Source organism: Chiloscyllium plagiosum, unplaced genomic scaffold (assembly GCF_037043375.1).
Source record: "Chiloscyllium plagiosum isolate Xiang-an unplaced genomic scaffold, Cpla_swu_hap1 HiC_scaffold_9, whole genome shotgun sequence".
Lineage (NCBI taxonomy): Eukaryota > Metazoa > Chordata > Chondrichthyes > Orectolobiformes > Hemiscylliidae > Chiloscyllium > Chiloscyllium plagiosum.
The window spans coordinates 58169005-59191504 of NW_028270147.1; the positions used below are offsets into that span (position 1 = coordinate 58169005).

General features: G+C 40.9%; 5 protein-coding genes, 1 long non-coding RNA gene and 1 pseudogene across 24 annotated transcripts in view; 4 read left to right on the forward strand and 3 right to left on the reverse strand.

Annotated features, from left to right (window-relative positions):
* Positions 1-2379: 2379 nt before the first annotated feature.
* ankrd13c (ankyrin repeat domain 13C) lies at positions 2380-110554 on the forward strand. Its single transcript, XM_087990649.1, has 13 exons — positions 2380-3072; positions 14965-15006; positions 62735-62839; positions 63980-64065; positions 70252-70297; positions 70452-70518; positions 72400-72544; positions 83233-83364; positions 86759-86920; positions 94875-94954; positions 96159-96257; positions 98212-98312; positions 108468-110554. Exons 1-13 carry the CDS (start codon positions 2784-2786, stop codon positions 108596-108598), a joined length of 1485 nt encoding a protein of 494 aa, XP_087846775.1. The 5' UTR covers positions 2380-2783; the 3' UTR covers positions 108599-110554.
* Positions 110555-136190: 25636 nt separating this feature from the next.
* srsf11 (serine and arginine rich splicing factor 11) lies at positions 136191-166409 on the reverse strand. 3 transcript variants are annotated; one of them, XM_043699334.2, is made up of 12 exons: positions 166093-166409; positions 157683-157816; positions 154401-154510; positions 151435-151536; positions 148773-148819; positions 146990-147117; positions 145808-145889; positions 142169-142297; positions 141964-142047; positions 138769-138888; positions 137261-137414; positions 136191-137090 (listed from the first exon to the last, which is right to left on the reverse strand). In XM_043699334.2, the coding sequence occupies exons 1-12, from the start codon at positions 166206-166208 to the stop codon at positions 136887-136889; spliced, it is 1410 nt and encodes a 469-aa protein (XP_043555269.1). In that variant the 5' UTR covers positions 166209-166409; the 3' UTR covers positions 136191-136886. The 3 variants fall into 3 exon arrangements, with proteins under 3 accessions (XP_043555269.1, XP_043555273.1, XP_043555271.1); XM_043699338.2 differs by lacking the exon at positions 166093-166409 and adding an exon at positions 154828-154947; XM_043699336.2 differs by lacking the exons at positions 157683-157816; positions 166093-166409 and adding an exon at positions 154828-157663.
* An 8563-nt stretch (positions 166410-174972) lies between these two features.
* Positions 174973-241452, forward strand: lrrc40 (leucine rich repeat containing 40). 2 transcript variants are annotated; one of them, XM_087990662.1, is made up of 15 exons: positions 174973-175280; positions 177097-177278; positions 183964-184037; positions 192292-192421; positions 202029-202152; positions 203892-204034; positions 207374-207546; positions 209746-209836; positions 211245-211290; positions 212867-212972; positions 223092-223199; positions 228457-228567; positions 231756-231833; positions 234591-234776; positions 240746-241452. In XM_087990662.1, the coding sequence occupies exons 1-15, from the start codon at positions 175130-175132 to the stop codon at positions 240849-240851; spliced, it is 1809 nt and encodes a 602-aa protein (XP_087846788.1). In that variant the 5' UTR covers positions 174973-175129; the 3' UTR covers positions 240852-241452. The 2 variants fall into 2 exon arrangements, with proteins under 2 accessions (XP_087846788.1, XP_087846787.1); XM_087990661.1 differs by having other exon boundaries at positions 174978-175280; positions 212864-212972.
* A 6990-nt stretch (positions 241453-248442) lies between these two features.
* On the reverse strand, positions 248443-936511 carry lrrc7 (leucine rich repeat containing 7). Of its 13 annotated transcripts, XM_087990651.1 has the most exons (28): positions 936437-936511; positions 934935-935039; positions 930804-930871; positions 641552-641643; positions 594346-594548; positions 589300-589417; positions 585631-585709; positions 574194-574283; positions 551349-551405; positions 481519-481582; positions 441404-441478; positions 429931-430075; positions 415427-415499; positions 413393-413522; positions 392585-392700; positions 380722-380791; positions 364307-364406; positions 352632-352759; positions 335325-335525; positions 329983-330094; positions 320488-320659; positions 307542-309249; positions 282721-282840; positions 269955-270236; positions 261013-261105; positions 260868-260927; positions 254375-254449; positions 248443-249323 (listed from the first exon to the last, which is right to left on the reverse strand). In XM_087990651.1, the coding sequence occupies exons 5-28, from the start codon at positions 594532-594534 to the stop codon at positions 249216-249218; spliced, it is 4365 nt and encodes a 1454-aa protein (XP_087846777.1). In that variant the 5' UTR covers positions 594535-594548; positions 641552-641643; positions 930804-930871; positions 934935-935039; positions 936437-936511; the 3' UTR covers positions 248443-249215. The 13 variants fall into 13 exon arrangements, with proteins under 13 accessions (XP_087846777.1, XP_087846776.1, XP_087846778.1 ...); XM_087990650.1 differs by lacking the exons at positions 930804-930871; positions 934935-935039; positions 936437-936511 and adding exons at positions 642085-642168; positions 782165-782418; XM_087990652.1 differs by lacking the exons at positions 934935-935039; positions 936437-936511 and having other exon boundaries at positions 930804-930920.
* Positions 741201-746051, forward strand: LOC148149151 (uncharacterized; annotated as a pseudogene).
* Positions 936512-995826: 59315 nt separating the features above from the next.
* LOC122554403 (uncharacterized) lies at positions 995827-1009808 on the reverse strand. 3 transcript variants are annotated; one of them, XR_006312984.2, is made up of 3 exons: positions 1009660-1009808; positions 1008018-1008386; positions 995827-998263 (listed from the first exon to the last, which is right to left on the reverse strand). It is a non-coding gene; the product is annotated as an uncharacterized LOC122554403 (long non-coding RNA). The 3 variants fall into 3 exon arrangements; XR_015758162.1 differs by having other exon boundaries at positions 1009476-1009808; XR_015758163.1 differs by lacking the exon at positions 1009660-1009808 and adding an exon at positions 1008545-1008798.
* Positions 999513-1022500, forward strand: part of LOC122554401 (DEP domain-containing protein 1A-like) — a 53321-nt gene continuing 30333 nt past the window's right edge. The window contains exons 1-3 of one of the 2 annotated variants that reach the window (XM_087990663.1): positions 999513-999622; positions 1014969-1015234; positions 1018354-1018501. In XM_087990663.1, the coding sequence (XP_087846789.1) occupies positions 1015002-1015234; positions 1018354-1018501 (381 nt within the window). In that variant the 5' untranslated portion in view covers positions 999513-999622; positions 1014969-1015001. Of the gene's footprint in view, positions 999623-1010075; positions 1010147-1014968; positions 1015235-1018353; positions 1018502-1022500 lie in introns of those variants that run through there. The other variant, XM_043699365.2, reaches the window with a different exon arrangement.

The window sequence follows — 1022500 nt, forward strand, 5'->3', positions numbered from 1 at the left end:
GTTACAGGAAATAAGAGTATTGAAGAATACATGGGAAAAGCATATCAAAGACCAATATGGCAAAAATGGCGTTAACAGAATTAGAATAAGAAAAAGCAAAGGCATTTTCCAGGATGATTTCGGAACTGATTTAGCAGAGTGTGAAATATTCAGGGGAAAGAGGACTGCAGATGCTGGAGATCAGAGTCAAGAGTGTGGTGCTGGAAAAGCACCAGCCAGTCAGGCAGCATCCGAGGAGCAGGAGAATCGACGTTTCGGGCAAGAGCCCTTCATCAGGAACATTCAGAGCTGTTCTAGATGTAGTATAGTTGACCTACGTGGAGTAGCCATGGGCACTCGCATGGGCCCCAGCTATGCCTGCCTCTTCGTAGGATATGTGGATCAGTCCATCTTCCGCAACTACACTGGCCCCACCCCCCCCACCTTTTCCTCCGCTACATCGATGACTGTATCGGCGCCGCCTCGTGCTCCCATGAGGAGGTTGAACAGTTTATCCACTTCACCAACACCTTCCACCCCGACCTCAAATTCACCTGGACAGTCTCAGATTCCTCCCTCCCCTTCCTCGACCTTTCTATTTCTATCTCAGGCAACCGAATCAACACGGACATCTACTACAAACCGACTGACTCCCACAGCTACCTGGACTGCACCTCCTCCCACCCTGCCCCCTGTAAAAACGCCATTCCATTCTCCCAATTCCTTCGACTCCGCCGCATCTGCTCCCAGGAGGACCAGTTCCAAAAACGTACAACCCAGATGGCCTCCTTCTTCAAGGACCGCAATTTCCCCCCCGACGTGGTCGACGATGCCCTCCACCGCATCTCTTCCACTTCCCGCTCCTCCGCCCTTGAGCCCCGCCCCTCCAACCGCCTCCAGGACAGAACCCCACTGGTCTTCACCTACCACCCCACCAATCTCCATGTACAGCGCATCATCCGCCGCCATTTCCACTACCTCCAAACTGACCCCACCACCAAGGATATATTTCCCTCCCCTCCCCTATCAGCATTCCGTAAAGACCACTCCCTCCGTGACTCCCTCGTCAGATCCACACCCCCCACCAACTCAACCTCCACTCCCGGCACCTTCCCCTGCAATCGCAGGAGGTGCAAGACTTGCGCCCACACCTCCCCCCTCACCTCCCTCCCAGGCCCCAAAGGAAACTTCCATATCCGCCACAAATTCACCTGCACCTCCACACACATCATCTATTGCATCCTCTGCGCCCGATGTGGCCTCCTCTATATTGGGGAGACAGGCCGGCTACTTGCGGAGCGTTTCAGAGAACACCTCTGGGACACCCGGACCGACCAACCCAACCACCCTGTGGCTCAACATTTCAATTCCCCCTCCCACTCCACCAAGGATATGCAGGTCTTTGGACTCCTCCATCGCCAGACCACAACAACACGACGGTTGGAGGAAGAGCGCCTCATCTTCCGCCTAGGAACCCTCCAACCACAAGGGGTGAACTCGGATTTCACCAGTTTCCTCATTTCCCCTCCCCCCACCTTGTCTCAGTCAAATCCATAGAACTCAGCACCACCTTCCTAACCTGCAATCTTCTGCCTGACCTCTCCACCCCCACCCCAGTCTGACCTATCTCCCTCACCTTGACCTCTTTCCACCTATCACATTTCCGACGCCCCTCCCCCAAGTCCCTCCTCCCTACCTTTTATCTTAGCCTGCTGGACACACTTTTCCTCATTCCTGAAGAAGGGCTTATGCCCGAAACGTCGATTCTCCTGTTCCCTGGATGCTGCCTGACCTGCTGCGCTTTTCCAACACATTTTCAGCTCTGATCTCCAGCATCTGCAGACCTCACTTTCTCCCCAACGTGTAGTATAGTTGATCATCTTAAATCCCACATTTGCCGATCATTGAATGCGTAAAACTTAAATTCAAAGCATTTATGCACCTGAGATCATTTAGTAGGATTTTGTGACGGTCCGAGGAGTTCAGCGAACTCTGTTACTTCGCCTCAGCGTGTAAATTCCAGTTAATCATCGCCGTGTGTGTGTGTGTTTCAGTATAGTCAGCCTCATCGCTTCCCATCCCAACACCAGCATCCCCGTGTGAACATGTCCCCTAGCGTTGGAAACAGTCCGGGTAAAACGCAGCGTTCGTCACCTATTTCGTTTTTCTCCTGCCGTTAACTACATGTGGGCGTGGGGTTTTGTTATCTGTTATTTTGTATGATACAGAGATCATTTGTAAACACGTGACCTCAAGCCTTTCCCAGGGTCGGGGAGAGGAGAGGAGCAAACACGTCGTTGCCTTGGTTGTCATAGTGACCACGCCACGCGACAATCGGGACTTGGGAAGGATCGCGATAAAATTGAAGGCCGCGCAAAACCTCGCGAGATTTAACGGAGGGAGTGAGGGAAGAAAAATGGCGGGTTTGTCTTGAGTGCAGGTTGAAGAGTTTACGAAACTGGATAGTGGCGCTGATGAACAGTGGCCGTTCTACTTTTTAAAGCTGCTCCTATTTATTTTGCTTTGAAGCCACCTTTGGTGTCGCTTTTCTTTCCTCGCAGTGAGTCTGCCAAGTGATTCCTGTGTTCCTTCTGGCTCTCAGTGCCGTCCCCACCCCTCCAGGCCACTGTTTTTCTTTCCTATGTTACCGCAGCCTCCGAGCCCCGCGTTTGACTGCTCTACATGTCGTTGTGTGGTCGTCGCGGCGGAAAAGCAGCTGAGAGTGCGCCCTTTAACCTCCGAATCTCTGCGAGGTCCGCGGCAGCTGTACTGCCGCCGTCCCTTTTACTGTTTCTCTCGTCGTCATGACAGGAGAGAAAGCGGAAAGGATTTCCAACGGCCGTTCGGTGCGTAGAGATCACAGGCTATTCAAAGAGGAGGCTGGGGCTGAACAGGACGACGAGGCGGCAAGGACTAAAAACCGGGCTAAGCTCTTTACGAATCACAAATTGATCAAGAGCCCGACTTTGACCACGGAGGCGTCCACGACTAGAAATGAGGATTTCCCAGTCCACGAGTGCGTCTTTAAAGGCGATATCCGTAGATTATCGTCATCGATAAGGACACACAATATAGCTCAAAAAGATCTCCACGGTAAGTTTTTTTTTGTTACAATAATCTCGGGCTGTTGAGATACCAGTTGCTCCAAGCATTGATTGCAAACTGAAGTTGAGTAAATATGCATTCTTGGATATTACGAAATCTGTTCTTCTACAAACTAAATTAGGCAATAATGACTATATCTTTCCTCCGTTTATCACTTCCTATGCCCAGATTTCAGCTTAAATTTACGATATAAGGTTGACCAAACAGTTCTTCCTGCGTGAGGAAAATACAAAATCTGTTTAGTTACCTGGTCTTGTGCTTAAATCTTTAAGAACTTTGGAGTAATGACTGTGGTTTTTATAGTCATCGAACGTAAATTTTACAATCGTGCTTGCTTACTTTTGTACAGATCCACTAACAGTACGCTGTGACAGATGAGCCTGTATTGTGTTAGCAAAACTGTAAAGGAGATTTGGTTCAAGTTTTAAACACTTTGCTTTGTAAATACACACAAAAGCTAAGAGCAACTGTGAGAATTCACATGTATTTTAACCACCTAGATGACCTAGTTTTGAGTGGATATTCCTGCTGTTTTCATTCAGATATATTGAAATTATTTATTACTGGTAAAGCTCACTCTAAGTGTTTAATATTTCAACAAAATAAAATGAGGCAATTCACTTTGACAGCTTTTCAAAAGAACTTTTTAGTCTGAATCCAGAAACATTTACAGACTTTAATTTCAAGTACTTGTAAAGTTGAGTTTCTGGAAGAAATGTATCAATAGTTTTTGCCATCCTTTCTAGGCTGTGTTCTGCTCCATGACCTAATAAATTTAAAGTCACCTTGTCTTTCCTCTTTCTTATACTAGTTACTTTAAAACTGTTTTCTGATTCTCAATCACTGGAAATAAAGTACATAAGGAGAAACCACTAAAACTAGGGTTTTAAACATCCCTAAATCTCTACCCCAACCTCACTTGCTGAAACGACTGCAAATTTTGTTTCTTTAGCCTCTCTATAGATCTGATATCTATTTTTATTCTTGTCAATCATTTTAGTAAACTTTCTGTACACCTACTTAAAAGGCCATAATGTTGCAAAGGTTGACTTTGCTATCTGTTCATCACTGAATCAGCTATTTGCTACATGTTTACGTGCTGACCATTAATAACCTCAATTTTCAGTGCAAAAGCTTATTAATGTCTAAATAAGAGTTCCTTCTATAGGAGAGCTAGTATCCTTGATGAGGAAAAAAAAAGAGTATTTTACTAACCAATCTGTTAGAATTGTTAACATGTTTCACAAAGTGAGAATCATTAATTTGATGGTAAATCATGTGAAAAAGGGGGAAAAAAATGGAATGGAGGAGATGAATCCGTACAAAAATCCAAAATTTTAACTTTGAAATCTTCAGCAATAAACCTGAAGGGTTGGGACTCCTCTTTCAAATTAAATATGCCAACTATATTTTGCAGTATTTAAGTCTTATTGTGACAAAGAAAATTCACGTATGCATCAGTGGACAAGATCAAACTTTTTTTTTCCAATGTCTTTAGTGGCTATCAAGTAAATTTCCTAAATTCGCATTCCTTAATTTCAATTTAGAGATATCTATGTAGTGAGGCTTGTGGAGGAGTAGTGAACAGTTTCCATGTTTGACAGCACATTGTATGAATGCTTTTCAAGCTATTCTATGATATGTGATAGCCTTGCTACTATTTCTACTAAAAAATATAGTATATTTACAACACTTTGGCCAGGAGCTACTCTGTTTGGTACCTAGCCATTGATTGATCAAGATTTAACATTACTTCCTTACTTTTTGTACTCTTATGCATTCATCATTCACTTTTTTTTTGTAAAGATATTTCCATGTGCTTTTAGATGCCCTTCTAAACTTGTCCTGCCAGGTTCCTCTGTTCTAAACTACTTAGTTTATATTGTTGCTTTTCATTTTTTTTCTACCAAGATGTGTATTTCAGAGCGGTCCAGTTAATGGAAACTCTTGCATAGTTAGGGTAAAGTTTTGGTACTTTGGTAATCACTTTGCATCGCCTCCAATTGTTCCTAGACCTTCACCTTCTTCTCCACACAGTGCCAGTATGCCCCATCATCTTCAGATGTGTCTTTGTTTACCAACCACAAATTTTTCATTGATCGTGTGCTTATCTCTAAATGCAATTTGACCTTTTAGGCCTCATTGCAATTCAACAGACTATCTTTTAAGCTTTCTTTATTCATTCACATGGTATGTTGCTGCACATGCCTAATTGATTTTCAGAAAAAGGTGATGAATTACTGCCTTGTATTGATGTAATTCATGCGAGGAAGAACCAGCTTTTTGTTCAGATCGAAGTCCTGCAGTTCAGCACTATTGAGCTGTGATTGGTGGAGGACAATCAAAAAACAACAGCAGGATGGATCTCTACAAATACTCTCATTCTTAGTGATTGGGGAGCCCAATATATTAGTGCAGAAAGATGAGGCTGAAGCCTTTGCAACTGTCATCTGCCACAGGTAGTCAGCGTATAACCGAGCTATGCATCACAGATGCATGTTTGATTAGACTGAAGCATTCACAACAATTTTCAACCAGAGATCCATTTCAGCCACCTCCAGAGATCTTTAGCATCTTGGATGAACGTTTTCAGCCAATTAGAATCGCTCGTGATCTCAAATGAGTGGAGGTGCTTGATACTGCAAAGGCTGGCAACATTTCAACTATACTAAAGAGTTAAGCTCCAGAGTTTTGCTGTGCCTCTAGCCAAACTATTTTGGTACATCTATAACCCTGGCAGCTACCTAACAATGTGGGAAATTGACCAGGTATGACCCATACACACACAACTGGAAAAATCCAACTTGGCCAATTTCAGCCCCATCAGACTGCCCTCACATAATAAGTGATGTAAGGGGTAAGTGACAATGCTATCAGGCAACACCAACTCACTATTGTCCAGTTTGAGTTGTCAACTGACCTCCTTACAGTTTGGTTCAAACATGGAGATAAGAGCAGAATTCCAGAGGTGAGGTGAGTGCCTGTGACATTAAGACTGCATTTGACTGAGTGTGGTATCAAGAAGTCCTAGTGAACTGGGGTAAAGAAAAATTTGGAGGGGGGGGGGTCTCTCTGTTAGTTGAAGTCATACCTAGTATAAAAGATGATTGACTTCCAACAACCACAATCATCTCCGCTCCAGAATATCTCTGCAGGACTTCCTTCAATGAACTGACCTAGGTGCAACCATCTTCTGTTTCATTAATATCCTCCCCTCTATCATAAGGTCATGGGGATGTTTGCTGATTTGTTCATTGCATTGCACAACTCCAATACTAAAGCAGTCAGTGTTGAAATGCTGCAAGACCTGGACAGTATCTAGGGTTAGGCTGAAAAAGTGACATTTGCACCACACAAATGCAAGGAAATAGATCTCGCTCTGAGAGAATCTATTTCCATCACTGAAATGGCCACCATCCACACCCTGGTGATTACTATTGATTAGAAAGTGAACTGGACTAGAAAGCCTATCCACCATCTAAAAGTCAGGAGTGTAACAAAATGCTTCCCACTTGTAGGTCTGAGTGCTCTTCCAACAACATTCAAGAAGCTAGACATTTTCCAGGACAAAGCAGTTTGCTTGATTTGCACAATATCTACAAACATCCACTCCCTCCAATACTACTCAACAACCATGTTGATCATCATCTACAAGATGCTTAGCAGAAATTCACCAAGGCTCCTCAGGCCGCACTTTCCAAACCCATGGCACTACCATTAAGGAGGTGGTAAAATGGCATATACAAACACCTTCAAATTTGCTGTCTATTTACCCTATCCCTGCTCCATGATTTTATAAATCTCTGAAGTCACTCTCCACCTCTGACAAGGAAAACAGCCCCAGCCTCTGTTCGTATTCACTTGTGGAAGTTGGAGGTTGCTGGCTGGCTAGCATTTTATTGTTCGTCCTTAGTTGCCCTTGAGGTGGTGGTGAGCTGCCTTCTTCAACTGCTGCAGTCTGCCTGCTAATGTATGTTGTATGTGGAACCTAGACACTTGAATTGCTCATCAGAATTTATTTAAGCTGCATTTTATTTCAATATTTTTCAAGGATAGCTAAATGCTTGATTGGTTGAGGAATAATGATTTGGAGATGCCAGTGTTAGACTAGGGTGTACAAAGTTAAAAATCACAACACCAGGTTATAGTCCAACAGGTTTAATTGGAAGCACACTTGCTTTTGGAGCGTCACTCCTTCATCAGGAGGGCTCAATCCTAACAATTTACATCAAAAATTTACAGTGTGATGTAACTGAAATTATACATTGAAAAATTCATTGTCTGTTAAGCCTTTCATCTGTTCGAATACAGTGATAGTTTCACTTTCATGTGTAAATCACAAAACCTTTTTTAAAAAAGGTTGCATCCTCAAGTTAGCTGTTAACAATGGTGATAGCTAGACAATATGTAGAAGGTGTTGGCCCCCTGTGTTCTGTCTATGCCATGATGTTCAGATTGATTCTAATCTAAAAAGTGAGATAATGGAGTTTTACATGAATGTATGCAGTTTTTGAGCAAAGTACAATGTAACCCTGCAAGTACAAATTCACCCCACAAAATATGTGTGCATGTGGGTCTTTGTCTGTCTGGGTTGGGGGTTGAGTGTGAGAAAGTGTAGTGAGTACAGTGTCTTAAGTCTGTGAGGGGGTGGGCGGGTGTGTGTGTATAGTGCAATGGTGGGCACCGCACAACAAACAGACAGGGGTGTTCCCTCCCAGTTGGGGGACACTTCAGTGGCGCTCACACTCTCACATCCTCAACCCAGACAGACACGCACACGTTTATTTTGTGCGGTGAATTTGGACTTTACATGGCAGAGACAGAGAGCACAGGGGGCCAACACCTTCAACATATTGTCTAGCTATCACCATTGTTAACAGCTAACCTGAGGATGCAACCTTTTTTTAAAAAAGGTTTTGTGATTTACACATGAAAGTGAAACTATCACTGTATTCGAACAGATGAAAGGCTTAACAGAATCAATTTTTCAATGTATAATTTCAGTTACATCACACTGTAAATTTTTGCTGTAAATTGTTAGGATTGAGCCCTCCACTATCACCTGATGAAGGAGTGACGCTCCGAAAGCTAGTGTGCTTCCAATTAAACCTGTTGGACTGTAACCTGGTGTTGTGATTTTTAACTTTGAGAAACAATGGTATAGTTCATATATTCTTTCAAGCAAAGTGGAAGATTTTTTATTGCTTCGATTATCTTTCCTTTTTATATCTATTTTAAATGCAACCATAATTGGTTAATAGTTCATGTTTTTGAGGTTTTTTTTTCCCTGAAAAGTCAGCCAACATTAGATATCAAATTGCTTGCTTTTGTTCAATTTGCAGTATTCTGATCTTAAGCAGATTTTGTTGTATTCTTGAAGCCCTTCTCTACCTTGACCGAGACTATTTGTTTTATCCTTTGGTGGCGTCTGTATTGAAATAGAAAAAAAAATTGTATCATGGTGTAACCCCATTGACTGTGTACATCTTTCTCAGGTGTTTGGAATCCTTGTCCTGAATTTATTTCCATCTATTTTTGCCCAAAATACACTTCTAACAGTAGAACAAGTTGTCATCTTCTGGACTAGATCCCTCTAATTGTTAAATCTAGTCAAGTCTTATGAGCTTTAAAGTTTTAAAACAACCTTTAAACAATTATTTTGAAATCCTATGTAGAGATTTTTTTAGGCTGTTTCCTGGTACTCCTACTGCAAAACTTTATGCAATTTATTTTAATGCTCATTTTTCTTTCTCTAGAAGAGAGAGGAATTGGACGGATGATTGAAAGCTCGGTTACAAATAATGCTTTGAGCTTTCCTTAATAAGAAGGAGCTGTGAAAGAATTGTACAACACAAAAGAGGTTCATGAAAGCTGCCCTTAGGATAGGAGAAAAGTAGATTGTCCCAAGGGGCAGAATTTTAAAAAACCCATGTTGAAAGGTGTGGTACGTTAAGCCCACGAAGGGATTTGAAATCCATTTTAAAAACTATTTTAGTGGCCTGCAGGGATAGAAATAATGGATGTATCCAAGAAACTCCAATTTAACCAAAATACAATTTGAAGCTTTATGAAGTGGAGGAAATGCCAAGAGAAAGTTTTTTGAATAGTTGAGTCTGGAGGTAACAAGTGCAGTGGTGTTTGTGCAAAGATTGGAGATTAAAATTATGATCATTCTAATACATCGAATTTAGAAGTGCACCCCAGATCATAGAAGAACCTTACATTGTACGTAAATGTTGAACAAGAAGAGAAATTAACTTCAGGCTGAGCGTTTGTGGTGAACACTTGAATATATAGCTTCAGTTGTCTTCATGTTAAGTTGAAGAAAGTTAATCCTTTTGAGTTTGTTCTGCTGCTTGATAATAGCATGCTTTACCTGATTGTATTGACTTGATTTCCTGTCTTTCCTGTCCCATAACTCTTGATTCCCTTGTCTGTCAATAATCTATCTAGCTCAGGCTTAAAAGTTAAGAGTCAGCCCTCCCCAGTTTTCTGGGGAAGAGAATTTTTTGCTGACTAATTACCTTTTTTAAACAGTCTTTTTTCATCTGAAGAGAGTCCTCTCATACTTGCACTTCATTCCTATAACTGATCCTTCCCAGAAGAGTCCTGTGATCTGCTTAATCAAGCAACATTAGGATCGTGGAAATCTCTCATTTTCAACTCCTGTGCTTAGATGATTTGGAGTTGGGAACCATGTGTTCTGTGTCAAAGTTTGCAGATGACACTAAGATGAGTAGTAGAGCCAGGTTTGCAGAGGGATATAGGTAGTTTTTGAGAGTGGACGAAGTTCTGGTAGATGGAGTACTCTTTGATAAATGTGAAGTCATTAGTTTTGGGAGGAATAACAGTAAGAAGGACTATTATTTCAATGGTTGTAAAAAAAAAAAGTTGCAGTATGTTGCTGTGTAGAGACACCTGGATGTCCTTGTGCATGAATCACTGCAGAAAATTAATTTGCAGGTGCAGCAGGTAATTACGCCAACAAAATTTTGTCCTTCATTGCTAGAGGGATTGAGTTTAAATGCAGGAAGGTTATGTTATAGCTGTATAGGGTGCTAATGAGGCTACACTTGGAGTACTGCATCTCCTTACTTGAAAGGATGTATTGGCACCAGAGGGAATGCAGAGGAGATTCACTAGGTTGAGAGGGTTGGCATATGAGGAGAGACTAAGTAGACCGGGATTATATTTATTGGAATTTAGAATGAGTTGGGACCTCCAAAGAAACCCAATTATGAAGGCAATAGATAAGATAGAAGTAGAGAGGTTGTTTCCACTGGCAGGTGAAACTAGAACAAGAGGGTAGAGCCTCAATTTGGGGAGTGAGGGGGTGGGAGGGAGGAGACTTAGGACTGAATTGAGGAACGTCTTTGCCCAATGGGTTATGAATCTGTGAAATTCCCTGCCCAGTGAAGTGGTTAAGGATTCTTTGTTGAATGAATTCTTTGAACAGTAAAGGAATTCAAGGTTATGGTGTGAGGGTGGCTAAGTGGAACTAAGGCCACCAAAAGATTATTGAATGGTGGAACAGGCTCGAAAGGCCAGATGGCCTACTCCTGCTCCTGGTTCTTATGTTCGCTGTTCTAACTTTAAGGTACGTTGTCATTCCAAGAATGAGTCAAGTGCATAATCTTTCAAGTGCTTGTAACAAAATTAGATTTCCTTTCCTTTTTCAAATAAGGAAACCATACTCTGCATAATACTTGTGTTGTGTTGTGGTCTCACCAAGGCCATAAACAGCTGCAGTAAAATATATAACTTGTATTCCATTTCCCTTGAAATATGTAACAGTTTATTTGCCTCACTAATCACTTTACCTGCCTACTACGCTTTATGACTGGTAGCAAGACACCCAGATCCCTTGTGTTTATGGAGGTTTTATTCTTCTGTTTTAGTGTATTACTGCTGAAGTGGCCAAGTTCACATTTTCCCACACCAGATTGCTCTGCCAATTTTTGCCATCTTATTTAATCTATATTCCTTAGTTTTCTATTGATTTTGGTATAAAGAGGAGCTTGGAAAAAAAAATAAGTTTGTCAGCAAATTTAGTTACCATATATTTGATAGTACCTTAGTAATAGTAGCAGGAGTAGGGTATTTGGTCTGTTGAACAGCAGAGCAGACTGATTTAAGATCATGGCTGATCTACCTATCCATCTCGCTCCTCCTACCTGCGTTGTCCCCAAAACTGTTAATTCAACTTCCATGCAAAAAACCATCCAACTATGTCTCGAATATATTTAATGAAGCTGCCTCTACTGCTTCCTTGTGCAGAGAATTCCAAAGATACACTATGCTCTGGGGGAAAAAACAGTTCCTCCTCATCTGTCCTAAATCTACTCCCCCCTAATCTTGAGCCCAAGTCCTAGTCTCACCCAAAAGAGAAACAATTTGCTCGCCTCATAATTTTGTTTCTATCCAGTACTCCTTTCCCCCCTCCCCATTCTTTTAAATTCTAGCAAGTACAGTCTCAGGTGACTCCACTTTTCCTTGTAGGGTAACCCCTCATCTCTGGAATCTCTCATGAGGACAGGGAGGACTAGCTATTTGGGCACAGAACTGGCTTGAAAGTAGAAGACCGACAGACTGTAATGGTGGAATATTGCCTTTCAGACTGGAGGCCTGTGACCAGTGGTGTACTTCTAGGGTTGGTAGTGGCTCCGTTGCTACTCTTCCATATAAAAATAAATTGGATGCGAGCATAAGAGGTACAGTTTGTAAGTTTGTAGATGACACCAAAATTGGAGGCGTAGTGGATAGCGAAGAAGGAACCTTGGATTACAACGGGATCTTGATTAGATGGGCCAGTGGGCTGAGGAGTGGCAGATGGAGTTTAATTTAGCTAAATGTGAGGTGCTACATTTTGGAAAAGCAAATCAGGACAGAACTTGTCCATCTTCATGTTAAAGTCGGAGGGAGTGTTGTTGAACAGAGACCTTGGAGTGCAGGTTCATATTTCCTTGAAAGTAGAGTCGCAGGTAGCTAGGATAGTGAAGAAGGCATTTAGTATGCTTTTCTTTATTGGTCAGAGCATTGAGTTACAGGAGCTTTGGAGGTCATGTTGGTTTGGCCATTTTTAGAGTATTGTTTGCAAATCTGATCTCCTTTCTATCAGGAGGATGTTGTAAAATTTGCAAATCGTTCTGAACCCTTTGAAGAATATTTCCAGGGTTGGAGGACTTGAGCTATTGAGAGAGGCTGAATAGGCTGGGGCGTCAGAGGCTGAGGTGATCTTTTATAGAGGTTTATAAAATCATAAGGGGCATGGATAGGGTACATAGGCAAGGTCTTTTCCCCGGGTTGGGGGAGTCCAGAACTAGAATGGCGCAGGTTTAGGGTGAGGGTTGGGAAAATTTTAAAAGGGATGTAGGGGGGAAATGTTTTCACACAAAGGGTGGTGCATGTATGAAATGAGCTGCCAGAGGAAGTGGTGGAGGCTAGTAAAATTGCAGCATTTAAAAGGCATCCGGATAGGTTTATGAATAGGAAGGGTTTAGAGGGATATGGGACAGATGCTGGCAAATGGGACTAAATTAGGTTAGGGTAACTGGTCAGCATGGACTAGTTGGACCAAAGGGTCTGTTTCCATGTTGGACATCCCTACAATTGTATAACCTGGTGAATCTTCTCTGCACTGCCTCCAAAGTCAGAATATCCTTGCTCAAGTCAGGAGACAGAACTGCATACAATACTCTAGGTGTGACCTCACTAACACCTTGTACAATTGCAACAGAACCTCCCTGCTCTTAAATTCAATCCCATTTGCCTTCCTGATTCTGTTGTACCTGCAAATCCAACTTTTGGTGATTCATGATCTCTAGTTGCTTTAGAGTATTAAGGTTCCAGCAGTAATCCCATTATAATTCAAACTGTTGCACTAGTTAGGAAGAAATTGAATAGATTATGTGCTTTAAGCAATAGTGATAGATACAATTTTGCATTGCACTACTACTGTGGAAGTTCAGTTTCCAATTCCTTTATTGGAGGAGCAAATTACTGCAGATGCTGGAATCTGTACTGAAAACAACAAAAAATGCTGAAGATCAGAGTCAAGTAGCATCCATAGAATGTGAGCAAGCTAACTGTCTCTAGATGACTCTTCACAGCACCTAGCAATTTACACTTTACACTTCTGTGGGTCATCTAGACTCTAAGCATTAGCTTTCTTTCTCTGTAGATGCTGCCTGGCTCAGTTTTCTCCCGTATTGGTTATTTATCTTTATTGGAATTTAGGTTGACATTGAGTAAAATTAAGAAATGAGCTTTGTTTATCCAAAGGAGTGTGCATTGCAAGCTTAGAGTTATTTTTAAAAACTAATCAAATCTAGGTGTTGCAACCATGCTCTCTAGTTTTAAGACCTAGTTGTGGAAGGCCTAAAATGTACTGGTGGGCATTACATGCTCACACTCCATCATCAACATTGAGACTCAGGATAGATTTAATCACTTTCACAACTCTTATCAGTTCCTCTATTACGTAAAATCTGTGCCCAAGGAGGAGGTCTTCTAAATTGCCTGCCTTCCTGTACACCAGTCGGCCAGAAATTAGGGCCTTGGATGTGAATTACAACAAATTTGGCTATTTCGTAAAGTAGTTAATTGCCCTCATTCCATGAATGAATTTAGAGTCAACCACATTGCCGTGGGTCTAAGACGCATGTAAGCCAGACTAAAGGACACTAGAGAATAGATGTATTTTTCTGACCATTGACAGTGGTCATTGTCAGACTTTCAATTCTCTAGATTTTTTTGAGTTTAAATCCCACCATCTTCTATGGCAGGATTTGAATCCAGGTCCTCGGAACATTGTTTGGGTCTCTGGATTAATCATCCACTAATATCTTAAGGCCATTGCCTCCCCTTGTTTTCAGCATTTTTCTTACCTCCCCAGAATAGCACTCCCAATTCTACTCCTTTTAATCTATCAAAATTCCTTCCATTAAAATATTCTGGGTATCGCTGTTCCAGAAATAGTTTCAATGTCTGTATTGTTTGGATCAAGGGTAGCTGAGAGGTTAGCACTGCTGCATCACAGCGCTAAGGACCTGGGTTCAATTCCAACCCTAGGCGACTATCTGTGTGGAGTTTGCACATTCTCCCGGTGTCTGTGTGGGTTTCTTCCAGGTGCTCTGGTTTCCTCCCACAGTTCAAAGATGTACAGGTTAGGTGAATTGGCCATGCTAAATTGCCCGTAGTGTTCAGGGATCATGAACCATGACTCAAAGCTACAATTTCCATAATTAGCTTGAGTTCCTATTATTTACATCACTGGTCAGAAAACAATGTTAGATAATGAATAAATTCAGACCACCACAAGTTTCCTCTCTTGCTTCAGTCTGAGTCCTTGCATTACAGTTCACTCCTTAACTTTTGTTCCCCTTAATCTTTGTTTCACAAATTGTGTTTTAATAGAAATCTGGCAAGGTGTTTTTCTCCAACACTTCAACTTTTAAATTATACTTATGACTTTCTTACGCTTTCATACAGTATCAGCTTTGCCATTCATGTAATAAACTATAACATCTTGCTTGGTCTTAAACACCCCTTTTTAAATCATTTTCATTGTTCCCCACTATATTATAGCTATGTGCTTTGGTTTGGCACAGGAACCTAAACTTTTATTGACTATTACTAGAGCAAAATTACCTGCAGGTCTTGATGGACAATGCTATACATGTGGATTGGAAATTTAAAACATTAGGATAGATAAATACAATTAAGCTCCTGTTCTTCTGTATTAAGCCTTTTTTAAATGGAAAAGTATGAAAATAAATTTGGAGTGGATCTGGTGTAATTGGGCATTTTGATTTTGTAAACTTATGCATGCAAAATAACTGACATTATCGACATCTGATTATGAATACTTTTGTTTTCTAGGAAACACACCGTTGCACCTTGCTGTGATGCTAGGGCACAAAGGTGAGTTTTTTTTCTGGTACCTTTAAATATTCCATTAAGTACACTCTGCTCTAGTTGATCACGTAATTATTAAAGAGTATTTCCAAGTAAGGTAGATTCACGCAAACCTAAAATACTGTCAAATGTATAATTTCAATTGCATATTGAAAGATCTTTTTAAATCTAAAAACTTCGATTCTAAGTATCAGTAGACTGATGTTTCTTGAAGGATTGAGCCAAAGTAGTTAAAATCTAAATTGAATTTAGTTTTCATTTACTTTTCCTTAGAGAATTAATGTATTTAGGTTTTTGATTTGATATAGAAGTGTAATGACTATTTAGTGGAATATGATTTTTATCTGATTTCCTTCAAATCAAATTGGTTGCTGTATTACTGTGTACAGAAATTTACTGTATAATAATGACTGACAAGACTTAATTTTGGTTCATAAAAAGATTGTGTAGATTGTTACAACTTGGCCAGGCAGTGAACAATTGGGTTGGAATCCAATTGGAATGCATTTTATTTAGAAATTTGTTTGGGGTGGGGAGAGAGAGAGAGAGTGACACTTTGTACCTGCATCTTCAATTCAGAAAGCACTGTTTCAGCTAAAGTTTTTTTTAAATAAAAAATAAAGTGAATATGTTATGGCATACTTCTCTGGACAGGTGGGACTTGAACCCAAACCCTCTGGATCTACCACAAGATCCTTGAGAGCACAGAATATCCCCCAATAGATAAACACTAACTTGGAGTCAGAGTGAGATATACAGCATGGTAACAGACCCTTCGGTCAAACTCGTCCATGCTGACCAAATATCCCAACCCAATCTAGTCCCACCTGCCAGCACCTGGCCCATATCCCTCCAAATCCTTCCTATTCATGTACCCATCCAGATGCCTTTTAAATGTTGCAATTGTACAAGCATCCACCACTCCGTCTGGCAGCCCATTCCATGCACGCACCACCCTGTGTTTAAACGTTGCCCCTTAGGTCTCTTTTTATATCTTTTCCCCTCTCACCCTAAATCTGTGCCTTCTAGTCCTTGATTCCCCCCACCCCAGGGAAACGACTTCGTCTATTTATCCTGTCCATGCCCCTCATTATTTTATAAACCTCTAAGGCCTGCCCCCCAGCCTCCGAAAACAGCCCCAGCCTATTCTTGAATACAATTAAACAGCTGATCAATATGTTGTAATATTGTAATTATGAAATTGTTCACACTGCTACAAAGTAGATTTCTTCTGGCAGTGCTCTGTCAAAATGCATTGTTTTGAGTTCAGTTTACAGTGCATTATTATGTGCAAAATACAAATGTTGCTTCAAATCTAAGTTTAACTGACTTTTGTGAATATTCTTTGGTATTGTTCACAGACGGAAAAAATAATTTTGAATTAGTGTGTGCTTGTATAAAAGTCAGTGGCTCCATTTTTGCATGGGTAATGATTTTTGAAGGGCTTAATTTTGAGTAAAATGTGTTCCATCTTAACTTTAGAGTAAAATGCAAAACTTTCCTTAAGGGAACGAAAGGAACAAGAGCTATGTCATTTGACACTCCTAGTCTTTGAACTGGCATATGCAAGGACCTGATTGAAATGACCTGAGCATCCCAACTCCTCTCCACTCCTGTCCTGTCACCTCCCACTTGATGACAAACAGCAGAAGCAGCAGTTGGTAGTCCGAATTAAACAATCATACAACCAACTAATCAGATATAGACCTTGCAGTCTTAGCACATCCAGCTGTGAATGGTGATGGATAACTGAATAACTAAGTGAAAGAGATGACTACACCTAATATCCCCATCCTCAACAATGGGAAAGAGAATCTTTGTACAGAAGAGGATGAGGATCAAGTATTTGCAATAATTTCTTTGCCAAAATTGCTTTTTGCATAGCCCATCCAGGCTGCTGTCTCCTAAGGTTCCCAGTATAATGGATGCCACTCTTCAGCCAATTTAATTCACTCCGTGATATGGTGGAATACTTGAAGACACTGGATACTGCACAGGCTGTCCTGGCAACATTTTTAGCAGTAGAATTGTTGCTATTTTGGCAATAGCAAAAGAAAAGACCCTTTAGGCTCAATTACTGTATCCCAAAATACACCATATCAGTTCATTGCAGGAAAGTGGAACTAAAAGCTTGTGCTGCATAACTGCTAAGCCCCTAGTCCTACTTTTCTACTGCTGCTACAATGCAGACTTTCATACCCAGCAATGTGGAAAATCCTTCAGGACAACAATCTTCACTTGGTTCATTAATGAACTGATGTAGTCACATTTGTTTAACTTTGCACAACATTCAAAGCCATTTGTAATGTATCTGACAGTGTGATTGTATGCAGCAAGACTTGAGACCAACCAGACTTGGATCAATACATAAGTAACAGCTGTGCCACACCGAAGCCTTGTAGAGCTCCTTTGCTGTCTAGAGTCTGCTTGCTGGCTCGATGCCTGAAGAAAACTCTAGCCATTTGACTGAGGCGCAGCCTTGTTTTGGAGTTCTGCTGTGGGCTGACCTAGGGTCCCTCTTCAAGTTATGCCCTATATGGGGCTGTGCGATTGCCTTCACTCAAGTGGTGTTCTCCAAGCTCTGTCAGACAGGTGATAGTATCCACTTCCGTTGGGGTACCCTGTATCTCCACACTCCACTTACTGCATTTTCTCATGAGCAGGCCAGTTGCCATGTCTGTTTGAAGTTCAGTTGGGCTTCACCTAGTAGCTGCTTGTAAATGGTTATGTCATTAATCCCATATACCAAGTGGTTGATCAGCATGTCATTCAGGGTTAAACCAAAATCACATTTCCCCTCCCAAAAATCCCAATTATGTGTTCCCCTTGTTCTTGAAAAGTCAAATAAAGCAGATGGCATGTCAGAATTAGGAGGTTTTGGGGTGGCAACATTCCTTCACTAAATCTGTCAAGTCTTGAAAGGTATCAGTATCTGCCTCTGGGAAAGTTAGGCTCCGAGTAACCAAAAAAAATGCTGTGAGTCCACAAGCAGTCAGAAGGATGACTCATTGCTTTTCATTTGCCCAGGAAGCAAATAACACATTCCTTCCCCATACTGGCCCAGTCTTCAGAATCAAATGAGTCAGAGGGAGTTGATGGCCTAATGATATTGCCACTGGCCTGCTAATTCAGATACCCAGGTAATGTTCTGGTGACCTGGGTTCAAATCCCACCATGGCAGAATGTCATTTCAGTAAATAAAATCTAGAATTAAGGGCCTTGTGATGACCATGAAATCACTGTTGATTGTCCAAAAAACCCATCTAGTTCACTTCTTTTTGGGAGGAAACTGTCATTCTTATCAGGTCAGGTGTCACGTAAGCCAGACTAACAACAATGTGGTTGACTCTTAATTGCCCTCTGGGCAATTAGGGACAGGCAATAAATGCTGGCCCAGCCAGTGATGCCCTCATTCCATGAGTGAATGAAAACAAAATACTTCCCAAATGAAGGTATTATGCTAAAAATGCTCACCCGACTCCAAGACAACCATTGCAAGCAGATTTTCTTCAAGCCCATAACTAGAACCACTGAAATAACTTGAGGCCAGTGTCCCATCACCAAGCTCACCCTTTATTTATATCTGCAGAGTACATGGCTCTGAGCTGACTGGTCAGAGCCAATCTCTAGAATCGGGAGTCTTTCTAAATCTCCTGTTCGTATCAGTCAGGCAGGGCTCTGATTAGCCCAGGTTAATAACACCAATCAAGGATCTCCTGGTCAATGAGATTCACCTGGCAATTGTTCCAATCAGTGCATCTCCCATTACATTTGCTTTGTTTAAAAATCACTGTCTTTGCATTCTTGATCCTTCTGTGGGAAGCATGAGCAGTTTCAGCTCCTGTGTGCTAGGCTGCTCCATTGTGACTGTGAAAATGTCTATCAGTTCTCCTCTTAGTTGTATTTTGTCAAGTAGAACTCTGAGCAGCTTAAGCCACATTCTGTCCTTCAGCGATGACACAAAAAAGGTGCACTTATGCTAATAGGTAATCTATGGACTACACCAAGCAGAGGAGGGATGTCGAGAAACTTTGCAAGGAAATTGGGGATGTCAACAATTTAGTGGTCATAATGGGTGACTTTAATTAACTAAATATAGACTAAATATTTGTAGTCTAAGGGGTCATGGGCCATTCAGTCCCTTGAGTCCGTTCTACCATTCCCTGAGAGCATGGGCGATCTGTGGCCTAACTCAATTTACCCACATTTAGCCCGTATCCCTTTAATGTCTTAGATAAATATTTGTTAAACAATCTCTGATGTTTAAAATTTAACTGATTTGATTTAGCATCAACTGTTGTTTTTGGAAGAGTTCAAATATCTGTTGCCCTTAGTGTGCAGATGTGCTTCCTAACATCACTCTTGAATGATTTGGCTGTGACTTTTAGACAACACCCCTTTTGTTCTAGAGTTTCCAACCAGTAAAATAGTCATCTTTGAGCTACCCTGTTTTTTCCTGTTAATATCTTAATGACTTTGGTCAGATCACTCCAGCTTCAGAATTCTAGAGAAAATAGGCCTAATTTGAACAATCTCTGCTCCTCACTCAACTCCTGAAGCCCATGTATCATTGTGTAGACCTATACTCTGCTCCCTTCAACACCAGCACATCCTTCCTAAGGTGTGGTGCCCAGATCTACCCTCCGTATATAATGTGGGCCTAACCAAGGTTTTGTAAAACTACAACATAGTCTTTGTGTCCTTGTATACAAAATCTAGCATAGAGAAGCATAGCGTAGAACATTAAGCGCAGTACAGGCAGTTCGACCCACGATGTTGCACCACCCTATGAAACCAATCTGAAGTATATCTAACCTATGCTATTCTACATTTATCCATATATTTATCCAATGACCATTTAAATATCCTTAAAGTCGGTGAGTCTGACTGTTGCAGGAATGGCATTCCACGCTCTTACTACGTTCTGAGGAAAGAAACTACCTCTGGCATCTGCCTACATTCTGGATGTAGGTTTACTTGCTGAGTTGGAAGGTTCATTTTCAAATATTTCGTCACCGTACTAGGTAAAATCAGTCAGCCTCCAGATGAAGTGCTGGTGGTATGGCCCACTTTCTATTTGTGTTTGTTTCCTTGGATCGGTGATGTCACTTCCTGTTCTTTTTTTTCTCGGGAGTGGTAAATGGGATCCAAGTCAACATGTTTGTTGATAGAGTTCCTGTTGGAATGCCATGCTTTCAGAATTCTCGTGCATGTCTCTTGTTTGGCTTGTTCTGGAATGGATGTGTTGTCCCAGTCAGTGATGTCCTTTCTCATCTATATGTAAGGATACTAGTGAGAGTGGGTCATGTCTTTTTGTGGCCAGTTGATGTTCATGTATCCTGGTAGTGAGTTTTCTGCATGTTTGTCCAACGTGGTGTTTGTTACAGTTCTTGCAAGGTTTATTTGTAAATGGCATTTTTTGTTTGTCTGTATTAGGGTCTTCGAAGTTCACTAGCTGCTGTCCTATATCTGTGACCCCTCAATTTAAAGCTGTCGCCTTGTGCTACCCATCACCATCTGATGAAAAAGGCTCTCACTGTCCACCCTATCGAACCCTCTGATTATCATATCAGCCTTGGTTTTGTTTTCAGTTGGTTCTTGGCATTTTAAAGATCTGTGCTCCTGAAATCTCAAATTTCTTTGGGCATGTACCGTATTTAACTTCATACCATTTAAAAGTATCCTGATCAAACCTTTTTTTTAACTCAAGTGACTAACCTCACAGTTGCGCTGAAATCCATCTGTCACAGTTTTGCCTGTTCATCTAGTCTATCAATATTCATGTAATTTTGTTATCATCTACAATGCTGCCTAACTTTGTCATGAGCAAATTTGGATGTTACTTCCTGCCATTATCCAAGTAGTTAATAACTTAATGTGAATAATTGAGGCCCTAACACATTCTTGTGGGGCATCACTGGTCACATTGTCCAGCTAAATTGAGTACCTACCCATCATCCCAATTTTCTGTTGCTTGTCACTCGACCAATTTCCCAACAATGTTAGCAATTTATCCTTAATTCCATGATATTGTCAGGCATGACTTACCTGTCATGAATCCATGCTGACTTTCCTTGATTTAACTGATAATTTTGAGGTGCTTAATTACTCTATCCTTTATTTACAGACTTCAACAATTTCCACAGATCTGTAATTTTGCCCTTAAAAAGAATGATGTACAAATTTCCAATCCAGAGGGTTGGACTCCTAAATCTAGGGAGCTCTGTAGATGCCCCAACTATAATCGTTCAGTTTGCTCCCCAACTTTCTTTAGCATCCTTAGATGAAAACCAAAACTTGTGGATTTGTAACTTTATTGTTCCATTAATTTCTTCATTATCGATATTTAACTGTTAATTTTATTTTGTAAGTCATCAATCCACTATTAATTTCCCTGAAAATTCCAGCAAGTGTTCCTTCTGTTCTGCTGTAAATAGAGGTAAACTAATTATTCAACATGTCTGCCATTTTCCCACTGTCATTGACAGTATTCCCACTTTCAGCCTTCAGTAGGCCAACATTACCCTTGGCCACCTACTTACCTTTATGTAACTATAATATTTCTTTTTATTGATTTTTGTTCCAGGCAAACTTTCTTTCATAATCCCTTTTTAGTAGTTCTCAAACTGCTGCAAGGATGGTGCAGGAGGGAGGGTTTCAGGTACTTGGATAATTGGGGCTCATTCTGGGGAAGGTGGGACCTGTACAAACAGGATGGTCTTCACTTGAACCAGAGGGGTACTAATATCCTGGGTGGGAAATTTGCTGGTGCTATTCGGTTGGGTTTAAACCAGCTCAGCAGGGGGATGGGAACCTGAGGTGTAGTTGCAGTTCACAGGAGGATGAGTGTAGGGAGGACAGGGACAAGATTTGATGGTCACAGGAACGTGCTGGCAGTAAGCTGGTTTGAAGTGTATCTACTTCAATGCCAGAAGTATCCAAAATAAGGTAGGTGAGCTTGCAGCATAGATAGGTACTTGGGAATTCGATGTTGTGGCCATTTCGGAGACATGGATAGAACAGGGTGAGGAATGGATGTGGCAGGTTCCAGGATTTATATCTTTCACTAAGAACAAGCAAGCCGGTAAAAGAGGGGGAGATGTGGCCTTGTTAGTCATGGATAATGTAACAGTGTCTGAAAGAACTTTTGACAAGGACTCGTCTACTGAGGTAGTGTGGGCTGATGTTAGAAACAGGAGACGTGAGGTCGCACTTCTTGGGGTTTTTTATAGGCCACCACAATCTTCCACAGAGGTGTAAGAGAGGATTGACAAAACTATTGAGTAGGATTGAAAGGAACAGGGTGGTAATTATGGGGGAACTTTAACTTCCCCAACATTGACTGGAAATGCTATAACTCTAGTACATCGGATAGGTTTTTTTGTCTAGTGTTACAGGAGGGTTTCCTGACACAGTACGTCAAAGGGCCGACAAGAGGGGTGGCCACGTTGGATTTGGTGCTTGGTAATGAACAGCAGGAGGAGGCTTATGTGTTGATGAGGCAAGATGGTTCAGCTGAGGCTGGGAAGGATTTCGAGAGAGTTAAGAAGCGTAAAGAGAGGACAAGGGCAGTCTTTAGCAAATAGAATAAAGGAGAACTGTAAAGCTTTCTATAGGTATGTGAGTAGTGAAAGGATAACTTGGGTAGGTCAAAGACAAGTGGGAAGTTGTGTAGGCCCTGTGGAGATGGGAGAGGTACTAAACGAACATTTCTCATTTTCTCACTCAAAGGAGAAGAATGAGCTATGAAATATTAGACTAGAAATGATAGACATTAGTTATGAACAGGTGTTATCAATTCTGAGGAGTGAAAGTAGATTAGTCTCCTGGGTTGGATGGAATTTATCAGAGGATTCTCTGGGAAGTTAGGGAGAAGATAGCAGAGTCTTTGGCTCTGATCTTTGAGTCGTCATTGTCTACAGGTTTAGTACCAAAGGACTGGAGGATTGCAAATGTTGTGCCCTTGTTCAAGAAGGGCAGTAGTGATGATCCAGGTAATTATAGACCAGTGAGCCTTACGCACATTGTAGGAAAGATTTTGGAAAGGATTATAAGAGAATTTATAATCATCTAGCAAGCAACAATTTGATTGGAGACAGTCAGCATGATTTCGTCAAGAGCAGGTCGTGTCAGTCAAACCTCATTGAGGTTTTTGAGAAGGTGACCAAGCATGTAGATTCGGGTAGGGCAGTTGATGTGGTATATATGGACTTCAGTAAAGCCTTTGATAAGGTTCCATATGATAGGCTGTTGGAGAAAATGCAGAGGCATGGGATTGAGGGTGACTTAGCACTTTGGATTAGAAACTGGCTTTCTGAAAGATGGCAGCGAGTGGTGGTTGATGGAAAATATTCAGCCTGGAGGCAGTTTACTAGTGGTGTGCCATAAGGGTCTGTTTTGGGACCACTGCTGTTTGTCATTTCTATAAGTGACTTAGACGCTGGCATAGGTGGATGGATTAGTAAATTTGCAGACGACACTAAAGTCAGTGAAGTAGTGTGGATAGTGTGGAAGAATGCATGTTGCAAGGGGACTTGGATAAACTGCAGAATTGGGCTGAGAGGTGGCAAATGGAGTTCAATGCAGATATATGTGAGGTGATGCACTTTGGGAAGAATAACAGGAAGGCAGAATACTGGGTCAATGGAAAAATTCTTGGTAGTGTGGATGTGCAGAGGGATCTTGGAGTCCATGTACATAGATCCCTGAAAGTTGCCACCCAGGTTGATAGTGCTGTAAAGAAGGCATATTGCATTAGTGTTAGGTTTCATTGGTATAGGGATTCAGTTCCAGAGCCGCAATATCATGCTGCAACTGTACAAAACGCTAGTGCGGCCACGCTTGGAATATTGTGTACAGTTCTGGTTGCCATATTTTGGGAAGGATGTGGAAGCATTGGAAAAAGTGCAGATGAGATCTACCAGGATGTTGCCTGGTCTGTGGAAAGGCTGAGAGACTTGGGTCTGTTCTCATTGGAAAGAAGAAGGCGAAGAGGGGATTTGATAGATATACAAGATGATCAGAAGATTAGGGTTGACAGTGGAAGTCTTTTGCCTAGGATGATGACGTCAGCTTGTATGAGGGGGCATAACTACAAATTGAGAGGTGATAGATTTAAGACAGATGTCAGAGGCAGGTTATTTACTCCGTGATAAGGGAGTGGAATGCGCTGCCTGCCAATGTAGTTAACTCAGCCACATTAGGGAGACTTAAACAATCCTTGGATAAGCACATGGATGGTGACGGGATAGTGTAGGGGGACGAGCTGAGAATAGTTCATAGGTTGGTGCAACATCGAGGGCTGAAGGGCTTATTCTGCACTGTATTGTTCTATGTTCTCTGCTAGTTTGTTTTTATCGTTTTTGGTTTGGCAGGATGAGCTGCTTTTTTTTTCATTTTGTGCAACTTTTCTTTTTAGTTTTGTGCTGTCCTTGTCTCTTCAGTTGTATATGGCTGTTTTTTTTGTGATGTGGAGTCTTTCCCTCTCTTATAAGCATGCTGTTGGCATCATATTGCTTCACAAACCAAGTGTCAAAGTTATAAGCTGGCTCAGCATTGCATTAGTGTTTGTTTCAACCGCCATTCAAGTGCAAACCAACAGAGTTTTCCACTCTATCCTCCTAGCTAATAACTTCCTAATCAGCAATGTCATCCTAAGCTTTTTCTGTACCCTCTCCAAAGCCTCCACATTCTTCTGATCGTGTGGTGACTAAAACTGTATGCAGTATTCTAAATGTGGTCTGACTAAAGTTCTATACAGCTGTATCATGACTTCGGAATTTTATTTACTACGGCCTGACTGATGAAGCCAAGCATGCAGTGTATCATCTTGACTACCTTATCCACTTGTATTGCCACTTTCAGGAAACTGTGGACCTATATGTCGAGTTCCTTTGTGTCAGTGTTTCTAAGGGTTCTGCCATTTATTCCCTATTTACCTCCTTCTAAAATGCAACAAGTCGCCATAATCCTACCAGGCCATAGGGCTGCTCTCTTGTTGGGGAGAGAGAGATGACGTTGATTTAACCTGAGGGCCAACATACCTCCGAGTGAGAGATTGAGTCTTTCTTGGTAACCTCAGCTGGCTTTGGGATTGAACCCATGCTGTTGGCATCATACTGCTTCACAAACCAAGTGTCGAGCAAACTGAGCTAAACTGACTCCCAAAATGCATCACCTCTCATTTGTTTGGATTAAATTCCTTCTGACATTTCTCTGTCCAAGTCTTCAACCTGTCTATACCTTGCTGTATCCTCTGGCAATGCCCCTCACTGTTGCACAGCTTCCCAACTTGTCTTGCCTGTGAACTTATGAATCAGGCCATCTACGTTCTCCAAACATTTATATTAAAACAACAGGGGTCTTTGTGCTGACCTCTGTGGCGCACCACTGATTAAATATTTCCAGTCAAAAAAACATCCTTCTACTACTGTCTTCTATTATCAAGCCAGTTCTGAATCTATTTTATCAGTTCACTGCAGATCCCATGTGACTTTACTTTCTGTATTAGCCTGCCATGTGAGTGACTCCTATGTTATTCTCCAATAATTTCCCTACCCCTGAAATGAGGCTCACTGGCCTGTATTTTCATGGATTATCCCTGTTGCTTCTTTGTTTAAAGAGGGCAATATTGGCTATTCTTCAGTCCTTTGGGACCTTGTCTGTGACTAAACAGGATAAAAGATTTCTCACAAGGCCCAGCAATTTCCTCTCCCAGTATTCTGGGATAGATCCAATCATGTCTTTGGGGCTTGTCTACCTCAATGCTCTTCAAAACACCCAAAGTTAAAAATCACCCAACACCAGGTTATAGTTCAACAGGTTTATTTAGAAGTACAAGCTTTGGAGCATTGCTCCTTCGTCGGGTAGCTCGTGGGGCCCATAATGGAAAATGTTAGAAAAATGAAGGCTAGGCACAAAGTGGGCAGTTTCTGATGTTATTAATTTGATGTTGATCCCTCTGTAAACTACTTAAAGCAAGCAGAAAATGAGGTTTTGTTCCTGGGTACGTTGTGCTATGTTGGAACATTGCAACAAGTCCAGGGATTCTCCAGGTAACTGTGCAGTTTTCAAAAGGGAGCCATAAACAATAAACAAAAGGTTTTACTCAAGACTTTTTTATTAAAGACTTCATATAATTTATCAGTGATTTAAACCACCTAGCTCTCCAGGATTAGATGGCATTTATTTCAGGAGAGATTGGAGATTTGCATGCACTATCATAGCCAATGCATGCTGATGGCATACCATTATGCAAGGTTGTAGCTCAGGTTGAGGTTTAGGGTGTAGGTTTGCTCGCTGAGCTGTAGGTTTGATATCCATACTAAGACCCCTTAGAATCCTAGCAGCACACAAACCCACCAACACACTCAAACAAAAACTAACAAACTGAAAAGACCCAGTACAACCCATGGGTAAAACTAACGTCATCTACAAAATTCCATGCAAGGACTGCCACAGACACTACGTAGGACAAACCAGAAGAAAGTTAGCCACCAGGATACACGAACACCAGCTAGCCACAAAAAGACACGACCCTCTCTCCCTCGTAGCCCTACACACGGATGAAAAAAAATCTGTTCGACTGGGACCACCCATCTATTCTGGGACAAGCTAAGCAAAGACATGCCAGAGAATTCCTCGAGGCCTGGCAATCTAACCACAACGCCATAAACAAACACACAGATATAGATACCATCTATAAACCCCTCAGAAAACGAACAGGAAATGACATCACCACAAACCTAAATCAGTTTGGTTACTTCACATGGAATTAATGAGTAAAATTTGATTGATTATAGTAAATAACTTCACCTACTTCCTTGACTACATTGTAAGGAAGTGAATATCTAAATAATTCCTTGGTAATCTTTTGATCTTGTGTACATGGATTTTCGAAAGACACTTGATATGACGTTGCAAAGAAAGGATTACTAATGAAACTTAAAGCTGTGAGAATTTACTAGCAGTTACGTATAGGTAAACGAAATGGTTGAAACAAACGTGCTAGAAAGCAGAAAATGAAGGGATGCATACTAAGTATTGGAAACTTTTTTTAATGTACGTTTAATTATTTGAATTCTGAACATGAAAGCAAATGAGTTGATATCCTAATCATGTATCCAGTGACTGCTAGTAAAGAACAAGAAGCAATTCAAATTATAGAATGATCTAAACAAAATGAATGGACTAAACAATGGTTGAAATTTAGTACAGATCAGTGATTCATATTATATACAAAATAAAAACAATGTATATTTCATGAATGGTGAAATGAGCACAGATGAGATTGAGACACCTAGGAGTCTGGAAAGACACTCTTCTGAATGTATATTGCCAACAAAAAACTACAATTAAAAAATGTAATGACGCAACTAAAATAATAAGAAATGAACCAAAGGTAGTAATGCATTCTGAGCAAAGCTTGCTTTGAGTGCTGTTTAGATACCGGATAACTACTGAGTCATTAGTCAAACAAAAATCTACAACTTTGATCAGTATTGTTTGGCTGTGAGAACGAGGAGCAGGAAAATGGAGCAGCAATGTTTTTTCAGCTTATTTGCTTAAAACAAAGGAATTTGGAGTGGTGTTGAACTTTATTAATAATAGCTTAATAGAAAAGCTTAATCCAATCATTAAGCTTTATTAATAATAGCTTAATGATTGGATGTCTGCATACTGCATTTGAGGGGTGTGGTTTGTGTCAGCTGAATAGTAGGTGGATATTGAGGCCAAGTCCTGTCTGGTGCAAATGTCTTCACAAATGCATTCACCTGTTTGTGGTGAACTCTAATGTCACTATGCTCTGGGTCAGGAGCAGCCTGATGCATCAGATCCTCCTCCAGGGCAACAAACTCCATGAACATCACTTACTTGATGTGTCATCTTGCACGAGCTCTTCATTTGAGTTCTCTGAATATGCATCTTGAATTTATAATCTGGAATACCTTTATTATTCTGGTGATCAAGTCATTTTACTGAACTATTTTTGAATAATTTTTGCAGTCTTTTTTTTTCAGAGGTTTTCAGAGTTTGCATTTAAATGTTTGGAAAAATAATCTGGATTGAATGTTGCTTAGAAATGTGATGTGGTAAATTTGATTTAAAAAAAAATTTCAGGTAAATCAGTCCTGCATAGCAAAACTATCAAATTGATTTTTGAGCTGTTGCCTTGACGGGACTTTAATTGTAGGCAACTAAAATCTGATTCCCATAGTACAGGTTGGTAAGGTATGGTGAATAAGTCCATCTGAATGCTATAAATCCAAAGTGAAGGAAATGGTGGTAAACATTTTGTATTTTCTGACAAAGACAGCAAAAAGGGGAGTTTGGAAGAAGGGGCTATAATTGGAATTTTGGTGAAATCTATTAATCTGGAAAAGACAGACATATCCATTCCTACATCCGTCAACTCTGACTGTGCTTTTCTTCCTAAATCTCGCTGTGGTTTAATTGGAAAATTTGACATTTATCTTGCTTCAGCTAGTCATCCAACTGACTCACTTGAGAAAATAACATTTATAAGCTTGAATACCTAAAACAGCTCGCAAGTGGTTACTCTGCTTATCTAACATCTAGAGTTGAAAAATGTGGTGCTGGAAAAACACAGCAGGCCAGGCAACATCCGAGGAGCAGGAGAATCGACGTTTCGGGCATAAGCCCTTCTTCAGGAATGAGGCTGGTGTGCCAAGTGGGCTGAGATAAAGGGTAGGGGGGAATTTGTGGGAGGGGTGCTGGGAATGTGATAGGTGGAAGGAGGTGGGGATGGTGGCAGAGAGGTCGGGAAGAAGATTGCAGGTCAAGAGGGTGGTGCTGAATCCGGGGGTTGGGACTGAGATAAGGTGGGGGGAGGGGAAATGAAGTTGGAGAAATCTACATTCATCCCGTGTGGTTGGGGGGTTCCTAGGCAGAAGATGAGGTGCTCTTCCTCCAGGTGTCATGTGACCAGGGTCTGGTGATGGAGGAGGCCAAGGACCTGCATGTCATTGGCGGAGTGGGAGGGGGAGTTAAAGTGTTCAGCCATGGGGCGGTTGGGTTGGTTGGTACGGGTGTCCCAGAGGTGTTCCCTGAAATGTTCTGCAAGTAGGCGGCCTGTCTCCCCAATGTAGAGGAGACCACGTCGGGTGCAGCGCATACAGTAAATGTGTGTGGAGGTGCAGGTGAATTTGCGACAGATATGGAAGGATCCATTGGGGCCTTGGAGGGAGGTGTGGACGCAAGTTTTGCACTTCTTGCGGTTGTAGGGGAAGGTGCCGGGAGTGGAGGTTGGGTTGTGGGGGGTGTGAACCTGCTGAGGGAGTTGCGGAGGGAGTGGTCCCTCCGGAATGCTGATCGGGGTGGGGAGGGAAATATATCCTTGGTGGTGGGGTCTGTCTGGAGGTGGCAGAAATGACTGAGGATGATACGATGTATCTGGAGGTTGGTGGGGTGGAACGTGAGGATCAGTGGGGTTCTGTCCTGGTGGCGATTGGCGGGGGGGGACGTTTAAGAGCAGAAGTGGAGGAGATGCAGTGGAGAGCATTGTGGACAACGGAGGGGAAATTGCGGCCTTTGAAGAAGGAGACCATTTGGGTTGTTTGGTAGTGGAATTGGTCCTCCTGGGAGCAGATGCGGCAGAGGTGAAGGAATTGGGAATATGGGATGGCGTTTTTACAGGGGGCAGGGTGGGAGGAGGTGTAATCTCGGTAGCTGTGGGAGTCAGTCAGTTTGTAGTAAGTGTCTGTGTTGAGTCGGTCGCCCGAGATAGAAATGGCGAGGTCTAGGAAGGGGAGGGAGGAGTCTGAGACGGTCCAGGTAAATTTGAGGTCTGGGTGGAAGGTGTTGGTAAAGTGGATGAACTGTTCAACCACCTCGTGGGAGCACGAGGTAGCGCCAATACAGTCATCGATGTAGCGGAGGAAAAGGATGGGGGGGTGGTGCCAGTGTAGCTGTGGAAGATGGACTGTTCCACATATCCGAAGAGGCAGGCATAGCTGGGGCCCATGGGGGGTGTCCGTGGCTACTCCTTTGGTTTGGAGGAAGTGGGACGATTGGAAGGAGAAGTTGTTAAGAGTGAGGACCAGTTCAGTCAGTCGGAGGAAGGTATCCATGGAAAGGTACTGGTTGGGGCTGCAGGACAGGAAGAAGCGGAGGGCTTGGAGGCCTTCATGATGGGGGATGGAAGTGTAAAGGGACTGGATGTCCATCGTGTAGATAAGGCGTTGGGGGCCGGGAAGCGAAAATCATGGAGGTGGAGGGCATGGGTGGTGTCCTGAACGTAGGGTGGGGAGTTCTTGGACTAAGGGGGGACAGGACAGTGTCAAGGTATGCAGAGATGAGTTCAGTGGGACAGGAGCATGCTGAGACAACGGGTCGGCCGGAGCAGTCTGGTTTGTGAATTTTGGGCAGGAGGTAGAAACGGGCGGTGCGGGGTTGTGGCACTGAGTTTGGAGGCGGTGGATGGGAGATCCCCTGAGGTGATGAGGTTATGGATGATCTGGGAGATGATGGTTTGGAGGTGGGGTCATGGTCAAGGGGGCAGTAGGAGGAGGTGTCTGCAAGTTGGCATCTAGCTTCAGTGGTGTAAAGATCGGTGCGCCAAACTACCACTGCGCCTCCCTTGGCTGCTGGTTTGATGGTGGGGTTGGGGGAGGGGGGGAATAGAGTGGAGATCTGCGCGTTGAGGGTGAGACGTTGGAGTGGGTGAGAGGGATGGACAGGTTGAGGCGGTCAATGTCGCGGCGGCAGTTGAATATGAAGAGATCGAGGGTGGGTAAGAGGCCAGCGTGGAGTGTCTAGGTGGATAGGATGTGTTGGAGGCGGGAGAAGGGGTCGTCAGAGGGTGGGCGCGAGTCCTGGTTGAAGAAGTAGGCATGGAGGGGAAGGCGACGGAAGAAATGCTCGATGTCTAGCCACGTGTCGAACTCATTGATCCGGGAGCATAGGGGGATGAAGGTGAGGCCTCTGCTGAGGACTGATTGTTCATCCTCAGAGGGGGAGATCTGGAGCGACGGTGAAAATACAGCAGGGCTGGGAGCTAGGACCTGGTCGTGGGGGCGGAGATCAACACGGGAGTGGCGTAGCGTGCGGTGTGGTCCTTGAGCAGGTGAGTGACGTCACTGGGGGCGGAAGTGGCTGTGGCAGTGGCAGCTCCGGGGGTGGAAGTGGCGGTCTGGGCAGAAACGGCACTGGTCCCGGTAGCCGTGGATCCCGCGGCAGCTGGGTATCTGACGGCGAGTCTTCCTGGCGATCGTGGAGGCGGTTGTCTGGGCGGCGATCGCAGAGGCTGGATGGTTGGTGGGGGCTGTTGTCCGTGCGGTGGTGGGGACAGAAATGATGTCACCGTTCGCCGCGGCAGTGGTGGCTGCAGCGGCTGCGTGGGCAATGGCTCCCGAGCGGTTCCGGAGGTTGCGAGAAGGTTCAGGAACAGTCGAGGAATCGGAGTATGAGGGTGAGTACGTGAAAGTTTTTTTTTGTATGTACTGTGAAAAAGCGTTTGTTCAGTGTATGAATTCTTCTGAGGATGAAGAACAGCAAAGGTCCAGGTCTGGGAGAGTGTTCTGAGCTGGGGCAGGGCTGACCGCAGGGAGTGTAGGTAGCGGCAACAGACCTCCCTCCGGATCTTCTCCTCCACGCTCGCAGCCATGCGCCGCTGCCTACACTCCCTGCAGTCAGCCCTGCCCCACCTCAGGACAACACTCTCCCAGACCTGCAAAGGACCTTTGCTGTTCTTCATCCTCAGAAGAATTCATACACTGAACAAACGCTTTTTCCTAGCCATATCGAACACCAAAGTAAGTACGAAAAACTTTAATGTACTCCCCCTCATACTCCGATTCCTCGACTGTTCCTGAACCTTCTCGCAACCTCTGGAACCGCTCGGGAGCCATTGCCCACGCGGCTGCTACAGCCGCCACCGCCACGGCGAACGGTGACATCACTTCCACCCCATCTCCGCATGGACAACAGACACCACCGACCATGCAGCCTCCACGATCGCTAGGAAAACCATCACTGACAGATATACAGCCGCCGCGGGATCCACGGCTACCAGGACCAGCGCCATTTCTGCCTGGTGCGCCACTTCCATCCCCAGTGACGTCACTCACCTGCTCAAGGACCACACCCTGCACTACACCACTCCCACGTCTATCTCCGCCCCCACAACCAGGCCCTAGCTCTCAGCCCTGCTGTATTTTCACCATCCCTCCAGACCTCCTCCTCTCTTCCCCCCCCCCCCCAAGATGAACAATCAGTCCTCAGCAGAGCCTTCCCCTTCATCCCAGATCAATGAGTTCTACACATGGCAAGACATCAAGCATTTCTTCTGTCGCCTTCGCCTCCGTGCCTACTTCTTCAACCAGGACTCTCGCTCACCCTCTGATGACCCCTTCTCCCACCTGCAACACACCCCATCCACCTGGACACCCCGTGCTGGCCTCTAACTCGCCCTCGATCTCTTCATATTCAACTGCTGCCGCGACATTGACCACCTCAACCTGTCCACCCCTCTCACCCACTCCAACGTGTCACCCTCAACGCGCAGACCTCCACTCTTTTTCTCCCCCCACCCACCCAACCCCAACCTCACCATCAAACTAGCAGACAAGGGAGGTGCAGTGGTAGTTTGGCACACCGATCTTTACACCGCTGAAGCTAGATGCCAACTCGCAGGCACCACCACCTGCTGCCCCCTTGATCATGACCCCACCTCCCACCACCAAACCATCATCTCCCAGACCATCCATAACCTCATCACCACCTCAGAAGATCTCCCATACACTGCCTCAACCTCATAGTCCATGACCCCGCACCACCCGTTTCTACCTCCTGCCCAAAATCCACAAACCCGACTGCCCCGGCCGACCCATTGTCTCTGTCTCTGTTTCAGCATGCTCCTGCCCCACCGAACTCACCTCTGCATACCTCGACACTGTCCTGTTCCCCTTAGTCCAAGAACCGCCCACCCAACGCCACACGTTCTGGACACCACCCACGCCCTCCTCCACCTCCATGATTTTCGTTTCCCTGGCCCCCAACGCCTTATCTTCACGATGGACATCCAGTCCCTTTACACTTCCATCCCTCATCACGAAGGCCTCCAAGCCCTCTGCTGCTTCCTGTCCTGCAGCCCCAACCAGTACCCTTCCACTGACGCCCTCCTTCAACTGACTGAACTGTCCTCACTCTTAACAACTTCTCCTTCCAATCGTCCCACTTCCTCCAAACCAAAGGAGTGGCCATGGGTGCCCCCATGGGCCCCAGCTATGCCTGCCTCTTCGGATATGTGGAACAGTCCATCTTCCACAGCGACACTGGCACCACCTCCCCACCCTTTTCCTCCGCTACATCGATGACTGTATTGGCGCTACCTCGTGCTCCCACGAGGAGGTTGAACAGTTCATCCACTTTACCAACACCTTCCACCCAGACCTCAAATTTACCTGGACCGTCTCAGACTCCTCCCTCCCCTTCCTAGACCTCTCTATTTCTATCTCGGGCGACCGACTCAACACAGACACTTACTACAAACTGACTGACTCCCACAGCTACCGAGATTACACCTCCTCCCACCCTGCCCCCTGTAAAAACGCCATCCCATATTCCCAATTCCTTCACCTCTGCCGCATCTGCTCCCAGGAGGACCAATTCCACTACCAAACAACCCAAATGGTCTCCTTCTTCAAAGGCCGCAATTTCCCCTCCGTTGTCCACAATGCTCTCCACTGCATCTCCTCCACTTCCCGCACCTCCGCCCTTGAACCCCGCCCCTCCAATCGCCACCAGGACAGAACTCCACTGGTCCTCCCCTTCCACCCCACCGTATCATCCTCAGTCATTTCCGCCACCTCCAAACAGACCCCACCACCAAGGATGAATTTCCCTCCCCACCCCTATCAGCGTTCTGGAGAGACCACTCCTCCGCGACTCCCTCGTCAGGTCCACACCCCCCACCAACCCAACCTCCACTCCCGGCACCTTACCCTGCAACTGCAAGAAGTGCGAAACTTGCGCCCACACCTCCCTCCAAGGCCCCAATGGATCCTTCCATATCCATCGCAAATTCATCTGCACCTCCACGCACATCATTTACTGTATCCGCTGCACCCGATGTGGTCTCCTCTACATTGGGGAGACTGGCCGTCTACTTGTGGAAGATTTCAGGGAATACCTCTGGGACACCCGCACCAACCAACCCAACCGCTCCATGGCTGAACACTTTAACTCCCCCTCCGCCAATGACATGCAGGTCCTTGGCCTCCTCCATCGTCAGGCCCTGACCACACGATGCCTGGAGGAAGAGCGCCTCATCTTCCGCCTAGGAACCCTCCAACCACACAGGATGAATGTAGATTTCTCCAGCTTCCTCATTTCCCCTACCCCCACCCTATCTCAGTCCCAACCCCTGGATTCAGCACCGCCCTCTTGACCTGCAATCTTCTTCCCGACCTCTCTGCCCCCACCCCCTCTCTGGCCTATCACCCTCACCCTCACCTCCTTCCAGCTATTGCATTCCCAGCGCCCCTCCCGCCTACCCTTTATCTCAGCCCACTTGGCACACCAGCCTCATTTCCTGAAGAAGGGCTTATGCCCGAAATGTCGATTCTCCTGCTCGGATGCTGCCTGGCCTGCTGTGTTTTTCCAGCACCACCTTTTTCAACTCGTCTCCAGCATCTGCAGTCCTCACTTTTCTCCTTTTCTAACATCTAGTATTCAGTGAACAGAGAGACCCTTTAATCAGATATTAAGAGGGCTAAAACAATTGTCTTCAGTCCCTGATACAAACTCCATTCTGTTCCTTAGTTACCAACTTCATCCCACAACATAACTGCCTGAAGCTGTCCCAGACTTTACAGCATTGATATCATGTTTGAAGCCAATATGAATTTCCAACCACATACAATCTCACAGGCTACCTATACATAGTCCTGCATCTAACTTTTTTCCCTTTCTTATCTGCTGCAAAAACCTTCATCCACATCATTGCCACCTCCTATATTTGACCATTCCAACAAACTTTTATGGCCAGTCTATATTTGACCACTCCAGCAAACTTTATGGTGCGACACATCAAAGCTCACTACACAGAGTAAAGGGTCAGGTGCTCTAGGATGAACAAAAGATTACTTTGTTAACAGGAAGTAAAGATTAATAAGTCTATTTCAGGTTGGCTAGCTGTAACTAATGGAATGTCACAAGGATCAGTGCTCAAGCCTTAATTATTTACAATTCAGGTCAATGACTTGGAGAGAATGGGAACTAAATTTATTGATGACAGCAAGATAGTTGGAGAAGTAATTTGTCCGGAGGTAAGGAGCCTGCAATGGGATAATAAGTTAAGCAGGTTTTTAGGCTTGCAGTACCATTTAAATTTTAATCGTGGAGAAAATGTGAAAATGTTTACTTGGACAGGAGGTATACAAGAGTGGTACAGTATATTGTTCAAAACAGTCAGATTGCAAAACTCAAGTGAGTTGGGTTCAGAGTGCAGTTCTTTTCCTTCTCTTCCTCTGATTCAATTGTCATATCCTATGAAGATAGATGAAGTACTCTCTTAAAACTTCTGGTCCTGAGGATGAAGAATTCCTCTTTCATGGCTTAACTTTTACCCAAGCAAGCTGCTTATACTTAGGGCATAAAATATTTTGAGGTGTTGCCTGCTTATATTTTCTATACTCCAAATATTGCAATTTCCTTCTGTTTCTTGATCTTTTTGATATCAATTGATTTGTACTCCTGTGCCAAATTTGTCTGTTAATATAACCTCTCATTTGGCATCTTGGGCATATTAGTTTTGGATGCTTTACCTTTTTTCCCCTCAAAGGAATATTACTTTGACCCTGAACTCACTTCCTTGAATGCATGCACTCTCTTCCTTCAATAATACATCGCCCATCAATCAAACCTTTGTAAATCTCTGGTTACTCTTCTCCAGTTGGGCATTTCTACCTTTCTTTTTCAGTAAGGGCAATGTGAAATCTGTACGGTATGTGGGATTCTTTTGTATGTTGTACTAGTTTGCTAGGAGATAGATGTTTATCTTTGGTTATAGAAGGTAGTAAAGTGAGTTTGCACTGGGTTGAGAAACTTCCTCCAATCACTGAATAAGATGTGGCATGGGCGGGTTGATGTAAGAATGCTGTTGCAGGTTTGGCAAAGATTTGCACGTTTCTTAATTTAAAACGTCTTAAGTGGTAACACCGGATTGTGTCGGAAGCTATTTCTCAACACAAGTACAGTGTTGTATTGTTTTTTTTCTCTTGGCTGTGAGCCCATCAAATTCTAGGATTTTAAGGTGTGATATGTGTTGCTGCTTGTCTTTTAAAACTGCTGATGAGAATGGTGTTCTGCATCAGATAGATCATGTAGCATTGGCCTGATTTATTACACTCTTTTTCTTTATTTTTACACAGGAAGATTAGGTTGTTGTGTAGATTTGGAACATTCAGAAATGTTGGCTACTGAATTGTGTAAGTCTTTTTGAGTCACCTCATGATGGTGTTAGTATATAGTTTGAATGTTGGTTTAACAAGTAAACTTTAAAATTTGTTTGTAACTGAAACTTGTGTCCTTATTTCAAAGATATCTGTAGAGCTGTTTTGCCAATAATTTTTTTTAGATTAGATTACATTACAGTGTGGAAACAGGCTCTTCGGCCCAACAAGTCCACACCGACCCGCCGAAGCGCCACCCACCCATACCCCTTCATTTACCCCTTACCTAACACTACGGGCAATTTAGTATGGCCAATTCACCTGACCTGCACATCTTTGGACTGTGGGAGGAAACCGGAGCACCCGGAGGAAACCCACGCAGACACTGGGAGAACGTGCAAACTCCACACAGTCAGTCGCCTGAGGCGGGAGTTGAACCCGGGTCTCTGGCGTTGTGAGGCAGCAGTGCTAACCACTGTGCCACAGTGCCGCCCACTTTTGGTACATTTTGGTACACTTGCTGTCATACTTTTGTAATTTGTAGTATTGTTACTTTAATTGATTGATTCATGATGTGGCAGTGTCACTGACTGGGTCAGCATTTATTGTTCATCCCAGTGTCCATAGAGGATAGTGGTGAGCTGCATGCCTTGCCCTCTGCTGTACGCTGATAATGCTATTAGAAAGGGAGTTCCAAAGTTCTGATCCACTGACAGTGAAGGAATGGCAGTATATTTCAAAGTCAGTGATATGTGGCTTGGAAGGAACATGCAGGTGATGGTGTTCCCATGTATCTGCTGTCCCTGTCTTTTCAGATGTTGAAGTCACAGGTTGAAAGTTGTAGTTTAAAGATGTTGATCAGCTGTTGCAGTGGTGAAGGGACTGAATGTTGAAGATGTTACATGGGGTGCTAGTTATGGCTGCTTTGTCCTGAATGGTGTTGAGTTTCTTGTGTTAGAACTGCATATGTACCTGTTACACTCCTGACATGTATGATGAAACTTGTGTAGATTAAGGCAGGAGCACTGCTTTATTTTCTCTTGTCCAAGTTTTTGAAGTGCGTGCTTGCAAGGAAAGAATTGTACATGGTACGTGCTGCAGTGTTAAGCTGGTAACTCTTCATTCCTCAAGAATATATTCTGTTAGCTTGGTGGTTTAAATTTTGTCCATTACTGTAAAAGTACATCTGACATTGACTTCTGTAAAACTCATTTTGTATTTTCAAAAAGAGTATTGCAAAAACTCTTGGGGTACTTGTTTATGAAGTAAGGAATTAGTTCCACTTCTAGGACACTGCTTGAGCAGAAAAAAGGTATGAGGAATGTTGGTTTATTTTTAAGATTCATCTAAAACAAAGATTCCAGGAAACTAATTAGTTTTGAATATATCTTCTCATGTCTTATTGGGCAACCCTAATCTTTGAAGTATGGGAATTAATTGAAACCTTGTTTTGCAAACATGTTTGCCACTTTCTGTAATTTTGATCCAGTATAATGGGCCGCCAAACCTCTTGTGAAGTGGTGTGAAGTTGCTGGTACTAAGTCGCACAACTGGAATTTTTAAAGTAGTAATCACACTTCAAGGTTTCTTTCCTTATTAAAATAAACCATATTATTTACTTCAGTTGGAATGCTTACCTTGTATATTTAATGTCTACAGAAAGTTCTCCCATGTTAGCATTAACAATTCAATTTGAGTCAACTTGCTCTGACCCAGCAAACATACTGAGCCTCCGCTTCCGGTAGTAGGTACAGTCTGTTTGGAGATCTGGACCCTGGGGGTGGGGGTGTGGTGGGGGGTGTTCCCCTCTGTTTAGTGATCGGTCAATAAGCCCTCACAATCGATCTGGTTCTTTGAGATTTTCGTTCTTTATTTCTTCACACGGCTGGGCACAGATCATCCAGAAACGGGTTGTGCACATCCATATTCCTCAGAGGAGCTGCACACATGGCTTAAAACCAAGACATTTTTATACTTAAAGGTACAGGCCATAATCATATAACACATTCAGACAATTACCAATCAATTTACTATATAGTTTTATTTGACAGCTACTCAGTCCAATGATATTTCCTGGGAACCAACTTTGTTTTCCAACACTCAAACCACCTTTATCTCAGTCTTTGAACCTGCACTTGAATGTCAGTTAGGATGGCCAGTAATGTCTCATCTAGTCTAGTCATTTCTTTGCTGTAAAGGGAGCATTGTCCGCTAATTTCTATTGAAGTGGACTGTGGTTAGTCAATTATGCAGCTATAACAGTTAAAAGCCATTTTATGCAGCTTTTTGCAGAATTGTCAATTTGTAGCCTAGGAGCCATTTTGTCATACTATTTGCATTGACGAGCCATTTTGTTGCCACTTAAGTTAGTAAAAGCATGTGTTAAGTGGTTGTTCCTGATGATGACAACTAGTTATCTCAGCCTATATTCAGGTTTCAGATCATGTTCTGATCTAACATAGTTCCGTTTCAGTGCGATCCCGCGTTTATAAGAAAATCTGTTTTCTTATAAATAGCAACACTGTTTAAACAGACTGGCACCAGAATCCCATTATAGCCAATACAGGTAAGGAAAGCCAATACAAATGGTCTAAATTATTCAATTGCATTATAGCCAGTTTGCTTTGGAGAAATAGGTGTTTATAGCAGAACTGACTGCATTAAACAATTTATCATTCCCAGAGCAGTCATTATGCAATCCCTGTCTTTTTTTTTTACTGTTAGTAAAAAGCTAAATTGGATAGAGATTATTTGAGCAAATTTCACATGTACTGGATAATTATCACAAAAAGGTTGTACCTCTATCAGTCTGGATTGATTTCGAACTGGTATACCAGAAGACATCTTTTATTTCTCAATATCGCAAGTGAGGATTTTCAGACTTAAGACACATACAGTAAATTGAAACTTGTATTGCTGTTTGTGCTTAGGTGGGCAGATTGGCGGTGGCGGTGGCGGTGTCGTTAACCTGTTAGTGTCTGATCCTGACACAGTACCTAAACCTTGTGCCTCAGCATCAGAAGGCACGTGCAAGGCCAGGCGACCACAAGAGAAAGATTGAGTCCTTACTCAATTTAAAAGGATGTTCGTACATCGAGATCTTGCCACATCGTTTTGGGATGAGAAATTTCCAGTTTGTTAATCCAGTGTTGTACACTCAGCTTGGAATATATAATTGGCTTCCTGGCATATGGAACTTTACTAGCAAATCAATACAGGCAGGGAAAAATCATGTTCCTTCAGCCAATTATTATCCTTTTTTAAATTGCCGCTTGTGTTTATTGTCTGTGATATAAAGTATCTGCCAAATTCCATTAAATGTTTTGTATTTTTCTATATGCATTGAAACAAATGTGCCCAAAAATGGGCAAATTGCAACTTTTTAATGCTGTGCTGCAGTTTGTTTCTTGACATTCTGTCTAGCAAGGGGGTTGCTAGAATACTTGTATGTGTTTTCTGAAACGCTTGGTTGCTTTGTGCTTTTATGGATTTGATTGAGTTTAGGATTTCTGTTTTTTGTTAACCTGTATGCTCAGTGGCAAACTTAGAAAATAAGTGATAGGCAGTGAACAGCATTCTGCCTGCGACGGTATGGTAAGTCCCTATTTAGCATCAGGTTGTCTTGATTTATTTTGCTCTGGTTGATTCTCATTTTAGTACTAAAAGACTTTGTTTAAAGTAGTTTCATTCTAGTCAGCTGCAAGGTTACATGACCTGTTCAGTGCAATTTAGGGGAAGTCCATGTCACTCCCTGATTCATCCCTTTTTGTACTGCTGACTCTCCAGCTTGGGGCCTGCCTCACCCTCTTGCCAATTCTTTTGCTTCCATTGCTGAACCCTCTGTGAGCATAGTTCATGGGATGAATACCTAGTCTCTCCTACTAGTGCAAACATACCTTCATGTCCACTATATCCAGGCCTCTCGGTATTCTGTAAGTTTCACCTGATGAAGGAGCTATGCTCTGAAAGCTTGTGATTTCAAATAAACCCGTTGGACTATCATCTGTCTGTGACTTCTGATTTTCTCCACTGCAGTCCAACACTGGCAACTGTACATAATGCACCTGTTTAATTATCTAGACCCAAAGCTGGCTTTGCTTTGCTCTTTTATTTCAAAAAAAACCTACCAGTTTGATTCCACTCTTAATTTTCTGACCTAAGAGCAGACCAGTGATTGAGTCACTATTTTTTGTAAAGCTCTTGTGCAGTGCCTTTTTAAATGCTTTTTTTAAAGGTGCTATAAAAATGTTGTTTGCGAATCAGTGTTCATCATTACTTAAAAATTCAGGAATATAATTGGGGTTAGTTGGTCCCATGCCCATTTTCGAGGCTGACTTAAAGCTGTATTATTCTTTGGTGAAATATGTGAACATACCTTGTGACACCCACCCAGTTTATATACAACACTTAAGATTATGGAAGTAACTTGATTGAGAGAAGACTGAATTGACCAGAAGAACCTTGCAATTTTCAGAAATTATAACAGGATATGTCAGAAAATATACAAAAGCATGTTCAGGTCCATGCAGAGAACTGAATATTTTGATGCAATCTTCTTTCAGAACAGTGAAGTGAAAAATATAATTTGGAATTTTGAAAAGGCAGAGATCAATAAAATGAATGCTTTTGATTAAAGGTGAAATGTCAGTGATACGTATTTGTAATTTGTTTTGAAAGGAGTTTTGAATGTTCTAAACATTGCATCCAGAAATGGAAAGGTCAGGGATAAAAGAAGTGAAGAACCTATAAATCCCTAAAGCAGTGTAAGGAAAATGTGTCCTGAAATTAAACTGTAGTGGGAAGAAAAGTAGGTTAAAACCAAGGATACAGATTAATCTGATCTGATGCAACTCCCATTGTGACTAGATTTCCATTATCATGTCATTTCCGTCTTCTCTCCCATCACCTCCAAGAAGCAAGGTTTCAGTTGAAGGTTTAAAAGAATATTGTTACAGTAAGAGACAGAAGATAATTACAATATGAAGTGACAACCAGCAAAGTTTTAATGACGTCAACTGGAAATGTTGACTAAATAGTTGATTCATCAACATGTAATCTCTACAATGCACAATCATCTCACTATCTCCCTTTTTTAATTTAAAGCAAATTTATAAGGTCATTCTACTAATTCTTCCTGTTTTTTGTTTTTCTGCTTTTTACCTCTCCCTCTCCTTTTGTTCTGTCTCTTAATGACTTTTTAAAAATCTTTTTCAGTTGGTGACTGATTACATCCAAAATCTTAACTTGTCTTTTCTTTTCACAGATGCTGATTTTTCTGTTTCCAGACATTTCTGTTTATCTCAGAAGGACTTCTTCTCTCTGAGGTAGAAATGTGTATTTTATGAATTCTTGTTTTGGATGAGCCCAGTTATGGCCAAAACACTACCTACGATGGTTCAATGTCTTCTTTTGAGATCTCCTGAGAATAGAATGTACAATGGGGTGCACTTTCTATCTTCTCTCCCACCCGTTTTCCCCCACCCCGTCCTCGTCCCCGTCCAGAATTCTTTCACCTTCTTGATCAAATGTTAAGTCACAGCAAGACATTTATTTGCATTCTCTTGAATGCTAGTGGGAGACCTGTTGCAAACATTCTTTCTTTTATATAAAACATCTGGAATGCTCAACTTTGAAGTATTTGTGTTAAAGCAACATTTTCGAAGAACTGGATATGTTTTACAGTTTAGAATGTTCACTGAACTAAGAATAATTATGCTGTCATCTTCCCTCTTTTGACATGGATGCATCAGAAATACCATATTTCTTGGGTCAACATAAACATAAAATGCTTAAATTATATGGATTCAGCAGATGAGAGAAGAAAAGTAAATATAGCTACTTCCCATCATTCTGTTGTGCAAGGCAACGTGCAGGGTCATTTCCATTGAGCTCTTGAGGCTCTCAAACTGTTATCCAGTTTCATTTGCTTGCAACTCCACTTGAAAGTGTTCTGCAGTATAGTTTGAGTATCCTTTTGAGGCATTTTATGAACTGCCTTTTAAAAATAGAACTGAACCAGAATCAAGCTATTTTTTAAAAAGTGAAAAATTCAGTAAGCAAACAGCAGATATTCTTTTACATTGTACTTTTAGTGATGAAACTAAATTGATAAACAAAAAAAAACTTGAGTAGCATGCAAAGGAAAATTTTTAATTTTAAGATTGGAGTTACTTTTAAAAATTTGGGGTTAAAAGCTGTTTGGAATTACACACAGGAAATCACTCAACCTTACTTCAACCCACTTAACTCAGACCCTCTTTCTCAATGTTAATCTTACCTAATCCTATTTTTAGTACTTTTGTCCTTTTTACTGCCTTCTCCGTTTGCAGTTTGTGAGTATATAGTATCTTATTGAATGTACTAATCACCACTAATTGCAAAACATTTCACCATTCTTTGGAAAATACCTTCAAAAGCCCTATCTTTTATTTTGAGTGCTTATTTTGGACAAATCTTCATCACATCTTCAGTAAAAGCGAATGCATCCATGTTCTGTATTTTTTGGTTTGTTTGTGTGAATGCATATGCTTTTAAAAAATAGCTTATCAACATTCTGAATAAGGTAATTAATATCAAGAACAGGAGAGGACCTTTTGCTGTTCTGCTATTCACCTGGGATTATGCTCAACTCCATTTATCTGCCTTTTGTGAGCTATGATTTTAGATTAGATTCCCTACAGTATGGAAACAGGTCCTTTTGGTGCAACAAGTCTACACCAAGCCTCTGAAGAGTGACCCTCCCAGACCCATTTCCCTACCCTATATTTACCCCTGACTAAAAAAGTGGGCAATTTAGCATGGCCAATTCACCTGATCTTTGCATTGTGGGAGGAAACCGGAGCAAACTCTCACTGGGAGAATGCAAACTCCAGACAGTCGCCCGAGGTGGGAATTGAACTCAGTCCTTGGTGCTGTAAGGCAGCTGTGCTAACCACTGAGCCACAATGCCACTTTTAAAACTTGCCATACTCTGGATTCTCCCTCAAAAGAAATTTTGAATTCAGAGTATCTACTTAACATTTTTTTTATCATTACAAGTACCTTGATCAATCCTTGAAACCTTTCAAACCCAAGTTTGCCTCCTAGATTAGATTAGATTACATTACAGTGTGGAAACAGGCCCGTCGGCCCAACAAGTCCACACCGACCCGCCGAAGCGCAACCCACCCATACCCCTACATTTAACCCTTACCTAACACTACGGGCAATTTTGCATGGCCAATTCACCTGACCTGCACATCTTCGGACAGTGGGAGGAAACCGGAGCACCCGGAGGAAACCCACGCAGACACTGGGAGAACGTGCAAACTCCACACAGTCAGTCGCCTGAGGCAGGAATTGAACCCGGGTCTCAGGCGCTGTGAGGCAGCAGTGCTAACCACTGTGCCACCGTGCCACCTACTTTAACCCTAGCTGGTAAATGTGCAAAGCTGAATACAGTACACATGAAAGCTATTGACCAACATGCTGTGCAACAGAAGCATAAGGAAGTTATCTTTGCAGGCTTGAATGAGAAGCTTGAAGATTGAGACGGCTCACTGGGTCAAGGGGCAGAGGTGTCAGGCCTGGACGAACATCCTCGTCCTGTCTTGTTGCAGTTTCATCACTATTTAGAGATAAGGAGAGAATTGTGGAAGCTTCCAGAATCCAGGGGAAGGATCCAAAGGCCCTAGTTTGAGGACTCTTAAGATCATGTTCTTCCAGGACTTCTCAGCGGCCGTGATCAGGAAAAGAAAATCCTATGATGGCATCAAGAAACGATTGAAGGAGCTCTGTATCCAGTACTGAGGTATCCGGCGGTGCTTCAGATCACTTTAAATGGATCTGTACATCTGTTGACACATCCAAGAAGGCAAGAAACTTTGTGGACAAATTAACTTGAACAATTTTTAATAGATACAAATAGTGCTGTTTGGGTATGCCTCCACTCTTTTTTTCCAAAAATAAAAGGAAGTCTAGTCTGGGCTTTCTTTTCCTTTTTTGATTATTTGGTAACAATCTGGTCTAAACTATGCTCTGGCAGTTGGGATGTTTACTTTCAATTTCTAAGTTATACCAAAGGATGGGTGAGGTACTTTAGCTTTTTTTTTTATTTGCAAAATTTCTTTGTTCACCTCTGTTATTTCATGGTTTGTATTTTCTTTCTTTCTCTGCTTGAGTTTGTAGTGCGGCTCTGGCTCGGAGGAGAGAAAATTGTTGGGATGGCTAGTGCCTACGTACAGGCAGTTTATGCCCAGTTCAGGTATTTAAATGACCTGCCTGCTGTTTTGGCAGCGGGATGGGAAGTTGAGTTTGGGATGTGTAGATGCCCACTTTGGGCAGAGGATGAGTTCCTGTATTCAGTGCTGTTGGTGCATTGTTTTTTTTAATTTTAAATAATCTTTGACAGCTTTGTAGGTTTGTTAACTGCAATGATTTTTAGTTTATGTAGTTTTTATGTTCGATGGATCTTGCGACACTAAGGCTCGGTGATTTGTAATTAGAGTTCCTCCTCTCTGGAATCTAAATGTTAGTGCAGAAGATTATGGTTAATGACTTGATTAAATGGTGTATCTGGAACACCAAGGAGAGTCACTCACTGATTAAGAGGAAAAAGGTACTCTCTAGTTATAGAAAGGAAAAGGTGGATATTGTTTTATTACAGGAGATGGACTTGGCTGATAGGGAGCGTTTGAAACTACAGCAGAATGGCTTTGGTCGGGTTTAGTTTTCATCCTTTTAATGCCAGAAGTAGAGGAGTGGCTGTATTCGTTAGGAGGAATCACCACTTTAAGTTACTAAAGACACACACTGGAGGTTTGTACTCCTTAGAAGCTCTGATAAACTGGGAAGAACAGTGTTTTAAATGTTTACTGCCCTCCAGCCAATCCCCTCAAATGTTTGGTAGATGCATCCGCTAAATTGATTAGTCTCTAGTCCCGGCACTTCGGAGGGGAGATTTAAATTGTCTTATGAATCCCATGGTAGACAGGTTGCCCAAAGGCCCCTGATACCTTCTGTACAAACTAAACAATTAGTGGATCTGTATATGGAATAAGGGTGGACATCTGGAGGTATCTCTGCCCTACAGGCAGGGATTTAACTTTTTTTTTCACAATCCACACAGCTGTCATATCAGGATTAAATTTTTCCTGATCCCCATGGCAACCCTGGACTTGGTGACCTTGTACGTTTGGTAATATTACACTGGAGCATGATCAATGGTGGTATCTGTTGGTTAAAATTGAGGACGCTATAGTAGGCCGAAGGCACTGGTGAATGGATGCCGTTATCCTTGAGGATAATTTTGTGAAGTACTTCTCTAAGGAATTTAGGGCATTCCCCTAGACACTTAATTCAGGCTTGTTACTAGCCCGTCTGTCCTTTGGGAAACTACCTATGCTGGGGATTAGTTACCCCCCTCCCCCCTCCGCCAGTAGGAAGCGGCAGGAGGGCGAGCAGTAATGTCTCCTTGAGGCACGGTTGAAGGCAGCAGAGAAGGTTTACTTTGACAGGCCCTCAGCCAAGCTACAGAGGATTATGGTACTGTAGTCTGTATTGAATTCTGTGCTCATGCAGACAGCAAAGAAGGAGCTTGCTTTCGCAAAACAAAGGTTATATGGGCATGGTGACAAACCAGGCAAGTACCTAGTGTTTCTTGCCAGGAAAAGGAGTGCTCCTCAAGGCATTATGGTATTTAGGGAAGGGTCTGGGAACCTAAACTGATTCCAAAAAGATTAATGTAGCATTCCAGTCCTGATAGACTCTCCAGTGAATTATAAAAGGAATTTATAAGCATATGGTCAGGCCCGATGCTCAATGGCTCATACAGTCATCATCTCCCACCATCTCGAAGAAGCCAATATTTTGCTTATTGTCAAAGGGAAGGTCTCGGAGGACTGTTGTTTACAGGCTCCTCTCGCTCTTAAATGTTGAATTTAAAATCCTCTCTAAGACCCTTGAGTTATGGCTGGAAAGTGTTTTGCCTTCTGTTATTAAAGAGAACCAGAAGGTCGTCTTAAAGTTCGCAGAACCTGTAATGTTAGGCTGCATAATGCAATTCGGGCATGTCAACAACAGTTATACAGGGATTGGTGATTTCTCTAGATGCAGAGAAAGCATTTGACAGAGTTGAGTGGCCATACCCTTTTGTATACTCTAGAGCAATTTGACTTGAGCAAAGCCTTTTTAAGATGGGTAAAGGTTCCCTACTGCGAACCTCTTGCTGCGTCATCATCAGTGGTGTACGATAAAGTAATTTTAGCATTTTTGGAGACAGCTGACAGGGCTGTCACCTTTTTTTTTGCCATTGCTCTTTACATTGTGTGATTGAACCATTGATGGAGGCCATTCATAGAGATCCCAAAATATCTGCTTCAGAAGTGGGGTCACTGTACGTGGACGATGTCCTTTTTTTTGTCAAATCCAACAGTTTTGGTGCCCCTCCTGATAAGATGCATCAGCTCGTTTGACACCTTTTTTCTAGGTACAAGACTAATTTTCTAAAAACAGAGGCTATGCTTATGGGTGGCCTTACAAAGGTGCTAGGTCTTGAGTGCAAATCTCAATTTCCATTTAAGTAATCACGGTGTATTAGGTAATTGGGCATATTCATCACTCCAGTTTTTGGTTGTTCAAAGCTAATTTTGTTCAATTATTCATTAAAATCAAACAAGACTTGTAAATTTTTTCTGAGCTCTTTCAAGAATTTTGCCAGGGTTGGAGAATGAGCTACAGGGAATGGTTGAACAGGCTGGGGCTGTTTTCCCTGGAGCTTTGGAGATTGAGGGGTGTCCTTATGGAGGTTTATAAAATCTGGAGGGGTTTGGATAGGATAGATAGGCAAAGTCTTTTCCTTGGTGTCGGGGAGTCCACAACTAGAGGCCATAGGTTTAGGATGAGAGGGGAAAGATATAAAAGAGACCTAAGGGGCAACGTTTTCACGCAGAGGGTGATGCGTGTATGGAATGAGCTGCATCTGGATGGGTATACGAATAGGAAGGGTTTAGAGGGATATGAACCCTCCCCTTCCTAGACCTCTCTATTTCTATCTCGGACGGCCGACTCAACACAGACACTTACTACAAACTGACCGACTCCCACAGCTACCTAGATTACACCTCCTGTAAAAATCCATCCCATATTCCCAATTCCTCTGCCTCCGCTGCATCTGCTCCCAGGAGGGCCAATTCCACTACCGAACAACCCAAATGGCCTCCTTCTTCAAAGACCGCAATTTCCCCTCCAATGTGGTCGACGATGCTTTCCACCGCATCTCCTCCACTTCCCGCACCTCCGCCCTTGAGCCATGCCCTTCCAATTGCCACCAGGACAGAACCCCACTGGTCCTCACCTTCCACCCCACCAACCTCCGGATACATTGTATAATCCTCCGTCATTTCCGTCACCTCCAGACAGACCCCACCACCAGGGATATATTTCCCCCTCCACCCCTATCAGCATTCAGGAGAGACCACTCCCTCCGCGACTCCCTCGTCAGGTCCACACCCCCCACCAACCCAACCTCCACTCCCAGCACCTTCCCCTGCAACCGCAAGAAGTGCAAAACATGCGGCCACACCTCCCCCCTCGCCTCCCTCCAAGGCCCCAATGGATCCTTCTATATCTGTCGCAAATTCACCTGCACCTCCACACACATCACTTAGTGTATCCGCTGCACTCGATGTGGTCTCCTGTACATTGGGGAGACAGGCCGCCTACTTGCGAAACGTTTCAGGAAACACCTCTGGGACACCCGTACCAACCAACCCAACCGCCCTGTGGCTGACCACTTTAACTCCCCCTCCCACACCGCCAATGACATGCAGGTCCCTGGCCGCCTCCATCGCCAGACCCTGGCCACATGACGCCTGGAGGAAGAGCGCCTCATCTTCCGCCTAGGAACCCTCCAACCACACATCTTCCTCATTTCCCCTCCCCCCACCTTTATCTCAGTCCCAACCCTCTGATTCAGCACCGCCCTCTTGACCTGCAATCTTCTTCCTGACCTCTCTGCCTCCGCCCCCACCCCCTCTCTGGCCTATCGCCCTCACCCTCACCTTCCACCAATCGTATTCCCAGCGCCCCTCCCCCAAATTCCCTCCCCCCTACCTTTTTTTAATCTCGGCCCACTTGGCACACCAGCCTCATTCCTGAAGAAGTGCTTATGCACGAAACGTCGATTCTCCTGCTCCTCGGATACTGCCTGGTCTGCTGTGTTTTTCCAGCACCACACTTTTCAACTACAGTTGGGGGAAGAAAGGGAACCAACAGATAGGGCAGGGATCCCCTGTGGCTGAAAATGTGTTGCTGGTAAAGCGCAGCAGGTCAGGCAGCATCCAGGGAACAGGAGAATCGACGTTTTGGGCATAAGCCCTTCTTCGGGCTTATACCCGAAACGTCGATTCTCCTGTTCCCTGGATGCTGTCTGACCTGCTGCGCTTTACCAGCAACACATTTTCAGCTCTGATCTCCAGCATCTGCAGTCCTCACTTTATCCCCTGTGGCTGGTCCCCTCAGCAATAAGTATACCATTTTGGATACTGCTGGTGGGGACAGCCTACCAGATGGAAGCCTTGGTTGTCAGGTCCCTGGCATTGTGGCTCAGAAGGGAAGGGGGAGAATAGAAAAGTGCTAGTGATGGGGGACTCGATAGTTAGACGGATTGACAGGAGATTTTGTGGTCAGAAACAGGACTCTGGAAGGTATGTTGCCTCCCTGGTGCCAGAGTCCGGGATGTCGCCGATTGGGTTTGCAGGATTCTGAAAGGGGAAGGTGAGCAGCCAGAAATCGTGGTACGTATTAGCACCAAGATATAGCCAGGAAAGGGATTTGAGGACCTGAAAAGTGACCACAGAGAGCTAGGTTGGAAGCTCAAGAGCAGGACAAGTAGTGTAGTGATCTTGGGTTTGCTACTGGTGCCGCGAGGTAGTGATGTGAGGAACAGTCAGCGAATGCAGCTTAACACGTGGCTAGTGCAGGAGGGAGGGCTTCAGATACTTAGACCATTGGGATGCCTTCTGGGGAAATTGGGACCTGTACATGAAGGACAGGTTACACCTAAACTGGAAGGGCAGATGTCCTGGGTGGGAGATTTGCTCATTTGGTTTGGCAGGGTTTAAACTAGTTTGGTGGGGGGGTGGGAATCACAGCTGTATATCTGTGAGGGGGTAGTCATAGATGGGGCAGTGACAGATTCACTACATCCTATTGGGGAAGGTTAATCACATGATGAAACAAAGGGATTGGTTAAAGTGTCTTTTTTTTACACTACATTACACTTTTTTTTACATTACATTACAGTGTGGAAACAGGCCCTTCGGCCCAACAAGTCCACACCAACCTGCCAAAGCGTAACCCACCCATACCCTTACATTTACCCCTTACCTAACACTACGGGCAGTTTAGCATGGCCAATTCACCTGACCTGCACATCTTTGGACTATGGCAGGAAACCGGAGCTCCCGGAGGAAACCCACGCAGACATGGGGAGAACTTGCAAACTCCACACAGTCCGTCGCCTGAGGCGGGAATTGAACCCGGTCTCTGGCGCTGTGAGGCAGCAGTGCTAAACACTGAGCGACCGTGCTGCCCACTGACGGCACGGTGCCTTGCGTTAAAGCAATATGAGTGAATTTAGAGCGTGAATCAGTACTTGGGGCTATGATGTTGTGGCCATAGCAGAGACATGGATTTCAGTGGGACAGGCTTGGTTGCTAGATGTTTCAGGGTTTACAATGTTCAGAAAGAACAGGGAGGGTAGAAAAAAAGAGGGGGTGTAGCATCGCTAATTAGAGTGCATCACAACTACAGAAACTAAGGTTGCTGATGAAGGTTTGGCTGATGAAGGTTTGACTGCTGAGTCTTATGGGTGGAAGTTAAGAACAGCGAGGGAGCAGCCACCTCGTTGGGGGTTTTCTACAGATCCCCTAATAGCAGTAGGGAGACTGAAGAACTCAGGCTGGCAGATTTTGGAAAAATGCAGATGTAGCAGGGTGGTGGTTATGGGTGACTTCAAATTTCCCAATATCGACTGGAACCTCCTTAGCGCAGATGGTTTGGATGGAGCTGTTTTTGTCAGGTGTTGGGAGGGTTTCCTTACTCCGCATGTAGACAGGCTGACGAGAGGAGAGGCCACTTTGGATTTGGTGCTTGGCAATGAGCCAGGACAGGTGTCAGATCTCACCGGAGAACACTTTGGTGACGGTGACAGTGACCACAACTGCCTCACATTTACCATAACCTTGGAGAGGGGAAGGAGCAGTTACCAAGGGAAAATATTTACTTGGGGGGAAAAGGAAATTATGATGCTATCAGACAGGAGTTGGGAAGTACTGATTGGGAGCAATTATTGCACAGAAAGGACATGTCAAATATGTGGAGTTTGTTTGTTTGGCAGTTGTTGTGAGTGATACACAAACCTGTTCCTCTGAGACAGGCAAGAAGGGGTAAGATTAAGGAGTCTTGGATGACGAGAACAGAGGAGCTTCTTGTCAAAAGGAAGAAGGCAGCTTACATAAGGTGGAGGAAGCAAGGATTTAGCACAGCTCTAGAGGATTACAGGCTTACTAGAAAGGAGCTCAGAAGTGAACTGAGGAGAGGCAGGATGGGACACAGAGGCTTGGCAGGAAAGATTGGGGACAACCCAAAAGCATTTTACTCATACGTGAGGAATAAGAGAATGATCAGGGAGAAGGTAGGGCCGTCAGGGATGGCGGAAGGAACTTGTGCATGGAGTCTGAACAATAGGGGAAGTCCTAAATGAGGTTTTTGTTTGTTTGTTTGTTTATTTATTTATTTATGCTTTGGTTTTCAGTAACGAAAGGGACCTTGTTATGAGTGAGCACTTTGAGGAGCTGGGAAACGGGTTTGAACAGATCAAGAATAATGATGTGCTGGAAATTTTGGCAAACATTAATGTTGATAAGTCCCCGGGGCCAGACCAGATTTTTCCTAGGCTGCTCCAGGAAGCGAGGAAGGAGGTTGGTGAGCTGTTGGCGAAGATCTTCGCTTCCTCACCTTCCCCAGGAATCGTACCGGAGTATTGGAGGGAGACTAATGTTGTTCCTGTTGTTCCTGGGCGGCACGGTGGCACAGTGGTTAGCACTGCTGCCTCACAGCGCCAGAGACCCGGGTTCAATTCCCGCCTCAGGCGACTGACTGTGTGGAGTTTGCACGTTCTCCCCGTGTCTGCGTGGGTTTCCTCCGGGTGCTCCGGTTTCCTCCCACCATCCAAAGATGTGCAGGGTCAGGTGAATTGGCCATACTAAATTGCCTGTAGTGTTAGGTAAGGGGTAAATGTAGGGGTATGGGTGGGTTTCGCTTCGGCGGGTCGATGTGGACTTGTTGGGCCGAAGGGCCTGTTTCCACACTGTAATCTAATCTAAAGAAGGGGAATAGGGAAATCCCCATCAATTACAGACCAGTCCGTCTTGTCTGGTCAGCAACGTTTTGGGAAGAATTGAGGGATAGGATTTATGAGTATTTGGAAAAGCATAGCATGATTAAAGGCAGTCAGCTTGGCTTCATGAGGGGCAGGTCATGCCTCACAAATCTTATTGAGTTCTTTGATGAGGTGACAAGACAGGTAGACAAAGGTCAAGCAGTGGAATTTAATGTGTATGGACTTCAAGGCATGGTAGGCTCACTCACAAAGTCAGGAGGTATGTGATACAGGGAGATTTTGGCTGTCTGGATTCAGAATTGGTTGGCTGACAAGCAGAGAGTGGTTGTAGATGGAAAGTTTTCTGCCTGGAGGTCAGTGAGTGGTGTCCCACAGGGCTCTGTTCTTGGGCCCCTGTTCTTTGTAGTGTTTATAAATGACTTGGATGAGGAGGTTGAGGGGTAGGTTCGTAAATTTACCAATGACACAAATGTTGCAGGTGCCGTTGATAGTATCGAGGGCTGTTGCAGGCTGCAGCCCGACATAGACCGGATGCTGAGCTAGACTGAGAAATGGCAGATGGAGTTCAACCTGGACAAATGCGAAGTGATGCATTTTGGAAGGTCGAACTTAAATGCTGAATGTAGGATTAAAAACAGGATTCTTGGCAGTGTGGGGGAACAGAGGGATCTGGGTGTGCAAGTACATAGATCCCTCAAAGTTGCCACCCAGTGGATAGGGTTGTTAAGAAAGCATATGGTGTTTTGGCTTTCATTAACAGGGGGATTGAGTTTAAGAGCCGCGAGGTTTTGCTACACCTCTACAAGTCCCTGGTGAGACCACACTTGGAATATTGTGTCCAGTTCTGGTCACCCTATTATAGGAAAGGTACGGGGACTTTGGAGAGGGTGCAAAGAAGACTCAAGAGGATGCTGCCTGCACGAGAGGGCTTGCCTTATGGTAAAAGGTTAACTAAGCTTAGAGTTTTCTCTCTGGAGAGGAAGAGGTGACCTGATTGAGGTATACAAGATAATAAGAGGCATGGATAAAGTCAATAGCCAGAGACTTTTCCCCAAGGCAAGAGGGGCCATAGTTTTAGGATATTAAGAGAAATGTATAGAGGGAACATCAAAGGAAGGTTCTTTATGCAAAGAGTTGTGAATGCATGGAATGCGTTGCCAGCGGTGGTGATAAAAGCAGAGTCATTAGGAACATTTAAGTGATTGGACATGCACATGGACAGCAGTGAATAGAGGGGTGTGTAGGTTGGGTTATTTTATTTTATATTAGGAATAATCCTCGGCACAACATCGTGGGCAAAACGGCCTGTTCTGTGCTGTACTTTTCTGTTTTCTGAGTTGGACCGAAGGGTCTGTTTCTGTGCTGTACATCTCTATGATTCTAAGATCTTTAAAGATGGGAGGTGCTTCTGGTCTCATGGTTAGATTAGATAGCTCTTATTAAGATGAATATTCTTCCCCCATTTGTTGTACCCTATAGGGATACTCCCCATGCCTTTCGATAAGCAAGCATTCAGGAGACTGAACGGTTAGTTCAACTTTTATGTGGCATCGTAAGCAGCCCCTTTAAACTAGCTAAACTGCAGTTGCTTCTCAGACTGGGGTGGGTGGATCTCCCAGACATTTAAAACTTATCAACTAAGCTCACTTTTATCTTGTGTGAGTGATTGGGCTTGTGGAGACCCTTTTTCATAATGGTTAGTTTTCAAAACCTCAGGCAAATTGTTCCCTTACTATCTTGCTGTTTTTGAACAAAATAAGGACAGTTAGGGAATATTGCCATAACCCAATAGTTATCAATGGTAGATTCCGGGTTCAAACATTGGGTAGCTAAGGGTGTGTCTTGCATGGGTGATTTATTTGAGGGAGACACAATGATTTCTTTTGGTCAGTTAGCATGGAAATACGAGCTATTTAGCAGGGACCTTTTGTGTTTTTTGTCAAGTTAAGAATTTTATTCAAAAGACTACACTTTTGACCGCAACAAATCTGACAGAAGAGGGTGCTCTGTGCTAATGGTACACTTTCTGTCAGCACTCTATATCATCAATTGGGGGAGCAGCCTCTCAGATGAGTTCGATCAACTTTGCAGGATGTGGGGGAGAGAGCTTGACATTGAGGTCTCCTCAGACATGGGAAGATATTTGGGGAAAATGCAAGAAAGAGACCAATTTGCAATAGGACCCATGCTTTGCAGTTGAAGATTCTCCACGTGGCTCCAGATCGTTGGTAAAATTTAAATCAGGGGTATCTTCAATATCCCCCGAGTGTAAAGTTAGTATGGGCACTTTTAGCCATTGTCTCTGTCTCTGGTCCTGTGGTAGGCTTCAAACATACTGGAGTGTTGTGACAGGTGCAATTTTGAGTGTAAGGGTGGAAAAGGACCTGTTCTCTCCTCTTGGCCTGCCATATGTGCATCTACATTGCCTATAGATGCGTATAAGAAGAAATTTTTCAATATCTTCACTTTCTGCACAAGAAAGAATACCTTGTTCGGTTGGATGTCTGAAAATCCACCCCCCAACCCCCAACCCCACCCCAACCTGGCCAGTCAGGTTGGTTTAAGATTGTTATGGAGCGTATCCCATTCGATTTTCTTGCAAGTATGGTACACCGCAACTGAGAATTTCTATAAGACATATGGTGGCCTTTTTTCCTTTTTGTACACCGTTTTGTTGCCACACTAAGGGCGATTGTGCTTTGAGTCCAATATCCAGAGGGTTTGGAAACTGAACGTATGAATGTGGAAAGTAATGCTCTTGATATTTGAGAGTTAGTGTTTTGTTTTGCTGAGCTTTTTTTATGATGTTTGTTTATTTAGTTTAATTGGTTTTTATATATTTATGTATTTGTACATGAGGGCGGTTTGAGTTTTAAACATTTCTGGTGTTTTTATTCATTGTTTTAAATTGTATTGTTTGTATTTGTAATAAATTTCTCAAATATATTTAAGAATGTTATGCTGCCATTTACAAAACTTATCGTTCCTCATTAACTTTGGCCATGTTCGTTTTATTTTGAGGTGTTTTCAGCTCTTCACTGCAACATACTTTTCAGGATGTAATGAGTTTTTTGGTGCCAGATTTTTATGAACAATTTAGGCAAATATTGTTCAGTATTTTGGTCCATGCTATTTAAATATAGTCTTACAATTTTTTTTTTATCCGAAATGCTCGGGACCAGCTTGTTTTCTGAATTCAGAATTTTTAGAATTTCAGAATAAGTGTCAGTTTGATGATTTTAAATCTTTTCAAAGAACAGATTTACTGTGAGTAAAACTGCCCCTGAATCAAAATTTGAGGCCTGCCAGTGTTGGGCTGCGCCCCCACACGTTGCATTTGAGTGACACGCATTGAGTGTGTGTGGACTTGGCTTAACTGTTTTCATGTCAAACAGCCTTTTTAATGACAAAGAAACTTCACAAAACCTTTGTACTTCGGAGCTTTTTGATTTCGGATAAAGGGTTGTGTGCCTGGTGTTTTTAGCTCCATTCCTCTACTGTACTGGGTTGTCTGATATGACAATACAGGTACTGCGTAAAAGGTAAAAACAAGGACTGCAGATGCTGGAAACCAGATTCTAGATTAGAGTGGTGCTGGAAAAGCACAGCAGTTCAGGCAGCATCTGAGGAGCAGGAAAATCAATGTTTCGGGCAAAAGCCCTTCATCAGGAATAGAGTATACAGGTACTGCAGTTGGTTTTGTTTCAGAGAGGGTTGAATAGCCTGAAATCTGGATTCTGATGGCTATCTAGTTTTTGTCCGATAGTATGTGCCATCTTATGCACATGCATTACCAGGTTTGGTGCCTGAAGTTTAATAACTTTTATGAACCCACTGGGGGGTGATACATGAAGAATAGTCACGAGTGCGATAAAGGGGGCAATTGGTATTTTTGGACCTGTATCTGCAACTTGCTGAAATGTTGGGGGGATAAAAAAGCAAGTTTACTATTTGCATGGAGGATAATGTAAACTAACCAGTCTTTTTTTTCTTGTATTGCAACCTTTTTGAGAGAAACTGGTACCAATGATTTGGCTTCAGAGCATTTCATTTGAAATGTATTTCTTTTGAATATTACCTTTCAAGATTTTAAAGGAGGGAGTTAACTTGCATTTTTTTTTTCAGTTTATTTGTGGGGTTTGGGCATTGCTGGCTGGGCCAGCATTTATTACCCATCCCTAGTAGCCTTTGTGAATGTGGAAGTGAGCTGTTGTCTTGAACTACTACTATTCATTTTGGTGTTGGTATACCCACAAAGCTGTTAGAATGGGAGTTCCAGGATTTTTACCTGTTTACAGTGAAGGAATGGTAATATATTTTCAAGCCAAGGTGTGTGTAGCTTGGAGAGGAATTTGCAGATGGTGGTGTTCCCATTTGTCATTTTAGATGGTGACAGAAGTGGGTGTGAAAGGTCCCATCTTAGGTGCCTTTGTGAATCTCAACAGTGCATCTTGTAGATGTTATATCTTGCTGTTGTGTCAGTAACTGAGGGAATAAATTTCCCAAAAACCTACCCATATTGAAGTAAGGCAAAATAAATAATGTCCTTGACCTGGGCCTCTAGGTTGACAAAATATTCAGAATTTCCTTCTTCACACTTGCTTTTTACTGAAGCAAAAATTAGTAACTACTACACTTCACTAAAATCTTAATTTCAACCTTGTAAGATTTTGAAGAAGTGTATTAGGTACTAATTTTTTTTTGCTTCAGATATTCCAAACAGTTGAGCACCTTTTTTTTCGAAAATGCAGTTGTAGCCACTTGTACTGCCATAGCTATTGGCAACCGTTTAACTTTGAGTATGTTAATCAGGCTGTTATTGAATTAGGTTAATAGATTTTTGGCTGTAACTGATATTCTATGTAATTCAATGGTACATGCATTTGAAATGCCTTTGCCTTCCACACAGCTTTCAGAACACACTCTTGTTGAGCAGATGCACATAGTCTGAGTATTTGAAAAATTTCCTGGACAAGAAAAAGTAAAGCTTGAAGTGCAAACAGGATTAACGAGAATCCAGAGTTTTTACAAATACATTAAGGACAAAAGGTTAACTAGGGAGAGAATAGGGCCACTCAAAAATCCTTAGGTGGAGCCTAAGGAGATGGGGGAAGATCCTAAACAAGTATTTTGCATCAGTGCTTACTGTGGAAAAGGATGGAAGATTATAGAATGTAGGAAAATAGATGGTGACATCTTGAAAAATGTCCATGTTACAGAGGTGGAAGCGCTGGATGTCTTGAAACACATAAAAGTGGATGAATCCACAGGACCTGATCAGGTGCACCCTAGAACTGTGTGGGAAGCTAGGGAAGTGATTGCTGGCTCCTTGCTGAGATATTTGTATCATTGATAGTCACTGGTGAGGTGCTAGAAGACTTGGAGGTTGGCTAACGTGGTGCCACTGTTTAAGGTGGTCAGGACAAGCCAGGGAACTATAGACCTGTGAGCCTGATGTCAGTGGTGGGCAAGTTGTTGAAGGAAATCCTGACAGACTGGATTTGCATGTATTTGGAAAGGCAGTGATTGATTAGGGGTAGTCAGCATGACTTTGTGCATGGGAAATCTTGTCTGAAGAACTTGATTTTTTCAAAAAAGTCACAGGATTGAGGGCAGAGCGGTAGATCTATATGGAGTTCAGTAAGGCGTTCGACAAGGTTCCCCATGGGAGACTGATTAGCAAGGTTAGATGTCATGGAATACAGGGAGAACTAGCCATTTGGATACAGAACTGGCTCAAACGTAGAAGACAGAGGGTGGTGGTGGAGGGTTGTTTTTCAGACTGGAGGCCTGTGACCAGTGGAGTGCCACAAGGATCAGTGTTGGGTCCACTCCTTTTGGTCACTTATGTAAATGATTTGGATGTGAGCATAAGAGGTATAGTTACTAAGTTTGCAGATGACAACACCAAAATTGGAGGTGTAGTGGACAGCAAAGAAGGTTACCATGGATTACAACGGGACCTTGATCAGAAAGGTCAATGTGCCGAGGAGTGGCAAATGGAGTTTAATTTATATAGGTGCTACGTTTTGGGAAAGCACATCTTAGCAGGACTTATACACTTTAATAGTAAGGTCCTAGTGTTGTCCAGTTCCCCCTTCAGTCAAAGCAAAATGCTCGGAGACACAATTATTTTACCTTTTTATTCCAGGCCCTGGAGAGAGAAAAAAAAAAATCGCCCGTATGCACAGAGACATGAGTTCACGGTTTTCTCTCAAACAGCTTCTCAATGAATTATATAATGATTTTACAGGGAAGACCATCCCGATAAGGCAACATACTAATTGGGTGACCGTTGCAATCAACAAACATCATCTGTAAAGTTGAAGCCATCTGCTGTTACACAATGAATGTTCTTAACTGGCTTCACATAATGAATACTTCTCACCTTGTTAACTGATGTTACATACTGAATGCTTCCAATATTGTTAAATGGCTCTACATAATGCTTTCCTACCTAGTTAACCCCATTACCCTTGCCTCCAGCACCCCTTTGTTCATTGTGAGTACTTTTCTTATGAATCATGCTCTGCTGAACCTCATTGTTTCACAAAACTCAAAACTTTAACTTTTTCCTACCTGTTCATAGCTGATACACATTCTCACGGAGACCTAACCAGTCTGTCTATACGTACACGCGGAAGTGAGCTTTTTCCAATGTTTATGAAATTATTGTTACTGCCTAGAACTGCTCCTCCAAAATCAGTTTGCTTTGTGGTTATGTTTTTAAAAATAACTTGGCATTATATTCCAATGTTAAGCCTGCAGCACAGGCTTCTTCTCAATCGTACTGAGATCGCAATTTGTGTATGGTACAAGTACTGATTTTTTTTTGTTTTTAAAATAAATATTTTCCACAGTAAAAACAAATTACTGCAGATGTTGGAATCTGTACTAAAAACAACAAATGCTGGAGTCATCTCGACTGAATGTTAGCTTGCTGTCTCTCTCTCCATGCGTGCTGCCTTACCTGCTCTGACCTCCAGCATTTTGATTTTTCCCAGCAGAACACTGCTTTCTCAGTTGTTTTTTCCCCCAAAGTCGTCTTTATAAAAAATATGAAATAGAAGAAACAGGAAAATCTTTTAGCAATGTGAAAATTAATGACCTTTGCTCTAAACTATGTCAAAAACAAAATTCCGGTAGAAATTATTCCAAATGTCTAATTACTTGAATGATCAGTCTGTGTATATTCAGTTTCTGGCATTTATGTTAACAGCTAGCAAAATATCAAAGATCAGTTGTACATTTGTAATTTGAAACAACAGTGCTATTTAGCAAGCACATTTATATCGAAAGCTTTTAAATTATTTTTTCTAGTTAATAGGTTGAGTTGTACCTGTAGAATACATTAGCTTATTGAAGAAAACATGAATTTGTAAGTGTTTGTGTATAGTGGGCATGCTTCAGTTTCGTTGTCCATGTCTGCAGTTGGTTAGTGCTTGGATCAGATTGTTCAGTTGTTAATTAGTGTAAAGATCTTTTGGAATTTGGATTCCCTTATTAAATATGAAACAGTCTGCTTCTGCAGATGTGACACTATCCTGTAACTTTTCTAAGATCTGTCTGATTCGGAAGAGTCTGCTTGTGCAAGTCTGAAATAAAGTTAGACCATTATTTTGTTTTGCATTTAAGCACCAGCAACCAAACACCAATCAGTAAAGTGATTTTTTTTTAAAAAGTTTTACAAACAACTAGTTTTGCTACCTCAGTCTCCTCTTCTGTCACTTTTCTGGGATTGATCGGTTTGACAGATTAAATTTTTTTTAAGCAGTTGCAGTACAGATTTCACATTTGATTACTGGTGTGATGCTATACTGCTCTGTGTACATTGCAGTCGTTGCTTAGCTCCTTCACTTCCAATTCAGTCTTGTGGCTTATATGCTGAGATTGTGCATGCTCTCCATGTATCATCATCTTGGGTGGTTTTGCACTGAACTCTAACTACAAGACTAGTGCATAACCTAGGCTAATGTCTTTATGCCTCAATGCTGAGGGAGTATTTCATTATTCAGTGTCCCACCTTTTTGGGATGAGATTCTACGTCTATTTATATACAAAAAAAAATCCAGTGACATTATTGGAAGGGCAGAGATCATCTATATCCCAAGCAATACTTGATTCCAGAACACAACTCTTTGATTATCTATCCCACTGTTTTTTGGGAGGTTATGCTTTGTGCAAATTTGACTTGTATAACCAGTGTGGTAGTTACTGTATATTAATAATATTTTGCTAGCAATAAGCTCTTTGACACACTTGAGAATTTAAAATACTAAAAGATTTATTTTTAGTTGTTCTAGATATACTACTTTAATAAAATAGGTAAATAGTTTCAAATGGGTTTTATTTACAGACATTTAGATTAAGGTCTTTTTAAAGCTCAGTACTTAATAAATAAATACATTTTTGACATACTGTTTTAAGAGTTTTCATGTGAACAACAAACATACCTTGGTTTGTTTGTGTATATGTATGTATAGTTGTAGACAGTGGTTTATGATGTGAAAATATATTTGATAAAGCTGTCCATTACTATTTGAGCTGTCTTTTTTGAACGCCCAAATGATTTTGGTGAATATCAAGTTCTGGTACCTGACAGTTGATTTGTTATCCACTCAATACGTGGATCTTGCTGTAAGTGTCCTGCATTTTGTCTGGGGGAGGAGTGATTGGTCAATTGTTAGAGGGTAGTATAGAGTGTAAAACAAAACACAGTTGTACTGAAATTTCAAGCAAAAAGCTAAATTACATTTTGTACAGCAAAACTTTTCGTGTTTTTGCCTGTCTTGGTGTTTTGTACAATTATTATTTTTAACCTTTTTTTTTCTTGATGTGCACTTAAAAGCATAACAGAAATAGGAAGTTGAAGCTAATTCCCTCACTAAAGAGTAATTTACATTGAGTGACCTTGCTCTGTTGACTCAGGTATTAGACTATGCCTTTAAAAAGAAATGGCGCATTTAAACATTTGTGATTAACTCTTCTTGGAATATGAAGCTATGCATAATTTTGCATGGTCCAAAGTTCTCTTTGTGAACAAAATGGCCTACTCTTCGTATTTCTTGTGTTCTTCTATATCATAGGAGTTCTGAGAATTTTAACAAAAGTGCAGTACCTCTTTGTAAATTTATTATTTTGCTTGCAGGGTGAGATGGTGATTATACTGGTAATATCATTGGACTAATAAACCAGAGGTCCAAGCAATGCTTTGAGCAGCTGGTGGAATTTAAATTCCCTTTTTAATAGCTATGAAGTGTGTAAGCTAGTCTCAGTTACGGTAACTATGAAACTCACATTGGGAAAAGTATATTTGATTCACTGCCCTTTTTATGCCATTCTTGTCCAGTTTCTCAGCAATGCAGTTAACTGCTGTCTGAAATGGTTTGGCAAGCTGATCAGTCCAAGGGCAATTGGGCATGAGTAACATGTTGGTCTTGCCAGTAACTCCAAACCCCCATGAAAGAAGAAAAAAATCTTGGATCAAAAATAAAATGCATGACTTCCTAGCTTTTCCCTTCCAGAATATTCACAAAGCGGCTTTTGTGTCAAAATATGAGCTATCAGTTTCCAACTCCCTTTGCTTAGTTCAATACTGGAGACCCTCCTAGACAAAAATAGTTTTTGTTTTCACAAATGTTGGACCTAAAATGGCCAGAGTGATTACCATGGCAAGTTCAATGCTACCTTAGTTTGAAATTGATCATTTTATCAAAATTGGTTTCAATGTCTTGAAATAAATTAACTGAGTCAGTTATCTAGAAACTCCCATCTCTCAATTTAATTTGCATGGTGTGACAGAGTCACATATTGGATATTTAAAAGGTTGCCTGCAACTCTCGCTTGGAAAGACTATGACGCCAGACTTGAGGTTCCACAAGGAAGCCTTCCTTCAGTGTTTGCTTACAAGAGCAGCAGGAAAAGGGACAGAAATTGACTTGCTTAAAGAAAGGACTGGAAGACTCCGTACTTTTTCTCCATACTTGATGGCCAACACCATGGTAAAGCAAATGAGAAAAACCTATATTTCACCAAGAGCTTGTATCCTTAGCAAAAATTTGCAGAACCAACTAAACAGTTGTGGTTCTCCAGTTCAACTATAATGACTCCAGCACTTGAGACTGTGGGCCTATGCTTGATCTTCCTTTTTATCTAGACTTTACCCTCTTTAAACTTTTATATCTGTATTTGTCATTGTCTCTTTTCCCACCCCCCACCCCCCCCTGTAGGTTAGTAAATAAAACATAATTTTTTCACTCGAGAGAACCTTTTAAGTTGACACCTTAATTTTACTACATTTTTTTTTTTAAAACTTGATAGGCTGTGTGCCAAAACAAATCTATCTTTGCAGCTAATTCAGGACCAAAAAAAGAACTGATTCGCTGGTTACCTGGTTGCAATGTAGATACCATTTTACTTCTACCAAGTAGTTGCTCTTTGAATGCAGAAAACACCGCGTTAATAGCTCACCTCAGTATCACAGTGTGATACTATCTATCCAGGCACATAATTCTGGTTTATACACTGATCTTGTTATAATGAAGCCACTTGTAACATGTTCCTCTGCCATAAGAATTACATGGGAGATATAAACTGGTGTTTCCTCTCTATAAGATGGTTTTGCAGTGCTGTTACCAACTAAATATTTGATTTACAATTCTTGACTTGAATGGTAATAGCTATTTTGAGAACATTGGTGTAAGGCATCATTAAACTACCTCTTTCTTTTTTTTAATTCCATGCACATTTATAATTGCACTATTGAGCACTTCATTGTGATATAATGGTGAAATCTCATTAATTTAGCAAGTTGAAATAAATAAAACTTCTTTTGACTAGAATTTAACCAGACTGCTGTTGCATTCTTGCCACATCAAATGCATTTGGAGCTGGCTATCCTGACTAACTGTACTTCATTTATCTATTTTTCTCATTGCAGAGTGTGCCCACTTACTACTTGCTCACAATGCTGTAGTAAAGGTGAAAAATGCTCAGGGATGGAGTCCACTGGCAGAAGCCATCAGCTATGGAGACCGACAAATGAGTAAGACCATAGACTGTCTTAATTGTTTAAATTTGGAGTAAATTTTGAGTTGGGTTTCTCATGCGCACTACTTCAGCCCAGACTGCTTCCAATTTAATTTTATAACCATTTTGTAGCCTCAGTATCCACAAAAACTAGCAATCTTTTGGAGAATGTGTCTATTGAGTCTTCAGTTATTCGGTCCATGTGTTTGGTATCAGCAAAATTTGGCTATTTTACAAAATGAACAGTGTAACCACGAAATTCTCAATTCTGCAATTAAAGATCCAATATTTTGCATCGAGTAAATTTGTCTCCTACTGATGGAATCTTCATCCTTCATCTCTCACTGGGTGCAATGTTGGATTGAAGCAAAGTTTTTGTGCTCCCTTTTTAGGACAGCTATTGCACAAGTCACAAAAGACTGAGAACAGTGGTCAGTAATTCACTTGCAGTTAATTAGTTCAGGGATTTTGATTTGGCACAGCAGGGTACTGTAGTCAGTTTCATTGGCCTGCAGCTGCTGCTCATGATGACATAAGTGAATGAAGGTAATGGGTTGTTAGAAGGAATTAATGGCACGTAATTACACTTGTGATACACTAATAGCAAAGCGTTGCTTGCAACACCAGAAGATATCATAGATCAAGTACAATATAAAGATTTAGAATTTAAGTTGAGTTTGCACACAAAGGGATGGTAATTAAGGGATACATTTTCAAAGCTAAAGATTAAAGTGGACGGTGACACATTGGAGCGAGTACCTAATTTTCATATTTGAAATATGATAACAGAAGAAGGTAGATGCAATCTTGAATGAACAGAAATAAATGCAGGTGTGATCTTGTGGATGTCTGAGGATGCAAAGGACAGATGAAGTGAAAGCTTTGCTAGAACTGGCTGAAATCGTCTTTCTAATGATTGCTTGGTCTTCAATGTGATTTAAGTTGCACTTTCATAATTGAATGAGTCTAGCAAATGGTGACTATTTGCAGTTATTTATATAAATATGGATAGTTTAGAAATGGTGAGACTATCCATTCTCTACCTGCAGTGTCACTGAATTACAGCAGAAGGAACTGAACCAGAAAACCTCAAAGTTTAATTTTGAGAACAAGGTTTTCTATAGAGCTGTTGAAATATTTCTTTTGTTTATTTTAGTCACAGCTTTGCTACGGAAACTTAAGCAACAATCAAGAGAAAATGTAGAGGAAAAACGACCTCGATTACTAAAAGCTCTGAAAGAGGTAGGCTTGAAATTTTGTGCTTTTGTTTTATAAAAAAAAAGTCAGTGTTCACTTAAATGTGCTACGTCACTGAATTGCCAGAGCTTTAATCTGATATCTTGATCAAGTTTAAGCAGAATATTTATGCAGAGAGGGGTAAGGAGATCATTCTAGTCTATTGTGTACCCCAGTGTTTATTTTGCATTGTGGCTTGACTTTGTCTGTCTTTTTCTTTTGCACATATTTGACTTTTTTTTTTCCATTTTTCAATATCATTTACTGTGAAAACCTTTTATTGCGAGTACTAGACTTTAATACTGAACACTTTAATACTGAGAGGCCTGGATAGTGTGAACATGGAGAGGATGTTTGCAAGAGTAGGAGAATCTAGGACCTGGGGACATAGCCTCCGTGAAGGGATGACACTTTAGAACTGAAATGAGAAATTCCTTCAGTTAAAGGTGGAACTCCTACTGCAGAAGGGTGTAGAGGCCAAGTCATTTAAGTACATTTAAGACAGAGATTCTTAATTTAGCGAGGGGATCAAAAGTTAGAAAGAGACAGCAGGAGATTGGAGCTGGATCAGTCATGATCAAATGACAGAGCAGACTTGATTGGCCAAATGGCCTAATTCTGTTTCTATACTTACAATCTTAAGAACTATGTTCTGTTTTTACTAAAACACTGGTTTTCATTATACTCTCATTTTTAATAATCACTTGTTAACAACTTATTCCAGTTTGCCCTCCTTCCTTGTAGCAGTACATCAATGCAAATGTATAACTATTACTAGCAATTAAGTTGATAACTAACTCCTCAATTAGTGAGCAATGTTCTGTGTTTCATGCACTATACCAAGGGAATTTTTTTAACTTAATGCAGTCTTATATCTTTCTCAACTGTCTGGAGAAGGAAGGATGGAAGTATTGACTATAATGTTTTCTTTTGCTTTCTAGTAAGTTGAAATGCCTTCTATTGTGCAAATCCTGTATTTGGTACCAAGATAGCATTTTCAGTAGTGCGTCAACCAAATTTTAAGACGTGATAACACTGACAATGTGCACTAGTTAAAATCCTTTGAGTCCTAAATGCTATGCTAAATTAGTTATGAAGTTGCTGTTATGACCTGCTCGGGACTGTCAATACATTAAAGAAATCCAAACACCCAACAATTAACTGGCAGAGTTACTTCGCAAGATTTTGCATGTCTTGATAATTACACTGAAAATAATTCATCCTTTAATAAAATGTGTGCTATAAATCTCTAGTTCTGCCTTTTACTCTTGCATCCCCACTCCCAAAACCACTTGCTGCAAGGAGTTTGTTTATGTTATGCAATCTTAATGTTCATTCCTGACAGATGCAAAAATTTTGCCACAGCAGGTTAGAATTTGCTTATTTTCCTTAGTATTCTATTCTAGTTCATTCTTTTGAGGTAGGATTCAAAGCAGATCATTCAAATAAAGGATTGGCTAAGTGACCCTGAAGTGGGTCTTTTACTTATCTTACAACTGCCATCTCTTCAATCTTTAGTCCTGGCTTATTCAACCAGCCCCCATTGCTTGGAAAGCACTGCAGAGGCTAAGTATTTAAGGTGGTTGCATTCTGCCATAAAACACTTGAAGGACCACGGTGTAGATTTCTTCCTTCTGCTGCAAGCTAGAACAAATTGTCCAGTTGCTTTGCTTTCCTTAAAATTCAAGCTGCTGCCATCAGCAAAACACACAATTTAATCAAAACATCCTTTCCAACTAATTCATCCTGCATCACTTTTTCAATAGTGGGTGGTATGATTAAAACAGAAATGCAAGCAAGTTATCATCTTTTTAATTCAAGTCTTTGATTATGTAATTCAGATGAATTATATTGCTAATAGTTTTCTAATCCTTTCTCCAAACTCTTGGTCTGTTACTAGGATGGAGATTGATCATTTTTTTTGTTCACATTTTTTCACCAATAACTTTGATTTTGCACGTCAAACATTGGTTAACTTTTAAGTGTAATAAACCCTGTTGTTGGAAGTTGTGAAGAAGGGTCGCTGGATTGAAACGTTAACTCTGCTTTCTGTCCATGGAAAAAAAAAAGTCAGCATCCAGTAGTTTCTGTTTGTACCCCAGGCTTGTTTGAGTTGCATTTGCATCAAAATTGTTTCTCAGCTTCTTTATCAGATGTTCGTAATTTTGGCATGCACCTAGTTTCATGAATTAAAATTTTATCTCTAAAACATGTGAATAGTTTCAATATTGCATCTTACTGAATGCATTTGAGCAAAACTCCCAAGTATCTATTCCTTCTGGTCTTAGAAACTGACTTTTATCTTAAAATATACCAATAGGAGCAAAAATAAATTAGTAAGAAATTGTTAGTAGAAGCCACTAATATTTCAAATACAAATTCCATATTGAAGATATTATCTCCTAAAATACACTTCCAGAATCATCTAGAAACTGAGAAAGTTAACATTTTGAAGTCTATGGTCTGAAGGAGAGTCAAATTAGACTTGAAATAGAGTTATAGATGTACAACACAGAGACAGACCCTTCAGTCCAACTCATCCATGCCTATCTGATATCCTAAATTAATCTAATTCCATTTGCCAGCCCTTGGCCCATATCCCTCTAAACCCTTCCTATTCATATTTAAAAAGCATATTGATATGTATATGTAATTGTACCAGTCTCCTCCAATTCCTCTAGCAACTCATTCCATTCATGCATTATGCTCAGTATGGAGAAAGTTGTCCCTTTTAAATCTTTCCCTCCCTCACCCTAAAACTATGCCTCCTAGTTCTGAACTCCACACCCGAGGGAAAAGACGTTGTCTGTTTACCCTATCCGTGCCCTTCATGATTTTATCAAACCTCCAGCCATCAGCCTCCAGCCTTCAGCACTCCAGGGAAAACTGCCCCAGCCTATTCAACTGTCCCTATAGTTCAAACTCTCCAAACCCTGGCAACATCCTTGTACATCTTTTCTGAACCCTTTCAAGTTTCACAACATCCTTCCTATAGCACAGAGACCAGAATTGTGCACAGTATTCCAAAAATGGCCGAATCAGTGTTTTGGTCACCATCTTGAGCAACTTCACACAGATCTATGAAGTTTGGGTTTTGCATGAAACACGAGTGACATTTCACAATCATTTAATGCTCTCCAATTGAAGCCATCATTCTAACAGTCACAAGCTATGCATCATCTCTGGATGTGATGCTAACCTTTTATACAGTGTAGAATCATTGATCAGAATTATCTGCTGACAGCTGTCCAGCAGCCATCTTTATTATCCTGATTTACTTCTGTCTGGCTAAGCACTTAGATGCAAACTAGTTCAACTTTTTATGTAAAGTACTGCTTTTCCCACAGTGGACACACTTTCTTTTGTGATATCCTCCATAATATTTATATCCTTTCCTCATGCCTTCATCTATCATCTTACTCTTTTCCCAAATATTTCTTCTTTTGCCCAATCTGCTGCTGTTAATCAGCCTGATATGTCTCAGCATTATATAAAGCCTCTTATGTTCTCTCTGATTTATAGACTCTAGCTGATGACTGGCAAACTTACGAGTTTCTACACATGATACGTTCTCTCCATAAAGCCATTTCCTTTCTCAGCAGTCATACTCTCGCTACAGGGGCCATATATCTGGTGTGATAATGTCTCTGTTACCCAAACACTCAGGATTCAGCTGTTATATCAGGACAGTTACATGTTCTTTACTATTCCTTCTCTCCTTGAGCCTTGATGCTCAAATACATTTCATAAATAACATTAATATAGAGTTACTGTGCCTTCAAGATTTGCAGAATCTCTGCAGTCTAGCATTTCTGCTCTTCAATGAAATGTAAGCTGCAGTTTATAACAATCTTCTCCATAGCAGAGTTGCAACTCTTGCATGAGGTTTGTAAACTAATTCTGTTGCATTTTCATAATTTTATAACCAAGAGGAAAAATCTAATTCCGACAACTGCAGGGAGTGGAAAATACTCTGCCATTTTGACTCATCCACTAATTAACAGTGGCATGTTTTTCTCCTTTTGTTTTTAAATTTATTTGCCATTTTTATTAACTGGCTTGGAAAAAAACCCCATGTATCTCCAGGTATGCCACCCAGAGACCACGTTTCAAGTGATTTGGGTTTAAACATTCCTGCAAACTGCGCACAAGGTACTTAAAGTAGAGATAGTGGTCAAATGGCTATAGCAAGTACAGTAAGGGCATAAATGGCGTTTCTCCAAACACTAATACTGTTACAACCCCTGTCTCAGCTTGCTTCTTAAGTTTCTCCACAGATACTACCAGATCTGCTGAATTTCTCCAGCATTGCTTTAATAAAGCCAAGTCAGCTATCCTGTTGTGCTCAAATATTAAATCTGGCACGTAGATTTCATTTTGACTGACTGAATCTGGCTGATATGGATACAGGTCAGATGGATTTATCACTAGTCAACCTATGACATATGAACATCCTGAATTAAGAGCAGGGGTTTGGCAGGAAATAGGAAGCTTTTAGCCTTTTGGTCTTGTCCTGCCATTTCATAGGATTACAATTATGGCCATTCTGATTGGACCTCAACTCAGACTGTAGAGGAATTGGGACGACACGTTGCGATTTATATAAGGCATTGGTGAGGCCACTTTGGAGCACTCTGTACAGTTCTGGTCACCCTGTTATAGGAAGGATATTATCAAATTGGAGAGGGTGCAGAAAAGATTTACAAGTATGTGAGTAGGATGGGATGGCTTGAATTATGAGGCTGGGTAGGCTGGGGCTATTTTCCCTGGAGTGTAAGAGGTTGAGGGGTGACCTTGTATAACAGTTTATTAAATCATGAGAGGCATAAGTAAGGTGATTAGGAAAAGTCTTTTCCCTAGTGTGGGGGAGTTCAGAACTAGAGGGCATATTTTTAAGGTGAGAGGAGCAAGACTTAAATGGGACCTGAGGGCAACTTTTTTTTTAGTGATGGTGGTTTGTACATAGAATGAACTGTCAGAGGAAGTGGTGGATGTAGGTACAGTTGTGATATTTAAGACATTTGGACAGGTTTAGAGGGATATGGGCCACATGCAGGCAAATGGGACTAGATTAGTTTTGAAAACTTGGTTCGCATGGATAAGTTGGACCGAGCGATCCGTTTGTGCTATATGACTGACTATTTATATAGTATCTTTTTAACAAAGTACCAAAAGTGTGTTGGATTAGAGTAGAGTGAAAATGAAGGCATTTTTATTTGAAATTATTTTGTCCCGTGATTCTTGAAGCTCCTATTTTAAAAATCTGGTTTCAACCCTTCAGCTTTAGGAAACTGTGGTGCTTCATATTTATTCTACTTAAACTCTTTGGTGTTAAATGCTATGATCAAATCTCCTCCTCTTGGTCATCTGCTCTAAGAAGAGCTTAACGTTTCCAATCCATTAGTATTTCTCCTATCCCTGATTCCTGGAACCACGCTCATCAGCTTATATTTTATAATATCTCCAAATTCTTCACCATTCTTAAAGTGTCTCTTACATCTCGCTTTAGTACTATTTTAAGTGTACTTGATTGGCTTTTCTAAAACTCTGGACAGCTTTTTTTTTTAAACAGCCACTTACAAAGCTTTATGCCAAACACTTTCCCAAGCTCTCTTGCCCTTGTAATGAAAACAGAATGCTGGAGAAAGTCAGCTGGTCTGGCAGCATCATTGGAGAGAGAAACAACAGTTAATGTTGAGTCTAGTATGTTTAGAATTGAAGAATCAGTGTTAATTCTGTTTCTTTTTCTTCAGATACTGAGACACCTGAGTTTCTCCAATACTTTTCCAAATCTCCAGTATTTTGCTTTTAGTTATGTTCCTGTACCTTCTTTAAAAATATATAATCATTCTTTCTAATTAAATACATTACTTTTCATTTGTTTGTATTGAATTTCATCTCTTGTTCCTTCTAATCTACTTGCTTCTGAAAGCCTTAACACCGTTAATACACTTATTTCGAGCATTTATGAGGTTAAACATAATTGATTCTAATTCTTCAAACTCTTTCTGAGCTGCATGTACATCGTCCATTACAATAGTATGGAGATCAATGATTTGAATTGTTAAATGCTATAGTTCAATTCATCTTAGTTTATTTATCTGTAGTGATTCTAAAATTTGTGTACCTGTAAATTATAAAGGTGCAATTAATATTCCTTATTGATAAACTAACTTATCTTTTATTTTTAAGCTTGGGGACTTTTATTTAGAACTGCACTGGGATTTTCAAAGCTGGGGTAAGTGTTGATTGTCACGTTCTTTTGACTTTTCTATGCAACTAAAAGTCTTTATTTAAAAATTCTAAAATAATTGAATTTCTTAATCCATGTAACAACCAAGCTGTATTCATCATTCTGTGTCTATTCATCATTGTGTCTCTTTTTATTACAGTGCCTTTACTTTCCAGAATTCTGCCTTCAGATGCTTGTAAAATTTACAAACAGGGTATAAACATCAGGTAATTTGATATCTGTTATTCTTAAGATATAAACAATTAATGACACCAAATTTTAATATACATTAATATACTCTTGAGATCTGGGTGTCAGACAAGACTAGCACTTACTTACTTCCTTGCCATGTTTTCTAAGAATGTACACCACCACCTTGAAATACTGAAATCCATTAGTGTGTGAGGAGTTGAATTGACCTAGTCAAAACCCTGTATGTAGAAGAGGATTGTTTTCCTTCCCATTGCTAACTTTACTGTTAATAAGTTTTCAGTTTGAAAAGAAAATTGCAAAACTAAATTCAATTTCTTAATCAGAGATAATTTTAACAAAACCTCTAGAGTGCTAATATAATGACATAATCACTAGTACCCATGAGTCCATTGCAATTGATCCATCCAGTTAAATTTACAATATGCTTTTCAAAGTTCATTAAATAGTTTTGTTATGGATCAGACTAAACCCCCTTAAAATTCAGGTTGGTCTAGACCTTAACTTTTTTTTTCTTGTTTTAAAAGTAAATATAAGGTGTTGCGTTCGAGATGCAATTTGATTGGTCAAACTATAGAATTTAAAGCAGAACACAATTTATTCAAGCACTAGTTAAAGTACAACAAAAGGGAATTTTATGCTGTTGGAAAACTTAATTTGTAATGGTTACTGTATGTACTATTGTGTCTTCCAATATAGTAACGTCCTATAAGCATCACCTTGACAAAAGGCAAATTCAGAAAATAGATTGCTACAGGAGTTGCATGTGAGACAGTCAGAACCCTCATCTTTTGGCTGGAACTGACAATAGTTTTGATTTCCTCAAGGTGCCAACAGCAAATGCTGAAAGCTAAGCTAAAGATCCTGGTTCTGTGCGTGGGAGCTTGACCATACTCATTCGGGCTGCTTCCATTGTTCCAACTTTTTTTAATTTTGAGAATCCCTTTAGCATGGAAACAGGCCATTCAGCCCAACAAGTCCCCACCACCTGACCAAAAAGCATCCCACCCAGACTCATCCCCTGCCCTGTAATTTTGCATTTTGACATGGCTGATGCACCTAACCTATTCATCTGTGAACACTGTGGGAAATCTAGGACATCCAATTCACTAACTTGCACTGCTTTGGATTATGGGTGGACATTGGAGCACCTGGTGGGAAAGCCACACAGACATGGGGAGAACATGGAAACCCCACACAGTCGGTCACCCAAAGCTGGAATCAAACCCGGATTCCTCGTGCTGGTGAGGCAGCTGCATTAACCACTGAGCTACCATGCTGCTCTTTTTTTTAAAAGAAAAAGGCACCCAAAGCTTCACGTTGTTTATCCTCTCGTAGACTGCTTGGTACTTGTCCCCCAATCTCTAAACAAAACCAAGACAAAACACATCTCTTAAAGCTACAGTATCTTCACAGTTGTTCGCCTTTTGGATTTAGTTTACAAATCTCAATGGCTTCACCCAAATGCTGTTGTCTGAAAGCATCCATCTTTAAAGATCTTTGACAAAATCATACATAAGGTGATGGAAACCGATTGGGGCTTCGTATTTATGACTGCCCCAATGCAGTTAAATCATAACAGTAGATTAATATTACCCATATATAATTTATTGAATTGTACTAATTTTAAAATAGCATGAGACCACCCATTAAACAAATACTACATAGATTATGAACCGCCCCCCCGCCATTGTACAATGATCACTGACTTTCTAGCATTGAACAAAATCATCAAATTATAAATTTTGAGTTGAAGTTTCTCATTCTCAAACCATGCAAGTAAATGTATAATTGTCCAGTGAAACATTTGTATTAAATCGAGATTCCAGAATTTCCTGCATCCAAATAGTAACATTTAACATGAATTATAAACTGCTATGCAACTAATGTATTTTCAGGCTTGACACAACTCTAATAGACTTTACAGATATGAAATGTCAACGTGGAGATTTGAGCTTCATTTTCAATGGTGACGCAATACCCTCTGAATCTTTCATAGTATTAGACAACGAGCAGAAAGTTTATCAACGAATACATCATGAGGTATGTTTTGTACTGTGATTAGCAGCCACAAACTCTGCTTAATTGTAAAAAGAATCCAAGATGGAAGACAGAAGAAAAAAAAATGTGGCTGTAAAGAGCTGCTTTTTAAAATTTTGTTGGAGGTGATTTCCTCTCATTTCAAGAACAGTACTGTTTTATAAGCTGTTGCATTGTTTTGGAACTTTTTGTGGATGGGGGAGGGGGGGGGAGATCAAAACAACAACACTTTGAAAAGGAGAAAGAGACACAAAGGCAGAGGCCACATGGTCAGACATAGAAACCTGCACTCCTGTCTGATAGCAGGGAATCTGCACAGCTACTGCCTTTGTTTGAGTTCAAGTATCTCTGAACATTAGAGTGTGCCTAAGAAAAGAACGAAATTCAAACTGACCATGGAGGAACCTATGTGGGAGAGTTCACTGCACAGGAGAAGTTAAATGTATAGTTTTTAAAGTGTAACCTTGCTGTCAATCTACAATAGTGAATAGAGTGTGTTCTTTTTAGTTTGTTTTATTGAAATCTGTCTCTAAAATTTTAAAAATATGGAGCAGTGTTTTTTTTTATATTTTTAGAGCAATAAGACACTGATTTTGAGTTTGTAGGTGTTTTAAGGAGCAATAATGACCTTTTAGAGTGAGATGCTCTTCCTGTTGGATGTGGGAGATTAGGGAGAGTTTCCATGTTACTGATCGTTTGTCTGCAGGAAATGTCTGGTTGCGATTCCTATCAGATTGCAAGGATTGTTTAGAGTGGGAGTTGGAGGCAATAAGCAATTTACAGGACTAGGGTGTGTGATAGATGGCAGTTACAGGAAGGGAGAAAAACCACATGGTCAGGTAGATGGGTTAACTCTAGGAAAGGTAAGCAATTAGTGCAAGCATCGTCTGTCGCTATCCCTGTTTAAAACAAGTATGCTGTTTTGGAAAACATAGAGGGTGATGGGCTGTTAAGAGAATGGAGCACGAAACCGCCAGGTTTGTGGTACAGAGACTGGCTCTTGGGGGAGGGGGGGGTGGTTTGGTTAGGGGTCCGGGGATGGGACCGGGGTTGGGGAGGGTTGGGGGCTCATGTGGTGTGCTGCTGCCAAGTCTCTTGAATGGAGAGCAGACTTAGCAAGTGCTCGCTTTGTCAATTCCATTAAACTGATAGGAGGTGGGGAATCGTGGTGGTCTATAGCAATGCTGCAGGTTCCTAACACACGTGTGTGTGTGTGTCTGTCTGTCTGTCTGCTCAGAAACAAACACTGTGAGAGACGAGAGGGGGAGCAAGGCAGACAGAGAAAGAAGGAAACTTCGGAAAGCTCCGAGCCCCAGGGGTGAGGCACTGAGTCAATTAACTGGATAATCAATTATCCAAACTAAATAATGCCTGCACATCTTGTTCAGATAATAGTTTCCTCTGTATTCTGAAAGTGGCCTAACCACCGTCCTGTACAGCTGTAACATGACTTTCAACTCCTATAACCATTGCCCTGACCAGTAAAGGAAAGCATACCAAAAGCAATGGATCCAGCACCAATCCTTGTGGCACATCACTGGTCACAGGCCTCCAGTCTAAAAACCAACCCTCCAACACCAACCTCTGTCTTCACCTTCCAGCCAGTTCTGTATCCAAATGGCTAGTTCTCCCTGTATTCTGTGAGGTCTAACCTTGCTCACCAGTCCACCTTTAGGAATAATGTCAAACGCCTTACTGAAGTCCATATTGATCACAAGTACTGCTCTGCCTTCATTAATTCTCTTTTGTTATTACTTCACAAAACTCAATCAAGTTTGTGAGACATGATTTCCCACGCACAAAGCCATGTTGACTATCCCTAATCAGTCCTTGCCTTACCAAATACACGTACATCCTGTCCATCAGGATTCCCTCCAACAACTTGCTCGCCACCAATGTCAGGCTTACCAGTCTATAGTTCCCTGGCTTGTCTTTACCATTTTTTCTTAAGTAGTGGCATCACGTTAGCTAACCTGCAGTCCAACACCTCACACGTGACTATCGATGCAAATATTTCAGCAAGTGGCCCAGCAATCACTTCGCAAGCTTTCCACAGAATTCTAGGGTGGACCTGATCTGGTCCTGGGGATTTATTCATCTTTACGCATTTCAAAACATCCAGCATTTCCTCCTCTGTAATATGGCCATTTTAAGATATCACCATATCTTTCCCTACATTCTATATCTTCCATGTCCTCCTTTACAGTAAACACTGATTAAAATACTCATTTTGTATCTGTTGCGGTTCCACCCAAATAAATTCCCTGGACTGTTCCCAGGAATACCCTCCCTAAGTACAGTTGTAATGTTATCCCTTATCAAAAAAACTATTCCCACTACACTCTTGCCTCCCTTTTTATCCTTCCTATAGCATTTGTATCCTGGAAAATTTAAGCAGCCAGTTCTGTCTATCCCTGAGCCACATCTTTGTAATTGCTATGACATCCCAGTCCCATGTTCCTAACCATGTCCTGAGTTCATCTGCCTTCTGTTAGGCCTCTTGCATTGAAATAAATGTAGTTTAATTGATCAGTCCTACCTTGTTCTCTGCTTTGCTTCTGCCTACCCTGACTGTTTGACTTGCTGTTTTTCCCAACTGTACCAGTCTCAGACTGACCTCTTTCCTCACCATCTCCCTGGATCCAACCTGCCCACCTTTATAAGTCCAAATCCTCCCAAGCAAGATTAGGGCTAGTCAGTATGGCTTAAACTGGCTCAAAGGTAGAAAGGGTGGTGATGGAGGGTTGTGTTTCAAACTGGAGTCCTGTGACCAGTGGTGTGCCACAAGGATCAGTGCTGGGTCCGCTGCTTTTCGTCATTATATAAATGATTTGGATGTGAACGTAGAAGGTACAGTTAGTAAATTTGCAGATGACACCAAAATTGGAGGTGTAGCGAACAGTGGAGAACGTTACTTCAGAGTACAACGGGATCTTGATCTGATGTGCCCATGTGCTGAAAGGTGGCTGATGGAGTTTAATTTAGATAAATGCGAGGTGCTGCATTTTATTGAAAGGACAAATCTTAGCAGGATTTGTACACTTAATGGTAAGGCCCTAGGGATTTTTGCTGAACAAAGAGACCTTGGAGTGCAGGTTCATAGTTCCCTGAAAGTAGAGTCGCAGGTAGATAGGATGGTGCAAAAGGTGTTTGGTATGCTTTTCTTTTATTGATCAGAGTATTGAGTATAGGAATTAGGAGGTTGTGTTGCGGCTGTACTTGACTTTGGTTAGGCCACTTTTGGAATAACATGTGCATTTCTGGTCTCCTTCCTATTGGAAGGATGTTGTGAAACTTGAAAAGTTTCAGGAGAGATTTACAAGAATGTTGCTAGAGTTTGAGCTATAGGGAGAGACTGAAAAGGCTGGGGCTATTTTCCCTGGAGTGTCAGAAGCTGAGGGGTTACCTTTTAAAGAGGCTTATAAAAATCATGAGGGGCATGGATAGGGTAAATAGACAAGGTCTTCTCCCTGGGGTGGGGAAGTCCAGAACAATATGGCATGCATTTAAGGTGAAGGGGAAAGATATAAGAGGCCTAAAAGGGCAACTTTTTTCATGCAGAGGCTGATGCGTGTATGGAATGAGCTGCCAGAGAAATCGTGGAGGTTGATACAAGATTTTAAAAGGTATCTGGAATGGGTGTATGAGTAGGAAGGGTTTAGAGGGATATGGGCCAAGTTGTGGCAAATGGGACAGGATTAGTTCGGAATATCTGGTCTGCATGGATGAGTGGGACCGATAGGTCTGTTTCTGTACTCTAAATCTGACTGTATAAGAGCACTTATTCTTATCCACTTCAGTAAAGACGATGTAAGATTTAGGGACAAATGTTTTCCTGTTTCCTTTACAAGATGTGTATTGATATACACAAGTCTTTTATTGACAAAGTGTAGTAAGGTATTGAAACTCAACAGTTTTGACATAACTCCAATTATGACATGGAGTATTTGGCTTGTGCATCTATGTTCTTGTGTACATAGCAGTGAAAACACAATGATAGCTCATGCAGTTAGAATTCTCTCTACAGCTTATATGGTTATTCACATGCAAACAGAAAAAGCACAAGGATTATGTAATATCTATGGTTCTATTTCAAGTCAGTCGTACATTGAACTAAGCAGCTGTTTATTCATATTATACAGTGTTGAGTAGAATGAATAACTCTTGACCTCAAGCTGTGTGTTTTGTCATTAACTTTTAATGTCTAAGTTGCAAACTGAAACATTTTTACTGTTACTGACCTCATTCCTGATCTTTATCACATTTCCAGTGCATGGAATTTATAGTTAGAAACAAATCTGCAATAAAACATGTAATATTGTCAAATTAAGGAAATGTTTAATTGGAATTTAAAACTGCAAATTCTCTCAAATTAGAAATGTTTTGGAAATAAAGAATTTGATAATTTTCCTGAAAATTTGCTCCTTTAAAACTTATTAAGTGCAAGGACTCTGGCATAGTGGCAATGAGAAGCTGTCACTATTCATAGGCAATGATAATAGGCTGAGAAAAGGAACAATTTCTGAAGTGTGTTAGGGAAAATTTTTCTTAATCAAGGGCGGCACGGTGCCTCTGGGCATGAGGGTCCAGGTTCAATTCTGTCCTTGGGGGAGTGTCTATGTTGAGTTTGTACATTCTCTCCATGTCTGCATGGGTTTTCTCTGGGTGTTTTGGTTTTCTGCCACAGTCCAGAGCTGTGCCAAGTATGTGGATATGCAATTTAGCATGGCTAATCGTGTCCAGAGATGTGAAGGTTGGTGCTGCTCAGTGTATTTCTACCCAGTGTGAAACAAAGCACTGATGGATCTGCTTCTGAGTGAGATATGTCAAGTGCAGGTAGGGAAATGTCTAGGGAAGTTAGTCCTATAATGTTTAAATTGCTCCATGCTTGTTTCCACAGCTAGTTTCAATGCGGTGAGAAGGAATCTTCCCCAGAAGTGAAACCAAAAATTAGTAAGCAAAACTGACATAACACTGGGCTGCCTTTTAAAGAGGTGACATTTTAAGTACATCCAAGATTTTTTTTTAAAAATCCAACCGGGGAAAGCTAGGGCAGCAAAAGCCAAAGCACTCTTGAATATCAGAAATAGAGATGATACATAAAAAGGGAACATATTACTAATGTGAGGTTGAATTTAAATAAGTGAGCATCAGGCTGAATATAGAAATTCTTCAGAGAAGCAGAAGTAATTATAAGTATGAGGGGAAAATTGTATGAGAAGATATTTTGAGGTAAAGGAAAGAATTTAGACTTCTATAACACCCAAATAAAAAAAGTCTACAAAAGGGGTGATGTTGATCTGGGATTGAAAGAAGACCAAACATACAAGCAGAAGGATAAAAAGGATGTGCTAGAACACTCAGGTTTGTTAGTATCTGGGGGGAAAGAAATAAAGTTAATGTTTTGAGTTTGTTATGACTAATCTTTAGAACAGGTTGAGGGTGATTTTGTTGATTTTTGTGTATATGAATTTTCAAAATACCATCCAGTTACTTGCCACAAGTCTAACCTCTATGGATGGATTTGGGGAAAGGGCAAAAATAGTATGGATACAAAATAGTCTGAATGGTAGAAAACATGAGTGATGAATTGTTCTTTTCCCAACTGAAGGTCAGTCAGTATAGTCATATTCCTTTGAATGTTGGTACTAGGATTACTGCTTTTCTTCATCTTTGTTCATGACCTTGACTTGTGTGTACAGGGCAGTATTTTAAATTTGTGCAGATGACACAATTTGAATATACTGTGAGCTATGAGGAGTATAGTCTTCAGGAGAGGCTGGTGGAATGGGCAGACAAGTGGCAGATGAAATTTTAATGTGAGAAAAGTGTGAAGAAATGCATTTCAATAGGAAGAACAAGGTGAAGCATTATAAAATAGTTCTGAAAAGTTACAGAGGAACAGAGATCTGGGGATATATGTGCACAAATCACTGAAGGTGGTAGAACAAGTAGAGAAAGTGGTTAAAAGGAAAATAGGATTCTGGGCTTCAAAGATATAAAGCAAAGAAATTGTTTTGATTTTCAATGAAGCATTGGTGCATTGTCCAGTTCTGGAAACAGTACTTTAGGGAGGTCAGCAAAGATGTGTAAGAATGGTGCTAAGGTTGAAGGATGGTTTGTGGAAGCTCTGGTTATTGTCTTCAATACAACAAAAGATTTAAGATTTTTCATCAGTGAGAACTTTCAACCCATTATTCTAAAATGTCTAATGATTTGAAAGAATCAAAAACCGCAGCATGTTAATTTTAAGGGAGATGAGAAATGAACCATAGTGAAGTTGCCTCCACCAGCTGCACTTTAATATCTGGCATAGACTGTCTTATGATGAAGAGCAATTCAGCTGTGCTTTTGAAAAGGATAATACGTAGCAGTATAAGGGTGTATGGTGCAAAAAGTCCATGAATTTGTCTATCCTTTCTCTCAATCTATCATAATGCCCCTCTTTTTTGTTTCTTTGCTGGTCTGTTGTATTCTTAAATGCACGTATACTGTATGCTTCAGCCACCCCCTGTGATAGCAAGTTTTTGTTTTATTCTTTGGGTGAAAATCGTTCTTGTGCATTTGTTCCAAAGAACATTTACAGCCCAGGAACAGGCCCTTCAGCCCTCCAAGCCTGAGCCGATCCAAATGTACTATCTAAACCTGTCGCCCAATTCCTAAACATCTGTATCCCTGTGCTCCCCACCTACTCATGCATCTGTCCAGACGCATCTTAAATGAATCTACCATGCCTGCCTCTACCACCTCTGCTGGCAATGCGTTCCAGATACCCACCACCCTCTGTGTGAAGTACTTGCTGCGTGTATCTCCCTTAAACTTTCCACCTTTCACCTTGAAAGCGTGACCTCGTTATTGACTTCTTCACCCTAGGAAAAAGCTTGTCTCTATCCACCCTGTCTATACCCTTCATGATTTTGTAAACCTCCATCAGGTCCCCCCTCAATTTCCTTTTTTCTAATGAAAATAAACCTAACCTGCTCCACCTCTCTTCATAGCTAGCACCTTCCATACCGGCAACATCCTCGTAAACCTTTTCTGCACCCTCGCCAAAACATCCACATCCTTTTGGTAATGTGGCGACCAGAACCGTACACCGTATTCAAAATGCGGCCGAACCAATGTCCTGTACAAGTTTAACCTGACTTGCCAGCTCTTATGCTCTTCCAATGAAGGCAAGCATACCAAATGCCGCCTTGACCACTCTATCCACCTGTGCAGCAACCTTCAGGGTACAATGGACCTGCACTCCCAGATCTCTCTGCCCATCAACTTTTCCCAAGACTCTTCCGTTCATTATATAATTCGCTCTAGAATTAGTCTTGCCTAAATGCATTGTCTCATTTGTCTGGATTGAAATCCATCTGCCACTTTTCCGCCCAACTCTCCAGTCTATCTATATCCTCCTGTATTCTCTGATAATCCCTTATGCTTTTTGCTACTCCACCAATCTTCGTGTCATCTGCAAACTTGCTGATCATACCAACAATGCCCTCTTCCAGATCATTTGTGTATATCACAAACAACAGTGACCCTAACACTGACCCCTGTGGAACACCACTGGTCATCTTTCTCCATTTCGAGAAACTCCCTTCAACTACTCCTGTCTCCTGTTGCTGAACCAGTTCTTTATCCACCTAGCTAGAACACCCTGAATACCATATGACTTCACTTTCTCCATTAGTCCACCATGGGGAACCTTATCAAACGCCTTACGAAAGTCCATGTATATGACATCAACAGCCCTTCCTTTATCTATCAACTTGGTCACTTCCTCGAAGAACTCTAAGTTGGTAAGGCACAATCTCCCCTGCACAAAACCCTGTTGCCTATCACTGATAGGCCCATTCTTTTCTAAATATAAACAGATCCCATCCCTCAGTACCCTCTCCAACAAGTTTCCCACCACTGACATCAGGCTCACTGGTCTGTAGTTACCCAGAATATCCCTACTACCCTTCTTGTACAGGGGGACAACATGAGTAAGTTTCCAGTCCTCCGGCACCTCACCTGTATTTAAGGATGCCACAAAGATATCTGTCAGTGCCCCAGCTATTTCCTCTCTTGCTTCCCTCAGCAACCTGGGATAGATCCCATCCAGTCCTGGGGATTTGTCCACCTTTAATAACCTCTAGCCTACCCAACACATCTTCCCTACTTCTGTCAACGTGATCCAGACTAATCAAACTTTTATCTCCAATCTCAACATTCATCATGTTCCTCTCCTCAGTGAACACTGATGCAAAGTAATCATTCAGAATCTCACCCATTCTCTCCGGTTTGACACACAGCCTTCCTTCATTATCCTTTAGTGGACCAATCCTTTCTCTAGTTACCTGCTTGCTTCTTTATATATGAATAAAATGCTTTGGGATTCTCCTTATTTCTGCTTGCTAAAGCTATTTCATGACTCCTTTTAGCCCGCTGATTCCTTGTTTAAGATTTGTCCTACTCTTCTGATATTCCTCCAGGGCCCGTTCTGTTCTTAGCTGCCTGAACCTTACATACGCTTCCCTTTTCCTCTTGGCTAGTCCTATGATTTCTTCTGTCATCCACGGTTCATGAATCTTGCCCTTCCTATCCTTTGCCTTCAACAGGACATGCCTATCCTGCACTGCCTTTAACCTATCTTTGAAAGCCTCCCACATCTCAAATGTGGACTTCCCTTCAAATAGTTGTGTCCAATCCACATTTCCGAGCTCCTGCCTAATTTTGATATAATTGGCCTTGGCCCAGTTTAGTACTCTTCCCTTAGGACTACTCTTGTATTTATCTACGGGTATTCTAAAACTTACAGAATTGTGGTCACTGTTGCCAAAGAAATCCACCACCGCAACTTGTACCACCTGTTCTGGCTTGTTCCCCAATACCAGGTCCAATATGGCCCCTTCCCTCATCGGACTGTTAACATACTGCTCTAGAAAACTCTCCTGGATGCTTCTTACAAATTCTATCCCATCCAGACCTCTGACGCTAAGTGTATCCCAGTCAATGTTGGGAAAATTAAAATCTCCCATCACCACTACCCTATTGCCTCTACGTCTTTTCATAATCTGTTTACCTATTTGTTATTCTACCTCACGCTCACTGTTGGGAGGCCTGTAATACAGCCCCAACAATGTAACTGCACCTTCTTATTTCTCAGCTCCACCCATAATGCCTCACTACCCAAGCCCTCGATAATGTCCTCCTTTAGCACAGCTGTGATATAGTCCCTGACCAGCAATTCCACCAACCCCCCCTTTTTTTTTTTACTTCCCTCCCTGTCCTGTCTGAAGCATCTATATCCTGCAACCTTTAGTTGCCAATCATCATGGTCACTTTCCATGCCCTCTGTTTCATGCTGTCCATGACAAGTGGGAATGTTTTAGTATCCATTTTATCAAAACCCTTTAATTCTTAATCTGTTAGTTCATTCCCTCTGTCATTTCTTGTAAAGACTCCCAGCCTATTTAATCCCTTTTCTGTTTTTTATATATATGCACATCTTTTGTATCATCATTGCAAACTTTCTATCCAGCCTGCCTGGTGCCTCTGTATCCTTTTGTGTAATGTTACAAACAGAATTCCATGACTGACTTGAAGTGGTAGTACCAAGGTTCAGTACAGACTTAATATTTTCAAGTAGAACAGTTATTTTGTTTATCTAAAAGTAAAACCTAGTGATTGCTTTCTTTTTCAAATGGCCTTGCTCACTTCTGGCATAACATTTTTTGTGATTGCTGTATTTGTACTGTGATATCTTTGTTTCTTGATCTCCTCTTCCAAGCAATACATGACCTCCATATCATTCCAACATTGGCATACTTGCTCACAATGATCTTTAAACTTCCTTTGCCAATTATTTATTCATTTGTTTGCAAATTTATTTATGTCCTTATGCAATTTATTGTGATCCTTTTCCGCATCCTCACCAATTAGGTGCCATTTGTAACTTTGGAATTTCTCTGATTCCAGTGTCTAAGTTGCTTATCTAAGAGGAGTGGTTTTATCACGTCTCACTCCTTATCTCTTCTTTGAAGCTAGTTAGAAATCCGTTCTTCTATTGCCTCCCAATTCTGCACTCACCATAACATCTTGGATTTCTTTTAATCAACCTGTTCAAACATGTTATGACTTGTTTGAGATATGTAGGATTTGAACCCGGATCTGCTGGTAGAGAGAGAGAGAGAGAGATGGAATCTTTATGGCTCAGAGGTGAGAATGTTGCCAACTGAGCCCCAGCTGACACTAACTTTTTTAATCTTGGTATTTCAAATAGTCTATTCAGCATTTCATTTAAGGTCTTTGGAAAATCCAAATAGCATCTATCTCATTATCATTATCTATTGTTACTTCAAGAAAGATGACAAGGTTGGGCAAGTAAGGTGTTTAATTTTGAAATTTATTATTAACTTTTTAGATGTTCTATTTGCTTGAGTAGGATTCCATTTTTCCTAAGCGCACAAAGAATTTTGTAGGGTTAGGGGGAAAAGGTGGGTTAATGTACCTCAGAGTTGATTTTAGAGACCTTGCCTAGTCCAATAGGCTGAGAATGGCCTCCTTTTCATAACTGGGATTCTGTCCTAATTGTATACTGTCATTGCCAAAATGCCGATGTTCACTTAAAACCTTCTGTTTCGGTCATCTGCAAGTCTCTAACTATGTAGCAGTTCTATTTCCCTGGTTCATTCATTGATAATTCTTTTCAGGAATCAGAGATGGAAACCGAAGAGGAGGTAGATATTTTGATGAGTAGTGACATCTACTCAGCAACGTTATCTACAAAATCTATTACCTTCGCACGTGCGCAGACAGGCTGGCTTTTCCGTGAGGATAAAACGGTATGACAACTTCTATCTGATTGCTAATTTTCATGAGAGATGTGGTTTGTAATGTGATGGAGAAATTACATTTTCCATAATGTTCAGCTGTGAGAATTAGTGCTTGGCAGGATCCTTCTCATAATAAGCAATTATAATTTAAGCAGTGATCTCTCAAATGTCTTGTACACTATATTACTGGAGGAAGAGAAACTCTGTGCTATTTATATAGTCACTTGGATTCAATCATTTTGGGTGCCTGTTTCAGGGAGATTAAACAATGAAGGAAAAAGTTCTTCATAAAGTTAATTGTCACTTTATTGCTAGTTAAAATTTGTACAGGAGAATACAGCTAAGCTGCTTCTTTCCTCTTGGACCGTAGGAACTAGGAGGAGGAGTAGGCAATTCATTCCAGGTGGTTCTCCTATAACTTGTTTCTACATCATGAATTGGTTGGAACACAATTGCTGAATTTAGACCAATAGTTGTAGAACACAAACTTTCCGTACCTGTATAGGATACAACACTATTTCAGCCCCATTAGTTTAAACAGTGCTGGTATTGCCCAGTTTTCTGCTGGAAAGATGGCATGGGCCCCGTACATTGGTGTTGCACCATTTGAGATAATCATGGCTGATCTCATCTCAGCCTCAACTCCACTTTCCTCACCTGCTTTCCATAACACTCTAACCCCTTACTAATTAAAAACCTGTATCTCCTTTAAACTTACTGAATATCCCAGCATCCTCTGAGGTGGTGAATCTGCAGATTCTGGACTCTGAAGTAATTTCTCCTCCTCTATTTTAAGACTGCTATCTTTTATCCTAAAACTATGACCTATCCTTGTAGTTGTCCCACATGAGGAAACATTCTTCCTACATCTATTATGTCAATCCCTTTCAGCATCTTGCATACCTCAAATCTCCTCTTGCTCTGTTAAGATCCAGAGGGTATTGGCTTGAACTGCTCAAATCTGTCTTAAGACAAACCCCTCCTCTCTCCACACTCTCCTGTGGACCACCACCAGTACAACTAAATCCCTATAATAAGGGGACCAAAATTGTACGCAATAGTCCAGGCATCATGGTGTGCATCTGAATACATCAAATGTAATGAGGATTTAAGCCATAAGGCAGAGTAGAATTGGTCTGTTCACTCCATCGAGTCTGCTCTACTGTTCAATAATGGTTGATTATGTTTCCCAATGCCATTCTCCTGTTTTCTCCCTATAGCCCTTCTCCCTAATCAAGAATCTATTGATCTCTGGCTTAATTACACTGACTTGGCTTCCACAGCCTTCTATGGCAATGACTTCCACAGATTCAACATCCCTTTGGCTCTATATCCAAGGATACATGCCCATCAAAAGGACAGGAAGATGGGCAGAGGAATCACAGTTACCTTATTAGAAAGCAATGAAATTAAATTATATAGCAATTATAGAGTCACCCTCCTGATGAAATGCTCCTGCCCAAAATGTCGACTCTCCTGCTCCTCGGATGCTGCCTGACCTGCTGTGCTTTTCCAGCACCACTCTAATCTTGACTGTCATCTCCAGCATCTGCAGTCCTCACTTTCACCTTTTGTGGTACAGCCGACTACAGAACAGGCAATTCTGGGTTTGGTGACCTACAAGGAGATGAACTTGATTAGGGAGCTTAAGGTGAAGGAATGCCTTGCAGGGTGTCTGTGACCATAATATGATAGAATTCACCCGACAGTTTGAGGGAGAAGATGAAATTAGATGTAAAAGTATTGCAATTGAGGAAACTTAACAACAAAGACGTAATGGTGGAGCTTGTCAGAGTTGACTGGAAGGAAACCCTAGCAGATGAGATGAGTGGAGCAGCAACAGCAGCAGTTTGTAGGGATAATTTGGGAAGCAGAAGGGAGGATGAGGTAACCACATCTGACAAGGAAAGTCAGGAACAGCATAAAGCATACCATGTGGTGAAGGTTAGTGGGAAGCCAGAGGATTGAGAAGCCTTTAGAAACCAGTAGAGGATTCTTTTAAACGAGCAGGAGAAGACAGGAGAGAAATAGATCTGATGAAGGGTTCTATGTCGGATTCCTGATGAAGGGCTTCTGTCCGAAATGTCGACTCTCCTGCTCCTCTGATGCTGCCTGACCTACTGTGCTTTTCCAGCACCACTTTAATCTTGGCTGTACCACAAGCTGAGCCAAAAAATCTCATTCCACAAATTCCATTCTTTAAATCTGCGACCAACCTGATTTTTCCCAGTCCACCTGCATATTGAAGTTCCCCATGATTATTGTACTCGTGCCTTTCTAGCATGTCTTTTCTAGGAGGCCTGTATGTAACTCTCCAGGGTCTTTATTTCTTTGCTGTTCCCCACACATTCTACACCTTTTGACTCTATATCACTATTTTCTATATAATTTTCATTGCTTACTAATAAGGTGACTGTGATTCCTCTGCCCATCTTCCTGTCTTTTTGATGGGCATGTATCCTTGGATATTTAGTTGCTCGCACTGAGCCCTTTACAGCCACATCTGATTACCCACAACATCACACTTGCCAATCTTAATGTGCATCAAAGCTTGTTTTGTATACCATGTGCATTTACAACACCCTCAGCCTTGTGTTGACTACACCCCTTATAGTTGTTCTCTTACCTACTGTACCTAATGCCACCCTCCCAGGCATTGAGTTCCAGTTTGCTACCATTCTGAGGGAAAACAAATTTCTCACCACCTGTAAACCATTTCCCCCTGTCCACCGTGATAATTATTACCAATCTCAAAACATGTCAGTCCTCAGTGTCTAGTATTCCAAGGCAAACAATCCCAACCCATCCAATTCCTCTTTATAACTGGAAGTCCTCCAGCCCCAGACAACATATTGATGAATCTCCTCTACATTCTTCCTATAATTGGAATTCCAGAACTGCACACAATACTGTAGCTATGGCTTAACCTGCATTAGATACAGTTGCAGTGTAACTTCCCTGTTCATAAACTCTGCCTTGACTAATAAAGGTAAGTATCCCAAATGACTCCTTAACCACATTTTTTCTTAGTTTCTTAAAATTATTTTAAAGATGATGCAGGAGTTGCTGGTAGGCTAGCATTTGCTTCCTATCTCTAATTGACCTTGAAGGTCATAATGAGCCGTCGTCTTGAACCACTTCAGTCTGAGACGTGTCTGTAGACCCACAACAGAAGTCCAGTATTTAGATTCCATAACAGTGAAGCAACTGCAATATAGCTACAAGTCAGGACATCTTGGAGGAGAGTTTGCAGGAAAGTGTTGCTGTGCATCTGCTTGTGTCCCTCTGAGGTGGCAGGAGTTATTGGGTTGGAAGGTGTTTTGCTTTTAATTTGTTTCTACTTAAGTGTGATGCTGTGCAATTAATAAAATTGCCTAACTTTGAGAATAACAAATTTTTAAAGGAACGAGTTGGGAACTTCTTAGCAGATTTTTACTCTGTAAATGGCCTTGTTCTGGAATCCAGAAAGCGACGTGAGCACCTCAGTGAAGAGGATATCCTGAGAAATAAGGCTATAATGGAAAGTCTGAGCAAAGGAGGAAATTTGATGGAACAAAATTTTGAGGTAAATCTTATTTTGAGTACTGTGTTTTAAATGAGAGTAAAAGAAAATCAAATTTGTTTTTAAGTTTGAGAACAAATAAAGTTTCAAATAACATGCTACTTGAATATTACTGAAATTTAGTTTTTTTTTAATTCTAGAGTCAAACTTCAACATTTTATTATTGTTAGATGGATGCTGAACTCTTTAATGAATGGTTAGTTGGAGAGACTGAACACAAATTATATTGTCATGCTTGCTAGAATAGCACACTGGAAATCAAATCCTGTTGTTTCTGGCATTGTTACAAAAGTTGAGCTGGGTAGAATTCCCAGATTTACCTGATTTTTAGCCCAAGATAGAAACCTACTCTGCTTTCTGTATTTTAAGAATTGCTTTTTATTAAAAGTAATTAAACTCTTAACTACAGGTAAATAGTTGGCATATAACACTACAATGAAAACTGTTTCAAATTCCCCCTTAGTCTCTCGTCCTCCCCCACCTTGTACGATGTATATGCAGGAAACATTATCATTTGTATGGTCAGGACCTGGATCTGCACATCACACCAGAATTTGTCCATTACATCTGTTAACTATAGCTGCTGCTTCCTGGCCTGAAGCCAAAGATCACGTGTTATGGGGCAATACCACACATAAAATTATAGATGATCAGGTAGCTCACCTGCTCTTGCTGCCTGTCATAGGCATGCAGGAAGGATTTTAGCCTTCAAAATCCATCTGTTTGATCATGTTATCCATGCATGATCCACTGTCATTCGGTCCTGGAGTGGACTTGAAGTTATATCTTCTAGCACAGTAGCAGGGATAGTATCCATTGTGCTGCAAGGCCTTCCTGAATGGTTAGCCTCTGCCAAGGATGCCCACCTTGAAGTTTTCCTACTCCCTTTGCAAAGATCTGTGGGTGACTCTCCCACTGCGACCTCCTGGTCATCTCTGCCCTGAAGCATTCATTTCCCACCTGCATCCACCTATTGCAATCTCATCTACTTTTTCCCCAGCCCCAGCCCCACCCCCCCACTTATTTTTTAGTCTGCTTACCTATCCCCAGTCCTGATGAAGGATCCTGCCCAAACCGTTGACTCTCCTGCCCTTCTACAGCTTGACCTGCTGTGCTTCTTCCAGCTCCACATTTATCAACTATGCATCCTATCCGAACCTCCACTAGCATTTCTAAGACTTAGGAAGTCTCATTTCAAGAGGTTTCTGGGCAGGCAAAAATCTGCAGTTTTGGCTTAGTACGCCACAAGGGAGACCCATATTAAAGGTATAAGCTGTTGAATGAAAATATTTTCCCATCAAATCTTCCAAGACTTTTATTGTATTATTGAATCTGGATGTATCCTATCATAACTATAATTATAAAATCATACAGCTTTAAAACAGATGCTTTGGTCCAATCAGTCCATGTTGACCATAATCCAAAACTGAACTAGTTCCACCTGCCTGCACTCTGCCCATATCCCTCCAAACCTCTTCCTATTCATGTACTTATCCAAATGTCTTGAGCATTATATCTGTATCTGCATCCACCACTTCCTCTGGCATTCCACACAACCCACTCTTGGTGGGTTTTTTTTCAAAAACCCTCCATCTTTAAATATTTCTCCTCTAACTTTTAAGACCAGGGGGCCTATTTATAAGATCCCATCGCCTTAGTGCAAAGACCCCTGCCATTCACCTTACCCATGCCCCTCATGATTTATGGAAGCTTTGCTTCAATTCAGTGGTCATTATGAAATTAACTGCTTGGCATCAGGGTTTCCATGCATGATGGCGAACTAGCCACCAAAAAATTCATAGTATCTTGAAAGTGAAGTAGGTAGGTAGATAGAATAATGAAGGAGGTGTTTGGTATGCTTTCCTTTATTGGCCTGAGCACTGAGTACAGGACTTGGGAGATCATGTTGCGGCTGTACAGGATGTTGGTAGGCCAGTTTTGGAACATTGTGTGCAATTGTAGATGTGTCTGTTCTCCCCTCCCTCTCTTCCCCCCGCATAGGAGGGATGTGTGAAACTTGAAAGGATTCAGAAGAGATGGGCAAAGATGTTGCCAGGGTTGGAGGGTTTGAGCTATTGGGAGAGGCTGAATAGGCTGGGGATGTTTTCCCTGGAGTGTCAAAGGCTGAGGAGTGACCTTTTTATGGAGGTTTATAAAATCATGAGGGGCATGGATAGGATAAATAGACAAGGTCTTTTCCCTGAGTTGGGGGTGTTTAGAACTGGAGGGGATAGGTTTGGGGTGAGGACAAAGATTTAAAAGGTACCGAAGGGGCAACATTTTCACGCAGAGGGTGATGAGTGTATGGAATGAGCTGCCTGTGGAAGTGGTGGAAGCTGGGACAAATACAACATTTTAAAAGGCATTTGGATGGGTATATGAATAGGAAGATTATGAATCTATGGAATTCCCTGTCCAGTGAAATAATTGACGCTACTTCATAAATGTTGTTGTGGTTCTGTTCGCCGAGCTGGGAATTTGTTGCAGACGTTTCGTCCCCTGTCTAGGTGACATTCTCAGTGCTTGGGAGCCTCCTGTGAAGCGCTTCTGTGATCTTTCCTCCGGCATTTGTAGTGGTTTGAATCTGCCGCTTCTGGTTGTCAGTTCCAGCTGTCCACTGCAGTGGTCAATTTTTCTGAGCCTTTAAAGGAATTAAGGGTTATGGTGAAAGGGCAGGTAAGTGGAGCTGAGGCCACAAAAAGATCTTATTGAATGGCAGAGCAGGCTTGAAGGGCCAGATGGCCAACTCCTGCTCCTAATCCTTATGTAAGGATTTAGAGTGAAATGGGACTAGATTAATTTTGAATATCTGGTCGGCATGGACAGGTTGGACCAAAGGGTCTGTTTCCGTGATGTTATCTCTGACTCTAGAGAGTTATAACTGTACAGAAGGGAATTGTGGCCTCTTCTTACCAGTGGTGGCAACAACATAGCTGCCCTGGAATGCAAAGCAGGTCAGGCTTGTTGGGCTAATCAGGGAGTCTCTAATTTTGGTTGAGGGTTGTGGAGGGAGGGGAGTGTCTTATTGTAGACCACATGATGAGATCAGAAATCCATAGCTTCAGATCTGAGTTTCAACTAGAACTTAATGGCCAAGGAACGTGTGTTCTCACACAGCTGTCAGGTTATCCACCTATAAATCTTTCCAACCCCCTAATGGCAGAAATTAAGAGTGGAGATTCCTGACAAGCTGCATGATGGAAAGAAAATTGGAGCCCCTAGCATTTCAGTTGAAAGCTCTAGACTACAGCATGCATGTAAAAGTTCACAGTTGCCATGGAAACTGACACCAAGTGATTTGTAAGACATTCAATATTTGAGTGAATGGGGAGGAAAAAAGGTTACTAATAAGACAGTTGATTATCTAAAGTACTGCGTGTTGAAGTATTGGAGACATGATGAATGATGGCATTTATGTTGGCAATGTAATATGAAATAAATATAGATGTTTTGTTTGAAAGGAAGGATAATTATGAAGACTATGGTCAACATATGCAAAACGATGTAAGGAGACAAAAGCTGTAAAAGTATACAATACCATTTTAACTCCTCAGTTAAATGACTAACTTTGGCCTACCAAATTCTGTCGTTGCAAATTCATGTGCAGTCCAATTTTGTGGTTTATTTATTTCAGATGCTTACCAGATTCAGAGGAGCTTGTTTTAAAATCTTATTAATTCTTATAACTCCCGTTATAAATGTTATAGTTTTGAGGAAGTGATGGCCTAGTGGTATTTTGCTGGACTGTTGATCCCCAAAAAAAGATCCAGGTACAATCTGTTCTCATAATGCAATAGTTCCGTTCTTGTGCGATCTTGCGTCTGAGAAAATTGTGCGATAGCTACGCTATTTAAACTAATGGAGCCAGAATCGCATTATAGCCCAAACCCATAAGGAAAGTTTGTGTTCTTCAAATTCTTCAATTGCATTAAAGAAACACCTTATCGCAGAACCGCCTCTAATATTCTGGGACCTGGGTTCAAATCCTGCCACAGTGGAGTTTGAATTTGAAGATCTGGAACTAAGAGTCTAACAATGACCATGAATCCATTGATTTGATTGTTGGAAAACCCATCTGATCCACTGTCTATTTGGGAAGGAAACTACCCTTAACTGGTCCGACCTACGTGATATCCGGAGCTGAGCAGCCTTGGTGGAACCCCCACTGAATGGCTCTGAGCTTGTTGTCACTAAACAAGTGCTTCTTGAGTCTAGAGTGGACAAACACTAAGCCAATGGAATATATGAAAGAAAATGTGAGGCAATGTTCTTTTAGCAGGAACAATAGAGGATCTGAATAAGCGAATGAAGAAAGCCTGCAGAAAACTACACCACAGAAGGATTTGGGAGTCCTTGTACTGAATTTTTTTAATGCTACTTTTATAAAAAAGGTTCAGGTAATAAAAAAGGTTCAGAATGGAATGTTTGACTGTTATTTCAAAGGGAATGAAGTATAAAAAGAGAAATCTAGCTAAAACATTCAAGGCACCTGGGATGCTGTAAATAGTTTTGTTTCCTAATCTTAATGGACTGCAACGAATGCTATAGTCCATAAAAGGTTTGAGGGTTTTTGAGAGCAATAAAGTAGGTTGACCCTGTACTCATGGGTGTCCTAGAAGCATGTAGTGATCGTTGTTGGGATTCCTACTTGAATGACCGAGACCTTTGAATACAGGGCACAGTTTCAAAATTTGAGATAGTTGGGATGCATTGTGGACTGAAAAGAGGCTCATTTAGACTTTCAAAAGAATGCAGGAGATTTGGTGTTTTGGGCAGACAAGTGATAGATGAAATTTAATGCAGAGATGTGTGAAGTGATTCATTTTGATACAAGTAATGCAGACAGCCAAAATCAAAGGGATACACTTTTCAAAGGGTTGCAGGAAGAGAGAAACTAAGGCAAGGTATTTGTATATAAATCATTTGAGAGTGACCGGCCAAGCTGAGAGTGCAGTTAATAAGTCTTTTGTTAATTAATTGGGGCATAGTGTATAAAAGCAAGAATGTTATGTGTGTATAGAATACTGATTCGGCCTCAGCTGGATAATTGCATGCAGTTCAGGGTGCTACACCTTTTAGAGATTACAGTAAAGATGCAATAAAATGGAGATCAACTTCAGTTATGTAAAAAGATTTTGAGAAGTTGGTACTCTTCTTGGAGACAAGATGGTGGAGAGGAGATTTTAATAGAGGTATTCAAATTCGAGGAGTCTAGGCTGAGTAAATAGAGTTAGTCATAGTGATGTACAGCATGGAAACAGACCCTTTGGTCCAATCTGTCCATGCCGACCAGATATCCCAACCCAAGTCCCAGCTGCCAGCATCCGGCCCATATCCCTCCAAACCCCTCTGATTCATATACCCATCCAAATGCCTCTTAAATGTTGCAATTGTACCAGCCTCCACCACTTCCTCTGCCAGCTCATTCCATACATGTACCACCCTCTGTGTGAAAAAGTTGCCCCTTAGGTCTCTTTTATATCTTTTCCCCTCTCACCCTAAACCTATGCCCTCTAGTTATAGACTCCCCGACTCCAGGGAAAAGACTTCATCTATTTATCCTATCCATGCCCCTCATAATTTTGTAAACCTCTATACGGTCACCCCTCAGCCTCCAATGCTCCAAGGAAAACAGTCCCAGTCTGTTCAGCCTCTCCCTATAGCTCAAATCCTCCAACCCTGGCAACATCCTTGTAAATCTTTTCTGAACCCTTTCACGTTTCACAACATCTTTCTGATAGGAAGGAGACCAGAATTGCACGCAATATTCTAACAGTGGCCTAACCAATGTCCTGTACAGCTGCAACGTGACCTCCCAACTCCTGTACTCAATACTCTGACCTAGGACCTTACCATTAAGTGTATAAGTCCTGCTAAGATTTGCTTTCCCAAAATGCAGCACCTCGCATTTATCTGAATTAAACTTCATCAGCCACTTCTCTGTCCATCGGCCCATCTGGTCCAGATCCTGTTGTAATCTTCGCTCTCCACTACACCTCCAATTTTGGTGTCATTTGCAAACTTACTAACTGTACCTCTTATGCTCGCATCCAAATCATTTATGTAAATGACAAAAAGTAGATGACCCAGCACCGATCTTTGTGGCACTCCACTGGTGTCTGGCCTCCAGTCTGAAAAACAACCCTCCACCACCACCCTCTGTCTTCTACCTTTTGAGCCAGTTCTGTATCCAAATGGCTAGTTCTCCCTGTATTCCATGAGATCTAACCTTGCCAATCTGGTTAAAAAATAGTGTGATTAGGCCTAAGAAACAACAAAACTTCACTCAACATTTTTGAGTGAGGACTTGGTTTCAGACAGTGCTTTTCAGGTCCTAATAGAGGTGGATTCAATCAAGGCTTTCATTAAGGAATTGGATTGTATCTGGAAAAAGTGTGCACTTTTGCAAGGAGAATGGGGAGACGTGGCTCCTACTGAGAGTCAGCATTAACATGACTGGCTGGTTGAATGTCATCCATTGCCATAACGTTTTTCTTTTCAAATTCAAATGGAGTCCTTTCATTGTTCAAATTTCAAGTGTTTCTGCAACAAAAGCATCCTAGTTATCTAACTACTTATGTATAAGTTAATGATTAATTTCTAATGTTGACTTGTTCACCACAAGTATTCTCTAAATGACATACCTATAGCAATGAAATAGCAAATCCTCTGACTCACCTTGAAAACACCATGGGGGAGTGTCAACTGACGTATTATGGTTTCTTTTGGATTTTTTCTACAAATTCCTTTATGCCCACAAATATAATGCAAATTGCTTATGTTAACTTGTCATGTTGTAATTCTGCACACTTAAGTGCAGAAGCTAGAAACCATTGCAGTTTCCAAGATATTGATTCTGCAAATGTGCTTTATCCTCTTTGTTCTGCTAAAGCCAAAATAATTATTTGCTGTCACCAAGTGGCCTTGAACAAGAACTGGAAGGCATTTTATTATTTAATATGAAGCTTCATTATACAAGTACAGAAAATATTGCTTGTAGATTTGGGGAATAATTACCTTTTTAATTTTGAAGCTATTTTTACATTCTAACAAATTCAAAGCAAAAACTGAGTATATTAAAGCAATAAATTTATAACTGTTGCTTTGAGAAAAGGAAAATATTGTTTTTGAATTGTTTGCGCAGATTTCTTTCTGTATGCTTCTAAGCTATTCAGCCAGTTAGCTTTTTAATAATCTGCATTGCAAGGTACTGCATCTAGAATTGTTTTGCACTCACTTTTTCTTTTTTCTTTCTTCCTTTTTATTGCCTGTTTCAGGGCTCGACTGATCACTTATGGATGTGATATTTTGAGTGACCATGTCAAGAGTGCTTTTTTTTCCCCAGTAACATCCTAACATTTAACGGGCCTGTCACGTGTTCAAAAACCAGTCCAAACTAGTCAGCTGTTGCTGCTGCCTCAGATTGCATGCCACAGTTTTGACCTCCTTAATTCTCCTAGATTTTGTTAACTGTTAAACACTAGGGAATTAAAAAAAGGTTTGGTTTGCTGAAAGAACAATTGTAAACATGTATGAAAGGAGAAGAGTAGCTTTCTTAAACCTGTGGATGGAATAAGTATTTAAGGGATGGTTATGGATTGGCAACAAACTTAAGCCGTGCTGTCAATAGCATAGATACTCTGGAATTGCATTGACATCGCTTCTACACGATGTATTTTTAGTAGGAGACATCTTTAGTGTAACAGTCAAAATGAGGTGGCATCTCCGATTTCTTGCTTTGTCCAGTGGACCAAAGAAGAACATTCACAAGAACCAGCATCAAAGAAATAAGGCATTGTGGGTTTATGCTGGCAAACTAAAATATCATTATTCAGGAAACATCAGCAGCTCCAAACTTTCAGGGACTGGAATCTGAGATTTGTATGAATCTAGTATATATGAAGTTGCTGTGTAAGGTTACTTTCAAGTTTTGAAATGTTGAATTTTTTTTTAACAGCCTGTTCGTAGACAGTCACTCAGTGCCCCACCTGCTAACACAATAACATGGGAGGAGTACATTTCAGCGGAGTCTGGAAAGTAAGTATTGTGGCATTACTAGCAAACTATTATTTGTTTTATTAGAATGTATTTGAAGTAGACTTTTTTATTCTATTCACACCAGCTTTCACATTGAGTTTCTGGATAGTTTTGTTTTCCTCTTATTTGGTATGTGTATGGGATAAGTAAAACATATTAATATGCTAAACTAGTGGCACAGATCTTCTGGTCTGCAAGATAGTTGCAGAACAGATGTATAATCTGTGTTGGGGCATGATGATGATGATGCAGGAATTGCCTAGAAAGTTTGAACTTCTGGGCTTACTCAGACTTTGGATCTACAGATGTGCATTTTTTTGGATAACTGTTCTGGAAGTAGAACATAAATGTAGCAGACCTTTGGCAGTTCTACAAATTGTCTCCTCCATTACATTCTCATTGATACTCGAACTGTTCCTGAACTGACTTTGCCACCAAATGTCTCTCTGACTTATCCCCCCAAACCTGACCAGACTTGATTCCCTTTTATACAGCTGTGACACAACCACAAATGTCATCCTACCCCTCCACAATTTGTGTCTCAGAAATCTAGCCATCATAAAACTTAATAGAATTTTTGTCGCAGAATTCCCCGTGCAGTGGCTGTTTGAGATTGGCCAGAAATTGTTCCAATTTGCAACATTTTAAGCACATTCCAATTAGTACTACCAAGTTTCTACAAAGTCTAAACAATTCAGAACTTTGAAATCTGTTTGATAGTGTGTTTGGATTACACTTCCTTGTGCAAGATAAGTGAGACCTCTGGTCATTGTCTCCCAGAGGTTGGTCTGGTCTATGGTCGAATGTTGAATAGTAACTTTCGAATTGCTATGGAAACTGGTAATTACTTTATAGTGATGTTAATGGCAATAGAAATGCACCTTAAATCTTAAGTATGCATTTTATTTTTAGGGAGGATATTTTCCCATGGTTTCTAAAGCAAGGGATTTTTTGCTTAATCACTTTGCTATTTTGGGATGCATTTATGTTGAATGGCTTGGAAAACTGATTTATTTTCAATATTGCTCAGTGGCTCTTTGATATTAAATTATGTGTGATGGGGAGCATTCCTTGGTTTGCTGTACCAATTGTCTTGATTAATGTGAATGCTTTTTTTGTATATAATAAATCTTATTTCCTCTTCTACATCGTGTATGCAATTATTTCACCTGTTCACTAATATAACTCCATATTTCTGTTTTAGGGCTCCTCATCTAGGAAGAGAATTGGTCTGCAAAGAGAGCAAAAAAACATTCAAAGCCACGATTGCCATGAGCCAGGAGTTTCCTCTGGGCATTGACTCGTAAGTAGCTTTATATGACATACCATCATTTTCTTGTAGATGTGCTGCAAATACACAACACCCAATTCTTTTGGTGTACAAACTGAATCCTAAATGGTAAAAGGTAGGTTAGCATTTGATGCAAACTCCAGTCAGTCAGTTTTGCTTATTAGTTTTCCTCAGTGTTCAAATTGAATTATTTGTTTGAAATGCTATCTTCTAAGGAAAGGGAAGTTAACTTGCATAATTGATATCTAAAGATAATTTAAAAATATCTTTGCTTACCCTCTCCTAATATAGAAATATTTTTATTATAAAACCTCAGTTTGTTTATGCCAAGGTCACTGATCATAGCTTCTGTTCCTGCTACTGCACTGTATTAACTGGCACCAGATATCTTTCAACTGTTACTCATGTACATTAATCTGCATTTGATTCCTGGCCAGGCAAAGTCTTAGTTTTAAAATTCTTGTCCTTGTTTTCCAAAGTCTCCAGGCTTCTCCTCTTTCTTCACTTGCCCTTACATTATTGGCTCCAAGATACCTTTCATCAAATTCAGGGAACTTCAAGAGGATAGAATTTAATCAGTCCTACCACTTCCTGTCTGCACATTTTAGTTGATAAGGCCCAAGTTCTGAAATTCCCTTCATATACTTCTGTTAGTCACTTACCTTTTGAGGCACTCCTTTTAAAAACGTACTACTTTGACCAAGTTTTGATATCTGAACTAGCAATTCTTTGTGGCTCAATATCACACATAGTGAGTTTTGAGAAGATTTGTAGCTCAGGTTGAGGTTTTGGATGTAGGTTTCCTGGCTGAGCTGGAAGGTTTGTTTTCAGACGTTTCATCACCATACTAGCTAACATTAGTTAGTCTCCAGATGAAGCACTGGTGGCATTGCCTGCTTTCTATTTGTTTAGGTTTCCTTGGGTCGGCAATGTCTCTGCCTGTGGTGATGTCATTTCCTGTTTTTTCTCTCAAGAGCTGGTAAATGGGATTGTTGATTTAGAGTTCCTGTTGGAATGCCATGCTTCTAGGCATTATCGTGCGTGTCTCTGTTTCCCTTGTCCTAGAATGGATGTGTTGTCTCAGTCAAAGTGGTGTCGTTCCTCATCTGTATATAAGGATACTAGTGAGATTTGGTCATGTCTTTTTGTGATTCGTTGATGTTCACGCAGCCTGGTGGCTAGTTTTCTGCCCGTTTGTCCAATGTTGTGTGTGTTACAGTTCTTGCAAAGTATTTTGTAAATGAACCTTGTAAGAACTGTAACAAACACTACATTAGACAAACGGGCAGAAAACTAGCCACCAGGATACATGAACATCAACTAGCCACAAAAAGACATGAGCCACTCTCACTAGTATCCTTACATACAGATGAGGAAGGACACCACTTTGACTAGGACAACACATCCATTCCAGGACAAGCCAAACAGAGACATGCACGAGAATGTTTGGAAGCGTGACATTCTAACCAGCACTCTACCAACAAACATATTGACTTGGACCACACTTACCAGCCCTTGAGAAAAAAAACAGGAAATGACATCACAGCAGGCAGTGACATCGCCACAGACCATGCCACCAGAGCTTCATCCTGAGGCTCACTGATGTTTTTTAGTATGGTGACGAAACGTCCGAAAACTAACCTTCCAGCTCTGTGAACAAACCTACATCTTACTTACATCGTCTAGTGGTACATTCTTATGAAGTGTATTTTGAGGTGTTTTATTATATTAAAAGGTGCTGTGTGTATCACAGTTGTATTTGAACTGAAATGAAGAATCTAATCAGTTTTTCTCAATGAGTAGGGCCTCATTCTTTGGTTTAAATTACTAGTGTTATTGCGCTAATATTAAACCTGGTGCAACAATCACAAGCAATCAATTGAAAACTTTTTATGTTTTCTTGACTTATTATGACAGTTTATTCTGGCTTTCTAACATTTATTTTTCTGTGTTCCCTTACTAATAGGTTACTGAATGTTTTAGAGGTCGTAGCACCCTTCAAGCACTTTAATAAACTCAGAGAATTTGTTCAGATGAAGCTTCCACCAGGATTTCCTGTTAAACTAGGTAATTAATAAGATAATGGCAAAGTGGAAAACCGTGTGCTTCTCAGTTGTAGTGGAATAGAACTCTGCTTCTAATGGTCCACAATGCCATATGAAGCTTAATTGAGTTGCCACATCTATTTAATATTGCTGTAGTGTCAGACACTGCCACGTAATGGCAAGTTTCTTTGAAATTATACATTTAGATATTAACCCTGACATTACTAATTTTCTGCTACTGTGATCCATGAATTGATTAGAATTGTAGTGGAGACCCTTTTATACAAAGGATGTCTTGAGGGAATTCAAAATCTGATCATGTTTCAGCAGTCACTCTTAAACATTACTTGACCCTGAATTTCACTTTTTTACTTTTGTCAAACATCTCAGGAATTCTAAGAAGGAATCCTTATTCTGTATATTTACCACTGCGAACTAACATGCTTTGTGCAGTGAACTGAAGTGGACCATATGTTGATAAGACGTAATAAAGGAAGGTGTGAACAGTCTCATTGAAAATAATCTCTAGCATCAACAAGATACTTTACAAAAGGTTAAATTTTATAATAGGTGCTCATGGCATTGGACGTAGTATATTAGTGTAGATAGAGAATTGGCTAATGGGTGGGGATGTAAGGAGTTATTTTTTGAAGTTTGTGACTTGTAGCCAGTGGGGTTACTGGGAACACCACTATTTACAATATGCATTAATGATTTGGAGGAAGGAAGTAAATGTCCAGGGTGACCCCACCCCCCCACCCCCACCCCCTCAAATCTGTGGAATCTTTTTCTGCGGCCTGTTACCCATGGTTTACCACAACCCAAACATATTATAGGGGAATCTTTCAGGACCGGGGGGCTGCCAGGAAGGTAAATTTCCTATTTAAATAAATGGGTTCACTCCTATCCATGGTTTTGGGCTTCTGTGGTAGGTCTTGGAACATATCCACCGCAGTACAGGAGGACTACTGAACTGTATCCACATTTACAAGGGGGATATAGTACACTTAACCAAAGTTGGCAAAAAATTGGCAAATGGGGTATAATGCAGGAAAATATGAAGTTGTTCATTTTGGAAGGAAGAACAAAACAGTTTTTTAAATTGAGAAAAGCTGCTGAAAGGTGCAGAACAAAGGGATTGGAGGGTCTTGTGCACGAAGCACAGAAAATTAGCACACAGGTGCAACAGGTAATCAAGAGGCCTACTGGAATGTTGGCCCTTGTTTCAAGGGAGTTGGAGTATAAGAGTAGGGAAGCCTTACTGCAACTGTACAAGGTGCTGGTGAGACCACAAGGTGCTAATGAGTCTGGAATACTGTGGGTAGTTTTGATTCCCTTATTTATAAATGATGCTTAATTGGAAACAGTTTAGAGGAATTTCACGAGGATGGTCCTTGGCATGGATGCATCTCCTTTCCTATGTTAGACCCTGTTGATGGGAAGAGCAGCATTTCCTTAATGCCCAGCATAGCATACGAGCTTGGTATTATTCAATGTGGGAGCATCACATGCTGGAAAGTCTTTATATAGTTGAAAGCATTAACTTGTGTTAAACAACAAAAGTGAAAAAACAAAAAGGCCTGTTTGTTTTTGGGAATAAATGGGCTTTAGAGGAATTACTAATATACAGGCAATAAATGAACACTTCACCAACCACGCACCTGTTAGGACTTAGCTGACACCAGATTCTATCTGGCTTGTTGCACCCAACACTGCACTGCTCTATGTTGAAAATGACGCTCCTCCTGCACAATATCCTCATCGTCATAGGGATATATAGACCAAAGGGTCTGTTTCTGTGCTAACTAGTCCATGTCAACCAGATATCCTAAACAAATCCAATCCAATCCCATTTGCTAGCACTTGGCCCATATCCCTCTCAACTCTTGCACTTCATGTACCCATCCAGCTGCTTTCCCAACTCCTCAACATCCATCACCTCCAATATACAGCATTCAAAGATTATGCAGCACACTGCCTGAAATGTACTGTTAAGGCCATCACCACCACCTTGCCTGCATCAATCCAAGCATTGGCACTTAATCTTCAGCATGCTTATTTTCTGTGATGGACTGTATTGTATGTATGCTTTGGCCATAGTTGCAGTAGATAGCTCTGTCTCCATTAACCATACTTAGTAGGCTTCTGGCACTTGAACAGAAGCAGGAAGATGAAAATTCTCAAGTATATAGGTATTATGGAGAATGTGAGGACTGCAGATGCTGGAGATCAGCGTCAAAAATTGTGGTGCAGGAAAAAACAGCAGGTCAGGCAGCATCTGAGGAGCAGGAGAATCGATGTTTTGGGCATAAGCTCTTAATCAGGAATGTGGAGGGAAGGTAGATGGGAAGGCGATGGCTGATGATGGTGAAAGGGTGGAGTGGGGAGGAAGATAGGACAATTCAAGGGCAATGTCGAGTTGAAAGGTTGGATCTAGGGTGAGGTTGGGGAGAGGGGAGATGAGGAAACTGATGAAATCGACGTTGATGCCATGTGGTTGGAGGGTCCCAAGGTGGAAGCATTTTTCCTCCAGGCATCTGGTGGCTTGGATTTGGTGATGGAGAATCCCAGGACTTGCTTGCCCTTGGCAGAGTAGAAGGGGAAGTTGAAATCACCAGCCACCAAGCGGTGGGGTTGTTTTGGCGTGCGTGTCCGAGATGTTCTCTGAAACATTTTCCAAGTTGGTGTCCTGCCTCCCCAATGTAGAGGAGACCACATAGAGAGCATCGGATACAGTAGATGAGGTACTTCGATGTGCAGGAAAATCTCTGCCAGATGTGGAAGAATCCTTTGAGGCCTTGGATGAAAGTGAGGGGGGGGGGACGGGACATATGTGGGCGCAGGTTTTACCCCTGTTACAGTGCAAGGGAAGGTGCTGGGAGTGGACAGTGGTTTGGTGGGGGGGGTTGGGTGTGAACCTAATGAGGGAGTCGCAGAGGGAATGGTCTCTGCAGAATGTTAATAGAGGTGGGGAGGGAAATACATCTCTGGTGGGGTCTGACTAGATGGCAGAGGATGATACGCTGTATGCAGAGATTGGTGGGGTAGAAGATGAGGACCGGGGGGGTTCCATTCTTTGTTGCAGTTAGAGGGGTGGGGTTCAAGGGTAGAGGTGCAAGAAATGGAGGAGATTTGCTGGAGGGGGCAGTATTGACACGTGGTAGGGGAAACTGCAGTTCTTGAAATAGGAAGCCATCTGGGATGTCCTGGAGTGGAATTGCTCCTTCTGGGAGCAGATACAGCAGAGGTGCGGAATTGGCAGTAAGGGATAGTGTTTTTACAGGAATAGGAGGTGCAGTAGTCCAGGTAGCTGCAGGAGTTGTTGGGTTTGAAGTAAATGTCCATGTTGTGTCGATCATTGGATATGGAGATTGAGAGGTCCAGGAAGTGGAGGGAATTGTCAGATGGTCTAGGTGAACTTGAGGTCAGGGATTATATAGGCATTATGGCACCTCCCAGGGAGTACTTGCTGCAGACTTCTAACATATAGTGCCAATGATCATGGGATGCCTAGTACTGATGATTGAAAATAATTTGAGCATTGGTGGAATAGGAGGTTTTTATGATGAAGTCAACTTTATGATATGGTGTTTTCAACTCAACATGTGTCCAGTCTGTGCAGTTTTGAGGGAGGGTTGGTGCTTGTCCTGGGCTTGCTGGCACATCTGTTCCTCCTCCTTATTTCTCCCGTGGCTTAATCTGTTGGTAGTGATTCTGATGAGTTTGTATGGAGAATATTAGAAACTGAACAGTCCTTAGTGTTGGGAGCAGTCAGCATTTGCGTCTCTGATAACCATTTAGCATTGTCCTCTGTCCAGTCAGACAAAGGCTATGGAGTGGCCTTTGACATTGAGACCTTGTTTTGATGTATGCAGCACATTATGACATACATTAGACGAGGAGATTCTAAGTGCAGCAGGACTACTCCAATCTTGTCCTTTTCACCTTGCATCATTTGGGAGTCATCATTATGTGTAACAGCATGTTAGCATATACTTGTAGTTCAACGCCATACCCTTGTGCAATCTGAGATCTTGGATTGTTTTTGAGTTGTGGCCTGTAGGTGCCACTTTTCGGATCATATGTTCATAAGATATAAGAGCAGAATTAGGCCATTCAGCCCATCGAGTCTGAGCCGCCATTTGATCATGGCTGATATGCTGCTCACGCCCACTTGCCTGCCTTCTCTCCATATCCCTTCAAGCCATTACCAATTAAAAATCTATAACTCTTTTTGAAATTTACTCACTGTTCGAGCAGCCACCACACTTTGGGGTAACAAATTCCACAAATTTACAACCCTTTGGGAGAAGTAATTTCTCTCAACTGTTTTAAATTTGCTACCCTTTATCCTAAGACTATGACCTCTCATCCTAGAATACCCTACAAGAGAAAGCATCTGCTCCACATTTATTTTATCCGCACCTTTTATCATCTTGAATACCTCTATTTGATCTCCCCTCATTCTTAATTCCAGAGAGTATAGACCTAAACTGTTCAATCTGTCTTCATATGACAAACCCCTCATCTCTGGGAACAATCTAATGAACTTACTCTGAACTGCCTCCAATGCCACTACATCTTTCCTCAAATAAGGGGGCCAAAACTCTGCACAATACTCGAGGTGAGACCTTGCCTAATGTCCTGTATAGTTGCAACAATACTTCCTCATCTTTATATTGCATTCCTTTAGCTATAAAAGCCAACTTTCTATTTGCTTTCTTGATTATCTGCTGTACCTACATGCTAGTTTTGTCACACATGAATGAGTACACCGAGATCCCTCTGCTCCGGAACGCCCCAAATTCTCTCCCCATTAAGATAATAAGTCACCTTGCCATTTTTTTTTAACCCAAATGCATGTCCTTGCATTTAGCAACATTTAAACTCTGGCACATTTTGGCCCACACTCCTATTGTATCCATATCCATTTGTAAGGTTCTTATTTCCCCATTGCAATTTACCATCTTATCTATTTTTGCATTGTCTGCAAATTTAGCTATAGGGTCTCCTATTCCTGTATCCAAGTTGTTAATGGTGATTATAAATAGCTGGAGTCCAAGGACCAAACCCTGAGGTACCCCACTAGTTATATCTTGCTTTCCAGTTAAAAAAAAAATTGTCCTGATAGACTTGCAGAAGACAATCATCTATCCAAGCTAGTAAATCACCCCTAATCCCATAGGGACCAACTTTGTGAATTAACCTTTTTGTGCGGCACCTTAACAAATGCCTTCTAGAAGTCCAAATCACCTGTGACTATTTCTGCTTCAGAGATGGCAGTGATCACTTATACTGACCAGTGTCATGGTCAAGATTACTTGTGGCCAGGATTTATAACCTACATGGTTGGATGCTGCATTTCTTTGTTACATTGTTATCCTTCATCAGTTCTGAGTGCCTGCATGTCCCCATCCAACATGTATTGATTTCCTAAGGTTAACCCCTGAGCCCTGGCCTTGCAGCTTAATTTTATATCCTAACCATAATGCTGCACATGCACACCCCAACCTCCTCCAACAGATAGGGTTGTCAAAGGACAACCCCAACCCCATACACAATCATCTCCCACCCTTTTTTTTGTATACTTAGTTATCCCCTCTGCATCCCAGCGTGCCATCTCCAGTCTCCACAATTGGATGTTCCCAAATCTCTCTACTACAGTTGTCACCCCTGATAACCATCCCTGTTGACTTTCAGGGGGTAGGGTCCCAGGATTACCCATAGCCTACACTCTTGACCCCTTAGAAGGGCAGCACAGATTGTTGAGTGACCAGACCCTGATTAGTATCTGTGTACACCCCTGACCAACTTGCTGCTAATCCTCAGATTGGTTGCACTGGATCTGTGGGACTAATAGTGGTCTGCTTCCAACACTATAGTGTTACAGGATCTCTGACCAGTTCAAGCTGCCAACTGTCCGTAGACTCTTTCCTGCAGTAGAATCAGGTGCTGCCATTGACTGACTTTGGCAACAGTCTCCCTTGACCAAGGACCACTGCCTTGAGACCTTATTGTATGATTGGTTGAAACATATAAAATGTGTTGCTGTGTAAGATGCTGGCACGTGCTTTGATGTGCCTTTGCTGTAATTCAGTTCTGTACAGCAATATAACCCCTTTGATCACTGTTGACAATGATGACAAGCTGCCTGGCTTTGTGTCTGCACTACAAGGCAAGACTGAAGTACTGTGAGCCTGTATGCTCTGAGGCAGCAAAAAGATAACACAGGGGATGCTATTGGCATTTCAAGTAGGCACAAAGTGAGAGCATTTAAAAAAAACATGAAGAGCTGAGGTGCATCATGCCCTGATGAATGGTGCCTGTCCCTACACACCGATCGGCCTGACAGCACAATTTCAAGATAAGATGTCAGTGCATTTCAGTATGCTGCATTGAAGAGCTGTGTTCAAAGTACGTACAAAATGTGCCATGGTGATGAGTTGAGGCTGGTGCATGTCCAATGCTGCCCTCTGTGGCTGGGGAGATATGATGCAGACAGTCACTGCCCGTGAGCCCTGAGATGCTAGGGACAGCTGGCCAAGCAGAAGGCTTGTAGGAGCAAGCACTGAGCTGAAGCAGCCAGGGACCTGCTCTGACATTCATATCAGGAACTGTTGCATGCATTGAGAAGATATATTTACATGGTTAAAGGCCTCTTGCTGATAACTTGTAACCAGCTTGTCATATTGCCAATCAAACATTGAGAAAAAATAAAAGTGAGATTTTCCCATCAGTGTTGAATCTCATTTTTCCAGCCTTATCATATTTTCCCAACTGTCTTGCTGTTGCCCATATCATTCGTGGATTGGGAAAATTCCACCCATGAAATTTGTGAAAAATGGGAGGTAACAACATGTTCAAGGATTTTGAACAGAAAACTGAGATTGGAGATGAGGTGGTAATTTGTGGTGATGGTGATGGCAGATGGCAGACTGGAAGGTTGAAAAAATGCCAAAGGGGAGGATATTGGCAACATCTGTCAACATGAGAAAGAAATGTTGGGGGAACCTGTAATTTGGTTGGCAGTGAGGTTCAGGCAACAGAAGGTTGTCAGCTCCTCTGTTAAAGGGACTTAAATGTTTATCAATCCAAATTACGTTCTTGAAGGAGGAATGTTTCCTATAATATGCCTGGGTGGCTAAGTTTGACACTAGAGAATTGGTAGGAAAAGGATCCAGTCAGTCCTGAAGCAGCCTTTTAAATCAAAAATTGTGGTTTTGGTCCTCCTCATCTAGTCAAAAATCATTCTATCCAGCTAGTTGTGTGCTATAAGAAAGATTTGTTGACCTTGAAGCATTGAGAAGATTTGCATAGAAACGTAGAGGGGAGCAGGCAGAGGCCATTCAACCCTTCAAGCCTACTCAACGATTCATCACCATCGTAGTTGATTGTCCAACTCCATAATCTAATTCTGTTTTCTCCATAACCTCTGGTCCCATTTGCTCCAAGTGCTATATTTAGCTGCCTCTTGAGTACATTCAATGAATTCCACAGGCTCATCACTCTTTGGGTGAAGAAATGTCTCCTTATCTCATTCCTAAATGGTCTGCTGTGAATCATCAGACTGTGACCTCTGGTTCTGGACACCCCCACAATTGGGAACATCCTCCCTGCATCTACCCTGTCTAGTCCTGTTAGAATTTTATAAGTCTGTATAATACCTCCCTCACTTGTCTGGACTCCTTTGAAAACAATCCTAACCTCGTCAATCTCTCTTCATATGTCAGTCCCGCCATCCCCAGAATCAGCCTCATAAACCTTCACTGCACTCCTTTGAGAGCAAGAGCGTTCTTCCTCAGGAAAGGAGACCAAAACTGCACACTAATGTTCTGGGTGTGGCCTTACCAAGGCTCTGTATAGCTGCAACCACATATCCCTGATCCTGTATTCAAAACCTCTCGCAATGAAAACCTACATGCCATTTTCCTCTTGGCCACCTGCTGCACCTACATACCTACCTTCAGCAACTGGTGCACAAGGACACACAGGTCCTACTGCACACTTCCTCCCTTCTCCTGATTTACAGCCATTCAGGTAGTAATCTACCTCCTTGTTTTTGCTTCCAAAATGAATAACTTCACATTTATCCAAATTATACTGCATCTGCCATTGATTTTGCCTACTCACCCAACCAGTCCAGATCATGCTGAAACATCTCTACACCTTTGTCACAGTTCACCCTCCCACCCAACTTCATATCATTTGCAAACTTTTGAGATGTTACATTTTGTTTCCTCATCCAAATCATTTTGTGAATAGCTGGGGGCTAGTACCGATCCCTGTGGCATGCCACTGGTTACTGCCTGCCAATTTAAAAAGGACCCATTAATTCCTATTCTGTTTCTTTTCTACCAACCAATTTTCTGCCAATCTCAATACACTTCCCCTAATCTCATGTGGGACTTTGTCAAATGCTTTCTGGAAGTCCAAATATACCACATCGACTGGCTTCCCCTTGTCATCTCTTACAAGGATGTTGCCAGCATTGGAGGGTTTGAGCTATAAGAAGAGGTCGAATAAGCTCTGGCTTTTTCCCTGGAGTGTCAGAGGCTGAGGGGTGACCTTTATAGTGGCAGCTAGACAGGATATTGAAGGGGGAGTTTGGTCCAGTTGCCTTTATCGAACAGTGCACTGAGCATAGGACTTGGAATGTCATGTTGCAGCTGTGCAGGACATTGGTTAGGCCACTTCTGGACTAGTATGCTCAATTCTGGCCTTTCTGCAATAGGAAAGATGTGGAACTTGAAAGCGTTCAGAAAAGAAATTGCAAAGGTGTCATCAGGGTTGGCAAGTTTGAGCTGTAGGGAGAGGCTGAATTGACAGGCTATTCTCCCTGAAGTATTGAAGGCTGAGGGGTAACCTTAGAGGTTTATAAAATCATGAGGGGCATAGAGTGAATAGCCAGTGTTTTTCCCAGGATAGGACAATCCAAAACAAGAGAATGTAGGTTTAACTGGGAGAAGAATGGTCCCTTTTAAATCCAAGAGGTAACTTGAGAGGTTGGTGCTTCCATGGAACGAGCTGCCAGAGGAGGTGGTGGAGGTAGGTACAATCCAACATTTTAAAAGGCACCTCAATGGATACATGATTGGAAAGGCTTAGAGGGATTTGGGCTAAATGCTGGCAAATGGGACTAGGATTAGGATATCTGGTCAGTGTGGATGAATTAGGCCACAGGATCTGTTTCCATGCTGTATGACAATAAGTCGTACCCCAATTAGGAAAAGCTTAATTGTAATTTTTTATCTGCTTTTTTAAAATCCATACTTTGTTCACTGCATTGATAAAATGCTAATTTTGAAAGGCATAGAGTCAGAGTGAGATGTACAGCACAGAAACAGACCCTTCGGTCCAACTCGTCCATGCCGACCAAATATCCCAACCCAGTCTAGTCCCACCAACAATACCTGGCCCATATCCCTCCAAACCCTTCCTATTCATATACCAGCTCATTCCATACCCGTACCACCCTGTGTGAAAAAGTTTCCCGTTAGGGGTGTCTCATATCTTTCCCCTCTCGCCCTAAACCTATGCCCTCTAGTTCTGGACTCCCCCACCCCAGGGAAAAGACTTTGTCTATTTATCATATCCATGCCCCTCATGATTTTATAAACCTCCGTAAAAACACCCCTCGGCCTCTGACGCTCCAGGGAAAACAGCACTAGCCTATTCAACTTCCACGGTGGCACATTGGTTAGCACTGCTGCCTCACAGCGCCAGAGACCTGGGTTCAATTCCCGCCTCATGCGACTGACTGTGTGGAGTTTGCACGTTCTCCCCGTGTCTGCGTGGGTTTCCTCCGGGTGCTCCGGTTTCCTCCCACAAGTCACAAAGATGTGCAGGTCAGGTGAATTGGCCATGCTAAATTGCCCGTAGTGTTAGGTAAGGGGTAAATGTAGGGGTATGGGTGGGTTACGCTTCGGCGGGTCGGTGTGGACTTGTTGGGCCGAAGGGCCCGTTTCCACAATGTAATGTAATCTAATCAATTAATATAAAATGATTGATTTGTATACAATATGGTGATACAGTAAATTTGCCTTCAAAATACTAATCAAATATTCTACTAGAAGGGAGGAACAATTTCAAAACTCAATCTGGAGTGTTTTACAGCAATTAGCATCTCCTTGTGTATGATTTTTGACCTGTATTAATTATATTGTTTCCTATTCTTTAGACATACCTGTGTTTCCAACCATCACTGCCACTGTGACATTTCAGGAATTCCGATATGACGGGTTTAACGACTCTATCTTCAATATTCCGAGTGACTATACTGAAGACCCCAGCCGGTTCCCTGAACTTTGATTTGACTGCTTGTTATTGTGGGACTAAAGAAAATGTTGGGTGCTGTGTACTCTGATTTTAATCCATCCAGGAAATTGATTTCGTTCTTCCTTTGGTGATACAAAGGTATCATTTGGAGAAACTCTGGAACATTCCTAAGTGGAAGAACGGAAAGTCTTGCAGAAATAGACGATACAGCATTTCTTTGATTTGGAAAAATCCCTTTATTAAATTCCTGACCTTCAGTTTGAAATGTTCTCTTTGCAAAATCATCCATTTAAAACTTTAACCTTTTCATGGAAGTGTATATACATTATATCAATGATTAAACAATTTGGTTGCTTTAAAAAAAAGGCATTTTGCTGTAATTCACCTTCAAGTAATTGGCTAAATGAGAAGACAAAGTATCAGTATGCATACCAATTTAAGACTAAAAAAAGCCAAATTGCCTCAATTTTTTTTCTAGGATTGGTATGCTTTTACTATTTTGATATTTATTTGTACCCCTATTTTTGGGTACTAATTCAATGTCTTAATATTTAAAAAAAAACACTATTTTATTAATGCTACATTTAGTTTTACAAGTGTTGGCAAAAAGAGAAGCTAGGTTCCAAAAGAGTAACCTACAGAGTGCAGGATGTAACATTTATTATTTTGACACTCTGGTGGTTCAGAATGGTAAAAGTTAGTGTTCTGCAGTTTCAAGTTGAGTTGAATCTTGTTTTAATTAGCATTACATGATTCTAAAAGGGAAGTATTGGCTTTTGAAATTAATTGAAAAATTATTGTATAAACATTGTGCGTACACAAGCAAGGTTTCAAAGTGGTAATATTCATCTGGGATATTAGAAATATTCCATTGCTTCAACTGGAATTGCATGGAACTTCCAGTAAAGACTTTGAGATTTGTTTGGCTGTAGTGTAGTACTGCATTGTTTAGCCAAGGCTGAGTTCACTTCCTCTTTGGGTGAGAAGACAGGTGACCAAAAATGGCTAATCAGTCTTGTTGAATACAATAATGATTCCCCACTTTTTCCATATGAAAAGAGATTTTTTTTCATTGTGTCAAGAAAAAAAGCTAGGCTGTGGTTGATGCAAAACTGTCACTCAGAATTCATAATCTACACAGTGAGTATTTTTTGTACAAAAGCTTTTAAAAGAAACTAATATAATACTCCCAAAAATAATTGGAATTCTGTTCATTGAAGCACCAGCATTTTGGTGAACAGAATTGTTCCAATTTAATTAATGCATTGTATATAATCCCACAAATAAGTTTTCCTTAAAAAAAAAAATCCTACTTCTTTTTAATGCTTGTATAACCATGTTTAAAGTCAAAGTAGGACTATCCAAGTGAGAACTGTCTGAAGGCTACCTCACTCGTGGAACAGAGTAATGTGCTCTCAACCAGAGTCACATGACACTTCTTTCTTGTAACTGATTTATCATCTTGCTTGTGACTGGTGATTTTGTAAGGTTTGCAATTCCTTTCAAGTCTTAGACATCACTGGTTAAGTGTGAGAAGTTTTAACCTTTTGAAGATTGTATGAAATTAACATTTCACAAGTTATTCAAATCTTTCCTCTAAGCTAACAAAAATGGAAGCATGAAGAAATGAATAGGGATGTAATGATATGAAAGTGTTAAATTGGATAATTAGTTTTAAAAGAACATGTATCTTATAAATGTATCAATATCTTGTGGTATTGGTATAATGAAAGACTAGCGCTAAGTTGTTTACCAAATGTGCTTTGTACAAATAAATATAGTTCAAAACTCTGCGCATTTGTGCTTGCTTTCTTTACATTGTTTTTAGGAATTTTATAAAAACTGAAAAATTTAGCATAAAATTGGTAACCTTTGTTACTATGAAAGACTTCAAATTATTCAGTTATGATTTCATTTTGATTGTGATTTTCATTTAAGTCAAATTGTATTTTCCTATTTGTATTTACCATTAAAAATAATATAATTAGATTTGCTTGTTGCTTTTTTCTTGATTTTAAAGTAATTTGCATGTATGTTGCGAACAAGTATTGGTGGTTTGATCTCATTTGTATCTGTAATTGGTCTTACTCTAATTTATCCTCCTTGGCCATCTTACTGTAGAAAGACATTGAGTAAATGACATCTTCACCAGTGAAAAAGACAGTATAAAATCATCTGAAGAACAGTCACTGATCCAAAACGTGAATTAATTTCTCGCAACAGATACTGCCTGGCCTGAGTTTTTCCAGCAATTTTTAATTTTATTTCTGATTTCCAGCATCTGTAGCTAAATCATCATTTGACTAATCAAGTGCATCAGTTTGCAGACCCCCCCCAAATCTGTTTTGCTCCTTGAAATGGATCATTTACGTGTTACCTGGTGAAGATCCGGTATGTGATGGGGGGACGGTGTTGGATCTTATTTCCCAAGAAGGACTTGAGTTGTGGAGTAGTGTCAGGTAATCTTTATTGCAGCTTTATTTTCAGTGCAACTTCATTCCTCTAGAACAGCACACTGTTTAGGAATATCATTAACCTATACAGTTTTAACTGAATGCACAAAACATCCACCCCCAATGTATTTCCTGTTATTTCCCAGACTCTATGTCCCTGTAATGACATGGGGATAGCTTTCACTGTCTGAAACTGGTTTGCTCTTATAGTTTTTATTTAAATCTTTTTCCTCTAAGGCTTTCAGTGATCAGTGAATCCATAACTTCAGAATCTATATCTATGATTATCTGATGAATCTTAACTAAAACTGTTAGTGTTGTAACAGTTAAATAATTTGAGATTCCCTAATTAAAAGACTTGTGTAAACAACTGCAGCTGCACATGATCTGGAGAAAGGTATAGGTGATCTGATTAGCAAGTTTGCAGATGACACTAAGATTGGTGGAGTAGCAGATAGTGAAGGAGACTGTCCAAATGCAGCAGAATATAGAGAGATGACAGATTGAGTTCAATCCAGGCAAATGCATTTTGGAAGATCCAATTCAAGAGTGAACTATATGGTAAATGGAAAAGCTCTGGTGAAAATTAATGTACAGAGAGGTCTGGTTGTTCAGGTCCATTGCACCCTGAAAGTGGCAATGCAGGTCGATAGTCAAGAAGGCAATGCTTTACTTTATAGGACAGGGTTGCCAGGTCATTGTATAAGATTTTGGTTTGGCCACATTTGGAATACTGCGTACAGTTTTGGTCACATTATCTAAAGGATGTGGATGCTTTGGAGAGGGTGCAGAGGAGGTTCACCAGGATGTTGCCTGGTAATAGAGGGTGCTAGCTGTGAAGAGGAGTTGAATAAATTAGGATTATTTCATTAGAAAGACTGAGGTTGAGGGGTGAACCGGACTCAGGTCTACAAAATCGTGAGCGGTATCGACGAGATGGATAGCCAGATGTTTTTTCCCCACAGTGGGGGACTCAATTATTAGGAGTCACGAGTTCAAGATGAGAGGGGAAATGTTTTTAAGGGAGATGTGTGGGAGTTCTTTACACAGGGTGGTGGGTGCCTGGAACATGTTGCCAGTGGAGATGGTAGAGGCAGGCACACTAGTGTCATTTAAGATGTATCGAGACAAATACATGAATGGGGAGGGAGCAGAGGGATACAGTTCCTTAGAAAATAGGCAACAGGTTTAGATAGAGGATCTAGATTGGTGCAGGCTTTGGAGGGTCAAAGGGTCTGTTCCTGTGCTGTATTGTTCTTTTTCACCAAATCCAAAATTATCTGTTCTCTAGTGGGCTCTACCTCAAGCTGTTCCAAATAAAATCTCATTGGAATAAAATTTGTGGAATACCTGAGATCTGCTGAAAAAAGATTTTTTTTCCCAGTCCACCTGCATACTGAAGCCCCCCCATGATTAGTGTCTTAATGCCTCTCTTACATGGCTTTTCTACCTCCTGATTTTTCTTTTCTGCTCCATATCCTAATTACTAGGAGGCCTGTAGATAACTACCATCAGGGTCGTCTTTTTCCTTTGCGGTTCCTCGACTCCAGCCAAATATTCTAAACCTTCCAACTGTATATCACTTCCTATCAATTTAGTTTCATTTCTTACTAACAAGGAAACCACAATCATCCTGCCCATCTTCCTGTCCTTTCAATAGGACATGTATCCTTTTGGATGTTTAGTTCTTAGCCCTGATTTCATTGTAGCCACATGTGACTACCTACAATGTTATACCTCAATTTCAATCTGCACTATAAGCTCATTTACATTAATGCATATACTGTATGAAATTAGTCCTGCAATTTCACACTATGCCCCCCCCCCCGGTCTGTCATCAGTGTCCCCTTCAGCTGTGCCTGAAGTTAGGGTAGAGAGTATGGAAAGGGTCTGGAAACTTTAACCTCTACTGAGCCTGACCACCCTCTTCCCAAACCAGGCATTACTCCTGAGATTTTTTTAAACTGCTTTTAAATTTAGGGGACATAGGTAGTTGGAGGCTAAGATGAAACTCTTTCCCACTTCCTTCCTATATTGTTGGGCCATGAAAACTGGAGCTTCCCCCTCCCACTTGTTCTTCGACAGCACACTGAGGTATTCTAACCTCTGGCTAGCAGAGAGGCAACACAGCCTTTGGGACTCTTGATCATGACCACAAAGATGTCTATTCCTCTAACTACACTATCCTTGTTTGCAATTACGTTACTCCTTTCTCTGCACCTTTTGAATAGCTTCCTGTTTTGCGTGCTATGAGCATGTTGCTCATCCTACCTGTAGCCTCCATTCTCATCCATATATAGTAAGAACTTCAAACCTGTCAGACCTTGACCTTGTGTAAGGATCCTTCAGCGCTACCTCTTGGATCATCTACCTGCCTTGCTGCGGGTCACATTCTCCTGTCTCTGATTGCTCATCAAATAATAGTGGAAATATTGTCCATCAAAATCTGCAACTTCTTGGTATGACATGTCAATCCATCTTGTTTTATAGAAGTGCTAACTAACCCTGGTTCAAATTGTAGTGTAGAAGAGAGTGCTAGTATCAGTACCATCCTCTGATAACAAAGCCCAACACATTTGTACAAAAGACATGAAAATGTTGCAAATATTTTTAGTATTGAGATGCCAATGTTGGCTAATTCAGTGATATCTAAAGGGACTGGATGCAGCAAAGGCTATGAGTGCGAACATTCTGGCTGTAGTACTGACGATTTATCCAAGATGTGTTTTTTTTTTAAAAAGATTAGATTATCTACAGTGTGGAAACAGGACATGTGGCCGAACAAGGTAAAAACAATGACTGCAGATGCTGGAAACCAGATTCTGGATCAATGGTGCTGGAAGAGCACAGCAGTTCAGGCAGCATCCGAGGAGCTTCAGCAAAATCGATGTTTCGGGCAAAAGCCCTTCATCAGGAATAAAAGCCTGATGAAGGGCTTTTGCCCGAAACGTCGATTTTGCTGAAGCTCCTCGGATGCTGCCTGAACTGCTGTGCTCTTCCAGCACCATTGATCCAGAATGTGGCCTAACAAGTCCACACTGACTTTCCGAAGAGTAACCCACCCAGACCCATTTTCCTCTGCCCATGTTGTTAGATGTATTAGTCACTATTTATCTTTGGATTGTGGGAGGAGACTAGAGCACCTGACATGAGAATGTGCAAGCTCCACACATTAAATATCTAACAGTTATTCAATAACGTCAAAAATTGTTCAGGTATCTGGTGTCAGCAAATACAGGTTAAATCCAATTTAGCCAGTTACCATCCCTATCGTTCTACATTTTAATGTTAGCAATGATTTGAAAGTGTCGAAGGTGCTAAGGCGCAATGCTTATTCAGCAACACTCTGCTTGCAGGTCTCCCAAAAGAAACACTGAATAATCAGATTGAAAACAACTTCCCTCCTACAAGACTTTAACTGAACCTCGGGTATGAACCAGAGAGAGTTGGGTATGTTCAAGAGTCTTTGTGTCAATGGTTGCTGCTTCTCCTCCATCAGACACCCCCAGTACTGAACCTAACAGAGACGTGCACATCGCCCCCAGTCCTGGGCTTTTCCCTGTTCCGCCCGTTTCCGGGACCCCATCGCTTTCCTCCTTCACGAGCCACTTCCGCTCGAACGCAAGTAAATGCACATGCGCACATTTAAACGGCGCAGTGGGCATGCGCTGGTGTCAGCAAACGCAGCCTTTTGAATCAACAGGCAGTTGAGAGGTCAGTCTTTCTCCAGAACCTCCTTAGCTCTGGGCTACAAAGGAAAAGTGTCTAGTCTGTTACATAAAAAACATACATCCATGAGTAAAACTATTATTTCATCAAAATAGTGAATCAGAAGTTAAAGTTCAGAACAACAATCAGAATAGATTTGGCTTAAAAGTTGCAATCATTAACAGAAATTGGAGCCTTCTATCCAGGATTGGATGAAACGAAACAAGCCAAAAATATGACCAGAAGTGCATAAAATTTGACAAAAGTCCAAACCAGCTTAAATAAACAGATTGGAAGCCAAAAGGCAAAAACCCGAATAGCAAAAACAAATTGTAAAACAAAACAAATGACCGGAATAGAACTTTCTAACCTCTAAGCCAGAACAGGATTCTATTAGTTTTAAAATAGTGATGGAAAATGATCGACCAGATCTCAAAGTTGCAGTTCTAAATTGGAGGAAAGGTAATTTTGATGGTATTTGGCAAGAACTTTCAAAAGCTGATTGGGGGTAGACGTTCACAGGTAAAGGGATGGCTGGAAAGTGGGAAACCTTCTGAAATGAGATAATGAGAATCCAGAGAAAGTATATTCCTGTTAGGGTGAAAGGAAAGGCTGGTAGGTGTAAGGAATGCTGAATGACTAAAGAAATTGAGGGTTTGGTTAAGAAGGAAGCATATGTCAAAGATTGAATGAATCCTTAGAAGAGTATGAAGGCAGTAGGAGTATACTTAAGAGGAAAATCAGGAGGCAAAAAGGGGACATGAGATAGCTTTGGCAAGTAAGGTTAAGGATAATCCAAAGGGTTTTTACAAATACATAAAGGCCAAAAGGGTAACGAGGGAGCAAATTGGGTCCCTCAAAGATCAGCAAGGTGGCCTTTGTGTGGAGCCGCAGGAGATGGGGGAAGATACTAAACAAGCATTTTGCATCAGTGTTTACCGTTGAGAAGGACATGGAAGATATAGAATGTGGGGAAATAAATGGTGACATCTTGAAAAATGTCCATATTACAGAGGAGGAAGTGCTGGATGTGTGGAATGCATAAAGGTGGATAAATCCTCAGAACCTGATCAGGTGTACTCTTGAACTCTGTGGGAAGCTAGGCAAGTGATTGCTGGGTCCCTTGCCAAGATATTTATATCATTGATAGTTACAGGTGAGGTGCCAGAAGACTGGAAGTTGGCTAATGTGGTACCATTATTTAAGAAAGGTAGTAAAGACAAGCCAGGGAACTATAGACCAGTGAGCCTGACATCAGTGGTGGGCAAGTTGTTGGACAGGATTTACACATATTTGAAAAGGCAAAGATTGATTAGAGAAAGTCAACATGGCTTTGTGCGTGGGAAGTCATGTCTCACAAACTTGATTGGGTTTTTTTGAAAAGGTAACAAAGAGGATTGATGAGGGCAGAGCAGTGGATGTGATCTATATGGACTTCAGTAAGGCGTTCTACAAGGTACCCCATGGGAAACTGGTTAGCAAGGTTAGACCTTACGGAATACAGGGAGAGCAAGCCATTTGGATACAGAACTGGCGTGAAGGTAGAAGACATAGGGTGGTGGATGAGGGTTGTTTTTCAGACTGGAGGCCTGTGACTAGTGGTGTATCACAAGGATCGGTGCTGGGTCCACTACTTTTCGTCATTTATATAAGTGATTTGGATATGAACATAGGAGGTGTAGTTAGTAAGTTTGCACATGACATCAAAATTGTAGGTATAGTGGACAGTGAAGAAGGTTACCTCAGATTACAATGGGATCTTGATCAGATGGGCCAATGGGCTGAGAAGTGGCAGATGGAGTTTAATTTAGGTAAATGCGAGGTGCTGCATTTTGGAAAAGCAAATCAGAGCAGGACTTATATACTTAATGGTAAGGTCCTAGGGAGTGTTGCTGAACAAAGAGACCTTGGAGTGCAGGTTCATAGCTGCTTGAAAGTAGAGACGCAGGTAGATAGGATAGTGAAGAAGGCATTTGGAATGCTTTCCTTTATTGGCAAAAGCATTGGAGTACTGGAGTTGGGAGGTCATGTTGCAGCTTTACAAGATGTTAGTTGGACCATTTTTGGAATATTGCGTGCAATTCTGGTCTCCTTGTTGTGATTTTGTTCGCCGAGCTGGGAATTTGTGTTGTAGACGTTTCGTCCCCTGTCTAGGTGACATCCTCAGTGCTTGGGAGCCTCCTGTGAAGCGCTTCTGTGTTGTTTCCTCCGGCATTTATAGTGGTTTGTCTCTGCCGCTTCCGGTTGTCTGTTCCAGCTGTCCGCTGCAGTGGCCGGTTTATTGGGTCCAGGTCGGTGTTTGTTGATAGAATCTGTGGATGAGTGCCATGCCTCTAGGAATTCCCTGGCTGTTCTCTGTTTGGCTTGTCCTATAATAGTAGTGTTGTCCCAGTCGAACTCATGTTGCCTGTCATCTGCATGTGTGGCTACTAAGGATAGCTGGTCGTGTCGTTTCGTGGCTAGTTGGTGTTCATGGATACGGATCGTTAGCTGTCTTCCTTTTTGTCCTATGTAGTGTTTTGTGCAGTCCTTGCATGGGATTTTGTATACTACTTTGGTTTTGCTCATGCTAGGTATCAGGTCCTTTTGTCCTGGTGAGTTGTTGTCTGAGCGTGGCTGTTGGTTTGTGTGCTGTTATGAGTCCTAGTGGTCGCAGTAGTCTGGCTGTCAGTTCAGGAATGTTCTTGATGTATGGTAACGTGGCTAGTCCTTTTGGTTGTGGCATGTCCTCATTCCGTTGTCTTTCCCTTAGGCATCTGTTGATGAAATTGCGGGGGTATCCGTTTTTGGCGAATACATTGTAGAGGTGTTCTTTTTCCCCTTTTTGCAGTTCTGGTATCCTGCAGTGTATTGTGGCCCTTTTGAACAGTGTCTTGCTGCAACTTGTTTTGTGTGATGGGGTGGTTGCTTTCGCAGTTCAGGACTTGGTCTGTGTGCGTGGCTTTCCTGTATACCTTTGTGGTGAATTCTCCATTCGGTGTTCTCACAAACTTCGAATTCTGGTCTCCTTCCTATCGGAAGGATGTTGTGAAATTTGAATGGGTTCAGAAAAGATGTACAAGGATGTTGCCAGGGTTGGAAGACTTGAGCTATAGGGAAAAGCTGAATAGGCTGGGGATGTTTTCCCTCGAGCATCGAAGGCTGAGGTTTATAAAATCATGAGGGGCATTGGATAGGATAAATAGACAAAGTATTTTCCCTGGGCTGGACAGTCCAGAACTAGAGGGCATAGGTTTAGGGTGAGAGGGGAAAGATATAAAAGGGATGTAAGGGGTATTTCTCCTCGGCTTCTCTTAGTTCCTGGGTGCTGCAATGTGCTGGGGCCTGTTTAAATAATGTCCTGATGATGCAGCTCCATTTGTGGGTGTTGGGGTGATTGCTCTTATGGTTGAGTAGCTGATCAGTGTGTGTGGCTTTCCTGTAAACGCTGGTCTGCAGTTCTCCATTGGCTTTCTGTTCTACTGTGACATCCAAGAAGGGGTGTCTGTTGTTCTCTTCCTCTTTGATGAACTTCATACCAGTGAGAATGTTTGTGTGTTTGGGGTTTCTTTTAGTTTGTTGTGTTTCACGATGACATCCACATAGTGGACTCACAACTTCATCTGGATCATGGAAAGGGCTGTTCATTCTAACCTCTGGATAACTGCTTCTGCTACAAGTCCTGATACTGGTGATCCCATAGGTTTCCTGTTGACTTGTTTATGTATTTTGTCGTTGAAGATAAGTGGGTTGTGAGGCACAATGTTCTTCATTATAGAAAAGTACAAAAAAAAACTGAAAAAAAAACTTCCCTCTACATTCCTCCGCATTTTGTACAATAGCCTACTGTGGGGAACCTTATCGAACACCTTGCTGAAATCCATATACACCACATCAACCGGTTTACTCTCATCTACCTATTTGGTCACCTTCTCAAAGAACTCAATATGGTTTGTGAGGCACGACCTACCCTTCACAAAACCGTGCTGACTATCCCTAATCAAATTATTCTTTTCGAGATGATTATAAATCCTATCTCTTATAACCTTTTCCAACACTTTACCAACAACTGAAGTAAGGCTCACTGGTCTATAATTACCAGGGTTGTCTCGACTCCCCTTCTTGAACAGGGGAACCACATTTGCTATCCTCCAGTCTTCTGGCACTATTCCTGTAGACAATGACAATTTAAAGATCGATTCCAAAGGCTCGGCAATCTCCTCCCTGGCTTCCCAGAGGATCCTAGGATAAATCCCATCCGGCCCAGGGGACTTATCTATTTTCAGACTCTGCAGGATTTCTAATACCTCTTCCTTGTGAACATCAATCCCACCTAGTCTGGTAGCCTGTATCTCAGTATTCTCCTCGACAACATTGTCGTTTTCTAGTGTGAATACTGTCGAAAAATATTCATTTAGTGCTTCCCCAGGACAGAGAGAGAGAAAGAGGACAGAGAGAGAGAAAGAGGACAATCCAAAGTGAATCCTTTCACATGAATTTGTCTGAAGATCAGAGCGGAATGTGTGATCAGCTGCTCCATCACAACTTTGTGTCAATTGACCTTCCCTCGAGCGAGCTAAATTTTCACTGAGGGGCCAGCTACCAAATACTCTTTGCATTAAAGAAGCTAGTCATTTAACACTCTTGACATTTTCCAATCTCAACTTAACCACTGGTGAACATCGTAAACATATTATGTTTTCCATGTTGGTTTGATCAATTAACTCATTGAGACTTGCTCGTGTCCCTCTGAAAAGAGCCTTACCTCTTGCTTTTAATGAACTGCTTTAATGAGTTGTTAATCACATTTATGTCATCCAATTAACTGTATACTTACACAGCATAATTCCATGGCGATCACAAATTCAATTGATCTGTATCACATAACTCTGTCTTAAAGAAAAGTTCAGCTTTTTTAGAGGCACTATGACGTTCAGTCCCTTACGAGGTTGAGCTAGAAATCAGTGCAGGAGGCTATATTGCCCAACTAGAAGCACAAAGTATTTCCAGTGCAAAAATGTAAAACTATTCAAACAGTACTGCAAATCTAAACCATACAAATGTAGAAGGTAAAACATTTCTTTGAAAACCAGACTATAAGACAGAAAAGTGCAAATTAAGAAATAAATGTGTGTATAAATTTCCTAGCTGAAATAAAGGATCAAGAACAAGTTTAATTACTTTCGAAGTTAAAGGATTGGAAACAGAGTTCAAATTTGACATTAGCACAAGCGCTAGTTCTCGATGGCCCTTTGGAATGGCTCAGAACTTTAGATAGCTAGCCATCAATAACTAAATTACAATGTCCAGGTGTCACAGATCTTCCAGTGCAAGATCAGATACCTATCATGCTTCGCCAGAATAGGGAGAAAAAAACAATGAACAAGACTCTCCACATTTTGTGCTATCAAAGTACACTTTACTGACCAGAAATACATATACATAGCTACAACTTCAGAACAAAACATCTCGCAGCAAGGTAATGGGACAGCATTCCAAAAGAATTCCCACAGCTCTTTTAGGAGTATGATTGAAACAATATAATATCCATGCTTAAGCCAAAGTGCTAAACCAATATGTCAATATAATCCCAGAAGGATGCCATACCCATTGATAGAGAAGGTAAGAGGGACTAAATAGAATGTTACATATAGGATCATATCACCCAACACTGAGCCAATTAGTCAGTGTTCAGGGCTCGTGATGGTTCCAAGCAAATTGATTCATGCAGGCTCTTAAATAAAGTTTGGAGGGAAATCCATCCTATGACCTCAGGAGATACTAGCTTGGCAAAACTTGTCAATAGCATCTTCCTTCTCAAGCTTGGCACTAATAGTGGGTTTTGAGCAATCCCCTTGACCAGGTTCAGGCTGTTAAAAAGCTTTATTAAATCTTTCAGGCTGTCCTGTTTTGACTGTCTTGCCTTCAGCATCTCATCAGCTTTTGAAATATTCCAGTGGAACATATCAAACATTCTTGAAGAGGAGAAAGGAGTAATTTATGTGACATATATATCCATGGCACTGCCAGACAGCAGCATGACCACAGAATCTGTGAAATTCTGAAAGCCTTACAGAAAGCATAAGGAACAATCTGTACCAGAGAGAGATACACTCTCACAGTTGAGCATGTGTCAGATGGTAAATGAAAGGAATTTTGCAGAATCCTGAGTAAAACTACAGTCACTCTTCAGTATAAGAAATCTTATCTGTTATACAGCAAGCCACAAATTACCTGAAGAAACATTAAATAGAATTCAAAAGTAGAAATCCAAACATTCTCCTCTCTCGATTTGCAAAATCCCAAAGTCAAATTCAGTTATTTGCTTGCCATCTTTTATCTTGCAAGTCCCATATCAATTACACATCAGACAAACGCTGATCACTTTTTCCTATGACATCACCTATGTCTCCTGCTTCCTCACCCCAACCCTGTCTGAATTGAATTAGCTTTGTCATGTGTACTCAAATGAATACAGTGAAAAGTTACTAAGTCACCACTTACAGCATCATCTTAGGTACAAAGGTACAATCCTTCATTATAGAATAGAGAAATGAAGAAAAAAGTTATATTACAGCTATAACCACAGAGCCAAAAAACAAGTTAAAAAGACAAATGTCAGTTTGTTCAAGGGCTCTCAGCAGACCAATGGAGGGGGCCTCCACATGCCCTGACCACTGGCTACTGCCGCATACCGCACTAGGCCTCTGGTGTCCCTGTAGCGGGCTACCGACTGCCATCTTTGCTTTAAGGTTGCAAGTCAGAGACCAGGAGAAGGGAGGAAAAGAGGTACAAAAAAAAGAAAAAGAGCGGACAGAGCAGATGAGCTCAGGCTGCAGCATCCCACTTTGCCACTTATCTCCGTCAGTACCTGTTCACAGAAGGAAATAATCCTCCAATTCAGTTACAAATGCACTTTCAAAATCACAACAGTCTAATCTTTAGCTCTCCATTTATATTTCTACAGTTGATTTGCTCAACTGACTGTCCTCATCACATACGATGTCCAAGTATCCAAAAGAACTATTATTCTCTAAACTTGGCCATTACCCAGTTCAGTACTTCCCTCCCTTAAGTCCAACAGGCAGTCTTGAATAGCTATGCTGGACAATTGATTTAAGCATCTGCTGACAGATCTGGCTAATGCAGTTAAAACACGATTGTGTTCTAATCTAATCTGCTGAAACTGCTCACTATTTCAGCATTTTTGGCTGAGGGGTGCTTGAAGGAATTCCAAAGTCACTTGCAGTTACTTCTACTAAAAATAACCAACCTTCCACCAACTAATCTGTAACCACTAGAGTATCATTGTGAAGCCACACTAGAACAAGCACAGGCATACGTAAGACTAAGGAAATGTGCAAGGGTGATTGTTATATGCAATATTCAATGGCTAGTCCTCCTGGAAAGAAAATTTAATGTTTTAATTGAATGGACAGACTCCCTTAAAGATAAAGTCATCATAGTCCTACCAGACCGTGGAGCTGCTCTCTCAGATTACTGGTGGTGGTTTAACTTGAGGTCACCAGACCAGAGGCAAAGGGTAAAGATTGAGGCAAGTCCTTCTTGCTAATCTCAACCATCACAGGACAGAGGACATCAAACCTAAAGATGTCATAAATATCTTTAGATCTAGCCTGGAAGATATCCGATGTGAAGTTCATTATTGGTCACGTTCATAGTCATTATCCAGGCTGTAGCACATGGCAGATTTCAGTAATAACATACTTACTGAAATGCTGGTATTGCACATATTTTCCTCACTCATGTGCAACACTGGGCAGAGATTGCCTTCTGCTGAGCGCTCATCTTTCCTCTCCCCCCACACCCCCCCTCCCCCCAACAACCTACCTTCTTCCACAAGTTTGCCATACTGTGCATATCCTCTGTTCATTCCCTTAGCTAAGTGGATTATGCATTCAGCTTTGAGAGTTTAAGAGAAGGTATTTTGCTGGCATATAATAATGTCACTAGACTAGTAGTAATGCTGGGTACAAGTTTAAATGGTGAAACTCAAAACTAATAAATGTTGAAAAGCTCACTAATTGTGATCTGTCAATTGTCATCTGGTTCAATAACGGCCTTTAGGGAAGGAAATTTGCCATTCTTACCTGGTTTGGCCTACATGTGACTCCAGACACAGTAATATGATTAACTCTGAACTGCCCTCTGGGCAATAAATGCAGGCCTATCCAATGTAATCCACGATGCAAGAACACACAAAGCTGTCATGCTCACTGATAATGGCTTCCAGAACAACTTGACCCAAAAATGTGCAACTATAAATCCAATTTGTCTCTCAACATGCAGCAAACAAGACCCAATTTTAGAATACTAAACGATACTTGATCATGTTAATAAAACACAAAAGCTCACTTGATTTGCACAGTAATTAGACATTAGAAAGGATGTTGAGCTTAGCTTTTTTGGTAACGGTTGATGCAAATTAGTTGAAATTTAGTATTAGTGGTATTGAGACAGAATTCACAAAGGGGACAGATTAAATGTCAATGGCACTTGAAAATATTGAGCTTTTTCTTTCACTTAAAAGTATGAAATTGCATCCTCCCAGACACCCAAGGTGTTATGGTGGACATGGATATGTTTCTGTAGAGAGAAGAGATTAGGATAAGATGACACAGGTAGGGTTAAAAAAGTCAAATTTGTTGGATGTGATGGCTTTCCCATTTCTTTAGATAGGCACATTCCTGTGAAGGCAAGCCCAAAACAGGTGGTTTCTTTTATACTAGCGGGAAAGAAAGAACTGGGAGTGGTTCTCAAATTTACAAGAAATTTGTCATATTTAGTATGGATTCCCAAACGTAGGTCAGGTTGTTTTCAAACTTGAAAGAAATTTTCTTACAACTTTGAATATTCTCTACTGCTTCACCACATAAAAATCAAGACTTTACAGAAAATAATGTCAGTTTTCCTGTCAATTATCTAATGACTTGTGTAAATATATGGCTTACTTGTAAATATATGGTTGGCTGCCACTGTAAATAGACTCGACATTCAGAAGCCTTTGGGGATGCTCCGTTCCAAAACAAGGATGCACTGTTTCACGCGCCGGAGGCGTGCAGGGAGGTCACGTGGTCCTCCATTTCGCGGGCAAAACAGGGTCGAGTGGTCCTCTGTTGCAAAACAAGGTCACGTGGTACTTCGTTTCGCGCGCAAAACAAGGTCATGTGGGGTCGAACATCCGGGAACGCAAGGAGGCGGAGAATGGAGTCAGATCAACAACCAATCAGAAGATAATCCCACCTCGGTGATTGCATGATGTTTTTTATTATATAAAAAGATTGGGACAGGGACAAGTGTGTGGATTTTTTCTGAACTGACACACTGTATAGTTTGTCAGGGACAGAAAGGTCTAGACCCAGAGCTCTGTATGCTTTATCCACTTACTGCTAAAATAAACTTAAAGTGTGAGACCGAGTATCTTCTCCTATTGCTTCATTTAAAGAACACGCAGGATTTGGCTCACACATAGAAGTAAGTTAGTAGATTGAGTCAAAGTCCGACAATTGGTGACCCCGACGTGATGAAGCCGGAGAAGTGACGGAAATGAGAGAAAAATAGAAACAACAGACAACTGACGTTTGATGACAACAACAAGCGGCGCCACATATAAAAAAAAGGTGAGCAGACGCCTGTTTATATCGAAGTTCTGCAATTGGAAATACTAAATTGATTGTTGTCATTATACTGCAAGTGTCCTAGTAAGAGTAAGTGGATAAAGTATTGATTACAGTACGTACAGGTTTAAAGTCCCTTGGGGTTAGAGTCCCCATAAAAGCAACAAAGTACAGTACGTACAGGTTTAAAGTCCCTTGGGGTTAGAGTCCCCATAAAAGCAACAAGGTACGTAAGTGTGAGGAGGTTTAAAGTCCCTTGAGCAGGATTTCATAAAAGCAACGCTCACAAATGGAGGTGTATGATTGATGTGTTGTATGTTTTAAAACTTATATTGGGGAATGTACGGAGGGTGGCAGAAAAGACAGTAGTGTTTTGAAGTAAGGGACGCTGCTTTCTCAGCGAGAGAGAGAGTTGGCAGTGGGAATCTAACGGTAACAGCGACACTGCTGATAAATCTCGCTGAAAGGGTCAGTTGCTCGGGTGTACTCTATACAAACTGACTGGCCACCGGAGTTGTCTCTGATTGGGTTAGTTGTGCAGTTATATTACATCCAAACCAATTGACTGCTAGGCGGGATGATTAAAATAAAAATACGTAAGATGAAAGGGGAATTTGATAAAGAGTGTGAGGAATACGGAGGATGTTCTTTTGACTTAATATTATCCGTAAAACAGCAGTGGGCTAAAGCCAGAATTCAGTTAGTTAGTGGGGTTGCGAAGGATAAACAAAAACAATGATGGAGAAATATGATAAGATTTGGGACGAATTACAACAGGGCAAAGTCCCTAAAGATGAGGAGAGGGAGAAATTGTCACCGTTTTTAGGAAAAGCAGAAGAAACAAGCTAAATTAGAAGTTGAAGAGCACATGAAGGGAAAGAAAGGGTCACTATTAGTTAGAAGAAAGTGGACAAAAGAAGGTGAGGAGAGAGAGGAGGATTTATCTGCATAATATGACGTTAGCCTGTATGGCAGTAGAAACATTACAAAAGAGGGTGGGTGGTTACCTCTGAACCAAATCTGGCGAAGGAGATAGAAAAGCCACAACCATCCGCGTCATTATATCCTAAATTGCCTGGGGTACAATCACCGCCCCCATATCCTGTAACACAAATGCCACTCATGGATGTGCAAGTAGGAACAAGAGAGTACGAAGCAGTAAAAGAGAGACTTGCACAGCAGTAGAAGAAAGCATCAGAAAGGTAAAAAACTAACACTAGAAGCTGCACAGAGAGTGAAAGAAGCGGAGGAGGCAAGCAGGGTGATAATGACACACAGCAGAAACAAAGAACAGCCGAAACAAGGGAGACATTCATTATTGGAAGAGCCAGATGCTCACTCGACACCCTATAGTGTTGAGGGCGAAAGGAAGGGAAGATTACATAATTCAGGTCAGTTATTAGATGACGGGTTCTCAGACAGAAGGAGAGATTTGAGGGAACAATGACATAGAGACAAATTGGATGGGGGGGAATCTGAAAACAGTACAGATATTGAGGATGCAGAATCCCTGGCAGAGGATGACCCACACACCTACCCCATCACTTTGAAAGGCTCACTCACAATGCATGCTGAACATGGCCCTCCAATGCAGCCCCTAATTGAACCACGTTACAGCCTGCGTCCCAGAGATACATTACGACAGCCCGTATAGTATCAGCACCATCAAATGCCATTAATTTACAGAGGCTCTTATTTGGGGGATGTTTATCAGCCCTTCACATTTACTGATATGAACTGCATCCTGGATAAAATCCCCCCACCCAGGGAGAGAGGTGGGCCTTGGATGACTAAATTTTGCCAATATACACTAGGGTACAAGTTAGCTATGGGCGATTGGAGAGCTTTGTTGGGCAAGCAATTGAATATGTGGGAAATACAGCAGATTGAAGCGTCTGCGGGGACCACTTTACTACCTGATTCAGAACCGTTTGTCCCGCATGCCACCTGTGTGGGTAGGGCAATGAGGGATAGATTTCCGATTCCACCGGGAGCGATGCACTCACTCACCTTCACAATGAAGGAGGGTGAGGATATGCCTGCCTTTTTGGCTAGGTGTAAGGGCATGTGGACAGATACTGCGGGGAGCCATCCAGGGTCAGGTCAGCTACAGACCACGTTATTTAGGAATGCCGTTATGGCAGGGATGCCTAAGGAAGTAAAAGAGGCAATGGAGAGTAATCCTGATATCCCAGGTTGTTCTACAGAACAGTAGGAGAAACACTTGACACACCACATGAAGCGTTACAGGACGAAACAGGATGAAGATAAACAGAGCAACTAGTCAGCTCAAGTGCAGATGCTAAAGTTACAGCTCGATGAGGCTAGAAGGAAGGCTAATGATACAAAGAAGGCCTCCCAAAAGACGACTAATCAGATGGTTCAGCGACTGTCGCCACAAAACATCCTGCCCAGTCTGGACCCAACACCTGATGGGATGCCTCCCTACTCCCAATATGGGGGCAAGCCTATAGGTGCTTCAGGAGGAATGCGTGGTAGAGGGAGGGGCCGCGGAGCACCAAGAGGTCAGCCACCCAACACCTGTTTTGAATGCGGCCAGCCCGGGCATTGGAAACGGAATTGTCCCTTGCTGTGGGGACCCCAAGTAGGGCAGGGATGGATCCGAGCACAGTATGTCCGCTCAAGTCAGCCTCCTTTTCAACAGGCTGCTCAGCCTTCCCAAGCCCCAAATATAGCTGCAGCCCCGGTGCAAGGACAGTACCCCCAGACTATGCCGGAAGGGTAGGGGTACGAATATTGACGGGGCCCGAGAATCCAGGGGCATGTGGGGTTGGCAGACCCCGATATGCAAATGAGGGTAATGGACAAGAATCTGTCTTTTTTGGTTGACACTGGTGCAAGATTTTCTACCATCACTTGTGATATACCTCGGTCAAATATGTCATCCTCCAGCGTCCAGTTAGTAGGGTTCTCGGGCAAACCAGAAAATCTGCCTTTGACATCGCCACTGATCACATCAGTGGCCGGACAGACCTTTCGTCACCGGTATATTTCATCACCTTCATGCCCTATGAATCTGATGGGTCGTGACTTGCTGGTGACATGTGGGGTCTCAGTCCTGTGCGGACTAGACGGGCTGGTAGTGACCTTTTCAAATGGCCATTCTGTCAACTGTTCTATGACAATGATTCACTCTGGATCCCAAATGATGCTATCACTGGACACATCACCAATGGCAGAGGGCAGATATATACTGGGGACTCCTCGAACCTGAAAATAGGCAGAACAACGGTATACAGTCTTTATACAGCCAATGGCGACCCTGGGTTCAGATGCTGCATCCCTATGCTCCTCCTGCTGATCCCCTTCACGTTACCCTGTATTATGATCGAGATGATAATGACATCTATCAGCATGTATTCTATCAGCATTTAGAAGGGACTCAATGGGATATTTCCTCAAGTTGTATTCTGATCGGGAAAAGAAGGTGTGGCGGGTGTTGTTGAACTGACTGCAGAACAGTTGGAATGGTATGAGATGTCTGAAGAAGCTATACCTTATCTCACATTGGCCGTGCATGCTAAATATCAGGCCAAGGACCTGGGACCTATGTCCAAACATTTAATGGCGCTAACTGATTAGGTTTGGACTCAGCTACCCGGTTTACAATATTCACCATCAGAGGAAGTCTACCGAATTATGTACAGGACAACTGACAAGGTACTGCTGGAACATAGGCAGATTGAAAGGTTTCATTGTAGAGAGAAAACAGACCATCCACAGGCTGCAGCAATGCTTGACGCTCTACCTGATACCTTGTGGTCAGCAGGTTCAACGGACGTTGGTCATTGCAAACACGTCACACCAATCACGTTCGATTTAATTGACTACACTCCAATTTGGCAGAGACAATATTTACACAAACCAGAGGCTGAAGCCGGCATTGCTGACACAATTGAAGGACTGTTAGCATCAGGGGTGCTAGAACCCTCCCGGTCAGCCTTGAACACTCCTATCTTACCTGTAGAGAAGCAGAATACAGGTAAATATCAGATGGCGCATGATCTTAGACGGATTAATAGCGTCGTTTCTACTCCAACAGTTCCAAACCCCTACACTGCGATTTCTGTGCTGACCCCTGACCATAAGTGGTTCTCGTGCATTGATCTGGCCAACGCGTTCTTCTGTTTGCCCTTAGCTGATCATTTGAGGGACATTTTTTCGTTCACCTATAAAGGCCAACAACTACGCTATACAAGGGTCCCTCAAGGATTTATTTTGTCGCCGGGGTTGTTTAATCAGATACTGAAACAGCAGCTGCAGGACATGTCACTCCCAAAGGGGGTGACATTGATCCAGTATGTGGATGACATTCTTTTGGCGGCACACGACCATGTTTCTTGTCTGGCAGCCACAAAGACGTTGCTGCTTCACCTGTATGAAGTTGGTTTCAAAGTCTCACGGGCTAAATTGCAATGCTGCAGACAAACTGTGTCTTTTTTAGGTAGAGTGATTTCTGCTAAGGGAACAGGTCTCTCTCCGTCGCATAGATCTTCCATTCTGCATCATGCCAAACCGATCACTGTAAAGGACATGCTCTCCTTTCTTGGGTTGGCAGGATATAGTAGACAATTCGTTGCATCATATGGGGAGCTTACTTTCCCTCTCAGAGCCATGGTTAATGAACAAGGCATGAGAAATTTGTCGGCCCATTTGCAGTGGACCACGGAAGCAGACGAAAGTTTCATTTCTCAAACAGGCCCTAACGCTGGCTGCTGATTTAGCGGTCCCAGACTACAAAGAGCCATTCTTCCTCGATATTTCTGAAAGATTACACACAGTAAATGGTGTTCTTTTTCAGAAAAAAGGGGGAGGCAGGCAGGTGCTGATGTATGTAAGTGTTACCCTTGACCCAATAGAGGACAAACACCCGCCATGTACAAGACATGCAGCAGGGGTAGCAAAAATTCTCCAAAAGGTAGCACATATAGTCATGGGCCATTCACTAACGGTACTGACGACACATAGTATAGTGGCCTATGTCAACTCAACAGCCTTTACAATGACGTCACTGCGGCAGACCAGGTTAGAAAAAATCCTAAATGCACTACATATAACTTTTACACATGAAGGAATTAACATGGCTGACAATATGGGAGAAGGAGAGCTTGTGTGAGGAAAGGATACAGAGAGACGTCAAAGTTAGGGCAGACTTACAGGCAATTCCACTAGTACACCCAGAAGAAGTGCTGTTCACAGATGGTTGCTGTTACAGACATCCAACAGAAGGACTTAAAGCAGCCTATGCAGTGATGCGACAGACAAGTGAGGGATTTGAGGAAGTGTTGACAGGAAAAGTGACAGGTAAAGAATCAGCTCAGTTGGCTGAACTACAGGCAATGATTGCTGCGTTAGAACGGTCAGAGGGAAAACGAGTTAATATATATACACCAACTCTGCATATGTGGTAGGGGCTATACAGGTAGAACTCAGTCAATGGATTAGGGCAGGATTCTTAACAGCAGCGAAAATCCCAATTAAACATGAAAAAGATATGAAAAGATTAGCGGAGGCCCGAATGAAACCTGCAGAAGTGGCGGTGGTCAAGTGTAGAGGACATGATAAAGCAGATACAGTAGTAGCGAAGGGCAATCAGGAAGCCGACTTAGCAGCAAAGAAAGCAGCAGGGTATACAGCACAGTATATAATGATGCAAACAGAGAGAACAGTGTATGACCAGCTGCCTGCCTGTGATGCAAATGTGTTAATCAAAGAGCAGCAGAAAGCCTCTCCTCATGAACTGACAGTTTGGAGAGAGAGAGGGGCCACACAGTCAGAAGGGATTTGGAGGTCACCGGACGGTAGACCAGTCCTCCCCCAGGTTTGATAGCTTCCATGCTCCAGAAAGCTCACGGGTTGACACATTGTGGAAAAACACAGATACAGAGGTATCTGACACATTGGTGGCATCCGTTCTTGCCAGCAATGATTGAAAATTATATCAGGGAATGTAGAACGTGTACAGAATACAATGTGAGACCAACAGTGAAACCACACGAGGGAAAATTCCCTCTCCCAAGAATGCCAGGTCAGGAAATAGTGATCGACTACACTGACATGATAGAGAGAGTAAACGGATACCGGTACCTTTTGGTAGCAGTGGATGCACACACTGGTTGGTCAGAAGCGATACCTGCTAAAAAGGAAGACGCAAAAACAGTGATCAAATTCTTGATAAACCAATACATTCCAATGCATGGGTTTCCAAAGAGAGTCAGGTCAGATAATGGCACACATTTCAAGAACAAAGACCTGCAAGAAGTTGAAGCAGCTTTAGGACTGAAACATGCGTTTGGAACTGTGTATCATCCTCAGTCACAGGGTAAAGTTGAAAGATTGAATCAGTCCATAAAAGGGAAAATAGGAAAAGTATGTGCCCAAACAAAGTTAAGTTGGGTGGAGGCCCTACCCTTAGCTTTACTGTCCATTAGAAGTTCAGTAAACTCCATCACAGGATTTACCCCGTACGAGCTTACAACAGGGCAGCAATTCCCGGGACCGGGAGCCGGACTACAGATCTTAGAGGGAGGGGAAGCCTCCCTAAGTTACAAACCTTACTATGACCAACTAACAGCTTTGGTGTCAGCTTTCTCCAAACAGGTTGGATCGGAAAAGGGAGCCTTACAGAGCCAGCCGCCATCTACCACGGATTGGGTCCTGTTGAAAGTGATCAAACGGAAATGGTCGGAGCAAAGGTGGACAGGACCTTATAAGGTTGTGGAGAGGACATCTCATGCTGTCAGACTACAGGGGAAAGGCGAAAGCTGGTACCATTGGAGCCAATGTGCAGCTACGGAACCGCCAACGAGAACTCTAGAACAAATAAGAACAGAAAAAGAGTAAAAGGGTTTTACACTTTTGCCTCTTGCAGGAAGAGGATTCTGAAAAAAAGGGGAGAGATTCTCCAGGTCTCTAAGGAAGGGCTTTTCTGGAGAGCAGAAGTGAACACGGGATCGGAACATAAAAAGAATTTATTTAAAATATATAGGCAGGTGGTATGTTTATCTTTGTAAGAAGCCCACATTACCCTCACCTGTGGGGGTTGGGAGTTTTTGCTATTCTTTTATGTATAAGTGTTATGTCGCTGTTAATAGGGGTATTAACCACGAGGGACAAACACACAGACGAGGGAGACAGTCCCAGGCGCAAAAGAGCAATAGGGCAAGGGGTGGACAAATGTTTAAGGGAGGCGGGGAGCCAGGTACACATCAGACATGATAAAAGCTATGGTATAACATACCAGTTTGACTTATGCGAAGTAATTGACTGTGGCCACAATCCAGGAAGCTGAGGGGGTATGATGTATACCTTTGCGTGCATACCAATTACTATAGATGGTGCCCGACGTGGCATCATGTATTAAGATGGACTGGGGTAAGATGGACGCCCAAGAAGTCGCCATCCTCGGATAATAGATGGAAGGCTCGAGACCATGTGAGCCTCACTAGGGGGCAACTTGATCATTCCTCAGAGATGAAAAATCCACTTTTGTTAACCCTGACAGGATTCACCATTAGCCCTGGTCCCGAAGAAGTACGGAAGCACTGCGAAATCCATGATAACAGCTTTTACTTTGTAATAGGTGTAGATCAATCAGGAAAGGATACCATGGGACTAGTGAAGGTAACCTTGGTAGATCCTCCTACCTACCAGCCAAAAACCGGAAACACAAGCGTGGAGTTAGAACAAAGTTCAGGAGTTGTGGTGATAGATTCCAATAACATTACGAGAGATGACATTATTAGACTAGCTACCGGATATAGTGATAGGAACACGTGGCTGGACTGGATGACAGCTACCGCAACCTCAATGAATATGAGTAATTGCGTCGCGTGTTCCTCGGCTAGGCCAACCCTATCTACTACCCCAGCCCCATTGTTCCCTAATGTAGACCCAGCAGGATTTCACTGCATGATAGCCCTCACCATCCAGGCGGACCCTCCGAACTGTACTACCTTAAGTGTTATTTTCCCGCCTGTAAAAGATTTCCACGTTACCTCCAGTGTTTAGCCCAAGGGTCAACGATTACACTTGTTTCACTTGGAGATCTAATACAATCTTGGGAGACATCCCCGCTGACTGGTGTCGGGACACGATTGATGTAAGCAGCTGGCAGAATACTAGCTCAATGGTTTGGGCCAGAGCTAATTTTTTTTGGTACTGTGGAGATAGAACACTATATGTTAGTCTACCTCCAGATTAGTCTGGAACTTAATGGTCCGGCTAGGGGTACCGTTATTCCTCTTAGGAGAACGACAAAAGGGAATAAATCCGCATGTACGAACACGTAGGGATTTATTTGATGTCACTTCTGGATCAACCACTTACATAGATGCAATAGGTGTTCCCTGTGGCGTACCTGATGAATATAAATTGGTATACCAGATAGCAGCAGGATTTGAGAATCTTCCACTTATCAGTGCTGTATTCCCAGTCACGCCGAATAAAAACGGTGACAGAATGAATTATGTACATTACAATGTACTCAGGCTAGCCAATAGAACTAGAGATGCGGTGGCGGGACTCTCTGAACAATTGGCAGTGACCTCATTGATGACAGTACAAAATAGAATGGCCTTAGATATTAGATTACTTACAGTGTGGAAACAGGCCCTTCGGCCCAACAAGTCCACACCGCCCTGCCGAAGCGCAACCCACCCATACTCCTACTTACCTAACACTGCGGGCAATTTAGCATGGCCAATTCACCTGACCTGCACATCTTTGGACTGTGGGAGGAAACCAGAGCACCTGGAGGAAACCCACGCAGACAAGGGGAGAATGTGCAAACTCCACACAGTCAGTCGCCTGAGGCGGGAATTGAACCCGGGTCTCTGGCGCTGAGGGGCAGAAGTGCTAACCACTGTGCCACCGTGCCGCCCACTATGTTTGGAGATCAATGTTGTACATTCATCCCCAACAATACGGCACCTGATGGTTCGGTAACCAGAGCCTTGGAAGGACTAAGAATCTTGTCTGAAGAAATGCATGAACATTCGGGTATTCACAACCCTCTAGGAGGACTGTTCGACTCATGGTTTGGGAAATGGAAAGGATTAATTGTGTCTGTGTTTCTGTCCCTCGTGGGTATGATCATTGTCTTAGTGTTGTGTGGATGTTGTTGTATGCCCTGCATTAGATCTTTGTTGAACCGAGTAATCATTACAGCTATTGAAGGGAAGGCTCCTCCGCCCTACTAGATGTCACAGATGGAGATGGAAACCATAGCTCTGGCAAGAAAGGACGACTATGCATCGGAGACCGAAAATGATGTATAAAATTGGTTTGTTGGTCTCATTTTCATGAGACCAAAAGGGGGACTTGTAAATATATGGCTTACTTGTAAATAAATGGTTGGCTGCCACTGTAAATAGACTCGACATTTGGAAGCCTTTGGGGATGCTCCGTTATTCGCGCGCGCAGAACAAGGTCACGTGGTGTTTCGCTCCGTTCCAAAACAAGGTCACGTGATGCACTGTTTCACGCGCCGGAGGCGTGCAGGGAGGTCACGTGATGCACTGTTTCACACGCCAGAGGCGTGCAAGGTGGTCACGTGGTCCTTCGCTTCGCAGGCAAAACGGGGTCACGTGGTCCTTCATTTCGCGCGCAAAACAAGGTCATGTGGGGTCGAACATCCGGGAACGCAAGGAGGCGGAGAATGGAGTCAGATCAACAACCAATCAGAAGATAATCCCACCTCGGTGATTGCATGATGTTTTTTATTATATAAAAAGATTGGGACAGGGACAAGTGTGTGGATTTTTTCTGAACTGACACACTGTATAGTTTGTCAGGGACAGAAAGGTCTAGACCCAGAGCTCTGTATGCTTTATCCACTTACTGCTAAAATACACTTAAAGTGAGAGACCGAATATCTTCTCCTAATGCTTCATTTAAAGAACATGCAGGACTTGGCTCACACATAGAAGTTAGTAAGTAGATTGAGTCAAAGTCCAACACTTGCAAAGGAAAGATTATGTCAGGATAGACTCAAGTACCCAAAAAGTTGGTGAACATTAATAACTAGAATTTTAAATTAAGATTGTACTTATTAGGCAATACATAAAGGCCACCAGTTAAAAAAATATCAAATTATGATGGCATGCTGAAAGCATATAATTAGCAGACAAACAGTTTGCGGTCTTGCACACCTTTGGGACAAATTATGCAGTTTGAAATAACTGAACAAAAAAAAAATCAGAAAATAAGTTTCTAAAAAAACTGCAAGATGGTTATCATTCTGACATGGTTTAAGAAATCTTTTAGCATTAATTTTCACATAAAGCAGTTTAATAAGAGTAATAAACTTCCTCCAATACTGTGGGCTCTTTAGACAACCTTTTGTGGGATACCTTGTTTACGTCTTCTGGGAAGTCCAAATACAACACATCTACTGGTTCCCTGCTCAACCTCACCATCCCAGAATCAGCCTACTGAACATTCTCTGAATATTTTCCAAAGCCAATACAAGTCCAATGTAATCAAAACTGCCTCCAATATTCTAGGCATGGTCTTGCCAATGCCCTGCACAGTTACTGCAAACTTCCCCTACTTCTGCCATTTCCTGGTCCCCTATTTCCCCAGCCTCTTTGTAAAGGGCCCTTAGCCCCCCTCCCTTTTTTTCTAAAACATCTTCCAGGTGTGTTCATTAAGCTTAATGGCTTCCACACAACTAGTCTACACAGGGAATATATTAAGGGCAAATGCTATTTTACCTTGGGTTGCACAATTAAAATCTGACTTTAAAAGAATCAAACAACATAGTATTTTAACAAATTTGATAGAGAATTAGGAATAAGTTTAAAATGGAGTATAATCTATTAACTCCTGGAATATATATGCTTGAAGCTGAAAGTTGATTTTATGGACTCAAGATTAAGAATACTATCTTCGACTTTTTTTGTTAATCCCTTTATTGTACTGGATACGGTCAAACCAAAATATTTAAGTTTAGGGTGGGCTCTGAAAGAAACTAGCTGCAATACAAAGAGTAGCAAGCAGGTGATTTGAAAGTGAAGCAGGTATCTACCATCCCAATCTAAGCATCAACATTTGTTGGCAAACTTACAACTTGAATCCTGACTAATAACTAAACTAGAGGTTCACTGTAAAGATTAGGGCGGATGATGGCTCAGCAGTGAGCACTGCTGCCTCACAGCACTAGGATTCCAGGTTCGATTCCAGCCTCGGATGACTTTGTGTGGAGTTTGCACATTCTCCCTGTGGCTGCGTGGGTTTCCTCCAGGTGCTCCGGTTTCCTCCCACAGTCCAAAGATGTGCAGGTCAGGTGAATTGACCATGCTAAATTGCCCATTGTGTTAGCTGCATTAGTCAGAGGGAAGTGAGTCTGGGTGGGTTACTCTTCGGAATGTGGACTGGTTGGGCAGAAGGGCCTGTTTCCACACTGTAGGGAATCTAATATATTGTCTGCTCACACCTGGAAGTGAACAGATCTGAATTTGGCCAGTGATAATACCTTCCAAATGGCACTGGACTGTACCATTACTATTAGTTGACACCTCCAGAAGATGCTGAAAATAAGTAAATATCAACATTGGAAATGCTTCTGGAGAGGCGTTGGTCAGACTAGGATTGTGTTCCTGCACCTCTGAAATAAACAAAATGGGGAAAGAAACTTCATTAAAATTATATTACCTTTATTTATAGCCATTTTAAATATGAAAATTGCAGTCCACTTTCACAGCAGATCCACAATTATTCTCCATCATGTATTACATCCAAATTAAAGTTTTTACAAAACATTGAACACCATCCTGAAGACCTGACTATAGAAGCTCCAATCAAAATAATGAGCAGAATCTGAACTAGGCTTTAAAATAGCTTTTATTATCAAAGCTCACATGTAAAACAGAAATTGTTTTCATAAACTGTACAAGACCATGGCACATACTGCAGCCAAAATTGCTAATCTGACAGACTTGTCAGTATCAAGATAAAGAAAACTATTTTCCTCAAGACCTTGCACATGAACTCCAGTTTGTGCAGATGCTCACTATTTTGAAAATAGTGTGCAAAACACAAATGATAAATTGAAGAGCAGGAAATATCAAAGTATGTTATTTATTAGAGCTACATACAAAAGCAGACAAAGCCACTTAAAACTAAGAAAGCCAAATAAACAGTGAACTACATAAACTCAAAATCTACAGTCACAAGGCTCATAGGATATGTAACTATCTACATCAGTATTGGTTGAGTTTCTTTGAACAAATATTACACATTACTGAGGTTCCTACTCTTTTCAAAGGAGATCCCTGCATATATTTCAGAAAAAGCTTCTTACTGGCACACCAATCTGATGCTATTAGAAGTGCAGTTTCACTTCTTGAACCAAGTCATCTGCACACCTCTTCCACAAACTGTGTCGAACAAGGCAGGTGCCAAAGTCACCACTTTCTAACCGTAGAAAATATTATAGAAGGGCGACACTTCAATTCTGACAGAAAGCACTGCTAAAAATAATCACTTCACATTAGGAATATAAATCAGCTTTCACTAAGTTTATTCACTCATGTCCATATCTTCTTCATGGTGATCATCGCCATTGACCTTTGACTCTTTAACAACATCAGTACTTTCCTTGTCACTTGGCTGTGCAACCTCTTTCAGTTTTGGAGACACTGCAGATTCAGAAACTCTCTGCTCTTCTTTTCTTTCTTTTTCACTGTCATACCCTTGCTCCTCTTCATCATAATCTCTTGTAACCTGCATAAAAGTAAGAGATTTTGAAAACCATTCTTCAATTCCATAAAAGCAATCCAAATAAAATCATGTAGTAGTAGTCAAACTCTCATACTACAGAAAAGGAATGATTCAATACAGTAGACGTTTAGAGATTATACCAATTCTAATATTCTTTACACTTTCAGATTTACCTTCACATCTCCTTTTTCACTCTCCACTTTTTTTTCCCTCTCCTTCTCCCGCTCTTTGTCTTTGCTCTTCTTCTTTTTGCTGGATGATCTCTCCCTTTCCTCTACTTCTCTGCTTCTGTCTCTGTCTTTATCCTTCTTCTTTTCTTTTTTGTGCCTATAAAATAAGTTGATCAAAAAATTTCAAATAGCTTGAAGATTTATCTTTGATTTGAGAAGAACTGTTTAAAGAGATGGGGTTTGTTGGTGATGGTGGTCGGAAGGGCTGGGGGCAGAAGAGGAGTGGGAGGAGGAGAAATACAAGGAGAAGGGACGAAGGGGTTCCTTCATCTAAGAAATAACCTTAACATTGGATAAAAATGTTAGCCTGGGTCTCAAACGGAAGTGTGGCAACAATCCTGAACCATCTGCGATGCCAGTTTGAAACTTATCTATGTTACAAAATAATTTAAAATTTGGATTTGAGTTAATAGCATGTGGGAAAAAGGAATTTAATAGTCAAGATTAAGTATTTCTATAGCCATGGTGATTTCTTTAAAAAGAGCACAAGTGTGTTTCTGGGTTGCAAGAGGGTTTTGTCATAATTGCAAACTTTATAATGGAACAAAGTAATGTAGTGCATTAAGTTGTCAATTTAGAAAGCACTAGAATTTTTTTTATTAGGGGAGATATTGTAGGTTTGAATAGACTTTTGGGTTCAGTTATGCTTTGGAAAAATCTTGAGTGAAGCTGGATATGTAAAACAGCTACACCTGATGCAAGATGATGGTTTAGAATTGTTAGGAAATAGTGTAAAGCAGTGTAGTTTGATAGCTCCAGACTAGAAGTGTTTGAATACAACCCTGAGAGAATTATTTGAAACTGCAAAAATCTAAACTCTTTAAAAACTCCAGGAAGAGCCCATCAGATTCTCAATACTGGGAACTAAAATCAGTTAAATTACAGCCAACAGATTTGAAAGAGAACGGACTTCTCTCTATTGAGTGTATTGTAAAGGTCTGGTTTTGAGATCAATGGGTTCACATTTTACCATGTTTCAGAATCTTTGAAATGTGGGCATGCAATGCTGAAGATCTGTTAAGTTTTAATTATTAAAACCAAACAAAACTGTCAAACCAAATTTCAGTCTAGGATCAGACCTGTCCAGTCCATCAGTGGCACTGTAGAGAGTCCTGTGAAAAAGTAGCTGCATTTTACTTAAAACCTGACCTGCAGTGTGAATGGCTTGCTGTTAATTTTGACAACTCTGAGGGATGCAGTCACAACAATTTTCAAACATAATGGGACCACAATAAGAAAACAAATTGGAAAACAGTGAGCCAACTAAATAACAATGCTGCCACTGTGCCAAACTGTAATAGCAGATTGTCAGATCAGCATCAGATAAAACTGATAAAATGTGTTGCTGGGAAGTTGTCCACAATGTTAAGAAGTACAAACTCCCATCAAGTTGAAAAATATTTACAAACCCTATTCAGATGTGATTCATCAACAGTATTTGTCTCATTTACCTTCTAGGGGATGGTGACCGTGACAGTTTACGTTTGGGTGATCGCGACTTCTTTGGGGACCTTGAAATCGTCCTACTTCTTCTACGCCTTCGTTCTCTTTCTCGGTCTCTGTCTCTGTCTCTGTCAGGGAACATTTTAATTACAGCATTCTATTACTCTTATATAATCATCCTATACTCAGAGTTCTCAGTGTTGGCAAAATTAACCATTTGCATAGTCCATTTTTTCTCAATTACATTTAAAAACTTCAAGGTTTACAATTATTTCTAATAGCAAAACTTGTTTCAAAAACTGCAAATCATTGTATCAAAAAAATTAAAATCTTGACAATTGGAGGAAATTTTAAAAAGATAGGAGGAAAAGAGACAGTTCTAACTACACAACTGGATAGGCAACCTCGTAGATTACCCACGTGACTCTACACCCACAGCAAAGTTGCTGATTTTTAAATACTCTCTGAAAATGCACAGTAAGGTATTTAGTAATAATAGTTAGAAAATCTAAAAAAACTGAATGGACCATCTTGCAGAATACCAAGTATCCCCTGCCCTCAACTCCATGATGATCATCATTTGGAGGATGCAGCATATACAGTGGTTGATGGATTTTATGTGCACCACCAAGTGGCTCAGCAACAGCACTACTGATCAAACTGGTGAAATTATAAAGGACTCTGCTCCAAGACTGGGCCTACGCAGGTGGTGAAGGAACCAGAGAAAGACAGTTGACCTGATACTCAGCAATCTGCCTGCTGCAAATGATTCTGTCCATGACAGTAATCAGTAAGAGTGATGACTACACAGTCCTTGTGGAGTCCAACTCCCACCTTCACATTGAAAATACTCTCCAATGGGTTGTGTGGCACTATCACCATGCTAAATAGACTACAATCAAATCTAGCAAGTCAAGAGTGGGCATCCATGAGATGCTGTGGGACAGGAGCAGAAGAATCATACATCAATCTGCAACCTCATGACCTCGCATATGCCCAACTGTACCATTACCATCAAGACAGGGTATAAACCTGATCCAAAGAAGAGGGAATGTCAAGAGCACTACCAGGCACACCTAAAAATGAATAATATTGAAGGTACAAAACAGGATTCTTGCATGCCAAACACCAAGTGATGCACAGAGCTCAGCAACTTCACAACCAACAAATCAGATCAAAGCTCTGGATGTGGCAGGACTGCAGTCATGAATGGATGGTGAACATGTGAACTGACAAGATTAGGAGGCACCATAATATTTCTATCCTCAATGACAGGGGACCCCAGCACATCAATGCAATAGACTGTAGCATTTGCAACAATCTTCATCCAGAAATGCCAAGTGCATGATCCATCTCCGCCTTCTCCACAGGTCCCCAGCATCACAAATGCAAGTCTTCAATCAATTAAATTCACTCCAAATGAGAGAGAGAGCTGAAGGCACTGCATATTGTAAAGGCTGCAGGTATTGATGACATTCTAGCAATACTACTGAGACAAATGCTCCAGAACCTGCCACATCCCTTGTGAAGTTGTTCCCAGTATAGCTACAATATTGGCTTCTACCTTACTATGAAGAAAATGACGCAGGTATGACCAGTACACAAGTAGCAAAATAAATTCAACCTGGCCGATTACCACCTCATTAGTCTGCACCTCAACATCAGTAAAGTGATAGAAGGTATCATCAACTGTGTGATCAAGCAGCTCTTGCTTAGCAATAAACCATTACCTCTGGTGCCCAATTTGGATTCCACGAAGGCCGCTCGGTTCAAACAAACAGAGTCAAATTCCAAAAGGTAAGAGTCAATGCCGTTGACCCCCAGACTGCATTTAACAGTGTAGCAATGAAGAGCCCTAACAATAAATCAGTAATTGGCAATCAGAAGGAAAGGTCTCTGGTGGTTGAGTCAGACCCAACACAAAGGAAAACAGTTGTGATTATTGTATGTCAGCCATCTCTGTTCCTGGACACCTTTGCCAGATTGCCTCAACTTTGTGTCCTCAGTCCAACCAAATTTGGCTGCTTCAATAACTTGCCCTCCATCATAAGGTCAGAAGTGGAATATTTGCTGATAATTGCACAATGTTGAGCACCATTTGCAACTCCTCAGATATTGTGGCAGTCCATCTTCAAATGCAGCTAAACTTAGAAAATATCCAGGTTTGGGCTGAAAAGTGGCAAATAACATTTGTTCTCCACAAATGGCAAGCAATGACTATCTCCAGTGAGAGAATTTAACCATCATCTGTTGACATTCAATTGCGTCACCATGGCTGAATCCCCATGATCAGAAACTTAACTGGACTCGCCATATAAACACAGTGGCCACAGAAGGTCAGAGACAACCTCCTGACTGTCCACCATCTAGAAGCAGCACGTCAGGAATGTGATGGAATGGTCCCCAATTATCTAGTTGAGTACAGCTCCAACAACACAAGCTTTATATCATCCTGGACAAAGCAACTTGCTTAATGGCATCACATCCACAACCTCTGCCACCAATGCTCAGTTGCAGCAATTGTACCACCTACAAGATGCACTGTGGAAACCCACTAAGATTTCCTCAACAGCACCTTCCATTTCTGCCTGGAAGAACAAGGGCCAAACATACATGGGAACACTATAACCTGCAAGTCACCCTCCAAGCCACTCACCATTCTGAGCTGGAAAGATAACACTCTTCCTTTTAGTATTGCTGTGACAAAATCTTGGAACTCTCTCTCTCACAGCATTGTGGGTCTTCCTATAGAGACTGCAACAGTTCAACTACACCTTTCAAAAGCAACTAGGAATGAACAATAAATGTTGGCCACCCAGTGATACCAAATTCCACGAATGAACGAAAGAAGTGTTATCGGAAAAGATGACACTTCCTTCAACAGACAAAAATTGGAATTTAATTTTTGTTTCCACCTGGAAAACAGACCTTGACCCACCAAACACCACACTGCTATCTCAAATGTTCAATGCCAATGAGCAACACAAGGTAGTGGCCCTTATTTTCTGCCTGAAGTTCTAAAACATTCTTCATTGTACAGTATAGAACGTCACAACCCTCTTGTCTCTTGGTTCCAATTAAAGAATGCTGCGTGGATCAGAAACTCCCAATGTAGAGAAAGAAATACACCCCTCGTGACAACCTGCTTACATCTTATTTTTAAAACATAACCTTTTGGTTAAGTGCCCCACTTGAATGCATACCTGCTAGGACTTCGAGACCGCCTGGCTGTGCTATAACTTTTAGGAGGTGTTTTTGATCTCTTTTTCTCTTCCTTCTTTTTCTCTCTACAGGGAAAACAAAGTGATGTTTAAAAATGGCTATACAAAAGTTCATTTAAAATCCACATTAAAAACAGATATAAATACCAAGAGCAAATCAAAAAAAAAAATCAAATCTGCAACAAACCTCGATTTGGATATACTTCTAGACCGCCTTCTTTCTCTTGAGCGTGATCTTCTTCTTCTTGGACTTCGTGATCGTCGTCTGCTCCTAGACTTTGAATGTGAACGCCTTCTAGATCTGCTCCTGGAGCGCCTATTAAAAACAGGTGCTGTGTAAAGTACTCAACAAAAATAAACCTATTATCTAACAATACAATTTGTGCTTAAAGAACAGATCTAGACAAATAGCTGGAAACAAAAAAAAGTGCTCAAAACAAATTTAAGAACAGCTGTATTTAAGGTTTATTCATGCAGTTCCAATGTAAATCTCAAACTGGCATTAAATGGAATACTACAATGTGAAGGATCTAAGTATAGTGTCATTTTTGATAAAACAATGACAGCATAAAGTACAAGCTAGGAAAAGAAATGGAATTCTGTTAAAAAAATAGAGAAGTCAAACTGAAAACACGTTTAGTTATCTGGGTGTCCTTGTGCATGAATCAAATGTTAGTATGTAGATAGAGCAAGTTAATAGAATACTATTAACCTTTACAGAGGACAGTGAACAAGAGGTTTCGGTTCAGTTATACTGGTTATGGTAACTCAGTTAAGGAAGAATGCAGATGTGTTAGAAACAATTCTGAGGATGTCTATCAGATTAATAGCTGTAAAGGGCAGGTTGTGGAAAGGTTGCACAGGCTAGATTTGTGTCTGGAGTTTAGAAGCATAAGAAACAGTTTGACAAACAAACAGTTAAGATCCTAAAGGGTCCTGACAGGGTAGATGTGGACATGATGCTTCTTATGGCAAAATCTAGAACCGGGGTCCCTGTTTTTAAAAATAAGTGACAACTCATTTAAAACAGAAATGATGTGAAACTTTTTCTCAGAAACACAGGAGTCGTTTCCTGAAAATGCAGTGGAAGCAGAGTTTCAGTTTTTAAATAATCTTAAAAGGCAGAAGCGGAGAGTTCTTGGTAAGCAAGGTCGTGAAACGTGTTCAGGGTAGGAGGAAGTATAGCTTTAGGGTTACAATCAGATTGACCATGATCTTATTAAATGCAAAGTAGACTTGAAAGACTGAATAGCTTATTCTGGCTCATTGTCAGTTTGACAATGAGTTCTATCATCTCAGGCCTGGGGTATCACTTCAGGTGTACCTAGAACCAAACACCTTCAGCTTCTTCAATGACGTCTACTCCTTCATGAAGCCAAAAGCTGGGATGTTCACTGATGACTGCACAATGTTCAACACAATGTTGCGACTCCTCAGCAAATAAATGTACCATATATACTTGAGTAATAGTCAACATCATGTAAAAGTCGATCCCCTATTTTTGGCCTAAAAAAATTAAGGAATTATCCACATATCTCGTATAAAAGTTGATCCTAGTTCTTGACAGATAACAGATGCATGAGTGAGTGAGCAGGCCATCCCGCTCCAGGTATTCCAGTCCGCCAGCCATCATGCTCTGCTCTGGGTTTTCAGAATTACCATAATTCATTGTGTTTTTGTTCTTTATTCGTTTAGATCAATTGAGCTTCTGCTAATGATAAAATATGAATTTTAACAGGCATGAAATTCCACCCCTCAGAGTAGCATCCATGTAATAGTCGACCCCATAAGTTTAACTTTAAAAAGTAGACAGAAAGATTTGACTATTACTCAAGTATATACAGCCCATATCCAGTAGCAAGACCTGGACTACATCCACTTTGGTGCTGGTAAGGAGCAAAGTAACATTTGACGATCTGAAAACAAGAATGAATGTCATGGGGAGATAGATTCTACGTCATTATCATTGCTGAATCCTCTGCCAACATAATCTTTGCGATTACCATTAGGTAGAAACTGAACTGAATCAACCATATTGGATAAGGCTGCTTTCCTTGGAGCAGAGAAGATTCGAGGTGGATATGGTAGGGTGTAAAAGTTTAATGGATAGAGATAGAATGTGTAGGAGACGGGTCAAAAACCAGGATCACAAATTTAAGCGAAGTGATAGAAGGTCACATGGAAAGTTGAAGAAAATCTTTTTTCACCCAAGGATGGCGGAAATCTGAAACATAGGGCCTGAAAAGCATGGTTGACTCAGAAGCTCTCATGACCTTTAAACAGTATTTATTCACTTAATGCATCAAATGGTTTCCATCTGTGCTGTAAACATCAGGGTCTATACCTTAGGGTATGCTAACAGTTTAGAGGTTAGGAGTTCTGACATAACTTACCTCCCACCCCCACTGCTCCTTCAACAACAAATGATTTACCTACTTTACAACGACTGCAGCAGTTCAAGGCAGCAGCCAACAATCAGTTAGAAATAGCCAGTAAATTGAGGCATAGTCAAGAATACCTGTATCTACAACGAGAAATTCTATTTTTATACTGCACATAAAGAGCTTTTTGTGTTCTTTCAGACTCTGTTACCAATCACTTTAAATCCGCATCTTCTGGTTACTGACCCTTCTTTTACTGGAACCAAGATGCTAGTGATTACAGAGATTAATAATAGTCTCACTAATATTCTATCTTCATTTTGAGGGATTTCATTCTTGAATCAAGATGACATCTCAATTCTCCACTGTCATTCTGACTTAGGAGTGTCTATACACTCCTGGTAATTTAATCTAGTGTTCCAGATCACACTACAACACCAATTTCCTTATAAGAGTCAGATCACAGCAATTCACTGTACTCCCCAATTCACAGAGGCTCTTTCTCTTCAGTTTCTTTGGCAAGAGTTAGCTTTTCATGGATTCCACCCAATCACTCAGGAAATTTGCCATTTCCCCAACTTCCTGATTTTCTTTATTCTTTCATGTAATGTGGATGTCTCTGGTAAGGTCAAATATTTGCAGCCCACCACCAATTGCCCTGAGGCTAATTAAGAGTCAACCACATTGCTGTGCGTCTGGAGTCAGGTGTAGGCCACACCAGGGGAGGATCAGCTTTCTTAAAAATGACCTGAGTGAACCAGTTGGATCTTAACAACAAAAAGACATCACAGTCAGTATTTTAATTATATTTAATAGCCTCCTCTTATTTCTACATTTTATTAATTGAATTTAAATTCCACTAGCTGCCACAATGGGGTTTGAATAATGGTACCCAGGACACCAAGCTCGACTTTTGAATCATGCATAGGAAATGTCAAAGTGCACTATTTATTTGTGAAAAGAACTACATTGTAATATAGAATAACCAAGGCAATGCTGTAAAGGAAAACTTGCCAGTCAAGAAAGTAACATTTTAGAGGATGTTTTCAGAGCTTGGGTGGGCAAAGTGCGGCAAGTCACAAGATAGTATAGGTGAAAGGATACACGAAGATGGAATTTGTAAAACTAATAAAAATAATTGGACAAACATACTTTTGTACTCTGGGATTAAAAAATAATTCTTTTGCCCCAATAAGACAAAACTTGGACTAAAAAGCTACTTTGCTTAGTTCCAAATTACTGAAAGTCAAGCATATTTCTAACTTTTCACATCAGTAAGGAATGGAATATTACTGTTGCATTTTCATAGGTCTGGAATCTATAACATTTAAGTATATGGACAACAAATCAAATTACATTAGATTTGATTTGGCACAATATATTAAATCACTCACTCAAATTATTACCCTTCTTAATGAAAACAGCAACTCTTTCCTTATTCTCACCTATGCCTTGACCGGGAACGAGAACGCCGCCTACGTGAGCGAGACCTTGATCGAGAATGTTTCCTTTTGTCCTCCTTTTTGTCTGAAATACAAAAGCCAAAATAATTGGCAGGCAAAAGGAACTAAATATACATGAGTCAATTTCAAGTGTGTTGAAACAGTTGGGTCTACCCTTAAAAAAAACACTTTTTCAGACTGAGTTGCACAAAAGAAAACGAGGACTGAAGACATTAAGCCACCCTCATCAACTCAAAAAACAAACATTTAAAGAGGGCCTCAGCTGTCAAAACTCAAATGTACATTCTGTGGCCACCATTACTGCCTCAGAACGTTCAACCCCAAAATCTTATCCCAAGACCTCAGCAGTCTCAACCTACAGTTTACGACTTGCTGGCCAAGGCCAATATAGAAGTGACTTAGCAAAGCAAGTGTCAAGATACTAAATATATGCCGCTTATGTGGAGGTGCCGGACTGGGGTGGACAAGTTCAGAAGTCACACAATATCAGATTATAGTCCAACAGGTTTATTTGTAATCACAAGCTTTTGGAACACTACTCCATCAAGTGAACGAAGGAGCAGTATTCCAAAAGTTTATGATTTCAAATAAACCTGCTGGACTATAACCTGATATCGTGAGACTTCTGTCCATGCCTCAGAGAATTACACATGGTGTTATGAAATAATGCGAAAGTTGTGTTCCTCTGCAATCTCACTGTATAGAAAATCACGCTATGAAAAACTGCTATAGAAAAATCGCCGTAACAATTCAGCAGAAATTTCGTATCATCCAAACAGCATTAGTCAATCGTGCAATTAGCCAATTCGCATTGACGAAACACGTGCTATACCAGAATGCATTGTATTGGAAAGTACATGCTTCCCTGACTAAACCAGTAATGGGTCCTTTATGTTTATTACTATACAGTAAAATGATGAGAACATTTATTGAAAAATATTACACAATTCACCCAAATCTTTGAATTTTACTCCATTATCAAATATTGCACCTTTTCAAAAAGTTGCGGTAACTACACTGAAGATTTTTATAACAAGCTATTTCTACCAATTAGCATAATACGTACAGTAATCCAACCATACAAAATTGAACACAAAGTATACTTCTGCTGCAACTTACTTGATGTCTAAACCCAATAAAAATATAAACAAACGAACATATTACCAGTTTCTATAGCAGCTGAGATCAATGACTGTGCTTCTTTAACTCTCTTCATCGCTTCTTCAATATCCTTTGAAGAGGTGTCAGATTTCAGAGCTGGACTCACAATGGTACCAGCAGCATGGTTTAACCTGAGAAAAACAAATGTATATGCAGTGCTGTTCATGCCAAAACCTTTCCTAGGAGTAAATTTAATCTGAATAATGCATGCAGTATTTTACTTAAAGGACGACAATGCCCATCATTAAATGGTGTAGTACCTTCCCCTAATTAACCAAGAAAAATTCTCCAGACAGCAATAGATCTGGAGCAGAACAGTTAATTATTGAGAGCGATATACTTCAGAAATGGTATCAGACTGGCCACCTCACACTCCTGCTAATAATCTTGGATAGTGGAGTCTGATAGGCAGACGTGGGTACTGCAGATGCTGGAGATTAGAATCAAGGTCAGAGTGGTGCTGGAAAAGCATGGCAGGCCAGGCAGCATAGAGGAACAGGAAAATCGACATTTTAGGCAAAAGCCCTTCACCAGGTGAAGTCAGATGGCAATCTAGCTGGACAAAGTACCCATCACTTATTCACTGCTTCAACTGTTGATAAACACAATCTTTTCCAAAAAAAACAAGCAACATGATCTTTGCTGAAACATACAAATTGCTCAACTCAATTCAGCCTCCATGTATAAAAATGCACACCACAAAAGTCAACAGTGCTGTTTTTACTCTCAGGCCCTAGGAAAGGGTTGAGGTCAAAGAGCGAGCAGGGATTTGCAAATACAGATGGTGATTGATTAATCCAATAAAATGTTTTGAATTAACAGAGAAGATTCATGAAGGAAATATAATGGATGTATCCTCAGTTTCAAGTTCAACTTTAAAAAACTGGCTTAAGTATAAGAAATCAATGTGCTTTGGTAAATGCTTATATTTCAGACTACAGTACTGTACACATTGGTTTGTTACTTAAGGATCAGTGCCAAAACCACTGCTTTTTAAATGTGTATTTTAATACTGGAAAAATAATAAGATTCACTGATATCACCATCACCTTCTTCTCTGGATCCCAATCTCCCACCAAACTGAGCAGGCACAGAACTAGGCACACGATTGACGCACTTAAATCTCATTCACTAGTACATGCATAAGCACTTCCCTAGAGCATACTGTGCATACTCCTCACTCAACAAATGCAGCCTTTTAGCTACAAGTTTAATTGGGGAAAAGGAGATCATTCTTCTTAAAGCAGACATTTAAGAGACATAAAAACTAATGATAAACGAAGAAAAACATTTCTACTGGTTGATCACAGCAAGGGTGGATACATTAAGTATTTGGACACAGATTGTACTGGGAGGCTGAGAGGACAAATTTGTTTTGCATCTAAGTGGCAATGAGCTGCAGCTCTATGCTGACAAAAGGGATAAATGCTATTGGATGGGCATCTGAACAACACAAGCTTGAACGGTTACTTAACTACATTGGGTTAATGGGATTGACTAGATCGATCTGAATAGCAGCCACGAGCTGAATGGCTCCTTCTGCATCATATTGATGGCAACTTGATCATCAGATTGTGCAAACCAGGAATTAAGCCTGAAGTATTTTTTTTCCCTAGTTTAGAACTGCAACAGAATTTATTTCCTGGACCAAGTGGCAAAGTTAGACAGAAAATTACCCCACGTACCAATAAGTGAAAACCACAGAGCAGAGATCTGATACCTTCTCTCATTAGTTTAACTAATATGTAGAGAATTATTTTGATTAAAAAAAAATTCTGTAACTTACTTTGGATCAACTTGAGTGATGAGCTTTAATAGTTGATCTGCCGTAACCTAAAAACAAATATAAATATTAGTACAGAGTAAAATACTCTAGCTGTATTTGGAAACAAAAAAAAAGGGATAACTTTAACCACTGTAGAACTTGGATAAATTTCAGGCACGACAACTGCTAAATAGGGTACTCCCCAAATTGTAGTCCTTGTCACATTTCATATTAATCATTTATTCTGTCAATGGAATAGAATAGAAACTTTCTCCTCCGCACTTGCTCTGGAACATCCACATTTGATACGGGAGAAGCAGGACAATAGAATCAGTGGCTCAGAAATTTAATCAAGTTTCATTATTTCTCGAAAGGAAACCAAAAAACAGAAGAACAAAAAAAGGACTAGGCTGAAAGAATAAAAGCCTGAACATTTCAAACTTTTGCCACCTGTTGAAACAAACTGTGTGCAGAGTGCATGCTCTCCCTGTGTCTGTTTCTGCCGGGTGCTATGGTTTCCTTCCACAGCTCAAAGATGTACAGGCTAGGTGAATTAGCCATGGTAAACATTGGTGTCATGGGGATAGGGTGAGGCAGATGGGCCAAACGGCCTCTTTCTGCATTGTAGGGATTCTATAAATTTAATCGGTAAAGATGGCAATAAAAAGTAGTGCACCAGTGGAAAGCATTGCCAAATCCATTCTAATTAAAGCTTCATATGAGTAAGCTAGGAATAAACAAAAACACTGGAATATACAAGATATATACCTCATCATTAGCGCGTTTCAATATCTAATTGCACATGAACTTTCCCAGGTAGTAAAAACCACTCAGCAAGAGTATTTAAGGTTTGGTATAATTGCATAAGTTCTTGTTTTTATTTAAATACTTTTATTTACTGTGGTTTTAGAAGGATTTCAAGTCCAATAATTCTATCGTTGGTATGTTATTCATCAGGACCTAGAATCAACCTGTGGAAAATACCTGCAAAGACATTTATAGCCATACATGCAAAACACTGATGAAGCATGAACTTATATTTTAGCTTTAAACTTTTAAAAAAAAATTTTATAGAATGCAGCCATTGATGACATGCCCAGAATTTGTTCTCTAATCACTCTTGAAAAGGTGGTTTTCATTAAACCACTGCAGAGGTCTTATGGTACAGTGGCAGTATCTCTAACTTTAAGCCAGAAGGCCTGGGTTGACATCTCAACTGCTCTAGATTATAACATATCTGAACTGACTGACTTAAAAAAAACAGTTCAGACTGATTTAACTAAACCTACAGTGCTGTTAGGAATCGACTATTGATCATCGTTCCCAACTCAGGAGAGGAACTTGCAGATATTGGTATTCCCAGACATCTGATGCCCTCATCTTTCTACATACGGTCAAAGAAGCCTTAGTGAGTTCCGGCAGTGTGTTTTGTAGTTGGCACATACTGCTGCCACAGTGCATTATTATGGAGAGAGGAATTAACATTTAAAGTGGTGAATGGCGTCAAACAGGCTGCTTTGTCCTGGATGGTATCAAGGTTCTGCAACATATTTGGAGGTCCAGGCAAGAGGAGACAATTCCATCACCATTCCGAACTTGTGCCTCATGGTTCTGGCCATGCTCTGGGGAGTTGGGAGATGTTCGCGCCACAAAACTTCCAGCTCTGATCTGCCCATTTAACCACTATTTCTGTGGCTGGCCCATTCCATTTTCGCCAATAGGCACCCCACTATCACCCTACATAGAGGAGCAAAAGACCATTCACTTGATTGAGCCTGCTTTACGATTCAATAAGGTATTGACAAAACTGATGGAGCCTTGACTTGATGTGTGTCAGTTATCCATAGCTCTCAACACATCTGTCAATCAAAAACCTGCCTAATAAGGCTTTAATGTATTCAATGACATCTTCCTGATGAAAATTCTAAACACAAATGACTCAAGGAGAAAAGGCTCCTCAAGCCAGTTTTAACTAGGCCCTCCCATCCTAGACTTTCAGACCAGACAGAATATCCTCTCAGTATCAACGTTCAAGCACCTCACAATCTCAAGTTTCATGGACATCATCTCTATTCTTCTAAATTCCTAAGAGTTCAACCATAGGTTCAACCTTTCCTCACATGACAACCTGACATACAAGGGCACTGCAATGTTAATACTACTGAATGTCAAGGAGCCATGGTTGTATTGCCTTTCGTTGGTGATGATCAGTGCCTAACACTTGTGTGGTGCATATGTTAGGATTATTTGATCTGTTTGACTGCATTAAATGGTTAGATGCAACCTTCCTCCTGTGATGAATATAGGGCTACAGTGTGCTACAATGTGCTAAGACTGCTCAGCAAGAGTCACTAAATAGTGACAAGCAGTGGTAAGCTTCCAAACAGTAAATTCTACTGCTCTTGTACTGCTCTTCCTGTTACTCCAGATGAGTTAGTTGTACAACTCCACAAACCCCATATTTGCATGTGGCTGTGCAGATCAGTTGGGTGCAAAAGGCAGCCAAAGTGATTAAGACTTAACACCAGAGGATGTAAGCACAATAATGCACAAGAATGGCTTCTTCTTTGTCAACATTTGTCATTAACAGAAAACTGTCCTATATAAAACTATAATTACTGTACATATGGTACAAAGGCAAACCAGCTGCCAGTTACCATCTTATCTATTTAACCACACATACCTGTGAATTCAAGTTTGCTCCTGGCAGTCCAAGTGCAGCAAGAGTTGGATCCAAACCAGGATTCACATTCCCAAGAGTAGTAGCTAATGGAACATTGCTGAGCTGTTAAAAAGATAAAAGAAATTGCCTGAAAGTGCTTTTGCAGAATTAAACTGAAAATTGCCCTGAAAAGTGTTTGTTTGCTGTACTGCTTGATCACATTTAAAACACTTTGGAAGCCTAAATTATGGATTATAAAATACAGACATACGGTTTGGAGACCATTCATGTTACTTTATGAAAAGCTCGGTGATTAGAGATCAGAGATCAAGTTAAATTTGGTGCCCTGCAATAAGATTAAATTCAATTCAATTTCAACACACTCACCTCCCCAAAGTGTGTATCTGCATCTGAAGCAAAATACAAAACAGAAGACACCAATTTACAGTTTGGTGACAACGCAGGGCCCAAAACTAAATCTGTGACCTACATTTTGAGGTGCTAACTATGGCTTTTACTTTTCATTTAACTGAAAACAGCAAAGACTAAATTCTGCAAATACTCAGCATAACATGGACATCCAGAAGTTCCTTGGTTAATCTGACCCAAATTTCAGGCATTAAGATCTTCAGACAATGATGATGGATCTTTCTTTTTTGTGGTTCTGTTCACCGAGCTGGGAATTTGTGTTGCAGACGTTTCGTCCCCTGCCTAGGTGACATCCTCAGTGCTTGGGAGCCTCCTGTGAAGCGCTTTTGTGATCTTTACTCCGGCATTTGTAGTACAGAGAACAGCCAGGGAATTCCTAGAGGCATGGCACTCATCCACAGATTCAAATCAATAAGCATATCGACCTGGACCCAATATACCGACCACTACAACGGACAGCTGGAACTGACAACTGGAAGCAACAGATTCAAACCACTGCAAATGCCGGAGGAAAGATCACAGAAGCGCTTCACAGGAGGCTCCCAAGCACTGAGAATGTCACCTAGACAGGGGACAAAACGTCTGCAACACAAATTCCCAGCTCGGCGAACAGAACCAAAACAATGAGCACCCAAGCTACAAATCTTCTCACAAACTTTGATCTTGCTTTTTTTTTGACTTCCTGGTTGCTGACAGCACTGCACCTGCAAATGGCCTCAACTTGGAACCAGATTTAAGATGCCATCAGAAGAACAAAACTACTTTACAGAAACTTCTAGATCTTTGTAAGCATCTTTTAAAAAAAATCAGCAGAAAGTATAGTTCCATTGTCACTAATAGCAAACTCTGGGGGCACTGTGGTTCATTCATGAGGCCAAGGGGTTTGTAGACAATACATTCCAGAACGTAGTCACCCCTCAGCTTAAGGAAGTGCAGGAGGAACTGGTGACGACTAAACAGGTAGCACGAGTTCCAAGTTCATCTCACTTTCAATCCACTTGTTGGCATTGCAGAACCAGGTCATAGCACTGGACCTGCACATATTGTATAAGGACATTATTGCTGAACAGTAACAGGATGAAGTTTTTGGGGGGGGTAACTTGAAAATGCTGTATGGGAGGTTTAAAATGAAATTGAAGGGAGATGGGATCCTGAATCTAAGGCTTTGTGTCTGTTGCCGCCATTTAAAACAGTGGTCAAGACGTTTACAAGTGGTCAAGACCTTTACTGTTGCCAAAAATTGAGTTAGTGGTAAATAGTGAGGAAGAAAACTATAAATTGCAGAAGTCTATCAACTGATTAGATAGGTGCACAACAGTGGCAAATGGAATTCAACCTGCAATGTAGTGTACTTAGGGAGGGCTAGCAAGGCCAGTGATTTTACTATGAATGATAGGAACATGGAAAGTACTGAAACTCAGCATGAGCTTAGTCTACAAATACATAGATTTCTGAAAGTAGCAGGGAAAGTCAATAAAATGGTTACATAAGACATATGGGATGCTTGCCTTTATTAGTTAAAGCACAGAATAAAAGGTGGTTTTGCTGGAATCATACAAAACATTGGTTAGGCCACAACTGAAGTACTGCATTCACAGTGTGTTGGTCATCATTATTAGATGGACGCTGTTACATCAAAGGATGGGCAAAGGAGATTCACCAGGATGCTGCTTGGATTAGATGGCCTGAGGTATAAGGAAAGATCAGACAGGCTGGAGTGGTTTTTTTTGGAGTAGCAAAAAAAATTGATAGGTTAGCAAGAAAGATTGAGAGACAGAGGGTGGAACTGAAGATACTTCCTCCATTAGTAGAGGGATCAATAATCAGATGACAAATTTATGATAGAAATAGAAGATTAAGAGGAGACTGGAGGAGAAATGCCTTCAGCCAGAGGGTAACATTTAAGTAGCATTTAGAATTTCACTTGTGTTGCCAAAGCCTCCAGGGATGTGGGCCAAGAAATGAAAACACAATTATGGAATTCAGATCTTTGCTGATTGGCACTGGCACAATGAGTTTATGACATTTGAAGTCTCAAACTGAATATCAGTACAGCTGCCATAACATTTGCTAACTTTGCTGTCTGCAGTAGACAACAGAATTAAGAAACAGCAGAGTCTGAGAGGCTATGTCAGATATAATTTGAAAAAGGATAATGCTTTTCTTGGGTGTGTATCAGGCATAAAGCGAGACAAGCAAAACAAATTTTCAAATCAAACTTTTTTATTATGCCCAAAATAAATGACGAGCACTTGATTGCATAATCAGCATTTAAACCAATGTCAAACAAATAAGATAATGTTTACTTTTTTAAAAACTGGTAATAGCTACAACTACAAAATAAAATTAGGCATTGGTGTGTGGTAGGGACTGTCTAAATTAAGAAAATAAATCAACTGAGCAAATAAGAGCCTAATAAAACAAAAATATTAATTGCTTCAGGATTTCAAGCACCATTCACAGTCATCAAGATTAGAAAAGTTGGAAATATGTACTAGATATTAAAGGTGCTTAAACAAGATTATTTTCACGCATATGAAATTGAAGAATTTACTTACTGATGTCAGAGGATTAGGTGTTGGTAAAAGTCCACCTCCAGGCAGCAGACCTGCCACTGCATTAGCTGGTGCCAATAGAGACAAAGCCTTAGACTCATCAGGAATGACTCCTGTAGAAAAATTCAGATCTGCATTAGAATAAGCCAACACAAGTTGAGACAATACACAAATACACCCAGCAAAACAAGGTCTCACTGTTTTCAGCACCTTAGCTTGTAGAAAGTACACTTATAATCTTGCTAAAATAGATTTTATGTTTTACTAATTACAACTGAAACCTTTTAAACTTTTAGAATGAAAAGCCATAGATGTAAAATTTGATTTTTTTTGCCCTGAATCTAAAAATCAGTATATACTATAGTAAAAAAATAAATAAATATCACAATACACACTACTTTTTTTTGTAACACTGCCAAGATATTATCACCTGTACTCGATTTTTTAGTCATGAACCAAACGTAAGCAAGCACAGTCGGTTCTCCAGGGGTTGTGCTCTCAACTTTTCAAAAGATGTTTTATGAACAAGCGACTCGTGTCGGCTGCTTCACTATAAAGCACACAGAAAAATCAAGATACACAAGACAAAAAAAAGTTTATGATTTAGGGACCAAAATCATGAAAAAGTTCACTATGACTTGTTTAGAACTTACCATTAGACAGGAGAATTTCATGAACAAGCTGAAACATACTGCTCATTATATATTAAAAGCTACTTTTTGTGTAAGTGAACCACTTTGTTTTCTGCAATGTTACTAGATATCAATTTGCCACTGTGCCCCAATGCCCCATAATCAAGTGACATTCTGTAAATATATATTCACACCTACTGCATTTCTATCCTTTACAGATAATAGTAATTATCAGCACTGCATGTATAAAGATACTGTGTAGCACCTCAGCAAGAAAACATACAACAAGTAAAGGACACTTAAGAGAAACTGGATTAGCTGCAGAAGGCAAAACTGTTGGGTGGTATTTTCAGCAGGGCCTGGTAAATAGGTCTGGCTGAACCAGGGAAAAGAACTGTAAAACACAACAACAAAAAAAGAAAAACCACTGTTAAACAAAGGCAATGGTTCCACTTTCTGTACTGAGCAGTGCTGATAAAATTAACAGAATGCACTTAGCATAGCGTTATCAGGGTGGTTTACATCACTGAGATGCTACCGACTGTCATAAATAAAGGATCGTCTTTTCAATGATTTATGAAAATTATTATGCAGTTCATATGTACCTTTTGCGTTTATACTCAGATGGAAGATGAATTTGACAGGAGGGAAAGAACAAAGAAAAAATAGGGAAAGGAAAACAGACAAAAGAATGAGACAACTGACAGCCATCATCTACCAGTAAACAAGATTTCCAACATGCTGTAAGTCCCTTTTCAAGCTGAGCAAGTTATTGCATGTAATACTTGCTTACCGTGTTTCTTGATTGTATTTTTGCTAATCCAGACCTTCATTACAGCAATCACAATCACAATCACACAAATTAAAACATGCAAATAAAAAGCTCTTCACAGGGCCCCAGAAAAGTAGATTTTGAAATCATATAGTCAGAGTCATACAGTATAGAAAAAGGCCCTTCGGCCCACCATGTCTACATGTATAATACTCCACATATTTAGTAAATTTTAGATACACAACTTATCACAAGTTGATTAAGTGACCCACTAACTCAACCAGAAATGTTTTCATCCAAGTAACTTGACTTGGTGTATCAAAACACACAAGTGGGGCATGGTACAAGGACAAAAACCTTATTCTTTTAGTGTAATAAACATGCCTAAAAATAAGAAACTACAACAGACTAACTCATCTGGAGCCCTGAGAGAATTCAATTTAAAAAAATGTCAGTGTAATAGAACGTGTGATTGCAGATACCATAAAGCAGGCCATTTTGGCTTACACAGCCTTGTGTTGCCATTCCAAGAGGATAATTTGAATTATAAATTGAGTTGTTACCAATCACTTTCTAGTCTCACACAAACCAAATGAATGGTGCCAAAATTACCTACTCTACAGTACGTAATCCCTTGCAAATAAAATTATTTTTCAGCCTGCCCTGTCTCAATTTGCTGAATTCTTGCCTTCATACAATCTAAATTGGATAACATCAAAGCCTAGAAATATAGAAACAGTGAAGAGAAAAGGTAGTTAACAAGAACAAATGATTACAACAGGACAACACATGGGGACTCTTATGCTTGCTGGCCTTTTGTAAATTGCCTAGAATCCCCTGTCGCTGCAGAGGACCCACTTTTTCAGTCATCAGGGAAGGGGCTCTGCAAATGCCTTCTCCACTATAAAAATCACACACACAGATAACAGAGAGAAGAATTTATTATTTTGGGTGATGCTCTGGTTTTATGAAACGATATGGTTATTAAAAAAGACACGTCCACCTTCATAAAAGCACATAAAAAGCTGGATGAACCAACTTTTTAAAACTTTATTCTCGGAAATCCCCCCCATTAACAACCCTTGGTGTACTGCATGATAAAGAAACAATTTGAGAATACTCATGTATATTTTGAGTTAAGAATTAGAATGCTTGTAACTTCACTTAATTTCATTTTAAAAGAAATTCTCATGCAGATGTATACAAATATTTTCAGGATTGATAGTTTAACCACATCCAATGTATTGTTTACAACAGAATTTAATAGGCTGAATTATTAGAAACATTTGAAAAATATTAATGCTCCAGTGCATAATTCGTAAAACACCTCCAAAATGGACAATGGTCAGGAAATTATGATTAGTTTGAAATGATTAGTATTTGACATTACTTTGAGATGTGCTGTTTTCATGTAAACCCCTATTGTATAATTACTAATGGGCTCTTCACAAGAAACAATAATGTGGACTGTCACAGCTTTGGTCTAATAAATCGACCCAAGAGCCTCTTATCCTTCAAGTTAATAATACAAAACTTTGATGGCAAAAGCACTTTTATAATGCAATTCATCATTAAATGCAACCACCCTGTCCATAATCAACTCCTGTAATGTTTAATGATTCAGTCTAGATTCTGCAGTCATCGCTCTCTAAAAGGTATTCACTTAGATCAGTTAAATAAAAGTCAGGCAGTTCCATCATAAATTTCTCAAAATACACTGCAGCATTAACATTTTACATTTTGTTGTTAATGATGGCTGTATACCAAGGGTTAAAGGATCAATATCACTAATAACGCTTAGCATGCTGGTACATTGGAATTTACAGAAATGCTCTACTGGGTGTAAAAGGGTGAAAAACCCCCAAGCAATAAAACACAAACCTTCTGTATAAGGTACAACTATCAAAGCTCTGTCAATGAAGACCGTGTTTGTCAAATGCTGCGCCACTCCCACAGCGTCAGGTTCATGAAATTTTACGAAACACACACGAGACGTCACAGGTAATGGTGATTCACTGAAAGAACAAAAAACACAAATGAAGTGTCAGGATTAGACTGCCTTTCCTCTTTTTAGTAAGATGCAATGTCCAAAATGGACTTTAAAATCAGAAGATGAAGTTACTTAGAATAGACAGGGTATTACAGTCAATTTCACCACGGGTTCTATCAATGTACAGTGGGCACAAACTTACAAGAAGCAAACCAAATGAATGGTGCCAAAATTACCTACTCTACAGAAGCAATGGTGTTGTGGTAACATCAACAGACTAGTTAGTATTCCAAAACTTCAGATTAATGCTGTGGGGCAGTTGTTCTAATCCCATCATGGCATGTGACATTTGGATTCAACAACAATCTAGAATCAAGTGCTCGTCCAGTAATGACCATGCAATTGCTCTCAAAATTTTAAGATTCCAGATGGTCCTTTAGAAAAGGAAGGAAATTTGTAATCCTTACCTGGCCTGGCCTACATCTGACTCCAGCATTGTGGTTGATTATTTTAAACTGCCCTCTGAAATGGCCCTAACAAGCCATTCAATTCAAGGGAAAATTAGGGAGGCTGGTGATGCCAAATCCCATGAACTAATAATAAAAAAAATGAATATCCAGATTATTCTTGAAGAGACTTAACAAATAAAGCTTGTCTTAAGGCTTGGAAAGCAAATGTGACCGCAGAGTAAGAGTGGCCGGCCAATGGTTTCCTTCAAAACAGATCTGAATACACGAGCTAAGATTTATGCAGTGACAAAATGGAACCTCCATGTTGATCCAGGATCATTCCATCAGAGTTTCCTCTTACACATCTCCATTATGAAGGGTTGAAACCCATAGCTTGAGGCCACTAGTTTAGTACGAGCCATTTGAGGGAAAAAAAAAAGCAAAATTCTACAAAAACTCTACAGTTAAGAGGAGGTGGAATACTATGTAAGATCCTGCCTCACCCCCTTCCCAAGGCACAGTGCTGGAAAAAGCCATACTTAACATAATCAAAATTACTAATCAGCAAGGCAGATCGTAGTTCTGGATTGTAGCAAGGAAAAAAATCAATATTTTGATTCAAAGGACTGCTTTAGAAGCAAACTGAATCACTGATTTTGAATGCACTTTTTCAAGGATGTCACAATGCTGAATACTTTACACAGAATTTTAGAATTGTTTACTAAAGAGAAAATAAATCCATAACATATTTCTTAAAAAATTATCTAAGATCATGAACAAAAAGCATGGGTTAGGAAATAATTGCAGGGTGCTGGCCACTACAAAATGCTAACATCTATACTGCTCTGATATTCTAACAATCTTACCATCCACCTCAGTTGATAAGTGACCCTACCATGGGCTTTAAGTATTTAGAAACGATCAGCAATTTCAATAGTAAACCATTCCAGTTTTATGTGGTAATTGTAATTTAGCTAAAAACAAAACTTGGCAATCTTAATTCTTCTCTGGGGGACAATGCTGCTCCTCATTGTGACAACCACTGTTTCACAGTATTACTTTCAATTTGCACAAGTCCAGCCAGAAAACCTTTAGATCACAATTAAAACATCAAGATAATAAAATCTAAACAGAACAACCAACGCAATTTATCAATACCCCTTTCAAAATAACAACCATTAAACTTTTTTCTAACCGTGTTTGTTTTTTGTGCTCCTTCTTTGTATTTTCATTCTTAGCCCTTTGCATTTTCCATTTCTTATTCCTTTAGCTTTTTCCAACACATACAAAGAAATTCATGCTTAATAATTAGTTTTTGCTGTTACGATATTATGACCAGAACTCAAGTTAGGTTCCAAATGGGCCACATCATGGTATTAGGCTACCATGTGGAGAGCAATAAATTGACTCCACTTCTACATACCATTCATCCCTTCGTTGGGTTAGAAGAATTCTGTCTCAATTTTCTTCCAGGCCTAATGAACTGGTTTTAAATGGAGGTTGTTGAAACTTTATTGCTGGAACAGCACAGCAGGTCAGGCAGCATCCAGGGAACAGGAGATTCGACGTTTCGGGCACAGGCCCTTCTTCAGGAATGGGAGCCAATTTAATGAGGCTTTCTTAAATCAACAGGTGAGTTTATTCATTAATATACGGGAAGAATTGATAATACAACAGATTTTCATAGATTAGAAACAGGCGATGCCAAAAGGATAAATATTTTTTAAAGAACATAAACAGATCAATCTCGGAATTGTTCATAAAGAACTGATGGTTGAACGTTGCAATGCAGATTACCGGTAGTGTTGACATGGGCAGTTGAAAAACCATTCTTAGTTCTGTTGTCTGTTTGAGGTTCCTTTTCCAAAAACTGGTTTGCAGCACTCAAGTGATGGGTTTCTTCCTTTACCTGCAACACAGTGTAACGAAGGGATAGCTCTTCGACTCTGACCTTCACAGCATGTCAATGCTCGAATCCAGGCAGGTGCACACAAAAGCCTTTGGTCCCACAAGTCCAAATCAGGAGAATTTAAACTATTTTTAAGAATCCTCTCCTTGTCAGTTTTACCCTCCAGGAACACACATTCTTCAAGAAGTGGCTTTTGCCGAGCAGGGGACACATTATCTCTTCTTGTAAAGTCTCTCCCTGTTTGACGTATCCCTGACAATTTTACGTGAGATATTCCAATGGTTTCACACACTATTTTGCCAAGTCTAAATTTAGCTCAAGTTTTTTTTGTAGCTGTCTTCCTTTTCAAAGCACATGCTGGAAAGATTTCCATAAATACTTAAAGGTTTTGATCTATTAAGGTTGTGTAATTGACGAATATTAATCAGTTAACCTAATACTAAGCTATTCTGTTTAATTGTAACCAGAAGAGACTACAACTGCTGATCTGCAGCTGACAAATGAGGCCCTGTTGCTGTACTTTATTGGCTTAATTACAGGGTAGATTCACAAAGTTGTCAGGGTTGAATGAGCAAAGCTTCAGTACCATGCTATACTCCATAAAATCTCATTAAGTGTTCAATCTATAGACTCAGAGCAAAAATTTAGAAAAGCTGTGTGGTGTATAGAGCAACAGCTGACAGCAGTCAAGCCTTCAGCCTTTTATAGTTTTTAAACTTGCAGTGAAGCAAAAACTATACTAAGTATCCTTTGGCTCAAACCAGGTTCAAAGAAAATTTTGAGCAACTATTTTTGCAGGAGTGTAGTCCTTTACGACTTTCATTCCTTAAGACTGCATATTAACTGAATCAAAATAAAATACACACGATACCAGTTTATAGTCCAAAAGGTTTATTTGAAACCGGAAACTTTCAGAGCCCCGGCTCCTTCCTCAGGCATTTAGTAACTGAATGTGCAAACTGTATTTCACTCTCTCGGCATGAATACGCTTTACGCATTAATCCTCATACATACTTTGAATAGATTTTAAGTATTATCTACTTTGTAATTTCTGTAGTCGTCTTATGGTTGCAGGAAACATTGTTCTATTTTCTTATCTTTAACTGTCCCAAGTACCAAAGTGTTACTATACATAAAAGAAAAACTACTTATTTCCACGCCATAATGTGGGTCCCAGGTGACCAAACAGTCCAATGTTGGGTTTGCATACATGTACAGGGAGAGAGCAGGTGGCACTTTTGAGTCAGGTGGTTGGGATGCTCCAATTTGCACACATTCCTTTTGCTCGGCCTCCACACAGAGATGCTTTAATGGTTAGCATTTTGCAGATACTACTTCTCCAGTTTGGGCAAGTGATTCTGACGAGCCAGTGGGGACATTCTATTGTTTTCAGGGAGACTTTGACATGCCCTTGAATATTTTCCTTTGCCCTTCTGGTAACTGCCTACTGTGGCAAAGATCAGAATAAAGAGTTTGTTATGGAAGTCTCGTGTCAGACACACCGATAACAATGTAGCCTACCCAACCAGCTAATCAACAGTAACCAGTGTCTCAATGCCAGAGAGAAGGCACTAATATTGGAGCATCTATCTTGCCACTGGATTCGCGGGATATTGTGCAAGCATCGCCAAAAATATTTCACTAGAGGTTTTAGCTGCATATTACACATCTGAGATATTCAGTAGAACAGGTTAGTTTGCTGCCCTGTACACCATAAGCTTGAAGACTTTAACAGATCACAGGTGGACCAAAGTCTAGGAGACAGTGAAGAATTTCATGGCAATGCCTGCCCACATTGTGTTTTTGTTAGAAGCAATCTGCTTGTCAAACAGAAGTCCATCTTAATATGAGTTCTGTAAGACAACCTCACTTGACAAGGAGTCCAGAGTTCATTTGTTAGGCAATATTGACATGATACCTTTAACTTCAAATAGGTTAACATCAAAAACACATTACACCGCCGTGTTATTTTAGTTAAGTCAAAGTTTGACAATGTCACAAAGGAAAGCTGTAGAGGTGGGTGGGGGGCAGGATAGAAAGAGAGAGAAAGCCAGGTGTGTGTCAACAGCACATAGAATAGTTCCCAGAAGTAATTGATGTTTTAGATAATAATTAGTTACAAGATAATGAACCATCAATAGATGACCACCATCCTCAAAAGCCAATCAAAACCAAGCCATGCTTTATTGGACACTGAGTGCAATATTATTGACCATGCACATGGGTTGGGGTTTGGAAAGAGTTAATAAGTATCAGCTTTCAATGAGCTAAGTCCATGCTGAGTTTTAAACTTGCAGAGATTTGCAAAAGACCAATGGCCTTTACACCGACACCAAACTGCCATTTAGTGAGTCATTCAATAGGTTACAGTATTACATTAATGCACGATTGTTTATACTGAAATATTAACGTAATTCTTCAAGTCTTAGGGACATCCCGAAGCATTCTGTATGAAGGGATTGCTTCTGAAATATAAATGTTGTGTTGTAAATGTATGATTAGCTCTTATAAGAGGATGAGATATGTTGTCAGATTAACGATTTCATACACAGGATATAGAAAAAAAGTACTGGGTTGAAGTACTTACACATTTAGAAAGAAGACCACAAGATAAATTGAAACTTAAGTAGCAGGCTATAATAACCTAAACAGTGTAGCTGGAAAACAAAGCAGCAATTTAAGAACGGGGCAGGTGGTGTTACTGCCCAAAGACTGTAAATATTCAAAAAGAAATTCAAACACCACCTTTTAACAAATAAAACTATGCCATAAGATTTCATTTAAAGACTAATTATATTGAACAAATTAAACAAAAATACAATTAAGTTAACAGTATAACTTATAACTATGTGTAGACAGGTCTGCATCTCCCTTGCCTCAAGGGTTCTTACAAGACAAATCAAAATTATTTTCTGCCATCAGGACCACATCCTTACCTCCAGGCTATTCTCAGAGGTAAAGTTTTCTTTTATTCTCTCAACCATGAAAGCCCAAGTCATCTTTTGGCTACTTGTTCAAGCTAATCAGTTTACTCTTGCAATAAGACAAGGAGGCCAATCATTAATTTTTGCACTAGCTTTAAACTAGACAAAATTCCAACTTCTGTTCCTCAAGATTCCAAGCAAGGTTAAGCTTCACTCACCTGTCCACATGATAAATAATGTTCACTCTCCTTCAAGTGCAAGTGCACATCGTTTACTTTGGCCAACTTCTGAGCTGCAAACCATATTACCAGCTTAAAAACCTTTCCCTGTAAATATCCAGAAAAACCGAAAGCAGAATGCTTTCCAACCCTCCACCTAACCCCATGAAATAGTCTGCTTTGAGCTATTTCCAAATCCACCTTCGTATTAATTTGCCATCATTTAATTTTTTTGATCTGAAGTAGCGAGTGCATTTTACAAAACCCCTCAAAACTAATTTCCTTTACCTCACAATACATTAACATCTCATTGTATGTGGTCCCTCAGTTTAGTCCATCTGTTATTTTATAGCACACTCTCTTCTATTCTTTTGTAACCTTCTGAACTAGCATTTCTCTAGGTGTACTGGTGATGAAAGCCCAGCAATTTAATGATCTGTTTTTCTGGAGTGCAAGGGGAGAAGTCTATGCAACTGAAGGAAAGCAGAGAAAGAGACATTATTAAAAATAAAAGATGAAAAGACTAAAAACAAAACTTATCCAGGAAGGGAGAAAATAGTCGACAAACATGGGCAATTTATACCAGTTCCATTAATACTAGGAGGCCTGTTTATATTGCCAGAGAACTGTTTACACAAGTCATAAACTGTAATGTGCAGTTTTACATTGTAAGTGTTGATCATACTTGAATTATCAGTAGGATAGTGGACAGTTTGTGAACAGTATGCCACTTCTGCAATGGAATTATGTATAAACCATTTTCAGAAGAGATTAAATTCACAACCACTTATTTGACATTGAAAGCTCAGCCTTGAAAGCCTAATTCCATTTAAGCTTCCGCCCCTTGTATCAATATCAAAATCAAGACAGTGTAATATGAACATCCAAACTCAGAAGTCAATTCTCCACCATTCAACAAGAGCTTGGCTGGTCAATTTACTCCAAATCCCCATAATCTTTCACACCTTACTCATCTGAAATTTATCAACCTTTATCTTAAAAATATTCAAATACTCTGCTTCCAATACATTTTGAGGAAATGTTCTAAAGACTCATGACTGTGGGGGGGGAAAAAGATCTTTAAAAGGGCTACCTCTTATTTTTAAAAATTGACCATTAGTTCCAGATTCTCAGAAGAGGAAACATACTTTCCATAAACATCCTGCCAAGACCCTCCCCCAGGATTGTGTTCCAATCTTATCACTTACATAATCTCAGAACTATAAAATATCCTATTCTCCTTTCCAAATCAGACACTTCAGACTAAATATTAGCATTTTATCAGCATTGTGATATTTTATTCTTCCCTGCAGTGCTGTCCTCTGGACTTTGGTAAGTCATCTTTGTTCACAAAAAAACTTCCAGAAAACCATTATCCAGCAAGTAACTGTTAAACATAAAAAGCATTAGTTAATACGTTGGCTGATTTATAAGGTATACTTTTGATATCAAAAATTAGAAAATAGCTATGATAATTCAAGCCACTTCAAATTTAACCAAAATAATAATTGAAACTATAGGAACTACAAGACAGAATGGAGTGTAAAGAGCAGAATACTCCTGAAAAGGGTATACTGCCAGCGTAGCTCCAAGTAAATCTGGAAGCAAAAGTCCCCCTCTGACGTAACATGGGTCTGGATGGATTAACATGCTGTGGTTGTAAATACATTTCAGTGAAACCCCAGCAGCATCTTATATATAACGACCTCAAAATTCTTAAGTCAATCTGTACCCAAAGTTCTTCAGGTTTAAAGCACCCACGTACATCTTTAGCTAAAAAGACAAACAGAAGATACCTGAAAGATAATTAAGCAACGTAATTAAAATGTTACAGGCGACTCTTCACCCTCGCAATAATGCAGATTTAACAACCGAGGCTCACAGTCGAACGAGAGAAATATATACATTATAAATAAAGACTGTACAAGTACGACTAAGTTTCAAGCAAAATTTTTGAAAGAGGATAACAGCTTAATGTTCAGAACCTTTACACATGTACGTTCCTTTCAAATCATGTGAATTTTTTTTAAAAACACGATTAATTTTGTAATTCAGTCTGTTTTTCAGCCGAAATTACAAATTGGGTCAATGACTAACGGCTTTGTGAGAAAATGAAAATTTCATTGCATTTGTTTTGTCATACGCCCACTTTTGCTGCAATAGACCATTTACCTACCCACATTTAAGAAACACGAGGAGTAGGGCCTTACGACACTTGCGTCTGCTTTTGAACTGCTCTCGCTAATTTTTTCACTAAACGTGGCCAATTTTATTCAAAACACTGCTCAACCATTTAGGAGTTATTACAACTCGTAGCTGTGTCACTACATCGTACAACAATAACAATCGAAAACAATAATGATCGTCTGAGGGGGCGAGGGAAAGCTTTACATGGGCGGCCATTTTACCCGGGTGTGATAAAACCTCCACAGCTTTGGTACCTTCAAATAAACAACCTTTGCAACAAGAACTTTCACATTTTATTGTGTTTTGTTATAATTACTAGGGCGCCATCGATGTGAATCCTGATAAAAGCAGCTTCGAACATGTGGTGAGCGTAATGGGGATGGTGCGTATGAGATGGCAGCGAATCCAAATACCACACAATAGTGAAAATACTACTCCTTAACCGTTTACAACGAAATTTTAAAAAATAATCACGCAAGTATTATTTCGAGACGCACGCTCTTGAAACATGCGCCGTATAGGGAAATTCACTTTCACTCAAGGTTTAAAAAGCTCCGCATCAGATCTGGCGCGGGCTAGGCCACAGGCCTGTTTGGAAGTTTGGAGTTACTCACTCTGAAGGGAAGAGCCGCAACTCGTCGATTTTGCCCAGAAACCCGAACAGAGTTTTCATCTGCTCCGAGGTGGCGCTCGGCGAAACATTGGTCACTTGAATGACGTCTGTGGCCATTTCACGTTTTTTTTAACAAATGATTTTTTCAAAAAAAAGTAATTATTTTCTCGATCCTACTTTTTCAACGACGTTTTCTTGAACCTAAGACATTAAAAATACAGAAGAAAATAAAGTATATATGACAATTTACAGATTAATTAATCGGCGTTAAAAACTCCCGGGTCTTCGTCCGAGACCTTCAATAACAACGGGCAGGCTCCGCGGTATCCCACAATCCAGCGCGACTCACCGCGCAAACGCAGTACTCTCTTTCTTTCCCCCTAACTTGGGGAGGTCAACTTCTATCTTTCTCCCTAAAAATCAGGCCAAACCGACTACCGTCATGGAGAAACATCTGCGCATTTATTACTCCAAAGAAATGGAAAATAAATAACATTACTACTTTGGAACATCATCTCGGGAAATGTTGACACTGCTTTCTCTCTACAGATGTTGCCGGACCTGCTAAGTTTCTGCAGCAATTTTTGTTTTCGGTTCAGATTTCGGGCGATTGCAGTTCTTTGTTTTATATTAACATTACCGTTATGCCTTTGCGGTTTTCCTGTTTATCTCCAAAAGCAGTCAAATTTCCCTGCTCTTAAGTGCCTATCATTTTCTATGAGTAAATTAATTGTCTCGGCGTTATACTTTTATTTTCCCACAACAAATGCTTGAAAAGATTTGAAATATATTCCCAGAGGATTTTAAGTGAAATATAAACAGAAACTGTTGGAAATATTAGGCAAGTCAGGCAGCATCTGTCGAGAAAAAAAGCAGAGTTAATGTTCAAATTAATATTTTGTCAAATAGGGACAAGTTTGAATGGACAGATAAGACAGTAATGTTCATGCCACACAAGTATTAAGCAATCCATAAAAGAAAGTTTAACCACCTCTCCAAAACATTCAAAGGCACTATGAACATCTGTGAATCACCCTTCTCCATGCAGAAACTTGAAACAGGCACCATATACGAAACATCAACTTTTCCACCTCCTGATGCTGCCTAGCTTACTGTGTTCTTCCTGCCTCCTCTTGTCTACCTTGGATTGCAGCATCTGCAGTTTTTTTGGTATCTAACCATATACACCATGCCACAAGACCAGATCAGATGCAGGGAATTCTGCAACAACTCAATCATCCCCTAACTCCACAAAGATCTTCCACTATTTACCAGGAATGTGATGCATTACTCCCCACTTGCCTCTAAGTACAATTTCTTTAGTTTAAGATCTTCTAGCGTTCGCAAGTTTAGATCTCATGGAATACAGGGAGAACTAGCCATTTGGATACAGAACTGGCTTAAAGGTAGAAGACAGAGGGTGGTGGTGGAGGATTGTTTTTCAGACTGGAGGCCTGTGACCAGTGGAGTGCCACAAGGATCAGTGCTGGGTCCACTACTTTTCATTATTTATATGAATGATTTGGATATGAGCATAAAACCTATAGTTAGTAAGTTTGCAGATGACACCAAAATTGGAGTTGTAGTGAACAGCGAAGAGGGTTACCTCAGATTACAATGGGATCTTGATCAGATGGGCCAATGGGCTAAGTGGCAGATGGAGTTAAATTTAGATAAATGTGAGGTGCTGCACTTTGGGAAAGCAAATCTTAGCAGGACTTATACACTTAATGGTAAGGTCCAAGGGAGTGTTGCTGATCAAAGAGACCTTAGAGTGCAGGTTCATAGCTTCTTGAAACTAGAGTCACAGGTAGATAAGGTAGTGAAGAAGGTGTTTGGTATGCTTTCCATTTATTGGTCAGAGTGTTGGGTACAAGAGTTGGGAGGTCATGTTGCGACTGTACAGGACATTGGTTAGGCCACTGTTGGAGTATTGCGTGCAATTTTGGTCTTCTTCCTATCGGAAAGATGTTGTGAAACTTGAAAGGGTTCAGAAAAGATTTACAAGGATGTTGCCAGGGTTGGAGGATTGAGCTATAGGGAGAGGTTGAATAGGCGAGGGCTGTTTTGCCTGGAGCGCGGAAGCTGAGGGGTGAACTGATAGGGGTTTATAAAATCATGAGGGCATGGATAGGATAAATAGACAAAGTCTTTTCCTTGGGATGGGGGAATTCCAGAACTAGAGGGCATAGGTTTAGGGTGAGAGGGGAAAGATATAAAAGAGAGCTAAGGGGCAACTATTTTCATGCAGAAGGTGGTGCATGTATGGAATGAGCTGCCAGAGGAAGTGGTGGAGGTTAGTACAATTGCAACATTTAAAAGGCATCTGGATGGGTATATGAATAGGAAGGCTTTGGAAGGATATGGACCAGGTGCTGCCAGGTGGGACTAGATTGGGTTGAGATATCTGGTAGGCATGGACGAGTTGGACCGAAGAGTCTGTTTCCATGCTGTACATCTCAATGACTCTATGACAAAGTGAATTTCACCATATCCCTCACTTCAAGCATCCAGCATTGCACCCTTGCTGGAATGTGTACTATAATAGAGATGCACTACAAAAAATCTTCAATGTTACTTCGACAGCATCTTCCAAACTGAGAGTTACACCACTCAAGAGGACAAGGGCACCGACAAGGATGTGGAACACTAGTCATGTACCATTCTGACTCAGAAATATATCACAGTTCCCTCAACATCCCTGCTCAGGAAATTTTGCTTGAGTTCCCTCCAATTACAATATTCTTTCTGAGAGTAAAAATGACTCACACTGGGTATTTGGATAATTTCAAAATTATAAGTTTCTTGTTTTCAATGGAATGACACAGGATATTTTCCACTTAATATCATTACCACCTTCATATATATTACAGTTAATTCTTGAAACAGCAGTATTTTGGGGGAACCTCAATATAAAATAGTCAGGGTGTCTCCTTAATGAGGTTAAAAAGGTAGTTTTGAGCCGTTAATTTGATTGCCTAGATAAAGAAGCTCGATGTGTAGATATAATTTAGATAGTTATAAGGAAAAGAAATGAAACATTTTTCACATGATGGTTCAGACTTAGATGAATTCTAGCTTAAAAAAACTGCTATATAGAGTCATAGACTCAGAGATGTACAGCATGGATACAGACCCTTCGGTCCAACCCGTCCATGCCGATCAGATATCCCAACCCAATCTAGTCCCACCTGCCAGCGCCTGGCCTATATCCCTCCAAACCCTTCATATTCATATACCCATCCAAATGCCTCTTAAATGTTACAATTGTACCAGCCTCCACCACTTCCTCTGGCAGCTCATTCCATACCCGTACTACCCTCTGTGTGAAAAAGCTGCCCCTTAGGTCTCTTTTATATCTTTCCCCTTTCACTCTAAATCTATGCCCTCTAGTTCTGGACTCCCCAACCCCAGGGAAAAGACTTTGCCTATTTACCCTATCCATGCCCCTCAATTTTGTAAACCTCTATCAGTTCACCCCTCAGCCTCCAACGCTCCAGGGAAAACAGCCAACCTGTTCAGCCTATCTCTATAGCTTAAATCCTCCAACCCTGGCAAATCCTTGTAATCTTTTCTGAACCCTTTTAAGTTTCACAACATCTTTCTGATAGGATGGAGACCAAATGCATGCACTACTCCAACAGTGGCCTAACCAATGTCCTGTACAGCCACAACAGGACCTCCCAACTCCTGTACTCAATACTCTGACCAATAAATGGAAAGCATCCCAAATGCCTTCTTCCCTATCCTATCTATCTGCGACTCTAGTTTCAAGAAGCTATGAACCTGCACTCCAAGGTCTCTTTGTTCATTAAGTGTACAAATCCTGCTAAGATTTGCTTTTCCAAAATGCAGCACCTCACATTTATCTGAATTAAACTCCATCTGCCACTTCTCAGCCCATTGGCCCATCTGGTCAAGATCCTGTTGTAATATGAGGTAACCTTTTTCGCTGTCCACTACACCTCCAATTTTGGTGTCATCTGCAAACTTACTAACTGTACCTCTTATGACAAAAAGTAGAGGACCCAGCACAGATCTTTGTGGCACTCCACTGATCACAGGCCTCCAGTCTGAAAAACATCCTCCCATCACCACCCTCTGTCTCCTACCTTTGAGCCAGTTCTGTATCCAAATGGCTACTTCTCCTGTATTCTGTGAGATCTAACCTTGGTAATCAGTCTCCTATGGGGAACCTTGTCGAACGCCTTACTGAAGTCCATATAGATCACATTTACTGCTCTGCCCTCATCAATCCTCTTTGTTACTTCTTCAAAAATCTCAATCAAGTTTGTGAGACATGATTTCCCACGCACAAAGCCATGTTGACTATCCCTAATCAGTCCTTGCCTTTCCAAATACATGTACATCCTGTTCCTCAGGATTCCCTCCAACAACTTGCCCACCTCCGAGGTCAGGCTCACCGGTCTATAGTTCCCTGGCTTATCCTTACCACCCTTCTTAAACAGTGGCACCACGTTAGCCAACCTCCAGTCTTCCGGCACCTCACCTGTGACTATTGATGATACAAATATCTCAGCAAAGGGCCCAGCAATCACTTCTCTAGCTTCCCACAGCGTTCTAGGGTGCACCTGATCCAGTCCTGTGGATTTATCCACTTTTATGTGTTTCAAGACATCCAACGCTTCCACCTCTGTAATATGGACATTTTTCAAGATGTCACCATCTATTTCCCTTCAGTCGATATCTTCCATATCCTTTTCCACAGTAAATACTGATGCAAAATACTCATTTAGTATCTCCCCCATTTTCTGCGGCTCCACACAAAGGCCACCTTGCTGATCTTTGAGGGGCCCTATTCTCTCCCTAGTTACTCTTTTGTTCTTAATATATTTGTAAAAGCCCTTTGGATTCTCCTTAATTCTATTTGCCAATGCTATCTCCTGTCCCCTTTTTGCCCTCCTGATTTCCCTCTTAAGTATACTCCTACTTACTTTATCCCCTTCTAAGGATTCACTCGATCTATCCTGTCTATACCTTATATATGCTTCCTTCTTTTTCTTAACCAAACCCTCAATTTCTTTAGTCATCCAGCATTCCCTATACCTACCAGCCTTCTCTTTCACCCGAACAGAAATATACTTTCTCATTATCTCATTTCTGAAGGCTTCCCATTTTCCAGTCATCCCTTTACCTCCGAACATCTGCCTCCAATCAGCTTTCGAAAGTTCTTGCCTAATACCGTCAAAATTGGTCTTTGTCCAATTTAGAACTTCAACTTTTAGATCTGGTGTATCGTTTTCCATCACTATTTTAAAACTAATATAATTATGGTCGCTGGCACCAAAGTGCTCCCCCACTGACACCTCAGTCACCTGCCCTGCGAGATTTCCCAAGGGTAGGTCAAGTTTTGCACCTCCTCTAGTAGGTACAGCCACATACTGAATCAGAAAATTGTCTTGTACACACTTAAGAAATTCCTCTCCATCTAAACCTTTAACACTATGGCAGTCCCAGTCGATGTTTGGAAAGTTAAAATCCCCTACCATAATCACCCTATTATTCTTACAGATAGCTGAGATCTCCTTACAAATTTGTTTCTGAATTTCCCTCTGACTATTAGAGGGTCTATAATACAATCCCAATAAGGTGATCATCCCTTTCTTATTTCTCAGTTCCACCCAAATATCTTCCCTGGATGTATTTCTGGGAATATCCTCCCTCAGCACAGCTGTAATGCTATCCCTTATCAAAAATGCCACTCCCCCTCCTCTCTTGCCTCCCTTTCGATCTTTCCTGTAGCATTTGTATCCTGGAACATTAAGCTGCCAGTCCTGCCCATTCCTAAGCCATGTTTCCGTAATTGCTATGATATCCCAGTCCCATGTTCCTAACCATGCCCTGAGTTCATCTGCCTTCCCTGTTCGGTCCCTTGCATTTAAATAAATGCAGTTTAATTTATTAGTCCTACCTTGTCCCTGTCTGCCCTGACTGTTTGACTCACTTCTGTTCTCAACTGTAGTAGTCTCAGATTGATCTCTTTCCTCATTATCTCCCTGGGTCCCCTTCCCTATCCCCCCACCTTACAAGTTTAAATTCTCCCAAGCAGTTCTAGCAAATTTCCCTGCCAGTATATTGGTCCCGTTCCAATTTAGGTGCAATCCATCCTTCTTGTACAGGTCACTTCTACCCCAAAAGAGATTCCAATGATCCAAAAATGTGAATCCTTCTCCCATACACCAGCTCCTCAGCCATGCATTCATCTGCTCTATCCTCCTATTCCTATCCTCACTAGCTCATAGCACTGGGAGTAATCCAGATATTACTACCCTTGAGGAGTTCTAGTGAGAGTTAAGTCTTAGAAATTGACAATGTTGGGAATCTAACAATATTTTTCATCAAGAGATAGAATAAGAAATGAAATGGCTATGTCATATGCATTTTGTCTTGTTTACAATTTCTCAATATAAAGATATCAAATCACTGATTTTCTTTCTAGGTTCAGCTTGACAACTGTCTGCTTAAAGTTAGTGAATAGGTAGACAAGCAGGAGGCTGGAAGAACACCACAACCCAGGCAGCATCAGGAGGTGGAGAAGTCAACTTTTCAGTCCTGAAGGAAGGTTACATCTGAAACATTGATTTCTCCACCTCCTGATGCTGTCTGGCTTGCTGTGTTCTTTCAGCCCCACTGTTTGTCTACCTTGGATTCCAGCATCTGGAGTTTTTTTTTGTTTCTAATAAAGTTAGCAAATAAGCTTGCAAAAGTATTCAGCACAGATCATTTTCAACAACTTTAAGGCTTCTTCTGCTACTAGGAAGTGACTGAGAATATTTTGTTTGTTAAATACATGGAATGCCTGCATGCTTGCAACAAAAAAGCTCCAGAAACATTGCGTGCACAAAACAGTCCCCGGGCATGGTGGTTCAGTGGTTAGCAATGCTGCCTAACAGTGGCAGGGATTCGGGTACGATTCCAGCCTTGGGTGACTGTGTAGAGATTGTACATTCCCCCCGTGTCTGCACGAGTTTCTGCCATGTGTTCTGGTTTCCTCCCACAGTCCATAGATGAGCAGGCTCGGTGGATTGGACATGCTAAAATTGTTTGCAGTGTCCAGGGATGTGTAAGATTAACCTTGCTAAGTCCGGTATTATGGGGATGCAGCAGCAAGTTGAGTCTGGGTGGAACACTCTTTGGATGCAGATTTGCTAGGCTGACTGACATTCTTCCACTCTGTTATGATTCTACAAATATAAATATTTCCATTAACTTTTATGACATAATAATATATTTTTATTTTTATATACTATGTTCACAAAATATTAATGAAACATGCATTTTCTTTTTTAATATTATATTCACCATTTAACTTTTTAATATTGTATAGTATTCACTTTTGCTGTAAGATATCAAAATTATAAGGAAATAAGTTTGTTATGCTCTACATAAGCCCTGTTTTTGTTGCTTTTTCTCACTTTATAGATATTCTTCATGTTAATGTTGCCTCACTGGGGTCAAATATCACTTCAGGGACTTGAACACAAGGTGTAATCAGGCACTTCACTGCAGTACTGAGGGAGTGTTAAACTATCAGAGATGCCTTTGTACACATAACATGTTAACTGATTTGGAGATGCCGGTGTTGGACTGGGGTGTACAAAGTTAAAAATCACACAACACCAGGTTATAGTCCAACAGGTTTAATTGGAAGCACACTAGCTTTCGGAGCGTCGCTCCTTCATCAGGTGATTTAACCATGTTAACTGAGTGTTTGCATATCTGCTGGTGCATGCAGAAGCTTGCAAGTTTCTGCTTATATTCCAGTTAGGTCTCCTTCTGCTCTCATTGCTCAGTTGGTTGACAGCTATGTGCACCAGATTGGTGCCAACAGTAAGGAGTTTGATTCATATAAAAGCAAAATATAGTGCAAGCTGGAACTCTGAAACAAACAGAATACTGGAGAAACTCAGCACGTCTAGCAGCATCTGTGGAGAGATAAAGTTAATGTTTTGAGTCTGATATTACTTCAGAAGAAGACATTCTGGATTCAAAATATTATCTCTGTTTCTCTTTTCACAAAGACATTTTATTTCCCCTTTCAGTTGGGATGGATTTGGGAGATACCTCCCTCCTCTACCCACTATTATGAACATGGCATTGTGGGTTGGACCTGCTTTCAGGCGAGAACTCAAGAAGCTTTTAGATTCACTCAGAATTAGAAAGCTTTTCTGTGTCCACTTCATCAAACTATATTATAAATTTGAAAACCCTCTTTCTGGCCTCTTTTATCATGTCTTTGCCTGTGAAAAGAACCTCAGCCTGCTCATCTTTTTTCTAATAGTTACATCTCTGGTAATATCCTTGTAACATTTTTCTCAACTTTCACCAAGATTTTGTAATTCTTCTGCATGCCAAAATTGAATAAAATATTTTGAACGTGGCGTCGACAAGGTTTTATGTCAACTTTTAGTGCTAATTTGTTTCAAATTCAGTAATTTACTCCTCCATTCCCTGGAAACGACGTTCTGGTGTTTTGATACCAGTCACATGCCTTATTCCATTTGCTGTGATAACCATTTACTCATTCTGAAGACGTTTATGCGTTTCTGAATTTGGTGCTGTCCTGATTATTAGATATATCCACAATTCATTATTCTTTGTAAATTTTGATACCATAATCTACAATTTGAGCCCGTCACTTTAGCATAATGGTAAAAACTTTGCAGAGACCCCTCTTCTTTATTCCTACTTGCTCCTGTAGCAGGTACAATGCTTGCCTCACTCGGCTGGTTAAGCTTACAGAATACCGAGGCATTCGAAAACAAAGACGATGTAATCCTTCCTAAAAAAAACAGCGGTCTCTTGGGAGTTGCGCCAACTCTGCCATAATTTTGTCTGCACACAAAACATCACCAGTAGTGTTTGGGCGGGGATTTGCAGTGAGGGGGTGGACCGCTTCAACGAGCTCTCGCTTTCCCTCGCGCGCGCAAGAACGAGGGCGGTTGGTGCGGCCGCGGCCTGTCGCCGGCCTCTGAACGGTGTTTGCTGGGCAGTCACGGCGCCGTCTTCGACTCTCAATGTCTCGAAGGGAGGGCAGCAAGTTTGCTAATCGCAGGCCAGGCTCAGCATTTCAACCTCGGGCAACCGAGGCGCCTGTGCCTGCTGGCTTAATTAAAACGGCCAGGAAAAGTGGACAGCTGAACCTTTCCAACAGAGAGTTGAGTGAAGGTAAGTAAGTCCGCAGCGAAATCGGCCTCTTACCCACTCGGCTACTTCTTATAGGGAGGGTGAACATTGTCGTGATACGATACAACATTTCTTTGCCCTCACCATTGTATTTACAAGTGAGTGATGTTTATGCACACTGTTCAAAACCCACTTGTTTAAATTCAATTGTTTTTTTTCTTGTAGATTGAAATGTTATTTGAGTACGTATACATTGCTTGACGATACTCGTATGGTTAATTTAAAAAGAACAGTATTTGTTTGTAAAAGATGGTTGAGCGTTTGTAGCAGAGGGCATCCAAATAAGCTACTTTCAAGTCCAGTAAAGTCTTAATTGCGGATCCATGGTTGCGCTCAAACACCGAGTGAGGTGATTATAGATTAAGTGGTTCTCAAGATACTTGAGTCTGAAAATCTTTGGCTGCTGCTACTTCATATTATAGAACAAATGAAGCAGCCTTCGGGTAAGATGCTAAACCATGGTTCTGTCTTCTTTGGGGTAGGGTTAAGAAAGCATGACAGCCTAATTCAGAGATTGTTGCAGAGTTATCCCCTGTTCTGGCCAAATGTTTCTACTTCACTGATGTCACACCAAAAAAACTGATTACTTGGCCATCCTAGTGAAAAGTGATTGCCATATTTTCTATAACTGACAAAGTATTTTACAAATGTCATCTATTGTGTCCATTGCACCTGGTGTGGCCTCCTCTACATCTGGGAGACAAGACACTTTCTTGCAGATCGTTTCAGAGAACATCTCTGGGACACTGCACCAACCACCGCCCTGTGGCTGAACACTTCAGCTCCAGCTCCTGCTCCTACTCTGCCAAGGACATGCAGGTCCTGAGCCGCCTCCACCACCAAACCATTACAACCTGACACCTGGAGGAGGAACGCCTCATATTTCGCCTTGGGACCCTGCAACCACATGGGATAAATATGGATTTCAACAGCTTCTTCATCTCCCCACCCCCATTATCCTTATCCCAGTCCCAGGCCTCCAACTTGGCCCCACCCTCCAGACCCATCCATCACTGCCCTCTCTGATCTATCACCTTCTCCCTCACTGTTATCCACCTATCGCTTTCCCAGCTACTTGCCCCAACCCCACCCCTTCCTATCTATCTCTCAGCCCCGACCCACAAGCCTCATTCCTGATGCCCGAAACGTCAATTCTCCTGGTCCTCGGATGCTTCCTGACTGGCTGTGCTTTTCCAGCACCACACTCTCGACTCCGATCTCCAGCATCTGCCGTCCTCACTTTCTCCAAAGTATTTCATTGGCTACTGAACACTTTAGGATGTATGTAAAAAGATGCTAAAAAAATGCATTTTTTCTGTTCCTGTAAGGGCTACTCTCATTTGGAAATGTAAAGGTGGATATTTGGATTAATGCTTGTTTGCTACCAGTGGAGTGTCAGTCAGCTAATTTATGGTGTACTATGTCAAAATGTGTAGGCATCACAGTGTAAATCTAAAACTTAGATAATTTCTTCATCAAACATGTCTGTAATAATGCTGCTAATAAGGAGATGCTTGTCTAGTGTCTAAATTTGGAATGAATTTTCATTTCATAAGCACTCCATCTTACTTGGATGATGGTATAGCCCTTTTAAGGTTTTTCACTAATTTTAAGGCTAGTTTTAAATGGTACTTATTTTTATGATCTTTGTTAAATGCAAAGATGTGATCTAAAAATGCATTGTTTCATTTCCACCACTTGTGCGGATGCATTATTATGAAAAAACCCAATGTGTGTGACTGTTCAGAATTAAACTGTTGTAATTGCTATTTGTCAAATCTCCTGTATTTTAATTTAGTGCCCCAGAGCGTATGGCGGATAAATGTGGACCCTCCAGAGGAATCCCACTTGAATGTCTCCTTTACTGCAAGTGACCGATGGTGGGATCAGACAGATTTAACTAAACTTATCTTGGCATCGAACAAACTGCAGTGCTTATCGGAGGATATTCAGCTCCTACCAGCCCTCACAGTGCTTGATGTAAATATAACTCTAATAGAGCATTGAAAATAATTAAGGTGTTGATGTTAGAATTGAATGCAGTATGTACAGAATATGTGGTTATATTTGTCTATTACTTAGAAAAATGGATCTTAGTGTCCCTACTGTAGTACTGCACTATCCTACTAGAACTAAAGTAGATTTTTTTTTAAACTTAATTTTGAGCTGCAGTTGTCTTGCTCTAGTTAAACCAACATCTATTGTGAGGGGGAATGGGGAAAACATTTCCCTATTAAAGCACTTCCAGGATGATCTTTTAGAATGTGCGTTTGAATGATAAATTTAATAACCATATTCAAGATGGAATCTATGGAATTCCCTTCTCAGTGAAGTGGTTGAGGCTTCCTCAATAAGTAATTTTTTGAACAATAAAGGAATTAGCAGTTATGGTGAAAGGATATCATTAAGCTATAGAACGTTCAGAAGAGACTATCAGGGTGATGTCAGGTTAGGAAGGTTTGAGTTATAAAGAAAGGTTGGATAGGCTGGAACCGCCCATTTTAATTCCCCCTGTTATAGTTATTTGAGACGGCTCAGGGAATCCCTGATGGACTCGACCTGTAGCCTTTCTTGGTTCGTCCCGGATATCGTACTCTGAGGCAGTCTGAAATATAAAACTGTTACAGACAGCTTAGTTTAAATGATCACCTTGATACCATTGGTAATTAAATGTTATAGGATAACAGATACCTACAAGCTAGGCTTGAGCTAAGGTTTTAAAGCCTTTAGCAGAGTAGCTGCGCCAGCTCTTACCCCTAAGAGCTCTCTCAGGCTACTTCCCTTATTGCTGCAAACAAGCTGTCTTTTTCTTTCTTGAAAAAAAAAGATTTTTGAGATTTTTTACAAATTTACAAAAAATAGTACAAAATAGTGTATTCCACTTTACAATATAATAACAGCACCAATATAAAATTTGAAAAACTACTAATCTATTCTACAAACTACCAAAACACAAAATAGGATATTGTACATTATTGACAATTTAAAAAAAAGAGAAAATAAAATAAATAAGTAAATAAATAACTAGATACATATTCAAACTAAATTTATATCAAGTTATAATACAGCCTGTATTTATACGGGATTCCTTCTCCCGGGAGCCCCCGAACCAGCCAGAACCATCCCCATGGCTAAGCCTTGGCCCTGAACAATATGGCCAATATATCTGCGTCAATGTAGTTCAAAAGGGCTGCCATGTTCTATAAAATAATTCAGTTTTTTTGGTGCACCATATTCGTAAGGAAGTCAAGGGGGATATATTCCATGACTATCCTATGCCAATTTGAAAGTCCTGGGGTACCTTCGGATACCCAATTCACTAAGATGTTTTTCCTCGCACAAAAGGAAAGTTTAGTGAATAATTTCCTCCCGGATGCCTCCAAAGAGGGGAAATTTGGGGAGCCCAAAAGTAGAGACACTGGGTCCAACCCAATCTCCGTACCCAAAATCTTTGCCATACGCTGTCCCAATATCTGCGGATCTTATGGTATGTCCACAGACAATGTGTGAGGGTACCAACTTCTATTTTGCATTTAGGGCACATTGGATATGCTTCTGCCTTGAACTTTGCAAATCTCTCTGGTGCCATGTGAGCCCTATGAAGTATCTTCAATTGGATAGCCTGAGTTCAGTTACAGATAGAGATCTTCCTAGCGTTTTTCTCAGACATTCTCCCACATCTCTAAGGAGATTTCCATCCCAACTTCTTAACTCCAAGTTTTATGTAACTGTTTCATGTCCTTCGATACCTTATTACGTAGTAAGTGGTAGAGAGTACTGACCGAGGGCGAACCCATTGGCTGAAGCACTCTCCTTTCCATATCTGATTTATAAGGATTAATTATCAATGTGGTCTTCTTTTGTATGAAGTCTTGTATTTGAAACTATCGAGAAAGGTCCTTGCTAGGCAGCCCAAACTTTTGACACAGCTGTTTGAAGGACATCATGACCTCCCAATCGAACAGATCTCCCAAACAGGAGATACCTATGGACTCCAGATTATGAACACAGCATCAGTCAGCCCTGGCTGGAATCCCAACATTCCCACTATAGGGGTATAAGGGAAGGTTTTTTGTCGGTTACCCTTATCCTGTCACATTATCCTCCAAGCTTTGATTGTATTTAATACAGTAGGATTTTTACAATGATTCGTAATAACTCTCATATTGTCCATAAATAGTAGATTGATGAGGGGACATTTTGCTTGGGAGGTCTCAATATCTAAACAGACTGGGTCTCTTGTGAACCACAATCAATCAGCTACGTAAGATAACAGAGAGCTCAATTGGTACCTCTTGAAATCCGGAAAATCCAGCCCATCCCTCCTTTGTGGAAGCTGCAGCTTTTCTAATTTAATAAGGGGCCATCTATGATCCCAAATGAAGGAGCCGAGCCAACCATAGAGCTTACGCAGAGCCTGTCTCGGCAGCATCAAGGGGAGCATTCTCATAGAGTATAAAAGGCGAGGTAGAATATTCATCTTAGCCAAGGCTATTCTACCTAGCCAGGATATCGGGAAATCTTCCCAGTGTTGAAGGTCCTTTCATATTTTCTCTAATAAGTTTTGTATAGTTGGCTTTATATAGCTGACCAAATGTCGGAGTAATAAAAATACCTAAGTAAAGAAAACCTCCCAGTGACTACTGAAAGGGGAAATGGGATCCATTTGGAAAATTGGATATGCTGGTAAGACCTCCCAGCGGCATAGCCTCCAATTTCATAAAATTGATTTTGTAACCTGAGACCATACCAAATCAGTAAACCACTTGAATTAAGCGGGGCACAGATGTCAGTGGATCATTTTAAGAAAAGGAGGAAGTCATCAGCATAGAGAGTGATTTTGTGCTTACCCGATCCAACCTCCGGAGACGTTATGTTAGGGTCAGTTCGTATAGCTTCCACCAGCAGCTCAATCACTAGCTTAAATAATAGTGGTGAGAGAGGGCATCTCTGATGACAGCCTCTGCCAACATTAAAGCTATCCGAACTTACACCGTTGGTAATCACCGCTGTTTTGGGATCCTTATATAATACTGTAACCCATTTAGTAAAGACCTCTCCAACACCAAACCGTTCCAGCATATAAAAGAGATATGGCCATTCTAACCGATCGAATGCCTTCTCTGCATCAAGGGAGACAACTAATCCCATTATCGCTCCCTGCTGGCAGGCTGGTACCATATTTAAGACTCACCTAATGTTATTAGTTGACGTGCGACCCTTTATAAACCCCATCTGATCCTCTTTTATAATGAATGGTAAAATCCTCTCCAGTCTTAATGCCAACATTTTTGAGAGAATTTTAAAATCCACATTCAACAAGAATATGGCTCTGTATGAAGAGCAGTCATCTGGGGCCTTTCCTTTCTTAAGAATGGGAGAAATATTTGTTTCTCTCCGAGAAGACGGGAGGCAACCCTGATTGTGTGAATAATTATACATATTTATAAGTGGCCCAACCAATTCCCCTATAAAGTCTTTATAGAACTCAGCCTGGAATCCGTCTGGTATGGGTGCTTTGCTGCTCTGGAGCTGCCTCACCACCTCCTGTACTTCTTGGGTTGCCGGGGGGCTTTCAAGAACGACACCTGCTCCGAGGTTAGGCTCGGGAGGGCCAGATTTTTTAAAAAAGACTCCGTCTTCCTCGTTCTATCCTCACAGTCCTGCGACTTATACAGTTAGAAATAGAACTTTCTAAAGGCTGCATTGATCTTTTTACGATCACAAGTCAGGGTACTAGCGCACTCTCTAATAGACGTAATGGATTGAGGAGCCTTTTACTTTCTGGCAAAGTATGCTAGATACCTGCCAGGCTTGTCGCTGTATTCAAATAATCTCTGCTTCACAAATAAACAGCAAAGAGGGAGATATTGAGTGCTCTTAAAGGAAGAGCTGGTACTTTATTCTCCTCGGTTTTAGAAACTAGTCTGACTTATAGGTATCAGTGTTATGTTGTAACAGTGATGCTATTTGGGTGACTAAAATTAAATAAACTATATATAAGAGATTTTTATTCCAGACTACTAAAGAGTATGATCTCCGGATGAACCAAGAGAAGCTTACAAGTCTGAGTCCAAAAGGGATTCTCTGAGCCATCTCAAATCTGAACTTTAACACCCCCGCATACCCACCCCCAGTCCTGAAGAAGGGTTACACCTGAAACGTTGACCTCTGCACCTCCTGATGCTGCCTGGGTTTCAGCCTCCTGCCTGTCTTTTGTCTCGAACTTTTTTCACTGAAGCATTGGAGTTTGAGTTGACCATGTAGAGGTTTATAAAACCATGAGGGATATATATATAGGGTTAATGGGAGGTGTCTTTTCCCTAGGATGGTGGATTTCAAGATTAGGGGACATATTTTTAAGGTGAAAGGAGAGATATTTTAAGAAGGCATGAGGGGACAATTTTTTACAGCGAGTGGTTCGTATGTGTAATGAACTTCCTGAGCAGGTGGTGGATGCAGTCACAGTTACAATATTTAAAACTCACTTGGATGAGTACATGAACAGAAAGATTTGGAGGGCTATGAGTCAGGAGCAGGCAGGTGGGACTAGTTTTGTTTGGGATTATGTTCGGTGTGGACTGGTTGGAGAGAAGGGTCTGTTTCTGTGCTGTATGACACTGACTCTAAGTCCTGAAGAAAATTATCGTGGATTATTGGGATGGAAACTGAATAAAATTAATATAGGTAAAGTATTAATACTGAGGAATTTAATGAAACGGAAATGGACCTGACGGTTTCCATCTGAGGTGATTAAGATATTGGACAGAAGAATAATTGTGGATGTTGTTTATAATGGGCATCCAGAAGGCATTTGATAAAGTCCACATAAGAGACTTTCAGTAAGGTAGAAACCCAAGGAAGTGAGGGCTAATTACTGACAATTCCGAAATTAGTTGAATGGAAGACAACTGGAACTAAGGATAATGAGTAGATATTCAAATTGGCAGGATGTGACTGGTATCCCAAAGGATTTGTGTTGGGGCCTCAGTGGTTTGCATTATTTATTAACAACTTGGGTGATGGCATACAATATCATATATCCAAATATACTGATGACATAAATTTAGGTGGCATTATAGATAATGTAGATCATAGCAAAAAATTTACAAAGGAATATTGATAGAGTAGGTGAGTAGGCAACTGTATGACAGATGAATTTCAATGTAAACAAGTATGAGGTTATCCATTTTGGATTTAAAAAGGATAGAACAGAATACTCTCTAGATGTCTGAAGTTAAATACAGTGAATGTCCAAAAAGACTTGTGGGTTTAGGTGCATAATCTTTTAAAATACCATGACAGGTGCAGAAAATAATCAAGAATACTGGCCTTTAGAGGACTGGAGTATATGGACGCAGAAGTTAAGCTGCAGCTATGCAAATCCTGGTTAGACTTCACTTGGAGTACTGTGAGCAGATCTGAGCACTACACCTTAGAAAGGATGTATTGGCCTTGGAGGGAGTACAATGCAGGTTTACAAGAATGATACCTGGAGTTCAGGGGTTAAGTTAGGAGGATAGACTTTACAAATTAGACCTGTTTTCTCTAGAATTTAGAAGGTTTAGGGTTGATGTGATTTGAAGTCTTCAAGATAAGAACAGGAAAGGACAAAGTAGATAAAGATAGACTTTTTCCACTAGTGTGGCTTCCAGAATTAGGGAGCATAGTCTGAGAATTAGGGCCAGACCGTTCGGAGAGATGTTGGGAAGCATTTCTACACACACAGTGGTAGCTGTTTGGAACAGTCTTCAACAAATGGATGCAGATACCATTGTTAAATTTATCTATCTCAGATTAAAATTTTGTTAAGCAAAGGTTTTAAGGGATGTGGGCCAAAGGCAGGTATGTGGAGTTTGGCCACTCATCAGCTACAATCTTATTGAATGGTGGAACAGGCTTGACAGGCTGAATGGCCTACTCTTGTTCTTATATTCCTAACTGGAGACAAACCAATCAATTATGAATGTAACTTTACTTTAAAACTCGTCTGAAAGAATTTAATACAGAAAAATATAATCAAGTTTAAAAAAAAGCATAAACTCAGTTTCAGAATTCGTAACAATTTAACTGTTTCCAAAAGACATTTGCATAAGAAAACACTGTTGTAGCTAAGTAATCGCTTTTGCCTGCAACTAGGAATTGAAGGTACCAGTTTTAAATTTAAAGTATGAAATCTTGTACTTTCCGGACAGCTGTACTACTTTGGCAATGAGGATGGTTTGGGATAAGAAACTTTTATTGCTTCCAAGATGGGGGGAAAAACATATAATAAAATATGTATCGTCAAAAATTTGATAGAGATTTCTATTCAAGGGAACCATTGAAATCATGGTGAATGTTTCTACCATACAACAAGTTCAGTAAAAGACTCACGAGAAACCTTGTTTTTTTTCCATTAGAATGAAAAGGGAATTGAGTTTTGACTGTATTTCTTTCTTAAATGTCAATTCTTTTAAGCTGGATTCCAGTAGGATGTTTTTATCTATCATTTTATTGATGACTAATTCACACTTCAAGGAAAAATGTTCCTCAATCAGACAACTTAAAATGCATGTTTAGTTAAGGAAAAAAGTACATCATAAATGCATTCAATGAAATAATATGCTGTATAACAGATTTTTATCAATAGATCATATTATTGACTTAGAACAAATGATTTCAGGTCCATGATAACCTCCTGAGTTCCCTACCTTGTGCAATTGGACAGCTGTCAAAACTGCAGAAGCTCAATATTAGGTACTGTAAGTGTGAATTCATTTAATTTTTTTTTTAAATGTTGTTACTTATCTATTATAAAATAACCAAATAGAATTCCGTGCAAGTTAGAACTGCAGCAGTCAAACGTAGAAGACCTTTTAAGATCTGGAGGTGAGGTGGACATGGTAAAATGTTTCCTTTACTGAGTCAGTCCAAAACTAATGGGCACTGTTTTAAAATTGAGTTGACCTTTCAGGACAGGCATCCAAAAAGAATGGCTTTCAGGACAAGGAAATAATTTTTTCTGAGGGTGTGCAACTTTAGGCCTTGCTACTTCAGAAGACAGTGGAGGCATGGTGAGTAGATATTCTTATGACAGAGGTACTTTTTTTTTAAAGAAAATCAAAGGTTATAGGGAGTAGATAGAACTGTGGAATTAAAAACAGATCAACCAGTTCAGCCAGGATCTTGTTTAATGGCAAAGGACTCACCTTCATCCCCCTCTGCCCATGCATCAATGAATTTAATACACGCCGTGATGTCGAACACTTCTTCCTCCGCCTCCGAGCTTACTTTTACAATCAGGACTCCCGCCCACCTTCCGAGGAACACTTCGCCAGCCTCCAACACACACCATCCACCTGGACACCCCGTGCTGGCCTATTACCTGCCCTCGACCTCTTCATTTCCAACTGCCATTGGGATGTTAACCGCTTCAACCTGTCTACCCCACTCCGACCTCTCACCCTTACAACGTGCTGCCCTCCACTCCCTCTGCTCCAATCCCGACCTCACCATCAAGTTAGCGGATAAAGGGGGTGCAGTGGTAGTCTGGTGCACTGACCTCCACATCGCTGAAGTCAGACGCCAAAGCCAGACGCCAACTCGAGGACACCTCCTCCTACCACCCCCGATCACCAAACCAACATCTCCCAGACCATACAGAACCTCATCACCTCAGGAGATCTCCCACCCACAGCTTCCAACCTCATAGACCAGGAACCCCACACTGCCCGGTTCTACCTCCTTCCCAAGATCCACAAGCCTGACCACCCTGGCCGACCCATTGTCTCACCATGCTCCTGCCCCACTGAACTCATCTCTACCTACCTCGACACTGTCCTATCCCCCCTAGTCCAGGAACTCCCCACATACGTTCGAGACACCACCTATGCCCTCCACCTCCTCCAAGACTTCCGTTTCCCTGGCCCCCAACGCCTCTTCTTCACCATGGATATCCAATCCCTCTACATCTCCATCCGCCATGACCAGGGCCTCCAAGCTCTCCATTTCTTCCTCTCCCGACGTCCCCAACAGTACCCTTCCACTGACACACTCATTCGTTTGGCCAAACTGGTCCTCACCCTCAACAGTTTCTCCTTCGAATCCCCCCACTTCCTCCAGATCAAAGGGGTAGCCATGGACACCTGTATGGGCCCCAGCTATGCCTGTCTCTTTGTTGGCTACGTAGAAACAATCCATCTTCCGTAGTTACACCGGCACCACTCCCACCTCTTCCTTTGCTACATTGATGACTGCATTGGCGCCACCTCATACTCCCGCGAGGAGGTTGAGCAATTCATCAACTTCACCAACACATTCCACCCTGACCTTACATTTACCTGGACCATCTCTGACACCTCCCTCCCCTTCCTGGACCTCTCCATCTCCATTAATGATGACCGACTTGACACTGACATTTTTTACAAACCCACCGACTCCCACAGCTACCTGGATTATACCTCTTCCCACCCTGCCTCCTGCAAAAATGTCATCCTGTATTCCCAATTCCTCCGCCTCCACCGTATCTGCTCCCAGGAGGGCCAGTTCCACCATAGAACACACCAGATGGCCTCCTTCTTTAGAGACCGCAATTTCGCTTCCCACGTGGTTAAAGACATCCTCCAACGCATCTCTTCCACATCCCGCACCTCCGCCCTCAGACCACACCCCTCCAACCGTAACAAGGACAGAATCCCCCTGGTGCTCAACTTCCACCCTCACAACTTTCACATAAACCAAATCCTAGCAGAGCGCTTTAGGGAACATCTCCGGGACACCCGCACCAATCAACCACACCGCCCTGTGGCCCAACATTTCAACTCCCCCTCCCACTCAGCCGAGGACATGGAGGTCCTGGGCCTCCTTCGCTGCTCCCTCACCACCCGACACCTGGAGGAAGTCCATTCATCTTCTACCTCAGACCCCAGGGCATCAATGTGGACTTCACCAGTTTCCTAATTTTCCCCTTCCCCCACCTCACCCCAGTTCCAAACTTCGAGCTCAGCACTGTCCCCATGACTTGTCCTACCTGCCTATCCACCTATCCACTCCACCCTCGTCTCTGACCTGTCACCTTCATCCCACTCCCATTCAGCCATTGTACTCTTTTCTACCTTCCCCCCCCACCCTCCTCCCTCACTTATCACCGTGATCTCCACCCCCACTCACTTATTGTACTCTATGCTACTTTCTCCCCACCCCCACCCTCTCATTTATCTCTCCACCCTTCAGGCACTCTCCCTGTATTCCTGATGAAGGGCTTTTGCCCGAAACGTAGATTTTCCTGCTCCTCAGATGCTGCCTAAACTGCTGTGCTTTTCCAGCACCCGTCTAATCCAGAATGGTGTTTAATGGCAGACAGACACAAGGGTCAGTTGGTCTACTTATACTCTAATTTCAGATGTCTATCTATCCATTGGCTCCAATAAACTTACCCCATCATTGTTCCATCTGATTTATCTACTTTCTCATTATCTTTCAGTCTTCTGCCACTGGAAATACAATTAGAATTAACTTTATTGCCACATGTACTCACGTGAGTACAGTCGGTTCTGATATAACATGACAATTGTGTTCTTGTGTGATGTCACGTTGTAAGAAAATTGGGCAATATCTGTGCCATTTAAAGTAATGGGGCTGGAATTATGTTATAGCCAATACATGTAAGGAAAGTTTGTTCTCTACAAATAACGGTCTAAATTCTTCAAGTGCATTAAAACCAATTTGCGCTGAAGAACCACATGTTAAAGTAGAACCGACTGTACAGTGAAAAGTTGACAAGTTGCCATTTACGGTGTCATCTTGGGTACACATGTACCTAGGTACATATTCTTAGAAAAAAATTAGTAAAACAAAGAAATAAAAAGTTCATAGTAACCTTTTAAGACACATTTACAATATCCACATCTGTAACATTTCCCATATAATGTAGGTTGCAGGTTTATTCCCTTCTGGATAAGAAAGTTTCACCATACTTCTCAATTTTTAAAATGTGTAGTCTGGTATTTAAAATAGTAAATATAATAATTTACTTCGATCAATTTAGTCATATTTTGTTAGTAATTTTTTAAACTTTAGGTTGCCTGTTATATATTTTTAAAAAGTAAAATTAAAATTCACTAATTTTCTCATTTTAAAGTTTTAGCAGCTGGGATTGTCTTTGTAGTTTATTTCTGTGTCTTTTGGCAATAATGATCAGGACTTCAATGTGTGTAATGACAGCAAACTGCTTGTGTTTCTCATACCTGCAGTCATTACGTCTGTGAAGCTGACAGTGCTTTTCTGGGATCTGCACTCATGCAGAAGTTCAGAAGATGCTGTCATTGATGCCCTGCTCTTCTATTGGATGGTTGTTTTTTGAAGTCTCTCGTTTAAATCTTAATATGAACTTCCATTTTCAACTTCTAGTCTTGCTGTAAGAAAACTTCAAAATCAGTTCTCCCTTGTTGATGGAGTACACTTGTTTTTTTAACTTGTGAATTATGTTCAAATTAGAGTTGAACAATCTGTCTGGCCCTGATGAACTTTGTGGAATGGCAAAATGCTCCATTTTGATGAATAAATAGTGAGTAAAATAAGAAATAAAGTAAATGTGGCACCATTGAGATAAATGAAGTTGTAGTGGAATTTTAAAGTCTACAATGAAGTAAGCAAGATGGTGAAAAATCAAAACAAAGGAATCTTGAAAGAATTCCAGATTCATGTTGATGTTGGTGCTGATGTTGGCAAAGAAGGATTCAGCTTCACTTCAGACTTTCAATTAATCTTGTCGTGAATGAATATAAATAAATTACTGCTTAAAGTCACACTGACTCTGGACCCCATGTCATCTCATCATTAGGTCAGATGGGGCAAAGAAACTTACTGTTGAATTTCTCCAGCATTTTGTTTTTAATACAGTACCAGGCATACCTGAAAATGAGATGTCAAACTGCTGAAGCAACAATACAAGATTTCTTGCATGTCAAACAAATAGTAGCAAGTAATGATAGTTAAATGATTCCATAACCAACAGATCAGATCTAAGCACTGCAGACTTGTCACATCCAGTTTTGAATTGCTTAATTGTTCATTGTGATTCACAAATGCAAAACATGATGCTGAAGCATTTGGAACGACCTTCAGTCGGTAGTGCTGAGAGGTTGATACATCTTGGACTTTTCCAGAGATTACCAGCATCACAGATGCTAAACTTGAGCCAATTTGATATATTCCATGTGATGATCAGGAAGTGACTGAAAGCCCTGGATTCTGTAAAGGCTATGCGGACTGATGACATTCTGGCAATAGTACTGCAGACTTGTGCTCCAGAACTTGCTGCACCACAAGCCAACTACTCCAGTAAAGTGATTGAATTCATCACCAACAATGCTATCAACAACACAGCACTGGCTTAGCTCAAATGCTCACGGATGCTCAGCTTGAGTTTTGTCACGGTTACTCAGCACCTGATCTCATTACAACCTTGTTTCAAACATTGACAATACCAAAGATGAAGTGAGAGTTACTGCTCTTGCTCTTGACATTAAGATCACATTTGACTGAGTGGCATCAGGAAGCCCTAACAAAACTAGTGTCAGTGGAAATTCGGAGGATACCTACCTGCCAGAATGGAAGATGGTTGTGGAAATAATGGACGTCAATCATCTCAGCTCCAAAACATTTTCAGAGGGTCCCTCAAAATAACATCATGGGGCCCACCATCTATTGATGGTTCATAATTACTTTCCCTCCATCATGTGGTCAGAAGTGGGTATGTTGTTGATGACTGTACAATGTCTAGCATCAAGGTTTTTTGGACAATGCCTTCTAAACCCACAGGATAAGCGCAGCAGATACATGGGAACACCACCCCCTTCAAATTAATGTTTCCCTCCAAGTAACTGATGATACTGATGTGGAAATATTTGCTTTTTTTCCCATTGTTGACTGGTTTAAAATCCTGAATTTGACAATTTTCTTGTAAGTAAGCTGTGTATTGCATTTCATAGAATCCCTACAGTGTGGGAGAAGGTCATTTGTCCAATCAAGATCACACCACTCTACAAAGAGCAGCACTCCCACCCTCTTCCCCTCCCCCTCCTCTTCTCTCCTCTCTCTCCCTCTCTTCCCCCTCCACCCCCTCCCCTCCTTTCCTCAACCCCCGCCCCCCCCTTTCATTGCTGGCTATTAAACTTGAGCCCTGACACTTCCTGTGATTACATGACTAGTCCTGCACTCAGGAATCCAGAAACTGGGCAGCACCTTATACAGCAATAGTACAAGCTAATTCGCATTGCTTACTAAAGTGCTGTTAAGGACTGACCAAAACTTGATTTCACTGCAACCAAGCATGATGCTAACTTTTAGTCAAGTTCACTGTAGTTGACAATGTCCTTGAAAGAGCATTATATGTTTTTTTAATTTAATGTTTAATCCTGCTTTTGGTTATTTATCCCTATGTTAATTACTTTGCAATGACATGTACTGGTGCAAAACATTTAAATCATTTTCTTAAATAATTTTCAATCTAATTCACATTTTTCACCAATGCCATCAAAGATTTGGTAGATAATTACTCTAAACAAATTGTTGACAAACAGGTTTGTCTTTAAATATTTTCACGTGATCCAAATATTTATTGAGTAAAAGTAATTTGCTAATTTAGTGATTCCAAACAGTAGGGACAGACTATTCACTTCTCATTTTGCAGTGTGTTGAGAACTACAGATGGACATCAAATTTTATTGAATTGACTGGTTCGTGTCCAGAGGTTGTGCTCACTGCCTAATTAAGGATAACAAGTGGGTCTTTGGAGCTGGAATACTAATAAGAAGCACCCTCTCAGCACTGGTAAAACACTTGAAATGAAAAAAAATGGTCAAGTTGCTGAGCCTCCATTCTGAAGGAAGAGCCACTATATTAGTCAGTCTATGGACATCTGGAGGTGCTGGGAAAGTTCAGTTGGCTTCTGGTCAATAGCTTGGATTGGTCTTAACTTCATTGTGAGCGCAACAGCAAATTAAGTCTTCTCAATGGCTGGTGACGGGTGGTGCTGGGAAACTGGCACGGCATCTGATAAGAGTAAAATTACAAGCTTACGTGTCTCATTTCTTGCCCTATTGGCCTCAAAATCCTCCTCGTGGCGTGAGATCTATCCATCTAATTAAACAATCAAAATTTATAACTATTTGCAGTACAATTACTGGCTTTGCTTGCTGGAATTTTGCTTACCAGGAGGTTTGACTTTGACTACATCCACAACAGCAGTAATGATAATAGTCTTTTAAAAATAACATTTTCAGCCTTTCAGAGCTCAATCAATCAATTCTATGAGGAAGCAAAATTCAATTTTCCGATTTCGATTTTAAATATGCAAATTCAGAAACAATGCAAATTCACAATCCTTTTTGACATAGTAAAATCCACATGTGATTCTGAATTCAAAGCTCAAGTCCTGTTGATGACAAAAATTGAGCATTATGTGAATGTTTTAATTTGCGCCAGTTAGCATCGGTTATTGTATTGATCAATTTATGATGGATTCCTTTAATTTCTAATCGAACTGTTAAGTGTCAACTTGATATATTAACAGGAGTTAAATTAATTCTGCTAATAAAATGGCCAGGAGGTATAATTGTCTTGTATGATTATGTTTTGAGTTTAGGGACTTCCGCTTTGTAGACATCTAAGTACCCCTTTATCGTCAAACAGCTGAGCAAGGGAAGTTGGTACAGCTATCAATTTACATTTGCTGATCCTGTCTCTAGAACCCTTTTGAAGTCTAGTGTCACTTGTGGACTAACAAAGGCAGTAATTTTATGTGACAAAATATGTTTATTAGCTAGCTGACTAGAATATTTGTAGGCTGGGTAATCATTTTTAAAGTCTCTTCATTTGGCATGGTGCAAACATAGCCTTCCTGCCCTCCAAACCTGCCATCACAGTCTCCTGCCTTGCTTCCCTCTTTGATTCCTTATATCGCTCACTTTCAACATCCTGCTTGCCTTCCCACTAGCTGTCCAGTCTGCCTTGCCGCACTCTCCTCCATCCACACTCGCCTCCATCTTTCTTCTAGGCCCAGCCCTCGCATCTGTCCCCATCTTGTCCACTTCAACGAGCACGACACCAACAAGTCACACTTAACCTAAGTGCCAACCAAATTGTTTGTACCACTTTTAAGGGTTCAAGTGACACTTGTAAAATAATTTAATGTAAAATTTTGTGATCATAATAGGCATTGATCCATTTTAGCTTCTGAAGCTGTACAGGGCCCTGGTGAGACCGCAACTGGAGTATTGTGTGCAGTTTTTGTCTCCAAATTTGAGGAAGGGCATTCTGGCAATTGAGGGAGAGCAGTGTAGGTTCATAAGATCATTTCCCGGAATGGCGGGACTATCATACGTTGAAAGATTGCAGCGACTGGGCTTGTATACACTTGAGTTTAGAAGGATGAGAGGGGATCTGATTGAGACTTTTAAGATTATTAAAGAATTGAACACTCTGGAGGCAGGAAGCATTTTTCCGCTGATGGGTGAGTCCAGAACCAGAGGACACCGTTTAAAAATAAGGGTTAGGCCAACTAGAACAGAGTTGAGGAGAAACTTCTTCACCCAGAGAGTATTGGATATATGGAATGCTCTGCCCCAACAGGCAGTGGAGGCCAAGTTCCTGGATACTGTCAAGAAAGAGATGGATAGAGCTCTTAAAGATAGTGGAATCAAGGATTATCGGGATAAGGCAGGAACAGGATACTGATTGTGGATGACTAGCCATGATCATAATGAATGGTGGTGCTGGCTCGAAGGGCCAAATGGCCTAGTCCTGCACCTATTGTCTATTGAAATATGATCATAGTATTTGTGTGTGGATTGCATTGTATAAAATGTTGACTGCTAAAATGTCAGAATTGGCATGCCATCATCATACCTTTACAATTACATTTGTGTGAAAGTCATAAAATGTAAATCTGTTGTTGAAAAATGTAAACGTGTGGATAGAAACAACTTTTTCTCTGCTTTTCAATCCATAGCCACAATAAACTAAAGGAGTTGCCGGATGAGCTGTGGGATTTAACGAGTTTGAAAAGTTTGTATCTTCATCACAATGAATTGGAATGGATTCAAGAGGGCATTGGTAAACTTATTCATTTGGAAGAGCTGGTATGTTGGTGAAATTATGAAGAGATTCTAAGTATGTCCCTCCTATGATTAAAACAGAAAAATATTGAAAATAGATTGTATCAAAGGAGAACACCGATGAGGTGACATTTCAACCTACATCACAGGATTCACCAGTTGTATATAAATGCCATTGATGAAGTTGGTCATAGTTGTCAGATTGGATCCAAGTCAGTCAGTGAGACAGAAGCTAAAACACCTTTCTTTGTGTATAGAGTTAATGTTTTTTATTCTGCCTCTTCAAAGATGTTATTACATACCTTTTGTGGCAGGTGGGAATTGAACTCAGGATTTCTGCCTCAGAGGTAGAGACAGTACCACTGCACCACTTAGGCTTAAGTATAGAGTTCATTAGCTACTCAGTCTTAGATATTTTCTAAGCAGCCTGCTCAGAGGTATTACTACATGATTCTGGAGGAAGTGAGAGTTGAACCCATGACTTCTGCTTAAGGGGTGTGGACACTACCACTGTACCACAAGAGCCCTCTAGCTACTCCTCTTACCGTTCCTTTTATATACCAGTCCACCTGTTACCCTATACAGAGGAACCTCAATTATCCGAATACCAATTATTCAAAAATCAGATTATCCAAAGGAGATCTCATGGTCCCCATAGAGTGATCACTTCTTTTGTTTACAGTGATTAAACAGGCACAGTCTCCAAATGACTGACCTCCTGCCCTCTCTCTCTTTCCCACCCCCACCCACCCCCAAAACTTTTCCTGGTGTTCTACAGAGGGGTGTGTCCAAAACCCCCACACACGTACCCAGATAATCTGTACAGATTGAGGTGGAACCTGTCAAAAAGTTGCAGTAAAATGTTGTGTGTGTGTGTGCGCGCTATTTGGAGACTTATCCCACACAGGGCAGCAGAGGGGGCAGTGCTGCACGGGGATGGGGGCGCAGAGGGGACGGGGGCAGTGCTGGACGGGGGTGGGGGTGGGGGTGGTGTCAGCCGGGGTTGTGGGGGGGAGGGGTCCTCACACTTTGTGCTGTTGCAGTCTCCTAAACGGGGAGCAGATTTTAAAAACTCCCAGTCCCAGAGGAAAGGCATTTAATTGATTAACCGAATAATCAATTATCTGAATGAAATAGTGCCTGCCCATCTCATTCGGATAATAGAGGTTCACCTTGTACCTGTATTTTAAATTAACATAGAACATAGAAAAATACAGCGCAGTACAGGCCCTTTGGCCCTCATGTTGCGCCGATCCAAGCCTACCTAACCTACACTAGCCCACTATCCTCCATATGCCTATCCATTGCCCGTTTAAATGCCCATAAAGAGGGAGAGTCCACCACTGCTACTGGCAGGGCATTCCATGAACTCACGACTCGCTGAGTAAAGAATCTACCCCTAACATCTGTCCTATACCTACCATCCCTTAATTTAAAGCTATGCCCCCTCGTAATTGCTGACTCCATATGTGGAAAAAGGTTCTCATGGTCAACCCTATCTAAACCCCTAATCATCTTGTACACCTCTATCAAGTCACCCCTAAACCTTCTTTTCTCCAATGAAAACAGCCCCAAGTGCCTCAGCCTTTCCTCATACGATCTTCCTACCATACCAGGCAACATCCTCGTAAACCTCCTCTGCACCCGTTCCAGTGCCTCCACATCCTGCCTATAGTATGGCGACCAAAACTGCACACACTACTCCAGATGGGGCCGCACCAGACCTGCAACATGACCTCAGGGCTCCTGAAATCAATTCCTCTACCAATAAGAGCCAGTACTCCATATGCCTTCTTCACCGCACTATTTACCTGGGTGGCAACTTTCAGAGATCTGTGTACATGGACACCAAGATCCCTCTGTTTATCCACACTACCAAGTATCCTACCATTAGCCCAGTACCCCGTCTTTTTGTTACTTTTACCAAAGTGAATCACCTCACACTTACCTACATTGAACTCCATTTGCCACCTTTCTGCCCAGCACTGCAACTTATCTATATCCCACTGTAACCTGACACATCCTTCCTCACTGTTAACAACTCCACCGACTTTCGTATCATCCGTAAATTGCTCACCCAACCTTCTAGCCCCTCCTCCAGGTCATTTATAAAAATGACAAACAGCAATGGTCCCAAAACAGATCCTTGCGGAACACCGCTAGTAACTGCACTCCAAGATGAACCTTTACCATCAACTACTACCATCTGTCTTCTTCCAGCCAGCCAACTCCTAATCCAAACCTCCAACTCACCCTCAATGCCATACCTCCGTATTTTTTGCAGTAGCCTACCATGGGGAACCTTATCAAACCCCTTACTAAAATCCATATACATCACATCTACCGCTTTACCCTCGTCTACCTCCTTAGTCACTTTCTCAAAGAATTCAATAAGGTTTGTGAGGCACGACCTACCCTTCACAAAACCATGCTGACTATCCTTGATCACATTATTCCTATCCAGATGTTCATAAATCCTATCCCTTACAATTCTCTCTAAGACTTTGCCCACAACAGAAGTAACCCTAATTATCTACTTAATTATTTGCTAGATTAAGAATGTAGTTAACTAGATTATTCAAAAAGATGAGTGTTGAATCAGGAGTTGTGAATTGTATTCTCCTAGGCTATAGTTGTCACTTTTTGAGGTAGTGCAGTTTATTTATTGTTGAGTAAATGTAGGCTGTGATCAGAATTTTATTGTTTCATGGAGAAATTTTAGAGGCTGAATATATTTGTTAGATTAAGACTGCAGGTTTGAAATATATGCCACATCTTAAGGTATTATACATTGCAATGGAGTGCAACTCTGTATGTCCCTTCAGTCACTCTTTCTTCTCCCCACTCTGTTTTCATCCTCTTTCACATCCTCTCCTGGACCTTAATTTTGTATAATCTTTTGCTCACAGGTAGTTCTCCAATAATGCAGTAGCTGCATTCCCATGCAACACGTATTATAAAAAATCACGCAGTAGAAATAAAAGGGCCTATGGGAAAAAAGAGGGTCGGGGTGAACCACCAAAAATATCTGTAAAAATCAGTAGATTCAGAGATGTACAGCACGGAAACAGACCCTTCGGTACAACTCATCCATGCCAACCCCAGATATCCCAACCTAATCTAGTCTCACCTTCCAGCACCTGGCCCATATCCCTCCAAACTGTTCCTATTCATATACACATCCAGATGCCTTTTAAATGTTGCAATTGTACTAGCCTCCATCACTTCCTCTAGCAGCTCATTCCATACATGTACCACCCTCTGAGAGAAAAAGTTGCCTCTTAGGTCTCTTTCATATCTTTCTCCTCTCACCCTAAACCTATGCCCTCTAGTTCTGGATTTCTCCACCACAGGGAAGAGACTTTGTCTATTTAGCCTATCCACGTCCCTTATGATTTTATAAACCTCTATAAGGTCACTCCTCAGCCTCTGACGCTCCAGGGAAAAACAGCCCCAGCCTATTCAACCTCTCCCTATAGCTCAAATCTTCCAACCCTGGCAACATCCTTATAAATCCTTTCAAGTTTCACAACAGCTTTCTGATCTCTGAGGTTTAGAAGAAAAAGAGGTGACCTCCATAATATGTAGGAGCAGAAGTAGGCCATTCAGTCCACCGAGCCTACACTGAGACTGAATGAGACCATGCCCGACCTGATCATCCCCCAGTCCACCCCGGGTGGGATGGGATGTCTCGGTGACATGCTAAAGATGGTCAGGTGATAAAGAAAGTAGCAACCCCTCAAGATAGTTGGAGCAATGTGATCAGTGCAGGGGGCTTTGGTAATGTTGCATTCAGCCATGCCTAAGAAGTGTCAATCAGCCACCACACAAATGGGTTAACAATCTTGCGACAGGTCCAGACCAGGAATTTTCTCTGCACTGTTTTGGGGGTGTAGAGTGGGGCCACAAAAGTAGAAATTCAGCCATGGTTTTGGGGACAGCAGGGCAGCCAAGCTGGAGCCAGTCCAAGAGAATTCTTAAACGAGGACTTCTTGGGCAATCAACAATTAGTAAAGGGAACAGGAGTATTAGGTGCTCCCTGGAAACAGCTCTCTGGAAACAGCCATAATCATGGTGATGATTAGAGAGTTCTATTGGAGATGGGAGGGAGCAGTGGGGTCAAGGAGGTCAGTGAAGAACTGAGGGCGAAGGATGGTGCCAAGGTAAGGTGTACTGAAACTCCAATTCCTTCCTTTCGATCCTCAGGATAAGTCAAAGTGATATTAAGCAAAACAAGTACTTCTGAAGTATTGTAATGTCAAAAACAAGCTAAATATTATTTCAATGGAGAAAGACTACAGAAAGCTGCATAGAGCAGAAGGCTTTGGAAGTCTTCATTCATAAATCCGAAAAAGCCATCAAGTTCCAGCAAGTCATTGGGAAGGCAAATGGAATATTGGCATTTATGTCAAAGGGAATGGAGTATAAAATTAGGGAAATTTTGCTAAAACTATACAAGGCACTCACCATACAACAGCTGGAAAGCTGTCAACAGTAGTTAGCCTAACACAAGCAGTAGCACAGTTGAAGTAAATTTTTAAATCCTATTTCAATGAAATTATACAGTAAATGTAATACATTAAGGAGTTTCTGAATTAAGAAGAACATCGAACATAGAACAGTACAGTACAGATCCTTCAGCCCTCAATATTGTGCCGTCCTTTTATCCTACTCTAAGATCAAACTAACCCATACACACTACATTTTATTATCATCCATGTGCCTACCCAAGAATCGTTTAAATGTCCCTAATGTATGTAACTCTACTACCACCGCTAGCAGTGCATTCCACGTACCCACCAATCTCTGTGTAAAGAACTGACCTCTGACATCTCCCCAAATCATTCACCTTAAAATTATGCCCCCTTGGGATAGCCGTTTCTGATTATTCACTCTATCTATGCCTCTTGTCGTCATGTACACCTCTATCAAGTCAACTCTCATCCTTCTTCGCTCCACTGAGAAAAGCCCTTGCTCCCTCAGACTTTCTTCATAAGACATGCCTCCAGTCCATGCAGCATCCTGGTAAATATCTGCACCCTCTCTAAAGCTTCCACATCCTTCATATAATGAGGCAACCAGAACTGAACATAATATTTGAAGTGTGCATGAACTAGGGCTCTGTAGAGCTGCAGCATAAACTTGCGGCTCTTGAACTCAATCCCACTGCTAATGAAAGCCAACACACCATATGCCTTTCAAACAACCCTATCAACTTGGGTGGCGACTTTGAGGGATCTATGGACATGGATCCCAAGATCCCTCTGTTTCTCCACACTGCCAAGAATCCTGCCGTTAACCCTGTGTTCTGTATCGAAATTTGACCTTCCAAAATGAAAGACTTCACACTCTTCTGAATCCTATCAATGTTCTGTTGCAACCTGATTTTCCAAGTAATCATAAATCCTGTCTCTCAGAATCCTCTCCAATAATTTGAGGAGAAAGTGAGGTCTCCAATAATTTGCCCAATACAGTTGTAAGACTGGTCTGTTATTCCCAGGATTATCCCTAATCCCTTTCTAGAACAAGGAAATAATATTTGCAACCCTCCAATCATTTGGGACTACTCCAGTGGACAGTGAGGAGGCAAAGATCATTGCCAAAGGCGCAGCAATCTCTTCCCCCACTTCCTGTAGTAACCTTGGGTATGTCCCATCTGGCTGAGAGGACTGATGTATCCTCATGTTTTTCAAAATTTTCAGCACATTCTCCTTCATAACATCCAGCATATCCACCTGTTTCACGCTGTCCTCACAAATATCAAGGTCCCTCTCAGCTGTGAATACTGAAGCAAAGTATTCATAAAGGACCTCCTCCGACTCCAGGCACAAGTTCCCTCCATTATCCCTGATTGGCCGCACCCTCACTCTGGCCGTGCTCTTGTTCCTCTCATCAGTAGAATTAAGGTTTTCCTTAATCCTACCCACTAAAGGTTTTTAATGGCCCCTTCTAGCTCTCCTAAGTCCATTCTTCAGCTCCTTTCTGGCTACCTTGTAACCCTGTGGAGTCCTATCTGTACCTTGCTTCCTCAACCTCACATAAGCTTCCTTCTTCCTCTTGACAAGATGTTCCACATCCCTTGTCACCCAAGGTTCCTTCACCCTACCATACCTTCCTTGTCTCAGTGGGACAAATCTATCCAGCACTATCAACAAGTGCTCCCTAAACATCCTCCACGTTTCTGTCATGCATTTCCATGAGAGCATCTGTTCGCAATTTAGGCACTCCAGTTCCTACCTAATAGTGTTGTAATTCACCTCCCCCAATTAAATACTTCCCTGTACCATCTGCTCCTGTCCCTCTCCATAACCATAGTAAAGATCAGGGAGTTGTGATCACTCTCACCGAAATGTTCTCCCACCAAGAGGTCTGACACCTGGCCTGGTTCGTTGCCAAACACCAAATCCAAAATGGCTTCCCCTTTAGTCACCTACTTACATATTGAGTCAGGATTTATTCCTGGACACACCTGAAAAAAACTGCTCCATCCAAACTATCTAGAGTCATAGAGATGTACAGCACAGAAACAGACCCTTCAGTCCAACTTGCCCATGCTGACCAGATATCTCAACCCAATGTCGTCCCACCTGCCAGCACCCGACCGATATCCATACCCATCCAAGTACCTTTTAAATGTTGCAATTGTACTAACCTCCACCACATCCTCTGGCAGCTCATTCCTTACACATACCACCGTCTGCGTGAAAAAGTTGCCCCTTAGGTCTCTTTTATATCTTTCCCCTCTCACCCTAAACGTAGTTCTAGTTCTGGATTCCCCCCACCCTATCCATGTCCCTCATGATTTTACAAACCTCTATAAGGTTACCCCTCAGCCTCCGATGCTCCAGGGAAAACAGCCCCAGCCTATTCAACCTCTCTCCGTAGCTCAAATCCTCCAACCCTGGCAACATCCTTGTAAATCTTTTCTGAACCCTTTCAAGTTTCACAACATCTTTCCGATTGGAAGGAGACCAGAATTGCAAGCAGTATTCCAACAGTGGCCTAACCAATGTCCTGTACAGCCGCAACATGACCTCCCAACTCCTGTACTCCGTACTCTGACCAATAAAAGAAAGCATACCAAGCGCCACCTTCACTGTCCTATCTACTTGCGACTCCACTTTCAAGGAGCTGTGAACCTGCACTCCAAGGTCTCTTTGTTCAGCAACACTCCCTAGGACCTTACCATTAAGTGTATAAGTCCTGCTAAGATTTACTTTCCCAAAATGCAGCACCTCGCATTGATCTAAATTAAACTCCATCTGCCACTTCTCAGCCCATTGGCCCATCTAATCAAAATCCCATTATAATCTGAGGTAACCTTCTTCGCTGTCCACTAAACCTCCAATTTTGGTGTCATCTGCAAACTTACTAGCTATACCTCCTATGCTCACATCCAAATCATTTAAAATTTGAGCTAAGGCGGTTCCAACCAACATTAGGGAAGTTAAAGTCACCCATGACAACAACCCTGTTACTTCTGCACCTATCCAAAATATGCCTCCCAATCTGCACCTGTGTCTCTGTTGCTACTGGGGGGGGTCTGTTTAAAAAAACTCCCAAGAAAGTGACTGCTCCTTTCCTGTTTCTGACTTCCACCCATACGAATTAAGCAACGTCCTGTCTGAGATTTGCTGGCACTGGCCAGGCTGCTGAATTCAATGCTATTTAAATGCCACTGTGGCTTTTACCTTCAATTTCTGGCTAACTCGTCACTTCATAATATGGATAAGGCATTCAAACAATGGAATTTCTTCCCGAAAACCTATTCCCAAAAACATTTCGCAAAAGGAAAAAGAAGCAGGAAGTTTCCTTCTGGCCCGAGTAAAATCTCCTTTTATTTTGAGGGGGTGGGATGTTCTGAATGGCTGGAGATTTTGATGGATCTCTGGTTTCAGAGAGAATGAGGGGCTAAGACTCTCAGATCCTTCCCCACCCCCACTTTCAATTGGAGACTGGGTGAACTTGGGTCAGGCATAAGTTGGGGATGGGTAGGGAGGGGAGAGATGAGGGTTGCCAGTAGTCTGTCCTTAGTCCACAGACACCCTTTTATAAAGTTGCTGTGTGTTGAATCTTCAGTTAGCCACCATCTGAGCCTTTGCTTAATAAAAGGCCTTGCGTACTCTCTAATACTTTTGGGACATGGCTGTATTTGCGCCTTCTTTCATTCCTTAACTCTCTCCCTGCTCTCTCACACATTCTGCACCCCCCCCCCACAACTCCGTGCATGATTCCAGTAAACATTGCAGCAAAGTATTCCAATGTTCGCTTCCCTTGACAGCACTGGGAGTTGATCTGGGGTGGTCAAGTTGGTGGAGAGTGGTATGGTTTTACCCCCGAAACAATTGTTAGCCCCGGATGCAGGTTCACTTCATTCACTTCCATCAGTGAGAAAAACAAAGTTACTTTAGTTGCAGGTAGAAGCAAAAAAATACACACACGCAGACAACAAATGTTGCATTAGATGTACCAGCAGAATAAGTCACAGCAAGTTGGTAATACAGGAGATTGAATTGTGCAATAACCAACAGGAGTTCACTTTATAAAAGAAAATGGTCTGAAATTCACAAATCGCGTCATAGTCAAATCGCATTTACAAAACGCGGGTTATAGGAGAACTACCTGTACTTGTTTTTTATCCTCATTCACACTTCACTTTCTCTCTTTCATCCTCACACTCACTCTTTGCTCTGTTTCTCCCTCTCTTTCTTTCTCCAAATCACATTTGCTGAACCTTCTTAACATTTTATATATGCCCCTTCTATTTTTCCTCCATTCTCTCTGCATTATCCATTTTTCCTTTCCTTCACTTCACTGCTTTTCTTTTACTGCCCCAATGCTGAATATTAATATTGATTTCCAAATGTTTTATGCCAGTTTCTAAGTACTGTACGCACTTTATTATTATCAGATGTTGTGGAACTTCTGATGTCACTGATTGATGGAAAGATTGTTCAAGGAAGTGTTAATTACAGCATAATGCACGGGAGGTTGAAATAGGTCAACAGTTTTTTCATTGTAGTATATGCAGCCCGATGAAGAATCACGATTACAGAAAAGGCAAAATTATTTTTATTTGTGGTCAAAGTTTGGCTGGAGTATTTTGATAATGTGGGAATCACAATTGGGAGTTTATTTGCTAATGTCGTTTGATACAATTGTGTGAATCTACTGATCTGACTGAAGCCCATTTCTAGTGCAGATCAGACTAAAAATTGCCCACTTGCCTTTGCTGTAGCTTTTCAGGAAAACGTTCACTCCATTAATGTGATATAGGTGAAACAGAATCTCATGGTCAGTGAGGATTGGCATTGAAATCATACATCCTTTTCCAGCCATAAATCCAATATTTCAATGTCCTTGAGCCATTCTGGAGACAACTGAAAGAAGGTAAGTATGTAACGTAAGTGAGAGGTTGGGCTGGCAAGTGGGTTGGGTGGTAGATTGCCAGCCCATCCTGTTCAGTGGGAGCTTGAACAACTAGTTGGTCAAGAAATACTGGTACCCTTACCTATTTGGCATCCACATCTCCCTTTCGACTTCTCATCCCCATAAAGTTTGTACCCTATTCCAAAAATGTTAGTTACAAATTGGCTGCTGGAATATTGATTGAGTTATATATATTTTACAGGATGTGTCCAGCAATCAACTTAAAGCAGTTCCAAGCACCCTTGGTGAGCTGTCCAGTCTACTTAAATTCATTCTGGCGAACAACAAGCTGAAGTGCATACCGTCGGACATTAGCAAAATGAGAAGTAAGATTGCTTGAAAATAACAGAATGAGTAGAGAAATAGTTTCACATGTTTATTTCTTGCTTTAAAGTTCCATTATGATTTATTTTAATTGATGCTTGTTGTTAGTTGGGTGTAAAGGTAGGTCACTTCTTAAAATTATTACCAGCTGTTACTAAAAGTAATTTCCTCATCGAGGAAAATAGCCTTTTTTTCTTTGTCCTAGATTGGACATGATGCTGATATCACCATTGTGCTGGTGTGCATTGGCGTTTCATTGCAAAATGCTATTGAGTGGATGAACTGAGATTGTTGAAATGAACAGTATTGGAACATCACTTGGAGTTCAATCACAGTTTTAAATTAAGTTCCTTTTTAAATTCAGTTTTCAATTTCTTAGTTTTTGAGCCTGTTTCTTAGATGAGAAAGGAAACTCTCCTAGGAATTGTGTTTCCCAACAGAATTGAATGCATTCTTGGATATTAATTTAATATCCATTACCTGCAGCGTTTAAAGCTTCCTAATAAAATATGTTATGACTCTGATGGGTGGAGCGTGCTGGTAATCAAGCTTCATTACTCCATGAGCTGTAAAAAAAGGAGTTCATGTTTTATCCAACCACCGAAATGGTCAATTTGTTTCTGTTTATTACTGTTATCTAGATCAAAAGAGCCTATCACCATGTTCCTTCAAAAAAACTTAACTATAACTTTTTTATTATATACAAACTTGTTCTTATAGTGAGTGGCAAAACTTGTTGACAACTAAGCTACTGGATAGAGTTAAACTATACCTCCTTACTACCAAACCATGCAACGGTGTGACACAGATGAGATTACAACTCTGCAGAGGTGAACTCTGCATTTTATATGATGGATCCAAATTCAAAAGGATGCAACAAAAAGACTTCTCACAATCCAGTCAATTTCCAGCCATCGAGATCACAATGCTGTCAGCTGTAGATTCAGTGAGAGGTCTTTAATTCAGTCTTCAATTTAGAGAAGTCAGTTAGACTCAAATCTTTGAAAGGAAGTAATAGATATGCAGATTTCTGGAAGTTTTCAGGTTTTGAGAAGATACTTTACTGAAAGAGATCTATGCATTTACTCTGTTAATGTGATATAGATGAAACAGAATTCTCATTGTCATTGAGGATTGGCATTGAAATCATACACCCTTTTCCAGCCATGTGCAGTCTTGCTATAAGGTTTCTTCTTTTCAAGAGAGAGATCTTTTTGTTGCTCACTTATTAAAATATTTTCCGTTAACTGATGCACCTAGGTATGTACTGAAACAGAAAATTTTGTTCAAAGCTTTGTTAGGCAATTTCAGCACAGGGTTCATCTCCTCCAAGTTTGTCAAGGATTTTAAAACAATAATATTAACTCTTATCTCTCTAAAGCTTTGTCCTGCATTCTTGACAAAAGCCAACTGAGTTTATATAAACAGGTGAATTTGAATACACTTAAATTTGCAACTCTTTAAAGAAGTCATAAGATAAACCTTCTGAAACCCCGAAATTGTCCAAATCACCCCATCTCTTCCATCCTGTCTTAGGTAGTTTTTGAAACATAAATATATATTCCCAACAAATATATGGTATGAAATATGGATATGGGAAGGAGAGGAAGACAGAAAAAGCAGACAATACAGAACTTGAGTTGAAAAGATTCTGATTGCTTTATATGCATCTGAGTCTTTTATATAAAGTTTATTGTATGAAACAAATCTTGTAAATTAATTTTCTTTGTAACGTATTTAGGTTTGAAATTGTTGGATGCAACTTATAATGAACTGGAATGTGTTCCTCCGGAGTTGGCAAATATGGTGTCATTACAACAACTTTACTTGAGGCATAACAAACTTCGCCATCTACCACAGTTTCCATCCTGTAAATATCTGAAGGTACTTTGAAAGCATCAGGAAAATATTATCCATGAAAACACCTTTCATTTTTAATCAATTCTGGATAACTAATTGGAGAGGATGTATTAAGACTGTAGACATGTCAGTATTTTCCTCCTGTTGGTGTTAAGGATTCAGGCCTTCTCCATTGGAGGATTTATGATACTGTGAATTCCTGTGCTCCCACTATTACTAACAGTGGATTGTGAATGTGTAATTGATGTTTGCAGTTTAATTTTTTTATGTCACAGCAGAAATTGTTTCTAACAATGAAAGTAAATAAGTCTTCTCTTCAGTTGTCTGTTGCTGTTGTAGAACAGAAACTGAGCTTGGGTATCAAGGACAGAATTTTCACTGTTGGACTCTGTATCCTGCCATCAAGCTCAAAGATGGATTAGAAACCCGAACACTGGAACCAGTCCCTTGTTTTCTCCAATTTGACCAATCAGTGGCTGGGTAATTAAAGATGCCAAGTGGACTTTCTGGTCCTTCACCTCAATCATGTCATGCAACTCTAAATCAACAGCTGTGTGACAGGGAATAAAGTAGAAAAAAATGGAGATAGCGCTTGTCCAAATTTTTAAACATTTAACCTATAAAATACTCTTCATAGCTGGACTATCACTAAGCAGATGGTGGGAGGGCTGGGCAAGAGCTAATTCTTTCATAGGGAAACTTGTGCCTGCTGCTGATGCTCGGCAGTCAAGGCAGGAATTTAAAGCTGCCCAGAACCCCTGCTTCTTGGTTAGTTAAACTGTCCACTGTGGGGACCTGATAACTAATTAGAAAGTCCAATGTCTCTGCCTATAAGCCAGAGCTGCAGATTGAAGCCCCACTTCAGGACTTGATGGCTAATGAAAGTCTAATCATTTTGCATCTAAAACAAATTGAGTGTCAACTTGTAAATAATGAAAACGTGCCGCTGGCAGGTAGTAAAAGAGGGAGGGTTTCCTGGTCAACCATGTAATAAATTGGAATTGAACTCTGCTATCACAATTCATAGTTCTAGCATATGGCATACATGAAGCAGTGTGTTATCGACAGCAAAATGGGATTCCTTTGCAAACCAATTGGCTGGGTCTGTCCTGCTGGCAGGAAGGACATGTCCAGAGATGGCGATGGTATGTCTGAGACATTGTAAGGTATGTTTCTGAGAGTACAACAATGTCAGGCTGTTGCTTGACAAGCCTGTGAGACAGCTTTCCTAATTTTGACACTAGCCCTCCGATGTTAGTAAGAAAGTCATTGCAGGGTAGACTGTAGTTTCTGCTGTTGCTTTTCCTGGTGCCTAGGTCGTTGCCAGGTGGTCTGTCCAGTTTCATTTCTTTGTTGAGATTTCATAGCAACTGATACAATTGAGTAGCTTGTTATACCATTTCAGAAGGCAGTTATGAGTGAACCGCATTGCTGTGGCTGTGGGATCACATGTAGACCAGACAGGTGAGGATAGCAAATTTACTTCCCTGGAGGACATTAATGATTCAGATATGTTTTTCCAACAATTGACAATGGTTCATTGAAAGTTATCAATACATTCTTAATTCCAGTTTTTTTAAAAAAATTGAATTCAAATTCCACCACTTGCTGTGTCGGTTCCCCAGAATATGTGGCAATAAAAATGAATTTCAATAGACAATTGTTTCACTATCTTTTTTTTATTTGTGATTAGAATTTAGCTCGTATCCCTGATAAATTTGTATGGATACATCACATGGGACCAGGAAGAGAAAGTGTAAAAGTTATTGCACATGGTATCCTAGCTTATCCTGATTGTTATCAAGATGGGTCTAGAAATGAAAGTGAATTTTTGAATGTTCCTGTTTATGCCCCTTTTTGAACTAGTGTGTCTGGTCATTCTTTAGGTGGCATTTCCACTCTGATAATTATAATAAGATATGTGATTAATATACCAATTTTATATTTTTGATGGAATACTGACCTAAATATCTCTCATATGTTTATTTTAAATGTTACATGTACAAACTGATTTTGAATTTGGGGGTACTTTTAGGAGATGGTGAAGCTAATGTTCATTAATTCCAAACTGAAGAAAACTAGTTGAAAAGTGAAGAAGAATGAGTTCTAACTAATGACCACAAGATGTGTAGATACATTATGTCCCTGTCATTGTAGTACCATTTAGTAGTCTTTGAATGCTTATTTAAAATAAGATTATTTGAAGGAAAGTTTGATTTTACTACTAGTGTTATCATTCCAAACTGCATTCTATCGGCATCCAGGGCCTTTAGAAAAATAAGTTATTTGTATGTCTGTTAGGTCACTGAAGGGCACCAAGTTAAGAATAGTAAAAAATGAAACAGGTTACAATGCAGATTTTCATTGAAAATAAAATCTCTTCTGTTCGTTTTCTTGTGAGGTAGATGAAAAACTAAATAAAATTGCTCCCTGTTGTTTTAACAAGATTTAATTTTTGATCTTTGTCGTAAGGCAAAAATTGATTAGGGATAGTCAACATGGCTTTGTGTGGGGGAAATTGTGTCTCACTAACTTGAGGTTTTTGAAGAAGTAAAGAAGAAAATTGATAAGGGTGGATGTTGTCCATATGGGCTTCAGTAAGATGTTTGACAAGGTTCTGTATGGTAGACTGGTTAGCAAGGTTAGATCATATGGAATACAAGAAAAGCTACATGTTTGGATACAAAATTGACTCAGAATAGGAGGGTGTTGGTGGCGCGTTACATTTTCGACTCGAGCCCTATGACCAGCGGTGTGCCACAAGGATCAGCGCTAGATCCACTGCTTTTTGTCATTTTTATATAAATGTTTTGGATGTGAATATAGAAGGTACGGTTAGTGTTTCTGTGCTATACGTCTCTGTGACTCTATTTATTGTATCCCAATATTGAGGAGGCACTTGAGTGTATATCTGTCTTTTAAGTTGTGGTGGTGGAATGTAGCATGTTTTTGCCCCACGTTCCATTATTATGGTTACTGTAATATTTGTTAATTAAACAATAGGTTATTTTTTTGGGGAAAAAAACCTTAACTCTTTCAACTATTTCAGGCTTGGGAAGGAGATAATGAAATCTTTTACAATCATTTTTAAATATCTTTATTGGAACTCTAATCTCTATTAGAAGAATATACTCTTTAAAAGATAGAATGTTGTGTCCTGTAAATCTTTAAAAGCTGCAACTTATTTGGATGATATCTATGCCTGAATGTAGAATAGACCTGCAATTCAATATGTCAGTTGAACATAATGACGTAAATGAATTGAAATATCTGCATGCATGTTGATGTAACTTGTAACTTTTAATATTAGAAAGCTGCAGTAAATGTATTTAGTTCTACAGTTGTGTTATTACTCCATTTTAGGAACTACATGTAGGAAATAACCAAATTGAGCATTTGGGTTCAGAACACCTGAAAAATCTATGTGCCATCACTGTGCTGGAGCTGCGTGACAACAAATTGAAATCACTACCAGATGAAATTCTTATGCTTCAAGACTTAGAACGTCTTGACCTCACAAATAATGACATTAGCAGGTACATGTTGAAATGCTAGTTTTTTTTTTAACTGTAGTACACGTTCTTAAAGGCTGACTTTACTGTCATCTACTTCAATTCAAGATGGCACCAACACTGGGCAACTCTTTGCGAGCTCCCTATGACAGACCGTTTTCTAACATTTCTTATAACTGTTTTGCCGTTTTAAACTTAAGTAATCTTGCTTTACACACCTCCTGCGCAGCTGTAACCTTTATGCCTCACTATCTCAGCACCCATGATCTGTATGTCCTTGTTTGCTGTGATCTACCTGTATTGTTCACAAAACAAAGCTTTTCACTGTACTTAGGTACATGTGGCTAAAATAAATCAAATCAAATAATGTGTACGTTTCTAATTTGGAACAATATACTTTTATACGTATCAAGACATAACAGGATTTAGGAACAACACCAGGTCATTTGGCCATTTGAACTTGCTCTGTCATACATTTCATGATATGTTTGGGGGTGGCATGGTAGCTCAGTGGTTAACATTGCTGCCTCACAACACCAGGGACCCGGGTTCGATTCCAGCCTCTGGCAACTGTTAGTGTGGAGTTTGCACATTCTCCCCGGGTCTGCGTGGGTTTCCTCTGGGTGCTCCGGTTTCCTCCCACAATCCAAAGATGTACAGGTTAGATGAATTGGCCATGCTAAGTTGCCCACAGTGTTAAGGGATATGTAGGTTAGGTGCATTCGTCATGGGTAATTGTAGAGTAATGGGAAATGGGTTTGGGTGAGATACTCTTCGGAGAGTCTGTGTGGACTTCACCCAAAATGTTCAAACAGTTCAGTTCCTCATAGTCGTCAAATATAGATATACATTCTGACACATTGTTAGTTAGTTTTGTCTCATGCAGTTCCTTATTTGTATTTCATTCTTTGTTGGTTCTTAATATCTGAGTAATCTTCTGACCTATCACCAGTCTTTTTGGACTTGTGCAATGTTTATTTCAATTTTATTCTGTCCTTCATTTCCTTATTGTGACATTGATCCTTCTCAAGGAGTCTTCTGTCTCTCTCATTGGGGTAAATCTTTGTGGAAAGTTATTTTTTTAAAAAATCTCCTTTATTCTCCTACTGCAACTCTAGTATGCTACCTTTTTAATCTAATTTCCATGTTTACTTTAGCTAGCCGTTGTACCTATAGGAATACCTTTTATTCAGCTTAAAACTTTAGATCCACCTTTCTCCCCTTCAAACTGAGTGTGAAGTTCTATTATGTTATGATCACTTGTCACCCAGAGATTGATTAATCCCTGCCTCCTTGCTGATTAATCCCTGCCTCCTTCGACCCTTGATGTTGTGCCAACCTTTTATCCTATTCTAAGATCAAACTAACCTACATACCCTTCATTTTATTATCATCTATGTGCCTATCCAAGAGTAGTTTAACTGTCCCTAATATGTCTGACTCTACTACGACTGCTGGCGGTGCATTCCACGCACCCACCGCTCTCTATGTAAAGAACCTACCTCTGACATCCTCCCCTAAACCTCTCTTCAATCACCTTTAAAATTATGTCCCCTTGTGATAGCCATTTCAGCCTTGGGAAAAAGGTCTCTGGTTATCCACTCTGTTTGTCATCATCTTGTACACCTCTATCAAGTCACCTCTCATCCTCCGCTCCAGTAAGAAAAGCCCAAGCTCCCTCAATCTTTTTTCATAAGACATACCCTCCAGTCCAGGCAGCATCCTGGTAAATCTCCTCTGTATCCTCTTTGAAGCTTCCATATCTCTCCTACAATGAGGCAACCAGAACTAAATATGGCCAAGAGTAAATCACCTAACCAGTAGAGTCTTCTCTGCTATTTGTGCCATTGTAACTCTTTTAAATCCTGACTTACTGATATTTCTCATGTCTAGTACTCTTCCTTGCTAGGTAAAATAAATTTTTCAGTTTAATAATCCAGCTTGCCGTTACAGCTGTTATTCGCTGGAGCAATGTAATCAACACTCAAGCTGTTATTAATGAAACCTATTCCTTTTTTAATCACTTTTTGTTTTCTTTATATCTGCATACAATAGCTGTTTTTTATGATTCTTGCTGTGCACAGTAACTCTCCTTTGACTAATAGTTTAAGATCAAATGTGATGAAGCACATTTGTGTAAAACAAAAGTGAAATTATTTCAAGTTTGCAAGTTTTCAGAATGCTTTTAGTCCTTTACTAAATCTCTTTGTGACTTCCTTGTAGCTTGCCTTATGCTCTAGGAAATCTTCCTAAATTGAAGTCTCTGCTGCTGGAGGGTAATCCACTCCGTTCTATTCGCAGGGATATTATTAATGTGAGTAATACAGTTTTCTACCAAGCACTATATATTAGCTGTTTTCAATTTTATAGTAAAAGATTTTAATGTATTTTGTAGCATTTACGTTCAGTCTGGGGTGTTTTCTGTTAATAACTTGCTAAATTCCTTAACTTTTACTTTCTAATTTAACATTTTCTTGGCAGTTATTCCCAAAAGAGACTTGGCATTTCTTAGGTGTTGGTTGCAAAATAATATAATTGAGGCCTTCTATTGATTTCCTTGGGTACAGTTGCTAAACCACTCAGTAAGACCAACTAAGGAACAAAAAGATAATCTGATCATATTTCACAGAATCATAGAATTGATGCAGCACAGAAAGGAGGCTATTGGCCTTGTTTCTGACCTGGCTTTAGATAAAAGTAAACTAGCTAGCCCACTCCCCTGCCTTACCCTGCAGTTCTTCAATTTTGTTTTCACTTCACTCCAATTATCTATTGAAAAACATAATTAATTTTACCTCCACAACACACTCAGACGGTGCATTTTCGATTCTAACTTGTGTTTTTAAAAAAGGGTTTTTCCTTTTCCCATTGTTGGTTCTTTTGCATTCACCTTGTATCTACATGCAATCTAATCTCCTGCCAGTGGGACAAGTTTTCTGTTTCTACTCTGCTTAAACTACTCAATTTTAACTCCTCTATCAAATCTCCTCTTAACACTTTCTAAGTAAAACCGTTCCGTGAAAGCCATTGTACACTGTGGGAAGTTATTCATGGTTAAATTTAAGAAGAATATGCATACTTAGCATAAAGGTTTAGCTGGAGCTAAAGGTGCAAGTTTCAAGCATTTAAATTGTATTTTATCTAAGAAAAGCCTTTTTCTGCAGTTATTTTCTTTTTATTTGTTTCAAAATTATCTGAAATTGTGAGAAGTTGCTCTCAGGCCTCTTTTTACACAAATGACCTGGGCATAGCGAGCTTGCTATATTTTCTAGTTACAGTAAGTAACACCACCCATAATATTCATCCATGCAATTTCCTTCATTGGCATAACACCAATGTGCTTCTCCAGGCTGAACAGGTAAAACTTGGTGCCTTGCCTGGAAAACAGAAAATGTACAATGTAGAAAGTTCCCAATTGTCTTGTTTCCTACTGTGCATTTCCTATGTTGTTGTTGTTTTCAAAAGTACTTCATGTTTTTGGATTATGAAAAGTGCTATATAAATGCAAGTTTTTTGTTTATGGTGTTTTATTTGCCCTCATTACTGAGTGGTCTGTTTTCAGACTGATTTCATTTTGCCAGACCTTGCAAGTTTTTGTATATTTGCTAGTTGTAGCTTGTATTTTAAGGTTGATCTCATCCAAAATACTTTAACATGGTGGTCTTCAATCTTTTTTGTTTCTCTCTGGTGCTCCCTTATTGATCTTTATTTGTTTTTCCCAGAGGGGAACTCAAGAACTTCTCAAGTACCTAAGAAGCAGAATACAAGGTACAAATATAAAACTCTGTATTGCTGAAATAGCTATTAAAATGACAGTGGTAGAATGATAACTTCGATAGCTGTGGCCACATTATATTTTGAAGCATTTTTAAGTCTTCAGAGATGCCCTTTTAGGTATCCCAATTACTGTGACAACACCCACCTCTCCTGATTTGCCTGTCAGCCACCCAAAACTTCTGTGCTCCCGCCTGGCTGAGGAGCTCACCTGCCACCCATAATTGGACAGGACTTCTCATTTTCAAATCTCCTTCGGGGTCTGCCTTGGCCACCTCTGTATTCATGATCCAAAATTCAGCTCGACATGAGAAATGTAAACTTCAGTTCTTTGCTCATTAAATAATTCTGCCTTTTAGAATTAAGTGTTTGAAGCTTGGAGTAAATTTTCTGTCTGCCTGACTTTCCTATACTCACTGCACAGTTGGCAGCTGCAACTTGTCTCCCCTACCATAACTTGTACTTCAGAATCACTGGATGGTGAAACTTGTAAAATCATTTGATGCTCTTCTGATGACCATGTTCACCTACCTCTGCTGTGCTTAGAGCTGAATTAAGCATGCTTGGTTTGCTTGAGTAAAGTGTCTTTGAGCGCTGGTAGGTGGAGGCCTCGTGCACCTTGGTCAGTGACTTCTCAGCAGTTTCCATTGGACTGCTGAAGCCAACCCTGGTATTCTCTTCTCTGGATTGCACGTCTGAAATGCTGCCAGTATGTAAAGCTAAAAACCACACAACACCAAATTATGGTCCAACAGGAGTGCCTCCAAATAAACCTGTTGGACTATAACATGGTGTTGTGATTTTTAACTTGGTCTGCCCCAGTACAACACTGTTCCTCCAAATCATGGCCAGTATGCAAGTTATTGCCAATTAAAACATCAAATGGAATAACATTTTTGCTTGTTACATCTGCATAACCAAAGTAGCCTAAGTGGCTGACTGTACATCTCTAAACTTCCACAGTACTAGAATGTGGAAAACTAATTCATGTGATGTGAGAAGTAGTGTTGTCCAGGGATCAGTGTTTGGTATTAAACTTTTCACCATTATATAGTAATAATCTGAATGAAAGAGTAGGAGTTTTGTAACCAAGTTTGCAGATGACACTAATTTAGGAGATACAGTAAATTGTATAGATGGAAGCAGACAGCAACAAAAGGATATAAATTAAGTCAGTGGGGAAAACTATAACCAATAAACTTGAGTGGGCCAAGGGGTGATATCATTCACTTCTAATCCAATTAGTATAAATTGCAATATATTCTTAATGCTGAGAGATTGTTAGTCTGTGCATCTCAACAAACAAATATTGACGTTGAAGAGGTGTAGCATACAAGAATACCAAAACCTTACAGATAAAATTATGCATGAGGCTATTAATATTTTACTTCCGTGTTCTATATACTGTATTTATGAAGAAGTCCAGTTTTGACTGAGTTGACAATTTATTCTGAGAGTGATGAGCAGCAGATAGAGCATAAAAACATGTGAAAAGAGGCAAACTTATTTTTCATTCAGATGTATTTGTGACACACAAAAAAATGACCTAATGTGTGTTTTTGTCTAGAAGATACAACTGGCCAAGATAACAGTGCTTCAGCAACAGCTATGACTCTCCCCAGTGAATCTATGATCAATATGTATGCCTTAGGAACACAGAAACTGTTAGAATACAGGTACTTCAGTGAGCAATTTTGAATTGAGCAACATTTGGAAATATTGATTTTTTAAAAATATTTTTAATCTTGTTCATCAATTTATTCCATGAACACTGTGCATCTTTTGTTAGACCAGTTGACAGCTGGTCTCTCAGGACAAAAAGCACATTTATTTAATTGATCAACTTACAAGCATTGTTGTATTATTTCAAACAATAGTTTCATGTTATTATAATATTTACATGAGAAAGTTTTGAATTAAGTATAGTACATTGTGTAATTGTTTCAGTCCATGAAAACTTCAGAACTTGTTGGCTTATTGGATGATGTCAGAATATCTAAGCGCAAGTTTGTGAACTGAAAATGTGTTGCTGGAAAAGCGCAGCAGGTCAGGCAGCATCCAAGGAGCAGGGGAATCGAGGTTTCGGGCATGAGCCCTTCTTCAGGAATGAGGAAAGTGTGTCCAGCAGGCTAAGGTAAAAGGTAGGGAGGAGGGACTTGGGGGAAGGGCGTTGGAAATGCAATAGGTGGAAGGAGGTCAAAGTGAGGGTGATAGGCCTGAGTGGGGGTGGGGGTGGAGAGGTCAGGAAAAAGATGGCAGGTTAGGAAGGCGGTGTTGAGTTTGAGGGATTTGACTGAGACAAGGTGGAAGAGGGGAAATGAGAAAACTGGAGAAATCTGAGTTCATCCTTTGTGGTTGGAGGGTTCCTCCAACCGTCGTGTTGCTATGGTCTGGCGATGGAGGAGTCCAAGGACCTGCATGTCCTTGGTGGAGTGGGAGGGGGAGTTGAAGTGTTGAGCCATGGGGTGGTTGGGTTGGTTGGTCCGGGTGTCCCAGAGGTGTTCTCTGAAACATTCCGCAAGTAAGCGGCCTGTCTCCCCAATATAGAGGAGGCCACATCGGGTGCAGTGGATGCAATAAATGATGTGTGTGGAGGTGCAGGTGAATTTGTGGCGGATATGGAAGGATCCCTTGGGGCCTTGGAAGGAATTAAGGGGGGAGGTGTGAGCACAAGTCATGCCCGAAACGTCGATTCTCCTGCTCCTTGGATGCTGCCTGACCTGCTGCGCTTTTCCAGCAACGCATTTTCAGCTCTGATCTCCAGCATCTGCAGTCCTCACTTTCTTCACAAGTTTGTGAACTGGAATACACATTGATATTAAGGTTTACCAAAAAGCATAAAGCAGTAATAAAATTGGCTTTGCTTATCCAAGTAATGTACCTTCTGTGTTTCTGTTCTGCGAATACAATTTTTGTACAGGCTTTTAATATTTTGGTACTGTACTTAAGCTGTGTTTGCTCTAAAACTGTACTCCCAAAAATACTGTGCTCTAAAGCACAAATGAGGTAAATGTCATTTTCTTTACTGAGTACACATCAATTTGATTTGTTGTGGCAATCCATGAGATGCTTGAGTCTGCTCAAACATTTTCCAAACAACTGTTGTTTCCAAAAAGAGGTTCCTGGACTGAAATGGTGACTGTAGTATTTATATCTTCAAATTTTATTGAGATTTCCACTCATTAAATTTGAACAACTGCAGTTACAATAAGCTTTTGAAATTTAGAATTACATTGTTTTCTTTCACTAACAATTAATTCAAAGGGCATTGAAGTAGCTCAGTGGAATGACATATTATCTTTTTGTTACCGAAACATGCATCCTGTAGTAACTCAGGTCATAAGGATGTCTGGTGTGAGAAATGATGTAACAGAAATACACTCCTACAGATGAAATTCATCAATAAAAGTAAATAGCAGTTTACATTGCAGGTGTCTATTAGATCTGATGTATACAGTAAAGTCCCACTGTTTGCATGCCTATCTTTTATAAATTCATTTATCAATGCAGTATTTACTGTACACCTTTTTAACAACAGCAATTCCAATGTTCACTCATCAGTTATCTTGTAGCAAATGTGCACATTACTAATAAGTTGGCCATTTTTTGCCATTTGCGAAAATCCCTTACTGCGATTGTTTCTCAGAATACACACCCTGTAACTGATCAGACTATAGTGTATGTAGCCTGTATTGACAATGAATGATTCTAATTTTGATCACAAAAATTTAGTAAAATATCAAAGATAATAATCATTGACTGGAACCTCCTTCGTGCAGATGGTTTGGATGGAGCCGTTTTTGTCAAGTGTGTTCAGGAGGGTTTCCTTATTCAGTATGTAGACAGGCCGACGAGGGGAGAGACCATTTTGGATTTGGTGCTGAGCAATGAGCCTGGACAGGTGTCAGATCTCGCGGTGGGAGAACATTTTGGTGACGGTGACAGTGATCACAACTGCCTCACATTTACCATAGCCTTGGAGAGGGAAAGGAGCACTTACCAAGGGAAGATATTTAATTGGGGAAAAGGAAATTATGATGCTATCAGACAGGAGTTGGGAAGTACAGATTGGGAACAATTCTTCCACAGGAAGGACACAACAGACATGTGGAGACTGTTTAAGGAGCAGTTGTTGTGAGTGATGCACAAATTTGTTCCTCTGAGACGAGTAAGAAGGTGTAAGATTAAGGAGTCTTGGATGACGAGAACAGAGGAGCTTCTTTCAAAAGGAAGAAGGCAGCTTACGTAAGGTGGAGGAAGCAAGGATCTAGCACAACTTTAGAGGATTACAGGCTTACTAGAAAAGAGCTCAGAAATGGACTGAGAAGAGCCAGGAGAGGGCACGAAAGACGCTTGGCAGGATTGGGGAGAACCCAAAGACATTTTACTCATACATGAGGAATAAGAGAATGATCAGGGAGAAGGTAGGGCCGGTCAGGGATAGCGTAGGGAACTTGTGCATGGGGTCTGAGCGGATAGGGGAAACCCTAAATGAGTTTTTTTGAGAGTAGATTGATTAGATTCCTGAAACAGACCCTTCGGCCCAACAAGTCTGCACCGACCCACCGAAGAGCAACCCATCCAGACCCATTTCCCTCTGACTAATGCACCTAACACAATGGGCAATTTAGAATGGCCAATTCACCTGACCTGCACATCTTTGGACTGTGGGAGGAAACCGAAGCACCCTTGCAGCCACTGAGAGAATGTGCAAACTCCACACAGACAATCGACCAAAGCTGGGGTTGAATCTGGGTCCCTGGCGCTGTGAGGCAGCAGTGCTAACTACTAAGCCACCATACCACCCCCTTCGGTTTTCAGTAAGGAAAGGGACCTTGTTGTAAATGAGAACTTTGAGAAGCTGGGAAACGAGCTAGAACAGATCAAGATTGATGAAGTTGATGTGCTGGAAATTTCGACAAACATTAAGATTGATAAGTCCCCAGGGCCATACCAGATTTATTCTAGGTTGCTCTGGGAAGTGAGAAAGGAGGTTGCTAAGCCGCTGGCAAAGATCTTAGCGTTCTCACTCTCCACGGGAGTCGTACCGGTGGATTGGAGGGAGGTGAATGTTGCCCCTCTTTTCAAGAGGGGGAATAGGGAAATTCCTGGCATTTACAGATAAGTCAGTCTTATGTCTGTGGTCTGCAAGGTTTTGGAAATAATTCTGAGGGATAGGATTTATAACTATTTGGAAAAGCATAGAGTGATTAAAGGCAGTCAGCATGGCTTTGTGAGAGGCAGGACATGCCTCACAAATCTTAGAGTTCTTTGAGGAGTCGACAAGACAGGTCAATGAAGGTCGAGCATTTGATATGGTGTATATAGACTTCAGCAAGGCATTTGATAAGGTTCCCCATAGTAGGTTCATTCTAAAGTCAGGAGGTATGGCATACAGGGAGATTTGGCTGTCTGGATTCAGAATTGGTTGGCTGACAGAAGGCAGAGAGTGATTGTAGATGGAAAGTATTCTGCGCGGAAGTCAGTGGTGAGTGGTGTCCCTCAGGACTCTGTTCTTGGGCCTCTATTATTTGTAGTGTTTATAAATGACTTGGTTGAGGGGTGGGTGAGTAAACTTACCAATGACACAAACGTTGAAGGTGCCGTTGATAGTATCGAGGGCTGTTGCAAGCTGCAGCCCGACATAGACAGGATGCTGAGCTGGACTGAGAAATGGCAGATGGAGTTCAACCTGGACAAATGCGAAGTGATGCATTTTGGAAGTTCGAACTTGAATGCTGAATGTAGGATTAAAAACAGGATTCTTGGCAGTGTGGAGGAATAGAGAGACCTTGATGTTCAAGTTCATAGATCCCTCAAAGTCGCCACCCAAGTGGATAGGGTTGTTAAGAAAGCATATGGTGTTTTGGCTTTCATTAACAGGGGGATCGAGTTTAAGAGTCGCGAGGTTTTACTGCAGCTCTACAAGACCCTGGTGAGACCGCACTTGGAATGTTGTGTCCAGTTCTGGTTGCCCTATTATAGGAAAGATACGGAGATTTTGGAGAGGATGCAAAGAAGGTTTACCAGGATGCTGCCTGGACCGGAGGGCTTGTCTTACGAAGAGAGGTTGACTAAGCACTGACTTTTCTCTCTGGAGAGAAGGAGGAAGAGAGGTGACCTGATCGTGGTATACAAGGTAATGAGAGGCATGGATAGAGTCAATAGCCAGAGACTTTTTCCCCAAGGCAGGATTGACTGGCATGAGGGGTCATAGTTTTAAGATATTAGGAGGAACGTACAGAGGAGACGTCAGAGGTAGACTCTTTACGCAGAGAGTTGTGAATGCATGGAATGCATCGCCAGTGGTGGTGGTGGAAGCAACGTGATTAGGGACATTTTAGCGGCCGCTGGACATGCACATGGGTAGCAGTGAATTGAGGGGTGCATAGGTTAGGTTATTTTATTTTAGATTAGGAATAATCCTCGGCAAAACTTCATGGGCCAAAAGGCCAGTTTTGTGCTGAACTTTTCTATGTTCTATGTACTGGATCAAAGGAATTCTTGAAGTGAATCCAAATATTTAAAAATTGTTTCTGGAATTTCCACAGTAATTCTTCACAATGACTGGCAGAAGTGCCTGTTTATTCTGTTTCCGTTGTGCAATGTACTGGCTCATTAAATGACCATCATGCCTAGTACAAAACTCCAGCTTTTTCCTTGAATCATTACATATTATTTTTATCCAAGTAATCATCCAATGCCCTCTTGAGCACATCAGCTAAACCTGCCTCCGCCACATTTCCAGCCAATGCATTACTGCCCTAACTACTCAGTGAAAATGTTTTTCCTCACTTCAGCTTTGCTTCTTTTACATATCACTTTAAATTTACACCCTCTTTGTTCTTGTACCTTTTTATGAGCGAGAATAGTTTCTCCCTATCTACTTTATCCAGCCCATTAATCAATCATATTTCTTCGTAGCACACACTATTCCAGCTAAGATCTAACAAAAGTCCTATACAAGCTGAACATTATTCTTTGCTCTTGTACTCTATGTACCTATTAATAAAAACAAGAGTACTATTTGCTTTGCTTAATGCTTTCTGTACCTCTCCTGCCAATGATCTGTGCAAACATATGCCCAAGGTCCTCTGCTCCCACAACTCCTGTAGAATTCTGCCCCTATTTTGTATTGTCTTTCAATGTTTTTCCAACCAAAATGTGTCAACTCTCACTTCTGCCACCTATCTGCCAACTCCAACTTGTCTGTGTCCTTCTGGAATTCTCCTTTGTCCTCCTCACAGTTTATAGTTCAAGTTTGTGACATCTGCAACCTTTGTCCCCTGCACACTAAGTCCGAGATCATTAATATATTTCAGGAAAACCAGGGATCCCAATATTGATCCCTAGGAAATTCCACTTCAAACCTTGCTCCAGCCTGAAAAATATCCATTGACCATTACTCTGTTTCCTGTCATTCAACCAATTTTGTACCCATATTACTACTGGTACACTTTTATTTCTATGACTTTGTAGCATGTGTGACACTATCAAATGGCTTCTACAGGTCCATGTTCACCTTGTTAATAATGATTCTGTCATTGAGCCTTTCTTTTCCCTTTTCAAACTAAGCCAGCAAGTTGGTTAAACAAGATTTCCCTTTCAGAAATCCATGCTGACTTTATTTGTTTGGTTGTAATCAACCCACCTTTTGCCATTAACTACTAATTCTATTCTGAATAATTGTCTGTGGAAGCTTCCCCACTCACTGGAGTTAAACTGGCCAATCTGTAATTACTGGGTTTATCATTAACCTTTCTTGAACCAGGCCACAATGTTTGCAATTTTAAAGTCTTATGGCACCTCCCCAGAATCTAGGGAAGACTTAAAGGTTGTGTCCAGTGTCCCTGCAAATCTACTTTCTTCCTTCAAAATCCTTGGATGCATCTCATCCAGTCCCAGTGCCTTGTCAACTTACCAATAAGTTGACTTGTCAAGTATCAATATCCTATCCAACTTTTCTATCCATCATATTCTCTATCGATTTTGAGGCCTTCTAGTGTCTTGAGTTCCTTTCTGTCACCATGGCCTGGGTGGCGCCTCTCTCTGTTTTGGTAAAGACAGATGCAAAATATTCGTTTAACACCTCATTCATGCCCCTTGCCCTCAGATGTACATCCTTCCTTTTTTTCTGTATAGATCCCACTCTCTTTAACATCCTTTTGCTATTTACATGGCCAAAAAGTTTGGGATACCTTTTTATGTTAACTGCCTGTATTTTCCCGTAAGTCCTTTTTGCAACTCTTGTATGCTTTTTCACCTCCCCTCTGAAACTTTGATATTCCTCTTGGTTCTCTATTTTCTACCTGACACTTGTCATTAACACATACATTTTCTTTCTTACCTTAATTTCTATTTCCTTCAGTCTTCAGTTCTTTGTTGCCTTTAGTGTTATTGCTGAAATGTTGAAGCCCATAAACTTTGTATGATTAAGTGCCTTCAGCCATTTACCAATCATGGTATTGGCTGAAAGCTGTTGTTTACAATGTTGGGGACGATTGGAGGAGGCAAAGGTACATCAGCTGCTTGGCACTTCTGGCTGAAGTTTGGAGTACATGCTTTAGTCTTGTTTTTTGCAATGATGTGCTGGATCTGCAATGATTTGAGGATGAAGGTAGTTTGGAACCACCTTCTTCAGTGAGTTGTTTACCACCACTTCTCTCAACTGGATGTGACAGGATTGTAGACCAGTTAACACTGTCTGTCACTTACTGCTTATGCCGTTTGGTGTGCAAGCAGTTTTGTGTTGTAGGTTGACTCCTCGTTTTTAGGTATGCCTGATGCTTCTCCTGGGTTTGTCCTCCTGCATTCTTTACTAAAGAAGGGTGATCTCCTGGCTTGAATGGTCATAATAGAGTTGGGCATATTCCTGGCCATGAAGTTACAAATTATGGTAGAAGATATTCTTTTGCTGGTAATAGCCAACCCTAAGTTGCTACCATTAGCCGAATACTCTTTATTCCTGTTGCTCCTTCCAAAGTGAATCATCTCGCACTTTTCTGCATTAAACTTCATTTGCCACCTCTCCGGGCAGCTCTGCAGCTTATCTACGTCTGTCTGTAACCTGCAACATTCTTCACCACTATCCACAACTCTACCGACTTTAGTTTCATTCTCAAATTTACTAACCCATCCTTCTATGTCCTTATCCAGGTCATTTATAAAATGACAAAAAGCAGTGGCCCAAAAACAGATCCTTGCGGTACACCACTAGTAACTGAACTCCAGGCTGAATATTTTTCATCGACCACCCCCCCACCATGTCTTCTTTCAGCTAGCCAATTTCTGATCCAAACCTCTTAAATCACCCTCAACCCCATGCCTCTGTATTTTGTGCAATAGCCTACCATGGGGAACCTTATCAAACACCTTACTGACATCCATACACACCACATCAATCACTTTACCCTCATCCACCTGTTTGGTCACAAAGGAACTCTAAAGTTTGTGAGGCAAGACCTACCCTTTATAAAACCATGTTGACTATCCCTAATCAACTTATTCCTCTCTAGATGATCATAAATCATAAGTCTTATAACCTTTTTCAACACTTTACCCACAACCAAACTAAGACTCACTGGTCTATAATTACCAAGATTGCCCCTACTCCCTTTCTTGAACATGGGGACAACATTTGCTGTCTTCCAGCTTTCTGGCTGTATTCCCGTAGACAATGACAACATAAAGATCATGGCCAAAAGGCTCTGCGATCGCCTCCCTTGCTTCCCAGAGGATCCTAGAATAAATCCCATCCGGCCCAGCAGACTTATCTATTTTCACACTTTCCAGAATTGCGAACACCCCCTCCTTGTGAACCTCAATCCCACCCAGTCTAGTAACCGATATATCAGTATACTCCTAATCAATATTGTCTTTTCCAGTGTGAATACTGATGAAAAATATTCATTTAGTGCTGCTCCTATCTCCTCAGACTCCACACACAACTTCCCACTACTGTCCTTGATTGGCCCTAATCTTACTTTTGTCACTCTTTTATTCGTGATATACCTATAGAAAGCTTTAGGGTTTTCCTTGGTCCTATCTGCCAACGACTTCTCATGTCCACTCCTGGCTCTTCTTAGCTTTCTCTTTAGGTCTTTCCTGGCTAACGTGTAACTCTCAAGCGCCCTAACTGAGCCTTCATGTCTCATCCTAACATAAGTTACAGACAGATGTAGATAAGCTGCAGAGCTGCCCTGAGAGGTGGCAAATGAAGTTTAATGCAGAAAAGTATGAGATGATTCACTTTGGAAGGAGCAACAGGAATAAAGAGTATTCAGCTAATGGTAAGATTCGTGATCGTGTAGATGAGCAGTGAGGTCTTGGTGTCCATATATCTAGATCCCTGAAAGTTGCCACCCAAATTGATTTAGGGTTGTGAAGTAGGCATACGGTGTATTAGCTTTTATTGGTGGAGGAATTGAGTTTCGGAGCCATGAGGTCATGCTGCAGCTGTACAAAACTCTGGTGCGGCTGCACTTGGAGTATTCTATACAGTTCTGGTCACCGCATTATAGGAAGGATGTGGAAGCTTTAGAAAAGGTTCAGAGGAGATTTACTAGTATGATACCTCTTTGGAGGGAAGGTTTTGTGAGGAAAGGCTGTGGGACTTGAGGCTGTTTTCATTAGAGAGAAGGTTGAGCGGTGACTTAAACGAGACAAAAGATAATCAGACGGTTAGATAGGTTGGACAGTGACAGCCTTTTTCCTGTGATGGCGATGGCGAGCACAAGGGGACATAGCTTTAAATTGAGGGGTGATAGGTATAGGACAGATGTCAGAGGTAGTTTCTTTATTAATGGAGATGTAGGGCATAGAATGCCCTGCCTGCAAAAGTAGTAGACTCGCCAACTTTAAGGCCATTTAAATGATCATTGGATGAACATATGAATGAAAATGGAATAGTGTAGGATAGTTGGGCTTCAGATTGGTTCCACAGGTTGGCGCAACATTGAGGGTTGAAGGGCCTGTACTGCACTGTAATGTTCTATGTTCTATTAATGACGTTAATGAATTAGATCGGATTTTAGAACAATCATGTTTTTAAAAAAAATTAGACTTTTAATTCCAGATTTTATTTTTTGATTTCAAATTTCACCATCTACTGTGGATTACTACTCCAACAACAATACCATTATGCTGTCACCTCCACAGTGCTATTTTTGAAGTAATCATGGACTATATATTAGCAAAGCCATTGTTACTCTCCATCTATGTGTCCTCTGGCAATCACATGGCTGAGGTTGGATATTAATGCATAGAAGATAAATGTGAACTCACTAATATCCTGTGGTGATGGAGAAAATATAACTTATCAATATTTTCCAAATCCTGAGATGTGTACTAACAAGAACTTTCAGTGAACACAGTCAGCTTTCAAAACAATAAGACATTCAGAAAACATTGAGCAACAAACTCCCAAGCTTTCAACAAATTCAAACAATAGGCAAACAGCTGTACCAATATACCGCAAAAACAAATTGCGAATACATGAGATTTTATTTGAAATAAAAGTGGTTCAAATGCTGAGTTGTACTGCACCTAAGTTGTGCCACCACTTTACACCCTTCAGTCATTCTTAATAAATCATCTTTGGTGTTTGGGAACATAAATTATGCTTTGATAGTTTGGCTGCTTCAATAGAAAACTTTACTTCATAAGTTAAAGAATCATGCACATGAAGTTAGCATTGTATATAATTACTTTAAAGTATATATTTTAATAAGTAGATTTAGAATTTTTCCTCTCAACTTAAATTTCAAAGTAAACTAAACATTTTGTTTTACTTTTAGTGACAGGAAAGCAACCATTGTTCCTGATGCAGTGTTTGATGCCGCTGATGGAGTTCCCATCACTACTATGAACTTGAGTAAAAATTTACTTACTGGAGTGCCTTCTCGGTATGTCTCAAAAGCCTTGAGCAATGTGATTTTTTTTCTTCGTGTGAGTGTAGAGTATTAAAAGTGGTAGGTTAGCAGAGTTTAAAAAGGCTTTTTGATGCACTTAGTCTCAACTTTTGTTTTGGATATTACATTAATTTAGATTTTAAAAATACTTTTCATCTACAGAAGAGCATTTAAAATAAGCTAATTATATTTAATGGATTTAACTAAATTAATATCCTTTCTGCAGCTAGCATTACTGGTGCTCAAGTTTAGCTAAAGGTGAACAACTGGGAAAATGTATTTTGTAACAATATGCTACATTTTGGTGATGTGGAGGTGCCAGTGTTGGCCTGGGATGGACAAAGTCAGAAGTCACAATGCACTAGGTTATAGTCCAACAGGTTTATTTGAAATCTGAAAGCTTGTGTGATTTCAAATAAACCTGTTGCACTATAACCTAGTGTCATGTGACTTCTGGCAAAATTTCAGTGAATTTGAATCTCTGAATTTTCTTTCTTCAGTCTCAAATGTTTAGTTTGAGTGCTGACAATAACTTACAAAGCAGATGTTTTTACATAAGCAACAAATATTTCAGTTTTTAGAAAATATTCTTTCATGTTACTATCCAGTATTCGATTAAAGTTGTAATTTATTCTTGTGAGGTGTCTTATTAAATTGCTGCTGTAAATGTACACATGCTATTATGGAAGAAGTTGCAAAATTTTGACTGTTAAGTATGACTATACTGTGGCTTTAAGAGATGTATTTGCTTTCTAATTTGTTTTTAGTGAAAGATTGAGATAAAGGTGATGGGTAGTCTGCTCAAAGCCAGTAAACAGCTTCTGAGGCCTTGTGTCTTTTTTAAGTTGGAGCAATAGAAGTAGCCTAAACGGGGGGGTCAAGCTCCCACAAAACCAGGATATTTAGTTTTAGCTGTCAGCAGTTGCTGGGGTCTTGAAGCTGGCTATAGAACATCTTATTCCTCTCTCTGTTACAGCTAAAAGTTGGGATTTTCTTCCAGCTGCTAGAATTGCATGTAAGACAATCTATTTTAGTGAATTTCCTTTTCCCAAGGGTATGTTTATGGGATTTTACTATATTGGAACTGCTAATTTGTAGTATATATAGTTTTGTTAAGCATTTCAATAGTTAAGCCAATTTTTTCTTTGTTTTTGTTGGTATTTTAACTGAAGTGTAAAAATGAAATATGTTTTGCTTAAAGTTGAGTAGTTGAGCAATCATATTGCATCTGGAACGCAACACCTTTGACTTAACTTTTTCTTACTTTAACATGTAAAGTCCAGGCTGCCTTATTATACATTTTTATATATATATTTTCCAAAATATTTTTGAGTGGGTTTGGTCTGGTCCTTATTACAAGTAAGGAATTGGTACAGTTCCAAGTCAGGAGAAAAACCTGCACCAGGATGGAGGTTTTGATGAAAGGTCGTTGACCTGAAATGATTCTTTCTTTATAAATATCCTAGTACTCACCTAGACAGCCTTGCATGTTTTACCCTCCATGAACCTCTGCTCATTCAGCTCATTCAAAATATTCTTCAACTTGGAACCAACTAGGGATAAAGCTATTTTATGTCTAGTATTTTGCAGTGAGATTGTGTTAACCTTTATTATAAAAAGATTTAGTTAAATAGACTCAAAGCTGAAGTATCAAGCAGTGAGAAAAACATTTCTTAAAAAAATCAAAATATTTGGCAAAAATATTTATCATTTAAGAAAAGAAAAACTCAGCAAAAAAAAATACATCCATGGATTTCTAAGGATGTTAATAATAGCATTAGATAATGAATGGGCTTTTAATGTTGAAAGAGTAGTAGTAAGTTTGAAGGCTGGGTGTATTTTAGAAACCAACAAAGGGAGATTCAAAAGTTGATAAGGGAAAATTAACCAAGAATATAAAAAGAGATTGTAAGACCTTTTCAAGTATATTAAAAGGAGGGAGTAACTAAAGTAAGAAAGAGCAAACTGGATTGGAAATATTCAGCAGGTCTGACGTCATCTGTGGAAGGAGAAACAGAATTAACAGTCAGTTCCAGTTCTGAGGAAGAGTCACTGGACCCAAAACATTCATTCTGATTTCTGTCCATAGATGCTGCCAGACTTGCTGAGCTTTTCCAGCATTTTCTGTTTTTGTTTCTGATTTCCAGCATCTGTAGTTCTTTTCATTTTCCAAATAAATCCTATTTCATTTTAGACTCTAATGGTAAGTAGTAATTAAAGTAAATGTGGGTCCAGGTAGAGTCAGGAGAATTCATTGAGGAATGAATGAATGGTAGAAACACTGAGCAAATACTACAAATACTCAAAACTAGATAGTCTAGGAATTTTCAAAAATTCCTTAGATTCATTAATAAATTTGGCATCACTATTCAAAAAGAAAGGAGAGAGAAAACACACAGCCCAGTTAACCTGACATCAGTCATCAGAAAACTGCTGGATTATTAAAGAAGTCTTCAGAGAACATTTAGAAAATCACAGCATGATCAGGCAAAGTTGGTATGGTTTATGAAAGGAAAATTGTGTTTGCCAAATTTATTAGATTTTTTGTATACTTTTAAAATTTTATTTAATTAATTAAACTTTTAGAAAATGTAAACATTAGGGTAGGTGAAACTGGTAGATGTAGTAGCATACCTTAATTTTCCATAAACCATTTAATTAAGTTGCACTCAAGTTTACTTCTCAAGTTAAGTACACGAGTTGGAGGTAATATTACACTAGCATGAATAGAAGATTGGTTAACAGATACAAAGCAAATGTGGCATTTTGAAATTGACTATAAAGTATGACTAGGATCAATGCTGGGATCACTGCTGTCTACTGTCAGTGTTAATCATTTAAACCAAAAGACTGGGTAATCTGTAAGATGATGCAATGGTACAAAGCTAAATTGGCATGAGGAGCTGGGTGAGGAGAACACAGAGACTGCAAAGAGATGTAGATCAGTAAAGGAGTGGACTTTTCTGAAAAAGAGTCATATTGGACTCGAAACATTAACTGTGCTTCTCTTTCTGAAGATGTTGCCAGACATACTGAGTTTCTCCAGCATTATCAGTTTTCCTCAGATTTCCAGCATCCGCAGTACTTTGCTTTTATTAATATAAGGGAATGGGCAACAAGGTGGCAAATAGAGTGTAATGTGGGGACTATGAGGTTATTCATTTCGGTCATAAAAGCTGAGTAATTTTAAAGCATGAACTTTAAAATGTTTGCCTGTAGATTTCCTGCCCTTTCACATGCAGCCCATTCTTTTAAAATAAATACTGTAAGTAAAAATTGATTTCTGAATGATTATGCATATATTAGAGTTCTTTAAAACAATGGGCCACAGAGGAAAATCTGGTTTAATGAGCATATTTCCAGTCCCCTTTTGCTGAATGAGTCCATCCAGTCAACCCATTGAAGGAGTTATTGCTCGGTACTTAACTTACCTTAGAATGTGTAGTGCTAGAAGCTTCATGGCTTACCACAGGATTGCTGAATTAGAGTTGAAATTGGAAAATGTATATGTGGCACAGAAACAGGCTTTTCAGCCAAACAATCTGCCAGATGCTCTGGTTGCATTTTCTTTCCCCTTTTTCTCATCTAAATCTACCATTATAAGAATCTACTTTCTTCTCCCTCAAATGCTTGTCTAGTTTTCCAGTAAGTGCATTTATACCAATCAATTCAACTGTTACCTGTGGTAGCAAGTTTCACATTCATATCACTTTTTAGGTAAGGAGGTTTAGTATTTGGGTACAGATCATTGCATAAGAAATGAAAACCCTATGTATGCAGACATTGAGTGAGAACAGATCCAACTCAACGTTGATGTCCCCATTAGCAGTTGAACAGCTGCACATGAATATTAGCCACTTCAAAAAGTAAAGTAAAAGCCACACTTAGATTGGAGAAAATGAGCAAATGATGTAGCACATGAGTAAAATTCCAAGAACAAATTGCTTAAAAAATTATTTCAGTAATAGGATGGGTAAGGTTCTTCATGTATTAATGCCATTATCATTTAAGGCATGTTAAGTAATATTTATTTCACTGTTCTCCCTCCTTTCAGATTGGGCAACACTTTCAAGTTGATTCCTCAACACTCAATTTCACTTTAAATATTGAAAATATCCATGGATAACAAAGATATGAAATAGGAGCAGAAGTAGAATTCAGCCCCTTTGGCTTGTTCTGTCACTTGATAAGATCATGGCTGATCTGTTTGTGTTTCAAATTTGGCATTCCCAATTGCCTTCTATTTCTTTTGATTTCTTCACTGAACAAGAATTTATCTGCCTGTGCCTTATAAATGTTGAGTAACCCCATCTCCTCTGAGACAAAGTTCCGAAGTTGCACAACCCTCGGAGGAAACAAAATATCCCCATCTCTAACGTGCATGTGCGCCTGCGGGCGCACACACAATTTAAGTGTTCCCTAGTTGTGGACTGATCCACAAAAAGAAACATCTTTTACCTGTTCACCTTCTCGAGACCCTTCAGGATGTTATAAACTTTAATCAAGTCATCTTTTGTTTTTCTAAAATCCAGTGGAAATAACCTATCCTGATGAGATCATCTACTCATTCTAGTAATTCACTCCAGTAAACCTTTTCTGAATTGCCACTATTGCACTTGTGTCCTTCCTTAGGAGGTCAAGACTGCATGTAGCATTTGAGATGGAGTCACCATCAATCCCTTGGTTAGCTGAGTTATAACATCCTTTCTTTTGTGTCGAATACCTCTCAAAGGATACCATGTGATTAGCCTTCTTGATTATGTGCTGCACTTGTACATTAATGCATTAGAACACTCAAATCTCTTTGCACCTTGGAATTCTGCAGTTGTTCTCTATGTAAGTGAAACTCTGCTTTTTCATGTTTCTTGCCAAAGAAAACAACTTCACATATTTTCCAGTGTGACATGCAATCACTACCTTCAATTTTAATTTTAATTTTCTCAAAAATGCCGATTTTTATAAAATATTGCAACAAGTGGTTGGTTTCTATTTTAATAAAGCTCAGAATTAGGGAAACTATTTAGTTTTGGCAGCTTCAAAATAGCATTGCAAAAGAATGTTATGCTAACGACACTCTACAGCGATGGCTATGGATTTAAAATTTAGCAATGTTGGTAGGGTCAGAAAGGAAAGAAGACTCTAATTCTATTTTGTGCTATAAAAATTACATGTGACATACTAGTCAAACATGTGTTTTTGAAGAAGATACTAAGATGTCAATAATATTATTGAATGTTGGCTTGCCATACAGGATTTCAGAATTTAAGGCCACCGTCACGGATGTAAATCTTGGTTTCAACAAGCTTAGTTCTGTTTCTTTAGAACTTTGCACATTGGAGTTCCTGATTCATCTGGATCTTAGGTATGCTAAGTTCTTGCCAATTCTTTTGTGTTTTTGTTGTTATTTCATTCCTAACTTTGGAGTTAGAAGTAATCATTTTCACTAAAATGAGTTCTCTTGTTTTTTTAGACCAAAACCCCATGTGCTAATGCCACATTTTAAATTGTGTAAGATGCATATTAGAGTGATGAAGGAAGGCTTAATATCACCAAAAATGAACCTGCCTAGTATATTAAAATTTAAACATAGCTAAGAGGAATTTGAAGCTTTTCATCTTGCTTTCATCAGAACCAAGACGCAAGAAACATACTTAAGGGAGGAAAAAGAAACACCATTTTATACAGACTAGGAAAAGGGTTCTGATTTGGTTAGGCCATTATTGGTATGGCGATGCTGCAAGAACTGTTAACTGTCAGTTTGAATTGGAAGTCATAATTCTTAAATCTTAATTTACAATACAGAATGAGGCCATTCAGCCCACCTTGTATGTACTGGCTCCTGAAAGAACTATCCAGCTAGTCCCATTCTCCAGCCTAAATCTCCGAGCCCTCTAAATTCATCACTTTCAAACATATATCCAGCAATCTTTTGAAACCTCCTACAGTTTCTACCTCCATTACTCTCCCAGCCAGCGCATTTTAAACCTAACAAATCTGAGTAAAGAGGTTAGTCAGGGTGCTGTCCTAATGATGTGGTGAAGTTTGGCAGTCTCCTTGACCCTTCTTTGGTTTTGAAAAATGTGCAATGTATGTACAAATTTTTTTTGCCTGCATAAAACAGAGTCTTGAGTATTTATGTATGGAGCTTCTATTACACAAATGTATCACACTGCAGGGCCTGCTGATAATCTTAAATTTTTTCCAGTGTAACTCTTAGCATTGTTCAGATTATGTAATAATGATTTCCAATCTAATGGAAGACATACTTTCCTCAGTCAGTCTACATGGTGGAATTCTCACAGCCTACATGCCACAAGATCAGTCTTGTTCTCATAATCTTATAAGTCGGGTCCGAGCTGTCTGCTCATTGAGTTAAAGCATATTGAAACAATCCTTCATAAAGTGAATATCCAGATCAAATCATTACTCATACATTACTTTTGGCTCTGAGCGATACCCAACCTACCTCTGATTACCATGGAATGAGGAGATGTCTCATAAATTTGAATAATAGGCATCTCACACTATTTCTATGCATAAATCCATGAGTGGTTTTCTCCACGAACAGGATGCTGCCATCAAGCCTAAAAGACTTTTTGCCGATCACACAAATTAATAATGTGATCCATGAACTCCAGTGCTGGTGTGATATCAGGCATGTCAATTGAATATCCCAACAATTAGCAAACCAAATCAAATACGTCCTGTTGATCATTTGCAGCTGGTGGCAGCTGCTCACGCTCAAATAACTTATGCTTAATAGCCTCAAAAGTATATCCTCCTTTTAGATATGATTCTGCTTTTGGAAATCATTTCTAAAATGAATCTGTGCTAGTGGTTAACCAGAAACCAATTTACGGTCATCAACCAGGTCCACAGTGTGATGTGTTTGTGTGTTAGAAGTTCCATACATAAATACTCAGGACCCTGTTTCATATAATCAAAAGGAATTTATAAATATGTTGTGTCTTTTAAAAGGTCCTGGAAGCAGCCAAAATCTGTTGCACCTCCATGTTAATACTCTGATCAACAGAATCTACTTACAGAATCTGAAAATTAAGATGGGCAATTTTGCTGTTTTGCTGTATCTCCATGCCAAATATGGCCCAACCAATTGGCGTCCTCTAAAATGGACTCACTTTTATTTGATTCTTCTTGTGTCTTAAATTTCGATGAAGGCAAGATAAATAGTTCAACTTCTGATCTTTTAGTAATATTTAAGTTTTGGACCGCCAGCATTTATATATGATAGAATTCAGCTCTAATAAGTGTAATTCTAAGTGTATATTTCACACTCTGGAATTTAGTCTATCTCTACATTTTTCATCAGTCATTTTGTAAATGGAAGCTACAGCTTCCCAAAGGAATTGTATCTTGAAGAATACTCTTCAGTCATAAGTAAATGAGCAAAGGTGGATTTTGAATATGTAGTACAGACCAAAAGGAGCTTTGGTGGAGATGGAAATAAAAAGACCAAACATAAATTTTTAATCTTCATCAAATAGTTAATTATAAGACTTTTCTGCTTTGATATTAGTAATAAGAAACAAAACAGTTTTCATTTTTAAAAAAAGTTGCATGATCTTTCTCTTTGGTTCGTAGTGTTCTCAAAGTAAGTATGTACTTATTCTGCTTCTGGTATGTTTTTTGGAAATTGAGCCTTTTTATAAACCCATATTCGTGCATCTGGTCCTCTGTCGGGTTAACAGACTACAGTAAAAAAGCATTTTATTTATTTGGGTATTTATTTGAGTGGAAAATGCAGTGAAAGCTATCCTTATGCAACATTGGTTATCTCCTAGTATGTTGACTGGCAACAATGACAGAAGGCCATGGATGAGAGGGGTACAGGTACAACTAAGCAAGGGAAGTACCTTTAACAAGCAGGCGGACTGCACTCACTAATCAAATTAATTATAACACGTGAATTGGGGTGGGGGTTGGTGGGTAGCTGTCTTATGGAGCAGTTTTAGTGTCCATACCCTTAGGTTCAAGTTCCAGAGTTCTGGACTACCAGCATTTATATATGATAGAATTCACCTCTAATAAGTGTAATTCTAAGCGTACAGAGAATTATATTGTTCCAATGATGTGTAATAACATCTGTAAACAGGTTGATTAGAAAAATAAGTTAACAAATGATTAGACCACCGAACTGTCTAACAGGGTGCAGATGAGGCCCATCAGTGGAACAGTGAAGTTTCTGTCTTTAGGAATATTTTGTCTACCCAAACGTATGGAAGTTGTAGTCTAAACGAAGAGTGCAGATAAGTTAATTTGATATTGAAATATAATTTTAATAATTAAAGGTGTATTATATCAGTATATCATATAAATCCGTTCTATGATTAAGGATTTTTTAAGCTACGCATGTTTGGTTTTGAGTTTTGTGCTCTGCTTTCAAAAAGAAAATGATTGATAAGATATTGAAGACTTCCTTGAGTTAGAAGATTTGTTTCATAAAGTGAAAATCAAGCTTTTCTTATTTTTTTGAAAAAGGCAAAAAAGCAGTAAATGTCACTAATAATATCACTTATTATTTTTCTTTAGAAATAATCTTTTGACTTCCCTGCCAATGGAAATAAAACAACTACAGCATTTGCAAATTGTAATCCTTTCTTTTAACAGGTTAGTATTTTCAAATGTCACCAGCTTCACAGAATTTAAATAATTCAAGTTTCCTTCTTTGGATGATGGATATAAATATTATCTTTTCATTTCTCAGGATTGCATTTGAATTTGTTTGTCTGCATGCAGTATCTAGCATGGTTTCTATCCGCTGTGCTGAGAAAAGCAATGTAAACATTGCGTCTTATTCAGTGCAGTATTGTACATTTATGTATAAAGTCCAGCTAACAGTATTTGGTCTTTGTGCAAATGATAACATTACTTTGATGACTATTGTGCCTTAAAGATAGCAATACGTTTTGCAGTGCTTCACAGCTGTGTAATCAGACAAAAAAAATTACATTGTATCCAAGGAATTTGACATTAAGGTAGATGAACAAATGCTTGGTTGAAAACATAGGTATAAGAGGAAAACCTAAAGGAAGAAAGGGCAGCTCATAGGGATGCAAGCTCATAGCATGGTGAGTAGATAATTAAAGGCACGGCTGCCAATACTGAAGTGAAAGAAGTGAGGCACGCTTTAATGTACAAAATCAAGCTGTAGGAAATAATATTCTGACAATTTTGCACCTTCAAATTTGTAAGAGCATAACCCATTAGCTAAGGCCACACACCCAAGGCTGTACCATGTGGAGAAACGTTTCATTCTCATCCCATTTGGTTTGCTTTATCTTTCTCCTCTTTTCCTTTTCTTCCCCCCCCCCCCCCCCCAAACAATATTAGCAGAATAATAATTATTATTATCTATGCTACAATATTTTTGTCTGTTCATTTACTTGTGAAACAGGTACCTGGAGGTGATGAGTAAAAACATGCAGGGGATATTTGTGGATTGATGCAGCAAAATAACATGCCATATGATCATTTGAGAGTTTGCCTGGTTATTTGGGCATATAATCCTGTGACATTTTAGCAAAATATTACTTAAACTAATTCTGATTTGAACCTGCTTTCAAACTTCACAAAACATTTGCAATTATGAGCAATTATTTTATGCTAACAACAAGCAGTAAGTTGCTGATTTTAAAGGCCTGTATCATTTAATTACTGATGCCATTCAATCTGAAATGCTAAAACTCTGCCATTTGTAGAAATTAACAAAATTTACTTTTTTTGTCTGTTTTCAAAAGAGAATTTTAAAAATGTAAACTTTGCAAGAATCTGCACAAATTGCATGCAGTTATAATTGTTTACTTTATTTCTCCTGTTCTCATTGTTTCAGGAAATGTGGGTGAGGGCAGAGTGGATTTGTGAACCCAGTTAAGACTCATGGGATGACTATTCCACTCTGTTGGTTGCAAGTTAGCCAGGTGAAAGGATTTTGGTTAGTGTCAGTCAGGCCTCCTGGTTCAGAGGTACCACTGTACCACAAGTACCTCTCTTGTAGCTTAAACTGAGTAACTTTTAATCCAATTGATACCTGGAGCAATTGCAAATGAGCAGCTGTTGGATACCTGTGTAAATTGCCTAGATTAATGAGATTGGTTCTGTGTATCTCCTGAGACTTCATATCTTTTACACTTAATCAATGACCCATCTTCATACACTATTTTCCTTTTTCTCTCTCCTCCTCCATCTTTACTCAATTTCTTTCTTTTATGAGGCTATCACTTGATTATTTCTCTCCAATTACTGCATTATCGCCAACCTCTCCTGATCTTAGTTCTACAAGTAGCTCACCTCTGCCCTTACTTGTTCTTCCTATCCAAAATCCTAATCTGTTTATCTATTATTCTGTAATGAATTTGGCAATGCTTCTTTTGCTGGAACATTTATAAACTACAGTTCACCGAGAATGCACGGTGTGTCTCTTCAACCATTCAAGGATATGGATCCAGTCACTACTGGTCTCTCCCCTTGTTTATTGTATATCACTAAGATTTGATTTTAGGACTTACAGACATTTCTTCAAATCACTCCACATCCTCATCCTTACCGCACAATGATTTCCTTCAGCTCTGTATTCATGTATGCAGTCTCTATTAGCCCATTACTTCTTATTTTCCATTTTTGCTGTTCTCTTCTCTGTAGCTTCATTCATAATTTCCCATTCTCTAGAATCCCTTACCTCTGAATCTTCACTTGGCTAGTTCCTCTCTTCCTTCTAAAAACATTTTGAAAATACTCTTGATTTATACTTGTCCACCCTGACCCACTCTTCCTACTGGTGTGCACTCTGTATCCACTGAACTGGAAAGCTTTCTTGTAGCTCTTTTTGCTTAGCTCTATCTGCCTATTATAATTATTTAATTTTTAAAGCATTTTGCAATGTCATATAAAATGTATGGTAAGATAGCCAACTGTTTGGGGTAGGGTTAATTTCAGAAATGCATATAAACCGAATGAACTGCGGATGTTATAAATCAGAAACAAAAACAAATTGCTGGAAAAGCTCAGCAGGTCTGGCAGCATCTGTGCAGAGAAATCGAAGTTGATGTTTTGGGTTGAGTGACCCTTCCAAGGAAGCACAACTCGATCCAGAACATTAACTCTGATTTCTGCCAGACCTGCTGAGCTTTTTCAGCAATTTCTGTTTTTGTTTCAGAATTGGTGGTCTTGTTAATTGAGTAAGATTTGATCAGTTACTCAGTAAATTAAATTTAAGTGTAAATTGTTTAAACTGAGTTTGTATATCAAGTTGTTAAAACGTTTGTTGCTCTATAACATTTTGTTTCAAACACCATAGTAAAAAAATACTCAGTTAAATTTTATAGTCTTGATTTCTTGTTTAGCATATGTTTTGTGTTCTGTCTTCAGGTTTAAGGAGTTCCCTAATGCTTTATACCAAATCCCAGCACTAGAAACTATTCTTATCAGTAATAATCAGATGGGCTCAATTGATGCATTCCAATTGATGCAGCTTGACAAACTGACTACACTGGACATGCAGAATAATGATTTAATGCAGGTCCCACCAGAACTGGGGAGCTGCGTAAACCTAAGGTAAATGAGTTACATATGTATAAAAAAAACTTTAGTTAAGAGCAGAAGTAGGCTTCTTGGCTCCTCAAGCCTGTTCCACCATTCAATTATGTATATTTTGTAAAATACCTTTACTATGCGAAAAGATATTGTAGATTTAGTTATGCTGTATTGATTAAGCTAATCTTTTTTAGCACTGGTGTTTATTTTATAATGATGAAAATGGACTAACATCATAAGAAATAAGAACAGGAGTAGGCCATTCACCCTTTTAGACCTCTGAAATTCAATAAAATCATGACTAATCTGATTGGCATGTTATGGATGTACTAGTGTTGGACTGGGGTGGACAATGTCGGAAGTCTCACGACAGCAGGTTATAGTCCACCAGGTTTATTTGAAATTACAAGCTTTCAGAGTGCTGCTCCTTTGTGATGTGAAGTCAGGACATTCACCTGACAAAGGAGCAGCGCTCTGAAAGCTTGTGATTTCAAATAAACCTGGTGGACTATAACCTGGTGTCATGTGACTTCCGACTTAACCTGATTGTGATCATGATTCAGATCGGCAAAGGACATAGCTTTGAATGTATTCAAAGACCAAGCCTCCACTGCTGCCTGGAGAAGAAAATTACAAAGACTAGCAATCCTTTAGGTCATAAGTTCCTCCTGGTCTCTGTTTTAAATGAAAGACCCCTTGTTTTTAAACTATGCCCCCTTGCTTTAATTCCCCTAAAAGGGAAAGATTCTTTCAGCATTTGCTTGTTAAGCCTCAACCTTTTGTGATTCAATAAGGTAATCTATTATTTTTCTAAACTCCAAATGAGTATAGTGTGAACCTCCAGTCTTTTCTTGTAAGACAACCTGGAAAATTTACTTAATTTCTCGCCAACTGCTGCTAATACATCACTCCCCAATTAAGGTGATCAAAACTGTACACAAGACCTATGGTGCAGTCTCACGAATGCCCTTTGCAGTTCACTTCATCCTCCTTGCAACAAAAGTCAACATTCCATTTATCTTCCTAATTACTTGCTGTACCTGCATTCTAATATTGTGTACAGGGCATTCAGGACCTTCTGTAACACAACATGCAGCTTTCTCCATTTTAAATACTATTCTGTTTTGAGTATTACCTTATAACCACAGGATTTATCAAAGTGCTTTACAGCCAGTGCAGTATTTTTTGAAACATAGTCACTGTTATAAAGTAGGAAGCATTGCAGTTGATTTTATGACAGAACAAATTCCCAAAAATGACAAATGATAATCAGTTTATATGTTGATACAGAGTCAACTATCAGACAGGACAGGGAGGACAACTCCTTTGCTTTTCAAATTAAGTGCCATGGGATATTTTACAGCCATCTGTCAGAGCCTTGGTTTAAGGTCTCGTCTGAAAGATAGCACCTCTGATAGAGGGGCAGTCCCTTCATACTGCAGTGAAGCATCAACCTAGATTTTTGTGTCATATTTCTGGAGTTTAACTTGAACTCCCAATCTTCCGACAATGAGACAAGAGGGCTGCCAATTTAGGCACAGTGCACTGAATTCTTTGCTCTTTTAAAACTGTGATATACATTTTTAAAGATTCATTTCAGATACAAAGACCTGATTAGATCATAAGACACAGGAGCAGAAATTGTAGGCCATTGAGTCTGCCTTGCCATTCAGTGAGAACATGGGTGATCTGATAATCCTAACCCCACTTTCATGCCTTGACCCCATAACACTTGATTCCCTTACTAATTAAAAATCTCTCTGAGCCTTGAATCTTCTTAACGACTGAGCCTTGAAAGCCTTCTGCAGTCATGAATTACCCTCTGACAGAAAACATTCCTCCTCATCTCTGTTTTTAAATGTGTATTCCGTTATTCTGAGATTATGCCATCTGATTCTAGATTGTCCCACAAGAGGAAACAACCTTCATATCTATCCTGTCAAGTCCCTAAGAATCTTTTATAAATCTCAATCTCTCATTCTTTGAAATTCAAATGAGTAAAGGTCCAACCACTCAACCTCTCCTGTTAAGACAGTTCATTCATCCCTTGTATCAATCTAGTGAACCTTCTCTGGACTGCCTCCAATGATATTATATCTTTCTTTTGAATAAGGGGATGTAAACTATTTCATAATATTCTAACTGGTTGTTCTAGTGCTTTGTATAGTTTTAGCAAAATCTCCCTACCTTTGTATCTATTCCCTTTGAAAAAAGGTCAATATTCTATTTGCCTTCCTTATTACCCATGAACTTGGATGCTTGCTTGCTTTGTGATTCATGGATATGGATTCCCAATTCTCTCTGTTCTGTAACTTTCTGCTGTCTTTCTCTATTTAAATACTATTTGGCTTATCTTCCTGTCAAAGTGCATAACCTCACATTTTCCCACATAAATTCCATCTGCCAGGATTTCGCCCACTTGCTTAACCTAATCATATCTTTCTGCAGTCCTCTTAAGATTAGCCTTAAAATGGCTTAAAAAATACAATTGCAATTCAAGTTCCTAATGTTGATTTAACCATTTTTGTGTTTTTAATTGGTTCATCAGTTAACAGCATGCTATTACTAAATGTACCTGTATTATAATTCACCACATGATCTCATGCAACTTAATTTGCTCATTTCAGTAGCTTTTGTGATTGAAATTTATTTTAATGTATATTTATTCTTGGATGTTAGCAAGGCAGCAATTTCTGCTCTTTCATAGTTGCTCTGGAAGAGGTGCTTTCTCCTTAATTGTGATGTTAGTTAGGGAATCCTAGGATCTTAACTTAGTATTGGGGTGCCAATCAAGATGTTGTTCTCTTGGAGGTTATGATGCTCCCACAACATTGTTGCTCTTGACTTTCTCAGTGGTAAAGATCACAGAAAAGAGCTTCTGTTGAAGTAATTGTGGCCAGCTGCTGACCTGCAACTGTAGATAGTACATCCTGTAGCCATCATAGACTGGTGATGGATCTGCTGGATATTGATTTAGTGATTGGAGTATCAGTGAATCAATTGCATAAGTGAATTACAATTAATTCCATGGATTCGTGGCATGAAGAGAAATTTGCCATAAAATTTTAAAACTATAAAAAAAATTATCTGGTTATATAATTGATGGTATTTAGATATGATTTATTAAAAATCATTTACTCTATTTCAAGAAATTAAACCAGCAACATTATTTTACTGAAATTGACAAAGAAAATTATTAGATTTGGCAAAGAAAAGTAGGCGATGAGTAATTAAATTTTACCTGAAAGGGAACAAAGCCAAATAATAGAGTCATAGAGATGTACAACACTGAAACAGACCCTTCGGTCCAACTCCTCCATGCTGACCAGATATCCTGACCTTTAATATCAAAAAGTTCCTTTTATATCTTTCCCCTCTCACCTTGAACTTATGCCCTCTAGTTCAGGACTCCCCAGCTGCAGGGAAAATACCTTGTCTATTTATCCTATGCATGCCCCTCGTGATTTTGTAAACCTCTATAAGGACACCCCTCAGCCTCCAATGCTCTGGGGAAAACAGTGCTGAAAATGTGTTGCTGGAAAAGCGCAGCAGGTCAGGCAGCATCCAAAGAGCAGGAGAATCGACGTTTCGGGCATGAGAAGGGCTCATGCCCGAAACGTCGATTCTCCTGCTCCTTGGATGCTGCCTGACCTGCTGCGCTTTTCAAGCAACACATTTTCAGCTCTGATCTCCAGCATCTGCAGTCCTCATTTTCTCCTCTGGGAAAAACAGTCCCAGCTTATTTAGCCTCTCCCTATAGCTCAAATCCTCCAACCTTAGTAACATCCTTGTAAATCTTTTCTGAACCCTTTCAGGTTTCACAACTTCCTTCCAATAGGAAGGAGACCAGAATTGCAGTCAATATGCCAAAAGTGGCCTAACCAATGTCCTGTACAGCCACAACATGACCTCCCAACTCCTGTACTCAACGCTCTGACCAATAAAAGAAAGCACACCAAACACCGCCTTCACTATCCTACCTATCTGCGACTCTAGTTTCAAGGAAATATGAACCTGCATTCCAAGGTCTCTTTGTTCAGCAACACTCCCCAGGACTTTACCAATAAGTGTATAAGTCCTGCTCTAAGTTGCTTTTCCAAAATACAGCACCTCTTTATGTAAATTAAACTCCATTAGTGGGCGGCACGGTGGCACAGTGGTTAGCACTGCTGCCTCACAGCGCCTGAGACCCGGGTTCAATTCCCGCCTCAGGCGACTGACTGTGTGGAGTTTGCACGTTCTCCCCGTGTCTGCGTGGGTTTCCTCCGGGTGCTCCAGTTTCCTCCCACAGTCCAAAAGATGTGCAGGGTCAGGTGAATTGGCCATGTTAAATTGCCCGTAGTGTTAGGTAAGGGGTAAATGTAGGGGTATGGGTGGGTTTCGCTTCGGCGGGTCGGTGTGGACTTGTTGGGCCGAAGGGCCTGTTTCCACACTGTAATGTAATCTAATCTGCCACTCTTCAGCCCATTGGCCCATCTGTTCAAGATCCTGCTGTACTTTGAGGTAACCTTCTTCACTGTCCATTCTACCTCCAGTTTTGGTGTCATCTGCAAACTTGCTAACCGTCCTCTTATGCTCACATCCAAACCATTTACATAAACAAGGCAAAGCAGTGGACCCAGCACTGATCCTTGTGGCACACCACTGGTCACAGGCCTCCAGGCTGAAAAGCAATCCTTCATCACCACCCTCTGTCTTCTACCTTCAAGCCAGTTCTGTATCGAAATGGCTAGTTCTTGTATTCCATGAGATCTAACCTTGTTAACCAGCTTCCCATAAAGAAACCTTGTCAAACACCTTACTGAAGTCCGTATCGATCATGTCTACCATTCTGCCCTCATCAGTACTCTTTGTTACTTCTTCAAAAACTCAATCAAGTTCGTGTGACATGATTTCTCACGCACAATGTCATGCAGCCTATCCTTAATCAGTCCTTGCCTTTCCAAATATATGTACATCCTGTGCCTCTGGATTCCCTTTGCCCACCACCATTGTCAGGTTCACTGGTCTATAGTCTCCTGGCTTGTCCTTACCATCTTTCTTACACAGTGGCACCACGTTAGCCAGTCTTCCAGCACCTCACCTCTGACTACTGATGATACAAATATCTCAGCAAAGGGGCCAGCAATCACTTCCCTAGCTTCCCATAGAGTTCTAGGATGTACCTGATCCGATCCTGGGGATTATCCACCTTTATGCGTTTCAAGATATCCAGCGCCACCACCTTGGTAATATGGACATTTTTCAAGATGTCACCATCTATTTCTCCACATTCTGTATCTTCCATGTTCTTCTCCACAGTAAACACTGATACAAAGTACTCATTTAGTATCTTCCCCATCTCCTGTGGCTCCACATATAGGCTGCTTTACTGATCTTTGAGGGGCCCTATTCTCTTCCTAGTTTCTCTTTTGTTCTTAATGTATTCATAAAATCATCTTCGATTCTCTTTAACCCTCTTTGCCAAAGTTATCTCATATCTCCTTTTTGCCCTCCTTATTTCGCTCTTGAGTATACTCCTACAGCCGTTGTACTCTTCTATTCATTCATTCGATCTCTCCTGTCTATATCTGACTTGCACATCCTTCTTTTTCTTCACCAAAACCTCAATTTCTCAAGTAATCCAGCTTTCCTTTCACCCTAACAGGAATATACTGTTTCTGGACTCTCATCATCTCATTTCTGAAGGCTTCCCATTTTCCAGCCGTCCCTTTACCTGTTAACCTGCACAGCAATGTAAAATGAAGAGTGACCAAAAGATTGCTAAGCTTATGTTGTGTCTCCTAGCAGCTGAGTGGATATTTCAAGCAGATTTCTTTCTCACCTTCCAGTAGTTGCCTTTTATAGTTAGTATTTTTCCAAACACATCTCTTTGGAGCAGAGTTTTGTATCTTCATTCGTCCCATGAGTTCCATAGGTCGTATAACAACATATCTGTCTTTAAGCTGTATATTTTCCAGTGTTCAAATGTGCCACTTTCTTTCATGTAGAACACTCCTACTTGAAGGAAATCCATTTCGTAATCCGAGGGCAGCTATCTTGACCAGAGGAACAGCTGCAGTCCTGGAATATCTTAGAAACCGCATTCCTACATAAATCTGTGCCTGGCAGAAGGAGGATTGCTCTGCTGAAGATATTACGAGTGTTTAAAGATTTAATCAGGATAAAATATTTAGGAGGCTTTAAAAGGAAATTATGGTGTTTTCCATAATATTAAAACAGTTATGTTTCAAGATTACTTTTGCTTTTATAGATTTAAAGTTGACTTCAGTGGCTTCATTTCAGTGCAAGTAAGTATAATGTACGTGATTTATTTGCATAAACTATTGTCTAGGTATCAATTTTCATTAAGCATGAGTAGAGGATCTCCACACTTCTGCACTGCATGCCAAATTCTAAGTGCACTTTACTGCAGCACATGATTGAATCCTTTTGATGTAGCACATGAGTGATGGTTTTGTACCTCCAATGAGCAATTCATTGAACTTTTTTCTGAAGCTATCAGTTTCGGTAGAAGTACTTCTGATTTTTTTAAATACTGAACCTCTGGGTATCTTAAATCACATTATTATGTAAATTTCTGGCTGGGATTTGGCAGTTTTGAAATATGCTCTGTTCTGCTGAATGTTTGTGATTTTGAGGTTTTTATTATTCATTATTTGTTCATTATATCTTATTAAATCCATGTTGTGCCGTTCTTCCTTGACATGCAAAAAATCTTTTTTTTTAAGTAAATTTCTCAGTCAGTTATTTTCTTATAAATGCATTAGGACAGATGATTTATTTAAGACCACTTGTGACATATGCACACATTTTTCATTCAACGATCCTCTCGACTTTGTGAACTCTTTAAAATCCAGTTTTAACTTTTTTTAAAAAAAACAGGTATGGCTTAATCAGTTATGCATTTTACTTTAAACTGGCTCTATTTATGCTTACCAGTTTCCAAATAGCTAAAGGCAACATTGTGCACTTTGGGTCTGAATGCCTCAGATGATAATGTTCAATGCCTCGTCTGTGTTGAGTTGAAGTGACGTGTGCAAGAATGGAAGTTGACATGTTGTCCTACCCTAGTTTAGGAAAATCTGTTTGCTTCTGATTGCTATCCAAATTGGTGTCACGAGAACTTAGTATAGGTATGTAATTATAAGGTAAAGGTAGAACTGGAACTAGCTATCCTGACTGGCTCAGTAACTCTTGCACATAAAGGGATGTCTGTGGCCTGTATAGGAGTTAATGGGTAAAATCATACTGCCTTTAGGGATTTTATTTTAAAATTGGAACCAAAAATATGTCCCATTAGCGATGATGATGCATCACCATCCGATTAAGGTGGTTGTAGGTGTCTCTGTATATGTTTGAAATATTAAATTATTCATGATCATAACCTTCAGTTTGTCGTTATAAAGGGGACTCGTACCACAGGATAATCTGAAACTGCACCAGTAGTTCTGTGGCAGAAAAAAAAATCTGCTGGAGAGAGAGAAACATATCTTTTCTGACACTGTGGCCTGCCATTGGAATCCACCTCCAGGGATATGTTGAACTTTGCATATAGTGTGGGGCCCATCCATCCTCATAAGAATTTGGCAGTGCTCCCAAAGTAGCCAGTTAATTGACTGCTGCTGGCTTTTATCTCCCATCATCAAGTTACCTGTGGTCTTTTTTCAATCTGTTAACAACCTCCAGTAAATGAACATGTTTCCAATTGAATAATTTAGGTGCAAAGTCCATTAAGGGCAATACAAACTATCAAAGCTGAAGGAGGTGGGGGAGAGAAGGGAGCTAAATCAAAATGGAGCCGGAGGGGATGCTGCTGGCTGGTTAGCAGTTTCCATTGATTATTTGAATCTGGCAAGGTTGACCAAAGGCAGGAACTCAAATGCATTTTTAAAATCTTTTCCCACTGTCTGCTGGCTAGTTTTTTTTCTGCCCTAGTTTTTCTGGAGTGAAAAGATTGAAAGGAGTAAATTACTTTTCTAGTGTTGTAATGTAGGTTTACAAAGAGATTAACTTGCAGGGAAGTCTGAGTAAAGAAAAATAATCTTTTTAAAATTTGATATAAATTATTCCATTGTACACATTAAACGGATAGCTGCTGTTTTCAATGTGAAACTTGATGCTGGCCTATGAAAGCTATTTAACTTTAGCCTTGAAAATTCAATCCCCAATCCTGATTTAGTAAATCAAAGATATATATGGTATCAAGAATGTGTTGCTGGAAAAGCACAGCAGGTCAAGCAGCATCCAAGGAGCAGGAGAATCGACTTTTTGGGCATAAACCCTTCATCAGCAACACACTCTCGACTCTGATCTCCAGCATCTGCAGTTCTCACTTTCTCCATATATATGGTATGCTTTGCATAGGATGTGGTTATTCAAGACCTTTTGAATCATATTCTTGTGAGAGTTTCAAACAGAGTTTAAAATATCAGGAAGATTTATTTAGACATCTGTTGATCCTATCTTGACAATTCATCTAATTGCATTGATGGATTTTCAAGAATTCTTATAGAGAAATTGTTCTTTTCAAGGCATCAAGTCTACTTCACATAATTTTTTTTTGCAAATACCTGAAACTATGAACTTTGACATTCCTACCTGACTGTAGTGCTTTATACATTCTGGTGATATGTCTGTATGTTGGAACAGATTTCTAAATGAGATAAATTTATATTTCAAATGTTTGTGAAATTCAACAACTGCACTCTAGGTGTAGTTGCAGTGTTATTCAATCAGTTGCCAAGATAGGATTCTGTTGAGGAGGTTGATCAGAATCATTTGAAACTACTGTTAAAAAGAATGGTGTTGCTTGGCACAGCAAGATATGACAGTAACAATTTCTTGTTATTAAAAAGGCTTGAAATTTTGGCAGTCCAACATGTCAGCTGTGTAGCAGGATTTTGAATATTATTCTAGAGACAAAACTTTTATTCTAAACACCATACTGTGGTGCTATAACTACATATCTTATGCGAACTGTAAGTTGCTCAAAAATTATTGGCAGTCTTATTTTAACACAACAAAATTATGACTGGTGCTTGGACTATCAGCTTACAGATAAATTCCATTTTATCTAATGCCTTTACTCGTGAAAATGTAGAAAGGTTTAATGCCTTCCAAATTAATGTACTGATCCCTGCCATTCCTCAAAAGCATCACTACCTTTTAGATGTGGAGGTGACTGGTGACAATTTTCTTAAAATGTATTCTAGGTTGTATTTGAAATTATAATTCATTACTATCAAATAACACAACTGTTTGATTTATAAAATACTTTTTGTCCAAAACAAGTTGTTTTCTGTACCTTTTGTAAATTCTTGATCTTTGAGCAATACCGTTATGTTAAAATTTTGCATGCTGACCAATGTCAATATTTAATGAGTTTAATTGAAGCAAAATTTCATTAGTGTAATTCTGTTTATAGTTTTATACTAATTCAATTTTTTGCGTAAATATGGTAATGTATACCGGCATATTGGTCTGATAAAATTGGCATTAAAAAACATTAAGTTATACTTTTGGTGAATGCATCATAAAATGTAGTGTTTTATCAGACCAGAAAAGAGAACAATTTGAGGACAACATTGTTGTTATAATGCAAAAGGAGGTCTATTCGATCCATCATTTCTGCACTAGCTCACTGAGCGGGTTTTAAAAAGTATATTTTTGATACGTGTGTGTGTGAGAGAGAGAGAGAGAGAGAGAGAGAGTGAGTGAGTATTTTGGGCGATAATAGTGTTGCTGATGATAGCTGTTGTAATGCCAACAATCTCCTGGCTGCATTTAGGTGATCTCAGACATAAACTTTGGATCAATTGTAGATTCATTGTGCTCTGTTGTACTTGTACTAAAAGATGCAGCAGATTTAGCAGGAGCTATTGAAGAAGACCACTTTAGTTCTGAAAAGTATCTTTGTTTGGAAGAGATGACAATTAGTTTCCTTGGCTCATTACCTGAACTAGAATTCTTATTCTTATGGAAAACTATCAATTCCAAAGTGATTGACAATGGACAAAAATCACTAATATCTGTTCCAGAAATGCAAATCATTAACACAGTTTTATATTTTGACAAGAGCATTAATACATTAAGAATTAATTCAACCTAAAAACTGGGAGTTAAAAAAACTATGAAATTCAGTAATGAGACTTACGCAACACAGCGTTGGCATGATAAATCCATTTAGCAAGAGATATTTACAACTGTGTAACAATTTAAATTAACGTTTCTTCATTAAAGAGACTTCATACATTATTGAAACACTTTTTAATACAGAAAAAATCCCAGAATTTCAAAGCCAAAAAATAGCTCTGTTATAATTGGCACCCACATCAGCAGTGAGTGGCTTGGTTTTTTTTAATCTCTGGTAAAATTTCTCCAAATATATACATACAGAATCTGCAAAATGCATTCTGAACACATTAGACACTGTACCAATAAAATAGTGTCAATACTTAGTACATAAATAAAATTGGAAGGATTAGACTTGCATGTGCATTTGAACAAACAAGTTTTTCAACTTCACTATAGTGTGTGAAACTAAAAAGTGTAAAATCTTGTATTTTCGTTTTTGCACATAAAGCAGCTTTCAAGTCCAGTAAAATACTTTTGACTGCAGAAGCAGATGTTTACATTCACAATCTAAATGATTAAAAGTTATTTTAAATGTCATTGAGTTATTTACAAAATACTGCAGTTAGACTAAATTTTACTCTTTTTTTTCTTTCCATTCTGAATTTTGCACATACAAAAATGTGAATTTTCTTGTACATCAACAAAGCTGCATTTACATAATGGGTTCACTTTTACAATGCAATCTATTCTATGATACCTGAACCAATGGTATTCATGGGTCACTTGCCCTCTGTCTTTCCTGTATTCATGATTCTCAACAGATATGCTGCCTCTTTCAATTTAAGAATCCCAGTTGTGATCAGCCTGCCTATTAGACACTGACTGAGTTAGAACTCAAAACTCTTCCCTTTCCCTTTCATATTTCAGTAAGAAACTATTATTTGCAAGCAGCCTTACCACAATTTCCCAACAATAAATAAAAGAAAATCCACTAATATGAATTGATCCATTATTTTCCTCTACTTGTGGTGAAAGGCCATGCCTTCATCTTTCAATGACCAGTTAAGAAAGTTCCATACATAATGGGTCACAGGCACAGATCATATCCCATTACATTGTAGTTAGTATTGCTCAAAATAGCAGTATTTCCTAACAATCTCCAAGAAAGGTATTGTTTGATTTTCATTTAAAAGTTGATATTTAACAACTGCATATTAAAACAGTAAGAAAAAATGAGAAATGTGAGATAACAAAATCCACTGTTTTGTCAGAGTAAGAAGCTTCAAATCATACTTCTGTTTGAACACATTTAAAGCTGGAAAAAATGGTATTTTTAGTGAATTAAATTTTTGAGTAATATATTTTGGCTTTTAAATTACATTCTAATGTAATTTTAGTATAATTTTAACCTTAAGTGCATTTGATGTGTTAGAATAGTTACAATAGAGTTGAAATTGAGGTAGTAGACTGAAGCTTATCATTTCTTCAGACAAAGGGGGAAAAATGGCAAAAACAAAACAAAAAGCTATAGAAATTTACTTTATCAGAATTTGGGCGTGTGGGCAGAGCATAAAAAAAGTTCCAATATGAATTAATTACCACACAGTAATAGCACAAATCTGGAACTACAGGACACTCTCACATTGAAGGTGAAATTATACACCAGGTTTGGTCATGTGGAAAACAAATCATTACTACATTTCTTTCTTAACCATAGGGATTGATTTATTTCACTCTTAAGCAAATATTAACCCACTACAACTTGCACCACCACCAAATCCTCCCTGATTTTATTTGCCTGGCACTGTCAGGATACAAGTCTTTTGGCACATTAAAAAGTTACCTGGTTGCCAAAATAAAGACAAAGTAAAAATAATTGCAGTTTATGTAATGTCTTCATGTCCTTAGGTCAAAAAATACATTCGAACCAATGAAATGTATATTTAAAGTGTAGTCACTGTTGCAATGCAAGGAACAATGTCAGCTAATTTGTGCACAGCAAGCTTTGCCATTAAGCAATCTGATAATGACTAGATACTATGTTTTAGTGATGTTGCTTGAGGGTTAAATAGTGACTGCGTAATACTGCATTAACTCCATGTGCAGTGCCATCATATCTTTTATGTATACCCAAAAGGCAGTCAAGGTCTCTGTTTAATGTCACATTTGAAAAACTGTACCCCAGATATTGAAGTACAGCACTTCATTATTGTACTGCAGTGTGAGTCAATTGTTGCTGGAATGGTACCAAGATTCAGGAGGCAAGATCAACTGAGGTATGGTGCCAGATAAACCTTTTGGGATAAGAAAGGTTAAATCAGGTTTAATATTGTCAGTTTTAAAGGGATAAAATGAGGTCTGTGGAGCAAAAGTAGAAAAAAAGCAAGGTGATTTAGTTAAATTGTGCACTTAATTGTCAATTGTGTTAAATAAATACTGCAATAGTAATAAAGCATATGATGTTTGAGTATCTTTACCAGATGTTGCTGTTCATTTCAGTGTCTCTATGTAAGGTGAAAGTTTATGAAACCATTGAGGCATTGGAAACATTTGGAAGCATTAATTTTGAATATTTGTTTTGCATATTATCTGTACACATTTTTTATAATTTATTAAGTTGAATATACAACGATTTACATTAGGAATTATTGATAGGACAGCCGCTAAAAAAACTCCCCAGTTTCCAAATGTTAATCTCCTCCTATCCTGATGTTTCAAAATTTAATTTTTCACAAAATTGCACATTTATTTAATCTCAAGTACTACAATGTAATTTGGCACCTGTCACAAAATCTTCAGTTTCAAATATGTATTGAGCTGTGAAGGTCAGTAACATGCACTGATCACCTTAGTTTAATCCCATTGAGCAGAGGGTCTGCTGGACTCCAAAGCTATTAAATTAAGCAATATAGCAGATATGGAAACAAATTTTTTTAAAGCTTTTAAAAATTAAAACATCTTAAGTTCATTTTGTGAAATGGTAAATGACACTCCAATCCTCATATGGTAATAGATTGTCCACTATTATAAATTAAAGGAATATTCATTGAAACAGAACATGTTAACAAAGGTATTTTAAGTATAATAGACTAAAGTAAAATTTAAGGTTAATATACTTGAGGCACAACGTGAAACTTACACATAACTAACATTAGTACCAAATATATCTGTATTGTCTCTCCTATTGCCTGCTCCTGCTGAGAGTCCAGAACGATTCCAGTAAACCCGTGAACTTCATGAAATGAGGCAAGCTTGAAATTTTGCATTGCACTGTTTTCCAGGATGTATACAGACTATAATAAATGGGAGTTCTTCTGAAAATCCGAAAAGTACAGTTCTGGTGCTCAGCTGTGTATCTGATGATAATGTGGGTTTGTGGAAAGGAGAAGCAAGTGGTATACTTTCAATCATTCTGATGTACAAATCTCTGGATATGGTGGGACTTGTCAAGTTATGGTACCAAATTAAATTCAGTTTTCTCTCTAAATATTAAAGTGAAAGCAAGTTTAAAGTGATAAGGTTTAGTTTTGTTTAGAACCTTAACCCATTGTCTTCTCATCAGTATTTTTATTTTTAAATTTTCAGTTATTTCTGAAAATATAATCTGGGTTTATGGTAAGTGAAATTCAACTTGCTCCTGTCCTGACTTCATTTCTACTTTTAAGTATTTCTTATAAAAGAAAGCAATAGAATAGCCAGGAGGACACTTTTTGATATTGTTTAACCAGGTATACAAACATCTTGGAATTCCAATATTTTTGATTGGTTTTCATGAAATAGATAACATTATTTGTTGAACCCCCTTTCTTGTCCAAATTCTCTTTCAGATATTAATTAATAAGAAAATAGCTGTAAATTTCTCAGTACATAATTTGCTGCATTTGTTGATGTATTTTTGCTTTTTACAAAAAAGGCATATACAAGATTGAGGCAGTGTTTTATGGTGGTGCAATATCTAAAGACCATGTGTGCTTTTGGTGCTAAGGGAGCTAATGATTAACCAACTCTGAGAATGAATGATATATATTATATATATATATATAGTGTGTATATATAATTATATTAAATTATAATATAATTATATTATAATTAAGAATATATAATAATTAAATGTTTGCACCAAATGACCTGCCATTTCACAGCCTCTAGTTGACAGGATGTAAAGTCACTACATAAATGTCAATCTCATAAATGATCAATTTGTAAAGATAAAATACTGAACATAATAATGATAGGTAAGTGTCTAATAATTTTGGCACATGTGTTGCCATTGGTCCAGCAATTGGCAAAATAATTGGAAAATAAATTGCCTGGCTTTCCTCACAGGAAGCTGCAGTGAAAGGTTTTAATCTTAAACATTTTTCTAGTGGGAAAAGAAAAGTTCTAGGTTGGAATCTCGCGTTGGATTATCAGATCCACTGTGTTCTGAAAACTTTTAAGAAGTGACACTGCCTTCTCATGTTCCATGTGTGTAAAGTTGTGTCCATTAGCCTACACAAAACAAAAATACATATGTAAGAATAACTGAAATGGGAATTCATAATCTCATAATTCATAAGATGTTTTTGGTGATCATGAAGTTCAGTAACATTAACTGGGGGTTACAACACTTACCTGTTAAGACCATTAGACAAAGGAGCAGAATTAGGTCATTCAGTCTATCAAGTCTGCTCTGACATTTGATCATGGCTGATATGTTTTTCAGCCCCATCCTCCTGCCTTCTCTGTGTGACCCTTGATCCTTTCATCAGTCAAGAACCCATCTAGCTTTGTTTTAAATACACTCAATGACTTAGCTTCCACAGCCCTCTGCAGTAGTGGGTTCCACAGATTTACCATCCTCTGGCTGAAGAAATTCCTCCTTTCCGTACTAACGGATCATCCCTTTACTCTGAGGCTGTGCCCTCGGGTCCTAGTGTCTCCTATTAGTGGAAACATCTCCACATCTACTGTATCCAGGTGTCGCAGAATTTTGTAAATTTCAGTGAGATATTCCCTCATCCTTCTAAACTCCATTGAGTACAGACCCAGAGTCTTCAATCACTTCTCATAATGACAAGTTCTTCATCCCCAGAATCATTTTTGTAAACCTCCTCGGACATTCTCCAATGCCAGCACATCCTTCCTTAGGCTGCTCAAAACTGTTCACAGTATTCCAAATGTGTTCTGACTAGAGCCTTTAAAAAGCTTCAGAAGTCCATCTCTGCTGTTGTATTCTTGCTCTTTTGAAATGAATGCCAACATTGTTTTTGCCTTCCTAAATGCCAACTAAACCTGCATGTTAACCTTAAGAGAATCCTGCACTAGGGGACTCCCAAACTCTTTGTGCTTCAGATTTCTTAAGCCTTTCCCTGTTTAGAAAATAGTCGACACCTCTTCTTCCTATCAAAATGCATAACTTCACTCTTTGTCATTGTATCCCATCTGCCACTTCTTTGCCCACTCTCCTAGCCTGTCCAAGTCCTTCTGCAGCTTGCTTTGCTTCCTTAACACTACCTGTCCCTCCATCTGTCTTTGTGTCATTTACAAACTTAGCAACAATGACCTCTGTTCCTTCTTCCAGGTAATTAATGGATAACGTGCATAGTTTGGTTCCAATTTGGACCCCTCCAGAACTCCACTGGTCACTGGCCACCATCCTGAAAAAGACCCCTTTATGCCCACTCTCTGCCTTCTGTCAGTCAGCCAAACCTCTATCTATGACAGTATGTTGCTTATTTTATTTAGCATCCTCTTATGTGACACCTTGTCAAAGGTCTTCTGGAAATCAAGAGTAATTAATGTCCATTGGCTTGTCTTTATCTGAATCGCTTGTAACCTCCTCAAAGAATTCTAACCGTTTTCTCAGGCAAGACCTCTGCTTGATTAAGCCATACTGATTCAGCCCTGTTTTACCATGCACTTCCAAGTACTCTGCAGTCTCATCCTTAATAATGGCCTCCAAAATCTTTTCAACAACTGAAGTCAGGCTAACCACCATATAGTTTTCTGTCTTCTGCTTCCCTTTTTTCTTAAACAGCCATGTTGCATTAGACATTTTCCAGTCCTCTGGGACTCCTCTGCCTCTATTGATTCCTGAAAGATCACTGCCAATTCCTCTACAATTTCCTCAGCTATCTCCTCCAGAACTCTAGGGGTGTAGCCCATCTAGTCTGGGTGACTTATCCACCTTCAGACCTTTCAATTTCTTCAGCTCATTCTCCTGAGTGGCCACTACTATCACCTCTACCCCCCAACTCTCTTGAAGTTCTGGTATGTTTCTGGTGTCTTGCACTATGAAAACTGTTAGAAAGTACCCATTCAGTTCCTCTGCTTTTTTTTTTGTCCCCCCCATTACTACTTCCCAGCCTCGTTTTCCAGTGGTCCAGTGCCCACTACTGCCTTCTCTACCTTGTATATATCCAAAAAAACCTTGCAGTCTTCTTTTACGTTATTGGCTAGCTCACTCTCCTTTTTTGTCTTCTGTCCCCTTATTGTGTTTTTAAAGACTTGCTAATCTGCTGGTTTGCCACTAATCTTTACCACTATTATGGTCACTAGCCCTTAATAGTTTCTTCATCATAAACTCCTAATCCAGTCAGCATCATTATACCTCCCCAAATCTAGAATTACCTGTTCCCTAATGGGCTCAAAGTTCCTTCAAACCAACTTGTAGTCATTCCACAAATTCCTTTTCTTGAGATCTGCTACCAATCTGGTTTTACCAGTCCACCTGCATATTGAAGTTCCCCATGATTATCGTAATAGTGCCTTTCTTATGTGTCTTTTCTATTTCTCAATTTATTTTCTTCCTCACATCCAGACGAATGCTAGAAGGCCTGTACACAACACCCTTCAGGGTATTTTTTCCTTTGTGGTTCCTCAACTCTACCCATACAGATTCTGTGTCTTCTGACTCCGATATCACTTCTTGCTAACAATGTAATCCCATCTGCTCTGCCCATCTGCCTGTCCTTTCAATATGATATTTCCTTGGATATTTAGTTCCTAGCCCTGATCCCCTTACAGCCACATCTCTGATACCACAACATTGTACCTGCCAATTTCATTTTGCACTGCAAGCTCATTTATTTTATGTATACAGCATGTATTTGTTAAATACCCTTAGATCTGCATTGACTGCACTCTTTCTCATAGCTATCTCCTCATCTACTGTGCTTGAAGTTAGATTTCTGATCCTTCCCATATTCTCTGTCCTAGTGTTGTGGAAACTTTAACCTCTGTTGAGCCCTCCCTCTGCCCCCACCAACACTACCCACCTTAACATTTTCCATGATTTCTGTGCAACTGAACCCAAAGCTCCCACCTCCCATTTAGTTTAAAGCCTTCCACTATTTATTTTAATGTCCTACCCTAAATAGTGGGTGGAGGGTAGTTGCACATTGGTTTCATTATAAACTACTTTTGCTACAATTATTTACCCTTGCAAACTTAAAGGTACATGCTGTGGTGTAATAGTTTGATATTTTCCATATCATTCATTCCTGTAGTCCCCTTAACAGACTTTGCCAAGTGAGGGATAGTTTTGTGGTACTGACCCAGATTTAACAAAAACGGAGTTAAGTTCTCCAAACTCATTTTTAAAAGTCCCTCATAATTGCTGTATCATTTTTTTGTAAAGTTCAAGTCTAGGTCACTGACAGGAACCAATGTGCCAATCAGTTCTCATTATAAAATGCATATATTATTCCATGTTTCTGTCAATTTTTTGCATGCTGTGGCAAGATTTAAGGAATGGGAATATGATAAATACACATATTTGTAAACTGACTTTCCTCAGTATTTGCAATGGATTTTACTTATTGAAGCTATCACTGACATAGTGTGGAATGTATTTGCCATTTTTAAAATTGGCTTTAAGTAGGTTCTGGTGAACTTCCGTCTTGAAGGTACTCCAACAATGCTGTTAGGATTTAAACCAATGATAATAGAAGGATGATTATAAAGTTGGGATGGTGCAATTGGAGAGGAAATTTCAAAATTCTCCCATGCACCTGCTACTTGTCTTTCTAGGTGGCAGAGTTCGGGAGGTGCTATCAAAACATTTGCAACAACGTTCTGGACTTGAGACGCGTGTGTTTGTGCCAGCTCTGAATTCAATCAGGGAGAGATGAATCACCATTGAGTTAATTTAGATTAGGGCACCTTAATGTGATTTTGGGTTAAAAGTTGCCTTAGAATCTTGGATAACACTCTCCCTTAATCTCTGCAGTTCAGTTTGGATGTATGTTAAGAACAAAGCTGTAATGTTGATATTGAATGAACCTGGGAATCTCAAACTAAGCAGGTTATTGGTTATTGCCATTTGTAACACCATTGACTACTCTTCTCATCACCTTGCTCAATCTGCAGGCAATTTCTACAAGATGAACTTTGTAAAATGGACTCTCAGTGTCACTGTGAAATATGTTAAATTTTACTGCATTTTTTAAAAACAGAGTTGCATAAGTAAATGCAGCAGATATATGACAGACATATCTCTGTAAATGCTAATTATATAGATTACCATGTAATCTTTTTTTCTGGTAGTGTTAAAAGGAGAAAGATTGATCAAGTAACTAAGACACTATTCTTCAACTAATATCCACTTGAACCTTTAGAAGAGGCAGATGATGCCTAGATTTCACATTTCATCTGAAAGAAAGATCACATGGTGTTGTTAAAATGTTTCCAAAGCAAGTATTATTTAAATATTTTCTTCAGTGCGTCTTTGTCCTTTTTATGGCTTAGAGACTAAAATTTTAGGTGCATCCTGATCAGCTAACTCTGCAAGTTTGATGTAATATCGCTACTGTTTAATTCTATGCCTCAAAGCATTAACTTGATGACATTTTTAGTTGCGTTCCTAAGCTGCAATTTTGATTATTCCATCTGTCTCCCTATATTCTTTTACTTTTCAACCCAGTTCAGGTTTTATATTTCCTACCAGAGTGCATCACATCACAATTTAAAATTCATTCAGCAGTTAACAGTCTGTTCTGCAAGTTTTTAATGCCTTTTTATATTATGTTGCATTGTTCCTCATGGTTAGCTACATCTCCTCTGCTCTCTTTCCCCCCCCCCCCCCCCCCAGTTTAGTACCATCTGGAACCTGATGTTGAGTTACTTGTTCTATATTCAAATCTGAACATTTTTAAATAGCCTGATTTCAGCATTGATCCTTGTGGAACAGCATGTTTCACATTTATCCTACTAGAACAACTACTCTTGGTCACTACTTTTACCTTTTTGCTAATTTACTACGTATTCAATTATTTGCCCTCTGAGTTCGTGACCATTGCCATGAGTCCGCAGTGTTGTACCTAAATTTCAGACTGAAAAGTTGCCATATTGATGTACTTTAATGTACTTTAAAAGCTGGGTGATGTCATGGGCTAGCAAATTTTCTTTCTCACTTGAGATCTAGGATTTGCCATAATGTGATTGTAGAAAAGTAGCCTCTCTCTAGAAATCTGAATTGAGCTGAGTTGTTACTGGCATTAGCATACACCACTAAATTGACAATTTTGTTCCCATTGGAATTTCTAAACTATCCAGCAAACCTTAAGGATCTTGTCTCCAGGCTGTAACAGATTGGATGCTGGTCCATCAGGTTGTACTCTAGTAACGAAGATTCCCTGTTGAAACAAGAGTGAGAATTATAGATTGACTTCATTATGAATTAAAGTGAATTGCAATGTATTTATTATTTTTTCTTATTTCATATGACAATAAAATTTAATTCTAATTCTACTTCCTATATATTGTATTTTATTTCTATATCACTTGAGAGAGAAGAAAAATTGGCCAATGTGCTAAATGAGATGCATATTTGGTTTGAGAGGATCTGAAAAGGAGCTGTGCAATCCTACTATTCTTTGGAATGCTTCATACTTGTACTGGGTGCCCAAAATAAAATGTTATCTTTCACACTGGCATTAGTCAACTCGCTGAACAGAAGATTCTCCAGAGAAATAAAGACAAATTATTGAGGGATACACAAGACCTAAAATAGATTTTCAAATATATTTAGAACAAATAACATGATATTCTGGTGGAAGGATGATTGGAAATCCCATAGGTTAATTCCACTTAATAAAATCTACATTTAATTATAATTTGACTGTGATGTTCATAGGCTGGTGAACTCTGAGGCTGTTGTGTTGTAACTGCACTTTTGAACTGAATCCCACTGCAGTATATAAATTTGGTGTTATTGTGCTTTTAAAATTCTGAAGGGTTCCATGAAGATAACAAACTAATTGAATAAATAATGAATATGCAACTAAGTTCTTAATCTATCAGGCATTGATAATGTAAATTTTCTATATCTAATCAAATATTAAAACAGGTGCTTCAAGTGATGTACTCTGTCCAATAATTAAAGAAAATTAACATAAATTGTAGTACATCTTCCTCTGTTCATCAATTACACAAAGTAATATGCAGTCATTATTTCTTGGTGAAAATTTGATAGATGTGAGGATGTGCTCCCCCTTCCTCCCCTAAACCTGCAGATATGTAGAACAGGCTTCCTTTAAAACTGGTTATTGCTGCATTGATCACTTGCCTTAAAAATGAAGTAGGCTAATGATTGTATGGATAAATGTAGGTATAAAGGTATTTAAATACACGGCAATGTGGGCAAGTAATATGTAGAAAGATGGTTTGTTAGATAATTATTCAAGAGCTTTAACATGAATAGCTGAATTACACAAAATATATTTTAATATGGATAAGCATAGGATAATAGTTCCAGGAAATAGAAATCAAGTTTAAAAATCACTACAGATATAGGAAAGGAAAATTAATTTGTAAGTGAAGAACCATTGTCTATTCAATATGAAGTTATCAAGAAAATAAATCTGAGTGCAATTTTAAATTCAGAAGGTCCCATACTGCAAGTTAGAATAAGATATGATATTATACAAATCAACTGTGCAGCCAATTCTGGAGCACCCCAGCAACACAGAGGCCAGTCTTCAGCCAATTCAATTCTTTCCACATGATATCAAAGAATGGCTGGAGGTGCTGGATACAACAAACCCAATGAGCCTGATAGCATTCCACCAATAACATTGAAGACATATGCTTTGGAACTAGCTGATACTCTATCCCAGCTACAACACTGGCATGGTGGCACAGTGGTTAGCACTGCTGCCTCACAGCACCAGAGACCCGGGTTCATTTCCCGCCTCAGGCGACTGACTGTGTGGAGTTTGCACATTCTCCCCGTGTCTGCGTGGGTTTCCTCTGGGTGCACCGGTTTCCTCCCACAGTCCAAAAATGTGCAGGTTAGGTGAATTGACCATGCTAAATTGCCCCTGGTGTTAGGTGAAGGGGTAAATGTAGAGGAATGGGTCTGGGTGGGTTGCGCTTCGGCGGATCGGTGTGGACTTGCTGGGCTGAAGGGCCTGTTTCCACACTGTAAGTAATCTAATCTAATCTAATCTGCCCAATAACGTGGGAAAATTCCCCTGATATGTTCAGTATGGAAAAAAGCAGGACAAATTCAACATGGCCAAAGACAGCACCATCAATCTACTCTCAGTTATCAATGATGTAAGGGATCATTGACAATGCTATCAAGTATCTCTTGCTCAGCAATAATCTACTCACTAAGGCTCAGTTTGAGTTATTTGAGGAGAAAGTGAGGTCTGCAGATGCTGGATATCAGAGCTGAAAATGTGTTGCTGGAAAAGCGCAGCAGGTCAGGCAGCATCCAGGGAACAGGAGAATCGACATTTTGGCATAAGCCCTTCTTCAGGAATGAGGAAAGTTTGTCCAGCAGGCTAAGATAAAAGGTAGGGAGGAGGGACTTGGGGGAGGGGCGTCGGAAATGTGATAGGTGGAAAGAGGTCAAGGTGAGGGTGATAGGTCAGACTGGGGTGGGGGCGGAGAGGTCAGGAAGAAGATTGCAGGTTAGGAAGGCGGTGCTGAATTCGATGGATTTGACTGGGACAAGGTTGGGGGAGGGGAAATGAGGAAACTGGTGAAATCCGAGTTCATCCCTTGTGGTTGGAGGGTTCCTAGGCGGAAGATGAGGCGCTCTTCCTCCAACCGTTGTGTTGTGCGCTGGCGATGGAGGAGTCCAAAGACCTGCATATCCTTGGTGGAGTGGGAGGGGGAGTTGAAGTGTTGAGCCACAGGGTGGTTGGCTTGGTTGGTCCGGGTGTCCCAGAGGTGTTCTCTGAAACGCTCCGCAAGTAGGTGGCCTGTCTCCCCAATATAGAGGAGGCCACATCGGGTGCAGAGGATGCAATAGATGATGTGTGTGGAGGTGCAGGTGAATCTGTGGCGGATATGGAAGTTTCCTTTGGGGCCTTGGAGGGAGGTGAGGGGGGAGGTGTGGGCACAAGTCTTGCACCTCCTGCGGTTGCAGGGGAAGGTGCCGGGAGTGGAGGTTATGTTGGTGGGGGGTGTGGATCTGACGAGGGAATCACAGAGGGAGTGGTCTTTACGGAATGCTTTATGGAATCGAACCTGGGACCCTGGTGCTGTGAGGCAGCAGTGCTAGCCACTATGCCACCCTGAACCGCCAAAGAATATAGGCCTGGTCTATTTAATCTTTCATTAGGGGACAACCCCTGCGTCCCAGGAATTAATTTCATGGACTCTCACTCACTGTAAACCTCCAATGGCAAGTATACTGTTCGTAGATGAGGAGACAAAATAGTGTACCCTAGGCGTAATCTCACCAAGTCTCCACATAATTGCAGTAAGGCATCTTAACTCCTTTATGAAAATCTTGTAACAGGCCAACATTCATTTTACCTTAATTGCTTGCTATTATGCATGTTAACATCACATTTCTTCATATTGCACTCCCTCTCTTAACTTTTTGCCCACTCATTTAATATCTCCAAGTTGTCTTGAAGTATCTTTAAAACCACCTCACAATTTTCATTTCCACTTAGTTTTGTGTCAGTTGCAAATATGGAAACATTACATTTAATTTCGACATCCAAATCATTGACTGACATTGTGAATAGCTAGGGCCCAATCATTGTTTTTGTACATTCCACTAGTCATGGCCTGCCAAACTGAAAGTCTGTTAACCATTTCTATGCCAATGTAGTCTCTCAAATCCCATGTGCTCTCATTTTATTTAGGAACATCTTGTGTGGGACGTGATCAAAGGCTTTCCAAAAATCTATCTATACCACAACCACCAGCTTACCTTCGTTCATTCTGCTAATTATATCCTCAAAACTCTCCTATTTGTTTAAATAGGACTTCTCTTTTCTAATTTCACATTGATTCTGCCTAATGCTATCATTATTTTCTAAGTGTCCTGTTATCACATCCTCTGCCTGTACTGGACCAAAGCAAACTTTTCACTGTACTGAGGGATATGTGTCAATAATAAATCAAGTCAAAAATTCAAAAACATTTATTAGAGATTCCAACATTTCCCAATGACAGATGTTAGCATAGTAGGTCTATAGATCCCAGTTTTCTTTCTTTCTCTTACTTAGAGTGGGGATTCATTTGCCACATTCCAATCTGCAGGAATCACTCCAGAATCTATAGATGTTTGAAAGATGATCATTAATGTCATTTGTATTTCAATTATTTCAACACTCTGGGATAAGGCCAAAGGCAGGCAATGGCATTGCTGCCAATACCACCAAAACCAATGACTGTTGTGGCACTACATCCATCAGAGGCCCAGGATCATCTTGGGACCTCAGTCCAAAACATGTGTAGGGGTTGTATATGTCAGATAGTAGGATCATCACCAGCAAGAACAGGGTATTGGCTTTCAGCAGTTACACAGCACCTGACATGAGAAGACTTGTCCCCTCCTCCCAAAACTCCACAGGATTTTCTGAATGCTGTCCAAAGCCAGAGGAAAGCTGTGTAACCTCAATTTAATCCCTGAGGCACCGCTAAATTGTGGTGTACTCTGGGATAATTGGAGTATTTTTAAACTGTGGACATATTGCTTGATATCTTTATACAATATCAAGTTTCTTATCTGTAAGCCAACATCAAGATTAGTACTTTGTTTCTAGATTCACAAAACTCTGTTCTAAGAAATCTTTGTAGCTATTTACATTAGATGGAGACATGTCTGAGATAACTTAGTGAGAAATCGGTGAAATGGTTCATGGAACATATTCTCCAGCATAATATTTAGCTGTCTGAAAGTCTGAGTACCATTTTTCACATCTTGTATCTAGAACATAGAACAATACAGCACAGGACAGGCCCTTTGGCCCATGATGTTGTGCTGAACATTTGTCCTAGCTTAAGCACCCATCCATGTACCTATCCAATTGCCGCTTAAAGGTCGCCAATGATTCTGACTCTGCCACTCCCACAGGCAGCTCATTCCATGCCCCCACCACTCTCTCTGGGTAAAGAACCTTCCCCTGACATCCCCTCTATACCTTCCACCCTTCACCTTAAATTTATGTCCCCTTGTAACACTCTGTTGTATCCTGGAAAAAAGTTTCTGATTGTCTACTCTATCTATTCCTCTGATCATCTTATAAACCTCTATCAAGTCACCCCTCATCCTTCGCTGTTCCAATGAGAAAAGGCCTAGCACTCTCAACCTATCCTCGTATGACCTATTCTCCATTCCAGGCAACATCCTGGTAAATCTTCTCTGCACCCTCTCCAAAGCTTCCACATCTTTCCTAAAGTGAGGCGACCAGAACTGCACACAGTGGCCTAATGTGGCCTAACCAAGGTCCTGTACAACTGCAACATCACTTCACGACTCTTGAATTCAATCCCTCTGCTAATGAACGCTAATACACCATAGGCCTTCTTACAAGCTCTATCCACCTGAGTGGCAACTTTCAAAGATCTATGAACATAGACCCCAAGATCCCTCTGCTCCTCCACCTTACTAAGAACCCTACCGTTAATCCTGTATTCTGCATTCTTATTTGTCCTTCCAAAATGGACAACCTCACACTTGACAGGGTTGAACTCCATCTGCCACTCCTCAGCCCAGCTCTGCATCATGTCTAAGTCCCTTTGCAGCCGACAACAGCCCTCCTCACTATCCACAACTCCACCAATCTTCGTATCATCTGCAAATTTACTGACCCAAATCTAATCCCTCACTTCTTGTGGTTATCATGGACAATGCCTGCTAGGCAATTATATGGAATTATATGGAATATCCTACCCCTCGCACATTTAGTAAACATAATTGGTCAGACTTGAAAAAGCTAAGAATTTTGGAAGAGATGGTTTGGCTAGACATTTTGTTGTCCCAGGCATGGCAGTCATCTCATAAATTGGTAAATTTTAATATGGTTCGCAAAGTGTTTAAAGTATTTTACCATCAAGTATGGTTATCTTGTAATTTTTTCATCATTCTTACAATTAAAACATCCCACATTGAGTTCAATTCTTCTTGATCATTCTTCAGGCCCTATGATTGTTATTGCTGTTTAATAGCTGAAAAGCTTTCCACTTAAGTAGGTCAAAAATAACTAATTTGTAATGCATGTTTTAGGCCTAACATGGGCTTACGTTGGGACATGGGAACCCCATGACCAAATAAGTAGCTGATTCCCCAGACTGAATAATATTGTACTCATTCTTGCTGTGAGGGATATTATTGAAATTATTGCAAAGACCTTGCAAATTCTGAATACATTAGGTCCAATAAGAGACTTTGATGCCAGAAAGATGAGCCATAAACAAAAGACTATTGCAAAATGATACTGCCCAAGACTGTTACCTTGTGAGAACATAACTAAGGCACATAGCATATACAATTCTGGCTCGATTTTGCCTTAATTTAACAATGGTATTAAGCCATTTAAAGAAAATGTAAATGATAATAATAAACAATGAAATTGAAAAACAACATCAGGGCTAATCTATTCTGTGAACAAGCTGTGAGGAGTGTATAAATATTTTAAAACCTAAATGCTACAATAATTAACTGGGGATATTTTGGGTGTTTTGAAATTATTGCTCGATAATTTAATAAAATAATTATGAGGAAAAACAATAATCCTAACTTCAGGAGAATTATAAAGCATGCCATTTATTGTTAATGAAGAACCAGTTTTGCTGACTTACACCATTTCCCTTTACCATCTGTAGCTGACTTCTGCTCATCCTTTGATAGCTGGCATCAACCTATGGAGGGTAGTGCAATGTTACTGTAGCCTGTAAGTGATCAGGGGCATTGCAATTGCACATTTATTTTTTTCTTTATGATTACCATATCTGAAGGCTTGAATGGATTCCCTTGTCCACTTATTCCGCCACTTATACTGAAGCCAAGGCCAGGATTCTTCTCTATTCTCACACAAAACTGAGTTAAAAAGAAAATATCAATAGGATAGTTAGTGCAAGGACATCAATACTGACCATTCTGATATAGATACTGGAAGATTCAGTAAGCTGTTATAAGTTATCAGTTTATCTAGTGATTAGCCCTAATGGATCAGTAACGAGTAGTAGTACTGTTTGATATTGGACTGAACATTATAAGTCAGAAAGGTTCCACAGCATCATTGGATAATTATAGCATGGGAGGGAGCAATTTGACTCATCAAGGTTGTATAAATTCTGTGCAGGAGCAATTTAGCTACTCCAACTCTACTGCTCGGTCTTTGTGCTTCTAAAATAACCTTACCCTACACCTGCACATAAACTGCCCATTGAAAGTCATGCTGGAATCTACCTCTACTATTCTTTCAGATGGCATATACCAGATTACTGAATATAAAGATCCTCATGTTGTCTTTGACTCATTTTCCAAACACTTTAAATTTATGTCCTCTAGATTGTGACCCTTGTTTCTCTTATTACAACACATTGGTGAACCCTTCTGCTAATTGATGTGTTGCTGGAAAAACTCAGCAGGTCAGGCAGCATCAAAGAGCAGGAGAATCCTGCTCCTTTGATGCTGCCTGACCTGCTGCGCTTTTCCAGCAACACATTTTTCTGCTCTGATCTCCAGCATCTGCAGTCCTCACTTTCTCCTTCTGCTAATTAAACCAAACACCCAGAAAAATGCATTTCGCCTTGTAATCTGTTAAAGTATGAGTGACAGACAACTCCCAACTTTCACTATTTAAAGAAAAAATATCAATGTATTCTTTAACTTTAAAAATGAACATTAAGCAACAACTATTTACAACTCGAGGCCTCCTTTCTCTTAAACATTTGTTATCTACCTTCCACTCTACAAACAATATACTGCTCTCATAAAAACCCATATTAACATTACATGAACTTAATTTCAAAACTGCACAGTGGCTATCGTCGTCGGTGTCTGTCTTCCTCTGACTGTAGATCTCCCTTAATCGTCTTCAGTCTTCTACTCAAAGATATTTTATATGAAAAAGGTACCTTTCATAGAGAGTGTGTTGCTGGCAGTTGGTCTCTCTAACTGTCAAAATGCCTGCTTCTTTATACCTCTAGCATCGGATTGTCTCATTGGTTCAATGTTGGCAAAACAATAAATTCAAAATTGATTGGTTTTTAGTATCCTGGGGCATAACTTAAACTCATTGGCTAAATTCAAATGGTTGTCAAAACAGCAACCTAAACTCAAGTGTTTATTTCACGGTCAAATGTTACATATTTTCAATTTTCCAGTACACTCTGAAACTGCTAGCCCGTCACATGATAGGTGCCTGTAAGCTCAGTGCAAAACAGCTTTCACTCTCTTAAAGGTACAGTACATGCATTCAACTTCATTACACCTCCCCCCTTAAGAAAAAAATGAACAATCATAATGAAAAGATGGCATCATTTTTTTCTAATTCTTAACCCCTATTACAAGGAAATACATAGGACATTAATCTAAGTTCATGTTAATTTCTGAACACATATATAACATGAGTATCTGTTCAATCTTATCTATGCTTTATCCATTAAATCCACGATATCACATCTGCTATCACATTCTTACGACCTGAACCATATATAATTTGTAAATTAAAAGTCTGTAACAGAAGACTCTTAACAAAATAGTCTCATAATCTTGTCTTTAAATCATTCCAAGGGAAGGGGAATGTGATCTGTGTACACAACAGTCTCCGACACCTTGATTATGACATACACATTAAAATGTTGTAAGGCCAGTATCAAACTCAATAATTATTTTTCGATCATAGAATATTTCTCTGGTGGATGTTGAGTTTCTTTGAAAGTAACCAACTGGCAGTTCAATTCCATCATCTTCCTGTAGCAATACCTATATCACTAGCATCGATTGCAACTTTGAAGGGATCTCCTATCATTGGTAACAATACTAATTCGTCATCCCCATGGGAAAACATCCAAATTTTAGAGTTGTTATCGGCCACCTGCTTAATTCTGTGTTGTACCCTCTGAGTGCTGTTTAGCTAACTGACCTACCTGATTTAATCTCTCCCTCACCTCTGATACGTAATCCAAGTGTGAGATCTCTGACTTCAGTCCTGTCATTTTTTCTTTAATTAGTTTCAAAGGCCCTCTTACTTCATGTCCAAATGTTAACTCATTGGTAGTAAACTGAGTAGATTCGTTTGGAGCATCTATAATGGCAAACAATACAAATGCGATACTTTTATCCCAATCATTTGGGTATTCCTGACAGTATGCTCTTTACATGGTCTTCAAGGTCTGATGCCACCTTTCTAAAGCTTCCAGGGATTCAGGATTATGTACACTTGATTTAAACTGCTGTATGCCAAAGTTATCCATGACTTCCTTAAACAGTCTAGCAGTAAAATTAGACCCTTGGTCTGATTGAAACTCTTGGGGTAGTCCATACCATGTGAAGAAAGCTACTAACTCCTCTACCACCTTTTTGCCTTAATATTCCATAATGGAATTGCCTCCGGAAATCTGATAGACACATCCATTATGGTTAGCAAGTACTGGTTCCCACTTTTAGTTTTCAGGAGGGGACCTACACAATCAATTATAACCTGCATTAAAGGTTCTTTGAATGCAGGAATTAGCAACAAAGGTGCTGGTTTTATTATTCCTGGTGGCTTACCAACTATTTGGCCTGTACGACATGTACGGCAAAAGTTAATCACATCCTTGTGCATTCCAGGCCAATAGAAATGCTTTTCTATCTTAGCCTGAGTGGACTATCAGAAGATCAATACCGTGAACAAAAGTGCACTCACACCCAATATCCAGATCGGAGGGCTGTATTTAGAAAATTGGTCAAGCCAGGTACATCACAAAGTTGGACTTATTGCATGGTTATTCACAGGTACCTTTATCAGAGAAAGCAAAAGAAATTTCTGAGCTTGTAACCCCAAATGAGCTATATCAATTCAAAGTGATGCCGTTTGGAATGAAGAATGCATCAGCCACATTCCAAAGACTTATGAACAGAATTGTGGCTGGGTTAACAAACTGTGCAGTCTATTTGGATGATGTAGTAATCTTACACCTAGGTTAACCTCCTAGTGGTAGTTCATGTGCTACCCATAACATTTCCTGTTTGTATGCTACCGGCAACACAATCTGATGCATGCCTGCCCATTTTTCCTCTGCACTGATCTGCTGTGGTCTCCATTTTTGTCTTAAGGATTCTATCTTTCAGATAGTAACCCTCAGGAATATTCACTGACTCCTTATCTGAGTATGCATCAACATACATATATTTTATCAGCTCATCTTTCTACTGTAAATCCACTAGTCTTTCAGGACAAAACACTTAGAGTCATAGAATTGCACAGCATGGAAACAGACCCTTCGGTCCAACCTGTCCATGCCGACCAGATATCCCAACCCAATCTAGTCCCACCTGCCAGCACCCGGCCCATATCCCTTCAAACCCTTCCTATTCATATACCCATCTTTGTCTTTTAAATATTGCAATTGTACTAGCCTCCACCATTTCCTCTGGCAGCCCATTCCATACACACACACCACCCTCTGCGTGAAAAAGTTGCCCCTTAGGTCTCTTTTATATCTTTCCCCTCTCACCCTAAACCTATGCCCTCTAGTTCTGCACTCCCTCACCTCAGGGAAATGACCCTTTGCTTATTCAGGTTTTTCCTGCACCATAATGTCAAACAGGGTGTCCGCTAACTGAACCTCAACTCCTCCATCTTTCTCTTTAGTTTTTACTTCGTGCCGTGACTTATGATAGGGGATTCTTGTTCCTACACAGTCTGAAATGATTCCAGGGAATTTTTCTTTTACCTCCTCAGTTCCCTGGTCTTCCTTTGGCTTCTTCACAACAACATGCCACTCCCACCTTGGATCCTGCTAAATCATTCCCAAGAACAAACTTTATTCCTGGAACTGAGACTCTAACAGTCACTCTCACTGTTACTTCCCCAGTCTTGAGTTGGCACTCCAACCTGATCTTAATTAGGGGAGTGGTAAATGTCTGTCCATCTCGCCCACAAATTACCACTCTCTCGGTTAACAGGTCAGAAAGAGTGCAAATACATTCATCTCTTACTATTAGAGACTGATTAGATCCTGTACCTCTCAAAATTATAACTTCTTTACATTCTCCCCTGTTCTTTCTGAGTAAACTTTACCCAGAGACGCAAAGTCTTTATAGAGATCAGGCACTAACTCCATACTCAGCCATTGCCTAGGCTGTGCACTGTCCTGCAACTCCTCAACTTTTCGTGGGGTTTTCTTTCCTACTTTTATTAATGCCACAAAAGTAGCTTCTTTTACCATATCTTGTCCCACATTGCCTTTCTTTAATGACCAGCACTGTGACTTTACACGCCCCACTTTCTGGCACGAAAATACCTTTTCCCAGTGCCTTTCTTAAACCACTAGCTCTGTAACTTTCTGTGTCCCACTCCATTACAGTGAAACCACCTGAAGCCTTTCACCTCCTTTCCACGCTCTCGGGCTTATTTTTTAACCTGTGGTAAACAATTACCAGTGTTCTCTACTCTTTGTTTTGTATTGAAGGATCTCCTCTTCTCCCAATTTCTATCCTCACAGGATGAAATTCTTGCTGGAAGCTGAACTTTGCGTTCTGCACCAATGCATATTCATCTGCCATCTCTGCCACTCTTCTCACTTCTTGAACTTTCTGTTCATCCACATGAATTCTTGTCATCTCAGGAAGTGAGTTTTTAAACTCATCCAGCAGAATAATCTCTCTTCGGGCTTCATAAGTCTTATCTATTTTTAAGGCCCGCACCCATCTCTCAAAAATTACTATGTTTAATTATTTTGAACTCAACGTAAGTCTGATCTGGTTCTTTCTTTATGTTTCTGAACCACTGTATGTACACTTCTGGTACCAATTCATAAGTACTCAAAATAGCCTATTTGACATCTTCATAATCTCTTGACCCCTCATCTGACAGCGCTGCAAACACATCACTAGCTCTGCCTACCAGCTTAATCTGAACTAGCATTACCCACAAGTTCTCTGATCACTCCATCTGCCTAGCCAATTTTTCAAACGAAATAAAGAAGGCGTCAACATGTTTCTCATCAAAATGTGGCAGTGTTTTAACATATTAGTCTATATCACTACCTTTGCTCTTCATGTCCACCTGTTAACTTGACTTTCCTGACTAAATCGCAACTTCTGAAGTTCAGATTCTCTCTCCCTTCCTCTTTCTTCTCTCTCTCTTTCTCTCTCCTTTTCTTCTCTCTTTGCTCAGCTAAGAATCTTCTCTCTCGTTTCCCCTCTTCCTCTCTCGTTATCTTCTAACTCCCTTTTCCTCAATTGTAATTTAAGTTTCTCTAACTCTACTGTACTTGTCTGTTTCTCTGACACACCTAAGTGCTTGACTAACTCCCTTACAATTTCAGCTTTCCTTTTGTCTCTGGTTAGACCCAATTCTAACCTATTTGCTAATTCTAAAAGCATGTCCTTCTTCAGTCTTTCCAAACTTCCTTGGCAAATTTGGGAATTATCTTCAAGCCCCAGAATCTCTTTAGGAATCTTAAGAGCTATTTTTCTCACTTTTAATTTAACTAACCACAAGCAAGCAAAACTAAACAAATTGTCTCACCTATATTTTGTTTAAAGATCCAGGACAGTAATCAGGAAGTGTTTAAATCTGCTGGGATTTTTTTGTATCCCTAATCTTTTCAAATCTGTCCAAATATCAGAGTGGATTTGTCTAAACCTTTCCAAATCATGGACCTGAGCACCCAAACTGTTACGACATGGCAGTGAATCCTTCTGCTAATTAAACCAAACACCCAGAAAAGCGCACCACACCTCGCAAAGGATGAGTGACAGAGAACTCCCAAATTCCACTATTTAAAGATAAAAATATCAATTTATTCTTGAACTCTAAAAATGAACAATAAGCAACAAATATTTACAAATCTAAGCCTCCTTTCTTTGAAATGTTTGTTATCTACCTCCCACTCTACAACAATATAGTGTTCTGATAAAAACCCATATTAACATTACATGAACTTAATTTTAAAACTGTACAATGGCTGTCGTCGTCGGTGTCTGTCTTCCTCTTCCTGTAAATCTCCCTGGGTTGTCTTTGGTCTTTTGCTGCAAAGATGTTTCATATGAAAAAGGTACTTTTCGTAAAGAATGTATTGCTGGCAGTTACTCTGGCAATGGCAGTTGGTCTCTCTGTCTAACTGTCAAAATTCCTGCTTCTTTATTCCGCCAGCATCAGATCGTCTCATTGGCTCAATATTGGCAAAACAATAAATTCAAAATTGATTGGTTTTGGTATCCTGGGGCATAATTTAAAGTGATTGGCTAAAATTGAATGGTTGTCAAAACAGCAACCAAAACTCAGGTATTTGCTTCACAGCCAATGTTACATATTTTCAATTTCCCAGTACACTCTGAGACTGCTAGTCAGTCATATGACAGGGCCTGCAAGCTCTCAGTGCAAAACAGCTTTCACTCACTCTTAAAGGGACAGTAAATGTCTTCAACTTCATAACACTCTCTATCTGCTGTTCATGATTTTGAACCTATGCATCAAATCACCTCTCAACCTTTCTGAGGAAAGCAAACCCAGTTTCTCCAGTCCATTTAAATAACATGAACTCCTCATTCCTGGAACTACTGTTATGAAACCTTTCTGTACCCTTTCACATCCTTCCAAAAGTGCAGTACCCAGAACTGGAAACAATACCCTGGGTGTGGGTGAACTAGCGTTTTGTAAATGTTCATCATAATTTGCTTGCTTTTGTGTTTTATATCTCTAATTATAAAGCCTAATATTCCAATATCTAATTGATGATTTTTTTCAATTTACCTTACCAACTTCAACAACTTGTACATACATATCCTCAGGTCTATCTTTTAGGATTGTATTCTTTATTTTGTCTTTCCTCGTTCTTCTTACTAAAATAAATCACTTTACAATTCTCTGTGTTAAATTTCATCAGCCATGTACCCACGCATTCCACTATCTTGTCTATGTTGTTTTGAAGACTGTCACAATCCTCCTCAAACTCTTAGTGCTTCCACATTTTGTGTTACATCTGAATTTTAAAATTGTCCCTTGTACACATGTGTCCCTTGTACACATTAACATATCAAGAAAAGTAAATAGTTCTGGCACCAATTCTGGGAACTCCATTACTGCCCCCATCTGAAGAACATCTATTCATCCCCCCTTTGCTGTTACTCAGTTAACTTTGCATTCACACTGCTATGGTCCTTTTCATTCAATGGGCTCACTTTTCCTGACAAATTGTTTATACAGCACTTTATCAAATACCTTTTGGAAAACCATGACTGGTGCAACAACTGCAGAACCCTTATCAAGCCCCTATGTTAAATCATCAAAAATCTTAATGAAGTTAGTTAAACACAATTAAAAAATCACAAAACACCAGGTTATAGTCCAACAAGTTTATTGGGAAGCACTAACTGTCGGAGTGCTGCTCCTTCATCAGGTATTTGTGGAATATAACATCATAAAGACACAAAATTTATAGATGGTCACAATGATAAATTAATTTTCTTTTTTAGCATGAAGCCATACCTTTCTCTAACTAAAATGTACTTAACTAATTTCTACTGTAGCAATGAAGAACCAATTACAAAATTTTGAGTGAAAGCGACAGCAAATTTATTATTTTTTTCCAGGGGTTTCAAGGAAAAAGACATGACATCAGGCACACAGCCTGTGAAACTATGTTAGCTCCTTCCAAGCCCTATCTCTCACACATACGTACTAAAGTTAAAAAAAGCAACAATGTCCAATACAAAAGGAACAGAAGAGAATTTACAGTTCAGAGTCTTTGGGTGTCCTTGAAACATCAGGCAATGAGTTGAAAAAACAATTATTAATTTAGTGTCTTAGATCATCAGCAGTAGTTATCTGTTGCTGACTGGATGGATGGCTGAACTGTGGGGAGGGTGCAGAAATGCTTTAGTGTGATTGGACAAGTTGAGTGGGTGGACAAATGCATGCAGATGAAGTATAATGTGGATAAATGTGAGGAAATACACTTTGGTAGCAAGATTATTACCTGGATGGCGATAGATTGGGAAAGGGTAAGGGGCAATGAGATCTGGGTGACCTTGTACACTAATTGCTAAAAGGTGCAGCGAGACATCACTGCACCTGTAACGAATATTCTTGCTATAAAGGTCATCATACCATTTGTCTTCTTCACACCTGCTGCAACTGCATGCTTACCTCGACAGCTACTGATGGGTTATACTGAAAAGGCAGAAAATTAGAGTTGAAGATTATCAGCTCAGCTATGATCTTGTTGAATGGCAGAGAAGACTCAACAGGGTAAATGGCCAACTTCTATTCCTATGTCTTACAGTCTTATGGTCTCAAAGTGGACCAATAAGCTTAACATTCATGCTGTAAGTGTGGTTTCAAAGGTACTGTTATTACTCCAATAATGTGCTTCCATACCTCCTTTGTGACCTCAAAGATTGATCACTTTTGCAGCCAAGCCTAGCATTGACTGTATCTGATGTGCATACACTTTTACAGCTCGGGTAACTATGAGTTAACAGCAGAAAACATATTCATTTTTCTCCTGGTGTGTGGTAATAAAGATGTTATTTATAGTACCGACTGTCAACATAGAAAACCTATTACAGAATAATTAGTGAATTAGGATCTTGTTATTCTGTAAAGGTACTTCTCAATATCATTCTGTGCAATGGGTTTTATTTCCTGAACCATCAGAAACTTTACTAACTAATTGCATGACTAACCAACCTCTTCACAGAAAAATTTTATAAGGTTCCAATTTTACCTGTTCCTGGTAGCTTTCTGTGCTCTTTTGTGGTTTAATACTTGTCAGACATCTGCTGGGTTGAGTTGCTCGAGGACTAGCAATATTCTGCGAAGACGAAATGGCAATCTGCAAAGGCTTCTGATACTGCTGAAGTGTCACCTTTGATACAGCTCCTTCATATTGCTGTTCCCTGGGTCGATGCTGCAGGCTTTGTGGTGAAGACCCCAATGCACTTTGCCCTTGGTGAGGGTGGCTACCTGCCTGTGGGTAATTCAGCCCATTAGGCAAAGATTCAGGAAGCTGTAAAGGACAATCATTACAACTTACACAGACAGATAAAAGAACATAAAGGACACAGGAGACCTAAGTGATGATGACATCAACCCTTGAAAATTGAATAACTTTCTATTGTGTAACTATATTTACAAGTTCCTAAAATACCTTGCTGTAAAATGTCAATGGTTTAGTTATCCAATCGTCTGAATTTTTCAAAAACAGCTACATAGAAAATACTCAAAAACAATTTTGAGAGATCGAAGGGCTGACTTCTTGGAATTCTGAAGCATGGATTTTGGACATGTTTAATTAGCATGTTAGTATTATTCAAATAATTATTAATGTAGTAAGCTGTTGATAAAAGTTTATTCATAAATTTTCAGAGGGACAGGATTTACATGTATTTGGAAAGGCAAGGACTGATTAGGGATAGTCAACATGACTTTGTGTGTGGAAAATCATGTCGCTAACTTGATTGAGTTTTTTTTGAAAAAGTGACAAAGAAGATTGATGAAGGTAGAGCAGTGGAAATTATCTATATGGGTTTCAGAAAGATATTCAACAAAGTTCCATATGGTAGACTGGTTAGCCATTTGGATACAAAATTTTCCAGAAGGTAGGAGATAAAGGGTGGTGATGGAGGTTTGATTTTCAGACTGGAAGCCTATGATCAGCAGTGTGCCACAGGTCCACTGCTTTACGTCATTTATAAGTGCTTTGGATGTGAATATAACAGAAATGGTTAATACATTTGCAGATGACAACAAAATTGTCAGTGTAGTGGACAATGAAGAAAATTATTTTTGAGTACAACAGAACATTGTTCAGATAGGGCAATGCGCAGAGGAATGGTAGATGGAGTTTAATATAGATAAATCTGAGGTGTTGCATTTTGGAAAGGCAAATCAGGGCAGGACTTATACACTTCATGGTAGGTTCTGGGAATGTTGCTAAAGTAAGAGACCTAAGGATGCAGGTGCATAGCTCCTTGAAAGTGGAATCAACAAGGTAGTAAAGAAGACACTTGGTGTGCTTGCCTTCATTAGTCAGTCATTGAGTATAGGAATTGGGATGTCATGTTGCAGCTGTACAGGACATCGGTAAGGCTACTTTTGGAATATTGCGTTCATTTCTGGTCTCCCTACTATAATAAAGATGTTGTTAAGCTTGAAGGGATTCAGTAAAGATTTACAAGGATGTTGCCAAGGTTTGAGGGATTTGAGCTTTTGGCAGAGGCTAAATAGGCTGGGGTTATTTCCCTAGAATATCAGCAGCTGAAGGGGACTTCATGGAGGTTTATAAAATCATGAGAGGCTTAGATGGGGTGAATACACAGAGGGCGGTGCGTGTATGGAATGAGCTGCCAGGGAAAGTGGTGGAGGTTGGTACACTTACATTTCAAAGGCACCTAGATGCATACATGAATTGAAGGGTTTGGAGGGATAGGGACCAAATGCTGTCAAATGGGAATAGATTAATTTAGGATATCTGGTCGGCATGGACAGGATGGACCAAAGGGTCTGTTTCCATGCTGAACAGTTCTAAGAACCTTTTACTCCACTTCAAAACTAAAGGAGCAATGATGACTGTATATGGGAACTTAGTGGGTGAGTAAGAGATTATATATTATATAAGAGGACTACACTTACTATATTCTAATAAAGTGGCTGCAGTGTTGCTCATGGGTAGGCTGGTGTAAAGGAGGGAGAGGTGGGAGTAAAGCTATCAGACAGGGAATAAAGAACATGTAAGGCTGGATAGCAATTAGGGTGAGGAATAAAACAAGCTGTCAGATGAAATGGGAAGTAAAGCAAGAACAAATGTCTGAGAAGAAACAGGGATGGAGTATGTCAATTACTGTTACTTAGCAACAAAAGTAGTGATGCTCAGGAACTGAGAAAGCTGGAGACATTCTGGGGAAAGCAGCAGATGCACTCCTAGGACAGAGACTGCAAAGACAATCAAGAATTTATGATAGAAGTGGAAGATTACCTAAGGCTAGAAGTGATATCAGTGGCTTTTTTTGTAATTGAAGATGGATGTGTCATCATTGCTGGGGTCAAAGATGAAAGTATTGTATATAGATTGTTATATTGTTTTCAGTCTAACACATTCAGAAATAGTGGCATCCATAAATTTTATTTTTGTCAGCTCTAGCAAGGGATAGTTTCTCCCAAAAATAGTAATGGCATGATTTCATTTTGAAATCTGTAAAGCTTTCAGTGACGGTGTTGGAGCAATAAATGGCCAAAAATCTACCGAACTATGGCCAGGTATGATGGCCAGGATTTACAGGTTGGAAATAGTTCCTGATTTAAACATGGCATATCGAGTGCATCTCCAAATGGAGAGGCTGATCTCTTAAGATGCACAAAAATGCTGCAGCGCCCTAAGCTCAGAACCCACCCTATATATTCTGTAAAATTTCTCTTCAGAGGCATTAGAACTTGGATTTTTCTTGCAAGAATCTAGCTCACACTCAAGAGCTGAATAACCTTTTGGCCCAAACCTGTCATAGAGAAGTCATGTATGCAACCTGTCAATTTGTGTATCAACTTGTCAATGTTTAATTCGCACCATGTGTGGAAATTTTGGTCAGTGTGTCCCTATCCCAGGCCTTGCAGCACTTGCACAGATAATATTATTTGGAATATACAAAATTGTAGGAAAACAATATGTTTCTGCAAGGTAAGAATGCAGACCACATCCAGGCTATCAGAGTGTGCACATGCAATCAATTTTTATTTTCTTTTTATTATATCATATTTAATAGCAGTGGAAGAACTATAAAGGAATAGGTTCAATGAGAAACTATGGAAAAAATGAATCAATGGATAACAGTGAATTGGGTGAGGTCATTGGCTTTTCCTCATTGATAAACTCTTTTGCACTTCATGACTTTATTCCAATACTGTTTGATTGAAGAACAACAGTGAGAATGCTAGCCAGTAGAATCTTGTAAAATCCCAATATCAGGCTTTCTTGCTAATTAATAAAAATTAACTTAAATACTGCGACTCATTTCTTTAATTTCACTGTTACAGTGAATTTTATACTGAATATTATATTTAATTGTGTTTTTGCTGAAAAATAACATGCTATAAACAATTATGGTTTTGAAACCAAGTGATAAAAAGGTAAACATCAGTGGAAATCTAGAAGAGCATGCCCACAAATAGCTCACTGTGTGAGAATCGAAAGATAAATACCTTAGGAGAATTCCAGGGCATCAGATAGAGGACATTGTGAAAAAAATCTGCTCTGTGGATAAGCTTTCTATGTACAAAGACCATTCACATTTTCCATGCTTTCACCTGGCACTAACATTGAAAATGTTTAGGAGTTAATAGATGGTGGAGTATGGAAAGCCAGGGATTTTGAGAGTTTGACTTGGCTTTGATAGAATTACATCCTTCTTAATTGTGTAATTCAAGTAATAGTGCAATGATGATCGGGTTAAATCAGTCTCCATAGGTTTGTAAAGTAGAAGAGGAGATTTACCATCCACAGAAATGGTAGGAATTTTATGTTTTGCACTGACAAATATTGTGCATTTGTCAAGTCTTACTAATATGTAATAACATATCACCACAGCCACCTATGAGTGAATCATTTCACATCTTGAGATTAAAGAGTTAAAGGGTTAAGTACATCTAATACCTTGAATCCCAACATCTTCTAATTCTTTGGAATAACTTTTTTTTGATATCATCATCACTGACACAAAACAGACAAACATATAAATGTTGATGACATAGCAGAGCTAACTTCATAACGTAGCCATTATCAACTCTGACTGAAACATTCCTGGGATAGGCTTAAAGAATTTGATAAATCTGAAGCTTCACCACACTGAAAATAGTAAAGTTTCAATTATGCTTCATATATTTTGAGAAATATGGAATCAGTTTGAGGAATAAAGTGGAAACGTACAAATAATTTTTCACTGACTGCTTTTTCCAAGTTTCCCAGTCAAATCTTTTAATACATAACTTAAAGTAATTCCAATGATATTTGTAATAACAGACTTAAAACACAAATCATTGTTCTTCCAAGAAGAAATAATAACTTCAACTCACAATCAATATGTTATTTCCTGATTCAATTTAGGATCACTCTGCTGAAATATGCAGTGAACAAAAAGGCATTTAGCAGAAAGAAAAATTGTGATCAGTGGGATTTTGGATGGTTCAGAAAAGTAAATCATTTGCATGTCTGAGTAATAGTTGATAAAGTGTGGGCAGAAGTAGATCACCAGAATACACAATGTGGTTCAGACTGGGGTATGAACAACAGAAAATGGCCCAGCACTATTTAAAATACTGGGTGTTAGGAGTAACATACATACAGATATATTACAAACAAAAATAGGCCCTTTGGCCCCTCAAGCCTGCTCCTCCATTCAATAGGATAATGACTGATATGATTACTCCATATTACTGCCTACTCCTGATAACTTCCAACCCTTTGTTTATCAAGGCTGCATCTACCTCTGCTTTAAAAATAGTCAAAGATTCTGCTTCCAACTGCTTTTTGAAGAGGAGTTCCAAATACACAAAGTGAGAAAAAGATTCTAATTTTTGTCTTAATTTGGTGACTTGTTATTTTTAAACAGTGACCCCATGTTCTACATGAGGTTACATCCTTTTCACATCAATACTGTCAAGATCCCTTAGGATATTACATGTTTTGATCAAGTTGCCTCTTACTTTTTAAAATTCCAACTGATATAGGTCTAGCCCTTTCAAATTTTCCTCATAAGTAAACCCATTAATTCCAGGTATTATTTTGAATTTAAAGATGCATTTAAATCTTTCTTTAAATGAGAAGACCAATACTATCAATAATACACAATAGCCCAGATGTGGTCATACTAATGCCCTGTAAAACTGAAATCTAACCTCCCTTCTTTTGTATTTAATTCCCTTTGCAAAAAATGATAACATTTGATTACGTTTCCAAATTACTTGCCGTGCATATGAATCTATTGTACTTCATGGACTAGAACCCACACATCCCTCCAAATTTCAGTTCTGAAATCTTTCACCATTTAGACAATACATTTTTTTTCTTATTGTGACTGCCAAAATGGACAATATCAAATTTTCTCACATTAAAATGCATTTGCCAGATCTTTGCATACTCACTTAATCTATCCATGTCCTTTACCTGCCTCCCTATGTCTCCTTCATAATTTACTTTCCTACCTATCTTTGTGTCATCAGGAAATCTAGGAACTATACCATCAATGTGTTCATTCAAGTCATTTCTATAAACTAAAATGTTGTGGCTTTGAGACTGATCCCTGTGGCACATCAATTATTACATTTTATCAACCAGAAAAAGGCCCATTTAACCCTACTCTCTATTTTCCTAGAGGTATAAAATCCATGCCAATATGCCTCCATCTACACCATGAATTTTTATTTTCTGCAATAGCTTTTGATGCAGTATTTTATAAAATGCCTTCTGGAAATCTAAGCAGGGTACATTCATGAACTTACCTTCACCCACAATACACTTATGGGAGGCAATAGTCTAATGGTATTTTTAGCAGACTTTTAACCTAAGAACTCAGCTAATGTTCTTGGGACCTGGATTCAAATCCTGCCAGATCATGAAATTTGAATTCAATAAAAATATATTGAATTAAGAATCTACTGATAACCATGAAACCATTGTTGATTGTCAGAAAAATCCACTTGGTTCACTGTCCTTCAGAGAAGAACCTGGTTTGGTCTTCATGTGACTCCAGACCCACGACAATGTGGTTGACTCTTAACTGCTCTCTGAAATGTACAAGCAAGCCATTCAGTTGCATCAATCTCAATGAAGAAATGAAACTGGACAGAACTGCTGGCATTGATCTAGGAACCAGAAAAGACAACAGCAAAACAGTCCTGTTGACACTGCAAAGTCCTCCTTACTAGCATCCAGGGACTAGTGACAAAACTGGGAGTGCTGCTTAATCAAGACTACTCAAGCAATAGCCTGATATGGTCATACTCGTGGAATTATACCTTACCGACTATGTCCTAAGCACCACCATGACCATCTCAGGATTTGTCCAGTCCGAACCACAGGACAGACACAGTACCACCACAGTGGCATAGTCAGTGGGGAGTTGCCGTGGGATCCTCAACATTGACTCCAGTTCTCAAAGTCTCATAGTATCAGGTTAAACATAGGTAAGGAAATCTCCTGCTGCTTACCATGTTCCATCCTCACTCTTTTGATGAATCAGTACTCCTCCATGTTAAATAACACTTGGAGGAAGCCCAAAAGGTGGCAAGGACAATAGGTGGGGATTTCAATGTCCACCACCAAGAGTGGCACGGCACCTATACTATAGATCAAGCTGGTCAGGTCCTAAAGGACACAAATGAGGAGGAAACTAACAAGAAAGCCTTGACCTTATCCTTACCAATCTTCTGGCTGCAAATGCATCTGTCCATGACAATGTTGGGAAAAATGACCACCACACAGTCCTTGTGGAGACCAAGTCCCACCTACACACTGAGAATACCCTCCACCGTGTTGTGTGTCACTATCATCGTGATAAATGGAACAGACTTCAATCGGATCGATCAATTCAAAATTGGGCACCCCTGAGGCCCTGTGGACCATCAACAGGGGCTAAACACTGGTTCAATGGAAAATGCAGGAGGGCATATCAAGTGTGGCACCAGGCACACCTAAAAATGAGGTGTCAACCTGATGAAACCAACCGAATACTATCAGCTGCAAGCAGTAAACAGAGCTAAGCGATCCCAAACCAACAGATCACATCTAAGCTCTGCAGTCCTGTCTACCATCATTAATGACGGTAGAGGACAATTAAACAACTCACTTGAAGAGGAGGCTCCACAAATATTTGCATTCTCAATGACAGAGAAGCCCAACACATCAGTGCAAAAGATAAGGCTTAAGTATTGCAGCAATCTTTAAGACAGAGGTACCAGTCGATGATCCATCTTGGTCTCCTTCAGTTGTCCCAAATATCATAAATGCTAGCCTTTAGCCAATTTGATTCACTCTACATCATATCAAGAAAAGTTGGAGACACTGGCTGTGGACCTTGACAAAATTCCAGCAGTATTATGGAAGATTTGGGCTCCAGAACTTGCCACTCCCCTAACAAACTATTCCAGTACAGTTACAAAACTAGCATCTCCACAACAATGTGGAAAATTGCCCAGGGGTGTGTCTTGTATAAAAAAAGCAGGATAATTCCAACCCAGCTAATTAACACTCCATCAGTCTACTCTCGACCAGCAATATATTGATTGAAGATGTCACCAACACTGCCATAAAGCAGAATCTGCTCAGCAACAACCTGCTCACTGGGCAGTTTGGTTCTGTCAGGACCACATAGCTCCTGACCTCATTAAAACTCTGGTTAAAACATGGATAAAAGAGCTGAATTCTAGAGGTGAAGTGAGAGTGACTGCATAAGATTAAAAGTTGGGATGTTTGCCAATGATTACACAATATCCAGCACTATTCACAACTTCTCAGAAATTGAAGCAATTTTGTTTAATGCAGCAAGATCTGGACAATATCTAGGCTTGGGCTGTCAAGTTGCAAGAAACATTCTTACACCACACAAATACCAGGTAATGATCACGTCCAATAAGAGACAATCAAACGATCACTCCTTGACATTCAATGATGTTACCATCGATGAATCCTGCATTATTAATGTCCTGGCAGTTACCATTGACCAGATACTGCATGGACCTTGTCATATCCAGACAGTAGTTATAAAAACAAGACAGAGGGTATGGATGCTCCAGCAAGTAACTCACCTCCTGACTTCCCAAAACCTGTCCATCATCTACAAAGCACAAGTCAGGAGTATCATGGAGTACGCCTGGATGAGTGCAGCTCCAACGGCATTCAAGATGCTTGATACTATCCAGGACAAAGCAGCCGCTTAATTGGCACCACATCCACAAACATTCACTTCTTCCACCATTGATGCTCATTTGCAGCAGTGTGTAGTAGCTACAAGATGCACTGCGGAAATTTAGCAAAGATTCTTAGACAGACTTTCCAAATCCATTACCATTTCCATCAAGGAGGACAAGGACAGCAGGTCCATAGGAACACCACCATCTGCAAGTTCTTTATTAAGTTACTCACCATCCTGACTTGGAAATACATTGTCATTCCTTCACTGTTGCTGGGTCAAAATCCCTAACGGCATTGTGGCATTTAGACTGCAGCGGTTCATGAAGGCGGCTCACCACCTTCTCAAGGGCAAGGAGGGGTGGGCAATGATTGCTGCCAGGCGGAACCAGCCAGCAATGTCTATGACCAATGAGTGAATAAAAACATGTTACCTCCTTAAAGAACTCCAATAAATTGGCTAAACATGACTTCCCTTTCACATAACTGTGTTGATCCTGCTTCATTACCTTGCATTTATCCAGGTGTTCGGCTATAACATCATTAATTATAGATTCTAACATTTTTTCTGAATCAAAGATTTAGCTAACTGACCTGTGATTTCCTGTTTTCTTTCACCCTCACTTTTAATATAAAGGAGTTGTATTCACTATTTTCCAAACTAATGGAACATTCCCCAAATCTATGAAATTTGGAAAAATCAAAAGCAATGCATCAATTATCTCATTAGCTACTTCTTTTAGAACTAAGGATGAAGTTCATCAGGACCCATTGACTTGTCAAATTTCAATACCATTTATAATTTTCTTAAATTCTGCCCTTCCTTCACTTCCTGATTTGTAGTCATTTCTGGGATGTTGTTGTCTCCTCTGTAATGAGCAATGATGCAAAAATAACTGCTCAATGCATATATTATTTCTTATTTACTATTATTAATTGTCTTGACTCACTTTCTATAGGACTTGTGCTTGGTCTGTTAACTTCATTCTTTTTTAAAGACCTAGGGAGACCATGCCTATCTGTTTTTATATTTCTAGCCAGCTTTCTCTCATTCTCTAATAAACGGTTAAGATATTTTATGATTCAACAACTAGCAAGGCTGGATAAAAAGCAGGGCTAGAGACAGAACTATAATGAATAGAAGACAGCAAGGAAAGGATAGTCAGGCCTTGGAGAAAGAGAAAACTATGGACAGAATGAACATCTATATAGTCTCTATATTTCAGTCTAATATTTTGTTGTCCCTAGAGAGTGGGAACAACAAAATAGTAGACTGAAATATAGAGATAACTAAGGCAGAAACAGAAAAAGCAAATACATGTAGATTCTGAGAATCATACTTTTTGAAGAGAGGTTTTAAGTCAGAGGTGCTGAGCTTGTCTATGCAGAGCCACTAGTAAACAGTTTGAAAGGTCTTAGGGCTTTTTTTAAAAGTTGGAATAATAGAAGCAGCCTGAATGGGTGTGGCCAAGCTGCCACAGAATGAGGATGTTTAGTTTTTCAGTAGCAGTTGTTGCTGGGGTAATTAAGAAGTGGAAGGTAATTTTACCTCTCTCAGTTACAGCTAAAAGCTGAGGGTTTTCTTTCTGCTGCTGGAGTTGCATATCAGACAATCGGTTTTTCTGAATTTGCCTTTTCAAGGGTGTCTTTATGTAATATTACTATATTGGAACAATTACTGTTTAGTATTAATCTATTATTCTATTAAGTTTTCCAATAGAGTTAAGTTATTTCAATTTCTTCTTTCTTATGTTGTATTTTACTGTGGTGTATGTTTTGCTTCAAATCTGTAGTTTGATGAATTGAATTACATCCAGAATGTCACACCTGGCACTTAACTTTAAAATAAGAAAAAAAATAGGGTCTAGGCTACCTTCTTAATATATCTTGAGGGGTTTGGTCTGGTCCATAAGAATTTTTGGTTACTTATTCATGAGAATGAACTTGTCACAAAAGGAAACAATACTTAATGGTAGATGTGTGTATTTTTCTGCAATGCTTCAGGTTTCTTCCAACAAAATGACGTGCCTACACCGACAGATAGTTATTTGATATTTTTAGTACACTCTTGGTGAACTGCTTTTTAAAATATTCTAGCAAAAGAGCAATTTAATATATATAGCACTGCCTCATGTCTCCTAGAAATGTTTCAAGATACCACGTAGGAGCAACATTTCTTTCAGCAATTGGCACACTTTAGGCTGTGGATTGGGCTTTAAACTAAAAGTTGGGTGGAGGATTCAGGTGAAGGGAAATTTAAAAATCTAAAAACTAAAATCTAGACATTAGAATAATATAGAAATTTGGTGAATACAAGCAAAGTTAGACAGCAAAGAATGGAGAGCTGAATAGTGATAATGCATCAGCAATTAAGATCTGCAGCTAAAATAATTAGAAGCACGTTATCTGAATATGTACAGTATGTGCAAAAAAAAGATCCAGTTAGATAGCTAGAGATGAATGGCTTAGATCTAATTACCATTACAGACATATTTAAAAGGTGACCAAGGTTGAGAACTAAATATATCACTGTGCACAACATTTCAATAAGAAATGAAAAATAGAAAGGGAGGAGGGACAGTCCTGACAGTAATAGATCACATTAGGGTAATAGTAAGGGAGGAATCTTAGCTTAGAGGATCAAGAAGGAGACTCAACTGTATGGAGACTAAGAATAACAAAGTTTCCAAAAGCACTAGTGCAAATAGTTTATCGGTATATGACAGTAATTTTGCTATTGGACAGAGCATAAGTGAGAAATAATAGGAGCTTGTAAGGAAAAAATGAAATGAAATAACTTTGAGGACTTTAATCTTTATAAAGATTGGATAAATCAAATTGCAAAGGCACCCTTAAAAATGCCCTCAGTTGCAGATTCATAGCTAACATTAGACTAAAGGCAAAATACTTTGGATGTTGGAAGTCTGAATTAAACACAGAGTATGCTGTAAAAACTCAGCAGGTCTGGCATCTGAGGAAAAAGAAACACAGTAAACAGTTTGAGTCCAGGATGATTTCTTCAGAAAACTTATAAAACCTATATAAAAAAAGGACAAACCTTCTCAATGTCAAGGTTAAGAGGGACTTGTGTGTACTTACACAAAGAACACATGCATACACAGTAAGCAATTATGAATGTAGCCTTTATTGCAATGGACTGGTCGACAAGAAGAAGGAAGTCCTGCTATAATTGTACAGAACCTTAGTGACACCTGGAGTATTTTGTGCACAATTTTGATCACCACATTTAAGCAAGGACATACCTGCATTGGAGAGAGCATAGAGAAGGTAGACTGGATTGGTTCCTGGAATTAGAGGATCAATTACAATGAAACATATAAAGATTCTGAACCAGCTCGCAGGAAAAGATATTGAGAGGCTGATTCTGCTGGCTGGGAAATCAGAAACATTAGGGGACAGACGTAATCTGAATCTAAATAAGACGTAATCTTATTTAAGATTCAGGTGAGGAAAAATATCCTAATTGAAGGGTTGTGAATATTTGGAATTCTCTACACCAGACAATTGTGAATGCTCCATCATTAAATATCCTTAGAGCCTAGATAAATAGGTTTTGTTCCCTCAGGGACCAAATCATGTAAAGAACTGGCAGGAGACGTTGGGCTGAGGCAGAAGATCAGTCAGGATCATATTGAATGGCAAATCAGGCTCAAAGGGCCATGTATTCTATCTCTGCTCATATTCTTTAATATTCTTATATTCCCTCAGTCAGAAGATTATGGATCCAAGTCCTATCACAAACCTGAAGACAATAAGTCCTGATTTTAATTGTCTGTACATGAATGGTGTTTGAGGGAGTTCGAATTTATGCTGGCACTTTAGTCCAGCATTAAGGGAAAATTAAGGGATTATCATCATTAGGACCAAATACAGAGGAACCTCAATTATCCAAAGGACACGGGCAGGGAGAATTTTATTTGATTAATTGAATGCCAGATAACATAGTTAGCCAAACATCAGGACCTTGCGATCTTGTTTGGATAATCCGAAATTCGGTTAATCGAATGCCGGATAATCGAGGTTCCTCTGTATTTAACCAGGGTCTATCTGCTAGCTGAGGTGGTGAGAAGTAGTGTAGATAGGTTCACTTGTGACATTCAGGGTAATTATTTAGATAGAAATGGTTTGCAGGGATATGGGGAACAGGCAGAAGATTAACACCAAGTAATGGGTCTGGACTACTGGCTGTCTGTCTGCTGGCCTGCTCTTGCTTTCCACCAGAAATGGCCAAGCAGTTGCTCAGTAGCATTCAACCAAATCCTGGCCATAAAAATCTGCCAGATGTCCAGGGAAGATTACTGCCCTCTCTCACAAGAAGTTAAAAATTGCTTCATATACAAGGTGTTCACAAGATCGATTCAAAGCAGATCAGAGCAACAATTTGTTTTTAAAAATACACTGACAACATGTATATCAAAAGCTTAAATTCGCCATTTGGAAAGTCTAAACCATAAAGGGAAAGTGAAACAGAATACATTGCTGAGAATGCAAAGGAACTTAATGAAACAAGTATGACATCAGAAAACATAAATGTGTGGCATTAGGCAGCAAAAAATTAAATCCAATATGGTCTAACCTTTTTAACAATGCTCTCTGGTGGTACATCCCTCCTTCCCAGTGCATATGTGCTCCATTGACTGGTGGGAGATATATCCTCCAGTTCACTGTCATGCACATTGCTCTGTTGTGATGGAGTCTGAAGATAGAATATCAACACATTAATGATTGGTGCGAGATACCTGCGTAATTCAACAATAAACAACATTAATAGTTGTGAATTTCCCCAATATGTAAAAGCATTGATGTGGAATTCAGCACTTTGAATCAGAGAGGCCTAAGGTATAACTCCCGAATTGTTTATTTGACCATCACCCTGAGCCGCAGTGTATTCGTAACTAGTTTCAGATGATGGGGATAAATTAAATGAAAAAAAAATCAACCAGAGAAGCAATTTCTTGCTTCAAGTCACTTCTCTAAAAAAAGGGGATGTGGAATGCATATGACAGAGATCTGTCTAATACCCTGTTTGCATTCGCCATCTAGGCTAATACATGGATAGAGTGAATACAGAATAAAAGCATTTTTAAAAATTATAACAGAAAATATCCTGCATTCTGTGTAGTAATAGAATCCAATAAGCTTGCAAGCATCCTTATAACAATTCTGTAATATTAAACCTGGTGCACAGACAGATAATAGCAGATTATAATGTGGCTGCATAAGCCTTACTAATGTTGGAATAAAAAATGCAAGGTAAAAAAGCTGAAAGGTTAGCAAAGTACAACTATATTTTGTTAATGTTTCTAAGTTAAAATGTTATAATTATATTTTAAAAGCAAAGGAGTGTGATTGAAACAGACAGAGATACTGCATGCTGCATGCTGAGTCTAAACCATCTCACAGCATGCACTATCACTTTTTTTTAACACCTATCTAATCTATTTATATGCTGAATTTGCAACAGCACCAATTACACTGTATCAGCAAGTGAGAAGACATATATATTGTACTAAAGCTCTCCTTTTTATTCAGATAAAATCAGGTAGGACACATTATTTGCCAATTCTAATTTTCTACCGCAAGCCAAAGAGTGGTGTTGCTTGGTTGCCACTGGAGTTGCTAGATTGGAGAAAAGCCCAGTAAAAGGATACCTCAGGCTTTCCCTTGGGATGACCAAGGAACACTTCTGCACCTTCGAGCCCACATGCAAGCTTAAAATAAATCTTAAAAACTTATTTTACTGTGCCTTTTCTGAGCCATTATGCAGATCTGGCAGTTTTAGTTGCACAGGGAAGCTACTATTTCTCCCCAACTCAGACCTCAGGTAAAAATAGTAGTTCAGTCCCAATGGCATAATTGGGGAGTTAATGGAACCTTGCCTTTGAGCTTATATATCATAGTTCAGCATATGGAGGCATCTAGCTTCAAATTGTGTGAGGGCTTTGAACAGACCAGGGACATCATTCTGTCTTATATGAAGGAAAAGGTCACATCGAATATGACAATGATACCAACACGATAAAGCCTTTGTTGACTGCTCAGATAATTTTGATGGCTGTTTGCGTAATGTGATGGGAACTCAGATGAATACTAACTTGCCGGTGGCTACCAATGTTGTCAGGGGTTTCCAGAATGTTATGTCATTCCTACATTCTGTATCAATGCAGAATCATAAGAGTGCTGAAGGGCACTTACATTGGAGACCACATCCATCTGCAGCAGGGCAATAGTTAATACTTGGTCCATTAGATGTCCAGCAAATATATGCTTAATCTCTCATTAGGGAGTCAGGTGATATGAAGACCTCCTCCAGAATAATGAGGTGAGCAGCAACAATGTATGACCAACTAGTGCACTAACAACATTCTCTGCTCATGGTATAAATATAGACAATATTGCTTTAAACTGTGCTTTCACAACTTGAAGATGAGTAGTAGTACCAACAGTTTCTTGCTGTTCTACAGCTTTATTCTAGTAGCCAGAATGTTCTTGTTATAAATACTCATTTTCTCATATTCAGATCCTATTTTCTATCAGCTGTTTATCCACACCTTAGTATTTTTTTGTCACCTATAGATAAGACATTTACCTTCAATATGGTCAAATGAACTATAAAAAGCAGCCATCTTGATAAACAGATATTCATGTCCAGTGTCTCACTTCAAGTTAATTCATCATACTGACTGTTTAATCCAGATCTTACATGCTCAGTCTGTTGAGAACCTAAATATCAAATAGATTTAGGCCAAAGCACTACTTAACTGAAACATTTTATTTTTTGCTGCAAATCTATGGCATTTTTGCTCTTGGATCCTGGACATTGGGAAATTAATTGTTTACAGTTGGAATACTGTTGTAACGCTGACTGTTCTAATAGTGGGACCGGAACCACAACAGGCTTCCATTTTTGGTGGGAAACCTGGTTATGTGCACTCACTTCATGGCCAACTAATTACATGTCCATGTTTAGGGGTGCCTGACCAATTGTGATGGTCAAGAAGTTGATGACTCTGTCATTATCTCACGGGATGCATAGTTCAGTCACCATATTTAACAGGGATCCTCGGACATTCTTTTACTAAAATCCAACAGCAGTTCTCTGGTCACGTGAGTGGATGCCAAAAATTTCTCACCATCAGCACTCCCTTCTCTCTCACTCACTGCTGCTATGAACTACTCACCTGTCTCTCCACAAACCTGTCTCTCCACAAACACTGCCTACCCCTGCAGTTCAACTGTTGCTTCTCCCTCACTCACTTTTGACTATTCCTTCCATCAGTTTCAAACCTCACTCAAACAACCTTGAACTGCCCTCCATTACCCTTAGTTCTCAGGATCTCATCAGTAATCTTCCATTTCTCACACTGGACCTCCTCATAATCTTGGTCAAGTGTGCCCCTTGCACTATCACCACTCAACCTCAATGCATGAATGTTCTATCTCCATGGTTGAACAAAGCTTCCCATGAAAGAAAATCAGCATCTACTCAGGCTAAATCCATCCGGAAGACCACTTCACTAGTTGCATGCCACTTTCAACCACTCTTGAATCAGAGGCACATGTTTCTCGTTTGCTGTAAAGCTAATTACAAAAGCAGCATCTAATTTGGTGAAATGCTGTTTTAATGGCTCTGTAGCATGCTAATACATTACAATTAGAACCATGCTGCTGGCTGTACCTTAATTCCTTATTTTCAACCCTCCATCAGGAAGCTGACATTTCATCTTCCCCACGATTAAGTGTGCCAGCTTGTCTCATTTCCTATTGCTGATAGCAACACAAGGTTCAACCAATTTCCTGAACACTGAGGCAAAGCTGATTGGGCAGATGTTATATTATAATATTAATTATATTGTATATAATAGTGTATTAGAATATTAATGTAATTGAACACAGACCAAAGTATTCTTTGTTGAGTCTCTAATTGATACTCATTTACTGTACAAGGTTGAACAATATTGCCAATTAGGAGATAATAGAAATGAGTTCCTTGTGTTTTTAATGACTGCTTTCAATAGTGGTACAATTCCTGTACAATTCAATAACGCTAGGTTCCATCTAAATCAGCACATGACAAAAAGCTCTGCTGGTGTCTACCACCAGCGACAGGACATGATTGCTGCCTGAGAATATGGTACTTGAATGCAATGAGTGATGAACACAGAAAATCACTTCATCACAATGTTAAATTGCTGTTGTGATAACAATATTTTTATTATTACAGTGCTATTGGTCATTAATGTTTTAAATATCTTTGATTCAAAATAAAATTGAATTGTTTTGTATGGACACATGATTTTCTATAAAACCCACCCAGAAACAAACCCACATGACCTGGTTGGCCTGAGGCCCAGATGAAAATCTATTGAAACTAAGGTGCAAGCTTTAACACTTGAACACAAAAGAGGAGGCTCATCCACCTATGTATATACACTCAGATTTCAGAGTCAATCAGACAGTGATTTAGAGGACAAGGCCTAGATAGGTGCTGCTTTGACAGCGAGGAAGAAATTGATTGTTTTTGTGTTAACTACTAAGCATAAATTAAAGACAAATTCCCTGTTTGAAGGGCACAGACTTACAAACAGTTTAAGACCAAGTTAAAAATCACACGACACCAGGTGTGACAACCACCTGATGAAAGCTAGTGTCCTTCCAATTAAACCCGTTGGACTATAACCTGGTGTTGTGTGATTTTTAACTTTGTACACCCCAGTCCAACACCGGCATCTCCAAATCAGTTTAAGAACAAGTGCCAGAAGTCCATTGCTGCTGGAAGTCCATTCAACTATGCTTAGAGTATTGAGTGAAGGAACTTCGTTGAAAAGAACATTGGAGGTTCACCATCTGGGAAGAGAACCTGTTCAGGTTAGGAGAACACTCTGGATATAATGTGCAAGTGTGAGGTGGTTTCCGATTGTATTAAAAAATTTAATTGGAAATATCATTTCTGTATTTACATTTTAGACACCTAAGAAGCAATGTTTTGTCAATATTGATTTTAGATATTTTCTACCAAAGAACACAAAATTTCTTTGTATTGGTCAACAGAAAATTCATATCTCATTTTAAAATCTATTGGTCCCACAAATATATTGTTAAGAATATAAAAAAACTACTAACTACACATTGATATCCAGTGACTGAAAGTAAAAAAGTGATAACATAAAACTAGCTGCTGTTGTCTGAAGGTCAAACATTCACCAATTTCAAAATAAAGAAGAATTAATAAATGGTTTATGGAATCACAAGAAATTGAAATGTGGAAATAAACGTTTGTATCAGAGCAGTTAGTCATGCTTTTTTATGCATTAAAAGCAGTAACCCTTATCCTAATTATTTATCTCATTCCCATATCCCTTCATCTCCTTTTCTTCAAATTCATTCTTAAAAATTGGAATATAACCTCTGCCAATGAATGCCATAATCTTCCTTATCTCTCCTGCTATTGTTGTAAACCTATTAAATTTAATCCTTGATCTGTGTCCACTCATTCCAAAACCATAGATGACTGATAACAGTCAGTTTCTATATAATGCATCTTATTTCTCCATAATTTTAATCTTTATGAAATCATCTCAAAATCTCCTCAGTTTGAATGACAACAGAGGAGAAGCAGTAGACCATTCATTCCCTTGAGTCTGTTCCACCATTCAATTAGATAATGCATGATCTGTATGTTGACTCAATTTACACATCTTGGCTCTGTAATGCCCAAAGCTAATGAAAACCTAGCAATCTCAGGTTTCAAAATTTTATTGAGCTGGGTGTTAGTGTTCCTGATATCCACCATCCCTGGTGTAACGAAGTTTGTATTGCCATTACCCTGAACAGATTATCTCTAATTTAAAGAAAATGCCACCTTGTTCCAAATTTGCCTACAGTTCCTCTCTAACTAACTTATTAAATCCATTAATCATTTTAAACATTTAAATTAGGCAACATCTAAATCTTCCATATCGTATGTAATATAATAAAACTTGTATAGGGTTTTAACCCCAAAAAGGAGCAAGCATTGAGATGTGAGACTTAAAGAATGAAAATGTATCTAACCTTTGCTGTTTATCCAGAGGTAGGACTGGTTATGGGGCGGATTAGCTGGTGGATTTAAAGGTCTGTTAAAACCTATTATTAGGAAAATGAGCACCTGAAGGTGTGGGGAATACCAATACTGGGAAGTTGCCTCTGGACACCACACCTAGGGAGGGACCAGTGCTCCAGGTAGGAGTCTCTGTCATCTTAGTTACATCTGTGGTTGCAGGCCACTCCTGTGGAGAGGTCTATATTTTGTTACTATCTGAACAAATTGGAGACCAAGTGTCTCTATCTTGAGGCAGCATACTGTGTTTTCAGGATTCAAGGGTCTTCTTTCATTTCTCCAGCTTCAAGTGTTCGGACATCACCCTTACTGGAACGGCAAACCAGTCCTCTGACCAGTAATTGGTCAATTTATGGAAAATTACTAATAGTGATTTTTCCTGAAATATTTGGCCCAAACAGTGCCATCCTCAAATCCATGTGAAAATTTCTGCTATACCCATTTTAAGTTCAAAATGGGTAAACTTAAACATTTGCCAAATAGACCACATACATAAGTTCCTGGCTCTTTCTTCTATCTCCTAATTAATTCTTTATCCACGGCAGAATGTTATTGTTAATTGTCTTTTTTGTTTACAGTCCCTTATTAGGAACTTTGTGAATATTTTCTAGAATTTATTTAAATAACATCCTGCAGCACTTCTTCACCTATCAAACTAATTACTTCCTCAAAATGTTCAGTTCATTAAACATGAGTTAACCTTGATAAATCAATGCTGGTCTCTCTGTTCAGGATGTGTAAAGTGCTCACTCTCTGTACCCTTAATAACATATGAGTATATGGCTTGCAACTGACATTAGACGAATAGACTTGTAATTTTTTACTCAGTTATCCTCTTTGTATCTTCTTAAATCATGAAATAAAGGAACAGGAGTCAGCCATTCAGCCCCATTGAAACTGTCTGACTATTCAATATGATCATGGCTGATCAAACATTTCATTGCCATTTACCCACCTTCTAACTTTGTATGCCACTGGAAATCAGAAGTCTATCAACCTCAAACCTAAAATGTTCAAAATCTGAGCTTCCACAACCTCGATGATAGAGAATTTCAAAGATTCAGAACCCTCTGAGTAAAAACATTTTGCCTTGTTTCAGACTTATGTGACATCTCCCTTAAATTTAAAATTGTGCTCCCTGGTTCTAGACACATTTATCAAGGGAAACATCTGTCCTGCATATACCCCATTATCCATTTATGTATTTGTAAATTTTAATGAGATCACCTCTCATTGTTCAAAACTCTAAAAAATGCAGACTCAATCTCTCTTCATTGGATAGTCCGTCATTGCTCTTGAACCTTTATTGCACTGCCTCTATGACAATAATATCTTTCATGAGATAAGGAGACTAAAACTGCACACAATTCTCCAAGTGTGGTCTAACCAAGTTTCACTATTCTTGGACTCAAATCCTCTTGCAATGAATGTTAACATTTCAATAACTGTCCAAATAGCATGCTGCATCTGCTAGTTAGCCTTAAGTGACCTTGTAGTATCCAAGGAGTCACAGCCTGCCAATGCAAGAATAGCCCATTTATTCCTACTCATTGTTTTTGGTTGCTTGCTAAGCATTAAACCATGCCAGTACATTACATCCCATTCCATGTGATTTAATTTTTCTAACCTGCCTCCTGAAGGCAGCTTTTTCAAAAGCCTTCTGAAAATCTAAGTATATAATGTCCATGAGCACTGCTTTATCAATATTGGGTAGCATCTTAAAAAAAAACAAATTTGTGAAATGCAATTTCCATTCACAAATTCATGCTATGCCCAATCAAATTATTAAAAACCAGGTGACTATATATCCCACACTTTATAGTGGATTATAGCATTTTCCCTACAACTGACATGAGGCTAACAGGTAGCTTCTCGTTTTCTTTCTTGCTCCTTTCTTAAACAGTGAGGTGACACTCACTACATTCTATACCGCAGGAATCATTTTAGAATATATATAACTTCGGAAAATAAACACCAATGCATTAGCTATCTATTTAACACCTTGGGATATAAATCACCAGATCCTGGTATTTATCAACCTTCAGTCCCTTTAATTTCTCCAGTACAATCTTCTTATTAATTTCTAATATCTTTCAATTTCTCATTCTCCATCACCACTTGGAGAATGAGAGATTCCTTTTATCTTCCTCTGAAAAAACAGACATAAAGTAATTATTTTAGCTTCTCTGCTATTTCTCTACCAAAATCATAAATTCTCTTGGGTCTGTCTCTAATAGGCCCACATTTATTCTAACCAAACATTTTATTTTTACATATTATCAAAGCTTTTACAGTCCATTTTATGGGTTTTGCTCGATTGCAATCATAGTCTGTTCTGCCTTTCTTTCTCAGTTTGTTGTTCTCCTTTGTTGTATTCTATAACCTCATAACCATCAGAACTTTTACTACTTCTGAAAACTTTCTCAGCCTTTTCTTTTAATCTTATACAACTCTGAACTTCCTTTATTAGCCATGGCTGACTGACCTCTTGAGTTTTTGCACCTTGATGGAATGTATAATTGGTGTAAGCCATATCATAGTTCTTTAAAGACTATCCATTGCTAATGCAGAGTTATGCCTTATAATGTATTTTCCCAATCCACCTCAGCCAGTTTGTGCCTTGTGCCTTCAAAATTTCCTTTATTAAAATTTAACGCCCGATATTCAGAATGAATTACCTCCCTTTCAAACATGATATAAAATTCTACCGCAGAGCGTCGAGTGATAGAGTTGTACAGCACAAAAACAAACCTTACAGTCCAATTCGTCCATGCAGACCAGATATTCAAACTTAATCCAGTCCCATTTGTCACATTTGGCCCATATCCCTCTAAATCCTTCCTATTCATGTATCCATCCAGGTGCCTTTTAAATATTGTAATTGTATCAGCCTCCACCACTTCCTTTGGCAGCTTGTTCCATACACACACCACCCTCTGCCTGAAAAAGTTGCCTCTTAGATCCCTATCGAATATTTCCCATCTCACCTTAAACCTATGCCCTCTAGTTTTGGATTCCCTTACTCTGGAAAAAGACCTTTGCTATACACCCTATCCATGCCCCTCATGATTTTATACATTTCTATAAGTCACCCCTCAGCCTCCGATGCTCCAGGAAAATTGTCCTGACCTGTTCAGCCTCTCCCTGTAGCTCAAATCCTCCAACCTTGGCAACAGCCTTGACAATCTTTTCTGAACCATTTCACAACATTGTTCCTACAGCAGAGAGATCAGAATTGAACACAATATTCCAAAAGTGGCCTAACCAATGTCCTGTACAGCCAAAACTTGACAACCCAACTTCTGTACTCAATGCACTGACCAATAAAAGCAAGCATACCAAAATGCCTTCTTCACAATCATATTGTGATCATTCACCCCAATGTTTGTAAATTAGCCCTTTTTCATTACATAATATTAGATCAAAAATAGCATGCCCTCAAGTTGGTTTAACATTCTGCTCTGTAAAACCATTCTAAACAAATTCCAGAGAGTCATCTCCCACAGTTTTGGTGCTCAATTTGCTTATCCAGTTGATATACAGATTGAAGTCACCCATGATAACAGTGTTGCCCACATTACATGCTTTTCTCATTCTCCACACTGCCACACTATTTGGTGGTGTATAAATAACTAATGTCTGCCCATTTCTGTTTCTTAGTTCCACCCATATTCCATACACTATTCTTTTAATCTGAGACCGTCCCTTATATATGTACTGATCATATCCGTTACTACCAGCACAACTTCAGGTCCTGTTCCCTCTTGTCTGGCTTTCCTAAATGTTGAATATTCTTGAATGTTCAACCCCCAGTCCTGGTCACCATACAGCCATGTTTCTGTAATGGCAATGAGATCATACCATGTATTTCTATTTCTTGCCTTTAGATCATCTACCTTGATGTGAATGTTGGTGAATTCAAGTAGAGTTCCCTTAACTTTGTCTTTTTAACATCATTCCATTTTCAAACCTTACTTAATGCTTGGATTTGTTTCTCTTGTTTCCTCACCTCCCTTGCATCTTTTCAACTTCCTGTTATCTACTTTACTTCCTTCTAATTTGGGTTACCCCTCAGATTCCCATCCCATCCCCTGACAACCCACCCCAATACCACTAGTAAATCTCACTCCAAGTCCCAGCCTCATAAGGTGTAACTAGTCCGGCTTGTATAACTTTCACCTGCCACAGAATCAGTCCCAATTCCTCAGGAGTCTGATGCCCTCTCTCCTACACCAACCACATATTCAATTGATCAATATTACTGTTCTTCTGCTCACTAGCATGTGACATTGGGACTAATGAGATTATTGCTCTTGAGGTCCTGCTTTTCAATTTCCTTCCTAACTGCTGCTCATCTGCCTTTAGGATCTCATCCCTCTTCCTACCTATGTCGTCGGTACCAATGTGGACAATGACTTGTAGATGATCTCCCTCCTCCAGAAGGATGTCCTGCAGCTACTCCATGACATCCTTGTCCCTGGCACCAGGAGAGCAAGACACAATCCTAGACTCATGTTTCCTGCCACAGAAACACTGTGTAAGTCAATCTAAAAAACAAGCTATTTACATCACTATAATTTATAACAATTATAAAGAAATTGAGTGCTTGAATCAAAGCAATTTATGTTTATAGATCAATGGAGAAAATGGTTTTTCAATAATCTTTTCATTTTAGAATTTAACAGCTGTCACAATGAGGTTGAATCTTCTTCTTCTGGAGGTGGCGATCTTGGCGACACTTAGGGATGGAACTTAATTAGGCAGGGCGGTGCTGTACTGAATCCCCACCACATTCCTGCCTCGACACGAACTATGGTCTGGGTGAAAAAGCAATGATTGACATATCCACCCAAAAGTGGACAATATGATAAGGGGCATGTCGCCATGCTGTGTTCACAATGACTGCTATGCAGAGGCTTGTCATCTTTCAGGAGTGGCCTTTCTCAATTAAAGGCTGTCAGTGTCTCATAAAAGGACTAGATATCAGACAGGTGGGTGCCATTGACACCTATCCCCTGTTTTTGACCTCCTTGTTCTATCTCCCTACAACCTTAACCTGAGAACATTCCCATTCACACAATTTACCCTTGTCCTTGGTTCTTCATGATACTAGGAATCCGGAGTGCTTTTGTGCAAGTAACCAAGGCCTCCTGCGTGGTGCTGCTGAAAAAAGGGCTCTGACCGGCTGGCAAATCTCACTGGGCTGAAAGACAATCCCCTGTGATCTTGATTCCAGGGGAAGGCCTGCCTGTGGCCTCACCACTGCCTAATCATTATGTGTTTCACTAGGCCCTCCCAAAAAGATCTCTCTCACCGGCTCTCTCACTGGCCGCCCAATTGACAGGGGAGGCTCAACATGATTCCAACTATAATAATATTTTGTTTTGCCATGTTCTTTCTTTTGATACCTATTTTGGTGAGTTGTGCAGCTCCTTTAGGAACTAAAGTAATATACAGCAACAAAAAGTTCTGAAACGTCTTCCCATCCACAAAAATTCGTTGACGACATTTTGTTGTATCTGTTTCTTTGTCCTTAGGTTACCTTCCAAGACAGACTCAGAATTTCAGATTTTTGATGGCCTCAAATGAAAGCGTGCTGTTTCAAGCAAGTAATATGTCTAGTCCAGTAGCATGTGGAAAACTAAGGAATGAAGATTCATGATCAACCTGATCAGACTTAATACCACTGAAAAAATAGAATGGGAAATCTATATTTTTAGTCAACCTGTTCAGACCTGTTAGGACATTTTCAGGAGGGACTTGAACCCAGATTTTCTGGTCCAAAAGTAAGGACACCACGATTATGTCACAGGAGCTCTACTACCGAAGAAGCTTACAGTAAAATAAGTCTGGAAATGGGAACACAGAGTTTCATTTATCTGGTGTGTATATCCTTGCAAGTTCCTCACAAACATCTTGTTGAATTTTAAGGGTCATGACTAGATGGTATAAACGTAACAGTTGCTACACTTACTGCATTTCAATGAAATTAATTACAAAACACTAATAGAGATAGAACATAGAACATTATAGCACAGTACAGGCCCTTCAGCCCTCGATTTTGCACCAACCTGTGAAATTAATCTGATGCCATTCTATCCTACACCGTTCCATTATTATCCATATGTATGTCCAATGCCCATTTAAATGCCCATAACATCGGCGAGTCTACTACTGTTACATGCAGGCCGTTCCACATCCCTACTACTCTCTGAGGAAGAAACTACCCCAATATCTGTGCTAAATCTATCACCCCTCAATTTAAACCTATGTCCCCTAGTGTAAGCCTTCACCATCCAAGGAAAAAGGCTCTCACTGATCACCCTATCTAACCCTCTGATTATCTTATATGTCTCGATTGAGTCACCTCTCAACCTTCTTCTCTCCAACAAAAACAGCCTCAGTTCCCTCAGCTTGTCCTCGTAAGACCTTCCCTTCCATACCAGGCAACATCCTAGTAAAACTCCTCTGAACCCTTTTCACAGCTTCCACATCCTTCCTATAATGTGGCGACCAGAACTGCACGCAATATGCCTGGTGCAGCCTTACCAGTGTCTTGTACAGCCGAAGCATGTCCTTATGGCACTGAAACTTAATCCCCCTATCAATAAACGGCATATGCCTTCTCAACAACCCTATCAACCTGGGTGGCAACTTGCAGGGATTTATGCACCTGGAAACAAAGCTCTCTCTGTTCATCTGCACTGCAAATAATTTTGCCATTAGTCCAATACTCTGCATTCCTGTTATTTCTTCTGAAGTGAACAACCTCATACTTTTCCTCATTAAATTCCATTTGTAGTTTCCATTTCCATGAAAGTAATTTGGTTAGTGTCAGTTCTTAAATTATTGTGAATTCCTGTGTTCAATGTGAAGATTCTAGTAAAGAGAACATTTTTGAATTACTGTAACCTGTGCCAACAGGAATTTCTTTCTTATTTACTTGTGAGATGCGGGCATTGCTGGCTGACAAGCATTTATTACCTGAAACTAGTTGCCTTTGGGAAGGACAAAGAACCTATCTCAGTAAAATCTAGTGCTATCTGCTAATGGATTAAACCTAAAAATGTGCCTTATCCCCTATTTAGAATAGCAACCCTGAATGTGTGGCTTGCATTTCCATTTTGTACACTGTCCTCTCAATGAAATTGCCAAAGCATTTTCAATTTGAGTCAATTGGTTTAGTGTAAAGGATGTACAATCAGTTCACTGATTTAAAAAGCCCTATTACCTAGCAGACTGAACACACTTTTATCCCATCAGTCTGAGGTAGATTTGAATCCTGGCTGCAAAGGTAGAGAGTCATCAAAATGATTTTGACTTGATAAGAGTAAACCTCTACACGGTGGCACAGTGGTTAGCACTGCTGCCTCACAGTGCTAGAGGCCCAGGTTTAATTCCCACCTCAGGCAACTGTCTGGAGTTTGCAAATTCTCCTTGTGTCTGTGCGGTTTTGCTCTGGTTTCCTCCCACAGTCCAAAAATGTGCAGGTTAGGTGAATTGGCCATGCTGAATTGCCCATAGTGTTAGGTGTAGGGGAATGGGTCTGGGTGGGTTGCTCTTTGGAGGGTCGGTGTGGACTTGTTGGCCCAAAGGGCCTGTTTTCACACTGTAAGTAATCTTAACTGTCCATTAAACACCATTCCTCCACCATCTACTACTAATCAGTGATTTCTTAAAAGGAGCAATGGGAATGTACTTTTAAATTGACCAATTAAAATGGAACTTGTTACATATCTCTCAGCAATTTCATGAGCCCAACATGCAATCAATTCAATGAATAGCCATGCTGTTGACCTTAGAGTGAACTGCTGAATAACCACTTGAAAATAAAGTGAAAAATCACTGTCTTAACCTGATGATTATTCATGGCAGTTACTGTTGATATTCTGAAAAGAATTCTGGCAGCTAGAAGAGAGGTAATTATTTTAATAATTGTTACTGTCTAGAAATGCACTGATGCAAAGCAACCTTTTTTTGCTGAATAGAATTATTTGAATTAAGAGGAAGTGAAGACACATTTTATTCATAGTCATAAAAAAAAGCAAACTTAACTGCATGCAACATCTCTGTTGGATGCGAAGCAGCACTTTTAAGGCTTGTCTGGCATACAACTGAAATACCAACACAATTCCTCACATTGATCATATGTCAAAAACAAATTCTCCTGGTGTGAAAATGCTTAGTGTGCCATGCACAAAGAAATAGCAGACACTTAACACTCATTTAAAAGGCATATATCCTGAAATTCTCAGAAGATCAGGCAGCATGTATGGACAGGGAAACAGAATTAATGCACTGAACTTTGCTGAGATCTTGATGCTGGGCTGAATTACTGGTCAGAGTACTTTGAAAGCAATTTTCAGGAGATGACAGATAATTAAAATGGTCATCTCCAGGAATCCTGTTCAATTAAGAACAAGTGAGGTTGGAGGCCATAATGCACTGAAAGATTGTAAATCCATTATCAGTGTTTGGAGCCACCAATGTGAGTAGGAGAAAGATAGAAGCTCCCCCAGCTTTTAATAATTTATAAATAGAAAGAGATCAAAGATTCTAGGCTGTCATTGTGGAGAAGAAATCTGTGGATTTCTTGCAACTGTGGCCACCAGGGTGGTGTTGTGGGTTTAAAAATGCTAGACAGAACATTGGTCATTGACCATGAGACTGTTGTCAGGCCATAGGCTTCTCCTTTTCTTTGGATCAATTTGACCTCATTGGGGTCACTGGTGCCAAACAGTTGACTAGAAACTTCCAGTTGGCATCTTCACACTGGCCTCAATAGGTCCATTAATTAGCTGAAATGGGTATATAATGTTTGTGGGCAAGTGCATGTCACCCCAGTCTTCCCCCACACACCCCACAACACATACCAAAGCAGCTCTTGCAAAATGGTTACAAATATGAATATGCCAGCAAACTGGCACGCCAGCCTTTGGGGAATTTGCTAGGCCAATTTTCCTTCAGCTTCACTTTATCACTTCTCGTCAATGTTTAGGGGTCAATCTTTTACCAGGTCATCAATCTGAATTGTTAATTGTATTTAATGTCCCAGATGTTGTCTGGTCTGCTGAATTTTTTAATGCTTTCTGTTTTTTTCAGATTTTCAACATCCCCTTTCTAACGCTTCAGCTAGCCAACATATCGTAAGATATTCTTATAAAGAACTAAGCCACATTATATCATAAAAATGCTCATTCTGCACAGCCATTCAGCACCTGACCTCATTACAGCCTTGGTCCAAATATGGACAACAATGTTGAACGAAAGAGGTGAAATGACATAAAGGCAGCATTTGACAGAGTGTGTTATCAAGCAGTCTAAGCAAAATTGAAGTCAGTGGGCTTCAGTGGAATATTTCCTGCTGCTTGGAGTTGGGCCTAGCACAAACGAAGATGGATGCGATTGTTGGAGGTCAGTCATCTTAGTCCCAGGACATTGTTTCAAGAGTTCTTCAGAATAGTATCCTAGACCCAACCATCTTCAGCTATTTTATCAATGATATTTCCTCCAACATAAAACCAAAAGTGGGAATGTATGCACAATGTTTAACCCCATTTGTAACTCATTAGGCAGTGAAACAGTCAATGTCCAAACAAAGCAAAACCTGAATAATAAAAGTGCCCAGTTAATAACCCTGCCATACAAGTATCAGGCAATGACCAACTCCAACAAGAGAGAATCCAATCATCTCTGCTTGATATTCTATGGCATTACCATCACTGAATCTCCCCACTGTCAACATCCTAAGGATTACCACGATTAGACATTGAACTAACAAACCTATAAGAACTGTGGCTACAAGAGTAACTCAATATCTGGAAATTCTGTGAAATCACCAGCCCACTTTCCCAAGCCTCTTCACCATTACAAGGTACAAGTCAGGTGTGTGGTAGAATATTCTCCACTTGCCTGGATAACTCCAAAAATGTTCGCAAAGCTTCATCCAAACCAACACAAATTAGCGTCCCATCTAACACCTTCACACTCATTTCACCACTGTCCCACGGACTACATATGTACTGAAGTAATTCACTAAGGCTGCATCACAAGCAACTACCTCTTCCAACTGGAAGGATGAGGGTGACATAAGTTCGTGAATAGCTCTGTCTGTAAGTTACCCTACAAACTACCGAGCATCCTGACTTAGAACTATGTTGTTGTTCCTGGATCATATTTCTGGAATTCCCTTCCTAACGGAAATGGATGTATCTGCACTTGCAGCAGTTCAAGGTGGCCACTCACTTTCTCTTCCCCAGGGCAATAGGGATGGGCAATAAGTGTATGCTTACCCAGTGCCATCTCCATTCATGAAAAAATTAAGAATAATTGCTGGAAAAATACTACACCAACTGGTTTGTCAATCAGCAGAGTTTTATTTACAGTGTCATTGATATCTGCAGCCTTCTGTTTCCACTTCAGAGGGAATTAAATAATTTCAAATTCTGTCAGTTGAACAGAACTTATTCACGCTACAAGAGGTTTCCTTCTATTCCATCAACTCATGAATCCACAGTGAGAATCAAGGCCCTTTCCACAGACAAAACATGATCTGTTTAAAATGCAGAATAGAGGAACCCTGCTGAGTCCTATGTGAACCATGCTGTGCACCACTTTGCTGATGAATAAATGGATGACTGGAATATGGGTGGGACTTAAGTATCTGGATCCTGCGAGCCATTTTTGGCGATCTTTGGAATTATTCTGACTTATCAAATGATCAGGGCTTGATATTTGCTGAATTAACTGACATCAGTTAGAGGGATAATGTGGGCATTTCAGATGGAATGTATGAATGATATATCATCAACCTTCCAAATTCTGATTAGTGTACAGAATCTTTGCTGGGAATATTTGCAAATGTTAAATCATAACAGGATTGGGCACCACTGTGATACTTCTGTCATTAATGACTAGATAATATGATTATAGAGGTAAAAATGCCTTCAGGCTTTTGCCAATATCCTGCTGTAACTATAAGATCACTGACATCTCCTTTAAAATGATGACATCGAGTTCTGTTCAGGCTCCACCTTTTACATGAATTTCCAATTTGCCTCCTCAGTCTGCCTTCACATGGTAAATTATGTTATACTGTACTTAGTGGAGACTAAATTAAGACTAACAACATCTGTGAAGGACAATATTCCAGGTAAAGTGAGGCATACCAACTTTCACAAAGGCCAAAGGTGCTAGCTGATCCTGTAAAGAAATCCACAAGTTTTTTTTAAACTCAACATTAACACCGATTAGACATAGGAATAGAAGTGGGCCATTCAACCCAATGAATCCGCTCTGCCAATCAATAAGATCATGGCTTATCTGCTAATCCTCAAGTCAACTTTCCTGCCTTTACCCAAAATCCTTGGTTCCTTTATTGACTAAAAATCTGTCTATCTCAACCCTTAATATACTTAATGTCTCAGTTTGTACAGTTCTCTCCGGTAAAGAATTCCACAGATTCACTACCCTCAGAAATTCTTCCTTATCTCTGGGTAAACTGGGTAAACCCGAACTCTGAGATTATGCTCTCTGGTCCTAGACTTCCCACAAGGGGAAGCAAACCTTTGGCATCTCCCTGTTAAATTTCCTAAGAATCTTGTATGTCTCAACAAGGACACCTCTCATACTTCTAACTCTAATGAGCACAGGCTCAACCTACTCAAACTCTCCTCATTGGACAATCCCTCTGTATCTGAAATTAGCGAAGTCTGGATTTCCTCCATTGTCAGTGTACCTTTCCTCAGATAAGGGAACTAAATTTGCTTACAGTACCCCAAGTCTAACAAACACCTGGTATATTTTTAGCAAGACTTCCCACTTTTTGTATTCCATTCCCATTAAAATAAAGGTCAACATTCCATTTACCTTTCCTATTAACTGCTGAATTAGCTTTGTGATTTAAATGTAAGGGTTCTGAAATCTCTATGCAACAGTCTTTCTCCATTTAAATTATACCCAGCTCCTCTATTTTTTCCTGTGAAAGTGCATACCTGTACATTTTACCACAATATATTCATCTCTAGTGATCGCTCACTCACTTAATCTATATCCTCTGTCGGGATATCCATCCTCAACACCTCCTTCCCATCTATTTTGAAGAGTTATACAGAACTTGAAAAGTTAACTTTATCTCTCTCTCTCTCTATATATATATATATATATAAAATGTTGCCAACCTACTCAGTTTCTCCAGAATGTTCTGTGTTTATTTCAAATTTCCTAAATCTAAAGTCAGCTCCTGTTGCAAATGTGGGACCTGCATGTATGCAAGAAGTATCTCCAGCTGCAGCTCCCAGAAGTCCAAGTTTTGAAGTTGCAGTGGCATCTGGGGACACTATAGAACATTTGTGAAGTGAAGAGTATCATGAATAGCATACTCCGCTGACTCAGACTCCACAGGCAGGAAGAGAATGGGTAATCACCAGATAGACCAGGAAAGCTAACCAGGCAGTGCAGGAATCTCCTGTGGCTATTGCTCTGCAAAACAGATTTACCATTTTGGATGCTGTTGAGGGTAATGCCCTCTCAGGGGATAACAGCAGCACCCAAATTCATCATATCTTGCTGCAGAGGGAGGGAGAAATAGGCATAGAAAGGTTATAATTATAGGAAACTCTGTCATAAGGAGAATGGATTGCTGTTTCTGTGGCCACAAACGAGAATCCAGGATGGTGTGTTGCCCCCCTAGTGCCAGAGTCCAGGACATCTCAGAGCGGTTGCAGGACATTCTAGATGGGGTGGGCGAACAGCTAGTAGTTGTAGTACACATTGGTACATAGGTTAAAAAAAGGAATGAGGTCCTAAGAGCAGAATATGGAGAACTAATAAGAAAGTTGAAATGTAGGATCTCAAAGATAGCTATGTCAGGATTACTACCACTGCCATGAGCTAGATTGAGTAGAAACAGCAGGATAAATAGAATGAAGATGTGGCTGAAAAGATGGCGTGAGGAGGAGAGTTTCAGACTTGTGGGGCATTGGGACAATTTCTGAGGGAGATGGGACTTGTACAAACTGTATGGCTTACAGCTGGGCAGAACTGGGACTGGTCCTTTTTGAGGGGAAAGGGGAGTGGTCGTCACTTGGTAGAATGGTTGGGGAGAGTTTATAAAAGGTGATGGGGATGAGAAGCAGAGGAGTAAGGCAGTAGGTGCAGAAATTGAGGGAGAGGTAGAAACCAACACAAACATAACAAAGAATAAGAATAGGCAAGGAAATGCTGTTGAAAAGAGAATGGGAGGTGGTGTTCTGAATGCATGTGTTTCAAAGCAACAAGTATAATAGGCAAGGTAGATGAACTTACAGCTTTGGTTTGTACTTGGACCTATGCAATTATTATGATTACAGAGACATGGTTTAAAGAGGGAAGGAGTGGCAGCTGAATATCCCAAGATTTGGGTGTTTCAGGCATGATAGAAGGGAATGTAAAAGGAGGGTGAGATGCATTACTAGTAAAGGAGTATCGCACACCTGTACTGAGGGAGGATACATCAGAGGACTCATGCAGAAAGTCAATATGGGTAGAACTCAGGAATAGGAGAGGTGAAATCACAGTGTTGGAGGTATACTACAGGCCTCCCAATAGCTAGCAGAAGATAGAGGAGACAATATGTAGACAGATTTTGGAAAGATGTAAAAACTGAAGGGTTGTTGTCATGGATAATTTTAATTTTCCTAATATTGATTGACACTCTGTGCTAGAGGCTTGGATGGGTCAGAATTTGTAAGGATCATTCAGGACACAGTATGACAGTATGTAAATAGTCCAACCAAGGAAAGGGTTATATTGGACCTGGGAGTAGTGACATTAATACCATGAGTTTTAAGATACTCATGGATAGGGATAACAGCAAGCCTCGGGTGAAGGTGTTAAATTAAGGGAAGGTGAACTACAATAATATTTGGCAGGAACAAGAGAATTTTGATTAGAGGCGGCTGTTTGAAGGTAAATTCACATTGGACATGTGAGAGTATTTCAAGCTGCAGTTGATAAGAGTTCAGGAGTAGCACATTCCTGCAGGGATGAAGGATAGGTATGGAAAGTTACATGAACCTTGGATGACGAGGGATGTTATGACCTTGGCCAAAAAGAAAGAGGAAGCATATATAGAACATAGAACATTACAGCGCAGTACAGGCCCTTCAGCCCTCAATGTTGCGCTGACCAGTCATACCAATCTGAAGCCCATCTAACCTACACTATTCCATGTACGTCCATATGCTTGTCTAATGACGACTTGAATGCACTTAAAGTTGGCGAATCTACTACTGTTGCAGGCAAGGCATTCCATACCCTTACTACTCTCTGAGTAAAGAAACTACCTCTGACATCTGTCTTATACCTATCACCCCTCAATTTAAAGATATGCCCCTTCATGCTGGCCGTCACCATACTTGGAAGATCTAGGAAGATGAGAACTGAAAAAGCCCTTTGAAGTATATAACAAAGTAGGAAAACACTTAAACAGGGAATTAGAAGAGTTAAAAGGTGTCATGAAAAGTAATTAGCAAACACGATTAAGAAAAGTCCCAAGGCTTATTATACATATGTAAAAAGCAAGAGGGTAGCCACGGAAAGGGTTGGCCCACTGAGTGACAAAGGAGGAATCTGTTTGGAGCCATAAGAGGTAGGTAAGGTCCTATACAAATACTTTGTGTCGGTATTCACCAAAGAGAAGGAATTGGTGGAGGATCATTCAGTGAAGGGAGTGTCAAATTTCTAAGCCAAATTGCTATTAAAAATGAAGAGATGTTGTATGTCTTAAGAAGTATTAAGGTAGATGAGTCTCCCGATCCTAGGTAAAAACAATGACAGCAGATGCTGCAAACCAGATTCTGGATTACAGTGGTGCTGGAAAAGCACAGCAGTTCAGGCAGCATCAGAGGCGCAGGAAAATCTACGTTTCGGGCAAAAGCCCTTCATCAGGAATCCCGATGGGATCTATCCCAGAATGGTGAGGGAGGCAAGAGAATAAATTGCAAGAGCATTGATAGAGATCTTTGCATCTTCTTTGGCCATAGGTGAGATCCCAGAGGACTGGAAAATAGTCAAAGTTGTCCCATTGTTTAAGAAGCATAGAAGGGATAATCTAGAACACTACAGGCCTGTGAGCCTCATGTCAGTGGTAAAGCAAGTATTGGAAAAGATTCTCAGGGACAAGATCTATAGATATTTCGAAGCAACTAGACTTATTAGCAAGAGACAACATGATTTTGTGCAGGGGAGGTCATGCCTCACTAACTTGATCAAGTTTTTTGAGGAGGTGACGAAGATGATTTATGAGGGAAAAGCGGTTGATGCTGTCTATATGGACTTCAAAAAGCCTTTGATAAGGTCCTTCATGGTAGACTGTTCAAAAGGTGAAATCACATGGTATCAGGGTGACCTGGCAAGATGGATACAGAACTAGCTTAGTCATAGGAGACAGAGGGTAATGCGGTGGAAGGATACTTTTTGGAATGGAAGGTTGTGACTAGTGGTGTTCCACAGGGATCAGTGCTGGGACCTCTGCTGTTTAAAGTCTACATAAATGATTTGAAGGAAAGCATGGCTGATCTAATTAGTACGTTTGTGGACAATATAAAGATTGGAAGAGTTGTGGATAGTGAGGAGGATTATCCAAGGATACAGCAGGATATAGATTAGTTGGAGGCATGGGCAGAAAAATGACAGATGGATTTAATCTGAACAGCTGTGAGGTGGTGCATTTTGGAAGGTCAAATAAATGTGGAAATTGTTCAGAACCCTTAGAGATATTGATAAGCAAAGGTATATGGGTATGCAGATCCACAGATCGCTGAAAATGGCAGCGCAGGTAGATAAGAAAGTAAAAAGGACCTATGGCATGCTTGCCTTCATTGGATGGGGCATTGAGTATAAGGATAGACAAATTATGCTGCAGATTTACAGAACTTCAGTTAGGCTACACTTTGAATATTGTGGACAGTTGTGGTCACCACACCACCGGAAGATTGTGGATGCTTTGGAGAGGGTACAGAAAAAGCTTACCTGGATGTTGCCTGGTATGGGGGATTTTAGCTATGAAGAAAGGTTGGATAGACTGGGCTTGTTTTCACTAAAACGTAAGAAATTGAGAGGCAACCTCACAGAAGTATATAAGATTGTGAATGGCATGGATGGAGTGGAAAGTATGAGGCTTTTCCCCAAGGTGGAGAGATCAATTACTGGGGACACAGGTTCAAGGTGCGGGGCAGTTTAAAAGAGATGTGCAAGACAAATTTTTCACACAAAGGATTGAGAGTGCCTGGCAAGCACTGCCAGAGCTGATGGTGGAAGTAGACACAATAGCAGCATTCAAGAAGCATCTGACAAATACATGAATAGGAAGGGAATAGAGGGATTCGGATCTTGCAAGCGAAATCAGTTTTAGTGTGGAAGGGCAAAACATGTCAGCTCAGGCTGGGAGAGCTGAAGGGCCTGTTCCTGTGCTGTTGGTAGAAAATATCTAATCAGATCTTCAGTTTATTTCTGGACAGGGAGAAGTAGCTATATGGCTAAGGCATGGAAGACAATTTGGATCACAATTATGAACCAATATTTGATCATGCATCCAATTAATCAATCCACATCCAGAAGAGGATTGTGCATGAGCACTAAGGAGAGTTTTTTTGTATCAAAACCTTGAAAATTCCCCCACAGCAGTGGTCCAGAAGAAAGGTAGAAGATTATATTGATAGGAAGCTCTTAATGCAAGAAGATACACACGAATTGCAAGAGTCCTGATGAACCAAGTAGGATGATCTTTGTTGAAGATCACTTTCAAGCAACCTACAGTAATTTCAGTTGATCATAAGGGGTAAACATGAATTCATTGAAATAGTTTTGTTTAATATTCTCAATGTGTTGGATTTAGTGTGAGAATGTGTCAGCCATAATTCTCAGTCTCCAAATCTGAGCAAGATGTAAATTTATCCACAGCAGGTATGGAGATAGCAATGCCTTTACCCACCATATCCATAGAGAAGAGTTAATGTTGGGTGAGTCATTGAGGACTATTGAGAATGATGACTTAGGAGTGGAAAAGAGACACAGAGTGACATTTATCCACGGAAAAACAAGAAACCACTGGCCTTCTGCTTAGGAACAATAATTGTGAGCACCAATTTCATATGGAGTTGAGTTAGTCACATATGTAATGTTGAAATGTTGGATGAATGGGAGAAGTCCACTATGTGCATTTACAGCACAATGCAGAAAATTTCTCATGATGTTCAGGGCACACTGGATAGTTTGATAATCTAGGAATTCCTGTGATACAATTGTACAATGTATAATCTTTGCTGAAGGTGACATCTTAATTTCACCACCCAGCAAACGTTGGACAGAAGGGAAGTCAAAATCAGCACCTCTATTTGACATGTAACAGGTTATTCTTGTTGCTTTTGCCAATGGTTGATAAGTGAAAATGATTCCGGAAGGATACTCTTTAAAATATATTCGTCAGGCACTTGTAATATATATAGAATCCCGATGGCATTTTAGCTACATATTGACTGTGAAACACCACGCTTGAACCTCCCATGACTTAGCCGGGTGCCAGCATATAAATGAGACTTGGCAATATTGCTCAGACATCTCACTGAGAATCCCATTGGGCGTCCTATTGGTTTCCCACCTGGTAGTTAAAACTGCACTAATATGCAGGAAAGTTCCTGAAACTCATTATCTTCTGTTTCTTCATCTTATTTGTACCTCTTCATATGAAAATAATATGCAATCAACGTCTAGAATGCAAAAGTTTTTTGAATGCAGCAAGTAATAATAATAAGAAAGATTTGAATCAGCCTTCAAATGTTTACAATGCTTGAGAAAAATAAACACTAACCTTCAGCTGTAGTACACAACGATGTACATATCCAAATCAGGAATAATATGTAGTAGTTCTGGCACTGATATATTGGCAGACTTTATTTGAGGAAGATTTAGGTTAGAAATTATGTGGAAGGGATTGAAGGGGTTAGTCATGCTTTGTTGATTGGAATAAATGAACCTTCAAGTTAAAGGGTTAACTTCAGGTTAAGTTTTATTTAGTTTCAGAATGTGAATGCTACTGGGAGAATTGTTTTTTTATTGCACATCCTTAGTTGCTCTGACGTGATGGTAGTGGGCCTTCCCTTTAAACTGCTATATGTTTCGTGGTATTGGTGTCCTCACAATTGTGAGTTTGGAGGAGATCTTAAGATATTGATCCAGCAATGATGATCAATTTGAATTGAGACCTTAAAAGGAATTTGAAAGTGATGGTGCTTCCATACCAATGCTGGTCTTGTCCTTTTCAGTAATAGAGGTTTCAAAGGAGTTAAGCTTTTCGTGATTGATTTCTGGTGGAACATATTAAGAACACATTTAACTCTATTTGTCACTACAAAATTGCAGCAAAAGGGATATGCAGAGGAGAATTTTAGCTGAGACGTCTGGATCTAAATACATTAATAAATAAATAGTTACACAACCATGAGCAGGAGCAGCACGGTGGCTCAGTGGTTAGTACTGCTGCTTCACAGCACCAGGGACCTGGGTTTGACTGTCTGTGTGGAGTTTGCACATTCTCCCTGGGTTTGTGTGGGTTTTCTCTGAATGCTCTGATTTTCTCCCACAGTCCAAAGATGTGCAGGTTGGCTGAATTGGCCATGGTAAATTGCCTATAGTGTTCAGGGATGTGCAGGTTAGGTTCATTAGTGAGGGGAAATGTAAAGTAATAGTGTAGGGGAATGGGTCCAGGTGGGATACTCTTCGGTGAGTCAGTATAGACTTGTTGGGCCAAATTGCCTGTTTTTATACTGTAGGGATTCTATGATGACAATTATGCAGTCATTATACATGTCTTACAATATTACATATGATGAATGATATTGGAGACACAGTGCTGTTACATTACTGAGTATCTCGAATTGCTACTTAATGTTATTCCTGAGAAAATGGCTGCTCTTACATTGGCCATCACAACTGAGCTCACTCCCATCTTCATTTGATCTCCACTTGCATGCACTTTCAAATTGGGTTACACAACAGCAAACAGGATGGAAACTCAGTCATTTCTGCATCAATAGTAAGAGCTTTGAAGATTATTATATTGCTAAAGCACAACTTTTGCTGAGATAAAGGAAGAGATTTAACTGTTCCTGATGTGCACAATTCAGTTCCATACCTGGTAGGAAACTCAACAATTCAGAGAAGTTAGACAAATTGCTTCAAGTAGTACTTCTTAAAAACTGTAAACAATTATGCAACATTTAAATCAGTGAAAGTTTTTGAAAAGTAAAAGGAACACTCACCCTATCTAACCTTTTAGCTTCTATATGCCTGAGCAGTTGTTGTCTCCAGTCTAGAGGTATTTTAGCAGAGTTCTCATCTCCTTTCAACTGTGAAGACCTGATCCTTATATCATTGCTCTCTGAAGGCTTTTCATTGTAGTTACTGATGTTATAATCTGAAGGCAACTTTTCTAATAGAGCTGCCATGGTAGGCCTTGCTGAAACTGGTCTGGTTTGAGAAAACCCATAGCTTTCTGTACTGTAGCTTCTCGCAGACAAAGGTCTCCTCTGAGTTAGAGGTTTATCTTGGAAATTCCTACCCTGACTTTTTATATCTTGGAATGTTGAATAATCTTCTTCATATCTTCCATTCCTTTTGAGATACTGTGATTCAACCAATGATGCACTGTTCTGGTGTTCTAAAACTCCTCTGAAGTGTGTCCTGACATATCTTTCATTTTGTGATAGCTCTGAAGCTTCATTTACCCTTCGATGCAACATCATTTCTGTGGAGGTTGCTAAGGAATCTCCTCTTCTCAAATATCCAGCCCTGTCCCCTTGACTTGAAAACCGAGGATTAGCTGGTTCATCATTCACTGAAGGTTGGGAGAATGAATACATTTGTTCCACAGGTTGGTAACCTCTGAATGAACGTGGACTAATGAGATCTTTTGAAACATTTTTGTTTTGATGGACACCATAGTCAACATTATGTGTAAAAGAAGTGGTTACTCGTCTCTCAGGTTTAACATTTATTGTACCTTGGGGATTGAAACTTTGGTCGAAATGGTACACTTTTTTTGTAATTGGAACCCTTTGAGAAATCTTTCCACTTCCATATGTTTCTGATAAATCTTCATCCAACATTGGAGCAGAAAGACTGCGTGACATACCTTGTTCTTGTGTTGGCATTTGTTCTGGTATATCAATGCTGCCAGGATTTTCTGAGCTGGAGCCATAACTGTCCAGTGGTATGTTATAAATTTTGAAGGCCCCAATGTCAATTTCATCGATGCTTTGGGATTTCTTAAACTGGCCAGCTTTAACCGATCTCATCATTGGTGCGAGTCTTTCTGTACTTTTACTGGCAATAATAGCACTCTTTGCAGACTCAGGTCTGCAGATGTGTGAGAATTTATCTGCATGACTTCGATTTAAATTGGATTCTCTCGAGTTGAGAAAACTCCATGGAGCACCTGATATAAAGGGACTGGGCAGTTCGGTAATTCCATGCACTGACTGTTGTTCTGAATCTTTCCTATCAGGAATAGGGCTGCTGAAAGGGGTACTTTCCAACTTTGATGGAAATGCTGTCCTATCCTCAAATGGACTAGGTGTCCTAGTCCAGTTTTGCCAAGGATTACTTGGAGGCACTTCAGTTTCTGGCGTATTTCTGACGCTGTGTAATGTATGCATTGACTGTTCTAATTCCAGTGGCACTCCTATAATTCTGTCCTGTCTCATTAATGGCCTACGTCCATGGGCAGATGTGCTCCTTGATTTTGTGCTTATTAAGGGGTTGGCACTTGGATTTTCTAAGATTGACGTGCTTTCTTCTGCGACAAAACCTGTATTATCATAATGTGAATTATCATTCCACTTATCAGAAAATGTTTCATTCATGGGGCGCCTCTCATTACGTTGTTGTAGACTTGCTGTCGATGCTGCCTCCCTCTGGCTGAGTAAAGGTTTTGCTTCAATGTTTTGTTGAAATGTCTGTGTTAACCTGCTGAGTCAGAAGAATGAGATATTTGAATGCAGATCAGGTAATTCCAGATATTGAAAGTTCATACATCCATTAACTTAGAAAGTTTGCATAGCTTTAAACTGTTCTTAGTTACAATTGTAGAACACTGGAGTAGGAACTGTCATTTGATGATTTTGGTTGGGCCATAAGATGGTGTGTGGAAATAGTTATAGAACATTAGATATAGGAGGTTATTTCTCAGTAGCTTTTTGTTTCATGCTACAATCATAATCGATACTTTGTTTGAGGAGTTCTCTCAGCTATACTACATTTGGATATCAAATGAGAGTGGGCTGGAAAAATAGCTGCCAAGTGAAGAACTGACATTTCTTATGGAACAAGAAAGATGGTTCGGTGGTTAGCACTGCAGCCTCACAGCACCAGGGACCCATGTTCAATTCCAGTCTCGAGCAACTGTCTGTGTGGAGTTTGCACATTCTCCCTGTGTCTGCATGGGTTTCCTCCAGGTGCTCCAATTTCCTCCCATAGTCCAAAGATGTGCAGATTAGGTGAATTGGACATGCTAAATTGCCCATAGTGTTAGGTGCATTAGTTAGGGGAATGGGTCTGGGTGGGTTGCTGTTCGGAGGGTTGGTGTGGACTTGTTGGGCTGAAGGGCCTGTTTCCACACTGTAGGGAATCTAATATAATCTAAAACGTTGAAAAAATATTGTCTATGAGAAATAACTCAGTGTTGAGCTTTTGTACTCTGAGGCCATGTTGACAATAAAATCCACTGAGCACAAGGTTTTGATTAGATTAGATTACTTGCAGTGTGGAAACAGACCCTTTGGTCCAACAAGTCCACACCAATCCTCCGAAGAGCAACCCACCCAGACCCATTCCCCTATATTTACCCCTTCACCTAACACTATGGGCAATTTAGCATGGCCAATTCACTTAACCTGCATATTTTTTTTAACTGTGGGAGGAAACCGGAGCACCCGAAGGAAACCCACGCAGACACGGGGAGAATATGCCTTCTTACAGAAAGTCATTGAGTAATACAGCATGGAAACAAACTCTTCAGTCCAACTCGTCCACGCCAACTAGACATCCCAATCTGACTTGTCCCGTTTGCCAGCATTTAACCTATATCCCTCCGAATATGGCATGTTTGAAGTTATCCCACAAAAAATGACCTTTAAAGGTTGTACTTAGATTTACAAGACATTTGGATAAGTTCATGAATAGGAAAGGTATGGAGGAATATAGGCCAAGTGCAGGGAGCTGGGACTAATTTAGTTTGGGAACATGGTTGTCGTGGACTGGTTGGACCGAAGTATCTGTTTCCATGCTGTCTGACTCTATGGCTTTAAGTAGATGATGGTATTTAACTCAGGTGCAGCAGTTATATTTGTGTGTGTCAAGTTTATACAGAGATCAAATTATCAAATATAACAAGCCTGTGTGCCAAAGCAACTGATTGGAGCTCATTAGGTAGGGGAGGCAATGGCCTAATGGTACTATTACTGGACTGTTAATCCAGTGACTCAGTTCATGTTCTGAGGTCCCAGGTTCAGATCCTGTGATGGCAGATGGTAGAATTTGAATTCTTTTAGGGAAAGAAAGTACTGGCCTATATGTGACTCCAGACTCACAAGAATGTGGTTGACTCTCAACTGCAATTCGGGATGGGCCATAAATGCTGGCCCAGCCAGTGATGCTCATCACTGTTTAATTTTCTTTAATAGATACTTTACATTTTTAGTTATATTTTTCCTCCAGCTGGGAATACAGTAGAAAATCCCTTAAAAATGTATGCTTAGAAATACATTAAATTTGCTTCAACACAAACTCTGTACTACTGCACTATAAATGTTCATTTTGTAAGGTTTTGGATTCTACAGATTGGAAAATCTGGCAGTCATTAAATATGCTGTTCAAGGGTAGCAATCATTTAGATTAATATGCCCCAGAAGGCATTGTATTCATAAGCACATCTCTTGACTTGGTCTTCTGTCTAAAGATTGGGGAGGAATTCACATCATAGGACATGGGTTGAAGCTTCTCTCCTGACCAGTAGTACAAAGTTCTCTGGATGTACCCTTGGAAGAAAGGGGAGTTAGGAGAAAAAAAAAACACTATTTGGGAATTGCCTAAATGTCTCTGCCTTGCCCAAATCTGTACATATTTTGGGCACGTCGTTGGCCAGCATCCATTAGTCACTAGAAATTGAAAAAGAAGACTGGAACTATCCTTGGCAACTCCACTGTGAAATTAATTCTGCTCCTGCTACAGGTGCAAGAATATCAGGTCCTCAACTTCCTCATTTGTGAAGAACTTTGGGTCTTCCTCTAGTAGTGTGAGCAGCTCTGCTCTTTTCCACACAATCCCAACTGAGGAGAAACTTCGTGTTTTGCCATGTGACCACTGAGAAGAAACTGAACCTTTGTTAACTGCAGGACAATGTTTTTAAGCTTCATTATGCGATGGTCTAGAACCTATAACTTGAGACAAAAATGAGTAGTCACATGGGGAAATACAAGTTGTTTAAGGAAAGCCAGCTTGGCTTTAATGGCTAATTATATTTAATTAGTGATGTGATGAGGTGACCGTTGATGTGGTGCATGAAAACTTCCAAAAGGCATTTGATAAAATGCTGAACATACTTGAGAACAAAATTAGAGCTCATGGCATAAAAGGGAGAATAGCAATTCGGATACAAAATTGGGTGTGAAAAGAAGAAGTAGTATTGGAAAGTGGCTGTTTTTCGACTGAAGGATAGATTTTAGTGGAGTTATCCAGGGTTTGGTGTTAAGGCCTTACTCCTCCTAGACACGTATACAGAGCAAAGTTTCAAAATTTGAAGAAAGAACAAAACTAGAGATATTGTGAAGAGAATAATTTAAAACTCCAAAAACACATTTGTCAGTTTGGTGGACAATGGTAAATGAAATTTAGTGTGGAGGAGTATGAAGTGTTACATTTTTAAGGAACAACACTGACAGACAACTTAAAGTAAAGGTTACAGTAAAGTGGGTGCAGGAGCAGACCGAATTGGGTGTACATGTGTATAAATCATTGAATTTGGCAGTATAGGTTGAGAAAGTGCTTAACAAACATATGGCATTCTTGGCTTTATTAATAGAGGTGTATCATACACTAGCAAAGAAATTATGTTAAATCTTATTATACACTGGTTTGATCTCAACTGGAATATTATGTTCAGTTCTGGGCACCACACGAGATTTAAGGATGTTAGCAAATGTGCAAAAAAGATGAATGAGAATGGTTCCACGGAAGAGGAACTTCACTTAAATAGAAAGAGCAGGGAATTGGGAATTGTAGAAGAGAAAGTGAGAGGAAATTTTATGGAGGTATTCAAAACCAAAGGGAGGTCTGACTGGAGTGTAGAGGGAGAAACTGTTCCTGGGGTGGAAATACTGGGAATTGAGGCCTGGTTGGGGGTGGGGAGGAGGGTGTGGTGGGGGTTGATCTATGCACATTTTAGGTTATTGGCGTTACAAGCAAAGGCAACTTGAGTGAAAACGTGAGTTGTTATGATTTTGAATGCACTGCCTGAGTATGTGGTGAAGGCAAGTTCAATCAAGAATTCAAAAGGCAATTGGATCATTATCTGAAAAGAAAATGAAGTACACAGTCACAGGGAAAATGCAGAGGACTAACAGTAAGCAAATTGCTTGTTTACTGACTTGATGGACCAAACAGCTTCCTTCCATTTTATTATTCCTTCATCATCTTTTCCCCCTAATGAAACTTGGGTATGTTTTCCATTCTGAAAAAAACTTTTGGTTCTTTCTTGTTCTCTTTGCACAAATAAGCACCTTCTGTCAGTGCATTACAAAGAAGCTTAGTGTTCTTCCATTCTTCTCTATAAAAAAATGATATTGGTCTATCACTCTGCTGCAAATGTTTTAGTCTACCACAAAGATGCAGTATTCCCCTCACTTACTGAGAAATGACTTTGGCCTCTACTAACCAAACTGTGATGAACATCTCAGGAGCACAGTTCTAACCACTAGTGAAGAGAGAATGGCTTTGTACCATGCCTTCCACACATCAAACTGGAAATCTATCCCGTTCAAATGCCTTGCTCCCCAAAGGAAAATCACTTATTTCCTTCCCAATGAGATGAAGATAATCTTCAACCTGACACAGCTCATGCCCCCAGGGACTCACATTTCTTACACATTGCCATTGCATTTCTGCAATATTTATGCTTACCCTTTACTAATCTTTTTCCTTCTCTCCAACCTCTTCTATTGTTCTGTTCTCTCCATTGCTTTGCTCCTTTCATACTATCACCTACCATTTGACTCCTCACCTTTTAACTAATGTATTGCCCTGCCTGAAACAGGTCATCTATAGGCTGTCTACATTTTTTGATGAAATACAATGCTTGATCTTGACTTCTTTGTGAAACATCACTGGAGATCAAATTGTCACTGTGTAATTTGAAACCTTTGTAGCATATTTAATATAATGCACTGTCCACTCCCAGGGAATATTGGCTCACTGCCACATTAACTTCTGTTATAAAAGCCCTGTGGCAGGCTGGGGATCCCTGGGTTGAGATAACTATTCAATTTAAATAGCTTAGAGAGGTATGAGTGTTAATTAATATCATAAGCAAAGCTCTGATGAAAGGCAATATTGAACATTACTGAAAATGTGTTGCTGGAAAAGCGCAGCACGTCAGGCAGCATCCAAGGAGCAGGAGAATCGACGTTTCGGGCATGAGCCCTTCTTCAGATTCCTGAAGAAGGGCTCATGCCCAAAATGTCGATTCTCCTGCTCCTTGGATGTTGCCTGACCTGCTGCACTTTTCCAGCAACACATTTTCAGCTCTGACCTCCAGCATCTGCAGTCCTCACTTTCTTCTAGAAAATATTGAACATTAACCTACCCTTTCCTCCTGTAGGTGCTATTTAGCATAAGTGTTTCAATCAATTTTAAAGAAACACATAGTTTAGACATTAGTGGTCCTGAACAAGAAACAATTGATACATTCACAGGACATTCCGGTGTTTATCAATTTGATTGTCATTAACCCAGAGAGTATTGAAGAAATGTCATGCTCAGATGTTTACTATCAATATCAGCAACAATTTCGAGACTGTTTTCTGCTTTTGAACCTGTCTTTAACTAGCTAGCATATGTGGTAGATTGGACAAACATTTTAAGTTGTTAAATTTTCATCAAACAAGCAAGTGTCATACAGACGAACAACATACCAGGAGAAGAAAATTCTTTTTAAAAATGGGTTGGTGCAAAAATAAGACTGGTCTTTGATTAGAAAGATGTCAGATTTTTAAATGATAGTGGTGATAATAATGTGACAAAGAAAAGGCAATGATAAAATAGTTTAGAGAAAGTCTATGAGCACCCAAGATCCATATGATGTATAAATGGTTACAGCAGAATGCAAGAGAGAGAAGAAAGCATGAAAAGGCTCACAAGGCAAAGACTCCAGTTGTATGCAAGTAAAATGAGAAATGGTACCAGGAGGATAATACATCCGTATCATGTTGAGTATCCCAATTAGAGGCTTCTGCTTGGAATCATAGAATGGGTATAACATGGGAAGTCATTCAGCTTATTGTCTATGCTAGCTCTCAGTGACAGCATCTCAGCTGGTCCCATTTAATTGCCATTCCCCAGTTTAACACAAATGTATTTACTCTTTAGATTGTAATCCGAGTCAGGATGGTGTTTGGCTTAGGAGGATATTGCAGTTTATAGTGTTCCCATGCATCCATTACCCTTGTCCTTCTATGTGCTGAAGGTCACAGTTTGGAAGATGTTGCCAAAGGAGTCCTGCTGAGTTATGAATGTTGGGGGTGAGGGGCATTGGTTGGGTGGCTGTTGGCCCATGGGTTAAATGAAACCCTTAAATAACCTAATTCAAACCCAATTAAATACCCGAGGAGCAACTTCTTCATGCAGAGAGTGGTGTATATGTGGAATGGAATGGGATGCCAGCGAAAGTAGTTGAGGCAGGTACAACAGCAACATTTAGAAAACATTTGCTTAGGTATGTGGATGGGAAGGGTTTAGAGGGATATGTACCAAATGCAAGTAATTGGAACTAGCTGAGTGGGCACCATGGTCAGCATGGACTAGTTTTAGCCAAGGGCCTGCTTCCATGCTGTTTTACTCTGTAACTCTAAGTGCTACATCCTGTTACTGCTGTGAGAGGTCCATGCGAGTTGTCCATCCTGACAGCTTTCACTGCATATGCTGGCGGCACACAGTGATGGCATCACTTTTAATAGGCCTCCTGGGTCCATCAGGGGGTGCTAGTGATGTCTTCCCCTAATTGGGGTGTGGGGGTGTGGTGGGATGGGTGTGTGTGTTTGTGTGTGACACCAGCACTTTCTGTCCTTATTTGTAAGCCTAGGATCTTGTACGTTTTATTAACCACTTTCACAAACTGCCAGGCTAGCTTACATGATTTGAATATATATATATATATACATCCAGGTCCTTATGCTCCTGTAATTCCTTTATTTCCTTGTATTTCTATATCTTACATTGCCTGTTCTCATTCCGGTTTTCAAAATATATTATTTCACACTTCTATGTATTAAATTTTATCCACGTCATCACTCATTTACCAGCATATCTATATCTTCTTGACATCTATAATTACCCTCCAGAGAGTTCACAATAGTTAAAAACTTGGCGTAGTCTGTGATTTCAAAGTATGCCAACAATGTCATTCAATAAATAATAACAAACTGTGGTCCTAACATCAATTGCTTGGGAACTGCATCATATATTTTCCACCAGAAATGGACAGAATGGCTGAGAAGTGATAAATGGATTATAATTTGGATAAATGTATTTTGTTAGGACAAATAAGGGCAGGACTTACATACTTAATGGGAGGACCTGGGGGAGAGTTGTTGAACAAAGGGATATAGGGATTCAAGTACATAGTTTTTTGAAAGTGTTGTTGCATGTAGACAGGGTGGTGAAGAAGGTGTTTGGCATGCTTGCCTTCATTGGCCAGAGCACTGATTAAAGGGGTTGGGACATCATGTTCAGGCTGTACAAGACATTGGTGAGGCCACTTTTAGAATACTGCATACAATTCAAGTTGCGCTGGTATAGGAAGGAAGTTGTCAAACTAGAAAGGGTGAAGAAAAGATTTAAAAGGATGTTGCCAGGGCTGGAGGGTTTGAATTTATAAGGAGAGGCTTGGTAGACTGGGACTTGTTTCCCTGGATTGCTGGAGGCTGAGGGGTAGCCTTATAGAGCTTAAAAATGTGTTGCTGGAAAAGCGCAGCAGGTCAGGCAGCATCAAAGGAGCAGGAGAATCGACGTTTCGTGCATAAGCCCTTCTTCAGGGTCGCCTTATAGAGACTTATAACATCATGAGGGGCATAGATAAGGTGAATAGCCAAGATCATTTTCCTAGGGTAGGACAGTCCAAAATTAGATGGCATAGGTTTAAGGTGAGAGGGGAAAGATTTAAAAGGGAACTGAGTGGCAACATTTTCACATCGATGGTGTGCGTTTATGCAATGAAAAAGTGGTAGATGTAGGTACAATTACAACATTTAAAAGACAGGTACATGAATAGAAAAGGTTTAGAGGGATATAGACCAAATGCAAGCAAATGGGATGAGTTAAGTTCGGGATACCTGTTCAGCATGGACAGGTTGGGCCAAAGGGTCGGTTTCCCGTGTTGTATGACTCTATGACTCAGTCCAAAAAACATTTACCACTGCTCTATTTCCTGCCACTTAGCCAATTTTGTATCCATGTGGTCACTACCTTTTATTAATTCTTGGGGCTTCCAAATTGTTGACAAGCCTGTTACTTAACATTTTATCACATGCCTTCTGGAAGAAGCATTGCCATTATCAACCATCTCACTTACCTTACCAAAATCTCAATCAAATTACTTAGGCACAATTTTCCATTCAATAAATTAATGCTAGCTTTTCTTAAATAATCCACATTTTTCCAAAGTACTGTAAATTTTGACCTAGATTATTGTTTCTAGAAATGTTTCCACAACTGTGATTAAACCAATTGTCCTGTTGTTGCTTAGCTCACCTTTACATCCTTTTGTTTTAAATATAAATATAAATTTAAATATAAATTTAAATATAAATATAAATTTCAATTTGCTACTGTGCTATCACCATTGTATCTAAAGATTTAGTGATTTTACTGAACAGTTCCTTATTAAATGTAAGACAAAGTTATACGGTCTCAGGGAAACAAGTTTAATCTCTTTGTCTTTTACCTTAACCCATCTACCTGCCTTCCCACACATCCTGCAGTCTTTTCACAATGGAAAAATATTTAGATATTTTGAATCTAGACAATTTATGTCAGTAATTTTCCTGGTTATTTTTACATAAATTTATGACAACTTTGTTGACAAAATACATTTGATTGTCCTACTAATGATCTTAAATTTGTCATGTTTTATTTGTCTGTTAATTGGATATTTTTGACCTTGACATTGTGAACAATATCCACCATTAATCCAGCTGTAAGGTTTTGGATGTGGCTGTAAACTGGATGGATGACTGACTCTCTGATATACTGTCAATCCAATCTATCCTTTAACATAGATAAAATAGTTAAACTGTTTGTCAATTTCCAACCCATTGCATCATCTACTCTAATTTATTCTTTGCTAACATATCAAAACTGCCCCTACTTCACTCAATACCTTTCTCTCCTACTACCCACAATCTTTCAAAAGCAAAGCTTGATGTCACCTAATTACTTATTATTATTATTTATCCATCTATATATAGAAAATACACAAGTGGAATGAAGGAAGAAATTATCATCTTCTACAGACACGTAAAAGTCAAAAGATTGTCCGATGGGTAGGGAATGCCAATTAGAGACTAAAATAGATATTTATTGACAGAGACCGAAGGCACTACACTATGTTGAAATTAACACTTTGTATTGGTGCTAGCAAGGAAGAGGATGAGATTTTAAAAAAAAATATATTAAAAGGGCTGGCCATATTTAAAATGGACAATTCAATTGTTCCAGAAGAGATGCATCATATTTAACATGGGATACAGGAGTGAAAACTGCAGACATAATGGGGAGCTTTTCATTATTCTTCTTAAATACCAGGTGTCTCTCATCAGAGAGTTGGAGTATTGCAAACATCATATGTTGTTATAAAATATCTTAACCAGGCAACTGCATGCTAGTTAATTTACCATCTGTGAGATTTTAGAAACAATGGCCTGGATTTTGTGGTAATGATGATAGTAGAACATTAACCATCATTATAACTGTGAAACTGACAGCACTTTTTGTATTCATACACACATAATTAAACATGACAATCCAGACTTTGTTGACAATGGCTCTATGATCCTCCACAGGATGAGCTAATAAAAGTGCTGACAGATACAAGTATACAAAATCATTTAAACTGATATGAACATTCATTTTCATGCAATTGAAATCATTTTAAAAACCCTTGAATAAGTTATAGCTATTGAATGAGGTGGAACTGGGTTTGTAAATGACAAACTAAATCACAAATACTAATGAATGACCTCTCTCAACATAAAACATGAATTTTACATTACATCTATGGACTACCAAGTTGCTCCATTATATTATAAAATATGCACACATATAAAGAAAGTAAAAATTTATGATATTTTAACTTCTACCTTAATCTCACGTGACTGTTCCAATCTTATCTTGCTGTTTGTAAGATGTTTAAAAAGTGAAGGATAATCAAAGCGTTTAACATTTTAATTTATTATCTGATAATCTTTCAACAACTTTGGCCACTGAAAATTCTATAGACTTGGCACCTAAATGATATTAATATCAGGAAAAGTAAAATCCCCACAGCAGACCTCTGTGAACAGCTTTGATCTAGGTCAGCAATAATGTTGTCACTTAGCAAACAATCACAAAATCTGTGTGATAATGTGATGGAAAATTGACATCTATTTGGATAAACTATGGTTGATAGAAGACAGCCAGCATGGATTTATTATTAGCAAATTATTTTTGGCTAACTTGATTAGTTTTTGATGAACACAGAAGGTGGATGATAGTTCTGCTGAAGTGTATATGATTTTCTGAAGACATTTGAGAAAGTACCATCTGTCATTCTCGTTAGCAAAATTTGTGGCCAAGAGATAAAAAGGGCTACATAGCATCATTCCAAAATTTGGTAAAGGACAGAAACACCTCAGACCACTGCTTCTTCTGAACTACACTAATGACTTAAGAGATACAGGGCAAACTTTGAAATTTGCAGATGACACAAAACTTTGAAGTGCAATAAATGGTGAGAATGCTGAATATTGACTTCAAGATAATATGGATTGATGAAAGGTAGACACATGACAGATGAAAACCAATGCAAAAGAAACTGAGGTGCTAAGTTTTTGTAGAAAGAATGTGGAGGAAGAACACAGGTAAATTGTACAGTTTTAAGAGCTGTAAGAGACACGTGGGATGATTATGTCTTAATTCTCAAAGGTGTCTGATAACAAAGCAGTTAATAAAGCAGATGAGTCATGAGATTTAAAAATAGATACATAGAGTACCAAAACAAGTAATTATATATCAATTATATATCAATCCAATTTGGTCCCAGCACAAATGCTGTGATCAATTCTGGGCGCCACATTTTAGGAAAGGGATGAAGACTTTGCGGAGGCTAAAAACAGGATTTACAGGAATGGTTCCAAAGTTGAGGGATTATAGTTACATAGTTTTTCTCCTGAGAGAAGGTTAAGAGAAGTTTTGAAAGAAGTATTTAAAATCATTAAGGCTTTAAATAGAGTAATCAAAATTATACTGTTTTCAAAAGTTGAAGAGTTGATGAAGGCAGCACGTGGTAAATGTATTAAGAGGAGACATGAGGATTTTTTTCGAACCCAGTAAGGATTTGGAATCTTCTGCATAATTGGATGATGGATACAAATTCAATGGTAACCTTCAAAAGGGATTGGATAAATATTTAAGAAAGAGAAAAGCAGCAATATTGAGACACGGGATAAACTGGAAGCATTGATGAGTCAACCAGGTTCCTCCTGTGCAGTACTGTTCTTTGATTCTACGACCTTTTCACTTGTCTTTTGAACCTTAGTGGTTTCATACAATATGCTCCAATCCAAATACTTTGCATTGAGAAAAATAACATTTTGATAAGTAGACAAAATAATTTACTTACTATAATGTGCAAAGCTTAAAAAGGTAACTAATGGTATACCGTTTGTAATGAGCACAAACCTGTTTCCCCAGGATGAAGCTGCCACACCATCTTTGACTGCAGTCTGTAAAGTGCTGACTTTAATAGGTACTCCAGAAGAAGCAGATGACCCCTGAGAAGGCGAGTAGTCTGAGTAGCTAGCCGAAGAGCCACTGTTGTTGATTCTGTCACCTTCTGATTCATCTGTTGATTCTTAATATACAAAGTAATATTGATTAAATATTTCTTCTTTGGTTGTCAGAAAGATATTTTAGTTTTATATTTTAAAATCTTAAGACATGTGACATACAAGTTTGGAGTAAAATGTTTAAAATTAATGAGAATTGGTGAAAAAGGAGAAATGCCAATGAAGCTTTTTGTCATCAATTATCAGAACAGACACCGACAGCAGAATTGTATCGGGCCCTAAATGGCCAGTATTGTGACAGCATCATGGGAGAAATCCAATGAGGCCTATTTCTTAGTTAAAAGATGCAGCGAGAACCAAACTAAGTTCTGGGCATCAAGGCAAAATTCCCACTCAGTAGCAGCAAGTTGCCGATTAAAGCAGATTATTGCTTGTTAACCACCTTATTAACTCCAAATCTCACCTCATTAATATGCAGCTTTCTATTGTGCCATCTGCCACGAGCAAACTAGAGACCAAGAATTTTTGATTTAGAAGTCAGAGTGGGTACCCGGCCACTGCAGCTCATTGGTGACTGAACAGCCTCCATGTTCATCATTATGCAGCAGCATTTCACAGACACCAGCTGCACACACACCTTATCTGTGGACAATGGCATCTGATAATTATGAACCCCCACAGGATTTTGGTGGCAATTCTATGATCCACTTCAGAATACTTAGGAAATTGAGACTTGCAGTGCAGGACGCATCAGCAATTAGCAATGAAAGTTTCCTGCAAGAACACTTTGTGCAGTGTCACAGAGTCAAAGCAACGTATAGCATGGAAACAGACTCTACAGTCCAACTCATCCATGCCATATCCTAAATTAATAGACAATAGACAATAGGTGCAGGAGTAGGCCATTCAGCCCTTCGAGCCTGCACCGCCATTCAATATGATCATGGCTGATCATTCCTAATCAGTATCCTCTTCCTGCCTTATCTCCATAATCCTTGATTCCACTATCTTTGAGAGCTCTATCCAACTCTTTCTTAAATGAATCCCGAGACTGGGCCTCCACTGCCTTCTGGGGCAGAGCATTCCACACAGCCACCACTCTCTGGGTGAAGAAGTTTCTCCTCATCTCTGTCCTCCATGTTCATCATTATGCAGCAGCATTTCACAGACACCAGCTGCACACACACCTTATCTGTGGACAATGGCATCTGATAATTATGAACCCCCACAGGATTTTGGTGGCAATTCTATGATCCACTTCAGAATACTTAAGAAATTGAGACTTGCAGTGCAGGACGCATCAGCAATTAGCAATGAAAGTTTCCTGCAAGAACACTTTGTGCAGTGTCACAGAGTCAAAGCGACGTATAGCATGGAAACAGACTCTACAGTCCAACTCATCCATGCCATATCCTAAATTAATAGACAATAGACAATAGACAATAGGTGCAGGAGTAGGCCATTAAGCCCTTCGAGCCTGCACCGCCATTCAATATGATCATGGCTGATCATTCCTAATCAGTATCCTCTTCCTGCCTTATCTCCATAACCCTTGATTCCACTATCTTTGAGAGCTCTATCCAACTCTTTCTTAAATGAATCCAGAGACTGGGCCTCCACTGCCTTCTGGGGTAGAGCATTCCACACAGCCACCACTCTCTGGGTGAAGAAGTTTCTCCTCATCTCTGTCATAAATGGTCTACCCCGTATTTTTAAGCTGTGTCCTCTGGTTTGGCACTCATCCATCAGCGGAAACATGTTTCCTGCTGCCAGAGTGTCCAATCCTGTCCAGTCCAATCTAGTCTCATTTCCAGCATTTGCACCATACCCCTCTAAATCCTTCCTATTCATGTACCATCTAGATGACTTGTAAATGTTGTAATTGTATCACCCTTTACCACTTCCTATGCCAGCTCATTCCATACCTCTACGTGAAAACGTTGCCCCTTAGATCCCTTTTAAATCTTTCCCCTCTCACCTTAAACTTATGCCCTCTAGTTTGGACTCCCCTACCCTGTGAAAAAGACCTTGCATATTTACCCTATCCATGTCCCTCATGATTTTATAAACCTCTATAAGGTCACCCCTCAGTCTGCAGCGCTCCAGGAAAACAGCCCCAGCCTACTCAGCCTCTCCCTATAGTTCAAACCCTGCAATCCTGGCAACATCCTTGTAAATCTTTTCTGAACCCTTTCAAGTTTGATAACATTTTTCCTATAGCAGGGAGACCAGAACTGAACACAATATTCCAGACGTGGTCTAACCAATATCTTGTACAGGTGCAACATGACCTCCTAATTCCAATAGTCAATGCACTGACCAATTAATGAAAGCGTACCAAATACCTTCTTCACTACCCTGTCTACCTGCGACCCATGCGGAACCTTGTCGAACACCTTACTACTGAAGTCCATATAGACAACGTCCAGCACTCTACCTTCATCAATCCTCTTGGGACAGGCACCCAGCTCATGGATCAGACAAACGCATATCCTGGGACTGCTTGCTTACTCTCTTAGTGCTCACTCACGTACCATCTACCTGCATGCTCACAGCATCCCTGTCTTGCTTATTAGTGCAGTCACACAACCAGACAGCTAGTCATGCTGCTCAGCAGTCCTCAGTCAAGGGGGCAGACATCTTGCTATATGACACCTCGCTACATCAATCTTACACCTGTACCATGTACCAGCAGCTTAAGTGACAAATATAAATTGAGTAGGGACCTGAGGAGGTGCAAAGCGTAGGGAAGGGTTTATGTGAAGGGTAATCAGGAAGAAGGGTCTGGATATCTAGAATTAAGGCCTCACATTACTGCTTTTCATCATGCTGTAAATCTAAATTGCACATGAGAAAGAAAATGGTCACAGCACACATGGAATGTGTTGACCTGAGAGGGAGGTGGCTGCAAGACCCACCAATATGGTGCTCTTTAAAAAAAGAGATGGAATATTACATAGAGACCATGCATTGTACAGGACACAGACCTGCAGGTTCCTAATTCCTTGTGACTCTAATCCATTGGATGCTCCACGCCTCTCTGCGCCAGGCATTGCTGTTCACTTCATTCAAGACTAACACTTTTGGTCTCCCAGGAAAAGAATGGTGATATTTAATCAAACAGGGCAATGGTGCCAGTAAAACCCACTACCTATGTACATCTTGAACATCTTCTTCTACATGATGCAGTAGATATCACTTTTTGTTATGTCTTGTATGGATATGATGTTTGGTATCATGGTGGCACAATTACATTCAGGGCAATACAGACTCAAGCTAATAGATGTATTGCAATACCATTAACACTTAACAAAATTTGAGCATTGATATGTAGCAAAATGTTATCCATGCTATTGATGTTCCTCAAAAAATTATCTCAGTGCAATTGGGGTGGAGGAAGACCTCTTGACAGTGGAGCCCATTGGTCCAGAGGCAACTTGACCTACTCAACTTGAACTGCCAAAGGTCAATAGGGCAGGCCCAGCCACCTCTGCAGTGTCCAAAGAAGGGACTGCTTTGTGTGTGGTTCCTCCTTTTGTTGGGTGCATCTTGGCACCATTCCGTCTCCTTCTGGGGAAGGGGCACCTGTCACCAAGCCTTTGGACAAGAGAACCATTGGCTAGGGATGTAGAGTGTAGGTCTATGCCTATTTCCAGCAGAAATACCTTCCCTTGCAACCGCAAGAGGTGCAACACTTGCGCCCACACCTCCCCCCTCACTTTTCTCCAAGGCCCCAAAGGAAACTTCCATATCCGCCACAGATTCACCTGCACCTCCACCCACATCATCTACTGCATCCGCTGCAGCCGGTGTGGCCTCCTCTATATTGGGGAGACAGGCCGCCTACTTGCGGAGCGATTCAGAGAGCACCTCTGGGCCACCCGGACGAACCAACCCAACCAACCTGTAGCACAGCATTTCAACTCCCCCTCCCACTCCACCGAGGATATGCAGGTCATTGGACTCATCCACCGCCAAACCACAACAACCCGACGGTCGGAGGAGGAGCGTCTTATCTTCCGACTGGGAACCCTCCAACCGCAGGGGATGAACTTGGACTTCACCAGTTTCTTCATCCCCCCTCCCCCCACCTTGTCTCAGCCGGATCCCTCCAGCCCGGCACCGCCTTCCTGACCTGCAGTCTTCTTCTTGACCTCTCCGCCTCCATCCTACTCCGACCTATCACCCTCACCTTGACCTCTTTCCACCTATCACATTTCCAACGCCCCTCCTCCAAGTCCCTCCTCCCTACCTTTTATCTTCTCCTGCTGAACACTCTCTGCTCATTCCTGAAGAAGGGCCTGTGCCCGAAACGTCGAATCTCCTGTTCCCTGGATGCTGCCTGACCTGCTGTGCTGTTCCAGCAATAAAGTTTCAACTATTTCCAGCAGAACCCAAGGGTGCTGTATCTGGCTCTCAATGACAGTTGCTAACTGTATGTGGAAGCAGCCAGACAATCACATGCTTGAGGCAGCTGGATCCCCACAGCGTAGCTGCACTCCTGCATCCTCTGGGTAAAGAGAGGCACATACTGGTCTGCCACTTTAGTTTCTCCCTCTGCATATGGACAAAGTTTCTGATTGTTGGCACCACAGGTCTATGTAGCAGAAAAATATAATTAAGGGTAATATTGCTGAGCAGGTGCCTGTACTTTGCCTGTCCTTCAAGTACCAGCAGCCTGGGAAATCTCTTCCTTGGCCAGCTATGGAGCTGTCACAGTAAAATGCTACGAGATTGTGCTCTCAGTCTTTCTAAATATAACTTTCCTACTAAGGTGTCAGTATCTCGGCTGTTGGGGGGTACAGCAGGCAGCTTTGCCATTGCTTCCTCTGAAGCCTCAGTACTCTCTTCCTCAGATGTTGGACCAGCCTGTTTCTCTGTCAAGACCATGGCCATCTGCTGGTACCTGCAAGTCATGAGAAACAGGAGGCATGATTGTGTGCAATCAGTGGGGTTAATGTGAGAATTGGAGTGGAATGAATAACACTACTCACTCAGTTGGCAGACATGGATTCTTGGCATCCCTGTAGCAGTAATCCTGGTCTCCTTCTTTGAGGGACAGGATTCTCTCCTCATAGTGGGTAAGGAGCCTAATGTCAGGTACCTCTCCACCCATCATTTCACTTATTGACCTGCTTTGGACTAATTTTCTTCTTAATGCGAAAAAGGGAGGGATTGAAATAAGTGAAAGTAATTGGCACAGTGGTGAGTGCTGGTGCAGGTAGTAAAAGGTGAAGTGTCTCAGCAAGTGAGAAAGCAGCACAGAGGCTAATGGTGTGGGGAGTTGCTGGGTGGGGGGAGGGGGAATGATAGCAAGTGAGGAAAGATGTTGCAGGCAATAGTAAGAGTGGCAGAGTATGAGCTTTGGAGGCAGGTGGGTACAGTAACAGAAATAGAATAATTATGAGGTTTCCTGCCTTCCAACCAATCAGCACCCTCTTTCTCATGCAATATAAATGATTGTTTCCTTTGAAATTTGGTATTCTCACAACTGTCCTGATTAGTGCAAGACAAAACATTTTCAACAGCTACATCTTTGTTTTCAGCAGTATTCAAATTCTATATGAACACGCTTAAAAGAGAGTTGTTCAATTCTACAGTCTGCTTAGAAATAAAAAAAATACTTTGTAATTCAATGGAAAGTGCACTGTCAATCAACAAGAGCATTCAATAGCTGTCCTTAGCCATAGAGTTATACAGCATGAAAACCTTTTGGTCCAACTAGTCCATGCTGACCATGTTCCCAAACTAAATTAGTCCCACCTGCCTGCACTTGGTCCATATCCCTCCAAACCTTTCCCATTCACATACATATCCAAATGCCTTTTAAATGTCGCAACTCTATCTGCATCCATTACTTCCTCTGGCAGTTCATTCCATACACAAACCACTCACCGTAAAAAAAAGTTGCCTATCATGTTCTTTTTAAAACTTTCCCTTCTCACCTTACAAATATGGAGTTCAACCTCGATAAATGTGAAGTGATTTATTTCAGAAAGTCGAATTTGAAAGCTGAATACAGGGTTAAAGACAGGGTTCTTGGCAGTGCAGGGGAACAGCAGGAACTTGGGGTCCATGTACATAGATCCCTCAAAGTTGCCACCCAAGTTGATAGATTGTTAAGAAGGTGTATGGTGTTTTGGCTTTCATTAATAGGGGGATTGAGTTTCAGAGCTGCAAGGTTTTGCTGCAGCTCTATAAAACCCTGGTTAGACCACATTTGGAGTACTGTGTCCAGTTTTGTTTGCCTCATTATAGGGAGGATATAGATTCTTTAGATAGTGTGCACAGGAGATTTATCAGGATGTTGCCTGGATTGGAGGGCTTGTCTTATGAAGAGAAGTTGAATGAGCTAGGGCTTTTCATACTGGAGAGAAGAAGGAAGAGAGGTGACTTGATAGAGGTGTACACGGTAATGAGAGGTATCGATAGAGCAGATAGCCAGAGACTTTTCCCCAGGGCAGAAATGGCTGTCCATTTAAGGTGATTGGAGGAAGGTATAGCGGAGACATAAGAGGTAGGTTCTTTATGCTGAGAGTGGCGAATGTGTGGAATGTACTGCCAGTGCTGGTAGTAGAGTCAGAGACTTTAGGGACATTCAAGGGACTGCTGGACAAGCACATCGACAGCAGTAAATTGATGAGTATGTAGGTTAGGTTGATCTTAGATTAAGATAAATGCTCGGCACAACATCGTGGGCTGAAGGGCCATATGCCCCTTAGTTTTGAACTCCATATCCGCAGGAAAAGACCATTGCTATTCACCTTATCTATGCCCCTCATGGTTTCATATATGTCTATAAGATCACCCCTCAACATTCTACACTCCAGTGAAAAAAGTCCCAGCCTATCCGGCCTACTTTTACAACTCAAACCTACCATTCCCGGCAACATCATGTCTGGTGTGAGAAAGCTATTCTCAGATGAGGTGGCACCTACAGTGCACTTGGAAAATAAATAGGTTGATCTCAGCATTCATGTGCTTGAGAGGTGGAAAAAATATCAGGTAGGTCTTCCAATCTTAACACTTTCATCTAACCATATTGAAAAGTACAGACAAATGGGAAAAGTGAGCTCATGAACTGTAATACCTTCAAGGCCAAATTACACTGATGCTGACTAGATTCATACAAAAATCTATAGAAAAGATGGTATCAAACTGGAAGGGGTGCAAAAAACATTTACAAGCAGGTTACCCAAACTAGAAGGTTTGAGTCATAAGGAGAAGCTGGATAGACTGGGGATTTTTCTCCTTGGAGTTGAGGAGGCTAAGAGGTGACCTTATAGAGGTTTATAAAACCATCAAGGGCTTAGATAAGGTGAATAGCCAAAGTCTTTTTCCCAAGGTAGGGAAGGCCAAAACTAGTGGGCATAATTTTAAAGTGAGAAGGGAAATTTTTAAAAGGGATTCGAGGCCAACTTTTTTATTGCAGAGGGTCGTTCATATATGGAATGAACTGTCTGAGGAAGTGACAGAAGCAGGTATAGTTACAATATTTAAAAGACATTTGGACAGGTACATGGATAGGAAAGGTTTATTGGGATATGGGCCAAATACAGACAAATGGCACTAGTTTGATTTAAGAAATCTGGTTGACATGGACAAGTTGGGCCGAAGGGCCTGTTTCCGTGCTGTATGACTCCAAGACTCTAAAAAGAACAGTTACTTGAATGTGGTCGTCGAGCATAGTTGCTACCAATGGAACGATATATTCTCCAGAGAGGAGAATTTTTTAAAAATCCAGATTTTAAAAAATGTTAAAAATACATTTCTATTTAATCCTATAAATAAATAAATATTAAAAATAAAAATAAATATCCTGCCAGTGGAATGCAATCGACCAACTGGATTGTTTCATTAAAATGATAGCATGGCGCCCTTTTTTCTAATCAAGTAGGTTTTAAGGCTTATTATGGTTTTCTTATATAGACACAACTGTTTTTCTCTTTTTTTACCCCAATTTCAGTCCAAGAGCTCAACAGCTGTGTTCTGGCATTTGGCATTTATGATGTTAAACCTGATTTCTATAGCCTAGTAGCAGAGTTTTAAGGCTGGATGGTATATCAACGGTTTGGTAACAGCTTTGTTCTGCTCAATCGACTGTTCAAATCCCTAGTGTGCTTCTCAAACCGTTACTTCAAATTACTGTAGCACCAGCGAAAATGCTATTGCATGAAAAGATCAGCTTCAATTAATTAAAACCCATTGAAAGAATAAGAAGTTAATTATAATGGAATGCTTAAATGGATAATTCAAGTTTGACCTTGAAGCCTGCTCACAGCCTTTGGCAGGTCATTGCAATTTTGCTCATATTCCACTGCAACTGGTATTTTTGGACCCTCACCTGTTATTTCCCTTCTCTTTAGTCTTCATAGCCATATGTCTCAAGTTACCCTTTATGTTTTAAAAAAAAACTCCAGCTTCACTACTGGTTCAGATGCAAATGATAATCAATATTTCTTTTTTCAAATTCTGTTCATTTATCATGCGTTTCAAAGGCTTCCTTAATAGTCACTGTCACAAGTCTGTCTACACTTTTTAACTCATTAATTTGAAACTCATTTCTCTATGGTTTGAACAATTTATGTGGAACAACTTCATAAATCTCTTTCATAACCTTAAAAATTCCAAATAATCTGTATAAATTCTTGCATTTCAAGAACAGCAAACCTAGCATCTTCAGGGTATCCTCATAATCTAGGTATCCTATGTTTAGGTTATTATTCTCAACATGTACTTTTCTTGGATTGCTTCATATATACAGCTGTTACTAGGTTGCATCTTATTCTTCATTTTCTGGGACTACCATTTTTGGGCTTCACTTTGATTGCTTGTAGAAAGTATAAACATTGAATCAGGTTGTTTACTGAAACCATATTGGTCAGTAATTTACTGAAGTAGCAATATTGGTAATGAATGCCATAATTTAGTGACCTTCCTTTGCAGAGAACTGATTAGATTATGCCACAACAGTCTGTTCCATAAATAATCTAAGTAGCACTGACAATCAACATAGTGTCAACTCAGCTAATTTGGGATTTGCTTTGATTTTGCAGGGTGAAGTTACTACAACTGTGCTTTTGAGGCATCTGCACCAGTGCAAAATCTCCACAAACTGAGGCTATGATCTAGTTAACAGTATAAATTATGACTTGCTGGAATTTCTGAATTATAATGATGAATGCCATAAATGTTCTATTACAATGGAAGTCTGTCAGCAAATTCTGACTTCATAAGAAATGTGTAGAATCAGGAATTCAGCACTGATTTACTACACACTTGTGCAGCAGCATTTCTCCTCTCAACCCCACTACATCCCTTTCCCAAATGAGATTTCCCTAATGCAATATCCTGGCTCAGCTTGGCTTCCATAGAGTTGACACTGCACCTTTCTTCTCTTTACTCAACAAGACGACTTTGGGTTTGAATAGTGGCGTTTCACTAAGAGTTGGCCGCAGTTCTCCCATTCTCAGATCATTTGGCGAGTCTCCTAACGATCTCTGTAGAAAAGAGAAAATTAGATCTTTCAAGAAAACAAATAAGAGCAAGATAGAAATGGAACACTTACTTACATCTTCATGGCAATAAAGTGTGACAATAGGAAGAAGGTTTGACTTGAAATAAACACCTCTATCAGCATTTCACACAAATTTGGAGACATAGAAAGTAGGAGCAGGAGTAAGTATATTTGGCCCTTTAAACCCGTTTCAACATTCAATATGATCATTGCTAATAATCCAAATCTATCCCTGCTATTGCTTTCTCCCAATATTATTTTATCCCTTCAGCTCTAAGAACTATATCTGAATCCCTCTTGAAAACTTCCAACGTTTTGACCTAAACCACTTGCTGTAGCAGAGAATTCCATTTGCGCACAACTCTCTTCGTGAAAAAGAATTCTAATCTCAGTCCTAAATGGCCTATCCCAGATCCTGGAACTGTAGTCTCCGGTTCTGCATTTCCTGATCATTGAGAACATCCTTCAAGCTTTACCCTGTCTATTCATCATCATATTTGTCAAACTTGTGAATGTTAGAAATAATTTTCCCCACACATTTTTTCAAATATCTACTGAAATTGCCTCTGACTTGTAACAGAATAAAGTTCTCCTGCCTATATCAGGTCCAAATGGCTTCTCCTTGGGGTATGCCCAAATGGTGACTATTAGAAGAATCACTGAGCTTTGGTGAATTCACGTGGAAAATGTTTAAGTATCGCCAAAACCTAGTGTTTAGTTGGCAGAGTAGTGAGGTCGGCCTTCTGAAACCAGGATTGGAAGGTCTGAAACAATTTCAAGTTTTCAAATCAATTTGAATGTAACTAATTAACTGCAGACAACCAGATTGGCCAGATCTCCACATGGGGGACACTCCTGAAGAAGGTTAAACAGGATTTCAATTAGGGGGTGACACAGTGGCCCTGTGGTTAACACTGCTGCCTCACAGCATCAGGGGCCTGGATTCCAGCATCAAGTGACTGTGTGGAATTTGCACATTCTCCATGTCTGCATGAGTTTCCTCTGGGTGCTCCAGTTTCCTCCCACAATCCAAAGATGTGCAGGTCAGGTGAATTGGCCATGCTGAATTGCACATAGTGTTCATGGATGTGTAGGTTAGGTGTATTAGTCAGGGGAAAATATAGAGTAATGGGTTTGGGTAGGATACTCTTCGGACTTGTTGGGCCGAAAGTGATTTTCAGGATGTGTACAGACACCTCACCCCCACCCCTCAATCCCCCTAACCATAACAACACTAGCACTCAGTACTAATCTGGTTAAGGTCAATGGATTTAGCAGAGATTAAAAATCACACTAGGAATCTCAATTCTGTACGGACATGCCTTTTCCAGCAAAAAATCTGTCATAATAAAAATATACTTCATTAATTAATCTTTTAAATGTTATTTTTATTTCTCAGCAGTTCCTTTATTTTGGAAAAGTGGAACTGGAGGACGTAAAAGATTTTAGCCTGAATTTTCCCGTATGTTGTTATTCTGTTGGAGTTACTTGCTTTCTGGTCATCTCATTACTTCTGGTACATTTCACAGCTTCTGAGAGAAATACTACCTGGGCGCAATGGGGAAGAATGTGGAAATACAGGAGCGACACTGCCTTTTGACCGTAAGATTTAAAATCAACTGTAAAGTTAAAAGTGTTTGAATTTAACTAGAATGCATGATCATTCAGGTGAGATGTCTGTACATATCCTGAATATCACCAGACGTTGGCTTAGTTGGGCATTAAATTTAAGAATTACTACTATTCACCAGAATCATAAGATTTATCGACTTTGAGTTGCTATTTAAAGTAAATAAAAATGGTCTAAAACACAGCATTTTAAAACATGAGGGCAGAAAAAAATTTCTGGATGATTCCAGAAATTCATTTTCAATGAAATTGAGCCACAATCCCAGATTTGATTAATCAGAAATATAGAGCTGAAAATGTGTTGCTGGAACAGCGCAGCAGGTCAGGCAGCATCCAGGGAACAGGAGAATCGACGTTTCGGGCATAAGCCCTTCTTCAGGAAACGTCGATTCTCCTGTTCCCTGGAAACTTTCTCCTAATCAGAAATATATCAAAGCATCGAACATCCATCTTCTGGCAGTCTTGTGTTACGGACCAGAGTAAACCCCCTCAAAATATATTAAGATGATAGGTAGACCCCAACTTTTTCTTACTTTTATAGGCAAGTATAAGGCATTGTGTTCTGGATGCAATTAGATTGGTCAAACTACCAGGCTTGAAGCAAAATACATTTTATCCTTACACTATAGTTAAAATACCAAGAAAAAAAAATTGGAATAAACGTAATTCTATTGGAAAACTTAACAGAATAATAGAATATTTAACTACTAAACAGCAAATATAAATAGCAACATCCAAAAATGTGCAGGTTAGGTATATTGGCAATGCTAAATTGCCCATGGTGTCCAGGGATGTGAAGGTTGTGTGGATTAACCATGGGAAATGCAGGGTTACAAGGATAGAATAGGGCATTGGCTGTGCGTTGGGATGTTCTTTGGAGGGTCGGTGTGAACTTGATGGACTGAGTGGCCTGCTTCCAAACTGTAGGTGTTCTATGATAATTGTCCCAACATATTAACATCCCATAAACACCCCCTTGGCAAAGGCAAATGCAATAAAATAGTTTGTTTCACATTCAATTCTCCATTCCAGCAGGAAAGAACACAAGAGAAAACTCTAAGTGAGAGAAAGAACTCAAGTGTTTTGCTGTAGCAGGGAAAGACATATAACAGCTTACAAACCCCAACAGCTATTGAAAGTTAAACTAAAATCCTGGTCCTAAAATCCTGGGTCAAAATCCTTGACCCCACCACTTCATGCTGCTTCTATTATTCCAAACTTAAAAAAATCCAATGGACTTCAGTAAGGCATTTGACAAGGTTCCCCATGGGAGACTGGTTAGCAAGGTTAGATCTCATGGAATACAGGGAGAACTAGCCATTTAGATACAGAATTCGCTCAAAAGTAGAAGACAGAGGGTGTTGGTGGAGGGTTGTTTTTCAGACTGGAGGCCTGTGACCAGTGGAGTACCACAAAGATTGGTGTTGGGTCCACTACTTTTCACCATTTATATAAATGATTTGGATGTGAGCATAAGACATATAGTTAGTAAGTTTGCGGATGATATTGAAATTGGAGGTGTAGTGGACAGCAAAGAAGGTTATGCTGCAGCTGTACAGGACATTGGGTTAGGCCACTGTTGGCAAATTGCATGCAATTCTCTCCTTCCTATCAGAAAGATGTTGTGAAACTTGAAAGAGTTCAGAGAAGATTTACAATGATGTTGCCAGGGTTGGAGGATTTAAGCTATTGGGAGACATTGAATAGGTTAGGGCTATTTTCCCTGGAGTGTCAGAGGCTGAGGGGTGACCTTATACGGGTTTATAAAATCATGAAGGGCATGGATAGGATAAATCGACAAATTATTTTCCCTGGGATGGGCGAGTCCAGAATTAGAAGGCATAGGCTTAGGGTGAGAGGGGAAAGATATAAAAGAGACCTAAGGGGCAACTGTTTCACGCAGAGGGTGGTATGTGTATGGAATGAGCTAGGCAAAAGTGAGGACTGCAGATGCTGGAAACCGGAGTCTAGATTAGAGTGGTGCTGGAAAAGCACAGCAGGTCAGGCACCATCCAAGGAGCAGGAAAATTGACGTTTCGGGCAAAAGCCCTTCATCAGGAATGATGAAGGGCTTTTGCCCAAAACGTAGTATGGAATGAGCTGCCAGAGGAAGTGGTGGAGGCTGGTACAATTGCAACATTTAAAAGACATCTGGATGGGTATATGAATAGGAAGGGTTTGGAGAGATATGGGCCGAGTGCTGGCAGGTGGGACTACATTGGGTTGGAATATCTGGTCAGCATGTATGAGTTGGACTGAAGGGCCTGTTTCCATGCTGTATATCTTTATGATCCTATGACTCCATGACTCACAAGCTGTTTATGTTGTTTGGAACATACCGTTTGGCACTATTGTCTCAAACTTTCTTCATTGAAAAAAACACCACAAAATACACCTCTTAAAACCATAGTATTATCACACCTCCCTCCCTTAAAATAACAAACAATCTTACTCTATTAGTACACTACAATACATAAACATTACATGGACTCTAAGCATGAAAACATTCAACATTCCATTTCAATCTATTTCTTCCACCACCAAACACCTTCATCCTCCTTCATTTCGGTTGTGCCAATGTGTCGGCAATTATATTCTCTCATCCTGCCACGTGTACAATTTTAAAACTGAATGGCTGCAATAATAAGCTCCATCGAAATAGTCAGGAAGTAGTCTTATCTTTAAGTCTTTCCCAAAGCCTTAAGGGGTTATGATCAATATATACAATTGTCTCAGTGAATCCATCTTCAACGATCATAACCTAACAGCCTGAAATGCTGCGCAATTCATCAAATTCCCATTGCTCCCATGCTGACAGTCTCCATCAATCTGGACTCATACCTGACATTGAGTTGGTTGGTCACCTCCTCATACAGATGGTATTGCTGTAAACCTCACAACCACCTCTCACATTCAGCCATGGCAATCACATCTTACAGATTACATAACACTCAGAATTGATAGAACAACCAGAATTATTCAACCAGCCACTAAGCTTAAAGTATTTTCTGATTTGGAGATGCTGGTGTTGGACTGGGGTGTACAAAGTTAAAAATCACACAACACCAGGTTATAGTCCAACAGGTTTAATTGGAAGGAGCGGCGCTCTGAAAGCTAGTGCTTCCAATTAAACCTGTTAGACTATAACCTGGTGTTGTGTGATTTTTAACTAAGTATTTACTTACACCTTTAAATAATGCTGCTATGGCTTCTTCTTACTCCTGTTCGGTGATGTCAAGTGAAAAAAGGGAGTGTTGATCTCTAAAATTAACACCACTGGTCTCAAATCAAAGTAGCATGCTGGCTGGAGTCAAAAACTATTCACTTTGCAAGCTTCCATGACTATTAACTGTGTGGATGTTAACCACCTCATCAGATATAGCTCATCCCAAAACTATATGTGTTGTCACTTTGAGCTTCAGAGACACCTGTAGCACTAACCTAATGGGTGCTTCTGATCCCAATTTTGCTCTAATAAAATCCACTATATTCAATGTATTCCTCTGATAGCTGATTTTCTGAACTTAATGATAAAGATAACATTGTGAATGACAAATGGACAATTTGTTAATTTTCTCAGTTACCTCAAGTGTAACATCCTTTGCAGATATAGGCCATTTATGCTCATATTTATCTTTTGCAGAATGTTCTATATTTGTGGCGCCGGTTGAGTTTTCTTCAGATCCTTCTTGACTATGTTTTCCCACCAAATGCTGAACAGACTTGACCATATTTTTCAGATCTTCTGGGTAAGGGGTGGGATAACGCTTAAGGTTTATTTCAACCTGAAATTCAAACAAATACAAGAAATATATGAAATTCTCTTGGAATGACTTCACATAACACATGAACACCAAAGTATTATAGATCCAACCACCCGTGCCAACTATCTTCATTGCACAGCTGACAATACCATTCTACCTCTTAGTATATAAGCTGAACATAATTTTCATTGCATTCTTTTTAAATTTCACTTTTCTACTTCTCAAATACATAAGACGCTGCTGTGATATGGTTCCATAGATACCAGCAACCCTTTGCTAACGTACTCTGTAATAATTTTCCATTTTTCAGTGATTACAATGAGGTAGATGAATAGTTCCAAGGAAAGAAGACATAAGCAAAGTTTGATGTGGAATACAATGGCTCCTAATGTAATTCGTCATTTACTTCTTACTTGCTCTCAGTCTGGTGCCTAATTATTGACAGTAAAAATCAATTTATGTGTGTGCAAAATATCCAATAGCATAGGCTTGTTTTACACCTATTCTATTGGAAAAGCAAATCAGGTTGGTCAGTAAAGGGGAACAGATCGATTACCAAACATTTTGCTGCCCAGCAACAATGAATTTTACCACAAAGGATTCTCACATCAATGTGGTTAAATCAACTTAATAATCAAATTATGCACTGGATCGAGGACTGCTGATCTGTAAATCTATTAGATGGTTTGTCTTGTGAGCAATTCATTGTTTCTTAGTTTATTTGTTTTAGGTAATCTGGTATGATACCTATGCCCACACACCAGACAAAGCACAATATTTTGGGAGCTAAATCCAGTATTCCTGAAAAACATCATTGGGATTTTTTATGCATGATTAAACAGAGCTCATCCATTGGATTGCAGGCTACACAGCACCTTTGGGCTGCATGCTGCTTTAAATGATATCAGCACCATGTCAACATGTGACTGGAGCAAGAATGGTAGTTGTGCACGAAGTGAATCTGACCTGTGAAACATTAAGTTATGACAGAACATGGGAGGAATTAGGTTCCAAAGTCTTTTTTTTAGCAACTATGATGGTGAACTTGTTGGATGACATGAAAAATATGATTTGGATATCCAGAGAATGTCAGAGCCCTCTTAGCACATGTTCAGAAGTGGGAACAGACAGTCTGGAGGACCATCAATTCAGTGAAAGATGCTCTTTGGTCCACCCGAGACTTGTTGGTTTTCCAGAACAAGGAGTTGACCTCAACCCAATGTTGCAGACTGGCACATTCCAAGTGCACTGAGGGACACACTAAAGCACCAGGTAGCTGCTGCCAAGGTGCAGTGGGGAAAGACCACTGCCTGAGAAATTCCTGCTAAAGGCAAATAGGGGTCCGTTCATTTATTGGACCCTCTTAGTGCCTCAAAAATGTAAATATAGACTGGTTTAAGAAAGAAATACCTTTGGTTTATTTGGATAGAGTCTAACTCCAGTGATTGTGTGTTTCCTTGATATGTCACTGCACAGAATCGAACTGCATTTGTGATTACATATATATGTAAAGATATTTTTTATGAATAAAGTACATTTTTGAAATAACAAATAGTGGGAACAGACAGCTATGGAGAACAATGTCAGAAATCAAGATTGTCAGTGAATGCATCTTCAAATACCATATCCTTCAGATATACCTCAATTCACCAAACCTATCACTCAGCATCCAAAATTGCTTATCAATCAAATTTCATTTATGCTTCAATTAGTTCTGCTCCAAGTGCCACACTCATATTTCACAGCTTGTACATAATGCCAACTACTTAATAAATTAAAACAAAGAACTATGGATGTTGGAGATCTGAAACAAAAACAGGAATTGCTGGAGAAACTCGGCAGGTCTGACAGCATCTTTGGGAAGAAAGTGGAATTTCAAGTCCAATGACTTGAAACTCAAAACTGATGAAGAGTCAATGGACTCAAAACATTAACTCTGCTTTCTTCCCACAGAAGGTGCTAGACCTGCTGAGTGTCTCCATCATATTTTGTTTTTGTGTCAGCTACTCAATCATGGCTTCAACATCCCATGGAAAGAATGCATGAGCTGACTGAAGTATATTCCTCTCTTACAGACAAGGGGATGAATAACCATGGCAGCAGAAGCCAACCGGTACAGGTAACAGACAGATGCACCCATGTTCCATGGCAGATCAAAACATAAGAAATGAAAGCAGTAATAGTCAATTTAGCCCTTTGAGACTGCTTTGCCATTCACAAAGATCATGGATGATGTTTTACTTCTTCTTGCTGTATCCCTACATCCTTTAATACAATTAGAGTTCATAAATTGTTGGAAAAAAATCATATCATATGAGGAAGTAAAGAAAAATGATTTCATACAGAACATATGTCTATAGTCACCGCATTATTATAATGGAACACCTTGATCAAGAATAGGGACCAAATGCTGGAAAATGGGTCAAGATTAATTTAGGATATCTGGTCGGCATGGACAAGTTGGACTGAAAGGTCTGTTTCTGTGCAGTATGACTCTCCATGACATGACAGGAAGAGATACAAAAAAGGAGTTCAATTTCTATAGTTACAATCCCTGTAGAGCATAATAACTTTTTTAAAAAAAATTGCATTTTCAGTGACTAACTGGAAAGATTACATGACAGTATTTCAGATTTTCGGGCATTACTATAACAAAAGAATGAAAAGCAACATTGTCTAAACATTGAAATAAAGTGCTGGAGAAACTTAACAGTTCTGGCAGAATCTATAGAGAGACAAAGATTTGAAGAAGACTCAAAACATTAACTTTCTTTCACTCTTCACCAATACTGACAGACCTGCTGAGTTTTTCCAGCTTTGTCCATGTTTATTTCAGATGTCCAGTGTCCATAATACTGGATGTAGATTTGCTTGTTGAGCTGGAAGGTTCATTTTCAGACGTTTTGTCACCATACTAGGTAACATCTTCAGTGAACTTCTGGACGAAGCACTGCTGATGATTCCTGCTTTCTATTTATATGTTTGGGTTTCTTTGGGTTGGTAATGCCATTTCCTGTGGAGATGTCATCTCCTTTGGTGATGTCACTTCCTTTTCTTTTTCTCAGGGGTGGTAGATGGGGTCTAACTCGATGTGTTTGTTGATAGAGTTCCGGTTGGAATGCCATGCTTCTAGGAATTCTCGTGCGTGTCTCTGTTTGGCTTGTGTTGTCCCAGTCGAAGTGGTGTCCTTCCTTATCTGTATGTAAGGATACTAGTGAGAGAGGGTCATGTCAATTTATGGCTAATTGATGTTCATGTATCCTGGTTGCTAGTTTTCTGCCTGTTTGTTCCTCCCACCACCCTTCTCACTAGTATCTTTACATACAGATGAGGAAGGACACCACTTTGACTGGGACAACATATCCAACGTAGAACAAGCCAAGCAGCGACACACATGGGAATTCCTAGAAACATGGCATTCCAACCGGAACGCTATCAACAAACACATTGAATTGGACCTGATTTACCACCTCTGAGAAAAAGAACAGGAAATGACATCACCATAGGAAATGACATCACCAACCCAAAGAAACCCAAAAATATGAATAGAAAGCAGGAATCATCAGCAGTGCTTCATCCGGAGGCTCACTGAAGATGTTACCTAGTTTGATGATGAAACGTCTGAAAAGGAACCTTCCAGCTCAGTGAGCAAACCTACATCCAGAACCTCAACCTGAGCTACAAATCTTCTCAAAACTTGCTATCCATAATACTTTGCTTTTATTATTTTCTAAGCACTTTTCAGGAAGAAATTTGTAGCTGTAAGCTACAGAACAAATTTCCCACTTAAATTTAAAAATGACCAAAATCTGCTTAACAGTTATACTCTAATCTTTCTCCTCAGTAGACATCTGGTTCTCTACGTACATGTCCATCATTCTCAGCTCCTGATGATTTGCTTCAGTTATGAGGCTCATGGATCTTCTCATAAAAAGCTGCAAGCTGATCCTATACTGGCTTCCATGGACATTGTTTGCAAACAGAAATGCTAATTAACTAATCTTTAGACCCCAACTTTATTCTAACTTGAAATTAAATGGAGTATGTAAAGCATCGTCATTGAAAAAAATCTTGGCATCCCTAACAAGTATCCCTTGGACTTGCAACTGATTCACCTTTAACACAGTTGCTTAATTATTTCTTTATAGGTATGAATATCTCACACCTTCTCTCCAGCAAGATAACCTTCACCACTCTTTAACCTTTAACAACCAAGCCACTGCAGCTTGTCAATGGTGAGAATTCAGAACAGGCCACATGACTCCCTACATTCTTCTTTTCTTCCTTAAATGAAGAGAGTCCCAAAGCATTACTGAACAAACTTCACATTTGTAAAACATTGCCGTATTATATTAATTGATAAATGATAAAGTCTATATATTACTTCATATTGTAAGAAAAATAATCACTCATAAATTTATCTTTTTAACATTTGATTTAGGTTAAACAGCCTCTGCAGAAATAATCATCGTAAATAACTCCACAGATTTTTTTTGAATGCAAATGTTTTAAATTGAGATATCACCAACCCAATGTAAAAGAATTCCATTCAGAACTACCAAATAATGCCAAGCACACAAATGGGAAATATTTCACTATTTGAAATATATTTAGCAGTCTTCAGGTTTGTTGCTAAGAGTTTGCTGCAGGAATTGTGGACTTTGCTGAGGAATTTCAATGCTGAGCTATGCCAGCAAATATTGAATGTTTTCATGTTTCAAATATTATTTTCCAGTGGCATTTGTTTTTGCATTGGACGAAATGGACAGTGTAATCATCAATAGAAGTACGAAGGTAAGATGTAGGGCCATCAGTAATTAGCAATTGCAGTTGTCCCATTTGGAGTTTTTCATGAATAGCCTAGATGGAAAACAGCTATCTTTGTTGTTTCCAATAGGCCTGTTTCCTTTTACCCATTCCCATGTGTTTCTGGCACAGATTGTCCCTTCATGATTGCAACAGATAGGTTTGTTACACCTGGATTGCATTAAAGTGTAGATCTTGGCATATTGGTGGAACCTATAATAGAAGGTCCTGATGAATCAAACATAGAAAAGATTTCAGTTGTCCATCACAATGACCCATGTTGACATTTAGGATGGATAAATGCATGGGATGTTAGACCCATTGAAATCAGTTAGCTATTTGTGCATAGTCTATATCACAACATGCCAGATTCCTGAGTCATTCTCTTGTAGAATGCATAAAGGATTATTTTGCCATTGCATCAGTATCAGTCTTGGCATTCAGTGCATATTATTTATTCCTCCTGTGGTATATCATTTTGATGAAAAGAAAATCTTCAGCTTTCCGGCAATGTCCACATGATGTGTCAGAATGACTTTCTGCACAGTCTGACTGGGGTCTGCAGGTATCTCTTGGAATTTACTGATGCGTTTTCATACATTGGATGGAATTTTGGAAATGCCTTTGACGTTGTTCCTTGGTTGATTCCTTTTCATATGCCGCTGTGGAACATGGTGTGGCACTTTGGGCTTCCCTGGGCCTTTGGCCTTCCATGACATTTTAGTCCTGTGTCCTTTTATAGTATATAGTTTGCATGTGTCACAAAATGCTATCTATTGGGAGGACATTTTATTGGGTAAGGCAATCCACAAGACCATCCTGTTGATAGTCACAAAATTTGTTGTCGAGTTAAGTACCTGGGGATATTTGATACCTGCAACAGTTGCTTCAAATTAGCATCCTACTTCTAGCAGTGAGTTGATGATGAACATTATTTAAACCAAACTCTTCACAGTACTTAACATACCCAATTTCAAGATTCACAGGGCTTCTCTAGCACAGCCCCAACAGTGAAAGCATTGTTTCAGTACCCAACAGACATCTCCATCACTACTGACTAGAAACTGAACAGGACGAATAGCCAAATACAGCAGCTACAAGGGTAAGATAGAGGCTAGTAATGCTGCATTGAGTAACTCACCTTCTGAATCCCTGAAATCTGTCGACCACCTTCAAGACACAAATCAGAAGCGTAATAGATTACTCCCCACTTATCTAATTTAGTACAGCTCCAACAACACTCAGGAGGCTTGGCACTAACCAGGACAAAGAAGTCTGCTTGACTGGCACTACATTCACAAACATTCACTCCATCCACCACCAATGCTCAGTAGCAGCAGTGTGTACTATTTACAAGATGCACTGTAGAAATCCACCAAAGCCCCTGAGATAGCACCTTTAAAATCCATTAACATCATGCTCTAGAAAGACAAGGACTGCAGACATGTGGGAAGACCACCACTTGCAAGGTCTCCTCTAAGCTACTCACCATCCTGACTTGGAAGTACATAGTCATTGCTTTACTGTCGCTGGATCAAAATTCTGGAATTCTCACTTTAACATCAGTATGGGTCTTCCTGCTGCACAAGGACTGCGGCAGTTCCAGAAGGAAGCTCACCACCACCTTCTCAAGGGCAACCAAGGATGGACATCAAATGCTGACCCAACCGGTGACATGCACATTTCATGAATAAATTAAAAAAAAGTTTATTTTCCTAACTCATTCTTTATCATTACCAGAGTTCAGAGTTGAAGTTACAATTAAACCCAAGATTAAAGTGTTGCAACCGTTAATGAAGCACAGGAACCTCAGTGAAGAGGAAACACTTGTGAGTACTCTCACAATTTCTCTTTCAAGAAAGAACAGGAGGTCATAGCTGACCAGATTTAAACTTATGTTTTACAAGTGCTGGAGGACAGCTCCAAACTGACAAAGTGATCGTAAAACAAAGTACAGAAAGAAACGTACAAAATGTTGTTTTCTCACATTAACAAGGTCTTACCAGATGTTTAATTTCTTTATCTTACTTTTAGAAAGTGGCAGAAAACAAAAAAAAGTCAGCATGTGTGACACGATAAGTTTCTGTTACAACATAAAAAAGCCTACAGCAAAAAAAAACACTACACTGAAACACAGATTTTTATACTGGCTTTATTAAACACACAGTAAAGATAGAAAATAATCACCTTGAGCAAAATAATCCATCTTTACTTTCTGGATTAACAAACAGCTGATAAATAAAGATAGACATACTCCTCAATGCACTGGGAAACAAAGGATTAAGATGCGTGAAATCCTCCAGTATTTTTAGGATGACTGCAAAAATCCTGATATTTTCCAGATTTTAGAAGATGCGTTTAAAGCTTGAGTCAAATTTAGAATACACAGGCTTTAGTTCAAATAATGACAACAGTTAGGTGAAACAATTAAACAATTTGTCAGCAGGTGTCGACATAAAATATATGAAATGTGATTTCACTGAAGCTAACTTAGCTGAAATGCTTATGGTAAAAACAATAACTGCAGATGCTGGAAACCAGATTCTGGATTAGTGGTGCTGGAAGAGCACAGCAGTTCAGGCAGCATCCGAGGAGCAGTAAAATCGACGTTTCGGGCAAAAGCCCTTCATCAGGAATACAGACAGAGAGCCTGAAGGGTGGAAAGATAAGTGAGAGTAGGGTGGGTGTGGGGAGAAAGTAGCATAGAGTACAATAGGTGAGTGGGGGAGGGGATGAAGGTGATAGGTCAGAGGGGGAGGGTGGAGTGGATAGGTGGAAAAGAAGATAGGCAGGTAGGACAAGTCATGGGGACAGTACTGAGCTGGAAGTTTGGAACTGGGGTGAGGTGAGGGAAAGGGAAATGAGGAAACTGTTGAAGTCCACATTGATGCCCTGGGGTTGAAGTGTTCCGAGGCGGAAGATGAAGCGTTCTTCTGGTGGTGAGGGAGCGGCGGTGAAGGAGGCCCAGGACCTCCATGTCCTTGGCAGAGTGGGAGGGGGAGTTGAAATGTTGGGCCACAGGGCGGTGTAGTTGATTGGTGCGGGTGTCCCGGAGATGTTCCCTAAAGCGCTCTGCTAGGAGGCGTCCAGTCTCCCCAATGTAGAGGAGACAGCATCGGGAGCAACGGATACAATAAATGATATCGGTGGATGTGCAGGTTAAACTTTGATAGATGTGGAAGGCTCCTTTAGGGCCTTGGATGGAAGTAAGGGAGGAGGTGTGGGTGCAGGTTTTGCAATTCCTGCGGTGGCAGGGGAAGGTGCCAGGATGGGGAGGGTGGGTTGTAGGGGGGTATGGACCTGACCAGGTAGTCATGGAGGGAACGCTCTTTGCAAAAGACGGAAAGGGGTGGGGAAGGAAATATATCCCTGGTGGTGGGGTCTGTTTGGAGGTGGCGGAAATGTCAGCAGATGATTTGGTTTATGCGAAGGTTGGTAGGGTGGAAGGTGAGCACCAGGGGCGTTCTGTCCTTGTTACGGTTGGGGGGGGGTGGGGTCTGAGGGCGGATTTGCGGGATATGGAAGAGGTGCATTAGAGGGCATCTTTAACCACGTGAAATGCTTATGGAACTGGTCATTTCTACTGCACCAAACAAATCTGTCAAAAAAATCACTTCTCTACAAACAAAAATCAAACTCTTTAGCAGGTCATGTAGCAGAATGGTACATCCCTACCTCTGGCTTGGGTTCAAGTCCCACCTGCTCCAGAGATATGTAATAACACTCTGAAGAGTTTGGTTTAGACATTTTTAATCATCAACTCACTGCCAGAAGTCGGATGCTAATTTGAAGCAATTGTTGCAGGTACTTAAATGTTCCCAGGTAACTAACTCGACAACAAATTTTGTGACCATCAACAGGATGGTCTTGTGGATTGCCTTACCCAACAAAATGTCCCAATGTCTTCCCAATAGACAGCATTTTATGACACATGCAAACTACATACTATAAAAGGACATATGACTAAAATGTCATGGACGTCTAAAGGCCCAGGGAAGCCCAAAGTGCAACACCATGATCCACAGTGGCGTATGAAGATGAACCAACCAAGGAACAATGCCCAAGAGCATTTCCAAAATTCCATCCAATGCATGAAAGCATATCAAATTCCAAGAGATACCTGCAATAACACAGCTTACAGACCCCAGTCAGACTGTGCAGAAAATCATTCTGACACATCATGATTTTCATCTCATCAAAATGATATACCACAGGAGCAATAGATAATATGCACTAAATGCCAAGATTTGGAGGAACCTGTTTGGGAGAGGTTACAACACAGAAATAAATAAGTGAATAGTTTTATGTACAGCCTTCCTGTAAATCTACAATAGTGAGTAGAGTGAGATCTTTATTGATTATATGTTTTATTGAGGTATGTCTCTGAAGTCATAAGTATTAAGTTAGTCTGGAGCAGTGCTTTGTAGTGGAATAAGATGGTGCTTTTTCTGGGTCTATAGATGGGAAGACGCAAAAATGGCCTTTAGTAGAGTGATATGCTCTTCTTCTGGATATAGGAGTTAAGGGAGAGTTTATGTGTTACTGAGGATTATATCTGCAACAAATGCTGTTGGTTGTGAATCCAATTAGTTCGAATGAATCGGTTGGAGAGATGGTTAGAGGCAATGAGGAATTTACAAGAGCAAGGGAATGTGATAGATGGTAGTTATAGGAATGGAGAAAAGCTGCAGATAGTCACATAGATGGATTAACTCCAGGAGAGGTAGGCAGGTAGTGCAGGAGTCTTCTGTGGTTATCCCCAGTTCAAACAAGTATACCGTTTTGGAAAATGTAGGAGCTGATGGATTCTCAGGGAAGTGTAGCATGAACAGCTATGTTTCTGGTATTGATTCAAGGTCTCCTGTAATGAGGGGTATGTCAGGTTCCAAACGATCGACTGTGTTAGGGGATTCTCTAGTCAGGGGCACAGACAGATGTTTCTGTGGCCAGCAGCGAAAAATCAGAATGATGTGTTGCCTCCCTGATGCCAGGATCAAGGAAGTCTCAGAGAGGGTTCAGAATGTTCTTAAAGGGGAGAGGGACCAGCTGGAGGTCACTTTACACATTGGACCAATGACATAGGAAGGGAAAAGGATGAGTTTCTGAAGGGAGAATATAGAAAGTTAGGCAGGAATTTAAAAAGGAGGTCCGTGAGGGTAATAATATCTGGATTACTGAAGGTGCTGCAAGCTAGTGAGGGTAGGAATAGGAGGATAGAGAAGATGAATGTGTGGCTGAGGAGCTGGTATATGGGAGAAGGATTCAAATTTTTGGATCATTGGAATCATTTTTGGATCATTGTACAGTGACCTGTACAAGAAGGACGGATTGCACCAGAATTGGAAGGGATCGGATAGACTGACAGGGAGATTTGCTAGACCTGCTCGGGAGGATTTAAACTAGTAAAGTGGGGTGGGACCCAGGGAGATAGTGAGGAGAGAGATCAATCTGAGACTGGCATAGTTGGGAAAAGAAGCAAGTCAAGCAGTCAGGGCAGGCAGGGACAGAGCAGAGAACAAGGTAGGACTGATAAATTAAACTGCATTTATTTCAACAGAAGAGACCTAACAGGGAAGGGCATGGTTAGGAACTTGGGACTGGGATATCACAGCATTAGAGAAAAGAGGCTCAGGGATGGACAGGACTGGCAGCTTAATGTTCTAGGATACAAATGATACAGGAAGGATAAAAAAGGGAGGCAAGAGAGGAGGGGGAGTGGCGTTTTCTGATAAAGGATAGTGTTACAACTGTACTTAGGGAAGTTATTTGGGTGGAACTGAGAAATAAGAAAGGGATGATCACCTTATTTGGATTGTATTATAGACCCCCTAATAGTCAGCGGGAAATTGAGAAACAAATTTGTAAGGCAATCTCAGTTATCTGTAAGAATAATAGAGTGATTATGGTAGGAGATTTTAACTTTCCAAACATAGACTGGGACTTCCATTAAGGGTTTAAATGGAGAGGAATTTATTAAGGGTGTACAAGAAAATTTTCTGATGTGAATGTACCTGCCACAGAAAGTGCAAAATTTGACCTACTATTGGGAAATAAGGCAGGGCAGGTGACTGAGGTGTCAGTGGGGGAGCACTTTGGGGCCAGCGACCATAATGATGGAAAAGGATGGATCAGATCTAAAAGTTGAAGTTCTAAATTGGAGGAAAGGCTAATTTTGCCATATTAGTCAAGAACTTTCAAAAGCTGATTCGGGGCAGGTGTTGGCAGGTAAAGAGACGGCTGGAAAATGGGAAGAGTTCAGAAATGAGATGACGAGAGTCCAGAGACAGTATATTCCTGTTAGGGTGAAAGGAAAGGCTGGTAGGTGTAGGGAATGTTAGATGACTTAAGAAACTGAGAGTTTGGTGAAGAAAAATAAGGAAGCATATGTCAGGTATAGACAGGATAGATCAAGTGAATCCTTAGAAGAGTATAAAGGCAGTAGGAGTATACTTAAGAAGGAAATCAGGAGGGCAAAAAGGGGACATGAGATAGCTTTGGCAAACAGAGTTAAGGAGAATCCAAAGGGTTTTTCTAAATACATGAAGGACCAAAAGGAGAACTAGGGAGAGAATAGAGCCACTCAAAGATCAGCAAGGTGGCCTTTGTGTGGATCTGCAGGAGATGAGGGAGATACTAACGAGTATTTTGCATCAGTGTTTACTGTGGAGAAGGACATGGAAGATATAGAATGTAAGGAAATAGATGGTGACATCTTGCAAAATGTCCAGATTACAGAGGAGGAAGTGCTGGATGTCTTGAAACGCATAAAGGTGGATAAATCCCTAGGACCTGATTAGATATACCCTAAAACTCTGTGGGAAGCTAGGGAAGTGATTGCTGTGCCCCTTGCTGAGGTATTTGTATCATCAATACTAACAGGTGAGGTGCCGGAAGACTGGAGGTTGGCTAATGTGGTACCACTATTTAAGAAAGGTGTTAAGGACAGGCCAGGGAACTATAGACCAGTGAGCTTGACATCAATGGTGGGCAAGTCTTTGGAGGGAATCTTGAGGGACAGGATGTACATGTATTTGGAAAGGCAAGGACTGATTAGGGATAGTCAACATGGCTTTGTGCATAGGAAATCATGTCTCACAAACTTGATTGAGTTTTCTGAATAAGTAACAAAGAGGATTGATGAGGACAGAGTGGTAAACGTGATCTATATGGACTTTAGTAAGGCGCTCGACAAGGTTCCCCATGTGAGACTGGTTAGCAAGGTTAAATCTCATGGAATACAGGAAGAACTAGCCATTTTGATACAGAACTGGCTCTAAGGTAGAAGACAGAGGGTGGTGGTGGAGGGTTGTTTTTTGGACTGAAGGCCTGTGACTACTGGAATGCCACAAGGATCGGTGCTGGGTTCACTACTTTTAGTAATTTATATAAATGATTTGAATGTGAGCATAAGAGGTATAGTTATTAAGTTTGAAGAAGACAGCAAAATTGGAGGTGTAGTGGACAGTAAAGGAGGTTACCTCAGATTACAACAGGATCTTGATAAGATGGGTTAATGGGCTGAGGAGTGGCAGATGGAGTTTAATTTAGATAACTGTATGGGTGTTGCATTTTGGGAAAGGAAATCTTAGCAGGATTTATACAATTAACGGTAAGGTCCTAGGGAATGTTGCTGAACAAAGACACCTTGGAATGCAGGTTCAAAGCATTTGGTATGCTTTCCTTTATTGGTCAGAGTATTGAGTGTAGGAGTTGGGAGGTCATTTTGCGGCTATACACGATATTAGTTAGGCTGCTTTTGGAATATTGCATGCAATTCTGGTATCCCTCCTATCGAAAGGATGTTATAAAACTTGAAAAGGTTCAGGAAAGATTTACAAGGATGTTGCCAGGGTTGGAAAATTTGAGATATAGGGAGAGGCTGAATAGGCTGGGACTGTCTTCCCTGGAGTGATAGAGGCTGAGGACTGACCTTATAGAGGTTTATAAAATCATGAATGGCACGCTTAGAGTATATTGACAAGGTCTTTTCCCTGGGGTGGGGGAGTCCAGAACTAGACGGCATAGGTTTAGGGTGAGAGGGAAAGATGTAAAAGAGACCTAAGGGGCAACGTTTTCATGCAGAGGGTGGTGCTTGTATAGAATGAGCTGCCAGAGGATGTGGTGGAGGCTGGTACAATTGCAACATTTAAAAGGTATCTGAATAGGTATATGAATAGGAATGGTTTAGAGGAATATGGGCCGGGTGCTGGCAGGTGGGGCTCGATTGGGTTGGGATATCTGGTCTACATGGACAAGTTGGACCGAGGGGTCTGGTTCTGTTCTGTACATCTCTATGACAGATACTGATGCAAGGGCAAAATAATCGTTTATGGATCCTACAAGAGAATCATTCAGGAAACTGGCATGTTGTGATCTAGACTGTGCACAATTAAATAACTGGTTTCAATGGGTCTAACATCCCTTGCATTTGTCCATTCTCAATGTCAACATAAGTCATTGTGATGCTGGAAAAGCACAGCAGGTCAGGCAGCATCCAAGGAGCAGGAGAATCAACCTTTTGGGCCAGAGCCCTTCATTAGGCCTGTCCTGATGAAGGGCTCTGGCTCAAAATGTTGATTCTCCTTCTCCTCGGATACTGCCTGACCTGCTGTGCTTTTCCAACCACACAGTCTTGACTTTGATCTTCAGCATCTGTAGGCCTCACTTTCTCCACAGCTCATTGTGATAGACAACTGAAATCTTTCCTCTGTTAGATTCAGCAGGACCTTCTACTATAGCTCCACCAACATGCCAAGATCTACACTTTATTACAATCCAGGTGGTAATAAACCTGTCTGTTGAAATATCAAAGGTATCAGGCTGCAGCAGCGAGCTTGTTAATAATCTTTATCCAAACAGGTGTGACACAGTGGCAACTTTGAAGGTGATGTGGTTTTACATCTTAAAGATTACCCCCAATGCATTACTGACTCTCCTCATAAATGCAGCATTCAGATTCAGGAAAAAGCTCCAACTCACTTTAAACTCCATAGTACAACAGAACACAAGAAAGTTGAGCATCATAATGGTTGGTGGAACTTCATTACTTGTGCTTTGAAGAAATATGGCATCTGTGTTTAGGCGTAAGGAGATTAAATATTACAAAGAGATGGCACTCAAGATTGATACCCTGGAAGAGTTTGACCTTGTTATTAGATGTCAAACATTTTTCAAGTTTTAATCCAAAAATGGAAATTGCGTCAAGTCCCAAGATCTAACAAATTAAGAAGTATTTAGATGTACACTTGCAATGCCAAGTGTTATGGACCAGGCCAGACCTCTCAACACATTTCAAGAAAGTAGCTCAGACCCTAACTTTGATAGTTGTTTTAAGCAGGTGTGACGCGGATATTCCCGGAGAGAATCAGCTGGTCAAAACCATTTAATTTAAACAAAACAGAATTTGTGTACAAGATTACTGGATGAAACACAAACAACAGAAAACAGAATACCGAATAACCTAACTTCTCTGAAAACCCAACAGATTATCCCAATTTAATGATGCTGTTCCAAATACTTACAACAATCCCCATAAGCAAACCTTGGTGCTAAAGGTAAAATCAAACACAGGTTCTTACAGGAGAGAAGTCAGAGACAGAGTACAAGCCTGGATATGCTTCTGGGTCCAGCAGTCTTTCTTTCCAATACTGCTAAAAACCAAACCAAACCAGAGAAAAGCTGAGCTGGGAGAACAGACACATGCCTTTCATTGGAAGTATTTTTAATTTAAACTTGAAAGCCTCTGTTAGCTATTACCAAATTAGCCCTAAAACCCTACACTCCAAACTTTTCAGAGTTTGTGTCGTTTACGACCTCTCTGAAAAAAAAGCCATGCATTGCATAACCTTGTTAAAGGAACTGCTTCATCACAAGATAGGCGAATTATAAGACGGCAAGCCTATTGTATTTGGTTCATAGGTCATTAAGACTGCTCAGGCAAATTACTCCAACATCCAAAGAGAAGCTTTGTTTTCAGAATAGAACAGTTACGTGTGTATCTATTAGCAAGCACTTCACTGCTCATATCAGCTAAAACCTTTTTGAAATGATATGGGGAAGCCCTCTCACAAATGCACATCCAGAAATTCAATGACTACTTTTGAAAATCTAAGGATACAATGTAGAAGCACAAATCAAATCAGGTACACCAATGGATATTTCCAATGCTTTTAGCCAACTTCTAAAGCCTAAAACAAAATATTATTTTAGATCTACAAGTGGATATTACTGAATCTGCATTAAAAGACAGTCTTCGTATCAGTCTCATTCATTTTGGACTCAGCTATGCAAAGCAGATACAGCAAGTTATGTCAGATGATAACCAGTTACAACAGTTCAATATGATCATCATCACTGGGTGGCCTGAATATGCCTGGCAGATCTGTGAATTAGCCTGTGTGCTCTGGTCATTCAGAGATGAGTTGGAACTCTCTAGGAATGTAATCTTCAAAGATAATTACCTGGTAATTCCACAAGCTCAACCTCAAAACACATTAGATCTGACAAAAAAAAGCTCACACTTTGCTGAAAAGAACAAAAGGATTGGCACATTAATTCATTTACTGGCCCAGCATAAATAAGGACATCAATCAACTTATCAATTTCCACGAAAGCTATCAACTAAAGCAACACAACAATCAAAAGAATCTCTCCTACTACATGAGATTCCTTCTAGTCACGGTGCAAGATTGCCACTGATATCTTCCATGTTGAAGGACACACTTACATTCTGATGTCTGATGATTTCACAAAATTCTCTTTTGTGTAAAAAATCAAGGATACTTCTAGTGCAACAGTTGTTAACATATTAACTGCTATATTCAGCATTCTTCAATAAATTGTATTTGACAATGATTAGATTAGATTAGATTACATTACAGTGTGGAAACATGCCCTTCGGCCCAACAAGTCCACACCGACCCGCCGAAGCGAAACCCATACCCCTACATTTACCCCTTACCTAACACTACGGGCAATTTAGCATGGCCAATTCACCTGACCCTGCACATCTTTGGACTGTGGGAGGAAACCGGAGCACCCGGAGGAAACCCACGCAGACACGGGGAGAATGTGCAAACTCCACACAGTCAGTCGCCTGAGGCGGGAATTGAACCCGGGTCTCAGGCGCTGTGAGGCAGCAGTGCTAACCACTGTGCCACCATGCCGCCCACAATGGTTGGCAGTATACCAGTGCACCCTTTCAAGATGCATTTAGGAAACAGGGTGTTCAACATATTGCGTCCTCTCCTCACTATCCCCAGCCGAATGTTCTCTAACCTTACAATAAAATCCATGAAAGGTAGATGTAAAGTGACTTGCTAAGATAATCATAAAGCTACTCCTCAAGGCAATGGTTTATCCTTATCAACATCTCCCATGTTTGGAAGATAAAGCCAAACAGTTCTTCCCTCCCACACACTTACCACTTAACCACTTATTCAGGGAGAGTGAAACAGGAGGAGTGGTTGAAGAGAGATGACGAGGGACAGACACAGAGGGAGAGGGCTCGAAGGGGATATTCAGATGTGCATGATGCATTATTGGAATGAAGCGAGAAAATGATATAAGCACAACCAATCAGTATGCAGACAGATATCCCAACTTGAACAAGGACAAAAAATAAGAACTTGAACCTTTCTTACAAACACGTGGGTTGTCATGTCCAGCCTATGACATTGTGTCTTTAAGACAGTTACAAGACAGTTGGCCTTCAGTCAGGCTCTCAGAGCAGAGATCTGTGTTGTGTGTTCAGTCTGTTAGTTATGTGTAAATGATGTACAGTAATATCACCAAGCATAGAGACCAGCTGTGATATTACTGCAATGTAAATAGTATTGTTAATAATCTTCAGGACATCTGTCTCAATAAAAATAAATGAGTCTTTGAGGTATATGTTATGTGAGCTAATATATAGGGTAGTGCTCCAACCATATCATATTGGCAGTGACGTTTGATCTAAACAATTTGTAAGTGGTTGATAATCTCTTTAAAAGTGCTGGTGAGGGGCCTTTAACTTTGTAGTTATATGTGGTTGAGAAGCTGTTGGCTGGAACATTGAGCTTCAAGATAGTGTGAGTGAAGTCAATTCACCATTGCATTGTGTTTCTGCTGTGGATACCTTTGCTGACAATTCATTATGTGCAAGCTAACAGCCTCACTAAAAAAGCATTCAGCATGATTCTCTCAAAGATATGCTTACATACAACAAATGCTATTTTTATTTCACATGGACAAAGAATGGATGCTATTCAATTTCATTCTGCTTCAGTATGGCAACATTACAACAATGAGAACAAATGAGAATACACAATAAGCAGCAACCTTAACCTTCCCAGAATCATCTTCTTCTTCCTTTTTCTCTTCAAACTCAAAGGCGACCTGCATCCGTTGTTGTCTTTGTTCTTCCCACAATGTTGGATTGAAGCTATCACTGTCCGAAGGGAATTCTACTGGAAGGACACAAACAAAAACTAAAAATGTTGCTTTGCCATACCACAATAAATATTAAGATAAACTTGTAAAAAAGGTGATTCTTTTCTCCAAACTTTTATTCTTTGCTTACTTCTCGAGACATTACCCAAAATATCCTGGGACAAAGCTAGTCAGGTAACATTCCTCTTGAACATAAAGACTAAGGATGGAATGGTTCATGGGTACTATGTAGTTGCTGGCAAGACAAATGCTAGTTTTTCCAGCAACATAAATAAGGAGTATGAAATGTTTGAATAGAAAGGTCTACCATATTTTCTAGTTGCTGGTGCAGGAGGTTGCTTTGTGCCTCCATTCTCAGTCATAGGTTAGAGTAGAAGAAGAAAATAAATCATGATGAATACTCAATTCAAGAATTATTAGATTCTTTTAAAAAAAAACTTAGTTTGCACTATGCATACCCAAAAGATGATGAGAGAGAGGTCATTTCTCTGGGTTGAATGAAAGAATCAGGCACTTTATACTCTGAATAATAGAAGGGACCAGTATTTTTGCCAAAATGGGGCTGGGAGGCACCAGAGTGATTATAATTCTGACGCCTTAACATTTGATCTGGTCGGACTAATCCTGGAATGCACTAGTAGAAGCAATCGTGACAGTGATTGCTGGGGTCACAAACTGTGAATTGTAATCTTTCTGTTCCTCGGGTTGTGACCATAACGCTTCATCAGATAGTCACTGTGTTTTCTGCATCATCTTAAAAATGTGGAACAAAAATGCATGTTTATTTTGCTAAGGATATTCTTTCCTTTCGAATAAAGTTTCTCCCAAATAATCCTTTTTGTGCTGAAATTGCTAACTCAAATTGGGGTCACACTCTACAGTAGTCACCAGGTGTTGGCATTCAATCAGCTATTATTTTCCATGTTGCAGCCTAAAATTGTCAACATCTATTTTCACAAGGAAATATATTAGCTAGGTTCAATTCTGCCATCACTGGCGTCCATCCATGTGTAATATCCATCAGAAGGCCAGTAGAAAATATTTAGAAACAGGAAAACTAACATTTCTTTAGGTAACTAGTGCTGACAAATTCAAGAATTTGAAGTCAAAGGACTCCAAAGTGTAACATGCAATTGGTTAAAAAACTTGTTTAGAAACAGGCAATAGATAATATATGAGAATGTTGGATTGGAATAAAAGATATATGAATTAAAATCATGTTGAATTCAGCTTTTGATCCTATTATTTCCAATTTACTTGCTCATTGAAATGAATTGTGAGCTTCTTAAATTGCTAACAATCCAAAATAAGAACAGGAAAAACACTCCCAGAAAATCTGATATTTTTGAAATATATACAATCAGTACATACAGCAGTTAGACAATATGAGGCCAAAGCCAGTTACACCATTTTTCTGTTTCAAAGAACAGCCCCCTCAAAGTTTTCATGTGATTTTTGGCCCACTCTGATTCGCTAGAATAGTCCGAATGACCTAAACTACTCATGCCCTGAATTTCTGATATTTTACACACAAGAATATTATAGTTAACTAACCTGGAGGTCACTGTGTCTTCAAGAGAATCAGGAGGAATCGAGCACAACAATACTAATTATCTTCTCTCCTGACCAGCAACCCGCACTGAAAGGGCATGATCACAGCTCACCATAGTATCTCTGAAGGGCAATTGGGAGTGGGCAATAAATGTTGGCCTAATAAATTGTGACTACATCCCATGAATGATTCAAAAGAATGAAGCCTAAAGCAAACTTTAGTTCAGGCCTCAAGTTGGCATGGAATGACGAGCAGATCAATTGCATTATTTTGATGTGAAAGGTTAGGGTTAGAGGACATCCAAAGAGATTTGGAGCCCTTGTATACGGATGTGTAAAATGCAATTTTCAGGTACAAAAAATAATCAAGTGGCTAATGGAATGTTAACTTCCATAACCAGAGGGTTAGAATATAAGGGAGAATGATATTTTGCTACAGCAGCTTAAAGTCTAGATAAATCGCATCTGGAGTATTGTGAACAGTTCAGTGCACACGCACAAAAAACGATTTATTGGCCTTGGAAGGTGTGCTACATAGATTCATCAGAATATTACAAAGGCTTAAGGTTAGATTGAGGAGCAATTACCTAAACTAGGTTTAATGGAATGCAGAAGGTGGAAATAATTACGAGTATAGATAGACAACATTTCCACTGGTCGGAATTCTAGAACAAGGGACATAACCCAAAAAGTAGTGCCAGATTAGTCAGAGGAAAAGTTAGGTAACAGTTTTTCCTCCAATGATTACAGACATATGGAGCTGTCTCTCAGAAAAAAAAATTAGCTACTGCTTCAATTAATAATTTTGAATCTGAGATGGAGTTTTACTTGCAAGACATGATCACGAAATGCCATTTGGATGAGGCTAAGATACAGAACAAGCACATCACATCACATCACAATGATGAAACAGAGTCAAGGGGCCGAACAGCCTATTCTCATTTGTGCTCCTACTTCCATTGGCTTCGTTCCTGTTTTGGGGTCAAATCAAACTTCTTTCTACTTTCTCACAGTGCTCACATTTTTCTTCACACCTAAGGTTTTTATTGCATTAAAGCAAAGGCTAACTATCTTGAATTGAGGCATTAAAGTTACATTCAGTGGCACTAATGAATCCACATAATCCGGAACCTGCACCATCTTCTATTTGAGTTAAAATTTGATTTGGTTGAAACAAGAAGGTGAAACCAGGAGGTTCTGTGAGCGCATACCTTTAACCGTGTCTCATCCACGATACAAAAATTACTTATTTCTCAATTTTGTTTATTTGCTTCTCATGCATTGCCAAAATTAAAAACAATCTGGAAACTCTAATAAAAGTCATTTTGTTAGTTTGTACTTCAAGATATAAAACAGATGCAAAGGAAAAGTAGAAATCTAACACTACAGTGTGTTCTCTTCATATGATGCATTATTTTTCATCATTGGGAATTTAAAAGCTCTGGAAGGAAGGGGGCTAAAAGAAAATCACTTCCTTATTAGAGGACTGCTGTACGACAGATAGGGGCATCCTCATTTCAAACTGTTGATTCAACTCTCGTTAGACTTCAAACCTCTTCCAAATGAGAAGTTTTGAGCTTTTATCTTCAGAAAGACAATGTGCTGGATTTTTCTGAGGTATTGATGGTCTTGCCTGTTGGAAGGAGAGCTGATGAAAGACCCACATTGCCTCTTGGAGGAAATCAGCTAATATTAATATGCCTTTCATAGATTAAGGGCCTAGAGGCGGAAATTGCACCAAGTTGGAGCTTGTGACCCATGAGAAGCTGGCAGCTCTTTTGAACTGCTGTGCCATTGGGGATGCTGTGGCTGCTGCCAGAACGACACCTCAGTTTTTGCATTGTGATTACCCAGGCCAAGGATAACTCATGACAGGAGAGGATTTATAGGATAAAAGTGTTGGGGGTTCAGCAGAAAGTGCAGAGGGTTAGATCCTAAAGACCCCACCCCATCCTTCTGATGCTGATGCCCTTGATCAGGCACTAATGCCTTTGAATGAGGGGATCACATGACCCCCACTGCAGAAGACGACAGTTTTTCCTGTACCGCACATTGTGTATTGTCAGATTTCCTGCCACTGGATCAGTATCAGCAGCAAAAAGGCCCGTAAAGGTCTAAATGGTGGAGGAAGGTGGAGGGCAGCAAGGAGTAATAGGAAGTCTGACTATGAGTGACTTCCTGTCCCTGCTTTAATAGTGGCACAGGTGGGATTGCGGCAGTGTTTCGGTTACTATCTATCCATCTAATTAGATGCCCTTTTTGACTTCAGATATGCCAGAAAGGAGGGCATATTCACAAATTAAAATTCTTTCCATTAGTGATGAAACAAGGAGAGCTCTAAGTCTTTAAAGTATGAATTGCATAGATTATCTGGACGGCATGGTGACACAGTGGTTAGCACTGCTGCCTCACAGTGACAGAGACCTGGATTCAATTCCCCCCTCAGGCAACTGTCTGTGTGGAATTTGCACATTCTCCCTGTGTCTTCGTGGGTTTCCTCCGGGTGCTCCAGTTTCTTCCCACAGTCCAAAAATGTGCAGGTTTGGTGAATTGGCTGTGCTAAATTGCCTGTAGTGTTAGGGGAATGGGTCTGGGTGGGTTTCTCTTTGGAGGGTCAGTGTGGACTTGTTGGGCTGAAGGGCCTGTTTCCACACTGTAATTAATCTAATCTAATCATAATCAGGGTATTTAATTAAAACTGATCACAAAATTAGATTATGTGAATGCACATGTGGCAAGCCTCAGACAATGAAAATTAGAGATTGGCAGAAACATATTTTCTCAAAAAAATCCTTGATATTTTAAATCTAGTCCAAATGAATATGATTTTTACTATTATCAGACACATTAGCTAAGGGATTGTCAGCTTGCACCCTACATATTATAGTCGGTGTGTGCACTGTAGAATGTGGAATTAGTAACAAAGTTCTCTCACCTGAACTGTTAGTAGATTTTAACATGGGGTGACAATGACGCTTCTATATTGGACCCTGATGATGCTTAATTAAGGAGAAGGAAATAAGACAACATATTGACCTATTCTGGAAGTTGAGTGAGGCCAATGTCAGACTTGTTCTTGATAACCAACCTGTAAGCATCCCATCAATACTTACAATCTAAACCAAGATATTAAGAACAGCCATATTCCTGTCCTGGCAACTAATTGACACAATGTTCCCATTACTTTAAATTAGTGCTTTCAGAAGATTGTAGAAAATGAGCTGCAGGGTGGCTGGCTGAATGTCTGGCTAGGAATAGTAGTGAAGGTTGTAGAATCAGTACAGAAGCAAATGAGGAAATGTTTTATGGAATAACAAACAATCCAATCTTGATAGATTATGGAAGTTTAGGGAGTGAAATTGCACATCAGTAAGCATGTAAATCAGGCAAAATTGTATTTGCTGACCATTACAGAACTTAATATTTAGTTATAGTGAAATTAATGGAAGGGCCTGCTGGTTCTCTCTCACCTTAATCCTTAGAATCCCTATAGTGGGGAAATAGGCTATTCAGCCCAGTTAGTCCACACCAACCTTCCGAAGAGCATCCCATCCAGACCCCATTCTCCTACCCCTGTATTTCCCATGGCTAGTACACCTAACCTACACATCCATGAATACTATGGGTAATTTAGCAAGGCCAATCCACACCTAACCTGCACATCTTTGGACAGTAGGAGGAAACCGGAGCACCTGGTGGAAACCCTTGCAGACATGGGGAGATCATGCAAACTCCACACAGACAGTTGCCCAAAGGTGGAATTGAACCCATGTCCCTGGCGCAGTGAGGCACAGTGTTGCCCAAAAATCCAAATCTGTATCGGTAGGATGCCAGCAATCCTAAAAGGATATCTTGTGTTATCTTTGAGACACCATAAAATCTGGGTGAATGCAGGTATAATTGTTTTTAAGTCGCTCATCAATTTCCAGCCACAGATCTAGCCTCCCAGCCTGTTTGCTACCCTGTCTGCTCCATGTATCGTGTTTGGATTGTAATGGAATAGATCAGAGTAAAACAACGTGCTTAGTCATATTGAACAAATTAAGGTTCTTATTTTCAATTAATTTGAGAGTTAGATAAGGTTTCATTTTCTCATTTTAACCTTTTTCAGGAGATTAAATTAGAAGAATCCATAACAGTGATAACTTCATATGTTCTGTTGAGAGGAGTGGATTTGTACTAAGTAATGTAAGTGTATTTATAGATGGTCCCCGAGCAGCTGGTGGGGTATCTAGCACTGTTTATTGAACTATACACATATGTATAGAACAGGGAGACTGCCTCTGACATCGATCCTAGTGATAGTTGCTGCATTCATAACATACCATCCCAACACCAGATTCATCCTGTCCCTGAATGTTTACCTTTCCCCGGCAAAGAAAATTGAATATATTTACATTTTTCTCTCATTATTAAATTGTATCCCACTACCTTCCTCACCAAGTCCCATGTGGCCAAGCTTCAATGCTGACCTGTTCCTGGACCCCTGGAAGGACAGGAAGAACTGGTATTGAGTGGGTGCATTCTTCTTAAGAGTAAAATGAACATTGGTTGTACCTTTTGCTTTGGGAAGTGCCACATAGTGGAATTAGTATGCTGCTTTTGTTAATGGATAAGCCATTTGCCATATTCCCCGAATTTTTGTTTGGATAAATCTGGCTGGGTTCGTTGCCATCTGGCTCACATATAGCATGCCCATTGTATCAATTGTCTGGTAAGAGGTGATTGAGATGGTACCATTCTCAGCAGCTTTATTGGTGTGTCACATGATCAGAGGTGGCAGTCATTTTGTCTTGCAGAATTCTCGGCAAAGGATGAGTGTTTAGGAATAATTCTGTACTAGATGAATTAGTTTTAGCTATAAATAAACTTGTCAATGTCAATGTTTCTGTAATTCTCTCATCTGTCTATTAGTGAACAGGCAGTTTTTCTTCTCTTCATGAACTTTGTGCCTCAAACTCTCCACGGACTAGGTAAGTGCATGCACATCTGAGGCTCAATTCCTTGGCTAACTTGATGTGTTCCCCCAATGTATGGTAAAATAGGGCAAAGTCAGCATGGTTTCATCAAGGGGAGGTCATGCCTGACAAATATGCTAGAATCCTTTGAGGAAGTAATGAGCAGGTTAGACCAAGGAGAGCCAATGGATGTTATCTACATGGACTTCAAGAAGGCCTTTGACAAGGTGCTGCACTGAGTAAGCTAAGGGCTCATGGTGTCAGAGGCAAGGTGCTAGCACAGATAGAAGCTTGGCTGTCTGGCATAAAGCAGAGAGTGAGGATAAAAGTGTTCTACTCAAGATGGCAGGTGGTGATAAGTGGTGTTCCACAAGATTCGGTGTTGGGATCACAACTTTTCATTTTATACATTTTATATGAAGGAACTGAGGGCATTCTGGCTAAGTTTGCAGACAATACAAAGATCAGTGGAGGGACAGGTAGCATTGAGAAGTTGGGAGCCTGCAGAATGATTTGGACAGGTTAGGAGAATGGACAAAGAAGTGGCAGATGGAGTACAATGTGGGAAAGTGTGAGGTCATACACTTTCGTAGGAAGAATAGAAGCATGGACTACTTTCTAAATGGGGAGAAAATTCTGAAGTGCATAGAAACTTGGGAGTTCTAGTGCAGGATTCTCTCAAGGTAAACTTGCAGGTTGAGTCAGTAGTTAGGAAGGCAAATGCAATGATGGCACTTATTTTGAGAGGACTTGAATATAAAAGCAGGGATATTCTTCTGAGGATCTATAAGGCTTTATTCAGACCACATTTGGATGATTGCAGTTTTGGGCTCCATATCTCAGAAAAGAAGTACTGTCCCTGGAGGATGTTCAGAGGAGGTTCACGAGAATGGTCCCAGGAATGAAAAGCTTAACATATGAGGACTCTGGGTTTATACTCAATGGAGTTTGGAAGGATGAGGGTGGGATCTAATTGAAACTTACAGAACACTGAAGGGCCTGGACAGAGTAGATGTTGAGAAGATGGATCCATTGGTAGGACAGATTAGGACCTGAGGGCATAGCCTTACAGTAAAGGGAAGACCTTTTAGAACGGAGATAATGAGAATCTTCTTCAGCCAGAGAGTGGTGAATCTATGGAATTCATTGCCACAGAATGCTGAGGTGGCCAAGTCATTGAGTATATTTAAGTCTGAGATAGATAGGTTCTTGAGTATCAAGGGGATCAAGGGTTAGGGGGAGAAATCAGGAGAATGGGGTTGAGAAACTTATCAGCCATGATTGAATGATGGAGCTGACACGATGGACTGAATGAGCTAATTTCTGCTCCTGTATCTTATGATTTTATAATGTGGGCTGTAGATATTCTCCTCCCTTGTAGTCTTCTGGTTGCTGCAAGGGTCCAACAGAAATTCTCACCTCTTTTTGCAAGCTTCTGGTTTGATACTGGAGCAATATTCCAACAATATAATGTCTTTCAGGTCTTCTGCTGATGCATGGTGCTCTAGACTGAATTTCACATTTGGGAAGTCTTCAATTATATTTGTGCTGTTCTTTGACAGCAGTTTCCTTTGACTCTGGGATCAGAAACTACCATTTTTCCAATTCATTTCTTAGACTCTTGCATAGCCAGGACTTCCTTATTTCAGGAACTACGTGAAATGGATTTGGATGCTGCTGTAGTTGAATGCTCATTGATTGTAAATGCTTGGATAATTTCATAATGCAAGGGGATATTCTCAAGTTCTATGGAAGATCTTGTTGCTGCATCAATTTGTGGCATTGGTCACAATGATTATGTTCATGATCTCTTTGAAGAGGTACAGAGTTTCTTCCATAGGGTGGTTGTCATTATCAATTATGCTTCAGTGGTCATCTTCCTCTTCTATGTACTCAAAACGTAGTGCAAATTCCAAAGTCTCCTGCTTTAGCTGTTTGCTGTGGTTAATGGTGGCCCAGTTTGTTTTTTGTCTACCTGCTCTCTGAAAAGTTTCATACGATCTAGAACCCTGAGTGACTGCAGGTATGGGATGTCATCAATAGTGGCTGTCTCAAAGTGGTAAGGTTTTTTTCCCCTATTGGTGAGTAAAGAAGATGTAAGGCTTCACATATTTCCCTGCTTAACAAAGAGTAAAATTGATTTGGAAGGATATAGCCAGTCAGTGAAATTTCTTGTCCCCTGTGCCAGATTCTCAGTCATGTGGCCTCTGTTCTCAGTGAGGAGTTCTAGGCCATGGATGCAATATGTGGAAGAAATCTTGTCTCAGCCACTGCACAGCAACTGGTAAGACAGAGATGGCTGGTCCTATATTGAGATTAAATTTTATTTTGTGTCCATTGACAAAGACTTCTGCACTCCAGAAAATCTGATACCTGTGCTATGTTAGCATTCTGAATATAAGAACATGCTGACTTGTTCTCTGTCTAGCTTGTATAAGAGGCCTGAGATAACTCAGAAGTGTTGAAATCTTCCAAGCCATTGTGCAGCCTGGTCTGAGCCCACCATCATGATGTAACTATGCATGGCTTTGTATTGGGTGCTGGGCTAAGTTTACTTTCACCTGGTTGCATTTACTTTTGTCAGTCTCATACTCTGGGGCTGTTTGCTGTTATTTATGGCATTCCTGCTTGTTGCTGGTCTCAACATGTATTGTTGTCTGTTCGTTGCCATTGCTGTTGGACCTGTTTGTTCGCTCGGTGTTTGCCATTCCACCCCCACTCCGACTTAGTCTCAACCTGAGACTGACTGTTGTGGCCTGTTTCCTCTGCTACTATTCTTTGTTTTAAATTTTTGTGCCTCCACATTTCATTCCTGTTGTTCCAAGAAATGTTATTTTGATTTTACTAACAGCACCATGTTGGCAACTGTTCATTGAACAGGTAAAAATCCTTCCATGACAGTGAAAGGAATTGCTCCAGCACAATGTCAGATGACCTGATGTCATTTCCTATGATGTCATCAGCCATTGCCTTATGCTAAATTGATCAACCCAAATATGAGAAGGAAAATCTATCTCCACACATTTAGCAAATATTTTTCTCTCTTTTTAACAACATTTCGTATCTAGACTTAGTCTCAAGCCTCAACCAAATCATAGAAAAATCAACACAGAGTATTGACAAGTATGAAGATCAGTAAACCAAAGATCGAAAATACGAACTGTCAGTTTGCGCCTGAGCAAAGGAGTAAAAATTATGGATACAGTGAAAACTTGGGGTCAGTGGTGGCAGAAAATGGAAGTGTGGAAATTAAGCAATGGATTTGTTCTGATTAAAACAATTCAAAAAAAGTGTAGTGAGTGTTATTTGGTAGTAAACGTTTTTTTGAGATGGAAGGGAAGAGCGCACAGGACAGTTTAGAGGCTAGCATTTATTATATGTTGTAAGACAAGTTAGTACTTGACAGGGTTAATTGATAACAACTGAGATAAGGTCCACTCATCAGGATATGAAGGACTGTCCTCGAGAGGAGCTCATGAGTGTTTTTCAGTACCAGTTCTAATTGTTAAGTTGCATGTAGGTAAACAGTACTAAGTACTTATTCTTAAAGTGAGCCAGAGGTCTCACTAGAGATTAACATGTAACTCACATGTAATGTAATTAGCTATTAAGGACAGTGTGATAAACATATTCTGTTCAACAAGTGCAAGCCTCACTTTTGTTGAAGGTTAGATGTGGGTATCCTTCAACATTCAGTATCAGTAACTTAGACTAGTAGTAAAAAAAAGCCTTGGTGGCAACAAATCTCTCCAAGGTCTCTCAGATGGTTCTGGTGGACACATTCCACAACATATACCAATACAGTTCAGAAATCTGGACAAAATCAAGAAGACAGAAACAATAACTTAATACTAGTTGGATGTGGATGGTCAGATGAATGTACAGAGCCATGAGAAAGAACAATATCTAGAAAAGTTTATCAGCGAGGTTAGGGGCGATTATGGGAAAATCAAAGAAAATGGTGGCAAAGGCATTGAAATAACATGGACAGAGAGATAATGTATTTTAGCAAGTGATGGAGATGTTACTGCTCAGAAGAAGGAAAAGAGAAAAGACCTAAAACCTTATGGGAAAGATGCTGTGGTGAAAGACTCAAACACATTGGAACTGGAAAAAGATTGGATAATTGACAGAAGATGGGAAAGGGTTATCAACCAGCACATGGTATTCCCAAGTAAAACAGAAGAAGTTGAAAGAGGTAGTAGCAAGGAATATTGATGTTAATTACAACACTCCATCATATTCTTTTACATGTGTTGCTCATGAAAGTACAGCCAGTTAATCGGGCAGGCAGTCTAAGAAAAGTGAGGGGAATTTTTAATTAATTTTCTCCTGATTGTAAAGTTATCACATGATTCTCCACTCAGCAGTCCATTGAGCATTTTGTCCAAACTCAAATCAGCACATCTAGAGGTGAACAAATGCTGTAACATTTAGTTTGGATAAAAATAAAATGTTTAGTACCCTCAACAGTTGGATTGTCTTCAAATGTATTTTAATCATATCCACTGATTGCCTTCTTACTCATTCTATGGTTAAACTTCAGGGACACAAGCAGCTCTGTGGTACCACACCTTAATTACCATTCTCCAAATTTAAGCTTGAAAAGTGAGTGCTTCAGTGTGGCTTTATCTGACATGGGTCACTGCATAGCAGGAATTCTATGTAAAGGAGCGTTAGACCCAATTGTGACAATTCCAATGTTACCCATGTTGATAGTATCTAATTCATTACACATTATGTACCAGCCTAGGATAATCAGTTCAATTCTAGAATAGTCAGTTCTAGAAAATCAGAACTAGTCTAGTTCCACTTCATCCCAACTGAGCTATCACATAGAGCTAAAATTTAATTTATTGTTGTATAATGACAAAATAAAAAGAAAATGTCAAAAGACTAGCCCAGTTAATGCTACGTTATTACGTATAATATCACCTTTCTGGATACTATTTGCTCATTTCCAGTTTATGCAAACAAACATGAAACACAAACAAGGAAAGATGATGTCACATTAAAAACAGCTCTGATCTCAGTTCTCTTAGTGAGGAGTCTCACCTTCATCGTTGCGTGGCTGCTGTGGAAACATATAGTTTGTCAACACTCTCTGTTTTGTTTCTGGATGAGACTCAGTTTGCAGAGGGATTAGAGCCTTGGACTAAACCAGAAGCATAAGAACAGAGAGGAGATTATAAACTGAATGCATTATTTGAATTATCACTTTATCAAAAAACAAGGACAAAGCTAACATCATTAATCTTTTCATCCTAACAGACAAATGATGTAGTCACTGTCTCATTTAAATTTGAATAAAGCTCTTAATAATGATTCAAGGGCATCATGTCAGAATGAAGATCAGTGACAATGACCAACAGGTCATGCAGCATCTCTGGACATGAGAACAGGTCAATGATGCTTCATCAGAATGTTTCTGTTTCTCTCTGTGCAGATGCTACATGACCTATTTCCAGCATTTTGTTTAGTTTTTATTTCAGAATTGCAAGGATTTGTTTTGTTTTGGTTAAACTAACTGTATTTAAAAGACAAAAACAACCATTTTGTTTGACTTAATAGATAAGAGAGAAACTACCTTTGAACTCAATCAATACTTAGACTAAATTCTAATTTTTATTTTCTGTTTCAGTCTTTGAGGCAATCTACATCCCATTGGTCCTGAATGGAGTTGGTTGGGTTGAAATACTTTGCATCACGGTATGATGTTGCAACCTGGATGAATTGGATGCTCTGAAATTGGATCTTGTGTATCATTTAAACATTGTTGATGAGCTGCCAATATTTCCATTGACAGTTCACATTTCTGCAGCATTGAATTTCAAATGCACAGGAAGTGGGTGGGAGGCAATCAGGATGATTGGAAAAAGATTGAGAGTCAATTTTGGATTTGATGTTTTAAAGGCATCTTTGGAACATGTGCTGTTGGTCCCCAAAAATTGGGCCTGGTTTATATTTGCCTATTTGTGTCTGCAATTGATTAACCACAGCTGTTGGTTAGTACTGTCTCAATGTTCAGCAAATATTAATGAAGAATTTTTTAAACATTAGGATTCTTCAGACATTAGAGTGTCTTTGTCTTTATTTACAGGCAAAAGAAATTTGCAGGACCCTATAAAAATACATAGAGGGTAAAGTACGCAAATTGGAAGCTCCAGGAAATGAGGAGACCTCACGGAAAGTGTTATTCAGGAGATCTTAGGCCGCTCTTACTAATCATTGACTGGTTGGCATGAGATGGACTGAAGAGTAGGATTGTTTAAAGTAACTGTCTGACTATCACTCCCTGCAATTATTGTATGCAAGTATAAATGACCAGTCCTGTATAAACCCTGTAATATCCACTGACAGGATTGAACCAAAGATAAGCACATAGTTAAGTTGCATGAAACCCAAACTAATCATTTTAATGATACGTGCTGTTGCATGCTGAGAAGTGAGGCAACAGGAAATCATTAAAATTAAGTCTGAATCTGTATACTCATGCATCTATGCAAGTTAATGATAATTTTAAACAGCGAATATCACTGTTGTGATTTGTTTGCATGGCCAACGTTCAATTACGAATTTTGCACAATCACAGTCAAGCCAATTATAGGGTGAAATTCATCGTCAGTAGAGGTTCAGATTGTACAGTAGAGGAATATTGAGCCAACAGAATTGAAAACTTGGCAGGCTGTACAATTGACAGAATTCTCTCTATGTTCTGTTTGTACCCTGACCAAAGCTGATTTTCACAGTCAGAATCATTCATTTTGGCTTTGATGATGCTTCCCCCTTCATCTCCTCCTGAAGAAGCTGTTTCATTTGTGGCATAGAACTTCAGGAGTTATAATTCTTCTAGAATCTCATTAATGAGATAATCTTCTTGTGGAGGATAGGATGGAGGTATTGCCACATTACTTGACTGTGAGAAACATGCCAAGCAAATTTTGCTGCCATGAACTAATACTCACATCAATTACAGTAGAGGACAATTGGAACAGGCCTTTTAAAATATCAAACCTAATATGAAACTCTAAGCAGTCTCTTCGAGGTGTTGGTGGTAGTTGGAAAGAGGGTGGGGTTGGTTCTTTGAGGAAACCAAGAACTCTAATTCCTGGCATGCCTGGGAGTCATGGCACAGGCTCAGAGTGCCAACATGCTAAGTTATGCATGGCCTGTGCCTTTTGTTTATTACAACCTGAGAACTTCATCAGCCAGGGTCATCAAGATGACATCTGTGGGGATGCAAAGTGAAGGCAGTCTATTGGGGTGCAAGAGAAACCAAGGACTGGGATTGATGTGAGAACCAGACCACAGGATCCAGGACAGCCATAACAGATTAGCCACATGAGGATAATGACTGAGGTGTTTGGCAGGAGGGAAAGGTGATTTATTCAAAACGTGAACTGTTGTAAGCAGTTTGTTAGAATACAGTGAAGTCTTGGAGTTCAGTAGTCATAGCTCAGTGTCCAGGTTAGGGTTCAGGAAAAGCCTGAGAGCTGTAAGGGCATGAAAAAGCTTGTGAATCATTAATACATCAGGGGAACTAAGTGTGGGGTTGAAAGAAACCCATAAGCAATGTTCTCTTTAAGCTGCATTACCATCAGGAAGCTCCATGTATGGTGTTCAGTGTGCCAATGAATAGCCTCTGTTTCTTGAAGCTGCTGCCACAGAGCTCCATGCAAGAGCAAAAGAAAATTACAAGGAACATTGAACATATGCTGTATTTGATTACTGCATCTGAGAAAAAATGTAACTCAGAGAAACCCTGGGGCAGCAGTAGTGTTTGTGAGTGACATTAGAGAGCAGTCTCAATAATCCTGGGAAGCACAGTTTCAATAAAAGGGAAGTGAATTGCCAGTGCATGAGCAGATGTTGAGGCAGTCTGTGATGGATAAGTCTTTGAGGGTGCTCTGTAACTTGAGTTGTTGAGAGTGAATAATTGGAATTTGTATTAAGGAAATGAAGTTTCAATCAGATCTGGTGATCCACGGTGACACTAACTGTATCTGGGGGGAGGGGTGGGCTGGGGTGTTGGGTTGAGAAATCTATATTTCGTATTTGGATGTTAGTGTGTCAGCTGTATGTGCACGTTTAAGAGAGAGAGAGTGGGGATGAGAGACAGAGACAGGTTGTGTGACAGACAAAGAGTTGCGTGTGAGAGAGAGGTGCACGTGTGTGTGCATGCGCGCGTGAGTGTGAGAGACAGAGACAGAGTTGTGTGTTTTTTGCGTGTGAGAGTTATGTGTGTGTGGGTGAGTTTTGTGTGTGTGTAAAACTTTGTATAGCAAAGCTTATTTTTGGTTGTTTGGAACAGAGGGACCTTGTGGCCTTATTCCCTTAGTTAGTACCTGGCAACACAAATAAAATTATATAACAAACCTCTTCAAACAATTTGTTAACCATGACAATTTCAGCTATTAAACTAAAATGTCCTGTTATGTTGATCTGTTTATACCCTAATTGACCAACCATACATTGAATAGCAGTCAGATGTACAGTCTGATGATTGTTCCCTTGAAGATACAACAGTGTCAGGACTAAAAGGAAAAGCCAGGGCCAGTAAGAAGGGTAACATGTACTACAACCTAAGAATACTAACACAATTACCGTCTTTGACAGACTATGTTCCTGCTTAAAAATATTTAAACAGAAATCTGAAAGAAATGCTTGATTTGCAAAGAACAATACTTTTCTACCTGAATGCTCACTCTTGGCCTGGGAGTGCAGAGCCAGGACAACTCCCAAGGATGCAAACCTGGCCTGGGAGGAATTGCCATTGATGGTCAGATTTTCATTCTGGGTGTGGAAGGGTTGCAGGAGTGAGCTGGATGACATAGAAGTGAGGTTCACCAGCCCCAGAAGCAGTTGAGTCACAGTTTGTCAGGTGTGGAAGCAAAGAATAGGCCCACCTTAGTGTTTTGGTATTGTGAGGAAAAGAATAAAACAAAAACAGCCTTTCAGTCCTTACCCCTCCACATATTCCTCATGATCCACCTATGTAACGACATGATAGCCAATACACAACTGAGTCCAAAACTTTCACACCCTCCATGTCAATCCATGCCTCCCAATTGATCCCCTTAACCTTTTATAGCTCCTTTGCTGATTTAATGTCAACTGATGTCCACATCCTTCTTCTTCCTCCAAGCCTACTCATCCAATATCTACTATGGGCAGACCTCAGAACCAGAAAGCAATTAAGTAATTAGATATTCATTGATGAATTCCCTATTAGATAAACAACTCTGATAAAAACTTATCCACTACATTTATCTTCTTTAAATCCCTTATTAAAAGAAGGAGTTGTATTCATAGTCCTACTTCAAATACTCACGCGAAACTGTCAATCAAATGGTGAACTGACAAGCAACCAATTGGCAGATTGTGAAATTATTCAAACAGCCCTAATCCTGCCTGTAATGATAACTCTCAGGTTTATGTTCACAGACAAAGTGAAGTAGCAAATACTAATTTTTAGTTAAATACTGTAACCAACTTTCTTTGCAAACATTTGAAGTGCAGGAGATTTAAATGACTTGACAGTAATCTTTTATAGCAGCCATGGACGGTTTCAATGAGTTTATGCATATTCATCGCTTTTTTCACAATCCCAAAGGGGACCTTTCCTCTCTAAAGGGTACATAACCTCACCCAAAATTGTCCTGGCAGCATATTGAAATGGGTAACCAACCTCTCTAAAGAATCCCAGTAAGTTTTGACATTCTTCTAAAGATTCTTGTGATTCATTGGCAGCATCCTACCTCTGGACCAGGAAGCCCAGGTTCGTGATCTACCTGTTCCAGAGGTACGTAAAGACATCTCTCTCAACAGATTGATTAGAAAATATTTAGACATTATCCTGTTACATCTAAAGTGCAAAGGCTGTGTTTTGGACATCCTGCTAACAAAAATGAGATCTGATCGAAGGCCACTGCACTTTTAACATGTACAGCTGCCTCTGTGAATCACCGATGTTCAATTCACATTCCATTTACCCTTGTAAAACTGGTGGTGGGGGGTGGGGGGTGGTTTTAACAGTGAGACTTCCAGATTCAGTCTTCAGACATCATTCACACTTTCCATCTCTGCAAAAATGTAGGCTTTTCTCTGTATTTTGGTTCAACTTAGATTTTCACGCATCCCAAAGGGACATTTAGAAAACGTGATAACAACAGATAATCTTCACTTGTTCAGTCATTTATCTAATCTTAGTTGTGCTGAAAAGAACAATCTAAATCTAATCAGACATAAATTTAGATTTCAAAATATTACCATACCAATCACAAAAGTGACAAGTCTTTGCCAACTTACTTTGACCGATAAGCTATTAGGTACAAAGGAATTGGTTATTCAGTCCCTTAAGCCTTTTCTGCCATTCAAAAAAAATGTCTGATCCGTATCTTAATCCATTTTGGGTCTGTAACTCTTAAAACCTTAGCTGAACAAAAAAGTGATCTGACTTAATTTAGCAATTTTCCATTGGTCAAGGGCCAAATTTCCATCTGGAAAAGGAGGTGGATTTCAGTAACTAATTGGTTACATTTATTTTTATTCATTTAGGAAATCCTATTTTCCCTTCACGTTCCCTATTCTAAGCAATCTTCCTCTGATGGATCAGGATTTCCTTATGTGCAAAATGAATACCTATTCTCACCGAAATCAGGTATCTGATTTTAAATGGGGATCAAAAACAGATTTCATCCTCCACACCATTTTCATCTGTTACTATTAGGGCTTTGGAAGCCCAGTAGAAATGCATCAGGTTTGACAGTTTATGAAGAAAATGAAAAACCAGAAGAGTTTGGGTCAGACTGAAAAATGAGTGTAAAATGTTTTCGCAACTTCAAATTTCATTATTATATGTGACATTGTAACCTAGATGTTTTTAATTGATTGATTCTTCATAGTGTTTGGCCTTTAAAACAAAGTTGACCCTTACATTGGCCAGCCTTGTGTTTTTGTTCATGTGGCAGTGCTTTTCCAATGAAGTAAGCACTACAATGCAATTAAAATGTTACATACTATTCTGACAGATTGTGTCATCATATTTTCTGCTGTGATATAAAAAGTTTCCTTAAAACAAAAGTTTCAACACATGGAAAAATAAAACTAACCACTTGCTATTTCACAATGATTGTGAGGCCCTTTACTTTGAAATTTAAAGAACTATCTGCTTTTCTTTCTTCATAGATACCAGTGTATTCTTTGATGGCTATAGCTGCTTTCAATGCCTGACTGAGTTTCAAATGATAATTGGTCTCAAGGTATTCCATTCATTTGAAAGTATATGGCAGTTTAAAGAATTTGTAAAGGCAGGTTGCCTCTTTGATGTGGTTCTTGGTTTGTTAATAATAGAATTAAAAATATTACAAATGTTTCCTTTTCACATGGCAGAATGCATTTTTCCATAACAAAATAGTGGCTTTTATTAGATTGTGACACATTTTATTCCTCAGAGAATGTAAAATATTTTTCATTGATAATACTCCATTAAAGTTGAGATCGGTAGATAATGCATACTGGATGAGTATGCCATTAATAAAATATGGTTGGGGGGGTGGTACAGTGAGGTGGTGGAGTGATCTGGGAAGGCATGGAAGATACTTGGGAGCATAGGGATGGCAATGTGAGAAGCATTGACTTTCATGATGAGTGGACAGTGGGTTAAGGGGTAAGTTTTCAGTGCCTTTAAACATTGTTCCTGACAATGAACTCCACTGCCACAGCTTTTTTTCCTGATTAACTTAATCTATCAATTTCAACTTTTTGCTTCCACCTACAATATTTACTGTGCCACCTAGTCTGGCATATCAGCAAACTTGGCTATACAGCTCTCCATTATTTATTCCTCTTATGAATATAATGAAAATCTAAGGCCCCAGTACAAATCACTGGTAACCAGAAGTTATGTTTGCAAATTTGAATATGTAGCCTTTATTTCTGCTTTTTATACCACCTAAATAATTTTCTATTCAAGCCAATAGATTGTCTTCAATGCCAACTACTCCCATTTTTGTTCACAGCCTCATGTGCAGAACTTACATGGAAGAGGGTTTGTTACTGAAAAAACATTCAAAGATCTGTTAGTTGTTTCACCAATAGAATCAACTACATTTGTTAAACTTGACAAATCCATTTTAGTTCTCTCTGTAGTTATTATTCATTCAAATGTTCAGTCACTCTTGCCCTAACAACCATTTCTAGTGGTTTCCCCCCAACTGATCCTTGATTAATAGACCAATAACTTCCTCATTTAGCTCTCTTCCGGGGAGATGTTGGCATAGTGGTAATATCACTGCACTAGTAATCTAGAACTCCAAGGGGAGATGGTAAATGCTAAAATTTGAATTCAGTAAAAATCTGGAATAAAAAAAACTAATCTAGTTGTGTCAATGATCAAACAAACTGTCTTGGTTTCCTTTCCCCTTTAAGAAATCTGCGATCCTTACCAGCACTGTCCTACAAGGGACTCCGGACACACAGTAATGGGGTTGAGTCCTAACAACAGTGCAGTAATTATTGCGATGCCCATAGCCCAGAAATGAATTTTTAAAATGTGGACTGATATTGGAATTTTTTTCAACCCAAAGAGCAATTTTTGTATTTAGAGTTTTGAAAGCATCAATTTTCTCACTTACTTATTTTATTATCCTGGAGTGAAAACCATCAGGTCCAGGAGATTTTGCAGTCTTAAATCACATTCATTTCTACATAACCTTTTCATTTTAGTTGTATTGAATGGGGTTAGTTTCCTTGATTAAAAAAAAATCTTTGTATATTTTTGATTTTGTCATCATCTTTTTGTTTAAAATTCACTCAAGTGGGTGTCCTAGCTGGGCAGCATTTATTGCCCATCCCTAATTTCCATTGGGAAGGTGGTGGTAATCTGCCTTCTTGAACTGGTGTTGGTCTACCCACATTGCCCTTACAGAGGGAATTCCAGGACTTTGACCCAGTGACAGTGAAAGAGTGGCGATGTATTTCCATGATTTGGAGATGCCGGTGTTGGACTGGGATGTACAAAGTTAAAAATCACACAACACCAGGTTGTAGTCCAACAGGTTTAATTGGAAGCACACTAGCTTTCGGAGCGATGCTCACCTGATGAAGGAGCGTTACTCCGAAAGCTAGTGTGCTTCCAATTAAACCTGTTGGACTACAACCTGGTGTGATGTATTTCCAAGTTAGGATAATGAGTAGCTTGGAAGGGAACTTGGAACTGATGGTGTTCCCATCTATCTGCTGCTCTTGTCTTTCTTGATGGAAGTGGTCATGGGCTTGGAAAGTGCAGTCTAAGGATCTTTGGTGACCGGTACAAAATAATTACTGAATAAGTTTGTTACCTTCTATTTATCGATATTGACTTACTACTGATATCAATTTCAAACCCACAACTAACTTGACCACATGCCCTCTCAACCACCCTCCTAATTCCTCCATCTCCACACATCTACTACCATGATGAGGGATTCCACTCCAGCACATCCCAGATATCCTCCTACTTTAGCGACCGTAGTTTTCCCTCCTCAGTAATTAAGGATGCCCTTAACTGCATATCCTTCATCTCCTGCACTTCTCCCCTCTAGCCCCCTCCCCCCAAAAAGGATAGAGTCCTCTTAGTGTTCAGATGGCATTCTACCAACCTCTGAATTCAATGCATCATCCTCTGACATTTCTGCCACCTACAATCAGACCCCATCACCACAAAAATGCTTCTTTTGCCACGCTTATCCGCTTTCAGCAGGGACCACTCACTCTGTGACTCCTTTGTCAACTCCCCACAAACTTCTCCGCCACACCCAGTATCTTTCGCTGCAACTGCAAGTGATGCAACACCTACCCCCACACCTCCCCCTCATCTCTGTCCAAGGCTCTAAACAATCATTCCAGATGCAACAAAGATTCACCTGCACTTCATCCAACCTCATCTATTGCATTTGTTGCTCCTGTTGTGGTCTGGTCTCCTCTATATGAGGGAGACCAAAAGCAGCCTCAGGGATTGGTTCATGGAGCATCTAGGTTCTGCACGCACTAACCAACCCGATCTTCTGGTGGCCATCCATTTTAATTCTCTCTCCCACTCTCTCAGCAACATATCCATCCTTGACCTCCTGCACTGTCAGAGTGAGGCTAAATGGAAACTGGAGGAACAACACCTTATATTTCACCTGGGAAGCTTGCAGCCCAATGGCCTTAACATCCGACTTCACCAGCTTCAAAGTCCCTCCTCCTCCATTCTTATCCCATGTCTAGCCCCACCCCTTCTCACCTCCCTAATCTGTTCTAGCCTTTTCACCTTCCCACTCACCTGTACGCTCCACTCTTCCCACTGTCTATCACAGTAACCCCCTATCTGCATCTACCTATTATTATCCCACCTACCTTTCCCCTAGCCGCGCCCCTCCCTCTATTTATTCTGGTCTCTTCTGTCCCTCCCCAGTCCTGACAAAGGGTTTAAGCCCGAAACGTTGACTTTCTTGCTCCTCGGATGCTGTCTGACCTGCTGTGCTCATTCAGCTTCACATCTATTGACTCTGACTTTCAGCATTTGCATTCCTCACTGTCTCCTTGGTATCTTCTATTGTCTGACACTAAGAGCTTGCTACATTTCTTCCCTAAAGTATTTGTAATGAACTTTGTTTTCCTTCAAATTTCTTGCAAGCATTTTCTCTTATATTCTTTGTGTTTGTAGCTCCTCTACTTTTCTTCGTGTCCCATTATTATTAGTGCTATCTTTTCCAGTCTGTAGAATCTGTGCTTTTATTTACCTCATTATTTTCCTGATAAAGTTCTGTGAACAGAAAAATGTAATGTTTTGATATTGGAGACTGTCAAAGAAGAGTTAGTGAATTTTCCATCTGCCATGAATTCCATTCAATTTTTCATTGTGATTTTGGGCCCAGACTGAAGTTGAATCTCATATTCTCCACTATAAGATTCTGTACTCCACATCAAAAAGCAACATTTATGAGAAAATTGTAACATAGAGTTTAAAAATTACTATGTAGTGTAAAAAGCTTTAGTGTTTAAGCATTGAAAATGCAGATTTCTCCATCTTTATTTTTCTATTTAAATGAAGCATTTGTTTGATATTATGGATGCGTTCAATTTGTATTAAGAATGCTGACATTTTGTTTTCTTTCCTTAATCTTGGAAAAGAAATGATGCTCCATCCATACAATAATTTTGAAACTTTATTTTTATTATTGGGGTATACAAAATAGTACAGGAATGCAGAATATCAGGAAAAACCTCTATTCAATAATGAACTTGATTGAGATTTTGAAGAAGTAACAGAGGATTGATGAGGGGAGAGCGGTGGACATAATCTATTTGTACTTTAGTAAGGTGTTCGACAAGGTTCCCCATGCGAGACTGATTAGCAAGGTTAGATCTCATGGAATACAGAGAGAATCAGCCATTTGGATACAGAACTGTCTCAACGGTAGAAGAGAGAGGGTGGTGGCAGAAGGTTGTTTTTCAGACTGGAGGCCTGTGACCTGTGGAATGCCACATGGATCAGTGCTGAGTACACTACTTTTTGTCATTTATATAAATGATTTGGATGTGAACATAAGAGGTATAGTTCATAAGTTTGCAGATAACTCCAAAATTGGAGGTGTATGGACAGCGAAGGAGGTTACCTCAGATTACAATGGGATCTTGATCAGATGGGCCAATGGGCTGAGAAGTGGCAGATGGATTTTAATTTAGATAAATGCAAGGTGCTGCATTTTGGGAAAGTAAATCAGAGCAAGACTTATACACTTAATGGTAAGGTCCTAGGGAGTGTTGCTGAACAAGGAAACCTTGGAGTGCAGGTTCATAGCTCATTGAAAGTGGAGTCACAGGTAGATAGGATAATGAAGAAGGCGTTTGGTATGCTTTCCTTTCTTGGTCAGAGTATTGAGTACAGGAGTTGGGAGGTCATGTTGCCGCTGTACCAGGACATTGGTTAGGCCACTGTTGGAATATTGTGTGCAATTCTGGTCTCCTTCCTATCAGAAGGATGTTGTGATACTTTAAAAGGTTCAGAAAAGATTTACAAGTATATTGCCAGGCTTGGAGAAATTGAGCTATAGGGAGAGGTTGAACAGGTTGGGGCTGTTTTCCCTGATGCGTCGGAGGCTGAGGAGTGACCTTATAGAGGTGTATAAAATCATGAGGGGATGGATAGGATAAATAGACAAAGTATTTTCCCTGGGGTGGGGGAGTCCAGAACTAAAGGGCATAGGTTTAGGGTGAGAGGGGAAAGATATAAAAGTGACCTAAGGGGCAACCTTTTCACGCAGAGGGTAATACATGTATGGAATGAGCTGCTAGAGGAAGTGGTGGAGGCTGGTACAATTGCAAGATTTAAAATGCATTTGGATGGGTATCTGAATAGGAAAGGTTTGGAGGGATACGAGCTGGGTGCTGGCAGTTGAGATATCTGGTCAGCATGGACGGGTTGGACCGAAGGGTCTGTTTCTGTGATGTACATCTCTATGACACTATGGCTCATGATAATCAGATAGCTGATTCTGTGGTAATTACTGCTCATTGGTGCGAAGTTCTGTAATCGATCTTTGGGAAGAATGAGACTGAAAAATCTGATCATTGATTTGTAGTAGCTCACGTTCATTAGTCCCTGTTAACCAATTGTTTAATAAGGATGGTCATCAGATGGTATTGACATCATTGAGATATTTTAGTTAACTTTTCTGAAACCACAAAATGAAATTAGCCTAAAATTAGCCCTTAATATGCCTCTGGTAGCACAACTGAATATGTGCATGCATATAATAATTATGTATGAGTAACATTAACAGGAAATGTCTTTAATAAAAGGCAAGGGATTTTAAAAAAGAATATCCGTACCTTAATCAAATTCCCATCTTGCTAACCCCATACTGAAATTTTACAATTATCTTAGAGAAATATATGATAATTTATCATTTTACACTGTCAATACCAAAAATATTGAGTTGATCCTTCCTCTCCTACAACCACCTGGAATTGTGCTAGACTTGAGTAAAATGATACCACAAGCTCAAATGTAGACTTTTGCCGGCTATAAAGGTGTTGGGCTTGCCATTATAAGACAGTGGGGTAAATTTGAATGTCATCCATACTATTTTCATTGTGACCAGAGCACGTGAGAACTCTTCCAGTTAATTCAGATCGTGACTTTTGGAAGCACCCTGCTGAGGAATTGGCAATAGATTAAGTAAAAAGATCTTGACAATGACCTCCCATTTAGCCCATGCCTTCTCATCACCCTCCACCCCCCACCTTTTGTTATAGCAATTATCCTTCTTTCACTCCTGCATCCTCCATACCAATTCTTCCAATTTAACAATGTACAGAGAATCCAACAGAATAGGCCCTTCAAGACTGACCTATCTACAATAATACAACTTTCCAGCATTTCCACATTATAATATCCATGTACTTTTTAAAGGTTGAGAGGTTTCCTGTCTCTACACCCTCCCAGTTACTGAACAATGAGCCATTTAATAAACTGGCAAATCTCTCAGAGAAGACAATATAGTGGAATTCATGGCAATGGTACACACATTGTTCCCACCAGAGAGAAAGCTCTGGCCCAATTGTTATACTAAATGCCTAGATGGTTCATTTGGTTGTCAGATTATACCCCATGCATTTGATCGTATAATCTAGGTGACCAATGCAAGACGAATCAAGTACTGCATTGTCATGGGTGCCATCTCTCAGAAATACCTCAATCCTCTCAACTATCCAGATGATTTAAAAATCTCATGCATATTATACGAAGATAAGTACAGGCACTGCCTCAGTGTTTAAAATCACACTAACTATTCTGCCTACAATAATAATATTGTTGTTTGCAGGACATGTTCATCTGCGTGTAAAGCATTGAAAACACATCAAGAATTATTAATAGGTTCTAAAGCAGTTTGGGAGAGCCTGAAGACTTGAAATGAATATGCAGTAAACCTTGCTTTAAAACTCATTTCATTTATCGTTCAGATACCACAATGCCTTTTGTTATTTATTACAATGCAAGACATTAATAAAGTCATAAACTCTGCAGTTTAAACTGATGAAGTAGTTTAATTTGTCATTCTTAAATTAAAATTGTTATATTAATCATATTGAACCATCTGTTGTCAGATTTAAAATTAATTAAATCCCTGTGGAAGCTGGTGGTAAGCCCAATTACAGAAAAACTATTCTCTTCACAGCTAAGCAAAGGCATTAAAAATAATTAATATTAAAATAATGAATGATTGTACAGACCTGAGGAGAAAGAAAACTTTCAGGTTGGACATTTTGGAGAGCAGAGGATTAAATAAATAAATATTAAATAAATATTCTTAGTTTAAGTTTTCTTTTACAGCAAGGATCAGGCTACTTCTTGAATTTAATTGAACAGCCATGGCAAACAATTCTTCAGGAGAAAATATGGGTTCTGGGTAGATAACACTGAGTGAATTGGGATAAATTGAACTTTTGTTATGTAACTAACCATAAAATTGGCATTTTCTACAGCTGTTTTTAGAAAGGTTATAAACTATACCACGAATTGGACCTCATAGTTTACTTTTCAAAATTAGAGAAAACTTGCTCAGTTTCCATGACAGATGCACCATTTCTGAAAGCTATAAAGGAAAAAAATTGCAAAACATACCTGTTCTTCCAAATATGACACAATTTAACCACTATGTTTTTTCTATAATCTCTCCTATACATTTTGAACTGTACTTCCTGAATTCTGAAGGAACTGTTCCCCCCACAACATTTAGGTCCATTCCTTAATCACCCTTATAACAACACTACTTCCTATAATATCTTTCCTTGAAAGCAAATTGGAAATACTGGAAATACATTTCAGTTGGAACCCACTCTTCTTATCTCCTCCCTTCCAACCATCCAATAACCAAAACACTCTTTCAAATTGAAAACAAAACAAGTTACTTCAACTTCTTTCAATTTAGCATAATTGTTGCTTGTCGTGCAGTCTCTTCTACCCTGGGAAGACCAAACACAGATCATTGATTGCTTTGAGAAACCCCTTCATTCAGTTCACAAACTACAATCTCCTGTTGCCTGGCTGAGTATTAAGAATTAGAGAATATTGGTTAATGAATATTTTTCAAGCTGGATGTAGGTTTGTAGTAGAGCTCCTCAGTGGTCAGGATTGGCTCTTCACTTTTCTTGATTTATATCAATGATTTAGATCTTGGAATGCAGGGTAAAACTTCATAGTTTGTGGATGAAAGACTCAGAGAAATTGCAAACTGAAGGACAGTGTAGAACTTCAAGATTATTAGCAAATTGTGTGAGATAGTTGGCAGATAAGGTTCAATGTGGATAAGTGTGAGGTGGTACAGTGTAGTAGAGAACACAAAGAGACAGTATAAAATAAACAGCATAACTCTAAAGGGTATGTAAGAGCAGAGAAAACTAAGTGAATATATCTATGCCATTAAAAGTGTCAGGACAAATGGAAAGTATATAATAAATAATACTGTATCCTACACTTCATTAATAGCAGTGTGGAGTACAAGGACAGGGAGATAATGCTGAATCTATACAAGATATTAGTTAGACCTCAGCCAGAGGTATTGTATACAGTTCTGGGTGTTACACTTTAGGAAGGATGAGAACGCATTTGAAAGTGTGCAGAAAAGGCTGAGGAGAATAGTTCCAGTGATGAGAAGTTTTAGTAATGAAGATAATTTGAGGTATTTGGGACTGTTTTCCTTGGAGAGAGTAAGTTAAAAGGAGATTTGATTGAAGTTATCAGAATTATGAGAAGTCTGGACAAAGCAGACAGGGAGAACCCCTTCCCATTCAGAAGAGGAGAAAGAATGAGAAGGCACACATTTAAAGTGATTGCTAAGTAAGTAAAAACATTTTTCAGATCTGGAGTGCACTGTCCCAAAATTTGGTGGAGGCAGTTTCTATTGAGGGATTCAAGAGGGCATTGGATGATTATTTAAATAGAAATTATATGCAGGGTTATGAGAAAAGGATGGGAGAAATTTAATGCTTATTTATAGAGCCAGTGGGCTGAATGAAATTCTTTTGAAGTAACTATTCTGTGATTCTGTCTTTTCAATTCTCTGCTCCTTTCTAATTTTGACCTCAGCCTCTTGAATCGTTCCAATGAAGCTTATGGGTGGTATGGTGGCTCAGTGTTTAGCAGTGCTGCCCCAGAACACCAGGGACCCAGGTTCAATTCCAACCTCAGGTGACTGTGTGAAGTTTGCACATTCTCCCTGTGTCTGTGTGGATTAATTACTCTATAAATTACATTTAATCTTGCGCGCTTTAATATGTTGCAGTTAATTACTTTGTAATTTGCAAAAAATCTCTAATGAATCACTCATTCTGAAGTATATAAATATTTACTCACTCATTAACCTTCTGCTGCATTTCACAATGGCATCCTAACTCATCTAGAACCAGTTCATAGTGACATTACACATCAAATGTTTGACCTTTCGGGATTTTCTTTCACATCACTCAGTACATACTGTCTTATCATTTCAAACTGGCATTCTTCTCCCTTTTATGAAGTTGCTACTCTCCTCTGTCTTCTCATGCAAACTGCCACTTTTTGATCGCCCAGAGTTCAGAGTACTCCTTGCCTCCCAATGCCCCTCAGCTAGTCATAGAACTCTCCATCTGCACTTCTTCTCCAATATTGCTGAAGCTGTCATTCTGTGCCCAACACGGTCCCCATTCCCACCAATAACAAATACGACTTCTAGTTTCTCCTGTCTTACTCCTTCAGTTCTGCTCCCAAATTCTACAAACAATTTCACCCTTCCACAACTCCTCTTGTTGCCATCAATTTCCACTCTCTCATTCAGTTTTCACTCATCTTTCTTTTCACCTTCATCCATTTTCACTGTTGTCAATACCAGTCTTCATTTTTACTCTTCCTTCCCCAATTATTTCTATCCTGATGTGCATTCTAACCCTCACCTTTGTAATACATTCTAGTGTTTTCCCTTCCATTGCATTTGATTCCTCTACAATCCTCCTTATATTGTCTTGCTTTCCTCTCCTGCTCATTTGCATTTCTTGCTCTTTCTGTTCCCTTGATCTTACCTTCTCACGCATGTTGTGTTTCCTTTGTTACTCCCCTTCCATTCAAACTCCACCCCTGCTGTTTATTTTTGTTCCACCTACTCTATGCTGTGTTGTTTGTTTAATGACTGACAGGTCTTACTTCTTTTCATGTGTTCTCAATGCTAATACACATTTTCACCTTTCATTGTGCCTTGTACCATTGGATTCCTCAATTAAAAATAAGCATCTAAAAGGTGGGTTGCTACTTTTACCAACTCTGGATAATAACTTGGTTTTATGACTTCTGTTAAATGAAGCAGTGGAGTCTGAGTAGGGTAATTCCTACAGCCTTATCCTAAAATATAGTTAGTTTGCTTGAGGAAACTTATTTCGTATGCATTCCAATATTGTTCTTGGTTCATTACCTGATTATCAGATAGCCATAGTGCTGCCAGCTCTTTAAGCTTAGTAAAACTGAATGGCAAATTCTTCAACCTAAAAAAACAAACATTTTATACATGAGAAGTTGTTACAGTCAATTCACATTGTTTCATCTTTTGCTTTTATTAGCTTCAAGCTTTTGATAGTTTTAAAATCATTATAGTCAAACCACTCAAAGTCTATTGGAGGAGCAAATTACTGCAGATGCTAGAATCCTGCCTGTGCAGATTTTAATCTTTAAGTCATAAATATAAACATTAATGTTATTAAATTATTTCACAAAGTATCAGAGAACTAATAGTTTCACTGTTTAAAGAAAAATTTCAAAGAAATTCAGTTTTCAGCTGATCTTCTAATGGGAAAAAGACATTTAAATCAAGTTGAGGTAATTATTTAGACAAGCACATATCACACCAATACGTTTATGTATCTTCTATCTAATTACACCCTATTTTCTTCAATATTCATGGTTAAAATGTGGCTTAAGCCACAAATATCTCTAGTACTCTCTGTTCAACTTTTAAAAAAGGCATATTTCATTGTTGTGATGAATTGCTTATCTAACTTTTTTTTCTCTTTTGCCCAAGCAACTTAAATCAATCAGTTCAAAATCTGCTTATTTTTCAGTTTTTACTTCTCTTTATTAATTCTCAGTGCTAATACACTTTTTCACTCTTGGTTTTGCACGATTAAGTTTTTCAATTAAAGATGTGTATCTGAACATGGAGAGAAACCAAAATTTGAGCGCAGATCTCTATTTGAGAATTTAACACTCTGGTATTATCACTGCTGGTTAACCTATTCTGATTAAGAATTTAAGCTGTCATCATGTCTAACTTAATTATTAAGGTGTTTTGTTCACTTCTCACCTCATCCACTTAAGAGGCTCCCCTCTAGTGATACAACTAAGAGGCCATCTGCCTCAAAGAGAAATCCAGGTTTGCTGTCTGTCATGATTTTATAATAAAAGAAATGGACGATTATTCAGCCTTTCTGGATGACCTCGCAGATAAAGAGGAGGAGGAGAAGGTGGGTAACTATTACATAATGCTATGCAAAAGAAGATCATATATTCCATAACCCCCAAGGAGATAACAAAATAAAATTGGAATTTGTTATAGAGAGTCATACAGCACGGAAACAGACCTTTCAGTCCAACTATTCAATGCTGACCATGTTCCCAAATCAAAACAATCCCACTTGTATGGTCCATATCCCTCCTAAACTTTCCTATTCATGTACATATTCAAATGTCTTTTATAAGTTGTGACTGTATCTGTATTCATTACTTCCTCTGGCAGTTCATTCCACACATGAACCACACTCTATGTAAAAAAAGTTGCCCCTCGCGTCTTCTTTAAATCTTGTCCCTCGCACCTTAAGAATATGGCTCCTCTTTTTGAACTCCCCCCCACCCTTGAGAAAAGACGTTTGCTATTCATCTTCTCTATGCCCCTCATGATTTTATAAATCTCCATAAGATCACCCCTCAACATGCTGTGCTTCAGTGAAAAAAATCCCTGCCTCTCCTTATAACTTCCTTCCATTCCTGGCAAATATCCTGGTAAATCTTTTCTGAAACTTCTCCAGTTTAATTATATCCTTCCAATAACAGGCTGACCAGAACTGGACACAGAACTCCAGAAGAGGTCTCACCATTCATCCTGTACAACCTTAACATGACATCACAACTCCTATACTCAAAGGTCTGAGCAATGAGGGCATTGTGCTAAACGCTTTCCTAACTAGCCTATCTAGAAGTGATGCAAATTTCAAAGAATTATGTACCTGAACCCATAGGTCTCTCTGTTCTACCCAGGGCCCTACCATTAATTATATAAGTCCTGACCTGGTTTATTTTACCAACATGCACTTAACCTCCATCTGCCACCCCTTAGCTAATTTTCCCAATTCGTCAAGATCTTTTTGTAACCTTAGATAACTTTCTTCACTGTCCATTATTCCACCAATTTTGGTCAAAGTGGACTTTGTCCACCCCAGTTCAACACCATCACCTCCACGTTATGACAAATTTTGGTGTAATCATTAAACTTACTAAGAATGCCTCCTAAATTCTCATCCAAAATCATTTATATAAATGACAAACAAAAGTGGACTCAGTACCAATCCCTGCGGAACACTACTGGACACAGGCCTCCAGTCCAAAAAAAAACCTTCCACCACAACCCTCTGTCTCCTACTGTGAAGCCAATGTTGTATCCAATTGTCATTTGTTTTAATGGTAACGACTATCACTATGTTTTAATATTAAAATTGATGGTGTCTATGTATGATTTATGAAAATATTTTTAAAATTACATCTCTTCTTCATTTTCTTTAACCTACATATTGCTCTCCATTAACGACAGAATTCATTTTACAGCAATGCCAGAGGACAACACACCTACAGTTTCACAGTTTTGTCTCAAGGCTGTCATTGAGTGGTGAGTGGCTCTTCTCCACAAGGTGGAAAGAGACAACCTGATGCTTAAGAGGCAGAAAGCTTGGTTGGAGGTGGCAGAATTGTGCTCTTGGCTACAGCATCAGAACAGGTGAATGACCTTCTTTGTTCTCCAAGGGAGAGTGATGAAGCCACGTGGCAAGATAAGTGTATACCTTGGGAGGCTATGCTGGACAAGGGAAACATGAGTTGGGTCATCACACCAAAAACATCCTAAATCACGTCTAGAGTAGTAACTGAGAATTAATTTCCTCTTGCTGGGTAATATGGAACATGGGGACACAATGTCAAGATAAGGGCTAATCATTTAGAACCGAACCAAGGAGCAACATATTCATTCAATGGGTTTTGCATTTTTACTACAAAGGTTTGTGGATGCTCCATCACAGAATACATATAAAGCTAGAACTTTTGGGGTTTTAGGGAATCAAGAGAAATGAAGGGCAAGCAGGAAAGTGGAGCTGAAACTGAAGATTTGTCACAATTGTATTGAACAGAGGTGCAGGTGTAACAGGTTGTATGGTCTACTCCAGTTCCTTTTTCTTACGCAACAGGAATCACCATAGTACTAATAGCAGTGTCAGTACTCAGCAAGACTGTTGAAGACAAAGGCCTACTGAGTGAGAGGGACATCCAGAAGGCGACCATAACATGGTGTAGGAGGGGAAGAGATGTTAATTATTTGACACTCAGGAGGGTGGCTGAGTATTGTCTTATATTCAGATTAACAATCTCATTCACAGTCAATGACTTCAGCAAGACATTGCCAATGTGAGTGTTGGACAACAAGGTTCCATTTCATCTACAGTGAGCAGAGAGATCTGAGTGAACCTTGTGTTGGTGGATGAATGGCATCATCCACCATGATGCCATGGTTATCTGCATCTGATGGCTCCTCTCAAGGCACAGCTGATGGTGATTGCAACTCCTCTGCCCTTCTGTAAGTTACACTAGAGCCTCTGAAGGCCATGGTGACAGAGGATGCTCTTTTCATAGTGCAGGAATCTCCCTCAATGCCTCTCACAACCTCAGGTGAGAAGGGGATCCCTATCAATGTCATCCAGTTCAAATGAGCATTAGAGTCAGCAGTATGCTTGACAGAGATCGATGGAGTACTGTGGCTCAGAACTTCAGGTGGGTGGGGAAAAGGATTGAAGAAGAGGAGCAAACCTTTTAAGCACAGAAGGGTCGTCATGATATGGATCTATATCTTGTGTGGTGTTGTTCAACTATAATAAGAACAGTATTGGTCCCTACCAGATATTTGCATTATACTTACATATGTGTGTGGGAGACAGGAAGAGGGAGAAAGAGAGCAAATGTGAGTGAGAGTTGGGTAGGATAGGGGGAGGTGTTCTCTGGAATCTTCTTGAGCCATAGATGTCTATGACACAAATGTTGAAGTGGATGACACTCCAGAAAGTGTACTCCTCAGGCTCTTCTATGGTGCTGACCAAGAGTCTCAATGTGACTTCCCAGAGATACTTCACAAAGCCTGTGACAAGATACTGAAAACACCTCAGGGCCAAAGTGCCTTTGTCACCAGTGCACCAAGATGTTGTTGCTCTTCCACATAAGCTGTGGTTCCTTTAGATCCTAGAGCACAGGAATGGCCCTTTGGCCCACAATGCTAAACATGACGCCAAATGAAACTAATCCCTTCTGCCTGCCTTTGGTCCATGTCTTTCCATTCCTTGCATATTCATATGCTTATCTAAATGCCCGTTAAATACCCTTAATGTATCATAACCACCACTCCCGGCAGTGCATTCCAAACTTCTACCACTGTAAAAAACTTGCTCCTCACCTCTCCTTTGAACTTTTCTCCTCTCACCTTAATTGCATCCTCCCTTGTATTAGACATTCCAACTGTGGGAAAATGATTCTGACCGTCAACCCTAACTATGCATCAACCCTATCTCAACATTATGGACTTCTAGCTAATTTTCCCTCAGCCTCTGCCACTCAAGAGAAAACAATCTGAAATTTTTTAGCCTCTAGTTATAGCTCATATCCTCTAACCCAGGCAGCATCTTGGTAAACCTCTTTTGCGTTCTCTCTAAAGCCTCCATATCCTTCTGTAATGTGGTGATCAGAATTGATTGCAATACTCTAAGTGTGGCCTAACTAAAGTCTTATTAAGCTGCAACATGACATCTGACTTTTGTGTACAATTCTTCAACCAATAAAGGCAAGCATGTCATATGCCTTCTTTACCATCCTACCGATTTGTGTGGCCACTTTCAGGGACCTATGGACTTGAACCCCAAGATCCTTCTGTACATCAATGCTGTTCAGTGTCCTGCCATTAACTGTTTACTTTTCCTTAATATTTGATCTCTCAAAGTGCAGCACCTCACACATACATGGATTAAACTCCATCTGCCAATTCTCGGCCCATATCTGCAACTAATCTCTATCCAGCTGTATCATTTGACAACCTTCTAAGTTATCCATAACACCACTGATCTTTGTATTGTCTGCAAATATACTAACACACCTCTCTATATTTTCATCTAAGCAATTATGTATATCACTAACAGTAGAGGTCCCAGTATGGATCCTTGCTGAACACCACTAGTCATAGACCTCCAACCTGACAAACACCCTTCCACCACTACACACTGTCTTCTATGGCAAGCTAATTCTGAATCCACACAACCAAGTCACCGTGGATCCCATGCATCTTTATCTTCTGGATGAGCCTAACATTAGGGACCTCATCAAAAGCCTAACCAAAGTCTACATAAACAACATTACCCTCATCAATCTCCTTCATCCCCCTCTTGGAAAATTCAGTCAAGTTAGTAAGACATGAACTGCCCTTCACAAAGCCATATTGACTGTCTCTAATCATGTCATGATTTTCTAAATGTACATAAATCCTATCCCTAAGAATTCTCTCCAATAGCTTCCCAACCACCAATGTGAGACTCACCAGTCTATAGTTTTCTGTATTATCGCTATTTTCCTTCTTGAACAGAGGAACAACATTAGCCATTCGCTAGTCTTCCAGATCTTCTCTAGTAGCTAGCAAGGATATAAAGATTGCGGTCAAGGCCCCGGCAATCTTATCTCTTGCCTCCCTCAGTAACCTGGGCTAGATACCATCGGGCCCTGGGGACTTATCTACTTTAATGCTGTTCAAGAGATCCAACTTCTTTCTTGATCTCAAAATGTGTTAGCATCCTCCATGCAAATCTCACTATCTTCCATATCCTTCTCCTAGGTGAATACCAACCCAAGTACTCATTTAGGATCTCACCCACATCCTTTGCTTCCAAGGTCAAGATTCCTCCTTTATCCTTAAGTGGCCCTACCTTCTCCTTAATCCTCTTGTTTTTAATGTATCTATTGAATGCCTTGGAATTCTCTTGAACCCTACTTGCTAAGGTCATTTCATGGCCCTTTCTTACTCTCCTAATTCCCTGCTTTCCTTATATTCTTCACAGGCACTGGCTGATTTCAGCTTCCTAAACCTTACATATGATTCTTTTTTCCTTTTGACTAAATTCACAACTTCCCTCATTATCCAAGGGTTCCTTACCTTGCCATCCTTGTCATTCCTCCTTTGCTGGAACATTCCGGTCTTGAACTCTTGTCAGGTCTTTAAACAATTCCCACATATCAAATGTGGAATTGCCAGATAACAGCTCCTCCCAATTAACACTCCCTAGCTCCTAATGCTGATGTAATTTGCCTTCTCCCAATTATGTAACTTCCCGCAAGTTCCTGACCTATCCTTGTTCATAGCTATCTTAACACTTACGGAGTTATGATCATTGTTTCCAAAATGCTTTCTCACTGAAAGGTCAGTCTCCTGATCAGGCTCATTAGTCAATACAATTTCCATTATGGGCCCTCGTCTGGTTGGACTATCCACATACTGTTTTAAGAAACCCTCTTGGATGCACCTAACAAATTCTGCACAGTCTAGGCCTCTTGCTGTAAAGGAGTCCCAGTCAATATTGGAGAAGTTAAAGTCACCGACTATGACAATGCTGTTCTTGATGCATCTTTCCATACTTGATCCTTAATCCCTTGGTGGCTGTTGGGGACCTATAGTATAATTCTATCAGTGTGATTGCACTGGTCTTATTTTTGAGCTCTCTCCATTTTGCCTCAGTGGATGAGCCCTCCAATATGTCTTCTCTAAGTGCAGATGTAATATTCTCCCTGATTAGGAATGCAACTCCTCCACCTCTTTTACCTGCCTCTCTATCTCATCTAAAAAAAACAAAACCCTAGAATGTTGAGCAGCCTTTCTCTCGGTCAAATCTCTCTAATGGCCACAACACCATAGTCCCATTTGCTGATCCAGGCAATAAGCTCATCTACCTTATCTATAATACGTCTTGCATTAAAATAAACACACTTCAGCCGATTAGTACCATTGTGTTCATTTACCTATCTCTCTCCGTCCTTTCTTTCTGATTTAATGATCCTAACATCTGCTTTCCCTGCAATCCCTCTGCTTGCTGATCTGCTGCTCTGGTTCCCAGTTCAGCAAGTTGCAAATGCATCATGTCTTCCTCTCCTGTCTTCCCAAGCCACAAAACAACAAGACTGTACAGAACACAACAACCAGAGTGATTCAAGCTGATACAGTCCCTACACCAGTCCAGACTCAGTAACTTGATTTCATTAGACTCATGGTCCTCTCAGTATTGATTCCTGTGAAACCATGTTTGGCAATTTATTCCTCCTCCACAGGGATTTGTGGATTTCTGATGGGTGTCATAAGCCATTTGGAGATAGTGAGGACTGCAGATGCTGGAGAATTCAGAGTTAATAAAGGGTGGAGCTGGAAGAAGCACAGCAGGTCAGGCAGCATCTGAGGGGCAAGAGAATCAAAGTTTTGGGCATAACCCTTCATCAGGACTCAATTAACAGAAGTACCAAGCTGACCTATAGGTGCTTTAATTGCAATACAATCATTCTGCATTTTCCCCAAAACTGACTCAGATTGGCTGTCCTCATCTGCTATAAACGTAACAGTAATTTCCTGTAAAAAAAAACATACTATCATGACTTTTATGCAGTCATGGCAAAAATTGGGACATTTGACAAAGCTCCCCAGCAGACAAAGAGCAGTATTCTGAAATTCAGGGGTAATGGGCCATAGTCACCTTGCTATCAATTGGCATTGGTTGCCCTTTGATACAGTTTGATGCTGTTTCCTCACCAATTATCTTATATAATTAAGTGGATGAGAAGGGTAAGAGTTAAAAGGAACTTAAGGGGCAACCTTTTCACACAGAGGGTGGTGCATATATGGAATGAGCTGCCAGAGGAAGTTATGGAGGCTAGTATAATTAGAACATTTAAAAGGCATCTGGATGGGTATATGAATAGGAAGGGTTTAGAGGGATATGGGCCACGTGCTGATAAATGGGACTAGATTAATTTAGGATATTTGGTCAGCATGGATGAATTGGACCGAATGATGTGTTTCCGTGCTGCACATCTCTTTGACTCTGATTGCTGTCCTTGTGCTCCAACTACTTGAGAGAGAAAGAGGCATAGTGAGTATAATCTGACAGCAGGGATGGTGGCACCTCCTTAGCCTTCATTGATCTTTAGCCCTTTCAGCATTCTCAAATCTGATCCCAGATGTAACGTTGCTGTCTCAGGACAGCTGGACTCCTCTTCTGCCTCCTTCTCCTCATAGGAGGAGTAGCCTTCTAGATGATACCTATTTGGTTCAATATGCATTTTTGTGCTGCTGCCAAACCTCTTCATAGCCTCCTTTGACAGAGACTTCTGTAAGTTTAGAACCTTTCAACATTAACAAAGTGTGTGCCAAAGGACTACATAAGTAATGTAAATTACAACTAGAAAGGTGTACTACAGAATGCTGCAACCTAAGCAGTAGGCTTTGACCTCTATGCTTTGCCAAGTTGTTGCAGGCCTTTGCTCACCCGAAAGTAGAGTGATTTGCACTTCCCCCATTCCAAAAGTACACTAATTACAGAACTGTAGAGATTGCCTACAACTTCATTCAATTATCAAATTATTTACTGAACTTTTAATTTTTAACTGGGAGTGAGCAGGCTTCCAGCTTTTGGGTCTATTCATCCACAATAATTTCAAAGCTATGCACCGGGATGATGAAAATACCTCTCCAAGAAATCATGATTTAGAGATGCCGCTATTGGACTGGAGTGTACATAGTTAAAAATCACACAACACCAGGTTATTGTCCAATAGGTTTAATTGGAAGTACTTGCCTTCAGGGTGCTGCTCCTTCATCAGGCCACAACCACCCGATGAAGGGGCAGCATGTGGGGTTTGATTCTTAAAAAAAAAAATCATCTTCAACTTGGTAAATCAAAGCAAATTGAGGAGCCTAATGGTTCTGACTAGCAGTATACCTAAAAAGATGGCAAAGGTCACAGGGTTTCGATGTAACTGAATAATATACACACACTGTCCCCAAGGAATTTATCACTTTTAAAATTTGTCCTACTCATGAGAAATTTCACAGTACACAGATGACATTAAATTTGGAAGTATTGTGAATTGTGAGGGGAATATTGATTGATGACATAGACGAAGTGGTGGAGTGGGTGGACTCATGGCAAATTGACGGGAGGTTTGACAAAGGTTTACAAAATTATGAGAGGTCTGGAAAGAGTAGATAGGAGAAACTGCTTGCCTTGGCAGAAGGGTTAACAACCAGAGAACTTCAATTTAAGCTGAATGACCAGAGACCTAAAGCACATGAGGAAAAATTGTTTTATTGAGTGAGTGATTAGAATCTGAATTGCGTGAGATGAAATTGTGGAGGAGGCAGATTCAACTGTGGTTTTCAAAGGGAAAATCTGAAGAAAGAAAAGTTTCAGGGCTATGGATTTGACTGATAGGCTCTTGCTGAGTTTTGGCATGGACATTATAGGCCGAATAGGTTCCTTCTGTGCTGTAAGCATTCTATGAATCTATAATTCTGTGTATATTGAACATGGATTAAGTTTTAACAATGAAAAAGAAATAACACACAAAGGTTTCTGAGATCTCTGGAAATACTGCAATCACCCATTTCTTTTCTATGCCTCCAAATTTTTCATTTGCATAAATCTCCCGCATTGAATGTGGCAGTCATTAATTAACCTTAGTGTATTAATGTCCCCAAATCTTAAAAACGCAGGAACATATTCTCAACCCTCTAATTAACACGAAGGGTAACTCAGAGGATATCTTCCATTTTTATGTTTTGACTGGCATGAGAGTTTGGAGTTTAATTTGTGCTTGTTTTTGAGTTACATTGCAGCTTACATTTACTTGTAAGTTAAAAGCAAATTATTGCAGATGCTGGAATCTGAAACCAAAAGAGAAAATGCTGGAAAATCTCAGCAGGTCTGGCAGCATCTGTAAGGAGAGAAAATAACTGACGTTTTGAGTCTAACTGACCCTTTGTCAAAGCTTTGACAAAGGGTCAGTTAGACTTGGAACATCAGCTCTTTTCTCTCCTTACAGATGCTGCCAAACCTGCTGAGATTTTCCAGCATTTTCTCTTTTGGTACTTGTAAGTTAACCCTAGCTCAAGTTTAAGAAATTACAGAAGATGTTAATTGAAGATGTCACCTACACATTTCTTTTAACAATTAAAACTGTCCCAACTCAAAAGACAATCTTCAGTGTTTAGGTGAATTTACCACCTTTATAGTGTAAGCAGATGCAAATCCATACAATACACCAGCTATCACTGTGCCATACGTCTGTGGAGTTTCCTTGTGCTTCACATTCATTGAAGTATCAATGACTACCCACTACCAATTCTTATTCATTTACATTCACCAAATATTGGTAATGTTTAATATGAAAAACTCACCCTTTGATATATCATGCATTGGGACAAAGGGTTGTTGATAGAATTCCACTTAAATATTGCATTGAAACACCATTGTGCCATTTATAGGAGAAAACTGCTTTTAGGCTGTGTCTAACCAACACTTCTAATACATAAAATAGAGCAAAAAGCAATAACTGAGAGATATTCAAGATTGAGGATTTTCCAAATTAATAACATCTGTTTTGTGGGCAAGTAGCTGGATTTCTACTCACATTAACTCCTGCCCAATTTTCTGTCAGGACATCTTTGGTAGACTGTGAATGTCTCTGATGTAAAATGGGTTAGTGTAATTAAGTGAGGCAGTTGTGATATGATAACATGATGCATCCAATTTTGTGTCATTATCCCATGCTGTACAATCACATTAAAAAAAACAATGTTGTTAAGGGCAAGAAACAAATATTAATGTCTTGACAGATACTTTAGAAGGATCCACTGAAATCTTATTTCATAAATAACTTTGATGTTGCAATCTGTGTCAGTTTCTTGTGCTCATGCTTTTACTCTGGGAGATAACACTTGTAATTTTGATGTCAAGCTGATTAAATACTTTAATACCATGATGAATAGGTGGTTCTAAGTGGCTGGTTCCTCCTGCCTTCCTGATATGGTAAAGCTATTAAACATCATGAGTGGGTATACACCAAACACTAGAATTAGCTTTGACTGCTCTGGCAATTTCATTCTTCTTTTTTCTTTCTGATTGTAAGGCTGGATTTAAACTGCATCTTCGATTCTAAATATTAGTGCCGTAGTGTATGACACAGGATCAGTTAGCTCAGTTGGCTGATTTGTGATGCAGAGTGACACCAACTGCATGGGTTTGATTCCCACATCAGCTGAGGTTACCATGAAGGACTCTCCTCCTCAAACTCGGCCTCTCTGGAAACATGTTGACCTTCAGGTTAAAACCACTACCCGTCATCTCTCTCTAATGGGAGAGTAGCCCTATGACCTGGTTTTGACGATGAATACTTTATCTTTAATGTTAGACACTATCCAATTAGTTAACCTTTCATTATTACTCACGTCTTTTTCCACATCATACACTCATCATCTGCAACTGAGAGAGCAGTTTCTGTCAGTGCTTTGGAATGCTACTTCAACACTAATAGCTATTTAGGTGATTAATGTTAACTTGGTAACTTGAATGACTTGGCTTTTTCCACAACCCTGAAACAGCCAACTGAAATAAGAAATGCATAGTTTAAGGAACTGAGAACAAGAATGTGTATTCTATAGACAGGGACACATACTGATCAACGGTGTCCTCTATTAACTTTATTTTATAATATATTTTCAACAGCTAGTACTGCAAGTTCACAAACTGGCTTCATGCAAGTAGTTATACAGCTTTTGTCAAGACAGTGATTATATTAAAATAGTGATATGAAATGTATGAGTGACAGGATACGAACTTTCTTTTAATGTTCATATGACATAGTCAGAGGAAGCTGCTATAAAATCATATACATTTCTGATGATTTTCCATGTATTTTAACTGAATTTCTATAAAGTCAAGATTTTGCATTACCTGTTATCACTTAAATTTAATACTTTCAGTTTCTGCATCTGTCCAATTTCTTCAGGCAACCGTTCCAGTTTGTTTGATCGTAAAGACATGACAGTTACATTTTTACAACTTCCGATCTGTATTAAAAAGATATCAGCAAGAGATCACATTATAATACTTTCATCAATTGCTTTCTGAGTTCTGTTTCCATACATACTATAGAGGGTACAAAAATATTTCAGTATTAGCTGTAGATTAGGAAGTGGGAGAGAAGTATGTAGTATAATTACAAGCAAAGTGATAGAACTGCAGGCTGACAAGCATTCAGAGCCAGATGGACTTCATCCTGGGGTGCCAAGATAGGTAGGAAAGTATGTTATGAAGACAACACAGGAGGTTGTAGGTGAATATTTATGGGTTGAGTGAGTGGGTGAAAATCTGGCAGTTGAAGTTTAATGTGTTAAAACGTGGAAGTTGTTCACTTTGCCAGGAAGAATGAAAAAAAGAGGGCATTATTTAAATGGTAAATGGTTGCAAAATTCATAAGTGCAGAGGTCTTTGGGTGTTCCAATGGATGAATCACAAAATGCTTGTATGCAAGTAAGTGGTATACCTGCATACAAGCATTTTGTGACTCATCCACTGGAAAACCCAAGACCTCTGCACTTTTGAATTTCGTAATCATTCACCAATTAAATAATGCTCTGTTTTTTCATTCTTCCTGGCAAAGTGAACAACTTTCATGTTTTTACACATTAAACTTCAACTGCCAGATTTTCACCCACTCACTCAACCCATATATATTCACCTGTAACATCCTGTGTTGTCTTCATAACATACTTTCCATTGGGAGAAAAGTTGCAGATAGAGTCACACAGATGGGTTAACTACAGGAAAGGTAAGAGAGGTAGGCAGGTAGTGTAGGAGTCTTCTGTGGCTATCCCCATTTCAAACAAGCACGCTGTTTTGGAAAATGTAGGGGGTGATGGATTCTCAGGGGAATGTAGCATGAACAGCCAAGTTTCACGTATCGAGATTGGCTCTAATGCAATGAGGGGTATATCAGGTTCTAAGAGATCAATTGTGTTAGGTTACTCTCCAATCCGAGGCACAGATGGACGTTTCTGTGGTCAGCAGTGAAAAATCAGAATAATATGTTGTGTCCCTGGTGCCAGAATCAAGGATGTCTCAGAGAGGGTGCAGAATGTTCTCAAGGGGAAGAGGGCCCAGCAGGAGGTCATTGTCCACATTGGAATCAATGACATAGGAAGGTAAAAGAATGAGATTTGAAGGGGCAGGAATTTAAAAAGGAGGTCCTCGAGAGTAGTAATATCTGGATTACTCCTGGTGCTACAAGCTAGTGAGGGTAGGAATAGAAGGATAGAGCAGATGAATGTATGGCTGAGGAGCTGATGTATGAGAGAAGGGCTCACATTTTGGGATCATTGGAATCTCTTCTGGGGTAGAAGTGGCCTGTACAATAAGGACGGATTGCACTGGAATTGGAAGGGGGCTAATATGTTGGCAAGGAGATTTGCGACAGCTGCTTGGGAGAATTTAAACTATTAATGTGGGGCGAGGTGGTGGGACCCAGGGAGATAGTGAGGAGAGAGATCAATCTGAGACTGGTACAGTTGAAAAAAGAAGTGAGTCAAACAGTCAGGGCAGGCAGGGACAAAGCAGAGAATGAGGTAAGACTGACAAATTAAACTGCATTTATTTCAATGCAAGAGGCCTAACAGGGAAGGCAGATGAACTCAGGGCATGGTTAGGAACATGGGACTGGAATATCATAACAATTACAGAAATGTGGCTCAGGGATGGACAGGACTGGCAGCTTAATGTTCCAGGATACAAATGCTAATGCTACCAGAAGGACAGAAAGGGAAGCAAGAGAGGAAGGGGCAGGTGTTTTTGATAAGGGATAGCATTACAGCTGTACTGAGGGGGGATATGCCCGGAAATACATCCAGGGAAGTTATTTGGGTTGAACTGAGAAATAAGAAAGGAATGATCACATTATTGGGATTTTATTATGGACCCCCTAATAGTCAGCGGGAAATTGAGAAACAAATTTGAAAGGGGATCTCAGTCATTTGTAAGAATAATAGGGTGGTTATGGTTGGGGATTTGAAATTCCCAAAAATAGACTGGGACTGCCATAGTGTTAAGGGTTTAGTTGGAGAGGAATTTGTTAAGTGTGTGCAAGAAAATTTTATGATTCAGTATGTGGATGTACCTACTATAGAAGGTGCAAAACTTGACCTACTTTTGGGTAATAAGGCAGGATAGGTGACTGAGGTGTCGGGGGGAGCACTTTGGGGCCAGCGAACATAATTCTATTAGTTTTTAAATAGTGATGGAAAAGGATAGACCAGATGCAAAACTTGCAGTTCTAAATTGGAGGAAGGCCAATTTTGACGGTATTAGGCAAGAACTTTCAAAAGCTGATTGGAGACAGAAGATCGCAGGTAAAGGAACGGCTAGAAAGTGGAAAGCCTTCAGAAATGAGATAACGAGAATCCAGTCACAGCATATACCTGTTAGGGTGAAAGGAAAGGCTGGTAGGTGAAGGGAATGCTGGATGACTAAAGAAATTGAGGGTTTGGTTAAGAAAAAGAAGGAAGCATATGTCAGGTGTAGTCAGATCGAGTGAATCCTTAGAAGAGTTATAAAGGCAGTAGGAGTATACTTAAGAGGGCAATCAGGAGGGTAAAAAGGGGACAAGAGATAGCTTTGGCAAGTAGAATTAAGGAGAATCCTAAGGGTTTTTACGAATACATTAAGGACAAAAGAGTAACGGAGAAAATACGGCCCGTCAAAGATCAGCAAGGCGGCCTTTGTGTGGAGCCACAGGAGAAGGGGGAGAGATTAAACAAGCATTCTGCATCAGTGTTTACAGTGGAAAAGGACATGGAAGATATAGAATGTGGTGAAATAGATGGTGATATCCTGAACAATGTCCATATTAGAAAGGAGGAAGTGCTGGATGTCTTAAAATGCACAAAAGTGGATAAATCCCCAGAACCTGATCAGGTGTACCCTAGAACTCTGTGGGAAGCTAGGGAAGTGATTGCTGGGCCCCTTGCTGAGATATCTGTATCATGGATAGTCACAGGTGAGGTGAGTTGGCTAACGTGATGCCATTTTTTCAGAAAGGTGGTAAGGACAAGCCAGGGTACTATAGACCAGTGAGCCTGACGTTGGTGGTGGGCAAATTGTTGGAGGGAATCCTGAGGGACAAGATGTACATGTATTTGGAAAGGCAAGGATTGAGTGAGCTTTGAGAAGATTTATAGCTCAGGTTGAGGTTTTGGATGTAGGTTTGCTCGCTGAGCTTGAAGGTTCATTTCCAGATGTTTCATCACCCTACTAGGTAACATCTTCAGTGGGTTTCTTTGGATTGGTGATGTCATTTTCTGTGGTGATATTATTTCTTGTGGTGAAGTCACTTCCTGTTCCTTTTCTCAGGGGCTGGTAGATGGGGTCTATCTATCAACAAGCACATTGCGTTAGACCATGGGAGACTGATTAGCAAGGTTAGATCTTGTGGAATACAGGGAGAACTAGCCCTTTGGATACAGAACAGGCTCAAAGGTTGAAGACAGAGGGTGGTGGTGGAGGGTTGTTTTTCAGACTGGAGGCCTGTGACCAGTGGAGTGTCACAAGGATCGGTGCTGGGTGCACTACTTTTCATCATTTACATAAATGATTTGGACGTGAGCACAGGAGATACAGTTAGTACGTTTGCAGATTATACTAAAATTGGAGGTGTAGTGGATAATGAAGAAGATTACCTCAGATTACAATGGGATCTTGATCAGATGAGCCAATGGGCTGCGGAGTGGCAGATAGAGTTTAATTTAGATAAATGCGAGGTGCTGCATTTTGGCAAAGCAAATCAGAGCAGGACTTAATGGTAAGGTCCTAGGGAGTGTTGCTGAACAAAGAGACCTTGAAGTGCAGGTCCATAGCACCTTGAAAGTAAGTCACAGGTAGATAGGATAGTGAAGAAGGTATTTGGTATGCTTTCCTTTATTGGTCAGAGTATTGAGTACAGGAGTTGGGAGGTCAGTATAGGACATTGGTTAGGCCACTTTTGGAATATTGCATGCAATTCTGGTCTCCTTCCTATCGGAAAGATGTTGTGAAAGGGTTCAGAAAAGATTTACAAGGATGTTGCCAGGGTTGGAGGATTTGAGCTATAGGGGGAGGCTGAACAGGCTGGGGCTGTTTTCCCTGGAGCGTCAAAGGCTGAGGAGTGACCTTATAAATGTGTATAAAATCATGAGAGCATGGGTAGAATAAATAAACAAGGTCTTTTCCCTGGGGTGGCTGAGTCCAGAATTAGAGGGCATAGGGTTAGGGTGAGAGGGGAAAGATATAAAAGAGACCTTAGAGGCATCTGAATGGGTATATGAATAGGAAGGATTTGGAGGGATATGAGCTAGGTGCTGGCAGGTGGGACTAGATTTGGGTTTGGATATTTGGTCAGCATGGAGGAGTTGGACCAAAGTCTTTGTTTCTGTGCTATACAGCTCTAAGTCTCTGTGACTCTAAGACAACCAGTGATGCTATCTTTTATTGCAAGCAGAATTGAACATAAAAGTAAAATGCTCTGATTTAGTTACACAATGCATTAGTGAGAACATGTTTCAAGTTTTTTTCCTCTTAGACAGTTATGCTGCTTTGGAAATCTCTGCCCAGAAGATGGTGGAGTTAAGGACATTGAATATTTTTAAGGCAAAGGTAGATAGATTCTTATTAGTTTGCAGAATCATAAGTTCTCAGAGGTAGATGCAAATGTGAAATTTGGAACAGAAACAGATCAGCTGTGATCTTATTGAATCATGAAGTAATCTTGAGGGCTGAATGGTCTACATTGGCTCCTATTTTGTATTGTTACAACACGGAGGCGAACCTTATCTGTTAATTAAACCAAACACCCAGAAAAGGTCACCTCGCCTCTTAATCTGTTAAAATATGAGTGACAGAGAACTCCTAAATTCCACTAGTTAAAGAAAATAACATAAATTTATTTTCTAAATCTAAAAGTGAACATTAAACAAAAAGGTATTCCCAAATCTAAGCCCCCCTTCTCTTAACTGCCTGCTATCTGACTCTGGCTCGAAACAATATTCTGTTCCAATAAGTCACTTATTAACATTACATTAACTTAGTCTCAAAACCATACATTTTTGTGGTCTGCTATCTTCAACTTTCCTGCTGCTGATATCCCTGGGTCGCCTTCTTTCTTTTTACTGCAAGTACATTTCACATAAAAAGGTACCTTAGATAGAGAGTGTTTTCTAATTTCTTTGAGAGCAACATGTTAGATGGGCAAATTCGATCTCCAACAGTTTTTCTCTCTATATGGCAGTTGCTCTCTTTTTTTTTGCTCAGCTCAGAACCTTTTCTCCCTTTCTTTCTCCTCTAACATAGCTCTTCTTTTCCTTTTTTTATCTTCTAACTCCATTCGCATCAATTGCAACTTAAGTTTCTCTAACTTTACTTCACTTGTCTGTTTCTCTGATACACGTCAGAACTTGATCAACTCCATTACAATTTCAGCTTTCCTTTTGCTCCTGGTTCGACCCAATTCGAACCCATTTGCTAATTCTAAAAGTATCTCCTTCCCCTGTCTTTCTAAACTTTCTTGTAAAATTTGGGAAGCGTCTTCAAACCCCAATTTGTTATGTTCACACATAAAGTATAACAGCAATTGGAATATTATTTTTTTCCTAAATCATCACTTCACTATTTTAAAATCACAATTATAATCACAACTTGATGGTAATCATTCATATAGATATCTCCATAATTATAATTATCCAGATAAAATTGCTTTTCATTAATCAGCATCAGATTTAAATTTATGAAAGTCAGAGATTCATGCATTTATTTATTGACATTTACAAACTCAAGCTTGACATAAAATCTTCATTGTTAACATCTGTACTAATAATGTAACTCAGGAACCATCCAATTACTCACCACAGAATTCTTAGACTCTGACCTGATCTTACAGCCACAGTATTTCTTTGCCTGATCCATTTCACTTTCTGGTTAATGGTAATATCCAGGATGTTGAAAGCGGTGTATTCAGTGATGGTGATGCCATTAAATATCAAGTAGTGATATTGCATTCTTTCCTGCTGAATTGGAGATGCCTGTGTTGGACTGGGGTGTACAAAGTTAAAAATCACACAACACTATAACCTGGTGTTATGTGATTTTTAACTTTCTTGCTGAAGATACTCTTAGCAAAACACTTGTGCGGCTTGAATATTATTCGCCACTTACCAGCCCAATGTTGTTCAGATCTGAATGTTGTTCAGATCTTAATGCATTTGGACATGAATAGCTTCAAAATTTGAGATGTCACAAAAAGTGCTGAACATTGTACAGTCGGTGAACATTCCCACTTCGATCTTATGATGAATAAAGCAGCTAAAGATGGTTGGATTTAGGACTCTAAAGAAATCCTAGAGAGATATTCAATGACTGAGCTGATGGACATCCAACAAGCAAAAACATCTTCCTTTGTACTAGATATGACTCCAACTAGCAGAGAGTTTTCCCAGATTCTCACTGATTTGTTTAGCTAGAGAAATTTGTTGCCACGCACAGTTAAGTGCTACCTTGATGTCTAGGGCAGCCACTCTCACTTGCCTTCTTAGTGCAACAGTTTTATCCATGTTTGGATCAAGGCTGTTATGAAAACAGGAGCAGAGTGGGTTTTGCAGAATGGAAAGTAAGTGAAAATGAGCAGGCTACTTTCGATCAAATGTCATTTGATATCTGATTACACTGTTGATGATGCCTTCTATCACTTAGCTTATGATTGAGAGTAGACTGATGGGGCAAAGGTTGGTTGTATTGGATTGATCCTGCATTTTGTGTATAGTATATAGTCAAATTTCGACATTGCTGGACAAGTGTCAGTTTGGAAGAGTACTGGAACAGTTAGCTAGGGGCATTGCAGGTTCTGGGACACATTAATGTGAGAACATTGTTTGGTGTCATCACCTTTGTAGTATCCAATACCTTGAGCTTTTTCTTGATATCACATTGATGAGGCTGCAATTTCATGCCTGGGAGTTCAGGATGAGGCTGAAATGAGCTGTTCATAGAGTCATAGAGATATCAGCACAGAAACAGATCCTTCAGCTTAACTCATCCATGTCGAGCAGATATCCTACATAAATCTAATCCCATTTGCCCAAATCCCTCTGAACCCTTTCCATTCACATACCCATCCAGATGCCTTATAAATATTGTAATTGTACCAGTTCCTCCACCACTTCCTCTAGCAACTCATTACACACATGCACCACTGTCTGGTGAAAAGGTTGTCCCTTAGTTCCTTTTTAAATGCCTCCCGTCTCACCTTAAACGTATATCCTCTAGTTTTGGACTTCCCACCCTGGGAAAAAGACCTTGCCAATTTATCCTATCATGCCCTCATGATTTTATAAAACAGAAAAAAGTAAAGAGCCATGATTAATCTGCACAATTCAATTCAAAAGGCTCAATGAACCAGTTCTTTCCACACAGCTCTGGAAGAATTCTACTGTCTGACATCTGACACTACAAACCGACCGACTCCCACAGCTACCTGGACTACACCTCCTCCCACCCTGCCCACTGTAAAAACGCTATCCCATTCTCCCAATTCCTTCGACTCCGCCGCATCTGCTCCCAGGAGGACCAGTTCCAAAAACGCACAACCCAGATGGCCTCCTTCTTCAAGGACCGCAATTTCCCCTCCGACGTGGTCGACGATGCCCTCCACCGCATCTCTTCCACTTCCCGCTCCTCCGCCCTTGAGCCCCGCCCCTCCAACCACCACCAGGACAGAACCCCACTGGTCCTCACCTACCACCCCACCAATCTCCATGTACAGCGCATCATCCGCCGTCATTTCCACCACCTCCAAACGGACCCCACCACCAAGGATATATTTCCCTCCCCTCCCCTATCAGCATTCCGTAAAGACCACTCCCTCCGTGACTCCCTCGTCAGATCCACACCCCCCACCAACCCAACCTCCACTCCCGGCACCTTCCCCTGCAACCGCAGGAGGTGCAAGACTTGCGCCCACACCTCCCCCCTCACCTCCCTCCAAGGCCCCAAAGGAAACTTCCATATCCGCCACAGATTCACCTGCACCTCCACACACATCATCTATTGCATCCTCTGCGCCCGATGTGGCATCCTCTATATTGGGGAGACAGGCCGGCTACTTGCGGAACATTTCAGAGAACACCTCTGGGACACCCGGACCAACCAACCCAACCACCCTGTGGCTCAACATTTCAACTCCCCCTCCCACTCCACCAAGGATATGCAGGTCTTTGGACTCCTCCATCGCCAGACCACAACAAAACGACGGTTGGAGGAAGAGCGCCTCATCTTCCGCCTAGGAACCCTCCAACCACAAGGGATGAACTCGGATTTCAACAGTTTCCTCATTTCCCCTCCCCCCACCTTGTCTCAGTCAAATCCATCGAATTCAGCACCGCCTTCCTAACCTGCAATCTTCTTCCTGACCTCTCCGCCCCCACCCCAGTCTGACCTATCACCCTCACCTTGACCTCTCTCCACCTATCACATTTCCGACGCCCCTCCCCCAAGTCCCTCCTCCCTACCTTTTATCTTAGCCTGCTGGACAAACTTTCCTCATTCCTGAGGAAGGGCTTATGCACGAAACGTCGATTCTCCTGTTCCCTGGATGCTGCCTGACCTGCTGCGCTTTTCCAGCAACACATTTTCAGTTCTGTCTGACATCTGGCCCTTCTTGTCAAATGATGATTCTTCTCCTTATTAAAAATGTATATTCAATACCCAAGAATAAATTTGTTGCCAACTTTTCAAAAGGTTTAATTTTCTTATTTATAAAACTGATTCAAGGTGCTATGTAGTCCTTGTAAAAGTAGAGTGGCACTGAAGTCAAGGTTCCTTGAAAACCATAGAATCATACAGAACAGGAGGTAGCCACTCAGCATGTCTCTACAATTAATACTGCCTTTCCCTATTCATCCCCCCTCCCCCACCCAGAGCTCTGCAATATTTCATGTAACCAGTGAGGTAGCCTTGTAGGTTATAGAGATCCAGGTTCCTTTTAAGTTCATTGAGGATTTGTATATCAAGTGTTCATCTGAAAGTTATTCCTTAATCTACTTCCACAAGCCCCTTTCAAACAGTGCTTGTCAGTAGAGTTCACTTGGCCCAGTGGGAGTGGCTTTATCTCTGAGCTAGAAGGTCTGAGTTCAAGTCCCATCTATTCCAAAGGTGTGTCAGAACATGTCAGAATAGGTTGATTTAAAATATTTTTGTTAGCTGGTAGGACTTGCCAAAAACAAAGGATATTTGAGGCAATTCAAGTAGTTTAGTGAAAGACTGTCCCGTTAGTCATCTGCTGACCAGCTTGGGCTCCAATGATGCAGTATTTCATTAATGCAATGTAACAGTACAGGGATTCCTACAAGAAGTGTGTGGATGTCATTGCCTGCAAAGTCAAGTTGCTTGTCATTTCCTGTCTAGGCTCACCCAGGAATGGTCATATTCTGAGGCACTGTACTCGGCAGCAAATTCAAGCCATGAAGTACTAACAGCCCCAGCAAAGATGCAGAAAACTGACAGGAAAAGATGAGGAGAAATAGAAGAAAATGCTTGTGTGCAACCTTTAAAATTAAAGTTGAAAAACACACAACACCAGCTCATAATCCAACAGGTCTGTTTGGAAATACAAGCTTTTGGAGCACTGCTCCTTCATCAGGTAGTGAGTGGGGCAGGATCACAGGACACAGAATTTATAGTAAAAGATCAAAGTGTCATTCGCATCAATTGTATGTTCGGTAACTTAGGAGGTATAGTGAGTAAGTTTGTAGATGACACCAAAATTGGAGGTGTAGTGGACAGTGAAGAAGGTTACCTCAGAGTAGAATGGGATCTTGATCCAATGGGCCAATGGGCTGAGAAGTGGCAGATGGAGTTTAATTTAGATAAATGCTGCATTTTGGAAAAGCAAATCTTAGCAGGACCTATACACTTAATGGTAAGGTCCGAGGGAGTGTTGCTGAACGACGAGACCTTGGAGTGCAAATTCATAGTTCTTTGAAAGTAGAGTTGCAGGTGGATAGGATAGTGAAGAAGGCATTTGGTATGCTTTCCTTTTTTGGTTGGACTATTGAATATAGGAGTTGGGAGGTCATTTTGCAGCTATAGAGAACATTGGTTAGGCCACTTCTGGAATATTCTGGGCAGTTCTGGTCTCCTTCCTATCAGAAGGACGTCGTGAAACTTGAAAGGGTTCAGAAAAAATTTATAAGGATGTCCCCACGGTTGGAGGATATGAGCTGTTTTCCCTGGAGTATCAGAGGCTGAGGGGTGACCTTATAGAGGTTCATAAAATCATGAGGGGCATGGATAAGATAAATAGACAAGGCCTTTTCCCTGGGGTGGGGGAGTCCAGAACTAAAGGGCATAGGTTTAGAGTGAGAGGCGAAAGATATAAAAGAGACCTAAGGGGTAACATTTTCACGCAGAGGGTTGTACATGTATGGAATGAGCTGCCAGAGGAAGTGGTGGAGTCTGATATAATTGCAGCATTTAAAAGGCATCTGGATGGGTAGATGCATAAGAAGGGTTTAAAGGGGTATGGGCCAAGTGTTGGCAAATAGAACTAGATTAGATTAGGATATCTGATTGACATGGGCAAGTTGGACCAAAGAATCTGTTTCCATGCTGTACATCTCTGTGACTCTATGACTCTAATTCAACACTATTACCTCAACATCATGGCTAAAATTAAAGCAAATGCAAGTCCTCCATAAATAACTCTCATGTCAAATATATTCCACTCACTATCAAATACTTGGTTTACAGTTCAATCAAAAAAATGTTTGTTTTGCAAGTTTCATGTTTTGATAATTGCATTCACTAAAATTAAATAGTTTGGCTACCAAGCTGAGGAGGGAATGGGACAGCATAGCGGAAAAGGCAGTAGCATGGGACAGGGATAGAGTGCAGTGGGAAGGAGGTAGCAAGCTGAGGTGGAAATGTTGTGGTTCTGTTCGTCGAGCTGGGAATTTGTGTTGCAGACGTTTTGTCCCCTGTCTAGGTGACATCCTCGGTGCTTGGGAACCTCCTGTGAAGCGCTTCTGTGATCTTTCCTCCGGCATTTGTCGTGGTTTGAATCTGCCGCTTCCGGTTGTCAGTTCCAGCTGTCCGCTGCAGTGGCCGGTATATTGGGTCTAGGTTGATGTGCTTATTGATTGAATCTGTGGATGAGTGCCATGCCTCTAGGAATTCCCTGGCTGTTCTCTGTTTGGCTTGTCCTATAATAGTAGTGTTGTCCCATCGAATTCATGTGGAAATAGATGAGGCAAATGAGGGGAAGAAACAGGGGCCAAGCCTTGGGGAAATGTGTGGGGGAATGGGTGTAGAAAAAAGAGGGGGCGAGTTTTTTTTTGATGGCGCAGGGAAGAAAGAAAGAGAAGGAGGTTGGGCCATGCCTGTTGGGGTGGAAAAAGAGGCCAAGCCTGGGGCGAGGGTGGAAAAAGGGACCAAGCCTGAGGTGGGAGAAGGCCAAGCTGTTTGTGGCATGGGGTGTTGTGGGAGGAATTTGTTTTGGTAGGGAGCTTGGTAGAGGTGTTGGGAGAGGTCTGTGGTGAGGGGGCGTGGTGGATGGAGTCAGTTGTGGAGGGAGATGGTCCGTTGTTTGGGTAGGGAGTCTGTTGTGGCGATGGAGGGGTGGGGGAAATCTGGTGTTTGGTGGGGATGGGGTGAAGGAGGGGAGTCCATTATTGGATGAAGGGGAGAAATGGGATGTTTGTTGTTTGGGGGTTGGGAGTGGGGGAAAGTGGTTATTGGTTGAGGGAGGGGATGGGACAACTCAGCACTTCTGGCATAAGACTTTGAAATTCAAAAGCCTTGTCCTTTGCAATATTGTGGGCTTCCTACCATTGAGGACGGGAATAATTGTGGAGCAGCCTTCTCCGTTGAATTTAATTGTCCACTCCCATTCATGACTGGATGTGATAGGACGGTGGAGCTTAGATCTGATCTATTGGTTTTAGGATTAATTAGTTGACTTTATATTGGTTGGCATACAAATAGTCCTGTGTGGTAACTTTCTTGGGATGCCTTCCTGCATTCTTCACCAGACCTTGCTTGATTAACTGGCTTGATGGTAATGGAAGAGTTGAATACAATTCTGCTGCTGCTAACTTCATGGAGGCCCAGTCTTGCAAGAACTGTTTAAAATCTGTTTGTTCTAAAGTTTTAGTATGTCTGATATGGTGGAGGTACCCTCAATGTAAAGGTGAGACTTCATGTCCACAAGAACTGTGTGATGGTCACATGCTCTCACACAGCCATAGGCAGATGCAACTATGAAAGGTAAAGTGGTGAGGATGAGATTGAGTATGTCTTTTGTGATGATGCTGCATCTTTAATAGATTATATTGTCCTTGTTTTTTTTCAGAGGGGTCGTAACGGCAGAGTTGTTGATATGTCTGGGAATATCTACTTGAAAAAGCTTTAAGTGTATTGTTTAAAACACTTGTACAATAAAAAGGGAGTGGCCAGTTCTCCAGTTGAGTGCTTGGTTTGGTTTGGTTTTAGCAAGCTGTTTTGTTTGCAGCTGCTGGTCATGTTTTAGGTGGGAACCAGAGAAGCTGCTAGGGACCCAAAGGAGCAGTTCCATGCTGATCCACTGTCTCTGTCTGACAGCTCTTCTGTAAGAACCTTGTTTTATTTTACTTTTTTGCCAAGGGGGTGTTTATGGGGATATTGCAATATTTGGAACAGCATCATTAAGTTGCGTTTTCAGATAGGTTAAGTTATTCTAAATTTGGTTCTTTTTTTCGTGTTTCATTCAGTAGGGTGTGAATAAATTCTGTTCTGTTTAAAACTGAGTGGTTGGGCCAGTTGCATCACTCCTGGAATATCCACTTTACCACTGCTTCAAACAACTAGAAATGTTATGATCTGAGCTGCCTTCTTGAAATGTTTTGAGGGGGTCTGGTCTGGTCCATAAAAAGTTGGGAGCTCTTTGCGGGATTTGTTCTATAATTCTGATTTGGGATTAGGGTTGATGGACTCAAAGGCAGTCAGTGGTAGGTGTGGGTGTCTTTTGTTCTGGGTATTGAATTTGGTTGGTTTAAACAGTGCTTGGTGCTCTTCCGGTCACAAAGAGTTTTCTGGTGATAGTAGATGTGACTTTGGGGGCTTTACAAAAGGTGAACAAAGAAAAGCTGCTGGAATTGGCAGTCAAGCTGGAGCTGGAGCTGCCTCCTTCCACGAGGAAAGCAGAAGTAATTACAGCAATAGCTCAGCACTTAAATTTGCTCAAAACACCATCAGAATCTTTGGAGATGGCGAAAATTCAATTGAGAATGAAGTAGCTTGAGTTAGATGCAAAAGAAAAAGAAAAAGAAAAGAAATGTAACTGTTTGAATTATGATTAAAAGCAGAAGAAAGAGGAAAAGCTGCCCCAGAATGTACAAGCTGGTCAGAGCTTGGTTAAGGAGGGAGTGCCAGATCTTCTAAAACCATATATCTGTGAAGGTAAAGTATACTTACATAGGCCAGAAGCAGAAGGTAAAGAGGTTACAATATTAAGAGATACAGGATCCTCTTGATCTTTGATGTGGAAAAATTTGCACTTCTGAAGGGCTATTACCAGAAAAAGTGCTAGTAATGGGAATTCACGGTGAGAAAAACTGCACTCATTTCTGTAGCGTGAGTTTAGAATGTCCAGTGAAGAATGAAGAAGACGTGGTAGGAGAACTGGACAAACTCTTAGCTCCAGAAATACAATTTGTCCTTGTTAATGATGTAGCTGGTTCACAGGTAGGAGTGTCACGTACTGTGATTGAAAAGCTAATGTAAATTCAGGCAATTGAACAGGAAGCATATCCTGGGATTTTTCCTGATTGTATGGTAATGAGGTCACAAAGTCACCAGTTAATCAGGAGAGATCAAAGGGTATGGATAAGAAAGTTGAAGTGGAATTAGCAGAGACCCTGTTTAATCAAATGGTTGCTACAAAACAGGAGCAAGTAGATGATAAAGCAGACATCTTTCGTTCAGAGAAATTAACTGAGTTACAGCAGAAAAATGAAAAACTAAACCAATTGTATCAAAAAGCATACATGGAAGAAGAATCTGGATGCATCCTGGTGTGCAACTATCTTAAAAATGAGACCTTAATGAGGAAATGGAGACTATTACATATTCAAGCAGATGTGAAATGGGCAGAAGTTCATCAAGTCGTATTGCCAGTGGGTTATAGAAAGGGGGTGTTGTGGGTAGCACATGAACTACCAGCAGGGGGCCATTTAGGGGCAAGAAAAACTCAAGCTAAAATACAAAAATATTTTTACTGGCTGGGACTACACAAAGATGTAGTTGAATTTTGCCAGACATGTCATACGTGTCAAGCAATTGGAAAACCACAGCCAGGAATAAAACCCACACCTTTAATATCTATAACTGCAGTTAAGGAACCTTTTACATGAGTCTTAATTAATTGCTTAGGACCCCTACATAAAACAAAAAGTGGAAGTCAGTACTTGTTAACAATAATGGATGTGTCCACTTGATTTCCAGACACCATTCATTACACAGTATCACAGCTAAAAAGATTATAGAGGAGTTACTCAAACTTTTCAATAGATACGAACTACCCACAGAGATCCAATCAGACCTAGGGTCAAAATTTATTTCAAAATTATTCAAAGAAGTTATGGACAGCTTAGGAATAAAACAATTCAAATCTATTGCGTACCAACTAAAATCAAGGGAGCTCTAGAAAGGTGGCATCAGACATCAAAGACCATGTTGAGGGCTTGTAGTCAAGACTATCCAGGTGATTGGGATAACGGAATTCCATTTGTATATTTTGCCATCAGAGATGCACCAAATTCAGTCCATTTGAATTCGTTTTTGGGCATGAAGTGAGAGAACCACTCAAATTGATTAAGGAGAAATTGGTAAGTCAGAATTCAGAGACTACATGTTTGGACTATGTGTCAAAATTTAGGGAATGGTTAAATAGAGTTGGGGAGTTGGTTAGGAAAATTTAAATGTTTCACGGCATGCAATGAAATTGTAAGCAGACAAGAAATCAAAAATTTGCAATTTTGCTATTAGAGATAAGATGTTAGTGTTACTTCCAGTGGTAGGCGAACCTTTGTGGGTGAGTGTGTGGGCATTGGTGCTGTGCTCTTACAAGAAAGATGATAAGAAGATAGAAAGATCTATTGGATATTTCCCCAAGAAATTGAACATTCATCAGCAAAAATATCCAACAGTTGAGAAGGAGACTTTGAGTTTGATGTTGGTGTTACAACATTTCAACATTTTTGTTACCAGTAAAGAATCTGAGACAATCATACACACTGATCATAACCCATTGAATTTGGTTGTGAAATTTAAGGACAAAAATTCCAGACTGCTTATGTGGAGCTTGTTGTTACAGTCATTCAATTTAACAACTGTGCATGTGGCAGGACAAGAAAATGTGATTGCCGCGCATTGTTGAGGCTTGGATGAGAAACTGAGGTGTTCAGCGGCAGGAATAAACAGACTGAAACAATGTAATACCGCATGTTTGCATGTTTGTAGTCAATGTAATGTATATGGTTGTTGTAGTGTGCTAACAGTGTAAACTTAAGGGGTTTTAAAATGAAGTCATCTTTGGATACTGATGGTTCTTTTTTTAAGGAAGAGGTGTGACAATGCTGCTCCTTTAGCAAGATTATGTTGTTCTTGTATCTTTTTCACAGGGGTGATAAAGGCAGGAGTTCCAATATGTCTGGAAACATCTACTTGAAAAAGATTTTAAGTGTTTTTTTAAAACACTTGTACAATGAAAAGGGATCAGCCAGTTCTCCCAGTTCAGGATAAATGACCTGGATGAGGCCATAGAAGGATGGGATATTAAATTTACAGATGACGCTAAGGTTTGTAGAGTTGTGGATAGTGACGAAGGATGTTAGAGGTTACAGAGAAACATAGATAAGCTGCAGAGCTGGGCTGAGATGTGGCAAATGGAGTTTAATGTGGAAAAGTGTGAGGTGATTCACTTTCGAAGGAGCAACATGAATGTAGAGTACTAGGCAAATGGGAAGATTCTTGGTAGTGTAGATGAACAGACAGATCTTGGTGTCCAGGTATGTAGATCATTGAAAGTTGCCACCCAGATTGATAGGGTTATTAAGAAGGCATATGGTGTGTTAGCTTTTATTGGTGACATGATTTGGATGAAGGAGCAGCACTCCGAAAGCTAGTGCTTCCAAATAAACCAGTTGGACTATAACCTGGTGTTGTATGATTTTTAACTTTATTGGTAGAGGGATTGAGTTTTGGAACCATGACATCATGCTGCAGCTGTACAAAACTCTGGTGTGGCCACATTTGGAATATTACGTACAGTTCTGGTCACCACATTATAGGAAGGATGTGGAAGATTTGGAAAGAGTTCAGAGGAGATTTACTAGGATGTTGTCTGGTATGGCGGGAAGGTCTTACGAGAAAAAGCTGAGTGACTTGAGGCTGTTTTCATTAGAGTGATGAAGGTTGAGAGATGACTTAATTGAGACATATCAGATAATCAGAGGGTTGGATAGGATGGACAGTAATAGCCTTTTTCCTGATTGGCGATGGCTCACACGAGGGGGCACAGCTTTAAATTGAGGGGTGATGGATATAGGACAGAGGTCAAAGATAGTTTCTTTTCTCAGAGTAGTAGGGGCATGGAACAAACTGCCTGCAACAGTAGTAGACTCGGCAACTTTAAGTGAATTTAAATAGTCATTGGATAGGCATATGGATGAGAATGAAATAGTGTTGGTTAGATAGGCTTCAGATTGGTTCCACAGGTCGGTTCAACATCGAGGGCCAAAAGGCCTGTACTGCGCTGTAATGTTCTATGTTCTATGATCAGGTCCTGGGGACTTATCCACCTTTATGCATTTTAAGGGGTTCAGCACCTTCTCCTCTGTAATATGGATATTTTAAAATATGCCGTTTTTTTTCCTCCAAGTTCTCTCGTTTCCATATCTTTCTCTGCAGTCAACATTGATGCAAAATCCTCATTTAACAACTCCCCCATCTTCTGTAGTTCCACACATTGGGAGTCTTGCTGATTTTTAAGGGCCCTGTTTTCTCCCTATTTACTGTTTTGACCTTAATGTATGTGTAGAATCCCTTTGGAGTCTCCTTAGCCCTATTTGCCAAAGCTATCTCATGTCCCTTTTTTGCCCTCCTGATTTCCCTCTTAAGTATACACCTACTGTTTTTATACTCTTGTAGGGATTCACTCGATCCATGCTGTCTATACCTGACATATGCTTTCTTCTTTTCCTTGACCAAAACCTCAATTTCTTTAGTCATCCAGCATTCCCTACACCGACCAGCCTTTCCTTTCACCCTAACAGGAGTATACTGTCTCTGGGCTCTCGTTATCTCTTTTCTGAAGACTTCTCACATTCAGGCTGTTCCTTTACCTGTGAATATCCAACTCCCAATCAACTTTTGAAAGTTCTTGCCTAATACTGTCAAAATTGGCCTTCCTCCAATTTTAAACTTTGACTTTTAGATCCAGTCCATCCTTTTCCATCATTATTTTGAAACTAATTCAATTATAATGTTTATCCCCAATTTGAATTCTCAAGCAGACTCGGGAAAATTCAAACTCCGTAAACCAGGCTTGGATGAAGTGTCTCAGCAGTTGGATTTCTGCTCCAGGGAGCTAAGAATGGGCAGGAGTCCATCCAGCACCATGGAATGATGTGGGATGCTGTCTGATGCAAAGGTAGGTGGACAGAAAGGTTGGTCTATGTGCTTAAACACCTTATTTCAGCTGTGAGAAAAAGAATGAAACAAAAAATCCCCCTAGCCCTCACCACCCGCACACACTTTCCATGTCCTATCTTTGTCAACTCATGCCACCTCATGCCCTTTACCTACAACCCATGGCTCATCCCCTTCATGCCAATATTTGCCCATTTACCCATCCCACCTGGACCATACTAGCCCTATGCCAAATTAGTGTAAACTCATGCCAACCCATGATCCCCATGCTAAACCTTCTGCCCTTACAATCTCCATGCCACCTCAACCAATAACTGTGCTGAGATGAAATAAGACAAAATTCTTAGCGTTTATTGATGAATTCTGTATTTAAAAAAAATACTTTCTCATTGATAAAACCCATTCACGATATTTAATTTCCTGCAACTACTTATTTCCTTACTATAATAAGCTTTTGTATTCATAGCCCCACTTTGAAGACTTTCTAAGCACTTGGAGGTATTAATAAAGCTAATCTGACATGCACCTACTGTGACATGTTAGGTTGTGAAATTTGTTATGTCGTACAAATTGTGTAATGATACCCTCAGGCATAAATCAACAGGCAGAGTAAGATAGCAAAAAATGACTTTGCTTTTACACTACAAAATGTCTTGACAGCTTAACAGTTTTGATGCGGTTACCCTATTTTATACATTTTCATATCTACTTTTAACAATCTCAATATGATTGACCTCCTCTAAATATTATCCTACAGAATACCCTACCTCTCTCAGTGATTTCTCCAAAAATGGTGCACTTAGTCTCCAAAGAACTCTAGAAACTTTAGCCCTTCTCCGAACAGGTCAAATCCCTATAAGTAATTTGAAGGAAGGCAGCTGTAACATATGTGGCTGCTTCTGTGGACCACAAATAAATGTGCCCACTTTGCCTCTCGCACTAACAAGGTAAAAATCGTGAGTGCAGGGTTTTGGGGCAGTTATTAGCATTGGGCTTCCAGCACTATTTTGTCTAAGCCAGAGACTCTATTGTCTCAGATCTTTGTTTCTTTTTTAATTTTACAAAACCTGCTGATTTTTGAGCTTGGCTTAAAAGTCTCATAGAAACACAAGTATTACTTAGGAGAACCAATTATTATTTATTGCATTGTACAGGCCTGATTGTTGTATGGAGGCTTTAGGTTCTGTAATGTTAATAATTTGCCTGGACATGCACACACACAAAATGTAACAGAATAACGTATACTTTTTAATGAGATATATCAAAGTAAAAGTTTAAGGCTTAGAATGCATGAGAATATTCAAATTGAAAATAGAGCAATTTTGGTATTTAGTAAGATTATGGCTAATCTGGTTGCAGTCTCAACTCCACTTTCCCATCTGCTGCATAACATCCTTGTCTTTATCTTGACTAAATTCAACAGCACAGCGAGCAGTTTGGAAAAGAGAATTTCACAGACTCACAGTGTTCTAAGAGAAAAATACTTCTCATCTTCACTTTAAAATGGAAATCTTTTATTCTTAAACTGTATCTCCTCGCTCTAGTCTCCTTCACAAGAGGAAACATCTTCCCAGTATCCAATCTAAAAGGATCTTACATTTTTTCAATATTTTTCTAAACTCCAGTGGATACAAGTCCTACCTGTTCTATCTTTAATAATGAGAAAAAGCCCTTCACCCTAGGAATGAGTTGAGTGAACTTTCTCTGAACTGCAGTTGACATAATTATACTCAAGTTCAAAGAAGGAAACCAAAACTAGACAAATCATTCCAGATGTGATCTTACCAAGGCCCTGTACAGCTGCCGTAAAACCTTGCTACTTTTATATACAATTCCCATTACAACGACCAACATTCTATTTGCTTTTGAATTACTTGTTGTACATATATGTTAGCTTTTTGTGATTCTTGTACTCTGTACCATCGGGTTTTACAATCCTTCTCTATTTCAATAACACACAACCTTCCTATTCTTTCTGTCAAAGTGGACAAGTTCACATTTTCCCATATTATACTCTGTTGGCCAAATTTCTGACCACTTAACCTATCAATATTCCTTTGTAGATTCTCTAGCTTTGTCTTTTTGGATTAGATAGGTTAAAAGAAAAGTAAAAAGAAAAAAAAAATTCAGATTTACATAATACTTTTCCTACCAGACATTTCCATTGGACATTAAAACCAATAAAGTACTTTTTAAGTGTCATCACATGTTGTAAAGTATGAAATGTGGCGGCAAATTTGCACAATAAGCATGATCAGCTAAGCAATGGCATTCTTTTGTGATTTTGATTGACAGATGATATTGACCACATTAGGTATAACCCCCTTCTTTTCTTCAAAATAGTTCCATGTCAACTTTTACATCTTCCCGAACTGTCAGGCTGGGTTTTTATTCAACATCTCATTGAAAGACAGCTCCTTTGACAGTACAGGTATCTTTTAATACCACTTTGGAATATCAACCAGATTGGTCCTGAACTTAGAGTCTCAGGATACAAAGGCTACAAATTTAGCCAAGGCTAACACTCAGTAATGGTATTATGTTGTATTAGCCAGCTTGTTCTTTTTCTTGAAGCCCAAAGATTGCAGGAAGACAAAGTGAGGTAGAGTTCCAAAGATTTTAGGTATAAGAGAAGGTGGAAGGAAGCTTTGAAGTGTTACCTAATTCAACTCTGATGATACAACAGATTAAGCATCAAGATATAACATATAAAATATTTCAGGAATTATGAAATGACAATTCTACTTGGATAGGATGTGAGTATGAAATTTCTGATTTGTGCATCTGGCTAATGGCAGGAAAGCAAACACATCACTGTCTTTATTGAGCATTTTTCATTAAAGTAATTTAAATTATGCTTTCTCATCAATTTTATTTTAATTTAGCGTTTTTCTCCTACTTTTGAAAACAGAAAACAGGATTTATTTCTCAAAGCTTAATTCTAACTCAATCCAAATTCAATAATTATTTATTAAAGTTGTACAGTTATAAACAGCAACTCACCTCTCTAGGCAGCTCTACCAAGAAGTTTTCATCAGCCGCAAAGGTTCGGAGGTTATGTAGGTATCCAATGGTGTGAGGGAGGGATTCAAGTTCATTACAACTACAGTCAAACTCCTCCAAAACAGAAAGACTGCAAAAAAGAGAAAAATTTAAATACCTCTTGCAGTCCATGTAAAATCCAAATTATTGTCACATAAAATAGGCTAGTTTTTCTGTTCCAAAACAGTTGGCAATCTAAGTTGAACGTAATATATTTTTTCCTCTCAAGATTCTGTTCAAGTGCATTTAAATATAGCTTAACATAAAATCTTCTATGAATCAGCATAAGCAGACAGACATTGAAACCATAATTAAACCAAAACCTTGGTTTAACACTATTTTTGACAGGTTTAAGAGTCTTCTTAAGTTTGTCATGGTTTGATCAATACATTTGAAAAAGGATTTAAAAACAGAAATATGTGCATTACAGCATCTAATCCACCACCATCTAATGCAATTTTAAATAACCGAAAAGAACTTAAAACACTCTGCTAAGTATTTACTAGGTAGAATGTGGTTCAATATTCAGTTCTGCTCTAATTTATTTATAAATTAAAAGGCTTTGAAACATACCAATTCATGTCTTTGTGACCCCAAAAAAAGCTTATAACCTTCTCAAAATTCTACAAATGAACATAATCAGTGGAAATCCTGCCATGATATATTTACCCTGGCAGCATGGACAGTTTTGTGGGTCAGGTTAGCTTCAAGTGTAATTTTTTTTGAACCAGCAATGAAAAAAAAGAAACTCAAATCGCGTCATATGTAACTTGAACTTGCAATTTGACGATCCTTTCAACCTGACATGGTGACTCAGTGGTTAGCACCGTTACCTCACAGCACCAGGGACCTGGGTTTGATTCTAGCCTTGGATGACTGTCCGTGTGGAGTTTGCACATTCACCCTGTGTCTGTGCGGGTTTCCTCCAGGTGCTCCAGTTTCCTAACGTGCAGGTTAGGTGGATTGGTCATGCTACATTGCCTAGTAGTGATCGGGGATGTGTTGGTTAGGTGCATTCGTCAGGGTACATGTAGACTAATAGGGTTGGGGAATGTGTTTGGATGGGATACTCTTCGGAGGGTCAGTGTGGACTTGTTGGGTCGAAGGGGCTTGTTTCCACACAGCAGGGATCTATCTATTCAAGATTGGATGAACTTTGCTTAAATATAGTGGGTGGCATGGTGGCACAGTGGTTAGCACTGCTGCCTCACAGCGCCAGAGACCTGGGTTCAGTTCCCACCTCAGGCGACTGTCTTGTGGAGTTTGCACATTCTCCCTGTGTCTGCGTGGGTTTCCTCTGGGTGCTCCAGTTTTCTCCCACAGTCCCTAAAAAGAATGTGCAGGTTAGGTGAATTGGCCATGCTAAATTGCCCGTAGTGTTAGGTGAAGGGGAATGGGTCTGGGTGGGTTGCGCTTTGGCTGGTCAGTGTGGGCCGAAGGGCCTGTTTCCACACTGTAAGTAATCTAAAAAAAAATCATATTTCATTTACTTCACTTTACTTTAAGAAAAGGTTCTTCTCAGCTTTCATAGCACAAGAGAACAAATCGGAAGAATTGTTCACTAACTGGTTTCAATATTTATGTTGCAAAAAAAGACTTGAAAGACAGAGGCCAAGCCATTTCGGATGCTCAATATCATATCCAAACATTCATTCCTGACAAATCATCTTAAGAACAGTGAGTATTAGCCAGATAGAAAGTGCTGGAAATGCTCAGCTGGTCTGGCAGCATATAGTAAAAATGTCAACATTTTGGAGCGAAAAATTACTCTTCAGAACTGGGCTGAAGACGTCCTGATGAAGAGGTAAATTTCTCTTCAAATATTAACTCTTTCTCTTTCTACAGATGCTTTTAGCCCTGCTGGTCATTTCCAGCATGTTCTGCTTTTATTTCAAATTTCAAACACCTACAGTATTTTGATTTTATTTGAGTATCAGCAAGACATTTGCTCACAGGGCACCATAACAGAGCTTGATCTTGTTCTCATCCACTTACCCTCCAATTGCATTGGGTAAAACATTAAGCTGGTTGTCATCCACCTTCAATGTTGTAAGTTTTTTCAATATTCCTTGTAGGTAGAAGAGATAATAAATCAGTAACTTGTAACTGGCAAATTATTAAGTATACAGTGGAAACTCGATTATCCGAAAATGATGGGTGGGCAGTATTTCGTTTGGATTATCGATTATTCGGAAAATCGATTAAATGCCTTTCCACTGGGGCTTGGAGTTTTAAAGTCTGCTCCCTATTCAAGAGACTGCAGCAGGTCACAGTGCGTGAGACCCCACCCCCAACACCGCGCCCCCGTCCAACATAGCCCCAGCACAAAGTGCACGAGCCCCCGCCCCCAACACCGCCCCCCCCCCGTCCAACCCCGCACCCCAACCCGGTCTAACACCACCCACAACACTGCCCCCGTCCAACCTACCCCCCTGTCGAACCCTTCCCCCCCCCAACCCTGTCCAACAGCGCTCCCGCCCCCCCAGCATGAAGTGCATCATCCCCCGCTCCCATCCCCGCCCTCCACCGCAACACCCCGCCCCCACCCCCGGCCCCTCTCCGGGGCATTGGAATGTACACCAACAACAAGACTTCTGCTGCTGTGTTTCCGGAGTAAGCCTCCAAATAGCACACAGGCGCACGCACACACACATAACTTTTTACTGCAAACGTTTGACAGGTTCCACATTTGCCCTGTACAGGACAATGTTGGAGAGATTATTCCTGGGTAGCCGGGGTGGGGGGAAGGGAATACCCGTCTGGAGGGAAAGTGTGGGGGGAAAGAGAGGGTGGGAGTTCAGCCATTTGGAGACGGTGCTTGTTTAATCACTGCAAACAAAAGGCGCGATCACTGCTGGAAACACAACTTTGATGTAATGTTTCTATCAGGACCTCGAGATCTTCTTCAGATGATCTGATTTTCGGATAATTGGTATTCGGATAATCGAGGTTCCCCTGTATAATTGTTTAATTGCCCTTCTACTAAATCCATAACCATTTTTATTTATATGTTTATACAGTTTACATACTTGTTTTTTGTGTACATGTATTTATACATATCCATAATCCACAAATACACAAAAATTATATTTCTCATAAAGCAAACCAATATGTCTGGAGCTATGTCCTTTTACATTGCATGTTGGAATAAACAAGAACGGCAGCTACACAGTGGAACCTTAGCTCTCAAAAGCCTTTGTCAAACATTCAGTTCCATTGCAGGAGGATCTGCAGTTGATGCTGTTGTTCTTGACCTCAAACTATACTTTCCATAACATAAATCTTATTTCACAGATGTGGTTAGTGAACTCTTTTATTGTCGCTATCAAATTTTCCAGCGTGCTTGGCATACTCTCAAACAAAAGCATAAAACATATATAATGATTTCTTTAAAAGCTATCTTGAAGTTCCGTTTCTTAGGATAAACATTCAGAAATAAGATTTGAGACACTTGTCCCTCAGTATTTTTGCATGTCACTGTTGAAATAAGTCACAGAACACTTACTATGAGGTATTGGAGACATAGTTGATATTGCTTTTGATGTTTTCTCATTTGGAGAAACATTATCATCAGAAAAAAGAATGTAGGTTATTTCCAGTACACAAATCATAAACTCAGGAATGAAGATGTTTGTTTACGGTTGCACAATGTTTGGCAATATTTAGGTCTGCTCACATACTCATGATGTAAAGTGTGAGATTTATCTACATTTTAATAGCATTTTCTTTTGAACTTGAATTTGAACTAGTGGCATGTAGTATTTGCATTGCATGTCTGAAGGGGTTTATTGATTAATTTGTACAGTCATGGTTATTTCTTTTAAAAAACAGTTTGAGAGAAATCTTTGAGGCTAATGGGAATTTGTTTACATTGGGAGAGTTTAATGAACAGACAAAGTAAATGGTTGCATATTAGACTTTATATTGAGAAGAGATTTTTTTTCTTTTTTTAAATTCATTTTGTGGGATGTGGGTGTCGTTGATTGCCCATCCTAGTTGCCCTCGAGAAGGTGGTGGTGAGTTGCCACCTTGAACCACTGTAGTCTACCTGCTGTGGGTTGACCCATAATGCCAATAGGAGGAAATTCCAGGATTTTAACCCAGTGACAGTGAACAAATGGTGATATATTTCCAAGTCAGGATGATGAATGACTTGGAGGGGAACTTGAAGGTGGTGGTGTTCCCATATATCTGCTGCCCTTTTCCTTCTAGACAGAAGTGGTTGTGGATTTGGAAGGTGCTGTCTGAGGATCTTTGGTGAATTTCTGCAGTGCATCTTGTAGATAGTACACACTGCTGCTACTGAGTGTTGGAGGGAGTGGATGCTTATGGATGTAATACCAATCAAGTGGATTGCTTTGTCCTGGATGCTGTCAAGCTTCTTGAATGTTGTTGGGCTGTACCCATCCAGGCAAGTGGGGAGTACTCCATCACACTCCTGACTTGTGTCTTGTAGATGGTGAAAGTGAGGACTCCAGATGCTGGAGATTAAAGTGAAGAGTGTAGTGCTGGAAAGGTACAACAGGTCAAGCAGCATTGAGGAGCAGGAGAATCGACTTGATGAAGGGCTTTTGCCCAAAATATCGACTCTCCTGCTCCTCAGATGCTGCCTGACCTGCTGTACTTTTCCAGCACCACACTCTCGACTCTTGTAGATGGTGGACAGGCTTTGAGGAGTCAGGAGGTGAGTTACTTGCTGCAGGATTCCTACCTTCTGACCTTCTCTTGTAACCACTGTATTTATGTGGTGAGTCCAGTTAAGTTTCTGGTCAATGATCACCCTCAGGATGTTGATAGTGGGGGATTTAATGATGGTAACACCATTGAATGCCTAGGGGTGGTGATTAGATTGTCTCTTATTTCTGATGGTCATAGACTAGCATTTGCATGGCACAAATGTTTTTTGCCACTTGTCAGCTCAAGCCTGGACACTGTCCAGATTTTGTTGCATTTGAACATGGACTTGCCGATTGTCAGAAAAATAAACATCTGGTTCAGTAATGTCCTTTTGGGAATGAAATAGAACATAGAACATAGAACAATACAGTGCAGAACAGGCCCTTCAGCCCTCGATGTTTCACTGACCTATGAACTAATCTAAGTCCATCCCTTTACACTATCCCATCATCATCCATATGCTTATCCAAGGACTGTTTAAATGCCCCTTACGTGGCTGTGATGTTGGGTGGCATCTGGCATCTCTGCCATCTCCACCTGGTCTGGCCTACTCTAAGACTCACAGCAATGTGGTTGACTCTCAATTGCCCTCTGAAATGACTTAGCAAGCCATTCAGTTGTACCAATTGCTACTTTTGATTAGTAGAAACATTCATAGCTTGAAAAAAGAGATTTTAGGTTTTAGTTATTAGGCTTTGCAGAAGTCTTGCTGAAACTAGATGTGTGAAATAGCTGCTTCTGAGAAAGGGAGATAGTTTAGAACAATGGAGAAATAGATCCCTCAGTGTAAGGAACTTAAACATTTCAGAAGAGATTGATTAAACACTGAAGGGTTATTTGAAGCTGAGCAAGTTGTATGAATGCTCAAGTAAAGGCAATCAAAATCTCCAGGTTGGGAAATAAAGCCATAGCTAAGTCAACCCCTGTGTTTAAGAGTTTGGGAATTGACTATGGTGTTAGAGTATTGTAAAGGACTGTAATTAACAGGATTGTAGTTTACTGTGTGCTTTTAAGTCTTTAAAATTGAGTTATTTGCAAATAATTTTATTTATTTTGAGTTTCATTTCTAATACATAAGAAACTTATGTCTTACTGCTAAAAACAAATCTGGAGCATTGTGTTTCAGTGAGAGGCCACCTCAAAATCAAAGAAAAAGCGCAACAAAATATGAACTCTATGATCGGTCTGGGATGTGACTCGTCTAGTAATAACATCAGCTGGGATCACAACACAGTGAAGCAGTCCACTTTGACTGACAAGTGACTAGAATCATTTATGTTATACAAGTACCAGGCAACAACCAGTCTCCAAGAATCTAACAATCATCCCTTGATATGCAGTGGCATTATCATTGCTGAATCCCTCATTATCAATATCATGGGGGTTACCATCGACTAGAAACTGGACTGGATTAGCCATACAAGTCCTGTAGATACAAAGGTGGATCAGAGGCTGGAAAACTTGCAGTAAGTAACTCAACAGCTGACTCCACTAACTACAAAGCACAAACCAGGCGTAACAGAATGTTTCCCACTTGCTTGGATGTGTGTAGCTTCAACAACACTCAAGTAGCTAGACACTATCCAGGACAAAGTATCCCACTTTATTAGACCAATAGTCACCCCCTCCACCGCAGGTGTCCTGTAGTAACTGCATATAACTGCACTACAAGACAAACTGCAGAAATTCACCAAGGCAATAAATGTTAGCCCAGCCAGCAAAGCCCACATCCCATGCATGAATAAAAGCAAAAACATTACTTAACAAAATATGTTTTATATCACTGCACTTTAAAATGTACCTATTCTTTAGTAGATAGAGGGAGAGAGAATTTACTAGTCTTTAACTCGAGGGAGATTTAGGTGTCTTCTTCCCAGTCATATGTGGCATTTGGCTCCTCAGAATCCAAGAAACCGTTATTTAATAGGGCATCAATAAATTGTAGTTGCAAAGTTCCACTCTAGTCCACAATTCCTTTATGTCTATTTTGTATTTTTAATATAAACAGCACCAGACTGCATATAACAGACACACTTAATGATTTCAGAAGGAAATTGGATAGACACCCAAAGGAAATAAATCTGCTCGGCCAAGGTGATTGATCAGGGGATTGGTATTGACTGAACTGCTCTTGGGACAAAATGACTTCCTTCTGTGCTGTAAGTGAATCAATAGCTGTGATAGCAGAGATTGTGGGCTGAGTCTTATTATTTTGGTTGAGTCCAAATTGTATCAAGTTTTTTGAAGGGTTTTACACTGCAAGGCCCAATACATTTTCTTGCCCGATTGTACCAAACTCACTGCATTAATTACCTTCCTCTTCCTTATGGTGTCATGCATATCTGAGTTTGCCCCAATTTATCGTGCACCATGCCCAAACAATTCACCACTCAGAGTATATCTATGCAATGATTAACATCTGCACAAATGAATGGATGATTTATTTATTGTCAGCTGCATTTTACAGTGAATAATACAGTAAAATATAGTGAAAAGCTTTAACAGACACCACGTTCCAGCACCATTCTGAATAGTTTAAGAATAAAAAGGATAAAAGTTATAATGGAAAGCCAGCTCACCAACGCCATCTGCACCACCACCACCACCCCTCTTCCACAGCCTTGCCGTTTCTTGTGGTCAATCCACCAATGTAGAAGTTGCCATTTTGTAGGTGCCATCTCTTTGCCCCTGGACCCACCTCGCCGACACTGGATTCCATGCTGAACAGACACTCACCCCTCAACCAGGAATCCCTCACTCCACTGCTGTCCTGATGACACCAGGAATCCTGGCTCCGGGCACAACATGCTGCTGCCTTTGCAAGGAGTCCTGTCAATACCAGGAGTCCCCACTCTGGATCTAATAGAACCAAGAGTCCCTGTTTCCACAGCCAGACCAAGGTGTTGCCGCCATCTCACCAAGAACCTTGCTGCGCATCTCCTTCCAAAACGTTGCTTTGTCAGTGCTGCCATCGCCACCTGGAGGAGTTGTGCCACTGCTGCCATCCCTGAAAGCCAGGAGGACATCCCTGCTGCTCCTGTCATCACCATGTCTGCTGCTGGGAGGAGAAACCATTGCACACTCAGCCCCCTCCAGCTGCCGCACAAATTTCACCAATTAACCCATCCCAATAGACAAAAACAAAGAAAAATTACATGAAAGAAAAAGAGAAGCATAAAGAAAGGACTTAAATCATGCAGGAGCAAAAGAGCCCCTAGCAGGAGCCTATATGTGGTCCTGCTACTCCACTGCATTGATCTTCTTCATATTTGTCATTTTATAAGGCTCCTGGGTTCCTTGCTGAGCAGCAGCATTCTGAAGCTGTCCTGATTTTTGACAGACAGTGTTGGAACACGTCAGAGAAGGTAAAGATGGCATTCTGTTTTTTTGACAAGATTCCCTGTTGGAAAATAGTGGTGGCAAAGGAGTCTTCTTCTGGCAGAGAAGATTGTCATACCAGATGCAATGGCTCTCACTGCCCAGAGGATGCATCAGTGCAGCAAATCCTGAAACTGTTTGTGTGCAGCCAAGGACAGATTGGCAGCTACCATGGAGAGCCAGCAACCTCAGGGGCTGCTAGAGTGGAGGGCACACCTGCACTCATTTCCTGTACCAAAGGCCTGGCGACAGGAGGTTGGAGGATCTTGACCCCAGTCTAGCTACCCATCTTCACAGGAAGACAGGGTGGTGCCAGAATGCACCTGGCTGGAGGTGGTACCACACTACACCTTCCACTCAGGATACTGTAAAGGTGGGTAGTCCTTTACCCTCCACTCTGCCTGCCCATCCAACCCTTGGAAGCTCTAGCTGAGTTCTAGCCTGTGGCAAGAAGACCCTTGGCATATCTGGCCCATCCAGTGATAACTGTCTCTGGGGTTGTCTCACTAACCCTCCAGGGTAAACAAGCTCAACGACTGAGTAGGCTCCCTCCAAACCAACTGCAGAACCTGACAATGAATAACACCATTCCAATTACCCTCTCTGAGCCATCATTTCTGTTCTGTCCTGCCCCACCTTGCCACCCTCTGGCAAATCCTGCAGCTCACCCTTCATTTGTACTGTACCCCTGCCGAGTGCTTGCAGTCCCCAGTCATACACCCTCATTTCCTCCCTCTTTTCCCTTAGTTAACAGGGATGGACCCAGCAGGCCGACTGTGGTCAACCTCCTTGACTGACATGACTGGACAGCCTGGGCAACACGTATCAGACTACTGCATGCACATCTCCCCAGCTACGTTAGCTCTAAACTCTAAACTTGTTATTATGAACTTAGTGATAGTGAGAACTGCAATTGCTGGAGAGTGGATACAGAATGGACCTGGAGAAAGCACAACAGGTCAAGCAGCATCAGAAAGGGAGGGGCCTCGATGTTTTAGGTTGTAACCTTTCATCATGACCCTTTTGACCTGGGGTTTGCAGTGGAGAGAGACCCACTTCCTGATGAAAAGTTCTGACTTGAAACGTCAACTCCCCTCCTCCTCTGATGCTGCTTGACCTGCTGTGCTTTTCCTAGCTCCACTCTTTATCCATTTGTCATTACGACACCAATGGACTGACTGTGAATAGCTCACTGGACTGCAGAGGCATGAACCCCTTTACTCAAAACACCCTGACTGGGCACCTGACCATGGCCCATTTCCTGCACTGGTTTGGGAAGTATTGACTTAACGTATACCTGCCTCTATGAATTTCATTCTGGACTACTCAGCTCAGACTTTGACACACAGCTGCCTGCTTGCTGCAGACACAGTGTGCTTGCCTCATAAACTGCTGGCACACAGGTACAGGTGTGAGACTGATGTAGCACACTGCCATACACTAAAACATGCACCTTCTAGACAGAGGATTTCTTAGCAGCAAGGCTAGTTGCCTGTTACTGTGACTGCGCTAATTGGTGCAGGAAGACAAGGCAGGATGCAGATAGGCTCTAACTAAGTGAGTGCTAAGAGAGCAAGTGCACAGCCCTAAGATGCAGTCTGGTCCAGTCTGTGAGCTAGGGCTGTAGCTCCAATCCTGATGAAGGGCTTTTGCCCGAAACGTCGATTTTCCTGCTCCTTGGATTCTGCCTGAACTGCTGTGCTTTTCCAACACCACTCTAATCTAGAACCTGGTTTCCAGCATCTGCAGTCATTGTTTTTACCCTGTATCCATATGTAAAGTGACCCCAATTGTAGCCTTTCAATGCAAGTTCCTGGTGTGCCCTGCAATGCGAGTCTAATGTTTCCGAGCACACTGCAAAAGAACAATAGAAGTGCCAGGGTGATCATGACAGGTTGGTAGAAGTCAATCCAATGTCTGTGGAGGAAAGTATGTGTGGCTGGTGTCTGTGACTTGTGTCCTGAGATGTTCCTGCTTAGTGCACAGCTTGAGTCCATTTGGAGCAGGCAGTGAGCTGGATCCACCAGGCACGCACTCATGTTTCTTGGTTGAGTTTATCCAATGTCTAGCTTGTTTGTCAATGTTGGTAAGATGGAAATCTGCCTTTTAATGAGGGCATTTGATGCTCAAAGTTTGTGAGAAGATTTGTAGCTTGGGTGCTCGTTGTTGTGGTTCTGTTCGCCGAGCTGGGATTTTGTGTTGCAGACGTTTCGTTCCCTGTCTAGGTGACATCCTCAGTGCTTGGGAGCCTTCTGTGAAGTGCTTCTGTGATCTTTCCTCTGGCATTTATAGTGGTTTGTCTCTGCCACTTCTGGTTGTCAGTTCCAGTTGTCAGTTGCAGTGATCGGTATATTGGGTCCAGGTCGATGTGCTTATTGATTGAATCTGTGGATAAGTGCCATGCCTCTAGGAATTCCCTGGCTGTTCTCTGTTTGGCTTGTCCTATAATAGTAGTGTTGTCCCAGTCGAATTCATGTTGTTTGTCATCTGCATGTGTGGCTACTAAGGATAGCTGGTCGTGTCGTTTCATGGCTAGTTGGTGTTCATGGATGCGGATCGTTAGCTGTCTTCCTGTTTGTCCTATATAGTGTTTTGTGCAGTCCTTGCATGGGATTTTGTACACTACATTGGTTTTGCTCATGCTGGGTATTGGGTCCTTCGTTCTGGTGAGTTGTTGTCTGAGAGTGGCTGTTGGTTTGTGTGCTGTTATGAGTCCTAGTGGTTGCAGTAGTCTGGCTGTCAGTTCAGAAATACTCACCAGAACGAAGGACCCAATACCCAGCATGAGCAAAACCAATTAGTGTACAAAATCCCATGCAAGCACTGCACAAAACACTACATAGGACAAACAGGAAGACAGCTAACGATCCGCATCCATGAACACCAACTAGCCACGAAACGACACGACCAGCTATCCTTAGTAGCCACACACGCAGATGACAAGCAACATGAATTCGACTGGGACAACACTACTATTATAGGACAAGCCAAACAGAGAACAGCCAGGGAATTCCTAGAGGCACGGCACTCATCCACAGATTCAATCAATAAGCACATCGACCTGGACCCAATATACCGACCACTGCAGCGGACAGCTGGAACTGACAACCGGAAGCGGCAGAGACAAACCATTACAAATGCCGGAAGAAAGATCACAGAAGCGCTTCACAGGAGGCTCCCAAGCACTGAGGATGTCACCTAGACAGGGGACGAAACGTCTGCAACACAAATTCTCATTTGATGCGTTAACAAAGCATTTAATAAACACTAATTTCTGTAAATTGGCATTTTGCCACTGCCTACCAAGAATCTTGCCAACACAAACAGAAATTGCTGGAAATGTTCAGCAGTCTGGTGCATCTGTGGAGAGAAATCAGAGTTAACGTTTTGGGTCGAGTGACCTTTCCTCAGAATCTCACCACACTGCTTGTGAAAAGCATAAAATACAGAGCAAGTACGGCTGTTGAAGTGCAGTGGTAGTGTCATTACCTTTGAGTCAGGTGGCCTTGGTTCAAGTCCTATCAGTTCCAGCACTGTGTAATAACATTTCTGAACAGATTAATTTAGAAAATATCGAAAAGGAGCAAGATCATCTCTACATCGAGATGGTCCTCGCAGTTCCTGTCATCTGCTTTGATTACACATCTTGCCATAGCCAAATTGCTCAGACCCCTTTTAGATTCTGCCCTGTGTCTCAAAGAACCTAGACAATGTCATCTGTGTAAGTCCATGAGGATGCAGCACAGGTAATATGAATGCCTGATGGGCAATATTTGTGTATGACAATATAAATATACTTTTTGTACCAAAATGATCCCTGCAGCAAAAAAAATGGATATGCATGCAAAGAGTTGAAAGATTATCTGAGTGTTCTGCATGCTGTCTCAATGCAGCAACATCAATGCACAAATGAATGTGTCGCAGCTCTGCAAATACTGCAAAATCATCTCGTAATCTCTGTTTACAGAAATGGTATGAAACCAACAGATGGCACTGTTTTAATAAATGTTTCCTTTCAGTTTGTGCACCTCCCAACCAATTTATATTCATGACTGGAACTGTAGAATACTCTAACCTCAGAAGGAAGCCATTTGGCCCTTTCTGCTTCTCCCAGCTCTCTGCAAGAATAATTCACCAAATGCTACTCCCCTGCCTTTTTTCTCATACACTTGCAAATATTTCCACTTTTGAGAATGATCCAATTATCTTCAGAAACAATGACAGAATCTACTTCCATCACAGTCTTAGCCAATGCATTCCAGAATTTAACCATTCACTGGATAAAAAGCATTTTTATCATCTAACCCTTGTTTCTTTTGACAATCACCTTAGATGAGTGTCCTTGGGCTCCAGACTCTTCGACCAGTGGGAAGAATTTCTCTTTACCTACTCTGTCCAGATTTCTCATGATTTATCCTCTGTTTCCCCATTCTATTACATAAATGAAATTTCTCATCCTTATGCCATAATGTTGTGGAATATTTGTTGCACCCTCTCTACTTCCTTCATACAGTGTGGTACCCAGAACAGGATGCAATACTCCATTTGAGGCCAAACTAATGTTTTATGCATGTTTATCATGACTTCCTTTCTTTGTACTCAATGTCCTTCTATAGATCCCAGGATCGCTAATGCCATTTCTGAAGTAGCACTGTCCTCTTCAATGATTTATGTATATTTACCCTTCCCGCACCTCATATTGAATTGTACTCTATTTTATGTTGTCTCTTCTCATTCTTCCTAGTGAAATAAATCATGGCACACTTCTCTTCATTTAATTTTATCTGCCACTTGTTTGCCCATTCCACATTACAACATTTTATATTTTCACCTTTACAGCTCTCAAAACTTCAAATTTCACCCACTACTCAGCTATTAATCTTCATCAAGAGGAACAAGGGCCCTAACACTTTCTCCTGGGGAACTCCACTGTAAATGTCATCTTGCTTGAAAACATCTGTTCACCATTAATCTCTGATACCCATCACTTACCAATTTCATTTCCATGCTGCTACTGTCCCTTTATTCCATGAGCTCTAACTATACTCATGAGTCAGTTGTGTATGCTGCTTTATGAAATATCATTTGGAAATCCATGCCATTCATGTTTAAAAACTCAAGCAAGTTAGTTACACATACTTTACACTTAAGAAATTTGTGCTGGTTTTCTGTAATTAACATTGATGTTCTCAAATGCCTATTAACTTGGCCTGAATTACCATTTCCAAAAACTTCCCTATCAAAGTTAAATTGACTGGCTTGTACTGTAATTGCTGGTCTTATCTGAAGGCATTTGATAAAGTGCCACATAAAGGGTCGTTGCACAAGATAGCAGGTCACTGTACTGTGGGTAATATATGAGCACGGATTGAGGACTGGTTAACATAGAAGGCAGAGAGTAAGTTTTAAGGGGTCTTTTACATGTTAGAAAGACATAACTAGTGGAGTGCCACAAAGATCAATCAACAGCTTTGATGATTAGAGGAGTGGGCAGTGTGTAATGAATTCAAATTTGCTGATAGTACAAAAACAGATTGGTGGATGGGTTGTGATAAAGACAGAAGGAATCTGAGGGCAATACAGACAGGATGAGTGAGTGAGCAAAATCTTGGCAGCTGGAATTTAATGTAGGAAAGGCATGCACTTTGGTAGGGAGAAACAAAAGGGAGAGTATTATTTAAACAGAAAGTACATCACAGAGGTATCTGGGTGTTTTTTATCCATGAATCACAAAGTTGCCACGCAGGTGCACTTAGTAATTGCAACGACAAATGGAATTTTGGCCTTCATCGCGAGCAGGCTGGAGTTTAAAAATAGGAAAATCTTGTTACAACTGTACAGGATAATGGTGAGGCCACATCTGGACTACCGTGTACAATTTTGGTCCCTATTTGTAAGAAAGGGTATATTGGCATTGGAGGCAGTTCAAAAGAGATTCACTAGGCTGATTCCTAGTGAAGGGGTTGACTTATCAAGAACAGCTAAAAAAGTTTGAATGGGGGTGATGTTTTTTGAAATGTAGAAGATTTTGGGGCCTGACAGGTAGATGTTTTCATTAGTGGCAGAATCTCAGACTGAGGTATTTTGATACAAAATAAGGGAACGTTTATTTGAAACTGAGCTGCAAAGGATTTTATTTTCTCAGACTGTACTGAATATCTTGAATTCTCTACACCAGAGAATTGAGGAGGCTAGATAACTGAATATGTTAGAAGAGAAGGTAGAAAAAGATGTTGATATAAAAAGGACTTGAGGGCTATGAGAAGCTTGAATGAAAGAACAGCTGAGAGCTGAGGCAGATCAGCTATGATCATGTCAAATGGTGGAGCATGCTTGAAGGGCCATTCCTGTTCCAATTCCTTACATTACACCATTTTTTGAGCAAGAGTGTTTTGAACATTTGCAATTCTCCAGTCCTCTGGTACCATCACTCTACTGAAGGAAGAATGGAAAAACTTCTAAATCTTTCTCACTAGTTGGTGGCATGTAGAATATTTCAAGTAATATCATTGTACCTTTATTATTTCTTAGCTTGAACTAAATAGATTCTATCCTTGAACCATCTGGAACATCCTCCATATCCAGCATTGTTATATCTTCCTGAATCTAATGTATCCCCTAGAACTCTGACTGATTTTCATCTCTGTAATGGCAAGCTATGTTGTCAGTTACAGCCATTTTAGTAGCATTTGACTTGAAACCACCTTAACATAGCTAGAGACCGAATTTGTTGCCAAACAAAGCAACTTAGGAGTGCAGATGCTTAAGTCCTTGAAAATGGAGTTGCAAGTCGTCAGGATGGTGAAGAAAGCGTATGACACATTGTCTTCATTGGTCAGAAAATTGAGTATTGGAGTTGGGATAGCACAACATGTCACACAGCATCCAAGGGACAAAAGAGTTGACGTTTGAACATAAGCTCTTCATTAAGAGCTTATGCTCGAAACGTCAATTCTTCTGCTCCTCAGATGCTGCCTGACCTGCTGTGCTTTTCCAGCAAGATACTTTTGATTCTGACCTTCAGCATATGCAGATCTCACTTTCTCCTAGGAGTTGGGCTATCATTTTTGCAGCTGTACAGGACATTGGTGAGGCCACTTTTTGGAATATAGCGTACTATTCTGGTTGCCCTTTTATAGAAAGAATGTTGTTAAACCTGTGAGGGTGCAGAAAAGATTTATAAGGATGTTGCCAGGACTGGAGGTTTTGAGTGTAAGGAGGCTGGGGCTATTTTGTCTGGAGCAGAGATTAAGAGGTGACCTTATAGAGGTTTATAAAATCAGGCCAGGCATGGATAGAGTGAACAGCAAACATTGTCCTAGGCTGGAGGAATCCAAAGCTAGAGAGCATAGGTTTAAGGTGAGATAGGAAAGATTTAGAAAGGATCTGAGGGGTAGCTTTTTCGTGCAGAGTGTGGTGCATGTATGGAATGAGCTACTAGAGGAAGTGAGGGAGGTAGGTACAGTTATAACATTTAAAAAGCATCGGGATGGGTAAATGAATAGGAAGAGTTTAGAGGAATATAGACCAAATGCTGGCAAATGGGACTAGGTCAGATTAGGATGTCTGGTTGGACAAGTTTGACCGAAGGGTCTGTTTACATGCTGCGTGACTTGATGGCTTTGTATGCCTTTTACTAAGCTTGTACATTTATCTGCTGAGCCACTGGGTGAGCTTTCAGGGATTGCTTTAGTGCACTGTTTGAGTAATATTTAATGCAGGCCTGCCAAATGGAGAATCAGCTGAGGCCCTCCACCTCCTCTTTTGAGGGAGGTCTGTTGAATTAATTTATTCTTAAGGCACTTAAATGGACATTGGTGGACCTTCCCTGTATTTAATGATCATGGAAGTAGAAAACCCACTGGGAGAGGCAGCTGCCAGGGATAAATCGAGTGTTACTGATGGATCCAGGTCACAGTTGATTGAGGGCAGGATGTTTTTGGATTAAGACCTATTCTGGCTGGCTCTGAGCAAGCTCCCTTTTCCCAATGTTTGATTCCTTAATTAGGCCTTTTCAGGACATTTTGTTTCTGACAAGATGACTGGACTAAACACTTCTGGCTGAACAAAAGTAGCAGCAGATTGAAGCCCTTAAGTGGCCATTCACTGCCCTCATAATGGCTCAGTTGGCACTGGGCAGGAATGCCTCCTCACTGAGTTAAAAGGCCCCTCCTTGAAAGTCGTCTAATGGGTGGGCATTAAATCCTGCCCTACAATTCAAGTTGCGCTATTAAAAAATAGATACTTGTATTAATTCATGATACTTTTGCCATAACCCAGGAAAACAAAGTTTTACATTATGTAATGTCCTTTCAAAATCATCCACCTATATTTTGAACAATAAACTGTATCTATATTATTATTTATTCTCTATTCTTCTCTATATTTTTTAGGAAAATATTCATGGTTAAATTATAAAAAGAAAATGGTAACATTGTTCCTACCTATGGTGTCAGGCAGCTGTTGCAGCAGATTGGATGAAAGCAGGAGGTCCTCCAGGCCTTCGCATCCAGAAATATCTGACTCAATCGTTTCTATTCTATTCTTTGACATATCCAAGTATGTCAGATGTTTCAACTTTGCTAGAGGCTGAAAAAATACAAAAAACAAACAGTATATGTAATATGTTTAATGATTTTTAAATAAATTTTCCTTCTTTTCTTTCCCATCTCTGTAAAGACCATACATTTTCTGCTGTCTGAATCCTAGCTTCTGGGACCTCAAACAAATGCCAATGTCTGAATATGCACTTAGTTAATATCAATATGCTCCACTTGACCCCTCTCATGCATGAAACATGCCATTGTCAAGTATGAGCTGTTAGTCTAACTCAATGACATTGAGGCTATTTGCAGAATTTTTGCTGCTCTTTCTCCTCCTGTTTCTAAACTGTGCTACACTTTAGCTTATTCAGTAGTCTGCTGCCTGTAACCTACTTTGCATCAATTTTCACTCACACCTCATTCCAGTTCTTGTTGAACAATATGAATATCACCACAAATATTTGGTTTTTCTCTTCCCTCACTTAAGGATTAACATTGGAACTTCAATATCTTAAAGATATGTTTAATCAACCTATTCAGATGTGTTATGACACACCTTTGGAGAGATGGGACTTGAACCTAGACCTCTGGGTCTGAGATATTACCACTGTGGTACTGTTTCCCTTATACTGTCCCTAGGGCTGTAGTGAATAGAACAAGCAAAACTGTCACTAACTTGGGATAATTTCTACGTGGTTCGGAATTGATAGTTTGATGATTAGCATAATTGGATCAGGTTTTCCTTGTCCACTACTGACTATATAGTATTGTGGACCAGATCCCTTCAAAACATGTCAAGAAAGTAGCCCAGTCCCTAACTTTGCTCGTTGTTTTAAGCAAGTGTACAGTGGATATTCCAGGAGTGAAGCAGCTGGCCCAATCACTTAGTTTTTGGTTTAAATGAAGTACAAACAGAAGAGAACAGAATAAAGAATAACTTAACCCATCTGAAAACCCAACAGATTATCCCAACTTAATGATGCTGTTCCAAATACTTGCAACAATCCCCATAAACAATCCTTGGCACAAAAGGCAAAATCAAACACAGGGTCTGACAGGAGAGAAACAGATGGCAGAGAGATTCAGCATGGAACACCTTCTTCCACATAGCTGTTGAATTGAATTGAATTGATTTTATTGTCACGTGTACTGAAGCACAGTGAAAAGCTTTGTCTTGCGAGCAATACAGGCAGATCACAGAGTTAAGTAGCATAGGTAAGTAAACAATAGGTAAACAGCGGCAAAAATAAAAACACAGGTACAGACGAATGCTAAGAGTTTGTGAGTCTATTTAGTATTCTAACAACAGTAGGGGAGAAACTGTTACTTCTATAACTTCTTTCTGATGGTGGAGACTGTAGAAAAGCATTGTCAGAGTGGGATGGATCTTTGAGAATGTTGGCGGCCTTTCCTTGACAGCCGGCCTGGTAAATGGATTCTATCGATGGAAGGTTGGCCTTTGTGATTGTCTGGGCCGAGTTCACCACTCTCTGTAAACGTTTCCGATCTTGAATGATACAGTTGCCATACCAGGTAGTGATACATCCTGACAGAATACTCTTGACGGCGCACCTATAAAAGTTGCCAAGGGAATTCGCCATCATACCAAATTTCCTCAGCTGCCTGAGGAAGAAGAGACACTGTTGGGCCTTTGTAACCAGTGCTTCTACATGAAGAGTCCAAGAAAGCTTGTTGTGGATGACCACTCCCAGGAGCTTCATTCTGTCCACTCGTTCGACCTCTGTGCTGTTAATGTGTAGGGGGCATGAGTAACATCCTGCCAAAAGTCAATAAAGAGTTCCTTGGTTTTGCCGGCACTGAGAGCTAGGTTATTCTCAGTGCACCATTTTTCCAGGTCTTCCACCTCCCATCAGTAGTCTGTTTTGTTGCCCTCTGAGTTTTAACCGACTATGGTGGTGTCATCAGTGAACTTGTAAATGGCATTTGTCGGGTATTTGGTGACTCAGTCATGGGTATACAGTAAGTACAGTAGGGGGCTGAGTACGCACCCCTGGGGGGGGGGGGGGGGGGCTCCAGTGTTGAGTGTTAGTGAGGATGAAATATTGTCTCCAATCTTCACTGATTGTGGCCTGTGGGTCAGGAAACTGAGGATCCGGTTGCAGAGAGTGGGGCTTGGTCCGAGATCACTAAGTTTACTAATCAGTCTTGTGGGATAATAGTGTTGAAGGCTGAACTGTAGTCAATAAGTAGGTTTCTTCCATTGCTATTCTTGGTGTCAAGATGTTCTAGGGAGGAGTGAAGGGCAAGTGATATGGCATCTGATGTGGATTAGTTGGTCTGATAGGCAAATTGGAATGGATCAAGAGTAGTGGGGAGGCTGGAGTTGATTAATGCCATGACCAGCCTTTCAAAGCACTTCATGACCATCGAAGTTAGGGCCGCTGGGTGGTAGTCATTGAGACATGCTGCACGAGCCTTCTTAGGAACAGAAGTGATGTTGGCCCTCTTGAAACAGGCAGGGACAGTGGCCTGCTGCTGGGAGAGACTGAAGATGTCCGAGAAGACCTCTGTCAGTTGATCTGCGCGTGCTCTGAGTGCACGGCCTGGTACTTCATCTGGTCCCATCGCTTTCCTTGGATTCACACTAAGGAAAACTTATCTGACCTCTGATGCAGTGACTGTTGGGAGAGTTTCATCAGGACTTGTCGGAATGGGTATTACCTCTCTGCCGAAGTTCAGATCAAAGCGAGCACAGAAGGCGTTGACACGTTCTGGGATGGATGTGTCATCATCTGCTATCTTGCACTGTCTCTTTTTCGAACCTGTGGTGTCATTCAGTCCTTGCCATAGTCGCCAGGTGCCTGCCTGGGTCTCTAGTTTGTATCGGTATTGGTCTTTGGCTCTCTTAATGACTCTGCGAAGGTCATACCTGGATTCCTTATATTTGAGTAGGTCTCCTGATCTGAAGGCCTCACGCCTGGTTTTTGGTTCTGTTTCTTGGACCAGCAGCCTTAAACTGGCTGCCTACTTTCAGTGAACAGCCAGACTGCTAAAACCAAACCAAACCAGAGAAAAGCTGAGCTGGGAGAACTGGCCACTCCCCTTTCATTGTACAAGTGTTTTTTTTTAACATGAAAGCATTCTTAAGTAGATCAACCCCAGACAATTCGGGGTTGTCTGTGTCTTTACGGCCTCCTGATAAAAATGCCAAGGACAGCAAAACCTTGTTAAAGGAGCAGCATGGTTACAATAGTAATTGGTTGTCAATTATATTTAGGCAATGGACATTAACTGAGCTATCTGCTCCAGAGGTGAGTAATAACATTTCTGAACAGTTTGATTAGAAAATATCGACAGTGTTATTCCCCAGCAGTCAATATTATGCTAAGGGGCTCTTGTGACATAGTAGTAGTGTTGTTACCTCTGAGCTGGGAGGCCCAGGCTCAGGTCCCAACTGCTCCAAAAGTGTATCATTACATATCTGATCAGGATCATTAAGAAGATCTATAACTTGCTCCACTACAGGCACTTCCATGACAGGATGATGAACATATCAGATATAAGGCTCAAAGATATGGCTCTTGTAGTCAATAGTAGTTTCTTACCTCTGGGCCAAGAGGTCCAGCATCAAGTCCCACTGACTGTGGAGATGCATCATAACATGCCCAAACATGTTGACTTAAAATCAATTAATAATAAATTTAAAATTGTTCTTGCTGATTTGAAGTACATATGTGCTTTATATGTCTTTAAATAAAAGCATGTAGGATTAGTAATCCAGACGCCTGAGAAGGGAAAGATTTAAAACGGACATGAGGGGTAGAGGGTGGTGCATATATGGAAGGAGCTGCCTGAGGAAGTGGTAGAGATGGATGCACACACAACATTTAAAAAAACATTTCAACAGATACATAACTAGGAAAGGTTTAGAGGAATATGGGACAAATGCAGGCAAATGGGACTGGTTCAGTTTAGGAAACCTGAATTGCATGGATGAGTTGGACCAAAAGGTCTGTTTCCATGCTGTATGTCACTATAACCTCAGTTAATATTCTGGGTACATGGGTTCAAATGCTATTATGCCTGATAGTAATGACTGGATTCAATAAAAATATGACATGGAACTATCATTGTTGATTGTTCCAAAAACCTACCTGTTTCACTGATGTCCTTAAGGGAAGGAAACTTGCCATCCATACCTGATCTGGTCTATATGTGACTCCAAATCCACAATAATGTAATTAACTATTAACTGCCTTTGGGGCAATTAGGGATGGGCAATAATGACTAGTCCGACTAGTGACACCCTCATCCCTTAACAAATAGAAAAGATTTCTACCTGACTGTTGACTGTCCAACTTTCCTTCCTTATTCCCCCTGTCAGTCAATTAGTTGAATGGTTCTTGGCTTCAGCTACCACTTCTCCCTTTGAAATATGCAGGATTCACCCCTTTACACAAACAAAAAACTCTCGACTCCTCTGTCCATGCACACACCATTGCATCTTCAACCTTCCTTTCCTCTCAAATTCCCTTCAAAGTGTTATATCTCCCAAATACGTATCCATCTTTCCTGGAACAAAATGCTTGAACCCCTCCAATTAAATGTCTGGCTCGATCACGGTACTGAAATGTCTCTTAACAGAATCACATATGACATGTCAATGTTAACTATTTCACATTGTCTTTCCTGACCTCTCTTCAGCCTTTGATATTGTTGACCACAGCATCAGCCCGCAACACCTTTCCAACCTAGTCTGCTGCGTGGGACTGCTTTAGCCTAGTTCCGTTCTTATCTGTCTCATTGTAAACATAGGAACATAGAAAATAGGAGCAGGCACAAGTCATCTGGTCTTTCATGCCTGCTCTGCCATTCAATATGATCATGGCTGACCATCCAACATCCTGTTCCCATCTTTTCCTCATATCCTTTGATCCCTTTATCCCAAGAAATTATATCGAACTCGTTCTTAAAATCATTTAATGTTTTTCTCAACCACATTCTGTAGCAGAGAATTCTACAGGCTCACGACTCTCTGATGAAGAAATTTCTCCTCATCTCAGTCCTAAGCAGCCTACCCCATATCCTTGGATTGTGATCCCTTATTCTGGACTCCCCAGTCATCGGGAACCTACTTCCTGTTTTCATCTTGTCTAGTTCTGTTAGCAATTTATAGGCTTCTATACGATGTCCCCTCATTCTTGTAAACTCCAGTGAATACAGTCCTAACTAACATATCTCTCTTCATATGTCAGTCCTGCCTTCCCAAAAATCAGTCTGGCAAACCTTTGTTGCATTCTGTCCACAGCCGGAACATCTTTTCTCAGAAAAGGAGACCAAAACTACACACAATACTTCAGGTGCGACCTCACCAAGGCATTGTAGAATTGCAGCTAGACATCCCATCTCCTGCACTCAAATCCTCTTGCTGTGAAGGCCAACATAACACTTGCTTTCTTCTCTGTCTGCTGCAGCTGCAGAATTAATTTCATCAACTGATATACAAGGATACCCAGGTTTTGCTGCACACCCTCTTTCATAACTTATCGCCAGTCAGATAATAATCTGACTTCCTGTTTCTGTTAGCAAAGTGGATTGCCCCACATTTATCCACATTATAATTCATGTGCCATTATTTGTCTACTCACTTAACTTGTCCAAATCATACTGAAGCACCTCACAGCTTCCCTCCCATTCAGCGTTGTGTTTTCTGAAAACTTGGAAATATTACATTTAGTTCTCTCACCTAAATCAGTAATATATAATGTGAATAGCTGGGATCTATTCCATGTATTCCTCCATGATTCATTGCCTTCCACTTGGGAAAAGACCTATTTATTCCTATTTTTTGTTTCCTATCTGCAAATCAGTTCTTTATCCAAGTCAGTACACTACCCACATCATGTGTGCTTTAATTTAGCCAGAGAATGACTTCTAATGGCCTCTCTTCACACTCCTACATTGGTGCCTCTGGTATCCCCTGTCTGGCTCCATCTTAAGGATCTATCCATGATTCCCCCTCTCTCCTATTACTCATCTACCTGTTGTCCCTTGGTGACAACATCTGAAAATACAGGTCGTATTTAATGGATCAGATGGGCCAATGGGCCAAGAAGTGGCAGATGGAGTTTAACTCAGATAAATGCGAGGTGCTGCATTTTGAGAAAGCAAATCTTAGCAGGACTTATACACTTAATGGCAAGGTCCTAGAGAATGTTGCTGAACAAAGAACCTTGAAGTGCAAGTTCATAGCTCTTTGAAAGTGGAGTAACGGGTAGATAGGATAGTGAAGAGGGCATTTGGTATGCTTTCTTTTATTGGTCAGAGTATTGAGTGCAGGAGTTGGAAAGTCAAGTTGCGGCTGTACAGGACATTGGTTAGGCCACTGTTGGAATATTGCGTGCAATTCTGGTCTCCTTCCTATCAGAAAGATGTTGTGGAACTTGAAAGGGTTCACAAAAGATTTACAAGGGTGTTGCCAGGGTTGGAGGATTTGAGCTATGGGGAGAGGCTGAACAGGCTGGGGCTGTTTTCCCTGGAGCGTCGGAGGCTGAGGGGTAACCTTATAGAGGTTTACAAAATTATGAGGGGCATCGATAAGATAAATAGACAACGTCTTTTCCCTGGGGTCGGAGAGTCCAGAACTAGAGGGTGTAGGTTTAGGGTGAGGGGGAAAAGATATAAAAGAGACCTAAGGAACAACCTTTTCACACAGAGGGTGGTACGTGTATGGAATGAGCTGTCAGAGGAAGTGGTGGAGGCTAGTACAATTGCAACATTTAAAAGGCATTTGGATGGGTATATGAATAGGAAGGGTTTGGAGGAATATGCGCCGGGTGCTGGCAGGTGGGACTAGATTGGGTTGGGATATCTGGTCGGCATGGACGGGTTGGACCGAAGGGTCTGTTTCCATGCTGACATCTCTATGACTCTATGACACTGTCTGACTCCACACTTGTTTCAGGTTATCTGTTGCTAAATCCTCATTATTATTTCTGGACTTGATTATTTTAACTTCAAGATGGGCTTTCCACTTCCTAACTTGTCTGAACTTCAGTCTTCCAAAGGTTTGCTGTCTGTGTTGCATTACACAAATGCCACCTGTCCATCAGTCAAATGCTCATTGATCTACATCGGTGTCTAATAGGATGTGTCTTAACTTTGATGTTCTTATCCATGTTTCAAATCCCTCCCTGATCTTGACCTTCCCCATCATGACTCTTTGATATTTAATCTTCTGAACTACAATCCTCTGGAATTGCTACATTTCTCCAATTCTGATCTCTTGAGCATCCCTGATTTTAATGATGCTATAATTAGCAATCATGTCTTTACAGCAATTAAGGCTCCAATTTCTATATTTCTTCATTAAATATCTCAGGTCCTCTTTCTTTCCTTCTTCCTCTAACATGCTCTTTAACACCTATTTCACTGACCAATGGCCATCTGCCCTCATTTCTCCTAATGCGGCTTATTATCAAATTTTATTCAATAATGTACTTGTGGATCTATATAAGATGCTATATACATAGATATGTTTTTTTTTCTAGTCTGTATAACTTGTTAACAAATCCTTAATTTTATTTACTAAGCCTAGTTGTAAGCTCAAGTTGAAAAGTACAGCTTTTTTTTTAACCAGGCAAAATAGGTCTGATTTTAGAATACAATGTAGGCTGCTAGAGCAGCTTGGGACAGTGTAAGACCTGCTGGAATGTCCAAGAGACAGCAGCTAGACCAGAGGCAGGTCAAGGAAGTAGCTGAGGGTAACATCAAATGCAATATACACTGATTTCCCTTTAATGTATTAATGCAAAATTCAATATGAGTTGATATATTAGACCAAGAGGAGGGAAAAATATCAATACATTGATCTATTCAATACATCAAAATTTCGTGTCTCAAGAATGAGCTATGTATTCTTTTGGGTTATATTTTGTACTCAGCTAAGTCGGTATTAAGAATTAATGGCTGACTCAGGTTTCCAACCTTTCTCACAATTTGTTTTGGATGGATCACCTTTGTCAGTTTCAATAAAGTGCTATCATCAAACATTCCTGGAACACCAATAGAAAGACAGTATGGAAAGTGAACCTTCTTTGGTTTTAAGCATTTTTTGATAAAAGCAGTTCTGGCTGTACCAATATAATATTTTCATGTTGCACAGCTGTCATTCATGTGCTTTCTCACAGCGAGATTATCAATTTAATTTTGATGCAAACTGAATAATGTTTTATGCTATAAGATGGAAATTGGAACTTCAAACACATTTTGTGGGGGACTCTTACCACAAACAGGAAAAGGGAGACATTGTCACCCTCGCAAATTAAACTGGATTTGAGTCCAAGATTCTAGATGCAAGGTGACAATGTACTAAAACACTGAACTTCTCAGTCTCATTTTGGCCAAACATTTAATCATTCTTTACTTAAGCAATTACCAGATGATTTTAATGAAAATTCACAGACAAGTATCTGTTGTGAATATTCCAAGTTGTTTCAACACTTGCATCCTTATGCACTTGAGCAGAAATATGCTCCACAAATTTGAGAAAGGGAGAAGGAAGAAAAGCTAAAATGAAGTATTTGACTTTTGGGATAATTAGCTGGCAGAGTGAAATGTAAAACATTTTCACTGCTACATAAATGAATACAAATCTATAAACTTCAAAATGGGAATTGATTAATAGAAAATATTGGTGTTTGGTTTGATTAAGTTATTACTTTTAACAATAAAATGTAAATACATATTAAAGGGATATGGTCTCCTATGAAAACATTTTGCTGAAACCTTTATCCTTTTTGTTGCAAGCATTAGTTTGATAATTCTTAGTCATACTGAAAAGGATATTGCTCTTTCCCGACCAATACTTTTACCATGACAACTATGATACATAGATTTATGTCTTTTTTCAAAATATATATAAAAGAGATTATACATCTTTTCAATTGTTTAGAAGAGATTATTTAATACTATTTAAGAAACAGGCAGAATTGCCAGGCATTGCAGTGGAAAATCCAGACGGTTGAAGGGATTGTGAAAACAGTCAGAAATTTTGTTCAAGAAGGTTGCAGGAATGTGTGAGAGATATTTTGAATACAGTGATATGAAATAAGTGAGGTGCAGTGGGTTTTGCAGACAGCACCTTAACTGAAAAGAAAAAAAAGACTTACATTATATTGTGCCTTTCATGACAGCTGTAAGTCTCAAAGCACTTCACTGGCACTTTACAGCCAGTGAAGTGCTTTGAGTGCAGTCATTGGTTTAATATATGCAATATGGCAGCTAATTTACATGTAGCAAATGCGTGTTTTGCAGAATTTTCATGCTGTTTTCATATCCATATAAATGTAAGTGATTTTCAAGGTTTTTCCAACTGATTTGTTTTATGCATGATACTAGCCCTTTGGGAAATATGGCAGTGTTTTGACAATTGTGCTCCTAGACAGACATAGAGGAGATTAAATAACTTGTTATGCCGATCAATGCATCACACATTTGTTCAAGTTATTTACACATGGAGGCATGGGATGTGGCTGAGGTATTCAATGAATGCTTTGCACTTGTCTGTACCAAAGAGTTGACTTTACCCAGGCTGAAGTGACAGAAGAGGAAATTGTGTCACTGAAAGTTTTACAATTAGCAAGGAAGAAGTGTTGGATAGACTGTTTGTACTTTAAGTTGACAAAACTCCAAGACTGGATGAGGTGCATCCAAGGATATTGACAGAAGTGACAGTAGAAATGCCAAAGGCACTAGCCATAGTCTTTCATCTTCCCTAGACTTAGGGGAGGTGCCTGAGCACTGGACAATTGCAAATATTATGGCCCTGTTTCAATGTAGGTTGTAAGGATAAACTTGGTAGTTACAGACCACTAAGTTTGATTTTAGTGGTGGGGCAACTTCTAGAAATAATAATTTGGGATGGAATAAGCAGTCACATGGAGAAAGGTGGGTTGATGAGGCATAATCAGCATGGATTTCAAAAGGGGGAATTGTGTTTGAATAATTAAGAGTTTTTGAAGAGGTAACAGAAAGCATTGATGAAGGTAATACCATTGATATGGTGTATGTGGACTTTGAAAAGGCATTTGATATGGTGTCACATAACAAATTTATAAGAAAAATTACAGTTCGCAGAATAAAAGGCACATTAGGAATGTGGATAAAAAAACTGTCTGAATAATAGGAAACAGAGATTAATGATCAATGGATATTTTTCAGGCTAGAGAATGATTTGTACCAGAGTTCCCCAAGGCTTGATATGAGAACCCTAATTTATCCTGACATATAATAATGATCCAGATGTTGATGTGCAGGGGACAATTTAAAAGTTTGTGGAATATACAAAACTTGGAAACATTGTAAACAATGAGGAGAACTCCAAAAGGACATAGAGCAATTGGTGAAATGGGCAGATAAACAGCAGATGACATGGAAAATACATCTTGGTGGAAGAACATGGAGAGGCATGTTTTTGCTACCAAAGTGTATAACTTTGAATCAGGGTAGATGATTATTTAGATGACTATTTGAATAGAAACAATGTTAAAGGGTACAGGGAAAAGTCAGGAAAATGACACCATGTCAGAATACTCATTTAGAGACAGGAGTGGTCAGATATTTGATATAATGAAGTGAAAGTTTTGACACAAACCTAAAGAGCAATGCCAACATTTTAGTAACCATTTGTTGTCTACCTTAGCTGAGGTGCCAGCTCTCCCTTTGTTTAAGATAATCCTGCTCTCCCTTGTTCAACTACATGCATGAAGAGCAGTTACAGGATTTTCCTGATATTCTACCTCCATTCACCCTCAGCAGCCATCAATTATGTGGCTGAATTGCCTCTGGGGTCATTGAGATCCTTCATTTAATGCATCTATACAAGGGTGTGTCTGTGACCTGGAAAAAAAATCCAAGCTCCCAAAACCACCTCCAACTGGAAAATCCAGCACTTGGGAATTTGCTTCCTACATTCATTGAGAGTGAGCTTCAGGTAAGACTGTTGGCAGCCTTGTGGGTATGGTAATACAATGCATTATATAGTCATCAAAGTATTAAAGTATTAGCAAACATCAACAAAATACTTGTAGTGAAATTAGTATATTTATTGCAACAGTACTTCTTAAAATCCCCATCTCATGCCATTTCATCCTCCCCATGTCATTTTTCAGATGCCATATCCATCCATTCATTTTTCTCATATCATCCCCTTCCATCCCATCCCTTCTTCCTATGCTCCCCCTCCTTTATTGCAAACATGCTCTCACATTCCCAATTCAATATGCCCCAAACATTTCCCCCTTTCCTTTGCTTTCCTACTCCCCATGTCCTTCCCCCAAAATTAACTAAATTTTTATAAACTAATTGTCAAGAAAAGAAGATGATAGAGTTCTGATATTGTGTAGATTCTTACCCCAGGCAATGTCTGTATTGAGTTATTATCCATCCACAGCTCTTTCAGGCTCTGCAATTGTTCCAGGACTTCAGGCTAAAGAAACAAATAACTGTGTAAAGCCATTAGTCCATTTGTACTGAAATCAACATTTGATGGAATTAATACAGCTGGTTGCCACACAGACCTTATTACAACCTAATATAAATCATTTCATCTCCAAGTTAATTGGGATGCTCCTTGCCCTGCAAATATGCCTCCAAATAATGGACAATTAAATTAATGATAATTTTCTGTGTGCACCCTCTGTCATCGAAATGAATATACATTTAAATGTTCAAATGTTTTGTGATTGCACATTCGGCTATACTGTTCCAACCCTCTCAAATTTCAGTTGTTCACATCTCTACTTAGCACTTCCTCTCTGCACAGATTTCCTTAAGCCATCACTTTTTGATGATGTTTTTTAAAACATAGAAATTCGGAGCAGGAGTAAGCCATTCAATTGCTAATTTTTGTTTTAGAATAAAGAATCCTCAAATATCTCAATGGAAAAAAATTAATAGACAACATTTTAATTATAAAACTTTTTCTGTAATGATCAAAATAAGATTAGCATTATTCAAATATTCATGCAGAGAGAGAAACAGAGGTAAGGTGGGAGTCCAACATGACTCTTTTTCAGAACTGAAGAAAAAACTGATGAGCCCATTCTGAAATGTCAGATCAGTCTTGAAACACTAACTGTTTCTCTCTCCATAGATGCTGCTAGAGCTGTTGAGTTTCTCCAGCATTTTGTTTTCATTTCAGATTTCCAGCAGTATTTCGCTTTTGTAACTAAAACATTATTTGGAAGAGTTAAAAGAATTTAAATTCAATGGAACAATGGTCTAAATGTTTCAGTCTCTGGATCACAAGTCATCAAATGGGTAAATATATTTTGTTTTATTCAATACAACAAACAATACTGGCATACAAATGGCATCAAACAATCAAGCAGACCAAAATTTCCTCTCAGTTTTCCATGCCAGGTCAAATCTTCATTGGGCCTTGATCAACCATTAGATTCCATCTGAATTTTCTGCATATAATTATCATCAGCAATCCCAAGTAAATCTTATAAATCAATCCAGTTTACTTGTATAAAATTGCTCTTTCCACTAAGAAATTTGCTTCTTCCCCTTGTCCCATTTTCTACTAACGAAAAATATTCTTTTCTGGGAAAGGTTTATTTCTTCTTCCTCAAGCGGTTATAATGAAACTGCCTTTACTTTCTGTTCTGAGATGCAGCAAAACACCATAGGATCATAGAGTCATAGAGATGTACAGCATGGAAACAGAACCTTCAGTCCAACCCGTCCATGCTGACCAGATATCTCAACCCAATCTAGTCCCACCTGCCAGCACCCGGCTCATATCACTCCAAACCCTTCTATTCATTTACTAATCCAGATTTCTTTTAAATGTTGCAATTGTACCAGCGTCTGGCAGCTCATTCCATACACATGAAAAAGTTGCCCCTTAGGTCTTTTTTACAACTTTCCCCTCTCATCCTAAACCTATGCCATCTAGCTCTGGATTCCCCCACACCAGGGAAGAGATTTTGTCTATTTATCCTATCCATGTCCCTCATGATTTTACAAACCTCTATATGGTCACCCCTCAGCCTCCGATGCTCCAGGGAAAACAGCCCCAGTCTATTCAACCTGTCCCTATAGCTCAAATCCTCCAACCCTGGCAACATCCTTGTAAATCTTTTCTCAACCCTTTCAAGTTTCACAACATCTTTCCGATAGGAAGGAGACCAGAACTGCACGCAATATTCCAACAGTGGCCCAACTAATGTGGTGTACAGCTGCAACATGACCTCCCAACTTGTGTATTCAATACACTGACCAACAAAGGAAAGCACACCAAACGCCTTCTTGACTATCCTATCTACCTGCAACTCTATTTTCAAGGTGCTATGAACCTGCACTCCAAAGTCTCTTTGTTCAGCAACATTCCCTAGGACCTTACCATTAAGTGAGTAAGTTTTACTAAGATTTGCTTTCCCAAAATGCAGCACCTCGCATTTATCTAAATTAAACTCCATGTGCCACTTCTCAGCCTATTGGCCCATCTGATCAAGAACCCGTTGTAATCTGAGGTAACCTTCTTCGCTGTCCACTATACCTCTAATTTTGGTGTCATCTGCAAACTTACTAACCGTACCTCTTATGCTCACATCCAAATCATTTATATAAATGATGAAAAGTAGTGGACTCAGCATCGATCATTGTGGCACTCCACTGGTCACAGGCCTCCAGTCTGAAATACAACCCTCCATTACCACCCTCTGTCTTCTACCTTTGAGCCAGTTCTTCTTGTGGGCGGCATGGTGGCACAGTGGTTAGCACTGCTGCCTCGCAGCGCCAGAGACCCGGGTTCAATTCCCGCCTCAGGCGACTGACTGTGTGGAGTTTGCACATTCTCCCCGTGTCTGCATGGGTTTCCTCCGGGTGCTCCGGTTTCCTCCCACAGTCCAAAGATGTGCAGGTCAGGTGAATTGGCCATGCTAAATTGCCCGTAGTGTTAGGTAAGGGGTAAACGTAGGGGCATGGGTGGGTTGCGCTTCGGCGGGGCAGTGTCGACTTGTTGGGCCAAAGGGCCTGTTTCCACACTGTAAATAATCTAATCTAATCTAATCTAAATGGCTGGTTCTCCCTGTATTCCATGAGACCTAACTTTGCTAACCAGTCTCTCATGTGGAACTTGTCGAACGCCTTACTGAAGTTCATATAGATCATGTCCACCGCTCTGCCCTCATCAATCCTCTTTGTTACTTCTTCAGAAAACTCAATCAAGTTTGTGAGACATGATTTCCCACGCACAAAGCCATGTTGACTATCCCTAACCAGTCCCTAACCAGCTATAAGTCAAATTCCAATCTCCATTCAGTTTTGATTAAATGTTATAGAGTCATAGAGTCATAAAGATGTACAGCATGGAAACAGACCCTTCGGTCCAACCCGTCCATGCCGATCAAATACCCCAACCCAATCTAGTCACACCTGCCAGCACCCGGCCCATATCCCTCCAAACCTTTCTTATTCATTTACCTATCCAAATGCCTCTTAAATGTTGCAATTGTACCAGCCTCCACCACACCCTCTGGCAGCTCATTCCATACACGTACCACCCTCTGCGTGAAAACGTTGCCTCTTAGGTCTCTTTTACATCTTTCTCCTCTCACCCTAAACCTATGACCTCTAGTTCTGGACTCCCCCACTCCAGGGAAAAGACTTTGTTTATTTATCCTATCCATGCCCCTCATAATTTTGTAAACCTCTATAAGGTCACCCCTCAGCCTCTGACGCTCCAGGGAAAACATCCCCAGCCTGTTCAGCCTCTGCCTATAGCTCAAATCCTCCAATCCTGGCAACATCCTTGTAGATCTTTTCTCAACCCTTTCAAGTTTGGCAACATCTTTCCGATAGGAAGGAGACCAGAATTGCACGCAATATTCCAACAGTGGCCTAACCAATGTCCTGTACAGCCGCAACATGACCTCCCAATTCCTGTACTCAATACTCTGACCAATAAAGGAAAGCATACCAAACGCCTTCTTCACTATCCTATCTACGTGCGCCTCCACTTTCAAGGAGCTATGAACTTGCATTCCAAGGTCTCTTTGTTCAGCAACACTCCCTAGGACCTTACCATTAAGTGCATAAGTTCTGCTAAGATTTGCTTTCCCAAAATGCAGCACTTCGCATTTATCTAAATTAAACTCCATTTGCCACTTCTCAGCCCATTGGCCCATCTGGTCCAGATCCTGTTGTAATCTGAGGTAACCATCTTCGCTGTCCACTACACCTCCAATTTTGGTGTCATCTGCAAACTTACTAACTGTACCTCTTATGTTCGCATCCAAATCATTTATGTAAATGACAAAAAGTAGAGGACCCAGCACCGATCCTCGTGGCACTCCACTGGTCACAGGCCTCCAGTCTGAAAAACAACCCTCCACCATCACCCTCTGTCTTCTACCTTTGAGCCAGTTCTGTATCCAAATGGCTAGTTTCCCCTGTATTCCATGAGATCTAACCTTGCTAATCAGTCTCCCATGGGGAACCTTGTCGAACGCCTTACTGAAGTCCATATAGATCACATCTACTGCTCTGCCCTCATCAAGCCTTTTTGTTACTTCTTCAAAAAACTCAATCAAGTTTGTGAGACATGATTTCCCACGCACAAAGCCATGTTGACTATCCCTAATCAGTCCTTGCCTTTCCAAATACATGTACATCCTGTCCCTCAGGATTCCCTCCAACAACTTGTCCACCACTGAGGTCAGGCTCACCAGTCTATAGTTCCCTGATTCGTCTTTACCGCTCTTCTTAAATAGTGGCACCATGTTTGCCAACCTCCAGTCTTCCAGCACCTCACCTGTGACTATCAATGATACAAATACCTCAGCAAGAGGCCCAGCAATCACTTCTCTAGCTTTCCACAGAGTTCTCGGGTACACCTGATTAGGTCCTGGGGATCTATCCACCTTTACCCGTTTCAAGACATCCAGCACTTCCTCCTCTGTAATCTGGACATTTTGCAAGATGTCACCATCTATTTCCCTACAGTCTATATCTTCCATATCCTTTTCCACAGTAAATACTGATGCAAAATATTCAATTAGTATCTCCCCCATTTTCTGTGGCTCCACACAAAGGCCGCCTTGCTGATCTTTGAGGGGTCCTATTCTCTCCCTAGTTACCCTTTTGTTCTTAACTCCTTTCTCCTCTAAGATGCTGCCAGATCTGCTGATTTTCACCAGCAATTTCTGCTTTTGTTTTAGATCTCCAGTATCCACAGTTCTTTGTTTTATTTAATTCCAATTAGTTGTCTGCTGCTTCTTTAGGTTACTCATAGTTTCATAGCAATATGAATGACATAAGAACAGCTCATAAGTTTAATGATAACATTGACAAAAACAACTTTAACTTCATCTTTTGGAAGTCAAAATAGCTTCAATCTGGATATAGGGACTTGCTGTCAAAGAAAATGCAGGCATTCTGAAAATGCAATTTTCATTACTATAAGGCTTCTTCAATAAAACAAAGAACTGAATAAACTGGAAAGCTGAAAAAAACCCAGCAATTGCTGTTTCTGAAGAAGGGTCTCTGGACATAAAACGATAAGTATGCTTTCTCTCCACAGATGCTTCCAGACCTGCTGAGCTTCTCTGGCAATTTGTTTTTATTTAAGGCTTCTTCAATAGTATCTTTCAAATCCACAATTTCTACTACCTACAAGAACAAGGTGAGCAGGCACATTGAAACACCACTCCATGCAAGTTCACCTCCATTTCACAACAATCCCAGTTTAGGAATATATTGTAACTCCTTCATCATCAGTGAGTCAAAGTTTTGGAGCTCTCTTCCTAACTCTATTATTGGTGTACTTTCACCGGATAGACTTAGGTGCCTCAAGTATGTGCATCATCAACACCTTCAGGGTCAAACAGAGATAGGGAAAACTGGGTTCATCCACTGTCTTCTCAGTTAAGATGATTTAGCAACCATGGCCAGAAATCCATTAATTAACAATTAATTGTATTGATCACATTTCATTGCATTGTACTGCCTTAATCTACAATCCTTAATCTAGTTGCTAACTTCATCTTTATTGCATTATTCAGGACTCTATTAGAAACATAGAATAATTGAAAATAGGAGCAGGAGTAGGCCAGTGTGCCCTTGAGCCTGCTCTGCCATTCACTATGATCATGGTTGATCATCCAACTCAGTCCCATGTTACCACTTTCTCCCCATACTCTGTGATCCCTTTAGTCCTAAGAGTTCTGTCTAACGCCTTTTGTGAAAATTCAGTGTTTTGGCTTCAAAGACATTCTGTGGCAGAGAATTCCACAGGCTCACCACTCTCTTTCATATATATCCTAATTTTAAGTTTCCCTTGAAGCTTATTAAGTTTATATGAACACTGTCCACTCCTGAATTCAGGGAGTGTTATGCTGCACTCAATTTGCATTTCTGGTGGTGAGTTGTCTTCTTGAACAGCTGCTGTCCATGTACTTTAGGTAGACAGAAAATGCTGCAAGGGATGGACTTTTAACGTTCTGATCCAACGACGCTGAAGGAATAGCAAAATATTGCCAAGTCATGATGGTGAGTTGTTTAGAGGACCACTTGCAAGTTGTCCTCTTCCCATGTATCTTGCGTTGATATATATCTGAGACAATTTCACTTTGATGCATCGGCTGCAACATAATGCCAGCAATGTGAGTCATTACCACACCCCCAACCATGCCGCTGTTTGGAGAACTTGTCTTTCTCAGTGGTACAGGTAAAAGAGGAGGAAGAACTACTGAAATTCCTGCAATGCATTATGTAGGTGTTACATGGTGTCATCATAACATGCCAGTAAGGGAGGAGTTGCTTGAATTGTCTTGGCTTCGAGTCTTAGACATAATAGAATAAGTCATTCTTCATGAACTTCTGCTTTTGCAGCAGCCTTGGTCCACTTAATAGTGGTGCCCAAAACAGGCTAAAGGGAATGCCACTGACTCTAAAAGGTGAACAATGTGCTAAAAAGTTAGTACAAAAGCAGTTCCTGCAGATACTGAAACCTGAAATAAAAAGAGGTAAATACTCGGATATTGGAGTCTAGGAACAGCGTACATATATAAATGGAAACTGAAATTGTTTAAGCTAGAACACTAGCTAGTTAAATAGCTAAAAATATTTACAGGAAATAAAATGTATGTGAAGAAATTTTAAAAAGACTTATGCATGATACAAAGTTCTTACAATGGGACAGTTAGCAGAATGAGATGCATACAAAACAGGTGACATGGAGAAAGACCCAGTTGCCCGAGAAATATATTTTGACACCAAGAGTGCAGCTCGAATAGAGATTGAGTAGTCTTCCTTCTAAAGTACCTCCCAATTTCTATTTTCCCAACCTGGAAAAGACAATGTGTATTTAGGTCTGATCTTCCCACCCTGGTTGGAATCCCTGTTTTTGATCCAGATCAACCTAGTCATTGCCTACCTATCTATGCTTCCTATTTCTCAGGTGAACCTCTGAGCCAGGAGGCTTCCCAACCAAAGTAGTGCAAATGAGTCCAGAAATCCAAGTGGCCAGCAGCAGAGTGGATTGGTACTGAAAACACACACAGACACATAGCTTTTCAACATTTTTTATGGTTTAAAGGTCCCTAAACACTTTGACTGCTACTGAGTCAAGGTAAGTGAGAAAGGGAGTAAGGTGGCATGTGGGTAGCAAGATGTCAGGTAGGTGAGGAGGTAGGGTGCCAAGTGGGTAGTGGGTACAGGTGTTGTGTTGGTGTGGGAGTAAGGTGCAAGTAGGCAAGTGAGGGTTTAGAGAGGATGGGGAGTCAGTAGAGTGATCAGCGGCTATTAGGGCTGTGAGGGCAACTCATGTCAAGGGGTGGTGATTGGGTCAGGTAGGGTCAGTGAGGTAGGAATTGTTATAGAGAGAAAGTCAGGTGTCAGAGCTGATGCGTGTCCAAGGGCTGACAGGTTGGGGTTTCAGGTCTCGGCAGTGGGTGTAACGTCTTGGGATCCACAGGGAATTGGAAGTTTCGTCAGGGGTTTGTGCTTTTTCTGTGGATAGGTTTTGCTCATCCTTAAGGGGTTAGGGAATAGTCAGGGCTAAGGTCAATGAAACGGACAGGTCCAGGAGGGAGGATTGATGCCCAAGAGGGTTTGGAGAGTGTAGACAATAGGATCAGTTGTGGGTTTGGGGTATTGAGCTTTATAGTTCGCCAAGAGGTGGAGCAGGTTTTGATTCCACTATCTTCTCCTAGCTAACTATTAAGGAAAATAATTCTAAATCATCTTAAGTCTCTGATTCTAACACAGAGTATTGGGCATTTTCAGAGAGCTCCAGATGTCATGTAATTGCCCATCGGATGTTTCAGCTTCTTGGTCAATTCTTACAAAGTTAGCTACATTAGGAAAACTGCTTGGTGCTGACATGGAACCTCTGCCTACATTGCTGCAGCAACTATCATTCTATTGGAAACATCTGGGCCATGGTCACTACCATCACTGATAGAAAGAAAATGGAAACTATAGTTAACATTTCAAGTTATTTCACTCAATATTAAGATCAGGGTCTGCAAAGTGTCTAGAGGAAAGGCAGCACTATTCAAATTATTCTGTTAATTTTGTCTAATGTATTTTATCGTTGTATCCTTTGTTCTCCTCTCCATTCCTCCCTTCCCTTCCTCTTCTCCCGTTTACATTTTTCTAACCTGTAATATCTTTCTATTCTGAAGAATGGCCCAACAATGTTAACTTTCTTTTTCCTCTGACCTGAAGAATTTTTCTCTCATTTTTTGCTCTTGAAGATGATATTGATGCCTTTTGTTACATAAACCTGTGCTGCAGTCTGGTTAAAACTGCATTTGTATTCTCTAGTATCATCAGGATACAATGCCATAAAAGACAGGAGCTGTACAAACTTTGAGAGTCACTGGTACAGCTATTCAGGCATTTGGTCAGACTGACATACTTGACCTAAGGATGCTTTGCTGAAATCATAGGCACTAAATCCCTCATTGGACCTGTAGGACATAGGATGTAATACAATTCATAGGAGATTGGTCTCATGCTCCTTGCATACTGTTTCATTTTACTACATTATCTTTGGTTCTACTCCCCTTGCTCAGGCTGCAAGTGGGAATCCCCATGGATTAACCTACTATGTCGATGCACTATGATTTCCTTTACTTTTGATGAGAATTTAACCATTTTAATGATGAGTAAGTGATGCAACTTCATCAGTTTCAAATTCAGCTCAACAGCTAGTCTAACATTAAAATAATTTATGAAATTAGAGGAAATGTTAAGTCATAGGCAAAAGATAGGTATTCATATTTAAATCAATTGCTTTCATAGAAAGAATGTGATCAAAACAAGACTCTATGCCTCACTTATGCACATAAAAGTTACCTCAAACCTGACAAAAGCAGAAACATTGGGAATTCTGACACTTTAAACCTCTTATCTCGTTTACTGGTGAAGGAACAGATAGAGGAAAAGACTCCATTACTCTGACTGAAATTTCAGTCAAGTGAAAATGAGATGTACAATCATGAAAAATAATTCCTGCCTAAAAATCCAACCTAAAAGTGTTGCCTTGCCCACATTATGCACAATATTGCCAAAACAGTGTGGTTTCTGTCTCAGACTGTGAACAAATTCTGTCGCTACTCCAAAGATAATGCAAGTAAATGTTGTATGGCTTGAGCTCTTCCTTTCCTTTGTTTATTATTTTACAGCAAAAGAATGGGGCGGTCTGATTTATGGGCCTTTAGTTCATGCCACATGGAACTCTAGCTAAAGATGTAACTCGCAAAGTTAGAAATACTGCACTTCATTCAAGAAGTGTGACTAGTTCAATGTTGTGCTGAATTTCATGTTTCATAATCAGTTTTGAAACAAGGGCAAATCTCAAAACTTATCTGGAGATATTGGATGGAATCTTATAGGGGACTTAGCAATGTGGGCTGTGATGAGATTTCTGTCAGAGTTGGACAAGAAGTCCACGGAGGCTGATCTTGACATTGGAAACATCTTGTGCCATCTTTTATGCCTATCACAAGTGGCATGGTGAATTTTTCATTGGACAGCAGCAAGTTGCCAATTAAGGGCAATTATTTCTTGTTAAACATATTGTTGATGGTCTCAATTTTGTCACTAATATTCAGCCTTTTCTCTTATTAAACTTGCTAAACATGCTAGACATCGAGGAAACTCAATATGGAAACAAAGAAGGTACCTGGTGAATTCAGCTTGCCCCAACTCCAAAAAACCTCCATAAAGTCATAGAGATGTACAGCACGGAAACAGACCCTTTAGTCCAACTCGTCCATGCCGACCAGATATCAAAACCTGATCTAGTCCCACTTGCTACCACTTGGCCCATATCCCTTCCTATTCATATACTCATCCAGATGCCTTTTAAATGTTGTAATTGTACCAGCCTCTACCACTTCCTCTCACAAATCCCCATGTTGGAAACCAATCAAGAATACTTCAAAGAATTAATCAGCTTCACACATCTAATCACAAATGGAACCTAATGGCCAACAGAAGTCCTTTCAACAGCTACATTGTGAAGAAATATTCCTGAAATGGAAGATTTCCTGAAATAGTATTTGCTAGTGTGGGAAGGCATCCTTAAGACAATATGAATCATCTGAGGATTTTTTTCAAAAACAGGATTTCACATATTTGTGAGTCCATACTGTTTTAGCATCGTAAGAACCTTTCATTCTCAGACTGTACAGAATAATATGCAGGAACTTAACGGATGCGCCAACCTTTGGATCTTGGATACCTAAATAAATGTCTCGTTGGGCTCAAGTCTAGGGCCTGTATATTTTTAGTATTAATTTACTTGCTTGGCACATCTAATAATATTGATTTAGAGATAAAATCAGTGAAGAGACATATACTTGTGTTTACTCTAGACTGAAGGAAAACACCTACGCCAGAGTTCCCGACTATTTTGATGTCAGGTAGTGGGAGTTTTTGCTCTGAAGTCAGATTGCAGCAAATAATTCTGCACCATTGCTGCTAAAGTGTAGCATAAATTCAGAGATATGTCTTCAGTTCAAATGTGTATAGGATATAGCTGTCTCAGAATCCTGTTAAGCAGAGATTTTCAAGAGATTTGGGTGACAGTAGCCTGGGAACTAATTCCTCTGCAGAGTCAGGAGAAAATGGAAGTGGGATGGAGAAAACAAATGACCAGTGAGCACAGTGGATGGACCTTCTGCCATTTTTTTGCAAAACAGGTAAGGGTGCAGGCCTTGGAAGACATCCATAACTACGATAAAGTTTACTGAATTCAGTAGGATCTGAACAAAAGGCCTGGCTTCAGAACTAACATAAATTTGTGACAGGCAGCCAAACATTTGGAAGTCCTCATCAAATATTCCCAGTGAGGGAAGGCATGAACATAAATATTGTCATACCAGCAGGGTGAAGTTGAGTTGCAAACTTGCAATTGCCTGAAAGAGTTCACTGCAAACTGTGAGAAGTTGTGGCAGCTCAGCTCAAGCCAACAAAGAATTAGAAAGTTAATGGGAAGTAGCTTCTTTTATATTTCTGTCATTGGATATGGATGTCTCTGGAAAGGCATACATTTCTTGCCCAATTGCTCTCGTAACTGAGAACTTCTGAGTAGCCCAGAAAGCTAAACAATCTATCACACGACTGTAGATCTGGAGTCACATGTAGGCCAGACCAGGTTAGGATGGCTAATTTCCATTCCAAAAGGACATTAGTAAGCTAGATGCGTTTAATGACAATCAATTATCATTGCATGGTCATCATTGCTGAGACCAACTTTCAATTCCGGATTTGATTAATTGAATCTAAATGCCAATGACAAGTGGCAAGTAACATTTGTGCCACACAAATGCCAAGGTATGACCATTACCAATAAAAGACAATCTAACCACTGCCCCTTGACAGTCAGTCAATGGTGTTACCATCACTGAATCCCCCACTATCAACATCCTGGGATTTATCATTGACCAGAAACTCAACTGGACTCACCTGATAAATACAGCAACTACAAGAGCAGGCTCACCAAAGCCTGTCAGCTATCTGCAAGGCACAAGTCACTTGACTGGATGAGTGCAGCCCCAACAACACTCAAGAAGCTTGACACTATCCAGGACAAAGCAGTCCGCTTGACTGGCACTACACATGCAAGCATCCACTTTCTGCCACTGACACTCAGTCACAGCAGTGAATATTATCCACAAAATGCACTGCTGAAACGATTAAAAAAATCCTCAGATAGCACTTTCTAAACCCATGACCACTTCCATCTAGAAGGACAAGGGTAGCAGATAGATGGGAACATCACCACCTACGTGTTCCCCTCTGATCTACTCACCATCCTGACTTGGAAATATATTGCCATTCCTTCACTGTCTCTGGATCAAAATCCTGGAATTCCCTCCCTAATGGCATTTGGCAGTTAGACGGCAGTGGTTCAGGAAGGCAACTCACCACTACCTTCCCAAGGACAACTAGGGATTGGTAATAAATGCTAGCCAGCTAGTGATGCCCACATCCCACAAATGAATAAATAAATAAACCACCAACTTCCCCAAAACATTAGCCTGAGGGTCGAGAATAGTATTCCAGTGACATTACCATCGTGTCCCCATCTCCCCCTGTAAGGCAATCACGAAAAGAAGTGATTTGTACAAAGATAATCAGGGTGTGACAGGACGGCCAGAGCACATAAACTTAAATCTGCAATAGAAGATAAGGTCAATGTAGGGAAAGATGTTAAAAGACAAAATTAAAGGCTCTTTATCTGAATTCATGCAGTGTTTGTGACAAGGACAATGTATCTGTGGCAGAATTTGAAATAAATGAACATGATGTGGTAGCTACAAAGATGATGGTTGCAAGTTGACCACAGTTGGAAACTGAATATTCAAGGATATTTTATATTTCAGAAACAAAAAAAGGAAGAGGAGGTAGTTTAATTATTGATGAAATCAGTAAAATGGTAAATCTTGGAAAGTTAAGATATAGAATATGTTTGGACAAATATATGAAATAATAGGAGAAAGAAGTCACTGGTGGAATTAGTTTACAAATTCCCTAAGAGTGGCTACAGTGTAGGACAAGGTATAAAACAAGAGCCAAGAGTGTTTGACTGTGATTGGCCCAGGGAGAACCCCAACTAAGGTTCTTTCTTCCTGCCCAAAAGCAGTCTGTGTGCTAAAATCTGCTGAACTGCCCCCAACTTGTCCTGCCACACATATGGCAAAGCTGGAATGAGGCTCTTAATTGCCCACTGCTTGGACATGTAAGGGTTCAATAGGCCCAAGGCTGGGCAGACTGCCTGATCATCTGTAATATGGAATAGAGGCTGTAGTGGATGAGATGATGATAGCTGAAAATGTGTTGCTGGAACAGCGCAGCAGGTCAGGCAGCATCCAGGGAACAGGAGAATCGACTTTTCAGGCATAAGCCCTTCTTCAGGAATCAAGGCAGGCCATCTATTTTATTTTATGAATTCCTCTGCCTTCTGAGGTGCTGCAAAACTGACAGTTAAAAATAAACAAACACAATTATAAAAGTAGGAAAATATAATTGGCTCCAGAAGACTGGAAAGATATGCTATAAAGTAAAATAATGGAGTACCAATAGCACACATTTAAGTAGATATTTTGCAACTCTTAAAGATATATTCCATTGACAAAGAAAGGCTCTATGAGAAAGATGCATCATTTATTCTCAATAAGGGTGCAAGGATGATATCAAATTAAAAAATAAATTTGCTGTGAATATTCATAGTAAACCTGAAGATTGGGAAAACAAATCATGACTAAAACATAACAAAAAGGAAGAAATTAAAATATGAGTTAACTAGCAAGCTACATAGATACAGACAGTAAGAATTCTTACAGTATATATAAGGAGATTAACTAAAGTGAGTATTGATTACTTGGTGGATAATATGATGTGATTATTAATTAGATTAGATTACCTACAGTGTGGAAACAGGCCCTTCAGCCCAACAAGTCCAAACCGACCCTCTGAAGAGCAACCCATCTAGACCCATTCCCCTACATTCACCCCTGACTAGTGCACCTAACACGACAGGCAATTTAGCGTGGCCAATTCACCTAATCTGCACATCCTTGGAATGTGGGAGGAAACCCAAGCAGACACGGGGAGAATGTGCAAACTCCACATTTGCCCGAGGCGGGAATTGAACCCGGGTCCCTGGTGCTGTGAGGCAGCAGTGTTAACCACTGAGCCACCGCGCCTAATGGAAAACAAGGAAACATGAAAGCTGTTGAAGTATTTGGAATCTGCCTTGAAGTTGCACAAAGAGAGGTTTGATCTCAATAAAGTTAATTTATTAAATTCATTAACAAGCTTAGGGAAGACACTATAGTTATGAGAGTTCCTTCCTTTTTTATTCATTCACACGATGTGGGTGTCACTGGCTAGGCATTTATTGCCCATTTCTAATTGCTCAGAGGGCAATTAGGAGTCAACCATATTGCTGTGGGTCTGGAGTCACATGTTTGCTAGACCAGGTAAGAACGGCAGTTTCCTTCCCTAAAAGACATTAGTGAACAAAATAGGTTTCTTTGACAATCAACAATGGATTCATGGTCATCTTAATTCCAGATTTTTACTGAATTCAAACTTCACCATTTGTCATGGCAGATTCAAACCTGAGTCCCTGCATTAACAGTGCAGTGATAATACCACTAGGCCATCACTTCCCCTATGATATATTCTAGGCATGATGGAATATTTGAACAAAATTGGTTCCAGGAAAGGGAATGCTTAGCAGATATTCCAGTAATTGCCTCCACTAGCTGTGTGAACTGCTGCACAGAGGTGGTAATAAAGGAGAGGGCAGCTGAATAACCAGCAGATGTAAGGTCTAACATTGAGAAACAGGGTTGATCTGTTGGGCATGTATTGTCTGACTCATTGAAATGATTAATGTCTGTAAAGAAACCTTGTAGAAAACTTAGAAAGTCAAGAATTACAAAAAACCTCTTGTAGACTTGCATTTTTTCTGCAATACTTCAAAATAACCAGGAGGAACTCGTACCTAGCATCTGCTTGAATAAATCTTAATGCTGAATTTCCTCACAACAGTCTTCCTTGTAAAAGACAGAAAAAACACCTCATAATAGGTGATCTAGGGACAAAAAAAGAGGGAGGAACCTTAAACAATCACTAAAAGTTGGAGGAAAACTAATGGTACTCAAGGCAGGCAAGTCCCTTAGACCCAATTACCTACATCCAAGGGTCTTCAAAGAAATGCCTGCAGTACAGAAGAGTCTGGGTATCCTCATGTACGTATCACAAAATATTAGCATGTGGTACAGTAAGCAATTCAATGGCAAAAGAAATGAAACTATTATTGCAAATGCGTGTAGAGTGTAAAAATAACAATGGCTTGCTAGAGTGGTACAGGGACTTGCTGAGAGCACACCTGTGATTTTTGTACTGTTTTGGTCTCCATCTAGGAGAGGAAGAATATATAGCATTGGTGATAATTTAAGAGATTAATTACCTTGATTCCAGGATGCAGGGGTTGTTTTAAGAGGAAAGGTGGAACAGGTTGGAGTAACTCACTGTAGTTCAGAAGGATGGGGGATGATTCTTTACAATATAAAATTCTCAGGCAGCAATTGAACAGAAAGGTGAGCTTGTGCGCGCACATGCATGCATATTGAGGGCTGCCAGTAAAACGTTGCTCCTCAACAGCGGACCTGAAAGATTTGGCATGGGGCTACTTCTGCAATCACAGGCTGCATCTCCCCTATATGCTGCTGATAGGTATTGATAAGCTCACTAATGAACCTGGCACTCATAGACTAGTCACCAGTTGGGTGGTGACAGACAGATGGACTGCTTTTTTGCTCGTGTCAGAAGTCAGGTCACCATGCATTTTGCCTCGTTGGCGGGGTGGGGAGGGGGCTGTTGGGTTCTTGCCAGGGGACATGCCAAGAGTCAGGAGGGGTATTTTTATCAACAGCTCCCAGACATGCTGAGCGAGTCTAGTCCAAAGACAAGTGCACCCTTTGCAGTTGACCTCCCACAGGCTGAGGATGGCAGGCATGGTGGCAGTCAAGGGTCCACCATCTCTAGAGTTTTCCAAAAAGGAGACTGCTGGGAGGTCTGAATGTGGTTCCTCCTCCACCTAGGTTCTTGCAATGCCCTGTCTCCTTGTGAAGATGTATCTTGAGTAAGCTCAGGGTCCCTTGACCCGTTTTCACCTTGTGCTTGTGGCTGAGCACCAGTAGGTGGAACAATGGAGCATATATTTAGTGTACTCAGAATGATGGAACCAGAGTACCACGGCAGCAACCAACCCGCATGTGGAGGAAACCAGATGCTTGCATACCTGAGGCAGCAGGGTCCCATCCATTTTACTGAAATCCTGTAGCCATTTTGCCATATTGCCCAGTACCCTAACAAACATGTGGGCTGCTCATGTGCCAGCTTGTGTTTTTGCATGAAGTCCCTAATTACCAACACTGTGGGGTCCTCTCACGCCTGGGCCTGAACAGGTGCCTGATGTCTGGCAGTGCTCCCAGTGTCCCCAACCTGGGCATTTCTTCCTCAACCAGTGCAGTGCTCACCAACAGCTGCTATTGGCTTTATTCTAGCTAATGTTATCTCCAAGCTGGTGATGCTTTTTACTTGGAAATTTCTGCACCCTCACAGGAGTGTTCACCTTCTTCGCCAGCCCAGGGCCAAGATCCTCTCCTTACAGTAGAAAGGAAATCAATATCTGGCACTCTGCCACCTGTTCTGGCCCTGTTAAAGGCAATTTACTTCTAGAGTGAGAGTGGGAGAGATTGAGTGAGATTAACATGGGTAGCATAGTTGTTCGTGCTGTTACAGTTTAGGAAGGGTGGTGAAGTGTCTCAAGTAAAGTGAGTAGGCAGCACAGAAGCCAATTAGGGGATGTGGGGAACTGTATGGTTAAGAGCGAGTAAGAGAAGATGTTGCATGCAGTAGTGACAGTGGCAGAGCATGAGCCATGGTGGGAGGTGTGTGCAGTAGCAGAGATAGAGTGTGTGTGAGATAGCAGAGAGAAATGGTGGAGTGGAGATGTTCATACACTTTCTGCTTGCATTGCTGGGCAGTCTTCTGCACTGTGGAGACTGCACTGGCCCAGATGGAATCTCTGACCAGGTTGGTAGAGTCTGAGGGTGCACCCTCCCTGGCTGTGTTCTGGGAAATGGACAGCCCTCCTCCGTCCCATCTTGTCCATCAGGACCTCCAAGTGCCTATTGACAATGTAGGGTGCCAAATTCTCCCTCTCTGTCTTGCCTGGGGTGAATGTTTGCAACCGTACAGGGCATCTCTGGACTGCCAGAGCTTGACCAGGTACACAATGCCATTTTAAACATTACGTCAGCACTAAGATGCTGCTATATGTTGAATGGGAGATTCAGGGACACACTGGACAAGAGGGGTATAACAGGGTTGTGGTAGTTAGTTAATGTGACAAATCTCAGACAACTGCATGAGAGAACTTGCTCAGCCCTGCAAACAGAGATCATCCATGAAAGTCACTGAAAATGGCATTTTGCCAAAAGATAGTAAGATTCAGCCCAACAATTCCCCTCATGGGGGAACATAGAACCAGGGGAAATAGTTTCAAAATAAAGTGTCTCTTTTTAAGACAAAGTTGAACATGAATTTCTGTTCTCACAAGGTCATTAACATTTGGAGTTATCTGAGAAAGTAATTAAGATTGGTTATTGAACATATTCAAGATTGTTTTTGACAGAATTTTTGATCTATAAAGGAATGGAGTGTTATGGACAGCAGTCAAGAAAAAGGATTTAAAGCCATCATCAGATCAGCTATAATTTGTTGAATGGTGGAACAGACTCTAGCACAAATGGCCTATTCCTATTTTGAAAGGACTCATGCTCATTTTCCTTCGAGAGGGAAAAAGGCAAGGGTGAGGTCATTACTTACCTTTGAAGTGATTTGGTACTGGGTCATTGAAATAGTTTGCTTGTATAATGCCAGATGAAAGGGAGGGATGCATCTGGAAAAGAGTCCTGCTCTCTCTTACACAGTGGTTATCAACTCTGTGCAGCAGCGGCATGTTCAACAAAGAAGTTATCAAAAGGCTATAGTAGACAGTCGAGGGAAGCACAAGGGCAGGATGTACTACCAGGAGTACAGGGTCTACTGGAACTGTCAAAGCTATCAAGGTCACGATGGAAAACCAGTGCAGAATTGGAGCGAGACTCTTCTTGCAATGTGTCACAGATATCTATGCCATGTCATTGGGAAAGTCACAACTCATTCCACTCATAGCCACAACCTAAACGTAGTGCTGGTAGGTTAAAGTGTTGCCTATAACAATTATCTTTGATAAAACAAAGAACCATAGATGCTAGAGATCTGAAACAAACAAAATCAGAATTTTCTGGAGAAACTCAACAGGTCTGGAAACATCTGTGGAGAGAAAGTAGAGTTAACATTTTGAGTCCAGTGGGCAGTTCTGAAGCAGGGTCACTGGACTCGAAATGTTAAACCCTGATTACCTTTGATCTGATTGATTATCTCAGCCATCTCAGTAGGAGTTTAGAGTCAGCCACATTGCTGTGGATTTGGAATCACCTGAAGAGATGGCAGATTTCCTTACCTAAAGGGAGTAAGTTAGTGAACATTCGTGACATCAGAAGGACATTAGTGAACCAAGCGGGCTTTTCCAACAATAACAGTTTCATGATCACCATCAAAAATACAAGCTTTATAATCCAGCCTTGTTAGCCGAAATCAAGATTCACTTGCTATTATGGTGAGACTTGAATCTATGTCTTGAGAACAATAGCCTTGACCTCTATATCACTGGGGCAGTGACATTACTACTATACCACCATCTTGCCAAAGCCAGTACAGTAAAAGTCATTGTGACTAAATTTCCTCTCAGGTGGATTATTTCAGAGGTCACTTGTGGACATTGATAGCAATTCAGTCAGCTGCACACTGCTGAATTACCCACAGACATAGATGCCCTCATCACCAAAGTTTAAAATTGGAGTTATGTACAGGCCTCCTGGCTGTAGTCTAGATGAGGCACAAAAAATAAATCCAGAGACAGAAAAGGCATGCAAGAAAAACATGATTGCAATAATCATGAGGGACTTCAATATGCAGGTGGACAGGGAAAATCAGGTTGGTAGCAGATTTCAATAAAAGGAATTCATGGAGTGTCTACTAGATGGTTGATTGGAACAGCTTGTAATTTGAAGATTTGTAATGAGGCAGACTGGATTAGGCATCTTAAAGTGAAGGAACTCCCAGGGGGCAGTGAGCATAATATGATAGAATTCATTCTGCAGTTTGAGAGGGAGAAACTGGAATCAGATTAATGGAATTACAATTGAGTAAAAGGAAACAACAAAAACATGCGGGAGGAGCTGGCCAGAGTTAATTAGAAAAGGGAACCTTCGCAGAGAAGATGGCAGAGCAGCAATGGCAGGAGTTTCTGGGGGTAATTCGGGAGACTCAGCAGAAATTCATCTTAAGGAAGAAAAAATACACTAAGGGGAGGATGAGACAGCTAAAGCTGACAAGGGACATCAGGGCCAGCATAAAAGCAAATGATAAAGCATAAAATGTGGTTAAGATTAGTGGAAAGTCGGAGGATTGGGAAGCCTTTAAAAACCTGCAGAGGACAACTGTAAAAGCAAAAAAGGGGGCCAGAAGATGAAATATGAGGGAATGTGAACTTTTAATACAAAAGAAGATTGCAGGAGTTTTTTTTTTTGACATATAAAAGGCAAGAGAGAGAAAAAAGAGTGCACATTAGACCACTGGAAAATAAGGCTGAAGAAGCAGTCATGGGGAACAAAGAAATGGTACAGGTACTCAATAGGTACTTTGCATAATGGTGGAAAACAACAATATCATATACCAGAACTTCAAGTGAGTCAGGGAGCAGAAGTGAGTGTAGTGGCCTTCACTAAGGAGAAGGTGCTGGAGAAGCTGAAAAGGTCTGAAGATGAATAAATCACCTGGATCAGATGGACTACACCCAGAGATCTGAAGGAGATGGTCAAGGAGATTGTGGTGATGATAATTCAGTGATGAGTCGAGTCAGGGAGGGTGCTAGAGTCCATTATAACAGCTAAAGTTGCAAAGTATTTGGAAGTGCTTGGTAAAGTAGGCCTGAGTTAGCATGGGTTTGTCAAGGGGAGATCATGCATAACAAATCTGTTAGCATTCTTTGAGATGCTAATGAGTAAGTTAGACAAAGGAGAGCAAGTGGATGTGTTTGGATCTCCAGAAGGCCTTTAAACAAGGTGCTGCCCAGGAGGCTGCCAAATAAAGTAAGTACCCATGGTTTTCTGGTCAAGGTATTGGTATTGATAGAGAATTAGCTGACTGGCAGATGGTAGACTGTGGGATCAAGGGGTTACTTTCAGGATGGCAGCTGATGACTGTTGGAGTTCCACAGGAGCCATTGTTGGGACCACAACTACTCACATTATCTCCCTGAGGTAACAGTGGCTGAAGGACCTGAACTTAAGGGAATTTATATTTGCCAGGATTTGGTGTTGGAGAAGCTGTTAGGTCTGAAGGTTGACAAGTCTCCGGGGCCTGATGGTCTGCATCCCAGGGTACTGAAGGAGGTGGCTCGGGAAATCGTGGATGCGTTGGTGATTATTTTCCAGAGTTCAATAGATTCGGGGTCGGTTCCTGAGGATTGGAGGGTGGCTAATGTTATACCACTTTTTAAGAAAGGTGGGCGAGAGAAAGCAGGTAATTATAGATCAGTTAGTCTGACCTCAGTGGTGGGAAAGTTGCTGGAGTCTATTATAAAGGATGAAATTACTGCACATCTGGATAGTAGTAACAGGATAGGACAGAGTCAGCATGGATTTATGAAGGGGAAATCATGCTTGACTAATCTTCTTGAATTTTTTGAGGATCTAACTATGAAGTTGGATGAGGGAAATCCAGTAGATGTAGTGTACCTGGACTTTCAGAAAGCTTTTGATAAAGTCCCACACAGGAGGTTAGTGAGTAAAATTAGGGTGCATGGTATTGGGGGCAAAGTACTAGATTGGATTGAAAATTGGTTGGCTAATAGGAAACAAAGGGTAGTGATAAACGGCTCCATTTCGGAATGGCAGGCAGTGACCAGTGGGGTACCGCAGGGATCCATGCTGGGACCACAGCTTTTTACAGTATATGTTAATGATATAGAAGATGGTATCAGCAATAACATTAGCAAATTTGCTGATGATACAAAGCTGGGTGGCAGGGTGAATAGTGATGAGGATGTTAGGAGATTACAGGGTGACCTGGACAAGTTAGGTGAGTGGGCAGATGCATGGCAGATGCAGTTTAATGTGGATAAATGTATGGTTATCCACTTTGTTAGCAAGAACAGGAAGGCAGACTACTACCTCAATGGAATCAATTTATGTAAAGAGGCAGTACAGAGAGATCTGGGTGTTCTTGTACACCAGTCAATGAAGGCAAGCATGCAGGTACAGCAGGTAGTGAAGAAGGCTAATAGCATGCTGGCCTTCATAACAAGAGGAATTGAGTATAGAAGCAAAGAGGTGCTTCTGCAGCTGTACAGGGCCCTGGTGAGACCACACCTGGAGTACTGTGTGCAGTTCTGGTCTCCAAATTTGAGAAAAGACATTCTGGCTATTGAGGGAGTGCAGCATAGGTTCACGAGGTCAATTCCTGGAATGGCAGGATTACCTTACACTGAAAGACTGAAGCGACTGGGCTTGAATACCCTTGAGTTTCGAAGATTGAGAGGGGATCTGATTGAGACGTATAAGATTATGAAAGGATTGGACACTCTGGCAGTAGGAAACATATTTCCACTGATGGGTGAGTGCCGAACCAGAGGACACAGCTTAAAAATACGGGGTAGACCATTTAGGACAGAGCTCAGGAGAAACTTCTTCACCCAGAGAGTGGTGGCTGTGTGGAATGCTCTGCCACAGGGGGCAGTGGAGGCCCACTCTCTGGATTCATTTAAGAAGGAGTTGGATAGAGCTCTCAAAGATAGTGGAATCAAGGGTTATGGAGATAAGGCAGGAACAGGATACTGATTAGGAATGATCAGCCATGATTATATTGAATGGCGGTGCAGGCTCGAAGGGCTGAATGGCCTACTCCTGCACCTATTGTCTATTGTCTATTATACATTAACAATCTGGATGAAGGAAATGAAAGCACTGTTATTAAGTTTGCTGATGACACAAAGATAGGTGGAGGGACAGGAAGTGTTGAGGAGGTGGGAAGACTTCAGAAGGACTTGGTAGCAAAAGAAGTAGTGGATGGAATTCAGTATAGAAAGTGAGAGGTTAGGCACTTTAATAGGAATAGCAGTGCAGTTTATTTTCTAAATGAGGAAATACCCCAAAACTTGGAAGCACAAAGGGACTTCCGAGTCCTATATCAGGATTCTTTTAAGGTTAACATACAGGTTCAGTGGCAGTCAGGAAGACAAATGTGATGTTGGCATTCATTTTGAGAGTCATAGAGTCCACTTTCAAGGAACTATGCACCTGCACTCAAGGTTTCTTTGTTCAGCAACATTCCCCAGCCCGGACCATTAACTCTGTCAATCCTGCCTTGGTTTGCCATTCCAAAATGCAACACCTCATATTGATCTAAATTAAATTCCATCTGCCATTCCTCTGAGATAACCTTCTTCACTGTCCATTACACCACTATTTTTCTGACATCTGCAAACTTACTAACTATAGTTCCCCTTGGATTCAATATGATCTAACCCTGCCAATCAGTCTACCATGTGGAACCTTGTTAAATGCCTTGCTGAGGTCTACCACACTGCCTTCATCAATCTTTTTTTTTAGATTACTTACAGTGTGGAAACAGGCCCTTTGGCCCAACAAGTCCACATTGATCCGCTGAAGCGCAACCCACCCAGATCCATTCCCCTACATTTACCCCTTCACCTAACACTACGGGCAATTTAGCATGGCCAATTCACCTAACCTGCACGTTTTTGGACTGTGGGAGGAAACTGGAGCACCAGCAGGAAACCCACGCAGACACAGGGAGAATGTGCAAACTCCACACAGTCAGTCGCCTGAGGCGGGAATTGAACCCAGGTCTCTGGCACTGTGAACCCGGGTCTCTGGCCCACCTTCGTCACCTTTTCAAAAAATTCAAATCAAGTTAGTGAGACATGATTTCCCATGCACAAAGCCATATTGACTATCCCTAATTTGTCCTTGCCTTTCCAAATGCATGTAAATCCTGTCCCTCAGAATCTCCTCCAACAACTTACCCATCGCTGACATCGAGTTCACCAATCAAAAATTCCCTAGCTTTTCCTTACCACCTTTCTTAAATAATGGCACCACATTAGCCAACCTCCAGTCCTCCAGCATCTTACCCGTGACTGTCCATAATACAAATATCTCGGCAAAGGGCCGAGCAATCTCTTCCTTAGCTTCCACAAAGTTCTGGGATACATCTGATCAGGTCCCAGGTATTGATCTACCTTTATGCACCTCTTCTGTAACATAATAAAAATCACACAATACCGGGTTATAGTCCAACAGGTTTATTGGGGGGTGTGAAGGAGAGTGAGAGTGGAGAAAGAGGGAACAGAGAGAGATGGAGGAGAGAGAGAGAGAGAGAGAAAGAGAGGGAGAGGGAGGAGAGAGCGACTGTGAGAGAGAGAGAGAGTGAGTGTGAGTATGTGTGTGTGTGTGTGTGTGTGTCTGGGAGAGGGTCTACCAGCGTTGCCTTTCACCCTAACAGGAACATACCATCTCTAATCTCTTGTTATCTTATTTTTGAAGGCATTCCACTTTCAAACTGTCCCTTTGCCTGTCAGCAGCCTCCGCCCATCAACTTTTGAAAGTTCCTGCCTAATAATGTCAAAACTGACCTTAATCCAATTTAGAACTTTAACTTTTAGATCAAGGCTATCCTTTCCCATTACTAATTTCATGACTAATAGAATTATGATTGCTGGCTCCAAAGTGCTCCCCCACTGATATCTGTCACCTGCCCGGTCTTATTTCCCAAGAGTTGGTCAGGTTTTGCCCCTTCTCTAGTAGGTCCATCCAGACCTGAATCAGAAAATTTTCTTGTACACCCTTAACAAATTCCACTCCATTCAAACCCCTAACACTATGGCAGTCCCGGTCTATGTTTGGACAGTTAAAATCCCCTACCATTACAATCCTATTATTCTTACAGATATCTTAGATTTCCTTACATATTTGCTTCTCAATTTCCCACTGACTATTGGGATATTGCATCACAATGCCAATAAGGTGATCATCCCTTTTTTACTTCTTAGTTCCATCCATATAACTTGCCTCGACTTCTCCTAGGAATATCCTCCCTAAGTACAACCATAATGTTATCCTTAACCAAAAATGACACTTCCCCTCCACCCCTGCTCCACCTTTGTATCCTTCCTGCTGCCTCTACACCCTGGAAGATTAAGCTACCAGTCCTGTCCCTTCCTGAACCATGTTTCTGTAATCACTATGATATCCCAGTCCCATTTTCCCAACTACACTCATCTGCCAGGCCTCTTGCATTGAAATAAATGCAGTTTAATTTATCAGTCTTACATTGTCTTTTACCATACTCTTGCCTGTCTTGACTGCTTAGTTTGCTTCCCTGATTTCTCCACCTCCTGATGCTGCCTGGCTTGCTGTGTTATTCCAGTCTCCTGCCCGTCTATCCCTTATCAACTGTACCAGCCTCAGACTTACCTATTTTCTCACTATCACCTCCCTACCACACTATTCCCCCTGTACTAGTTTAAAGCCTCCTAAGTAGCACTAGCACTAGCAAATCTCCCCACCAAGATCTTGATCTCTTTCCAATTCCTGTCTTTCTCACATAGTCACTTCCATCCCAGAAGTGATCCCATTGGTCCAAAAATGTGATTCCTTGCCCCTTACACCAGCTCCTTAGCCATACATTCATCTGCACTCTCACTACCACATGGCACTAGGAGTAATCCAGATATTAATATCCTCAAGGACCTATATTATAATCTCCTTCCTAACTTCTCATATTTTCTCTGCAGATCCTTGTCCCTTTCTCTACCTACGTCTTTGGTACCAACGTGTACAATGACCTTCTGCTGGTCAGAACTTTTCAGAACTTTCTATATCTGCTCTGAGACATCCTTGACCTTGGCATCAGGGAGGCAACACATCATTCTGATGTCTCACTGGTGACTTCCCCTGACTAGACAGTCAACTATCACAATCAATCACTTGGAACCTGATATACTCCTGTAGAGCCAGTCAGAAATATAGCTGTCAGTGCTATGGGCTAGAAACAAGAGTAGGGATATATGGCTGAGGTTCTGATCAAGTCACACTTGATGCTTTGTGAGCAGACTTGGGACCCATATCTGAGAAAGGATACATTAGAATTGGAGGGGACTCAGAAGAGGTTTCCAGCCAAGGACGAAGGACTTGTCATATGAGGAACGAATGAGGTCTCTGGGTCTGTACTGAATGGAGTCTAGAAGCATGAGGTGGGAGATATCGTTGAAATTTACAGAATACCGTAAGGCCTAAATAGAGTGGACATGGAGAAAATGTTTCCATGAGTAGGGCACAGCCTCAGAGAGAAGGCTGTGGAAGTCAAGTCATTGAGTGTATTTAAGACAGAAATGGATAGGTTTTTAATTAGTAAGGGGATCAAAGGTTACGGAGAAAAGGCAAGAGAATAGGGTTAAGAAACATATCAGCCATGAAACATATCAAATGGTGGAACAGACTCGATGGGTTGAATGGCCTAATTCTGCTTCTATATCTGATGGGTCAGCTATATTAAAAGATCGAGCCTGTGACTCTGCAAAACATCGCCTATGTTGCCTGCCATCTTCATTCAAATTGTGATTGAACAATGGAAATTGAATATGGCTGTGACCACACCTGGAGTTGGCTCTTCATAACATTTTTTTTCCCCATTTCAATGAATTTACATCAAAATTATGAACAAAATTTCTCATGTTCAACATTGATGCATGTTTTAAATGGCATATGCTAGCAAACAGAATGCCTAGAAACCTCATAAATGTATAAAAGTGGTTGCTAGTAACATAGAAGATGGAATGTTACAGTTCAGTACAGGCACTTCGGTCATCAATGTTGCACTGACCTGTGAAATTAATCTGATGCTCATCTAACTTACAACATTCCATTATTATCCATATGTATGTCCAATGCCCATTTAAATGTCATAATGTTGGCAAGCCCCTACTACTCTCTGAGTAAAGAAACTACCCTGATATCTGTCCTAAATCTATAACCCCTCAAATTAAAGCTATGTCCCCTCATGTTAGCCTCCATCCGAGGAAAAAGGGTCTCACTGTCCACCCTATCTAACCCTCTGATTATCTGATATGTCTCGATTAAGTCACCTATCAACCTCTCACCTCTCAGCCTTCTCTCCAATGAAAATAGCCTCAATTCCCTCAACCTTTCCTCATAAGACCTTCCTTTCATACTAGGCAACATCCTAGTAAATCTCCTCTGAACCCTTTCCAAAGCTTCCATATCCTTCTTATAATGCGGTGACCAGAACTGTACGCAGTACTCCAGGTACGGCCTTACCAGTGTCTTGTACAGCTGAAGCATGACCTTGAAATGGGGAAAAAAAAGGTTATGAAGAGCCAACTCCAGGTGTGGTCACAGCCATATTCAATTTCCAGGCTCCTATACTTAATCCCTCTACCAATAAATGCCAACACACCACATGCCTTCTTAACAACCCTATCAACTGGGGTGGCAACTTTCAGGGATTTGTGTGCTTAGACAGCGAGATCTCTCTGTTCATCTACACTGCCAAGACTTTTACCATTAGCCCAGTACTCTGCATTCCTGTTACTTCTTCTGAAATGAACTACCTCACACCTTTCTGCATTAAACTCCATTTGCCACTTTTCAGCCCAGCTCTGCATTTTATCTATGTCCCTTTGTAACCCACAACAACCTTCAGCACTGTTCACAACTCTGCCTACCTTAGTGTCATCTGCAAATTAACTAACCCATTCTTCTACGCCCACATCCAGATCATTTATAAAAATGACAAACAGCAATGGCCCTAAAACAGATCCTTGCAGCACGCCACTGGTAACTGAGCTCCAAGATAAACATTTCTCATCAACCACCACCCTCTGTCTTCTTTGAGCTTGCCAAACCGCTAAATCACCTTCAATCCTGAAACGCCATATTTTGAGCAATAGCCTACCGAGTGGAACTTTTTCAAATGCCTTACTGAAATCCATATACACAACATCAACCTTCTCGAAGAACTCAATAAGGTTAATGAGGCATGACCTACTCTTCAGAAAAAACGGTGTTGACTATCCCGAGTCAACTTATTCCTTTCTAGATGATTATAAACTCTATCTCTTGTAACCTTTTCTAACACCTTACCCACAACTGAAGTAAGGCTCACTGGCCTATAATTACTAGGGTTGTCATGACTCCCCTTCTTAAACAACGGAACAATATTTGTTATCCTCCAGTCTTCTGGCACTACTCCAGTCAACAGTGATGACATAAAGATCAAAGCCAAAGCCTCTGCAATTTCCTCCCTGGCTTCCCAGAAAATTCGAGGATAAATGCCATCCGGCCCGGGGTCTTATCTATTTTCAGATCTTCCAAAATTGCTAAAATCTCCTCTTTGTCAACCGCAATCCCATCTAATCTAGTAGCCTATATCTCCGTATTCTCACTGACATTGCCCTTTTCCAATGTGAATACTGACGAAAGTATTCATTAAGTATTTCCCCTATGTCCTCAGATTCCACACACAACTTTCCACTACTATCTTTGATTGGCACTCATCTTACTCTAGTCATTCTTTTATTCCTGACATACCTATAGAAACCCTTAGGGTTTTCTTTGATCCTATCCGCCAACAACTTCTCTTTCCCTGCGGTATATACATATCCCTGCCCATTGTTATTGTAAACATAACCAAATTGTGGTTACTATCACCAAAGTGCTCACCTACCTCCATATCCAACACCTGGCCGGGTTCATTCCCCAGTACCAAATCCAATATGGCTTCACCCCTTGTTGGCCTGTCTACATACTGTGTCAGAAAACCCTCCTGCACACATTGAACAAAACTGACCCATCTAAACTACTTGAACTATAGTACTCCCAGTCAATATTGGCTCCCCCATAACAACTACCCTGTTACTCTTGCTTTTATCGAGCATCATCTTTGCTGTCCTTTCCTCTACATCCCTGGAATAATTCGGAGGCCTATAGAAAACTCCCAACAGGGTGACCTCTCCTTTCCTGTTTCTAACCTCAGTCCAAACTACCTCAGTGGATGAGTCCTCAAATATTATTTCAGCTACTGTAGTACTACCCTTGATTAACAATGCTGCACCCCCCGCCCCATAGGCCCCACCCTTCCCCCAACACCCACCCCAACCCCCACCTTTTACCATCTTCTCTGCTTTTACCGAAACATCTAAATCCTGGAGTCTGCAATAACCATCCCTGTTCCTCCTCTAGCAATGTCTCTGAAATGGCCACAACATCAAAATCCCAGGTACCAAACTATGCTGCAAGTTCACCCACCTTACTCCAGATACTCCTGGCATTGAAGTAGACACATTTCAAACCAACACCCTGATTGCTGGTGCCCTCTCATGACCTTGTAAAGCCATCCCTGACCTCACTAACCTCAACCCCTTTACACTGGAACTACAATTCAAGTTCCCATTCCCCTGCTGCATTAGTTTAACATCCCCCCCACCCCCGAAGAACATTAGCAAACTCCCCTCCCCCAGGATATTGGTACCCCTCTGGTTCAGGTGAAGATCATTGTGTTTGTAGAGGTCCTACCTTCCCCAGAAAAAGCTCCAATTATCCAAGAATCCAATACCCTCCCTCCTGCACCCCATCCCTGCAGCCATGTGTTCAGCTCCTCTCTCTCCCTGTTCCTTGCTTCACTCGCACATGGCACAGACAACAAATCAGAGCTAACTTTGTTTGTTCTAGATCTAAGTTCCCTGAATTTCTGCCTTAGATCACAACCTTTCTTCCTACCTACATCAATGGTGCCTATGTGGACCATGACTTGGGGCTGCTCCCCCTCCCCGTCAAGGATTCCAAAAACATGATCCGAGATATAATGAATCCTGGTACCTGGGAGGCAACACACCAATCATGAGTCTCTCTCATTCCCACAAAACCTCCTATCTGTCCCCCTAACTATGGAGTCCCCAATGACTAAAACTCTGCTCCTTTTCCCCTTTCTCCTCTAACCAACAGGGACAGACTCTGAGCCAGAGACCTGTGGCCTATTGCTTACCTCTGGTAAGTCCCCCCCCCCCCCCCCCTCCAACAGTATCCAAAATGGTATACTTGTTGTTGAGGGGAACCACCTCAGGAGATCCCTGCAGTGCCTGCCAGCTCCCTTTCCTACCCCTGATGGTAACCCATCTACCTTCTTCACGTTGGTGTGGAGTAACTACTTCCCTGTAACTCCTCTCAATAACCCCCTCCACCTCCCGAATGATCTGAAGTTCATCCAGTTCCAGCTCCAGTTCCCTAACACAGTTCTCGAGGAGCTGGAGTTGGGTGCACTTTCCACAAATGAAGGCAGCTAGGACACTAGAGGTGTCCTAACCTCTATTCCCACTATTCTAAATTCTGAAACAGACCGCTGAAAAAATAAAATACCAAAGAAAAGACTTGTCATTTTACCAACTGACACACAGAACTTTTTTTTTGGTTAGAGAGGTGGATGGGTGGGAGACACTATCCGAGTAGTGTTTTGGGGTAAAGCAACTACCCAAATATGCCCAAAACTGACCTCTCCTACTGCTCCAGGAATTGAAGAACAGAAAGAGAATGAATTGCTAACTTTATTATATTGAATGTAATTAAATAGGAATAAAATATCATTAATAAAGATTTTTTAAAAAAAAACAAATAACTGAACTTATCATCTTTCAGGATTCTCATGTTCCCTTATGGGCAAAATATTTATTTTATGCAGAGCCTCATCTGAAGTTGTAAGATTTGACATTAGACCAATTTTTAATCATTATTCAACTTAAATGAGGTGCACGTAACAGTTCCAAAATCTTTGTTTGCTTATTGAAGGCTGTTATTTTTTAGAAAACTCTTTTAAAGGGTGAGTTATGTTTCGCAAATATTGGATGAGTACTCAGCATAAGGCCATTTTGAAACTTAACCCTGGAGTTTCAGACCCATCATTGAGGTTCAATAACTCTCTCTTACTATCTTTCTCTTCTTTTTGTTTTTCTTCTGCCGGGGCTATTCTGTCTTTTGCGAGTCATAGAGATGTTCAGCAGGGAACCATGGAGTATTCCTTTAGAAGTAATTAAGTGTATGTTGAAATCCCATTAGAAGCATTTTTCAATTAAATACCTAATTTTAAACCTACAGTTCACACTTAATGCCTAGAATGCTTCTTTATGAAGTTGTAAAACATATTTAGGGTAGAAATAGATTTTTAAATGTTAAATAGTAGCCCTTTAGGCATGATATAAATGGCTACTATGTATGAAATATTCCCCTGGAGGGGCTCAGGAACGTGGCAAGAAGAGCGAATGATTGCATACATTGGTTCTGGACCCTCCTTCTCATCTCTTTAGCAATGAAGTACTGAATGAATAGGTCCACTAGGGACTTTATTGATTCACCAGCAATTACAGTCCTAAAGTAATTAACATCCCTTTCAGGGCCCAGACTCTCCAGTGGCTCAATGGGGCCTACTTTCAGAAAAAGCAAGAAAAATAGATAATTGAGGGATACCTACATTCCTGGTTGGGGTAGGTAAGCTCAAACCTGGGTCCAGGATACAGGATCAGGTACAGGATCCCCACGGTGGGACACAAGGGAATGGCTGACGGAAACAATGTGCTCCCCTCTCCCTCATGAGAAATAAAATGAAAAGGTTTATCTTCTCACTACTGCATTGCCTGAAGGCTGCTGACCTCTAATTGGACGGCAGCTTGTGGTGTGATGGGACACCACCAAGTCCTATGATCACTTTAAAAACTCTTAAGAAGCTGATGAGATCTCAAAACAGCCATTAGTCTGCGATAGAGTAGCAGAGCATCTGAAAGTGCCATTTCTATAACCAGAAGCCAGGAACCTTCTCTCTATATCAAACTCAGTGTTCTGCTGAATCCATCTGTGGAAGATGCCTCCAGCTACTCAACTTCAGAAGCCATGCAACTGCTGAATTCTGACTTACAACCCCTTCGTTTTGAAAGAAAAGCCTTCAAGCAAGCCAGGCTTGCAATAAACTAACTGGAGACTTCTACCTTCTATCTACATTTACTTTTAATCTTTGTTTCTCTACTTTATTTAATAACTGTGCCACGTTGTTTTCCTTCTAAACATACAGAAATAGTTGCACATTAACCTTTAATCTGGTTTTTAAAATGAAAGCATTGCTGTTTACTTTTAATTTGGACCACTCAAACTAAATGGGAGCTGTATGAACGCAATTAATTCACAGTTCACTAATCATGTTGCAGACGTGCCTTGTAGTCATGAAACTACTTCAAGTATACGAATAGGAAGAAGACATGAGGGGCTGCTGTCTGTATGCCTCGTGCTTATGGGGAAACTCTGCTGTAGAATCTGGTGCTGAAATAAAATGGGGTCCCTCAAGCATGGAAGAAAGAGTAAAGCCTCTCCAACAAGTAAGCATGAATTAAGGTGGTCAGGGAAGTCAGGAACAGAAGTGTGGACCCTCTAACCAGGAGACTGTGCAATAAAAGAATCCAAGACATCAGGATGCATGAAAGGTGATTGCCTTGACATTTACAAGTGCCAAGCTTCATGGTTTGACACTACATTTCCCTGCTCAACAATCCACACATCAACAAACTTGCATCCCCAAATCATTTTTTACTTTTCCTTGAGACAACTCACACCTCTCTCTGAGCAGCCAACAACCATTCCAGCCTTATTTTTTTGCTTTCTTGCATTCATGATACTCAGTCACCCTCCACAAGTGTTGTATTTTCCTCCTCACTACACAAATCATTCAGAATATTCACATCTCTCTGATTTCTCTCCTAGCAGGAGACATATGAGTACACAACTTGGCAAGACTTAGAAGTCATGATGAATCAGGGGAACTGATGAGTGATCGTGGCCATTAGTAACACAGTCCAAAGATATGCAAATGAGGTGGGGCTGGGAGGGAATGTAGATGAAATTTCGATAGGTAGATGAAGGTGGGGGTAGTGGTGATAGCTCGGAGAGGATGGTGGAGTGGATAGATGGGAAGGAAGATGGATAGGTAGGACAGGTGATGAGGGCAGTGCTGGGTTAGAAGGTTGGAACTGGGATAAGGTGGGGTGAGGGGAAATGAGGAAACTGTTGAAGTCCACATTGATCCAGTGTGGTTAAAGGGTCCCAAAGCAGAAGTTGGGGTGTTCCTCCTAAAGGTGTTGGGTGGTTTGGCGGAGGCCAAGCACCTGCATGACCTTGGCAGAGTGGGAGGGGGAGTTAAAGTGTTCAGCCAAGTGGCGGTGGGGTTGCTTTATGCGTGTGTCCCGGAGATGTTCTTGGAAGCGTTCTGCAAGTAGGCGTCCTCTCTACCCAATGTAGAGGAGACTACATCGGGAGCAACAGATACAGTAAATGACATGTGTGGAAGTACAGGTAAATCTATGATGGATGTGGAAGGCTGCTTTGGGACCTTGGATGGAGGTGAGGGAGGAGGTGTGGGCACAGATTTTGCAGTTCTTGTGGTGGCAGGGGAAGGTGCCGGGAGGGAAGGGTGGGTTGGTAGGAGGGACGTGGACCTGACAAGAGAGTTGCAGAGGGAATGGTCTTCACAGAATGTCGATAGGGGTGGGGAGGGAAATATATCTTTGGTGGTAGGGTCCGTTTGTAGGCAGAAATGGCGGTGGATGATATGATATATCAGGTGGAAGGTGAGGACCAGGGGGTTCTGTCATTGTTGCGGTTGGAGGGGTGGAGTTTGAGCAGAGAGATGCAAGAAACGGATGAGATGCGCTGGAGGGCATCATTGACCACAGAGTCATAGAGGTGTACAGCACAGAAACAGACCCTTCAGTCCAATTCCTCCATGCCGACCAGATAACCCAACCCAATCTCATCCCACCTGCCAGCACCCGGCCCATATCCCTCCAAACCCTTCCTATTCATATACCCATCCAGGTGCCTTTTAAATGTTGCAATTGTACCAGCCTCTACCACTTCCTCTGGCAGATATTCCATACACGTACCACCCTCTGCGTGAAAACGTTGCCCCTTAGGTCTCTATTATATCTTTCCCCTCTCACCCTAAACCTATGCCCTCTAGTTCTGGACTTTGTCCATTTATCCTGTCCATGCCCCTCATGATTTTATAAACCTCTATAAGGTCACCCCTCAGTTTCCGATGCTCCAGGGAAAACATCCCCAGCCTATTCAACCTCTCCCTATAGCTCAAATCTTCCAACCCTGGCAGCATCTTTATAAATCTTTTCTGACCCTTTCAAGTTTCACAAAACCTTTCCGATAGGAAGGAGACCAGAATTGTATGCAATATTCCAACAGTGGCCTAACCAATGTTCTGTATAGCTGCAACATGATCTCCCAACTCCTGAAGTCAATACTCTGACCAATAAAGGAAAGTATACCAAATGCCTTCTTCACTATCCTATCTACCTGCGACTCCACTTTCAAGAAGCTATGAACCTGCACTCCAAGGTCTCTTTGTTCAGCAACACTCCCTAGGACCTTACCATTAAGTGTATAAGTCCTGCTAAGATTTGCTTTCCCAAAATGCAGCACCTCACATTTATCTGAATTAAACTCCATCTGCCACTTCTCATCCCACTGGCCCATCTGATGAGGATCCTGTTGTAATCAGAGGTAACCTTCTTCGCTGTCCACGACACTTCCAATTTGGGAGGGGAAATTGCAGTCCTTAAAGAAGGAGGCCACCTGGTGTGTTCTATGGTGGAATTGGTCCTCCTGGAGGCGGAGGAATTGGGAATAAGGAATAGCGTTTTTACAGGAGGCAGGTTAGAGGAGGTATAGTCCAGGTAGCTGTGGGAGTCAGTGTGTTTGTAGAAGCTATCTATGCTGAGTCGGTCACCTTGATGGAGATGCAGAGGCCCAGGAAGGGGAGGGAGGTGTCCAGGATGGTCCAGGTGAACTTATGGTGGAATGTGTTGTGAAATTGATGAACTGTTCAACCTCCTTGTGGGAGCACAAGGTGGCGCCGATACAGTTATCAATGTAACGGAGGAAAAGGTAGGGAATATTGCCGGTGTAGCTGCGGAAGATGGCCTGTTCCACGTAACCGAAAAGAGATAAGCATAGCTGGGGCCCATGCAGGTGCCGATGGCTATCCCTTTAGGTCTGCAGGAAGTGGGAGGATTCAAAGAAGAAATTATTAAAGGTGAGGACCAGTTCAGCCAAATGGCTGAGAGTGTCAGTGGAAGGATACTGGTGGGGACGCCAGGAGAGGAAGAAATGGAGGGTTTGGATGCCTTAATCATGGTGGATAGATGTGTATAGGGACTGGATGTCCATGGTGAAGATGAGGTGTTGGGGGCCAGGACAACAAAAGTCATGGAGGAAGTGGAGAATTTGGGTGGTGTCCCGAATGTAGGTAGGAAGTTCCTGGACCAGCAGGATAGGACAGTATCAAGGTATGTTGAAATCAGTTCGGTGGGGCAGGAGCAGGCTCAGATGATAGGCCAGCCGGGGCAGTCAGGTTTGTGAATCTTGGGTAGGTGGTAGCACTGGGGTAGGGGTGGGGGGGTGGAAGCTGTGAGTGAGAGATCTTCTGAGGTGTTGAGGTTGTGTATGGTCTGGGAGATGATGGTTTGGTGATCAGAGGTGAAGTAATGGTCAAGGGGGCAGTGGGAGGAGGTGCCTGTGAGTTGGTGTCTGGCTTCAGCGGTGTAGAGGTCGGTGCGCCAGACTACCACTGCGCCCCCTCCCCTTGTCCGTTGAGGTTGGAGTGGATGAGGGAGGTGGGCAAGTTGAGGCGGAAAATGTCCCGGGTGGCTGTTGGAAATAAAAAGATCACTTAGAAAATATCTTCAATGAAACCAGTAAGAGGGCAGGACAAAGTTGGGATTCTAACCCAATGTCACTTTTACAGGACTGGAAAATATTAATGGTTTTGTCCTCATTATATATATTTGATTGAGAGTCTAGTCCGATAAGAGCGTAAACTCAACAGGATAATGAACAGAAGACAATTCGTAAGAGAATTGTTGATTTTGCTTGACTAACGCCTTTGAGTCGGTACAAAAGGTGTTAATCATGCAAGTCATTCTTTCTGTGGTCTCTTTGTCAATGTCTAACTGTTTATTTGAATAAGATTAAAAAGTGTGAAGTATATGGAGCCTTGATTCCTAATACTTTAATAGCCTGTCTGATGGATATTTTTATAGAGTTCTCAACTGCAAATCTACTTTGAAAGAATTCTGAAAATTTTCTTTTTTTCTCAGTAGTTCTCTTTTGCCACGTTATTATATGGCTCATTGTTCATGCACATTCATCCATACTGGAAGGGATAAGTGTTAGCATTAAATTGGTATGGAGAGCATGGGGTCAAGGATCAGCATCTTTGAACTTACCTTTCAAGAGGTTCCCAAATCCAGTCTATGTGTCACCAATGCTTTGTGCTTTCACCATGAGTCATAGAGAAGCAAGCACAACTCTTTGAGAATTGCAGGAAGCTAGGAGGTGCCACCCTGCAAAGGGGCTGGCCAGGTAGGGAATGCAGGGTATAGGATCATCACTGGCTCTTTTATTCAGGATATGGAGGTGCCTGTGTTGGACTGGGGTGGACAAAGTCAGAAGTCACACGTCACCAGGTTATAGTCCTCACTACACCTGACAAAGGGCATGTGTTCTAAATGCCTGTAATTTCAAATAAACCTATTGGACTCTGACCTGGTGTCATGCGACTTCTCTCATTTATTCAGCACTGGCAAACTAAAATGCCCAACACTGGAAATAGGGACAAGAGTATTTGAATCGAGATTACAGCAATTCAGGCAGCATCCGAGGACAGGCAAAATCGACGTTTCGGGCAAAAGCCCTTCATCAGGAATAAAGGCAGAGAGCCTGAAGCATGGAGAGATAAGCTAGAGGAGGGTGGGGGTGGGGAGAGAGTAGCATAGAGTACAATAGGTAGGTGGGGAAGGAGATGAAGGTGATAGGTCAGGGAAGAGAGGGTGGAGTGGATAGGTGGAAAAGGAGCTGGGCAGGTCGGACAAGTCCGGACAGGTCGAGTTACTGGAGGTTAGAAACTAGGATGAGGTGGGGGAAGGGGAAATGAGGAAACTGTTGAAATCCACATTGATGCCCTGGGGTTGAAGTGTTCCGAGGCGGAAGATGAGGCGTTCTTCCTCCAGGCGTCTGGTGGTGAGGGAGCGGCGGTAGAGGAGGCCCAGCACCTCCATATCCTCGGCAGAGTGGGAGGGGGAGTTGAAATGTTGAGCCACTGGGCGATTTGGTTGATTGATGCGGGTGTCTCTGAGATGTTCCCTAAAGCGCTCTGCTAGGAGGCGTCCAGTCTCCCCAATGTAGAGGAGACCGCATCGGGAGCAACGGATACAATAGATGATATTAGTGGATGTGCAGGTAAAACTTTGATGGATGTGGAAGGCTCCTTTAGGGCCTTGGATGGAGGTGAGGGAGGAGGTGTGGGCACAGGTTTTACAGTTCCTGCGGTGGCAGGGGAAAGTGCCAGGATGGGAGGGTGGGTCGTAGGGGGGCGTGGACCTGACCAGGTAGTCACGGAGGGAACGGTCTTTGCGGAAGGCGGAGAGGGGTGAGGAGGGAAATATATCCCTGGTGGTGGGGTCTGTTTGGAGGTGGCGGAAATATCGGCGGATGATTTGGTTTATGCGAAGGTTGGTAGGGTGGAAGGTGAGCACCAGGGGCGTTCTGTCCTTGTTGCGGTTGGAGGGGTTGGGTCTGAGGGCGGAGGTGCGGGATGTGGATGAGATGCGTTGGAGGGCATCTTTAACCACGTGGGAAGGGAAATTGCGGTCTCTAAAGAAGGAGGCCATCTGGTGTGTTCTATGGTGGAACCGCTCCTCCTGGGAGCAGATACGGCGGAGGCGGAGGAATTGGGAATACGGGATGGCATTTTTGCAAGAGGTAGGGTGGGAAGAGGTGTAATCCAGGTAGCTGTGGGAATCGGTGGGTTTGTAGAAAATGTCAGTGTCAAGTCGGTCGTCACTGATGGAGATGGAGAGGTCCAGGAAGGGGAGGGAGGTGTCCGAGATGGTCCAGGTAAATTTAAGGTCAGGGTGGAATGTGTTGGTGAAGTTGATGAATTGCTCAACCTCCTCGCGGGAGCACGAGGTGGCGCCAATGCAGTCATCAATGTAGCGGAGGAAGAGGTGGGGAGTGGTGCCGGTGTAATTACGGAAGATCAACTGCTCTACGTAGCCAACAAAGAGACAGGCCTAGCTGGGGCCCATACGTGTGCCCATGGCTACCCCTTTGGTCTGGAGGAAGTGGGAGGATTCAAAGGAGAAATTGTTAAGGGTGAGGACCAGTTCGGCCAAACGAATGAGAGTGTCAGTGGAGGGGTACTGTTGGGAACGTCTGGAGAGGAAGCAATTCCCAATTCCCAATTCCTCCGCCAAAATGCCATCCCGTATTCCCAATTCCTCCGCCAAAATGCCATCCCGTATTCCCAATTCCTCCGCCTCCGCCGTATCTGCTCCCAGGAGGAGCGGTTCCACCATAGAACACACCAGATGGCCTCCTTCTTTAGAGACCGCAATTTCCCTTCCCACGTGGTTAAAGATGCCCTCCAACGCATCTCATCCACATCCCGCACCTCCGCCCTCAGACCCAACCCCTCCAACCGCAACAAGGACAGAACGCCCCTGGTGCTCACCTTCCACCCTACCAACCTTCGCATAAACCAAATCATCCGCCGACATTTCCGCCACCTCCAAACAGACCCCACCACCAGGGATATATTTCCCTCCCCACCCCTCTCCGCCTTCCGCAAAGACCGTTCCCTCCGTGACTACCTGGTCAGGTCCACGCCCCCCTACGACCCACCCTCCCATCCTGGCACTTTCCCCTGCCACCGCAGGAACTGTAAAACCTGTGCCCACACCTCCTCCCTCACCTCCATCCAAGGCCCTAAAGGAGCCTTCCACATCCATCAAAGTTTTACCTGCACATCCACTAATATCATCTATTGTATCCGTTGCTCCCGATGCGGTCTCCTCTACATTGGGGAGACTGGACGCCTCCTAGCAGAGCGCTTTAGGGAACATCTCAGAGACACCCGCATCAATCAACCAAATCGCCCAGTGGCTCAACATTTCAACTCCCCCTCCCACTCTGCCGAGGATATGGAGGTGCTGGGCCTCCTCTACCGCCGCTCCCTCACCACCAGACGCCTGGAGGAAGAACGCCTCATCTTCCGCCTCGGAACACTTCAACCCCAGGGCATCAATGTGGATTTCAACAGTTTCCTCATTTCCCCTTCCCCCACCTCATCCTAGTTTCTAACCTCCAGTAACTCGACCTGTCCGGACTTGTCCGACCTGCCCAGCTCCTTTTCCACCTATCCACTCCACCCTCTCTTCCCTGACCTATCACCTTCATCTCCTTCCCCACCTACCTATTGTACTCTATGCTACTCTCTCCCCACCCCCACCCTCCTCTAGCTTATCTCTCCATGCTTCAGGCTCTCTGCCTTTATTCCTGATGAAGGGCTTTTGCCCGAAACGTCGATTTTGCCTATCCTCGGATGCTGCCTGAATTGCTGTGCTCTTCCAGCACCACTAATCCAGAATCTGGTTTCCAGCATCTGCAGTCATTGTTTTTACCTATTTGAATCGAGTCCCATCACCATTTTAAATAACTCGGAGTCGTTCCCTAATTCAACAGAAATCCAGTCCTGAGTTGCTGAACATAAAATATGCAATAGACATCAGGCTTTACAATATTACTCCTTATATTACAATCCTCCAAATCTTCAGATCTGGGTCAGAATTCCTGTTTCCAAACCAGATTAGACAAAATGTTTCATAGCTACCTGCCTACCAATGGAGAATTCTTCCAAAATCAGCAAGTGCAGTATTCTAAAAGACAGTAATGGAGAGAATCTTTATAGACTGCACGCTTTTTATGGCACTAGCTAAGTATGCCCAAAGTCTCTTTGAGAAACTACGGAGCAAAGAAGAGTCTTTAGTGGCAGCTGGGCGAGCAGGTAAAGTGATAGAATGGGAGTGGCAGGTAGGTGAGACAATAGACAAGCTGGATTAGCAGGCAGTTGGTTGGTAGATAGGGTAGATGGATTGGACCTGGGGAAAGGCTTTGGTTTTTCAAATTGGGGGCTTCAGGGAGGATTGTTGGAGGGGTTTTGGGTGCAGGGAGTGGGTTAGGTTGTGGGGAGGGGTTTGGAGAGAGGAAAGATTTAGGAAGGTCAGTTATATATTAACACAGATGTTACAAATCACTTTTCATCTAACATTTTCTGCATAACTATCTAGAGAACGAAGTTGAAACCCTCAATCATGGAATCATAGAATCCCTACAGCGTGGAAACAGACCGTTTGGCCCAACAGGTCCACACCGACCCTCTGAAAAGTAACCCACCCAGACCCATTCCCCTAACCTATTATCCTACATTTACCCCGGACAAATGCACCTAACCAACACACCCCTAAACACTATGGGCAATTTAGCAGGGTCAATCCACCGAACCTACACACAGAATCATAGAGATGTATAGGACAAAAATAGACCCTTCGGTCCAACTCGTCCATGCTGACCAGATATCCCAACCTAATCTAGTCCCATTTGCCAGCACTTGGCCCATATCTGTCTAAACCCTTCCTATTCGTATACCCATTCAGATGCCTTTTAAATGTTGCAATTGTACCAGCCTCTACCACTTCCTCTGGCAACTCATACCATACACGTACCACCCTCTGCATGAAAAAGTTGCCCCTTAGGTCTCTTTTATATCTTTCTCCTCTCACCCTAAACCTATGCCTCTAGTTCTGGACTCCCCCACCCCAGAAAAAAGACTTTGTCTGTTACCCTATCCATGTCCCTCATGATTTTATAAACCACTATAAGATCACCCCTCAGCCTCCGACACACCAGGGCAAACAGCCCCAACCTATTCAGACTCTTCCTATAGCTCAAGTCCTCCAACCCTAGCAACATTCTTGTAAATCTTTTCTGAACCCTTTCAAATTTCACAACATCCTTCTGATAGGAAGGCGACCGGAATCGCACACATTTTTCCAAAAGTGGCCTAACTCAGAGTTGGAGATATTTTTGGATAGTTCCAAATGCAGAGTAATTCACATTCAAAGTTTTCTTGCCAAATCCCCACCTAGTCAGTGCATCAAGGTCTCCGGGGGGGTCTCAGTGTATATCTTTGGAATATGTCTAATCTCTAACAACCTAGAGAATGGATGATCTAGGCCAATATACAACAGATTCCTTTTTTCAGTAGTAAAATGTCACTGGCTATTGTTAGTGGCACCTGATCCATACAAGTCAACTTCTATTCATCATTTCTTACCAGCTCTGTGAATTCATTACTGCCCAGATCCAATCGATCTATCTGTGTCAGCCTGTGCATTGACCTGTAGCAAATGAAAATATAAGAATTAAAATTTACATGTCTTGTCATTTTGGTTGGTTCAAGACCCTTAACTACTTAAATGCACAAAATTGGATGTCATGACTGGATATGTGGGAAAGAAAATATAACATGAAACTTTGCATTTATACCTCTTGCACATCCTCAAGCCATCTCAGAGTTTCACAGATGAGTTCAAATGCTGTTCTTGATGTTGCAAAGGCAAGACTGGCAGCAAATTTGTCCACATTGTCCCACAAACAATAGTGAAATGTACGCCTCGTTAATCTGATTTTGTGAGCATTGATCGAGGGAAAAATATTTGCAATGTGGAAAATAATGTCAATCTGCAGTCAACAAATTCATTAAAGAGGTAACTGATATAGTTTACCAACTCAAGAATCTCCATCAATTTTGTCTGGAGAACCAACAAAAGGAGAGAGAAATAAAAAGAATTTTTAAAATCTGCGAAAGGCAGACATCCTAAGGAAAAATAGAGTGTAACTCGGCAGTAACAAAGAAAAAAGATTGAATTAGATTTTCAACTTTTTGCCTGGGATTCCAATAATTTCAATGATGAACAGTCCGTCTGTAAAGCCAGTGCTGTGGCCAAAAAACAAATTAAAAATTTGCCACAACGATACTTATTTACCACACTGATAATATCCTTTATCAGAATATTAGGGAAAGCAATGCATTTGAAATTTCAAAAATGAAAGGGCATGGTCCTTTTCAAATGACGTTGTTTCCAAAGTCAATCCTTTTATAGCTTGCACTATACAGCTAACTGTAATCATTTACGAAAATGAGGTTAGATATTTCATAGATTATAATCAAAAGAATCTGACTTTGAATCACAAAAGATAATGTTAGAGCAGGTGACCCATCCTTGGTCAAAGAGGTAGGTTTTAGGGTGCATTCTATAGGAGGAATGGTGGAGAAATTGATTTAGGAAGGATTTCCAGATCTTAGAATTATACGATCCAGAAGGGGCCCCTCTGCCCATCGAGGTCTATCCTCCCAAAAATGTACTACGACCTATACTATCCCACTTTCCCACACCAGGCCCATAGCCTTGAATGTTATGACACTACTAGCGCTGATCCAAGGTTTAAAGGTTGTGATGTTTCCCACCTCAACTGGCCTCCCAGGCAGTGCATTCCAGCCCCCCACCACCCTCTGGATGAAAATGCTTTCCTCAAACTCCTCTAAACTTCCCATCTTTCATTTTAAAATTATGCTGCCTTGTCATTGACCTTTCAACTATGGGGAACAACTGTTTTTTCTGTTCACCCTGTCCAGATCTTAGCACCTACACAGCTGCATAAATGGCTGTCAATGGTGTAGTGATTAAAATCAGAAATGTGCTAAAGGTCAGAGTTGGAGGAGTTCGCAGATCTGGGAAGGAAAGGGTTGTAGAACTGGAGTATGCTATAGAGATAAGGAGGAGAAAGAAAATTAAAGTATTTGTGAACAAGAATGAGAGAAATTGAAGCATCGTAAAACAAAGTATAGAGGTAATAGATGAACAAAACTTGAGACAAGGTACGATATGGACAGTTGAGATTTGGATGGCTTTGTTGTATATTGTACTGAGTTAGACTTACACGTGCTCAGCTACAAGCAGCTATATTTAAACTATTTAATCATACTTCCCAAATATTGAATGTAGCAGAGAGAACAATAGAACAAAACGTTCAGATCTTGCAATATATGACACGCCCTCTCCATTTAAAAAGGAACAACTCGTACATTAAAATGTAAAATGTTATATTTACATAAGTTCTCAAAATGCAATATGTTTAAACCAACATCAGCGATATGCAAATGTAAAGATTGGATTGTATACTTGGTTTTGTTGTAATATACATGACCAATATTACCAGAGTAATTTATGTATTAAAAGAAAGTGTTTTCTTAACACAGGTACTTTTCTTTTGTTCTAATGAAGTGTCACTGGACACAAAATGTTAACTTTGTTTTCTTACCACTGATGCTGTCAGACTTGCTGAATTTCTCCAACACTTTGTTTTTGGTTTAAATCTCAAGCTTTTAATTAATCTATCTGGCTGGTTACTTCCTTCTGTTTGCATTAGTTGGAATCTGCTTGTTTTGTATCTGTAAGCTGTATCAAATCTGAACTTTAACTCCATTTAATGGTTGGGACTGTAACATTGATTTGGCTTAACCAATTACCTTGATTTACACTGTTCACCTGGTGGTTTGGGTAATACAGTACTACCAAACTTTAAGTTTCTTTTTGACTTTCACTTTAGGAGAAATTTAGACTATAGGATATTAAGCTTGCTCTCCCTTTGTCAAATCTCCTCTTTCCTGAACATGCTATCTACTTAAAACAATCTTTATTGTTTAATCAAAATCACTTTAGGTGATCCAAACTTGTGTCACATTGCTCTACAGCCCTTAAGTTTTCAAATGACATGTAAACAAAAATGTCATCCCAGCCTTATTGCAATTTTGCAATTGTATTTTACACAATGAAAATCTAACAAAAGCTCAGCTGCAGGGAGCCATTATTTAACTACTTTATTTACACCACCACAACAGAGATTGCAGAAAAGAGGCAATATAACAAAATGTTCAGATGTTCATTCACTACAGGTCTCAGTCAAAAAGTCTTCCAACTCTTCAGTTCCAATCCTCGTTAGATATAGGGGTGATGCCAAAGGCCTGGAGGATTGTCAATGTTATTCCCTTGTTCAACTAAATCGGAGTAGGGTAAACCTGGCAATGATATTTGTAAATGCACGGATTCAAAGTAAAGCCAGTGTGGACTTTTTAAGTCCCAATTACGTTTGATGTTTTTTTTGAAAAAGTAACAAAGAAAGTGCATGAGGTCAGTGTGGCTTATGAAACACCTTCTGATCTATATGAACTTTCAGAAGGTGTTTCATAAGGAACCATTATTATGTTTGCTGGAAAATATTTAAACTTTTGAGATAAAATGAGCAGTAACAGTCTGATTACAAAATTAGCTAAGGAATAAAAGTGAAGAATTATGACAGAGCACTAATTAGTGAGAAGGGTGTAGAGAAGGAAATATACATGGAAAGTAATTGAGGTTCAATGAGGAACTTCAATCATCTGAATATAGACTGGGATATTAGCACTGTAAAGGGAAAAGGGAGCAGAAGTACCTATAATATGTTCAAGAAAGTTTTGCAGCGACATATTTTCAACCAAGAACCACTGCTAGACCTGGTTCTTGGGAATAAGGAGGGCCAAGTCGATCAAGTCTCATGGGCGAAGTTTTATGGAATACTGAACACTGTATCATAAGGTTTAGGATGTCTTTGGAAAAGGGTCATGAAAAACCTAGAGTAAGAATAGTTAATTGGAGGAAAGTTTACTTCAATGAGGTCAAAATGGACCGAGGATGAATAAATTGGACTCAAAGGAAAAGAAAAGATTTGGAAACAGTTGAGATAAATACTCTCAAAAAAACAAAAGGTTGGGCAAACAAATTCTGAGCTCCCTGGATGACAAAAAGGTAGGCATTTTGATAAAAAAGAAGTATGCTCATAACAGCTAGCAAGATGAAAATACAATTAAGATCCAAGTTGAATGTAGAAGGTTCAGAGAAATGTTAAAAAGGCAAGTAAGAGAAACAAAGAAAGAATATGAAAAATAGGCTAGAGTTAAAGTTGCCATACCAGACCATCGGGCTGCTCTCTCATTAGGGAGAAATGACAGGTCGTGGTTTAACCTGAGGGTCACCATGCCTTATAAGGACAGAGAGGTTGAGAAGGAGAGTCCTTCATATGCAGGAATAAAGTGACGCTGTTGGCATCACTCTGCGTTGCAAACCAGCCGTCCAGCTAACTTAGCTAACTGAAAAGACTGGTGGCACACATAAAAGGAAATTCCAAAGTATTCTATATGTATATAAATAGTGAAAGAGTGTTAAAAGACATGAGACAATTTTTTTACACAGAGGTTGGTTTGCATGTGGAATGAAGTTCCCGAGGAAGTGGTGGATGTGGGTACAGTTACAACATTTAAAAGACATTTGAATAGATACATGAATAGGAAAGGATAAGAGTTAAAAGGAGGATGGGAGCTGAGTAGGAACCAAAAGGGGATTTACAGAAGGGCATGGCTGAAATATTAAATTAATACTTTGCCTTGATCTTTACCAAGGAGGAAGATGCTACCAGGCTACAGTGAAACAGAAGGAAATTCCATTCCTAAAAAGGTTTAAAATTGATATTGAGGAGATGGGTGGCACGGTGGCACAGTGGTTAGCACTGCTGCCTCACAGCGCCTGAGACCCGGGTTCAATTCCCACCTCAGGCGACTGACTGTGTGGAGTTTGCACATTCTCCCCGTGTCTGCATGGGTTTCCTCCGGGTGCTCCGGTTTCCTCCCACAATCCAAAGATGTGCAGCTCAGGTGAATTGACCATGTTAAATTGCCCGTAGTGTTAGGTAATGGGTAAATATAGGGGTATGGGTGGGTTGCGCTTCGGTGGGTCGGTGTGGACTTGTTGGGCCGAAGGGCCTGTTTCCACACTGTAATGTAATCTAATCTAATATTGGATAGGCTGTCCATACTTAAAGATGACAAGGCACTGGATGAGATGGATTTAAGGATATTGAGGAAGTGAGAATAGAAATTTCAGGGGCACTAACAATAATTTTTGACTCAGGGATGGTGCCAGAGGACTGAGAATTGCAGATGTTACACCCTTGTTCAAAAAAATGTATGGAGACAAGCCAAGCAACTACAGACCAATCAGTTTAACTTTGGAGGTAGGAAAACCTATAGTCATAATAATTTGACACAAAATTAATAGTCATATGAACAAAAGCAGGTTAATTAAGCATCAATTTCTTAAGAAAAATTATAAATAACTAACTTATGGGGTAAAGAGGTTGATGCAGATATTGTGTAAATGGATTTCTAGAAGACATTTGATACAGTGCTGCACAACAGATTTGTGAGAAAGGTATAGATCATGGAATAAAAAGGGACTATAGCAACAATATGAATACAAAATTGGATGAATGATAGGTAACAGAGCAATGATTGATGGATGTTTTTCAGGCTTGAGAAAATATGTAGTGAAATTCAGCAGGGGTCAGCGTTGGAAACATTGCTATTCTTGATATATACTAATGCAGCACACAATTTCAAAATTTGTGGTTGATACAAAACATGGGGGCATTGTAAGCAGTGAAGAGGATGGTGTAGAAATTCAAAGAGACATATGCAAGTTGGTTAAATAGGCAGATGAAGTTCAAAGTGGAGAACTATAAGGTTATGCAATTCTTAGGCAAAACAAGTGACATACAAAAATATAAAATAAGGTGACAACATCAAAGGAGGAGGTGCAGGAGCAGTGAGATCTTGATGTATACATGCATAGGTCATTAAGGGTGGCAGGACAGATAACAATATTTACAGCATCCTTGGCTGAATGAGCATAGAGCACAACAGCAAGGAGGTTATGTTGAACATATATAAGCCACTAATTTGACGTCAGCTACAGTACTGTGACAGTTCTAGATGTTACACTTTAGAAAGAATGTTAAAGGATTGGAGAGACTGCAGAAGATGTTTACAAGATTGGTTTCAAGAAATTTAGTTTTCATTTATTCTATTACAGTTCCGGAGGTGGGTAGGAGAGGCTGTTATAGAGTCATACAGCACAGAATCAGACTCTTCAATGCAACCAGTCCATGCCGAACATATTCCCAAACTAAATCTGTCTGCCCCCTCCAAACCTTTCCTGTTCACAGACTTATCCAAATGTCTTTTAAATGTTTTAATTGTACCCACATCCACCACTTCCTCAGGAATTTCATTCCACATGCAAACCAAGCTCTGTGTAAAAAAATTTGTCTCAAGTCTTTTTTAAATCTCTCTCCCCTCTCTCTCCCCTCTCTCTCTACCACTAGCATCAAGATTTATACTACCACCAACTATTTTTGTACATTTCGGGAAGTGGCACGCTACTGCCTGATAGCTCCCCTCCCAGCTGCATTTACGACACCTAATCCTGATCGCCTTGATCCCTTTACATACTTTTAGGTGTTTCCTAAATAACCCCGATGTGTTATAAAAATGTGCCCCCTAGTCTTGAAATTCCCCACCTTAGGGAAAAGAGAACTGCCATCAACTCTATCTATACTTCTCATTATTTTATAACCTTCTATCAGGTCACCTCTCAACCTCCTATGCTCCAGTGAAAAAAGTCCCAGCCTATCCAGCCTTTCTTTGGAACTCAAAGCTTTCATACTCGGCAACATCCTGGTAAATCTCTTCTGAAAACTCTCTGGCTTGTTAACATCCTTCTATAACTGGGAAACCAGAACTGGATACAATATTCCAGAAGCGGCTTCACCAAAAACTGCAACATGACTTCCCAATTCCTATACTCAAAGGACTGAGCAAAGAAGGCAAGCGTGCCCAATGCCTTTTTAACCATCTGGCTATATGTGACACAAACTTTAGAGATCTATGTACCTGCACACCCAGGTCCCTCTGTTCTACAACACGATCCAAGGCCCTACCGTTAATTGTATAAGGCCTACCCTTGTTTGTTGTACCAAAATGCAATACTTCACATTTATTCAGACTGAACTCCATCTGCCATTTTTCAGCCCATTGACCCATTTAATCACGATCCTTTCACAGAGACAATAAACTACAGAAGCTGGAATCTAAAATAGACAAACAAGAGGCTTGAAGAACACAGCAAGCCAGACAGCTTAGAAAACCTTCTTCACTGTCTACCGTGCCAACAATTTTGGTGTCATCAGCAAACTTAGTGACCATGCTATATTCTCATATAAATCATTTATATAAATTACAAACAAAAGAGGACGCAGAACCAATCCCTGTGGAACACTGCCGGTTACAGGCCTCCAGTCCAAAAAGCAACCCTCCACCATTAGTCTGTCTCCTGCTATTAAAGCAAATATGTATCCAATTAGCCAGCTCATCCTGAATCCCACATGACCTAACTTTACTAATTTCTCTACTATGCGGAACCTTGTCAAAGGCTTTACTAAAATCCAATTAAACAACATCGACTGCTCTGCCATCATTGACCTTTTTGGTAACTTCCTCAAAAAACTCAATCAAGTTTGTGAGACATGATTTTCCTCACACAAAACTATCCTGACTAACCATAATCGTGGGTGGCACGGTGGCACAGTGGTTAGCACTGCTGCCTCACAGCGCCAGAGACCCGGGTTCAATTCCCGCCTCAGGCGACTGACTGTGTGGAGTTTGCACGTTCTCCCCGTGTCTGCGTGGGTTTCCTCCGGGTGCTCTGGTTTCCTCCCACAATCCAAAATTGTGCAGGTTAGGTGAATTGGCCATGCTAAATTGCCCGTAGTGTTAGGTGAAGGGGTAAATGTAGGAGAATGGGTCTGGGTGGGTTACGCTTCAGCGGGTCGGTGTGGACTTGTTGGGCCGAAGGGCCTGTTTACACACTGTAAGTAATCTAATCTAATCTAATCAATCTTTGCCTCTCTGAATGTCCATAAATCCTATCTTTTATTATCACCTCCAACAATTTACCCACAACCGAAGTCAGACTCACATGTCTAATGTTCACCGGTTTCTCCTCACAACCTTTACTAAACAAAGGTACAACATTAGTCATCCTCCAGTCATCAGGCATCCACTGTAGTTATAGATGATGCAAATATTTCTGCAAGGAGTCTTGTAATTACTTCCTACAACATTCTGGAATACATTAGGTCAGGTCACAGAGATTTATTCACCTTAATATTCTTTAAGATGTCCCGAACTTCCTCTTCTATAATGTGTAATATTCTTAAAACATCAAAGTTTATTCAAAGTTTGTGCGAAGATTTGTAGCTCAGGTGCTCGTTGTTGTGGTTCTGTTCGCCGAGCTGGAAATTTTTGTTGCAAACGTTTCGTCCCCTGGCTAGGCGACATCATCAGTGCTTGGGAGCCTCCTGCGAAGCGCTTCTTTGATGTTTCCTCCGGTGTTTATAGTGGTCTGTCCCTGCCGCTTCCGGTTGTCAGTTTCAGCTGTCCGCTGTAGTGGTTGGTATATTGGGTCCAGGTCGATGTGTTTGTTGATGGAGTTTGTGGATGAATGCCATGCCTCTAGGAATTCCCTGGCTGTTCTCTGTCTGGCTTGCCCTATGATAGTAGTGTTGTCCCAGTCGAATTCATGTTGCTTGTTGTCTGCGTGTGTGGCTACTAAGGATAGCTGGTCGTGTCGTTTCGTGGCTAGTTGATGTTCATGTATGCGGATTGTTAGCTGTCTTCCTGTTTGTCCTATATAGTGTTTTGTGCAGTCCTTGCATGGTATTTTGTACACTACATTAGTTTTGCTCATGTTGGGTATCGGGTCCTTCGTTCTGGTGAGTTGTTGTCTGAGCATGGCTGTTGGTTTGTGTGCCGTTATGAGACCTAGGGGTCGCAGTAGTCTGGCTGTCAGTTCCGAGATGCTCCTGATGTATGGTCGTGTGGCTAGTCCTTTTGGTTGTGATATGTCCTCGTTCCGTGGTCTTTCTCTTAGGCATCTGTTGATGAAGTTGCGCGGGTATCCGTTTTTGGCGAATAGCTTGTATAGGTGTTCCTCTTCTTCTTTTTGCAGTTCTGGTGTACTGCAGTGTGTTGTGGCCCTTTTGAATAGTGTCCTGATGCAGCTTCGTTTGTGTGTGTTGGGGTGGTTACTTTCATAGTTTAGGACTTGGTCTGTGTGTGTGGCTTTCCTGTATACCCTTGTAGTGAATTCTCCGTTCGGTGTTCTCTGTACCATCACGTCTAGGAATGGGAGTTGGCTTCTTCTCTCGTGAATCGGATTCCTGTGAGTGTGGCGTTGATGATCTGGTGTGTTTTTTCACGGAAATAGAAAAAATATACCAACCACTACAGCGGACAGCTGAAACTGACAACCGGAAGCGGCAGGGACAGACCACTATAAACACCGGAGGAAACATCAAAGAAGCGCTTCGCAGGAGGCTCCCAAGCACTGATGATGTCGCCTAGCCAGGGGACGAAACGTTTGCAACAAAAACCTCCAGCTCGGCGAACAGAACCACAACATCAAAGTTTATTTCTCTGCATCCTCTAGACTCCATTTCTTTCTCCACAGTAAAAATTGACGCAAAATATTCATTTAGTATCTCTCCCATCTCCTGGGATTCAACACAATGATACCCTCCTTGATCTTTAAGGGGCCCTACACTCTCTCTAGTTATCGTCTTGCTCTTAATGTATTTGTTAAATCTCTTTGGGTTATCCTTAATCTCATCTGCCAATGCTATTTTATATCCCCTCTTTGCCTTCTTGATTTCTCTCTTAAGCATGTCCCTACACTCTTTATATTAATTAAAAGATTCAATTGAACCAAGGTGTCTATATCTAAAATAAGATTCTTTTTTATTCTTGACTAGAACCTCAATATCTTCATTCATCCATTGCTCCTTAATCTTATCGGCCTTACCCTTACAAAATGCCTCTGAACTCTCGTCATCATACTCTTGAATGTCTCCCATGTATCAGACATACTTTTCTCTGTGATCAGGCAACTCCAATCAATTTTTGAAAGTTCCTGTCTCATACCATTAAAATTCCTCTTACTCTAATTCAAAATCTTCAACTTTTATGGGAGGTTTATTCTTTTCCATAACCATATTGAAAATAATAGAATTATGATCACTAGACCCAAAGTATTCCCCCACTTTTACTTCAATCACCTGCCCTGCTTTATTGCCCAAAAGGCCTAGTTTAGCTCCTTCTCTAGTAGGAGCATCCACATATTGATAAAGAATTGTTTTGAACACATTTGACAAATTCTTCACCATCCAAACCCTTAACACTGACTGGGACTACAATAATGTTTGGAAAATTAAAATCTCCCATATTACAACCTTATGTATCTGAGAGCTCCCTATATATTTGTTTCTCAATTTCTCTCTTACTATTGGGAGGGGCCTATAGTACAATGCCATCAAAGTGATCTGTCCTTTCTTATTTGTAATTTCTACCTATATATTTTCACTTGACGATTTTCCAGAAATATTTTCCCTTGTTACAGCAGTAATGTATTCCTTAATCAAAATCACCACCCATCCCTCATTTCTTGCCTTCTTTTCTATCCTTCCTATAGCATCTAAAACCCAGAACACTGAGCTGCCAGTCTTGTCCATCTCAGCCAAGTTTCTGTAATAGCTATGACATTCCAATCCCATGTCCTTATACATGCCCTGAGTTCATTAACCTAAAATCCCTAAAAACCTAAAATGCTACTTAAAATCCCTCCACTTGCCTTCTCTATCGGTATGAAGTCTCCCTTAACAGAATGAGCAAATCTCCCGGCTTGGATATTGGTCCCTTTCCAGTTTAGATTATGCCCATCTTTTTTGAACAGGTCTTTGCTATCCGAAAAGACAGGCCAATTGACCAAAAACCTGAATCCCTGAACAATACACCAGCTCTTCAGGCACTGATTTATTTCCTTCAACCTTTTTTTGTTCCTTCCCTCGTTTGAGTTTAACATTGGGAGTAAACCAAAATTACTATTTTTAAAATTTTTAAAAATCTTCTACCTAACCTCTTAAATTCACCTGCTTTAATCATTTCCCTAAAAGTTATTCCTACCAATGTTTACAATAATTTCTGGCTTCTCAATCTCACCTTTAACAATATGTTGAAATGTCTAGAAACATCCTTAATCCTGGTATCAGGAAAGCAACAAATCACCCTAAATTTATGCTCACTGCCACAGAATCTCCTGTCTATGTCCGTGACAGAAGAGTCCCCTATAACAATCATTCTAGTAAATCTTTAAAATGCTGCGTAACATAAGAATCATTCCAAGTGTCCAATAACTGACTGGCCATTCCATTTTCCTCTGAGAGACTATCCCCTTCAACTGTTCCAAAAAATGAATATCTATTTGATAGAGGAGTAGCCATTGGAGACTTTTGAACTATCTTCTTACGTTTCCTGACAGTCACCTATCTAACTGGCTGACCCTGCTGCTAAATAACTTTTCTGAATCTACTGGCCATCTCATTCTGGACCTTATTTATGGCCTTAATAACATTCAGCCTAAATAACATATTACATATAAAATAATCTACCTTACATCACCTACAGAAAAAAGATGGTAAAATGGAAGAAAAAAAATAAAATATATACATCAAACATATAAAACTTAAATAAAATCAATCACTTAGCTGATTAACTGAATAAAAATGATTCCTCTTCAATAAAATCCTTGAAGAAAACAAATAATCTCGAGAGCTGAAAATGTGTTGCTGGAAAAGCGCAGCAGGTCAGGCAGCATCCAAGGAGCAGGAGAATTGACGTTTCGGGCATGAGCCCTTCTTCCTGAAGAAGGCCCCGAAACGTCGATTCTCCTGCTCCTTGGATGCTGCCTGACCTGCTGCGCTTTTCCAGCAACACATTTTCAGCTCTGATCTCCAGCATCTGCATTCCTCACTTTCTCCTAGAAAATAATCTCGAGAGCTGACCACATGTACAACTCTCCGGAACGAAAACACACTCCTTATTTAAGAACAAACTGTTCGGTTTTTCCAAAAAAAAACCTTTGCAATGTAAAGAAAACCTTCTAAGACACAAATAGACTTCTTATAGTTTTGAATTAAGAATAAAAAAACCTCAGCGGTTCACTGTAGATCTTTAAAAAGCTCATTTTTTAAAAAAAGTTTGTTCGAAAAAATTATAATTTTTAACATTAATTTTCATTGGAATGTTAATAAAACAAAATGGAAGAGGAAAAAGCTAAGAGAATATCCAGTTCAAGTATTCAAAGTCATGAAGGGTCTGGTCAAAACAAATACAGAGAGAATTTTTCCACTCATGAAAAAGATCGAGAGGGAGGGGACAGATTGAAATGAATTGTGATATGAGGAAAAGCTTTATCGCGCATTGAAAAGTTCGGGTCTGGAATGCACTGCCTGTGACTGGAGGTAGGTTGAATTGAAGCATTCAAAAGAGATTTTGACTGTTACTTGAAAAAGAATGGTTGTGCAGGATAACGGGGAGAAGGTAGGAGAACTGCATTCTGTGAAATACTTATTCAGACAGCCGGTGCAGACACAATAGGCTGCATGGTAGGCAAGCAGGAGGCTGGAAAAAAACAGCAAGCCAGGGCAGCATCAGGAGGTGGAGAAGGCAACATTTCTGCTGTAACCCTTCTTCAGGAGTGGGGTTGGGTGGAAGGGGAGTTGCAGATAAAGGGGGTTGGTGGGAGCAGGGTGTTGAAGTGAGGATAGGTAAAGATAGATAACGGGTACAACCTGATTAGTCAATGGAAGCAATGAATCTGGGAGGAGTGAAAGGGGGGAGCGGGGGGAGCTGGAGAACTCAATGTTGAGTCCTCTGGGCTATCGGCTGCCCAGGCGGAAGATTTTAGATTAGATTAGACTACCTACAGTGTGGAAACAGGCCCTTTGGCCCAACAAGTCCACACCAACCCTCCGAAGAGAAACCCACCCCCCTATATTTACCGCTGACTGATCCACACTACAGGCAATTTAGCGTGGCCAATTCACCTAACCTGCACATCAATGGACTGTGGGAGCAAACTGGACCACCCAGAGGAAACCCACGCAGACACGGGGAGAATGTGCAAACTCCACACAGACAGCTGCCTGAGGTGGGAATTGAACCCGGGTCTCTGGTGCTGTGAGGCAGCAGTGCTAACCACTGTGCCACCGTACCATCCATTGCCACGTGCCGTGAAGATGAGATGTTGTTTCTCCAATTTGCAGTTTGGTTCATCGTGGCAATGGAGGAGGCTGAGTTGGTCATGTCGGAGAGGGAGTGGGAAGGGGAATTAAAATGGACGGTGACTGGAGGTCTGTTTGGCCTCTGTGAGCTCGGCGAACCATTTCCTAAGTATACGTTTGGTTTCCCCGATGTACAGAATAGGCTACGTGGCATCCTTCTAGGCTGTAACAATTCTATGATAAAAATGAAAATTCTGTTTATTGAATGAGAAGTCAAGTTCTCCTAGTTTCATTATTTGAACCACTGATATTGATATATATCAATTACTTGGACTTGTGCATGCAGGTAACAATTTGACTTTTTGCAAATCTATGTAGTGCTCTGTAGTGTAATAAACAATGAGGAAAATAGTAATAAACTTCAAGAAGGGCTCATGCCCGAAACGTCGATTCTCCTGCTCCTTGGATGCTGCCTGACCTGCTGCGCTTTTCCAGCAACACATTTTCAGTTCAAGAGAATGTGGGCAGCAATGTGGAAGAGGCCTACTCATGGCACAGGAAAGTTGATGTACATTGAGATGATACATTTTAATGGGAAAAATGAATAGAGACAGAAAATGATAAATGGAATAATTGTAAAAGGGGTGCTAGAACAGAGACACTTGGGGGTGTTTATGTTCAGATCTTTGAAAATACCAGGACAAGTTATAAAACCACTAAAGCACATGGGATCTCAAGCTTTATAAATTGAGGGATAGAGTACAAATAGAACAGAATTTATACTTAACTATTACTAAGTTAACTAATTTACTTTTCTTTTTCCCAAACAACTTTTAAAAGGATAATGCTGATTTTATAGATGGAAATTCTCGGTCAGAAGCCTTACCAATGAAAATGTTTACCACAAAATCAAAATTACTCTCCCCATGACTTTCTGTCCATTTAAATTATGTAAAATCATGAAATTTTGTGATACATGCTCTAGCTAGGAGGGTGAATTTATTGGAATTCCTTCCTTTATTTTAGCCTTTTCCCAACTGAATTATTAATTTAAACATATTAGTGAGAGGTAGATAGATTAGATATATATGAAGGGTTAGCAGTAATTTTCCACAGAACCTTAATATTCATGGAAACTGCGCTATCCATACTTCCCATTTTAGTTTAACATTGTAGACATGATTGTTATCTTGCGAGGATGAATAATTAAGGAAACAACTGATAAGTCCTACCTCCATCCGAAGATTAGGAAAATCAAATGGTGATTGTTGTAAGAGATTCCTCAGCTGGAACCTGGTTGTATGAGGGCTTCCTTTGGGTAAGTTTATTTCCACCAATCCTTCTTCTAATAGTCAACAGAGCTTACCAGTATTAAGTGCATTTCATACTAATCAGATAATATTGGTTTGAGACTGGTAACTATATTACACTTGGTAAGAGACATCTTCTAAAAGGTACCACGTTAACAACAGAATTAAGCCTAAAAGATGTACAAAGTTAAAAATCACACAACACCAGGTTATAGTCCAACAGGTTCATTTGGAAGCACTAGCTTTGGGAGCGCTGCTCCTTCATCAGGTGGTTGTGGAGTACAAAATCATAAGACACAGAATTTATAGCAAATTCTGTGCTATAAATTATTTGCTATATATGCTTTACAATGTGATTGAGGGGAATACTGAGATTCAGGCTATTCGACTTAGATGGGAAGTCCACTGGGCCAGATGGATTTATCCTAGGATTCTCTGGGAAGCCAGGGAGAAGACTGCTGAGCCTTTGGCTTTGATTTTTATGTTGTAATTGATTACAGGAATAGTGCCAGAAGACTGGAGGATAGCAAATATTGTTTCCTTGTTTAAGAAGGGGAGTAGAGACAACCCTGGAAATTATAGACCTGTGAGCCTTACTTCGGTTGTGGGTAAAGTGTTGGAAAGGGTTTTAAGACAGAGGATTTATAATCATCTAGAGAGGAGTATGTTGATTAGGGATAGTCAACACAGTTTTGTGAAGGGTAGGTCGTGCCTCACAAACCTTATTGAGTTTTTTGATAAGGTGACCAAACAGGTGGATGATGGTAAAGTAGTTGATATGGTATATATGGATTTCAGTAAAGCATTTGATAAGGTTCCCCATGGTAGGTTATTGCACAAAATACAGAGACATGGGATTGAGGGTGATTTAGTGGTTTATATCAGAAATCGGCTAGCTGAAAGACAGAGGATGGTAGTTAATGGGAAATATTCATCCTGGAGCTCAGTTACTAGTGAGGTACCACAAGGATCTGTTTTGGATCCACTGGTGATTGTCATTTTTATAAATGACTTGGATGAGGGCATAGAAGGATGGGTTAGTAAATTTGCGGATGACACTAAGGTTGGTAGAGTTGTGGATAGTGACGAAGGTTGTTGTAGGTTACAGAGAGACATAGATGAGCTGCAGAGCGGGGCTGAGATGTGGCAAATGGAGTTTAATATGGAAATGTGTGAGGTGATTCACTTTGGTAAGAGTATCAGGAATGTAGAGTACTGGGCTAATGGTAAGATTCTTAGTACTGTTGATGAGCAGAGAGGTCTTGGTGTCCAGGTACACAGATCCATGAAAGTTGCCACCCAGGTTGATAGGGCTCTTAAGATTGAAACGGTGTATTAGATTTTATTGGTAGAGGGATTGAGTTTTGGAACCATGAGATCATGCTGCAGCTACACAAAATTCTGGTGCGGCCACATTTGGAGCACTGCCTACAGTTCTGGTTACCGCATTATAGGAAGGATGTGGAAGCTTCGGAAAGGATTCAGAGGAGATTTACTAGGATGTTGCCTGGTATGGAGGGAAGGTCTTACAAGGAAAAGCTGAGGGAATTGAGGCTGTTTTTGTTAGAGAGAAGAAGGTTGAGAGGTGACTTAATTGAGACATATATGATAATCAGAGGATTAGATAGTGTAGACAGTGAGTCTTTTTCCTCAGATTGCGATGGCTAGCATGAGGGGACATAGCTTTAAATTCAGATGCGATAGTTAAAGGACAGATGTCAGACATAGTTTCTTTACTCAGGGAGTAGAAGGGGCGTGGAACACACTGCCTGCAAAAGTAGCAGACTCACCAACTTTAAGAGCATTTAAATGGTCATTGAATAGGCATATGGACCAGAATGGAATAGTATAGTTTAGATGGGCTTCAGATTGGTTCCACAGGTTGGCACAACATCGAGGACTGAAGGGCCTATACTGCGCTGTAATGTTCTATGTTCTAAGTCTGCTTCACCATTCATTAAGATCATGGGTCACCTGATTGTATCCTTCAATTCCTCCCTATCCCTGAGAATGTTTCACATCTTGTTTAATAAGAATCTGATTTTAAAATGCTGAAGGACTCCGCTACTTCAAATTTCAGAGTTCAGAACACTCTCAATGGCTGAGGTTAAGATAAAGTTAAATTTTAACATTTTGTAAGGTTTTCTAATTGCAGTACCTGCATACTAACTTTCTGTGATTCATAGAGAACCTTGATCCTTTTGCATTTCACAACTCTGCAATCTCTCACTATTTAGATAACTTAGATGCTGTGTTTTAATGCTTCCTGTCATTGAATTGAGTTGAATTGAATTGAATTTATTGTCACGTGTACTGAGGCACAGTGAAAAGCTTTATCTTGCGAGCAATGTAGGCAGATCACATAGTTAAATAGCATAGATAAGTAAATAATAGGTAAACAGCGGCAAAATCCAAAACACAGGTACAGGCGAGTGCTAAGAGTTTGTGAATCCATTCAGTATTCTAACAACAGTAGGGTAGAAACTGTTTCAAAACTGGCTGGTGCATGTGTTCATGCTTCTGTACCTTCTCCCCGATGGTAGAGTTTGTAGAAAAGCATTGCCAGGGTGGGATGGATCTTTAAGAATGCTAGGGGCCTTTCCTTGACAATGGGCCTGGTAGATGGATTCTATAGATGGGAGGTTGGCCTTTGTGATTGTCTGGGCCAAGTTCACTACTCTCTGTAACCGTCTCTGATCTTGAATGATACGGTTGCCATATCAGGTAGCGATACATCCAGACAGAATGCTCTCGATGGCGCACCTATAAAAGTTGCTAAGGGTATTCGCCACCCTGCCAAATTTTCTCAGATGCCTGAGGAAGAAAAGACATTGTTGGGCCTTTGTAACCACTGCGTCCACATGGAGAGTCCAAGAAGGCTTGTTGTGGATGACCACTCCCAGGAGCTTCACACTGTCCACTTGTTCCATCTCTGTGCTGTTAGTATGTAGGGGGGCATGAGTAACATTCCGCCAAAAGTCAATAATGAGCTTCTTGGTTTTGCTGGCATTGACAGCTAAGTCGTTCTGAGTGCACTATTTTTCCAAGTCTTCCACTTCCCATCTGTAGCCTGTTTCGTTGCCATCTGAGATTCGACCGACTACGGTGGTGTCATCAGTGAACCTATAAATGGCATTAGTCTGATATTTGGCAATGCAGTCATAGGTATACAGTGAGTACAGTAGGAGGCTGAGTACGAACCCTTGGGGGGGCGCCAGTGTTGAGTGTTAGTGACAATGAAATATTGTCCACAATCTTCACTGATTGTGGCCTGTGGGTCAGGAAACTGAAGATCCAGTTGCAGAGAGTGGGGCTTGGTCTGAGATCACTAAGTTTAGTAATAGTCTCAAAGGGATATTAATGTTGATGGCTGAACTGTAGTCAATGAGTAGTATTCTTACGTAGCTGTTCTTGGTGTCAAGACGTTCTAGGGAGGAGTGAAGGGCAAGTGATATTGCTTCTGATGTGGATCTGTAGGCAAATTGGAGTGGGTCAAGAGTAGTGAGGAGGCTGGAGTTGATTAATGCCATGACCAGCCTTTCAAAGCACTTCATGACCACCGAAGGTTTGGCCACTGGGTGATAGTCATTGAGACATAATGCACGAGCCTTCTTAGGCACAGAGGTGATGTTGGCCCTCTTGAAACAGGCAGGGATAGTGACCTGCTGCAGGGAGAGGTTGAAGATGTCCGAGAAGACCTGTGCCAGTTGATCTGCGCGTGCTCTGAGTGAAAGGCCTAGCACTCCATCTGGTCCCATCACTTTACTTGGATTCACAAGAAAGAAAACATATCTGACCTCTGATGCAGTAGCTGTTGGGAGAGGTTCATCCGGACTTGTTGGAATAGGTGTTACCTCTCTGCTGAAGGTCTACTCAAAATGAGCATAGAAGGCGTTGAGACGATCTGGGAGGGATGTGTCATCATCTGCTATCTTGCACTGTCTCTTTTTAGAACCTGTGATGTCATTCAGTCCCTTACCATAGTCGCCGGTGGATCTCCTGATCTGAAGGCCTCACACCTGGTTTTTAGCAGGTTCCGAATGTCCTGATTCATCCAGGGTTTCCTGTTAGGGAACACCTGGATTGACTTCTTCGGTATGCAGTCCTGCACGCACTTGCTGATAAAGTCTGTGACGGTGGTGACATACTCGTCCAAGGTACCTGCAGACTGTTTGAACATGGCCCAATCAGCCGATTCCAGACAGCACCGGAGTTAATCCTCTGTCTCTTCTAACCAGCACTGGACCTGTATTGCGTTTTTGCCTGTGAGCGGGGAGAAGAAACACAACGTTCTGGTCGGAGTTCCCAAAATAAGGGCAGGGAATGGAGCAGTAGGCATCTTTCACAATGGTGTAGCAGTGGTCTAAAATGTTCGGGCCCCTGGTGGGGCAGGCAATGTTCTGGTGGTACTTGGGCAACACCTTCCTTCAATTGGCTTGATTGAAAAGTCGCCAGTTACAATAAACAGGGCCTCAGGGTGTTCCATCTGCAGGGTGTTAGTGGTGGAGTACAGCACATCCAGAGCTTCCTCGACCTTTGCTTGTGATGGTATTTACACAGCAGTTAGTATAGCAGTGGTAAATTCCCATGGTAAACAGAAGGGGCGGCATTTGATGGTGAGGAATTCAAGGTATGGGGAGCAATGGCTATCTAGGGTTGCACTGTCCACGAGTTGTTGATTAAAAAGCAAACCCCTCCAACCTTTGTCTTAACTGAGGACGCTGTACAGTCCATACAATGGATAGAAAAACCATCAGCCTGAAGTGCACAGTTGGGAATGGATGGGTTGAGCCAGGTTTCTGTGAACTAGGCAGAAGTGGATATGGCAGATGCTGGAGATTAGAGTCAAGATTAAAGTGGTGCTGGAAAAGCACAGCAGGTCAGGCAGTATCCGGGGTAGTGCTGGAAAAGCACAGCAGGTCAGGCAGCATCCGAGATGGTGCTGGAAAAGCACAGCAGGTCAGGCAGCATCTGAGATGGTGCTGGAAAAACACAGCAGGTCAGGCAGCACCCGAGATGGTGCTGGAAAAGTACAGCAGGTCAGGCAGCATCCGGGGTAGTGCTGGAAAAGTACAGCAGGTCAGGCAGCATCCGGGGTAGTGCTGGAAAAGCACAGCAGGTCAGGCAGTATCCGGGGTGTTGCTGGAAAAGCACAGCAGGCCAGGCAGTATCCGGGGTGGTGCTGGAAAAGCACAGCAGGTCAGGCAGTATCCGGGGTAGTGCTGGAAAAGCACAGCAGGTCAGGCAGCATCCGGGGTAGTGCTGGAAAAGTACAGCAGGTCAGGCACCGTCTGGGGTAGTGCTGGAAAAGTACAGCAGGTCAGGCAGTATCCGGGGTAGTGCTGGAAAAGCACAGCAGGCCAGGCAGTATCCGGGGTGGTGCTGGAAAAGCACAGCAGGTCAGGCAGTATCCGGGGTGGTGCTGGAAAAGCACAGCAGGTCAGGCAGTATCCGGGGTGGTGCTGGAAAAGCACAGCAGGTCAGGCAGTATCCGGGGTGGTGCTGGAAAAGCACAGCAGGTCAGGCAGTATCCGGGGTGGTGCTGGAAAAGCACAGCAGGTCAGGCAGTATCCGAGGTAGTGCTGGAAAAGCACAGCAGGTCAGGCAGTATCCGGGGTGGTGCTGGAAAAGCACAGCAGGTCAGGCAGTATCCGGGGTGGTGCTGGAAAAGTACAGCAGGTCAGGCAGTATCTGGGGTAGTGCTGGAAAAGCACAGCAGGTCAGGCAGTATCTGGGGTAGTGCTGGAAAAGCACAGCAGGTCAGGCAGTATCCGGGGTAGTGCTAGAAAAGCACAGCAGGTCAGGCAGTATCCGAGGTAGTGCTAGAAAAGCACAGCAGGTCAGGCAGTATCCGAGGTAGTGCTAGAAAAGCACAGCAGGTCAGGCAGTATCCGGGGTAGTGCTAGAAAAGCACAGCAGGTCAGGCTGCATCCGGGGTAGTGCTGGAAAAGCACAGCAGGTCAGGCAGTATCCGGGGTGGTGCTGGAAAAGCACAGCAGGTCAGGCGGCATCCAGGGTAGTGCTGGAAAAGCACAGCAGGTCAGGCAGTATCCGGGGTGGTGCTGGAAAAGCACAGCAGGTCAGGCGGCATCCAGGGTAGTGCTGGAAAAGCACAGCAGGTCAGGCAGTATCCGGGGTGGTGCTGGAAAAGCACAGCAGGTCAGACAGTATCCGAGGTAGTGCTGGAAAAGCACAGCAGGTCAGGCAGTATCCGGGGTGGTGCTGGAAAAGCACAGCAGGTCAGACAGTATCCGAGGTAGTGCTGGAAAAGCACAGCAGGTCAGGCAGTATCCGGGGTAGTGCTGGAAAAGCACAGCAGGTCAGACAGTATCCGGGGTAGTGCTGGAAAAGCACAGCAGGTCAGGCAGTATCCGGGGTAGTGCTGGAAAAGCACAGCAGGTCAGGCAGCATCCGGGGTAGTGCTGGAAAAGCACAGCAGGTCAGGCAGTATCCGGGGTAGTGCTGGAAAGCACAGAAGCAGAGTGCGCAGCTGTCCCACAGTTCATGCTGGAAGTTGAGCCGTGATTTGAATTCGTCCATCTTGTTCTCCAGAGATTGTACATTTGCTAGGAGTAAGCTAGGATGGAGGGTCCTGAAACTCTGTAGTCTCATTCTTAATAGCAGGCTGGCACGCTTACTCCGCTTCCTCGCAGGTCTCTTACATTTGAGTGGTCCAGTGGTCTGGTGGAGTTGATTGTGACTTCTTCCAGTTAAGTGATCCTTCCTAGGACCCTGTGGAGCAGATACGCTGCAGTTTGGTGTATGTTTTCAGAGTGTCTGCTGAGGACCCAGTGTAGCAGGTAATTTACTGTGTGGTTTTTTACTGGAGGGAGATTGATTAGGACCCAGTGGAGAAGTGCCTGTGGATTTGCTGCTACAGGTCCAGCCATGTTTTTTGCAGAGGTGGTTGGGCTGCTCTCCAGGTATGGTCTAATTGATTTCACGTCAGGCAGACGTCTTATGGGGCTGTCAGTTCTCCTTCCTGGGGCAGGGCTCTCGGATCATAGAGGACAATTTCACATTTTCCCACATTATCTCACATTAGCTACATCTAACTTATCTGAAACCACTTTGCAGCTTCCTTATGTCCTTTTCAGAACTTCCTTTCATCTAAATCATTTTTATGGTTTGCAAGTAGTTGGTCCCAGCACTGGTTCTATGGCACACTATTTGTTACATCTTGCCAACCTGTAAAAGACCCATTGATGCTGACTCTGCTCTCTGAGTGCTAACAAATCTTCTATCCATGTCAGTATATTATCCGCTACACAATAAGCTTTTATATTTTCAGCAATAATCTTTGATGTGGTGATTTATTAAGTGTCTTCTAGGAATCAAAGTATAGTACATTTACTGGTTCCCTTGAACACACCGCAAGGGTTATTTCCTAAAATAAGTCTAGTGGATTTGTCAAACTTAGTTTTGTGACTCAGAAATCATGCTTGACTCTGATTCTTTATCTTGAAAGTGCCCTGCTATATCTTATGTAATAATAACTTTTAACATTTTCCCATGACAATGTTAAATTGATTGGCCTGCAGTCTCTTTTTCTGTCTTTCTCCCTTTTAGAATAAATGAGTTATATTCACTATTGTCCAATCTAATGGGATCATCTCTGAATCACTGACCATTTCTTTTAAAACCTTACATGAAGTCCATCAGTACCTGGGCAGTCATCAGCCTGCAGTTCCAACAATTTAGTCAGTACCACTTCTCAGGTGATTGCAATTTTCCTGAGTTCCTCCTTCGATCAATGTCTGATTTACCATTGCTTTTGGGATGTTACCTGAATTGTATTTAGTGAAGACTAATGAAAAATACCTGATCAATTCATCTTCTATCTCCTTCTTTTCCATTATTGAATCTCCATTATTGAAAACCACATTCACTTTGTTAACTCTTTCCATTTTAAAAATATTTATGGAAACTCTTTCTCTTTGTTTTTGTATTTCTGTGTAGGTTTCTCTCATACTATGATTTTTTTCCCCTTTATTAATTTTTTGGCTTTTAAATACTCTGTCCAATCTTCCAACCTATCACCTGCTTTTACAGAATTATATACTTTTTCTTTAAGTTCTATTCTATCTTCAACATTTCTAGTTAACCACAGATGATGTTTCCATCTTTTGGCATTTTTCTTTCTCTTTGAAATGTGTTTATTCTGTGTATTCTGAAATATCCCTTTAAATGTCTGCCTCTGCATGTCCATTGACCTATCCTTCAAACTAATTTGCTAATTCACTTTTGCCAAGTCTGCTTTCCTGCCCCATAATTACCTGTATTTAAATTTGAAAAAGTTGTCTTAGACCTACTCCTCTTCCTCAAACTGAATATAATATTCAATCATATTATGGTCACTTAATCATATTAGTCATAAAGAGAGTCTTGCATGTATGTCATACCTTTCATGATGTTGGAACATCTCAAAAAGCCTTTTACTGCCGTTGATGACTTTGTGAAGTGTAGTCATAGTTTTAATGTAGGATGTACAACAGCCAATGTGCACACAAGTTCCCTCAGACAGCAATGTAATAATGATGAAATTATCTGACTGGAGACACTGGGGATATTTTTCCTTCTCTTCTTTGAAATTATGCTATTGGATTTTTTTATATCCACTTGAGAGAGCAGGTAGCATTGTGGTTTAAATATTCTTGAGGAGAAACTTCTTCACCCAGAGAGTAGTGGCTGTGTGGAATGCTCTGCCCCAGAGGGCAGTGGAGGCCCAGTCTCTGGATTCATTTAAGAAAGAGTTGGATAGAGCTCTCAAGGATAGTGGAATCAAGGGTTATGGAGATAAGGCAGGAACAGGATACTGATTAAGGATGATCAGCCATGTACATGTTGAATGGTGGTGCAGGCTCAAAGGGCAGAATGGCCTACTCCTGCACCTAAAAAAAAAGAATGGAGGGTAGCAATCCCTCATAATTGCACTGGAATATCATCCTAGATTTTTTATTTCCTTAAATCTATGGAATGAGGCTTAAGTCCTCAGCCTACTGACTCAGAAGGAAGAGTGCTCTCGACTGAGCCACTGTGGACACCAATGTGTGAAATCTGTGCCTCTTGGCCGCAATTTGTTCTTAGAGATGTTAGACATCTATAAGAAAGATTCTGTGGCCCTCTGGACAAAACTGATATTTATCAAAAATGATAGCAGATTAAACTAAGTGTAATAATTTGGGAGAGAAATGAAAGAGAGAAACAGCTTTTTTGTCTCTGGGGGAACTGCTGAACAGGGCAAACTGCATTGTACTCACAGAAAACTATTCAACCATTTGTTGGAATTCAGATTTTTTAAATCTGGATTTTAAAACCAAAAGAAAAAATGCTGGAAAATCTCAGCAGGTCTGGCAGCATCTGGAAGGAGAGAAAAGAGCTGATGTTTCGAGTTTAGGGTCAGTTAGACTCGAAACGTCAGCTCTTTTCTCTCCTTACAGATGCTGCCAGACCTGCTGAGATTTTCCAGCATTTTCTCTTTTGGTTTCTGATTCCAGTATCCACAGTAATTTGCTTTTACCTGGGCTTTATACTAACTATTGCACTAAAATCTGAGACGATTTAAGAAAATTTATCTTCTTTAACAACCAGGAATAGATATGTTGGAGAGTGAGGACTGCAGATGCTAGAAAGTCAGACATGTTGCCTTTTTCAAAGGTGGGAAGTCAGTGGACAGAATATAATGGCCATAGGTGTCTATGGAAGTCTGATGGAGACCAAGTTATGATTATTTCTGGGAGTCCCATTGGATTAAGTTCCACTCATGCAGTGGTAATTGCTATAGTGTTGTTGACTTCACAAGGAGCAATTTCCCACAGGATTTCCTATTGCAGGGTGAGAGGCTGGCAGCTCTCCAACATTGGTAGTGCTACTGGAGGTAGAGGCCATAGCTACAGTACTACAGTGAGGCCACTAGAAAGATTGTTATTAGAGCTCCTAGCCTAAGGTGGGTAGAATAATCTGGTACTTAGTGAAGGTGTAGTCTCATGGTCATATGTCATTACTTCTTGGAACAGCATACACAGGATATCATCACTGTATTATAGTACTTGACCTGAGGGCATAAGGATCTCATATTTTATCTTACCTAAGATCACTTGAAGCAATACACTGTACCGGTGCATGGTCTTCTATTGTAACATAATAGCTCAATATTAGACCAGACAGATATGTGCCAAAGCAATGTAATGAATTAATATACTGGTTATCTGTTGAATTCTTCAATGTCCTGGTAACAATTCTTACATCATGCGAGATAACATAGCATTGCCACATCAAGTAAATCATCCTGCTGGAGGAAACTCACATGAGGAATCATTATCAAAAGCACAGGGGTTGGCACCCCAAAGGGCCTTTCCTTGATGCTGATCTTGTAATTTATTGTGAAGTGAACGCATGTGTGTATGTGCACATGGTTGTGTGTCTGGAGTGAAGTGAGCATTGGTTTCTGTGAGATGTTTTTGCCACGTGAATACATAGGCACAGAATTTCAGAATCAGTGGAGGTTGGCTGCCAAAAACTCCCTATTTTCTGGAACAGAGCACTGGAATTTTATCAATAGGAACATAGAAGCATCTGTACATGGTCAAAACAGATTTGCGAAATTGATTACATTGTAAATATCTGAGGAAAGGCAGGGTAGAATGGGAGAGGAGAACAGGCAAACTTCAGGTGGCTACCAGTTTTGATGGATTCAGTTTGCACATATTCATGGTTGCAGTAATTGTCTCAAAACAATTTCTTTAGTTTAATTCTCCAACCTCTGAGTCTCATCTTCAATGATGTTTCAATGGTGCATTTTTCAGAAAGCAGTTATTAGTGGCTGGTAGAAAACCAGTTTATGACCTCATTCTTTAATATTCTGACTCATAACAGAGACAAAAGATTTTATTGGAATATTTCAATGTCAATATGAAGGGACTAGGAAAGCAATGGAGTAAAACAAATATTGGGCAACAACAACAAATTAAATCCATGATTAAAGTATTTCAGTAAAAGTGATCATTTAATGTTTGAACTCCTCTCATCAGGTTTCCTTTCATGGCATGGACTGTAACAACCTTAAAAACGACATCCTACTCCACCTCTGTGCAGCCTTCTGTCATGGCCAACCACACTATTCTCCACTAACATCTCTCTTTCACTTCCAGTTTGGTAGGGGTGCCTTTGTCTAATTCCAATCCTATTTAAGCAGAGAATAATCTTTTATCCTGCTGTCACATCATAACCACTGGTGTCAACTGAGGGTGCAACTTGAGCCATCTATTACTTCCCGTTGGCATGCCATCCCTCAGTATATTATTCAAAATATTGGACTGGATTCCTGTTTGGAATCAAGCTCCTACATGGATAAATTTCCTGGTGTAGACTTTGCCTTGGTGTCAGCTGTCCAACTTTATTTCTACAGAACTGGCCAATGAATGGCCAGGGAGTATGCTCCCTGTTAAATTGCGATGTGGAGATGTAAATATTGGTCGGGGGTGTGTAAGGTCAGAAGTCGCTCAACACTGGGTTATAGTCCAACAGTTTATTTGAAATCACAAGCTTTCAGAGCGTTGCTCCTTAGTCAGGTGGAGCAGCTTGTGGTGGAGCCCACGTGGGAACAGGCAATACTGGATTTCGTGTTGTGCAATGAGGCAGACATGATAAGGGAGTTTCAGGTGAAGGAACCCTTAGGAGGCAGTGATCATAATATGATAGAATTTAGTCTGCAATTTGAGAGGGAGAAGATAGAATCAGAGATAACAGTATTACCGCTCGATAAAGGCAACTCCAGAGGCATGAGGGAGGAGCTGGGTAGAATTAGCTGGGAGAGGATCCTAGCAGGAAAGACAGTGGAACTGCAATGATAGGGGTTTCTGGGAGTATTTCAGGAGACACAGCAGAGATTCATCCTGAGGATGAAGCAACCATTACTGACTAGAGAAGTCAGGGATAGCATAAAAGCAAAAGAGAAAGCATATAATGTGGTGAAGGATAGTGGGAAACCAGATGATTGGGAAGCTTACAAAGACTAACAAAGGGCAACAAAAAAAAAGGAGGGAGAAGATTAAATATGAGGGAAAGCTAGCCAATAATATTAAGGAAGACTGTAAGAGAGTTTCTTTAGATATATAAAAAGCAAAACAGAGGCAAAAGTGGGCATTGGGCCACTGGAAAATGAAGAGAAAATGAGGTCTGCAGATGCTGGAGATCAGAGATGGAAATGTGTTGCTGGAGAAGCGCAGCAGGTCAGGCAGCATCCAGGGAACAGGAGAATCGACGTTTCGGAAGGGCTAATGCCCGAAGCGTCGATTCTCCTGTTCCCTGGATGCTGCCTGACCTGCTGCGCTTCTCCAGCAACACATTTCCACCACTGGAAAATGACTCTGGAGAGACAGTAATGGTGAACAAGGAAATGGCTGAGGAACTGAATAATTACTTCGCATCAGTCTTCACTGTGGAAGACACAAGTATTATCCCAAAACTTCAAGAGAGTGAGGAGGCAGAGCTGAGTATGGTGGCCATGACCAAGCAGAAGCTGCTAGAAAAATTGAATGGCCTGAAAGTGGATAAATCACCTGGACTAGATGGACTACACCTAGGGTCTAGATTAGAGTGGTGCTGGAAAAGCACAGCAGGTCAGGCAGCATCAAAGGAGCAGGAAAATCGACGTTTTGGGCAAAAGCCCTTCATCAGGAATAGATGCAGGGTGCCTGCAGAGTGGAGAGATAAATGAGAGGGGGGGTGGGGGTGGGGAGAAAGTAACATAGAGTACAATAGGTCAATGGGGGTGGGGATGGAGGTGATAGGTCAGAGAGTAGGGTGGGGGAAGGTAGCAAAGAGTACAATGGGTGAATGGGGGGGGAATGCAGGTGATAGGTCAGAGAGGAGGGTGGAGTGGATAGATGGAAAAGAAGATAGGCAGGTAGGGCTGATCATGGAAGGTTGGAGCTGGGCTGAGGTGGGGGAAGGGGAAATGAGGAAACTGGTGAAATCCACATTGATGCCATTGTGAAGAATGAGATTTCTGAATACTTGGAAGTGTGTGGTAAAACAAGGCCATTTCAGCATGGTTTCAGGAAGGGGACATCATGCCTGACAAATCTTCTTGCATCCTTTGAGGAAGTAACAAGCAGGCTAGATCAAGGAGAGCCAATGGATGTTACTACCTTGACTTCAAGAAGGCTTTTGGCAAGGTGCCACACAGGAGGCTACTGATTAAGATATGGGCTCATGGTCTCAGAGGCAAGGTGCTAGCATGGATAGAAGCTTGGCTGTCAGGTTGTCATATTCAATAAGATCGACCTGATGTCAACCACGATAATGTAAATGAGATACTGCCAGGCTACAGAAAAGGGGCAAACAGTGCAAATACCACGTGCAAGCCTTAAGATGAACTTGAAACTAAAATATAATTTAATTTCATAACTAAAAGAACAATTTAAAATAGTTTCATAATGCTAGTTCACACAAAACACAGCGTCCTAAAATTAAATTAAGCAAATCACCATGTAAACCTGACTTTAAATATAAAGAGAAAAATTCCAGTACTGATTGCTTCTAACAATACATATCACTAGCATTAAGGAAATGCTGCATTGGCAAATGAGCAAAAGGAGATATAATAAATCACTGTGACCAAATTAAGGCCTGTAAGGAATAGGCCTGGTGTCTGGATATATCCATAGTGCATGTCACACTGGACCTCATCTCTATTGGTTGGTGAGTACAAGCTCATACATGATCATATTTATTTTCCGGATAGTTAGCCTCTCTTGGTAAATGCCTTGTTACTCCGAAATATTTTACCATTTTAGGGAGTTGGGAACAATTCAGGAAACACAATATTTTGACTTTAAACAGGATCTGATCTTTTTGAATTATTCTTCTTGCAATTAGGAAAGGTTTGGTGAATACGTTAAACTTAACTCATTACCTGTGCCCCAATTTTGTTTCCTTTTTCTTTGCAGGTTTTGGTATGACTTCCGTTTTCTCTCATGTTTGCTTTCAGACATCAGTTGTACATACTTCTATCATTCACATCTCCTTTCAACATATACAGTAGTGCCTCGACTTATGAACTTAATCCATTCCGGGACCCGGTTCGCGAACCGAAAAGTTTGCGAACTGAATCAATTTTCCCATTGTTCGGGTATTCAAAGCACGCATAGCAAAGCAGAACAATTAGAATGGAACCACTGGATTTTTGCATTTGTACCTTCATTCGTACCTTGAATTTCATACCCATGTTGAAGCAAAATTTTACATACAATCCTGTTCGTAAACCGATTTGTTCGTGAACGGGTCGTTCGTATGTCGAGGCGCTATTGTATTTTGTTTATTTGTCCTATTACCACTCCCTTTGGCCTTGCACTACCAACCTTTTTTGGTATTAATCTCTCCTGTCTGTCATCTTATCACAGACCTCTCATTTTGCTCTTTCCCTTCCTTCTCTTGCTTTTAACTCTTTTTTATTTTAACAGTTCCCAGTACTAATGAGAACTTATTGACATGAAATATCATGCTGAATGGAATCTTCCCAGCTCCTGAACAATGGGAAGTCAGTAAGCGAATTATGGTGAGATTAAAAAAAACGTTCAATTCTACAACCAAGGTTTCTTTTTCTCAGAGTGTCAGGATGTCTTGTTTATTTCTTTTTTCTTTTTCTCTTTTCCCCTACACTACTGCCTGACAGCGGTAGTGTTTAATTTTCCCCAGCACCCATTTTGTGTGCGTAGGTGTAGGACACAGCGAAAAACAACAAATGTGTAAATCTTTATTTTTAGATTAGATTAGATTAGATTAGATTACTTACAGTGTGGAAACAGGCCCTTCGGCCCAACAAGTCCACACCGACCCGCCGAAGCGCAACCCACCCATACCCCTACATTTACCCCTTTAACCTAACACTACGGGCAATTTAGCATGGCCAATTCACCTGACCCGCACATCTTTGTGACTGTGGGAGGAAACCGGAGCACCCGGAGGAAACCCACGCAGACACGGGGAGAATGTGCAAACTCCACACAGTCAGTCGCCTGAGTCGGGAATTGAACCCGGGTCTCTGGCGCTGTGAGGCAGCAGTGCTAACCACTGTGCTACCGTGCCGCCCACAAACCAGAATTTATATTCCACCACCAGGAAGAAAGGAAACCCTGAGTGGCCAGTGACAAGCAGTGCCCTTCACATCAAAAGGCAATGCTGTGTGATCAAACAGTGAAGGGGAGGGCAGGGATAAAATCAAAATAACCAAGGTTTTAATGGGGAGATCAGAATCTTGCTCATGAATCGACGAGGGGCATGCATTAATGTCTTATTATCACCTAATCTCATCTCATGTATTTGCAGTTTGCTATTTTACCAGGTCGTGGAGAGAAACTGGATGGTAAGAGTTCCAAATATGTAAGCTTATGTAGATACCTGGCTACTGTAGCTTGCTGCTCCTTCCTCCAGGCCTCCAACTTGCCCAGCACTCTCCAACAGCATGGGATACACTCTTAGGGGCAGTGGCTGCCTGCATCCTCATCCATGGAGTTTGGCATAGGACACATAGCAGCCTCACCACTCAACCCTGCAGAGTGATGGCTTGTTTACAATAGTTATCCACTTCGATGCTGCACTTTGGAACGCACCGATACCTTTAATTGTGATGCAGCTGCTAAGTCATTTCATGCACATGAATGGGAACTCATCAAATGCATCAGGGCAGGGTGCATCATAGAGCTGTTAGCACGCTCTGTTCGCACTCACTCATACCGTAGCGGTGTGGTGTATACTTTTTTAAAAATTATGGAATGTAGGTGTTGCTGGCTGGGCCAGCCTTTCTTGCCTATCCCTAGTTGCCCTTGAGAAGGTAGTGGTCAGCTCTGTTCTTGAACTGCTGCAGTTCATGAGTTCATGAGTTGTAGGAGACCCAAAATTCTGTTAGGGAGGGAATTGGGTTTTGGCCTAAGGACACTGAAGGAACAGCAATATATTTACAAGTCAGGACAGTGAGTGGTTTGGAGAGCAACTTGCAGGTGGTGGTATTCCCAAGTATCTGCTACCCTTGCCCTTCTAGGTGGTAGTGGTCATGGGTTTGGAAGATATTGTCGCAGGAGCCTTGGTAAATTTCTGCAGTGAATCTTGTAGATACAATGCACAGCTCTGATGAAGGTTGTGAACCCCAAAAAGTAAAATGTTCTGTTTTGCTGGCTTATGCTAGTGCTTAGAGGCAGTGGGAGCTCAAGGGTTAAAGGTCCCCTATTGGAATGATTGTCTGTGTATTTGATTGTATGCCGAGCCTGATGAAGGGCTTTTGCCCGAAACATCGATTTTACTGCTCCTTGGATGCTGCCTGAACTGCTGTGCTTTTCCAGCACCACTACTCCAGAATCTGTATGCCTATCCAAGCAGAGGCCCGAGATCACAGCAGGGGTCTGGCTGCCCCTGAACCACCAAAGTCATCTGGAGCCATAACGTGTGGATTTTGCTCCCAGTTCTAAGTGAAGATACTCGCTTTTTGAATAGGACTGTCAGCCCCTGATCAGGCATCCCATTAACTATCCCCTGCTCCCATGCATTAACTTTCTTGCCAGTTAATAAGAGTATGTGAAGAGTAACCACACCACTGATACTAAAACCTATTATCTGCCTCTTTATCAATTAGCATGAGATTGAGAACAGTACAGCCACAGGTTTCTGTGAACAGTTTAATATTATCACAGGAAGGCAGCCATCTCCAGCTATTGTGAGAGTGAAAAACACATATTCTTAATGAGATTTGTATTCCGCCCTGTGATGTCAGAATTCTATGTGTCAGTTATACTTGAACACGATATAAAAATGCTATTTACTTGTAATGTTCAGATATTTATCGGGGAGTGCCTCCACAAGGAGACTGCCAGACTCCTTTAGTGGCACTCTGGATCTCTCCCACAGATTTCAGAAATAAAGTGTCCAGCCTCTAAAGCTGGTGTCGTCTGAAATTTACTTTAACATTTGGTGCCGTGACTCATCCCTCAACACAGGGAACGTCTCACTGGCCTGAGTAAACAGCTTTAAAGTCTGAATCAGACAGAACAGAGCGGTGAGGGTATTTTACCCCAGGCCACTCCTTGTGTTCGGCCAGATGATCTGCCCCTCGCCCAGTGGAACTGGTACCTTGAAGAGGCTGAACAGACCACCCAGACCCAGCGTGGTAGCAACTTGTTTTTAAGTTAAAAAATATACTTTATTCATAAAATAATTTGATGGTCTGTACAGTTGGTCATGCCATACATACGTAAACATTTGCTTACAGAGATCAGAATTTATCATTTGCATATACAGGTCTGTACATTTATCAATCATATGTCCATATATTTAGCTGAGGTGTCAGCAGAGCCCAAAAGACTGCGTGGGCCCCCTTTTCTTCTTAGGCAGGCAGAGGTTACACGGTGGTCTTTCCCCACCGCACCTTGGCGGCAGCTGCCCCAAGCTTCAGCGTGTCCCTCAACGCGTAGTCCTGGACCTTGGAATGTGCCAATCTGCAACACTCAGTTTGGGTCAACTCCTTCAGCTGGAAGATCAACAGGTTTTGGACTGCCCAGAAAGCGTCCTTCACCGAGTTGATGATCCTCTAGGCACAGTTGATGTTCGTCTCGGTGTGTGTCCCGGGGAACAGACCATAGAGCACGGAGTCCCGCGTCACGGAGCTGCTCGGGATGAACCTCGACAAACACCACTGCATTCCTTTCCAGACTTCTTCTGCATAGGCAGGAGCATATAGGTGAAGGTGACAGCAAGGGGCCAGTCTCACATATGACAATTTGAACAACAGATTTTAGGAAGATACCCAAGCAAACCAAATTGTCCATTTGTTAGAAGCGTACCCTGAAACAGCCTATTAATATCAGGAAAGTCCTGGATTGCAGGCCGAAGCCAGGAGAGTCTGGAGAGGACTTTTGGGACAGATTTGTGGCCTGTTACGGGACCTTTGCTGAGGACCATGCTTTTAATGATGGGAAAGACTCACCATTGTTTAGTTCTAAGTTCTATCATTTTGCAATGCGTTCCCTCAGTTATTGCGGGCATGATCTGTACCCACAAGGATTGGTCTGACAACATCAGGGCACAGATGAGAAGGGCTCTTTTCTACTATTGGACAGCCAAAACAATCCCAAGCCATGCTCTGGAACTCAGCCACATACGGAGTTTCTTCAGTTGTCATATGGTCACAACGCGCCTTCCATAAGTACCGCTCATTCTCACTGGGACCAGGTTACCCCCCGGCGACAAAATCTCCTACAGATGTCCACTCAGTGGCCCCCTGCCATACAGCCTTTCTCCAAGGGGACCCTGGATAGGTGAAACTGGGGTGTCCCCTGACGTGCCTAGGAGGAGGGGGATGCAGGGCTGAAACCCGAACCCGGTTAGACAGACAGGCCCGTGCTTCAACTGTGGGAAGACCAGTCAGTGGAGAGCCAAATGTCCCTTTCGCACCAAGTCCAACAATCTACACCCAGGTCTGCCGCCCAGGACCCCCTTCACCTCACTTCTGGGCCAGTGGTCAGTACATCTTCCCAGCAGTAATCTCACATTACCTGCGGGTGGCTGGAATCCCTATCCTCTTTATGATCGATACGGGGCAACCAATTCCACCCTCTATCAGGAAACTGTGAGGTTAAAGGGGATTCCAGTTATTGGGTGAGACTGTGACCCTTGCTGGTTTTGAGGGAACAAGCAGGATATCTCATAAGACCGTGCCACTGACAGCTGAGTTCTGCAGATGAGCCTGCACCATACCGTTCACGATAACGAATAAAATTGGTTGGACTTTGGCAGTGAGGGATTTTTTTTTTATTTCAAAAATATACTTTATTCATAAAATATTTTGATAATCTGTACAATTGGTCATGCCATACATATGTAAACATTCCATTTCTTGGCATACAGAGACAGAGTAATCATTCATACATACCGGTCTGTACGATTACTATCCACATATTTAGCAGGGGGTCAGTGGAGCCCCCTTACTGTGACGGACCCTGTACTTAGGCAGGCAGACATTACACAGTGGTCTTTCCCCACCGTGCCTTGGCAGCAGCTGCCCCAAGCTTCAGCGTGTCCCTCAACATGTAGTCCTGGACCTTGGAATGTGCCAGTCTGCAACACTCAGTTGGGGTCAACTCCTTCAGCTGGAAGATCAACAGGTTTTGGACCACCCAGAGAGCATCCTTCACCGAATTGATGATCCTCCAGACACAGTTGATGTTCGTCTCGGTGTGTCCCCCAGGGAACAGACCGTGGAGCACGGAGTCCCGCGTCACGGAGCTGTTCGCAACGAACCTCGACAAACACCACTGCATTCCTTTCCAGACTTCTTCTGCATAGGCACATTCCAGAAGGAGGTGTGTGACAGTCTCGTCCCCCCCGCATCCGCTTCGAGGGCAGCGTGCGGTGCGGGAGAGAGTCCGGGCGTGCATAAAGGATCTCACTGGCAGAGCCCTTCTCACCACCAGCCAAGCCATGTCTTGGTGCTTGTTGGAAAGTTCTGGTGATGAGGCATTCTGCCAAATGGCTTTGACAGTCTGTTCAGGGAACCGCTCGATAGGATACACCCTCTCCTTTTCCCGAAGGGTCTCAAGGACACTACATGCTGACCACTTCCTGATGGACTTGTGGTCAAAGGTGTTTTTCTTCATAAACTTCTCCACGAAGATCAAGTGATACGGAATGGTCCAACAACTCAGAGCGTTCCGCGGCAGCGAGGCCAGGCCCATCTTTCACAACACCGGGGACAGGTAGAACCTCAGTACATAGTGACACTTGGTGTTTGCGTACCGGGGATCCACGCACAGCTAGATGCAGCCACACAGGGTGAGGGTGGCATTGGGTGTGTTTTTTCCCCCGTTGCCCAGAACTTTATACATCGAGTCCCTTCGGACCCGGTCCATCTTTGATCTCCATATAAATTGGAAGATGGCTGCAGCAGCACAGGTTCTGGGAATAGGCCAGACCTGTGCCACATATAACAGCAATAACAGTGCCTCACACCTGATGACCAGGTTTTATCCCGCGATGGAGAGCGACTGTAGCTTCCATCTACCCAGTTTCTGCCTCACTTTACTGATACGCTCCTCCCAAGACTTAGCGCATGCCCCAGCCCCCCCGAACCAAATACCCAGCACCTTCAGGTGGTCAGTCCTGATGGTGAAGGGGATTGAGGATTGGTCGGCCCAGTTCCCGAAGAGCATGGCCTCGCTCTTGCCTCGGTGTATCTTGGCCCCCGAGGCCCGTTCGAACTGGTCACATATGCACATCAGTCTGTGCATGGACAGCGGGTCCGAGCAGAAAACGGCGACGTCATCCATGTACAGGGAGGCCTTGTGGACTTTGGCAGTGAGGGATCTGACATCATCTGTTCACCTTGGGACTCCACAGCTCAGTGGTGGGGACTCAGCATTGATTGGTCCACCTTTACATTGTTGTTACTGACACCGGACCCCAAGTGACGGTTTGCTACGACCCCACCGGCTGCTCCGCAGAACACAGCCAGTAGTTTGCACCATTTGAAAGCATGGAATTCCCATCTTAGTCATCGGCAAGGTTGAAGGTGAGGAGGGGGACCTCGTACCTCGTTCGGGTCCCAGACTACCTTTGTCGACAAACGGGACTGGTTGTCCCATATCTCACCAGAGCTATCGGCCCCGGGCACAAGCCTAATGAGCTGGGCTACCTTGCCTACACCCTCACCAAACTCACTGCAGCACTGTAGCAGCACCTTATAGGAGGCCATCTAAAGTATTGGGAATGTCCACAGCCGAAATTCGGCATCCTGACCCACCACACGTCCTCCGTAGACCCATCCAGAGAGATCAAGCCCCGGTTATGGACAGCCTCTAGCCACGAGGTTGGCTGTACCCCTTGTGCTCCAGTACACATAAAGTTAAAGGACAATCAGACTCTACCCTCAATTCCACAGTATCCCATCAAGCCAGAAGCGGAGCAAGGAATCCAGACCCTTATTAACCCTTTCCTGGAACAAGATATCCTGGTTCAATGCAGGTCGCCCTGCAACACCTCGATTTTCCCAGACCCCAAACCAGCTCAGAAGGACTGGTGGTTAGTTCTAGACCTGAGAAGGATTAATGTCATTGTAGCGCCTTACACCCCCTTGTCCCAAACCCGGCGATTATCTTAAGCTGTATACCAGCTGATGCATGCATTTTCACCAGCGTTGACTTGCAGCATGCATTTTTCTCTGTTCTGCTGCACCCCGATTCTCAGTATCTGTTCGCTTTCACTTACCTGGGCCAATAGACAGGCAATTACAATGAGTGCAACAATGCCAATGTGCAGCAATGTGCCCCAAATTTTTCCCAGGAGGTCCCCGAATGGTCACCATTCTGAGTCACTGCTAAGCTCGTAATCCATGGTATGGAGGGTCCGTATTTCTTGGGTGATAAGGTCCGTGATGTTAATGGACTCATCAGGGATGTTCAGATATTCATCGGGGAGTGCCTCCACAAGAAGACTGCCAGACTCCTTTGGTGGCACTCTGGATCTCTCCCGTGGGTTTCAGAAATAAAGTGTCCGAGATCTGAAGCTGATATCGTCCAAAATTTACTTTAACAGCTCCTACTGAGTGTTGATGGTTTAGAGAGTGGATCTGCTGCCAATCAAAGTGCTACTCACATAATAAGATGAGCAGCAGGGAATGATGTGAAATAACTTGCTAGAGCTCAAGGAGAGAACCCCTTTATGAAACTCCACAAAATTGACAGTCATCTTTTTGTAAAATTCAATCTCTCTTTCTGCCTCTCTATTTTAGATGACGCCTGACCTAAACATTTCCAGCATTTTCTGTATTTAACTCCTGTGGGGTTGTACTGCTTTAGCTAATTTTAACATGAGAGCCACTGTCCTGCAAAAATGTAGACTTTGTTTTAATTTTGCAATCTGAGACATTTTTAAAAAATAAAGTGGAACTTGGTGTTGCATTGAATGACACACTGAGCTTTTGTCTTTGCACATTAGATTCAAATTGAAGACAAGCTAATCAGATGAAAGCCTTCTCTATCTGTCTTCAATGTGTTTGGGTAGTCTCAAGCTAACCATTTTGTGCATGGAAACAAAGCATTAAACATGTCTAATCTGGCATCAATCATCAGTCTTTTTCAACAAAAACATAGATCAATTCATGTGGAAAATGTCAAATTGGGTGCATGAAACAGACTGTATCTCATTTCTGAGCACTGACACAATATTATCAAAAGTTATCAAGATTGGAAAGTGTTAAGGGAGAGATTTTGAAGGTTTTTGATCTATTTTGATAGTTTTGAATGTTGGTCTACTTAGGCCAAAACAAGATAAAGTACTTATTTAAATGATCAGAAATCTGCATCCACTAAACAACCTTCTAATAATTTTGATTCAATTAAAATCATTCATTCAATCTCTATTTTTTCTTAAGAGTATTCAATCTCTTCTCAACTTTAAGATTTGAAATACTTGTGCCTGATGTCAGATTTCAACAATGTAATTTTTGTTAGATTAGTTGTTTTCTTTGACACAGGCTTGATAATTTTTCAACTAATGAGCTATGGCATCTGAATAAAGCAATACAATTTTGCATAACATGTTTTAAGATCAGAAAAAGGTCATATTTTGAAATTACAGTACCTGAGGATTCTTGATAATTAATTGTTACTCATTATATTTGATCATGTCACCTTCACTATTAGAGGATCAAGTACAAATCTAAATATGTCATCTTCAAAGGTTCATTCCTAGAAAACAAACCCAATTACACTAGCACTAAGAAGAAATACTTCTCCCCACTGTTCCCAAATCCCAATTGCTTTCCTGCCCTGTCTGATTCATATTGTGGCATTATTCTCAAATGTCAGAAATTGTGGCTTGGAACTAATCAAATTCCCAACATGTATTTATGTACACTAAGCACTGTGCTGAGAATGAAAATGTAAGTTTACTACCAATTCAAACATAATGTTTAAAGGCTATGGGCATCACTCACAATACTTGCATTTATTGACTACGCCTAATTTGGTGGTGGTGAGCTGATGTTCTGAACCATTGTACTCCATGGGGGATAGATGCATCCAGAGTGCCGTTAGGAAGGGAGTTCTAGGAGTTCGAGGCATATTGAGGGGATAATTATATAATTACAAGTCAGGATGGTATGTGGTTTGGAGGGGGAGGCTTGCAGGCAGTGGGCCACCTATGCATCTGCTGTCCTTGCTTTTCCAGGTGGTAGAAGTCATTGTTTTGGAAAGTGCTGCTGAAGAAGGCTTGGTGAACTAAAGTGCATCTTGTAGATGGTACACACAGTGATGGTAGTGGATGGGTTATGAATCAAGTGTTCTGGACATTATCGAGATTTTTGAGTTCGAGTTGCACTCATCCAGTCAAGTGGAGAACATTCCATTACATTCCTGAGTTGTGCCTTACAGATGTTGGATGGACTGTTAAAAATCAGGAATGCATTATTCACCAAAGAATTCCCAACATCGGAAGGATATTGTGAAACTTGAAAGGGTTCAGAAAAGATTTACAAGGATGTCGCCAGCACTGGAGGATTTGAGCTGTAGGGAGACGCTGAACAGGCTGGGGCTGTTTTCCCTGGAGCGTCGGGGCTGAGGGGTGACTTCATAGAGGTTTGTAAAATCATGAAGGGCATGGATAGGATAAATAGACAAGGTCTTTTCCCTGGGGTGGGGGAGTCCAGAACAGGGGCATAGATTTAGGGTGAGGGGGGAAGCTATAAAAGGGACCTAAAGGGCAACATTTTCAGGCAGAGGGTGGAGTGTGTATGGAATGAGCTACCAGAGGAAGTGGTACAATTGCAATATTTAAAAAGCATCGGGATGGGTATTTGAATAGGAAGGGTTTAGAGGGATATGGGCCAAGTGCTGGCAAACAGGATAAGATTAGGTTGGGCTACCTGGTCGGCATGGACTAGTTGCACCAAAAGATCTGTTTCTGTGCTGTACATCTCTATGACTAAAAGACTCTTAAAGCCATTGTATTTATATAATTAGTTCAATCATTGATAACGCCTGAGATGTTAGCGGTATGTGATTCAATGTCACTAATGTTAAAGGGAAATAGTTGGATTCCACTACTATTGGAGCCTGGCAATTTTGTGATGTGAATATTACTTGCCACTTATCAGCCTAAGCCTGAATGTTTTCCAGATCTTGCTGCATATGACCATGAAGTACTACAATATCTGAGAAGTTGTAAATGCTGCTGAAAATTGAACAATCAGCTCATGCGACACTCACTTCGATACCATCAAGATCGAAGTGTTCTGTTTGCTTGGCATTCATCACCATAAACATTCACTTGCTCCACCACTAATCCATACGGCAGCAGTATACATAGTCTACAAGCTGCAATACAGTCATTTGTTAAGCCTTTTTTGACAGCATCTTTCAAACTTGGGATCTTTTCTAAAGACAGATGGAAGTACCATCACTTGCAAATCAACTCCACCCACCGCCCCACCCCCCCAGGCTAGGTCTAAAAACTATTCTGACTTGGTAGTATTTTGCTTTTCAGGCGAAAATGAAGACTGCAGATTCTGGGGATCAGAGTCAAGATTGGAGTGTTGCTGGAAAAGTACAGCAGGTCAGGCAGCATCCGAGGAGCAGGAAAATTGACGTTTCGGGCAGGAGCCCTTCATCAGAAATCTACCCGAAATGTCAATTTTCCTGCTCCTCAGATGTTGCCTGACCTGCTGTGCTTTTCCAACACCACTCTAATCTTGACTCAATATTTTGCCTTTTGTTTACTGTTTTTGTGTCAAAATTCTGGAACTCTTCCTAATAGCAGTGTTAAACTGTAGAGGTTTAAGAAGTCAGCTCCTCACCACTTGCTCAGGCAAACTGAAGATGGACAACAAATGCTGGCCATACCAGCAACTACCTCATTTCAAAAAAAAATTTACAAAAGTTCCTTGATATCTACTAAATAGATCTCCAGTACTTGCAGAGTTACATTGTACTTTGCTCAAAAACTGCATGAATCCATGTAAGATTCTGTTAATTCATTTTTTGGATTAGAATCAGTCCAAACATTATGGCACAGACAGCAGCACACAGGGAGTCAACACTTTCAACACATTATCTGGGCTGACACCAATTGTTAAAGTTCACCTGGGAATGTAACTTTTTAAAGAAAGTTTTGTAATTTACATATGAAAGAAGTGAAACTAACATGGTCATTCTAACAGATGAGAGACTTAATAAACAATCAAGGTATTTTTCAATGTATAATTTCACTTACATCACACTGTAAACTTTTGCTATAAATTCTGTGTCTTACAACTGTGTACTCCACAACCACCTGATGAAAGAGCGTCACTCCGAAAGCTAGTGCTACCAAATAAACCTGTTGGACTATAACCTGGTGTTGTGTGATTTTTAACTTTGTATACCCCAGTCCAACACCGGCATCTCCAAATCAGCATTTTTTCTGGTTGTTTTTTTCTAGTTGACAGCCCTGATGAAGTTTGCTGTGGCTACAGCAATGAAGTGTTAAGTCATTGACAGCTGTTTTCTTTAGGAACTATGAGCTGAAACTTCAGCCTAAATTCCCAACTATTCCCACAGTTTAGAGCAATTTAATTTTGCAATTCATATCTTCATACTCACTAATAAAATATCCATTTTATTTTACACAAATTTGTTTTATAGATTATTTTTCCATTAGAGTATTTTGGTACGTAGTAAGACACCCCTTTTAAGCAAACACGCTAATGATGTAATATTTAACTGATGTAAAATATACTGCAGTTTGCCAGGATATAGCACTGAAACAAGGGCACACTAAGGAGTGTCAAAGAGAGCACAATAGTAAATATGACTGAGAATAACCCTTAAAGTAGTAAACGTAAAGAACAAATATGGAAATAACTTGGGAACAAAATAGGCCATTCAGCATATCAAACCTGTTCTGCCATTCAATTAAAGCATGCCACATCTGCACCTTGGCTCCACTTAACTATATTATTTGTCCGACTTGGTGCTGACATTGACAGGTATAGCAGATCATGGACCTTCCATTGGAAATATAGGATTCTGCCTATTCACAGTGGAGTGCCCTTTACCAAGAAAAGGCTGGAAGAGTTTCATAAGATACAGACATGAAGACGACAGCAATCTGGCAATTCTGATATACTCAGTTAGTAGAATACTTTAGGGAATGACTGATCCACACCATTAGGCATGAGCATTTGCCATCCCATATACCCCCTTCCTACCCAATTCTCAAGATGTGACCAAGAAACTGGGCCTTAACTAGGATCCTTGCAACTGCATACTGGTGGGAAAAAAACGTGACGCAGAAACAGCAGGCTAGCTGTACATTTGTAGTCAGGAATATAACATTCCATTGGGATTGACAAGACAAAAATTGCAGTTATTCTAAATTTGCAAAACCCCATTTGATGATTTTCATAGATCGTCCTGGTCACATATTTCCTAGAGTTAAAGCAAGAGATTAGCCAAAATATTGTGGTCAAAGTGTTGTTCAAAGAGCTCAAGGATGACCTCTGAAGGATTGTGAGGGAAGAGGCTATTGATTTTCATGAGGTCCAAAATAGTTTTAAAGATGCCTTCACTAAAAATTCCACTGTATGTACAAAGAGATTCCACTACTGTTATTGCAGCATTATATCTAATGTTTGAATCAAATCAGTGTTAAAGCAAGGTATTGTTTGCGAACATCAAAAATTAAAACATTAGTTTGAGGCATAAACTAAACAGTTTGGGAAATAATGGACATTAAAATTAAGCTGAAATTCCATGAGATTCTATGCACAGGGAAGATATTGGGTGAAAAGCTTGAGTTTAAATCAGTTTGCTCTTTCAAAATACAAACACGGTTAAAGTTTTGGGAGAAAGTCAGTTTGAACTCAGAACTGAAGACTTATTTTAAGGGAGAAAAAGGATAATCAAAAGAGATAGTCGAAAATAAACAGAATATCTCTTTCAGTCTGTAAGTTTGTGGCGCTTTTTTTTAAGTTGGTGCCCATACTTAGCTCTTTTGGTTGCAGAATCCTGATTGTGTAAAATTAAATCTTGGATGAGAAACATTTTATACATTGCTAGATGTATATTTTGTACAATGAAAACTTAAAATTTAGTAATTTACAATTGGATATTATTAAATCATTAGGCTTCAAACCAAAGCTGCAGTTGATTTTGTTTTTGTTTGTTTTTTTAAAAAAAGGGTTTCCCAAGCCATCGAAACACACCACAGCTGGAGAATCAATAAATCATGCAAATTCAGGTAAAGACATCAAATTTGGATTAAAGCTTCAACTTTCAGAAATTAACCTTAACCATTCAGGTCATCAATTATCTTCTCAGACCAAGTGCAAAATTTTCCCTTCCCAGGAGTTGTGACAGAGTTGTTAAGGAAGGGGTATAATTGGGCAAGTTGGCCCAGATGAGATACTCTTCCCCTTCTCATCTCTGAAAGCCACTCCTCTACACTTGCCTCCAAACCCCACTTATCCTTACGAGGAGGTAAATATTATTTACATTTTCATTGTTGAATTCTCTGAGGCATAGGCTTCAACGCTGATCTTCAGGATTCAGAAGCCGTTGGCTCAGTTTGGATCGCAACTTCTGGCAAATCAGGATGCCAATGCTCTATGTGGAGTTTGCACATTCTCCCCATGTCTGCGCAGGTTTCCTCCCACAATCCAAAGATGTGCAGGTTAGATGAATTGGCCATTCTAAGTTGCCCATAGTGTTAGGTGCAACAGTCAGAGGGAAGTGGGTCTGGGTGGGTTACTCTTCGGAGGGTCGGTATGGACTTGGGCTGAAGGGCCTGTTTCCACACTTTAGGGAATCTAATCTAATCACACTTGCCTGTCAGCTGTTATGAGCTGATTGTTGAATGACTAAGTGACTCATCTATACAATGGAGATAGCATGTTCGTTGCCATCTACAATGTTTAACCCCCACACCTAATCATAAAATAAGGGAAAATCACACCAAAACTTCAAGTACTGGAAACATGAAAGTTACTTTTACCCTGATTGACAGCATTTGTATCTTCACTAAAATCACCTTAAAAAAGTTACCAAGTCTGAATCTGAAATTGGAATTTATAAAATAGCAGATATGAGTTACTATTTCAAGAACTGAAAGAGAAGTTTACCTGAAGTTTAAGGGGATAAACACATTTTAGTGTTAAATCTAAAAAGAACAGTCTAGTTGGTTTCTGAGAATTAAAAAGATGCTAAGTCTTCCAAAAAAAATAAATATAATGCTTGTAAAACCTATGAGCACAACAAAAATAGTATTTGAATTTAGAGTAGTTTTAAAAAAAGGAAAATTCAAGTATAATCTAGGAAGTTACTTTTGAGAAAAAGAAATGCCATATAAATTGGGCCAGCATGGTGGCTCAGTGGTTAGCACTGCTGCCTCATAGTGCCAGAGACCTGAGTTCAATTCTAGCCTCAGGCAACTGTCTGTGTGGAGTTTGCATGTTCTCCCTGTCTCTGTGAGGGTTTCCTCCCACAATCCAAAGATGTGCAGTTTCGCTACATTAATCACGGGTAAATATAGGGGATAGGAATGGGCCTGGGTCGGTTACTCTTCGGAGGGTTGGTGTGGACTTGTTGGGCCAAATGGCCTGTTTCCACACTGTAGGGATTCTATATTGAACAAGAACAGTTAAATAAAATTTAGCCTTTCATGGAGCCACATGGGAATATTTGATTTGTTTTAAAAATATTATGAAAACATTTTTATTCAATCATAGTCTTGTTCCAAGACTCCTGAACAAGATAAGCTGGCAACTACTGAATGTGGAAAATGTTATGTGGAAATGATCGAAGGAAGGAGATAGAGTTAGGGAACAAAATCATCAAATAGGAATGGAGACAACTCAACTGGTGTGTATTTCAATTGAATATATTAATTTGGTATTTTTATGCAATAATGGAAGGATTGTGTAGGTTAGACCAATAAGTTGAACGCTTTCTCTTGGAGATATTGGTGGCCTTGCCTATGAATTTTTGTTTTTAAATAGAACAACATGTGATAGTCTGGTCACTTCATGAGACAGTGGGATTTCTTGAGACAGAATAAAAATCACACAACACCGGGTTGTATATGCACCGCTCACACTGTAAACCTTTGCCATAAATTCTGCGTCTTACGATCTTACACTTCACAACCACCTGATGAAGGAGCAGAGCTCTGAAAGATAGTGCTTCCAATTAAACCTGTTGGACTATAACTTGGTGTTGTGTGATTTTTGACTTTGTACACCCCAGGCCAACACCGACACCTCCAAATCTTGAGACAGAGACAACTCCTATCTTTCCGATTTTGATAATACCATTTAGAAATCAAGAATGCGTGAGGTAATAATGGGATTTTGGTGTTAGTGTGCAGAAGTGATTTGATATGTGTGCAGTAACAATCATGCTGGAGTGCATGGTGAAGTTGCACTGAAGAATGGATTTCATGCGTGTGTAATTATTTGATGAACCGGTCAAGGTAACTGAAACATTAGAACAGCTAAGTTGAAGATATGTTAACCAGATTGCTGAAAAGATCTCCAAATGTTGCCAAAAATGTTTTAGTCTGCTTCTATTCACTGATTCCCTCTCAATGAGAATGTTGACAGAATGAAGGCAATTTTTTTATCAGTGGCACAGAAGACTACATGCTGAAATCCATATCTCTTATTGAAAGCCATTAAAAGCAAGGTGTACCTGCGCATTCCTGACAATGGGAGGTGGTTTCCTTCTCTAGACCTTCAGATAATACATTCAAATTTGCAGATTGTGTTGCTCTTTGCAGTATTTCAAGTCCATCAAGGATTGCCTTGAAGGAAGGATCAATGATCAGATTCAAAGATCAAATCCAATTTGTCAGATGCAGTTCAAACAATGGGCAGCCATCCATTTGTCACTTACTCGTTTTCCCACATGTCAATATGCCATGCATGCTCCAGGGAAGTGCGATTGTGTGGTATCCCCACTGGATTTAGCGCATTTGTCTCCTATTGGGAAGAGGCCATGCATTCACAAGAAAACAAGTCATCCGGCAGCATTACATGTTGCACACTTCTGAAACCAGATTCTGGTAGTAGGTGGAAAATGTAGAAGACAGTTGAAGGTGATGTTCAAACATATGTGTGGAATCACCCTGAACATAATGTAATTAATGCAGCACTGTTTGCTAATTTGCTAAGGTCATGGGTGTAAAGTCCTGCTTTCTATTGCCACTCTTGGCATAATAGGGTTGGTTTGAATAGGCACAGGATGGTATTTTCAAAGACTCATTAGTGGCTTCTAATATTTACATGAATAATCCAGTTGTGAAGATGTATTCCTGCACAATGTTGAAGCTGATGTTTATGATGCTCATGTTTTCGTTATGATTATGGTGGAATCAGCATGTGCTGTTGGTTTACTCTCATTAGGGATGATATCTCCCTGATGAAATGTGGTTTCTGTGTTAAAGACAATTTATGTGGAAGCTGCTAAGTAGGGACAGGCAGTTGTAACTTGTGACTCTAGAGTCGAGAAGAATATGGTATGACTACATGGACTGGCTCCACAGTATTTGCTGCCTCTTCCTCCTCCTCCACATCAGTTCCATGAGCCTGTACAGGAGCCTCCTCTCCCTGCTCATCTTCCTCATTGTCCTCCTGCTCAAATACTGTTGGTTTAGACCCAACTTCCACCCTGAAGTTGTAGTCCCCTTCATTTTGCTATATTGTGTACCGTGCAATACACAACTATTCAGCTCACCCTTGCAGCGTAATACTATAGCAAATCTCCAGAATATTCAAGACATCTAAACTGCATCAGCTGCCAATAGCCAGCTACATTATAATGCAAATCAACATGTGAACCCACTTTTGGTTGTTTGCAGCCATCCAACGTGTTCCCCAGAAGCAAGCTACACTCTTACGTTGATATCTGAAAAAGCTGAGACAGTTACAACAAAGAGCTTTAGACTCCCTTAGGGTTTTGTGCACATTTCTTGGTGAGGTCACAAACCACTTCCAACTTCAGTGAGTGGAAGGATTTCCTGCTTATGAATGTGATGGATTACTTGCCAATTTCCGAAATGAGTGCACTCTAGAAGCTTGATACCATCCAGGAAAAAAGCAACCCGTTTAATTGGCATCACATCCGTAAGCATCCACCACTACCACTCAGTAACAACAGCATGCACAATGTAGAAGATGAATGCAGAAATTTCTTCAACAGCAACTTGTAACCCATGACCACTTCCATCTAGAAAGACAAAAGCAGCAGATAACCAAGCCACTCAATATCTTGATTTGGGAATATATTGTCATTCTTTCACTGTCTCTGGCTCAAGAAGTCCTGGAATTGCCTCCCAACAGCATCATAGGTCTATCTACAGCAACTGGACTGCAGTAGTTCAAGGAGGCAGCTCACTACTATATCCTCAAGAGCAATTAACAACAGGCAATAAATGCCATCCCAATCAGTGATACCCATGTTTCACGAGCAAATTTTAAAAAAAATGTGGATCATTTCGTGCCTTATGGCAATGTGGGTGCAGTCAACAGGGCCCTGTAGCTGAGGGAAGCCTGCTGGTTTGGCAATTTCCTTGTCCTCTGAGATTGCAATGCTATATCTACTGGGAGGTTCATGTGCTCCCCCACCCAAACTAAGACAGCATCTCTGAAGGCCTTGATGCACATGTGTACAAGTGATTGGGATATACTGCAGAGGGCTCCAGCTGAGCCCTGTAAAGAGCTGGCAGCTTGAAAATTCAGTGTCATTATGGCCTTGAATGCCACTGATAAAGCATGATAATTGGTGGGCTTTTGCACATATATCGGTAACCAACTTCCAGGATAATTTAAGCCTTCCTGGGCATTGGTTCTCTATCATTTCCAGATATGATTTTGCTGTCATTTGACTCTTACTTCAGGGTAAATTTTAGTTCTTCTCCTCCTCCTGCCTGGTGTGTCCTGTGCTGCCTCCAAAGGCAAGTTTCGTACTTTTAAATATTTCATTGGGCTTTATTTTATTAATAGTTATTCCACACAAATTTTGACTCATGATTCCTACACAACCGGTGAGCTCTTACTTCTGTTTACGTGCCTTTGTGGTGCAAATGTGCTTATCTTACGTACTTCCTTTTCTCCCATTTAGATGCTCATACAATGAGAGAGAAAAAAACCCTTCCCTTCCAAAGCCACAGTGCTCCCATCAAACTCCCCTTGGGCATCAGCCACAGGCCTGTTGAAGTTCTGGGGCATCTGGTGAAAATGTTCAAAGCTCTATGAAAGGGTACTTGACTTCATTAAAGAATTCTTGTTGACTTGGAAATTTTCCTCAAACTTACAGACCCCCAACATTATGTTTTACAATCCTTGGTGACATAAAGAGCTTCCAGGTGAATGCAACTACACTTTATGTGCCACTGCCTCAGTGAATTGTGCATGTGTCAGAAATGTCTCATCTCCATTCTTATCGGCCCAATGAAAATTCTGGATGCCAGACACAAGGATGGGACTTCTGCAAGGGGCTTCAGCATCATTTTGACTCATTTTCAGCCATTCCCTTTCCATGAAAAAAATCAGCTTATCAATTTTGGATTTTAAGTTTTAATAAATCTAACCTCAACATTTTCTTGAGAGTCAGAGCTTACTATTTTCACTACACTTCTGTGTGACAAATCCATTTTTAATTATTAACCCTGTACGGGCTAGTTATACTATTATTAAGGTTATATAACCTTGTTCTGGTAAAGCCCTAGGGAGTGTTGCTGAACAAAGAGATCTTGGAATGCAGGTTCATAGCTCCTTCGAAGTGGAGTCACAGGTAGATAGGATAGTGAAGAAGGCGTTTGTTATGCTTTCCTTTATTGGTCAGAGTATTGAGTACAGGAGTTGGGAGGTCATATTGCTGCTGTACAGGACATTGGTTAGCCACTGTTGGAATATTACATGCAATTCTGGTCTCCTTCCTATTGGAAAGATGTTGTGAAATTTGAAAGGGTTCAGAAAAGATTTACAAGGATGTTGCCAGGGTTGGAGGATTTGAGCGATAGGGAGAGGCTGAACAGGCTGGGGCTGTTTTCGCGGGAGCATTGGAGGCTGAGGGGTGACCTTATAGAGGTTTACAAAATTATGAGGGGCAAGGATAGGGTAAATAGGCAAAGTCTTTTCCCTGGGGTTGGGAAGTCCAGAACTAGAGAGCATAGGTTTAGGGTGAGAGCAAAAAGATATAAAGGAGACCTATGGGGCAACCTTTTCACACAGAGGGTGGTACGTGTATGGAATGAGCTGCCAGAGGATGTAGTGGACGCTGGTACAATTACAACGTTTAAGAGGCATTTGGATGGGTATATGAATAGGAAGGGTTTGGAGGGATATGGGCCGGGTGCTGGCAGGTAGGACTAGATTGGGTTGGGATATCTGGTTGGCATGGACAGGTTAGACCGAAGGGTCCGTTTCCATGCTGTACATCTCTATGACTCTATGACTCTAAAACAGTTTGTTTGTTTATCCAAATCACATGAGGCACTGTGATAACCCCTACAAGGCCTTAGGAGAGTCACAAATTAATCTCCTTGTGGTGCTCATTGACTGAGTCCCGTTGATAACAGGCACTGGCATGCCCAGCTGGAATTTATCCTGAGCCCCTGAAATAGTTCAGTTGTGTATTGGCTCATATCAAACCACTGCCACGTGTGCTGGTAGCTTATCACGCTATATCCACATCAGATGCTACATCATTTGCCCTTCACTCCTCCCTAGAACATCTTGATACTAAGAACAGTTACGTAAGAATCCTATTCATTGACTACAGTTCAGCCTTCCACACTATTATCCCCTTGAGACTGATTTCTAAACTTAGTGATCTCAGACTAAGCCCCACTCTCTGCAACTGGATTCTCAGTTTCCTGACCCACAGGCCACAATCAGTGAAGATTGGGGACAATATTTCATTGTCACTAACACTAAACACTGGAGCCCCCCAGAGGTGCGTACTCAGCCCCCTACTGTACTCACTGTATACCCATGACTGCGTCGCCAAATACCAGACTAATGGCATTTATAATTCCCTGATAACACAATCACAGTCCGTCAAATCTCAGATGGTGATGAAACAGACTACAGATGGGAGGTGGAAGACGTTGAAAAATGGTGCACTGAGAACAACCTAGCTCCCAATGCCGGCAAAACCAAGGAACCCATTATTGACTTTCGGCAGGATGTTATTCATGCCCCCCCTATACATTAACAGCACAGAGTGGAATGAGTGGAGCGTGTCAAACTCCTGGGAGCGATCATCCACAACATGATTTCTTGGACTGTTCATATGGACACATTGGTTACAAAGGCCCAACAACATCTCTTCTTCCTCAGGCAGCTGAGAAAATTTGATATGATGGCAAGTATCCTTGCCAACTTTTATAGGTGTGCCATCGAGAGCATTTTGCCTGGATGTATCACTACCTGGTATGGCAACTGTACCATTCATGATCAGAGACAGTTACAGAGGGTGGTGAACTCGGACCGGACAATCACAAAGGCCAACCTCCCATCTTTAGAATCCATCTACCAGGCCCGCTGCCAAGGAAAGGGCGCCAGCATTCTCAAAGATCCATCCCACCCTGGCAATGCTTTTCTACAACCTCTACCATTGAGGAGAAGGTACAGAAGCCAGCTTGTTTTGCAACATTTTCTACCCTACTGTTGTTAGAATACTGAATGGGACTCACAAACTCTTAACATTTGCCTATACCTGTGTTTTCGCTTTTGCTGCTTTTTACCTATTATTTACTTATCTATGCTACTTAACGCTGTGATCTGCCTGTATTGCTCGCAAGACAAAGCTTTTCACTGTGCCTCGGTACACATGACAATAAATTCAATTCAGTTCAATTCAATTTCCTATTGTGAATGAGTGTTTGGCTTTTTTGTGGCACAGTGGTGGTGTCCCGGAAATGAACACCTGGACTAGGACTGGCTTCAACTATTGCATCTATGGATGGGTTGATTAGAAAACCAGGCTATTTTTTAAAATGTCTGTCCTGAGGCCCTCTTGTGACACAGTGGTTGTATCCCTACACCTGGATTGGGAGGCCTGGGTTCAAGACTCACCTGCTCCAAAGGCCTGTTAGAACATTGCTGAACAGGTTGACTTAAAAAGAAAATTAAAAATGTCTGTCCTGACCTTACGTACTGTGAGTTGTATCTTTATTTTGGTGTTCAACAATATATGATGTTCCTTTCCAGTCAGGTTTCCTGAGCTAATACACTAGCAACAAGAGTAAAGAAAAGTTTCAGACAGCCTTATCATTCAATGAACCTGGCAAAACCGTGATGGAGAAATATTGGAAATGCTTCTGTTGGGAAACTGGAACATTATGATGTGGCTGTGGAGGATTGGCCCCATTACGCTGACAGAATTAGATACTTTTTACTAGTAGACGGAATACAGGGGATCACTAAAAGAAGTCATTCTCCACACCACTTGTGGTGGCCCAACTTTCAGCATCATAAAGAGTTGAACCTGGCAGCTCCAGAGTCAAAACCTTTTGATGAACTGGTAGATGTGGAAGCAGACCACTATGGTGCCAAACCACCTGTTATATTGCAATGTTACAGCATTAACACGGCATGCAGACTTTCTGGGGAACAAGTCACTGAGTTCCTGACAAAATTGCAGAAATTGGTGGAACACTGAGCACAAGTCAGCAATTCAAGGACTGTTAAAGAATCCCTTAGTTTGTTGAAATATAGAACATAGAACACAAAACAGCACAGCACAGTACAGACCTTTCAGCCCACAATGTTGTGTCGATCATTTATCTTGATCTAAGATCAACCTAACCTACATACCCCTCAATTTATTGCCATCCATGTGCTTGTTCAGCAATCGTTTAAATGTCTCTAATGTCTTTGACTCCACTACTGGCAGTGCATTCCACGCAGCCACCACTCTCTGTGTAAAGAACCTACCTCTGACATTCTCCCCTTAAATTAAATCACCTTAAAATTATTACAACAACACCCACCTTTGTGTCATTGGCAAACTTACTATTCGACCCTTCCACTTCTTCATCTAAGTCATTTATAAAAACTACAAAGAGCAGAGGCATGAAGCTACTGATTGAACTGGATCTGGACTTCAAGCTAGCCATAGAACTGACTGTCCCAGGTTAGGACTAGCCTATGTACACCATGAGTAGTGGCTCTATTTTAGTGTTCAATAATAAAGTTATGATCCTTTTCAGTTAGGTTAGCTGAATTATTACAGTCACCAATCAGAAAAGTTGACCCCATTAGTCAAATGAACAGAATCAGTGAGGAGCTGCTCCAATCACACAATATTTCTTTCTCACGTGTGCAACTGAAAGACTCATGAGTGACCTTAGCAGCAATAAACATACAGTGAAAAGCAGTGAGCTGTTCCGAAAGTAACTGCTGGCACGGCGGAAATTGCTAGGAGAGCTACAACCACCTTCTACCAGCAGCTAGGGGCTATAGGCCATGCCACTTGTACAGGGTTACAGACCAGAAGGGTGATGGAGAGATATCTTCTAGGGCCAGGGAGGTGGCTACAAGTAGGATGATTGTAGGAGAGGGAGTGGTGGAAAGGAGCTGCAGGAAGAAAGGTAGAAGGAGGCTGCAAGAGCAGTGGGGCAGAGGAAGTTGCAAAGGATTTGGGGAAAGAGAGACTCTGAAAAAAGATGTGGAGTAGAGAGAAGCTGCAAGGGAAGGGAGACTGCAATGTAAGTTGGGAGAGAGTAGCTACAAAGGAGAAAGAACGACTTAAAATGGTGAACAAAGAAATATTCAGCTAACTCAGAATAAGAAAAATATTAAATCACTGAGTTAATGAATTCCATGCAAGGGAATGTCACATCTTTGGTTTAAGGCTTTATACATTCATGCGCTAACATTGTTTTCTTTTTAAAAAAGTAGTTGATGCTATTGTAATGAACACTGCATCAATTGTTAAATTTGAATCAGAAATTGAGATCTGATATTGATTAATGAAGATTGTTACTGATTGGTTAAAATATTCAATCTTTATATATATATATTATGATATTGATGAAAACACATGGACTGGGTCACAGCCAGTCTGTGGAAGGTATGCTTAGAGTTAGAGCTTCTTTTGTGTAGAAGTTTTTATGATTTATTTTGAAAAAAGCTTTGGCTGTTAACTTGCACCAGTAATTTTGTGCTAATGTAAATACTGTGGTGTTTGAGAAATGAATGTTTTGTGTTGCGGCTTGAAGTTTAATGGAGGATTGATAATTATTGGGAATATCAATGAATTCATGCGATTCTGCTTCTGTGTCTGTTGAAATGATCATTCAATCACAAATACAGAAGTTATTTTTACCACTTGACTACATTACCTAATAATTTGATTAGTTAGAATGAAAAAGGAGCCTCTGTAAACCAAAAAGTAGAACCCTGAAAATCAATAAGAAGCCTGAACGAAAATCTCAAGAGCAGTCAAAAACATAATTGTGTGCCCTGATCCCCAGCTTTATTTAGATTCTGACCTACCTTTATTGGATCCAAAAGACTTCACAGTTCCTGATATTGAGTCTTTATTCCATAGTTTTGTTCACTTACTTAATTTATTACAACCATTTGCACCTTCCGCTTCTGTTGCATTGCATGGGACACCACCTAACTGAGCACAACCAGCAAATTTTAATATTTGATTCTACATTCTTTCAACCAAGTTTGGATAAATTAGCAAGCAGCAAAACAAAAATCAGTCTTTCATGAAATTCGGACAAAAAATGCCTCCTATCAGAACGGTAATTGTACTGAAACCTAGTTTATTGTCACTGCTGAATGCTATAAGATAAAATTAGACACAATTTCACTCAACTATTCACCTCATCTTTTATTGCAATTCAGTTGGTTGCTATGGATACTGTTTCTATAGTACAACAAGACAAATGTTATATCATGGACGTGGATGATTCTTTTATGTTGCCAAGTCACCTGATATATGGCAACCTAGGCAACGTACACTCAGCAACAAAGCAATGCAATAATTTTTAAGGAAATCAAATATTAGAATATAGTTCCAAAGAAAGAGGGTGACCATTTTCAGGAGCAGAAAAGGACTGACCCTGTGTGTTGTTAGTTTCAACCCCATCTATTGACCTCACTGTACTTTGCACTTTTTCTCCAGAATTTCCTCAAAGATCTTTTCTTTGTGACTTATTTCATAATTCAGTTACCAGTAAAGTATTTTAATCTTTTTTATTTCTCAGGCTAGTGTAGCTGTACTTCAGGGAGTGGGTTAGTTCAGTTGCCTGGTTTGCAATAGATTGACATCAACAGTGTAGGGTTATTTCCTATACTGCCCTGCCTTCTCAACCTTGCCCCTTGCCTGAGGTATGGTGACTCTCAGGGCATGGTCATTTATCTAATGAGAGACCGATCTATGCTGATCTAACTTCATATTGTCCAAGTAGCTATTATTTCATATATTAAATCACTGAGTTAATGAATTCCATGCAAGGGAAATCAATAAGAAGCCTGAACGAAAATCTCAAGAGCTGACAAAAACATAATTGTGTGCCCTGATCCCCAGCTTTATTTAGATTCTGACCTACCTTGATTGGATCCAAAAGACTTCACAGTTCCTGATATTGAGCTCTTTATTCCATAGTTTTATTCACTTACTTAATTTATTACAACCATTTGCACCTTCCGCTTCTGTTGCATTATACATTCATGAGCTAACATTGTTTCCTTTTTAATGTAATGTATTGTAATGAACACTACATCAATTGTTAAATTTGAATCAGAAATTGAGATCTGATGTGGAATGCAAATGGCAGTCATAAGGGGAATTTTGGTTCAGATCTCTACTCTTGTGCCTGAGAGAATTTTCGTCAGTCCATATAAACTGAAAGGGTAACAACATGGCATCTTGATCGAGACAACCCCCATTCCCTAATACTGTGCAATACACTTTTCCTGACAAATGGGAAATATATGTGCACCTAACTGCCCACATTCACACACTATCTAGGTTGAGAAGCCAAAGACTACAAAGTCTGAAAACTAGTGGTCAAAGACAAAAAAAAGTGTAACTATTTTTGTGACAAGGAATCTTGCGTTTGTAGCATTTTTTAATGATATATAATGAACATACCTCTGGTTTACAGACAATTCCAACAGTTCAGCCCCCAATTTCCCTAGTATCAACAGCAGTACTCCAGGAATTGGAATAATCCACTGGTTATTACTCTTGAGGTTCTGATTTTCAATTCGGTGCAAAGCTTTTCATACTATCCAAGCAGAACCACTTTCACAGGTGCACCTTCATTGCTGGTACCTACACTGACCATGATAACAGAATCTTCCTCCTTTCACTTCAAGTTTCTGTCCAGCTCTGAGCAGATGTCCTGAACCCTGGCACTAAGTAGGCAGCCTGGCCACTTGGACTCATACTCTTTGCTGCACAGAATAGTGCCTAACCTCCTCACTCGACTATCCTCTACACTCCTTTTTGCTTGCCCCACTTGAATTGCTTCCTGTCCTACAGTGTCATGGTCAGTTAGCTGATCCGCCCTGCAACCCTTACTCTCACCCAAACAAGTAGAATGTTTCTCAAACTTGTTGGAATATTTCAAACGTTTGAGGATCTTTCAATCCTATTCTCTGACCTCCCTTACCCACCTGACTCACAGTCACACCTTCTTGTCCCTAACTGTAAGGGACATTTCAAGGTATAATCCTTGAAATAAGTGATATGACCACCTCCTGGAGTACAGTACAGAGATTTAGAGTCATAGAGACATACAGCATGGAAACAGACCCTTTGGTCCAACCTGTCCATGCAGACCAGAAACCCCAACCCAATCTAGTCCCACCTGCCAGCACCCGGCCCGTATCCCTCCAAACCCTTCCTATTCATATACCCATCCAAATGCCTCTTAAATGTTAGAATTGTACCAGCCTCCACCACATCCTCTGGGTAAAAAGAATGACTGCAGATGCTGGAAACCAGATTCTGGATTAGTGGTGCTGGAAGAGCACAGCAGTTCAGGCAGCATCCAAGGAGCAGGGCTTTTGCCCGAAACGTCGATTCCGCTGCTCCTTGGATGCTGCCTGAACTGCTGTGCTCTTCCAGCACCACTAATCCAGAATCCACCAAATCCTCTGGCAGCTCATTCCATACACGTACCACCCTCAGAGTGAAAAAGTTGCCCATTAGGGCTCTTTTATATCATTCCACTCTCACCCTAAACCTATGCCTCTAGTTCTGGACTCCCCGACCTCAGGGAAAAGACTTTGTCTATTTATCCTATCTATGCTCCTCATAATTTTGTAAACCTCTATAAGGTCACCCCTCAGCCTCCAATGCTCCTGGGAAAACAGCCCCAGCCTCAAATCCTCCAACCCAGGCAACATCCTTGTAAATCTTTTCTGAACCCTTTCAAGTTTCACAAAATCTCTCTGATAGGAAGGAGACCAGAATTGCACACAATATTCCAACAGTGGCCTAACCAATGTCCTGTACAGCTGCAACATGGCCTCCCAATTCCTGTACTCAATACTCTGACCAATAAAGGAAAGCATACCAAACGCCTTCTTCACTATCCTATCTACCTGCGACTCCACTTTCAAGGAGCTGTGAACCTGCACTCCAAGGTCTCTTTGTTCAGCAACACTCCCTAGGACCTTACCATTAAGGGTATAAGTCCTGCTAAGATTTGCTTTCCCAAAATGCAGCACCTCGCATTTATCTGAATTAAACTCCATCTGCCACTTCTCAGCCCAATGGCCCATCTGGTCCAGATCCTGTTGTAATCTGAGGTAACCCTCTTCGCTGTCCACTACACCTCCAATTTTGGTGTCATCTGCAAACTTACTAACTGTATCTCTTATGCTCGCATCCAAATCATTTATGTAAATGACAAAAAGTAGAGGACCCAGCACCGATCCTTGTGGTACTCCACTCGTCACAGGCCTCCAGTCTGAAAATCAACCATCCACCACCACCCTCTGTCTTCTACCTTTGAGCCAGTTCTGTGTCCAAATGGCTAGTTCTCCCTGTATTCCATGAGATCTAACCTTGCTAATCAGTCTCCCATGGGGAACCTTGTCGAACGCCTTACTGAAGTCCATATAGATCACATCTACTGCAATGCCCTCTTCAATCTTTTTGTTACTTCTTCAAAAAACTCAATTAAGTTTCTGAGTAATGATTTCCCACGCACAAAGCCATGTTGACTATCCCTAATCAGTGCTTGCCTTTCCAAATACATGTACATCCTGTCCCTCAGGATTCCCTCAAATAACTTGCCCACCACTGAGGTCAGGCTCACCAGTCTATAGTTCCCTGGCTTGTCTTTACCGCCCATCTTAAACAGTGGCATCACGTTTGCCAACCTCCAGTCTTCTGGCACCTCACCTGTGACTATCGATGATACAAATATCTCAGCAAGAGACCCAGCAATCACTTCTCTAGCTTCCCACAGAGTTCTTGGGTACATCTGATCAGGTCCTGGGGATTTATCCACCTTTGACCGTTTCAAGACATCCAGCACATCCTCCTCTGTAATATGGACATTTTGCAAGATGTCACCATCTATTTCCCTACAGTCTATATCTTCCATATCCTTTTCCACCGTAAATACTGATGCAAAATATTCATTTTGTATCTCCCCCATTTTCTGTGGCTCCACACAAAGGTCGCCTCGCTGATCTTTGAGGGGCCCTATTCTCTCCCGAGTTACCCTTTTGTCCTTAATATTTTTGTAAAAACCCTTTGGATTCTCCTTGATTCTATTTGCCAAAGCTATCTCATGTCCCCTTTTTGCCCTCCTGCATTCCCTCTGAAGTATACTACTAATGCCTTTATACTCTTCTCAGGATTCACTCGATATATCCTGTCTATACCTGACATATGCTTCCTTCTTTTTCTTAACCAAACCCTCAATTTCTTTAGTCATCCAGCATTCCCTATACCTACCAGCCTTCCCTTTCATCCTGACAGGAATATACTTTCTCTGGATTCTTGTTATTTCATTTCTGCAGGCTTCCCATTTTCCAGCCGTCCCTTTACCTGCGAATATCTGTCTCCAATCAGCTTTCGAAAGTTCTTGCCTAATACCATCAAAATTGGTCTTTCTCCAATTTAGAACTTCAACTTTTAGATTTGGTCTATCTGGTCGCTGGCCCCAAAGTGCTCCCCCACTGACACTCAGTCACCTGCCCTGCCTTATTTCCCAACAGTAGGTCAAGTTTTGCACCTTCTCTCGTAGGTACATCCACATACTGAATCAGAAAATTGTCTTGTACACACTTAAAGATATTCCTCTCCATCTAAACCCTTAACACTATGGCAGTCCCAGTCGATGTTTGGAAAGTTAAAATCCCCTACCATAACTACCTTATTATTCTTACAGATAGCTGAGATCTCCTTACAAGTATGTTTCTCAATTTCCCTCTGACTATTAGGGGGTCTATAATACAATCCCAATAAGGTGATCATCCCTTTCTTATTTCTCAGTTCCACCCAAATAATTTCCCTGGTGTATTTCCGGGAATATCCTCCCTCAGCACAGCTATAAAGCTATCCCTTATCAATACAACTTTTTATGAAAATTCAGTAAAATGTGTAAAAGGTGTGACAGTCTTCCACAATTTTAATGACAAATTATAAAAATTGACTCAAAGTTAGGACAAATTTCTTTTTTTTTTGGTGCTCAGTCCATGGCTTTTTGGTTTTCTAAGTGACCATGGGACACTGCTGCACTGTGTTGCCGCCAAATCTGTCCCTGAGGGGTCTGCAACACCAATGGGCAGGACGGTGCCTCAGTGATTAGGACTGCTGCCTCACAGCGCCAGGGACCCGGGTTCAATTCCAGCCTCGAGTGACTGTATGCAGTTTGCAAATTCTCCCCGTGTCTGCGTGGGTTTGGGTCCCCTCCCACAATCCAAAGATGTGCAGGATAGGTGAATTGGCCATGCAAGATTGCCCGTAGTGGGATGTGGAGGTTAGGTGCAAATGTAGAGTAATCGGGTAGGGGAATAGGTTTGGATGGGATACTCTTCGGAGGGTTGGTGTGGACTTGTGGCAGAAGGGCCTGTTTCCACACTGGAGGGATTCCATGATTCAAGGAGGAAACATGCTAAAGCAGCCCCTGCTGCTGACTGGACCCAGAATCCGGCCTGTAGTACAGCCAGTAGGAGACTGTCCAAACTCGAGGCCCATGGCCCATCACATTACAACTTCCCAGTGCTGATTGACCATCCAAATTAACTCTCGAGAACCGAGAGATTATTCGCTCTGCCACTGCTGTAGATGCCGCCAAAACATCAGAGGAAAAAGGAGCGCAGCCCAGTTCGTCGATGCTGGAACAGCTGCTCAACCCAAAAGGACATGATCAGCCGCCCAACCTCTCTCCACCATCGCAGCCGCAGAAAGAAGAAATGAAGAATTTTAATCAATAAAGTTAAAGAAAATAAAATTCTTTGATTTGGCCAGTCCCGCGAGAGGGAGCAGACAGGGTTGGGAACAGGGGGAATACCCCCGACCCTTCCACATTCTGTTGTGTTGTAGCAGCTGCAGCTTGGAATCTCGCTGAAACCCTGAAACCGGACACACACAATGCAGAGCGCAGAGTCCAAAAGGTCCCACATCCTGCAGCCACAGCAAACCCTATCTTACCAATGATATTATGTTAACTAATTAATAATTCTTTTTAAAGAAGTTATAATTAATAAACAATACACTCCCAAAGCAATGTATCCTGTATTCTATGCAGCCGTGCAGCTGCTGAGTCTGCGCCCACCGATCACCGTGCCTGCTGCACAGCAGCCAGGGAGAGCACAGGAAATTCCGAATAACTTTAATTGCTACCAAACAACTCTACAAATCTTATTCAAAACTTACAATTACTAATGCACTACCCGAGTAATAATCAGTAATGCTCAATTTGAGCTCTTAGCTGTTTCCCAGCGATGTCTTTCTTTCTGTTTTGTATTCTTGTTTTATGCTTCCCAAATCTGAACTCGCCATCTCTCTTGCTGTTTTAAGCCTCTCCATTCACACACAGGTTCTGAATGTTCTCTCGTGCTATCTTAACTATCCCCACTTTAGCTTTGCCTCCCATCACATTACAGCTCTCTTGCATTCTTCAATCCCTCCACCCTCACCCAGTTCTGAATTCTGCTGCCCGTGTGCTTTTGAAGTCTTCTCGCGGGAACTGTCCTCACTGTGGATCTGAAATCTTCAGTGCTCTCTCGTGTTTTTTTAAAAACCTCCTCACACTCACGCTGGTTCTGATCTCTCTGCCACTCTTTCCATTCTTATAACACATCCCCGTCACAAGATGCAAAGGTTTCTAGGCCACTTTAAAGTAGATAGAAATTTTTTAAAAATGTGTTTACCATTAACAAAACAATCGAACAAGGCATTTATATCAAATCAAAATGATCTCAGCATTTCAGCACTCAATGTTAGTAGTGCAGATAATACAAGATGAAGTCTACATTAATGACAAAGTGAACTTGTATTATAGATCAGTATATAACAATACATCATACAAATATGAAAATTCGTTTGTGAAATACGATGCTGTACCATGTGAAAATGTTACTTTACGTACTTAGGTAGGTTTCAACAAACTCTTTATATCCCATGGTAACAGAAGATGCAGAGAATCCCCTCTTTCCCCACCCACACATTGTAATCAGCTCCTCTCCCCACACCATATTCAAACCCCTATTCCTAAACAGCTTCTTCCCTCACAGACTACCCACTCAGTCAGCTCTTATCTCCATCCCCCCCCCACCCCCTCCTCAACTTTCATTCTGAGCCCCCACCTGGCACTCCCCATCTTCTGGGGACTTACTTCTCATCGTTGTTGCTGTTGGGCTGTATCTCTTGTTTTATAGGTGCTGCTTGGATACACACTGCTGGAAGAGGACCATTCTGGAGGAAGAGGAACTCAGGGTCAAAGGGCTCAAATCCTAGTAGTGTTAGGAATTAATACCAAAGTAGGCCAAGATTGTGGCTGGCCATAATCTTCCTCCTCCTCAAGGGTCAGAGCTCAAGCTTGATTGGAACTGAACTTTGAATTATTATGGTGTCTCAGATTGTAATATATCAGATTGTTCTTTTGACATACTATAAGTTTAATGTGCACACATAGATGAACTAATTGCCCTTTTGCCTTCCCCTTGGAATGAGTGGCGTTAGATAGAGTTAGGTCTAGAATAGAGTGGTGCTGGCAAAGCACAGCAGGTCAGGCAGCATCCAAGGAGCAGGAAAATCGACGTTTCGGGCAAAAGCCTTTCAGTCCTTCAGCATCTGCAGTCATCACTTTTGCCTTAGATAGAATTAAGTTACTCGTCATTAAAACCAAATGAAAAGATCCTCCTTGGCATCATCAGATATTTAATGTCTAACTATTCAAATTTTTTTTAAATGACAAGGTCCGTTATTCCACATAATTAAAATTGGAGGGCTTAAGATCTGCTGTAGACAGCTCGCAAAATGTTGCCATGCTCTGGCACCATCTTGAACAACGTGTCAGTAACAACGTAGGGCACAATACAAAATGGAAAATTAATGCATGTAGAAAGTGGAATGCAGTAGTCATGAGTGACTTTAATAGACATAGACTGGGTTTGTAATCAGCTATGAAACAGAAAACAGTTGTTTTTGAATGAAGTGGTGACTTCAACAACTCACCCCTCCCTTGCATCTATTTGTTCAAATAAGCCACAAAATAAACCATCTCCCATTGGGTTAGTTAGAATGCCACTCAGAGGACAGGGCTTAAAGTGAAGATTGAGCAGCTTCATGCAGTAATATTTTGAAATATGGGCAGACACACAAACACTACAACAATTATAGAAATGAAAAAAGTGTAAAGGTATATGGGTTAGGTATCGGAGTCAGAAACCGCATTCAGGATGTCTTTCCTCCCAATGTTTTGCTTTTGACTAAAGGCAGAGGGATTCTGCCTATTAACCAATCCTAAATCAATGCTAGTCTATTAATGCAATTTGATGCACTGTAACTTTGTTTGTTAACCTCCTGTGTGGGACATTTAGCTTTCCAAGTACAACACAATCACTAGTTACATCTCATTGACTCTGCTTGTGACATCCTAAAAATAAATCTATCAGGTTTGTCAAACATGATTCCCACTTCATAAATCCATGTTTATTCCATTGAATCAGACAATTATCTAAGCATCTAGTAATCACATCCTTTATAATAGATTCTAATATTTTCACTATGACTGACATAGGGCTAACAGATTTGTAGTTCCCTGTTTCATCATCTTCCCATCTTTATGCACCTTTGAACAAGTAATATAATTTTGCAAGATGATCACCAAAGCATCAATTATCTCTAACCATCTTTTTCAATACCTGAAGATGATAGTCATTAGATCTCAGGAATTTGGTAATTGTCAGTACCAGTCTCCAATGCCATAATAAGTTCACGGGACCCTTGGATCTATTATTTTGCGGAGACTTCTTGTAAAGAGAGATTTCTCTATTTTTATTATAAATGCTGCCATAATTGTCTTTACTAATCTTTTCATTTTTACAAACAATTGAAAGTTTTGCAATTTAAAAAAAAAACATTTCTTGCTATCTGATTCTATTTTCTTTATCAATTTCTTTGGGTCCTCCTTTTGCTGAATTCTAAAATTCCCCATGTCTACAACCAATTTCATACTCATATCTATGACAGTGCTCACTTAGAAGTATTTTTGATTCAAACTTTATCGAAGATTTTAGCATCCTGTGGTTACACTTCACTAAAGGTTCTTTTACAACAAGAACATTAGTTAGTCCTTTCCCATTTCACAATACAAGAACTAAAATAACCTGAGGAGAAAGTGAGGACTGCAGATGCTGGAGAGTCAGAGTCAAATGTGTGGCACTGGAAAAGCACAACAGGTCAGGCTGCATCTGGACAGCAGGGGTTATGTGAAGGGCTTATGCCCGAAACATTGACTCTACTGTTCCTCAGATGCTGCTTGACCTGCTGTGCTTTTCCAGTGCCCCACTTTGTGACTCTAAAATAACTTGTGCCATAATCGGGTCCTCAATATATTGCTTGAGAAAACTATTTCAAATGCATTCTAGGAATTCTTCCACAGCATCGGTATTCAATAACTTTACCTAGTCTATGTGTATTAAAGTCACTCATGCCTACTGCATTCCACTTTCTACATGCACTAATTTTCCATTTTGTACTGTGCCCTACGTTGTTACTGACACGTTGTTCAAGATGACGCCAGAGCATGGCAACATTTTGCGAGCTGTCTACAGCAGATCTTATTCTTACATATCTTATCGTCATTCTGCTCTTCTACACCTCAATTCTAAGTCTATTAAAATTACTAACCATGTTCTAACAGACCTATGTTAATTCTGATCTCTCTCTCTGCATCTTCTCGATATTTTGCACCTTGTTCTGTTATCTTCATGCACTTTATACGGTATAGACAGCCTGTATAGCATTCAAAACAATACTTTTCACTGTATTTGGTACATATGACTGCAATAAATTTATCAATACTGGTTGGTAGGAGGTTAAACCATTTCTATCAATATTTGCAGCCCCTTGCTCACTCTAGCTTTACTTAAACAGATTCTATATCCTGTACATCTGATCATAGATCCTCTTTCATATAGGTACTTTATTATTAGAACTATTCCATTGCTTTTCGTTATCCTTCCTAAATATTGATTTTTTTTTATTATTAAGTTCCCAGTCTTGGTCACCTATAGCCACATCTCCATAACTGCAACTAAATTGAATGCTTTGACTTCTACATGCACCATCAATTCAGCTGTCTTCTTGTGAATGCTGTATTCACTCAGATAGATTTCTGCCTTTTTAACACTGTTCTGTAACTGGATTCTAGTTGATGCTAGAACTTGTTTCAGCTCCTTTCATTTACACTAGTTGCATCAAACTATTGAAGTCCTAAAATTGGGAGAGCCGACTGACAGACATGTCAAACAACAGCCTTGCGTAGTCACATGCTCAGAATCATTTTTCCAGACACATCCTAGGCAACATCTTCTCCACATGGGGAATTTGGTTGTTGCACTGAATGGACAGACCCAGAGGTGGCAGCACAATGGTATACAGTCGGAAAGGAGTTGGTCTGTGACTCCTTAACATTGATTCTAGAATCCATGATGTCTCATGGCATCAGGTCAAACATGGTTAAGGACAAATCTTGCTAACTACCGAGTACTACTACAGTCTCTTCAGCTACTCCTCCATGCACTCCACCATGTCGAATAGATTAGATTAGACTACATTACAGTGTGGAAACAGGCCCTTCAGCCCAACAAGTCCACACCAACCCGCCGAAGTGCAACCCACCCATACCCCTACATTTACCCCTCACCTAACACTACGTGCAATTTAGCATGGCCAATTCACCTGACCTGCACATCTTTGGACTGTGGGAGGAAACCGGAGCACCCGGAGGAAACCCACGCAGACACGGGGAGAACATGCAAACTCCACACAGACAGTCGCCTGAGGCGGGAATTGAACCCGGGTCTCCGGCGCTGTGAGGCAGTAGTGCTAACCACTGTGCCACCATGCTGAATACTGCTTAGAGGGTGGCAAGAATGCAGAATTTACTCTGGATGGGAACGTCAATGTCCATCATCAAGAATGGTATGACTTTAACACTAATAACTGAACTAGTCAAATCACGAAGGACATTGTTGCAAGACTGGGTGTCTGGCCAGTGGTATGGGAACCAAAAGAGAAAAACATATTTGACCTCATCTCACTATAATCTGTCTGACACAGCAGATGCATTTGCCCATGACAGTGTAAGAGTGATTACTGCAATCTTTTGGAGACAAAAGTCCCACCTTCACAATGAGGATAATCTCTATCATGCTGACACTATTAACATGCTAAAAGGGATAGGCTTTGATCTGATCCATAACGTGCTATGGGCCATCAGCACCAGCACCAGCACCAGCACCATCAGCATCGGCATCGGCATCAACATCAGCACCATCAGAAATGGACTTAAACACAACCTGAAAACTCAATGGCCCAACATATGCCCACGCTATCATTAACATTAGGCCAGTGGTTTAACACTGGTTGAAATGAAGAGTGCAGAAGGTCACACCAGGATAGGCACGAGCCACACCTAACAATGAGATATCAACTTGGTGAAGCTACAATAGAATACTACTTGGATTTTAACAGCAAAAAGCAGTAAGTGATAGACATGGCTAAACAATGGCAACATAGCACAAACAATGGTGAATTATGGTGGACATTTAGATATCTCACCACAAGTGGAGTACTGTGGCTACAACAGCAGGTTAGAAGCTAGGAATCCTGCAGTGAGTAATTCACCTCCTGACTCCCTAAAACCTTTCCAATCATCTACAAGGCACAAGTCAGGAATGTGATGGAATACATTCCATTTACCTGGATGAGTACAGTATGAATAATACTCAAGAAGCTTGGCACCATCCAGAACAAACTAGACCCTCTTGATTATCACCATGAAATAACTGCACAGAGGCCGATATCTTGTCACCAAGTCGCCCTTTATTTACTTGTGCATAATACACTGATTGTGGCCAGCCAGCTTGCAGTCATTCCTCTGAACTGAGATTATAAATCCTCTGTTTATACTATATTGTGTTCTGACTTGTATACAAATCAACTTACAAATGTGACCAGGAATGGAACCCATTTGTAACCTGGGGACATTCTGTACTAGATTAAGATTTTTTAAAACTATTTTCCTAATCAACCTGTTCATTGATGTTATTACACACCTCTGGACCATGTGGGACTTAAACTCAGGCCTCCCCGTCGAGGGGTAGGGACATTACCATTGTACCAGAGGCCCCATTCCCTGTTTAAATTGGTCAGCCAGGGCTTCCGGATTGGGATTGTTAATCTGGGCCAATCAAGGATCTCAGTCAACAAGATCCACCTGTTCCAATCACTACACACCACATCCACAAATATTCACTCTTTCCTCCTGAACCGGCAACAGAAAGATTATCTATACAATCCAGTCTTTTACTTTTTATTAATTAGAACTGAAGACATTGGAAATACTCAGCAGGTTAGGCAGCATACATAGAGACAGGTAAAAACAATGACTGCAGATGCTGGAAACCAGAGAAGAGCTTTTGCCCAAAACGTCGATTTTACTGCTCCTCGGATGCTGCCTGAAATGCTGTGCTTTTCCAGCACCATTCTAATCCAGCATACATAGAGAGAAACACAGGTCAAAAGTCTATCAGTTCTGTTTCTTATTTGAAATTCTTAGTTTCTGGCAGTCTTTTGTTGTTTTTTTTCATGAATCTGTTCCACATCAAACATAAAGAGCAGAGATGGCTATTGTAAAACTAAACCATTCAAATATGCAAACATGTCCTTAAGTAATTTTTGTTTTACTGCTTTTACACCACTGAGATTTTTTAATAAAGTTTTCAGATTTATTTCAGAAGTATTATTTTAACCAAGGACCAAATATTAACATGATGCAACCTATAATTTTCTAGATTCTGGAAAAAACTAACAGCAGTTCCGCAGAGTGCTGTTGCTCTGTCTTTTTATGCTGTTGATCAGTAATGAAAGTGACAACATCCTTGGCCCTGCTGAATTAATGCTTCTGTAAGATCTTTGACACATGTTTCCAACGATCTGTTTGATATTACAGATGTAGCCCTAACTACTAAGATGTATATAAGAACCGTGGCCTCCTGCACAGCCAATGGCAGTGGTGTACCAAGTAAGCAAGGTTGCTTGCAGTTTTCGTGAAGCAGTGGCACAATTGCAGAATCACTTCCTCAGTTATCACCAGATACCTGTCCCTGGGTCTGTAGTAAATGATTATTATAGTGGCAACTACAAGAATTACAACTGGGACAAGGAGCAGCCCTTCTGTGTTTGAGAGTATCCTTTTGGTAGAACTCTGCCAGTGTAATGCTATATGCTGATACCAATTTTTTTCACATCTAGGAAGCTTAAGTAGCTACCAAAAGTTGGAAAGAAAATCAATCCAACACAAGAAATATCCTTCATTCATAACATACAACATAGAAATGGTATGAATAGTATAGTACAGAGAACAGTCTAACAAGTCACCTTTAAATCATCATGAGCTGAAAAATGTGTTGCTGGAAAAGCGCAGCAGGTCAAGCAGCATCCAAGGACTAGGAAAATCTATGTTTCGGGCATAAGTCCTTCTTCAGGAATGAGGAGGGTGTGCCAAGCAGGCTAAGATAAAAGGTAGGGTGGAGGGGCTTGGGGGAAGGGTGTTGGGAATGCGAGAGGTGGAAGGAGGTTAAGGTGAGGGTGATAGGCCGGAGAGGGGGTGGGGGCGGAGAGGTCGGCAAGAAGATTGCAGGTCAAGAAGGCGGCGCTGAGTCCGAGGGTTGGGACTGAGAAAAGGTGGGGGGAGGGGAAATGAGGTATGTGGAGAAATCTGCATTCATCCCTCGTGGTTGGAGGGTTCCTAAGCGGAAGATGAGGCGCTCTTCCTCCAGGCGTCGTGTTGCCATGGTCTGGTGATTGAGGAGGCCAAGGACCTGCATGTCCTTGGCGGAGTGGGAGGGGGAGTTAAAGTGTTCAGCCACGGGGCGGTTGGGTTGGTTGGTATGGGTGTCCCAGAGGTGTTCTCTGAAACGTTCCGCAAGTAGGCGGCCTGTCTCCCCAATGTATAGGAGGCCACATCGGGTGCAGTGGATGCAGTAAATTATGTGTGTGGAGGTGCAGGTGGATTTGTGATGGATATGGAAGGATCCCTTGGGGCCCTGGAGGGAAGTGAGGAGGGTGGTGTGGCCTGGAGGAAAGGCGCCTCATCTTCCGTTTAGGAACCCTCCAACCATAAGGAATGAACGCATCTGCAGTCCTCACTTTCTCCTAGTTTAAATCATCATGAGGATAGCATAAGAAAGCTAGAATTACAGTACTTAATTTAGGATATTGAAAAGAACAGGTTAGGGTGACGACATTAGTTCTCTCTTCAAAGTTTATCAGTTGTACTTGTTGCAAATAGCAACAGCTTACATCTTGTCCAAAACAAAATACAACATGAGTTACGTAAATTGAACTCTTTAAACACAATTCCTAAAATGTCTGAACTGGTCAGTCAATCGGGAAGTCTCACAGGTATAGTACCAAAGCCTGGAGATTTCCATAGTGCTTAAGAAGCAAAATGTGTAAATGCACAGTATGTGTTCAGTCACAGATTTTAGCAAGGAAGTGTTGAGACCATTAAGTAGTTACTGTCAAATTAATAAAAATTTCATCATACACCTTATACCCTGCTCTTCAGTTTTATAAAGAGATATTTTCCTTTGAAATAGTTTCTTCCTCTGGTTTAGGAATGATCTTCCCCAGGTGACTGGGAAAGATCAAATTTTTCCCAACCTGATGAAGATGTTGAGTACCATTATCCATAATATGCTATTTAGTTTCAGGTTTCCCCAATCTGCTGCATTCTGAATTTCAATAGTTACAAGAGGAATTTTTCAATTGATTAAAACTTTGATATTAATGCTACATGTCAAAAAACTGATGTGCCAATATTTCAAGAAATAAAATCAAAGCATCATTAAAAGCGTATACATACTGCTAGAGTAGTACAGAGTCATACGGATCAAGGCATTACAAGCTATTGGTACACCCTGTGAAATTGCCTTATTAGTACAGGGATACAGTTTCTCTAGGATGGGATTCTTATGCACACAATCTCTCTCAAATTCGCACATCAGAAAGTGTATGGGGTTTGTCAGTGGAGTGTACTTGCCAAAGTCATAACCGGAACTGTGTCAATTCTGCTATCTCTATTTTTAACTTTTCCCACTCGATGATGATTAAAATTCTAACAGTGACATTTATACAAAACGCATTTGCTTCAGGGACTAGGGAAACTTTTCATTGATGAAATCAGCCATCAACTAACAATGCTACGTTAATGGATGGTTTAATTAAAACATTTCTAGTCAAAAATGGAGGGACTTCAAAATAGCCAAAACTTACCTGTCCAACTACATTACTAGCAAAATAAGAATTGAGAGCACAAATGTGGCATATGGGTGTTTTTCATGCATCACTATTTATTAAGGCAACTTGGTCAGACAGCTAAATGGGCTGCCAAATTCATTGTTAGCATACACTAATACCTACAGGGGTGTACAAAGTTAAAAATCACACAACACCAGGTTATAGTCCAACAGGTTTAATTGGAAGCACACTAGCTTTCGGAGCGACGCTCCTTCGTCAGGTGATGAAGGAGCGTCGCTCCGAAAGCTAGAGTGCTTCCAATTAAACCTGTTGGACTATCACCTGGTGTTGTGTGATTTTTAACTTTGTACACCCCAGTCCAACACCGGCATCTCCAAATCAGACCTACAGGGGTGTTAGGGACACATCATTCATTGCAGAAGAAATAAAACATTGTATTTCGATATTCATTCTTCTTTGAATTTTCATATTAGTATTACATTTACCATTCTGTGGCAAGTAGCTGAACTTACAGGTTCAGCTGGTCTTGCTTTAGAAAGGACATGGTGCAAGAAATCTCATTGGGGGTTCTTAATTTTGTACATAAACTCAAAGCCCTGAAAGGAATCTGGCAGCCAACTCCCTGGGATGGAGACACATTGGGTCATTACTGATACTTAGTTTAATTGACTCTCATACTACCCTCAGACACCAGGCCATTGCCACTTCATTCTTCCATGTCTATCATCAAACCCTGAATGGCAGGATACTCCTTGAAAAGCTAATGGATAGAATTAATATTTCCCTTTAGAGATGTGTTGAATCATCACTGATTCCAGATGCTCATTCGCAAGGTGGTTGTAAGTATAATTCCTGCACATAGAGTTTAGTCTTGAAGCAATCTACTAGACTTCATTTTTCACAATGGTCACCAACCTTGTCCATGCAGATGACTGTCTGATATGCTGAAGCCAGCCTTGTACTGGTAACATTGGGAGAGTCCTTCATCCTTTGATCCAGTTTATTGACTGCATCTGATAAATATGCCTGGTATTTCTGAATCTTTCAGTGCATTTTTACAATGTTTCTAATAGACAACTCTGTGGGCTCATTCTCTGCCTGGTACTGCCGAGATATGTCACTGATGTGCTTGCCAGGTTGTGCTCTCAAATCTAATCTAGAAAGGGTATCCACTGAGGTGGAAGTCTCTGAGCTAGTGTAAGGTGCAGGTGAAAATCTTGCCAGTGCGCTCTGAGGGCTTTGTGCCTTCTTCCTCAGAAGTAAAGGTGGAGTTGAGAGTTTCTGGTACTGCTTCTTCGGGGTGAAGATTTGTTGGATGCACCAGTAACTGCATAAAATAGGAGGGAATGAGTTATGTAAGTGTGAGAAAGGGTTTGTGCACTGTTATAATGAGAGAACAGCACAGCATATGTGAGCAGCTCTGCTCTTCTCCAGCCAGCTTGTCTCACACAGCAGGGGGAGCCTTGCGTCTCTTCTCTCTACTGCTGGTCTTTGACCTTTCAACCTAGTTTGGGATGATTATTCCTGCAATGAGATGAAAAGGAGGATTGAGTATGATGAAAATGGATGGCAAAGCAGTTAGTGGTGATGCAGGAGAAATGATAAAGTATCCCCAGTGAGTAAGTAGGAAGCGCAGCAAACAGTGAGAGCTCAAAGTTTGAGAGGATGAAATGAGTGAGAGCTATTGAATAGATATGATCAATGCAACAGTGAGCCAGTAGTCCATGAGCCTTGGTGAAATGTGAGTGCAATAGCAGAGTTATAGTGAGTGATGGACCTGAGAGAGTTAGGTAGCAGAGGGAAGATAGTGGAAATTACACTTGAGGAGCACATAAGATCATTAATCTTCTTTCTTCACTGCTACACATTTTGTTTCACCCTGGGGCACAGCACTGATCCAGGCTGCTTTCTTCAGGCTGCTTTCTTGGCCGAGACTAGGTCTCAAGGTGAGGCTTCCTTTGTCAGTGCAGGATAAGGTAGTGCCCTCCTATCCAATAACCCATCTATCAGCACCTCCAGATCCCCATCAGCAAAGTAAGGAGTTAAACTGCTTGTCTGGGTGTGGGCTTCATAATAACAATGTGTAAAGGGCAGTTGCTGCCTCGTAGCATGCAAAGTGGTGTGTAGCTGGGTTTTAAATAGGGTGCCAACGCCAAAAAGTTCCAGCTGCACTTGCACCTTTTCTGCCAACCAATTTCATGAGGACAGCCCTGTGGTGCCTGAATGCATATTTAAAAAGGTGAAGAATAGAAAATTTCTCGACAAAGTTGCTGACAGCTATACAGACTGGACACCATAGGCCTCACTTGATCAAACACTAAATCAAAATGAGAAAATTCAGCCATGTACAGTATGCATACACAAATATATATGTATTTCCCAGTTTTTACCACCCGTAGTCTATATTTAGATAGGAATAATAACCATATAAGATATTAGAGAACAGCAAGCAGGATAATTGGAATTGTATTCCATTATATGCCTTTATAAAATGATAGGAAAGAAGAAAATTAGAAAATATTTTTAAGTTTGGCTGCTCGTTACTAGCACTATCCACAACTTTATGTACCAGATTCAAATTGTTACCTTTTTAGATGTTTGATGTTTGCAATTCTCAATTAGGTAAGGGCATTCCTTGAAATTTAGAACTCACATTCATAGTATAAATTTGATTATTTCAGTACTCTAGATTCAGCTAGCAATCAATTGTTAAAAACTTTGTGTAAGTGTTAACTTACTTTGGTAGAGTTTTCAAATGATTTTCTCTCAGCTCTAGAATGCGAAGCTTGGTGAGCCTAAAAAAAGACAAACCAAAATTGTCAAAATGTACGAAGAAATATCAGCAAATTATTACATTCCAATTATTCCAATACTTTGAGTTGATAATATGCTCCAAGTGCCAGGTTATGTTTACTTGCCCTTCACTGAATTGACCTTGATTTGAGTAGAGTTGAACTAAGGAAACTGGCTGGATAGGAGGAAGTATGGATCAAAAGTAGATCATGTTTAAAAATACTGTTTGTATTGTACATTAAATTGACTAAAGTTCAAAAGCACTTAGTTTGCTGAGGTGGTGAATTCGCACTCGATCGCCTGGCGAAGGAGCAGCACTCAGAAAGCTTGTGATTTCAAATAAATCTATTGGACGATAACATGGTGTCGTGTGACTTCTGAGATAAATACAAGGCAAAGAAACAGGTCAGGACAGCAAAGAACACTAAAAGAGATGCCCACCATACAAATATACTCACAGCAAATGATATGCAAATACTTACACAATTTTACCTGCTTCACAGTCATCCTTAAACATGCAGCATCCATCACTGGATAAGTGGCATTCATTCACAAGTCTGTTAGATTGAAATTTATAGAGTACAAAACACAAGTGAGGGTGTCATCGTAGAGGTCACCCACCAGAAAGTGTGCAAAACCTAGTTGCACAGAAAGATGTTTTGGAGATAAATTACACATCTGCATCAAATATGGAGAAACTGGAAGCTCACAGCTTATTAGTGACATAATTGAAAATACATCTGACGTACACTCTGTCACCAATGAAGAAATAAAGAAGAAACTAAATATGATGATCATTGAGCGGTTGTTGAAATGGGGCACACATGATATAAGAATAATTTTGCCTAAAGGGGGAGGTGTGTGAGACAGTAGTCTTGATGAAAATGGACCAATAGAAGATTTTGTTATTTGCTCCTGTCAAATTAATTTTCCTATAAGAGCAGCCCTGGGAGCAGGTTTGTGATGGGAACCTCTTCTTCATATGCAAATCCTCTCTGTTGCATATTATATCAGATGCACAAAAGTACTGTTAATATTGAATCATCATAGAATCCCTCTAATATGGAAACAGGCCCTTCAGCCCAACAAGTCCACACCAACTCTCCAAAGAGTAACCACTCAGACCCATTCCCCTACCCTATTACTTTACATTTACCCCTGACTAATGCACCTAACCTACACATCCCTGAACACTGTGAGCAATTTAGCATGGCCAATTCACCTAACCTGCACATCTTTGGATTGTGGGAGGAAACCGGAGCACCTGGAGGAAACCCACGCAGACATGGGGAGAATGTGCAAACTCCACACAGACAGTTTATCAAGGCACATGAAGCACATCTTCAAAATTTCAATCGCTTACTCAATGTTGCACTTGGTTAGTCATAGGTGTTTTGTTTTTGTGGCTCCCACTTCTCATTGATAGGCGGTATGAGAAGAATTTGAGAGGGTCATCCCATGTTTTCCATCGGTCAGCTATTAATTCAGTTTGCTTGAAAAATAAATCAGTAATGTTGACTTGTCACAAGCTTAAAAGCATTATGATTGTTCACTAGTCCTCTGATGATTCCTGAAGAAGGGCTTATGCCCGAATCGTCGATTCTCCTGCTCCTTGGATGCTGCCTGACCTGCTGCGCTTTTCCAGCAACACATTTTTCAGCTCTGATCTCCAGCATTTGCAGTCCTCACTTTCTCCTCCCTAATGATTGCACACTCCAGGAAATGCTTAAATAAAATTCCTTAAAGTTGATAAAGTTGCTAGTTAATATGGTGGGCATTGAATTATCATAAATGCCCTATATCTATGGGAAGAAACCACAGAGGCAAACTCATATGTCTGTTCTTCTAATTACTGCATCAGGAATTCCTGATGAAGGGCTTATGCCTGAAACGTTGATTCCCCTGCCCCTTGGATGCTGCCTGACCTGCTGTGCTTTTCCTGCACCACACTCTTGACTCTGTTCTCTAGCATCAGCAGTCTTCACTTTCTCCTAAAGTCTATAGAAACAATAGTCTAAAAATAAGCAAGGAAACAGGGTAGCACGGTGACTCAGGAGTTAGCACTGCTGCCTCACAGTGCCAAGGACCTGGGCTTGATTCCAGCCTCGGGTGACTGTGTGAAGTTTCCATTCTCCTCATGTCTGTGTGGGTTTCCTCTCACAATCCAAACATGTGCAGGTTAGGTGAATTGGCCATGCTAAATTGCCCATAGTGTTCAGGGATGTGTAGATTAGGTGCATTAGTCAGGGGAAATGTAGAGTGATAGGGTAGGGGAATTGGTCTGGGTGAGTTACCCTTTGGAGGGTTGGTGTGGACTTTTTGGACTGAAGGAAAGTTTCCACACTGTAGGGAATTTGTGAAGCAAAATCTCTATCTTTGGAACATAGAACATAGATAGAACATAGAACAATACAGCACAGAACAGGCCCTTCGGCCCACGATGTTGTGCCGAACATTTGTCCTAGCTTAAGCACCCATCCATGTACCTATCCAATTGCCGCTTAAAGGTCACCAAAGATTCTGACTCTACCACTCCCACAGGCAGCGCATTCCATGCCCCCACCACTCTCTGGGTAAAGAACTCTCTGGAACCTCTCATATGGGTAGCTCCTCTTCAGACCTTGATACTTGAGGTTTTCTTCTCTCCAGTTTTCCACTGTTCTCCTAACTGTTGTTCTGCACCACTACCATAAGCCTGGAGATCCCACAGTATTCTGCCAAGGATAGTAATTGTCTAAAGCATCCATGACCTCAAACCTGGTGCTGTTATTTCAAAACCTGAAAACTTCTTAAAAACTTCTATGCTGACCAGAACTCGGAAATATTTAGCACAGGGAACTCACAAGGCAGCTGTAAGCACATCCAGATATCAATAAAAGCTCAGAGTAATGCACATTTAATTTTATCTAATTTTGATGGTGAGCTTGTCAACCTCCTGGGAAACCCATGCAGGTGGCATTCAATTCAAATGCCTGTTTAATTGAATTAAACCTTGCCTCAATCATATACTGATGATATTAACAGCTGTGCTAATTACCAACACACCTGGTCTCCTAGAGGGAAAGACCAGCAAAAAGTGCAGTCTGCCTTGGAAATAAGGTTACCAGTTGGACTAGATCTCCATTTTTAAGTACACAGAAATGTCAGACCAGTAAGTGCCATTCACATGTTTTACTGGTCTTTACTTCTGGCCAATGGCAATGCATCCACCAAGTAGGTTACTAGCACACCCACGTGTTCCATAGTAATCACAGCTGCAGTAAACGTCTGCAGCTCCAGGATCTTCAATTCACAGTTCATGGGTTTGACTACTACCATACAGAGGTGGGGAATATTACATGAACACTTTGTTCTTGGAGGCAGTTACATGCCTTACACTATGATCTCTGGATTTGGTCCATGGTCAGAGATAAGTGCGTGTGACGATGGGTGAGGCAGATATAGAGATTACGAAAGTGGAAGTGCAATTATCCAACTGGTTTAACTTGTATGTCAGTCAGCAGCTGAGCCAGGACACCTAGGTTCCACTCCCATCTACTGCAGAGATGCATCATAACATCTCCAAACAAAAACAGAAATTGCTGGTAAGGCTTAGTAGGTCTAGCAGCATCTTCAGACAGGTATCAAAGTTAATGTTTTGAGTTCAGTGACCCTTCCTCCGAACTGATGGTAGAGCCATAGAGTCATAGAGGTGTAGAGCATGGAAACAGACCCTTCAGTCCAACCCATCCATGCCAACCAGATATCTCAATCTAATCTAGTCCCACCTGCCAGCAGCTGGCCCATATTCCTCCAAACCCTTCCTATTCATATATCCATCCAAATGCCTCTTAAATGTTGGAATTGTACCAGCCTCCATCACTTCCTCTGCCAGCTCATTCCATACACGTACCACACTCTGTGTGAAAACGTTGCCCCTTAGGTCTCTTTTATATCTTTCCCCTCTCACCCTAAACCTATGCCCTCGAGTTCTGGAGTCCCTGACCCCAGAGAAAAGACTTTGTCTATTTACCCTATCCATGCCCCTCATAATTTTGTAAACCTCTATAAAGTCACCCCTCAGCCTCCGACGCTTCAGGGAAAACAGCTTCAGCCTGTTCAGCCTGTCCCTATAGCTCAAATCCTCCAACCCTGGCAACATCCTTGTAAATCTTTTCTGAACCCTTTCAAGTTTCACAACATCTTTCTGAAAGGAAGGAGACCAGAATTGCACGCAATATTCCAACAGTGGCCTAACCAATGTCCTGTACAGCCACACCATGACCTCTCAACTCCTGTACCCAATACTTTGACCAATAAAAGAAAGTATACCAAATGCCTTCTTCACTATCCCACCTACCTGCGATTCCACTTTCAAGGAGCTATGAACCTGCACTCCAAGGTCTCTTTGTTCAGCAACACTCCTGAGGACCTACCATTAAATGTATACATCTTGCTAAGATTTGCTTTCCCAAAATGCAGCACCTCGCATTTATCGGAATTAAACTCCATCTGCCACTTCTCAGCCCACTGGCCCATCTGATCAAGAACCCGTTGTAATCTGAGGTAACCTTCTTCGCTGTCCACTACACCTCTAATTTTGGTGTAATCTGCAAACTTACTAACTGTACCTCTTATGCTCACATCCAAATCATTTATATAAATGATGAAAAGTAGTGGACTCAGCATCGATCATTGTGGCACTCCACTGGTCACAGGCCTCCAGTCTGAAAAACAACCGTCCACCACTACCCTCTGTCTTCTACCTTTGAGCCCATTCTGTATCCAAGTGTCTAGTTCTCCCTGTATTCCGTGAGATCTAACCGTGCTAATCAGTCTCCCATGGGGAACCTTGTCGAACACCTTAATGAAGTCCAAATAGATCACATCTACTGCTCTGCCCTCATCAATCTTTTTTGTTGCTTCTTCAAAAAGCTCAATCAAGTTTGTGAGACATGATTTCCCATATACAAAGCCATGTTGACTACCTCGAATCAGTCCTTGCCTTTCCAAATACATGTACATCCTGTCCCTCAGGATTCCCTCCAACAACTTGCCCACCACTGAGGTCAGGCTCACCGGTCTAGAGTTCCCTGGTTGTCCTTACCAACCTTCTTAAACAATGACGCCACGTTAGCCAACCTCCAGTCTTCCGGCACCTCACGTGTGACTATCAATAATACAAATATCTCAGCAAAAGGCCCAGCAATCACTTCTCTAGCTTCTTACAGAGTTCTAGGATACATCTGATCAGGTCCTGGGGATTTATCCACCTTTACCCGTTTCAAGACACCCAGCACTTCCTCCTCTGTAATATGGACATTTTGCAAGATGTCACCATCTATTTCCTTACAGTCTATATCTTCCATGTCCTTTTCCACAGTAAATGCTGATGCAAAATACTCATTTAGATTAGATTAGATTAGATTACTTTACAGTGTGGAAACAGGCCCTTCGGCCCAACAAGTCCACACCGACCCGCCGAAGCGCAAACCACCCATACCCCTACATTTACCCCTTACCTAACACTACGGACAATTTAGCATGGCCAATTCACCTTAGTATCTCCCCAATTTTCTGCGGCTCCACACAAAGGCCACCTTGCTGATCTTTGAGAGGCCCTATTCCCTCCCTAGTTACTCTTTTGTCCTGAATGTATTTGTAAAAACCCATTGGATTCCCCTTAATTCTATTTGCCAAAGCTATCTCATGTCCCCGTTTTGCCCTCCTGCGTTCCCTCTGAAGTATACTCCTACTTCCTTTATACTCTTCGAAGGATTCACTCGATCTATCCTGTCTATTCCTGACATATGCTTCCTTCTTTTTCTTAACCAAACACTCAATTTTTTTAGTTATCCAGCATTCCCTATACCTATCAGCCTTTCCTTTCACCCTAACAGGAATATACTTTCTCTGGATTTGCGTTATCTCATTTCTGAAGGCTTCCCATTTTCCAGCCATTTCTTTACCTGTGAACATCTGCCCCCAATCAGCTTTCGAAAGTTCTTACCTAATACCGTCAAAATTGGCCTTTCTCCAAGTTAGAACTTCAACTCTTAGATCTGGTCTATCCTTTTCCATCACTATTTTAAAACGAATAGAATTATGGTCGCTGGCCCCAAAATGCTGCCCCACTGACACCTCAGTCACCAGCCTTGCCTTATTTCCCAACAGTAGGTCAAGTTTTGTTCCTTCTCTCGAAGGAACATCCACATACTGAATCAGAAAAAGTTGTTTTTTATGCAGAGTGTGCATGTGTGCATGCATGCGTGCGTGAGTCGGGGTATGCAGGGGAAGTGGTTTAAGGAGTCAACAATAGGTGGAGATAGAGCCCAAAGATGGAAGGACAATTGGACAAACAAAGGAGGGGATAACCTGGGAGAATGAATAGTTATTAGTGGATAATTAGTGATTAACAATGGGTAATGCATAATAGCAGACCATGTGATAATTGATACTTGGTGATTAGGGGCTGGGATAAGGACATGGGGAAAGGTACCTCAAATCCTAAAATTATTGAACAATATTGAGTCCAGAAGGCTGTAGAGTGGAAAATTAGATGTTGATCTTCAAGCTTTTGCTCAGTTTCCGTGGAATGCTGCAGCAAGCCTGAGACAGAGGTGTTGGCCAAGGCACGTGGTGATGTGTTGAAGTGGCAAGCAACTGGAACATCAGGGTCTTTTTTGCAGAGAGAGCACAGGTGTTCGGCAAAACAGTCACATAGTCTATGCATGTTTCCCCAATTCAGAGGAGAGACCACATTATGAGCAAAGAATGCAGTTGACTAGATTGAATAAAGTGCAGGTAAAGTGCTACTTCACCTGGGATGTGTATGGACCCTAGGATACTGAGGAGGGAGGAAGTGAATGAGCAAGTGTTACACCTGTAGTTGCAGGGAAGGTCCCATAGGGCTGTACATGTGGGTGTTGACAGTGGAGGAGGAGTGGATCAGTGTATCCCAGAGGGGATGGTCCTTGCAGAAAGCTGACAGGGGAGCAGAGGTGAATATGGCATCCCGCTGGAGGGTGGAAATGGTGACTAATGATCCTCTAGATACTGGTGAGTTGGGAGGGAAGAACAAGGGGATCTTATCACTGTTATGGAAAGGAAGTAAGGGGGAAAGGGCTGAAGTATGAGAACTGGGTCAGACCCGGCTGAGGCCATGTCAACTATGGTCCTGTGGAATCCTCGATTGAGGAAGAACATGGACATTTCGGAGGCACCCCTTGTTGAAGCTGGCATCATCAGAATAGTCATGGTTCGGAGATGCCGGTGTTGGACTGGGGTGTACAAAGTTAAAAATCACACAACACCAGGTTATAGTCCAACAGGTTTAATTGGAAGCACACTAGCTTTCGGAGCGACACTCCTGATGAAGTCAATCACCTGATGAAGGAGCGTCGCTCCGAAAGCTAGCGTGCTTCCAATTAAACCTGTTGGACTATAACCTGGTGTTGTGTGATTTTTAACTTCATCAGAGTAGATGTGATAGAAACAGAGGAACTGGGAGAATGGAGTCTTTACAGGAAGTAGTGACCCCTGAACAGGCTGATTAAGAAGAAATGTCAAGCACAGGATCATGGAAGCTGTAACAGCTAGTAGGTGCGCTCTAAGGTGAAGGGCAGCTGTGCCAGAAGTACAAAGTGCAGAAAAACCTATGTGAGAGATAAATAGTCACATGTAGGCAGAGTTATGGAGAAATTCTGAGTCAGGAATCAGCCAAGATGCAATTGAAAGTTGGAACTCCAGCAGTAGGTTTCAAGATAAGAAGGGAAAGATTTAAAAGGGACCTAAGGGGTAACTTTTTCATTGCAGAGAGTGGTGTGTGAATGGAATGAGTTGCCAGATGTGGTGGAGGCTGGTACAATTACAACATTTAAAAGACATCTGGATGGGTTCATGAATAGAAAAGGTTTAAAGGGATATGGGCCAAATGAGAGCAAATGGGATGAGAGATATTGTATCATGATTCTCTTTACTAACTTACTCACAAGCACAAGTTTACAACACCACATTTCTATTCATTCACAAAACAGTGTTTTGTAGTATATTTTACTCTTATAACATAAACTAAATTAAACATCCCTTTCTAGGCTGTCAACCCATTACTGTTTCTTTACACCTTTCAATTCTTAAATTGGCCCCATGCTGAAAGCTGTTTCTGTATCAAAGACTACCCTTGAATAACTGTAACCTACTCAGAGCAATGCCATCCCCATCATAGTGTCTTCATAACTACTCAAAACCATGGAATGATTATAATATTAATTAGCCCTTAGTAATCATCTCTTAGGGCCCAAATACACTGCAGGACATCAAACAGCTTCCTCCACCAGCAGTCTGCTGATTTTTATATTTTTGAAATTTCCTTCTACACTACCTATTTCTATAACACTGTACTACATATTTCTAACTTTTGTTTAGGTCTACCGTCTTGTATTAATAAGCAGATAATTTTTAAAATACCCATTAAATAGGGCTGGTACACCGTTGAAGAAACTTCCTATCAAAAAAACAGCATTTCTATGAAACTACATGCATGAATGAATGCATCAGAACTGTCAAAACCAGGCAATAGTAAACAAAATCTTATGACCCAGCTGCAAGAGATCAGTTTAATATCCTCTATAACTTTTATTTAGTACACATGTAATTTCTCACTTATTTAGGTCATAAAAGTCTGGTATTTCTACTAACATTACTAACTTCAAAATCAAAAAAGACAACACTTCTTAATTATACAAGCTCAAACCAGACAGATATTCTAATCCCATCAGGAGTAACAGCCAGCATTTAGCAAATGCTTAAGTTATCTCCTGCTTCCCCAGGATAGGTGTCACACAAACTTGTGTACAATAGATACAACTATGTGACACCATAATGCTAAAATATTAATATATATATATATAAACTGTATAAAAGAGGCTACTGTTAAACTGTACTTTGGATTCCACTGCCACCTCGAACTGTGCCACTGTGGATGCTCAATAAAGAGACTATTTCCAATCCTCACCAATCTCAGTCGTTATTGAACACAGTCCCACAGATCTAGATTAATGTAGAATACCTGGTTGACACTGATGAGTTGAATGGAAGGGTCTGTTTCTGTGCTGTACATGTCTATGACTCTAAGTTAATATCCCCGCCCCCACCCCGGAAAGAAGTTGTAAGCCTATCAGAATGGCGCAATTCCAAGGCCAGAAAGCTAGAAAAATAAAAGGGAATACTGACCAATAAAATGAGCATTGCCACAGTTGGAATGGGCAAAATTGAAAATGAGACCATAATTTTGTATCAAAGTCAGAATATCGGAAGGACATTTTAAATGTCCTAAATCCACTACAGAAGATTAAGATCAGAGAAGCATTTCAAGGGCAAGAGAAATTTATCAAAGAATTGAAATATTTTAGTTGCAAGAAGATTTTGTAAGATAAAAAAGTGTGAATCATTTTGTTATGATAAACTTCAGAACTTTAATAACTTCATAGATTGAAAGAGTCAGCAATAGCTCTCTGAAATAAGCAGTTTCTGGAAATGAAAGGGACAAGAAGAAGCTGTCATAGAGGAATGAAAAGTAACATGTGAATTAACCACCCCTGGGAAGAAGCAACAAACAAGCTGTTTTGTGGGAGACAGGAGATAACACTATTTGATAATTTGCTGCCTCGTGACAAATAGGCAATTAAGACTGCCTGCAGAAGTAATGTTTTGAGGTAAAAGGGGTAATTGCAGGACAGGCTGTTTTAAACAGACAGCTAACATAAAATGGAACAAGGAACAGGGGAGCTACTTCTCATACGGCAAGCTGCAGACTGGAGGTCTCCAGAAGTGTAATCAAAGGTCAGGGATGAAGGAATCGCCTGAATTATCAAATAATGTTACACCACAAACTCGAAAGAGAGAAAATTGTAGAAGAATCCAACACTAGAACAGTTCAGTGGCAGAACTTAAAAGAACAACACCACCCCTGGACACTTCCAGAGACAGATGCTGTTGGTGGAATCATGGTCAATTTCCATCATTAGTTGGCTAATAGTCAAGTTCAGTTGAGACTTGGCTTGCTTACTTGAAGGGCCTTATTTTGGTTGCGACATGCAATAAAGTTTAAATCATTGCTTCAGTCTAGAAACCCTGCACTTCATAGTCTGAGATTTCTGAATAAGTAGCTGAACTAAGAAAGGTAATTGATGGTGATTTACCCACAACAATCCCCTACCAAAAAAGAAATAAGGCACAAACCCTCAATTTTGTTCAAAATGCTGGGAAACTTTGCAAGCGTAAGAAAAAAAAGTGGGAATCTTCCATTTTAGTGCCCACAACTGGACAGATTATACTACTACTTTCAGAAAAAACAACTCAACGGTTTACTGATTTCAACATGTTTAAAAAGAATTGTAGAAGTTTTATTAAAAGAATGTTGCTATAATATAGAATTTTAAAACCTTTTAATGATGTTAAAATGTCAAGGATCAGGAATATGTGTTTCAGAGCTGAAAGCAGTGAATTACTTCAGAATGACCAGAAAACATAATTTAAGCTTTTGAGAAGAATTTGATGTATTTCAACAGTAATACTGAGCTAACAAAGACTGGTAAATAAAGAAATTGCCAAATAAAGAAGCAAGTTGTACATTAATTTAAAATAAAATTTACAATCCTGAATAAAGCTGAAAAATGTGTTGCTGGAAAAGCGCAGCAGGTCAGGCAGCATCCAAGGAGCAGGAGAATCGACGTTTTGGGCATAAGCCCTTCTTCAGAAGCATAAGCACTCTTCAATCTCCAGCATCAGCAGTCCTCATTTTACTCAATCCTGAGTAAAGGACAAGTTTCCACAACAGATATAAACAATACTGAAACTATATATACTTGCAATAACTTTAAAGTTATATTTAAAGCAATACATTGAGAAGCATTGTCGGTAAAAAGGCACAAAGGACGTCCATCAGAGAAGGAACAGTGGAAAGCAATAGCAGCTTATAGGTCTTTCTAGTACGGCAAAACACAAAGAGCAGGATGAATTCCTCTTGGTAGAGTTAAAAGATAGTTGGCAATTGTTTAGATGTTTTGGAATCACTACAGCTATGATACAAATACCATAGTAATAATATCATGGTTAATGGCATGGAGATTGATTGGAAATAAGGATCTCCAGGGTAGATTATTTGATTTTGTGCGATGCCCAAGACAAAATCTTCTTCAAACATCTCAACTTCAACTTAATCTGCTGGGATTAATGAACACATAAATAAGAGAGTGGATGATGGCTACTCTTCATTACAAGCAGACAGATCAACAATACTCTGTGTGTTGTTCCTGATTATTAGTTTTCTTTCTAAAGTACAGGTACATCTGCAGTTTTGACAATTTCTTGTTAAATAGGCAATAAGGTAGAGGTGATTCATGGTGAGGTAATTGCTAATGTTATACAGGCTCCAGAACAAGAGAGGCTGACAATATCCCTCAGAGTATGCGATGATCTAGAACACGACACTAGCAGGAAGACATAGGATCAAAGTTGAAGAACCATTGTTCAAGAACAAAACATAGAAAATTTGATTATTCAATCAAGCATTGAAATACTATACTTGTGAAAGGATTTATTGGCCCTCCAAGATTAATTTCTAAACCTAAGTAGTTTCAACCTGCATAAAATAACTTGTACTGGCACCTGAGAATGATTTCACATCATCAACAGGGAAGAAAACACAGATTTACCGAGCTTCAGGAAATGTTTTTGATCAATGGTGCCAGTGAAGAATCCTCAGAGAATAACAACCAGCAAGTCTTGGGACAATAACCAAATACTGCTATTAAAATTAAGCAATATAGTCCAATGGAGATCTGTGGTGAACATTTAATTGAATAAGTATTAACAGACCAACATGATGACAATGTAGAACAGCCAATACCACTGCTGACGTTGGTACCAGTCAAAAGAACATAAACATGATGGAATTGCTAGAAAAACTCAGCAGTTCTGGCAGCATCTGTGGACAGAAAGCAGAATTAGCATTTCAGGTCCAGTGACCCTTCTTCAGAATGTAATATAAAATAATGGACATGAAGGAATTAATTTCAGCTGCATCAAAAATCCACCCATTCTGATCGGTTACACAGCTCAGATGACCAATGCTACATCCTTTGTCTCTTGCCAAGTATTGTGCTCTCTTCTTTAAGGAGTGCTCCTATTGACTTGTGTTATAAGGATACTAACAGTTGAGGGTCACTGAGACATGGTTACAAGAGGGTTAACAGATTGATCGTGTATGAATATTGGCTTCAGATGCAAATGAGAGGTAACTGTACAGAGAGTAATGAATGGAGCTGTACGGTGTGTAGACATAAAGAGTGTTGTACAGGAGAAGGGTGTCCAAGTTAGAGTGAGGGAATTGGCACATGAATGCGTTTATTATTCACCAGCAACAAATTTCTGTAGTCCTGGAGTTCTACCTTGCATTTTCTCCAGGTTGAAGAAAACACAATTTAGCTGCTCTCTTCCTCAGCCAACTCCATCTATACCAGCTAATTGGAAAGACTTGCCTCTTTATCCTCCTCCCAAGGAAGAGTTCTGTTCTCTGCAACTCCTCAGCTTGCCCAACAGCTAAGAGTTGAAGATTATTATGGTCAGATTTTCAAGGTTTTCTCATCATTCATAACATTGTTGCAGTCTCAAAAATCTAAATGTTGCTGAAACATGCAAAAGTCCTCTTAAACAGAAATCCTTTGCCAAAATCCTGCTACCCATCCCAATCTAATTAATGAAGAAGCTTGCAGACAGATTCTTAATTACATAGCATTGGTAAGGAGGTCAGAAGGCCTACCTAATCAATCAGAAGTCAGGTTCAGGACTTGGGGGCAAAACAAAACGATCATTTTGGAAGTGATTAAAGTGGGAAAATTCTGTTAACTGTTTCTCCATCCACTGATGCTGCCAGATTTATTGAGTATTTGCAGTTTCCTATTTTTATTTCTTGCATGATGCCATGCATTGATGTGCTAAGAATGTACTCTTTATGATCTCAGGTATTTTTACTTGTTTCCCTAGACTGCTTTGCAATTAGATTGGAGAGTATATTTTAAATGAAATTTACCTCCATTAAAATTAAGAGAACTGTGATTGCAAGTGGATTCCTCTCAAGATTTGTGATTTATCATGTGTGTAATATAAAAATGAATGAAGAATAAATTAAACTAATTAATTTTATTTCCTGTGGATTAATGTGGGATCATGCCTCTTCAAGCTGTATATGTGGTAAAAACAATGATTGCAGATGCTGGAAACCAGATTCTGGATCAGTGATGCTGGAAGAGCACAGCAGTTCAGGCAGCATCCAAGGAGCAGCGAAATCGACGTTTCGGGCAAAAGCCCTTCATCAGGAATAAAGGCAGTGAGCCTGAAGGGTGGAGAGATAAACTGCCTTTATTCCTGATGAAGGGCTTTTGCCCGAAACGTCGATTTCGCTGCTCCTTGGATGCTGCCTGAACTGCTGTGCTCTTCCAGCACCACTAATCCAGAAGCTGTATATGTGGTTGAGCTATTGAATGTTAGATAGTATTTTTGGGAGTTCCAAATAAATCCAATTATATGGTGGCTTTCACCTACAAGATGTGACTCACACTGTTGGGTTATCAAGGTTCATCATTTGGCAGAAGATTCACTGCTTGACTAATCCCTGTATGTAGGTGTATATTAAAATTTGCCCGGTATTTTAATGTTTTCTATGGTGAAACATGTCTTCAGAATATTCAACATGGGGTGATAACAATAGCCGATTCTTTCTACCCCAATGACCTAGCGGACAGCAGAAACTGCTGAACCGTATCACAATAATGAATGGTGCTCTTTTGACTTTTTTCACAATAATTCTACTATCAAACAACACCAGATTTAAGTCTAGTGTCTACTTTAAAGTATAGGATAGTTTTGCATGATTTCTGTCCAACTTGCCTAGCTTGGATTTTCCTGATCAGGCCCGAGTTATAAGTTTTCACTTGATCCTTGTTACAGCTTGATAATCATTCATGATGGGACTTAATAATCTTTCTAATCATTCAAATGATCAGAATAAGAAGAAAATCTTGCATTAATGCTGCTATTCATTTAAATAGAAAATTAATGAAAAGGCCACACATACTCTAAATGGAGGTCTTTTAGAAATCTTTCTAGTTTTTTTGATCAATGTCTTCTCCATTCGGACTATGAAGTATTTGAAAACAGAAGCAAGACTTTGAGGGATGCAGAGTAGTCCTGATGAACTAAGATGATCATTTTGCTCCAGTTGGCACGTGCACATGTTCATATGCGGAGAGGTTACCTCAGTTTGACAAGCATAGTACCATGGAAGGTTCCTTTCCCAAGGATTGAATGGGGGGAGGGGGAGCAAGAAAGTAGCAGCATAGTGGTAATGTCATTGTTGAAGAATCGAAAGGCCTAGCTATGTGAGTGTAATACCAACCATGGCCGATGACAAAATTTGAATTTAATCAATAAATCTGGAATTAAAAGAACATCTAACAGCACTGTCAATTGATAAAAAACTGATCTGGTTCACTAATATCTTTTAGGTTGGGAAATTCTGATGTACTTAATTCTGGTGTCCACATGTAAGTCCAGACCCACAGCAATATGTTGGGCTCTTAAAGGGCTCTGAAATGGACCAACAAACCATCCAGTGCTGAGCGGAGGACCCATCTTGATCTCCTCAAAGACTCACAGCATCACAAAAATTAGTCTTCAGCCAATTCAATTTACTCCACGTAACATCAAGAAGCAGCAGAAAGGTACTGGATATTGCTTAAGACAATGGGCCCCTGAACATGAAAAATGTCTAGGTATGTATTGTCCAAAAAATGTGGAACAAATCCAACATGGCCTATTATTTTGAACTCAAGTTCAGTCTTGATTATCAATAAAGCGATGGATTTAAAGGAGGAAATGAATGGTGTAGAAGAGGGGTTAATGGGAAGGAATGTTAAAACACAGTCTGGTCACTGCCACCCCACATGCCCACACCAGCTATATTATGATATAGGCAGCACATTATCTTGATTTTAGTTACTCTTCAGTTATACAGGGCATACATGAGACAACATCTCAAATACTGTGTGCAGTTTTTGTCCCTGTATTTAGGGAAGGATGTAAATGCATTGGAGGTGATTCAGAGGAGGTTTACTACATTGATTCAGTAATGAGTGGGTTGTCTTATGAGGAACAGTTGGACAGACTGGGCTTGTTTCCACTGGAGTTGAGAAAAGTGCGGGTGACTGCTGCGTTTAGTATCTTGTCTGGTCTTAATAAGGTGAATGTGAAAAGGATATTTCATCTTGTGGGTCAGACCAGTACTGGAGGAACAATTTTACAATTAGTGGTTTGTCCTTTTAGGACAGAGACAAGGGACTTGTTTTTTAAAAAGGTTGTGCAACTTTGAAACTCTGTGCCTCAGAAAGATGATGGAGGTTGGATCATTGAATATTTTTAAATTGGTAGTAATTTAATTCCATTGCATAACAAAAATCTAAGCTTAAATCGAGGATTGATAGGAATGTGGAATTTGAAACACAAATAGATCAGCTTTGACCTTATTGAACAGTGGAGTCGACTCAAGGGGCTGAATTTACTCCTACTTCATCTTGTTATTAAGACAGCAGCTTCCAAGCTCCCTAACTTCTACCATCTAGCAGGACAAGGATAGCAGATGCATGGGAATCCCACCACCAGCAAGAACTCCTTCAAGTCGCTCACCATTTTAGCAATGTTGCTGGGTCAAAATCCTGAATTCTGGATTAGAGTGGTGCTGGAAAAGCACAGCAGGTCAGGCAGCATCTGAAGAGCAGGAAAATCGGCATTTCGAGCATAAGCCCTTCATCAGGAATGGAGCAAAATTCCTGAATTCCCTTCCTAACAACTTTGGAGGTTTCCTTACACTCTAAGGGCAGCAATGGTTCAGGAAGGAAACTTTTCACCATTTAATCAAGGGGCAGTTAGGGATGGGCAATAGCTGCTGGCCTAGTCAGTGACACACACATCCCATGAATGATTTAAGGAAAAACACTCCTCTTTCAAATGGCCACCATTATTGAGAGATGCAATATTTTATCCACTGTGCCAGCTTCATCATCTACAAACTATGGCAGAGAGTGGTTGATTGCAAAGATCACCGTAAGTCAACAGAAAAGTCCATGTACCGAGCAGATGTCAGCACAGTGGATCTGAACTGTGTATCCGCAACAGAAGAATATTCCTTCAATAGTCCCATCCTTTAAATTCAATGGTAAGATCATTAAATGAACACTAATGTTCTTCTTGAAGCCAGCTCTATATATGTTGAAACAAAACTACATAAATCAGCTTGAATGGACTGGACACTGTGTAGATGGCCAAAAGCATCACCCCCACTTCCCTCTCCCACCACCGCCCCCACTCCTGTTTTCTCAGTTATCAAAGCGTCAATGTCCCAGAGATGTGGATGAAAGCAGAATCACAGAACAGTTATACTATTGCATTACAGGAGGCCATTCAGCCCATCATGTCAGTGGCAACTCTCCGGCAACTCTCCAAAAGTTTGATTTATTTAGTGTCACTCACCCCCCCTTCTCCCTGAAGCCTTGCATGTTCTCCCCTTTCAGAAAATAATCAATTTTCTTTTACATGCTTCAAATTAACCACAGTCTCAGACAGTGCATTCTAGATCACAACCTTTCCTTCAGTCAAGATTTGGAGTTGCCGGTGTCGGACTGGGGTGTACAAAGTTAAAAATCACACAACACCAGGTTATAGTCCAACAGGTTTATTTGGAAGCACTAGCTTTCGAATTGCTGCTTCTTCATCAGGTGGTTGTGGAGCAGAATCATACGACACAGAATTTATAGCAACAGGATTGCAGTGTCATTGGAATGTAATATTAAACAAATTCCGCTTGAGTCTTTCATTTTTAGAGTAATCGTATTAGTTTTGGTTCCTTCGTATGTAAATCCCAGAACTTTTTTTAAAGTTACATCCTCAAGATAGCTTTAACAATAGGTGCCATCTCAGCTCAGATAATGCATTGAAGATGTGAAGTTAAAGGTCGAGGATGGGCACCTTAACACCTCACTCTAACGCAAACCCACCGATAACCTCACAATGATACACCTCTCTAGCTTCCACCCTAAACACATTAAAACAGCCATCCCCTACAGACAAACCCTATGCATACACAGGATCTGTTCAGATGAGGAGGAACGTGACGGACACTTGGAAGTACTCAAGGATGCCCTCATAAGAACAGGGTACGATGCTCAACTCATCAACCTCCAATTCCAACATGCCACAGCGAGAAACCCTAATGACCTCCTCAGGAGACAGACATGAGCTGCAACCAATAGGGTTTAGAACATAGAACATAGAACATAGAACAATACAGCACAGAACAGGCCCTTCGGCCCACGATGTTGTGTCGAACATTTGTCCTAGCTTAAGCACCCATCCATATACCCATCCAATTGCCACTTAAAGTTCACCAATGATTCTGACTCTGCCACTCCCACAGGCAGCGCATTCCATGCCCCCACCACTCTCTGGGTAAAGAACCTACCCCTGACATCTCCCCTATACCTTCCACCCTTCACCTTAAATTTATGTCACATTGTAACACTCTGTTGTACCCGGGGAAAAAGTTGCTGATTGTCTACTCTATCTATTCCCCTGATCATCTTATACACCTCTATCAAGTCACCCCTCATCCTTCTCCGTTCCAATGAGAAAAGGCCTAGCACGCTCAACCTATCCTCGTACGACCTATTCTCCATTCCAGGCAACATCCTGGTAAATCTTCTCTGCACCCTCTCCAAAGCTTCCACATCTTTCCTAAAGTGAGGCGACCAGAACTGCACACAGTACTCCAAATGTGGCCTAACCAAAGTCCTGTACAGCTGTGACATCACTTCATGACTCTTGAATCCAATCCCTCTGCTAATGAACGCTAATACACCATAAGCCTTCTTACAAGCTCTATCCACCTGAGTGGCAACTTTCAAAGATCTATGAACATAGACCCCAAGATCCCTCTGCTCCTCCACCTTACTAAGAACCCTACCGTTAACCCTGTATTCCGCATTCTTATTTGTCTTTCCAAAATGGACAACCTCACACTTGGCAGGGTTGAATTCCATCTGCCACTCCTCAGCCCAGCTCTGCATCATATCTAAGTCCCTTTGCAGCCGACAAGAGCCCTCCTCACTATCCACAACTCCACCAATCTTCGTATCATCTGCAAATTTACTGACCCACCCTTCGACTCCCTCTTCCAAGTCATTAATAAAAATTACAAACAGCAGAGGACCCAGAACTGATCCCTGCGGAACTCCACTTGTAACTGGGCTCCAGGCTGAATATTTACCATCTACCACCACTCTCTGACTTCGACCGGTTAGCCAGTTTTCTGTCCAACTGGTAAATTTCCCACTATCCTATGCCTCCTGACTTTCCGCATAAGCCTACCATGGGGAACCTCATCAAATGCCTTACTAAAATCCATGTATACTACATCCACTGCTCTACCCTCATCCACATGCTTGGTCACCTCCTCAAAGAATTTGTCCAGTACTTCCCGGGAGCCGAAAAACTACGCCATGTTCTTCGCAGCCTGAAACACATTATCGATGAGGATGAGCACCTTACCAAGACCTTTCCCACACCTCCACTTCTTACCTTTGAACAACCACCAAACTTTAAACAGATCATTGTTCATAGCAAACTGCCTGGCTTTCAGGTAAACATCATACTATCCTGTCATGGCAGATGCTGCAAGACGTGTCAGATTGTTGACATGGACACCACCATTACACGTGGGGACATCACCCACCATGTACATGGTGAGTACTCATGTGACTTGGCCAACGTTGTCTACCTCATACGGTGCAGGCAAGGATGCCCTGAGGCATTGTACATTGGCGAGACTGAGCAGAGGTTGTGGCAACAGATGAATGGACGCCACACAACAATCACGGTGGCACAGTGGTTAGCACTGCTGCCTCACAGCGCCGGAGACCCGGGTTCAATTCCCGCCTCAGGCGACTGACTGTGTGGAGTTTGCACGTTCTCCCCATATCTGCGTGGGTTTCCTCCGGGTGCTCCGGTTTCCTCCCACAGTCTAAAGATGTGCAGTTCAGGTGAATTGGACATGCTAAATTGCCCGTAGTGTTAAGTAAGGGGTAAATGTAGGGGTATGGGTGGGTGGCGCTTCGGCGGGTCGGTGTGGACTTGTTGGGCCGAAGGGCCTGTTTCCACACTGTAATGTAATCTAATCAACAACCAGGAGTGCTCGTTCCCATTCGGGGAACACTTCTGCAGTTCGGGACATTCAGTCTCGGACCTTCAGGTAACCATTCTCCAAGGCGGACTTCGGGACAGGCAACAACACCAAGTGGCCAAGCAGAGGCTGATAGCTAAGTTCAGTACCCATGGGGATGGCCTCAACTGGGACCCTTGGTTCATGTGACACTACAGGTGACTCCACTACACACACACACACACACACTGTCTCCCTGCACATACACACATAAAAGTATTGTCGGGCAAATTTTTATTTTCAGGATTACATTTTATTTTTTGCTCAAAAACTGCATAAATCCATGTAAAATTCTGTAAATCCCACTTTAGAAATAGAATCAGTCTGACCTAACATTGGGACGCAGACAGACTTTAGCTTCACATCTTCAATGCATTATCTGAGATGAGATGGCACCTATTGTTAAAAGCTATCTCAAGAATGTAACTTTAAAAAAGTTCTGGGATTTATATATGAAGGAACCAAAACTAATATGAACACTGTAAAAGATGAAAAACTGAACTAAATTGGTTTAATATTACATTCTAATGACACTGCAATCCTGTTGCTATACATTTTGTATCTATGATTCTGCTGCACAACCACCCAATGAAGAAGCAGCGCTTTGAAAGCTAGTGCCTTCAAATTAACCTGTTGGACTATGACCTAGTGTTGTGTGATTTTTAACTTTCCTTGTGTCCTTTGCTTCTTTTGCTAATAACCTTTTTAAACCAGCAGCCTCTTGTACTTAATCCTCCACCATTTTGTGCAGTTTCTTCCCATGTATCTCTGTCTAAACCCCTTATCGTTTTATAGAGTCATAGAGATGTACAGCATGGAAACAGACCCTTCGGTCCAACTCGTCCATGCCGACCAGATATCCCAACCCAATCTAGTCCCATCTGCCAGCATCTGACCCATATCCCTCCAAAGCCTTCCTATTCATATGCCCATCCAAATGCCTCTTAAATGTTGCAAATGTACCAACCTCCACCACTTCCTCTGGCAGCTCATTCCATACACGTACCACCCTCTGCGTGAAAAAGTTGCCCCTTAGGTCTCTTTCCCCTCTCACCTTAAACCTATGCCCTCTATGTCTGGACACTCCAACCCCAGGGAAAAGACTTTGTCTATTTACCCTATCCATGCTCCTCATAATTTTGTAGACCTCTATGAGGTCACCCCTCAGCCTCCAACGCCAAAGGGAAAACAGCCCCAGCCTGTTCAGCCTCTCCCTATAGCTCAAATCCTCCAACCCTGGCAACATCCTTGTAAATCTTTTCTGAACCCTTTCAAGTTTCACAACATCTTTCCGATAGGAAGGAGACCAGAATTGCACGCAATATTCCAACGGTGACCTAACCAATGTCCTGTACAGCTGCAACATGACCTCCCAATGCCTGTACTCAATACTCTGACCAATAAAAGTTTGATGACTTTGATCAAATATCCTGAGGAAAACAATCCCAACCTCTTCAGACTCTCAACATGACTGAATTTCCATGTGCCTAGAATCATTTTCATGCATTTTCTTTGACAATCACTTGAAAAACTTCATATCTTCCCTAAAGTGCAGCAAATTCTTAAATTAAGGCCGAACTAGAGTTCCACATGAGTTTAACATCATTCCCTTGCTGTATATCCTAAGTCTGTATTAAGAAATCTAAGATGCTCTGTCAGAATCCTGGAATTCCCTCCCTAAGGACATTGTGGGTCAACTACAGCACATGGATTGCAGCAGTTCAAGAAGGCAGCTCACCACCATCTTCAAGGGCAACGATGGACAGGCAATCAATACTGGTCAGCCAGCAATACAAACTCTTCATGGCTGAATTAAGAAAAAGTTATTTATTTACACAGGACAGGCAGTCTGCTAATTTCAGTACCTGACCACCTTGTATATCATGAGAATCAACTCAGGGATTGTTGGAACTCTAGTAGCTAGTCTTCCAGACTATTTTATGTACACCTGCTGCCCCCTGACCCCTCCACCCCCACCACCTCACCAAAACCTGCACATTACTAATGTGAAATCCAGCTCAAAGAGAAAACAGATTGAGTCAAAAAGGGGATCACAAAAATGTTTTGAGAGGAGAAAAAAAAAACGATACTGTTAGGTGAAGGTCAGTTTTTCAGCTTGGCAGCCAAGGAGACAGAAAAAAAGGATGTGTTGTATAAATGGACTCAAGAGGTCTTAAAGCTGGAACATTGTGTGAATTACTCAGAGATGCTAAAGAGCTGGGTGTTTTCATAGAAGTGGCCACAGTTGACTGGGGTGTTACTTCGTGGTCAAGTTAAAAAGAACTCTAAAGAGTTACATTATCAGGATTATTGTGACTTCAGGGAGAAAGTCTTCATTAAAGTGTGTCTTGTGACACAAAGCATACCATGAAATTTAAAGGTGAAAGTTGTTGTCAGGTACACGTACCAGACTATCTACCGTTAATAAAGAATAGTGAACTATGTGTAGCAAGATAATGTTATATTTGTGCAAGTAACGATGCAAATGCTTGTATTTGCGTAAGATACATTTTTCTAGAACTCATTAAAGTAAAAATTATACCTTTGTTTGAAATATGATTTGCCAGTTAATTCATTATTAGTATTACTTTTTAATCTGTATTAAAGTAAATGCTATAAAAATGTAGAATCTTGTTGGAAATTTGTTTATTTGGAAGTCATTCAATAAATTTAGTTATTTTCTTTTATGTTTTCTCCATGGGGAGTGTAACAATGTCTCATGTTTCTATTTATAAAGTTAAAGGTTACCGTAAGCTTTTCTAATGGCCTTCACAATTTCCCACATATCTGCAAAGGCTTAGACTTGTATACCCTCCCAGGTTTTTCAGTTCCTGCCCCTGCTGATTGAAATCGAAAATTGTGGATCACAGCTACTTATTTTGAAAGGATGGAAAGGTTCAGAGTGGTCTCACAAAGTGACAGAAGAAACGCTGAATCCATTAAGCTAGAAATTTAAAAAAAGTTCTAAAAATTCTGTTCCCCTCTTCAGGGTTTCTTCAAGTTGCAGCTTCCAAAATAAAGATCCTCCACCATAAATCAATTAAACTAGCAACAAGTATACCTCTTATCTAGTTACTCTTGATGAATTATGAGCTGGTGTCATGAACTTGACATTTTAACACCAGTCATGCTTATTTTAATGTATTCAGCATCCCTTACGATCATTGGTAATGACACATTATTACTATTAACATTAAACTATGACAGTAACAGGAACACAGTACAGAAACATAAGTCCCAGTCCAAAATGCAGCTAAAAATGGCAATTTAGTTAAAATTGCAGTCTAAAAAATTGTTTTAAAAATATAAACTCTGGATTGTTACCTCTATTGGTATATATTTCGACTTGTATCTTGCAAATACATTCCTTAAGTAAAACTACATAAAATGTGCACTGAAGAATAATGAGAACATTCGTAGTTGTAAGTAAAACATAAACTGGCATCAATATTCCTATATTGAACGAATTAAAATAATTCATTACCTTCCAAAATTAGCTGGAAGAAATTCCAGAAATGCATCATTTAGGTAGAGTTGCATTAAGTTCAACAGCTGGGTGAATCCATCTGGAAGTCTGAAACAGTTGCAAAAAAAAGAGATCTTTTACTTATTGTTGATAAAAAAACCTGAGATTTTAAAAATCCTATTATGATAAACTATTGTCCTTTACTGCCCTTAATGACATTGTATTAAATTAGGTAGCTTTGTGATCTTTATAGTGAATCTTTTGACTTCTGAAATCCAGAGTTTCCTTTTTTGTTCCCTATTGTTTGGCAGCATGGAATGAGGGTATTGCTGATATGACAACATATTTAGTTGAAAGAATATGCATATTCATTGTGCCTGTTTCAGCTCAACAAAAGAAGTGACAGCCATTTTTGTGGTTCATTTCAGATGACAATACCTTGGCTAGAGTCAACATACCTGCTTTAAATGTAATGTAAGACTGATAAATAACAATCAGTACAAAGAACAATACAGCACAGGAACAAGCCCTATTAGTCATCATCTAATTGGTGCATTTTCTATGTTGAAACTTTATTGCTGGAACAGCACAGCAGGTCAGGCAGCATCCAGGGAACAGGAGATTCGACGTTTCGGGCACAGGCCCTTCTTCAGGAATGAGCAGAGAGTGTTCAGCAGGAGAAGATAAAAGGTAGGGAGGAGGGACTTGGAGGAGGGGCGTAGGAAATGTGATAGGTGGAAAGAGGTCAAGGTGAGGGTGATAGGTCGGAGTAGGATGGAGGCGGAGAGGTCAAGAAGAAGACTGCAGGTCAGGAAGGCGGTGCCGGGCTGGAGGGATCCGGCTGAGACAAGGTGGGGGGAGGGGGGATGAAGAAACTGGTGAAGTCCAAGTTCATCCCCTGCGGTTGGAGGGTTCCCAGTCGGAAGATAAGATGCTCCTCCTCCGACCGTCGGGTTGTTGTGGTTTGGCGGTGGATGAGTCCAATGACCTGCATATCCTCGGTGGAGTGGGAGGGGGAGTTGAAATGCTGTGCTACAGGTTGGTTGGGTTGGTTCGTCCGGGTGGCCCAGAGGTGCTCTCTGAATCGCTCCGCAAGTAGGCGGCCTGTCTCCCCAATATAGAGGAGGCCACACCGGCTGCAGCGGATGCAGTAGATGATGTGGGTGGAGGTGCAGGTGAATCTGTGGCGGATATGGAAGTTTCCTTTGGGGCCTTGGAGAGAAGTGAGGGGGGAGGTGTGGGCGCAAGTGTTGCACCTCCTGCGGTTGCAAGGGAAGGTGCCGGGAGTGGAGGTTGGGTCGGTGGGGGGTGTGGATCTGACAAGGGAGTCGCGGAGGGAGTGGTCTCTACGGAAAGCTGATAGGGGAGGGGAGGGAAATATATCCTTGGTGCTGGGGTCTGTTTGGAGGTGGCGGAAGTGACGGCGGATGATGCGCTGTACATGGAGATTGGTGGGGTGGTAGGTGAGGACCAGTGGGGTTCTGTCCTGGTGGCGGTTGGAGGGGCGGGGCTCAAGGGCGGAGGAGCGGGAAGTGGAGGAGATGCGGTGGAGGGCACCGTCGACCACGTTGGGGGGGAAATTGCGGTCCTTGAAGAAGGAGGCCATCTGTGTTGTACGTATTTTGAACTGGTCCTCCTGGGAGCAGATGCGGCGGAGCCGAAGGAATTGGGAGAATGGGATGGCGTTTTTACAGGGGGCAGGATGGGAGGAGGTGTAGTCCAGGTAGCTGTGGGAGTCGGTTGGTTTGTAGTAGATGTCCGTGTTGATTCGGTCGCCTGAGATAGAAACAGAAAGGTCTAGGAAGGGGAGGGAGGAGTCCGAGACTGTCCAGGTGAATTTGAGGTCGGGGTGGAAGGTGTTAGTGTAGTGGATGAACTGTTCAACCTCCTCGTGGGAGCACGAGGTAGCGCCGATACAGTCATCAATGTAGCGAAGAAAAAGATGGGGGGTGGGGCCAGTGTAGTTGCGGAAGATGGATTGTTCCACATACCCTACGAAGAGGCAGGCATAGCTGGGGCCCATGCGGGTGCCCATGGCTACTCCTTTTGTTTGGAGAAAGTGGGAGGATTGGAAAGAAAAGTTGTTCAGGGTGAGGACCAGTTCGGTCAGTCGAAGGAGGGTGTCGGTGGAAGGGTACTGGGTGGTACGGCGGGAAAGGAAGAAGCGGAGTACTTTGAGTCTGGCAATGCCTTTACCAATTAGAACTCACATGTCAACCCATCAGTAGTTCTCATACCGTATAAAACAGTTAATTTCCCTTTACATTGACATTTGTGAGAATTGTCCAGATGAATGCAAGATAAAGCCTTCAGAAAATGCTTTCTCATCAATATTTTCCTATTATAAAATTGGTCAGCAGCCAATCTTGCAAACCAAGACAAAAACAGTTTACAACTCAAACAAATGAATGTATGTTCAATATTTCTGACATTTATGCTCTGAAAAGAATCGAATATGTCATTGTATTGAAGTAGGATCTAGGTTTTGTATTTTTCTATACATTTGTTGCTGTTGTGCAGAGGAAGGTTAATACTATATACTGAAGCACTTTCCATTTCCATTGCTTTTAATATCAATTCAACAACCACTTATGTGAAGATGCTGGTTTTGCACTGGGGTGGACAAAGTTAAAAATGACACAACACCAGGTTAAAGTCCAACAGGTTTATTTGAAAGTACAAACTTTCGGAGCGCTGCTATTTTGTCCGGTAGCTAGTGGGGGAGGATCGTAGGCCACAGAATTTATGGAGGATCATCAAACACAGTATTTATCACAAAAGACAAAGGAGTACCGCTCCAAAAGCTTGTACTTTCAAATAAATCTGTTGGACTATAACCTGGTGTTGTGTCATTTTTAACTTTAACAACCACCGAGAGACAGTGCAACTTGCATGGAGAATAAACTTTGAGTGCTGTGTCCCCAAAAAATAAATGGTACTGATATAGTAGCATTTCCTATAGGAGCTGAAAAATTAATTCTAAGTACCAATTTTGGGGACTTTGAAAACATGCACAAAGCAAGTGGGTTAAAAATGGAAAAACACATTTCACATAATGCATATAAAATCGTGGTGAAGAATTTTGTCCAGTCAGTCCAGACTAATTTCAAATTCAAAGCCAAAGATAAAAACATCTGCTACCCCACTGCATGTTCCCACACAGACGGCTCTCAACATTTTAAATTTTCATACCACTGAGGCCATGAAGGATAGTTTTAGGTCAGTAATATGAACTATTATAATGAGTTCAGATAATTTCAGAAATTCTTCATAAAGTCCGAGACCTGCCTTTCAGAACTTGGTTCATCCTACAAACATGCTGAAAATAGAGCTGGATATGTAAGTAGCTCTGTATTTCATCACTGTGCATAGATCTTATTCAGTGCTTATGTTAGAGATTTTTACTTTGTTCTTCAGCTTTTACAAAGGTTTAAACCAAAGCCAGCAGCAGGACATTTCAAATAGTTAAAACAAAGTTGAAAGATCATCTTGTAAAAACTCAATTTACCTAACATTTTAATTTTCTGTCTGTCTCCCACTATGACGGTCTTCAGCACTATCTCAACAAAATTCAATGTAATTTCAGGGAATAGCGTTTCATCTTTTGGTTAAAGTTAAAAATCACACAACACTAGTGCTTCCAAATAAACCTGTTGGACTATAACCTGGTGTTGTGTGATTTTTAACTTTATACACCCCAGTCCAAGACCAGCTCCTCCACATCTTTTAGTTAGGCACCTTAACAGCCTTCCAAAATCAACAATAATCTCAGAACATAATCTCTGATTCTAATTCCCTCCCTAACGGCATTGTGGGTCAATGTACAGCAGGTGGACTGCACAGAAATTTAAGAAAACAGCTCCACCTTCTCAAACGAAAATTAGGGATGGGCAACGCTGACATCCCACAAATGAATATAGAAAATATAGGTTTTCAGACAACGCCTTTTAGGTATGGATGCCATTACACATTTTACAGTTTGTAGGATTGAGCAAATATCCCGATCATCTAAAATACTGGATAACACCCTGGACTTCTCAAAACTTTTAAAAAGTAAAGGCAACATCTAGGCTGAGCTCTGGGGAAAATACACAAACACAGAGTGGCTGTATGGAAGCATTGTTCAGCCAGAAATTCCAATTTACACGTCCACTCTATGAGAACAATTAACAAAACTTAACATTCTAAACTGAAACAAACGTTTACACCTCAGGCTACCTAGCCGAGTTAAAAACCACATAACACCAGGTTATAGTCCAACAGGCTATTTGGAAGCATGAGCTTTAGGAGCGCTGCTCCTTCTTCCAAACCAAGAGAACCAATGGCAAGAATTCAACAACCAGTTGTACTTCAAAATCATGTTATCCTCAGTGGTGAGCGTCAACTTCTGAGACACCAAAATTTCTGACCCAGCTAGCAGGGAAGGGAAGGCGGGTGGTTACAATGCATGGTATCCCAAAGGTAGGAAGTCTGATTAAAGTTTCCGTGATTAAAACTACTAATTAGGTTCTAATAGTGTTTCAGGTGTGTTTAATTTAAATGTATTTAATCACTGTCCTCTGTATAATTTTAAAAAGCACACAACACCAGGTTATAATCCAACAGGTTTAATTGGAAGCACTAGCTTTCGGAGAGCTTCATCAGGTGGTTGCATCTCTACATCATGACTCTGTATAATTGATAGTACAAATTTCATTGTTTAGTACTTTTACCTATATTTCTTGTATTATACTTACCTTTTTGCATATAGATAAATGCAGAGATTCTTTTGCCATGAAAAACCTGTCTACTGGCTTCTACGTTTCACATTCCCTAAATAAGTAGGTGAATCAAATCACCTAAAGTCAGCAAATTAGCAATTGCAAACTCGAACTCTACAAGTTACACATTATTTTACATCTTCCTTTTTCTCTGCTTATCCTATGGTCATCTCCTTTTACCTTGCAACATCACTGTTATCATTTAAACACCTGTGTTCCGTCCTTCTCTTTTGCTCCATCTCCCTCATTCCCTTTAAAACCCATTACTTCAGAAAACAGGTGAAGCTGTGATGGGTAGGTTGACCTTCTTTAGCGCTGTGAAAATTCGGTGATTCTGTGAACCCTAAATTTTCCACTTCTGATAAAAGATTATCAAACTGTAACATTAACTTTTGCTCTCTCCACAGATGCTGACTGACCTGTTGAATATTTCCAGTATTTCCTTTGTTCCTGAGGCTTTATGGAAATTTCAGGGACAATCTTGGTATTTAAAAAAATTCAGATCGCACTAAAGGAGACAGGTGGAAAATCAGGAGGACTCAGAAATGCTGCCTCCTATCCCGATGATAAGGCAAATGGAATTCCTACTGGACACCAGGAGGTATGGGAGTTCTGTCTGCCCCAGGTCTAAGTGTGACATAAGCAAGAGGTATGGGGACTGCATTCCTCTCTGGAATTGCCACAGCATGTAAATCCTGGATACCTACTTTGGCTGGGGTGTTTGTCTGGAGCATCACAGAAGATTAAAGGTGACATCTCAAGTGCAAGAGTGAAATAATTTTCTATGATGTTCAATTTTCTTCACACCTTATGACAGCCAGAACAACATTCTCAATGCAGCCTGAGGTGTTAGCAGTAACAATATTTGATGGTTACCAACTTGATTGTTTAGAATTTATTACATTTATTGACATGCAAACCCATTAAAACTAAGTATTGATGAAGAGATTGATAAACCCGAAGTAGCGTTTGTATGGGACCCATACATAGTGCTAAAATAAAATTGGAGGAAGCTTGGTAGAAATCCTAGACATAAAAAACAAGGACCTCCAACCTAAGATGCTGTAATTGGTCAGGAGAAGCTTGAAGTAAATTTCAGGTGATTTTATTTTCCACAATAATATTACAATAGTACATTGTGTTATTATTTACGTAAACCCCAGAAGTTCCATATTATCCAGAAACTCTGAATACTATGCACACTTGTTTTAACAGAATCAGTCAACTCTAGAAATCAGTTTGAAATTTGTACAGAGGAACTGGAGTAGGCCATTCAATGAGATTATGGCTGATCTGTGGCCTAACTCATTATACCTGCTTTTGGCCCATATCCCTGTTTACCTACATTTGACAAAAAAATTCTCTCTCTCAGATTTAAAATTAATAACTGATCTAGCAGCTACCGTCTTTGCCCATTAATACTTTAAAGACTTTGATTAGATCACCCCTTAACCTTCTAAATTCTAAAGAAAGCAGATCTAATTTGTATAGTGTCTCCTCATAACATAACCCCTGAAGTCCAGGTACCATTTTTGTATACTAATGTCATACTTCCCCTCTAAGACCAATCCTTCCTAAAGTGTCCTGCTCATAGTACTCCAAGTGGGATCCAAGGAGGCTTTTGCAGGCTTGTACTCCAATCCTCTAGATATAAATGACCAGGATTCCATTAGCTTTGTTGATTATTTTCTGCATCTGCTCATGGCCTTTGGCTGGTCTTTGTATCGTTCCCATTCAGCAGGATCTGTGCCATTTATTACATCTTTTACAAAAGCCTTTTCATTTAGTTTTATATTGCCCCTTGTATCTTCAGTTGTCCATGGCTGAGTATTTCTGTGAAATGGAGCATTTTCCTTTCAGAGGCATAACCTTGTCCTGCATAGTGTTCAATGTTTCTTTAAACATCCTGCACTGTTCTCTAGTTGCTTTACCTATTAGCAGATTTTCTGAGTTTAGTATGGACAGTCTGTCTCATCTTGTTAAAGTCAGCTTTACCAAGTTAATCATTGTTTTAAGTGTGTCCAATAGAAAGGCTGCAGTATGTTCTTTCTTGATTATATATTTTTAGAGATGTGTATCTTGATTAAATCTAAAATATAAGTCATAACTATTATTTAACCTGGGGCAGTGTTTTGTAGAGGAATAAGATGGTGTTATTTTCTGGGTCTGTAGATTGTGAAGGAGCAAAAATAGCCGTTAGTACAGTGATATGAACTTCTTGTCAGATGTGTGAGTTTAAAAAGAGTTAAAGGGTTACTGCGGATTATATCTGCCATAAATGTTGTTGGATGTGAATATTATCAGATCGAGTGGATCGGTTGGAGAGACAGTTAGAAGCAATGAGGAATTTGCAACAGCAACACTGTGTGATGGATGGCAGTTATTGGAAGGGGGGGAGGGTAGTCTCAGATACAGGCACATAGATGGGTTAGCTCCAGGAAAGGTAAGAGAGGTAGGCACCTAGGGCAGGAGTCTTTTGTGGATATACCCATTTCAAACAGGTATGCTGTTTTGGAAAATGTAGGGGGTGATGGACTCTCAGGGGAATGTAGCATGAACAGCCAAGTTTCTGGTATTGAGACTGGCTCTAATGCAATGAGGGGTATGTCGGCTTCGAAGATATCAATTGTGTTAGGGGATTCTGTAGTCTGAGGTACAGACAGACGTTTCTGTGGCCAGCAGCGACAAAGCAGAATGGTATGTTGCTTCCCTGGTGCCAGGATCAAGGATGTCTCAGAGAGCGTGCAGAATGTTCTCACAGGGGAGAGGGGCCAGCAGGAGGTCATTGTCCACATTGGAACCAATGATATAGGAAGAGAAAAGGTTGAGATTCTGAATGGAAATTACACAGAGTTAGGCAGAAATTTAAAAAGGAGGTCCTCAAGAGTAGTGATATCTGGATTACTCCCAGTGCTACAAGCTAGTGAGGGCAGGAATAGGAGGACAGAGCAGATGAATGCATAGCTGAGGAACTGGTGTATGGGAGAAGGATTCACATTTTTGGATCATTGGAATCTCTTTTGGGGTAGAAATGACCTGTACAAGAAGGACGGATTGCACCTAAATGGGAAGGGGACTAATATACTGGCAGGGAAATTAGCTAGAACTGCTTGGGAGGATTTAAACGAGTAAGGTGGGGGGTGGTTTGGGGGGTGGGACCCAGAGAGATAGTGAGGGAAGAGATCAATCTGAGACTGGTACAGTTGAGAACAGAAGTGAGTCAAACAGTCAGGGCAGGCAGGGACAAGGTAGGACTAATAAATTAAACTGCATTTATTTCAATGCAAGGGGCCTAACAGGGAAGGCAGATGAACTCAGGGCATGGTTAGGAATATGGGACTGGGATATCATAGCAATTACAGAAACATGGCTCAGGGATGGGCAGGACTGGCAGCTTAATGTTCCAGGATACAAATGCGACAGGAAGGATAGAAAGGGAGGCAAGAGAGGAGGGGGAGTGGCATTACAGCTGTGCTGAGGGAGAATATTCGCAGAAATACAACCAGGGAAGTTATTTGGGTGGAACTGAGAAATAAGGAAAAGATTGAGATTGTATTATAGACCCCTTAATAGTCAAAGGGAAATTGAGAAACATACTTGGAAGGAGATATCAGCTATCTGTAAGACTCAAAGGGTGGTTAGGATAGGTGAGTTTAACTTTCCAAACATAGACTGGGACTGCCATAGTGTTAAAGGTGTAGATGGAGAGGAATTTGTTAAGTTGTGACAATTTTCTGATTCAGTACGTGGATGTACCTACTAGAGAAGGTGCAAAACTTGACCTACTCTTGGGAAATAAGGCAGGGAGGTGACTGAGGTGTTAGTGGGGGAACACTTTGGGGCCAGCAACCATAATTCTATTAGATTTAAAATAATGATGGAAAAGGATAGACCAGATCTAAAAGTTGAAGTTCTAAGTTGGAGAAAGGCCAATTTTGACGGCATTAGGCAAGAGCTTTCGAAAGCTGATTAGGGGCATATGTTTGCAGGTAAAGGGACAGCTGGAAAATAGGAAGCCTTCAGAAATGAAATAACAAGAATCCAGAAAAAGTATATTCCTGTCAGGGTGAAAGAAAAGGCTGGTAGGTATAGAGAATGCTGGATGACTAAAGAAATTGAGAGGTATAGTTAGTAAGTTTGCAGATGACACCAAAATTGGAGGTGTAGTGGACAGTGAAGAAGGTTACCACAGAGTACAATGGGATTTTGGTCAGATGAGCCAAATGGCTGAGGGGTGGCAGATGAAGTTCAATTTAGATAAATGTGAGGTGCTGCATCTTGGGAAAGAAAATCAGACCAGGACCTATTCACTTAATGGTAAGGTATTGGGAGTGTTGCTGAACAAAGAGAACTTGGAGTGCAGGTTTAATTCCTTGAAAGTGGAGTTGCAGGTAGATAGGATAGTGAAGAAGGCATTTCCTATGCTTTGCTTTATCGGTCAGAGCATTGAGTAAAGGAATTGGGAGGTCATGTTGTGACTGTACAGGACATTGGTTAGGTCACTTTTGGAATATTGTGTGCAATTCTGGTCTTCCTCCTATCGGAAGGATGTTGTGAAACTTGCAAGAGTTCAGAAAAGATTTACAAGGATGTTGTCAGGATTGGAGGATTTAAGCTAAAGGGAGAAACTGAATAGGCTGGGGGTGTTTTCCCTGGAGCGTCGGACAAGGTCTCTTCCCTGGGGTTGGGGGAGTCCAGAACTAGAGGGCATAAGTTTAGGGTGAGAAGGCAAAAATTTAAAAGAGACCTAAAGGGGCAACGTTTTCGCACAGAGGGTGGTGCATCTATGGAATTAGCTGCCAGAAGAAGTGGTGGTGGCTGGTACAATTACAGCATTTAAAAGATATCTGGATGGGTGTATGAATAGGAAGGATTTAGTGGGCCAAGTGCTGGCAATGTGACTAGATTAGGATAGGCTATCTGGTTGGCTTGGACAAGTTGGACTGAAGGGTCTGTTTCCATGCTGTACATCTCTATGACTCTATAACTCTAAATTAGCTGTTGTCCCACTAGCAACTACGACAATCATGGCTGGAGTCCATGAAACCTGTCTGAGAGACTTTGGTGGCTATTTTCCAACAAGCAGGCCATTGGAAGCAAGAGGTAATCTGAATTCGCCAAGCATCTGCTCTGATTTCTATTTTGAGTTTTTTTATGTCTAGCTTGTTTGGTAGGATAGGAGACTGAATACTAATATGGTGAGGTGGGCTGGTAACTAGGCACTTAACAAGCAATAATCCTTCTTAAGTAGTAACAACCATTGACTAAAGGGAAACTTGCTTCTAATGTTGAGATCAACTTTTCCAACTTTCCTAGTAATTCTGTCACAAATCACTCCTGTAAGATTCCACCCATTTTGAGGGAGAGGGTGAGAGGGAGAGAGACAGAGAGAATGGGCAAAAGTGAAACAATGGGAGAGAGTGAATGTGTCAGAGAGAGTTTGTGTATACATGAAGGATTTTGTGTGTGGCAAGGAATGTAATGAGGGGTATGTGTGTTTGTGGGAGGGGACAGTGAATGAGTGGGGGTGTGTGAGTATGTCTGTGGTGATGGAATGAGTGAGGTGGGGTATACTTGTGAAAAGGAGAGAGGCAGTGTGGGCGTGTGCATGTGTGGGCGAACCGTGAGTGTGTGAAAGTGGGAGTATGTGTGAACACTGAAACTGAATGAGCCAGACACACCCACCTTTTCCATCCTCCTGCTGTTCCTTGCTGCAAATATCTACCCAGGGAGCAGGCTGGCAGAGAAGAAAAACCCAGATTGAAAGGCTATCTGCTTCTGACCCTGAACTCTGCTGAGAGTATCTTGGAGTGCTTGCTACCAGATGTAAATGCAAAGTCAGTATTACTAAAACCTAATCTGTTTCCTTCTAGCTGTGCTTCTGAACTGAAAAGGCAAAATAAGCTTTTGTTAGACAGCTCTGCTTGGCACTTTTAAATTGTAATTTTGATCAATTGCTCTTATGTAAATAATCAAATTATTGGTTTGGAATCATTTTTAAATTCATATTTACTATTATGCCACAACTTATCTTTATGAAATATGTTTACCACTCCTTGGTAACTGAGAAAACAATGGGAACAATGAAAAAAATGGGAGACCTGTAACTCCCATTTGAAAAGGTTGGATAAGCCTGATTTAAAATAGATTGGTCAAACATTTTTGAAGTCTAAAGTAAATTGGCTCAAATTTGCCTACATTGACTTCTATTTGTCATTTTTTCCCATTCATTCAGCTGATTAATCACTAATTTTGTGCTTCCATCTAAACTGCTTACAATGTCATTGCCAAACTTTGATAAGTAACTTTGTATCACATCTTGTGTCATTAATATAATGACCAGCTGAGACTGCTATGGGAAGCCATAAATCAAACCCTGTATATTAGAATACCTATCTGTAGCATCAGTTATCAGCTATTCAGTCACTTTCCAGGTTAGTATGTTGCCTTCAATTTTAAAGCACTATTGAACAGGTCCATAGTTTTATTGATCAATAAAGATAGTGTCGATAATATTTAAATACCTCATCACTACGACAATAATAATTTAACATTCTAAAAGCTATTCTTGAATATTCCATAGCCTCACATCAGTACAATCTTTTGTCGAAATTTCCTGTAGGGTGGAGACATGAAAAGGTATTGAGTGATGACAAAATAACATCACACAAGGAACTGATTCTTTACTAACTCACTTGGAAATGGGATTAACACTGGCTTCAATAACGGATAAGTATTTACAGCACTTAATATTTTCTGGGAAATCTTGAATACCTGCCAAAAAAAAAGAAAAATATCAGAATCTGAAAACAATATTAATTTAAAGAAAGGTATAATTGTGTTTTAACAATTTCATTTTATCAATATTTTTTCAAACACAAGACATAGACATAGTCACACTGTTAGTCCTCCCATTAAGGATAAATTTAAAGGCCTCATGGCAACATGTTTTATGTTACTTCTTCTCATCCCTTCTCCTCTAGCAGCTTTCAGTACCTTAATGATGTACAATGCTTTTCATGTCTGGACCTACTTAGTAGTATTTGCAAACATCTCATCACAGCTCAATCCAATTCTACTCATCTGATGCACACATACATTCTAGCATAGGCTGAAGGTTAGTGATCAGCAGCAGTAACAAACTGAATTTCTCTCTGACACTTCAGCTAACATTAGATTCCCTTACTGTACCGCAGCTAACCAGTCAAACTCAGTACAGGGGTCAAACCGAAGACCTTTTATTCTGTATAAATCAGTCAAAATAATGTGATATCTTAATTCTGTGATCCATTGGAGTGTGTGATTACTTTTAGAGGTGGGGTTACATTAAACATGCTGCTTCCATTTAATTTAGCAGAACCAATGTTTGCTTATTATTTTATCCTTGATAAATTACAGTTTAAAAGGCTTCCAACATGTCACTTTGTGATTTAACAGGTGTTATGAGGACTAGCATTTTTGCAAGTGCTTGATGCTGATCTAGGTCCGACTCCCACAGCACAGTTCATCAACTTCACAAATACCTTCCACCCTGACCTCAAGTTCACCTAGACTATCTAAGACACCTCCTTCCCCTGCCTGGACCTCTCCATCTCCATTTCCGGTGACCAACTCAACACGGACATCCACTGTAAACCCACCAACTCCCACAGCAACCTGGACTACATATCCTCCCACCACTCCCTCCTGTAAAAATGCTATCCCTTATTCCCAATTCCTCCGCCTCTACCTCATCTGCTCCCAGGAGGACTGATTCCATTGTAGAACATCCCAGATGGCCTCCTTCTTCAAAAACCTCAATTTCCCCTTCCATGTGGTCAACGATATCCTCCAGCACATCTCCTCCATTTCCCGCACCTGTGCCCTTGAACCCCACCCCTCCAACTACAACAAGGACAGAATCTCACCTTCCACCCTACCAACCTCTGGATACACCGCATCATCCTCCGCCATTTCCGTCACCTACAAACAGACCCCACCAGAGATATATTTCCCTCCCCACCCCATCTGCATTTCAGAGAGACCATTCCCTTCACGACTCCCTTATCAGGTCCATGGCCCCATCAACCCACTGTCCCTTCCTGGCACCTTCCCCTGCCATTGCAAGAAGTGCAAAACCTGTGCCCATACCTCCCCCCTCACCTCCGTCAAAAGCCCCATAGGATACTTCCACATCAGACAGAAATTTACCTGTACTTCCACACACACCATCTATTGCATCTGTTGCACCCAATGTGGTCTCCTCTACATTGGAGAGACAGGACACCAACTTACCGATCATTTCAGAGAACTTCTCTGGGACACCCATACCAACCAAACTCACCACCCCATGGCTGAACACTTTAACTCCCCCTCCCACTCTGCCAAGGACATGCAGGTCCTGGGCCTCCACCTTCGCCAAACCCAAACACCCCACCTGGAGGAAGACGCCTCATCTTCCGTTTTGGGACCCTCCAACTACACAGGATCAATGTGGATTTCACCAGTTTCCCCATTTCTCCTGACCTCACTTTATCCCAGTACCAACCTCCTAACTCAGCATTGCCCTCTTGAATGGTCCTACCTGTCCATCTTCCTTCCCCCATCTGCTCCACCCTCCTTTCTGACCTATCACTATCCCCTGCTTCATCTACCTATCGCATTTCCAGCTACCTTCCCGCCAGCCCCAATTCCCTCCCATTTATCTCTCAACCCCTTAGCCCACAAGTCTCATTCCTCATGAAGGCCTTATGTCCAAAACATCGACTCTCCTGCTCTTCGGATGCTGTGCTTTTCCAGAATCATACTCTTCGATGCTGATCTGGGTATTCAGAAATGATTACAATAATGCAATATTGAAACTGTCTCAATGTTAACTGTCTCGTCCAGTTCTTTAAAATAGGTTTGACCTCCAAAGCTAAATCAATTCCTCATACTCAGAGACAGTGGAATGCTGATGTACATTATTCAAGAGACCAAAATGTTATGTTCTTATTGGAAAGCATGGCGAGTCTTCAGATTCCGAGCCAAAGATAAAAATAACAATTTCTTACAACATAGAATAAATAAATTGGTTTAATAAACCATGTATATGCAGGCTAAATATAACCTTAATTAAGAAAACCAAAGAGCTGCAGATATTGGAAATCAAAAACAAAGACAGGAATTGCTGGGAAAACTCAGCAGGTCTGGTAGCATCTGTGGAGAGACAGCAGTTAATATTTCGGGTCTAATGATCCTTCTTCAGAACAGGCTCAGAACTATCCTGAAGAAGTGTCTCTGGAACTGAAACATTAACTCTGCTTTCTCTCCGCAGATGCTGCCAAACCCGCTGGGTTTTCCCATCAATTTCTGATTTTGTTAGATATAACCTTAATTGGTGAAAGTAGGAACTCTGCAAATATTAGCATCTTTTGAGCGGTTATTCTTTGTTTTGAATCACTGAATATTCACCATTGGCAGCCAAATTCAAGTAATATTTTGTTTGAACATGTTGTGACTGTCCACATTTTAAAAAGGCAGAAGTTCCCTTTTTCTTTGTTTTTAATGACAATGTGTGACTGAGCCATCCAGATCTGAGATTTTCAGATTCAAATAATAGTCTAAGCTGAGAGAACTAATAATCTTCAGGATACATGAAGAGCAATTGCAGTAAGGACAAGGATAGTAAGAGGCATTTGAGTACATTTCTATATGGAGATTACTTCTGAAAACACACGTGTGCAAGTAGTACAGAATTGGACACAGTCGTAATGCATTTTGGCATTAAATAAGTTGTGCTGACAATTGGTAGATAAGGTGATACATAATGAATGGAAACTGAGGTAAAGCACTGAGGATGCCCCAAAAACGGAACTCAATGCCTTAAGGGCAGGTTGAAGAGAAAACACTCAGAAGTAAGAATTCGCATGAACACAATCAATAGATAGAAAAAGGCTACAAAAAGAGACAGATAGTTCCCATTGTACTGGACAGAGATTTTAATATTGGATAATACTCGAATTATGGCACAATCCTAATGCTGTACACGATGCGCATGTCTAATGAGGCCAGTTGGAGAACCGTTGCAAATTGATGTATTGGCCTCATTTACTTTCTACTAGAGTTCTGAAGGTGCACTAATGAATGTGGATATCAGATCAGCATAGGATTGGTTCAGTCCTGAATGCTTCTATAGTCGGCCACTTGAGATACTTCTTTGCTTTTTTGTAACATTAAGATTGGCCAGTTTAGTGAAATAAAACAGGGCTAACAGCAGATGAAAATTTAAAGAAAAAAATGATCCATCTCTCAAAACAGGAAGTACGTGCAGTTAAACAAGTAGAAAGCTAAAAGCCACGCCAATTCAATGTTTAATAATAAAAGCAGGCATGTTTTATGCTTACCATTTTTGCTGATGTCTAGTTCCCTTAGATTCACCAGGCTGGCAATGGTGGTGGGCAGATTAGAAAGATCATTGTCTGGAACACTTAGTTTACGGAGAGCTTGGCAGTTGAACAATTGCTGTAATATTGAGAATCAAATTAGAAGGCAAATGTTTCCCTTCCTCTGCTCTTTAAAGAAACATTCCATCATCACTGGACTTCATAACATGTGAATCATCTTGATTGTAATTTTAAAGTGAGACTATAGCATAATTCAGTGGTATTGTTTTCATTCCTTATGCGCTACATGAGAGATGAAGATTATTCAATCATGTATTCTTCTACTTCTACTGTTTTGAGTATAGAAATAAAATCTAGAGAGCAGCTTGTTTGATGTTGTAATATCAGACATAATATTAGTATAACATTCTTTCAAGCCATCATGTCACATCTTATTTAAAATGGAATGAGAACTCTTGTGAATAAAGAAGAATTAATGAAGGGAGATACATAGTATAAGCTTGAATTTATCATTTGATTGTATATCTCAAAGTGAATACTCATAATACCTACTTTGAAATCATGTAACTATGATCATGTGATTGATAAATGACACCAATTTTGCATACTGATTACAAGGTCCACATTTTAATAATTGTAAATAATCAGTGTTCTATGACAAATGCAAAGTACTGCAGATGCTGGAGATCTGAAAAAAAAAACAAAGTGCTGGATAAACTCAGTAGGTCTGACTACATCTGTGGAAAGAAAAACAGAGTTAGTGTTGTGAGGTTGGTTGAGGGAGAAATGTCGCCTAAGAAACCCTGCCCTAACAAGATCCACATCTGACCGTATTCTTCCAGAATACATAACAGATAACTTCCTAATTATAGAATTTACTTACATTTAACAAAAAAGATTAGTGTCCTGGCCTCAGTCATTTCTGCTGGTGTCCCATTTCAGCTAACTATCATATTTTCTTTAAAAAAGATATTTTTATTCCATCCTAAATGAACTGTTTCCAATGGTTTTTAAGAATGTTGGAATATAGATATTAAACATAAGAGATTTAGTACAGAAATCAGAAGAAACAAAGGATCATGAAGATGTTGATTGCAACACAGATTGAAACAAACACCATGGACAGTAAATTACAGGGTGTGCGCGCATGCACACACTGGGGAGGTGGTGGTAGGCAGAATGCTAACTCCCCTGGAAGGAAAGTCCACATGATTTGACAGGTCAGGAAGAAAACCACCCTGCAGCCAATATACTGCGGATGGTCTAGTGCTGGAACATTGGACTTCTGCCAGCTGTGGGCCAATATGGTAGGCTATTATCAGTCCCAGCAGCACGACAGCTCAGCAGCAGCTCAGATACTGCATGAACTGCAGGAAAGCCAATGAAGTGACCTGTACGGATCCTGGAGTAAAGTAACAAAGAATATTGGAAAAGGATGCATTTGCCCCACTTGGGCAAGAAGGGGAGGTGCTTGGGAAGTGGGTTTTGCAGTATAGGTGGGTGAGAAGGAAGTACTAACTTTTCACAAGATGCCCCCTTTAATAAGTTTCTAAAAAAGCTCAACTGATCTTGAGTTATTTATGCAAATCTGGTGATGAGCTGCTGATTTTGGAACTTGCCCACTATCCATACGATGGGGTGAACTAGCCACCCAAATACTTTTACATGCACCCATGCCCATAAAACACAGCTGGTGAGGGCACATAATGACCAGCCCCACAATTTAGTGCTAGATAAAAGCTGCGAAGAGAAAATAATATTGAGGCCTTTTATTTTATTTATTCACGGGATGTGGGTGTCACTGCCCAGAGGGCAGTTAAGAGTATCGCTGTGGGTCTGGAGTCACATATAGGCTAAACTAGGTAATGATGGTAATTTTTTTACAGCTGGCCCTTCAAGGAGTCTCAACCTAAAGAGACTTGTCTTTCTCTCTCAAGCCTTAACAATGATTGCCTCTATCAGTGAGATGCCAACTCTCTAAGAGGGCAAGAAATTCAGAAAGGTAACCCAGCAGGAGCCTTTTAATTGAATGTTATAATTAAAATTCCTTCCATGGCCCTGTTATGCCCAACAGGGGCTTCGAGCCTGTACTTGATCGCAGCTGGAAAGTTTTGATCAAAAATGAAAACACCATTTGGAAACAAACCTGATTATGTACATTACAGTAAAAATATAAAAGAATTCATGGAAAGTGTATGGAAAATAGATTAGAGTAGATCACTCCAATTGGAGCTGGCAACTGTATTTCAAAATTGACCAAATTGCTTCTTCGTTTCTTTTGATGAAATGGAAATTGACTTCTCCTTTGTACTACTTCTAAAACCTATGTGACTCTCTTATGTCGGGGTGATTGAGAACATGCAATGCAAAGGCATTGTAAAGCATCAGCATGATCTTACATTTAAATTTATCTGATTTAGCAACACAAATCAGCATCCCATTGGATTTGGTTATCACTGTCTCACTGTGTTTAATCTTGACAAGTGGTAAGTCAACTGACACCTCTAGGTTGATTTTAAAATTTCTCTTAGCAAAATCTGTCCCCTTCATGTGACTACACATTTATCTTATTTTTATTCTGCATTGAATCCCTTCTGTTTTCCAGTCTTGAATACCATTTGCCAATGTGTACTACTGTTTTGCCAGTGCTAGGCCCTGCTGTGGTTTGAGGCTATGTCAGTACTATGATTAGGCAATATTAATGTTAATAAGCTGGAAGAAGAACTGTGAGGAAAAGACAGATGCACTTCAGTGTGTTTTGGACAAGTTGAAAGTGGGCAAATACACGTCAGGTACAGTACAATATGGATAAATGTGAGGTTATTCACATAGTAGCAAAAACAGGAAGTCAGATTATTATCTAAGTGATATAACTTGAGAGAGGGGATTGTGCAATAAGCCCTGGGTATCTTTGTAGATCAGTCACTTAAGGGAAACCTGCAGGTGTAGCTGGTGGTAAAGATGGTAAATGATATGCTGTCCTCCTGAGCAAGAAAATTTGAGAATAGGAGCAGGGATGTCTTGCTGCAGATTTATAGGATTGGGATGAGTGGAATAGTTTGTAAAAGTTTGGCTCCTTATTTGAGGAAGGATGTTTCTGCTATAGACTAAGTGCAGACAACATTTACCAGACTGATCTAGGATGATGGGACTGACATATAGTTGAATCAATCAGAATTATACTAGGCAAAAGTGAGGACTGCAGATGCTGGAGATTAGCATCGAAGTTGCGGTGCTGGAAAAGGTCAGGTCAGGTAGTACCCGAGGAGCAAGAAAATTGACATTTCAAAGAATTCCTGATGAAAGGCTTTCGCCTGAAACATCGATTTTCCTGCTCCTCGGATGCTGCCTGACCTGCTGTGCTTTTCGAGCACCACACACTCACCGGATTGTATTCACCGGAGTTCAGATGAATGAGGAGATATCTCATAGAAACCTATACAATTCTAACAAGATGAGACGGGGTTGATGCTTTTAGGATCTTCTCAAGGGCGGCACAGTGGCACAGTGGCTAGCACTGCTGTTTCACAGTGACAGAGACCTGGGTTCAATTCCAGCCTCAGGCAACTGTCTGTGTGGAGTTTGCACATTCTCCCCGTGTCTGCGTGGGTTTCCTCCGGGTGCTCCGGTTTCCTCCCACAGTCCAAAAATGTGCAGGTTAGGTGAATTGGCCATGCTAAAATTGCCCGTAGTATTATGTGAAGGGGTAAATGTAGATGAATGGGTCTGGGTGGGTTGCTCTTTGGAGGGTCGGTGTGGACTTGTTGGGCCGAAGGACCTGTTTCCACACTGTAAGTAATCTAATCTAATATAGTGGGGAAGTCCAACCAGGGGTAGGTCTAAGGATATTGAGTAGAACATTTATGACTGAAATAAAGATAAATTGCTTCACCCAGAGAGTGGTAACCCTGTGGATTCATGACCACAGAAAGCAGTAGTGACCAAAGATTTTAAGAAGGAGTTGAATATAGCATTTAACAGTTAAAAGATCAAAGAATATAGGGGACTAGCTGGAACGGTCTGTTGAGTTGGATGATTATCCTTGGTTATAATGAATGATGGAGCAGTCTCAAAAGAGCAGAAGGGCTGATTCCTACTCCTATTTTGTATGTTTCTACATTTGAGGCATATCGTAGCCACAGTTGCACATATTGTACATTTCAAGCGTATTGGTTCTTGTTGGGGCAAAGAAGAATCTGAAAAAGAATCAGTCTCTTTAATGCTAAACATCTTACCATCATTTGGTGAAAGAGGAGAAATCAATCTTATTTTTAGATTTATTAACAAAGTGAAACATTATAAGTATATACCTTCTAACTTTCAAATATATGCCAATGTCAAAAGCCAATTAAATGATCAACTTAACATATTTACTTAAGAATCATCCCTTAAAGGGACATTTTCATGGGAAAAAGAGTTTACACAAAATTCTGAAAACATAACTCCCAGGGCTGATGATGCACTCTTTCCCCACTTCATGCAGAAGACTTCAAGTACACCAGTGAACATTCTGGGCAACCTGTCCAAGGAAATATGGGCATGAATGCAATCACAGAAGAAGAATAGACTGTCAATAAGAGGACCTCCTCAATGGCACACTGCCTAGGTCTGTTAATATCCACTTTGGTTAGTTCAGAGCAGACCCATAAGTAAGTTTCCTGTATTCCTTTATGCTGTTTTGTACAAATGAGAAACAAATTAACAAATTAAAAGTCCTTTCACAGGGTATTCTTAAAAAAACCCCTAAACTTTAAAGGTAAAGTTCCAATTAAAATACCAGTTCCTGTGTTACCCTTTAGTCACAGATAAACACTTGGAGGTTGGGTTAGATTACTCATAGTATTTTCATAAATGGCCCTTCACAGCCTGCAGAGGTGGGAATCAACCATATCATAAATACAAGGTGGATTTCATTTCAGATCTCCAAGATGAGATGTCAATCGTTCATTCAATGCAATATCCCATTGTCTTATGAATTACTTTAAAAGGAGGCATTAAATTGTGAAACCTCAACTACGTACACTTCGTAGTTTCGTCTCTTCCTACCTTGGGAAGCTCCTCTATTTGATTAGCATCTAAGTAGAGCTCTTCCAAAGATCGTTCAAAATTGAAAATCTCCTTTGGTACATGTTGAAGGCTGCAGTGGGAATAATCCAATACTGAGATGACCTCTTCTTCACCCCGGAAACATCGACAGGGCACCAGGCGGCCAATAAGTTTTCTCTTTGTTGTCATCTCCAGACACTGCACTGCAATGACACAGAAATAGATACTAGTGAATGTATTTTTTTAAAAAGTATGATTAAAATGTTAACACATTTCTGACAAAATCTAAACACAAGCACTGAGACATTTCCTCTCAGCATTTTCCATCATTTCTTGAAGGTGGTGGAATGTCCAGGAGGCAATTCTCATGTTGTTGCATTCATCTGGTACTGTTCTAAATGAACATTGCTTGTATGATGATAAAGAATGATTGGGGGGGACATGCTATTCAATCATTAGCCAAGTTTAGGATATGGTGTGGCAATGAATGGACTACTGAAGGTGGAAAGCATCAATGCTTTTCATTGTATATAGTCAAAACTTTAAATCCAATCTAATACATTTGTAATCTTGATTTTTAACTTTTATTTAAACTAGAAGTGAATGGTGTTTTAAGTTAACATCAGTGAAGTGATGTGGTTCCATATTACTACTAATCTTTGTGAGAACAAATGTTTTTCCTAATATCACTTCTAGCTCTAATTTTAAAGTTTGTGGGCTTGGATTTCCCAATCAGAAGGAAATAGTTTATTCCATCTGTTCTGCTAATTCTTTTTGGTCATCTTAAACACTTCAATTTGATCACCTGTTAATATTCTATACAGAAAAGAACACAAGCCTAGTCTATGGACAAAAACAAAACACCTGCGGATGCTGGAAATCTGAAATAAAGATAAAAAGCACTGGAGAAATTCAGGTGTACCAGAATTTTGAAGAAAGAAGGAGACTTAATGTTTCATAATCAATATGACCTCTTTGGAACTGAGATCAGAGGTAAAGAAATGCCTTGTGCTGTAAAGAAACATGGGAGTGTAGAACTGAAGGGATGACCAGGGGAATATTAGAGGATGATGGAGATTCGAGATCACAGTTGCCACATAACAAAAGCCCAAGTAAATGTGACAGTTGTTGAAAAGTGAGTTAGATCCAAATTAAGTGTTAATAGCAGAAACTATGTCAGCTTTGCTCAAGCAAAACTAAGAAATCAAAAAGCTTTAAGAACAAACTGTAAGCAGATAAGCTATAAATATTTCTGATTTACTTACTGCTTACCAATCAGCCCTCTCCCTTCGAGCCTCTAACTATGCAGTAGAACAAGACTACCACGGTTTTCCTGTGATGTCACTCCTTGTTTCTTCCCAACAAGCCTCTTCTAGACTCTTCTAGCCTCTTCTAGACTCTTCTAGACTCTTCTAGCCTCTTCAAGCCTCTTCTAGCCAAGACTCTAAAGGTAAAGTCATTGTGGTCTTACCTCTCATTAGAGTGAGGTGGCTGATGGTGGTTTAATCTAAGAGTCACCATGTCTCAGGCAAGGAGAAGGTTGAGAAGGAGAGTCCTTCATGGTAACCTCAGCTGCTTTTGGGAATTGAATCCATACAGTTTGTGCCTGCCTGCATTGCAATCCAGTCATCCAAACAACTGAACTAAGTGACCCCTAACTACCTACAGTTCAGACTAAAGTGCTTAAATGAGGTACAGTTTCCCCAGCTTGCACTGGGCTCCATTGTATCACTACCGCAGACCTAGGACAGAAAAGGGAGCATGACAGGAAGATGGTGCTTTAAAATCACAGCAAGAATCCTTCCAAAAATCTTAACACAACTCACAATGAGCCAAAAAGACATAAGATTTAGCCCTACATCTGAGTCCTGTTTCTCAATAGTGCAAAATTAGTCCAAAAATTCTGGAAATAAAGCACTGAGTTTTATGGGGTTTGCAAGAGTATAATGGGAAGCAGATCTGGGCTGAAAACGACTGAGAAATGGTAGAGTTATTAGAGTTCTTGTTAACATGGCATTCTCCAGAAGTGATGAAGGCAGAGATCAGCCCTCCTGCCCACATGCCAGTTCTACCATCAAAGAGATTTTTCTTGCTGCTGCTAGCTGTGGACTATAAGCCTTTTGCTTCTTGGGGACACCACCTAGTGAACCAGTAAGGCCTTCCGATAGGGCTTTTCTAATCAGGAACTCTCTAATCCAAGGAATGGCCTCCCAGAAGCAATAGCCACTTCTGCGGCAAACATAACCTGCGCTCTCCAGCAGTGTCACTCCTCATCATTAACCACAGTGACCCAAAATTGTGCATTTTCAGCAGTCCAGGAGCTAATGGGACTGAGATTGGCCAGAAGGTGGTGAAGGCAGATTCTCCCTACTTAAAGGGATGGGAGCCACGATGAAAGCTCATTGGCTGCACAATGGGCCTAATACCCAACTCAGGCTCCTTCAAATGACTATGGTAAGACTGTCCTAGCTTTCTGGTCCATTTTTGGAGCCATATCTGGCCTAACAAAATCCAGCCCTCAACAGAATCATCAGCATCAGTATTATAGCAAACAAACATGACCACATCCTGGCTCCAATCTTTTATCTAAATTGATTTCAACAAAAGGTTTAATTTGAAACATTAACTTATCTTTCATCTTTACAGTTGCCTGTTATGAAGCAAACATAGGAGGTTCTATAGTCTCCCAAAAGTAGAGGAACAAACTATAGGGAAATCACAGATGTGCAATGATAATAAAGTGGCTACTTTAATTATTTAAATATCAATTGGTGTGCTGTTAGATTAAAGTGTAAGGAGAGTGAGGAGTTTCTTAAGTGTGTTCAGGAAAAGTTCCTTGATCAGTGGATTCTCCATCCAACTAGAAAAGGGACATTATTGGATCTGCTGCTAGAGAATCAGCTGGACCAAGTGATTGTGGGGGACATTTGGTTAAGAGTATTCATTATTAACAGTACATTTAGCTTAGTATTGAAGCAGCACACCGAACAACCAGAAGTGTAACATGTATTTTTTAAAAATTAGATTCCCTACAGTGTGAAAACCAGCCCTTCGGCCCAACAAGTCCACACTGACCCTCCAAAGAGCCAGACCCTCCTACCCAGACCCATTCCCCTACATTAACCCTGACTAATGCACCTAACCTACATATCCCTGAACACTAAGGGCAATTTAACTTGGCCAATTCACCTGACCTGCATATCTTTGGACTGTGGGAGGAAATCTGAGCACCCAGAGGAAACCCATGCAGACATGGGGAGATGTGCAAACTCCACACAAACAATCGCCCGAGACTGGAATCGAACCTGGGTCCCTGGTGCTGTGAGACAGCAGTGCTAACCACTGAGCCACCCTGTCACAAATGTTTCATGTTCAATATCAGTAGAAGCAATGTTTGTAGAGGTAAAGAGAATGAGGGTGAAAATTGGTAGGAAGTATGTAGAATAAAGGCTTACTATGCTTAGGATAAATAAGTGGCCTCATCCACATGACTTGTGTACAGTTTGCTGAAGGAAATGGCAGTGTTTTCTGTATTGCAATCTTCCCTACCCAAGGGGAGGTGTCAGAGACTTTTGGAGGAAGGTAAATGTTGCACCACTATTTAAGAAAATGTTCAAGGACATTTCTTCTGAGTACAGGTCAGTCAGTTCACTATCAAGATTGGTAAAAGTTTTAGAAATGTTCAAGAAAAATTATCAGCAGACTTTAATTATGGAGAACCAACAAATTTTTAGGCAAGTTGTGCTAGATTGATCTATCTGAATTTATTTGAAGTATCAGGAAAGTTTGATCAAAGAGAATGCAATGGATATTATCCATACGAATTTTAAGAAAGAATTTTGACAAAGTAACATACAAAAGGCTGATTAATGTATGATGTTCATAGAACAGGAGGGTTAATCAGCTTATATAAAAGAGTTGGCTTAAGGACAGAAACAGAGGGTTGTAGCTAATTCTTTTTTCAGATTGAAGAATGATAAACAGTGGTGTTCCCCAAGAGTCAGTGGTAAGACCACTGTCAGACATAAGATCAACCTACTTCTTTCCAATTTATATATTTATACATTAAATTAAACATCTTTTCTTCATCTTTTAGTCTTGGTTTAAATTTTATTTGTGATTTGTAATGATTTTCTATTCAGATTCTTAACTGTAAATGGCTGTTTATTGAAGTGTTGGATAACAAGTGCTGTAACTATTTGTTCTGGTCGAGGGTGCATGCTTGCAATGAGAAGTTGCTGAATGGATCTGAAAATGGAGGACTGGAGAAGCCACTAATAGACTGCACCTGCTAAGTAACTGCCCTGATATTCAAGTCAGAATTGGAGCCATTCAGTTTCTCATCAGCACCTATGAGAATTGCAAACTGCGTATAAATACGACATTCCTAATGAAGGGCTTATGCCCAAAACATCAATTCTCCTGCTCCTTGGATGCTGCCTGATCTGCTGTGCTTTTCAAATGTCACACTTTCCCGACTGCGTATAAATGAGGTAAGAAGAGACACAATTCATAGGAATCAGATGTTTGCCAATAACAAGATTCTCATTTGAACATTGGAACCTTAAGAGGAAAACTGGGCTTTATTTTCTTGGTGAGAATCAGATTTTTCATTCTCATTGTATTTTCCAAAATTTCTCACCATTGCCCATGTCACTCATTTTTTGGGAATATTCCATCCACTGTGTACTACAGAATGTTATTTTTGAGATTAAGTTAGGTTAGAGAAGCTGGATTTGCTTTTCTGGGAGCTAAGGAGATTGGAGAACAGATTTTAAGTTCTCATATTATGATTGCTGTTACACAAAAGTCCTTTTACTCTGAAGTTATTAATTATTCCTACTATAATACACAACATCAAATCTAATACAGCCTGTTGCCTGCTCAATTCAAGAATATGTTCCAATAAACTAGCTCAAAATCATTCTTTGAACTCCTTAGCAAGATTACTATTATCAATCTGATTTCTTCAACTGATCCACAGATCAAAGTGACTGCCCTTTTCTTGTATACTTTTTCCTACATCGTAATTACTGTTCAAGAGCCAGTGACCTCATTCTTCTCCTTAACCTTATCTCCACCCAAAAGCATTTCTTCAATTTGATATCCTGAATCGCAGCCATCTCTAAGGCACCAATAGCATCACTGACTAACTGTGTTGCCCTTCCGTCTTTAGATAGCTTCTGATTTCTTCTTGAATGCCATTAACCACTCAATATTCAGAAGCTGATCATTGCCATCATGCAGCCACATCTCCATAATGGCTATTAGATTAAATTTATTCTCTTCTTGTGTACTTTGAATTCACTTACTTTGGTATGAACATGTAATTCAGATACAGAGCCTTTTTGTTTTTTGTTACCTTTGTAGCAACTAGTCCTGACTGATGGTATGTTGTTTGGTTTTATCTCTCAGTCCCTTCCTGCCATTCTCCAAACTTCATTTTCAAGATGATTTAGTTCTCCTGCCTTGGTTCCCTTTGTTGTTACATTTTACCTAGCTTGAGTCTTCACACTCTTTTTTACTTTAAAGCTGTCTCTACTTGCCCAATTATGCAGCTTGCAAGAATACCACTTCTCGCATAGTTCAGGTGCAAGCCATCCCAATAATACTGACCCCATTTCTCCAATACTGATGCCAGTGTCCCTGAACCAGAGCCCACATCTCCCACGTTAGTCTTTAAGCCACTCATTCACTTTTCAATCTTATTAATCCTGTGCCAATTTGTATATGATCTTTGTAGAAATTCAGAGAATTTTACCATTGAGATTTGCTTTTCAAATTAGTACCTAACTTCTTATATTCCTCTTTCCTAGTTTTACAAATGTTATTGGTATTGACATTGGATCCTTCTCTCCCTATTATATGTCATTCTCCAGTTCAAAGCAGATATCCTGAACTCTGGCACAGGGCAGAAACAAAATGTACTGAATCCGTGCATGTTGTTGCAGAGAATAATATCAATACTCCTTAATATATTATGCCCTCACCTCTAAAATTGTTTCCTGTACCATCATGCAACGACCAGTGAGCTCCAGGCAGGCCCAGAAGTTCCTGGTCTTTGATTTGGAGCACAGAGAGGTGCTCACAGAAGATGCATTCTCCCTAAAGTGCACAGCCTCTGAACTTTCACTCTGTATGTGTAGGAAATAGAAATAACATGCTGGAAAAATTGTCTGCTCTTATTCTAAACTTTCCAAAATGATTGATTGTAAGAGGAAAAAGATACATTATCATGTTTATGGGAAATATCCATGGAAAACAATACTCTGCAAATGAATAACAGGGTTGCAAATCTGTAGTTTTGCTTAACTTTTGAGGCCATGCGAGGTTTGCATGACTTCATTTGATATGAATGACTCAATAAATAGATGAATAAATTGGCATTTTGAAAGACTTCACATCAAGCATGGAATGAGTGAGCATGCAGAATGGTATTTTCTTGCTGAAGATTTTACCTTCAACTGCACAAGACACAGTTTTGTAGCAGTTTAAAATACTATATGGAGTTACCACATCAGTCTCTAAAATCCAGTAAATGGTATCTAAAGCTTATCATTCACCACATGATTTTTTTTTTAAAAATGAGAGGTAGGATTTTCTGTTGTCTGGATCTTCAGCTCTTCAGTTGCTGAGAGCAGTCACTCAAAATTGATTTAACAAATGACCAAAGTTCCTCCAGCATTCTTGTTTTTATTATTGATTGAACACCAATTGGCCAATAGGAGACTCTCAAGCTTAGAGGGACAAAACAGATAAGAGGGAAGGTATCGCCACATTGATGCATCCTCTCAGCTAATTGCAAGACTTCTGAAAAAAAGTCTCAGCTGTCTGACCACTATTGCTGGAGGGAGGGAGCATAGGTTGGAGCAGAGAGGCCCTCAAAATCTTTCTGGAGCACTGATCCCTGGTCTACAGCTAGGCGTATGTCTCCAGAAAACTTGTGTTCCCAAAACTGCAGCGGGTGCATTGGCTGATTGAAAGATTTCAGGTTCCTTTGGTGAATGGCCCTCATTAGCCTCAACTTTCTTAACTCATTCTGCTGCTGGCAAGTAATTTGTGACAGGAGCATGTATTCCTCCAAATCAGAAGGTTGAATGTTCACATCGCAGCAGGATCATAGAGCTTTAATGGGATTTGTGACGCAAGTCCAAGCTCAAGTCCCACCTGCTTCAGGGGTGTGCCATAACATAACTGAACAAATTGATTAAAATTTTAAAATCTGCTTCTTGTAATCAAGTTGCCATTTTGTCCACAAGCTATTGTTCCCCAAAATTAGTCACAGAATGGTAGTGGCAGTAAACTAACATACCGGCTGTACTGTGAAACTACCTGCTCACCTGCTCCATTCCTACCTTCACAAATCTCTGAAAATCCTGGCTAACATTCTCCCATTACTAAAGGTACAGTAGAAATAACAAGGCAAGTTAAAACTTTTTAAAACTTAAATTATTTTAAAAGGCAGAAAACATTTGAAAATGGAATTGAAACAACCTACAATTATACTGCACCTGAAGTGTATAATTTAAAAATAATATACAGGAATAAAAACAGTTCAGAGATGTGATTGAAAGCTTGGTAAGACATAAAATGATAAGAGCAAAAAGGGAAAATAGCATCAATACATTTTTTTTAAATGGTGGAAAGTTATGCTTTGATAATTAAGATAGTGGCTTGGGGTTAATATTAATGTAATATTTCAACTCCTGGTGCTTCATTAATTTAAATGTTACATTAGTGCTTAATTCAGTGGTGCAGAGTTTGAAGTGAAACAAATCCACTAGGTTTAGGGAGATAATAATCTGGATTTTACAGCTGTAAAATTGTCAGCCATCACCATCATTACTTCTGAAACTGACAGTACTTTCTGGTCTCCTCACTTGCATGTTTAAACCCAGAAATCCTGAAGTTGACGTCAGCGATTCTTCACACCTCATGGTAGCACTTCACAGATGAAAATCTCAGAAATTCATTATGCTGAACACAAATCTGTATATTTTATGCAGTTAATCCCACTGTTTAAAGCCTTGAAAAAGTTATGTCAATTTGAATGAAATGGAACTGAAGTTTTGAACAGCATACCTAGACGTTGTTATTTATGGAAAATCTTATTGACCCTGAGAAACTAAATGCTACATTCGTGACATGTCAAATTCCTTTCTTAGGATTAAATGATCCATTGATTTTCAGAATAACTGTTAGAAAACTTAATTATCATTCAGCTTCTATTTTCTTGTATATGTAACAATTTTTGTTTGTGCTCTGTAAAATATTTGAAAAGTGAGGGATACCCCATGACATTCATTTTCTGGTTTTTGGAATTCTTGAATGTGATTGGTTACTTAGTTGACTTAATGCCATCCCTGTTTCAGGTCACCATAGATCTTCTATGGCCAACAATGAAATGCAATTAACCTCAGATGAGGCAAAATCCACGTGATAGATATCATTCAATATTTTGGGAAGTTTCCTTTTAAAGGTACTGTGAAGCTGCTTTCTATTTAGTATGTTATGGAGGTCCGGTGTTGGACTGGGGTGGACAAAGTTAAAAATCACACAACACCAGGTTATAGTCCTACAGGTTTATTTGGAAGCACTAGCTTCCAGAGTGCTGCTCCTCAAATAAAATTGTTGGACTATAACCTGGTGATGTGTGATTTTTAACTTTACATTTAATAGTTCGTGGAGTACTTCAAGGTAGTGCTTAGAATCATTTTTTTTTAAACAGGTCAATGAAAATACACAGGAATTTTGTTTTAACAAAATTTCTCAGAAATCATGTGACTTTAGATAATTGCTGGTCTTCTTTGCTTGAACTCACATCAGGAAAAAACACCTATTTTACAATCAGGTTTTATGGCTGTTTGGTTTAAACAATGTTTGCAACTTTGGAATACGCTGCAAGTTGTATCACCTATTTCTGAAGCACTGTTGTGGAAAATTTAGATTAAAACATGATTGTTCTGGAAGACTGTGACTGGAAGAACTCGTCAATATTGAATTTCCTGGCAGGATATGTCTGCCAAGAGCACCGAAAACCAGTACATGTTTAGTGACTTGGTAACATATGCAAGAATACCTGATTTGAAACATTGATGCCTTATATTTGTTACCAACAGAAATAACCACCCATAATTGGAAACTGATTTTATTTTCAAATGTGAATCTGCAGAGAGATTTTTTAAAACTATAATAGTGTGTGAATCTGCATGTGTTTTTGCCTATTAAAAGGGGCAAACATTTATATACTCAAATTACAAAATGTGTGCTAACCAATTCTGTATTTTCATTGGATAGGTTTTGTCTTATAGAGTCATAGTTATAAAGTCATAGTCATACAGCATGGAAACAGACCCTTCGGTCCAACCAGTCCATGCCGAAAAATCTCAAACAAAACTAGTTCCATCTGTCTGCTTGTAGCCTATATCGCTGCAAATCTTTTCTATTCATGGGTTTATCCAAATGTCTTTTAAACGTTGTAACTGTACTCACATCCACCACTTCCTCAATTCCACACATGAACCACCCTGTGTAAAAAAACCTCTTCTATCACCTTAAAAATGTGCCCCTGGTGTTGAAATTTCCCATCCTCGGGAAAAGACAACTACCATTAACCCTATATATACCCTTCATTATTTTACAAACTTCTATAAGGTCGCCTGTCAACCTCATATGCTCCAGTGAAAAAAGTCTCAGCCTATCTAGCCTTTCTTTATAACTCAAATCTTTCATATCCAGCAATATCCTGGTAAATCTCTTCTGAACCCTCCCAGCCTAATAATGTCCTTCCTATAACTGGGTGACCAAAACTGGTCACAGTATTCTAGAAGAGACCTTACCAATGTCCTGTACAACCTCAACATATCTTCCAAACTCACATACTCAAAGGACTGAGCAATGATCATTCTGTATGTACAAAAGAAACTTGGTTGATAGGTCTTTTTATTCTAAACCTGATAGTGAAAGCATACAATTGGCCATATCAAGATTAGGATTTAAGACTTTGAAATTGATATTGAGAATTATGTAGCATTGGAACTTAGAGAAATGAGTGCCCTCCTGCTATGTCTGTTGTAACAAAGTTCACTGGTGAATGAATGCACTTCAATTGTTGATTGTTTAAGGATTGAGCAACATTGTTAGACAAAGTAAAAAAAGAGGGTTTTTTTTACTGCAGCTAACTAATTGTTTTGAGTGAGTGTAACAAATCTAAGAATAGATATTCCTCCGTTCACTTTTTCAGTGAAGAGGTAGAAGTGAGCATATTGTTATACTCAAAGAAACTCTGGTCTAGCAATTTAGGCAACATGCATTAACGCTTTCACAGAGGACTCCAGGCACATGACCTAAACTTTAATGGTGAGGTCAAAGGCCTTGCAATGTTGCGCTCAATTTCAAAGAAGCTAACAAAAAGCCAGGCAGCAAAGAGGATGCCAACATTGACTGCAAGCAGTGAATCAGCCCTCAAGTAAGTAAAGCCAGGGGTTCAGAGAAAGGAAATCTAAAGGAGGGATCTCAGAGTGTGGGAAATGATTGGACACCGAGTGTCAGAAAAGGAAACAGGTCAAAAGCATCAGCTTCAATTGCTGACGGTTAGTCATGAGTCCTGAGGAACAAAAATGAGATACAAATGTCTTTTCTTCATGATATGCCCCACAACACATCTCTGGCTGCATATATCTGCCTGCCTGCTATGTGCTGTATTGGAGACTTAGGCCAGTTAGTACCCATAAAGTAAGTGTTGTAGGGCCAAACTTATAGACCACTGCTTCAGACTCTTGCCTATCATCTTTAAAAATGAGAAACAGAACAAAACACATCTCGGGCTCTCCAAAAATGGAGGAGGTGTCACATTCATAAGTGCCCTGCAAAAATATTTGCTCGAAACATTTTAAAACTGAAACAAGTATCCTTTCCCTGTCTTTGTATTTTACCAGGCTTGTTTCCATGGAGACACACTTGTAGATCCTGCATCAAGTGTGTTCTTTCTAATTCATTTGAAAAACAAATGTGCAGGCAGGAAAATTATTTTTGCCAGTCACATGAATTGGCAACCCACTTCACCATGCCCAATTTCTTTGTCCACTAGCCATTGACCTCAGTCAAAAATGGAGAAAAAAACTGCAGGCTTTCTTCACTAAAAGGAAATTAATGAGCTAATTGTTATTTTATGACAATCTTTATGAGAGCCTATGGATACATTGACTGTTTGGCTCATCTACTGGGTCACGAGATTCTTGAGTCACTGGCCAGGTGAGTATTGAGAAGGCTTCCCACTTCCTGATTCATGGTTTCTATAATGAGCATGTATTCCCTGAGTTGGACTGCAACCAAGAATAAAATTCTGCAGCTATCCTTTACATAAGTACTACGATCTGGATTTAAATTCAGATTTTAAAGTGAGGGACCCAAACCTAATGCTTTTGACACTGCAGCAAGAATGTTGCTGCTGAATCAGTGACTACTATCAGCTGGACAAAGTGATATTCACCTTTACTTATAACATGTTTTTATTTCCATCATTCTTCTTAAAGCTTAGTTTGAATTTGTTAACAGCCATAGTGCATTTTCAGGCAATTATGGTGTTTGTTTTCTTCTGGGTTTGGGGTGAAGATTGGTGTTGGGTCGCACACAATGTTTTGCCAAGGTTTTGCATTTTTCAAGTTAATAATACTGAATACTACCTACGTAAACTGGTATTAAATCTGAACATGTATCAACATGAAAAGGCATAATTGAAACAAACATATAAAACCTGAAGAATGGAAGAGGGCATTCTGGGAACAGCACCAAGTAATTTTAAAAATTAGATGTTCCCACCTCTGCGAAGCAACAACTCAGGATTATCTGCATGACAATCAGTAGAAATCGTCATGCAACAGACAGGGCATTGTGATCCAACAACCAGTTGATCAGATCTAAGCTCTACAGTTCTGCCACATTTACTCATGAATAGCGGTGGATAATTAAACAATTTAACAGGAGGGGGAGGCTCCACAAAAATCCCTTTCCTCAATCATTGGAGAAGCTTAACACATCAGTGCAAAGGACAAAGCCGAAGTATTTGCATCAATCTGCAGCCAGAATTACAGAGTGGATAATTCATCATGGCCATTCTCACGCTCCTATCATCACAGATGCCAGCTTCAGCCAATTTGATTCACTCCACATGATATCCAGAAACAACTGAAGACACTGGAGATTGTAAAAGCTGTGGAATCTGACAACATTTCAGTAATAACACAGAAGATTTGTGCTGCAGAATGAGCCATGCCGGTAGTCAAACTGATACGCAACAGTTACAGTGACATGTACCTGATGATTTAGAAATTGTGCAGGTAATTCTCTGCATAAAAAGCAGCACAAATCAAATGATGCTAATTAGCATCCTATTAATCTACTCTTGATCATGAGCAAAGTGATGGAAGGGATACTGACAGTGCTATTAAGTAGCTCTTGCAATGAAATAACCTGCACTCTGATGTTCAGTTTGAATTTTGCCAGGACCACTCAGCAGCTGATCTCATTTCAGTCTTGATCCAAACATGAACACAAGAGCTCAGCTCCAGAGGTGAGGTAACAGTGATTGTCCTTGATATCAAGGTGGCATTTGATGAAGGATGGTACCTTGGAACCCCCTAACAAAACCAGAGTCAATGGGAATCAGGGATATAATTTTCCACTAGTTGAAGCCAGACCTAGCAAAAGAAAGACGGTTGTAGCTCCTGCAGATCAATCATCTCAGCCCTAGTATCTCATCATAGGAGTTCCTTAGGGTAGCTTCTTACACTCAACCATCTTCAGCAGCTTTATAAATGACCTTTGCTGCATCAGAAGTGGAAACATCCACGGATGATCGCACTACTTGCAACTCTTCAGATAGTGAAGTAGTCTGTGTGCAACATTCCGACTGGGGCGGACAAGTGGAAAGTAATATTTGTGTTACACAAGTGCTAGACAATGACCATCACCAACAAAAGAAAATCTAACCATCTAATCCTTGGTGTTCAATGGCATTACTATTCACAATCTCCTTACTATCAACATCCTGTAGGTTACCATTGAACAGAAATTGAACTGGACTAGCAACACTGTGGATAAAAGTGCATTGCAGCAGCTGGGAATTTTGAGGTGAGGAATTCCTTAGTCTCCCTTATGCCTGTTCACCATCTTCATAGCACAAGTCAGCAGCATGACAGAATATTCTCCACTTGCTTGCATGCGTGCACTTAGAGTCATAGAATCATAGAGATGTACAGCATGGAAACAGACTTTTCAGTCCAACCCATCCATGCCAACCAGATATCCCAACCCAATCTAGTCCCTCCTGCCAGCACCTGGCTCATATCCCTCCAAACCCTTCCTATTCATACACCCATCCAAATGCCTTTTAAATGTTGCAATTGTACCACTTCCTCTGGCAGCTCATTCCATACACGTACCACCCTCTGCGTGACTTCTACAAATTCAAAAGCTGGCTGCTTGATTGGCACCACATCCACCATCTACAATTCTCACTCTCTTCACCAATGTATAAAGACAGTGTGCACCATCTCCAAGATGTATTGCAGCAACACACCAAGGCTCTTTTGATTGAATCTTCCAGAACTGAGACTTCACCACTCAGAAGTCCAAGGGCAGCAGATGCATGGGAACACCCAACAAATCCTCCTCCAAGTCACACTTTCCACTGGAACTCCCTTCTAAACAGCACTGTGTCCATCCACTCCAACAACGGCAGGGATTCAAATGCAAGTGGATGGAATATGTAAACTGGTCTGTTTTATTTCAAGAGCTTTTAAGGAACCTAAATAGAGCTGTGCAACCATAGAAAAGGAATGTTAGCAGTTTCATGGGATGTGAAAGGTTTACAGACATCATTGTGGGACTGAACTTTCTGGTTATGATGGACCCAAGCTTCTGATAACATTAATTGGTTTCAAGTCCATCTCAGAAATGCCTCTATGTATGAAGGTTCAGGTTTAATCTGATGAAATACAACAATCGATGTTCCCAGCGAAGAGCAAGTAGGACAGACACTTTCTTGAGAGCAGCAGTGCATCGAGCATAGGGAGAATTTTATATTTGTAGAAAAGGTAGCCTTACTCTATGACAATAACTAACACTTACTGACAGCTAAGGGCAAACACAAACTTGTGCAGCTCAAAAATCTGATAGTGTGCTCAGTGCCAAACAGTTCTGTCTGCATGGGGAGTTGAAATATAGTCAGGTGGATTAAGTGCTGAAAAGGTACCAACCATGTACAAAAACCTAATGATAGTGGAAGATTTATTGATGGACAATCGAAGAATGATTAAACCAAAATTGCATTAATGTTGCAAAGAGAAATACCACAGAAATGCCATATGAAACATCTTGAAACAGCTCAAAAATCAGTATGGTGGTCAGGCATTTCAAAAGACATAACCAAGTACATTTGGTCATTTGCCAAATTGCATGTCTTATAAAGGCAGGTGCCTACAGAGCCAAAAGTTGTCATCCAGAAATATGAAATGGCTATATATAGATTTTTAAAGGAAGATATAATTAGAACAAGTCAAATACAGGCAGGATCTGGGTTGTGAACATGTTCTGTTGTGGAATACAGTACGTTCATGAGTTAATTTACATGCAAGTAAGAACACAATACATGGCAATATAAAATAGACATTCACAAATACAAGGAAACATTTGCATGTCAGATTTTTAAAATTAACAAATATGTATTAAAATAACACAAACACAGTTCCTGTATTGGATCTGCAACATTGACGCAACTTTGGTATAATCATTCTTAGATCATACGATTAATAAATAAGTTAAGAGCATTTGTAAGTCAGATGTGCATAAATAAGGCACCCCAATATTATTCAAGATGGACTGAAGTGGCAAGATGTTTTTCAACCACAGCAAACTCAGTACTGGAAAGGATCTTTGTGATATATAGTTTCTTGGAAGAATTAATATTGTACAATGGACCTTAATTCATGAACAAAGATGACAAGAAATTCACTTTGGAGGCAATATTAACTGGACGGCAAATTCTCCACTCCACCCCCAGTGAAATAGAGAACTGGAAAGAACAGTGAAGACTGTAGAGTCACTGAGAAACCAAAGTGAGAATTAGCTCTACTCAGTTATACAACAACATCATTGAATAATGGGTACAAGGTTAAAAATTGATATGCAAAATTCAGAACACAGGCTGAAGTCAAAAATAACCTCTCAGGACTACAAGAAGGTAAATCATCTCGAGAAAAATCAGCACAAAGTTGGAAATCCTCTAGATAAAAGGCAAAAGCTGTATCAACCTTAAAGCAGGGTAGACAGTCTAATTAAGGGACAGGAAGTCAGAAGCTATGGGCATTATAAAAAAAAATTAGAATACCTGAACAAATGTTCAGGAGGATCCAAAAGACATTAATATGATGTTAAACGAGAGGTAAGACAAAGTATGATTATCACAGAATATGGGATGGCCATACTGCAGTAGCATTAGACAGTGAACACTATCACCCTCAAGTGAATCAGGTAAGGACACCAAGAGTTCAAGATCATCCTGGCTGGTGAGCTTCAGATTTTGAGGATAAGAAGAGATACGATAATAAGAATGAGTTTATAATTACAAATACAGTGTAAGTAAAAGAAAACCATTGGAATATTGTAGATCAAGTTGTCAGAAATCTCTTGGGGAAAGAGATGTTTTAAAATGAAATTCATGTAAATCACATTGTCAAATAATTCTGACATGAGTGAGAGCAAAGACACAAATCTTGACTGGACATGTGAAAATGTCTTGGACATATTACGAGAGGGCTACATTTGATAACCTGTAATGTGGACATGTAAATAAAGGAGTGTAACAGTAGGTAAGGCATTGAAGAGCCTTTCTTAATAACAAGGTGCAAGCAGCCTCAGGGTCAGTGTACGTGCAAACATTCACAGCCTAGGAGACTCCAGATTGGTATCTCAATGTTCAGGGAGCAGGGTTGACTTAAAACAAAACAAGACTTGGCCCATATGAGAACTGTAACTGATGTGCCAGTAGTGCTGTATTTATTTTTGTCCCTCATTCACATACACACACATATATTGATGCATAATCTCTCTGCTTGCAAAAGAAACATTCTTTTATCTGGAAAAATCTTTTGACATTTAAATAATTTGTATATTGCACATTTTATGGTCTTAGCATTTTTTGTAAGTGCTTTCGAATCAATTAATGACTTTTTAAGGGAAAATGGAGAAGCACAAAGCAAGATCCACTTAGAGAAAAGAGATAATGAATAGGTTTTTACTTTGTGTGATTTTAAGAAACAGGTAAACATAGGGCAGGACACCATTTGTGCCAGGGCATATTTTCCATTCACTTGATGTGTTCAGTGACTCATCTGCAAGATTTGCTTCCAATATTGCACTCCTTCCTTACACTGAACTGGACTATCAGTCTAGATTTTGTGCTGAAATCTCTTAAATAGGGTCATACAGGTTAAACCTTCCAACTTTCATAGTTTACTGACGCACCTGTGTTACAGTTTTTGCCCAGCTGCCAGCACTGTCACAGGTAATCAACTAGTATGTGATAAATTGCAAGAAAAATTTCTAATAGCACTTGGGAAAATCTCACCTTGAAGTTTTAGCTGATGAGTCGTTTTTTTAAGTTTAATCAGGTTAGGAGGGAATGTCCCAGATTTTTGCAGAGCTAGAATGACTTCGGAGTCATTAGGTTAATGGCAAATTAGTTTAAAGGATGAGTCAGTAGAGATAAAGGGGCAAACATTTAAAGGGATATGTACAAAATACTCACATTCCATTGAGAAACAATATTTTCAAGGGGAAGACCTTTCATCTATAGCTAAAACTTATGCAGTATCATACTTAAAAGGAAAAAAAAGAATAATTTCACGAAGATGGGTGACAGGTCAACAGATTGGAAATGATATTTTAAAATCCCAGAAGATTAATAAGGAGGGAAAAATTAGTATGAGAGAAATCTAACTAGAAATATAAAAATAGTTAAGTGTTTCTATAGCGACATACAAAGGAAAGAAAGTTAAGGTGAATGGTGATCACATAGAATGAGAATCTGGCACATTAATAATGGAAAATAAGGAGATGTCAGAGGAATTAAACATTGTCTTTATTGTAGAGAATGCAAATAACATCCACAAAATAGCTGTAATTCAGTAAAATGGAAGGGAAGCAGGACAAAGGACATTGAACTGAAGAAAATTAAATCACTAGGGAAATGGCACTGAGTAAGTTGGAGCTATGTGCTGACAAATCCCCAGCTCCTGATCCCAGCTCCTTTATCATAAGCTCTTAACAGAACTGATAAGTGAGGTAGGTGATATGTTGGCTCTGATGTTCCAAAGTTCCTTAGACTTGTGGAAGGTTCTATCAAATTGAAAAATAGAGAATGTGATTCCTTTATTTAAAAAGGGGAAGGTTGCACTGACAGAAAGCAGATGTTATATCCAGTAAGCTTAACATCTGTCATTGGGAAAAGCAATTATTAAAAACATAGAGTGCATATTATGGTTCAAAATAATTAGGCAGGGACAACATGGTTTTTATGAAATGGAAATCATGTTTAACCAATTTATTGGAGAAGTAAAGTCTATAAAGGTGAACATACTGTACTTAGATTTCCAGAAGGCTTTTGACAAGGTGCCACATCAAAGTTTACGACAGAAAATAAAGATTCCTGGTGGAGGGTAACATTTTGGCATAGAAAGAAGGTTGGCTAGCTAACAAGAAATATTGTTGATATAAATGGGTCATTTTCTGGTTGTCAAAATATAACAAATGATGTTCAAGAAGGATCAGTTCTGGGCCTCATGTTATTATAAACAAGTTAGATACAATGTTATCATTTATTGCAGGGTTTCCCAAACTGGGTGAGATTTTGGTGTGAACTCCAAAACAGCAATGACTGATATGGATGTCAGACTGATCTCTCTAAAATGCTTGCATTGCTTTCTGATGGAGAGTATGGCCTAATCAATTGCTTAGTGAGGTCCGTTTCCTGCTATGTGAGGAACCATGAAATAAATAAATGTTCATTTTGCCTACTTCTTCATTAACCATAAGACCATAAGACATAGGAAGTAAGGCCATTCGGCCCATCGAGTCCACTCCGCCATTCAATCATGGCTGATGGGCATTTCAACTCCACTTACCCGCATTCTCCCCGTAGCCCTTAATTTCTTGTGACATCAAGGATTTATCAATTTCTGCCTTGAAGACATTGAGCGTCCCAGCCTCCACTGCACTCTGTGGCAATGAATTCCACAGGCCCACCACTCTCTGGCTGAAGAAATGTCTCCGCATTTCTGTTCTGAATGTACCCCTTCTAATTCTAAGGCTGTGTCCACAGGTCCTAGTCTCCTCGCCTAACGGAAACAATTTCCTAGCGACCACCCTCTCCAAGCCATGTATTATCTTGTAAGTTTCTATTAGATCTCCCCTTAATCTTCTAAACTCCAATGAATACAATCCCAGGATCCTCAGCTGTTCCTCATATGTTAGACCTACCATTCCAGGGATCATCCATGTGAATCTCCGCTGGACATGCTCCAGTGCCAGTATGTCCTTCTTGAGGTGTGGGGACTAAAACTGGACACAGTACTCCAAATGGGGCCTAACCAGAGCTTTATAAAGTCTCAGTAGCACAACAGTGCTTTTATATTCCAACCCTCTTGAGATAATTGATAACATTGCATTCGCTTTCTTAATCACAGACTCAACCTGCATGTTTACCTTTAGAGAATCCTCAACTAGAACTCCCAGATCCCTCTGTACTTTGGCTTTATGAATTTTCTCACCGTTTAGAAAGTAGTCCTAACCTTCCCCCTGAGTAAATAAAGGGGAGGATGAAAGGGGGAATCAGGTGGTGAGGAAGGTTGTTAAAAGGAGAGGTGGGGGACAGACATGCGTAGGCTGTTAAAAAGGTGGAGGGAAGAATGGGTGGTGAAGAGATACAAGCTGGGTGAAGTAAAAAACAGAGATGGGTACAGTGAAGGGAGGGAGAGATTGGGGCAGTGACAGAAGGGAGATTTTAGGAACCAGCAACGGCAGAGTTTAGGGGATTTCCTGGAATTGTACCTTTAGCCGACATGCGCAATTTAAAAAAAAATCTAATGCAATCTCTGTTTTTACAGTAAGATCAGTAAGACAATGGTCTAAATCTTTGATCAGCAGCAATACCACAGTGGTTGCCATAGTCCATGAACTATTGTTATGCCTTACATTGTTATGCCTTTCCAGTTGGGAAATGCTGTTGGGATGGGATTTTGACCCAGCAATAGTGAAGAAATGGGTATATAGTACTAAGCTATGATGATGAGTAGACTTGGAGGGGAATTTCCATCTGCTGCCTCTGTCCTTCTAGGACATCACAGATTTGAAGCATGATGTCAAAGCAGCTTTGGTTAGTTGCTGGATTGTATCTTGTAGATGGTACTGCTGTATTGGTGTCAAAGGCGGTAATATTGAAGGTAATGGATGAGATGATAGTCAAGCAGGATACTTAGTCCCAGATGATATGGAGTTTGAGTCTTATTGGAGCTACACTTATCCAGGCACGTGGACAGTATTCCATCGCACTCCCAATTTGTAACTCTTAGATGTTGGCAGCTTTACACTTCTTGTGTGAATAAACAACATGGATGTTGCCTATAAATTCATTGCATTGATCCTGATGTCACATCAACCATTTGGGCTGTATGTGGAGAAAAATAGTTCAAGTCAGGGCTGGGAATGCACCTGATTGCCCCACATCCTTGAAGAATGCTGCGCAAGTCACTGAGGAAGTGGTTGGTTGTATATTGTGCCTCTCAGAAATGAAGATAATATTACAGTCTCACCGGTGAGACACTCATGAATTTCAGGCCCATTGTGACTCTAATTCGAATTGGTTCAGGAACCTCTCATATCCTTTTTAAGGGCTAACATCTTTGTAATTAATGTACATCCTAAATTAGATAAGTGAAGGTAATTGGGCACAACAGTATTAACATTTGTCTGTAAGGAGATAATGTAATAGAAGATGTAATGACAAATACACTAGCACTTTACTGAAACTGCCATATTACTAAGAAAGGAGCATTGTTTTATTTCTACTGTTCTATGTTACCCAGTAGAAGATCTATAGAGACAATGCTACATTTATTTCGTATATAAATAGGCAGAGTACTCAAATAAAATGTTTTGCTTAGATACCTTGAAAAGCCCACTAGTGGAGACAGCACACACTGATATTTTAAAGCACAAAACTTAACTAGATGTGAAGAATGTTCTGGCAAATTTCTTTAGTGGCTGTCCGGCTCTTGAATGGGTCCCTCAAGATATCTGATGATACCTTCCTCTCTGGTCTCTCTGTTAATGCTAAATAGTTATATAGAGAGTCAAAATAAAGATTTTAGTTCCCTCATTCTGATTTTCCCCAGCCTCTTTTCTAGTGTTTTCACCTTTCTTAAAGCCATTGAATCTTGCTGGGCTATAGCTCCACTGAAAAAAAGTCATGTACTAGCCAATTTTTTTGTCTATTTTACATTTCTCCACCAAATTATTAAATGACTGGAGCTGATGATACGGTGGAATGTACACAGTTTGAACAGGGAATGGCCATGATGGATCATATTTTCTACTCATAATATCAGGACATGTTTAACCCTCGGAATCATTAAAAGTGAAGGACCTTTTAAAGCATAACTCACCAATTTCTTTCCTACCTTTGTATTAAGAGATTTACTGCATATGGTTTTACAGGAGCTGGTTTGTAGCTGGATGCTTGCTAATTGATCATTACTGATTTAAAAGCTTTAATAATGAGTTACTTATTCATCAACCAAGTTCTCTACAATTGAACCCAATCCTGCTCTCACACAAGGGTCAGACATATTCACTTGACACAGCGAGGATTTAGTAGGTAGTTGGAATCAAATTCATAGCTAATTTACGAAGACCATCCCTACTGCGTCTCCAGTTCAATCAGGACTCAGTGAATAAGTGGGGAAACTGGGGCTCAAACAAATCGGTGCAATGCATATGGTCCATCACATTTTACCAGCTGCTAAACGTGTGCTGTTACTAATATAAAATCAACACAAGTAGTTTGTAGAAAGTATGTCAGTTATGAGAGGTCACAGTTCAATCATGTATTTTTCATTCATCATGTATCTTTGACAGGTGCAATTCAATACGTGACTATTCTAGTTTGGAAACAGAACAGAAACCTTTTTATTCTGAACGGAGATTATAGGCTCTCTAAAAATGGAAATAAAGATTTTTATTTTATCTACCCTTCCAATTAATAAATGTCCATTCAATAGATTATCAAAACTTAAATTATCTACATATTGGGGTATTTGAAACCACTGCACACATTGCTGACAGTTAAGCATATGTTCAGTCTCGCATTTTCAGATTTTAGTTACTATGGAAACCAGTGAAAACTGTGCACAGCTTGTTGCTCAGAATGGTTTATTTTTAAACATATTGTTGCATAATTATAATTAAACTGCCAGTATTGTTAAAACTAAGACATTGAGGCCTGGGCTTTCAATTTTGCTACCCATTTTCAGGCAGGTTGAGGTACTAAAGTCAAAATCAAACTGGCAGTAGAGGATATAACTGACACTACTGTCCAAAAATGCCAAACTAATCTTCTTATCGTGAAAACCCAACAGTTTGCAGTGTTGTCGTCCTGGAAGTGGCCACATTGAAAATGAAGCCAGTGTCACTTACCTCAGCTCCTGCCCTAGACACTGCCATGAGTAATTTGCCCAGCAGAAAAGTTATCCCTGAGGCAATTGTCACAGTGAAAATGCCATTTTGAGTTACTACCTGAAACCTGCAAAGATTTTTCTGCACAGAGATCTTTGGTTTGTTCTGACTCTGTATTTTTCTGAACACATTGCTTGATTGTCTTTCTGAGCTGAAGGTTGAGATAGATTGAGAAATCTACTCACCCCTGAATCAGGCTCAGGGATCAAAGTATGTGATCAACCTGTGGCAATTCATTGAAGGAAGGATATTAAATTCATGTTTCCTGATGTTTTATATGATTACTGCATGCAGCCACTGCTTCCAATGTTGTTCATTGGCAGTATGGACTGCATGGCCAATTCCTGTTCCTATGTACACATTAGCAGGGATCTGAAGGCTGCTTCAAGCCAACTTTCAAAAAAATGTCAGCTTTCACATCTTAAAAGGAGACACCATGGCAACTTTAAGAAACGGTGGGAGCTATTTAAAAGTTGAATCTATATTCTGATTAATATTTGTTAAAAATGACAGGAAGAGTGAAAGGAAAATAAATTGAATCAGCACTGGGCCATTCAGCCTCTAGGCAGATCTTAGATTATCAAAAAAAGATTAATGATAGGTGTCAATGTCAGGCATGTTACTCCAATTCTTGCAATATGGGAAGAAGTTGCAATTTTCAAGGTTAGTCAGTTCACCTCGAAAAGCCATACCATAACAGCAATCACACCCTGTATTCACTTTAAAATCACAAAATCTGTCCATCATTACTCAACTTTATTATTCACAAGCTTTACCTCACCCTCATACATTTGCAAACTGCACACCCACAACTTACAGCTTCTCATACTGGCAGCTACATCATCTAAACATATTGCATGACACTCACTGACACACTTTCCTCTTTCTTTCATAGAGGCTGGCAGATACTCAAGGCAGCCGCAAAGACGTTGAGGAGGGCAAGCATGTCTACTTAAGGGGCAGTGCTGGCATTCATGGAAAGGGGCATTACTGAGGCTTTAATCATAAAACCAAAAGAAATAGAAATAGGAGTTGGCCCACAGCCTCTAGAATCTGCTCCACCATTCAACAGGATCATTGCTGATCTGACATTCAAGTCTACTTTCCTGTCCTTTTCTTTGTAATCTCTGAATCACCTACTGATCAAGAATTTATCTCAGCCTTAAATATATACAATAACTTTGTCCTGAAAACTTTTGGCAAGGAGTTGCAAGGACTCACAATCCTCAGAGAAGAAATTCCTCCTCAGCTTAGTCTTCAGTTGGCGCCACTCAATTCTGACACTATGCCTTCTGTTCCAGACCTATGAGGGGGAACATCCTCTCAGAATTTACCATGTCAAGCCCTTACAAATCCTATATGTTTCAATGAGATCACTCCTCATTCTTCTAAACTCCAGTGAGTAGAGTCCAATCTGTTTAATCTTTGCTCATTAAACAATTCCTCCATACCAGAGATCATCCCAGTGAATCTTCTCTGAACTGCCTCCACTGAAATTGTATCTTTCCTTAAATAAGAGGACCAAAACTGCTCGCAGTACTCTAGATGTAGTCTCACCAGTATCTTGTACAGTTGCAGTAAGATTTCCCTACTCATACCCCAATCCCCTGAAATAGGGCCAATATTCTATTAACCTCCCTGATTACCTGTTGCACCTGTGTGCTAGCTTTGTGTTTCTTGCGCAAATATTCCCAAGTCCCTTTATTTTGCAGCTTTCTGCAGGTTCTCTCCATTTAAATAACATTCTGTTCTCCATATGAACAATGGAGCATAATGTGGGAAAATGAGACATTGTTTGTATCCCTGTCACAACCTGCCTTTCCACCTAATTTAGCAAATTTGGCTACAATATATTCACTTCCTTCCTTCAAGATATTCATGTATATTGTAAACACTTACAGTCCAGCATGGATCCCTGTGGAATCCAACTAGTTATAGAGCCAACCTGAAAAAGAACCCCTTATCCCTACTTGCTGTTTCCTGCCCGTCAGCCAGTTATCTGGGGTTGTTGGTTGTTGCTCGATGAGTTGGCAGATTATCATGTAGTCGTTTCATCATCATGCTAGGTAACATCATTAATGCAACTTTTGTGAAGCCTTATTGTTCTGCTCTGCTTTATGTTTACATGATCTGGTTTCTTAAGGTAAGTGTCATTTCAAGTTTTTCTCTGCAGTGGTTTGTATATGGGGTCTATTTCTACATGCTTGTTGATGGCATTCCGGGTTGAAATCCAGCCCTCTCGGAATTCCCGCACATGTCTCTAGTTAGCTTGTCTTAGAATGGTAACATTTTCCCTGTCAAATTGATGGTCCTCCTTGCCTGCATGTATTGAGATGTGGGGGAGTTGTTCATGCTGTTTTGTTGCTAGTTGATGTTTGTGTATCCCGGTTGCTAGTTTTCTGCTGGTCTGTCTGCTGCAGTGTTTGTAGTGGTTGTTAGACAGGATTTTGTATATTACATTGGTCATGCATGTTGTCTGTAAGGGGTCTGTCGTCCTTGTCGGTAGTTGGTGTATGTGGCTGTGGGTTGACGTGCTACCACATTTGAGGACTATGGGGCTAGACTTGACAGAGTCCTTGTCGGTAGTTGGTGTATGTGGCTGTGGGTTGACGTGCTACCACATTTGAGGACTATGGGGCTAGACTTGACAGAGTTTAGAAGAATGAGGAGGGATCTGATTGAAACTTATAGAATATTGAATGGCCTGGACAGATTGGACGTTGGGAAGATGTTTCCATTAGCAGGAGAAACTAGGGCCCAAGGGCACAGCCTTAGAGTAAAGGGAAGACCCAATAGAACAGAAATAAGGAGAAACTTCTTTAGCCAGAGTGGTGATTCCGTGGAATTCACTGCCACAAAGGGTTGTGGAGGTCAGGTCATTGATTATATTTAAGACAGCGATAGATAAGTTCTTGATTGCCAAAGGGATCAAAGGTTATGGGGAGAAAGCAGGAAAATTATGATGAAAAACCTACCAGCCATGATTGAATAGTGGAGCAGACTTGATGGGTTGAATGACCTAATTTCTCCTCCTGTGGTCTTAGGAGTCTGGTTGTTATTTCTGATATGTTCTTGATATAGAATAGGATGACCAGCAAATCAAGGCACACAGTGTCCTCTTGGTGCTGTCTGTCCAATAAGCATCAGCGGACAAAGCTGTTGAGGTACCCGTTGTTATTGAAGACCTTGTGTGGGTGTTCTTCTTCATTTTTGTGTAGTTTTGGTGTGTCGCAGTGTGATACAGCTGTTTAAATAGTGTCCTAACACCACTCTGTTTGTGGACGTTAGGGTGATTGCTGTTGTAGTTAAGGATTTAGTCCGTGTGGGTAGCCTCCCTATGTACTTTAGTTAGGAATTCACTGTTGGTCCCTTGTCATCTCACAACCCCAGCTACAAATCTTTGCAAAAACTTTAAAACCAGTTCTCTCCCAATGTCAATATACAACCTCCAATAACATATGCTCTTATCTGATAAATTAACCTTTTGTGAGGTACCTGATGGAATGCCTTCTGGAAGTCCAGATACAACATATCTGCTAGTTCCTCTCTATCCATTCTGGTTGAGACTTAGTTGAAAAACTAATGAACTAGTCAGACATGAATTCCCTCTTATGAAATCTGACTCTGGTTGATAATATTATGGTCATTGGTGAGGCTAAAGTAATCAATAATGATGGTATCTGTATAACTTGTTCTCCTCTTAGCCACTTCTCTCACAAGTTTCAATCTCATCCACTCTAAAAATGCAAATGAATATGTAACAAATATATCAACATTCCCTTCTTCCTCTCCCAACACCACAAAGTAACCTACATCCATTTCATTTCAAAAGAATTTCAAGAAATCAAGCCTTCCCAGTCAGTAGAGGTGGTGGAAGACGACTGTGAATATGATAACAAACCAACACTCAATCTTACAAACTGAACCACCAAACCAAATTCTGACACTGTGTGCTCGGTAGAGGGTGGAGTGTTGTAGAATATTAAAACGTAGACTGAGTGACCAGGTCACAAATGAAGTTGAATGTGTGTACATAACCAAATGCTAATCCACTAGAAAGCCTGCATTTAATGTCAACAAGCATTGAGACTTCTAGAATCCACTTGGCACATGGGGTTGATTACAGTTTGGGTATCATCCTTTACAACGTGGAACAAGTGTTAACCTCGATTAAAGCATCCATGGAACCCACCACGATGCTTCACCTAATAAAACCATAAGATATCAGAGCAGAATTAGGCCATTTGGCCCATCCAGACTGTTCTGCTATTCGATCATGGCTGATATGTCTCTCAACCCCATTCTCCTGCCTTCTCCTCATAACCCTTGATCCCTTTACTAATCAAAAATCTATGTCTTGGCCTCCACAGCCTTTGGCTGAGTTCTACAGGTTAGCCATCCGCTAGCTGAAGAGATTTCTCCTCATCTAATTTCCTTCACTGAGGGTCCTAGTCTCTTCCATTAGCAGAAACATCTTCTCCACATCCACTCTATCCAGGCCTTTCAGTATGCTGTAAGTTTCAATTAGGTCCCTTTTCATACTTCTAAACTTAATCAAGTACAGACTCAGAGTCATCAACCACTCCGCATATATCAAGTCCTTTACACCTGGGATATTTCTTGTGAACATCCTCTAAATTCTCTTCAAGGCTTGTACATCCTTTCTTAGATATGGGATGCAGAGCTCCTCACAATATTCCAAATACAGTCTGACCAGAGCCTTATACAGCCTCAGCAATATATTTCCACTCTTGTATTCAAGTCTACTTGAAATAAATGCTAACATTGCAATTGCCTGCCTAACTGCCAACTGAACCTGCATATTAATTTAAGAGAATCCTGAACCAGGACTCCCAAGTCCCTTTATGCTTCAGATTTCTAAAGTATCTTTTACATTTAGCAAATAGTCTGTGCCTCTATTCCTCCTGCCAAGTGCACAACCTCACACTTACTAACATTGCATTCCAACTGCCAGTTCTTTGCCCACTCTCCTGTCCAAGTCCTTCTGCAAGCCTACCACTTCCTCAAGATGATCTATCCCTCCACCTATCATTGTGTCATCTGCAAACTTAGCAACAAGGCCCTCAGCCTCCTTCAGAGCCAGATTTTTAAGGTATGACGTGAGTAGTTGTCGTCCCAATACTTACCCTTGCATTAGTCCACTCGTCACTGGCTACCATCCTGTAAAGTACTCCTCTATCCCATTCTCTGCCTTCTGCCAGGCAGCTAATACTCAATCCATTTCCCATGTACAATGGCCCTAATCCTTATTGAGCAGCCTCCTGTGCACCACCTTGTCAAAGGTCTCTGATAATCCAAACAGATCTCATCCACTAGCTCTCCTGTGCTTCATTTGCTCATTACCTCCTCAAAATGTTCTAACAGTATTATCAGGCATGATCTCCACTTGAAGAAACTGTGCTGACTCATCTCAATTTTACCATGCACTTTAAGTACTCTGCAATCCCATCCTTAACAAAGGACCCTCAAATCTTACCAATGGCCAAGGTCAGGCTGACCAACCTATAGTTTGCTGTGTTCTGCCTCCCTTGCTTCTGAAACAGGAGTGTTGCATTTGCCATTTTCCAGTCCTCTGGGTGCCTCCACAATCTCCTCAGCTATCTCCCTCGAACTCTGGCATGTAATCATAGAGTCATAGAATCATTGAGATGTACAGCATGGAAACAGACCCTTCGGTTCAACCTGTCCTTGCTGACCAGATATCCCAACCCAATCTAATCCCACCTGCCAGCACCCGGCCCATATCCCTCCAAACCCTTCCTATTCATAAACCCATCCAAATGCCTCTTAAATGTTGCAATTGTACTAGCCTCCACCACTTCCTCTGGTAGCTCATTCCATACACGTACCACCCTCTGTGTGAAAAAGTTGCCCCTTAGGTCTCTTTTATATCTTTCCCCTCTCACCCTAAACCTATGCCCTCTAGTTCTGGACTCCCCCACTCCAGGAAAAAGACTTAGTCTATTTATCCTATCCATGCCCCTCATAATTTTGTAAACCTCTGTAAGGTCACCCCTCAGCTTCCGACGCTCCAGGGAAAACAGCCCCAGCCTGTTCATCCTCTCCCTATGGCTCAAATCCTCCAAGCCTGGCAACATCCTTGTAAATCTTTTCTGAACCCTGTCAAGTTTCATAACATCTTTCTGATAGGAAGGAGACCAGAATTGCACACAATGTGATTTGTCCATCTTTGTTTCCTGCTAAGCGCTCTGCTTCCTTTCTTCCTTACTCTTCTCCTAGATTGTTCTGTTCTGTGGTTCCCTTTATTCTCCCAATCATGCACATTTCCAAGAGGAATGCCAAACAAGCCACTCACATCCAAAACAATATGCTTCAGCACACCTTTTTAAACAAATCAAGTGATACTTGGGCATCTGCCGTTCCACTCCACGTAGACATAAAAGTCAAAATAACTATGAAAGCAGCTCCAAAAATAGTTGTACCCATAGCTAACAGAAATAATCCAGTAACATTACTATAAGTAGTTTAGGATTCATTTAAGTTATGTTGATGTCATTTAGGTTTGTGGGAGGGGGGAATGCAATGTTTTAGATCCTTTATATCCTCCCACAATCCAATGATGTGCAGATCAGGCAAATTGGTCATGTTGAATTACCCATAGTGTAAGGTGCATTAGTTAAGAAAGGGTGTAGGCTATAATGGGGTATTAGGAAGTGCCATAATATTGCACCTCGTGGATACCATTTTCTAGATTAACAGGCCTTAATGAACCTAAAAATCAGGCTAATTGGAGCCCATTTAACCTTCAAAATTTCTGCGTAGTGGGATCTTTTTATTCCTGTATTACGTAGAGGTGGAAAATGAGGATTTAGTAGAGGCTAGATTAGAGACTCTTAGATGGGACAGCACAGCACTTATTTTCTACACATTGATGTCAGACCGAGATTTATGGACTAATGAATTCATCAAATGAATGCATCAGAGGGCTTGGTTTATCAGGAAGATAGAGGGAATTTATGTCAATTATTGACTAAAATATGCAATCTACTTCCATTCAAGGCAATTACAATATAAAACTGACCACAGCCTTGACTTGTTTTGGCCACTGTAAGCAACAGATGATTTAATGGCAAAATTAGGCAGTATTATAAAAGGTGACCACTAATGATCTATGCTCCACAGTATCCTTGAAACATGGAATAATGTAGTTCCCCCTTTATAGTTTGAGGAATTTGGCACTTACTCCAGATGATCTTACCAATTACTTTAAGAAGAAAAGCCATCATTCACCAAGCCTATTATGTGATGCAAGTCACTTGATCATGAATATTGATTTTCAAATATTCTGAAAGCTGTCACTACTCTATATTCAATCACCTAGAACCATGTATCAAGAAGGATGATGTCAAGCAAGGATTCTCCCATGACTCCTGTAAACGATCTATATGCAGAAGAGGCGAACTAATAAATGGAAGCTGTTATGACCACAGGAATTTTAACAGCCAAAGACCTATGAACTATGTCATCTCATTTCACATTCTGGTGGAGCCAGGCAGTATAATGTCACAAGAGTAATAATTAATTATGGTTGTTTACAATATTCTACATATCTTGCAGCAAGGACTTCAATGCTGAAGGGGAAAATAATACAGAAGGAAATATACATCTATAAGCAAATCAAAATGAATGGGCCACAGGAAAGAGGAAAGTCATACAGCAAAGAATTTACCCACAGAAATGGGGAAACAACTTACTGTCCATTGCCTTCACAAAATAAAAGTTAATTACACAAATAATCCCTGTTCCTATCCTCTCTCCAGCTTTTGCAGAAGAACTATTATTTTCCCCTTCGACACAGGAAATCCTTGCTGCAAGATATGTAGAATATGGTAAGCAACCATAATTATGGATACTCTTGTGTCATTATACTGCCTAGCTCCATCATATGGGGCAGCACGGTGGCTCAGTGGTTAGCACTGCTGCCTCACAGTGCAGGGACCTGGGTTCAATTCCTGGTTCAAGCCACTGTGGAGTTTGCATATTCTCCCTGTGTCTGCGTGGGTTTCCTCCCACAATCCAATGATGTGCAGGTCATGCTGAATTGCCCATAGTGTTGGTGCATTAGTCAGAGGTAAGTATAGGGTATGGGTCTGGGTGGGTTACTCTTCAGAGGGTTAGTGAGGACTTGTTGGGCCAAATAGCCTGTTTCCATACTGTAAGAAATCAGGGCTAATGCCCAAAACGTCGATTCTCCTGTTCCCTAGATGCTGCCTGACCTGCTGCGCTTTTCCAGCAACACATTTCCATCTCTGATCTCCAGCATCTGCAGACCTCACTTTCTCCTGTAAGAAATCAAATCTAGCTAGCATTTCCAAATTTGCCAATATTTTACAGCTCCATATTTTCATATGCCATGTCTAAGTCCATTAAATTGCTAACATTCACATAGGTGAACTTTGAAGTCTCTGTGGTTAAATAATTTTTAATTTCTGCAACATGTTTCAATAAGCTCATACACTCAGTAACTATCTATCTATTAACACCACATATGCCTTCTGTGCTAGGCACTTTATTTAATTTGGCTCCTAAATGATAATTTCAAGATATACAGGAGGTGCAGGCAGCCAGAAGGCAATTCAAGAGATAGAAAGCCAAGGGAAAGCTGGAAGAGCCCCAGTTGCTCAGATGCAGTATTGAAAGATGTTAGCGGTGGGGTGGGGGATGGGCGGAGGTGTCCTCTTGCCATCAACTGGAAGGGACATATTGTACTAAGTTACTCAGCAGCAGCAGCACATGTTGGAGAATGCTGGAGCATTGGCACAACTTATGCCTACAAGGCAAATAGAAGTTCAGTTATCTGACTAGGCTTGTTAAATTAGAACTCCTCTCTCGCATCAGTTTGTCTATTGTTCTACACGACCTGAAGTTCCAGCATTTACAATGTTTCCCTGTCCCGATTACCAGCATTTTCCTCCATTCACTGCAGCACACCGCTCTATTTCCATAATTTACTAATATCATATTCTGGATTTTCAGTCTTCTCATTATTACTGCCTTTTTCCTAATCATATCTCTGTCACCTTGCATCAGACAGATTTTCATGTGAAATGTCAACTGTTTCTCTCTCTATAGATGCTGTCAGACCCATTGAGTATTTTCAGTTTTCATTCAAATTTTCAGCATCTGCAGTATTTGGCATTTATGCATGTCGTACTTAGTTGAGGGTGAATTTTATTTGTTTTTCTCCACTTAATTTTTAGACACTAGACATTATTGTAATTCATAAACACAACTGAGTAATAAGATGCCAATGTTGATAAAAAAAAACACCCTAACTGTGTTATTGGAAGGGACTCGAGTTCAGGGCTACAATGTGATGCCACCTAAAGAGCTACTCCAATAACGAGGACTCCAGTGACATGCAAAGCTATAAATCCACACTAAAGCCGAATGTCAACATTCCTCACAACACACAATTCTCATCTCATGAAGACTGCTTGAGAGGACATTGTGCTCTGATTACCATCTCCTGATCTCTGAGGTTAATGAGAGCCAATGGCACAGTCTGTCGGACTACATGTGTAACATTGCAATTGTGATATTCTGTCCCATAAAATGAAGACTGCCAGGATTGGTCTATGCGGTAAAGTTGGGTTGGGGTGGGGGGCATCGTTACTGGCAGGAGATCTCTTGGCAGTTGCATTATTCCAAGACCATACAAATACTTTCTTGCACCAACTTACATGAGATCTGGTTTGCTAATGTACTTGGAAAGGGGTATTTTCAAGTTTGAAAATAATCCTGTCACTCCGTGATGTTGGTAGCAAGGAGTAATCCTCTCAAAAAACACAGCAAGGGAGAATCAAGTGGAGCATCTGGTACTTGGGACCTCAGCTGGGCACAACACCACGCTCTGTATAGTCATAACTTGGAGCTTTAATAGGGAAGGAAGTCAGGATTGAAATATGTTTTTCTAAAGGCTGTATTTTTTTTAATGTTCTCACAGATCTGCTGCAATTTGAGGAAGCCTGGCAGAAGTCAGTCCACCTATTCTTCTCCAAGTCTGTCTAACACAAGGAAACATTGAAGGAGACAGCAAAGACAATTTGCTCTACAGCAACTACAATAGCTCCATACAGCTTCCAAAGGGAAAAGGGAGCAGAACAAGAGATAGAAGAGAAGAGAAGAGAAGAGAAGAGAAGAGAAGAGAAGAGAAGAGAAGAAAAGAGAAGAAAAGAGAAGAGAAGAGAATAGCTTTTGTGTGCAACAGAATATACAGGCTCAGGTACAGCTATCTGCAAATGACTCATATTCAGTGCAGAAGATGGCTAGTATGACATCACTGGTACCATGATGTCATACCAGTGCTACCAGTTGGATGAGGATCTACAGCTACATGGACTGGATGGAAATCCCATTCCCTTAAAAATTACAGCTGCATTCAATTTCTTTGCTAGTAGATCACTTCAGAAATCCATTGGGGACCTTTGTGGCATTTCAGAGTCGTCAACTCAAAAGTGTATCCAGAGTGTCACTGATGCTTTCTTTGCATGAACCCACCAAGTCACCTCATGTTTCCTCGAGTCAGGCAGAGAGGGCACAGCAATCATTAGTTTTACTTGCACTCACTTAGCAATCACTGCCCTACCATGAACCTGTAGTTTCCATAAATAGAAAAAAAAACTCCATTCTCTTAGTGATAAAATAATTTGTGACCACAACAGCTTCATAATTCAGGTCTGCACTAGATATCCAGAGAGATGTCATGACTTGTACTCACAGGTACCAATCTCTTCCAAATAGTGATGGTTGCTGAATGACACATCTAGCTGATAACACCACAAAGAAATTTTCGCTGACCAGTTCAATGGCCTTTTCTTAGGGAGATAGACAGCAACAGCAACGGATGTTTGAGGAAGGATCTCGAAATGTTTATTTTTCTCTCAAAAGATGCTCTCAGACCTGTAGAGTTTCTCCAATACTTTTGTTTTAGTTTCAGATTTCCAGCATCTTTGTGTTTATTTTAAATAGTTTTAAAGTGCTGGATTTCACCAATCATGTTGTGCTGATCAGTTGGGAGATGTGGTTTTCCACTGAATGGATTTTATGCCAGTGGGTGTCACATTCAGAAGCTCAAACATAGAGAAATATAGATCAGCATGCAGAATGTACCTTGATGGGAGTAGCAAAGATTTCACAGCAGCTTTGACTAGAACTGACTAATATGTAGTAGGTCAGGTCAATACATTAGGGCAACAAAAGTGAACCTGTGGAAGCTTGAGTGGTTACTCAGATTTTGAGAAACTTGAAAAGATCAATGTATTCTGACACTTGACATCCCTGGTTGTCAGTTGTTGAAAAATGAATACTTGCATGACAACATTCCAGTTAAAAAAAAGCTCCAGGGGTCCTGCTTTCTGCATGGATAGTTTCACAAGAAGATCGGGTACATAGTTTGATAGTCCAGAACATTACATTTGAATAGAACATAGAACATAGAAGAATACAGCGCAGTACAGGCCCTTTGGCCCTCGATGTTGCGCCGATCCAAGCCCACCTAACCTATACTAGCCCACTATCCTCCATATGCCTATCCAATGCCTGCTTAAATGCCCATAAAGAGGGAGAGTCCACCACTGCTACTGGCAGGGCATTCCATGAACTCACGACTCGCTGAGTAAAGAACTTACCCCTAACAGCTGTCCTATACCTACCACCCCTTAATTTAAAGCTATGCCCCCTTGTAATAGCTGACTCCAAACGTGGAAAAAGGTTCTCACGGTCAACCCGATCTAAACCCCTAATCATCTTGTACACCTCTATCAAGTCACCCCTAAACCTTCTTTTCTCCAATGAAAACAACCCCAAGTGCCTCAGCCTTTCCTTATACGATCTTCCTACCATACCAGGCAACATCATGGTAAACCTCCTCTGCACCTGTTCCAGTGCCTCCACATCCTTCCTATAGTATGGCGACCAAAACTGCACACAATACTCCAGATGCGGCCGCACCAGAGTCTTATACAACTGCAACATGACCTCAGGACTCCGGAACTCAATTCCTCTACCAATAAAAGCCAGTACGCCATATGCCTTCTTCACCGCACTATTTACCTAGGTGGCAATTTTCAAAGTTACAGAATAATTCTGTACTAAATCATTTCTGGGATCAAATTTTGTACCTCTTTACAAAGAAAGATAGCTTGGACTATTTATCTTTTTGAGTTCATTTATCCAAGAATTTCAAATATCAAAGAAGACACAAAGTTGCGGTATCCAGTGAATGAAAAAAATGTTGATTCTAGATTAGAGTGGTGCTGGAAAAGCACAGCAGTTCAGGCAGCATCCGAGGAGCAGGAAGATCGACGTTTCGGGCAAAAGCCCTTCATCAGGAATAGAGGCAGAGTGCCTGTAGGGTGGAGAGATAAATGGTCATTTATCTCTCTACCCTGCAGACACTCTTCCTCTATTCCTGATGAAGGGCTTTTGCCCGAAACATCGATTTTCCTGCGCTCCTCGGATGCTGCCTGAACTGCTGTGCTTTTCCAGCACCACTCTAATCTAGAATCTGGTTTCCAGCATCTGCAGTCCTTGGTTTTACCTAGAAAAAAATGTTGAGTCCATAGTTTTTTGTTTAAACAGAAATACAAGTTATTTGTTTCCATTTGCATGCTGCTACATTTCCACTAAGCAATCTGAGTCTCGACAAAAACCAAAATAGAAAGATGTGTCCTCTCATCCTCTAAGGATTTTAGGGTCGCCTTGTTTTTTCCAAAAGACTAGATTCCCTACAGGGTGAAAACAGGCCCTTCAGCCCAACAAGTCCACACTGACCCTTTGAAGAGTAATCCGCCCAGAACCATTTCCCTCTGACTAATGCACTTAACACAATGGGCAATTTAGCGTGACAAATTCACCTGACCTGCACATCTTTGGACTGTGGGAAGAAGTTGTGGATTGAGTTGTGGATTGATTGAAAGAAGTTGTGGATTGAGTTGAGTTATCAAAAATTTATTTCAGACAACTATGTAACAGGAAATGCTGTTAAATATCAAACCTATGACCTTGGTCATTTGGCTATTGGATAGCAAAAAAAAAAGTGCAGTGCTTGGGTGTTTCTTTTGCTCATACTCTCTGCAGATGTCTGGAAATGTGTGTAAAGAAAGAGCTGATCAAAATTTATCATTGTTAAAACAACTGATGAAATTTAATTTTGAAAAATGTAAGGTGCTATGCATAGGATGAAAAAATGGATGGTAGGAATACTCTATTAATGTTGATGAAAAGAAATCAGTGTTAGCAGACTCAATGTTAAATGTGTTCAGCCATCGATCACGACAGCTGGAAGAATATTGATCTACCTAACAAGACAGGAGACTATAAGTTCGATGAGGTAGTGATCAAAATGCAACTAGACTACTGTGTCCAGTTGTGGTTGATAAGACAAAACAAGGAGGGTAACTGCAGACTGAAATGTGGAGAACCACCAGGCTGATCATCATCATCATCATCAGCAGCAGTGATTGTCCCTTAATTCAAGGATGATGTTTACTCAGGGGCACAAGTTTCTGTGAAGGATCATGTGACAGGCCATTCTTGTTTCACAGATCTTTAGGCATATGAGGCAGATGTCCCACAAGATAATGAAATCCAGAGTGCAGGATGTACTGCCACTTCTTTCCTTTTCTGCCTCATTCTGCTTTGTCATTTACAGGTGGATTGAGGAATGATACAGCTTAATCGATGAATTGCCACCATTGAAAAACTGGTAGCAAGATCCTACTAGTTATTAATGTCGATGTTCCTTTGTTTCAGTGAGAATTTCATTGTGTCTTTGTTGTGTTTTATTTGTTCTCCTCTGGAACAAATGAAAGTTGAAGGCGTATACTTTAAGAGAGAGTGAATGCTGTTCTGAACTGAAAGCTTACAAACACCTGTTATGACGAGATGATAGTCCCAGAGTTACTGAAAAACTGAAAATATGTAGCATTTAGCTGTGAAATGGATACCTGAGTTTTGGTGGCTGTTTTGACAACAATTCAAATTTAGCCAGCCAATCAGTTTAAATTATGCCCCAGGATACTAAACCCAGTCGAGTTTGAATTTATTGTTTTACCAACATCAAACCAATGAGGTGATCCAATGTTGGGGATATAAAAAATGTGGACATTTTAAAAAATGGAGAGAGAACAACTGCCATCAAGACAGATACAAGAAATTTGAAAACCACTCTCTATCAAAGGTACCGATTCATATGAAACATTCTCACAGTAAAAAGAAAGAAGATTACCCAGGGAATTCAGCAGCCAGAAGAGTAAAGCCACAGAAGATGACAGTGGCTATGTGGTTTTGATATTAAGTTGGTGTAATTTTAACAAGCATCTTATTAGAATAGCATATTATTGTGGAGTTGGAGGCAGGTAGTAAGCAGTTAAGAGAAAGGGGGCTTAGAGTTGTGATAGTTGTTGTTTAGTGTTCAGTTTTAGAGTTAAAAAATATATTGATGTTATTTTCTTTAAATAGTGGAATTTAGGAGCTCTCTGTCACTCATAATTTAACAGATTACGAGACGAGGGGAGCTTTTCTGGGTGTTTGGTTTAATTAAGAGAAGAGTTCACCACTGTGTATTAACACAAGACTTGTCTTAAGGTACGACCTGAACTCAAAGGTTGTGAGGCTGCAAGAATCTGAGAGAGAAAGCAGAAAGATAAAGGCAACTAGTCGTGCATCTTGAGGAAACAAAAACAAATCGCTAACTGTGTAAAATGTGCATCGGAGCTTACAATAAGATTAAAGAGACCGAATTCATGAAGATTTGAGTGAAATAATTAATTTCTTTAGCTTGGCAGAGGGAAGAAGCTCCAATTTGTCCTTCATCATGAAAATCAGATTGAAAATTAGAAGCCATCCAAATGGAAAAGGGGAAAAGAAGCAAGACACCAGAAGCAGAGAATGGTCTTGGATTGTTTCCTAGAAAATTAAATGCCTACTTCAGAGACAGAGTAAAGTATAATCTTGGGAAACATTTTAAATATTCTTAAAAGTTAAATAGGGGTCTATTTTCTATTAACTACCCAATGTTTGGTAATAATGCTTTTAGTCTGTTTACAGTAAAAGTCTGAAACCCAAAATCTTGTAACGTGATCCCTGTAATCCACCATAGAGTCATACAGCCCAGAAACAGACCCTTCAGTCCAATTCGCCCATGCTGATCAAGTTTCCCAAACTTAACTAATCCTACTTGGCTGCATTTGGCCCACATCCCTCTAAACCTATTCATGTACCTATCCAAAAGTCTTTTAAACTGTACCTCTGACAGTTAATTCTACATCCAAATCACCCATTGTGTGAAAAGGTTGCCCATCAAGTCCCTTTTAAACCTTTTTCCTCTCACCTTAAAAATATGCCCCCTAGATTTGAACTGCCCCACCACCAAAGCAAAGATCGTTGCCATTTACCTTACCTATGCCTTTCATGATTTTATAAACCTCTAAAAGGTCACCTCACAAACTCCTACACTCCAGTGAAAACAATCCTAGCCTTTCCAGCCTCTCCCTGTAACTCAAACTCTCCATTCCCACCAACATCTTGATAAATCTTTTCTGAACCCTCTCCAATTTAATAATAGCAAGGCAACTAGAACTTAACATAGTATACCAAACATAGCCTTATCAATATCCTGTACAATCTCAACATGATGTTCCAACTCTAGATTCAATGGTCTGAGCAATGAGGGCAAGCGTGCTAAATGGCTTCTTAACCACCCTGTCTACCTGTGACGCAACTGTCAAAGAATTGTGTATCTGAAGCCTTAGGCTGATAGGCCCTATCATTAACTGTATAAGTCCTGCTCTTGTTCATTTTACCAAACTGCAATACTTCACATTTATCCAAAATAAATTCTATATCCCACTCCTCGGTCCATCGGCCCAATTGATCAAGATCCCTTTGTAATCTTAGATAACCTCTTCACTGTCAACTATACTACCAATTTTGTGTCATCTGCAAACTTAATTCAAATAAGTTTTTGATCTTTATGGGATCATAATAATAGCTTTGCACTTCTTGATCAAGATGTTACATCATAATTGTTCAGTGACAGTTCTTGCATATTCCTTGGTGAATTTATACACACACATATCCAAATTAGAACAGCCTGTGGCTTGGAGGAAAATGTAACTTGTCACTTTTCAGCTGTGCCTGAATGGTATTCTTGCTGCATGTGGGCCTACATTAGGCTTTATTATCTGAAGGTTTGCAAATAGAAACAAACATTGTAAAATCATCAGCAAAAATCCCAGCTTCTGACCTAATGATGGAGGGAAAATCATGGATGAAGTAGATGAAAATGTTGGGCCTAGGACACTATCCTGAGGAGCATCTGCTGCAATGACATAGGGCTAAACCGCTAGGCTTCAACAACAACTATTTAACCAAAAACTTTGACACAAATGTTTAGAAGCAGATTTTAACAAACTGACACACTAACTTGTCTATTTTTCTTTTACATTCTAATCAATTGCCACATATTCCAAACATTTTCTACCTACAAACCTTCAAAGGATATAAATTTCTGTTGGTTATAACAATATAGGAGTAGAGGCACTAATCTATTTAAAATAAGACTTTTTCCCTAGAGCGTCGGAGGCTGAGAGGTGACCTTATAGAGGTTAACAAAATTATGAGGGGCATGGATAGGGTAAATAGACAAAGTATTTTCGCTGGGGTCGGGGAGTCCAGAACTAGAGGGCATAGGTTTAGGGTGAGAGGTGAAAGATATAAAAGAGACCTAAGGGGCAACTTTTTCACACAGAGAGTGGTGCGTGTATGGAATGAGCTGCCAGAGGAAGTGGTGGAGGCTGGCACAATTGCAACATTTTAAAGGCATTTGGATGGGTATATGAATAGGAAGGGTTTAGAGGGATATGGGCCAGGTGCTGGCAGGTGGGACTAGATTGGGTTGGGATATCTGGTCAGCATGGACGGGTTGGACCAAAGAGTTTGTTTCCATGCTGTACATCTCTACGACTCTATGACTATGACTCTCTCACAACTATTTCTGTACTTGGCATAACATCAGTCAATGAAGAGTTTTCTCCAAATTGTCTTTAGTTTCAATTTTACTCAGACTGTCAGAAACTACACTTGATTAGATATTGGTGTGATGTCTTGTCAGTCATTCTCAGCTTACCTTTCAAAGGCATTCAGTTCATTTTTTCATGTTTAGCCCGACAACAAAACAACATCCAGAGTTAAGTAATCCAAACCGCTAGGCTTCAACAACAACTTTGACACAAATGTTTAGAAGCAGATTTTAACAAACTGACACACTAACTTGTCTATTTTTCTTTTACATTCTAATCAATTGCCACATATTCCAAACATTTTCTACCTACAAACCTTCAAAGGATATAAATTTCTGTTGGTTATAACAATAGAGGAGTAGAGGCACTAATTTATTTAAAATAGGACTTTTTCCCTGGAGCGTCGGTGGGTAACTTATTGGTGAGTAAGTACTACATAATAATATTGTTCACAGCACATGGAATCATTTTTGCTCATGATTGAGAGTGGGCTGATAGGGTGAAAATAGGCTGGCTTAGAATTATCCTGCTCTTTGTGGACAGGTGCCTGCTGCTGCATGGGTAAGTCTTAACATGTTTCAATAGATTGACTAAAAATATTTACACCTGAGTAATTATGTTTCAACTGGCTTACTTGATGGAGTTTGAGGTATTAAATCTGAGAGTTATTGGATCAAATCTGGTGTTGCACAATTATTGTGAGCTCTTTTGGTGCAAAAGGTAGGTCCCTACCTCTGTGACATAATGTATATAGATATTTTTAATCATCCTATTCAGACCTGGGTAATTTCCAATTTTTTTTTCAGGAAAGTGCGGAGGTTATGGCTCTCCAGGAATTGCATGGTTAGAAGTTGCCTACTTCTACTGGCTTTTGAGATGACATACAATGAATTGAATTGCCTGAAACTTGGCATTTGTGATGGTCAGGGCTCAGGAGGAGGATGAGATGGACAATCCATTTGACAGTCCTGAATAAAAGATGAATGCAAATGCTTCAGCCTTGTCTCCTGCACAACAAAATGTTTGATGTTTGTGGAGCTTTATACCGTTGGTTGTTTAGTAGCTCATCACCATCATGACTCCAAGTGGTCACATTGATCCATTTATTGTACTTATGTCTGTCTACAGAATGTTGCTTCAACTTTTTTGGCATGTATGTTGACCTGTATTGCTGCATCACTACATTGGTGCCTTATTTCTAGGTACTTGTGATGATATTATGGCATGCGTTTCTACATTCAGCAGAGGGGAGAGTGAACCCTGGGGTGATGTCAGCGTTGTAGGCCCAGCAGCAAAAGATGCTGCCTGAGGATCAGCGACTTCAACATTAGTTGGGTCTGGCATAGACTGCGGCAAGGCGGTGATGGTTCTGAGCAGCTCAGAACTTGGATGTAGATGGACTTCTCTTTAAGCTATATCTTTTCATTTTTCTCTTTTTCTTAAACTATCAAAATGGCATCGTATTGTGGTGATCGATGAAACCTTTTCACTGCATTTTATTGTATTTCTCACTGTAAAATACATGTGACAATAAAAATCGTTCATTCATTCATTTACTCATTTAAACAAGGTTTGTCACCTGGTTTTATGGCACTGGAAGAGTGTGGAATGTATTGAGCCATGAGATTACAGATCGCATTTGAATATTCCGTTGCTAGTCTTGGTCTACAAAACTTCACGGTTACCCAGTTTGAAGCTGTTAGATCTGTTCTAAATCACAAATGCCAGGCTATGACCATCACCAATAAGAAATAATCTCACCACCACCCCTTGACAATCAATAGTGTTACCATCACTGACTCCAACACTATCAACATCCTGGAGGTTACCATTGACCAGAAATTCGGATTTGCCACATAAACACAGTTGCTAAAAGAGCAGGTCAGAGGCTAAGAATGCTGCAGCCTCCTTACTCCTCAAAGACTGTCCACCATCTACAAGGCACAAGTCAGAACTGTGATGGAATACTCCCCAGTTGCCCAGAAGGATGCAGCTCCAACAACACTCAAGAAGCTTGACACCATCCAGGGAAAAGTAGCACACTTGATTGTTACTATATCCTCACCGTCCACCACTGACGATCAATAGCAGCAGTGTGTATGATCCATAAGATGTGCTGCAGAAATTCATCAAAACTCCTTAGACAGCACCTTCCAAATACATGACCACTCCCATCTAGTAGGCCAAGGGTAGCAGATACATGGGAACACCATCACCTTCAAGTTTCCCTCCAAGCCACTCACCATCCTGACTTGGAAATATTTGTTGTTCCTTCACTGTCACTGGGTCAATCTCTTGGAATTCCCTGCAAAATGGTCAACCGACAGCAGGTGGACTGCAGCTCACTACCACCTTCTCAAGGGCAAACAGGGATCAGCAATAAATACTGGTCAGCCAGCAATACCCACATCCCACAAATGAATTTTTAAAAAAATTCATTTTATATAGTGGTGGTAACACCGACACTACAAGGATATCTTAAATGAAAATGTAGCACTTACAGTCATAGAGACGTACAGCACAGAAACAGACACTTCGGTCCAACTTGTCCATGCCGACCAGATATCCTAAATTAATCTAATCCTGTTTGCCAGCACTCGGCCCAGATCCCTCATTCATATACCCATTCAATTGTCTTTTAAATGTTGCAATTATACCAGGCTCCATCACTTCCTCCGGCAACTCATTCCATACACGTACCACCTTCCGCGTGAGAAAGCTGCCCCTTCGGTACCTTTTAAATTTTTCGCTCTCACCTTAAATATATACCCTCTAATTCTGGATTCCCCCACTATGGGAAAAGACCTTACCTATTTACTGTATCCATCCACCTCATGATTTTATAAACCACTATAAAGTCACACCCCAGTCTCTGACATTCCAGAGAAAACAACCCCATTTCTGAACCCTTTCAAGTTCCACAACATCCTTCTGAGAGTAGGGAGACCAGAATTGCAAACAATATTTCAAAAGTGGCCTACCCAATGTCCTGTACAGCCTCAACATGCCCTCCCAACTCCTGTACTCAATGCACTGACCAATAAAGGAAAGCATACCAATTGCCTTCCTCACTATCCTATTTGCGACTCCACTTTCAAGGACCTATGAATCTGCACTCTGAGGTTTCTTTGTTCAGCAATGTTCGCGAGGACCTTACCATTAAGATGGAGAAGTCCTGCCCTGATTTGCCTTTCCAAATGCAGCACCTTATATTTACCTAAATTAAACTCCATCTGTCACTCCTCAGCCCATTGGACCATCTGATCAAGGTCCCATTGCATTCTGAGGTAACCTTTTTTGCTGTCCACTACACTTCCAGTTTCGGTGTCATCTGCAAACTTATTAACTATACCTCCTATGTTCACATCCAATTCATTTATATAAATGTTGAAAAACAGTGGATGCAACACTGATCCTTGTGGCCCACCACTGGTCACAGGCCTCCAGTATGAAAAGCAACCCTCTATTGCCACCCTCTGTCTTCTATCTGAGCCAGTTCTATATTCAAATGGTTAGTTCCACTGCATTCCACCTGATCTAACCTTGTTAACCAGTCTACCATGAGGAACGTTATCGAATGACTTACTGAAGTCCGTACAGATCACATCCACAGTTCTGTCCTCATCAATCCTCTTTGTTACTTCGTCAAAAACTCAATTAGGTTATTGAGACACGATTGCCACCAACCAACTCCACCACTCCGTTGCTGAATACTTCAACTCCCCCTCCCACTCTGACAAGGACATGCAGGTCCTCAGTCTCCTCCATCGCCAAACCCTACCACCCGACACTGGAGGACGAATGTCTCATCTTCCACCTTGGGACCCTGCAACCACATGGGATCAATGTGGATTTCACCAGTTTCCTCATTTCCCCTCCCCCCACATTATCTTAGTCCCAAGCCTGAAACTCGGCACCGCCCTCTTGACCTGCCCATCACCTTTCCCATCTATTCACTCCACCCTCCTCTCCAATCTATCACCTTCTCCCCCACCTTCATCTACCTATCTCATTCTCAGCTACCTTCCCCCCAACCCCACCCCCTCCCATTTATCTCTCAGCCCCCCTGGTCCACAAGCCTCATTCCTGATGAAGGGCTTATGCCTGAAACGTCAATTCTCCTACTCCTTGGATGCTGCCTGGCCTGCTGCGCTTTTCCAGCACCACACTCTCGACTCTGATCTCCAGCATCTGCAGGCCTCAGTTTCTCCTCAATGACTCTCATGCACAAAGTCGAGTTGACTATCCATAATCAGTCCTTGCCTTTCCAAATACATGTAAATCCTGTCCCACAGGATTCCCTCCAAAAACTTACCCACCACTGATGTCAGGCTCACTGGTCTGTAGTTCCCTGGCTGTTCCTTTTCCTTATCAATAGTGGCACAACATTAGCTAACCTCCAGTCTTCTGGCAACTCGCCTGTGGCTACCAGTGATACAAATATCTTAGGAAGGTGCCCAGCAATAACCTCCCTACCTTCCCCGAGAGTTCTAGGGTACATCTGATCAGGTCCCAGGGATATATCCACCTTCATGTGTTTTAAGGTGTCCAGCACCATCTCATCAGTAATATGGACATTTTTCAAGATGTCAGTATTTACTTCCCCAATTTTTCTACCTTCCATCTCCTTCTCCACAGTAAACACTGATGCAAAATAATTGTTTAGTATCTCCCCAACCTCCCGCAGCTCCACACATAGGCAGACTTGCTGATCTTTAAAGGGCCCTATTTTCTCCTTAGTTACTCTTTTTCCCTTGATGTATTTGTTGAATCCCTTTGAATTCTCCTTAACCTTATTTGCCAAAGCTATCTCATGTCCCTTTTTGCCCTCCTCAAGTATACTCTTACTGCCTTTATACTCTTTGAGGGATTCACTTGATCTCTGCTGTCAATATCTGACATATGCTTCATTCTTTTTTTTTTGTCCAGAACCTCAATGCCTCTGGTCATCCAGCATTCTCTACACATACCAGCCTTGTCCTTCACCCTAACAGGGACATACTGTCTCTGGATTCTCGTTATCTTATTTTTGAAGACTTCCCATTTTCCAGACATCCCTTTATTTGCAAACATCACTCCCCCACCACCCACCCCAGTCAGCTTTTGAAAGTTCTTGCCTAATACCATCAAAATTGGCTCTCCTCCAATTTAGAACTTTAACTTTTAGATCCAGTCTATCTTTTTCCATCACTATTTTAGGACTAATAGAATTATGATCACTGGTCCCAAAGTGCTCCCTGAGTGACAGCTTAGTCACCTGCCCTGCCTTACTTCCCAAGAGTAGGTCAAGTTTTGCACCTTCTCTAGTAGGTACGTCCATGTACTGAATCAGAAAATTTTCTTGTACACACTTAACAAATTCTTCTCCAACTAAGCCCTTAACACAATGGCAGTACGAGTCCGTGTTTGGCAAGTTAACATCCCCTACCATTACCACCCGATTATTCTTACTTCATCTCTACAAAGACAATGCACTGGTCACTCCTTCAATGCTGTCCTGCTTTTTGTGGACAGGCATGTGCTGCATAGGTCATTGATAGATATACATGCCAAAATTAAATTGGTGAGGATGAAATCAAGCAGTTTTATTCTCCTGTTTGATTTTAATTATCATTGACCCAGTATGACAGCTATTTCCTCCAGGATAGCAGTGTTGACCCAAGTCACTCTTAGTGATGGACACTGAAGCCCACTTGCAACAACAGACCTGGAACTCAGTAGCTTATGTTCTGGTGTCACTACTTAGCTTCTTCACATATGCTCAGTAGGTACTCCCAAAAGGAGATTGTTAATAGTTAATATTTTACTACAAATGTCCATCCATTCTCCTGCCTTAGTCTATATTCTCACTGACGATGTATACAATTACAGAATTTTCGACATTCTCCAACCTCCACTACATGTACACAGAGGAAAAAATCTGAAGGACTGTTTTACAAATCTCCTCAATGTTCCTTTGAAGGTTTTAGAGAGCTAGTGCATGCCAAATTGCCTCTCTGAGGATCTTCAGCCCCGATCTCAGTCACTATTTGTGGTGTTGTCATAGTTAGCTCCTGAGGATCAAGGTATGTAGCCTATTCTGCTACTGGTTTCTTTTCATCAGTTCATCTTTTTTCAGCAAAATCCATATTCCTTTGAATAAGGCCATTTGGTTTTTTGACAATGTACATAATTCTGCTTGAAGGGACTAGACCAACACTGTGCATTTGTGCTGCTGATCCCCAAAACACAAACAAATGCCTTCTTTCAATATAGTTGGTTGTAAGCCTCAGGTAATTAAGAGTCAATTTCAGTGGTGTAGTTTGGGATCACATGTAACCCAGAGCTGGTAAGGACAGCAGATTTCTTTCCATAAAGATCTAGTTGGATTTTTAAGACAATCCAGTTGTATCATGGTCTTCATTACTGAGATTTACTTGCTATCCCAGATTTACTTCATACAATCAAACTCACTGGTGGCCATAGTGGGATTTGAATTTGTTGGTTTTAGTTCAAACCTCTTGATAACACTATGTAACCATACCAGAGTATGTATGCATTCAGTACTTTCTCAATCAAATTTTAAAATCATACAAAATGCTTTTTAAATGTTCTTTTGTGTCCACATGTTCATACCTGATACTTGTACAGTAACATAGTTTTAAAATGTTAACCTTTCATTCTTGGGTCACAGCTTCCAATTAACTTGATTGTCAGTTTTCCACATTCAGAAGGATCACTACGTGAAGGAACATAAAATGTCTTTTCTCCCCTCATCACTGGCATTACAAGGGACAGAGCAAGATACAACAGAACAGTTGCTGGTGTAAATTGTACACTTAAAGTTGTCTGAAAAGAGTGCTAGAAGTGAGTGATATTGCGGCATGCCTGACCACATACTACGTTAAAGCTATTCCTTGACTCAAACAAAAAGCAGTACAGTACAGGAATAGGACCTTTAGCCCACCAAAGCTGTACCGACATATGGCATCCTTCCTATACTAAAAACAACTTGCCTCTGTATGGTCTGTATCCTTCTAATCCCTCCTAATCATCTATCTGTCAAGTTGTCTCTCAAACATTGCTATTGTACCTGCTTCTACCACCTCCTCTGGCAGCCCTCCAGGCACTTACTACCCTCTGTATAAAAACTTGCATCTCATGTCTCCTTTAAATTGTCCTCCTTTTACCTTAAAACTATGCCCCCTAGTAACTGACATTTCTAAAAACTGAAATAACTGCAGTTGCTGGAAATGAGAAACAAAAACAAAAACAGAAATTTCTGGGAAAACTCAGCAGGTCTGGCAGCATCTGTGGGAAGAAAACAGAGTTATCATTTCAAGTTTAGTGATCCTTCTTCAGAACTCGAACTCGAAATGTTAATTATAATTGACAATTTTAACCTAGAAAAAAGACTCTGGACAACTTTTGGTTTGTTTTCCCTTCAAAGTCTGAGGCTGTGGGACAACCTGATAAAAATTATGGGAGGCATGGATAATCAGAGTCTCCTTATATCTAATATCCTCCACACCAGGCAATATCCTGGTATAGGAGAAAGTGAGGTCTGCAGATGCTGGAGATCAAAGTTGAAACTTTATTGCTGGAACAGCACAGCAGGTCAGGCAGCATCCAGGGAACAGGAGATTCGACGTTTCGGGCACAGGCCCTTCTTCAGGCCCTTCCTGAAGAAGGGCCTGTGCCCGAAACGTCGAATCTCCTGTTCCCTGGATGCTGCCTGACCTGCTGTGCTGTTCCAGCAATAAAGTTTCAACAATATCCTGGTATATGACTATTTGCTGTTGTCCCTATATTATACACTACCGATATTCATTTTCCTTCTGTGGTAGAACTAACCTTTTCGAAATCATGATATTTCTACTGTATTTGCCAACCTACGCTTACCAGTTTATTATTGTCAACTTAGTGATAGTTTTTGCTGTGGATGTGGACCACACGGACAGAGGTCAGAATTCTTCAAAACTATCTTCACAGATGAGTTTTACAGCTGTCAAACAGAGCACACATTTATCCTGGTATTCTAGCCTGGATATCACCAAAATGAAAAGACAATGTTCAAACACACACCTTCTTCATGCTCAAAAATTTGATAAATTTATTTTCTTAATATAGTCAGAAAATTTGAAAGATTGGTTAAGAACATCAACCAAGCTTTACTTTTTGAATAACAACCAAATTAATGCAAAATAAGTTTTGTGCACAAAAGGCTAGGCTGAAAGCAGCCATGGAACTATCCACTTTTATAAAGAAAGATTTATGTGCAATGACATGAGATTTTTCAAGGATATTCTTGGCATGGAGTCATTTTTAAGTCCAAAGGATGAATGTTCGAATACAACTTTTTTTACTCTTACCATACGACGGATGTGTTTACTCGTCGGGCGCACTCTTCTTCAACTATTGACAAGTTGACTTGACCATAGGTTGCCCTTTCCTGGTTTCAATGCTGAAAAATAGATCAAAAGTTGAAAATCTTCAGTTCTTTGTCATTTGTTTTTTGAAATTCAACCTTTAAAAACATCAAAAATGTAAAGTATCTTAAATATTCCTTTGTATCAAAAATATGTTATTGGTGACACAACAAAAACTGACCAGACAACAGTCCAACAAATAACTTCCTGAAGAAGGGCTAATGCCCGAAACGTCGATTCTCCTGTTCCCTAGATGCTGCCTGACCTGCTGCACTTTTCCAGCAACACATTTCCAACAAATAACTTAACAGGCAACAGTCAGTAACCAGAACTGGCTGCTGAGGCTCTTGATACCCATGGTTCATTGCCTATCATGATGCACTAAAGGTATGGTGGTTAAAGCAGGTGTTTACAGTTGTTTAGGAAACAATGATATGAGAAAGGCAGCTCTTGTGATGCAGTGGTAGTATCCTTACCTTTGAGCCAAGAAATCCAGGTTCAAATTGGCCAACGATTGGTATCGTTGATGTTGGGGAATTCCAGAGATTCCAGTGTACCTGCTGTACACATATGCAGTGGTGAAGGCAATGTCCTAGTGGTATTCTCATTAGGCTGTTAATTCTAAGATCTAAGTAATAATATGGGGACTCAGGTTCAAATCCTGCCATGGCAGATGGTGGAACTTGAATTCAATAAATATCTGAAATTGAGAGTTTAAATCATAGCCATGAACGCATTGTCAATGTTCAGAAAAAAAAAAACTCATCTGGATCACTAATTCCCTTTTGGGATGGAAACTGCCATCCTTACCTGGTCCAGCCAACATGTGATTCCAGACCCTCTGCAATATGGTTGACTCTTAACTGCCCAATAGGCAATAAATGCTGGCCTAGCCAACAATGCCCATGTCCCATTAATAAATAAAAAAAATCTCTGAACAGGTTCATTAGAAAATATGTGACATGAGAATTATTAACGCATAGTACCACACTGGAATACAGAGGACTCTGGGATTTTTTAAAAACCACAATGGGAAAGAGGAGAGAAAAGTGTCTAAGAAGCACCATCACTGACTAAGCTGAAGGTCCAGAAGGACATAGTTAACACTTGGGTCAATGCCAGTGATAAGGAAAACAATGAGGGGGGAAGTAATGGATCTTATTCTCACCAACTTGCCTGCTGCAGATATCTGGATTAGTGGTGCTGGAGAAGCACAGCAGTACAGGCAGCATCCGAGGAGCAGTAAAATTGACGTTCCGGGCAAAAGCCCTTCATTCCTGATGAAGGGCTTTTGCCTGAAACGTTGATTTGTTTGCTCCTCGGATGCTGCCTGAACTGCTGTGCTTCTCCAGCACCACTAATCCAGAATCTGGTTTCCAGCATCTGCAGTCATTGTTTTTACCTGCTGTAGATGTGTCTGTTAATGACAGTATTGGTGGTAGAAGCAACCACTGCTTCTGGTGACAAAATCCCAACTTCATATTGAAAATACCCTCTGTCATGTCCTGTAGCATTATCACTGTGCTAAAAATGCTTAGGATAAACCTTAAACCAATCTAACAACTCCATACTGGGCATCCACAAGGTGATGTAGGCATCATCATCAACAGAATTACATGCATCTGTAACCTCAGTGCCACCAAATCCATCACCTGCTATTACAATCATGCAAATAGATCAACCCTGATTCAAGGAAGTGTGTAGCAGGGCATGTCAGGGTCAACAACAAACCTAAGTAAAAGTTAGATATTAACCTGGTGAAGCTACAACACAGGACTCCTTCCATGCCAAACAGCAAATGCAGCAAATAATAGACAGAATTAAGCAATCGCATAATGAATGGAACAGCTCAGCTCTGCAGTTCTGGCACATTCTGCCGTGAATGGCTATGGACAAATAAACATCTAACAGGTGGAGATGGCTCCAAACCTCCCAATCCTCAATGATGGATCAGCCCAAAACATGAGTGCAAACGATCAGGCCAAAGTATCTGCAACTACAATTGCCAAGTGGATGATCAGTCTCTGGAATTCCCCAACATCAAAGATGCCAATCGTTGGCCAATTTGATTCACTCCAAGAAACAGCTAAAGGTATTAGATACTCTAAAGGCTATAGGCTCTGACAACTTAATAGCAATAGTTTTGAAGATTTGTCCTCTAGAACTAGCTGTCCTGTCGCGAAGCTATTCCAGGACCGTGTAAACAGGCATTTACCTGCAATGTGAAGAATTGCTCAGGAATGTTCTATTCACAAAAAGCAGAACAAATTAAACCTGGCCAATTATCAAACCATCAGCCCCTTCTTGATCATCAGCAAAGTGTTGGAAAGAATTACTGGCAATGTAATGAAGTAGAACTTAAAGGCAGCAACTTTCTCATTGTTGCTCAGTTTAGGTTTAACCAGGTTTAGACTTCATTATGGCCTAGTACAATGTGAACAAAAGAGCTGAGTTGGAGAGATTAGTGTGAGTGACAACACTTAACATTAAGGCAGTATTTGACCAAGAGTCACAGCAAGGAACCCTCACAAATCAAAATCATTGGGAATTGTGGGGAAAATGTGTTACTGGTTGGAATTATGTCCAGAACAATGCAAAAGGTTATGATTGTTGTAAGCAATTCATTGAGTTCCAAGACAACGCTGTAAGCATTTCTGAGGAAAGATTTTTTTTCTAATCAACCTGTTCAGAGATGTTATCACTCATCTCTGTAGCAGATGGGACTTGAATCCAGGCCTGCTGGCTAAGAGGAAAGGACACTACTTCTGCATCATAAGACCCCCTTAACTCTTAAGGGTAATGTTCTAGGCGCAACCATATTTTGCTGCTTCATCAATTATCTTCCCTCCATCATAAGCTCAGAAGTGGGATTGTTTGCTGATTGTTGTACAAGGTTCAATATCATCTATAACTCCTCAGATACCAAAAGAGTCTATGTCCATTAGATTAGTGGCAAGTGATAACTTTTCCATATCAGTCTCATGCAATGATCATCTCCAACAAAAGTGTCACCTAACCATTACCCCTTGACATTCAATGGCATTACTGTTGCTGAAGCCCCCATTATCAACTTTCAAAGGATTAACATTGTTGAAAAACTAAACAGAACTGAACTAGCCATAGCAATACTGTGACTACAAGAACAGGAGAGACCAGGAATTCTGAGACGAGTAACTCACCATCTGACTCCCAAAATGCTATCCACCATGGAACAAATCAGGAGTATGACGGAATACACACCACTAGCCTGAATGAGTGCATAACCTCAAGAAACTTGACACCAGGACAATGCAACTCATTTGGTCTGCACCCCAACCATCAATTTAACATGTTCACATTCTCCACTACTGATGCACCTGGCAGCAATGCACACTCCATATGATGCATTGCAGTAACTCACCAAACCTCCTTCAACACCACCTTCAACTTTGCAGTCTTGATCAGCCAGAAAGACAAGGACAGCAGATGCATGCAAAATGCATAACCTGAGGATTGACCTGCAATCCATATAACATCGTGACTTGAAACTGTGTCACCATTCCTTCAGTATGTGACTGTGTAATTAAAATATTTTATAAAGAAAGCTAATACAGCTTTTTGAAATAGCAGAGAATCATATAAAGCAGAATTCAGATGACTACTTTTATTGCTTAACTGCAAAAAGCAGAGGCTGCTAAATTATTTGAGAATCAATCACAAAAGGAAACCTTTAGAATTGAATTAACCTGTGGACAATGCAAAATAGATTATCCTTTATTGCCACAGATGTACAGGAGAACAATGAAAAGTTTTTACAATGGCTGCTTCTAATGGTACCATCTTAGGTACAAGTACCTAGGTACAAATCTTGGACACAGAAGAGGAATAAAAGGAAAAGTAGTTGCATTACTTACATCCACTGTAAGTAATGCTACTACTTTTCCTTTTAGTCCTCTTTTGTGTCCAAGATTTGTACCTAGATACTTGTACCTAAGATAGTTAAAGGATTAATATTCTAGTCGGTAAAGAGTTTCAAATAGCAACAGCCCAGCACATGGTCTGACTGCCCATGCTCGGCCCCAGTTCAACAACTGTCCTGCTCCGCTGCAAGCGTCCAGATCACTCTGCAACAGCACTCAGCTGCACCAAAGTAAGTTGCGCTGCTCTGGGACTCACTTCCCCGTGCACTGCTCTGGGACTCACTTCCCCGTGCACTGCTCTGGGATTCACTTCCCCGTGCACTGCTCTGGGACTCACTTCCCCGTGCACTGCTCTGGGACTCACTTCCCTGTGCATTGCTCTGGGACTCACTACCCCTCTGGCTGCTCTGGGACTCACTTCCCTGTGCACTGCTCTGGGACTCACTACCCCTCTGGCTGCTCTGGGACTCACTTCCCTGTGCATTGCTCTGGGACTCACTTCCCCTCTGGCTGCTCTGGGACTCACTTCCCCGTGCATTGCTCTGGGACTCACTACCCCTCTGGCTGCTCTGGGACTCACTTCCCCGTGCTTTGCTCTGGGACTCACTACCCCTCTGGCTGCTCTGGGACTCACTTCCCCTTGCATTGCTCTGGGACTCACTACCCCTCTGGCTGCTCTGGGACTCACTTCCCTGTGCACTGCTCTGGGACTCACTTCCCCTCTGGCTGCTCTGGGACTCACTTCCCCGTGCATTGCTCTGGGACTCACTACCCCTCTGGCTGCTCTGGGACTCACTTCCCCGTGCATTGCTCTGGGACTCACTACCCCTCTGGCTGCTCTGGGACTCACTTCCCCGTGCATTGCTCTGGGACTCACTACCCCTCTGGCTGCTCTGGGACTCACTACCCCGTGCATTGCTCTGGGACTCACTACCCCTTTGGCTGCTCTGGGACTCACTACCCCGTGCATTGCTCTGGGACTCACTACCCCGTGCATTGCTCTGGGACTCACTACTCCGTGCATTGCTCTGGGACTCACTTCCCCGTGCATTGCTCTGGGACTCACTACCCCTTTGGCTGCTCTGGGACTCACTACCCCGTGCATTGCTCTGGGACTCACTACCCCGTGCATTGCTCTGGGACTCACTTCCCTGTGCACTGCTCTGGGACTCACTACCCCTCTGGCTGCTCAGGGACTCACTTCCCCGTGCATTGCTCTGAGACTCACTACCCCTCTGGCTGCTCTGGGACTCACTTCCCCATGCATTGCTCTGGGACTCACTTCCCCTTTGGCTGGTCTGGGACTCACTACCCCGTGCATTGCTCTGGGACTCACTTCCCCGTGCACTGCTCTGGGACTCACTTCCCCGTGCACTGCTCTGGGACTCACTACCCCTCTGGCTGCTCTGGGACTCACTTCCCCGTGCATTGCTCTGGGACTCACTACCCCTCTGGCTGCTCTGGGACTCACAACCCCTCTGGCTGCTCTGGGACTCACTACCCCTTTGGCTGCTCTGGGACTCACTTCCCAGTGCATTGCTCTGGGACTCACTTCCCAGTGCATTGCTCTGGGACTCACTACTCCTCTGGCTGCTCTGGGACTCACTTCCCTGTGCATTGCTCTGGGACTCACTACTCCTCTGGCTGCTCTGGGATTCACATCCCTGTGCACTGCTCCGGAACTTGCCACTCCTCGTGCAGCTCCGGGACTCGATTCCTGCATGCTGTTCCAGGATTGCTAAAAAGAGAAAAAAAAGAAAGAAAAAAAGCAGGGGCAGCAGAGGAGCTCTGTGTGAAGTGTCCTACTCTGCCAGCATCTTGCCAATTTACAGGTGTTTCTAAACATAGGAAAACTCAAAAGCTTTTAAGAAAATGGGCGGCACGTAGGCTCAGTGGTTAGCACTGCTGCCTCACAGCGCCAGGGACCCAGGTTCAATTCCTGCCTCGGGCAAATGTCTGTGTGGAGTTTGCACATTCTCCCTGTGTCTGCATGGGTTTCCTCCAGGTGCTCCGGTTTCCTCCCACAGTCCAAAGATATACAGGTCAGGTAAATTGGCTGTAGTGTTAGGTGCATTGGTCAGGGGTGAATGTAGGGGAATGGGTCTGGGTGAGGTTGCTCTTCGGAGGGTCCATATGGATTTTTTGCCCGAAGGGCCTGTTTCCACACTGTAGGGAATCTAATCTAATCAAAAATAGATGAATGAAAGGATGCACAGGATATTCCAGCATGAGTGACTTGGCTTTGTTGAACACCAAATCAAACTTAACATTGTTCACATTTTGCATTGGTTTTGATAGGATTTGCTGTGAACCCCATTTTATCTGATCTCTAAGAATAACTTAGAGACACCATCAGACAGAGACATTTCTCCACAGGGAGATGAACAGCTAAAGAAATACTACAGAACCACGCTAACAAGCCTCTCCATCTCAGAACTGGTTTTGCTCAGTCCACCTGTGGGCAATCCTCCAACTATTTAACTAAAGAAGTTATCACAGCAGTAAATCCTGACTTCATGCTTTCAACCCCTTCATGTCAAAACAAGCCTAGAATAATAACAGAAAGTTATCACGTCTTTCTGAAACTTCTTCTTGTACTGTATTCTAGTCACTAATTGTATCATCTTTTACTTAGTAACCTTCAGCAATAGCTATGAAATAAACAAATCTTTGATCTCCTTTAAAACTAAAGCTTTGCTGCTTTAAAAAAAACGATAAAAGGAAGTTAATTGAACTGTATAAATGTGCAGCACATGGAAAGTTCAGCAGACACCTTTCATGTAGTTGCAACAAGTGTCACTGGAACAATATCTTGAAACTTGTTTTCTAACAATACTCTGGCAGTACTTGCACCAAACAGACTGAAGAAATTCAAGAAGGCAGTTCACCACCATCTTCAAGGGCAATTAGTGTTGAAGAATATAGAGGCAGTTAACATTAAAAAAAACACAATAATCTCCTGTAATAGAAATAGAATCGTAGTATAGGCAGGGTGAAGCCTTTTAGGAATAGAGAAAGTGATGTTTGGTGGGTGTGCAGGGCAAACTTAGAATTTGTACTTTATATAAATTTTTACTAAAGGACGAGGAGGCCAACAAAGTATTGAAAGACATAGAGGTAATAGAGGTAATGGGTGGGATTGTAGAGTCTAAAGTAGGAAGTCTGCCAGTGATCAAATTGGATTTGGTGGTTTGTATTCTAGGTTGCCAAGGGAATTTGGGGTAATGATGTGAAAGGGCTTGCCATACCCTTTCAGCTTTCTTTAGGTATAGTAGAGATGTCAGCAGATTAGAAAGCACCAAGTGGGACATGCTTATTCAAGGGATATTCCAAAGGACGAGAAAAAGAAACAAACAGGCACTTGGAGAGATTTAGTGGATTAAGGAGGACCAGAGAGATTTGTAAAAGACAGATTTTATGCTTGACTAACAATTAAAATTTTTGATAAAGTAATAGATTGAAGAAGTGAATGTAACGTACTTTGTAAATACAGATGTTAACAAATTTGACAAAGTTTTACATAAAAGGCTGATTAACAAATTGAGGTTCATGTGATTGCAGGATCAGCAATTATATATTTCACAAAATGCCATGATCCTTCACAAAGATCACTGCTAATCATCTTCAATCTGAAAAATAATAATTTACAGTTGCCTGTCCTCAATCTGAGTTTTTTAATCAGTCTGGATTAAAAGACTCTCAGATTGAGGACAGGCAACTGTAAATTATTATTTTTCAGATTGAAGATGATTAGCAGTGATCTTTGTGAAGGATCATGGTATTTTGTGAAATATATAAATTATTTTGATGTTGCAATACAGAGTAAAATTGCAAAAATCACCATTGATGTCAGAGTTGAAAGTGACAAGTACTGAGCATAATGCCAATCAACAGAAGACATGAGATTTCTTCAGCTTGCTTAGATCAGACTGAGGACTGTAGGCTAGATGAGCTAACTGATCGTGGCACAGGAAGCTGTTCAAGTGGGGGAACAAAAAAGAACATATGGGGATAGTAAACACATGGGTAGTTGGGATAGTAAAATAATTGGGATTAATACCACTCTCAGCAAGAGCTCAGAAGACAGGATTGATAAATTAAAATGCAATAATTTCAATGCAAGAGGCCTAACAGGGAAGGCAGATGAACTCAGGGCATGTTTGGGAAACATGGGACTGGAATATTAGCGATTACAGAAACGTGGCTCAGGAATGGACAGGACTATGATGCAGCTGCTCAGGGTTACTCTCAATGATCTCTCTGTAGAATGTGATGAGGATGCAAGGTGGGAGGTGTGTTTTCCTCAGTCTGCACAGAAAGTAGAGATGCTGCTGGGCTTTCTTGGCTATGAAGCCGATGTTGAGGGACTAGATGAGATTCTCTGCTAGGTGAACACCAAGACATTTGGTACTCTTCACGATCTCCACAGGGGAGCTGTCGATGTCCAGCAGAGAGTGGTCACTTCATGCCCTCCTGAAGTTAACAACCATCTCCTTTGTTTTGTCTACGTTCAGAGACAGGTTGTTGGCTCTGCACCAGTCCATTAGCTGCTGCACCTCATCTCTGTATGCTACTTGTCGTTCCTGATGAGACCCACTACTGTCATGTCTTCAGCGAACTTGATGATGTGATTTGACCTATGCATCGCTGCAGAGTCATGTGTCATCAGGGTGAACAGCAGTGGGCTGAGCACACAGCCCAGGGGGGCCCCCGTGTTCAGTGTGATGGTGTTGGAGATGCTGTTCCCGATCCAGACTGACTGAGGTCTCCCAGTCAGGAAGTCCAGGATCCAGTTACACAGGGAGGTATTTCGGCCCAGCAGACGCAGCTTTCCAATCAGGTGCTGAGGAATGATATTGTTAAATGCAGAACTGAAGAACTGAAGTCTATGAACAGTAATCTGACGTAGGTGCCCTTCTTCTCCAGGTGGGTTAGGGCCAAATGGAGGATGATGGAAATGGCATCATTAGTTGAGTGGTTGGGATGATATGCAAACTGCAGAGTGTCCTGTGAGGGGGGGGGGGGGGGGGGGCGGGGGGCAGCAGGATCTTAAGCCCCTCAAAACACTTCATGATGATGGATGTTAGTGCAACATTCTACAGATATAATAAGGACAAAAGAGTAACTGGAGAGAGAATAGGGCCCTTAAAGATCACCAAGGCTGACTATGTATGGAATTAGTGTCTGGGAAAATGGTACCTATATTGTGAGGACAGTCTGAGATGAATCATGCTGGGGACAGTGGTCAAACAATCTGTAGAAATAGGGAAATAGGTAAAATGTTTAGATAAAATTGAGGGCTCAGAATTAACTCTGAGGAAACATAGCAAATTAACAAAAGGAGACCAGACATGAAAAAAAGTGTTGATTTGGGAAATGATAAACAGACTATGACAAAAAGGAACAGACAGTACAAATCCAAGAGTAAAATCAAAAAGAAAAGGATAAAAATAAAGGTCAAGACTAAAGGCTCTGTATCTGAATGCATTTAGCATTTGATGCAAAAAAGATACGATGATAGTGCAAATAGAGAAGGATGACCGAAATTTAGGAATTCAGGAAGCAAAGTGTTTAGAGTGGAGATGAAAAATGATGTAAACAAGAACTCAATTATTGGACTAGCCTCCTATGGTATATACCAACCTCCTAAGAATAACCATGTTGTAGGGTGGTACATAAAGAAAGAAATAATGGAGCTTGTCTGAAAGGTATGGTGATCATGATGGGGGCTTTTAACCTGTATATAGACTGGAAAAGCCTAGAAGAAGAGCTCGTGGAATATTTATTGAGATAGCTTATTCGAATAGCATATCATGGAGCCACTAGAGACTAGACCTAACATTGTGCAATGAGATAAGATTAAGTCATAAACCCCTGCAAAGATGATCATAATATGTTTGAATTTTACATTTGGGTTGAAGAACATAAAATTGGATGCAAGACTCGTATTTTAAACTAAATAAGGGCAATTGAGAGAGAATGAAAACCGACCTAGATTAATTAAACTGACAAACAAATTAAAGGATAGGTCAGTAGGGATCTAGGGACAGACATTTAAGTGAATATTTCAGAATACAGAGAACAGATACATGCAAATGAGGAAGAAAACTTTCAGGAGAAAACACAATTGCACTTAGTAATTGCATAAAGATTGGTGACAGGTTAGTACATTTGCCAGAATATTTAATAGAAGCAAAGACGACTAAATGATTAATAAGGAGAGAAAAAAAATAGAGTACAAAACTGGTCAGTTTGTTTAATTTCTGTCATAGAGCAATGTTAAAAGCTATTATTAAAGACATCATGGCAGGGCACTTTGAAAGTTCAAGCTAATCAGGTGGAGCCAACATGGTTTTTTAGAAAGGGAACTAATGTTTAACCAATTTATTGGCAACCTTTAAGGAAGTGACATGCTATGGATAAAGGAGAACCAGTGAATGTACTATAATTAGCTTTCCAGAAGGCTTTTGATCAGGTGTCACACGAAAAATTATTGTGGAAAAGAAAGATTCGCAGTGTAGGGGGCAACATATTGGTAGGATATAAGATTAACTAACAGTAAACAAGAATTGGTATAAATGGGTCAGTTTCTGTTTGGTAAGATGTTCTGAATGGTGTACAATAGCTGTCAATGCTGGGACCTCAACTTTTTACAATTTATATAAAGGACTGTTGAAGGACTGAAGGTATACTGTAAATTTGCTGATGAACAAAAAAAACTAGGTTGGAAAGCAAGATGTGAAGAGGACATAAGGAAGTTTAGATGGATATGGATGGTTTAAGTGAATGAACAAAGATCTTGAAAATGAGAATAAAATGTGAAATTGTGATATTGTCCATTTTGACAGGAAGAATGTTTTTAAAATATCTAAATGGTGAGAAACTGCACAGCTCTAAGACAGAGAGTTCTGAGACCGAGAGCATAAATTGTAAAAGGTTATTTTATAGGTACAAAAAGTAATAAGGATAGCTAACAGCATGTTATCATTTATTGTGAGGGGAATTGAATATAAAAATATAAAGGTATAACTTTAGTTATACAGCGAATTGCTGAGACCATATCTAGAGTATTGTGAGCAGTGTTGATCTCCTTATGTATGGAATGATTCATTTGCACTGGAAGCACAGCAGAAAAAGTTTGCTAGATTAATACCTGGAATGGATTTGTTATCTTATAAGGAAAGGTTAGATAGGGTAGGCTCATACACGTTGGATTTTAGAAGAATAAAAGGTAACTTAATTGAAACGTATAAGATCCTGGGTGGTATTGACAGGGTGGATGAGGACAGGATGTTTCAACTCAAGGGAGAATCTAGAACTAGTGGAAATTATTTAAAAATGGAAAATGTCTTTTCTCACAGAAGATCCAGAACTCTCTCAGCAGATGGTGGAAACAGAGTCTCTGAATATTGTTGAAGTTGAGGTAGATTTTTGCTAAGCAAGTGGGTGAAAGGTGATCAGGTTGTTGGTGGGATTGTGGAGTCATCAGATAGAGTCATATGATCTTATAAACATGAACAAGAACTTATTGAATAGTGAGGATGCTCAAAGTGGTGAATAGACTATTTCTGCTTCTAATTCCTGTGGTGTTATATAATTTCACCAGTAATTAAATTAATGGATGGCATGGTTGCTAAGTACATAGCACTGCTGCCTCACAACACCAGCGACCTGGGTTCAAATCCATCCTTGGGCGACTGTCTGTGTGGAGTTTGCATATTCTCCCTGTGTCTGAGTGGGTTTCTTTCATTTTCGTCCTATAGTACAAAGACGTACAGGTTAGTTCAATTGGCTGTGCTAAATTGTCTGTACTGTCCTGAGGTGTGCAGGCTAGGTGGGTTAGCCATGGGAAATGCAGGGTAAGAGGGATAGGGTAGGGTAGTGGGGCTGCATCTGGATGGGATTCTGTTGGAGGGTTGGTGTTAATTCTATGAGCCAAATGGTCTGCTTCCACACTGTAGGGATTCTATGACAAAGATTATTAGATTGAGCAGTAGTATAGCTTATGGTAGTTAATACACAAGGTGTGAAGTCATTCAATTTGACAGAAGGGCCTGAAGAATCAATTTATAATTAATAGCACAGTATTAAACAGTGTGCAGGGAGAGGGGGAGCAGGAATTTATTTCTATAGATTTTTTGAATGTGGCAGAACATGTTGTGACATCTTGGGTTTCTTAAATATTGGTATTGAATACAAAAGTAGGGGAGTTAGGCTAAACATTTATGAAGTCCTGGTAAGGCATACTGGGGTAGAACATTGGAAATCAAACCCCATTACTCCCAGAGATGTCACAAAATTTGAACATTATAAAAGTACACAAAATTCCCTAATTTTCTGTCTTCTAAACCAAGTTGACCAGGTTTCTGTACTTAACAAGAATTATTATTTATCACAGAAAAACACTCCAGGTACAGGTAAATGATTAAGAATGGTTGGCATATCACTTTACTAGTTAAAACTCTAAACCTCTTATAAACACACCTTCTACACACATCTAAGACAGGAAAAAGAATGGGTACAATGGGTGGAAGGAAATACTGGAAATGCAGTTCCGTGGTCCCTGTCCACAAGGTTTGCTGAGATGATCTTTGTGCTGATCAGAATGCTGCATCTCCATCTTCCTTTTCCTGGATATTTTTGCCTGTCTTTAGGAGACAAAGGGTGACAGGTTTCCACTTATAAAGGCTCATTCAATTGACTTATTACAAGTCACAGTTTGCAGAAACTGGAAAAGGGAAACTGGGCGTCTTCAGGTTTAAGAAGCCTTTTACTGCAAAGCAGAAACACAAATTTTTGCCTTGGAGGTCCAATTTCTTCTGCCAACACATTTACACCCAATTTTGTTCAGCTAATTGGGTGCCAATCAAATAGTCGTTGGCAGGCAGAAGTCCTTTGTCATTGATAACTGGTCCACAGACCAATCAGTGATTTGTTGCCAGCCAAAGTTCCATTAACACACAGCCTTTGGCTCCAAATAGTCTACAAACTAGGTTTCTACTCCTGCTTGATTAAGCAATTGTGAAAGCAGCACTTAAAATGAGCATTAGTTTGTTTGCTCATGTGAAGTGTAGCAATCTTTTAATAATCCTCGATAATGAAACAGTCCTTTACTCATCTCAGTTCACAATCAAAACATCAGAAAAAGTATTAGAAGTATTTACAAAGATGTGGTCTGGTGGTGATGAGGATGTGAGAGATTTGTGTAGGTCATTTTAATGGTTACTCAGGAATTAGACTATGTATTTAATATCCTAACTTTTCCTGAGTAACAATTTACTTAATTTCATTGGAAACATCCAGTCTCTGATTTTTATGAAGACTTTCACAATGCTCCAAGTGTTCCAGGTACAAAGGAATTGCCCAGTAGAAAATTCAATTTCCTGGGCAATTCCTTCAGAGTGTGCTACAATAGGAATTCCATAGGGTCCCTAAGCTGAACCCTCATCTACACTGGAATAATGACTGCCTGACTAATGGTCTGCCCCACTGTTCCTAGTTCTTGTCACCACACTTTAAAAAGGATACAAATGTCTGAGAGGGTGCAGAAGAGATTGATCTGAGTGGTTCCAGAGATTAGAGATTTCAGCTATAAAATCAGATTCGAGACAATGGGGTTGGTGTCCTTGAAGTATAGGAGGCTGAGGGGAGTCCTGACAGAGTTGTACAAGATTGACACAGATTTAGAGAGGTTGGACAAAGAAAAGTCTTTCTTGTCAACTTCTAATAAAAGGACTAGGGTTATTAATTTAAGGTTTGAAATAAGAGTTAGGCAAGGGGAGCTGGGGAGGTTCTGGAAGTAATTTTTGAATCAGCAATAATCTAGAACTCCTGTATGCTAGAGTGGCTAAATTGGAGATGATCAATGATTTCAAAAGGAAATTATGAGAAATAAACCTGAAGGCTATGGAGATTCAGCAAGGAAATAGACTCCTTGGATCACTCAATAGAATGCTATCATGATTCAATGGACTGAACAAACTCCCTTCAGTGCCACACTGACTTTAATGACCCATGTTGACCCAATGCAGATCACAGCATGTTCTTAGTTTCTTTTTTCATGGGACATGGGTGTCAATGACAAGGCCAACATTTGCTGCCTAAAGAGTAACAGCAAATCAGATGGGTTTTCATAACAACTAATGATTGATTTATGGTCACCATTACAGATATTCCCACATTCCAGATTTCTTAACACAACACTAGCTGTTATGGTGGGATGTGAACCTCTGCCCCTTAAGCATTAATGAATTGCTGGACAACCCAAATAGAAATAAGCCATTTAGATTGCCAACCGCCTTCCTCCTCATGCTTTTGCATCTGAGCTGCACACCATTTACATAGTGACAAGAACTTCCATTTATCATGGCAAAGCTATGCAACTTACAGTTAACTAGGAGCAGCAGATGCACAGGAACATTATCATCTGCAAGTTCTCCTCCAAGACATACATCATGCTGACATTACTGTTCTTCTGTTGTCACGGGATTAAAACCCTGAAACTCCCTCGTGAATAACACTGTGGGTGCACCCACAACAGATAAATTGCAGCAGTTCAAGAAGGTGACTCACCACCACCTGCACAACAGCAATTGAAGTTGGACAGCAAATGCTGGCCTTGCCAGCATCTCTCATCTCATGAAAGAATTTTTAAAAACTAGCATTATCTCAACACTGCTCTGCTAAGAACATTTCGCTGTGGGCCAGTCAATGGGAGCATTGTTTGAACATACAAATGGTCTGCTCAACACACTTCACGTGCAAACATGGCATTCATGGATTGTTCCTATTTTTTTCCCTCACTTGAGAGCTCAATGAAATCAGCTAATGTAGTTAGTAAAAGTTCATTTTGCTCAGAAGCCACCATTTGATTTGGCACAGTGGCACAAGTACAGGTGACACAGCAGACTGTTGCAGAGACAGATTACCATGACTGCAGTGAATTGCATGGTTCTTTGCATTTGCTTACATACCAGTTGAATGGAGTGGAATCCCTTTCGGTTTCATATAGAACAGAGTTGGCACAGAGTGTTTAAAAAGCCATTTACATTCAGTCTAGACACTCTCCACTACAGGGAAGCTTGCAATCCGAGTAAATCCCAATGTTTGCTTTGCCTGTTGCTCTCTTCAGTTATAAAAGTAGACTGGAGAAATTAATACTGTTTTCCTTGGAGAAAAGAAGGCTGCGAGGAGATTTAATAGAGTTACTCAAAATCATGTGGAGATCTAGATAAAGATGTTTTGATCTAAACTGATGGCAATACTGGACAAGATAGATCCTGGAAAAATGAAACCTGTCTTGACAGATCACCTGTTTAATTTTGTTGTTGGTTACCATGATGGTTAGTCACTGGCAGATGTTCTTTAACAACAGAACCTAAGCTTATTGCACAAAAGAAAAAAAAACAAAGATGTATTTCGAAGGAAGTTAAAAAGAGCTTAATACGAACATGAAGAGAAAGTTTAAATCTGTTTCTCAACACTTTCCGTGGCAATTACTGAATCCTACAGAAATATGAGTCGTATCTTAGCTGCTTAAATCTTTATTTAACTTTATTTCCAGTTTCTTTCCCTTGGACTGTTAAGACTTTATTGTATGATTCATTTCCGAATCTTTCCAGTTCTGTTGGCCAAAAGTTTTTTCAGTTCTAATACCTTGAAAACTTCTCTACAAGCTCTCCTGGCTTGAAAACTCCACACTAAAACAATTCAGGTAGGGTTTCTGAACTGATTTGATTTTCCCACTATGAGAAACTATTCTACCTTCTAAACTGAATTCTGGGTCTTTCTGACTTGAGACTTTAAACCTTATGTTCTGAAGTCAAAACTATACAAATAGCTTAAATGTATTTACTCTGTTATAAACTCAACAACATAACCATTTTATCTACTAACACTATTGGGGTTCTCCCAGGTACACAACTGCAAACATATGCTTTCTTGGAACTAATACACTTAGGACACCAGCCAAATGACTTTTTGACCTTTTTTTAAAAAAAAGTCTTCATAGAATTGTCCCACATCTTTGTACCTCTATTTTGAAATCCAGATGCCATAATAAAACATGTATATAAAATACACCTTCATTCCAGAGCAGATAGGAATAAACTGTTTTTAGTTATCAAAGGACCAAGATTGAGGGGGAAAATAACTGGTCAAAATAGTGGTTGAGGCACATTTAATTGAAGGATTGCAAAGGGAATTAGATTTTAATCTGGAAAGGAATAATGTGCAGGGTTACATGGAGCTACACCAAATAAATTACACGTTCAGAGAGCTATTGTGTCGATGATGTGCTGAATGGTTTCTATCTGCACTGTAATGATTGTATCATTCTGTGTGCCTTGGGCATAATTTCTGAGCTCTAAGGGCACTCACAGTACTCAACAAATGGGTGCAAAAAATTCAGATTTCTTGCCCTTAATTTTTAAAAGTTCTTTCGTGGCATGTGGCCATTGCTAATAAGGGCAATATTTATTGCCCACCATAATTGCTTTCAGGTGGTGGTGATGAGCTAACTTGCTGAATGGTTACAGTCCACCTGGTGTCGATACATTTATGGGGCTACGTCTTATGAGTCTGTGGCTCAGCCCTCATAATAAGATATAATTTTATTTTTCATTGCCTCTGAAAGATACAAGAGGATTTGACCCATTTTTAAGTAATGAGCTCATTCATGACCAATCAACCCAGAAATCCACTGATGCTGAAGTGCATTATAAAATATTTTATGGATGCTATTAGTCTTCAGTCTCAATATAAATTGTGAGCTAGTCAATCTGAAAGTATTTAAATATTTCTTGATGGAGAGCCTGAGGGTTGAAGGAATTCCTCTTTGGGACTTAAAAATCTTAAATTAATTTTTAATTTTCAAATCAATTTTAATTCCTTTCAGCGGGGCATAATTACTATAAAAAGTTTATAGTATGGTTAGAAAACTAAATCATTTTCAAGATTTTCAAGACTGCATTGCCAATGTAATGACAGCATGTTTGCCTTTGCAAACTTGAGAGCAAGGTTTGTGTTATTTTCTTAAGAAACACAAAAATATAATGCTCAGGGGCTTCTAATTTTGCATTCCTCCTAACACCAAATCCGTCCTCCCCCACCACTCCCCAAAAGCTCTTAAAGTTTCTTGCAGATGATACGAAGATTGGTGGAGTTGTGGATAGTGAGGAGGGCTGTTGTCGGCTGCAAAGGGACTTAGATATGATGCAGAGCTGGGCTGAGGATTGGCAGATGGAGTTCAACCCTGTCAAGTGTGAGGTTGTCCATTTTGGAAGGACAAATAAGAATGCGGAATACAGGGTTAACGGTAGGGTTCTTAGTAAGGTGGAGGAGCAGAGGGATCTTGGGACTATGTTCATAGATCTTTGAAAGTTGCCACTCAAGTGGATAGAGCTTGTAAGAAGGCCTATGGTGTATTAGCGTTCATTAGCAGAGGGATTAAATTCAAGAGTCGTGAGGTGATGTTGCAGCTGTATAGGACCTTGGTAAGGCCACATTTGGAGTACTGTGTGCAGTTCTGGTCACCTCACTTTAGGAAAGATGAGGAAGCTTTGGAGAGGGTGCAGAGAAGATTTACCAGGATGTTGCCTGGAATGGAGAATAGGTTGTACGAGGATAGATTGAGAGTGCTGGGCCTTTTCTCATTGGAACGGTGAAGGATGAGGGGTGACTTGACAGAGGTTTATAAAATGATCAGAGGAATAGATAGAGTAGACAGTCAAAGACTTTTTCCCCAGGTACAACAGAGTGTTACCAGGGGACATAAATTTAAGGTGAAGGGTGGAAGGTATAGGGGGGATGTCAGGGGTAAGTTCTTTACCCAGAGAGTGATGGGGGCATGGAATGCGCTGCCTGTGGGAGTGGCAGAGTCAGAATCATTGGTGACCTTTAAGCGGCAATTGGATAGGTACATGGATAGGTGCTTAAGCTAGACAAATGTTCGGCACAACATTGTGGGCCGAAGGGCCTGTTCTGTGCTGTATTGTTCTATGTTCTATGTTCTTCTGAACTCAAATGGAAGGTAATTAAGTGCGATCTTGACAATGCAGAAGTTCAACATCCTGGCTACTATTCTTCTCCTTTTACCTCTTCCTTTCTTTCTCGTTCTCAACTGAAAATTTTGATTCGTGCTGCAGCATGGTTTTCAATTCACCAGCAGCCCTCCATTACTTGTCAGTCTCCACATTCTAAAATGTCTTTGATAAATCATCATGAGAGACATCACAATTGAATATCATCGTTAATGTAAACCAAATGATTTCCACCAGTGACAAAAGTGGAAACCTTTTTTTGATTAAGTAATAGGAAGATGGAGCCATTGTCTTTGGTTTCTTTCTCTCTGGCAATTATCAGAAGCTGAACTTTATGAAACCCTGTTGACATATTTGACCACGTCTGGTACATAGAATCACACAACATGGAAACAAATGCTTCGGTCCTGTCCTATCTGCCTGCTCCTTGCCCATCACCTTCCAAACATAGAACATAGAACATAGAACATAGAACAATACAGCACAGAACAGGCCCTTCGGCCCACGATGTTGTGCCGAACTTCTAACCTAGATTAAGTACCCATCCATGTACCTATCCAAATGCCGCTTAAAGGTCGCCAATGATTCCGACTCTACCACTCCCACGGGCAGCGCATTCCATGCCCCCACCACTCTCTGGGTAAAGAACCCACCCCTGACATCTCCCCTATACCTTCCACCCTTCACCTTAAATTTATGTCCCCTTGTAACACTCTGTTGTACCCGGGGAAAAAGTTTCTGACTGTCTACTCTATCTATTCCTCTGATCATCTTATAAACCTCTATCAAGTCACCCCTCATCCTTCGCCTTTCCAACGAGAAAAGGCCGAGAACTCTCAACCTATCCTCGTACGACTTCCTCTCCATTCCAGGCAACATCCTGGTAAATCTTCTCTGCACCCTCTCCAAAGCTTCCACATCTTTCCTAAAGTGAGGCGACCAGAACTGCACACAGTACTCCAACTGTGGCCTAACCAAAGTCCTGTACAGCTGCAACATCACTTCACGACTCTTGAATTCAATCCCTCTGCTAATGAACGATAATACTCCATAGGCCTTCTTACAAACTCGATCCACCTGAGTGGCAACCTTCAAAGATCTATGTACATAGACCCCAAGATCCCTCTGTTCCTCCACCTGACTAAGAACCCTACCATTAACCCTGTATTCCGCATTCTTATTTGTTCTTCCAAAATGGACAACCTCACACTTGGCAGGGTTGAACTCCATCTGCCACTCCTCAGCCCAGCTCTGCATCATATCTAAGTCCCTCTGCAGCCGACAACAGCCCTCCTCACTGTCCACAACTCCACCTATCTTCGTATCATCTGCAAATTTACTGACCCACCCTTCGACTCCCTCATCTAAGTCATTAATAAAAATTACAAACAGCAGAGGACCCAGAACTGATCCCTGCGGAACTCCACTTGTAACTGGGCTCCAGGCTGAATATTTACCATCTACCACCACTCTCTGCCTTCGACCGGTTAGCCAGTTTTCTATCCAATTGGCCAAATTTCCCTCTATCCCATGCCTCCTGACTTTCCGCATAAGCCTACCATGGGGAACCTTATCAAATGCCTTACTAAAATCCATGTACACTACATCCACTGCTCTTCCCTCATCCACATGCTTGGTCACCTCCTCGAAGAATTCAATAAGACTTGTAAGGCAAGACCTACCCTTCACAAATCCGTGCTGGCTGTCCCTAATCAAGCAGTGTCTTTCCAGATACTCATAAATCCTATCCCTCAGTACCCTTTCCATTACTTTGCCTACCACAGAAGTAAGACTAACAGGCCTGTAATTCCCGGGGTTATCCCTATTCCCTTTTTTGAACAGGGGCACAACATTCGCTACTCTCCAGTCCCCTGGTACCACCCCCGTTGCCAGTGAAGACGAGAAGATCATTGCCAACGGTACTGCAATTTCCTCTCTTGCTTCCCACATAATCCTAGGATATATCCCGTCAGGCCCGGGGGACTTGTCTATCCTCAAGTTGTTCAAAATGTCCAACACATCTTCCTTCCTAACAGGTATCTCTTCTAGCTTACCAGTCCATTTCACACTCTCCTCTTCTACAATACGGTCCCTCTCGTTCGTAAATACTGAAGAGAAGTACTTGTTCAAGACCTCTCCTATCTCTTCCGACTCAATACACAGTCTCCCACTACTGTCCTTGATCGGACCTACCCTCGTTCTCGTCATTCTCAGGTTTCTCACATACGCATAAAATGCCTTGGGGTTATCCTTGATCCTATCCGCCAACGATTTTTCATGCCCTCTCTTAGCTCTCCTAATCCCTTTCTTCAGGTCCCTTCTGGCTATCCTGTATCCCTCCACTGCTCTGTCTGAATCCTGTTTCCTCAACCTTATGTAGGCCTCCTTCTTCCTCTTTACCAGACATTCAACCTCTCTCGTCAACCAAGGCTCCCTCACACGACCATTTCTTTCCTGCCTGATAGGTACATACATATCATGGACACGTCGTATCTGCTCTTTGAAAAAGTTCCACATTTCCACCACATCCTTCCCTGACAGCCTATGCTCCCAACGTATGCTCCTCAAATCCTGCCTTACAGCATCGTAATTTCCCTTCCCCCAATTATAAAATCTACCTTGTTGTGCGCACCTATCTCTCTCCATAACCTTGCCCATCACCTTCCAAACCTTTCCTATCCAAGTTCTTATCCAAATGCCTTTTGTCCAACTAGTCCCTGCCTCAGCTCAGTTTTGTCTGAAAGCCTCAGCCATGCCTTTGTTGTCTCCATACTTTGCTGTTCCAACAGACTCCTGAGCAGCTTCTTTGTAAACTTAAGGTTATCTAAAACTGTGTGGCCATGACTATCACTTCAAATCTCATTTGTCCATCACCCTATGTCTGCTGGCCTACATTGACTTTCAGTTAACAGTGCCTTGATTTAAAAATTCTCATCCTTTTCCAATCCCGATATGGCATTACCCCTCTCTACTTTTGTAATGCCTGCGACCCTACAAGATATCTATGCCTCTAACTCCAGTCTTTTGAACATCCCTAATTTTAATTATTTCAGCACTGGTGGTTATTCCTTCAACTAACATTGGGCAATTCTCCTTTAAAACCCTCTCTCTCTCTCTCCACCCCTTTCCTCCTGTAAGACATAATTTAAAACCACTTCCTTTTCCAAACTGTTGGCTTTCTGCCTTACTTTGTTTAATGTGGGTCAGTGCCAAATTTTGTTTCATAATATCCCTACAAAGCACCTTGAGATATCACATTATGTCAAAAGCACTATGAAAATATGAGTTATTATTCTGTTGTTGACTATCTCTTCTCATAACCAAGATCTGTTGCAGCATTCTAACTACCAGCCTGCTTAAGATCAACAGGCACAGCATAGACCAGGATTTAAACACAGTACCTTTCTGATTTGTATTGTTAAAATGCCAAATCACACCATGGGAAAAAAGTACAGTTAGCTATTGAGTGTACTGTAACTTCCTATTTTCAATCGTAACCATAATTATACCACTTTGTTTCACATCTGAAACACCTCAATTAAGAACTAATTTTCATTAATCACATGACTGGCATACTGGCTGTATGCTACAGAAAGAATAGGGAGGCTTTAGAGAGGCTTACATTGTAGATTCACAATATGCTTATTATAACAAAATGCAAATTCAAAAAAAATGAAAAATTGGCTATTTTTTTCATAAGAACAACTGACATTAATTATTTGGCAGAAGGTCTGTTTTCTGCATGCATCTTCTCTTTCAACGTATAAATATAGAGCAAAAGTGTGGAAATTATTAAAATCATAGCGTTATTTCATTGAGTATTGTATGCGTATTGTCACCAAACAGTGTCGTAACCGTTACTGAAAAGATTTAAGGTGGTGTAAACAGTGGTTGAAAACAAACTGAATTTGATCTTCCAACATATAACCAACCAAATTAAAAGCAGCAGCAGCAGCGTCAAAATTAATTATTTAATGGACATTGTGGGGAAAAGAAGCTTGTGAAGAACTGTGCATTGTTATCAGCAGCATCATATGTAAACATTCTGGTGTCATGTTCTCATTTGATTTATTTTGTGTATTTTACCAAAAAATATATTTGTAAAGCAATTAGGGGAAGAGAGTTGTTGGCATTATACTGACTTCATGGTACTTCTCGAGAGCAGAAGAGGTCACAACCCATCCTCTGCATGTCCCACACACTGTGCTCCATTAATATCATTAAAGAAAAATATGCAGGCTGAATTCAGTCTGCTGCGCCTCAATAAATCGGTGTACAGTGCCATTGGAAGAATAGAATTTCTCCTCTGAGTGTTTGAAGGTGAGATGCCCTGTAATGACAAAATTCTCTGAATATGCAACTGCTTCAGTTCACATGAACTGGAGCAGGCCGTTCAAGCTCAAATATCTTCTGACCATTCCTGAAACGTACCTCAATTTTATTAATCCAGCTTTGTTCCTTAAATCTTGATACTACCGTTGTCTAACAAACTTGGAATTGCAGTTTCAGCTGATTCAACATTTACATCATTTTACAGGAGAGTGGTTAATTTTTATTTTCATTCATAATGGCTTAGATCCAACGTTAAGATTATATCCTTTTCATGCCATCATTGGAAGCATATTCCATATCTACCCTATTAAATCCTTTATTAATTTAAATATCTTGATTAGATCTCTATTCGGCTGCTTAAAGGTAATCCAAACAAGATTTATGCTGATGAACTGATTAACTATTTAGCCTGGAATCCTTCTGGTGAATATAATCATCCTGAGTGATTTTATTGCAGGTCATAGTAGCAGAAACCATGGCAGCCTCACCAACACGGGGGAGACCCCAGGTCAGTTTCTTGGCAGTGGTAAAATCTCCTCAATTAATTATGATAGTGTAAGGAAATGACATGAGATTGCGGTTGTGAGTGGCAGAATGTCAATTAGACTTATTAATGGGCTCAGAGAATAAATCAGAACTGCTTGTTACCTGCATTTCCTGGAGGTTACCTAGCAAACTTTGTCAAGAGATGTGACCTTGGGAAGGGGGACCTGCTGAATAATCACTCCATTCAAACCACCAGCCTCCTCTCTCCCCACCACTTCCTGTGACCCGCAAACCACCATCCTAAACCTGGTCTTACTATCTTTAGCTTGGGCTCCCTTGACAATCTTGGTTTATAGTAGGTGCATTGTCAGCTGCTTTCACTATTCCCAATGACACTAACAAACAATAGAGAGCTGCTGGGCTCAGACTGGTTGGCACAAGGCAGGAGGGAGGACTTCCTATAAAGACTGTCTTTTTATTTTTAATTGTGGACAGAAAATAAACCAAGGATGGCCAGAGGATTGCTGCATGTTTTGAAAGCAAATAATCTGACGTACATTGTATGTACGTTTTAGACTACTGCTTGTTCAAGCAGTAGTAAAACTGTGGTTGCAGATGAAGTGGAGCTGAGGGGCTGTATGCAGATGGAACTTTGAATGGTACTGCTGATCTATGGACTAGTGACTAATGACAAAGGCCTTCTGTGATTGTGTGATAGGTTCTCAGGTTGCAGAACCCCTTGGGTATTTGAAAAACATACAGAGAAGCCTTCAGAACATCTTAGGAGCTTTCTCTGTTCTCTGCAGTAAAATTCGCTATAACTCTGAAGAAAATTAGTTGATCTTTCCTTCAGCCGTTGCTGAAAGTTGTGACATTTAATTCATAAGCAAGAGATCTTTATAAGATAAACAGTCACCCTGTGCTGTTTGGACACCAGCAAAAGCCACTAGAGAAAGAAGACCAATAAGTAGCAATATGACTAGCACAAAAATCTCAACAACCTTGTGAACAGGAATGAATGAATTGCCTGTCTACATTTTCCCTCTATCCAACATAACCATGTTATTTCTTGTATGTGAGAAAGGGGAGTTTTTTTTAATGGGATTAGAATTGAGTAGCAGAGTTATACACTGACTTTTCATGATTTTTTTTATTTTTAGCTAGAGTCTAATTACTTGTAATAATATTAATTGTAGTTAAGTACAGAAATCTGGTCTATGTTTTCAGTCAACCTGCATTTAAAACAGAGGTAAAATGCAAATTTTAAAATTCTTTGACTTTTGTGACTACTCCAGGAATAGTGAGGCTTGATTTCGAGCACACTTTTCCTAGTGAGGCATTACATTCTCTCACTGTGGTCCTGAATTATGGGGAAGTTGCAATGGCCATCCAAGTGCCAGAACCTCTCCATGGAATAATGGTGGCTCCATGCTAGCTCTCTATTTGGAAGGAATTTGATTGATGTGGTCGCTGAAGATTGTTAGTCGTAGGTCACTATCCTGAAGAACTCTTGCAGAAATGAAAAAAAAGGTCACTGAACCTGAAAAATTAACTCTGCTTTCTCTTCACCACCAGATGCCGCCAGACTGCTGAGTTTCTCCAGCAATTTCTGCTTTTGTCCCTGCAGAGATATCCTTGGACTGAGATGAGTAAACTCCAATAGTCACAACCATCATGCTTGTGGCAAGAATAACTACAACAGGTGTAGGGATTTCCTTGATTCCCACTGATTCCAATTTGCTAGAACTCCTTGATCCATATTTGTTTGAATGTTATCTTGATGTCAAGGACAGTCACATCACAAGCTCAGCACTTTTGTCCAGCTTTAAACCAACTTTAAATTCAGTTGAGGTGAGCAACTGAATGGCCCTGGCATAACCCAGCTGAGCATCAGTGAATAGATTATTGCTTTGCATTTGCCACTTGGTAGCATGTTTGATTATCCCTTTCACATAAAAGGGTATATGTTTGAATGAATTATTTCTTAAATCAATACTGGTCATCATCAAAAGCTAGTTGCAGATTGCTCTTTCAAGTCTTGAGAGGAGAGGCCAGTTGTGAAAAACCAAAATAACTGATTGTCCAGGCTTTCATAACACAGAAGATTGAAGATTGAGTACATAGTAATATGATGTCAAAATATGCAAATGCATGATTTCCAATTCAATGAGTCACCCTCTAATTTAATTAGCAAATTTGAGTGTAAAAGGAAAAACTCCAGTACGCATTTGCTCTGAATTGCGTCAGTAGATGACTTGCTGCCACAGATTTATCCTGCATCATTCAAATTCACACTTGCAAAAGTCACAAGATGCTTGCTTAGGTGTCTATACTTTCATTAATGAGGGTGAATTTTGAAAATGATCAGTTTCTTTCTTTTCCCACTTCCTTGCTTGCCAAAATGTTCTTCTTGAGAATGCTACTGTACTGACTCAGAGTTAGCAATCCTGATCTTGTGTGATCCCTTCCACTTTAAGTTCACAGTTTCAAGTAGTCTCAATAGATAGGCATCATATGCTAATACTTCTCTAAAGAAAAGAGATGTAAAGTAATTTCCACACTACTTTTGGAATGCCTTGGTGAGAACAAATCAATTTATAAAATGAATAGAGGATTTTTTTTCCAAAATGCTGTTTTTAAAAAAAGAATAAAGACACAAAATACAAGAACTTTTAAGAACAGTAAAAGGGTGGACTTGTTCTGATATCAACACAACTATCCATTTTATCAATAAATTCTTCAACTTCTTCTTTCTCTAGCAATGAAGTTAATTATTTTAATTTATATTGTTCACCTTCAATGGCCTTCACTCTTAAGGCTTTACACAATCTATCATCTTGTATGAAAGTTTTATTTTCCATTCTAATTTCAAACTTTATAATTTTAAATTGTGTTCCCTCATATTTGAACCCTGCACTACAAACAATTTCCATCATAGCTTTGAAAACTTTGGACAGATCATCTGCAACTTTCTCTTTAGAAATAAGACAACCTTATTTCCTCATTTTATTATTGTTTCAAAGGAATTGTATCTTTCTTATGGCTAGGCAAATGTTACTCTACATGGATGATAATGTCTTATAAAACAAACAATCAATGAAATCTTTTGAGGCTAATCCATTTGAAAATGCAATTTTAAATAAATTATTTTCTTATATTTCTTCAACTTGGCATTGATAATATCAGTTTATTAGTTTCATCTATTATTACACACAGCTCTCTTTCCTGATTATATATTCATTCAACTTAACATATTTTGATTCCTTATTCCCATTCTTAATTATTGTATACTTATCTCCACTGAATTGCATCAATTGCACCTATTTTTCACTTTTCAATCAAATTTTTTGAGCATTTTCAATGTTTTTCAGCATTGCAAGATTCTCCACAAAATATCTCCTTTGGAATTGCCCTAAATCATAGATCTTCTCAGAAATAATTGATCAGAAAAACACAGGAAAAGCAATAATTTCTATTTGATGTGCACAGCCACCATCAAAAACACAATTTTGGGCAATGATGATAGAGGCGACATAGTTAGCTTTGACTATTTTGGGATAACAGCATGATCTATAATACATTCAGAGTAGCTAAACACAGACAGCAATCAGGATAAGAAATTCTGAATACCCAATAATTAGTAGAAACTTCCTTACATATGTTTGTAGCTTTCCCTAATGAAACACAATTAATTGCAAACAAATAATGCTGGAGAAACTCAGCAGGGTTAAACAGCACCTGTGGAGAGACAGCAGAATTAAAGTTTCAAGGTCAATCTCATTCCTCTTTTTTTGTGCCATAAGATTTTCTAAACTGAGGTAAATGCAGGATTGGGGTAATGGTTGAGAACAAATTAATCCAAGAAATCCATGAAAACAATTAATTGCTATTTCCAGTGTGACTCTACACAGGAACGATCCAAGAATCAGGCATCAAGTATTTGAAGCAAAACAGATTATTCTGGGTTCTATAGGATAAGGATAAACAGCAAGAAAATATTCTATTAGTGGCTAAAGACGTAAACCAGCCATAACTAGATAGGGGCTGTACCTCAACAAGTATATGCCATTGATTGACTGGACTGTTGGTCAGAAACCTTTGAGAAAGCAGACAAAAATAGGGTCAAAGAATATGAAAATTCCACCTGCTTTTGATTTGGATGATGATAACCTGTCACCATCTTTAAAGAGCTGGAAATGTGTTGCTGGAAAAGTGCAGCAGGTCAGGCAGCATCCAGGGAACAGGAGAATCGACGTTTCGGGCATAAGCCCTTCTTCAGGAATCATTCCTGAAGAAGGGCTTATGCCCGAAACGTCGATTCTCCTGTTCCCTGGATGCTGCCTGACCTGCTGCGCTTTTCCAGCAACACATTTCCAGCTCTGATCTCCAGCATCTGCAGACCTCACTTTCTCCACCATCTTTAAAGAGAATGTTTCTCCTCTGTGAAGTTCCAGGGCTTTCATAAGCACTGATGCCATCAGGACTAGGTCTTCAATAAAAAACGTGTAAGGATCTTTGGACATTGAGAATAATAAATTCTTTGTATTCAGAAAAGCCGTATATTTGTAACATACAGGATCTGAACATTATTGCATTCTGCTGAGGAAACCAGGAGTTCCTCACCAAAAGGTCCAAGAATTGTTACAGCCTTCTGCAGATAGGAACCTGGCTATAAAGAAGAGCATTATCTAGAAATTGTATAAACAATTTGCTCACCCATCCTTGCTAATATTAAAGCTGGTGTAAAAGGATTTAAAGACATAAAATATAAATCACATTGTAATGTGATATATGTATTAAGTATCAAAAGACAATTGACGGAAATAGTAGTCATTGATTTGAAGATATGGGACAGAGATCAGAATATCTAATTATTGCATTTCTAGATAGGGTGACCAGGTTTAACATATCCATGGTGATAAATAATAAGGACAGATGAACTATCGTGGACAAAGTAATGGGAAAGCAGCAAAACTCTTAAAGTAAAGAGAAAGTGAATTTGTGAATGGGCGAATTTCAGGATATCAGAATTTAAATATCACAGCTACGTATATGCTGCAGAAAACCTGTTCAGCAATGGCTTGTGCAAAAGAAATCATGCAATAATTAATTAAATGTTTTACAGAATATCGGCAGATCAGCCAAACTGTAAGGTACAAATGCGGCTGGCAGGGACAGTACATGCAAAAACTTCCTTACAGTTGTTTGGGGAGCGTAGCCCATATCATTTGTTATATAAAGTCATAAAGTCAGAGAGATGTACAGCATGGAAACAGACCCTTTGATCCAACTTGTCCATGCTGACCAGATATCCTAAATAAATCTAGTCCCATTTGCCAGCATTTAGTGCATATCCCGCTAAACCCTTTCTATTCATATTACCATCCAGATGACTTTTAAATGTTGTAATTATACCAGCCTCCACCACTTCCTCTGGCAGCTCCTTCCATACATGCACCACCCTCTGCATGAAAAAGTTGCCTCTTAGGTCCCTTTTAAACTTTTCCTCCTCACCTTAAACCTATGCCCTCTAGTTCTGGATTCCCTCACCCTGGGGTAAAGACTTTGTCTATTTACCCTATCCATGCTTTTATAAACCTCCACATGGTCACCCCTCAGCCTCCGACATTGCACGGAAAACAGCCCCAGCCTATTCAGCCTCTCCCTATAGCTCAAACCCTCCAACCCCGGTAACATCTTTGCAAATCCTTTTTGAACCCTTTCAAGTTTCACAATACCTTTCCTATATGGTCAGAAACCAATACTGCATAACAAGCCTTTAACTGGAGAAGGAAGGATGATCAGTCTAATATTTTTCATCAATCTAAATATATTACATGTTAGTGCTGAGAGGCTAAAAATAAAATAGGAGAGCATTAGAACATAACACCAAACCATGTGGGGGAGATCTCAAAGCTGGTGTCATGTTTGATGATAATAGAGATGAATACATGGAATGGAAAAAGCCAGAAAAAGTTATTGGATTTTATAGGAAATCATACAACATGGATATCAGACTTTAGATGTATATTCCTCATGAGCAATTGAAATGATTTATTAATTTCAAACATGGGAGAACATGTTGGTGAAGAAGCACCATGTAGTTAGCACACATATGAGTATTATATTTTGGAATCAGAGAGGCAGAATTTAAGAGCTTATGAAGTGCAAACCGAGACATGTACTGATCATAAACGACACGAAGAAATCATCTCATTTGCCTCAAGTAAATTCATGGGTAGTTAACAGGCCAGCAGAATCAGATGGCTGGAGAGTGGCCATGATAGTGCTATGTGCAGGCAAACCTACAGGACAATTTAAACACTGGCTAAATGTTTGACATGAGAGATAAAAAGTGATGGCCATGGATTGGCAGGGGGTTACAGAATCAGAATATAGAAGAAGCCCTTTAGCCCATCAAGGCTGCACCAAAACAAACTTCTCGAAATCTACACTAATCCCACTTTCCAGCATTTGGCCCATAGTCTTGAATGTTATGACATTTTAAGTGTTCATCCAAGTACTTCTTAAAAAAATTGTGAGGTTTCCCACCACATCTACCAGGCACTGCATTTCAGATTCCCAATACCTCTGGGTGAAAAATATATTTTTCAAATCCCCGCTAAATCTCCCCTCTAAACCTTGCACCTCAAAATTATGCCCCTTCATTATTGACCCTTCAACTAAGGGGAACAGCTGCTTTCTATCCACCCTGATCATGCCCTCTCATTATCCTGTACACCTCAATCAGGCCTTCTCTACTGTAAAGAAAACAACCAGAGCTTACACATCCTCTCTTCATTGTTAGACTGCTCCATCCCAAGCAATGTCCTGGTGAATCTCCTCTGCACTCTCTACCGTGTGACCAGAATGACACACAGTACTTCACCTATGGCCTAACCAGTGTTCTGTAAAGCTCCAACATAACTCCTTGCTCTTGTAATCTATGTCACAGCTGATAAAATCAAGAAGTATAGAAAGGTGTATGAGAATGAAGCACTAGAAAATACGAGATCCAGCACACAACCAGTGGATACATTTCAGAGGAAAAGATCATGTACAGTGGAGGAGCTTTCTGACAGATATCCTGACAATCGTACTCCAGAAGAATCTTATTGTGAGGAAAGAGGCTGTAGCTGGACAAGGCAACAGGGTACAGTGGATAATGGAGAGCCTTTGCATATAATGGATAAAAATAGAAGTTCCCATGATCTAAAGATATTTGTGGCTACTATTAGAAGGGAAGATGTGGTGATAATGAAGGCAAAGTTATAGAACTGGAATGAATTTAGAATAAATTCAGAAGCTGATGATCTGCTTTCTAACACAGGTGGATCCCATCAGAACGCAAACACTTAGTCCTCGGCTAGTTGGGATGTAAAGACTTTATGGACTATTTGGGAGGAAGTGATAGGAGGGTAGATCTTTCCTATTGATGGGAATGTAATTTTAAATATCTGTAGAGGTGTGCATCAAGGATGTATATACAATTATAAAGTTGGAGACGGACAATGTGCAGTACAAAAGGAATATGAAAGTATACAGTTTAAAATCCTTGAGGCATAAGAAAGGATTTAATCTGAGAACAACTGCTATTTAATTGATATCTTATATGTTGAGCAGTAGTGAATATTGCAAATCTCTAAGTTCTCAGTATGCCCATATTTATCTCCAATATTTGTTGCGACCTGATGCTTTGCCCTTTCAGTGACAGACAGTCTGTGCCTGAGTTGATTGTTTCTAAACTTGCTCATTTCAAGTATCCACTGTATTTAACTGCATACCATCAGCAGGAAACCTGATCTATCCTTTTCTGGCCCAAAATGAATAACCTCACACTTTTATAAAGATTGCATTTTATATCTGAAGTTTAGCACAAACACCTTTCCCTGTCCAGAAGCTACTTTCCTAATCAGGGTGGCACAGAGGATAGCACTGCTGCCTCACAGCCCCAGGGACCCGGGTTCGATTCCAGCCTTGGGAGACTGTCTGTGTGGAGTTTGCATATTCTCCCCCTTGTCTGCGTGGGTTTCCTCCGGGTGCTCCAGTTTCCTCCCACAGTCCAAAGATGTGCAGGTCAGGTGAATTGGCCATGCTAAATTGCCCATAGAGTTAGGTGCATTGGTCAGAGGGAAATGGGCCTAGGTGGGTTATTCTTTGGAGGGTTGGTGTGGACTTGTTGAGCTGAAGAGACTGTTTCCACACAGTAGGGAATCTAAACTTAGTTATTTTCTCGAAATAAAAGCAAATAAACAAATGAACAAAATCACCAGGGCAACGAACTCTTTGTTTTTGAAACCCACTATCAAGTCACCCAGTTAAGGAACTAAAACAAATAATTAGTTCCAAGCAGTGTTCCCTAGGGGCAATACAACAACAACAAAAATAAAAGGAAGGATAGGAGGAGGTGATAAAACTGTGAAAATGTTTGCTCCCTCAGCTATCCCTTCTTCCTAGAATTTGTGTTTTTTTCTAAAACTTAATCTTGGTGTAACATAAGGACTACTTCATTTGTCTCATTTTATTCCTCCACATTTTTAACCTTGGTTGCATCATGCAAAAAATATGTCTTTTTTTAGCTTTCTCAATAAAATGGTGTGGTGTACCTAATGGAGATGCTTCATAACACATCTAAATGTGGAAATTAACCTATTTGCAAAATTTATCTTCGTTATTAAATTATCAAATAAATGGGGCAGTTTACTTTTTGGATGGCAGGGCTAGAAATAAAAACAATTTTTCAGTTTTGAAGTCATAGAGTAAAGAAACAAACAAATGCAAGAAGTTTCTCAGCTTGGGGTGGAGGGGTAGAAAGAGTTAAGGCTCTAGGACCATGAGGTTCTTCATGAAGAAGCCAGTATGGATGTCAGCACAGAAGATGGAGGACAGCGGATTGGAGAATGTGCCACTTAGTAGAGGCTTCTTCCTCCTTCAAGTGGGACAAACCTTTAGGCTTCCACCTTGCTGACTGCCATTTCAGTCACAATACTATCACATGAAAAGGGTCTGAACAACATATTTTGAAACTATTAAGCTTATAATTTATAAATTTAAAAAGTTATATAAAAGAAATGTTTTTCTGGCTTCCTCCTGATACTTTGATATGAGCTGGGTTAGGAAATTGTTTAATGACAAATCCTGATTTCCCTGCTTTTTTGCTGGTTTTGAAACAGCAAGCTGATGTATAGCTGATGTTTCCAAGCGTATAAATAAAGGATTAAGTGAGGATTATTTCACCCCCAAGCATGCTGTACTATCAGATTATAACTGAAGTGGGGTTCAATTTAATGCCATCCTTTGATCTCTTTCTAATAATATACCTACCTAGTAAGGACTGTTGCTCACCTTGAAAATGTTAAACTAATACAACAACCAGGTGGATATCAGAAGGGTTTCCTCTTGTGAGGGAAACTAAAACTAGGGGACATAGTTAATAAATAAGAGGCTACCCAAAGACAGGAAGTAGTGCAGGATGGGTCTTCAATTATTTTTTCAAGCTGGAATTGCGATTCAACTGTTTTGAATCCAAAGTGGATGATCTCAGGTTTCCCCACATTGAAAGCCATCTGCTGATTTAAAGGACTCCCTTCATTATGCTGTAACCCTTGGTAACTTCCTCTTCTCATCTACAGAACAGACTGCATTTCCTCACATAGTGCCATCTGCAAACTGGAAACAATACTTCTCACCTTTTTCAGTCTGTCATTTCTTTGAGCACATACCTATAAAGATCATGACGAGGAGGAGTAGAATTAAGTCATGATCTGCTTCACCATTTAATGAGATCATGGCTGATCTGATAATGCTTAACTCTGCTTTCCTGTTTTTTTAACCCATAACCTATCATCCCCTTACCGATCAAATATTTTTCGAATACAGCTTGAAAATTCTTAATAATCCAGCCTCAACAAAAGAATTCCACAGATTCACTACCCTCAGAGGAAACTCCTCCCGTATTAAATAGGTGACCTCTAACTTGGAGATTATGCGATAAAGTCCTCGATGTTCCTACAAAGGGAAACAGCCTTTTCACACCCAGTCAAGCTCCTAAGAATGTTATGTGCTTCAATAAGGTTTCTTCTTATTCTTCTAAGCTCTAATAACTACCAGCCCAACATAGTCAACCTCTCTTCATAAGAATATCTCCCATACCTAGTATCAGCTTTGTGAAATTTCACTGGACTGCCTAAATTGTCAACTATTCCCAATATTCTATGGATAGTCTAACTAGTGCCTTGCATAGTTTCAGCAAGACTTCCCTATATTTATACTCCATTCCCTTTGAAATAAAGTCCAACAGTCTATTTGCCTTCTTTATTACTGTATGAACTTGTATATTAGCTTTTTAAGATTCATGATTCATTCCTTCATGGAACAATCTCCAAATTTCTCTGTGCTGTAGCTTTCCACTTAAATGTTATTTGGCTTTGCTATTCTTCCTCCCAAAAGACTTAACCTCACCTTTCCCACATTATTTTCTATCTGCCAAGGTTTTGCCCACTCACTTAACCTCATTCTATACCTGACTCAGTTATTATATCATTTCTTTATCTCCCACATATTTTTGTGTTATCTGCAATCTTAGCAATAATACATTCTAATTAATTGAGGCTTCAGCATTGATCCCTATGGCACTCAATGAAATGCAGTTTGCCATCATGAAATTTTCCTTTATCCCAAAATTGTCTGTTAATTAGCTAATCCTCTATCTATGCTAATATACGACACCCAACACCATGGGTTCTTATCCTATTAAGTAGCCTTATATGCAGAACCTTATCATATGTATTTAGAGATCTAAATATATTACATCTATTGGTTCCCCTTTATCTACACTGCTCATTAAATACTCAAAGAATGTTAATAAATCTGTCAGACATGATTACTTATTTATGAAATGACTCTAACACTTCATGATTATATTATATAATTCAAAATGGTCTGCTATTATATCCATTATAGAAGTCATTAACAATCTCTCAAGACAGATGTTAAGCTAACTGGCCTATAATTAGCTTTCTTTCTGTCTTCTTGCCTTTTTGAACAAAGGTGTAACATTTGCTACTTTCCAATCCTCTGGGACTTCTCCAGAAATTAAGGATTCTTAGAAGAGTATTACCAGCCCCTCTATAGCTTCTTGCTTTAACATCCTAGGATGCAACCCATTAGGTCCAGGGGACTTGGCTTTTGCCTCCACATATTTCCCAGTACTTTTTTTCTAACAATACTTAGTGTATTTATTTTTCCCCTTGTGTCCCTTGATTATTTACTATATTTTGAATGCTATTAGTGTTTTCTACAATGAAAACTTATGCAAAGTATTTAAATTCCTTAACCATTTCCTGGTTCCTCATTATTATTTCCCTAGCCTCATTCTCTAAGGGATCTCTGTTCACATTGGCTTTTCTCTTCCCTTTAATATATTTCAAGAAGCTCATAATGTCCATTTATATTTATTGCTAGTTTTATTCATAATTTATTTTCTTCTACTATTTTTGGTCTTTTGTTTTAGTTGGCTTTTAAAGTTTCCCAACACTCTGGCTTACCATTAATTTTTGACACATAGCATTAAATTGAAGGGGAAAATAACTTATAAACTCCCTTATTAACCATGGTTGGTTTATCCCCTTCCTCAAATCGTTCTTCCCTACTTGGACATACCTTTGCTGTGAGTCATAAATTATGTTCTTAAATGTCTGCCAGTGTTCAACTATCTTTTCTGTTAAATCCTGTTCCAAGTTCACTCCAGCTAACTCTGCTCCATTCCTATACTAACAGTTGTTTCCAACCCAAATATCTCACACACAAACTGAATTCTAAATTTTACCATGCTATGGTTGCTTTTGTAGGGTATCTTTTTTCAAACTTGCATCGTTACATATTAGCAGATCCAAAACAGACTGTTCCGTGGTAGGACCCATCACATATGCTTCAAGAAAATTCTACCAAATACATCTCGTGAAAGCTTACTCATGGTGATCTCTACCAATTTGATTTTCCTGAACTAGAAGGATGTTGTGAAACTTGAAAGGGTTCAGAAAAGATTTACAAGGATGTTGCCAGGGTTGGAGGATTTGAGCTACAGGGAGAGGTTGAATAGGCTGGGGCTGTTTTCCCTGGAGCGTCGGAGGCTGGGTGATGACCTTATAGAGGTTTATAAAATCATGAGAGGCATGGATAGGAAAAGTCGACAAAGTATTTTCCCTGGGGTGGGAGGGGGGGGGGGGAAAGCCCAGAACTAGAGGGAATAGGTTTGGGGTGAGAGGGGAAAGGTATAAAAGAGACCTAAGGGGTAACGTTTTCATGCAGAGGGTGGTACATGTATGGAATGAGCTGCCAGAGGAAGTGGTGGAGGCTAATACAATTGTAACATTTAAAAGGTATCTGGATGGGTATATGAATAGGAAGGGTTTGGAGGGATTTGGGCCAGGTGCTGATAGGTGGGACTAGATTGGATTGGGATATCTGGTCAGCATGGACGAGTTGGACCGAAGGGTCTGTTTCTGTGCTGTACATCTCTATGACTCTAAGATTAAAGTCACCTCTGAATATTGTGCTGCCTTCTAAAAATGCCCTCTTTATCTTCTGATTTATTTCTTGTCCTACAGTACAGCAATTGTTAGGAGGCCTAAATACTAATCCTACCAGTGTCTTTTTCCCCTTATTTCTGACCGACACCCATGTAGATTCTACATCATCTAATGCAAGATCATTTCTTACTGTTTTACTTATTCTATTTTGTATAAACGAAGTTACCCTACCACCCTTCTGTTCCTGCCTGTCCTTTTGCTATATCACACACTGTTATCCTTTCCAGGTTTAGTCTTCCATTTCACAATGATTGAGTGCAAGCAAACAATATTAAAATGAGAAAATCTGCTATTTGTCTTCAATGAATACCAGATGCAAGTTTGTCTGCTAGGCTGTGATGACTAATGCATAAAATGAAGGTTGTTGGGGAAATGGAAAAGATAGTAAAAATAAAAGCATGGGTTCTGCGATTCACCTACCCTAGGAAGTACAAGCTTAAGTAATTTAAACAAAATTTTTGTAGTTCTGAAGAGGCTCCCAGAACAGATTCTGAAGCCCGTCTCTAGCATAGAAAAGAGACAGAAATCTGCTATATTCAAGGAACAATTTATATAGCAGATAAATCTCTTTCAGATCCCTCCTTTATTAAAGCAATTGGTTAGGTGTTTCAAAGGCACCAGAATGGTACGGAGGATATAAAATCCCCATTAAGGTGACTTTCAGGTTTTCTTAAATAAAATTCTAATAGAGAATGTATCAGGATGAAAGATAGCAAATGTACTGGCTACTGTAACTGCACTACTTCCACAAAATAACAATATGTCAATGCGTGGATGGTCACATTGTCTTTGAGAGTAAGATCCATGGCAGTGACAGTCAGATATACCATAAGACCATAAGACATAGGAGTGGAAGTAAGGCCATTCGGCCCATCGAGTCCACTCCGCCGTTCAATCATGGCTGATGGGCATTTCAACTCCACTTACCTGCATTCTCCCCGTAGCCCTTAATTCCTTGTGATATATATATACATATATTTCTGGTACAGAGTTCATGTTATATGTTAAAAATATTAACCACTAGCACTTCTATTCAGTGGCCTATTGCTCAATTTCCAGAGACATCATAAAGTGGCCCCCATTTTGAACAGAGCAGCGAGGAGAGAAGGCGGAGAGAAGTGAGGGCTGCCGAGTAGGTCAGTTTTTCCCACTTAAAAAGGGACTTATCTCGAGAGTCAGGCCTCCATTTTGAAGTTTTTAAGTGGGTGAGATCTAAACCCAAGACCCTACACTGTAGGGTCTCCCTCCCACCCACCTCCTCTAACCTTACAAAGAGTCTGTAAACTTGGTAGGTTTTCAGGTTTTTTCTACTTTTTTTCTTTTCTTAACTTCCTTTGTTTAGTCCTGTGCGGGCTTTCACATTAGCCGGGTATGGCTGTTGGGGCAGTTGCATGTTCCTACTGCAAAATGTGGCAGGTGAGAGACATGACACATCTTTGCCGACCACATCTGCGGGAAGTGCACCCAACTCCAGCTCCTCGGAAACTGAGTTAGGGAACTGGAGCTGGAGCTGGATGAACTGCGGATCATCCGGGAGGCTGAGGAGGAAATTGAGAGGATGTACAGGGAAATAATCACTCCTCACACACAGGATAAGGACAGCTGGGTTACAGTCAGGAGGAAGAAAGGGAAACAACAGATAGAGCAGGGATCCCCGGTGGCTGTTCCCCTCAGCAATAAGTATACCATTTTGGATCCTGTGGTGGGATGGCCTATCAGGAGAAAGCCATAGTTGTCAGGTCTCTGGCACTGAGCCTGGCACTGTAGCTCAGAAAGGAAGGGGGGAAGAATAGAAAAGTGCTAGTGGTAAGGGACTCAATAGTTAGACAGATTGACAGGAGATTTTGTGGTAAGGAACGGGTCTCCCGGAAGGTATGTTGCCTCCCCGGTGCCAGGATCCGGGATGTCGCTGATTGGATTTACAGGATTCTGAAGTGGGAGGGTAAGCAGCCAGAAATTGTGGTACATATTGATACCAATGATATAGCTAGGAAAGGAATTGAGGACCTGAAATTTGACTACATAGAGCCAGGTTGGAAGCTGAAGAGCAGGACGAGTAGAGTAGTGATCTCAGGTTTGCTACCGGTGCCACGAGACAGTGAGGTGAGGAACAGTCAGCGAGTGCTGCTGGGGTTGCGTGGCTGCGAGGCTGGTGCAGGAGAGAGGGCTTCAGATACTTAGACCATCGGGATGCCTTCTGGGGAAAGTAGGACCTGTACATGAAGGACGGGTTGTACCTGAACTGGAGGGGCACAAATATCCTGGGTGAGAGATGTGTTTGTGTGGTTCGGAAGGGTTTAAACTAGTTTGGCAAGGGGGTGGGAACAGAGCTACATATCTAAGAGGGGGTTAGTTGTAGATGGGGCAGTGATAGGATGTAGTGAATCTATCGGGAAGGTTTTTCACATGATGAAACAAAGAGATCAGTTAAAGTGAGTCTGCTTTAACGAAAAGAGAATCAGAAATAGGAATGATGAACTTAGAGCGTGGATCAGTACTTGGGGCTATGATGTTGTGGCTATAATGGAGATGTGGGTTTCACAGGGGCAGGAATGGTTGCTAGATATTTCAGGGTATAGAACATTTAAAAATAAGAAGGAGGGTGAAAAAAGAGGAGGAGGTGTAGCATTGCTAATCAGAGAGTGCATCATAGCTACAGAAACGAAGGTTGTTGAGGAAGGTTTGTCTACTGAGTCAGTATGGGTGGAAGTTAGGAACAGCAAGGGAGCAGCCACCCTAACAGCAGTGGAGAGACTGAAGAACTCATAGGCTGGCAGATTTTAGAAAAATGCAGATGCAGCAGGGTTGTTGTTATGGGTGACTTCAACTTTCCCAATATTTATTGGAACCTCCTTCGTGCAGATGGTTTGGATGGAGCAGTTTTTGTCAGGTGTGTCCAGGAGGGTTTCCTTACTCAGTAGGTAGACAGGCCGATGAGGGGAGAGGCCATTTTGGATTTGGTGCTCGGCAATGAGCCAGAACAGGTGTCAGATCTCGTGGTGGGAGAACACTTTGGTGACAGAGACCAAAACTGCCTCACATTTACCATAGCCTTGGAGAGGGAAAGGAGCAGTTACCAAGGAAAGATATTTAATTGAGGAAAAGGAAATTATGACGTTATCAGACAGGAGTTGGGAAGTACAGACTGGGAGCAATTGTTCCACAAAAAGGGCACAACAGACATGTGAAAACTGTTTAAGGACCAATTGTTGTGAGTAATGCACAAATTTGTTCCTCTGAGACAGACAAGAAGGGGTAAGATTAAGGAACTTTGGATGACAAGAACGGAGGAGCTTCTCGTCAAAAGGAAGAAGGCAGCTTATGTAAGGTGGAGGAAGAAAGAATCTAACACAGCTTTAGAGGATTACAGGCTTACTAGAAAGGAGCTCAGAAATGGATTGAGGAGAGCCAGGAGGGGGCACGAAAAAGGAAGGATTAGGAAGAACACAAATGCATTTTACTCAAATGTGAGGAATAAGAGAATGATCATGGATAGCGTAGGGAACTTGTACATGGCGTCTGAGCAGATAGGGGAAGCCTTAACTAAGTTTGTTGCTTCAGTTTTCAGTAAGTAAAGGGACCTTGTTGTGAATGAGAACTTTGAGGAGCTGGGAAACAGGCTTGAACAGATTAAGATTGATGAAGTTGATGTGCTGGAAACTTTGAGAAAGTGAGGACTGCAGATGATGGAGATCAGAGCTTAAAAATGCATTGCTGGAAAAGCGCAGCAGGTCAGGCAGCATCTTCAGGAATCTGAAGAAGGGCTTATGCCTGAAATGTTGATTCTCCTTCTCCTTTGATACTACCTGACCTGCTGCGCTTTTCCAGCAATGCATTTTTAAGTGCTGGAAACTTTGGCAAACATTAAGATTGATAAGTCCTCAGTGCCAGACCAGATTTATCCTAGGTTGCTCCAGGAAGCGAGAAAGGAGGTTGCTAAGCCATTGGCAAAAATCTTTGCTTCCTCACTCTCCACGGGAGTCATACCGGAGGATTGGAGGGATGCGAATGTTGTTCCTCTTTTCAAGAAGGGTAATAAGGAAATCCTCGGCAATTACAGACCAATCAGTATTATGTCTGTGGTTAGCAAGGTTTTGGAAAGAATTCTGAGGTTTAGGATTTATGACTATTTGGAAAAGCTTAGAGTGATTAAAGGCAGTCAGCATGGCTTTTTGAGGGGCAGGTCATGCCTCACAAATTTTATTGAGTCCTTTGAGGAGGTGACAAGAGAGGTTGATGAAGGTTGGGCAGTGGATGTGGTGTATGTGGACTTCAGCAAGGCATTTGATAAGGTTCACCATGGTAGGCTCATTTATAAATGAGTCCTGATGAAGGGCTTTTGCCCGAAATGTTGATTTTCCTGCTCCTCGGATGCTGCCTGACCGGCTGTGCTTTTCCAGCACCACTCTAATCTAGACTCTGATTTCCAGCATCTGCAATCCTCACTTTTGCCCCATTCATAAAGTCTGGAGATATGGCATACAGGGAGATTTGGCTATCTAGATTCAGAATTGGTTGGCTGACAGAAGGCAGAAAGTGGTTGTAGATGGAAAATATTCTGCCTGGAGGTCAGTGTTGAGTGGTGTTCCGCAGGGTTCCGTTCCTGGGCCCCTGCACTTTGTAGTTTTTATAAATGACTTGGATGAAGAGGTTGAGGAGTGGGTTAGTAAATTTGCCAAAGGCACAAAGGTTGGAGGTGCCATTGATAGTATTGAGGGTTACTGCAGGCTGCAATGCGACATAGACAGGATGTAGAGCCGGGCTGAGAAATGGCAGATGGAGTTCAACCTGGATAAATACGAAGTGATGCATTTTGGAAGGTCCAACATGAATGCTGAATGTAGGATTAAAGACAGGATTCTTGGCAGTGTGGAAGAACAGAGGGATCTTTGTGTTTAACTTGCCACCCAAGTGGATAGGGTTGTTAAGAAAGCAGATGATGTTTCGGCTTTCATTAACAGGGAGATTGAGTTTAAGAGCTGCGACATTTTGCTGCAGCTCTACAAAATCCTGGTGAGACCACACTTGGAATATTGTGTCTAGTTCTGGTTGCCCTATTATAGGAAAGATACAGAGGCTTTGGAGAGGGTGCAAAGAAGGTTTACCAGGAGGCTGCCTGGAAAGGAGGGCTTGTCTTACAAAGAGAGGTTGACTAAGCACTGACTTTTCTCTCTGGAGAGAAGAAGGAAGAGAGGTGACCTGATCGAGGTGTACAAGATAATGAGAGGCATGGATAGAGTCAATAACCAGAGACTTTTCCCCAGGACAGGATTGACTGGCATGAGGGGTCATAGTTTTAAGATATTAGGTGGAAGGTATAGAGGAGACATCAGAGGGGTAGGTTCTTTATGCAGAGATTTATCAATGCATGGAATGCGTTGATGGTGGTGGTGGTGGAAGCTGAGTCATTAGGGACATTTAAGCGACTGCTAGTCATGCACATGGACAGCAGTGAATTGATGGTTGCGTAGGTTAGGTTATTTTGTTTTAGATTGGGAATAATCCTTGACACAACATTGTGGGCCAAAGGGCCTGTTCTGTGCTGTACTTTTCTATATACTATGTTGTATGTTCTCAAATAACAGGCATCACATGCTCTGCTGAATATTGATTTCACTTGTCTCTTATACATTAAAATGACAGAAAAACATTCTTATGCTTTCTATTCCCTAAATTTGTTCTCCCATGGGTGAACAGTGCCTCAAAGTGAACATTGATCAGAGATAAGCTTACAACTTTGCAGCACAGATTCTCTAAGCAACTTTCTTTCCAAGTGTGGTTCCCTACTGGAAGAAAACTGACTTCGCAAATTTATCCACTGAGTCAGTTTTTACTTGCTTGGGTGTAACACAATGAAATAGTGAACAATTATATCTATTTCAATGAAATATTTCTCACAATGTTTGTAGATTATTATTTAGAAGTTCATTGTCAATTGCTGCCCTGTACCTCAACACTCAAATATTTGCAATTAACATGTATTTGCAAAAATCTCTTTATGGGAATGAAGACAGACCTGGGAATTTCTTGGTGAACTGTTTTGCTGATATGCTGGACCGGATCATGTCCCTACAGAAATTAATATAAAAACTGACTCTTTCAGAAATTCGAGGTTCTGCTAGTGGGAATCCAGCCATCAAAGGAATGGGAGTTAGGGTGGATATTCCATGGAAAGTCTGCAAAATTTAAGAATGCATAAGTCTGTGCTGTACTTTTCTATGTACTATGTTGTATGTTCTCAAATAACAGGCATCACATGCTCTGCTGAATATTGATTTCACTTGTCTCTTATACATTAAAATGACAGAAAAAAATTCTTATGCTTTCTATTCCCTAAATTTGTTCTGGAGCTAATAAAAGTAAAGGGTGAATTTCTAAATGTTCTGAGACTGATTCTCCTGGTCCAAGTTGGAGAAAGGAATAATGCCATTGCTTGAATTCATAAATGTGGCTTCCGTGTACAACGCATGTGCCATGTGGCAGGAGGTAGCATTCATTTGCTGTGAGTGGAAACTTCCCCAACCCTAAATATCCCTTTAACAATGTTGGAAGAAGTTTAATACCTCACCAGAATAACAAATGAATAACATACCAAATAATGTATTCACAGAGCATTTTCAGAGTATTCTCCACAACCACACTTGCTGAATGATTTCTAATTAAAGGATTTGGAAATTGCAGCAGCCAATTTTGCTTTGACTGCTTGTTTGTGGAAACACCAGGTGACCAACCTTTTAGTGGGAGAGCACTTTGTAAACAGTGATGAGGATGCTTTTCCAGCACCACTCTAATCTAGACTTTGGTTTCCAGCATCTGCAGTCCTCACTTTTGCCTAGTTGATTTTAACATTACTGTGAATCCTCTTGCAAGGATGTCTTCTTTGAAGAAGTTCTCCTCCTCTTTCCACAAGAATCTCAGCGAGTCTCTGTCTCACTGCAACCCCCAGGTCATCTCCTCTGCCCTGAAGCTCTTCAACAATGTCCTGAAACAGACTCACTACCACAGCCACATCTGCTTCCTCAGTGCTTGCCTCCACAGCTGACCTATCACCTCCATCCTCATCCCCATCCACCCATTGTACTCTTTGCTACCTTCCCCCACCCTCCTCTCTGACCTATTACCTCCATCCCCACCCCCATTCACCTATTGAACTCTTTGCTACTTTCTCCCCAGCCCCCCCCCCCCCCCCCCCCCACCATCCCCCAACCTCCATTATCTCTCCACCCTGGAGGCTCCCTGCTCAAAACGTCGATTTTCCTGCTCCTTGGGTGCTGCCTGACCTGCTGTGCTTTTCCAGCACCACTCTTATCTAAAGAGTGATAAGTCAGGACCTGGCAGTAAGGTATTAAATTGGGGGAAGGCATACTACATAATAAATAGGCAGGACCTAGGGAGGCTCCGGAAAGTTTTACTCGGCTGCTGGAAGAACTGTTATTAGACAAGTCCACATTTGACATGTGGCAATTGTTTAAAGAACTGCTGATGAGAGTTCAAGACCGTAATCTTCCAGCAAGGAGGAACAACAAGGATGGCAAGGTAAGGGACCTTTGGATAACAAGGGTGGTTATGAATTTAGCCAAAAGGAAAAGGAATCACAAGAAAGCTAAAATCAGACAGGGCCCTTGAGGAATAGAAGAAAAGCAGAAAAGTACTCTAGCAGGGATAGGAGAGCAAGTAGGGTTAAAGAGAATCCCAAGGCTTTCTATAGATAAAGTGAAAACAAGAAGATTACTAGGGAGTAGGTAGGACCACTCAAGGATAAAGGAGGGAACTTGTTCTTGGAGGTAGAGGATATGGTTGAGATCCTAAATTTGTACTTTGCATTGGTATTCACCCAGAAGGATTTGGAGGATAGTGAGATTTGTGTGGAGCATGTCAATATGTTAGCACGTTTTGAGATCAAGAAAAAAGTGGTATTGGATCTCTTGAAGAGCACTAATGTGGATATGTCTCCAGAGCCCGGTGGTATCCACCCCCAGATTACTTAGAGAGGCAAGAGAGGAGATTGCCGGAGCCTTGACTGAGATCTTTGTATCCTTGCTACCCACTGCAGAAGTCTGTCAAGTAGCTAATGCTGTTCCTCTGTTCAAGAAGGAAAATAGGGATAATTCAGGAAACTATAGACTCCTGCGTCTCACATTGGTGGTCGGGAAGCTATTGAAGAGAATTCTTCTGGATAGGATTTATGATCATTTGGAAAAGCATAGCCTAATTAGGGACACTAAACATGACTTTGTGTCGGGATAGTCTTATGAACCTGATTGAATTTTTCGTGGAGAAAATGAAGGTGATCGATGAAGGTAGAGCAATGGATATTGTTTATACAAATTTTAGTAAGGATTTCAACAAGGTGCCTAATATTAGGCTCATCCAGAAGATTAAGATGCATGGGATCCATGGTCATTTGGCTGCGTGGATTCAGAATTTGCTTGACTATAGAAGATAGAGGATAGTGATGGAAGGGTGTTTATCAGGCTGGAGGTCCGTGACAAGTGGTGTTCTGCAAGGATCCGTTCTGGGACCTCTGCTGTTTATGATTTATATGAAAATATAGATGGGTGGGTTAATATGTTTGCAGATGATAAAAAGATCAGTGGAATTGTGGATACTGTAGAAGGTTGTCAAAGGATACAGTTGGATGTAGATTAGTTGCAGGTATGCGTGGAGAAATGGCAGATGGAATTTAATCTGGGTAAGTGTGAGGTACTGCACTTTGAGAGATATAGTGTTAAGGAAAAGTAGACAGTTAATGGCAGGACTCTGAACAGCATTGATGTACAGAAGGATCTTGGGGTTCAAGTCCATAGGTCCCTGAAAGTGGTGACACAAGTAGATAAGGCAGTAAAGAAGGTGTTTGGCATGATTATCTTTATTGGTCAGAGAACTGAGTACAAGAGTCAGGATGTCATGTTGCAGCTTTATAAGACTTTGGTTAGGCCACACTTAGATTCTGGTTCAAATTAGGTCGCCACATTACAGGAAGTACGTAGAGGCTTTGGAGAGGGTGCAGACGATGTTTAGCAGGATTCTACCTGAATTAGAGGGTATGAGTTATAAGAAGAAACTAGAAAAACTCAAGTTGTTTTCTCAAGCAGCAGAGGCTGAGGGGACACTTGATAGAAATCTGTAAACTATGAGATGCATAGATAAGATAGACAGTCAGAAGCTTTTTCTCAGAGTTGAAATGTCTAATACTAGGGGGCATGCATTTAAGGTGAAAGGGGGAAAGTTCAAAGGAGATGTGAGGGATAAGCTTTTTTTACACAGAGAGTGAAAGAAGTCTGGAGCGCACTGCAAGGGATGGCGATTGAGGCAGATACGATAAGGGCATTTAAGGGACTTTTAGAAAGGCTTTCAAAAAGGTCCCTGATTTTCAGCTTATCCAGAAGATTAAGATACATGGGATCCATGGTGAGCTGGTCATGTGGATTCAGAATTGGCTTGTCCATAGAAGACAGAGGGTAGTAATGGAAGGGTGTTCATCAGGCTGGAGGTCCTTTAAGGGACATGAATGTGCAAGGAATGGAGAGATATGGACCAAAAGCAGGCAGAAGGAATTTGTTTCACTTGGCATCATGTTCAGCACGACATTGAGGACCAAAAGTCCAGTTCCTGCGCTGTATTATTCTATGTTAGATGTTCAAAAAAGGAAGGTATTCCTTATGTCTTTTTTATGATCTTTCCTACCTGCCCTGACATCAATTTCTCTCATTTCCTCTACTCCTCTTAATACTCTCCCTTGTATCATGAATTCCCTTCTTTGCTTTTCAAAACGCATAATTTCACTTCTCCAGATTGAGTTTTATTTGCCAATTTCCTACCCAGTCAACCAAACCATTATGATATGCAGTTGACAGCTTTCCTCCTCACTCTCAAATACCTGGCCATCTACATGTTTCTCAATCATATCTCCTACATTGATGTTTCAGTCATTAGCACATGCCACAGACAAGGTGTGTATCAGTGAGGATTAGAAAATGGTCCTCAGAACACCCTCTACTCCATCTTCAACTTCCTTTAAAGACCTAAAAACTATTCATCCAGGCATTGTGATTTCTCCACCTTCAAGGAGGTCCTGCAAGTATTTTAATTTTATTTTTTTCACATTTCACGCTCCTCAATCAGGGGCAGCATGGTGGCTCAGTGGTTAGCACTGCTGCCTCACAGCGCCAGGGACCCTGGTTTGACTCCAGCCTTGGGCAACTGTCAATGTGGAGTTTGCACATTCTCCCTGTGGGTTTCCTTCAGGTGCTCCGGTTTCCTTCCATAATCCAAAGATGTGCAGGTTAGGTGAATTCATCATGCTAAATTGCCCTTAGTGTTCAGGCATTAGTCAGGGGTAAATATAGGATAATAGAGTAGGGGAATGGGTCTGGGTGGGTTACTCTTCGGAAAGTCATAGAGATGTACAACACAGGAACAGACTCTTTGATCCAACTTGTTCACGCCGACCAGGCATCCTAACCTAATCTAGCCCCATTTGCCAACAGTTGGCCCATAGCCCTCTAAACCCTTCCTATTCATATACCCATCCAGATACCTTTTAAAAAGCTGTAATTGTTTGGGCCAAAGTGCCTATTTCCACCATGTAGGGGTTCTATAAACTATGATTTAAGGTCATTGAGCTGCAAACACCACAATAAATCTTTTGAGGAGTGAGGAAACAGAGTTAATGTTTTCAGCCCAACATAATTCCTCTTCAGAACTGAAGAGAAGTGGATTAGCCTTAAAATCTATCACTTTTCCACCTCTCAGATGCTGCCACACCTGCCAATTTTCTCCAGCATTTTGTTTTCATTTCCGATCTCCAACATCTCCAGGATTCTGCATTTGTTTAAATATCGAGCAACCATCTAGAAAGATGATTGTTGATTTCAATGTAGAAAAGACAGCATCTTGTAAGGGCAAAGAAATATGCTACTGACTCTCCAGGAATTTAAGGATCTCACCGATTCCATGAGGTCAGTTGTCCCATTCATTACTGGTAACCCAAATCCTATTCCTTCTATCAGCGGAGGAGCTTGTGTGCACACTTCGGGCTAATCCACCCAACGCCAACAGCTGCTTCAAATGTTCATGGATCAGGTCTTCAACATGTTACCATAAGGCTCTCTAACATTCTCAGGGACAGCTACCGTCAGTCCTTTACTGGCTGGAAAGTTGTGACATATTACCACAATTTGTAAAATGCCACTGGATTACTACACAGGCCACTCCCAGACCTCCTCTTTTAAGCATTCCAATGGCTTGCTCATTATTTATCATCATAGAGTTCCTCTGTAATTTAAGACTGAAATTGCTAGACAAGCTTAACAAAAGATAAAAAGAACCCAGTTGAGCCAGAGGTGTTCCCATTGAAAAGCATCCATGCAATAGAATAATTTTCTTAGTTATACTAAGAATAGCAGAGCTGATATCTCCCAATCTTTCAGATGATTGAAAGTGACAGTGTTAACATTTATGAGAACTGCAAATGCATTATCTACTGCCATAAGGCAGATTAGATAAGCAAAAGCAATAATTTGTAGTAAAAAAATAAAAATAACATGTGACTGAAAAAGAAATTCCTAACAATTTCCACTTCAATAAAGAAAAATTGATTATGGTTTTACAACTTGCGACATGGCATTCATCACAGTTTGAAAATGTTATCAGTGTTGGGTGCACAGTTATACTGGTAACACTATTCTTGTGCTTTCCATTTTTGCAACATGTCTAGGCTAGTTTGAAAGTTTTGTATGCATGGACTGAAATGCTAAACAACTTGGGTATCTAAAGTAATAGTTTCCCAGTTTTGTAATTCAGCAGAATTGCAAATTACATTGCTTCTCAATCAGTGTTACCTTGCTGAATGTACCACATTTTGGAATGTATGGTCTGAGAGTATTTACATTTCAGTCTTAAATTACAGAGGAACTCTATGATGATAAATAATGAGCAAGCCATTGGAATGCTTAAAAGAGGAGGTCTGGGAGTGGCCTGTGTAGTAATCCAGTGGCATTTTACAAATTTACATCTGAGAGTATCTACATATGATGAGAGGATCATTTAATTGTGGGAGGAGACCCTGCTGCCTTTTCACCTCTGCTGCAATTAGGTTCAGAGCAGGAAGGCTTATTTTCAACTTTTCTGTTCTCCCTACCAACTGAGTTGCTTGTGTAGACAATAAATGCCAGCTGGCAAGAGACTCAATGGGAGAACTCCACAGAAGATTGTCCCTCCCAGTGACGGTGCTGACAGAGTCTCTGATTGACTGGCAGTCCTCAAGTGAGGCAAGATTTCCAGACATACCCACTTCTCCAGGGTCCTTGATCCTGTGGAGGGACCCCAAAGCAGTTATGCACCTGAGTGGTGCTTAAGTTGGTGAAACTTTGTGTAAGGAGATGACATAGGCCCCTCCGGTCAATATGAAACCCAATTGCTTTCATGAAATATCACTCATAATGAGAGACAGTAAAATGTAAAACATCATAAATCACCTAATGTGTGTTATTTGAGCTTCATGAAGAAAATACATGGAATTTTCTTGGAAGCTTTTTTGCTCTTTTACTCCAATTTCAGTGAGAGATCAAAAAAAAACCTGAGGGAACAGCATAAAATGGCTACTTACATTATTTCCCTGAGGCGTTTTGTTGATTTCTAATTAAGATGTGGTAAATGATGGGAGAACTTTATGAAACTCTACCTCAAAATCTTCCTACTACTAGAACATAGAAAAAATGAGCAACTGTAGACATTTGGCCCATCAAGCCTCTTCTGCTATTCAGTATGATCATGGCAGGTCCCTTAACTCAACAGCATACTTCTGCTCTTACCCACATTTCTTGACACATTTATTGTTTAGAAATCTATTTCCTTCTAAAATATATTCAGTGGGTTGGTCTCTATTACCCTATATGGTAGAGAATTCTACAAGGTCAATAGACTCTGAGTGAAGGCCTTTCGCTTCATAGAGACATACAGCATGGAAACAGATCCTTCGGTCCAACCAGTTCATGCCAATCATAATTGCAACTTAAGCTAGGCCCATAGCCCTCCAAACATTGCTTATTCACACACTTACCAAAATGTCTTTTATATGCTGTAATTGTATCCACATCCTCCCCTTCTTTAGGAAGTTCACTCCACTTACAAACTACGCTTTTTTAAACAAATGCTCCTTATGTCTTTTTAAAATCTTTCTTCTCTCACCTTAAAAATATGCTGCCTAGTCATAGGGTCATAGAATCTTGAAATTGCCCAGCCTAGGGAAAAGACATAACTCATTATTTTATAAACCTTTATAAGGTCACCTCTCAACCTCCTGCACTCCAGTGAAAAAATGTCCCAGCCTATCCAGCCTCTCCTTATAAAACAAATCCTCCATTCCCAGCAACATTCTGGTTAATTCTTCTGAACCCTCTCCAACTTACTATCCTTCTTAAAACAGGAAGACCAGAACTGGACACAGTACTCAAGAAGAGGCATCACCAACATCCCATACAACCTCAACATAATGTCCCATCTCCTATACTCAAAGGACAGTGCAATGAAGGCAAGCATGCCAAATGCCTTCTTAACCACCCTAACTATACATGATGCAAACTTCAAAGAATTATATACCTGAACCATTAAGTCTCTCTGTTCTACAACGTTACCCAAGGACCTTCTTTTAATTGTATAAGTCTTGCCTTTGTTTGTTTTACCAAAATGCAATACTTTGCATTTATCCAAATTAAACTCCATCTACAACTCTTTAGCCCAAGAACCCAATTGATCAAGATCTCTTTGTAATCTTAGATAACCTTCTTCACTGCCTAATATATTACCAATCTTGGACACATCCGCAAAACTTACTAACCATGCTTTCTATATTCTTATCTAAATCATTTATCTAAATGACAACCAAAAGATCACTGCCGATCACAGGACTCCAGTCTGAAAAACAATCCTCCACCACCACTCATCTCCATCCAAAATGGTTCACACTTACCCTGAGATGGTGACTTCTTATTCTAAATCCATGCACCAAGGCAAAACATAATTGCTGCATCTAATCTATACAGCCTGTCAGAATTTTATTCCTTTCAATGTGATCCACATTCATTCTTCTAAACTCCACTGAACACAGACTTAAAGGACCCAATCTCTCACATTCAAAAACCTGCCATCCTCTGAATACATCTAGTGATTTTTTGCTGAATTCCCTTTCCAGCAACAAAATGTTTCCTTAGGTAAGGAGACTAAAGCTGCACACAATATTCCAGGTTAGATCTCAATGGAGAGAAAAGCAAAGTGTAGAAATACAGCTGTAATAAGAGATTGCAAAATTAGGGACACACCTAGGTAGGCACCTTTGAAATCATCACCTTGATTCCCCACAGAGTTTCCCTCCTTGTTGTCAGGCTAAAGTCATCAGGGATAGAGTGCATAATACTCTGCAAATGCAAAGGAGTCTACCACACTAATGACAAAGGGAGCAAATATTGATGCCCTAAAGTCAGATTTAAGGAGCCAAGACAGTAGTTAAAAAGTAGAACCTCAAATCAAGCTATCTCTGAATTTTTTGCAGTGCCATTCACTAATCAGTGTAAAACTAGGAAGATAGGAATGACCAATATGTGGCTTATAGCTTGGTGGAGAAGACAGGGCTTCAGAGTCTTGGGTCTGCTTTCACTTGTCTTCTTGCTCCTATTATGAATTTTGAAAATGCATGTCCCTTTAAGAAAACTGTGCCCGTTTATTTTAAGCACTATCAAACTTATGATTAATTATTGACTGGATAAGATATAAACTTCATAAGACTACATTACGATTGATATTTGACTCACTTTTTTTCAGGATGGGGAGGACATTTGTGAATGTACACTTAGTAAACTATAAGGTCCAGGAGTAAACCCCTCAGTTGTACTTAAGTGGTTAATAAGTGTTGGTCATGATGAAGTTGAGCATTGTTATGAAATAAGCTTAAATCAATCAAACTAATTTTGCATTGTAAGTGTTCTAATTCTGTGTACCAGGATGATAGCAATCTCTCTCTCTCTCAGTGGCAGCAAATCAAAAGAATTGATCATTGATTTCAGGAAGAAAGGAAGAGGACGTGCCGCTATCTCCATCAACAAAATTGTGATGGAGATGGTTGAGAGCGTCAAGTTCCTAGGAGTGGCGATAACCAACAATCTGTCCTGACCGCCCACATAAATGCAACAGTCAAGAAGGCAAAAAAAAGCCTCTTCTTCCTCAGGTGGCTCAGGAAATCTGGAACGTCCATAAGGACCCTCACCAACTTTTGCATTCTGTCCCGGTGCATAATGGTTTGGTACGTCAACTGCTCTGACCAGGACCACAAGAAACTACAGAAAGTTGTGTGCACAGACCAGACCATTATGGAAGCTAACCTCCCATCCAGGGACTCCATTTACACTTCTCGTTGCTGCAGAACATCAAAGGTTGCCAACATCAAAGACCCCTCCCGGCCCGGTAATACACTCTTCCAATCTCTTCCAGCCAGAAGAACATACAGAAGCTTGAACACATGCACCAACAGATTCAAGAACAGCTTCTTCCCTGCTGTTATTAGACTGCTAAATGGATGTCTCTAATTTCAAATCTAATGTTGCTCTTGCTTTGTGCATCTCCCTGTGTAACCTTCTATGGCTTGCTCTATCTAAGCACTCTATGAACTGAATTTCCTTGTTTGCTACGATCTGCGTGTACTGTTCATAAAACAAAACATTTCACTTTATTTACATACATATGACAACAATAAATCAAATCAAATAGTAATCATCTCAACTGTTATCTAAGACTCAGTGGTATGTTATTGTACTTTTTAAAAAATTTGTGATACAATGTAATTTGTGAAATGATAAATTTTCCATTTGTAACTGTCACAAGAAATGATGATTGAATGGTTACAAACGATGCCCAATTTTTCAGATGTTTAAAATATTAACACATTAAGATTGATGGGAGTATGTACATTATACATTATATTTGCAATTTGTAATTTTGGTATGCAGCACAAAAATAATCTCTAGCACCTAGATCACCTATCCATAGTGGGTTGCAATAACACATGCAAAACATAGGGTGGAATCTTCCATCTTGGATGATAAAATGAAGCATCAAGCATGTTGGAGGTCACCAGTTTTTCTCAGTCTGGAATGAATTTTGTTGTGCAATCATGCATTTTTGGCTCATTCCAGAGATAAGTGAATTGTTACAAACTGAATAGTGAATCTTACGCGACAGGTGCTAGGGACTTCTAGCCCTAAAAAAGTCTGAGACCAAAGAGAAATTTTCTCCAAGATTCTGGTCCAGTCTGTTCAAAAAAAGGAAGAAGGAAGAAGGGAGATTCCTTTCCCAGGCTTGACAGCATTAATTTGTCCTAGCAGATTTGGGCAGACTGGGTTGAGAGTCCAGGACAGCTCCAGTGGCCCACAGAAAAGAAACTGATCTGGTGAAGTGGAAGGAAAAGGATGAATGGTTTCCTGAACTTCAGAAGGATAAGTGGCACCATTTCCTCACAGCAAAGTGACATGGATAGGGGCATGATTCAGTCTAATTGTGCAGCTGCACAGCTACGTTACATAAGGTGATTGCCTGAAAGCCTCAGCACAATATGGAAGCTGTTAGGTGAAGGACTGACAGCCTTCTCATGTCATCAATGTCTTTAACAGTTCCTGGATAGTGCACTTCCCAATCTCTTATTGGGCAGACTCGGGACCAAGCATTGTTATGTGGTCAGAGTTCTCATGCACCTATTCCCATCACAAAATGCTTCTCTTTCCCTATTTTCAGGAACCAATGCCCTTCAATAAGAGGGAGGGAGGACAGGCTGAGGGATGCTGGACATACAAATCCTCAAGCTATAAAAAGAGCAGGCTACAAAGTTGGCAAAAAAGAGGACTGTGATCACTAAGGGAGAGATAAGAATATTACAAAAAGCCAGTTGCAGACTGCTGCTCTCAGACACAGACAATGTCAGACATTGTCGAGAGTGTGTTGCTGGAAAAGCACAGCGAGTCAGGCAGCTTCTGAGGGGCAGGAGATTCGATGTTTTGGGCCAGAGCCCTTCATCAGGAATTTCCAGCAACACACTCTTGACCCTCGGATGCTGCCTGACCTGCTATGCTTTTCCAGTAACACATTCTTGACTCTGATCTCCAGCACCTGCAGACCTCATTTTCTCCTAGTGTCAGATATTGGTCTACAAAAGGGGCTGTGCATTTTCACCAATTAGTTCTTTCTCATTGCCATAGAAGGTTCAAGTGGCCACTATAAAAGTATGAAATAGCAACAGTAATAATCTCATCCTAATAGCACCACTACCAGGTTTGAGGGTGATGTTTTCCAACACCACCCAGGAGGCATCAACACAGTATTCACCTTTACTTTCCACCACCACCCAGAGGCATTCCCTTGGTGAATTCACGATCTAGAGGAGGCTTGGTACCACAATCTGGTGAGCACAGTGCAGCCAGTGAAAGGAGCAGAGTTCAAGCTCTCTAAGGTGTAAAGATTTGCTGGAGCTCATGTCCTCCTGAGCTCCTTGCAAATAGCATGTCTCTGTAGTTGGCCATGAGCAGCATATTACAAATGCATAGCTAGTCAGTGGAACATCAGGCAAAGATGTCACCACAACTTACAAGATGCAGGATTCGATCAAATTCTATCTGCTGTCATGGCGCCAGTCTGCAAACATTTGGTTACTTCCATGGAAAGCAGGAAATGGCTACCTTCAACATCCAGATCCAGTGAAATATTCAGTGGCTTGCCCTGCAATTCAATGCTATAGTCATGGGTGCACTGTATCAACAACAAAACAAAAAAAAAACAATGAATTTTGATGTCAATCCATGTGCCCTGTCATTTCAGGAAACAGGAAGGTGCCCCAGCAGGGACTCACATGGAGGAGCACTACCAACTACACACCATGGTAGCTTCACCTCAAGCCACAAACGTACTCTCTCTCCCCATTTCCCATCTGCCAATGATCTTAACATCTGCAAAAAGTCAGGCTAAACAGGGAGTCTGTCAGGGTTAATCAAAGCCATCCTGTAGAATCATGGCTAGCTTGATCAGATCATTTCTATCAGTATTTTACACAAACTCATGTAAGTCCCTAAAGCCGTCACTTTTGAAAGAATTCTCCTTTCCTGTTCCCATTTCAGCTTTCACATACACTTCATCCAGTCAGCCTCCAATCCCTTAGTCATTTAACAAGGCTCACTGACATACCCAGCCTCCTCCCGCCTCGGCCCGGCTAAAATGAACCAGAAACTGCATAAGAACTATGCGATAATTTTAACATTAAAACAGGCAAAGGTTGTAAACTTTTATGAACCTTTCATTCTATTTTTCATCATTAAAAAAATTGTTAAAATATATCTAATCAGAAGAAAGGGCTTTAAACTAAACATTGGGGGAGAAGGAGCAAGTTTTGGTAGATTTATCAAGAAGGCAGCAGCAGAGCAGGCAGCATCCGGACTCCTCAGCCCAAGGCTCATCCACCTGTCTGCTTTTACTTTTTTTCTTCTTCTTCATCCCTCTTTTTCCCGAAGGTTTTAAAGTATTATTTTAAAAAAAACTTACCTTGGCTGAGGAGAAGAGCAGAATGGCTGAGGGCTGGAGTGCAACAGCTGACGGCCGGAATGGAGCAGGGACAGATGTTGGACTAGGGACTGGTGCAGGCAGTCAGTGGCTTGTGACCCCAGTCAGACCACATGTGGAAACCTCCTGTGCTGATCTTCTGCAATACAATGTTTATCTGAAATCTGTTTATCTGACTGTAATGTTCATCCTTTAATTTTATTTCTTATTTTCTAACTTGCACTATGAATCTTTGTAAGGTAATGTAAAGTTTTTTTCTTTATTTCTCAACTTTGTATCTAAAGTTTGGACCGAGGTAGTTTGTATCTAAGATGGCACCATGAGGGGTAACACTCTAAACTTTTCACTGTACTCCTGTATTTCTGTACTTGAGTACACGTGACAATAAACCTAACTCTAATTCTAATGTAGCAAATCAAGGGGTCGAGTCAAGGCAGGAGAGCAAAATAATAATTTGGAAAACTGGTGGCAAGGGGCATACAGAATAGACATAAGGAAACACCAATAGGCAAGATTAGGTGTTACAGTGATAATAAAAATATGAGACTGAAGGGTCAATATCTGATGGAATTCACATGAAATTCATGAAGTAAACAAGTTGATACTACATATTGAATTAAAGGAATATGAAGGCTTGGTAGCTAAATTTTCAGATGACAGAGACAGGTTGGAAAGTATGATGTGAAGAGGACATGAGGACAACGTAGGTAGATGTCAATAAATTAAGTGAGTCAGGGAAAGTATCTGGCAAATACAGTATCATGTGGGAAACCATGAAGTTGCTCAGTTAGGAGGGAGGAATTAAAAAAAAGAATATTATTGAAGTTTACTGCAGAATTTCAAACTGCAGAGGATTCTAGGTATTCTAGTACAGGAGTCACTAAAGTCATTACGCAGGTAACCAACTAATTAAGGTTACTCATGGACTATTATCTTTTATAATGGGAGGAAAATAACTAACATAAGGATGCTTTGCTTCAGCTATACAGGGCAATGGTGAGACTATATCTCAAATAGTGCATGCAGTTTTGGTCTCCTTATTTCAGGAAGGATGTAAATATATTGGAGGTGGTTCAGTGCAGGTTTACTAGATCTATCAGGGCGAAAGTGAGGACTGCAGATGCTGGAGATCAGAGTCGAGATTATAGTGGTGCTGGAAAAGCACAGCAGGTCAGGCAGCATCCAAGGAGTGAGAAAATCGACGTTTCGGGCAAAAGCACTTCATCAGGAATCCTTGGTGCTTTTCCAGCACCACTGTAATCTAGGCCATCACTTTACTAGATTTATGTCAGGAATAAGCATGCTGTCTTGAGGACAGGTCAGATAGACTGAGTTTATTTTCACAGGAGGTCAGAAGTGTGAGTGATGACTTGATTGAAATGTACATGAATGTTCTTGAGAAGGTGAATTATATGTTTTGTATTGCAAGTGAGTTCAAAATTAAGGGGCTTAAAAATTAATAGTTGCCCTTTCATGACAGAGATGAGAAGTGTTTTCTCTTAGAGGGCTGTGCAAATTTGGAATTCATTGCCTCAGAAGGTGATATTTTTAAGACAGGCTTGGACAGATTCTTATTCAGCAACGGAAGCAAAGGTTATCAGCAATAGATGGGAATTTGTGATTCAAGACATAAATAGATCAGCTACAATATTGAATGGCAGAGCAAACTCCAAGGCCTGAATAGCTTACTTAGCTTCTAATTCCTATATTTATATAATGGCAAAATGCAGCATTTCAGCATTGCAGAGTTTGTTATGAAAGAGCTGAATCAACAGTAACAGCGATTTTTAGGCAGACAGATAATGTGAAGTGTAAACCTAGCTCAGAAGCAAACAATATTTCTTCAGTCTAATCAAGAATATGACTGTGTATAATGCCATTTTGAAAACATTTTGAGCTGAATGTTACTTTTTATGACTTAGTGTCACGATGTTGGGATAAATGGAGACTTTTTCTCTGCACAGCCAAGTGGAATTTCTCACACTACTGTGCCGAGCTTGCTTCGTTAACTGCTTATCCCACCCATATGGCACCCATCTTGTCTGCGCTAACCCGATTCTTCCATTCGCCATAGTCGGAACAACTGTCCGCTGCTCAGATATTCCAAAATGGACTGGCATCTCTGGTACCAATGTCATCTTTAAAAGGCCACTGTGCACTCAACAAGCACCATCAGTCTGGAACTGCTGTGCACACTCTGTGACATTTGCTCCAGATATGACAAAAGGGGAATGTGGCATTTTCTGTGACAGGGACATGGAGGGATTGGTGGTGGTCATGGTGCAGAGGAGGGTCATCTTCTGCCCCCAGGACCAGCAGAGGAGACCATGATACCCAGGTCCTGCCAGCCTGACCCAAGATTTGCACCTGGCTCAATGGGGTCTTATCCTTCTGGAGGAAAACCCAGAAGTGAAGGAAGAAGGTCAATGGCCTTTTTCATCATTCCACCATCCCCAACTCCCCATATTGCTAACTTTGCATGGCCTTTGCACTGCCTATTCACTTACTCAAGACATACCTTTGCCCCATCTATACCACCACTAACATCTGTGCAACCCACTTTCATCTCCTTTAATAGCCCCTTCTCTCTCATTCCAGAGAAACCAGTTGACAATAGGGAAGAAATAGCTAATGAAAGTGGTGTCATGCCTGACATTCAGCCTCTCTCCTAATATGAGGATAGACTGCTGACCCTGAAGTCTCCAGTGACTGATTGATCATGTTCAAGCTCTTGGACTAGTACTGGAGGCTGCCCTTGACTTACTGTGCTGGGAAACCCTGACTGAAGGGAGTCTTCCTTGATATGACTGAGGACTGTTGACAGCCACGACAAACTACTCATCTTTCTGTCTGTGCTAAACAGTGAAATAAAGCAGAAACCCTGTGAGCAAAGAGGCTTTGGCTAAAGGGGCAAAGCACACAAAGGCAAGGCAGGGACGATGTGAGCATCAAGGTAGATTCAAGCTTGGAGATACAGTTTGTTAAAATCGATGCGCTGGCTCTCTGTTCACATGTGTAATACATGTTTACAGCAACATTGTAATGCCATTTGCTGGTGTGCCTCATGGCCGTGCAGCAGTGTGAGTCAAGTGGTTTGGAGATGTTTGATCATGATATGACAAAGCTGGCAAGTATCCATCACCAAGGGCGGCACGGTGGCACAGTGGTTAGCACTGCTGCCTCACAGCGCCAGAGACCCGGGTTCAATTCCCGCCTCAGGCGACTGACTGCGTGGAGTTTGCACATTCTCCCCGTGTCTGCGTGGGTTTCCTCCGGATGCTCCGGTTTCCTCCCACAGTCCAAAAATGTGCAGGTTAGGTGAATTGGCCATGCTAAATTGCCCGTAGTGTTAGGTGCAGGGGTAAATGTAGGGGAATGCGTCTGGGTGGGTGCGCTTCGGCGGGTCGGTGTGGACTTGATGGGCCGAAGGGCCTGTTTCCACACTGCAAGTAATCTAAAAAAGGTCCATGCATGTGGGGTGCATGCAGTCCCTGGATTGTGCCCTGAGATGCTGATGTCACGTGTCCAAGATAGAGATCTGAAGGTGAAGTGGTGAGCTGAAGTCATCAGGTACCGTTCAGACTTTCATGCTGGGAATTCTTGTCATCCAGCTTCCAGGTAGGATAGGAATTACATATTAATGAAGTGACATCTGCAGTTAATGAGGCTGACAAAAAGCAATAATTCCTACTAATAGAAATCCCACTACTCTCTAGAAAGAATCTTATCTCAATGCCTGGAACTCTGTTGAACAATGCAATTAGTTGCTCCCAACATTGAGGTAGACGCCACTGAACTAGACATGCAATTCTCTGATATTTCTCACCATAGACCACATTGTTCAGGCTCCCATAAAATTCTACTCTTTGTTTTGATGCCAGTAATACAACCTTGGTAGAGCTAACAGCAAGATAGCCAACGGTAGATCACTCAAATTTTCAACTGTGATTGTTGGTAAATTGCTATTATAAAAAAACATTCCAGCTGGACCCAAGTCACATTACCCAAAATATGTCATTGGATATCAGTTAAAAAACCTTGAATGCTTTTTTTCTCATTCATCATAGAGTCATACAGCACGGAAACAGATCCTTTGGTCCAACCAGTCCACGCCAAACATAATCCCAAACTAAACTAATCCCACCTGCCTACTTCTGCCCCATATCCCTCTGAACCTTTCCTATTCCTTGTACTTACCCAAATGTCTGTTAAATATTGTAATTGTACCCATATCCACCACTTCCTCTGGAGGTTAATTCCACATACAAACTACCCTCTGTGTAAAATATTTGCCCTTCATGTCTTTTTTAATTCTCTCTCCTCTCACCTTAAATCATGATCAATTCTAGCATCTGATAATTCTGCTGTTCCAACTGAGATCAGTAAATTTAAGATAGAATGGAATTAAATTTTAAATCATTTCCTGAAGATGATGGTAGCGGGCCATTTTTTTCATTGCCACTTGCTGCATTCTGCATGCTTTCACAATGCTGCTAGGTAGGCCGTTCTTATGAGTCTTTGTAATAGTTTGATAAACCTGAATGGATTGCTAAGTCACTTCAAAGGGCAATCAACCATGTTGGCCTGGTGTTGATTGAATCTGCAATATCAAAATATTGGGCCTTGAATATAAAGTAAGTCAGCTAAGTGAAAGGTATATTTGAAAGGGAAGTCATACTATCAGGGATCCCTTTGAAATCACATTGTTTTGAAGAATTAGGGTTAAGTCCTTTTTTTGTTTCTCTGTTATATGAATATTCTGTTTAAATTTACCATTGATAAGATAATAATGTTAAGTGAAGCCAACAGTGAGAAACCATGAAATTAACATACACTGCTAACACAAAATCATAATAATAAGTTAATTGTTTTTTGATGTTAATCCTGCTGCCTTGTACTTATACTGTGACTCATTTAGGAGAAAGCCCTAGCCACTGCTTGAATATAAGACTCCATAAGTTAACAGAAATGAACCACAAATTAAGTAAAAATGACAATGGCAAAGTTAGTTTATAACGGCTATTTCAATCTTGTTTAAAATGAATCGGCCTGGTTGCTGCTGTAGTTAAATGTTCTAAGTAACTTAACAATGAAGTGTACAAACAGAGGTCCATGAGTTTCCAGCCTGGTTTTTGTGAATTAGGCTGATCCAAAACCAGGGCTAAAATTACTCGCAGTGATCTTGTGTCAGGAAGAAGAGAAAACAATTCTTATGGGAGAATATTTTGCTCTCACTAGTGACAATTTAAGAGACAAGGAGGAAATGCAATTAGGTGTGATGATCCTTTTCCCGAATCTTGCTGCCTTTCTGTCCACCCGAATTAATTCTGGGCGGGAACATTTCAAACCAGTCCCAATTGTGGCCCTTAAGTGGTCAATTAAAAATCATTTAAAAGTATCATCTTGATACTCATTTCATACCTAATGAGATTCAAATTTATACAGTGATCATTAGCCCTCAACTACCTACAACTACTGCTAATTGTCAGTTCTTCATTGTAAATTTATTGTAATCTTTATTGTGAAGCTTACTGGCAGAACTAACTGTTTGGGAGGTGTGGCATTTGTATAAAATTAATTAAATGTCTTAATTTATAAAGACACAACAAAAATGGAAGGGCAGATAACGGACTGCAACTGTATCATGTGGATGTTTGTTTGTGCCACTTTGACCAGAACACCTCCACATTAAGTGTCTGCATTTGCAGGAACCTTGGCTCAGAGTTAATAGATTGACACCTGTGCAGCAGGGGCTGTAAGAAATACAGAGAAACCTCAATTATCTGAAGGACACGGGTGGGGAGTATTTTGTTCTGTTAATCGAATTCCGGATAATCGAATGCCAGATAACATAGTTTAGCCGAGCATCGGGACATTGCGATCTTGCCGGATAATCCAATATTTGGATAATCGAATGCCAGGTAATCGAGGTTCCTCTGTACTAGTTAAGTCAGATCTCAGATTGAGATCAGACCAGACAAACCACACATTTCATTTGTTTATTATGGAAGTCAGTAACTGACCATATTCATGAGGGGCTGGCATTGTGCTTTTAAGAACATTAAAGGTTTATTACACAAAAGAAACACATGAACAATATCACAGTGTACAAGAACTATTTGGAAAGATCTCATTATGAGTGCTAAAAACAAATTCAACATCTTCAAATCAAACAATAACCCTAAGGTCATTCAGACCTCAGAAAGGATCACTCAGCTGACATGGCTGTAACTTGGTTTATTTTTGGCAAGTTTTGACTTGATGCTATTTTCTTTGATTAATGTCTCTTCCTGAGACCTTAACCAAGCCTTAAACACAACTCTCTCAGTACCTAATATGGTCCTTAAACTCATATCTTTAACACCATTGTAGGACATGATGTTGTGTGATTTCTGCCCTTGTAGAATATTTTCCTTTCTAACACTACAAAAAATCTTGCATTTCTGAAGTTTTCTTTGAAGTAACAAGTCTTTTTCCCAGTCCTGCCTTGACATTTTGAAGATTGCTAGACTAACATCACCTCTACTGTCATAGATATTTTCTGACTAAATGAATCAGCACACTGCTTGACTTTTGGATTATTCAGATGTTATACAATGACTCTTGTTTCTGAGTAACAGCAGTTTTTAGCGTCTTCTTGTCTTTTATTCCTAATGCACAGAAATGTTCACTCAAGACTTTCAAGACCTCATTTAAATGCATGTAAACAAAACAAATCCTGCTCTCAGAAGAAGTCAAGAATGAAACTAAAATCATGTTTTCCTTTTAACACAAAAAAAAATTCAATGAAGTTATGCATTCTTCTCCACGTCAAAATCCAAGTTTGCAAATGATAAAAACATATCAAGAGCCTTCAACACACAAGCAAGCACCTTTTGGCTTATGCACTGACTCAATTGCAGCTGGCACAGAAGAGTATTGTAAAATGAAAAGGTCATAATTGTTCCCAGGGCAATAGTAATTGACTGTACAGTTTTATGCTGACAGTTGTATGTGAGCTAGATGTTTACCCAGGTTTGAGGATGTAACTCTGAAGATGGACGAGGGAGATCCAGTAGATGTAGTGTACTTGGACTTTCAGAAAGCTTTTGATAAAGTCCCACATAGGAGGTTATTGAGCAAAATTAGGGCGCATGGTATTGGGGGCAAAGTACTAACTTGGATTGAAAGTTGGCTGGCTGACAGGAAACAAAGAGTAGTGATAAACGGCTCCATTTCGGAATGGCAGGCAGTGACCAATGGGGTACCGCAGGGATCAGTACTGGGACCGCAGCTTTTTACAATATATATTAATGGTATAGAAGATGGTATTAGTAATAACATTAGCAAATTTGCTGATAATACTAAAGCTGGGTGGCAGGGTGAAATGTGAGGAGGATGTTAGGAGATTACAGGGTGACCTGGACAGGTTAGGTGAGTGGTCAGATGCATGGCAGATGCAGTTTAATGTGGATAAATGTATGGTTATCCACTTTGGTGGCAAGAACAGGAAGGCAGATTACCTAAATTGAATCAATTTAGGTAAAGGGGCAATACAAAGAAATCTGGCTGTTCTTGTACACCAGTCAATGAAGGTAAGCATGCAGGTACAGCAGGTAGTGAAGAAGGCTAATAGCATGCTGGCCTTCATAACAAGAGGGATTGAGTATAGAAGCAAAGAGGTTCTTCTGCAGCTGTACAGGGCACCGATGAGACCACACTTGGAGTATTGTGTGCAGTTTCTGGTCTCCAAATTTGAGGAAAGACATTCTGGCTATTGAGGGAGTGCAGCTTAGGTTCACAAGGTCAATTCCTGGAATGGCGGGACTACCTTACGCTGAAAGACTGGAGTGACTGGGCTTGTATACCCTTGAGTTTAGAAGACTGAGAGGGGATCTGATTGAGACATGTAAGATTATGAAAGGATTGGACACTCTGGAGGCAGGAAACATGTTTCCGCTGATGGGTGATTCCCGAACCAGAGGACACAGCTTAAAAATACGGGGTAGACCATTTAGGACAGAGATGAGGAGAAACTTCTTCACCCAGAGAGTGGTGGCTGTGTGGAATGCTCTGCCCCAGAGGGCAGTGGAGGCCCAGCCTCTGGATTCATTTAAGAAAGAGTTGGATAGAGCTCTCAAGGATAGTGGAATCAAGGGTTATGGAGATAAGGCAGGAACAGGATACTGATTAAGGATGATCAGCCATGATCATATTGAATGGTGGTGCAGGCTCGAAGGGTAGAATGGCCTACTCCTGCACCTATTGTCTATTGTCTATTAGTGTAGTGTTTATGATCCAGAGGAATGTCCAGCAGGGCAGGAAGATGATTAAGGACCTTGTCCGCTATGCAAGGGAAAATGCCACTGTCTTCTCTCTACTATGTGACATTCTCTAACTGTGCTAATGCAGTCACTTTTTACCAAGCATCAAGGTCAACCACTTTCACCAATGTACGCAGCAATTTCACTCTATAGCCAAAGATATAGACCTGCTCGCCATCACTATTGCTATTAGAGGGCAACACCAATGGCTAGGCGACAGGGGGATGAGAGACTCACTCACCCACCCATCCCAACAGCCTAACCCTAGATGACTAACCTTTTCTACCCTCAATGCTTCCAAATCACTCACTCAGGATAACTCACCAACGTTCTCCCACCTGCACCAACAGCTGTACCAATCACTTTCACCTCAATCAATCCCTTTGTCTCATTGCAGGAGAGAATGGTCCACAATGGGCCAGAGAAAATGAAGACATGGTGGGATGTCCAACATTCATCCCATCACCAGATATGGCAGTCCTTGTCTTAGCAGGAGAGGACCATGTCAGTTCATGTGGTGATACTGAGACTTCCATGTTATGGCAATCAAGTAATATTCACTATTAAGTAGAAGTCAGAGGGTAGTGGTGGAGGGTTGCTTTTCAGACTGGAGGCCTGTGACCAGTGATGTGCCACAAGGATCAGTGCTGGGTCCTCTGCTTTTTTTTTCATTTATATAAATGATTTTCATGTGAACATAAGAGGTATAGTTAATAAGTTTGCAGATTTCACCAAAATTGGAGGTGCAGTGGACAGCTAAGAAGGTTACCTCAGAATACAATGGGATCTTGATCAATTGGGCCAATGAGCTGAGGAGTGGCAGATGGAGGTAAGTTTGGTATGTTTTCCTTCATTGGTCAGAGCACTGAAATTAGGAGTTGGGAGGTCATGTTGCGGCTGTATAGGACATTGGTTAGGCCACTTTTGGAACATTGCATGCAATTCTGGACTCCTTCCTATCGGAAGGATGTTGTGAAACTTGAAAGGGTTCAGAGAAGACTTACATGGTGTTGCCAGAGTTGGAGGATTTGAGCTATAGGGAGAGGTTGAATAGACTGGGGCTGTTTTCCCTGGAGCTTTGGAGGTTGAGGGGTAACCTTACAGAGGTTCATAAAATCGTAAGGGGCATGGATAGGGTAAATAGACAAGGTATTTTTCCCCGGGGTGGGTGAGTCCAGAAAAAGAGGGCATAGGTTTAGGGTGAGAGGGGACAGATATAAGAGGGACCTAAGGGGCAACTTTTTCATGCAGAGGGTGGTGCGTGATGGAATGAGCTGCCAGAGGAAGTGGTGGAGGCTGGTACAATTGCAACACTTAGAAGGCATCTGGATAGGTATATGAATAGGAACGGTTTAGAGGGATATGGACCAAGTGCTGGCAAATGGGACTAGATTAGGTTAGGATATCTGGTCAGCGTGGATGAGTTGGACCGAAGGGTCTGTTTCTGTGCTGTACATCTCTATGACTCTAAGGGATGTGCTGCTCTCTCATTAACAGCACAGTGAATGTACTCTCAACATGCCCAAGCTACTATTCCTATCTTGCAACTCAACTCTGCTAGTCTCCTGCATGTACCAATGGCATTCTCACAGAACCTCCACCCCCGCCTTGAAGAGAGTGGTCTCTCTGGAAATCATAATCCCCTCAACCTCTGAGGAAGAAGACACAGATCCCTCAGCGATGCCTGGCAAGGCTGTCTGTTGCCCCCTCCACCAGCTCAGTGTATACGTTAGTTAGGTTAACGTTGGGAACACAATATGGTGAGCACATCACTGCCAACTCTCTGCGGTTGGCAAAGGAAGAAACTAACCATATCTCTGGCATTCAAAGGACTATCAAAGACCAGGCACCTGCTCAGCCCCAGGCAGTAGGAATCCCCACAGTGCTGGCCATTAATAACTTTGTTAAAATGCACAAACAGACAAAAGGAGCAGAAGGCAGGTTTGTTGAAGACATTGTAAACTGGATCGAAGGTCAAGGGAGTTCAACAACATGATTGTCACCGTGCTAACTCTGGCATGCTTCCGTCTGGCTGTCTCCATGGATAAGTTGGCAGCTGCCACTCAATATCTGCCAAATAAAAAGCAGAGACCCACTCACCATCATTATTGCTTTTAGAGGTCAACACCAATGGCAAAGCGACAGGGGAATGACGGACTTACTCTGGGTGCCCTGCCTTCACAAGGAGTCAGTGTGGTGTTAACGAGCACACAGCTGGAACTACATATAGGCCCCAGAGGTCTCCAGAAGTACAGCCCTTCCAGCTTCCAGCTTCACCCTGCCTACATTTCCCAACTTTGTAAAAGTTCAAGCCAAGGACAGTGAATCCACATCTGGGCAGGAAACATTCAGCAAGTCCGGGTTCTCCACTCACAAATGGTCCCAGATGGCCCAGTAAAAGCTCCAGTGAAGACTCCCACCATCCCAGCTACAGACCTAGGATTGCATTTAGACATAAAGAGAGAGGGGAAAGTAAACCTTACAAAGGCACATTGATGGTATGGGTGAAACTTGATTGTTAATACATCATATTTTAAAATAAGTTTACTTTTCATCAGCTCTTAGAGTAACTGCAACTTTAGCTGCAACTATAAGAATGAAGCAAGAAAGGCAAGTCATCCTTATTGCCACAAGATGTTTTCTCCCTCTCTGAATGATAGCTTTCCTAAACCTAGTACCCATTTCAGCATGAAAATTAGTCATAATTGAATGAGGGAGCATCAGATGTTGTGAGGGCATTCATCAGTTTGTAATCTTAATTTTTATTAAGTCAGAAGTCACATGACACCAGGTTATAGTCCAACAGGTTTATTTGAAATGTGACTTCTGACTTTGTGCATCCCTGTCCAACATTGGCAACTTCAATCTTAACTTGCATTAAACAACAGGAAAAGTATAAAACATATCAAACTAGCGAGCTGCATTTGTAGTTGTAATTGCACAGGGGATGCTGGCCTCAACAGCATCAAAATATTTACAGGCAGTGAACAAATGACTTAACTTATTTCCATTCCATTGAAAAATGGTCAAAGAAGTCCTGTCTATATTGTTTCTAAAGAATGTTCTGTTTTCCTGCTCAGTACAATGCTGTAGCTTTCATGGACCTACAGCATTAATCACACAATCTATCTAACTCTGTCTTCCAGCTGTCCAGAACAAAGCATCCAAAGGTTAAATAGCATTCCCTCTGTGCTGTACTGCAACAATGCCTAGGACATGATCTGCATGGAAATCTGATGTGAAGGACACATCAGTGGCCCTTATTGACCCCAATGAAAGAAGGCATTGCATTGCAGACATGCTGGGCATCATCAAACTTTTCTCACTGGCCTGATTCAGATGGATGCTGCTGAAGTTATTTAGTGCACACACACACTAGGAGATTGTATGTGTGTTAACAATAATGAGAATTTCTCTCTGAACTCTAAACCCCACATTACCCAAGGCAGCCTAACAAACCTTGAAAGGTGTTTGTGAATTGTGGAACGAATGTGAAATTTTAAAGCTCACCTTACATTATTTGTGTTTCACAGTGACTATGAGGATCAATTTGTAATGTTGAGTAATGTGGACAATATTGCTTGAGACCAGAATTTTTAGTCAATGCACAAGATCGACTGCAAAATGTAATAACAGATGTCTTGATATCTGTACTGTGTGATATCTGTTTACAACTTTTACCCCTTGAAGGCTCTCACATTGCATATATGTATATTCTGCACTGTCAGTGCAAAAGAACTTCATGTTGATTGTGCAATTGTGATTTGGATGAAGTTGAAAGGTAACCCAGGTCATGTTTCATGGAGTGAGTTGCAGGCTCAGCCTCTCAGTTTGGGGTGTCTTCCCCAAAACCTTCCTGCCTTGCTCTCCCTGTCAATCTCAAGGGTTTCGGTCTTTCCCATGTTCCCACTCAACTCATATTTACCTGTACATCTCTTCGCTTTCTCCTGCGGTTCAGGCATACAACTTAGTTATAATGATGCAGTATTCCCTATCGATACCAGGTTGGTAGTGACTGTTAATAACCCCCCCCCCCCCCAAAGTACTTCTTGCCATCTATCATCTCCTACTCTTATATGCTGAATTGACCACTTAACAATTATTATCCACTCTGCACCCCGGTATGCTGTCTTCAATTGTCTTCAACTTTCCCACCACAGTAGTGTCCCTTGATAACCCCCTTGACCTTCAGTGAACAGACCATGTGTACCAATTATGATCCACCCTCCTCACCAACTTGGGGAGTGACCAGATCCTTCACTAATAACTGTGCAGCTTCCCTATTGACTCAATACTAAACCCCAAACAGGTTGCAGGGGGCCTGCAGGACTGACCATAGCTCATCCCTTGAATGCCCTAAGTGACCAAATGACCTCTAAACTGATAATGGACCACGCTTTGGACTTACTGTGAATGAATCCCTGACAACAAGCCTCCAATGCGACTGAGGGCCGCTCTTAGTTTCAGACATTGTGAAATGTTACAAGCACATTCAGTATGTTGCCCCATAAGCTGCAAATGCTGCAGATTTAACATTGCCATAGCCAAACACCAACAAATCCACTCATTTGACTGATCACTGCAGGCAAATATGACAAGCTGCCTGGCTATAGTATGAGTTAAATGGCAAGGCAAGTTATAAGAACTGTGAGGTTGTAAGTTCTGAAAGAGGCAACAATGCAGGAAAAAAGGGAAGGCAATGATGCTGAGAGCACAAAGTGAGTGAGTACCTGCAGTGCAAGCATGAAAACCCTGAGATGTACCTTGTTCTGATTCACAAGACAGTTGCTTATCTCTGCACACAAAGTGGCCTGTCAGCAGCATTGCAAAGAAAGGTGTTATTGCACTCCATAGTGCAGTATTGAAGTGGCCAAACATATTCCAAGTAAGTTGATATTGTGGCAAGGCTAGTGCATGTCTGATACCAACCTTTGTGAAAAGGGGTTGCAGGCAATCACTGTCCATGGAGTGCACCCTCAGATTTTGGGAACTGCTGGCCAAGGGGGAGGCTAGAGGAGCAAACAAGGAGCTGGAGTGGCCCAGGTACTCACTCAGACCTTTATTTCAAGAGTTTGTTGCCACCTAGTTTCCCTCCATTTCCTGAGAAAACAACAAATTGGAAATAAATGAGGCAAGATTAGGTAATAATGAGATGCTCGTACATGGAATTAGGTCTCTTCCTTTCACTAGTGAGATTCCTGTCTTGCTTTTAAAACCTTGGTTGGGAAATAAGATTTCTTCCCTCGAAGTCAAGAATTCCAATTTTCTAATATGATATTTTATCACCCAACTTGCCATTGCCCATGTCTTTCAAGTGCTGGAAAGAGCCCTCTCAATGACCTTTGGTCAGAATATTGAACAACAGAATGGCAGAAATTAACTGAATTAAAATAATAATTCCTTTTCTCTTGGCAAAGATGGTTTCTGATCTATTGAGTATTCATGGCATTTTATGATTTTACTTGCCAAATTCTACCCATTTTTATTCTAGTCGTCTGGGTATAAAGCTAAAATTATATGAATCTTCTGATTTAAAAAAATAGTTTTACTTGCTCTTGGTAGAGTAATGATTCATCTACATGTAACCTGAAGTCCACTGTTTCCATCTTGTCACCATTCAGTAAAGTACTTTGGTCTATGCTTTTTTAAAAGATCCATCATAAATGGCCTTACTGAAATCAATTTGCCACAGCTTTGCCTCGTAAATATATTAATATATTGAACAAAACACAAACAAGTATTGGGAGTATCCTATTTATCCCCTGCTCTGCCATTTAGTAAAAGCATGGTTGATCGGATTCGAACTGCAAATCCACTTTTCTGCCCACCCCATTACCTTTCACCCTTTGCTTACCAAGAACAATCTACTTCTGCCTTAAAAATATTCAAAGATTCAGCTCCAACCACCTTGTCAGGAAGAGAATTTCAAAGATCTGCAACCTTCTAAGAGGAAAACTTTTGCCTTATTTGTTCTAACTGTAACTCCTTATTTTAAATGGAGACTTCTAGTTTTAAATTCACCCATAAGACAAAACACCCTTTTACCCTCTGCACACCTACCCTATCAAGGCAGCTTGGGATATTCCATGTTTCAGTCAAGTCAGCTAAAACTCCAGCAGGTGCAAACATAGCCTGTGTAACCTTCGCTCATTCCAGCTATTAGTCTGGTTTGCCCTTTCTTTTGTAAATGTTATGTTTCCATCTATATTGCTTACAATGCTGTTTATATTTGTGTCAATAGTAAAACTATCAAAGCCATTATTAAATACAATGTATAATTAAGGTTCCAGCACAGATCCTTGTTAAGTGCCGCAAGTCACCTGCTGCTAGTTCAAAAACCTGTGCATTAACTTTACAGTCTGTTGCCTGCTGCTCCTAACTAGGTCAATAATTGGCAATCAATTGCATGGGCTTTAACGTAATCTAAAAATCTCTTAGGGCGGTGTAAGTGAATGCCTTCTAGCCACTGTAATAACATTCACAGGTATTCCTCTGTCTACTACTTTATTACATCTCTTCAAAACCTACCACCAAGTTCATTAGGTATAGCTTACACTTACCGATCCATGCAATTTGCGCTCTCAGCTGAAAGTTTTCAGAGTATTCAGTCACATGATCTTTGGTAACAGACTTTAATAATTTCTCTTCATCAAATGTTAAGCTATCATCTTTCTGAAATTGTACAGTGACATAGGCAATTTTCAAATCTAAAGAATCGGCTCTTGGATTGACAGAACTTTGGAAGATCATAGTTATCACAACTGTAATGCTTTCACCTATTTCCTTTAAAATGCAGAAATAGAAACCTTCTTGTTCTTGGGTTGCCACTCTTTCTTCCCATTATGTACTGGCATCAGTTTTGTTTGAGCTCCCTCTCCCAGAAATAAATAGTATCTCTGAGACACTTGGCATGCTATCTTCTTTCTCTACTGTAAATATTGATGCTACATAGTTATTTAACATTTCTACATTTATTTTCATTTATAATATTGTTATTGAGTAGTTTTTGTGAGGGGCCCAGATTGTATTTACTCTTGCTTTACTAAAAAAATTGTAAACTTTTTGTGTTGATTTTGTTTAGATCTTTGTTCATCCTTCTTCATCTGTTTGAACCTTGGACATGTCTGACCATATCTTCCTCCTTCACCAGATTCTCCACCAATATCTTATGAATTGGGACTTCATTACTTCGTTTCATTCTTCGCGATCTAATCATAACGAGATAATCAGTGAGAGTGGTTTCTCTTCCTATCACTGCATTGTCTTCTCTGAGGTCTTCTAGGAATCATCCCACTGCCTCCCTCCTCACTCTTACCACATGCTGTCTATTGGCAAAATCATCCGAAAATGCAGCAGCAGTTTTCACATCTGCACTGAGGATACCAGCTTCCCCTCACCACCAGGTCTCTCAATGTCTTCACTGTCTCTATTATCAGATATCTAGTGTTGGATTAGCAGGATCTCTTGTAATTAAGTATTGGGAAGACTGTTGCCTTTGGCCCCATGGCAAACTTTTTTCCCTTACCACTGAATCCTTCCTTTTTCCTGACAACTGTCTGAGAGTGAACAACTGTTCACAACCTTGGTGCTTTTGTTTGTAACATTACCTGTAAAGAAATAGGTACCAATTGTTGAGAGAATGTAAACTCAGAGTGCCACATTTACTGCTGCACTGATGTTAGATACTAAGCAACAATATATCAGTTTCCAACTGACATGGAAGAAATACACTCAAGGATTTAACATTTTGAGTTTAATACCACAAATATTTTGAATTTATAGGATATAGTAACCAAAACATAGCGGCAGTGGCATTGGCGAGTAAGCCACAAACATTTTAAAGGAAATAACTGTTTAATTAGATTTAGATACAAATGATCATAATTAGTGCCAGAAAGTAAAAGAAAAATTGAGTGAAACATGCACTCCCATTGCCATTACAGTAGCAACCAACACTCAGCTACAATCAACACTCATTTACAAACAGCACAAGGTGGTGGTTACATCTGTTTCTGGAAAGGTGAGGCCAATAAGCACAAAAGTAGCAGCCGCACTGCTCTTCCAGTCCTCTCTCCTTCCTTCCATTCTCATCTCAGACCTCACACTGCCTCAGTGGGAAGCACTACCCCACACCAAACTGTTTGCCTGCACTCCACTGCAGGCAATCTAAGGCCAAACGGTACTGCCTGGTCTCCCCCTCGTCACTGGATCAAAATCTTGTGCTGCTAAGCCCGTGTGGTAGCCAGCGTGCAATGCTTTCCCCAAATTAAAAGAACTCATAGGGTCACAGAACCGTACAGAATGGAAAGAGACCCTTTGGTCCAACTCATCCACGCTGACCAGATATCCTAAACTAATCTCATCTCATTTGCCAGCATTTGACCCATAAGGACTTAGGAGGATATTCTGGGGAATCCATCCAGTGAAGTTATTTGCATGGAACTGAGAAAACAGAATGGGATGATCACCTTACTGGGAGTCCACAATAGACATCCCAATAGTCAAATTTGTATAGAGATCACAGATATCTGTAAACGTAATAGGGTGGTAAAGGTATGGGATTTTAACTTTCCAGGCACAGGTTGAGACTACCATAGTGTTAAGGGTTGGATGGAGAGGAATTTGTTAAGAGTGTACAAGAAAATGTTCTAATTCAGTATGTAGATGTACCTACCGGAGAAGGAGCAAAACTTGACCTTTTCTTGGGAACTAAGGGTTGGATCGTGGGCGGCACTGTGGCACACAGCGCCAGAGACCCGGGTTCAATTCCCGCCTCAGGCGACTGTCTGTGTGGAGTTTGCACATTCTCTCCATGTCTGCGTGGGTTTCCTCCGGGTGCTCCGGTTTCCTCCCACAGTCCAAAAATGTGCAGGTTCGGTGAATTGGCCATGCTAAATTGCCCTTAGTGTTAGGTGCAGGGGTAAATGTAGGGGAATGGGTCTGGGTGGGTGCGCTTTGGCGGGTCGGTGTGGACTTGTTGGGCCGAAGGGCCTGTTTCCACACTGTAAAGTAATCTAATCTAAGGCTGGGCAACTGACTGAGGTGTGATCATATTTTGACAGTATTAGACAAGAACTAACAAACGTTAACAAACGTTACTCACAAGTAAAGGGATGTCTGGAATATGGGAAGCCCTGAAAAATGAGATAATAAGAGTCTACTCTTCACCTGTTAGGTGAAGAGTAAGGCTAATAAATGTAGGGAATGCTAGATGACTAGAGAAATTGAGGTTCCGGTCAAGGAAAAAATTAGTATATGTCAGGTATAGACAGCAGTGAAGTGAATCTCCAGAGGAATATAAGGGTAGTAGCAGTATACTTAAGAGGGAAATCAGTAAGACAAAAAGGGAACATGAGACAGCTTTGGCAAACTTTTGGAATATTGCATGCAATTCTGGTCTCCATCCTATTAGCAGGATGTTGTGAAACCTGAAAGGATTTAGAAAAGATTTACAAGGATGTTGCCAAGTTTGGTGGATTTGAGCTATAGGCAGAGTTTGAATAGGCTGGGGCTGTTGTCCCCGGAGCATTGGAGGCTGAGGGATGACTTTATAGAGGTTTATAAAATCATGAGGGGCATGGATAGGATAAATAGACAAAATCTTTTCCCTGGTTTGGGGCAAGTCCAGAACTAGAGGGCATAGGTTTAGGGTGAGAGGGGAAAAATATAAAAGGGACCGAACAGCAACTTTTTCGCACAGAGGGTGGTGCGTATATGAAATGTGCTGCCAGAGGAAGTGGTGGAGGTTGGTACAAGTACAGCATTTAAAAGACATCTGGATGGGTATATGAATAGGAAGGGTTTTGAGGGATATGGGCCTGGTGCTGGGAAATGGGACTAGATTAGGTTAGGATATCTGGGCAGCATGGACAAGTTGGACTGAAGGGTCTGTTTCCGTGTTGCACAGCTCTATGACTCGATGACTCTAAATTCGGTCAAGGAGACTCCAAAGGGTTTCTACAAGTTAAGGACAAATGAGTACCGAGGGAGAGAATAGGGCCCCATAAGATCAGAAAGGCCTCCTATGTGTGGAACCGCAGGAGATAGGTGAGGTACTAAACAAGAATTTTGCACCAGTGTTTACTGTGGAGAAAGATATGGAAGCTAGAGAACTTGGGGAATAAATAGCAGCATCTTGAAAAATGTCCATAATACAGAGGAGAAGGTGCTGGACATCTCAAAATGCATAAATGTAGATAAATTCCCGGGACCTGCTCAGGTATACCATAGAACATTGCAGCAAGCTAGGGAAGTGATTCCTGGGCCCCTTGTTGAGATAACTCTTGCAAAAGAATCTTCTACACTCTCAGGATGAAGTGTGAGACTGAGAACATCAGGACCCTTATGAGCAGTCTTTCCAGCCAGTGAAAGACTGGAACTCCGCACTACCATCGTTTTCCAGGAACTCTCTGCCCTGAGTGAAACCCAGTGGCAGGGAAAGGACAGCTCAGACAGCAAGGTAGCGGATACACCTTTTTCTGGAATGGCAAGACTGAAGAGTGTTGCATCCATGCAGTCGGCTTCGTCATCAAAAACGAATTGGTGGACCAACTCAAGGACTCCCCCTGCCTCATGTCACTCTGACTTACCCTTGCTTGGAACCAGTATGTGACAATATTGAGTGTGAGTGCATATGCACTAATGCTTGATGCAGCTGCTGAAGACAAAAAGGAATTCTACACCAGCCTTGACTACTCTCTCTCCCGGAACATCCTTGGCTACGTCAGAGCAAGGTATCAGAAAGATGTTAAAATCACGTGCGCCATGACGGGAGCCGATGATTGCTCAATGGACCATCACTGATTAAGCCAGGATCAACATAAGCATAGTTCCACTGCAGTGGAGCCAACAGAAGCAGTGCTGCAAGACGTCCAACAGAGACACTGAAAGACTAGAAAAGATAGCCTCGTGCTCCTCTTCACAAACCTTGCGACCCTCAGCAACACTAAATTGCAGAATTCCAATTGCCTCTGGTGCCCCCTCAAGGCTGCCATCTTCAATGCCTGCATAAACCTGGTTGCTCATGTAACCAGGAAACACCAAGACTGGTTTGACAAGAGAGATCATGAGATCCAAAAACTGATAAACTAGAAGCACATGGCATTTCTGAGCGTAAAACAGCACCTATAGTCGGAAGAGAAAAGGCAGACCTACAGGCATCTGAAGGTCCAATAACGAACCCGCGACATGATGAACAGGTGCTGGTTGGAGAAAGCACTGGAGATCCAATGAATGCAATAAAAATTAAATAAAAATGTACAATGACATATAATAACTTTCTAAAAAACACCAGAGAAAAGGACAGTGTTAGGTACATTCCTTTGTGAAAGGAAGGAATCAATAAATTTAATAGTTGGGTGATGAGTGAGGAAGACAGAGAAACCCAGACAATTATTTTTGAAAAATTCAGCATATAGCATTAAAACATTGCATCAAACAAAATTTTTGTAGTCTGAGGCAGGAACCTAGTGAGCCTGTTGACAATTTAACAAAGATCAGAAAATGCAGCCCAACTCGTAACTTTAAGAAAACAGATAAAGGTCAACAGATAGTTCATTTGGAGCTCTGTACACTTTGCACATCACAAATGTATTTTATTGGCAAGGACAATCTCACAAAATTGGTGGTCCAACAAATGGCCAACAACTATGATGTGCATGGTTTTTTTCTTCACTGTCAAGACCGCCTACAGACCAACCACCCAAAGCCTTACCCTATTGCTGGCCAAGGACGGAGTGACTCTTATCAAAGACAAAGAAGCCATCAAACAATGTTGGGAAGAGCACTTCAGAGATCTCCTCAACTAGTACTGTGCTGTCAATCCGAGCATCCTTGACCACATCCCACAGTATGCTACACACCATAAGCTCAGCAACACCCCAGCCCTGCATGAAGTAGAGAAGGCCGTCTGTCAGCTCAAGAACAACAACATTACTAGAGCAGATGGTATCCCTGCTGAGGCGAAAAGCTACTCCTGCAGCTACATGTCATCGTCTGCCATACCTGGAATGAGGAGAGCATCCTAGGAGTGCTCGGAGATGCCACAGTTGTGAGCATTTTCAAAAAAGGGAACAAGTCCAACTGTGGTAACTAAAGGGGAATCTCCTTGCTGTCGACCATTGGAAAAGTAAATGCCAAAGTCCTCCTCAACCATCAACTAACATTCAGCTACAGCCAAAATTAAATTAGAAAGTGATGAGTAATAAAGGAGTTTGTAAAGTTTAAATAAAAATGTACAATGACCTTCAATAACTTTCTAAAAAGCACTGAAGAGGACAGTGTTAGGTACATTCCTTTGTGAAAAAAAGGATCAAATAAATGTAATAGTTGGGTGATAAGTGAAGAAAACAGAGAAACCCAGACAATTGTTTTTGAGAAATTCAGCATACAGCATTAAAACATTGTATTCAACAAAAATGTTGTAGTCTGAGGCAGGAACCTAGTGAGCCTGTTGACAATTTAACAAAGATTAGAAAATGCAGCCCAATAAATAATTTTAAGAAAACAGTCAAAGGGTCAATAGATAGCTCATTTGGAGCTCTACACACCTTGCACATCACAAATGGATTTTATTAACAATCAATTACTGAAAGAATGGCTTCTTTGTCTTTGATAAGAGCCACTCAATCCTTGGCCAGCAGTAGGATGAGGTTTTGCGTGTTTGGTCTGTAGGCGGTCTTGACAATGAAGAGGAAGCCATGCTGTCATAGTTGTTGGCCATTCATTGGACCTCCAATTTGGTGAGATTGTCCTTGCCAATAAAATCCATTTGTGATGTGCAAGGTGTGCAGAGCTCCAAATGAGCTATCTGTTGACCCTTCATCTGTTTTCTTAAAATGTTCCTGAAAGGATAATTTCACAACATTGGAAATGGCATTTAGATTAGATTAGATTTGATTCCCTACAGTGTGGAAACAGGCCCTTCAGCCCAACAGTCCACACTGACACTCCGAAAAGTGACGCACCCAGACCCATGTCCTTCTAACTAATGCACCTAATATTATAGGCAATTTAGCATGGCCAATTCACCTGACCTGCACATCTTTGGACTGTGGGAGGAAACTGGAGCATCTGGAGGAATCATATACAGACAGGGGGAGAATGTGCAAACTCCACACTGACCGTCGCCCAAGATTGGAATCGAACCTGTGAGGCAGCTGTGTCTACCACTGAGCCACTGTGCTTCCCCTGGTGTATACCACCAGGGCACAAAGTAATGCTCACAGGTTATACCAGGAGATCTTTCCTGAAAATTTGAAATAAAATTGTCCCCTAAGGAAAGATGCCGTAAATCTAAATAATATCATGCCAATGGATGCAGAAGATCTGAGATTCAACAGCTAGGAACAACCCAAATCAGAAGAACACAAAGGAAAAGATGTTAGCTGTATGTTCTGTGTCACTAAAACAATTGGTCCTGCACTCCATAGCTTGAGCAGCTATGATGAACCACAGCTTTTGTCGAAATGCTGTAAGGTGAAGGAGGTACATTAATTCAAAAACTCACTTTGACTGGAAGCAAGGAAAATCTGGTACCAATCTTATCGAGATAATTGGATGCTTTGTACATTGTCAGTATAATATTACTAGGCAAAAGTGAGGACTGCAGATGTTGGAAATCAGAGTCTAGATTAGAGTGGTTCTGGAAAAGCACAGCAAGTCAGGCAGCATCCAAGGAGCAGGAAAATCAACGTTTCAGGCAAAAGCCCATTCCTGATGAAGGGCTTTTGCCCGAAACGTTGATTTTCCTGCTCCTCAGATGCTGCCTTACCTGTTGTGCTTTTCCAACACCACTCTATCTCGTATAATATTACTATTAATCTGCAAAGAAATGCATGATTCATCCCCAAGTAAAATGTCGATAGAACTCAAATGAAGCCTTGACAGTAAGCTCCAAGAGATAGAAGAAAGTGGTTGACAGAGTCACTAACAGGTTGGATAAATTCCATTGTAGTAAAAGAGATGTCAGTGGATAACTAAGAATTTGCATATTTCCCAAAGAACTTAATCACCAATAAAGAGGAATCACCATCCCATTCCAACACTGGAAGGGACCATATTGGTACTGGCCAGGATAAACACTTCCAGCACGCTTGATGCCCGAAATAGGAACCTTGATGGTAAAACTTTGCTATTGATAATATCCAACGAGCTCTGTGATTGGGTAAAAATTCCTGGAACTACATGAACATCACTGGCAAGGCCAACATTTGTTGCTTATCCCTAATTATTCCGGAACGGAGTTATACTTTCTCCAAGGATGTCAGATTGTCCTTTCCAATGAAATCCATTTGTCAAGTCAAAGTGTGCAGAGCTCCAAATAAGATATCTTTCAGCAGTTTGTTTCGTTAAAGTTACTTATTGGGCGGTACTTTCCAATCTTTGTTAAACTGTCAACAGGCTCACTAGGTTCCTGCCTCAGACTACAACATTCGTGTTGGATACAATGTTTAAATGTTGTTTAGGCTACTACATAGGGCAACTAAGAACCAGCCACATTGCTGTGTCTGAAGTCACATTTAAGCCAGACCAGGTAAGGATTGCATATTTCCTTTCTTAAAGGTCTGTAGTGAACCTGGTCGGTTTTTACAATTGATGAAAGTTACTGTGGTCACTGTTGGTTTGAATTCCAGACTTTATTAATTGAATTTAAATTGCACCATAATAGCATGTTAACCGCTATCTCCAGAGTATTAGACTGTGTTTGGGTTACGAGTCCAGTGATATTACTACTCTGTCACCAATGAGCCAGGATCTGTTCAGCTGAGAATAGAAGATTGATAGAGAGGGTGCTAAGGAGTGGTTGACATAGTTGATGATATCCTCATCTATAGTATAAATAGAAAAGATCATGATTGTAGAAAAAGGATAAAAGTAGGAAAGTGAAGGTGACAGAATTTATTTCTTTAGAATAATGTATGTAACTGATTTAATTAGGTGATTACTGATAGTGCATTGTTATTTCAGAGATGGAAGCACCAAGAGAAAGGAGAGACTTGAGAAGTTTCCTTGGCTTGATCCAGCACATGGGTTCCTTCTTACCTCACATGCCAGAACATCCATCAAATTTACAAGACATTCTTAAAGATGATGTTCAGTTCTAGTGACTAGTCATAAATGAGGAGTTGCATGAAACTCAAACTAGTAAGTCAAACTGGAAGTCTATGAAACAGCCAACGACCAAATGCAGCAAGGGTAGGGATGACAAGTGGCAAGTAACATTTGTGATACATAATGCCAGTAATGATTTTCAAGACAGAATCTAACATGAGCTCCTCATTTTCAATGGGATTACCATCAGAGATTTCCCCACTATCAACATCCTTGGGGTTACCATTAAGCCAAAACTGAACTGGACAAGCCATTTAAACGTTGTGCCTTCAGGAGCACGTCAGAGGCTAGAAACCCTGCTGTGAGGACTCATCTCATAACCAACATTACCTCTTCCTATCTTTTCTTTGTCCTGTGTGGACCTCAAAATTTGAAACATAGCAGCGGCTTCCAGAAATAATAGTCATGGTGTGATGTCACAACCAGAAGTACACGGTACTTTTCAGCAGCCATGCAACTTCAAGATAATGTTATTCCTGACTCCCCAAGCCTGTCTATGATCTACAAGGCACAGGTCATGAGTCTGATGGAATATTCCCACTTATCTGGATTGTGAAGCTTCAAAAACACCTAAGAAGCTTGACATCATCCAAGTCAAAGGAGCACATTTGATTGGTATCACACCTACAAGGGTCCACTCCTTCCACCAATAGTGCTCAGTAGCAGTGTGTACCATCTACAAAATGCAGTGCAGAAATTCACTAAGTTCCTTAGACAGAATCTTCCAAACTCACTACCATCAAGAAGGACAAGAGCAGCAAATACAGGGGAAGACCACAACTTGCAAGTTCCTCTCCAAGTCACCCACTATCCTGACTAGGAAATATATCGCCGAACGTTTAGTGTGTCTGGATCAAAATCCTGGATGTCCTTCCTCAAGCATTGTGTTCTACCTACATCAAGTGGACAGCATTGTCCAAAAATGCAGCTCATCACGATTTTCAAGAGCAACTAGGGATGGGGAATAAACAGTGACCCAGACAGCAGTAGCCACATCTCATGAATATTAAGAAAAAGAGTAAAAACTACAAGAAAAAAACCTGTTACTCTAAAAATAGATTTACTAAAGGATCAACAGCTCCCCTGTTACAAAAAGGGAAAGAAAATGGTATTTGTGTCCAAAGTTCTAAAATTGGCTGGAACTATGCATGGAATCATAACAAGAGAATTTTAGGCAGTCATGGGTAGATGTGAGAACGTCCATATACAGCTCTACAAGAAAATTCACATTGGAGAATGATGATTGTTCACTTGAGCAGACCTATAAGTAACATCCATATAAAGCACTGGAAAGACTGCAAGGCTCAACATTTCAAGGCTACAATTTCACTCTGAAATATAAGCTAGGAAAAGAAACTGCTGCAGATGCCTTATCTCAGTTGTCACACAGGAAGGACATGAGATAAAAGATCTAGGAACAAAGATGTATCACCTTTTGGACATAACACCACAACAACAGTCAAAATAGAGATGAAACAGGCAAATGAAAGAATACACATGATCTTTCAGCAGTGATCAAGGCATGAGCTATTAAGTACAGCAAATATGCCAGTTATATGTACCATTGGTCTGTGAGAGATGGCATCTTACTAGGAGATAGTGTTTTGCTGGTTCTGGGATCCAGAACAATACTACTTAAAATAATGCAGTCAGACCTTCTTCACCAGATATTCAAAGGATACAAAGAATACTTAAGTGGAATTTCAGGGTCAGATCAGCTGTGTACTAGATAGGCATCCACAAAGACATTGCAACTTTTAATGAGTATGCTATAAGTATACAGCATAAAGGAGAAATGATAACTATTGAAATACCAACCTGATCATGGCATATTGGAACAAAATTATTTCACACACAATCAAGAATGGTATCGCACAGTTGTAAGAAATAGGGGAGCTGTCCAATTGTCTTTCAGCATCAGTGTACCACTCTCAACTCTGCGAGGATATATCCTGTCTATTTAGCTAATGTATAATATCAGAAGTGCTGTTTCTTAATAATATTAAAGTTTTTTTTAATTACTTACAAATACTCAACTGCTTATTTTATCCTTATCATAGTTTATCATAGCTTAGTTATCATTGCTATTAAACTCCAGGTTGTACAGATTGGTATCACACGTGGGACCCATAGCAATTAGGGTATCATTACCTAAAAATTTCAGGAGCAACAGTCTGATGGTGTAGTTAAATGCACATGAAACAGTTTCCTAAGTGAAGCAAGGAATTATGATGACTTTGGCAATATGCCAAGGATTGTTTGATAGAGAGTGAGAGAAAACAGCTGGACAAGACTGAGAGATATCATGGGAGCTGTAGAAGACTACAACAGGGACAATTAATGTATTATTGATAACTTTTCCTTTCTGGGGCTCTTTTGAATGCCCAAATTGAAGAAAGCTGGAATAAGTTAGTCTGTGGTTCACATGTGTTTGCCTTATAGCAGTTAGTGGAGATGGCATTTCCATTACAAAAGTGAAGTAATGGCTGGCAGGAGGGCTGCACTGTACAAACATAGCTTTCTTTTGCAGATATGTCTGTCCTCATCTGTAAACCTTTTCACAGAATGGAATTTGATAATCCAGTCATCACTTAAGATATCGGGACCATGCAAGATGGGATGGATAATGATTTTGAGACCACCCCTTCCCTTGACCTTTTGAGAAGTTAATCTAAAAAGCAAGATGATTTATCAGATGCAATAAACTGGGATACCAATTTGAACATACAGAGTATTGTTACGTGTGAAGTTCCAGACATGCTCAGCTACTTGATAAACTGTGTAGCATAAATGATCAAGATACAGGACACATATGATGTACAGAAACTAACTAAGACAATTAGGGTGATGCTGGTGAGAGTAAAAACAAAGTCAAAGGAATTTTGGGTTGGCAGAATTTAAGGCTAAGGACACTTAAGAATTATCCATACAATAGGTACAGGCGAAGGGAGAATTGTAAAATTTATGAAGTCCATGCAGAATCTGTGACTGCAATCATATGTATTTACGTTGTTAACAGCCTCAGAATTAACAGCACTCCAAAAGTATAAGTAATAACATTGAGTGACATGATCTGAAAGTGGGAAGTGCCAAATCAAGGCAACAGTTATCAGATACTATCCATTACCAACAATATTTTTAGATTAGCATAGAATTTCTATGGGATTGCTTGGCACAACAGAAAGTTTCTTTCACTCCCTTTCTCACTCCAAATAGAAACAATTCTCACAGTGGGACCAAGTCACTAAAATTGTGTGTATCAAGGTTATGAGACTCTACAGAGCTGACCTCAGGGAATCTTCTGGCAACCTGCGAGTATTTGAAAAGGCATGTCAATAACATCCAGCGCAAAGGGAAGCCAAACAGAATGGAGTTAGGTGATGGGCAGGGGAGCTGTACATTTTGAAATCTAGAGTACATGTCCTGTATTCATTGATCAGAAAGGTTCAAACAGTGGCTGACTTGGGTAAACTCCCTGCCCCTAGAAATGAAAGATATCATATAATTTTAATTGGAGAAGGGGAAGGTCCTTGTCAGGTGGCAAAATTTACCACACACCCACCTCTTCAGATGGAGGTGGACTAGGAAACTTGGAGGAAGACCAAGGACAGCGTTCCCCAACATGAGCTAGAGAGGGAAACATGCCACCATCACAAGCTACTGAAAGCAATACACACTATGGTAGCTGTCCTTTTATCCTCTGGTCTTAGTGTCCCAGGTTGATTATATTTTCTGGCAATTTTGCTAATGCATTGTACCTAAATAGCTACTTTTTAATAAACTACTTGAAAATAACTTACAAATATACAACTGTGTAGGTATTGGACTGAATCACAAAGTTCTACTTAGATATATAATATTAGTCAAAGTTTTCAGTTTTCTGATAAGTGAAAGATTTCACAGCCACACAATAATTTTTGCAGAAGTATTATTCGCTGAAAAAGTAATATGTGACAATGGAAGTCAGTCCAGAGAATTTAAGAAATTTACTGAATTGTTTGGTCTGACAACATCGTCTCATCACCACATTACCCAAAAGGACACAGTTTTAAAGAAAAACACATTCAGATGATCAGGAGAAGCCTCACAAAATACTAACAAGGCAAAGGAAATTCCAAACCTGCCTCTGTCACTTTGATTTGTACACGTTCAGGTGGATATGAAACCACCTGTAAGTTACTGAATGGAAGGAAGTAGAAGACAATTCTGTCAAACAAGGTACTTCCTCCACATGACCAGAACAAAATGCAATAACAACTGACTGATGCACAGTCAAAAAAGATCAACACGTCAGCAGACAGGTGAGTTCCCTGTTTGAGTTGTTGAAAAGGCAAACTCTACATATAGAAGGATTCAATGGTTTTTAATGATGTTGAGACTCTCTTCATTGAGACAGAAATCAGTAACAACATGAGAAGGAAGAGGGTCCATATTGTTACAATTGAAGTTGGACAGTGCACTTCAATCTCTGTCACCACTCAAGTGGTTACAATATATATATATTAATGCTGCACAGAGTTACCAATAAGTCAAATTCAATCGAAGCAAAATATAGCAGATGCTGGAATTCTGAAATATAAACAGAAAATCTGCAGCTCTGGCAGCACATGAGGACAGAGACACAAAGGTAAAATTTTGAGTTCACTATGTCTACTTCAGACCTCAACTATATGATACATTTTGGGTCAAATTCAAGTGCAAATTAAACAATAAATGGCAGAACCCTTTGGAGCATTGACATAGAGGGATCTCGCCATACGGGTTCACAGATTCCTGTAAGTGGCAACACAGGTGGATAAGGTGGTCAAAAAGACAGACAGCATGCTAGCCTTCATCGGCAAAGTTGTTGAAGATAAAAGTTGGCAAGTATGTTACAGCTGTACAAAACTTGAGTGCGGCCACATTGAGAATATTGCAGGCAGTTCTGGTCGCCACACTACTAGAAGGATGGATGGATGTCTTGGAGGGGGTGCAAAGAAGGTTTACCAGGATGTTGTCTAGTCTGGAGGGTTTCAGTTATGAGGTGAGGTTGGAAAACCTCAGACCGTTTTCACTGGAGATATGGAGGCTGAAGGGTACAAAATTATGAGAGGCAAAGAAGAGGTGGATTGTCAGAGATTTTTTCCCTGTGTCATAAGGGCAACTAGAACAGGGCATAGATTTAAGGTGAGAAGGCAAAAGTTAGGGGAGAAGCACAGGAAAAATATTTCACACCGAGGATGATGGATGCCTGGACTGCATTGCCAGTGGAAGTAGTGGAAGCAGGCATGTTAGCAAATGGACGCCTTAAGATTCATTTAAGTGTGCCTTAATATTCACATACAGGCAAACAGAGGAGTAATAACCGCATATGGGCAATCGGTAGTGGGCTTAAATAAGGACTAGAAATTGACACTAACTTGGTGAACCAAAGAGCCCGCCCCTGTGCTGTATTGTGTATACTTTATGTACAGTAAATTTAAAATAAAAACATCCATCAACCAGGTTTCTTTAATAAACAAGCAAAATGTTATTATAAAACAAGACTAATTTGACAAAGATTAACACTTTTTTTAATATTAAAGTATAACCCTTTTAAACAACTCCACTCCCTCTAGTACACCAACAAAATGACTTTCTCTGCAGAGGTTAATTTTGAGAAATAAAAGCCACTTTGGTGTAATGATAGTTAGTTCTTGAAGGAAAAAATGGATAGGATATGAAACGTTCAAAATAGCCTTTAGTCAGCTTCCTGGCACAGATATGTAGGGGTCACCAAACACAGACAGATGTCTCTAGCACTTTTGTAGACAGTTCATTCAGAAAATGTCAAGAATTATTCTTCTTATGGTTTTTCAGGAGAATAGCTGAATTCGGTGTTTCTATGGATATTCAAATATATTTTCTCAGAAAGGATAAGCTGTAAAGCTTCTCTCCCTCAGCAGGCTGTAATCCAAACAAACCCAAAACAAAAACTCCTGAAAGCCATTAACCCAGGAATGTGATTTCCAGTAAATACTATAAACAATTAACTTAAGTCATGTGATTGCCCCATTTAAAAAAAACAATCCAAAATAACTCCTGTCTTTTTCAAATGAGCCGCTGTTGACAAACCTTTAGACATGAATCCTAAGAAAAAGCACCTTCACAACAAAGAAAGAAGTATAATCAACAACACTAACAACCTTTCTAACCAGTGAGCCAACATCATTAGCAAATGGTGCAGCCTCAGCATCACTAGCAAGTAGCATGACAAGAGAAATGTCATTTTTAAAGAGGGGCATCATAATATTCATTAAGAAACAGGAATTAATTATTACAGGGAACCATATTTACTACTGCACCTTAGAAGTCAGTGACAGAGCAACAATGTATTAATCCACAGCCGCAAGGAGAACAATAAGATGTCCAATATTTTGACAGTAAACAATTGATTATTTTGAACCTGAAGCTGTAACACTTGGATCCAAATCTTCTGATCAATGTCGGAATGCCTATTTCTGACCTAACAGGAAACTACACCTTTTTTCCAATTTTTCTGCCCAAATCTCCAATGGAACGTCCTGGAAAGTTCATCGAGTGTTCAAAACAATGAAAGCATCTGCAAACGATATCCAAGCAGAAACCACATTCCCTTTGTATGACACTGCTGCAATCTGCTATATGTTCACTAAATGATTTCTAAATTCATCAGAAGGTTGGAATGAACAGGAAGGTGTATAGGTGGGAAGAAACTAACTGCCTTGTATCCATAAAGCTCATTCAGAACAGGTATATACAGCTTAGAGTTTACTGCATTCTATCATGTTTGTAGCAGTGAAAATTATTTGGGACATTTAAACAGATTTTCAACTTGTTAGTGTACAAGGGCATTGATTAATGAATGCAAAGCTGTGTAAAAGTGGGTAAACTGTATGAGGTAAGGGATCAGTCAATAATTGTATCCAAGCTCAATGATGAATTAAGAATTAAGATAGAGTTTTTCCTTGATACTGCCTTTACTCTTGCAAACACAAGCTCACAGATCTCCTAAATACACAGCTCAATGTATCAGCTGTATCCTCTTTTATGTGTGCTTAAAGATAATATAGTAACACCCATCATCTATCTATGCTTAATCATGTAATTAACATGATTTACCAGTAGGGTTTGGGAAGCAAGTGGGTAAAGAAGTAGGGTGGGTAAAGTAGGGGATAGATTGGTGTATGGGTAAGATGGCAGCTAGGTTAGATGGCAGTTGAGTCGGGTCCTGAGATTGGGTAAGAGGAGCATTGTGGATTCAGGGATTAGTTGCATGGTAAAAGCCAGTCGGATCGGGTTATGGACGAGTTGGGAAGCGGGACTAGTTGGAGGAAATGGTAGGATTCAAGTGGAGAGCGCAATGGGATCTCAGAGTCAACAGTTGTATAGTTAACCAGGAATTAGATCAGGATTTTTATGTCTAATATTTCTTAGGTAACTCTTAATTTAAAGTTTGATCTGTCTGACATATCTCACTCTAACTAAGAGACACATTTTCATAGGGTCAAAGAGAACAGAGGAATTGTTCAGTATAAGTTTAACTTACCAAGGCAACTCCCACAGTCGGTATATCAGGACCTCTGCAATGTGCTGACATGCATCTTGAGCAACATGACCTAGATACCAAAAGATCTGATCTCATATTTGACCTTGTAAAGAGCTTCTTACCAGCAATCCATGCAATCACTAATATTATCTTCAATTTTTTAGCTTAACATCACCTGAATTACTTCCTGCTTCAGCCTATCTGTAACTGAAACCCTCCTCCATTCCTCTGGTATCTATAGATTTGGCAAGTCAAATATAATCTTGGCTGATCTCCCATATTCCACCCTCCATAAAATTAGGCCATTCAAATCTCTGCTAGTCATGTCTTAATTCATAACAAATCACATTCACACATCACCTCCCTGATTATTGACATATTTGGGGTGTGAATTCAACTCAAATCAATATCTCAATTTAAAAATTCTCATTATTATTTTAAAATCTCTCCATAGTTGGGTCCTCCCCATTTCTATTATTGACAACACTCTGAGATATCCATACACCTCTAATTTGTTTCTCTTGGTCATTCCTGATCCACTATTCATGACTGTGTTTTTAGCTGCCTTGGGCCTCAACTCTTTATTTTCCTTAATAAATCTCTCCACCTCTCTTTTTCTTCTTTATGATACTCCTTAAAACCTAGTTGACCAGTTTTTGGTAATCTACTCTCTTTTCATGACTTATTGCCCAATCTTGATTTCTACTGCTTCCATGCAGTAGCTCAAGACATTTTATTAGATCAAAGTCACTATGCAACTACAACTTGTGCTGTTAATTTATTCCATTCTTTGAAGGTTTATTTTCATAACACCTTTGTGTCGGGATACCGTCTGTTTTGTGGCCATCTGCTGTATTTTTCTATGTCTCCCATTCAGTAGGATCTGTCTTTTCTCTGTGTATTCTTGTATGCTTTTCTTTTAGGTTTAAGTTGTCTCTTACCACTTTCTCATCCATGGCAGTTTTTTTTTTGGTGTGTGGACGTCTTGCCCGATAAAGATATAAATTGATTCTGAGTCAAGTTAATTTCTTTTATTTTGAAAAAATTGGTCTCACTGATGTTGTGCTGTTTTGTCCATTAACAGATTTACCCTGTTTACTGCGGATAGTCTATGTTTCAATTCAGTGATTAGTAGCTGAATCACGTTTCTCCCAAACAAAATAACATTGAAATCAATCAAATTGTGGAGAAGAATAAATGTTCATCCATATTACACTGGTAACTAAATCTCATTACTTATTATAAAGTCTAACATGATCTACTTCATTTCAGTAGCCCAAGTCTGTCTAATCAAATGTAAATCTTTTGCTTTCATCTGTCATTTTTAAGGTTCCTTATTTTGCTTTATGTAATGATGCACATTTTGTTCTTCGCAGGCTAGTTTGGCATTTTGACTCATTTCTTGCTGGTTTATTATCACAATGTCAATTAGACAGCTGGTGATGGACAGAGCCAAGACAGAAATCAGGTAGCCAAATTTGTGCCTTATATTTCTGCAGTTTGGAGATATGCTACAATGAAACCATTCTTGAATCTTAAATCACAGCAATTGAACAAACATTTACATGCTGCAATGGCTATCAACATGACATTCACAAAATGGATTTTTAAACATTTTAATAATGGTTCTGTAAGGAATTTGCAAAAATTTGAGAACTGCAATTATGGAAATATAAAATGGTTAAATATTTGCAATTAAGACCCAGAACGTGGGTGTTGCCATATTTGTTTAAGATTGAGTACTTACAATTTTTTAAATTAATTTCAAAAGACCTCTTTCTTTTATTAGCCAAGAGGTGGTTGAGTCGAGAGTGTGGTGTTGGAAAAGCACAGCAGGTCAGGCAGCATCCGAGGAGCAGGAGGATCGACGTTTCGGCCATAAGACCTTCATCAGGAATGAGGCCTGTGGGCAAGGGGAACTGAGAGATAAATGGGAGAGGGTGGGGTTGGGGTGAAGGTAGCTGGGAATGTGCTAGGTAGATGAAAGTGGAAGGAGGAGAAAAGGTGGTCGGTCGGAGAGGAGGGTGGAGCGGATGGGTGGGAAGAAAGATGGACAGGTAAAGAGGGTGGTGCTGTGTTGGAGGCTTGGGACTGAGATAAGGTGGGGGGGGGGGGGGGGGAGGGAAATGAGGAAACTGGTGAAATCCATATTAATCCCGTGTGGTTGCAGGGTCCCAAGGCGGAAGATGAAGCATTCTTCCTCCAGGTATCAAGTTATAAGGGATTGATGATGAAGAAGGCCCAGGACCTGCATGTCCTTGGTGGAGTGGGAGGGGGGGTTATGGTGTTCGGCCACGGGATGGTGGGGTTGGTTGGTGCGGGTGTCCCAGAGATATTCTCTGAAAGTTGAGCCAACTTTAGGTTTGTTCCTGGTGCTCAGCCAATAAAAAGAATAGCCCTGTCTGTTTTCCATTCCCCTTGACACAACCTGGCATTGAGGCTTATGACCATTCGTAGATCTAAAAAAGTTTTAATTTTATTCTTTCATGGAATATAGGTGTTGCTGGAAGCATTTGTTGCCCATTCCTAACTGCCCTTATAGGTCTGGATTAATGTGTAGGCCAGACCAGGTATCGGTAAGAGTGACAACTGCACAATCCTTGTAGAGACAAAGTCCTGCCCTCATATTGAGAATAACCACCATCGTGTTGTGTGGCACTATCACCATGCTAAATGGGACAGAGTTCGATCAGATGTAGCAACTCAAGACTGAGCATCCATGAGACATTGTGGGCCATCAACAGCAGCAGTATTGTACTCCAGTACAATCTGTAACCTCACGGCCTGGCTTATCCCCCACTCAACCATTAACATCAAGCCAGGGGATCAATGCTGGTTCAATGGAGAGTGTAGGAGGGTATGCCAGGAGCAGCACCAGGCTTTCCTGAAGATGAAGTGTCAGTCTGGTGAAGCCACCAAACATGACTACTTGCATGCCAAACAGCATAAGCAGAAAGTCATAAACAGAGCTAAGCAACCCCACAACCAACAAATCAGATCTAAGCTCTGCAGTCCTGCCACATCCAGTCATAATGGTGGTGGATGATTAAACTCACTGGAAGAGGAGACTCCACAAATACCTCCATGATGGAAGAGCCCAGCACATCAGTGCAAAATGTAAGGCTGAAGCTTTCACAGCAATCTTGAGCAGAAGTGCCAAGTGGATAATCCATCTTGGCTTCCTCCAGTGGTCACCAGCATTACAGATACCAGTCTTCAGCCAATTCAATTCACTCCACATGATATCAAGAAATGATCAGAGACACTGGATACTATAAAATACTGCGAGCGCTGACAACATTCTGGCAATAGTACTGAAGACCTTTGCTCCAGACTCACCACTCCCCTAGCCAAGCTGTTCCAGTACAGTTTCAATGCTGATATCTACCTGACAATGTGGAAAATTGCCCAAGTATGTCCTGTACATAAAAAGCAGGACAAATTCAACACAGCCAATTACCACCCAATCAGTCTACTTTCAATCATCAGTAAAGTGATGGAAGTGCTATCGAGCAGCATCTGCTCAGCAATAACCTGTTCAGTGATGCCCAGTTTGGGTTCTGCCAGGGCCACTCAGCTTCAGACCTCATTACAGCCTTAGTCCAAACATTGACAAAAGAGCTGAATTCCAGGGGTGAGGGGACAGTGAAGCACTTGACATCAAGGCTACATTCAATGGAATGTGGCATCAAGGAGCCCTGGAAAAACTGGATTCAATGGATATCAGGGGGCAAACTCTCCAGTGGTTGGAGTCATACTTGACACATAGGAAGATGATCATGGTTTTGGAGGTCAGTCATCTTAGCTCCAGGATAGCTCTGCAGGAGATCCTCAAGTTAGTGTCCTCAGCCCAACCATCTTCAATTGCTTCATTGGTGACCTTCCCTCCATCATAACTAAAGTTGGAGCTGGATGGACTTCGGATCATTCGGGAGGCAGAGGGGATAATAGAGAGGGGTTACACCTCAGGTACAGGAAAAAGGCAATTACAGTCAGGGTACAGAAAGGGAATAGGCAGACAGTGCAGGAATCCCCTGTGGTTGTTCCCCATAATAATAAGTACACCATTTTGGATATGGTTGGGGGAACAACCTATCGGGGAAAGCCATAGTGGCCAGGTCTCTGGCACTGAGCCTGACTCTGTGACTCAAAAGGGAAAGGAGGGAAAATAGAAAAGTGCTAGTGATAGGAAACTCAATCATTAGAGGAATGGAGGAGATTTTGTGGTCGCGAACGGGACTCCCGGAAGGTATGCTGCCTCCCAGGTGCCAGGGTTCAGGATGTCTCTGATCGAATCTACAAGATTCTGAAGGGGGAGGATGAGCAGTCAGAAAATGTGGTGCACATTGGCACCAATGACATAGCTAGAAAAGTGATGAGGATCTAAGAGGTGAGTTAGGGGAGTTACACTGGAAGCTGAAAAGTAGGATGAGCAGAGCACCAGTGCCACGTGCTAGTGAGGTGAGGAACAGCTAGCCAGTGCAGCTAAACACATGGTTACAGGGTTGTTGCAGAAGGGAGAGCTTCAGATACATAGATCATTGGGGTACCTTCTGGGGTAGGTGGGACCTGCACTTAAACTAGAGGGGCACTAATGTCCTGGGCAGGAGATTTGCTAGAGCATTTCAGGAGAGTTTAAACTAGTTTGGCAGGAGAATGGGAACCAGAGCTACAGATCAGAGGAGAGGGTAGTTGTTGAATGGGCAGAAATAGAAAGCAGTGAGTCTGTCAGAAAGATACACAGTTGATAGGGCAAAGGGATGGGTTAAAGTGTGTCTGTTTCAATGCAAGGGGTGGATCAGTGCTGGAAGAGCACAGCAATTCAGGCAGCATCCGAGGACAGGCAAAATCGACGTTTCGGGCAAAAGCCCTTCATCAGGAATAAAGGCAGAGAGCCTGAAGCGTGGAGAGATAAGCTAGAGGAGGGTGGGGGTGGGGATAGAGTAGCATAGAGTACAATAGGTCAGTGGGGAAGGAGATGAAGGTGATAGGTCAGGGAGGAGAGGGTGGAGTGGATAGGTGGAAAAGGAGCTGGGCAGGTCGGACAAGTCCGGACAAGTCAGGGGATCGTGTTGCTGGAGGTTAGAAACTAGGATGAGGTGGGGGAAGGGGAAATGAGGAAACTGTTGAAATCCACATTGATGCCCTGGGGTTGAAGTGTTCCGAGGCGGAAGATGAGGCGTTCTTCTTCCATGCGTCTGGTGGTGAGGGAGCGGCGGTGGAGAAGGCCCAGCACCTCCATATCCTCGGCAGAGTGGGAGGGGGAGTTGAAATGTTGAGCCACGGGGCGATTTGGTTGATTGGTGCGGGTGTCCCGGAGATGTTCCCTAAAGCACTCTGCTAGGAGGCGCCCAGTCTCCCCAATGTAGAGGAGACCGCATCGGGAGCAACGGATACAATAAATGATATTAGTGGATGTGCAGGTGACTACCTGGTCAGGTCCACGCCCCCCTATGACCCACCCTCCCATCCTGGCACTTTCCCCTGCCACCGCAGGAACTGTAAAACCTGTGCCCACACCTCCTCCCTCACCTTTCTCCTTTGGTTTAATAAAATTTCTGAATTTTATAAAATACTCAACAATGGTCATGATGTACAAAACAAATCACTAAACTTTTAGACTATCCTCTACTTTCTTCTTAAATATTTCGAGTAACAACCACCAAGATCTGCTAAAATCTATAAACAGTGTTGCGTCATTTCACTTGATCAATGCTGAAGCTTACCAGAGTACATTTACACTGAAGATTTATGATAATATCGATAAGTAAAAATAAATTACTTGTTTCTGTGGTCACATTTTTGAGTAATTCTGATTAATTCATTATTATTATTCATGTGGTGTTAATCTAACTGATATATTTTGTGGAGGTTTGTATCAATGAAATAATACTTCAATTAAAATAGCTGTCAGAGGAGCTTAGTTAACAACATTCTAAACTTGGGGTCAAATAGCTATAGTCACCTCTTATCACAAATATTTTGATTACTTATACCTTTTACTTGCAATATTTCTATTTGGAATCACTTCCAATTGTTAATGACATAATTTATTTTCCTGGAAGAAATCCAACTAATCTGGAATCCTAAACAGGAAAGCTTCTTTTGACACCTGGGCTGTTGGGGGTAACAATTTTGCATCATAACCGCCTCATATCAGTAATTTCAACAGGGTGCCTTTAAATGACATGCTCATGATATTGGTATTGTACCACATACCATGTGATCTGAGTGTACAATGGACTTATACTTCATTTTACTTGCAAATCCCTTGAGGCATGACACTCTATGAAAGTATTCTGCGCTCTGGTATAATCTCATTATTTAATGTTCATCCAGACACTTATGAACCTGTGAATGCAATGTATCTAAATAATAGCTAGGTGCAATATTTGTATGTGGATTATTCAATGCCACAGGATTCACCCCCATTTCCTATGTTACCAGATAAGTTTCATAGAATCCCTACAGTGTGGAAACAGGCTATTCAGCCCAAAATGTGCACACCATCCCTCCGAAGAGTAACCCACTCAGACCCATTCCTCTTACCCTATATTTACCCATGACTAATGCACCTAACCTACACATCCTTGAACACAATGGGTAATTTAGCACAGCCAATTCACCTCAACTGCACATCTTTGGATTGTGGGAGGAAATTGGAGCATCCGGAGGGAATCCGCACAGACATAGGGAGAACGTGCAAATTCCACACAGACAGTCACCCGAGGCTGGAACTGAACCCAGGTCCCTGGTGCTGTGCGGCAGCAGTGCTAACCACTGAGCCACCGTGCCACCTCCAGATGCGAGTACTGCCACTACAGGTAATGCACCTTTTTCAAGGCAAACCCTTACCAAGCAAAAGGGAAAGAAATTAATGAAACAACATTTTGGCCACAGTCCACATCACTGACATCACTATTTCAGCATCCTACCAATAGTAAAGTCCAGCACAGAATATGTTCAGGATTATGGGCTCATAGTATGGGAAACTCCCCAATAACGTTTGTTCTCACATCCTGTAGGGCCATCTGTCCATGTCCAATACATAGCCCAGGACCGTGACTTGGGATTTTACAAACTCACTCTTAGCCAGATTTATCACCAAGCCCGCCTTCTGAAGTCAATTGAAAATTCTGGTAGTCGCTTCAAATGTTCCTTCCATGAGTGACTAAAAATCACCAGATCATCTATGTACGCCACACAATTCAGAAATCCCAAAATGATTTTATTGGTTGCGTTTGAAATGTGGCTAGTGAATTTTCCATACGAAATAGCATAACTTTACACTGGTACAATCCATTCAGTGTCATGAAAGCCAAGATTTTCTTCGCTCTTTCAGATAAAGATATCTGCCAATATGCTCTGGGAAAGTCCAACTTTGAAATATAAGTTGCTTGTCCACTGTTACTAACACTTTATCACCCACTAGCAAAAATACAGATTTTTGATTTCATGTCTGTTTCTGGTTTCATCACATGCTGTCCTATTTTAAAATGTTGTCTTCCAATTCATCACCGTTCTATTTAATCTCACCCCAAAATTTGACACATCGTCTAAATATATCATCTCTGAACTCTGACTTACCAATTTTCCTTAATTAATTTTGGTGGTCTGCTCATCTCATGCCCAAAAACTAATTCAAATGGACAGAATTTAATTTATTTCATTAGGTACATTCCTAATTGCAAAAAGTGCAAATGGAAATCTTTAACCCAATCCTCTGGATCATCTTGACTATAAGCCCTCAACTTGATCTTTAAACTTTGATGCAATCATTCTAATGTGATTCTTGATGGCATGCAGTGGATTTAAATTGTTTTATTCTTAAGCTATCCACAACTTTCCTGAATAATTTTTGTAAAATTTGCCCCTTGATCTGATTGTATATCCATGGATATTCCGCATCAATTAAAAATCTGAGTAACCCTTTTACAATCCTTTTCACCGTGATGCTGCATAATGGAATGGCTTCTGGAAATATAATAGACACATCCAATATGGTCAGCAAATACTGATTCTCACTTCTTGGTTTAGGTAGGGGTCCTATGCAATCATTTAAGACTCTAGCAAAAGGTTCCTCAAATGCAGGAATTGGTATTAAGAGTGCTGGTTTTATTACTGCCTGTGGTTTTCCAATTGCCTGACACATATGACATGTCTGGCAAAATTCAACCACATCCTTGTGCAGTCCAGGTAATAAAAATGTTTTTATATTTTGGCTTGAGGTTTCGTTATTCCCAAATGACTTCCTACTGATAATTCAGGTGCTACCTACAACACCTCCTTTCTATAACCCACTGTTAATGCAACTTGATGAACTTCTGCCCATTTCTCATCTGCCTGAATATATGATGGTTTCTATTTCCTCATCAAGACTTCATTTTTAGGACAGTAACATTCTAGGATACACTCCTTCTTCTGTCTATACTTTTTGAAACAACTGCTTTAGTTTTTCATGTTGCAACTCAACTAATTTCTCTGAACTGAAATATCTGCTTTTCAGTTACTTGTTCTTGTTTCTTTTATCCCAATCATTTGATCAAACATAGTTTCTGAAAAGTGAACTTCAATTTTATTATCTACATTCCTTGATTTCTCTTCCTGCTTCAACCTGTGGTTTTGTGATCTTGTAAATCCCAGGATATACTTTGTGTAGCACCTCAGTTGCCTGATTTTCCACCGGCGTTTCAACCAGTAGGCATTATTCCCACCTGTGATCCAGCTGTCATTACCAAGAATAAACTGGATTTCTGGAACTAAGAATTTCTCTATTACTCTGGCCCACTGTTTCCCCATTTCTCACCAGACTCTCCAACCTCACTTTATATAATGGAACACTCTTCTTCTCACAATCCGTCCAAAGAAGCTGCCTCCATTTGATGTACTGTAGTGGCATGAGAGGACATTCACCTACCTTGTTCCCTCCAATATATAAGCAATAAACCTAATTTTGTGATTAGTAAAGAATACGTTCCCTTTTAAAGGCCAGCAACAGCCAGTTAAAAGATTCCATAGCCAGGTTTCTCAACGCTCAGCTATCTGTGTTGCTAGGCACAAGCCCTTGTTTTAATACTTAGACAGATGGTATGGTCAGGCTCATCTTCATATTAGCACCCTGGTGTCTATAGCTCTGAGTTTTCCAGTCCTGCAAACGTGTCTCAAATTCCTTAATTAAAAGGACAACTGTCTGTTTTAAATTGTCCCTGAAGACACTAAAATGATCACCAATTGTGAGGAATCCTAATAGTTCATGAACACAATTCACTTTGTCAGGATCATATGTATGACTCAGAATATGTCTGGTCTTATGAGAATTGCACTGGTTAACTTTATTGTACATTTTCTTTCCTCTTCATTACAATATTTAGAAAAGCAGGAAAATAATGTGTTCCAATAAAATTATATTTATTTTAATGAAACACATCCCTGATATATATATATATATGTATATACACAATGTAAGAAACAAGTATGAAAAACCTATTTAGACTCCTTCATGGGGAGCAACATTTATTCAATTTAATCAAGATTTGGAGACATGATTCTATGATCTTCTCATCTTATATACAAGCCGATTAATCTAAAATTGACTGCCAAGTTAAATGTTCCAATAATAATGACTTGTACTCATATGATGACTTTAAATGTTTAAAATGTTTAACAGAAAGAAAGATCATCATAAACAAAATAGATGAAAGAATGAAAACCAATCCACGGAGAAAGAAGTAGTGAAAGCCTGGTTGAAAAATTAAGTTGTAAGAAAGATTTTAAAGGTGAATGAAGTAGAAGTAGCAAAAGGCTGGTCCATCAATATGGAACAGAGTATGCAGCACGTTCTACAAATGCAAGAGCCTGGAAAGGATAACTCGAGGTAGGGATATATAGATGCAGTAATCAATCAGATAGGGAGACAAATGTTAGCCTTTGTTGCAAAAAGATTTGAATACAGGAGCAAAGATATCTTACTGCAGCTGTACTGGTCACATCTGTGTAGTTTTGGTCCTTGTATCTCAGAAAACATACGCTTGCCATAGAGGGATTGCAAAAAAGGTTCACCAAATTGATTCCTGGATGACACACTTGTCATGAGGAGAGATTAGATCAAATGAGTCTGTATTCACTGGAGTTTAGAAGAATGAGAGAGGAGCTCATTGAAACATGGAGTCATACAGCATGGATACAGCCCCTTTGATCCAACTCATCCATGCTGACAAATCATCCGAAATGAATCCAGTTTCATTTTCCAGTATTTGACCCATATCATGTTAAACCCTTCCTATTCATATACCCATCCAGATGCCTTTTAAATGTTGTGATCATACCAGCTCCACCACCTCATCTGGCAGCTCATTTCCAACATAGAAAATTGGAAACTAGAAGCAGGTGTACACAATTCAGTCTTTTGAACTGTCTCCCCCATTCAATGGAATTATGGCTGATTCTATGTCTCAATACCATATACTTGCTTTCTCCTCATATGCCTTGGCGTCTTAAAAATCTAAAAAACACATTTTCTTGAATATATTCAGTAAATTAAACTCCACAGCCTTTTGTGGCAGAGAATTCCACAAGTCCATTACAATTTGAATGAAGAAATATTTCCTCAACTCAGTCTTAAATGTCTATCCCATATGCAAACACCATATCTCCTGGTTCTAGACTCCCCATCAGAGAAATCATTCTCCCTGCATGAAAAGCAAAGACAGTCTCATGAAACAGATGAACTTGACAACAGCAGGCGAGGGAACAAAAACATGACAGAGTGTCAGTAACTTGGAATTGGAGTGATTGGAATTGATAGAAGTTTAGCAACAGAGTGGACTTAATGGATGGAATGATGATAAATGTAGCTGCACTGATGAAGAAATATATGAGCCCTTCTGGAGGTGAGGATTACTCGAGCAAAAAAAAGTAGTATGAGCAGATAATTATTCACAAATAAAAGATTTAGGGATTGCCCTGCAGAAGGAGAAATGTTTTGTTTAGAAGGGTACGGCATGAATGGGAGTTCTCAAATTTGCAGCTCTCAGAATTAAAGGAACTAAGACAGGACTATAACTGGAAGTAACAAGGATCACAGGATTTGAACGATGTGGGAAATAAAAGCAAAAGCCAGAGATAGGGGTAGAAGTTAATAAGATCAATCGTGGAAAAATCACTATTTCAAAAGAGAAAGTGCACAATAGTGAGATAATGAGGCGGAAGAATACTAATTTATCCATGAGTATTAGAAAAAACTTGGAAGGGAAAATCAACAAGGAAGCAGTCAGATAGTTCCTCACACTTCCAGAAATATTTTGATCAAATGGATAAATGTGGAAATGGATATGGGGTTGGAGCATTTATACAAAGAATAACATGGAGTAAGGATAAAGGGGAAGAGAAAGCAATTATTTACATTTAGAAAGAACAGTTCATATCCATATGATGTCTCAAATGTGCACAACAATCTGATCCATTTTGAAAAATAGTTATTGCAATGTAGGCAGCAAAGTTTCTCTCAAACAAGATTCCAAAACAGAGTACAAGATGAAACAGAGCAATTGCAGGATTAGTAGGGAAATTAACATTTTACGATTGACTTAAATTTAGTTGTGATCATAATTAAAATATATTTGTTGATTAATATTAAGTCTGCTTAAATATAGCCAAACTAGATCTTAACATCATTTGGCTCTGCTTAGCTTCATTTGATAAGGAACTGCATCATGGGATTGTGAACAGGATGAATGCAATAATCAATTTTTTAGACTTTTAACTGCAAGGGTGAAGGGCATTTTTAAAAAAATTCCTTCACAGGATGACAGCATCACTGGCTAAGCCAGCATTTATTGCCCAGAGAGCAGTTGAGAGTCAACCACATTGCTGTGGGTCAGGAGTCACATGTAAGCCAGATCAGGTAAGAATGGCAGCTTCCTTCCCTAAGGGACATTAGTGAACCAGATACCAGATGGGTTTTTACAACAATCGACCATGGATTCATGGTCATCAGTAGACTCTTAATAAAAAATCTGGAATTGAGTTAAAGTTCCACCATCTGCTGTGGCAGGATTTGAACCCAGGTCCCCAAAACATTATCTAGGTCACTGGATTAATAACCCAGCAATAATACCACAAGGCCATTGCCTGTATAGCTTCAGATCCATACTTCCAAGGTTGAATAAGACAGAGATAGTATATTCCCAGCCTGTTAGCCCTGATCAAGAAATAAATAACCATAACTGTGTTCTTGTACAGGTTTATTAGAAGTACATCAATTGACTAAATGTAAGTTTTGTATTAGAATTAACTTAGTAACAATGTATTTAAGCTTGTAATTGTTAATATATCCTGTTCAACAAATTAGTATGCTTTCCAATTTTCTACATTAAAGATAATGTAAATTGTGTTTCAAGCTTTCAGAAATAGGAAAAAACAGTCAGTGACAAGTAAGTGTCTCATTTAGTGCAAACTTCACAAAATTAAGCAACATTGAGATATGAATTCAAGGCTTTCAATCTTTGGATGCTGACTGCATATATTTCCCGTTTTTAACAAAGACGCAAAGAATCTTTCAAACAATCCTCTTAACTTAGCAAAGTGACAATAACAAAACTTAGTAAAGTGGATAGACCCCAGATAATTGACAACTTAAGGAATCAGTCAGGGGAGAGGTGACATTAGTTCATGTACATCAGCCTTAACAGGCATTTATAGATTGACTATGCAGCCCTTAAAACAATTAGCAATAAACTTTGCTTAGCTTAGTCCAATCAGAACTTACTGATTTCAAAGTTTGAAACTATCCTGCTTGCAATCGGGAGAGAAAGGCCCTCAAAACGTTGGAGAACAACTGAGAAACCAGGTCATAATCTGCACCTTAACCTGAACCAGAAAATAAGAGTTGAAATATGTCCATTAAATTGCTGCCCTGATTTAATAGACATTAGTTATAGCTAAAGTTGTGCCTGAGTTATGACATTAGACTGTCTTCTGTTGCCTTATTGGTCACAGTCTCAAAAGGACAGCTTAATATTGGCATTGGTACATAAGATTCCTAAAACTTACAAATGTTTGACAATATACAAAGAAAATTTCCTGCTCTTTTTTGGACAAACACCAAAAGGACCTCTTTACCTACATCTGAATTAAACAGAAGTGCTGTTAGTGTTGCATCTGAAAAAGGAGTCTCCCAACAATTTACCACATCCTCAATGCTGCACTGATATTCAGAAGTGGGGATACTAAGGAAATGTAGGAGCATGTTCAAGTCACCCAATATGAAGAGTTGCTCAGGGATGAAAAGAAAAAATGAAAGATATTGCAAGGAATTTGGCATAGAGCTGGCATAATACTTGAGTTCACAGTGCGTTGCAAAGCGAGCGACAGGAGGGATGAAATGGGATTAGCTGCTAACTGAAGGAGAACATGCCAGATATACAGTATGTGGATTTGGCAGCAAGTGTATGTAACTGTGTTGACAATTTTAATTGGGCAGGTGACGTAACATAAAGTAAAGCACCCAAAAAGAGTAAGGGAGTAGAAGTCAAACTCTGTAAGCTATTGTTGGTGCCTGGCTGCTTATACCTACATCCATGAAGGGAGCAAAAAATTAGAAATGCTGAACATAACGGGAGTTATTAGATTAGATTACTTACAGTGTGGAAACAGGCCCTTCGGCCCAACAAGTCCACACCGACCCGCCGAAGTGCAACCCACCCATACCCCTACATTTACCCCTTTAACCTAACACTACGGGCAATTTAGCATGGCCAATTCACCTGACCTGCACATCTTTGGACTGTGGGAGGAAACCGGAGCACCCGGAGGAAAGCCACGCAGACACGGGGAGAATGTGCAAACTCCACACAGTCAGTCGCCTGAGTCGGGAATTGAACCCGTGTCTCTGGCGCTGTGAGGCAGCAGTGCTAACCACTGTGCCACCGTGCCGCTCACTTATATTCTGGAGATCAGTGAAAATTGTTGAAGTACTGGTGAGCTTGGGATTAAAAAGAGTAAACAGAATTCAGCGGTGCCGAGGCAATTGACTTGTGTGGTTTATTAGAATGTTTATTCAGGTTTAGCTCAAAATATTGAATTTTTAAAATACTTTAACTTGCAGAATGCATTTTACTTTAAATCCCATAGATTAATTCTTCCAGTTTGGTGATGCCAAGTTAATCATAACAGAATGCATGCAATAAACATCTGAAATCTGTTGATTCTGAATTTTTAAGTATGTTTTAACTTTGAATACTCTAAGTTATATGCTATTTAGATACCTTTTTTAGAAAGCATGTATTACATAAAAACTTTATCAGCTTCCATCTATTTTGGTTTTCCATAATTATCTTGCAGTTCTAATTCCAGCATGCCACTGATAACCTTTCACACTCCCTTATCAGAATCTATCTATATCTGCCCTAAAAATATTTAAATACTCCACTTCCACTGCCTTTTCAAGAAGAGAATTCCAAAGACCCTTTGTGAAAACAATTCTGCTTACCATTTCCTCAGATGTGCAATCCCTTAATTTTAAACGGTGACACCTAGTTTTTGATTCTCCCACAGAAGGAAACATCTTTTCCAGATCCACCCTGTAAAACACCTTTGGGATCAGTGATATTTCAATGAAGTTGTCTCTTATATTTTTAAACTCCAGTTCATTTAAATGACATTGTGGGTCATCCCACAGCAGGACTTCTGACGAATGCTTTATGTCAAATACATTGACGATATTTTCTTCCTTTGGACTCATGGCAAGGAATCGCTGAGAAAATTACATAATGGTATCAACAAGTTGTATCCCACCATCAGACTTACTATGGACTACTCTTTAGAATCAGTTTCACTCTTGAACACACACATCTCCATCAAGGACAGTCATCTCAGTACCTCACTCTAAAGCAAGCCTATGGATAAATTCAAGATGCTGCACTTCTCGAGCTTCCACCCTAAACATATTAAAATAGCCATCCCCTATGGACAAGCCCTCTACAGGATCTGCTCAGATGAGGAGGAACACAATGAACACTGAAAGGTGTTGAGGGATGTCCTCATAAGGATGGGACACGATGCTCAACTCATCGATCACCGATTCCAACGTGCCACAGTGAAAAACCTTGATGACCTCCTCAGAAGGAAGACACGGGATATGACCGATAGGATACCCTTCGTTATCCAGTACTTCCTGGGAGTGGAGGGACTACGCCATGTTCTTTGCAGCCTGCAACACATTACCGATGCTGGTGAGTACCTTGCAAAGATTGTCACTATGCCTCCACTTCTTGCCTTCAAACAACCGCCAAACCTTAAAAAGACCATTGTTCACAGCAAACTGTCCAGCCTTCAGAACAACATTGACCACAACATCATACAATGCTGTTGCGGCAGCCACTGCAAAATGTGTCAAAGCATAGACGTGGATACCACCATTACACATGGGGACACCACCCACCACGTGTATGGTAAGTACTCATGTGATTCAGCCAAAATTGTCTATCGCATATGGTGCAGGCAAGGATGCCCTGAGGCATGGTTTATTTGTGAAACCAAGAAGACTCTACGACAACAGATGAATGGACACCGCGCAACAATAACCAGGCAGGGATGTTCCCTTTCACTGGGGGAACAGTTCAGTGGTTAAAGACATTCAGCCTTGGATCTTCAGGTAAACATCCTCCAAGGTGGACGTTGGCACACGCAACAATGCAGAGTTGCTGAACAGAGGCTGATAGATATGTTCAGTACCCATGAAGATGGCATCAACCAGAATCTTGGTTCATGTCACACTACAGCAACCCCTCCATATTGTACACTCTTTCACATACACTCTCTCACACACACACATACACACACTTACATGAATCCTCTCTCATACACACACTCACACACATACTCTCACACACATACTCCCTCACACTCACACATACACCCTCTCAAGTATGCATGCACACACACTCTCAAGAGCATACACATACCCACACTCTCTCCCTCGCACACACATATAATTCTATGGGGTGAATTTGTATTTACAGATGCATTCTATTTTGTTCAAATAGCCCATGATCAGTAGCCAGTCAATGTAGCAATGAAATAAATACAATGCAATGAAATAAATTAAATCCATAAGTAACAATCTCTGGATTGTGCTTGTTTTCATGCTCCAGTCTGTACAGAAATAGAAAGTTCATGCGTTTGAACATGCAGCTGGATAGAGGATGTAGAAGTGGGAGTTTTAGTGTTCCGGGACATTAGGATTGGTTATAGCTGAGGTTGAACCTGTACAAGCCAGAGAGACTGCACCTGAATAATTTAGCAGGACAGTTTGCTGTTGTGAAGAGAATAAACCAATTTGGCAGTGGGTGGGAAATCTGGATGTAAATTCCTATTTTGTAAGTAAAACCAGTCTGACTCCAGTTTGAGATACAAACAGACTTGGAACATGGCCTCCCACATAAAATGCATTTTCTGACCTGAGCTGTCACCCTTATTCTGAGCTGTCACCCTTATTCTGATAAAACCTGAAGTTATCTTGGGGCAGTAACTTGAAAGAAATTCTGGGATTTATATATTAATCAATTGAAACCTGCACCTCCATTCTAACTGATTAAAGGCTTAATAACCATCTAGGTTTGTTCGATACATTCACATAAGTTGTATGACCCATTGATCTTTTACTTATAAATTCTGTGTCCGATGTATTTTCTCTCTCACTGGCTGCCTGACAAAGGAGCGAGGCCTGTGAAAATTTGTGGTTTCAAATAAACCTGTTGGACTATAACCCAGTGTCATGTGATTTTTGACTTTGTCCATTCCAGTCCAACACCAGTTTACCTCCATATCATGGTTCAAGGCAGCTCACCACCACCTTTTCAAAGGAAACAAGGAATACATAATAAATGCTGGCCAGCCAGTAACACCTATAACTGAATTTTAACAAAAACTTGAATACCCTTTAACCAGGAATGCAGAGTTTCTTCAAGTCACATGAGTATTAAATATGATATCATTATTTCCAAGTGTCCTCTCAAAATTCCACCCTTGTCTACTTACTTTGCGTTTTCCATTTTTAGCTTCTGCCCTTTCAGAATTTACATCCAGATTTCCCACCCACTGCCAAATTGGTTTATTCTCTTCACAACAGCAAACTGTCCTGCTAAATTATTCAGGTGCAGTCTCTCTGGCTTGTACAGGTTCAACCTCAGCTATAACCAATCCTAATGTCCCTGAACACTAAAACTCCCACTTCTACATCCTCTATCCAGCTGCATGTTCAAAAGCATGAACTTTCTATTTCTGTACAGACTGGAGCATGAAAACAAGCACAATCCAGAGATTGTTACTTATGGGTTTAATTTATTTCATTGTATTGTGATACATAACTGAAAGATTTCTTTCTTTTGCCAATTCCATTAATACCATTGTGGATTATGACCTTTAGCTGGTTCTGATCCCCTTCCACATACTGTGCAGCCCCTCAGACTCATTTTTAAATCTGGCACCAGGGAGGCAACATTAGCATCCACTGGAGGCTACTGTGTTTCCCTGGCTACTTACTCATCTATCACTCTTTATTTGCCTGACCCTCCTTTTCCCAACAACACACTCTTCCTCCTCCCCATATTAGTATAGTGGAGCATCCTTTGGTGCGATAACATAAAACATAAAAACAGAAGGCCATTAAGCTACTTAAGCCTTTTCTGCCATTTTAGACCATAGTTGATCATGTACCTCAAAGCCATATTTCCAAACTATCTTATATCCATTTATGTAATTAGATTTCTAGTTACTATCAATCACTATCTTGAACTTACTTAAGGACTGAACTTCTACAGCCCTCTGAGAATTCCAAAGACTCACCATGCTCTGAATGACGATTTTCCTTCTCACCTTAGTCCTAAATGGCTTGTCTTGTATTCACAGACTGTATTCTGTGGTTCTAGTCCCATTGCCAGGGGTAACTTTTCTGTAACTACTTGCCACCCTAAAGGATTTTGTAAGGTTCTAAGGCTCTCAATCTTCGAAACAGCAGAGAACACAGGCCCTATTTCTTTAATCTCTCCACATACGACATATCTTAGGGATCAGTCCAGTGAATCTCAGCTGCATTCCCTATATAGCAATTATTTCCTTTCTTAAGCAAAAGAACCAGTGCAGCAACTATAGTTACACCAGTTATCTATAAAATTGAAGCAAGACGCCTTTGTCACTGCCCTCAATTTTCAAAACAGTTGCAGCAAGCAGTGTGCTAGCTTTCAGTGACTTATGATCAAGAAACTCACATTAAGTGGACATTAACACTTTCCAACTTTTCAAGATGCAAGATGCAATCTGCACCGTAGTTTATCATACCATAGTGGATAATGTCAGGTTTATTCAAATTTTATACCATCTGCCATGTTCATACCCATTCACTCAGTCTACCAAAATCTCTTTTTGCATCCTCCTCATAAGTTACATTCCACCAACGTTTGTGTTATCTGTAAACTTGGAAATATTCCAATCGCCTTCTCCACATCCATATCATTCATGTGGATTGTGAATAGCTGAGGCCCAAGCACTGATCCTTGACTCCACAATCTACTAATCTGAAGGTAATCCATTCATTTGCACTCTCTGCCTTCTGCCTGTTATTTAAGCATCAATCCATGATATGTATTGTGGAAGGACCTCTTTCCTTCACACCGAACTCAGGCCAGTGTCTGGCGTTCGCCAATCACTTTGGTGGTGTCTCTCCAGCAAGCTCTGAAATTTCAAAGACCCAGAATACAGCACTCGGGCAACTCCGCTGGAGGGAGAGCGCTGAACCAAACTCACCGTTCCGACTAGCGAGTCGGAACTTATCTCTACACAGTAATCTCAACCGCCACCAATGCCTGGGCAATTCTCTCTTGTTGGTGGGGCAATGGCTACCTGGTACCTACCCACTGGGGCAGTACCCCCAAGAGAAAGGAAAAGAGAGAACAAACTGCTTATCCTGGTTTGAATCACCCTTTGATCCTTGACACTGGAATTCTAGTCTGGGATCTGCTGTGAACTCAGCTAGGTGTACCCAAAAGGAGCACAGACGGATTCAAACATAAGTTCAAAATTACTAGTGAACTTTATTACAGAAAAAATTCAATTTGTCCAATCTGCACAATACTTCAATGAAACGTATGATATAAAATATAAGAAAACTGGAGCGGACACAATGTAAATCTTTAACCTTACACAATTTACAGGGTACTTATACTTTAAGAATTACACAACCACCCTCCTCCCTATGCCTAACCAACTACTCCAGAGTATAAGTGTCCCAGGGTTCTTACGGCCTCAGAGGGACTTGGTGCTTGTCTGATGGGGCTCCCTCTCTGTCTCAGGTGTTGTTGCGGACTTCCGAAGTCCGAGGTCGCGGACAGGATTGATGTCTTCAGCCCCAAAGTGTAGGTGTGCAGAGACGCAGCGAGCTCAGGGTGAGGAGAGTGAAAAAGGAAAAGAGCCCCGACAGCTGCCCCTGCTGCCCCCCTTTACCCAAAGGGCTGGCCGGCTCCACCCCTCAGGGAAGTTCATTTCATAAAGCATCTCCGGTGATTGCTGGGGCCAGTTTAATCTCATCATTCATGGAAACAAAAGGGTCGACACCATTCCAAATTTACTTAACAGAAGTTTTGATGTCTAAATGGAGCCTCCCAAACTCTTTTCAGATTAGAGTAAATCATTATCCCATTAACTAGATAGGCTTCATTGTTCACAGTTTCTGGATTCATTACCATTTCTACGCCTGTCCCTTGACACGATGTCTGGCGGGTGGCATTTTGTTGGTCAAGTTGTCTCATATCTTTGAGGATCTCTGTTCCCAAAAGAAGGTGTGTCCTTATTCTGGCAAGCCAGCTGGGAAATCCTGCCTGCACTGGTACTAAGTTGATCAATTTTTCACAAAAAGCCATTTCTTTCAGTTTTTCCTTCCTTTTAAAACTGGGGATTGCCCTGAACTGCTACATATATTACCCCAATCCCATGTGCTTTAGATATGCTTACTAGACCCCTAATTTGGATTCCAAAAATTCATACACACCGCATCCACTTTGTCAACTCAGCTCATAATGTCCTGTTAATCCTCTTATTAAGTCAAATGTAGATTAGATTACTTACAGTGTGGAAACATGCCCTTCGGCCCAACAAATCCATACCGACCCACGACCCACCACCCACCCCCCACCCAGACCCATTCCCCTACACCTAACACTACGGGCAATTTAGCACAACCAATTCACCTCACCTGCACATTTTGGACTGTGGGAGGAAACCCACGCAGACACAGGGAGAATGTGCAAACTCCACACAGTCAGTCGCCTGAGGCGGGAATTGAACCGAGTCTCTGGCGCTGTGAGGCAGCAGTGCTAACCACTGTGCCACTGTGCCGGCCATTTAAAATGTCTGTCAAATGTTATTTCCCCTTTAGAAGTCTATGTTGACTCTGTTCAGTGAGACAATTAATTTCTAAATATTCAGTAATCATAACCTTTTTAATAGAATTTACTGTTTTCCCTACTACTGATATCAGACTAACAGATCTGAAACTGCCTGTTAACTCTCTCCATCCTTTCTTAGACAGTGAGGTTATAACTGCAACCTTTCAGTCTCCAGGCAATGTTGCAAAATTAATAAAAATTTTAAAGATGATCTCCAATGCAACTATTATCTCTGCACCCATCAGTTTCAATACTCTGGAGTGAAGGTCTTTAGTTCTGGGGGATTTGCCAACTCCGAATCCAATTAATTCATCCAACGCTACTCTTTTACTGATACTAATTTCTTTCAGTTCTGCACTCTCACTGGACCTTTGGAATTTAATTATTTCAAGAAATTTTCTGCCTTTCCCTTTGAAGACAGACAAAAATACTTAATTAGCTTCTCTGCCATTTTTCTATAGCCATTTATTTACTGTTCTGTAGGTATAATGAAATGGACCTACACTTGTATTTGGTTGTATTTTCTTTAAAGAAGCTTTTGCAATCCATTTTTACATTTCTTGCTGTTTTACATTAGTCCTCTGGGCTTACATGCCAAGTCAATCACACTCGAGTGGCAAGGTGCACTCAGGGATCTTCTGTAATATCTGCTTAGTACTACTAGAAACAGAGGTGAGATAAGAGTGACATTTCTGTGGACAAGTCTCCGTAGGGAAAAATGTTGAGGAACTTGTCAATATTTTGACTATGTGATTTGAGATTTTTCTAACTGTCTTCTCAACTTAAGTAGCTTGGTTTGTTTACTGTAATTCTCTTGTATAAAAAAATTCTTCAGCTTTTTCAGTTTTAGTTACTAAACACCATGTTAATTAACCAGAGAAAAACAAAATCATAACTATATGATCTATCAAGCCAGGCTTCATTCTGGGATCAGACATGTCTGGTAGCATCATGAGGTAGAATCCTAACATTATCATAAAAGTAGAAAAGCACTCATTTCCACTGCCTTTTGAGGAAGAAATATTTAAAGACTTACGATTCTGAGAACATCTTTCCTTATCTTTGTCTTAAATATGTGACCTTTTATTTGCAACAATGACTCCCTAATTCTAGATTCTTCCACAAGTAGAAATGCCCTTTTAGCATCCACTCTGTCAAGACCCCTCAGGATCTTTTATGTTTCAGTTAAGTTGCCTCTTCCTTTTTAAACACCCATAGAGCACAGAACATGCATTCCATAGGACTGACATGCCCAGCCTTGTCTCTATTTATTAAATTAACTAAACTTGCTACTTGTCAATCAGCACATTCCCTTGTGTTGATTTTTTCTTATTTTTACCTTACTCAATTGTCTCAACAGAACTAGGCAGTGTGATCAGGCATTGCAACTCCCTCTCCTGAAAATAATCCTTGATAAATTTTTCTGCATAATATATTACTCACATCAAATTACACTGTACTAGATTTCAGAACTTGCGCTGTCTGGAGTAAATGGGGAAGATGTACTTTTAAATAGCTATACAGTCCTGTTATCCCATTTACATCAACCCTTCACCGAGCAGCATCATGAAATAGTTTTATGATTGGCAGATAAAGGAACATAGGAACATATAGGGCAATAGCATGTTTGGTAGTTTCAGGTATTAAGTCTTTTTAATAAGCAAATTAAAATACTATAATGTAGATAGTTTAAAGATGAGCAGGCTGAGTGGATTAGCCATAGAAATTGCAAGGTTACGGGGATTTGGGGTGGGGGGGGGGGGCAGAGGTCTGGGTGGGATGTTCTTCAGAGGGTCAGTGTGGACTCAATGGGCCAAACAGCCTGCTTCCACATTGTAGGGATTCTATGATATTAACTTGATTGCTTTTAGGAAAGACAACTGGGCACAGTGTGTGCTATGCATGGTCTGCAGGCATCACCTGGCAATACAACAGATGAAATTCTAAAAAAAGATGTTTGAAATAATTTTTGTGAAGCTAGCAGCAAAGCTGACAGTAATGTGGACCCAATCTTTCTTTTTGCTGGCTGGGTATAGCCCGGAGCCAGGAAACTCCAGTACAGCAGGAAGCTCAAAACTTGCCAGTAGCATGACAATGAGATTCATCCCTCACTGTTCATCAGCGCGATCAAATGGCAAGTCTGCTGTTCAGCTATTTCGCAGTTCTAATATACCCACAGTCAATGACCACTTGCGAAAATGCTTGAAAAATAATTTGTTTCAAATGCATTATGCAATTGTAACTCCTGATTGAGTTAACTGCTAAGCTATCTGATTTCATCTGATTTTTTGAAAAGACACATTTGATGAGGAACATGGCCCTGGCTGTAGTTTGGTGGAAAGTAAGGACAGGAATCATTCCAAACAGTGTTGAAGTCTGGAATGTCTGTGTGGATTGGGAGTTTTTGGAAATCATTGTGGCCAATGGAGATACTGGGAGGAGACCTCAAAAGAATGGGTTCATTGGAGGATGCAGCATAGTATTATGATGAGCGGTCATTATCTAGCAAGATAAGGAAGGGCCTCTTGAGGAACAGTGGTAATGTGCATCCCTCTGAATCATTGAGTGTGTTCAGGACATAAATAGATAGGTTCTTGATTAGTTAGGGGATCAAGGGTCATGAGAAGAAAGCAGGAGAAAAGGGTTGAGAAACACATCAGCCACCATCAAATAGCAGAGCAGACTCGATGGACCAAGTGGCCTAATTCTGCCTGATATCTAGTCGTCTGTGGCTAAGAAGCTGGGTTGAAGTCACATCTGTTCCAGATGTGTGTGGCAACATGTCTGAACAGGTTGATTCAAACTATCTACAACAATATATGAAATAGGAACTGGACTGGATGACTCAGTCTTCAAGTCAGCTCTGCCATTCAATAAGTTAATGGCAAGACTTTGAAAACATCAATTTAACTTTCTCACCTTGCCATCATTTCACTCAATTTCATCACTGATCAAACTCTCCTGCATTCAATCTTGAATATGCTCGACAACTAATCATCCACATCCATGTGGCATCCAGAATTCCAAAGATCCACAACGTTAAGTAGAGAGTTCGGACTTCACCTCATTCCTAGCCAATATAAAAATTTATTTAAGAATGTAGGCTGAATGTTCTGACAAATGTTGGAGTTTAGATTCCAAGATAATAAGTGGGTCCACAGCCTGTGCCCGTCATCAGGCACCCACTACCATCATCTAGGAGAATGGGTTAATTGGCTAATTAGTTACATGCATTTTCATCAATTAATAGAGAGCATCCAGAGGGTTCTCAAGATGAGAAGTCAAAACAGTGTCCTTCCCCCACCCTCGAGAGAGGTAGGAGCTCTTGATGAAGTTGTAGGGAGCATGAGGACATCTCAAGATAGAGATGTTGTCTGACAAGTCACAATTTTTTTTAAAAATCATCATAGCTACCAGACAATCACTCTACCCCCTCCTCAAGATAAATCATGGCTGTGGCCTTCTGACCCCTGCTGCATTGTGATGACAGGTTCATGGGGGATGCCACGAGGTATCTGCCAAGCTTTGGCTAGAACGGGACACTTGTCAGATGCCAAAAAAGGGGAGTCAATGGTCTAGTGGTATTATCAGTAAACTATTAATCTAAAGACCCATGCAATGTCCTGGGGACTTGGGTTTGAATCCCACCATGGCAGATGGTGAAATTTGAATTCAATAAAAATCCAGAATTGACAGTCTGATGCTGACCATTCTCTGTTGATTGTTTAAAAAAAACCCATGTGGCTCACTTCTGCCCTTTAGGGAAGGAAACTGCCATCTTACCTGGTTTGGCCTGCATGTGACTCTCAACCCCCAGCAATGTGATTTATTCTTAAACTGCCCTGTGGGCAATTAGGGATGGTCAATAAATACTGGCCTAACCAGCAATACTCTCATACCATGAATGAATTTTAAAAAACAAAAATCACAGTAACTTCACCAACTTGTCCTCAAGTAGTCACTAATTGTCCTATTTGGCTGTAGCTAGTTTCGTTTTGATCTGTTTCCAGCAACATCAGCAGGACTGTGTCAGAGGCGTGACCTGAAAAGTTATTTTATAATTTTGCTAACTGACCCACCTCCTGACTTGCTTTAATAGGACTGTAAAATTTCAGGTCTCTGTATTGCAGTCTAGATACTCCAGTCTAAGGAATTGGCCTTTTTTTTAAGCTTTCATGGGAAGAGGGCAATACTGACAAGACCAGCATTTATTGCCCATTCCTAATTACCCTGGAGAATATGGTGGTGTGCTGCCTTTATGAAACATGCAATCCTTGGGTATAGACACACACGCAGTGCTGTTAGGAAGGGAGTTCTGAGATTTTGACCCAGTAGAATGGCAATACGGCTTCAAGCCAGGAGAGTTGTGGCTTGGAGGGGAGATTGCATTTGGTTATGTCTCAATGAATCTGCTGCCCTTGTTCTTGTATGTGTACAAGGTGCCAAAGAACAAGCCCTGGTGATTTCCTGTAATTCATCTTGTAAATTATTGTCACTGTACATCAGCTGTGGAAGGGGAGACTGTTGAAGGTGGTGGATGACGTACTACTGCAATGGGCTGCTATGTCCTGGATGATGTCAAGCTTCTCGAATATCGTTAGAGCTGCACTCATTCAAGCAAGTGGAGAGTATTCCATCACACTCTGACCTGTGCTTTATAGATGGTGGGTAACATGGGGGAGATGGATGGTGAGTTATTCTTCACAACGTTCCTAGCATCTGGCCTGCTGTCGTAGCCACAGTATTTATATGCCAAGTCCAGTTCAGTTTCTGGTCAATGGCAACCCTCAAGATGTTGATGATTGGAGTTTTAGTGATGGTAACTAAATACCACATTAAGTGGTAATCATTAGATTCTCCCTTAAACCAAAGATACAGGAACAGAAATAGGCCACTGGGTTCATTGAGTCTGCTCTGCCATTTGATCATGGCTGATATGTTCCTCAATCCCATTCTCCTGTTTTCTCTCCCTACCTCTTGATTCCCTCAGCTATCTATTTCTTGAACACTCTCGATGATTTGGCCTCCACAGCCCTCTGCTGTAAAGATTCACCACCCTCTGGTTGAAGAAATTCCTCCTCATCTCCCTTCCAAAGGTGAACACTTCAATCTGAGGCTATGCCCTTGGGTCCTAGTCTCTCCTACCTGTGGAAACATCTTCTCTACATCCACTCTATCCAAGCCTCTCAGAATTCTGAGAGCTTCAATCAGATCCCAACTTATCTTTCTAAACTCCATTGATTACAGACCCAGAGTCCTCATATAACAAGCCCTTCATCCCCAGGATCATTCTTGAAAACATCCTCTGAAGCCTTTCCAATGTCAACACATCCTTCCTGAGACACATGGCCCAAAGCTGCTCACAATATTGCAGATACAATCCAACCAGAGCCATTTACAGCTCAGCAGTACATCTCTGCTCTTCAAGCCCTCTGGAAATTAATGTTAACCATGGCATTTGACTTCCAAACTGCCAATAGAAACTGCATGTTGACCTTAAGAGAGTCCTGAACTGGGAGCCCCAAGTCCCTTTGTGCTTCAGTTTATGAAGCCTTTCCCCATTTAGAAAATCCTCTATGTCTCTATTCTTCCTAACAAACTGCGCAACCTCACACTTCCCCACATTACATTCCATCTGCCACATTTTTGCCCACTTATCTAGCCTGCCCAAGTTTTTCAGCAACATCCTTGTTTCCTCAATGCTACCTGTCTCTCTACCTATCTTTGTGTCATCTGCAAACTTAGCAACAATATCCTCAGTTCCTTTGTCCAAATCATTAACGTATGTAATGAATGGTGTGGTCCCAACACGGACACTTGTGTAACTCTACTACTCATTGGCTGCCATCCTGAAAAATACTGTCATCCCTACTCTCTGCTTTCTGGCAGTAAGCCAATTGTCTAACCATGCCAGTATCTTGCCCTGAATACAATAGTTTTTATCTTATTTAGCAACCTTCAGTGCACCACCTTGTCAAAGGCCTTCTGGAAATCCAACTAGATCACATGATTTGGCTCTTCTTTGAGAAGGTAACAAGCAAAGTAACAATCAAAGAATTCTAAATGATTTGTCAGCCATGACCTCCCCTTAATGATGCTGTACTGACTCTGCCCTATTTTACCATGCACTTCCAAGTACTCTGTGAACTCATCCTTAATAATGGATTCTCAAATCTTACCAGCGACCAAGGTCAGGCTAACCAGCCTATATTTTCCCACCTTCTGCCTCTCTCTTTTCTTGAAGAAGGGCATTACATTAGCCATTTTCCACTGATTCCTGAAAGGTCAACATCAATGCCTCCACTAACTCCTTAGCTATCTCCCTCAGAACCCTGGGGGATAGTCCATCCTGTCCTGGTTATTTATCCACCTTCAGATCTTTCAGCTTCCCCAGCACATTCTCCTTAGAAATGGCTACTATACTTACCTCTGTCCCAAGTCTCTTGATGTTCTGATATGTTGCTGGTGTCTTCACTGTGAAAACAGATGCAAAATACCTATTCATTTCCCCTGCCATTTCTTTGTTCCCCATTACTACTTTTACAGTTGCATTTGCCAGTGTCCAACGTGCATGCAAGTCGTCCTATTTTGTGTCTTCACCAGGTTAACACTTCATCTTTAGGTATACCTGGCACTACATTCTCTATTGAACCAGGTTGATCCCCTGGCTTGATGGTAATGGTTGAATAGAGGATATGCTGGGCCATCAGGTTGCAAATTGTGCTGGAACAGAATTCTGCTGTCATTGATGGCTGAAGCATCTCATGAATCTTCAGTCTTGAGTGCTAGATCTGTTCAAAGTCTATCCCATTTATTGTGGTAATAGTGTTGCACAATATGATGAAGGGTATTCTCAATGTGAAGGCGGGGCTTTGTCTCCACAAGGACTGTACAGTGGTCACTCTGACTGATACTGTCATGGACATATGCATCTGCATCTGGCAGAGTGGTAAGGATGAGGTCAAGTATTTTTTTCTCTCCAGTTGGTTCCCTCAACACCTGCTGCAGTCCCAATCTAGCAGCTATATCCTTTGAGACCCAACCAGCTTGATCAATAGCTCCGTTGCTGATCTAGTCTTGGTGGTGGACGTTAAAATCCACCCACCCCTCCAGAGTACATTTTGCACTCTTGCCACTTTAAGTGCTTCCTCCAAGTGTTGTTTAACATGGATGCGTACTGATTCATCAGCAGAGGGAGGGCAGTATGTGGTAACCAACAGGAGGTTTCCTAGGCCATGTTTAACCTGAAGCCATGAGATTTCATGGGGTCTGGAGTCAATGCTGAGAACTCTCAGGGTAACTCCATCCCGATTGTCCCCCACTGTGACACAACCTCTGCTGGGTCTATCTTTCCAGTGGGATAGGAAATATCCAGGGATGAAAATGGTGATATAGAGTCATAGAGATGTACACCATGGCTATCTGGGACATTTTCTGTCAGGTATGATTCCGTGAGTATGATCATGGCAGGCTTTTCCTCGACTAGTCTGTAAGACAACTCTCCAAATTTTGGCACTAGCCCCGAGATGTCAGTAAGGAGGACTTTGCAGGGTCAACAGTCCTGTTTCTGCTGTTGTCTTTTCTGGTGCCTAGGTCGATGCCGGGTGGTTCATTCGGTTTCATTTCTTGTAACCAGGATGTGATTAAAAACAGCTAATCAAAAGTAAATCAGTGTCAGAGCAATGAGAAACATTCAAGGAGGAGAAACAGGATTCAGAATAACTGTGCACAGAAGAAAGAGTGCAGGAGTCCCTATCTTGATACTCCTTTAACACTCTCCCAAGCCCACATGTCAAAATGCATATGGAGATAGCTTATTTCAGATGCCAGAGGCTCAATACTGGAGAAGTAATGGAGGAATATAGAAAAGGGGGTGAAATTTAAAATGACATCTAAAAGGCAGAATAGACCAAAATCAAAGAAATCCTGAAGGTATTGCATAAAAACACTAACAGCAAGAGAATAACTAACCGAAGAGTAGGGTCATTTCAAGACCAAGAAATTAACTCGTGCATGGAGATAGATTGAAGCATCTCAACATCTCACAGCTAAAACAGACAATATTATAAGAACTTTTCTCAGGGAAACTTGATGGTATCTTGCAAACAGCCAAAATGGAGGCAAGCTGCAACAAAGGTGACTAGGTGACCATCTGTAATACAGTGTACTGCACTGCCATAGACACCCTACTTCTCAGAAACATCGATATTGGTGCGACAAAAACAAAAGAGATAAGAAACATCACCTCTACAGACCTCAATCCAATGGCAAACCATCACAATGCAAGCATCATGCCTACCAAAACATCCACAGGATTGCCCAATGCAAGTTCAAATCGATGCAAGGCACTTGGTGAAACCGAAAAAGATGAACTCAATAATTTACCAACTACAAAGAAACAGAAGATACTCTACATTGCTTTCAAATCTGTCTACAGGCTGCAGTCTACAGACCTATGAGAAATCCTTATCCTGTTGGGTCAAAGCTGTTCATGGAAAAAGCCCAAATTCTGGACAAATCAACCAAGCACTTTAAATACATCATTTCATACACTCCTTCAGCTGTTTGCACTTGGCCTCCACCTGGGACCTGTTGGAGATTCTAAAAATAGTCATACCTTTGCAGATACTTTTTTCTCCTATTTGGTCAGTCTTAAGCAAAAGATTCCAATGACATTGGAGATTTTGCATTTTTTTGAGGATACCTTGAAGAGGTTTCTGAAGCATTCCCTCTGCCCCTCTTATAACCACAATCAACATGTAGCCACAGGTTGCCATCTACTTTTCTTTTTATGACACTTACACACTGTTGAAAAGGATGAAAACTATCAAACTCCTACCTAGTGGCAAAACCAAAAGAACAAATGTTACTCTTGCTGAGGTCTACCCCAAATCCAGAGGTCAAGAAGTTCAAATGAAGTTTTCAATCTAGGAACCATTCCCAAAATATGCAAAGGTGCCTCTATTGCCCACATATACAAGTAGAAAGGAACTCACAATCTTGCAAATCTCACTCCTCTTGATCTCTGGTAAAATCTTTACCTAAACCCGTTGAACTGCTTAGTGCAACACATTCACTGAAATCTGCTACCAGAAAGTCACTGTAACTTCAGGAAATGCTAAGCAATCACTGACATGATGTTTTCAGAAATGTTTTTCAAGTGCTTCCATCAGTTGTTCTGCACAGTTTACATGAAATTAGTTAGCTCATAAACTAACGGTCAACCATAATTTGGAAAGGTATACAATCTTTATATGTAGCCAATCACATCCACATGTGTGAGATCAAATCAGTAATGCCTTACTTTTGGGATGAACAAGAATAAATAAATTTCCTTTTCAAACTCACAGAAGCTTACTGGTGAAAACATAATCCATACTTTATGTTAAGCAAGTACATACTTCCTACATATGAAACATACAGATCACAGCACTAAAACAAACACATAAATGCAATCCATGACACTTACTTAGCACCTTTCTTACTAGCCTCTCAATTCCTTTTACCTGCAATAGTGCATTTATTGTACAACTTCATTTATCCATAGTTTATTATCTCCATTCTAAATCTCTACCAGAAGTTTTGAGACAGTTAAAGCTGCCAGTGCTCTTTTCCTTCCCTCACCCTTTGAGGCTTTGCTGGCAAAATCAATTGACAATGCATTTTGAGAAGATCTGTAGCTTAGGTTGAGGTTCTGGATATAGGTTTGCTCGCTGAGCTGGAAGGTTCGTTTACAGAAATTTCATCACCATACAAGGTAACATCTTCAGTGAACCTCCGGATGAAGCACTGGTGGTGCAGCCCACTTTCTATTTGTATGTTTGGGGTTCCTTGGGTTGGTTATGTCATTTCCTATGGTGATGTCATTCACTGTTCTTTTTCTCAGGGGTGGTAAATGGGATCCAAATCAATGTGTTTGTTGATAGAGTTCCAGTTGGAATGCCATGCTTCTAGGAATTCTCATGCATGTTTCTGTTTGGCTTGTCCTAGGATGGATGTGTTGTCCCAGTCGAAGTGGTGTCCTTCCTCATGTATGTAAGGATACTAGTGAGAGTGGGTCATGTCGTTTTGTGGCTAGTTGATGTTCATGGATCGTGGTGGCTAGTTTTCTGTCTGTTTGTCCGATGTAGTATGTGTTCCAGTTCTTGCAAGATATTTAGTAAATTATATTTTCAACAACAAATTGCCATTCCTAGATGTCCCAGTAGAGCGAACAGCCAATGAGGAACTTCAAACCCGCGTCTACAGGAAAACAACACATATGGACCAAATATTGAACTACAGAAGCAATCACCCCAATATCCACAAACAAACCTGCATTAGGACAAATGAACCTACATTAGAACATACGAACCTGCATTCGAACATTATTTCAACAAGCAACCACACACTGCAGCACAGAGGAACTATGCAGAGTAGAGGAAAGTCACATATAAGTGTATTCAAAAAGAACGGGTACCCAATGAACCCAATCTGCTGATTCCTGAGCAACAAACCCAAACAAGCAGTCAAAACAGGTCCGGAAACTCTAGCCACTCTCCCGTACAGCAATGACATCTTGGAAATGACTGCCAGACTATGCAGACACCTTGGCATCATGGTAGCCCAAAAACCCACCAACACACTAAGCAGCTGCTAATAAACTTGAAAGACCCTACACAGACAACAAGCAAAACTAATGTCATTTACAAAACATCTTGCAAGAACTGTAACAAACACTATATTGGACAAACAGGATAAAACTAGCCACCAGAATACATGAACATCAACTGGCCACAAAACATGATCCACTCTTACTCAGACCCCATTTGCACCCCCTGAGAAAAAGAACAGGAAATGACATCATCATTGGAAATGGTGTTACCACAGGAAATGACATCACCAACCCAAACATATAAATAAAAAGTGCGCTACACGACTTCGTTCAGTGGCTCACTGAAGATGTTACCTAGTATGATGACGAAATGTCTGAAAACAAACCTTCCAGCTCAGTGAGCAAACCAACATCCAGCTCAATTGACAATGGAAGACTAATCTTCATGCAATTGTCCCAAACTTCAGCCACTCAATAGGAGAGTGATTACCAAAATATTTTTCTGAAAGCTATAATAGGCTCCATCCCTGCAAACTTTTGAGGTCACCTTCAGAAATCCAGCCATCAATTCTCTGCCCCTGATCTTAGCAGTGCTGTTGACTAATGTCAGCAAAGAGCTTTCCTGTTCAAACATAGTTTTCCATGTGATAAGCATAAGATTAGCTTTTTCCACAATATTACGTTCAGCACACAAATTACTCACCAGCTGATGATTTTTTTTTGGTACGCACTATAACCCGATTTTAATATCGACAGCTCTGCAGTATTGGCTTCAGAACAGGCTACTGACTGTATTACTGGAGTTGAAAATATGTTATAATTTCAGTGGCTGAGGACTGTGGTTGGCATTAGGGGAGTATATCTGACTGTGTTTCTAGCATTTGGCATCTGCAGTTGTGGGTGGCTGTGTGGGGGTCCTATTCACCAGTATTTCAGCTACTCTAATGTCAGCTGATCTTGCCAGCAGGATTTCTCTAATAGAGAACTGTGCTACTGGAGAACCTTGAATATGTTTCATTATCAGCTACATCATTGATCCAGTATAATTTCACTGTCACTTGAATTAATCTATAAATAAAACATATAAATGCCCTTTCATCGTAGATTGAGGAACTATGTAATATTTTGCATGAAAATTTCATGCCTTAGCCTTCAAGCCTGGTGCCTTTCAATTTCCAAATTTTAGTTTGTGCACCCTTATGTTTATCATTTGTCTAGATGTTTCTGTTTGCCTCAACCTTGAAATTTTTATAATCTTAAATAATGAATACATTAAAGAATTTAAGTTCGTAATAATTGGAATTATACCTTTATCATAAAGGTAAAAACATGTTTACTATGATTAAGTGACAGGATCCACACAGGCAACAAATGCAGTCTGACCATGTATACACAACAATAGCACTGTTATTGATATGCATAATAATAATGCATTCTAAATAACTTGTTCAGGAATGCTATTACATGTCTCTGAAGCAGGTTGATTTTAATTTTGGTCCTTCTGGTCCTGAGGTAACTATTACCATTGCAGCCCACAAGAGCAGACTGGCAATGTGTATATTATCACTTATTTAACATAATCCAATATTTTATTTGCAAAATTTTACCACAGATAACCAATTTCCTATTGATAATCTTAGATCTTTTCCTTGATCAGCTTTGTGCACTACAATTCATTTAAGACAAACTTTGTTTTGGCTACTTACATTTATAACAACATTTATACATATTAAATGGAATTTTCACTTTATTGGCCCAGATATCTAAATAACATAAAATCTACTCAAACAGGTTAAATGTGTCTGTTTATTTGTCTTGCTCCCTATTCCTTGGCATCTTTTTTCAAAATATAAAGGAGAAAAAGTTTTTTTATTCAATCATGGGAAGCAAGTGTTGTTGGTTGGCCAGTATTTACTCCCCATCCTTAATTGTGCAGAGGGGACCTAAGAGTCAATCACATTGGTGTGTGTCTGGTGTCACATATAGACCAGACCAGGCGAGGATGACAATTTCCTTTCCTAAAGGACATTACTGAACCAGATGGGTTTTTCCAACAATTAGACTTTTAATTCCAATTCAAATTTTTTAATTCAATTCAAATTCTGCCATCTGCCATGGCAAGATTCAAACCCAGGTGTCCAGAACATTTCCTGGGTCTCTGGAAGAACAGCCCAGTGATAATACCACTAGCCATTGTCTCCACCTGTAATTCAACTCTAATTCTGTGACATTTGAAGTCGGGTAATTAAGTATATTCAAAGCTGATTTGGAGAGATTTTTAATCAATAAAGGAAGTGGAATATATGGGAATAATGAAGGAAAATCGAGTTGAGGATTATCAGATCAACCACAATCTCACTGAACAATGGAGTGGATTCAAAAGGCCGAATGGCCCATTAAATCTTATGATCTTATAAATGCTAAGGATAGGTCAGAGACATCAAAGATTGAAAATGTTTATCTGTTTGACTACATTACCTTCCAAACATATATTGCTCATATCTACTACTGTAGATAAGTGTGCTGAGGCCAGGTTTCGTGGACTTTCAGTTTCATTGAGTCAGGTTGCTGTTTTCTACACAGTTACTCCCCCTGTACATAATAGTTGCAGTTTTCGGCATCCCATTTGCCCTCTAAAACGTGAAAATCTTCTAGCTTTCTCCGGTCTGACCTACATGAGACTTCAGAGCCAATGGTAACATGCTTGGCTCTTAACATGCTCTGAAACACCAAGCAAGCTAAAATTTAAGGGCAATTAGCAATAAACAACAAATGATAGACAATAGACAATTGACAATAGGTGCAGGAGTAGGCCATTCTGCCCTTCGAGCCTGCACCACCATTCATTATGATCATGGCTGATCATCCTTAATCAGTCTCCTGTTCCTGCCTTATCTCCATAACCCTTGATTCCACCATCCTTGAGAGCTCTATCCAACTCTTTCTTAAATCAATCCAGAGACTGGGCCTCCACTGCCATCTGGGGCAGAGCATTCCACACAGCCACTACTCTCTGGGTGAAGAAATTTCTCCTCATCTCTATCCTAAATGGTCTACCCGTATTTTTAAGCTGTGTCCTCTGGTTCGGCACTCACCCATCAGCGGAAACATGTTTCCTGCCTCCAGAGTGTCCAATCCTTTAATAATCTTATATGTCTCAATCAGATCCCCTCTCAGTCTTCTAAACTCAAGGGTATACAAGCCCAGTCGCTCCAGTCTTTCAGCGTAAGGTAGTCCCGCCATTTCAGGAATGCCACATCTGATTTAGGAAAACCAGACCATGTTTAAAAACGAGGATAAGGAATTAATTGTATTAAATTTTGCAGGTGGTCCGGATACATGGAAATAAAAATTCTTAGAACAATTGACAAGTTAAAAACCCACAGATGGTATTTAATACATGAAGGATTGAATACAAAAAAAATGTGATAACTGTTCAAAATGGAATTTGTCATATCTAAATAGAATGCATCATTTTGTACTGCTCATTACAAGATGGAGAAAGACTGCAGAAGACATTGCCATCAAGGTTTGCACATGAGACGCTGTGGCAGGTTTGATGCTCTCCTTTAATTTTGTGGACAGGAGAACACTTTAAATTCCAACTAAGAACCTCCAATGAACATACATATAGTTTCATATTTTGTAATCTGTTTTTAGGTAACTCCAATATGAAAGCATTACTGGAGAATCCAACATGCAAAACTTAATAGTTGCCCTGATTTTATAAATGCATTTGGTTTGCTACATTTCCAAAAATTGTACAAAATTACCTTTTGTTACTTTGCTGTGTCCATGGCTCAATAATTTGACAGAAACTTTTGAGAGCACTATCATTACTGCTGAATAATTCCATACAGTTAAATTTCAAGGAGTTCACCAAGGCAGCTGAAGAGTTTTTTTTTAATTGAATACTATACAAATTATATTTCCATTTTTCTTATACAATTAACTTATTTAGATTGATCACTTTAATTTGATAATATACAAAGTAATATATGATGATATTTTAAGTATGAACATCTCAGTGTAAAGTGAGGCATTACTGACTATGCTTAACCTTAAATCAACTCTTTTTAAAAACATTTCTTTTGGATATCAAGAGGTCATAGCGGAAAAGAAGATAAGTACTTAACTGAAAATTAGAAAATCCATAATAGTGGAAAAGTTCACTTATATTGACAGAGTTACCAATATTTAGCCAGACCTGGCTACTTTTTGATATGACACACATCACCAGGGTGGCACACAGGAAATCAAGGCCCACTATTCTGATTATGAATCATCAGACTCGAAACATTAACTCTGCTTTCTTCCCACAGGTGTTGCTAGACTTGCTGATTCTCACTATGATTTGACATATAAATCTAATAAGTTAAAACTCTAACTCCCTTATAAAACTCACTGTACACAGATGCATAAAACATCAATAAACAAAGCAAATTGCATTATGGTAAAAGGAAAAACTAGGAAGACAGTTCAATGGTCCCTGTCCACAGGAATCACCAACTTGACCCCTTGCTTGCCAGGACTTTTTTTTTTCACTCTCACTTCTCCAAGTAGTTTCTATGTGCCTGCAGGATCTACAGTGTGTGGTTCACAAATTATAAGTTCTCTGACTTAATGGTTAAAAGCATCAGCCTACAGCAACTGGTGGGAGAAGATAATTGGTTTTCTTCACATTTCTCCTCCCTTTCCAGAGGTCCATAGGCTTCTGGCAATATCATGCACACCTACAAGCTATTCAGTTACCCAGGGACCAGTCTCATCGTTGTTGGAAACCAGATGGCCTACTAACATCCGATTGGCAGAACTGGTCTTCACTTTCAGCAACTTCTCCTTCGAAAGCACCCACTTCCTTCAGACTAAAGGGTAGCCATGGGCACCTGCATGGGCCTCAGCTGTGCCTGCCTCTTCATCAGATATGCAGAACAGTCTGTCTTCCGCAGATACATGGCATCATCCCTCCCTGTTCCTCTGCTACATTGATTACTTAATCGGTGCCACTTTGTGCACCCACGGGGAGGTTGTACAGTTCATCAACTTCACGAACACCTTCCACCCTGGCCTCAAGATGAGTTGGACCATCTTGGACACCTCCCTCCCCTTCCTGGGGCTCTCCATCTCCATCTCTGACGACCAATTCAACACGAACGTCAACTTCAAACCCACCAATTCCCACAGCTACCTGGACTACACCTCCTCCCACAACCTCCTCTGATAAAAACATTATCTCTTACTCCCAATTCCTTTGCCTCCGCCATACCTGCTCCCATGAGGTACAATTTCACTCGAGGACATCCCAGATGGCCTCCTACTTCAAGGACCACAATTTCCCCACCCACATGATCAATAATGCCTTCCAGTGCTACTCCTCCACTTCCCGCACTACTCCTCCACTTCCCGCACCTCCCCTCTTGAAACCCACCCCTCCAACTGCAAAAAGGATTGAACCTCTCTGGTCCTCACCTTCCACCCCACTAATCTCTGGAAAAAGTGCATTATCTTCCACCATTTCCACCACCTACAGTCAGACCCCACCACCAGAGATATATTTCCCTCCCCACCCTTACCTGCATTCCGCAGAGACCATTCCATCCATGACTCCCCTATTAGGTCCATGCCCCCCACCAACCGACCCTCCACTCCTGGCACCTTCCCTTGCTACCACAAGAGGTGTACAACCTGCGCCCACACCCTCCCCCTCACTTCCATCCAAGGCCTCAAAGGATCCTTCCACAGCCAGGAGAGATTTTCCTGCACATCCAAATACCTCATCTACTATGTCCATTGTTCTCAATGTGGTCTCATCTACATTGGGGAGACAGGATGCCAACTCATGGAATATTTCTGGGAACATCTCTGGGACACATGCACCAAGCAACCCCACCACCCTGTGGCTGACCATTTCAACTCCCTCTCCCACTCCACCAAGGACATGCAATTCCTGAGCCTCCTCCACTACCAAATCAAAGCCACCAGACGCCTGGAGGAAGAACACCCCATCTTCTGCCTTGGGACCCTCCAAATACATGCCATGAACGTCAACTTCACCTGTTTCCTCATCTTCCCTCCCCCACCTCAACCCGCCACCAACTCGCCACCACCATCTTGCACTGTCCTACCTGTCCATCTTCCTTCCTACATATCCATTCCACCCTCCCCACTAATCTATCACCATCATCCCCTGCCTGCATCTACCTATCACCTTCCCAGCTACCTTTCTCCCACCCCTTCCTATTTATCTCTCAGCTCCCTTTTCCCCTTCCCACCCACATTTCTGATGAACAGCTTATGCCTGAAACATTGATTCTCCTGTTCCTTGGATGCTGCCTGACCGACTGTGCTTTTCCAGCGCCACACTTTTCGACTCTCATCTTCAACATATGCAGTCCTCACTTTCTCTCTACCATCCTCCACAGCTGGGTCATAACTCTACAAACTAATAAGACTATAAGAAATAAGATCAGGGATAGTTTGTTCAGCCCTCAAGCCTGCTCTGCCATTCAACAGGATCCACCCAACATTCCTCACATCCAGTTTCCTGCCTTTCCCTGTAACCTTTGATACCTTTACTAATCAAGATGCTATCTTAGCCTTAATACACACAAGGACTCTGTGCATACAGCTGTTTGTGGCAAGAAGTTCCAAAGACTCTCAACTCTTTGAGAGAATGAATTACTTCTCATCTCAATGTTAAATTGATGCCCCTTTATTATGAGACTATGTCCTCTGGTTCTAGACTCTCTTATGAGGCGAAATATCCTTTTAAAATTTACCCTGTCAAGTCACTATGTAAGAATCCTACATGTTTCAATGAGATCACTTCTCGCTCTTCTAAACTCCAATGAGTACAGTCCCTATTTAGCCTTTGCTCATATGATAATCTCTCCAAACCAAGATTTGGAGATGCCGGTGTTGGACTGGGGTATATAAAGTTAAAAATCACACCACACCAGGTTATAGTCCAACAGGTTTAATTGGAAGCACACTAGCTTTCGGAGCACCGCTCTTTCATCAGGTGATGTCATCTGATGAAGGAGCGTCGCTCCGAAAGCTAGTGCTTCCAATTAAACCTGTTGGACTATAACCTGGTGTTGTGTGGTTTTTAACTTTCTCCAAACCAAAGTCATCCTCATGAACTTTCTCTGAACTTCCTCCAATTAAATTGAATCTTTACTTAAATAAGGGGATCAAAACTACTCACAGTATTCCAGATGTGGTCTTACCAGCACCTTGTACAATTGTAGTAAGACTTCCCTACTCTTATACTCCAACCTCCTTGAAATAAGGGCCAACATTCCATTAGTCTTCCAGATAACCTGCTGCACCTCCTTGCCAGCTTTCTGTGTTTCACATATAAGTACTCTGAAGTCCTTTTGCAGCTTTTCACAGTTTGTTCTTCATTTAAATAATATTCTATTCTCTTGATCTCCCTTCCAAAATGAACAATATCGCACTTTCCCACATTATACTCCATTTGCTAACATTTTGTCCACTTACTTTATCAATAGCTCTCTGTAAATTGCTTATATCCTTCTCACAAACTGCCTTTCTACCTATATGTATGTCAACTGCAAATTTGGTAACAGTACATTTACTTGCTTCCTCCAAGTCACTAATGTATATTGTAATCAGTTGTGGTCCCAGAGTGATCCCTGTCGAACTTCACTGGTCACAACCTGTAAAAGACCCCTTACCCCCATTCACAGTTTCCTGTCCATTAATCAAGCCTCTATCTATGCCAAAATACTAGTCCCATATTGTGGGCTTTATCTTATGACTCAGCCTTTTGAAAGGAAACTTGTCAAATGCCTTCTGGCAGTCCAAATGCAACACATCTACTGGACCCCCTCAAGACACTCTGTTTGAGACTTCCTTGAAAAATTCTTAATATATCCTTAATAAAAGGATTTCCCTTTCATAAAAGACATGCTGACTCTGCTTGATTAGGTTATGATTTTCTAAATGTTCTACTACTATTTTCTTATTAATCAATTCCATACTTTTCCAATATTAGATGTTAGGCTAATCAGCCTAAAGTTACCTGCTTTCTTCCATCCCTCCCTTTTTGAATAGAGGTGACACATTAACAAATTTCAAATCCAGAATCCAATGATTTTCGGAAACATATAACCAATGCTCCAACTAGCTTGATTAGAGTATTATTTTCCAAATGTTCCAAATTTTTAGATGATGTTGCTAAGTGACAGCAAATAATTAAGGAATAGGTGAGGCTAAGGATAGATCCTTGGAGGATACCACAGATAATGATAATGACAGTAAGTAAAAGAAGCCATTCAAGTGATAAACTGGCTATGATTAGAGAGATTGAAAACAGAAGCAGGTTAATTCAGTTCCCAGCCAGCTAGTGACAGTGGCAAAGAGATTGGCATGGTCAATCATGTCAAAGACTGAAGACAGGTCAAGAAGGATTCAAATGCAAAGTTTACTTTGTCACAGTCACACATGATACCAGTTCTAACTGTAGTTAGAGTTCTGTTGGTACAGTGACAGAGGCAGAAATCTGATTAGCATTGGGAGTTTCTGTGAAAGATGGACATGGATTTAAGAAGTGACAATATTGGCAAAAGCCTTTGAGAAAAGAAAGGTTGGATTGGGCCGGTAGTTAGCAATGAACATAAATTGATATTTTGAGTACTGATTGTAGCCAATTTAAAGAAGGGGGAGCAGTTGCTGAGGAGTCAGTGCCAGTAACAATACCAGTAACAGATTAGGGACAGGAAATGAAGTAGGGTTGGCCATCCTTCAATGTCACTGGGTCAAAATCCTGGAACTTCCTCCCTGACAGCAGGGTGGACCTACACTCCAAGGTCTGCAGTGATTCAGGAAGGCAGCTCATCATCATCTTTTGCAGGGCATTAAGGATGGACAAGAAATGCTAGCCTACCCAAAGGTGACCACTTCTTGTGAATGAATTTAAAACAAAACAGTTTAGAACGAATAGGGCAGGAGGAGCAAGAGATGAGCCTCATGGGCAAACTGAAAAGGGAATGAGGGGAGATAGGCGAGAAACTAGAGAAACAGGAATGGCCATTTAGCCCATTGAGCCTGCTCTGCCATTCAACCATATCATGGCTGATCTTCTACCTCAACATAACTTCCTGCATCATCCTGACATCCTTTGATATTTTTAAAAACTAGAAATTGTCAAGCTCTGTCTTGAATATACACAATGACTGATCCTCCACAAACATTGAGGTAGAGTATTCCAAAGTAACATTACTTTCTGAGTGGAGAAATTACTCATTGCAGTCCTGAATGATTTGCCTCTTCTTTAATACCGCATCATCTGGTTCCATATGCTTCTCCACCCAACCACAGAAAACATGATTCATTCATCTACCCTCTATTGAGCCCTGTAGAAACTTTGTATGCTTCAACGAGATCACTTCTCAGTTTTCTCATAGGATAAACCTGCCATTCCGAGAATCAGTCTGGTGAACCTGTATTGGACTCCTTATATGGTAAGTGTTTCCTTCCTGAGGTAAAATGACCAAAGCTGTACACCATACTCCAGATTTGGTGTCACCAAAACTCTCTGCAAATGCAGCAAGACCTCTTTACTCCTGTACTCAAATAATGTCACATTAAAGACCAATAAGCTATCTTCCTAAAATGTTTGCTGCACCTGCAAGTTAACTTACAGTAACTTATAAATGAAACCAACCAGGTTCCTTTGCAGATCAACAGTTACCAATGAGAAATCCTCTACCTTGTTTTTCTTAATAAAGTAGACAACTGCACATTTTTCTACATTATATTCCATTTCCTATCTTCTTGTTCATTCAGCCCATGTAAATCCTTTGAAGCCTTCTGTATTCAGATCACAACTTTCATTCCTATCTAGTTGATGTCATCAGCAAACTTAGAAGTGTCCCATATTTAAATCATTAAAATAACCTATGAATAGATAGGGCACAATCTTTGTGGAACCCCATGATCACAGCTTGCCAAATTAAGCACTTATTCCTACTGTCAGATAAACGAAAGCTCAAGTTGTTTGATTTAGGTGGTCAATTACCCAAAGTAGGCAAAGATATAACAAACAAATGTAAACATAGGTTAAGTATGTCCTGACAACATTTTCAATTTCAGTTGCTCAATCCTCCCATAAACTACAATTGGAGGCAGTCCTTATGGAATTCTTAGCCATTGTCAGCTACTTGCTCAAAAGGTTTGGAAGATATTTCACTCATATCACATTGTCTAAATAGCAAAAAAGCACAATTTCCAAAAATCTAAAGCATCTGTGCAAGAATTTGAACTCTTAGAAACTTCAAGAAATGTCCTTTTTGTATCATTGGTGGTCTGTCTGGAAAGTTTAAGCTGGAGGGAGGAGAGGAGGATAAAGAGGAGGTGAATGACCAAGGGAAAAGGGAAACCAGAACATCAGCTGCTGAACAAGCAAATCAGAGGAGGCAGACTCACAGGATCCCTTACCATTTCAATACAGTGCATATATGACCAAGATGTTCCTACTTTGGAAAAGAGAGGAGGAGCTTTGTTTCTTTAGGGAGATCCTCAGAGTTGTGTGACCATCTTAAACAAATTCCACATGCAAGCATTGTCTGTTGAAATTAGGTCCCTGCAAAATAAGTTCCATTGCCTCTAGCTCCATGCAGATTGTCTCATTATTCAGATTGCATTTCATACTTGTATAAAGTTGTTGTGTTTGGTGAAGAAAATGCCTTTATTATATTCCCCATGGATATCTCGACACAATAGTTTGGAGTCCTTGAATTGGCTCAGATTTCAGGCCTATCCTAAATTCAACAATGTACTGAACTGATTACACCATGCAAGCAGTCTTCTTCAGACCAGCAGTAACAGGACTCTTATTCCAACCTTCCACTTTTACTCCTGCACAACAAAGAAAAAGATGACCATTGGAAGACAATGGTAACCCAGTGCACAATTGCAACATGCCACCACTAGGGGATTTGTTGGCTGAGCTTTACAGAAACTGAGAATTAGATCCATTACAAAACAATATACTTCACTAGAGTCCACAAACAATAATTCCTTTTCAGTATTGTGTCAAATTCTGGACCATGCATTTTTGGAAGAATGTTAAGGCATTCGAGACGGTGCGGTAAAGTTTCAAGAGACTGGTTCTAGGATTGAGGAGTCTCAGTTACATGGCTAGATTAGAGACACTCCATTGCTTCTCTTGGAGCAAGTTAACAGTAGACTTGATAGAGGGATGAAAATCATAAGGAATCTGGAGACAGTAAATGGGCAGAAACCTTTCTTCTCAGAGAGGGTGCACAGCAGATTTACCAGGATGCTGATTGGGCTGGAAGGTCTGAGCTATGAGATAAGATTGAATATATTGGGATTGTTTTCCTTGGTGCAGTGAAATTTGAGAACGGAGCTGACAGAGGTTTATAAGCTTATGAAACATACAGACAGGGTGGCTAGGAAGGCACTTTTCCTATTTGTATAGGGGTGAATAATTAGAGAGCATACACATAAGTTAAGAGGTAGAAGGCTAAGAAGAGAGTTGATTTTTTTTCTATCCAGGGGATGGTGAGAACCTGGAATTCACTGTCTGAAAGAGTGATCAAGCCAAAAGCTCTCTTAACATTTAAGCATTATTTAGATATTCATTTGTGTAGCCATAGTCCTAGGGCTATGGGTCAAGAGCTGGAAAATGGATTTTGTGTAGTCAAATGTTTGTTGACTGGTTGGTCACAGTGGGCTAAATGGCATCCTTTATTGCTGTGTATATCAGAGAGTCTATGAGTCATCTGAAGGATTGGAAATAGAAGGCACCAATGTAAAATAGTTGGCCAAAAAAGCAACAGGACATGAGGAAGAACGTTTTCACACAATAAATGGTTAGGATCTGGAATAAAATGTCGGACAGTGCGGTGGAGGTATATCCATTTGTGATTTTCAAAAGAGAATTGGACAATTACCTGAACAGAAAAAGAAATACAGGGCTATTAGGAATAAATGGAAGAGTGGAGCCAGGTAAAATGCTTTTGTGATACAGATGACAGCTGACTCAGACACAACAGACCAAACGGCCTCTTTTAGTGCCTTCATTAATATTTGAATCGAGCATCCCACATGATAGAAGTTCACTGCATCTGCATACTTTTTTCTGCAATGGTATTACACATTACCAGAATTGAATGAAAACAATCAACAGGAGAGGGGAATAATAGTAGTGTTAAAGAAGATAGTGAGAAAAGAGGAAAAATCCAACATGCTATTAAAAATATCCACCTGCTTTTTTGTGGATTATCTGAATTCTGTTGTCTCTAGATGCTACTTGAAATAGTTTTTGGCACTTCCTACTCCATTCCGAGCAGAAAATGCTGACAGCATCAAAGTACTCATAAATGAGCAATTTAATACAGAGTCCATAATGCTAGTCTACTTGGGAAGGGAAAAAAAAAACACTCTGCTATTATTAGAGTCATAGAATCATGGATATGTACAGCATGGAAACAGACCCTTCGGTCCAACCCGTCCATGCTGACCCGATATCCCAAGCAATCTAGTCCCATCTGCTAGCACCAGGCCCATATCCCTCCAAACCCTTCCTATTCATATACCCATCCAAATGGCTCTTAAATGTTGCAATTGGACCAGCCTCCACCACATCCTCTGGCAGCTCATTCCATACACGTACCACCCTCAGAGTGAAAAGGTTGCCCCTTAGGTCTCTTTTAAATCTTTCCTCTCTCACCCTAAACCTATGCCCTCTAGTTCTGGACTCCCCGACCCCAGGGAAAAGACTTTGTCTATTTATCCTATCCACGCTCCTCATAATTTTGTAAACCTCTATAAGGTCTCCCCTCAGCCTCCGACACTCCAGGGAAAACAGCCCCAGCCTGTTCAGCCTCTCTCTGTAGCTCAGGTCCTCCAACCCTGGCAACATCCTTGTAAATCTTTTCTGAACTCTTTCAAGGTTCACAACATCTTTCTGATAGGAAGGAGACCAGAATTGCACGCAATATTCCAACAGTGGCCTAACCAATGTCCTGTACAGCCACAACATGACCTCCCAACTCCTGTACTCAATACTTTGACCAATAAAGGAAAGCAAATCAAACGCCTTCTTCACTATCCTATCTACCTGCGACTCCACTTTCAAGGAACTATGAACCTGCACTCCAAGGTCTCTTTGTTCAGCATCACTCCCTAGGATCTTACCATTAAGTGTATAAGTCCTGCTAAGATTTGCTTTCCCAAAATGCAGCACCTCGCATTTATCTGAATTAAACTCCACTTCTCAACCCATTGGCCCATCTGGTCCAGATCCTGTTGTAATCTGAGGTAACCCTCTTCACTGTCCACTACACCTCCAATTTTGGTGTCATCTGTAAACTTACTAACTGTAACTTTTATACTCACATCCAAATCATTTATGTAAATGACAAAAAGTAGAGGGCCCAGCACCGATCCTTGTGGCATTCCACTGGTCACAGGCCTCCAGTCTGAAAAACAAACCTCCACCAACACCTCTGTCTTCTACCTATGAGCCAATTCTGTATCCAAATGGCTAGTTCTCCCTGTATTCCATGAGATCTAACGTTGCTAATTAGTCTCCCATGGGGAACCTGTTACTTTTAGGGAGAGAGTGAAGTTTCCATGCAACACTGGAGCAGAGTAAATATACTGAGATATAAATCCTACAGAGATATCTTGAGTTCCTGCTGTAACTTTAGTAGAAGTCCATCAGAAAGATGGATAAACAGTGAAACCAATTATGCAGTGTTTCCTGAGATTTTTCACTCGAGTTATTTAGGTGATTAAAAGTAACCCTGAACATGTATCTATCCATGATAAAACTTCAATTCATCCTTGATCAATGTGTCTTCAACTGAAAAAAAAAATTTAAAAGTTCTTTTCCACAGAACCAAATATCCTTCTTCATTATGAGCACAAATCAAAATATCAGACCAGCCACTCAATAGATATTCAAAACTTTAGGGTTCTAAAATGAATATAGTTCCATTGTTGACTGTAAAAGTTATTTACATGGTAAAAGCTTTAACTAATGTTATTTTGGGATGCTTACATAATGACTTCTCAACTGGCAAATGCCTGTCCAGTTTCACAACTTTGTTTTTAATGAATGTAGTTTTGAACAGTCTAAAATGTTGACAGATGATAACAAACTGAACCCTTGGATTGTATTGAAGTATCAGCATGCTACCTTAAAAGTATAGAAGGTCATGAGAAAGGTATGAAAGAATATGTTGATAGGATTGGAAGAAGAGACTAACAGGAGGTTTGTGTTAAACACAAACACTAGCAATTCCTTTCAGGAATTCTGTGATATAAAGGTACTGCCAGGAATTATGAAGGAGCCAATAACTTCAATTCAGCTTTTGGATCTAATAGAAGATGACTCACTAGTATTGGACATGATGTAAACTAGCTGTAAACCAATAAGTGTTTTTTTACATCAATGGCTCAGTTTTGATTCTAGCCAAAAAACACGAGTTCAATTATTTAAACTAAAGCTCAAATTTGTGAAGGTCTGTCACACTAATCCAAACCAATTTAGTTTCATTTTATGTGGAAAATAACTCTCAGTAAAAACGGTGTAGATGCACCATGCCATTTCCCTGTAGATGAAATATCAACAATTATAATTTATCTGGTGCCTTCAATGTCATAAATCGATCTGCAGCAATTCACAATGGCATTATAAAATAGAACATGTTATGAAGTCATATTAGGAGACGTTAAGGCCAATGACCAAAACCTTAGTTAAAGAGGTTAGTTTTAAGAAGAATTTTAAGCAAGAAAAATGGGGGAGACTGGTGGAGAGAATACAAGAGGGAACTCCAAAGTTTAGGGGTTCTGGCAACTTGGCAAAGCAAACAATAATAAAGAAATAAAAAATTTGGGATGCTCAAGAGCTTCAAATGAGAGGAGCACAGATGTTTTTGAGGTTACTGTGGCTGAAGCAGATCACAGAGATAGGGAGGACCAAGATCATGGCAGGTTTTGAAAACAAATATAATGCTTTTGAAAAGTGAGCATAGCTTATCTGGGAGCCGACGAATGTTAGCAGTGACAAGGATGATGAAGCAATTTAGACTATGGGCAGCAGACCTTTGGATGACCTTGAATAAACAGAGGCTAGAATGCGTGAAACTGCTCAGGAGTTTATGAAAATAGTTAAAGCCAAATGTAAAAAAATGAGTCAAGTTTCAGGAGCATTTCAGTTGTGGCAAACTTGGGTGATGTTACGGAGGTGGAAACAAATGCTCTTGGTGATGCTGTGTTTATGTGGCTGAAAATTCATCTCAGGATCAAATATGGCACCAAGATTATAAACAGTCTGAGTCAGCGTTAGGAGATAAATAGAATTGCCAGGAAGATTAGGGTGTAGACAAAGATAACGGCTTCAATTGTTTCAATATTTATTTGGAGGAAATTGCTGTTCACTCAGTATTGAATGTCAAACAGTCTGATCATTTAAAGACTGCAGAGGGGTCAAGAGAAGTGGTGGGGAGGCAGAACTGGGCACTGTCATTGCACATGTGGAAACTGATGTCGTGTTTTTTGATAATGTCATAGAATAGCAGCATGCAGATGAGAAACAGGAGCAGGAGGGGAGGCAGAAAAGGTCTTTATGGCACACAAAATATACGTGTGGGACTGGGAACAGAAGACTTTGTAGTTGTTCTCTGGCTACAATGGGATAGATAAAAAAAGAACCAGACAATTGCAGACCCACCCAACTACAGCCTTGTGGAGAGGTGTTGGAGGAGCATCCTCCTTTGCTTTTATTTTGTTGGAGGAGAATGGTGAAAGCAATTTGTCAAAAACTGCAAAAGAAGGAGAAAGATTACCTTACTTAGTCATTGTCACCTAGAATGTCATTTGTGACTCTGGGAATTGCTGTTTTGGCAGGGTGGAAATCTTATTTGAGGGATTCACATCTGAAGTTCTAACAAAGGAAGGAATTGTGTTTTGTGCCTCAGACTTGCAGAGGTGGCATTCACCAGTTTGTGTGTGAACTTGAACTTTTATTCAGTTTGCAGATTCATGCTTCAGTGCTTTGTTGGATTTGCTTGAGCCACATGCACCGGGTTGACTGACAGTGCACTGTACGTAGTCAACAGAAATATATAATAAACATTGAACAATTCAAAACAACAGTAGGCAGAGACTTAGGAGGTGACAACATGCTCAAGGGCTTTAAAGAGGAACTGAAGGTTGGAGATGAGACAATAGTTTGCAAAGACATATGGACTGAAGGTCGGGTTTTGGTAACAGCAGATTTAAACAAGAAAGTGGACAGTAGCTGACAAGAGAGATTTGTTAACATTATCAACTCAAACCTACGATGCAAGAAGAGAAGGTCGATGATCAGTAATTCAGTGGTAACAAAAGGGCAGGACAACAGGAGGCGGACCTTATGGATAAAATCAGCATAAAGTTTAAGAGGGAGGAAGCTCAGAGAGAGAAACTAGACAACCAGAGAAATTAGCCTAAAATACTGAGATCACAATCTTATATTGTAAATACTTGCTCTCATTGACATGGAACATATTGATGTATTTTTACATATTTTCCTAATGAATTAGAGAATCAAAGCAGGGATGCTATTATACACCATCTGGAGCAGGTAATACCTGAGCCTAGCTCTCCCAGCTCAGAGGTAGGGGCACTACTGTTGTGCCACAAGAGGCTTTGGTGGATTTTAACATTGAGATTTTGGTCAGCAAGAAGCAGATCTGTAATCTAGTAGAGCTGTATTATATGTTAATCATATTTACCATTGAAAAGAAATCAAAAGATATGGCATTATTAAAGAAAACCAAATCCCCAGGTTTAGATTTTGGCTTATCAAACAATTAATTCTTGCTCTTTTGGTTTGTAACTGCCAGACTTTTAATTATGTTATTGTTTTGAATAACACCAACTTCCTATTATGGACAGTATCTATTATTTCCCATATAAACTCCAAAATCCTATGTAACAGAATGTATTCAAGCCTATAAAGTGGAACTCAAACCTGTCGACTTCAGGTCAGGTCAGACAATACAGCTTTTCAATAGTAAAATATTTTACACTAGAAATCTGAACTTAAAACAGAATATCCCCAATTCTTGAGTGACAGGATAAGATGAGAATGAAATGATTTTTATCATTAAGAATAAAACTGATTTTCTGCTTAAGGTTTAAACAGCTAGATGATAATTTCACCAATAAGTACCTTGTTTCCATGCATTGTATCTCATTATTAGTCAATATTGCCTCATTTCTATGCAGTTCATGATTTTCCCATGCACTGGTGATAAACTAGATGGACCAATTCCCAGCTTGAAAGTCAGAGCAGTTACTTGGCCTCTGCTTCTCAGGATTTTCATCTTAAAGTACATTTTTCGAACATCTCATGGCACACTCCTAGGGCAGTGACCACCACTATCACCACTATCCTTTATCCCTAGAAGTCAACATCAGCAAAAAAAAAACAGCCTCACCACTGGCTTGCATTCTTACTGCTCACTCACCTTGTGGCTACCTGTATGCGCTGGCTTGACTTGTCTTTTACTGCAGAGGGACAGTCAGGCACCTTGACCTGGAGGGTACTGCCACCCATTATCCAATCTCAGTGCAGGAGGTTTGCCACTGTCGGTCAGACACTTGGATCAACCAGGGTCCAAGTATGTGGAGGAATTGGGCCACAGTCAATCTTGCAGGTCATGCTCAGTCAAAGCTGTCTTCACATGACTGACCAGGGTGGAGTGCACATCGCTGGAGAAGAGGCAAGGTCAGTCCTGGCGATTTGGTTAGTAACTGTAAAGGAGGTTATCAGGGGACAGTTTATAAAGTGTAACAAAAAGTGGGAAACTCAATACTGGGGACAGGATGCATCGTATTGTGACGCAGAAGGAATAATCAAAGGAAGGGGTTAACTCCAAATATAAAGGTGGAATCTGATATATCACAAGAGAGAATGAGGTACTATTGCAAACAGCAGATATTAAGTATGGGCAATGTAATCAAACCGAGAGGGGAAATTGAGGATATGACTATGAAGTGAAAAGGTTGGATCAGAATCTGGGGAGCGCAAGAACGATGGGGTTTATTGGGACTGCAACAAAATGGATTCACTCAAGGTGAGAGGGGGAGGAATCTTGATTATCAGTCCGAACTTACTCAGAGAAGTGCTACCAGGATGGTGTGCCATCTTTGCAGAACTTCAAATATACAATAAGGAAGTAAAACAACTATCAACACATTCACAATGGGGTAGACTAAGTTTCTTTGTTTGTTGCTCTGTGGGGACAAGGTGTACTGTGAGGTTGAGTTCAGATGGTTGTCGAGCATTGGTCATCACCCAAATCTGAATGAGGGTTCTTGCTTTGCTAAGTACACCAATAGAATGAACCTTTGTCTCCAGAGAAATGTGAATTTATGAATGATCACATCACACATACAAGGTTGCAAAAAGTGTGAGACCCACGTGGAGGCAAGATGCTATTACAAGACATTCACAATACTGTGAATATCACTGAAGACAAAGATAAAGTGCTAAGTCTTGGCTGCAGTGGTGAATGTAACGATTGAAGGATGCCTTAAATCAGCTGGTAACCAATATACTGCTCAGAGATGAGCAAGATTTCATCAACATATCTGTTACCCTCTCTGGAATGTCTGAAGAGGCTGCCTAACTCTGACATGGTAGCCATGTAAGCAGGTCCTGCAGCTAAAATGACAGTTGATCAGATATGTGATGATTGAAAGTGCATTTATATTTACAGATGTGAAAATGTATTCACAATGGTGTCTCATCATGCCATCCATATGCCCTCAGAGTACTTTTTTTCCTTTGCTCTTGTATTTAGTCTTGGTGATGTTCTGGAGTCCACAGCTGGGGTGGAGTTGGCCTGCTGTAGTGGACCCTGTTGACTGGAAGATTTAAGCAGACAAATTCAGTGGCAATTTTGGCTGGAGGGCCCAGACAATCTGAGAACATCTGCCCAATTGCAGGCTCACCCTCCTCGGCTATAACTTCTCCAAGGTTGGAGATCGCAGGTAGGGTGGAGGTGAAGGCGTCTGGAGTGTTCTCAGAAGAAATTATTGGAGGGTTTGTGTATGTTCCATCTCTGTCTTAGTGCCTACTGGCACGACCATGTCTCCTTGACAGGAAGTGAAATCGAGAGTGATGTTAAGGTTTCTCATCCTCCTCTCACCTTGCCAATAACATTGAACAACACTGGTTGAAGCAATGGAGTACAAGTTGAATGCATTTCCAATGGCTACTGAACATTCCGTTGGATCTGGCCTTCTATACAAGCAACAAACTGACCATGCAAACTGCCAGATGTATACATGCTGGAGCTAGCATTGTACTAGTAACACTGATGTACTACTGCAACTTTGATCGAGTTTACTGTCTCTGATTGCTGCTCCTGTGACTGTGCACTTGCACAGTGATTAATAGCTGATACCATGGGGTCATCAACTGCTCAGAACAAAGCAGGTGCTTGGTCTGAGTGCCAGTAAGCTGGAGCATCTCTTTCTCAATCAGCTTTGGAAATATGCATTGATGTAATCTAGAAGGAGAACTCAATAAGGTGAAAGTACTTCAGGTGGAGGAAAGTGTAAGAGTTAGCCTTACCAGTGCATGCTCTTAGGAACCAGAGACTTCTGCCTCAGAAATTGAAGAGAAGCTGATAGACTGGCCTCTTTAGAATGGTAGCTGTAAGACTGCTGCTGGTGTTTCCAAGAAAAAAATCATCAGTTGTGCAATAACTGATTGAAGTTTGAGCATCTTAAGAACGGTTAACAATGGTGATAATGGGAGAACAGTGTGGCACAGCATAATGAAACTTAGTTGGTTGCCTGGACATGGAGGTCTCAGTACTTCTATGAGTGGTCTTGGGCCTCTCTTGCCATCTTCCCCACATTGTGAGTGTGGGCAGGAAGGGTTAGTACTTTAGAAAGATGAGGTAATAAATGTTGAATGCATGCAATGATGAGAGTAATAGACCATAGGCTTGGTGATGTTACTGTGCAGTGGCATTGGCAGTGTTAACGTGACTGTGAGGAAGCAGACAGAGGTTGATGCCACTTACCTTTTTGCGGAATGCCAAGGATGATTAACTTTCTTGTGACACTTCTGTGCATTTCTCTTGATCTATAAAATAGCACTGACTTGGGCCACTAACTTGGTCCAGGCTGGCTGTGTCTGATGCAATTGCCTACTTTGATGGTCCACAGGAAAGAGTGCCCCCCCCCCCGCCCTCCCAATCCTCCCCCCTGTCCACTAACATCTCTCTTTAATTGAAGCAAGGTGCTAATTTCAGCATTTGAAGTGGTTTGCAGCTGCAGTTTAAATATGGTGCCTCCAAATGAATAAACAAGATTCTGGAAGTACTAAAGCACTTCTGCCTCTGCTGTTGCATGTTTGAATGAGAAGAGCACAATGGAGCCTGAATGCATAATTAATAAAGTGAGCACTGGAAGATTACATGAGAAGCTTTGCAATGGACCATAGAGGACACCCTCATGTAACTCCCTGAAAAATAACCCAGACCTAAAAAAAAGTGAAAATTCAGCTCAATCTTCAGTTGAGCATCTGCTAGCTTTTCATCTCCTTATGAAAAACATTTTTCTAACTTTAAATATTTTGTTTCCAATTTATCCTGTGTCTTTACATGTTCAGGTGTGAAAGCATGAAGGCTTTCAATAAATTTTACTCTTCATAAGAGAACTGATGCCTTGTTCCAAGGTTTGTACTGCCATGGCTGGTTTTACGACATGTCAAATAATTCTGTTCAAAAATCCTAATAATAATTCAACTTCTAACCCATTCCTGAATGACTAATAACATTCACAATGATAATATCAAGGATCCTACACCCTTATGCTTAAACAAAGCTTAAACCGCCCCATAAACAGATGCAATCCCTAGGAATTGAAACCATTTTACAAAATCTTGACAAATGCACAGAGAAAACCATTTTCCTTTATATACTTTTCTATAATTTCTCAGTTATCACGCCTTGCTGAAGTTCACAGGTAGCACAAATAGATTTAAATTACTGAGTTATAAAAATATTGAAACTTACAGTTTAAAACATAGGCAAAAAATGTTATAATAAATGTGGAAAGGAGTCGGATAGATCCTGCTATCCTGATAAGAATAAAGACCTGTATTTTCATTGGATGTTAATAATCAGAAATGAGTGATGCTACTGTTGGTGATGGAATAATTTTATTCAATCACTCACTATGACTGTATTAAAATATTGATGCAGTTAATGTTGATTCAATTAGTAATTTCGTACATTTACAGTCAAAATGAACAGATCAGAAAGTTCTCAAGTTCAATCAATAGTTTGTAGTTATTAGTTGTTAGATGATCTCAGCTGAATGGCATTAAGGAACATCGGTAGTATATTTAGGTGTTATAGCAACTGCCTCAAGAAAAGGATGAGAAGTCAGCCAAATTTCCTATTTGTGATACAACGAATAGTCCATTTGGAAGTGCATATTTGAGAAGAATGACCAAGACAGCAATTGCCTCTCATATGATACCCCTGTGGTAAAATCATCATCATTGGCAGTCCCTCATAGACAAGAGTGATTCTCTTCCACTCTTGGGGTGAGTCCAAACGTGGCTGTACCGTCTTTTGCAGTTACCGTGGGCTCTGTTATACTTGGGACAGAAGGTGGTTGCAGGAAAGGGTGGGTGAGAAGTTGGTGTGGCAGCATGCTCCTTTCACTGTTTTCACCTGGCTTTTGTATTTTTCCCCCCAAAAGTAGTCTCAAGGTGCTGTTCCTCCAGTTTGATGGTCTTAGGCCAATGATTCTCAGAATTCTGTGGGAATAGTGAGGCATTGAGAGTATCACAAGTGTTTCCTCTGTCAATGTGTGGCTCACTTGCCATTTCAAAGCGGGGAGTAGAGCATCAGTTTGGGGAATCTTGTGTCGGTCATGCGGACGACATGCCCAGCCAGTCATAGCCGATCAAGGGTAGTCAGTACCTCGATGCTGGGGATGTTGGCCTGGTTGAAGATGATGGCGTTGGTGCATCCTTCTTCCCAGCCAATTTGCAGGATCTTGTGGTGATACTGCTCCAGCACCTTGTGTGGTAAAATAGCCCACTGGCACTCACAGTCTAGTTTCAAATATGAAGCATAAGTTCAAAGGGGAGATACCACAGTACAGGAGTTAAGTGTCATACGTATTCTGTTAAGAATCAGTGTTTTTAGAAGAATGGAATCAAATATATCAGAGATTAAAAAACTCAACTTTTATAATTATTTTTAACAAAGGTTTTTGAACCCTTGAGATTGACTGAAATTATACCGCAATTGTTCTCAATATTTTATATTCCACATGTGTATAGTAATTCTGTTACTGGCTGAGTAAATCCACAGGCCTGGACTAATTATCCAATGAGCTTGAGCTGAAATCCCATCTTGGTTACTTAGTAATTTTAAGTCAGCTTTTAAAAAATTAAAGAATTTTTAAAAAGTTGGTATTAGTAGAAATAACAATGAACTGTCAGGTTGTTTTAAAACGTGAAACAGGTTGGTCACCTATTGGAGATTAAAAACTGACATCCTTTCTTAGTTCAGGCTGACTCATTTGACCCAGTGATAGGTTTCTCACCTTGTATTCACGCCATCAACAACACTGCTGTAACGGTGTTTGATTTTAGCTCATCTGCTGCTGAAATCATCATTCAAGTTGTTACTACCTCTACTCTTGACTATTCAAGTCCACTGCTGGTCATTCTCCCACATTCTTCATCTCTAAACTTGAAGTCATTCAAAACTCTACCGTCCCTGTATTCACTCGCAGCAGGTATACTCCCTCATCACTTATGTGCTCACTGACCTACATTAGCTCCAAGTCAAACAATGTCCTGATTTTAAAATTCCCATGTTTGTTTTCAAATCTTTCCATGGCTTAACCCTTCTATATCTTTGCAATCTTCTTCAGCCTCAATCCTCCAGTATTTTCCATGTTTCTTTCAAGATATCTGTTCTTCTCTAATTTTGAACACTTGTGCATCTCAAATACTCTATCATTGATGGTCATACCTTCAGTTGCCCTGGCCACAAGTACGGGAATTCTTTCCTATAACTCTCTGCATCTCAACTTCACTTTCTTCCTTTAAGACCCTCCTTAAACCTCCCTATTTCACTAAGCTTGCAGTCATCTGACATATCCGCTTATATGATTTGGTATTATACTCTGTTTTCTAATGCTGTTGTGAACAGCTTTGAAACATATATAATCCAAATTGTTGTTGATATGTGATTGGAATCCCACAAAACTATGGGTCATGTTTAACTGATGTCTGATGTCACTGAAAAACCACTCCGTTGCAACAATGGTCTCGAGTGCCAATACATCATGTTTTAGGCCAACTAAGGAAGGGTAACATGTACCTGCTTTGTCAGTGAAGTTCACATCTTAATAATGCATTTAAAACAAAACTATTTTTCACCTGGAGGGCCAGGATTATCCTGTCAAAGAAGTGTAAATGCTTTTCTAAATAAAGAAGAGCATTCTCAGAATCCAGGCAATACAACAGATCCACCACTGAAAAATTACTGTCTTCGTGTTTAACATCTTCATACACACCAAGGATCAAACACCCCTTGAAGAATGTTAACCATATTTGACACTAGCTAAATTCATGCTGTGAAATAGATCTTTAAATATGACAACTTAATATGAGCAATGATAGAATAATTAAATGGACTCTGCAATATTATTGATCAATAACAGTGCTAAACAGCCCATTTGTCCATTAAAACTAAAATAAGCTATTTCATTTTTGTTCACTTTCTCCGACCAGTGAAGAATCTAGTCCTCAAATAAGAAAGTAATGGTATAGATATTGAGACAAGTAGTTACAGAATTCTTCTCATAAACAAACCAACATTTTTGCTTTTTAAATTAAAAATTAAGATAAGCATTGTTATTCAATGGCTCTGTTCGTCCATTAGTATTGCCCTGTCATACAAAAGGTGGAGGAGGAAAATTGACCTAGATATGGATTTTGCTCAAATAAGTCCTTGAAAAGGCAGGACATGTCTTTGACCTTATTTCCTAAACAGCTAACACTCCCCACTATCCACCAAGAAAAATTCTATAATGATGGCAATTTTCAGCGCATAACTACATTCAATTATGAATAGTTTAAAAAATCTGATACTTTTTCCTCCAACTATGAAGCTAGAAGCATTGAGGTACAGTCAAAACCTTATAAAGTACATGCTGCTGGATAGAATGTCAGCTTCATAAAAGGAAAATTATGAAGTGCTAACCAACCAAATAATCCTTGGTCAAAGCTTTTTCAAAAGACATAGCGTTTATATTTCACACCATGAATACAATAGTATGAAATAAAATCCTAGATGCAGTACATTCTTACAACACTGAAGAATGAAAGCCTATGAGGGAAGATGTTTCTTTTTCTGAGCTCTGGTTACAGCATTCACAGATATATTTGTGCAAAAAATATTGTAAGATACTCGGTTTTCCAAATCCTGGCTTCCAGATTACAACAGTTAGACTAAACTCGGTGATTATAAGCATGCAAGCCTAATATATAGCTACCCTAAATAAAACCTCGGACTGCATACTCACGCTGAAGTGTTGAATCATTGTCCATTAGTGTTCAGGTTGTGAGAAACACTGATTCAGCAATAGGCAGTTTTATTGCACTTCCAATAAGCCTGTAGATAGCTGGAGTCTCTCCATTTCTCGGACATCTGCTTGGCGCTGAAACAGGTACAGACTTCTGTGCAAGGTACATACAGCTTTCAGCTGAACTAAGCCATGTGCTTGACAAAACTGATAGCATCGGTATGCCCCAATTTTGAAAAAGAAAAAGCAGAAAGAATTGCAGCAAAATGAATCAGTGGCACGACACACATATAGCCCACCTCCCCCACCCCCACACACCAAACGTCACTGTTATGAAGAGCTTTAACGTTCTTTCTGCAGTTGCCTTAATGATTCATTATGTAAGGGTCTCTCGACACCTGCTGCCTCTGCATGGCAACGCAGTGTTTTTGTCTCATCTTCAGTAAATTAAAATACTTCATGACTGCATGCCTTTTATAATCTATATAGGAGATAATAAATGAATGAAAAACACAGTGTTTCTTGTCCAGCTACCAACTAAACAAAATGATCTCACAAAACATGAAGTAAATCGACTAACATATAAAGTATGTGTAAGTATATCTTTGCCTGCATACCAATATATATTAACAGCAGAACTGACCTACTATGGAAAGATAAATGAACAAAAATATACATTTCATGTGACTAGGAAGGAAAAATCCACTTTGTTAAAGGTAAAGTGAGATAATGACATATGTTAATTATTGACACAAAGTGAGACTTGCCAGAAACTGACACAAAAAATCAATGCGCAAGAATTCTAAACTAGGTTAATTGTATTTCTATTCCTCCCACAGATCCAGGAAGTTGGTACACTCCACTAAGCCATGCAGTTATGATGCATTTTTGGAAAAGATTTCAGTCTCAGATTTACTCAAGTGAGGTTTCTGTGATTTAATCAACAAATATATTGAACCATTCAGTAAATACATAACTCTAACAGACAAAAAAATATTTTTAACATTGTGCAATGGGATAAGCTGCAATGAGATTGTACAGTTTAAACTTTCTGCTTATAATTAAATATTTACCCAACATGAATTTAATGTACCTGTTACAGCCAGTTATAGGCTGATAATATTTTATGGTTGCTACTTCAAAAAATAGTTATTACTTGACACTTCCAAAGAGTCTCAGTGGATAAATTATTTCGTACTAAAGCCCTGTGCTCAAATCATTGGTTAGCTGATTTCATTCTTACAATGCTTCTAATAGTCTCAGAAATGTGGGTGAAGTCAATGTTCAACCAGAATTTCAATCTCAACTGGCGCACAACGACTCCCAGGGAAAAAATGGGCAGAAAGACTTTAAACTTGGCTGGGATTTTGGCCTTAGCTTCATATGTGACATGCGCCAATTATACTGGGTTTTTTTAGCCTCTCCAACCACAAGGTTAGACTATTTAGTAGACCTGTATCACCACTGAAAATGGGACCACGAGGATCTCCTATTTTCAACTATGAACCTGGACCTAATTGATGAGTCAATCTCCCTGTGGAATCTTTGCCAACGAGAGTGAGTCTGACATTACTAGATGGGAAAATAAAGCAATACTGCAGCTTGTAGGACAGTTCCCAAAGAGGGTGGGGCAAAACTTTTGTGCCACATTTATTGTTAAATTCTCTGAACAGAGCCTTTTTAATTTACATTAGTGCAGAAAAGAAGGTAAAGCAACCATTGAGAGTAGGCCTTCTTTGTTCAACATTCAGCATCACTACTGTATTCCTAATAACATTGTGGCCAGTCTCAGTTGGAATCATTAGTAAATAAACATAGTTGATTGATTAATTGCAACACAAAGACCAGGATCACGACTAACAGGAAAATATGCCCTCCCTGTTATATTCCTTCTTCCATTACCTATCTACCCAACTTCAAATTGTAAAGCAACAACAGTCTGCATTTATACAGCCCCTTTAATGCAGTGACACATTTAGTGGCATGACACATCAGATCATTATCAAACAAAAACTGAAACTGAGCCAAATTCAAAGTTTGTATCTAAATGCTTAGTCAAAGAGGGAAGTTTTCCACAGACTGTTACAGGAACGAAGTGTGAAGACAGGATTTGGGAAGAAATCCCAGATGACTGAAGAAAAAGGAGCCAGAATGGGATTTTTAAAAAATGGAGCATGTGCAAAAAGTCAGGGTTAGAGAGGCACAAAGTTCTTTTAAGGCTGTAGAGTTGTAGGGGCTCACAAAGATGGGAAGGCACAAGGCTATGAAGCACTTAGATAACAAGAGTCAGAATTGCAAATTCAACCCATAGTTGAACTTGGAATTAATGTAATCCTGCAAGTCCAGGGCTGAGCCGAGAATGTGGCGCTGGAAAAGCATAGCAGGTCTGGCAGCATCCTAGGAGTGGGAGAATCAATATTTTGGACAATAGCCCTTCATCAGGATGGGCCTTTTCTCATGAAGGCCTCTTGTCCAAAATGTTGATTCTCCTGCTCCTCTGATGCTGCCTGACCTGTTGTGCGTTTCCAGTGCCACATTCTCGGCTCTGGTCTCCAGCATCTGCAGTCCTCACTTTCTCCAAGTTCAGGGCTGAGGAATAAATGAGGCCTCGTGTAATTTAAAATCTGGTGTCATCTAAAACAATATTCATGAGGATACTTCATCTTCTTGTTAAGATAAATGTTAACAATCCGTTAACTTGTTTAGTTTTTTCTTTGTGCCAGTCCACTAGCTTTTAGCACTATGACATTTCCTAGCCATTTAGAATATACACTGATGTACTTCCTCAGCTCCAAATAAGTTGGCCTGACACTTCCTCACATTGAACTCGATTTCCCACAATTGTGCCCACTTATTTAATCTATTGTCCCTTTTACAACTTCCTTCTCCTTTCTGTACTACATGCTGCAACACCCATTTTTATATAATTACAAACTTAGATATATAGATTCCCATTCCTTCATTAAAGTTATTAGTGAATATAATGAACAGCTAAGATCCCTTCACCAACCTTTGGGGGTCACAAGTCTAGTCACATCCTTCCTCTATTCATTAATCCTAAATACTTCTACATCTACATCATTAAGTAACCTGCAATTGTATGCTTCAGTGCTCATTGCAAGGAGTCAACTTGTCCCCAGTTTCTGTCAGGACAGCATTTACTGACAAGAAAGATATCACTGATGGCCGAAAATCACAACTAACAATTCATTTATTTATTTGTGAAGGTGTGCCTTTTACCTGCATAACTGTCATTGCCACCACATTTTCTTCCCATTCTTCATTAATCAGATTGTCAGCATCAACAATAGCATCGTTGGTGTATCTGGCATCCTATCAGATATAAATGTATTTGACGTGGCTCCGAGGCATTTTATCAGTTTGATATTTGGAATTAGCAGATTGTCTCATAAGGATAGGTTAGAGAGACCAGGCTTCTTCCTACTGAAGTTTGGAAAAGTGAAAGATGATTTCATTAAAGTGTATAAGATCCTGAATAGTCTTGACAAGGTGGACATGGAAAGAATGTTTCTTTTTGCAGTTGAGTGCAGAACTAGGGCACACTGTTTTAAAATTAGTTATCATCGTTTTAGGACAGATGAGGGAAATGTTTTCTCTTGAGGGTTGAGAAATTTTGGAACTCTCTGCCTCAGAAGGCAGTGGAAACAGGTTTGTTGAATTTTTATAAGGCAGACGTAGATAGGTTCTTGTTAAGTAAGCAGTTCAGCAATTATCAGGGTAGATGGAAATGTCGAATTCAAATCAACAACAATCATTTTGGATAGAGAGGCTGACTCAAGGAGTTGAATGGGAGAAAGTGAGCACTGCAGACGCTGGAGATCAGAGTCGAAGAAGCATTGGGTATTGGAACAGTCCATCTTCCGCTGTTACATTGGCACCATTCCCTACCTTTTCCTCCGCAATATTCATGACTGTGTTGGCACCACCTTGTGCTCCCTTGAGGGGGTTGAACAGCTCATCGACTTCACTAACATGTTCCACTCTGACCTTAAGTTCACCTGGACCATTTCGGACATCTCCCTCCCCTTCCCGGACCTCTCCATCTCCATTAACAGTGACCGACTTAACATGAACGTCTACTACAAACCCACCAATTCCCACAGCTACCTGGACTACACCTCCTCCCACCCTGCCCTCCTGTAAAAATGCAATCCTTTATTCCCAATTCCTCCACCTTATCTGCTCCCAGGGAGGACCAATTCCACCACAGAACATAACAGATGGTCTCCTTCTTCAAAGAATGCAATTTCCCCTCCCACATGATCAATGATGCCCTCCAGCACATTTCATCCACTTCTCGCACCTCCGCTCTTGAACCCCACCCCTCCAACTGCAACAAGGACAGAACCCCCTGGTCTTCACCTTTCACCCCACCAACGTCTGGTTACATCACATTATCCTCCGCCATTTCCGCCACCTACAAACAGAACACACCACCAGGGATATATTCCCCTCCCCGCCCCTACTGGTGTTTTGTAAAGACTATTCCCTCCATGACTCCTTGGTTAGGTCCACAGCCCCCACCAATCCACTCTCCCCTCCCAGCACCTTCCACTGCCACCACAAGAACTGCAAGACCTGAGCCCAGAGATGGAAATGTGTTGCTGGAGAAGCGCAGCAGGTCAGGCAGCATCTAGGGAACAGGAGAATCGACGTTTCGGGCATTAGCCCTTCTTCAGGCATCATGTTTGTTTAGCCACAAATAAGTGCATAATATAATGTGTTCTCAAATTAATCTTTCTTTAAGACCTGAGCCCACACCTACCCCCGTACCTCCATCCAAGGCCCCAAAGAAATCTTCCACATCCATCAGAGATTTACCTGTACTTCCACGCACGTCATCTACTGCATCAGTTGCTTCTAATGTGGTCTCCTCTACATTGGAGACACCTACTTGTGGAATGCTTCAGAGAACATTTCCAGGTCATGCATGAAACATTCCCACTACCATGTGGCCAAACACTTTAACTCTCCCACTCTGCCAAATACATGCAGGTCCTGGGCCTCCTCCAATGCCAAACCCTTAGCACCTGGCACCAGGAGGAAGAACGCCCAATCTTCCTCCTTGGAGCCCTCCAAACATATGGGATCAATGTGGATTTCACCAATTTCCTCACTTCCCCTCTTCCCACCTTATTCCAGATCCAACCCTCAAACTCAGCACCGCCTTCTAGACCTGTCCTACTTGTTAATCTTCCTTCCCACCTATCCGCTCCAACCTCCTCTAGGACCTATCACCTTCATCCCCAGCTTCATCTATCTATCGCATTCTCAGTTACCTTCCCCAGCCCTACCCCCCTCCCATTTATCTCTCAGCCCCCTAGGCCACACCTTCATTCCTGATGATGAGCGTATGCTCGAAACGTCAATTCTCCTGCTCCGCGGATGATGCCTGACTGGCTGTGCTTTTCCAGCACTACACTCTGACTCGAGGAGTTGAATGGTCCACTTCTACTCAAGTTCCACACATTTTTATGTCATCAGCTCTTTTCTGAATGCAAAGTTATGAAGTACATCACATGGCATCATGTTTCTTTAGCCACAAATAAGTGCATAATATAATGTGTTCTCAAATTAATCTTTCTTTAAGCATCCTCATGATTTAATTTATTTTCTCCTTGCCATTAGTGTTCTTCCCTCTATCACTTCCCTTTAGCATTATTGCTCATATAGTAAGGTACCATGTGCCCTGGAAATATCAGAGATTTCCTGCCACACAGTTGGAATCTTGACATTCAACTCTGCTGTTAAAATAGAACTGAGTCACTGGACCAACACTATGTAATAGCACCATGACAGCTCCTAGCATGTCGTGAATTCACATGTAAGAATCAGTGTTTGTCATTGCAGTCGACCTATAATCCAGGGATCAGAAAACTATGTGCTTCAAATAATGAAGAGTATTTATATTTGGGGCATACAACATTTCAAGGATGTAATCAAAAGGTCCAAGAACCATGGGAAATGTGATAATTTTGATATGTTTGGTAGCCTGTTAGTCACCTATATGGCAGCATGGCCAATTGTATAAATTAGCCAAGAGTGTGAATATAGAACACAGAAAAGTACAGCACAGAACAGGCCCTTTGGCCCACGATGTTGTGCTGAGGATTACTCCTAATGGAAAATAAAATAACAACCTACGCATCCCTCAATTCACTGCTATCTATGTGCATGTCCAGCAGTCACTTAAATGTCCCGAATGACTGCTTCCATCACCACCGCTGGCAATGAATTCCATGCATTCACAACTCTCTGCATAAAGAACCTTCCTCTGACATCCCCTCTATACCTTTCTCCTAATATCTTAAAACTATGACCCCTCATGACAGTCAATCCTGCCCTGGGGAAAAGTCTCTGGCTATTGACTCTATCCATGCCTCTCATTATCTTGTACACCTCGATCAGGTCACCTCTCTTCCTCCTTCTCTCCAGAGAGAAAGTCCAAGCTTAATCAACCTCTCTTCATAAGGCAAGCCGTCCAGTCCAGGCAACATCTCGGTAAACCTTCTTTGCACCCTCTCCAAAGCCTCTGTATCTTTCCTATAGTAGGGCAACCAGAACTGGACACAATATTCCAAGTGTGGTCTCACCAGGGACTTGTAGAGCTGTAGCAAAACCTTGTGGCTCTGTTAATGAAAGCCAAAACACCATCTGCTTTCTTAACAACCCTATCCACTTGATTGGCAATTTTGAGGGATCTATGTACTTGAACACCAAGATCCCTCTGTCCTCCACACTGCCAAGAATCTCGTATTTAATCCTATATTTAGCATTGAAGTTCGACCTTCCAAACTGCATCACTTTGCATTTATTCAGGTTGAACTCTACCTGCCATTTCTCAGCCCAGCTCTGCATCCTGTCTATGTCACGCTGCAGTCTGCAATCGCCCTTGATACTATCGATGGCACCTCCAACTGCAATTTACCTTATAGTGTGTACATGTTGACTAAATGACAAAGGTCACCTGTGGCCCTATACATATTTTATCTTGATGTCTACTAAAAGTCTGCTGATTAAATCATAAATTTCTTCTGAAAGGGTTGCTGACATCTTAAGTAGAAAAATAAATGTAGGGGCTTAAATATAATATTTACATTCATTACATTTCTGAGATTAGTTTCGTAATGTTCATTTTCAAACTAAAACATTTTACACTACACGTCCAAAATAGTACCAAATTACAAAATCTGGTAATTATTGTAGGTATGGTGCATAGCTGATCAGAGGCACACTGATTTGTTTTGAGGGTACATTGAATTTACTACTTTAAATGGACTTTTTTTTCTTTTAGTAGATTCCGAAAGTATAAGGAAAGTTGATATCTTTGACACAAAAGTTTAGAATTTGATTTTAACAAACTGACACACTAACTTGTCTATTCTTCTTTTACATTCTAATCAATTGCCACATATTCCAAACATTTTCTATCTACAAACCTTCAAAGGATAGAAATTTCTGTTGTCTCTAACAATAGAGGAGTAGAGGCACTAATCTATTTAAAATAAATAGATTAGTTTATTTGTTGAAACACTGTTATATGAACATTGAATGTACACTGAGGCAATTATCATTACCACATAAAATTTCCAAGAATTGGAAATTCATTGATTCATTGGTTTACTAACTCACAGCATTGGTTGACTAGGGACAAGTCTCTTGATCTTTTCTGTTGACCAAGTTGCTCCTTCTGTTTTTAATCTTTCTTTCTTGCGTACCCAACCACTAAAAATTACCACTTATTAACCCTTGCCAACCACTACTCTCTCTGCTGATCAGAGACATCCTGAATTCTAATGGGGTTGTTAGTTTCATGGTCAATCTTGGATTGCCAATTTCTGATTAGATTCTTCAAAAATAATGGTTGTCTTAGTAATATCGCTTCTTACTCTCTATCATTCTTTGACATGGCAATCATTTTGTAAGATCAACATTTTTGTAACAGCTTCTCTCTTTTAGCCTATGAACTCACACATCTTTACCAAGATCAGGTGGTACCAATGAATAACTTATGTGTCTGCTCCTAGTGTCACCTCCTAGTAATTTACAATAATCTTAAATGTCCTAACAGATAGGTTTGAGAAATTTCTGATCGATCAATATTGTTTCACTAAAGAACTATGTGTGAATCCACAGTAACCTGACGGTTAAAACAAATTAACCATCAAACAATGACAGAAGTAATACACAATGGCATATTACATACTTTAAATTACAAACGTAAACATAACAACACAGTATTTGCACAGTGCTAGTTAGCCTCAGACAGACAATTTTCAATCAGCATTTTGTACTATATTTATAAGACCTTATTGCGCTCTTTAAACTCATTCTTCCTGCATCTTGGCTAACATTTTACTTTTAACCATTGTCACCAACATAATTAATTAGCATTATTTGATTTCTATTTGTGAAACTTTGGTACACAATTTAGCAGTTGCATTTGCCAACAGTGTTAGCCATGGGTGGTGAGAATCTCTTATTTTGATGTAGAAGTTCGAAAGGTCAAATTTCATTTCAAGTTGGAATACAAGATCCAAGCTTACTCTCCAGTTCAATGCTGTGGAAGTACTGACTTGTCAGTGGACATCTTTCAGATGTTAAAATGAGGTACTGTTGCCCTCTCAAAAGGATGTCATGTCTCTATTTTGAAAGTGTGTGGAAATTTTCCATGATATTTTCCCTGACCAATACTTTTCCCTTAACCAACACCTAAAAATACATTAAATAACCATTACTGCATTGCTGTCTGTATGACTTTACTGTCTGCACACTAGCTTCTGTCTTTCCTACATTGCAAATATGATTAAACTAGATTATATGGTGCTTTGAGACATCCTGAAATTGTGATAAGTGCTATATAAATGGGTCTTCTTTTAAAACCTATTAAAAGCCCATTTCTTTAAACAAGTTTTTGGTGAATCCTCCTAATCTTTCTTAACTTTCCACCTGTTTTCCTGAGACTTTGGGGTGATTCATATGATAACAGGCACGACCAGAAAAAGAAGTTGTTTTAAGAGCTACTTTTGTACGAAAAAATACAAAGCATTATATGTTACAATCATATATTTAAAACCTAGGTGGACAAAAATGTACTTCCAAAAAAAACTTTTCACAACCAGCAAAACATGCCACCCAAAGTGCTCCATGGCCAATAAAATACTCTTGCAATTTAGCTGATTAGTGCATCTGGCATCTGCATCCAATTTTGGGATTTTTTTATTGATTATTAATCATGTTTCCCTATGAATGTTGACTCCTAGGAATTAGGTTCTAACTGGAGTATGTTTGGGCAATTTTGTGCACCACCCCTAAGGAAAGACATCATAATATTTCTACAACATCTATGAAGCCCTATGACAATACTTAAAGACCAGAGATGGTGCATTGGAGATTCACTCAATTGGTACCAGAAATTAAGGACTTCATACTATAAACTGGCAATTAGGGGTTATCCTTCTTAAAGAAGAGAAGACTTGATATCAATGTGAAAATTACAAACAGCTTCCATAAAGTAAATAAGAAGAAATTATTTAAAATGGCAGTCAGTGACCTGAGGTCACAAATTTAAGGTAATTGGCAGAAGATTTAGAGGTAAGATGTTTTGCTGGAATACGCCACCTGTTCTGTGTAATTTTATCATTCTATTACCAGATGCTCAACTCATCTAAACACAACCTAATGGTCAGCCCTATCACAATGGTACACTGCAAACAAAAAGTCTTAAATATGGGGGTTTGAGTATATTTTTATTTCAATTAAGTAAAGCTGATCAACCTTTCAAATTTACTTGATAAACCTGACAATCCCATAAATGACAGATCAGGAATGCTAAATAAAACCAATTAATGCTTTAAAATAACATGGATGTGGCTGGTCAACTCGTGTTTCTGGTATCTCCTAGAAATGACAATACTGCTGCACATCAAAGCAATGTGGTTAGGCTACCTCTCTTTGGAGCTGATTATTGCAATGAAGCAGCAGCACTAATATTGCATAAGCATATGCCTTGGGATTATTAATATTGTAAGGAGGCACTCTGGTCTTTACCAGGGAGTTCACTTCGACTGCAAGCAGATTTTGTTCCATCACCCTCAGAAGCTGCAAGCAAAATTTAAATTTAAGAACAATTGCTTGCACTGCCTTTGTCTGTGCACAGCTTTTTAAAAACACAGAAAGTAAAATTCCCTTCTGTTGCCATAGTAAAGCTGAAAGCGAGCCACCAAAGTCCCTTGCATTGAAATAGGTTTTCAAAATTTTCCTAGATGTACAATATCTCCCATTTATGAACAGTTTTATTCTAAACTGCCATTTTATGTCTTTGGGAAGTAAGGGAATATACAGGATGAAAAAAAAAACACAGCTCTTCCTATTTCCTAACCAAACCAGGACATCAATGTAAAGAGGACAGGAGCTAACTGCTATTTTCCTGTTACAAAATGCTTTGGAATAAACGCATCTGGTTCACTGATGTCCTTTTCGGGAAGGAAATTTGTAATCCTTACGTAATTTGGCCTACATGTGAATTCTGACCCATAGCAATCTAATTGACTGTTAACTGCTTTCGGAAATGGCCTGGCAGTCCACTCATATCTACCTCATCGCCTCAATATCATAAGATCATGAGAAGTAGGAAGAGAAGCAGGCTATTACGCCTATTGTGTCTATTCTACTATACAAATCATAGCTGATCTGATTATCCTCCACTCCACTTTCCTATAACCCTTGATTCCATCAACAATTAAAATTCTCTCTCTCCCATTTGCCAGCATTTAGTCCAGATCCCTCTAAACCCTTGCTATCCATATACCCACCCAGTCTTTTAAATGTTGTAATTGTACCCACCTCCATCACTTCTTCTGGCAGTTCATTCCACACATGCAATACCCTCTGTGTGAAAATGTTGCCCCTTAGGTCCCTTTTATATCTTTCCCTTCTCACCTTAAACTTGTGCCCTCTAGTTTTGGACTCCCCCAACCTGGGGAAAAGACCTAGCTTATTTACTTTATCCATGCCCCTGATGATTGTATAAACCTCTGTAAGATCACCCCTCAGCCTCCAATCATGGCTGTCTGTTGTGCACCATCTTCACCTACAAGCACATGCAAGAACACTGTTAGATTCTCCACAGAGATAAGGATTGGCCCAAAAGTCCATGCTGGGAGCCCACAGATACTCGCTGCTCATGGCCCCTTTGAGGGATCTTTTGGCTCAGAAAAGGTGGAAGGGCACTTCCCACTGAGATTCAGTCTTACCTGTGACATGATGTGCTGCTTGTAGTCTCAGCAAATTGCTAAGAACTGAGTGGTCATTTCCTGGACACCAAGCAAATCCCCTTACATTGCCTTTCGCAACGTCTGCGTGGCTATGGCATATGGTGTTTTCACCTTGGTGAATTAGACCATTGACATAGCACTAGATCCAGATTTGAGAAGTGATTACCTCAAAACTCCTAACCCCTCTGCAAAATCTCTCCAGTCTGGCTTGGTCAGGGGGGCATCTCTCCTGCATCTGGTGGAGATGATATCTCACCTTGTCCTTGTAGACTAGAGGGGAATAGACAGAGACATCACTGAACAACAGACCACTTGACATCTACTTTCCACAGTGTTGCTGTAGCCTTCCAGTGAGGTTGGTCTTTTTCTTGAATCTTGGGTGAAGGAACAGTGAAGCAATGCTCTTGGCAGGAAAATTCAAGTTAGCAGCAACAGCAGTAAAGCAATGGCAAAAGCAGCAGGTGAACTCAAAGCTAGGGAGAAGTACTTTGTTCCAACAGCAACAAAAACAGGGCTGTCGCTCCTTTAAATATAGTGCCAGTACCTTAAGTTAATTCAGAGATTAAAATAGAAATTGCTGGAAAAGCTCAACAGGTCTGGCAGCATCTGTGGAGAGAAATCAGGTTGAACGAACCTTTCTCAGAACTGATGGTAGCTAGGAAAATGTCAGTTTATATACAGAAGATAGGTGGGGGGAGGAGCTAAGGAGTAAATGGTAGGTGGAAACAGAGTCCAAAGAGAAAGGAGAGAAGTTATACAAACAACAATCTGGCTAGGAGGGTGAATAGCTGCTGATAGGGGCTTTTAGTGGCTAACAATGTGCAATTGCAGACTACGTGATAACAAGACTAGGTTTTGGGGGTTGGGGAAAGGATATGAGAGAACTCATGCTCTAAAATGATTGAACTTGATATGAAATCTGGAAGGCTGCAGGGTTCCCAGTCAGAAAATGAGGTGCTGTTCTTCTAGCTTGCACTGAGCTTGGCTGGAACACAGCAGCATGCTGGAGACAGAGATGTTGGCCAGGGAACAAAGTTATGTGTTGAAGAGGCAGGCAACTTGAAGTTCAGGGTCTTTTTGGTTAATAGAACGCAAGTGTTCTGCGAAGTGATCACCCAGTCTATGCTTCATTTCCCCAATATAGAAAAAAACCACATTGTGAGCAGTGAATGCAGTAGACTAGATTGTGTGAAGTGCAGATAAAGCGCTGTTTCACCCGGAAGGTGTGTTTGGGCCCTTGGATACTGAGGAGGGAGGAAGTAAACAGACAAGTGTTCACCTTCTTTAGTTGCAGCAGAAGGTACTGTGATGCTATGTGGGGAATGGTGTTGGGAATGAAAGAAGAGTGGACCAGGGTGTCCCAGAGTGAACAGTCCCTGTGGAAGGCTGACAAGGGAGGGGAGGGGAATGTGTGTCCGGTGTTGGAGGTGATGGAAATGGTGGCTAATGATCCTTGGGATGTGGATGTTGGTAGGATGGTAGTTAAGGATAAGAAGGACCCTATCACTATTGAGGGAAGGTTGAGGGAGTGAGGGCTGAAGCAAGTGAGATGGGTTGGAACCAGCTGAGGGCCCTGCCAACAGTGCTAAAGAATTCTCAGTTGAGGAAGAGGTGGACATTTCAGAGGCTCCCTTGTTGAAATTAGCATCATCCGACCAAATGCAATGGAGACAGAGGAACTGGTAAAATAGAATAGAGTCTTTACAGGAAGCAGGGTGTGAGGATCTATTGTCCAGGTAACAGTGGGAATTGGTTAGCCCACTGGCATAGAAAGGCCTATAAATGCTATGCCTGCACTTCACCCGACAAAGGAGCAGCGCTCTGAAATTTGTGATTTCGAATCAGCCTGTTGGACTATAACCTAGTGTCATCAGACTTCTGACTTTGTCCTCAGTACCCAAGGACCCAAACACACCTTCCAGGTGAAGCAGCGCTTTACCTGCATTTCACATAATCTAGTGCACTGCATTCACTGCTCACAATGTGGTCTCCTCTGGGGAAATGAAGTATAGACTGGGTGACCGCTCTGTATAACACTTGCATTCAGTTCACAAAGATGATCGTGAGCTTCCAGTTGCTTGCCACTTCAACACACCACCCTAATCCCTGGCCAACATCTCTGTCTGAAACTTGCTGCGGTGCTCCAGCAAAGCTCAGTGCAAGCTAGAAGAAGAGCACCACATTTTCCCCTCTGGGGATCCAGCCTTCTGGACTCAGTATCAAATTCAATAACTTCAGAGTTTGAGCTCTCCATTGTCCTTACTCCCAACCGCCACAACCACGCATAGTCTGCCATTAAACACCACCCAATTTTAGCCACCAACAGTCCCTATTAGCACCTATTCACTCTTCGAGACAGATTGTTATCCACTCCTTTGACTGTCTAACTGCTCTTCTCTCTCTTTCGGCTATATCCTCACCTATCATTTACTCCTTAGCCCCTCCCCCACCCTATCGTCTGTATATAAACTGACATTTTCCTAGCTACCATCAGTTCTGAGGAAGGGTCACTCAACCTGAAATGTTAACCCTGATTTCTCTCCACAGATGCTGCCAGACCTGCTGAGCCTTTCCAGCAATTTCTATTTTTGTCTCTGAGTCACAGCATCCGCAATTCTTTCGGTTTTTTAAAAAAAAATAATTAATTCTGCTCTCACTGGCTCGCTTACTGCCTCAGAATTGATTACTCTGTGCCTCAGACGTAATTATATGGCCACCAGGTCAGAATAAAAAGTAGGTAAGCTGCTCACTGGCATTTATTGATTAATTAACTGACTGATATAAAGGAGAAATAGATGGCATTGGGTGTGGAATCATCTGTGTGACTGAGTAGTCAATGAATTCTATCCACAAGGAAAAGGTGTCTTGAGTTCTTCTTCACTGTAGAATTAGATCCAAATTGACCCCTGAACCTTGCACTCTAATTGGCCAAGATCAAGCAGTGACTAATTGAGAAAACAGAAACAGCACCATCTTCTGGTGCTACTGCTGCGATCTTCATCCTCAAAAGAACTGTTCCCCTGTAGTGACAAAAACTACCACATGCACATTCTTGCATAGCAGCAGGATGGTAGTGATGGTTGGGCATGGTGCTTGTATTTACAAATGGAAGAGAATATACAATTAATGGAGAAGGAGGATCCAATGAATTACCAAATCAATGTAACTGTAAACACTGACAAATTCATGGGGCATCAGTGAAATGATAAATTAATAGAAAAAAGTGAACAGACCAATAAATGAGTAACAGCGACCTGTAAATTAGCATCTTTTTCCTATTCTTGCTGCAAATGTTTTATGTTTCCATATTGCAAATTGACGTTGATGACTTTTACTGGCAACTTACTTTCCAAAGCATTAAGAACATGTATTAGACATTCGTTGATTGTAAAATAACTTAGAAACTTTGACTCTAAGCTTTGAGTTAAATTGAAAATTCATCTTCTAATTTTTGAGGAGTTATTACTATATATGTTTGTACAGCACAATGAATTTAAGTGCTGATAAAGGATATCTGTAGGGGAAATTTCAACATTGCTGAAGATGTGAAGTAGGTGTAATTCAATCAACCACCTGTAAAACACCCACTCAACTTCCCTGTACATCAGACATAGAGAATTCAGGCAGACTGTCTAACTGGAAACTGATTTGATGCTGATCCCTTAAAGACTTCTTATTTAAAGTCCGTCATAAGCATTAATTCAATTTCTTTCTCCCCAGATGCTGTGTAACCTTGAATATTTCCACTTTTTCTGTTTATCCTTCAAACTTCCTGCATCTGCCTTAAGTTGGGTCTTAGCATCTCATCTTTTAAAAATTCTGTAGTGACTTCAAGGTGTGGAAAGGTCAAAATAGAGTTGCCAATCCTCCCAACTCATCCTGCAGTACAGGAATGAAAATGATTGCAAGACCTTCCAGCATGAATAAAAGCTTATAGTGGCAAAAAGGAGAATATTTGAAAAGGGAAAGGAAAACAAGCAAAATACCACTAATCTGAATACAATAAACTATTTAATATTTTAAACAAATGTCAGACATAAACTATGTTAGAAATTAAGAACTAATTTTACTTCCTTAATTTTTATAGATTTTTTTTTTATAGATATTTTTATTAGAAATTTAACATTTTTACAAGTTTACAAAAATAAACAAAACTCTCAGATATAAACATTGATATACAATTAGCTCAAATATACAATAGCCAAAATTTGACAACAAAAACAAAAAAAAAACAAAACAAAACAACAAAAAAAAAACCCAAAAAAAAAAACCCACAAAAAAAAACAAACAGACAAAACTCAACTATCTACTAATCTAACCTACAACTAACCAGGGTGTATATTTAAGTCTCTTACATGCTCGGGATGTGTTAACATCAGATATGATAAAACCCGTATTCGTGCGGGATTCCTCCCCCGAGGGGCCGCGGACCAGCCAGGTTCGTAGTCTCAATTAAATAAAAGCCCTTGTTAGGATAGCCGAAATGTCTGTATTTATGTAATTCAAAAAGGGCTGCCATATTTTATAAAATAATTCGGTCTTTCGGTGCACCATATTTGTAAGGAAGTCAAGGGGAATACATTCCATAATTAGTCTGTGCCAATTTGAAAGTCCAGGGGGGCCCTCCGCCACCCAGTTCATCAAAATATTTTTCCTTGCACAGAAAGAAAGAATAGAAAATAGTCTCTTCCCGTACGTGTCCAGGGAGGGAAAGTTCGAAAAGCCCAAGAGGAGAGATACGGGGTCCACTTTTATTTCCGTTCCTAAAATTTCTGTCAGGGTACTTGCTACTTTAGTCCAATATCCACGGATCTTATGACAGGTCCATAAGCAATGTACAAGAGTGCCCACCTCTATTTTGCATTTAGGACACATTGGAGATGCTCCTGCCTTAAATTTTGCCAATCGAACCGGTGCTATATGGGCCCTAAGAAGTATCTTCAGCTGGATAGCCTGGGTTCTGTTACAGATGGTAATTCTTCTAGCATTTTCCCAGATATCATTCCACGTTTCTGTGGAGATTTCTAGTCCCAGATCCTGATCCCATGTTTTAAGCAGATTATCCATATCTCCCGATACTTCATCATGTAGCAAATGATAAATATTACTGACGGAAGATACCCCCACTGGTCGTAGGACACTACATTCTCTATCGGATTTATAAAGACTATCTAATAACGTAGTCTTCTTCTGTATAAAATCTCGAATTTGGAAGTATCGAAAGAGGTCTCCATTGGGTAATCCGAATTTCTGACGCAGCTGTCCGAAAGACATCAGGACCCCATCTTTAAATAAATCCCCAAGACATGAGATACCCCTGGCTCTCCAGAGTTTAAAAGTGGCATCTGTTAACCCCGGTTGGAATCCCCATGCTCCCACTATCGGTGCATAGGGGGATGTTTTATGTGAATTACCCTCATTTTGCCGCATTATATTCCAAGCCTTGATTGTATTCAGTATTATGGGGTTTTTACAGTGATCTGTAATGATTTTCCTCTTGTCTGAGAATAAAAGGTTAATAAGTGGGTATTTTACTTGAGAAGCCTCGATGTCCAACCAGATTGATTGTGGATCAGACAAGACCCAATCAGCTATATAACTTAATAGGGAACTTAATTGATATTTCCTAAAATCTGGGAAGTCCAATCCACCCCTTGCCTGTGGAAGCTGTAGCTTCTTCAGCTTAATGAGGGGTCGCCTATGGTTCCAGATAAAGGAACTCAGCCAGCCGTATAATTTACATAAAGCTGTCCTCGGCAGCATCACCGGAAGCATTCTCATAGGATATAGGAGACGGGGCAGGATATTCATTTTGATTAATGCTATTCTACCCAGCCAGGAAATTGGCAGGTCTCCCCATCGCTGGAGGTCCTGCCTTATCCTTTCCAATAAATACACAAAATTAGCCTTATACAACTGACCAAATACTGGAGTAATAAAAATGCCTAAATATACGAAACCCTCCAGGGACCAGCGAAAGGGAAAAAGGGAACCGTCCGCTAAGCGGGGTATCACAGCAAGGCCACCCATTGGCATAGCTTCCGATTTTGAAAAATTAATTTTATAGCCTGAGAATGCACTAAATGTATTAATAACTTGGATTAAGCGAGGTATGGACATCAAAGGGTTACTGAGGAATAGAAGAACATCATCTGCATAAAGGGTAATTTTATGTTTACCTGTACCAATCCTTGGGGCCACTATGTTAGGATCAGCTCGTATAGCTTCTGCTAGTGGTTCAATTATTAGCGTGAATAACAATGGCGAGAGGGGACATCCCTGACGGCAGCCCCTACCCACACTGAAGCTATCCGAGCCTAATCCATTGGTAACCACAACTGCTTTGGGATCACTATACAATGTTGAGATCCATTTGGTAAACACCTGTCCAACACCAAACCTCTCCAATGTGTAAAACAAATATGACCATTCGACCCTATCAAATGCCTTTTCCGCGTCTAATGAAACCACTACTCCTGGTATCTTTCCCTGATGACAAGCTTGAATCATATTCAGAGCCCTTCTAACATTATTGGATGATCTACGGCCCTTAATGAACCCCGTCTGATCCTCCTTTATAATATGTGGCAGTATCCTTTCTAATCTCAGTGCTAACGTTTTAGAGAGGATTTTAAAATCTACATTTAGCAAGGATATTGGTCTGTATGATGTACAATCTTCTGGGTCCTTTCCTTTTTTGAGGATAAGAGAGATATTTGCCTCTTTCAGCGAAGGCGGGAGACAGCCCTGACTATATGCATAGTTATACATGTCCATAAGTGGACCAACCAGTATTTCTGTAAATTCTTTATAGAATTCAGCTTGAAAGCCATCTGGGCCCAGCGTCTTACCATTTTGAAGGTGCCTAATTGCATCAACTATTTCTTGGGGTGTAAGAGGAGCATTTAGGACCGATACTTGTTCCGGAGTTAGGTCTGGAAAAGTCAAATTTTTAAAAAATGACTGCATCCTCTTCGCCCTATCTTCACAATCCTGTGATTTATATAACTCAGAATAGAATTTTCTAAAGGTCGCATTAATCTTTTTATGATCATGAGTCAAAATACCCGTACTTTCCTTAATAGACATAATCGTCTGAGGGGCCTTTTTTTTCTTTGCAAGAAATGCTAAGTATCTACCCGGTTTGTCGCCATATTCATATAATCTTTGCTTTGCAAATAATATTTCCCTCTTAGCCGTTTGAGTAAGTGTAGTATTTAGAGCTGTCCTAAGAGCTGTAATCCTTTGCAATTTAATAATAGAGGGTCTATCAGTGTATGCTGTTTCAGCCGCTTTTAAGCGGGCTTCAAGCAAACGCTGTTGTTCTCCTTTTAATTTCTTCTGGGTCGCTGAGTAGGAGATGATCAAGCCTCGCGTGTAAGCTTTGATGGTCTCCCACATCATTGACGGGTTGCTAGCTGTACCTGAATTAATTTCTAAAAAAGTTTTAAATTCTTGAGAGAAGTACTTTACAAATTTACTATCTTTCATTAAGAAGGGGTCCATACGCCAATGCCGAGGGGATGTCCTACTGTTCCTCGCCTTAGTTTCCATATATACAGCAGCGTGGTCAGAAATTGCTATATTACCTATTTTACAGGATGATATGGAAGTTAAAAAAATTGAGGGGGCAAAAAACATATCAATTCTGGTATGACATTTATGTGGATTAGAGTAGAAAGAAAAATCTCTACCCTGTGGATGAAGACATCTCCATACATCTACCAATCCTAATTCTTTGTTCAGATCCATCAATTGTCTAGATCTGGGAGATACTCCTGCAGTACTCTTGGGAATCCTGTCTATTTCCGGATCCATAATACAATTAAAGTCTCCCCCTATAATTATATGACGGGCATCAAAAGCCATCAATTTTGAGAAGGCTTCTGTTATAAATTTAAAGGGGTGTGCCGGGGGGCAGTACAAATTTAAAATCCCATATTCCTCTCCATTTATGAGAGCTTTAATCAAGATATATCGTCCAGATTCGTCTTTTATCTGCTTTAGGATTTTGAAAGGGAAATTCTTCCGAACAAGAATAACAACTCCCCTGCTTTTTGAGCTAAAAGAAGAGAAAAAGGCCTGATCAAATCCGCCCTGTCGTAATTTCAAGTGTTCTTTATCTGACAGATGCGTCTCCTGTAGGAGAGCTATATCAACTCTTTCCTTCTTAAGATTTGATAATATTTTCTTCCTTTTAAGTGGCGAATTACTCCCTTTGACATTCCAGGTGCACCACTTAACCGATTGATCAACCATAATCCTCTGGGCCAATCCGAGACCCCTCGGGAGGGGGAACCCTATCCAGAACATCCCGAGCATGGAACATGTAAAATTTACAAAAATAAACCCTCTTTAATACACCCACAACAATACAGTAAAAAACTATTTCTAAATAAAAAAAATATAAAACATATCTAAGTGGAGACTTTCCCCCTTGTTCCCAGGGGGCATCACTTCCTCTCCAAAAATCCCTCATATCCTCTCCCAACCAATGCCCCACCCTTGACCCAGGCACTCCTCAATAAAGTGAGGAAAATTCAAATATAATACAAAGCTAGAGTTAACAGTGAGCACCCCACCCCCACCCCTACCAACACCTGGGTATATTTGGTAATGTTAATACCATATATAAACATATAACTATAAAATTACCAGTTCAACAAATAATAATTAAATATGATAATACAAAATAACGAAGGGAAAAACAACCCCGCTCCTAAAGACAGAGGTAAAATCGAATAAGGTAACCACCTCCCCCCACCAACATTAACCAAATCCCCCAACTTATATATACATATATATACATACACATACATATATATATATATATATATATATATACATACATACACACACATATACATACACCCCTCATATATACATAAAATAATAACAGAAAACAACTCCAAGGGGGGGGGGGGGGGAGAAAATCAAATCCCTCTCCCCACCCCCATAATAATATTAAGCAATAAGGTAAGAAAAAAAAGGGAGGGGATATAAACCAAAACGGGGGGGGAAGGCAGACCAACATCCATTATGTCCTACAGTTTATCTAAGAGAGTCCAAGAATTCCTTAGCCTTTTCTGGTGATCCAAAGTTATATACAGAACCTTCATGGTTAAAGCGTAACATCGCTGGGTAGCGTAAGGAGTACTGTACATTTAAGTCCCTTAAACGTTTCTTCGCCTCGTCGAATGCTTTCCTCTTTCGAACCAGAGCCGGGGAAAAGTCCTGAAATAGCATGATCTTGGATCCTTTGTAGATCATAGCTTGGGGGTCTTTTCCGAGATTTCTAGAGGCTTCTAGGAGTATCTGCCTCTCCTTGTAGCTCTGCAGCCGGAACAGGACCGGGCGTGGGCGCTGGTTCGTGCCAGGCCCGCGTATTGGTACCCGATAGGCCCATTCCACCCTTACCTGGCCTGATCCAGCTTGCAGATTTAAAAGTTGTGGCAGCCACTGCTCCAGGAATGCTGTAAGCTGGCCTTCCTCTTCCTGCTCGGGAAGGCCCAGCAAACGAATATTTTTTCGACGACCTCGATTATCGAGGTCGTCAATATGATTTTCCAAGGTCCGGACTCGCTGCTCGAGAGTCCGGACCTGATCCACGGCCGATTGAGCGGTTGTCTCGGAGGTCGCGGCCTTTAACTCCGCCCCTCCGACTCGGCGTTGAATTTCTTCAATTTCACGGTCGTGCTTCTTCAGCGCGGCCGACAACGACTCCCAACGGTTCTTGGATTCGACGATAAAGGCATCGATCTTCGAGTCAAGCTTGGAAAGCATTTCTGCGAGGCTTGCTACTGTAGGTAAGTCCCCCGGGGCGGCTGTGGACGCCTCAGCTGCAGCTGGAGAGTGTGGGGGAGGGGTTCCTGCTTGCTGAGAGCTGCGGGCTCCCTTCCCTTTAGTCATTTTAACTTAGGATAAAGTTGCTTAAATGTAGCTTAAATGTAATATTAAACCACTAATTCAGTTACTAAACTATTATAAATGATTTATAAATGATTTGGTGAGCTTGGTAGGGGGTAGGTGACCCACTGTGCCCAAGTCTTGGGAGGAGCACTATAGACTCAGTCTTACTGGGTCGCCGCCATCTTGGATCCCCCCAATTTTTATAGATTTTAATGTGGTCCTAAAACTGCCCAGAAGCAATATTTCTAATCCATTATTTCAATTATAATTATCTGAAATGTGTATTTACAGTTAGAAGAAGTTGGGTTGAAATTGGCCAAATGTATTTCATTCCCTCACCATTGTAAACAGGAGTGAATTTCAAGGAAACAGAGGTCATTTTTTTCGGTTGCATGTGTATTTTATGACACTGATTCTGAAGCAACATATGGTCAGGTTCACAGTACATGTCTACTGTACTTTCCTCCAAGAGAACTGAGAAAAAAAATCTTCAAAACAGAGCCAAGCCTCTTCTGACACTTTGCCATCTGTAATAATGTATCAACTGATTAGAATGACTATCATTGGCATTGGGCATATCATTCCAACAGCACTTCGATATGGAAAACATTATTAACACACAACAAATTGCAATACCAAAGTTGTGAAAATTCTAAGATCTTTTCTTATTTTATATTAAGTAAGAGTTTTTTTCTGATATTCAGAAAATTGACATTTGCATTTTTGTGCAGTTACTATATACTCATGAGATCTTTACAGGAGCATGCAGTGATGTGGAGTTCACTGACTTAATTCTAAATGTGGCATCCATATATTTGTATAATTTGATGTTGGCAGACATTGCGCACCCTGTCTATGTGAAATTAATGCTGGGAAGGAGTAAACTGCATTAGGAGGCAGGGTGAGGGTCGCAGCTTTACCCACAATTGAAGCTTGATGTGAGATAGGCATTGAGATGCAAGATAGAAACTCCTGAGGATTGCAAAGAAGTAGTGCAGACACAGAATTTAATCAACGGCTTTCAACAATTATTGGAATGCTTTGTAGTGGTATCTTTTGAATTTCACGGCAGTCAGGTCATCACGTATTGATCATAATTTTTCATTTTACAACACTTTCCTTAACCTACAATCCAATTTCTTATATGGTGCATCATTAAATATTTTTGAAAATTCGTATGAACTTGATCCACTACATTTCCTTTCTTTATCTAGCTCTAGAGGTACATGCTGAATGTCCTTTTACATGGCTAATAGGTTTTTCAACCCCATCTTTCGACTTTCTCCCTGTAACTGTGACTTTCTCCCTGTGACTTTCTCCCTATGGGCGGCACGGTGGCACAGTGATGAGCACTGCTGCCTCACAGCGCCAGAGACCCGGGTTCAATTCCCGCCTCAGGCGACTGACTGTGTGGAGTTTGCACATTCTCCCTGTGTCTGCGTGGGTTTCCTCCGGGTGCTCCGGTTTCCTCCCACAGTCCAAAGATGTGCAGGTCAGGTAAATTGGCCATGCTAAATTGCCCGTAGTGTTAGGTAAGGGGTAAATGCAGGGGTTTGGGTGGGTTGCGCTTCGGCGGGGCGGTGTGGACTTGTTGGGCCGAAGGGCCTGTTTCCACACTGTAAGTAATCTAATCTAATCTAACAATTGTTCCCCTTGGCAATCAAGAACTTATCTATCTCAGTTTTAAATATAGTCAACGACCTGGCCTCCACAGCTTTCATGGCAATGAATTCCACAGATTCACCACTCTCTGGCTGAAGAACTTATTCTTTATTTCCGTTCTAAAGGGTCTTCCCTCCACTCTAAGGCTTGGCCCTCGGGCTCTTGTCTCTCTTACCAGTGGAAACATCTTCCCAATGTCCACCCTGTACAGGCCATTCAGTATTCTGAAAGTTTTAATCAGATCTCCCCTTATCCTTCTAAACTTCATTGAGCATAGTCTCAGAGTCCTTAAATGTTCCTCACACGTTACGCCTTTCATTCCTGATATCATGCTTGTGAACGTCCTCTGGACCCACTCCAGGGTAAATACATTTTTCCTGAGTAATGGGGCTCAAAGTTGCACACAATACTCTAAATGTAGTCTGACCGGAGCCTTATAAAGCCTTAGAAGTACATCCCTGCTTTTATATTCTAGTCCTCTCAAAATGAATGACAACATTATACTTGCCTTCCCAACCTGTAAGTTTACCTTAAGAGAAAACTGGACTAGGACTTCCAAGCCCTTTGCGCTTCAGACTTGTGAATTTTCTCTCCATTTAGAAAATAGTCCATATGTCTATTTTTCCTACCAAACTGTATGACCTCATACTCCCACGTTGTATTCCATCTGCTATTTCTTGGCCCTCTCTCCTAGCCTGTCTAAATCTTTCTGCAGACTTCCCACCTCCTCAATATTACCTGTCCCTCCACCTACCTTTGTATCATCTGCAAACTTAGCCAGAATGCCCTCAGTTCCTTCATCCATATCATTAATGTATAAAATGAAAATTTGTGGTCCTAACACCAACCCTTGTGCAATGCTAGTCACCAGCTTCCATCCTGAGAAGAACCCTTTTATGCCCATTCTCTGCCTTCTGCCAGACAGCCAATCTTCTATCCATGTTAGTACCTGGCCTCTTAACACTCAGTAGCCTCCTGTGCGGCACCTTATCAAAAGCATTCTGGAAGTCCAGATAGCTAACATCATTGGCTCTTCTTGGTCTAACCTGCTCATTACCTCCTCAAAGAATTCTAATAGATTTGTCGGGCATTACCACCCCTTGATGAAACCATGCTGACTTTGCCCTATTTTACCATGAACTTCCAAGTATTCAGATATCTCATCCTTCATAATGGACTCCAAAATCTTACCAACAACTGAGGTCAGGCTAATTGGCCAATAATTTCCCATTTTTTGCCTAACTCTCTTCTTAAACAGGTATGTTTCCCCCCTGTGCCACGGTAAGGGATTTTCAAAGAGGTCACAAAAAGTTCTTGGAGATGAGAAAGTGAATCAGACATCATGATCTAAATATAACCAAATGATAGGGAGGAAAGGGCTCAAGGTCTTGCGATCAGAGTTTGAGGATCTGGGTACTGGAAGTTAAACAACAGGGCATCAAAGATTACACCCAGCAACACAGGTTAGTTGGAACACAAATTGGACGATATAGCAAGTTAATGTATGAATAAGGGCATGATGCAAGAGGAACATCTTCAGATTACTGACAATTGCTTTCAATTCTGTTACAAAAATAACCTCTTCAATATGGGTATATTGTACCTGAACACAGCAGATACTGATATCTTAGCAAATTTTGAGAAGATTTATAGCTCAGGTTGCGGTTCTGGATGTAGGTTTGCTCGCTGAACTGAAAGGTTCATTTCCACATGTTTCGTCACCCTACTAGGTAACATCTTCAGTGGGCCTCCGGGCAAAGCACTGCTGATAATTCCTGCTTTCTAGTTATATGTTTGGGTTTCTTTGGGTTGGTGGTGTCATTTCCTACAGTGATGTCATTTCCGGTTCTTTTTCTCAGGGGGTGGTAGATGGGGTCTAACTTGATGTGGTTGTTGATTGAGTGCCTCGCCTGAAGGCCCACTGAAGATGTTACCTAGTAGGGTGACAAAACGTCAAGAAACAAAACTTACAGCTCAACGAGCAAACCTCTATCCACATTACTGATACCTTTGTGGGCAGGTCATCAAGAATTTTGGGTTGGGTTTCAACCAGTTCAACAGGGAGTTCAGAAATCACTAAATAGTCGAAAAAAGGAGCACAGAGGAAGGGTAGACATGGATTTAGAAATAAGATAGAAATAAATGGGATCATAGAAAATATGAAGAGATTTTACTTAGTTTTTTTGCATGCAAAGAACTGCACATTATGCAGTAGCACTGCTGCCTCACAGCACCAGGGACCCGGGTTCAATTCCAGCCTCGGGAGTCTGTGTGGAGTTTGCACATTCTGCCTGTGCCTGCATGGGTTTCCTCCGGGTGCTCCGGTTTCCTCCTACAATCCAACGATGTGCAGGTTAGGTGAATTGGCCATGCTAAATTGCTCATAGTGTTCAGGGATGTGTAGGTTAGGGGTAAATGTAGGGGAATGGGTTTGGGTGTGTTACTCTTTGGAGGGTCGGTGTGGACTTGTTGGGCTGAAGGGACTGCTTCCACCTGTAGGGATTCAAATTCTAAAAAAATTTGGTAAGTTGTAGGTAAATAGCCAAGAAGGAGTGAGACAAGGTAAAATATAAAGCGGATTTGTTGATTGACGAGTATTTTAGGGTAATTCACAAAAATAAGGAAGGATAAAAGGAAGACAGCAACAGCTTTTATTAAAAGAAAATATTGTTACACACTTGGGGGGAATCAAACAGAAACTATATGGTTGGAGTTAAGAAACAATAGAGGAACACTTACACAACTTGCTGTTCTTTATAAGTCACCAAAATGTGTGAATAAGATGGCACAGCAGAATTACAAGGCAATTACTAAGAGGTGACGATCGACATTAATGACTGCAATATTAAATGCATCAATAATTGTGTTAAGGACATAGATTATGTTAGGGGCAGAGGAATGGTTACTGGATCCAGACCTTGGAAACAAAATGGGCTAAGTGGAGAATATCACATTTTGACAGTGTCTCAAAAATCATAAGGTTTAGATATATGGAAAATGTTAAGGAGCAGTCAAGAATAAAAATACCCAACTATAATTGGGTAAGTTACAGTAACACGAAGATGGATCCAGCCTAAGTAAATTAAAGTCAAAGATTGGCAGGCACTAATGCAAAGGAGCAACAGGCAACCATTAAACAGAAGATTGTTTAGTATCGTATAACTATATTCTCACAAGGAGAAAGACAGCAAAATGAAAGTGAACCTCCGTGGTTGAGAAAGGAGACAAAGTGGGAGTATAACAGATGCTCGTTTTAAAATAAATGGGGCATCCAGATCAAATACAAATACAGATCTCATATAAAAAGGAAATGAGTAGTCTAGACTTACAGTATAAGAACATACTGGTGGTAAACCTAAAAGAGAATTTAAATGTTTTCCACAAGTATACTAAGAGCAAAAAGGACCAGTAAGGGGCAATTAGCAATCAAAATGGAGATCTATTGGTCCAGGGAGAAGGCATACGTCAATGGGTGAGGTATTAAATGTGTACTGCGCATCACTGTATAAGACCATAAGACTATAAGAATATAGAAGCAGAAGTAGGTTATTCAGCCAATCAAGTCTGTTCCATGATTCAAATGAGATCATGACTGATCCAATAATCTTCAACTCCACTTTCCTTCCCCAGACTTGATTCCCTTACTGATTAAAAATTTGTCTATCTTAGTCTTGAACATCTTTAATGACCCAGGCTCAACAGCCATCTGTGGGAAAGAAGTTGACAGGTTCACTCTATTCAGAGATGAAACTTCACTTGGTCTTAATTTGGTAACCCCTTACGCTGACATTATGCAATGCTGGTCCTAGATTCTCTCACAAGGGGAAACAACCTCACAGTTTCTACACAACCTCTCAGTTTCTACTCTGTCAAGCCCACTAACGATCTTGTATGTTTCAATTAAATCACTTCTCATTTTTCTCAACTCCAATGAGTACAGACTCAGCAAGTTTTAGGAAGATTTGTAGCTCAGGTTGAGGTTTTGGATGTAGGTTTGCTCGCTGAGCTAGAAGGTTCAATTTCAGACATTTCATCACCATACTAGGTAACATCATCCGTGAGCTTCAGATGAAGCACTGGTGGTATGGCCCACTTTTTATTTATGCGTTTAGGCTTCCTTGGGTTGGTGACATCATTTCCTATGATGATGTCATTTCCTGTTCTTTTTCTCAGGGGGGTGGTAAATGGGTGTCTCTGTTTGGCTTGTCCTAGGATGGATGTGTTGTCCCAGTCGCAATGGTGTCCTTCCTCATCTGTATGTAGAGATACTAGTGAGAATGGGTCATGTCCTTTTGTAGCTAGTTGATGTTCATGTATCCTGGCGGCTAGTTTTCTGCCTGTTTGTCCAATGGAGTGTTTGTTACAGTTCTTGCAAGGTATTTTGTAAATGACATTCATTTTATTTGTTGTCTGTTTAGGGTCCTTCAAGTTATTAGCTGCTGTTTTAGTGTTTGTGGGCTACCAAAACCCACCAACACACTAAAATAGCTGCTAATGAACTTGAGATTCAGTGATGGTAACGCCATTGAATCTCAAGAGATGGTGGTTAGATTGTCTTTACTGCTGATGGTCATAGCCTAACATTTGTATGGTGCAAATGTTACTTGCACTTGTCAGCGTAAGCCTAGATATTGTCCAGATCTTGTTGCATTTAAACATGAACTGCTTCATTATCTGAGGAGTTGCGAATGGTGCTGAATATTGTTCGTTAATGATTGCACATCACCCCCCTCTTATAACAGAGCGAAGATCATTGATGAAGCAGCTGAAGATAGCTGGGCTCAGGGCACCACCCTGAGGAATTCTTGCAGAGATGTCCTGGAGCTTTCAATTTCAGAAGATGATTGGTTAACCATGATTATGTTATCCACCTCCTAGACTTTTTCTTCTTCATTATGATACATCTTTGTTTTGAGCCATGATCTATTTTCTAAATGTTCTATTGTTCACTAACGTTCTTTTCTGCTGGAATCTTTTCCCAAACTACTCCAGCCAATTCTGCTCTCATTCCTTTGTATTTACCCTTATTCAAGTTCAACACAGATGCTTAAATGCTAACTTATGTATCCCCATACCTGCTCCAATTGCAGTAGCACCCTTTTGTCTCTGTTCACAGATCAAATTTGAATTACTAATCTGCAGTGTGACCACCTCCTGGAGTAAAGCATACAAGTAATTCTCCACCTCTCTAATGAAGCACAATGTTTGCAGCTAGGACTCCAGCTCCTCAACTCAGGTCCAAAAAGTCATGAGCTGCAAACACGTATTAAGATGTGTTCACTCTGGAAACAATTAGAAGTTTGGAAATTGTGGAGGTGCTGGCCAAAATCTTCCAATCCACCAGACTAGGGTGGCACAAATGCTACACCCTTATTCAAATAGGAGAGAAGGATAAACCAGGTAATTACAGGCTTATCAGTTTAACATTGCCAATAGAAACATTTTTCAAAATAATAACGGGCGAAGAAAAATAACAAATCTCACTTGACCATGCATGGTCTAATAAGGGAGACATTGATTCAGTGCGATGATACAAGGTCATTTTCTTTGTTTGCTGAGGATTGTAAACTGACATTACAGGTAAAAGCAGGTAATCAAATCACCAAGCAATCAATACTCAATCATTTTCCTTTCTTCAGTGGATAAGAAGTAGATATGGTTCTTAATGATTGCAGTGTTATTTCCTTCCACACATCCTCAAGTAATGATGCAGTCTGTTCCTGCATCCAGCAACATTTGAAGCATTTGGAGTCAGACTGATAAGTGATAGGCAATATTCACCACACGAGTGTCATGGGATTGGGAGCTTTAAAAAGAAAATCTAACCATCCCTCCCACCTTGATGTTCAGCAACATTACTAATATTGTGAACATTTTGGGGTTAACCAGAAACTTAACTGGACCAGTCATACGACTGTTGCTGTAAATCAAAGATGAGAATTCTGTGGCTGGTTACTCAACTCCTAGGTTTCCAAAGCTTGCCCAACATCTACAAGGTAGATATTAGAAGTACAATCGAATACTCTTCACTTCCATGCAACTGCATAACTGCTCAAGAAACTTGACACCATTCAGGACAGACAGCCCTCTCGATTGACCATTATAAACATTCACTCCCTATTTCAACAACACATTGTAGGAAGAATGTGGACCACATACAAGGCGCAGTACCTCACAAAGTAAGTTTTGACAACATCCTCCAAATCTCATAGCCCTACAAGCTATGTGAGCAAGAATAGCAGGAACACGGGATAATGCCATTTGCAGATCGTACAAAACATCACACACTATCCTTATTTGGGAATATATCATTGTGCTTTCACTGTGACTGGGTCAAAATTCTAACAACACTCCCCAACAACATGAGGACAGCAGTGGTTCAGTAAGGTTACTGACCACCTAGTTTTCCAGGGCAATTTAGGGAAGTGGTGAAGTGTTTGCAAAATGACAATGTAACTGACTTGCAATCCAGTGTCCAAACTAGTGATCTGCGGACCTGGGTTCAAATCCCACCAAAGGACCAGCTGGGTTTAGAATTCAATTACTAAATCTGAACTATAAAATAAGCATTTTCAGTCTATGAATAAATAGAAAATTAAATAAAAATAGGAATGCTAATTGAAATAAAGTTAACTTTTCAAAAGATCTTGCTGTTTCATCGGAAACAAAAATAGAAATTACTAGAAAAGCTCAGCAGATCTGGTAGCACTTCTGGAGAGAAATCAGAATTCATGTTTCACGTTCAATGTCCCTTCCTCAGAACTCTGACTTCCTGAGCTTTGTCAGCAACTTCTGTTTTTGTTTCTGATTTCCAGCATTTGCAGTTCTTTTGGTATTTTTATACTGGTTATCAGTCTGCCAACCTTAATGGGCCATGTTTCCTTTATTGCTGTCACTGTGGGGAAAAAAAATGGAAAACAGAGAGTTACAATGTTGATTGAACTGTCAATGGTTTATTTATCCACATTCAGTACTGTCAAAGATTTCCAAATCATCAAAAAAAAGATGAATAAAAATTGTACAGTGAACAAAAGCCCAGTCTTTGCTTTAAGAATGATGAACTTGCATAGTTTTCTTAAGATTTATTTATTGCACATTTAAGCTGATTAATTAGCTCATTATCAGCTTGAGAAATATTAAATTATTGTTAAATGTAAGTACTAGCTGAATACATTTTATGTCGCTGCTCACAAAAACATATTTTCATATATCATTTGTTTCAAAATTGCTTTTCCATAATTATGTTAATGGATTATAAACTCGACACAACAGAACTCTGTACTTTAAGAACTTCTTATTTGTTTGTAATACCTTCCTCCTGAGCACCACCTTGACCAAGCAGCCAAACAGTCACATCCAAATTAGCAAATTGTGGCTCATGCCCCACTCCAGGAGTTTCATATAGAACTGCTGGCTGACCTATTCATAGTAGGGAGTGCTGCACTGTTTGAGATACATCTTTCAGATGTGATATTAAATCAATGCCCCATCTACACATTCAAGTGGATTGAAAAATCCTACAGCACTTTTTGAAGATCTTTACAACCTGGGAATTCTGTTCTCCCAAAATTTACCCCTCAACCACTTGTTTCAAAGCAAATGAATTATTAATTCATCTCATTTTCTTTGTGCAGGGCTTGTTGTTTGTAAATGAGTTACCCTGTTTGCATACCTAATACAAATGACTCACATCAATGCTTGCTACAATCACTGTGATACCCATAAACTACTGCAGTAGAGCTTTAGGGTACCGTTATTAAATCACAATATTCAACGGGAAAAGTGCAACTTAATGCAAGACCTTTTAGAATGTCACAAAAAATATTGAAACAAACGGTTGAGGGGTAAATTTTGGAAGAACAGAATTCTCAGCTCTTAAAGATCTTCAAAAAGTGCTGTAAGATTTGTCAATCCACTCGAACAGGTAGATGGGGCATCTGAAAGACATATCTCTAACAGTGCAATACTCCCTATTACTGATGGATAAGTCAGCCAACAGTTCTGTACAAAACTCCTGGAGTGTGGCATGAGCCACAATCTGCTAATTTGGATGTCTGCTTTGTTACTAACTTCACTCCAGGTCACTAACTAATCCTGTTTTAGGACATTGAGCCCAAAGCAGTTGCTTAAAAAGATATCAGTAACAAATTTACAGACTCAATCTTCCACAACACAGCTTTATCCATTGGGGTGCATATAATAAATATTTGAGCTTAAGTTCTTAGAATTTTACATCCTTTAATTTGGAAAAACATTTGCACACCAGCATCTCAGTGATTGTTCTGCAATCCTAGGAAGCAAAGCTCTGCACTAAGATTGTGAAATTATCAACGACATGTCAATTTCTTTCATTTCCTCAAGAACTTCAGAGACAAAGAGCTGAAGAATGTTGTGCAGTCAATGTCCTTTCGAAAAAAGTTTATTTCTTCAACAGATTGCAAATTATAAACACTGCATGAAACTGACCAAGTCGTCACAAAAAATAAATTCCTTCCGAAAGTAGAGATTATAACCCTCAGAGAGATTGCCAAATGAACTATATACAAAATCTTGTTTGGATGGAGTAAAGTAATGATATGAGAGTAATTCCATATAATTTCCTTAGATTTGTATTTGATGTAATTCAACAAAATCCAAGAAGCCACCCTGAAATGCTTGGCATGTTCATTCATAATTCGACAGATTAGTCATTGAAATGACAAAGGTGAAAAAGCATTCAACAAGCTGTATGATAAATCATAATTTTATGGCAAACCCACCAAGAATATTAGAAACATATGAAACAAATAATTGCTGAACCTGACAGAGGGATTTGATATGGCCTAACAATAAACTAAACAAAAATAACTACTGTCAAAATAACACTAAATTCATGAGGAGGAGGATGAAAACAATGGATCAACATTTAAGTGGGAAAGGTGAATGTGCTTTAAGTATTGTATGATGACTATTCCTCCTTAGGTATGGATCACCAGCCCCAATAGTTAGTGGGAAATTGAGAAGCAAATTTGTAAGGGGATGTCAGATTTCTGAAAGAATGATAGGGTTGGAACAGTAGGGAATTTTTAACTTTCCAAGAATTTGGAACTGCCATAGTGTTAAGGACTTGGAGGGAGAGGAGTTTGTTAAGTTTGGCAAGAATTTTTTCTGATTTAGTATGTGGGTGAACCTACTAGAGAAGGAGCAAAATTTGACCTTCTCTTGGGAAATAAGGCAGGGCAAATGACTGAGGTGTCAGTGTGGGTGTATTTTGGGGCAACAGCTATGGAAAAGAATAGATCGGATCTAAAAGTTTTACTTTTAAATTGGAATAAGGCCAATTTTGACAATATTAGGTAAGAATTTTCAAAGGTTAATTGGGAGAGCATATTTGCAGGTAAAGGGGTGGTTGGAATATGGGAGGCTGTCAAAAATAGGATAATGAGAGTCCAGTGGCAGTACATTCCTGTTAGTGTGTAGGGCAAGGCTGGTTAGTGTAGGGAATGCTGTATGACTAGAAAAACTGAGGCTCCGGTCAAGAAAAAGGAGGCAGCATACACAGGTATAGATAGCTGGGATCGAATGAATCCCTCGAGGAGTACAACGGCAGTAGTAGTATACTCAAGAAGGAAATCAGGAGGGTTAAAAGGAGACATGAAATAGCTTTGACAAATAGGGTTAAGGAGAATCCAAAGAGATTCTACAAATAATTAAGGGCAAAAGAGTAACTAGGGAGAGAATAGGGTCCCTTAAAGATCAGCAAGGCCATCTATGTGTGAAACCGCACAACATGGGTGAGATCTTAAAGAGGTATTTTGCATCAGTATTTACTGTGAAGAAGGACATGTAAGCTAGAGAACTTGGGGAAATAAACAGTGATATCACGAAATGTGTCCATATCACAGAGGTGGTGATGCAGAACTCTTAAAATGCATAAAAGGTGAATAAATCCCTTGGACCTGATCAGGGAATCGCAGAACTTTGTGGGAAGCTAGGGAAGTGATTGCTGGCCCCTTTGCTGAGTTATTTGTATCATTGATAGCCATGGGTGAGGTGCCAAGACTGACGGGTGGCTAATGTGGTGCCATTATTTCAGAAAGCTAGTAAGGAAAAGCCAGGGAACTACAGACCAGCGAGCCTGATGTGAGTAGTGGGTAAGTTGTTGGAGGGGTTTCTGAGGAAAAAGATTTACATATATTTGTAAAGGTAAGGACTGATTCGGGCTGATTAGGGATCATCAACATGGCTTTGTGTGTGGGAAATCATATCTCACTCACTTGATTGAATTTTTTTGAGGAAAGAGAAAGAAGATTGATGAAGGCAGAGTGGTCAGCGTTGTCCACATGGACTTCAGCAAGGCATTCAACAACATTCCGTATGGTAGACTAGTTAGCAAGGTTACATCACATGGAATATAGGGAGAGATAGCCACTTGGATACAAAGTTGGCTTGAAGGTAGGAGACAGAAGGTGGTGGTAGAGGGTTCTTTTTCGGACTGGAGGTCTGTGATCAGCAGTGTGCCACAAGGATCGGTGTTGGGTCCACTAATTTTTGGCATTTAGATAAATGGTTTGGGTGTGAGCATAGGAGCTTTCCTTAGTAAGCTTGCAGATGATACCAAAATTGGCAGTGTGGTGGACAATGAAGAAGGTTGTCTCAGAGTATATCAGGACATTAGTCAGATGGGCTAATGGGTTGAGAAGTGGCAGATTGTGTTTAATTTTAATAAATTTGAGGTGTCAAATTTTGGTAAAGCAAATCAGGGCAGGACTTGTACACTTAATGGTGGGGTCCTGAGGAGTGTTGCCACACAAAAAGACCTAGGAGTCGATCTCTTCATTTCCGCCAACATTAACCGCCTCAACCTGTCTACCCCCCTCCCCCACTCCAACCTCTCACCCTCACAACGCGCAGCCCTCCACTCCCTCTGCTCCAATCCCGACATCACCATTAAGTCAGATAAAGGGGGTGCAGTGGTAGTTTGGCGCACTGACCTCTACACCGTTGAAGCCAGATGCCAACTCGAACACATCCCCTCCTACCGCCCCCTCAACCATGACTCCACCCCCCATCACCAAACCATCATCTCCCAGACCATACAGAACCTCATCACCTTAGGAGATCTCCCACTCACAGCTTCCAACTTCATAGTCTGGGAACCCCGCACTGCCTGATTCTACCTCCTTCCCAAGATCCACAAGCCTGACCACCCTGGCTGACCCATTATCTCAGCATGCTCCTGCCCCACCGAACTCATCTCTACCTACCTCGACACTGTCCAATCCCCCCTAGTCCAGGAACTCCCCACATACGTTCGAGACACCACCCACGCCCTCCAGCTTCTGCAAGACTTCCGTTTCCCCGGCTCCCAACGTCTTGTCTTCACCATGGATATCCAATCCCTCTACACCTCCATCCACCATGACCAGGGCCTCCAAGCCCTCCATTTCTTCCTCTCCCAATGTCCCCAACAGTACCCTTCCACCTACACTCTCATTCGTTTGGCTGAACTGGTCCTCACACATAACAATTTCTCCTTCGAATCCTCCCACTGACCAAAGGGATAGCCATGGGAACAAGTATGGGCCCCAGTTATGCCTGTCTCTTTGTTGGCTACATAGAACAGTCCACCTTCTGCAGTTACACCGGCACCACTCCCCACCTCTTCCTCCACTACATTGATGAATGCATTGGTGCCACCTAGTGCTCCCGCGATGAGGTTGAGCAATTCATCAACTTCACCAACACATTCCACCCCAACCTTAAATTCACCTGGACCATCTCTGACATCTCCCTCCCCTTCCTGCACTTCCCCATCTCCATTAATGACGACCGACTTGACACTGACATTTTTTACAAACCCACCGACTCTCACAGCTACCTGGATTACACCTCTTCCTACCCTACCTCCTGCAAAAATGCCTTCCTGTATTCCCAATTCCTCTGCCTCTGCTGTATCTGCTCCCACCACAGAACACACCAGATGGTCTCCTTCTTTAGAGATCGAAATTTCACTTCCCACATGGTTAAAGACGCCGTCCAATGCATTTCGTCCACATCCCGCATCTCTTCCCTCAGACCCCACCCCTCCAACTGTCACAAGGACAGAACCCCCCTGCCGGTGCTCACCTTCCACCCTACCACCTTTGCATAAACCACATCATCCAACAACATTTCCACCATCTCCAAACGGACCCCATCACCAGGGATATATTTCCCTCCCCACCCTTTTCCGCTTTCCGCAAAGACCATTCCCTCCGTGACTACCTGGTCGGGTCCACGCCCCCCAACAACCTACCCTATCCTCCTGGCACCTTCCCCTGCCACCGCAGGAATTGCAAAACCTGCACCCACACCTTCTCCCTCACCTCCATCCAAGGCCCCAAAGAAGCCTTCCACATCCATCAAAGTTTTACCTGCACATCCACCAATATCATTTATTGTAACCGTTGCTCCCGATGCGGTCTCCTCTACACTGGGGAGACTGGACGCCTCCTAGCAGAGCGCTTTAGGGAACATCTCCGGGACACCGGCACCAATCAACCACACAACCCCGTGGCTCAACATTTCAACTCCCCCTCCCACTCAGCCAAGGACATGCAAGTCCTGGGCCTCCTCCACCACTGCTTCCTCACCACCCAACGCCTGGAGGAAGAACACCTCATCTTCCGCCTCGGAACAATTCAACACTAGGGCATCAATATGGACTTCACCAGTTTCCTCATTTCCCCTTCCCCCACCTCACCCTAGTTCCAACCTTCCAGCTCAGCACCATCCCCATGAGCTGTCCTACCTGCCTATCTTCCTTTCTACCTATCTACTCACTCTCCTCTCTGACCTATCACCTCCATCCCCTCCTCCACTCACCCATTGTACTCTATGCTACTTTCTCCCCACCCCCACCCCTCTCTCATTTATCTCTGCACCCTGCAGGCACCCTGCCTCTATTCCTGATGAAGGGCTTTTGCCCGAAATGCCAATTTTCCTGCTCCTCGGATGCTGCCTGAACTGCTGTGCTTTTCCAGCACCACTCTAATCTAGAATCTGGTTTCCAGCATCTGCAGTCCTTGTTTTTACCTAAAAAGACCTAGGGGTGCAGGTTCATAGTTCCTTGAAAGGGAAGTCACAGGTAGACAGTGTAGTGAGGGTAGCATTTGGTACACTTACCTTTATTGGTCAGTGCATTGAGTATAGGAGTTGGGATACCATATTGTGGATGAACAAAACATTAGTAGGTCACTTTTAGAATACTGCGTTCAATTCTGGTCTCTCAGCTACAGGAAAGATGTTGTTAAAATTGAAAGGGTACAGTAAAGATTTACAAGATGTTACTAGGGTAGGAGGGTTTGAGTTATAGGGAGAGGCTGAATAGGCTATTTTCCCTGGAGCGTCAGAGGCCGAGGGGTGGCCTTATAAAGGTTTATAAAATCATGAGGGGCATGGATAGCCTGAATGCCCAATGTATTTTCCTATGGTAGTGGAGTTCAAAACTAGAGGGCATAGGTTTAAGGTGAGAGGGGAAAGATATAAAAGGGACCTGAGGATTAACTTTTTCACACAGAAAGTGGTGCGTGTATGGAAAGAGCTGCCAGAGGAAGTGGTGAAGGCTGGTACAATGACAGCATTGAAAAGGCATCTGGATGGGTATATGAATAGGAAGGATTGAGACGGATATGGGCCAGATGCTGGAAAATGGGACTAGATTAATTTAGAATATCTGGTCAGCATGGACAAGTTGGACTGAAGGGTCTATTTCTGTGCTGTACAACTATAACCTGCACCTAAAGCTCACTGACTCTTATATGCTAACTACCAATACTGAGGACGTTTGTAACAAAGATGGCAGATGCAAAGTTATGTTTAAAAAGGGCACATTATGTTTGAATTATTTAATGTTGGTTTTATGTTTATACCAGAGGTGCCATAAATAGATTTAGGGATTAAGTTAAACTCTTACCTACTAATGTCACAACAGCAGATTCGCACTGTTTTCCAACTTGGTGTTCCATCTGACTCTGATTTAAACTTCCTATCCTATATTCTCTCCAATACTAAGAGCTCCTACTTCCATCTCTGCATCTTTCATATTCTACTGAAACCTTCATTCATTCATTATCTCCAAATCCAGCAACTAAATTCCTGACCAGTTATACATTGTAAGTTGACACTCAGCATGCAAACAGTCATGGCTGGTGGTAGTAAGCATTTAAATATATATATATATATATATATATATATATATATATATAATTTTTATTGATTCAGAACAGTCTTGAGTTTTTTGAAGAAGTAACAAAGAGGATTGATGAGGGCAGAGCACTAAACGTGATCTATAAGAACTTCAGTAAGGCATTTGACAAGGTTCCTCATGGTAGACTGGTTAGCAACGTTGGATCTCATGGAATACAGGGAGAACTAGCCATTTGGGTACAAAACTGGCTCAAAAGTAGAAGACAGAGGGTGGTGGTGGAGGGTTGTTTTTCAGACTGGAGGCCTGTGACCAGTGGAGTGCCACAAGGATCAGTACTGGGTCCACTAGTTTTCATCATTTATATACATGATTTGGATGTGAGCATAGGAGATATGGTTAGTAAGTTTGCAAATGACACCAAAATTAGAGGTATAGTGGTCAGCGAAGAAGGTTACCTCAGAATACAAGAGGATCTTAATCAGAAGGGGCCAATGGGCTGAGGAGTGGCAGATGGAGTTTAATTTAAATAAGTGTAAGGTGCTGCATTTTGGAAAGGCAAATCAGAGCAGGACTTATACACTTAATGGTAAGGTCCTGGGAGTGCTGCTGAACAAAGAGTGCAGGTTCATAGTTCCTTGAAAGTGGAGTTACAGGTACATAGGATAATTAAGGTGGTGTTTGGTATGCTTTCCTTTATTGGTCAATGCATTGAGTATAGGAGTTGGGAGGTCATGTTGCAGCTGTACAGAACTTTAGGTAGGCCACTTTTGGAATATTGTATGCAATTCTGGTCACCCTCCTATCAGAAGGATGTTGTGAAACTTGAAAGGGTTCAGAAAAGATTTACAAACATGTTGCCAGGGCTGGAGGATTTGTGCTGTAGGGAGAGGCTGAATAGGCTGGGGCTGTTTTCCCTGGAGCTGAGGGGTGACCTTATAGAGGTTTATAAAATCATGAGGGGCATGGATAGGATAAATAGACAAGGTCTTTTCTCTGGGGTGGGGGAGTCCAGAACTAGAGGGCATAGGTTTAGGGTGAGAGGGGAAAAATTTAAAAGGGGACCTAAGGGGCAACGTTTTCATACAGAGGGTGTTGTGTGTATGAAATGAGCTGCCAGAGGATGTGGTGAAGGCTGATACAAATACAACATTTAAAAGGTATCTGGATGTGTATATGAATAGGAAGGGTTTACAGAATATGGACCAAGTGCTGGCAAATGGGACTAGATTAGGTTAGGATATGTGGTCGGCATGGACGAGTTGGACCGAAGTGTCTGTTTTTGTGCTGTATATCTCTCTAACTCTTTAACTCTAAAGAGTTCTTACTGTATACAAGGGGGCTATCTGGTCAACCAAGTCTTTACAAGATCTCTATATTCCATTTCCCTATTTTATCCAGTGATCTTGCAGGAGTATTTCCACTAAGTTCCTATCTAATTTTGTTTTGAAAGAATCTTGATCTCAGTCTGACTGACTAAGTCATTCCAAGTCATTACTGTTCATTACATTAAAAAGAAAACATTCAACATCAAATTCCCCACTTTCCCCACATCCAACCCCACCTTCAAAGATCCATGTGCATGAATCCCTAGATCCCTTTGTGGCTGGGATATATTCTAAAGAAAATTCAACTCAGCATATATTGCTTAACGTTTTTGCAAAAATGCATTATCCATTTCTTTATACTTGATTCGTCTACCACTTGTGGTTGTGTTTTGTTAGTCTATCCATGTGCTTTGTAGTCAATTGATATAACCTCCAAGTTTGACATACCTCCAAGTTTTGTTTGATTGCTTGTGCCTGAAACATCCCTTCATTCAGGAGGAGCTCCTTGGACATAACAAAAGAGATAGCTCCATAGTTTGGAAGTAAAATGGCATGCAGATACTCCAGTTCAAGTTCTGTTTGGTGTTAGAACATAAAGGAGCATGTACATAGGGACAAGCATATATATCTGCAAGCCAACCTGAGCTTCAAAACACAGCCTTCCATCACACAGTGATAAAAGGGAACTTAAAAATAAGTTGAGGACCTGAATGGATTCAATATAAACAGTAAAAAAGTAATCAAAAAATATCACTCACACTACACAAATCTCTAGTACCTAACTTCAGAGTTTTAAAAGAAATGTGGGAAAGTTTCTGATGCATTTTGTGGGCACTTTCTAATGATATTTAGATTAGGGAATTGTGACTATGGAATGAAAGTTGCAAACTCCATTCCAATATCTAAGAAATCAAAGAGGGTGAAGCCAAATAACTAAACATCTATCATTTTAATGTCATTTGTGGCAAAGATGTTGAAATCTATCATTTTAAACAGAAGGGCAGCAGGATTGGCAGGGAGAATTATAACCTTAAAAATGGGTATGACATAAAAATATAAAAAAAAACTCTCAAACCTGAACCCACCCCATCTCAAATTTATTCACTAGGCTTTCAGCAGAGGCAGCATGGAGTAGGCAATCAGCCTGCATCAGTGCAGTGGGACATTTAATTAAACATTTAAATGATACTCTTGCCAAATACTTTGACTACATTTCATGCTTAATGCTAGTTGGTTGGGTTTCCCTGCAGGACAACAAGCAGCTAAAAGGAGATGAAAGCTGCCATATGGAAAATGTAAATGGTTTTTATCACTACTTGTGGTCGAAAAGGAGCAGGAACGCTTACTCCCAGTTCTCCAAAGATGCCCTAAAATTCTCCCCACCCAATCAACGAATCCCATAAAATATTGATACTTCATAAACTTTCACCTGATTCTGCAAAACTCATTCTCTCACCTTTTGATACTCAAAGCTACAATGTAGTCATACCACCACTCTCAATCTTTACACTGAAAAGCTCAAACTTACTTGTTCCATAGTTGTAGCCTATCGTGCAGTCTTCCCCACCCAGCAAGGGAGCGAGCCTATCAATCAGGCTGACTTTCCAACAGGGAATCCATTAAAGAAACATACACTGTCAGAATCGGACAACATGTGGTGAAATCCAGCTGTCAAGAACTTCTTGTCCCTCATTGGAAATTACTTCCTCATAAGTATTGGAATTGGGATGACAAAAGATTTGACCAACAATCGCTTCATCAGACAGTGATAGAGTCATACAGCATGGAACAAGCAGGTTAGATCACGTACAGCCAATGGATGTTACAGATCTGGACTTTTGGAAGACCTTTGATAAGGTGCCGCACAGGAGGCTGCTGAGTAAGATAAAGGTCCATGGTGGTAGAGGCAAGGTACTGGCATGGACAGAGGATTGGCTGTCTGGCAGGAGACAGAGAGTGGGGACAAAAGGATGGAAGCCGGTGTTCCGCAAGGGTCAGTTTTGGGACCACAATTTTATACATTAATGATCTGGATGAAGGAACTGAGAGCATTCTGGCTAAGTTTGCAGATGATACAAAGATAGGTGGAGGGACAGGTAGTATTGAGGAGGCAGGGAGGCTGCAGAAAGACTTAGACAGGTTTGGAGAGAGGGCAAAGAAGTGGCAGATAGAACATAATGTGGCAAAGTGTGAGGTCATGCAGTTTGGTAGGAAGCATAGATGCATGGCCTATTTTCTAAGTAGGGAGAAAATTCAGAAATCTGAAGTACAATGATATTTGGGAGTCCTAGTCCAGGCTTCTCTTAAGGTAATCTTGCAGGTTGAGTCGGTAATTAGGAAGGCAAATATAATGTTCTCATTTATTTCGACAGGACTAAAATATAAAAGCAGTGAGGTATGTCTGAGGCTTTATAAGCACCACATTTAGAGTATTGTGAGCAATTTTGAGCCCCATAAACTCAGTAAGGACATAATGTCCCTGGAGCAGGTCCAAAGGAGGTTCATGAGAATGATCCCAGGAATGAAAGGCATAACATATGAGGTATATTTGACTATATTCAATGGAATTTAGAAAGATATGGCGGGAACCTAATCAAAACTTACACAATACTGAATGGTCTGGACAAAGTGGACATTGGGAAGATGTTTCCATTGGCAGGAGAGACTAGGACCCGAAGGCACAGCCTTAGTGTAAATGTTTTAGAAAACTGCAAAGTTTTTAGAACTTCTTCAGCCAAAGAGTGGTGAATCTATGGAATTCATTGTCACAGAAGGCTCTGGAGGCCAGGTCATTGAGTATATTTAAAGCAGAGATAGATAAGTTCTTGATTGCCAAGAGGGTCAAAGGTTACAAGGACAAAGCGGGAAAGCGGGGTTAAGAAACCTATCAGCCATGATTGAATGACAGAGCAAACTTGATCGGCCAAATGGCCTAATTTCTGCTCCTATATCTTAGTCTAATGGAACCAGATCTTTCAGTCAAACTACTCCGTGCCGACTATTTTCCCAAACCAAACTAGTCCACCTTGCCTGCATTTGTCCCGTCCCTCCAAACCTTTCCTATTCATGAACTTATCCAAATGTAACTGTACCTGCATCCACCATTTCCTCTAGCAGTTCATTCCACATACGAAACACTCACTGTATAAAAAAATGTTGCCCCTCATGTCCTTTAAAACTTCCTCCTCTCACCTTAAAAATATGCACCCTAGTTTGGAACTCCCCCAACCCTAGGGAAAAGACCCTTGTTGTTCACCTTATTTGTGCCCCTCATGATTTTACAAAATCATATATAAAATCCTCCATAAGGTCACTACTTCGGCCTCCTATGTTCCAGTGAGAAACATCCCAGACTATTCAGCCTTTTGTTTTACTCAATCCTTCCATTCCTGGCAACATCTTGGTAAATCTTTTCTGAACCCTCTCCAATTTAATCATATTCTTCCTATGGCAGGGCGACCAGAACTGTATACAATACTCCAGAACAGGCCTCAACAACATCCTGTACAACCTCAAGATGATATCACAGCTCCTATACTCAAAGGTCTGAGCAATGGAGTGCCTTCTTAACTACCCTGTCCACATGTGATGCAAATTTCTAAGAATTATATACCTGAACCCCTGGGTCTCTCTGTTCTACAAAACTACCCAGGGCCTTACTATTATTGTATAAATCCTGCCCTTGTTTAATTTACCAAAATGCAAAACCTTGCATTTATCCAAATTAAATTCCACCTGCCACTCCTCAGCCCATTGACCCAATTGATAAAAGATCTCTTTGTAATCTTAGATGACTTTCTTCACTGTCTATCACCAATTTTGATGTCATCCACAAACTTCTTGAGCATGCCTCCTAAATTCTCATCCAAATCGTTTAAATAAATAACAAACAGAAGTGGACCCAGAACAGATGCCTACAGAATGCGGCTGATCAAAGGCCTCCAGTCCAAAGAACAACTCTTCCCAGCACCACTCTCTGTCTCCCACTACCAAGCCAATTCTGAATTCAACTGGCAAGCTCTCCCTGAATCCCATTTGATATAATTTTACTAATTAGTCTACAATGCAGAACCTTGTCAAAACTTGACTAAAGTCCATGTTAACAACGTCCACTCCTCTGCCTCATCAACCTTTTTGGCTACATCTTCAAAAAACTCAATCACCTTTGTGAGACACGATTCCCCCTACATAAAGTCAGGCTGACTACCCTTAATCAGTCCGTGCCTCTCCAAATGCATGTAAATGTCAGTCTGCAAAGCATTCTGTCAGGTTCTTTGACAAATTGAAATGAACTTTACAGAGGAGAATATGAGCATGGTTGAAAAGGACAATGTATGGATATCATCAAACTGAAATTCTAGAAGGCATTTCATAAGTGATCTCCCTCTTTGTCATCTTCCTCTTCATGATACAGATAACATATTTCATCCAAATGGCTGGTGCATACCATATTTTGCTCTATCACTGTACAGTGATTTTATTTCCCTTAATAATATTCTTTCCTCGAATGAAGATGACAATTTATCATGAATTTTATTTCATTGGGAGCTGCAGTACTCAGTATTTCATCTGAGCCATTATTCTCTCAAATGAATTTGGCACTTATGTGATTATGTCTCTTTTTTTAGATCACTCTCAATGAAAAGTGATCTGTGGAACTAAGGAGAGATCTATCAATGAAGTTTGATGCTGCATTAAAAGCTAGTAGTATTAGCAGAGATTAAATTCAGATCAAAAGAGGCTGCATTATTATTCAATAAGATTACTTTTTGCTCCTTGAGGTGAGGGATGAGTGAAATTGAGGAGTTGGACAATTTTCTGTTGCAGGAAATAAGAACAGGAACTGACCATGCTGCCCCTACTCCAACATTCTTTGCAACTGTTGATGATCTTCTACTCCAACTCCAATTTTCTGCCAGATCCCCTAATTCTTAATTCCCAGAGAAAGCAACATTTGGTTTATCTCGGAATTAAGTATATTAAATTATGAATCATACAATTCAAAGAATTCACAACCCACTGACTGAAGAAATCAGCCCTCATCTGAGTACTGAATGCTCAGCCTCTTATCCTGAGACCTTTCATCTATGTTCTATGATCTGCAACCAGGAATACAACCTCTCGGTGTCTAATCCACCAAACCCCTTCAGAATCTTGTATTTTTGAATGAGTTCACCATGGTTTCTTCTAAACATCACAGAGTATATGCCTAATTTACTCAGCCCCTCATCTCAACTAATTTTACAACCACAATGTATGGCTGTCAATAGCCCCCAAAAATGGGTACAGAGTCACGATACACGATTAGTATGTATGCTGCACTTCCAAAGCAATTAGAATATCAACCTTATGGCGCCTGATAATCTATATGATTGCAGCATGAAACCAGTGCTAAGCATAGAGGAGAGATGTTCTCTATCCAAAGGAGGCCTGAAGCAGCGGGATTAGATGCTGAGGGCGGTCGATGTTAGGAGTCAAGTTCAGATGATGTGGATGCAGTACCACTTTAAGTTCAATGGCCTAATGTGACAGGACCCCAAGCTGCAGGTGATGATGGACACTGACCAAGAGTGCCAGGAGTGCATGTAGAGAAAGGCACGGTTCCAAATCCTCCAGCGATTTTGCTTACCAATGGATTCACCACTGCTGAGAGTGTCACAGTTGAAATGATGAAAGATAACTGTGTGTTCATATCTAATCTTCATTCTCAAATTCCACTTTCTCCTCAATTGTTATTTTGTTTTACGAGCTGATATGGGATCATTCACATATTTCTCCTCGTATCACAAGCCTAGCTAAGAGCATTCTCCCTTCAGTTACCCATGAACTGCAACCTGGCCAATGGAATTGCAAGTAAATAGGTAAAAGCTGAGAAAATACTGATAATAAAGCAACATTATCATTGAATTTCACTCACAAACACTAGCTGAGATGCTGACATAGTGTGTACATTACTGAATAGCTTAGAAGCAGGATGCGCACATGATGAGTCATCAGGTACGATTAGTTTGGATTAATGGCAAGGGGTAAACTTAGCACAGGTACAATCTCCCCAGAGGTTAGGTTTGCATCAAAGTGCTTCTGCAGAGGATTCAATGAACATTTTGTTGGACATGCAATTTTTAAAAAAGCTAATAGATATGCGCAATGAAATGCTTGGTGTTTTGGCAAGCCTGTGACAAATTTAGTATACATTGTCAAGCAGCATGGCAAAGTCTATCGCCCACTCTACAGATCCTTACCAGCATGGAAGTTCTGTATTAGTGGACTTGATGACATAAGAGTTGATGACTGATCTCTAAGATTCCAATACAGCACAGAAGCCTCTCTATATCTATGTACAGCGGAGGGTCAGACTTTTGTCACCACGGCAGATACTCAAGTTGGTTTGATAGATGTCATACCAGTCTAACAATCTGTCTTGTAGTAGATTACTCAGACTAATGAGGTGTCAGGAAAGGGAAATGGCTTTGTGGAGCATAAACCTCCTCCCACTATTACAACCCCACCAATGTCCTTGCAGCTGTTTGTCTGCCAGTGCAGACTGATGGTTCCCTCATCAAGATTCAAGGCCCATGGCCATGTTTTGATATGAGCATGCATCAGTGCTGATCCCCTCACCTTAGATAAATGGGGATGTTTGTGGGAATTAAAAATTAAAAATTCGAAACTCCCAAATCCATTCAAATGGTATCTGTGGTCAAGCAGCATTGTGACAACACCATGCATCATGGATCAAGAGAAACAATGGAATGATTTAACTTATAGATTTGCTTTCAGTTTACATTGTATCTAAGTGGATACTGTTATGCACATCACAAAGGAAGGTTATGGTGTAGGACTGTTGGTGAATGGGTAATTATCACTGTTAGTACGTTTGGCAGTTGGATGAATTGTTAAAAGAACAGCTGTGTCAGAAAGGGTTATCTCCTCCTTTCTTCTTCCTTTTCTTGTTCCTTCTGCTCATCTGTTATTATATTGCTGGTGGGAAGTCATGTTGGCAAGTTTGTCAGCATGCAGCAGACCACCATAAACCTTGACAGCTTTCCTGTCAAGTGAGCAGAACGCAAGAATGGTGCAATGAGTAGAAGCATTGTTTTAGTACGCGATTTATGTGCTCACGTTGAGGCATGTACTTCAGAGCTCAAAACATCATTATTCCTGCCATCCTCCGCATCCCCACCCCCTCCCGAGGACTCTTTGTAAGAATGTGCTCTTAGACTCTGTTTTGATTTTTGGGGGGAGCTATTCTTGCTATTCTTGTGTTTCAGGGGCTTCTTTCATTTTCTCCTTTATAGTTGATGCAGACACCGAGGGGCATTACCTGCAACATTAGTGTTGCGTGTTATTGGGGGTTTCTTTAGAAAGATAAGGTGGTACAAATACCAAAGACCTGCATTAGTGCATTCATGTTAGTAAGTCTTTTAACCTGGAATCTACAAATATTTTTCTTAATCTCTAATAAATAAATTGTTTATGCTCTATTTTTGAATAGGAATATTGAAGAATTGAACTTAGACTGTTGAATAACTGTTTAGTAGATGAAGAACCCAGACAGAAGTTTCCAAATGAAAATTAGATTGACTGAATTCCAAGCATTTTTCAGGTTAAATCACAGAATCGCTACAGTGTGGAAGTAGGCCATTCCGCCCATCAAGTCCACACATTCCCTCCAAAGACCATTCACCCAGATCCACCCCCCAATCTTATCCGTATAACCGTGCATTTCCCATGGCTAATCCACACAGCCTGCACATATTTAGACTCTGAGATGAAACCTAGGCAGACATGGGGGGATTGTACAACCTCCACACAGACAGGCGCCCAAGGCTGGAATTGAACCTTGGTCCCTGGCTCTGTGAGGCAGCAGTGCTAACCACTGAGTCACGTGCCGCTCCTAAATATTAAATAAAGACTGTCCATTTGGCTCCATACAGCCACGCACACATTATAATCAGCTCTTCCCTCTCCTCAGACCCCCAACATAAACACACAAGCCCCACTTCCAAAATTCCCTTCCCCTTACCCACTCAGCAGCTGCAGGATCTACAGTTACCCCTTCCTTCCTCCTTTTATCAAAGATAATTTGTATAATATTGGGCTCTGGCATGCTTTTATTTTCAAGTAAAACTTCTGCATGATTATTTGTTTATGCAGGAACATTGTTAATGAACTGGTTAGATATTCAAAGAGCGCAGTCTTTAAGATTCAAACTTAACCCTTAGCACAACAAAGAATCAATTATTTCAGATCTCAATGCTAAATTAAGTAAATAACCCTAGTCAGGTTTATAACAACTTTGACATTGTTCTACTCAGGTATAGATCCCTGCAATGTAATCTTATTACAAAGCTTCTGATGTGTGTTATTGACCTGAGCAAAAGACTGACACAGGTTTGATCTTCAACTGGCCCAAAGCAAGAGACCTGCCATTATGTAGCATTTTGCACAGCCTAAGGATGTCCCAGCTCAAATCCTCCTTCTACAGTTCAATCTCACCGAGTGCCCATTCTTCCCTGGGTCACTCACTACCATTGAGCCTGACGGTTTTTAGCTTGACCCCAATCAAACTTACCGATGGCCAGCTCCTCCAATCACAAACAAAAACAGAAGTTGCTGGAAAAGCTCAGCAGTCTGGCAGCATCTGTGAATCGAAATCAAAGTTAACATTTCGGCTCCGGTGACCCTTCTTCAGAACTGATAACTTTGATTTCTCTTTACAGATGCTGCCACTCCTGCTGGGCTTTTCCACCAACGTTTGCTTTTGTTTCTGATCTACAGTATCCGCAATTCTTTTAGTTTTTATTTAGTATACGCTAATCACAAGTTCTGTCTCTAGAATGGGTGATTCTGTGATTGGAGCACAAAAGAGAGACAGATTCTGTGACTAGAGGAGCAGACCCTCACAGATTTTGTTTCCCTCATGTACAGAGGTAACCTTTCTCCAAGCATTTGTCCCCAGGAAGGAAGTTCATTGGGGATTTAAGAGGCAGATTAATTTGCTATCCCATCTACTTAGTATGCAGAATTATTTTATTTTAAGCATGAATTGTCCATTGGAGCAATCACTACGCCACCAAAAGATACTTCTTTCATTCAGTAGTCACTCTTTAGTTATCATCCTGACTGAAATGATGCAGACAGAGGTTAATGATCTACTGCAGAAAGAAGGTATCATGACTACTACTAGATATCATGCCTGAAATATATAATTCATTGCATATGATTGCAGACCAACAGGATATTGACAGTGAAATCCTTTTTGGTTGTAGCACATCTTAAGAGTAAAATGTGAAAGAGGTTTCAACAAGAGTTGGTAAAACGTAATGACAAAGCAGGTAATCATGCACAACTGCAAATAACCATGGTATTGGGCAAGATGTGGGATTTTAAACTCAACTCTGAATCAATAATTGTATCTAGGTTTTACATGATGCCAGGAAAATTAAGTGCAGAAATAGATCATTCCTTCCCTCTAGCCAGTTCTATCATTTAATATCACCATCAACATATGCTAATGACTAAATGAAGGAATGGAACCTCTGCCAAGGGATTCATATTTATTAACAGGCTGAAAATTATGGCTTTGATCTTTGGTGTTCAGTGGATGAAAATTTTGACTCATGCATGTTACTTGCCTAAATAACAAGTAGCTGATTGGTCTGTGAAATGGCAGCTAGTGATCGATGACAAAGGTCTCCTGTTTGCTAACAGCTATGTGATTGTTCAGCTACCTGAGAGCCAATTTGTGAGTGTAAATATTTGGGTCAAAACCCATCAGACCTCGGAGGGAAGGAGCTAGAAATTTCCTATTATCAGTGGCTGGAAGCTGTGACTTTTAATTAATACGTCAGAGACCTTTCCAAGTGTGAACCAGTCCATCCTGTATAAATAAATGCAATTACCTGGATAAGGATGAGGAAGCAGTGTTACGATCAGCAAAAAGATCGTCTTAGCAAACACTAAACTTCATTCCCAGTTTTTCCCTCCACCCAAAAATAGCCATGTCTTTTTGTGTCTGCATGTGTCTATGGAGGGGAGTTTATACAGAGGTTACAGTTATATGTTGATGACTCATAACTGTTTCTATAGTTAGAATCAATTTATTTGTAATAAATAGTAACTTTAGTAATAGTAATAGAATTCTAGTCTGTGTTTTCTATCAACCTGGACCAGAAAGACAGGTAGGTTGGGGCATTCTATGTACTACTTAAAATCTTTAACTTGATTGACAACACCAGGAAGAGTGGGGCTTAATTTCCAGCATGCTACAACAGTGTGACATTACAAAATCTAGAAATTGCTGAAGAAACTCAGTAGGTGTGGCACATCTGTGGAGAAAAAGCAGAGTTAATGTTTTGAGTTGTTCTGAAGGAGAGTCACTGATAATTCAAAATAGATTGACATCAAGACGACTTACTTTGCTTCCACTTAATGTGATCACTGTTGAATAACCTCAGCTTGCTTTCTGAATAGAAGACAGTTCTTTAAGTAATCACTGTGATATCATACAATCATACATAATATCGAATTAAATCCTTAGTTAAGTAATAAGATTCCAAGGTGGGAAACTCACATGAATTCAATATTACTATGGACAGAAGTAAAATGCATCATTTCCAAGCTTTTGTAAGTTTATACATCACCCTCAAATTCTGGATCTAGGCAAAGAAACTTAGCCATCCAACCAAATTCCCTCTGGAGTTTTGCTGTAAGCTTGCCAGTATTAATTTAAAGGCCATTGCAAATTTATGTTTCATCCAGAAATTAAATAGTAATTTTCTTGAACTGACAAGTTTGCTTTTAATAAAAGATGCTAAATTTGTGAAGGAGCTCAAGTCTGCACCTGGAGACTCATTTAAGAGCTGATTGCCACTTAAAATGTTTTGAACACTCATTAAGGAGAATGCATGACGTATTGGCCTAATTCTCTCTCCCAACAGCAACCAGTTGTTAAGGAGTAGACAGGCACTAACATGGATTTTGAGTGCTGTTCAGGGATACTTACACTTTCATGTTGATTTGCTACTGAAGGATATTAGGTGACTTTGCGGAACAACTTGTTAAGACTCATCAATATTCTAAACAGAATGTATTCAGCAAAGCCTGAGAATTTCAGTTAAAGTGATTTTTTTTTAAATGTGAAAGGGAGTGTCATCTTGCGAGGACTCCTCCTTAGTTAGCAGGAGAAATAGGAAAATGGGATGAAGCAATGGCATCTCTGTTGCTGAAAAGACAGCAAACAGAAGTGAAAGGAAGCCAAAGTAACATTCTCCCCCGAGATACTCATACTTCTCTGGTGCTCCTTCATCAGAACCTCAAACATTTTATCTCAAAACATTTGCAATCTCCCTCTCTGGGGTGTAGGCCAATCTGAAATATGTTACTGAGAGACTCCACATCTTCACTGAAATCACATTTACTATTCTAAGGAAATTGCATTTAATTAGCACTTGAGTCCTAAACCTGAAAGTGTGGCCAATTCATATTATGCCAACAGTGGTTATGATCTAAATCCACACTTTCAAACATCCATATTTAATTGGCACAGGAGTCATTCAACATCTGTTTTGATAAAAAGAAAGCTGCACAATTGTCTCAATTCTTCTCAATAAAGCAGTTACATGGACTTAGAATGCTATATATTTTCTGAACTGAAAGCACTAAATTTGTGTAAGAATATTAATGCATAGATCTCACTATCATTTGCATTTGGTAGTCTCCATAGAGACTAATAAATCATATGTATCTGTTGTAAATTGAGATAAATGGCCAATTAACTTCTTTCCCAAAAGGCAAACAATTATAAAAAGTCTCTGTCCTCAAAATTTTATTTAGTTTTCTTTTCTGTTTCTATTTTCTTTCAATTCAACTATCATTTCCCTCTTTTTAATTTTTGTTTCTGTTCCAAATTTCGAAATGTCTTCATCTATTCTTATTCACATTTTTTTGTAATCCTTCTTCCATTTATTTCTAATCAATTAAATTTAAGGCATTAAGTGGATACATCATTTGGTCTTCAGGTTCCAACTGACCTAGTGATTTTGCGAGATAATTATCAGCTCAAATTTCCAGCCAGTTTTGGACAAACATTTTTAAAACCTAAACATACAATTCTAGAATAACATTTGCAAGATGCCCCATTGCAGTAAAACCCTGCCAAATAACAACTCAATAACGAAACCAAAACATCCATCAGGTTACAGTCTTCAAAGCAAACATGACTTGATTAACAATTGAATAAATGAAGTAATTTTAGTCAATTTCCAACAAAACATGGTGTAATTAGATTTTTTTGTTACTAGTGGGCGGCACGGTGGCACAGTGGTTAGCACGGCTGCCTCACAGCGCCAGAGACCCGGGTTCAATTCCCGCCTCAGGCGACTGACTGTGTGGAGTTTGCACATTCTCCCCGCGTCTGCGTGGGTTTCCTCCGGGTGCTCCGGTTTCCTCCCACAGTCCAAAGATGTGCAGGTCAGGTGAATTGGCCATGCTAAATTGTCCGTATTGTTAGGTAAGGGGTAAATGTAGGGGTATGGGTGGGTTGCGCTTCGGCGGGTCGGTGTGGACTTGTTGGGCCGAAGGGCCTGTTTCCACACTGTAAAGTAATCTAATCTAATCTAAACCTCTTCTATTATTTTTTCCACATTTTAACTATATCCAAACTTAGAGGGAATTAATCATTAACAACATGAACAAGTAAATATCATTTGAAATCTTAAAGAGAAGAAAATAAAAATAAAAGTTGAAGGGAGGACAATGACTGGACTGGCACTCAGAAATATTCGATGATGCAAAACAAAATCCTGCTTAAAGGGATAGGCTTTAGACTGGAAGAATTGGGCAATCTGGTGTCAAGGTTAACAACAAGATCAAAGAGAGATATGGCAAAAGGCAAGCATCTTGATGTGCCTGCTTTCAGGGTATAAAAATGGTTAATGGGAGATGGAGATTAGAGTGTCAACAAAAAGTTAGTACGTTCACATGGCAAAAGCAAAGAACCCAGTGCCTCCATTGTGAATTCCAACACTTCTTTGCAGTGCAAATAGAAGTTCTGGGTATCATTTTCTTTGCCTCAGCAGTAGCTGACCAGAATGGATCACCTACTTGTTATAAAAACCACCTGATTGTCACTCCATTGATACCTTTGTCAGACTATTGCCCACAACAACTACTTTAAGAAAAAATATTTATATAGTACCTTTAGCAACATAAGGTAATGCTTTGGAGGATCATTATCAACTAACATTTGACACTACCATGTAAGCAGATATCACGGTAGATGATAAAACATTTTGTCAAAGATTTAGGGGATGTAAGAGATAGGGGGTATAATAAAGTAGAAAGGAAATGTAGAGCAGTGAAGAGACTGAGGAAGAGAATTCTAGAGGAAAGGGACTCCACATTTGAAGGCATAGACACAAATGTTAGAGCAATAAAATCAGAGATGCACTAGAGGGCTGAATTGGAAAACAGCAGATATGTTGGAAGATTATAGGGTTGTTGTCAACAACTGTATGGTCAGAAGGATGCTCCTTCCATCCTTACAAACATGTGAACAATACAGATTAGGAGTAGGCCATTCAGACCCTAAGCCTGCTCTCCCATTAAGTAAGACCATGGCTGATCTAACTGTACTCTCAAATCCATCTTCCCACCCACCCCTGATAACCTTCCACCCTCCTTGCTAAGCAAGAATCTACCTACCTTTGTTTTAAAAATATGCAAGGACGCTGCTTCTACCCCCTTTTCAAAAACAGAGTTCCAAAGAACTCCTCTCGGAAAGGGGAAATTTCATCTAATCTCCATTTTGGTAGTATGACCTGACATGAATACACTCTGTGTCTTTTAAGTGTGTTGGTGTACTCTATAAGTTGGTTTCCTAAGGCTAGTAGGAATTTTGCTACTGTCGAAGAATATGGGGCAGCACGGTGGCTCAGTGGTTAGCACTGCTGCCTCACAGCGCCAGCCTCCCAGGTTCGATTCCAGCCTCGTTCGACTGTCTGTGTGAAGTTTGCACATTCTCCCCGTGTCTGCGTGGGTTTCCTCCCACAGTCCAAAAATGTGCAGGTTAGGGTGGATTGGCCATGTTAAATTGCCCATAGTCAGAGGGAAATGGGTCTGAGTGGGTTACTCTTCGGAGGGTTGGTGTGGACCGGTTGGGCCGAAGGGCCTGTTTCCACACTGTAGGGAATCTAATCTAATCTAATCTCATTGGATGCTTCTCCCTAAGAGATGAGCACCAACTCTCGCTGTGCAGCCAAGTCAACTGTTGTTCTTAACATATGAACATACAAAATTGATAGCAGCTTTACTCCATTCAGCCCTTTGAGCCCACTCCATCATTCAATAAGATCATCGCTGATTCGATCGTATCCTCAAATTCAGATTACTTTCAACCCTTTGCTTAACAAGAATTTGCTTCACAAATTACCACATCATTTTCTACTTCTTTATACTTTAACACCTTTAAATGTGCTGCTACTTCTCAAGTCTATGCCAAATTTTCCCAGAATTGCACATTTGAATCTTACAGTCAGATTTTGCTCTTGCCACAGTAGGGTAGTAGCTCTTCCCAAAATACAAATGACATCTGTGATTGTTGCAACAGTAAGAAGTGAAAGGAAGGATATGGGAAAGTACTTAATAAGGAGAACAATTAATGACATCAGCTAATATCAGCCAGAAATAGATGATAGCTGCTCAATAATTTAAGATGATTGGGTCGAAGGAACAGAAGATAGGTTACACGGACAAGATAAGTTCACAGAAGGAATGAGCTTAACAGGGGAGGTTAAGCTAGGACAGGAGGACCTCATCAGGGGTGGCATGGTGGTTCAGTGGTTAGCACGGCTACCTCACAATGCCAGACCCTGGGTTCAATTCCTAGCATCAAACCACATGAGAAAAGATGGAGGCAACAATAGGACACATTGTCTGAAAATTGTAGCAACATTGAAGACCTGCGATTGTCTTTAAAAAAAAGTGAAGAATTCAAAATGTTTTGTTTGAAGAATTGTTGCTACTGTTTAATGATTAGCAAATAGCAAGAAAAACAACAGAGCTGAACCACAGATGTAGAGATTATACAATAAAAACTAAACCTCAAGCAAGGCTTTTACTACAGTAGTAGAGAAAACAAACACTTTTAGAAAGAGGAAAGAGCAATGAAAGCTCACTGAAGCTAAGGAGAAAAATCTGAATGAAGTACATGAGAAATGAGGTTAATTATAGGACAACCAGAGCAGATTTGATTCCTTGAGGGAAGAAAAAAAATTATGTTCACCTGGAAAACTAGGTTCAGGAGTCCAGTTAAGACTTATAACAGAGAGTTAACAAATTTCTGGATTACTTAGTCTAAAAAAAAGCAGCAAGTTAAGATAATTCTTCAGGGACAAGCTTAAAAGAATATTGATTGAAAAAGGAAGGAAAATAAATTGGGTGACTGTCTGTGTGGAGTTTGCACATTCTCCCCGTGTCTGCATGGGTTTCCTCCGGGTGCTCCGGTTTCCCCTCACAATCCAAAGATATGCAGGTCAGGTGAATTGGCCATGCTAAATTGCCCATAGTGCTAGGTACGTTAGTCAGGGGTAAATATAGGGAAGGGTAATGTGTTTGGTTGGGTTACTTTTCGGAGGGTCGGTGTAGGGCCTGTTTCCATCTGTAGGGAATCTAATCTAAGGGCATTAGGACCCTGGAACAACCTTGCAATAATGTCACAAAGCTGCACAGCACTGAATACAAATACCACAGAATGGACCAAGGTGGTATACTTTGGAAGAACACCAAATCACACCACTCTTTATTCACCAGAAGACTCAGAGAGCAGATAGATATGAACACACAGAGAAGATAGATTAATCCCCATTACTCATATAACTACAAATTAGAACCTGGTGTATAATGAAGTATCACAGTACTTAGTATTAGTGTTTGATAATTGTCTTGCTTTGAAGTCTAATCTTGAAAAATTTCTCCTTGGCCAGTCCGTAAGGAAACCAAACTCAGTGGGGCATCAAACCACATGATAATAGATGGAGGTAACAATAGGATGCATTGCCTGAAAATTGTAGCAACAGTGAAGACCTGTGATTGTCTTTAAAATAAAGTGAAGAATTCAAAATGTTTTGCTACTGTTTAATGATTAGCAAATAGCAAGAAAAGCAATAGAATTGAACCACAGATGTAGAGATTATGCAATAAAAACTAAATCTCAAACAAGGCTTTTATTACAGTAGTAGAGAAAACAAAACTTTTAGAAAGAGGGAAGAGCAATGAAAGCTCACTGCAGCAAAGGAGAAAAATCTGAATGAAGTACATGAGAAATGAGGTTAATTATAGGACAACCAGAGCAGATTTGATCTCTTGAGGGAAGAAAATATTCATGTTCACCTGGAAAACTAGGTTCAAGAGTCCAGTTAATACTTATAACAGAGAGTGAACAAATTTCTGAATTACTTATCTAATAAAAAGCAGCAAGTTAAGATAATTCTTCAGGGACAGGCTTAAAAGAATATTGATTGAAAAAAGGGAGAAAAAGAAATTGGGAATTAAAATCATTATTGTGATTCAAAGTATCAGAGTCCTAACAGGAAAATTAGTGAAATCTTTATTATCTTGACAATTTGAATGGCAAATTCGAAGTTTTTTTTGAGAAAATGAAAAAGTTAACAATTCTATCCATTAAAATATTAAAAATTAGGTAAAGGAAAAGAGTCTGAATCTGATCTCATGGTGACAAAACTAACACTTAAATACCCTGGATGCAGAAAACATTTGTGCCAGTGATGTCACAGCAGACACACAGTCATAGACATGTACAGCAAGGAAACAGACCCTTCAGTCCAATTCATCTATGCCGACCTGATATCCTAAATAAAAGTAGTTGCTCCTAAGCAAGAAGAAAGCTGGGTGACTGTTCGAAAGGGGAAAAAACAGTCAGTGGAGGGATCCTCTGTGGTCGTTCCCCTGAAAAACATATATACCGTTTTGGATACTGTTGAGGGGGATGACTTACCAGGGACAAGCAGTGGGGCCCAGGTCTCTGGCACAGAGCCTGTCCCTATTGCACAGAAAGGAAGGAGGGAAAGGTGAAGAGTGTTAGTCATTGGGGACTCAGTAGTTAGAAGGTCAGATAGAAGGTTTGTTGGGAACGAATGAGACTTGCAGTTGGTGTGTTGCCTCCCAGGTGCCAGGGCCCGTGATGTCTCGGATCATATCTTTGGGGTCCTGAAGGGAGAGGGTGACCAGCCTCAAGTCGTTGTCCATGTAGGTACCAATGACATAGGTAGAAAGAGGGATAGGGATGTAAGGCAGGATTTCAGGGAACTAGGGTGGAAGCTGAGAGCTAGAACGGAGTTGTTATCTCTGGATTGGATGGGTAAATGAATAGGAAGGGTTTGGAAGGATATGGGCCGGGTGCTGGCAGGTGGGACGAGATTGGGTTGGGATATCTGGTCAGCATGGACAGGTTGGACCGAAGGGTCTGTTTCTATGCTGTACACCTCTATGACTATGTCTCTATGTTACCCATGCCACGTGATAGCGAGGCAAGGAATAGGGAGAGATATCAGCTAAACATATGGCTGCAAGGATGGTGCAAGAAGGAGGGCTTCAGGTTTTTGGATAATTGGGGCTCATTCTGGGGAAGGTGGGACTTGTACAAACAGGACGGTCTTCACTTGAATCAGAGGGGTACTAATATCCTGGGTGGGAAATTTGCTGGTGCTATTCGGGTTGGTTTAAACTAGCTCAGCAGGGGGATGGGAACAGGAGGTGTAATTACAGTGCACAGGATGATGAGAGTAGGAAGGACAGGGACAAGATTTCAGGGTCACAGGAATGTGCTGGCAGACAGCAAACTGGTTTGAAATGTATCTACTTCAACGTCAGAAGTATCCGAAATAAGGTAGGTGAGCTTGCAGCATGGATAGGCACTTGGGACTTCGATGTTGTGGCCATTTCAAAGACATGGATAGAGTAGGGTGAGGAATGGATGTTGCAGGTTCCAGAGTTTAGATCTTTCATTAAAAACAGGCAAGGTGACAAAAGAGGGGGAGGCGTGGCCTTGTTAGTCAAAGATAGTATAATGGTGGCTGACAGAATATTTGATGAGGGCTCATCTACTAAGGTAGTGTGGGTTGAGGTTAGAAACAGGAGAGGAGAGGTCACACTGCTTAGAGTTTTTTTATAGGCTTCCGCAGAGTTCCAGGGAGGTGGAAGAGAGGATTGGCAAAATTATTCTGAGTAGGAGTGAAAGGAACAGGATGGTTATTATGGGGGATTTTAACTTCCCTGACATTGACTGGAAATGTTATAGCTCTAGTACGTCGGATGGATCAGTTTTTGTCCAATGTGTACAGGAGGGTTTCCTGATACAGTATGTCAAAGGGCCGACAAGAGGGGGGGCCACACTGGATTTGGTGCTTGGTAATGAACCAGGCCAGATGTTTGATTTAGTTGTAGGTGAGCACTTTGGAGAGAGTGACCATAATTCAGTTATGTTTAGTTTAGTGATGGAAAGGGATAGGTACATGCCACAGGTCAAGAGTTATCGATGGGGCAAGGGCAATTATAATGCGATTAGGCAAAACTTAGGATGCATAGAATGGGGTAGCAAAATGCAGGGGATGCAGACAATCGAAATGTGGAGCTGGTTTAAGGAACAGATATTGCGTGTCCTTGATAGGTATGACCCTGTCAGGCAGGGAGGAAGTGATAAGCTGAGGGAATCGTGGTTTACTACAGAAATTGCATCTCTTGTTAAGAAGAAGAAGGAGGCTTATGTGTTGATGAGGCAAGATGATACAGATGAAGCGATGGAGAGTTACAGATCAGCTAGGAAGGATTTAAAGAGAGAGTTAAGAAGAGCAAAGAGAGGACACGAGCAGTTTTTAGCAAATAGAATAAAAGAGAACCCTAAAGCTTTCTATAGCTATGTGAGGAATAAAAAGATGATTAGGGTAGGAATAGGGCCAGGTAAAAACAATGACTGCAGATGCTGGAAACCAGATTCTGGATTAGTGGTGCTGGAAGAGCACAGCAGTTCAGGCAGTATCCAAGGAGCTTCGAAATCGACGTTTCGGGCAAAAGCATTTCTCATGAAGGGCTTTTGCCTGAAACGTCGATTAGGAATAGGGCCAGTCAAAGACAGAAGTGGGAAGTTGAGTGTGGACCCTAGAGATCAGAGAGGTGCTAAATGAACGTTTCTCATCAGTGTTCACTCAGGAAAAGGAGAATATTGTAGGGGAGAAGAACGAGGTACGAGATAATAGACTAGAAAGGATTGAGGTTAGTTACGCACATGTGTTATCAATTCTAGAAGGAATGAAAGTAGACAAGTCCCCTGGGCCGGATGGGATTTATCCGAGGATTCTCTGGGAAGCTAGGGGGGAGATAGCAGAGCCATTGGCTTTGATATTTGAGTCGTCATTGTCTACAAGTTTAGTATCTGAGGACTGGAGGATTGCAAATGTTGTGCCATTGTTCAAGAAGGGCAGCAGAGAAGACCAGTGAGCCTTACTTCTGTTGTAGGAAAGGTTTTGGAAAGGATTATAAGAGATAAGATTTATAATCATCTAGCAAGCAACAATTTAATTTCAGATAGTCAACATGGTTTCGTCAAGGGCAGGTCGCGCCTCACAAACCTCATTGAGTTTTTTGAGAAGGTGACCAAGCATGTAGATGAGGGTAGGGCAGTTGACGTGGTATACATGGACTTCAGTAAAGCCTTTGATAAGGTTCCACATGGTAGGCTGTTGCAGAAAATGCAGAGGCATGGAATTGAGGGTGATTTAGCAGTTTGGATTAGAAACTGGCTTTCTGGAAGAAGGCAGTGAGTGGTGGTTGATGGAAAATATTCAGTCTGGAGTCCAGTTACTAGTGGCGTGCCACAAGGATATGTTTTGGGACCACTGCTGTTTGTCATTTTTATAAATGACTTAGACGCAGGCAGACGACACTAAAGTCGGTGGAGTAGTGGACAGTTTGGAAGAATGTTACAGGTTGCAGGGAGACTTGGATAAACTGCAGAATTGGGCTGAGAGGTGGCAAATGGAGTTCAATGCAGCTAAATGTGAGGCGATGCACTTTGGGAAGAATGACAGGAAAGCAGAGTACTTGGTCAATGGAAACATTCTTGGTAGTGTGGATGTGCAGAGGGATCTTGGAGTCCATGTGCATAGTTCCCTGAAAGTTGCCATCCAGGTGGATAGTGCTGTGAAGAAGGCATACAGTGTGTTCGGTTTCATTGGTAGAGGGATTGAGTTCCGGAACCACAACATCATGCTGCAACTATACTAAACGCTAGTGCGGCCACACTGGAATATTGTGTCCAGTTCTGGTTGCCCCATTACAGGAAGGATGTGGAAGCATTGGAAAAGGTGCAGAGGAGATTTACCAGGATGTTGCCTGGTCTGGAGGGAAAGTCTTATGAGAAAAGGTTTAGAGACTTAGGTCTTTTCTCATTGGAAAGAAGAAAGCTAAGAGGGGATTTGATAGAGACATACAAGATGATCAGACGATTAGATAGGGTAGACAGTGAAATACCTTTTCCTAGGATGATGATGTCAGCTTGTACGAGAGGGCATAACTACAAATTGAGGGATGATAAATTTAAGACAGATGTCAGAGGAAGGTTCTTTACGCAGAGAGTGGTAAGGGCGTGGAATGCCCTACCTGCTAATGTAGTCAACTCAGCCACATTAGGGAGATTTAAACAATCCTTAGATAAGCACATGAATGATTTTGGGATAGTGTAGGGAGACGAGCTGAGAATAGTTCACAGGTTGGCGCAACATCGAGGGCCAAAGGGCCTGTTCTGCGCTGTATTGTTCTATGTTCTATCTAGTCCCGTTCTGTGCAAGCACTACCCTTTGGGTGAAAAAGTTGCCCCTTAGGTCCCTTTTAAATCTTCCCCCTTTCTTTGATACAATGAAAAAAAATTGAATCTTATTAAATGAAGACAATTGGAAAAAATTTCTACCCACAACTCTTTTGGAAATCCTTTAGCCATCTTGGAAAAAAGATCTTCAGTCATCCCTATGAAGTCACCATAATGGTAGAAGAAAGCTGAATTTTACATTGAAAACAGCATTTAAAGTAGCTGAAACCTCAATAGCTTTTGGTTTTAGTTCTCCAATAACAACCTTTACACAAAGATTCAACAACTTTAATCAGCTAAGGATCCAACAAGATAACAAAAATTGAGTGTCCTGCAAGGAGTATAAAATTGTAACAATATTCTTTCAAATCAACAGGGATATTAACAACTTAAAAGTTGGGAAACTAACAATCAAACAATGCAACAAATTTCATCTATACTAATCTTTACACCAAAGAGAGCTTTCACAACGTGGAATGCATCAGGGAATTGACAATTATGGAAAGCAGAATTCCTAAGATTTTGAAAATGCCAGTATTGTGCATCACGTTAAATGCAGAAGAGGTTAGCACACTTTTCTATTATATGGGAACAAAATCAGGTTGATCAGACAACAGATCAATGAGAAATAAACTACATTTGTTCATAACTGCTTTTGATCAATATTTCATTTTGAAATTAAATGAGAGACTAGCAAGATCATGCTCTGATAATATTTATCAACTTCGCGGTGGTTTCATTGTTGACCTTTATGCACTATCCAAACCATTCATCTATGGAAATTTACAACAGGCCAGTGCAACAGAATTGCTTCTCAGATTAAGCAGTCACGGAACTTCTTCAAACAAAAGAGGACCTAACTTAAAAATGAGTAGCACAAATAGGGGTGTCTAGAAAATTGTTCAAGGCATTATCCAGCAAAATTTGCACCTAATATAAATCGTTATTCAGTACGTATTGAATATTTAAAGCACAATAAACCACCTGATCAGAAGAGGCAAACTTCTTATCTGGACAATACACCACATGATATCAACATGAAATCTAAAGCAATCTAATGCTCCTGTATCTTGTCACAGATAAGGTTCTAAAACACCACATCAGCAAAGACACTACTGTCTATCTTCTGCCAAAAGTGTGCTCATTATAGGAAAAGGGATCACTTTCTGAATTTGTCCACAGCCTGACGAATATATCAAGCAACAACCAAAATGATTTTCAACTTAGCATGTCCAATCATGCCTTGGAACAGGTCTTTGTGGAACCGTAAGTGAACAAACTTCTTTTTAATGAAGATCATTAAAAAGTTGCCTTGGAAATACCTACATTACTGATTATGATACTGATGTATCTAATTAAGGACAATGAGAGAGTTACTGAGGCTGAGGCCCAATCAGAGAGCCTTAGAAAGATAGAAACATCACCAGCAGAGTTGGTTACTTCCACCTTAGAATAGATTTGTACTTTCTTTGAAACAACAGTGGTCACAGCAGTGGAAACCCCTCCATCAGACGGCTTGTACTTGCTATGGTGGGGGAGTTATGACAGGCTTCAGGAGTCCCCATTGGTACACTCAATCTGTTTCTCAATGGACCCTTCATATTTGGATTGCAGACCTCATTTCAAAATCTCTGATTACTCCAACATTCAAGCTCTTTGCAGGATTGAGAAGACTGCAGTTTGGGTCTGTCTTCCCAGTGTAGGACACAAATTACACACCAAGAAAGGCAGTACCCATGCCTTTTCACTGCAGAGTAAATTTGTTGAGTGCTACAGCAGAAGACCAGATGAGCATCTCAATAGGGGAACATACAGGCCAGTGCTGCTGTTTATGTACATAGGAATGCTTGGTTCTCTGGCAGGCCTGTCATAGAACCTGTTGACATGGTCAAAGAAAATGGCAAGAGTTGATCTTTACATAGAGTTTTGCATTGAGCTAGGGGACCGATTCTTGCCTGCATGGAAATGTTCAATGCCTCTGCTTCCCTTTGGTTAGATGGAAGACTTTAATTGTATTTAGGTCTCTGTGTCTTTGATACAGTAGTTCACAGTGTTATGACACAGGTAAACCCCTTTGCTAATTTAAACCCGACATACAGAGAAGCTTACCTCGCGCTGTAATCTGTTAATTTTCGAGAGGCAAAGAGCTAGCCCAGATCTCACTATTTAAAGTAAAAATTAACAATTTCATTCTTTAGGTCCAACAGAGAACATTAAAACCACAACTATTACAACTCCTTTCTTTTAAACCTATCTTTTACCTCCCACTCTACCATACTGGTCTGATAAAATTCCCTCTTAAATTTACGGCAAATCAATTTCAGACCCAGTTGTCACCTTTGGATGTCGAACTTTCTCTGTAGATTTCTCTAAGTCGACATCAGTCTTCTGCACAATTTTCTTATGGAGAGGTACCTTTCAGAGAGCTATTCTGCTGGCAATCTTCACTTGTGGGTGCTCTTTGCTGTTCTCCCGCTAACTGTTCAAAATGTCTGGCTTTATGCCCCAAAACATTGGCTCATTTCATCGGTTTAATGTCATCCCAAACAGCAAAATTCAAATTCAATTGAATTTTGGTCTCTGGGGCATAATTTAAACTGTTTGGCCACATTGAATTCGTTTTTGTTCCATGGCAACACAACTCCAGCTATTTGTTTCAACCAAATGTTACATTTTTTAATTGTTCAGCACACTCTCTGCTTTCAGTCAGTCCTTGCTAGCTTCCTTTCTCTCTTAAAGGTACAGTGCACACCTACACCTTCATTACAACAGCGAACTGTTAGATGATGGCAATGCTGTTAGCTCCAGCCTGGAAGAATCCCAAGGGTCAAGATTGTGGGGCAGAGATTGCAATGGTGACAAACAGGACTGCCCTAAGCAACTGGGCGGCACAGTGGCACAGTGGTTAGCACTGCTGCCTCACAGCGCCAGAGACCCAGGTTCAATTCCCGCCTCAGGCGACTGACTGTGTGGAGTTTGCACGTTCTCCCCGTGTCTGCGTGGGTTTCCTCCGGGTGCTCCGGTTTCCTCCCACATCACAAAGATGTGCAGGGTCAGGTGAATTGGCCATACTAAATTGCCCGTAGTGCTAGGTAAGGGGTATATGTAGGGGTATGGGTGGGTTTCGCTTCGGCGGGTCGGTGTGGACTTGTTGGGCCGAAGGGCCTGTTTCCACACTGTAATCTAATCTAATCTAATCTAATCTAAACTCTCTTTGGCTAGAGGACTAATAGAAGGTGACACGTTTCAGAACTCATGGCTCAGATGAAAGCCAGAGAAGAGCTCTCTAAAGCTTTTGATGGACACACTTTCCATTCTCTTCTTCCTCCACCACAAATAAAACTTCCCCTCTCTGCCGGTGCTATCCACCTCCTTGTCATATTGCAACCCAAAAGGGACAATGCATGCCCACGCGCGTTAGTAGGCTTTCTGCTAAAAGGCTTTCAAACTCCACTCACCCGCTTGGAATGGTCTAACATGGTTTTCTACTGACTTGAACGACTTTACAGAGTACCTCCATAATATTACAGCAGCAAAGAAAGTTACAGCATCTCACCCGAAAGTCTTATGTTGATGACTTTCAATTGCATTTGTGGGGGCCCACAGTGTCATTGAGCACATGTTCAGCTGACAGAGTTGAAGAAAGGGGATCACAGTATCAGCAAAATACTGATTTTGTGAAGTCACAATCTGTTCTGTCTCTATATATGCAGTATATGCTTGGCACAATTCTGCCAGCATGTTACAAGCCCATGGGGCACTGCATTGGCTCCTGGAAATAGCTGAATATTCACCAAACATTTACCACTTCAATAATTCACCTCTCAAACTTAAACCTGCCCTATTGTTGGTGAGAGCTTTGCATTTAGAGTCATAGAGATATTCAACACAGAAACAAACCCTTCAGTTCAACTCTTAATCTAATCTAGTCCCATTTGCCAGCACTTGGCCCATATCCTTCCAAACCCTTCCTATTCATATGCCCATCCAGATGCCTTTTAAATGCTGCAATTATACCAGCCTCCACCACTTCCTCTGACAACTCTTTCTATACACGCACCATCCTTTGCTTGAAAAAGTTGCCCCTTATGTCCCTTTTATATCTTTCCCCTCTCACCCTAAACCTATGCCCTCTAGTTCTGGACTCCACCACCCCAGGGAAAAGACCTTGTTTATTTATCCTTTCCTTGCCCCTCATAATTCTATAAGGTCACCCCTCAGCCTCCGACGCTCCAGGGAAAACAACTCCAGCCTGTTCAGCCTCTCCCTATAGCTCAAAACTTCCAACCTTGGCAACACTATTGTAAATCTTTTCTGAACCCTTTCAAGTTTCACAACATCCTTCCAATAGGAAGTAGACGAGAATTGCATGTATATTCTAAAAGTATCCTAACTAATGCCCTGTGCAGCCGCAACATGACTTCCCAACTCCTATATTCAATGCTCTGACCAATAAAGGAAAGCATACCAAATGCCTTCTTCACTATCCTATCTACCTGCAACTCCACTTTGAAGGAACTAGGAACCTGCACTCCAAGGTCTCTTTGTTCAGCAACACTTGCCATGACCTTACCATTAAGTGTATAAGTCCTGCTCTGATTTGTCTTTCCGAAATGCAGCACCTCACATTTATCTAAATTAAATTCCATCTGTCACTCCTCAGCCCATTGGCCCATCTGATCAAGATCCTGTTGTACTCTGAGGTAACATTCTTCGCTGTCCACTACAACTTAAATTTTGGTGTCATCTGCAAATGTATTAACTATACCTCCAATGTTCACATCCAAATTGTTTATATAAATGATGGAAAGCAGCGGACCGAGCACTGATCCTTGTGGCACACCACTGGTCACAGGCCTCCAGTCTGAAAAGCAACTCTCTACCATCACCCTCTGTCTTCTACCTTTGACCCAGTTCTATATCCAAATGACTAGTTCTCTCTTTATTCCAGGTGATCTAACCTTACTAAACAGCCTCCTATGAGGAACCTTGATGAACATCTTACTGAAGTATATGTAAATCATGTCTAACCCTCTGCCTTCATCAATCGTCTTTGTTACGTTTTCAAAAAACTCAAACAAGTTTGTGACACATGATTTCCTACGCACAAAGCCATGCTGACTATCCCTAATCAATCCTTGCCTTTCCAAATACATGTACATCCTGTTCCTCAGGATTCCCTCCAACAACTTGCCCACCAACGATGTCAGCTTACCGGTTTCTCATTCCCTGGCTTACCACCTCTTGTTACCACCTTTCTTAAATAGTGGCACCATGGTAGCCAACTTGCAGTCTTCCAACACCTCACCTGTGACTATCAATGACACAAATATCTCAGCAAGGAGTCCTGAATCACTTCCCTAGCTTCCCACAGAGTTCTAGGGTACACCTGTTCAAGTCCCACTTTTATCCATTTCAAGACATCCAGCACTTCCTCCTCTATATGGTCATTTTTCAAGAAGTCGCTATTAATTTCCCCAAGTTCTCTGTCTTCCATATCCTTCTCCACAGTAAACATTGATGCAAAATACTTGTTTAGTACCTTCCCCATCTCCTGTGGCTCTACACATTGGTTGCCTTGCTGATCTTTGACAGGCCCTATTCTCTGCCTAGTTACCCTTTTGCCCTTAATGTATTTCTAAAATCCTTTTGGATTCTCCTTAACCCTATTTGCCAAAGCTATCTTATGCCCTCTTTTTGCACAACCACCACCCCACCGATTTCCCTCTTAGGTACACTCCTACTGCCTTTATACTCTTCTAAGGATTGATTTGATCTCTCCTGTCTATACCTGACATATGATTAGATTCTCTACAGAGTGGAAACAGGCCACACCCACTCCCCCACTCTATATTTACCCTGATTAATGCACCTAACGCTATGGGCAATTTAGCATGAGCAATTCATGTGACCTGCACATCTTTGGATTGTGGGAGGAAAACCATGCAGACACAGGAAGAATATGCAAACTCCACACAGACAGTTGCCATAGGGGGTAATTGAACCCAGGGTACCTGGTGCTGTGAGGCGGCAGTGCTGACCACTATGCCGAGAAAGTGAGGTCTGCAGATGCTGGAGATCAGAGATGGAAATGTGTTGCTGGAAAAGCGCAGCAGATCAGAGATGGAAATGTGTTGCTGGAAAAGCGCAGCAGTATCATTTTTTCCATCTCTGATGATGCTGCCTGACCTGACCACTATGCCACCATGCCGCCCCTCCTTTTGCTTCCTTATGTTTCCTTCTTTTTCTGAACCAAACCGTCAATTTCCTTAGGCATCCAGTTTTCCCTACATTTACCAGCCTTTCCTTTCACTGTATTAGGAATATACTGTCTGTGGACTCTTGTTATCTCATTCTTGAACACTTCCCATTTCCTAGCCATCCCTTTACCTTTGGACATCTGCCTGCACTCAGCTTTTGAAAGTTCTTGCCTAATACTGTCAAAATTAGCCTTCCTCCAATTTAGGACTTCAACTTTTAGATCTTGTCTATCCTTTTCCATCACTATTTTAAAACTAATAAGATTACGGTCGCTGGCCCCAAAGTGCTCCCCCATTAACACCTTAGCCCTGCCTTATTTCCCAAGAGGAAGTCAAGTTTTGCACCTTCTTTTGTTGGTACATCCACATACTGAGTCAGAACATTTTCTTAGACACACTTAACAAATTCCTCTCCATCTAAACCCTTAACACTATGACAGTCTCAGTCTATGTTTGGAAAGTTAAAATCCTTTACCATAACCACCCTATTATTCTTACAGATAACTGAGATCTCCTTACAAATTTGTTTCTCAATTTCCCTCTGACTATTAGAGGGTCTATAATACAATCCCAATAAGGTGATCATCCCTTTTTTATTTCTCAGTTCCACCCAAATAACTTCCCTGGATATATTTCCAGGAATATCCTCGTTAAGTACAGCAGTAATGCTATCCCTTATCAAAAAGGCCACTCCCCATCCTCTCTTGCCTCCCTTTCTATTCTTCCTATAACATTTGTATCCTGGAACACTAAGCTGCCAGTCCTCTCCATCCTTGAGCCGCCTTTCTGTAATTGCTATGATATCCCAGTCCCATGTTTCCAACCATGCCCTAAGTTCATCTGTCTTCCCTGTTAGGCCTCTTACATTGAAGTAAATGCAGTTTAATTTATCAGTCCTACCTACAGGTCACTGCTACCCCACAAGAGATTCCAATGATCCACAAAAGTGAACCCTTCTCCCCTACACCAGCTACTCAGCCACACATTCATCTGCTCTTTCCTCCTATTTTGACCCTCACTAGCTTGTAGCACCAGCGTAATCCAGATATTACTACCCTCAAGGACCTCCTTTTTAAACTCCTGCTTCACTTTCTATATTCTCCCTTCAGAATCTCATCCTTTTCCCCTCCTATGTCATTGGTTCCAATGTGTACAATGACCTCCTTCTGGCCCCTCTCCCTTTTCTGAGAACATTCTGCACCCTCTCTAAGACATCCTTGATCCTGGCACCAGGGAAGCAACACACCATTCTGATTTTTCGCTAGTGGCTGCAAAAACGTCTGTCTGTGTCTCTGACAGGAGAGTCCTCTAACACAATCATTTGCTTGGAACCCAACGTACCCCTCATTACATTAGATCCTGTCTCGGTCCCAGAAACTTGGCTGTTCGTGCAACATTCCTCTGAGAGTCCATCACCACCTACATTTTCCAAAACAGCATACTTGTTTGAAATGGGGATAGCCACAGAAGACTACTGCACTACCTGCCTACTCCTCCTGCCTTTCCTGGAGTTAACCTATCTACCTGACAGTATCTATGGTCTTTCTCCCTTCCTATAACTACCATCCATCACATCACCTAGCACTTGTAAATTCCTTATTGCCTCTATCTGCCACTCTAACTGATTCATGCTATCTGATAGGATTCGCAAATAAACACACTTCCTGCAGACTTAATCAGAAACATGGAAACTCTCCCTAAACTCTCACATACTTTTAAGTAAGAGGGCCTCCATCACGCAATGCTCTGCCTCATTTTCTCTCTCTTTCCTACCTATCATCAACAACTTCATCACTGTTGGTGAGATTGTTAATGCATCATTACTGAAAGACCTCCTAATAGTCCTTCAATCTCAGGAGCCTGCTTTCTGTCCTTAATTGCAAAGTAAATATACAGCCTGGCCATTGATTGGCCTGCTTATTAAAAATCATTATAGTCATCAAGCATCTGTGTTATGCAGGGCCAGGACCTATAAGTAGAGTCATAAAGATGTACAGCACAGAAACGGATCCTTTGGTCCAACTCACCCATGCTGACCAGAAATCCTAAACTAATCCAGTTCCATTTGTCTGCGTTTGACCCATAAAATCCCTCTAAATGCTTCCTATTCACGTATGCATCCAGACGCCTTTTAAATGCTGTAACTATACTAGCCTCCACCACTTCCTCTGGCAGCTCATTCCATACACACACCATCCTCTGTGTGAAAAAGTTGCCCCTTGGGTCTCATATTTATTTTTCCTCTCTCAACATAAACTTACGCCCTCTAATTTTGGACTCCCCTATCCTGCAGAAAAGATTTTGGCTACTCACCCTGTCTATGGCCTTCATGATTTTATAAAACTCTATAAGGTAATCCTTCAACCTCTGACACTCCAAGAAAAATCGCCCCTGACAACATCCTTGTAAATCTTTTCTGCACCCTTTCAATTTTAATTACATCTTTCCTAAAGAAGAATTGCACACAGCATTCCAAAAGCAACCAAATCAATGTCCCATGCAGTCGCAACATGACATCCCAGGTCCTATACTCAATGCACTGACCAATAAAGGTAAGTGTACCAAACACCTTCTTTATTATCCTATCTACCTGTGACTTCACCTTCAAGCAACTATGAACCTACACCCCAAGGTCATTTTACTTGGCAACATTGCCAAGGACCCTACCATAAATCCTGCCCAGATTTGCCTTAACAAAATGCAACATCTCACATTTATCTAAATTAAACTCCATCTCACATTCCTCAGCTCATCAGCCCATATGATAAAGGTCCCACTGTACTCTGAGGTAAGCTTCTTAAACCCACTGTCAATTTTGGTGTCAATTTTGGTGTCATCTATGAACCATTTCTTCTATATTCAAATCCAAATCATTTTATATAAATGACAAAAAGCAATGGACCCAGCACAGATCCTTGCAGCACACTGCTGGTCACAGGCGTCCAGTCCGAAAAAACCTTCCACCACTACTGTCTGTTTCCTACCTGCTAGCCAATTCTATATACAAATGGCTATCTCTCCCTGCATTCCATGTGATCTAGTTCCATTGCTAACTAGTCTACCAAGCAGAAATCCTGTTAAACACCTTACTGAAGTCCATATAGACAATGCGCACCACTTTGCCTTCATCAATCTTCTTTCTCACTTTTTCGAAAAACTCAATCAAGTTAGTGAGACACTATTTCCCATGCACAAAACCATGTTCAGTATCCTTAATCAATCCTTGCATTTCCAAATACATGTAAATCTTGTCTCTGAGAATTCCTTCCAAGAACATACCCACCACTGAAGTCAGGCTCACTGGTCTATCATTCGCTGGCTTTTCCTTACCACCTTTCTTAAATAATGGCACCACATTAGCCTCCCTGCAGTCCACTGGCACCTCACCTGTGGCTATCAATGAAATAGCTATCTCAGCAAGGAGCCCAGCAATCACTTCCCTAGCTTCCAGCACCACCTCCTCTGTAGTATGGACATTTATCAAGATATTAGTGCTAATTTCTCCAAGTTTTCTGGCTTCCATATCCTTCTCCACAATAAATATTCACAGCAATACACATTTAGTATCTCACCCATCTCTTGCGGTTCCATTCACAGACAGCCACATTGATCTTTAAGGGGTTCTATGCTCTCTCCCGTTACCTTTCTAGAGGGTTATTTGTAGAATCTCTTTGGATTCTCCTTAATCCTTTTTGCCTAAGCTATGTTCCGTTTTTACCCTTCTGATTTCTGAGTATACTACTATTGCCTTTATACTTCTTGAGGGATTCACTCAATCCCTGATGTCCATACCTGCTTCATGCCTCCTCCTTTCTCTTGACCAGAGCCTCTAGTCAGCCAGGATTTCCTTCACCTACTAGCCTTGCCCTTCACACTAATAGGAGCGTACTGCCTCTGGACTCTTGTTATCTCATTTTTGAAGGCCCCTTGCTTTCCAACTGCCCCTTACCTGTGAATAGCCTCTCCCAATCAACTTTTGAAAGTTCTTGCCTACTATCATCAAAATTGGTAAGAGAGGAAAATGCAAGCACCTATAACAATTCTGAATCTAGATCAAGAAGGTTTGTTTTAAAGTTACAGTGAAGATCACATCTAAATTATATTGCTGGAACAGTCATAATTATACAAAGTAAAAGATGATTAATCTTTAAAAGATCTCATTGACTCATTTTAAAACCTTGGCCTTTGGGATTGATAGAAAAAGTTAGAAATGATATCACACCTGAAAAAGGATTTCCATTGGGTCATTACGTGGATATTTAAATACATCGCCTTGAATGTAAAGCTGATAATGAGATTTTCAATTGTCTATTGAACAGGATGAGGTTCCTCAATTATAGTATGTCTGGACCAATGATGCAAATCCAAAACTCTTTACGCAAAGAGGAAGATTTAATTCACAACCCCCCCAAACTAACTCCTATGTATATTAAAGGCTAACAGGACTGATAACTTAGAATCCCTACAGTATGGAAACAGACCCTTCAGCCCAGCAGGACCACACTGACCCTCCGAAGAGTAACCCACCCTGATCCATTCCCTTATTTCTCTACATTTCCTCTGACTAATGCACCTAACATTATGGGCAGTTTAGCATGGCCAATCCACCTAACCTGCACATCTTTGGACTATGGGAGGAAATCAGAGCACCTGGAGGAAACCCATTCAGACCACGGGGAGGATGTGCAAACTCCACATAGACAGTTGCCCAAGAGTGGAATCGAACCTGGATCCCTGCTGCTGTGAGGCTGCAGTGCTAACAGCTGAACCACCATGACAACCCCTAAGGGGATCAGGAGATCTTTGACAAATGATCTAAAAAACATTTTGTAAAAATGGAACATTCCCATTGTGGGCCAACAGCCAGGTTTTCCAACAATCAAAACTCATCATTTCAGGAAGATGTTCAGAAATGCAAATAATTTTATATTGACGCAATTGATGCCACAGGGAGAACACTCAAAGAACCTCTTGGAAATATGCACTAGAACCATTAGTTCAAGGGAGTTCAATAAGGATTTTAAAAGATAACTGAACAGAATTTCTGTCTCCATTTTCTTGCACACAATAAGTTGGCACCTGATTCCCACAGAAACTGCTACACTGAAAACTTAAAGGAACAAATAGGTTTCAGTAATTGTTAATTTTGTTATGACTGTCTGCACATAAAAAAACCAACTAATCAACAATCATCCTCAGGTTAAAACCTCACTCCTCAAAGGTGATCAAAGGACTCAAAGTTAGTTTTTCAATTTTCCTTTGTATTGGGCATTATTCTTATTTAACTTTCTACCAGGTAGAAATACGCCTATAAATCACTGCATTTATTGTTATTTTTCTGATTTAACAGGTAATATATTTACATTTTTTTTACTTCTTGTTAATTGCCTCCTTATTCTTCACAGAAAAAAAAGGTAAATACATTTTTAATTGGAAAGAGACATTGTCTTATGTAAAAAGAATGTAAAGCTTTGTTGCGACCAACTGAGGAGGTGGAAGAGAAAACCAGTAATCCTTTTTTACTTCATTATAAGAGAAAAGAAACAACGGGTCATAGATTGCTCTGCCTACATTAATTACTTTCATTTCTTTAAAAGGCCATGCTTGCACAGATAAGATGACAATGGATTAAATAGATATTGGGTTCCTACATTTAAACCTTTAACAGCATAAAGACTATAGATAATTGCAAGAGAAAAAGAAGTCCTGAAAGGAATAATGCATACAAATGTTTGCTTTACATATACAAGATTTCATTTTGGAGAATACTTAATATTAAAAAAAATCAATTGGAGGTTGGTACCAAGGAGATACAGATTACCCCACTGGAAATATCAGCTTTCCTCAACATGCTAGGTAATAGATGCATAAGCGGCACAAGGCAGGAACATGCTGCAGATTTAAACTTCATTGGCATTTTGGTGCAGAACACCTTCTATTCAAAGGGATCAGGAGATGCAGACTTTTTTGAACTCTACTAGCTATGTTCACGGCCTTACTTTGTCAGGGAAGGCAATATCATTAGATGTGTTGTACATTGTTTAAAACATGTACATGCACAGAAAGAATGTCAGACGAATAGCCATATGAATGCAAAAAGATACCAAAATATGTTTCTAAGATTGCTTTTATTGGTATGCATGTGAGGCTGACCTGGAGTATCTGTATGTTGGGTGTGAATCCTGAGTGCCAGGGAGTGCACTTAGCTGAGTGATGGGGGTGTTCTGTTGCCCATTGAGTAGCACATGAGGTTCGTGATGTTGTGGGTGGATAACATTACATGAAGATGCATTCGCTAACATTGACCATCACATGTTGTTATAGTGCTTAATATCCTTATGTTTAGTTTCAGGGATTTGCCCTATCTGGCTTGTTACCCTCATCCCCTTTCTTGAGGGTCTTTTGGCCACTTTGCCAGACCACTTTTTTATTCCAGCTTTGTCCATTAATGCTTCCAGAATGGCATCCATCACTATGAATTTCTTTTGGCTCCAGTGTTCAATTTGTAAACTTTTTTTACAAGTCTGTTCAAGGAATGTGCGCATCGCTGGCATGGCCAGTATTCATTGCCTATCTCTCATCACAAAAAAAAAGTGAACTGCCTTCTTGAATAGGTGCAGTCCTTAGGATGTAGGGACATCCACCAGGAATAGAGTTCCAGGATTTTGACCCAGTGACCATGCAGGAATGGTAATATTACTCCCATGTAAAGAGGTGTGTGCCTTGGAGAGGAGCTTACAGGTGGCAAGGTTTCCATTGCAGCAATCTTGTTGATCAATTTCTCTTCAGGTGGCAGATTGACTTTAAGAAAGAGAAGGCCATCTGTAGTGAACAATAATGTTATTGGGGTCTATTGCCATGTATGAAGTCCATGTGTAGCATTGAAAAGTTGTTGTAGGTACACTGCTAAAATCATTCAGATCAGTTGGGTGAACACATTTTATTTCTTACCCACCTCAAGTAGTACAGATGTACTAAGGCCACAAATTACAGTCCTCTGATCATAATAAGGGAGATATTTTCCCATTCTTTCATGGGATATGAGCTTTGCTGACTAGGCCTATCTTTATTTTCTATCTATAAATGGCCTTCAGAAGATAATGGCTCAAGCCTTTCTTGAACTGTTGCAGTCAATGTGGTGTAGGTGTGCCCATGGAGTAGTTTTGTCCAGTTTTAATCCTACTTGACTTGACACAGTTTTGTACAATTGAATGGCTTGCTATGTCATTTCAGAGGGCATTTAAAATTAAACTATATTACTATCAGTCTGGCATCACATGTAGACCATATCAATTGAAGTTCCTAAAATAAACTGGTGAACCAGATGTGTTTCATAAAAATTGATGATGGTTTCATGCACAAGTATTCCTAGGAGTAGATTTTACTTGCAGATTTATTCACTGATTTTAAACACCGCCAACAACCAGGGTGGGATTTGAGCCCCACAGTGTGATCTGATCTGGGTAATCCATACTCATGTTAATGAATAATACCAACCTTTATATAATATAACTATATACAAGAGCCCTAGGAACTTGAGCTTCAGACACCTGTGATTTGATATCATGATGACGTGACTCTACATTCACGTTCAGTAGCTATTCTTAGAGTAAAGGTACTCCACATCTCTTTGAGTTCACCCTTTACACAAACTGTTAATCTCATGACTGACTTGTAGTATTTCCATCTAACTCCTACTTCCACTCACATTGAAACCTTTCTGCCTGAGGGATTAATCTTCAACTTGGCTCTCTTAAAGGACATGTAGGAGGTATGTACTTCCTTATTGTTTCCTTGAACAGTGAACACATTGGTGGAGCAGCATGGTGGCTGAAAACAACTGATTTCTAGGTTGTGGCATTTACAATGACCTGAATGCAATGGCAGTGAAGACCAATCAAGGGAAAAACTGATCAAAGAGAGAACACTTCAGGATTCAAAATTACAATGGCTTGGGAAGGCAATTAACTAAAATACTCTCATTCCATTCCTTCTGTGTTGCCCTATGATCCAGAGGTATATTTGATAAACGAAAAGAAAAACAAGAGTATTCATAATACTACTTTGGAAATGAGAAATAAGAACTTCCCTACAACTCCTATTTATGTGTCGTGGTATCACTTCAATATATGTTTCAGATTGAGGTCACATGAGCTCTACAATCCACATAGTCTCACGAGTTCAGAATCAACAACAGAATGAACTTGAGGTTTCAAGATCATCTGCAAAAGGATGGAGAATCTATTGGAAGCTGCTTGATAGCATTCTGATCTGCAGACATGCTTGAAAGTTTAACCTCAGCATCAGACATTTACTTGACAAGAACCACATTGGGAATAATAAGTATAGCTAGTGTGGATACTTCTTCACATAGTTTATCTGTGACTGTTAATACCTAAGCTTTTATTTTAGCAGTTTCTCTGAAGTAGTAAGACTTCTCCAACTGTTGCTTAAACTTTAAAATATTCAATCTTCATTTAATGATTGACTTTTAACTTTTCAAAAGGTATTTCTCAGCTTAGAAGCTCTGTTGTTTGAGCCTTTGCTTCTTTACTGAAAGAAAATTTGTATACTTCATTGGTTTACTGATGGCTCTCAATTGCAGAGTTCAGCTGACATTTTTCAATGTTGGTTTGATCCAAGTTGGACCTTAGCATTCCATTCTTCCTGAATTGCTTTTCATTGGCTGCTGGCAATTGTTGTATGTCAGCAGTGGGCACACTACAATAAGTTGACAAATTCAGCTCTCCTGCAACTGTTCAACGAAAGAAAATTACTCCTCAAAAACAAACCAGCAGGGATTTAATCATCATTGGCACTATAGTCAAGGATCCAGGACCTGTTCATTAAACAGATTGATACTGCTGCAGGGGCAGACATTCAATTTCCCAAACAATCAAATGAAGGTCTCAATCATCATCTTGTAGCTGGTCACCATTATTCAGGATAAATCCGAGGCCCCCTTCTTCTAAACTTTCTTCAGAGAGGAGGAAAAGATCTGCCAAATCTACCTGTGATCCTATAGATGGTGATTCTTTCATGAACTCTGGCACACAGGTGATGAGTCAAATTCAATTTCCACTGCAGCTAGTGATTAAAGTAGACTTAAAGCTTCAAAGTACCTCTGCTCAATAGGTAAGAGTAGTGATTAGGAACGATACACAAAGTACCAGTGATCTCTCTCATTTTATAGCAAAGAGTAGTTTGCAATTCCCCTTCACTCTGATTTCAATACTTTCTGTACCCCAAAGCTGAATGGAAGATGGTTGGAGAATGTTTGGACATAACCATGATGGTTAATCTGAAAGAATCAACATATTATGTCCCATAGCCATTTTTTCTTCCCATTTACCATGTTATCTGTATACCAGAATTTGTTTTGTGACATAATCAAGGGAGTTGAAATCCTGAAGTGGTCCTGCTATATTTCCAAGAACTATTCATCCTTTTTCTCAGCTTCCTCTAATTTTTTGATACTTGCAGATTCTTTAGTCTATTTTTAAACTTTGTGCTGGTGACCCACTTCTGACATGGTCACTCTTAGCACTCATGATCCTCTATAATACTGACTGGTCAAAGCTCCAGCTGATGGCTACCTCATACAGCTATCTGCCCTTTTTCCTTTCCATGAGTTCTGCTGGCAGATGTTGCATTAGTCATTTTATTTATTATTCATTGCAGCTAACTGATTTTTTTCAGTTTGCTGCATTCCTAGCTATAGGCTTTTGCTATATTTCGTCAGCACTGTACATGGTTGTACCCTTTTTGTACTCCAGCGCCTACGTTGAGCTTAAACTCCTTTGCCCATTCTACCACTTTGCCAATGGACTTCTTTGAAAGTTTCATGTTCTCTTCTGCAATTGAATTACTGAAATACACCCATCCTTCAACCATAGCATTATACCACTGCTGGGCTTCTCCTCAGACATTCCCTTGCTGCTTGCCATCAGTTCTGTCAGTCTGGCTATGAATTGCTACCATATTTGTTCAAGTCTGGGTTTTTGATAGAAGATAGTTCACTCAGCAAACGTTGATAAGAGATTGCGAGAGCGAACAACTCTGGAACCCTATAGACTTAAGTCTCAGTTTCTTGTGATCTGAGGTCATTGTGGCACAGTTCCTTACATACATGCTCAGTAGCTATTCTTAGAGATATAATTAACTGTTTATTCTATGTCACCCCAAATTCTCCCTTTTCACAGATTGTTAACCTTTACTCCATAAATTTGTGTTCTCAGAGCACTAGCATTTACCTCTGGATTACTAGTCCGGTGACATGTTAGCAAAGCAAGAAGGGCAAAGTAGAAATCAAATTAAAGAATGCATGATGCAAATTCTTATCAATAAACATTACAAGTGCTTCGGTAACATATTCCCATTTTTCCTTAAATTCAGCTTCTTTTCTGGAGACATAAGGAGAAAAGCTATCTGACTCCATTTACATTTACATTTACATAAGCAGTACACTACACAATGGGATTTGTATTTTAAAAAAGCTAACATAAATGTATACATCATTTTAATAATTAATACGATGTACAGTTTATTATCTAAGAAATTTTGACCATTTTGGGATTGGAGTTAGTAGTTTTCCTGATCAACAAAATTGTTAGTGTGCCATGCAACCAGTGAACAGTTTGCAACTCTGTCCAAGTATATGTCAAATTCTGAAAATATTGCTTGATTATTTTCTCTTTTACTCCTCAAACAGTGCCTTTTATTCAGAAACAATCTGGTTGTAAACATCTCCATTTACATGATCTGAAACCGACCAGGAGATTTTTAAAATACTGTATTAGGATCAAGAAGACATAGGAAGAATTTGGGTATAATGGACTAAATATTAATGTTAATTGAACCCTTGCAACATTATTAAATGTCAAATTGTTATGTACAAATAGATCATCCCAAATTATTAAATACTTAAGATATAGTGAAGATCAAATTCATCTTACTAACATATTTTACAAGTCAAATAGCCATTACAGAAAATGCCCAATTTATACTTTCTTAATTTCAATGGAAAAAAATCTTCTGCAAGTCTCTCAGCTGCCTTGAATTAGATTATGTATTTCACCATGATACACCTTTACTGTACTTATACTAAACAGTTCTCATTCCTCCATGTTTAACGCCTTTTTCCCCATTAAAGCTGGTTTTCTTGCCCACTGTTGCACCTTGTGGTGTGGCTCCTTTCACCACTCCTTCAAGTACAAGGGGCACAGATTTATGTGTTTCTTCCACACAATTAATTTGCCATCTATCAGCAAGTGGCTTAATTCCAACTATTGGTTTAAAATCTTATTCCCTGTTTCTACTGCTGCCCATTTCCCAATGTCCAGAAAAACATCCCAAAAATCATTTACCGCTAACTTTAAACCTGTATTTTACTCTAATTTTACTCTTGTCTCTCCTCTGAATAAGCTCACCTGGTCCCTAAATTCACCTTTTTACTGCCTTGTTTCAACTCCAATTCAACTGCTAATTACCCAATTTCTGTTTCCATCCTAAATAATGTGTTCTGTTTAATACCTCCCTGGGTACTGTCTATCTCCAATTCAAATCTGTAGTTATCAGCCCTTAAATCCTGAAACTACCTTCCTATATTCAATTTCCCTTTGCCTTGATTATATTATCAGCTTGTAAATCCACCTTACTCATCATTATTACAGGTTTGACAGGACCTGCGGTCCTGATGGATTTCATCCTAGGGTCTTAAAAGGAATGGCCAGCAAGATAGTTCATGCAGTGGTTTTACAAAATTCCTTTATTCAAAGAAGGTTCGATTAGTTTGGAAAATAGCAAATACAACTCTACTATTCATAAAGGAAAAGAGACAGATAGCAGGGAGCTATAGGTTATAGTTGTAGGAGCCAGAATATATTAGAAACTATTATGTTAAAACTTATAGCAGGACATATAGAAAAATGTCAAGACAATAAGACAATCAATTATTTTTAAATCAAAGGGAAATTATGTTTAACAAATTCACTGAAGATCTTTGAAGTAATTACACTTACTAAGGATAAAAGGAACTAGTAGAACTGGTGTATTCACATTTTCAGAAAAGTCATTTGACAAGATGCAAAGATTATTGTGGAGAAAGAAAGCTCTTGGTGTAGGAGGCATATATTGGCGTAGAATGAAGATTGGCTAGTTAACAGGAAACAGTAGTCATAAATGGATAATGTACTGGTTGGTAAGTTGTAACGAGTGATATGCCACAGGAATCAGTGCCGGAGTTTCAACTTCTTAAAGTTTAAATAATAACTTTAATGACCAACTGAAGGTATAGCTGCTAAACTTGATGACGCAAAGTTAATTAAGAAAGTAAATTGTGAAGGAGACATAAGGAAGTCACTAAGTGATATAGACAGATTAAGTGCGTAGCAATGATCTGGTAAATTGAGTATAATGTGTAAAAATGTAAAATTGTCCATTTTAACAGAAAGAATAAAAATAAAGTATATTATTTTTAAAAAGGTGAGATTTTGCAGAGCTCTGAGATGCAGAGAGATACAAGTATCCTAGCATATGATTCACGAACATTTAGAATGAGCACCCAGAGCAATTAGGAACGCAAATAGAATGTTTTTGTTTATTGTGAACAGAACTGAACAGAAAAGTATGGATATTATGCTTCAGCTACATGAGGCATTTGTAAGTCCGCTTCTGGAGAACTTTATTGATCTCCTTAGAGAAGAATGTAAATGTGCTGTAAGCTATTCAGAGAATTTGTACAGGGTTGGACAGGATAGACTTGTAGGTAAAAACAAATACTGCAGATGCTGGAAATCAGAGTCTATATTAGAGTGGTGCTGGAAATGCACAGCAGTTCAGGCAGCATCCGAGGAGCAGTAAAATCGACGTTTCGGGCAAAAGCCCTTCATCAGGAATACAGGCAGAGAGCCTGAAGCATGGAGAGATAAGTGAGAGGAGGGTGGGGGTGGGGAGAAAGTAGCATAGAGTACAATAGGTGAGTGGGGGAGGGGATGAAGGTGATAGGTCGGGGGGGGGGGGAGGGTGGAGTGGATAGGTGGAAAAGGAGATAGGCAGGTAGGACAAGTCAAGGGGACAGTGCTGATCTGGAATTTTGGAACTGGGGTGAGGTGGGGGAAGGGGAAATGAGGAAACTGTTGAAGTCCACATTGATGCCCTGGGGTTGAAGTGTTCCGAGGCGGAAGATGAGGCGTTCTTCCTCCAGGGTCTGGTGGTGAGGGTGCGGTGGTGAAGGAGGCCCAGGACCTCCATGTCCTCGGCAGAGCGGGAGGGGGAGTTGAAATGTTGGGCCACAGGGCGGTGTGGTTGATTGGTGTGGATGTCCCGGAGATGTTCCCTAAAGCGCTCTGCTAGGAGGTGCCCAGTCTCCCCAATGTAGAGGAGACCACATCGGGAGCAACGGATACAATAAGGATAGACTTGTATCCAATGGAGGCTGGAAGGGTAAGTGACAACTTGACAAAAACATCAAAGATCCTGACGGATCTTAGAGGGTTGGATGTGAAATGGATGTATTCTCTTGTGGGAGAATCTAGAAAAAAAGGTCAGCGTTCATAATCAAAAGATTACCTTCCTGAAACAGAGATGAGAATTTTTTTTTCTTCTCAGTGAATGCAGACATTTTGGAACAATCTTCCATGAAAGTCAATAGGAGCAGAGTCTTTGAATATTTTTAAGGCAGAAGTAGATATATTCTTGATCAGCAATGGGGGTGAAAGATTACTCCACATTCTCACCTACCCTAATAATCTGATAAGCCATGATCTTATTGACTGATGGAACATTCTGGGGCAGAATGGCCAACTCTGCTCCTAAACTGCATACTTATGTGGAAATTCAAATCTTGATGAAATAAAATTTCAGAACTAAATTATCTAATTTGCACATAGTCATAAAAATAGAATCTACAACATTTTTCACCCAAGTAGGAATTCCTAATCTTCTTCTCTGTAAGTCTACAGCAAAATAATGGGGTGATATTCAAAATGGAATTGGTGAGAAGGCACAGGCCCAACATGTACCCTTTCGGGTGAAATGTAGGAGCAACAAATCCAGAGAACTCTGGATGTCTAGGAATATTCAGGACTGATAAGAAGGAAAAGAGAGACATTTAATAGGTAAGAAGGAAGGCCCTAGTGGAGTATAGAAAATGAATGGAGAACTTAAGTAAGCAATTAAGAAAACAAAGATTTGGGCATAAATCTGGAGAGAACCCAAGATCTTCTTTAAGTATTAAAGATGAAGAAGACAATCAGGTAAAAAGTAGGACCTATTAGGGACCAAGGGGACGATCTGTACATGGAGTCAGAGGATAATGGTAGGGTGCTAAATGAATAGGGGGTTAAATAAGGTCCCACATGAGAAACTGATAAAGAAGATAAAAGAACATAGGATCCAGAGTAACTTGGCAAGTTGGAGCCAAAATTGGTTTAGTGGAAGGAGGCAGACAGTGGTGGTAGAAGGCTGTTTTTGCGACTGGAGCCCAGTGTCCAGTGATATAACACAGGGATCAGTGCTGGTCTCTGTTATTCATGACATATATAAACAATACAGAAGAAAATGTAGGAGGAGTGATAAGTAAGGTTGCAAGCTGCACAAGAATTGGCCAGGAGATTGATAGTGAGAAGGAAGATCTTTGGGAAGATATAGACAGATTGGTCATTAAGGCAGATCCATGGCAGATGGAATTTAGCCCTCCTAAGTGTGAGGTGTTATTTTGGAAGAAGGAACAAGACAACGGAGTACTCGATGAAAGGAGGACACCAGAAGCTCAGAAGATCAGAGGTATCTTGGGGTGCTTATCCAAAGATCCCTGAAGGTTACCAGGCAAGTTGAAAGTTAATAGGGTAGTTGAGAGGCATACTGGACACTAGCCTTTATTAACTAGGAAAAAGTGAGGACTGCAGATGCTGGAAATCAGAGTCGAGAGTGTGGTGCTGGAAAAGTACACCAGGTCAGCCAACATCTGAGGAGGAGGAGAATCGATGTTTCAGGCAAGAGCCCTTCATCAGCACCACATTCTCAACACTTGCCTTTATCAGTCCAAGCATAGATATAAGAGCAGAGAGCAATCCAAACTTTTAGTTAGGTCATAGCTGCAGTAGTGTATACAGCTCTGTTCACTGCACTATAGGGAGGATGTGATTGCACTGGAGTGGGTGCAGAGGAGATTCACCAGCAGTTTGCTTGGGATAGTGCAGGTTAGCTGTGAAGAAAGGCTGGATAAGCTTGTGTTGTTTTGTTTGGAGCAGAGAAGGCTGAAAAGAGACCTGAATAGATGTATAAAGATTGTGAGGGGCATGACAGAATGGATAGGAAGCAGCTATTCCCCTGAAGTGAAGGGTCAATAACAAGTGTGCATAATTTTAAGGTAAGAGGCAGGAGATTTAGAGGGGATTCAAACATTTATTTTCACCCAGAGTTTCGTGAGAATTTGGAAGGCACTGCCTTAAAGGTTAGGTGAGGCAGGAAACTTCACGACCTTCAAAAAACACTTAGATGAGCACTTGAAATAGTATAATGTTCAAGATTATGGGCCAAGTGCTACAAACTGGGAACTAGTGTAGATTTAAAGTAGCTTTGTCAGTTCAGACTTGATTGGCTGAAGGGCCGCTTCTGTATGGTATGATTCTAAGAACACAAGACCAAAGACAACAGAACCAACAACAAAGTACTGTGAAAAACAAAGGATTGCCTATTAATAGTTTCACCATATCTAACCTGTCCTTTCGTTCATCAATTTCCTACATTGGCAGCTTTTATTTTAGCTTCTTAAAAGCGTGACAATTCTCATTTCAATTCTCCTCCGTACCCTGATTAGCGAGCTTAGCCCTTGAGATGAAACATGCCTGTTGTGTACAGAAATCTGACTGGAATATCTGCCCTTTACATGCAGAAATTTCCCCCAATTACCTTCTCTTATTTTAAGATTTGCACAGGAAAGTCAAAGCAATAGACAAACAGAACAAATGCTATAAATTCACAAATGTTTCATAGTAGTTTCTATGTCAGTATCCTAGCAACTGGAAAACAAGCAGGAAGAAACTATAATGTGGGAGGGCAAGCTGGCACTGGGAGGGCAGGAAAACAGAATTAATTGTATTTAAATTCCTATGAATTCAATATCCCTCTCCAAATCACAGGTGTTTTCTCTGATCTCTGTGCTGATTACACATGTTGTTGCTATATAAATACTGCCTTATATTCACATCCTCTGGTAACCAAATAAAATTCACTACATTTATTTTTCACATAAACATCTTTTCCCATTTATGTGCCAGATAGAATTTTCACTTGCAGCTTCAATTGCAAAGTTCACATTCTTTAGTGGCATCAAGAATCCTCATACTCATTAGTTTATCATCATAAAAGGCACATGGTAAGTCAGGAAGAGGGCAGGTGAGGATTTAATTTCTCACGTTGGGCGATCACTTAAATAATTTGCAATTGTTTGCAAATCAGAGAAATAATGAATCAATCATTCCAATCTGAGACGTGAAGAAGAGGCAGGTAGGGATCAAATACAACAAGTCAGCGCTGAGGCTAAAATAATGACTGTGGTTGCCAGGAGAATTCATTAACCAGCTAAATGAGCTAATATGCCACTTGATGAGCCACAAGTTTCTCATAATGGAGCACTGCGACCAAAATTTCTCCTGTTGACTTTCACATGTTCACTTGCAGCTTTTATATGAAACATTTTTTTCAAACAGTCTATCAATTTTCTGGATGCACATCGCTAATGTTTCCATTATAATCATCATCATCATCACTTCTCCTCTTCTTTCCCTGCCTAGGGCTCAAAACTTACTTCTCTGGTTACCTGGCTGAAAGTTTCTCCCCACAAAATAGAAAAATTATGCAAATACAACTGAGTTTCCTGATCTTCTTAGGGCTGTACCACAATATGCTACTTGATTTGGTTGACAAAACCTGGTTAAAATAAAAGACTATGTTGATTTATAATTTTAATCTTGAAATTCCCAAGATTTGGAAATCTTTCAGTATAACACCAGTAGGAGATAGACAGAACCTAAACAAAAAATTTAATTTTGCCCTCAGATTCCCAGTACATCTCCAAGGTTCCTAGTTACCTGCTCAGAGACACAATTCTTATCTTCCCTTTACGAAGCACGTGTCAGTTCAGCAAAAGAGCCAAATAATTCCTTATGTCAGTTCTTTCCTCTCTTTGAATTCACTTAGAACAAGTAGGTCGATGAAGGCTCAATGGCCAAACGGGCTGAAAACACACAAGTGGGATCTTAACCTTGAAAGTGGCCTGGATGCTCAAAAAATATTTGCTTTAAAAATGATTAGCCATTTTCCTCAGAGGGCTAAGGGAAAAACCCAGATAAGGTTGGGGGATGCCTTAACAGCCTCTCCATTTGTATTTGGAGGTCGTAGTTCATAGAGGCACAAAATAAATGGAAAGGCTCATGTGGTGCAGCAGTGGAGTCCCTACCTCTGAACCAGGATTCAAGTCACACCTGTTCCAGAGATGTATAATAACTTTTCTGAACATGTTAATTAGAAAGTATCTACAAAGTGAACAGACAGTACAGTGGTGCCAAAGTAATGTTACACTAGCCTGCCTCTTTCAATTCAGTTATCTTTGAATAATGTCACAAACCCTGTCATGAGCAAATATAAACACTATGATGACAAATCACATTTGGGTGAAATTTGGTCGACTAGATTTCAGCAAAGAAGTATATGCCTCACTATACATCTTTCACCTTCTGATCTGGGACACTGGATTTGTGTGAGTTTCAATATTCCCAGAGCATTCATCCAGTTTGCTTCCTTCTTAAAACAATGCTTGCACGATGAAGGGACCATGCTTGCTATGGTTATGACTTGCAGCCATTGGCATTATTCTATTTGTGTTCTCACCAGTTCTATTTTGTCAGATTGAAAAACTTTCCTTTTGATTTACGTTATAGCAGTGTTATTATGAACATTATTAATAGTTACACATGCACCACCAATGCGATCCTGCATTTAAAACAAGCTGGTGACCTGGTGTAAGGTTGACATTCTCTTGCATTGTGCTCTCTGTGCCATGGAGAAAATGACAAATGTGTTTTCCACCCATAATTTTTATCATTGGTTCACTACGTATGGTATTGTACATGCTGCTGCTCAAAATGAAGGTTGCTGCCAATACCTCAAAGTAAAGAAACCTACAGAACCTGCTTGGTCTAGTATGGCAGAGAGAAAAAAAACATTTTCTGTTCCAACTAGAAGAGTTTCTTGGAGTTAATAAGATATAATTTATTGCAATGGCAGCAATGATTAAAAGTTTACATTGATTGTTGGACATTGTTCGAGAGACTTTGAGGAGGTCTTACTCTTTAGAGATGTTGAACTGTGATGAGACATGGACTTGTGGGCATTAGAATAGATGCACTTAAGGCACTCATCTCACCTCCAGGTCAACTGCCCTTTAAATTGCAAACCATCAGTAGTTGAACATATATCACAATTTCTTAATTGTCACTTCCTCAAAATGCTGGAATCCACCTTACAGCAACATTAAAAGAACGATTTTCACTATTGGAGCTGACACAAGTGAAGAATATGGGGCAGCACGGTGGCTCAGTCGTTAGCACTGCTGCCTCACAGTGCCAGGGACCCAGGTTTGATTCCAGCCTCAGGTGAAAGTCTATGTGGAGTTTGCACATTCTCCTTGTGTCTGCGTGGGATTCCTCCGGGTGCTCTGGTTTCCTCCCACAATCCAAAGATGTGCAGGTCAGGTGAATTGGTCATGCTAAATTGTCCATAGTGTTAGATGCATTAGTCAGGGGTAAATATAGGGTAGGGGAATGGATCTGGGAGGGTTGGTAAGGGCCTGTATCCATGCTGTAGGGGATCTAATCATCCAGTCTAATTGGAATCTAATCAATTCAGCCTGGCCCTACCTTCAAAAGCAACCAGCAATTTGAGTAAATGAACGATCCCCCAAGGATAACCACATACCAAATTTTTTTAAAAATTGATTCTCAACTGGCTACAGTGACTTATGAATGGGATAGAAGTCCAGTAACGCATCCTGTCTTTATACTTGGATAGCACTTGCAGTCAGGATCTGCTTCCATTCTGATTTCTTCCCCACCCCAAAATTAAATAGACTACAGACACTCTCTGCCCAGATCACATATGAAGATTGGTTGTTTGGTAAACTAACAGAGGATAGCACCCAAGAACCATTTTCCAACATGAGTCAGGACTGAAGAAATGGGGATAAAATTCAAAGTGGAGAGAGGAATAGGAGGAAGCAACATACTTACCAATTAATAAGCACTTTCTTACAAATAATGAACGTAAAGATACTTGCTAATGACAGTTTCCTCTTATAAAGATTAAACTGCAGCACTGTATGCTTCTCCACTTACAGTATGTTGGCATGGAAACAAGAATCTCTATCAACATGAAAGGCATTGAGGGATCTGTTAGCCCCTACTTCCCTGCAATGCAGCCCTTCAGGTTCCATAAACACAATCTAAGTATTCTTGACAATACTCTCTAATCAAACATATACCTTTCCTTAAAATGAATGAATATTCATGACATAATTTTCATCCAATAATTTAAAATATTACATTTTTCTTACTACCTACATGCTTAAACATAGTTTAACTGCATAGAGTGAGAAAATAACCACATACATGAGGAAACAATTACATGAAGAAACATATACAACATTGTCAACCGCATCTGAATTTCTCATCACATGATGCTACCTCTCTCTCTCTCTCTCCCCTCCATGCTATGAATGCTTGCATCAATTCCCTCCACATTATATAAACTTCATTTCAAGTCCCACTGATCCTAGGCACTCTCGGTAATTTTAATAACATATTAATTCACGAAGAAACCTTTGTCAGTAACATCCATTAGATTTTATAGTGTATTTAAAGATTGTAAAACAATCCTGAAATGCAGCATCACAAAGATGACTTTACAGCAGCAACAAAACCATCAGATGATGCTACAGCACTGGAACATGAGTCCAGGCTGGATTTCATTCTTACACCTAGGAAAAGAAGATCAATTTACAGTCATTTCAAATCCGCATGCTGGTCTCCTTCAATTTTAGTGGTTTCAAGGTAAACTCTTCGTTATGCAATTTCTGATCAGATAAAAGACGACTTACTATTCTGCAGCAGTTTTTTATCCCCCCTTTTAGTCCAGAATGCAGGGTGTCACTGATGGGCAGCAAATACTGATCAGTAGCTCCCCCTGGCTGTGGAGCCTAGAGCAGATCTGCTATCCTCATTGAAAACACATGCAGATACAGCATTGCTACTCCTTAGAATTGCTACCACATTTCATTAGTAAAGAATTTTAAAGATAAATACAATTTATTCAGAGAAGGGTATAACGATAATAGTGGGAGTGGAGGGGGGGGGTGGAGAATTGGTTAATTCAGTTAGCTGGATTGCTAGTCTGCAATTCAGAGTCATGCCAACACTGTGGGTTCAATTTTAGTGCTGGCTGACGTTATCATTAAGTACTGTCCTTCTCGACTTCTCCCCTCACCTGATGTCTGGTGACTTTCAAGTTAAACCATCACCAAAAGTCTTTCTAATGAGAGAGAGAGCAGCCCTGTGTTCTTCTAGAAATGTAGAAGCTTTGCTATTTATTTACTCAATGATAGCTTCCTGCACTCAATATCATCTTTTGTTTTGGTGGCCATAGACCAAGAGATAACAGTGTTATCATTTATATAACCTAGGTATACAGGGGCCAGTTGTAAAACTATGCTCATCATTGTGATGAAGATAAGAAAACCCAATGGAAACCGTATATCAAACCTGAGTCCATCAAGTGTGCACGGCTATGTGTTATAGTGCATGGCTTTAAGTATCAGGAAGATCTACCTAAATATAAGAATTCATAAGATCACAAAATAGGTATGACTTTGGGAACCTCTCTTATCTCATCCAGCTGGAATAAAGAAAACAATCCTTTCCACCATCACATCATCTGTCTTTTAATTTAGTCTGTTTTTTTTTTGTTCTTATCACCACACTGTAAATTGATCCATATATTAATATGATTTCTAAGCTCAATTTCTATTTCATCAGGTTTAGCCCATGTTTGCTTGTTTTATTTACTCTAGATTATTATGAATCATCTTCTTGACTTAGCCATGTCATGTAAAATTTGTCCTTTACAAGACCACAGGATGGTCTCAGAAGATGAAGGTAATTCATCCAGTCTTAGTTCAATCAATCATTAAAAAAAAATCCAATTACCTCTCAAATAATTCCAACGTTTTTGATTTCAATAATCAAAGCAGTGGCCCTTTACGTATGGCTTTATATTCACAGAATGCGGGCATTCCTCGCAAGGCTTTTTATTTATTTATTGTCCATTCCTAATCACCCTGGAGAAACCCATGCTGTGTTTCCTTCTTGAATAGTTGTTCTGTATCAAGGAGATAAACCCACAGTCATGTCAGAAAGAAATTTCCAAGATTGCCTCGTAATGATGAAGGAACAGACATATTTTTCCAATTCAAGATGAGATGCAACTTGAAATAAATATGGAAGTAATGGTTTTCTGTGCATTTATCCTTTTAGATTAGATTCCCTAAATGTGGAAACAGGCCATTTGGTCCAACATGTCCACACTGACCCTCTGAAGAGTAGCCCACCCAAACCCATTTCCCTCTGACTAATGCACCTAACACTGTGGGCAATTTAGCACGGCCAATTCACCTGACCTGCACACCTTTGGGCTATGAGAGAAAACCGGGGCACCCAGAGGAAACTCACGCAGACTGGGGGAGAACGTGCCAAATCCACACAGACAGTTGCCTGAGGCTGGAATTGAACCCGTGTTCCTGGCACCGTGAGGCAGCAGTGCTAACCACTGAGCCACCATGCCACCATAACATAGGTTGGCATAGGTTGCCGATTTGAAAGGTGCTTTTGAAAATCTTTGGGAACCTATTGCAGCTCATCTTGTAAAGGGTACGTGTTGCAACTGTGGTACACTGGTAGAGAAGGCAGTGCATCTTTAGGGTGATGGGTGGAATGTCAATTTAGCAACCTTTATACTGAATGATGCTGAACACATGTTTGGACGAATACTGGTGTATTCCATCAAACTTACAAATGTAAAGAAAGGCATTTATTGTCCATCCCAGAGGACAGTTCGGAGCTAACCACATTGCTGGGAATTTGGAGTCACATGTAATCCAGACCATGCAAGAATGGCAGTTTCCTTCCCTAAAGGACACTAGTGAACCAGATGGGTTTTTCTTTCTGAATGTTAACAATGCTTTTGTGGTCATCATTAGATGTTTAATTTTTAGATTTTAACAGACTTTAAATTCCACCATTTGCCAGAGCAGGATTCAAACCCAAACCTGTGTTTCTGGATTAACAATCCAGCAATAATACCACTAGGTCACAGCCTCCCCTTTGATGTTATGATCTATCACAGTAGTATGTTCAGACATTACAATGGCAGATTAAGTTTGTCTTTTTTCTGGACAGGACATAGCTTTTCAATTTCCCACTTTGATAGATGCAAGCATGTAGTAAATTTGTGAGGTAGCTTGGCTGGATATGCAGCTATTTCTGGAACACAGATCTTCAGCACGACAGCTGGATGATGTCAGGCCCCAAACCTTTGTTGCACAGAGTGCATACGGTCCTTTCTTGACTTCACATGGAGTAAATCAAATTGATTGAAGACTGCTGGGTGGGCACCTCTGGAGATAGCTATGATGAATTACCTACTCAGCACCTTTGACTAAAGATGGATGCATTCAGCTGAACCTTTGCCTTTACACTAATGTGCTGGCCTTCACCATTTCTGCACTAATTAAAGTAGGATCGCTCCCTTGGTTGGATGACAATGTCAGATTGAGGAACATGCTGGGCAATAGGGTTATGATTCTGGTAAAATAAGAATTTGTTATTGCTGTTGACCCACAGAAATTGTGTATGATGAGTTTCAAGTTGTTCGTCAATGTGGAAGAAGAATGTTTTCTTCATTCATTTCAATTTATCTTTTACTAGTTCTTACTTAGAGTCACAGAATCATAGAGTCATACAGTACAGAAACAGATCCTTAAGTCCAACCAGTCCATGCCCAACATAATCCCAAACTAAACTAGTCCCACCAGCTTACTCCCAGCCCATAGTTCTCCAAACCTTTCCTATTCACGTCTTTAAACATTGTAATTGTACTGACATCCACCACTCTCTCAGGAAGTTCATTCCACCCACAAACCACCACTGTGTAAAACATTTGCCTCATGTCTTTTTAAAATCTTTCTCCTCTCACCTTAAAAATGTGCCCCCTAGTCTTGAAATCCCCATCCTAGGGAAACAAAACACCTACCATTAACTCTACCTATAACCCTCATTATTTTCTAAACTTCTCTAAGGTCACCTCTCAACCTCCTACACTCCAGTGAAAAAGTCCCAGCCTATCTTTAGAACTCAAACCTTTCATACCCGGCAACATCCTGATAAAGCTTTTCTGCACTCTCGCTAGCTTAATAATATCCTTCCTCTAACTGAGTGACAAAAACTAGACACAATACTCCAGAAGAGGCCTCACTAATGTCCTGTACAACCTCAACATGACTTCCTAACTCCTATACTCAAAGGACTGAGCAATTAAGGCAAGCATACTAAATGCCTTTTTAATCACCCTGTCTATATATGATACAAACTTTAAAGAATTATGTACCTGAACCCCTAGGTCTCTCTGTTCTGCAAAATTACCCAGCCTGTCTTTGCCTTGCCTTTTTGCACTTTCAGAATTTAGACCTCAGTACTTATCCTTATCTTACCTTTCAATACAAATACACATTTGCTCGAAGGTAGAAAACACAGGGTGGTAGCGGAGGGTTGCTTTTCAGACAGGAGGGCTGTGACCAACAGCGTGCCACAAGGATCGGTGCTGGGTCCACTGCCTTTGTTATTTATATAAGTGATTTGGTTGTGAACATAGGAGGTATGGTTAGTAAATTCACAGATGACACTAAAATGGGAGGTGTAGTGGATAGCAAAACGGGATCTTAATCAGATGGGCCAATGGGCCAAAGACTTGCAGATGGAGTTTAATTTAGATAAATTGAGATGCTACATTTTGGAAAGGCAAATCAGAGCAGGACTTGTACCTCTAATAGCAAGGTCGTGGGGAGTGTTGCTGAACAGAGAAACCTTGGAGTGCCGATTCATAGTTTCTTGAAAGTGGAGTTGCAGGTGGATAGGATTGTGGAGAAAGCTTATGGTATGCTTGTCTTTATTGGTCAGTGCATTGAGTGTTGGAGTTAGGAGGTCTTGCTGCAGCTGTACAGAACTTTGGCTCAGCCACTTTTGGAGTATTGCATGCAATTCTAGTCTCCCTCTTATTGGAAGGATGTTGTGAAACTTGAAAGGGTTCAGAAAAGATTTATGAAAAATGTTGCCAGGGTTGGAGGGTTGAGCTATAGGGAGAGGCTGAATTGACTGAGGCTATTTTCCCTGGAGCGTCGGAGGCTGAGGGGTGACCTTATAGACGATTATAAAATCATGAGGGGCACAGATAGAGTAAATGGACAAGGTATTTTTCCCCAGAGGGCATAAATTTAAGATGTGAGGGGAAAGATATAAAAAGGGACCTAAGGGGCAACTTTTTCACGCAGAGAGTGGAGCATGTATGGAATGAAATGCCAGAAGTAGTGCTGGAGGCTGTTACAATTACAACATTTCAAAGGCATTTGGATAGGTATATGAATAGGTAGGGTCTCAAGAGATATGGGCCAAATGCTGACAAATGGGACTAAATTTATATAGAATATCTAGTTGGCATGGACAAGTTGGACCGAAGGGTCAGTTTCCATGTTGTATATCTCTATGACTCCATCAGCCATCTTGTCGTTCTTGCCAGCATGATCAGCCAAAGAAGCAGATGTTGTTATACAGGGCCATGCTACCAACAGCATAAACAAGATGCTTACGCAGCAAACACACTGCATGTGCTGCAACTAATGGCAAAAGGAACAGTTGTCAATCACAGGTAAAGAGCATCATCCATCCCAACTTGAGTCTTCCAGCGAGTGAGAAGGTCGCAGGCTTAATCTCGTGGTCCAAACTTGCATGCTGAGCCAAGGCACCAGGTCTACAGCTCCGCCTAGATGCTTAACAGCAGGGGCAGTGACAGCAGGCAGGTTTGGTCCCAGTGCAAGACCCTGTGGCGTGGCGGCAGCTGCATTGGCGAAGTCAGCCCAGCATAAACTCAACATGGCAGCAAGTAACGACTCCTTCTTCCAGCGATGACAGCAGCAGCATGGCGAAGCGCAGTTGCAGCAGTATCATTGATTTAGTAGCAGGAATTCAAGGCATCGGGGTGGAGGACTCAGATCCAGGCCTTTGGCTGAGCTAGAAGCAAGACCTGTTCCTAAGGCTACCTAAATTTATTGAGATAAGACTGTAAGATAAACTTCATTGTTTTGTTTTTATTGCTTTATATTCTGTGTTTTAGTTTACTTTGTGTTTTAAGGTAGCGCCAGAGAGTAGAAATACTAAATAACATCTCTCATTGTATATGTAATAAATACATGTGACAAGTAATCAAATCAAAATTGATATCAATCCAGGGGCTTGGATATAGTCATTGAGTAACTTAGGTCTATAACAGTGAGGGCATCTAATTCACAACTATCTAGAAAATAGGCCACAGTCAATGCTGCAGGTCTGAGGCAACAGTCTGGCAATTAGTATTAAGTAAGTCGGGGCATTGCAAAGAGATTAGTCAAGTTTCTGAACACTCATTAGTTGGGGCTGTCTTTCCAAGTCAATCAACAGTATCAACCACTCTCAATTGAAGAACTCTGATTCACAAAGTCAAAGGGTTTATCAGAGTCCAGAATTGTGAATGGGGACTGGGAAGACTGAAGGCAGCATACTGTGATGCAAATGGGATAATCATTGTATACAAGGCAAATTCAACATACAAGGCTGGGAGATGATAGAACAGGAGGGAAAGGGATACTGAGGAAGAGGGATTTCATTGATGGTCACCATCAATGGCTTTGATGGGGAACAGTTCACAGCTATGTTTGGCATTCCTAAGGGCGCATGCCTGGGACTCAGGGAGTAAGTGGGGAGATGGACACTTAGAAATGCATGGGTTCAGTATTTCCATCTTTTCCCTTTGAAGGAGTGGGTTCTAATTTTATGCAATGGAAGACTTTTCAAGGGGAAATGATGTTAAACAAATATTGACATGTATGGGCGAAAAGCCTCCATTACCACATAATTTTGTATGTGGACCTCACACATTCACTGACAATGCTGACGAAAACTCCTGACCACAGGCAATCTTGACCCATTCATTCAACATTACAAAATATTCTTAGTAATGGGTGTGAAGCATAAATAGCATCAGGCAAGCAGTGAAATCCACTTCAGTTGCAAAATCACCCTTCAGGGTCCCCTAGAAATGCGCAAGGTGCAGGAGCTGCTCATTTCACACCTGGATAATAAAATGTTTACATCATTATCCTATAAGTCATACTGCTTTTCGTGGGTAATGTAGGAATTGGGTAAGGGAGAGAAGTTCTTTCATCACACATAGAATTTCCCACAGTATATGTTCCAGATGACTTGAGCTGCAAATATCTGAATCAGGTCAATATTATACAAACGTCCATTGTCCACCTTATGTGAGGCCTCCAAGTCTCAGTGCTTTGAGGACACTGTTTCACTGTAATTTATGTGTGCTGCCACTGCTGCATGATCACATTACTGAGGAGCTGCTATGTTTCTAATATTTCCAAGAGGCTCATTGGAACCATCCCCAATGTATTCAGGTACAGAGTTGGTGTGATCACTGCAGTTAGACCATCTATCTTAATGGATAAGAAACAATGTTCCTGGAAGACTAAGACCAACATTAACCTACACCAGTTGTGGAACAGCCTCATGATACGGCGAAGATGCAGGAGAACTGTAGATGCTCATTCTCCATGAAATGACATGGTGAGAGAAGGGGTATGGTACCATATCCTATTTAGTGGTAGCTGTCAGATCATCTTGTCATGATGTCCAGCATAAGACTACTTCTTCCTCTGGGGCCAATGAGGGCATAAGATGTCTTCTCTACATTAGGTTTTCATACAGGTCATGGCTAGAGATTCATTGTCATACTACGTAGACAGAAGATGGCATTAATTCTTTTGGATTCTTTGCACCAATAACTGGACGGTGACCTGAGACTTTGTGATGGACAACACAGATACACAAGAGCTGCAGCATCATACTGAGTAAAAACATGAGGTCATTCATCAGAAGGAAGGCACACTCAGCATCCTGCAGTGCAGTAGCATTGGTTAAAGCGAAACAGGCAGGAGGTTCAGGTGACATCAGTGCCAATCTCTAATCTTCATTTCATTTCCCTGTGTGCCTCCAATAAATCTGCCTTCTATTCCTGTCTTTTTGAACGCCATTAAAATTATTAATGGGTACCTCTCTTGCTTAGTTTTAGCAAGTGCCTAGCCTTGGCAATCTGTCAAGTGCCAATGACCTGGAGCATTTTTTCTTTAGTTAGCTGTGGAAATGTGGCAATGATGTACTCATCAATATATGCTGCCAATTGTACTCTAGCTACAGTATCCACAGAGGTGTCATTATCTGGATGGTGATGGGTGTAAGAAGCAGCCTTACTGTCCTTCCCCTGGAGGGATTTATGGCTTCTTCCTCAAAAGTGGAGGAGGAGGAAGACATCTCTGGAGGGGCTGTTCTTTTCATGGAGGTGATCATACAACTGCTGCTGGTGGCTGCAGATGACAAGGGAAAGAATGCATAACAACCACCTGATGAAGGAGCAACATTCCGAAAGCTAGTGCTTTCAAATAAACCTGTTGGACTATAACCAGGTGTTGTGTGATTTTTAACCATGCAAAATGTGGTAGAGTACTGGGCATGTTGAGTACTGGTAATGGAAGAGCAGTGCAGTACTTGATAATGAATCTTACTTGGTTGCCTGGATATGGTGGTTTCAGTATCACCACATGAGTAGTCACAGTGCTGTCCTGCTAAGAACATTACAGTGCAGTGCAAGCCCTTCGGCCCTGCAGGTAAAGATTCTCCCCCAGTATGGCACGAGTAGACAAATGTCAAGGACCCTACAACCTGTCTTAGTTCTGTTGTGGAATCTGACAAAGGTAGGGACTAAATGAGATGAAAATGGCTGACACAACTTTTAGTGCTGGTGCTGGTGAGAAAAGATGGTGAGGTTTTCCAAACAACTGAGTAGGAAGTACAGATGGGATTCATGATTAGAAGTTGGGATTGGCTTCATAGAATTGTAGAATCCCTACATTCAGCCCATCAAATCCACACCAACCCTCCCAAGTGCATTGTACCCAGACCCACCCTCTTCCCCTATCCCTATAACCTTGCATTTCCCATAGCTAATCCACATAGTCTCCACATCCCTGGCCAAGTAAAGCTCTGAAATCACAAAACCCACACACCAGATATAGTGTGATCATTAGCAGTTAAGTGCTAATTACATTAGCATAGTATAAAAGGCAACAGTTATTCTGGATAGACATCACCCAACAACGTTGCCATTAAACAGAGGGCCCAGACAGAAAGGTATCACGTCCTGCCACACAAAGAAACTAACAATAGCATGCCATTCAAATGATTGACACTGTTTCAACTATCGTGCATCTCAGAGCTATAGAAAATCATTTAAAAGATATAAAAACAGGGTTCATTTGCAGTCGCCTCAGGCGACTGACTGTGTGGAGTTTGCACGTTCTCCCCATGTCTGCGTGGGTTTCCTCTGGGTGCTCTGTTTCCTCCCACAGTCCAAAGATGTGCAGGTCAGGTGAATTGGCCATGCTAAATTGCCCGTAGTGTTAAGTAAGGGGTAAATGTAGGGGTATGGTTGGGTTGCGCTTCGGCGGGTCGGTGTGGACTTGTTGGGCCGAAGGGCCTGTTTCCACACTGTAATGTAATCTAATCTAAACCTCTCTCTTGGATTCTTCTGAAGGCCTTCTGAGGAGACCAGCATGGCAAGGGGCAGAGACCAGCTGATTATTCAGTGGGAGAAAGAGAGGGAAAACAGCTTTGTACACCCACAGAGAGAGCAACTACATAAATCCACAAGAGACTTGAGAAGTATTGTAACCTTAAGGGGCCAAATAGGATTAGAGACAGTGCATTTAATATTACAGGTTATTGTAACTGTGTTACGAATAAAGTTGGAACTGTTTTTTATTGGTACCAGCTTGTGTTTGCATCGATTTGACTGCTTTGGTATTGTGGGACACCCGGGCAAATTCATTCATAACATTCTGGTTAGAGTTCTTTAAATTGTTTTAGGAGAGATGAGACAACACCAGTGAGCCATTGTGCCTCACCAGGCTTGTTTGGAATGTAAGACAAGCAATTGAGGGAAGATGCTGCATGCATTTGTGAGAATGGCAGACCACAGGCCTTGGTGTGAGGTGAGTGCAGTAGCAAAATTGGTGAGTGAGAGATAGCAGAGAGAAGATGGTGATATTTATATTTGTGGAGCTCAGAAGAACAGCAGCAGCATGTAGTTTCACTTTTGAGTGCACAATCATACGAGTGCATCACCATAGAGCTGTGGTGCCTACATAATGAGATAAGCAGCAGAAACATGTGAGGCATCTCAAAAGCTGAGAGAAAAAACCCCTATGAACCTCCCCAAAACTGACATTCAGCTAATTTTTTAAATTCAGCCCATGCATCAAAAGCTGCAGACAGGTCAAGGGGGAACACTGTCATGGTCACATTGTATTGATACTGTGTTAGGGGCAGAAAACCATTTTAAAGGATGTGTTTTTTTGTTCCTCACACATCAGTGAAGACTCAAAGGGCCAAAGGGTCCCTTCTGCATTGAATGATTTGTTGATTCAAACTTGGAGTTCCAGAAAAGATGGACTTGAACTTGGGCCATGTGGAGAAAAGAAATGCTAGAGGATGGGATGGTAGTTTGCAAAGATATGGTTTTGTAAACAGAAGGTGGTGAAGGTAGATTTGAATATAAGAGGGACAACACTTAAGCAGACAAGGGTGCTAATAAAGTCGGATAACCTGGGAGCCAAGAAGGAAAGTGGGGATGGCTCATTGTTAATTCGGGTAAGGGTCAAGAGAGGAGATAGGTCTCATGGACAAGATGAGCTTGGAGACATCACAAGGAAAGATGGGAAGGAAAGTAATGAAGAAACCAAGGTCAGGCTAGGACAGCAGAGAGCCTTAGTCTCACCCAGTGGGCTAGGGGAAGTGAAGGATCAGCTGATCAAATAGTCTCAAATCTTAAAATCCTTGCATTTGTCTTTTGGAGGTAGGTGAGAGAAAAACAGGGAAAGGTTGAATGAAACAGTTTGCAGGAAAGAATAGAAACTAGGAGCTGCCTTTTCAAACCAGGATGCTCCTAGAATAGTAAACAACTTCTGCAAATAAGGACTGGACTTCTTACATTATGTGATGCAGTTAGATCTAGCATTGAATGGCTAATGCAGATATTATCCAATTTAGTCTGTATTTTTTTTAAATGAAGGGAACAGGGATGAGAATGTACAGAGAAAATGGCTGCAGTGGGACAGAATAATGGGGGTTTTAATGGTGACTAACATTGGAGGTAGCCGTAAGGGCATGACTGAGCAGGTCAGTAGCTGCCGAACTGTCAGATAGTGAAAGGTAGACTCTGTGGCAATTTGAGAATCTGATTGTGAATGAATGGAGGAAAGGTTTGTCCAGAGCAATAAAAAAGAAAACAGGATCTGAGTGGAACAAGAGGTATGTGTTTATATGTGGTTAGAGAGAGAGAGAGAGAAGGACAAAGAGTGTGTGTGTGTATGTATGAAAGAGAGAGAGAGAGAGAGTGAGTGGGTGTGTGTGCGAGAGAGAGCGAGAGAATGTGTGTCTGTGTGTTTGCGTGCATAAGTTCAAGTAGGTGGCTGTCAATATGGGTTGGCAAATCTAAATGGATGATGAAAGTAAAAATAAATAGGTGGTAGCAGTGAATTGAGAGGAGAGCAATCATGACAAATTGAGATGGAGGTTAAACTCACTGAGGATGAGAAGCCTTCAATGCTGAGGTTGAAGGAGGAAAATGGTTAAAATAGCTAATTGAAAAATAATTGCCTCAATTGTTGCGGCATCAGGGAAGAACTATGATTTTAAATAAAAGGTAAGAGTAAATAGCAAAAGGTGAGTAGTCCATAGTAGTGCTGAGGAGTCGGCCAAAGTGAGATTTCCTTATAAGAACAGCATTATAACCATATTCAATTTTAAGTCATATTCAATTCAAAACGTTCGTTCAGTTCTCCCTCCACAGATGCTGTCAAATCTGCTCAGTTTTTTCAGCACATTCTGTGCATATTTCATAATTCCAGTAATATTTTACTTTGTCTATTTATGGAATTAATGTGAAACAAAACATGTAATATGGATGAACTTTTATAGCAGTACTATTTTCCAATCTAATGGAACTAATTTTTCTGTAAGGCAAATACAATAAATTTTCTTCAATGCTATCAAAGCCATCCAATCTTACAGATAATTTCATTTGAATAAAGCTGATGGTCCATTGGACAGATGTGAAAATGGATTGTTACAAATTCATATTTGTTGTTGATATTACTGAATTCAATGGATATGTCTTCTAATCACCACCTTTTTAAAATATAAGTTGTTAATCTCTGCCTTTCATTTTTTTTCATAGTTGCACAACTCAGGAGTATAAAACTAAAACTGCCTTGTGATCTAGACTGGACCTCTGTGACTTAAACAAATCTACTCCTTTAACCTTTTCAAACTGTAGACTGAAATAACATTAGACAAGGAGTTTATTAGAGTCATAGAGATGTACAACACGGAAACAGACCCTTCGTTCCATGCTGACCAAATATTCCAATCCAATCTAGTCTCACCTGCCAGCACCTGGCTCATATCCCTCCAAACCCTTCCTATTCATATAATCATCCAGATGCCTTTTAAATGTTGCAATTGTACCAGCCTCCACCACTTCCTCTGGCAACCTATTCCACACACGCACGACCCTCTGCGTGATAAAGTTGCCCCTTAAGTCTCTTTTATATCTTTCCCCTCTCACCCTAAACCTATGCCCTCTAGTCCTAGATTCCCCCACCCCAGGAAAAATTTTATAAACCTCTATAAGGTCACCCCTCAGCCTTCAATGCTCCAGGGAAAACAGTGCTAGCCTATTCAACCACTCACTATAGCTCAAATTCTCCAACCCTGGCAACATCCTTGATCTTTTCTAAACCTTTTCAAGTTTCACAACTTCCTTCCGATAGGAAGGGGACCAGAATCCAGCGCAATGTTCCAGAGGTAGCCAAACCAACAGCCGCAAGATGACAACACAATTAAATGAAGATTAATAGACTAGGTCAACAGGCAAAACAGTGACAGATGGATTTCAGCACAAGTGTGTGGTTAGCCACTTGAGCAGTTGTTTAATTCCAAAAAAACTAAAATATAGAGAATGGTTTGCAAAATGACAGTAACTTGGTATCATCAGTTCAATTTCTGTTTGCATACATTTGCGACATTAAAAAAAGCGCATGCTAGCCCATTTCAACAGGGCCTTTCAATGAATGTCACAACATTAATTCTTCCTCACTTTCTCAAGGTAAAACTTTCTTACTTGCAACTTGCTATTGCTTGACTGACTTCCACAACTAATCTGCTGCCTTAATAATTTCAGCAGTCTGTGTTGACTCTTAAAAATTCTCTTTCGAAAACCAGTTGGGATCAAACACACCATTTGTCAACACCATGATTCAAGATAAATTAAGATCAGCAGAGGAAAACAACTGGAGAACCTAAGGGACAAAATCTAATGGCTAACATCCGAGAGCTCCAAAAGAGTTAGACAATTTCTTTAACTATATCACTATTTTTCTCCCTGAATTCTATACCCACTTTGTCCTTCTCACTATTGAACATTGACACAGTGTATTCATTTAGAACCCTACCAGCATCCTCCAATTCCACACACAAATTACCATTTTGCTCTTTAATGGGTCTTACTCTTTCTCTAGTTATCCTTTAATCTTTAATATACTTGTCAAATAACTTAGGATTTTCCTTTATTTCACCTGCATTCTCATTTCAACCTCCATTTTTTGCTGTCTTCCTAATTTCCTTTTTACATTCTACTTGGACTTTTGCATTTACTTTCGATATGGTCTTGCATGGGAATCTGATAGAGGTGAGAGCCCATGGGATCCATGGAAATTTGGCTAATTGGATCCAGAATTTGTTGAGTGGCAGGAAGCAGAGAGAGATAGTCAATGACTATTTTTGGCATTGGAAGCCCATGTCCAATGGGATTCTGCATTGATCGGTGTTGAGCGCTCACACCAGTTACTGATATCTGTTGCAGTTAAACAAAAGGAGAAAGTGAGGACTGCAGATGCTGGAGATCAGAGTTGAGGGTGTGGTGCTGGACAAGCAGCATTCAACATTATTGATGAAGGGCTTATGCCTGAAACATTGATTCTCCTGCTCCTCGGATGCTGCCTGACCTGTTGTGCTTTTCCAGCACCACACTCTCTGCATTTAAACAACAGTTAAAAGTCAAGAGACTTAATCATTTGTAAACCAGTTGTCCTGTGCCCCTTGCAAGGAACTGAGAAGTACCTAAAGAAAAGAGATTGAAGAACAGAAGTTGTGGCAAGGAAAAGATCTCTGTGTGACCTAACGGCCCCTGCCCATACCAATGTATTTTGTCTGTGTGTTGGGGGAATTTTACAAGGAGGTTAGAATTTCTACTAGTAATGTTATTTGTTAATAGTTAATAGTTGTTTACCTACAGCTAGAATCTATTTACTGGTATTAAATTGTAATTTTTGCTAACTACAGAAACATGATCCATATTTTCTGTTCACTTGGGTCTACAAAGATAAACAAATTGGGGACTTTGCTGACCTTCATAAAACTTTTATCTTATAATGACTCAGTGAATAGGCAGACTTGATTTCCAGCACACAACTCCAGTGAGGTGTGACAATACATTCTATATTTGTGTTGATATATAGCGTGTATAGACTCACACAGAAGCAGAATTAGAAAAATTCCTCAATATCCTCAATAATTATTGATCCTCCATTAAACTTGAAGTTATGATACACAAACAAGCATTAATGTCCTAGACACAATAGTATTTAAATTTCCACAAGATAACTGGTATACATTAACAACAAAAGAACTTATACACAAAAACTATCACCCTAACTACACATTCTGCAGACAGGTGAAGTCACAGCTAATGCATTGCAATATATACAACGTTGAAAGATTTTGGACAGTTACTATCCTTTTTAACTGCATCTCAGATCTCAATCTGAGATTTATAATTCAACAATCGAAACAGTGTTTGATATAATAGCATTCACTACCTTTTTCTCTTCACATACCACTTCTTGAGTATGCACCCTTGAGCTGGAGTTTCCATGTTCATTTGCAAGCAATCCAACAATACTGTGATTTCAGATTTTCCTCGCTCCCAGTTAGCTGGGTTTTCTCTTTGCTAACAGACTTAAAATTGTTCTCTCATCTTTGCAAGTCTCTATCACTCCCTTGCAGCCTCGCTGTTTCTTTATCTTTCCAACTCCCCTTGCAGACCTTCTTACCTCCCCAAACCCGTTTCAAATACTTGTCCCACATCCTATTGCAACCTCTATCTCCTTTCACCCTCGTCTGATGCAGCATTCTTCTCCCCTTATCTCCGTCTGTTCAGCATCTTTTGCACCCCACCCCTCTCATGGGCTCCTTCTCCTACCTATTCTCTTGCAATCTTCTTCTGCCCCCAAATTTCATTCTCCCCAACCTCTCTCTGCAGCCTCTTTCTTCCCATTCCTGATGAAGTGCTTTTGCCCGAAATGTCGATTTTCCTGCTCCTCGGATGCTGCCTGACCTGTTGTGCTTTTCTAGCACCACTCTAATCTTTCTGCCCAACACCTATTACAGCCTCCTTTGATCCTCACATAATCTCTGTCATTGTCTTCTCCCATACTTCTTACAACCTCTTTCTTCCTTATTGCTTAGAGCCTCCTTCCCACTCCCACCCATCTTGCCCATTGGCAGAGCACATCCCTGGTGGACCTGGCATCCTGGGGGCTTTTGGAGGCAGCCTCTGCACTATGTAGTTTGAGTGCTACATGATCACAGTGAAAATAACTGATTATTTCCTATCATTGAGAACATTTAAATCATTCCTATTACAGCATTGAGAATTTATCCAATATAATATTAAAACATATGTTTCCAAAGTAATGGGCCGAACTTGGCAAAATTCACTTACATGGCTTCAGATATGTCTCCAGCCTTCATTTTTAATTATGAATAAAACAACGTTATTGAAATATCAGCAGTTTTACTTGGATATTTTGGTTATTTGTTGGTTCAGAGGTTTTCAATTCATTTTTCAATCTTACTGATTAGAGAGAAGACAAAGGCTGATTGCCAAAATTCATTCTGTTGCAAAACCTCCCAAAGCCTTATTGAGAGCCTTGCAAAAATATTTTCCTGTCGAGTACTAAATCATAAAAAAGGAGATAGACTAAAAGGGAACCAGGACACTTCAAGACCAAGAAGGAAAGCTCAGAAAATAATTGTTTAACCAATGCCTCCTTACTGATTTATCCTCCGACACCCTCCACACCATGGCTTGTCTGCAACTTTCGACACCACATCATTTGATGCAAATTTCGCAGAACCAGTGAAGAATGCTAAAATCAAATTTATTTGACTATATTAAGTTCATAAATGTCCTTTATGGAAGAAAATCTGCCTTCTTTATCTGGTCTAGCCTGCATGTGACTCCAGACCTGCAATGTGATTGACTCTTAACTGCCATCAGGGCAATCAGGCATGGCCAATAAATGCTGGCCTAACCAGCGATACCCATATCACATGAACAAACAAAAAGAATTGTCTACTTTCACCATGAATCATAGAATCGCTACAGTGTGGAAGTAGGCCATTTGGCCCATCAAGTCCACACCCACCCTCTGAAGAGCATTCAAATCTTATCTTTACAACCTTTAATTTCCCAATGCCTAGTCCACCTAGCCTGTACATCCCTGGACACTATAGGCAATTTAGTATGACCAATCCACCTAATCTGCACCTGTTTGGACTGTGAGAGGAAACCAGTGCACCTGGACCAAACCCAAACAGACACATAAAGAATGTGTAAACTTCATATAGACAGTTACCCGCAGGTGGAATCGAATCCAGGTCCCTGGCACTGTGAGGCAGCAGTGCTAAACCACTTGGCCAGAGATAGGAACTGTACTCACTATACCTCAAAAAATCCCTCCAGTATAGGGAAGGATGAAGGAAGTCAGCCAGTATCCCTTTTCTAGCTGCTGTTAACTTAAACTGGATTGGTTCTAACTTGCACAATGTTAGATGATAATAAATTAGGATGAATTCATTGGTATCAATATTGAAGGGCATTTCAGGAAGATGCTGGAAATGTGTTGCTGGAAAAGCGCAGCAGGTCAGGCAGCATCCAGGGAACAGGAGAATCGACGTTTCGGGCATAAGCCCTTCTTCAGGAATGGGGAAAGTTTGTTCAGCAGGCTAAGATAAAAGGTAGGGAGGAGGGACTTGGGGGAGGGGCGTCAGAAATGTGATAGGTGGAAAGAGGTCAAGGTGAGGGTGATAGGTCAGACTGGGGTGGGGGCTAGGAACCCTCCAACCACAAGGGATGAACTCGGATTTCACCAGTTTCCTCATTTCCCCTCCCCCCACCCTGTCTCAGTCAAATCCATCAAATTCAGCACCGCCTTCCTAACCTGAGATCTTCTTCCCGATCTCTCCGCCCCCACCCCAGTCTGACCTATCACCCTTACCTTGACCTCTTTCCACCTATCACATTTCCGACGCCCCTCCCCCAAGTCCCGCCTCCCTACTTTTTATCTTAGCCTGCTGGACAAACTTTCCCCATTCCTGAAAAAGGGCTTATGCCCGAAACGTCGATTCTCCTGATCCCTGGATGCTGCCTGACCTGCTGCGCTTTTCCAGCAACACATTTCCAGCTCTGATCTCCAGCATCTGCAGACCTCACTTTCTCCTCAAAGATTTCAGGAAGATGGCCATCATAGTGATGTTGTTACCTAAGAGAAGACTGGAGAAGGAGGGAAGAAAAAACTTGAAGAGAAAAGCAGTATATTTAGTTAGCAAATTGTTATGGACCAGACCAAACCCCCTCAAAATATGTTAAGATAGTCTAAATCCCAACTTTTTCTTATTTTAAAAGCAAGTGTAAGGTGTTGCGTTCCACTGAATGTTGCAATTCACTTGATCGAACTATCGACTTTAAGTAAAACACTTTATTTTTACACTACAATTAAAATACAGACAAAATAAAGACAAAAGAATTTGCTTAACTGAAACTCTATCAAAATGTTTAATAAAATAATATATATAAATGACTACTAACTAACTGTTCCAATATAGTGATATCCCATAAATACATCGTTGCAAAGAAAAATTCAATAAAATTGATTTGCACAAGGCATTCTAGCAGCAGCAAGAGAACCCCAGCTTTTAGCTGTAACAGCTTCAAGACTCCAGCAATTGCAGAAAGCTAAAACTAAATGTCCTGCTTCTGAGTTCAGAGTTCACAACCATCCTGAGCAAATGCAAGAGTGTAACCCCTGTGAACTAGTGCTGACAGCCAAACCACCAGTGATGTCGATGCTTCCGTCACCACCTTGAGTCCTGCACTGGGCCCACAAAAATTGAAGTCACCACTCTCTGACGCTATTGCCAATGCTGTTAGTATTGCTGCAGCCAAGCTCCCCAAGGGCAAAAGGTGAGACAGAACTCTAGACAAAATTAGAAAGAAAAGAAGAAAAAGAAAGATAAATAGAGGAATGAATGGAAGAAAGCAGCAAATGAGCAGGAGCCGGAATGTTGCTTATCTGCCACCACCATCTTGGATTTTTGTTGAGTCGGTATTTCTATGGGAAACATTTTGAACGATATCTTTCCATGTTTCTTTATGCCTGATGAAATGGTTGAACACAAGCAAGCTGGGAAGTTGAACAATAATTATCATTCTGCTATATTTGATGTTTCCAAGTCACGTCCAGGCTCCAGAACTACTGAAATAAATTATTCATTTCATTGTAGAAGGAAAAATACAAGAGAAAAGGTGATCTTGCATCATATTTGCATATAATTAATCAATTAGAGGTAAATAGATTGTTTCAGTTTAAGTAATGTCGAATTGGGAATAATTGTTTGATGCCTGTGATTCATTTAAAGATCAAATGGGTCAACCTGATTATTCATTTCTGTTAAACACACGCCGGTTTTTCACTATTCTCAGGCAGAGATCTGGTACAGTAGCATGATGATGGAAAAACTGAAAATTGAAAAATGGATAAGGAATGTTAGCAAAGCTCCCCAAGGGCTCCCACCCTGCCCCTGTAAAATTGCCCATCCCATATTCCCAATTCTTTCGCCTCCGCCGCATCTGCCCCCAGGAGGACCAATTCCAATACCGAACAACCCAGATGGCCTCCTTCTTCAAAGACCACAATTTCCCCTCAGACGTGGTTGACGATGCTCTCCATCGCATCTTCTCCACTTCCCGCTCCTCCGCCCTTGAACCCCGCCCCTCCAATCGCCACCAGGACAGAACCCCACTGGTCCTCACCTACCACCCCACCAATCTCCAGATACATCATATCATCTTTCATCATTTCCGCCACCTCCAAACAGACCCCACCACCAAGGATATATTTCCCTCCCCTCCCCTATCAGCATTCTGGAAAGACCACTCCCTCCGTGACTCCCTCGTCAGGTCCACACCCCCCACCAACCCAACCTCCACTCCCTGCACCTTCCCCTGCAACCACAAGAAATGCAAAACTTGCACCCACACCTCCCCCCCCACCAACTTCCCTCCAAGGCCCCAATGGATCCTTCCATATCCGTCACAAATTCACCTGCACCTCCACACACATCATTTACTGCATCCACTGCACCCGATGTGGCCTCCTCTACATTGGGGAGACAGGCCGCCTACTTGCGGAACGTTTCAGAGAACACCTCTGGGACACCCGCACCAACCAACCCAACCGCCCCATGGCTGAACACTTTAACTCCCCCTCCCACTCCGCCAAGGACATGCAGGTCCTTGGCTTCCTCCATCGCCAGACCTTGGCAACATGACGCCTGGAGGAAGAGTGTCTCATCTTCCGCCTAGGATCCCTCCAACCACAAGGGATGAATGCAGATTTCTCCAGCTTCCTCATTTCCCCTCCCCCCACCTTATCTCAGTCCCAACCCTCGGACTTAGCACCGCCTTCTTGACCTGCAATATTCTTCCCAACCTCTCCGCCCTCACCCCCCCTCCGGCCTATCACCCTCACCTTAACCTCCTTCCACCTATCGCATTCCCAAGTCCCTCCTCCCCATCTTTTATCTTAGCCTGCTTGGCACACCCTCCTCATTCCTGAAGAAGGGCTTACGCCCAAAATATCGATTCTCCTGCTCCTTGGATGCTGCCTGACCTGTTGCACTTTTCCAGCAACACATTTTTCAGCTCTGATCTCCAGCATCTGCAGTTCTCACTTTCTCCTGAGGAAGGAACACCCCAATTTGTGGAATTGAAAATACATGGCTTGTGGTGTCCCACAGGATCTGTAATGGGGCTTCCACCATTCAATATATTTACTCATGCCTCCAAAAAGAGAGAGTCATATATCTAAGTTTGCTGATCATACAAAGGTAGGCATATACAGGAAACAGACAGATGCATAAAATTACAAAAAGGCCAAAGAGATTTAGGAACCTACATACAGACATTACACACAAAGCAAAATGGAACACTTTGCTTTGCATCTACAACGCTGGATCGTTAACTAATGGCCTAAATTAACAGCTCCATATACAGTCACATTGAGAATTATTGTACTTCTAACAGCACCAGTCCAACGTATTGAATGGGGTCCTACTCTTAAATGTAAAGTGATTGTCAGGTGTGGAAATAAAGCTGTATAATACACAATAACGAAGGATTTACATACTTTGTGTTTGGGATCAGTTGTTTGCCAACAGGCAAGAACTCTAAATGAAATACAGTCTTGTCTTGCTTTACTACAAATGCTGAAATATATAGGAAACATACATAATTTTTTCAGGGTCTCCAATGGTAAAGTTTGTTCAGAATACAGTAGAAGATGAGGAAAATTTAATGGGACTTGTCTCTGCGCCAAAAAGATATTGCTTGAGCTATCCACTGATGACCTGGGGTAGATGCAGGTTGTCTGCAAGCCAATGAGGTAGGGACTACAGGAGAGCTCAGCAACATTATTTTTGTGGTTTCTGATACTTTAACAGCCAGGAAAGAACCCTTACATTCAGTTCCTTTTACGGACCTGTAGGATGGTACTAGTAGAGTAGTAATGTCAGTGAAATAGTAATCCAGACCCATCAGTTAATGTTCTGCTGACATGGATTTCAACCCCACCACAGCAGATAATGAAATTTGAATTCAGTAAATTTGGAATTAAAAGTCTAAAGGCAACCATGTAGCCATTGGTGGCTGTTATAAAAACTCATCTGTTTCACTAATGTCCTTTAGGAAAGGAAATCTGCAGTCTTGCTTGGTCTGGTGTACATATGACTCTAGCCCACAGCAATGTAGCTAACTCTCAAATGCTTTCTACAATGGTTTAGAGAGCCAAATAGTTCAAACGGTAATTGGGTTTGAGTAACAAATGCTGACCTGGCCAGCAACGCCCACATCCTCTGCAAAAGTAAGGGGAGAGCAGATGTTGTCACAGCTTAGAAGACTCCAGAAGAATCTTTTTATTTAATGAAAAGCTTGGGTCCTTTTAAAAAGGGAACCTGTGACCTCAGCAGCTGACCTTTGAGTCTAAAGCTACCAGTGATAACAGTATGCCATTTATTCACAACATTTGACAAAAATATTAAAATTAGATGAGCCCATCATGACCATAGTCAATTTAGGAGATGTAGATAGGTAGTGAACAGAGACTTCATGATGTGGGGTTCACTGACAAAGAACCAAAAAGATCCTTGGGCCTAAAATCTAATATAAATACATATGCAGAGCAGACAACTTCAGTTAATAATTTAATAAATGTCACAACATAGAAAAGTAATGTATGTAATATAATATTTTCTGTGTCACATATATGACTGGAGATACTCATTCATGACCTTGAATTGCAAAAATAAATTTGTCATGTCCATTACAACAGGATGTTCTCTATACCCACAAGATACTCCACTTCCAGCCTCAGTGATTCAAAAAGTTTTAAGTTGGTATTAAAAGAAAACAAAACCACAGAGGAAACATTGATTTACAAAACATTGTTTTTTTACTGTAAATGTAATGTACTTCCCTCTTCAAAATGTGTTGATTAACTTATCTTCAACACAACACTTACTGAGGCTATAAACGCAACTTAGAATGCCTAGTCTGGAGGTTATATATGATGACAAACTGTCCTATCAAACTTGAAGTCACTGGAAGTCATAACAAAATAGAAATACTCGGCAATTATCAGTGTATTATTCCACTAATCTCTGGAATCTCAGAGGGAGAGCTACTTTAAAGTGCTATGTTGAAGCAAAATAAGAAAAGAAATAGGAGTAGATAACCCCACTTTAAACCTGTTTCAACATTCAATAAGATCACTGAAGATCAATTTAACTTCACTTTGCTGCCCACTCCAAATTACTGTGGTCAGTTTCACGATCAGCTTGTTATTAAAAGACAAACTCATGTTATCACCATTGTCCTTGTCAGGTGTCCATTGTCAACAAGCGGAACAACTCTATTACTATTAGGTATGTTCTCTGTGGCCCCTAGCACATTTGTACAGATATGCAGTTCCCTTGGAGTAACTATTTCAATGGAATTCTTCCTTGTCTATGCAATCAAACTCCTATGCATGACAATGAAGTGGACTGTATGCTCCACAGGATGATTGGTAAAGGAGATCATACATTTATAATAGTATTTGAACATAAAAAGGAAATGAGAAATGAGAAATTACCATAATAAAATAAGAAAAGAAACAGGAGTAGAGAACATCCCCTTTGAACCTGTTCCAACATTCAATAAGATAATTGAAGATATACTTTAACTTCACTTTGCTGTCCACTCCAAATTATTGCAGTATGTCTCACAGTCATTATACTATTGAAATACTATTGAAATAATATTGAAATTATAACTATTATCTCCTTCCAGTATTGAAATTATAACTATTATCTCCTTGCTCTATGTGATGTAGTATAAGCATTGTAACATCAGGCAAAATATCTTACTGGAGGCAAATCACATCATGATTAGCGGTGTCAACTATAAAAGTGATGATAATATTTTCACAGTACGGTCAGTATTTGGAAAACTAACTGAAGACAATTGAACAGCTTTGGAATTCAGACAATGAGCAGCACCAGTTGCTGTGAGCATAGACAGCTGTACAGATTTGGAGATAATGCATTGATCAACAAGAAGGCAGAGCTAATTTATTTTTGATTATAAGATGCCTTAATTCTAAGAAAAAAGCTGAAGCAGTAAGCTTCACATAATCAGTATAGAGAAATCACAGCTGGACTGAGGCACAACCTGAGTGAGTATAAATGTTTGGGACTTTGGAGCAGCGTGGGAATTTGGTGCAGAGAGGAAGAGGTGCTTTTTTCAGCTTCAGTGCATAACCTTTTCTTCAGTAGGATAAATTGAAGCAGGGGATCGGGAGTCCAGCACAAAACAAAGAGTGACGTCACAGGAAAGCTATAAGCGCGTTGGTTGTAACAGCTAAGTTTAGTATTACATGTTACATTCAGATTAATGGTAAATCGAGGAAATATTTTACAGATTAAAAACGAAAAGACCATTTGGAAATTTTATAAAAACAAATTAAGAACTAAGTAAATAGAGATGGAGGGCCAGGTGATGTGTTGTATCTGCATAATGTGGAAGCTGGAGACAATAGACAATAGACAATAGGTGCAGGAGTAGGCCATTCTGCCCTTCGAGCCTGCACCACCATTCATTATGATCATGGCTGATAATCCTTAATCAGTATCCTGTTCCTGCCTTATCTCCATAACCCTTAGTTCCACAATCCTTGAGAGCTCTATCCAACTCTTTCTTAAACGAATCCAGAGACTGGGCCTCCACTGCCCTCTGGGGCAGAGCATTCCATGCAGCCACCACACTCTGGGTGAAGAAGTTTCTCCTTATCTCTGTCCTAAATGGTCTACCCGTATTTTTAAGCTGTGTCCTCTGGTTCGGCACTCACCCATCAGCGGAAACATGTTTCCTGCCTCCAGAGTGTCCAATCCTTTAATAATCTTATATGTCTCAATCAGATCCCCTCTCAGTCTTCTAAACTCAAGGGTATACAAGCCCAGTCGCTTCAGTCTTTCAGTGTAAAGTAATCCCGCAATTCCAGGAATTGACCTCGTGAATCTACGCTGCACTCCCTCAATAGCCAGAATATCTTTCATCAAATTTGGAGACCAGAACTGCACACAGTACTCCAGGTATGGTCTCACCAGGGCCCTGTACAGCTGCAGAAGCACCTCTTTGCTTCTATACTCAATCCCTCTTGTTATGAAGGCCAGCATGCTATTAGCCTTCTTCACTACCTGCTGTACCTGCATGCTTGCCTTCATTGATTGGTGTACAAGAACACCCAGATCTCTCTGTACTGCCCCTTTACCTAAATTGATTCCATTTAGGTAGTAATCTGCCTTCCTGTTCTTGCCACCAAAGTGGATAACCATACATTTATCCACATTAAACTGCATCTGTCATGCATCTGACCACTCACCTAACCTGTCCAGGTCACCCTGTAATCTCCAAACATCCTCATCACATTTCATCCTGCCACCCAGCTTAGTATCAACAGCAAATTTGCTAATGTTATTACTAATGCCATCTTCTATATCATTAACATATATTGTAAAAAGCTGCAGTCCCAGTACTGATCCCTGCGCTATCTCACTGGTCACTGCCTGCCATTCCAAAATGGAGCCGTTTATCAGTACTCTTTGTTTCCTATCAGCCAACCAACTTTCAATCCAAGTTAGTACTTTGCCCCCAATACCATGCGCCCTAATTTTGCTCACTAACCTCCTATGTGGGACTTTATCAAAAGCTTTCTGAAAGTCCAGGCACACTACATTTACTGGATCTCCCTCATCCATCTTCAGAGTCACATCCTCAAAACATTCCAGAAGATTAGTCAAACATGATTTCCCCTTCATAAATCCATGCTGACTCTGACCTATCCTGTTACTACTATCCAGATGTGTCATAATTTCATCCTTTATAATAGACTCCAGCATCTTTCCCACCACTGAGGTCAGACTAACTGGTCTATAATTTCCTGCTTTCTCTCTCCCACCTCTCTTAAAAAGTGGTACAACATTAGCCACCCTCCAATCCGCTGGAACTGATCCAGAATCTATCGAACTCTGGAAAATAATCACCAACGCATCCACAATTTCTCGAGCCACCTCCTTCAGTACCCTGGGATGTAGACCATCAGGCCCCGGGGACATATCAACCTTCAGACCTAACAGTCTCTCCAACACCAATTCCTGGCAAATATAAATTCCCTTCAGTTCAGGTCCTTCAGCCACTGTTACCTCAGGGAGATTGCTTGTGTCTTCCCCAGTGAACACGGATCTGAAGTACCAATTCAATTCTTCTGCCATTTCTTTGTTCCCCGTAATATATTCCCCTGTTTCTGTCTTCAAGGGCCCAATTTTAGTCTTAACCATTTTTTTGCCCATCACATACCTAAAAAACTTTTACTATCCTCCTTTATATTATTGGCCAGTTTACCTTCGTACCTCATTTTTTCTCTGTGTATTTCCTTCTTAGTAATCCTCTGTTGTTCTTTAAAAGCTTCCCAGTCCTCTGTTTTCTCACTTACCTTTGCTATGTTATACTTTTTCTCTTTTAACTTTATATGTTTCTTAACTTCCCTCATCAGCCACGGCCACCCATGCTCCTCCTAGGATCTTTCTTCCTTTTTGGAATGAACTGATCCTGCAACTTCTGCATTATACACAGAAATATCCGCCATTGTTCCTCCACGGTCATCCCTGCTAAGGTATTGCACCATTAAACTTTGGCCAGCTCCTCCCTCATAGCTCCATAGTTCCCTTTATTCAACAGAAATATTGTCACTTCTGATTGTACCCTCTCCCTCTCAAATTGCAGATTGAAGCTTAATATATTATGGTCACTATATCCCAATGGTTCCTTCACTTCAAGGTTCTGACCAATTCTGGTTCGTTACACAATACCAGATCCAGAATTGCCTTCTCCCTGGTCGGCTCCAGCACCAGCTGTTCTAAGAATCCATCTCTGAGACACTCCACAAAGTCTCTTTCTTGAGGCCCAATACCATCCTGATTCTCCCAATCTACCTGCATGTTAAAATCCCCCATAACAACTGTAGTGACATCTTTGCGACAGGCCAATTTCACCTCCTGATTTAACTTACATCCGACATCCAGACTACTGTTTGGGGGCCTGTAGTTAACTCTCAAGAGGGTCTTTTTACCCTTAGTATTTCTCAGCTCTATCCACACTGACTCTACATCCCCTGATTCTAGGTCCTCCTGTGCAAGGGACTGAATATCATCCCTTACCAACATGGCCACCCCCCCCCCCCAGTCCCCTCCACCCACTGTGCCCATCAGTCTGTCCTTACGATAGCACGTGTAGCCTTGAATATTCATTTCCCAGGCCCTGTCCACTTGAAGCCACATATCAGTTATCCCCACAATATCGTATCTGCCAATTTCCAAAAGAGCCTCAAGCTCATCCATCTTATTTCTAATGCTTCGTGCATTCATGTATAGTATTTTTAATTTGTTACTTCCCTCACCCTTCCCATCAACTCCTATTTCACTCAACCTTACAGCATGATCCCTTTCTGAGTTTTCTGCCTCATTGATACAGTTGTCTTTCTTGACTTCCCTTGTTCTAACTTCCCCTTCAATTTCCTTCTTAAACATCTAGTTTATCCCCTCCCCCCCCCCGCTACTTAGTTTAAACATAGTTGTGTTGCAGTAGCAAACCTGCCTGCCAGAATGCTAGTCCCTAACCTATTAAGGTGCAAACCGTCTCTCTTGTAGAATTTATGCTTACCACAAAACACACCAGTGATCCAAGAATTTAAATCCTTGCTTCCTGCCCCAGTTCCCCAGCCACACGTTCAGGTCCATTATCTCCCTGTTTCTGGCCTCACCAGCCCGAGGAACAGGAAGCAAACTGGAGATAATCACCTTGGACGTCCTGCTTTTCAGCCTCCTTCCTAGTTCTTCGAAGTCCCACTATAGTATGTTCCTCCTCTTCTTCCCGACATCATTTGTGCCGACATGTACCACCACCTCTGGCTCTTCACCTTTGTCCTTGAGGATTTCCTGCACTCTGTCTGTGATGTCTTTAACCCTGGCACCAGGAAGGCAACACACCATCCTTAAGTCCCGTCTGCTGCCACAAAAACCCCGGTCAGTTCCTCTCACTATGGAGTCCCCTATTACCATGGCTCTGTGTGATGTCCGACTCTTCCGCTCTGTCTCCACGCCAACTTTTGATTGACAGACCTGGCTGCCTCGCGGACCGGCAGTGTCATCTGTCTCTGTTTCCAAAAGATTCAACTTGTTCCTGATTGTTATTTAAGAACTTACCTCGACGCCAACGGTCTTTTCACATTAGAGAGCGGTGGGAGCTGGGCGGAAGTGAAGGCAGAGCGCAAAGCTGGTTGAGAAGGTAAGTGATTGTTATTTAAGAACTTACCTCGACGCCAACGGTCTTTTCACATCAGAGAGCGGCGGGAGATGGAGGACCCTATTGTGGTTCATTGTGGTCACATATTTAAGCAAGTGTCAGTTGCGTTTGGAACATCAGCTCAGAGTTGACGAGCTCGATTCAGAGCTTTGAACACTGTGACACATCAGGGAGGGTAAGAATTACCTGGACACTGTTTCAGGAGGTAGTCAAACCTTTGGATTAATTACATCAAATTCGGCCACTGTTCAGGGATAGGAGGATACGAATATGGGCGAGGATTCTGGAGAGATACAGGAGTTAGTGCTGCAGGAGCCACAGACCTTTAACTTGTCTAACAGATTTCAGATACTTGCTCCGTGTTTGGATGGGAATCAGGGCTTCAGAGAGGATGAGCAAACTGACCATAGCATCGTGATACAGGGAGCTAGTGAAGGGGGGGAGTAAAGAAAAAGGTAGTTATAATCAGGTATAGCATAGTTATTGTTCTTTGCTGCAATGATCAAGAGGCCAGAAGGCTATGTTGCTTGACTGGGTTCAGCATATCTCATCTGGACAGCAGAGGAACCTGGAGTGGGAGGCGATCCATTCAGTTGTCATGGTCCATGTAGGTACCAACGACATAGGGAGAAGAAGAAAAGAGTTTTTGCTGATGGAATAGGAGCAGCTAGGGGCTAAAATTAAAAAGTAGGACTAAAAAGGTAATAATGTCTGGATTAGTACCTGAACCACTAATCTTGTTGAACTTTGGCACGGAACTCCCCCGGTGCTAAAAGAAGCTTTTCTGATGGGATGTACCTGAATCATGCTGAGACCAGAGTCCTGATGAATCGCATAAATAGATAAGGCTGTTGATAAGGCTTTAAATTTAAACTGCAGGGACTGGCTTGTGGGGGGGTGAGCACTTAGTTGTGTGGATGATTCGAAAATCAAAGTCAAAGGACAAGGTAGGTTACAGATGGGGATGATTGTTACAGAAAATAAAAAGTGACAAAATGTGTGAATGACATATTGCATTAAGAAACCATAATAGTGCAGAGTGATATGATAATTGAACAACTTAAAACGTTTGTATCTTAATGCATGAAGCATTAGAAATAAGGTAGACAAATCAACAGTGCAAATTGACATAGAAGAATGTGATCTCATAACCATTACACAAACATGTTTACAAGCAGGTCAAAAGTGAGAACTCAACATTCAGAGATAGTTGCCCTTTTGGAAAGGCAGGGGGAATGGTGATGGTGGTGTAATAGCATTGTTAATAACAGTTAAAATAAGGAAAGTTGAGAGGGACAAACTTGGTTCAGATGATGTAGGGTCCATTTGGGCAGAGGTTAAAAAAAATGCAGGTGAAAGACAATGTTGGTAGTGCTATGACACGGGTAAGCACTCCTGCTAAATTTAAAATCAGCAATTCGAGGGGCCAAGAACTATTTAAAGTAAAAATTAACTTTATTTCTTAAAGTATAACAGAGAATAATTAACTAACCACTATTTACAATTCCTTACTCTAACCTATCTGTTACCTTCCCTTCTATAATGCTAGTCTGATAAAACTCCCAACTAAGATTTTTACAAAACAAGACTTCTTATCTCAAAGCCAGGCAGCTTTCATTTCTCTATTCGGATCTTCCTGTGTCTTTTTTGCTTCTCATAGGAATTTCTTTGTCACAGGTTACTGATCAAAAAGGTACCTTTTTTAAGAGAGCTGTTTTTCAGGCAGTCTGTTTACATGCTGGGCTTGTCAGTTCTCCTCTCAATTGTTCAATTTTCCACACTCTTATACCCCCAAAGCATCAAATTGTGTCATTGGCTTTTAAGATTGTCAGTATACTTAATTCAAACTGGATTGGAGTTTGATATTTTTCAGGGTGCAATTTAAATTGATTAGCTGAATTAAAATTTGTTTTTGTCTCCAGGCAACGAGGTAATCGAGTCGTTCGAGCAAGTGTTACATTGTTGCCTTTTTGAGAACACTTGGTGTTATATTCAGTAGTTCTGCTGCTGTTTTTAACTCTCTTGAAGTGTACCTACATCGTCATAACATTTGGAATAGACGCTCAAACAATAGCTATTGTTAGGAAAGGCCATAAATTAAATAATATGAGCATGCAAAAAGAATAGAGCAATAATTATAAATAACTTTAATCTTCATGTTGATAGGGTTAATCAAATTGCAAAAGGTAACAACAACAACAACAATAAATTCATAGAATGCATTAGAGATCATTTCCTAGACCAATATGTCTTGCAGCCAGGCAGGTTATCTTGGTACTATGTAAAATGGCAAGTTTAGTAAATGATCTCCAAGGTCAATAAAAGATCCCCTCGGAACCTGTTATCATAACATGACAAAATTTAATATTCAGTTTCAGAGTAAGAATCTTGGGTAAGAAACAACTGTATTTAACTTAAAAGGAATTACAATGAAATTAGTTAACTGGGCAGCTAGATTAACAATAATAACAATCAGCATGCTGTGGCAGATATTTAAGGAAGTAATTCATGATTCTCAGCCAAGAATCTTTCCTCCTTTTGGAATGTATTTAAGAGAGGGATAAACCAACCATGGCTAACTAAAGCAGTTTAGGAGAGTATTAAGATAGAAGAAAAACATACAAAGTAGGCAAAAGTCAGTGCCAGCCTCAAAGATTAGGATAGATTCATAATCTATCAAAGGAAGACTATAATCCTTTGTCGTCCCAACATTTATTTGGTCCACCATCAGTAAATTTGGAGAAGGTGTAGAGTTTCCCTTGGCATACTAATCCATGCCTCCCTTATGGTACAGACTGACAAATAGTCCTATGTGATGGCAAAGAGAATAAAATAGCTTGACAAAGTATTAGCACACCAGACACCTTCCACACCATTTGGTCATAGGCTGCAAGGGATCTTCAAGAATCTCGTGGAATTTCTCCGTTTTCAGAGCATATGATTTTCCATCAATGCAATCTTTTCCAACCACACCATATCACAATTTTCCTGTCAGTGGCTATGAAAGTGAATGCTATCCTTTTCTTTGTCAGTAGATATTTTAAAAATTCTCTACATTGATGTATGTTCTTCAATAATATTGAAAGCATAACATCTTTTTTTTTCTTTCAGGAGGGCTCGCTGGCCTTTTTGTGAAAAGTTTACAGCCTTGTGATGAGGTAGTGCCTCATGGTACTGCATGAGTACAGCTGTCTTGTGACTGCTCTTAGCTCCAGTCAGTGGCATTACAGATGAAGGTGTGAGATGCTGAGTGGATAAAAATAGGGTTGAGTAAAGAATCTTTGCAGCTTCGCCTTAGTGCTACAATGAAGACTGCAGTCATCCCAGATGGTGTGTGCACTTGCAGATGGTGTGTGTCTTTGACACTCAAGTTTCCTCAGGCCTTACTGCACTTTCAGAACAGAAATCCAATCAGATTTACACCATGTTATTTGCAAATGAGCAAATCGAGGATATTTGCAGGCAATTGCTTCTGCTGGTGAACAAACAACCTTCTAGTGTAGCATTGGAGTAACAAACATCAAGAAAATTCAAGATCAAAGTCTTGCTAAACAGCCATTCACAGCAATATTATAGCATGATGTATTGGAGTGCCTGTCTGGGCTTGCTGTAAGCAACTACAAGGGGAAACTAGGCACAACTAGTAAGCATAACTTTATATAACTACATAACTAATTCTAATTTGAACCAAAGCACAAAAAACCCCACATATTAAATTATTAGAAGACTTTCTTCAAAATACTTCAGCTCATGCTGTTCCTTATCTATAATTTCTTTAAAATTATTGTAAAGTTCAGGAGTGGTAATCATTAAATATCAAAATAGATTGGAGTAAAGTATACTTGCAACATTTATAACCTCTCTCATCAAGCATGAATCTTTAATTGATGATGAACCCAGGGATACAATAACTAATGCTAACCATATCTATTGATCAAATCATGTTATATTGTACATTCATTCCCAGCTTCACAGAACTGTATAACTGATAAAATCCTTGCTGATCTTTCATTATTTTTACAATTTTGATTGGGAGCTATTAAATAGGAATTGTGAACTAAAGATAATTTTTGAACAGTGGATGACAGCTTATGTTAAAAGAAAAGCAAACCAAACAAGCTTTTGTTTACTCATGAGGTTAGGCCTGAAAGTTAATTGCAGGTTGATTCCTGATCAAATGGGTTCTCCCGATGTTTTGTCACTGTAGAGGAGAATCGTATTTAAACAGATATCAGAGGTTGGCTATTAATGAGACCAGTTCCTGCGAATTGGTTCTAGCAAGTCTGAAAAAGCCCTTATGCTCCAAGCAGATGGTTGATGGTGAGTGGTAAGTGGGATCTTGTGGAGGCAACTGTCAGTCTGTTAGACAGTGGTCAGAGTTTGCATTAAGTTTTAAACTATGGTATCTATGATGCTACAACATCAAAATATGAAAAATCTCTGCCTAATCTCCAATGATCAACTCTTGGAAGCTCATAGAATAGACAACTAAGTTATAAGTATTACTGCCTTTATCCAATTGAACTGTAAAAGATGGCCCTGATTGACATCTTCAGAAATCCCGTTATGCCTGTAGAACAATGGATCATGAAAACCACTGACATAACTTGGCCAGTTTTGTTATTTTATTTTTCCCTTAACTGTGCTTGTATTTTAATTTATGTGAATGAGGCTGAAAACCCAGACTTTGGGGTTTAGAGTATAAAACCATTAGTTTTTTTTTGTTGTGTAATTTTACGCTATTGAAGTTATAATATTTGTTAAATTGCTGAGCCTTTCAGGTAAGATATAAACCAGTGTCTGGAATTGATTGATCACAAGGTTTGGGCTTGGTTATTCAAAACTGGTTAAGAACTACTGGGGTCAATTTTGCATGCCTGTAAAGGTTTTAATTTTACTGTGTTTTGAATCTAGAGGTAGAAAGACTGATTTGGTTCTGCGGTCTGTCTCCATGATGTAACACCAATCAATGCTTCTGCATAAAGAATGACCTGATTGTCTAATCAATACAGGTTTCTAAACAAATAATGATATATTTTGTTCATCTTGAAAAAAACTTTTCCTAGAATAGAAGGAATGACAAATGATCATTGCTTGCTCCAGTATCTCAAAATAATTTGACATTTCACTCAGAGCTCTAACAAAACATTGGTGCTCCAAATTTTTATTCATTTAATATTATTTTGCCATTCTAATGTTAAAATTGTTCGGTTACTTAGTCTCATGCTGATTATTCCCCCACTTCTTGTTTTCCAAATTAACTGTCACTCCATCTGGTGTAGGATATGCACACAACAACAACGATTGGACTCTTTGGTGGAAGCTATGTCCAAAAGCTAGAGAATCAGCCAACTTCAAAACAATTTGATACAATTAATTTTGAACCAAGAAAAAAAATGACATCTTACCTGATAAAAATGGCATGTTTATACACCTTAAGCTTCATAAATATAGGAATATATATCAGATTACAAAAACATCAGGGTAAGAATATGCATGCAATCTTTAAACCTATTCAGCCATTCAGTTAGACTGAGTATGTGCTTCTAATCCATTTACACACGTTTTTTTGTATTTTTGAAACTCAAAACAAAAACATCTGTCTTGAAAAGTACAATTGACTCACAGCATCCCTTTTAAGAAGTTGTGTTCCAGATTTCCACTGCGCAATTATTGACACTCTTGATGTTATCACATCTACCATTTTTTTTGTTTCATGGTGCCATAAGAAATTTTGTTCCATTGATAATTCTTGGGCACATAATGGCTACAGAAGGTCTGCGCAGGTTGCAGAGCACAAAACATACTTGCAGTCACAATAAACAGACATGCTAGGAACAAATCACACATCACGATGTCACCAGTCATGTACATTACTGATCCAGCACTCGAGATAGCAGGAAAAAGCAACGTAGAGGCAAAAGAACTGCTTTAAATGACTTCCTGAAGGTACTGTTTCTAGTGGCAGCTGTGATGTACTGTTAAGTTCTTCCTTTTGATCAATTACTGAAGATGATGATTCCAAAATGAAGTCTTTGACTGCAAAGTCTCCCAACATTTCTGCATCAAAATAAATTTATTTTGGAAGAAAAATGCCATATGAAGGAAATACATTACATTACTGTAGTATTTCCCTCCCTCCTTTCTCTTTGAAGCAAAAGAAAGAGGGGTAAGGCAGGGAAGGGGAAGGGGAGTAGGGGGGCACAGTTAGAAAATTGTTTGTGGTTTAGAAACAGCAGAACCTCAGCTGTGTGCATCATCTTGACTAGCAAAGATAGCAGGGATTCTGGAAAAGCTTGTGGTGTGTTTAGCATGTAAAATATGGGATGTTTTCAATCCACAAGACATTCAGAACAGTCAAATATACATGAAATGCCAGAGGGAGCAGTCCTTGAACAACATGTGGCTGATTTGGAGCATTGTCCCTCCTCACCGTGCACCACACAAGAAGTGGAGGAGTTTCTGGAACAGTCATACCAGAGAGTGGAATGACCACACTGTGAAAGGCAGGCAAGGAGGAATGTAGAAATGGCAGTTGCATGAGTGACCATTCACCAAAAGGAAGGAGACAACAGATCCAGGAAACCCAAGATTCATTGGAGCTGTTTAACAGGTATAAAACTTTAAATGGGGAGAAAGTGAGGTCTGCAGATGCTGGAGATCAGAGCTGAAAATGTGTTGCTGGAAAAGCGCAGCAGGTCAGGCAGCATCCAGGGAACAGGAGAATCGACGTTTCGGGCATAAGCCCTTCTTCAGTATGAAGGGCTTATGCCCGAAACGTCGATTCTCCTGTTCCCTGGATGCTGTCTGACCTGCTGCGCTTTTCCAGCAACACATTTTCAGCATAAAACTTTAAATGCCCATTTAGTGAGCAACATGATTGAGTTGGGGGGAGGACAACTTAAGGAAAAACCACACTACCATGGTGCCCAGGCTACTCTAGAAAAATAGAGAGAAATTGATAGGCAGATCAGTACTGTATAGTAGTTATAGTGGATGACTCAAAAGTTTAAGGGACAGACAGGTGAAATTTTAGCTAAGGTCATGAATTCCATATGGTCTGTTACTTTCCAATTTGGGACAGTGCAAATTGGCGAGATAAACTTCTAGAAAGGGAGTATGAACAACCATAGGTTGTGGCTCATGTCAGAAGCAACAACTTAGGGAGGGATAACTTGGAGGTCTTGCTGGATCAATTTCAGCAGTTATGGACTAAGTTGAAATGAAGCACCTCCAGGATAATAATACTACCTGTGTCAGGAGATTCACCAGTTAAGCACTGGCAGATCAGGGAGGTAAATGCATGTCTTGAAGGATGATGTAGAGGGAGGGATTTAGATTTTTGAGACACTGAGATCACTTTTAGGAAAGAAGAAAGCTGTTCAGAAGAGATGGGCTTCACCTGAGTAATAAATGAACTAATGCCCTCGCTGAGAGTAAATAATGTAGTGGTGGTGATTTAAACTTAAAAGGCAAGGGGATGTGTTGACTAATGGGCCTAGTTTTGAAAACAACGAGACAGTAAAGGAGAGATAGGAAATGGAAGTACGGGAAAGCTTGAGTGTTGACAGTGAACAAAGAAATGGTTGCCTTCCAATGGGCAAAGAAGAGATAAGAACAGGGGTAAATTTTATGTTTGTAATTACACGGAATATAGTGAACAGAATTGAGGAACTGGAAGCAAAAATTGCTTTAGGGGGATATAACATAGTAGCATTGATAGAAACATGGCTCAAGCGTGAACAGTACTACATACTGAGCAGCCAGGTTATAAGCTTTTTGTGAAAACAGGATGGGTAAAAAGCGAGGAGGTGTAGCAGTCTTGGTCAAAGATACTATCATTGCCCTTGAACGAGATGCAGTTCCTGAACTGAAATCTAAATGATTGGAGGCGAGAAACAGGAAAGGAGTAGTGATCTTGTTGGGTATTTATTAGAGACTTCCAAACAGTGGAGAAGAAGTAGAATGGGATATTTTTCAGCATATTAGGGAAATCTTCAGGACAAGTACAGTTGTGATTACAGGTATTTCAATTACCCTAGGGTAGACTATGGGCACAGAAGAAAAAAAAATTCCCTTGCAACATGTGCAGTTGAACCTTCTGGAACAATACATTTCCAGTCCTACCAGGGAGGGAACTGTGCTGAATCTTGTCCTACAGGCAGGCCAAGTGGAGAACATCAGAATTGGGGAGCATTTCGGAAATAGTGATCATAACATAAATGGTTCAATATTAAGTTGGAAATGGATAAAAAATAGTCAATGATTAAGATCCCAGAGAGGAAGCAGGCAGATTTCAGAGATCTCGTAATTGAATTGGAGCACGCTGATGAGAAATGCATTTTGGTGGATAAAGTAGTTGATGAAAAATGGGAGAATTTCAAAAGAGTGATGAATATATAATGAATATATATGAATATATAATATATATAATATATATAATATATGAATATATAATATGAACATACAATATATGTTAATGATATAGAAGATGGTATCAGCAATAACATTAGCAAATTTGCTGATGATACAAAGCTGGGTGGCAGGGTGAAATGTGATGAGGTTGTTAGGAGATTACAGGGTGACCTGGACAAGTTAGGTGAGTGGGCAGATGCATGGCAGATGCAGTTTAATGTGGATAAATGTATGGTTATCCACTTGGTGGCAAGAACAGGAAGGCAGATTACTACCTCAATGGAATCAATTTAGGTAAAGGGGCAGTACAGAGAGATCTGGGTGTTCTTGTACACCAGTCAATGAAGGCAAGCATGCAGGTACAGCAGGTAGTGAAGAAGGCTAATAGCATGCTGGCCTTCATTACAAGAGGAATTGAGTATAGAAGCAAAGAGGTGCTTCTGCAGCTGTACAGGGTCCTGGTGAGACCACACCTGGAGTACTGCGTGCAGTTCTGGTCTCCAAATTTGAGGAAAGACATTCTGGCTATTGAGGGAGTGCAGCGTAGGGTCACGAGGTCAATTCCTGGAATGGTGGGATTACTTTACACTGAAAGACTGAAGCGACTTGGCTTGTATACCTTTGAGTTTAGAAGACTGAGAGGGGATCTGATTGAGACGTATAAGATTATGAAAGGATTGGACACTCTGGAGACAGGAAACATGTTTCCGCTGATGGGTGAGTGCCGAACCAGAAGACACAGCTTAAAAATACGGAGTAGACCATTTAGGACAGAGATGAGGAGAAACGTCTTCACCCAGAGAGTGTCGAATGCTCTGCCCCAGAGGGCAGTGGAGGCCCAGTCTCTGGATTCATTTATGAAAGAGTTGGATAGAGCTCTCAAAGATAGTGGAATCAAGGGTTATGGAGATAAGGCAGAAACAGGATACTGATTAGGAATGATCAGCCATGATCATGTTGAATGGCGGTGCAGGCTTGAAGGGCTGAATGGCCTACTCCTGCACCTATTGTCTATTGTCTACTGTCTAATAGGATGCAAGTTAGGTATATACCCAGGAGAAATAAACAGTGTATCCAAAGCTAAAGTACTATGGATGACTAAGGATATTGATAAGTGGACAAGGAAGGGAAGGAGGTGCATACTGGAATAATATTAGCAATAGGTATCAGGAAGTGTATCTCAAATGTAGGAGAGAGGCTAAGGCTGGAATAAGGAGGGCTGAGAGAAGCATGAAGAAAGAATGCACAAAAACAAATCATAAAATGTTTTTCAAAGCATATTAATAGTGAAAGATTAGCAAAGGGTAGAGTGAGCACCATAAGGTACAAGCAGGGTAAGCTGCTTATGAAACAAAGATGTTGCAGAGGTACTAAATGAATATTTTGCTTCTGTCTTGACCAAATTAGAAGATAGTGACAATTGCCTTGTTGAAATTGTGGGTGCTCAGCAACTGAGCAGTATATTGATAGACAAATAGAGGTGTTAGAATGCCTGCAGCACTCCAGCTAGAGAAGCCACCATGTCCCATATGGGACGCATTCTAGGGAGGGGTAAGGTAGCAAATTGCAAATTGTTGATAGAAATCTTCCAGGCCTCTCTGAACTCAGGTTTAATTGAGTTCTTTGATGAGGTGATACAGGTAGTGGATGAGAATAATGTTGTAGATATTGCATATTTGGACTTTCAGTTAGCACTTGATATGGTGCTACACGGCAGGCTGGTTAGCAAATTAGAAATGTTTAGGATTTATGGGTCTTTGGCAGCATGAATTCAAAGATAGGAAACAGATAGGTATAGATGGGCATTTCTCAGATTGGATGAAATTGGTGTTCCCTAGAGTTCAGTTTTAGGACCCATGTTTTCTCTGATTTATGTAAATGATTTGGAGATGGGTGTTGAAGGAAACATCTCTAAATTTGCAGATGATACTAAGCTAGGGTAAATAGTGAATTAAGGATGAAATTGAGTGACGTCAGAGAGAAATTGACAAGTTTGCCAAATGGGCAGATACCTGGTAGATGAAATTCATTGCAGAGAAATATGAGGTAATGCATTTTGGTAGATGAAATATGGAGAGACATTACAGGCTCAAATGGTACAACTTTGAGGGGAGTACAGGAGGAGAGGAACTTTGGGGTTCACCTGCATGATTCTCTGAAGGTCACCAGGCAAGTTGAAACAGTTACTAAGAAGACTTACAGGATCCTTAGGAGAAAGTGAGGACTGCAGATGCTGGAGTACCAGATTTGAAACATGTGCTGGGAAAAAAAAACAGGCCAGGCAGCATCCGAGGAGCAGGAGAATCGATGTTTCGGGCACAAGCCCTTCTTCAGGAATAAGGCTGGTGTGCCAAGCCGGCTGAGGTAAAAGGTAGGGGGGAGGGAATTTGGGGGGGGGGCATTGGGAATACAATAGGTGGAGGGAGGTGAGTGTGAGGGTGATAGGCCGGAGAGGGGATGGGGGCGGAGAGATTGGGAAGAAGATTGCAGGTCAAGAGGGCAGTGCTGAATCCGGGGGTTGGGACTGAGATAAGGTGGGGGTAGAGGAAATGAGGAAGCTGGAGAAATCTATATTCATCCCGTGTGGTTGGAGGGTTCCTAGGCGGACGATGAGGCGCTCTTCCTCCAGGCATTGTGTGGTCAGGGTCTGGCGATGGAGGAGGCCAAGGACCTGCATGTCCTTGGTGGAGTGGGAGGGGGAGTTAAAGTGTTCAGCCATGGGGCGGTTGGTTTGGTTGGTGCGGGTGTCCCAGAGGTGTTCCCTGAAACGTTCCGCAAGTCGGCGGCCTGTCTCCCCAAAGTAGAGGAGACCACATCAGGTGCAATGGATACAGTAAATGATGTGTGTGGAGGTGCAGGTGAATTTGCAACAGATATGGAAGGATCCATTGGGGCCTTGGAGGGAGGTGAGGGGGGAGGTGTGGGCGCAAGTTTTGCACTTCTTGCGGTTGCAGGGGAAGGTGCCGAGAGTGGAGGTTGGGTTGGTGGGGGGTGTGGACCTGACAAGGGAGTCGCGGAGGGAGTAGTCTCTCCAGAACGCTGATAGGGGTGGGGAGGGAAATATATCCCTGGTGGTGGGGTCTGTTTGGAGGTGGTGGAAATGATAGAGGATTTCCAGTGCGAGCAGCAGCGAAGGTAAGATCGTTTGGTTTTAAAAGTACTTACCGGTAGCGGGCAGCGTTGTTTTTTTTTCTCTTTCACTCTCTTCACAGAAAGAGCGGGAGCACCAGGGGGAAGTGACGACGACCAGAGGGGCAGCCGGGAAGGAAAGCGGTGAGTATTTATACTCACCCTTCGAAGCCGTCGGTCATTTCCAGTGCGAGCAGCAGCGAAGGTAAGACCGTTTGGTTTTAAAAGTACTTACCGATAGCGGGCAGCGTTGTTTTTTTTTCTCTTTCACTCTCTCTTCACAGAAAGAGCGGGAGCACCAGGGGGAAGTGACGACGACCAGAGGGGCAGCTGAGACCCGGAAGCAGTTAGTGTAAGCTTACCTGGGTAGGTTTTTTCCCCCTTTAAAAGCGCGAAGGAGAAGAACCCGAGGCACTACACGGGTAGTGCCTCCCACCCGCCCTCCTCCTCTAACCTAATAATAACATCTGTTGTGGTAAGTAGGTAAGTGCTGAATTTTGCTTGTTGTATTCTTTAGACCCAGTTTTTTTTTTAAATAAAAGTTAGCTTTAGAGGGATGGCAGTGAAGGCAGTGCAATGTTCCTCCTGCAACATGTATGAGGTGAGGGATGCCATCGACGTCCCTGCCGATTACACTTGCAGGAAGTGCACCCATCTCCAGCTCCTCCAAGATCGTGTTAGGGAACTGGAGCTGGAGTTGGATGAACTTCGGATCATTCGGGAGGCAGAGGGGGTCATAGATCAGAGTTATAGGGAAGTAGTAACTCCAAAGATGGCAGATAGATGGATGACAGTGAGGGGGACTGGGAGGAAGCAGCCAGTGCAGGGACCCCCTGCGGCCGTTCCCCTCAAGAACAAGTATACCGTTTTGGATACTTGTGGGGGGGATGACTTACCAGGGGTAAGTAACGGGGCTCAGGTCTCTGGCACGGAGCCTGTCCCCGTTACTCAGAAGGGAAGGGTGAAGAAGAGCAGAGCAGTAGTAATTGGAGACTCGATAGTTCGGGGCACAGATAGGCGGTTTTGTGGGAACAAGAGAGACTCACGTTTGGTATGTTGCCTCCCAGGTGCAAGGGTACGTGATGTCTCTGATCGTGTTTTCCGGGTCCTGGAGGGGGAGGGGGAGCAGCCCGAAGTCGTGGTCCATATTGGTACCAACGACATAGGTAGGAGGAGTGCCGAGGATGTTAGACAGGCTTTCAGGGAGCTAGGTTGGAAGCTCAGAGTTAGAACGAACAGAGTTGTTGTCTCTGGTTTGTTACCCGTGCCACGTGATAGAGATTCGAGGAATAGGGAAAGAGAATACTTAAATGCGTGGCTACAGGGATGGTGCAGGAGGGAGGGATTCCGGTTTTTGGATAACTGGGGTTCTCTCTGGGGACGGTGGGACCTCTATAAACAGGATGGTCTACACCTGAACCTGAGGGGCACCAGTATCCTTGGGGGGAGGTTTGCTAGTGCTCTTGGGGGGGGTTTAAACTAACTCTGCAGGGGCATGGGAACCCAGATTGTAGCTTCAGGGTGCAGGGCCTGGAGTGTAGGGAGGTTAGGAACATGGCATCAATTTCAAAGGAGGGTGCCTGTAAACAGGAAAGTGGCTTGAAGTGTGTATACTTCAATGCAAGAAGTATACGAAATAAGGTAGGTGAACTTGCAGCGTGGGTTGGTACCTGGGACTTCGATGTTGTGGCTATTACGGAGACATGGCTAGAACAGGGACAGGATTGGCTGTTGCAGGTTCCAGGATTTAAATGTTTTAGTAGGGTCAGAGGTGGGGGTAAAAGAGGGGGAGGTGTGGCATTGCTTGTCAAAGATAGTATTACAGTGGTGGAAAGGACGATGCATGAGGACTTGCCATCTGAGGTAGTTTGGGCTGAGGTTAGGAATAGGAAAGGTGAGGTCACCCTGTTAGGAGTCTTTTACAGGCCTCCTAATAGTCCTAGAATCATTGAAGAAAGGATAGGGAAGGTGATTAAGGAGTTGAGTGACAGTAATAGGGTGGTTGTTATGGGGGACTTTAACTTTCCTGATATTGATTGGGAAAGCTATAGCTCAAGTTCGTTAGATGGGTCAGTGTTTGTTCAATGTGTGCAGGAGAGTTTCCTGACACAATATGTAGACAGGCCAACAAGAGGTGAGGCCATACTGGATTTGGTTCTGGGTAACGAACCAGGCCAGGTGTTAGAATTAGAGGTAGGTGAGCACTTTGGGGATAGTGACCATAATTCGGTGATTTTTACTCTCGTGATGGAGAGGGATAAGTGTGTACTACAGGGCAAGAGTTATAGCTGGGGTCAGGGAGATTATGATGCGGTGAGGCATGACTTAGGATGTGTGGCTTGGAAAAGTAGACTCCAAGGCAAGAGTGTAAATGATATGTGGAGCTTGTTCAAGGAGCAACTATTGAGTGTCCTTGATAATTATGTACCTGTCAGGCAGGGAGGAAAGGGTCGTGCGAGGGAGCCGTGGTTTAATAAGGAATTGGAATCCCTTGTTAAATGGAAGAGGGCGGCCTATCTCAAGATGAGACGTGAAGGTTCAATTGGGGCGATTGAGAGTTATAGGGTAGCCAGGAAGGACCTGAAGAGAGAGCTAAGAGCAGCAAGGAGGGGACATGAAAGGTCCTTAGTCGGTAGGATTAGGGAAAACCCTAAGGCTTTCTATAGGTATGTTAGGAATAAAAGAATGACTAGGGTAGGAATAGGTCCAGTCAAGGATAGTAGTGGGAAGTTGCGTGTGGAGGCGGAAGAGATTGGGGAGACACTGAATGAATACTTTTCTTCAGTATTTACTCAGGAACAGGGCATTGTCGTCGATGTGAATACTGAGTCACAAATAAGTAGAATGGATGGCTTTGAGGTATGTAGAGAAGAGGTGTTGGAAATCCTGGAAAAGGTGAAAATAGATAAGTCCCCTGGGCCTGATGGCATTTATCCTAGGATTCTCTGGGAAGCAAGGGAGGAGATTGCAGAGCTATTGGCCTTGATTTTTATGTCCTCTTTGTCTACAGGAGTAGTGCCAGAAGACTGGAGGATAGCAAATGTGGTTCCCTTGTTCAAAAAGGGGAGTAGGGATAACCCTAGTAACTATAGGCCGGTGAGTCTCACTTCTGTTGTGGGCAAAGTCTTAGAGAGAATTGTAAGGGATAGGATTTATGCACATCTGGATAGGAATAATGTGATCAAGGATAGTCAGCATGGTTTTGTGAAGGGCAGGTCGTGCCTCACAAACCTTATTGAATTCTTTGAAAAGGTGACGAAGGAAGTTGATGAGGGGAAAGCGGTAGATGTGGTATATATGGATTTTAGTAAGGCGTTTGATAAGGTTCCCCATGGTAGGCTACTGCAGAAAATACGGAGATATGGCATTGAGGGTGAGTTGGAGGTTTGGATTAGGAATTGGCTGGATGGAAGAAGACAGAGGGTAGTAGTTGATGGCAAAGTTTCTTCATGGAGTGCCGTCACTAGCGGTGTTCCGCAAGGATCTGTTTTGGGACCATTGCTGTTTGTCATTTTTATAAATGACCTGGAAGAGGGGTTAGAAGGTTGGGTGAGCAAGTTTGCGGATGATACGAAAGTCGGAGGAGTTGTTGACAGTGAGGAAGGATGTGGCAGGTTACAGCAGGATATAGAGAAGCTGCAGAGCTGGGCAGAAAGGTGGCAAATGGAATTCAATGTAGCTAAGTGTGAGGTGATTCACTTTGGGAAGAATAACAAAAAGATGGGGTACTGGGCTAATGGTCGGATACTTGGTAGTGTGGATGAGCAGAGGGATCTTGGTGTCCATGTACACAGATCTCTGAAAGTTGCCACCCAGGTAAATAGTGCGTTGAGGAAGGCATATGGCGTACTGGCTTTTATTGCTAGAGGAATTGAGTTCTGGAGTCCTGAGGTCATGATGCAGTTGTATAAGACTCTGGTGCGGCCGCATCTGGAATATTGTGTGCAGTTTTGGTCGCCATACTATAGGAAGGATGTGGAGGCACTGGAACGGGTGCAGAGGAGGTTTACCAGGATGTTGCCTGGTATGGAAGGAAGATCGTATGAGGAAAGACTGAGACACTTAGGGCTGTTTTCATTAGAGAAAAGAAGGTTTAGGGGTGACTTGATTGAGGTGTACAAGATGATTAGGGGGTTAGATAGGGTTGACAGTGTGAACCTTTTCCCGCGTATGGAGTCGGGTATTACAAGGGGGCATAGCTTTAAATTAAGGGGGGGTAGATATAGGACTGAAGTTAGGGGTAGGTTCTTCACTCAGCGAGTCGTAAGTTCATGGAATGCCCTGCCAGTAGCAGTGGTGGACTCTCCCTCTTTATGGGCATTTAAGCGGGCATTGGATAGGTATATGGAGGATAGTGGGTTAGTATAGGTTAGGTGGGCTTGGATCGGCGCAACATCGAGGGCCAAAAGGCCTGTACTGCGCTGTATTCTTCTATGTTCTATGTTCTATGATACGATGTATCTGGAGGTTGGTGGGGTGGCAGGTGAGGACCAGTGGGGTTCTGTCCTGGTGGCGATTGGAGGGGCGGGGTTCAAGGGCGGAGGTGCAGGAAGTGGAGGAGATGCGGTGGAGAGCATCGTCGACCACGTCGGAGGGGAAATTGCGGTCTTTGAAGAAGGAGGCCATCTGGGTTGTTCGGTATTGGAATTGGTCCTCCTGGGAGCAGATGCGGCAGAGGCGGAGGAATTGGCAATAAGGGATGGCATTTTTACAGGGGGCAGGGTGGGAGGAGGTGTAGCCTAGGTAGCTACCGACTCCCACAGCTACCTAGATTACACCTCTTCCCACCCTGCCCCCTGTAAAAACGCCATCCCATATTCCCAATTCCTTCGCCTCTGCCGCATCTGCTCCCAGGAGGACCAATTCCAATACCGAACAACCCAGATGGCCTCCTTCTTCAAAGACCGCAATTTCCCCTCCGACGTGGTCGACGATGCTCTCCACTGCATCTCCTCCACTTCCTGCACCTCCGCCCTTGAACCCCGCCCCTCCAATCGCCACCAGGACAGAACCCCACTGGTCCTCACCTTCCACCCCACCAACCTCCAGATACATCGTATCATCCTCTATCATTTCCACCACCTCCAAACAGACCCCACCACCAGGGATATATTTCCCTCCCCACCCCTAACAGCATTCCGGAGACTCCAGTCCCTCCGCGACTCCCTCGTCAGATGCACACCACCCACCAACCCAACCTCCACTCCCGGCACCTTCCCCTGCAACCACAAGAAGGGCAAAACTTGCGCCCACACCTCCCCCCTCACCTCCCTCCAAGGCCCCAATGGATCCTTCCATATCTGTTGCAAATTCACCTGCACCTCCACACACATCATTTACTGTATCCACTGCACCCGATGTCGTCTCCTCTACTTTGGGAAGACAGGCCGCCTACTTGCGGAACGTTTCAGGAAACACCTCTGGGACACCCGCACCAACCAACCCAACCACCCCATGGCTGAACACTTTAACTCCCCCTCCCACTCCACCAAGGACATGCAGGTCCTTGGCCTCCTCCATCGCCAGACCCTGACCACACGATGCCTGGAGGAAGAGCGCCTCATCTTCCGCCTTGGAACCCTCCAACCACACGGGATGAATGTAGATTTTTCCAGCTTCCTCATTTCCTCTACCCCCACCCTATCTCAGTCCCAACCCCCGGATTCAGCACCGCCCTCTTGACCTGCAATCTTCTTCCCGATCTCTCCGCCCTCACCCCCTCTCCGGCCTATCACCCTCACACTCACCTCCTTCCACCTATCGTATTCCCAGCGCCCCTCCCCCAAATTCCCTCCCCCCTACCCTTTATCTCAGCCCGCTTGGCACACCAGCCTCATTCCTGAAGAAGGGCTTGTGCCCGAAGCTTCGATTCTCCTGCTCCTCGGATGCTGCCTTACAAGATCCTTCGGCTTATAAATAGAGGCAGACAGTATAAAAGTAAGGAAGTGATGCTTCACCTCTACAAATCAGTGATCGGACCACATCAGGAGTATTGTGTTCAGTCATTTAAGGGAACATGTTAATGTCCTGGAGAGAGTTCAAAGGAGATTTAATTGAGTGATACCAGGAATGAGGGATTTTAGGTACAAGGAAAGATTAGAGAAATTAGGCTTATTTTCCTTGGAACAGAAAAAATTAAGAGGTGACCATATGAACAATTTTGACAGTGTGAAGAATGATAATTTTATTTCCACTCGTTGGTATGTCAGTAACTAGGAGTCACAATTTCAAAATTGTCAGCAAGAGAGCTCGGAGTGAAATGAGAAGAAACTTATATATTCCAAATGAGATTTCAAAAGAAACCATAAGACCATAATAGCAGCAGATGTAGGCCACTCAGCCCATCAAGTCTGCTCTGCCATTCAATCATGGCTGATATGTTTCTCAACATTCTGCTGCCTTTTCTCCATAATCCTTGATCTCCTTGCCAGTTAAGAACCTCTGTCTTAAATATAATCAATGACTTGGCCTCCACAGCCTTCTATGGCAATGAGTTCCACAGATGAACCATCTTCTTGCTGAAGAAATTCTTCCTCATCTCAGTTCTAAGAAGGTCATGCCTTCACTCAAACTGGGCCGTTGGGTCCTCGTCTCTCCTACTAGCACGTCCATTCTATTCAGGCTTCTCAGTATTCTATAAGTTTCAATGTGCTTCTTCCTCACTCTTCTAAACTCCATTGAGTATAGACCTAGAGTCATATGACAAGCACTTTATCCATGAGATCATTCTTGTAAATCTCCTTGGGCCTGTTCCAATGTCAGCATATCCTTCCTGAGATATGGGGCCCAAAACTGTTCACAATATTCCAAATGCAGTCTGACCAGAGCCTAATATAGCCTCAGCAGTACACCTCTGGTCTATTATTCTAGCCTGTTGAAATGAATGCTAAAATTGCATTGGCCTTCCTAACTACCAACTGAATCTGTATGTTAAGTTTAAGAGAATCCTGAACCAGGGCTACCAAGTCCCTTTGTGCTTAGATTTCTGAAGCCTGTCCCCATTTAGAAAATCCTCAATGTCTCTATTCTTTCCACCAAAGTGTAGAACTTCACATCTTCCCACATTGTATTCAATCTGCCACTTCTTTGCCCACTCTCCTAGCATGTACAAGTCCTTCTGCAGCCTCTCCACTTCCACAACACCACTTGTCCCTCCATCTCTCTTTGTAACATCTGCAAACTTGGCAACAGTGCCCTCAGTTCCTTCACTGAGATCATTAATGAATAATGTGAATATTTGTGGTCCCAACATTAACTGTTGAACTCCATTAGTCATCAGTTGCCCATCCCGAAAATGCCCCCTTTTCACCTGCTGTCTGCCTTCTGACAGTCAGGCAATCCTCTATCCATGTCTGTGTCTTGCCATGGGGTTTTATCTGATTTAGCAGCCACTTGTGCATCATTTTGTCAATGGCCTCTGGAAATCCAAATGGATCATATCCACTGGCTTTCCTCTGTCTAACCTGCTCGTTACCTCCTCAAAAGAATTCTAACAGATTTGTCAGGCATGATTTCCCCTTGACAAAGCAGTACTGATTCAGTCCTACCTTTAGCATGCCCTTCCAAATACTCTGCAATCTCATCCTTAATAATGGACTCAAATCTTACCAACAAGTAAGGTTAGCTAACCAGGCTATGATTTCCAGTCTTCTGCCTCACTCCTTTCTTAAATATGTGCAACATTACCCATTTTCCAGTTCTCTGGAACCCTTCCTGACTCCAGTGATACTCAGAAGATTACCAACAATGCCTCTATAATCTCCTCAGCTATCTCCTTCAGAACTCTGGGGTGTAGCCCATCTGGTCTAAGTGATTTATCGACCTTCAGACCTTTCAGATTCCCCAGTACCTTCTCCTTAGTGATGGTCTCTGCCCCCAACTATCTTGAAGTTCTGGTTTGCTGCTGGTGTCTTCCACTGTGAAAACTAATGCAAAGTACCTATTCAGTTCCTCTGTCATTTCTTTCTTCCCCATTCCTGCTTCTCCAGCCAGATTTTCCAGTGATCTGATGTCCACTCTTGCCTCCCTCTAACCTTTTAGATATTTAAAAGCTCTTGCAAACTTATTTTATATTCTAGCTAGCCTTTCCTCATATTTTATCTTCTCCTCATTATTGCGTTTTTAGTTGTTGGTTTTTAAAGGCTTCCTAATCCATTGGTTCCCATAAATCTTGACCACATTATATACTTTTTCTTTTGCTTTTCTGCTGTCCCTGACTTCCCTTGTCAGCCAATGGTTGCTTCATCCTCCCCTTAATATGTTTCTACTGTCACAGCAAAGGGTAAACCCTCCTGCTTAATTTAAAACCAGCAACACAGAAAAGAGTTATCCCATGCAGTAATCTGTAACCATTCAAGTGGCCAAGAACTATTTAAAGTAAAAATTTACAACTTTATTTCTTAAAGTATAACAGAGAATAATTAACTAGCAACTATTTACGATTCCATACTCTAACATATCTGTTACCTTCCCTTCTATAATACTAGTCTGATAAAACTCCCAATTACGATTTACAGGAAAATTCAAATTTTGAAATGAGCCAGCAATTGAATCTTCTCTTTATCTTCGTCGGTAGATTGGCTCTCCAGGTCAGTGTTGAGGCTTTTCTCTATACAAACCCCTTCTCTAGATAGGTACCTCTCACAGAGTTCTGATTAGCAGTCTACAGCTGTTGGTCTAGTGACAATTCTCCTCCCAACTATTCAATTATACCCCCAAAGCATCGGATTGTGTCATTGGCTTTTAAGATTGTCAATATACTCAATTCAAACTTGATTGGAATTTGGTTTTTTTGGGGGGTATAATTTAAACTGAATGGTCTAATTCAAATCTGTTTTGTCATTAAGAACACTTGATATTGTCACGGCTAACGTTTGCTCTCATAAAGATATAGTAAACCCACATTTTCATAACACCCCCCCTCCCTTAAGAGAAAATGAACAATCATAATCAAAAGATGGCTTCATTTTTTCTCTACTTTTTAAATACATTATACTGACATACAGATAACTTTAACATGTGTTTACCTTAACTTCTTTCCATAGATCTGTATATATATAAAATATTAAATGAAGACAAAATTCATCTAAACTCTATCAGTTAAGTCCACAATAACGCATCTGCAATTACAGTATTCCGACACGCAACATGTACAATTTTTAAATTAAAAGTCTGTAACATAAGACTCCAACGAAATAGTCTCATATTCTTGTCTTTAAAGCGTTCGAAGAATATAAGCGGATTGTGGTCAGTGTACACAACCGTCTCCAACACATTGTTCGTGACATACGCATTACAATGTTGTAAGGCCAGTCCCAAACTCCATAGTTCCTTTTTTATCATGGAGTATCTCCTCTGGTGGTTGTTGATCTTCTTCAAGAAGTAACCAACAAGCGTGGGTTTCCTCCGGGTGCTCCGGTTTCCTCCCACAGTCCAAAGATGTGCAGGTCAGGTGAATTGGCCATGCTAAATTGCCCGTAGTGTTAGGTAAGGAATAAATGTAGGGGTATGGGTGGGTTGCGCTTCGGCGGGTCGGTGTGGAATTGTTGGGCCGAAGGGCCTGTTTCCACACTGTAATGTAATCTAATCTAATCTAACCAATTGGCAGTACAATCCCATCCTCATCTTCCTGTAGGAGTACAGCTCCAACTCCAGTGTCACTAGCATCAATAGTGACTTTAAAAGGTTTTGAAAAGTTTGGTGTAGCTAAAACTGGTTTAGTGGTTAATATTGATTTTAAACAGTCAAATACCTCCTGGCATGGTTCTGTCCACCGAAACTTTGTGTTCTTCTTCAGAAAATTGGTTAACAGTGCCACTACCTGCTGAAGTTTGGAACAAACTTTCGATAGAATCCGCTGAGTCCTAAAAATCGAAGTGCCTCTTTCTTTGAGGTTGATCATGGAAATTCCTTGAAGGCTTTCATCTTTGCATTCTATGGAATGAACCTTCCATTATCGATGTTATGTCTCAAGAATATCACCTCTGCTTTCGCGAATTTTGTTTTATTTAAGTTTATCACCAGTTTTGCTTTTTATAGTCATTCAAAGAGCTCTGCCAACTGTACCATATGATCTTTCCAGGACTTACTAAAGATCACTACATTGTCCAAATAGACTGCACAGTTTCTTAACCCCGCCACAACTCTGTTCATGAGTCTTTGAAATGTGTCTAGTACGTTCTTCATTCCAAAGGGCATCACTTTAAACTAAAATAGCCCATTTGGGGTTACAAACACAGAAATTTCTTTCACTGACTCTGATAAATTTTTCACTTAATGCCAGTAACCACGCATTAAGTCCAACTTGGTGATGTAGCTGGCTTGTACGACTTTCTCGATACAGTCTTCCAATCTAGGAATTGGATATGTGTCCAATTTTGTAACGGTGTTGACCTTCCAATAATCCATGCAGAATCGTTGAGTTCTGTCTGGTTTGGTTCGATGATGTCCTCATTGAGCATGGCCTCCACCACCATCTGGACCTGTCTGGCTTTGAAAGGGTTAAGCTGATAAGGGTGTTGTTTTATCGGAGCAGTATTTCCTACATCTACCACATGTACAATAGCATTAGTCCTCCCCATCCGATTCTTACATATGGCCTTGTACTGTTGTAGTAACAAATCTTTCAACTGTGCTCTATGCTCCTGAGACAGATAACTTACTATCCTATCCCACTCCTCAAGGACTTCTTCATTTTCTAATCTATTTTGAGGCACATCAAAATCCATATCATCTGGATTTGATTCCTCACTCTGCTGGGCAGTAACTAACACCTGTTTCTCCTGTTCTTCTTCTCTAGTATAATATGTTTTCAACATGTTCACATGACATACTTGCTACTTTTTCTTTCTATCTGGCACCTTTACAAGACAGTTCACCTGACTCAACTTTTTCTCAATTTGATAGGGACCACTAATCCTGGCTTCGAACCAGGCTTTGACCTGCCCTTGGTCTGAGTGAATTTCACTAGGTTGCCTATACCGTGTGAAGAAAGCTACTAACTCGCCTACCACCTTTCTTGCCTTGATACTCCGTAATGGAATCGCCTCCGGAAATCTGGGAGACACATCCAGTATGGTTAACAAGTACTGGTTCCCACTTTTAGTTCTTGGGAGTGGACCTACACAATCAATTATAACCATATGAAAGGTTCTTCAAATGCGGGAATTGGTGCTGGTTTTATTACCGCCTGTGGCTTAGCTACCATTTGGCATGTATGACACGTACAGCAAACGTTAACCACTTCCTTGTGCATTCCAGGCCGATAAATATGTTTTTGTACTTTAGCCTGATTCTTTCATTCTCCTAGATGACCTCCTACAGGTAGTTCATGTGTTACTCTTAACACCTCCTCTCTGTATGCTACCTGCAATACAATCTGGTGCACTTCAGTTCATTTCCCTCTGCACTAACCTGCCATGGTCTCCATTTCTGCCTTAGAATTCTATCTTTTAGATAATAACCCTCCAGCATATTCTCTGCCTCCTTTTCAGAGTACGCAGCCACATATATATCTTTTATTGTCTTGTCTTGCTGTTGTAAGTCCCTGAGTCTTTCGGGAGCAAACACTTCTGTCTGACCCTCTGCCTGTTCAGGTTTTTCCTGCACCATTACATCAAACAGGGTATCCACTAACTGAAGCTCAACTCCTTCACCTTTCTCTTTACTTTTCACTTTGTGCTATGACTTATGATAGTGGAATTGGTTACCATACAGTCTGGAAAATACCAGGATATTTCTGTTTAACTCCTCAGTTTTTTGGTCTTCCTTGAGCTTCTCCCACCTTGGATCCTGCCAAATCATTCCCAAGAACAAACTGAATTCCTGGAACTGACATTCTGTCAATCATTCCCACTGTAACTTTCCCAGTTTTAAGTTGGCACTCCAATATGACCTTACAGAGAATTTCTGTCTATCTATCACACAAATTACCACTCTCTCGGGTAACAGATCAGAAAGAGTGTATATTCGCTCATCTGTCACTATCAGTAATTGGTTAGATCCTGTATCTCTCAAAATTATAACTTCTTGTCTTTCTCCGCTGTTCTTTCTGAGTAAACCTTACCCAAAGAGGCGAATTCTTTGCAGAGTTAGGTATTAATTCCATACTCAGCTCCTGCCCAGGCTTTGCACTCTCCTGCAGCTCCTCGGCTCATCTTGGGGTCTCCTTTACTGCCTTCACTAATGCCACCGGCTTTGCTTCTTTTACCATATCTTTTCCCACAGCACTTTTCTTTAACAACCAGCATTATATCTCTACATGTCCCACCTTCTACCCTTCTGAAACCACCGACACTGTAACTTTCTGTGTCCCACTCCATTACAGTGAAAACACCTAAGGCTTTTCACTTGCTAGGCAAAAGTGAGGACTGCAGATGCTGGAGATTAGAGTGGGCTGGAAATGCACAGCAGGTCAGGCAGCATCCGAGGAGCAGGAAAATCAATGTTTCGGGCAGCAGCCCTTCATCAGGAATACGATTGATGAAGGGCTCCTGCCCAAAACGTCGAATTTCCTGCTCCTCCAATGCTGCCTGACCTACTGTGCATTTCTAGCACCACTCTAATCTTGCCTTTCACTTCCTGTCCACTCTCTTGGGCTTCTTTTTTATTCTGTGGTAAATTCTTACCAGTGCTCTCTACTCTTGGTTTAGTAGTGTAGGATCTCTCTTTCTCCCAATTCCCTCACAGGACAAAATTCTGGCCTGAAGCTTATCTTATGCATCAACATGTACTCATCTGCTAATTCTGCTGCCCTTCTCACTTCCTGAACTTTCTGTTTCTGCACATGAATTCTAACCATTTCTGGAAGTGAGATTTTAAACTCCTCCAGCAGAATAATCTCTCAAATGTCTCATCTATTTTCAAAACATGCATTCATCAATCAAATAACTATGTTTAATTCTTTCAAACTCAACATAAGTCTGACCTGGTTCCTTCTTTGTGTTTCTAAACCGCTGTCTATATGCTTCTGATACCAATTCATAATCACTTAAAATAGCCTGTTTAACCTCTTCATAATCTCTTGGCACCTCTTTGGACAGTGCGGCAAATACCTCAGTAGCTCTGTCTACGAGTTTAGTCTGAACTTGCATTACCCATAAATCCTCGGACCACTCCATCTGCCTAGCCAAGTTTTCAAATGAAATAAAGAAGGCTTCAACATCTTTCTCATCAAAATGTGGCAGAGTTTTAACATTTTATATCACCACCTTCCCTTTTAATTTCCATCCTGCTAACTTGACTTTGCTGACTAAGTCACAACTTCTCAAGTTCAAATTCTCTCTTTTTGTCTCTTCTTTTTTCCTCTCTCTCTCTTCCTCTCTCCCTTTCTTCTCTCTCTCTTTCCTCAGCTAAGAACCATCGCGCTCTCTATCTCTCTTTCCTCTCTCTCTCTTTTTCCTCTGTCTCTTTCCTCTCTCCCTCTCTTTCCTCTCTCTCTCTCCCTTTGTTTATCTTCTAATTCCATTTTCCTTAATTGTAATTTAAGGTTTCTAACTCTACTGCACTTGTCCATTTCTCTGACACACCTAAGTGTTTGAGTAACTCCCTTACAACTTCAGTTTTGCTTTTGTCCTTGGTTAAACCCAAATCTAACTTATTTTCTAATTCAAAAAGTATGCCCTTTTTCATTCCTTATAAATTTTCTTGCAAATTTGAGAGTCATTTTCAAATCACAGAACCTCTTTAGCAATTTTAAGAGCCATTGCTCTTACTTTTAATCTAATCAACCACATGTCACCGAAATTAAACAAATTGTCTCACCTACGTTTTATCTAAAGACTTAGAACACTAACCTTCAAGTGTTTAAATCTGCTGGGATTTTTCGTACACCCAAATCTATTCAAATCTGTCTAAACCAGTTCAAATCATGGACCCGAGCCCCCAAATCTGTTACGACACGGGGTAAACCCTCCTGCTTAATTTAAAACCAGAAACACCTATCTGTTACCTTCCCTTCTATAATACAATCCGAAAGAATTCCCGACTAGGATTTACAGGAAAATTCAAATTTTAAAACCAGCCACTGGTCAAATCTTCTCCTTATCTTCATCAGTAGATTGGCTCTCCAAGTCAGTGTTGAGGCTTTTCTCTATACAAAACCTTTCTCTAGACAGGTACCTCTCAGAGAGTTCTGACTAGCAGTCTACCTGTTCAATTTTCCCCGGTCTTATACCCCAAAGCATCAGATTGTGTCATTGGCTTTTAAGATTGTCAATATACTCAATTCAAACTTGATTGGAATTTGGTATTTACTGGTATAATTTAAACTGAATGGTCTAATTTGAATCTGTTTTGTCGTTTCCAGGCAACTAGCTACCCCAGTAGCTGGAGAACATGTTACATTGTGTCTTATTGAGAACACGTGGTGCTGTCACTGCTTGCTTTTACACTCTTAAAGGTATAGTACACTCATATCTTCATAACACTATTTCCTTGTGATAAATCTCTGTTGTGTCTCTCAAATTACCTCCAGAAACTCCAGAAATTGCTGCTTCACTGTCTTTCTTGTTAGGCTCCCCTTCCTATTAACTCTGAGCAGCTCTTCCCTCATTTCTTCGTTGTTACAGTCCCTTAATTATAATACCATTACATCTAATTCCAGCTTCTCCCTCTCAAACTGAAAAGAGAGTTCATTCACTTCTTAATGTAATCTGCCTCATTATACATCACATATCCAGAATTGCCTAATCCCTCCACCACAAACTCCTCCAAACAACCATCTCATAGACATTCCATGAATTCCTTTTCTTGGGATCTTCTGCCAACTTGGTTTTTTCAAACTACCTACATTTGAAGTACGATAGTCATAGAGATGTACAGCATGGAAACAGACCCTTCAGTCCAATCAGTCCATGCCGAACAGATATCCCAACCCAACCCAATCTAGTCCCACCTGACAGCACCCAGCCTATAACCCTCCAAACCCTTCCTATTCATATACCCATCCAAATGCCTCTTAAATGTTGCAATTGTACCAGCCTCCACCACTTCCTCTGGCATTCCATGCACGTACTATCCTCTGTGTGAAAACGTTGCCCCTTAGGTCCCTTTTATATCTTTCCCTCTCACTCTAAACCTATGCCCTCTAGTTCTGGACTCCCCAACCCCAGGGAAAAGACTTTGCCTATTTACCCAATCCATCCACTTGTCACCCCTTAGCCTCCGACACTCCAGGGAAAACAGCCCCAGCCTGTTCAGCCTCTCCCTATAGCTCAAAGCCTCCAACCCTGGCAACATCCTTGTAAATCTTCTCTGAACCATTTCAAGTTTCACAACATCCTTCTGATAGGAAGGAGACCAGAATTGCACGTGATATTCCAACAGTGACCTAACCAATGTCCTATATTAATTATACTCCAGAATTAGTATTTAGTTAACCATAATTATTCACTAAAAGTAAAGATACACTTCCCTAAGTACCTGCAGAGTTAATATTTTTCCTGCTGAACCCCTTTTCTGCATGTTTTTTCTATATCTTCAAAAACAACACTTTTCCCCGTTTCTAACAACTCCCCCATTTATTTTCTTTTACCATTTGTTGATTTTGAATTTTTTATTTTCTGCCCTCTTTTCATCCTAAGGTGTAGAGGCTCACAAACTTGCCGTTTCTATTACTCTTTCTTGTGTGCTTACTTTTGTCATGACCATCATTGATTTGTTGTCCTCCTAAGGACATTATCAACTTACTCATTATCTACTTTAACACGTTAAATCCTATTATTAAACCTACTATTATCAGTAATACATAAATGCCTAAATTAGCTAACCATTTTCTCAACTGGTCAGTCCCCAATCACCCCATTCCCATCTCTCATCTTTTCAAAGTTTATTCTCAATTTCTTTTATATTCTTTATCTTTTTCTTTACTATTTCTGCCTTATCTTCCACTAGGGAAGTGGTGTCTGGGATGAAGATGCAACATTCCTTACCAATTAGTGCACAGGTTCCCCCTTTTTTGGCCAAGAAATAATCTAGAGCCATTCGATTCTGTAAAGCTGTTAATCTTATGGCAATCATTTCGGTGGTTATGGCCGATATTTGGGACTGAGTTTCTCCCATTACGTCGGAGGTATTATTAATTAATTTCTCAAGGGCAGCCGCCAGTTTATGTATCTCTACCCCTGTCCTTGCAGTGCCGTAGCTTGGGAATAGTGTCCACAACAGATGGTCAGAGACCTATCGGGTCTTACGTTTTACTCCCCCTTCCTTCCTCAGGTTGTGTTCATGTTTTTCTAATCGGAGGTGAGGAATTATATAAGTAAGGTAACAGCGGCCACTCCAGCCTTTCTGGTTTTGAGGCACTGACTCATCAACATCAAAACATATACATTCGGTCATTCAAACATATTTTTCCCCGGTTATAAATGGATAGGCCTTCCGGCCGCATACCCAATAGGTTCCATTTAATATTTGGGGAACAGTCTTGGCCGTGGCTTGGCTGGTGGAGACACAAGATGATTTTCCTAATTGGAAAGGTGCGGCATCATTCTGATTACAAAATCAGGTGGTATTCACTGCTCCTTCCGGTGGGGAAATTATAAAGCTATCGATAATACCCGTGGTTCTCGGAGCCGGTCTAGGGAACGATCCTGCAAAGTTATATCCTTTTTGGTAAACGGTATTACCGAGGTGGGGATCCCAGATTCGCCATGGTGTGGGATCTCTGCACAGACCCAACAATTAGTAAGTCCCTTTTGTTCAGCATAATTTTGGCATAGTGTAGTAAAGTGATTTCTCCCATTTCCTCGAACAGTTAGTATTACTATTATTATAATACTATACCAATACCCACCCATTTCTAACCAATATCTACCTTCCTATCGCCCTATCTTAATCTTTTTAGGCGCCAGGGAGAGGTGAGTCCACGCAACCCTTACAATCAATACAATATATATCATCAAATATTAAAAGAGTCTTTTATCTTAGTTCATTTCCTCTTTCTCAGCTTAACTTTCAGAGGGTTGTCTGTAGGATGAGCGTGCCACTCCTCCAATGGGGTGTTCACAGGACCTTTGATGCGAGTGTGATGACTCCACCCTTTCTCAGAAGTCCGACCAGCTGTCTCAGTAGTCAGGAGCGTTAGGAATGGTCCCTCCCAGCTCGGGTGGAGTTTGGTATCTTTCCAGGTCTTGATCAGGACCCAATCACCTGGTTGTCGAACTCAAGTGGAGGTATCTGGGTCAATAGACCCTTCTTCCTACGATGATTATTGTCAGAGAAAAGCCATGTAAGAAAGGCACTATCTCACAATTTAATTTCTTCCCCACATCCTGATTAATGCTAGGAGGCCTGTACATAACTCCCATCAGGGTCTTTTTCCTTTGTGGTTCCTCAACTCTACTCTGCAGATTCTATACCTTCCAATTGTATATCACTTCTTGCTATCGATTTAATTTCATTTTCCACTATTAAGGCAACTCAGCACCCTCTGCCCATCTGCCTGTTCTTTTGATAGGACCCATATCCTTGGATATTTAGTTCCTATCCTTGATCCCCTTTCAGCCACATCTCTATGACACCTACAACAATATACATGGCAACTTCATTTTCCACTACAAGCTCATCTACCTTGTTTTGTGTATTGAATGTATTTAAGTATAACACACTCAGTTCGATGGGTGACTACCCCTCTTCTCATTGTTACCTGCTGTACCTATAGTTAGATTCCTGACCATTTCTATACTCTTGTCGTAATGCTTGTTCTGGAAATTTTTTTAACATCTGCTGATCCCTCTATCCCTTTAACTTTTTCCATAATTTTCCATGTAGCTGAACCACACCCTCTTAGAGATTTTTTTTAATGGTGACTTACTTGGAGGGCTAAGGAGATAGGGATGGAGAACGGAACTAGCTGGGTAGCGCTTTCAGAAGCCAATACAGATACGATGGATTGAATGGTCTCCTTTTCTATGTAAAATTTGATGAATATATTTTAAAATTCTTCACCATTAAGAATGGTTGAAAGTTTGAGTCTGGTAGATTAGCTTAAAAAGTTATAAAGAGAAGTTATTTTACCTTTTACATCAGGCCTTGTGAACTACTCAACTCTCCTATGAATTTTCCTATGAGTCTCAGCAACAAAATTTTGAAAGACAGTCAAAATTGAAGCCAATGTCCCCTGCACCCAAACATGTGCTGAGTACAACTAGGAAAGACCCTTTTACCCTTTCCAAAGTTTTGTTAAAATAGGTTGTTAAGGGGACATAAATTTAAGGTGAAGAGTGGAAGGTATAGGGGGGATGTCAGGGGTAGGTTCTTTACCCAGAGAGTGGTGGGGGCATGGAATGTGCTGCCTGTGGGAGTGGCAGAGTCAGAATCATTGGCGACCTTTAAGCGGCAATTGGATAGGTACATGGATGGGTGCTTAAGCTAGGATAAATGTTCGGCACAACATTGTGGGCCGAAGGGCCTGTTCTGTGCTGTATTGTTCTATGTTCTATGTTCTATGTAGGTCAGCTGCCATTCAGCATGGCCCAAAATGGCAACTAAAAGATTCAGAATCTGAGTCCACCTCTAACTGACTATCCAGCACAAAGCATTAACATTCTCATAGTTGCAATACAATTATATTACCCACTCCCTCACCCTAATTACTGCAAAAGATTCTCACGGTAACTGGGTTTCCAGCTCCTGTCCATGCATTCCTGATAAAGACTTAAAAGCAAACTCAATTCCCAACAACTATTTCTATATTTCAAAATACATGCCTGTGTATTACTCTGAGCAAAATACACAATTTAAATACAAATCAATGGTAAATGGACTGCAATCACCACTTAAGTAGTTTTTAAGTTTAAAAAAAAATAAATGAACAGTTTATGCCTCTTGCTTCAATTTGATACAGAAACTTAATTCATGTTGCAAGAATATATACTTTTAATTACTTTAATTAAATCATCCACAATGCAGTTATGGATGAACACAATGCAATTCAAAATAATTATAATATAATAAGTTATGTAAACAGTCAATTAACTTGTGGTAAGCACAAGTTAGTGGTAGCAATCATTTTAAAAATCTGTTAGATCAATTAAAATAAATAGGGGACTAAATTGGATAGGCCTGAAAACAGGCGAAGGTATGGGAACATATGATTAATTTGCCCCTGCACAGTGCAAAGCGGGTAATACGTCAACTTCATAGTTTCTTATGGGATTTGCTGCATGGGATTGTTGTTTGTTCAATGGGCCCTCCTCATATGCTTGTGGCCAAAGTCTTAAAAGGTAGTTTGCATTGGTTAAAGTTACCCACATCTCCTAGAAGGGAGGTCAAAAGGCGACTTGAAGTCAAGCTGGAAATAAATCTGGTCTGCAAAACATTGGAAAAGAATGCTCTAAGATTTTCCAATGCTGCAAGGTGGAAGGCCTTGATGGAAGGGATAGAAGATAGTCAAAATATTCTGTACCCAAGGGACTATGAAGGACCGTCAGCCACCCCAAAATACAGCAGGAGAGAGTAGACACATGGGTCTATGCCACATCACACCCTGAGGATATGGACGCAATGCAACACAAATATCAATTACATCAAATGAGTGGTCAGGTTCAATGAACTCCAACATTCTTTTAAATGCACCATTCTCAACATGGTGCCACAAAAATCTGCCATTTCGTTTTCAGGACTACATGGTACACAATAAGAGAGAACAGAACTGAACTACCTAGAAGCCTGCATCTCTCAAATCCTACAAAGGAGATTGTTGTATTAGTGCTTCAGGATTCTGGAGTAATCTTGCAATGATACCATGGAGTTAAGAATCACTAAGAAAAAATTGCTCAGTGTGGGTGATATATGGAACAGTAACTCCCCATCCCACTCCACCAACGATATGCAGGTCCTTGGCCTCCTCCATCGCCAGACCACGGCAACACGACGCCTGGAGGAAGAGCGCCTCATCTTCCACCTAGGAACCCTCCAACCACAAGGGATGAATGCAGATTTCTCCAGCTTCCTCATTTCCCCTCCCCCCACCTTATCTCAGTCCCAACCATCGGACTCAGCACCGCCTTCTTGACCTGCAATCTTCTTACCGACGTCTCCGCCCCCACCCGCTCTCCGGCCTATCACCCTCACCTTAACCTTCTTCCACCTATCGCATTCCCAACACCCCTCCCCCAAGTCCCTTCTCCCTACCTTTTATCTTCTGCTTGGCATACCTTCCTCATTCCTGAAGAAGGGCTTATGCCCGAAACGTCGATTCTCCTGCTCCTTGGATGCTGCCTGACCTGCTGCACTTTTCCAGCAACACATTTTTCAGCTCTGATCTCCAGCATCTGCAGTCCTCACTTTCTCCTAGTGCACCATTAGTCCCAAGCACCAACATTATTCACCAACTAATCTGATCATTAGATCTTCCACCGAATAATTATATGCTTCACTCCATCCTCATTCATCTACACTGTATCAAACCTCACACCTTCTTCTCAAAGCTTGCACATGCTGCCAGCTATTCAATGGTCACACCAGCCAAAACAGATTGCACATAATCAGTAACGCATTTGCCTCTTTCATGCAGTACAAGGAAACACATAACAGGCAGCTGAAGTTAGCTGGAAGAGGAAAGGTCATCAAGCAGAATACCTTGCACTGGCTCAATGTTTGGTTTGCTCAAATGTTCTTGGTATAACTAGTGTAGTATGTCGAATCTCAGTTCTCTTGGAATGACCAACTTCTCATCATAGATGAGTGAATTATCAACTACACTGTGGTGCCCTCTCTTTTCATTGTACAAGCTGAAAATGTGATGATGTGGCCAGCTTGTATCAGAGCACTGTGTCATTCATCAGATTTCATATAGCTGCTGACTTTTTGTCATTCAATCCCTCAAGCCTACTCTGATGGTCTAGGTTATGGCTGATCATCTACCTGAAGTGACACGTTCCATACTTCTGTATCCCTTGATGTCATTAGTAATTAGATAACTATTAAACTCAGTCTTGAACTTACTTAATGACTCAGCTTCCATAGCTTTCTGGGGTACAGAATTCCAAAGACTCACTACTGTTTGAATGGAAAACTTCCTCCTCATCTCAGTCCCAAATGGCTTGCCATTTATTCAGAGACTGTGACCCGGATTCTAGATCCCAACAGCTGGGGAAACAAACTGCCGAAGAAGTTCAGGAAGGCTCACAACATTTATGTAGAGAAAGCAGAGTTAATGTTTTAAATCCAGTTATCCTCATCAAAACATTATTGTATTATACCCAAGAGAAACATTTTTATTCCATCTTCTCTGTGTATCCCTTATAGAATTCTGCAAACTTCAGCGAGATCAACTCTCATTGTTCTAATCTCCACAAGATACAGGAGCAAGCTCCTCAATCTATCCTTATTGGCACTCCCACAACCCAGGAATCAGTTTGGTACACTTTTGTTGCACTCCCTCAAAGGCAATTATCTCCTTCCTTAGGCAAGGGAGTAGAACAACATACAGTACTCCAGGTACAGTCTCACCAGTGTTCTATACAATTGAAAGAAGATGTGTATTCCTGGAAACAAATCCTCTTGTAATAAAAACTAACATACCACTTGGCTTCCAAATTGCTTGCTGCACCAGCATGTTAGCTTTCAGTTACTTATGAACAAAGACAACCAGGTCCCATTAACCATCAAACATGCATTAAAGAAATACTCTGGACCTGAGGCAACCAAGGCTGACAAGGGAATTCGGTGACAGCATAAAAGCAAAAGAGAAAGAATATAATGTGGTGAAGGGCAGAGGGAAGCCAGAGGATTGAGAAGCCTACAAAAACTAACAGAGAACAATGAAAAAAGAAATAAAGAGGGGTAAGATTAAATATGAGGGTAAGCTAGCTAGTAATATAAAAGAAGATAGCAAGGGTTACTTTAGATACATAAAGGGCAAAAGAGAGGCAAACGTGGATATCGGACTGCTGGAAAATGACGCTGGAGTAGTAGTGGGGAACAAATAAATGGTCGAGGAACCAAATAAGTACTTTGCTCTCAGAAGCAGCTGGCAAGGAAGGTAGTTGTGGAAGTTAGAGATGCAGATATGTGGAAGGCAGTAGGGACACAGCTGAAAGTGAATGAAGTGTTAACAAGTGAAGCCTTCCTGGACACTGGAAAGCACAGTCAACTGATAAAAGCACTCTAGAAGAAGAAATACTCTGAACAGTAGTCTCATTTCTTAGGGCTGGATTATTTCAGAATAACTGGACATGAGTTTGAATCCAACATGGCAGATAGTGAAATTTGAATGCCATTTTAAAAACCTGAATAAAACATTTGCCAAAAGGCAGCCATGCAGCAACTGTTGATTGTCGTAACAAAATGTCATTTAGTTCACTGATGTTCTGAGGGTAGGAAATCTGCCATCCTTACTTGGTTTGGCCGACAGATTCAAGGCAATGTGGTTGATACTTTACTACTCTCTGGAGTACTATGGATTGGCAATAAATGATGGCCTACTCACTCGATGTCCACATCCCATTAAAAAATTAATAAATGTTTATAAGAGCAATTCCTTTGGCATTTCCTCACAGGCACAAGGAAACAATAGGAACCTGCCCTGGAATTTTCTGATGGGCAGAAATTCTCAGTTTAGTGTATAACTAATGGCACATCTGTGATCTTATACAGTCGTTCCAGTAGAGTGTCCGAAAATTAACTACAAGTCTTTCCTTCTCCATTTTTAATTAATGTTCAGCTTGTGTGGAACCATCTACAATGAACAATTTCCTGAAAATCATTTCCCACTTTAGAACAGCACTTAAATAGCTTTACAAGGTGTCGAATATTTTATTCCGCAAACTATCAAGGCAAGCTTTGGATCGTGGATGACTAGAGATATTTACTCCACTCTTCACCCTGCTTCAGAAAACAATAGATGATAGCAGAGTACAGGTACAATAAGTATTTACTTCTATCATAACAGACTCCTATATTTTCAATACATTGAGAAGGAAACAAGGACAAGAACTTTCAAGGCCCATGAGAGAAGGAAACAGCCGTCCTCAAAATAAAACCATTTAAGGCATTGAACAGCCTGCCAAGCAGTTTCTTCACAATGGCTAGAAGGCCTCAAGACTAAAGTTAATAAAAATTGAACCACCATTGTTATCTTTCAAAATCTCTTTGTATTGACATGACAAAGTTTACAGATTAAAAATATAACGATTCTTATCAATGTTGTACAGATCACAAATAGAAAAAGAGAGAGACCAAGTTTCAGAATAGGTGACTTAAGCTACTAATTATACTAGGAAATATTTTTCCACTTCTTTTGTGTCTATGAATAAAATCCATGGCAATCACTTTTTTCTCTCGTTACAGACAGTCTTTTGAAACTTAGACTAAAAACTGTTATTGTTACTGGCAGTGACATGATATTTTGAGTTAAGGTACATTTGAATAGCATGCTAATGTATTCAGTTGATGAACAGGTTCCCAAATCACATTGAGGAGAAAGTGAGGTCTGCAGATGCTGGAGATCAGAGATGGAAATGTGTTGCTGGAAAAGCGCAGCAGGTCAGGCAGCATCTAGGGAACAGGAGAATCGACGTTTCGGGCATTAGCCCTTCTTCAGGAATGCCCTTCCTGAAGAAGGGCTAATGCCCGAAACGTCGATTCTCCTGTTCCCTAGATGCTGCCTGACCTGCTGCGCTTTTCCAGCAACACATTTCCATCCCAAATCACATTGTCAAATGAGTAATATAATTATTTTCTTTCAAGCATTTCTTTCTTAATTATTTATTATTGCTACTCTGCCACTTCACTGATCTTGTGTGGGTTAAATACGATGCTCAGGAATTTTTTTAAAAACACCTACAAAAGACAACTAAACAATCACGTATTACTTAATCCACACAAAGCAAAATCATATATCAGCAATGGCCAGTGACTGGCATTTTTGCTGCAAGCTTGTTATATGTACTCCTAATTAAAAAGAGGAAAATCGGGATTAAATTATCAGTGCCAAGATTGGTGTACAGATAGCAAAATATGCATCAATATTGCTCATCTCACAAGAACATCAAGTCCTATGGCATAGGATGAAACCTGCATCTGTAGCTCAAATCAATCGCTCATCTAGATTGCTGCTAAATCATCTTTTTGTTGTTGTTGTGGCAGAGGTAAAAATAACTTCACTGTTTATCATTTGCCATGTTATTTTCTTAAATCAACAGAACAGAAAAGCAAATTTACTTGTGGCCTTCAAATCAGTTTGTACAACAGGGAAAATAAAGCAAATGCACAACCATCTTAATCATTATTTTGAGTGGATTTAAATATGCTGCTGTGTCAATGACATAAGTATGTAATTTTCTCATAAGAGTTGCTATAAAAATATCTGCTGGCTCGGGTTCCTTAAAGCCCACTGTCTATCAACGCCTCCATCTCTTCTATTTCTGTCTGTCATTAATTGTTATCCAAATTTGCAAGCTTGATGACTCACAAGACATAGGATTAGTTGTGAAGCATTTCCTTACAATATGCTCGACAGAAAATAAGAACAGTAGCATTTCCAAGAGAACAATTAGAAAGAAAATGCAAAACTGTTCATCAATTAGATAAATTATGAGAGAAAAACTTCAAATGCAAAATATTTTCCTTCCTTGGACAAAACATACAGAGCACTTGGTTCTTCTAATTGTATACACCTGTAAATTTTCAGAGAGAGAAAAATCAAAATTGAAAATTCAGCACACTTCAAAGTAACTGCTGTAATTTGGAGCCTACATACAACAGAGCAATATTGACAAAAGAACTGTGTTGGTGAAGTGAATAATTACCTGGACATGAAATACAATATGTTATCCGTGTGAGCCCCAGAATGCTACCCTGTTGCTTCTGGCTAGACCTGGTGAAAGTGATGTAAGTTTTACTTTGGTAAACATGGCAGTCAAACTGCTTAAAAACACGCAATACAGCTTGACGGATGACATGACACGTGCACGAAGTAAAGAAATCCAGTGCTACAGTATTTTGATTGCAACAACCAATGCAGTGCCAGCTGTGGAGTGTAGGTCTTGCTGGAATGGGAAGCTTTATTTGCAGTAGCCTCCCAAAGCACTAGTACTCAGATGTGCAAGGGTTTTGTTTTGCACTTGTGTATTCTGCTGAGAGTGTCATCGTGTTGTATCTGGGTTTCCTGCAGCAGAAAATTTTGTCTGATCCTTAAGTTACTGCTAAATCATGTTCAAATATTTGACAACTTCATTGCATCTGCAATAATTAATAATTTGTTTGCTCAACCATATCCTAGGTCAGTTATGAGTCAGAAATTTAGATCTGTATCTTCATAATATGATGCATTGTAAAATCAATCCTATATGCTTATTGTCAAGCTACTTAGCACATTAAGATCAAAGTAAGACAGATTTTGCAATTACAAATTTCAAAGAGATGGTTTGAGCTTCAAACATATTGTCCATTTACTGTTCTACAAATTTGCAGGTTTCCCAGTTATATCAAAGCCTCTAATGACTTATCCTAGTCTCTTTTACACATGCAGAAAAGTCTGTATCCAATAGCACAGGAATATATTTTAACATTCTATCTTGTAATTCTTTCTGCTGTTTCACTGAAATTTCTCAATTAAAAGTTGAATAGAAACAAAATTTAAATGCTAAAATGTAGAGGAAGAGAAGAAAAGAAACAAAAAAATGACAGATGGCTGCAAAAGACTAAGAAAGAACTGTATAATAAGAGAAAGGATAAAAGACATAACATACAGCTGGAAATAAAAAGGAACTAGATAACTAAGCAAGAGGGAAGCTGCAACGCACTTGTGAAACATTATTCCAACATGTTTCAGTGCTTTTGGGACAAGAAGGAAGTAAAACAGGAAGGATATTATTAAGCTGGAGAGGATTCAGAAAAGACTTAACCAGGATGTTGCTGGGTATGGAAGGTCTGAGTTATAAAGAAAGGCTGGGATTTTTTCACTGGAGCATAGGAAGTTGAGAGGTGACCTTAGAGAGTTTATAAAATTATGAGGGGTATAGATAGGGTTAATGGCTGTTGTCTTTTCTCTAGGATGGGGGATTTCAAGACGAGGAGGCATTTTTTAAGGTGACAGGAGAGAGATTTAAAAAAGACATGGGGGCAATTTTTTTTTACACAGGGCGTGAATGAACTTCCTGAGGAAGTAGTGAATGTGGGTACAAACATAATGTTTAAAAGACATTTGGATAGATACGTGAATAGGAAATGTTTGGAGGGATATGGGCCAGCAGCAGACAGGTGGAACTAGTTTAGTTTGGGATTATGTTTGGCATGAACTGGTTGGACCAAGGGGTCTGTTTCCATGCTGTGTGACTCTACGACTCTATAGTCGAGAGTGTGGTGCTGGAAAAGCGCAGCAGGTCAGGCAGCATCTGAGGAGCAGGAGAATCAATGGTTCGGGTGTAAGCCCTTCATTCCTGATGAAGGGCTAATGCCTGAAACATTGATTCTCCTGCTCCTCGGATGCTGCCTGACCTGCTGTGCTTTTCCAGCACCACACTCTCGACTCTGATCTCCAGCATCTTCACTTTCTCCTCTATGACTCTATACTTGTGCAGGCTCTTAAAAATCCACTTTATAAATGTTATAAAGTATAGCTTTTCCATTTAATAAGGACATAAAATAAAACCGAAACATAATCCCTTATGTTAAAACTGTAAAAATAATAGTAACTTACTAAAATTATCAATTTATTTTATAACATTTTAGTACTGGGACTGGGAAATGAGTATTCAAGGCCTCTCAACATTTAAGAAAGGCAAAAACAGCAGTAACTCTGAGGATCAGGAGATTTTATAGAACAGGCGGAGGACCAAGAAATTTTATCAAGAACAGGAATATAGAATATGAATGCAAACTAGCAAAAAAAATTTTGACTGACTGTTCAAGTTTCTATGAGTGCATAGAAAGGAATCAGGGATCTTGAACAAATGAGCCAATGGGCTGAGGAATGGCAGATCGAGTTTAATTTAGATAAATGCGAGGTGTTACATTTTGGGAAAGCAAATCTTAGCAGGACTTGTACATGTAATGGTGAGGCCCTAGTGAGTGTTGCTGAACAAAGAGATCTTGGAGTACAGGTTTATAGCTCCTTGAAAGTAGAGTCGCAGGTGAATAGGATAATGAAGAAGGAGTTTGGAATGCTTTCCTTTATTAGTCAGAGCATTGAGTATAAGAGTTGTGAGGACATATTGCAACTGTACAGGATGTTGGGTCGGCTACTTTTGGATTATTGCATGCAATTCTGGTCTCCTTCCTATCGGGACGATGTTTTAAATTGCAAGAGTTCAGAAACGATTTACAAGGATGTTGCCAGAGTTGGATGATTTGAGCTTTAGGGAGATGTTGAATAGGCTGGGGCTATTTTCCCTAGAACATTAGATGCTGAGGAGTGACCTAATAGAGGTTTATAAAATCATAAAGGGCATAGATAGGATAAATCGACAAGGTGTTTTTCCTGGGGTGGGTGAGTCCATAACTAGAGAGCATAGATTTAGGGTGAGAGGGGAAAGATATAAAAGAGACCTAAGGGGCAACTTTTTCACACAGAGAGTGGTGTGTGTATGGAATGAGCTGCCAGAGGAAGAGGTGAAGGCTGGTACAATTACAACATTTAAAAGGTATCTGGTATATGACTATTGTATATGTATAGGAAGGGTTTGAAGGCCAGGTTCTGGCAAGTGGGACTAGATTAGATTGGGACATCTGGTCGGCATGGACAAGTTGGACCGGAGGTCCTGTTTCCGTGCTGTACATCTCTATGACTCTAATTGGCTAAAAAGAATGTGGGTTCATTCAAGGCAGAGTCAGCAGAATAGAAAAAATGACAACTTTGTCTCTTTATACTGAAGAAGATACCAGAAATCACTCAGAACTAGAGACCCAAGTGGCTATGGAGAATGAGGAGTTGAAGGAAATTAGTATAAGAAGATTGTACTGGAGATGTTAATTGGGTCTGAAAGTTGATATATCCTCAGGATCTGATTATCACCACCAAGAATGTTGAAAACGGTGACTCTAGACACAATCAATAAACTGGTGATTATCTCCCAAAATTCTATGGATTGTGGAATGATTTCTGCGGTTTGGAAGGTAGTAAATATCACAACACCATTTAAGAAAGGAGTGAGAGAAAAAAAGGGAACTGCAGACTTGTGAGCCTTACGTCAGTAGTGGGAAAATGTAAGAATCTATTAGAAATGATGAGATAAATAGACACCTGATTGATGATGATCTACAAAGGCAGCATAGATTAACGAATTGGGAATCATCTTTTGCAAATTTGGAGTTTTTTTGAAGCTGTTGCTAACAAAATTGATAAATGATAGACATATTATTCTTAGATTTTCGGAAGGCTTTTGATCAAGTCCCCACAGGAGACTGGTTAGAAAAGCACATAGGAAGTAGATACTGCCATCAACTAAGGATTGACTGACAGACAGAAAATAAAGTAGGAATAAACAGGTCATTCTTGTATTCATAAGTACAAGATATTCATAACTCAGGGTCCCCCCATTACATGCTAAGTGGGAAAGTACATTGTGAGGAAGATGCAAAGTGACTTCAGGAAGATTTGGACAGGTTTATGAATAGACAAGTTTTCCACTTTGGAGGAGGAACAGGTGTGTAAATTATTTCTTACATGGTTAGAGGATAGAGTGTATATATATATATACGAAAGGATCTCGGTACCCTTGCCAATAAGTCACTCAAGGCTAACATTCATATTCACCGAGCTATTAGGAAGATTAGTGAAATGTTAACCTTCATTGCAAGAAGTTTTGACTCCAACAGTGGTGAAGTCTTTCTTTAATTGTACAGGAGTTTGGTTAGACCACACCTAGATGTATTCAGCTTTGGACTTCTTATCTCAAGAAAGATATTATTAACATCGAGAAAGTGAAATGAAGGCTCACGACAATTGTCCCCGGAATGGCGGGACTGTCATACGAAGAGAGATTGGGTAAACTAAGCCTGAATTCTCCAGAGTTTCTAAGACTGAGAGGTGTTCGTCTTGAAACCTATGAAGTATTTAAAAGATAAACAGGGTGGATGTAGGTAAGATGTTTCTATCGGCAGCAGGTCTGGCAGCATCTATAGAGAGAAAGCAAAGTTAAACTAATGAGGCAGTGCAGTGGCTAGCACTGCCACCTCAAAGTGCTGGGGACCCAGATTCAATTCCAGCTTTGGGTGACTGTGTGTGGAGTTTGCATTTTTTCCTAGTGTCAATGTGGATTTCCTCTAGGTGGTCTGGTTTCCTCCTACCATCCAAAGATGTGCAGGCTAGGTGGATTGGCCATGGGAAGTGCAGGGTTACAAGGATAGGGTAAGGGGAGGTTGGTCTGGGTGTGATGGTCTTAGGAAGGTCAATGTGGACTCAATGAGCCAAATGGTCTGTTTCTGCACTGTCGGGATTCTATGACTAACATTTCAGGTCCAGTGACCCTTCTTCTGAACTGGTCAAGTGATCCAAAACATTAATTCTGCTTTCTCTCCACAGATGCTACCAGACCTGCTGAGTTTTTTCCAGTAATTTCTGTTTTTGCTTCTGATTTCCAGCATGCACAGTTCTTAAATATTTTTGAAAAAACAATCAAGCCTGGTTTCATTCTACACTCTGACTTATCCAGTAGTTCCATTAGCTGGGGTCTTAACAATTAAACAGACTTTCATTACATGGAAAATGTCAGTGGAGGTCACGGGACACCTGTGACCTAGGAGACCATCCAGATCCCTAATCAGAAGGCAGTGGGAAAAAGGTAGGTGAAGATGGCAATACATAACCTATAGCACCAAGGACAAGGTCACAGTGTTATAAGAAGTTTCATTAACTGAAAGGAGTGATTAATGTCAGTTAATATATTTCATTGAGTCATAGAGCCATAGGATCAGACAGTTGGAAACAGATGCTTTGTTCCAACTTGTCCATGCTGACAAAGTTTCTCAAACTAAACTAGTCTCATACAATGGGTATTTGACCCATATTCTTCTAAAGCTTTCCTATTCATGCACCTATCCAAATGTCTTTTAAATGTTCTAACTGTACCTGCATCTCCCACTTCCTCAGGCAATTCATTCCTCAAACGATCCTCTGCGTGAAAAAGTTGCCTCTCAGGTCCCTTTTAAATCTTTCCCCTCTCACCTTAAAAATATGCCCCATCCTCATCCTAAGGAAAAGATCTTTGCTATTCACCTTATCTATGTCCCTCATAATTTTATAAATCTCTACAAGGTCACCCTCCAACCTCAAACTCCAGTGAAAAAAGTCCCAGCCTAGCCAGCCTTTTCTCACATTTCAAATCCTCCAGTCCAGGTAATATCCTTGTAAATCTTTTCTGCATCCTGTCCAATTGAATAATATCCTTCCTAAAGCAGGGCAACTAGAACTATACATTGTATTCCAAAAATGTGGACTCACCAACATCCTGTATAAATACAACATAACATCCCAACTCCTATACTCTCATGTCTGGGCAAAAAAAGCAAGCGTTCCGAACTCCTTTTTTTTAACCACCTTGTCTATCTGTATCACAACTTTCAAAGGTCATATGAATGCATCATACCACTAACCTCACCTATTGTTCCAGTTGTCATACCTCCCTCATGCAACAACCAAAAATCTTTATAAATCAAGTCTCATAACTAACATTCACATATGTAACGCAGTTGCAATCCCTAAAACCACAGCTTGTACCTTGCACACACTAGCAATTATTAAGCCATGATTTGGAGATGCCGGTGTTGGACTGTGGTGTACAAAGTTAAAAATCACACAACACCAGGTTATAGTCCAACGGACAAACCTGTTGGACTATAACCTGGTGTTGTGTAATTATTAAGCCATGACAAGTCACATTATCCAAACAGATTGCATAACATTCACTCACATTCTTCCTCCTTTCTTGCTGGAAATTTTAGCATGTAAGTGAGGGCAGCATAAACTAAAAACAGTTTCTATGATTGTATCTTCTAGTACTCAAACAGATATTGATGCTAGGTATTATGAGAATGGCCTATTTGGAGGCTGTGCCGGGAGGTTGAAACTATTGATGCTAATGTTATCCCGCACATTTAATCTTCTTTCTCTCATTGACTTCTCACTCTATCAAATTTCTTTGAACTAATAGGGTAAGCATACTCATATAGTTATATTGTTATGCTGTTAATACATTATGTGCTACAATATGTTAACATGCAGTCGAAAGGGGTACTAGGTAACAAGAGTTAATAACTAAGGAATTAGTGCAAGAGGCTGCTAGTGATGATAAAGAATGCCAGAAGAGAAAGACCTCATTCAATCAGCTAACTGATGAACAGATGCAGGTAGTAGCAAGGAACGGGAAGAGACACAGCAAAACAAAAATGCCAACAATGCCTTTTATGTATGGACATAACCTCGGCAGACAAGGCAAAATCAATATATTATATCAGCCCTGGACAAAGGAGCTACAAGAATAGTTCATGGGACTCCTCCCATGAGTCAGATAAAAGATCTTTTGCTTGGTGATTATTGAGCAATTTATAAGATGGGTGGAAGCCTCACCCACAAAAAATCATTCAACAACAACTGCTACTTGACAATGGTGGTAGTGATAGATGGGAATACTGATGCAGGTAGATTCAGATTAGGGAATGCGTTTTGCAGGTTAAATGATTAAAGAAGTTTTAAATAGCTGGGAACAAAACTTTTACATGGCCTATCACCCAAACAATTCAGCTATGGAGAAGCAAATGACTGGAATATTAAAGTGAATGCCGACTAAAGCCATCCAGGAGACAGGCTAGGGATGGGTAGTCTTTGCCTCATATCCTAAGGAGATTCAGCAACACCCAGTAGAGCAACTGGATTCACTGCATATGAGTTAAAGGGCAATGAGATCACCAGGGGATGTGGTGTCTGGTAGTGAAAAAAAAGGACCCATGAGAGACAATGTTAAACAGTTTGTGACAGAACTGTATAAACAGTTGCATAGACTGAGACTAGAAGTTAGGGATCAGCAGATCATAGACAACATTGAAGTAGGTACTCAGAATAGGGAATAAATGAACCTGGCAACTGGAAAAAACAAGTTTTACCTCGAAAAGTGGGCAGGGCTTTACACGGTAATAATTAGTGATATTTATGCCTATGTTGATATGAAAGGAAAGAGGTGCTGGAAATATTGATCGCAATTGAAGCAATGAGAAAAACAGTGGGCATTTCCACAGGGCACTGAACCTTCTACAATGATAACATTGCCAACTACACACACCATCTACCATGCTGCACTGGGTGGAGAATCAGAGGCCCAAATAACTAACTTATCTGAAGGAATTGTCAGGTGAAAGTGAGGACTGCAGATGCTGCAGATTAGAGTCGAGAGTGTAGTGCTGGAAAAGCACAGCAGGTCAGGCAGCATCCAAGGAGCAGGAGAATCGACGTTTTGGGCAAAAGACTTTCATCAGGAAGAATTGTCACCCCAGGAAGAATTGTCAGCCCAGACCAGAAAATGAACTAGTTTTGGTAAAGGATGATAAAAATTCTTTATGTATACTAATGTTGAAGCTTGTTGCTGCAGTGCATACAATGTTTTATGTGCATACTGGACTTCATCTCACTTATTTGGCAAGGTGTTCAGGAAACATTGGGATTACATGAGAGGACTGGCTCCAATATTATTTCAGGTTATTCTAATGTCTTTCTTCACCTGCATTGTACATGGAGGTTTATGCATACTGTGATGATGTTGGTCCTTTAACAAGGTTATTTTGTCCTTGGTTTTTTCACGAGGGGTCGTAAAGGCAGAGGTTCTGACATATCTGGAAATATCTACTTGAGAAGGTTTTTAAGTCTTCCTTTTAAAACACGTGTACAGGGGAACCTCGATTATCCGAACGAGATGGGTGGGCAACATCATTCAGTTAATCAATTAAGTGCTTTTCCTCTGGGGCTCGGAGTTTTTAACGTCTACTCCCATTCAGGAGACTGCAGCAGCGCACAGCCCGCAAGCCACGCCCCCAACCAACACCATCCCCCATCCCCGTCCAGCACCGCCCCGTACGACATCCCTGTCCAGCAGTGCCCCCCGCCCCCACCCATCCAGCACTGCCCCCCACCCGACCCTCATCCCCCGTCCAGCACCGCCCCCGCCAGCCAACCCACTCCAGTCCAGCACCACCTGCGCACCCCCATCCCTGTCCAGCACTGGCCCACACCCCACGCCTGTCCAGCTCCGCCCCCATCCACATCCAACACCACCCCTGCCCGCCGCCCCAGCCCGTCCAGTACCGCCCCCACCCGCCCCATCCCCGTCCAGCACCACTCCCGCACCCCCATCCCCGTCCAGTACCGCCCCGCACCCCCATCCCCGTCCAGTACCGCCCCGCACCCCCATCCCCGTCCAGCACCACTCCCGCACCCCCATCCCCGTCCAGCACCACTCCCGCACCCCCATCCCCGTCCAGCACCACTCCCGCACCCCCATCCCCGTCCAGTACCGCCCCGCACCCCCATCCCCGTCCAGCACCACTCCCGCACCCCCATCCCCGTCCAGTACCGCCCCGCACCCCCATCCCCGTCCAGTACCGCCCCCGCCCGCCCCATCCCCGTCCAGCACCACTCCCACACCCCCATCCCCGTCCAGCACCACTCCCGCACCCCCATCCCCGTCCAGCACCACTCCCGCACCCCCATCCCCGTCCAGTACCGCCCCGCACCCCCATCCCCGTCCAGTACCACCCCCGCCCGCCCCATCCCCGTCCAGCACCACTCCCACACCCCCATCCCCGTCCAGCACCACTCCCGCACCCCCATCCCCGTCCAGCACCACTCCCGCACCCCCATCCCCGTCCAGTACCGCCCCGCACCCCCATCCCCGTCCAGTACCGCCCCGCACCCCCATCCCCGTCCAGTACCACCCCCGCCCGCCCCATCCCTGTCCAGCACCACTCCCGCACCCCCATCCCCGTCCAGTACCGCCCCGCACCCCCATCCCCGTCCAGCACCACTCCCGCACCCCTATCCCCGTCCAGCACCACTCCCGCACCCCCATCCCCGTCCAGCACCGCCCCCGCACCCCCATCCCCGTCCAGCACCGCCCCCGTAAACCATCCCCGTCCAGCACCGCCCCCGCACCCACATACCCGTCCAACACCGCCCCACCCGCCCCATCCCTGTCCAGCACCGCCCCCGCACTCCCATTCCTGTCCAACACCGCCCCCGCACCCACATCCTCGTCCAACACCGCCCCACCCGCCCCATCCCTATCCAGCACCGCCCCCGCACCCCCATCCCTTTCCAACACCGCCCCTGCACCCCCATCCCTTTCCAACACCGCCCCTGCACCCCCATCCCTGTCCAACACCGCCCCTGCACCCCATCCCCATCCAGCACTGCCCCACGCACATCCAGCACCGTCCCCGCACCCCCATCCCCGTCCACCACCGCCCCACCCACCCCATCCCTGTCCAGCACCACCCCCATACCCCCATCCCTGTCCAGCACCGCCCCACCACCCCATCCCTGTCCAGCACCACCCCCGCACCCCCATCCATGTCCAGTACCACCCCCGCACCCCCATCCCTGTCCAGCACTGTACCACACCCCATGCCTGTCCAGCTCCACCCACACACCCCATACCCGTCCAGCACTGCCCCACGCCCCACGGCCATCCAGCTCCGTCCCCGCACCCCCATCTCGTCCAGCACAGCCCCACGCCCGTCCAGCTCCGCCCCTGCACTCCCATCCCCGTCCAGCACTGCCCCACGCCCATCCAGCTCCGTCCCTGCACCCCCATCTCCGTCCAGCACAGCCCCACGCCCGTCCAGCTCCGCCCCCGCAACCCCATCCCCGTCCAGCACTGCCCCACGCCCATCCAGCTCCGCCCCCGCACCCCCATTCCCGTCCAGCACTGCCCCACGCCTCCTCGCCCGGGCAGCCAGACTGGGCACTAACAACAAGACGATTGCTACTGCTGCCTTTGCGGGGTAAGTCTCCAAATAGCGCGCACACACAGCCACTGGCACAGCCACATACACAACTTTTTACTGCAACATTTTGACAAGATCCACGTTTACCCTGTACCAATGTTGGAGAGATTATCTGGGGAAGGGGGGTTAGGGTACACCCCTGCGTAGAACTCCAAGGTAAGTGTGGGGAGAGAGAGAGAGGGCAGGAGGTCAGTCATTTGGAGACGGTGCCTGTTTAATCATTGTAAAAAAAAGACGCAGTCACTGTTGGAAATACATGTTTGATGTAATGTTTCTATTGGGACCTCGAGATCTCCTTTGGATAATCGGTTTTCAGATAATTGGTATTCGGATAATCGAAGTTCCTCTGTACAATGAAAAGGAAAAGGCCAGTTCTCCCAATTCAAGGTTTAGTTTCGTTTTAGCAAGCAGTCTAATTCAGGCTGCTGGTGAAAGAAACAGCTCCATGGTGACCCTCTCTCTCTCTGCAATCTCTCTCCTGTAAGAACCTGTATTTGAATTTACCTTTTTGCCAAGGTATTATAGGATGTTGTAAGTGTTTGCAACAGTATCATTAAGTTGCGAAAGAGTCAATTGGGTTATTCTAAATTCAGCTCTCTTTTTGGGCATAAGCCCTTCATCAGGAATGAGGCCCCATTCCTGATGAAGGGCCTATGCCCGACGCGTCAATTCTCTTGCTCCTCAGATGCTGCCTGACCTACTGTGCTTTTCCAGCACCACAATCTTGACCCTGATCTCCAGCATCTGCAGTCCTCACTTTCTCCTAAGTAGTTCTGAAAGGTGGCATCATCCAAACAGATGCAATGTAGGCAAAGCAACTGGGAGAATGGGATGGAGTCCTTGCAGGACATGGGGTAGCAAGGGATTTAGTGAAGGTAGCTATAGGAGTCAGCGGCTTTTTAGTGGAAGACAGTGGACAGTTTATTCCCCAAGATACAGACAGAAGGGTCAAGGAAATGAAGGGGAGGGTTGGAAGTGGACAATGTGAAAGTAATAGAGGCATAGAAATTGGAGGCAAAATGAACAAATTTGTCAAGGTCCTGGTAGGATCATGAAGCAGAACCGAAACAGTCATCGATGTACCAACAAAAAAGGTTTTGTGTGTGTGCATGTGTGGTGTGGGGGGGGGGGGGGGGGGGGGGGGGGGGGGGAGAGTGGGCAGCCATGTAGAACTAGAACAAGGATCCATATACCCTATAAAGAGGCAGGCACAATTAGGACCCATGCAGGTGTCCATAGCCACTCCTTTGACTTGACAGAAGTGAGATGAATTAAAAGGAAAAATTGTTCAGTGAAAGAACAACTTCAGCCAGGCAGAGGAAAGTGGTGGTGGTGGATGGGGAGTGTTCAGCCCTCTGGTCAAGGAAGAAGCTGAGAGCTCTCAGACTATCCTAGTACGGAATGGAGATATAGAGGGATTGGATATCCATGATGTTCAGGAGGCAGTTCGGGCCAGGGTACTGGAAATTGTCAATATAGTAGAGGGCATCAGAGGAATCATGGGTGAAGATGGACAGAGTCTGGACAAATGGAGAGAGGTTGGAGTCAAGGTATGAGGAAATGAGTTCAGTGGGGCGGGAACAGACTGATATAATGGGCCTACTAGCATTGTCTAGTTTGTAGGTTTTGGGAAGTAGGTTGAAGCGGGGCTGTCCAGAGTTGAGAGACAGTAAAGTTGGAGGTATGAGGCGGGGGGAGGGGGGGGGGGGGGCGAGGTAAGACCTCTGGAAGTAATGAGGTCGGTGACAGTCCTGGCAACAATGGTTTGATGTTTGGATGTGGAGTCATGGCTCCCTAGCGCCCCCCCACATTTTACAGTCAATGGCCAGATGACAAGGCCTTACCTAATCTGGTCCATAGCATGGTGGTTGCCTCTGAAATAGTCTAGAAAGTTAGCCAGTTGTATTAAACTGTTACAAAGAAAGATTGACAATAAAACCAGATCAAACACGAGATATCAATCTCTGCATCACAGCCAACCAACCTTGCTAGGACTTTCCCACTGACATTTAGACTTGTACCAAAATTGGGAGATCTGGCCTAAAGACTAGGTAAATCACAGTCTGGAACATTCATGTGAAACAGCACTAAAACTGATTCATAATCTCACTGCCATCCTTAAATAAGCACAAACACAAAAGTAAAATATTGTGGATATTTGAAGTCTAAAATAAAAACAGAAAGGACAAAAGAAACTCAGGAAGTCATGGCAGTACCTGTGAAGAGAAAAACAAAGTCAACATTTTGGGCTAAATCTTAGCCCAAAAAGTGGTGAGTTTTGATGAATTTTCTTTTTGAGAGGGTTTTCACCATAAGGCCAAGTAAAATCTCACTACCTTACTAAATTCACCCTCATTACCAAATACACTAACTACATGCCCTGCCCTTATGGTGCCACTCTCATTCAATTCTAGCCCCATCGTGGGCGGCACGGTGGCAGTGGGCGGCACGGTGGCACAGTGGTTAGCACTGCTGCCTCACAGCGCCAGAGATCCGGGTTCAATTCCCGACTCAGGCGACTGACTGTGTGGAGTTTGCACGTTCTCCCCGTGTCTGCGTGGGTTTCCTCCGGGTGCTCCGGTTTCCTCCCACAGTTCTAAAGATGTGCAGGGTCAGGTGAATTGGCCATGCTAAATTGCCCGTAGTGTTAGGTAAGGGGTAAATGTCGGGGTATGGGTGGGTTGCGCTTCGGCGGGTCGGTGTGGACTTGTTGGGCCGAAGGGCCTGTTTCCACACTGTAAGTGATCTAAGTGATCTAATCTGATCTAATCTTAACCATGCACTATTCTCTGAAGAACTTGCCATTTAATGGAGATCCACCAAAAGACCAGCATTCTTCACTGTTCTTATTAATTATTCACTCATGGGGCATGTGGGTTGCTGGCTTGCCAGCATTCATTGTCTGTTCCTAGTTGCCCTCAACAAGATAGTGGTGAGATTCCTTCTTGAACCACTACAATCCACATGCTGTAGGTTGATCCATAATGCTCTAAAATGAGGGAATTCCAGGATTTTGATCCACCTGCAATGAAGGAATGGTGAAACATTTCCAAGTCGGGATGCTACATGGCTAAGAATCATAGACTTAGAATATCAACTGTGTGGAAGGTGGCCATTCAGCCGATCAAGTCCACACCAGCACCCTACCGGTTCCCTGTAACCCCACATTTCCTATGGCTAATCTACCAAGCCTACACATCCCTGGACACTATGGACAATGGTCAATCCACCAACCTGCACATCTTTGGGATATGGGAGGAAACTGGAGCACCCAGCAGAAACCCACACAGACACAGGGAGGACATGCAAACAGTCATGCAGGGTTGGAGTCAAACTCAGTCCCTGATGCTGAGATGCAGCAGTACTAACCACTGAGCCACTGTGCCGCCTGTGACCACTTGGGGGGAACTTGCAGGTGGTGTTACTCCTGTGTATCTACTGCCCTTGCTTTTCTACATGGCAATGGTCATTATTTTTGGAAGTTGTTAGATAAGGATCTTTCCCGAATTTCTGCAGTGGATCTTGTAGATAGTACACTCTGCTGCTACTGACCTTCAGTGGTGGACTGAGTGAATGTTGGTGGATGTGGTGCTTTGTCTTGGATGGAGTCAAGCTTCTTTTGTATTGTTGGAGCTGCAACCATCCAAGCAAGTGGGGAGTATTCCATTACAGTCCCAACTTGTGCCTCATAGAAGGTTAATAGGTTTAGGGAATCAGGAAGAGTTACTTGCCGTAGTACTCCTAGCTTCTGACCTGCTCTTGTAACCAGTGTTTATGTGATTGAATTTCTGGTCAAGGATGTTGAAAATGGGGATTCAGTGAAGGGAAAACCATTGAATGTCAAGGGATAATGGTTAGATTGCCTCTTGTTGGTCATTGTCTGGCATTTATGTGGAATGAATGTTACTTGCCACTTGTCAGCTCAAGGTTGGACATTGTCCAGATCTTGTTATATTTGAAAATGAACTGCTTCAGTATCTGAGTCAGAGTCATCGCAAATGATGCTGAAGATTGCATAATCAGTCATCGGCGAACATCCCATTTGTGATCTTAAAGTGAGGGAAGATCATTGATGAAGAGCTGAAGATGGTTAGGCCCAGGACACTACCCTGAGGAACTCCCACAGAGCTAACCTGGAGCTGAGATGACTAACTTCCAATAACCACAACCATCATCCTTTGTGCCAAGTATGATGCCACCCAGCAGAAAGTTATCCATTGTTTCCAGCTTTGCTAGGTCTCCTGAAGCCACACTCTATCAAGTGCAGCCTTGATGTCAAGGGCTGTCACTCTCACTTCATCTCCGGAATTCAGCACTTTTGTCCATGTTTGAACCAAGCTTGAAATGATGCAAGGAGCTAAGGGACCCTGGTGGAACCCAATCTGGACATCGCTGAGCAGGTTGTTGCTGAGCAGGTATTGCTTGATAGCACTGTTGATGACACCTTTGGTCACTTTACTGATGATCAAGAGTAGACCAATGGAGCAGTAATTGCCTGGGCAGGACATATCTGGGCAAATTTCCCGGATTGGTTGAGTAAATGCGTGTTCTAACTGTACTAGAAGAGCTCGGCAGAAGTCTACAGCCTTTCACCAATAGTACTGAAAGGACCCATAACCTCTGCAATATCCAGCGCTTCCAACCACTTCTTGATGTTACGTGGAGTGAATTGGAATGGCTGCAGACTGCTATCTGTGATGCTGAGGGACACTGGAGGAGGCCAAGATGGATCATCCACTTAGAACTTCTGGTTGAAGATTATTACAAATGTTTCAGCCTTATCTTTTGCACTAATGTGTTGGGCTCTTCCATCAGAGTATGGGGATATTTGTGGAGACTCTTCCTTCAGTGAGTTAAATTGTCCATCACCATTCATGACTGCAGGATTGCAGAGCTTCGATCTGATCCGTTGGCTGTGACATCACTTCTCTCTGTATAGTGCTTGCTGCTTATGCTGTTCAGGAAGAAAGCAGCCCTGTTTAGTAGCTTCACCAGGTTCATACTTTATTTTTAGGTATGCCTGGTGCTGTTCCTAGCATGCCCTGCTGCACTTTCCATTGAACTAGGCTTGATTCCCTGACTTGATGGCAATGGTTGAGTGGGGTACATACCAGACCATGAGGTTGCAGATTGTATTGGAGTACAATTCTGCTGCTGTTGATAGCCCTTAGTGCCTCACGATTGCCCAATTTTAAGTTGCTCCGTCTGTTCAAAGTCTGTCCCATTTAGCATGGTGATAGTTTCATACAACACAATTGTGGGTATTCTCAATTTGAAGCGGGACTTGTTCTCCCCAAGGGCTGTGTGGTGGCCACTCCTATCAATACTGTCAAGAACAGATGCACAAGCCTATAGCTGGCAGATTGATAAGGATGAGGTAAAGAATGTTTTTCCCTCTTGTTGGTTCCCTCACAACCTGCCACAGACCAAGTCTAGCAGTTTTGTCCCTTCAGGCCCTCCCAGCTCAATTAGTAGTATTGCTGCTGAACTACTCATGGTGGTGGATATGGAAATCCCTCACCCAGAGTACATCTTGCACCCTTGACACCCTCGGTGCTTCCTCCAAGTACTATCCAATGTGGAGGTGTATTCAGTTACAGCCAAGAGAGGATGGTATACGATAATCAGAAGATTTCCATTCCCGTGTTTAACCTGAAGCCATAAGATATCATAGAATTTTTTAGAATTAGAATCCCTAATGTGTGTAAACAGGCCCTTCAGCCCAAGTCCACACCAACCCTTCAAAGAGTATCCTACCCAGACCCATTCCCCTACATTTATCCATACCTCATGCACCTAACCAATACATCCCTGAACACTATGGGCAATTTAGTACAGCCAATTCACCTAACCTGCACATCTTTGGACTGTGGGAGAAAACCGGAGCACCCAGAGGAATCCACACAGACACGGACAGAATGTGCAAACTCCACATAGACAGTCACCCGGGGCTGGAATCGAACTCAGATCCCTGGTGCGGTGAAGCAGCAGTGCTAACCACTAAGCCACCGTGCTACATATGGGGTCTGAAATCAATGCTGAGGACTACCACACAATTCTCTCACACTATGCTGTCACCTCTACCTGCCCTGTCCCACTGGTAGAACAGGACATATCCAGGGATGATGATGGTGATGTCTGAGACATTGTGTATTAAAAAAAGATATGATTCTGTGAGTATGACAATGTCAGGCTTTTCTTTGACTTATTTGTGAGACCCCTCTCTCAACTAGCCCCCAGATGTTCATAAGGTGGACTTTGTAGGGTCAATAGGGCAATTTCTGTTGTTGTCTTTTATGCTGCCTACATCAATGCTGGGTGATCTATCTAATTTCATTTATTTGTTGAGGTTTTGTAGCAATTGACACAACTGAGTAGTTTGCTAGGCCATTTAAGGGCAGTTTAGAGTCAACCATTCTGGAGTCATATGTAGTCTGGACTAAGTGAAGATGACAGTTTTCCTTCCCTTAAAGACATTAGCGAACCAGATGGGTTTTTCCAGAAATGGTTTTATGGTCATCAGTAGATTCTTAATTCCATGTATTTTTTATTGGAATTCAAATTCTACCATTTGCCGTGGTGGGATCCAAACCCTGTTCCCCAGAACATTAGCTGAGTTTCTGCATTAATAGTCTAGCATTGGTAACACTAAGTCAACATCTCTTCTTTTACACCAAGATGAGCTCTGGTGTTCCAAAGCTGTCTTATTCAGTTATAGATATTCATTCAAATGACATTGGAGGAGAGGAAAATGGTGCTGAAATTCTCCGACAAAGACGAGGAGGTCTTGGTAGATGCAGAGATCAGAGGAAAGGTATCCTTTTCCCAGAATACAAGCAGAAGAGGCTGCATCACTAGATCCTGAACCTTGACTTAAAACTGACACCAGGTAAGTACACTGCCTCTGTACAGAGGAATGGCAAGCAGTACTGCAAGAATGTCAATTACCTTCTCTACTTTGACACGGAGGGCACCACACTCTTCTCTTTGCTACCTCATACTCACTTTTGCCAACTCTGCTACTGCATCAATGCTCTTGTAGTGCTACTCTCCCCATTTTCTGCAAAATCATCTTCATTACTGTTTCATGCACCAACACCCACCCCCCAAACTTTCTTGACCTCTAACTGTGCAAGGCCTCTGTGTTGCCTACTCAATTGCCTGAACACCTCACTTTTCAATCAGTTGTACCAACACTGACAGCTGCGCCACCCACTTCCATCTTATTCAATCCCTCTCTTTCTCTCATTCTAGCAGAAGACAGCTCATAATAAGACATGTGGATGAGGACAGAATTCTGCTCACACTGCAGATGACTAAGACTGTTCCACAGGGATGCCAAGCAACTCATGTTCCAAGTAAGCATTATTGCTCATTCCAGTGCAATTTTCACAGTATTCCCACTATTACTGTCATTCATCGCACACCATTTATCATCATTGGCCATGTAGCTTTCTCTCCTTTTCATTGTGCAGGTACCAGCAGGACATCCGTGTCCGGCTCAACAGAAGACACCTCATCAACTTTCAAGGAAGACAATACTGAAAAATCAGAGGAAGTATCAGCAATGCAGCCTCCTGCATGCTATACTAACTCAGATACCAACACCTTGCTGGGAGCATCATGCTCAAAGTTTGGGAGCATAATCTCAGGAAGAAATGCCACAGGCTCCTGCTAAACTGCTAGTGATCAGGTACCTGCTCAGCCCTAGATCAGGAGAAGACGGTGTTGGTAATCAGAGATATTATTCAAATGCAGACACAGTAACACAAGTGACAGACAAGAATGTGGGACACAACAACCTTCTTGGCACCTACCATGAGACAGCCAACTAAAAAGCTGTATCCATTTCATAGCTACAAATTAGATTAGATTTTTTTTAGATTAGATTACTTTACAGTATGGAAACAGGCCCTTCGGCCCAACAAGTCCACACCGACCCGCCGAAGCACAGCCCACCCATACCTTTGCTCCTTACCTAACACTACGGGCAATTTAGCATGGCCAATTCACCTGACCTGCACATTTTTGCACCGTGGGAGGAAACCGGAGCACCTGGAGGAAACCCACGCAGACACGGGGAGAACGTGCAAACTCCACACAGTCAGTCGCCTGAGGCGGGAACAGAACCCGGGTCTCTGGCGCTGTGAGGCAGCAGTGCTAACCACTGTGCCACCGTGCCGCCCACTTGTGCCACCGTGCTGCTTTGCATGAAAATCCTTCAGCATAGAAAGAATAGGTTATAATTCATAGTTATTTCATACCCAGATATTTAACCAGTTTGGCTTAAATTATCTAAGTAATACAATTTCATCTACGTTTGCTGCATTTGTTTTATATGCAGTGTTCAATACAGAGAGAAGAAAATGGTAGAAACTACAAGACATTGATACATCAAACATGCACTTGTTTCCTTTGCATTTCCAATTTTGCAGGAAAGAGACCTACTTTATGCCAAATAGTTTTGTCTGGTGTTCAGGAAAGCACATGGCTAACATTCTGGAATTTAGAGAATATATAGTGCTAACAATATTTTTAACAGTGTTAAGTGCTTTTCAGTCATAAGCTATTCGAATTAACTATCAACAACAAAAACCCATAAGTGCTGATCAACGATCATTTTATTACAATCACTAGCAGAACATTTTATGATTACATTCAAAGTCTGAGATCCACTACACAGCAGGAGCTGTTGCAGTATACTCTGCAAACAGTTATTACAATTTTCACAAGATCAGAGTAAAAGTGAAAGATGGTGATGTATTTTTGGGATAATTATATACATTGATGAATGTGTGATACACAGTTGAATTTCACAAGTCATCAATATTTTTGCTTTAATGCTGGCACAAACAGCAGAATGTAGTGCAAATCCACACGAATCAGGAAAATTGAGTACTTGTATCCAAACAAGCCATTACAGATGGTGATGCAGTTTCTTAGGTTCAACATCACTGCTAGCACTATGCAGTCTGTATGTTTCTCTTTATGTTATCTATGTAAAAGTACTATAGTAACTTGGTTCTTGTTGAGACAAGTGTCTCGTAGTTTATTAACACTAACAATGTACACTGTTATAAGATTGTCCAATTACCCAGTCTGGATTCCATGCTTGCTGATGTTACCGCGACATTACATGACATGACTATGATACCACAGATAGCTGACTTGAATGACTATGCAATGCATTGACTGATTACTAAAGAGAAGGTATGGGCGATTTTTACTGGAATATCATTTGTCATGATGCAATTTAACCGACTTAAAAGGGTCCACTGCCTTTCTGGGATATCTGCAATACTACAACAGGAGGTTCTGAACACGTTCTCACAGGAAAAGCCAAGTATTGTGGTGCAAGGTGTGCGAATTATTTATATTTTAATATAATTTATTTTCGAGTTTGGATTGGAGATAATGGCATGAGCGTTTGATTCATGTCTTAAGGGGTTTAATGATTAACTTGCAAATATTTTTGTAACCATCATGATTTCCCTTATTAAAAAAATCCAAGCTGGTCCTTAGAGTCTAATGGGAATTTGTTTATATTGGGAGGATTTGCGAATGAACAGAGAGTGAAACCATATATTGCATTATGTTTTCAGAGTAGAAGATTCTGAAAATCGATTTTTTTATTAACAGATTCTATGATATCTAGTGAAAAGGCTTTTGGGCATCAGTTGGGCAGGTTTCATTGAAGCTGGATGTGTAAAACAATTGAACCTAATGAAAAATAAAATGGTTCAGAACTGTAAAGAAATAGGTTTCCTCAGTGTAAGCAGTTTTGTTTGAAAGTTCTAGACCAGATGTTGTTTGTTACAACCCTGAAGGAGTTAGTTGAAGCTGAGAATGTTCTAGCTCAGTTGTATGAATGCTCCAGGAATAGGCTATCAGATTTGAGGGAATTAAAGCCAGAGTTAAATTAAGCCACATAGATGTGAAAGAGAAGGGAATGCTCTCTAGTGTGAATACTATAAGGAAGTGATTTTGGGATTAATGTGATTGTATTCTAACATGTGTTTTGATCATTTTAATGATTTTAAGACTGAACAGAAAATCAAGGTATTTTTCAATGTATAATTTCAGTTACATCACACTGTAAATTTTTGCCATAAATTCTGTGCCTTAGAATTGTATCCTCCACTATCACCTGATGAAGGAGCACCGCTCCGAAAGCTAGTGTGCTTCCAATTAAACCTGTTGAACTATAACCTGGTATTGTGTGATTTTTAACTTGATAATTTTAAACTTGTGTTATATGTAAATAGTTTGATTTATTCTGTTTTGATGTTCATTTGTTATGCATAATAAACTTCTGTTTTATTGTTAAAACCAAATCTTCAGTATTGCATCATTGTGTTTCAGTGAGAGGCCACCTTAGTAAAAACCAAAAAGTTAGATATCAGTTGAAATCTGATTTGTCCAGTAACAATATCAGCTGGAATCATAACAATATGAAAAAGATCAAGTACACTATTTATCTCCTAGGAACAAGATCTGGGAAAAAGAAATATTGAAGAAAGTATGCAAGAACAAATAGTCAATTCATAAGCTTTGCCCAGAGAGTTTATGAAGTGAGGGTTGCCAAAGAAGGAAAAGAACATTTTAAAAACAGATCAGTCATTCAAATTCTTTGAGCATACTATGAAAATAGCAATATTCTAATTAAAGACTGCCAATGTGTCTTTATCTCTAACCTATCTAAACTACACGGATTTCTAATTCTGTAATCAAGACTTTTCTCAACCCTGCTCACTATTAGAATGTCTTTCACAAAATTAGCAAGCGGGCAAAAAAGAGAGGCACACACAAAGATGTTTATCAGCTCTTCAGAAAGGGAAGGAACCTCATATATGATTTTACATATACAAATTTCAATCTTCTGTCAACTTTAGATATTACATTTCTTCTCTTGCTGCAATCAAATACTGATCAACACATTGTACTTTGGTTATTGTGCCCAAAGACTCCTCACTTAGAGAAATATTTATGGATCAGCATAATACACGTAATGGCACGCAGATGATTGCAGTACATGCTGTATTATTTTTGATTTCCTTCAACACTGGAATTCAATAATCACAAATACTCATTCCTCCTTTCCACTAAATTACATAATACAAAAACATTTGATATACTAGCACACAATAGAAATGGTCAATATTGAACCAGAACATCATTATTGGTTAATAGCTCTAGAGGGAAGAAAGGCAATTAACCTGGAACTATTCCTGCTCAAGTCATTGCCATTAGAAATACTCACATTTATAGTCAAGAGAACGCTTAGATTCATCCAGACATGGGTTATTAAAATTTATTACGCAGGTTCATAAAATAAGAATGTCGAGAAGTCCTTGTACCTGTGAAGCAAAAACAGAGTGAAAATTGGGCAGAAAGTAAATGATTCCGTTCAAATTAACAAAATGGGAACATTGGGTATTTTTTGGCAGCCTTCCAAATGTTATTCACATTTTGCGTCTTGGCAGTAAATTCTATGTTAAACATTATGTGAATCTGGAGCCCCAGTCTCGCATGGCAAAGACTGCACTTGCTGCAGATGAAGACAGTAAATGGACAAAGTGCAGTATTTGCTGATCTCTGCTTTCGCTGGGCTCCCTTCTCCGCTAGCTGCACATTTCACTTTTCTTCACATCTTATGTCCCTTCAAACAATCAGCCTCCAGAGGTCTAAGCTGTTGACACTGGTGTCCCGGTGGTCTAAATCAATCAATGTTTGCCATCTTTACAACTCACTTGCAAATATCTTTGTAAAGGATGTTTAAAGGTTCATGCGTTTGTGGCCTGGTACACAGACTTCCAGCCTAAATAACATGGAAGAAAGCCCTGCATTGGTTATTCAGCACATCACTGAATTGCAGGAAAGTTGTCTCCAGCTCTGGGCTAGCAGCAAAGTGTGGATGGTCCATCAAAGTGAAGATGTAGAAAGCAAATAAGTGGCACAGCGCCACACATACTGACTCCTGGTCTAAACACCGGGCATGTCTCTGCTCTTGTGCAGCAAGTCTGATTTTGGCAAGAGCTACACAACTCCAAACTGCAAAGAATATTAGCCATCAGAACCTCTGCAGTCAAAACAGCTGTCTCTGTTGTGTTTGTGTTTCAGCAGAATCATAAATAGAATGAGGTAGACAGAGGGTAAACTTGAGCAGGGAATAGTTTGTTGTGCATCCACTCAGCTCCACAGTCAATCTTAATTCCTGCCTCCAGGTCACTTACCTGGTATGTTAAAGGAGCCACACATACCCAACTACAGTACATACTAATAGCCTCTATCTTTACTGACATCAGACTGGAGTTTTTTTCCAAGACTGCTACAAACTCAAGAAGGTTACAGGATGGTTGAGTTCAAGGAAGGCAAGTAGCCAGGACAAGGATAGTATCTATGAACGCTTCAGGTTCCTTGCCTCAGATCAGAAAGGAGGGTGGTCTAACTGGAGGTGAAAATTGAAGGCCAAAGTATTTCCATTGTAATCAAGTTTTGTTCAAAATGCTGGAAGATGAGTGGGAACCCCATGGAACTTACTGGGGTTTGAAAACAAGAAAGGCTGAAAAAGGAACTCACTAAGAAACACCTTTCATGATCTTTTCAGATACTGTAGCAATCCACATCCAAATGCATCCAAATGATATCCAGGCTTGGGCTGACAAGTGGCAATTAACATTGGTGCCACACCATTTCCAGGCAAAGTCCATTTCAAGAAAGAGTGAATATAACATTGTCCCATGACATTCAATAGTGTTAGCGTCACTGAATCCCATTTTATCAACATCCTTGCAGTTATCATTGACCATAAACTCAAGTGGACTAGCCATATTCAGTCGATGGGCTGAATTCTGGAAGATGGAGTTTAATTTGGATAAATACGAGCTATTACATTTTGGTAAAACAAACAGGAGCAGGAATTGTACAATTAGAAATAAAGTGTTGTAGAATAGAGAAACCTAGAGGTTTAGGTATAGTCACAATCGAAGAACTATCTCCTAGTTAATCTTGTGCTGAAGGTAAAGACTCTTTCTCACTTAGAGTATTGCAAACTAGTTAAAAAAAGGAACAAGAACAATATCCTTCAGTGCTAGAATTTGATCATAAATGAAAGAAATAAAAACTACATCATCTCAGCCAATCTGCAAAACTAAGGATTATGAAACTGACTGTTCAACAGTGTCAACACTACCAGTAACCTCCACTGCAATGGCCACAACATTCATTCTTCATGAATGATTCAGAGACTAATTTGTAAAGGATAAAGTCACCATCATCCCACTAGACCAAAGACCTGCTCTCTCATTGAACAGAGATAATTGGTGATGGTTTAACATAAGGGTTTCCAGACCCCTCAGGTGAGGGGAAAGGTTAAGAAGAAAATTCTTTCATGATAACCTCAACCAGTGCAGAAATTGGACCCATGTGTTGCCATCACTCTGCATCACAAACCTGCATTGCTAATCTTTGGATTTCATTGTCCAACAGAACAGCAGAGGTTGGATTGTTGAATATAGTCAAGACCAAGTTAGACAGATATTTGATTCATACTGGAGTCAAAACATTATTTTTATAGGCTGGAAAGTGAAGTTAAAGTAACAATCAGATCAGGGATGATCTTATTAAATTTCAGAACAGCCTCAAGAGGCCAAATTACCTTTTTGCATCCTTATTTCTTATATTCTAATTATGTTGGATTAGACAGAAAGAACAGAAACTGGATGCAACATAATGATTCTCTTTGATAAAAGTATAAGAAAGGGAACATGAGTAGCAGGTTGTATTTGATTGTATTTTAACTGTCACAAAACGTCCGTTCTAAAAGGCAACAGTAAGATAACAATGAACAAATAAATAAATAAATTGGAAGATAATGGCGAGCTTTGGTGCTTCATTGGTCCATTCATTAAACATATGGTCAATATCAGAAACCTAGACAACAAATAAATATCCATGGAAGAAAAAGATTAGATTAGATTAGATTACTTACAGTGTGGAAACAGGCCCTTCGGCCCAACAAGTCCACACCAACCCGCCGAAGCGCAACCCACTCTTTCCCCTACATTTACCCCTTTACCTAACACTACGGGCAATTTAGCATGGCCAATTTACCTGACCTGCACATCTTTGGACTGTGGGAGGAAACCGGAGCACCCGGAGGAAACCCACGCAGACACAGGGAGAACATGCAAACTCCACACAGTCAGTCGCCTGAGGCGGGAATTGAACTCAGGTCTCTGGCGCTGTGAGGCAGCAGTGCTAACCACTGTGCCACCGTGCCACCCAAAAAAGAGACTTTTGAAATGTGAATGCTAAAACATTTGCTCAAAATTCCATATGTAAACCATAAGAAAAGTGAACAAGTGCTCAAACTGCAATAGCAATAAGATCTCTTAAAAAGAACAAATCCAGGAAAGACATTTTCAACATTTTGGCCATTGGTCAGAGCTGAAAAATTACAGAGATCTCTTCTAGGTGAAGCAAAGGGCAGCAGGGAAAGGGGTCAATCTCGGAGAAATTAGATAATGAATGTCACAGAGCGATTGCAGATGAGCTACAGTGGATGGGAAAGAATGGTACAAGATAGGCGAGATTATTTAACCTGACAGTAGATGGCTTGGTAGGAATAGCTACAAGCAGCAAAAGCAGCAGCAATATAAGTACATGATCAAATCTTTTAAGGAACATTGTTTATTCCATTTGTTCATATCCACTGCTTGGGTATCCTCACTTCCTTCCTACCTATTGCACGCTGACTCCTCTTTGAGGCAAAAATCATGCAGTATCTACAATATAACAATGATTATGGAAGATTTTAAATTGGCAGTATTGGAGGATTCCCTCAGACCTTTCCAGGCAGTGGAATCTGTGTTTCAGCATATAGATGGTATGCATTCATTTGAATCCTTAAGCTGGTAGTTCAGTATTATTCTTTCCTAATCATGGTAGAGGACTGCTCAGAAGTTTCATTCACCAACCTTCCAGGAGGTATTCTGATTCCCTAGAGGCCACATTCTTGATATAACAATATCACAGAAAGTTACTGTAGAATAAAAGCATTTTGGCTAGCTTACAGCAAACCTTGCACTTAGCAGCAGTGGAAAAGTGAATGACAACACTTGACTAGTAATCTAGAAAACCAGGGAATGCTCAGGGAACATAGGCTCAAATCATTCAAATTCTACCATTGTAGTTAATAGAGTTTAAATTAAATTAACAAAATCTGGAATTGAAAGCACATCTCAGTGATGGCGACCAGGAAAGCATAATTAAGTGTCATAAATACCTATCCAGTTTACTAATATAATTTAGAGAATGAGAATATTTCCCTTACCTGATCAACATGTGATTCCAGAACAAAATGGTTGACTCAACTGAAATGTGAAATGGCTTCTTGTGATGAGGAACATGATGGCCTTGCCAATGATGCCCATATCCCATGACAGAAGAAAAAATACTGCTGTCAATGGTCACAATGCAAAGAAACATCGATGGAATGGCACAATTTTCTGTTACTGAAACCATAACATTGCAATGAAACCAATCAGAAATTGAAACACATTATCCAGCCAATCCAAGACTGACTGTGCTATTCATGCATTGGCAGGCCAAACAGAGTTCAGAGATGCCACTAACCACAGAGATTGTGAATAGTAAGAGTTAATATACTAATAAGTTTAGCAGCGAGGTATGCAGCAAGAAGAGAAGAGAAGACCAAAGGTTTTAGTCAACAGAACAAGATGTGAGCACCAGATCAACCAGAAATCACAAACTGGTACACTAAAGTTCATAACTGAATCCACCATCTGTATTAAATATTACCCTTATGTATTTACGATAACTTTTAAAAATACCTTGACACTTGTGAAAACATAGTCATACCTAGAAAAGTAACGCAAAGAATCAGAACCGAAAGACTCTTTAAGATTGGCTTTCCTAATACTATCTATGTTAATAATTAGCCCCAAGTCTTCAAATTAAAATTAAGTTGAACAATCCAGACATTACAGGATGACCACATGGGTTCCATCTATGAGGATCTACATTCTTGGGATACAAGCAACCCAGAAAATGTGAATTCCTATTGTTGGCATTTAAAAAGTTGGTGAGTCATCTGTCTCAGCAAATAAGAAATCAATTACTTGATTCCTAAAATGTGCAAAATTAGCAGGTCTCAGTGAAAGGACGGCAGTTCCAATGCGCAAGGAAAATTGTTGAGAATATCAGCTTCTTAAATGATTTGGAAATGCACATCTGTGAATCTAAGGTAATAACAGAATAAAGTTCAGATGTTACATCTTCCATTGTCGAATATTACAGACATTCACTCTCAGTTTTGCATACTGCCTGTTCCACAAACACACCAGAACAACTTGGTCAAAGAGCAGGTGGCTAGTTCTAACACACATCTTTTTCTGCAACACAATCAGGCTGTCTTGGCGAAGTCCAGATGCAAGTTATAACTATTAAATATACTTCCCTCCCCATGATCTCAACAATATTTCATTCTGAGGTGGTAGCAGTTATTATAGTCGACGCATCCACCTAAATGGGCCTAATTTAATATTCCTGCAAAATGGTGCTTTACATTGTATCTTTCAATGTCTGGTAATTATCACATCAGAATCATTTTCTGACACCTTGTTTAATGCTTGCGTTTTACTATAAACTGATAGTTTTGATGTTTAATAGCAGATTAAATTACCTGTTACTTAATTACAAGTTGTGCAAACCCCAGCAGGAGCTCGGTCCTTGGAAGACTGTTAGTAGTTCCAAAGGCTCGCTGTGATTCTTTAGTAGAATAAGCAAGAGCAGAAAATGCAAATGGCAAATGTGGGTGGGCAAACTAAACAGCCCTGGTGTGCATCTTCAGTATACCTCTATCTGTAAGTAGTCCTTAAAAAAAATCACACTCCACATAAATCTATGATATCACTGCCCTGAAAAATCATCGACTAAAATATTTTTTATTTGATTATTAGATAGGCAATTGTAGATTATTCATTCATATGACTTAAAATGTAAGATAGGTTAATTGGGAATCACAAATTAAACTGAAGAGAAAGACAATGAAGAATGAATAAAAAGAGAATGAATTATTGTCATTTCACACATCATTTCACTCTCAAAGTGTGTGAGGGGACTATTTTACAAAATTTAGCTATCACACCATTAATAAAGAGCCACACATAGTTCTTATGTATTAAGTTTAACTGTAAAATATAGAGGTTTTATCTTCCCCGATTTAATTATTTTCACCTTATTACTAAAATTAAACAAACCAAAAAATTACAACAGCACCTCCCACATGGGTCTGGGTCGGTTACTCTTCGGAGGGTTGGTGTGGACTGGTTGGGCCGAAGGGCCTGTTTCCGCACTGTAGGGAATCTAATCTAATCTAATTTCTCCCAATCCGTGGGCACATAATCAATTTTCAGAATGCGATTTCCCCAGTAGTTTATTGATTATCCCGATTCTTCCACATGAAGCGCATACACCTTCATCCTCGACATATAACATCTACAAAAAAAATCTATATGTAATGTTTGTAAATAAGCTTTTTGGGGGAAAAAAATCTGTATGTTTGTTCTCGGCACTAAAGCTGAATAACCACATGGTTAATCATTTAAACACTGGATCAAAGCCTACCGTTCAATGATGCTTTACATCTCTGCAGATGTTTCCAAAGTCACATTTTCCTACCATCTAATATCGTAACAAACTTGAATTGAAATTTTCACATGGTAGTCATATACTTTGGATATTAGCTTTTTTTGAGACATATAGAAAATTTCTATTTATCCTTTTGGATTTTAACTTGCACTTAATTAGTTTGTTAATACAGAATGCATTTTATAAGTGTATTCTTAGCATTGCTGTAATATTGTGCGACTCACGGGAATAGGTACAACGTCAAACCATTGTTGAACCAAAGCCTTGTCCAACACATGCACCAATTGGCAATTTTAAAATAGCATAATTCCAATGGAACTCCTCTGTGGCTACTAGTAGTGTAATGTGAATGAGATTTTACATTGCTTCCTAAAGTGTTGTATTTTAATTGTAGGGCAGAGAGAACGAGGACCAGGGGCTGCTGGGAAGGTAAGCAAAACGTTTACAGAACTTCCCTCTGGGGTCTGTGGCCTCTATTTTAATTGCAGCGAGGGCAGAGAGAAAGAAGACTGGGAGGCTGCCAGGAAGGTAAGCAAATTGTTTAAAAAGCTTCCCTCGGGAGTCTGCAGCCTCCATTTTAATTGCAGCGAGCGCAGAGAGCATGAGAACCGAGGGTGCTGTCAGGAAGGTAAGCAAACTGTTTAAATAGCTGATATATTCCGGCAGCGGCTGAACCCGAGAAACTACCCATGCAGTGTCTCCCATTCCCCCTCCTCCTCTAACCAAAAAACGGACTCCATGGTGTGTTGATAAGGTAAGGGTTTTGGTAAGATAAGGTAAGTTGGTAAAGAAAACTTCTCTTTCCTTTTTTGTAACTTTGGTCTCAACTTAGATAAAGTTTAAGTTTAAAAATGCAGGAGCTCCTCTTGCTCAATGTAGGAGCTCAGGGACACAGCTGGTGTCTCTGGCTCCTTCACGTGCAAGAAGTGTGTCCAGTTGCAGCTCTTGTTAGACTGCATGACGGGTCTGGAGCTGTGGATGGACTCGCGTTGGAGCATACGTGATGGTGAGGAGGTTGTGGATAGCAGGTTTAGTAAATTGGTCACACTGCAGGTTAGGATTGCTGAGGGAGAAAGGGAATGGGTGACCAAAAGACAGAGAAAGAGCAGGAAGGCAATGCAGGTGCCCCCTGCGGTCATCTCCCTCCAAAACAGGTATACCACTTTAGATACTGTGGAGGGAGATGGTTCACCAGGGGAAGGCAGCAGTAGCCGAGTTTATGGTATCGTAGCTGGTTCTGCTGTACAGAAGGGCGGGAAAAAGAGTGGAAGGGCTATAGTCATAGATGATTCAATTGTAAGGGGAATAGATGGACATTTTTGCGGTCGAAAATGAGACCCCTAAATAGTATGTTGGCTCCCAGGAATGTCTTGGATCAACTGCAGAAAATTCTCAAGGGGGAGAGTGAACAGCCAGTTGTCGTGGTGCATATAGGCACCAATGATACAGGTAAAAAAAACAGGATGATGTTTTACATGAAGAATTTAAGGAGTCAGGAACCAATTTAAAAAATAGAACCTCAGAGGTAGTAATCTCAGGACTGCTACCTGTGGCACGTATGAGTCAGAGGAGGAATGACATATTATTCAGGATGAATGCGTGGCTTGAGTGATGGAGTAGGAGGGAGTGATTCAGATTTTTGGGACATTGGGACTAGTTCTGGGGGAGGTGGGACTGCTATGAATTGGATGGTCTACACCTGGGACGTACTGGAACCAATGTCCTAGAGGGTACTTTTGCTAACACTGTTGAAGAGGGTTTAAACTAATGTGGCAGGGGGATTGGAACTAACTGAGGAGGTTAATGGACAGGAAGGAGGTAGTAATTAAAGCCTGTAAGGAACTAGATAATGAAGGCAGCATGACTGAGGGAAGAGTAAGCAGGAAGCGGCGGATGAACACGAGGGATGGTGGTCTGAGGTGCATTGCTTTTAATGCAAATAGTAGGTAAAGCAGGTGAATTTAGGGCTTGGATTTGTATCTGGGAGTATGATGTTTTTGCTATTACTGAGACTTGGTTGAAGGAAGAGCATGATTGGCAACTAAATATCCCAGGATATCGATGTTTCAGGTGGGATAGGGAGGGAGGTAAAAGGGGTGGAGGAGTTGCATTACTGGTCAAAGAAGATATCACAGCTGTGCTGAAGGAGGGCACTATGGAGGACCCAAGCAGTGAGGCAATATGGGCAGAGCTCAGTAATAGGAAGGGTTCAGTAACAATGTTGGACTGCTACCTATGGCACGTATGAGTCAGAGGAGGAATGACAGATTATTCAGGATGAATGTGTGGCTTGAGTGATGGTGTAGGAGGGAAGGATTCAGATTTTTGGGACATTGGGACTAGTTCCACGCTTCCCAACAGCAAACGTGAGATAGAGGTACAAATATGTAGAGAGACCATAGAAAGATGTACGAGCAACAGGGCGGTGATGATAGGAGATTTTAATTTTTCCAACATTGATGGAGATTCACTTAGTGTTAGAGGATTGGATGGAGTAGAATTTGTAAGGAGCATCCAGGAGGATTTTCTAAACCAGTATGTAAGTAGTCCAACTCATGAAGGGGCCATACTGGACATAGTGTTAGGAAATGAGCCTAGCCAGGTGATTGAGGTTTCAATGGGGGGTTACTTTGGGAACAGTAATCACAATTCCATAAGATTTAGGATACTCATGGACAAAGATGAGAGTGGTCCTAAAGGAAGAGTGCTAAATTGGGGGAAGGCCAACTATACCAAAATTTGGCAGGAGCTGGGGAATGTAGATTGGGAGCAGCTGTTTGAAAGGAAATCCACATTCAATATGTGGGAGGCTTTTAAAGAGAGGTTGATTAGAGTTCAGGATGGATAGAGAACTGGTTGGGCAACAGGAGACAGAGAGTAGTAGTGGAAGGGAACTTCTCAAAATGGAGACCTGTGACCAGTGGTGTCCCACAGGGATCCGTGCTGGGACCACCGTTGTTTGTGATATACATAAATGATTTGGAAGAAGGTATAGGTTGCCTCATTAGCAAGTTTGCAGATGACACCAAGATTGGTGGAGTAGCAGATAGTGAAAGGGATTGTTAGAGAATACAGCAAAATATAGATAGATTGGAGAGCTGGGCAGAGAAATGGCAGATGATATTCAATCTGGAGAAATGCAAGGTGATGCATTTTGGAAGATGCAATTCCAGAGCGAACTATACAGTAAATGGAAAAGGTAAAAACAAGGACTGCAGATGCTGGAAACCAGAGTCTAGATTAGAGTGGTGGTGGAAAAGCACAGCAGGTCAGGCAGCATCCGTGGAGCAGGAAAATCAATGTTTCGGGCAAAAGCCCTCATGCAGGGCTTTTGCCTGGAACATCGATTTTCCTGCTCCTCGGATGCTGCCTGACCTGCTGTGCTTTTCCAGCACCACTCTAATCTAGTAAATGGAAAGGTCCTGAGGAAAATTGATGTATGGAGAGATCTGGGTGTTCAGGTTCATTGTTCTGTGAAAGTGGCAACACAAGTCAGTAGAGTTGTCAAGAAGGCATGCGGCATGCTTTCCTTCATCGGGGAGATTAGTGAGTACAAGAGTAGGCAAGTCATGTTACAATTGTATAAGACTTTGGTTCAACCACATTTGCAGAGGCTGAGCAGATTAGTATTATTTTCATTGGAAAGAAAGTGGTTGAGAGGAGACCTGATTGAGGCCTACAAAATCATGTGAGATGTACACAGGGTGGATAACAAGAATGGGGTCATGAGTTCAAAGTGAGAGTGGAAAAGTTTAAGGGAGATATACATGGAAAGTTCTTCACGTAGAGGTGGGTGCAGAGGCGGTAAGGGTGGGAACGATAGCATCATTTAAGATGTATCTAAACAGATGCATGAATTGTCAGGGAGCAAAGGGACACAGATCCTACGGCACAGGCTTGGAGGGTCAAAGGGCCTGTTCCTGTGTTGAAACATTCTTTGTTCTTTGTTCTATTTAATGTCTGTAGAGTTTAAATCTAAATATATTGACTTTTACTGGAGCAGGCATTATTTTTAAGAAGGTATACCTGAATTCAGAACTGATCCACAAGCACCTGTTGCTAAATCCCTTCACTCATCTCGATACAATTTCAATCAATTTGAACCTACCCCTTTATGTAAGGTAACATTCGTAAGATGATAGCAGTCTCTTTAATCTGTGAAATTCATTTAAAACATACATTGCTCAAATGGATCACTAATAATAAATATTTTATGTTGACTATCTTAATGAAGTAACATACGCGGTTAACTATTTTTGATAACAATATAAAAGGCAATTTATTTCTGACAAAAGCAACATTGTTGACCTTTGTCCAAAGGACTCCGGGATTTTAAAGGATTTTCCTCTGAATAAGATGCTTTGTAATTGCAAATGTCAATGATTTCAGTCTATCTTTCCCCAGAGTTGAAAAACAAAATGTTTTAGTGAACTGGTAGTAATTGTTCAATTACGTTTATTTCAATGTTATAAAAGTAATTTAAATTGGTGGCATGACATGTAAAATCTCTTCACAATTACTGGTCTCCCAACTAACTTGTGTTTCATTTAATTTCAAGCTGCATAACTGAGATACTACCAGGACTGAACCAATACAAGCAACACATTGCTGCCACCTGCAGCCTCACGCAGTGTCACGAGCTGTTCTCACGAAATATGTCAAAAGTGTAGGCCCTTGTTTAATCACAGAGGCCTGGCATTGTGGCTCAATTGAGAAATGCTGCACAAAGTACATTGCTCTTAATATTTTTTATGACCTTGTAAATATATGTTGTATCTAAACTTGTATCACTTCTCAAATTTTATAAAAGTAACTATTTTTCTTTAAATAAAAATGGCTGAGGATACATCGTGTTTAGAAATAATTTATATACTATAGTCCGAATATCTGGTTATATATGAGGAAAGCTCAAATTAATTACATCTCATTAAAACACTTCCAAGATCTCAATCTCTGCTATAAAATGGTGATATCTAATTAAGCATCAACCTTTTACACTGATACTGAACTTTTTCAGGATTAATGGTCAAAAACCTTTCCATGGGGTTAGGAATGAATTTAGGGCAATACATTGAACATTATGATAATACAAGATGCTGGTACTGCCAACAATTTGTTGGTATTTTGAAATTGTGTAAGACCACAGCCAAGTCCACCAATCTTGGACATCCTTTCACTAAATTCTGATTATGATGAATTTGAAGAAAGGAAAGGAAAATGGACAAATCAACTTAGTAGAGCCTTTGTCAAATCCTATTCATACAGCCTATGACAGCCCCTATATTGAATCCTATATTTACCTGACTTTTCAGGATCAATATATCTGCCTTGGAGGAAATAATGCAAAATTCACCAGCATTATACATGGGTTTAGAGAGTTATTGGAGAGTGTGCATATATTAGATATATTTGGCTGCTATCCCATTGAACATAGGGAATTGAGGTGTTTAAATACTGAAGCCGGTTATACATTAGGAGACACTGGCTAGAATTTCACATTCTCCCTGGAGTTGGATGGGCAGGTTGCAGGGTTGTCACACCCAACCCTGACTCCCCTGCAGGTTTTCATCTAAGTCAGGGAGCACTCAATCACACTGTCCTTTCATGAGCAGATTAAGTGGCCATTTAATTTGCACTATTGCTGGAGTTTTTCTCAATGGCAACAGAGGCTAGTGTCAAGTGTCCAGGGCTACTTTGGGGCATTCTGGACCAGCTTTGTGGTGCCTCCAGTTCACCCAGTCTGGTCTTGTCAGAGAGCCATAACACTAAAAATATACCTCCAACACTTCTCTCAAATTTCAGAGTCTTCTCCCTCAGGCACCCCTAAACTCCTTGCTGTGATCACAGTGAAACCCTAGAACTACCCACACATTGGGCTCCATGCTTCTCACCTTCCATTCTGATTGCAATCCCAGCTGCTCTCTTAAGCTCTTCCCTGAAGGGAACAGAAGCCCCAACTCATGACAATTAACAATCATAAAATGGCTGTAAGGCAAGCCAGCAATGCAAAGGTGTGGTCCACCATTCTGATGTAGATCATTGCTCACTTCCTGACCCCTCAGCCCACTATTTTCTCTGATGGATAAAGAGAATTGATCATAAATGTAAGAGTTATACTGTTTAGAATGGCAATTGGAATACATGTGTTCATATAAAAACTAGCATTTTCTTCAGAAGTCTGAAGGTGTTGGGAGAACTGAAACATGCAAGTATGAGATAATTAGATTTTTGTTCAGACTAGTTATTCAGGATTCTTTGTTTACTAATTCATAGTTACTGCTTGGGCCAGCATTTATTGCTCATGGTGGTGAGCTGTCTTCTTGAACAACTACAATCCAATTGGAAAATCTTGTCACAATCCAATTAGTTTCGATAGACTCACGAGGCTGATGGGGAGGAAGTTACAGGACTGAAGACAAGGATTTTGACCCAATACTTAGTGAAGGGAATTTAGAAGGGGCTTTTTTTTAAGGTATCGATTGTCTTTGCCGTATTAGATGGGACTTGGGTTTGGAAGGTGCTGTCTGAGAACAATTCCTGAATTTCTGTAATTCATTGCCATATATGAAAAACACTATATAAGAGTAGATTTATGCTATGGGGTGATGATGCTAGGGAAGGGAATAGGACTGTTAAATTTAATAGTCAATGATTAAAATTAAGCATTTTCTTTATCATCTATCCTGATACCAACTTATCTTTAATTGATCCAATACACACAATTATCTATAGAAAAACTGCCTTTTTTTCCTTAATACAGACTTATAACTTCCTATTTAAATATTTACCATTATTTAAATACAATCATATTTATGGATGCATTTCCTGGGTTTGATTTACACAGATCTATTTTTATCTCATATTTATGATTAGTTTATTTTATCAATCAATCCTCTTGTCCTTGATTTCTTCTCTGATTCTGATACTGGATCTAATTATTTTCTGGTGACTACTCTTAAAATGTTTCCTCCTTTTGGGTCACCTACTTGTCATGCTCACTACAAAGAACCAGGTCAACAAATGCTTCCTTATTTGATGTAATTAGACTAGATTCTCTACAGTATGGAAACATGCCCTTCGGCCCAATAAGTCCACACTGACCCTCCGAACAGTAAACCACCCAGACCTATTCCCCTACATTTACCCCTGACTAATGTACCTAACACCAAGAGCAATTTAGCATAGCCAATTCACCTGACCCGCACATCTTTGGATTGTGGGAGGACACCCATGCAGACACAGGGAGAAGGTGCAAACTCCACACAGTTGCCTGAGGCAGGAATCACACTTGGGTCCCTGGTGCTGTGAGGCAACAGTGCTAACCACTGTGCCACCACAATATATAAACTAATATATCACAGTGACTGAGAAACACATTGCAAAAAGAAAATCTCCAGTTACTAATCATAATTACATTTCCAATCCCAGGACCTTTATGTATTAGTAAGATCCCCTTTAATTATAACTCTATGGTTAGCAATCGTTTACTTTCCAAATTTGGTGGTCTATATGCTATCAGCAATGGAGCCAAACTGTTCCTAATCCATAATGCAGATTGATTTAAAACTATATCAATTTTAGTTTCTTTTGACAATTTTATATTCAAAGATAGCCTACATTAGCTCATTTTATTTTCTTTCCATGTTGCTGTCTCTTTATCCACATATCAATGGATTTTTAGTACACTTGCAGCATAATTGCTTGCCCAGCAAATAAATGTTGAGAAAGACAATTGTGCAGTGTTGCATTTTGATCGAAAGAACAAGGAAATCACAAACTGCATGGATAAGTATAAATGGAGTAGAGGAGCAAAGGATGTAGAGGTACATATATGTAACTTAACCAGTGTTGCTACTTTTATTAATATGTGGGGCCGTAGAAAAGGTAAGCAAAGCACTGATCTTGTTTGATCACAGTTAGATTATTGTGCACAGTTCTGGATGCTATATTATGAAAAGGATATTGAGGTGTTAATTAAATTGTAAAAAAGATTAACAAGAACGTTGCTAAATTGAAATACTGATGAAATACTGAATAGGTGACATTCCTTTAGTGAGAAACAAATAAGCTGAAAGGTGACTTCATGGAGGCATTTAGGATAATAGAAAGTTGAGAAAATAGTGAGGGGATTTGGGGTGGTTGGGTGCCAAAACAATAGTCTGTAAAAAGGAGATACTTACAAATGAATTGGGTATTCAAGAGAAATTTCTGATAATACAAAGCTAGGTGAAATAGGAAGATATAATAATGAAGCAAAGAGTCTGCAAAGGGATATAGCCTAGTTTGTAGTTGATCATGAACATGACAGATGAAGTGTAAATATTTTAAAATGTCTTTGAAAATCAAGAGGAAGTAATATATATTGTATAGAGAGACGTTTACAAGTTTCCAAGGATGTAACTAGCAGACTTGATCAGGGGAGCCAGTAGATATGGTTTATTTGGACTGTCAGAAGGCTTTCAATAAAGACCCACACATGAGATTAATGTGTAAAATTAAAGCACATGGGTTGTGCATTGAGAGCGATGGAATATTTGTTAGAAAACAGGAAACAAAAAGTAGGAATAAATAAGTTTTGCTTTGAATGGCAAGCAGTGGGGACCAGTGGGGTACCATAGGGATTGATACAAGGATCCCAGCTATTCACAATATGAGTGAATAATTTAGTTGAGGAAACTAAACGTAATATCACAAAATTTGTAGGTGACACAAAGCTGAGTGAAAGGCTAAGCTGTGAAGAGGATGCAGATTTGTTGCAATGTGATTTGTAATGGCTGACCGTTTGGGAAAATGTATAGCAGATGCAATATAATGTGGGTAAATAGGATCGTAGAGTTGTACAACATGGAAACAGATCCTTTGGTCCAACTTGCCCATGCTGACTAGATATCCTAAATAAATCTAGTCCCATTTTCCAGCATTTAGCCCATTTCCCTCTAAACCCATCCTATTCATATACCCATCCAGATGCTTTTAAATGTTGCCATCACTTCCCCTATCAGCTCAATCCATACACGCACCACCCTCAGTGTGAAAATGTTGCCCCTTAGGTCCCTTTGAAATCTTTCCCTTCTCACCTTAAACCTATGCCCTCCTTGCCCCAGGGAAAAGACTGTGGCTGTTTACCCTAGCCATGCCCCTCATGATTTTATCATCCTCTATAATGTCACCCCTCAGCATCCAACACTCCAGGGAAAATAGCCCCACCCTATTCAGCCTCTCCTTGTAGCTCAAACCCTCCAACCCTGGTAACATCCTTGTAAATCTTTTCTGAACCCTTGATAAAAGCAAGTTAATGCAAATGCTGGAATCTGAAACCAAAAGAGAAAATGCTGGAAAATCTCAGCAGGTCTGGCAAATCTGTAAGCAGAGAAAAGAGCTGACGTTTTGAGTCTAACTGAAATGAGGAGAAATTTTGGTCAGCCTGTGGAATTCACTACCACGGTGTGGACAAAGAATTATATGTTTTAAAGAGGGTGAATATAGATTTTGTGGCTAAAGGGATCAAGGGATACTAGGCAAAAGCGGGGAAAGGGTATTGAGATCCGTGATCAGCCATGATCATCATGAATGGTGGAGCAGACTTTGAGAAGTCAAGTGGCTTATTTCTGTCCCTATCTGCTATGTTTCTACATTTTGGTTTCCTTAGCCAAGGAAGAATATGCCTGCTTATTATTTTAATTATTCATGTGATACAAGTATCAGCAGCAAAGCAAGTATTTATTACCCATCTCTAATTTCGCCTTAAAGAGTTGGTGATGGGCTACCTTCTTGAACGACTGGAGTGTTGTGTAGATACAATCACAGTTTTACAGATGGAGTCCTAGGATTTTGACCCAGTTATAATAAAGGAATGACTACTTGGTGCCAAGTCAGAACAATGTAACATAGTGGAAGTGACCCTAGTTTCAGAGAACCAAATGCAATGCTTTCATTAGAGAGACACTAAGTGAGATTCAAGATGGCAGCAGTCTGAACAGTCTGCTATGTTAAGCTCTGTGCCATATCCTGGGCAAGGTGGGTTCCTACCCCACCCCCACTAGTCACCCCTGGGGAATGTTAGTAGCTTAAAACTGGTAAAAGACCTAGAGCCCTTTTAAATTAGAATTTAGAAGATGTGGAGCTGATATGATGGCGTCCAAGGGAAAAGGAGTTAGGGGAGTGCAGCAGGCAGGGCACTCCCCTACTATGTCAGGCACACCTGCAGCCGTTACCTCGACTCCTGTGGTGGCACCCTTGAGTCCAATGGAGCAGCAGCATCTACTCAAGGAACTTACAAAACTCTGTGAAAAGATTGGGGGAGCACTGGAACCAATTACTGTCATGCTGACAAAGCATGAGCAGGAGATCTGGACCTGGGATCAGTGCATTGAAGCTGTGAAATAAAGGACTGCGGCCTTGGAGGCCACGACAGAGAGCTCCAAGGGGTGGGTCGGAATCCTGGAAGGTCAGGTTTGGGCCCTGCAGGAACAGGTAGACGACCTTGAAAATCGAGGTCGGAGAAAAAAACCTTCGAATTTTGGGCTTATTTGAGCGTGAAGAAGGAGAAAACCTCACTGAATTCCTTGAGGAATGGCTTCTGGAACTGCTGGGCCTGGAGATCGAGTCAGGTCGGATAGGTGTGGAGCGGACCAGCCAGATTGCACTGCGCATTTCCAGGCTGGCTCAGCGCCCCCACTGTGGAAAAGCATTTAATAATTGAAACAGCCAGAAGACTGAGAAAGGATCCACAGGCTTTGGCTTATAAAAGTTCAAAAATAATGTTTTTTCATGACTTCTCTGGGGCTGTAATTAAGAAAAGGGAGGCCTTTGATGAGGTAAAGAATAAACTAAGAGATTTAAACATTCAATACTCCCTGAGGTATCTGGCAGAGCTACGTTTCAGTAATGAGGGAACTATCTACAACTGCAACTCGGCGGAAAAAATAAATGAATTGTTGGACTTGCTGAAATTATAAACTCTGGCCAAGGAGAATGGAAGAGAAGGCATAATATGACTTTTTTTTTGTATCGTCCTTCTCTTTTTTTTTCCTTTTGGCGGTCTTGGGCTTAATTGATGGGCCGAATGGCCTTACTTCCACTCCTATGTCTTATGGTCTTATTAATAGGCTCGATATTGCATTGGTGTACAATCCGGTGTGTTTTATGTTATATGTGATTGGAGGTTACTAATTATTCTATTGTTCTGTTTTGCAGGGTGAGGGGTGGTTACTCCATGGATGTAAAGATGTGTGGGGCTGAGATGAGCAGGGGGAGGGGTGGGCATCTATTGTTAACTGGTAAAATTGTATATAACATGTTTGTTTTTCTTGCTTGGGTCTGGAGCCCAGCCTTAACTGGAACGTGCTAGGATGGTTGTGATGTCGAGAGTGAATGCCCCCTATGGGCAAGGGGATGGATCTCTAGAAACTTGTGCTTTTTGTGTTCAGTTGTTTAACTTAGGAGTAGAAGATAGTTTTTTTAGTTTTAGTAGTTTTGGTAGTGTTCACCGGAATAGTCTTTAGATTTGATAAAGTTCATTTTTTTCTCCATTTGTCGCACATTAAATGGGCTTCTTCCTCTCGGGGGGCCTCCGGACTGTAGTGTGCGGTCATGGCTAGAGATCTGTTCAGGTGGTGTACCTGGAATATAAAGGGGAGCTACTCCCCCATTAAAAGAAAAATGGTGCTCTTAAGTCTCAAGAAGGAAAGGGTTGACATTGCAATGTTGCAAGAGACACGTTTGACTGATGGGGAACACCTGAAGTTACAGCAGGGGGATATGGTAGGGAATACTTTTCCTCCTTTAACTCCAAAAGCAGAGGGGTGGCTATACTGGTACGAAAGCTCTCCTATTTCAGATGAGAGAGCAAATTAAAGATGAGTTGTACAGTTCATTATTCTTAAGGCGCTGATGCACGGAGAAGAGTATGGCATTCTGAACGCTTACTGTCCCCCAGCGCACACTCTCAAATTTTTAGTTGACGCAATCGCTAAGGTAATAGCGCCTGGGGTGCACCATACGATTATAGGAGGAGACTTTAATTGTCTCATGGATCCTGGGGTAGATAGGATGTCAAGCAGGCTGTCGAGTACACCTCGGCAATCTAGGCAATTAGTGGACTTGTATGAGGAGCTGGGGCTAGTGGATGTTTGGAGGTGCCTCCATCCAAATGGGAGGGACTTTACCTTCTACTCCAACCCACACAAGTGCCACACAAGAATCGATGTGTTCTTTGTTCAGTTGGTTTGCTTGGACTGGGTATTAGCCTGCAGAATTGGAAGTATAACTATTTCGGACCATGCGGCAGTATATTTAGATGTTAAGACCAAAGGCAGCAGAGTAGGCACACAGCAATGGTGCATGGATCTATTTCTGTTGAAGGATGACTTCTGTTGCAGTATATCACAAAAGAATTCAGGGTTTTTTGGGATGTCAATCGGGGTACGGCCAGCAATCCATCAGTATGCTGGGAGACCACCAAAGCATTCTTAAGGGGTATGATTATTTCATAATCGGCAATGAGAAGGAGACAGAGGGGGGAGCAGCAGAGGATGTTTGATGCCCGATTGAAGGCAGTCGAATCGGCATATTACACGAGACCATCTGTGGTTAAATTGCAGCGGGTCACAACTCTCCAAGCTGCTCTTGACTCAGCGCTCACACCAGTGACGAAGAGAGAGGTCTCCTTTGCAAAGCAAAGACTGTTTGAATATGGGAATAAGCCAGGTAGATACCTGGCTTACCTAGCTAGGAATAAAAGTGCCCCACAGTCCATTGTGTCTGTCAGGGAGAGAGCATGCAATGTTACTTGTGAACTGAGGAAAATCAATGCCAGATTTCGGGGGTTCTATACAGAGTTTTACCGGTCGGAGGGATGTGGGGATGGAAATGCAGGGATGAAATCCTTTTTTGAAAACTTGGACCTCCCTGGTATAAATGCAGATCAGGCCTCCCTTTTAAATGCACCTTTAGCAGTACAGGAGGTGGTAAGGTAGCTCCAAGGTGGTAAGACACCCGGTCCAGACGGATTCCCAAGTGAATTTTACAAGGAGTTTGTACACATGTTGGTTGAACCGCTGCTGGGGATGTGTAATCATTCATATAGCCAGGACTGTCTTCCACCCTCTCTTAAGGAGGCTAACATCTCCCTCATTCTAAAAAAAAGGGTAAGATTCCAAAGATTATGTATTGTATAAGCCCATCTCATTGCTCATGTGGATTTTAAAATTTTATCAAAGATATTGGCTTTGAGACTGGAGAAGGTGCTGCTCATTATTATAAAAGAGGACCAGACGGGTTTTATCAAGGGCCACAGCTCCTCTAAGAATATCAGGCGGGTATTGAATATGTCAAGAGTGTAGTGCTGAAAAAACACAGCAGGTCAGGCAGCATCTGAGGAGCAGGAGTATCGATGTTTCGGGCATAAGTCCTTCATCAGGAATGAGTCTTGTGGGTTGGGGCAGAGAGATAAATTGTCAACAGTGGGCGATTCCAGGTTTGGTGGGGCTCCCTAGATGCAGAAAAGGCTTTTGATCAGGTGGAATGGTCTTATTAAGTCATAGACAAGTACAGCACGGAAACAGATCCTTCGGTCCAACCCATCCATGCCGACCAGATATACCAACATAATCTAGTCCCACCTGCCAGCACCTGGCCCATATCCCTCCAAACCCTTCCTATTCATATACCCATCCTAATGCCTTTTAAATGTTGCAATTGTACCAGCCTCCACCACTTCCTCTGGCAGCTCATTCCATACACGTACTACCCTCTGCATGAAAAAATTCACACTTAGGTCTTTTTTATATCTTTCCCCTCTCACCCTAAATCTATGCCCTCTCGTTCTGGACTCCCCAACCCCAGGGAAAAGACTTTACCGATTTACCCTATCCATGCCCCTCATAATTTTGTAAACCTCTATAAGGTCACCCCTCAGCCTCTGACACTCCAGGGAAAATAGCCCCAGCCTGTTCAGCCTCTCCTGATAGCTCAAATCCTCCAACCCTGGCAACATCCTTGTAAATCTTTTCTGAACCCTTTCAAGTTTCACAACATCTTTGTTAGCTGTTCTGGATCATTTTGGTCTAGGAGGGACCTTCGCTAGGTGGATGGCATGTTATATAATGACCCTAAGGCAGCGGTTATCACAAATGGGGTTAAGTTGAGTAATTTTGATGTGGAGAGGAGTAGCCGACAGGGTTGTCCCTTGTCGCCACTACTGTTCACCTTGGTACTTGTACCACTAGTGGAGGCTATTCGAAAAGACCCTGAAATGGGCGGCACGGTGGCTCAGTGGTTAGCACTGCTGCCTCACAGCGCCAGGGACTGGGTTTGATTCCCGCCTCAGGCAACTGTCTGTGTGGAGCTTGCACCTTCTCCCCGTGTCTGCGTGGTTTCCTCTGGGTGTCAGGTTTCCTCCCTCAATCCAAAGATGTGCAGGTCAGGTGAATTAGCCATGCGAAATTGCCCATATTGTTAGGTGCATTAGTCAGGGGTAAATATAGGGTAGGGAAATGGGTCTGGGTGGGTTATTATTCGGAGGGTCGGTGTGGACTTATTGGGCTGAAGGGCCCATTTCCATACTGTATGGAATCTAAGGTATAAGGGTACCAAAGGTGGGATTTGGGGAACAATATTCACTCTCTATGCGGATGATGTCTTTCTGTTTCTAGCTAACCTGGAAAAATCCATATCCCCGTCAATACAAAAACTTAAATTATTCGGTAGCTTTTCAGAATATAGGATAAATTTCACAAAATCGGAAGTGATGCCCTGGAGGGGTTTGGTGGAGGTACCGAAGCTGGAGGGAAGAATGGAATTTCCCTTTAGATGGTCACAGAAAGATTTTCTCTATCTCGGAATTTTTATTACTCCTCACTTCTGGCAGCTGTACAGAGCTAACTTTGTGCAGCTGTTTGACAGGATAAAGCAGGACTTGCAGCAATATCTATATCATGGCTAGGGTGTGTAGCCTTGATTAAGATGAATATTCTCCTTCGGTTGCTATATCCTATGAGGATTCTCCCACTATTATTACACAAACAGGTGCTGCAAAGGTTTACAGGATGGCTTGGATCGTTTATTTGTTGCCAGAGGTGCCCCTTAACTAAATTTACCAAGTTGCAACTTCCACAGGATATTGGGGGGGGGGGGGGGGGGGGGGGGATCTCCCAGATCTGAAGAAATGTCAAGTAGGCACTTTGCTGTCATATGTGGGCAAATGGATGGACAATGACTTGAAATCAATATGGCTAGCTGTGGAGGCCTTGCAGGCGAAGTGTCCCCTCATAAACTTGCTGTTCATGGATAAGATGAGATCAGTAATTAAGCATTGTAAAAGTACGATGGTCATGAATACAGTAAAATGGAGGAAAATGCGGCAGGGTGAGGGCAATTCATTCAAACCTTCGCCGTTCACCCCATTGGGGGTAGCTCCAGGATTCAAGCCGGGATCAATGGACTCCAACTTTAGAGCATGGGAGGGTAAAGGAATCTCCTGTCTGGGAGATCTGTTTGAGGGAGAGGTCTTGATGTCTTTTAGCTAATTAGGTCAGAAGTATGGAATCCCTAATTGGGTCCTTTTCCAATATTTCCAAGTTAGGGACAGAAGAAAACCATGCTCTTGAGCCAGCCCTACAAGTCGGATATAGAACGTAGAGTGCTCTGATGTGGGGGCGCTCTCTCATTTAGCACCATTTATCATCTGCAAAGAGGAAATGCGTGGGGGGATATGGACAGACTCCATGAGATTTGGCATCAGGAGTTAGGGGAAAAAATCTCACGGGAAATGTGGGAGGATATATGGGGGAATGTAAAGAAGATTTCAATACGGAATAGGGCACAAGTGATGCAATTGAAGATCCTCCACAGAGCCCATATGGCACCAGAGAGACTAGCAAAGTTTAAGAAATAATCTTCCCCAAAATGTCCCAAATGTAAACGCAGTGTTAGCACCCTTACATATTGCATTTGGTCCTGTCACAAGATCCGTGGATACTGGGGGGCCAGAGTGAATGAACTGGAGGGGATCCTGGGAATAGAAGTTAGGGGGGAACCAGTATCCCTCCTCTTGGGTCTACCGAATCTTCCCTCTTTGGATGAGCATGGGAGAAAATTATTCAACATTCTGGTGCACTATGCAAGGAAGAACATCCAAATGAATTGGATATCAGAAAAGCCTCCAGGTCTTGTAGGGTGGTGTAGACGTGTGGTGGAGCACATCCTTCAGGATTACCTGGCAAGTATGGTACACCATGGAACAGAGAAATTTTATAAGACATGACAGCCCTTTCTAAATTATACAGACATGGGTTTGCCGGTGGTATTGATTAGGGCCTTTGTATAGTCACAAGTGCCGCATATTGTGGTCCAGGGACCCCGAGAGGGGGTAGGCCTAGTAAATACAGGTATAATCACTGTTGCCCCTGTGGATGGGAGCCTTGATGGAAGTGCGGTAAGTGGAGTAATGTAATATAGTACAACATAGTGTAATTTAGTGTTGGTAGATTGCAATTTAATTTAATGTTATTTTATTTATTTGTGCTAGTTTGGATTAAGTTAAGTAAATAAGAGTTGATTATAATCTGGAGAATAGTAGGCAGTTTATTGTTAACGTTACTGTTATATAGTATAATAGTGTGATATTGTTCCTACGTTTCTGTACGTTTATCTTTGCTTTCCTATTTTCTCTTTTGGTTTGTGTTTTTGTGAAAAAAGGATTTTTTTTTCAATAAGTACATACATAAAAAGAAGAGAGATGCCTAGTGCTGTTTTTAACCTGAGGCAAGGGACAAAGGAAGAGTCTTCATGGTGGTCTCAACTGTGAACCCAATCTGTTGTCAACACTATGCTTTGCAAACCAGCTTTCCAGTCAACCAGGCTAACCAACATGGTACAACAAAAAATGATTCCTAGGGTCAGAGAGTAGTCCTAGGAGGAGAATTAGGTGCAATCAACCTGCATTCTCTTGGGCTTACAAGAATGCACAAAATCTTGCACATTTAACATGTACAGCAAATTGCCTGTTGCTCTTACAGGCAGCTGCCCTACGTAAGGAAGACTTGCATATTGGACGAAAGCTGCTGATGACACTAGCTGCAAGTTTGAGCTGTAGAAATAGAGTATCGCGAAAGAGAAAGAGATAGCTTGTAGCTATATAGATCTCCTATTGAAAGGCCTAAAAATCACCAACCCAACGGAATGGGAGCAAATGTTTAGGGAGATTATTTTCTGAAGTTTGGACCAAGGATCTGTCACAAAGAAATGCAATAATTTTATAAATGTAGTCAAGAACAATGAATCATTTTCAAAGGCTATCTTCTAACCACTAAATCATGAGGGGCATGGATAGGGTGAATAGCTAAGGTATTTTTCCTAGGGTAGGGGAGTCCAAAACAAGAGGACACATGTTTAAAGGTGAGAGGAGAAAATTTAAAAAGAACCTGAGGGGTAACATGCAGAAGGTGGTGCATGTATAGAACAAGCTGACAGAGGAAGTGGTGGAGGTGGACACAACTAGAACAGTTAATAGGTAGCTGGATGGGTATATAAAGAGGAAGGATTAGAGTGGTGCTGGAAAAGCACAGCAGGTCAGGCAGCATCTGAGGAGCAGAAAAATCAATGTTTCAGACAAAAGCTCTTCATCAGGAATTTCCAATATATGCAGTCCTCACTTTTGCCTATATAAAGAGGAAGGGTTTAAAGGAATAAGGGCCAAATGCTAATAAATGTGACTGGGTTCAATTGGGTTGTCTGGTCAGTGTGTATGAGTTCGACTGAAGGGTCTGTTTCTTTGCTGTATTACTCTATGACTAGGTCACTACGACATCAACCAGTCATTCTGCTCAATGCCACATATGCCCATACTGACCTCTTAACAATCTTAAGTGCCATTTCCAGGGACAAGGATATCACTGAGCAGTTGCAAGCAATTCCTTCGGCAAAAGGTGAACAGCAGATTTCATGATCCGCTTTGATACCAATGAAATTGGTCGAGAGAAAGATGAGATCCTGAAAAAATAGAAAGTTAGGAAAGAGATTTAAAAGCCGATTGCAAACTAGCAATCTCAGGTTTACTCCCTGTATCACATTAGTGAGCATTGAAATAATGACACTGAGCAGTGAACAGGAGAAATGTTGTTGGAGGGAGGACTTTAGATTTCTGAGGCATTGGGACCTGGTGTGATGTAGCTGGGGCCTGTACAAGGAGGATGAGTTGCTCTTTAATTGAAGATTATAATCTTATCAGGCAGAATTAGCATGGCCTCATCAAAGGGAAATCTTGCCTAAATAATTTATTAGAGTTTTTTGACAAAGTCTCAACCAGAGTAGATAGAGGAAAGCCAGTAGATATGTTGCATCTGGACTTCCAGAAGGCATTCAACAAGATACCTCACAAAACTTAAGTCATAAGATAAGAGCCCATAGTGTTGGAGGCAGTAGATAGAAAAGTGGTTAATCAGCAGGAAACAGTGAATGGGGATAAGTGGTTCTTTTTCAGATTGATGACCAGTGAGGTTCTGCAGGGATAAGTGCTGGGACTGCAATTGTTTACAATATATTGTTATAATGCGGAAGTCAAACCCCTCTGCTAATTAAACTAAAACACCCAGAGAAGATTGCCTTGCCTCATAACTGTTAAAAATGTATGAATGAAAGAAGATCCCTGATTTCCACTATATAAATAAAAAGTAACTATTTATTTATTTAACCCTAACAGTGAACACTAACCAAAACTATTAACAAACCAGATACTCTTTCCTCTAACTAACCACAGTCCCTTAGCTGACCATAAATCTATTAAAATGCTGTTCCAATAAAACAATTATTAAACATTACATTAACTTAATTTCTCAAAAGTCCATAGTCTCTTTTGCGGTCTTCCTTCCGGTCTTCCGATTCTGCTGTCTTCTCCCTGGATCATCTTCTTCCTTTTTGCTGCTTTTACAGGAAAAGGTACTTTTTGATAGATAGTGCCTTCTGAGATTTTTTTTGAGAGCAAGACTTCTTTGGATAGCATTTGCTCTCCGGCTCCATGGCAGTCGCTCTGACTAATTTTCAAAATGCCCTCATATTTTATACCCCCCAACATCATACCCTCTCATTAGTCAGATGTTGTCAATACAATACATTAAAACTCAATTGGTATCCTGGGCATAATTTAAATTAATTGGTTAAATTTGAATTGTTGTCAAAACAGCAACCAAAACTTAGGTATCCATTTAACAGCCAATTGTCACATGTATCGATTTTGGAACAGCCCATCTCTTAGCTGCTCTATGTACTGGCAGCTGTGACTGTACTTTAAATTCAGAAACACTTTCAATCTTAAAGTGACTATACACTCTTTCAACTTCGTAACAATATATTAATGACTTGGAAGAAAGATGTGAAGCACTGTAATAAAATTTGTAGACAAAACTAAAATAGGTGGAAAGGCAAGTTGTGAGAGTGATACATACAGTTTACAGAGAGATATTGATAGGTTAAAGTGGACAAAAATTTGGCAAATAGGGTATGATTTAGGAAAATACAAAGTTGTTCATTTTAGAAGGGAGAAACAAAAAACAGAATATTAGTTAAATGGAGAAAAACAAAAAGGCTGCATCATAAGTGGACTGGGGGTTAGTTGTGCACAAAGCATAGAAAGCTAGTACAAAGGTGCAACAGGTAATCAGGAATGTTGATGGAATGTTGGATCTTATTTCAAAGGAGTTTGAAGTATAAAAGTAGAGAAGTCTTAATGCAACGGTATAAGGAACTGGTAAGATTGCATCTGGAGTACTATGGGGAATTTTGGCCTCCTTATTTAAGGAAATATATCATTTCATTAGAGGCAGTTCAGAGAAAGTTCACTTGGATGATCCGTGATATTGGAGATTGACTTATGAGCAAAGATTAAGCAGGGTGGGACTCTACTCATTCGAGTTTAGAATAATGAGGTGGTCTGACTGAAACGTATCAGATGTTTAAGGGTAAGTGCTGAGAGGATATTTTTCCTCATGCAGAATCTAGGACCTTAAGGAATGGTCTCAGAATAAAGGGGTGCCAATTTAAGATTGCAATAGGGAAGAATTTCCTCTCTGTGATTCTTTTAGAACTCCTTGCCACAGAGAGCTGTGGAGGCTGAGATGGAAAGATTCTCAATTAGTAGGGGAATCAAAGGGGAAAGGATAGGAGAATGAACATGAGCAATGTCAGATCAGCAAGGATTCTACTGAATGGTCTACTGCTGTTCCTATTTCTTCTGGTCTTATTAATCTGCTCAATGATGCTCTGCTTGAGTTTTGCCATGGCCACTCAGCTCTGAACTTATTTGCAGCCTTGTCAAACATGGAAAAAGAGCAGAATCCCAGCATGAGGTGAAACTGACTGCCCTCAATACTAAGGCCAATTGGAGCAAAAAGGAACCCTAGGAAAACTGAAGTCAATGTGAATCAGTGGAAAATTAGTGTGTTATACAATTATTGTGATTATCGGAGGCCAACATCTCAGACTTGTGACTTTGCTGCATGAAATCCCAGGATGCATACTAGACCCCACCATCTTCGGCTATTTCATCATTGACTTTCCTTTCCTTATTTGGACAATGTGGGCATGTTTATGGAAATTTGCACAATGTTCAGCACCATTTCTGATCTCTCAGTACTGAAACAGACTGTCTCAAAATTCAGAAAAACATGCTGATAAATGGCAAGTTCATGCCACAAAATGTCAGGCAATGAAAGAGAATCCGTCTCCCTTGACAGTCACTGGCATTACCATTACTGAATTCCACACAAGTAAATCCAGAATGTTATCACTGACCAAGAATGTAGCTTGACAAGGAATATAGCTTAACCAGCCTTATAAGTCGAGTAGCTACAAGAGAAGTCCAAATCTGGGAATTCATGTTGAAATACTCACCACCAGATTTCCCAAAGCCTTCTCACCATCTACAAGACACAAATTGTGGGCGCTGGAATAATTTCCACTTCTTTGGGTGCAGCTCCAACAAAACTCGCAGAGTTCAACACCATCCTGGAATGCAGACTTTGATTACTGCTCTATCCACCAGTGTAAACAGTCATTCCTTCTACTACCAGCACACAGAAGCAGCAGTGAGTTCCAACTACAAGATGAACTACAGCATCTTTCCAAGTGTCTTTGAACAGCATCATACAAACCTGTGACCTTGAAGGACACAGGCAGCAGAGCCTTGAGACCTTCACCACCTGTAAATTCTCCTCCAAGTCAAATACCATCTTGGCTTGTAACCTCTTGTTCTTCCTTCACAATTGCTCTGTGAAAATTCTGAAACTCCATTCCTCAACAAACTGTGGCATACCGAAACATGGACAGCAATGATTCAAGGGGGCTCACTACCACCTTCTGAAGACAGATAGGGATGTGCAATAAATTGTTAGCCTTGTTGACAATGATCATATTGCACTGAAAATTTAAAAGTAAGTTATTTTTACCTGTGAGGTTTTGCAATTTAATCTTGCCTGCACTCCTGAAATTCTCTCAGCAGAATCTCATTCCTCATTCTATTTACGCTGTTAATTCCTTCTTAAGTGTCCCAAGAGATGCACCTCCCCTCTTCCACTTGAGTTCTTCTCCACCTTTAGGACATGTTCTATATCCTGGTACCAGACAGGCAACACATTTGTAAATTCTCGTTACTGGTAATAGCAGTATATATCTCTTAGCATACAGTCTGCTATCACTGCCACATTCTTCTTCATTTCTTCTACCTGAATAGGCTCCTGTACCACAGTCCCATGATCAGTTTGCTCATCCACTTAGCAGTTTTTGAACTCAACAAAACAGATAAGCATCAAACTGTGGGAATAAGGGCATGGGCTTGCAAGTCAAAATGTTCAGAAAGGAAAGAGAGGTTAGAGATTAAGCAATAGCTTGTAGAACCAGTGAGATCCAACACTGTTCCTTGCAGAAGAGGTGTCTTTCTTATGTAATTACTCTCTACATTTATGAAAAACAAAACTTTTTTTATAGAACATGGAGAATGGAACAATTGACATTACAATAAGATGGAGTCAAGGGTCAGATACCTCCAATCTCGTCTATAAAGAGGAATACTGAAAGTAGCCTAAATAAAAACCGGAAGAACTGTGGATGCTGTAAATCAGAAACAAAAACAGAAATTGCTGTAAAATTCAGCAAATCTGGCAGCATGGAGATTGGCCCTTCAGCCCAAACTGGTCCATCCTGACCAAAATGTCCATCCACGCTAACCCCATTTCCCTGCACTTGACCCATATCCTTCTAAACCTTTCCTGTCCATGTATTTGTCCAAATGCCTTTTAAATATTTTAATGTACCTGCCTCAACCACTTCTGCAGGCAGCTCATTCCATAAGTGTACCACCCTCTGTGTAAAAAAAGGTTGTCCCTCAGGTTCCCTTTTATTCTTTCTCCTCTAACCTTAAACTGATGCCTTCAGTCCTCAATTCCTCAACCCTGGGAAAAGGACTGAGTGCATTCACTCTATCCATGCCCGTCATGATCTCTTACATTTCTGTAAGATCCTCCTGTCAGTCTCCTACGCTCTAAAGAAAAAAGTCTTAACTTGTCCAACCTCTCCCTATAACACAGACCATTGAGTCCTGGCAACATCTTTGTAAATTTCTTCTGCAATCTCCAGTTTAATCACATCCTTCCCAAAGCAAGGTGACCAAAACTGAACACAACACTCCAAGTGTAGCTTCACCAAAATCCTGTACAACTGCAACATAACTTCCCAACTTCTATACTCAATGCCCTGACAGAAGGCCAGTGTGCCAAAAGCTTTCTTTATTGCCCTGTCTGCTTGTGACTCTCCTTCCAGAGAACCGTGCACCTTCCTCCAAGGTCCCTCTGTTCTACTACACTTCTTAAGGTCCTACCATTCACCATGAAACTCCTACCTTGATTTGACTTTCCAAAATGCCTCACACTTATCTATATTAAACTCCATTTGCCATTTCTCAGCCAACTCTCCCAGCTGATCAAGATCCTGCTGCAATTTCTGATAACCTTCCTCACTGTCCTATCGATACTGCCTATTTTAGTGTCACCTAATCGTGCCTTGTACATTCTCATCCAAATCATTGATATAGATAACAAACAGCAATGGGCCCAGCACCAACCCCTGAGCCACACCATTAGTCACAGGCCTCCAGTCCGACAAGCATCCTTCCACTATTACCCTCTGCTTCCTACCATGATGCCAATTGTGTATCCAATTTGCCAGCTCCCCCTGGATTCCATGCGAACTAACCTTCCAGAGCGGCCTACCATGTGGAACCATATCAAAGGCCTTACTGAAATCCCCTTTTTATATCAACCGCCCTGCCCTCCCCTCACCACCAGACGCCTGGAGGAAGAACGCCTCATCTTCCGCCTCGGAACACTTCAACCCCAGGGCATCAATGTGGACTTCAACAGCTTCCTCATTTCCCCTTCCCCCACCTCATCCTAGTTTCAAACTTGCAGCTCAGCACTGTCCCCTTGACTTGTCCGGACTTGTCCGACCTGCCTAGCTCCTTTTCCACTATCCACTCCACCCTCTCCTCCCTGACCTATCACCTTCATCCCCTCCCCCACTCACGCATTGTACTCTATGCTACTCTCTCCCCACCCCCACCCTCCCCTAGCTTATCTCTCCACGCTTCAGGCTCTCTGCCTTTATTCCTGATGAAGGTGGGGGAAGGGGAAGGGGAAATGAGAGCTGCTCGTTGGATGCTGCCTGAATTGCTGTGGTCTTCCAGCACCACTGATCCAGAATCTGGTTTCCAGCATCTGCAGTTATTGTTTTTACCCCGTTTTAACCTTTCTGGTCACTTCATCAAAGGAGTCTAACATATTTGTGAGGCATTATCTCCCCACACAAAGCCATGCTGACTACTCCTAATCAAACCCTATTTTCCAAATGCATGTATATCTTATCTCAGGATCTTCTCAAGTAACGTACCTATGACAGATGTTAGGCTTACTGGTCTATAGTTCCCAGGTTTTACTTTGCAGCCCTTCTTGAATAAGGGCACACACTCGCTACCCTCCAGTCTTCTGGAACTTCACCCATGGCTAATGATGCTGTAAAAATATCAGCCAGTGCCCCCACAATTTCTTCTCTAGCCTCTTGTAGTGTTCTTGGATATATCTGGTTAGGACCATGAGATTTATCCACTTTCATACATTCTAATAGGTCTAATAGGTCTACTGTGAAATCGATAGATCATAAGATATCACCACTAACTTCTCCAAATTCCTAAATTTTCACGTCTTTCTCCATGGTAACCACAGAGGGAAAATATTCATTGAGGACCTCGCCCATCTCCTGTGGTTCATATATGTATGTCCACTTTGGTCCTTGGGTGGTCATATTCTCTTTCTAGTTATTCTTTTTGCTTTAATATACTTACAGATCCTCTTTGGATTCACCCTAATCTTAACCAAGGCTATCTCGTGCCCCAATTTTGCCCTCTTGATTTTCTTCTTCAGTAAACTCCTGTATCCTCTATATACATCCAGGGATTCCCTTGATCACAGCTACCTGTACCTGAGTAACACCTCTTTTTTTCTGGTCAAAGCCTTAGTATCTCTTGTCATCAGGGTTCCCTATTCCTGCCAACCTTGCCCTTCACCCTAACAGGAATATATAGACCTTGAACTCCAGTTATCGCACTTTCAAAGGCTTCCCACTTGCTGGAGGTTCCCTTGCCTGCAAACAAACTACACCAATCAACCCCTGCAAGCTCCTGTCTAAGTCCATAAAAATTCCCCTTGCCCCAATTTTGTCCCTTTCAAAACTATTTTAAAATTAATAGAATATGGCCACTGGTCCCAAAGTCCTCCCCCACTGCCACCCCAGTCACCTGTTTTGCCCCATTTCCCAAGAGTAGGTTGAGTTTTGCCCCTTCCCTGGTAGGACCTCTATATACTGCTTGAGGAAACTTTCCTGAATGCACAAACCAAATTCCACCCCATCTCAGCCCTTAATGCTATGGCAGTCCCAGTCTATGTTAGGAAAACTAAAATTCCCTACTATGACAACCCTATTGCTCCTGCAAGTCTCCCCAGTTGACCTGCACATTTGTTCCTCTAATTCCCATTAACTATTTGGGGGTCTGCAGTGTAAACCCAATAATGTCCCCTTTTTATTTCTTTGCTCCACCCACAAAGCCTCATGTTATTTCATCTGACTACTGCTGTGATACTCATCTTAATCAAAAATACAATTCCTCTTCACTTCTTTCCACCACCTCTGTCCCGCCTAAACCACCTGTACCTCTGATTTAGAGGAGCTGGTGCTGGACTGGGGTGGACAAAGTTAAAAATCACACACCAGGTTATAATCCAACAGGTTTATTTGAAAGCACTAGCTTTCAAAGCGCTGCTTCTTACCACCTGATGAAGAAGCAGTGCTTCGAAAGCTAGTGCTTCCAAATAAACCTGTTGGACTATGATCTGATGTTGTGTGATTTTTAACTTTGTCCACCTGTACCCTGGCACATTAAGCTGCCAGTCCTGCCCCTCCCTTAGCCATGTTTCTGTAATGGCTATATTCTCCCAGACCTATGTACCTATCCACACCCTGAGTTCATTGGCCTTACCTGTCAGCCCTCTTGCATCTGTAAAGAGAAATCAGAGTTAATATTTCGGGGCAAGTGACCCTTCCTCTGAACCTCTGAAAGTAGCATGCTTGTCTGAACAGGATAATAAATATAAAATACCTCCTGGAAAACCCCTGAGAAAACATTTGATTTCTCCTGTGAATTAAACAGCAACTGACATCTTAATGCCTAGATACTGGTGGACAATAACCATAAGGACTTAGTGGCTGCAGAAAGAAATTCCATAGAATAGAGACTACAATAGAAAGAGGGAGGACTTGGCTAAAGTAGACTGGAAATAAAGATTTTAAGGCGAGAGTTGACAAGCAGTGGAGTACTTTCAAAGCAATTTTTCAAAGTGCTCAACAGAAGTATATTCCAGTGAAAAGGAGGAACTGTAAGAAAAGGGATAATCTGCCACAGGTGGCTAAGGAAATAAGGGAGGCTATCAAATTGAAAGAGAGGGCATACAAAGTGGCCAAATACAGCACAAACCTAGAAGACTGGGAAACGTTAAAGGCCAACAGAAAGCCACAAAAAGAGCTATAAATAAAAGTAAGATAGAACATGAAGAAAAATTAGTACAGAATATAAAGACAGATAGCAACATTTTCTCTAAATATATAAAACAAAAAAGAGTGGCTAAAGTAAATGTTGGTCCTTTAGAGGATGAGAAGGGGCATTTAGATATGGGATACGATGAAATGGCTGAGGCATTGACAGGTATTTTGTGTCGGTCTTCATAGTGGAGAACGTGAAAAACATACCAGCAATTGACCAGGAAACTAAGGTAGATTAGATTAGATTAGATTAGATTAGATTACATTACATTACAGTGTGGAAACAGGCCTTTCGGCCCAACAAGTCCACACCGACCCGCCGAAGCGTAACCCACCCATACCCCTACATTTACCCCTTACCTAACACTACGGACAATTTAGCATGGCCAATTAACCTGACCTGCACATTTTTGGACTGTGGGAGGAAACCGGAGCACCCGGAGGAAACCCACGCAGACACGGGGAGAACGTGTAAACTCCACACAGTCGCCTGAGGCGGGAATTGAACCCGGGTCTCTGGCGCTGTGAGGCAGCAGTGCTAACTACTGTGCCACCGTGGGTAGGTGGGGTCCTAGAAACAATCATTATCACGAAAGAGGCAATGTTGGGCAAGCTAATGGAGCTAGAGGCAGACAAGTCTCCTGGTCTTGATGGAATGCATCCCAGGGTACTAAAAGAGGTGGTGAGAGAAATAGCAAATGCGCTCGTGGTAATTTCCCAAAATTCGCTGGACTCTGGGGCAGTCCCAGCAGATTGGAAAAACAAATTGTGACGTCACTGTTTAAAAAGGGAGTTGGACAAAAGATAGTGAATTATAGACCAATTAGCTTAACCTCTGTAGTGGGGAAGATGCTTGAGTCTATTGTCAAGAAATATATAGCAGGGGACCTCGATAGAAATTGTTCTGTTGGACAGATACAGAATGGATTGATGAAGGGCAAGTCATGCTTAATAGATCTTTTGGAATTCTGTGAAGACATTACGAGCAAGGTGGACAACGGAGACCCAGTGTATGCATGTATCTAGATTTCCAAAAGGCCTTCAAAAAAGTGCCACACAAGAGGCTGCTGCATAAAATAAGGATGTATGGCATTATGGGTAAAGTATTAGCATGGATAGAGGATTGGTTGACTAACAGGAAGCAAAGAGTGGGGATAAGTGAGTGCCATTCCGGCTGGCAATCAGTGACTAGTGGTATTCCTCAGGGATCGGTGTTGGGACCTCAATTATTTACAATTTATATTGATGATTTGGGGTAGGGGACCACGTGTAGCATGTCAAAATTTGCAGATGACACTAAGATGAGTGGCAGAGCCAAGTGTGCAGAGGACTGTGAAACTTTGTAAAGGAACATAGATACATCCAGTGAGTGGGCAAAGGTCTGGCAGATGGAATACAATGTTAATAAATATGAAGTCATCCATTTTGGTAGGAGTAACAGTAAAAAGGATCATTACTTTAATGGTAAAAAGTTGCAGCATGCTGCTATGCAGAGGAATCTGGGTGTCCTTGTGCATGAATCACAGAAGGCTGGTCTGCATGTACAACAAGTAATTAGGAAGACAAATTAAACTTCATCCTTTATTGCTAAAAGGATTGAGTTTAAAATCAGAGAGGTAATGTTGCAACTATACAAGGTGCTGGTGAGACCACAGCCGGAGTACTGTGTGCAGTTTCGGTCTCCTTACTTGAGAAAGGATGTACTGGCACTGGAGGGGGTGCAGAGGAGGTTCACTAGGCTGATTCTGGAGTTGAGGGGATTGGCTTATGAGGAGAGACTGAGTAGACTGGGATTATATTCATTGGAATTTAGAAGAATGAGGGAGATGTTATAAAAACATATAAAATTATAAAGGGAATAGATAGAAGTAGTGAGGATGTTTCCATTGGCAGGTGAAACTAGGACAAGAGGGAAAAGCCTCAAAACCAGGGGGAACAGATTTAGGACTGAATTGAGAAGGAACTTCTTCACCCAGAGGGTTTTTAATCTATGGAAGTCCTTGCCTCGTGAAGTAGTAAAAGTTTTAAAGCCAAGGTAGATTTTTTTTGAACAATAAAGGAATTAAGGAATACGGTGACAGGGTGGGTAAGTGGATCGGAGTCGACGAAAAGATCAGCCATGATCTTATTGAATGGCAGAACAGGCAAAGGGCTGGACAGCCTACTCCTGCTGCTAGTTCTTATGTTCTTATAAATGGGTGTGAAGAAAAAAAAATTCTGTCACAAAGAAATGTAAATGGCTCAGAGTCAAATGCAACTGCAGGACAATTCTAACATCATTAGGACACATCCACTGGGCAGTGGGAAAACTGTTACCATGGTCACATTACTCAGACCAGCTTGTGAAAAGGAATATTTATTATTACTTATCTTGAAGCACCATAAACCAGTCTAGGAGGTACAGTGACTACAGAGGGAAACGATCACATCCAGCAAAGGCCCCTCCTTCGAATTCACTAAGAGCAAGATAAGTGACTATTTTTTCGGTATTGATTTGCAGACTCAAGCCAGACCTTCAATGAGGGACTCAGCTTCATCTCGACTGGAACAAAAAATTGTGGCTGCGAGGAATAGGTTACTGTAATAAATTTGCAACCTCTACTTTCTTCAGTGAACCAAAGGAAATCATCAGGCCTGCAATGTTTCCAGCTTTCAGTTTTTTCAAATCTAAGTAGTTACTTTTTAGACCCTTTAAACAACTAAGTGCATGCCACCTATTTTGTATTTGCCTCTTCCAATATTAATGCATAGTGAGTGGGTGCTATTGTGATTACATTCGGTTGTTGAGAAATAAACAACTTTTTTCCATTTTTATAAGAACTGTCCTGTTTCTGTTCTTAAAAGTCACAGCTCACAAAGGGTTAAATACTACTTCTTTAAAACACATTTTGTCTTCTCTACACCCAGTACTAACTTTTGCTCACATTTTTTGTTTTCTCTGTTTCAGCTTGCACAGTTTAATTTTCCAAACCCATCCCCACACCCCAAGTTCATGCTTGACATTCTCTTCCACAATTCAAACTAGAATTATCTTTTACCATCCCTTCACCTAATGCCTGCACTATCCTTCTCTTTAGCGCCCTCATTTAATGCTAGTTCACTCATTTATCCCGCATAATATTCCTAATTTCTTAATTCTTCTCAAAAATGCTACTCCTTCAGCCTTCATATCTTTATTTTCCCCTAACTGATGCTGTAATTAACTCGGAGAAACTAAGGACTGCAGATGCTGGAAATCAGAGTCGAAAAGTGTGACACTGGAAAAGTATAGCAGGTCAGGCAGCAACCGAGCAGGAGAATCGACATTTCGGGCATAAGCCATTCATCAGGAAAGTAATTAACTTATCTATTCTAGGTTGATCCAGGAATAGGAACGTAGCTTCCACAGCCTATGGCCATTGCAGAACATAGATTTTTCAAATGATAGAGCCAATAATAGAGTCAAAGAGATGTACAGCATGGAAACTGATCCTTCGGTCCAAATCGTCCATGCCCACCAGATATCCTAACCTAATCTACTCCGACTTGTCAGCACTTGGTCCATATCCATCTAAACCCTTTCTATTCATATACCGATCCAGATGCCTTTGAAATGTTGTCATTGTACCAGCTGCCACCATTTCATCTGGCAGCCCATCCCATACACGCACCACCCTCTGTGTTAAAAGGCTGCCCACAAGTCCCTTTTAAATCTTTTCCTTCTCACCCTAAACCTATGCCCTCTAGTTCTGGACTCCCCCACCCAAGGTAAAAGACCTTATTTATTTACCCTATCCATGTCCCTCATGATTTTATAAACCTCTATGAGTTTTCATAAATATAGCTTCTTATCGATTTTATTGAGCTCATCTTAAATTGTTTGTGGTATCTTCGCAGCTGGCGGCTAGTTCTTGAGGAACTAGCTTTCAAGGCTAGATATTTTCTAATCAATCTGTTCAGTTTGGATTTGAACTCAAGCTTTCTGGCTCAAACGTAGGAACACTATCATTGCATGACAAGTGCCCTCGTTTTCAGGCGATTGACACAGGCAAGCTAATATCACTCTTATTGATCTGATCAAAAAGTGTAGACAACTGCCATAATTCTAGGACTGCATATCATTTAAATAGTGGGCACTGCTAGAACTTGACTTTTTTTTTTATTTGTTCATGGGAAATGAACTTATTTACCATCTCTAGTTGCTCTTAAGATGGTAGGGTACTGCCTTCCCGAATCATTGCAGGCCATTTGTTGTAGGTACTGTATAGTGTACTGTTAATGTTTAATTTTTTAATTAGTTATGTCCCTCGATAAAAGAACAGTTTTGCTCCAGATTTTATGGGGGACAAAAACAACTCTTGCAACCTATTCTTGAGTTTGCAATAAATGAATTCTGGTAGGAACAGTGTGACAGTGAGGAAAAGTAGAAAGACAAATGCAATCCACAATCAACAGGTCCCCAAGACACAACTGTTCGCATCAAAAGCAAATGGTTGGCATTTATGCACATGATAGTAACTAGGAAGGAGCACTTGAGTTAATTTAGTGTTTCCTAGCACCTCTACCACTCCCTTGCTGAGGTAAACAGTATATACAAGGGGAGGGGGGCATCTGTCAGGAAATATAATTAGGTAAAGGTGTGCAATTTGCGTTGGGAAGCAAACCGAGCATTTGGGTGCGGGCTATAACTTTGAGGTTTTACAGCCACGAAACGTTGACAGGTTGGAAGGAGGCTGTATGCAAAATAATTTATGTAGTGTTTTGTGATGATCATAATAAGATCATAAGACATAGGAGCAGAATTAGGCCATTCAGCCCTGGTGTCTGCTGTGCCATTCAATCATGGCTGACAAGTTTCTCAACCTCATTCTCCCACTTCCTCCCTGAAACCCTTGATTTTCTTGATACTCAAGAACCTATCTAGCAGAGTCTTAAATACACCGCATGACCTGGCCTCCGTAGCCTTTTCTCCTTATCTCAGTTCTAAAAGATGTTCCCTTTACTCTAAGACTATGCCCTCGGGTCTTAGTCTCTCCTACCAATGGAAACATCTTCCCAACATCTAGTCTGTCCAGGCCCTTCAATATTCTTTATGTTTCAAATTAGATCCCCCCTTTATCCTTCTAAACTCCATCGAGGATAAACCCAGTGCTCAAATGTTTTTTATAATGTTAAATTTTTCATTCCGGGAACTATTCTTGTGAACCTCCTCTGAACATGCTCCAGGGCCAGTACATCCTTCCTGAGATATCAGGCCCTAAACTGCGCACAATATTCCAAATGTGGTCTGACCAGAGCCTTATAGAGCCGCAGAAATATATCCCTGTTTTGATATTCAAGTCCTCTCAAAATAAATACCAACATTGCATTTGCCATCCTAACTACTGACTCAACCTGCAAGTTTCCCTTGAGAGAATCCTGGATTAGAACTCCCAAGTTTCTTTGCACTTCAGACTTCTGAAATTTCTCCCCATTTATAAAATACTTCGTGCCTCTATTCTTCCCAGCAAAGTACATGACCTTACACTTTTCCAAGTTGCATTCTCTCTGCCACTTCTTTGCCCATTCTCCTAACTTGTCCAAATGCCTCTCCACCTCAATGCTACCTGCCCCTCTACCTATTTAGATCATTAATGTATAAAATGAAAAGTTGTGGTCCCAACACTGAACCTTGCAGAACACTACTTGTCACCAGCTGCCATTCTCAGGAGCCTTTTATCCCCACTCTCTGCTTTCTGTCAGACAGCCAAGCTTCTACACGAATACACGATTGTAAGATACAGAATTTATAGCAAAAGTTTACAGTAACTGAAATTCTACATTGAAAAATACCTTAATTGTTTGTTAAGTATCTCATCTGTTAGAATGACCATGTTAGTTTCACTTCTTTCATATGTAAATTGCAAAACTTCTGCAAGAGTTACAATTTCTAGTGAACTTTAATAATTGGTATCAGCCCAGACAATGTATTGAAGGTGTTAGCACCCTCGTGTGCTGCTGTCTGTGCCATAATGTTTAGACTGATTCTAATCTAAAAAAAGGAATTAACAGAATCTTACATGAATTCATGCAGTTTTTGAGCAAAGTACAATGTAACTCTGCAAGTACAGATTCATCCCACAAACTTGTGTGTGTGTGTGTGCAAGGTGGTGGTGGTGGGGGGAGGGTATGAGTGTCTGTGAGAGAGTGTATATGTGTGTGAGAGTGTAAAGGGGTATTAGCCTGTGAGAGAGACAGACAAGAGAGAGACTGTGTGTGTGTGTGTGTGTGTGTGTGTGGGGAGAGTGCAATGGGATCACGTGTAGCGTCACATGAACCCACCATGGACTACTTTATATTATCTGTCTCACTCTTGGACACATGCATCTCCATCAAGGATGGGCACCTCAGCACCTTACTCTACTGCAAACCTACAGATTACCTCACAATGCTACACTTCTCCAGCTTCCACCCAAAACATATTAAAACAGCCAACCCCTATGGACAAATCCTACACATACACAGGAACTGTTCAGATGAGGAGGAACATGACGGGCACCTGGAAGTACTAAAGGATGCTCTCATAAGAACAGGGTACGATGCTCAACTCATCAACCGCCAGTTCCGACGTGCCACAGCAAGGAACCGTAATGACCTCCTCAGGAGACAAACACATGCTGCAACCAGTATACCCTTTGTTGTCCAGTGCTTCCCAGGAGCCAAGAAACTATGCCATGTTCTTCACAGCCTGCAACACATTATCAATGAGGATGAGCACCTCGCCAAGACCTTCCCCACACCTCCACTGCTCACCTTTAAACCGCCACCAAAACCTGAAACAGATCATTGTTCATAGCAAACTGCCCATCTTTCAGGACAATTCCATACAACCTTATCATGGTAGACGCTGCAAGACATGTCAGCGTGTAGACATGGATACCACTATTACACCATGTATGTGGCAGGTACTCATGAGACTCAGCCAATGTTGTCTATCTCAACGCTGCAGGCAAGGATGCCCTGAGGCATGGTACATTGCTACAGCAATGGATGAATGGGCACCGCACAACAGACAGGAGTGTCTCCCTCCCAGTTGGAGGGCAGTTCAGCGGTCCGGAACATTCGACCTCAGACCTTCAGGTGACCATCCTCCAAGGTGGACTTCAGGACAGGCAGCAGCGAAAAGTGGCCGAGCAGCGACTGATAGCTAAGTTTGGTACTCATAGGGAGGGCCTCAACCGGGACCTCAGGTTTATGTCACACTACAGGTGACCCCATTGCACTATACACACTCTCTCTCTCACATAGACTTATAGCTTTTTACACTCTCACAGACACTCACAACCCCCTTCCGCCCTGCCCCTTCAACACACACATATAGATTTGTGGGGTGAATTTGTATTTGCAGAGTTACATTGCACTTTGCTCAAAAACTGCATGAATCCATATAAGATTCTGTTCATTCATACTTTAGATTAGAATCAGTCTAAATGTTATGGTACAGACAGCAGCACACGAGAGTGCTAACACCTTCAATACATTATCTAGGCTGTCACGAATAATTAAAAAGTTACATTCTCAAGTGAACTTTTTTTTAAAAAAGTTTTGCAATTTACACATGAAATAACATGGTCATTCTAACAGATGAGATACTTAAACAATCAAGGTATTTTTCAATGTATAATTTCACTTACATCACACTGTAAACTTTTGCTATAAATTCTGTGTCTTACAATCGTGTATTCTACAACCACCTGATGAAGGAGCAGTGCTCTGAAAGCTAGTGCTTCCAATTAAATCTGTCGGACTATAACCTGGTGTTGTGTGATTTTTAATCCAGTAACCCTGCATTTCCCATGGCTAGTCCACCTAGCCTGCAGAGGATGGGAAATGTATCATGGCCAACCCACCTAATCTGGTCTCTATCCCCTCACCCAGAAGCTTTGTAGTCTCAACTCGCCGCCTGGTCTCATAAAACACACTCCTGTAGCCTTGGTCTCAATTTGTAACGTACACAAACCCCATGCCCTCAACCGGTTCCTCTTGCCTTGTCCCAATATTTGTTGACGGCATCGGTTGGCCAGCTCTCGGTAACTTTCCTTCCAAGACTTTACCTTTATCCCCCGCCATCCACGCATCAATGAATTTAATACATGTTGTGACGTTAAACACTTCTTCCGCCACCTCCGAGCTTATTTTTTCAATCAGAACTCCCACCCACCTTCCGAAGACCCCTTCACACGCTTCCAACACACTCCATCTACCTGGACACCCCGTGCAGGCCTATTACCCACCCTCGATCTCTTCATTTCCAACTGCCGCCAAGACATTAACCGCTTCAACCTGTCTACCCCATCCAGCCTCTCACCCTCACAACGCGCAGCCCTCCACTCCCTCTGCTCCAAACCCAACCTCACCATCAAACCAGCAGATAAAGGGGGTGCAGTGACAGTTTGGTGTACTGACCTCTACACCGCTGAAGCCAGACACCAACTCGAAGACACATCCTCCTACCGTTCCCTCGACGATGACCACACCTTCCATCACCAAACCATCATGTCCCAGACCATATACAACCTCATCACCTCAGGAGATCTCCCACCCACAGCTTCCAACCTCGTAGTCTGGAAACCCCGTATCGCCTGGCTCTACCTCCTTCCCAAGATCCACAAGCCTGACCACCCTGGCCGACCCATTGTCTCAGCATGTTCCTACCCCACTGAACTCATCTCTACCTACCTCGATACTGTCCAAACTCCCCCAGTCCAGGAACTCCCCATATATGTTCGAGACACCACCCATGCCCTCCACCTTCTCCAAGACTTCGGTTTCCCCGGCCTCCAATGCCTCATCTTCACCATGGACATCCAATCCCTCTACACCTCCATCCGCCATGACCAGGGCCTCCAAGCCCTCTGTTTCTTCCTCTCCCAACGTCCCCAACAGTACCCTTCCACTGACACTCTCATTTGTGAACTGGCTGAACTGGTCCTCACCCTTAACAATTTCTCCTTTGAATCCTCCCACTTCCTCCAGACCAAAGGGGAAGTCATGGGCACCCGTATGAGCCCCAGATATGCCTGTCTCTTTGATGGCTACATAGAACAGTCCATCTTCCGTAGTTACATTGGCACCACTCCCCACCTCTTCCTCTGCTACACTGATGACTGCATCGCGCCACCTTGTGCTCCTGTGTGGAGGTTGAGCAGTTCATCAACTTCACCAACACATTCAACCCCGACCTTAAATTCACCTGGACCATCTCTGACACCTCCATCCCCTTCCTGGACCTCTCCATCTCCATCAATGATGACCGACTTGACACTGACATTTTTTACAAACTCACCGACTCCCACAGCTACCTGGATTACATCTCTTCCCTCCCTACTTCCTGCAAAAATGCTATCCCGTATTTCCAATTCCTCCATCTCCGCCGTATCTGCTCTCAGGAGGACCAGTTCCACCACAGAACACACCAGATGGCCTCCTTCTTTTAAGACCGCAATTTCCCTTCCCACATGGTTGAAGATGCCCTCCAACGCATCTCATCTACATCCCACCCCTCCAACTGTAACAAGGACAGAACCCCCCTGCTCCTCACCTTCCACCCTACCAACCTTCGCATAAACCACATCATGCGCCAACATTTCTGCCAGCTCCAAACGGACCCCACCATCAGGGATATATTTCCCTTCCCACCCATTTCCGCTTTCCGCAAAGACTGTTCCCTCCGTGACTACCTGGTCAGGTCCATGTGCCCCAACAACCTACACTGTCCTCCTGGCACCTTCCCCTGCCACCGCCGGAATTGCAAAACCTGCACCCACGCCTCTCCCCTCACCTCCATCCAAGGCCCCAAAGGAACCTTCCACATCCATCAAAGTTTCACCTGCACATTCACTATGAGAAACAGAACTCACTCACAAATCAATCAGCCTGAGACAAAGCCTTGGAAACAAGAACAATTTATTACAGTCTTGCAAGTACCGGATGCTTCTGCAATCAAGCAGAAATGCGCGCCAAAACAGAGCCTGTTAGCTTTCTTATTCAGTTTACAAGTTGCGGAATCACACCTCCCTTTTCCCATCCTATCATAAGCCGATTACCTCACTTGTTAGTTATTTTCTTATCTGGCCTTCCTGCTGTCCTTGTCTGCATTCTTTGTTCCTCGTTTGTTACAGCCTGTTCTTTTATCCAGTTTCTCTTATCATACTATAAGCTTGATTGTGAAATGCCCCTACTGCTTCTTTTTGTGGTCAACTACAACCCTTCATAGTTATTTCCTAGCTTAAAACTATTTTCTTTAAAAGACCCTGTATATTCATTAAAGTCTTAGCCTTAAGTATGCTACATGCTACAAGAATTCTGCGACCGTTTGTATAATGTTCCGCTTCCCTTCCCCCCCACTACACCTCCTCCCCCACCTGCAAAAACATTTCTAATCTCCCACAATTCCCCCTTTTTCTTTTTCTCTAACTGTTGTTTCTGCACTTATTAAGTCTCCTTTAATTCATTTTCTTATGTTCTGCCCTCTTATGCCTTTTGACAATGAGGTTCACAATCTTACATTTTACATTTCTGTTGCTCATCCCTCGAACTCTAGAAGCATTCTTTGACTTTCTCTTTGTTGCATATCACCTGCCGATTGTAAAAGCATCTGATGATTTATTTGGGTTCCCTCCCCAAGGGATGTCATCATTCGGCTCATTACCCATTTTAGGACATTGAACCCTACCACCAGACCCGCTAATATCAATAATCCATAGATAGCTAGATTGACTAACCACCTTCCCCAACCAGTCAATCCCCAATTCCCCCATTCTCATCCTTTTTCGTTCCGGTACCGATTACCGGCCTCCCTTATCTTGGAAATTTTGTCTCGCACATGTTTGGAGATATCAGTAATGTTAGAGGAGACCTCAGGTATGCACGTACAACATTCCTCTCCAATTAGTGCACAGGTACCACCCTTCTATGCTAGAATATAGTCGAGAGCCATTCTATTCTGAAGAGTTGTTAGCCTAGTGGCAATTGTTAGAAATAAATTTAATAAAATTTAGACGAGACCACCAAAACTGGAAACAAGACAATTTATTCTACGATCTTGCAAGAAAGGGCATCAAATGCAGAAGCAAATGAGCAATGAACATTCAAACTAGTACACAGTTATACTTTTGAGCTGCGTGAGGTCACCTGTTCTGACTCCTGCATTACCCAATCAACTTTATTCTTTGACTAACTTGCGATCCGCTCTTATTATTTCCCCCCTTCTCCAAGTTGGCAACCCTTCCCTCTGTAAGTGCTGACATAAGGAAGATTTTGCTAAACTTGGATCTTGATGTTCCTTTCACTTTATCTGTTTGCTTGTAACATCTTCCATTGCTCATAGGTACATTCCATTCTTGAACATACGTTTTAACAATGTATCTTTTTGTGCCTAGTTTATGCGTTTCAGCTATTTCGCTGAAACTATTATTTAAAACATTATGATGAAAGAAATTATTTGCTTTAATAATTCTGCACTAAAGTTAGTACTCAATTATCCACAATTATACAATAAAGATAAAGACACATTTCCCTAATGCTTGCTTAACTGATATTTTTCTTGTACCCCTTTTCTGCACATATACACTCTTGCTTTTCTATTTCTGCAAAAACAACACACTTCCCCATTTCTTACAACTCCATTTCTTTTTTTTTACCATTTGTTGTTTTTGCAATTTTATTTTCTGCCCTCTTTTCACCCTATGGTGTCGAGGTTCACAATCTTGCCATTTCTGTCCTTCTAAGTCTGTCTTTTTTCAAACTCTAGGAGTAATCTGCTACTCTCTCTTTCTTGCACTTGTGCTATTGTCATGACCATCATTGATTGTTGTCCTCCCAAAGACATTACCAGCTTAGTCAATATCCACTTTAACACATTAAATCCTATCAGTAAACCTACAATTATTAGTAACACATAAATGCCTAAATTAACTAACCATTTTCCCCAACCGGTCAGTCTCCAGTCACCCCATCCCCATCCTTCATCTTTTTGGAGTTCATCCCCAATTTCTCTTATACTGCTTATATTTTTCTTTACTATTTCTGCCTTATCTTCCACTATGGAAGAGATGTCTGTGATGAAGGTGCAGCATTCCTGAATAATCAGAGCACAGGTTCCCCCTTTTTCGGCCAAAAGATAGTCTAAAGCCATTCGATTCTGTAAAGCTGTTAGTCTTGTGGCAATCATTTCGGTGGTTATGGCTGATATTTGGGATTGAGTTTCTCCCACTGCGCCAGGGGTATCATTAATTAAATTTTCAAGGGCAGCTGCCAATTTCTGTATTTTTACCCCTACCCTTACAGCGCCGTAGTTTGGGAATAGTGTCCACAACAGACGGTGTCCTTCAGAGACCTCTCGGGCCTTACGTCTTATTACCCCTCCTTTCTCAGGTTGTGCTCATGTTTTTCTAATCGGAGGTGGAGGAACTATATAAGCGAGGTAACAGCAGCCACTCCAGCCTTTCTGACTTTGAGGCAGTGTTTCATCAACATCATAACGAGCATGCATTCCTATACATTCGGTCACGCGAATGCATTCTTCCCCGGGAACAAATGGACAGGCCCTCAGTCTGCATACCCAATATGTTCCGTTTAATAGAAGTGGAACTATCGTGGCAGTGGCTTGGCTGGTGTAGACACAAGATGATTTTCCTAATTAGAAGGGTGCGGCGTTATTCTGATTACAGAAACAGGTGGTATTTACTGCTCCTTTCGGTGGGGAAACTCTAAGGCCATCGATAGCACCCTGGGTTTTCGGGGCTGGTCTAGGGAACCATCCCGCAAAGTTATATTCACCCCTGTTAAAAAGCCACTTTGTATCATTTGAGCCCGAGTCAAATTGTTGTACATCGTACACTTCTCTTTTGGTGAGCGGTATTACCGAGGTAGGGATCCCAGATTCGCCATGGTGTGGGACCTCTGCACAGACCCAACAGTCAGCAAGTCCCTCTTGTTTAGCATAATTTTGGCATAGTGTAGTGAAGTGATTTTTCCCGCTTCCTTGAACAGTTAGTACTACTAACATTACAATACTATACCAGTATCCACCCATCTCTGAACCCTGCCTACCGCCGTCTTAATCTTTTAGGCGCCAGGGAGAAGTGAGTCCACGCAACCCTTACAATCAATAACAATATATACATCATCAAACATTAAAAGAGTAAAAGAGTCTTTTATCTCAGTTCATTCCTTCTTTCTCAGCTTAACTTTCAGAAGGTTGTCTGTAGGATAAGCGTACCACTCCGCCAATGGGGCTTTCACAGGACCTTTGACGCGAGTGTGATGACTCCACCATTTCTCAGCAGTCTGGATAGCTGTCTCAGTAGTCAGGAGGGTTAGGAATGGTCCCTCCAAACTCGGGTGGAGTTTGGTATCTTTCCACGTCTTGATCAGGACCCAATCACCCGGCTGTATACAGTGTGCTGCAAATTCGAGTGGCGGTATCTGTACCAACAAGCCTTTATTCCTAAGAATAGATAATGAAGAACCAAGTGCCACAATATAATTTTTCAAAAACTTGTCATTAAATTCAGTTGTAGGCACCTCTCCTTTCCCTCCTAGGAATGGTAGCCCAAACATCATTTCATAAGGAGAAAGGCCGATATCGCGCCTTGGGGCAGTCCGAATGCGCAATTGCACAATAGGTAAACATTTGGTCCATGATAATCGAGTCTCTAGGATTAGTTTAGATAATTGCTTCTTTATGGTCTGATTCATTCATTCCACCCTCCCAGAGGAGGGTGGGTGCCAAGGGGTGTGGAATTCCCAAGAGATCTCTAATCTTGCCATTACTTCTTGCAAGATATTGGAAGTAAAATGGCTACCTTGGTCTGAGTCTATACTTTCCACTATTCCATATCGTGGTCCTGTTCAAGGAGGGTTTTCACCACTCCTTTTGAGGTGGCTGATGACATTGGGAAAGCTTCCACCCACCCGGTTAAATGGTCTACTGGTACTAACAGGTACTTCTGTTTTCCCACTGGGGGTAGTTCGGTGCAATCCACCTGTATACTTTGGAAGGGTCTCAACCCTGGGTTTCTTCCTCCTTTGAGCCCTTCCCTTACTATTTTCTTATTGATCTTTTGACAAGTTATACATCCTGCGCATATCTGTTTTGCCAACGTATATATTCCCTTACATCCATATTTTCTTAATACTGTGTCACACATGGCTTGGGAACCCCAATGACTACCCTGATGTAAGGTGGCTAAGATGTTTCTCATGACTGGTTTACTCAGTAATTCCCTCCCATCCGGGAGGATCCACTTTCCTTCAGTTGTCTTAGTGGCCCCTATTTCTTGGAATTCTTTTTCCTCTTTTTCTGTGTATATGGGGTTCACAGGGGAAGAGTCAACTAAGGGTGTAAGAATCTGTATCCTTGTTACTGTATGGTTCATAGCTGCCTCTTTGGCTATCTCGTCTGCTAGCCGGTTTCCCTTTCGGAAGTCCGTTTATATGAACTATCGCTATTTCTTTCAGAAGTAACAGGGATTCCAGCACTTGTTTTATCAATTCCTCATGAGCTAGTTCTTTTCCTCTGCTATTTATCAGTCCTCTCTCTTGCCAAATTTTTCTGAAGGTATGTACCACTCCAAACGCATATTTGGAGTCTGTACATACCGTTCCTTTTATTTGTTTTCTAAGGTTCTGAGAGCTCTTTCTAGGGCATAGAGTTCACATGTTTGGGCTGACCAGCCATTAGGCAGTCCTTCAGCCTCGATAATGCTTCCCTCTGTTCCGTCTACCACAGCTTATCCATTGGGCCTTTTACCCTCAATCATCCGGGAGGACCCGTCGATAAACAACCGAGCTCCCGCATGCAACGGTACGTCTCTTAAGTCCATTCGCACTTTAGTCTGATACTCAGTAATATCAAGGCAGTCATGTTCTGGATTGCCAAGGGCTACCCCCTCTCCCCGCCACAGAAATGCAGCTGGATTCAAACAACTGTCTGTGACTAACACAAGGTCATCCTGTCCTATTAAGATTGTCTCATATTTCAAGATCCTAACGTCTGTGAGCCACCGTCCTGCTTTCTGATTTAGTATGGTCCGTACCTGATGTGGGGTGCTGACTATTAAGGCTCCCCCAAAAGTAAGTTTCCGACTCTCCTCTACCAATAAGGCTGTTGCTGCCACTGCCTGCACACACCCTGGCCAGTAATGTAGCTTTCCATTCTTTAATTAACAATGAATTATTATATAATTCAGGGTGGAAACGCAACAAGTGACTAAAACATTTTAGAAACTGTCATTGCGTAGTTCTGTGTGTTTAGCAGTCACTTGTGACTTCTCACTCTGTTTCTGTAATTGTTTTGCTCGAGCACATTCATTTTTAAGAACCTCAACAGATTCCATAGCACCATTTGCAGTTAATTCAATCCCCAATTTGGTGGCAATATCTTGTCATGAGCGCAAAACTGATTCTTCGTGCCTCTCATCACAAAACTGTTGCCATAATCCAATTAACTTTTTCGTTCCCACTCCCTTGGGCTTAAAATTTAAGGATGACCTTGCTGCCCCCGTATCGACTAGGAAAACTACGTCCTCTTTGCAAGGTCCCACCTTTAAATTTATCAAGGGTTCCTGAGGGGTTCCCAGGGGCAGGAAGTCCTGACACCCCTATTTTTCATCAAGGTTCATAAACAGCACTGCCTTTATTTCCTTTTTCGGATCTGGACACTCTCTCTTAAAGTGACCTGTCATTCCACAGTAATAACATCCCGCCTGTGGTGATTTCCACTTTGATCCTTGTTCCTGCCTACCAGACCCCTTAACGTCTCCTCCCCGATATCTTCTCTTCCCTTTATTTTCAACATGCTGCCCGCCACCATTCCAATTTCCTTCTCCTTTTAGTTTTGTCCTTTTCTTTATTACCTCATCAACCGCGGCTATCATTATTTTTGCCTTCTGTTTCTGCTTCTCATGTTACGTTGCCTGATCAATTGCTGAGCTGATTTCACCAACTGAACAGCCCCAGGGCCACTCCCCATCACCCAATGCCCCGCCCAGACCCTGATCTTTTTCCAAAAGAAACACTACAACATTTCTTGCTCCCTGCAATCCCAAACACAATCCATCAATTCACTCCTGTCCAACCCTAAAGCTCGTTCCCAACTATACACTTTGGAATCCCACCTGCAAATAGACACATATATTACAAATTCATTCATTCAGTGTTTAATGTTCAAAATGCAAAATGCACACAGTTCCCAACTCTGAAATCCACCACAATCACCTGGTTCCAGTCCCCCGATTCAAATCCAAAACTAATCCTCCCAAGTAGTCCTGACCAGTCATTGCTCAATTACAATGCTATAGGTTGTGAAATAACCAGAGCGGCCTTAAAAAGGATTTGTCTATTCAAGTTAAAACTTCAACTGTCCTCCATAAATCGCTTTTATGTAAGGATAAAAGAGATTAGTTAGAAACTGATAGTAAGGCAGTCATGACCTGTAAAGAGAGCAGGAGTTAACATTTTATTTCATAATCTGTAAAATCCTTAACCTTAAAAGAAATCATGTTAAAATTTCCATAATAGAAATCAGATTCAAAACAGTCCCAGATCTCAGACTCCAGGGAACAAAGCACAAATATTCAATCACCAACAAACAAATGTGCATTCAAACCGAATCACAAAGGGTTAAACTTTGTTAGCTGCACAGCTTTTCTCTCTCTCTCACACACACACAGACACACACAGACACACACAGACACACACAGACACCGTATCTCACAGACACTGAGCTTCCCACAACGACTCCTCTAGCTTTTGAATATTTTTCTGGATGTCTGGCTATAAGTTAGTTACGAAGTGTACCCGCAGTAGCCCTTCAGACACGAACAATAATCTGATTCCTCCTGACTGTAAGGCTATTTTTTATTGACATTTTATCATTTGTTTTTTATCCTTTCCTCACATCCGAGGATTGTACTTCCAATCTCTTAACATTTTTCCTAAAGGACTGTCCATTGGGATGTGGTCCTCGGACGTCCCTCTGGTGTCCCCTTCAACACTTAAACGACTATTCTTATTTCCCATTTTAATACTCGGCCGTTTCTTCATGTAATTTAGTTAACCTTACTGAGGTCCGGTGTCACCTTCTTCGACACCCACTTCAGGGTCCTGACCTTCGCATGGGGGATTTTGCCTCTTAACAACCGGTCTATGGCTGGGTGATCGAATCAGGTAGACACCTTACTTGTCAGATTCATCTAGTCAATTAAATACTTTATTTTATATGTTGCCAATTCCCCGTACTTCTCGTACGTCTACGACCACCAAGGCAATACTTAATGGTCAATTTTCTTACCTTGGTCTGTTCACAAGAGTTACTTGGTTGAATCAATGCGCCCCGTCCCGCGGCAATACCTGGCAACCACTACCGTTGCCTATCCCAGTCGCTTACCCGACCAAAGCCCCCCGCTGCGTGTCAGCGCGCCCTGTCCAGCGGCAATCCCTGGCAACCACTACCGTTGCCTATGTACAAAATAATTACCCGATCGAACTCACCGTGTGTCAGCGCGCCCTGTCCCGCAGCAATTCCCCGGATATATCCAACTGGCAGCAGTAACTACCACCGCCTACCACGGTTCCCTGGATCCCCGGATATATCCAACTGGCAGCAAATACCACTGCCTACCCCGGTCGCCCGGATAAATCTTTTAAGACCTTTCTTACCCGGGTCTTGTGCACACAAGAGTTACCCGACCGAACCCGCCGCATCTGCCTGTCTTGTTTCCAGGGTCTCTCAGTCCGGATCACGCTCGCCCAAGCCGCCGCGGCAAGGAGGGAAACTAGAGACCGCCAAAATCAGCGAGGTGCACCTTCTCAGTTTTCCCAAAAATGCTGAGCGACTGGAGCTCGGGATCCCGGGACGAGCCTCCAAATCAGTTAGAAATAAATTTAATAAAATTTAGACGAGACCACCAAAACTGGAAACAAGACAATTTATTCTACGATCTTGCAAGAAAGGGCATCAAATGCAGAAGCAAATGAGCAATGAACATTCAAACTAGTACACAGTTATACTTTTGAGCTGCGTGAGGTCACCTGTTCTGACTCCTGCATTACCCAATCAACTTTATTCTTTGACTAACTTGCGATCCGCTCTTATTATTTCCCCCCTTCTCCAAGTTGGCAACCCTTCCCTCTGTAAGTGCTGACATAAGGAAGATTTTGCTAAACTTGGATCTTGATGTTCCTTTCACTTTATCTGTTTGCTTGTAACATCTTCCATTGCTCATAGGTACATTCCATTCTTGAACATACGTTTTAACAATGTATCTTTTTGTGCCTAGTTTATGCGTTTCAGCTATTTCGCTGAAACTATTATTTAAAACATTATGATGAAAGAAATTATTTGCTTTAATAATTCTGCACTAAAGTTAGTACTCAATTATCCACAATTATACATTAAAGATAAAGACACATTTCCCTAATGCTTGCTTAACTGATATTTTTCTTGTACCCCTTTTCTGCGCATACACACTCTTGCTTTTCTATTTCTGCAAAAACAACACACTTCCCCATTTCTTACACAACCATTTCGGTCGTTATGGCTGCTACTTGGGATTGGGTTTCGGCCAACGCATCAGCAGTATTGTTGGCCAACTCTTCCATGGAAGCTGCTAACTTTTGTATTTCTACTCCTGCTCGAGCAGTCCCATACATAAGTATCAAAGTCCAGAGGAGGCGATCTCCTTCGGTTACTTTCCGGGTTACTCGCCTTCCTCCCTGTTTATTCCGAGGTATTTTGGGGGCTTTCTTTAACAGCCTCAAGTGGGGAATTATATAGGCAAGGTAGCAGCAGCCATTCCAGCCTTTCTGGCTTTGAGGCCGTGTTTGAACTGGATGGTCCCAGCACCCATTCCCGTTACATCCGCCACTCCAAATGTACTTCTCACCGCGGATAAATGGGTAGGCCTTTAAGCCACACACCCAGTATGTCCCATTCAATACTTGGGTAATAGTTGTGGGAGTAGCTTGGCTGGTGTGGACACAAGATGATTTTCCTAATCGGAAGGGTGCGGTATCATTCTGATTACAGAAACAAGTGGGATTTACTGCTCCTTTCGTGGGGGGTGGGGGAAGGGGACTCTAAGGCCATCGATGGCACCCGGAGTTTTCAATGACTGGTCGAGGGAACCATCCCGCAAAGTTATAATTACCCCTGTCAGATCTCCATTTTGTATCATTTGAGCCAGAGTCAAATTGCTGTACATCGTACACTTCATCTTTGGTAAGTGGTATTACCGCGAGAGGAATTCCGGATTCCCCATGGTGTGGGATCTCCACACACACCCAACAGTCGGTATGCCCCTTTAGTTTAGCATAATTCTGACATAAAGTGGTAAAATGATTCCCCCCCCCTTGGCAGCTAGCACCAATATTATCATGACAATATAAAGCTGACCATTCATCTCAGCTCACAACCCTATCTGTCTATTCCCTAACCCTTTAAATACCAAGGAGGAGTGAGTCCATGCAACACTTACAATTGTTTTGGGATACAGTTTTTTAACCAATACTTAATAGTCTCTTATCTCAGTCCATTCTTTTTGCTCAGCTTGATTTTCAGAGGGTTGTCTGTAGGATGTGCTTGCCATTCTGCTGGAGGGGAAGGAGCGTCCACCGGGCCCTTAACACGAGTGTGATGACGCCACCCTTTTTCAGCAGTTCGGACAGCTGTTTTAGTAGTTAGGAGGGCTAGGAACAGTCCCTCCCAGCTTGGGTGCAGTTTGGTATCTTTCCAGGTCTTTATCAGGACCCAATCACCCGGTTGTATTCGATGTACAGTGAACTCAAGTGGAGGTGTCTGGGTCAACAGACCCTTCTTCCCAAGGACAGAAAGAAGTACCGAGCGCCACAATGTAGTTCTTTAAAAACTTATTGAACTCTACAGTTGGTAATTCCCCTTTTCCACCCAAAGAAGATAATCAAAACATCATCTCATAAGGAGAGAGGCCTATATCACGCCTAGGCGCAGTCCTAATGCGTAGCAATACGATAGGTAAACATTTTGTCCATGGTAATCGAGTCTCTAGGACTAGCTTAGACAATTGCTTCTTTAAGGTTTGATTCATTCGTTCCACCCGTCCAGAGGAAGGCGGGTTCCAAGGAGTGTGGAATTGCCAAGAGATCTCTCTAATCCCGCCATTACTTCTTGTAGGATCTTAGAGGTAAAATGGCTACCTTGGTCTGAATCTATACTTTCCACCACTCCATATCGAGGAATTATATGTTCTAAAAGAGTTTTCACTACTCCCTTCGAGGTAGCTGAGGACATTGGAAATGCCTCCACCCACGCAGTTAGATGATCCATTAGGACTAATAAGTACTTCTGTTTCCCTACTGGGGGTAATTCTGCGTAATCTACCTGTATTCTTTGAAAAGGTCTTACCCCAGGGTTTCTTCCACCTCTTGGCCCCCCTCCCGTTACTTTGTTATCAATCTTTTGGCAAGTCGGGCATCCTGCGCATACCTGCTTGGCTAATGTGTATATCCCTTTACATCCGTACTTCCTTAACACTATGTCACACATAGCTTGGGAGCCCCAATGACTGCCTTGGTGGAAGGTGGTTAGGATGTTTCTCATGACTGGTTTACTTAATAACTTCCTTCCATCCAGGAGGATCCATCTTCCTTGGGTTGTCTTAGCCATCGTTAGTTACTGCACTATCCTCCACCCCAATTTTTAAGCCCAGCAATATAATCAAATCCCTACCTAATAGATTACTTCCAATGTCAGGAATATATAGTAATTGTCCTATCATTTCCTCATCATTTCTTCTAATTAGGGTTGGTTCAAAAATAGGCACCAAGAATTCTTCGCCTTTTACTCCGGAAACCTTAAGATATTCCTTAGTCGATTTAACGCCGGTAGGTCTAAAACTTAGGGATGACTGTGCCGCTCCCGTGTCCACCAAAAATACTGCCTCCTCCCCTTCAGGTTCCACCTTTAAATTTATCAAGGGTTCCCGGTGGGTCTCAGGAGGAAGGAACCCCTGACTCCCCTAATCTTCAGCTAAAGTCATTAGGGAAACGGCTTCTCTTTCTCGTGCTAATTCGGGCATTCCCGTTTAAAATGCCCCACTTTTCCACAATGGTAACACCCTGCCTGTTGCCTCCTTTCCTGGGTATCTGACCCTTGTCTTTCGTGTCCTCCCCTACCCTTGCTGTTATCCCCTGATCCCATTCTCCTTTTTGTTATTTCTTCTACTGCCTTCACCATCATTTTGGCTTTCTGTTTCTGCTTCTCATCTTCCCTTTTCACATACACTTTCTGTGCCTCACATAACAGTTCTTCCATCTGTCTTTCACTCCATCCATCTAATTTCTGTAATTTCTTTTGTATGTCCAGCCATGATTTAGTTACAAACTGGACCTTTAAGAGTCCCTGTGCTATTAGATTATTGGGATCCATTCCCGAATACTTCCTTGTGGCCTCGAGCCTTTTAAGAAATGCAGAAGGGGTTTCATCCTTCTCTTGTCGTACTTCAAAGGCCTTAACAAAGTTTTATGATCTAGGTGCCGCCTCTTTAATTCCTAATATTACCATTTCTCGTAGATTCCGCATTGACTCTCTATCTTCTCTGTCATTATTTTCCCAATGAGGGTCAACATTTGGGAATTTCTGTTCTGCTGGGGCCCCTTCTTCCCCAACTAGGTGCTTCTTTTCCCATTCCTGTAAAGCCGCTCTCCTAATCATACCTCACTCTTCTCCTGAAAATAACGTTCCTAAAATTGCCATCAGTTCTCCCCAGGTATATAAATTAGGCTATAGGAATTGCTCTAATTGTTCGGCTAGTCCAACCGGATCCTCTATTAAACTTTTCATTTCCTTTTTAAAGACCCTAACTTCACTGCTAGTTAAGGGAGCGTTTATATATCCGATTGTACCTTCCCCAATCGGAAACTCTCGTAAGGGACATAATTTTACATTTTCCATTATCTCTGCTCCTCCTTTACGTGTGGTGGCTCGAGTGATTCTGAGCCCCCTAGGTTCTACATCTTTTAGTTCAGAGTCCGTTCCCCTTTCTGTGTCTGGACTCGGTTCTGCTTCGGGAGCTGTAGGCTCGTTCCGGGGAGTAGTATATGGGGCGGCAAACACATTAAGGGATCCCATTGTGGCTTCCCTTTTTCATTCTTCTTTATTCCTGATTCCTCCATATTCATGGGACATAATTTTACTCCCGCGCTCCCTATCCAACAAGCCACATATTCTGACTCTTCTTGACTGAGTATTTCTTTCCGATTGACGTATATATTTAGATCTTGGCACAGCCAGTCTTCATCAGACCCATATTTGGACCAAAAAAAGAAAAAAAACAGGTGCCTTAATACTTTCTCTAGTCCAAACGAAACAACAATAGTTTATCATTGTGTCCTTATCTTTCTCCCGCGTCCGGGAGTTGTGTTCCCAATTACCCAACATTCTCCCCAAAGAACTATCGGGCGGGATATATCCCCTTTAACGTTATTTACAGATCGATCGTTACACAGGCAACTCCCTGTGCCTCCCATTGTTGCTAATTTAATTAATATTAACGAGGTCCAGTGTCACCTTCTTCCACACCCCCTTCAGGGTCCTGACTAGACACCTTACTCGTCCGATTAATCTGACCAATTATATGCTTTTTTTTAAAGACTTCAACTGTTCTCCATAAATCACTTTTATGTAAGGATAAAAGAGATTAGTCAGAAACTGATAGTAAGGCAGTCATGACCTGTAAAAAGAGCAGGAGTTAACATTTTATTTCATAATCTGTAAAATCCTTAACCTTAAAAGAAATCATGTTAAAATTTCCATAGTAGAAATTAGATTCAAAACAGTCCCAGATCTCAAGCTCCAGGGAACAAAGCACAAACATTCAATCACCAACAAACAAATGTGCATTCAAACCAAATCACAAAGGGTTAAACTTTCTACTAGCTGTCCAGCTCTTTTCTCTCTCTCTCTCTCACACACTCAAACACAGACACCATATCTCACAGACGCTTTGAGCTTCCCGCAACAACTCCTCTAGCTTTTGAATATTCTTCTGAATGTCTGGCCATACGTTAGTTACAAAGTGCACCCTCAATAGCCCTTCAGCTGCTAGCCCTTCTGACACGGGCTGTTTTCCATTGATATATGCTTAATTTTATATATCGCCAATTACCCATACGTGTTGTACATCCCGACCACCAAGGCAATACTTAAAGGTCTCTTTTCTTACCTTGGTCTGTGCACAGAGTTACCTGGTCATTTCGGTGCGCCCCCTCCCGCGGCAATTCCTGCAGCAAATACCGCTGCCCCCGGTTGTCCGGATATATCCTTTAAGAGCTTTCCCTACCCTAGTCTTGTGCACAAGAGTTGCCCGACCGAACCCGCCTCGTCTGCCAGCCTTGTTTCCAGGGTCTCCCATCCAGATCGTACTCGCCAAACTGCGAATGACAAGCAAGGCAGTCGGAGATCACCGAAATCGGCGAGGTGCACCTCCCCTGTCGTCCCAAGAGTGTCGAGCGGTCGGAGTTTTGGATCCCGGACAAGCCCCCAATTGTGAGAAACAGAACTCACTCACAAATCAATCAGCCTGAGACAAAGCCTTGGAAACAAGAACAATTTATTACAGTCTTGCAAATACCAGACACTTCTGCAATCAATCAGAAATGCACGCCAAAACAGAGCCTGTTAGCTTTCTTATTCAGTTTACAAGTTGCGGAATCACACCTCCCTTTTCCCATCCTATCATAAGCCGATTACCTCACTTGTTAGTTATTTTCTTATCTGGCCATCCTGCTGTCTTTGTCTGCATTCTTTGTTCCTTGTTTGTTACAGCTTGTTCTTTTATCCAGTATCTCTTATCATACTATAAGCTTTATTGTAAAATGCCCCTGCTGCTTCTTTTTATGGTCAGCTACAACCCTTCATAGTTATTTCCTAGCTTAAAATTATTTTCTTTAAAAGACCCTCTATATTCATTAAAGTCTTAGCCTTAAGTATGCTACATGCTACAAGAATTCCACGACCGTTTGTATAATGTTCCCCTTCTCTTCCCCCCACTACACCCCCTCCCCCACCTGCAAAAACAACATTTCTAATCTTCCACATCCATATCCATTTATTGTATCCATTGCTCCCAATGCAGTCTCCTCTACATTGGGGAGACTGGACGCCTTCTAGCAGAGTGCTTTAGGGAACATCTCTGGGACACCCGCACCAATCAACCCCACCGCCCCATGGCCAACATTTCAACTCCCCCTCCCACTCTGTCGAGGACATGCAGGTCCTGGGCCTCCTCCACCGCCGCTCCCTCACCACCCGACGCTTGTAGGAAGAACGCCTCATCTCTCGCCTCGGTATACTTCAACCCCGGGACATCAATGTGGACTTCACCAAATTCCTCATTTCCCCTCCCCCCACCTTACCCCAGATCCAACCTTCCAGCGCCATCCTTATGACCTGTCCTATCTGCCAATCTTCCTTCCCACCTATCCACTCCACCCTCCCCTCTGACCTATCACCTACCACCAACCCCCAATCCCCAATCCCCATCCACCCATTGTAATCTTTGTTATCTTTTCTCCACCCCACTCCCATTTATCTCTCCACCCTGGAGGCTCCTTGCCTTCAGTCCTGATGAAGGGTTTTTGCCCAAAACGTCGATTTTCCTACTCCTCAGATGCTGCCTGACCTGCTGCGCTTTTCCAGCACCACTCTAATCTAGAGCATCTGCAGTCCTCAGTTTTGGCTAACTTTCCTTCCATGTCACACGCCATACTGACTCCGAATAATATTGTTCTTTTTTCACTGTCGTTAGACTACAACCCCCAAACGTTCACTCGAACAGCAGAAATGGGTGTAACTAAAACACATACAGCGTTGCCACTGAGAAAGCAGTTAGGGAAGAGCAACAAAATGCCGACTTTGGGAACTATGCCCACGTCGCACGAAAGATTGCAGAAAAAAAATTCTCAAAACACAACTAAAGTATTACGCTTGGACAGTCAGTAAAAAATGAAGTACAAGAAGTAAAAACTAACAAAATAACGTAGTTTCGTGGTTTAGTGCATGACGTACCACTTCCGGAACACAGAGGGATAAACAAACTGCTAATCTCCAAATTAGGAGAATCACGTGACATCTTAACCAATGAGGTGCAACTAAGTGCTCGAGCTCGAAATTCAAATATATGGTGATGGCGGAGCTCGGGCTCGCGCTGTACCCGCGGCGGTGATGGTGACGGGACGATAATAGTGACACTATCACCATCCTGATCACTGACTAAACTGACAATTCATACCAAATTGGCAAAGCATGGAAAGCCGTATTATCACGCCAGGTCCCTACAGGGCTACGAAGCTTGTAAGTTATTTTAGGTGTTAACGGCTGCCTGACTGTTTGCAGAAAATGACTTTTCTTAAATGAATACTCTGCTTGCAGAATGTAAGCTGCTTGCTGGCGTTTTCCAGGAGTTGGAGTTGGGGTGGGGATATGGTGGATTGGAGAAGTTTGGGGCGAGGGCGAGATATGGATGGATCGCGTGGTGGACAAATGCAGTCCAAAACTGCTAGTAATACGGCTGATTTAAGTAGTGTGTAATTTTGAGACCACTTTGATTCTAGACTTCTTTGTGTTACTGGAAAATAAATGAAAAGTTGTTGGAAACCTTGGAGACGTGGGGGAACTGAATGTTAGTAAAGGTAGGAGTCAGTACCAGGTGGACGGAATGGCTGGTGAAGGAAGACAAGAATGGCCTTTTCCAGCACCACTTATGTAGGTGTTGGAAGTTAAAAGAAACATTCCTGCATCCTAGCATTGGATTTGAGGGTATAAAAGTCTTGTACTCCATCATGGATCCCTTGAAATTCTATTGGAAACATACTCCTCTAAACCTGTTTAATGTTAGCTTAGATGTTTGTATGTCTGATTAATGCAATGTAGTTGAGAGTGTGTTGCTGGGAAAGCACAGCAGGTCAGGCAGCATCAAAGGAGCAGGAGGATTCGTTTTGGGCATAAGCCTTCATCAGGAATGAGGCTTTTAGGTGGAGGGGTGGGCTGAGAGATAAATGGGAGGTGGTTGGGGTTGGGGGGGAAGGTAGCTAAGAAAGTGATAGGTGGATGGAGGTGAGGGAGAAAGTGAGAGGGGGGAGTGATGGACAGGTCTGGAGGATGGTGCTGAGTTGGAGGCTTGGGACTGGGATAATGTGGAGGGATGGGAAATTAGGAAACTGTTGAAATCCACATTTATCCTGAGTGGTTGCAGAGTCCCATGGCGGTAAATGTGGTGTTTTTCCTCCAGGCATCAGGTGGTGATGGTTTGGTGGTGGAGGAGGCCCAGTACCTGCATGTATTTGATGGAGGTGGGGGAGGAGTTGAAATGTTCAGCCAGGGCGGTAGGGATGGTGGGTGCGGGTGTCCCGGAGATCTTCTTACAGATTGTTTCAAAAAACATGTCCTGCCTCCCTGATGTAGAGGAGACCACACTGTGTGCAACAGATGCAGTAGATGACATTGGTAGAGTTCCAGGTAAATTTCTGATGGATGTAGATGGATCCCTTAGGGCCTTGGACGGAGGTGAGGGGAGTGGTGTGGGAGCAGGTTTTGCATTTCCTGCAGTAGCAGGGAAAGGTGCCAGGAGTGGGTTTTGGGCTTGGGGTGGGGTGGAGTGGAGTGGTGTGCGTGGACCTGACGAGGGAGTCGCGGAGGGAATGGCCTCTCCAGAACGTTGATAAGGGTAGGGAGGGAAATATATCTTTGGAAGCAGTGGAGGATGATTCGATGTATGTGGAAGATGAGGGCTAGGGGGTTCTGTCCTTGTTGCGTTGAGAGGGGTGGGGTTTAAGGGCAGTGAAGTGGATGAGCATCAACGATGTGGGAAGGGAAGATGCAATCATGGAAGAAGGAGGCCATCTGGGACTTTGAGGTGGAATTGGTCACCCTGGAAACAACGCAGCAGAGGTGGAGGAATTGGGAATAAGGGATGGCTCTCCTACAGGAGTAGGTTGGGAGGAGGTGTAGTCCAGCTAGCTTGGGAGTCAGTGGGCTTGTGGTAGATGTCTGCAGTTAGTTGGTCGCTGGTGACGGTGATGTCCAAAAAGAGGAAGAAGGTGTCTGAGATGGTCCTGGTGAATTTGAAGTCGAAGTGAAAGGTGTTAGTAAAGTTGATGAACTGTTCAACCTCCTCGTGAGAGCACAAGGTGGCGCCGATACAGTCACCGATGTAGCAGAGGAACAGGTGGGAGATGGCGCTGGTGTAACTACGGTAGATGGACCATTTCATATATTTGACAAACAGGGAGGCGTAGCCGGCTCCCGTGCCAGTGCCCATGGCTTCCGACAAATGGGCAGGTGTAGCCGGGTGCCCATGGCTTCAGTCAAACAGGTAGGCGTAGCCGGGTCCCCTGCGGATGCTCGTGGTTTCCGGCAAACAGGTAGACGTAGCCGCATCTCATGCGGCTGCATGTTGGATTCTTCTGTACTGTACTATGATGTCCATCCTCCACTTCATCTGTAGTGAAGGAGATAACATTGGGGAAAATATCTGGCTGGTGATAAACCTAGAGTGGGGGACATCAGCACTGTCCATAATCCTGGATACCATGACTCCTGAGCTGCTCTTTTCCTGCTGTCTGATCTCTTCACTGGTGTCTATGAATCAACAATAAATTTGTTTTCAACATGAAATGCTAATTGTTAAATCCTTTGGCACAAAAGATTTTTTTTTTGCTTCAATTGGTGAGCGAAGCAATGAGATCAACCCAGTATGCGGACAGTAGAGAGCAAGAGAGGTATCAGGAAGGGGATTAGCCAGTACTAGCAGTATCATCCATTCAGAAGTGGAAGCTGTGAAGTCAAGAACTGGGTAAAAGTTGTCTAATACCAAAGTTAAGGAGCACCAAGGACAGCCCACAGAAGGAAGATTGTTCAACAAGATAGTATCTTCTCATTTGTTTATATTCATTTAAGTTTTGTATGTATAGTTGTGAGATTTGAATACCTTTGGGTGTATGCTATGATGCAGTGATGCTATCGTGAGTAAATCTCTTAATTTTCAACACTTGTCAACTTCAATCATACTGCTGTTACCTTTTGTTAAAATTAAGTTTTCCTATGCCTTCAATTATTTAAATTATAGTCCTTCTAATTAAATGTGTCTAACTCCTTGAAAATGCTCGATGTTTTGGCCTCAACTGCTTTCTTTGGCAGAGAATTCCACAGGCTCACCATCCTCTGGGTAAAGAAACTTCTCATCAGTCCCAAAAGGGTTACCCTGTATTCTTAGTGACCCCTGGTTCTAGACTTCCTGGTACAGATGAGGAGTCATCTGGAAAGTGGTGAGCCTATGGAATTGCCTGCCACAGAAAGCGATTGAGTTCAAAACATTTAATGTTTTTAAAACCAGTTTAATAGATCTCTTGGAGCAAAAGGGATCAAAGGGTATGGGGAGAAAGCTGGAACAAGGTACTGAGTTGGATGATCAGCCATGATCATAGGTCGTGGCTTGAATAGCTTATTCCTGTTCCAATTTTCAGTTTCTATCATGAAAATCCTGTATTCCACCCAGTCTAATCCAGCTAGATTTTGGTTCTGTATCCAATGTTGTTTGTCTAACTTCCGGTGATTATAGTCAAAACCAATCCAGTCTCTCTTACTTCTGTCTTGCCATCTCAGGAGTTAGTCTAGTAAATTTTTGTTGCACACCTCCATAGCCATAATATCTATCATCTGAAAAGGAGACTAAAATGCACATCATACTCCATGTGAGGTTTCACCAAGACCAGGTAAAATTGCAGAAAGACATACCTGCTCTAACTCTCATTCCCTTGCTACGAAGGCTAACAAAGCATTTACCACATGCGTCACCTGCATGCTTTCCTTTCAACAACTGTTGCACAATGACATCCAAAAGATGTTGCACTTCCTACTATTCCAATCTATTGTCATTCAGACAATCTGCCTTTAGTTTTTGCTGGTAAAAGTGGATAACCTTGCATTCATCCACTTATTTCTGCCACGTGTTGGACCACTCAACTTGTCCAAATTACACAAAAGCATGGCTATATCCTTCTCTCAGTACACCTTTCCACCCAGCTTTGTGTTTGTCTGCAAACTGAACAGTAATCCAGAAACAAGTTTAAAAAAATAACTCTGCAATCAATAATTAGTTAAGTGATCTCACCTCGTGTTGGATTGAAGTTATGGCCATTGCTTTCAAAGGGGCTGCTCCAGATGTAAGTGGTGTGACTGTAATCAGGTGGGTCTCTAATGAATTTTGTTTTTAATGCACTTAGACCACACCACCATCTTACCAAAGACAATTAGGAAATCACAATTAATGTTAGCTTTGCCAACAATGTCCAGTATGTGAAAGAATATTTTTAAGTATTCCTCCATGTACTTTTTAAAAAAATTGTACTTCTTCTGAGTTGTTACCAGTTTATTGCAATAGAGAGATGAATTAGAGAAATTAGATTAGATTAGATTACAGTGTGGAAACAGGCCCTTCGGCCCAACAAGTCCACACCGACCCGCCGAAGCGCAACCCACCCATACCCCTACATGTACCCCTTTTTACCTAACACTATGGGCAATTTAGCATGGCCAATTCACCTGACCTGCACATCTTTGGACTGTGGGAGGAAACCGGAGCACCCAGAGGAAACCCACGCAGACACGGGGAGAATGTGCAAACACCACACAGTCAGTCGCCTGAGTCGGGAATTGAACCCGGGTCTCTGGCGCTGTGAGGCAGCAGTGCTAACCACTGTGCCACCGTGCTGCCCACAAATGAATAGGGCGGCACGGTGGCACAGTGGTTAGCACTGCTGCCTCACCACGCCAGAGACCCAGGTTCAATTCCCGCCTCAGGCAACTGTCTGTGTGGAGTTTGCACATTCTCCCCGTGTCTGCGTGGGTTTCCTCCCACAGTCCAAAAATGTGCAGGTTAGGTGAATTGGCCATGCTAAATTTCCCGTAGTGTTAGGTGAAGGGGTAAATGTAGGGGAATGGGTCTGGGTGGGTTGCTCTTCGGAGGGTCGGTGTGGACTTGTTGGGCTGAAGGGCCTGTTTCCACACTAAGTAATCTAATCTAATCTAAATTTTAAAATAGCTCCTGTCCAATTGTCACATTTTCCAGAACTGTGTTGGAGGAGCTCTTATTTTTTCCTTTTGGATTTTTTTTCAGTGGAATGAATTGACCAAGCTTTTTAGGGCAGGAATGCCTCTGAAAAAACATAGAATGCACTTGAAAAAATACACTAACTGTTTCATGGCTTCTGAAGCAGTGGATTGGCTACATGAACTACTGAGAAGTAACAGTAATTTTGGGCCAGAAGTGACTAGACAACAGACTCTACAACTATTGAGGAAGTTTTTGAAGAATCATGTAATTGAAGATATAAAGGGAAGATGGGGAGCAGAGAACCTTGATGATAATAGCCAGCTCTACAGGTAAGAAAAGAGATGGAGGAATTTGCATTTACAGTATGTTTAGCTGTTTCTTGGGATATCCTAAAGTGTTCATAATTATGTGTATTCCAACACAGTTATTGGTGCATAGATCATAGTGGGCGGCACGGTGGCACAGTGGTTAGCACTGCTGCCTCGCAGCGCCAGAGACCCGGGTTCAATTCCCGACTCAGGCGACTGACTGTGTGGAGTTTGCACGTTCTCCCCGTGTCTGCGTGGGTTTCCTCCGGGTGCTCCGGTTTCCTCCCACAGTCCAAAGATGTGCAGGTCAGGTGAATTGGCCATGCTAAATTGCCCCTAGTGTTAGGTATAGGGATAAATGTAGGGGTATGGGTGGGTTGCGCTTCGGCGGGTCGGTGTGGACTTGTTGGGCCAAAGGGCCTGTTTCCATACTGTAATGTAATCTAATCTAAGTTATATTTTTGAATGTCTAAGCATTCATTCACAAAGTACATTTTTTTTGTGGTTCAATTTTTATGGTTTGATATGTTAATCAAAGCAGTTAGCCAAAGTCTTATCTTCTATGAGCAATAATGATCTACAATAGCAAAGATTTTCAAATCTTAGAATTTACTTTATTTTCATTTAATTTTTGTTTTTGTTTCCAATCAATCTGAAGTTCTTACTTCAACTTTGCTCCTATCTCCCCTCTATCCACCTCCTACCACTTCACACTCCAATTTGTTTCACAGGGCCATCTTTTCCTCCTTTAGATTTGACTATTATGAAATCAAACCTCATGTCCATTCAAGCACAACTACATTTCCTCAGATTCTGAAGCAATTTAAGTTCAAATGTAGCAAGATCTGGACAATATCTAGGCTTAGTGATGGAGATGTACAGCATGGAAACAGACTCTTCAGTCCATGCCAACCAGACATCCCAACCTAATCCCGTCCCATTTGCCAGCAGTTGGCCCATATCCCTCTAAACCCTTCCTATTCATATACCCATCCGAGGAGCAGGAAAATCGACTTATGAAGGGCTTTTGCCCGAAACATTGCTTTTCCTGCTCCTCCCCCTACCTCAGGAAAAGATCTTGTCTATTTATCCTATCCATGCCCCTTATAATTTTATAAATCTCCATAAAGACTTCCCTCAGCCTCCAAGACTCCAGGGAAAACAGCCCCAACTTTTCCCTATAGGTCAATTCCTCCAACCCTGGCAAATTCCTGGTAAATCTTTTCTGAGCCTTTTCAGGTTTGACAACATCCTTTCGATAGGAAGGAGACCAGAATTGCATGCAATATTCAAACAGTAGCCTAACCAATGTCCTATATAGCTGCAACATGACCTCCCAACGTCTATACTCAATGCTCTGGCATATGAAGGAAAGCATACCAAACGCTGCTGCGACTCTACTTTCGAGGAACTATGAACCTGCATTCCAAGGTCTTTGTTCAGCAACATTCTCCAGGACCTTACCGTTAAGTGTAGAAGTCCTGCACTGATTTTCTTTTTCCAAAATGCAGCACCTCACATTTATCTAAATTAAACTCCATCTGCCACTCCTCCACCCTTTGGTCCCTCTGATCAAGATCCTGTTGTAATCTGAGGTAACCTTTTCTGCTGTCCGTACGTGTCCATACACCACCAATTTTGGTGTCATCTGCAAACTTACTAACTGTACCTCCTATGTTCATTTCCAAATCACTTATATAAATGGCAAAAAGTAGTGGACCAAGCACCAATCCTTGTGCCATACCACTGGTCACAAGCCTCCAGTCTGAAAAGCAACCCTCCATCACCACCCTCTGTCTTCTACCTTCAAGTCAGTTCTGTATTCAAATCTCCCTGTATTTCATGAGATCTAACTTTACTAACCAGTCTACCATGAGACACCTTGGCGAACGTCTTACTGAAGTACATATAGATCACATCCACCACTCTGTCCTTATTAATCCTCTTTGTTACTACAAAAAACTAAATCAAATTCATGGGACATGGTTTCCCACGCACAAAGCCATACTGACTATCCCTAATCAGTCCTTGCCTTTCCAAATACATGTAAATCCTATCCCTCTGGATTCACTCCAACATCTTGCCCACCACCGATGCTAGGCTTAGACTGACAAGTGGCAAGTAACATTTGCACCACACACATGCTAGGTAATGACCATCTCAAATAAGAGACATTCTTGCTCTGCCCTTGACATTCAATGGTGTGACCATCACTGAATTCCCTCTATCAACATCCTAGGGGTTACCATTGACCAGAAACTCAACTGGACTTGTCATGTGAATATAGTAGCTACAGGAGAAGATCAGAGGCAATTGTGGTCTTCTGGCCTTTGAATCCAGGCCTCTTGTCTCAATGCCATATGCTCCAGAAGTGTGTAATAACATCTCTGAAAAGGTTGATTTTGGAAAATATAAATATAAAAGGATGTACTGACATTGGAGGTTTTTCAAATGAAATTCACAATGCTGATTCCTGAAATGAAGAGTTTGAATTATTAATAATAGTTAAATAAATTAATTTGGTTGGAGTTTAGATGAATGAAAGGTGATTTTTTTTTTGTTACAAAATATTAGATTGAGATGGCTTGACAAGGTAGATGTTGAGAAGATGGTTCAACTAATGGGGAACCTCGAGCTAGGTGCCATGCTTACAGAATAAAGTGGCACTGATTTTAAAACTATAATGCCATAGAATGTCTTCTCCCAGAGGTTAGTGAATGCCTGCATTTTTGTTTTACCACAGAGGGATGGGAAGACTAGAAATTACCTCGAGGTGGTTGATAGGGAGTTGATTCCTATCATTTCAAAAATCTATGATGAACTGGCATGAAACAAGAGTTGTGGTCTGGAGCAGATCAGCAATAATCTTGTTGAATTTCAGGGCAGGCTTGAGAGATTAAATTGCCTACTACTCTTTTGTACGTTCTTTGTTTATTGTGAATTGTTGGGTACATATTATTTGCTTTAATTGAAGTTCGTATTGTGTTATGACAAGTTTTTTTGACTTGTGTTCTCTGTTTTGATCTTGCAGTTATTACAACTAAAATACATTGCATGCATTTTTTCACATTATACTTGGCTTCAGAGCAACTCTATTTATTTACTTACCTGAAAAATTGTGTTGATGTACTTTTGCACAGATTTCCTACAACATCCCCATTGAAAGTTGTTCCTAATCATCCTCCATTTCACAAAACAAATGCTGCAAGCAGAAGTACCAAGGTGAAAGGTGGCTTTTGTGAATTACCCAAGACAATGACCAAGGAAAATGACATTCTTCAATTTCAGGTATTAGAATTCTTAATCTGCATATGAATATCTGTACTGTTTAATTGCTCAATTATTTCCATTTCCACACATTGTCCTTTTGAGAAAATACAACTGATCGCTTTTTTGTAATATGAATTTTAAACTACATATTCTTGCCATTGGATGTTGCTAATGCTGTTTGTAATGTGGTGCTTTAGCGTATTTACAAGTGCACTAATTGAAGGATACAGATAACAGTACTTTTCACTAACCTTCCTATTCTTTGGGCTTACAGAAGCTGCTGTAGGAGATTTAGACATGGAGCTTTCAAATATGCATGGTGTGTCAGCAGCTAAGCTCATCTCCACAGAAAACACAATTTAAAAAAAAAAACTTCAATTCTGGTTCCTGCCCCTGAGACAGTCTTTTCCTGAGGCCTCAATTGCCATTCAACATCTGCCTTCTGCTTGAATATACTGTCTTTTCCAGACTTGCCAGACCAATTCCTAGGATTGATCTTTTTAATTATAGTGGTGCTGGAAAAGCACAGCAGGTTAGGCAGCATCCTCGGATGCTTTCTGGCCTGCTGTGCTTTTCCAGCACCACTCTAATCTAGACTCTGATCTCCAGCAACTGCAGTCCTTGCTTTTGCCTGAACTTGTTAATTGCCAACTTCTGTTATCTGTTTAAAGAAATACTCTTCCCAGGACGTTGTTGAAAGGACTCTTTAATCAAGAATCAGCCTGCCATTAACCTCCAGGCCTGGTCTTGCAAACCAGCAAAGGCTTGCTTAGTCTATTCTGTTTTTTCCTTTTTTTTTTGTAAGTCATTCCAAATTCCATCTGGCATTTCCAGCTGTCAATTCCTAGTTCACAGTCCAAAACCAAAATTGATAAAAGAATAAAAATAAACTTGGTGAAAATACTAACTCAGTTAAAATTAACAACTGACTTAGCATTCTCTGTTTGTGGCAGAGTGTTCAAAATCTCTTCTACTGTGTGTAGAATTGCTTTGTAGTATCTTTCCTGAATGGCCTTTCCCTAATTTTCAGACTATGTTCTCTAGTTAAAAAGCTCCAGACAGAGGAAATAGCTCATCTTTTACCTTGTCTACCCTTTTGGCAAGTGAAAATAAAGCCCAGAACTGTGGATACTTGAAATCTGAAACAAAAACAAATTGCTGGAGAAACTAAGCCAGTCTGGCACCATCTGCAGGGAGTAAGCAGAGTTAACATTTTTGGTCCAGTGACCCTTCTACAAAACTGACAGTAGCTAGGAAATGATGGTAGTATATATTCTGTCGATGGAGTGGGGTGGAAAAAGCGTGGTTGTTAGATGGACATGAAGTCCAGAGGGAGCGAGAGACAGTAAGGCAGATAAAGGGATGAGTAATGGTTAGCCAGTGAGTAAGAAAAGCTGATAATAGGGAACAGTAGGTGAAAATTAGCTGGGTCTAGTGAAAGCAGCTCGTGTTCTGATAGTACCTGGGGTATGGAGGGTATATATAGGATATGGAAAAAGATGTTCAGACCCTAAAGGAATTAAGCACTACCAAGTTCTGAAGGCTGCAGGGTATCCAAGTGGAAAATGAGTCACTATTCTTCCAGCTTGAGCTGAACCGCACTGGAGCACTACAGTCTGAGACAAATGTTGGTGTGGGAACATAGTGATATGTTGTCGTGGCTTGGGGTCATTTTTGTGGACAGATCATGGGTGTTTGCAAAACAGTCATCAATTCTGAGTTTTGTCTCTCCGATGTAGAGAAAAACCACATTGTCAGCAGTAAATATAGTAGACCAGATTGAGTGAGTGAAGTGCAGGTTCTGTTATATTTCTGTTTGCATGTGACTTATTTTTCAGTGAACAATAATATTGTGAACTTGTAACCTGCAGAGCACAAAACTTGAAGTTACCCAACTATGAGCCCATTGAATTGGATGCACTTGTCAACAATACAAACAAAGGGACTAAGGGTAATCTGAGCGTCTAGTCCATCAAAATGGAGAGATTAGTGTTGGTTGATGAGCACTTCCCAATTCAAGCATCTGTTTGGCATTTCAAACAGTGTCTAGTCAAATATAATATAGTCTAATAGAGTATCTTGCACCATCGTGCTTAAAAATGGTGGTTATCCTTTGGAATTGTCTAATTGGTACTGAGTTCAAATATAATCTTGTTCTGTAGCCCAACGCCTTAAAGTGGATTGAGATCATTCGTTCATTTCATATCAGGACATCAAAATATTTATATCTAACAAATCTGAAGGATCACTGGACCCAAAATGCTGCCAGACCTGCTGATTTTTTTTCCAACAATTTCTTTGTTAGACTTAACAGTTGTCTGACGCTAGTTTGATTTGAAAGCAAAGCTTATGTCTGGCACGATAGTGCTAACAGACTAATTTTAGGATGAATGCACATCCTTGAAATGTAGATTAACCAGATTAATTATTGAAGTCCCAAGGGCAGCATTATGACTAATGCAGTTTAACACAGAATTGCCAAACTGGTATGAGAATTTGTCCTATTTGTTAATTTATGCCAGTGGCTGGGATTTCCATTAGTTCTACCTTTTGATACTTCATTGAAAGAGGTGAAGAGTTATTTCATCTTTATCCTTTTAACAGCAAAATTCCAAAGTAAATTCATGCTGTAAGATTGACATGGTCCCCTTGGCTTGGTTTATAACTTTGTATCCTATATATGTTAAGAAGAAAACTGAGTGGATTTATTGTAAAAATTGGGATACTGAACAGGTAAGGGCTCTTTGAGCTTCCAAACATTATGTTGATAATCCTGAAGGGGAGCAAGATCCTGGCAGGTGTGACTCTATCAAAGTCACTTGCATGAGGATCTCTTCCTCCTTGGAGAGGTGTGCTGCGTCTTTACAAGAGAAGCATTTACATTTCCGTTTTCTGAAATGACTCTTTTTTTTTTTTAGTGTTGCCTTTGTAGCGTTGGCTTAGAGATCTTAAACCTAGTAATAGATTTCATGAAGATCAAACTGCTGGCTGACCCCCCCCCACCACTTAATCCACCTGTATGATTTCCTGATAGTTCAGTTGGACCGATTTTCACCCCCTGAGCATAATGATATTTGGTGAATGTCATTCATTTATGTATCTGACTGGCCAAACTTAATTACAGAAGGCCTTGGTGTAGCAGCTAGTAATGCAGAACCCAGAAGATTGGTGAGTCTGTCTGTCAGTCAGCCAGAGTTGGGGTTGTGGGAATGGAGGAGTAAATGATGAGAGGGAAAAATCAATATGGTTGATAGGGGAGGCTGTGCCTTCCACAAGATACTGCTTGCCAGAGGGGATGTCATCTGGATACCTTAATGATCTCCAAGTCAGGTGTTGGGTATGCCATGACACCCATCTGCCTTGCCCCTCTTGCACACCCTACCCACCTTGCCCCTCTTGCACACCCACCCCCAACCCACATTTCCTTTCCCCGTCCCCTCCTTTCCCCACCCCCTTTCTTAATTGGGTGCAGTTATGGTCTCATTCCCTCATCCACCCCCCCCCCTCCCTTTTCCCATCCCCCCCCCTCCCTTTTCCCATCCCCCCCCCTCCCTTTTCCCATCCCCCCCCCTCCCTTTTCCCATCCCCCCCCCTCCCTTTTCCCATCCCCCCCCTCCCTTTTCCCATCCCCCCCCCTCCCTTTTCCCATCCCCCCCCATTTTTCCCCCCACCCTTCCCCATTTTTCCCCCCACCCTTCCCCGTTTTTCCCTCCCCTTTCCCCATTTCCTCCCCCCTTTCCCCGTAGCCCCCCCTTTCCCCGTTCCCCCCCCTTTCCCCGTTTCCCCCCCCCTTTCCCCGTTCCCCCCCCCTTTCCCCGTTCCCCCCCCTTTCCCCGTTCCCCCCCCCTTTCCCCGTTCCCCCCCCCTTTCCCCGTTCCCCCCCCCCCTTCCCCGTTCCCCCCCCCTTTCCCCGTTCCCCCCCCCTTTCCCCGTTCCCCCCCCCCTTTCCCCGTTCCCCCCCCCTTTCCCCGTTCCCCCCCCCTTTCCCCGTTCCCCCCCTTTCCCCGTTTTCCCCCC

Coding starts and splice junctions, on each gene's coding strand:
- lrrc7 (XM_087990651.1), bottom strand. CDS start 594,534: ATGACAACAAAGAGAAAACTTATTGGCCGCCTGGTGCCCTGTCGATGT. Junction 551,406..574,193: donor CTTCCAGCTAATTTTGGAAG/GTAATGAATTAT, acceptor GTCTTTTTTTAG/GCTCACCAAGCTTCGCATTC. Junction 261,106..269,954: donor CAGAAAGCTACCAGGAACAG/GTAAAATTGGAA, acceptor TTTTTAACTCAG/TTTTGTGTGAGAATAGAGAA.
- srsf11 (XM_043699334.2), bottom strand. CDS start 166,208: ATGGCCACAGACGTCATTCAAGTGACCAATGTTTCGCCGAGCGCCACC. Junction 147,118..148,772: donor ATCACTCAAGTTGATCCAAA/GTAAGTTACAGA, acceptor TGTTTTTCTCAG/GTTAAACCATGCTGCTGGTA. Junction 145,890..146,989: donor CTCAGCTGCTATAGAAACTG/GTAATATGTTCG, acceptor TTTGTATTTCAG/ACAAAAAGGAGGACAAAAGG.
- ankrd13c (XM_087990649.1), top strand. CDS start 2,784: ATGACAGGAGAGAAAGCGGAAAGGATTTCCAACGGCCGTTCGGTGCGT. Junction 70,519..72,399: donor AAACAGGGTATAAACATCAG/GTAATTTGATAT, acceptor ATGTATTTTCAG/GCTTGACACAACTCTAATAG. Junction 86,921..94,874: donor TGATGGAACAAAATTTTGAG/GTAAATCTTATT, acceptor TTTTTTTAACAG/CCTGTTCGTAGACAGTCACT.
- lrrc40 (XM_087990661.1), top strand. CDS start 175,130: ATGTCTCGAAGGGAGGGCAGCAAGTTTGCTAATCGCAGGCCAGGCTCA. Junction 202,153..203,891: donor GGACATTAGCAAAATGAGAA/GTAAGATTGCTT, acceptor TAACGTATTTAG/GTTTGAAATTGTTGGATGCA. Junction 207,547..209,745: donor ACAAATAATGACATTAGCAG/GTACATGTTGAA, acceptor ACTTCCTTGTAG/CTTGCCTTATGCTCTAGGAA.